At 41.5% G+C, this 1,094,083-nt stretch overlaps 21 protein-coding genes, 1 non-coding gene and 1 pseudogene across 60 annotated transcripts; 12 read left to right on the top strand and 11 right to left on the bottom strand.

Annotated features, from left to right (window-relative positions):
* The first annotated feature begins 6,806 nt into the window (after positions 1-6,806).
* Positions 6,807-7,905, top strand: LOC119654948 (zinc metalloproteinase nas-4-like). The gene is made up of 3 exons (XM_038060605.1): positions 6,807-7,066; positions 7,269-7,375; positions 7,450-7,905. The coding sequence occupies exons 1-3, from the start codon at positions 6,835-6,837 to the stop codon at positions 7,861-7,863; spliced, it is 753 nt and encodes a 250-aa protein (XP_037916533.1). The 5' UTR covers positions 6,807-6,834; the 3' UTR covers positions 7,864-7,905.
* A 10,125-nt stretch (positions 7,906-18,030) lies between these two features.
* On the top strand, positions 18,031-18,971 carry LOC119654869 (annotated as a pseudogene).
* A 19,375-nt stretch (positions 18,972-38,346) lies between these two features.
* Positions 38,347-39,574, top strand: LOC119654709 (zinc metalloproteinase nas-6-like). The gene is made up of 3 exons (XM_038060228.1): positions 38,347-38,633; positions 38,866-38,972; positions 39,067-39,574. The coding sequence occupies exons 1-3, from the start codon at positions 38,396-38,398 to the stop codon at positions 39,478-39,480; spliced, it is 759 nt and encodes a 252-aa protein (XP_037916156.1). The 5' UTR covers positions 38,347-38,395; the 3' UTR covers positions 39,481-39,574.
* Positions 39,575-61,407: 21,833 nt separating this feature from the next.
* LOC119655527 (zinc metalloproteinase nas-6-like) lies at positions 61,408-69,996 on the bottom strand. 3 transcript variants are annotated; one of them, XM_038061440.1, is made up of 3 exons: positions 69,729-69,996; positions 61,931-62,037; positions 61,408-61,864 (listed from the first exon to the last, which is right to left on the bottom strand). In XM_038061440.1, the coding sequence occupies exons 1-3, from the start codon at positions 69,943-69,945 to the stop codon at positions 61,451-61,453; spliced, it is 738 nt and encodes a 245-aa protein (XP_037917368.1). In that variant the 5' UTR covers positions 69,946-69,996; the 3' UTR covers positions 61,408-61,450. The 3 variants fall into 3 exon arrangements, with proteins under 3 accessions (XP_037917368.1, XP_037917366.1, XP_037917367.1); XM_038061438.1 differs by lacking the exon at positions 69,729-69,996 and adding an exon at positions 62,113-62,385; XM_038061439.1 differs by lacking the exons at positions 61,408-61,864; positions 61,931-62,037 and adding exons at positions 69,018-69,487; positions 69,547-69,653 and having other exon boundaries at positions 69,729-69,995.
* Positions 69,997-87,638: 17,642 nt separating this feature from the next.
* LOC119655960 (zinc metalloproteinase nas-6-like) lies at positions 87,639-98,829 on the top strand. Its single transcript, XM_038062182.1, has 5 exons — positions 87,639-87,885; positions 87,961-88,067; positions 88,127-88,554; positions 89,242-89,244; positions 98,806-98,829. The coding sequence occupies exons 1-3, from the start codon at positions 87,669-87,671 to the stop codon at positions 88,538-88,540; spliced, it is 738 nt and encodes a 245-aa protein (XP_037918110.1). The 5' UTR covers positions 87,639-87,668; the 3' UTR covers positions 88,541-88,554; positions 89,242-89,244; positions 98,806-98,829.
* LOC119655959 (zinc metalloproteinase nas-6-like) lies at positions 97,867-98,850 on the top strand. Its single transcript, XM_038062181.1, has 3 exons — positions 97,867-98,138; positions 98,214-98,320; positions 98,380-98,850. The coding sequence occupies exons 1-3, from the start codon at positions 97,922-97,924 to the stop codon at positions 98,791-98,793; spliced, it is 738 nt and encodes a 245-aa protein (XP_037918109.1). The 5' UTR covers positions 97,867-97,921; the 3' UTR covers positions 98,794-98,850.
* A 6,934-nt stretch (positions 98,851-105,784) lies between these two features.
* Positions 105,785-106,754, top strand: LOC119654621 (zinc metalloproteinase nas-6-like). The gene is made up of 3 exons (XM_038060093.1): positions 105,785-106,043; positions 106,119-106,225; positions 106,285-106,754. The coding sequence occupies exons 1-3, from the start codon at positions 105,827-105,829 to the stop codon at positions 106,696-106,698; spliced, it is 738 nt and encodes a 245-aa protein (XP_037916021.1). The 5' UTR covers positions 105,785-105,826; the 3' UTR covers positions 106,699-106,754.
* Positions 106,755-114,506: 7,752 nt separating this feature from the next.
* LOC119655537 (zinc metalloproteinase nas-15-like) lies at positions 114,507-115,573 on the bottom strand. Its single transcript, XM_038061450.1, has 3 exons — positions 115,297-115,573; positions 115,116-115,222; positions 114,507-114,970 (listed from the first exon to the last, which is right to left on the bottom strand). Exons 1-3 carry the CDS (start codon positions 115,556-115,558, stop codon positions 114,563-114,565), a joined length of 777 nt encoding a protein of 258 aa, XP_037917378.1. The 5' UTR covers positions 115,559-115,573; the 3' UTR covers positions 114,507-114,562.
* A 5,853-nt stretch (positions 115,574-121,426) lies between these two features.
* On the bottom strand, positions 121,427-122,467 carry LOC119655538 (zinc metalloproteinase nas-15-like). Its single transcript, XM_038061451.1, has 3 exons — positions 122,218-122,467; positions 122,037-122,143; positions 121,427-121,892 (listed from the first exon to the last, which is right to left on the bottom strand). The coding sequence occupies exons 1-3, from the start codon at positions 122,423-122,425 to the stop codon at positions 121,485-121,487; spliced, it is 723 nt and encodes a 240-aa protein (XP_037917379.1). The 5' UTR covers positions 122,426-122,467; the 3' UTR covers positions 121,427-121,484.
* A 12,559-nt stretch (positions 122,468-135,026) lies between these two features.
* Positions 135,027-136,050, bottom strand: LOC119656088 (zinc metalloproteinase nas-15-like). The gene is made up of 3 exons (XM_038062391.1): positions 135,798-136,050; positions 135,617-135,723; positions 135,027-135,494 (listed from the first exon to the last, which is right to left on the bottom strand). Exons 1-3 carry the CDS (start codon positions 136,003-136,005, stop codon positions 135,087-135,089), a joined length of 723 nt encoding a protein of 240 aa, XP_037918319.1. The 5' UTR covers positions 136,006-136,050; the 3' UTR covers positions 135,027-135,086.
* A 14,632-nt stretch (positions 136,051-150,682) lies between these two features.
* Positions 150,683-151,726, bottom strand: LOC119656089 (zinc metalloproteinase nas-15-like). The gene is made up of 3 exons (XM_038062392.1): positions 151,475-151,726; positions 151,294-151,400; positions 150,683-151,148 (listed from the first exon to the last, which is right to left on the bottom strand). The coding sequence occupies exons 1-3, from the start codon at positions 151,680-151,682 to the stop codon at positions 150,741-150,743; spliced, it is 723 nt and encodes a 240-aa protein (XP_037918320.1). The 5' UTR covers positions 151,683-151,726; the 3' UTR covers positions 150,683-150,740.
* A 10,057-nt stretch (positions 151,727-161,783) lies between these two features.
* LOC119655053 (slit homolog 1 protein) lies at positions 161,784-190,690 on the top strand. Of its 3 annotated transcripts, none has more exons than XM_038060739.1 (8): positions 161,784-161,913; positions 179,753-179,824; positions 179,983-180,513; positions 185,662-185,849; positions 185,915-186,009; positions 186,106-186,215; positions 186,272-186,320; positions 190,127-190,690. In XM_038060739.1, exons 2-8 carry the CDS (start codon positions 179,753-179,755, stop codon positions 190,525-190,527), a joined length of 1,446 nt encoding a protein of 481 aa, XP_037916667.1. In that variant the 5' UTR covers positions 161,784-161,913; the 3' UTR covers positions 190,528-190,690. The 3 variants fall into 3 exon arrangements, with proteins under 3 accessions (XP_037916667.1, XP_037916670.1, XP_037916669.1); XM_038060742.1 differs by having other exon boundaries at positions 161,848-161,962; XM_038060741.1 differs by lacking the exon at positions 161,784-161,913 and adding an exon at positions 172,919-173,102.
* A 33,524-nt stretch (positions 190,691-224,214) lies between these two features.
* Positions 224,215-320,078, top strand: LOC119653922 (long-chain fatty acid transport protein 4). The gene is made up of 5 exons (XM_038059082.1): positions 224,215-224,804; positions 303,998-304,395; positions 312,891-313,514; positions 318,098-318,299; positions 318,369-320,078. The coding sequence occupies exons 1-5, from the start codon at positions 224,784-224,786 to the stop codon at positions 319,308-319,310; spliced, it is 2,187 nt and encodes a 728-aa protein (XP_037915010.1). The 5' UTR covers positions 224,215-224,783; the 3' UTR covers positions 319,311-320,078.
* Positions 320,079-329,309: 9,231 nt separating this feature from the next.
* LOC119656020 (calpain-A) lies at positions 329,310-448,063 on the top strand. Of its 7 annotated transcripts, none has more exons than XM_038062275.1 (10): positions 329,310-329,471; positions 329,550-329,685; positions 413,859-414,035; positions 414,101-415,407; positions 415,469-415,514; positions 421,134-421,184; positions 427,654-427,795; positions 429,458-429,685; positions 446,787-447,110; positions 447,183-448,063. In XM_038062275.1, exons 1-10 carry the CDS (start codon positions 329,395-329,397, stop codon positions 447,266-447,268), a joined length of 2,574 nt encoding a protein of 857 aa, XP_037918203.1. In that variant the 5' UTR covers positions 329,310-329,394; the 3' UTR covers positions 447,269-448,063. The 7 variants fall into 7 exon arrangements, with proteins under 7 accessions (XP_037918203.1, XP_037918204.1, XP_037918205.1 ...); XM_038062276.1 differs by lacking the exons at positions 329,310-329,471; positions 329,550-329,685 and adding exons at positions 378,633-378,802; positions 391,554-391,780 and having other exon boundaries at positions 447,183-447,816; XM_038062277.1 differs by lacking the exons at positions 329,310-329,471; positions 329,550-329,685 and adding an exon at positions 391,535-391,780 and having other exon boundaries at positions 447,183-447,816.
* On the bottom strand, positions 335,265-335,336 carry Trnat-ugu. The gene has a single exon. It is a non-coding gene; the product is annotated as a tRNA-Thr (tRNA).
* LOC119656021 lies at positions 343,190-368,174 on the top strand. The gene is made up of 4 exons (XM_038062280.1): positions 343,190-343,786; positions 357,277-357,636; positions 357,703-357,899; positions 367,990-368,174. The coding sequence occupies exons 2-4, from the start codon at positions 357,474-357,476 to the stop codon at positions 368,074-368,076; spliced, it is 447 nt and encodes a 148-aa protein (XP_037918208.1). The 5' UTR covers positions 343,190-343,786; positions 357,277-357,473; the 3' UTR covers positions 368,077-368,174.
* A 5,784-nt stretch (positions 448,064-453,847) lies between the features above and the next one.
* Positions 453,848-966,398, top strand: LOC119655776 (serine/threonine-protein kinase MARK2). 25 transcript variants are annotated; one of them, XM_038061858.1, is made up of 18 exons: positions 453,848-455,536; positions 640,529-641,500; positions 898,283-898,498; positions 899,271-899,491; positions 908,505-908,786; positions 908,940-909,133; positions 914,677-914,789; positions 918,818-918,998; positions 919,763-919,886; positions 919,956-920,092; positions 920,532-920,688; positions 925,426-925,566; positions 933,114-933,202; positions 937,655-937,775; positions 953,548-953,589; positions 960,325-960,474; positions 960,539-960,657; positions 966,266-966,398. In XM_038061858.1, exons 2-18 carry the CDS (start codon positions 641,102-641,104, stop codon positions 966,322-966,324), a joined length of 2,745 nt encoding a protein of 914 aa, XP_037917786.1. In that variant the 5' UTR covers positions 453,848-455,536; positions 640,529-641,101; the 3' UTR covers positions 966,325-966,398. The 25 variants fall into 25 exon arrangements, with proteins under 25 accessions (XP_037917786.1, XP_037917776.1, XP_037917767.1 ...); XM_038061848.1 differs by lacking the exons at positions 453,848-455,536; positions 640,529-641,500 and adding exons at positions 708,357-709,735; positions 789,582-790,856; XM_038061839.1 differs by lacking the exons at positions 453,848-455,536; positions 640,529-641,500 and adding exons at positions 813,575-813,651; positions 848,928-850,137.
* Positions 966,399-987,422: 21,024 nt separating this feature from the next.
* On the bottom strand, positions 987,423-998,214 carry LOC119654191 (heat shock 70 kDa protein cognate 5). Its single transcript, XM_038059387.1, has 7 exons — positions 997,831-998,214; positions 997,556-997,611; positions 989,817-990,395; positions 989,272-989,755; positions 988,595-989,215; positions 988,391-988,531; positions 987,423-988,271 (listed from the first exon to the last, which is right to left on the bottom strand). The coding sequence occupies exons 1-7, from the start codon at positions 997,921-997,923 to the stop codon at positions 988,188-988,190; spliced, it is 2,058 nt and encodes a 685-aa protein (XP_037915315.1). The 5' UTR covers positions 997,924-998,214; the 3' UTR covers positions 987,423-988,187.
* A 4,068-nt stretch (positions 998,215-1,002,282) lies between these two features.
* Positions 1,002,283-1,011,398, bottom strand: LOC119656062. Of its 3 annotated transcripts, none has more exons than XM_038062338.1 (3): positions 1,011,010-1,011,398; positions 1,004,642-1,004,910; positions 1,002,283-1,004,553 (listed from the first exon to the last, which is right to left on the bottom strand). In XM_038062338.1, exons 2-3 carry the CDS (start codon positions 1,004,854-1,004,856, stop codon positions 1,003,668-1,003,670), a joined length of 1,101 nt encoding a protein of 366 aa, XP_037918266.1. In that variant the 5' UTR covers positions 1,004,857-1,004,910; positions 1,011,010-1,011,398; the 3' UTR covers positions 1,002,283-1,003,667. The 3 variants fall into 3 exon arrangements, with proteins under 3 accessions (XP_037918266.1, XP_037918265.1, XP_037918267.1); XM_038062337.1 differs by having other exon boundaries at positions 1,010,761-1,011,397; XM_038062339.1 differs by having other exon boundaries at positions 1,011,077-1,011,397.
* A 7,132-nt stretch (positions 1,011,399-1,018,530) lies between these two features.
* Positions 1,018,531-1,031,162, top strand: LOC119654627 (proteasome-associated protein ECM29 homolog). The gene is made up of 18 exons (XM_038060099.1): positions 1,018,531-1,018,595; positions 1,018,807-1,018,937; positions 1,018,992-1,019,224; positions 1,019,288-1,019,437; positions 1,019,526-1,019,619; positions 1,019,679-1,020,082; positions 1,020,150-1,020,614; positions 1,020,674-1,020,953; positions 1,021,013-1,021,190; positions 1,024,756-1,025,118; positions 1,025,186-1,025,691; positions 1,025,747-1,025,861; positions 1,025,921-1,026,104; positions 1,026,870-1,027,577; positions 1,027,634-1,027,856; positions 1,027,987-1,028,103; positions 1,028,171-1,029,356; positions 1,030,835-1,031,162. The coding sequence occupies exons 1-18, from the start codon at positions 1,018,571-1,018,573 to the stop codon at positions 1,031,038-1,031,040; spliced, it is 5,568 nt and encodes a 1,855-aa protein (XP_037916027.1). The 5' UTR covers positions 1,018,531-1,018,570; the 3' UTR covers positions 1,031,041-1,031,162.
* A 4,558-nt stretch (positions 1,031,163-1,035,720) lies between these two features.
* Positions 1,035,721-1,057,040, bottom strand: LOC119654754 (crustapain-like). Of its 2 annotated transcripts, none has more exons than XR_005249843.1 (4): positions 1,056,731-1,057,040; positions 1,036,409-1,036,530; positions 1,036,041-1,036,270; positions 1,035,721-1,035,850 (listed from the first exon to the last, which is right to left on the bottom strand). XR_005249843.1 is itself a non-coding variant. In XM_038060293.1 (4 exons), the coding sequence occupies exons 2-4, from the start codon at positions 1,036,526-1,036,528 to the stop codon at positions 1,035,754-1,035,756; spliced, it is 429 nt and encodes a 142-aa protein (XP_037916221.1). In that variant the 5' UTR covers positions 1,036,529-1,036,530; positions 1,056,731-1,057,040; the 3' UTR covers positions 1,035,721-1,035,753. The 2 variants fall into 2 exon arrangements, 1 of the variants encoding a protein (XP_037916221.1); XM_038060293.1 differs by having other exon boundaries at positions 1,036,059-1,036,270.
* Positions 1,057,041-1,063,718: 6,678 nt separating this feature from the next.
* Positions 1,063,719-1,064,731, bottom strand: LOC119655054 (mesenchyme-specific cell surface glycoprotein-like). Of its 2 annotated transcripts, XM_038060743.1 has the most exons (3): positions 1,064,350-1,064,731; positions 1,064,231-1,064,260; positions 1,063,719-1,064,164 (listed from the first exon to the last, which is right to left on the bottom strand). In XM_038060743.1, exons 1-3 carry the CDS (start codon positions 1,064,675-1,064,677, stop codon positions 1,063,752-1,063,754), a joined length of 771 nt encoding a protein of 256 aa, XP_037916671.1. In that variant the 5' UTR covers positions 1,064,678-1,064,731; the 3' UTR covers positions 1,063,719-1,063,751. The 2 variants fall into 2 exon arrangements, with proteins under 2 accessions (XP_037916671.1, XP_037916672.1); XM_038060744.1 differs by lacking the exon at positions 1,064,231-1,064,260.
* Positions 1,064,732-1,071,879: 7,148 nt separating this feature from the next.
* Positions 1,071,880-1,074,488, bottom strand: LOC119655765 (protein starmaker-like). The gene is made up of 2 exons (XM_038061819.1): positions 1,074,233-1,074,488; positions 1,071,880-1,074,137 (listed from the first exon to the last, which is right to left on the bottom strand). Exons 1-2 carry the CDS (start codon positions 1,074,357-1,074,359, stop codon positions 1,071,955-1,071,957), a joined length of 2,310 nt encoding a protein of 769 aa, XP_037917747.1. The 5' UTR covers positions 1,074,360-1,074,488; the 3' UTR covers positions 1,071,880-1,071,954.
* Positions 1,074,489-1,094,083: the final 19,595 nt, after the last annotated feature.

Genomic DNA, 1,094,083 nt, shown 5'->3' with positions numbered 1-1,094,083 from the left:
TTTCAAAAGATTCCTCCATTTTTCGGCCATTTTCCCAACACATAGACCCCCCAACCCATACACCATTTTCAAGCTCTAAACCTCCACTATACTAGTGATCATGAATTAAGCTCCTTTTCTCGAAATTCTCAATATTAAGGGAGTTATGAGCGTTTAAAGTTTTTCAAAAGATTCCTCCATTTTTCGGCCATTTTCCCAACACATAGACCCCCCAACCCATACACCATTTTGAAGCTCTAAACCTCCACTATACTAGTGATCATGAATTAAGCTCCTTTTCTCGAAATTCTCAATATTAAGGGAGTTATGAGCGTTTAAAGTTTTTCAAAAGATTCCTCCATTTTTCGGCCATTTTCCCAACACATAGACCCCCCAACCCATACACCATTTTCAAGCTCTAAACCTCCACTATACTAGTGATCATGAATTAAGCTCCTTTTCTCGAAATTCTCAATATTAAGGGAGTTATGAGCGTTTAAAGTTTTTCAAAAGATTCCTCCATTTTTCGGCCATTTTCCCAACACATAGACCCCCCAACCCATACACCATTTTCAAGCTCTAAACCTCCACTATACTAGTGATCATGAATTAAGCTCCTTTTCTCGAAATTCTCAATATTAAGGGAGTTATGAGCGTTTAAAGTTTTTCAAAAGATTCCTCCATTTTTCGGCCATTTTCCCAACACATAGACCCCCCAACCCATACACCATTTTCAAGCTCTAAACCTCCACTATACTAGTGATCATGAATTAAGCTCCTTTTCTCGAAATTCTCAATATTAAGGGAGTTATGAGCGTTTAAAGTTTTTCAAAAGATTCCTCCATTTTTCGGCCATTTTCCCAACACATAGACCCCCCAACCCATACACCATTTTCAAGCTCTAAACCTCCACTATACTAGTGATCATGAATTAAGCTCCTTTTCTCGAAATTCTCAATATTAAGGGAGTTATGAGCGTTTAAAGTTTTTCAAAAGATTCCTCCATTTTTCGGCCATTTTCCCAACACATAGACCCCCCAACCCATACACCATTTTGCAAGCTCTAAACCTCCACTATACTAGTGATCATGAATTAAGCTCCTTTTCGCGAAATTCTCAATATTAAGGGAGTTATGAGCGTTTAAAGTTTTTCAAAAGATTCCTCCATTTTTCGGCCATTTTCCCAACACATAGACCCCCCAACCCATACACCATTTTCAAGCTCTAAACCTCCACTATACTAGTGATCATGAATTAAGCTCCTTTTCTCGAAATTCTCAATATTAAGGGAGTTATGAGCGTTTAAAGTTTTTCAAAAGATTCCTCCATTTTTCGGCCATTTTCCCAACACATAGACCCCCCAACCCATACACCATTTTCAAGCTCTAAACCTCCACTATACTAGTGATCATGAATTAAGCTCCTTTTCTCGAAATTCTCAATATTAAGGGAGTTATGAGCGTTTAAAGTTTTTCAAAAGATTCCTCCATTTTTCGGCCATTTTCCCAACACATAGACCCCCCAACCCATACACCATTTTCAAGCTCTAAACCTCCACTATACTAGTGATCATGAATTAAGCTCCTTTTCTCGAAATTCTCAATATTAAGGGAGTTATGAGCGTTTAAAGTTTTTCAAAAGATTCCTCCATTTTTCGGCCATTTTCCCAACACATAGACCCCCCAACCCATACACCATTTTCAAGCTCTAAACCTCCACTATACTAGTGATCATGAATTAAGCTCCTTTTCTCGAAATTCTCAATATTAAGGGAGTTATGAGCGTTTAAAGTTTTTCAAAAGATTCCTCCATTTTTCGGCCATTTTCCCAACACATAGACCCCCCAACCCATACACCATTTTCAAGCTCTAAACCTCCACTATACTAGTGATCATGAATTAAGCTCCTTTTCTCGAAATTCTCAATATTAAGGGAGTTATGAGCGTTTAAAGTTTTTCAAAAGATTCCTCCATTTTTCGGCCATTTTCCCAACACATAGACCCCCCAACCCATACACCATTTTCAAGCTCTAAACCTCCACTATACTAGTGATCATGAATTAAGCTCCTTTTCTCGAAATTCTCAATATTAAGGGAGTTATGAGCGTTTAAAGTTTTTCAAAAGATTCCTCCATTTTTCGGCCATTTTCCCAACACATAGACCCCCCAACCCATACACCATTTTCAAGCTCTAAACCTCCACTATACTAGTGATCATGAATTAAGCTCCTTTTCTCGAAATTCTCAATATTAAGGGAGTTATGAGCGTTTAAAGTTTTTCAAAAGATTCCTCCATTTTTCGGCCATTTTCCCAACACATAGACCCCCCAACCCATACACCATTTTCAAGCTCTAAACCTCCACTATACTAGTGATCATGAATTAAGCTCCTTTTCTCGAAATTCTCAATATTAAGGGAGTTATGAGCGTTTAAAGTTTTTCAAAAGATTCCTCCATTTTTCGGCCATTTTCCCAACACATAGACCCCCCAACCCATACACCATTTTCAAGCTCTAAACCTCCACTATACTAGTGATCATGAATTAAGCTCCTTTTCTCGAAATTCTCAATATTAAGGGAGTTATGAGCGTTTAAAGTTTTTCAAAAGATTCCTCCATTTTTCGGCCATTTTCCCAACACATAGACCCCCCAACCCATACACCATTTTGAAGCTCTAAACCTCCACTATACTAGTGATCATGAATTAAGCTCCTTTTCTCGAAATTCTCAATATTAAGGGAGTTATGAGCGTTTAAAGTTTTTCAAAAGATTCCTCCATTTTTCGGCCATTTTCCCAACACATAGACCCCCCAACCCATACACCATTTTCAAGCTCTAAACCTCCACTATACTAGTGATCATGAATTAAGCTCCTTTTCTCGAAATTCTCAATATTAAGGGAGTTATGAGCGTTTAAAGTTTTTCAAAAGATTCCTCCATTTTTCGGCCATTTTCCCAACACATAGACCCCCCAACCCATACACCATTTTCAAGCTCTAAACCTCCACTATACTAGTGATCATGAATTAAGCTCCTTTTCTCGAAATTCTCAATATTAAGGGAGTTATGAGCGTTTAAAGTTTTTCAAAAGATTCCTCCATTTTTCGGCCATTTTCCCAACACATAGACCCCCCAACCCATACACCATTTTCAAGCTCTAAACCTCCACTATACTAGTGATCATGAATTAAGCTCCTTTTCTCGAAATTCTCAATATTAAGGGAGTTATGAGCGTTTAAAGTTTTTCAAAAGATTCCTCCATTTTTCGGCCATTTTCCCAACACATAGACCCCCCAACCCATACACCATTTTCAAGCTCTAAACCTCCACTATACTAGTGATCATGAATTAAGCTCCTTTTCTCGAAATTCTCAATATTAAGGGAGTTATGAGCGTTTAAAGTTTTTCAAAAGATTCCTCCATTTTTCGGCCATTTTCCCAACACATAGACCCCCCAACCCATACACCATTTTCAAGCTCTAAACCTCCACTATACTAGTGATCATGAATTAAGCTCCTTTTCTCGAAATTCTCAATATTAAGGGAGTTATGAGCGTTTAAAGTTTTTCAAAAGATTCCTCCATTTTTCGGCCATTTTCCCAACACATAGACCCCCCAACCCATACACCATTTTCAAGCTCTAAACCTCCACTATACTAGTGATCATGAATTAAGCTCCTTTTCTCGAAATTCTCAATATTAAGGGAGTTATGAGCGTTTAAAGTTTTTCAAAAGATTCCTCCATTTTTCGGCCATTTTCCCAACACATAGACCCCCCAACCCATACACCATTTTGCAAGCTCTAAACCTCCACTATACTAGTGATCATGAATTAAGCTCCTTTTCTCGAAATTCTCAATATTAAGGGAGTTATGAGCGTTTAAAGTTTTTCAAAAGATTCCTCCATTTTTCGGCCATTTTCCCAACACATAGACCCCCCAACCCATACACCATTTTCAAGCTCTAAACCTCCACTATACTAGTGATCATGAATTAAGCTCCTTTTCTCGAAATTCTCAATATTAAGGGAGTTATGAGCGTTTAAAGTTTTTCAAAAGATTCCTCCATTTTTCGGCCATTTTCCCAACACATAGACCCCCCAACCCATACACCATTTTCAAGCTCTAAACCTCCACTATACTAGTGATCATGAATTAAGCTCCTTTTCTCGAAATTCTCAATATTAAGGGAGTTATGAGCGTTTAAAGTTTTTCAAAAGATTCCTCCATTTTTCGGCCATTTTCCCAACACATAGACCCCCCAACCCATACACCATTTTCAAGCTCTAAACCTCCACTATACTAGTGATCATGAATTAAGCTCCTTTTCTCGAAATTCTCAATATTAAGGGAGTTATGAGCGTTTAAAGTTTTTCAAAAGATTCCTCCATTTTTCGGCCATTTTCCCAACACATAGACCCCCCAACCCATACACCATTTTGCAAGCTCTAAACCTCCACTATACTAGTGATCATGAATTAAGCTCCTTTTCTCGAAATTCTCAATATTAAGGGAGTTATGAGCGTTTAAAGTTTTTCAAAAGATTCCTCCATTTTTCGGCCATTTTCCCAACACATAGACCCCCCAACCCATACACCATTTTCAAGCTCTAAACCTCCACTATACTAGTGATCATGAATTAAGCTCCTTTTCTCGAAATTCTCAATATTAAGGGAGTTATGAGCGTTTAAAGTTTTTCAAAAGATTCCTCCATTTTTCGGCCATTTTCCCAACACATAGACCCCCCAACCCATACACCATTTTCAAGCTCTAAACCTCCACTATACTAGTGATCATGAATTAAGCTCCTTTTCTCGAAATTCTCAATATTAAGGGAGTTATGAGCGTTTAAAGTTTTTCAAAAGATTCCTCCATTTTTCGGCCATTTTCCCAACACATAGACCCCCCAACCCATACACCATTTTCAAGCTCTAAACCTCCACTATACTAGTGATCATGAATTAAGCTCCTTTTCTCGAAATTCTCAATATTAAGGGAGTTATGAGCGTTTAAAGTTTTTCAAAAGATTCCTCCATTTTTCGGCCATTTTCCCAACACATAGACCCCCCAACCCATACACCATTTTCAAGCTCTAAACCTCCACTATACTAGTGATCATGAATTAAGCTCCTTTTCTCGAAATTCTCAATATTAAGGGAGTTATGAGCGTTTAAAGTTTTTCAAAAGATTCCTCCATTTTTCGGCCATTTTCCCAACACATAGACCCCCCAACCCATACACCATTTTCAAGCTCTAAACCTCCACTATACTAGTGATCATGAATTAAGCTCCTTTTCTCGAAATTCTCAATATTAAGGGAGTTATGAGCGTTTAAAGTTTTTCAAAAGATTCCTCCATTTTTCGGCCATTTTCCCAACACATAGACCCCCCAACCCATACACCATTTTCAAGCTCTAAACCTCCACTATACTAGTGATCATGAATTAAGCTCCTTTTCTCGAAATTCTCAATATTAAGGGAGTTATGAGCGTTTAAAGTTTTTCAAAAGATTCCTCCATTTTTCGGCCATTTTCCCAACACATAGACCCCCCAACCCATACACCATTTTGAAGCTCTAAACCTCCACTATACTAGTGATCATGAATTAAGCTCCTTTTCTCGAAATTCTCAATATTAAGGGAGTTATGAGCGTTTAAAGTTTTTCAAAAGATTCCTCCATTTTTCGGCCATTTTCCCAACACATAGACCCCCCAACCCATACACCATTTTCAAGCTCTAAACCTCCACTATACTAGTGATCATGAATTAAGCTCCTTTTCTCGAAATTCTCAATATTAAGGGAGTTATGAGCGTTTAAAGTTTTTCAAAAGATTCCTCCATTTTTCGGCCATTTTCCCAACACATAGACCCCCCAACCCATACACCATTTTCAAGCTCTAAACCTCCACTATACTAGTGATCATGAATTAAGCTCCTTTTCGCGAAATTCTCAATATTAAGGGAGTTATGAGCGTTTAAAGTTTTTCAAAAGATTCCTCCATTTTTCGGCCATTTTCCCAACACATAGACCCCCCAACCCATACACCATTTTCAAGCTCTAAACCTCCTCTATACTAGTGATCATGAATTAAGCTCCTTTTCTCGAAACTTCTCAATATTAAGGGAGTTATGAGCGTTTAAAGTTTTTCAAAAGATTCCTCCATTTTTCGGCCATTTTCCCAACACATAGACCCCCCAACCCATACACCATTTTCAAGCTCTAAACCTCCACTATACTAGTGATCATGAATTGAGCTCCTTTTCTCGAAATTCTCAATATTAAGGGAGTTATGAGCGTTTAAAGTTTTTCAAAAGATTCCTCCATTTTTCGGCCATTTTCCCAACACATAGACCCCCCAACCCATATACCATTTTCAAGCTCTAAACCTCCTCTATACTAGTGATCACTGAATTAAGCTCCTTTTCTCGAAATTCTCAATATTAAGGGAGTTATGAGCGATCGAATTAACTTATCAATGAAAAATATTATGCAATGAGATACAGCACTTCGAAAAGGGAAACTTTGATCAGAAAATTCCTTGAATAAATCAGCCGCGTCAAGACTTTATACTTTATTCTAAGAAATGGATTTACTTATTAAACTAATTTTCGGGAAATTAACTTGATCAGTGAAAATGTGAAGAAAAAGAGATTTTATCGTACATCCACCAATTAGTTAATTGATTGACAAAGCAGTAAAGCCACTGAGGTTTGACTAAATCCAGTCTGAATTAATGCAACTATGATTTATTATCATTGATAAGTTGATAAGCCTATGTTAGACTGACCATATTTAAATAGTTCCAGTTTGGAAAGTATAATTAGTTGCTTTTTACTGGTTATCCGAAAAGTTCAGAATGAGGTGTAAAGTCGGAATTTTGGTTTTATTGGCAGTAGCAGCTTCGAGCTCGCCATCAAATAGGATGAGTGATCGTGAAGCTATTGAGACCCAAAAACTATACGAGAAGGGTAACTACTTCGAAGGAGACATTCTTTTCCCGGATGGGTTCAACATGAGGAATGGACTCACTTATTTACCTTGGCGATGGACTAATAACACTGTCTACTATGAAATTGGTTCAGAATATAGTAAGTTGTTTGTTTTGAAAATGGCCCCACAGTGAGGACCATAGAGAGAAAATCCGGGCTCGGGGTGAAAACTATAAAGAAAAATTTGGGCCGGAGTGAAACTTGTGAATAACTATAAAATATATTGATAGGGCTCTGTTAATTAATGTTTTTTTATCATATGCATATATGCTCTTTTTATAGACAAAATATTTCATTTCAGCGGATGCACATAAAAATACCATTATCGGAGCACTTAATGAAATTGAAGCAGCCACATGCATAAAATTCGTGCCAAGAACCGACCAACCAAATTACATTCAGATTAAGGTATTTTCTTTCAATCTAAATTCGCATTACAGCGCATTGATTAATATTAAATCTTATTTTTCCTACCCTGACAGTATGAGAGACCCGGCTGTTTGGCATACATCGGCATGATTGGAGGACCCCAGCTAGTAAACCTAGAAATTCCTGGATGCGTCTATCACCATACCGCAATGCATGAAGTTATACATGCTCTTGGTTTCTTCCATCAACAAAGTGCCATCAATCGTGATGATTATGTGGAAATTCTGTGGGAAAACATTGAAGAGGATCATAAATACAACTTCGATAAGCAGGATGAAAGCCTAATCACTGACTTCGGTGTCAAATATGATTACGAGAGCATTATGCATTATGCAGATACAGCCTTTTCCATGAATGGGCAAAAAACTATAATTACCAAAGACCCTGCATACCAAAAGGTGATTGGAAGGGGACGACGTTTGAGTGCTGCAGATATTGCAAAAATCAATATAATGTACAATTGCTAGAAAATTGAAATGAATATTTATTAAAAAAATCTAAAGAAGTTTCTAAATTAGTATCCCTTTCCATGCAGCAGCGAATGCACCAAGTGTTATACTATTATATATATTTGCATTTCTCCTGTTCACTTGTTTGTAGGGTGTAAGGCATCCATACAGTCTCAAATTTTAATCCATGTTTGTCTGTCTGTTTTATCAGAATGTTAGTGGTTTAAGAACCAAGCTGGAGGCCTTCAATTTATCCGCGCTGACTCAGCAACACCATGCCATCTGTATCTCCAAAACCTGGCTGGACGATCCCATATTAAACTCGGAGCTCCCCGAAAGGTATTCCACTTTCCGCTGTGACAGGGACGGGGATGCATCTCGTAAGTCTACCGTCGGTAGGGTCCTTATTGCAATAAAAGATGCAATCCCGGCCAAACTTGTCTTCTCCTCCTCTGGCTTTCCTTTTGCTATGTTGCTCTTTGTGTCTGCCCGACCAACTTCCTTCCGTTCATTGCGTCTTGTGTATACGTCCTTGTGCTTGTTCTTCTCACCTGTATGAAGAATTGTTTGACAGTTTATCTGAACTCCCTACTATCAGATTCCCATCCTTCCCGTTCTTCCTTTAGCCTCCCCTGCTCCACTGGCCTCATCATCCTAGCCTTCAAACAACCTCTCCCATTCTTCCCTTCTACTTTCTTCTTTTATGAACACTCAATTTCAATACCACCAAAAACTCCTTGGGCCGCAGTACATTCTCCAAAATCTTGGCATCTGATCGGCAATAAACTGCATCCCAATATAGAGTTCACCCTGGCGATGAAAAAAGAAGGTCAAGTAACTTTCCCGGAGGTACTGTTGAAGAAGAAGCAAAAGAAAGAAGACCTGGAAATCTAGATCTAGAAATAAGTTATCCTCAGCCCTAAGAACCACACTTATCAGCACAAAGCCGCCTCTTTTAGCCACATGATTCACCGGATGCTATCTCTTCCCATTACCTCGGAGGGAGTGATGAAAAAAACGAAGCATATTTTTGAGGTCGCCAAATTGAATGTTTATTCCGGCTATACCATCAACACTTGATTAACAAATGGAAAGGGACGCTCCAGCGGCAAGCGCTCACCAAGCTAACTCCGAATCAACAGCCCAGACGGGGGAGAGAGATATGGCTTGGATGTCGTCTTCAGCAGGATCGATCAAAGATCCAATCGATGAAATGGAAAGTCTGGGGTACACAAAATTTCTTGCGCTGACATCAGATAAACCAGAGGGAATCTGGAAATACATTTTAGGGAACGCCTAAAGGAAGCAGAATTGACGGATCAGATCAAAGGTCGTCCAAAAGAAACACAGGATTTCCAGGAAGAACGTAAGGTCGGTGAACTGCATAAGAGATACAAGGAAATTAGACGTGACTGAAAGAATAGAAATTTATCAAAAAAAGGAAGGATAAACTTCTCGATGGGTATCAAGGTTCTTCAAATTCATGAGGAGGCTCAGTCTACAACAAAATTATATATCTGTTACAGCACTGGGGACACCATGCATCGGCACACAAATATTGAAGCTCCTTTGAAGTGTTCCGCCATCATGTGCTTGCTTGCCTCTGTGCTAGCCAGGCTCGGGTATGTGGGAACGGAACACTTTCATCCCTCACATATTATTATACAAAACTTTACGTGTCATGTACCAATGTGTGGGTCCTAAACCTGAAAATTCGACGAGCCTATCGGATGAGCAATTAGCGAGATAAACCTGAAAAATGAAAATAAAAAAAATAACGTCTCGCGCACGTGGAGCCGTAAAACTACTCTGAGGTTTCCGTCCTACTTTGGTATCGTCAGACCATCATATTGGAGGATGCCCCCTTTGTTAGTGTGTGAGTACTAAAGAGGATAACAAGAAGAGAGAAGAGAAATGCTCAAAATAACGCTTAAGTTTCTCTTCATCTTATTATAATTAAACTAATTCTGAAGGACCAATTTTCAAAAATTAAAGATGAAGAATATAGAAAATGATTTAGGAAATATATAATATTAAAATCCAGAATCCAACCCTCAGTCCAAGTAAAATGATCTTTCCCCGAATCCAGCTAATCAATTTCCCAATCTAATCAGCCGGTTAGGGTTCCGTTAATTATTGTTTCTACTGACCCCCATCTCAAACTGTCTCGTTACAAATTACCTACAACGAGCGAATGCTCGCCCTGAGCTGATTCTTGTCAGCTCGTTGGGGATTCCCGTCTCCATTTACTCGAGGAGGACGATTAGACCCGAGTCTGTAGGGGGGACTCATCCGAAGTGGCTTTTGCCGCCAAGCGTCACTGGAAGTTATCTGGTACCATGGGAACCAGAATGCTCTTCCGACCGCATACGGAGAGGAGAATTCATGGAAGATGCGCCTTCGGCCCGATTATTTGCGGTTGGCCCCTTGTGGGAGTTTCATAGCGGTTGTGCCCATATCGGGGGAAGAGTTCCTCTTGGCTCAAGCGAGCTGTTGTGCTGTACAACTTGGACGCAGTAGCCCTTAATTGCGCTAGAGGTGTTAGATAAGCCTCGCATCTACTGGTATGAATACTGAGCCTCCACTCAGTATGAGCCAGTCATGGCGGGGCTCTAATTGTAGTCTCCGATCCGTGTCCGAAGAGGACCATGGGATTATACCTACACGGTAGGTACTCACGTTAAACCCTCTGGACCTTCGTCGCTTGCATCCGACAATATATAGCCTGGGCAAATTTATATGCAAGCAAAAAAGTCAGCGATGCATATTAGGGAATTAGTATTACGTGAAAACTTAAATTTTTAAATGGCGATGGATTTTAAGGTTTAGGAGAAAGGTACCAATTATTAGGTTTTTATTTTAAATAAATTAAATAATTATTTTAAATATTAAATGTTGGATATAAATCAATGTCAACTCCGCCATGCTATTAACATAATATGCTGGTCCCAAGCCCAGGTAAAGGAGGAGGGTTTGAGGCAACGTACTCTGTACTATCCTCAGTAACACAAAAATAAAATGCTGAGATCAGGGAAAGAGATAAATAGAGTATAGTTGGAGTTATTCTACTATGCTAAATCCTACCTGATCTCTCTTGGTGGCAGGCCCCGCGACAGGTCGACCAAGAAAATGCATAGAATGTCGTTACAAACATGATGATCGGATTAAGTCACAGCCCTCGGAGAAATGCTAGGGCGTCCACCTCATTCGACGCGGCAGGACGGGCCCCGGTCCTCTCGAGAAATGGGCAAGGGTTCTTGACGCATGGACGGCGTCAGGACGTAAGCAAGTTAGTCCGCACACAACGAACAAAACAAATACGGGTCTGCACGCTAAATGTTGGTACCTTAACTGGAAAGACGGAGGAACTCGCAAGAGCCCTTCGGAAAAGGTGCATTGACATCTGCGCTCTGCAAGAAACCCGATGGTCTGGTTCCAAAAGCTGCGACATTGAACGCGAACGCGGTAAAAATGGCTACAAACTTCTCTATTTTGGTAACCCACACACTCAATATGGTGTTGGCATTGCCATCTCAGAGGGTTTCCGTGATGCCATTAAAGAAGTCGAACGATTTGATGATCAGCTGACGAAGGTCACCATTATATCAGCTGATCGCACTATTCACTTCTTCACCGCGTATGCACCACAGACAGGCCGACCTGATGCCGAGAAAGATGCCTTCTGGCAATTTCTCGATGAAAAGACTTGTCACGTGGCTGCTGACGATTACATAGTCATTGCCGGCGAGCTTAATGGTCATGTGTGTGAAAAGGCAGACGGTAACAGGTGCCATGGGGGAAAGGGGTTCGGAGCGCGCAATGAAGGTGGCGAACGTATAATCGATTTTGCGGACACCCATGACCTTGTACTTATGAATACATGGTTCATCAAACGATTGTCTCATCTTCCCACATTTTATAGTGGGAACAATAAAACGCAAATCGACTATATTCTCATAAGACGCCAATATTTTACCACTGTCACTGATTGCAAAGTCGTTCCCTATGAGACCATCGCACCTCAACATCGGCCGTTGATTGCTGTCCTGCAAATGAAGCCACCGATAAAACGGCGTGAGGAACGCACTGGCCCGCCGCGCATTAAATGGTGGCGATTTGGTGAGAAGAAAAAGGAAACGGTCTCACTCATACGATTGCCAACCATTACGAATGTGGAAGAATCACGGAACCAAATGAAAGACACGATCCACAAAGCGGCCTCTGCAACCCTCGGGGTCACCAAGCCGGGTAAGCGGTACATCAACCGAGATACTTGGCTTTGGAATGATGATGTTGAAATGAACGTCCGTGAAAAGAAACGCCTCTACCACAAATTTCTCGACGATAAAACGCCTGCTAATTGGCAAATTTATAAGAATGCCAACCGGGAAGCAAAGAAAGCGGTCGCTGTCACCCGAGCGAACCATTTCAAAAATCTTTACGATAAACTGGACACTCGGGATGGCGAGAGAGATCTGTATCGACTTGCTAAAAGCCGTGATGAACGCACACAGGATATCGAACACTTCTGTTGTGTTAATGACAAGAACGGTACTTTGCTTACCAACCGTCGAGCCGCAAAGGATAGATGGCGAGAATACTTCGAGCAGATTTCAACTGAAGAATTTGCTCATCCTCCACTTCCACAATCATTGCCGACATTTGGAGCAGTTCCACCAGTCAGCGCAACTGAAGTCGAGGAGGCAATAAAACAAATGAAATCGGGGAAAGCAACAGGACCTGACGACATCGCATCTAAGCTCTGGAAAGCGAAGAGCTGGGACCCAATATGGAAAAAGAAAGGTAGCCCAGCAGAATGTTCAAATTACCGTCCGATCCGGTTACTTTCCCATACCATGAAGATTTTTGAACGCATTCTTCAAAACCGTATTCGCGAAATCGTTGAAATAACCGTGAATCAAACCCGATTTGTCAAGAACTGCGGAACTACTGACGCAATACACGCTGCGCGGTTACTCATGGAAAAATACCGTGAGAAGCATCGCCCTCTTTACATTGCCTTTCTGGATCTAGAGAAAGCGTTTGACCGTGTACCACACGAACTCATCTGGTATGCTTTACGACAACACTTCGTGCCAGAAGAACTCGTGCACTGGGTTCAATTGCTCTACCACGATCCGAAAAGTAAAGTTCGAAGTATGGCGGGTGTATCAAAACCGCTTCGTGTCTCTGTTGGAGTTTATCAAGGAAATGCCCTCTCACGACTCCTCTTTGTCCTTGTTATGGACACCGTCACACGGGATATCCAACGTCCAGCGCCCTACACACTGCTTTATGCAGGTGATGTTTTCCTAGCATCTGATAGCAAAAATGATCTCGAGCAACTTGTTCAAAAATAGAATGATCGCCTCATGCAACACGGTCTCAGATTGAATTTAAACAAACGACCGATCCCCATGAAACAGGCATTAATGCCGCTGACAGTGATTATCAGCGGCAGTAATCTGCCCAGAACTGAGCGATTTAAATACCTCGGGTCAACGCTATCAGCCAATGGAGAGCTGCGTTACGAAATTGCTTCAGGCATTAACGCAACCTGGATGAAGTGGCGTTCTACAACTGGTGTCCTTTGTGATCGACGTATCAACGAACGTCTCAAATCTAAAATTTACCGCAATGTCGTCCGTCCAGTCGCTCTCTATGGTTCTGAGTGTTGGCCGACCATAAAAGACAATGAACGGCGTCTTGCGGTAATGGAGACGAAGATGCTACGTTGGACTAGTGGCGTCACACGTTTAGATCACATCCGAAATGAGGATATCCGCGATCGTTATGGGGTTGCACCGATCGTGGAAAAGTTGCGAGAGAGGCGTCTTCGATGGTATGGTCACGCAATTCGTGCAAACGAGAATTCAATTGCAAAGATTGGTCTGAACATCGAAGTCGATGGTAAACGACCAAACGGCAGACCTAAGCAACGGTGGCTTGATACGCTGGATGGGGATTTGAAAGCCTCGAGATTGCACCCAGATCAGGCATTCGATAGAGCCAAATGACGAAGCCGATCACGACGAGCCGACCCCGCTTGTGAACGGGACAAAGGCTGAAGAAAAAGAAGAAGAAAAAGAAGATATAAATCAATGTCGGGAAGGGAATTAGTAAATTTAAAGAAATGTACTGAGAAAGTTAAGAAGAGTTAAAACGTCAGATTGTCCTGGGAAAAGACAAATGCTGGCAAACAGTCTGTAATACAAAGACGAAATCCTTCGAAAACGAATTGGATAAAGTTCAGTCAACTTCTTGGCGACAAAATGGAGTTCCCTAGGATACTAAGGACTCCTTTCGCGTCTCCGGCGATAGTAGATCAAGTGGAAACTCTGAATCGCACACTTTTAGAGTGCTTTGAAGAGGTTTGTCCTATTTCTCGAAGCCAACGCGGGAAAACGGTTGCATGGTGGAAACAACAACTGCAAATACTTAGGAAATTAATCAGACGACTTCAAATCGTGCTTAGAAAAGCAATAAGGATGAAGACTGTTAAACTTCCGGAACTGACAACGTGAATATGAGAGGCTCGTAAAATGTTCGAGACGGAACTTTTCCACAGCATACTGTGAGGAACTGGAAGATGAAAGGGGGCTTCCAGGTTGTGCAAAGTCCTTAACAAGGATGAGTCGGCCAGGTTAGACTCTGTGAGAAGACCGGATGGTACTTTCACGAACTCCAGAACTGAGTTTATACAGACTCTCTTGGAAGTACACCATCCCGGAGAACAGATCTCAAAAGTGGGAGAGTGGGAGAAAGAGAATTGGCATTGTCTCCAAACTTTTCAACACGAAGTGGAATCGGTTGTTATCAATGAAAAGGTAGCTGCTATACTATCATTTGAACAGTTCGAAGCGCCTGGCAGGATGGATTGCAGGAAGAAGTAAAATATCTCAGAGTTATTCTAGACGAGAAGTTTTTTTGGAACAAATATGTGGAGGTCAAGATGAACCACAACGTGGATGATCGACGAGCCGTTGAAGAGCAGGCGCATCACAATCTGTAGCGATAGTTATGATGCAGTGAGGGCGTTTAGCAGTCTTTCGGTCATAACCAAAATCGTTCAGGAATGTAGAAATCAATTGAACTCTGTTTCTAGATTCACTACGGTGAAACTACTCTGGGTACCCGGTCATTGTGGTGTGGACGGAAATGAAGTCTCGGATACTTTCGCAAAAGGGGGTTTAATTTCCCCCATGCCCAGACCAGAACCAGCAATTGGGGTGTCAATAGCATTGGCTAATACTGGTAGTTTCACATCCACTAACGGAAATCCTGCGATATTTAAACTAATCCGGGATATTCCGTTAGGGGGGGGGGGGGGGGGGGTTCGAGAATAATAGACTATTGGGGTCTGAGTGCTGAGGCTATGCCTCTCCCCCATCTCAAACACACACACACATATCGGTACTTTTACTTTTCGCTAACGTAGATGTGCGGAACTCTTTACGTTACCAGCAAAATCAGAAGAAATAAATCAATACGGACCCATCAAATTGCAGGGCACGCAAATTCCCTTCAATGGCCTCCCTCGGATCATATAATTCATATTCATGGGGGATGATTTCCCTAAACTTGGTTCCAATCTAGTTTATGCATTAAATATGAACGATCCCCCCCCCCATATTGACTCACACATTTATTTTCACAAAATTACAAATTTTCAGCCGGGCACGTTCCTTTTCTGATGGTACAACGACGCTGTGCCAGACTCGCTTACAATTGAAGACTCCGGTCCAGCTCATCAGCTGTCCCTCGATCAGCCGGTATGGGACCTGCTAATTTCGCTTGGACTTAAACTTAAAAATCCATGCCTGCTCTGCGTCAACAGCAACATGGAGTTACAGTCGAATTGGTTAAATATGGAGCCGAACAGTTACACCAAGTGGTTCATCAACTTGTGCTCAAGGTATGAGACAGCGAATCAATGCCTGACGATTGGCAACGAGGCATTACCTGTCTCATACATAAAAAGGGAGATATCATACAGTGCAGCAATTATAGAGGTATCACGTTGTTGAGTACCACCTATAAGATATTTTCCGCTATCTTGCTAGGCCGGATAGCCCCATACGCCCAGAACATCATTGGCCCATACCAAACAGGCTTCACTCCAGGCAAATCAGCAACAGATCAGATTTGCTCTCTGCGGCAAGCGATGGAAAAACTGTTGCAATATGGACAACAATTGCACCATCTCTTCATCGACTTTAAAGCCGCCTATGATAGCATAGCCAAGGTAAAACTGTACACGGCCATGAGAGAATTCGGTATCCCGACGAAATTAATAAGACTGACTAGGCTGACCGTGACCAATGTGCGAGGCCAGATAAAAGCAGCAGGATCACTATCAACACCATTCGACATCACCAACGGTCTATGACAAGAGGATGCCCTATCATGCGTCCTCTTTAACCTGGCCCTCGAGAAAGTGATCCGTGACGCTGAGGTAAATGCAAGAGGTACGATCCTCTTCAAGTCCACCCAACTACTGGCCTATGCTGACGATATCGACATCATGGGAAGAACGACCCGAGACGTACAAACTGCCTTCGTCCAGATCGAGCAGGCGGTGATAGGCGCGAGATGTTGGGCTGCACATCAATTAAGGCAAGACAAAATATATGGTGGCAACGTCAGCACCGAAAACCAACCAACCAACAACATCAAACCGCACTGGTCAAACGGGAAGAATAAAGATAGAAGAATACAACTTTGAGACCGTTGATAATTTCTCCTATCTAGGGTCGAAAATCACAACCGAAAACAGCTACGATGATGAAATCCCCGCACGGTTGTTGTCAGCCAACAGAGCCTATTTCAGCTTACAAAGACTGTTCCGTTCGAAACGTCTCACCATAGGGTCAAAGCTCTTACTGTACAAGACTATGATCTTGCCAGTCTTCATGTATTCCTCGGAAACTTGGGTTCTTAATAAGAAAAATTGCGAACTATTGGCCGCGTTCGAGAGAAGAATGCTCCGAAGAATTTTTAGCCCCCTACGTGAGGGTGGACGATTCCGTAGCCTACACAATGACGAAATCTATAAGCGATACCATGACCGTCCGGTTGTGGATAAAATCCGGCTCAATAGGTTACGGTGGGCGGGTCACTTAATCCGTATGGATGAAGATGATCCCACCCGGAAAGTCTATAAGGGCAATATCTATGGTAGAAAAAGAAGACGAGGCAGACCCTGCCTAAGATGGAGCGATGGCGTAGGTCAGGACGCCAGACAGCTGTTAGGGATATCGAATTGATGGACCTCGGTGCAAAACCGGGATGTCTGAAGTTCCTTAGTAAGGCAGGCCTAGACCAGATACCGGTTGTTGCGCCGTTGATGATGATGAAGTTGCTTTTCTGGTGGCACAACGACGCCATCCGAGACTCGCTCACAAATTTAAGACTCCAGTCCAGCTCATCAACTGTCCCTCGATCAGATGGTCTCGGCCCCGCTTATTTCGTTTGCGGTCCATGGCCTATAAGTTAAAAATCCCCGCCGCTCTTCATCAACAGCAACATGCCAACCGCTTCTAACGATAAGCCGCGGAAAATACAAAGCCCTGAGTGCAAGAGTTCTCATTGACCACCGCAGTCTGACCGTCGACAGTGTAGATTATTATATCAGGAAGTCCCTATTACAAAAAGAGTAAAACTCAGAACGCCTGACCATACAGTGTGTGCGACGGCTCAATATGTAACGACACCATCAATACTCCCATTGATAAATTCAACGTAAGCTATGAGTTAAAGTCCAAGAACACCTCTCTTAATATTGCAAATAACGAAGAATTAGCTTATCAACCAAAATATATATGTGCATATTATGTATGATAGTTAGATACAGCGCTAGGAAAGGCAAAAGTTAAAAAAATCTGGGAATAAACTTCCTGCGTCAATGGTATTATACTTTTATGGATTCTAAGAAATTGATTTAGTTATAAATTATAAATAAATAAACAAATCTACCTAAAAATTGGGCAGCTAAAATATCAAGGAAATCAGACCATATCATACCTACCTATCATACCTACTAAACAATTAATTGATTGATCATCGCAGTTTGAACAAATTTATCCCAAATTAATGCAATTTTAATTTATAATCATTGATAAGCTTAGATTAGGTTGGCTGTATTTATACAGGTCCACCTAGGAGAGAGCAGTTAGTTGGGTTTTTTTCTGGCTATCCGAATAGTTCAGAATGTGGTGTAAAATCGGAATTTTTATGTTATTGGCAGCGGTGGTTACGAGCTCACCATCAAACAGGATGAGTGACCGAGAAGCTAGGGCCACTCAAAAACTATACGAGAAGGGTAACTACTTCGAAGGAGATATGCTTTTCCCGGATGGTTTCAACATGAGGAATGGCATCACTTATCTACCTTGGCGATGGACTAATAACACTGTCTACTATGAAATTAGTTCAGAATACAGTAAGTTGCTGTTTTGAAAATGTCCTTGCAGGACAAATATTCAAAATGTCTCATTTCAGCGAATGCACAGAAAAATATCATCATCGGAGGACTTAATGAAATTCAAGGAGCTACATGCATAAGATTCGTCCCAAGGACAGACCAACCAAATTACATTCATATCAAGGTATTTTTAGAACCTAACCTTGGTGATCGCCTCACTTTCAATTTGGTAATATTAAATTTGATCTTCATTCCATAGTATGAGAAGCCAGGATGTTCGGCATATGTCGGCATGATTGGAGGAGGCCAACGAGTAAATCTAGAGATTCCTGGATGCGTATATCACTACGTTGTAGTGCATGAAGTCTTACACGCTCTTGGTTTCTTTCATCAACAAAGTGCTACCAATCGGGACGATTATGTGAAAATTCAGTAGGAAAACATTGAAGAGGAATATAAATTCAGCTACGATAAGTACGATGAAAACCAAATCACTGATTTTGGTGTCCAATATGATTACGAGAGCATTATGCATTATCATGATACTGCCTTCTCAATGAATGGTGAAAAAACTATAATTACAAAAGATCCTGCCTACCAAAATGTGATCGGAATGGGACAACATTTGAGTGCTGGAGATATTGCAAAAATCAAGGCAATGTACAAGTGCTGAAAAATTTGAATAAATAAATTGAAGCAATAATCTAGTAAAATTTATAGACTACTATGCGTTTCTTGCAGTCACGAATGCAGAAAATAATATACAATGTACTAACTTAACGGAAGCTAGCGTTTGAAAAAGGAAAAGAGAAGAGTCATTATAGCCTTTTTTAAGGTAAAACCGCTCTTGCCATCTATTTATGGATCTCTCCCTCTCAGCGTTCTTCGTCTGCAATAAGGGACAGATTGGCTTCGCATGGTATATATTCACCATCTCATCTGCCAAGATGTCAATCGGCATCATTCCAGAGATGACGAATGCTGCATCATCTGAGACAGTCCTGAAAGCAGAGCATACCCTCAGAGCTGTCCTCCTGTAGACTGCATTCAGTTTGCTAGTGTTAACTGACATCCGCAATGCCTCGCTCTAAACTGGGGTCGCATAGAGCATGATTGAGGTCACCACCCTGGCTATAAACAACCTAGAGGTATGCCGTGGCCCTCCCACGTTCGGCATCATCCTCGCCAGGGCCATACTGGCAGTGGATGATTTAACACAAACATACTGTACGTGTTGCTTATAGCTGAGCTTCCTGTCTATCGCCACCCCTAAGTATTTGATGGTCGACTTGGAAGTGATGATATGATTCCCGATTCTAACATAGGCGTAATTTCTCTTCCGGCGCTTCGTGATGAGGACCGCTTCTGTTTTTTCCTCCGCAAGCGTCAGACCAGAGCTCTCTAACCAGCATTTGACAGCACTGATTACCTCGCTTGAGTACAACTCAGCATCTTCGAGATGCTTTGCGACAGCAACCAGTGCTATGTCGTCAGCGTAACCCACCACTGTGGCTTCCTCCGGAAGGGGAAGATTAAGTACATCGTTGTACATGATGTTCCACAGTAGTGGGCCCACCATCTGTCTGTCTATCTGTCTGTCTGTTTGTCTGTCACAGGCACTTTTCTCAAAAACGGCTATACCTATTGATACGAAATTTGGTGAGAAGGTGGGAACTGTGGACCCCCAGACATGCAGTGAGTAATATCCTCCTACGTTGAGATTTAGGCGTCAGATAGTCATGTGGGGTATCAAATGAAAGATCTCGATTATTGCTTTTCGAAGCCGGTTTTAGTTTTGAGATTTGTTAAAAAGGCAGGGAGTGGGAGGGGTAGAAAGTAATGATTTCTTTAACGGAGCCATTCTCAGAAACTACCTAACCGAAAATCTGAAAAAAATCATGAAGCTGCCTCTATACGGTAACCAGGCCTCAAAATACTCTCCATATCGATATCTGTTCAAATTAAGTTAATAATAGTATATTACCGTATTTTTGGGAAAATTGAGTTAAACCCCACTTAAGTTTATCGCAGAGTTATAAAAGTTGGTGGTAGTATAAAATATAATATGAAGCATATTATCTCCAAGTTTGATCAAAATCATACTATTAGTAGCAAAGTTACAGTAGCTCAAAGTTGCCTTACCGTGTAAATTTACAACCCGAAGTACTAAATCTGATATGCTAAATGCATATTCTTAACGGGCTACGTACAAATGGGATAGTTCTACACTCAAATATACTCAGACGAGAAACAAACAAAACCTTTCATACCTGAAGCGCCCAGCTTCCGGTTTCCCGACTTGTTTATGGGTGGAGGTGAATAACGCTGCTGCCTCAGATTGCAGCAGTGGGTGGGATTCTCATCCACTAAAACCACCCTCACTTCTCTGCCCATATCCCCGCATTACCACCGTGAAGTATTACTTCGCGATTGGGGCTCCGGTTTACACCAGCGTAACTAAGTCACGCGTCCGTTCCGCTTTCCGGGGTCGTTCGAATTCCTGCGACCTTAGCATCTCCTCGCATCTTCTCGTATCATCTCCGTAAGGAACTGCGTTAGGTGGTAATTCAATTCTCTGTGTTTGCGCTCGATCCATTTCTCATCACACGGGATCCGTGTATTGGTCCAGTGACCGTTTTCGGAATTATCCCATCGTTGTTGCCATCTTCTGTACAGCTCCTTCCTAGCAGCCTTTCGGAAGCCCGCAGTCACTGCTTTTGGATTCACTGTCGTTCTCTCTCTCTCTCTCAATGTGCCTCATTCGCTAAAAGATCCGAGGAAATCATCCCCCCGATGACGCACACTGTTATATGCACTTCACCCCCTCAGCGCGATTTGCCGGTATGCCTAACTTACCCTTCCCTGGTTGACTGTGTTATCCAGTGCGCACGCCCATGCAGGAGCCGCGTATAACAGGATGGATTACACCACCCCTGCAATATGCAACCGGCGACTAGATTTTGGCCCTCCAATATTTGGCATCATTCTTTATTAGAAATGAGCTAACCTCTGTCGCCTTTTCATGCGCATAGTCTAGATGCCCCTTAAAGCTCAACTTGACATCGATCATTACCTTCCGGTATCTAATGATCTATTTTGAAACGACTTCGTGATTACCAACCCAGATTTTGACAGTGTGTTTTTCCTGCGATTGGTAATAAGGACCGCCTCCGTCTTATCTTCCGCCAAGTCCTATTTCATCATGTAGAACCGTGCTTTGATGGAATGAATGGTTTCACTTGCATACAGTCCCACGTCCTAGTGGTGTTTCGCAATTACTACCACTAACAGGTCGTCTGCAAAACCAATCAATGTTGCCTCCTTTGGTACGCGAAGCCCGAGCACAGGGGCCCCAATACGGAGCCACCAGCTGTCACAACATACATACCTTGATCAAAAAGTTTTCGGAATTTATTCTTTCTGTCTGTCTCAAAAAAATATTTTCCGCTCTGGCCAAGCTCTGGTTAATAGGGTGACTTTACGCTCAATATAATTTGTAGTCATGTCGAGTACTGTGAATTATACATATAAAGGAGCATTTAACATCTGCGAGCTGCTTCGGTCACGCTGCTCCCAGGGCAGAGGTGAGGCAGTGTCTGACGATTTGCCTCTGCCCTGGTAAGAAACCGTAAAGCCGTCATCGCCTAGTATTTTGAAAATTTGGGTGGTAAGCCCTAACTGAGGGATCCGTGGACCAAAAAAAAGAGGGAGTAAGTGCCTCTCCAGTTGGCCCCTTCCGGCATTAAGTTGATGCGGACTTAAGACCACCCAAATCTCAAACAAATATGTTCTTCAGATGATTGTCAAGATCGTTTGTTGATGCTTCATCTCCAGGATCTCTGTTGACTGTGGTTATTGTGGCAACCATTTCCCTCTTAAAGGTGTTGCGGTTGGCTGTGTTGTGGATGGCTTCAGTATTAACTCTGACCTGATTTTCAGAGGGAATTCTGGGTGGTGTTGTTATTTGAGCTTGGAGCACCATGCCAATGATGTCATTGTCATAATCGGAGTTGTTGTTGGCTTTCCTACATGTTCTGACATTCATCGAGACTGAGAGGTGGGGGTATTCGATCAACACGTGGTCAATTTGGTTTGAAGTGGTCCTATCTGGAGAGGCCCACGTTTGTTTGTGGACCGCTTTCCGCGTAAACCAGGTATTTCCAACAACCATTTCGTGTTGCACTGTTAATGGAATAATCCGCAGTTCGGTATCATTTGTATTTCGATGTCAGCTATAGGAGCGAACGTATCACCTGAATACGGGCTTCGTCCCTCCTTGGCTGTTAAAATCCCCAAGTGTGATTTTGATATTCGTCCTACTGCCTCGTAGAAGGTATATTTCTCCGACTCTGCAACCTCCTCTGTTGGGCGTGAACGTTAATATGGCTTATATTTCTAAATTTGCCTCGCAAGCGCGGAGTGCATAGCCTTTCGCTTATGTTTTCAAAGTGTCGATAACAGTTGGTTTTATTTTTGGCTGACTAAAAAACCTACTCCGAGCACATGGTTTACTAGATGGCCATTATAATATATGGTGTAGTGACTCTTCTCCAGTAAACTGGTACCTGTCCAACGCATCTCCTGAAACGCTGTTACATCAGCCCTATATTGGGACAGGGTATCGGCTAGCTGCTTGGTAGCCGCATCTCTGTACAGAGTTCCATGAGAAAATGCGCTAATCGTTATTCCGTTGTCGTTGTCAGGTTCGCCGTTTTAAAATCCATCCTGTCCACGGCTTCTTTTATGGCTTCGTAGCTTCAGTTTTCCGTGTACGGTGGTCAGCCCAGCTCAACCCCCCACCTGGCGGACCAGTTGGTACAATTTGTCCCGTTTTTAGACGCGGGAGACTCGCTTTCATCCTTCTCCGTCTGCAGCTTTTCGTTAAGAAAGAGCTCCCAGCGGTCACCACATGGAGGTGGAGATAGGGGTTGTTAGTAGAGCTGTTGGTGTTGGTTCAGCAGGCGTTTCCCAGGTTTTGCGCACCGTCGTGGGTACCCATCCACGTTTCGCCCTGGGACCTATACTACCCTTTCACGGCCAATCAAATTTTGGTGAAAAAAACCATTTGTATGATGTAAATGAGCTTAGAAAAACTTAAAAGCTTTGAAGATACACAAAAAGGGAAATATTACACAGTGAAGCAATTATAGAGGTATCACATTGCTGGGTACCATCTATAAGATATTTTCTGCTATCCTCTTCTATCTATTTTGTTACTCCGGATATCCCTATGCGCCTTGAACATAATTGGGCTATAGCACAGAGACTTCACTCCAGGCAAATCAGCAACAGATCGTATTTTCTCTCTACGGAAAGTGGTGAGAAAACTATTGCACCATTTTTTCATCGACTTTAAGGCCGCCTATGATAACATAGGCAGGATAAAACTGTACACTGCTATTGAGAGAATTCGGTATCCCGGTGTAATTGATAAGACTGATTAGACTGACCCTGACCAATATGCGAGACCCTATAAAAGCAGTAGGATCAGTCTCGAAACCATTCGACATCAACAACGGTCTACGACAAGGAGATGCCTTATCACACGTCGTCTTTAACCTAGCTCTGGAGAAAGTGATCCGTCATGCAGATCCTAATTCAATAGACACCATCCTCTTCAGGTCCACCAAAATACTAGCCTCCGTCGACGATATTGACATTATTGGATGAACAACCCGAGATGTACAGTCCACCTTCATCCGTATGGGGCAGGCGGCGGAATATCTTGCGCTGCACACCAATAAACACAAGATGAAATATTTGGTGACAACGTCAGCATCGAAAATCAACCAACCGACAACATCAAACCACACTGATCAAACGGGAAGACTATGCTGACGATGTCGACATCATGGGAAGAACAACCCGAGATACAGTCTACTTTGATCAAGATCGAGCAGGCGGAGCAAGATTTTGGGCTGCACATTAATGAAGACAAGACGAAGTACATGGTGGCAACGTCAGCGCCAAAACCAAAAGAACGAACAACATCGAATCGCACTGGTCAAACGAAAATAATGAAGATAAGAGACTACAGCTTTGAGACCGTTGAAAATCTCTCCTATCTAGGGTCGAGAATTACAACCGATAACAGCTATGATGTTGAAATCCACACACGGTTATTGGCACCCAACAGAGCCTATTTCAGCTTACAAAAACTATTTCTCTTGAAATGTCTCGCCATAGGGTCAAAGTTCTTACTGTACAAGACAATCACCCTGTCAGTCCTTATGTATTCCTCGGAAACCTGAGTTCCTAGCAAACAAAATTGTGAACTCTTGGCCGCGTTCGAGAGAAGAGTCCTCCGAAAAATGTTCGGCCCCCTACATGAGGATGAACCATTCCGTAGCCTACATAACGACGAAATCTATGGATCAAGTTGTGGATAAAATTCGGGTCAATAGGTTACGGTGGGCGGGTCCCTTAATCCGTGTGGATGAGGATGATCCAGCCCGGAAAGCCTTTAAGGGCAATATATATGGTAGAAAAAGAAGACGAGGCGAACCCTGGCTGAGATGGAGTGATGACGCCAGACAGCTTTTAGGGATATCGAATTGGTGGACCTCGGTGCAAAACCGGGATGTCTGGAGTTCCTTATTAAGGATGATTTTTAAGTATCCTTGACTTTTTCAGAGTTATTTCTCTATAAAATAACTGTCATCCTTGTGAATATAGATGTGCACATTCCTTACATTCGCCTCCCTTTATTACTTTTTCACTTCTGTTGTCGGTAACGTTAATTGTTCTATTTCGTTATCTTCCATGAACAATCCTCTGTAAAAGATAAACCTACTAGCACCAGGGTCTTATTGTATCTTGAATCCATATTTATAGCGTTGAATTATATCTTGCTTTTCTTTGATTAGCATTCCGAAAAGCTTTGCAAATTTATTGAACTAATCAGTCAAAGTTAAATACGTTTGAAACATTTAGAAATTGAATGATTTAACTTTTTGAATTGTACCTCTTTTAACACTTGGTCTTCTATGGAGAAAATGGCGATAAGTGAGCTTGTATACATTTTCAAGGATCCGTATAATGTTCAAGCTCTCATCAACTTATTTAGACATTGCCGATCTAGTGCATCGATGGTTCAGGGGACAACTGGGATTGATACGCTGACATTCGCGGCCATGACTCCTGAAGTTTAACGCAAAACTTTTTGAATTTTGAGTAGTAAATCGCAAAAATTAAGAATTTAATTAAGGCGTATAGCAAGTATGGTAACAAACAATTCCATAAGTACTCTTAGCGAAAGAAATTGTTCTTTTTATCGTAAGCCTCGCGCTATGCCAAAGTCAAGAGGAATGGATTTGCTAGGACACCTGTAACTATTGGCAAACCGTACCGAGAGCTGGCATTTAGGAAATGTCGCAGAGATGATGTTCATTCCCAACCGCGGAAACTCAACGACGCAGACCCAATAAACTCCCGGCTAATTTACTAGCTACTGAAAAGATGAGGTAGTTGCTCCTCGACATTCCTATAAAACAAACCATCGAGGAGTTTACAGCGAAAGCTGAGAAAACAATCTCCGTAATGGATTACGTCTTGGGCGCATTCATGGACATCGAAGGTGTCTGTAACTATGACTCGTTTTCAGCGATTTTTGACGTCACATAATAACAAGGAGTCGATCCACACAGGCACAAGCAAGAAATTGACTTTCCTTGTTAACGCTTCTTGTAATAGACACTTTACTATGACTCTTCGACAAAGCAACGATCATAGCCGAAATTTGCGGATATATGTGATTGCTTGAGCACGACTCTGCTCTCTCGATAAATGCTAGGAAGACTGGATTATTTGCATTGATTAGGAACGTTAAATAGGGCAACTACACATTATTTACCTTACTAAAGGCTAAAATACAGGTAATATAAGTAATCAAGTAATTAAAACTGCATATCGACTCTAAAATAACGTGGAAGCATCACATTCAGGCACATATAGGCTTCACACTATTAGTGCACGCCAAAGTAACCAATCGTGATATGTCGCCTCAATCTTGAAATCCCTGAGTAATCACCAGATTTTCCTGCCTCACCCTGATCACATAATTTTCAGATTTGCCATACTCTTTCGTAATTACCACAAGGGAAGAAGAGTCGATAAATGGCCTCGATGATTTTGGATCTACAGAAATAATAATCGTCACCGAAACCAGTCATCCAAAGCAAATCGGTCTCAGGAGTATTTTCGGACAACCCGATTATGGAACACATCGGATCCACCGATGATTTTGGACCCTAGATAGGAGAAATCATCAACGATCTGAAAGTTGTATTCTCCTATCTTTATTTTTTCCGTTTGACCAGTGCAGTTTGAGGTTGTTGGTTGGTTGGTTTTCGGCGTTCACGTTGTTACTATATATTTTATCTTGCCTTCGTTAATGTGCAGACCTAGATCTCGATCTGGATGAGGAGAGTTTCTAAGTCTCAGGTCGTTCTTCGCATGATGTCGATATCGGCAGCATAGCCCAGTAGTTGGTGGACTTAAAGAGGTTCGTACCCCACGCATTTACCTCAGCATAAGGAATCACTTTTTCCAGGACCAGGTTCAAGAGGACGCATGATAGGGCATCCAATTATCTTAGACTGTTGTTAATTTCGAATGGTCTCGAGAGTGATCCTGCTGCTTTTATCTAGCCTCGCACATTGGTCAGGGTCAGCCTAGTCAGTCTTATTAATTTCATAGGGGTACCGAATTCTCTCATTGCCGTATACAGTTTTACCCTGGCTATGCTGTCATAGACGGTCTTGAAGTTGATGAAAAGACGGTGCAACTGACAGTTGTTCCATCGCTTGCCGCAGAGAAAAAAATTGACGTGTTTTGATGATTTGCCTGGAGTCGCTCAAATATACCCATTCTGTCGGAAATCAGATTTCCCGCTTTGTCTCGGCAGGATGAGCATCCAGGTGTGTAAGATCTCATCTTGCTGACCTGAACATGGCCGCCTGGTGCGGTTGCTCCCTGTACTTTTCGAGTTCACAGCCCTGTTGATTTTCCCACGCTTCCTTTTTCCGGCTGTGAACTCGCTCCACTTCCCCTTATAGGTGTTGCGGAGGGCTGTGCTGTGGATGGCTTCAGTTCTAACTCCCACCTGATTGTCAGGGGGATTTTGGACGGCCAACCAGATAGTGGTCCGAATCTATATTGGCCCCTCTATATGTTCTGACATTCATCAAGGTTTGGAAGTGGCAGCGTTCGATCAGCACGTGGTCCATTTGGTTGAAAGTAGTCCCATCTCGGATGGTCTATGTTTGTTTGTGAACCGCTTTCTGCGCAAACCAGATACTTCCAACAACCATTTCGTGTGACACTGCTAATTGAATAATGTGCAGTCCGTTATCATTAGTATTTTGATGTAAGCTATTGGAGTCAACTTATCGCCTGAATACGGGTTCCATCCCTACTTGGCTGTTAAAATCCCCAAGTATGATTTTGATACCTTACCTGGGACAAGCTTCAAAGGTTCGCTCGACTGCCTCGTAGAAGGTATCCTTCTCCGGCTCCGCAGTCTCCTCTGTAAGGGCGTGAATATTAATGAGGCGAAAATATTCCAAGCATATGCGAATTTTAGTGCCAAAATTGAGGTGGTCGCACTTTTCGAATTTGCTTCGATATTCAAGCAGCGTTATCAATATTGAATAGCAGCACTATATCAAGCCAGTTAGTGCGGAATTGCCATCGGTTTTGGTTGAAACCTAGCCGACTGATGTGAGTGTCAAACCACTCTTACACTGGTGCAACACGACTCCAAAGCGTATTATTGGATATGCAACTGTCCGGCCTTCTCAGACCCACAAATTTCAATATATTCTGAATGAAATGAAACTTTGGGGGAGAAAATTACTTCGGTAAAAAGGTAAAAATAATTACACTAGTTCGGATGGTTCTTGACTTTTTTGTTCCGGGTAAGTGTCTGAGGGTAATTAACACCGCCTCAGCACTCCCCTGCTAGTGATTGAGTGCATAGAAATTAGGATGATTCAGTTTGCCGTGTCATGACGGCAGCTATGGATTTGTGGGGTCGTTATAGTTGGATTACTGGTAACTTACGAAATTACTAAAATCCTGCCTGGCAGTAATCTGGAAATCTTCTGAATTTTATTAAGTGTGCTAAATAGTTGTGTTAAACAGGGGCTTGACCAATTTTTTGAATTTCTCTTCCCGATTACGAAAGTTTCTTGAGGTTAGTCGAAAGTCCGTTTTTTTTCGATGTCGTCTACCACTGCGTTAGAAGGTTTGAGTCGATTGATGCCACTAATAGAAGGGAGGGCGATAGTCTTTACTACGAAAGACTGTTTGCCACACTTAAGATCGCAGTGTTGTTTGCAGATACATTTTGCAACATTAGCTGTCCGATAGATGTGCCGATGAAGAAGAGCAGCCCTAATAGTATGCTCTGCATTCAGAGCCAGCATGCGATGCTGGAATATTGCTGATTAACAAACGAGATGGTAAATATATATAACTTGAAATCCATCTCTTCTCAATTGCAAATAAAAAAAATCTATAAGTAAATGGCAACATCGATGGGACCACTTAAAGAAGGGTCTCTGGGCATCGAGGACTTGAGGAACTGTCAGTACATGTACAGGTTTAAATGTTACACCTCACTTGGCTATCTAAATTGGAATAAGACCTAGGAAGACCCAGTGCCCAGTGGTATTGGTTTCTAAAATCCCAATACTGTCGGGCCCCGGCCGGTATTTTTTGAAGGTTTCCACCCCCATAGAAGAAGCCAAACAGAAAGACAGTAAACCTTATTAACATCGGTTCAATATCTGTCTGTCTGCCTGTATGTCCGTCTGTCTTTTTTTTGGCTGGGGAAATCCATCATGAATACGCATCTAGAATTTAGGACACGCATGCTGGACTCTTATCGACCAAAATCCCCCATATTTTCTCCACATTCTCCCCGCGGGACCACCGTTATGGTATTGTTTCGCGGGGCTGTTCGGTTCTTAGCTGTTCACCTAAGCGAGCTGCTACCGCTCTGCGTGGTGTTAATTGCAGCAGCTTCCCTTCTATGTCTTCGCTGTGCTTCTGCTACTTTTAGCTGGCTCGGTTTCACCATTGCAACTACTGCAACACGTACCTTATCAGATTTAACACCGTTAAACGAATATTTAGTTCTGTTTCAAGCTTTCCCCTTGAGCTTTTAAATGTTAGCAGGCGCAGAAAACACGTTCTGCATTTTTGGCTGCACACATAGGACAAACGGGCGATTCATCTAGACCGAACCTGTAGAAATAATTCCTGTATCCACCGTGTCTGGTTAAGAACTGAGTCAGATCGTAGCTCGTCTCACCGTGATTCCGTAGTCCACATACTTCTGTGTGGGATAAGCCTGTGTGTCCACCGGCCATTCTTCTGCTTGTACCATGTGTTTGCCATGCAGCCAATGACCGCATACGCTCACTTTCCTTGCTTGGGCTCGCCTCCTGATTCTCGTACACGACTTGCCTCATCGGTTAGAATATCTACCGGGATCATCCCCGCAATCACGCATGCCACCTCATAAGATGTAGTTCGGTGGGCGCAACATGTTTGAAGAGCGCTTAACCGATATGCAGCTTGAAGCTGTCTGCGATTTCCTCCGATTTTTATCGCCGACGCACACACTGATGCCGCTTATAAAAGTACAGAGCTGACAACTCGCAATGTGAGTAATCGTCAACTGTATTTCGGGCCGCCTATATTATATATATTTGCCAGTATTGATCTGATGGTCGCCGCTTTCTGCCCAGTAAGCAGTCAGTGGGGTTTAAAACTCAGCTTGGAGTCGAATGTCACTCCCAGAGGTTTCAACGATGGCTGAGAGCTAATAACATGCGCTCCGATGCAAATTTCAACAGTTTTCTATTTACGCCGCTTTGTAAAGAGCACCAACTTCGTCTTCTGTTCGGCAAACTCCAGCCCGTGGTCGTTAGACAAAGACTTGATCGTCCGTATAGTCTCGTCCGCAGATATCTGTACTTCGTCGGCGTGATTGGATATTATAGTCGCTCCAATGTTATCTGCAAATCCAACAACAATGGTTTGTTTAGCTACTGGGAGCCGTAAAACGCCATTATACATCAAGTTCCATAGCAGAGAGGCCAGAACAGATCCCTGCGGAACTCCTGCCGTTATTACATATATTTTCGACCCTTCGTCCGTATCATAAAGTAGCTTCCGCTGTCGGAAGTAATCGAAGATTATATTTAATTATTTAATATATATTTTATTATTTGTCCCGCGGTGAGCGCTTCGATTATATGGTTCCATCTGACAAACAGTGCACACTATTTCCTTTCGTCATAGCCTTTTCTGGCTAGCTCAAAAACCAGTTTGGTGGCATCAAACGCTGCCCGAGCCTTCCGAAAGCCAAATTGCTTATTCGATAAATAACCGCCACCATCAATTAATGGTTATAGTCGGTTATAGATTACGCGCTCGAGGACCTTGCCAGAAGACAGATAGGTCTATAGGATGTTGGTTACCTGTCTTCGGGATCAATACAAGCTTTTGTGTTTTCAACTTTGTGGGGGAAGGACCCTTTTTTTAGGTGGTCTGTAAATACCCATGCGAATATGCTTGGTGGCATTCTCATTATCAGTTTCAGGGCCTTGTTGGGGATTCAATCAATGCCGGGGGCTGCGGTATTCCCGACCCTTTTCACTGCATCCAACACTTCGTGTGTGGTTACTGGCGGTATGTTTTCGGGGCTAAATGGTATCATTGGGAAAATTGTTCCCGTATATTGGGGGAACAATGCCGAAACTATCTTCCACAGTAATCTAGGGCACATAATAGGAGGGGATCTTTTGTCTTTTATTGCCGACATAACCGACTTGTACGCTCCTGCCCATGGACCAGAGTCTGCCTCATCTTACAATTTTTAAATTTCGTGATGGCCCACTGCACCTTTTTGCGTGCTTACTTATATTCTAGGTGCCGTTATTCATGTTCTGACATGTTTCTTCGGCATTGACTCCGCCTTCTGGCCTTCAAGCATTCCGTACAATACTTCTCTATTTCATCGTTCCACCAGTAGTTAGGGTTGCGCTACCGAGAGTGTGCATGGCTTGGTATGGAAGCGCCACATGGTCGGTATATCTGTTGGGACAGCTCCGATGCTTTTTCTATGGCCGTTCCAGTAAACTCGGTGTTCCACTGCAATACCTCCAGAAATGAATCCTCATCAAGTGCTCTTGATGACCAATCTGTTTCTGGTTTCCTCTGTCTATCTGCTTATTTGTCTGTCACACGCACTTTTCTCAGAAATGGCTGCACCGATTGGCACCAAATTTGGTGAGAAGGTAGGAAAGTGTGAACGCCCAGACATACAATGAGTGAAGTCTTTGTGCGTTGAGAGTAAGGCGGAGTCCTCATACATGCAAAAGGGGAGTGTAAATTTTTTTTCACTAACTATGGTCATGTTAGGTATCAAATGAAAGGTCCTGATTAGGACTTGCCGATCCCGGTTTTAGTTTTGACATTTGTTGGAAAGGCGAGGAGTGGGAGGGGTCGAAAGTGATGATTTCTTTGACGCACTCATTCTCAGAATCTACCCAACTGGTTTTGCGCCGAGGTCCACCAATTCGATGTCCCTAAAAGCTGCCTGGCGTCCTGGCCTACGCCATCGTTCCACCTCAGGTAGGGTCTGCCTCGTCTTCTTTTCTACCATAGATATAGCCGTTATAGACTTTCCGGATTGGATCATCCTCATCCATATGGATTAACCGCCCACCGTAACCTATTGAGGCGGACTTTATCTACAACCTGACGGTGCTGGTATTTGTAGGGGGATTGTATAAAGAACATTTTATTTTAATTTGAGGTGCCAATTAAATTCGATTATTTTTACATTCTTTATGTGTTTCTTGACTCTAATCTCTGAAAAGACCAATGTATTGATAGTGATACTGCAATTCATGACTAAAACGATAAATTCATTCAACCAGTTCGATCAACCAATATAATGCATAACTTTTATATTCAATGGTTGATAGCATGGCAACAAAGATATCCAAGTTCAAGAGGTCCCCCTGACTATACTCAGAATTGCAAGTGTGTTGCGTTTGATCTTTAGATACTTGAGTTCATATTTGAAATAAAAATTAAATTATCGCCATTATCTTGATACAATCAATGAAGTCCTCATCACAGCAGGGGTCTCAGTACGAGATACAATATGCTGACTAAGCAATCGAGAAAAGGATTATTTCCAGTTATATCCTAGAGCACCTTAAGGAATAGTATCAGAAGAATAAAGTAGAACTCAAATACATGACAACATAATAAAAGCTAGATTAAATCAACGTCACTTGGCTTTATTTAGAAATGTTGTTCAGAGTTCAGCCTTATCGAAAGTGAAATCCCTTATCTGGAGGAAATCAGTCTGGAACAGTTAAATTTCCTGATATATGTTAATAACATCCACATGTCTTTAGGTACATGAGCCAGACAGAAAGTTATAAAAATGTTAAAGATCATTCCGGCTAATGATATAGGCCGCAGAGTAAAAATAAACGGTTACCATTTGATTGGTATGGTTATTAAAAATGATTAAAAATAAGTTAAAGATAAAAAGCTGATTAACCACCGACACTCCTAACCTGTGAAACTTTCCCCAGCAAATGTGTTGACCTTTTACAAAGCTATTGATATTCACATGATAAAATATAGGATCCCCACTTTATATGAAAGATAAAAATTGGGTTCAAAAATAATAACATTTTCAACAATCTCTTATTTTCTCTTGTAATGACAAAGGATCTGATGACCTGCAACGAAGCATTTATTCCAGTAATAATTCTTTTAATTGGATTTAGGCCGATATGAATCGATAACAATAATTCTAGGAAAAAGTCAATTGTAATACCCTCGCCATCGTCACACCAACAATATCGACATTTTGCGTAGTGATGTAAACTTGATCATATGATTTGATAAACCCCCAGGTAACCGATAATTGAGTTCAATTTTAACTTGAAGATTAAGTTTAATTAAAACAAAATTTTAAAAAAGTAAACAAATGATGAAATGATTTATTATTTTCGTTAGCGTAGAATTTTCCATGGTAATATTATGCAAATTTTTGAAATGTTACCATTCCCACGGAAGGTGTTAATTTACCACATTTTTTGCGCATTAAAGGGACATTAATGAACTTACTCCAATTTTGATCAGGACTCATATTTCACCCTGTGGTTTTTACCAATGATTAAGATTCAAATTCTATATGCATATAGCATTTAGTTTCCCAGATTATTTATCGTCGTTGACGAAGTGCTTGTAACACTCTTAATCTGCTTTTTAATCCCATAAACAGGTAGCCCCGGTCACTTCTGATTAATCTGAAAACAGTAATCAAATCAGAAGGAACCTGCGGCTTCGACACGTTGCTGAGACATTCAGCGCTCTATTACTTTCAAAAGGTAAGATAGACACCAAGAACATCATCGATTGGAAACCCATTGCCTCCTATCCCCATTTAGCAAAATTATTTCAGATTTGATAGTTACTTGGTTCCAGATTGATCATCAACGGCGCATTAAATTGTGTCCCTTCTAGGCCTGTGGTAATAAGAAACAAACCCCTGAAGTAATAATACAATTCAAGGTTGTAGTAAAAGATCGAGTAATCTCTCTCTGGCTGTCTGAAAAAGACAAATAGGACATTTACTTCAAATATGGAGGACACAGCACAACCGCTTCTCAAAACTCATTACCCAAATTAGTATCCCCTGCAGAAGGACAGTTAAGTCCTTGGGGTTTTAACGTAGGTACCTGTCGTGGAGACTTAACCCTACGGATTGATTTTGGGACCACAACCAGAGCCCCGCTGTGACAAGCAACAACGGTACCAGTCTATGCAAGTGGATGGCTTAGCATTCATACTGGTGGAGGCAAGACCTACCTAAATCTCTACCGAACTAAGGAGTATGGCGCCCGTGTTGAAACGCAACACCACGCCGAGGCCCGAAGGTCTCTTCTCGCTTGAGCATCACCAACAACCCCCATGAAGCTCCCACTAGGGGGCCAACCGCAAACAACCGAGCTGTACTTATATACGACAGGAAGCAGCCAATGCGATACAGCGTCTCCCGGTGCCACCACTATGGAGGTTCTCCTCGGCCACTTGGTTTTGGTTCAGCCGACAGGGTTGCGCCCCGCCACCTCTGGGCACCCCTGCAGAAGGACAGTAACATTTTGTCTAATTCAATAATAACAAACAGAGGAATAAAAGGAAAATTCGTTAATGACCCGTAGTGGATGGTATGTCCCCAGCCCTAAGGAGTGTAGAAGTCATTTTAGGCTCATTGCTAAGGGTGGTAAGGTGCAATGTAGCCTCCCAATATATACCAAAGGCATGAACACAAGAAAAAGTGGACCTCGTTCTGAAAGCGGGAAAAAAGGATCCTTTTCATCCAAAATATGTTAGTTTAGTTTGCCTGAGATGGTGCGTACTGGAAGCAGTGAGGAATATCTTGAACAGCTTGTAATTAACTAACGGGGGATCGCAATGGTCAAGCGACCATCTCGAGTGGCCGAAGATAACCTATAAAGTAGAACTATCCCAAAAACCTAAAAAGTTGGCGAAATTGATCGTGAAGGTCCGCTCGCAAATACTAAAGCTCCATCGGGGCGCTCGGTCGACACGTGCTTGCACGCCTCTGTGCTAGCCAGGCTCGGGAATGTTGGGGGTCCTTTGAACGCTACGATTACTCACATGTCATTATTCAAAATTCAGTGTGTGGGTCCACACCAGATCTTGAAAATAATCGCACGGACATAGGGATTCGCGTAAGCAAAACGAGTTAAACCAAAACGTGAGCTAAAACCTGAAAAATGAAAGTAACAACAACTCGACTGCGTGCGTACAACCGTAAATCTCCGCACCCGAGTGCCGCGATCGAGGGGGGAAGATCGATCGATCCCTGTTTCCTTTGCCTCAGATGTTAACTCAGGTGCGGCCTCTGAGGTTCATTCTCTTCCTTTGCACCTTCCGGCCATTACTCTGGAGGATGTCCCTATTTGTCAACGTTTTGCAGGGATTAAGAAGGAGGAAAACAATCCTCAAATCAAAGAAGGTTAATTATGATTCAATAAACGAGATACACATAAAAAGAAAATGCGAAATGAAGTAGCTATTATATAACTGAAACTAACAATGATAAGAATCAATTCAAAATAGGAAACAAAAGGGCGAGAACTAAAATAACTAAAATAAAAGTACTAATTAAATAATAAAACGACACATCTGGCAGTTGGGTATAACATGCAAATCCATCTAATGAGAGAGAAACTTGAGGTCCGGTACGGATAATCGGCGGGAGTGGTCTGACTTGATGACTGAGTCTGGCTCCCGTAATCGACAATTCTTGCCATCATCAGGAAACGTATCCAACTTGAGATCATCGTGGAAACTGGTGACCAAGAGTCGATGGGGGCAGAGGCGGTGGCATCAACAACACCAGGCCGCACTGTAGGCACTCGCAGAAGCACTCTTCTTCACCGTCCAGCTGAGGTCTCCCTTGAGGTTCGGGACGAATTTCAAAGAGCGTGTATAGAATCCGGCAAATGGATCCTTTGCGTAGACCGGGTATTCCCAGGCTCGAATTTCTGGCACAAAAAGTTCAACAGTATACATGATGAGTTTGCACACAGTATAAATTAGGTCATGAGTCGGCCGGAGGAATTTTTAGCTTTTCTCACTGCGGGGGTTACCTACCTTATCTCTAAACAGAACACGGTGCATCCCGCAGACACAAGACCGATAACTTGCTTACCAACTCTCTACAAATTCATAACGTCCGTTATTAGCAGAAGGGTCAATACGCACCTCGATGCCAACAACATTCTGTCCGAAGAGCAGAAGGGCTGTCAAATTGGTTCAAAGAATTGCAAAGAACAACTCATTAAGGCCAAAGAAACCTCTTTTCTTGCTATATCGGTTATGCCAAGACTTTCGTCAGCGTATCGCATTTCTGGCTAATTGCTGTCCTAAATCTGTCTCGCATTGATCCGAAACTGATAAAGTTTTTGGCGAAAGTCATGGAAGGGTGCAAACCACCTTATCAGTGCGCACATCTGGGGGTACCAATACCTCAAGGGCTATCTGTATACGGAGAGGCATCCTCCAGGGGGATTCTTTGAGTCCCCTTTGGTTTTGTATGAAACTGACTGAATGATGCTAGAGCGCATGGTTTTGCAATCAAATATGGCCTAAGTGCAAAGTGTGAGCTAAAAGGGCAGTTGTATACTGGCACTGATGACCACGTTAGAAATCTGTTGCGAATAATAGATATGTTTAGCGTGATATTTCGATCTAATTTGGATTAGACAAGTATCGAATCTAAGCCATCCACAAAGGTCACCATGAGCCGCATACTGGACATAGCATTGGTGACCTTCACATCGAAGCTATGACCGAGACAGACTTCTACAAATACTTAGGAATTCCGTAAGGAACCCATGCTCGTGTTGGTGATCTGAATGGACCATCTCATTTCTGGCTGCACTGTAATGGCACCAATGCAATATACCACCAGGCATAATGCTGTAGGTAAGGTGATTCATCAAAACCTTACATACAAGCATGGGCTGATCACGGGAACATGTCCGGTATACGGATATGAGCATGTATTGGGACCGGCAAGTTCTGACTGATCGCCATACTCTACATAACAAGCCTGACGTACTGTTAGTTGATAAAATGGGTCGCTTCGCGTATATAATTGATGTTGCTATCCCCCATAGCAGCAACAGTGAACAGAAATACGTGGAGAAGAAGATGAACTATGAGCCACTGGCTTGGGAAATCAAAGAAATTTGGCGTCTCGAGCGGGTGTTTGTAGTTCCCCATAATATTGTCAGCTACAGGTATTGTACCTAAATCCCTCACGGTCCCGTGATATCCTGAGACTCCCACACCGTCTGGTTCGAAACAAGCAGAAGTACACCATTCTGCATACGTGCCCGATGCAGCGGGGTGTTCTCGATACTACAAGTAGTCTTTTTCCTTGGAGTAAAGTAGGTGAATATGTTGACACTGTTGACGTCGAACTACCAGCTAAACACCTCCTTGTCATTAGAAAAACAGCCTAGAACCGTTCTTAGCTACTACTTCGAGTTAGCCCTCCCGCTCTCACCAGCGATGGAACTGACCAAAAAGAGGTCGATGGAATTACAAACTGATCCCTACCTTTAAAGTGTGGTTGGTGAGAAAACCAAATCCCCATGCTTTATACAGAGAAAGGAATATCAGCCAGTTTTTTCCAAAGCGTGGAGGATACCGTGTAATTATCTGAGTTGCAATAGAGTTCCGGAGGGCACGAAGCACGAATGCCACTAATGGCTGAAAGTCTAGTGCACAGAATGCTTGAAAGCCACATGAGCTGATAAGGCCAGGTAGTTGCCACGAATGGGAGAAAGGAGTCCTAGTTAGAGTGTACCAACTCCACGTCACGGTGAAACATTCTAATTCTTCCATTTGAAAGGTAGACCTGTCGGGGGAACAAAATGGCAGTAGACAATTGTAAACCAACTTCACCAAGGCCACATTTTCCATAAAGCACTCAAAGGTAGCCTTAGGATGAATAGATTTAATTAAGAGTAAACTGGGACATGATTACGTAGATCTTTATCGCCTTGCAAAACTGCAACCGCCCTGCACTTATTAGGCTAGGAATTAATGATTCATGGTAACTAGTCAACAGAAATGAATGATTTCAAACTACTTTAAGATCGAAACATTTAAAGAAAACTCTTCTTCCAATAGTAGAACAATAAATTCTCCTAATAAACCAGAAATATATCTTAATCACGTTATTTACCTAGAATTCGCGTTCTCTACTAAGATAATTATAAATGAGTCCACTTCGTAGGACCACCCCAGACTCAGGCGCCTAATATAAAAGTAATCAGGTCATCGGAAGAAAATCTAAACTGCATCCCAATAATAAATAACGCCATAAACACTTTCAGACATATCAAAACGATAATCAACTAAATAATAGCGATAAACACCCCTAACATCCACGCACGGGAAATTTTTCAGCGAATATTTAAAGGCACCTCGGCCGAAAATCTTGATCAGTTACCAAAGATTTGTGATTGTAGAGAAGTGAAAATGTTCCTAAAAATTGTTGCGGTGAAATTCCTTTTCGTGGTAGTTGCTCTGGGTACTCCGCTGCCAGAGCAAAGTGATGTTGCGGCCTTGAATATGCAAAGGAAATTTGAGGAAGGAGGTTTCTTTGAGGGTGACATGCGCTTCCCAGAAGGGGATGGAAACTGGCGGAATGGTTTAGTTAACACACGATACCGATGGATAAATAAGACTGTTTATTATGACATTAGTCCTGAATTCAGTGAGTAGAAGTATATCCTGACCCTGGTATTATATTTATTTTAGTCTTTTCGAATGTTAATGCGTATCTTTGAAATGTTATAAGATTTAATATAAAGTATCTTTCACTTGAATATCTGAAAAGCAGGGTGGATCAATGTGTGATATTTCCAACCTATTTAAGTTATACTGTCGCCTCTATAATACAATCTAGATTTATCTTGACTAACACTAGATTCCCATCCTTCCTTTAGCAACTGCCCAAAAACAGGTTATTACTGGCGGTTTGGATGAAATTCAAAGGAATACCTGCATTCAATTCAAGCAACGGACGAATCAAACGAACTATGTTTATGTACAGGTAAATATTTTATTAATTAATGGATGTATCTTATAGGAAGGCCCCAATATTTCAAAAGCAAACAATAAACATATTTCCCTTCTTTATCCTCTAGCGGGAAAATTCAGGATGTTGGTCCTATGTTGGCATGATAGGAGGCAAACAATTGCTAAATTTACAGGTACCCGGATGTTTGTACCATAGAACGGCAATGCATGAGTTCATGCATGCTCTAGGTTTCCATCACCAACATAGTAGTACCGATCGGGATGATTATATTGAAGTTCACTTGGAAAACGTTAGTGACGAGTATCAATACGCTTACGACAAGTATGGGCCTGACAGAATAACTGATTTCGGCATTGCATATGATTACAAAAGTGTACTTCATTATAATCAATACGCTTTCAGTAAGAATGGTAAAAAAACGATTACAACTAAAGATCCCTCGATGCAAAATATAGTGGGAACAATTACTTCTCTAAGTACAAAGGATATTGCTAAAATGAGAGCTATGTACAATTGTTAACAGAACTGATTGGAATTAAGTTTAGTATACTTTACAGTACAATTACAACTAAATTATTTTTAAGTTTTCTTGAATAAAAATGTAATTCCTAAAACGGTCTTTTATGTTCTCATATAAATTATTATATACTACATAGTCAACTAATAGATACTCACACTCACTTAAAATATCTTAATAGTACCCAGGTATTGTTCTGAGGAAGTTTTTTTTTGTGCGTACACGGAGGAAGAATCTTAGAAAGACACGTCCGCCGCAGCTCCACCGCCCGAACGGCGGAACTACAGCGGGCGCGTGTGGGATTCACACCCACTAAAAACCACCCCCGGTTTCTCCAGCCCCAGCCCCGCGGGACCACCATTGAAGTATTAATTCGCGGGGTAGGTTTGCTCTTAGGCACTCAACCTTCTCCTATTTGCGGCTTTCCTCCTTCTTTGTTCCTTCAAGCTCTCCGGGGTCCCGGTCCTGCCCAGCACCTGGTTTAAGCTCCTTCTCTCCATCGCAAATCGTGAGCAGTGAAACATCATATGCTCTGGATCCTTCGGTATGCCATCGCATCTGGGACAGTTCGGAGAATCATCCAACCCAAAGCGGTGCAGATACTGCCTGTAGCAACCACCGTGTCCCGGGATCATGCCTGCCACCATCATCTGATGTGGTTCTAAAAGCACTGCAAACCCTCAAAGCCATCCGGCGGTAAACCGAGTTCACCTGCTTCCGTCTCTGAGAGGCGCCACACAGGCGACGAGTAGAGCAGGATGGAGCGCACCCCTCCGGCTAGCACCAACCTTCGGCAATGTTTCGGTCCACCAATATTTGGCAACATTTTTGCAAGTGCCGTGGTGGCACTGGCTGCCTTTTGGCATGCATACTCTAGGTGTTTCCTAAAACCCACTTTGGTGTCAATTATTACCCCCAGGTATTTAATAGCCGGCTTTGATACGACCGTATGTCCACCGACCTCCACTTTCACAGTGTTATTTTTTCTGCGGTTCGTTATTAAGACCGCTTCCGTTTTCGCGTCCGCCAAGGTCAACCTTGCCTTTTCTAGCCAGGACTTTACCGCTCTCACTGTTTCCGTCGCGTAAACCTCCACATCTTCTGGGTGTTTTGCTGCACCAACCACAGCTAGGTCATCAGCAAGGCCGACAATCGCAGTTCCCTCTGTGATGGGAGGAGCAAGCGCCCCATATACATGATATTCCACAACAGGGAACCAAGTACCGATCCCTGTAATACCCCGGCTGTTACAATGTACTCTTTGGGGCCCTCAGAGAGTCCTCTCTGAGAGGTAGTTTTCCACCAAATTCGCTAAGTATCCGGGGACACCTATGTCAGCCAACGCCCCTTTAATTCTATTCTAGTTGACCGAGTTGAATGCGTTTTTGTCATCCAACGCCACCACTGCACAGCAGCCGCCAGAAATCAGTGCACCTTTTGCCAGGTTTACCACCATGTTAATTGCGTCCACCGTAGAGTGGGCGCATCGGAAACCAAACTGGCGTTCCGACAAACCATTTCTGGTTTCGACGATGGGCAGGAGTCTGTTGTAGATGACTCTCTCTATCATCTTCCCCATTGTATCCAAGAGGCAGATAGGACGGCACCTACCACCAGACCTACCGAACCTACCTCATATTTCCCGCAGCTCCTCCACAGTTACAGGCGGTATTATGCTGTCATTTAGCTGGACAAAAATTTGCCTTCCCCTATTTTCGTGGTGAGGGAACAGAGCGGTAACAATCTATTTCAGGAGGCGCGGACAGGTCACCTGGGGTGATTTCCGCAGCCTTTTCATCACCACTCTGTAAGCCTCGCCCCAAGGGTTTATGTCGGTATGGTCGCACAGCTGTTTGAAGTAGTTCTTTTTGCTCCTCCGAATGGCTTCCTTTAGGCGGCTACGCAATTGCTTGTGTGCCTCCTTTCGACCGTCGCCCCTGGGTTTTCCCCTGAGCCTCTGGCAAAGCCTCCTTGCCCGAAAACATGCAGCTCGCAAACTTGCGATTTCGTTGTTCCACCAGTAGTTCTGAGGAATTAAGAAGCCCCCTAACCTCTTAAGTCACAATGTTCCTTGTAGAGGCACGGTTTTGAGATACACACGTGCCTTATAAGCAAACCATTATGAAAATGGTTCTTAGAGTAGAGTAGATCTTTTAGTTTCATATGTGTCCTGCACCAAACTGACGAAAGGATACATTTGCTTTTATAGAGTATATTTCCTTTCTCTACTATCTAGAATCCTTTAGCCCGTCTATTATTCTCCTCTAAATTCACTAATCGTATCCCAACTTCACATTACCCAATGTTAAGCACTCATTTATATATATTCATTCTTACACCTTTATGAAATTTGTACCACAAGGTTCTCTGACCATTTAATTCATAGAAATCCTCAAATCTATTCAAACATTATTCAATGATAATACATAATTTTTCAAACAGCAAAAACGATCATCAACCTTTTTTGTAATTTCTCTTTAAATTCCATACTCCAGCTATATACATGCCCAAGGTATGTGGTAGTAAATGCATTTTGTATAGCGGATTTTCTCGGGGAATTGCGAAGTATTCATATATGTAGATATTGCTGCGAAATAGGTGAACGCGGGCAGCATGGCAGAATACTCGAAAGAGTATAGCCGATGTTTTCCATTTGGGTCTTTTTGGCTAGTTACCAGGAGGTAGAAAAAAATATCTTTGAGAATCAGCTTTGTCAGGAAAACGTGACTTGAAGATTACTTTTTTTGCGGCATTTTTCCCGAAAAAATGTGCGTGGATAAGATTGAAGACTTAAGATTAAGATTTAAGACAAGACTTATGTATGTATTTTTAAAATTTTTAGAATTTAATTTAATTTTTTTCCAAAGCGATTAGCGCGTTTTCCAGTCCAGAAACGCTTAAAATGTTTACTTTTTTTGGGGGAGAGGGGTTGAAGTGTGTGACAATGAATACAAATTGATCAGAAGACAGTGCATGGGAGCAAAATCATAATACGGTTATGGGGGTAGTTAGAATGTTTCCCACATGTCGCTCACAATCAGAGCTTCAGGAAAACAGACGTGGAAAATTACTGGATGGATTGTTGGCCGCGTCATATTTTCCCAGTCATCGTAAGACTATATTTCAATCATCAAATCAGCTAACTGTACGACGGCGTGGCACAAAGTGGACCGAAAAGCTCAAGAACTGATCTAACAAAAGTGATCGTCGTGTGAAGAGAAAAGAGCAGCAGTGGAACATCGTTTTAAAGTCGTTATGTACGAAAGGACACAGTAACAATAATAATAGCAGAAAGTCAATAACAGTAATACCAGGTCGTTCAATAAGTTTTGCGATTCGATAAGAAAAGCACAATTTTATGGTTTGAAATACATTTTATTGTTCAGTGTAGTCTCCGTGAAACTCAGTACACCTGCTCTAACGAGATTCCAATTCATAATTTTCATCCCTGAAGTGAGAATCTATAAGGGGAAAAACGCATTCCACGCATCAATTTTTTAGTACTGGAAACAGATGGAAGTCGCTAGGGGTGAATACGGTGGATGCTCCAACAATTCGAACTTGAATTAATGGATTTTAGCCATTGTCACAATGTTTTTATCACACGGTGCATTGCCTTATGAAAAAGAATCTTTTTCTTCTGCAAACCTGATCTTTTTTCACGAACTTTCCTTTAGCTGGTCTAAAAGATAGCATTAATATTTAGAATTTAATGTTTTACCAGTTTGCAAATAATCCACAAACAAAATTCCTTTCGCATCCCAAAAAACTGAAGCTAATACCTCCTTGACCGATTTCTGGACATAAATTCGATTGGGAGCCTAAGAATCAGGCTCACTCCACTCTTTGCCTCTTGTTTTGATTCAGGATCATGGTGATAGAACCAAGTCTCGTCTATAGTGATGAATTGACCCACAAAATCTACTTTATCCTTCGAAAACGCTCTAAATGTTGCTGAGAAAGTCGCATTCGAATGTGGTTTTGTTCCATTTTTAACGAATGCGGCACCCATTGTACACAAAGCTTTCTGAAACCCAATACTTCAGTCAAAAAATTGCCTACACTGCTCAATGAGATGCCTGGGGTTTCTACTTAATTTCTTTCAGTCACTCGATGATTTTCCAATGCGATATCCTGCATTTTTTCTACGATTTCTGGTGTTGTTGCTGTTTTTGGACGTACTTGACGTGGATCGTCTTCAAGACTTGTACAATCACATCTAAATTCAGCAACTATCTTTATACTGTACTAATTGAAGGCAAAGAGTCCTTATACAATTTCAATATTCGTTCATAAATTTCCTTTGCTTTTAAACCTGCCAAAAATAAAAATTCAATCACTGCACGATACTTGATTTTTTGCATTGTAAAAACTACTGTGATACGTCGATACTAAATGGCTGGTAAACAAAGAATGATTTGACAGATTGAAAAGAAACTTCACATTTGTTCATACGAAGAGTGTATGGACATAACAAAAATTGGGCCCATAGCAACGCCCTCTCTTATCAAACAGCAAAGCATATTGAAAAACCTGGTAATTATATAATCTTCTGGTCAGCATTTCGAACTCGGACGGATCATTCCCTCAAACCGATGCAGGTGATGTGAACTGACCTTTAGAGGAGAGGTGACCTAATTGTTATACTTACCATTTAGTGGGCTCTTATTTTACTTCTCTTGGTTGCTGTCTTTTCATTTCTCTTTCTAGTTAGTTCCTGTTCTTATTCCTCTCTTTTCATTAATATGATATGTGAAGTTCATTAGTTTGTATTTTGTTTTTTTTTTCTTCATTCGTGGTGAATTCTAACTTCAAATGAAAAAACTGTTTTGAGTGACTGACTTAAATCTTTGAGAAACTCTTTCTCTATATCTTCTCAGTTCCAATTGTATCACTTAAGGTCGTTTGAGGCCGCTTCCTGAAATTTCAAGGCAGGAGAAACATCAACGTAGATCTTCCCTCTCAGTCACGATAGTTTCGTGGCTCCACGCCCACCATCAAGCATTGATTTTTTTTATATTTGCCTTTATCAGTTTCGCATTCATTGCATTTTCCACAATATCTCATTTTGTAAAAAATAAAAGTTGGAGACGGCATCACGTTTTCGTATCAGGGCAGAGACAACTCGTCAGATGCTGCCCTGGGAGTAGCGTAATCGAAGCGGTTCTCAGGTATCAAATTATATTGAGCGTAAATCCGTCAATACCTTGGGCCAAACATTGGTCAGAGCTAAAATATTTTGCTTGAGGATTGAGATATCCTGAGTCCGCATCTACTTGATGACAGATCTGACCAAATAGGAAGCAGATTACTCCCACTTTTTTTTTGGTCCACAGACCCCTCTGTTGGGGTTAACATCCAAGCTTCAAAAAATAAAAAGAAAAGTCGTCATCACGGCTTCCAGCTCGACATTAAGTGGATGCGGAATTAAGATCGCTCAATCCCCAAATAATATAGAGGGAGTGGGTAGAGCCCAGGCTTTGGTCGAAAATATGGACGGATTTACGCTCACTTTACTGTAATTCGTAGTCATGTCATGTTCTACGAACTATATAATGGAGCATTCTACATTTTGACGATGAAAGGGTAGTATAGGTTTCAGGGCGAAACGTGGATTGGTACACATGATAGAGCATAAAACCTGGGAAACGCCTACTGAACCAACACCGACAGCTCTACTACCAAACCCTATCTCCACCTCCACGTGGTGATCCCTGGGAGTTTCTAGTAGAGGCGGACCCAAGACTCCCTGCATCCTCAACAGAAAAAGTCATTGACCAGTCACTTCACTTTATGAGATTGAGCAATATTGTCAGCAATTACTTCAGTAAACAGCATTAAATATCAACAATTAAGGCAATCTATTAAATTGTATTCTATTTATAGTGTCCAATAAAAATTATAGGTTTTTTTGAAAGTACCATAAACTGCGGATTGATTAAAATTGATATTTGGGTCAGCAACTTTTCAAAAAATTGGGGAGAGGGGGGGTTTGAATATATGAATGTAAAAATTTGCAGTCAGGGTATGGATGCTTATCCAATATTCACAATCGAAATAATTTTCAGAAAACTTAAATTTTCATCGACTTTGCATATTTAGGATAAGACTAAACTCGCTGCGAATGGAAAAAAAAATAAGTTGAATTTGTTACATAAAATTGAAAAAGCTTCAAAATGACAAACTTTCAGTAAATGGTTTCAATGGATAATTATCAACTCTGTTGGACAAAAAACATCGGCTGCTCTGTATAATATTATCAGAAAAGCTTTGAAGTAATCGTGATAACAGAAATCCTATAAAACCATTATAAAAGCATTTTACAAATTTATCAACAATAATTTTTCTACGCCAACATCATGAGCTTACTCAGCACTCCGAATGGGAAAATTATTCTGACAAGCTACAGTAAACAAGCAGATTTTCTCAGGTTGTAAGAAGTTTTATATTTCAAATGAACTTACGAGAAATATTATGAGAACTTTGAACTTATCAGAATGACAAACTGTTATAGGAGCCCCAACAGCATCTACGAACCCTACGATAACAATCTAACCAAGCATTAGCAGTCGTAATTTATCATCATCCGCTATGTACCGAAGCAGAGGGTCAAAAACAGGCCGTTGCGAACACTTGCCATTTTGTGGTTCTAATCCTTCCTCTTTATAATTGCATAGTAGTCCATGACGATACTCAATAGGCCTATTGTTTTGCGGCGATGAATACCTCCTAGCAGAGTTGAATGCACTTTTAGTGTCAACGGTTACTACCAGTATGGACCTCCATTGAAAACCTTTTTGAAATTCTGACAGGTTCTGCGTAGTTTTGGGTAAGGGTTATTCAAAGTGTGAAGACGAGTAGGTGTGTAGACCCTAGGATAGTCCACACGAGGAAAGTGTGAAGCCAGATATTCTGGAAGCGAGATTGCATGCAAGAAGACTATAGACAGGAATAGTAACTTCAGCGGCAAAAGGGCTCAGAATCTCATTGTGTACCTTTCGAGTAGGGACAGTGGTATAGGTGTGTCGGTGTATCGATGTCGCCTAGATGGTTTTCTTGTGCGTATTTCGTCATCTTATACCAGCAAAAAACGGCATTCTTAAACATTGACCTTGAATGCATTTGCTTATTTCCTACCCAGCAGAACAAACATGGATCTAACATATTACCGAGAATGTTGCACGTGTTTGATCCCAATAAATTGTATGATGCTTATGAATTATAATTTGAAAATGTAATCACAGGCAAATTTTTTGGGGCTCCAAACGTACAGAATCCCCAAAGCACACTGGCATAAAGCAAATAAGGCAAAGCGGGCACAATAACTGAAGCGCATGCGTCACCAAGCTTCCGCATGTCAATGCGACCTTGGCGCAAGCTAGGTATTCCTTCATCATCAAAATCATCAATGGCGCACCAACCGGTATCCGGTCTAGGCCTCCTTTATAAGGAAATCCAGACACCCCAGTTTTGGGCCGAGGTCCACCAAATCGATATCCCTAAAAGCTGTCTGGCGTCCTGATCTACGCCATCGCTCCATCTCAGGTAGGGTCTGCCTCGTCTCCTTTTTCTACTATAGATATTGCCCTTATAGGTTTTCCGGACAGGATCATCCTCGTCCATACGGATTAGGTGACCCGCCCACCGTAACCTATTGACCCGGATTTATTCCACAACCTGACGGTCGTGGTATCTCTCATAGATTGAGTCGTTATGTAGGCTACGGAATCGTCCATCCTCATGTAGGGGGCCAAAAATTCTTTGGAGAATTCTTCTCTCGAACGCGGCCAAGGGGTTGCCTCAGGACTGGCAAGATCATAGTCTTGTATAGTAAGAGCTTTGGCCCTATGGTTTCGAGCGAAACAGTTTTTGTAAGCTGAAATAGGCTTTGTTGGCTGCTAACTACCGTGCGCGGATTTCATCGTCATAGCTGGTTTCGGTTGTGATTTTCAACGATTTTAGTCTTCTATCTTTATTCTCCCCGTTTGACCTATGGGATTCGATGTTGTTCTTTCTTCAGTTTCTAGCGCTGACGTAGCCACCATGAACTTCGTCTTGCCTTCATTAATCTGCAGGCCAAGATCTTGCGCCGCCTGCTCGATCTAGATGAAGCTAGACTGTACATCTCCAGTTGTTCGTCCAATAATGTCAATATCGTCAGCGGTGGACTTGAAGAAGATGGTATCTCTTGCATTTACATCTGCATAGCGAATCAGTTCCTCCGGGACCAGGTTGAAGTACGCATGATAGGGCATCCCCTTGTCTTAGATCGTTGTTGATGTTGAATGGTCTCGAAAGTGATTCTGCTGCTTTGATCTGGCCTCGCACATTGGTCAGGATCAGCCTAATCAGTCTTCTTAATTCAGTCCAGATACCGAATTCTTTCATGGCCGTTTACAGTTTTATTCTGGCTATGCTATCATATGCGGTTTTAAAGTCAATGAAAAGATGGTGCAACCTATGTCCATATTTCAACTGTTTTTCCATCGCTTGCCGCACAAAGAAAATTTGATCTGTTGCTGATTTGCCTGGAGTGATGCCTCTTTGGTATGGGCCAATGATTTTCCGGGCGCATGGGGTTATCCGGCCTACCAAGATAGAGGAGAATATCTTATAGATGGTACTCAGCAATGTGAAACCTCTATAATTGCTGCACTGCGTGATATCTCCCTTTTTATGTACGGGACAGATAATGCCTCGGTGCTGGTCGTCACACCTTGAGCATCAGTTGATGAACCACTTGGTGTAATTAGTCGCCTCCATATTTAATCAATTCGGCTGTAATTCCATCGGCTTCCAGCAACTTATGGTTTTTAAGCCGGTGAATTGCACGGACTGTTTCTTCTACGTTTGGTGGTGGCAGTATTTGTCCGTCGTCTTCTATTAGCGGCACTTCCCACTCACCGATAGGTTGTTGACCAGTTCATCAAAATACTCAACCTTATACCCATTCTGCCGGAGATCCGATTTGCCTTTTTGTCTCGGCAGGATGAGCGTCGAGGTGTATAAGGCTTCATTCTGCTGACTTGTTGGTCCAGTTTATCGTAAAGATTTTGTTTGCTTTCTTTGCTTCTCGGTTGGCAATCTTATAAATGTGCCAATTAGCAAGCGTTTTATCGTCGAGAAATTTGTGGTAGAGGCGTTTCTTTTCACGGACCTTCATTTCTACATCTTCATTTGAAAGCCAAGTATCACGTTTGAGGTACCGGTTACCTGACTTGGTGAATCGAGGGTTGCAGAGGCCGCTTTGTGGGTCGTGTCTCTCAGATGGTTCGACGGTTTTTCCACATTCGTAATGGTTAGTAATTGCTTAAGTGAAATAGTTTCTTCTCTCTTCTCACGAAATGGCCACCATTTAATGCGCCGCGGGTTATTGCGTTTCTCACGCTGTTTTATCGATGGCTTAATTCGCAGGACAGCAATCAACGGCCGATGTTGAGGTGTGATGCTCCCATAGAGAACGGCTTTGCAATCAGTGACGATGGTAAAATGTCGCCGTCTGTAAAATATAGGAAGATGAGACAATCGTTTGATGAACCATGTATTCATAAGTGCAAGGTCATGGGTGTCCCCAAAATCGATTATACGGTCGCCACCCCCATTGCGCGCCCCAAACCCTTTTCCCCAAAGTACTTGTTACCGTCTGCTGTTTCACCCACATGACCATTAAAGTCACCGGCGTTGATGATATCGTCATCAACAGGCACGTGAGAAGTCTTTTCATCGAGAAGTTGCCAAAAGGCATCTTTCTCGGCATCAGGTCAACCTGTATGTGGTGCGTGCGCGGTGAACAAGTGAAAAGGGCAATTAAGCGTGAGCTTCATCAACCGATCATCAAATCGTTCGACTTCTTTAATTGCATCACGAAAACTCTCTGAGATGGCAATGCCAGCACCATATTGAGGATGTGGGCCACCAAAAAAGAGAAGCTTATAGCCATTTTTACCGCGTTCGCGTTCTGCTTTTGGCACCAGACCATCGGGTTTCTTGTAGAGCACAAATATCAATGCGCTTTTTCCGAAGAATTTCTATGAGTTCATCGGTCTTTCCAGTCAGGGGGCTAATATTTAACGTGCAGACACGGATTTGTTTTGCTCGGAGTAACCTACGTCCTGACGCCGTCCATGCGTCAAGAACCCTTGCCCATTACTCGACCGGGTTCCATCCTGCGACGACTCAGGTGAATGTCCTAGCATTTCTCCGAGGCTTGTTACTCGATCTGATCATGTTGTTTCTAATGACATTGGAGGCATTTTCTTGGTCGTCCTGTCGCGGGACCTGTCACCAAGAGAGATCAGGTAGGGTTCAGCATAGTAGAGTAACACTAACTATACTCTATTTATCTCTTTCGCTGATCTCAGCATTTTATTTTTGTTTTACTGAGGATAGTCCAAAGTACATTGCCTCAAACTCTCCTCCTTTACCTGGGCTTGGGACCAGCGTACTATGTTAATAGCGCGGCGGAGTTAAACTATGCTATGCAGTATTTTGTAAAATATATTCTAATATAGACTATGTATACTAATGTATGTATGCATTGTTTATGTCAAAGATCTGGTATCAGGAAGCTATTTCATGATGAGTGTCAACCTGTGAAAATAGAATCGGAGAAGCTGCCGCTGACTGGCGTACCCGTAGCAAACGTAACTGAAACTGGTGCCAAATTTCCACTGCTTCTGACTTACTTGGCGTTCCCAACAAATATTTCTATCTACCAGTACATGAATTTAAAGCTATTCCTTTTGATCTATGTATACAGTTTATCAGTGTAGTCTGCCCTGTCAGACAGAACTTTTGCAACCTACGAGCTGACGTTTGCTGAAAGGATATGTGAAGCCACTCACAAAAATTTCATGAAAGCTCTGTGCCAGTTTCTTCAAGTATAAGACCGCGCCGGGGCTGTGGTCGCCGGAGAAAAATTTACTATGCGTTATGGATATAAAGTACATATCAATGATTTATGATGCCAAGATGCTCCTTCCTTCCCAAAGACAGGGATCTATCGGGGTTTGTCTATTATTGTCGCCCAACGCTATTATTGGTTCTTTGATCCCTATCATCAGCAAGTTTGAAGAGTGGATTCTCCTAGCGGGAAATAAGATATGACAACGAGAGGGGACGCAAATCTAAACACTTGCACTCCCTAAATTCTTGCTCGCTTTTCCGCGCATTGAGGATTAGGAATATTAGACTGTAGTATCTCTATGTATCCATCATTTAACTTTTCCTCCCTAAATTAGGTCAATTTACAAGCGTCTTGAGCTCGAATAAAACAGACACCAATTGTTTAGTTAACGCAAAAACATTTTATCTGACATTGAACCAGATTGACCAAACTAACTGCGTCAAACAATCCCCAGCAAAGCAACAAACCACATTGGCTAAAATACTTTTTTAGTTTCTTAACACCCAATGAGCAACTGATACTTTTTTTGTCCTCCTAAAAATCATTTGAATACTATCGGCAACTTTAATCTTAAATCAGTTATCAATAATGTATTAAAGATTGATGAATTTATTTTGACATTCTATCAAATTTTCCGTACAAGAGATTTTGTTTACAGATGAAAAGTAAAAATAATTACAGTTTTGCATTTTACCCGCCTTCAATGAGTTATTGCTTCATTAAAGGATTATTCGGACTTCATTTTTAGAATTAACGCTTCAAATGACTAAACAATATCAAGTCAGATAATACAAAGACTGGACTTTATTTTCCGAAAGCATTCGTGACGAAAAAGTTTCTTTCAGAAAAATGATAAGCGTGTTGGCAAATAGTGAGTAGGAGATAAGGAACAATAAAAATTACAATAAAGGGAACAGAATTATAGCAATGGTAGTGGGATCAAAATGTGGCTGTGCAGCCAGGAACAATTGAGTACGAAATATATAAAAAAAGCCTTAACTCTCTGATAAAAGCAGATTAGAATAAATGCAAATACATACCATCACCATCTATCTTAAGAGCCTCATTTTCTCTTTGAAGATATGTCTATATAACTGCCCTTCATCCTATGGTGGGGTATAGCGTGTCAACCACGCCTATGCGCCATCGTGCACAACTTCCCGAGACGCTCGCACTCATTCTCTATAGTTCTGCACCAAGTTCCCTTGCGGCAACCTATTCGTCGGCCTTCTTGGGAGAGTAGATTGTACTGCATGGCATAGCCCGCAATGCAACTGTCACCCCTCTTTAATATGTGACCTATCTATTGCCACTTCCGCCTATGAGCCAACCAATAGTGTCAGGCATACTCCGATGATACGACGACAAGAATTCATATTGCTTAGAGCTTTTAAGTAACAAAGGAGTTCACTTTGCATACTACTACTACCATATAACAAAAACAGAAGGAACACTAGCACAAAACAGTCTCAACTTGATCTTAGTCTTGGGATAATTGCATTTCCAGATTTTAGACAGGGCGGCGAAAGCAGATTTGGTGCTGTTAAAGGGTCGAAGAACATTTAGTTCGATGCCGCCGTCATCAGAAATCACGCTACCTTGATATTCAAATTGATCGACGTTTTCGATGCTCTGTCCATTAACGCAGATAGGAAGAGTGCGATGAATTGTCAGAATGAGAACATTGGTTTTGTCGGTGTTTATCTTCAGTCCAACTCTGCTTGCCTCTCTTTCCCAATCCAGAGTCATTGGGTCAAGATCCATTACCCGGTGAGAAAGCAAGAAGATGTCATCAGGGTAGTCGAGGTGTTTCAAGAAAGATGTCAACGTCCATTGAATTCCTTCGCGCTCTCCGTGCAAGGCAGCATGAAGAACATTACTGATAACCAGAAGAAATAATAACAAGATGCAATCCTTGGGGACTCCGCTTTCGAATTTAAAATTCTCCGAGATTTTATCTCGATGCAACACGTAGTATTTTGAGTATAGAGCACTCCAGATTCTTGTTCTCAATATGAAAAGCTTTCCCGAAATCGATCGAGTAGGTGCAGCGAAGATCTAAATTCCGCACACTGTTCCAAAACGGTGCGTAGGGTGTTGATGTGGTCAATGCAGGAGAATCCGAAGTGGAAAGCAGCCTGCTCTCTGCCGACCAAGTTTTCAAGATGTGTTCCAAGATTATTTTAGCTATTATCTTTGCGGCGGCAGGGTGCACGTAGATAACTTTCCAATTGTCACACTAAAAACGTGTGCCCTTTCTTGGGATCTCAACGAACATCCCCTTTTCCATTCTCTAGGAAACGTCTTGGATTCCCAGGATTTCCGTGTGAGTGGAAGCAGCACTAACTGCTGGTGAAGCTATAAATAACTCTAGAAGAAGATTATCAGGCCCAGTGGCTTTACTAAGTTTAAGTGCGTTGGCGGCCGAAATGATTTCTCTTCTCCTTAGAGGAACAGTCCGTATCCGCATGTTACAGTGACTAGCCACTTCATGCAGAAGAGGAGGAACCTGACCGGATGTGATACGGTTAGGAACTACCTCTTCAGTTGCTCATCATCGTGGGTGAGAAGTCGACGGTTGAATTATTTCATCGAAACATTTGCGACCACATGCAAGCTCTTTCGTGATGCGGTATACTGTTCTAAAATCATTCCGATCTACGGCATCTTTCGCATCCCTGTCCAGTACAATATCAAATTTTCTCTTGTCACGGCGTCCACTACGCTGAACTTGCCGGGATTTCGCTCGGAACCGGAGTTCGAGCCGGCACCACTGGCAGCGGTCAGTAGAGCCTTCATCCCCTGCCGTTCATTGATCCGCTTCCACGATTCCCCAGTTAACCAAACCTTATGACGCCCCTTCCAGACGTGGCTGATGACCTGTGAAGCTTTCGAAAAAAGAGCATTTTTGATGACGGCCCAATGCTCATCGATATTCTCAGGTGCGTTGTTCAGGATATCTGCCGTTTGATCAGCAAAATAGCTTTCAAACTGATGAGCAGCAGTTGGGTCGTACAAGCGAATCATGTTGAACTTAGGGGGCTTTCGAGACCAGTGTCAGCGCCTCTCTTCTTAGCCATATCCAGAAGACAACTGTTAAGTCTATTACACATCGCGAAGTGTCAGTCAATTGAAACCTAACTGACTTTATATCAGATTCTGTGCTTGAATAATGTGCCATCAACGACGAGGCGGTGGAAGTTGCAGAAATCAACGAACCTCCCCATCAGTTTCGTTGCGGTAGCCAAGACCGTGTTTCTCCATCACACGGTCGAGCAAGACGTTGTCAGACTCCACCTTAGCGTGCAGATCGCCCATCACAATCACAATGTCTCCTTTAAGAAGCTTCCTCCTGAATTGCGTTTAATTGCTCGTAGAAAGCATCATTCTCCTCTACATCGGAAGTCTCCGTTGGTGCGTAGCATTGTACAATTGTGAATCTCCTTACCTGGACCGAAATCTAGCAGTTAGAAGTCTGGCAGAAACAGGTTGCCTGATCAAGACAGCGTGCCGTCAGAAACAACCCAAAGGGAGAGGAATACTCCGCAGAGTCCCACCATCTTACTTCGTTTAGGCCCAAAATGTCTAGCTTACATCGCTGGAATTCCCGTTCAAGCTGGAAAAGGCGAGCATTCTGAGGACACTGGCTACAGTTGTCGAAAAGCGTGCGCATATTCCAGAAATTAATTATAGTCTGTTTTTGATAGCCAGAGTTTCAAAATTTGCAGGTTGCTAGCCCACAAATTTCTACCCCTTTTAGTCTACTCTTACGAAAAGCAGAGAAGACTTTGATGGTATTTTGAAGTATACTTCAGGACGAACTTCAGTCTACTATCCATCGCTACCATAAAGTCAGCTTTGGTTTGGGCAAAGCTTTAGAGTCGTTTTCTTTACGCAACTGGATATTTGTATACGATCTATAAGTTCTGAATTTAGCATTTTATTGGAAACTGAGAGCATAAAGATTTTAGGGTTTTAATGTACCGCTACTTCACGCATTGAGCTCAAACTCCTACAAATAACCGGACCGAAAGCACATCTGGGGCCCCGTGGCAAGAACCACTTCAGACAAATCTCCTTCAGATTAGGACCTCATCGTCTATGTCGAGTACGTGGAGACGGAAGCACCAGAACAATTAAACAAACTGAGAATGTGGCCATTCAGATGTGCCTCTACATCTGTTTGCCAGTTTGCTTCATCCGGCTACGAAAAGTACTGGCCTAGACTTTTTAGAAATTATCCCACATGCCTATAATGCATAAACTTTCGTAACAATCGATATTACCGTTTCTCCTAAGACAGATAAACAGAGTTTAATTTGTTCCTCTAGGGAATACCATAGTTTGGTCGAGGTAGAGCAAGCATTAGTCAGATACCGTCCAACAAAAGAGAGTTTCCCTACGAGTATACATCTTACGGTCTCAAGTTTAGTTACTAACCAGAAGAAATAACCTATGGCTGTGCCCCCCCCCAAATTAAATATATTATTTTCCAACAAATGAGCTCCACAGTTTCACCAGCACGTTCTGATCATAATGTCGTGTGATGCAACCAGGTCCAGGCACTCTTTTCGGAACTTAGTTTTCGATGTGCTGTCAAAGATGCTGCCCAAGAATACCTTTCCTTAGAGGTAGCGACGAAGCAGATGGGACAGCAACCCTATCTGCTAAGTCAACATCAAATTGCGAAAGAAGTTGAGTAGGCAAATGCTCTGAGGCCTAAGAGGCCTACAAAATCCGATTCCACAAGGGACTCGTCTTATGTGGCTCTTGACACCAAGCCTCACCAAAGGTTATCTGGGAACCGTGATGATTCTCTGAGAACATATCTCCCAAGAGAATTTCTGGAGGATGTGCTCTCGGCCCTGTTATTTTCGGTTGCTACTGGGTGACCAATGAACTAAGAACGCATGTTCCAGACTTCAAAGTCGAAGCCCTTCTTCCGTTATCATGGTCGACGTTATATCGCCGATCCAACCCAAGCCTTAATTGCGGGTGCCATAACAATAGTATACCTAAAATAGGCTGCCAGCATATTGTATAGCCCCCGACCTGGAAAATCAGTTGGATAATCTCCGTTTATCCCCTCTCGTCTACTGCTTTGTGTTACTCAGGCATTACTAACGTGGGGTTGAAAACAGGATTTGGAAGGTGAAGGTGTTTAATCATCGTGTCTTACTCAAGTATAATATTTGTTCAGAATTGCAATTATTAGGACGCTTGTCAACAAGAGTTTCGACAGCTTCAAGAATGGTCACTTTCTCCAAGTTAAGTAAAAGTTGCGGTACCCTATATTGAACAATTTAATGCTCTCCAGCAGAGGCTGCCTAAAGGCGATATTTTGGTCACAATAGGCATTTGAATGTCAACGCAGGCTCTGGCAACGCCCTGCTTGGATATGTCACGGCGAAATGCAATGTTGATGATCGCCAGATCAATCCAACAGTGATAAGTTTGGGGATTCCTGCACCTTTCATCACCCCACCATTGGCAACATGTTTTTCTAGCACTGAATCTACCACAAGGTCAGGTGGATCTCAGGAGACGACGAATCAAATCGAGCACATTGCTATCAGCCGTCCATTTAATGTTCGTCAGTGGGAAAATTTTAAGACGTCTGTCTGTCTATCCTGAATAGTCCACCTGAGTATATGGATGAGTATTAGACCGCAAATAAAAACGCCCCTTGTGAACGCTGAGAAATCGAGGCGGATCGATTGAGGGTTCTCCTAATCGCTATGAGTGGAAGCAAATGTGACCCGATTCAGTTTTGATATCTTGACTAATCTCAGAAAGTACAATGCAGTGTCTACCGTGACAGAAAGAAAATTGTCAGTGCGATGGTCAAGGATGCTAAAGTTACCGCAAAAAATAATGATTTCCGAAACGTATATCGCATCAGAAAGGTAGTTGGCAAGCTTTCGGTGGTCCGGTCAAGGACATTACCGTCCGGAAAACACGATGAGTAGCAGGTTGAGAGGTGCAAAGAATACTTCACTTCGACTATCAATCCAGAAGCATCCAATGAAGTTCAACTTCTCTTGAACGAGCTGACTAGACTCCGAAACATGCGGATACTGACTTCCAACCTAAATGGAATCGATTTTTTTCCTAGAATCAACGACTTCGAGAGGAGTAAAACCTGTCTCAACTTTTTCAGTTTCTGCAGAATTCAAATACTTCAATACTTACTTCAAATTATTCGAGAGTTTTGGAAATCGAGTGAATGGAATAAGAGGGTGATCATTAAGATTGTGAGGAAGAGTTTCCGATGGTCGCATAGATAATAGCTAAAACTATCCTAGTACGCATCAACGAAACACCCCTGAGGCTCTATCGATGGAAAGTAGTATGGTTTTCATTCTGCATCCTCCAGTACTGATCACAATAACACAATGCGAATAATTTTGGAAGAGTGTGTGGAATTCTTTTCATCGATTTCGAAAAGGCTTTCGAGAGCATCAACAGGGATTATATCCAGAGTACAAAGTACAAAATGTCAAGTACTTCTTCTTTTTCTTCAGCCTTTGTCCCGTTCACAAGCGGGGTCGGCTCGTTGTGATCGGCTTCGCCATTTGGCTCTATCGAATGCCTGATCTGGGTGCAATCTCGAGGCTTTCAAATCCCCATCCAGCGTATCAAGCCACCGTTGCTTAGGTCTGCCTTTTGGTCGTTTACCATCGACTTCGATGTTCAGACCAATCTTTGCAAGTGAATTCTCGTTTGCACGAATTGCGTGACCATACCATCGAAGACGCCTCTCTCGCAACTTTTCCACGATCGGTGCAACCCCATAACGATCGCGGATATCCTCATTTCGGATGTGATCTAAACGTGTGACACCACTAGTCCAACGTAGCATCTTCGTCTCCATTACCGCAAGACGCCGTTCATTGTCTTTTATGGTCGGCCAACACTCAGAACCGTAGAGAGCGACTGGACGGACGACATTGCGGTAAATTTTAGATTTGAGACGTTCGTTGATACGTCGATCACAAAGGACACCAGTTGTGGAACGCCACTTCATCCAGGTTGCGTTAATGCGTGAAGCAATTTCATAACGCAGTTCTCCATTGGCTGATAGCGTTGACCCGAGGTATTTAAATCGCTCAGATCTGGGCAGATCACTGCCGCTGACAGTGATTGTGCCTGTTTCATGGGGATCGGTCGCCAAAAATTCAGTTTTGTTTAAATTCAATCTAAGACCGTGTTGCATGAGGCGATCATTCCATTTTTGGACAAGTTGCTCGAGATGCTAGGAAAACATCATCTGCATAAAGCAGTGTGTAGGGCGCTGGACGTTGGATATCCCGTGTGACGGTGTCCATAACAAGGACAAAGAGGAGTGGTGAGAGGGCACTTCCTTGATGAACTCCAACAGAGACACGAAGCGGTTTTGATACACCCGCCATACTTCGAACTTTACTTTTCGGATCGTGGTAGAGCAATTGAACCCAGCGCACAGGATCTTCTGGCACGAAGTGTTGTCGTAAAGTATACCAGATGAGTTCGTGTGGTACACGGTCAAACGCTTTCTCTAGATCCAGAAAGGCAATGTAAAGAGGGCGATGCTTCACGGTGTTTCTCCATGAGTAACCGCGCAGCGTGTATTGCGTCAGTAGTTCCGCAGTTCTTGACAAATCCGGCTTGATTCACGGTTATTTCAACGATTTCGCGAATACGGTTGTCAAGAATGCGTTCAAAAATCTTCATGGTATGGGAAAGTAACCGGATCGGACGGTAATTTGTACGTTCTGCTGGGCTACCTTTCTTTTTCCATATTGGAACAGTGGTACTTTCTTGCCAATCAGATGGTGTTCTTCCTTCCTGAATAACCCGGTTAAAGAATTCAGTGAGCCACAGTGTTGGGTCCCAGCTCTTCGCTTTCCAGAGCTCAGATGCGATGTCGTCAGGTCCTGTTGCTTTTCACGATTTCATTTGTTTTATTGCCTCCTCGACTTCAGTTGCGCTGACTAGTGGAACTGCTTCAAATGTCGGCAATGATTGTGGAAGTGGAGGATGAGCAAATTCTTCAGTTGAAATCTGTTCGAAGTATTCTCGCCATCTATCCGTTGCGGCTCGACGGTTGGTAAGCAAAGTACCGTTCTTGTCATTAACACAACAGAAGTGTTCGATATCCTGTGTGCGTTCATCACGGCTTTTAGCAAGTCGGTACAGATCTCTCTCGCCATCCCGAGTGTCCAGTTTATCGTAAAGATTTTTGAAATGGTTCGCTCGGGTGACAGCGACCGCTTTCTTTGCTTCCCGGTTGGCATTCTTATAAATTTGCCAATTAGCAGGCGTTTTATCGTCGAGAAATTTGTGGTAGAGGCGTTTCTTTTCACGGACCTTCATTTCAACATCATCATTCCAAAGCCAAGTATCTCGGTTGATGTACCGCTTACCCGGCTTGGTGACCCCGAGGGTTGCAGAGGCCGCTTTGTGGATTGTCTCTTTCATTTGGTTCCATGATTCTTCCACATTCGTAATGGTTGGCAATCGTATGAGTGAGACCGTTTCTTCGTTCTTCTCACCAAATCGCCACCATTTAATGCGTGGCGGGCCAGTGCGTTTCTCACGCTGTTTTATCGGTGGCTTAATTCGCAGGACAGCAATCAACGGCCGATGTTGAGGTGCGATGGTCTCATAGGGAACAACTTTGCAATCAGTGACAGTGGTAAAATGTTGACGTCTTATGAGAATATAGTCGATTTGCGTTTTATTGTTCCCACTATAAAATGTGGGAAGATGAGACAATCGTTTGATGAACCATGTATTCATAAGTACAAGGTCATGGGTGTCCGCAAAATCGATTATACGCTCGCCGCCCTCATTGCGCGCTCCGAACCCCTTTCCCCCATGGCACCTGCTACCGTCTGCCTTTTCACCCACATGACCATTAAGGTCGCCGGCAATGATTATGTAATCGTCAGCAGGCACGTGACAAGTCTTTTCATCGAGAAGTTGCCAGAAGGCATCTTTCTCGGCATCAGGTCGACCTGTCTGTGGTGCATACGCGGTGAAGAAGTGAATAGTGCGATCAGCTGATATAATGGTGAGCTTCATCAGCCGATCATCAAATCGTTCGACTTCTTTAATGGCATCACGGAAACCCTCTGAGATGGCAATGCCAACACCATATTGAGTGTGTGGGTTACCAAAATAGAGAAGTTTGTAGCCATTTTTACCGCGTTCGCTTTCAATGTCGCAGCTTTTGGAACCAGACCATCGGGTTTCTTGCAGAGCGCAGATGTCAATGCACCTTTTCCGAAGGGCTCTTGCGAGTTCCTCGGTCTTTCCAGTTAGGGTACCAACATTTAGCGTGCAGACACGTATTTGTTTCGTTCGTTGTGTGCGGACTAACTTGCTTACGTCCTGACGCCGTCCATGCGTCAAGAACCCTTGCCCATTTCTCGACAGGACCGGGGCCCGTCCTGCCGCGTCGACTGAGGTGGACGCTCTAGCATTTCTCCGAGGCCTGTGACTTAATCCGATCATCATGTTTGTAACGACATTGGATGCATTTTCTTGGTCGACCTGTCACGGGGCCTGTCACCAAGAGAGATCAGGTAGGATTTAGCATAGTGGAATAATTTCAACTATTCTCTATTTATCTCATTGCCTGATCTCAGCATTTTATTTTTGTTTTACTGAGGATAGTACAGAGTACGTTGCCTCAAACCCTCCTCCTTTACCTGGGCTTGGGACCAGCATACTATGTTAATAGCATGGCGGAGTTTACAAAATGTCAAGTACTGCACTGTGGTAAAGCACCGCAGGGGCGAAGCGGAGCTGGCAGCATGCCGTTACTGATATTATTTCGTGTTATTATCTGTGAGGCTCTCTAGGCTGGCTTGGTCGGACGATGTACAGTGTTTCAAGATGCTGTAACATCTTTCCCCAAACAAGCCGACCATAGAACGACGTCTGTTTACTCTCGCATCCAATCATGAACCTTTACCAAGTAGTCGTTTACTTGGAGAGAGAGGTAAGCAGAGTTGGTGTTATTTCTGCTGAAGGTGGTACCATTCCTAACGTCACTCGAATGTATAAACTACGGCAAAAACGCTTTCAGTCTTTCTTAAACAAACTTGAAAATGCAGATACCTTAACATCAAGATGATGTCGTTTCATACCAATATCCTCTCTATGATGACATATCGGAACAACACATGGTCAGTGGCCGCCACTTTTACACGAAGTGTCAAGTCTTCGTCAACACCTACGTGCGCCGTGTCGCCGGAAAACTTTGACGCCGATCGAGCCAGATACCCGTGGACATTTTGAAAGTGTTAGATAGATTACAACTGAGTAAGGACGGAAACTTCATACTTTCCCTGTGATGGCTGGCAAGTGGATCACCCTGGGGTCACATGATACAAAACAGAGTAAGAAGAGTAGACATCTTTCGGGGAGTCCTAGTGGGAGCTGAAACACAGCAAACCAACTAAGCATATTGACACGCAATGCCCCATGACTGGAAGCTGGATTAACCTGTGAACGGCCGCGGATAGAGCACCTCCTCGTAGTAATGAACCAAATAAGTAAGCCTTCATCAGAAAACTTTCGAGTTTCATTCACGTTTTTGGCCGAGTGGGGTCTTAGAAAGGTCTCCTAACTTCCAAACATCTTAGGAGTAATCATGGAATGATATCCTTTTTCCTAATATTAAGCAAATGAACGAGATATCATCTGAAAACTTCTCATGGAAAAACCCTCAAAATCTGACATTTCTCACAAGTTTTGAAATCAGGTTTTTGACTAATTCGAGATAATTTTAGGTATCTTAGGAATGACTGCTGATACCATTCCTTTTGCCGATTTTGACAAAGCATCTTACTTCTAAACTGTTATATTTTTGAAAAGTGATATGTGTTAAGCTGCCGAATCCGACAAGAGGATCTCCCCGATTTGGCTGAACAATAGATTTGAGAGAGATTCTTTGGGAATGTAACCAGAAGGAGCATCTTCTCGAACAGCTGTGTAACTTGAAGTCTGGATATTGAATAAACTTTATATAAGAATGCTTTTTCAACTTTATTTCCTTTGAATGATGCAGAACTTCTTTTAACAATTGTACATAGCCCTAAGTTTCTGAATGTCAAGGTGGCTCAAATCATTACGGTTTCCAATGATGTTTTGGTAAGCGGCGTTATGAGTTGTGATAGTCCTTCCTCCATTCTTGCTGAAAGCATATTGGTCGTAATGCATAATACTTTCGTAGTCGTATCCATAGCCAAAGTCAGTGACCTGAGATGATGAATATTTGTCGAAATTGTACTCCATTCCAGACTGAATGTTTCCCCATTGAATGCTGACGTAATTATCGCGGCTGGAAGCACTTTGTTGATGTTGGAACCCAAGAGCGTGAAGGAACTCATGAACGGCAGTACCATGGTAGACACATCCGTTGGATTGCAAATTCAAATCTTGTCTGCCTCCAATCATACCAACATAAGACCAGCAACCAGAGTTTTCACGCTGAAATACGACAAATCAGTTTCGAGTTTTCACAATAAAACGTTTACCAATATAAACTGAACTTACAGTGACATAAACATAGTTCTTTTGGTTGGTCCTTCTTTCGAATCTAACACAACTGGCAGCCTGGATGGCATTGATGGCTCCAATGATGTAGTTCTTTTCTGGTTCAGCTGAAGTTATAAAATGTGGTGGCATTATAGTAATGAATCGATAGGAACTTAAGACTACCTAGTTATATTACTTACTGAAAGAGGAACTGATATCGTAGTAAACAATCTTGTTAGTCCATCTTTGGTTGGTATTCGTTATTCCATTGCGTCCAGGTGGGAAACGCATATCACCTTGGAAGAAACCTCCTGCTTCCTCCAACCTCTTCTCGGCCGGGGTCGGTTGGAGTCTGGCATTTGGATTGGCCAAACAAGCCAAACTCAAAAGAGCAACAATTGACAGTTTCAAAAACATGTTTCGTCGTTCGGAGTTCCCTCGACAAATGTTAACGTTCCTGCCACCGGTTACTCCTTAAATACCCGAACACAAACTAGGAAAAAATCGATAAGATATTTATCTTATGTTGTTAATTTTCGATTTTATCGCATCCATCAAGGGAGTTAGTCTGATTTATTATTGATCAAAAGATTTCTCGATGCTGCAACGAAAAATTGGTTCTCTTTAATGAAATATGCACTTCAAATCAAATCGGGATTTTTTTTGTAGATATGTACAATCACCAGATGGGGATTATAAACCAAATTTAATTAATTGTTGGTTATCTATCATACTCTCCTATCAAGGAACTCAAATTCTGCAATAGTAAAACTATTGCAGAATTTGAGAACTTTTGATTTTAAATAGTTTTTTTGGATCAAGGCTTTAGTGAAGTTATCATCGCTTTGGCGCTTCCCATCAAATATCCAGGTAAAATCTGCTAGAAAGTTTCTCCTCATAGGTCTTCTGATCCCCTCCATTTCCATTTTGTAGGCCTCTAAAAATTTCAAATATTCCTTCATGTACTTCCAACATCAACCGTAATATCTACATCCTGAAGATGCAATTATTATGTTCATTCTAAAGAAGTCAGCTGGTGAGGCCATTGACATCACGGTGGCCATAACATGGCCGCTCTACTCGGAAAGTATCGGATGTTATCTCGCTCTCAAATCAGAAGCACATTGATTTCTTGATTTGATCCTTCTATTTCGAAACCTACTGCAGACAGATTGAGCGACCTGCCAACTAGAACTGAACGCCCGAGTTGCGATTTCTGGAAGGTGCATCAAATTTATTGGCGAAATTGATAAAACAATCCAGATCCACAAATAGTCTGTATGAGAGAAGTTTTCGAAAAAGAGCTGCCCACTCGGTAATACAAAGAAGGGTAAAACACAAGGTGGAACACGGATTTGACAAAGATACGAAGAACGACGAAGGCACTCCTCAATCTAGTTCTGATTCAGCTGTTGCCTGAAACCTGTACAAAGAGGATCAGAATGTCCTGAAGAAGAGCTTAAGTTCAACTAAACGATCATCATGGCGACGCTTATGCCAAAGAACTCAGCCGCTTGAGGTGATCTTGAACTTGAAACGGATCTTTGTCAAAGAACGTAGCCAACATTTAGATAAATTATTATTATTCTGTTAAAGTGGAATCCCAAAGCGTCCTCAAAAAACTATTGTGCCGCTTTTGCTAGTTATAGTGTACCTATTAATCATAATATCTCAAGCAAGTACATAACCGTCAGGAACTTTAGTATGTTCCCTACTTCCAGATCTTTCAGCGTTGCATCTGGTATTAAGTGTTCTCCCAGATGCGTCGACCTACTTTGCACAAGTGCCGGACACTGTCTCAAGACGTGTATCGAGGTTTCGTCATCCTCCTCACAAAACCTGCAGGCAGTGTCCATAGATATCCCTAGCTTCCCTAGGTGATAGTTCAGCCGACAATGACCAGTGAGAATTCCCACTATGATTCGGAGGTTCTTTTTGGTGAGGCCTATAATCGTTAGGAACTTTAGGAATTTTAGTATATTCCCTACTTCCAGATCCTTCAACTTTGCATCTGGTATTAAGTTTTCTCCTAGATGCCTCGCCCTGCTTTGCACGAGTGCCGGACACTGTCCTAGAACGTGTATAAGGGTTACTTCACGCTCCGTACAAAACCATCCATAGATATCCCTAGCTTCCCTAGGTTATAGTTTAGCCGATAGTGACCAGTGAAAATTCCCATTATGATTCGGAGGTTCTTTTTGGTCACTTCTAAGCAATCCTTTGTGCGCTTGTTGAACGATCCGGGTGTATTCAGTCTCTCAAGACATGCCCATACCAGTTTAGAATTCACCTGGTTGGACCTAAGTGACTTGGTCGCTGCTTGGCTGTCGGTGAGAATAGCAGTGTTTTGCCCCATGTAGTTCCTTTAAAGATTAACGTGGGCACATCTGTTTATTGCGTATATTTCCACCTGGAATATGCTAGTGTACCTACCCATTGGTTCCAAGTGCATTTTCCTTTGACCAATGATACCGGCATTCGCTCCCTCTGCTGTGAGGGATCCATCAGCTTACCAATTAATCAGTCGTTTGTCATAGTCACGCTCTCCCAGTTTGCCTTGTTACTCCAACGTATTTCAAACTTCTTATCGAAGTGAATCCTCGTTGTCATGTTATCCCGTGATATCAATAATTCAGTAGACCGTCTAAAAAGAATATCAATCTTCCTTTGGTTTAAACAGCTCCTCGCCTCAATGATACTTCCGGTCATCCTTTGATTGCCCTTGTTCCTTGCATCTGCATGTGCAGATGGAGAGTGGCTAATCAAAAAAGGACCTCCAGGGATGCCGTTGGGTATGCCCTCATTGCCCCACTGACACACACGCAATCCAGTCTTTGGAGTTTGTGTAATTCCCTGGCTTGTGTGCTGAGATCAGTTCTTTCTGCCCAGACTACCATTCTATAGGTAATCATTGGCTTTACAATTGCTGCAACCCCATATTTTCCTGCTGTGGACCTGCAAGTCATCAGAGCCCTCGTAGCTTTCCAACACGTGTTTCCATGTGTAACCTTATGGCTCTCAGGTGATCAAGCTTACGTTTCCTAGTGAATGGTACTATCTTCGTTTTGGTTGGATTGATGCGCAGTCCCACCTTCCTGCACCAGGCACTAAGGGTTACAATCTAGTTTGGATTCTATCACGTGGGGTATCCTCATATTTGCCCCTACAGATTAAAACAATGTCGTTCGCGTAACCCTGGACCTGTATTTCAGTATTTGTTAGCACGTCCAGGAGTTTGTGCCTGTCGGTGCATCTATTTTCTGGTGCTTTCCGCTCCCTTGCGGATGACGGCATCTAGTATCTCTGTGTGCAATGCGTTGTCGAATGCTCCCTCGATATTCAAACACACACACAGTGCTATTTACTTTGTTTCTATAGCACCCCGGAGTACATCTGTTAGCTGATACAGAGCAGTTTCAGTTGACCGTCCTGCCCAGTATCTGTGTTGACACTGATGTTGGGGATTATGCTTTAGAACGTTAGTTCTAATATAGTTGTCTATGACCTCCACCGTTTTAAATACGAGCGATGTTAGAAAAATCGGTCTCAAAGATTTAGGGTGAAAAGGATCCTTTTTCCCCGCATTGAGAATAAAGACCACTTTTGCTCATTTCCATGCCCTTGGTATATACCCCAGGGCTATGTTGCCCCTTACCACCATCAGAAGAGACTCTAAGATGACTTCCTGGCCTCTCTGGATTAGTGCTGGGAAAATGCTATCTACTCCGGGTGATTTAAGTGGTTTAAGAGTTCCCACTGCCCACCTTACCCTAACTTTTGAGCATGCCTCTTTTGCTAGTTTCTAGTTCTCCTTTCTTTCTTTTTATTCGTTGTTGGATTTTCAGGCAGAATGTTGTCGCCTGCCGCCGTGGGGTAGAACCCCGGGAAATGAGTTCTGAGAAGCAGGTGTATTCTGTCCTCCTCATTCTTAGTAAATGTCCACCTTGCTTCTGCAAATAGACAGAGGCTATTGCCCCCTCTTTGGCCTTGTAAAACCTGGTTACTTTGTGATCTTTTCGATCCCTTCACAGAATTCTCTGAAGCTGTTCCGTTTAGACTCCCTAATCACGTTGCTATACGCACTCATCATATTCCTGTTCCACCATGGTACATCCCTTGATGACTTAACTGTCTCTGCCGGGCAGCTGGCCTCATATGCGTCAATGACGACTGTGTTGAGGTTTTCCACCATTGTTTCTAGTACCAGTTCGCTCCTGACGTCACCGACCCGTTCAAGGTGTACCATATTGTTGCTCAGATGCTTTGCTTAGGATTCCCAATCCATTTTCCTGCGATTTCTTTTTATTCTTTTTATTTCGGAGTTACCCCCAATGTCGAATCTGATTATTTAATGATCAGACATAGGAGCCTTATCCGACACCCTCCAATTTCTGACTATCCCGTTCATTAGAGTATTTCCTACAGTTATGTCTAGTACCTCCTGTCTAGTGCTGGTCACAAATGTTGGAGTGTTCCCTATGTTATATATTTCTAGCTTAATACTAACGATAAATTCAAGAAGGTAATCACCACTTCGATTGGTGTCGCTGCTTCTTCAGACTTGGTGATGGGCGTTGGCATCGCAGCCGTGCAGAAGCTGTAACGCCCTCTTCTCACAGTACTTCACCATTTTAGCGACTTGTTCCGGTGGATCCCGGATGCTGTCTCCAAGGAAGTATCCCGATGCCACCAGTGCCTCTCGAGTGCTCCTCCCAGCTTCCAATGAGACTTGGATAACCACAAGGTCCCCGGTCAGGAACTCTGAAAGACATATATATTTTAAATTACGTTTCAGAATTGCGCAAGCTCTTGGGTTTTCACAAGAAGAGTCCTAAATTACCTGAATGCTTCCTCCTTACAGACCGTGAATCTGCCCCCGGTACACCCAGAGCTTCTGAGCTAGCACTATTCCAATGTTCTCCTTGGAACTTGCCCTTGCAATTACCGCAGATGCAACTTTCGCATGGTGAAGATTTATCTGGGTTATATTTGTGCTGGCTATTGGCTCGGTTATTCTTTGAAGCTCTTCTACACTATCGGAGCTTCGGCTTCCCCCTCCGACGTCGCGCTTTCATGCGCGCCGCTGTCCACCCTGAGCCCTAGAAGTCCTAAAGCTAGGTCGTCCAGCTTCCGGTCTTCGCTGGGCAGCAAGTCCACTTCCCTAGCTAGTCCAGTCCCTTTCCGTCTCTATGGCTTTCGGGAGTTCTTCCGGAACCTCGGTATGCTTTTCACCCGGTGTCTCCTCCCAGGTGTTTTCCTTCGGCTTTTCCCTGTGCACGTGCACAGGTAAACTGCCAAATCGATAGTTGATATGGCAACTCCGACGTTTGATTGCCTCCAGAGATCAGTCATTTACCCTGATCGTGTCAGGTCTACCCTAGCCCTCCACCTTGCTTCTGAAGACCCTCCTTAATCGAGTATGGAGATCTTCATTCTGAGCGATTAGGAGGTCCGTGAGATCCTCCGTCTCTATTGTTGCGGCTTTCGGATGAAAAACTGTCACCATGTGTGCTCCTGGTTTATCCTCCCCAGCACATGTTGACAATTGTGCTCCTTCGCAGCCTGGCAATTTAGGAACTACGGTAATAAGCCACTCTGCAATGTCTTCAATCGCGCAGTCCACCAGTATATAACCTGGACGAAAGTGTATCCTGGTGAACACAAGTTTTGCAGTCCATCCCTTGCACATCTGCCTTTACGACAAGGTCTTCGATAGTTTCCCGCTCCTCCCGAGTGAGTATTTGCTCGGGAAACATTTTTCACCGTTTGGCCACTGGAATGCCCCTGACCGCACTAGCTAATGACGGGTTAACTGATTCCTACCTTTACCCATGACCTGCCCCGGTTTCCTTCGCTCAGATTCAGGTTTGGATTTTTTGGGAGCATTCTTTTCATGCGGGCTAATCTCTGCTACTCCCCGTTTTCTTGGCTCCGATAAAGACGGCTTAGGTCTATCCTATGCCTGAGTTAAATAACTTTCTTTTACGGAGTGGAAGGTACATAGAAAACGATGGAGAAACGGCAAATTGGAGAACTGCACTTTCCAAGCAACATCCAAAAATTACAGCTTAGGACCGGCAGGAATACCACAAGGCTCTTCAAAGCACTCTAAAAGTCAAATAGGTGGTTGGATTGCATTCCTCAACAAGTGTGTTGAGTTATCGCATAACAGCTTATTAAGAATTCAAGACCACTTGACTTCACATACGTTTCCGCCTATAGTTCTTCCGGTCGTGAAGAACACAGAGATAACTATGATGCTTTTCTTCTTACCATTAACCTGGTATTGTACAGTGGTCACCGCTAGGTCTTGGGCACAAGATTGATATCAAGATACAGCCCCTCGATCTTTAGAATTTCTCCTCGTAGAAGATCCTACCTCTCTTCACTGAGCCAATACCGCAGATTCTGTTCGACGGAATCTATCCTGTAACTTTTTCGGCCTACCTGCCAGTAGAAGGGAAGAGGCTTTGGCATGATTTTAGTTAATTTAACTAACTTTTATGTTTACTAACTTAAGTGTAATCTCACATGAGCTGAGTCTGTTGAGCCCAGTGTGGATTTCAACGGGATTAACAACCTATCCCCTCCTTTCGACGAAATTTTCAATTCCTTACTCCCAATTTTTCTTGATATTGCTACAACCGTCAGGAATTTCCAGGAATTTTGACCATCTTCCACAGTCCCTTTCGCTGTTGTCGACTGGGAGCCTCCCTGATTTACAGTATCCGCGTTGCATAAATCCAGATATTGGTATTAGATCAGTTGCGTTCACATCACTAGCTTCCTGTTCTTCTGGAAGAATTAGGCATCAGTGCCGCCAACAGACGAGTCGTAGTCGAGCTTCCAGCTCCTCTCATTCCTTTTTTTGTTCTTCTCTGTTCTTTTTGGCTGACCATGCCGTAGACACTGAAGGCTTTCCACTGAAGTGGAGAGTATGTCTCCCAAAGATTTTTCTGTGCCGGAGCATGACTCTGGTGACACCCCCAAAATATGTGCTTTGCTGATAGCTTGATTGCTCAAAGTCGCAGCAGTGACGAACATGTTCTCGGACAGCCATGCCATGTGAAGCACTTGCCTGACTTGAAGATTGACATTGAACAAATTATTTATCAGAATCCTTTTTCAACTTTATTCCATTTCAATGGTACAACGCAATATTTAGCAATTATACATAGCCCTGAGTTTTTGGATATCAAAGTGGCTCAAATCATTACGGTTTCCAATGACGTTTTGGTAAGCGGCGTTATGAGTTGTGATAGTCCTTCCTCCGTTCTTGCTGAAAGCGTATTGGTCGTAGTGCATAATACTTTCGTAGTCATATCCAAAGCCAAAGTCAGTAACTTGAGATGATGAATATTTGTCGAAATTGTGCTCCGTTCCAGATTGGACGTTTCCCCATTCAATGCTGACGTAATTATCGCGGCTGGAAGCACTTTGTTGATGATGGAATCCAAGAGCATGGAGGAACTCGTGAACGGCAGTACCATGGTAGACACATCCATTGGCTTGCAAGTTCAAATCTTGTCTGCCTCCAATCATACCAACATAAGACCAGCAACCAGAGTTTTCACGCTGAAATAAGCCAAATTCATTTTCGAATTCTCCCAGTAAAGCACACAAATTGAACCTACAGTGACATAAACATAGTTGTTTTGGTTGCTCCTTCTTTCGAATCTAACACAACTGGCAGCCTGGATGGCATTGATGGCTCCAATGATGTAGTTCTTTTCTGGTCCAGCTGAAGTTATAAAATTTGGTGGCATTATAGTAATGAATCGATAGGAACTGAAGACTACCTGGTTGTATTACTTACTGAAAGAGGGACTGATATCGTAGTAAACAATCTTGTTAGTCCATCTTTGGTTGGTATTCGTTATTCCATTGCGCCCAGGTGGGAAACGCATATCACCTTGGAAGAAACCTCCTGCTTCCTCCAACCTCTTCTCCTCCGGGGTCGGTTGGAGTCTGGCATTTGGATTGGCCAGACAAGCCAAACTCAAAAGAGCAACAATTGACAGCTTCAAAAACATTTTGCGTTGTTCGGAGTTCCCCGGCAAATGTTAATGTTTCTGCTACCGATTGCTCCTTAAATACCGCAATGCATGCTAGAAAAAAAGCCGATAAAATACTTTTTCTTATACTGTTAATTTTCGACTTTATCGCCTCGATCAATAGAGTTAATCTGATTTAATATTCATTGAAAGATTTCCTGTTATTGCAACGAAAAATTGGATCTTTGCAATATGCAAAGATATGTACTATCACTGGATCGGGATTATAAACCAAATTTAATTAATTGCTGATTGTCTATCATACATTCCTATCTAGGAACACAAATACTGCAATAATTACATCTAACAATTTTTGCTTTGTCATAGTTTTATGGGTCAATAACGGGCTTAATGACGTTCTTCGCCTCCGCATTTTCCATTAAGGATGAAAACATAATCTGGTTGAATATTTCTCCTCCTCATTCCCCTGATCTTTGACTGCAGAAACAAGTCTCTTGGCGACTTGCGACGCGCTAAGGCAGTATGAAATAAATCCGCTGAAGCAGAGCAAAAGTCACATATTTGACAAAAGGAAGCCTATCAAGCCAGGATATCTTAGGAGCTGGGGTTCTCTCTCCTTCTTTATGGCTGCTGGAGAATCCAAAGGCCGGATGAATGCAGTTCTCCTAGTACTCCACAATTGGCGCTTCCTCAGTAGACTCATAATTAACACTAGGAAGATTGAACATCCTTGACGATACAAATCTCGATTGCAAGCTACTTTCCCGGAACGATATCAGAAATCCCGGTAATTGCTGCTTTTCTGTGAGACTGCTATGGGTAAAACCTGGAGAGTTGCGGCACTTACTGCCGGACGCACTGTTGAACAGGCACCAAATAGACTTGGCATATTGATGCGACTGCTAAGCGGATGGATTACTGCTCATGGTTTCAGCCTTGGGCAGGAAAAAATCGAAGTAGTAGTCTTGAACAGAAAAAGAATCCCGACCCTGCGTCCCATATCAATCGGCGAGTTAACTAGAGAATCAAAACCAACGGTTAAATACCTTGGTTTAATGCTCAACTCGAATATGAGCTTCTTCAAGCAAATCAAAGCAGCAGCGGCTTTGTGTCGGCTAATGGCGAATGTTGAGGGCCCTATATTTACTAGGAAACGTCCCCTTATGGGAGCAACGCAGTCGGTTCTGCTCTATGGCGCGGAGATATGGGCTGATGGCTTTGACAAGGAGATGCATGGTATACGCCTTGCTCAAGTGCAGAGACAGGCAGCTTTGAGAGAGGCGTCTGCTTATCGCACTGTCTCAGAACCGACGGTGATAGTGATCGCAGGAGTGATTCCCGCTGCCCTCCTTGCCAAGGAGTGTAAAGTTATCTACCGCCGCAAATTCAAAAACTTAAGCAAGGTCTTTGTTCGTGAAGAATGTCAGCACACCCTTACCGAGTGGCAACTCTCTTGGCAAAATAAGCCAAGGGGCAAATGGACCGCGCGGCTGATCAACAATTTAGATCCGTGGATGAACCGAACGCACGGTGAGATTGATTACTTCCTTACCCAACTTCTAAGTGGGCATGGAGGTTTTCAGTCTTACCTGCACAGGAATGGCAAGCCGCGATCTCCCGATTGTGTGTTCAGCAATGAAGTGGCGGACGACGCTGAACACACCTTTTTCTCTTGCGAAAGGCTCTTCTTATTGCGAAGAAGACTTAACTCGACCGGCAGAGGGACTGGATGGCAAGAGTTTCTCCGAGCTTACAACTGCGTTCCTCTCCTCTCCTCCCTTTGATGAAAGGGATTTCCTGACTTGATGACTGCCAAAGCCGGGATAGTGGGAGGGCTAACCCAAAGAGTTGTGTCAAACAGGTCCAGGCTAGTTCCCTGATGACCTGGAGGTGTTAAATTGGTAGTCCAATAACGTACTATTGCGGGAATCTAACACTCTATGCCCAAATAATCCATCTCCACATAATCGGCCCTTTACGAGACTCTCACGGTTTCGCCTTACAACCATCGATTCTCGGTCGGAAGTCCTGCCACTCATCCTACTTGCCTCCGGCCAGCCAATCACGGAGAATGGTAAAGGGCGAGAACCTAAGACTCCCCTATACTCGACACTAGGTCTTAGACTTCAACACCGCCTGATTTTTGTGACTGCTCGAGGACGCAATGCGGAAATTGACATATCACCACTCGACAACCAAGCGAAAAACGTGGCTGATGTGTCCAGGCGTCTTGATTCCTGCATACATATCCTAATTAGGTCGAATACATTCCCGAAGCCGCTGCAGCCATCTTATGAGGGCTTCGATCTTCGAGCGAGGCCAAAACTATTTTAGCATCGACAGCGGAGATGCGCTCAAGAGAATCTGCCTGGCTAAAGCATTTGATCCCGGAGAAAAATACAGTGAGGAGGAAGGCCACCGGGCTCGTCCCTTTCGAGTAAAGGTTGCCGAGCAGAGAGAGCCATACATCTGATTGCTCGCCCCTTTGGCTTCAGTTGGGGTGGATTTACTTTGGCGGAGTGAGCAAGTTGCATAACGCACGCACTTAACTTTGAGTGCACTGGAAATAACGCGAACGACTGGGGGATTTTATTATTTTGATTGTTATTGTTTCGCCTTAACCAGAGACCTATGCAATTTTTAATTTATCATTAATTATTTCGCTACTAATCTTAACTTAATAGATTGGAGATTAACATAATATTAACAATATTAAGATAATGGAATACCGGAAGCTAGGCGCTTCAGGTGTAAAGGTTTTGTGTTCATCTTATGTGAGCAACCCTCTATGAACCTTTTAACATTCATACATACATACAGAATGCATAACGCAGATAAATCTGCAGCACTCGAAGTGCGCCTCGGCTAATCTGCTCGTCTTCCTCTTAGAGGAAGACATCGACATCGCATTATTCGGAAGCGACCGAACCATCAAAGGGCTCCAAAACAAATATTTTAATTTATTCCACAGCACAGGAGACGCTGATCAGGATAGACCTAGAGCATGTATTCTTGCGAGGAAGAGTCTGCACGCTTTCCTGTGCCCGGACCTGAGTTCCAGTGACCTAGTTGTGGACAAGCTGGAGCAGGTGGGGGCAGAGAACGTGTATATTTCCTCGGCATACATGGCTCATGACCGATCAGCTCCGCCAGAAGAACTACAACATCTGACGAACACCATAACAGCAAAGAAAGCCAACCTGCTGATAGGCTGCGACGCAAATGCAAGGCATACGCTTTGGGGCAGCTCCGAAATCAACGAAAGAGGTGAGTCATTCTTTGATTTTATTATTACTTCAAATCTATCGGTGTGTAACAGGGGCAGTACACCAACCTTTCATTTCCCCTGCTCGGAGAACTGTGACGGTTGGGAGGAGGTCCTTGATATCACCCTAATAACAGACAACGGGATTCTTAGGGTGGAGGAATGGAAAGTGTCTGACCAGAGATCCTTCTCTGACCACAGTTGGATACTCTTCAGTCTAGATCTCGCCGCAGAGGTTCCCAAGCCCTTTAGAGACCCCCGGAGGATCGACTGGAGAAAGTTTGGTCAGGTAATTAAGAGCAAACTCTCCGGTGCGCAAATTGGTAGGATTGGCACGACAGACGAACTGGAGTCAAAGGTCGGGGCTCTGGAGAAGGCTTTTGATACCGCCTTCAAAGTCTCGTGCCCTGCTAAGTACAGCAAAAAGACCTTGCCACCGTGGTCGAACGAAGATCTCTCTAGTCTCAAGAAGCTGACCAGAGAAATCTTCAACATCTGCTACAGGCAAAAATACTGGCAGCCATATAAGGACTGCCTAAAGAAGTACAAGTCGGCCATCAGGACCGCCAAGAGGCGGTCTTGGCTAGACTATTGTCAGAACATTGAAAGCACTAGTGAATCCGCGAGGCTCAATAAGATCCTGTCCAAGGAACATAAGAGTCCATCCTTCCTTAAAAAGTCGGAAGGCTCCTGGACGGAATCTTCTAGTGAAACCTTGGAGCTGCTGGTGCAAACGCACTTTCCCTCCAGCGAGGAGGACTGTGAGTCAGAACCTCGCTTGGAGGGTTTGCGGCAACCCCAGCTGTGCGAGACTTTCAAATCGGTAATTACCGGGGATAGGATCGGCTGGGCTATAAACAGCTTCTCCGCATACAAATCTCCAGGCCCAGATGGCATAATGCCAGTCATGCTACAGAAGTAGCAGGAAAGGGTTGTGCCGTGGCTTGTTGAGATTTACCGGAGCTGCTTCACTTTAGGATACGTACCACAGTCCTGGAGGCGCGCACGGGTGGTTTTCATACCGAAAGCCGGCAGGCGAGGTCATGAGTCCACGAAGGACTTTCGGCCAATCAGCCTGACCTCTTTCATGCTGAAGACCCTAGAACGCGTCCTGGACATTCACTTAAGGACGATTATGGAGAGAACGCCTTTCTCTAAGTCCCAGCATGCCTACCTCAAAGGAAAATCCACAGAAACCGCCCTCCACGAGGTAATTGGCACGGTTGAGCGGTCGCTGCAGTACAAGCAGTATACCCTTGCTGCCTTCTTAGATATAGAAGGAGCTTTCAACAACGTCAGTACCAACGCCATCAAGGAAGCCTTGACCGGTATTAGATTGGAGGGGTATCTCACGCATTGGATTATATCCATGCTGAGTACCAGGATAATCCACTCCGATCTGGGAGGCAACCACTTGACCAGAGCTGTGAACAGAGGCACGCCCCAGGGGGTGCTATCTCACCGGTGCTCTGGTTAATAGTAATGGACAAAATTTTACGTACATTGGACAGCAGCGGGGTGAAGGTGGTGGCGTATGCCGACGACTTGGTGATATTAGTATCAGGGATGTTTCTGTCCATTATGAGCGACATCATGGAAGGAGCGTTGCGAAAGGTGTGCCTGTGGGCCGCAAGATGCGGACTCAGCATAAACCCAACCAAAACGCAACTGATGCTGTTCACCACCAAGACAAGACAAGACCTGAATTCCATCTACCACGGCTGAATGAACAAAGATTGGTTCTTTCCTCTAATGTAAAGTATCTGGGTGTAATCCTGGATCCTAAGCTAAATTGGAGGTTGAACATAGAACTGAGGGTTAAGGAGGCCTGTATAGCCTTCTATGCCTGTAAGAGAACCTTTGCGAAGAAATGGGGTCTCCGGCCGAGGATGGTTCTCTGGATGTACACCGCTGTAGTGCGTCCGATCCTCACGTACGGATCTATTGTATGGTGGCAGGCTTTGAAGAAGAAATACAGTAGAACGAAGCTTAATAGGATTCAGAGAACCCCGTGTGTGGGTGCTACGGGGGCTCTGCAGTCCTGCCCGGCAGATGCTCTCAATGTACTCCTGCATCTCCTCCACATCAAATATGTCGCAGCGTGCAGTGCCGTCAGACTACGTGAGTTCGGATGCTGGGCAGCGAAGTCCTACGGCCACAGCAACATTCTAGATGAAATACCTCGAAAAATCTGGGCATCCCCCACGGACTATATCACACGCAAGCTGAACTTCACGAGAAACTTTGCTGTGGACCTTCCAACCAGGGCAAAGTGGAAAACCGGCGGGGTGTTGCAAGACTATGACACGGTATTCTTTACGGACGGATCAAAGATGGCCTATGGAGTCGGCGCGGGGGTTTTCTCGAATATACACGGTGTATCCAAGTCGTATGGTCTCCCAGGTTTCACCAGTGTATTCCAGGCGGAAGTACTGGCGATATTGGAAGTCTGTCGATGGCTGGAGCGTGATTCGAGCCCCAAGCGTAACATAGCCATTCTGACCGACAACCAAGCGGCCATCAAGGTCTTGTACTCAACGACGACATCTTCCCGGTTGGTGGGGCAGTGCAGAGACACGCTCAACCATCTGGGTGGCACGCTCAAGATCACTCTCCTCTGGGTTCCCGGGCATAGGAACATGAAGGGGAATGAGCGGGCTAACGGATTGGCCAGGCAAGGCTCTGCTCTTGGCAGTCCCTCAGGGAATACAGTCGGTGTTCCGCTGGCGGCTGTCAGGGCCGAGTCTACTCGCACTACCTAGCAGTCGCAGGCCTGAGATGGCGAAGGCTTACAAGCTGTGCCAAGTCAAGGAGAATTTGGCCCGCTTATAACATAGCCCGATCACGAGAGCTCCTGTGCCAGACGCGTGCAAATGCATTCAAGATTACGGCGGTCTGCACGGGGCACTGGCCCATAGGGGACCATGCCGTTAGGCTCGGCTTACCCTACAACTCGCATTGCGGAAGCTGCGGAGACGGAAGGGAAACCCTCATGCACTTTCTCTGCGATTGCCCAGCTCTGGCTCGAGTCAGGCTGCGGACACTGGGTAAACCATTCTTTGGGGACCTCAGTGAGATTTCTAGCTGCAGGGTCGGAGAGCTGCTTTCCTTCGTGGATGCTATGGGCTGGCTCTGAAGATCCGAGCCAGCTGGACTCTGCTTCCCTGTTCCTATAACAACAGTCACGGTCTTAGGAGTTTGTGGCATCAAAACGGCGCACCAATGCGCTAATTGGGCTCCTCGGAGCGGCCACTGATACCTACCTACCTACCTACAGAATGCAATCTATCTACTCCCAAAAGAAAAAAAAATAGCGACACTATGTCTAGCCAGTGGAGTAACCAACAGTTGTTACTGAAACTTGGCCGACTAAACAAACATTGCTTATGTGGGTGCCAGTGTAGTCGAATTTCGCTGATAGGGAGAAACCTAACAGGCTCGCTAGCAGTCTAGCTAAAAAATGGTAGGACCAGAGTTGGTATTTGAGTGAATTTGCATGGTTCTTTAGCCTTTTTTTAAATCCCCTTGAGGAGGTAGGTAGGTATTAGTTGCCGCTCCGAGCAGCCCAATCAGCGCTTTGGTGCGCCGTTTTGATGCCACAAACTCCTAAGACCGTGACTGTTGTTATGGGAGCAGGGAGGCAGAGCCCAGCCGGCTCGGATCATCAGAGTCAGTTCGTAGCATTCACGAAGGAAAGCAGTTCTCCCACCCTGCTAGAAATCTCTCTGAGGTCCCCAAAGAATGGTTTATCCAGTGTCCGCAGCCTGACTCTAGCCAGAGCTGGGCAATCGCAGGGAAAGTGCATAAGGGTTTCCCTTCCTTCTCTGCAGCTTCGGCAATGCGAGTTGTAGGAAGAATCAAGGGTCCCTAAGGTAAGATTTTTCAATGTCACTTCAAAAGGAAGACATAAAAACTGTGGTAAGGCCTTGAACGGATCACTGCTGCTTGAATTACCACGTGGTTTAAATTGAGGTGGGGATCTGGTATATGTGACCAGTGTTAGGGAGAAATGAACGATCTGGGTACTTTCTACGTTTAAAAGATGTCCTCAGATTCAGAAAAACTTACTCCGTAAATGGAAGGCTGTTGATTAGACGATTTTAGGAGACAACGCAATGGGTCTAACAAAAGGCATGACTGATTGGAATCGCACATGCCCACACCAGCCTCAACCAACTAACGCGGACAGGACTCTTTGCAATAACAATAATAATCGTTGGCGCAACAATCCATATTGGATCAGGGCCTTGAAGTGTGTTAGAGCACTTCATTCAAAACCGTAACGGTACACTACAGGTTTACAGTACCCTGTAGGAGGCAATGGGGTCAGTATTGCGCTCGCCCGAGATTATTACCCTGGTTTGACACAGGTACTCATTCACAGCTGAGTCGACTAGTATCCGACGTGAAGTCACAAAATAAATCCCACTACCACCAGTGAGTAGGAGTGTCCATCGATAAATACAGTATTGTCGAATCATACGGTCTCCTAAAATATGCAAAGCCGGACTGATACGCACTGATACGCTCAAAGTCATAAGAGCACAAAGGGGAATGAGCTGATTGGACTCCCTCTCCTCTTCTATGGATGGCGAAGGCGTATTAATTGCGCTAAATCAAGGAGGAAGTGGCACTCCTATTATAAAACCCAAGCTCTTGGGCCAACACTAGTTTGCAAACGACACTTTCTTATAGGGTAGTGCCGCCACATTCGGCATACCACACAATTTATATTGCCGAAGTTACGGAGGGGTAGAAGAGACCCTCAGGTATTTCCACTGCGATTATTGACCTCAAGCTGCAGCTGGACACTAAGTATCAATTCTTTGGGGACCCCCAAAGCGATTTTTTTTGTTGAGTGAACTAGACTACTTTTCTTCATGAATGCTACGGGCCGGCTGCCAAGATTTGAATCGACTTGATTCTGCTCCGCTTACCGTTCCCACAACAGTGACGGACTCCAGAGCGGCCACTGATATCTACTATACACTCGGCCAACCAAAGGAAGTGCTATTGAGGGTATTGCCAAAAGATCCGTCAACTTATTTTTATTATAGATACTTGCAAGGATGCATAATAAATTCCATGTAAAAGCATTGGTCTGGTGCAAAATGAGCCTTCAAGGGAAATTCGTCCATCTTTGGATAGTGTATGTTAGTGTCCGCTAATCTGACGCCACATGGGGAATTCACGCATTCCATTGCTTAGCCCTGGAAAACTCCACATGTCATCAACATCCTCTCCTTTGTTGAAACGCAATATTTCAAAGGCAAAACGATCTATCTGAATGCACTAAGCACTTTTCTGGAAAACAATCGAAATTATTCTCACAGAATTTGTTGAGAAAGTTCGAAAGTTCGTGGGCCACCACGCATACGGTAAATGACACGATTTTGCATTGGGTCTTTCCATGAAAAGTTTTTGGCTTTGCATGCATCCTGCCGTCGCAAAGATGATACCTAAAAGAATCTTAGAACGCATTAAAAAACAACTCGATGGCTCGATAAATACTAGGTAGACTAGCTTCCGTTCGAATCGTTGTGGAATAGGGGAGTTTAGATCACCGCTTCCTTCGCTCTTCCTCGACTTTCAAAAGTCATTCGACAGCGTGAATCAAAAGTGCGTGGCAAACGAGTTAAGACGAAGTAAAGTCGGTCAAACTTTATAACTCCGCTTTGAGCCCGCCTAGTCACATTGTGTTACAGATACTTTCTCTACGCTTTATCGCCCTATCGTTGCCTTCAAACACCTTAACTATACTCATGACATTGTTTTGCTCCCACTGAGTACTGGAACTTGGCCAGATGGCTTTGAATTTGAAGAAAGGATCAAAGGAGGACTGAAGATAGCCAAGAAATTTGCGCGCGGTTATTGTCAGCCAACAGAGCCTATTTCAGCTTACAGAAACTGTTCCGCCCGAAACGTCTCACCGTAGGGTCAAAGCTCTTACTGTACAAGACAATGATCTTGCCAGTCCTCATGTATTCCTCGGAGACTTGGGTTCTTAGCAAGAATTGCGAACTCTTGATCGCGTTCGAGAGAAGAATCGTCCGAAGAATTTTTGGCCCCCTACATGAGGATGGACGATTTCGTAGCCTACATAACGACGAAAGCTATGAGCGATACCATGACCGTCAGGTTGTGGATAAAATCCGGCTCAATAGGGTACGGTGAGTGGGTCACTTAATCCGTATGGATGAGGATGATTCAGCCCGGAAAATCTATAAGGGCAACATCTAGGATAGAAAAAGAAGACGAGGCAGACCCTGCCTAAGATGGAACGATGGCGTAGGTCAGGACGCCAGACAGCTTTTAGAGATATTGAATTGGTGGACCTCGGCGCAAAACCGGGATGTCTGGAGTTCCTTAGTAAGGCAGGCCTAGAGCAGATACCGGTTGCAGCGCCGTTGATGATGATGAATGACCTTTTCCTCCCGTTGGAAAAACATTACTGCTAGTTAAAACTGCGCCAGCATAAAAGTCCAACAAGTTAAAATTTCAAACTTTTTCAATCTTGTATTATAGATTAATATGTAATACAAAAGTGCGCATTCATTGGAAAACAATGATGTGTAAAAAAATTATCAATGAGTTTATTGATTTTTATTAATTTACAATTTATTGCAGAGATTAGTTGGTCTGATTTACACTTTATCAGGGAGTTAGTTTTGAATTATGACCCAGGTATAAACTTAGAAATTTAATTTGCATTTTTAGATAACTTATCCGTATAACGTGTATTTTTATTTACCAAGCCAAAGATAGAAATTATCACTTTGAGGACATTGTAAATGAAAGTTTTCGTTAGAGGGCTCTGTGATTCCGCGTGAGGAAAATGAAGGTGACTAATGCATGGCTATCGTCAGCTACAGATGGCACAATAAGGAAAAGTGATGAAAGTCACCTTGGACGGGCAAACTAAAAATGGATCCTAAACGATGCTTTCCTGGAGCTTGGTATCTACTTCCTAGGAGAGAGGCCCTAATAATTGTAGTTAGCGAAGAACACACTAATATCAATCACCAGGAAATCTTCCTAGGGATGAAAAATAGGTCAAGTGCAAAGTTCCTTTTTGGCAGAAAATATATTAGAAAACATTCGACGGGGATGCGTTCCCAGAAATGTTATTAGGGGGTATGATTTCTAAGGCGTGGTTACAGAAAAGATAAATACCAAGAATACCCACAAAGAGGTAATCAAAGTGGGATAATGAAATCGCGGAGTTGCTGCATTAAAGCCCGAAATTTGAAGAGAAAAATATTAAAGAAGTTGATTTTTTAGAGTAGGATTAAGCAGGTCATCCTTTGAATCCCTTTGGGACAGCGTACAGGTTGCTACAAAGAACGCCGATCGGTTGACCTTCTCTATGTATTTTCCCTTTTTCATATTTAACCGTGAGATTCTGATGATCCACGGCTAGAGCGAAATCCTTGACACGTCCCGGGAGGGTGACCTTGACAAATTTCCTTTATTTAAGAGTTCATTCAATTTGTTAAATAATTGTATCTTCTCTGCTTTCATTGAACGTTTAATCTTCTCTGGCAGTTTATTCTTATGGATCTTTAAGTGAAATGTTGTTCTAGACGAAAACACCAGTGAAAAAGAAGAAAAGTCAGATTCCAGAAAGGTTTGGATTTAATCAGTTGGTAAATGAATTCTGGCAGTCCAGTCTTGCATCATAACTGAATCGTTTATTGCTGATTAAGTTCCAGGATTTGATCGTCAGTCTTGGAGAGAGTGATCTGGGCGAATTCAACAGCATAGCACTTGTACATTTGGTAGTGAGTTAGATATTTATAATCACAACCGGGGTTGGCTCGTCGTGATCGGTTGCGCCATTTGGCTCTATCGAAAGCCTCGAGATTGCACCCAGATCAGGCATTCGATAGAGCCAAATGACGAAACCGATCACGACGAGCCAACCCCGCTTGTGAACGGGACTAAGGCTGAAGAAAAAAAAAACACTGGAAATGTTTAGCGTCTGTATATCCTTTAAATTATTTCTTACTAGATTGGCTTTCTGGTTCTTGCATCGGTTGTGAGTTTATTGTCGTGTTCGAAAGCAGGCAACAATAATCAAAAGGTTCTTATTTGCGATCCCACCCAAGTAGAGGCTACAATTCCGAATGGTCGCGGGAAAACCGCGGCCTTTGAATGGAAAAAGTTTCCTAGGGACTAGGAGGGATTTTTCTACATCGATTTAACAAAGGCTCTACAAAATTATGGGTAAACTTTTGGATACATTTAAAAAAGTAAAGAGTATCTCGCTACCATCATCCGGTATAATATAATAATAGCTTGGACGAAACTGCAAGTGGATCTGAGCCTTCAAGCGTATAAGGGCGCTCCATTTAAGACCGTAAGGGTCACTACAGAACTACGAACTCTGTAGGATGCAATGTACTCAACATTGCGCCAGTGATTATTATCCTGATTTGACTTAAGCACAAATCTACAACTGAGTCGACTGGTATCCAATATCCAGTAGCGACGCAAATCTGTTTGCCACCACTAAGATTTGAACCGCGACTTTGCGCTCCGAAAGCATAATACTCTGACCACAATAGTGTGATTTTGGATTACCAATCCAGAAGAAATCCAGTTCAATAACCGGTGTTCAGTGTTGGCTTGCTTTTATATGAAACACACACATTTTGCACCGTGGTCCACTAACTCGTAATCCCTAATAACTGCCTGACATCCTATGCCATCCCTTAATTTGAGGCATTATCTGCTTATCTGGGTGTTTGGAGGTACTGGAAAAGGCCGATTACAGAACACGATTCGAAATGAAGAACGAAAAGGTCAAAGTGGTCATACTTAAACCCAATCGAAACCTTCAACGAACTCTTGGACGAAATGAAAATCGACCATCTGACGGTCATCAGTCGAGCCATTAAAAGAGTCCAAAGCAAATATTACAATTTATTCCATAGCACAAGACACACTGATTGAGAGCATATATCTTCTTCAGGATGAATCTGCATGTCTTCCTGTGCCGAGAACCGAGTTTCAGCTGCATAACTGTGATAAAGCTGGAGCAGACGGGAGTAGAGAGCATGTACACATTTTCAGCTAACCTGGCTTTGACCTGACGTCTATCATCGCAATGAGAACCTGTTATCAGAGTACGAGGCACACGCCATGAACCAACCTTCCTTTTACCCAGCCTGGGGAATTGCGACGGTTGGGAGGAGACACTTGATATCATCCTATTAAGTTACCAGCTGATAGTATGACTTTTAGGGTAAAAAACTGAGAGTGTCTGAACAGAAATGCTTTATAAATCACAGTCTCGATGTTGCTATAGAGGTTTCTTTGCCTTTTAGAGAGGCCAACAGGAGGTTCGGTCATGTTATCAAGATCGAACACTCCGGTGCTCCCACTGGTAACATTGGTACGACAGATATACAAGATTCAAAGATCGGCACCTTCAAAAAAACATTCTAGACCTCTAGAATAGGGTGGGTGCTTTCTTTTGTCAATAGTCTTATGAAGGAGCCTTCACTTTCGCAAGCCTTACGCGGATAGTTCATTACATGGATAATATTAAAATTTCGAGGAAGGTTTCGTATCTTCCTTCTTCCGTCCTCCAAGAAAAAGTCGATTCCCGTAGACAAAAAAGTCATGTCAGCATAATCTAGATAATGATAGGTAAAAGGGAGGCGCAAAGAAGACTATTTTAATAGTTTATATGTTTTTTCTGACAAAAATTTCGTCAATATTGAAGGTTGGTGTAAGTAGTAACTACGGATAACTACTTGTACCCTATCAACCAATGGAGCATTGATTCCCGCCTCTGATTAATATCAGTCACGGCAACCGATGCTGATCAACTCTTAAATATGCCAAATTAAAGCCGACAAAACTTATATTCGTGATAAATCTACATAATGTTATCAATCAGCAATATAGCTAATTTCATTTAATTCTTAATTCAATTGTATAGATTATTTCTATCTGCCATCGTTAATAAGTTAATTATTAAAGATTTATTTTATTTGCTATTGTAATGGCCAAATACAAAAAAAAAACTAAACGATTTTTCGAAATTATGTTTTTAAGGAACGTGAGACGTAACCAAAAGGGGAAGGTGCAACAAGCCACGGCTAATTAGATAAAAAAAAAAGTTGGTATTAAAAAATACAAATCATGGATAACCCAAAAGATACCCTGGAATATTTTGCACGGAAAAACAAATTGACTGGCCAGATAAGGAATATCAATCAAGGACCGTTAACAAAAAGAAAGCTTATCAACCTCTTATCGTGCTGCAAACCCAAACCAAAGAAAACAAGTAAGCAAGCAACATAGCAGCTTTCAGTCTCGTAAAACAAATGAAATAAAATTTCAAACCGCAAATGACCGTTTATGCGAACTTGGATGATCCAATTATTAACCAACTTTCCAAAATATAAAAAATACCGGAAATATGTATCTAATATCTACCGGCATGTTGGAGATGGTCAGAACGACTTGGTCTCTCCATTACCAAATTGCAGCTCTAATAAAGTCTCCCATTAAGTTGGATTTTATGCTAAGAATATAATGGTCTCACCACATACTTCAAACTGAAAATCGACGAACGATAAATCCCTATGGACCGCAACCTCACTCGATGCTTCAGTCTGCTGCAAACGGCATACAGGACCCTCATCCTTGCTTAACCTGGTCTGTCAATCATTCCTGTCATATTTTAAAAAGCCGGCGATATTGCGGGCAACCAATGATGTCATGTCAATATACTAAATTTATTAGCTCGATGATCCTACCTCTTTCGTTCTAAAGATTGCATAAGTATTTAATTATATGAAAAGAAAATTTCACGCCTGGCTGTCAAATGGTACTATGGGTCCTAGGGCGAGATGTGGATTGGTACCCACGATGGAGCATAAAACCTAAGAAGCGCCTACTGAGCCAGCACCAACAGCTCTACTAACATGAGGATGAAGGCGAGTCTTCCGCGCTTGAAAACGGGAAGAATTGTACCTGGTCCTCCAGGTTTGGGGTTGAGTAGGGCTGACAACCCAACACGGAAACCCGAAGTTTGGAAGCTACGAAAGAAGTCTCGGAGTGGATGGATTTTGCAACGACGAATCCGGAACGAAAGCGGACGAACGATTTGCGCATTTTCTCGTGGACGTGCGCTCCTTGTACAGACCAAATGCTGCCCAACAGCTAACCACTCAGTAAACCATGCGTTCGGAGTAGGTTTCCTAGCCACCCAAAAAACCAAACCCGCTGTTATCGGCTTTGAAAACATATGCGAAAGACAATGTACTCTCGTTTGCGAGGCAAATTTAAAAATATAAGCCTTATTAATGTTCACGCCCCTACCGAGGAAACTGCAGAGTCGGAGAAGGATACCTTCTACGAGATAGTAGAGCGAATCCTCGAAACCTGTCCCAGGTTCATACTACAAATCATACTTGGAGATTTTAACGGACAAGAAACGAAGGAACCCGTATACAGGCGGCGCGTCGGTACGCATAGCTTGCAAAAAACAACCAACAACATCGGACTAGCAGTGCCGCACGAAATGGTTGTTGGAAGTACCTGGTTTGCGCGGAAAGCGGTCTATAAACATACGTAGGCCTCCCCATACAGGACCACTTTCAACCAAGTTGACCACATGCTATGCGAACGCGCTTGATGAATGGCAGAAAATATAGGTGGGCGAATATAGACTCGGACCACTGTCGTCACAGTGCTCCCAAGCAGAATAACAATACCACCCAAATCCCATCTGACAATCAAGTGAGAGTGAACACTGAAGCCATCTGTAACAGAGTCCTCCGCAGCACATATAAGGGGAAATGGGCGCCGCAATAACCGCAACAACCAGAGGACGTGAAGACGAAGAATCATCGAATGATCTTGACAATCACCTGTGGAACGTTATCACCGATACGGTCACAATCATACTTAACCTGAGTCGCAAAAAAAGCCGGAACGACTGGTTCGACTATCAATGTAAGCTAGCAACGGAACGGAAAGATGCTGCTTGCAGAGCAATGCCGAAATCTCATAATGCGCAGGCACGCGCACTGACCACTAATTCCATCGAATGGAGAAGCGACTTCACAGACGAAAAAAATCTGGGAAAACCAATAAGTCTATTAACTCGAAAAGTACAGGGAGCAATCGCACCAGACGCGGAAGTTTTATCAACAAATTGGCTTTATATACCTCGACAATCACCCCATCGAGGCAAAAAGTGAACTCTGATTTCCGACAGTATGGGCATATTGGAGGAATGCGTTGAGAACTTTGATGAAGCAACAACAACCAAAATATCGGCAAATTGGGGGTCTCACCACCTGAATGCACCAGACAAATGTTGCCACCACCAAGGATGGAAGAAACAGTCCGTGCGATTCATCGGCTTAGTAATCTTAAGTCGCCAGCAGTCAATGGAATTACAGCTGCTTTGGTTCAAAATGCAGACGACCAACTACACAAAGCGGTTAATAAATTGGTGCTCAAATTATGGGACAATCAATCCTGATGACTGGCTGCGAGCCATTACCTGTGCCATACAGAAACCGACAGACAAACATTGAATCCATTTTAATAAAGTTTTGTTTTTCACAAAACCTTAAAAAGGGGATATCACGCAGTCAAGCAGCTATCTTATTATCCCTATACGCTCAGTATATCATCGGCCCCTACCAAAGTCAAATGAAAAATATTTCAGATTTTCTCTGTGCGTTTCTATCCAAGGCGTCCTTCGATACGTTCCTGGATAATTTAACTGTCACATGAACCATCTGCTTTTCTTTAGAATCTTAACGATAAGTTCCGACCTCCCATTACTAGGAAACATCCCGGATTATCAAGATCTACTAATAAGTGGAATCAGCAACTCTAACGAACCTGCAGGAGCTACAGGAGCTACAACCACGCGGAAATACCATTACTGTTAGAAGATGACCAACAAGTTCACCACACCTAAGATAAAAACACTTTTGATGTGGTTCAATACTCCTTAATATTTTGAGGCTAAGAGTTTAGACTTTAGTTCAAGAAGGAAGGAGATCTAGAAATTCCTAAATCTGCCATCCACTTGATAGCAGACCGGAGCAGTGGGAAAGCAACATACTTCCACGGTTGTGGTCCACGGGACCCTCATTCTGGGCAAGCACCCAAGCTGCTGGGGTCTCACAACAAAGTTTGGTTTAACCTCGACTGGCTAGCCCTGAATTTTACAACGCGGTGTCTGTCCTCGTTATAGTTCATACATATGTTTTTGAATTAATATAAGGGAGCAAATGCCACCTTGTAATCACTTCGGTCATGCTGCTCCCAGGGCAGGGATGAGGCAGCGTCTGTTAAGTTACCTTTGCCCTGGACCAAACGGCAAGTCATATACTAAGAGTTTATCCTTTTGGCGCAAAAGTTCCTCGATACTAGGCGACAGCCAGATCGCGGAAAGGATGCGTGCTGAAATTGGATGCCAAACCCTCCCATCTATTTGCAGACGCAATAACAATACGCTAACGAAGGTAACCACCAGAAGGAGGCTAATGGCCTTTCACTATGGACTTTTAGAAGACAACTCTAATTGAAGTCGATCCGATTAAATATTCTTTCCCAGTCAGCAGAAACCCAACCTCCACCCAACAATGTGCGTCATTGACAAAACAGCGCAATTTGTAGAAACTCTTTAAACCTCTCACCGTTGTTACATATGTTCCTTAATATGATGGAAGTGCGTCTCTTGATAACACAATATAAAATCTACCATTTTAAATATAAAATGTGCCTTTGCGTTATATATGATGCTATACAATATCTACTCACCAATATTTTTATCCTCTTGAAGTGGTTATGTTGCCAGAAGATCACCGTCCTTTTTTGTATTGGTCAATGAGAATAACTCCTTCCACTACATTTACTTTAGAAATCTGTCAACTGAAATCACTGGTACACTCATTCCCCAAAGAAAGGATTCTTGACTGGCGACGGAAGTTTTAGAGCTCAGAGGTCCATTGCCTTTCCAATAAATAATTAGAGCCTAACTTATTCCACATGCCATCTCCTTATCGGTGATGTTCACTTGATCACGGCCACTTTCCCCAAACACTATGACAATAAAAAGAAAGACTTCAAACACCTCAACTATGCTGAAAATATTTACTTAATCTCTCATCGTCTACTATAAATCCTTAGCCTCTTTTTGAACATAACTAAATCAGTAATTATTATTGATAGTTGAATATTACGTAGTCTAACTAATACAACACTAACACCTTTGTTCAATTTTTTTGTACTTACTCCAGACAAACTTGTATAAATTACAAATAGATTAAGGAAATTGATCGCAGTGATAAAACTAAAGATTGCCAGCGGTAGTGAAAAGTATCTTAGCGATAATTTTTTTAGAAACTATTTTTTTAGTTTAAATTTGGGTATTTAAGGTACGATTTTTAGGAGGATCATCAACAGTTGTCGAACGTACTCCGAACGACCCAAGATGTTTTTCAAGTTGTCACTCGTTTCTATTTTGAGTTTGGCTGTTCTGGCCCACCCAAGTGCCAGGATCCAACCGACCCCCGAAGAAAAGAGGTTGGAGGAAGCAGGAGGTTTCTTTCAAGGTGATATGCGTTTTCCACCCGGTAGAAATGGTTTGACCAACAGCAACCAAAGATGGACTAACAACATTGTTTATTACGATATCCATCCTGATTTCAGTAAGTAACACAACCAGGTAGCCTTAAGTTCATATTCATTCATTACTATAATCCGTCCGAATTTTATAACTTCAGCTGAACCAGAGAAGAACTACATCCTTGGAGCCATCAATGCCATCCAGGCTGTCAGCTGTATTAGATTCGAAAGAAGGTCTAACCAAAACAACTATGTTTATGTCACTGTAGGTTCAATTCGTGTGTTTTATTGGGAGAATTCGAAAATGAATTTGGCTTATTTCAGCGTGAAAACTCTGGTTGTTGGTCTTATGTTGGTATGATTGGAGGCAGACAAGATTTGAACTTGCAAGCCAATGGATGTGTCTACCACGGTACTGCCGTTCACGAGTTCCTCCACGCTCTTGGATTCCATCATCAACAAAGTGCATCCAGCCGTGACAATTACGTCAACATTGAATGGGGAAACATCCAATCTGGACTGGAAGGCAACTTCGACAAATATTCATCATCTTACGTCACTGACTTTGGCTATGGATACGACTATGAAAGTATTATGCACTACGACCAATACGCTTTCAGCAAGAACGGAGGAAGGACTATTACAACTCATAACCCTGCCTACCAAAGCGTCATTGGAAACCGTGGTGATTTGAGTCATGCTGATATCCAAAAACTCAGGGCTATGTATGGCTGCTGAATCTATTATATGTAGTTGAATTAAATCGAACTGCAATAAAAATGGCATAACTTTCTAACTGAAATCCTTGTGTTGTTAGTTTCATTGACAATATGGTTGCTATAAACCCTTACGTATGGCAAAAATATCACATTAAACCTACGCGCCTGGTAATGTGAGTTCCACTTTATCTTTTTTCTCAAGGGAAGGAAGGTAAAATGCGTTAACGTACAAAGTGCTCGACTCCTGTCTCAAACAAACTATTTCTGTGTCTAGGATACTAAGCTGGAACCATTTGGTTCATTGCCTAGGTTAGGTTTATTCAGTATTGCAGCGCAAATAGGGAGCCTCAGCTACTCTGTCGTTTCTCCTTCAAACCTCCCTTTTTCGCCTTAAGAATTCGTTGATTGTAACGTGCAACTTTGATTCACGTGTCCTTGCTATGCAACATGTTCTCCTGCTCTCAGCATGTTGTCAAGAGGCATTTGGTACCCTCCTACAAAAGAAACAGACATCGTCAATCAGATCCTTGCAATAAATGCAGTTTGGCGACAGTGATTTCTCGGTTGGGTTCAATAAGACTGATAATATCCATGTCGACTGAGCAGCTGGATTAATTAATAGTGAAGCACACTGTGCTTTTGATTGAATACCAGCAGCACGTTTTTGATGAGATGCGTTGTCCATCTACCATAGATTTTCTTTCCTGGGATTGGTGAGAGTAAGCGTTATCTTTTCACAAGCGATGGCTTCCTTATTTCGCTCTCCATTTTCGAAATATATAGACCCCGCAACATGATGAGCAATTGGAATAAATCGTGCTAAAACCATTACGGCTAGCAAAGAAATAGTACAATAGGCAAACCCACCGTGAAAAACTCCTTTCCGTTGTACTTGCCCAAGGTGTACGTAGTAGAGGGTACTAGCTCATACCTCGGAGCCGGAGGAAGGACACATCGAACCACACTACTCCACAAACGACGCACGCCTAGTGGATAAGAGACCTTCAACATTGGTCATCAACTGGTAAATTGCACATATTTTAGCTGCAACCTTGTCCGCGGTGTTCCGAGTCTACGAGATATTTAACCCCCGATTTCGATAAGATCGTGAATGCTTCAACCTGAATAGTGAGAACAAGATGACCATTCTAGTGTTGTTCAAAGCTAGGTAGAATGATCAGTCATCCATCTGCTGACTTGTCGCGTCAACATTCCCAATGTACGCTGAGCTTGTTCGACCAATTATATGATGGCATCAGCCGTGTATCCGATTAAATACGATTCATCACACATCTTGAGTCATACCAGACTATGACGTATAACAAAGATTTAAACCAAGGATAGATCTTTGAGCTGTCTCCAATGTGACTCCTATTCTACGATGCCCTTCCCGAGCCTCGTAGAGCAGATAGCCTGGAATATGGAAACAGCTTTCTAGCGCCAGAACTTCCCCATCAAGGCACTACTCGTCAGGCAAGTCAGTCTCACTGGTTGGACCACTTCATGAATCGCATCCCTCTGTAACTGTATGGTTTTGGTGAGAAATCTATCGCAGTAGATGTTTCATCAGTCAATCTTCGCTTAATAAGCCTTAGCGGCAGTAGCTCCTCTGTCGGAAGTATACTGACCCCAACGGAGCTTCGGGATCACCTCTGTCTTTTTGCTTATCAGTCTCGAAACCCTCCAACGGGAAGTGAAAATACCCGCTATCAGACATGCGTTGTACCGGTTTTAACATGTTACAGCACTTCACTGGGAATAACAGTCCCAATCCTTTTTTATCCTTTATTGACAGGGCCGCCTTTTTCAGTCCCTTTACAGTGAAGAGTGGCATTCCTCAGTGTTTCCTCTCTCGTCGACAGCATCATTTCCGATGAGGTGGACAGGGAAAAATACCTGCACGATTTTTTTCCATTTTTACTGCTACACTCTTCCATCCGTGTTTCGAATCTCGTCCTCCAAAGGGCCAACATACATAGATTCGTTCTGTAGGAAGCAAACGCTGAAGCGGGTCATTTCTGAAGAACGAACACACACAAAGCAATTCCCTCAGTCATGCCCAAGCATAACTTCCATATCTCTCCCCCAAATGGCAACGAGGCTTAGTATATCGACATACTGCGATTGGGAATACCAATGCCGGTGCCCGGTGTTCCACACAAGTGAAACAAAGCTTCATACCCTTAGGCCCAGTATTTAAAGTAGCGAATCGGAACTGCCTTTCACATTATCCTGCAGAAGCTTCACTTGATCTTTAATTTCAATCAATGAAAAAGTTGATTAACTGTCTTCTCAGGGGCGGTGATAATGGTCAATTTTCGCCCTCTGGACTTGGTAGATGTAATTCCCACGTTGAGGTTGTTTACATGCATACGTGGATAATCCATTTTTACTGCTTCCTTCACCTCTTTATTATTCGCAAGACAGTCCAAATTCCCTTCCAGGGGGAACGTAGGTTTCAGGAAAGCGCTGTTTTCATAGACAGAATGCTCTGGACTGTCTCGTAGAATATATTCTTTCTGTCAGTCTTCGAATCAAGTTCGACAATTCTACCGCCGATTTGAAACTGCCGGACAGATTTGACATCTACCCCAGGGTCTTCAGTCAGCATCTTCTGGTTCGCATTGCTGCGGACTTCATGAGGAACCTCCGCAAAAAATCTGCTTTCGTTCATCTTGAAGAGAAGGGTCTTGATCGAGGTTTAGCCCTTCTTTTTTATCAGCTATTACCACGACATTACTACTGCTGTAGGTATCCATTGACGCTGACTGGTTTTCTTTGTTACCACTTGGCAAGATTCTTGTTGTTGCGTCATGAGCGGGGAGCTCCGGATGATGATAGCAGTTATCATTTTCTGTATGACCATCATCATCAACGGCGCAACAACCGGTATCCGGTCTAGGCCTGCCTTAATAAGGAACTCCAGACATCCCGGTTTTACGCCGAAGTCCACCAATTCGATATCCCTAAAAGCTGTCTGGCGTCCTGACCTACGCCATCGCTCCACCTTAGGCAGGGTCTGCTTCGTCTTCTTTTTCTACCATAGATATTGCCCTTATAGACCTTCCGGGTGGGATCATCCTCATCCATACGGATTAAGTGACCCGCCCACCGTAACCTATTGAGCCGGATTTTATCCACAACCGGACGGTCATGGTATCGCTCATAGATTTCGTCATTGTGTAGATTCTTCTCTCGAACGCGGCCAAGAGTTCGCAATTTTTCTTGATAAGAACCCAAGTTTCCAAGGAATACATGAGGACTGGCAAGATCATAATCTTGTACAGCAAGAGCTTTGCCCCTATTGTGAGACGTTTCGAGCGGAACAGTCTTTGTAAGCTGAAATAGGCTCTCTTGGCTGACAACAACCGTGCGCGGATTTCATCATCGTAGTTGTTGTCGGTTGTGATTTTCGACCCTAGATAGGAGAAATTATCAACGGTCCCAAAGTTGTATTCTCCTATCTTTATTCTTCCTGTCTGACCAGTGCGGTTTGATGTTGTTGGTTGATTCGTCTTCGGTGCTGACGTTGCCACCATATATTTTGTCTTGCCTTCATTGATGTGCAGCCCAAGATATCGCCCCGATTGCCGCCTGCTCGATCTAGATGAAGGCAGTTTGTACGTCTCGGGTGGTTCTTCCCATGATGTCGATATCGTCAGCATAGGCCAGCAGTTAGGTGGACTTGAAGAGGATCGTACCTCTTGCATTTACCTCAGCATCACGGATCACTTTCTCGAGGGTCAGGTTAAAGAGAACGCATGATAGGGCATCCCCTTGTCGTAGACCGTTGTTGATGTCGAATGGTCTTGAGAGTGATCCTGCTGCTTTTATCTGGCTTCGCACATTGGTCAGGGTCAGCCTAGTCAGTCTTATTAATTTCGTCGGAATACCGAATTCTCTCATGGCCGTGTACAGTTTTACCCTGGCTATGCTATCATAGGCGGCTTTAAAGTCGATGAACAGATGGTGCAACTGTTGTCCATATTCCAACAGTTTTTCCATCGCTTGCCGCACAGAGAAAATCTGATCTGTTGCTGATTTGCCTGGAGTGAAGCCTCTTTGGTATGGGCCAATGATGTTGTGGGCGTATGGGACTATCCGGCCTAGCAAGGTAGTGGAGAATATCTTATAGATGGTACTCAGCAACGTGATACCTCTATAATTGCTGCACTGTGTGATATCTCCCTTTTTATGTATGAGACAGATAATGCCTCGTTGCCAATCGTCAGGCATTGATTCGCTGTCCCATACCTTGAGCACAAGTTGATGAACCACTTGGTGTAACTGGTCGCCTCCATATTTAAAAAATTCGGCTGTAATTCCATCGGCTCCTGGCGACTTATGATTTTTTAGCCGATGAATTGCACGACTGTTTCGCCTAAACTTGGTGGTGGCAGTATTTGTCCGTCGTCTTCAGTTGGCGGGACCTCCAACTCGCCGATGTTCTGGTTGTTCAGTAGTTCATCAAAGTACTCAATCCATCGCTCTAATATGCCCATTCTATCGGAAATCAGATTTCCCTCTTTGTCTCGGCAGGATGAGCATCGAGGTGTATAAGGCTTCATCCTGCTGACTTGTTGGTAAATCTTCCGCGCCTGGTGCGGTTGCTCCCTGTACTTTTCTCGTTCACAGACTTGTTAGTTCTCAAAGAGGGGATTCTAGGTAGTATTGTTATTCGAGCTCGGAGCACCATGCCAACGAGATAGTGATCCGAGTCTATATTGGCCCCCCTATATGTTCTGACATTCATCAAGGCTAAGAGGTGGCGGCCTTCGATCAACACGTGGTCAATTTGGTTGAAAGTGGTCCCGTCTGGAGAGGCCCACGTATGTTTGTGGACCGCTTTCCGCGCAAACCAGGTACTTCGAACAACCATTTCGTGTGACCCTGCTAATTGAATAGTCCGCAGTCCGTTATCATTTGTTTTTTCATGTAAGTTATGGGAGCCAACGTATCGCCTGAATAGGGGCTCCTTCCCTACTTGGCTGTTAAAATCCCAAGTATGATTTTGATATCATATCTGGGATAGGCTTCGAGGGTTTGTTCTACTGCCTCGTAGAAGGTATCCTTCTCCGACTCTGCAGTCTCCTCTGTAGGGACGTGAACGTTTATGAGGCTTATATTGCTAAACTTGCCTCGCAAGTGCAGAGTGCATAGCCGTTCGCTTATGTTTTCAAAGCCGATAACAGCAGGTTTCATTTTTTGGCTGACTAAGAAACCCACTCCGAGCACATGGTTTACTGGATGACCGCTATAATATATGGTGTAGTGGCTCTTCTCCAGGAAACCAGTCCCTGTCCATCGCATCTCTTGCAACGCTTTTATATCAGCCCTATATTGGGACAGGGTATCGGCTAGCTGCTCATCAGCTTCATCTCTGTACAGGGAGCGCACGTTCCATGAGAAAATGCGCAAATCGTTATTCCGTTGTCGTTGCCGGGTCCGTCGTTTTAAAATCCATCCTGTCTGAAGCTCCTTTCGTGGCTCCGTAACATCGGTTTTCCGTGTAGGGTTGTCAGCCCTACCCAACCCCTAACCTGGAGGACCAGTTGGTACAGTTTGTCCCGTTTTTAGGCGCTGTATGACCGCCGTGCTCTTTTTGAGTAGCCTTTCCTCCTGGTTTCTTGTCTTTTTGATGAGCTTCATTCTCTTCATAAAGATGATTTGCGGTTCTACCTGATTTACAAGTTCGTAAACTTTTTTTCCGATAAGCAAGTGCTTCGCAACTTAAAGCAAATACTCTTTTCTCGTGATTTTTCTCCGACCTGGAGCACGATGACGTTTCTCCTTTTTGGTTGTCAGAATTATTTTCTTATACGGTGCTACTACTACTACTAACTACTATCTTTTTCCTCTAGGCCAGTTAGTAGAAGGACCCCTACCTTAACTGGGAAGATTGGGTCGACCTGCTTCGGAAATAAAGAACGATCGTTGCCATGTAGCAAGTTTGCCCTGTTTGTCCGGCCCCATTTGGCTCCAGCTTCCATTACATGGCATAACCCGTAACGAAGTTGTCGTACTCTCTCGACGTTCCACTTATCTGCTGCCACGTCCACTTTCTCATGAACGCGTTCATCGGTGTTTGGCCCAAACGTTGACTAAATTCTCCTTTGTTTTGTTTTTGAAAATTAGGGTTGGGAGTAGTTACTGATGTAGAAGACTGCTCTACCTTGTGGATCAGCGGTTTTAGGATTGTAGGGATAAGAGTAATTGAAGGAACAGATGCATGTGAAGAAGATTCTCATCGAGTTACTCAATGTGTATAACCTGGGTGATAAGCGGGCGTGACGAGCAAGGACTACGTCCATGCGGGGGGTTTGGCACGTAAGATATTGCCCTGATAATACCACAATTTCCGTCCAAACACGAATTCAGACGACCTTAGTCGAGGGAAATACGAACACTCTACCAATCGAAAGGAGGCGAGGAGGCAGTGGTAAAGAATTGAGGAAACGAAATGGAAATGCTTGGAGCACACTTTTTTAAGACTATTGGTAAGATTTTGTCGGGATATACCGATTTCTTGCTTATAGACATCATGATTGTTTGATATGGCAAAATGGACGGGTTGCATGTTCATCTGATCAGAAAATTGGTGAAGAGGTTTTCTGTGAGTTGGGTTCGGTAGAGGTTAGAGTCGAGAAGCTGTTTCCTGACATCAGTTTTGAAACGCGGGCTTAGGGAAGTGGTTAACTAGGATGTTCACTTTTTCGGATGGAGAGATGTTTTAAGATAGGATTGGGGTTTCCTGGGTTATTTTTTTAGGCTAGGACGAATTTTTTTGGTTTCCCTGAAGGTGCCAAAGTTCAGGTTAACATTGGAGACGCGCTTGTCGAGATGGTCAGGATTGAAATTCGCTGGTATATGGAACTATTAATATTGCGGAGTTCATGAACTAAGTAAGGGGTCTGTGGAGGGTATCTATTTGTAAGTAGTGTCTACCGAAGGGTTCTTCTGTGTGATATCGCCAAGGAGTGCAGTTCGTCTTCTGGAAGGGGTAGGTAGGTAGGTATCAGTGGCCGCTACGAGGACCCCAATTAGCGCTTTGGTGCGCCGTTTTGATGCCACAAACTCCTAAGACCGTGACTGCTGGGAGGCAGAGTCCAGCCGGCTCGGATCTTCAGAGCCAGCCCGTAGCATTCTCGAAGGAAAGCAGCTCTCCAACCCTGCAGCTAGAAATCTCTCTGAGGCCCCAAAGAATGGTTTACCCAGTGTCCGTAACCTGACTCTAGCCAGAGCTGGGCAATCGCAGAGAAAGTGAATGAGGGTTCCCCTTCCTTCTCCGCAGCTTCGGCAATGCGAGTTGTAGGATATACCGAGCCTAACGGCATGGTCCCCTATGGGCCAGTGCCACGTGCAGATAGCTGTAATCTTGAACGCATTTGCACGCGTCGGGCACAGGAGCTCTCGTGAGCAGGCTATGTTATAAGCGGGCCAAATTCTCCTTGACTTGGCACAGTTTGCAAGCCTTCGCCATCGTGCGAGTAAACTCGGCCCCGACAGTCACCAGCGGAACACCGACTGTATTCCCCGAGGGACTGCCAAGAGCAAAGCCTTGCCTGGCCAATCCGTCAGCCCGCTCATTTCCCTCTATGTTCCTATGCCCGGGAACTCAGAGGAGAGCGACCTTGAGCGTGCCGCCCAGACGGTTAAGCGCGTCTCTGCACTGCCCCACCAGCCGAGAATATGTCGTCGTTGAGTACAAGGCCTTGATCGCCTTGGCGCTCGAATCACGCTCCAGCCATCGACAGACTTCCAATATCGCGCAGCACTTCCGCCTGGAATATACGAAACCTGGGAGACCATACGACTTGAATACACCGTACGTATTCGAGAAAACTCCCGCGCCGACTCCATAGGCCATCTTTGATCCGTTCATAAAGAATATTGTGTCATAGCCTTGCAACACGCCGCCGGTCTTCCACTTTGCCCTGGCTGGAAGGTCCACAGCAAAGTTTCTCGTAAAGTTCAGCTTGCGTGTGGCATAGTCCGTGGGGGATGCCCAGATTTCCCGAGGTATTTTATCTAGGATCTTGCTGTGACCGTAGGACTTCGCTGCCCAGCATCCGGACTCACGTAGTCTGACGGCACTGCACGCTGCAACATATTTAATATGGAGGTCTAGAGGGAGGAGATGCAGGAGTACATTGAGAGCATCTGCCGGGCAGGACTGCAGAGCCCCAAAAGGAAATCAGGAACCCAGGATGGGGTTAAATGGCTGATTCTGAGGGGAAGTTTGATGTCGAAGATTACGGCATCATGCTGCGTTCATTTTCCAGAAAGGATTAGGTATTAGGATCAAGAGTAATTTTACAGCTGATAATGAACTAGTCCAGATAGGAGTGATAACAGCTTTTATTGAAGGTTTGTGAGAAACCGATGGAACCTTTCTCGATTCTGAGTCAACTGCGCCTATTACCAGGTACCAAGTTTTACTTTGTGCCTTCGTTAAGAGGGTGATGTTCAAGGAATTGGTTGGAGCAATCAATAGACGGATCAACGAATATCCAGGACAATTGGTTTTCAGGGAAAATAAGGGTGGCTTCGAGTAATTTGAAGCTGTTTCGGGGAAGAAGAATGGACCGAGGATTGTAAAGTGGTGGATTGTCGGTACGGAAAATGTTGAAATTGGGAAAGTTGCGTTTATACTTATAGCTCAATCTGGTTTCTCACAGGAGGAGTAGCTCGAACTTGGGTTGCGAAGTCGGTTAATGATGGAGTTCATGTTCAACTCGATGATTCTAACGTCTCAACGCTCGAGTAATTTACCTGGGAGTAGGACGGGAGGAAGCCCCTAGTAATCATGATAAAACAAGTTAATTTAAACTGGAAACTATGCAAAATTTTAAAGTTTGGACGTGACACCCTTTTTATAGGTTTGGGCGAACATTTCTCAATCAACCATCATATGACAGATTAGGAGTGACGATATTCTTTCAAATTTTGTGTATTGCCACGTTGCTCTTAGCTTCAGCCGTACTTCAGCTAGAATGAAAAACAAATAGAACCGTCAAATGCAATATAACACCACAAGAAATATTGAGTCAGAATTAATATACACTGTTTTTAAATTGTTAATCCTCTTTGCGATATCACCATATTCTCCTACAATCAGTAATTATTATTACTGGTTAAATACTATCAAGTGTAACTTTTACAATACAAAAACTCATTGTTCCATTTTTTTTGCATTTCCCCAGACAAGCTTGTAATAAATTATAAATAGATTAGGGAAATTTGATTGGAGTGATATAACTAAAGATTGCCAGCGGTAGTGAAAAGTATCTTAGCGATAATTTTTTTCTGAAACTATTTTTTTAGTTTGAATTTGAGTATTTAAGGTGCGATTTTTAGGACAATCACCAACAGTTGTCGAACGCACTCCGAACGACCCAAGATGTTTTTCAAGTTGTCACTTCTTTCTCTTTTGAGTTTGGCTGTTCTGGCGCACCCAAGTGCCAGGATCCAACCGAGTCCCGAAGAAAAGAGGTTGGAAGAAGCGGGAGGTTTCTTCCAAGGTGATATGCGTTTCCCACCCGGTCGTAATGGTTTGACCAACAGCAACCAAAGATGGACTAACAACGTTGTTTACTACGATATCAGTCCCTCTTTCAGTAAGTAACACAACCAGGTAGCCTTAAGTTCATATTCATTAATTACTAGAATGCGACCGTATTTTATAACTTTAGCTGAACCAGAGAAGAACTACATCCTTGGAGCCATCAATGCCATCCAGGCTGCCAGCTGTGTTAGGTTCGAAAGAAGGACCAACCAAAACAATTATGTTTATGTCACTGTAGGTTCAATTTGTGTGTTTTATTGGGAGAATTCGAAAATGAACTTGTCTTATTTCAGCGTGAAAACTCTGGTTGTTGGTCTTATGTTGGTATGATTGGAGGCAGACAAGATTTGAACTTGCAAGCCAATGGATGTGTATACCACGGAACAGCCGTTCACGAGTTCCTCCACGCTCTTGGATTCCATCATCAACAAAGTGCATCCAGCCGCGACAATTACGTCAGCATTGAATGGGGAAACATCCAATCTGGACTGGAAGGCAACTTCGACAAATATTCATCATCTTACGTCACTGACTTTGGCTATGGATACGACTACGAAAGTATTATGCATTACGACCAATACGCTTTCAGCAAGAACGGAGGAAGGACTATTACAACTCATAACCCTGCCTACCAAAGCGTCATTGGAAACCGTGGTGATTTGAGCCACGCTGATATCCAAAAACTCAGGGCTATGTATGGCTGCTGAATCTATTATATGTAGTTAAGTCAAATTGAACTACAATAAAAAGGCACGACTAACTGATATCTTTGTGTTATTTATTTATTTGTTGACTAATACAAAAGGGTGTCCGGATAGCTGAGTGGTTCGAGCGCAAAGCTGTCGTACGGAAGGTCGCGGTTCGAATCTCACTAATGGCAGTCGAATTTGTATCGTGATTTGACGTCGGATACCAGTCGACTCAGCTTTGAATGAGTACCCGAGTCAAATCAGGGTAATAATCTCGGGCAAGCGCAATGTTGACCACACTGCCTCCTACAGGGTTCTCTAATCCTGGAGTGTACCGTTACGGTCTTGAATGAAGTGCTCTAACACACTTCAAGGCCCTGATCCAACATGGATTGTTGCGCCAACGATTATTATTTATTAATACAAAAATAGTTGAATATACCTTCTTAAGTCAATATGTCTGGCATAAACCCGTCAAACAGTCAAGCCATCCCATTATTTTCCTAGAAGCCTGCATACCATGGCTTTATTCATCCTTATTTTCCTTCCCCCGATTCTGCTTTTTTGTTTCGTTAAATTCAGTACCATTTGACCAAGATCCATGGGAGAGCAAGGAACTATCCTCAGTATAGTCGAGCTGTCTTAGGAAAGTTATCATGGTTCATTGAGTTCTTCCACGTCGTCCAGGCAAACAGGACGTCATGTTAAAGTTTTCGAAGAGATTAATTTTGACTATCAGGACGTTTGCGAACGGAATATTATGTAAGATGGGATTTACATCTATGCCAATAGTCGAAAAACAGCCGAACAATCAAGTGAATATCGTGCCAAAAGCGAGCAGGATCCAAACTATTGTGACAAAATCACTCGAAAATCGTGGTGTTGTGAATCATCAGTGCCTTACGCTGGGCGAAACTGTCTATTAGAAATACCAGTGTGCGTCGTTTAAGTCGGATATATGGAAAGGCGACTCAACTCACGAGAATGTGCCGGTTCACACGGCATTCTTCTTATTCTGCAGCCTTTGTCCCGTTCACAAGCGGGGTCGGCTCGTCGTGATCGGCTTCGCCATTTGGCTCTATCGAATGCCTGATCTAGGTGCAATCTCGAGGCTTTCAAATCCCCATCCAGCGTATCAAGCCACCGTTGCTTAGGTCTGCCTTTTGGTCGTTTACCGTCGACTTCGATGTTCAGACCAATCTTGGTAAGTGATTTCTCGTTTGCACAAATTGCGTGACCATACCATCACAACTTTTCCACGATCGGTGCAATCCCATAACGATCGCGGATATCCTCATTTCGGATGTGATCTAAACGTGTGACGCCACTAGTCCAACGTAGCATCTTCGTCTCCATTACCGCAAGACGCCGTTCATTGTCTTTTATGGTCGGCCAACACTCAGAACCATAGAGAGCGACTGGACGGACGACATTGATTCTTTTTAAGTTTTAAGCCGAATCGTATCATACCGTTGCACAAACAGCTTATTCACCTGACCTAGCTCCGTCCAGGCTACCTCAGAAACTCAAAAGACCGCCTCGGAAACCCCGTTTTGAATTTATTGAAGATATTCTATCTGAACCGTTTCGCACTTTGAAGGTTATACGTAGAAATGATAGTCGACGATGAGTTTCTTCAGCTTAAAGTGTCGGACTACATCAATAATACCCCCTTTTCAGACATTTTCCCGAACAAGACGAAAGCAAGAATTGCCTAGACAACTTTATAAACTGCCACCATTTTTACTAACTTACTAGTATTTTTTTTTGCATTTAAGACAATAACCTAGAACCCTCTAGCACATGACTTCGGCTCTGGCTTATTCTATGTATGATCACGGTAGTTCCGCTCTGCACCGTCAGAATAACTCCTGCTAGTTCCAAGACGGTACGATAGGCAAACGCAACTCGCAAATCAGTTGTACTGCGCTAGACGCTTGTGATATATCTCCTTAGTGAACCAGAACCGTAAAAAGGGACGAACTGAACCGTACTTTTCAGTAAACAACGCCTACTGAATGAAGGACCTCCGACATTTGCCTTCAGCCGGCAAATCGTAAATATTCTAACTGCAACGTTATCGATGATGTTCCCAATCTGCGCGAAGTAGCTCATTTTCGCATCTACCATGATGCTGAGGTCTTTCACCGCTGGTTTCGGCAATTCTGAATAGGGAAGACTATGTTAATCTTCTTTTTGTCAGGACGATGACTTCGGTTTCTTCCATAGCAAGGAAAAATCCATGCCCATTCATTCATTCAAGAAGCACCTGTACAATTTCTTTACGAACAGGGTAACCGATGACCGGCAAATTTTTTTATAACCAAGTTATACCCGAAGTCCCGTGGGTACCTGTTGTTGTTACTAACTAGCTTTTGCTAGCAGCATGCATTTTACCTACTGATTTCACGCCGAATTCCCGTTCGGTCCCCTGTATTCAGCGCAACTAAAGGTTCCTGACTGTGGCGCGCTGCGTAATCCTGCGTAATCAGAGGTAACTCGTTCATAAACTTGCGATTTCAGCTGTCCACCAGTGCACAGATGACTTTCCGTGAGGAAGTCTCCTTTTGGGCGCCGATGCGTCGAAAGCTAGGGTGATAAGGCTCATTGCTGAGTTCACTGACGATTCAGTTGGAGTTCTCGGTGTTTTGGTTCAGTTACTTCTCTTGAGAGAGCTTGGATAAATTTGAAAACGTCGATTTTTCCGATATTCCACCTGATTGATATTTACCGAACGTCAGAATATTGGAAGGAGTCATTCGGCACTTCAAAGGAAATGTATTGGTGTTGTTACAGCGTTGACTTTAAGGACTCCGTAAGAAATGTTACGTCAGTGACAATGCCCTCACAACCAAGGCGTCGCATTGTGGCAGTGGTACTAATATTTAGGACGATAAGTCACGACCTGACTACCATCTTCAAAGTTTAGTCTGTTCCGAGCATCTAGTTAAGCTATGCACCATTCTTCCGTTAAAGTCTCCTCCAAATAGAACTCAACCTTTCGTGTTTCGAATCTCGTTTTCCAAGGCGTTAAACTTACTCGGCGGACTTAGATTCGTTCTAAAAAAGCGCACTCGCAAGTTCTCTGTATCTCTTCGCCGGTTGGTAGCGGTGCTAGATTATCGACATACCATGACGGTGAACTCTTATGCCAGTACCTCTCGCTCAAGCTGAGTCAGTCTTCTTTCTTCCATTACCTGCCCCATGAGATTATGAGCAGTTGGACTCCTACCCATGTTCGCTTGTAGGATGCGGACTATGATGCTTAACTTTTCTCTTCGTCTTCTTTCTGCAGGTTGTGATCCTTGTAAAGAAGACAACATTTTTCCAAAGCGTCTCCGGCTTCGCCAGGCTTGTAAAACAATTTTTGTCCTCTGGAGTAGGTTGCTCATATATGGATCCCTTTTTATTGATTCCTACGTCAAGACAGCCCAAATCCCGTATTTCGAGGGTGAACATGGCTTCCTGGAGGAAAACCACTGTTTTCATAGATAGAATGCTCTGGACTGTTTGGCAGAACGTATTCGTCTTCGTCAGCCTTCAACCCGAGTTCGGCAATATACCACCGGTTTGAAACTGCCGAATAGATTTAACGTCTACCCCAGAATCTTCTGATTTACCATTGCTTGCTTGCTTCTTGAAGAACTTCCTTGTAAGATCTACCTTTGTTCGACTTGAAGAGGAAGGTTTTTGATCGCGGTTTGTCCTTTCCCTTTTCTTGAGCACTGATATTACCTCGACTTTGTAATTGAAGTCGATATCCCACTAATGTTGCTGTTGCTGTACTTTCGCTTTTGTCGACGCTGACTAGTACCTTTGGTTACCACATCGCAGGATTCTTGCTGCTGTGTCATGCTTCGTCTGCTTTCTTCAACTGTCTGCTTCCCAACCCCCCCACCCCTCTGGCATGCTAAGGTCACCGAGTTTTGCGTAGCTAACGACCGCGTTAGTGATTTGCTTTTTCCTCAACTCCACTTGGACGATCTTCCAAGAGTTTCACTAATGTGTGATAAGGTCCAGAATTTGGCATCCATAGAAGTGTATCGTTGGATGATGGTAGTTTTCATTTCATGTATGACCAGTCCGCTCTTCTTGAGTAACCTTTCCTCCGTTAAAGTGGCTTTCGGTTTTACCTGATTTGCAAATTCGTCAACTTTTTTGTCCCGACAGCGGGTGTTTCGCAACTTAAAGCATACACTCTTTTTTCGTGACTTTTCTCCGACTTTGAGCTCGATGACGTCTCTCCTTTTTGGTTGCCAGAACTATTTTTTTACACTATATTACTACTTCTCTCATTACTACCCCTTTTCTCTGCACCAGTTGGTAGAAAGACCTCTACCAACTGGGGAGATTGGGTCGACTTGGTTCGGATATAAACAACGACCGTTGCCATGCAGCAAGTTTGCCATGTTTGTCCGGGCCCATTTAGCACCAGCTTCCATTATATGGCAGCACCCGTAATGAAGTTGTCGTACTTTCTCAACATTCGACTTATCTACTGACACTTCCGCTTTCTCATGAATGCGCCCACGGGTGTTTGGCCCAAAAGTCGATTAGGTTCTCCTTTGTTTTGTTTTTGAAAATTGGGGCCGGGGGTAGTTACTGGTGTTGAAAACTGCTCTACCTTGGGATCCGGCGATTTTAGGATTATAGGGATAAGAGTAATTGAAAGAATATGCAAATGAAGAAGGTTCTCTTCAACTTACTTTGTCTGCATGGAATGGGTGATAAGCGGGCATGACGAGCAAGGACAAGGAGTTTGGCACGTATCGTATTGTCCTGATAATACCATAATGGGTAAAATATCGTAAAACTCACCCAAACAGGAATTCAGACGATCTTCGCCGAAGGAAATACGAGTACTATTCCAATCGAAAGGCAAATCGGTGATGAGGAGGCAGTGGTAAATAATTGAGAAAACGTAGGGGCAAATGCTTGGAGCACACTATTTTAGGACTATTGATAAGATTTTGCCGGGACATACCTATTTCTTGTTTTTAGTCCGTGGGTAATTTGACAGTGACATTTGATATGGTAAAATGGATGGACTGCATGTTCTTCCGGTGGTTCGAATGGTTCAGAGAATTGGTGAAGTGGTTTTCAGTAGGTTGGGTGCGGCAGAGAGATGGGATCGACTAAAATCGAGAAGCTGATTCGCTCATCTCAGTTTTGAAACATTGGCCGCGGTCTTAAGGAAATGGTTTACTAGGATGTTCGCCTTTTCAGACGGGGAGATGTTTTGAGATAGGATCGCGGTTTGCTGGGTTATTTTTTTCAGGCGAGGACGAATTTTTCTGATTTCCCTGAAGGCGTCTGAATTCAGGTTAATGTTGGAGAGGCACTTGTCGAGGTGGTCAGGATTGAAATTTGTTGATAGATAGACCTATCAATATTGCAGAATTCATGAATTAGGCAAAGGGTCTGCGGAGAGCATCTATTTGCAAATAGTTCCCGTGAGAGGGTCTTTTGTATGTGATGTCACCAAATACATCATCAGGGAATGCACTGAGGTAACGGCAGTAGATGAGGCGAACCGGGATCAGTTCGCTGCATACTTGCTAAATTACTTCTGTGTCCTGGAAAACCGTTTGCTCGATGGTGTCGCTGGATACCACGTTGTTTGATAGGAGCACGAGTATATCAAATCTGAATTTAGGGTTCCAATTAATGAGTCCAGTTCCTCTTTTGGAAATCAGGAACTGGGTTGAGGTGGAATGGATAACTCAGTCGGGAAATTTGATGTCGAAGATTATGGCGTCCTGCTGCATACACTTTCCAAAAACGGATAGGTATTAGGATGGGGATCAACAGTAATTTTACAACTGCTAATGAAGCGGAGTGGGTAAACTGATGATGAAGGAGTGATAACAACCTTTATAGAAGGTGAAAAGCCCTTGTGAGAAATCGGAAGAACATTTCTCCATTCTGGTTCGGCCGTACATCAATCCAAGAATGGTACCTGGCATTGAAGTCTCCATCTATTAGGAGGTACCAGTCTTTACATTCTACTCTTGGTTAAGAAAAAAAAGTGGATTCGTTGAGAATTGTGGGTATCGAGGAATTGGCTGGAGCAATCTGTAGATGGTTTAACGAACATCGAGGATAATTGGGTTGTTAAGAAAATAAGGGTAACTTCCCGAAATTTGAAGCTTTTGGAGGGAAAGAAGAATGACTGTACTACTAGCTATGGACTGAGGATTGGAAAGTGGTCGATTGTCGGTACGGAAAATGTTGAAGTTGGTGTTTCTACTTATAGAGTAATCTGGTTTCACACAGGAGCACTATGTTGGGCTTGTGTTCATCAAGAAATAGCTCGAACTTGTATTACGAAGTCTTTTAATGATGGAGTTCATGTTCAATTCAATGATTCTAACTTCTGGACGCTCGAGTGATTTGCTTGGGCGTAGGACGGGAGAAAGCCCTTAATAATAATGATGAAGCAAGTTAATTTAAATTGGAAACTGTGCAAAATGTTGAAGTTTAGAATCAATAAATCAGGCGGTGCACATGGAATAAGTGGCATCAATTTTATTGGTTTGGGCGGAGTTTTTCTCGATCAAACGTCGTATGACAGATTAGGAGTGACGATATTCCTTCAGATTTTGTGTATTGCAACGTTGCTAGCAGCTTCAGGCGTACTTCAGCTAGAATGAAAAACAAATAGAACCGGCAAATGCAATATATTACCACAAGAAATATTGAGTCAGAATTAATATACACTGTTTTAAAATTTTTAATCCCGTTTGCGATATCACAATATTTTCCTACTATCAGTAATTATTATTGCTCGTTAAATACTATCAAGTGTAACTTTTACACGAAAACTCTTTGTTCAATTTTTTGCATTTCCCCAGACAAGCTTGTAGTAAATTATGAATAGATTAAGGTAATCTGATTGGAGTGATATAACTAAAGATTGCTCACGGTACCGAAAAGTATCTTAGCGATAATTTTTTTCTGAAACTATTTTTTTAGTTTGAATTTGAGTATTTAAGGTGCGATTTTTAGGACAATCACCAACAGTTGTCGAACGCACTCCGAACGACCCAAGATGTTTTTCAAGTTGTCACTCGTTTCTCTTTTGAGTTTGGCGGTTCTGGCGCACCCAAGTGCCAGGATCCAACCGAGTCCCGAAGAAAAGAGGTTGGAAGAAGCAGGAGGTTTCTTCCAAGGTGATATGCGTTTTCCACCCGGTCGTAATGGTTTGACCAACAGCAACCAAAGATGGACTAACAACATTGTTTATTACGATATCAGTCCCTCTTTCAGTAAGTAACACAACCAGGTAGCCTTAAGTTCATATTCATTCATTACTAGAATGCGACCGTATTTTATAACTTTAGCTGAACCAGAGAAGAACTACATCCTTGGAGCTATCAATGCCATCCAGGCTGCCAGCTGTGTTAGGTTCGAAAGAAGGACCAACCAAAACAACTATGTTTATGTCACTGTAGGTTCAATTTGTGTGCTTTATTGGGGGAATTCGAAAATGAACTTGTCTTATTTCAGCGTGAAAACTCTGGTTGTTGGTCTTATGTTGGTATGATTGGAGGCAGACAAGATTTGAACTTGCAAGCCAACGGATGTGTCTACCATGGCACTGCCGTTCACGAGTTCCTCCACGCTCTTGGATTCCATCATCAACAAAGTGCTTCCAGCCGCGACAATTACGTCAGCATTGAATGGGGAAACATCCAATCTGGAACGGAGGGCAACTTTGACAAATATTCATCATCTTACGTCACTGACTTCGGCTATGGATACGACTATGAAAGTATTATGCACTACGACCAATACGCTTTCAGCAAAAACGGAGGAAGGACTATTACAACTCATAACCCCGCCTACCAAAGCGTCATTGGAAACCGTGGTGATTTGAGCCACGCTGATATCCAAAAACTCAGGGCTATGTACGGTTGCTAAGTCTATTACGTGATTACAATCGAACCACAATAAAAGTTGCAGAAACTCCTAACTGATGTGCTTTTGTTTTCACTTTTCTTAGTTACTTATGGTAGGTCAACGCTAGATTGGAATGCTTCACTGCAACATACTGCTGTCCACAGCACTAATCTTTTCAATGCGATAAGATTTAGTAAAGTTGACATAGTTTTCACAACTTTATTATGGTTGCCATCATTCTCTAAATGTACTTCACCTTTTCAGTCCTCCCAAGAAACATTCACTCCGTCTCTAGTGTTCTGGCCAGGGTTTTTTAGGGCGACCTACTTGGTGACTTCTCGTATAGTGAATTCCAGCACCGACTGTCTTAATCAACACGTCTATCGACGCAGTTCGAGATTATCTTGAGTCAGGATAACTCGATAACACGGTATAGACAAGTGTTAACGAAGGCTTGGAACTTAAGAGTCACTTTCCTTATGATACTCCCATATATCAGCACTGAAACAACTCGTGGGATAAGTGTTGAAAAATCTGGTCTCTGAGATTTTGGGCAAAACAGTGAGAGCGGTGCAAAGACTATTGATGCGCGGAGTGAGTGCAAGTTCGGAGCCGCCGTCAGCAAAGACAACATTACCAAGATAGACAAATAGGCAGAATATGACGGCCCGTCAGACTTGGAACTTCTGCTTTGCTGGTATTTATTTTGAGTCTGCCTTTAGTTGCTTTTCCCTCCAAATCTAAAGCCATTCACCGTGGTATTGTAGCTCAAACACATCGCGTTCGCCCCCAATAACAGCTGCAATAACAACCTTAAGTTTCTTAGACTCATCGATGCCCGTCCAAGTTTCAGTAGTCAGATCATATAAGCAACCTTCGTGAGAAAGCCAACAACTTCACTTACGTCCGAGGAGGGAGCACTTGTGATGGAAACCCAAAGCTCTCTAACATACTCTGACAAGTTGTTCAATATATCTATCATTCAATCATGCTATCATGTCTCTCACTGCTGAACGAAATCTGGATCACCAAAGAAAACCATTTTGAGCGTAAGCCGTAGATATTCTCCATCCTTTCTGGTTGAAGCGGACGCAACACGTAAACGATGGCAAGCTACCAGATAGTACTCATCTCAATCGAGGCTGTTATCAACGCCTTTCTCGTTTCACATTCCAAAAGACTTACTACTGATGGCAATGTGGGCGATCTGATTACTATGCCTCCAATGGCGATGCGGCTGACACCATAGAAAGAAAGTCACAAACCTCTCGACATTATAATTTCGGATACCAAGATGTGTTTCGCCATAACATGTCTGAACAAACTGTTAACAGATCCCCCCTTTTTATTCTTTCACCTTTAGGTAGTCTCTCCTGGACTACGTTGGTTTGCTCATATAAAGTCCCCTGCTCTTCTATATCGTACGTTCTCGTTGGTGCATAAAGTTATACTATTGAAATACCCCTCATTCTGGACAAGAATCCCGTCGCCAATATTCTATTTGATTTCAGTTCCCAGGACATGAGGGTCCTGCGGATGAAGTAAACATTATTCCGACATCAGCACAGATTAGGCTTACCAGAGTACAATAACGCAGTGCCCTAAGAGAGAGTGGTAGGCTCCCCTGACGAGATTTGGGCGGAAGGAGGAGGCGTTAGAAAAGATTAGATAAAGTACCATGATCTCAGCTCTCCCAAGAATGTCCAATCTGCACCGCAAAAGCTCGCCCTGAAACTTCGCCAAGCGATCTCAAGCCTAGATACCCTGGTTAACGAATGTTCGCATATTCCGTGAATCATAAACCGTTGACAAAATTAAAAGATGGTCGCCGATAAGCAGCCTATCAGCTTCGCCTCGATTCGCAAGTTAATGAATTCTCAATACCCAGCTCATAGGCGAATGATCACCTTAACGCTATGTCAATTACCCAGCTTAGTAGTGAATACTATTAATCCATTTGAAGCGTACCTCTCTTATGCCCTGACATGATCATAAAAGGCTTTCTCATGTAAGAAAACTTAACCGTAAATACTAATAAAGCTTACATTCATGCAGAAGCTCGAATTGAGTGTAGAAATAGGTTCATTGCATCTCCTAAAGTTATGCTTAGATTGCTAAGATTTGCTTAGATTTTAAAGTTTCTAAATATTTGAAACCGTAAATAGACAATACTTTATCATCAACGCCCATAGATTCACCCTTCCAGATTCTTCTGTAATAGAAAAAGAAGACGAGGCAGACCCAGGCTGAGATGGAGCGACGGCATAGGTCTGAAAGCCTGACAGGTTTTTGGGATATCAAATTGGTAGACCTCGGTGCAAAGCCAAGATGTCTGGAGTTCCTTGTCAAGGAAGGTCTAGATCGGATGCAGATTGTTGCGCCGTTTATGATGATAATGATACTACAGGTGTTGCTTATAACTGGCTTCCTCCGAAACCTGTAGGACACCCGCAGAGATAACGTATCCTTAGGTCCGTCATCGGTGTCATAGCTGTTGACAATAGCTGCGAGATAGGGGAGAATACCAATCTGCGACAGAGATTCCTGTATTAAGTTCCAATTGGCTCAATTGAATGCCTTTCTATCGTCCAATCACAATAGTTTCCATAAATTACATCTTCGACCAAGCTAGTGACCAATTTGATGGCATCAGTGGTTGACCTGGCTTTACAGAACCCATAATTTCGATCTTAGGACCTTCGTGGCTCACAATAACCGGGAATAATCTATTGTAAATTAATCACTTTAGCATTTTTCCCCCAGTGTTCAAAAGAAATATAGCTGGGTAGAAGGTTGGCTCACCTGGAGGTTTACCAGCATTTGACAATAGTACTAACTTCTACCGCCTCCATCCTCCAGAAAATATCTCCTTGGACATGCACGTTTCGAACAACTCAGAAAATATGTCCGGTCTGGATTTGACCCTATTCGGTATGGCATCCCTTAGAGCCACTCTTCTGGGAGGTTGATCGAAAGTTGACACTATTCCACAGGAAGATCGGTCTTCTACTGGGGAATGAGTACCTCCTAGGCATGCCACATGAACAGCTCTTTCCGAAAAAGCGCCTGCTTTATTAGATTGATCTAGTCATATCTCTATGAAGCTCTGCTCATCCCACGTTTTTACAGACAGCCTGACATCTTTCTCGGTTTGCATGATGCTTCACACCCTATGGCTCTCTTATAGCCCAAAGAGAATTGCGCCAGTACAGTTCTGACAAATTTCAGGTCTATGATATTGGAGGGCCCCCTTTGCGAAACGAACTTGCATCACCTCAGCTGGCTATCCGACGTCAAATCACGATACAAATTCCACTCCCTTCAGCCTAGCGCTCTAAACGCTTGAGCCATCCGGATAGCCCGCTAGCTAAAACTATATCCAACTGGGCAAACGCCTCTACTAAACTTCGGTCTCTTACGAAACTCGCCCTGCTTCCCCACTCGAAGTGCGGACGGTTGAAGTCACCGGCAATCACCTTTAGACTTTGTCCCTTTGCGTCGAGGACAATGTTGTCTGACATGTCTTCAAGTTCAGACAATGTGAGACTGGGGGGAGTAGCAGCTGTACAGGTACGCACTACCTATTTTTGCCCACACGAAGTCACTGGTGTAGCTTGGCGACTGCACACCCATATGGCCGCTCCACCGGTCGGATTTGTGACCCGTACACCACCGTCATGGTTTTTGTAGGGTTCACTTATGAATGCATCTCAGATTCGTAGGTGGTCTGCTTCAGTGAATCGACCCTGAAGTGATTGAGGTTTATTTGAATTAACTTCATTTTCCCATGGAAATCAATGCCTTCCTCAATTCCGGGCATTTACCACCTCCGACAATATGCCGGTTATCAGGTCTCTACTTTCCTTCTAACAATAAGCATTTGGGGTCCCTATTCCAACCTTTGGCAATATGTCTTTTCTCCCCATACCTTCTGCATCGATGAAACCATTCTCGCCAAGCATGTCGAGGTGGATTGAGTGGAGACGCTTGGTGGACCGATGGAACACTCTCTTCCCCACGTGCTTTGCAGTTTCGCACTTCTGGCATGCGATTCACTGTCTCGCCCAAGAACTACTTTGCGATGACTAACCGATTCTTTGTCCGAATTACCAGGAGCTCCAGATCGTGAACGGCATGAAATACTTCCTTTCGGAAATCGGCCAGAGTATATGACCTCGGTCCTTTGACTGAGGTATATACCGGGTGTTGAGCCGAAGATAGGAAACTCCTTGAAAATGAATTTGGTGATGGTCCTCAAACTCTGAGGAACTTCGTCATTCTTCTGATCCTGGGCGATTCCTCGCAAATCGACCGTGGCGGGGACAGCGGTCAGCAACCATGCTATCTTTTCCAGAAACGTGTTGAATGTCGGAAGTGAATTGAGTGATAAAGCTCAAATTCCGAAGTTGATGAGGGGAAGCTTTGTCGGCTTTTTGTTTGAAAGCAAAAGTGAGTAGCTTACGGTCCGAGAGCAATGTGAACGGCCTGCGTTCAAGGGAATACCGGAAGTATTTAATTACCAATTACGCGGCGAGTACCTCACGATCAGCGAGATTGAACTATTTGGCTGTCAGATCTAGTTCACGTTTTGGTGAAGAGCAGCACCTAAGGCAATGTCTGAAATCGACGAATACGGCTAGGAGTGCATTTTGCTGAGGGAATACCAGAAGTGTAGGATCCACCAGCTGCTGCTTGATGGTCTCACAGCCTCTGCGAACGAGTCTGGACTAATGCTCGGCGGCCATGGGATAGAAACGACGGTACAAGTTTAACATGCCTAATAACCTTCTCAGATGCTTAACAGTTTCTGGAAGCGGGAAGCTCGAAATCGCTTGCACTTTGAATGGGTCCAGTTGGATGCTTTCAGGGGTAATCAGGTGACCGAGGAATCTCATCCAAGATTGCAAGAATTTGCATTTCTCAACGTTAAGAACTCAAGGTGTTCTAAATGCTCGGACTTTAAGGAAGATGCGACCATAATAATATATGTAACAGAAGTTAAGGTCTCGCAGTACAGATTGGATGAGTCTCTGAAAGGTTTGCACCGCGTTGCAGACTTCAAAAGTCGTCCTGAGATCAAAGAGTCCGAATGGTGTGCATATTGCGGTTGCCACATATTGCGGAATGAGTTCGGGAGGAATAGGGATCTGATGGTATGCTGTGACTAAGTCCAAGGTCGAAAAAATATGGTCGTGGATGAGTGGTATGGAATAGCGGTCTAGAACCGTTTGAGCATTTAGACGTCGGTAGTCGCTACTAGGTATGGAGGTGGATTTAGGAACCATGTGAAGTGGCGAAGACCAACAACTGTCTGAAAGTCCGCGCAAGTGCGAGCTCCTGCAGTGATAATGGATGCACCTTAGAGAAAAATGAGGAACCAGTAGTGTTGTTGTAGTGCTGAACATCATGCTTAACGGGCTCAGAGAGAGTGGGCTCGGTAGTGATGTTGCGGTATTTTTGAAGAAGTGCTCGAATACGTGCGTCAGCAACGTCTTCCCAAACAATAGAAAGAGTGCTAAGGTGACCAGGGTGAGATTTTTCCTGATAACGTAAGGGAAGTCGTGGGGTCGATGCGGAACCTGTTATGTATATCCGCCAGCAATCCATAGCGCACCTAAGATGGGTATACTTATGTCCGCAATTATGAGGCGCCAAGAAAACACTTACCGAAATCTTCAATTCAAGTTTACCTGCCTGTAGCCATACGTACAGATCAACGAGGAATTTGCTGCCGCGAGTTCTAACGATTGTAATATTAACTTATGATGCCGGAATACAGGAAGAAACGAAACTTCTGCGCCTGTATCGACCAGGTAATTGTGTCATCTAAAAAGGTCGTAGATTATGCGGTGACGTGATGGGTAGCAGTTGCCAGAGTTCCCGGCAAGTTTGATTTATTTGGCGAGAAATTGCAGGGGCTAGTACATTTTTTAGTCCTTTCAGCGATTCTAAGATGGTACCAACGTGCCCCAGTAATTGCCGAAGGCCCCGACGACCTATCAACCGATCGCCCATTTCGGGAGGCGAATCTAGACTAGTCCTACTTCCGGAATACAAAGCACCAACGGCCTCCGCCAACTAAAAGACGGTGGCTATTAATGCTGCCACCATCTGCTGCAGCTGAGCCACCTGGCTTGAGTTTCCGCGAGACACCTCACCAGCCATGGGTTTCGCGTGGACCTCTTAAAGTTTGACTGCCATGACGGCTAAGAGACCCCGAATCCGCACACGTCAGAATGGAATGCCGAGGAATACATGAGGACTGGTAAGATCATAGTCTCGTATAGTAAGAGCTTTGACCATATGGTGGCACGTTTCGAGCGAAACAGTTTTTGTACGCTGAAAGAGGCTCTGTTGGCAGCCAACAACCGTGCGCGGAATTTATCTTCATAACTATTATCGGTTGTGATTTTCGACCCTACATTGGAAAAATTTTCAACGGTCTTGAAAGCAAAGACTACCTCTTATCTTCATTGTTTTCGTTTAACCAGTGCTATTTGATATTGCTAGTGCTTTGTTTTTTGGCGCTTTGACGTTCGCAGCTTGCTCGATCTGAATGAAGGTAGACTGTACATCTCGGTTTGTTCTTCCCGTAACGTCAATATCGTCAGCGTAGGCCTGTAATTAGATAGTAAGTAGTAGGTGGACTTGAATAGGATGGTGCCTCTTCCATTAATATCTGCTGCTCCCGTCTGGAGAGGCCTAAGTATGTTTATGGATTGCTTTCCGCGCAACCAGGTACTTCCAACGACCATTTCGTATGACACTGCTAATTAGATAATCCGTTATCACTGGTGTTCTTATGTGAGCTACTCCCTACTTGACTGTTAAAACACCCAAGTATGATTCTGATATAATACTTGGGACAAGTTTCGAGAGTTGGCTCAACTGTTTCCTAGAAGGTATCCTTCTCCGACTCTGCAGTTTCCTCTGTAAGGGCGTGAACATTTATGAGGTTTATATTTCCAAATTCGCCTCGCAAACGCAGAGTGCATAGCTTTTCGCTTATGTTTGCAAAGCCGACAACAACAGGTTTCTTTTTTTGGCTAAGTAGGAAACCTGCTCCTACTAGATGGCCAACATAATTTATGTTGTAGTAGCTCTTCTCCTGAAAATCGGTCCCTGTCCAATGCATCTCCTGCAATCCTGTTACATCAGCCTTGTATTTAGACAGGATATCGGCTAGCTGCTCAGCAGCATTCGGTCTGTACAGAGAGCGCACGTTGCATGAGAAAATGCGCATATCGTTTTTCCGTTTTCGTTGCCGGGTTTGTCGTAGTAAACTCCATCCTTTCGAAGCCTACTTTCTTGGCTTCGTAACGTCGTTTTTTCATGTAGGGTTGTCAGCCCTACCCAACCCCCAATCTGGAGGACCAGTTCGTACAATTTGTTCCGTTTTTAAACGCGGAAGACTCGCCTTCATCGTTCTCCGTCTACAGTTTTCCCTCAAGAAAGAATACCCCGCGATCACCACGTAGAGGTGGAGATAGGGTTCAGTGGTAGAGCTGTTATTGTTGGTTCAGCAGGCGTTTCCCAGGTTATGTGCTTCATCGTGGGTTGCGTCCTTGGACCTATACTACCCTTTGACCGCCTACCCTGTTTGGTATTTATGTTATCGTCGTGAAATTCAAAAGGCGAAGAATTGAATTTCATCTCGAATGTAACTTCACTATAACAAACTATTATATTTAAACATGTTTTTTCAAGGCTTCGTTGGTATATTGACAACATCTTGAGCAATGCCACGATTTGTTTCAAAGATTGTTTTAATCAAAACCCAGCTGCAATGCTTGTTAAGATACTTGTCAAAAACTACTAAAACGACCTCATTTACTCAAACACTTGGTCTTTATTCATCAAATCATCATATTCACAACCAATTGTTTTAGCAGCTGTACATAGCCTTGATCTTGGCAATGTCCTTGGAACTCAATCCATTACGTTGTCCAATTGTGGCACTGGAGTCCTTGGTCACAATGGTCTTTTGACCGTTCTTGCTGAAGGCATAGGCATCGTAGTGCATGATACTTCCATAATCGTAACCAATACCGAAGTCGGTGACGTAACTGCTGGCGTATTTGTCGAAGTTGCTCTCCTTTCCAGATTGGATATTACCGAATTGGATGGTGACATAGTTGTCACGGTCTGTAGCACTTTGTTGATGATGAAGACCAAGAGCATGCAAGAATTCGTGGATGGCAGTTCCATGGTATACACAACCGTTTCCTTGCAAGTTCAGTTGTTGACGTCCCTTCAACATGCCAACATAAGACCAACATCCAGAATTTTCACGCTGCAAAACAGAGGTAAGTCATATTTATAGCAGAAGTTAGTCAATCACGGAGGGCTGAAAAGCCAGAATGGCTTTTCCGAAAACAAAAGGGGACCTTGAAGTCCGTCCTCAATTAAGCTATCCAAGAATATAATAGTCCACTTACGGTAACGTAAACATAGTTGGCTTGGTTGGACCTAGCAACGAATTTCACACAGGTGGCAGATTGGATAGCGTTGAGAGCACCAATGATTGTATTCTTTTCTGCAGCGGCTGCGGTAGATCAAAAGATTATAATTTAAGTCATTTACTCAATCCACAGATAATGGTCTTAAAATATTACTCACAGAAGGCACCATCAATTTGGTAATAGACAGTTTTTGAGGTCCAACGTGTGGCAGTGTTGACCAAAGCATTCCTTCCAGGAGGGAAACGCATGTCACCTTCAAAGAACCCAGCCTCTTCAAGTCTCTTCTCAGCCATGGTTGGAGTCCTTTGAACAGGATTGGCTACGGCAGCCAAGACCAATAAAGTGAAAACGCAAAGCCTGAACATCCTGAAGCCGTTTGAAATGAGTTCAACAACTGATGGTTCATCAGCGCAAACCATGGGGGTTTAAATACTCGCGTTACCCATACTAATTATTTGCAATTATGGCGTGAAAAGTAATAAAAAAATTGGTATCGTGCGGTGATTTCTTGTGAGATTGATTAAATATCTTTGTCATCTGATGAATTTATTGTGGGATTTTCTGGATTTGATTTCGGGAGAATATATATAAACTAGAAAAATATATTTATATTTCTAAGAGATGTGAAGCTGATTTTATTATATTTGTATAAGTCACTTGGTATCTCCCGAAGGGACCCCACTGAAGAACAGAACGACGGGAAAAGAACGTTTTCAGAATGAACAAGCATAAAACTAAGAAAATGTATGATTCTCTGAAAAACAAAATGCAACAAAATAAAATAAAAATGTTAATATGCGCATATTAACTTTAAATAGATTTTAAGATAAAGATAGGATACTTATAATACTTATCCACTTACTCAGATTTTAATTTAATTTGATAATCGATATCAGCCATAAATAATGTAAGTATTTATTTTTTACTTATCAACTTTTGAGCAGAATAAATCTACTTTGATTTAGTTAAATTCAGATGGCTATTGTACAAAAATGAAGATATTAAATTGAAGGGAGAAATAACATGGTTTTGTGTATTTTCTATGCCAGCAAAAAGATAAAAATGGAAATTTGTTAACAATTGCCAGATTTCTCGAATATATTATCGTACTCGATTCTAGGAATCTATTTTACAATTAACTCAAAAAGGAAAAAAAAATGAAAATGAGATTCTTTATCTGATCCCCCATGTAAATAATAAAATTCCTTATAACGCTTTTTTTACGAGTAGTTATGAGCCAACCTTTAGCTATCCAAATCCTTTCAGTAATTGGTAATGTAATGTGACACACTACATAATGTAACGTGATACAATGCCTGTATTTTGTCTACAATAGCATACATTTGCAATATTGAATACCGCTGGTCGAGAGGAGGCACAGAGCTAATTGCGTGGCCGCCTAAAAGAAGCCATTCGAAGAAGCAAAAAAAACTGTTTCAAACACCCTTGGGTCGAGACCTACAGAGTGGTAATGAAAAGGCTGCGGAGATCACCCCAAAACGAAAATAGTAGAAGTCAAATTATTGTCCAGCTAAATGAAGGGATTATACCTCCAGTAACTATTGAGGAGCTGCGGGAAATATGTGGCAGGATCGGTGACAACAAGGCCCCTGGTTTGGATAGCGTCCCCAACCGAGCTTTGAAACTGGCAATCAAGACTAAGCCCAACCTTTTTGCCAACACCTTCGAGGCATGCTTAATAGAAGGAGAACTCCCTGTCCAACCTGGAAAAGCAAAAGTTTGTGTTGCTTCCGAAACCTGGTAACCGATCTGGAAACCCAGCATCGTATCGTCCTATCTGCCTGCTGATGCAATGGGGAAAATGATGGAGAGAGTCACTTATAACAGACTCCTACTCATCGCCGAATCCAGCAATGGTTTTTCGGAACGCCAATTTAGTTTCCGACGTGCCCACTCTACGATGGACGCAATTAGCATGGTAGTGAACCTGGCAAAAGGTGCATTGATTTCTGGCGGCTACTATGCCGTGTTGGCGCTGGATGTCAAAAACGCATTCCACTTGGCCAACTGGAGTAGAATTAAAGGAGCGTTGGCTGGCATAGGTGACCCCAGGTATTTAGCGATTTTGGTGAAAAACTACCAGTCAGAAAGGACTCTCTGGTACGGGACAGCTGAGGGCCCCAAAGAGTACATTGTCACATCCGAGGTACCACCGGGATCGCTACTGGGTCCTCTGTGTGGAATATCATGCATAATGGGGTGCTTGCTCTTCCCGTCCCAGAGGGAACTACGATTGTCGGCTTTGGTGATGACCTCGCTGTCATTGTTACAGCAAAACACCCAGAACATGTGGAGGTCCACGCGGCGGAAACTGTAAAAGCGATAAAGTCCTTGCTAGGAATAGCCGGGGCGCCCTTGGTGGACGTGCCAATTGAGGCGGCCTTAATAACCAACCGCAGGAAAAATAACACAATGAAAATAGAAGTCGGTGCATATACGGTCATATCGAAGCCGGCTATCAAATACGTGGGGGTGATAGTTGACACCAAATTGAGCTTCAGGGAACACCTAGAATATGCACGCCAAAAGGCAGCCAGTTCCGATGCGGTACTTGCAAAAATGTTGCCGAATGTTGGTGGGTTTGCAGTGCCTGCTAGATGAGGCAGTATTGATGGTGGCCAACATGATCCTTGTCGATATACTGGCTAAAGAAATTAGCGTGCTATACCATGCAAGACGTATGGAGGGCCACACTGAGCGTAGAAATGCAGAAAGGTCAAAGACGCATGATCTCTGGCAACACAGATGGAACGAGACTACGAAGCTTCGGTAGACGCACAGGTTCATTCCAAACATTAGGGTGTGGCTTAAGGAGAAACATGGGGAGACCAGCTACCACATTACCTAGTTCCTCATTAGACACGGCGGTTGCTCCAAGCAGTACCCAGAGCATGTGCTGTTTCACTGCCCAAGATTTGCAATGGAGAGGAGGAGCCCAAACTAAGTGTTAGGCAGGAGCGTGAGCCCGGAAAACTTAGTTGCGGAGATGCTGAGGTCCGAGGAGAACTGGCTTACAGTTTGCTCCGCAATCGTGAAAATACAGGAGGACTTACTGAAAGAGCAAAGAAGGAAGCAAGCCAAAAGGAGGAAAAGAACAAGTGCTCACGAGCAAACCTACCCCGCGAAGTAATACCCAAATTGTGTTCCTGCGGCGCTGGGGCTGAAGAGACCGGGGGTGGTTTCTAGTAGGTGCGAATCCCGCACGTGCCCGCTGTAGCTCCAGCGTTTGCACGGCAGAGTTAGGACGGACGTGTCTTTCTAAGATTTTCCACCTTCGTGCACGAACAAAAAAAAAAACCTGTGGCCTGGATACGAAACGGCGTGTTTTGAACTAGTTTCCGACACCCTTCTCAGAAAATGGAAGTCTATACTTCATTGCAGCGCCCCGCTGGATTTTTAAACGTGCTTTGGTAAATATAAACTCCATGTCTCCCAAATTTTTTATAGAGTTTAATCCGGTGGCATTGAAATTTCCTCATTCCCTAAGAATTCGCTGCAATTTTTCAACCATCACAAGTTTTCATTAAGTGTAAAGAGGGGAGGCCTTCCCTCCCCCCATCGTAAAATTTCAACCATTCTAGAGAGGGGACTGAAATCCTGAAAATTATTGCAAATGGCACCCATAAAATGGAACCAGACATGCACGGCAACTGTCAGCCAGTAGAGCTGCTGAAATTTCAAGAGCTTCTGAAACATGAGGAAAACGAGACGCTAAAAAGCTAAACCGAGATTTGCCCGTGTTACCCATCTAAGAACTAATCATTCCTTAGAACGCTTGGCCTTGGTAACCATTCACCCAACTCCGTTATTTAGGTAGAAGTTCCAAACTTCAAACTCCATTTATTAACGAGACTCAGTAATGATAAATGCTGTCTCCGGATAGCCCCATACCAAGTGGCTTAACTGTGGATAAGTACTATTAATTCTCGGGAGGCATATGAATTCAGAGATTATCCCGACTCCCATGGCACCAGATAACTTCTGGTGTGGCGTTGTGGCGAAGGATTCTTTAGATGAGTCCCCATGCAGATTCGAGTCTGATCGCCCAAGACCTTGGAAAATTGGCTTACTGCATCACGATCAATAAGTCAGTGTGAATACTCCGCTTCCAGGGTCACCACACTTGATGTTGATTTAGTTGACAAGGTTGCTGCCCGTCTACCTCCTCACCAACTCAGAGCACCCCCGGTGAAGGTAGTTCAACCGGGGCGATTTTTTCTGGGTCCTTTAATATTTTTATTTTTTATCATTTACCTCCTTGATTGTCCCTGTTTGCTGTATGCCGACGACCTTAAGCTGTTTTCCGCTAGATCTATCTAGACTATCTTTCCCTTCCATCTATCCTAGACATTCTGGTTCGTTCGTGCTCTGCTAATATTTTAATGCTAAACATCAGAAAGTATCACTCTATGTGCTATCCGCTTAAATCTTCAGCCACTTCCTTCTCCTACTCTCAACGGGCATCCCTGAATAATAATAGCAATCGTTGGCGCAACAATCCAATTGGATCAGGGCCTTCAAGTATGTTAGAGCACTTCATTCAAGACCGTAACGGTACACTACAGGATTACAGCACCTTATAGGAGGCAATGTGGTCAGCATTGCGTTCCCCCGAGATTATTACCCTGATTTGACTCAGATACTCATTCACAGCTGAGTCGACTGACATACCAACCCCACTGCCACCAGTGAGATTTGAACGACGATCTTCCGTCCGAGAGCCTTGTGCTCTAACCAATCAGCTATTCCACTCACAACTTCGGACCCAGTGCCTCGAAGTCAGTAATCGAGTAGCAAATTATCAGGTTTTATATTTCATTCCTCCTCTGATTTTGATTCCATCCAATCTTCCTTAGCTCTCTTCAACTCCATCGTGAGAAGTACTGTTCCGTGATCTGGTCACCTTCCCGTAACTGTGGTTGTCTTGCCCTTGAAAATGTGCAAAGTAAATTCACCCGTTCCCTCTTCTCCAAGAAAAGCTTCCCTAGTGTGTTCTACCCCTCCCACCTCCGCCTTCTGAACCTCCCCTTCCCACAATAGAGTAGATCCTATCTGGATTTATGCACATTTTTTAAACTTTTGTCGGGTCTGATGGTCTGCTCCACCAAACGACATCGCCTGCCGTCCTGCATCTTATCACACACGCAAAGCAGACATTTTCAACGTGCACTAACAACTTGAACAAGTCTTCATATTGTCCTAAATCTGAAGGGGAGAGGAAGATCACAGACAAGTCAAGTTAATAGACAAGAGTTGGCTCCCTCTAAACTATAATTTTTGGTCTTAAATGTGAATATATGGTAGCTTCCTCCAAACTATTGTAGATCGGCCGAAGCTACCCCTTATTATACGGTCATGCGCTCATCTGGCAAATATGTGGCGCTCTGGCCTGGCTCTGATACCTGCCGGTCATATGGTTTCCACATTCATCTTTGCAAATACATACTTCGTCGGATCAGTCATGGAAGACTGATCGGGGACAGGGGATCTCTTCAAAAAATGACGACTATATTCCAACCGGAGACATAATACCATTTCATTAGTACCAGAAGAACGTTTGCCATAAAAATTGAGGGATGGCACTATTCAAATCATTCGACATGTCAAGTCAGTTGGTATGGAGTTGCCATCTGGACCTGCTGAAACTTAGCAGATTGAACATTCTTAATGTGGGTGCCAGACTCGAACGTCGCTGGTATTTAGGAAGCTGATGGACGGGCTCGCGAAGGGTTTGGATCCACAGTGGTGAGGCCAATGTAAGGAGAACGATACGATGGCTCTGCAATTCATTTACAGCTGCCTGGCCTCCTCAAACCTGAGACGAACATACTTTGATAAGGTTTTCTTTAACGAAGATTCTGCCCACTTTCTGGGCCAGGAGAATATTCTTAAATTCGAAAAATCCTGCTGCAGATCCCAATAAATGGACGATCTGTGGTGATACTGCAATCTGCCTAGTAAAAGGTTGAGTGCTTGGGGTTGCGGCCCCGCTAAACTAAACTAACCAAGTATATCTTTAATATGTACACCCTGGGGTTTGGCAATGTATAAAAGATTATTTTGGATGTATGAATTGAAAAACATACTTAGAAAGTGCCGCACATAAGATGACCAGAAAACCTTTATACCCAAGGCACCAAGGTTCAGGTATTCTGGCTTGTTACCTTCTAACCTCTTACTGCCACAGTTTTCTGCAAAGATTGTTTTCACAAGAAAAAGATACAACGCTTGTTACCCTGCATAGCAAATATTAGTAAAAGGCCCTCTTTTGCACGACTGTGTCAGCCTTTATTCATCAAATCATCATGATCACAACCAATTGCTTTAACAGCTGTACATAGCCTTGATCTTAGCAATATCCTTGGAGCTCAATCCATTACGTTGTCCAATTGTGGCACTGGAGTCCTTGGTCACAATGGTCTTTTGACCGTTCTTGCTGAAGGCATAGGCATCGTAATGCATGATACTTCCATAATCGTAACCAATACCGAAGTCGGTGACGTAACTGCTGGAGTATTTGTCGAAGTTTCCTTCAGTTCCAGATTGGATATTAGCATATTGGATGGTAACATAATTGTCACGGTCTGAAGCACTTTGTTGATGATGGACACCAAGAGCATGCAAGAATTCGTGGATAGCAGTTCCATGGTAAACACAACCGTTTCCTTGCAAGTTCAGTTGTTGACGTCCCTTCAACATGCCAACATAAGACCAACATCCAGAATTTTCACGCTGTAAAACAGAGGTAAGTCATATTTATAGCAGAAGTTAGTCAATCACGGAGGGCTGAAAAGCCAGAATGGCTTTTCCGAAAACAAAAGGGGACCTTGAAGCCGTCCTCAATTAAGTTATCCAAGAATATAATAGTCCACTTACGGTAACGTAAACATAGTTAGCTTGGTTGGACCTAGCAACGAATTTCACACAGGTGGCAGATTGGATAGCGTTGAGAGCACCAATGATGGTATTCTTTTCTGCAGCGGCTAAAGTAAATCATAAGGTTACTATTGCAATCATCTACTCAATCCACAGATAATGGTCTTGAAATATTACTCACAGAAAGCACCGTCAATTTGGTAATAGACAGTTTTTGAGGTCCAACGTGTGGCAGTGTTAACCAAAGCATTCCTTCCAGGAGGGAAACGCATATCACCTTCAAAGAACCCAGCCTCTTCAAGTCTCCTCTCAGCCATGGTTGGAGTCCTTTGAACGGGATTGGCTGTGACAGCCAAAACCAATAATGCAAAAATACAAAGCTTGAACATCCTGAAGCCGTTTGAAGTGAATTCAACAACTGATGGTTCATCCGCCCAAACAAGGGAGTTTAAATACTCTCAGTAGCCATACAAATTGTTTGCAATTATGACGTAAATATTACATTAATGAGGAAAAAACTTTTATCGTGCACCAACTTTCCCAAACTGATTAAATAATTCTGTCATCTGATGAATTTATGATGGGATTTTCGGTGTTTGACTTCAGGAAAAATGTACATAAACGTTAGGAAAATATGTTGGTATCTTTAAGAAAAGTGAGCCAATTGAGGAACATAAGAGCGAAGTTATTATGTCACAAGGATGAGCAAGAATAATATTATGAAAAGCCCCTAAACAGCACAAAAAAAATAAGTCTGCCTGCAAAGAAAATAACCCAAAAACCGGAAGCTAGGTGCTTCAGATATGAAAGGTTTTGTATATATCTCATTTTATACATTTGTACTGTATATTCTAGTAATATTTGAAGCTATTCATTTTAGCATGATACTAACTTATTACGTATGATATCCTAGGGGGCAAAAAATTCATGTGAAAGAGAGAACTTAATCTTTTATAAATCTATTAATAACAGTCGGATTTCCACCAAACCTCCTAGAATTGTGCTAAGGAGTTTCTAGTAAAGGTAGATGTAGATGTCGGATTAGAGGGTATTTGAAAGGGCAGAATGGGGAACTACTATCACACCTATCCTTTACAGATAATGCTAGAACTAATACCTGCGTGGAAAAGTATCAGTGAAAATCTACATTCATTTGATACCCAGGCTGACTACTTCCGCCGAAAGGAATTTTTACCCTCCCTCATTGAATAAACTCTACATAAAATAATGCATGCATGGGGGTTTAATTTCCCAAAATTTGTTCCAAATTTTATGGTTATGGAGTGACGAATAGACAAACGAACGGGCAGACAGTCAGGCAGACAGATAGTGAGCCAATTTTAATAAGACTTTTTTCCAACAAAACCTTCAAATATTAATCTGTGCATATCAAATGTAACAGATTTCAAGATAAAAATAAGACGCTCATTCAGATTTTAATTGCATCTGAAAATCGCTGTCAACTATAAATAGTAAACCTATTGTTTACTTATCAACCTTTCGCTAGAAATAATAAATAGATTTAGATTTGGTTAAATTCAGGTGGCTACGGCTCTAATTATCTCTGGGCTTTTCCAAATTTTTAAGATACTAATGATCATATATCACCACTTTATTTAAGCTTGGTAATTTTTAATTATGATAGATAAGGTTTTACTGGTGACGATTACCAAAAAAAAGTGGGGGATACCGCTATTGTCGTGCTTTGTTTCGGAGAATGACTAAATAAATATGGAGGGGAAATAGGCAAGAGGGTCTGTGAGGTTGGTCTCTTTGTGAGCGAACAAGGATATTAATATACGAGGAGAATCCTTCCAAATCTATGGCAGAAATCGTCTAAACTTATGATACGAAAGGCATCATCACCGTCGGCTTGCTGAAATGAAACATATTTCAGCTCCCCCCAAGCCTTGTTGAAAACACTACACTCTCCTACTGCCAAATGTTACTGGGCGACCACATCGTCCGCCTGGAATAGTGGATTCTATTATATTCTAGGGCCCGCAATAGACTTGTCACCTTTATTAAACTGGCTTCTAAGCAACCCTCTACCGATACCTAGTCCGTATATCGTCCACGTTTTTCATCCGGAATTGTGTCCGGCTAGAATACCCTGAAGACACAGTGAAGACAGGTATTATTGAAGGCTTGGGATTTTCAGAGGCAGTCACTTCCTGTGTGCTGCTTCCATATAATAGGACACAGAAAACACTGGGGCGTTAATATTAATGACATTTTCCTACATCATTCGTCATCTGATAATAGTTATTAGTTTATCCGCCAAGCCTCCTTTGCGTAGATGCCTTCAGGTGTACCCCCTATTAAGCTTTCTCGAAGTCGATGAAAAGCAGGTAAAGCGGAGGTCTGAACTCATCACATTTCCCCATAATAATCTTAAGGACGTTAATGTCAGGAATCAGGGCGAGAATCAGTCTAATCTTTAGCAATGAAACTTTCTAGGTATTCTTTGAAGCCTTTCACGATTAGTTTAGGTATTTTCTTTGTGATAGATAGAAGGCAAACATTCCTTGAATTACGAGATGTTAATGGGGGACATGTCGTTAAGATCCTTGACCGGACCAGAGGCTTGCAACCACCGATGTACTTCCATATTTTTGCAGCTAGTCAGACTGCCAGGACGACAACTTGACTTACATAAGAGGAAAACGTACTTTCGATGGGAACCTGCTACTTATCAATAATCTCAGGGAAACTTCAATGTGTCCTGTCTGAAATTATTTACCACCAGCTGTAAGGGTATGATTAGAAGGGAAACAAAGGAACCATTAAGTAATAATCTCTTTCAAAGCCGTTGCCTCCTTCTCTTGCGTAAATTCTACAGACAAATACTAAATCTACTTCTGCCTATTCCGACAAGACAATCGAAATTGCAGAAAACCACACAACAGCAAAAAAAGCTCGGTATATTATAATTAGAGTTCTCCATCACAGTAACTATGTAAACCCCAAAGAAACCCCTCCTGGACGTCATCGAATTGCTTATAGAAAACTTTTCCATACCGGAAGTCTCCCTTGGAGCATAACATTTATGTGAAACGTCACCTTATTAGAATCGGTTCGATGTCTGTCTGTCTGTCTGTCTTTTTTTTTTTGGTTGGAGGAAGTCCATCATGGAAGCGCCCCCACATTTTCTCTACACTCTCCCCGCGGTACTACTGTTCTAGTATTGCCTCGTGGGATTATTAGTATTCTTAGCTGCTGACTCTAAACGAGCTGGTACCGCTTTGCGTGGCGCTAATTGTAGTAGCTTCCCTTCTATGTGTCTGTTGCACTTTTGCTGCTTTTAGCTGTTGGTGAATCTGTTTCACCATTGCTACTGCAGCCTCCAATCGTGTATTTGTTAGCACCGATTTTCCACCGTTAAATGGGTATTTAGCTCTGTTTCAAGCTTTTAAATCTTGAGCAGGCAAAGAAAACATATTCTTCATCTTCGGCTACACCTTCACACGTAGGCAAATCAGGCGATTCACCGAGGCCGGACTAGTAAAGGTACTTGCTGGACCAACGGTTCCGGTTAAAAACTGAGTCAGATCGCAACTCCTCTCACCGCGGTTCCACATAGTTCACATACTTATGTCTAGAATAAGCCTGTGTGTCCACCGAGCATCCGCCTGGTCCCAAGCTGTTTGTCATACAGCCAATGACCTCCTACGCTCACTTTGCTTGTTTAGACTAGCTCGCTGATTCTCGTTAAACGACTTGCCTTATCGATTAGAATATTCACTGGGATCATCCTCACAATCACGCATGCTGCTTCATAAAATGTTGTTCGGTGGGCGCAACATGTTCGGAGAGCGCTTAGCCGATATGCAGCTTTAAGCTATCTGCGATTTTTATAGCCGACACCCACACTGGTGCCGCATATAAAAGGGCAGAGCTGACTACCTGTGATAAAAGTAATTTTCGACTGTGTTTAAGGTCTATAGGCTGAAAAGGCAGACGTTAACAGGGAAAGGGGTTCGGAGCGCGCAATGAGGGTGGCGTATAATCGATTTTGCGGACACCCATGACCTTGTATTATACTTATGAATACACGGTTCAGCAAACGATTGTCTCATCTTCCTACATTTTATAGCGGAAACAGTAGAACGCAAATCGACTATATTCTCATAAGACGCCAACATTTTACCACTGTCACTGATTGCAAAGCCGCTCCCTATGAGACCATGGCACCTCAACATCGGCCACTGATTGCCATCCTACGAATTAATCCATCGGTAAAACAGCGTGAGGAACGTGTGGCGCGACAGGATTCGCGAGGTGATGCGCAAAGTCGTGGATAAGTGGAATTGGATATCGGTCAGGAACAGTCTGTGCATTTAGCCTTCTGTAATCCCCACATGGGCGCCATTCGTCCTTTATGCAGGAGGAATTTGCTGCCGCCAGTTTGAGCGGTTGTGGAAATAGTTAATGTTGCCGAGGTACGGGAAGAACCGAAACCTCCGCACCAGTATCGATGAAGCCGCTGCAGCCTCCTTATGAAGGCCCGTACCGCGTTCTCGAGCGGGGAGAACATTTTTTCCAGCTCGAGATTGGTGGACACAAAAAGGCGGTCTCCCTGTCCAGGCTGAAGCCCGTGTACAACCCTAAACAACGCGCGTTCGCTTCAAGGACTGATGGGGAACGCAGTTCCGGATTCGGTTGCTGAAACCCCTCCGTTTCATCTGGGGGCGGAGTGATGTGGCGAGGCAGGATTCGCGGCATTCGAAATTTATTTCGAATGTCGCGAACACCAGCGGACAGATGACGTCACCGGCGCTCTACTCAGTTAAGAACTCGCTACAAGAGTGAAGAGCAGAGTAGGTGACGAAAAACGTCAGATAGAAAAAAATAAGAATGAGAAAAAAAAAACAGTTGGTTGACTGTCACGGTGAAAGAAAAGATTTTCGTGCAGAAAGAAAACAGTTACATACGGAAATCAGTATTATTTCTAATACCTCGGAGTTATCAAATTTTCGTGCAGAAAGAAAACAGTTACATACGGAAATCAGTATTATTTCTAATATCTCGGAGTTATAATAAGAGTAATTTATAATAAGAGTAATTTCTTGAAATTGTGTATTGAACTTTGCAACATACTAAAAATATGTCAAAACCCTATTTCGAATAATAGAAGAATAAAAGGTTAAATACAAGCTCATAAATTTAACTGAGAACTCTTATATGCTGACGTTTTTCGTCACCTACTCTGCTCTTCACTCTTGTAGCGAGTTTTTAACTGAGTAGAGCGCCGGTGACGTCATCTGTCCGCTGGTATTCGCGACATTCGAAATAAATTTCGAATGCCGCGAATCCTTCCGCGCCACAAACGCACTGGCCCGCCGCGCATTAAATGGTGGCGATTTCGTGGGAACGAAGAAGAAATGATCTCACTTACACGATTACCGACCATTACGAATGTGAAAGAATCGTGGAACCAAATGAGAGACAAGATCCACAAAGCGGCCTCTGCAACCCTCGGGGTCACCAAGCCGGGTAAGCGGTACGTCAACCGAGATACTTGGCTTTGGAATGATGATGTTAAAATTAAGGTCCGTGAAAAGAAACGCCTCTACCACGAATTTCTCGACGATAGAACGCCGGCCAATTGGCAAATGTATAAGAAGGCCAACGGGGAAGCAAAGAAAGCAGTCGCTGTCACCCTGTATTTGTATCGACTTGCTAAAAGCCGTAACGAACATAGACGACTATGAACATAGACGACTATGAACGGCGTCTTGAGGTAATGGAGCGAAGATGTTGCGTTGGAGTAGTGGCGTGACACGTTTTAATTACATCCGAAATGAGGATATCAGCGATCGTGGAAAAATTGCGAGAGAGGCGTCTTCGATGGTATGGTCACGTAGCTCGCGTTAACGAGAATTCACTTTCCGAGATTGGTCTGAACATCCGAGTCGATGGTAAACGACCAAAAGGCAAGCTGAAATAACGGTGGCTTGATGCGCTGGATGGGGATTTGAAAGCCTCGAGATTGCATCCAGATCAGACATTTGATAGAGCCAAATGGCGAAACCCATCACGACGAGCCGACCAAGCTTATGAACGGGACAAAGGCTGAAGAAAAAGAAGAAGAAGAAATAAAAAGTGATATTGCCAAATATTAACCTCCCCGTGGTTACTGTTGAAAAGTACTGAAAAGTACCTATTTAACATAAAAAGTACTGTGGTACTGATGAAATTCAACTGGTACTAAGTTTAGCACCTTTGGTACTGAAAAGTTAACACGGCATGGCCTGCATCGACATCTAGCAAATCGCCGTTTGTTGCATCTATGGCCCAAAATATGCCATCGGCGAGCCCTGCATCTATCGTCGGCAATTAGAACGAAGTGGAGATATTTTCTCCCTGCGATAAGCGATGGAAAAGCTATTGGAATATGGACATCAGTTGCATAATCTTTTCAACGGCTTCAAGGCCACCTGTGATAGCATAGCGAAGGTAAAACTGCCCACGGCCATAAGAGAGCTCGGTATCCCGACGAAACTGATAAGACTGACTAGGCTGACTCTGACCAATATGCGAGGACAGATAAACGAAGCAGGATCACTCTCGAGACCATTCAACATCAACAACGCTCTAAGACAAAGGGGATGTCCTGTCATGCGTCCTCTTTAACCTGGGCCTGGAAAAATGATCCACGATCCAAATGTTAATGCATGATCCTCTTCAAGTCCATCTAACTACTGGCATATCCTGTCGATATTGACATTACGAAAAGAACAATCCCAGATGTACTGGTCAAGCATCATCCAGATCGAGCAGGTGGCATGAGATCTTGGGCTCTACTTTAATGAAGGCAAGACGAAGTACGTGGTGGTAACGTCAGCACCAAAGAACAAAGAAGCGACATCAAATCGTACTGGTCAAATAAGAACAATAAAGATAGTGTGGCGGCACATCGGATACGCGAACCTGAGCACCATTGTGAATTCACCTCTACTGCTGCATTCAATAGCAGTGGAAACAGCTGACAGCCTGACAATTGTCAAATCGGACACTCTGGTCTTGTCCACCGACCAGCAGGAAGCTGGAAATTCTTCTAAAGCCGTACACTCGCTTAAATTAAATTTGCTCTAAATAACAATTGCTTTGAACAATTAAGTGATAAATCTGTGATTCATTTTCAGCAGTGAAATAATAAATAAATTGTAAAAATAAAACAACAATATTTTTCAATTAATTGGGGCTTCGACCTCCAAAATAGGAGACTACAACTTTGAGACCGTTGATCATTTTCCCTATCTAGGGTCGAAAACCCCAATTGAAACAGCTATGACGACGAAATCCGCGCACGGTTGTTGACAGTCAACAGAGCCTATTTCAGCTTACAAAAACTCTTCCACTCGAAACGTCTCACCATAGCTCTTACTGTACAAGACAATGATCTTGCCAGTCCTCATGTATTCTTCGGAGACTTGGGTTCTTAACAAGAAAGAGAAGAATCCTCCGAAGAATTTTTGACCCCCTACATGAGGATGGACGATTCCGTAGCCTACATAACGACGAAATCTATGAGCGATACCATGACCGTCTGGTTGTGAATAAAGTCCGGCTCAACAGGATACGGCGCATGGGTCACTTAATTCGTATGAATGAGGATAACCCAGCCAGAAAGTCTATAAGGGCAATATCTATTGTAGAAAAAGAAGACGAGACCGACCCTGCCTATGATGGTGTGACGGCGTAGGTCAAGATGTCAGACAGCTTTTAGGGATATCGAATTGGTATACCTCGGCGCAAAACCGGAATATCCATAGTTTTGCTAAGGCAGGCCTGGGCCGGATACCGATTGTTGCCCCGTTGATGATGATGATGATCTAACTATTTGAGAGTGGCAAAAATGGTGGTATGATTCACCTAAAGGACGCTGGATTCATAGAATTATCCCAGATGTGGCAGGATGGATTAAACAAAACCACGGTGAAGTTAGCTTCGACGAGGCATGGATGATATCGTGTATACCTTCACCGCTTCGGATGTAATCACTCTCCATATTACCCAACTTGCGAGGTAATTTCGGTGGATGCAAAGCGTGTTATTTTTAACTGCCTAAGGTTCGCCAAACACAGAGCAGTTATGCAAATAGACACCGGGCCGCTATTGTCACTCAAGAATATCGTGGACTCTGAAAAAATTTGGAAGGCTCTGAAAAAGTTAATGAAGGCTCTGAACTACATTACTCAAAGCACTCAAAACAATAACTACATTACTTCAGGTCGTTTGAAGCCAATGTTTCAAAAAGTGCTTCCAAACTATCGTGAATAATTTTCTTGATGCCTCCTGGTTTATCTTCAACTGTAAATCTAAACTGCTGGTCTGCAGGACAAGACATCCTGTAGCAATAGCATAGATCTGACATTCGAGCGTTCAAAAAGTAGTAACACTTGGTTTCGCAGTCATTTCTATAGCGTAAACCCAATCCAATCCATCTGCATGCTTTTTCCCCATGCACAGCTCTTGGCACACCAACATTCTAACATCATCCCCTTTGTTAAAGATGACTGACCCTTATTCATCTATTTAAGAAACTCCCATTTATGCATCACTGAAGATTATGACTTGAAGGCGCCAAAGAGGTTTGTACATTCACTTATGTAAATAAAGAATTTTCTGACAATACGTCAATTTTCTTTGAAGTCTACATTAGCACATTTTCTAGTCTTAGAAAATTCATTCTATTTTATTTCTTTCACATGCCAAGGAAGTGCATTTATTGAATAAACATTTAAATAGATTAACAACAGATTTCCAATAGAACATCAAAATATAAAGAAATTTAAAAGATGTTTTGCTATTTCAAGAAAGGAACGATGAGGGACACCCTTTAAAATGAGAGCTAAAATCAGAGCATAATAAGTAAACCATAATTTGGAATTAATAGGTATGAGGGGAAATTTCACTTTTAAAATTTCAAGTTTTTGTTAATTCTGTACTTTTGTATTAACAAAAAATTACCTACCTACCTTTCAGAAAGGACTCCCTGGTACGGGTCAGCTGAGGGCCCCAAAGAGTAAATTGTCACATCCGGGGTAGCACCCCGTCGATATTCTGGCTAAAGAAATGAGCGTGCTATACCATGCAAGGCGTATGGAGGGCTACACTGAGCGTAGAAATGCAGAAAGGTCAGAGACGCATGATCTCTGGCAACACAAATCGAACGAGACTACTAAAGTTCGGTAGACGCACAGGCTCATTCCAAACATTAGGGTGTGGCTTAAGGAGAAACATGGGGAGACCAAGTACCACATTACCTAATTCCTCACTAGACACGGTGGTTGCTACAAGCAGTATCTGCGCCGTTGCGAATAGTCTTAGATGCAGTGGAATACCGGAGGACCCAGAGCATGTGCTGTTTCACTGTCCAAGATTTGCAATGGAGAGGAGGAGCCCAAACTAAGTGTTAGGCAGGAGCGTGAGCCCGGAAAACTTAGTTGCGGAGATGCTGAGGTCCGAGGAGAACTGGCTTATAGTTTGCTCCGCAATCGTGAAAACACAGGAGGAGTTACTGAAAGAACAAAAAAGAAGGAAAGCCGAAAGGAGGAAAAGGACGAGTGCCCACGAGCAAACCTACCCCGCGAACTAATAGACCGGGGGTGGTTTCTAGTAGGTGCGAATCCCGCACGCGCCCGCTGTAGCTCCAGCGTTTGCGTGGCGGACTTGGGGCGGACGTGTCTTTCTAAGATTTTCCACCTTCGTGCACGAACAAAAAAAAAACCTGTGGCCTGGATACGAAACGGCGCGTTTTGAACTAGTTTCCGACACCCTTCTGGAAAAATAGAATTCTATACTTCATTGCAGCGCCCCGCTGGATTTTTAAACGTGCTTTGATAATTATAGACCCCATAATTCAAAATGCCTCCCAAATTTTTTATAGAGTTTAATCCGGTGGCATCGAAATTTTCTCATTCCTTGAGAATTCGCTGCAATTTTTCAATCGTCCCAATTTTTCATTAAGTGTAAAGAGGGAAAGCCTTCCCTCCCCCCATCGTAAAATTTCAACCATTCTAGAGAGGGGACTGAAATTCTGAAAATTATTGCAAATGCCACCCATAAAATCGAACATTGCAATTTCAACTAGACATGCACGGCAGCTGTCAGCCAGTAGAGCTGCTGAAATTTCAAGAGCTTCTGAAACATGAGGAAAACGAGACGCCAAAAAGCTAAACCGAAATTTGCCCGTGTTACCCATCTAAGAGCTAATCATTCCTTAGAACGCTTGGCCTTGGTAACCATTCACCCAACTCCGTTATTTAGAGGTAGAAGTTCCAAACTTCAAACTCCATTTATTAATGAGACTCAACAATGATAAATGCTGTCTCCGGATAGCCCCATACCAAGTGGCTTAACTGTGGATAATTACTATTAATTCTCGGGAGGCATATGAATTCAGAGATTATCCCGACTCCCATGGCACCAGATAACTTCTGGTGTGGCGTCGTGGCGAAGGATTCTTTAGATGAGTCCCCATGCAGATTCGAGTCTGATCGCCCAAGACCTTGGAAAATTGGCTTACTGCATCACGATCAATAAGTCAGTGTGAATACTCCGCTTCCAGTGTCACCACACTTGATGTTGATTTAGTTGACAAGGTTGCTGCCCGTTTACCTCCTCGCCAACTCAGAGCACCCCGATGAAGGTAGTTCAACCGGGGGGATTTTGTCTGGGTCCTTTAATATTTTTATTTTTTATCATTTACCTCCTTGATTGTACCTGTTTGCTGTATGCCGACGACCTTAAGCTGTTTTCCGCTAAATCGTCGCCTATGGACTATCTTTTCCTTCCATCTGTCCTAGACATTCTGGTTCGTTCGTGCTCTGCTAATATTTTAGCGCTAAACATCAGAAAGTATCACTCTATGTGCTATCCGCTTAAATCTTCAGCCACTTTCTTCTCCTACTCTCAACGGGCATTCCTGAATAATAACAGCAATCGTTGGCGCAAAAATCCAATTGGATCAGGGCCTCGAAGTGTGTTAGAGCACTTCATTCAAGACCGTAACGGTATACTACAGGATTACAGTACCTTATAGGAGGCAATGTGAGTTCGCCCGAGATTATTACCCTGGTTTGACTCAGGTACTCATCCACAGCTGAGTTGACTGACATCCGACGCTAAATCACGATACTAACCCCACTGCCACCAGTGAGATTTGAACGACTATCTTCCGTCCGACAGCCTTGTGCTCTAACCAATCATCTATTCCACTCACAACTTCGGAGTCACATTCGACAATAAGCTCCGCCTCGACACCTAGCACCTCGAAGTCAGTAATCGAGTAGCAAATTATCAGGTTTTATATTTCATTCCTCCTCTGATTTTGACCTCCTCCAACCTTCCTTAGCTCTCTTCAACTCCCTCGTGAGGAGTACTGTTCCGTGATCTGGTCACCTTCCCGTAACTGTGGTCGTCTTGCCCTTGAAAATGTGCAAAGTAAATTCACCCGTTCCCTCTTCTCTAAGAAAAGTTTCCCTCGTGTGGTCTACCCCTCTCACCTCCGTTTTTTGAACCTCCCCTTCGTTCAATAGAGTAGATCCTATCTGGATTTATGCACATTTTTTAAACTTTTGTCGGGTCTGATGGTCTGCTCCACCGATAACGACATCGCCTGCCGTCCTGCATCTTATAACACACGCAACGCAGCCATTTTCAACGTGCACTAACGACTTGAACAAGTCTTCATATTGTCCTAAATCTGAAGGGGAGAAGAAGATCACAGACAAGTCAAGTTAATAGACAAGAGTTTGCTTCCTCTAAACTATAATTTTTGGTCTTAAATGTAAATATATGGTAGCTTCCTCCAAACTATTGTAGTTCGGCGGAAGCTACCCCTTGTCTATTAATTTTTGACTAGACTACAAGCAGCCGACGAAAATCTAATCTCCAAGTAAAGTTACTTGAAATAATGCTGTTGTAGGAATACCATTCAAAAATAGCAGAAGCATGGTATATATAGAGTATATGCCATCTAGAACTTTAGGGAAATGGTCGACACTAGCTGAATCGAAATGATTTCTACGCCAACAATTGTTGGCATTGGCGCGTGGAAAGGCGGCTAATTATACGGTCATGCCCTCATCTGGAAAACAAGTGGCGCTCTGGCCTAGCTCTAATACCTGCCGGTCATATGGTTTCCACATTCATCTTTGCAAATACATACTCCGTCGGATTAGTCATGGAAGACGGATCAGGGACAGGGGAGCTCTTGAAAAAATGACGACTATATTCCAACCGGAGACATAATACCATTTCATTAGTACCAGGAGAACGTTTGCCATAAAAATTGAGGGATGGCACTATTCAAATCATTCGACATGTCAAGCAGTTGGTATGGAATTGCCATCAGGATCTCCTGAAACTTAGCAGGCTGAACATTCTTAATGTGGGTGCCAGACTCGAACGCCACTGGTATTTAGGAAGCTGATGAACGGGCTCGCGAAGGGTTTGGATCCACACTGGTGAGGCCAATGTGAGGAGAACGATGGCTCCGCAATTCATTTACAGCCCGGTCTCCTCTAGCCCAACACGAACATACCTTGATAAGGTTTTCTTCAACGAAGAGTCTGCTCAGTTTCTGTCCCAGGGGAATATTCTGAAAGTCGAAAAATCCTGCGGTAGATCCTAATAAATGGACGATCTCCGGTGATACTGCAATCTGCCTAGCAAAAGGTTGAGTGCTTGGGGTTGCGGCTTCCCCCACTAAACTAAACTAACTTAGTATATCCTTAATATGTACACCCTGGGGTTTGACAATTTATAAAGGATTATTTTGGATGTGTGAATTGAAAAACATACATAGAAAGTGCCGCACATAAGATGACCAAAAAAACCTTATACCCAAGGCACCAAGTTCCAGGTATTCTGGCTTGTTACCTTCTTACCTCTTACTGCCACGGTTTTCTGCAAAGATTGTTTTCACAAAAGAAGCTACAACGCTTGTTACCCTGCATAACAAATATTCGTAAAAGGCCCTCTTTTGCACGACTGTGTCAGTCTTTATTCATCAAATCATCATGATCACAACCAATTGCTTTAACAGCTGTACATAGCCTTGATCTTAGCAATATCCTTGGAGCTCAATCCATTACGTTGTCCAATTGTGGCACTGGAGTCCTTGGTCACAATGGTCTTTTGGCCGTTCTTGCTGAAGGCATAGGCATCGTAGTGCATAATACTTCCATAATCGTAACCAATACCGAAGTCGGTGACGTAACTGCTGGAGTATTTGTCGAAGTTTCCTTCAGTTCCAGATTGGATATTAGCATATTGGATGGTAACATAGTTGTCACGGTCTGAAGCACTTTGTTGATGATGAACACCAAGAGCATGCAAGAATTCGTGGATAGCAGTTCCATGATAAACACAACCGTTTCCTTGCAAGTTCAGTTGTTGACGTCCCTTCAACATGCCAACATAAGACCAGCATCCAGAATTTTCACGCTGTAAAACAGAGGTAAGTCATATTTATAGTAAAAGTTAATCAAGCATGGGGGACTGAAATACAAGGAGACCTTGAGGTCAGTCATCAATTAAGCTATCTAAGAATACAATACTCCACTTACGGTAACGTAAACATAGTTAGCTTGGTTGGACCTAGCAACGAATTTCACACAGGTGGCAGATTGGATAGCGTTGAGAGCACCAATGATGGTATTCTTTTCTGCAGCGGCTGCGGTAAATCATAAGGTTACTATTGCAATCATCTACTCAATCCACAGATAATGGTCTTCAAATATTACTCACAGAAAGCACCGTCAATTTGGTAATAGACAGTTTTTGAGGTCCAACGTGTGGCAGTGTTAACCAAAGCATTCCTTCCAGGAGGGAAACGCATATCACCTTCAAAGAACCCAGCCTCTTCAAGTCTCCTCTCAGCCATGGTTGGAGTCCTTTGAACGGGATTGGCTGTGACAGCCAAAACCAATAATGCAAAAATACAAAGCTTGAACATCCTGAAGCCGTTAGAAGTGAATTCAACAACTGATGGTTCATCCACCCAAACAAGGGAGTTTAAATACTCTCAGTAGCCATACAAATTGTTTGCAATTATGACGTAAATATTACATTAATGAGGGAAAATTTTTATCGTGCGCCAATTTTCCCAAACTGATTAAATCTGATGAATTTATTATGGGATTTTCGGTGTTTGATTTCAGGAAAAATGTACATAAACACTAAGGAAATATGTTTGTATCTTTAAGAAAAATGAACCTATTGAGGAACATAAGAGCGAGGTTATTATGTCACAAGGATGAGCAAGCATAATATTGTGAAAAGCCCCTAAACAGCACAAAAAAAAATAAGTCTCCCTGCAAAGAAAATAACCCAAAAACCGGAAGCTAGGTGCTTCAGATAAGAAAGGTTTTGTATATATCTTATTTTTTACATTTATAGCTATTCATTTTAGCATGATACTAACTTATTAAGTATGATATCTTAGGGGGCAAAAAATTCAAGTGAACGAGAAACCTTTAATCTTTTATAAATCTATTAATAACTGTAAGATTTGCACCAAACCCTCTAGAATTGTGCTTACTGCAAAATTGCTTATAGAATGAACATAAGGAGTTTCTAGTAAATGTAGATGTCGGATTAGAGGGTATTTCAAAGGGCAGAATGGACAATTACTACCACTCCTATCCTTTACAAATAATGCTAGAACTAATACCTGCGTGGAAAAGTATCAATGAAAATCTACATTCATTTGATACTCCAGTTGACTACTTCCGCCGAAAGGAATTTTTACCCTCCCTAATTGAATAAACTCTACATAAAATAATGCATGCATGGAGGTTTAATTTCCCAAAATTTGTCCCAAATTTTATGATTATGGAGTGACGAATAGACAGACGAACGGGCAGACAGTCAGACAGACAGATAGTGAGCCAATTTGAATAACACTTTTTTCCAACAAAACCTTCAAATGTTAATCTGTGCATATCAAATGTAACAGATTTCAAGATAAAAATAAGACGCGCATGCAGATTTTAATTGCATCTGAAAATCGCTGTCAAGTATAAATAGTAAACCTATTGTTTATTTATCAACCTTTCGCTAGAATAAATCGATTTAAATTTGGTTAAATTCAGGTGGCTACGGCTCTAACTATCTCTGGACTTTTCCAAATTTTTAAGATACTAATGGTCATATATCAATACTTTATTTAAGCTTAGTAATTTTTAATTATGATAGATAAGGTTTTACTGGTGACGATTACCAAAAAAAGTGGGGGATACCTCTATTGTCATGCTTTGTTTCGGAGAATGACTAAATAAATATGGAGGGGAAATAGGTACAAAGCATAATGAGGTTGATCTTCCAAGACTAAACGTGTCTAAACTTCAAATTGTACAAAATCCCAATGTATCATAGCGCGGCGACCACACATTCGCACCATCGTTTTGCGTTTGCTGAAATTGGAATTGGAGCCTTCTGCAAGCCTTTTTGAGAAGCTTGCGCTCTTCCTCTACTGTTCTGCCCTATGTAGTTCTAGCTAGGACGATTACATGGTATATAACGATATAGTCTGCGCTCTTTTTTGAGATTTGACCTACTTCTTATCATTTCCACCTTATAATTACCCCAGCTATCGATACCTAGGGCGATAAAAAGGTAGTTATGTTCCAGGTCGTAAACGTGGATTGGTACTCAAAATGAGGCATAAAATATGAGGAACGGCTGCTGGATCAACACCAACAGCTTTACTGCCACTCCATATACTTCAAAACTAGGAGATGGCATTTGCAATATGTTTACATTAGGGCCTTCAATATCCAATATCAGAATGTCCCTTGAAAGAATAATGTCAACTGTTCTAGGCTCGCATCCAGCAGGGGATGCTTATAGCTTGAGTGATAAGTCAATACCGCGCAACGCCAATTCTACATGCAATACTCAAAAGATGAGTACAGTTTACTAGAATATCGCCTTGAAAATGTGCTACGGTTTCAGGACCGCATTAAACAACACATCTTACCTAGAATAATGCTAATCGATATTTTGGACAATAAGATGACACGCGTCCATAACAAACACGGTTCAATTTACCAACTGGCGGATTCCTAACAACAAGGTTTGGACGCAGATAAAGCACACACAAATCTCACGCAATTTTTCATAGATCATGATGGATACCGCCAATATATATATAGACTCAAAATGCGCAAGTTCACCTAGTTGCCCCAGTTGTGACGGTATCTCGGAGGATCTGGAGCATGTCGCTTTCTGTTACCCTAAATTATCAAGGCAATTATTGGGAAAAATGATAGCAACGGAAAGCCTAATTGGAGAAATGCTTACTTGTCTGAAGGGCAATTGATTATATAGTGGATACGAATTAGGGGTGCAACCTCTGGGCAAAAGGAAAAGTAGGCAGGGAAACCTAACATTCTGCGGTGGGGTCAAGCAGTGTACTGCAGGATAGACTGATGCGGAACATAGCTCCCTGAGGCCAACCAATCTTTCTCTAAGGATGAGTTGTCTCTCCTCTGGGACGGTGTGTGCCTTTTCAGGGGCCAAGCCTCTCGTCTACCAAGACCGTTAGTGAGTTGTGATAGCCACACCCTGTACGAGGTGACCCTACTATTAACAAAACGCTACGGATCTAGACTGGGGAGTCGAAAAACACCTCCCCCAATCCAGGGTGTCATGCGAACCGTGCCCATTGGATAGTTTGCAGTCGGGGGTAACTGACTGTATTCGAACGGAGCCTCACTGATACCTAGTCGCCTCAGTGAGTAAGTTAGATCTTACCGTGCTACGGGGGGCTATGGCACGGCGGACCTCTTAACCCCCATACTCGTGGGAATCAAATGAGTACAAAACTAGAAAAGAAAACAAAAACCAAACAAGCGGGGCCCCGTACCGCACCAAAACTGGTTAATCAGGCGGAGGCACGTCTCCGAATTACTGAAAGCCAGGTGACTACACCCAAGAAGGGAGAAGTTGGGACGTCAAGCAGTGGATGCAAGGTGAGCATTGGTATACTGCGTGGACTACAGCCAACGAACACCACTGCTCAAAGAGCAGGGACCAGCAAAAGCACGTCTGAGATAAATATAACAGACGTCAGGAAGGAGACAGGTCTCAGTGGCGCCGGGGTTAAATGGTACCTGCGCTATCTGAAAGAAGGCCTGAAACCAGAAGAGGCCCTTAAGAAGGCTCAGGACAGACCTAAGCCATCTCTACCGGAGCCGAGAAAGCGGGGAGCAGCAGAGATCAGCCCGCATGAAGGGAATTCTCCCAAAAAACCCAGACCTGAACCCACGGGAGGAGAAAACCCGGGCAGGTCAGGAGTGAAGGCAGGACCCAGGAAGCCCGGCATTAGCTATGCTAGTGCGGTCAAGGGCATTCGACTGGCCATACTGCCAAAAAGGTTTCCCGAGCAAATACTCACTCGGGAGGAACAGGAAATCATTGAAGAACTTGTCGTCAAGCAGATGATCAAGGGTTGGACGTCGAAACTGGTGTTCACCGGGATACGCTTTCGACCAGGCCTTATACTGGTGGACTACGCGACGGAAGGTACCGCAGAATGGGTTAGAACCATAATTCCTAGATTGCCAGGCTGGGAAGGGGTGGAACTGTCAACATGTGCTGGAGATGATATACCAGGAGCCCACATGGTGACAATTTTTTTCCCAAAGGCCGCGGCAATAGTAACAGAAGACCTTATGAGACTCCTAATTGCTCAGAACGAAGATCTCCATACTCGACTATGGAGAGTCTTCAGAAACAAGGTGGAAGGAAAGGGTAAACTCCTCACGATCGGCGTAGATGACCGATCCCTAGAGACAATTAAACGTCGGAGTTGTCATATCAACTACCGATTTGGCAACATACCCGTGCATGTGCACAAGGAAAAGCCAAGGAAAGAGACCTCGGAGGAGGCATCGGGTGGAAAACTTACCGAGGTTCCTGAAGAAGTCGCGGAAGCCATAGAGGCGGAAAGAACGGGATCAACCAGGGAAATAGACCTGCTGCCCAGTGAAGAGCAGAAGCTGGACGACCTAGACCTAGGACTCCTAGGGCTCGGGGTGGACAGCGACGCGCAGGAAAGCGCCATGTCGGAGGAGGAGGGTGACACTCCGACAGTGGAGAAGAGCTCCAAACAATAACGGAGCCAATGGCCAACACTGGGATAGCCCAGATAAACCTCCACCATGCGAGAGCAGCATCTGCAGTGATTGCAAGGGCAAATTCCAAGGAGAACATTGGAATAGTGCTGGCTCAGGAGCCCTGGGTGTACCGGGGGCAGATTCGCGGTCTGAGGTAGTTGTAGCATCGGGATACTTCCCAGGAGACGAGAGCCGGGCTCCACCGGGACAAGTCGCAAAGCTGACGGAGTATTGCGAGAAGAGGGCAATACCACTTCATCTCGTCTGCGATGCCAACGCCCACCACGAAGTGTGGGGAAGCAGTGACACCAATCGTAGAGGTGAATACCTTCTCGAATTTATTCTTAGTAATAAGTTAGAAACATACACTGTAGGGAACACTCCAACATTTGTGACCAGCACCAGACAAGAGGTACTAGATATAACTCTAGGAAATACCCTAATGAATGGGATGGTCAGGAATTGGAGGGTGTCGGATGAACCCTCAATGTCTGATCACAGGATAATCAGATTCGACATTGAGGGTAACTCCAATAATCTGCCTGACATCCCAACAACGAATAAAAGGGGAAGGAAAGAGAGCTGGAAACTAGCAAAAGAGGTATGCTCAGAAGCTAGGCTAAGATGGGCAGTGGGAACCTTTCAACCAATGAAATCTCCCGGAGCAGATGGCATTTTCCCAGCACTTATCCAGAGAGGCCTAGGAATTATCTTAGAGTCTCTTCTGAGGGTGGTAAGGGGGAGCATAGCACTAGGTTACATGCCAAGGGCATGGAGACGGGCAAAAGTGGTCTTTATTCCGAAGGCGGGTAAAAAGGATCCTTTTCACCCTAAATCTTGCAGACCAATCTGCCTAACATCGTTCGTACTCAAAACGGTGAAGAAGGTCATAGACAACTATATTAGAACTAACGTTCTAAAGCGTAATCCCTTACACCACTGTCAACACGCTTACCGGGCAGGAAAGTCAACTGAAACTGCTCTGTATCAGCTGACAGAGGTACTACGGGACGCCATAGAAACAAAAGAAATTGCACTGTGCGCGTTTTTGGATATCGAAGGAGCATTCGACAACACATCGCACACAGAGATACAGGATGCCCTGAGCCGCAAAGGAGTGGGAAACACCCTGGCACTCTGGATGGGCAAAATGCAAGAAAGCAGACAAATAGAGGTACAAACAGGTACAAATTCTATTATCATGAACACCACTCAAGGCTGTCCACAGGGCGGAGTACTATCGCCGCTGATGTGGAGTATGGTAGTGGATGAACTCCTGGACGTGTTAACTAATACTGGAATACAAGTCCAGGGCTACGCAGACGACATTGTTCTAATCTGTAGGGGCAAATATGAAGATACCCTATGTGATAGAATCCAAACTGGATTAAGGGTTACTAGTGCCTGGTGCAGGAAGGTGGGACTGCGGATCAACCCAACCAAAACCACCATAGTACCATTCACTAGGAGGCATAAGCTGGATCACCTGAAAGCCATAACATTACATGATATGAGAAACAGAGGTCAAATATTTGGGAATCACGCTAGACCAAAAATTACTCTGGAAGACACATGTCGGAAACACTTGTCGGAAAGCCACGAGGGCTCTGATGACTTGCAGATCCACAGCAGGAAAAAAATCGGGTTGCAGCCCGAAGATACTACTTTGGATATATACTGCAATAGTAAGACCAATGATTACCTATGGAGCGGTAATCTGGGCAGAAAGAACCCAACTCAGCACACAAGCCAGGGAATTACATAAGCTCCAAAGGCTGGCTTGCGTGTGTATCAGTGGGGCCATGAGGACATGCCCAACGGCATCCCTGGAGGTCCTTCTGGGATTAACCCCTCTCCATCTGCACATACAGATGCAGACAAGGAGATCAATATTCAGGATGGCCGGTAGCATGAGTGAGGCGAGGCGCTGCCTAAATCGAAGGAAGATTGATATCCTTTCTAGGCGGTATCCCGAATTACTGATACCGAGGGACAACATGACAACGAGGTTTCACTTCGATAAGAAGTTTGAAACACGTTGGAGTAACAAGGCAAACTGGGAGAGCGTGGCTGCGACATACGGCTTAAACCAGCAACTGATTACTTGGTACACTGACGGACTGACGGACCCCTCACAGCAGAGGGAGCGGGTGCCGGTGTCATTGGTCCAAGGAAAATGTACTTTGAGCCAATGGGCAGGTACACTAGCATATTCCAGGCGGAAATTTACGCCATAGACAAATGTGCCTCCTTTAATCTGCAGAGGAACTACAGGGGGCAGAACATAGCTATTCTCACCGATAGCCAAGCAGCGATCAAGGCACTTAGGTCCAACCAGGTGAACTCTAAGTTGGTATGGGAATGCCTTGAGAGACTGAATACACTCGGCTCGCCCAACAAGGTCTGGATACTTTGGGTTCCAGGCCATGCTGGGCTGGAAGGCAATGAGGCAGCGGATGAACTAGCCAAGAAGGGAGCAGGCATGCCTTTACACGGGCCAGAACCCTTCTGTGGAATCGGAAACGGTTTCATGGCTATGAATCTAAGAAACGAAGAGAAACGGTTGAGGGGACTATATTGGGCGGGCCTACCAGGGATGGAGCAGTCCAGGGTGCTTATTGGGGGATACGAACCCATGCGTACAAAGGATTGCTTAAACCTCACCAAAAAGAACCTTCAAATCATAGTGGGAATTCTCACTGGTCACTGTCGGCTGAACTACCACCTAGGGAAGCTAGGGATATCTACGGACATTGCCTGCAGGTTCTGTGAGGAGGAGGACGAAACCTCTATGCACGTCCTGGGACAGTGTCCGGCACTTGTGCAAAGTAGGTCGATACATCTGGGAGAACACTTAATACCAGATGCAAAGCTGAAACTTCTGGAAGTGGGGAACATACTAAAGTTCCTAACGGTTACAGGCCTGCTTGAGATACTATGATCAACAGGTACACTATAACCAGTAAAAGGGGCACAATAGTTCTTCAAGGACGCAGTGCGACTTTCCCTTAACAGAATAATAATAATAACATTCTGCGGTGGTTTCGTGAGGAAGGAGTGTGGAAACAGTTGCACTGTCAAAATGACACCGGGTAAAAGATCCAATGTCTTTTGAAGATTCCACCTCCATCAACCTACGTTAAATAGTACAATTGGCGATATAAAATATACTTCAAAATCGTGCAAAACAGATAATACATCCATGACAAAAGAAACGATCTACAGCTATGCTGCCAAATTTTAGTCCCACCTATTTGTGGTAACCGTCAGGCAATTCTTAACCGGCAAGGGGAGGGACTAAATAGTAAGCTGAAATACCAGAAAATAGCAGCTTTTTGTCGAGTATAGGAAAGAACCCACAACAACAAACTACTATTCAAATTTGCAAAGAAAGCCTGCCGAATGCTTGAGCGGGGGCATTCGGTCATTGACATCAAGCGGCTGGAGTATTTCAGTAGGAAACGGTTTAGTCCCCTGCAATTATAAGCTGAGGAATCAGCGGGGATGGAAGAACGACCAGGACTCAAAAAGCAAAAGTTTGTTACTATCTCGAACATATCCTCACCCAAAGATGATAATATCACCACAACAGGAGCTAGTTCTACCGAAATGGTACAGGCGTAAACTGAGCATTGCTGGTCGCTGGAAATTGTTTCTTATGAAAAATTCTTTGTTTTGAAAAATCGGAAACCGGGAAGGATGAAGACAAGTCTCCTGGGCCTAAACTTGGGACAAACTGTACTAACTGCTCCTTCAGGCTGGGATTTGCGTAGGGTTGAAAACCCTACATAGAAAGCATTTTCGCATGGAACATGTGCTTCTCCTGCAGAACAGGAATCGATAAGCAGCTAACCGATACCCTGCCCCTATATAAGGATGATATTACCGGGTCACTGGAGATGAGCTGCACAAGGCAATATTTCCTGGAGAAGAGCGGCTATAACGTATATTATAGCAGTCATTAAGTAAGTAAGTAAACCATATGCTCGGAATAGAAAGAACGAAACCTGCGTTCTGCTTGAAGGGCAAACTTCACAAAACAAGCCTCGCGGGCTGCAAATTATTTAACTAGTAGTCTCACACGAGAGGGTTGTTGGGAGTACCTGGTCTATCCCGAACGCAGTTCGGTGTTAATCGAACGCCAACACCTCTCAGCCTCAATGAATGCCAGAAAATAGAAGGGGGCGAATATGGACTCGGATCACTATTTCATTGGGATGATGTTCCGGGCTCGATGAAAAACACCAGACAATAATCTTGGCAGTCCTCATGTATTCCACGGAAACTTGGATTCTTAGCAAGAATAATTTGGAATACTTAGCCGTGTTTGAAAGAAGAATCTTTCAACAAATTTTCAATCGCCCGCATTAGGATTGACGATTTCATAGCTTATATAATGTTAGCCCCGTAAGCCCAATAGCTTACGGTGGGCGGATCACTTGATCCGTGGATGAAGATGATCCAACTCGGAAAGCCTACAAGGGCAATATGTATGACAGAAAAAAAAGCGTGACAGACCCTGCCTGATATGGATCGATAGCGTAGGCAAGGATACCAGACACCTTTAGGGATAGCAATTTAGTGAACATCGGCGCAAAACTAGGATGCCTGGACCTCCTTATTACCCCTTTCTCCCTTACAGGTGTTACGGAGGGCTGTGTTGTGAATGCGTTCAGTATTTACAATCACCTGACCGTCAGAGAGGACTATAAGTGTTGCTATTCGAGCCTGGAGCACTATGCCAACGAGATAGTGATCTGAGTCTATATTGGCATCCCTATATATTCTGACATTCATCAAGGCTGAGAGGCGGCGGCATTCGATCAGCAGTAATTAATTTGGTTGAAAGTTGTCCCGTCTGGAGAGGCCCACGTATCCTTGTGGCCCGCTTTCCGCGCAAACAAGGTATTTCCAACTACCATTTCGTGCGCTATTGTTAATCCGCAGTCCGTTACCAGATATCCCCATGTAAGCAATGGAAGTCGACGCATAGCCTAAATACAAGCTCCGTCCCGTCTGTTGAAATCTGCAAGTATGATTTTGATATCATACTTGGGGCAGACTTCGAGGGTCCCCTCAACTGCCTCGTAGAAGATATCCTTCTCCGACTCTGTAGTCTCCTCTGTAAGGGCGTGAACGTTTATGATGCTTATATTTCTAAATTTACCTCGCAAGCGCAGGGTGCATAGCCGTTTGCTTATACTTTCAAAGCCGATAACAGCAGGTTTTATTTTTCGGCTGACTAAGAAACCTACTGGATGGCCGCTATAATATATGGTGTAGTGGCTCTTCTCCAGGAAACCAGTCCCTGTCCAGCGCATCTCTTGCAAAGCTGTTATATCAGCCTTATATGAGGACAGGGTATCGGCTATCTGTTCAGCAGAATTCGGTCTGTACAGAGAGCGCACGTTTCATGAGAAAATGCGCAAATCGTTGTTCCGTTGTCGTTCCCGGGTTCGTCGTTTTAAATCCTGTCTGAGTCCATCCTGTCCGAGCTCCTCCTGTGGCTTCGTAACATCAGTACCCAACCTGTAGGACCAAATGGTACAATTTGTCCCGTTTTTAGACGTGGAAGACTCGCCTTCATCTTTCTCCGTCCGCAGTTTTTCATTAATAAAGAACTCCTAGCGATCACCACGTGAAGGTCGAGATAAGGTTTGCTAGCAGAACTGTTGGTGTTGGTTCAGCAGGCTTTTCCTAGGTTTTATGCTCCATCATGGGCTCCAAACCACGTTTCGCCCTGGGACCTATACTACCCTCTTACCGTCACCCTTGACCGTTTTGTTTTCAACAAAATCTTAAAAACCAATAACTTTACTCAATACTTTCTTGAGGTCATTTCGGGCCAGTGTGTCAAAGAACATTTCCAAACTATCGTGAACGATTTTCTTGATGTCTCCTGGTTTATCTTCAGATGTAAATTTAAACTGCTGGTCTGTAGGACAAGACACCCTCCAGCAAAAGCATAGATCTGATATTCGAGTATTCAACAAGTAGTAGCAGGTTTGGTTTCGCACTGATTTCTATTGCCTAAACCTAATCCTACCAACCTACATACTTTCGCAAGCAAAGCTCTTTATACACCAACATCCAAACATCACCCCCTTTGGAAAAGATGAATGATACTTATTCATTGTATTCATTTTATGCATTCCTCTATTTAAGAAACTCCCATTTATGCATCACTGAAGATTATGACTTGAAGGCGCCAAAGTGGTCTTTACATTCACTTATTTAAATAAAGAATTTTCTGACAATACGTCAATTTTCTTTGAAGTCTACATTAGCACGTTTTCTAGACTTAGAAAATTCATTCTATTTTATTTCTTTCACATGTCAAGGAAATGCATTTATTGAATAAACATTTCAATAGATTCACAAGAGATTTCCAATAGAACATCAAAATATAAAGAAATTTAAAAGATGTTTTGCTATTTTAAGAAAGAAACGAAGAGGGACACCCTTTAAAATGAGAGCTAAAATCGGAGAATAATAAGTAAACCATAATTTGGAATTAACAGGTATGAGGGGAAATTTCACTTTTAAAATTTTAATTTTTTGCTAATTCTGTACTTTTGTATTGACAAAAAATTACCTACCTACCTTTCAGAAAGGACACTCTGGTACGGGACAGCTGAGGGCCCCAAAGAGTACATTGTCACATCCGGGGTACCACCGGGATAACGCGATAAATTCCTTGCTAGGAATGCTCGGCTATTCCCTGGTGGCCTTGGTGGACGTGCCAATGGAGGCGGCCTTAATAACCAACCGCAGGAAAAATAACACTGTGAAAGTAGAAGTCGGTGCATATCATATCGAAGCCGGCTATCAAATACGTGGGGGTGATAGTTGACACCAAATTGAGCTTCAGGGAACACCTAGAATATGCACGCCAAAAGGCAGCCAGTGCCACAGCGGCACTTGCAAAAATGTTGCCGAATGTTGGTGGGTTAGAGGTTAGAGACGCATGATCTCTGGCAACACAGATGGAACGAGACAACTAAAGTTCTGTAGACGCACAGGCTCATTCCAAACATTAGGGTGTGGCTTAAGGAGAAACATAGGGAGACCAACTACCACATTACCTAATTCCTCACTAGACACGGTGGTTGCTACAAGCAGTATCTGCGCCGTTGCGAATTGTCCTAGATGCAGTGGAATACCGGAGGACCCAGAGCATGTGCTGTTTCCCTGTTCAAGATTTGTAATGGAGAGGAGGAGCCTAAACTAAGTGTTAGGCAGGAGCGGGAGCCCGGAAAACTTAGTTGCGGAGATGCTGAGTTCCGAGGAGAACTGGCTTACAGTTTGCTCCGCAATCGTGAAAACACAGGAGGAGTTACTGAAAGAGCAAAAAAGGAGGAAAGCCGAAATGAGGAAAAGGACGAGTGCCCACGAGCAAATCTACCCCGCAAACTAATAGACCGGGGGTGGTTTCTAGTAGGTGCGAATCCCGCACGCGCCCGCTGTAGCTCCAGCGTTTGCGTGGCGGACTTGGGACGGACGTGTCTTTCTAAGATTTTCCATCTTCGTGTACAAACAAAACAAAACCTGGATACGAAACGGCATGCTTTGAACTAGTTTCCGACACCCTTCTCGAAAAATGGAAGTCTATACTTCATTGCAACGCCCCGCTGAATTTTTAAACGTGCTTTGCTAATTATAGACTCCATAATTCAAAATGCCTCCCAAATTTTTTATAGAGTTTAATCCGGTGGCATTGAAATTTTCTCATTCCTTAAGAATTCGCTGCAATTTTTCAACCATCACAAGTTTTCATTAAGTGTAAAGAGGGGAAGCCTTCCCTCCCCCCATCGTAAAATTTCAACCATTCTAGAGAAGGGATTGAAATTCTGAAAATTATTGCAAATGGCACCCATAAAACCGAACATTGCAATTTCAACTAGACATGCACGGCAGCTGTCAGCCAGTAGAGCTGCTGAAATTTCAAGAGCTTCTGAAACATGAGGAAAACGAGACGCTAAAAAGCTAAACCGAGATTTGCCCGTGTTACCCATCTAAGAACTAATCATTCCTTAGAACGCTTGGCCTTGGTAACCATTCACCCAACTCCGTTATTTAGGTAGAAGTTCCAAACTTCAAACTCCATTTATTAATGAGATTCAATAATGATAAATGCTGTCTCCGGATAGCCGCATACCAAGTGGCTTAACTGTGGATAAGTACTATTAATTCTCGGGAGGCATACGAATTCAGAGATTATCCCGACTCCCATGGCACCAGATAACTTCTGGTGAGGCATTATGGCGAAAGATTCTTTAGATGAGTCCCCATGCAGATTCGAGTCTGATCGCCCAAGACCTTGGAAAATTGGCTTACTGCATCACGATTAATAAGTCAGTGTGAATACTCCGCTTCCAGTGTCACCACACTTGATGTTGATTTAGTTGACAAGGTTGCTGCCCGTCTACCTCCTCGCCAACTCAGAGCACCCCCGATGAAGGTAGTTCAACCGGGGGGATTTTTTCTGGGTCCTTTAATATTTTTATTTTTTATCGTTTACCTCCTTGATTGTCCCTTTTTGCTGTATGCCGACGACCTTAAGCTGTTTTCTGCTAAATCGTCGCCTATGGACTATCTTTTCCTTCCATCTGTCCTAGACATTCTGGTTCGTTCGTGCTCTGCTAATATTTTAGCGCTAAACATCAGAAAGTATCACTCTATGTGCTACTCGCTTAAATCTTCAGCCACTTCCTTCTCCTACTCTCAACGGGCATCCCTGAATAATAATAGCAATCGTTGGCGCAACAATCCAATTGGATCAGGGCCTCGAAGTGTGTTAGAGCACTTCATTCAAGACCGTAACGGTACACTACAGGATTACAGTACCTTATAGGAGGCAATGTGGTCAGCATTGCGTTCCCCCGAGATTATTACCCTGGTTTGACTCAGGTACTCATTCACAGCTGAGTCGACTGACATACCAACCCCACTGCCACCAGTGAGATTTGAACGACGATCTTCCGTCCGACAGCCTTGTGCTCTAAACAATCAGCTATTCCACTCATACCTTCGGACCCAGTACCTCGAAGTCAGTAATCGAGTAGCAAATTATCAGGTTTTATATTTCATTCCTCCTCTGATTTTGACTCCCTCCAACCTTCCACTGTTCCGTGATCTGGTCACCTTCCCGTAACTGTGGTTGTCTTGCCCTTGAAAATGTGCAAAGTGAATTCACCCGTTCCCTCTTCTCTAAGAAAAGCTTCCCTCGTGTGGTCTACTCCTCCCACCTCCGCTTTTTGAACCTCCCCTCCCTTCAATAGAGTAGATCCTATCTGAAGTTATGCACATTTTTTAAACTTTTGTCGGGTCTGATGGTCGCTCCACCGATAACAATATCGCCTGCCGTCCTGCATCTTATAACACACGCAACGCAGACATTCTCAACGTACACTAATAACTTGAACAAGTCTTCATATTGTCCTAAATCTGAAGGGGAGAAGAAGATCACAGACAAAACCAAGTCAAGTTAATGGACAAGAGTTAGCTTCCTCTAAACTACAATTTTTGGTCTTAAATGTAAATACATGGTAACTTCCTCCAAACTATTGTAGTTCGGAGGAAGCTGCCCCTTGTTATACGGTCATGCTCATCTGGCAAATATGTGGCGCTCTGCCCTGGCTCTGATACCAGGCGGTCATATGGTTTCCACATCCATCTTTGCAAATACATACTCCGTCGGATCAGTCATGGAAGACGGATCAGGGACAGGGGATCTCTTGAAAAAATGACGACTATATTCCAACCGGAGACATAATACCATTTCATTAGTACCAGAAGAACGTTTGCCATAAAAATTGAGGGATGGCACTATTCAAATCATTCGACATGTCAAGTCAGTTGGTATGGAGTTGCCATCTGGACCTGCTGAAACTTAGCAGATTGAACATTCTTAATGTGGGTACCAGACTCGAATGCCGCTGGTATTTAGGGAGCTGATGGACGGGCTCGCGAAGGGTTTGGATCCACAGTGGTGAGGCCAATGTAAGGAGAACGATACGATGGCTCTGCAATTCATTTACAGCTGCCTGGCCTCCTCAAACCTGAGACGAACATACTTTGATAAGGTTTTCTTCAACGAAGATTCTGCCCACTTTCTGGGCCAGGAGAATATTCTTCAATTCGAAAAATCCTGCTGCAGATCCCAATAAATGGACGATCTCTGGTGATACTGCAATCTGCCTAGCAAAAGGTTGAGTGCTTGGGGTTGCGACCCCGCTAAACTAAACTAACCAAGTATATCTTTAATATGTACACCCTGGGGTTTGGCAATGTATAAAGGATTATTTTGGATGTGTGAATTGAAAAGCATACTTAGAAAGTGCCGCACATAAGATGACCACAAAATCTTTATACCCAAGGCACCAAGTTCCAGGTATTCTGGCTTGTAACCTTCTAACCTCTTACTGCCACGGTTTGCTGCAAAGATTGTTTTCACAAGAAAAAGATACAACGCTTGTTACCCTGTATAGCAAATATTAGTAAAAGGCCCTCTTTTGCACGACTGTGTCAGCCTTTATTCATCAAATAATCATGATCACAACCAATTGCTTTAACAGCTGTACATAGCCTTGATCTTAGCAATATCCTTGGAGCTCAATCCATTACGTTGTCCAATTGTGGCACTGGAGTCCTTGGTCACAATGGTCTTTTGACCGTTCTTGCTGAAGGCGTAGGCATCGTAGTGCATGATACTTCCATAATCGTAACCAATACCGAAGTCGGTGACGTAACTGCTGGAGTATTTGTCGAAGTTTCCTTCAGTTCCAGATTGGATATTAGCATATTGGATGGTAACATAGTTGTCACGGTCTGAAGCACTTTGTTGATGATGAACACCAAGAGCATGCAAGAATTCGTGGATAGCAGTTCCATGGTAAACACAACCGTTTCCTTGCAAGTTCAGTTGTTGACGTCCCTTCAACATGCCAACATAAGACCAACATCCAGAATTTTCACGCTGTAAAACAGAGGTAAGTCATATTTATAGTAAAAGTTAATCAAGCATGGTGGACTGAAAAGCCATAAGGTCTTTTCGGGAAATACAAGGAGACCTTGAGGTCAGTCATCAATTAAGTTATCCAAGAATACAATATTCCACTTACGGTAACGTAAACATAGTTAGCTTGGTTGGACCTAGCAACGAATTTCACACAGGTGGCAGATTGGATAGCGTTGAGAGCACCAATGATGGTATTCTTTTCAGCAGCGGCTGCGGTAGATCAAAAAATTATAATTTCAGTCACTTACTCAATCCACAGATAATGGTCTTCAAATATTACTCACAGAAAGCACCGTCAATTTGGTAATAGACAGTTTTTGAGGTCCAACGTGTGGCAGTGTTAACCAAAGCATTCCTTCCAGGAGGGAAACGCATATCACCTTCAAAGAACCCAGCCTCTTCAAGTCTCCTCTCAGCCATGGTTGGAGTCCTTTGAACGGGATTGGCTGTGACAGCCAAAACCAATAATGCAAAAATACAAAGCTTGAACATCCTGAAGCCGTTAGAAGTGAATTCAACAACTGATGGTTCATCCTCCCAAACAAGGGAGTTTAAATACTCTCAGTAGCCATACAAATTGTTTGCAATTATGACGTAAATATTACATTAATGAGGAAAAAATTGGTATCGTGCGCCGATTTTCCCAAATTGATTAAATACTTCTGTCATCTGATGAATTTATTATGGGATTTTCGGTGTTTGATTTCAGGAAAAATGTACATAAACATTAGGAAAATATGTTGGTATCTTTAAGAAAAGTGAGCCTATTGAGGAACACAAGAACGCTGTTATTATGTTCCAAGGATTAGCAAGCATAATATTATGAAAAGCCCCTAAACAGCACAAAAAAAAATAAGTCTCCCTGCAAAGAAAATGAGCCAAAAACCGGAAGCTAGATGCTTCAGATATGAAAGGTTTTGTATATATCTCATTTTTTACATTTGTAGTGTATATGCTAGCAGTATTTCAAGCTATTCATTTTAGCATAATACTAACTTATTAAGTATGATATTTTAGCGGGCAAAAAATTCAAGTGAAAGAGAGCCCTTTAGTCTTTTATAAATCTATTAATAACTGTAAGATTTGCACCAAACCTCCTAGAATTGTGCTTACTGCAAAATTTCATGCTTCTAGAATGAACATAAGGAGTTTCTAGTAAATGTAGATGTCGGATTAGAAGGTATTTCAAAGGGCAGAATGGACAATTACTACCACTCCTATCCTTTACAAATAATGCTAGAACTAATACCTACGTGGAAAAGTATCAATGAAAATCTACATTCATTTGATACCCAGGCTGACTACTTCCGCCGCAAGGAATTTTTACCCTCCCTCATTGAATAAACTCTACATAAAATAATGCATGCATGGGGGTTTAATTTCCCAAAATTTGTTCCAAATTTTATGGTTATGGAGTGACGAATAGACAGACGAACGGGCAGACAGTCAGGCAGACAGATAGTGAGCCAATTTGAATAACACTTTTTTCCAACAAAACCTTCAAATATTAATCTGTGCATATCAAATGTAACAGATTTCAAGATAAATATTAGACGCTCTTTCAGATTTTAATTGCATCTGAAAATCGCTGTCAAGTATAAATAGTAAACCTATTGTTTATTTATCAACCTTTCGCTAGAATAAATCTATTTAGATTTGGTTAAATTCAGCTGGCTACGGCTCTAATTATCTTTGGACTTTTCCAAATTTTTAAGATACTAATGGTCATATATCACCACTTTATTTAAGCTTGGTAATTTTTAATTATGATAGATAAGGTTTTACTGGTGACAATTACCAAAAAAAAGTGGGGGATACCTCTATTGTCATGTTTTGTTTCGGAGAATGACTAAATAAATATGGAGGGGAAATAGGTACAAAGCATAATGAGGTTGATCTTTCAAGACTATGGTGTCTAAACTTCAAATTGCACAAAATCCCAATGTATCATAGCGCGGTGACTACACATTCGCACCATCGTTTTGAGTTTGCTGAAATTGGAATTGGAGCCTTCTGCAAGCCTTTTTGAGAAGTTTGCGATCCTGCTCTACTGCTCTGCCCCATGTAGTTCTAGCTAGGAGATGGTGTATAGCGATATAGTTTGCGCCCTTCTTTGAGATTTGACCTACTTGTTACCATTTTCACCTTATAATTATCCCAGCTATCGATACCTAGGGCGATCAAAAGGTAGTATATGTTCCAGATCGTAAACGTGAATTGGTACTCAAAATGGGGCATAACATATGAGGAACGGCTGCTGGATCAACACCAACAGCTTTACTGCCACTCCATATACTTCAAAACTAGGAGATGGCATTTGCAATATGTTTGCATTAGGGCCTTCAATATCCAATATCAGAATGTCCCTTGAAAGAAGAATGTCAACTGTTCGAGGCTCGTGGCACCCCTGCTGGATGCTTATAGCTTGAGTGATAAGCTCAATACCGCGCAACGTAATGCCAATTCTACATGCAATAATCAAAAGATGAGTACAGTTTATTGGAATACCACCTTGAAAATGTGCTACAGTCTCAGGACCGCATTAAACAACACATCTTAGCTGGAATAATGCTGATCGACATTTTGGACAATAAGATGACACGCGTCCATAATAAACACGGTTGAATTTACCAACTGGCGGATTCCTAACAACAAGGCTTGGACGCAGAAAAAGCACATCCAAATCTCACGCAATTTTTCATGGATCATGATGGATACCGCTAATATCTATATAGACTCGAAATGCGCAAGTTCACCTAGTTGCCCCAGTCGTGACAGTATCTCGGAGGATCCGGAGCATGTCGTTTTCTGTTACCCTAAATTCCCAAAGCAATTATTAGGAAAAATGATAGCAACGGAAAGCCTAATTGGAGAAATGCTTACTTGTCTCAAGGACAATTGATTATATAGTGGATACGAATTAAGGGTGCAACCTCTGGGCAAAAGGAAAGGTAGGCAGAGCCACATAACATTCTGCGGTGGTTTCGTGAGGAAAAGAATAGAAGTGTGGAAGCACACGCACACGCGTATGGTTGGGGAGAAGCTACAGCTTCTGAGCACTCAGGCCGTATTGGCCCATTGTACTCGCCACCCCTGTCTAACGAAATATTCCGGATTCGTTAACGTATCGGAGGATTTCCGTTAGTGGATGTGATGCTACCCGTCGCAACTGGAGAACATCGGCACCAAAGATCTGATGTCTGATGCGTCCATAGTCGGGGCATTCACATAGGAAATGTTCCGTGGATTCCGCTTTCTCATTACAGGAGGGGCAGGTATCATCTTCAGTAATTCCTACTCTGAACATATGTCTAGCTAGTGAATTGTGGCCTGTTAGAATGCCCACAATACACCTGCAAGTCCTCCTGCTTTTCGACAGGGTAAACTTTGCGGTACGCATCTTCGGTTCTGGCAGGGAAAGTTTGGTGTGTCGAGCAGCATTTAGACTCTGCCACCTGTCATTGCGGGAAGCTTGTTCAATTGCTGGTTCCGGTCCCGGCATTGGGGAGGTTGACCCCTCTTTCCCTAAAGCATCTGAGATTTAATTTCCCTCAACGTCACAGTGACCAGGTACCCAGTGTAGTTCCAATGTATTGAATCTAGAGATAGAGTTCAAACGGTTTCTGCATTCTTGAACGATTTTCGAGGTAATCAAAGGACTACTCAAGGCCTTCAATGCAGCTTGGCTATCACTGCAGATTGCGATGCGCCTGCCTTTCAACCGCTCGTCAATCTCCCAGTTTGCCGCCCTTAGGACCGCATAAACTTCGGCTTGAAAAACCTTTGCCTATTGTCCCAAAGGAAAAGCCCACTTCTCATTATTATTCAAGAGGTAGACTCCGGCTCCAGAACCCTGTTCTGTTTTTGAGCCATCTGGGACCTCCCAGTTCTCTCTACTCTTCAGGGTAACTTCATATCTTCTACCAAACAGATGTATGGGGACACGAGAATCGCAAGGCATTGTAAGAACTGGATTCAGTCCTCCAAATAACTCCTCCAATGCTCTGTGCCCCCCGCGTCCATTGTTTCCCCATAGATCTAATCAAATTAGTCTATGAGCTGGCCTCATTGCAGTGCTTTGAATAAATATATCTAGGGGCTGCAAATTGAGTAATGCATTTAGAGCTGCGCCGGATGTCGTACTCATGGCACCAGTGATATCCAGACATACAGTTCATTGCAGGGCGACTAGTTTACGGTGAAGATCTTTTTGTCTCATCTTAACCCAACACACTACGGATTCATATACAATATCGGCCTAATGATAGCAACGTATATCCACATTACCACCAAAGGTCCGTCTGCACAGCCCATAAGCTGTGAAAGCTCGTTTCATCTTTGCCTATACATGTTATTTCCAAAGAAGTTTCTTCAGAGAATTGAAGGGTAGTACCCCTCAACTTAGGAAGGCAAAGTCCATCCAGTTTCTCCTTTTTGTAAATAATACCATTGTGATTTTATTTGGATTTACTGAAAGACCATGTCTGAGGCACCAACTGTCTATCAAATTAACGGCATGTTGTATATTCCTACACACCGTTCCAAGATCCCGATCAACAGCAAGCACAACCACGTGATCAGGATAAGCTTGAGCGTGTATTAGCAAATTTTTCAGTTTGCATAGTAGTGAGTCGATCAGCATACTCTACAAAAGTGGCGAAAGCCCACTTCCTTGGGGGCAGCGGATCGTTGCTTTTGCACTCAGATAATTATTAAAGCATCATCAACACCACGCTCACAAAGTTTTTGAAAACAAAGTTTTTGAAAACGGGCACAGTCAAAAGCCCCTTCAATGTCCACGAACATCCCCATCGCGTACTCACCATTCAAAGTTGCATCCTCTACCTTTGTGAATGAATGAAGAGCAGACTGACAGGACTTTCCACGCTGGTAAGCATGTTCGTTTTCATTAAGTGGTTGCGACCGAAGTGCGTTTCCACAAATGTGACGCTCCACCAGTCTCTCCAAACCATTCAGCAAGAATGAAGTCAAGCTGATCTGTCTGAAGTTCTTTGGATTGTATAAAAATAGTCATCTTTCCCAAGTTTCGGTACGAAGATTACCTTTACCTTTTGCCAAGATGAAGGCACGTAGCCCAGAGCAAGACATTCTCGAAAAATATTTCTTAGAGGTTGCTCTAAATGCTCCATACCCTCCTTTAGCATTGCCGGATAGATGCCATCCATTCCAGGTGCTTTGAAATGCTCAAAGGACAGTAGCTCTCGCCTTTTCATGGGTGTTCCAGTTCGCCTTGCAGCACTTGCGTGTTGAAGGGGTTGTTGCAAGAACCATCAACTCTCCCACTGCCACTTCTCTGACCCGTTCTCCAGGGTGGTGTTCTTCCAGGAGGGTGTGTACTGAATCCAGTCTAGAGCTCGTGAAAGCACCGTCAGGTTTTCTGAGAAAGTCCAACTTGGCTGACTCATCCCTTTAGCCTTCCAATTCCTCACAGTACGCTCTAAAGGAGTCTCGTTTGGGACACCTCACGAGCCTCTTATATTCACGCTGTGCGTTCCTGGAATTTAACCAGTCTTCGATCTTATTACTTTTGCAACCACGGCTCAGAAATCGCCTGGTTGATTTCCTGAGTTTTTGCAGTTCCCGGTTCCACCAAGGGACCGTTTTACCGCTTTGGCCTCGGGAAATAGGTTAAGCTTCTTTATAGCCCTCTAAAAGTGTGCAGTTCAGAGTTTTCAATTCATCTTCTAGCGCCAAAGGAGTCCTTAGTGGCCTAGGGAATTGTAATTTATTGCCAAGAAGTTCATTTAACTTTGTCCAAATCCTTTTCCTAGGGTTCCGTCTTTGTACTGCAGACTGTTCGCCCGCAATAGTCACATTGGATTATAGATATCGGTGATCTGACAGTGAGACCTCGTCTGGCACTCGCCAGTGTGTAATCAACTGTAACACTTTTGAGGTACAGATTGTTAGGTCAATTACTTCACTTCTTCTCTTTCGTCGGTGGAGGATACAAAAAATGAAAGGGTAAATAAGCGGAGGCAACTATAATGTTTTTTCTCTCGCCATTTATCTGATATTGTACGAAGACTGTAACAAAGTCCTGGGAGCAGAACTGTCTCAGCATGGTTGCCTCTAACCGTCTTGGCATCAGGACGCAACCTCTTGGTCTTTCATCGTGGAAGATTCTAGCCCCCTTTACTGATCCAATGCCACAGATTCTGTTAAATCGAACCCACGGCTCTTGCACCAGAAAAATGTAGGGGAAGTCCTGCGGGGTCCGGTTTGCATAGATTCGATCACTCGAATTGACATCAAGTCAATTCCGTTCACGTCTCTGGCTTCTCTTTCTTTCGCCTGTTCCTTGGAAGGTTTAGGAGAAGTTACTAACAGATAGAATTCACTCTGTGGTCCCTTCACCAGTGCGACCCTTCATACAGGGTTTCCGCCCCTGTATGCACTATCCTCCGCGCGCAGCTCCATTGTGAGAAAGCGCACCGAAGATCTAGTAATAACTTAAATCTGATATTCCAGTATTCAACGAGTAATAACAGTTTTGGTTTCGCACTCATTTCTATAGCCTAAACCAAATCTAATCCACCTACATTCTTTTGCGCGCACAATTCTTTACACACCAACATCCCTGCATCACCCCCTTTGGAAAAAATGAATGACACTTATTCATTGTAATCATTTTATGCATTCATCTATTTAAGAAACTCCCATTCATGCATCACTGAAGATTATGACTTGAAGGCGCCAAAGAGGTTTGTATAGGGTGCGGCAGCATAACTTCCTTTTTTAAAATGCGCGCCACTCAGTTAGTTGATGTCATAGCGGAGCGCTAGTGGTCTCGTTCAAGAGGGGATACTGTAAAGTTTTGTCCCGACATGGTTCAGTCGCCATCATGCGTTGGAATAGTGAGGAGCGTGCCTTTGCCGTTGAGGTTTACTTTTCAAGCGGATGTTCGGTTATTGCAACACAGCGTGCATTTCGGAATCGCTTTAATTTAGCCCCGTTGGCTCCCGTCCCAGACTGCAAATCAATTGTTACATGGGTCACTACATTCAGACAAACTGCAAGTGCGACAAAAGAAAGAACTCGAGTCCCTCGGCCCGTTAGATCATCGGAGAACATTGAAGCAGTGAGATCGTCAATGTTGCGATCGCCACGGCGTTCTGCGCGCAAAAACGCATCTGCCCTTGGACTATCCGATCGTTCTGTGAGAAGAATTCTTCGTGATGATCTTCATTTTCATCCCTATAAGATGGCGATAGTGCAGGAACTTTCAGAACGTGACTTCAATTCTCGGATGAACGCGTGTGAGCTTCTTCTTGATGTCGTTCCCGAGGGTGCTATTATTTTTTTTAGCGATGAAGCCCATTTTCATTTGTGTGGGTCGGTTAACAAACAAAACATGCACTACTGGGCTGACACCAACCCTGGAGAATTGCATCAAAAGCCTTTGCATTCACCCAAAGTTACAGCGTGGTGTGCAATTTCCTCAGCTGGAATTATTGGTCCCTGGTTTTTTGAGGAAAATGAGGTTACAGTGACAGTGAATTCGGACCGGTATGTAAACATGCTACAGAATTTTTTTTTCCACGGCTAGAAAATTTGGGTTTGGGGGACACTTGGTTCCAACAAGCCGGTGCAACAGCACACACTTCAAGAGCATCGATGGCTGTTTTGAGGGAACACTTTCCAGAGCGCTTATCTCAATTAGAGGCGATTTGGAATGGCCGGCACGCTCTCCCGATCTGTCCCCTTGTGATTTTTTCTCTGGGGTTTTTTGAAATCCCGTGTTTATGTGAACCGTCCAAGAACCCTACAAGATTTGAAGACCAACATCCAAGAAGAAATTGCCAACATAACACCTGCTATGCTAACAAGAGTCATGACAAACGCCAGAAATCGGTTTACGCAATGTATGGCGAATAGGGGACGTTACCTAACAGATTTGATCTTCAAAACAATGTAAATAAAAACTTTAGACATGTACCTACATTATAAAAAATAAATAAATATTTTCCGATGCATACAATAGTTTTTATTGAGTTTTGAAAAAAGGAAGTTATGCTGCCGCACCCTGTATAACGCCAAAATTTGTGATTGATACCACTACCATTCGGTTGTGAATAAAATCCGGCTCAATAGCTTACGGTGGGCGGATCACTTGATCCGTGGATGAGGATGATCCAACTCGGAAAGTCTACAAGGGCAGTATGTATGGCAGAAAAATAAAGCGTGGCAGACCCTGCCTGGGATGGATCGACAGCGTAGGCGAGGATGCCAGGCACCTTTAGGGATAGCAATTTAGTGAACATCGGCGCAAAACTAGGATGCCTGGACTTCCTTATTACCCATTTCTCCCTTACGGGGGTTGTGTTGTGAATGCCTTCAGTATTTACAATCACCTGACCGTCAGAGAGGACTATAAGTGTTGCTATTCGAGCCTGGAGCACTGTGCCAACGAGATAGTGATCTGAGTCTATATTGGCATCCCTATATATTCTGACATTCATCAAGGCTGAGAGGCGGCGGCATTCGATCAGCAGTAATCAATTTGGTTGAAAGTTGTCCCGTCTGGAGAGGCCCACGTATCCTTGTGGCCCGCTTTCCGCGCAAACAAGGTATTTCCAACTACCATTTCGTGCGCTATTGTTAATCCGCAGTCCGTTACCAGATATCCCCATGTAAGCAATGGAAGTCGACGCATAACCTAAATACAAGCTCCGTCCCGTCTGTTGAAATCTGCAAGTATGATTTTGATATCATACTTGGGGCAGACTTCGAGGGTCCCCTCAACTGCCTCGTAGAAGATATCCTTCTCCGACTCTGTAGTCTCCTCTGTAGGGGCGTGAACGTTTATGATGCTTATATTTCTAAATTTACCTCGCAAGCGCAGGGTGCATTGCCGTTTGCTTATATTTTCAAAGCCGATAACAGCAGGTTTTATTTTTCGGCTGACTAAGAAACCTACTGGATGGCCGCTATAATATATGGTGTAGTGGCTCTTCTCCAGGAAACCAGTCCCTGTCCAGCGCATCTCTTGCAATGCTGTCATATCAGCCTTGTATGAGGAAAGGGTATTGGCTATCTGTTCACCAGCATTCGGTCTGTACAGAGAGCGCACGTTTCATGAGAAAATGCGCAAATCGTTGTTCCGTTGTCGTTCCCGGGTTCGTCGTTTTAAATCCTGTCTGAGTCCATCCTGTCCGAGCTCCTCCTATGGCTTCGTAACATCAGCTTTCCGTATAGAGTTGTCAGCCCTAGCCAACCTGGAGGACCAATTAGTACAATTTGTCTCGTTTTGAGACGTGCAAGACTCGCCTTCATCTTTCTCCGTCCGCAGTTTTTCGTTAATAAAGAACTCCTAGCGATCAACACGTGGAGGTCGAGATAAGGTTTGCTAGTAGAACTGTTGGTGTTGGCTCGGCAGGCTTTTCCCAGGTTTTATGCTCCATCATGGGTTCCAAAGCACGTTTCGCCCAGGGACCCAAACTACCCTCTTACCGTCACCCTTGACCGTTTTGTTTTCAACAAAATCTTAACAACCAATACTAAGTAATACTTTCTTGAGGTCGTTTCGGGCCAGTGTGTCAAAGATATTTCCAAACTCTCGTGAGCGATTTTCTTGGTGTCTCCTGGTTTATCTTCAGATGTAAATTTAAACTGCTAGTCTGCAGGACAAGACACCCTCCAGCAAAAGCATAAATCTGATATTCTAGTTTCAATAAGTAGTAACAGGTTTGGTTTCATACTCATTTCTATAGCCTATACCTAATCTAATCCACCTGCTTGCTTTCACATGTACAGCTCTTGACACACCAAGATCCTAACATTACCCCCTTTGGAAAAGATAAATGACACTTATTCATTGTATTCATTTTATGCATTCATCTATTTAAGAAACTCCCATTTATGCATCACTGAAGATTATGATTTGAAGGCGCCAAAGTGGTCTTTACATTCACTTATTTAAATAAAGACTTTTCTGACAATACGTCAATTTTCTTTGAAGTCTACATTAGCACATTTTCTAGACTTAGAAAATTCATTCTATTTTATTTCTTTCACATGCCAAGGAAGTGCATTTATTGAATAAACATTTCAATAGATTCACAACAGATTTCCAATAGAACATTAAAACATGAATTTTGAAAGATATTTTGCTATTATAAGGAAGGAACTACGAGGAACCCCCTTTAAAATGAGAAATAAAAAATAAGTAAACCATAATTTGAAACGAATAGGTATGAACAGAAATTTCACTTTTAAAATTTTCATTTATTGTTAATTTTGTACTTTCGTATTAACAAAAAATTAACTTTTTTGTTATACCAATCTGAAAATAGTTGCTTGATTCGTTTCTATATTAAATGTCGAGATTGCAAAAGAGCTTTCCCAGGTAAATCCGCATAAGTACTCTTTATTGTACAGAAAATATAAATTATGAAAAAGCTAATATTTATAATCTAAGCATTCAGATTTAATAGAGCTTGCAGAAAAAATACTTTCTCAACCCTTCTGCCAATTTTTGGTAACGTTCCAAAAGTCATTATTTGCATCAGGCAATCCACAACAAGGTTTGCCAATCTAATCTGATCGTTCCTCTTTGATAACCGACTCTAAGATAACAGATAATAGTCCAATGTACATAAACTGCGTACAATTAAAGATAACAATTTCAGTTTCGTTAAAGATAGCAAGACGTTTAGCAACTTGTGTACGCCTAAGTTCGCTTTTAAGTATCTTTTAAAAGGTGAGGTCCATTTTCATTGTTTTCGAAAATTTTGAATCCGTTCTTCAACGTAAGTTATAGAAAGTAGTGCAAATTCCAGTGTAAATCATTAGATAGTCCTTAATCTGCTCAACTGTTGTGATGCTTATACGTATATATATATATAGATGTGAATTCAATAATAAATCGTGAGTCTAGAATCATGAGTCAGAAAGATGAATGCTCTGTGATAGGTTCGAATTTTGGTGGATTTGATATGGTAGTTTACGAAATTATCGACTGTAAACCAGTTAAAACTGATCTTCATTAATATGGCGTTCAGCGAAATTAATTGAAGAAAAAATCGGCCTCCCCCCTACTCTGTGTATTTCTATGTATTTGTAATAAAGCCGTCGAATCGCTGAATGTTTTCCGTAATAAGGTTCTTATTTGTTTGTGATATCAGTGAAAAGCTTTATCATATCTGAAAAATTATCGATAAATTGTTTTGAGTGTTCTGCTATCAAAAAAGTATGACTCAACAGGACTTAAACGGAAACGGTCATATACGGTACATATGTACATCCACATACTACAAGTCTGATGAACAATTTCTAAAAATATGACAATCATTAGTAGGAATACTATGTGAATATTGATGGTGGGATTGTCTCTAAGATACTTTAAATTTTGTATCTAATAGTGAGAATAAATACAAAATAACAAAAGCTACCCCCCCCCCCTCCCCTTACATGGTCGAGTTGAGAGGCTCCCCGTAACTAGTCCCAAATCGTAGGTCTGCACCTGTCCAGAATTTATGCAAAACCACACAAAAAGGGTTATTCACTCACCACTGACCCTCTTACATTCTAAAGTGTTCACTTTTAGATAAAATCAGTTTCAGAAATGAAGACATGGGGAAAGTTGCGCTGAACAATAATTTGCCTCTCAACTCCACCCATGACAAGATACGAACAAGACAAGTGACGAACCTAATTTAGGCGAGCCAGCACCGCTATCAGAGGGGTCAAAGTCTAAAAAAGAGCCGCGTTTTTAAACTGCTTGACCCGCCCATATTTACTGTGGTCTTCGATTCAATTCACTCCGTGCGCTTGCGGCAACTTTTTTTTTAAGATTCAACTGGACATGACCTCGATGATGAGACACAGACAACATAGCATGGAACCTCCCAGCAATAAAAACGTCAGTTTCGTTGTATGCATAAGCGTCGGAATTCTTAACGATACTAATAATTGGTTTCCCAATGTTACTGCCACCTTTCCACCTTTTTTGTCCATTGTCCCACTCTTTCGACACGCCCCCCCCTCCCCCCCGGCATATATACTTCTTTCAGCTCTTCACCTCGCTCTTTTATCTAAATAGGTTTACTGTCTGTCTATCTAGCTGTCTGCTTTTTTGTAAGAAGGTGGAAATCTTCAAAAGACTCTGGCCTGGGCACGCCAGAATGTGAGATTTTTACCCACTTAAACCTGTCCAGCCACCCCCCGATGGAAGGGATCAACGTATATATTCAACGACCCTTTTCTGACTGGTCCTATCGCTGTTACCATCTGCTTATGGATATCTCCTTCTTGGCTTTTTTCACCTACAATAAGGAAAGATGGACCTGGTGTTATAAATGTTCATCATCTCGGTTACCAGGCTGTCAATCGACATCATTCCCGAGATGACGAACGCTGCATCATCTGAGACGGTCTTGAAGGCAGAACACACCCTTAAAGCTGTTCTTCTGTAGACCGTACTCAGTTTATGTGCACTACATAGAACCTGCAGCGATTTTCCCGTAACTGCGAATGCACACAACAAAATAGAACTAACCACCCTGGTTTTGAGCAGTCTGCATATATGCCGCGGTCCTCCTACGTTCCACATCATTCTTGCCAGGGCCATACTCGTGGTAGATGTTTTTCACATGAACACTTAAAATTGAGTTTTCCGTCTATTATCACCCCAAGTATTTAATAGTCGGCTTGGAAGTGATGATACGATTCCGCATTCTAATGCAAGCATAATTTCTCTTGCAGCGCTTAGTGATGAGGGCCACTTCCATCTTTTCCTCCGCAAATGCCAGTCCAGCACACTCTAACCAAGCCTTAACAACACTGATTATTTCACTCGAGTACAACTCAGCATTCTCGAGTTTGTTTGCAACGACTACCAGTGCTATATTGTCGGCATAACCCACCACCGTTGCCTCCTCCAGAACCGGAAGGTTAAGTAATCATTATACATAATGTTCCACAGCAGTGGGCTCAGTACAGAGCCCTGTCTGATACCCGCGAAGATAATGTACTCCTTGGGTCCATCGTCAGTATTATACCAGAGCATCCGTTCTTGCAAGTAACTATCGACAATAGCCGCGAGGTAAGTGGGAACACCAATCGTCGGCAAAGCCTTTCGTATAAGGTTCCAATTGAATGTAATCCTCACATTCTGGGTCACCACCACAAAATATTTGCTGTTACAACCCCTTCCGTGAATTTAATTTTCAGCTAAGCCAGTAACCATTTTGATGACATCAATGACTGATCTGGCTTTACGAAACCCATACTGCCTATCTGAAGGCCCCCCTTGGCTCTCGACGACTAGGAGTAATCTATTATAAATTAATAATGTCTGCCTGTCCGTCACGACAGTTATAACGATTGACACCAAATTTGGTGGAAAGGCAAGGACGCATATAGAAGGAGGGGGCATGCATGCAAAAGGTGGGTGTAAACATTTTGCACCAAATATAGTCATATGGGGTATGAAATTAAAGCTCTGGACTAGTACACGGCCATGAAAAAATTCGGTACCACGACGAAATTGATAAGACTGACTAGGCTGACCCCGACGAATGTGCGAGGGCAGATAAAAACAGCAGGATCACTTTCAAGACCATTCGACATCAACAACAGTCTACGACAATGGGATGCTCTATCGTGCGTCCTCTTTAACCTGTCCCTCGAGAAATTGATCCGTGATGCTGAGGTAAATGCAATAGGTACGATCCTCTTCAAGTCCACCCAACTACTACCCTATGCTGACGATATCGACATCATGGGAAGAACGACACGAGACGTACAATGTGCCTTCATCCAGATGGAGCAGGTGGATATTGGCGCGAGATCTTGGACTGCACATCAATGAAGGCAAGACAAAATATATGGTGGCAATGTCAACACCGAAAATGAACCAGCCAACATCAAACCGCACTGGTCAAACAATAAAGATAGGAGAATACAACTTTGAGACCGTTGATAATTTCTCTTATCTAGGGTCGAAAATCACAACCGATAACAGCTACGATGATGAAATTCACGCACGGTTGTTGTCAGCAAACAGAACCTATTTCAGCTTACAAAAACTATTCCGCTCGAAACGTCTCACCATAGGGTCAATGCTCTTACTGCACAAGACAATGATCTTGCCAGTCTTCAGGTATTACTCGGAGACTTGGGTTCTTACCAAGAAGAATTGCGAACTCTTGACCGCGTTCGAGAAAAGAATCTTCCGAAGAATTTTTGGTCCCCTACATGAGGATGTACGATTCCGTAGCCTACATAACGACGAAATCTATGAGCGATACCATGACCGTCCGGTTGTGGATAAAATCCAGCTCAATAGAATACGGTGGGCGGGTCACTTAATCCGTATGGATGATTATGATCCAGCCCGGAAAGTCTATAAGGGCAATATCTATGGTAGAAAAAGAAAATGAGGCCTGCCTAAGATGGAGCGATGGGGTAGGCCAGGACGCCAGACAGCCTTTAGGGATATCGAACTGGTGGACCTCGGCGCAAAACCGGGATGTCTGGAGTTCCTTATTAAGGCAGGCCTAGACCGGATACCGGTTGTTGCGCCGTTGATGATGATGATGATACTCTAAATTGTGTGGAGAACAGTAAAAATCAATGCAGAATAACAACAGTATTCCAACCCACACCGCATGGTCAACTTATGAGACTCTCCGCGAAGAACTTCATGCTAAAATTTCTAAACCCATTCAGAAATTGCAGCTTTTCACCTGTTAAAAACAAACACACAAGGGTGAATAGCCACCCGGAGCCTACTGACTCTTACATAGTTTAGGACACCCACTGAGCCTCATGTATTCTCATATGCTCCCTGTTGAATGCAATCAGTTTCAGTTTCAGACATTATCATAACGCTTAGATTTTGCAACCACAAAACCACCACACCGACTTCAAAGTGCTATGCCTCCTTGAATAACTTTCCATAATCAATCAGATGCACCGACGTCATTTTGCTAATAAATTTAAAACGACTTCTCACCTGATGATAATAATATATATGCTCGGATGTGTGTATGAATAATCAAACAAACGCTCTGCACCAACAATACTTATTAGTATAGTTTACTATTAAGGATACACCGCATCAATGGCATAGCTTACATGATCAGGCGCGAACTGAAGTCATCAGAGATCGATATGGTGTGACACTCACCCCGCCCCAAGGAGTTGTAAAATAAGTAGTCATGTTATCAACCCTGATGGTAACTCACTAACTAAGATTGACCTGAACATCCAAGACGACAGAGAACAACCCAAGCGCCGACCGAAATAGCGATGGCGTTGAATTATCAGTCGATTGCCTCTTAACTCCACCCTCGACAAAAAACCAGCGAGAGGAGTGACGAAGCTGATGCAGGTGAGCTAGCACTGCTATCGGGCGGGACAAAGTCCAAAGAAGAGGAAGCAAATTCAATTTTTCGCCCCACCCATTCACCCATTTCACTAGACTTCATGACCTTGATGGTGAGACACAGGCAATAAGTAGCTATTGTTTGGAGCTCTCTAGCGTCAAAGACGTCAGTTTCGTTGGGTGTTTGCAAACCTAACGATGAAACTCTTACTAATACTAACTTTTAATTTTCCAATTTCATTGGCATCTTTCTCACTTTTCCACCATTTTTACCCAATTCTCAGCACTTTTTCGACACTGATGCCTTTATACTATTTTCAACTCTTCTCCCGGTCCCTGACCTTACCTTACTAATAAACGTAAGAATAACATGAAAATGACTCCTTCTTGTGGTGCCGTAACTTTCTAAGGAGGCGCGACTGCCGCAATTTTTTAAAGGGAATCTCCCGTATACAAACCCTCCTAACCCCCCGCCCCCTATCAGGATGATTACAAAATGGTCTCCCGCCTCTGGAAGCACGATAACTTTTTAAGAGGATACGTCGGCTCCCATGTTTCAACGGGATTCAAGAGAGAGAATTTCTTTGAAAATACAAACTTTACCGATGGTCATATGATTTTCGTATTTTCAGTCACATTTCTCTTCCATAATTTTCCGACCCCCACCTCATGTACTGAGTTAACCAGAGAAAGCTAACATTTTTCAAATAGTGATTTTATCCACTTCTGGGACGGTGTCGAGTTAGTTGTACGACGCTTTCTCAATCTCGTCACCCCGAGTTCGAATTGTGTCCCATTGTCATATAGGTTTCGAGCTAACCATGACACCACAGGTAGATTTCCCTTCTCCTTTTGCGTTACCAGAAATGGAAAGAACATTTTTATCGACCCATCCCGGAAGAGATATGATGATGCGTACTTGCAAGACCTTTTCGAGATAGTGTTGTATAGTACGTCCACGTGATTTGCGACCACTGCTGGGCCCTGTGATGAACGCAAGATGGGTATTTGCTTTTAAGGTCATGCCTCCTCTTTAGATGCAGGATCTTTTTTTCACCCATTGTCCCGCTCACAAACGCTCTCATTAGCGTGAATTACGTGACCACACCATCGAAGAACCCTCTCTCGCACTTTTTCCACAATCGCTGCAATCCCATAACTATGACATTACAGGTAGATTCGCATCCTCCAAGCACCGGCGTACCAACACCGTTTGTTTGCCGATACATCCCCTATGATGGATATCTGCATGATCTTTCCTTTGCATAGTAAATCCATATGATTTGCGGCCACTACTTGGCCTTGTGATGAAGCAAGACCCATTTTCACTTTTGATGTTGTTTATTCTCTGCTTTCTATTGCCGATGGAATTGATAATGTACAGATCAAGAAGACTATCATATATACAGAAGATTCAACTCCCAGTACATTCTTCGAAATTTTATAGGCAGAAAAATCATTGCGCATTTTCGACCGCGACAGTAATTACGTGAGAAAGATTCCGCGCATAAGCTCTGGTGTTAGTCTCATAAGATGGAAAAAAAACACACAAGAAAGCCATCTGAGCGTGATCGACACACCAATACATTAACCACATAGGTTATTGAGTACACGATGAAGAAGTAAATATTTGGATCAGGAGCTATAGCGGTGAGCTTCATCAGCCGGGCATCATATCGTTCAATCTGAGTGTAATTATGTGGTGTTTCCAACGATTAATTATCTGAAATAATTAAAAACTTTTTGCTTCTTTTTCGTTGGTGTAGATATTTATTCTTGCAAATACCGATATCTCGGGAACCACTTGTCTGCGGCAGACTTATTAGCACTGATGAAGGGAACAAGTGGTTCCCGAAATATCGGTATTTGCAAGAATAAATATCTATACCAACGAAAAAGAAACAAGTTTTTCATTATTTCACATATCGTTCAACTTTTTTAATGGCATCACAGAAACCCTCAGAGATGCCAGTGCCAACACCAATACCCTCCTGAAGCCCGATAACTTGTTAAAAATATATGTTTGGCCCCATTTTCCAGCGGCATTCAAGAGAAAGAACCTCCTGATTCTCTCCCGATTCCCTGCTTATCACCTCCTTTCCTCAGAATAGCCCCTTTTTGAAGCGCTATAACTTTTTAAAGGAGGGAGCTCCCACCATTTTTGAACCTGGTTAGAAATCCTCCTCTTGCTCGTACATACCCTTCCTATCCCCACTTTCCAAGGATGCGGATGAAAATTCAAATTTCACTATGATGATATAAAGAAACTCGCTTTTAAAGGAGAGTAACGGCTTCCATTTTTCATCACAGTTCTCCCTCGACAACCTTTATCGATGTTCGTATTTTCAGCCACCTTTCCCTTCCTTCATTTTTCCCCACTTCATTTACTGGATTGGTGAAAGGAAGCTGACATGCGTTCAATGCCTTCTTGCTATCCATCGGCTGATATTAGAACCCGAAATTTTCGTAAATGTTGTGCTAGTTGAGCTGCTTTCAGATGCTGATTTTTAACGTTTGGTGGAAAACAAAACCTCATTCAAATCGGTTTACTGTCTGTCTGTTTGTCCGTCTGTCTGTCGGTCTATCTGTCCGTCACACGCATTTTTCTCAGAGACGATTATAGCGATTGTCACCAAATTTGGTGAAAAGGAAAAAGGTGGTAACTGCGAACACTCACACATACAATGAGTTACATCCTTTTACGTTGAATTTAAGGGTTCCCATATATGGAAAACGGGTGTGTACATTTTTTTTCACCAAATATAGTAATGTGGGGTATCAAATGAAAGGTCTCGGCTAGCACTTTCCGAAGCCTGACTTTTGACATATGTTGGCAAGGTGGGGATTGCGGGGGTTTAACGGACCCATTCTCAGAAACTACCCAATCGAAAAATCTGAAAAAAATTAGAGGGCTTCCACTATATGGTACCTAGGCTTTGAAATACCTTCCATGCCGATATCCTTTCAAATAAAGTTAGTATGTTACTATAATTTTGAGTAGTTGGCTGGAAAACACCCTTAAGTTCATCCTATTATCACGAAATTTTGCAGTAATTTAGGTTATAGCATTATCCTGCCAAGTTTTGTGCAAATCGCACAGTTACTAACAAAGTTATAATGGGGCAAAGTTGTCATTTCTTTGCAAATTCAAGACTATAAAAATCGATATCTCCGGAAGTGGATACTCTCACATAATTTATGCTTATTCTACGTTCTACCTACTAATGGCGCAAATGCACACTCAAATGTCTCTGTATAAGAAATACACAAAACCGGTCATACCTGAAGTGTCCAGCTTCCGGTTCCTGACTTGCCCAATAATGTATTGACAATATAACGATTATTCCGTTGAAATGTAGCGCATTTCCGTCCAGACTCACGTCGCTTTTTGTAGCCTCAAGTCTATCTGAGCGTATGCAACGGCCCATGTGTGACGGGGATTCCCCCACACCGTACCACACTCGATCCCCTCGTATTTGATTTCTCTGAGAACAACCGGACTTGGAGGTACAGCAGTTCCCATGTCCTCACTCATGAAATTTTTCATTTGATCCCACAGAGCATTCATCTTTTTTCCATTTAATGCCTTCACTGGTTTACGGTGTCCTGTTTTCATAGATTCGATGACTCGAATTGGCATCAGTTCAGTTCCGTTCACGACTCTGGCTTCCCTTTGTTCCGCCTGTTCCGTAAATAGTATAGGAGAAATTACCAGCAGGTAGGATTCTCTCTGTAGTTCCTTCACCAATACGAACCCCCATACGAGGTTTCCGCCACTGTATTCACTATCCTCCGCGCGTATGTCCACTATGGGAAAGCGAAGGCCACCATTATTCTTCGCTCTCAAAATGGAGATGATGAGAGAGATCTATCTAGAAAAAAGTAGAGCGCCATATGGTGACTCCCTTGAGCATATGCAGACTCTTTTGGTCCAGTTCGAATACCAAGCTGAAACTCTCCACCTTTGTAGACTTGTCCTTCATGGCATTCATGAACTCTACCATCCAGTGTCAAAAATCCATGTTCCGCCCTGCGCAGCTCAGTGTTCACAATAGTGAACTTAAGCCGATGGCCAGAACTCAAAGCTCCACTTTTGGTGAAAGTGATAGCATGTCAGAGTATCACGTGGATGTAAATTACTCCACTAAGTAGAAAAGAAATCTTCTCTGCCATCAATACATCAATGTAACCAAGCAATCATGGATTCCGATAAAATAAACAAGATATCGCCTCCTAAAATTTTTATCCAAAAAGTCTTGACTGTCATTCAATTTTTTAGACAGCTCAACTCTCAAAAGGCTTCGCTCACTTCAACCCCATGGATGGAAATCCTTTTTATTGATATCACGCAAAGAAACTGGATAATAATTATAATCGTTGGGCCAACAATCCATATTGGATCAGGCTCTTGGAGTGTGTTAGAGCACTTCAATCAAGACCGTAACGGTACACTACAGTAGTACGCTGTAGCAGGCAATATGGTCAGCATTGCGCTCGCCCGAGATTATTACCCTGACTTCACGCAGGTACTCATTCCCAGCTGAGTCGATTGGCATTTTACATCCAGTCATGACAACAAACCTCTCTGCCACCAATGAGATTTGAACCGCGATCTTCCGCTGCGACAACCCAGCGCTCGAACCACTTGAGCCGTCCGGACACTCCTACCCCATTTAACGTCGTTGAAAGAAATGCGTCCTATCTTCTTCTTCTATAGGGCTACAATCTTATGTCACTCCTTGGCCTCGGTTGTTTCGAGATATTCCAGGTAATGGTTTTCCTTCCGCCAGCCCTTGATTGACGCCTGGGAATTCTTCTGTCATCCATACGTTCTACATGGCCCGCCCACTAGAGCTTTCGAATCTTCATATGGATACCTGGTCCTACTTCATCGAACAATAGGTACAACTCACTATTGCAGCTCATTTGCCATCCACCATCCATCCTCGTTGCGCCTAAAATTCTGCTGAGGAATCGATTTTCGAAAGCATTGGCGAAAATATTTTGTTGGCAGCATTATATCCTGTTGATATCTGTGGTTAGTGTAGGGTTTTGTCTGATTTTGGTTTATTTTTAGGCAAAATTTCTTCGATACTTTGTCAAGCTTCATTAGGGACTCCTTTGGGCTCTCTATTTTGATTGTGCCAGGATGTTTACATCATCTGCATAAGCAACTATCTGGGATGATTCATACAATAGCGTACCGTTTAGGTCCCCTGGCATCTTTCAGATTATGTACTCCAGAGCGGTTAAATAATGTTAGGATCAGAATGGAACGCGGAACGCATGAATATAGGCCCTGGTGCGCAGCACAATACAGCGTTGCCCACCACATATGTGTTGGTCTTATGCTTCTTACGCGCATTGCCGCTGACAGAAAACTTTGGTGCATCCAGTGTGTGTCTCACCGGAGTTATCAGCTTATCCCACCTTCCGCCGAAAATTTCGCTTCCTTGCTTTCGATTTCTCTGGGCATTACCGTATCTAGTGGTACAAACACGTAAACGTCCTCATTCGCAAGGTGCTTCATCTTCCTTCGCAGTGCCTTGTTCTGCCGCCGGCTTGAGGCCTTCCCAGGTTCACGGTGTCCAGGCCCCTTGGGTCCATTTCGACATGCCGGCGTTAAACCAGTAGTGCCCACGTCACCAGCCTCCCTTTACTCTGCTTCTGCCGGTAAGGGTGAAGAAGAAGGAGAAGGGCCTGTCAAGCAGGATTCTATTCGTAGTCCCTCCTCCTTAGTGGCTGAGGTTCCCTCCTGCCGAGCCTTCCTCTTCCGTTTGCGGGTAGATTTGGGATGTTGAGCTGTGGTACCGGATTTCCAGTTTCTCCCAAGTTGAGAGTTTCCGTACTTCCGACCCCCTCACCACTACAAGGTGATGTCCGAGGAGGAGTAGAAAGGGGGAAATGGGAGTTATAAAATCATAAAACTGATAGACAGTACTGCCAAAATAGAGGAGTTATTCATTCATTGAAATATCTCTGTTTTATTAATGAAGTACAAACGTTATCAATGAATTTCTGGAATAACTTATATTCTCAAAGAAGTTCCTTACTCATACCCCAATATTACAGAATACTACCTTATAATATTATTACTTTTTAGACAAAAGTTTATCCAAATGAAATGGTTAACCAGTCACCATTTCCGTTTCTCAATAACATAGTAATCTACAATATCAGTTGTGAGAATATCTCAATATAAATTATGGAATCTAATCGAAACCACAACTCGCATACATGTACACTTTAATTTATTATACAGACTTTATTACTGATAGCAATGAAAATTTAGAGATAAATGTAGAAGCCAGATATCGCATAGATAAGCAATCCAGCGAGAATTTGTCAATATTTGAAATCGAAAATGCATTCTCAATCTAGTTTGCTTCATAGATTTCATAGACAAACAGTGGTGTTACGTTCATTAGTGAATTGTACTTGAGAATACTCTTAAGTGGTTGGAATACATAGTATTGTGTAGAATTATTGTGTAATATATTAAAAGGTGGAATTCCAATGTTTTAATCTTACTACTCCAGACTTTCATACTACAATCTAATGTAAGTAGTGATCCGGAGGCGTCCTTTCAAAGATACAGTTGCAGTGAACTCCGTGTTACAGAAATATCACTTCCTTTTATATGCACAGTGCTGGCAAAACGTATAATTGCGATAGTTACTGATTTATTAGTTGTAATAATAACTGTTGATAAGCCTTCAAGGTGGAAACGAGCCGAAAATGTACCGCACCCCAATAATTAATCAAATTTTATTGAACGAACACTAACACAGTCATGTAATCAGATAACAAAACTAAGCCATTTTCCTCGAAAACTCTGTTGCATATTTGCTTCAAGAAAACCGTCAATCATATCAGCTTTATCTGTAAGCTGTAAAAAAATCATGCCTTTAATTTGTTTCTTCTAATTTAACATCACCTAAAGAAACCTTTCGACAAATTGCTATATAAAAACTTAATCAGATCTACCGACATTTTGCGGGTGTGACGGTCGAAGTGATAATGTGTCTCAATCTCGTGCACCAGGTTCGAATCATGCTCTCGACCGTAGATATTATTATTTGCCTTACTGCCCGATGCTACAGGTTTATCACTTACATAGCGTTAATCGTCACCATAATGAAACTGAGTCATAGTTTAATAATAACAGTGATGGATCAAGCGTCCAATTTGAACTTAGGCCTTGAGGCGGGCTGGAGCACTCATCTGGAGACAGTTCCGATGTCCTAGGAAGCAATACGAATGGCATTATGCTCCCATGATGTGACTCAGGTATTCATTCGGTGGTATTATTCGCAATAAGACATCCAATCTGCAACCACATCGGCATAAAACTGTCGATCCTTGGAAGGAACTCTTCCCGAAATATCAGCTTTTAAGATTGCCCTAATGGCGAATTAGATGTAAATAAAAATCATCCTATAGTAATGAAGCACTCCATAGGGAGGGCGTGTATCGCCACGTGTACGTCTTTCTCTATAAAAAGAAAGACGAGGAGGTATTTCTAAATACAAATCACTTCGTTCCATTCGAAAATATTAAAATTAAACTAGAAGGCTAAGCGTTGTTGCAGCTGACATCTCAATACCTCTCTTTTCCGATGCTGCTGCCTCTCCTGGCAAAGTTCGAAGCCAACTGGGTTTGTTCAGTTGAGTTACCACAGTACTCCTCCTTAATGAGGCAGTCCGCGCTGTCTTTTAAGCGCTTCAGCGGCTGGTGGATAAGTTCAGGCACTTTGTTTTGGAGGTGTGTTCATTGGAGTCCATCGATCGCTGGAATCCTCTGAGTTGACGCGGTTTTCAACTTGCTTGCTGATGTGGATATGTTGTTTCCTTCAAATGATGTAGCCTTGAGGAATGCTGGCTGCAGGAGTTCTGTAGAAACGTTGATTTGCTTTTCATTGAAGTCATTTTTATACGAATTGGGATATTCTTCGAAGTTGCTCGATGTGTTTATCTTCGGACGCTATGAACTCCCCTGGAAACGTAGGCGTTGTTCTGTAGAACACCTCCGCACTGGTTCCTCCGATGTCGTCCTTGTAACTATTCCGTGATCCAAGTAGAGCTGTTGGGAGTACATCCGTCCATGTCGGGTTCTGCTCGTGCGACATTAATAATAATAATAATCGTTGGCGCAACAATCCATAGTGGATCAGGGCCTTGTAGTGTGTTAGAGCACTTCATTCAAGCCCATAACGGTACACTACAATGCACTGTAGGAGGCAATGTGATCAGCACTTCGCTCGCCCGAGATTATTACCCTGATTTGACTCAGGTACTCATTTACAGCTGAGTCGACTGGTATCCGACATCCAGTCACGATAACAAAGCTCTCTTCCACCAGTAAGATTTGAACCGCGGCGCTCTAACCACTCGAGTCATCCAGACACATTACAAAGGCCTTAAATGGAGACTGCGCAGCTTCTTTTACAACCCATTCACTTTGTTAGGGCGTGGAAACAGGTGGACTCAAATTGTGTGCGCTGAGTTCCTGAAACAACCTCGATTCAAACTGTCTTCCTTGATCTATGTTGATCCAAAATGGTATACCAAACCTGGAGATCCATATGTAAAAAAAACTTAGCTACTGTGATGGCCTCTTGATCGGGGATTGGTGCTATTTCCGGCAAAGTGAGAAACGCTCTACCATTGTCAGGCAGTAACTTTGCCCCTCGTGATAAGGCATAACGATGCAGTCACATGACGAGTCACTTTTGATCGCTGGCAATTATCGCAACTACGCGTCCAATTCCTGCAATCGGTTTTGGTAGATGGTCAAACATACCTCTATGTTGCCAATTTAACAACGGCGTCTTTTCCAGGGTGTGTTAAGTAACGTAAACTGTTGAAAACAGTTTTTCGGAACGGTTGAGTGATACAAGGTCGGATGGTACCAGTGGTACATCACATCATAGTTTGCAGCTGATACCCGGAACCTGGAGTTGCTTTAGTCGAAGCCTTGAGTTTTGTTGCATATTGAGCTCTTCGTCCGCGGACTGAGGCTATATAGCGTCCGCGACAACGTTGTCGTAACCGGATACGTGCTGGACATCGATGGTAAACTGCCCAATATAATCTAGATGGCGAATTTGACACTCGTTCTTTTTGTGGAAGCCGAGGTTAGCAGCTTGTGATCTATAAAGATGGTGAACTCTCTTGCCTCAATCATATGGCGAAAATGTTCTATCACTAGGTACATAGCCAGTAGCTCCCGGTGATACCCTGCGCTGGTCCGAGCTGTTTTGAACAACAATTAATCCGCTATTGGAGGACTGCTCGAATCGCGAAGTCAGATGCACCGCAGAAAATGGCCAAAGGGGCGTCAGATTTTGGATGCGCAAGTAGCGTCACCTGTTCCAGTGCATTTTTGGGAGCTCCAAAAGCTGCGGTAGATTCGCTGGTCCAGTTGATTGGAGAATCTCGTTAAGTGGTGCCTGTACTGCTGCTGCTCTGGGTATGAATTTTCTCTAAGCTGCTTCACGTTGATTGGTTGCCGGTATGATTGGATTGCTTTGACTTTGATTGGTAAGGGACCTCTACGCTCTTTTGAGACGAAATATCCTAAGAAACGAACCTCGTACTGACCAAAAACCCATTTACTTGGATTCACGACTACTCCATATTGTTTGTTTGGAACGGAGTTTTTAAGTGGCTAGCGTGCTCTTCACGTGGAGATAATGCGACTAATATGTCATCAATGTAAGCATAGCATAAGTACAAATCTCTCAAAGCCTCGTTCACGAATCGTTGAAACGTTTACGTCGTATTCCGTAGGCCGAATGTCATAAGGGGAAAATCGTCAAGGCCGAACGGTGTTGTGATGGCAGTCTTTGGTATATCTTCTTCAGCAACCAGGATCTGGTCCTGGCCCTTACCAGGTCTATTGTTGAAAAAACGGTTTTACCATAGATCGTTTGGGGGAAGTTTTGTATGTTCCAAACTGGGTAGTTTTCGACGGAAGTCCGGGCGTTGAGTGCACCATAGTCTCCGCACACTCTCCACTCATTATTCTTTTTAGGTACCAAATGCGAAGATTCTGCCATTGTGACTATATGATGCTGCTGACAGGCCATTTTTTCAATTTCATTCGGACAAGTCATTTTCGGAAACTTATGTAGTACGATTATGTGTTGCTTCAGTAATGGTTGTGATGGCCGGGATTGTGCATTCTATCATATCTCCTTGGCAGGTAAGGTGAATTGTTGAACCGTGAAGACAACCGTGCTGAAGATCTGGAAGGAGCCCGTAATGTGCTAAAAATCTGCTCTGCGTTTCTGTTTATGGCAATTGGTATTCCATTGGCAGCCAAAAGCTCGACATGGTCCTTAGAATTTTCAGCGCGAATAAACGCATATATCCGTACCTGTGTCTATGAGGAACCATGTTCTCGTATATTTGTCGAGCATAAACAGGCGACATGACAACGATGAAACGTTTCCTGAAGTCCAGTTACACGGCCTCATGCATTTGGGGCTTCGACATTATAGATATACCAGCATATAATCTTGGGGACGAAGACTTCCGGATCTGGGCTGTAAATGGCGTCGATAATGAGAGCGTCTCTGCAGCTCTGCAAGCTGACTTGATAATTGTTGGACTAGTTCCGTTAAAATAGTTTCCGCTGCTGAAGGCAAGGATGTTGTCTCCACGATGCTAGACGGAAGTGTATCAGCTATGTCGGCTTCAGTGTGTAGTGGCTGACCATGCATCGTCGCTATAATCGGTCGAAGAGAAGATGGCAGGCGTCTTAATCATAGACTTCTCATCAGCGGCTCCGGAACCGTAGTACCACTAAGGCACTGCAGGCAGTGGAGGAACTGGGAAGGTTTCTCGTCACCCATATATGTGTCCTCTATGAGCTATCTCATTTTCTCCTCTTGGCTGGCACACAACCGCTTTATGGGTTCATCGCATAAACTATAATATTATATGAGTTGTCTGTCACGGACTGGCTGATTATGTCGCGGACTTCAGTGACATATCGCGGTAGTAGCATCATTTTAAGCCAAACCTCAGGGTCGTGGGGGTTGAAGTATGGAAAACTTACCTGCAGGCGTGTTCTCCTTATCAATGCCTTTAAGTTTACCTTGAACCAGGCCATTTCCCTTTTTTAAATTGGGGGTCACCACTTTGGGAATTGCTAAGTTTGGTTGATAGCAGAAGTTAAATTAAAGTCGTGTTTATATATGCGATATGTTCGTTTCAATACAACATCGATCCTGTTTCTCATTGTGGTATCCACAAAGTGGGAGCTGTGAGTAGATTGTCTCTTCTACCGAGTGATTGCTTTACCTAACTCTCTAGCAATTAGCTAAGTGCACGTGTTGAAACGTTTGGAGGGCTGGCAGGTTACCCAGCAACGGGCCCAAGTACGCATGCCCTTCCGCATTCTAACCCAAACGAATTTCTGTGCGATTGCTTTGCGCATTGCCCTTACGCTAGGATGTGCCGGCTCATGGGAAGTATCGAAGATGAGTCTCGGAACAAAACGTCGAGCTAGTCCCTGGGAAGTGTCACACACTCTCTGCCCTCCAGGTAATGTGTGAAGTGTTTGATGCTGCCATGAATAGCGAGAAACTCCCTGTCATAAACGCTGTAACGTTTAGTCGTACCAGAAAGCTTGCATTGGAAGAACGCCAGTGGCAACCAACGATTGTCTTTCAGCTGTTGTAGAACAGCTTGCAGTGTCGGATGCATCCGCTACTAATGACAGATGCTGATTGTAAAGGAGGGGAGGAGAGATGCTTTCGTCAGAGCTTCTATGCAGTCTAGGGAGGCTTTCACTAACTAAGGCGTCAATTATATTGGTATCTAAACGCCTTTCCTCACGCTAGCTAAGTACTTGTTCAACGGCGATTAACGGTGTCCTTCACTTTGCAAAAAACATATGTAGTAGCTCAGGGTTCCTAGAAATCTTTGGCATTCTCCGGTCTCTTGAAATTGTGTACCGCTTCAACGGGGCTTATGCCGTCTTGGCTTATTGTGTGTCCCAGGTGAGGAATCTACCGTTAAGCTGGGTGAAGAGTAATTCCTCCGGATCGGGACTTTGCTCCCTATAAGCTCAGATAAGGTTACTCCTTTTATACGCTCCCTCATTTTTAGCATTTATTGACCTTGCCTATACCTTATCCTTTACCTCTTTGACATTGGTGGAGATTTCATAGTTGACGGGCTTCTTTTGAATGGATCTTTCTTGGTCCTGTAGTACCTCATGCTGTCGCGCATCTTGAACATATGCGGTGGCTATTATCACGGTTTTTGTCGTCCAACGATCTGCATTCAGTTTATCTTTGTGTGTCGTTCTGTCGTCTTTCATAGTGGTTTCATGTTCTGGGTATCCTTTCCATAGCCATTTCGGTCCACGCACCAGAGATGACCAAACACTAGCCCATGCACAGTCAGAAAAGAAAGTGCATGAACACATATTTACACATCAGTAGTTATGCCCCTATCCGCCAGCTAGAGTCGCGCCTGATTGGAGATCTGGCAACTCTTCACAGGCTGTCTGTCTGTCTGCCGCATGCACTTTCATCAGAAACGGCTGTACCGATTGACACAAAATTTGGTGAGAAGGTGGGAACTTTGAACGCCCAGACATGCTGGGAGTACCATTTTTCTATTATATGTTAACGTTAAGGGGGGGCAAGTGGTGGTTGGTCCTCATACATGCAAAAGGGGATGTTAATTTTTTTTCACCGAATATAGTCACGTTGGGATCAAATGAAAGGGCTTAATTAGCACTTTTCGATGCTGGTCTTAGTTTTGACATTTGTTGAAAAGACGAGGAGTTGGAAGGATCCAATGTGATGTTTTTTTAACGAACCATTTCTCGAAAACTACAAAACTATATTTTTGGGGAAATTGACTCAATTAATTCACTAAAGTGAGTAGTCTGATATGGTAAATGCATATGCATTACAGGCTACGTACAAATGGTATAGTTCTACACTCAAATATGCTTACCGGAAAAATAAACAAAACCTTTCATACCTGAAGCGCCGAGCCCGAATTGTTTATTTAAAAAAAAAAATAATCCGACATTGATATAATTTCCAATAATGTTTACATGATGCAAAATATATTTTATTTAAGTTTATAAGTATTAATATAATTAACGATTCATTTATGTGCACATAAACCATTAATATTGATGCTAATATATCAAAAATTCTAACAGGCAAATTCCTTTTCAGATGAAACCATATCGAATTTTACTGCTTCTGAGCAGTTTATTGGTATTTACCTATGCGGACAATACTACACAGGTTGGTGAAAATACTTGTTTCATTTACTGTTATCAAATATTGAGCCTACAAGTATGCAAATCTCGGTAAAAAATTCTCCTCTAAATATACAATCGAGATTTAAAAATAGAAGTCACATACACTACATACCAGAAATCTTATTACTCTTCATTTTTCAGGAGCCAACTACAACCGCACCACCCATATGTGAAACATGTACCTGCAAAAATGATACAAAAACTCTCGATTGTTCCAATAAAGAAATGAAAACGTGGTTAACGCAGGCTGAATGGGCTCAAGTCAACAATACATTTGAAATTTTGCGATTTGATCATAATGATTTCGAAACAGTTGATGTGTTTCCTATTCTTAATGTGAAACAACTGATTTTGAGTCACAATCAAATCGTTAAGATTGCAGTTGGAGCATTCAAAAATCTACAACAGCTTGTTAGCTTGGATCTATCTTATAATAATTTAACATCACAAAATTTGAGACCGGAAGCCTTTGAAGGACGCTATAGCCCTGAAAACTATGAACCAATACCAAACCTTGCCGAACTGAATTTGGCGCACAATAATTTACACACATTGGATCAGGATTTGTTTGAACATTTCCCAGCACTGGAGAAACTGATCCTGAATAATAATGTGTTCAAGCTTATCGATCACCAAACCACCATTGCGATTTCAAACATTTTCGATTTGAAGGTAAGCTGTAGGGTTTTGCTTATATTTTGCTGAAATTATGTGACTATATTGAAATACGATTTTAGATATTTTATATTTTATAATTCTGCTACATTTTTCCTTTACGTAATCCCACCGTTGCCACCAATTGTTACGTTCTTGCTTTACGTAGGCTCGTATCATTGGATTGCGTAGCACTAGACAAAAACCCGTTCTATTACTTTAATGCAAACATTCATTTTACATTAACTTAAACAACTGTACTGTACAATTAATTATAGAACAATTCCTTCAACTGGTGCAATTCTAGGTGTATTCATAACCGACGCGATCTGTCCTAACTCTAGAACTAGACTGACTTCCGTGAACGGATATCCGGCCCTTTTATACCCCGCGGAAACTTCCAAGAAAACTACTTTGCGCCTTTGACAAGATCTCCTTACTGACATTAGAGTCATCTGCTAAGAATTATCCTAACTAAATATTCGCCCTACTGTTATACAATTTGGGTGTCCTGACTAATTGTCATTACTACGGTTCACATTGACGTCACATAATTTTCCAAAGTGATTTTCGTCCCACTGCCAACGCCTACACTTGATCGTCCTGAACAAGAATCATCGCTATCTGCCTGGTGTTCCGTAATCGTACCGTAATCCGTAATCGTACCCATTTCTGCAGGTACATTTCCGCCCGGCTTTAATCCATTCCGCCTAATTTAGTTAACAGCATCATTAAATTCCTTAATTTCCCTGCGAAGTCCTTCCAATTTCGATTGTGACTTTCGTTTATCTCCCTTCTTGGGCTGTAAACTCTGGAACTATATTAATTGGTCCCCGACGGAGCTGCGCCTTATCAGCATCTCCCTTCGTCTTCGTATCTTTGACCTTTTTGCAAACTCAGAAGAGAAGATGTAACCCAATAGAACTGCTGTTCGTTCTTCGCTATAGTGCCGGTGACATCCAAGTGCTCACTGGTTACTACTTCATGATGTCCTATAAAGATGCCCCGGGTCGTTGCTCGTAACACAACTATCAACATCTGTACGACTCTACGACCTTCATTTTCCGGAACGTTGAACACAAATTAATTCTTTCCTTTACTTTTACCACTTTCCCAGAGCCTTGCCATACTTCCCCGAAAGTCATCTCTTTCTCCGCCGTAGCACTCAAATGATAAACATTATTGGATCTCTCCACGATACTCACTCGTGTATCCTCCTTACTTTTCAACTTTCTTCTATTTATCGCTTCGCTTTCTTCAGGGTAAGTACCCCTTGCTTTTTCCGTGTCCATTTATCCATCTATTCTGATCCCTTTCGCTTTCTACGACACTTCTTATAATTCCGTGTTACGTACCTTCCTCTACTCCAATCATGGCACTCGCTTCTAAAAATGCCCATAAGTGTTACGCCCGTCAGTGTTACTACTTGACGAACATCACTCACTAAGCGAGTTGTACACTGTTACTAGATTCCTTACCGTCCAGCATATGTCTGTAGCTACCTCTATCCTTAAAGGTCTCAAGTTCTTCTTGTCACCACTTCTCTCATAGTCAGGTATGCTCACCCTGCTTACAAATTTCTTTCTGCTGTTTCGCCCCTTCTCGCATGGCCTCCTCCTGCCATTTTACACCTTCACTTATAACCTCTACATGGTGTACTGCTTCTCGGCAGTTTCGCTCCTCCTCTTTGTTCCCCTCCTGACTGATTACTTCTTGTGATTTTCGAATATCCTAACTGAACTGCAGCTTGTCAACTTCCTCGCCATTTTTCAACTTCTTGCGCCATCTCTTCCATCAGCTTTGGAATCTCATTGGCGTTCTCACACTGTATCACTTCCTGAAATATCGGCTTTTCGTCCTGACACACTACAGCTCCCTCTTTTCTTTCCTGAGGTTCTTCAGGGAATCTGCAATCTGTTCTGCTACTTCTGGAGTACCTTCATACTGTGATTTTTCATTCCATCATAGAAGATTATCTTCGACGATCTTAATCTTTCTGACCTGGGAGATAAGTGGATTTAGATGAGATAGGCATTTGAGGGCATAACGGGCTAGGACGGCGTCGATGCGGGGCGTTCGACAGGACTCGTAGAGGATCTGGTTGTAAATGTATTTGGAGCGGTCTTGGTTTTGTTAGATATTGGAAAAGTGGCGCAGGATTCTGCGTTCTTTGAGACGGAGTTGTCCGATTTGGGTAGCAGAACTGTCGGACCAGAAGATGAAGCCGAAAATGAAGAGGGGACGGATAAGCTACTTATAGCAAAACAGCTTGACTTTCGGAGGTGTTGGGTTGCTATATTTCAAGATTGGGTAAAGAGATTTGAACGAACCAGTTACACGGCTTCCGTAGCCTACACAATGACGAAATCTATGAGCGATACCATGACCGTGCGGTTGTGGATAAAATCCGGCTCAATAGGTTACGATGGGCGGGTCACTTAATCCGTATGTATGAGGATGATTCCACCCGGAAAGTCTATAAGGGCAATATCTATGGTAGAAAAAGAAGACGAGGCAGACCCTGCCTAAGATATCGGTTGTTGCGCCGTTGATGATGATGAGTTACACGGCTTAGTGCCTTCGTGATCGACGTCATCCTTGTGTTACCGCAGAATACAATAGTCTTGCATTTCTGGGGATTTAGGGATAGTTTCCAGCGGGTGAAGTACCGGTAGAGCTCGCCCAAATGGGAATTCAGGCGGGCTTCACTGGCCCGTCCAGAAAGCTAAAATTAGCTTGCAGAGGTGGGGATAGAAATGGAGGACTTCGGAAAGCTTATAGGCGAGTCCATATTGCCATTCGGAATCTGGAAGCCTTCTTTATGTCTAGTAGACAGGCTATGGTCGGCGCGTTCCGGTTGAGGCCCAGAAGGACATCCGCTTTGAGCACAAGCAGTACATGCTCAACCGAGTGTTTAGGTCGGTCAATGAATTAAAATTGTAGGAGTGAATGATTGGAATCACAGGGCTCGTCGATGATGACTTTTACGATCCGCTCAAATATCTTGGAGAAGGGTAAAAGGATCGAGATAGGCCTGTAGCGGTCGGGATTTAGAGGATTTTGATTCTTTTTTTGGGATAGGAACTATCCAAGCACTCTTCCAATCTCTTGGAAAGTGGGCAAGGCAACGATTGATGATAGAGGACATGATGGGAGCAATGCTAGGGGCGCATTTCTTGACGGAGTCTGGACTGACAAAGTGGATGGGGAAGATATTTCCTCGTTGACTTGGGTCGGCGAGATCGTGGGTGAAGGGATTTTGTATGGGTTGGGGAATAAAGAAGGAAGCGTGGGAAAGGAGTTGGGAGATTTCTTCGTTTACCTCGCTGTCGAAAGGTGGTCCACAGAAGTGGAGGAAGTGGTGAGCAAGCACGTTCACCTTTTCTGTGAAGAGGAGATTTTTTGGGGTAGGATCGCATTTTATTGGACCGATTTGCCTAAACACAGGCAGGTTTTCCTGAGCTCCCTGTATGTACCAGGGTTCAGTTCGATGTTGTGGAGATATTGGGTGTAGAGGGTGAGAATTCTTTCGCGAACCAAGACGTGTCCGACATTGAGATCTCCACCGATAATCAGGGACCAGTGTTTTCCGGGAGGACGGTGTTGAGAAACGCAGAGGGACTTGATGCGGAGAAAGTCGTGTGCTTCGAGGGATTGAATTTCACAGCACAAACAGAGGCGACGAAGACCAAGGTTGATTGGGATTCGAAGGAGATTAGGGTGGTTTCAATTGATTTAAAAGTATTGGGAAGTGGGTGAATTTGTGTAACTGAGGATGAGAACCGCCGTTCCACTGCAGGTGTTCCAGCCTTGAGGATTGGCCTGTAGTCGGTCGAAGAATTGTGTTTATAATTCAACCCAGTTTGACATAGAAGAACTATATTGAGTTTGCGTCCGCCAAGAAATAGCTCGAACTCGTGCCTGCGAGCTCGGCCGATGATGGAATTGATGTTCAACTCGATTATCTTAATGTCCATTAATGGAGCTAACATACCGACTATTGAGTTGAACATTTGCAAAAATTCTTGCAATTTCCTGACGAACTCAAGGAAGTCTGGATTGGAGATGGTGGTGGGTTGGTTCAAGTGGTTGGGTGCATGGGTGCGGCGTCTGCGAAGAAAGACGGACGGGTGAAGGCGGTGGATTTGTGATTGGGCGACCAGCGGGGCGGGAGACAGTTGTGGGGAGAGAGTGAGTGGGAGACGCACGTTTTTGTGTGTTTCTCCTTGCCACCTAGACGAACCGAGGGCATTTCCTGTAGTTTGCGGGGTGGTGGGGAAAGCCTCGGGGCGAGACCCAGTCGGTAGGGCGAGTGGCGCCGATGGTACCTGCTGCACGTGAACGATGGTGTCCATTAATTCGGTTGGCATGGTCAGCATCGTAGGGGAACTGGATGCCCCGAAAGTACGGGCGATCGTGGTCTCGAGCGACGCGATCACGGAAGTAAGTGTTTTAATACGTTGTTCGTGTTAACTGCCAACACTTCCTCGAGCTTCTTCAACAACTTTTTGTTTTGCTTTTGGAGGGCGACCGCATCACGGATTGCGGCAACCGAAGTTAAGCTCCTTACTGACTCATCAGACGCCGACTCGAGAGGGTCACTTCAACGCCGTATCTTTTCCGTCCTCAGCGCTTTCCGGCTGATCGGACTGTCGCCCGCCTTGCGACGTTTTTTCGGGTCACCTTTGTGAACTGTGAATCTGCACAGATCACCACTTCAAAAGTGTCTTCTTTTTAATTCTATTACTTTGTAAATACTCGTGCTTCACAATAATGCTCCACTTGCACTCGATTGTCACTGACTTGAATAAACTCTTTACTATGAAAAAGACGTCCGACTTCGTCAAGAGACGCAGACTAGACTGACTTCCCTGGGCGGACCTCCGGCTCTATCATACCCCGCGGAAACTTTCAGATAGGCATGAAAACACTTTACTAGAAAATTACTTTGCTCTTAGGCAAAATCTCCTTACTGACATTAGAGTCATCTACTAACAATTATCCTAACTAAATATTCGCCCTACTACTATACAATTTGGATGTCCTGGCTAATTCTCATTACTACGATTTATATTGGCGTCACATAATTTTCCAAAGTGATTTTCGTCATATTTTATACAATAAAATTCTAAAATTTTGCATCCTAAAAATCTAATCCATTTCCAGCACTTAGATATGAGTTATACCGAGCTTCGTGATATTCCGGAATATATTTTCCATGCACCTCGTTCACTTCAGGTTTTAGACTTGAGAGGAAATTTGTTCAAGACAATTCCAGCGGCATTGACACATGCAATTAATCTGACGCAATTATATTTAGATGAAAATCCATTCGAAGATTTCGGAGGTGATAAGTAAGCAAGAATACACAGTAATGTCGTGTTCAGTAATAAAACTAACAAATGTATATTTATTTTAGCGTTTTCCCATTCCTCCTAAATCTGAAAAATCTGACTTTAACAGAAATTGAAACCTTGAAAAAAATTGGAAAAGGAACATTTAGCGGTCTTGTTGGTAAGTCTTGTTAAAGTTGGTCCTTTTGAGTACATTCATCCATTCAAAGGAAATTTTTTTTAAATAAATTTATAATGAAAATCCTTTAATCTTTAGCTTTGAAGGAACTACATATTGAAGGTTGTCTTCACTTGGCTGAAATTGATCCGCAGGCCCTTTGTCTCCCTGGCTCAGATGGTAGACCCAGTTACCCACCAATTGAGAAGGTATGATCCTAAATAATCTGACCAAGGATTCAATACATCTATTCTTACACTTTCAGCTTAATTTACGACGAAATAATTTGTCATCTTTGGACCATGGTTTATTAGGTAAGTCTAATTATTATGAACATCTTCGCTTTCCGGTTTTCCACGCTTCGCACCCAATAAACCAAAGTAAAGGATAGTTAATAAGAACGGACTTTAAAAACGATAATTATGCTTCGTCATTTATCTAACTTTCATAATTCAGCGATTGTATACTTCCGCACGCTTCCTAGAATTCAATCCGAAGACCCTAATATTACTCATCAAACTATGACGCTTCAGACCCCTGTTCCTTTTAAGGCTAATTTTAACGACAACGAGTTGATGATAACGCTCATAAATTCCTTCGTTTCCTTTTTCCCTCCCTTTTTATGTATGGGACAACGAGGGTCCTAGAGGATTTACGTGAGTACCTGTCTCATGGACTTAATCCCACAGTTTTTTAAGACACGGATTGATTTTGTGACCACAATCAGAGCCCCGCCGCAGCAAGGTACGACGGTACCAGTCTATACCGAGTGCATGGCTTAGCATTCATATTGGTGGATGCAAGACTTACCAAAATTTCTACCGAACTAAGGAGTATGTCACCCGTGTTGAAACGCAACACCACGCTGAGATCCGAAGGTCTCTGTTCGCTTGAACACAACCACAGCCTCCATGAAGCTCCCACTAGGGGGCCAACCGCAAACAACCGAGCTGAACGCACATACAACAGGAATTCTCGTAAAATATGTGAGTCCAGGATCTATCCCGGTTCCCATGGTATCAGTATACCCCTGGTAAGGTTTCGTGACTATTGCCACTTCAGATGAGTCCCCGTGCAGACTCGGGTCTGATCGCCTTAATTAGGCCTTTGGAGCAATCGCCTACTGCATCACGGCCGGCAAGCCAATGCGATACAGCGTCTCCCGGTGCCACCACTATGGAGGTTCTCCTCGGCCACATGGTTTTGGTTCAGCCGATAGGGTTGATCCTTCAATATCTAAAAACGCACACAGCGCTATTTCTTTTTTCTTCTTTGGCATCCCGTAATTCATCTGTCAGCCGATGCAGAGCAGACTGTCCTTCCCGGTAAGCGTGTTGACACTGATTTAGGGATTACGCTTTAGAACGCATATCTCTTTTGCTAGTTTCCAGTTTTCCTTTCCTTCTCTTTTATTTGTAATTGAGATGTCAGGCAGAATGTTGTTGGCTACCGCCGTGAAGCTATTCCGTTTTGCTTTCCTGATCGCGTTGCTATACGCAGTCATTACATTTTTATCCTAGGCCAGTCCCCGGTTTGTTTCACCATTCTGGCCAGGTTCCTGTTCCACCATGGTACATCCTATAATGACTTAACTGTCTTAGTCGGAAAGCTGCCCTCATATGCATCACTGACGACTGTGTTGAGGTTTTCAACCACTGTTTCTAGTACCAGTTCACTCCTGATGTCACCGCCCCCTTAGAGCCATTTTGTTGCTCAAGTACGTTGCGTAGGAATTCCGGTCAGGCCCTCTGAAAGATATATATGTCTTCAATTACTTTTAAAAATTATGCAAGCTTTTGGTTTTCTACAAGAGGAGTCCCAAATTGCCTGCATGCTTCCATCTTGCAGACCGCGAATCTGCCTCCAGTACAACCTGGGCTCCTGTGCCAGCAATATGCCAATGTTCTCCTTGGAACTTGCCTTTGCAATTACCGCAGATGCAGCTTTCGCATTGTGGAGATTTATCTATATAGCAATGCTGGCCATTGGCTCCGTGCTTGTTTGGAGCTCTTCTCCACTGTCGGAATATCTCCGATAATGCGCATTCCTGCGCGTCGCTGTCCACCCTAAGCCCTAGCATATCTAGGTCTAGGTCGCTCAGCTTCTGCTCTACACTGGACAGAGGGTCTACTTTCCTAGCTGATCCAGTCCTTTCCGCCTCTATGGCTATCGACAGTTCTTCGGGAACATGCAAAGCATGCCGAGCTTTTCACAAGGTATCTCCTCCGAGGTGTGTTTCCTCGGCCTTTCCCTGTGCACGTGCACAGATATGTTGCCAAATCGATAGTTGATATGGCAACTCCGACATTTGATTGCCTCCAGGGATCGGTCATCTACCCCGATCGCGAGGAGTCCACCCTTGCCCTCCACTTTGCTTCTGAAGACTCTCCACAATCGCGTAAGGAGATCCTCATTCTAAGCGATTAGGAGGTTGATGAGAGCTTCCGTCACTATTGTTGCGACTCTCGTCACCATGTTAACAGTTCTACTTCTTCCCAGCCTGGCAATTTAGGAGCTCTGGTCTTAAGCCACTCTGTAGTGTCATCTGTTGCGCTTTCCACCAGTATATGACCTGATCGAAAGCGTATCCCGGTGAACACAAGTTTCGCAGTCCATCCCTTGCATATCTGCTTGACGACAAGGTCTTCGATCCTTCCTGCTCCTCACCGGTACGTATTTGCTCAGAAACCGTATTTGGTAGTATGGCCAGTCAAATGCCCTTGACCGCATTAACGTAACTAATGGCGGGATTCCTGATTTCTGCCTTCACCGCTGACCTGCTCGGGTTTTCTCCCCTCTTGGATTCAGTTTTGGATTTTTTGAGAGCATTCCCGTCATGCGGGCTAATCTCCGCTGCTCCCCGCTTTTTGACTCCGGTGAAGATAGCCTAGGTCTGTCCTAAGCCCTTCATAAGGGCCTCTTCTGGCCTTTCTTCAGATAACGCAAGTGTCATTTAGCACCTGCACCACTGAGATCTGTCTCCTTCGTTTCGTCTGATATATTGATCTCAGGCGTGCTTTTGTTTGTCCCTCTTTTTTGACCTGTGTGCTTTGTTGGTTGTTGTCCTCGCTGTATACCAATGTTGACCTTGGATCTACTGCTTGACGTCCCAAATTCTCCCTTTTTGGGTGTAATCACCAGGCTCTCATCATTTCGGAGATGTGCCTCCGCCTGATTAATCCGATTGTATGCGGTACGGGGTTCCGCTTGTTAGGTTGTAGTTTTCTTTATTTTCTTTATTTTTGTAATATTACTCATTTGATTCCCACGAGTATGGGAGTTAGGAAGTCCGCCGCGCATAGCCCCCCGTAGCACAATTAAGTCAAACTTACTCACTAACGCGACCATCATATTAGTAAGGCTCAGTTCGAATACAGTCAGTTACCCCCGACTGCAAACTATCCAATGGACACGGTTTGCATGACACCGTGGATGTGTTTTTCGCCTCCCCAGTCTAGATCCGTAGTGCTTTGTTAATATTAGGGTCACCTCACACAGGGTGTGGCCATCACCACTCACTAACGGTCTTGGTAGACAAGAGACTTGGCCCCTGGAAAGCCACACATCACCCTAGAGGAGAGACAGCTCACTCTCAAAGAGACATAGGTTGGCCCAGGGAGCTATATTCCATGTCAGTCTATCCTGCAAGTACTGCTTGACCCCAAGGGTGAGACCTTGGAGTCTTCTCCTGGAAACTTCCTGCTTAGTTAACCTTCCACGTTACAACTTTCCGAGGCTTCTTCCCCTTTGGCTTTAGGCCGACTCTTCCTGTTGTAAACGCTTACGTCTTCTTGAGCCCCCTCCAGGGCCCATTCAGATGTTAAATATTTTTAAATAGCGCAGTTACAGTTTGGTTCCTGTAGGACGAAGATCTATCTTCTTTCTGACGTCTTCCATCCTTAACTCAGACATAATTTCACTGGTCTCCACCTATGGTTTGCTGTACATTTTGGTCTTCGCGACAGTCTAATACTGACTTTGACGCCGATGCATCACTCTCCCCTCTCCTTTGAAGTATGTACGATGAAGTTACCTATTTATATTTTCATATCATGCATGTCAAAGAAGCAACTTGCATTCTATTATTAACTTTTTTACTATTTTCAAATTTTTTCCACAGCTCGTTGGGATCAGGTCAAACTCGAAGTCAGCCAAAACGCTTGGGATTGTCAGTGCGAAAATGAATGGTTAATCCATGACTTATACCCACAAATTCGTCAAGATAATGAAAAAGCAGCTTTAGAAATGCAATGCGCCACACCATCGTATCTGAAGGGAATACCGTTTGAAAAGGTCTATCAGGACAAAAATTTCCTTAGATGTCCTGACGCGAATGGAAATCATCCAGAAAATGACGGCAAACTATTGATGGGATTGTTAATCGGATTGCTGATCGGTATCCCACTGGCAATGGGATTCGTCCTGATCTACAAACGAGGATGCTTCGGACTGTTTGGTTCATACAATTATGAACATAGTCGAGCCCTATATAAACGCGCAAGCTTTAATGAAGACTATTGAATTTAATGTGGATAACATTAGATTTGTTTAGTTGTGACATTTTTTTCCGCGTAAACGTTGATGACATTTTGTTTTTTTATATTTGTGTGTACTTGTATACGTTGTAAATATATTTGATGCTTTATATTTTAAAATAAATACTAGATTATAGCCTTAAGATAAACAATATTGTTTTATTTACTAAGGTTGAAGGTTGAAGGTTCCTCCCATCTCCATGTCCATATGTGGAATCACTAAGTCCCTCATGGGTCCTTAGCGACCTTTGACGGGTCGCTTATAGTACGGGGTGTGACGTCCCCGAATGGCCCGAGTAAATAGTTCCGACTCCTAAGCTGCCAGCATACCTGCGTCCTAGATATTAGCCTAGAGAAAGCCTCTCGGTGAAGAGCGAACCGCGAATGACCGGTACACATCGGGGCTCACTGGGAGTCCACAATGGCTGATATGAGCCTACCGCTGATTCGTCCGTGAATTCCGGGATCAGCTAAACGTAGATCAGGCCTCAGGGAACTGGGGTAGGGGCTGTGTCCCCGAGAGTACACCCGTTTCTGACTATTGCGGCGGGCTCCCTTGCACAGGATGCGCTGGTAATTCTTTGCGTGGAGAATAAACCTAAACCAGCAAAAAAAAACGATGAAATAGCAGGGACGGAGGAAGAGCTGAGTGCGTTTGGGAGCAGCACAAAAATTTATCTTCACCGCAGCGATCACATACTTGATGTGACACTGGGACGTCCAAATAAAGAGCAAGCGTTACCAAGTGGCACGACTGACGGTGCGGGAACGGCAACTCCAATACCCTGTAGTGCCCCTGTTCCGAAAAAAAACCCATTCAGAATCACTATCCTGAGCAGGTGGATTCAGGTGGAACGTCAACAAAGGCGTCAAAAACGGGCTGATCGAACTGAAGGAATTATTGGATCACATCTCCTTCTCAAGACGAACGTGGAGAGCAGCGGAAGACGATTGGAAAGCGGAAACAGCCGCACTCCACGTTGAGAACTGTGCTAGCGCCAAACGAACCGCAGATAGCCCACTATAAAGCGTGCTGGAGAAAAAGTGGAAAGAGGACAACGTGCCTGATGGAGACTCAAAGTAGTTCCCAGGGCTCAGAAAAAGAAGGCGAAGAAGGATAAAAGGAAGACAAAGCGGCTGCAAACCAAGAGGCGGTAGCAAAAAAGACGAGGAGACGAAGAGGGACTAGACCGTCGGCCGAACGGAGGTCCTTAATGAAATCCGCTACAGTATGAAACCCGAAGACAACGGAGCAAAGGTGTCTTCCTCGCCGAACTGGGCCCGAAGATGACTAGCAAGAGTACGTTCTGCGAAGCGGTCAAGGGGTTATTTGGGAGAAAAGGCTATTGTTTCTAGTCTAGAGTCTATGTACTCTCTAGAAATCCGAAATCTTGACTGCCGCACAGAAACGATTGAAGCGAGGGAGGCGATAAAGCGGGAATGCCCAAAGACATCCAATGCCCGGATAGGTGTCACCTCTGTAAATGCTCGAGGTCAAAAATTCGCCGTGGTGGAAGTCCCCGAGCAATATGCGAGGAAACTCCTTAGCAGCAGGAAAATCAAAATTGGATGAGTAGTATGCAGGGTACGAATGCGAATAGTCCCCACAAAGTGCTATAGGTGTCTGGACTATGGACACACGTCAGCAACTTGCAAAGGACAAGACAGAAGAACAGCATGCCGGAGATGCGGCTAGGTAGATTACCAAGCGAAGACCTGCAATGAAAATGAAAGTTGCGTTCTCTGCAGGGATTGTGGCGAGTCTGGTGAGAGCGTCATTCACACTGCGATCCGCATTTTACAAATTAATATGCACCGGAGTGCAACCGCGCATCACTTACTAGCGCAGTTGGTTATGGATGTAGATGCTGATCTTGGACTAATCAGCGAACAATATCGAAACAGGGACCCGGCTTCATGGCATCTCGACTTATCGGGCACCGCTGCCATCTGGGTTTGGGACGACTTTCGAGTTCGTGTTCTTACCGAAGGCCAAGAGAATGCATTTGTCTGGATTCGGTGTTTAGGGAACACGTTTTTTAGCGTTTACCTGACGCCGAATGAGACGATGCTGGACGATGCCGTTTCGTGCACAGAGGGGCGAATCCTGGTAGGCGGTGATTTCAATGCTAGTGGCCTTGAATAGGGCATGCCTCAGCCAGACTCCAGAGGGAAACAGATTCTGGAATTGGGGGGAGAACCGGGCTCGTAATTTTAAACACCGGATCAACGCCAACGTTTCGGCGCCCAGGCTGTGAAAGAATCGGAATCTCTGCTCCACCGGTAGGTGGGATGACGAGTCCTAGAAAACTTCTCGGCAAGTGATCACCAGTACATCGCGTTCGAAGTGGTTGACGCTTTTGCCGGCTACGCTCTCCCTGCTTGTGAATGTCGTGAGTTTGAACATCTGGAAGTTCGTCGAAGCTCTTGGAGCTGGCAGGACCACGCTGGAGGGCGCTCCGACATAACTTCAGTGTAAGGCTTCCATGCCCCCGAAGGCCCCAGCCAGGACAAGACTTCTATGTACTGGTGGACGACAGAAATTGACGACCTGCGGAGGGAGTGTCATAAACTCCGCCGTTTGGCACAACGTTTACTCATCAACGAGGAGACACGCACGATAAATGCACAGTCTATATCAGCAAAAAGGGTACCCCACAGCACGCTATATAATAGGAAAACTCGCGGTGGGAGAACCTGGTCAACGAGGTGAATAAGGACCCATGGGGACTTGGCTATAAGCTTGTCACTCGGAAAATCGGGGCTCTGCGGAATCCCTCCATACTAAATACAAACTAGATGGACCGCATTGTACGGGCATTATTCCCCAGAAACCCTGTACGATTGTTTAGGATATTCGGGGTTCTAAGTCCACATCAACATGAGGGTGGACCTTTATTTGTGCAGATATCGGAACCGGATGTATTCTGAGGCCTAGATTTCGTACAGATGCACAACTGATTTTTTGGTTGGATTGGTTCTAAGAACGGGACCGGTTTCACTTTTTGGTGCACACATTTGGAGTCCTCACTCCTCTATGTTTCACCCAATATCAGAAACAGGGTTATTTTAGAAAAGAAGTAGTTGCTCTTTCATTTGATAATCCACATGACCATATTTGCTGGAAAAAAATTTACACATCTTTTCACACATATAGGAAGCCCCTCCTCAACCTCAACACAAAATAGCGCTACTGGCGCACCTTCTCTTCACCAAATTTCGCGACAATTGGTTAAGGCGTTTATTTTTGAGGCTTTGTGGGAACCTAATAAGAATCGAGTCCATGTTTGTCTGTCCGTCTGTTTATCTTTTTTTTAAGAAAGTGGAAATCTGGAACCAGCAGCTCTCCTAGAATCTCCGCTAGATTCCTCCTTTCTTCCACAAATCTCGGACAGTGGAAGAATACATGCTCTGAGTCCTCCGGAACGCCATCGCAGTCGGGTTATTTATATCAATTACAATTAATGAATATGAAACTCCTTGGCGCACTCGGAAACTCATTAACTTAAATTAAGCCTTTCTAATATTCTCATTCATTGAAATAAGTAAATATGGAAATTATCCCCTTTCCCAAGCTTGAACTGTGAATTGCTACGAATAAGATACTTTTTTATAAAGTGTGTAAACTATATCTACAATTTTCTAATTTCATAATTCTATTCGCATGATTTATTCATGCCGGTTGCAGAAAGATACCCATTTTCCTTCTTCCTCTGCTTCCAATTTATGCAAGTAGAATGCAAATCACCAACGTAAAAATAACGGAAAATCTTTCGCATTCGAAGCATAAACTTTAATGCATCTTATATGAAATCAACGTAGAAAAAGAAGCAAAGCCAGTTGCGTTCAGGTTATTCATGTTGCTAGGGATGAGTGACTTTTATAGACCAGCTTATTAGCAATCGATATATTGAGCGGTATTATTTTAATAGAATGCAAAACTATCTTAGCAAAAATTGTTGTTAGCAACAAAACCATGGTTACTTACTTTTACAATATGGGAATATGGAATATTTCACCTAGAAAATATATAACAAAAAAAAATTAGAAAGAACTTAGAGCTGGTTTACCTCTAAATGTAAGGCAACGAAGCATCCTTTAATAAAATTACAAGTCGGAAAACCGGAAGCTGTTTGTTTCAGGTATAGAGGTATAAAGGGTCACATATTTTGCGCCCTTACTTGTTTCACGCAATATCAGAAATTAGATCAATCTCGAGAAGTACTTGTCAAGCCCATTCATTTGATACCCCACATGCCCATATTCTGCGAAATATAAATTACAAACCCCTTTCGCGTGTACGGAGAGTCGTCCCCCCCCTTTAAACTCAACACGAAATGGCGTCACTTACCATATGTAAAAGGGATTCACAGTACACATATTCTCAAAAAATTTCGAAACAACAGCTTCACCCGTTGCCGAATAAATCGAGTGTGACAGACAGACAGACGGACAGGCAAACATCGAATCGATTCTATAAAGTTTTGTTTCGCACAGCACCTTAAAAAGGAATTCAAGCAACCCAGAAACAACATGAGCTTGACCGAACATACTATGTTTAAAAGTTAAAGTGAAAAGCAACTTTAAACCAAAAAGATATGGTCATTCATCAGATATAATTGATTAGCTTGTAATAACTTAGTGGTGCGAGAGATGGGCAAAAAACATACGAGTTAATCGAAGCTAACTACGAAGGCACTGACGCGTCCCGCCCCTATTGCAACCAGCCATCGAGTCTCGCTCTCCGCGAACCCTGAAACCGATGAGATCGCACGGGCACCTGAAATACAAAGTGGGAGTATTCCCCCCAAACCAAATGGGTGCGAAATTAAAAATGAGGAATCACTAGTAGAAGTAAGACTGCTTCGACAGCGCGCGTGAAACCGAAAAAAAATTAAGAAACGAGTGCCGCGATCGAGAGCGAAAATCCACGTCAAATCACATTCTGAGTCGATGTCGATGTCGATGGCCTTTGAAGTTCTCACTCAAATTCCTGCTCTACTTAGCTACCGTTCCATTTTTCGCGCGAACTCCACGATATTTTCAACCCCAACCACTCCCCCACTCTCCTCGAACTAATCAATCGCGTTTCTAAATTTACGCGTGCACTACGCAACAATTGTTAGTCCTATTCAACTAGCAATTGCTAAATTCACAATACACAATTTCCCGCAGTGATCCGCTGGACAAAAATGCATTTGCTAGCACACCTCATCGGCATATATACGGAGAAGACAAAAATAAATTATATAATTAAATTGAAAGGAAATTGAAAATTATAATTCCTCTATATTTCATGTATTGTGGAGTCAGGATAGGATTTAACAACTTGAAAAGAGGACAATCATCATCATCAACGGAGCAACAACCGGTATCCGGCCTACCTTAATAAGGAACTCCAGATATCCCGGTTTTGCGCCGAGGTACACCAATTCGATATCCCTAAAAGCTGTCTGGCGTCCTGACTTACGCCATCGCTCCATCCTAGGCAAGGTCTGTGTCGTCTTCTTTTTCTACCATAGATATTGCCGTTATAGACTTTCCGGGGGGATCATCCTCATACATACGAATTAAGTGACCCGCCCACCGAAACCTATTCAGCCGAATTTTATCCACAACCTAACGGTCATGGTATCGCTCATAGATTTGGTCGTTATGTAGGCTACGGAATCTTCGGAGGATTCTTCTCTCGAATGTGGCCAAGAGTTGGCAGTTTTTTTGCTAAAAACCCAGGTCTCCGAGGCATACATAAGGATTGACAAGATCATAATCTTGTACAGTAAGAGCATTGTGCCTGTGGTGAGACGTTTCGAGCGAAACGGTTTTTGTAAGCAGCCAACGGAGCCTTGGCTGCCAATAACCGTGGGCAGATTTCATCATCATAGCGGTTATCGATTGTCATTTTCGACCCTAGATAGGAACAATTTTCTACGGTCTCAAAGTTGTAGTCTCTATCTTTATTCTGTTCGTTCTTCTCCTACTCCAACATTCGTAATCATCACCAAGCAAGAGGTGCTAAACATAACTCTAGGGAACATTTTGATGAGCGGTTTTTTTCAGAAATAGAGGGTGCCGGATGAGTCCTCTATGTCCGATCACAGAATAATTAAATTCAACATTGAGGGCAACTCGAAATTGTAAGGAATCCCAGGAGTAAAGATTGGAACTCCTACAGAAGACACCTAAGTGACAACATCTACAGGTGACCGCTGACATCACCAATCAGCAATATAGAGTTAGAAACAGTTATGGAAGAACTCGACAAAGTCGTCATTGACTGATGTGCGGTCAGCTGCCCGACAGAACAAACCATAGATGTATCCAGGCTGTTTAAGGCCATAGCCCATGGCAAGGCAGTATCTTCAGCTGGTCTGAAGAAAGAAGATGGGATATTTACCGAGAATGAGGAAGACAGGGTACATTTGCTTCTCAAAACTCATTCCCCGGGGTCTTAGCTTACTGCGGAAGGTGACAACATTCTGCCTGACACCCCCAAATGAACGAAAGAGTAAAAAAGAACTGGAAACTAGCGAAAAATGAGTAGTCGGCATTTGCCCAGCACTAATCGTGAGAGGCCTTGAAATCACTTAGGATTTCTCCTAAGAGTGGTAAGGGGCAGCATAGACTTAGGATATATAACAAAGGTATGGCGACAGGCAAGAGTAATCTCTATTCCGAAATCGGGTAAAAAGGATCCTTTTCACCCTAAATATATCAAACCAATTTGCCTGACATCGCTCGTACTTATAACGGTGGGGAAGGTCATAGACAATAATATTAAAACTAACGTTCTAAGGCGTAATTGCCTACATCCATGTCAGCAAGCAGATGTAGTACGGGATGCCATCGAAAGAAAGGAAATAGCAGTGTGTACGTTTTTGAACATTGAAGAAGTGTTTGATAACACATCGCAAACAGAGATACGTGATGCCCTAATCCGCAAGCGAATGGGAAACACACTGGCCTTCTGGTTGGGCAGAATATTAGAGAATAGGCAAATAGAAGTACCAACAAGTACGAATGGTTTTGTCATGAACATGGAGCATGGTAATTGATGAACTTCTAGGAGACGTAACTAACACTGGAATACAGATCCAGGATTAATTGGTAACGCTGACTAGGCTCGCTCGCTAGGATCGCCCTCGAGACTAACAACCGTCTAAAACAAGGGAATGTTCTATCATGCGTCCTTTTGAAGTCCACCCAATTACTGCCCTATGCTGACGACAGTGACATCATGGGAAAAACAAGCCGAGACGTACAAACTCTTGGGATGGGGTCGAAAATCACAACCGATAACAGTTACGATGATGAAATCCGCGCACGGTTGTTGACTACCAACAAAGCCTATTTCAGCTCTCACTATAGGGTCAAAGCTTTTACTGTACAAGACAATAATCTTGCCAGTCCTCCGCGTTCGAGACTAGAATCATCCGAAGAATTTTTGACCCTCTACATAAGGATGGACGATTCCGTAGCCTACATAATAACGAAATCTATGAGCGATACCATGACCATCAGTTTGTGAATAAGATCCGGCTCAATAGGTTGCGGTAGGCGGGTCACCTCATCCGTATGAATGAGGATGATCCAGCCTGGAAAGCCTATAAGGGCAATATTTATGGTAGAAAGGAAAACGAGACAGACACTGTCTGAGATGAGACAATGGCGTAAACCAGAACGCTTTTTAGACAGACAGCTTTTAGGGATATCAAATTAGTGGACCTCGGCCCAAAATCTGGAGTTTTTTATTAAGGCAGACTTATTTTATTATTTTGTTAAGGGAAAGTCGCACCGCGTCCTTGAAGAACTATTGTGCCCCTTTTACTGGTTATAGTGTACCTGTTGATCATAGTATCTCAAGCAGGCCAGTAACCGTTAGGAACTTTAGTATGTTCCCCACTTCCAGAAGTTTCAGCTTTGCATTTGGTATTAAGTGTTCTCCCAGATGTATCGACCTACTTTGGACAAGTGCTGGACACTGTCCCAGGACGTGCATAGAGGTTTCGTCCTCCTCCTCACAGAACCTGCAGGCAGTGTCCGTAGATATCCCTAGCTTCCCTAGGTGGTAGTTCAGCCGACAATGACCAGTGAGAATTCCCACTATGATTCGGAGGTTCTTTTTGGTGAGGTTTAGGCAATCCTTTGTGCGCATGGGTTCGTATCCCCCAATAAGCACCCTGGACTGCTCCATCCCTGGTAGGCCCGCCCAATATAGTTCCCTCAACCGTTTTTCTTCGTTTCTTAGATTCATAGCCATGAAACCGTTTCCGATTCCACAGAAGGGTTCTGGGCCGTATAAAGGCATCCCTGCTCCCTTCTTGGCTAGTTCATCCGCTGCCTCATTGCCTTCCAGCCCAACATGGCCTGGAACCCAAAGTATCCAGACCTTGTTGGACGAGCCGAGTGTATTCAGTCTCTCAAGGCATTCCCATACCAGTTTAGAGTTCACCTGGTTGGACCTAAGTGCCTTGATCACTGCTTGGCTATCGGTGAGAATAGCTATGTTCTGCCCCCTGTAGTTCCTTTGCAGATTAAAGGAGGCACATTTGTCTATGGCGTAAATTTCCGCCTGGAATATGCTAGTGTACCTGCCCATTGGCTCAAAGTACATTTTCCTTGGACCAATGACACCGGCACCCGCTCCCTCTGCTGTGAGGGATCCGTCAGTGTACCAAGTAATCAGTTGCTGGTTTAAGCCGTATGTCGCAGCCACGCTTTCCCAGTTTGCCTTGTTACTCCAACGTGTTTCAAACTTCTTATCGAAGTGAAACCTCGTTGTCATGTTGTCCCTCGGTATCAGTAATTCGGGATACCGCCTAGAAAGGATGTCAATCTTCCTTCGATTTAGGCAGCTCCCCGCCTCACTCATGCTACCGGCCATCCTGAATATTGATCTCCTTGCCTGCATCTGTATGTGCAGATGGAGAGGGGTTAATCCCAGAAGGACCTCCAGGGATGCCGTTGGGCATGTCCTCATTGCCCCACTGATACACACGCAAGCCAGCCTTTGGAGCTTATGTAATTCCCTGGCTTGTGTGCTGAGTTGGGTTCTTTCTGCCCAGATTACCGCTCCATAGGTAATCATTGGTCTTACTATTGCAGTATATATCCAAAGTAGTATCTTCGGGCTACACCCCCATTTTTTTCCTGCTATGGATCTGCAAGTCATCAGAGCCCTCGTGGCTTTCCGACAAGTGTTTCCGACATGTGTCTTCCAGAGTAATTTTTGGTCTAGCGTGATTCCCAAGTATTTGACCTCTGTTTCTCGTTTCACCTCCATATCATGTAATGTTATGGCTTTCAGGTGATCCAGCTTACGCCTCCTAGTGAATGGTACTATGGTGGTTTTGGTTGGGTTGATCCGCAGTCCCACCTTCCTGCACCAGGCACTAGTAACCCTTAATCCAGTTTGGATTCTATCACATAGGGTATCTTCATATTTGCCCCTACAGATTAGAACAATGTCGTCCGCGTAGCCCTGGACTTGTATTCCAGTATTAGTTAACACGTCCAGGAGTTCGTCCACTACCATACTCCACATCAGCGGCGATAGTACTCCGCCCTGTGGACAGCCTTGAGTGGTGTTCATGATAATAGAATTTGTACCTGTTTGTACCTCTATTTGTCTGCTTTCTAGCATTTTGCCCATCCAGAGTGCCAGGGTGTTTCCCACTCCTTTGCGGCTCAGGGCATCCTGTATCTCTGTGTGCGATGTGTTGTCGAATGCTCCTTCGATATCCAAAAACGCACACAGTGCAATTTCTTTTGTTTCAATGGCGTCCCGTAGTACCTCTGTCAGCTGATACAGAGCAGTTTCAGTTGACCTACCTGCCCGGTATGCGTGTTGACAGTGATGTAAGGGATTACGCTTTAGAACGTTAGTTCTAATATAGTTGTCTATGACCTTCTCCACCGTTTTGAGTACGAACGATGTTAGGCAGATTGGTCTGAAAGATTTAGGGTGAAAAGGATCCTTTTTACCCGCCTTCGGAATAAAGACCACTTTTGCCCGTCTCCATGCCCTTGGTATGTAACCCAGTGCTATGCTCCCCCTTACCACCCTCAGAAGAGACTCTAGGATAATTCCTAGGCCTCTCTGGATAAGTGCAGGGAAAATGCCATCTGCTCCGGGAGATTTCATTGGTTGAAAGGTTCCCACTGCCCATCTTAGCCTAGCTTCTGAGCATACCTCTTTTGCTAGTTTCCAGCTCTCTTTCCTTCCCCTTTTATTCGTTGTTGGGGTGTCAGGCAGATTATTGTCGCCTGCCGCCGAGGGGTAGGACCCCGGGAAATGAGTTCTGAGAAGCAGGTGTACCCTGTCCTCCTCATTCTCGGTGAATATCCCATCTTCCTTTTTCAAGCAGACAGAGAATATTCTCCCGTCTTTGGCTACAGCCTTGTACAGCCTAGTTGCTTCTGTGATCTGTTCAATCCCTTCACAGAATTCCCTAAAGCTGTTCCGTTTCGCTTCCCTGATGGCGTTGCTATACGCAGTCAGTGCATTTTTATACCTCCGCCAGTCCCCGGTTCGTTTTGCCCGGTTAAAAAGTTTTCGTACCTCCGTTCTCAAGTTTCTGTTCCACCATGGTACATCCCTTGATGACTTGACTGTCTTGGCCGGACAGCTGGCCTCATATGCGTCAATGACGATTGTGTTGAGGTCTTCCACCACCGTTTCTAATTCTAATTCGCTCCTGATGTCACCGCTCCCTTGAAGATGGGCAATGTTGTTGCTCAGGTGCATTGTGTAGGATTCCCAATCCGTTCTCTTGGGATTCCTTATTATTCTTTTTATTTCGGAGTTACCCTCAATGTCGAATCTGATTATCCTGTGATCAGACATTGAGGGTTCATCCGACACCCTCCAATTCCTGACCATCCCGTTCATTAGGGTATTTCCTAGAGTTATATCTAGTACCTCTTGTCTGGTGCTGGTCACAAATGTTGGAGTCTTCCCTACGTTGTATATTTCTAACTTATTACTAAGAATAAATTCGAGAAGGTACTCACCTCTACGATTAGTGTCACTGCTTCCCCACACTACGTGGTGGGCGTTGGCATCGCAGCCGAGAAGAAGTGGTAACGCCCTCTCCTCGCAATACTCCGTCAGCTTTGCGACTTGTTCCGGTGGAGCCCGGCTCTCGTCTCCTGGGAAGTATCCCGATGCTACCACTACCTTTCGAGTGCTCCTCCCGGCTTCCAATGAGACTTGGATAGCCACAAGGTCCCCGGTTAAGAACTCTGAAAGACATATGTATTTTAGATTACGTTTGAGAATTATGCAAGCTCTTGGTTTTTCACAAGACGAGTCCCAAATTACCTGCATGTCTCCTCCTTGCAGACCGCGAATCTGCCCCCGGTACACCCAGGGCTCCTGAGCCAGCACTATTCCAATGTTCTCCTTGGAATTTGCCCTTGCAATCACTGCAGATGCAGCTCTCGCATGGTGGAGGTTTATCTGGGCTATCCTAGTGCTGGCCATTGGCTCCGTTATTGTTTGGAGCTCTTCTCCACTGTCGGAGTGTCACCCTCCTTCTCCGACATGGCGCTTTCCTGCGCGTCGCTGTCCACCCCGAGCCCTAGCAGTCCTAGGTCTAGGTCGTCCAGCTTCTGCTCTTCACTGGGCAGCAGGTCTATTTCCCTGGTTGATCCCGTTCTTTCCGCCTCTATGGCTTCCGCGACTTCTTCAGGGACCTCGGTAAGTTTTCCACCCGATGCCTCCTCCGAGGTCTCCTTCCTTGGCTTTTCCTTGTGCACATGCACGGGTATGTTGCCAAATCGGTAGTTGATATGACAACTCCGACGTTTAATTGCCTCTAGGGATCGGCCATCTACCCCGATCGTGAGGAGTTTACCCTTTCCCTCCACCTTGCTTCTGAAGACTCTCCATAGTCGAGTATGGAGATCTTCGTTCTGAGCAATTAGGAGTCTCATGAGGTCTTCTGTTACTATTGCCGCGGCCTTTGGGAGAAAAACTGTCACCATGTGGGCTCCTGGTATATCATCTCCAGTTCCACCCCTTCCCAGCCTGGCAATCTAGGAATTATGGTTCTGACCCATTCTGCGGTATCTTCCGTCGCGCAGTCCACCAGTATAAGGCCTGGTCGAAAGCGTATCCCGGTGAACACCAGTTTCGACCTCCATCCCTTGATCATCTGCTTGACGACAAGTTCTTCAATGGTTTCCTGTTCCTCCCGAGTGAGTATTTGCTCGGGAAACCTTTTTGGCAGTATGGCCAGTCGAATGCCCTTGACCGCACTAGCATAGCTAATGCCGGGCTTCCTGGGTCCTGCCTTCACTCCTGACCTGCCCGGGTTTTCTCCTCCCGTGGGTTCAGGTCTGGGTTTTTTGGGGGCATCCCCTTCATGCGGGCTGATCTCTGCTGCTCCCCGCTTTCTCGGCTCCGGTAGAGATGGCTTAGGTCTGTCCTGAGCCTTCTTAAGGGCCTCTTCTGGTTTCAGGCCTTCCTTCAGATAGCGCAGGTACCATTTAACCCCGGCGCCACTGAGACCTGTTTCCTTCCTGACGTCTGTTATATTTATCTCAGACGTGCTTTTGCTGGTCCCTGCTCTTTGAGCAGTGGTGTTCGTTGGCTGTAGTCCATGCAGTATACCAATGCTCACCTTGGATCCACTGCTTGACGTCCCAACTTCTCCCTTCTTGGGTGTAGTCACCTGGCTTTCAGTAATTCGGAGACGTGCCTCCACCTGATTAACCAGTTTTGGTGCGGTACGGGGCCCCGCTTTTTTGGTTTTTGTTTTTTTTTTCCAATTTAGTACTCATTTGATTCCCACGAGTATGGGGGTTAAGAGGTCCGCCGTGCCATAGCCCCCCGTAGCACGGTAAGATCTAACTTACTCACTGAGGCGACCAGGTATCAGTGAGGCTCCGTTCGAATACAGTCAGTTACCCCCGACTGCAAACTATCCAATGGGCACGGTTCGCATGACACCCTGGATTGGGGGAGGTGTTTTTCGACTCCCCAGTCTAGATCCGTAGCGTTTTGTTAATAGTAGGGTCACCTCGTACAGGGTGTGGCTATCACCACTCACTAACGGTCTTGGTAGACGAGAGGCTTGGCCCCTGAAAAGGCACACACCGTCCCAGAGGAGAGACAACTCATCCTTAGAGAAAGATAGGTTGGCCTCAGGGAGCTATGTTCCGCATCAGTCTATCCTGCAGTACACTGCTTGACCCCAAGGCAGACTTAGGCCAGATACCGGTTGTTGCACCGTTGATGATGATAATGATGATCTTAAAGTTCGTTGGCATTAAAGAGTCGTGGATCCATTTCAGTAGGTTTTCCCCACTTCTGTTGACTGCCGTGTCGCCCCAGAAAGTGTGTCTCGACCACCAAGTCTTGGCCCAGTTGCTGAGTGTACGATTTGGCATCTAATTTAAGCGGAGGCGATCAATATGCGCTTATTAGTATCAGCAGAAGTGGCGAGTAGGTTCCCGATAGCAACTTCCTCAAAATGATAGTCTCGCCTGGCTAAAGGGCATCGTCTGTGTTAATGCCCTTCCAAATAATTTTTTATCTGTTGGAGTTCATCAAGGAAGTGCCCTCTCACCACTCCTCTTTGTCCTTGTTATGGACACCGTCACACGGGATATCCAACGTCCAGCGCCCTACACATTGCTTTATGCAGATGATGTTTTCCTAGCATCTGAGAGCAAAAATGATCTCGAGCTCTCAGATTGAATTTAAACAAAACTGAATTTTTGACGACCGATCCCCATGAAACAGGCACAATCACTGTCAGCGGCAGTGATCTGCCCAGAACTGAGCGATTTAAATACCTCGGGTCAACGCTATCAGCCAATGGAGAGGTGCGTTATGAAATTGCTTCACGCATTAACGCAACCTGGATGAAGAGGCGTTCCAGAACTGGTGTCCTTTGTGATCGACGTATCAACAAACGTCTCAAATCTTAAATTTACCGCAATGTCGTCCGTCCAGTCGCTCTCTATGGTTCTGAGTGTTGGCCGACCATAAAAGACAATGAACGGCGTCTCGCGGTAATGGAGACGAAGATGCTACGTTGGACTAGTGGCGTCACACGTTTAGATCACATCCGAAATGAGGATATCCGCGATCGTTATGGGGTTGCACCGATCGTGGAAAAGTTGCGAGAGAGGCGTCTTCGATGGTATGGTCACGCAATTCGTGCAAACGGGAATTCACTTGCACTGCTTGATAGCAGTGTCAATCAACACAAGAGAGTGTCAGTCAACTCTTGGCCAATCACACTTTGAGCCTGTGAGATCAAGGACGCGGAGTTAAAAGTTATACTGATCAACTCCATAGGTTGAGAATTAGTGTGATAGTAGCGAATTGACGTTGCTCGTTTATGGGGGTGAAACAGGCGCATCATCCAATTTACGAAAAGCGTTGGTAGGTGTACTGGAAACAGGTTGAACAGCATTTGTTCGTACAGGAAAGATGCACTTAATTTTTACGACTCCAACGAGCCGTTGAGCCCCCATTGCGATTGGGAGCACAGGGTTCTCCAAGTAGAGAGCTTTATCTTTTCGATCCCAAAGTTTGCTACTGAAAGTATTTAAAAGTATTCAGTCTTGATATTAAACAGAATATCGGCTGGGTCTGCTTCCAGATGGATGCCTCAAATAATTAAGGACTATGCCCTTAATGAAGAAGGGATAGTTGTTGTGACGTTCAGCCCTAGCTCTTTACGAAGAGTGAAAATCTTTCCATGATCCTTGATGGACCCGGCAAATATGAGAGTCCAATCTGTCCTCGTGTTTTTAAGAGTTACTTTTAACTTCTTTTCGTTCAAAACCCGTAGAAATTGTGATACATTCAAATGATATCCGGTGACAGGAAGGATCTTCTCCTTTGTGCTTTTCGGGACAGTGGGCTGGTTTGAATTAGACCGAGAGGGGAATGTCTGTGGAGTACTTACTTGTTTAACACTAACCTACTTCATTGTTCTTTTTCTCCGAGCAGCTACGAAGTTGACCGGGTCCTAATTCGATCTTACATCCCCGTCTAGAACTACTTTCTGGGATAAGTCTTCAATTGTTTATTTTTCTACGTTAATGTTGGATCATGTCGTTTGATACTGCTTTTGTTTCTGGTTGACCGTTAACGTTCTTCATGTTGCTGACAGTATGGCTACTGCTGCGGCTCCTTTTTGAAGGCTCGTAAGTCCTCCTGTAGTTGAAGGATGAGTGTCTGCTGGCACTCAAGCTTGTAGAAAGATCAAAGAGCAATGAACCCTATAAAGGGTGTCCAATATTTGAACCACTGTGCCTGTAAGAGTCAGTCATCATATATTTACCTAGCAAAATAAGTGAGATACCAAAAACTGGCTTTTTTATAAGAGAACCTATTTATTTTTTTTAGTTGAAGGAAGCAACGTAAAACCCTGTCTAAAGTAATGTAAGTTCATAAATTAATTCAACAATTGATGATTGATAATTGATGATTATAAAATCTTTACCACATTTATTCGTGTTTAAATGTGGTAAAGATTTTATGGAATCAAAAGAAACAGAAGAAAAGAAACAAAAGAAATTACATTAATTGTCAGGTGTTTTCCATACTTTTTATGACTAATTGATGTTTCAACAATTATATATAAAAACGCTGAAATTTCCGTGTCTGGACAATGAAATCACTCCCCTTCGGCGCTGCTTTCCAACATTTTTGGAAAATATTAACCTCTTGTTTGTTATTGATACCTGGAAATGCAATCCACCCCTGCCGGTACAACCTCAGTATCCAACGCTGCAAAACGGTTTCTCCTTTATAAAGAATACCTGGAGCAGGAACAACTTACACCAGCTAACGAGACTTCTTTCATAGCGCAACTTTACGCAAAATTGGTAAAGCGAAAAACCTATCTATTTCCTAATAATCGTAGCATGTTTTCAAGCCAGTTTCTTCAGCGCAATGCTGTCGTACCAAGCGCCTGCATTTCGAACCGGTCACGTTGGTTCAGGTATGAAAGCAATGTACAATAGTACGTGTGGAGATTTATCTCTAAACTTTAGATTCAAACCGTAGATACTAGTACACAGTCAGACATAACTTTTCTTACAATTAGCAACAAGTAAAAGATAGAAATTTCACTGGAAAGATAGAAAAGCATTCATTAACTTGTTTCATCTTAGCTGGTGCAGGTTGGCTTTGTCTTCTCCTAAATAGGCAAGCGCCTTCGTATCTTTCTAGCCATTGCAGAGGACCATGCAAATAGATGCAACGCCACACATTTGAAATCTGTGAAAAGCCTGTTTGGCGGTTACTTCAAGAAATATCAACGAATACGTGCATGGATAGACTGAGGCGAGTCAACGAACGTACTTGACATGGATTCAATGCTCTAACTTCAGGTGAAATAGATATTTCGTGAGGAAAATAATCAGCTTGGATGGGGCATTTGCTTTTTTGTCGGTTATGATTCCGAAATTAATTATACATTCAATCGCATATGCATAAGGTCAGTGTTACGAACAGTACGCGTATCATCTCAGTAATTTCTTTTAGTTGATGCTTCTCTGTGGAGAGAAAATGCAGGTTACGTCAAATACTGGACCACGGAGCAAATTATGTTGGATTCCATCAATCGTGAAAAATGGACGCACATATGCATATGTATAAACGATTATTGGATGCATTCTCACGGAAAGCTGATTTAATTGTTGGATATTGTATTTTTGTTGTTTGTTGAGTATAGAAAATGTAGCTTGATAATGACTAGCTACTTACATAAGCACCGAAGTGCTCAAATTAAACTCAAAATTACAAAGATAGGTAGGCGTACGGCACAAACGTAATTTAAAGGGTTGCGTCAGAATAGATAATCTCCTTAACAACTCCACGAAACATTCCCACTGTACTTCCTCATGTTGATATCATACCATAATAATTTGTGTTACTGTAGCAATTAAAATCTCGCACTTCGATAATAATATAGTTACGGGTATCTTATTATATGTGATTATCTGTATCTGAAAAATTCATTGTATCTCCATTTTGTTATGGCTACTTCAAAGTGCATACAAAACGGATAATGAGTTACCCATCGCTGTCCCTTTGGCCGTCTTATAAAGTTTTTCTCTTCAAGTAAAATAATTTTCTGAGATCATATCGCCGCTAGTTTGTTATACAGTTTCGCCTTTCTTTTACCCTCCGGAATACTATCGTGCTGCTTGATCCATTCTTCTAGATTTTGTAGGGGTTCTTTCACCGGGATGCTAGGAGATAGTGCCTTACATCGCATGAGACCAAGATCTCGTCGTCCTCTATACGGCACTTCTACAAAGTGGAAATGAGCCACTCTGGTCCATGCTCTTATCGCCTTTAAAGTCATGTTCGATGTTCCGGGTGATTTTTTAGCTCCTGGTAAGCTCATTCTTTGTTATAGTTGGAGTATCCTATGGTAATAAAACATTTGCTTTATTGTGGAAACAAAGTGGCTACTATTCTTCGCAATAAAACTGGGCGCTTCCTTTCAGCTTACCCATTGCCGTTCTATAAGCTTTTCCCGTGGAAGCAATTTTTTTCACGGAATATAGCTTTGCTTGTGGGTATCAAACATAGGGGCACGATTAGTACTTTCCAAATCAGCTACTAGTTTATATACATTGGTAACACAGGGAGGAGTTCGGGGTTCCAAAATGGGTCAATTACTTCTAGGACCTGTTGACAGAAACTAGTCCACACGAAAATTTGAAAAATATTACGGTGGTCCATACACAAGGCTTTAAAATATCCTACGTTACGATATTTACTAAAATATTTAACTTTATTTAATGTATTATAAATTTACTGCGAAGCCCATTTAAGTTCATCCCAGATATGTAAAATTGTTTGATAATATGGTACACTGATTAAAAGGCAGAAGTGACAGTAGATAGGTCACAATCTGGGAAATAGAATCCATAAACCCTGGAGCGGCCGACGAGTCGTTAGTTGAGCATAACAGTAGAGAAGAAGACGCCGTGAATGACACTGATCCCAAAAGCAACAAGTTCCTTCTGAATGGAGGGTATCTACTTATATGATTAGGTACAACAATACCGAAAATTTCACGTTTCACCTTCCCTCAATCTACCTTCATTCCCGAAAACCGCCAGCACGGGATTTTCGAAGTTCTGAAGGCTGTTATTTTGGTTTATGTAAAGGATTAGTCTTGAATGAAGTGATCTAACAAACTTCAAGGACCTGATCCAATATGGATTGTTGCGCCAACGATTATTATTATAAAGGATTGGAATAATGGCAAGGCTATGCTGACTATATCTCGAAAATGTGTGTAAATCCTTGGACATTCTATGTATGTACACCCCTACCTGTCTGCAAGGAATATGTCAAATGGGCGAACCAGCCACAGCACTTCAACATCAACGTTTTATGGCCCGGTACTCCAATTTTCATGTTATCAACAACTAGAAAATTCCAAAAGTCTTTCTATAATTTTTTTTTAAGGAATAGTGAAGATACGAACCTAAACAATTACTCACAAACTTTTTTTTCCCCTAGTTGAAACAGTTCCTTGACAAAAACTCATGGTCCTTTCGAACCAGAGCAGTTTACATGGTTGCCATTGACCCTTTCATGAGGCACAGCGCAGTTCGCTAAATTTACGTCAGTTCCCTCCAGAATTTCCCAAGGCCCCTGCGCTTCTTCTCAACTGTTCTGAGCCTCATGCTCCCGGGGTCCCAATCGTCCCCCACTGTAAGCTAGTGGATCCCACTATATGCCGTAGTCAGCAATGAAGTTGTCGCCCTTCCTTAATATGTGAACTATCCACCGCCACCTCCTCCTTCTCATCAAATCGTCAATGGGTGGTCTGTACGTCAACAAAGTTCTTCGTTCGAAAATGTATCGGGCCGGCGTTCCCTGATGACACGTCGCAAACAACATTCTCAAAACGAAGTGTTGACGACTTGGAGCGTTTGAATAAAGATGGTGATCACTTTCCATGTGCTACCCTTTTATATCAACACAATAACAAAATTCTGAACCTAAAATCATATGTCGCTCTAGATAACAGCTATTGGTTTGTCTGGAATGCCCCTCCTGTGTAGAACATTCCAGATACACTCACTGGTGATGCTGCCGAAAACCTTCGCGAAATTAATAAAGAGCAGGTGAGGCGGAAATCTGAGCTTCGCGCCCTGTTTCAAAATGATGTGCAGGATGTTGATTTCGTCAGTGTAAGAGTATCATCAACATCATCAACGGCGCAACCATCGGTATTCGGTCCAGGCTTGCCTTAATAAGGAACTCCAAACATCCCCGTTTTGGGCCGAAGCACGCGATTTCGATATCCTCAAAAGCTGTCTGGCGTCCTGATCTGCACCATCACTCCATCTCAGGCAGGATCCTCGTCTTCTTTTTCTACCATAGATATTGCCCTTATAGACTTTTCGGTCTGGATCATCCTCATCCATACGGATTAAGGGACCAGCCTACAGCAATCTACTGAGCCGCATTTTATCCACAACCTGACGGTCGTGGTATTGCTCATAGATTTCGTTATTATATAGGCTACGGAATCGTCCATCCTCATGTAAGGGGCCAAAAATTCTTCGGAGGATTCTTCTCTTAAACGCGATCAAGAGTTTGCAATTTTTCTTGCTAGGCACCCAAGTCCCCGAGGAATACATGAGGACTGGCAAGATCATTGCCTCGTACAGTAAGGGCTTTGACTCTATGGTAAGACACTCCGAACGGAACGGTTTTTGTGAAATAAACTCTGTTGACTGCCAACAACCGTGCGCGTCTCAAAGTTGATGTTGTTCGTTGGTTGGTTTTCGGTGCTGACGTTGCCACCATATACTTTGTCTTGCCTTCATTGATGTGCAGCCCAAGATCTAGCACCGCCTGCCCGATCTGGATAAAGGCAGGTTGTACGTCTCAGGTCGATCTTCCCATGATGTCGATATCGTCAGCATAGGCCAAAAGTTGGGTGGACTTAAAGAGGATCATACCCATTGCATTTACCTCAACATCACGGATCACTTTCTCCAGGGCCCGGTTGAAGAGGACGCATGATAAGGTATCCCCTTGTCGTAGACTGTTGTTGATGTCGGATGGTCTTGAGAGTGATCCCGCTGCTTTTATCTGGCCTCACACATTGATCAGGGTCAGCCTAATCAGTCTTATCAATTTCGTCGATATACCGAATTTTCTCATGGCCGTGTGCGGTTGCGCTGTCATAGGCGGCTTTAAAGTCGATAAAAAGATGGTGCAACTGATGTCCGTATTCCAACAGATTTTCCATCGCATGCCGCATCTGATTTGTTGCTGATTTTTTGGTATGGACCAATGATATTCTGGTTGTTCAGCAGTTCATCACCGCTCCAATTTACCCATTTTGTCGGAAATCAGATTTCCCTCTTTGTGAGAAAAGCTTCATCCTGCTGACTTGATGGTAAAACTTTCGCACCTGGTGCGGTTGTTCTCTATACTTTTCGAGTTCATAGACTTGTTGGTTTTCCCAGGCATTTTTTTCCGTCTTTGAAGTCGCTTCTCCTTGACACCGCAGGCAAATCCCATTTTTTTCTTAAACTGACATTCCAAAACAATTCATTTTTTTTTTAAATTTATCATTTAAACCATGGTCTGCTCCGCTACGGAGAACAACGATGGTGGCCACTGTCAATCGAATTAACAACATTAGAAATTTATTTCGAAATAAATTTCGAATGTTGTTAGCCCCGCTACGCCACAAGTCGGTATGCAGAATTCTTGCGTTCCGTTGCTAGCTTACACTCATCGTCGAACCACCCGTTTCGACTTTTTTGCGACTGGGTCCTAGTATGTTTGTGGCCGTATTTATGATAACGTTCTTCAGGTGATTGTGAAGATCATTTGTTGATGCTTCATCTCCAGGATATCCGTTGACTGCAGTTATTGCAGCATCCATTTCCCCCCTTTTAGGTGCTGCGGAGGGCTGTGCAGTAGATGGCGTCAGTGTTAACACTCATTTGATTGTCAGAAAGGATTCTGGATGGTGTTGTTATTGGAAGCACCACGCTAACAAAATCGTAATCCAAGTCTATATTGCCCCCGTATATGTTTTGACATTCATCAAGGCTGAGAGGTGGCAGCGTTCGATCAACACGTCGTCAATTTGGTTGAAAGTGGTCCCGTTTAGAAAGGCCCACGTTTGATTGTGGATCGCTTTCCGCGCAGCGCAGGTAATTCCAGCAACCATTTTGTGCTACACCGCTAACTGAAAAATCCGCATTCCGTTATCATTAGTATCCTCATGTAAGCTATGGAAGCCGACGCGTCGACTGAATACGGACTCCGTCCTTATTTGACTGTTGAAATATCCAAGTATTGAAGTAATAAAAACTTGTTGTTTCTTTTTCGTTGGTGTGGGTATTTATTCTTGCAAATACCGATATTTCGGGAGAACAAGAAGAACAAGAAACTTGTTAGCACTGATGAAGGGAACAAGTGGTTCCCGAAATATCGGTATTTGCAAGAATAAATATCCACACCAACGAAAAAGAAACAACAAGCTTTTATTACTTCAATTAATTAATCGTTGGAAACACCGCATAATTTCACTCTGATATCCAAGTATGATTTTGATATCATACTTGAGACAGGCTTCGAGGGTCCGCTCAACTGCCTCGTAGAAGGTATCCTTCTCCGACTCTGCAGTATAATCTGTAGGGGCGTGAACGTTAATGAGGCTTATTTTTCCAAATTTGCCTCGCAAGCGCAGAATGCATAGCCATTCGCTTATGTTTTCAAAGCCGATAAGTAGGTTTCATTTTTTGACTGACTAAGAATTCTACTCCAAGCACATGATTTACTGGATGGTCACTATAATATATGGTGTAGTGGCTCTTCTCCCGGCATCCGGTCCCTGTCCAAAGCATCTCCTGCAACACTGTTACATCAACCCTATTCTCGGACAAGGTATCGGCTAGCTGCTTGGCAGCTCCATCTCTGTACAGGAAGCGGACGTTCCATGAGAAAATGCGCAAATCGTTATTCCGTTTTCGTTGCCGGGTTCGTCGTTGTAATCTGAGTCCAGTCCGATTCTCCTGTTGTGGCTTCGTAACAAATTGTTTTCCGTGTAGGGTTGTCAGCCCTACCCAACCCATAGCCTGGAGGACCAGTTGGTAAAGTTTGTCCCGTTTTTATGCGCGGGAGACTCGCCTTCATCCTTCTCCGTCTGCAGCTTTTCGTCAAGAAAGAGCTCCCAGCGGTCACCACGTGGAGGTGGAGATAGGGTTTGGTAGTAGAGCTGTTCGTGTTGGTTCAGCAGGCATTTCCCAGGTTTTATGCTCCATCGTGGGTGCCAATCCACTTTTCGTCCTGGGACCTATACTTCCCTTTGACCACCACCATGTATACATGGTTTCATCTTAGTAGCTTGTTGGTAAAGCTCCCGTTGGTTTTCGTACGCTTCTTTGCTGCTGCTTCCAAGTTGCTTCACCTTCCGAGGGTACAATCATCATCGAACCAGCCGTTCCGACTATTTTTGCGACTAGGGCCAAATATGTTTTGGCTATACTAATGGTAACGTTTTGAGGTGGTTATGAAGGGCGTTCGTTTATGTTGTTAAAACCGATAACAGCAGGTTTCATGTTTTAGCTGGCTAGGAAACTCGCTCCGAGCAATTTGTCTAGTGCATCTCTTGCAACGCTGTGAAATCAGCCTTATATTAGAACAGATATCGACTAGCTGCTGATGAACTTTCAATCTATCCAAGGAGCGTCCTTTTTCTTTGCCGGTTCCCTCGTTGTGTTGTCGTCACTCCAGCTCGAGGCTCCTCCCCTACCCAACCTCAAGCCTGGAGAGCAAGTTGGCACAGTTTGGCCCGTTTTCGAGCACCAACAATCCCCTGAATGATAAACATCATCTAACTAGCAATGTTAATTCAATTTCAATGTTTCCAGATATTTCACGAATTTCAATAAATATTTCAAGAAATTCAGCATATCAAAGAAACTTATTTTAGGTTTTATTTAGAAAGTTCTCAAATTTCAGATTATGATTGATATGTATCTAAATGAGCACTAAATCGCATCACGAACACGTAATTAAGGAGGTCTAGAAAATTCTTTAACATTCCCAATCAAATATCTTCAAATATCTCATTAATTTGATCATCTATCCTACATCATTGGGAATGCTTTCCACCGCGTTCAAATGCTCGTAATTTCTTTCTAATCTTGCCGCCAACAACCGTCTCAAATTTCAAAACATGGAAAAAATGAAATGTAGAAAATAAATTCTATGTATTTTCTCCTAATCATCTGCATGTATTTATTTATGCAATTTTCACATCAATCAGACAACAACAAAGATGATTTCTATCTCATTACGCCTTGCAATGAGTTGTATGAGAAATTTTCTTCAGATTATCTTACTAAACTAGCTTTTATCTCTTCCATCTTATTGTATCCAAAATGGGTAACTATCTAACTAGCTAACGTTTCAAGTTGCGCAGCCTAGGTGGCCAATGCACGGATATTCACCGCCAGTACACCATAAATCAAGGAAAAAGACAACCAAGGTATAAAGTAATACCGTTAAAAGATAACCATGAAAAACCTTAATAATATCATAAAATGCAGTTTGAAATTAGAGAGAAAGGAAAGCAACTTTCAAGACCTTTTTTCAACAAATATTTTATGTGCCTGAACAATATATAGTAATGTAGGATTTTTCTTGGAGAGCAAGATACGGAGACAATGTAGCATTGGCACCATATCATGGTTAAGATACTCTTGGAAAAGTATCTAGTGCGCCATAAGTGGATCTGGGAGTCAAGCTCCCAAAGCTAAGTGTGGATAGTATATCACAAGATATTGTTCATTCACTCACCGAAATGTTCGATGTAATTTCACATCGCATATTGCCCGGTCTCATGAAGAAATTGTGAGTAATGATAACGGCCGCATTATTGTTGTGCGAAACGGACCATAAAACTGGATTGTAAGGGAAAAATTAATTTTAGTAATTGGAATACAATAAACTGCAATAAAATGCAATTCATGGAGTATACTTGGTAGTTTAGAAATATTTACAGTACAAGATCATAATTAAAAATCAGTTACTTGTTCATTATTTAATAAAGCCGATGCACGTCATTTATAAATGTTTTCAGGAAATGGTTTTGTAAGGAAAATTAGGGGTCAAGCAAGATAGACTGGTGTGGAATTCAGCCTTCTTGGAGCCAACCTATCTCTCTCTGGAATTGAGATGTCGCTCCCCAAGGGTCAAGCCTCTCGTCTACCAAGACCGTTAGTAACAGCGACACCCTGTACGAGGTCCCTACTATTACAAGCACCTCCGCCAATCCAGTTTGTAATGCGAACCGTGCCCATTGGATAGTTTGCAGTCGGGGGTAACTGACTATATCCAAAAGGAGCCTCACTGATACCCGGTTGGCTCAGTCTGTAAACTTGACCTTTTCTTTTGAGGTAGGGCAGGTGAAAGTATTTACGCGCAAAGCGTGGGACTCCCGCAATGGTATGTCGTCGGACTACCAACTAAGCACCTCCACATTGTCAGAGAGCTAGTCTGGATTGACTAGTCCCCGAATACCTGGAATACCTTTCACCAACAGGAGGGAAGAGGAGGAATGGAACTGTCAGTTCGAGGAACCCCCTGCCATCCGGCTCCTCCACCGGTACAGCTCTATATTCCTTGCAATGAGAAGGACACTAACGTAATGGGCAACACGGCTCCTCCTATTAGTACTCCTCAGCATCTCCTCGCCGATGAGCCGCGCAGTCGTCTAGGGTGCGTTACCGTTCTTCACGAGCTTGTATATGGCTTGACGCTCCTAAGCAAAAAGGGCAACGGGGATCACTCCCGCGAGTACCATCATGGCCGATTCAGAAACAGTGCGATACCCTGACACGCAAAGCTCCCGGAATCTGTACTTGCGCGACACATTTACGATTACTTCCTTGCCAAGAGCGTCGGCCCATACCTCTGCACCGTAGAGCAAGACAGAGTGCGACTCATCAGGGGACGTCGCCTGTTAGACGTAAGACCCCCAATGTTTGCCATTAACCTACTTATCGCCGAAACTCCAGCTGCAGCCATGTTCGCTGCTGCTTTGATTTGCTCAAAAAAGCTTGTCTTTGAGTCAACAGTCAACCCGAGGTACTTCACCGCTGGTTTTGACTCGATTATCGACCCGCAGAACGATATAGGCAGAGTCGGTTTTTTCCAGTGCAAGGTTGAAACCATGTGCAATCATCCATCCGCTTACCCGTCGCATCGATATGCCAAGTCTGCTTTGCCTGTTCGACAGTGCGTCCGACAACAAGCGTCGCGACACCATTTGCATAACCAACCAGACGCGACTCTGCCGGCATGGCGAGTTTAAGTAAACTATCATAGGTAGCTTTCCGGAGGTCTGGCCCTCGGATGGATCCCTGTATTACCCCCATCATAACCCCCATCCTCCTCTGACCCTCTAGTGTTTCATAGAGCAGGGAACGGTTTCTCAGATAGTCCCCCAATATCCGTAAGAGATAGTTCGGCACGTGGAAAGTATTGCCTTGTGTGCCTAGAAAATAAGCGTTACGAGGAGCACCCCCGACGAGTTCTACGACTATGTACCTCCGCTCGTCGAACGGCATCCAGGACTTGTATGACAGCATCAACTATGGATCTCCCTACTCTAAAACCGCGCAGCCGTGGAGATAAGCCTTCAGCATCGCGTAGCGCGTTAGCGAATCTACTTCTAACGAACTTTTCGAGGACTTTCCCAGCAGATTCAAACATACAAAAGGGGCGGTATGAAAACGGCAACTCAGGGTTTCCCTTTGCTGATCGGCGCAAGCCTCGCCACCTTCGAGCAGGGAACATGTTCTCTTCAGGCAAGCGTTGAATGTGCCGAACAGTAGGTATAGTCGGTGTTGGAATACCAGTTTGTATACCTCTGCTGGAATACGATTGTGCCCTGACGTCTTCTTGCTTTTCATAGAGACGACTGCCTGCCCCAACTCTTTTATAGAGAAAAATGGACAGTGATCGGCGCTCTCCACGTCGACGTCATCATCCCGTACGGGGTGCGCAGGGAATAGTGCCCGTACAATGCGGTCCATCTGCTCAGTCTTAAATGAGTAGGGTTTCCGCACAGCGCCGATTTTTTAGATTACCAGTTTGTAACCGACCCAAACAGATCCCCATTCACGTCGTCGATCAGATCCTACCAACAGTAAGCTTTGCTCCTACTTATTGCGCTGCGGATTCTCCTTTTGGCTGATTTGTACTCCGCCATTATGGTACATGCCTCCTACCGGTCGCTTAGGCGTTGTGTTAAGTGGCGGAGCCCGTGACACTCCTTCCAAAACTCTGCAATTTCCACCGTCCACCAATACATAAAAGGCTTGCCGCGTCTCGATGCCCTCCTGGGCGTTATCAGGTTCATAACTGAATTTACGACAGTGTCAGTTACAGCTCTGCTCTGAAGACTAGACACCGCCCCGAGACCGCAGTGTGCACAACGTTCTCATCAGACGCGAAACGATCCCTGCATAGGATGTAGTTTTCCTTTTCATTGCAGGTATTCGCTTTATGGCCTGACTGACCGCATTTACGGCATGTTACCCCACTGTCAGGTGCCCGACAGATTGCAGACGTGTGCCCATAATCCAAACACCTGTAACATTTGGTTGGAACGGCGCGGATTCGTATCCTTCACACTCCCCGATCAATTCTGATTTTCTCGCTGTCCACCACAGCGAGTTTTTGACGTCGGGAGTTCGCAAAGTGACACCAACCCGGACATTGATTACCTCCGGACACTCGCGTTTGATGGCCTCTTTTACCTCGTTCTTTTCTGTGAGGCAGTCAAGGTCTCGGACTTCCAAAGAATATTGTTGTATTTTGTCCCCCTTCGCCTTCTTCTTTTGAGCCCTGGAGAGTACCTGACTGAAGTCTCCTTCAGATGCCCCTTCCTCCTTTCATTTTTTCCCCAGTTCGCTCTGCAAGGCAGTGCTCTCATCAAAAGGCGCGGTTGTTTCTGCTTCCCACGGATTTTCTCTTACTCTCCATGTCTGCCTATAATATGAAATTCTGTTCAGGAGCTTCTCTAGCTCCATCAACCCGTTTTTCACCCCTTTGCCGACGTTTCTCTGGAGGAACGTCGCAGAACGCATGCGCTTCACCACTACCGCACGTTGACCACGTGATGCTGCATTTCGGATAGCAGTCACCAGAATTCCCAGCAAGTTAATTTATTTGGTGGGAAATTACAGGGCTGGTACACTTTGTAATATTTTCAGCGAATCTACATGCTACCAACATGCCCCGGTACTTGTCGAGGGTTCCGACTACTATCAAACCGATCCCCCATTACGGGAGGCGGATCTAGACCTGGGCATAGACCTTCTCCCCGAACGCTATGCACCGACAGTCTCCTTGCGGGTGTAACAGTGACAACTTGTCCAAGGACTTCCCTAGAAGCCCTTCTGGGACTAACTCCTCTCCATCTGCACATACAGATGTAGGCAAGGAGGATGATTTTCAGAATGTTCAAAGTATCAGTGAGGCGGGGAACTTCCTGAATCGAAGGAAAATTGATATTCTTTCTAGGCAGCATCCCGAATTACTGATACCAGGAAATAACAAGGTATCACTTCGGTAAGAAGGTTGAAACACGTGGAAGTAGCAAGACTAACTGGTAGAACGTGTAATTCACATACGGCTTAAAGCAGCAACTGATTACCACTGACGGATCCCTTACGGTAAAGGGATGAGGGGATAATTAGTGTAAGGAAAACGGACTTTAAACCCATAGGTAAGAGCCATATTTCGGCCTAAAATATTCGCCATAGATTGATGTGCCCCCTTCAACCTCGAAAGAAACTATAGGGGACAGAACATTACTATTCTAACAGACAGCCAAGCGGCTTTAAGGCACTTAGGTCCTACAAGATAAATTCGAAACTGATATGGGAATGCCTTAACAAACAGAATACGCTCGGTTCGCTCAATAAAGTCTGGACATTCTGAGTTCCAGGCCACATTGGGTTAGAAGGCAAAGATGCAGCGGACGACTTGGCCAGGAAAGGAGCAGCGACGCCGCTATACGGGTCAGAGCCATTATGTGGAGTCGGAAATGCATGGCCACGACATTGAAAAATAAAGAGGAACTTTACTTGGCGAACTTACCAGGAATGGAGCAATCAAGGGTGCTTATGGCGTGATGCAAACCCAAGCGCTAAAAAGATTGTTTACACCTCCCCAGAAGAGACTCCGCATCATAGTGGGAATACTCACTTCTAAACTATCACCTATGGAAGTTAGGGATATTTTTGGGCACTATCTGTAGACTTTGTGAGGAGAGTGATAAAACATCGGCATATGTTCTGGGGCAGTGTCCGGCACGTGTGCAAAGCAGGCTTAGGCGCCTGGGAGAATATTTAAGGTCAGATGCCAGGCTGAAGCACTTGGTAGTGGGGAACAGAATAAAGTTTCTGTCAGTGATAGGTTTAAACGATATACTATAGTTTATAGGTACACTATAGCAAATAAAGGGGCACAATAATTTTTTTAGGATCCGTCTAGGGTGCGGCTTCCCTTGACGATGTTATTATTATTATAAGTAAAATTCCTCAATTAAAGTGGAATTTTGTAATCAATTTTTAACAGACAATTAACAACTGGTTTGAACTTTATTCTACAATACATATGTTTAGTCGGGAACAGAGACACTGATGTGAATGTAGTCAATGTCTGCCGGAATAGTGCTAAATAATCTTATTACGTTATAAACACATCACATTTCCAACAAACTTACAATTAAAATATCTTAGTTACTTTGGCATCACGTAATCACACAGTCACCATAACCAACCATTTCACCAAAGTAAGTAGTATAATTTCATGAATACATTCATCCATCCTATGTACATATGTCGTATGTAAATGAATATATGAAGAGCGAACTTTTCCCAAGGTAAATTTTAGATAGCAAAACAACATAACAAACATTTGTAATTTATTACTGTCGTTTTTCTGCAATCCAACATTCATAAAACTCTAACGAGTGAAATCTACCATTTTGCAAAGTGCATTGTTGATCATTAATCTTTCTATTAGAGGAGATAGTTGCAGCTAATACCAAGAGGTCATTACCTTCTTATTTGTTATGTATTGTCAAATTTCTACAACGTCATGTAATTTTTATGTGGCCTTCTCATATGTTCAAAACAAATAAAAGCACTCAGGGACTTTCGCTTTTCTTTTGGCCCTGTTTTACCGGCAGAGCATGCAAGCACAGGCACCCCACTACGATAAAGGTGTCCTGTCAGAAACCTTCAAAAAGAGGAGTCAACTGGTTTGAATCTGGAACACGTAGATCACTTGAAGCGCTTGAGGTTCATACTCACACTTTGATTGAACTGATTATGCCCCAAAATCTAATAGCAGTCCAGATTTTTTTAAAAATATATTTAGAGATAAAATATAATGATTCAATGGTTATCATAATCATCAGCCGATAGTCAATAGTCTTATAGGCACCCTGAAGGGTAAAACGGCAATATTCCTTTGATTGTAAATTGTGTGAAATGCCCGCTTGTCTCACTATCGGCAGACGACACAGTTCCTCGATCATTCCGTCCCTTCATCTTGTAAAACCTACATTTAGTTAGCCTCCATCTTCTTCAATGGCGCGACAGATCAAATCGCCCCTTGGCCTCCAGGATAGATTTCCTTCAGCTATCTCGATCCTTCGATCGCATCCTCCAATCGGAAAATTCCAGCAGCTTTCTACTGGCCTCGTCCACTGAGTCCTCCCACCGTTTGTGTGGCTTTCCCACTAGATGGGATCCTACGGCTGTGCCTTTGAATACTCAGTTAAGTATTCGCTTGTCGTCCATCCATTCTACGTGAGCGGCCCGCTGCAATTTTCATAGTTTTACCACAACTGGTGCTGCTGCGTCGCCATAAAGCTGGTACAACTCATCATCATCATCAACGGCGCAACAACCGGTATCCGGTCTAGACCTGCCTAAATAAGGAACTCCAGACATCCCGGTTTTGCGCCGAGGTCCACCAATTTGATATCCCTAAAAGCTGTCTGGCTTCCTGACCTACGCCATTGCTCCATTTCAGGCAGGGTCTGCCTCGCCTCCTTTTTCTACCATAGATGTTGCCCTTATAGACTTTCCGGGCTAGATCATCCTCATCCATACGGATTAAGTGACCCGCCCACCGTAACCTATTGAGCCGCATTTTATTCACAACTTGACGGTTATGGTATCGCTCATAGATTTCGTCATTATGTAGTCTACGGAATCGTCCATCCTCATGTAGGGTGCCAAACATTCTTCCGAGGATTCTTCTCCCGAACGCGGGCAAGAGTTCGTAATTCTTCTTGCTAAGAACCCAAGTCTCCGAGGAATACATGAGGACTGGCAAGATCATTGTCTTGTACAGTAAGAGCTTTGACCCTATGGTGAGACGTTTCGAATGGAACAGTTTTTGTAAGCTGAAATAGGCTCTGTTGGATGACAACAATCGTGCGCGGATTTCATCATCGTAGCTGTTATCGGTTGTGATTTTCGACCCTAGATAGGAGAAATTATCAACGGTCTCAAAGTTGTATTCTCCTATCCTTATTCTTCTTCGTGTTTGACCAGTACGGTTTGATGTTGTTGGCTGGTTCGTTTTCGCTGACGTTGCCACCATATATTTTGTCTTGCCTTCATTGATGTGCAGCCCAAGATCTCGCGTCACCTGCTCGATCTGGATGAAGGCAGTTTGTACGTCTCGGGTGGATCTTCCCATGATGTCGATATCGTCAGCATAGGCCAATAGTTGGGTAGACTTAAAGAGGTTTGTACCTCTTGCATTTACCTCAGCATCGCAGATCACTTTCTCAAGGGCCATGTTAAAGAGGACGTATGGTCGAGCATCCCCTTATCGTAGACCGTTGTTGATGTCGAATGGTCTTGAGAGTGATCCTGCTGCTTTTATCTGGCCTCACACATTGGTCAGGGTCAACCTAGTCAGTGTTATTAATTTCGTCGGGATTCTGAATTCTTTCATGGCCGTGTACAGTTTTACCATGGCTATGCTATCATAGACGGCTTTAAAGTCGATGAATAGATGGTGCAACTGTTGTCCATATTCCAACGGTTTTTCCATCGCTTGCCGCACAGAGAAAATCTGATCTGTTGCTGATTTGCCTGGAGTGAAGCCTCTTGGTATGGGCCAATTATGTTCTGGGCGTATGGGGCTATCCGGGCTAGCAAGATAGTGGAGAATGTCTTATAAATCGTACTCAGCAACGTGATGCCTCTATAATTGCTGCACTGCGCGATATCTCCCTTTTTGTGTATGAGACAGATAATGCCTCGTTGCCAATCGTCAGGCATTGATTCGCTGTCCCACACCTTGAGCACCAGTTGATGAACCACTTGGTGTAACTGGTCGCCTCCATATTTAACTAATTCGGCTGTAATTCGATCGGCCCCAGGCGACTTATGATTTTTAAGCCGATGAATTGCACCGACTGTTTCTCCTATACTTGGTGGTGGCAGCATTTATCCGTCGTCTTCAGTTGGCGGGACCTCCAACTCGCCGATGTTCTGGTTGTTCAGTAGCTCATCAAAGTGCTCAACCCATCGCTCCAATATGCCCATTCTGTCGGAAATCAGATTTCCCTCTTTGTCTCGACAGGATGAGCATCGAGGTGTATAAGAGTTCATCCTGCTGACTTGCTGATAAAACTTCCGCCCCCCCCCCTGGTGCGGTTGCTCCCTGTACTTTTCGAGTTCACAGACCTGTTGGTTCTCCCAGGCTTCCTTTTTCTGTCTGTGAAGTCGCTTCTCCGCTCAACGCAGTTCGTGATTAGTCTCTGCGCGTGCCCTCGTCCTTTGAGAATGCAACATTACTCGGTATGCAGCATTCTTCCGTTCCATTGCTAGCTTACATTCATACATTCATTGTCAAACCAGACGTTCCGACTCCTTTTCGGCTGGGGCCAAGTATATCTGTGGCCGTATTTATGATAACGTTTTTCAGGTGATTGTGAAGAGCATTTATTGATGCTTCATCTCTAGGATCTCTGTTGACTGCGGTTGTTGCGTCATCCATTTCCCTCTTATAGGTGTTGCGGAGGGCTGTGTTGTGGATGGCTTCAGTGTTAACTCTCACCTGATTGTCAGAGGGGATTCTGGGTGGTATTGTTATTCAAGTTTGGAGCACCATCCCAACGAAATAGTCATCGGAATCTATATTGGTCTCCCTACATGTTCTGACAATCATAAACGCTGAGAGGTGGCGGCGTTCGATCAGCACGTGGCCAATTTGGTTGAAGGTGGTCTCGTCTGGAAAGGTCCACATTTGTTTGTAGTCCGCTTTCCACGCAAACCAGGTACTTCCAACAACCATTTCATGTGACACTGCTAATTGAATAATCCGCAGTCCGTTATCATTTGTATTGTGGTGTAAGCTATGGGAACCAACGTATCGCCTGAATGCGGACTCCGTCCCTACTTGGTAGTTAAAATCCCCAAGTATGATTTTGATATCATATCTGGGACACGCTTCGAGGGTTTGTTCTACTGCCTCGTAGAAGGTATCTTTCTACGACGCTGCAGTCTCCTCTGTAGGGGCGTGAACCTTAATGAAGCTTATATTTCTAAATTTGCCTCGCAAGCGCAGGATGCATAGCCGTTCGCTTATGTTTTCAAAGCCGACAACAACAGGTTTCATTTTTTGACTGGCTAAGAAACCTACTCCGAGCATTGTGGCTCTTCTCCTGGAAACCGGTCCTTGTCCAACGCATCTCCTGCAATGCTGTTATATCAGCCCTATTTTCGGACAGGGTATCGGCTAGCTGTTTGGCAACTTCGTCTCTGTACAGGGAGCACATGTTCTATGAGAAAATGCGCAAATCGTTATTCCTTTGTCGTTGCCGGGTTCGACGTTGTGTAATCCGTCCAGTCCGAGGCTCCTGTTGAGGCTTCGTAACAAGTTGTTTTCCGTGTAGGGTTGTTAACCCTACCCAGCCCCCCACCTTGAGGACCAGTTGATACATTTTGTCCCGTTTTTAGGCACGGGAGACTCGCCTTCATCCTTCACCGTCTGCTGCTTTTCGTTAAGAATGAGTTCCCAGCGGTCACAAGGTGAAAGTGGAGATAGGATTTGGTAGTAGAGCTGTTGGTATTGGTTCAGGAGGTGTTTGCCAATCCACATTTCGCCTGGGACCTATACTACTCTTTGACCACGGAAAAATTCTATAGTATCCTTTAATTATTGGATTTATTGAAGATATTGACAGAAGTATTGAGTTTAATTTATTTATTTATTATTTATCTAAAAAACGAAATACTTTTTTATAAATTTGAGAAAAACAAACAATCTAAAACCATAACAAATGAACACTCTTGAGATGAATGAAACACTTCCACTTTCATACTTTTCTATCTGAAAAGCGAAGATTTCAAAAAAGCTTAGATTACACTTAAACAAAGCTTAAAAATTGTTAGGTTCAACAACTTCGCTGATAATACGCAATTACGCACAACAAAAAAACACCCCTAGGAAAGTACAGGCAAACATACATACATAAGGCAGTGAAAGACCCATGCAACACTATGTGGACCATACTCCACATATCGAGTACTTTCTCAACAAGATAGCGTTGCAAACTTAGCATACTCAATCTAGCCATCTAGAAACCAGTTAACATGCGGTACGCTAGCCATCCAGTGGCGTTAAAAACATCAGTTAGCAGTTAGCAATCGGCCTAACTTGATGCTGACTCTCCAAATATCTTTACTAAATTTTATGCTAAGGTAAAGTCGCTAGTAGTGTTTCGATCGCGGGCTCGGTCGCACTCTTTTGAACATTCAACCACTATCGATTTCCACTATCCAATGCATTTGTATCTAATATCGTCTCTAGTATGAATTCGCACCGGGAATTCATCAAGTAATTTGATAGTAAAATAAGGCCCGATTGATGGTGACTAAGTGAAGTGCGAAGGCTAAAGAATTCACTGAAAACATGGACTATAGTCAATGCAAAATTGGTTTGTTTGTAAAGTGTATAAAATAGTAACATGCATTTTCAGTGATACGAATAGTTATCTAAAAGTAAATTGCGAAAATTCGAATTTGGTTATGTATGGTGAAGAGTGAATATAAGTGGCTGCAGTAAATCATTTCCTTGTGAAACCAACATCAAAATCAAGGAAATACTACAAGCGAACAGTCAGTTATTTTGATACCTGTTGACATTTTCATCAAAACTGCGACATGATGGAACCTATTGATGCGGTAAGATAAAAAAAAAAGATATTAGAAAACATGAGATCGGCGCAAGTGACTGCTAAAATTGAGCGAAAACTACGGAAATGAATCTACAATCTTTGCTTTTTTAGAAACATTCTCAAATCATATTGTTGACTCTGATAACGCATCTGAGTGCAATCGCGGTCTTTCTAGCGATCAAATTATTTGAAAAATTAAACACTTTTCCTATTCGCTAGTGTTAATTTATTGGTCTTGCAAATATCAATATTTCGGGAACCACTTGTTCCCTTCCTCAGTGCTAACAAGACTTTTAGACTGATGAAGGGAACAAGTGGTTCCCGAAATATCGGTATTTGCAAGACCAATAAATTAACACTACCGAATAGGAAAAAGAAGTTTTAATTGCCAAATTTGATAACGAAGTTCAATCCTCTAAGTCTAAAGAAATTTCCCTGAAGTAATGTCTGATTTTATACCAGAAAACCACAATTGTTAGGACAATACCACCAAATGGTTAACGAAAAGTTTTTGTCTATTTATCCACAATGCCTCCAAAACATATAAAGCATAAAGATACATACTTGTGTATTGAAAAGAAAAAAATTCCAATCGTAGGTAATTACTAACGCCAATTTTTTGATAACGTATTCATCAATCAACTCGTACCCGTAAGGGTAAAGACTTCTTTTTTTGGTAAACATTATAAAAGAATTAAGTAGTAGCGAAGATAAAGATATTTTATATCTACGCACTATGTATTATTAAGAATCGTTCAAGAAAACTGCCTTTACTAATATGACTTCAAGTAAGCTATGGTGCAATGTACATTTTCGTGGAGAACATAGACTTTCGATTTGGTTAGTGGAATAGTTTTCCGGATTGCGTTTACAGAAATCGACTCCATTACTGTTTGAAAACTAAAAGATGGTTGAATATTTCTAACTCAGCAACTTCAAGGTAAGCCCTCAAAAAATATATGAGAGCTAACCGAATCAGCTTTGTGTCAAGTCAGGTGGTCTCAGCACCAAGTTAAAGGTCTGTCATCTTCACAGAACGAAGCAACTTCGCCCTTTAAAAAGAATGTGCTGTGTTTATTTTTAAGGTTTTGTGTAAACACAGAACCTTATTAAAATCGGTTTACTGTCTGTCTGTCTGTCTGTCTTTTTTTTTCCATGGAAGGTGGAAAGCTTCAAAACCTACCGCAGCCTCCTGCCACACGGTTATGTGGGACTCTTACCCACTAAAACCACCTCCTTCTCCTTCCACTCTCCCCGCGGGACCCCCATTTGGTATTACGTCGCGGGGCTGGATTAGAATTTATTCTGCGCTCATGTCAACATTCGTGTTCCTCTCGCGTTCATTCTTTCGGATGACTTCCTCCTGCCTAAGCTTCTTTCCGATGGCTGTAATCACTTTTTCAACTTCGGTCCATATCCCCTTGGCTTTCACCATAAGCCCCATGATATTTTCGGGTGTAAAGTGCTACAACCGGGAGCTTCTAAGGTAGCCCTTTGGGTTTCGAATCTGGGGCAGTGAAAAAAGACGTGTTCTGCGTCCTCTGGAATGTTTGCACACTGTGGGCAATATGGCGAATCATCACGCCCAAATCGATACAGATATTCTCGATAGCCTCTGTGTCCGCTCAAGAATTGAGTTAGGTCGAAACCTACTTCGCCGTGAGGTCGCTCGATCTATTTCCGGATATCCCATATGATTTTGTGAGTCCAACGGCTTTTTTCTGACTCGTCCCACTTCTCTTGCCATTCCGCGACAGTTTCAGCTCGTGCGAACTGTCGCCGACGGGCAGGGGATTCTCCGGTGAGGTACGTTCGATCGTAAAGTCGTTGTATTTCTTTCGCCAGAATCTCAATCGGGATCATTGCTGCTATCACGCAAGCTGCTTCATTGGAAATTGTTCTGTAAGCGCAACATGTTCGGAGTAGAGTTATACGATACGCAGCTCCAATCTTTTTCTTATTTATTATATGTCTGTCTGTCTGTCTGTCTGTCACACGCATTTTTCTCGGAGACGGTTATAGCGATTGACACCAAATTTGGTAGAAAGGTGGGAACTGTTCTGTACTTTTCAAAGTCGATCTAAGTTTTGACATTCGTTGGAAGGGTGGGGAGCGCGGGGGGTTGAAAGTGATCACTTCTTTAAGGGGGCCATTCCCAGAAACTACTCAACCGAAAAATCTGAAAAAAATCAGGAGGCTGCCACTATATGGTGCCTGGGCTTCGAAATACTTTCCATGCCGATATCTGTTTAAATAAAATTAATAATAGTATATTACTACAATTTTTTGTAATTGGTTAGAAACCCCCCTTAAGTTCATCCTAGTACCATGAAATTTTGCAGTGATGTAGACTATAATATAGAGCATGATCTTACCAAGTTTGGTGGAAATCGCACTATTACTTACAAAGTTATAATACCTCAAATTTGTTGCTTCTTTGAAAATTGAAGACTATGAATGTCAATATCACCCGAAAGTGGATACTCTCACATAATATATGGATATATTACGTGCTACGTACTAAGAAATACACAAAACCTTTCGTACCTAAAGCGTCCAGCTTCCGGTTTCCCGACTTGTTTATTTTTACAGTCCTATGGTCAAGCTGGTTGAGCGTAAGTCTTTCAATCTCATTATACCGAGTTCGAATCCAAATTTGTCTTGGATGATTGTGTTCATCCCTGTGCTCTCATATAGATTTTTCAAGTCTGATTCAGATTTTTCCAAACCATTTCAGATTTTACCAAACAAACTTCGGACTTTTTCAAGACAGTTTCAGAATTTTTCATTTCAAATTCAGAATTTTTCAATATTCCCCTCTAAGGTTTTATACCAGCATTTTATCACTGGATAAGGATGGAGCTTATTCAGTGAGAGAAATCTGAGATGCCCATCAATTTTCTTCTTCTAGGAAAAATGTAATCTCCTCAATCTTTGCTGTTTTTCATGACTTCTAGATATAAAATCGTGTACTTCTGACTGTAGTTAATTCCGCCGTTTCGTGTAGAATCTTATTAATGTCCACTGACAGACACACACAGAGAGCTTCCCAAGTACTTAGAAGTTTAAATTGTTTGGTTGCTAATTACTTTCTCAAACTTACCCGGAATAAGCTAGTAATCAGGAGCCACCTGAACTGATTTAATTAGTTTTTCTCTTACTGAAGTCGTATTTCCCCTAAAAGTTACTTCATTTCTTAATCAGGATTGAGGTACAAGGAAGCAGCCGCAATTTTAGGGCCTACATTGGAAAAAGCTCAAAACAGAGGTCCTCGGTTTTATTGAAAGTGAAGAAAACTCTGGAAAAATATTGGAGCAAATGAAGTGGACTATCTCATCGGCGTATGGTGTACGAGTGTTTAGAATGGCCGAAGGAAGTTAGGAATAACCCTTAAAAAATTATGGAACAACTATGGAAAACTCTGGAAAACACCACCGTTTCAGTAGCAGGGAAGAAGCGATCACATGAGGCGCTATCTCCCGCTTCTATCTGGGCTATCGTGGACGAAAACGGTTGGAAGTGGCATTTTACTCTCTCGATAATGGACAACGCAACTATTCATAGAGGGTCAACAGTCACAAAGAGAGTGGACAAACTCGAGTTTAACGTCAAGCACTTCCCTCTGTACTCCTCGCAAAGGGATACCGAGTAGGTTTTTGCTAAAATAAAAGTTCTTTACGCGTGCCCGCTTTTGTTCCATTGCTCATTGCCCATTCATCGTCGAATCAGCCGTTCCTGCTTTTCTCGCGACTGGGGCTAAGTATCTTTGTGGCCATATCAATGATGATGTTCTTCAGATGGTTGTGAAGGTCATTTTTCGATACTTCATCAACAAGACCTCTGTTGACCGCAATTATTGCGGCATCCATTTCCCCCTTATAATTGTTACGGAAGACTTTGTTGTGGATGGCTTCAGTGTAAACTCTCACCTGATTGTCAGAGGGGATTCTAGGCGATATTGTCATTAGAGGTCGAAACACTACGCCAATGAGATAGTGATCCGAATCTATATTGGCCCCCCTAGATATTCTGACATTCATTAAGACTCAAGGGTGGAAGTATTCAATCGACACATGATCAATATGGTTGGAAATGATCCCATCTGGAGAGGCCCACGTATGTTTACGGGCCACTTTCCGCCCAAACCAGGTTCTTCTAAAAACCATTTCATGTGATACTACTAACTGAATAATCTGCGGTCCGTTACCATTAATATCTTTATGTAAGCTATGGAAGCCAACGTATCTACTGAGTACAAGCTGCGTCCCTACTTGGCTGTGAAAATCTTCAAGTATGATTTTGATTCGGGGGTTCGTTCTACTGCCTCATAGAAGCTATCCTTCTCTGACTCTGCAGTCTCCTCTGCCTCGGAAGCGCAGAGTGCATAGCCTTTCGCTTATGTTTTCAAAGCCAATAACAGCAGGTTGCAATTTTTGCCTGACTAAGAAATCTACTCTAAACATATGGATGTTCATTATAATATATGGTGTAGTGGCTCTTCTCCAGGAAACCGACCATTGTCCAGCGCACCTCTTGTAACACTGTTACATCAGCCCTATATTGGGGCAGGGTATCGGTAAACTGCTTGACAGCTCCATCCCTCTACATTCCATGAAAAAATACGCAAATCGTTCGTACGTTTTCGTTGCAGGATTCGTCGTTGTAACATCTATTCAGTTCGAGGCTCACTTTATAGCTTGGTAACCAGTTGTTTTCCGTATATGGTTGTCAGTTCTACCCAACCTGGGAACCTGGAGGACCACATTTCGCCCTGGGATGTATACTACCCTTTTACTTGTCGAATGGAAACTAGGATATTAAAACTAAAGAAATAATAACACGATGGAAGGGACTGTGTGTATGCCTTATGCTCCATAAGGCAGTAAACAAGAAGCATTTGTTGTATGACATTCAGTGTCAACTAACAACTGGCATTACCATCCACCACCAAACCAACCCCCTAAACATTAATAAAGAATCTTTCTTATATATTTTCCTATATCGCTCTTAAATGATCAACGTTTGCTGAATACAGTTTATATCAAAATAGTTAAAAAGAAAATATAAGGGCACCCTTGACTCTTCTTCTTAAAGGCGGCGATATACCAGCCTTATATTGTGATGGACTAGGTTCAAGAGAAAAACTCCAGAAATGCCCAACAGTAATCCTTTCAAAAAAATTTCTTTATAGTGTACGGAAATTATCTTTGGAATGCTATGCGCAAAATGGACGATTTTTATCTGGCTGAGGTAATGCCATTTTCTTCGCAATTCTTAATGACTTTAAGGCATTTTTTGTTTGGAATAATAATAAATAAATAATAAAGGATTTATTTGTAAGTTAATTTAGTAAATATCCTTCGACTAAGTGAAGTATTTAGCATTTAGCTCTGTTTTAATTATAAATTGCATCTTGTTAGCTATGCAATTTTGTAGTGACTCGCCTACTCGGCTCAAATCCTGGTGAAATATAAAATTGATTCTTCAATAAAATAAGCACTTTCTCACTTTCTGACAACGAATTCTGCTCTCCTTTCTGTTAAGTTTATAACGAAGATTTAGGGCTATGTATGCCATGGTAGAAACGCTATGTAACACTATGTATATCTTCTTTTGTGCTGCTACACTCCGATATCAGTCCTTGCTTTCCAAAATGCTGGCCCCCATTCTCAGTCAAGCGACCAATTGCGTAAACTGAACAGCATGAAACTTACGTTGTTCACTGAGCCTGTTTCGGTGTTTTTTGAGTGGTTGTTTACCTTCTACCGTGCCTTTCAGCAGACGTCAGGAGATTCTTCTGGGGAGCTTTCAATTTTCAAATATAGGTTTTGCAAATCAAATTCAGAATTTTCCAAACCAATTCAGATTTTCCAAACTAATTGCAGAAATTTCCAAACTAACTTCAGACTTTTCCAAGTCAATTTCAGAATTTTCCATTTAAAATTCAGACTTTTCCATTTCCAATTCAGAGTTTTCCATTTCCAATTCAGAATTTTTCCAATATTCTACTATCAGTTTTATACTTTTTACCCATGGATAAAGATGAAGCTTGGATTCTTTGAAAAAAAATTGAGCAGCTCATCATTTTTCTATCATTATTTGTTCTAACGGACGATGGGGGGGGGGGGGGAGGTGTTCCTTGTATGCTAGATACAAATCACTACCATATCTCATTTGCCGTCCCCCATCTACCCTCACGAGCTTATGGTACTTCTGAGGACTCGACATTCAAAAGCATTGATTTTTCCTCGCCGACCTGATTCGCTGTCTGGCTCCCGAACGAAGGACATGCTAAATCGAAATTTTACATATTATAAACGTTATTTGCCCGTAGACATATTTTTTTTTTAAATTATTAGTGCGAGGTAGAATGTTTTCTTGGCATGATCAGCCTGCGGATTTCGTCTATTTTGCCGTCGTCCTTTCTGAAACTTGCACCTAAGTACACAAAACTGAAAACTTATCCGAGGTTGTGGTCATTTAGTGTCACGTTTTGCCTGATTAGTCTTTCTTCTGGGTTGTGTTCTAATTTTAGTATTTCTTCATCTATTTCAATGTCAACTTCCTTTGGTGCTTCATAAAGTTTCGCCAGGTCTTCCTTTGCAGTCTCTTTCGATAGTGCCAAAATATTTATATCATCCGCATAGACCACTATCTTCGATGATTTGTACAGTAACAAACCACTTGGATCCACTGATGTCTTGCACATTATGCACTTCAGAGCGATATTGAATAATGTGGGGGTCAGCCCATCACCTTGTTTTGATCCGGAATCAGTGCTGAAACATCTTGTGTGCTGGTTTTGCAGCTTTATTGAGTCATGTCAGTTTCACTGTAACTCTAAATTCAGGCAATATTTTGTACAACACCGATCGACCGATACTATCCTATGGCTGTTTGAAGCCAACGGAAATTTGATTGACATACACGTCATGTTTATGTCACTTCCCCAGTATCTGTTTCACTGATAATATCTGATCAATTGTTAATGTTCCACTTTGAATACTTTCCTGATATTCGCAAAAATAATTTTTAGGGATATTTCTTGCCATTTTTCAATTACTTTTTGCAGCAGTTCTCCCAGCAGAGTTTGTCAGCTATTCTATCAATGACACTTTTGCGCCAATCTTCCGATATAGTTTCGACCAAATAGTGTTTATCAGCTTAGTCGGCACTCTATACTGCTTAATTTTAAGAGTCCCAAGGTATTCTTTCTATATCCGGGGTTATGTTGTTTTTCAGCATTGACTTCCCCGAGTGTACGTGAGTCCTTGAGGGTTTAACGTAAGCACCTGTCTGGACGATTTAATCCCACGGTCTTCTTAAGACACGGACGGATTGTGGATGACCACAATCAGAGCCCCGCTGAGACAAGCAACAACGGTACCAGTCTATACCAAGTGCATGGCGTGGCATTCATACTGGTGGATGCAAGACCTACCTAAACCTCCACCGAACTAAGGACTGTGGCACCCATGTTGAAACGCAACACCACGTCGAAGCCTGAAGGTCTCTTCTCGCTTGAGAATAACCTACAACCAAATGAAGCTCCCACTAGGGGGCCAACCGCAAATAACCGAGCGATACTCACATACAAAGGGAGTTCACCCGAAGTCTGAGAGTCCAGGGGCTATCTTGGTTCCCATGGTACCAGTATATCCCTGGTGAAACTCGGGTCTGATCGCCCTGATTAGGGCTTTGGAGCATTCGCCTACTGCATCACGGCCTGCAAGCCAAAGTGAGTAGAGAGTCTCCCAGTGCCACCACTAAGCAGGTTCTCCTCGGCCACTTGATTTGGTTTGGCCGACCGGATTGCCGTTCCGTCTTCCTCACCGCCACCTCTGGGCACCCCATGAGTGTAGGTGGTGGAGGCACCTGTTGTCTAACAACTGCTCCTTCGATGCCTCGAGATTGGGGTATGGCACTGAATAGATTCTCGAAACATTGAGGCCATCGAATGTTTGCCTGCTCCACGTCTCCATAGGATCCTCCGCTACACCCCTATAAAATATAATTCCAAACTGACATCCTGCGGTAGTCCTTTCGTCAAATTATTAGCGAATCTTATATAAATTATGGTAAAATCTGCATGCAGGTCTCATCTTCTATCTGCTTGGGTTTCTCCTTTCAGCATATTTTTACGGCGTAGGTTCTGATTCTACGCATTTATCTCGTTTAGGTCCTGTGGATCACTATTGGTATTATTTATAGTCAGCAATTCTCTAATTGATGGCCAAACCATGCACAAAGCCTAGTTTCTTGTCCGGCAATTTTCTGTGCAGCCGTCTCAATTGCCTCTTTCAGTTGATTGACAGCGGCGCTAACTATTCGCTATCGATATCCTGCTGACAAGACAATGTTTGCTGTCGCATTTTTCTACGCTGTATGAGCATTTTCAGGCATTCCTCAATGGGGACGCGGTCAATCTGGTTGAAGGTCGCTAAACCTGATTAAGGTCAGGTCCTCTTTCGGAGATTACTATCTTTGTAAGCGAATTTTATGAGCCTGCTTTTCTTCTTAGTTTTATAACTCGCAATAGTTCCACGATGGATCAGTTCTTTTTCAATACTTACAAGTCACGTAGTACTATCTTGACGTTGTTCGACTAGGCTTAGGTAAAAGTATTGCATCTATGTTTACATTTATTTTATGATTAACTATGAAAGAAGAAGCCAATCTTGCAGTAAACGCTTCGTTTCAATAATTGGTAATTTTGACGTCATTTATAAATGCAATTTCCATTTACAGCATTGCTTAAAATGTAATTATATGTAGTCCGAATGGCTCAATAATTAGAGCGCTGGGCTCTCTTATCGGAATGTCGCGATTCAAATCTCACTGGTAGCAGAGGGATTTGTATCGTGACTAGATGTCGGATATCCGGACTCACCTGTGAATAAGTACCTGAGTCAAATCTGGGTAATAATCTCGGGCAAGCGTAATGCTGACCACATTGCCTCCTACTGTGTACTGTTGTGTACCGTCAGTGAATATCCCCAAAACGTGATAACAGTCTACTACTTTAACCACATAATCCCAAGTCATTAATGCTGAATTATTCTCAGAAAAGAATATAACGATGACATCTGCAGAGTAAACTCCAATAACTTAGAACGGATGTAATTTCTGTTCATCAATGGTATAAGGATTCTCACCCATTATGAGTTTAGTTGAAGTTGCTAGGTCTTTCTCTTCAAATCGACTGACTAAATGCCAAAACATTCATGCAGTGAACTAAAAAAGAAAAAAAGTTAAAAATATAACTATTCTTCGGTTCCCCATCTGAGTACTAGCCATTTCCACCAGCGCTTAACCTTAGTAATCGGACAACTATCGAAGTAATGTAATGTTGTGCTACTTAATATAACATTATATACTGTCATGCCATGTATCTATATAATCAGTGGTCATATTGCTCAATAAGTCAGCTTCCCATTTTCACATGAGAAAGATAATTTTGGTCTATTATAGCTTCGTTAGTTGTGGTACGCCGACATCATGTTTATGTCAAATGCTATCTTGCTGTCAAACATATTGTATTCATCCGCGCAACTATTACATCCCACTCGAAGTAGAGGAAAGTCTTTCTTCCAGGGCTACCTTAACTTAAATGGAAGATGATCTTAATCACCAGGTACTTCTCGTAACTCTCAATAAAGGTAAATTTCAAGCCACACATTGAATATGTATGTATTAAAAAGAGGAAGCCGAAACAGTTCAAGATGCAGTTCTAGACAACTCTCAGTAGCTTCACTACTTTAATAATAAGCTTCTAGATTCTTAACTTAGTTAGAACCATTGAGAAGCAATTGGGAATAATGATCTGTCAAGGAACTCGGATGCCATTCCTTATTTCGATAGTTTCCCATTTCTAAAAAGTAATTATCTTTTCGATTTTGCTCTCGACTTCAAAAGGTTATGTAACTTGTCTTTCCTTTGTGTTATTTATATAATCAGACCTGATTCCAATTAGGAGACAAAAATTTGCAAACTCGCCCCGAATAAAAGCGAACCTGTAACTGGCAAAGTAAACCGCGAACGATGAAGAACTATAATGCAATTAAATATCTGCGGGTAAGGGGTGAGATACAATAAAATTCGAAAATCGAAAGATATGCATATGTTTAGTTGGCACAGAGAATCCTTCATCGAAGCAATGGAAAAAACCCAGTTAAAACAGCAAGTTGGAAAAAAAAATTTTAATCTCGCTAACACTATATCTGTCGAAAATACATATAAACAAATTAAGAATTAAATGCTTGAAATTAATTTGCCTTGATCTTCATTTTCGAATTTACACTAAATATAGAACTCTGCAATTCCCAATATGGAACAAAGGAAGGAATGGGACCCTATTCCACAATTTTTCTACGTATCAGGAAAAAATCTATTGTGGAGCATTGTCATAAGTCAACAAGAAACTAAAAGACATTCTTTTATGGTGGATAGTAGCCAAATAACAACAGGTGATAAACTAGCAAACACTTGCTTTGATTTGAATAAATATATATTGAAATTTGGAATTTTCCACTCAGAACTAATCACCGACGAATTGAGGGTTGCATATTATAAACTCCAATGCTTATCGGGGCTAAACCCAATGTAAAATTTGGATAATGTCTTCATCAAGTGAATCAAGAAAGAAGATATGGGTCAACAACCCTCCTGGGGAAAAGAGTAGTCAACGAACTTTAAAAAGCTATAATAATTCTTTTACTTTACGATGAATTAACAAATAATGGAATAAAGACAAACATTCAGAAATGATAGCGAAGAGTAAATTGTTAAATGCCCTGTCAAACCTTCAAACTCCAATCGAAAAACCTACGATATTTATTGTGATGAGTCGGTTTACATATCTCAATAGCATGAAAATGCTTTTGTAATAATTTGTTAATTAGAAACGGAAGGATATTCTTTCGTCTTTAAATACCTGCGCTAGGCATTAATCCCAGCAAAGAAAGTTTAAATAAGAACCAAAACTATACCAAACAAGTTAAACAATGATAACTTTAACTTTGGTCCAGTAAATTTACGCGTAACAGACACATTCAATCTACTATAACTTCGCTGATAATAGAAGTATTTCCACCAAACTTTCCCACATAATAATGTATATTCTGATCGGTATTACGGCGCTATGTATTTCTAAGGTGACCTCAAGAGCGTTTGCAGTAAATTTGTGCAACATAATAATGTTAACACTATTACTAGTACTACTACTAATTACTGCTTACTTACTACCACTACTTACTACTACGAATACTGACGTTATTCGAGCAGATATTGAAGGTATCTTAAGACCTAGATGCCATAGTCTATTTCGGGACTTTAATATTTTCATAAAAGTTACAAAAAAGAGAACATAAACAACAAATTCATGAGCACATCAATCGAGGTCAAATACATGTTTTTTGCGCAATTATTAGTGATAAAGATGCTCCAAAGAACGAAATTCCTCAATCGTTATCAAACTAAATAACTATTAAAAATAAAATAAATTTAAAAATTATTTCATAAATTAACCTTGACCTTAGTGTTAATCAGATTTATCTACGCATACCATGTTGAAAAGTCTCAAATCAATTTCTTTGATATGCCGGATTAATTTCCATCCTTTATTCATAAAAGTGACCTAAGCTATGTGTATATATGTCAAGACTCTGTGGTGATTGATATAAATTAACATAACATTTTAGCATAACTTTCGATTGCACCTTTGACATATTCCTTTCTCCATCCTATCCATTATTTGATCAATAAATTCCGTAAAACTCTCTTCTATTATTCGTCTGGCATTCCAATATGGAGATGTATGTACAATAGAATAATTTAAGTATTTTCGCTAGTGCATCCTAATTAATCTATACTGAAAAATTTGTTTGGAAAAATATAATTTTACTGATTTATTATATCCACAAAATGCATTCAGAACCAAATCAATGGGAACAATTTTCGAATAATTTATATTTAAATTTCGCTTGATAATATTTTAGGAATGTGCACCGTAAAAAAACTTAATTATCATAAAATATTTTTTACTTTAGAGATGATAAAATATTCAGTCTTCAACATAGTAAATATTCAAGCATTTATCATGAAAATTGTTGTTTTTTTATTTGAATATTTTGGTTTTTGTTCAAAGTTCGATTTTATAAAGTATCATTTTTCCTTATTTTTTTATTAAGGATAAATTAAAAGCACTTTATACAAACATGTTTATGCCGACTATTCCCTTCATCACTGCTGCAAGCAAATCCAAAAAAATATCTAATTGCCTATAAATTGCAAGATTTTTATAATTGATTCCTGTGGAAAAACGTTTCCATCCATTCGTTGTCAGGTTAAGTTCATGAGAACTTTTATATAATAACTACATTTATAATTATACAAAAAGGTATTTATAGCCTCTATCATTTCAACAAGAAAATTTAAATGTTTCCATATTTGCAATGTCATTTCATGATCGTCTAAAATAATTTTATAGTACAATATAAATCATGCAGGGATAAAAAAAATTAATGGATAGGTTGTAAGATAGTTTTGAGTGACACAATATTTACGAGTAAAAAGCAGGAAACTTTAAAAATGAGTGAGAATGTATATTGTTAGAAGCAATTAAATTAGAAATTATGCATCTATTCTATGTATCTACCTGCTTGAAGACAATTTGATCTATTACATAAAAATTGTAATTAACCTTCAAACAATGACCAGTTTAAGTAAACGTGGGAAGTTCAAACGGCTTGGATTTTATACAAAAATTACTATAAGAAGATAATTTGCTCATAAACGATATATCTTTCGGAATTCTCTGTCACTTTACCTTTTTTTTTAAGAGTATTTCGAAGGAAAAAGATGTTTGACTGCCGGAATTTTAAAAAAGTCTACCGTGGTTAGTCCATGGTCTTTGCTATTATTCCAGTAATTCAAAAATTCTAAAGTTCTCCTAATTTATTTGATACAGGAGGAAGGATACTGAGGAAAGGAGCAAGTCATGTATATATGCAATAATAAAATTAATTGTAGTTTGTAGTACCCCTCAATTTCGGTCGTTGATTTTATAATCATTTTCAGACGAACATGCCATTGATCCATAAAACTTACCTACCGGGAAATAGAGGGATGGGGCACAGTGGGGCAAATATGGAAAAAAGTGATAAAATGGTAAATTTTGGCCGCGAATTGGTAAAATCTAGTTGCTAAAACTCAGTCCTGACGTGATCAGAGCATAAAATATAAATATTTAAAGTTGAATTATATAATATGATTGCCAATATCCCCTAAATGAGGGGCTAGCAAACAATGGAATTGTCGCCATTTCCTAAAATATTCCCTATCCACTGCCACTTCCATTTTCTAATTAGCGCTCCTACTGGTAAATGGCCCTTAGGCTGACGCGATACTTCATCCTAGATACTATCGGGCTAGAGTACACCGACACTTTGAATAATAGTGGCGGTCATTTTGTATGTGCTTCTCCCGTATAAAGTACAGGGAGAACATTGCCACAGATCAACGAAGATGGATCTAGAGTTATTAACATGTCGGGTGACTTCAAGCTCAGTGCTAAATTAATCGACTCCGTGGATAGGAAAGATAGGATGACTAGGCAGGGGCTGCGATTTTGTTGGTATTTATCTTCAGTCACTCTTCTCCAGATCCAGAGCCACTTGCCCAAAGTCCAAGACTCAATATAAAGGTAAGCAAACTCACCAACATGGTCGAGGTGTTTGAGGAAATATGTCACTGCTCAATGAAGCCTGTCAAGGTCTCCAAACAAGGCAGCACAAAGGGCGTCAACCGTAACAAGAAGGCATAATATCGGCATCAGAACGTGATCTCGGTGAATTCGGCTGTGTACCCCAAATTGTTCCGGCGGATAGATGGCAGGAATATTTCGGGCAGATTTCAACGTAAGAATTTGTTCATTTTCCATTTCCATAAACACTGCCGACATTTGGAACAACTCTACCAGTTAACCCCACTGAAGTTGTAGAAGCAATAAAACGAATGAAATCGGAGGAAACAGCAAGGCCTCAAGGCACCGCATCTGAGCTGTGAAAAAGGAAGAGCTGAGAACCGACACTTTGGCTTAGTGAGTTCTTTAATCGGGTTATTGAAGAAGGTAGAACAGCATCTGGCTGGTAAGAAAGCACCCCAGGATCAACATGGAAAAGGACAAGTATTCCAGCAGAGTGTTCAAATTATCGTCTGATTGCTATCCCATACCATGAAGATTTTCGAACGCATTCTTGACAACCGTATTAGCGGCATCGTTCAAATAATTGTGAATCTAACGCGGTTTGTCAAGAACTGCGGCACTACTGACGCAATAGGCGTTGCGTCAAAAAAAACATCGTAAAAGCTTCGCCTTCTTTACATTACATTTCTGGATCTAGGAAAGGCATTGTCCCATGTGATCTGGTATGCTCTGCAGCAACACCTATTACCAGAAGAACTCGTGCGCTGAGTTCGATTGCTTTACCACGATCCCAAAAGTAAAGTTTGAAGTGTGACGGATATATCAAAACCACTTCGTGTCTTTGCCGGTGTTCATCAAGAAAGCACACTCTCACCACTCCCCTTTGTTCTTGCTATGGACATTGTCTTACGAGACATCCAACGCCCAGCGCCCTATACACTGCTTTATGCAAATGCAAATGATGTTTTCCTAGCGTCTCATAACAAAGCGGCTCTTTAGGAACTTGTTCAAAACTGGAATGATCGCCCCATTGCAACATGATCTCAGATTGAATTTGAATAAAACAGACACCATCACTGTCGGTGGCAGTGACCTACCCTGTTACGTAATGCTGCGTTAGACTAATGGCATAACACGCATGGATCACATCCAAATGAGGATATTCACGTTCGTTATGGGGTTGCACCTATTGTGGAATAATTGCGTTTTCGATGGTTTTGTCATCCCATTTGACTAACTAGAATTTACTTACCAAGATCGGTCTGATCATCGAAGTCGATAGGAAACGAGCAGAAGGTCGGCCGAAACGATGATGGCTTGATCCATGGACAGTGATTTGGAAATCTCGCGACTGCATCGGAATCACGCTTTTGACAGAGCAAAATGGCGCAACCAATCAAGAGGAGCAGACTCCGCTCATGAACGTCCCGGCTGAAAAAAAAAGCATCACATGACACAAAAAAATGAAGGGATTAGTTTTCTTTTTGAGGTAGACGATCTGCCTTTGAAATTTGGAAACCAATAAATCAACCAATTTTAATTATTTTTGCTAAGAGCATCCTATCCCAGAAAGGAAACAAGGGTGGAATAGGAGTTCTGTTGTAGAGAGCCTGTAGGTAGTTTTTTGACGTATCAGCGTCCGTCCTAATTTCAAAATCAACTACAACGTCGATCACTCATAACGAGCTATAATCATGGCCAAAACAAGGGGGGATATGGAATTGCACCCTTCACGGAAAAGTTCTTTCGTGATACGTTATATACTTCTGATGTCATTGCGGTCTGCGGCAGTTGTACAGCGCAGTAACAAATGCCCTTTTGTCACGGCGCACACTACACTGACCTTCTCGGGATCTCGGTTTATATTGGAGTTCGAGCGCGTCAAGCTCACCATCACTCGCAATGGTCAATAGAGTCGTCAGTTGATTGCATTCATCGTTCTGCTTCCACAATTCCACAGTCAGCCAGATATCTTTTGAAGCCCTTTCAGGATGTAGCCGACGATCTGAGTAACGCCCGAGGAAAGAACACTTTTGATGGCAGTCGACGCTGATCGATATTCTTAACCAGGTTACTTAGTGTATCTTCCGTCCGATCAGCAAGATTACTCTCCCACTTTCGATTGACAGCTGGATCATACAAGCGGTCAATATTGAACTTAGAAGGTCGTAGCCCTCCACACCCTGAGCCAAGCAAGCGAATGCAAACGACGATCAGATTGTGATCCCTTTCAAAGTCCATGGCAGTGCCTCTCTTGCTACGCACGAACAGAAAACAACTCGTAAATCTACCGCTGATGACCAAGTGGTCAGGGGAAGCACTCAAAAAATACTATTTAGCCGATCCAGTTGAAATTTTAATAAATTATTCCGATAAACACTACATTTACATTTATTCACTGAGTTCGCACTTCACCTAGCGGTTTTGCAATTCTGGAAACAAATGACAATCGCTGGGTACCACATCAGACGAATAAGGTAGTTGTGGGGGTCATTCCCAGCGCAATTCGTTTAAAAATTGCTTAGTTCAGCGAACAGTATGTCTGATCTTGCATTTCTCTGGTACAGCAATGGTCGGTTATGCAGCGTTCCAGGTCGCTTTTTGATGAGAACTTGTCGTAATGTACCAGATAAAAGGTTAGAATAATATTCTGCAATGATTGTGGTTCCCTTTGGTAGGCAATCCACCATGATTATCCTATCACAATCCCAAAATACGGTAATCATTACCATACCAACAGAAGGAACTGAACGTCGTTTAAGCGAAGGTCCTTCTTCTGGTTTGCGCCACTCCATAGAATGATTATTTGTTTAAGGGTCAACCAGGGTCACCAGATTTTATTATTTGTTGCCAGAAAATGTCGCCATAGCGGGCTAACAACCCCTGAAGTTGACGGAAAATGCCGAATCTGTGCAGTTTTTGGTCCAGCCTCAACAGTCAGGGCACCCAACGGGCTGAAACTTTGCTCACTCCCTTATACTTATTTCACGAATAGTTATTCGTCTGTCGTCCTTCTATAGGTTCTCCACGGCAGTGATGTTAACGACATTGACAGCAGTGTTTGGTCGTCCACTACGGGGATCGTCTTCACACCCTCTTTCGGTAGAGAAAAAATAACGGCTCTTTGATGATTTATATCGTCTTTCATAGCTTCAAAACTTGCCCTTAAAAATACGTCTGAATTTGACAACCAACTAAACCATACAGGTTAGCATTGGCTAACATGTTTAGGAAAACCTGTCAGAACTTATCTGTACTTGAAAGCATTAGTCATTAGCCCAGTATAATACAACTGGATCACAATACCCAGAACTTTGGGAACACTCCTCGTAATTACTTTCAAGGATGACACAACAATTCTAGCAATCATACAATTTTTAGACACCAGTTTTAAAGTACGATTTGTCTTTAGCCTTAAAATAGGCCTCAGTTTCGGGGATTACCTCATCATCGGCGCTAAGTTTCTTCCAGCGATCATTTTCTTGAAGTCTGAGAACAGGAAAAAGCCACTAGGGTCAGATCTGGAGAATACGATATATTCGAAAATAATTCGAAACCCAATTCATGCAATTTTGCCTGATGAAACAGCACCTTCTTTTTCTTCAAATGGGGCCGTTTTTCTGCCATCCTTCAAACGCTCCAATAATGCTATATAATAGTCGCTGTTGATGGTTTTTCACTTCTCAAGAAGAATATTATGTCATGCGCATTCAAAAACTACTCAGAATCGTCAACTCGTTACTGTTTTTGGTCTATTGTGAGCTCGCGCGGCACTCACTTTGAACAAAGCTTTCGCATACCCAAATATTTATGCACGATATGTCAAACACGTTCCTTTGATATCTTTAGAGCCTCAGCTATCTTGATCAACTTCACTTTGCGATCATCTAAAATTATTTTGTGGACTTTTTTTATGTTTTCGTCGGTAACAGCCTTTTGGAGCGTCCACGGGGCTCATTTTGCCTCGTTTAAACTCAACAAATCACTTCTCAACGATTGATTTACCTGGTGTAAAGTCCGAGCGTAATGGTTATCAACCCAAGCCTTGGCTTGAAAAGTATCGCCAAAAAGCAATGCTTTATCAACACACAAAATTCCTCTTTATCCATTTTCATCAAATTAACAAAAATTGCTTCACTCAAAATTCTCTATTCCACAAATTAATAACTAGACCGACAGCTGCCAAATTTGTACACATGTCTTTTGAAGTTTAGGGTTGACCAAAAGTCACATGATGTTTTCCTGACGTCTAATAGCAAAAATGATCTCGAACAACTTATCCAAAGATAGAATGATCGCCTTATGCAACACGGTCTCAGATTGAATCTCAATAAAACTGAATTTTTTACCACCGATCCCCATGAAAAAGAATCTGCCCAGAACTGAGCGATTAAAATATCTCCGGTCAATGCTATCAGCCAATGGAGGACTGCGGTTTGAAATTGTTTCACGCGTTAGCACAATCTGGATGAAGTGGCGTTCCACAACTGGTGTTCTTTGTGAGCCACGTATCAACGAACATCTCAAGTCTAAAATTTACCGTAGTGCCGTTCGACCTGTAACCTTTTATGGTTCTGAGTGTTGGCCGACTATAAAAGACAATGAACGACATCTTCCAGTAATGGACACGAAGATGTTGCGTGGGACTAGGGGCGAGACACGCTTTAATCACATCCGAAAAGAAGTTGCACCGATCGTGGAAAAATGGCAAGAGAGGCGTCTCCGATGGTATAGTCACGTAATTCACGCTAACGAGAATTCATTCATTAAGATTGGTCTGAACACCAAAGCGACTAAAAAGCCGGTCGAAACAACGGTAGCTTGATAGGCTGGATGAGGATTTTAAAGCCTCGCGGTTACATTCATATCAGGCTTTGGATAAAAGAAAATGGTGCAACCGATCACAACGTGCCAACTGAAGAAAAAGAAGAAGATTTAAATTTCAAGCGTCACACGGTACTACTACCTTAAAAACTAACTTCGTACCACAATGCTTATTTCCTTTTTTAAATTGACCTTCTCATATCTGGATGCTTTTTGATTTGTCAATTCCCTTTTATGACATTCATTTGATGCAAAAGTAATGCGCTTTGTTGTCGGTAGAATTGAAAGATTAAATGTTGTTACTACCATTACTACTCGGGTAAACAACTGTATCCTTACAGTTGACAATAGTCACTTTCTTATAAAATTGTAATTTAAAAATTGGATACCAAGTCAACTATCATGCGTAATTGCTACATTTTAATCTTCTGCTAACTTCAAAAGTTCTATAAAAATATCAATCTCAAAACAAAAACAAAACAACTTTTAAAACGTATATCTGGTATTAATCAGATATCGCTCAGTTCCAAGTTCGAGGTCAACAATAAAGTGCATTCACATATTACAACATACATTATTAACGTTTTTCTAATACATTGCATTCATATGAAAATCTACGTACGCATAAAACTACTTTGTACACAGTACATATCTCGTATCGTAGATAAAAATGCTTACTTGGCTAATTAATAATTGCTGTGAACAGATAATGTCCGGTATACGAGTAGAAACATTTGATCAAATTACCTCGCAATTGACGTAAATAAATGATAATAGGGCTTATGTACCATATATCGCCCCGATGGATATTCTATGCCAAACTAGTTTCAGATAGAAGAAATAGTATCTTCTGCTGGATGCAAGAATTGGAAAATTTCATAAAAATTTCCATGGAATTGAAGATACGTGTCTTTGTAAATGTTTTTATTAAGATGCATAAATATGACTTTCGGTAAAAGGGTCTTAAGTCCCAAATACGAAAACTGCTGCAAATTAAATGCGGGCGTCATCAGTACAAACAGAAATTATATTTCTAATCTAATCTAATCTCTGAAATTGGCATTGAATCCCAGGATCCTTTTTGGTAACCCATTGATTATTGCTTCTATTTTGGCACTGTTACATTTGTTCTATATTATGTACTGCCATTTGATTGAAATTACCTCTCATCTCTATACAACACTATTAGCTCCTAAAAAGTATCGCAATGATTTGGGGCAATAGTAATGAGAAGTTTTTTGACTAATCGAACCCCAAGTCCTATTTGAACTTCCCAGATGTCCAATCAACACCAGGAACTGGTAAACAACCTTGAAATAATTTAAATGTTTCGTTAAGAGAAAAGTCAGCCCTAGGCTCCAGGCTCCAGGATTTGGTCACTTCTTCTATCCTTAATGAGGAATTCCAGACATCCCAGTTTTGGGGCGAGGTCCACCAATTCGATATGGAAGGATATTGCATATCAGTATTTCTAGATGTGGCGCAAGCATTAGATAAGGTTTAGTACGTGGATCTTATTAATAAAACGAATCATCTACTGCTCCCTGGTGGTTACCACACACCATTAACAGCCTCTTCAACGAAACATATATCCCGGGTGAAACACAAAGATACCACATGACATCAAAGCAGGATTTCCCCAAGTGACCATGCCTGGTCTTATAATATAATATATCCCTCTAGGCGGTGGATTTCCCAGTTAGGAGCTAACCACTAAAACCATATTTTCTGACGATGTGACGATACCCCAAATCTTAAATATACATTCAGACCCAAAGTTGGGGTGGGGTGGATGGAATGGCATTTAAGAAAAGTAGAGACCATACTTCAGATGTTGAGGATGAATATAAGAGTCAAATGGTGTGCGAATAATTTTTACTTTGGGAAAAGAAAATTGTCCTCAAGTGGAAATAAACATTTCACCATATCTTAATCAAATGGCATTAAATATCTGGGAAACGACATAAACAACAAGGAACTCAAAATTTGTTTGCGGATACTCTATAAAACACCATCACTGTTGCTGAAGTATTATATATGTTGGAAATCTGCAAGTCACTGCTTAAGCCTATAAGGCCATACGGCTAGCTAACCTAGAAACCCCCAGCAATGACTAGGGATTATGCATGCTATTTAATAATTTTAGAAATGGAAACTGGAGCTCCCTATGTATGATTGGAATCAAATAAAAAAAAGGTTTGTTAAAAAAACCATAAACTGGAAAAATGACACTTCCTGTTTGACAAAGAAATCGGCACTCACAAAAATAATTTACAAATTGATGGGTATTGCTTCCATGACATTAAGCATCCGAAAGGGAAAATCCATGACAAGAAGGGGGTACTTATCAGATGCGGCATTAAGCATTATCTTCTATAAGATGTGGTCCAGACAGATCAGGTTAGAGCACTAGATATCGTACGAAAGATCGTGGTTCAATTCTCACTGGAGGTAGTGTTATGGACACCGTCACACGGGACATTCAACGTCCAGCGCCCTATACACTGCTTTATGCAGATGATCTTTTCCAAGCATCTAATAGCAAAAATGATTTCGAGCAACTTGTCCAAAAATGGAATGATCGCCTAATGCAACATGGTCTCAGATTGAATCTAAACAAAACGAAATTAGACGTGTATCGTATCGCTGTCCATATATCATTTCTGCTGCTGTTGCCTCGACGTCATCCTTCCAAGCTATGCAACTGACTAGTAACATGACATTCAATACTTCCGTCGAACGGCTATTGTGACATCTTATTGCTGCTTTGAACTAACGGTTGCTGAGTTCTTGAAACAAAGTCGATTCAAACTGTCTTCCTTGATCTGTGGTGATCCGAAGTGGTATGCCAAACCTGGAGATCCCTGTGTCAAGGAGAGCTCTGGCAACTGTTATGGCTTCTTGATTGGGGATTAGTGTTACCTCCAGCCAAAGTTAGAAACGGTCTACCCTAAGGTCAGGCAGTAGCATTGCGCCCCGCAATAAGGGTCCAATTCCCGCAATCGGTTTTGATAGATGGCCAAACATACCTCTGTGTTACCAGTTTTACGGTGGCGTTTGTTCCTGGGTGGGGTAAGTAGTGTAAGCTGGTGAAATCAGTTTTTCGGAATGGTTGAGTAATATAAGGTCGGATGGTAGCAGTAGATACATCACACCATAGTTTGCAGCTGACACCCGGAACCTGGAATTGCTTTAGTCGAAACTCTGTGTTTCCTTGTTGTAGCATTTTGAGTTCTACGTCCGTAAACTGAGACGATGCAAGCTTTGCGTAGTCGATAATTGATTGCAACTTCTCAATGCATTATGATACGTCCGTGACAATGTTGTCGCAGCCGGATTCGTGCTGGATATCGGTGGTAAACTGTCCAATATAATCTAGATGGCGAAATTGACGTAATGAGCACTAGTTCTTTTTATGAAAGGCGAAAGTTAGCGGCGTGTCATCCGTAAAGATGGTGAACTACCTTGTCTGAACCATGAATGAAAGTGTTTTATCGCTAGGTACTTAGCGAATAGTTCCAAGTCATACGCTCCGTATTTACGTTCCGCTGGTCCGAGCTTAATTCCGGGCTTTTTATAATCCGCTGTTGAAGGACTGCCTCAATCGCAAAGTCAGATGCATCGCAGAAAATGGCCAAACGCACGTCAGATTTTCGATATGCAAGCGATGTCGCGAGTTCTATCGCAGTTTTAGAAGCTTCAATATTGTTTCATATTGTACTCTATATTGTTTCAACCTTTAGAACAGAGTTCTTAAGTGGCTGGCGTGCTCATCAATGTAGGCATCGCAGAACTCCTAACTTCTCAAAGCCTCATCGATGAATCATTGTAACGTTTGCGGCGCATTGCGAAGGCCGAATTTGATAAACAGAAACTCTTAAAGGCCGAACAGTGTTGTAATGGCAGTCTTTGGTATGTTTTCTTCAGCTACCGGGATTGGTTAAATGTTCTTACCAGATCCATTATTGAAAAGACAGTCTTACCATAAAGTGGCGAAATTATGGATTTTCCGAACTGAGTCCTTGTCGGCGGAAGTTCAGGCGTTGAGTGCGCGATAATCTCGGCACGAGCTCTACTCGTTATTCTTTTTAAGCGCCATAGGCAAGGGTGCAGCCCACGGACCTTTTCAGCGATGTTCTGCTTGCCCGGAGCTAATCGTCTGAATTTTAAAGCAACTGGTGGTCTTGACGTTTTGACTATATGATGCTTAGTTTAGTGATACGCCATTTTTTCAGTTCAGTCCGGACGAGTTATTTCCCGAAACTCATGTAGAATATCATCATAAGGAGTTCCTCCAGCAATTCTTGTGATGGTTGGGACTGTACATTCTGTCGTCTCTCCTTGGCAGGTAAGGTAAGTTGTTGAATCATAAAGACAACGTGTTGAAGATCTGGAAGGAGTCCGTAATGTGCTAAAAAATGTGCTCCAAGTTTGGGTTTGGAAACGTCTACTATAACAAATCTCCACGGGAAATCCAATCGAAGGCCGAGGTTAGTGGTTCCGTATGTATCAATCGGCGTTCCCTTCGAACCACGCATACATGATCTTCGGATTTTGAGTCCGAATAAATGCATATATCAGCACCTGTGTCTATGAGGAACCATGTTCTCGTATTTTTGTGGAACATTCCGGCTCCCGATGGTGTTTCCCAAAGTCCAGTTACACGGTTTCATGCATTTGATAGCTTCGACATTAAATCTCCAGATATACCAGCGGATCTAGGCTGTAAATGTGTTCGAAAATGAGAGCGTCGCCGTTTACGTTTTGAAGAATTCTCGGGTTGGGAGTCGTGTTTGTTGCATTTCTTGGATTTCCAGCCCACAACTGCAGTTTTTGTGGGTCGGTTCTATTCTTATCTCTTCTCTCCTTTACTTGGAACACAATAATGTGTGTGTATCTTCTAGTAGGTCCTTGGATGATGTGCCATTAATAAAGGAAGAATCTATTACCAACCCCATACCCTACCTTTAAAACTATTGATCCCGCCAGTGTTTATCAGAACCAGACTCATATCTTTGTTTCACAATCCAATCTTTGGGACACAGCGTTAGTCGTATTATTATTATTGCGTTGATTTGACTCGACCGACTTGGCTTCATCTAATGTAAAGCTCGGCGTAGCATAGCAACTGAATATAGGAATAACACTTATCTTAGCTCGCATGAATCCATCTTGTGGGGTTTTGGTTGAATTTTCGATAGCTTGGCTTCAACGGGTCCATATTTTGTCCATCTATCTCTTACCCAAAAACCACATTAATTTAATTTTTCAACATATTTTTTGAAGTCGAGTCCTGAGCTACGTGGTAATCATCCAAATTCAGCTGTGGGAATTGTCTTCTTGATAACCAGACATCTACTTCTGCGGGTAATATTCAGCGATATCAACTTTTGTTTCTCTGCATAGAGGTTCCCATTATAGCCAGGCATTTGATATGAATCCAATTTTGGATCTAGCTTCTGAATTACGATATGGGGCAACCTTTTGTAATGGTAAGAGTGGAAATAGGATATTAGGTCGATCATCCTGAGTGGCCGACAACAACCTAGAGGGCAGAGCTATCCCAAAAATCTAAACAAATTGGCTAAGTTGACCGTAAAGGTCCGCCGACAAAGATTGAAGCTCCATCAAAGTGCTCGGTCGACACGTTCTTGCACGCCTCTGTGCTAGCCAGGCTCGGGAATGTGGGGGGGGGGGGTCCTTTGAGCGCTTTGATCCCTCACGCTTCATTACTTTGTGGGCGGACCTTCACGGTCAACTTAGCCAATTTGTTTTGATTTTTGGGATAGCTCTGCCCTCTAGGTCGTTGTCGGCCACTCAGGATGATCGACCTGATATCCTATTTCCACTCTTACCATTACAAATGGCGCCCAACGTAGGGCCCGAACCCACGACCCTCAGATTAAGAGTCTCATGCTCTACCGACTGAGCTAGCCGGGCGAAATCCGAAGCTAAGCAACTTACCGTGGCTCCGGTATCAATCAGTCCTGAAACACGCTCACCCAAGACTGTGACATCCGCATACGGGCGAATATCATTATTGGGCCGACTCGTGAGAATGGCAGAGTAGTAAAGACGACGGTTGCGCATTATTCGCATCCAATAATGGCGTAAGCGAAGAGTTGAGCGCTTCGGTTTTTTCTTCGCCATCTCTGCTACTCCGAAGATCCGTTCTCTGGCCGCTTGATATTGTTGCAGTCTTACGTGCAACGGCCTCAGAACCGAAAGCATCGGTTTCCTTGGAACAATTGGTGGTGGGGTCAAATCCGGGTAGGTCATAGTTAAGTTATCGGACCGCTTCAACACGGTAACTTTCAGAGTTACTGTGGAAGACGTTGTCGCAACGCCTGCGCAGTCACGTGCATCCAATGCAGGAACGCCCTGATGACTGGGGCTGGGTTCTGGAACTCGACAGTTCGGACATACGGGCTTACGAGTGTACGGGCGCCCGCAACCGAAACAAAAGACTTTGGGATCCTCCCAACAGTCTTCAAACAAATGTCCAATCTGCCGACAATTCCAGCAGACCAAGTCCAAATCACGATCCTGAATCTCAGACTGAGGATTTCCTGAGATGTTCTTTATGTCAACACCCTCTTCAGATCCAGCAGAATAGCTGTGTAATTGGTGAGAGAGCCTACTTGAGAGACGTTCCTCTAAAATTTCGCTTTGCTGCACTAACTTACGCAGCTCGGAAACCGTACTAGGCGAAAAATAGAGAAGTTGCCTCTGAACGTCGGGTCTCAACCCACGACGTAGCAACTCTACCAACTTGTCTTCCGTTAAGGAATTTTCTAACCTATTGGCTAGCGACCGCACAGCTTTATAGTAACTGTCGAAATCTTCGGAAGAACCTTGCATGCGCTCCCTCATCAGTTCAAGGAGATCCCAGTCATCTAGAGAATCCTTAAACTCATGGCGAAGAGCCTCACGAAAAGAGGTCCACTCGATTCGTCCGACAGACTGGTGGTAGTCCCAGTATCAATCTGCTGCTCTGTCTCTGAAAAGGGTGTGTACATAAATACACAGCAGGTCGAAATCCCCCTGTAAGGTTGTGTTGGTCAAAGCCTCCACGCGGAACAGGAATTGGTTGATGGGCAAAGTTTTCGATGTGCCATCAAAAATCAAGTCCCAGGATGCCAAAATTGAATAAACACGATCCGCCAATTTTGTATTAAGCGGTCGTGCCTGGCATCCACACGGCGAATCGTCCTCGTCAGAATCAGTAAAGTCATACATATAGTCGAGTCTGGATCTGTCATCATGTCGTTGAAAGTTCTCGGGTCTGGACCTGTCGTCAAGTCCGTAAAAACCAAGGTCACGTCTATGGTCATGTATGTAAAAATAATCTTCATTCTGTCCATAGTCACGTCTGTCCTCAAAATGCACTGCACGAGTTGAAGCAAGCTGATGTTGAGCTGCCTGATGCACTGAATGCATGTTCGGGTTCGAGTCTTGAAGCGGAACAAATTGCTCTCGAACCAATCCTTCTCCTCGTGAAGCATCCGTCGCCCTAGCATCCCGCGTGGAAGGATCAATCCAACCGCAGGATCCCTCCTCGCCGCCCCATGCCACCGTCAGTCGTCACGGCGTGCTGGCAGGTCAAGCTCAGCTGGGTTCCACTGACCTGGAGGTAGCGTGGAAGGAAGGCGATAAAGGTCGCGAGATCCGTGTTCTCGTCGATGTGACATGTCGTTAAAAAAATTTTAAAAAAAGTAAAATTGGAACCCACCAAAAGGAAGTCCAAGAAAAACGAAACGAAATTCTAAGGCGAAAAGAAGCAATAAATTGGAAAAAGAAACAAGGTATATATAAAAAAAAGAGTAAAATGATTGAATCAAGTGAAAAGAAGAAACAAAGAAACAAGAAAAAAAAACAAGGCAAAGGAAAGGAAATAAATAAAAAAAAATTAATTAATATAATAATCAAAATCGAACCAATTATTCACACATTCGCGATAAGAAAAGAAGAATGAATTACGAGGACTCCTCTCTCTCTAAATTGTCAACTCCATATTCAATTCCCGCAGAACTCTCGGATGACCAAAATGCCATCCCAACCTCATAAATTTTTTTCCATCTGTGTGCAGAAAACTTCCACACATGAAGAGACAACAATCGAGTTGCTCCCCGTCGCAGAATATAAAAAAAAAAAACAAGCAAAAAGGTATCGCAAGAATTCAATTTTCCTCGTCTGAAGTCAGAGAACAAAGTGAAGATGAATCATTGAGGACGGAACGGCACAGCATATAGCCGACTACCTCCGTATTCCATCAAGGACTCATTTCACCCGTCATTTCATCCCTACGAGGAAGAAAGAATATTCAATTTTCTTCAAATTCTGAAACGAAGGGATAGCCGTTTCACATAAAGGTAGGGAAGGACCTTTCAGCTTATATCCGCAAAGGCCAGTAGATCCAGAGGCTTCTGGGAGGCAATCACCTACGAGATGTTAAATCTCAAGACAAACACAACAAACGACTAGCTCTTATGGTATTCTACCAAGGATAGGACAGGAAACTCTACGTTACAAGGTGGGAAAGGAAATTGAGGCTTAAGAAGACTTGCTTCCGGGGAAAAAGACGTGAAACCTAAAACTAGAAATCTGAAGGCAGGTGTACGTGGAGCCTAGCCGGGAATAATATTGAGAATCTAATGATTCTCTATCCGACACCACCAAACGAAGTTGTGAGCCGGAATAGGCTGTCTTCCACTTGATTCAGGAAACCTGCAAATAAGAAATTATGCCTGAATCCAGAAAATGTTGGAGCCCCACGTTGGGCGCCATTTGTAATGGTAAGAGTGGAAATAGGATATCAGGTCGATCATCCTGAGTGGCCGACAACGACCTAGAGGGCAGAGCTATCCCAAAAATCTAAACAAATTAGCTAAGTTGACCGTGGGCGGACCTTCACGGTCAACTTACCCGGTAAAACTTTTAATTATGCCATTGGTATTTCGTGACACTTCTCTCACGTTTTAACATACTGGTACTCCACCTCCTTTTCGTTATACGGAAATGATTGACAGGCTAAATTAAATCCATTTCTCATGGGTTGGTCGTGCATAGTCAACTTGAATCTTTAACGTATCCACTATGAATTTTTCATCTTGGGTACTTTGAAGGAGAAAATGTATAAAGTACCTATTGAAAAGCTGAAAACAAGGAGTAGTAAGCTGCTTTACAGCCTGGGATAACAACTGACCAATGGATAACCGTGGCTGCCATGAAAGAAAGTGCTAAGGTTTGCATAAAACATAATGAGCAACATTTTGCGTACTTGTTTATATAATGTACGTTTCTATACAAAAAAATATAGCAGTCCCCCCCTATCGAACCGGAAAATCTAGAAAATCTAGCGATAATGCCCCTATATGACACCTAAGCCTCCAAATACCTTCGAAGCCGATCTCTGTTTAAATAGGGTAATAACAGGGGGAATAAATGGGAACCCTCCTTAAGTTCATCCTAAAAATACAAAATTGGAAATAAGATATTATAGCCCCCCTGTGGAGGATATTACTGGAAAGTTTGCTGAAAATGTTGCCATTATTAGTACAATTGAAGCAGGGCAAAATCATCTCTTTCGTGTAAACTTACTGCGCCCTAGGACATCATATGCTGATTGCCGGATAACATTAAAGTGAATAGTCTCGTATAAAAAGTGGATACATACTATATACACAACGAACTTACAAACGGAATAATCCTAACTTTTAAAGAAAGATGCCAATTATTCATCTATTGTAATAGATATGCAATTAGTGACTGTTGGCACTTCAATCGACTTTTCCGTACCTACACTATTGTTCACTCTGCTCTCTCGATCATTGTAGGTGCATATGTATTTAAAAATCTGTCCTTTCGTATCATAGTTTTCACTATTTTAATCCCTTTTTAAGAAACAAAGTATAATTTGTAACAAAAGATAGGAACGTGACAATAATCACTATTGAATCATTGAACTTGTTGCGTCATTTGTACATTGGTACATACTCGTGCCAACAAATAAAACATCCTTTCCTTTTCATCATTGCAAACAATAACTACTCTCAGTCAACAAATTATTCAATTATTAATTTTCTGCTAACATTGAAGTTGTCGTAAACTTTCAACAAGTATTATACATGCCATTCACGAGAGTACCAATGGTCAATAAACATATTTATTGTTTGAACAGAATTATTACAACAGCATGTAATTTCAATTGCAATTTACATAATTGTTCTCGCATCCATCCATGAACACATGCTTGAAACCAATTGCCAGTTACTCTGTCAATATTTAGAAAATGCTTCCATCAATGCAACGGGGTCCGTTTGCTGAGGAAAATTCACTATGAAATTTGTAATTCCTATTAGCGGTAGTAATATGGTATTTATTATGCACCATCTGGAAGCCTGAAACTGTGAAAAGTTCATATGTGTAACTAACTACTGTTAGGAAATCGCTAATGATTAGAAAGTTGGTTTTTTTCTAATAAGTATACCAGGTCTGAAATCTTAACGTGGCGAACGCTGGGAAAATAGAGACTACCTATGGATGCAGATAATGTGGCGATTGATTTTATTAAAATCGGACATGGTATTATAATAAGCTAAATGTATAATTCATTTCAAAGATTTTCACATAGTTTAAATACCTCACAAGCATAAAAAATTGAACCACACAGAGTTTGTCGCTCTCCCAGTGTACATAGATTTGGCATAATAAGACATGGTCATGTTAAATGAATTAATCTTCCGAAGGCACGTGTATCTTCCAAGAGTTTGCTAATTACGTATGTTAACTTTCAGTTTTAATTACCACGATTTCTTATTAGGATTTTAAGTATTCATGGAATAAAATATATTTAGAAAAACGAATTCATATTCTACAATAAAAAGTATCATCCACTAATAAATATTCATGAAGATTCTTTTGTCACCTTTAGGGTTTTGCAAAAAATGCAAACTACATCCCAGATTTAGCGGAAATGAAATATCAGTATATGCGAATCAGATTGAAAATGCAAGACAATGTCCTTTGGAGATCTCAGGCGTTTTTTCCATAATACACATTTTATTTTATATGGAAAACAGAACTGAGGACAAGCTTCCGTGCAATCAAATATTTTTTAACACCGTATGGAAGTGGGAAAATCTTAGAATGAAAATCCAGGGAAACACCAAGTGCAGACCTGCGCAAATAGTTCTTTTAACATCCTCCATGTCCCGTAAAGAGTAAAGTCAGGTGGCAACTCACCTCCCGTCATTACTGACAAGCTTGTGAATCCCCCGACCCTTTTATTACGAACCCCACGGATGTTGCCACTCTTTGTAGTTCCTGTCACTCGTTTCCCTTCCGTGTACTCCCGGAAGTTCCATTAGATTGTGCCTTCTGATCTCATGCGGGTAATGCCATTTCTTCCGAGAAAGCAAAGATAATCTCCTCTGACGGGGTTCTCGAATCGCAGCAAAACTTCAGTGCAGTCAAGAGATATGCATGCATCGCATATATCAAGATGAATCGTCATACACCGGCTATAAGGAACCGCGGCTATGCCTTGGTCCACCTAGCTAGCTTATAGCGATACACCAACCTTCCTTGCTTTATCGAAAGCATACAACACTTGAGGCATTTGATAACCACACTCGAAATGATTGTATGATTAATGAGGCAAGCGCTAATTTTGGTCTCCTTCGTTTAGTGGACAAGAATTCCTCGCTTCTCCCGCCAGACCTAGATCTACTCCTTCCAACTATTCTGTTACTGTATCGCCTGTCGCGGTAATTTCACTATTGTAGCGATCGCATCGACTGTAGACTCAGCTCAACCAAACCGATATTACTTCTCTGACAGCCCATCCGCCTTTTCCATAATGGAGAGTTAACTGATATCTGATCTGATATGCCTCAGTTTTTTTTTAATTTTATTTAGCCATGCGTTCAACTCCCAGATATTTCACTTCTTCGGAGAGTTGAAGGGTTGCACCCCTCAACTCTAGAGGGCAAAGACCATTCAATTTTCTCCTTTTTGTAAATAATACCATTGTGGTTTTACTGCATTTATTGAATCCATGCCTGAGACACCAATCGTCAATCAAATCAACGGCGGGTTGTGTATTTCTACACACCATTCCGAGATCTCGACCAACAGCCAGCACAGCCACGTCATCCACATAACCTTGAACGTGTATTTGCAGATTTTGCAGTTCGCATAGTAGTGAGTTGAGCAGCATACTCCACAGAAGTAGCGATAGGACATCTCCTTGAGGGCAGCCTTTCGTCGCTTCCATTGTTAGGTAACGATCAACTCCCACTTCAGCACACGACAATCTCTGCGTTAGCATTGCATAGATCCACTTTATTAGAGTTTCGTCAACACCGTACTCTCTGGCGGCATCACAAAGCTTTTGGGAGGGTGTACAGTCAAAAGCCCCTTCAATGTCCACGAACACCCCAGCGCATACTCACCCTCACAAAGTTGCATCCTCTTTGAAACCTAAAATAAAGAGCAAACTCATAGGACTTTTCACGTTTGTAAGCCTGTTGGTTTTCATTTAGAGGGTGTGACCTTAGCGCCTTCGCTTGAATGTGACGCTCAACCAGTCTATCCAGACATTTCAGCAAAAATGGTGTTAAGATGATTTGCTTTGGATTTGAATAGTCATCTTTTCCAGGCTTTGGTATGAAGACTACCTTCACCTTCTGCCAGGAGGAAAGCACGTAGCCCAGAGCAAGAGATCCATATTTTTTAGAAGCTTTATCAAAATTGTCAACCCCTTGCATATGGGTTTATCACCAGCGATTTCCTAAAACAGCAACGCTCGCTTGTTGTTTTCCTTTACTTCCTCCAGGCTTTGATCGGCGGCGACCCCAACATCGCCGTACACTTTTTCAGAGAACCCGGTATTAATGTCTATGCCTTGACTTCTGCAACCAAAAACGAAAATCATGGTCTCCCGAAGCGCTACACTGATGGTATTATGTTTTGTTCCATTCATGGATAAGACTGGATATTTGATCCGGATTCAGGCACGGGCTCGTTTTCACAGGGCCCAGCGCTAACTTTTACCTCAGACTCCATTACCCCTGTGCTCTACAGAGAAATTTTGTCTCTCCAGCAATCCTTTCCCCTTTCGAATCGCCACCCACCATTAGCAAGTGACCAGGGCTTTCATGGTCTATGGAAACGCTGATGCACAAACTCATACTTCTAAACCCTAACAAAGTCATGCACAATGAAATCGTTGATAAGCTGCCGGTCAAGGTTCCATCTGCCTTGTTTTCGGTGACTATAATCTCTCTTTCTGCGTCATGATGAAAAATGCCTTTCCATGCTAAAAGATTCTGGCATTAACTCTGGTTGCATACAGTGCCCAGGTTTCAAATACTTATGGCCTGAGATGACTTTAGGCTAGTGTGCTTTCAGGTTCCTGGACGGAATCTTCTAGCGAAATCTTAGAGCTGCTGGTTCAAATGCACTTTCCCGCCAGCGAGGAGAACTCTGAGTCAGAACCTTGCTTGGGGGTTTGCGGCCACCCCAGCTATGCGAGACTATCAAATCGGTAATTAACGAGGATAAGATCGGCTATAAACAGCTTCTCCGCATATACATCTCCATGCCCAGATGGCATAACGCCAGTCATGCTACAGAAGCAGCAGGAAAGGGTTGTGGCTTATTGAGGTTAACCGGAGCTGCATGTCTTTAGGGTACATACCACAGTCCTGGAGGTGCGCGCAAGTGGTTTTCATACCGAAAGTAAGCAGGCGCGGTCTTGAGCCCGCAAAGGACTTTCAACCAATCAGCCTGACCTCTTTCGTGCTGAAGACCCTAGAGCGCGACCGGTACATTCACTTAAGGACGATTATGGAGAGAGCGCCTTTCTCTAAGTCCCAGCATGCCTTCCTCAAAGGAAAATCCACTGAAACCGCCCCCATGAGGTAATTGGCATGGTTGAGTGGTCGCTGCAGTACAATCAGTATACCCTAGCTGGCTTCTGGGATATAGAGGACGCTTTTAACAACGTTAGTACGAACGCCATCAAGGAAGCCTTGACCAGTATTGGATTGGAGGGGTATCTCACGCATTGGATTATATCCATGCTAAGTACCAGAATAATCCAGTCGGATCTGGGAGGCAACCACTTGACCAGAGTTGTGAAGAAAGGCACGCCCCAGAGTGGCGCCATCTCACCGATGCTCTGGTTAGTAGCAATGGCCAAAATTTACGTACATTGAACAGCAGCGGATGAAGCTTAAGAGGATTCAGAGAACCGCGTGTGCAGGTGCTAGTGGGGCTCTGCAGTCCCGCCCGGCAAACGCTCTCAATGTACTCCTGCATCTCCTCCCCCTAGACCTCCACATTAAATACGTGAGTACGTATGCTGCGCAACGAAGTCCTGCGGCCACAGCAGCATCCTAGACGAAGTACCTCGGGAAGTCTGGGCATTCCCCACGGACTATGCGACACGCAAGCTGAACTTCACGAGAAACTTTGCTGTGGCCTTTCCAACCAGGGCAAAGTTGAAGACCGCGACGTGTTGCAAGGTTATGACTCAGTATTCTTTACCGACGGATTAAAAATGGCCTGTGGAGTCGGCGCGGGGTTTTCTCGAGTACACACAGTGTATCCAAGTCGTATAGTCTCCCAGGTTTCGCCAGTGTATTTCAGGCGGAAGTACTGGCGATTTTGGAAGTCTGTCGATTGCTGGAACGAGATTCGAGCCCCAAGCGTAAGATAGCCATTCTAACCGACAGCCAAGCGGCCATCAAGGCTTTGTACTCGGCGACGACATCTTCCAAGCTAGTGGGGCAGTGCAGAGACCCGCTGAATCGTCAGGGCAGCACGGTCAAGGTCGCCCTACTCTGGGTTCCCGGGCATAGGAACATAGAAAGGGAATGAGCGGGCTGACGGATTGGCCAGGCGGGGCTCTGCTCTTGGCAGCCCTTCGGTGAATAAAGTCGGTGTTCCGCTGGCGACTTCTGGGGCCGAGTCTACTCGCACTACCTAGCAACCGCGGGCCTAAGATGCGGCCCGATGGCCCGCTTATAACATAGCCTGATCACGAGAACTCCTGTGCCAGACGCGTACAAATGCATTCAAGGTTACGGCCTTCTGCATGGGGCACTGGCTCATAGAGGACTATGCCGCGCGACTCGACATACCCTACAAGTCGCATTGCCGAAGCTGTAGAGAAGGAAATGAAACCCTCATGCACTTTCTCTGCGATTGCCCAGCTCTAGCTAGAGTCAGGCTACGGGCACTGGATTGGAGACCTCAGAAAGATTTCTGACTGCAAGGTGGAAGAGCTGCTTTCCTTCATGAATTCGACGGGCTGGCTCTGAATATCCGAGCCGGCTAGACTCTGCCTCCCTACTCCCATAACAACCGCCACTGTCTTAAGAATTTGTGGCATCAAAACGGCCACTGATACCTACCTAACTAAACCTATAAACAAATTCATATTAGTATATTGCTGACGTGTTTGTTTGTACTTAACTTACTTAACTTTCACATTTAATTCTATCTAGATCAAAGACAGTTTCAAGACTAATTTTTTGCCATAATAACACCACTGTCTACTTCTAACCTTCGAAACCTCTTAAAACTAAATTTACTGACCTTTTCATTCAAAATTGTATCAACTAAACAAAAAATAGTACCACCAATCTAAAAAACAGTCCCCCACAAAACTCGCATCATAGGAGAGCCTCGAAACCCTTCTAGTGGGTAAATCATGAGCTCTCTACCTGCTCACTTATTTACAAATGCATGTCTTCTAATGACTAAGCAAGTGCTAAGTGCGCCCATAAATGACCTGCCAAAATCTTGATGCCAAGAGGCTTATTTGGACTATAAGTGAAAATATCAACAATAAAGATGGCCTTCCTTACATAACAACAAACCCACAAAAAGCGACATTAAGTGTGCACAGCTCCAAGTTTCTCCAATGGACCGTACTTGAAGTTTAAAATTACCTAGAGAAAAATTACCTTAACTTCAGATACATCTTGACCTTGGAAAATAAACTATAAATATACATAAATAAATATTTCAGAAAATATTTTTATTTGAGCAAAAATTGATTTCTGTTTTTCTTTATATTCTTAAGAATTTTTGAATGAAATATTTAATTTTTTAGGTTCTCACTATTTTTAATTGCAAATACACTCGTAGTATGTACGTCAGTAAATATGTATAGCCTCAAAATGCGGAAGGTAGAACTTGAGTAAATGTCATGGTAAATTGAATTTTAAACAACTTTAAGGTGAAACTGAAGTACAAACACCGGTAGAGGTAATTTACTCGGTTAAATGGAATGGAAAAAAGTGAAAAGATTGAAATTTGCCAGTCAATTATCACTGAATAACGTTGGGCCGAAAAAAGTCAAACAAGACTCCATCAAGCATTGATTTTATGCTTTGTCTCCATCTGAATGAAGGCTGCACCTAGAAATAATAAAGTCGAATTTTCATTTGGTTCTTTTATATACTTTGAGAAACCTGATCTGTTTTCATGGTCAGATGTGCATTGTCACATATGAACACAAGATTAAACACGGTTATATGCATTATTCTTTGTAAGATATGCATATGAACAATCACTGAAACGTGCAAGCACAGTTTGTATTTAAAAATAAAGATATGAGGGTGATGCAAGGTGTAATTATAAAATATTACTGCGAAAGTGCAATCTGACGTGAAGGCCTTGTTAAAGTGTTCATCAGATATATTAACAGAGGTAATAAGATCGTCTTTATGCTAATTTATGTCAGTAAAGTAAATGAATTATGAAAACTCAGATTTCTTCCAGGTCTGCCTCTTTATTTAATGAATGAAATTATAGTTTATTATTTCCAAATATTCTACTATCATTGAATTTTGTAATACCAGCCAATATAGCCCTATATAGGGCATTCAATTAAAAAGGCGGAAACTAAACTTTCCAACGTTAACTCTCATTTGAATTTTAAGTAACCCAAATACGTTTGTAGGAAACGTTTTTTTCATGCGTTTCAAGTGTTTAGTATATAAATAAGTTTTAAAGGAATGTAGCACTGAATTAATTTACAAATGGTCACAGGTGAATGCGAAAGTGACAGGAAACATAATCAGACTTAATATAAGATATTCAGTTCAAATTATGTGAAAATAGCTGGTCCCGGATCTGGGCGCTTCAATTATGAGCGGTTTTCTAATTTTTTGTATAAAAATTGGCAGGTATGATACTGACGCAGATGACCTAGGGCGCAATAAATTCATAATAAAAATTCATTGTTATCTATTATAACTTCATTAATTATATCATAGAAAGATTTGTACTAATCTTTGCAGTCTATATATAATTTGTATGGATGTGAAAAAATTCACAAGCCCAAAGTGTCTTGGCTGTAAAATTTCTTTCCTTTCAAATGATTGCACCCAGAAAGCAATTTGCACAACATAATCCAGGGTACGTAGATCTTCTCTGATAATTTACTAAAAAGTTTACTTATCGTCTTTCTCCAATACTGCTAACAATTCGCCTTTGAAGGGGTGAGTATGGCGACTTGGGCCGAAAAACCGAAAACTTATGCACGTACTATATAATATATTAGCTTTTGTCTGGGCAAATATCCTGACTTTTCTTCAAGTCGCCCTTAACCCTACTTGGAACCATCAAGATATATCTCAGCTCCTTGCATTCATCGACTCGCATCCACATTTTCGCAGTCAGCCAAGTCTTACTTCTTTTTTGTAAACATTTCACGGACCAATTCTCACTATCTCGGGCGGATTGTTTAGTTTTTTTGTCAGGGGCTTACCAAAAAAATGTTCCACTACTGAAAGACAATGACGCAGGTGAAGGTAAATGAACATTAGCTGGTCTTGCTACCGATGAAGAGGTGATGAAAGTTGCAGAAATCAATAGTCTTTCAACGTTGTTGTCACGACCACCAGGGCCATGCCTTCCTTTCACAACCCCGAGGAAAGCACTATCAGATCCCACCTTGACGTTTAGACCACTTATAATGCCAATGTCAATGTCATCTTTAGCAATACCTACCTAAACTGTATGTACTTGCACAGAGAAAACGTCCTTCCCTCTGTATCAGAAATCTTCTTTGGTGACCAATGCATTTCTAATGGTCCCTAATCTGGATCGAAATCTCGCAATTAAGATCCTGTCAGAAACCGGCTCCTAGCAAACCGACATTGGATTCACGCCTAATACTATTAGGCTTTCCAGAGTGGAGAAACACAGTATCGCAAGAGGAATAGGAGTACCCTCCATAGTCTGAGATGGTGCTTCTTCCCAGAATGTCTAGCATCAATATCGCCTAAATTCTTGCTCAAGTTGGTGAAACTGAACATTCTGGAGACGTTCGATGTAGCTGTCCAGAACCGTGTAACTATTTCTAAAACCAAATAAGACCGTTTTCGATAGCCAAAATCGTAGGTCATGCTGACGATATCGACATTATGGGAAGAACCACCCGAGACATAAAAATTCCCTTCATCCAGATCGAGCAGGCGGCGCGAGATCTTGGGCTGCACATCAACAAAGGCAAGACAAAATATATGGTAGCAACGTCAGCATCGAGAACCAACCAACCAACAACATCAAACCGCACTGGTCAAACGGGAAGGATAAAGATAGGGGAATACAACTTTGAGACCGATGACAATTTCTCCTATCTAGGGTCGAAAATCACAACCGATAACAGCTACGATGATGAAATCCGCGCACGGTTGTTGTCAGCCAACAGAGCCTATTTCTGCTTACAAAAACTGTTCCGCTCGAAACGTCTCACCATAGGGTCAAAACTCTTACTGTACAAGACTATGATCTTGCCAGTCCTCTTGTATTCCTCGGAAACTTGGGTTCTTAGCAAAAAAAATTGCAAAAACTCTTGGCCGCGTTCGAAAGGAGAATCCTTTGGAACAATTTTTGGTCCCCTACATGAGGATGGACGATTCCGTAGCCTACACAATAATGAAATCTATGAGCGATACCATGATCGTCTGGTTGTGGATAAAATCCGGCTCAATAGGTTACGGCGGGCGGGTCACTTAATCCGTATGGATGAGGTTTATCACACCCGGAAAGTCTATAAGGGCAATATCTATGGTACAAAAAGAATATGCCTCGTCTTCTTCTCCCTGCCTAAGACCGAGCGATGGCATAGGCCAGGACGCCAGACAGCTTTTGGGGGATATCGAATTGGTGGACCTCGGCGCAAAACCGGGATGTCTGGAATTCCTTATTAAGGCAGGCCTAGACCGGATACCGGTTGTTGCGCCGTTGATGATGATGAAAAATCGTAGCCGTTGGGTCACCATCTTTTAATCATCTTTGATGACAAACAGCGAATACTTTCATTGTATTGTTATACCCCAGCTCAATAAACTAACTACCTATATTCCACTTTCCCCTCAAATTTCTTATTAATAGGAGTAACCGTTTCTGAGAAAAGTACAGACAAACAGAAAGATTGACAACAGACAGACCGACGAACAGGTAGACAGTAAACCGATTTTAATAAGGTATGGTTTTACAAAAACCCTTAAAAATATTTTTCACCTGTATTCTCTTCATAATAAAAATGGCATACGGATAAAATGGCACTTCTGAAGTCCTTCTCGTGAAAGAGGTTCTGAAAATATGCAATGCTGTGGCTTACTCCTCCAATCGCTTCAAACTTCTCAGTGGAGTCTCTTACACACGTTACTTATTCTATGGGGTTGTTATCGTCCTTTCAGTATCTAGAATTTTTTTTCTAGACGATGTCCACTTTTCGAAGATAATCGAGAATGAATTTAACTAAACCATAAAGGATCTATTTTCACCATCCCGCGTTGATGGACTTCTCTTCTTTTACTTCCCGTGCAAGATGAGTTTAAAATTTTGTCCTGAATACTGCGATTTCCTAGCCAGTCTTTACTCAAGAAATCCATAGCTAATATTTAGTAGAATACCGAGCGGAAAACTGTTATTTTGGTTTCGACATAAAACTTATATAAGATACTATGCCATCGATATTTTTGTAACAATTGTTAGTGATACCATGCAATGATTTTTCCAAACTATATACAACATCATGTTAACTGTGGACCATGCGTCGAAATGATCAGCTCTAGCTCTGTAGCTGGGCTATTTAGGGACGAAGACGCATTACCTCCAGGCTGGAGACAACCAATCAGACGCTGCCTAACCTCTGCCCGGGAAGCAAAGTAAAGTAACCTCCTGCCAGCAATCGCCGCTGCTTCTTCAAAACGGAGTCCTCTAGGACATGAGCCTGCGACGAAAGCCCGAAATCGTCTCATTCAACGTTAGGTATACGCTAAAAAACGTTACTCCTAAATACCGAATCCAGACAAAGCCATTCCTTCGGCCATAGGCAAGAACACGAAGTCAAATGCTATCCCGAACCCAAATGACGCTAGTAGCTCGTGAGCGGTTGCACTCCGGTAAATGTTAATTTGACATTGGTTACCACTGGATACTCACGCTTCATTGCGTAATCCACTTTGACCTTATCTGTGAGGCAGCCAAGATCTACGATCTCTAGAGAGCACATAAGCTCCAAAATAGAAACGAGAACGTTCTCCCCCAGTATCCCCTTGACTGCTGAACGTATTATTGCTAGTTGTCTTCGAACCTAATTCAGAGCGGATTCCGCCATCCTTTTTTTACCTATGAAAGACACTTCTACTCCAATGTCAGACTTCACTTGTAGCGGATTCCTCTGAGGGCTTCAACAAATGTCTTGCTTCCGTCGGCTTAATGAACAGAGTCGTCGTTCTAGCCCTTCTCAAACTCCTCGTCTTGTCTGTTAGTGGTTTTCTATTCGCAGCCCCCTTATCTTTGAACAGATGGATTTACGACGTAGTAACGTGTTGTTTCCTTTTATCCTTCTTTGACTTTTTTTTGGCACGTGGGAACTACTTTGAGATTTAGATACCACAAAGAGGCATCACTAGGTCAGGAAAAAATGTACAGCCCTTTTTTGCATGTCACTTTAAACTCAACGTAAAATGATGTATTCATAGTTCACAGTTCCAATATTCGTACCAATTTATCATTTTATCAATGTGTTGAATAAATATAAAAGGATTTGCCTACAGTACTGTATATCTCATCATACTTGTAATAATTGAGAAGGGGCTTGTGCAGCTTCCTGTTTAGGTCACAATCTCTCTCTCTCAAGGCCAGGAATTAAGCACACTGCCAAGATCAGCGTGTTTGAGGCGTACAAGAAGGAAACAAATTTCCCTACTCTTTGAAAGAGACAGAGACTTGTTTTGCTGTCGAAAGCCAGTAGGTTAGCAGGGAACTCATCATCATATCATCCTATCTGCTAGAGAAGGTTATTTACAACAGGTTTGCCATATCATATGATATTGGAATAGCTTAAGCTGGTATTTGCCAAACCTATTCTATAATCTACACTATGGACATAGTACTGAACTTAGCGCCAAAAACCAAAGACTTCTAGCGAATGCTGTGTCGCTATGATATTAGAACTAAAGGTGGGTTAGCATTTCATTGTCTGAAGCAGGTGGAACTACTTTTTTGCCCAAATTAACCAAAAGTTACCTTTTAAAAGGGCATTTTGATATGATAAGGATAAAGGACCTTGGGAGTATATTACCATTGCAAGAGTACCATAGTACTTGGTGTTAAGTTATCACGTATTTCCCTTGCCGAAGAACGCTAGTATAGGCTATACTATTATATATTCGGATAACTAACCTGAATATGTTGAGATGTACGCTAATGAGAGCCATAAAAAAGTATACGGAGATAGCCGACCTTGACCTAACAGATTAGAAGAAGGAGAAGTACAGATCACTAACGAAAAGGAACTCGACTAGTATTCGGTATAGTAGCGGCATCCAACCTTCAAGGGTGATTATTAAATGCTTCGGGATAATGGACTGCTCATTTTGTAACCATTCCCACCCGTATAATTACAATAAACATGTTCTATGAGGCTGGAACTGCATTTATCCTAGTAAAACAACGATTAACGGCGACGAAAATAAACATTTTTTACACGCATATAATTCCTGTTGCGGCAGTACTCAATAGTGGGATGCCTACTCCAATCTAAATAAATTAGGCCGAAACGTTGGTTACCAATGCTCGTTGTCGCACCCTTGCTGATTTTAACGTCAAATTAACAACCCAGTGCCGTTCACCTCTGCAGGCACCTAAGCGGACCTCCATTGAGGTATTCACAGGGACGCGTTTGTGTGACTTTGAAAGCTTGTTCGTAAAACTATTCAGCATTGGCGGGGGTATGATTGAACTCTCATCCTCGCAAGCCTGCCAGAAATAAGGACCAGTTCAACCGTTGTTAAAACCGTCTAGCTTAGAGCGCTCTAGGATTGCAGCGTAAGTAATTATATAAACTAGGCGATATGATCAATAACTTGGTGCTCTGAAATTACTGCTGAATATTAAATTAAATATGTTGGGATGAAATCGACTGCATGTGTATGTTGCAATAACTATCAAAGCTTGCACATCTCTCAACTAAATGGCAATGGACAGAATTCATATCACTCATATCCTTCCATCAATTAAAGGAAACCAATTGCATTCGTACTAGTAACCCATCTGATTGCGCGTGTGCAACGACTCCATAAAAAGCCGATGTTCGAAATGACCGAAATGACGAAATGAATCCTTCGTTCAAATCCAAGATAAATGATGTGCTAAGGAAATCTTTTTGGTTTTTTTAATTTCCGATCAATCAATCATGAGTTATCCTGACTACCAGATGGATATTTTTTTTGAGGTTATTCAGTTCTTACCATTACCCCTGGCTTAATTTTTAATACTTTATGCTGATAACAATGCTTAATAATCTACACAAATTAAAAAAAAAAAATATTACTAAATAAGATTCTCTGACGAAAATTTTCTTAAATGCCATTTTCTTGTATCTGAGGTCTTTCCTCCCTTAAGATGACGTTATGTCATATATAAAAATCAAATAAAATGCTATATCTGACACCTTACACCCCACAATCTGCTCACTTTTAAGGTTCAATAAATCTAAGGTGTTTCTGTTTAAAAATATTAACATAAATACATTCGCCTAAACCAAAAATTCAAGATCCCGCCTGCACCAGTAAAAAATATTAAAATAAGATTTCATATGTAACTTCATGTATGTACCATATTATGAAAGTAGAGAATTAAGACGAATTAATAAGAAGAATTAATAACGTTTTTTCTTTTTTAAATAAAACAAAGCTATACTCGTTTTACTCTTCGTGAATACCTACGCACGCATGGGTGCCAATGTTAGCGAAGTATCTTTAATGACATCTAACTAGGAACTATTCATTCTCATTGGAAAAGAACTCCCGCACAAGCCTACACTAGATATTGTCATGTGAGGTTGTCACACGCGATAATAATTTAATTTTAGAATTCCAATAGAGATCGAGATGTATACTTTTTATGCATGTAATCCTCCGTAATTATTCCGAAAGCCTTATCCCAATTACATATCTAGAGGGTGACATTGGAATGCACACATGATGGTTTGCATTGCATGTTTTCTTATCGCAAAAATAATGTTACAATGTGGATATCGATATTATTACGGTTAAATGCAAAGATATTCAACTCCAGGGTCAGGTATTGCTGCGTGTGGGCAATGCACTATAAATGAGAACGCTTACTCTTTAGAAAGAAAAAATCTAAATTGTCTCTTGTAAAATATAGGTTGCCGTGACTAGTGGATGCACAGTATTATTACTATATTTCGGATTATCACTATCTCGGAGAATTCTAACTCTAATTCTAATGAAAAAGACACCAAGAACCAAAAGTCATTCTAAGTTACCGAGAGATCATACCTAGCAGATTTATTTAACATGAATTATATGTACTATCAAAAAGAACGAAACTATTGTCCCCATATAACTGCTTTTATTAAATTTTAAAACTTAGATACTTTGGTCGGAAACCTCAATGATAATAACACGTTCGCAACAATACAACACCCACCGCATGCCGTATATTTTTCTCACCAGAAGACAATACCACCCCGGCTATAAGTTGTAATTTTAAATTGAATTCTTTTGTCGGTATTTAGCAAAAAACGATTTTTAACAAATTTTGAGGTTTTCAAAATTACTATCACACTTGCTCCGATACAACAATATTGTTTTCAAAAATATAAAATATTTTTCATTTAACATTGATCGCGGTCAGGAGAGTGATATTATCAAAGAAAGATATATTTTTCAAGAACGATTCTATTATATAAATTTGCTGTTAAAATTTTAATTTTATTTTCATTACTATTTTCTCCACCAAATATAGGCATGGGGGTATCAAATAAAAGGTGTTGATTGGTGTTCTGCAATGAAGGTGTTGGCTTTAACGTTAATTTTAAATGGATAGGGAAGCGACGGAGGTTAGAACTTAAATTCTTAGAAAATATCTTTCGGAAAATCTAAAAAAACATGCTAATGTCATATGCCATATGTGTCAGCTCAAATCAAATGAATAATAGTATATGCATATATTTTGTAAAATTGCTGAAAAACCATCTCAAATTCATTCTGGAAACATAGAATCATCATCATCAACGGCGCAACAACCGGTATCCGGTCTAGGCCTGACTTAATAAGGAACTCCAGACATCCCGGTTTTGTGCCGAGGTCCACCAATTCGATAACCCTAAAAGCTGTCTGACGTCCCGACCTACGCCATCGCTCCATCTTAGGCAGGGTCTGCCTCTCTACTTTTTCTACCATAGATATTGCCCTTATAGACTTTCCGACACCGCAACCTATTGCGCCCGATTTTATCCGCAACTTAACGGTCATGGTATCGCTCATCGATTTCGTCGTTAGGTAGGGGGCCAAAAAATTTTCGGAGGATTCTTCTCTCGAACGCGGTCAAGAGTTCGCAATTTTTCTTGCTATGAACCTAAGTCTCCGAGTAATACATGAGGACTGGCAAGATCATAGTCTTGTACAGCAAGAGCTTTGAACCTACGGTGAGACGTTTCGAGCGGAACAGTTTTTGTAAGCTGAAATAGGCTCTGTTGGCTGACAACAACAGTGCGCGATTTCAGCATTATAGCTGTTATCGGTTGTGATTTTCTACCCTAGATATGAGAAATTATCAACTGTCTCAAAGTTGTAGTCTCCTATCCTTATTCTTCCCATTTGACCAGTGCGATTTGATGTTTGTTGGTTGGTTGGTTTTTGGTGCTGACGTTGCCACCATATATTTTGTCTTGCCTTCATTGATGTGCAGTCCAAGATCTCTCGCCAATGCCGCCTGCTCGATCTGGATGAAGGCAATTTGTACGTCTCGGGTGGTTCTTCCCATGATATCGTCGGCATAGGCCATTAGTTGGGTGGACTTAAAGAGGATCGTACCCCTCCCATTTACCTCAGCATCACGGATCACTTTCTCGAGGGTCAGGTTAAAGAGGACGCATGATAGGGCATCCCCTTGTCGTAGACCGCTGTTGATGTCGAATGGTCTTGAGAGTGATTCTGCTGCTTTTATCTGGCCTCGCACGTTGGTCAGGATCAACCTAGTCAGTCTTATTAATTTCGCTGGGATACCGAATTCTCTCATGGCCGTGTACAGTTTTACCCTGGCTATGCTATCATAGGCGGCCTTAAAGTCGATGAAGAGATGGTGCAACTGGTGTCCATATTCCAACAGTTTTTCCATCGCTTGCCGCACAGAGAAAATCTGATCTGTTGCTGATTTGCCTGGAGTGAAGCCTTTTTGGTATGGGCCAATGATGTTCTGGGCATATGGGGCTACCCGACCTAACAAGATAGCGGAGAATATCCTCTAAATGGTACTCAGCAACGTGATACCTCTATAATTACTGCACTGTGTGATACCTCCCTTTTTATGTATGAGACAGATAATGCCTCTTTGCTGATCGTCAGGCATTAATTCGCTATCCCACACTTCGAGCACAAATTGATGAACCATTTGGTGTAATTGGTCGCCTCCATATTTAACAAATTCGGCTGTAATTCCATCGGCTCCTGACGACTTATGATTTTTAAGCCGATGACTTCTTCTATACTTAGTGGTGGCAGTATTTGTCCGTCGTCTTCAGTTGGCGGGACCTCCAACCCGCTGATGTTCTGGTTGTTCAGTAGTTCATCAAAGTACTCAACCCATCGCTCCAATATGCCCATTCTGTCAGATCAGATTTCGCTCTTTGTCTCGGCAGGATGAACTTCGAGGTTTGTAAGGCGTCATCCTGCTGACTTGTTAATAAAAATTCCGCACTTGGTGGGATTGCTCCCTGTACTTTTCGAGTTTACAGACTTGTTGGTTCTCCCAGGCTTCCTTTTTCCGTCTGTGGAGTCGCTTCTCCGCTCGCCGGAGTTCGTGATAAGTCTATGCTCGTGCCCGCGTCCTTTGAGCATTCTTCCGTTCCGTTGCTGACTTACATTCATCGTCAAACCAGCCGTTCCGACTCTTTTTGCGGCTGGGGCCAATTATGTTTGTGGACGTATTTATGATAACGTTCTTCAGGTGATTGTGAAGATAATTTGTTGATGCTTCATCTCCAGGATCTCCAGTTTCCTCTGCAAGGGCGTGGACGTTTATGAGACTTATATTTCTAAATTTGCCTCGCAGACGCAGAGTGCATATCCTTCTCCGACTCTGCAGTCTCCTCAGTAGGGGCGTGAACGTTTATGAGGCTTATATTTCTAAACTTGCCTCGCAAGCGCAGAGTGCATAGCTGTTCGCTTATGTTTTCAAAGCCGATAACAGCAGGTTTCATTTTTTGGCTGACTAAGAAACGTACTCCGAGCACATGGTTTGCAGGATGGCCGCTATAATATATGGTGTAGCGGCTCTTCTCCAGGAAACCGGTCCCTATCCATCCCATCTCTTGCAACGCTGTTACATCAGCCTTATATTGGGACAGGGTATCGGCTAGCTGCCCAGGAGTATTCGGTCTGTACAGGGAGCGCACGTTCCATGACAAAATACGCAAATCGGTAATCCGTTGTCGTTGCCGGTTTCGTCGTTGAAAAATCCATCCTGTCCGGGGCTCCTTTCGTGGCTTCGTAACATCGGTTCCGTGTAAGGTTGTAAAGCCTACCCAACCCCCAACCTGGAGGACCAGTTGGTACATTTTGTCCCGTTTTTAGGCGCGGGAGACTCGCCTTCCTCCTTCTCCGTCTGCTGTTTTTCATAATGAAAAAACTCCCAGTGATCACCACGTGGAGGTGGAGATAGAGTTTGGTAGTAGAGCTGTTTTGTTGGTTCAGCAGGCGTTTCCCAGGTTTTATGTTCCACCGTGTGTACCAATCCACGATTCGCCCTGGGACCTATACTACCCTTTGACCGCCTTCTTTTTTACTCTATAAGTGTATAGTATAAAAACAGCTTATAAACTCACTGATGAGCAGACTTGTTAGCACTGATGAAGGGAACAAGTGGTTCCCGAAATATCGGTTTTTACAAAACCAATAAATCAAACAAGTTTTTATTATTTCAAATAATTTAATCGCTAGAAATACCGCGTAATTACACTCAGATTACTCAGTTGGTAAGTTTGACACTGAGGGAACGGGCTGCAGGTTCACTATATACTGTTCATGTCAAAATAAAGCATTACTCTATCGTGAAGAGGAGGAAAAGCGGAAAAAATTACTCATTTTACTTTCATTACTATAGACCACCCTCTGCCAACGTTCAGGGGATCTGATTGACTATCGCTAGCCCACCGCATTCAACCCATCTTGCTCCTTTAACATATATTTGAATGGTTACTTCAGGCTACGTCATCCAAACCATTCTTGCCTGGCCAACATTTTTGCAATGTGAACAGAGAAGTAATTTAGAATTACGTGACCAAATCATCAAATATATTAGCAGCTGTATGACGTGGGTCAGCGACATACCCTCAATGGATGGGTTCATCGCCACGTTCCATTCTATCCTTGATCGGCCAGTTTACGACCTCGTTAAACACCAAACAAGTGTGCCACATTTACTTGCGAGATTCGTTTTTTTGGTACATGGCAAATTTGCATAAAAAAAAATTCAAAAATTAAAAAAAGGAACTAAATCGTAAAAAATAATAAATTCACATTCGTTAAAAAAATTGATAAGCTTTTCTGAAGATCTAAATGTCTTTCTGGGATAAGAATTGCGACTGTTGACCATTCATCATGTGAAAAAGGGAATCACTAGATTTAGATTATAAATGGAAAACTTATGCCAAAATCAAAAATTATATCTTCTTTTTACCTATTTCTAAAAATTATATATCGAACTTATACTCAAATTTACACTACGAGCATAATTTACCTGAAGGTTTGTTGTTTAATATAATTAACACTAACTTAGTGTTTGCACAAACATATCAGGTGGCAGATAGCACCTACTAGGTAGACGCACTATTACCAAAATTAAGGCGTAGCAGCGGCAGAAACTTTAGGTTTCACATATCCATAAAAGAATCTTTCCTCAGCACCTAAGGAGTAGTGTTGATAATTGACAAACTAATCTATTTTATTCCTTGGAAGAAACTGAGGTAAACATATGTATCTAGATAAGTGAAAAGATGTATGTCTTTTAATTATATTATTTGCATTTAAACACACAATCTCAAATGGTATCTGAAAAATCTGAAGGTGAATTTATTAAGGTCGCGACCTCACCAGTGCGCCAATGGGTCGAATTCATGACATTGTAACAGTATCTTGTGTGATAAATTCCGGTTCAAAATCTAGATTAAAGGAATATTCCATGAAAGCAAACCCCAGATAACCGGTGAAAATTCAATTAACTTATAATGAAAGGCAAATGAATTAATTTTTTTTTTTAAATCCCATCCAGAAAGCCTACTTTCATTGAATGCACTTTTATATTTTCTCTTAATTTATCCATACAATTTGCACCTATTGTCATGGAAAAGATTCACATTAAATCTTCGCCTGCATTAATACCTTACATACGTAAGCCAGGCCGTTACACCTTTGGCGATATTCCGTGACGAGCGTAAAAAAGATCATTACTGGTATCTCCACATATGTAATTATGCACAAATTGCTGGTTTGATATGCATTTTTAGATTTGGTTTTGGTGTCACACGAATATCATTTTTTTGTTCGATCTTGGCCTTCATACATGTTCAAATTTTTCTCACTTTGGCTTCCAGCAATCTATTTGGCCGAATCAATAAAAGTTAGAGATACGTGATTGGAATTACAATTGTGCAAAGTCGTTGGCTCATTGCGATTATTTATATTTTTTAAATTGTGTAGCCAAAAATTGATTTATAAACGGTTGATTGAGCTTCTATGAATGCTATAGTAATAATTTTTTTGCTATGTTGATAGTAAGCAGTACAAGCTTGGATGACCATAGTGCGCCGTTACATTGCGAATTTGGATAGAATTTGTAATTTAATATAGAATCTGTGTCGAAATAGATAATTTTATAGTTCATTATGGTACCATTCGCTATTATGATATTTAATGGAAATAATGGGGTTTGCAATTTGAATTGAAACTTGAAATTATGTTTGTAAGTAGTTTGAATACTATTCTGGATTACAAACAATTTTACATAAACCATATTCAAGTTTCTTTTTTAAATGTTATAACAAATTGTTTTTTTTTCTCCATACGCTGTCTTGAATAATACAACGAAATACCTCAAGCAAGTTAATAGTTACCGATCCGCAAAGATCCATTCATACTATTCTAAAGAAATTGATTACAATGTACACTTGTCATGCTCATAAATTACCAAATCCACGTCTCCGTACTAAAGTCCGCTTTATTACATCTTATTACGTCTTTTGAGAACATCCTTTTTTTGCGTGCGTCATTTTCGTTCATTGAAATTCCAACCGAACTTTATGGTATATTTCTGGACTGCTTTTCATTTAAAGCTGACACAAATTATAATTGTTGTCTTTTTTGGAATGAGATTCCAGCTGAATATATAGTATATTGTTAAAAAAATGTAACAATGCAAGAAATATTAAGTTATTTATTTTTCATAAGCGATAAATAGCGAAATATATCGTACATGCATACATGGTGTTGATACCATCTTAACTAGAAAATTTTTGCATTTTTAAGCATCTGTTCATCCCATATGACCTTGATACATTTAGAGATCAAATATTCCAGTTTGGATGAAATCTTATGGAATACCACAAGTGTATTTTCTTTTCTTTTTAATTTTTATGAAGTGGGACTTATTTCAGGCATTCTATCAACAACTCAGACTGAGATTCATCAGCAAATTCTCAGGTTTTTTAAAAAAAAACTGAATAAGAATAAATTAAATATTTTAGAGTTCAGAACTCAAGACTTGTGGGGAAAAGCATAAAAAATTGTTATTTACAATAAAGCAATTTAAGCCAGTTTTCAAGTAATTTCACGGTGTGATTTCGTCTAAATCGAATGCTAAATAAATTTGTTGTGAGGGAGTGTCATGTGGCCATACCGTCATTAACATAAATCATTTGAAAAGCATTTTAGTCGATTATATCCATTAAAATATCCAAGGTTATATATATATGGTTGCTGAGGGTTCAACATGGTTGTTAAAACCCCACCTACCTCCTCAGAATAACATTTACTTTGAATGATGAATGCAATGCTATAATGAATTAGATCTAACAGTTTCCACAAGATTCTTTTGCGGAGAAGTTGCGTGTATGAGATTGAATAAGAAATATAGAAGAAGGAGGACTTTGGGGTACGGCACCAGTGTTGAAATGCAACACCTCGTTTGAGGCCAGAAAATCTCTGCTTGCTTGAACGTTACCACAACACCCATGAAGCTCCCACGGGGAAGGGCTAACCGCAATAACCGAGCTGAACGCACATAAGAGAGGAATTCTCCCGAAATATGTGAATTCAGAGGCTATCCCGGTTTCCATGGAACCAGTATACCCCTCGTAAAATTTTGTGACCTGCTGCCGCTTTATATGAGTCCCCGTGCGGACACAGATCTCATCACCCTAATAGACCTTTGGAGCATTCACCTACTGCATCACGGCCAACAAACCAAAGCGAATACTGTGTTTCCAGGTGCCATCACTATGGAGGTTCTCCTCGGCCACTTGGTTTTAGTCTGGCCGACAGGATTACTGCCCCGTCTTCCTCAACACCACCTCTGATCACCAAGTAAAACATACATACAATCTGGAAACTGAAAGCTGCTTGAGGCTTCCGGTATGAAAGGTCTTGTATGTTTCATATATAAAAATAATTGGTAACACAACTGCCTCACTTTAAGTTTGCACTTTTTTTCTCTCGCTCAATCTCATTACTCTCGGTTCGAATACCAGTCGTCACGGGTGTCTATGTTCGTCTTTTGGTTGGTTGTTTTTTCCCCAATTTCTGTTTCCAGCTTATTGGTTTATTTACAAAAAATTGGATTCCTAGTCAAATATTGATCTCAGAGGAAGGAGCAAGTAAACGACTTAATATGCGCTTAAAGCTTAGAAAGAAGACTGAACCAAAGGACCCATACTGCACTGTAGGACCGGCAGAAACTCTAGATCGGGGAGTGAAACTAAATGTCGAGCTCCGCGAAGGGTACTTCAAAAATATCCGCGCTAAGTGGAAGGTGCGGTCCAGAAACGGTATAAGAAGTAAGGAGAAAGCCAAGAGATGATTGAGGAGGGAATTAAGTATCAAAGGCTTTGGCGAAATCAGTATAAATAACGTGTACCTCCTGCCGTAAATTAAGGCATTTAGCAACGAAGTTGGTGGGAAATGTATTGTTTACAGTTAACAAAGAAGAGGTTAGGAAGCCTATCGGGACCAGGTCCGACATTGGTGTGAAGATTACCAATAAGGAACTCAACTAAGCAAGGCAAGAGAAGGGAAATGGCAAGAAATTCGGAGCAACCTGGATCAAAAAGAGGCATAGAGGGCGCAATAGTTGAGGGAGTAAACACGGAAGAAAAGTAAAAACAAAAAAAGGTCGCACGATTGTTGTGTTGTTAACACTAGAATCAGGAAAGTGGATGGAAGAAAGAAAAGATTGGGTGGGGTTACGGGAATGACGAGTGTAGCACCAAAACGGTTTCAAGGTACCGCAGGCAAGGGTGGTCACGACGCTCAAAATGTGTCTCTTATACGCTATTTTAATCTTCCACTTCACAGTAGAGCCATAGTCTTGAAATGAGCAAGGTCAGTGTTATTCTTCTAAGCCCAAAACTTCTTCCGCAAAACACGTTTCAGGCGGATCTTAGTAAGGATCCCCGTGGTGAACCAAGTTGAGAAGAAACGAAGACAAGTAAGAAAAGATGGGACCTAACATGTGAGGAGATTGGATAGGATATTATGAAAGGTGCAAAGAGCTTGATAAGGTCCATGACCCGGTGAGAGAGCAAACAAATGTGGTTAGCGTAGTCCAGGTGTTTGCGGAAAGAAAACCAGCCAGTACAGCTGTTGAAATATCTGAAGAGCGACATTCAAAACTGAAAACAGAACAAATCCGAATTTCCGCTGTAAGAGCTGCTGAAACATACGAAGAAACCATGAACATCAGAAACGCGAAATGCACGGTTTGACAACCTTCGAGTTTGAGCTTCCACTTCAAGAACTGCCGAAACATCTCGACAAATGGTGTACGAATTAAAAATTTTCTTGCAAAAACACCTACTTTTAGAGCTGCAGCTCCGGAAAAGCAAGACACACGATGTAAAGTTGACCGCTCACGACAAGCTCCACCAAGATTGAGAATCGATCCCAATAGAACAGCATTCAGAGCAATATCTGCCTAGTTCTGCCAGTAGTGTACATGAATTTAATAGATCAGACTTTTTATTTCAACGACGGTGCACTGGCAGAGATCGTTGGTCAGTTTCACGATCTCGACGTCGTGCTCCGGGTTCAAATCCTGGCTATAATCATGAATGTTTCTGATTGTCTAAAGGGGTTAGTACAATGGGGCTACTAAAGGGCTGAGTGCTGGAACTACGGTTCCCCCCTTTACAAAAAATTAATAATCTCTTTGGGTAAAGCCAGATTTGACCCACTATAACTTTGCTTTTACTAAAAGGATTTTTAGGAAATTCTCATGTAATTTTAAATTTGTATTGACATCACATGGTCTTCATGTAAAAAAATAAATTTAAAAAACTAAAATTAAAATTAGACGAAACTGTCAAAACTGTAGAAGTTTGTCAATATGTAGTAGGATTTCCTTCAATATTTCCAATGTTATGCCCTAGAATATGGTTAATATTTTTAGAATTTTGTTAATCTGGCATGAATCAAATGAAAACTTCCAGGCAAATTTCAAAACTAAAAGCCAACTCAGTCTGGACTCTTCAAGTAATGTCTAATCATTAGTTATAAAAATAAGAACTTTATGGTACTATTCTTGAAAAAAATATTCATCTCAAGTCTCGCGCTGCCAGATATCCACCAAAGTCGGACTAATATATTAGAGCCGGTGAAGCTGTTAAAACCACCAACAATCTTTTAATCTGGAGTAGCAGTTTAGGAGCACAATTTCTTTTCATGATTTCATATGTTGAGTAGGACGAAAGTCATCCCCGAACGAAGCATCTCTTGTACCATTTTTAATCCAATATTTTAGGATAAAATTGATTTACCAAAAGCTTTTTCTTTAACTAAGGTTCCGTTCGCAACATCAAAATTTAAGACAATCTTTGACCAATAATTTCCTCTACTATAAAAATTAGGATGCGACTTCAACCAGTTACTGAAAATAAAAATAATTTTGTACAAAAGATAATTCGTTAGCACAGACCTTCCAAATTAAAAATTCGCGGTACTTTTTCATCTATTTAACAATTTTTTTTGTAATTTGCATTTAACAAACATGACTGTAGACTGTAGAGCTTATTTAGTACATTTGTCATTTGGGAAGTTTGGTCTGTAACAAATACACTTGTTCATGTGCATCTATCCAAATTTCCATCAATGTTTCTTAATCTACATAGTGACACGTTGAGCTATAATTTTTCCAAAAATAAACAAAAGTAAATAATACCGGCAACCGATCAGTGGATTTTAATTCTTACAAACCACGTGCAAAACTGGTTAAAAATCAAAATATACAGAAATTTAGTATTCATTCAAATGTATGTATCTCCATATTCATTGGAAAACTGTAAGCGTGCTCGTTTGCTATGAAAATTTTATTGTTATGGAAATAAGTTTGTGATAGTTTTACGAACAGATTTTGCGTTTAATAGGATTAGGGAAAAAACATGATTCATTACATTCAAAAGGAGCATTAACAATTGCTATGGAACATAGATATTAATGTACTTTTTGTTATGTACTTATTCTTTCAAAGCACGTAAATGGTATTTCAAGAGCATCCGGGTTCATAATAATATCAGTTGGAAAATTTTTCCAGAGCTTACATTTAAATTAATCGATCTCTCTAATGTGTACAAACCTGTCATAATAATGGTTACTATTCTATCAGGGCTAAGATATCAAATACAAACATCTAAGTATATTCATAATTTCTGCAAATAGCTTTAAACATTTTCATTACCAATACAAATAATTACTTGCAGTCAGTTCTTAGAAATACATACCGAATTGGCTCCCCACGACCCCCTCCGCTTGTGGAAAATAGATACAATAATTCCCTTATATGTATAAAGTACAAGATTCGAAATGAAAGCAAGCATCTACTCAAAAAGGTGATAACAATAGCGAAAGATAATAGAGCAGCTGCTCGAAAATTAGAACTCGTACAAATTAGAATAAATGGTTCTAATTTCCGAGCTGAGAATTTCATGTTTTATTTCCCATTCTTTCAATATTATTCTTGTTTTCGGTAGAGTAAGTTAATGTCTTTATGCACCGAGTGTTGGATTTCCGTAATGATAAGCCTAAAAATGACACATTACTTTGGGCCAGCCTCACCTTAGGGAGCTTGGAAGTCGGGGAATTCCTTTCACCAATGGGAGGATCGGATAGGAAGGAAATTATTAACTCAAAGAACTCCCTGCCATCGAATACCCCAGCGATCGAGCTCTACCATATATTCTTCGCAAAAAGAACCTGAACCTAATACGCAAAACGTATTCATCTGTCAACCCTCCTCAGCATCTTTCTGACAATTGTTTTCTATAGAAAGCTTCCCTGTTTCTGCGTAAAGTTCCCCATGAATCCCTTCCCAACTTCCACAAGAATAAGCTGTAGTCGGCGTTGTCCAGCGTCCCGTTGCAGAACGCACAGTCACTACCATCACTACCGATTCTGAGACAACACGGTAGGTAAACACCACGCCCAACGCTTCCCGTCGCTATGCTTGAACAAGGCAATTGCGATACACCTCCTTGCCAAGTGCTTCAGTCCAAACCTGCGCGCCATAGAACAAAATGTACTGCGCTGCATTCGAACATTTGCCATCAGTGGATTTGAGCCGAAATTCCAGCTGTGGCTTGATCCGCTGCTACTTTAATTTACTAGAAAAAAAATCCAATCCAAGGTACTTAACCGTTCCTGCTTTCACAGCGCAGAAACGGTCTCTCAGATAACCCTCAATATGAGCAGAAGGAAGCCTGGCATGTGAAATACATTTTTTAGTGAGCAGTATATCTGCAATCCTCCGGAATTGAAGACATTTTTGACATCAAGCGTTACATAGGGACGAAATCACCGACTCTGCGCCTCAGCTCGATGAATCCACAACCTCCATGACAATATCCACTGAGGATCTCTCTGCTTTAAAACCGAACTCTTGGGGATACCCACGGCAATACATATCGCTTCTTGAATCTACTCCTACTCAACTTTGCGATCATTTTCCCGACAATATCAAGCATTCAGAATGATCGTTATATAGACGGTAGCTCAGAATCTCCTTTACCTTAGCTGATCTGCGCCATCCTCGGCACTTCCCAACGAAGAAACAAGGAAAATTTACCTTCCAAGTACGCGTTGAATACGCCGAGGGGTAGGCCCCACCTATGGTGAAATAGGAGTTTCATGCTCTCAGATCCTAGCGCCTTCTTAATTTATATATAGAGAGCTGCCTCTTCCAGGCCTTTTATGGTGAAATGTGCGTAATCCTTGGCGCCGTTCACACTATTGTCATCAACCGGAACGAATTAATCTGTTCGGTACTAAGTGAACAGGGTTTCAGCAGAGCCTTGTTCTTTCTGGTGATCAGTTTATAACCGAGTCTCCAATGTTCCCCATTCATTCTGTCGACTAGCTTGTGCCCACCAGTGAGCTTTGCATTTGTTGCGGAGCCTCCTTTCAGGTATTCCGTTCCTTGTCATTGTAGTACGTGCCATCTCCCGGTCCTCTCAACGTTATAACGCTATCATCTCCCGAAGTGTCCTCCAGCGCGGCTCTGCCTGCTTGAAGAGCTTCAACGAATTTTCCCGATGTTCACCTTTGTAACATTCCATGCGCCGTGAACGTGCTGAGCTGGTGCACGTGGAGAGGTAGTGTTGAACCCGTAGGCAGTGTTGTAACCCGTCCACTAACAACACCACTGATTCCGACGCAAAGTTGGGAATGCCATCTTCGCAGCCTGGGCCAGCATAGTCACTGAAAAACTTTATCCCTAAACACCAAATCTAGACAAAGCCATCCCCTCGGCCGTGGGCCCGGACCCGAAGTCGGGTAGTGTGCCGAACCCAGCGATATCGTTCGTAATAAGTCAGGACACCATGTGGCTAGGTTCGAATTGTTCGGCCACTGTTCGCTGATTAATATTAGATCCGCTTTTACATCTGCAGTGAACTACGGAGTATGTCAGGCTATACTACAATCGAGTTGGAAGAAACTTCGGACCACTGTGCCGATAGCACTGTTATGAATATGGCCGAAGAAGATGGCTTCTGAGAGGAAGACAATATTCCACCTACGTTTCTAATGCATAGACAAGGAGTACAGAACTGTTCCCACTTTTGGATCAAGGGTTTTTCGAATGGAACAATACACAATGTAAGGGTTCCTGATTCTTGTAGGATGTAACAGGAGCTCGGGTTGAAAATTCGAATGATGAGGTTATTGACCAAAAATTAAATTCATCGACCAGCAACAATTCCGGGTACGGGAAGTTGAAGATATGGTACTCCCATACAGAGGCAACTAATTTTACTAAAGGTTTGCTTAGTTCAAATACGCAGAACTTTTTACCAGCGTCCAGCTTGTCTTCAAAATCTAGCAAAAGACAATCTAAAACAAATAATTTCTTCTATCTAATCTCATTATTTGATACATTACAAATTCTATCAATAGATACAACGCATAATTCATCCTATATGAAATTCTTTTGAAATGTGTTCCTTTAAACTTTATTTTTCACATTGTTAAAAACCTTTGAAAATTGGAAATTATAAGAAACTAGAATTAGCCAAAACTTTTTTTCTAATTTTCGAGCGGCGACTGTAATAGCAGCTATTTTATAACATTTTAGAGATTCATTTGCAAATCCCCTAATACATGCATGATAGTCCATGATATGAATAGTAATGATGAAAAATTTGGCGAAACTTCAATTGTTATTAGGTCTAAGGCAGGCCTAGACCAGATACCGCTTGAAGATGAAATAAATTCTGCTTTGGACCCTAAAAATGTAGAACATCGTCATCGTTTCGATCTGGAATACTCAACAAATGAAAACAAAAATTCGCACCGAAAACAGGAACAAATGGTTCTCAAAATATAATGCATCTATTAATACAATAAAAAAATCTTATTTACATTTTCTAAAAGGATGTGAAGGATAAAAAATTTAAAAGTTTTGAATCTAACACACTCCTTTGATACCAGTGGTAATATTTCACCAATAACCAAATCAACCGCTCACAGAACGTTTGTTGAATAGAAAATAAATTTTGAGAAAAGATTTGAATAATTTTGGTGCGAATAGTCTTGTTTCACTATATTTTTTTTCCAAAGCAAAATAGAAGCACTGTAGAATATGCAATACACGCGCAGCACAACTACAGTGGGAGTAATCTGCTCACTGTCGTGGAGGTCAATCTGAAGATGAACGAGGTCTCTTTTCGTGGGCCACTCTTTTAAATATCGGTGTGAACATCAATCGTTATCCAAACTAATTGAATACTTTTAGTTCCAGATTTTTTAAAGTGCAACTATCCTAAATCACAAAAACCGTATCCCTTTTTATCAGATTTCCCAAACTAAATTTTAATTATAAATACTAGACATGAGATCTAAAGTTAAATATAATAAAATTAAACTATTATCATATAAACCATAAGGGTTCGGTAACATCAGTTCAGTAAGTAAACAAAAGTTAAAACAAGTCTGACATCGGAAGCTTGGCGCTTTAGGTATGAAAGGTTTTGTATATTTCATGTCACTGAATATTTGGTTACACTGCGATTTCCTTTGTACGTAGCTAGTAACTGAATTTAAGGGAGCTTTCCAATAAAATTTGAAAATAGAGTAATATACTTTCACGAACTTTATTTAAACAGAGATCGTTACGAGACGTGTTTTAAGGTCAAGATTTACTGTAGAGACATCTTGATGATTGATTAATTTCAGATTTTCCAATTGAGTGGTTTCTGAGGAGAAGTCATGTTTTACTTCAAATTTGTACTTTTAGGATCCTCGTTCTCATGCTTTATAACTGATGTCAAATCTTAGTTCTGAGACGTCCAGGTGCTAATCGAGACATTTCGTTTGATATTCCTCAGGGCTACATTCGGAGAATAAAATTTAACTCCACAGAAAATGATGCCCTTTACTGAATACGTAGGAAGAAGAAAGTGGACAGACGTTCATAGTCTATATATCCACTAAATTTTACCTCAATGGGTATAGCCGTTTCCGAGAAAAGTGCGTGTGATAGACAGACAAACAGTAAACCGATTTTAATAAGGTTTTGTTTTTTCAAAAAAAAAACCTAGAAGCCTCGAATCGTGTGTTAGTAGTCTCGGGAAATGGGACGGAGTGAGTGCGAAGATGAAAAATTGGATAGGAATTTGGAGCGAACCATATAGAGGAGTAACCCCCTACCCACACCTACCTATCCCACTCTACCTTCTCTTTCGAAAAGACAGCCATCACTATTATAGGGAATGAGGGTTTGCGTGAATTGGCTTGAGCAGTGAAAAATCTCCTCACTGATTTCAATCTTTGGACACTAAAAAGTTAGAATATGGTCGACAATTTTCAAAGAACTTCACCGTGTATCTAGTCAATACTGGTGCACTGCCTGATCTTTGGGTCGCTTCACAAAAATATTCTATTAGGTACAAATATGTGTAGTTCGTCGTTTCGAATCGCCAATTGTCCGGGAAGCTAAGAATTAGCGGAAATACCAATATATTCGGAAATTGAAGGCAGTAATTAGTTAATGGACGAATCTGTATTGTCATACCAGATCAAAGCCTTTCTTTAAGTCAAAAAGGTGATCTACTGTAGGCTCCTACAATTAATCCCAAGAAAACGTGAGCATTTAAGATGACCTAATTGATTCCAGGATATTGTTGGAGTTATCGCAATTTTGACAAGTGTCCTCCGCGAAAAATTTAGCAAGTGATTATCAGGAAGAAAATTCTCATTCTTTTTAAGGTTTTATGTGAAACCTACATACAACTCATTTGACGTTGAACCGGACTAAATGAAAAGCAACTACTCCCGTGTTTTATGATCCCCGAACCCCTCAAGTGTACAAAAAAGAGACTAACGGTTTCGTCCAGGGCAGAGGCAACTCATCAGGCACTACCTCACCTCTGCCATCTTTATTTTTGTATACCTGGGTGCTATGCCTCAAGCGAGGGGCGCGTGGACCATAAAATGTGGGAATAAGTCGCTCTCCATTTGATCTGATCCAACATCCAACAATGTGGGCTTAGGATCACTCATATCCCAAACAAATATTTATGTTTTAGGGTAGGATGTGATTTCAACTAGCAGTCTTGCCAAGTCGCAGAGGGATTCTTCTGGATTCCCTGTATCTTTTCGAATTAAATTTCATTGAGCACAGTTCGTTACAGAAATGATGGGATTGCAGAAGTTGGGCTGCGTGTGTATCGACCCGAAGTCGCCACATAACAGACTGCTCAATGAATTTCTTGGTTTGATAAAAGAATATTATTTGATGGTTTGAAATGCATTTCATTATTCAATATATTCTCGCCGAACTTCTTCTAGTTTATGGATTTGGTTCTTGATGTAAGAATCCGAAGAAATGTCGAAATATCTACCATGCCTGCTATCTCGAAAAAAATCCTTTGCCACGCATCCTTTTTTTTTAATGTCAGGGTAGCCAGAGTGGTCTAAATGGTACGAAAATTGTCTTTTAGCTCACTTCGCGAAGTATTTTGTGCACCCTTTGAGAGAGAACAATTTATTTTTTTCTATTCTGAAAATCAGATCTTTTTCATGAATTTATAAATCTGTATCTATGTTATAGATGGCTAGTCTAAAAGGTCACAATAATTATCTAAGCTCATTTTCTACCAGTTTGAAAGTAACCCACGAACAGAATTCTTTTTTAATTGCAAAAACTAACACTCTCTTTGCTAATGTCCGCTAGTACTTTTTTGACCGATTTCTGGACTCCACTCTCTTCCATAGTAATGAAACGATGCATAAGATCCCCATTAACTTTTCTAAAAAGCTCGCAATATTGCTGGGAAAGTCACAAATTCTGAGGCCGAAAAGTTCAACCAAAATATTGCTCAAACTGCCTACTGAGATCCTTAGAATTTCTACTAAATCTGTCCTCAAAAAGGATATCATGTATTTTTGATGTGATTTCTGGTGTAGATGCGCTTTTTGGACGTCCTTCACTTGGATCTATCGCCTTCACCACTTGTATGACCACATTTAATGAAAATGAAGACCCCGCCCTCGATCCTATCCCCACAAAGCTTTTAAAAGGGACATTCGCCAAAATAATGGCCTGAAGATGTCAAGAATAGGTGGGAACTTCTGAGGCCGCGCCTCACTGAACCTCTGAGGTAGGGGAAACAAGGATCGAGGTTGCGATCCGTGGTGGATCCTCCCTCTCGATCGCGGCACTCGAGATTTACGGCTTCACGCACGCGGTCGAGCCGTTTTTTACTTTCAAATTTACCTTGCGAGTGGTCATATCGTCGAAGCCATCACTATTATAGGGAATGAGGGTTTGCGTGAATTGGCTTGAGCAGTGAAAAATCTCCTCACTGATTTCAATCTTTGGACACTAAAAAGTTAGAATATGGTCGACAATTTTCAAAGAACTTCACCGTGTATCTAGTCAATACTGGTGCACTGCCTGATCTTTGGGTCGCTTCACAAAAATATTCTATTAGGTACAAATATGTGTAGTTCGTCGTTTCGAATCGCCAATTGTCCGGGAAGCTAAGAATTAGCGGAAATACCAATATATTCGGAAATTGAAGGCAGTAATTAGTTAATGGACGAATCTGTATTGTCATACCAGATCAAAGCCTTTCTTTAAGTCAAAAAGGTGATCTACTGTAGGCTCCTACAATTAATCCCAAGAAAACGTGAGCATTTAAGATGACCTAATTGATTCCAGGATATTGTTGGAGTTATCGCAATTTTGACAAGTGTCCTCCGCGAAAAATTTAGCAAGTGATTATCAGGAAGAAAATTCTCATTCTTTTTAAGGTTTTATGGGAAACCTACATACAACTCATTTGACGTTGAACCGGACTAAATGAAAAGCAACTACTCCCGTGTTTTATGATCCCCGAACCCCTCAAGTGTACAAAAAAGAGACTAACGGTTTCGTCCAGGGCAGAGGCAACTCATCAGGCACTACCTCACCTCTGCCATCTTTATTTTTGTATACCTGGGTGCTATGCCTCAAGCGAGGGGCGCGTGGACCATAAAATGTGGGAATAAGTCGCTCTCCATTTGATCTGATCCAACATCCAACAATGTGGGCTTAGGATCACTCATATCCCAAACAAATATTTATGTTTTAGGGTAGGATGTGATTTCAACTAGCAGTCTTGCCAAGTCGCAGAGGGATTCTTCTGGATTCCCTGTATCTTTTCGAATTAAATTTCATTGAGCACAGTTCGTTACAGAAATGATGGGATTGCAGAAGTTGGGCTGCGTGTGTATCGACCCGAAGTCGCCACATAACAGACTGCTCAATGAATTTCTTGGTTTGATAAAAGAATATTATTTGATGGTTTGAAATGCATTTCATTATTCAATATATTCTCGCCGAACTTCTTCTAGTTTATGGATTTGGTTCTTGATGTAAGAATCCGAAGAAATGTCGAAATATCTACCATGCCTGCTATCTCGAGAAAAATCCTTTGCCACGCATCCTTTTTTTTTAATGTCAGGGTAGCCAGAGTGGTCTAAATGGTACGAAAATTGTCTTTTAGCTCACTTCGCGAAGTATTTTGTGCACCCTTTGAGAGAGAACAATTTATTTTTTTCTATTCTGAAAATCAGATCTTTTTCATGAATTTATAAATCTGTATCTATGTTATAGATGGCTAGTCTAAAAGGTCACAATAATTATCTAAGCTCATTTTCTACCAGTTTGAAAGTAACCCACGAACAGAATTCTTTTTTAATTGCAAAAACTAACACTCTCTTTGCTAATGTCCGCTAGTACTTTTTTGACCGATTTCTGGACTCCACTCTCTTCCATAGTAATGAAACGATGCATAAGATCCCCATTAACTTTTCTAAAAAGCTCGCAATATTGCTGGGAAAGTCACAAATTCTGAGGCCGAAAAGTTCAACCAAAATATTGCTCAAACTGCCTACTGAGATCCTTAGAATTTCTACTAAATCTGTCCTCAAAAAGGATATCATGTATTTTTGATGTGATTTCTGGTGTAGATGCGCTTTTTGGACGTCCTTCACTTGGATCTATCGCCTTCACCACTTGTATGACCACATTTAATGAAAATGAAGACCCCGCCCTCGATCCTATCCCCACAAAGCTTTTAAAAGGGACATTCGCCAAAATAATGGCCTGAAGATGTCAAGAATAGGTGGGAACTTCTGAGGCCGCGCCTCACTGAACCTCTGAGGTAGGGGAAACAAGGATCGAGGTTGCGATCCGTGGTGGATCCTCCCTCTCGATCGCGGCACTCGAGATTTACGGCTTCACGCACGCGGTCGAGCCGTTTTTTACTTTCAAATTTACCTTGCGAGTGGTCATATCGTCGAAGCGCTCAAAGGATCCCCCCACATTCCCAAGTCTGGCTAACATTGGATTGTGTTGTACTCTATTTAATGTTACATCTTAAAGCGATAGAATTCAAGGGTTGTTAATAATAATAATAAGTTAATAATTAACGAATTGCAATATAGGACGAAAAGACCGAGAAACAACTGTGGAATAGCGAAACATTATGAATAATTTCTTCAAACCAGATTGTATGTTCGAAGACATAAGTGCAAGTGCAAACAACTATTGAAAGCATTGTTTGAGGTATCTGAAAATAGCAAAGTACGAAAGCGTCTGAAGATCTGGCAGACCACAAAAATGAACTGGAAGTCAAAAACGAAAAATAATAGTGCAAAAAATAAAAAGAAAACATCCTCTGAACTTTCAGATAAAAGTCGTTTTCACAGATGAAACAAATTGAATATATTTAAATCGGACGGTAAACATATGGAAGAAAAAAGGCTGCAAAATGCTATATACAAAGTTATGGCCCTACAACACTCCAAAGCTCCAATATTTCCAATTCTTTACTACAATCGTGATCAACCCTGTATTAAACATTCTATTTAGATTAGCGAAACAAACGTATTTCCACCTTAATGCTAAGCTCACCATCAACCTAATGGTGGACTACATCAAGTGCACAGCAACTTGCTGCACTACTTTTTATGCGCGGACCCCTCGTTCATAGGCAAACCCCCATGAAAACAAAAAGGACTGCTTTTCGGTCACGCTGCTCACAAGATGGAGGCGTCTGATGAATTATGCCACCATCTTGGATGAAAATGTCTAGCCTTTTTCTATATTCTTTCTAGAATAACATCTTACCTCTCAAAAGACAACATCCTGTAACACTTTTTTTATCTCCTGAGCTTTACTTTTTTGGATCTGTCGCTTTCATTACCTTTCGCCATAAATACTGACTCAGAATAGTGTCGTCCTAACCGAATTTTGCTTTCGAAAGTCTCCAGAAGTGTGTATTAGAGATAATAATTGTCTTGCACAAAATGTTTTGAACACACACAAGCGCTTCTGAAGTCAATCTTCCTGCACTGTTCACAAAGTTTTCTCCACTCCTTGCAAATTTTCTCATTCTTCGGAAAACGAAAGAATCTCAAGATGATACCTTTTTTGCCTTGATCACAACCATTTATCGCTCACTTCTACAGAAATTTGTCTTGATAAAACCACAAATTTTAACATTTCTCAATGAAATATTCGCAATGATTTTCACATCGACGACCCAAGGGACGTCACCAAGTTCAAATATGGCGGACATGATGTTCAGATATTACCTTGCCCAGTCTGTGTACACTGGCCCAAGCGTTAAAATGCCGTTTATTTTTGTTCTCTAAGACGAAGAGTGACCCGCTTTAGGGTTTTTGTAACGTGAAATGCCATTCTTGAAGCGCGAGCCTTTGGTTTCAGACTTGTTAACAGCTTAACCACTTCCAACACCCTCTTACGTATGGATTCCGAATGCACGAGTACTTCTTTACAGAGAAAAGTATTTCTTTTGGATGGATGACCTACCATACAAATGATACGAACCGAGGAAAAGGACAACCCGAACTGGCTTTTCTATTTTGAAAAGGGAACAAAATATAAATTCCAGCCCGGCACGATGACATTGTTTACGCTCTTCCTCCTAATTCCGGTTTAATTCCCCCATATGTCTTTTTTCTGCGCATGACCGTTTAATATAATTTTATATGAAAAACAATGGGCTAAATCAACTTAGCTTAATGTCAGAAATAATACCCAGACAACAAAACAAACTAAGGCAGCAGAACAAAATACCAAAGCAAAATATTTGAACAATGTGAAAAATTTGAATGACCGAGTTCAAGTATGAAACCAGTAAAGTAAACTTGCGGCCGGTACGTATTTGTCTGCAAAACAAAAACAAACAAATGGCGAATGCTACAACAGAGTTAACACTTTAAGACCTTGACGTTCTTATTGGACGAAGCTAACGAACTGATTGTCATATGCGAAGACACATGTCATGATTCATAGACCATAGGCCAGCGCTCCAAGACGACCTCAACATCTGTGTTAATACCATACATCAGTACTTTTCTATTATTAACACGCATTTCTTCACCTTGATTCACTTTGGGGTTTCGACAGAATTATATTGCATAACTGAAAACGGATTGTCCTCAATTATGAGATTTTATAATTATTCTTGGAGTTACCACAACTTAAGATTATGTACATAAATTCAGTAAGAAAGATAGATGTCTTCAAGGAGTCTCAGGTAGTTTTGGTAAACACAGAAGACCAAAACCAATGGTTATGTGGGTAAAGTGCTTTCTTCTACAGCATCATTTCACTCATCACCGATGGTTGTTCACTTACTTAAAAACAGTAGCCACTTTCACAAGTTTATTGCATTAAACTAAATTTAAATTCGTGTTTCCATTGAAAAAGTCCAGAAGCACTGATACATGAAATTACTGCATTATGTACAACTCAAATAAAATTAAAAATTACAATGAAGAGATCTGTTCATAATTTCCGCAATTATGAGGCTGTTTTTTATGCAATTTCTGCTTTCGCACAAAAAAAAAATCTACGGGGGTGAATCAAAATAATTTTTTTTTTTTCTCTGAACGCCTAAATTTACAGGGAGAGGGGTGAAATATTGTTTCGTGCTTTGCTGCACAAATAATTCCGCAAAAATCCGCTAGAAGCTTTTTTAGCTGTCCCAAAAGGAAACATTCACATGCGGATCGCGGTCACCCAAGTAAATTCAGTTCCTTAGGACTCACTGAGATAATAGCGGTAACTGATATCTCAAGGTACCATGAAGCTGGGTCCTTGTTTCAGCACTGCTCATTGATAAGCTCTAAATCAGCTTTGATCTCAGGAGCGAACTGCATTAGCAACTCGTGAGCGGTTGCACTCCGGTGCATTAATTTGTAGAATGCGAATCATGTTGACCGCGTCCTAGCTCTTTCCAGTTCTACTCTGAAGACTGCACACTGTCCCCAGCCCGTAGTGTGCGCAACGTTTTCATAAGACGCGAGACGATCCCCGAATAGGACGCAACTCGTTGCGGATGTTCCCTTTATGGCCTGCCTGACCGCATTTGCGGCATGTTGCCCTTCAATCACATCCCTAACAGAGCAGAAGCGTGCCCATAATCCAAAAATCTGTAACATTTGGTTGAGGCGACCCGGATTCGTATCCAACACAGTACCCAACCAATTCTGTTGGTTCCCGCTCCTGAGAAGCTTCCTCGCGTATTGCCCCGCAACCTCCACTACAGCGATTTTTTTACCCCGGCAGCTCGCAGAGGTGATACCAATCCGAACATTGATTACCTCGCGTTTGATGGCGTCTTGTAGCACGTTTGTTTCTGTAAGGTAGCCACAGTCTTGAATTTCTAGAGAGCGCGTGAAATCCAGGCTAGAAACCAAAGCTTTCTGCCCCAGAAGCTCCTTGACTGCTTCTCAGAGCGTACCGTTATTTGTTGTCCTGGGGCCTAGTTCAACTAAGACTTCACCACTCTTAGCTTTTCGAATGGAAGACGCTTCTGTTCTGCTATCCTCGGGCTTGATCTTGTAACGAATTTCGCTGAGGACTTCCGCAAAGGTTTTGGTGGAAGCAAAACGGTCGGCTTAAGAAGCAGAGCTGGCTGTCTAGTCCTCCTTCCTCTTCCCACCTTTTCTTTTAATACTCCATCCTTCGTGTCCGCCTTAATTTTAAACAGAGTTGAAAAAAGAACTAGGTTTTTTGCCTTATCCTGTAAATATTTTTATTTTTTCCCCGCATACAATTGTTTCCGAGACCACGTGCCTCCTTCCTCAGCGCTAGTACCTAATCTAAGTTCTCAACTTGTTAGCACTGATGAAGGGAATAAGTGGTTCCCGAAATATCGGTATTTGCTAGAATAAATATTCACACCAACGAAAAAGAAACAACAAGTTTTTATTATTTCAGATAATTAATCGTTGGAAACACCGCATAATTTCACTCAGAAGTTAAGTTTGTTTTTTAAGGAACATTTATATGTCTTCATAAAGCTGCTGACGAAAGCCGTCCCACCCTTCGTAAGAGAAAAGGGTATGATCGTCGTTGTCCGCCACTCCATTGCAGTTGCAGAACACACATCAACGTTGCTCCCATAAAGAAACATCTCCTAATAGATAACCTCCATAACAGCATCCACTGTAGATCTCCCTGTTCTGAACCCGACCTGCTTTGGGGATAAGTCCCCGGTAGCGCAGATCGCTACGGCGAGTCTACTCCTGATGAGCCTCTCGAGCACTTTCCCAGCCGTTTCAAGTATACACAGTGGTCGATATACAGACGTGAGCTCTGGGTCTATTTTTCCAAAATACCCTCCTTCAAGCAAGCGTTGAACGCCCCAAGCAGCAAGCCTGGCCGTCGATGGAACACCAGTTTGTAAACTTCCGAAATGCCATGAGGACTTGGCGCCTTCTTATTTTTCATAGTAATAACCCTTTCTTCGAGCTCTCGGGCAATCATCCGCGATCCCGCACAGGATATAATTTCCATACAATGCGGTCCACCAAGCTTATAGCCAAATCCTTAGGGGTCCTCATTCACCTCGTTGACAAGGTTCTGACCAACGCAATAACAAATTTACTTTTGTCACCATATTTGCTCATTGACTGTCAGGGTCACAGTTACTGATACTTACATGAAACAAGAAAGTTACTTAAACTGCTTGAATTTCTTCCCTTTTCTACCGAAGTGATCTAGTAAATATTTTTTGTCTAGGGGTTGAAGGAGTCCCTAGACTGCCATCCATTTGATGGCGGATCAAACCAATTGGAAGAAACTTTTAAACATAGTTTTCAGTCCATAGAAGAGAGAAAAAAGAGAAGCAGGATGTGAACTATCGGTACATTACAGGCAACAGCAGGTGACCGGAATACAGGAGATCCTTCAATGCAAATCGCTGATGATATTGATATAAATCAGCCTCAATCACTGCCAGGGCCTTTGATCCTCGCAAATTATCCGCAAGAAAAACATCGAACCGGCATTATTTAGCAGTCATATCGAAATTACAATGGCCGCCTATGGATCAAAGACCAAATGGGCCAGGCAGCGCTATGGGCTTGAAATACTGGAACATCTGGAAGATAGATGCATAAATGCAAACGTGGACTTGTTTTCCTCGAAACATCCGCCGAGCAAAACGTGGTACTCTAGAGATAGACAGGGTAGGAACTTCATACACTTTTAGAGAAAAGGGTCTGACGGGTGTAGTAAAACTGACATACATAAGCGCCGCTTTAGCCAGCAGAGTCGCTAGGCAAGTTAGTGAGGACTATACTATTCCCGGATGGACCGGACGGATAGTTTCTCAAATCACCCGACGAAGTCGACTGCTCCCCAGATAACCCAACTACTGGTGGAACAATGTAATCGCAAGTTTGAAAGCCACCTGTTTTTGAGGGAAAGCGCCCTGGCGACCGTCAGGAGGAGACGCATAAACAACTGCGTGGCAAAAATAAGCCTCCTAAATGAGATTATTGCTGCCACTCTTTTTCCTCAGCACGCGGCAGTAAGGAAACGGTTGTCTAGTTCAACAAGCGGGTAATACCTCCAGTAACTATGGAGGAACTTAAATATGTGGTAGGATCGGCGGCAATTAGGCCAGGTCTAGAAGGCGTACCTAACAGAAATTTGAAGGTGACAGTGAAGACTTCACCCTACACCATCGAGGCTTGCCAAAAAAAGAAATATTCCATCTTCAGCGCAAAAAAATAAAAGTGATGCATTTTTGCATTTGATTTATTGGAACGTCAGTGTGATTTCTGGCGCGTTTCCGTTCCCTAATTTCCAAGCTGAAATTAAACACACCATTCGAACTTGACAATTTCTAATTTCCACAAGCTATAGAAACGTCAGCCCTTTTCGCGACCAATTTCCTCCTCAAGTAAAAACGACCTCCCATCCCATCTCCACTTCATCAGCTGTCTCCCCAATCAGCCGGTCAGCGGTTCCGTTCATTTTTAACTCCACTGACGCTGGCCTTGAACTTCAAATTCAAGTCGGCTCAGCAGAAGCAAAAATCAGCTAAAGCATGGCTAAATGCATGCATATTCTTTATAGCCCAGGTAAACCGATGCGCCTATGTGCATTCAACAATACGCAACCGGTGCTAATTAAAGTACCAACACAAAAAAGTCAACGTACATTTGCCCCCAGTCAATGTTCGATAACAACCAAAAATTGTTAGTAAATGCAAATTGAAGTTTGTTGAAATGAAATAGGATTTTTTAAATGTAGGGGAAAGCGACCAGTTATTAGGTTTTTCTTTTAAAAATAATTAAAGTTAGGTATTGTATTCTAAATGGTAAATGTTGGATTCAAAGGAAAGTCAGAATAGAAATTATGTAATTGAGAAGGGTAATTGGGAAAGTTAAAGAATGTTATAATGAAAAAAATACCAAATAAGGAAGATTACATATTATTGAATGCACCCGCTCCTATCGGATGGAACCTGGCAAAGGCGAACGACATACCGACCATATTGCAAAACTGCGGACACTACAAGCAATAAAAATCACAAAAGCAAAAGGAGTAACTCGAACACTACTCCTGCCCATCCTCTTTCATTCAGTGGAAAAATGGATCTTAATAGTTTGAAATGTATCCGTGGTGAAAACTATGCAGAAAATACGACCTCAGAAAAAAATTTGGACCACTAATAATTATCGAATTGTTTTCCGACACAATAACATTATTTCCCTTTCATATAAATTAAAAAAATACAACAAACCTATTTTAATTGTAAGCGCATATGGCTTAAACAATTTCAACACTCTCAACGAAAAGATAAGATACTCATAACGATCTGACTTTCTGTTTGTTGCAGTTGATCTGTAACATTTGTAATGATGCAAACAAATGAGGTCAATACACTGCATTGACATAAACTTTGCAAGATTATCGTCCAAATTAATTAAACCAGTAATTAGCAACCTAAAAAAATAACAGGCATAGTTTCAAACTTTGCTCAATACGGCCGGCATGAGCAGCAAAAAAAGACTCTTCAAATTTATTACAGAATAAAATATGACGATAAAACCAGCAAATCTCCAGTAAAAGGTTGCAATTAGAGATCAGATTGTGAAAGTCATTGGTGTACCGACAGATCTATGGCTCAAAGATGTAAAATACCTTCTTCTCTTTTGATCCATCTTATGACCATGAACTAAAAGGTATGTTTTTCCCAACGATCCACCAATACAAAAACACACACCTCAATCAGGCCTCGCACTTTCAGCTCCACTTAAAGATTATATTATGCAGAAAATTTCAAATAAAAGATATTATAAGTAGCATCTTAGAGCGACTGCAATGTGCAAATGATAGTGAGTATTTAAAAGTGAAAGTCCAATAAATGATGTGTAGAAAATGAAATTGGTACTTATGTGGTCAATAGAGAATTTTATTGGCAATGCATTCAAGATACTGAATGGCAATCAGATCGATTGAATTCCGAGATTTCACTATCACAGCGGTTGTTATCGGTGCCTTTTGACCACATACTGAAGTGGATTTAATTACGATGGTGAAAACAATTTATAAAACTCAACTTTTTATGTCAAATTTCAAAATCCGCTCGTATTTTATTTACAAAAGTGCATACACGTTGATTTTGTGAATAGATATTGGGCACGGCGAAGGACAATGGAAATGTTGCTCAATTACCTGATTAGGTAGTCAGCGAGATATTCATTACTTTATTCCTGAGTGTGAATATAAGATGGCAATAGTGCCTAGCCTTCATGTCGTCATTAATGCTTGACAAAGTAGTTCAACCAAAGAAATGAAGGCCCAAGGCAGTAGGATTTAACTACAATCGGCAGACATGCTAAATCATCAACTTTTGATATTTATACATATAGTTGCAACTGCTGTTAAGAGTATCTATAAATCCGTGGTATAATAGAAAGCATCTTCAAACGACAATCTCTACATTATCCTTCACAATATTAAATATCTACCAAAGGACGCAACAGAAATCCTCGCGATCACTCATTAAAGGATACTTCCAAAGCTGCCCCTATTATAAGCATGAAATAAGAGCGCACGCACGGAGTATAAGGAGTGGCAGTGGATAGGTCACATAGTAAGAGTGAAATGGACCCATCTCCTCAGCCACCTAAGCCATGTTGAGATGGATGTCAACAGAGTTGCCGTAGAAACGCGAGATACAATCCAGTTAAGGCGGAATGTAGGCTTCACGCAAAGCTCTATAGATGCTGAACCACATTGTCAGAAAACGGCAATGATGACGTGTAGAGGTGGTTGATGCGTTATACCCCATGAACTTGAACTGAAGTATTTTCAAACGGCGTTGTGATCATGCTAAAGATCATAAAATTGTATGACACAATCTTTTTAATCTGGGAAAGGTGCCTTGCCTTCTTCTTCCATTCTATGTGTCTTGTTTTCCCGGAATCGCCTCTATTTTTTGTCACTTGACGATTTTCAACAAATCGTTCACATATCTGACCCAAATTGCCAGTAGTGCACCAGCCTCCACGAGTTCAGTCTCCAGGTTTTCCATAAGTTTTTCACATAACGGCGGAGAGAGGAAGTTGACCATCTCACCCTGGAAGTTTTTATGTATGTATGTATTCCTGAATGCACACAGTCTAACTCATACATATGAATGCCAGTTTTCTGTACAATTATTTCCAGATCTTTCAACTTTGCATCTGGTACTAACTGTTCTCCCAGATGCCTCGATCTACTTTGCGTTCCATCACACTCCGCACAAAACCTGCAGGCAATGTCCGTAGATATTCCTAGCTTCCCTAGGTGATAGTTTAGCTGACAGTTACCAGTAAGAATTCCCCCTATGACTCGGAGGTTCTTTTTGGTGAGGTTTAAGCAATCCTTTGTGCGCGTGGGTTCGTATCCCTCAATAAACACCCTGGACTGATCCACTCCTGGTAGGCCCGCCCAGTATAGTTCCCTCAATCGTTCCTCTTCATTTTTTAATATCATAGCCATGAAACCGTTTCCGATTCCAAAGAAGGGTTCTGGCCCGTGTAAAGGGGGCCCTGCTCCCTACTTGGCTAGTTCGTCCACTGCCTCGTTGCCTTCCAACCCAGCATGGCCTGGAACCCAAAGTATCCAGACCTTGCTGGACGCGCCGAGTGTATTCAGTCTCTCAAGGCATTCCCACACCAGTTTAGAGTTCACCTGGTTGGACCTAAGTGCCTTGATCGCTGCTTGGCTATCGGTGACAATAGCTATGTTCTGCCCCCTATAGTTCCTTTGCAGATTAAAGGAAGCACATTTGCCTATGGCGTATATATCCACCCGGAATATGCTAGTGTACCTGCCCATTTGCTCAAAGTACATTCTCCTTGGACCAATGACACTGGCACCCACTCCCTCTGCTGTGAGGGATCCGTCAGTGTGCCAAGTAATCAGTTGCTGTTTGCATTCTATCACATAGGGTATCCTCATATTTGCCACTACAGATTAAAACAATGTCGTCCGCGTAACCCTGGACCTGTATTCCAGTATTTTTTAGCACGTCCATTAATTCGTCCACTACCATACTCCACATAAGCGGTGATAGTACCCCGCCCTGTGGATAACCTTGAGTAGTATTCAAGACAATAGAATTTGTACCTGTCGGTACCACAATTCGCCTACTATCTAGCATTTTGCTCATCCAGAAAGCCAGGGTGTTTTCCACTCCCTTGCGACTCAGGTCAATTTATATCTCTATGTGCGATATGTTGTCGAATGTTCCTTCGATATCCAAAAACGTACCCAGTGCTATTTCTTTTGTTTCTTCGGCATCCCGTAGTACATCCGTCAACTGATACAGAGCAGTTTCAGTTGACCGTCCTACCCGGTAAGCGTGTTGACACTGATGTAGGGGATTACGGTTTAGAACGTTAGTTCTAATATAATTGTCTATGATCTTCTCCACCGTTTTGAGTACGAACGATGTTAGACAAATTGGTCTGAAAGATTAAGGGTGAAAAAGATCCTTTTTACCCGCTTTCGGAATAAAGACCACTTTTGCCTGCCTGCATGCCCTTGGTATATATCCCAGGACTATGCCCTCCTTACCACCCTCAGAAGAGACTCTAAGATGATTCCTAGGCCTCTTTGGATTGGTGCTGGGAAGATGTCATCTACTCCGGGTGATTTCAGTAGTTTAAAAGTTCGCACTGCCCACCTTACCCTAGCTCCCGAGCATACCTCTTTTGCTGGTTTCCAATTCTCCTTTCTTCCCCTTTTATTCGTTGTTGGGGTGTCAGGCAGAATGTTGTCGCCTGCCGCCGTGGGGTGGGACACCGGAAGATGAGTTCTGAGAAGCAGGTGTACCCTGTCCTCCTCATTCTCGGTAAATGTCCCATCTTCTCATTCTGGTCAGGTTTGTGTTCCACCATGGTACATCCCTTGATGACTTAACTGTCTTAGCCGGACAGCTGGCCTCATAAGCGTCAATGACGACTGTGTTGACCTTTTCCACCACTGCTTCTAGTTCCAGTTCGCTCCTAATTTCACCGAAAGTGGACCATGTTGTTGCTCAAGTGCGTTGCATAAGATTCCCAATCCATTCTCCTGGGGTTCCTTATTATTCTTTCTATTTCGGAATTACCCTCAATGTCGAATTTGATTATTCTGTGATCAGACATAGAGGGTTCATCCGACACCCTCCAATTCTTGACCATTCCATTTATTAGAGTATTTCCTAGAGTTATGTCTAGTACCTCCTGTCTAGTGCTGATCACAAATGTTGGAGTGTTATATATCTCTAACTTATTGGTAAGAATAAATTCTAGAAGGTGCTCACCTCTACGATTGGTTTTGCGACTTGTTCCGGTGGAGTCCGGATTTCGTCTCCTGGGAAGTATCCCAATGCCACGACTGCCTCTCGAGTGCTCCTCCCCGTTTCCAATGAGACTTGGATAGCCACAAGGTTCCCAGTTAAGAACTCTGAAAGACATATGTATTTTAACTTATGTTTAAGAATTATGCAACTTTTTGGTTTTTCACACGAGGAGTCCCAAATTACCTAAATGCTTCCTCCTTGCAGACCGCGAATCTGCCCCCGGTACACCCAAGGCTCCTGAGCCAGCACTATCCCAATGTTCTCCTTGGAACTTACCCTTGCAATTACCGCAGATGCAGCTTTCGCATGGTGGAGGTTTATCTGGGCTATCTTAGTGCTAGCCATACTTACAGTGATCTAGTCTTTTCATTTATCGATCGGGGAACTTGATCCTTTATATGGTTGACTTTATCGTCGACATGATGCCTTTACTGTCAACAGCGATCAGAGTCGCGGTGGATTCGATGGACGATGTTGTCATCGCGGACATGGCAGCATCCTCATCTTGCGCAGGTACCGCTTCCTTACGGTTCGCAACTAGTGGTCAAGCCGCTACTGAGACGCACATCGACGCCTGCACCAGGCACGACCATTGAAAGGGTGGCTAACGTAACGGCGAAAAAGGCTGTCATGTAGAATAAAAATCTAGGATCTATCTCTCCTGATTTTTCTCAAATTTGTGAGTGGAAATTGCTGGATACTTTCCAAACTGGTAAGGGGGCTCTCCCTCTTTTCTCGTAATGCTTAATTTGTCACCAATAATGTGTATTGTATATTACTGGTCCAAATAGTTTGGCAATGTTACTGATCAGATACCGGTCTATATAAGGAGGGGTCGCCCAATGATTCACTTGACTTCGAAATGAGTATCAGTTTGTGTAGCTGCCTTGCTCGGGAAATTGACGAAATATACTTGGTGCTCTCCTGAGTGACACTTTCAGGGCGATATTCGGGATTCGGTATCCCGACGAAATTAATAAGACTGACTAGGCTGACCCTGACCAATGTGCGAGGCCAGATAAAAGCAGCAGGATCACTCTCAAGACCATTCGACATCAACAACGGTCTACGACAAGGGGATGCGCTATCATGCGTCCTCTTTAACCTGACCCTCGAGAAGGTGATCCGTGATGCTGAGATGAATGCAAGAGGTACGATCCTCTTCAAGTCCACTCAACTACTGGCCTATGCTGACGATATCGACATCATGGGAAGAACCACCCGAGACGTTCAAACTGCCTTCATCCAGATCGAGCGGGCGGCGCGAGATCTTGGGCTGCACATCAATGAAGGCAAGACAAAATACATGGTGGCAACGTCAGCACCGAAGACGAATCAACCAACAACATCAAACCGCACTGGTCAAACACAAGCACGAACAAGAATAAGGATAAGGGAATACAACTTTGAGACCGTTGACAATTTCTCCTATCTAGGGTCGAAAATCACAACCGATAACAACTACGATGATGAAATCCGCGCACGGTTGTTGTCAGCCAACAAAGCCTACTTCAGCTTACAAAGACTGTTCCGCTCGAAACGTCTCACCATAGGGTCAAAGCTCTTACTGTACAAGACTATGATCTTGCCAGTCCTCATGTATTCCTCGGAAACTTGGGTTCTCAGCAAGAAAAATTGCGAACTCTTGGCCGCGTTCGAGAGAAGAATCTTCCGAAGAATTTTTGGCCCCCTACATGAGGATGGACGATTCCGTAGCCTACACAATGACGAAATCTATGAGCGATACCATGACCGTCCGGTTGTGGATAAAATCCGGCTCAATAGGTTACGGTGGGCGGGTCACTTAATCCGTATGGATGAAGATGATCCCACCCGGAAAGTCTATAAGGGCAATATCTATGGTAGGAAAAGAAGACGAGGCAGACCCTGCCTAAGATGGAGCGATGGCGTGGGCCAGGACGCCAGACAGCTTTTAGGGATATCGAATTGGTGGACCTCGGCGCAAAACCGGGATGTCTGGAGTTCCTTATTAAGGCAGGCCTAGACCGGATACCGGTTGTTGCGCCGTTGATGATGATGATGATGAATGTGTATAACACCCTCTGCATTTATCACTTTCTTCTTTTTTCCCGACAAAAAACCAATTCCCCAGCCATGTAGCGCAGCAAAGCAGAGCAGGGCGCCACATGGACAAATTTCCCTTCCGTGGCAGAAGTCCGAAGATTCAAATTTAAAATTTAGAATTTTTATTTCAAATTGAAATATTCGAACCTCAAAAGCGGCCAGGAGAATTCTATTAGTGTAACAGATGCTGCTAAAACTTGGCCGACTGAACGAAGTATTGTGGCACAGCACCACCACCGGTGTTCTCCGTGGCGTATTTGAACTCGCCACGAGAGGGGAAATCCAACGGTGGAAAAATTAGTAACTGAGTTGCCTTTGATCGCCAACGTATCTAAATTGTCTTTAATTGTCTCCAATTAATTTAACGATATTATTGTTAATTAAAAATATGAATAAAATGTTTTAACTAAATTGGTGACCCCCATTAAGGGCGAAACTGATACCTACAATAAGTCAAGTTGAAGAAATTGGAATAAAATTCCCGATTGATTGGAACGAGGAGAAAAGCAGGTTTGTGCGGAAATTTGCAATTGCCACGATTGTGCCCAGATAGAGCGAGGCAGAACAACCAGGATTTGAGCGAGAGCCGACATCGTCGCAGGGCCAGTTTCGGGCTGTTGTGTGTGCCACTCGTTGCGAAGACGGCGAAAGGTGGCTAAACCGTGCGCCAGAAGGAACCAGATGCAGCACCGCGAATGCGGCTTCGAATGAGCGATCGCAAGGTCAGGTCAGGACAGCTCCCTTATAGACTCCACAACCAACCTTAATTCGTCAGGCCAAATCTCATCTCTTCCTAGCAACAATCTCTCCGTACTTTTGGAGGACATTACTGACTCTCGTGTTCGGGCACTCCTCCAAAAATTCAGCCAGGTTACTACCGAATGTAGTCTCTCTAAACCAGTGAGGCATAATGTGCTGCACCACATTAACACTACTGGTTCTCCTATCTTCTCGAAGGCGCGTCCTCTACCACCCCAGAAGCTGGTCCCTAAGCGAAATGGCGAATGGCGCACCTGTAGGGATTACAGAAGGCTAAACGCGCCAGACTGTTGCAGACCGATATCCCATTCCACTCATCCACGACTTTGCGCAGCATCTCGCAAACTGCCGCATCTTTTCGACCTTGGATTTAACCAAGGCGTATCACCAAATACCTATAGCTCCAGAAGACATTCCAAAGACGGCAAGGCAATATGCACACCCTTTGGACTCTTCGAGTTCACAAGGATGAATTTCGGGTTGTGCAATGCGGCGCAAACCTTTCAAAGATCCATCCGCTCGGTCCTGCGAAACTTCGACTTCTGTTTCGTGTATTTGGATGATGTTTTAATCGCTTCTTCCTCAGAGTCTGAGCACTTAGCCCATCTCGAGTGCATTTTTCAACGTCTCCTTTCTCCAAACACAGGCGAGATTCCTCAGCCACTTCATTTCTGCTGACGGAATATAGCCCCAACCAGGCAAGATGCAAGCAATCACAAGCTTCCAGCGTCCGAAAACTGTGAAGGATTTGCGGAGGTTCTTGGGCATGCTAAACTTCTATCGTCGTTTTCTGCCAAAGGCCGCCCAGCACCAGTCCATTTTGAACGCGTACTTGTCTGGCCCCAAAACAAAGGACACACGAAAGATTGTGTGGTCTGAAGAGGCTGTCCGCACGTTTGATAAATCCCGACAACAACTGGCTGATGTTACACTCTTGGCATTTCCGCGATAAGATGCACCTCTAGCCGTTTTTGTTGATGCCTCTGACACGGCAGTAGGTGCTGGTCTTCACCAAAAGGTGAATCAAGTCTGCAGCCGTTCAGCTTCTTCTCTAGACAGTTAAACCCCACTCAACGGAACTACAGCACCTAAGATCGAGAACTGCTCGCCTCGTACTTGAACATTAATTACTTCGGCTTCTCCCTAGAAGACAGGCCTTTCACAGTATTCACGGACAATAAGCCTCTAACGTATGCTTTGAAACAGAAGCCCAACAAAGCGTCCTCTAGTCAGCTTCGACACCTGAGCATTATAAGCCAGTTCTCGTCCGACATACAGCACATGTCCGGCAAGGACAACATAGTTGCTGACGCTGTGTCACGTGTCTCCGAGGTTTACATCCCTGCCACACTCGACGACAAGGCGCAGGAGCTTGGCTATAGCCGAGAAGTCGATGACGCAGTACTTCAGAGCCTCAAATCCAACCCTAAATACAAATTTCGGGAGTTGCCCATCTTCGGCTCGAACCCCTCTCTCTGCTGCGAAGGCTCAGAAAAGGGACCGCGGCCATACATTTCGGCCACCTTTCGCAAGGAAGTGTTCCACGCGGTTCACAACATAGCGCATCCAGGCATCAGGACAACAAATAGGCTAGTCATCGAGAAATACTTCTGGCCCTCCATGAATAAGGACATCATCTCCTGGGGTAGAGAGTGTATCGCTTGCCAGAAGTATGAGGTCACCAGGCATGTAAGGGAAAAAGTAGGCTCATTTCCCCACACTTCCAAGCGATTCCACATCTTAGACCTCGACATCGTAGGTCCTTTGCGAGACTCGCACGGTTTCAAATATTGCCTTACAATCATCGACAGATTTATGCGGTGGCCTGAGGCAATACCTCTGAAGGACATTACGGCGCAATCTTGTGCCGAAGCCCCTTCCCTCGTCGATCCCTTGCTTAGGTGTCCCTGCAGTGATCATCACTGACCAAGGTAATTCGAGTCCACCCTTTTCTCGGAGTTAGGCAAACTCCTGGGTTTCAAACGCCAGCGGACTACGGCATACCACCCGCAATCTAATGGGATGCTAGAACGTTGGCACCGGACGCTGAAAGCCGCCATTATGGCTCGCGACGATCCGTCCGGGGCTCAGGTCTTGCCTTTCATCCTACTCGGTCTACGGACAACCCGCCGAGAGAAATTTGCTGCTAGCCCCGCGGAGCTGGTATACGGGGAGAACCCAAGGCTCCCAAGTGATCCGGTCTTCGACAAGAGATCGGGTCTCACAGACTCGGGATTGCTGCGCCTGCTGAGGGGCAACCTTCGCCGCATTAAAGCCACACCTCCCACTCGACAGTCGTTCGCACCTGCCTGCACGCCCAAGGAGCTGGACATGTGAACGCGCGTCCTGGTCAGGACGGATGCTGTCCGGAAGCCACTGCAGCCTCCATACGAAGGCCCGTACCGTGTTCTCGAGGGGGGAAAGTATTTCTTCCAGCTCGAGATCGGGGGACATAAAAAGGCTGTCTCCTTATCCAGACTGAAGCCCGTGTGCGCCTCAAATCAACGTCGTGATGATGACAAACGCAGTTCCGGGTTCAGTCGCTGAAACCCCTAGGTTTCATCTGGGGGCGGAGTGATATGATACAGCAAGGTTACCAAAACTGAAAATTTATTGCCATATGCAGCCAATATGAGGAGGAGGAAAAGACGCCCTTGCACTTCGGATGCAGCTGCCCGACCTCCTCAGATCTCAGACGAAGATACCTTGGTAAGGTTTTCTTCAACGAAGAAACTGCGCATTCTTTGTCCCTTAAGAATGTTCTCTGAATCTCGAACGCTATGAACGGTTGGAGCTGCGGGTCCCCCATCTAAACTAAACTGACTAGCTTCCCTTTTCATGTTTTGGCTGCACTTAGTGTGGCAATGAACTACTACAGACTACCCTGGCGTGGTGTTGCTCTATGAAAGAGTTAGTCAGTGGTTTTTCGGCGTTAGCGGTAGAAGCAATGGTGAAGTATCAAACACGGTACTGCAATCTGGCGCATAAACGTCTTTCTACATTTTCTATCTACACAAAAGAAGGATGTTCATCCTTTCCGAACCTCTCTCTCAATAAATGTACAAAGTGTCAAGGATCCTCTGAATGCACAATTCTTGATACAGTTATTGGGTACTCACGTATGCAAGGTCAACAAAACATACTTAAATAACTTTCCAAATTACCAACAAGTTATCAAATCGTCTGAACCGCATATAAATCACCAAGATCTTATCTGCTGAAGCGATTAAAGGCCACAAGGGGCGCAAATTTTTTTCCCTCCTAAGATCTCCAATCAATACCTTAAAGTGTGTCTTTTTATTTATAACCTGCCATCATTATTATCAAATTTCACAGATAAGGGAAAATTTTCTACGTCAACGGGTTGTTGTGCTCTGGTCTGGCGGAAACATTTGCACTTTGAACTGAAGCAAGAATTTGCAAGTATTTTACTTCCAACGGTCGCCCCAGTATCTCGCACAATGCTGATGTTGCTCCTAGTAGACGGTAGAGGGCAATAGCTATGCATTGCAGAATATTTATGTAATATTCAATACTCATTGTCAAACTTTTTCCGGGGAAGTTAGTGAATATTTTTCCGCCGGGCAGTTTTCTATTTATATTGATAAGTGAAGAGATAGAAGTGCATTCATTTAAATTAGAAATATTTAAATTTGCGACAAAAATTCGATGAAAATCACCTCGCGCCCAAAAGACGCCCGTAACTATGCTAATCCGAAACTTCCTATTCCGCTCAAGCAGTCACTTGCCGATGCGATCGCCCTCGTTCATTTTATGACGTCGTTTACTCGCTCGCAAATACACTCAGGCTAAATATCGAATTTTTCCACGAAATTCTTATTCCCGACAGCAACCAACACAGAATACAGCAGACCAGATCGACGTGGAGAAAGGCCTCCATCGGACTTCATCGACGAACGGCACCACTCCATGTAATGGCCACACCAATAACAACAACAACAACTGCTGCAGCATCAGTTCCGGCGGCGCCAACGGAGTTCACGGTGGGGAGCCCCAGTGCGGGCCCGTGTCGGCGAAGAAGCCAGGTCGGGCGGCAGTTTGTTTTCGCTACGTCGTCGTGACGGTTATCATTGCGTTCCTCGCTGCCGCCGTTGCAGTTTTGTGGTACTACATGGGTTGGTCGTACGGCTTGCCGGCGCTCATTGTGGCCGTGCTCGGTATCGTCGTGTCGAAAGTTGGCTGGCGCTGGTTCTACATTGCAGCAGTGACGACTCCACGTGATGTGACGTGAGTGAAAGTTTTGTTTTCTTTATTTTTTTTCATTGACAATTACGAATTTTCATGTTTACAAACATCAGATGCAGGAAATGTTTAAAATGTGCGAGTAGGAATGAACCCGGGATCACAGTAGATCTACTATAGGCAGTACCCTTACAAAAATGACCCCACTTGCAAATGTGCTTGCAGAAGCTTATTTGTACACATCAGAGACGCTAAACAAGGAAAAGGCATAATCTTCGTCAAATCGTATTGGTAAGAGAGAGATCGGTGAGCTTTTGCTATTCTGGTACTACGGCGTGCTCACCCATATAGCAAAAAGTTGTTTCACGTATTCACTTATACATAAGCAAAAACTTGCCAATCTCACCAAAACATTGGCAAGTCCGGGCGGTATGTCAAACACAGCTGATCGGGTTTTCGGTACATCTCGCTCATGCTCAAGGGCAAAACAATTTGAAATCGTGTGTACTCGCACTTATTTCCCCCCTTGAGGGGCAAGGGGGAGTGAGGTAGCTGTCTAGTATCTAACTGTGCCCGGGATATACATGAAATGCAAAAGTGCGAGCAGGATGGATAGTGTTGAATGTTTATGCAACACATGTTGCTGCAATTGCTCGACTGTCAAACTGGAGTTTTGCTGAATGTTGAAGAGAAAGTTTATTTTTACCAACGGCGGGGTCGCCAGCTCGTTGCTTTTTGCTTCCTGAAGGTGTAATTAGCTTCTAAGACAAAGTAGGCAATGAATTCATAAGTGCTCGCTGCCTAGCGCTACTCGTGCCATTGGTACTTAACATATTCACTCAACAGGTCGAGTTTCAAGACCGAAATTGTACGCGAAAGTTTTACAAGTCATGACTCGCAAGTCGAGTGGAAGGCCTTGAGGCGCTCCGACGATTATCTTTGAATTATTAATGAGTTTCGGAACCAATTATGTGAATTTCGATGAATTTATTCATTTTCGACAATACAAATTCTGAAACACTCCCGAGACCTGTCCAGAACCTACTTCGCCGGATTTGCATTGACGTAACATTTGAAAAGAAAAAAACCTGACTTGGAACGAAAGTAACAGTCGGAAGGGACCTTGACCGTTGGTATTTATATCGCGGTTTCCTCCAGCTCTGAGAGCATTGAACTCAATGCCAGGAAGCAATCTGTCGGATTGTAGCCATTCACGAAGTCTTTCTTTTGGTAAATCTTCCGAAAACACGTTTTGCGAGGCCGACAGCTTGTGACCATGGCCTCCAAACCTAATCTTCCATTGTTGGGTTGGAAACGTTTTTGCAGTCTCCATTCGATGCCAAATGGCAAACTTGAAATCCATTTGATTCGCCTTTCGATGGCTACATGAGCGTTTGCTGCCAAATGAGCGCAAACCTGAACCGGTCCAAGAGATTGACTCGTGACTGTGTTTAGTTTAGCGATTTTTCTCGAATTGAGTTCATTTTTCATTTTAGATAGAAATTACATTAATTCTAATCATTAGATAGATAGGTAGGTATCAGTGGCCGCTCCGAGGAGTCCAATTAGCGCTGTGGTACCCCGTTTTGATGCCACAAACTCCTAAGACCGTGACTGCTCTTATGAGAGCAGGGAGGCAGGATCTAGCCGGCTCGGATATTCAAAGCCAGCCCGTAGCATTCACGAAGGAAAGCAGCTCTCCCACCCTGCAGCTAGAAATCTCTCTGAGGTCCCCAAAGAATGGTTTTCCCACTGTCCGTAGCTTGACTCTAGCTAGAGCTCCCTAATCGCAGAGGAAGCATCTGAGGGTCCTCCCCCTTCTCCGCTGCTTCGGCAATACCGTAAGGTATGCTGAGTCTGGCGGCATAGACTCCTGCCGTAATCTTGAATGCATTTGCACGCGTCTGACACGAGCTATGTTATAAGCAAGCCAAATCCTCCTTGACACAGCTTCTAAACCTGCGTACGGCCCGCGGCTGCTAAGTAGTACGAATAGACTCCGCCCTTGACAGCAGCCAGCGATACACTGACTGTATCCACCGAAAGGCTGCCAAGAACAGAGCCCCGCCTGGTCAATCCGTCAGCTCGCTCATTCTCCTCTATGTTCCTATGACCGGGAACCCAGAAGAGGGCAACCCTGAGCATGCCGCCCAAACTGTTCAGCGTCGTCTCTACACTGCCCCACCAGCCTGGAGGAAGTGTTCGCTGAGTACAAGTCCTTGATGCCCGCTTTGCTGTCGGTCAGAATGGCTATATTATGCTCGGATCACACTCCAGCCATCGATAGACTTCCAATACCCCTAGTACTTCCGCTGGAAGACCATACGACACGGATACACTGTGTATGAACTATCGGCAACGAATACTGTGTCATAACCTTGCAACACGCTGTCGATCTTCCACTATGCCCTGGTTAGAAATCCACAGCAAAGTTTATCGTGAAATTAAGCTTACGTGTGGCATAGTCCGCTGGGAATGCCCAGATTTGCCAAGGTACTTCGTCTAGGATGTTACTGTGGGTGTAGGTCTTCGCTGTCCAGCATCCGGACTCAGGTAATATGACGGCACTGCGCGCTACAACGTATTTAATGTGGTGGTCTAGGGGGAGGAGATGTAGGAGTACATTCAGAGCATCTACCGGGCAGAACTGCAGAGCCCCAGTAGCACCTGCACACGCGGTTCTTTACATCCTATTAAGCTCCGTTCTATTGTATTTTTTGCTCAAAGCCTGCCATCATACAATAGAGAAGGCATACAGGCCATGTAGGCATAGAAGGGGCATGAGGGCATGCTCCCTGGAGGTCCTTCTGAGATTAACGCCTCTCCATCTGCACATACAGATGCAGGCAAGGAGGGCAATATTCAGGATGGCTGGAAGTATCAGTGAGGCGGGGAAATGCCTCAACCGAAGTAAGATTGATATTCTTTCTAGGCGATATCCCGAATTACTGATACCAAGGGATAACATGACAACGAGGTTTTATTTCGGTAAGAAGTTTGAAACACGTTGGAGTAACAAGGCAAGCTGGGAAAGCGTGGCTACTACATACGGCTTAAACCAGCAAATGATTACTTGGTACACTGACGGATCCCTCACAGCAGAGGGAGCGGGTGCCGGTGTCATTGGTCCAAGGAAAATGTACTTTGAGCCAATGGGCAGGTACACTAGCATATTCCAGGCGGAAATATACGCCATAGACAAATGTGCCTCCTTTAATCTGCAAAGGAACTATAGGGGCAGAAGATAGCTATTCTCACCGATAGCCAAGCAGCGATCAAAGCACTTAGGACCAACCAGGTGAACTCTAAACTGGTGTGGGAATGCCTTGAGAGACTGAATACACTCGGCTCGTTCAACAAGGTCTGGATACTTTAGGTTCCAGGCCATGCTGGGTTGGAAGGCAGCCATGAAGTTAGCAGGGGCGCCTTTACACGGACCAGAACCTTTCTGTGGAATCGGAAACGGTTTCATTGCTATGAATCTAAGAAATCAAGAGGTACGGTTGAGGGAACTATACTGGGCGGGCCTACCGGAGACTTTTTTCTTAATTACTTGACCAAACTTTCTCCAGTCGATTCTCCTGAGGTCTCTAGAGCGTTTGGGGACCTTTGCGGTGAGATTTATACTTAAGTATCTAACTGTGTTCTGAGAAGGATTTCTGGTCAGGCACTCTCCAGTTCTCCACCCTAAGATGATAACAAGGAACTCGTCCCAATCGTCACAGTTCTCCGAGCTGGGGAAATGGAAGGTTGGTGTACTGCCCTGTTACACACCGATAGGTTAGAAATAATAATAAAATCAAAGAATGACACAGCTCTCTCGTTGATTTCCGAGCTTCCCCAAAGCGTATGCCTTGCATTGGCGTCGCAGCCTATCAACAGGTTGGTCTTCTTTGTTGCTATGGTGTTCGTCAAATGTTGTAGTTCTTCTGGCGAAGCTGATTGGTCGTGAGCAATGTAATCCGAGGAAATATACACGTTCTCTGCCTCCGCCTTGACCGCGACTAGGTCGCTGGCACTCAGGTTCGGACACAGAAAAGCGTGCAGACTCTAGACGAGACGCACTACGAGTGCTGCAGATTTATCTGCGTTACCCTCAGCATGATCTGCTTGCGTGGGGGGTTCGTCAGTCCCCGTCGGACCGTCGATCCTCATCTCCTCCAACAGCTCGTTGGAACACTTTTACCTTTGCGTTTCTGACTCCGAATCGTACTTTATAGTCGAGCTTTTCCAGTGCCTCTAGTCACTTTCCATTTATACAAAGAGAGTGGCGTACTTTTCTTCAGATATTACTTAGCGTCTGAGCTCTTGCCAACTCTGCTCCGCTTGTGAACTTGCTCGACCTCGTCTTGAGATCGATTGCGTTTCAGAGCGATGGGCTTCGTCTTCTGCTCGTCTGCCAGGCGGTTGCTGTTGTATGTAACAATCGCCTGGTATTTAGCGAGGTCTTTTTCATCGCCCTCATCGACAGTACCGGCCTCCTTATTCTTAGTAATCTTGCTGAGAATATGCATGGCCTTCTGATACCGGCTCTTGAGCAGGACACCAATAGACCTTCGCTTCTTAGTCGGTTTCCGGTAACCGACGCCCTTTGTCGGTCTTTACTTTTGAGGGATCTCCGACATCGAAGGTTTTGGGTTAGAGGTACTGGATTCCACTCGATTCCAGGCTGGAAACTATTAGTCCCTCTGCCGTCTCGCTCTGGGAGGTCCCTGCAGTTGGTTTCAGCACAGCGGTGCTACGGCGTACTGCTCTCGACGGCTTCTGCCTAATGGCTGGATGCCAGCAGCTCGTCTTCCGATGATGCGCCTGGCCCCCTCTTCTTCTATCGTCGGTTTTTTTATTTTTAAAATTGAGTCCACGTCTTGGTCCCACGAGTAGTCCGGGAAGAATGTCCACCCTGGCTATCCCGGCCAGCAGGGTAAGGGTCTTATTCGAAACTGAAGCTGCTTAAGGAATTCAGTGTTTGCATACTAAAGACCAAGCTCCCCATTGCCACACAGTCCTCGGCGTACGCTGTTCCAACTTGGCTTGAGGTACTATTAGCATCTTCTCCAGTACAGGGAGGACGATCCTCGAGCTGCTGCTTCGGTCCATCCCCGCGCCAGATCTACTTGTCCCTGACACATAACCAGCAGACAGGCAGATCATCGTCAATTAGATAAGCCTACTCCCAGCTCGGCTCTACACACTCTTGGCCCGCCCGAAGACGGTTTCCAGCGGCCACCGCGAGGGGGTCGTGTGAGGACTTGCCGAAATATGCAACTTTAGCTTAAAGCATAATCAGACCAAACCACCCTTATTATTAAAGAAGCAGAAAGTCCGGTACTGCCTAACGTGTTCAACGTACTGTTATTCTAACGTTGTAATGAAAAGGGTTGAAGGGGAGTTTGCAGATTTCAATACTGCAATCCCTAACAAATACCTGAGAAATGCATGCTAATTTACCATTTAGAACTCTACTGCCAACAGAGACGACCACTTTGCCATAGTAGGGGAGCCTGTAGTAGTTTACTACTACACTAAGGATGTCCAAAAACACAACAAACCAAGATAGAAGCAATGGATTGTAACTCTCCAAGCGGTAAGGAGTCAGAGACTTCGAATTCACCCGCGACTTTGAGAAATCAGGTCGTGGTCGAACGACGGATTTTGAAAACATCACATCAATCTGTGGAGGTCATGCTTTTCACTTCAGTGGTGTCGAAATATGTCATAATATCTACTCACAACTTTCGTACGAGTTGGGGCTTCAAAATATACTCAAAGTCTTCTCCGCTTGTAATAGGCAGCTAAAAGCAATAAAAATTTGTTGGTTAGCAAACTGAAAATTTCGAATTTTTACTGCTGCCGAAACGCCAAAAATGCCTCAGATAGGAACTGACTTCACGGTTACATCCTTTGGCTATAGAAAACGGCTTATGATTAGTTTCTGGAATGTACGCTCCTCGAAAACGTTATCGAAAGTTCGCTTTCTTCAATTCGGCCTAGAATTTCTGTGATATAACCTGAACATTCTGGGCTTAAACGAAGTGAAATGGCAGAACTCTGGAAAGTACTCTCTCACGACACTGCGCTTTTATGCTACGAAAAGCCAAGTGGTTACTGACACATACCGGAAGGCGCGCTATCTTGATTTTGGTTTCAACTGACAGACACCCTACGAACAATCAGATTCACCACTTTGGTATTAGTAATAGACTTGAATTGCCTTCTGAATGTGCGTAACAAGAGAGGTGCTGACATCAGCCTCGAAAGGCATCTTAATATGATAACGATCGCTTGCCTTCGCTAACGATTTGTGACCCAAGATTGCAATTGACCGCTTACATGATACACTTGTCGCTCGACAATGGGAAAGCTATTTTGCTGATCAGACGGCAGATTCCTTGAGTAATTCGCCTGTGAATATTAATGATCATTGGGCCGCCGCACCGGGGTAAAATCTCGAAGGAGTCCAAAGTGGAGTCCTCCAGGGTTGCATCCTGTCACCGATATTATTTCGTTTTTTTTATCTATGACGTTCTTCATGCTGCCTTGGCCACAGAACGTGGAGAAATTCAATGGACGATGGCATCTTTCCTCAAACACCTCGACTACGCTGATGACATCTGATTACTCTCTCACCGGATCCTGCAGAAGATGGTCGGCGCCGAGGCCTGGCGCTCGTACGTGATGTGATTGGAAGACGGAAGTGGCAGTGGATAGGTCACACATTACGGAGAGGCGACAATTGCATTGCTGGCTACGCCACGCACTGGAATCCATTCTCCCAAGATGGCCGACGTATGGGTCGCCCCAAGGACACCTGGCGCAGATAAGTAGAGGATGAGTGCGAGCGTCTCGGGAAGTCGGCGGGGTGCTGAAGGCAATTCAGGTAACTGAGCGCTATACTCCACCAAAGGGTAAAGGGATTCGCAGAAAACATTATTAGACTATGACATATTTGAATCTCGAACGCACACTGTTTTGAAAAGCAGGTAAAACTCCGGATTGCATGCGCTGCGCCCATTGACCAACTCTTTTTCCGTCCCTATTACCTCTATCTCTAATTTTTTTCTCCATGAACGTTGTAATGGACCACAGTAGGTCAACCAGTTCAGGATCAGTTGAAGGATTCTTCATATTTAAAATCTACTGCGCAAATAACCCTACCATAAATATATGCATATTTATTAAACGACTGAAGTTAAAAATCCCATTTGGCAAAGGTTACATAAGCCATATGACCAAACACAATCGACTATTCCTTTAATTGATTTTCTTTTGACCTTCATCTAGTCCAAAGTCTAAGACTAAACAATTTTCATAATAATTAGATGAAAATTAAGTTAGATGCACATGCAGAGAGGATCTGATATACTAATATCCGACAAAGGCAACCCCTTACGCTCCCGCATTTCATCTAATTGCATCAACCGCACGAAGTGTCAACTAACATAACCACCACCTCCAACTCAGAAATTAATTCCATTCCAACAGAATGCAATCAATGCAAATATTCACCTACTTCTCTGCTTGAAAATCTAACCGTTCAATGCAGTTGATATCCATTTTCATGGTATACCGCAGATACTTCTAATGTGTTCCGAGCAAAGTACAGATGAGAGAGCTCATGTGCTTGCGTAATTAAACTCATGTAATTATCAAGACAAGTGAATAAGTAAAGAGCATTTCAGTTCAATTTGAATATCGAATACTTGATTATTATTTAGAACTTAGAAAAGATCGCCATTCGATGGTACCAAACTTCGATAACGATTCAATCACCCTCGGTTCTGATTGGCTAATTTTGGAATGTTTAAAAATATACGCACAATGGTTTGTGATCTGAATGAAAATGATGTGATTTTTGGGTAGACTCTGTTTACTATTAGTTCTTTCGGAGCTCCAAAAAAATATTTCATTACCAATCTGAACTTAAAACTATCTGAAATTGGGAATTGAAAGATTACAAACATATAAAAGGACAACTATGAAACGGCCAATGCCACGCTCTCTGTTATATGGCCAATAATTCTTACTACATTTGAGAAATTGTAGGCAAAATGCCAACAAGATTTCAAAGTTTACACTAAAGCAAGTTCTCTTAAACAATGAATCTTTTATTGCAAATGTGCATCAGATTCTAAGCAATTATAAGACCATCTTCTGAATTGAAATGATTGCCCCAAACAAGATATTTTTTTCGATAATATTTACTTATTTTGCGAATCTGTTGATCTAAAAAAGAATATTTACTCATGATGACTCTCCAAAAACTTCGGAAAGCTTCAAATGCTAACCTGTCTACGCAAAAATGAGAAGTTGATTTGTATCTTGAACCCTGGACTGAAATGCTTAAGCAAATTAAATTAAGATTACAGCAATTTTCTCTTTAATTATATAAGTCTACAGAATGTTTTACCACGTAACTGCTGCGACATTGTACATATTTACATATTTAATGTCTATAGTCGTGAAACGACTGTTACTTTTTAAGTTGTACTTAACTTCCAAACAACCTACGGCTACTTACTTTGTATTACTTTCTCTTCCAGAGCACTCTTCGCCTACATTAAACTCCTAATACTCGTTCGGAAATATCAACGAAAAAATGTTACAGTTTCCGATATATTCCAAACGCAAGTGGCTAAACATCCAGATAAAACCTGCATCATTTACGAGGATAAAGTTTGGACATTCCGTGATCTGAATGAGTTCTCCAATCGAGTTGCCAATCTATTCCATACTCATGGATACAAACGGGGCGATGTTGTCTGTTTGTTACTCGAAAATCGTCCAGAATTCATTGGAGTATGGTTAGGCTTATCGAAAATCGGAGTCATTACACCCTTAATAAATACAAATTTACGAGGGCCGTCACTACTGCATAGTATTACGGTCGCGAAAAGCTCGGCATTGATATATGGGGAAGGTTTTAAGGAATGTATAATTGAAATTTCGAAAGATTTGCCATCACACTTGGCACTGTATCAGTTCAATAATGCGAAAAATGAACCGACCGAAGGAGCAGCTAAGGATATGAGTACATTGTTGCAGTCTGCTTCGAAGGATAAGATTCCAGCACATATTGAACGAGCAGATCATCATGATAAGCTGTTGTATATTTATACTTCTGGTACGACTGGATTGCCGAAAGCTGCTGTGATATCGCATTCGAGGTAAGTTGAATTTTGTTTATGAATTCTTTTAGATTTCACCATACTTTCTCTCCCTTTCGGCGTTCTTCGTCTGCCATAAAGGAGAGATAGACTTCGCCACCTCATCTGCCAAGATGTCAATCAGCATCATTCCAGAGATGATGAATGCTGCATCATCTGAGACAATCCTGAAGGCAGAGCACACCTTCAGGGCTATTCTTCTGTGGCCTGAATTCAGTTTGTTAGCATTAACTGTAACATGCAATGTCTTTCCCTAAATTGGAGCCGCATGGAGCAGGATCGAACTCACTACCCTACCTAACCTGGAAGCATGTCGTGACCCTCCCACATTCGACATCATCTTTGCCAGGGCCACACTTGCAGTCATAAGCATATTGCACGTGTTGCCGATAGCTAAACTTCCCGTCTATCATCACCCCCAAGTATTTGATGGCAGACTTAGAAGTGATTCCCAATTTGAATACGGGCAAAATTTCGTTTACGGCAGTTGGTGATGAGGACCGCTTCCGTTTTTTCCTCCGCAAGTGTCAGACCAGACCTCTCTAACCAACCCTTAGCAGACCTGATCGCTTCGCATGAGTATAACTCAGCATCTTCGAGGTTCTTTGTGACCACAACCAGCGCTATATCGTCGGCATAACCCACCAACCTGGCTTCCTCCAGAAGAGGAAGGTTACTTCGTTGTACATGATGTTCCACAGCAGTGGACCCAGTACGGAGCCCTGTGGCACATCCAAAGTACTTCTGGGGTCCGTCATCAGTGTCATACCAAAGCCTCCATTCTTGTAAATAGCTGCAAAATAAGCGGGAATACCAATCTTCGCCAGAGATTCCCGTATTAGGTTCCAACTGGCCGAATTGAATGCATTTCAAACATCCAGAGTTACCACCACATATTTGCTAGTACTGCCATTTTCGTGGATTGCATCTTCGGTCAAACCAGTATTTATTTTAATGGCATCAATGGTTGATCTGGCTTTACGGAACTCATAGTGTCGATCTGAGAGCCCTAAGGAAATGCACGCTTCGAACAACTCAGCGAACATGTCCGGTCTGGATTTCACGGCAAGCTTAAGGGCTTTGTTATCACCTATTCTAGCGCAGATCTTCAGCAGCTCGTCACTGGCGACTGACGGTATTGCCGTCACATTCAGAGGTCGCTGGAAGCTGTTTGTACCCTTCTCTTGTTGAGGGAATAACCCCTGGAATAATCCCCGATAATTTTTAACAAAAGTGAAGAGCATGTGATCTGCGGAGTTTACTTCCGCTTCCGAACAGAGCTCCTTAAAGCATTCCCTCTTGCTCCCTCGGATGGCGAGCTTGAGGAGTTTGCGGGGTTCCTTATATACGCGCTCTCTTTGCCATCTTCTGGCTCGATGAAAGGTTGATCGAAGGCTGGCGAGTTCAGTATTCCACCAGTAGTTCGGTCTTCTACTGGGGAATGAGCGCATAGACGCGTCATACGCTTTGGCGATGCATTGAGCCACATGGGCAGCTCTTTCCGTAGAGGCCCCACCATACCTCTATGAAGGTCTGCTCATCCAGAGCTTTAGCAAACCAGCCTGACATCTTTCTCGGTTTCCCCGCTCACCAGTCGAATCTGTAAACCATACGCCACCGTGACGGTTTCTGTAGAGCTCGCTAATGATGGCAATTTCCACCCAATATGGCCTTTCTCCCCACACATTCTGTATCGATAGGACCGATCAATGCCGCTGGTGCATGCCTTTGCGAAATGACCAAATGCGAGGCACTTGAAACACCTGTTTAGAAAACTCTGCTCTCTCAGACAGCAAACAACCCATCCGATTCGAACCTTCCCAGCCGCCAATAACTTCTGCGCTGCGTCCACCGGTAATCGCAATGTGGCCGTTTGAGTATTGCCATAGGCTTTCCGCAAACTCACAATGGACTCCTCGACAAGTTCCTCCAACTTAAACTGTTCCATCAAGACAGTGCAAATTTCTCCTTTGGATGTCACTTCATCGAAATCCTTGCACTGTATATAGACCTCATGTTTTTGGGTCCGTACTGTGACATTCTCTCCAAGTGAGTTCTTAACCTGAGTTCGAAAGCCATCAGATTTCCCAAGCTGGTTTTTTCAGCTTAATCATGAGGGCACCCTTCTGGGTCCTTCGAATCTTGCTGAAATTTTCGGCTAGATCTTTTAGGTCTGGGTCAGCTTTGACCTTTTTCAGTATCTCCGCGTAGGATAAACTTCCATTGCTGGAGATAACAATTGTTTCTGGACGAATTCGCACTTTCTTCGCCTTTTTATTAACTACCTAGGTCCATCCACCGTTTTCATTCTCCTTGCCTATTTGATTGCTGCAATACGATTAGGTGTCACTTGGGTCACCTGTGATACCGTTGGGGCAACAGATTTTCACTTGCCCTTGGAATTTCATTCCTCCTGCTGCGATTTGATGTAGAGCACTCTAATAGTTCGCACCATATTTTTATGGCTTGGTGCACGTTGTGCTTGTCCTTGATGAACTCAAACAGTGGCGAAACGCACTGAACTGGGCGGCACGCTCAAGGTTACTCTCTTCCGGGTTTCCGGGCATAGGAACATAGAGGGGAATGAGCGGGTTGACGGATTGGCCAGGCGGAGTTCTGCTTTTGGCAAACCTTCAGCGGACACAGTCGGTGTCTCGTTGGCGACTGTCAAGAGCGGAATCTACTCGCACTACTTAAGAACCGCGTACCTTATATGGCGAAGGCTTACCACCTGTGTCAAGTTAACGAGGATTTAGCCGCTTATAACATAGCCCGATCACGCTCCTGTGCCAGACGCCTACAAACCAGGCTCCAGGCTCGGCATACCCTACAATTCGCATTGCCGAAGCTACGAAGAAGGGGGTGGGGGGCCTCAGGTACTTCCTCTGCTATTTCCCAGATCTAGCTAGAGTCACGCTACGGACACTGGGTAAACCATTTTTTGGGGTTTTACCTCTATCGTAAATGCTACGGACTGGCTCTGGAGGTCTGAGCCGGCTGGACTCTGCCCCACTGCTCTCATAACAGCAGTCACGGTCTTAGGAGTTTGGCGCATCACAGCGCTAATTGGACTCCTCGGAGAGGCCATTGATATCTACCTACCTACCGTCACAGACATATAACAGTCACACCCACTAGAAAACTGAATGGAATGCAACTTCATTTGTTTTCTCCCTTTTCTTTATTTTTTCTTCAGAAATTTGTAACAGGCAAGAGATAACTATACCATTGAATCTTTTCCACATATAATTTTGTCAGACTATCGTAGGAAGCGTGGAATAATTTTGCTAGTGTGCCTAGCATATCTGTCCATCTTACGAAATTATGGACATTTCTGACATCAAGCGTTACGGGGAGTAATATTCGTCAGATTGACGACTATGCACGTCAGCTTGACCTCCATGAGAGCAGCCACCGTGAATCTCCCTACTGTAAACCGAACTAGCTTAGAGATAAGTTCATGGCAGTCTACACCTGATGAGCCTTTTCGAGCACTTTCCCGCCTGTATCAAGCATACAGGATGGTCGGTATGACGACGGTGGCTCAGGATTTTCTTGCTTTTCCTGGTCAGCGCGAGCCTCCCCTCCTTCTAACGACAAATAGGTCGTGGTGGTTTAACGTGAATACCCCACCGTGTTCTTAAGATACAGATTGATTTCGTGACCACAATCATTGCTTCGTTGTAGCAAACCCAACAGTATCAGTTTATACTGAGTGCAGGCTCAGCATTCACACTGGTGAATGCAAAACCTACGTAGAGACTACCGAATTGAGGAGTCCAACACCCGAGTTGTATAGCGCAACTTCACGCTTAAGATCCGAAGTACTATATCCGTAATGTGGATTACAACTCAAATCAAGCTCCCACTAGGGTGCTTACCGCAAATAATCGGGCTGAGAACATATTCCCCAGGATTTCTCCTGAGGCATATGAACTTGGAGGACTACCCCGGTCCCCCACTTCAGATGATCGCCTAAGGCCTCACGACCAGCAAGTGAATATGAATACAACGTTTCCCGGTGCCACCACGTGGAGGTTCTCATCGGGAATTTGATGTTAATTCGGTCGGCAAAATTGCTGCCTCGTCTGCCTCCTCGCTACTTCAGAACACCATCTTCCGGCGGCAAAAAAATGCCTTCTTCAGGCAATCAATGAATGCGCAGAGTAGAAGATCTGGCTGGTGGTGGGACATCAGTTTAAATACCTCTTCCGGGATACCGTCGAATCGTAGCACTTCCTTATTTATAATAGAGTGGACTGTTTCTTCGAGCGCTCTGATGGTGAACATTGGGCAATCCTCCGTGCCTTCCTTGCTATTGACATCAACTTGAAGGAAATATGTAGGCAACAATGCCCGCACAATACGATTTTTCGGGTGATAAGTCTCCACAAATCCCTCGTCGAATAGCTCCTGCCAGCAGCCACCTGATTTGAACTCTGACACTCTAGCGCATGCCTAACATCAGTCGTTCAAGCGTTGTGTTCTTTCATTACTATCTTTTGAAGAGTTTATGCGTTCCAGCCATAAACGAAAATTTAATTTCTATTAACTAATCCATGGTTTTTGATTTCCAATTGCAGATACATCTTCATTGTTGCCGGAATTCACTACACTATGAACTTCCGTAATGACGATATCTTCTACACACCACTGCCACTCTACCACACTGCGGGCGGTGTTATGAGTGTTGGACAAACGCTAATCTTCGGAGCTACAGTTGTGATCAAGAAGAAATTCTCTGCTTCTGGATTTTTCCCAGATGTCAAAAAATACAACTGCACAGTAAGACACTTGAAACCTAAAAATGAGGCAATGGAACCTGACAGTCTCCTTTGTTGTTTTTCTTTTCAGGTCGCACAATATATCGGCGAAATGTGTAGATATATATTAGCCACACCCCCAAATCCCGCCGATGCATCTCATAAGTTACGCCTAATTTTCGGCAATGGATTACGACCACAAATTTGGCCCCAGTTTGTTCAACGATTCAACATTCCAAAGGTTGGTGAATTCTACGGCGCCACTGAAGGCAATGCGAACATTGTGAACAACGATAACACAGTCGGTGCTATTGGTTTTGTTTCACGAATCATTCCTTCGGTATATCCAATTTCCATCATCCGTGCAGATCAGAACACAGGCGAGCCAATTCGCGACGAAAAGGGTCTTTGTCAACTCTGCAAACCCAACGAACCAGGCGTATTTATCGGCAAAATTATTGAAGGCAATCCATCACGTGAATTTTTAGGCTACGTAGATCGACAAGCCTCCGAGAAGAAAGTCGTCCGAGATGTATTCCGAAAAGGCGACATGGCTTTCCTTTCAGGAGATCTACTTGTTGCAGACGAACGAGGTTATCTATATTTCAAAGATCGAACGGGCGATACCTTCCGGTGGAAGGGCGAAAACGTGTCTACCAGTGAAGTCGAAGCCCAAGTCAGTAATGTGGCTGGATATCGTGATTGCATTGTTTACGGCGTAGAAATTCCAAATTTAGAAGGACGAGCCGGAATGGCAGCTATATATGATCCTGATCGAGTGGTCGATTTGGAACAGTTTTCTGAAAATATCAAGAAAGTCCTGCCAACGTACGCGAGACCACAATTTTTAAGATTTTTAACGAAAATTGATTTAACCGGAACATTCAAGTTACGCAAAGTAGATTTACAGAAAGAAGGATTCGATCCAAATAAAATCACGGACTCTTTGTATTATCAAACAGCGAAGGGTAAATATGAAGCATTAACAAAAGAAATTTATGATCAAATATGCAGGAATGAGGTTCGATTTTAGAAAATGTTATGAAAAGGTGAATCCTATTTTAGAAAAATCGTGAACACATATTCATAGTTATCTCGCAGAGTTTCATTAAAAGTAAGCAATAATCAATAAACCTTCAGATCGGAGGATTCGCTTAGTCGATCGCTTCTTGTTTAGTGCCAACGTCTTACTGCACCTTTCCCTCCCCATAACCACAGGGACTACTATTCAGGATGTACTACAAATCAAAAACGATCAGCTAAACGAATCACTTTTAAACAATCTTAGAAAAATTTGCCAATCAACTGAGATTAACACTTGAATTAATGTTCGTTGAAAATGATATTATTAGAAGAGAATGGTTCATTTTCTTAGGTCTTCTTCGTATGATTGTTTCCCACAATGCGTCGATATAGGTGTGCCTATTTTTTTTATATTTATAATGAGTCCGGGAAGTAATAGTTTTTGTGTAACTAGTTTTAAGTTAAAGTAGCAGAAATGAAGCATGAAAATGACTTTGTACGACGACACACAAAAGACTTAAATCGATACCAAGAAATTTGAATGGATAACAACATCCTGAACAACTTCGTTCAAACTTTCTTGTGAAGATTTACTGAATAAGTGATTAAAGTTAAGTTTTTTTTTTACATTGCTGCTTGATTTGTTTTTATTATTATGATATTTTGTATATAGCAAAACTTGTGGTTGAGATTTATATTATTAGGACTTTTTCAAGTTTTAAATGAAATTTTAAAAAACAGAAAATTATCAATAAAAAAAATGAAACATTAGTTGAAACAATTTGTTTTATTCTCTCTCTTTCCCGTTGAATGATTGAGTTAGCAGTCAGAGTGACCACAGGTCATGCTATGTTCTCTTTGGTTGTTAAGAAAGTGGTTGTATTTTTCCATCTTCAAAATAACAATAACAAAATATCTCAGATTCGTTGACGTATCGCACAATTTCCGACTACAACTGGGAGTACATCAGCCCCAAAAATCGGAAGTCTAACGCATCCATAGGTGCGGTACTCACATCGGAAATCTTCCATGGACTCCGCTTCCTCATTACACGATGGACATATTTGATCTTATAGAATTCCCATTATAAAATTATTATCCAGCTACTGAAATATGATCAGTCAGTTGCCAATACCTCCGCAAACGTTCCTGCTTTTGGGCTGGATAAACTTCACATTAAGTCTGCTTGCTTGCTTCCGATAGAAAAGTTGGATGTTTTTAACAGTATTTATGCTCTGCTACTTGTCCTTGTGGAAAGCTTAGTTTCAGTTCCTGATGGCAGCATTCGCCAATAATGCTGACACCCCAATTGCTAATTCTGCTCCCGGCATGGAGAAAACTGAACCCACTTTAACTAAAACATCTGAGAGTACCACTTTTGCTAAATCGTTCTTAGGATCACTTCAGCCTGAAAAACCGTTGTATATTGTCCCGAAAAAAAGCTGTTATTTCATGCAAAAGTTACATAGTTAAAATCTATTTCTTAAAGCCAATGCTATATTATTGTACGACATTTGAAGAATATTGTTACGAATTTGCTATTCGTACTCGTCACTAGTTCGTTACTTGCTTTGCGTAGGCTCGTACCACTGGATTGCGTAGCGCTAAACCAAAAACCCGTTTTATAACTTTAGTACAAGCGTTTATTAAACACTAAATTATTCAAACGTACTGCACAATTAATTATAGAACACTTTCTTTAATTAGTAAAATTCGGGGCGTATTTATAACCGACGCGTTTAGATCTACTTCTGCAACTTGACTGACTCTGTGGGCGGATTTCCGGCCCTTTTATACTACGCGGAATATTCCAGAAAGGCATGTAAACACTTTACTAGAAAACTACTTTGCGACAGGATCTTTCTACCAGCATTAGAGTCATCTGTTAACAATTATCTTAACTAAATATTCGCCCTACTGTTATACAATTTTGGTGTCTTGGCTAATTGTCATAACTACGATTCACATTGACGTTACACATAATTTTCCAAAGTGGTTTTTCGTAACACTGCCCACCGCCTAAACTTGTTCGTCCCGAACAAGAATCAAAGCTATCTGCCTGGTGTTCCGAATCGTGACCATTTCTATAGGTAATCCAATTCAATCTTCGTCCGGCATTTATCGACTTCTCCTAATTTAGTTAACGGCGTCATTAAAGTCCCTAATTTCCCCACGAAGTCCTTCCAATTTCGATTGCGACTTTCGTGTATCCTCCTTCTTGGCTGTAGACTCTGGAACAATACTAGTTGGGTTCCTAAGGATCAGCATCTCCCTTCAACTTCGTAACTTCGGCCTTTTTGCGAACTCATGTTAATCACATAATCTCATTCTGATCCAAAACATGTAGTCTCATAAAACTGCCGTTCGTCCTTCGCTAAAGTTCCGGTGACATCCAAATTCTCACTGTTTACTTCTTTATAATGCTCCAAAACGATGTTCTGCGTCGTTACTCGTAATACAACCATCCACATTTGTACGATTTTGTGACCTTGATTTTCCGAAACCTTGAATGCACATCTACCCACTTGCAGGAGATTCTGCCGTCGTGCCGCATAAATCTTAGCGATGCCAAATTTTGACCACTAATTCAGTCCAATTTTGTCTTTGGTTTTGCTCCTCCAGATTAATTGCTTCCTTTTCTTTTACCACTTTTCCAGAGCGTTGCCATACTTGCTTCAAAGTGAGCTATTTCTCTGCTCCACGATACTCACTCGTGCATCCTCCTTACTTTTCAATTTTATTCTATCTGTTACTTCGCCTTCTTCACAGTAATTACCCCAAAACTCTTGCCCTTTCCGTGTCCATTCATCCGTCTATACTGATCTCTTCCGTTTCTTGCGACGCTTCTTATAATTCCGTATTATGCACCTTCCTCTACTCCTATCATGACATTCACCTTTACAAATGCGCATAAGTGTTACGCTCATTAATGTTACAACTCGGCGAACCATTGCCTTCAAGTCACTAAGTGAGTTGTAAACTGTCGCTAGATTCCTTTCCGTCCAGCACATGCCTGTTGCTAGCTTTGTCCTGACCGGTCTCAAGTTCTTCTTGTCAATCACTTCTCGCCACTTCACACTTTCCGTCTGCCGACATATCACTTCTCGAATAGTCATCTCCTCCGGCTTTGCACTGTTCTGCCAGGTATGCTCATCCTGTTTACAAATTTTTTCCACCTGCTTCATACCTTCTCTCATGGCCTCTTTCTGCCATTTTACATCTTCACTCATGACTTCTCCATGGTCTACTGCTTCTCGGCAGTTTCGCTCCTCCTCTTCAGTCACCTCTTGACTGATCACTTCTTGTGATTCTCGAATATGCTGACTGGACTGCAACTTGTCAGCTTCTTCTTGCCGGTTTTCAACTTCTTGCACCATCTCATCCATCGGCTTTGGAATCTCGTTGGCGTTCTCATGCTGTATCATTTCCTTCTGTATATTCACTACCTGATTACCAACTTTTTGAAACACTAGCTTCACATTCTGACACACTACCGGTCGCTCTATTCTTTCCTGAGGTTATTCAGAGGAATCTCCCAATCGCTCTTCTATCTGTTCTACTACTTCTGGAGTAACTTCATACTGCGACTTTTCGTTCTTTCGGCACGCTACTTCCTGAGCGCTTTCCTTTCGTTCTTCGTTCACCTCCTTTTCATTGAATATTTCGTTCAACCATTGCTTTTCATTGCCTCCGTCATGCGATTCGGACGAATTGGATCTTTTTCGAGTCTTCCGGCAATATCGAGCTATATGTCCTACCTTGTCACACTTAAAACATTTACCTTTAAACCCTCGAGGCGCTGGTAATCCCAAAGCCTTCACTACACGGCGAACTTTCATTTCAAATTCGTCATCTTCGCACTCCAGATTCCGCACTTTGTAGGCTGGTCGGCATACTGCAGAGGCAGCTTCCAACACTAATGCATTCGAAACAGTCTCCATGAAAGTTTGTTTTGGCGAAATTATAGCCATTCGCTTCGTTTCAGGATCGCGAATGCCGTCTACAAATGTTTCAATTTTGCATCGCTCGATGTAGTCTGCCGAGCAATCTGCATATGCCATATGCGCCAATCTTTCGACTTCTGCTGCAAAGTCTTGCAGTGCTTCACCAACTCTTTGGGACCTATTCTTCAACTCCATTCGAAAGACTTGTTTTCGATGTTCGCTTCCATATTTCCGCTGAAGCGCTGCCATGACCGCTGTATAGTTATTTCGCTCGTTCTCCGGAACCGTCTGTAATACTTCTGCTGCGGCACCTTTGAGTGCTACTACTAACGCAGCAGCAGAATCGGCATCACTCCAGTGATTTTGGCCAGCCACGGTTTCAAACTGTAGTTTGAAAATAGAGAATGGCGTTGTTCCATCATAGGGGGGAGCCTTGAACTTTATTACCGGGTTGTCCTTGGATACAACCGAACATCCGCCCAGTTTAATTTCTTGTAGCTCTTGCTCCAACTTCACTATTCTTCCTGAATCGCATTCCAGGCTTACTTGTAGATCCTTAAATTTAATGTTCAAATCCTCGACTTTTAAATCGAGTTTTCCGGTGATCTCGTCATACTTGGTATCAAGGCTTCCCATATGCTGTTTGATCTCTTCGAAGTCTTGTTTCTGTCGTTTTGCAAACAATTCCATGGTTTCGTTCATTTTCACCATGCTTCCTTTTTGTTCTTTTGCTACTTCTATAAGTTCTCTTTGTTTTTCCTCTTGTCGTGCTTCCTTTTCCTCTTGTTGTCTTGTAAATTCTTCCATAATTTTTGCCAGCCTTTCGTCCTGTCGTGCTTCCTTCTCCTCTTGCCGTCTTGCAAATTCTTCTAGTTGCTTTCTAGACTTTTCTTCTTGCTTTCTAGATTCTTCCTGTTGCCTTGTCATCTCTTCCATAAATTTCACCAGCCTTTCGTCTTGTCGTGCTTCCTTCTCCTCGTGTCGTGCTTCTTTCTCCTCTTGTCGTCTATACATAGCTTGCATTAGAGCTACTATGTCGTTGTTGTTCATCGTGGTCGTTCCAGCTGCTTCCTCACGAATCTCAACAGACGGTGTAGGCTCACACTGGAATTCGCGCTCCTCGACATTAATACCTCGCGACTCCAAAGCTTCGCGAAGTCTTTTCTGCAGTTCTGCTTTAGTTCCCGTCGTGGGAAGCTCTAACGCTAACAGCTCTCTTTTCAGTTGCTCCACTTTCAAGCTCTCGAATTTTACCATCCTGGCTTACGCAATCCCACCGCTGTCACCAATTGTTACGAATTTGCTATTCGTACTCGTCACTAGTTCGTTACTTGCTTTGCGTAGGCTCGTACCACTGGATTGCGTAGCGCTAAACCAAAAACCCGTTTTATAACTTTAGTACAAGCGTTTATTAAACACTAAATTATTCAAACGTACTGCACAATTAATTATAGAACACTTTCTTTAATTAGTAAAATTCGGGGCGTATTTATAACCGACGTGTTTAGATCTACTTCTGAAACTTGACTGACTCTGTGGGCGGATTTCCGGCCCTTTTATACTACGCGGAACATTCCAGAAAGGCATGTAAACACTTTACTAGAAAACTACTTTGCGACAGGATCTTTCTACCAGCATTAGAGTCATCTGTTAATAATTATCTTAACTAAATATTCGCCCTACTGTTATACAATTTTGGTGTCTTGGCTAATTGTCATAACTACGATTCACATTGACGTTACACATAATTTTCCAAAGTGGTTTTTCGTAACAATATTGTGTAAAATTTTTATGAAGAAATGGAAGCGTCTCAGAAAAAAGCAGAATTGCGGTGCCCCACATAACTAGGTGCTGGATCATCTGAAATCAAAGCTCTTTCATTAACGCTACCTTCTTTAATCTGCTTTTCAGCTCCCAGCTTCGCTCGACTTATCGCACCCATTAACAAGTGCTTGGTCCACTATTGATTCTCATGCATTGCATAAAGGTTCATAAAGCAAAGAACCTTCATTAAAAACACAGGCTATTACATAAGCTGCAACCTCAACGGTGAGAGAGTTCCACTCAAGTGCTTTGGTTAAATTTTCCAAAAAATTTGGTCCGAACTCTCATTGTTGTTCTGCGTAAAATCTCCGACGCCTCGCTCCAGGAAGGCATTTTTGCTCAGATCTGGATAGATAGGCTTGATTGTATCCAAAACATCCTTGGGAAGAGCACTATACGTGTGTTTGAACGAAGCAGCCTTTGCCAATCGAACCATGAGTCCGTGCTGAGCCATGTATGAAATGTGGTTCCTTAAACCGCTGTATCTTCCTTAGTTTTGCTCCGATTCATCTCAAATTTTCCCACAATATTCGTGAAAGGTTCTCCATTCATAAAATCAAAGAAACAAAAATACAAAAAAGAAAGTTGAAAAACACTATCTAAAGCACCAGCTCTCAGTGAAATCATTGGCGCATCGCATATTTCTACAAACAGTTCCGAAGCCCGAGTCAACAGCTAGTTTAGCCAAGCCATTCGGGGTGTATATTGGCAGCTTTTGCAGTCAAGATAGCAGCAAATTAACTAACAGGTCCCAAAGTAGTGGGGGATAATACACTCCCTTGGCAGCAGCCTACCTCAGTCTATAGCATTCCCTGCATTAGCACAGCATAGATCTCCATAGCTCAATTATTGTATCATCGACACCATGCTCTCTAGCGATATCATAAGGTCAAAAGCTCCTTACAATGTCACGATTATTCCCATCTCGTCCTCGCCTCTCAGAGTTTCGTCCTCTATGGTTTCCAGGAAACGAAGAGCAGACTCATATAATTTTCCACTGTGGTAAGCATATTAATTCTCATTTAGTGGACACATCTTCACACGAATGTGGTGCTCAACCAATCGATTCAGACCTTTAAAGGAGAACGATGTTAAGCTGATGCGTCAAAAGTTTTTTGGATTTAAATAGTTATATTTTCCAGGCTTTGATATGAAAACCATCTTTTGTGAGGTGTAGGTAAAAACCTTAAAAAGACGCTGCTCCACTCTTCCGCCCATTTCTTCACTTGGCCACCGATCACCAAGTATTACTTCGCGGAGAGGGCTCTGGTCTGCGCCAGAATTTTTAGGTCACGCGTTCGCCATGGCCTGGTTCCAGTTCTTGGAGTTTCGTTTGGATTGTAGCTAATCCAGCGTTTACTGCAATCCAAATCGCCTGTGAGCTCAGCATCTCCTCTACCATGTTGTGAGGTTCGATCTCTGCGCTGATAGTGTCGTTTAACCTTGTTCTCTCCGGTTACCCTTGTTATTTGGGTGTAATGAAACATAAATAACAAAAGAGACTTCACAACCTTAGCTGATTATGTACTGAAGAGGCGGCCTGAAGAAGGGTACAACTGGTGCCCGAAATACAAATTCACAAATAAAAAAAAGGAAAAATTCGGCTAGGCTGTTTTCGTTTTTTCTATTTTTATTCCTGGATACATGGCATCCATACCAGGTGCTTTTAAATGTTCAAAGATTAGTACAGCCGCTCTTAGTTTTTCACTGGTAACCACTATTTTTTATTGCAATACGTTATTTTTGAGAGAATTTAGATAAACTGCTAATTCTCTCACCTCAATTCTGTTACCTGTTCTTCCGGATAGAGTACTTTCAAAAGAGTCCGCACTGATTCAATTATCAGGAGTAATGTCGAAGTTATATTAGCATGCGGAAACTTCGAGTCCTTCTGGTTCTGGTCATTCATCCGTAACACCGCGATCCCTCCAACCTATTTGGGCTTCCATAAAATTACTTCTCGTCGATGTTAACTCTTTCCTTCCTTCTTTCTCTCCCCTCTATCTTCTGCGATACTCCTATTACCCATTCGTTAGTCGATTGCGATTGGCAACTTTGACACCAATGTCAGTCCTGGCCCTAACAGCTTTCCTAACCCCTTTTTGCTAAAAACCAAACAATCTCCCTTTGTATAATTTTTAACAAAAGGCTTCAAGGTTTTATTTTTCTAAGGTTGTGGAAAGACTCGCGACGACTGATTAGCTGCTCATTTTGACCACCAGCAGAACGAGTTCGTTTGAATGTTACCAGCCTACTAGACTTCACAAAATGTCTGAATCGGCAGGCTCAACACCCTTGTTCGAAACAGTCATAACTATTACTCCGTGAACTAGTCACCTTCGCGCAACTGTGTTGTGTTGCCCAGAAAAAATTTAACGTAATTCGATCCATCTTCTTGAAAAAGGAGTTACCCCGTGTGGACTATTCTACCCGCCTCCATCCCTTTACTTAGAATTAGACAGAAAACTCTTTACACTTTACATCTCTTGCCGCACGGTTGCGTATAGCCTAGATTTCTCTCTGATTTTTTTCAGATTTTTGGGTTGGGTAGTTTCCGAAAATGAGTCCTGTCTCACTTTAAGTGTGTACATTTTGACTCCTTACTCGCGCACTTTACAATTCACGTCAAAACGAATATCAGTTTCGGAAAGTACTAACCGAGACCTTTCATCTGATACACCACACGACTATATCCGGTGGAAAAAAATGTAAATCCCCCTTTAAAGGTATGCGGAGCCCCCCCCCCTTCTCCTTTAAACTCCTCCTAAATTTATGTCATTCACTGTATGCGTGGGATTTCATAGTTCTTATCTGTCCACCAAATTTCGTGCATACCGGTTTAGCCGTTTTGGAGAAAAGTGCGTGTGACAGACAGACAGACAAACAGACAAACAGTGAATCGATTTTAATAAGGTTTTGTTTTACATCGCGTTAAATGAGGAAAAGTTTAACGTAAAAACGACGATTCTTTCAATTTCAGTTTATATCGTGTGGCACGCTACATCAAGTTTTTTTTTCAATCTCCTCCTCACCGTCACATACGTTCCGTCAAAAGCTCTATTCATACTTAGCAGCGCATGTCCGGCACGTAGCGAATCATACACAAAACACATATATTCACTATGAGTGTTCATATTTACCAGCAGTAAGCGTAACGCATCCATCTGAATGTGTCAGACAGCATAAGTAGAAATAAGGAAGACGGCGTACAAGAGATTCGTTTCCCGGTCCATTGCTTGAATTTAACACATTAAATTTTTGTGTAGGGCATTTTCGTAAGTAGGCAATTTGTTCGGCGAAGTAATCTGAAATGCTAATCTCCTCCTTTTAGAAATTCATTTTAAATTCCCCTACTGCAACGCTCTCCAACACGGCAAAAATATTCTTTGCAACAATTCTGTCGTCTGCTATGTAGTGTTTGTGCGGATAGGCTGCGCGTACTGTTGGTAAATATGAATGCTCGAATAGTGAATATATGGAAAAAGACTTTTGTGTCTGATACACTAGGTACTGGGCACGCTACATGGTGGTAAGTATGAATACTTTTATCAGTGCTGTGTCAAACTCGCTTCGAGTTGGACACGCTACGCTTGCTGCTGATAAATATGAATACCCACACAGTGAATATATGAAAAAATACTTTTGCCTCTGACACGCTATGTGCAGGGATGTATGAATAGAGCTTAATTCAGAAGCAAGTTCCCGAACAGTTTTACACGGATTCACTTCAATTAAAGCGCTCAATTTATAGTTTAAAACATTTAGAATTAAAATAGCAAACGCCGCAAGAACTTTCTTAATAACCTATGTTATCGCAAAATGGAGGTAGTGAGCACTTGTGTGTGCCAAACCAGAAGTATCAAACTTGTCTTGATCCGCAATTTAGCGTATATTTTCTCAATTTTTTTCTCAAAATCATTCGTTGTTGAAATGAATTGTAGCAGCTGAAATACACAGCAAGGTCTCTACCAAATTATTCTTTACTATTTGAACTTCACAAATAAATATACAATCAACAAAATTGCTCCTGGCTCAGAGAATTTTCACCTTCTCCCGGAGTGAAAAATGAATACAAAATGAAGCTGCACCACGAAAATCTCGAATAATATACGAAAAATGAGGATTTCTCGCTTTATTTTTAGATATGCCAAAAAGAATAGTTCATAGGCCGGTTATCAAAAAATTCTAAGCCAGTATTCGCAACAGAATCCGTACGGAAGCGCGCGCGTTCTACGGAGGCGGTGAAAGATTCATTCGTAAAACCTTAATTACCGCGGGTATACAGGTGTTTAAAGGTGCGTGGAAAGTAAAGCCGTTTATCGAAGTATGTTGTTCTCATATTCCTATACGACTACCGTTCAAGATAAGAACGGAAACTTGAAAGTGCGATCGTTTCAGACTGGGTAATTAGGTTAATTATAAGGTGTTGATGCAAGTGAACTTTATTTTAATAGATTTCGTTGTTACATGTTTATAATTAGGCCACTATGTAAGGGCAATACATGCGCGTGCGGGGTTCGTATGCCCTATGGGCGATACAAATTTTCAGCACGTCCACTTCGTGGTGGATGCACAGGATGGGGAGACAATGTCGATCCAGCGTTTATTTTATTCAATGTGAGTAACATTCCGATAAATTTGAAGAAATTAAATTAATTAATTTAATCGAGCCGATAGGACAATGTTTGTATAAGTAATGTAAGAATAAGAAATATAAGTCTCATTTCCCAATCTCTTTGGAATGCTATTGCAAACTAATCTTAAAATGATCAAACCAGTGAACAATTGTACAATAATTACCCTCAATGGAAGCAATACTTATAAAGAATTTAATGTCGTGTGATTTGGATCTTGAGGAGGCGGTGTTCAAGCGAGGTATGACCTTACCGGGAACACCAGTAACAAGACCAAACAAAGATGAACTGAAGGCAGATCGTTTGACGACAAAAACCGTGATAACATCCACCGCATATGTTCAAGATACGCGACAATAGGAGGTGCTCAAGGAATAAGGAAAGGATCCAATCAAAAGAAGCTCGTCAACTTTGAGATCTCCACCAATGCCAAAAGCAGTGAAAGATAAGGTACAGGCAAGGTCAATAAACGCCAAAAGTGAAGGACCGTATAAAAAAGAAACCTTGTCGGGGCAGAGTCCCGATCCCGAAGAATCACCCTTCACCCAGCTTGGGGCAAAAATAGTTGAGCTGTCCGAGTTTATCAAGGACAAGCACAACGTGCGCCAAACCATAAAGAATATGGTTAGAGCTATTAAACTCCTCTATAATAGATCGCAGATGGAGGAAAAGAATAATAAGGATACGCCGAAGCCCACTGTGCCAACAGTGTCACAAACGACCCAAGTGACGCCTAACCCTACTACCATCGAATCACGGCGAATACGTGGAAAAGAGGAGGATCCTCTAAACAACCAGCAGGAGCCTAAAAGAAAAAAAGGCGGACAGGACATTCTGAAAACCAGCACCAACAGCTCAGAAGGAGGAAAGCGTACAGCGAATTTAGGAAACTCGACCAGCGTTGCGAAGCCCCAGACGAACGGAAACAATAGATGGACTGGAGTTACCAGCAAAAAAAAACGAAACGAAAAGCAAAAATACAAACTCGTCCAGATGCGATTGTTATCTCCAGTAAGGGCAATCTGTCTTACGCGGAGATACTCAAAAAGGTCAAAGCTGATCCCGACGAAAATGTGAACAGAATCCAGAAAGGGGATCTCATGTTCAAGCTGAAAAGATCCAGCGTAGGCAAAACTGATGACTTTCGCACTCAAGTCAAAAACTCACTGGGGAAGAATACCGCAGTGCGTGCCCAAAAACATGAGATCTATATACAATGTAAGAATCTCGATGAAGTGACATCGAAAGGAGAAATTTATACTGCTCTAAAGGGGCTGGAGTAGAAAGAACTTACCGAGAAGACTGTTGTGGGCTTACGAAAAGTCTATGGTGGTACTTAAACGACAACAATAGGAGTACCACCGGAAGCAGCGCAGATGTTGTTAGCTGCCGGAAGGGTTCGGATTGGATGGGTTATCTGCCATTTAAGAGAACAAACTTCACTAAATAGGTGCTTTAAATGCCTCGTGTTTGGGCACTTCGCGAAGGCATGCACCAGCAACATTGATCGATCCGATCGATGGAAAAGGTGTGGGGAGAAAGGCCAAATTGCCAGAGAGTGCAATAGGGACCCCAAATGCCTATTGTGCGTAGTAAAAGAGAGGCAGGACAACCGGCATACTGCCGGAAGTGGTAAATGTTCAAAGTTTAGAAAGGCGCTCACTGCAATGAGAAAATGAGGTTGATTCAAATTCATTGCAGGGTCGCTCAGGATTTACTTAAGCAGACCACGTTCGAATCTGAGATGGAAATTGCCAACATAAGCGAACCGTATAGAAACCGTCACGGTGGCATATGGGACACAGATTCGACTGGTGGAGCGGCAACAGGCCATACAATCTACTGCAAGTCAGGCAGCCAGTGGCTTTGTGTGTAAAACTTCCGCGCCTGGTGCGATTGCTCCCTGTACTTTTCGAGTTCACAGACTTGTTGGTTCTCCCAGGCTTCCCTTTTCTGTCTGTGAAGTCGCTTCTCCGCTCGCCGGAGTTCGTGATAAGTCTCTGCGTGCGCCCGCGTTCTTTCAGAATGCAACATTACTCGGTATGCAGCATTCTTCCGTTTCGTTGCTAGCTTACATTCATCGTCAAACCAGCCGTTCTGACTCTTTTTTGCGGCTGGGGCCAAGTATGTTTGTGGCCGTATTTATAATAACGTTCTTCAGGTAATTGTGAAGATCATTTGTTGATGCTTCATCTCCAGAATATCTGTTAGCTGCGATTATTGCGGCGTACATTTCCCCTTATAGATATTACGGAGGGCTGTGTTATGGATGGCTTCAGTGTTAACTCCCACTTGATTGTCAGAAGGAATTCTGGGTAGTGTTTTTATTCGAGCTCGGAGCACCATGCCAACGAGATAGTGATGCGAGTCAATATTGGCCCCCCTATATGTTCTGACATTCATGAAGGTTGAGAGGTGGAGGCGTTTAATCAGTACGTAGTCAATTTGGTTTAAAGTGGTCCCGTCTTGAGAGGCCTACGTTTGTTTGTGCACCGCTTTCCACGCAAACCGGATACCACCAACAACCATTTCGTGTGACACTGCTAATTGAATAATCCGCAATCCGTTATCATTTGTATTTTGATATAAGCTATGGAAACCAACGTATCGCCTGAATACTTGGCTGTTAATCCCCAAGTATGATTTTGAAAATTCCCAAGGATGATATCTGGGACAAGCTTCGAGGGTTCGTTCTACTGCCTCGTAGAAGGTATCCTTCTTCGACTGTGCAGTCTCCTCTGTAGGGGCGTGAACGTTAATGAGACTTATATTTCTAAATTTGCCTCGCAACCACAGAGTGCATAGCCGTTCGCTTATGTTTTCGAAGTCGATAACAGCAGGTTTCATTTTTTGGCTGACTATTAAACTTACTCCGAGCAAATGGTTTACTGGATGGCCACTATAATATAATAGGAAACCGGTCCCTGTCCAACGCATCTCCTGCAATACTGTTACATCAGCCCTATATTGGGACAGGGTATTGGATAGCTGCTTGACAGCTCCGTCTCTGTATAGGAGCACACGTTCCATGAGAAAATTTGCAAATCATTATTTCGTTGTCGTTGCCAGGTTCGTCGTTGTGTTATTAGTCCAGTCCGAGGCTCCGGTTGTGGCTTCGTAACAAGTTTTTTTCCGTATAGGGTTGTTAGCCCTACCGAACCACCAACCTGGAGGACCAGTTGGTACAGTTTGTCCCGTTTTTAGGCGCGGAAGACTCGACTTCATCCTTCTCCGTCTGCAGCTTTTCGTTAAGAAAGAGCTTCCAACGGTCCCCACGTGGAGGTGGAGATCGGGTTTGGTAGTAGAGCTGTTGGTGTTGGTTCAGCAGGCGTTTCCCAGATTTTTTGCTCCATCGAAGGTACCAATCCACGTTTCGCCCTGGGACCTATACTACCCTTTGACCAAATGTACATTTCTTCTTCTTTTTCTTCAGCCTTTGTCCCGTTCACAAGCGGGGTCGGCTCGTCGTGATCGGCTTCGCCATTTGGCTCTATCGAATGCCTGATCTGGGTGCAATCTCGAGGCTTTCAAATCCCCATCCAGCGTATCAAGCCACCGTTGCTTAGGTCTGCCTTTTGGTCGTTTACCATCGACTTCGATGTTCAGACCAATCTTTGCAAGTGAATTCTCGTTTGCACGAATTGCGTGACCATACCATCGAAGACGCCTCTCTCGCAACTTTTCCACGATCGGTGCAACCCCATAACGATCGCGGATATCCTCGTTTCGGATGTGATCTAAACGTGTGACGCCACTAGTCCAACGTAGCATCTTCGTCTCCATTACCGCGAGACGCCGTTCATTGTCTTTTATGGTCGGCCAACACTCAGAACCATAGAGAGCGACTGGACGGACAACATTGCGGTAAATTTTAGATTTGAGACGTTCGTTGATACGTCGATCACAAAGGACACCAGTTGCGGAACGCCACTTCATCCAGGTTGCGTTAGTGCGTGAAGCAATTTCATAACGCAGCTCTCCATCGGCTGATAGCGTTGACCCGAAGTATTTAAATCGCTCAGATCTGGGCAGATCACTGCCGCTGACAGTGATTGTGCCTGTTTCATGGGGATCGGTCGTCAAAAATTCAGTTTTGTTTAAATTCAATCTGAGACCGTGTTGCATGAGGCGATCATTCCATTTTTGAACAAGTTGCTCGAGATCATTTTTGCTATCAGATGCTAGGAAAACATCATCTGCATAAAGCAGTGTGTAGGGTGCTGGACGTTGGATATCCCGTGTGACGGTGTCCATAACAAGGACAAAGAGGAGTGGTGAGAGGGCACTTGCTTGATGAACTCCAACAGAGACACGAAGCGGTTTTGATACACCCGCCATACTTCGAACTTTACTTTTCGGATCGTGGTAGAGCAATTGAACCCAGCGCACGAGTTCTTCTGGCACGAAGTGTTGTCGTAAAGCATACCAGATGAGTTCGTGTGGCACACGGTCAAACGCTTTCTCTAGATCCAGAAAGGCAATGTAAAGAGGGCGATGCTTCTCACGGTGTTTCTCCATGAGTAACCGCGCAGCGTGTATTGCGTCAGTAGTTCCGCAGTTCTTGACAAATCCGGCTTGATTCACGGTTATTTCAACGATTTCGCGAATACGGTTGTCAAGAATGCGTTCAAAAATCTTCATGGTATGGGAAAGTAACCGGATCGGACGGTAATTTGAACATTCTGCTGGACTACCTTTCTTTTTCCATATTGGAACAGTGGTACTTTCTTGCCAGTCAGATGGTGTTCTTCCTTCCTGAATAACCCGGTTAAAGAATTCACTCAGCCACGGTGTTGGGTCCCAGCTCTTTGCTTTCCAGAGCTCAGATGCGATGTCGTCAGGTCCTGTTGCTTTCCCCGATTTCATTTGTTCTGGCATTATTCACTATTTCCGATATTTTGACCTCAGACAGACCCCGTTTATAATGACTGATAATTAAATTTTTCACTTCTACGGACAACTGTTGTCCTTTGCTCAAAATCAAAACCAAACTAGTACTAATGCGTTTAAAAAAACTCACCACCTCTTGCCTTCACAATATGTAATTCTTCCTAACTTTGTGTTTTTGCTTTCCAAAATTCTAACAACTTAACGATGTCGAATACTTTTTTGCTCGCTAATCTGGGCATATGCAAATGAAAATGTTTCCATGGCTTGTAACAAATAGGCAAGCATTTTTTTTATTATTAATTTATTATTTAGTTTTTGATATTTTAAAGGATATTTGCAAACACAATACCATGTTGAATACTTTGTGGGCCGCTGTACATTCGCTTTGCAAAATGCCTGTCACTTTTGACATTGGATAAAATTCGCTAAATACTATCAAATTATTTCCATTTGCCAATTAATTCGTTCATTAGTTATCGTCCGATAATGCCCAATTTCTAGAATAGTTTTGCAATAATAATGGTATCAAGCACTGACAAAATTTTTGTGAATTCAGCAAGCCCAAGAGTAAAATTCATACATGGAAATTAAATGCGTTGTCGCCCACGAAATTGCTGAAGGAAAAGATTATTTCAAAAAATGAAAAAGAGGTAGCGCGCTCTAATTGAGCACTGCCTCCTGTGAGGATTGAACTCACGACCCCTGGTTTACAAGACCAGTGCTCTGCCACTGAGCTAAAGAGGCGATGGGTGGTTCGGTGCTAATAAGTATATTTAAGAACAAAATCTCTATTGAAAGATACAAGATATTGCGAATTTTAATTTTTTAATCTTCTTACTAATATCTGTAGTCTGTAAACTATGATTTGGGAGCCTCGTTCTTTTTGTAAAAAATAATGGAAACTTTTTGAGAGAACACGATTACCATAAGGTTTACTCGGTTAGTACATCTGATTATACAATTTTATTTTGAACTGGAAATTATGGGAGTAGTTAAACACAATGAATATTAAAACAAATAAGATAAACAAATAACAAGCTGGAGAACCAGAAACTGTACGCTTCAGCTATGAAAAGTATTGTGTTTTATCACGTGAGAAAACCTTGACTGCACGACAGTTCTATTTGTACTTAGTTAAAAATTGGAGAAGTTCACTCAAAACAGATACAAACAGGTCGGGAAACGGGAAGCTAAACGCTTCAGGTATAAAAGGTTTTGTGTTTCCTTATGTGAGGAACTTTGAGTGCGAGGCAGTTAGAGTAATATAGTGGAAAACGATGGATTCTACGAGGATTTGTACACAGGAGGGATTTCCTTAAGGTGACATTATGATCGTGGTGAGTGACCTGAATGCCAAATGGCGTCTGACGAAATCTGCTCGGATAAATATAATCCTGGCTACCGTATCGATAATCGTGGAAGGTTTGTAGATTACGGCAGTTTTCACTGCTTCGTCGTTGGTGGCACATTGTTCGAGAACAGAGCTTACCATAAGGTCAGTTGGGTTCCAACTGACCGGCACAATATGAGCAATCAGATTGCCCACTTTGCGATCAGCAGTAGATTTAAGAGTTGTCTTCTGATCCTCACAATTTAAACCTGACTCCAAAGAAATTGGATTGCGTCGAACGATGGCGATCCACTTCTTCCGAAAATTTTGACAGTTTCATATATTTATGAGCAACTACTAGTTGCTGGGCTACTGAAGCTTCTTGGCTTGAGTTGTGACGTCACACAACATGGCGGAGGTTTTTCAGTCTGCTTGAATTTGATTAAAATTTCAAATGCTGATAATTTCAAACACACAGTTTTTTTTCAAAAACGGTCTTTGAGCGTTTTGTTAGATTGGATCATAGAACGAACTTCCGTCATAAATGAAAATAAGGCGGAGAGTCTATTAGAGGGATATCTGTATGGTCCCTTCCGTCCCAAAGATAATAACTAATATAATCCTGGAACGCATCAAAGAACATCTAGAAAGCTTGATCGACAGATTGCAGGCTGGTTTCCGCTCCGGATCCTCCTGTATTGACCACACACTTTGGATAACTTTGGAACAGTGCACAGAGTTTAGATCTCCGCTTCACCTGCTCTTCGTCGATTTCGAGAAGACTTTCCACAGCGTGAACGAGGAGTATATCTAGATTTCTCTAGGCAGCAGCGACATTTTTGAGCAACTAATAGCTATTATCAGGGTTGAATCTTGTTACCGATCTGAGTGAAATTATGCGGTGTTTCCAACGATTAATTATCTGAAATAATAAAAACTTGTTGCTTCTTTTTCGTTGGTGTGAATATTTTTTCTTGCAAAACCGGTATTTCGGGAATCACTTGTTCCCTTCATCAGTGCCAATTTGTTAGGGATGAAGGGAACAAGTGGTTCCCGAAATATCGGTGTTTGTAAGAATAAATATTCACACCAACGAAAAAGAAACAACAAGTTTTTACTATTTCAGATTGTTACCGATATTATTTCTTCTTGCATTTGCATGTACAAAGCGAGGGACTTCCGCAACTATACTAATAACATGTGTTTGCTCTCTCATCAATTTATAGACCTTGGCCACATGGGTCTCGATATGGAAAGAGAGGCAAGTAGAGTGGATGCCTGCCCTATTTAAACCTCTGCCGCAATTAAGGCACCCGAGTTGTACAGCGCAACTCCACGACTGAGCCCACAAGGACCTCTGCCCGGAACATGGGCATAGCAATTAGAAAGCCTCCGGTGCGGCTTCGTGGCAAGAGTCACTTGCAGAGTTAGGGTACCTGTCCGACATCAGATGGAATGTTTTCACTTCCAGTCGTTGAACCATAATCCTCCCCAGAATCTTACCAATCTTTCCGAAGATTACTCCTATCCTTCAGAAGCCGTTCATCAACTACTAGCCATTCAGAAGAAGTTCGTCAACTTTGAGATCTCCGCCAATGCCAAACATCAAAAAAGATAAAACGGAGGGAAAGTCAATGAATGCCAAATGTGAAGGACTATTTAAAAGTAGTAATCTGGTTAAAAATCATGAAGAGCAGAGCCCTGAAGTAGAGGAATTACCCTTCACACAGCTTGGTGCAAAAATAGTGGAACTGTCTGAGTTCATCAAGGACAAGCACAACGTGCACCAAGCCATAAAAAATATAGTGAGAGCTATTAGAGTGCTTTACAACAAATCGCAGCAGAAGGAACGATATTCCAAGGGCAAGTCGAAATCTGTTGCCCAAACGGTGTCACAGGCGACCCAAGTGACACCTAATCGTATTGTAATCAACCTGCCACCAAACAAGAGAGTGCGGGAAAGAGACGTGGATCCTCTGGGAAATCAGCAGGCTCCTAAGAGGAAAAAGGGAGTACAAATAGTTCCGAAAAACGGAACTAAAAGCACCGAAGAGAGAAAGCAGGTCCCCCAAGTGCGAGCTCCGACAATCGACTCGACAAAATCCAAGGAGAATGAAAACGGTGGATGGACCAAGATAGTTAAGAAAAAGGCAAAAGTGAGAATTCGCCCTGAAGCGATTGTAATCTCCAGCAATGGAAGTTTTTCCTACGCGGAGATACTGAAAAAGGTCAAAGCTGACCTAAAAGATCTAGACGGAAATGTCAGGAAGATTCGAAGGAAAAAAGGGTAACCTCATGTTTGAGCTGAAAAAAACCAACTTGGGGAAAACTGATGGCTTCCGAACTCAGGGTAAGAACTCACTTGGGGAGAATGTCACAGTACGGACACAAAAACATGAGGTCTATATACAATGCAAGGATCTCGATGAAGTGACATCCAAAGGAGAAATTTGTACTTGCCGAAGAATCCATTGTGAGTTTACGGAGAGCCTATGGCAGTGCTCAAACGGCCACATTGCGATTACCAGTGCGCGCGCCGAAATTATTGGCGGCCGGAAAGGTTCGAATTGGATTGATTGATATTTGCCATCTGAGAGAGCAGATTTCTCTAAAGAGGTTCTTCAAGTGCCACGCATTTGGTCATTTCGCAAAGGCATGCACCAGCGGCGTTGATCGGTCCGATCAAGGCAGAAGGTGTGGGGAGAAAGGCCAAAGCGTGCAATAGGGACCCCAAATGCTTATTGTGCGAAGGAAGTGAGGGACGGGATTACCGACATATTGCCGGAAGTGGTAAATGTCCGAAATTTAGGAAGGTGCTAACTTCAATGAAATCATCATCATCATCAACGGCGCAACAACCGGTATCCGGTCTAGGCCTGCCTTAATAAGGAACTCCAGACATCCCGGTTTTGCGCCGAGGTCCACCAATTCGATATTCCTAAAAGCTGTCTGGTGTCCTGACCTACGCCATCGCTCCATCTTAGGTAGGGTCTGCCTCGTCTTCTTTTTCTACCATAGATATTGCCCTTATAGACTTTCCGGGTGGGATCATCCTCATCCATATGGATTAAGTGACCCACCCACCGTAACCTATTGAGCCGGATTTTATCCACAACCGGATGGTCATTGTATCGCTCATAGATTTCGTCATTGTGTAGGCTACAGAATCGTCCATCCTCATGTAGGGGGCCAAAAATTCTTCGAAGAATTCTTCTCTCGAACGCGGCCAAGAGTTCGCAATTTTGTTTGCTAAGAACCCAAGTCTCTGAGGAGTACATGAGGATTAGCAAGATCATTGTTTTGTGTAGTAAGAGATTTGTCCCTATGGTGAGACGTTTCGAGCGGAACAGTTTTTGTAAGCTGAAATAGACTCTGTTGACTGACAACAAACGTCCGCGGATTTCATCATCGTAGCTGTTATCAGTTGTGATTTTCGACCCTAGATAGGAGAAATTATCAACGGTCTCAAAGTTGTAGTCCCTCTTCTTTATTCTTCCCGTTTGACCAATGCGGTTTGATGTTATTGGCTGGTTGGTTTTCGGTGCTGACGTTGCCACCATATATTGTATTTCTACTTATACAAATGCTTAATCCTACTATTTACAATTGCACTTTACATTCATATAGTGTTTAACCTCTTTACACTCATACCAGGTGTCGAAGCGGGACGGGATTATAGTTTTTAAGTCAGAGTTAACTATCTGGCACGGGCTAAGGGACGTCGCTAGTGGGATTGTTTTTCCCTGCTGATACAGTCTTCTAATTTTTGGATTTGGATGGTTCTCGAGTTTATTGAAAAACCACTCGGTAATGTTGAGAATATATTCTCTAATAGGTTCTATCTTTGCTCGCCGGTATACTTCGGCGTTTCTGCCGCACTTCTTAGTCTTCCAATTATAAGACAATCCAGTACAGTGTCTCGATACACGACGTTCGAAAGACATGCATTTATCCATGGCTTTCGTAGAGCAAGTGATCCACGAAGGAGCTCCGTAGCATATGGTGGGCCTGAAGAGGGTTTTGTATAGGATTAGTTTGGCTTTGGTGCTTAGACTCATTTTCTTACGAAGAAGAGAGTAGATCCTACCCAATGCACCATTTGCCCTGCCAATAGTGAGCTTCAGATGATTATTAAATCCTAGGAATCCATTGAAATTAATTCCTAGATATTTGACCGAGTTCGGTCCTCTCATTGCAACATTCCCGATTTCCGTTTTCAGATAACGAGTATCTAGATTTTCTCCTGAAAAGGCAGACTTTTGTCCTGGCTAAATTAATTTTAATAAACCAGCTATGATAGTACTAGCAAGGATCAATCAAGTATCCCTCTATTTTTCTAACTGCCTTTTCGGGTCGATAGTTGCAGGAGTAGACGAGTGCATCGTCGGCATATTGTATTAGCTCTGTATTGACCTCAGGGGAGGAGACATCAGCTGTGAAAATGTTGTACCAAGTGGGACCAGAAATGGATCCCTGCGGTACTCCAAAAGTTACCGGCAAGAGATCGGAAATCTCATTTCCAACACTGATGTAAAAGTGTCTATCCTCGGAGAAACTGATGGCAAGTCGGGATTGGGAATTCGTACTTAATTAATTTATTGATTAGTCCATTTACCCACACGGAGTCAAAGGCCTTTCCTAAGTCCAGAGCACATGCTACCGTAGGTTTATTGTTGACGTTAAGTCTGCTGGCCACAGTATCGTGGAGGTAGCTCAGGGCGTGCTGTGTTTCGTGTTTAGCACGGAATCCGAACTGATGATCTGGAATTATGTTATGGAGATTGCAGTGCTGGACTAGCCCGAATGTCTGACCCTGCTGACTTCTTACCGTTAAGATTATGGGTAATAGCTATGAGTTGTGATAAACTCAAGAATTGTTCGAATCGGTAGGCTTGGTGGAAGGGCTCTTGGCTAAAAATGAAGTATTTTTGTAGCAGTTCCTGGAAGTGAATTCTCTGACAGTTGAATCAACAGTCGAAGTGAGAGCTGTTCTATTGCTAGGAGGTGTTGCATTGAGCTGTCACTCAAAGAATTCCGCAAGTGTTTTCGCCTTCTCAGCGTCACTACAGACTCGCACTTTGTTTTGCATTAGACCAATATGTGTTTTCCCGTTAGCCTGTTAATATGTTGGAACATATCAACGCCAGGCTTGATGTCTGCAAGTTTGCGGGCCAATTCCTTACTACGGAATGTCGCCACCATACCACAGATTAACACACTGAGACAGTTAATCCGGGAAAGTAATGCTTTATATTCTGCATTCCCGTGTTCGTCGAATTTGCGCTTATGATTGTGCCTTCAAATTTGCCTTACTCTAAAATGAAACATTATCTCATGTGGAAGAGAATTGAACTCAAACTCATCGATTTTTATTAGCTTAGAGCTCCTGCGTGTAGCAGTATCAATGGCGTCAGACGCCAAGCAAATAGCCTCATCAATTTCTTTGTCCGAGAAATTACGATTATTTGCAAGTTTTTTTCAAGTTGAGTTTTGGTGCTAACTCAGCCTTGAATTTATCTCAGTTAGTATGGGTGAAAGACCTAATTGTGGTCATTGCTCGCTTCTTCAGATAAGGTGAGGACAGTTTAAAATTAATCGCGAAGTGGTCGGACATACCTGGTAAGGTATTACATGAGATTACTTGAAAGCTTTGTTTTATTTCCATAAACAGAAGGAAGTAGTCTATTATAGATTGACTACTAGTTCTCGACGGCGAATCCGGCAAGACCATTTCGAGATTGATTGGCGAGAAAGGGTCGTGGATCCATTTGAGCAGGATTTTCCGATTACAGTTAATGGCCGTATCACCCCAATGCGTGTGCCTGGAGTTGAAGTCGCCTCCAAAGACAAGGTATTTAGATTTCAACTGGAGATCGCTCAAGGCTTTTAAGTCATGGTCCAGTTCCAGTTCATTTTTTGATTGGCATCTTATATAAACGGAAACTATGAGAATCCGCTATCTGCCGTTTTGACGAAAGCCGCCGCAACGGAACAGATTCGCAGGTGTCTATGATGACTTCCTCGAATTCATAATCTTCTAAAAGGGCGGCGCCGGTGTTGTTTTCGTCCCGGATGGTACTGTTCCGGTGAGGTTCACGTTAAGCCTGCTTTTAAGATGAGTCTCCCAAACGCAGTAAATGTCTGCTTTCAAAGAGTCAACCAACACCTGGGCAGTGATACGTTGGGCGTGAGATAAAAGGGACGCGAAATTAAAAGTAACGATATTTAACTTTTGGGTAATGATGATTTTATTGGGTAATGATGAGCTTGATAGTGGCGAATTGCCGTTGCTCATTTATGGTGACTGAAGCAAGAGCTCCAACTAATGCACGGAACGCAGCCCGTTCGCCTGATTTGCGAAACTTTGAGACAATTGTGCTACTGTCTGTTCGGTCTGCTGTGCCTCGTTAGTTTTGAAGGCTTTGATAGCCTCTTTCCGGGTCAGCATATAGATTACAGTGGTTCTTTCTTCGGTTGTAACTGCAACTGTAACTGTCTGATTTTCTTTTTAAACGATCACATCGTCAAAAATATGTAAACTGCGCTAGTACTAGCGAACGTCGATTAAATTTTATCTTTTTCAAATTTCCGGAAAACCGTTAACCCCCATCGTCCTCTTATAATCGTTTCTATTACTGAAGATTGGAACGACTGGCTGCTGAAATATTGGCGTTTATAAAAAAATAAAACAAGTTTTTCCCTTACCGCCATAATCTAGATTTCAGTTTGGTTTTGTATCAATTTTGCGATCTGTTGCCCCTGGTTCGAATCCCGCTGGATTTTGAACGCTTGTGTTGTGTACAATTAAGTGTAAGCTTATCACTTGCACAGCATTGAGTGTTATGTTAATATGTAAAGCAAAAGCACCCTCTCATTGAAAATCAAATAGAAAAAAGTAACAATACAAAGGAGAGACTACGTGGATGTCCTGTAATCCACAAAGGAATGAATAGGAGTAATATAAATATTCAATACTGTACCAGAGAGACTAATGTTGTGAATTCCTTTCCATCGAATTGTAGTCTTCCTCTTCCTTTTTCAACCGGTTTTCAACACATTTCTGGGGAACTACTCTCAATGCTCATAGCTTATATTAAAACTATGCCTTTGTCCATGTTTAATTCAATTCAAGTTTTATGCATCACAGCAGAATTTGGGGATTATTCGCATCCAGCTGACATCTAAAGCAACATTAGCCTTTCAACATGTGTCTGAATTTTGTAAGCCACTGTGGGGCCTCCAAACAAAACGTCAGCTACCGAAAGCCCCCATCTGTTTACAAGTCAGCAATCATCTGTATCTTGGAGAATTTAAATCTTTTTGTTGCGCCAATATTTCTCTTCGCAAATCTTGAAATCTCTTGGCTGATTCATCTTGACTACAACAGTATTCCGTCTGAGGGGTCCGCGCCGCACTGAAAATTCCATGAACACAACAAAACTACTCGAATATCCAAAAATATCTTGAGTTTCCAAAGTACATATCTGTCTGTGGAGTATCGCGTCTGGTGAGAAGTCGCAATCAGATTTCGGTCGTTAGTCGAGAAAATCGCGATATTCGCGTACCGGGTGTGAGTGTCATCAATCGATTTTCAAATTGTGCTATTTGTCGTATTGTGTGGAGCAAAAAAATTGCAATTGTACTCCTGCCAAGCGTTCCTGCCTCCGGAACTGCCCCTGAAAGTGCTGAGTGAACCCGTCCCCAGATAACATTGAAATTGGATAGTAAATTAGCGCGCGCGAAGTGAAACATCAAACGAGATGTTTATATTGTTCCGTGGATTCGAGTGAGTTAATGCGAATTGTTCGGGGCATAATTTTATCTGCTGCATATCTTTCGCAATCATAAACTGCGTGCTTCCAAGGTGAGATAATTCTCATGAATTTTTGTGAAGGTCATGCTTTACCTTTTTTGGAGGCCTCGAGCTTGAATCGGCGGCACTCCGTAAAAGGTAGGGCGTCCGAAGAACAGTCTTGCTTAAGGCGCCTTTTCACGGGCTATTGAACTCACCACCAGAACTTTCGGGATGATATCGCCTAAACCGTTTTCTCTCAATTCCCCATGATTCACGTGAGCTGTTGACCTACGTTATGGCATGTAATTAACAACGAAAAAAACGTTGAAAGTTTTCCGTATTTCGTATGATTCACGAAAGCCGGCATGACTATGACAAGTTTTCATTAGTTGCAGGCATTATCGAACCATAGGTGTTAGTGGAAGATACTAGAGCTTTTGGCTTATTTGCTAGATTTCTGGAAAAACCATGTTACATGCTAGTACTTTTTTTATAGGGTAACTATCAACTTACATATGGTGCAAACATAACGCAAAAATTTATAAGGGGAACTGAAGAAATAAGACAATAATTGATTATCTCTACTTGCCCCTCCCGAAAGCGAACCCCATTCAATAATAAATAATCCATTATAACATGGCGTATTGACAAAAATTTGGCTTACTTCCAAAAGATTACTAACCTCCTCCCAGGCAATACGTAGCTCGGTCTCGTCTAGACGTCGCCCCAATGGAATATTGCCGGCACATTTAATTTTGTGTCAATAAATGTTTCTGGCCGGTTTTCTGCTGTAACGTTTTGTCACCTGTTCCTATGGTAATCAAGATTTTAAACAGCAAAACCCGAGAAGTTGTAATGTTCCAATATTCTCCAGCACTATATATTGAAATGGCGTATTAAAAGCACACCAGCACTATTGTTCCCAAAAAGTAGAAATATCAGCAAAACTATCTTCATTGCACAAAACAAACAAGTTAGACGTGTTTTGATTCACTCACTGCATCTCGTCTTTATTCACATTCCCGCTGTTGGAGGCGATTGCGCATTGCATTAATGATTATGATGATCAGTCATGTCCTCCATATTGAATGGAGTTGTCGGCGATCATTAACGGGGCACTTATGATACGGGGAGTGGCTTCCACCACGAGGTATTTCAGCAAACATTTCTGACTCCCCAGCTGCCATTACACCTGTGTCGTAGGTCAACTTAAAAAACAAGTCACTAGAGATATACTGGGTATCTCTGGAATCGTCGACAACCCTTTGTCGATGCCGAGGGGGAGATGTAAGCCTAGCTCTGCCAAGGTGGTAGTTCACAGACGTGCATCACGAGCCAGCCCTTCGGGACCCTGGCCAGGTGGTATACATCGAACTGGTATTAGTAGACCGCGTTGCCCCGAGCTAGCGCGGATCCGTCCGTGAGGTCCGCGATCAGCTAAGCGTGAGTCAGGGCACTGGGGCAGGGGGTTTGTCCCCGAGGGCACATGCGTTCCTGTCAAGATAGTATGGATGGAGAAAGAGTTGACTGCATTTGGACGCAACACGAAAATGCGTTGCTCACCGTAGCGCCCAGCGAGGGCTGAAATTCCCGACGGGATACCGGTCTGCATTCTTCCTCCAGAAATATGTTAGCAAAGGTGTGATAAACGAGCTGATTGAGCTAGAAGAACTCCTGGATCGCATTTCCTTTATAATGACTCTTTTGGGATTGGACAATGGCCCAAAAATCCATCCTGAGTGGTCGGAGAAAACCAGGAGGGAAGAGTAGGTAAGTAGGCATCAGTTGCCGCTCCGAGAAGCCCAATTAGCGCTGTGTTGCGCCGTTTTGATGCCACAAACTCCTAAAACCATGCTATTAACATAGTATGCTGGTCCCAAGCCCAGGTAAAGGAGGAGGGTTTGAGGCAACGTACTCTGTACTATCCTCAGTAAAACAAAAATAAAATGCTGAGATCAGGGAAAGAGATAAATAGAGTATAGTTACAGTTATTCTACTATGCTAAATCCTACCTGATCTCTCTTGGTGACAGGCCCCGCGACAGGTCGACCAAGAAAATGCATAGAATGTCGTTACAAACATGATGATCGGATTGAGTCACAAGCCTCGAAGAAATGCTAGGGCGTCCACCTCAGTCGACGCGGCAGGACGGGCCCCGGTCCTGTCGAGAAATGGGCAAGGGTTCTTGACGCATGAACGGCGTCAGGACGTAAGCAAGTTAGTCCGCACATAACGAACAAAGGAAATACGTGTCTGCACGCTAAATGTTGGTACCTTAACTGGAAAGACAGAGGAACTCGCAAGAGCCCTTCGGAAAAGGTGCATTGACATCTGCGCTCTGCAAGAAACCCGATGGTCTGGTGCCAAAAGCTGCGATATTGAACGCGAACGCGGTAAAAATGGCTACAAACTTCTCTATTTTGGTAACCCACACACTCAATATGGTGTTGGCATTGCCATCTCAGAGGATTTCCGTGATGCCATTAAAGAAGTCGAACGATTTGATGATCGGCTGATGAAGCTCACCATTATATCAGCTGATCGCACTATTCACTTCTTCACCGCGTATGCACCACAGACAGGTCGACCTGATGCCGAGAAAGATGCCTTCTGGCAACTTCTCGGTGAAAAGACTTGTCACGTGACCATCGCACCTCAACATCGGCCGTTGATTGCCGTCCTGCGAATTAAGCCACCGATAAAACAGCGTGAGGAACGCACTGGCCCGCCGCGCATTAAATGGTGGCGATTTGGTGAGAAGAAAGAAGAAACGGTCTCACTCATACGATTGCCAACCATTACGAGTGTGGAAGAATCATGGAACCAAATGAAAGACACGATCCACAAAGCGGCCTCTGCAACCCTCGGGGTCACCAAGCCGGGTAAGCGGTACATCAACCGAGATACTTGGCTTTGGAATGATGATGTTGAAATGAAGGTCCGTGAAAAGAAACGCCTCTACCACAAATTTCTCGACGATAAAACACCTGCTAATTGGCAAATTTATAAGAATGCCAACCGGGAAGCAAAGAAAGCGGTCGCTGTCAACCGAGCGAACCATTTCAAAAATCTTTACGATAAACTGGACACTCGGGATGGCGAGAGAGATCTGTATCGACTTGCTAAAAGCCATGATGAACGCACACAGGATATCGAACACTTCTGTTGTGTTAATGACAAGAACGGTACTTTGCTTACCAACCGTCGAGCTGCAACGGATAGATGGCGAGAATACCTCGAGCAGATTTCAACTGAAGAATTTGCTCATCCTCCACTTCCACAATCATTGCCGACATTTGGAGTAATTCCACCAGTCAGCGCAACTGAAGTCGAGGAGGCAATAAAACAAATGAAATCAGGGAAAGCAACAGGACCTGACGACATCGCATCTGAGCTCTGGAAAGCGAAGAGCTGGGACCCAACATTGTGGCGCAGTGAATTCTTTAACCGGGTTATTCAGGAAGGAAGAACACCATCTGACTGGCAAGAAAGTACCACTGTTCCAATATGGAAAAAGAATACCTTTCTTTTTCCAGCAGAATGTTCAAATTACCGTCCGATCCGGTTACTTTCCCATATCATGAAGATTTTTGAACGCATTCTTGACAACCGTATTCGCGAAATCGTTGAAATAACCGTGAATCAAGCCGGATTTGTCAAGAACTGCGGAAATACTGACGCAATACACGCTGCGCGGTTACTCATGGAGAAACACCGTGAGAAGCATCGCCCTCTTTACATTGCCTTTCTGGATCTAGAGAAAGCGTTTGACCGTGTGCCACACGAACTTATCTGGTATGCTTTACGACAACACTTCGTGCCAGAAGAACTCGTGCGCCGGGTTCAATTGCTCTACCACGATCCGAAAAGTAAAGTTCGAAGTATGGCAGGTGTATCAAAACCGCTCCGTGTCTCTGTTGGTGTTCATCAAGGAAGTGCCCTCTCACCACTCCTCTTTGTTATGGACACCGTCACACGGGATATCCAACGTCCTGCGCTCTACACACTGCTTGATGCAGATGATGTTTTCCTAGCATCTGATAGCAAAAATGATCTCGAGCAACTTATTCAAAAATGGAATGATCGCCTCATGCAACACGGTCTCAGATTGAATTTAAACAAAACTGAATTTTTGACGACCGATCCCCATGAAACAGGCACAATCACTGCCAGCGGCAGTGATCTGCCTAGAACTGAGCGATTTAAATACCTCGGGTCAACGCTATCGGCCAATGGAGAACTGCGTTATGAAATTGCTTCACGCATTAACGCAACCTGGATGAAGTGCCGTTCCACAACTGGTGTCCTTTGTGATCGACATATCAACGAACGTCTCAAATCTAAAATTTACCGTAATGCCGTCCGTCCAGTCGCTCTCTATGGTTCTGAGTGTTGGCCGACCATAAAAGACAATGAACGGCGTCTTGCGGTAATGGAGACGAAGATGCTACGTTGGACGAGTGGCGTCACACGTTTAGATCACATCCGAAATGAGGATATCCGCAATCGTTATGGGGTTGCACCGATCGTGGAAAAGTTGCTAGAGAGGCGTCTTCGATGGTATGGTCACGCAATTCGTGCAAACGAGAATTCACTTGCCAAGATTGGTCTGAACATCGAAGTCGATGGTAAACGACCAAAAGGCAGACCTAAGCAACGGTGGCTTGATACGCTGGATGGGGATTTGAAAGCCTCGAGATTGCACCCAGATCAGGCATTCGATAGAGCCAAATGGCGAAGTCGATCACGACGAGCCGACCCCGCTTGTGAACGGGACAAAGGCTGAAGAGAAAGAAGAAACTCCTAAAACCATGACTGTTGTTATGAGAACAAGGAAGCAGAGTCCAGCGAAAGAAAGTGCCTGCGGATTTCCTCTCTTCTCGGTAGCCTCGGTAATACGAATTGTAAAGTCTGCCGAGACTGGTCGCATGGTTCTCTATAGGGTAGTGCCCCATGTTGACCGCCGAATCTTGTATGCATTTGCACGCGGCTGGCACAAGAGCTCTCTCGATCGCATTTTGTGATAATTGGGCCAAATACTCATTGACACATTGGTGGTGAGCCTTCGCCATCTGAAGTCCGCGGCTGCTAAGTCTTGCAAGTAGATTCCGCTCTTGACAGTCGCCAGCCGGACACAGACTGTACCCGCCCAAGGGCTGCCAAGAGCAGAGCCCTTCCTGACCAGTCCGTCAACCCGCTCATTCCCCTATGCTCCTATGACCGAGAACCCGGAGAAGGATGACCTTGTTCGTGCCGATCAGACCTCTCAGCATGTTTCCGCATTCCCCCATTAGCCTGGAGGATGTCGCCCCTGAGTCCAAACTTTAATGGTCGCTTGGCTATCGATCAGAATGGCTATGTTATGTCTTGTGGTCGGATAATACCCCAGCCATCGACAGGCTTCCAGTATCGCCAGGAATTCCGCTTGGAATACGCTGGTGAAATTTGGGAGACGGCAAAACGTGGGAAACGCCTGCTGAATAAACACCAATAGCTCTACTACCAAACCCTATCTCCACCTCCATGTGGTGATAGCTAGGAGTTCTTTCTTCATGAAAAACTGCAGACGGAGAAGGATGAAGGCGAGTCTCCCACGCCTAAAAATGAGACAAAATGTACTAACTGGTCCTCCAAGTTGGGGGTTGGGTAGGGCTGACAACCCTACACGGAAAACTAAAGTTACGAAGCCACGGAAGGAGCCTCGGACTGGATGGATTTCAAAACGACGAACTCGGCAACGACCACGAAATAACGATTTGCGCATTTTCTCATGGAACGTACGCTCGCTGTACAGACCGAATACTGCTAAGCAGCTAGTCGATTCCCTGTCCCAATATAGGGCTGATATACCAGCGTTGCAGGAGATGCGCTGCACAGGGACTGGTTTTCTGGAGAAGAGCTGATACACTATATACTATAGCGGCCATCCAGTAAACCATGTGCTCGAAGTAGGTTTCTTAGTCAGCCAAAAAATGAAACCTGCTGTTATCGGCTTTGAAAATATAAGCGAAAGGCTATGCACTCTGCGTTTGCGAGGCAAGTTTAGAAATACAAGCCTTATAAATGTTCACGCCCCTACAGAGGAGACTGCAGAGTCGGAGAAGGATACTTTCTACGAGGCAATTGAGCGAACTCTCAAAGCCTGTCCCAATATGATATCAAAATCATACTTGGAGATTTCAACAGTCAAATAGGGACGGAGCCCGTATTCCGGCGATACATCGGCTCCCATAACTTACATCGGGATATCAATGATAACATACTGCGTATTATTCAGTTAGCAGCATCGCCCGAAATGGTTGCTGGAAGTACCTGAACCACCTGAAGAACGTTGTCATTGATGCGACTACAAAGATACTTGGCCCCAGCCGCAAGAAAAGTCGGAACGGCTGGTTTGATGATGAACTTAAGCTAGCAACGGAACGGAAGAATGCTGCATATCGAGTAATGCTGCATTCTAAAAGAACGCGGGGACGCGCAGAGACCTACCACGAACTCCGTCGAACGGAGAAGCGGCTTCACAAACGGAAAAAGGAAGCCTAGGCGAACCAACAGGTCTGTGAACTCAAAAAGTACAGGGAACAACCGTACCTGGCGCGTAAGTTTTACCAAAAAGTCAACAGGATCAAGCATTATACACCTCGATGCTCATCCTGCCGAGACAAAAAGGGACATCTGATTTCCGATAGAATGGGCATATTAGAGCGATGGGTTGAGTACTTTGATGAGCTACTGAACAACCAGAACATCGGCGAGTTGGAGGTCCCGCCAACTAAAGACGACGGACAAATACTGCCACCACCAAGTTTTGGAGAAACATGCAATTCATCGGCTAAAAAATCATAAGTCGCCAGGAGCCGATGGAATTACAGCCGAATTGGTTAAATATGGAGGCGACCAGTTACACCAAGTGGTTCATCAACTTGTGCTCAAGATATGGGACAGCGAATCAATGCCTGACGATTGGCAAAGAGGCATTATCTGTCTCATACATAAAAAGGGAGATATCACACAGTGCAGCAATTATAGAGGTATCACATTGCTGAGTACCATCTATAAGATATTCTCCACTATCTTGCTAGGTCAGATAGCCCCATACGCCCAGATTTTCTCTCTACGGCAAGCGATGGAAAAACTTTGGAATATGGACAACAGTTGTACCATCTGTTCATCGACTTTAAAGCCGCCTATGATAGCATAGCCAGGATAAAACTGTACACGGCCATGAGAGGATTCGATATCCCAATGCCTGAATAACGTGCGAGGCCAGATAAAAACAGCAGGATCACTCTCGAGACCATTCAACATTAAGAGATGTTGCGTTGGACTAGTGGCGTGACACGTTTTGATCACATGCGAAATGAGGATATGGCATCATTTTGTGTTAAGTTAAAGGGGGGCTCCCCTTACATGTGAATGGAGGGAGCAACATTTTTTTTCATAAAATGTTGCCATGTGGTATCAAATGAAAGGGCTCAATTAGTACATTTCAAAACTTCCATATTTGACATAGCACCCTATGTCATAGGGAGTGAGGACTCAAAATGTGACCAGCAAAAAGTGTAACAGGTCTCGTTCTCAGAACCTATCCAACCGAAAAATTTGAAATCACAGTAGTGCATCTCTACGAAATCTAGGCCGCAAAATACATCCAGTTCCGATATCTGTACAAACAAAGTTAATAACAGTATATTTCCACATTTTAGAAATTTATCCGGTAACCGCCCTTATGTCCATCCCAGAAGTACAAAATTTAATTTGGTTAAGTTTGAAAAAAACTATTATTAACCAAATTATAAGGGGCGAAACTTTTCAATTTTTTGTGAATTTCGTGAAAGTGGAGCTCTTTCTTTGGTTTGATTCTCTACCGGTTCTTCTCTGTCTGTTTGTCTGTCACACGCATTTTCCTTGGATACGGTTGTAGCGATTCACAGCAAATTTGGTAGACAGGTGGAAACTGTGAACGGTCATGAACCCAATTACATAATTCTACATCGAATTTAAGGGGATGTCCTCATACATACAAAAGGGGGTGTAAATTTTTTTTCATCAGATATAGTCATGTAGGGTATCAAATGAGTGGTCTCGATTATCCGAAGAGGGAGAAGAAAAAACGGAGACGTTCTAATAACAAGGGCAGAACTTATGACAAAAATACGTATAACTGCAACTCGATGATATCTAAAAAAAGTTGTGATCATGTATTTGTGGCGCGGCAGGATTCGCAGCATTCGAAATTTATTTCGAATGTTGCGAATGCGAACAAATAGATGGCGCGGAACTATCCACTTTGTAGAGCTCGCCACGGGCAATAATCTTTCCGTTCTTTTAGAAGACATTACCGACTCTCGTGTTCGGGCACTTCTCCAAAAGTTCAGCCAGATTACTACCAAGTGTAGTCTCTCCAAACCAGTGAAGCACAATGTGCAACACCACATTATCACTACTGGTTCCCCGATCTTCTCGAAGGTGCGTCCTCTACCATCCCAGAAACTGCCTATTGCACGGAAAGAGTTTGAACAACTCGTTCAACAGGGTATCTGCAGGCCCTCAAACAGCTGTTGGTCTTCCCCACTGCATATGGTCCCTAAGCCAAACGGCGAATGGCGCCCATGTGGGGATTACAGAAGGCTAAATGCACAGACTGTTCCTGACCGATATCCAATTCCACTCATCCACGACTTTGCGCATCACCTCGCGAATTGCCGCATCTTTTCGACCTTGGACTTAACCAAGGCTTATCACCAAATCTCAGTAGCTCCTGAAGACATTCCAAAGACGGCAATATGCACACCCTTTGGACCTTTCGAGTTCACCCGGATGACTTTCGGATTGTGCAATGCGGCGCAAACCTTTCAAAGGTTCATTCACTCAGTCCTGCGAAACCTCGAGTTCTGTTTCGTATATTTGGATGATGTTTTGGTCGCTTCTTCCACTGAGTCTGAGCACTTAGCCCATCTCGAGTGTATTTTTCAACGTCTCCTTGAGGCCGGTTTAGTCCTAAACGTTGAGAAATGCAAATTTCTCCAAAAACAGGTGAGATTCCTCGGCCATTTCATTTCCCCTGAAGGAATACAGCCCGACCCAGACAAGGTGCAAGCGATAACAAGCTTCCCGCGTCCAAAGACAGTGAGGGAGTTGAGGAGGTTCTTGGGCATGCTAAACTTCTACCGTCGTTTCCTGCCCAAGGCCGCCCATCACCAGTCCATTTTGAACGCGTACTTGTCTGGCCCCAAAACTAAGGACACACGAGAGATCGTGTGGTCTGAAGAGGCTATCCGTGCGTTTGACAAATCCCGTCAACAACTGGCCGACGCTACACTCTTGGCATTTCCTCTGCAAGATGCACCCCTAGCCGTTTTTGTTGATGCCTCTGACATCGCAGTAGGTGCTGCCCTTCACCAAAAGGTGGATCAAGTTTGGCAGCCGTTGAGCTTCTTCTCGAAGCAGTTGAATTCCGCTCAACGGAACTACAGTACCTACGATCGCGAACTGCTCGCCGCGTACTTGAGCATCAAATACTTCCGTTTCTCCCTAGAAGGCAGGCCGTTCACAGTGTTCACGGACCATAAGCCTCTCACGTATGCTTTGAAACAGAAGCCCGACAAAGCGTCCCCTCGTCAGCTTCGACATCTGAGCTTTATAAGCCAGTTTACGTCAGACATCCAGCACGTGTCCGGCAAGGACAACATGTTTTCCGCTATATCGTCGCCTATGGACTGTGTTTCCCTTCAGAATAACCTGGGCACTCTGGTTCGTTGGTGCTCGACTAATGGTTTAGCGCTAAACGTCAGAAAGTGTCAGTCTATGTGCTACTCCCTAAAATCCTCACCCACTTCTTTCTCCTACTCGCTTAACGGACATTCCTTATCCTGCTTAAATTCCACTCAAGACCTCGGAGTCACTTTCGACAATAAGCTCCGCTTTGACACCCATTGCCTCGATGTCATCAATCGCGCAGCAAAATTGTCAGGCTTTATTCTTCGCTCCTCCTCTGATTTTGACTCCATCCAACCCTGCTTAGCTCTCTTCAATTCCCTTGTGAGGAATACCCTCGAGTATTGCTCCGTGATCTAGTCACCCACTCGTAACTGTGATTGTCTTGCCCTTGAAAATGTACAACGTAAATTCACCCATTCTCTCTTCTTTATGAAAAGCTTCCCTCGTGTGGATTACCCCTCCCGCCTCCGCTTTCTAAACCTTCCCTTCCTACAACAGCGTAGATCCTATCTGGATCTATGCACATTCTTTAAACTTTCCTCGGGCCTGATGGACTGCATCGCCGCTGACGAGATCACCTGCCGTCCTGCGTCTTATAACACACGTAACGCAGATATTTTCAACGTGCCTTTCGCGGAGCTCGAAGTCTATTTTCATTCCCTAATTCCCAGGCTTTGCCGAAATTATAATGCAAAACAGCTTGGTCCTTTTAACTTCCCTACTTTAAATAGTTTTAAACGTAGGATAAGTTTTTTGCTTTCTCCTCCTCCTGAGGACAATAATTAATTGAAATTCTTTCTGTTTGTTGTCCGTTAATTAAATAAATAAATAAATAGTTGCTGACGCTTTGTCTCGTGTCTCCGAGGTTAACATCCCCGCCTCACTCGATTTCTCGGCTATTGCCAAGGCGCAGGAGGATGACGCAGCACTTCAGAGCCTCAAATCCAACCCCAAATACAAATTTCGGGAGTTGCCCATCTTCGGCTCAAACCTCTCTCTCTGCTGTGAAGACTCGGAAAAGGGACCTCGGCCATACATTCCGGCCACCTATCGCAAGGAAGTGTTCCACGCAGTTCACGACTTAGCGCATCCAGGCATCAGGACAACAAATCGGCTAGTCACCGAGAAATACTTCTGGCCCTCTATGAATAAGGATGTCAATTCCTGGGCCAGAGAGTACATCGCATGCCAGAAGTGTAAAGTCTCCAGGCATGTAAGGAAAGAAGTGGGCTCATTCCCCCGCACTACCAAGCGGTTCCACACAATACACCTCGACATAGTAGGGCCTTTGCGAGACTCGCACGGTTATAGGTATTGTCTCACAATCATCGACAGGTTTACGCGGTGGCCTGAGGCAATACCTCTGAAAGACATTACGGCGCAATCATGTGCCGAAGCCCTCTGTCGAGAGTGGATACCTCGCTTTGGCGTCCCTGCAGTGGTCATCACTGACCAGGGAATGCAATTTGAGTCCACCCTTTTCTCCGAGTGAGGCAAACTCTTTGGTTTTAAACGCCAGCGGACTACTGCATACCACCCGCAATCCAATGGGATGCTAGAACGTTGGCACCGGACGCTGAAAGCCGCCATTATGGCACGTGACGATCCGTCCTGGTCCCAAGTCTTGCCTCTCGTCCTACTCGGCCTACGTACAACCCGACGAGAGGAATTTACTGCCAGCCCCGTAGAGCTGGTATACGGGGAGAACCCGAGACTCCCCAAGCGATCCGGTCTTCGACAAGAGATCGGGTCTCACAGAGTCGGGGTTGGTGCGTCTGCTGAGAGACAATCTCCGACGCATAAAAGCCACACCACCCACCCGACACTCGTCCACACCTGCCTGTTCGCCCAAGGAACTGGACACGTGCACGCACGTTCTGGTCAGGACAGATGCCGTCCGGAAGCCACTGCAGCCTCCATATGAGGGCCCGTACCGCGTTCTCGAGCGAGGAGAACATTTCTTCCAGCTCGAGATCGGTGGACACAGGAAGGCGGTCTCTCTGTCCGGGCTGAAATCCGTGTCCGCCCCGAAGCGGCGTCGTGTCCGTTTTGTGGACTGACGGTGAACGAAGTTCCGAGATCAGTCGCCGAAACCCCTAGGTTTCATCTGGGGGCGGAGTGATGTGGCGCGGCAGGATTCGCAGCATTCAAAATTTATTTCGAATGTTGCGAATGCGAACAAATAGATGGCGCGGAACTATCCACTTTGTAGAGCTCGCCACGGGAGTGGAAGACTAGCGAGAAAAGGGTGCCATGAGTTAGGGGCAGAAAAGAAACACATGAAGCGAGATTATTCTCTTCTGCCTCTAACGAGCAAATAGTCACTTCACTTTTTCTTCATTCTTTAAATAAATTATTTAATAAAGTCTAATTGTTAAATCTATCGAGTATTGATTGTAAAAACCCAGTCTATGTTCCGGTGTACCTAAAAAGTGTGGTTTGCAAAGAATTGGACTATTAAAATTATAATTCATGGTTATTGTGAGAATAATGAATGAAGATGAAAGATTTGTAGATTTCTTTATCTCTTTTCCAGAATATTTGGTTAACTAAGTTTTTATAAACGAATTAGCTTTCAATTAAATGCCAAAGAACATCAAACCACATGGGCTAATCAAGAAGGCAGCTAAATGCACTAAGCAGTAAATGGACCACTTCGTTCTGACGGAGATATATATCTCGAATTATCCATCGGAGAGTAACAATGAACCTCATGTTGTATCCCACTGACCATATATTGAATATTCACATAAAATGTAGATGGTTGCAAATAAGTCAAAATGGACTAAGGGAGCTAAGGAGTTCAATCAGAAATACCTACTGCAAATGCAAATGGATGTAAATATCGGGTGTTGAGATTCACCCAAACGCGATCCAGATGAGATAAGTTTGTTACCGAAAGGGACTGCGGCTAAGGATGAAAAAGAAGTTTAACATTTCTGGCCGTAACAAATTCAACATTTTGTAATGTCCACCACTGCCATTTATAAGTTAGTTTTATAAATTCCTTACTCTTCCATAAGTTTTTCTTCTAAATATTAATAAATAAGAGATTTAAGAAATCCTTCACACTTTTCTTTCCCCACTTAGGACAATGTAACATAAGCACAATGTTCATTAGCCTGTTAGCACATTCTGCAAACGTAAATCATAGTTCATGATCTGTTTTGAAACATGGCAGCATAATCAAAGCGACATGGGCCATAATTTCAAACAAGAATTACGACAATTTACGGAGAATTTAGGTGACAGAGAAATTTAATAGCAAAAATGTTATTACGTTAGGATTGATTTATATATGCATTTAATGTCATTACAACAAATTTTAAAATAAAAAAGAAAAAAGAAAAAATTTGAAAGCCAAAAGTTAAATTTTTGCTGCTTTTGCTCAGCAATTTTATTATCGTGTGACTTGCTTCAAATTATTGGTAGAATATATCTATATGCAAGTACGAATGTTTCACACTTTCAACAAAGATACTTGTAAGGTTTCCTGAATATGTTAACACCAGAAACGCTCCAATGGTAGATCTGCATTTTGTCCAGTAGCCGAAACTAGCAATTAAACTCGTCATTTTGCGGCGGTCAAATTTTCGGCAGTGAGTTCATGAAAGCACATTAAATGTTAGCTAAAATTAGCACGTTCATAATAAAATACTCAATAGTGTTTGCCGACAGCACAAGATATCGCTGTTTACAGGCGGGAAACACTTGGTACAGATACGTATTTTTGAGTAAACTACGGAAATAACGCAAGCAAGACTGTTCTCTATATTCATGGCGATCAATTCGCAATTCATACATATGTATTTCATTAAGATAATTTTTCTTTCTTGAAGGTTTTCCGTCAATTTTTAATCGATACTAGACAATATTACAATTTCGTGGATAAAGTGAAACTGCTATAGTGTTAACTCGTGTGTTAGTGATCGTGACGATCGTTTGAAAGTCGCATAATAGTGCGAATTCGTGGTGATAAATTCGTTCGGTAAATATAAGTTTAAAAGGAATATTGTAAATAAAGACACGGTGCAATATGTCTTCTTATGGTTTCAACTACTATCCGAAGAACTGGCATGCAAACGGTTATGGCTGGGTTAATATGCAAGCTTTGGCTTATGCCACTGGTGAGAAAACAACACCGGATGGACCTGGCAGCAACCCGTCGGTTGGATCCAGCTTATATCCGTCGTTACCAGGTAAGGCTTGACAATGAAATTACTGCAAAAGTGTTTTTCAATATTTTTTTATTTTCTACCTTCCAGGATCCGCTGCCTTGTCCTACGGATTCAGTGATAGTGTGTTGAATCCACAAAAGCCCACTTCCAGCCTATATCCAAAATTGGGTTTCACTGACGATTCAGAGCTAAGTTCACCGCCCCGAGAAGATAATGTTCGCGCGCGACCGCAAGAACTTTTGTGTACAGCAGTTCATGTTCCACCTGATCAGAATTCTTATTGGGTAAATAGACATTATCCTTAACTCCTCATCCAATAGATATATAGTTTTTGATCGTATCCCTAAACTTAAGCCAGCTGAAAGCAAGCTAGCTTTACCTTCGTTTCATGGTGAAAACCCGACGGGTTTTTTCGGCGTTAATAATGAATCTATCTGAAGTGTACTTTGTAGTAGGCACTATACAGATGAAATCTGCTTGCTCGGAGCATGAATCTAAAAAAATGATCCTGAGTATCTCATTAATGGCAGCATAGAATTTTGAAATATTAACAGCAATTGGCTTGAGTATGGCCAAAGTGGAAAGGAAAAGCAATTTTTATTTAATTTTCTATATTGTGTGTGTGTGTGTGTGTGTGTGTGTGTGTGGTGGGGAGAAGCTACAGCTTCTGAGCACTCAGGCCGTGTTGGCCCATTGTACTCGCGTCCCCCGTCTAACGGAATATTCCGGATTCGTTAACGTATCGTAGGATTTCCGTTAGTGGATGTGATGCTACCCGTCGTAATTGGAGAACATCGGCACCAAAGATTTGATGCCTGATACGTCCATAGGCGGGGCATTCACATAGGAAATGCTCCGTGGATTCCGCTTCCTCATTACAGGAGGGACACGTATCATCTTCGGTAATTCCTATTCTGAACATATGCCCAGCTAGTGAATTATGGCCTGTCAGAATGCCCACAATACACCTGCAAGTCCTCCAATTTTCTATATTACTTTGCGTGTTTTTACTGGGGAAAGTGTCAAGATGTAAAAATACCAGTTACACACATATGGCGTAAGCTAACAGACATATGGCACTACTAAAATTACAACACCACCTACAATCCCCTCAGACAATCAGGTGAGAGTGAATACTGAAACCATTCACAACACAGCCCTCCGTAACACCTATAAAGGGGAAATGGATGCCGTAATAACTGCAACTAACAGATGTCCTGGAAATGAAGCATCAACACATCTTCACAACCGTTACCATTGATACGGCCACAAAGATACTTGCCCCAGCCGCAAGAAAAGGTGGAACGGTTGGTTTGACGGCGAATGTAAGTTAGCTACGAAACGGAAGAATGCCGCATACCTCACCAGGCGCGCAAGTTTCACCAACAAGTCAGCAGGATGAAGCCTTATATACCTCGATGCTTATCCTGCCGAGACAAAGAGGGAAATCTGATTTCCGACAGAATGGGCATATTGGAGCGATGGGTTGAGTACTTTGATGAACCGCCAAGTGAAGACGACGGACAAATACTGCCACCACCAAGCATAGAAGAAACAGTTCGTGCAATCCATCGTCATAAAAACTATAAGTCGCTAGGAGCTGATGGAATTACAGCCGAATTGGAGGCGACCAACCACACCAAGTGGTTCATCAACTGATGCTCAAGGTGTGGGGCAACGAATCAATGCCTGGCAACGAGGTATTATCTGCCCCATACCTAAAAAGGGGGATATCACGCAGTACAGCAATTATAGAGATAGATATCACGTTGCTTAATACCATCTAGAAGATATTCTCCGCTACCTTGCTAGGCCGGATAGCCCCATACGCCCAGAACATCATTGGCCCATAGCAGAGAGGCTTCACTTCAGGCAAATAAGCAACAGATCTCTCTGCAGCAAGCGATGGAAAACCGCTAGAATATGGACATCAGTTGCACCACCTCTTCATCGACTTTAAAGCCACATATGACAGCATAGCCTTTGTAAAACTGAACACGGCCATGAGAGAATTCGGTATGCCAACGAAATTGATAAGACTGACTAGGCTGACCCAAATAAAAGCAACAAGATCACTCTCAAGACCATTCAACATCAACGATGGTCTAAGACAAGGGGCGGCCCTAACATGCGTCCTCTTTAACCTGGCCCTGGAGAAGGTGATTTGCGATGCCGATGTAAATGCGAGAGACACCATCCTCTTCAAGTCCACTCACTGGCCTACGCTGACGATATTGACATCGTGGGAAGAACAACCCGAGATGTACAGTCTACAGTACAGTCCAGATCAAGCAGGTGGCGCGAGATCTCGGGCTGCACATCAATGAAGGCAAGACGAAGTTTATGGTGGCAATGTCAGTGCCAAAAAACCAAAGAACGAACAACATCGAATCGCACTAGTCAAACGAAAACAATAAAGATAGGGGACTTCAACTTTGAGACCGTTGAAACTTTCTTCTATCTAGGGTCGAAAATCACAACCGATAACAGCTATGATGATGAAATCCGCGCACGGTTGTTGGCAGCCAACATAGCCTATTTCAGCTTACAAAAACTGTTTCGCTCGAAACGTCTTATCATAGGGTCAAAGCTCTCACTGTACAAGACTATGATCTTGCCAGTCCTTATATATTTCTCGGAAACACTCTCTCTAAGGCATGCTAAAAAACTTGGGCAAGCATACCTGATGCTATCTTGGTTGCCACTTTCGGGGCGATATTCGGGATTCCATTTGGCCGTGGAATCTTTTATTCAGCGAATTTCTCTAATTCATTTAGAACTTCCTCTTCTACCATTGGAGGAATTTCGTCGCGATTCACATGGACTGCAGGCAGATTTCTACAATTCACATCCACTAGGAAGAGAATGTCCATTGTTTTGTAATAATTTAGGACAAGTAATCGGTGAGGAGCGTTTGCCTTTCAGTGATGACATTATCGACCTGTAAGCGCCACCCCATGGTTCAGAGTCAGCTTAAGTACACATCTGCTTGAAATTTTCGGATTTCCTCTACGTGATAGCTACTTGAAATTGTGTAGTTCCACGAATTCAGGTTGGTTTCTTTTGCGCTGGGAGCATCTCCTAGTTCTGAGGCAGTTTTTCCGAAATTTCTCGATTTATGAATTCCACCAGAAATTAGGCTTTTGTCTTCGGAAGGCGGTACGCCGAGGTATAGAGGTATCGCTGCTTGTCCGGATGTCCGTCTGACACACGCATTTTTCTATGAAACGGTTAGACTTAAAGCATCCAGTTAGTTACATCGTTCTACGTGGAATTTAAAGGTGGCGGGGGAGGGGGTTTACTTTTTTTTCACCAAATATAGTCATATGCGGTATCAAATGAAAAGTCTCGATTGGTATTCCGAAGCCGGTCTTAATTTTGACATTTGTTGGAAAGGTGGGGAATTGAAAGTGATCACTTCTTTCACGAATCCATTCTCAGAAACTACCCTATCCAAAAATCTGAAAAAAATAAAAGCCTAATACTATATGGTACCTAGGCTCAAAATACCCTCCATATCAATATCTGTTCAAATAAAGTTAATAACAGTACAATACTTGAGCAACAACAAGTGATATCAGGAGCGAACTGGAACTAGAAACAGTGGTAGAAAACCTCAACACAGTCGTCATTGACGCATATTAGGCCAGCTGTGCGGCTAAGACAGTGAAGTCATCAAGGGATGTACCATGGTGGAACAAGAACTTGACCAGAATGAGAACAAACGTACGAAAAGTCTTCAACCGGGCAGAACAAACCGGGGATTGTCAGAGGTACAAAAATGCAGTGACTGTCTACAGCAACGCGATCAGGGAAGCGAAACGGAACAGCTTCAGGGAATTCTGTGAAGAGATCGAACAAATCACAGAAGCTACCAGGCTGTACAAGGCTGTAGCCAAAGACGGGGGAATATCCTCTGTCTGTTTGAAGAAGGAAGATGGGACATTTACCGAGAGGATAGGGTGCACCTGCTTCTCACAACTCATTTTCCGGGGTCCTACCCTACGGTGGCAGGCGACAACATTCTGCCTGACACCCCAACAACGAATAAAATGGGAAGAAAGGAGAACTGGAAACTAGCAAAAGCGGTATGCTCAAAAGCTAGGCTAAGGTGAGCAGTCGGAACTTTTAAACCACTGAAACCTCCCGGAGTAGATGGCATTTTCCCTGCACTAATCCAGAGAGGCCTATGAATTATCTTAGAGTCTCTTCTGAGGGTGGTAAGGGGGAGCATAGCACTGGGATACATACCAAGGGCATGGAGACGGGCAAAAGTGGTCTCTATTCCGAAGGCGGGTGCTAGCAAATACTGGAATACAAGTTCAGGGTTACGCGGACGACATTGTTTTAATCTGTAGGGGCAAATATGAAGATACCCTATGTGATAGAATCCAAACTAGATTAAGCGTTACTAGCGCCTGGTGCAGGAAGGTGGGACTGCGAATCAACCCAGCCAAAACCACCATATTACCATTCGCTAGGAGGCGCAAGCTTGATCACCTGAGAGCCATAAGATTACATGATATGGAGGTGAAACGAGAAACAGAGGTCAAATATTTGGGAATTACGCTAGACCAAAAATTACTCTGGAAGACACATGTCGGAACGCCAGGAGGGCTCTGATACTTTGGATATATACTGCAATAGTAAGGCCAATGATTACCTATGGAGCGGTAATCTGGACAAAAAGAACCGAATTCAGCACACAGGCTTGCGTGTGTATCAGTGAGGCAATGAGGACATGCCCAACGGCATCCCTGGAGGTCCTTCTGGGATTAACCTCTCTCCATCTGCACATACAGATGCAGGCAAGGAGGGAAATATTCAGGATGGCCGGTAGTTTCAGTGAGGCGAGGAGCTGCCTAAAGCGAAGAAAGATTGATATTCTTTCTAGGCGGTATCCCCAATTACTGATACCAAGGGATAACATGACAACGAGGCTTCACTTCGATAAGAAGTTTGAAACACGTTGGAGTAACAAGGCAAACTGTGAGAGCGAGGCTGTGACATACGGCTTAAACCAGCAACTGATTACTTGGTACACTGACGGATCCCTCACAGTAGAGGGAGCGGGTGCCGGTGTTATTGGTCCAAGGAAAATACACTTTGAGCCAATGGGCAGGTACACTAGCATATTCCAGGCGGAAATATACGCCATAGACAAATGTGCCTCCTTTAATCTCCAAAGGAACTAGAAGGGGTACAACGTAGTTATTCTCACCGATAGCCGAGCAGCGATCAAGGCACTTAGGTTCAACCAGGTGAACTCTAAAATGGTGCGGGAATGCCTTGAGAGGCTGAATACACTCGGCTCGTCCAAAAAGGTCTGGATACTTTGGGTTCCAGGCCATGCTGGGTTGAAAGGCAACGAGGCAGCGGACGAACTAACCAAGAAGAGAGCAGAGACGCCCCTACACGGGCCAGAACCCTTCTGTGGAATCGCACTATTATTAACAAACATAAGTCAAAGTCGTCGCTTTTGTTCAAATTCAAGATTTTGAATGTAACACATATGCGTATCTGAAGTAGCTGTTATTGAATACAGTTGCTGGTGGTACTTTCTCATATATACATGTTTCTCCACTATGAAGAAGCTGCTCAAAGAAAACCAGGGCACCAAAGAGCATAGAACCCCGAAATTGCTGCTTCACAATACTTCTCTACCAGATATACACAGATAACTAATTTTAAAATTTTTATTTCGTTCTAAAATCATTAAAAACATGTTTTAAGCTACATTTCCTTTCAAATTAAGGGATTTTTTTTTAAATCAAAACTTTTAAGTAGAAAGACCCTTAAGTCGATTATTACTATTCTCAGAATTTTATGTTAGTTAGTTAGTTATGTTGTTTCCCTTCTCTAAGGATCATTTGCAAGCGGATCATGGTGTACAACATATTACTCATTTCCTTCACTGATCGTCTTATCCTTCTTAGTTAGTAGAACTTCTTTCCACCTCCCCCTCCAGATCGTTAGATCCTTGATAGTATCTTTTCATTCAGTACGAATGCTTTCATTATCCACTGTATGTTGACTGCATCCAAGATACAATTTGATTTTTTTGTATGAATTTTCCTTCACATTAGGTGGCCTTCAGATATATAAGATACTTAGATATTCAACGGTTCTTACGAATAAGCATTTTTAGGCGTCCATTACTTGAACTGCAGATAGCATTACAAACAGTGCTCGACAAAGAAGTGAACTGGGTTATGGTACTTGAAGTCCAAGCAGGAAGTCAATTGCGTTAAACGGACTTTGGCGAGATAATGCTCGATATTTATATCTGAACGCCTGTAAGATGGCTTTAAAATTGTGAAGAGATATCTACTTGGCTAACTGATGTAACGTCTGCAGGGAACAAAAGCATATATCTTACCACCACTTTCCTGATGTAGGGAACTTTATAAACCTTTTGTGTTCCTGACTGTTCCAACCAACTAAACCATAACATAATCATAACAAATCTAGATATCTGAAACCAAGTCATAATCGGTTTTTTATCTGAGACTTCATCGTTGAACTTATATTCATATTTCGATAACTGCTGACAAATTCTGAAAGAACATTCAGTGCTAAGCATTTGGTGGAGCCATCGTTCTAAAATTTCATCCTAGTAAAGTGTCGTGCGAAGTATCTTCGTGATTATTGAGTATCTGTACGTGTATTAACTTTGTGTTCTTAGTGCAGATTTTACTAGTTTATCCCCGCAGTTCTCAATAAAATTGATACAAAGAAGCCATGCCGCATTTCATAATTGATTCTAGACTACCTAACAAAAATATATACAAATTGAAGTGTTCTTTGCGCTCCTCGGCATTCGAAAACTACAGATTTATCTACCGTACCTTGAAGATTCGCGGCAGTAACACACTGTACAGATTGGCAGGCGAAATTCTGGATTCATTTGGATTTCGATTCGATCAGAGTTACGGATTTTTTAGTAATTTAGAAAACATGTACGACAGTAAGGAGAACTATTCGAGTTCCATTGATGATGGCGAATGGCTAGGCCACATTTGCCGTCATAGACGACCAAGAATTATCAAAGGAACTCGAAATGTGCGGATCAGGAATGTTTTTGAACCTGGCAAACGAATGCTCTTCTTTTTCGATCCCGAAATATGTTGGGAGTTTGTTGTGGAATGTGTGACAGTTTCTACTATAAACCCAGATGAAATGTATCCATATGTTTGCCAGATAAAAGGAGTAGCTCCAGAACAGTATCCTTTTTGGAGTTAGAACACATGTGTATTCTAGACAGTTTAAAATAAAATATGATTTTGAAGGAATGAATGTTTTTTTTAGTTTTTCTTTAGATGTCGGTGCAAGCTCAGTGAAATCGTTTCTACAATTGTAAAATATTAGCTTAACTAAAATGGACTTTCATGCGAGCAGATTGCTGTCGACTTTTGCATGCTTTTGTGTTATGAGATCCAAGAAGAAATATGGTGAATTCTTATCGAAACATTGAGTACTTCATGATTTGGAAATTACCTGGTTCACATATAATCCTGCCACTTTGACATTACATCGACGTAGATATCATTTGCAATTAGATCTGCTTTCGTGACAAAAAACGTGTATTCAAATCGAGTGCTACCACAGTTACCAACCTTAGATGATATAGGACACAATAGGAACACGTTTAGTTCTGTTTGTATATCGACCAATTTTGGACTTGATGCCATAACCAACAGAGGCAAACGATATTAGAATTTCCTTCCCCCTTTTGCTGTATTAATTCAAATAAGCGAACGCGATGCACTATAGAATTGAGGATCCTGAGTTTAACGCAATCTATCTCCAGCCCAACCTTCTTTGTCATTATTTTTAGTGATGAGTAACTTAAATAGCATCGGGAAAAACGAGAGCATATACTTCTTACTTATTCGTAGTACCTTCGAAAGATCTTATTAATAGGTGGTACTTGCAGGATCACACAGAAGAGATTAAAACTGATTTCATCGATGGATCCGTTCAGAAAAACTCCATCTCCTCGCAGATCCCCATATGGGCACAAGCTCCCGCGATCGAGGCTTTGTCAAACCATCAAGGAATGCCGGAATGTTCACCAGGAAGGTCCATGATTAGAAGAATCCAGCTGGTGTACATCAAGTCCCAGGATAAAAGAGGAGTTAAAGTGTCGTGCGAAAAGGTGAGCCAGACGAGACCAGTGATGCCGTTCAAAACACGAGAGAGGCTGTGCGAACCGTTGAACAAATCAACAGGACAGCAAATTCCGTAGAGAAAACAGACTCAAACCGCAGAAAAGTAGAGGTGAAGAGGACGGCTGAAGCTACCGACCGGTAAGGCTCACGTAGTCGTATTTCTAGAGAAAGGAAGCGGATCACACAAGGAGCCTATGAAAGCCCGAAGAAAGGTGGCCCCTCAAAAAAGGGGAGATTGAAGGAAGATAAAACCGGAAGTTAACATAATCTCCAAACGTGATATGCTGACATTCTCTGAACAGTAAAGGCAGATCCAGAACTCACCAATTTCTCAGCTGCAGAAGGCGGCTTCAGAAAGGAGATCTTATGTTGGAGCTAGTAAAATCCAACAATGCAACCGCTGAAAAGTTCTTAAGCCGCATTGGAAAGTCCTTAGGAGAGGAAGCCTATATAAGGGCTAGCAGGCTTTAGATCACTATAATCTGCAAGAGCATAGATGAGATCACCACGAAGGAGGTTTGCGAGACCTTGAAAAATCAACTCAATCTTGCAACCGGTTAAACAATAATCACTTCTTTCATTCCCTTTCAATCTGCGTTCAAATTGCATGGTGGGTATTGTGTTGCGTTATGGTGGTCGTGTAAAGCGATTTTCTCCACTCTTGTGCCACTTACATATACCGGAACCATTATAGACCCTTGACTTCTTTTCCGGAAATTGTTTATGTTCCTGACTTTCGCTGGTATTATGTCCAGTACCACAATGAATCGAGCAGGACTTGCCTACGGATATTTGTCGTTTTGCTGTCTCATTGAAGAGACCATGTATTAAAATCGTCGGCTGTGTTTTGTTACCGTAATTACTATAGCGCTAGGCACCTCCTCATATTCATGGAGTATTGCGTTAGAAGCATATTAGCTGTAGATATTCCGGAGACATGCTATTTCCCGCGATGTTCCCTCTATACCCTTTCAATGAGAAACAAGTTAAGCCTGTTGCGTAATATTTGCTTATGCGACCCTCACGGATTTTTCCATTTGACATAAAAACTTATCTGCGGTTATATTCTTAGACTTCTTCAGCTCCAGCATAAGATATCCTTTCTGGTCCCCTTACACGGTTGACACCTTTTGTACATAGGTTGAAAAGTCCTGGGCTTTTAACACTTCGGATAATGCCGGAAATCGTCCCCCTCCTCGTTTGGAGATAGTGAACATCTCCTTATCTTTGATTCTCGTGGGAACTTCCGTTCTCCATGCCTCCATATTTTCCCTTCGTGGTCCACAGTCTTTTACAGATGCTGTGGCTATTTCCTCTTGACGAACAAATTCAACCCCTTTCGTCAACTTCGTTATTTCGTTATTTTTGGACAGTGGACCCCTTTTCCTTCTTTGGAAGTTTGTCCTCTGATTAATTTAGTCAACAATTCCCCCAACCTCTTTACGGGATTCATGAGTTGAGGAAGTTTCACCTGCATCATTTAGCTCATTTTCCCCACTCAGTATTCTTACTCTGCTTTCTTCCTTGGCATTCCTACATGTGACCTTGATACCTTTTATCATGACCCTTAATTTGCTGAGTGTTCTTTCTTGTCTTGACAAATTTACGGACCTTCCTTATTTTATTACCGAGGACTAAATTTCGACCTACACCAACCAAGAACTAGACTTCAGAATAATGTACTTTGCCTACTATTTCATCATACTTTGAATACTGAGGGTTGTTGACCGTGGACGCCGGACCTTGTCTTTCCATCGCATACTAAAATTCACGATGGCGCGAAAATAGCAAATATTTTCAAAAAGTCAGTTCTACTTTCTTCGCCGTTATCGTTACAATGAAAGATAACAGCATGATGAGTAAACCTTGTATTGCGATGTATCTAAAGTTGCAAACAGCGAAATCGTCATTGGAATAATCAAAACTTTCGATTTTTGGCTTATCTTGTCTATTCTTCCACCATGAAAATCACAAAACATGTTTCAGTTGGTAGTATCGTTTCGAAAAATTAAGATCCTTTCAATCACTTTGACTTTAATATGATACTGTTGAATGTTTTTATGATAAGTTTTCTAAGCATATCTTTTGTGTTTGCCTCAAATTTTGAGTTGGAGACTGTTCAAAATACCCAAGAAAGATGTTGTAAGTTTATATTGTTCAGGAATATTTGGTGCCAAATTAAAAACTTATATTTCATTTCCAGTATTCACAATATTTGGGAGTTACTGCAACACTCGACAATGTATTGCAATTTGTAGAAAAGAAAGATATAATGGAGGAAAATGTGTAAGGGGTACATGCCGATGTTTCTGATATATGAAACGCTCTTTATTCAAATGATGGAACTTTTTAAATAACACATACCTTCCGTAATAAAAAGGAAATAAATATTGCTTAACATATGCTACTTCGTTGGGTTTTTCCTTTTATATCACCACATGTCGCTCTGATAATAAGTTTAGTTTCTCCGCAATGCCCCTTCTTCACAGAATATTTCAGATACACGGCCTGTAGACGCTGCTGGAAGCCTTTTTGAAATCGATGAAGAAAATAATCTGTAAGATGTTGATGAAGTCAGTGCCAGCAACTCCAGAGCGGAAGCCACCTTATCCACCGTGGATAAAAATTTCGAGGTGTTCTTTTATACGTTTCAGCATTATTGTTTCTACTATTTTTACGATATCAGGAAACACGCCAATACCTCTCCCATTATCGCTCTTAAGCCAGATGCTCTTCTTTGGATACTTAAGGATCAGCCCCTTTTCTTTTCTGCACAAAACTCGTTCTTTTCACAATGACTGCGAACTGTCTTTTTTCCTATTATTATTATTTTTTTATCTGACGTTTCTCGTCACCTACTCTGTTATTCACTCTTGTAGCGAGGTCTGAACTGAGTGGAGAGCGCCGGTCATCTGTCCGCTGGTATTCGCGACAAATAAATTTCGAATGCCGCGAATCCTGCCGCACCACATCTCTACCCATACAGGCAACTCACACAACAGCATTATTCCAGCTAAAAGTGGACTTTAGGTATTTTTCGGCACGGACGTTTAGCAGCATTCATATTAATATCACAATAACATTGGCCGCTTCTAAAAGGCATGTTCAAAATACTCGTCAAGGTCAATCAAGTGTCAATAATCACCTTCGGATATCTGATAGTCAGCTTGGATATAACTATATGCCCCCCAATTCCATTTTGATAGTGTTCTTTTTTTCGTACACTCTTGATTCGAGATCATGATCACTTCCATCTCCCTTCCAAGATCAAAATAGTGATTCCTAGTTTAGACTTTACCGTTTGTTGCATAAACCTCCGTTATCTATTATGAGAACTCCATATATATACCCTTGATAAGACGATGTACTTTTTGGATGCATTGTCCGAACCAAACAAGGAAAATTTCTCCGCAAGATAATTCTCGACCAGTCCTTCCAATTATCTGGGAAAACTTACCTCATCCAACACGGCTTTGATTTTTTGTTTTTTGTTGACTGATTCCGGCTCTTGCCAGGACCACAACCATGCTTATTGCATCCACCGTAGAATGGGTACATCGAAACCCATATTGACGCTCGAACAGAACATTGCTGTTTTCAATTATGGACAGAAGCCTATTGTAAATGACTTTGGCAGTAGGACAATACGGTGTTATGGGGACTGGTGACTTAGTAAGTTTGCGTAATAATACCAATTTTTGCTTTTGTTTCCATTAAACTGGGAATATTCCTTCTTTCAGGCGCATCTCGAAAGTGTTCGGGAATAGGTCGGCCAACTCTGCACTACTACCTGAAGTACTTGTGACGTCTACTGAGAAGCGCGTGTCTTTTGAGAATGATGGCATAATCTATCGTGAAATTTGGACACCTCTACTACCTGAAGTACTTGTGACGTCTAATGAGAAGAGCGTGTCTTCTGAGAATGATGGCATAATCTATCGTGTAATTTGGACACCTCTCTCCATGACAGAACAAATATAAATCAATCGCGATTGCTTGGAAAAGCTTATATTTCTTAAAAGCTTTCTACTTCCAACGGGGCAGGCCGCTGGATATACTGTAAGCACTCCTTTCTTCCACTGACACTTTTTCTCAGAAAGGTAGACATCGCCTCATATTCACCGAGTATTGCACTAGGAGAAGCACAGAAGCGTCAGACGTCAATTCCTCTTACCTTCACTTTAACTTCCTATGTTTTTTTCCGCAATTTGCCAATAAACCTTCCCCTTCCCCGTTTCCCTTGTAGCATCGTTTTAACGCTACCTGTTTCTAAAGTCGACATATAACCCAGCCCACTTTCACTCTCTCCGCGGCAAACAGTTTGAGGACTGCCTTCATCAGTAAGATAATAGTTTTTCTTTTTTCGAGTCTCCATGTTCTCCTTTTGAGGTTCGCCCTTTCACTAAACGAACTTCAGCCGCCCCTTTTGCATGCTTTGTTTTCTTTGTGGTGAAAACCTTTTGCCTTTCGAGTGATTATTGGCTGATCGATTTTTCCAATACCCGCAGCCTTATTGCGTATTTATCCTACTTCCACTTCGTGATTTGAGGAAGCTTTGCCTAGCTCATATCTGCCACTCAAACGTTTTACATTATTTTCATCCTTGACGTTTCCATATCTCAGCCTGACATCTTTTATGGACCGTATGCCGTAGTCTTTCCTCTTCTTATCGAATCCATGGAGCTCCTTTATTTTATTATCGAATGCCAATCTTGGTCCTTGGTCTTTGCCCTACACCGCCCAAGAACTTAGACGTCAGAATAATATCTTTTCCGTTTTTTCTCCTACTTTTCCTTACTGTAAGGGGTCTATAGACATAATTCATGTTATTGAAAGATAAAACCTCTAAAACGTAGTCCTCAATGTCACAAAAGTAGCAATTGCAAAAATATTTTCCAAAATCAGTTCAAATTTTTCCCCGTTATCGTTACAATGAAAGATAACAGCCATGATAACTAAACCTTGTATTGGAATGTATCTAAACTTGCAAACATAGCGAAATCTTTCTTGGAATAATCAAAGTCTTCCATTTTTAGCTTATCTTGTCTGTTCTTTCATCATGAAAATCTTAAAAAAGATTTCAGTTGGTAGTATCGCTCCGTGAAATAAGGATCTTGTCTTCTTTTTTCCAATCTAATATGAGACTGTGGAATGTTTTTACGATATGTTTTCTAAGCATATCTTTTGTGTTTGCTATGAATTTCGATTTGGTGATTATTAAAAATATAGAAGGAAGATGTAGTAAGTTCACATTTTTCAGAAATATTTGGTATCAGATTAAGGACTTATCTTTTATTTCAAATAACGACAGTATTTAACAGTTACTGCAGCACCAGGCGATGTATTGCACTTTGTAGAAGAGAAGGATATTATAGAGGAAGATGCATAGGGAAAATATGTCGCTGTTTATGATATATAAAATGTGCTTTATTCAAGTGATCGAATGTTTTAACTAACAAACAACTTTAATAGAAAAAATATTGGTTATCACATATATTTGGTGGCTTTTTCTTAACATCTATGTATCTAAGTTGGAATTAAACACAATAACCATTAATATAGTGTTAATATTGACCCCTATATTGGAAATAATGGTTCAATCACACCTACGCGCCATTGTTGTTGGTTCATCAAAATATGTGTTAGCTCCCTCCATGACTTTCCGAGGAATTTACTCTACTAGTCTGCGCCACATCTTTCTCGAGCAATTCCACTGGATGATCCCAGAAGAGAACACTTTTGGTAGGGGCCTACTGCAGGATATCTACCATCTGATCCGAAAACAGTTCTCCCATTAACGACAGCTTGCTCGGAGAGGCCTCCAATTCGACTAGTGTACACAGATGTAACACGCAAGCGAAGGCCAAATGATGATCACTTTCGTCAGCGCCTTTTTAGATATGCAAAGTGTACAAATTAATAGATACTGTAAAGCAGTTAAATATATGTCCCTAATGAGAAAGTGTTTACTATTAAATAATGTCCCACCACAGTTTCGCTCTTTATCCAGTTATCCCATGGGATTTTTAGCAGTGATTAAAAAAAATTCCAGTTTTATTTTACCCCATATTACCCAGCTCTAACCTATGTACCTCACCACCAGATTGAGAACTCTTCAATGAAGCTTCCATTCTACACTACTTTGTGTTCCATCCCGCTGATGTGCTCAACAGTTGGAGAATCGCTGTTTAGTTCTATTTGAAAAGTGCGTTTAATATGTAACGTGAAGTAAGCAGGGAGGCGATAACGCTCATAGATTTCAAGCAAGCATACGATAGTATCGATAGAATTAAAACTTTATTTTGTGGGGAAATAGCAGTAGTTCAGCACTTAAAGTATAAAAGATTTTGTGTATTTCTGTTGTGAGAATATTTTCGCACATGGTGGTTCTATTTTTATGCTGTTTCTAGTTCGTAATGTTTATGCATTTAGTATGTTAGAAAATTCACCTAATATAATACAGAAATACTATGATGCCTTGAGAAATTTGTTTTCTTTACTAATCTAACCCGAAAAGAGCAAGTTTGACCTACTATAATTTTATTACTAATAGGGTGTTTTCGACCAAACTTTCCACTATCGTGCTCTATATTGTCGTTTATACATATTACAACATTTCCTACCGCTAGGATAAATTAAACGCAGATTTCCAGTATATTTTCAAATAACATAATATTCTGCCTAGATATCATATGGGGGCATCATCCTAATTTAGTTCAGATTTTTCAGCTGGGTAGATCCTTAATTTAAGTGTGTATGTTTTTGTAAATGGGGGATTTTTACTGTCTAAATGCAAATATAAAAAATTGTGTTTTAATGATGTTTGTTACTTATAGTCCTCCGAGGGTCCGATTCTATAATAGATTCGAGCTTAAATTCAAACTAATTTTGAATATACTTAAAATAAGTTATAAGACGGTGCTCTTTTACTATAACACCTAAATTTGTCTATTTTATTTTTCTATATTTACGTTTTGTTATTATAATGATTTAATTTCATTTTAATATTAATTTCAGGTAAGTTCTGCCACTATAATTTGAGGAAATGAATTTTCGTAAGTACCTAAAACAATGATCCTAAAACGCAAACTGAGAAAATTTTGACTATATTTTTAATTTTAACAAATCTAAAATGCTGTAAACACCTAAAACACTAAAAACTTCTGAGTGTAATTATGCGATGTTTCCAACGATTAATTATTTGAAATAATAAAAAACTTTTTCGTTGGTGTAGAAAAAGAAACAACAAGTTTTTTATTATTTCAAACTATAAACTTTCTAGTTACAGGGTGCATTATAAAAGTAATGCCCATTTACCGGGGAAAATAGATTTATTTATCCACTTGGTACAGACGGTTAAAATTCTTCAAACTAGTCTTCTTATTATCGATTATTATTATCGATACACCTGCGAAGATGATTCTGTCACGCTTGGAGAGCTCCCTGAAACTCCTCGACTGGAATACTTCTCAGGAAGCTTGTAACTTGAGCTTGAATTTACTCCACCGACTCCCAGTATTTTCCCTTCAGCTCTTTTTTCAGTCGGGGGAACAAAAAAGAGTCACATGGAGCCAAGTCAGGGCTGTAAAGAGACTGGGGCGTCACGGAGGTTTTGGCTGGCAACGACGAAGGTCGTGTGGCTAAGCACATTGTCGTGGTTGAGTCTGAAAACATCTTTGATGTCAGGCCAAACGTGTGCGACCAGTCGTTTCAGTCTCTTGAACACCTCCAGGTAAAAGGCTGCGTTGACAGTTTGTCCTTGCGGTACAAACTCAAAATGAACAATAACAATCAGCATTATTTTCATGCAAGATTTGCTCATGTGTGCCTTTTTGGGTTTGGGAGAAGACTGTGTGTGAGGGCCTTGTATTACCTTCCGCATTAGGATCTCGAAATTCACCCCTCCTTAAAGACATTTTGAAGCATTTGATAAATTTTCATGCTTTCTTCTCAATGCCGCACACAAAACTGATTACGTACCGCTGTTCCAGTGAGCTCTCCATTTCGCAGTAACACAGTCGATAAAGAGATTTCACGCAAAGACACATCCTAACACTCATACTGCATTTGCAAGACGCATTTGAAAGGGCATTTCTTAGTACGTAGCACGTAATATATCCATATATTATGTGAGAGTATCCACTCTCGGGTGATATTGACATTCATGGTCTTCAATTTTCAAAAAAGCAACAACTTTGACGTATTATAACTTTGTTAATAATAGTGCGATTTCCACCAAGCTTGGTAAGATCCTGCGCTATATTATAGCCTACATCACTGCGAAATTTCGTGGTACTAGGATCAACTTAGGGGGGTTTTGCAGCGAATTACTAAAAATTATAGTAATATACCATTATTAACTTTATTTGAACAGATATCGATATGAAAGGTATTTCGGAGCCCAGGCACCATATAGTGGCAGCCTCCTGATTTTTTTCAGATTTTTCAGTTTGGTAGTTTCTGAGAATGGCCCTCTTAAAGAAATGATCACTTTCAACCCCCCGCACTCCCAACCTTTCCAACAAATGTCAAATCTAAGACCAACTTCGAAAAGTACTAACCGAGATCTTTAATTTGATACCCCACATGACTATATTTGATGAACAAAAATTTTACACTCCCCTTTTGCATGTATGGGGACCCTCCCCTTAAATTCAATATAACAGGATGTAACTCACTGTATGCGTGAGCGTTCACAGTTCCCACCTTTATACCAAATTTGGTGTCAATCGCTGTAACCGTCTCCGAGAAAAATGTGTGTGACGGACGCACAGAAAGTAAACCGATTTTAATAAGGTTTTGTGTTTACACAAAACCTTAAAAATGAAAAAACACTGAATTTCGGAAAATAAAAGAGAATTTTATTTTCAACAAACAAAATGACCCGCACTTTGAGGTATGAAAAATAAAAAATTTTGTATTCTAAGTGTTTTCATTTAATTTTTTTATGAAAATGTTCCAAGTAGCTACCCACATGACTATATTTGATGAAAAAATTCGACGTAAAAGGATGGCTCAAGTGGTTAGAGCGCTGGGTTGTCGTAGCGGAAGGTAGCGGTTCAAACCTCACCGGTGGCGGAGGGATTTGTTATCGTGATTGGCTGTCAGATCAGGGTAATAAACTCGGGGGAGCGCAATGCTGACCACATTGCCTCCTACAGTGTACTGTAGTGTATCGTTACGGTCTTGAATGAAGTGCTCTAACACACTTCAAGGCCCTGATCCAATATGGATTGTTGCGCCAACGATTATTATTAAAAGGATGTAGCTCACTATATGCGTGAGCGTTCACAGTTTCCACCTTTCTACCAAATTTGGTGTCAATTGCTGCAACCGTCTCCGAGAAAAATGCATGTGACGGACAGACAGACAGTAAACCGACTTTAATAAGATTTTGTGTTTACACAAAACCTTAAAAAAGACGACTCAACCGCGCGCGTGGAGCCGTAAAACTTCGGACCCGAGTGCCGCGGTAGCAAAGGAGGATCTACGTCGGATTTCAACCTCTACCTACGTTTCCTCTGCCTTGACATCTAAGGTTGAGATTTTGGAAGATGTCCCTTATTTGAGAGTTTTGCGGAGCTGGGGAGGAGGGAAAAAGGCAGTCCTCAAACCGACAATATTATATTTGGAATTTAATTTCCTTTTTGGCAAGACCTCTAAACATAGCACGAGTCAACTAATTCTTTTTGTGTTGGGTTAGTGACACAAAAGAGCAACTTTTTACAGATATTCCGAAGAAATTATAAAAAAAAATTTTAAAATTGCTCCATCCTACTATTGAGTCAAGGCACGTGAGAAAATCTGTGTTCTGACAGGGAGATAATATTTTTGAATCGAGAAGGATTTGGGTTAGCTCTAGCCACGTATCTTCCGATTCAAGATATTATCTGGTGCAGTCGGTGTTCACTGGCAAACCTGTCGGAGGAGTTTGGCTGGTTGACAACCTCGATGGCCGTGTTGGTGCAAAAACCTAACCTCATCATACCAATATCGTCATTCCCCTCCCCATTACGAGGTATGGTTAAGTATTCAAACTTTACCATGATGATTTAAAAAAAAACCATTTTAAGGGGCCCCGCGCCACGAGTTTTCATCGGGTTCGAAGAGGGGTCATTCCCTCCTTTTTTCTCTATAAACTTTTCACTTCATCCGGGGATGGGGTTGAAAGTTCAACCTTTACCATTTCCTCCGATGCACTGTCTGTCTGTCACACGCAATTTTCCCCAAAACGGCTAAACCGATCCGAACGAAATTTGGTGGATAGATGGGAACTATGAAATCCTACGCATACAGCGAGTGACATAAATTTAGGTGGAGTTTAAAGGGGGGCCCCCGATACATGGAAAGCGGGGATTTAAAAAAAAATTTTACTGGATATAGTCGTGTAGGGTATCAAATGAAAGGTATCGATTAGTACTTTCCGAATGTGGCATTAGTTTTAGGGTGAATTGCACAGTGCGCGAGTAACGAGTCAAAATGTACGCACTTAAAGTGAAACAGCATTCATTATCAACACAAAAATCTGAACAAAATCAGGATGGTGCGCTTAGATAAAATCTAAACCTTAAAATATGTCCCATTCCGATGTCTGCTTAAATAAACTTATTAATAGCATATTACCAACTTTTAGGAATTTGCTGAAAAACCCCCCTTAAGTTCATCCTAGGAGTACTAACTTTGCACTGACATAGAGGACTGTCTCGTGCATACACATTCCACATCTTATGGAAATCCGACTGTTCGTATCAAAGTTATAGCAGTGCAAACTTATCAATTTCCTGCGAATTTATCGCAACCTAAGCCGTACAAATAAGATGCTGATATCATAATTAACGAGAATAATTGACATTCGAGTGAAATATTAAAATTCCATTCATGAAGAATCTACTTCTCCCTAGCCCTTTTTAAGGTTTTGTGTAAAACAAAATCTTATTAAAATTGGTTTACTGTCTGTCTGTCTGTCCGTCACACGAATTTTTCTCGGAGACTGTTGAAGCGATTAACACCAAATTTGGTAGAAAAGTGGGAACTGTGAACGCTTACGCATACAGTACGTTACATCCTGTTACGTCGAATTCAAGGGGGGTGTACATTTTTTTTTCACCAAATATAGTCATGTGGGATAACAAATGAAAGGTATCGGTTAGTACTTTCCGAAGCTAATCTTAGTTTTGACTTTTGCTGGAAAGGCGGGGAGTTCGGGGGGTTGAAATTGATCATTTCTTTAACGGACGCATTCTCAGAAACTACTTAACCGAAAAATCTGAAAAAAGTCAAGAGGCTGCCTCTGTATGGTGCCTAGGCCACCAAAACCCTCCATACAGATGCCTGCTCAAATAAAGTTAATAATAGTACATTACTATAATTTTTACTAATTGGCAGGAAAAGCTCCCATAAATTCCTCCTAGAATCACGAAATTTTGCAGCAATGTAGGCTACAGCATAGATCATGATCCTACCTAATTTGGCACTATTACTAATAAAGTTATAATAGGTTAAATCTGTCGCCTCTATGCAAATTCAAGACTTTGAATGTCATTATCACTTGAAAGTGGATATTCTCACATAATATATGCATATATTACGTGCTGTATACTAATGGGACAAATGCACACTCAAATCTCTTTATATGATAATATGATAGAAGTACACAAAACCTTTCATACCTGAAGCGTTTAGCTTCTGGTTTCCCGACTTGTTTCTTATTAGCTTAAGGGGAGTGTAACGTTTGTAAATTTTTTTTCTTTCTTTTTTTGTATTTAATTTTCTAAATGGAGAACCTTCCAAGAATATCGAGTGGAAATTTCAGATGAATCCAAATGAAACTGAGGAAGATACAGCGGTTCAAGCAACCACATTTTATTCCAAATTCTTCCTAATGTTCCAAACTTCCAAGGGCTTTTCCCACGACTCACGTTTTCAAAGTCGGTGGCCCAATAACTATAAAATGAATGCATTGATCTTTTTGAAATTTTGAACACTATTTATGTACATAATTTACGAGGTAATGTTAGAGACTTTTTTTTCAAATTTATTAATATTTTTTTAATTTGTCAATAACAAATTAGGCGATTTTTTTTTCCTCACAAAAATCGCGTTTTTTATTCCAAAGTGGTCCCGAAAGTGGAAAATCGGATTTTTTATGGTGTGAATACACCGATGGAATTGAAAAACGAAATAAAATCGTCTTTTTGAAATTTGTAATATAGACTAGTACCTTAAGGAGGGGGCGCAATTCTTTAACGGAGTCAGAAAAGGGATAGCTTAGATATTTACAGGGTAGGGCTACACATTTAAACTTTACCATGATGATTAAAAAAAAATAAGAATCAGATCCCAAAAAAAATGTACAACCCCCTTTTGCATGTATGAGGACCCACCCTTAATCTCAACGTAGAAAGATGCCACTCACTACATGTGTGTGTTTTCAAAACAAAAGACCTTTAAGGGATTGTCATTTTTTAAGAGGTGTGACCGCCACAAGTACTCCTCGGGTCTAAAGCGTCCATCTATTTTCCAACCCCTCCGGGGATAGACCTTTTTTCCCTTTTTCTGCATTGAGAAATTTTGGGCGATATTAGTTCTAAGCTTCATTTAAAAGTAACTATACAGTATGCAAAAGTAACCGTAGATTGTCTGACAATACAGAAGTACAAGGGATATAAGTGCATTTCCCTGCTATAACTTTGCCACAATCTGTACAGCTTGTTCTAATGAGTTTTATTATTATTTTTCCAACACTTTGAGAACCACAAATTTTCAACTAAACTTCACTTCAATTCGCCCAAGTTCCAAATGTATCTCGTACAGTATCTGTATCTCTATACTGACTGCGGCGAAAAATCATCGTACCTCACTCAGTTTAGTTCCACGAATCTCATGTATTTGACGTCTCTAGAGAGTATCTAAAGTAGAAGAAAATCAGTATATTTTCTTCGAGATCTTGTCATTCACATCCAGAAATAAAATACCTAAAATCACGGATACATAGTGAAGGCTATTCGAGTGCTCTGGTGTGTACAATTCAAGTGTTTACTATTGTTCTACAATTGCAATTCTTACAAATTGTGCTCTAAGTTCTGAATCTAATTTAACATTTTCACGTCGTCTATGGAAGGAAATTCTCTAAAGTGAACATGCGTGTAGTGAACGATGATGTCATGACACCCTACCGCTACAATTACTAACGGCTCCGGAATATATTTTGACAATACTAGAAAAATGTTCTATTTTTTTCTGAAAGTATCTTTGAGATACTTTTTGCTTGGGGCAACGTCGTCGCGTTGACGGGCTTTCATGTGGTCTAAATATAATACGAAGATGTCGAGATGAAATATTGATAAGTTGCTACTGAAAGATTCTATATTTCAATCTATCTTGTGTCGTACGAAGGGAATGGTTGGCAGATTGTTATAATCATTCCAACTTGTTTCGAAACAGATTTTTGTTTATATTTACAAACAAGTAGATTATCTGTGGATTGCTTCAAAACATTGTTATCAGTTTATTACGTATTAAGTTCGGCGAGAGATAAATTTTGTACGAGTTCATGTGACCTCGAAATTATGGATACGTAGTCGATTCAAGACATATCTGAGGTTAGGAATTTCAGGTGTGAGATAGACACGTCTGTGACGTCACCGTTGTGTCATCAAAATTCACAGGTAGTCTCTGGTGGTAGGGGTGCGGTCGCACTTGGCATAAGATTAATGATGAGTAGTTCACATCGATATTTGTTGCCTGCTTTTCGAAAAGTTTAACTGGAAATTAGGCTGATTACTTCAAAGTTTACTGATTTCATCCAAATTCAGCTACATTTTTCGTAACAATGTTACTAAGCGCTTAGTCAATCTGTAATAAACATTATTTTGCTCATTTTTGCCAAGATTTTAATTAATAGAGACCCAGGTGCACAACTAGTGCTTCTAGAGGATCTTGAAATTCTTACTACATCTAAACCTCCTGGAGTCATAATACGATAATCATCTATCGTCCGACATACTGTAGTTTACTCACCTGTTGATTATATAAATATCGACAATTTTCATAACCAAAATTTGAATCGAACTATTCAACCCTAATTAGCGGTATTCGATTCGAATCTATTCAGTATTTAGACAACCGAAAAGTTTAAACAACAATATGTGAAGTCTGAAGTATCTTTTAGGTGACTCGGTTATTTGTTGTCTTAGATACATTCGTTCAACGGGGGCAAATATTTGATCATCTTATTAGAGGAATTAGAACGGATCATGAATCACAGATTCCGAACATTAATGTTAGTTAATTCTAGCATATCTTAAGATTTCCCTGTTTTTTTTTCGAGCATTTGCGAACGAAAGATGAATTAAAGTATTAAAAATTTAATTTAATTTCTTTTCGAGGAGTGCCAGAATTCTCACGTGGAAAAGTTAATACCGCGATGTTAATTCTGATGGCTATCCATTGTACTATAGTAATTACTAGCTAGTTTCAATTTTTATTTTCAAGTTAGTTGACTACTCCTCGACATGCAATTCACTCTCTCTGGGGCGTTCTCTCAGATAACGCGTTTAAATTCAGATATTATGTAATATGTGTGATACCAGGAATATCAAGCTTCAGTAAACTAAGTCAAGTGGTCAGGATATATTCAAAAAAATTAATGAATTGCTATAAATATGTATATACTAGAGTAATGTGAGTCAGAACAGACGATTTTCAAATCTTTATCTATGTTTGTTTAAGAAATCAAGGCCTGCCTAGTCATTGTTTCTCGAGTAGAAACATTCTCGTGAATATACGCAAATAGCATTCTTTTATGCTTATGATTGTGCTTTCAACCAACTACTTATACATATGTATAAATAAATGCATAAAGAGGCAATTAAAAAAAAATAATCAAATGGACGATTAATCATAAGGCAGTTTCCTGGATTTATTTTTTCTCTTTATAATACAATATCTCAAGATAGAAGTTGTTCTGTATAATTTTTACATTATTTGAAGTAAGCGGTTCAAATATTCAATTTGAGTGGTGATAATGTCCAATTGGAAATGTAGATTTCAATGTGGATATAGCTTGCCTTTCAAGACTTTAATAACTGAAGCTATTGGGTTTACAAATGTAACCTCGTAAATCTAATATTTGAAGAATATGTGCATTCTATCAAACTATCCGGAATGCCTCCTTAAAATTGTTTCTTTTTGACTGATCGACATCGAATGGCCCTATCAACAAAAAGAGTCGGAACGGAGCTAGCAACGAATAAGTATAGAAGTATAGAAGAAACAGTCTGTGCAATTCATCGGTTTAGAAATCATAAATCGCCAGGAGCCGATTGAATTACAGCCGAATTGGTTAAATATGGAGGCTGTCTTATACATAAAAAGGAAGATATCACACAGTGCAGCAATTAGAGAGGTATCACGTTGCTGAGTACCATCTATAAGATATTCTCCGCTATCTTACTAGGCCCGATAGCTCCATACGCCCAGAACATCATTCGCCCATACCAAAGAGGCTTCACTTCAGGCAAATCAGCAACAGATCAGATTTTCTCTCTGCGGCAAGCGATGGAAGAACTGTTGGAATATGGACACCAGTTGCACTATCTCCTCATCGACTTTAAAACGGCCTACGATAGCATATCCAGGGTAAAACTGTACATGGTCATGAGAGAATTCGGTATCCCGACGAAATTGATAAGACTGACTAGGCTGACCGTGACCAATGTGCGACGCCAGATAAAAGCAGCAGGATCACTCTCAAGACCATTCGACATCAACAACGATGACAGGGGGATGCCCTATCATGCGTCCTCTTTAAGCTGGCCCTGGAGAAAGTAATCCGTGATGCTGAGGTAAATACAAGAGCTATGATCCTCTTCAAGCCCACCCAACTACTGGCCTATGCTGACAATATCGACATCATGGGAAGAACGACCCGAGACGTACAAACTGCCTTCATCCAGATCGAGCAAGCGGCATTCGGCGCGTGATCTTGGGCTGCACATCAATAAAGGCAAGACAAAGTATATGGTGGCAACGTCAGCACCAAAAACCAACATCATCAAACGGCATTGGTCAAACGGGAAAAATAAAAATAGGAGACTACAACTTTGAGACCGTTGATAATTTCTTCTATCCTGGGGTGGAAAATCACAAACGATAACAGCTATAATGATGAAATCCGCGCACAGTTGTTGGCAGCCAACAGAGCCTATTTCAGCTTAGAAAAACTGTTCCGCTCTGAACGTCTCACCATAGGGTCAAAGCTCCTACTCTACAAGACAATGATCTTGCCAGTACTCATGTATTCCTCGGAGACTTGGTTTCTTAGCAAGAAAAATTGCGAACTTTTGGCCGCGTTCGAGGGAAAAATCCTCCAAAGAATTGTTGTCCCCCTACATGAGGATGGACGATTCCGTAGCCTACATAACAACAAAATCTATGAGCGATATCATGACCGTCAAGTTGTGGATAAAATCCACCTCAATAGGTTACGGTGGGTGGGTCACTTAATCCGTATGGATGAGGATAATCCAGCCCGGAAAGTCAATACAGGCAATATCTATGGTAGAAAAAGAAGACGACGATCCCCATATATTTTGCTGAAGCCTGCTCCCTTCGAAAGTACCTTCAACTTGGAAGGAAAAGACTCAAATCACGTAGAGTGAGATTACGGCGTTTGTACTTCACTGTATTTCAAAGACAAGGCAGCACCTCCTGATAGTATTAATCGGTAATAGTAATTCCGTGAGGAGATTAGCCAGTGGCGTGGATCACCCCGCCCACTGGGTTGAGAAAAGACGATTTTTGACATTGCTGCTTTGCTTTTTGGTTTTTACAAATATACTATATCCTCCATTTTGGTGACTGTAACTTGATTTTTGGATCGTCTCTATAATCCAAAACTCATCGCCAGCGATCGCTGTGTTGAGAAAGTTGGCATCACTGATCACAATCGCCCAATACATCTGTAATTATTGGGAACCTTGGCAGAATTTTCAGCTCAAATGAAATGGAAGGATCCAATACTAATGCTTACTTTGTTTCAAAGTTTTCTAATTTGTTTTTGCTGTTTTTTGGCAGTATTGACGTCTAACAGTTCATCTTCCTTGACAAGCAGGACTATGTCGGGTCAATATGTGTTTTAGTTTCATCCAATCATCCTCCAAGACTCTCTGCGGGTTATACTTTAATACGGATACCACTAAGTTATATTTGCCACGCGAAGTTTTGATGGAGGATATTGCGGACGCAGCTATGACAGCTGATGTACTCGATACTGCTCAGCATGATATAAGTAGACTTTTTTGCCTTTGAGTCTCGACGTTGGCTGGTATTCATCTTGCCAGTCCTTCTTGATTTTATTCTGCACCGCCCATAGTACATCCTCAGCTGCACATGATGACACCATGGCTGCGTTTGCTGCTGGGTGCGCCATCTTGTTCAACATAGTTTCACTTTTAGCTGGGCACCACATTATTTTCATCTCCTCGACGAATTCGCTATTGCGTCAATTATTTCCCAGACAATGGAATGTCCGATGTCTAGCTTCTCCAGAAGAGTGTAAGCTTTTTAGGAGTCTGTGATTTTTTTTATCTTTCCTTTGCCATTTGCTTGTATCCTGTAGCCAGCTTTGATTCAGTTTGGTCAGAGACAACCGTACAGCTGGAGGCCACAGCAGATGCTGCTGCATCAGCTCCATATAGGACAAAACTCCTGTTCCTGAGTTCGGTTATTTTATAGTAGTAATGTCCCATGGTTACTTCAAAAGGGAGGGAAGGTATCTGGAGGGGAGTCAATGAGTGTGGTAGTGTAACGTCGTTGCAATTCATCCATGTTAATTCTTCGCCTTGGATTATGGATTTTGGAGAGATTTACTTCCTGAGAATGGAAGAATGGGTAGAAAAAAAACAAAAAGAAAGTTTGTAATTGTTCAATGAATGGTGAGTCGAAATTTTGGAAAATGTATCTCAACCGATTCGGATCAACGTTGAGGCTGATATCATTTAAATCAAATTGTTGTAAATTTGCCTGAATGCATCTGAATATGGTGACCAATGCCGATACAGCCAAATTTGCCGAAACAAGACTTGATGGGATACTGCTTATTTGCCAAAAATAGAATAAATGGGGGACTATGTTCAAAGGTCCTTTTCTCAGGCTTATATATATGATTGCCAATATTCCCTAAATAGGGAATCGTGCAGACGTGAGACAGAGTCTGATGAGTTTGTCTATGCCCAGACGACGGTATCCCAGCAGTTTGAGTGCTTTCTATTTTGTTTTGTGTGAGGAAGAATATCTGAACTGTCGCTACCATCAGTACCTCCTTCTATTTTCCCTATTCTATTCCGGTTTCGTCTCTTGCCCTCTGCTTTTCTTCATCACCGACAAACGATGATGTTCGATTTTTTTTTATATAAGTATTAACACCTAACATATAGGACCAAGCTAAAGAAATAGGTCTACCCGTTTAGGCCAGCCTTTCTTGAGTAGGTCACACCCCCAGGCCAGGGATGTTCTTTTTGTTTCTCTATGTAATTGAAGTGTTAGCCAGTTAAGTTATACCATGTGTCAACATGATATATAAACTTTTAATGCGACGCTTTAGTGCTGTATCATTCTGATACATATAGCCCCCCACTGTAAAAAAAATATATATCGAACACATACGTGTGGACTCATCATGTAAACTCAACTGGTATCAGATTGACAAATATGACGCTAAAGGTGTTAAGGTCCAAGGCTTCTTGCACACTATCTTTTAATAGATTAATTTTTCTAATACAATAGATAAACGGTTATCCATACCAATTCCAATATACGATGAAATTAGAGCATGTGGATAAAATTTATTCTTTTTGAACAGCATCTAAATGGTTGCTAAAAGCTGGCCGATAATAGCCTCAAGCTTTTCCATAGAAGCTGTTCATTATGGTTCTTGTATATCTAGTGGAAAAATCCCTAAGTTTTCATGGTTCAAATTTTCTTCCTCTAAAATTCTTGATTAGACCTTAGACGCTAATTGTTTAGTGAGTCGGATTTCGATACCATTGGAGTGGTAAAAATAGGTTCACATAGTGTCGTTTGGGGCTCTGAGACATTTGTAATTGAAGTTTTCACAGTTCACAATGAAAGTAGTAAAGGATTGAAAAGGACAGATATAAAGCGAAACAGGATTCATTCTTAGAAACTATCTACCGGAAAAATCTGAGAAAATCCCTACCACCTATATGAAATCTAGGCTCCTCATTTCGATGTCTGCTTAAAAAGAAACCTAAAAGGGAAAATTCAAATAATTCAAATTCAAATAATAATAGTAGGACTCTCCACCAAACTTTCCAGTATGATGCTTCATATTAAAACCTTACTGTTAGCATTAGCTTCCTTATTATTGTCCTTGCAATTACTAATACAACGTTAATAACCTTATATTTTTTTATTGATACTGTCCATTTTTATTGGTGCTTTCGAGCTAGAGAAATCATAATTCATGTTTTCGTGATTATTTTCATTGACTCGATATTGAACCGTACACAATCATATTTCGTCTTCAATTTTATACCACTTCTTCGTATTTTGATGTTTGCGTTTACAAAAATATTTATGCAGTTGATTTCCTAAAAATAGATTAAATGTTTTGAGTTTGTGAAATGTTACTTTTAGACGGAAGAATTTTGATCGTTTTTGATCTTCACTTGGACATAGACAGTCTTTCAAATTAAAATTTATTAGGGAAAATAATGGCCTTTAAGAAATGTCAGTGCAACTAGTGCATATGTGTTGGCATCTGTGAGTTATAAGTACCACGAATAATATATTTAAGTAAATTAGTAGACAGCTAAAATGTTTAGATAGAATTATTACCGCGCCTGTTTTTGCTTTGCTGGAAAGCCGCTCAAAATAATGTCAAATTTCGAAGTTTACGTTTAAAAAATTCCTGATATGAATTCCAAAATATTCAAATTTTTGTAGTAACCTCACATTAAGATAATAATCACATTGCCCTCACCTTACACCCCACATTTAGACTATAATGAATTGACGCCGCTGTGACCAAGAAGAGGCGCGTACTAAAAATTGCCACCGGAATATTAATTCGCTGAATGATAAATTTTTATATAAATAGAAATAAAATGTTTGGAATTCATTTAGCGTTCTACGAGTTGAAGTTTTTTATCTGTTTTCCAGTTTATATCAGAAATTTGATAAATTAATATATTGGGGCTTAATAAACTTAGTAAGAAAATAAAATGTACAAATCAATTATATAATGGAATTTGTAAATCACTCAAGTACTCTTGCGATACTTTTCAAATGGGTTGGGTCTCTGCCAGAGAACCCTACCTTCTTTTACATTGGTCCCCAAAACTTAAAAACCCTTGTTCACGTCTATTTCAGCTTTATAAGCGTGTTCCTTTTTAATATTCCCAGAGCTAGCTGAGCTGTCAGACAAAAACTCACTGAGGAAGAGGATAACTGGCCCTCGAAATACCGGTATATGAGGAATAGAAAACTCATTAGTACCAAGTATTTTTCTATTGTTTTGGCGACCTTGTTGGGATGGAGGTTTGACGCGAAGATAGGGATGTCATTGGCATATTGGATAATGTCAGTGCTGGTCTCAGGAAAGGGAACGTCAGCCGTGAAAACGTTGTAGGTAGGCCCAGAAATTGATCCTTGCGGTACTCCTGATGTTACTGGCAAATGGTCGGAAAATTCGTTTGTCACGCTGACACAGAACAGCCTATCTTCGAAAAACCCGATGGCAATTCTGATAGTCGGAATTGGGAAGTTGTTTTCGATTAGTTTGTATATAAATCCGTTGGTCCATACGGAGTCAAAGGCCTTTCTTAGATCCAATGCACAGGCTACGGTTGGTTTATTGTTGATATTAAAGCTAGAAACGACAGTGTCGTGAAGGTAGCTCAGTGCATATTGTGTTCCATGTTTATGACGGAAACCGAACTGGTGACTGGGAATGATATTTTTGACATTACAATGCTAGACAAGTTCAGTTTTCCAGGCTTTCTCAAAAAGTTTTCCTAGGTTGGAAAGCAGGAAAATGAGTCCCAAATTGTATGGCTCGGAGAAGATTCTCTTCTTTCGGATCGGAACGATTTTTGCTACTTTCCAAGTAGGTGGGGATCAATTTTTAATGACCAAATTTGTAATCTCGTCAGGTCCGGCTGATTTTGTATCGTTTAGGTTGTGGGTCAAAGTGGTGAGTTGTGGAAGACTCAGAAAATGTTGCGAGTTCACTAATTTGACTGCGGTGTTTCTTAGCCTAAAAGGTCTCTAACTTATTGGAATGTTAGGGACGGAATTTTCTAATTCTCGTTTCAAAAGTCACAGTTAAGGCCGGCTCGTTTCGAAGCGGAGAGGTATTGCGCTGAGTCTCAAGTGATTTCGCGCAACTTGCGCTTTTCTAGCGTCACTCCAAACAGGTTCCCTAGTAAGAACGAAATTTCGGGACTTGTGTTTACCCGTCAACCTGTTTATATTATGAAACATATTAGGTCCGGGTTTTATGTCTGCTTATTGCCAGGTTAATTCTTTATTGGGGAAATTTGAGTTTCCTGGGCCATATTTGTCTGACTTTCATGTGTAACATGATATCATGAGGTAGAGAAATATATTCGAATTCATCGACTTCTATCAGCTTGGTATTTCTTCATGTAGCAGTGTTGATGACGTCGATGAGGGAAGGATCTGATAGTCGCTTTTGTAGTTGAGAAGACGAGAAAAGCTGGATCTCAACTGCAGAATGGTCAACCATGCGCGGTGATGTTTCACAGGATTTCACCTGAAAACTTTGTTTGGTTTCGTCAGACCGCAAAAAGTAGTGATGCTAGACTGACTACTCGATCTTGTTAGTATATCCGGCAAAACCATCTCAATATTGTTGAGTGAGAAAGTGTCGTGGATCCATTTTAGCAGGGTGTCCCCATTAATTTTGACTGCCTTGTCGTCCCAGGGGGTCTGCCTTGAGTTGAAATCGCCCCCGAAAAAAATATATCTTGACTTCAACTGGAGATTGCCCAAGACTTGCAAGTCATGGTCCAGTTGCTCAGTTTTAGAATTACATTTGATGTAGACGGAGACTACCAGGATCCGTCTACCATCGGTAATTTTAATTATTGCCGCCGCAGCGCAAGAAGTTTGCAGGTTATCGATGAAGACTTTTTAAAAAACATAGTCTTTTCGAACTAGGAGGGCTGAATTGTTATCGTTCCCAATAATGCTATATTCGGTGAAGTTTACGTTATGCGTGCTTTTCCGAAATGCAGTAGAAATCTGCCTTCAGAGTGCCGATTAACAATTGGGCGATGGCACGTTGGGATTTGATTGTGATAATACTTAATTCCGTAAGTTAAGAATAAGTTTAGTCGCAGCGAATTGACGCTGCTGTTTGCGCAGAAGCGAGAGCTTCAATCAATTCTCGTAAACCCTTGCTTGGTAGCTTGGCGTTTGTTTCATTCGCTGCTTTAGGAAGAGATTTCTTAACAATTTTCGCGTCTGACACGCCTGGGCTGGTCAAACTGAGTCACTATTTAACTGAAGATTTCTCAGTTGCCTTCCGGGTTTTGGCAGCTTCCCTTCTGGCTAACATCTCTTTATAAGCTGGACATCCACGATAGTTTGCAGGGTGCCCAGTTTGGGCGTAGTTGCAGCAGTGCGGAACTTCTGTCGGGGGTCTTGAACATTCCCCACGCGGGTGGCTTTTAGCGCATTGAATGCATCTGTGCACTATCGAGCAATTTTGGGCAATATGTCCGATGTTTTGGCAGTTGCAACATTGCACTTCCTCCACTGCTTTGACCTTTTCGAAGGTAATCTTTTGATGAACGATATACTTCACTTTGAAAACTTGACTCAGTTCTTGGGAGGGCGATAAGAAACCAGATTGAGATTTGATAGGAAGCGAAGGATTTACCCTATGGAGGGCCTTATCTTGTTTGGTCACAAAATTTGCAACCAAGCGAACTTTCAAAAGTGGGTACTCTGAAGTGAGTTCGGCCATAATTTCTTCAAGGTCAGTTTCCCTGTGTAGACCGCGGATAATTATGGATTGAATTCTAAAGGACGGAGGGGTTCTTGTGGTGACACGAGGCCCTTGCTCTTTAATGAGTGAAAAAATTTTGGCATGGTCCCCTGTGGACTCCGCAAAAATTATGTTTGTACCACCCCTCGTGTATCTGTTGTTTGTTTTGATTTTTTGATCTACCCAATTATTATTTTCTTTGAAAAAAAAAATTCGGAACGCTCACGAGGCGGAAAAGAAAATTGATGTGACAGCATGGAGCAAGTTTGAATCTTATCTACGTGAACAGCCAAAAAATCTCTTTGCGGGGTTTTCGTCAAGTTATTTGTTCAACAAGGCACGAAACAAATTTCATCGTCCTTGGCATTTCACGCGGGAAATTGATTTTGACAGTTTTATATTTTTATAAGTAACTGCCAGTTGCCGGGCTACTGAAGTTTCTTGGCTCGAGTTGTAACGTCACAGAACATAGCGAGGGCTTTTGAGCCTGTCTGAATTTAGTTGAAATTTCGGCGGCGGGGAGTCTATTGGTCTATTTTTTTTCCTTTTTGGGCTTTATGGTACTAGAGAGGAGGCACTGACACTTGGCACTTGGCGAGCGCTTACACTTTTAGCACTCATCTGCTGTTTTTTTGGGCTTTTTCCGCCGACAGACGAAGTTAAAAGGGTCTTGCTGTTGCTCCTCATCGACGACTAAAGGCCACATCATTCTGCTTCAGGTCTCCACTTTGGCTCAGTTGCGGGCTCCTTCCGCGTTGGACGAACTGACGAAGTCGCTGTTTGACATAGCTCGCACAGTGGACGATAGTCAGCTAGTACTTCTGTTGACTTGGTCAGAACAGCAGTGTGTTGCCCTACGTTCATAGCGGAAAAACTGTCGCCAGCATAGATTGCAGGGATTTCACTGTGTCCCTAAGTTCCCTAATCATTTTCGTTTGCAGTTTGATTTGAGTAAGCTGATTCTCATTTTGCCGCAGCACACCATTATACTTAGTTCGCATTTCGTCGAGCTCGCTGGCCTCCGTAGGCATTTGTTACTGTTTTTCAAAGTCATTGTCATCGGATGGTATGGGTAACTCCGGTCCCACGTCTTCCTCGGAAACGTTGTTAATACGCTGTGGATCGTTATTTATCTATTTATTTAATGAGGACAGGTTCTTAAACCCCTAACGTTCTGATAAAGCAGACGGACAGTAAACATGGAGCCAGTTATATATATATATATGGTGTTATATCAGTGTTGTTGTCTTTTGTCAGTTTGAGGCAGGGCAGAGGAGAAAGTAAACCAACTTTGCTCTTTATATACTCCAGAACATCGTCCGTAGAAGTTGTGAACGCTAGCCTGGAGATAAAGAGCTGTTTAGGTGGGGACGCCACCTTTAGCTTGGGGCAACTGGTATGGGTGAATGAAGTGCCAGGATATATGGCAGCGGCGGGTAGTGGAGCTTCGTTGACGACAGGAACGATGTCAAAAAGTGGAGCGGCTTTGTTCCGATTCCTGACTTGTTGAGGAGGCTGCGGATATTGCCCCGTTGGTGGTTTTGTGGAGATTAGGGGCGCTTTTCTCCGTACGCATAACCTGTAATTGCTAAAATCTATTTTCTATTTTCAAAAAGCGTTTTCTTAGTTTATGGAAGAAAAGGAAAACTTAATTTTGAAAATTTGTCTGAAACTTTGTCTGGCGACAATTCAAATCTCTACTTGTAAAAGTTAGCGGTTGATAGTGGCGATAAGAAAGAAGTTTCCCTGGGTAGGCAGGTTGCAGGCAGTCCACTTTCTTTGAGCCCAAAAAAAGCATCTACTGTCCACAGCAATCAGATGCAGAGTGAAACATCGCCCTTGCAATCTCCAGTGTTGGAGAATCTAGACATATACTTGATCCGAAAAATATTGTTAAAGTCAACTTAATAGATTGGTGTTGATTTTTAATCAATGTTTCAATTAATAAGAAAGTACCATATCATCATCAACGGCGCAACAGTCAGTGTTCGGTCTAGGCCTGCCTTAGTAAGAAAGAAAGTCTGCAATTATTTTTGGCATCGTAGTAGTTATTAAGCGTCCTTTCGATATTGTTGCCTAGAGTTTGGATCCCAGTCGTCATAGACGTTTGTGTTCGCTTTTATGCTTGTCTCGATGTAGGCTTAGTACTTGCATAGAATTAAATTTGATGATAAATGAATGAAATGAAAATAAGCTGGGGGAAAATATAAAAATAGGGAAAAATAGACTCCGTTGATGCCCTGTACACTTGCAAGAGGAGTGAGTACGAGATATAGATATAAATATACCTTTTTTAATACAAAATATTCTTGTGTTATAGATCAGAATTTCAAGGTATTCCACAGGGTGTATAAAATACTTGACAATTCATGATACTGGATACTCTCAATAACTGAATTATTAAAAAATGTCCCATAATTATCGTGCAAGACTGACGATTCCACTTCTATAAATATATGGGATACGAATCATTGCCATTGTCAATTATATAATTCCAAAGCAATGATATTAATTGAGAGCTCCACTCTTCACAGTATATATGTACATATTGTACTTCCAAGCGAATTCACAATTTTTCGGTTGAATACTTTAGTGTGTCATGACATCAAACCGCGCCGCAAAGCATATTTTTTTTTAATTGCAATTGTAGTTCTATATATTCGGAATAATTATCGCAACAGTAACAAGCTTACGTACTAAAATTCGACATTGTCTACCATCACTCGTAGAAGCGGTTATAGCTTCATAGAGCACCTAACACCAACATCACACCTCACCGGATATGGATGAACTGAAGGGTTTCCTTCGGGAAACCGGAAAAGAATTTTTAAATACTGCTGGCGGGGCATTCGCAAATGCAGCTAAAGATGTTATTGGACAGGCCATCAATGAAATTTTTGTTAAAAAAGAAGCGGAAACGAAACGTGTATTGCCGAGTATTCGGCATATGAAAGTTGTAAGTACATAATTTTGTGTTAATTTCACTAATTGATTAAATTAAATTATCTGAGTCATACTATTGATTTCCTTCGGATAAGCTATGTCATATTTATTAATTTCATACGAATCAGAACGTTTAGTGCGTGATGTAGGAAATACTTCTAGATATTCTCGAATGAAGACCAGATAATCATTATTCAAGTCTAATTATATTTGTACAATGAAATCATTATTGAATTGGCATTTCCTTTTGACTCAATGCAATCGTTTACAAGTAATTGCCGCCATTAATTCTGAAAACTTGCATATAAATGACTGAGAAAACGGTGGATTATCGAGCTTGAATGATAAGTTTACCTTAGAATTTCACAGTGATGGAAATTTTATTAAACACTTTATTTTTTCAAAAAAAAAAAGATAACGTCTCATAGCAGTTCATTCCTTGAACTTTCTGTGTTCTGAAAGATCAAAATAAGAATAGTCACAGTGAATATTTTCAATGTCAAAACCGCATTTATGACAAAAATGTTAATCAGTATCTGGTGTATTTGAATTGGGCATCATCAAAACCATCTGGACGCCGTTTCGCTTGTCCAACGAATGTGCTCATTGACGAACTTCAAACGACTGCGAATATTGGCCAATCTAAATCTACTGAACACGTCGAACACTAACTGTTACATTATTTTCAGCCTTCAACTCTCTTGCAGATTTGAAATTATTGCCCACACTTCAAATCAATAACCTTTTTTCGGCAGCTGAAATCACTGTTAGTCGGCCATTTTTAAGGTTTTATTTAAAGCAAAACCTTATTAAAATCGGTTTACTGTCCGTCAGTCTGTCGGTCTGCTTGTGTGTCACACCTTATATCTCAGAAACGGTTATTCCTATTGATATGAAATTTGGGAGAAAGGTCGGACCTGTGAATCCCATTGCATGCGATACGAAACATGGTTTCACCTTAAGTTTAAGGGGGATCCCCATATATGCAAAAGGGGGGTGTACAATTTTACATTGAATTATTTTGAGTAGTAATTTCCGAAAACGATATATACTACTGTGATAAAAAAGTAAGGTGAATTTGTTTATAAAATGTAAATTCTTTATCTATTCTTCCCAATCAATTTCATCCCTTTCAAAGTAATCCCCGTCCGATAAAACGCGCTTTTGCCAACGCTTTTTCCAATCCTGGAAACAGTGGGAATAGCCCTTTTTCGATTTCGACTTCTTCGATTGGGATTTTGTCTCCTCAATCGTATCAAAACCGCGTCTCCGCATTAGCCTTTTGAGTTTGTTGAATAGTCGGAAGTCGCACGGAGCCAAATCAGTCGAATACGGTGGTTGCGGAATGATATGAGTCGAGTTTTTGGCAAAAAAGTCGCAAACAACCAATGCAAAAAAAATTCCAAAAAACTGAGCGATTTTGGCACCAATTGAGGCTTGACGCGTTTGAGACACAAAACATCCTTCACAATGGTTTGTGCTGAGCCAAATGATATTCCAACACTATCAATGAGGTTTCTAATTGTCAATTGACGATTTTCAAGCACCAAATCTTTGATTTCTTCGACGTGGCCCCCGTCGGTAGATGTTGAAGGTCATCCAGAGCGCGGTTCGTCTTCACTTATAAACATATTTTTCTGCCATAGTTTGATCAGCAAAGGCCTTCTGCAACATTTTCAACGTGTCCGCAGAAGAATATTCGTTCCGCAAATAAAATTTGGTGCAAGTTCTTTGCTTAAGGGGGTCATCCCATGTGCCGGATTCGCAAAATCGATTTTTTTTTACCTCAATTGCGTCTAGATATAGTGTAGAATATATGGGCGAAGTGAATCATTCATGATATCTGAATATTGGAGTTATCTGTGATTACATTTCATGAATTTCCTAGTTTTGGCCGAAAAAAAAGTGTGGTTCAATTCACGTTTTGAGGAATTCAGTCTAATGGGTCACTCGAAAATGTGTTCCCGTCACGCATAGATTTGTCGAAATAATTTTGGCATTCAATTCATTTTAATGTACTTTTCGCATTAGCCTCGCTCACTGTTTGGTTCTATTGAGTGCATATGAAATCAAATCTAAAGGTTGTAAAGCTCGTCTGTATGGTAGCATTAAATTTCAAGATTTCACAGAAATTAATCTCTTTTTTTCAAAATTTATTTATATAATGGAAGTATAAGTAACCAGCCATGTGAAAATCTTAACGATCTACCTAATGTCTGGAGCAATTGTGACTCTTTTGTAAGGTTTTGTTTTGCAAACAAAACCTTATTAAGATCGGTTCAATGTCTGTCTGTCTGTCTTTTTTTATACGGCTCCTGCCATACGCTTATGTGAGACTTTTACTCACTAAAACCACCTCCTTCTCCTTCGCTTACCCCGCAGGACTGCCATTTCGGTATTACATCGCGGGGCAGGATAAGTTATGAACTGCGGCTTCTGTCGTTATTTGTAACTTTCCTCCAGAGCTCCTCCCGCCTTCATTAATTTTTCCACCGCCCTCCAAGATGTTTCAGTGGGAAGCATGTGGTCCACGATATTCTCGAGTGTCAACCGTGCCTCGGTGTCAATTTCCGCCTCCGCTCTGTGCGCGGCTAACCGCGGGCAGTTAAAAACTACATGCTCCGCATCTTCCGGAATCATCACGCATGTCCGGCACCCCCGAAGCGGTAAAGGTATGCACGGTACCTTCCGTGTCCACTTAGCAATTGAGTTAGGTGGTAACAAACCTCACCGTGCCTTCGTTTGATCCATTTAGAGACATCTGGAATAATCCTGTGTGTCCAGCGTCCTTTAGGTGAATCATCCCATCTTTTTTGCCATTCCAAAATAGATTCACTTCGTGTTAATTGACGACGATAGGTAGGACACGCGGATTGCATATGATGGGTCATAGAGGCGTCGACCCTCGTTCGCCAAGATGTCGATGGGGATCATGCCTGCTATGACACAAGCTGCTTCATCTGAAGTTGTACGGTAAGCGCATGACGTTCGCAATGCACTCAATTGGTATGGGGCTGCGATTTTTCTTCTCTTTGCTTCCACTTTCAAAGACCGTTCCCAGACTGGAGCTGCATAAAGCAAGATGGAGCTAACAACTCTCGAGATCAAGAGCCGAAGGCTTTGCCTACCACCACCTATATTTGGTAACATTCTTGCCGACAACGTAGCCACTCTGGACGCCTTGGTTGCTAAATTTTCAAAATGGAACCTGAATTTCAGTCTTTGGTCAACCATGACTCCTAGGTATTTAAGCGCAGCACCTCGGTTTTATGCTCCGCAAGTATCAGACCAGCTTCCTCTAGCCAAGACCTGATTTAAAAAATTGCTTCGTTTGTGAGTACTTCGATCTCACCAATATCTTGTCCCACGATAGTTACTTCGATATCGTCTGCGAAGCTAATGATTGTCACTCCTTTGGGTAGTTGAAACTTTAAAATTCTGTCATACATTATTATCCACAGGAGAGGACCGAGGACTGATCCTTGTGGAACTCCGCGGGCTGTTGTATACGTCGCCTCCCGGGGAAATTCCACGACTAAAGCCGCAATTATTTTGCTCCATTTTGCCATATTATGAACAAATTCTTCCGGGAAAATTCCATCGATGAGGCACGTCGTAAATGTTTCAGCGAACCACCTTGGACCTGTTTTGACGGCTATTGTCAGTGCTTTATTCGGAATGTCGTCTGAACCTGGGGCTTCATTTTCGGCAAACTTCTTTGCGGATTCCAGGACTTATTTCGTGGTTACCTCGCGAATTTATCTGGACAGTGGGTAAGTTCGATTCACTTCAAACTTGTGGGAAGAGAGTGCTAATGATATCCCGCAGCAAATCAGGGTTGGTGATCGGCGGTGAGCGCTTTCCCTTGATTGTTGCCGTAACTGCCTTGTATCCACCTCCCCATGGGTCGAAATCCGCTTCCTTGCATAACCTCTTGAAGTGTTCAGTTTTATTTCTAGAGATGGCTTCTTGCAATTCTTTCCTCGACTTCTTATATTGGTTGTGCAACTCTTCAGACTCAGACCGGTTTCTGCTACGTTGGCTGTGTCTTCTGGCTTTAAGGCAAACTTGACCAAGTTCTTCGATTTCAACATTCCACCAGAAGTTGGGCATTCGTTTTTTGAGTACAGTGCGGCAGGGCATGGAAGTGTCACGGTTTTTATAACTTTTCAAGGACCTGCGCCACTTTTTCTCGTGCATTTCCCACCGGCTTCGCTTCTTGCAGAAGTATTTCCTCGAACATTTCTTCATCAAGTTTTTTGGATGTCCATTCCGATACTGCAGTGCTCTTAATTTGCTTTACTTCTGTCGCACACTCCATCTGGAAAATGGCAGCCTGATGGTCACTGTGCGTATATTCCTCGCTCACCTGTCATTGGAGATCCTTAGATAATGTATCGCTAACAAACGTAAGGTCTATCACCGATCCCGTCTCCGAAAAGTATTGACGCCGCCAGTATTTGCCAGAACGACGTTCAGACGTGAAAATACTTCGAGCAATATACGGCCTCTAGCATTTGTTTCGCGACTACACCAATCTTCGGCCCAAGCGTTAAAATCGACAGCTATTATTATTGTATTGTGGGGGCTTGCTTCGCAAGCTAATTTTTCCACCATCAGTACGAATTCATCTAGCGTGAGGCTCGGCGCAGCGTAGCAGCTGAATATGTGAATACCGCCCACCTTAGCTCGTCTGAATCCGTCTTCTATCCTATTGCTCCGTATTTTCGATCGCTCGGTTTCCACAAGTCCAGATTGCCACTTTGCCGCTTCTGTCTGATACAAAGACACCACTGTGGAAGTCTTTGTACTATTCGCATATAATGGCAATGTCAATTTCATGTTCGAGCACGCTTTGAGAGAGCAGGTCCTGAGCTACCTAGCAATGGTTTAAATTCAGCTGTAGGAATTTCATTTACGAGAAGCTTTTTAAACGCCGGACATCTGTAACTGTCTGTGATATGAACGACGTTACCCTCCTGTGTTTCTCTGTATTGCAGGCATTTAGGATTCGCATGTCTGTCTGCCTGTCTGTCTGTCACACGCACTTTTCTCAGAAACGGCTATACCAACTGACACGAAATTTGATGGGGTCCATATATGCAAAAGGGGGGTATAAAAAATTGTTTCACCGAATATAGTCATGTTGGGAATCAAATGAAAGATCTCGACTAGTACTTTTCGAAGCAGGTCTTAGTTTTGATATTTGTTAGAAAGGCGGGGAGTGGAAGGGATGGAAAGTGCTGATTTCTTTAACGGACCCATTCTCAGAAACTACCCAAGCGAAAAATCTGAAAAAAATCAAAAAGTGGCTTCTATATGGTGTTCAGGCCTCAAAATACTCTCCATATCGATATTTGCTCAAATTAAGTTAATAATAGTATATTACCATATTTTTGGGGAAATTGAATGAAAATCCCCCTTAAGTTTATCCCAGAGTTATAGTGTAGAATATAATATGAAGCATATTATCCCCAAGTTTGATCAAAATCATACTATTAGTAACAAAGTTACAGTAGCTCAAAGTTGACGACTTTACCGTGTAAATTTACTGCAACTAAATATCAATATCACACTAAAGTGTGTAGTCAGACATACTAAATGCACATACATAACGGGCTAAGTACAAATGCGATAGTTCTACACTCAAATATACTCACAGAAGAAGCGAACAAAACCTTTCATATCTGAAGGGCCCAGCTTCCGGTTTCCTGACTTGTTTACTTAAATGTATTTATCTTTAATTTTCTTTTAAAAAAAATGTCGACTCCTATTTTTTTTTTGAGCCCTCGTATTTCCTACTGCTGACACTTTGTCTGATTTTTTTTAAACAAAAAAAAAGAGATTGTGTCTATTTTTCTCTTAAATACCATTACTGAATAGTTTTTCTGATATTTGAAAATAAAAAAGTAATAAAAGGTGAATGCCACGTCAGACTCACAATCATTTGAATCGCAACTATACATCCCGTTCCAATATCTACACAAATAAAGTAAATAATAGTATATTAGCATATTTCAGAAATTTAGCCAGAAATCCCCCTTTAATTCATGAAGTACAATATAAGGGATAACATAAGGCATAACTTTGGGAAGTTTGAAAGGAGTTTCGTGCATTCTAAAACGTGTATGACATTATGATAACATATCATTTCGTCAATACCATAAGAAGTGGGGGTTCATTTTGTTTTAGTTTCTTCATAATTTATATATCAATATCAATTACTCAAGAAATTTATATGTATATGTTAATGAAGCTTTGGAGCAGTACCTTATCAATGGTAGGCCATTCTATATTACATAAGGAAGTAAGCCCTTTCGTAGTTAGAATATCTACCCTCGAGTTTGTGCTCTTTTTTGTCAGCTGCTATTTAAAGCTCAAAACCATTAAATGGATACCACAATAAATCTGAAAATTATACCAAGTAGTTTTAAATAGCTATTCAACTCATATATTTGCTGAATAGCATCGAAATATTCCCAATAAACATTTTTATGAACACTAGCCCCTTATATAATTGGTTCTGTCACGAAAATTTATCTCCAGTGCACCCTGTAAAGCTCATTAAACGAATTATAGTGCCATTCATGTTTAACACATTTTATCTTATCACTGTATGCAATACATAGGCATTGGGCAGCATATGATATAATTTTTTAATATAACGTTCAGTATGTACCATTCCGCCTAGAATACTATCAGTAATCCGTTCAGTGCAAAAGTTTTGAAGATTAGATTCACGAATTCGTCTTGATATTAAGCAATTTGCCCCAATAGAGAGGATGCCTGACGATGATGGTCCTCTATTAAGTGATCCAGATGAGTGCGATCATTCTGTAGATGATGTTTTTCAAAGAGTGCAAAGCCATTTTAGGAGTATATTGCCAAGTATTCGAAGATTCAAAAAGGTATGAAAAGTGTTATTTCTGGTAAAAACATGGAAAGTGTGTATTGTAAATGTTGGTAGAGATTACCTGATAATCTGAACCGTAATCGAGTAAATATCGATTAAATTTTATCAAAATATGGTATTTTCCGACACATGTATTTACGGGCGGCTAATATCGGTTTGCTTGACTATCGTAATAAGTGTTTACAAATAATTATATTTTAAATGATTCCTGAATACGCACAAAATCTACTGATCTGTAGTGATATTCAGCTTCTCAGGTTATTATTACTTTAACCGAAAAAATTGATTTCTTTGTGAGAAAAAATGAACCGGTCTATGTTTCCAAGTAAATTTATATTGGATTAAATTTGCATAATTGTTCCCCTTTATACCTCCGTTATTAGAACAATTCAAAACTAATATCAATTACAAATTTACTATTTTGTATGACTTTAACATAGCTCTCATGATTTTGTCTTACACTGGTCTCACTCTAATTATGTCTTTATTTGAACCATTACCTGCCCTGAAGTCTTCATGACATCAATAATACCTACCATGGACTGACATTTTAATATGAATCTTAAAGTGATTTATATAATTGAAGATATTCTGCGATGTACAACACGCTTTCTTATATGAACTATAAATTGACATATTCAAAAAACAGCTAACAACCATTTGGTCAATTTTAAGTTTTTTTGAAACATGACATTTACAACTTGTCCTGAGATATTCAATTATCTAAAAAAGTATATCTAAAAAGTGAAGTTTGTAAGTAAAGTTGTTTTTATCCGCCGGCTCTTTGCCAAACTGACTATAAAACAGTTTACTTATATTAGTAAAGTTTGATGAGTTTTCACATAGTGTTATTTTATTCCCTATTTGTTGTCACTATTTTTACTGACAGTTCTATTATTCTATCTATTCTATTATCAAACCGGGATTCAAAGCTGAGGGATCATCGTCCATGCAGTCTCATCACCAATCGGTATCCATTCTGCCTGTGGTGTAAATAAATAATAGAATTTCTTCCAGATTCATTCACTATTTGAATCAAAGTATATTTTGCTTGGACCTTAAATTATATTTCGTCTCACCATTTAGTATTTCGAATTGCAAAATTTATCATTTATTCCTTGAAGGTTATGCTGAAATCATGGATTTGTCAAGGTCATGGCTGCACAGAACGGTTTCGTTTACTCCGTTTATCGCGGAGAAAACCGATAAGAAGGTTTATTTTAGCCCAATTTGGCACATGAGAAATTTGGGGAACTGGATTTATAGTGGAGGAAGCTTGCTCGAGAACCAAATTCATTGGTCAGAATGGACTATGTCACACATAACGATGTTTCAACGTCGAACAATTTATGTAATCACTATTTTACGAATGCATGTTTTTTGGATTTATCTCTCTTTTTGGAGTCATTGTTTGTCCAATATTAAATGGATAGTGATAATGCAGCTCAATTTCAATCCAATGCAATTGTAAGCGAAAGGGACTAACTAAATATTGTACATTTTTGATAATATCAATTCCATGATCTATCAAGTTGATTCCTCTAAACCTTCGTAGAGATGGGGCTACATGCATACAAAGACGAAAGAAATTTGATATCATCCGCAGATGCTCTCCGAGACTTGTTTCCACTTTCCTTCCCATCTGTCATACGAATCTTTTGTTTTGACCGTTCGGGTCCTTAGTTAATTCAAGAAGAGTTTTGGGCGGACTGTTCCTGCTGCTGAATACGACGTTCAAACCATGTTTCCGCAGAATTTGCCTCAACGAAAGGGAAATTGGTTAAATTCCAATGGTATTCCCATTTTGGGGTCTTGATCCTCAGTAAGCTTGGTGATCATTTGGCGTTGAAGCGTTCTATTACGTTTGTTGATTAAACTGGGAATGGTGCGGTCAGTGTATCCGTTCAATCTGACAATATCCAAAATGAGTTTGGTCTCTTTCATCAGGTATTTCGAGGAAATAGAAAGGATTGGCACCCCAAATAATAACCGATGTGGTTGAAAGATGAATGTGGACCGAATTGCTAGGAATGACTCGTTTGGTATCCTTTGCTTTACTGCAGGTGACGCGTTCATTTGCAGATATCATGCACATACTTCTTCCAAAATTTTGGTAGTTGATCGGACGAAATTGATTCTTTTTACGGTTTGAGCACGATGACTTCACTGATGAACAGCGAGAGAATATGTCGATCAATAAGATTCCTTGAACTTCTTTGGTGATTGTGTGCCATGAAGTTTTTTTTTAGAATCAGTTTTATAATGATGAACTCAAGTTTGATCTCCCGTAAGAACACCGTCTAAAATGTCTCCTCTGTTCTCACTACTGAGGTTCGAAAACTTCAGCAAACCTGTATCTGGTACGTTTTGAACATTTTTGATACCCATATTCCTAAGACGGTCATGCAGGATGCTTCAGTTGCACCTTATAAGGCTACGGTAAAATTAACTCGTCGCTATTACTGATGCAGTGTGAGCATTTTTAGTATCCATCTTATTAAAATGGTCATCCAAGATTGTCAAAATGATTGTAAGTGATACCTCAATCATTTCTGGAAGCTATTTCTTAGTCAAAAGGGACATCTTCCAACATTAAGCTCTAAGCTTTTTGAATATTTGCTGCGATTGTAAATGGAAATTAACCGCAATGCTAATATGGATCATTTTTAACGGTCCGTTTGGTATTTTTGCGGTCTTGGTTTTGAGTTAAGGCAGTGAGGTATGGAAGTCTCAAAAATGTTGCGAACTCATTTCTTTGACTGTAGTGTTCGCAACTAAAAAGAGAAAATTTTTAATTCTTGCTTCAATCACAGTTAAGATTGGACCAATTCGTGGCGGAGGGATATTGAGCTGAGTCTTAAATGATTCGATAAGGACTTGTACTTTTCTAACATCACTGCACAAAGGTTTATGCAGGTTCCCAAGAGGATCGAAGCTTCATGTTTATATTCTGAAAAGTATTAATAATTGTACTCTGGGCAACTAACCCATGAAATACAAAGCGTTCTTTGTCCTATATTGATCGCATTTCTATATTTCAGGGAAGTGCGTTTGAAGTGTCGCCATATACATACCTATGTTCGACTTTCATATGTAATATCATATGACATCGTGAGCTATATTTGAAGTCATCGACTTTTGCCAGCTTGGTATTTCTGTGTGTGGCAGCGATGATGGCTTCTGTAGCCAAATTTGTAGCTTCGTCGATTTTTTCGTTTGACAAGTTGTGGATTATGAATTTTTCAAGTTCAGCTTATACACTAAGTCTGATTTGAATTTGACCGATCTGTATAAACGAAGGGTATGGTAACAGTTAAGACTCGCTATTGCAGTTCAACTGCGAAATGGCCAGACATACCTGGTGATGGTTTACAGGATTTATTTGGTTACATGAGACAAAAGGAATTAGTCGATGATGGACTGGTTGCTCGGTCTTGTCGGTTTATCTGGCAAACTCGTGTGAAAATTAATGAAGGAAAAGGGTCGTGAATCCATTTATCAAGGCTTTTCCTTTTATATTGACTTCCTTGTCGCTCCAGAAGATATCCCTCGAATCGAAGTCGCCATCGAGTAGCAGGTGTTTTGATGCGCTTCAACTAATTGACGGAAGTCATTGTTTGGCTGCTTGGAATCCGGTTGAGCCGCTGCTTTGGACGGAGACTTCTTAGCGGCTTGTGTGTATGATAGTCAAGCTCTGCGACCCCTACCGTTTACTTCATCGAAGGTTCCTCAGTTGCCTTTGGATTTAGGCAACTGTAAGCTGAACACCCGCGATAGCTTTTAGGGTGCCTTGTTAGACTACAGTTGCAGCGACGCGGAGATTTCGTCGTAGGCGTTCCACACGAGGATACATAATTTACGCGGATTAGAGAGGAGGAGGAGAAATCGAGAAAAACCTATTCCATCTTCATGTCTCCTTTATCTAAAAATTCAGACAGAGAACATACATTCATCATCAAGCGTTAGGATTGCATTTAATAATATGCAGCATGAGTAGACCTATGTAAAATCAAAAGGTCAACGATTCTTTCGTAATGTTAGAGAATTGTTTTTTAGCAAAGTAGGGTGGTAAGTTTTCGTAAACAAAATTATGAAAAATAAAATAAAACGGTCACTTTAAAAATTAAGTTTTTAATATAGGTAAATGTCGGAATTGAAATTGAAATGAACATATTGGAGTGACTAAGGGGTGCTAAAACGTGGGTAAAAGATGAAATGCTGCATATTAGCAAATACAATCTATCATCGGCTTATCATTGAACAAGGCTAACAAAATCTTGCACTCATTTGTAGGTGGCCACAGCATAACCAATCTGCATACGTTGCAGTCGTTCTATGCATTTGTTGTTCTAGTATTATATATTTTTTATATCTATTTATTTTCTAATAGAATTATGACGCAGGAATTTTGTGTCAATTTTGTAACATTCGCGGAATAAAGGAGAATTTTTTATATGTGCACTTGATTGCCCGTAAACCGCCTATTTTTGCAACAGGTGAAACTAAGGTTAGCTCATATACTGATATTAACCAGTACCACGTCCCTGGTTACCACTTAGCGCCTCTTTTCTCTCTCGAAAGAGGGATTGCTTTTTATGTTCGTAATGATGTGCCCTTCTCCATCGCTAATCCGGGGTTCACTTACGCCTGGATTGGAATTAATCTCTCGAAGCACACCATATTTCTCTGTTTCTTATATCGGAGCCCTAATTCGTTTGATGCCGATGCTGTACGTTTCTTTGACGCACTCTCTTCTAACATTGGATAATTTGACGCAACAATTCTCCTTGTCTGAAATCGTCATTGCGGGCGATTTCAACGTGTATATGTGTAGCGACTCAGATTTTCAGCTACCACAAGCCTGGTGGGAAGACATGTTGAGTTCTGTGTGAGTCTCATAACTTACGGCAACTAATGGTTCTTTTCTTTTCTTCCACCTTCTTCGCAGAGCTATCCTAACATACAAAATTGCGATTCTCATCAAGGACCTTTGCATTTTCGCACAAGGGAATTATTAGCCAAGTCAAATCTGCCACTCATGATGATATCTCGTCCATAGTTCTAAAAAGCTGCACCGCTTCTCTGGCTAGACCTCTGTGCAAACTTTTTCATCTTACGCTCAGGATATCTTTCCATCGGCTTAGAAAATTGGTCATGCCCAGCCCATACCTAAAAAAAGAGAGTCTTGGGATCCCTCTAACTACCGACCAATTGCATCAACTTCAATTCTGTCAAAAGTTTTTCAAAAACTTATCAAATCTAAATTAATGGCCTATCTTGATTCAAACCACATTATCAACGGCAAGCAATACGGGTTTCGTTCTATGCGCTCGACCGGTGACTTGATGACATTTTTCACAGAAAAATGGAATCATTGTCTTCATAATCACGGAGAGGCCAAAGTTGTTGCCCTTGATATTTCGATGTCAAATTTATTTGGTGTTGATGACAAGCTCGTCAAATAGACTGAAAGCTTCCTCGGTGGCCGTTTCATTCGAGTTGTATTGGACGATGTTGAATCAGAACTTCATACCCAAAATGCCAGGGCACTTCAAGGTACTGTTCTGTCACCCACCCTCTAGGTAGCACTTTCAATCCAATCCACAGCTTTACTGATGACAGGACCCTTGACTTCGCGTATTCGTTTCATTTACTGGCTGATTCTCGTCGTAGTACATTGCGTGTCAATCGGGAGCGCATGTTTGAATCATTGAATGAGGAAATATCGTCTTTTATTGCTTGGGGCAAAGCAAATCGTGTTCAGTTCTAAAACCCCTCCTCACAATCTGTTCTTGTCAATGGTGGAAATACCATATTCCCGACTCTTCCTCACTCAACATACTGGGTATTAACATCTTTAATAAGCTCAGCTGGATCGACCATATTTTCGGCATTGCGAAAAATGCGATGAAATGTTTGGAGTTTCTGAATCGTTGTAAAAAATGTTCTTCATCACAAATTGAGCTCCTTGAGTACAGACAGTTGGATGTCTTTCTCTCCTCTATCGTTATTATAACGGTCACTGCTCCCAGGAAATATCAGGTCTTAACCCTTGCAGAGCATCTCCCAAACGCAACACCCGACTAAGTTGTCGGTCCCCTCCCCATACTCTAAGGGTCATACTACGAATCCTTCCTTACCTCGAACTATACGAATGTGGAACAGACTACCATCCTCTGTTTTCCCGTATGACTACAACATACAGATGTTTAGGCAAGGAGTGCATCGCCACTTCCTTCACGCTCAACTCTTTCCCCATTCCAACCCCTAACTTCCTTTCTCATCGCCAAGGCTGTGCTATAGCTTTATAGCATCATTGGGCATCCCCTGAACTTTGGCGCCATCATAAAACAAAATGTAAAGCCAGGGACACTACAACTTTCTCCACGGGTTTCCCCCTTTCATGTGTAATTTTTACGTGACGGATGGATTTCACCTTGAAAATTTCAGTTAACTCTTGGGAGGGCTCAAGGTGGTTATAAAATTTAGATTGAGATTTGACAGGGAGCGAGGGATTCTTGCAACCAAGCGAACTTTCAAAAGTTATTGCTCTGAAATGACTTCCACTCTCCAGGATTTAAAGGTCCTTGAAGTGACGTCAGGTCCTCCTCATTCATGAGCGAAAAAATGGCGTCGTTCCCTGTGGACTCTGCAAAAGTGAGGATTCATGTTTTTTTATGGTTTTCTTTAAGCCGTTGTCCTTTGGCGATTTCAGCAGCTTCATAGCATTACTATTACATGCGAAAATTGGTGGAACGTTTGCCTTTCTGGGCTTTGGGGCACTGGAAGCAGCGAAGGAACTGACACTTGGCAGTTGGGGACTACTTACGTTTCTAGCACTCACCTTTTATCTTTGTTATTTTTCCGCTGACAAAGTTGAACGAGCCTTTCTGCTCCTTCTGGATTGAATTTTTTATTGTAACTATCATAGCTTAATCAAAGGCTCCAGTTAGGCTTAGTTAACAAAATGAAGATATTAAATCAAGTCAAGAAAGTTGAAAAAAGAGCCGCAATCTAAGAATAACTTTAATGTCCTCTTCCACGCCTTCTTACTTCTACTAAATACTTTTAAATTAAAAATAGAAAAAAATATCGTAAACATGTCATAAACGTCTCGACGTTGAAAAGGATAATCAATCGCTCTCTCTTTTATCTTTTCAACACTATTTCCAACTAACGAGACAATCGATTTCCATCTTTTCTACATGAAATCTTATAATGGACATATCCTAGCTAAACAAAATGTATATCCCAGTTTCGACCTCGTGGTATAAATCTCGTGGCAAAGACCTTTGCGTGCGAAATCATATAAACAAATGAGAAGGAGTTCGACAAGTATATTAAAGAGTCTATGCCAACATTCCTTTTGGTGGGATAGGCTTTTATCTGAGGGTGTGTCCTTATTAGTAGCATTTGGAGTGTATTCTAATGTGACCCAGCGCTCACCCAAGAGTGTCCAGAGACACATAAACGATTTATCAAAATGAAATTCCAAAATACGAAAGAACTAAGCAGGAGTAGGAAGCAATGTACAGGTTTGCAGAAGTGAGAGTGGGTTTCCTCCATTGTTCCAAATTTGTGACATTGAAAACTGTGCGAATGGTTCCAGTAATTGTGTTTTAGTACAAAGTGTGGGAAAAATAGCAAATGATAATTTTTATGTGTAATTTGGTAAAGTGTTTATTTATGAACGTGAGATGTCAAATTTGTGCCACAATGTGCGTTTTATGTGAAAAAATTGTCCTACCCCCACCTCAAGTAAAATCGCCTTCCCCTAAAGAGCACTTCCACCTGAAGCATGTCATACATTACTACCTATTTTAATCATGCACACACACCATATCTACATAATTACTGGTTAATGTCCAACAGTGGGATACCACTCCAAATTGGTCTCGGTAATAACCTTCTAGTGGTTGTCCTAGTCTATATGAATTCCATGTCCACCGGTGCAACTTGTTGGAATAAGGATACAACGTTGTCCATACCTTTCATTCGATTCAATAGTTTCACTCGAATAGTAACCATGGACGGTTCGGTCTTCTTATTTCGTCCTGGTTATTTTAGAAAAAAAGACCACAAAGTTCATTTCATATGTGCTATCTGAAACGGAAGTTATAAATATTCGATATCAACCTAACTGGTCTGAATTTTAATCATATTTGGTAAAAATGATTGCGATAAATTCAACAGCCAGTGCCATGGCGAACTTTCCGAACTCACCTCCAACAAAATTATCGAGCAGTACTCGTGATAAAAGAATTTCAGTTCGTAAGATTTTTGTGAAACAAAAAGTTTATCCGGTGTCACAAGATATACATCCTTGCGAGCAAAAGTGTGAATTGAAGCGATTTTCCGGTCCAGGATTAGAACGGATTCCGCAATCAACGCCCTTTACTTCAGTGGGGACGTATGTAACGGCTGATATCCCATTAATTGATGAAGATCAACCAGATGATTGGAGACGTTCTGAACCACGTAAAATTCCTACTAAACCTACTGTAGTTGCAGTAAAACCGAAGGATGCAAAGAAACCTTCGGTGGATAGTAGTTCAAAGTTGACCAGCAAACAAATCAGACCGGTGTCAAACATATCACGAAAACGCGAGAAGACCTTCGATGGGTTCCCGATTTATTTGGTAATACAAACTGGTGCTCCTATTCAGCCTGATTAGTATCTTTTATTTGTTTCTGTGAATCATAATAGCAAATAGGTGGGAGGGTAATTATTGGAAATCGATTGGTATTCCGTGCTTATTTTATTCAAATGTCCGTTTCGTAAAATAATTGTTGTCCGATTTGGTATGCTTAACTGTCTTACATGAGATTGAGCTTTATTCTGGGTATCAGCATCAATATCAGCACTTGTCGTTTTGAACATAATTCTCAGGCGAACTTTGTCATTTTTTACGTTAATATTTCAGTGTTTTTTACGATTTCTAATTATAGATTTATTGCGCTCAAAGGCATTCGTTTTGAATAGATTTATACAGTAGAATCCGGATAGACTGACTTTCAAGGTAGCGGCGAAATTCGGTTGCACTAACCGGACGACGCACAAAGCGACCGCATAAATTGAGCTTGTTTTTATTTTATATAGTGCACAATAGGTAATTTCTATGAAATTGAAATCACTATAATTATAGAAAACTTTTATGAAAATTGACCATTGCGAATACATATGTGTGTCAGAGAAGCAATAGTGTATTTGGCTGTAAATTAATTTGTGTATTAGGTGAAGATGGCTTTACGGTTTCTTACCAGGACAGAGGCAAATCGTCAGACGCTGCCTCACCTCTGCCCTGGGAGCAACGTGAGCAAAGCGGTTCGCTCCTTAAAAAAAAAAAAATTTCAGCTCTGGCCAAGCATCCACAACCTTGCTACCACGCCATTCGTTTAAACCCAATTCCCGACCCCACCACACCAACCTACAACATCCCACTGTACAGACCACATCCCTATCATCATCCTAAAAAAAATGCGCAAGCCTTTTCCTCTCTCAACTCTTCAACCTATGCCTCCTATCAGCACACTTTCCCACTCCATGGAAAGAATCCCACATCGTTCCAATCCTAAAAAGGGAACAACCTTCAGCTTCCTTGAGCAGCGACCGCCCCATCTCCCTCCTCAACGTGACATCGAAAATGTTCACGTCATCCACGATATTGTGGCGAGCAGAAAGATGACGCCTCCGGCGCTCTCCGTGGCTTATTCGAACTCGCCACGAGAGGGGAAAGCCAGCGATGAAAGTTCCGCTGGTTGGTTAACAAACGGGCCTCGAGAAAAATCAGCCACTCTCTTCTGCTTCGACTCAAGGCTAGAACACGTTTTTCTTTGTTAGAAACCCAAAAGTTGAAAAAAAAATAAATAAGTTTTTACCAGTCACTTGAACAGCTCTTTGGTTTGCCATATTTCAACCTGCATTTGTCTCGAAACGGATTTGGCATCGACATTTGATCAGTTTAGGTGCTCATAAATTAAGTGGTGCACGATTCCCAGTGCGAATATTGCGTGAGTAAAGTGAAAGACACTAAAATATCATGCTCCAACACATCATCGACCACACCATTATTCCCCCATCCAAGTTTGCCAACAGGCGTCGCCACGCCACCTCACACGCCCTCCTAGTCCTCAAAACTGACATCCTCTCCTAGTTAAACAACAACATCCCCACCACCGCTTGCCTCCTCGATATCCAGAAAGCCTTCGACGCGGTCTGGCACGAAGGCCTCATCTAGAAACGCTCCCACACATTCAAATTCCACCCGCAGCTATGCAGACTTATCCTGGATTACCTGTCCGATCGCCAATCCCTAACCGCGAGATGCTAGCCAACACCCGCAACCTCACTATCAAAATCGGAACATCCACCATTCCCTCCGTCTAATCCACTAAATTTTTGGGAATAACCCTTAATACCCGCTTATCATCCGTGCCCCAAGTAAATTCCATCCTTTCAAAAACCTTAGCAGGGCTAAAAGCCCTATGGCCTATCCTCAAGAAAGACTTCGCCGCAGAGGTGAGGCAGCGCCTGACGATTTGCCTCTGCTCTGGTAAAAACCGTAAAACCGTCACCTAATATTTTTAAAGTTTGGGTGCTAAGCCCTAAACAAGGGGTCCGTAGACCAAAAAAAGAGGGTGTAAGTTGCTCCCCATTTGGTCCAGTCCAACATCAAGTCATTTGTGTATTTATTTAATTAAAAAGTCTGTAACTTTCGTTTGTTTGTAGCCGATTTTTGTTTTTCACTAAGAACTTTTTGCAACGTTGTTAATATTCAGACGCAGTCGGAATCCAATCACTCTCCTCGGTTTCGTCACTATCTTGCCTGTTGGCGATGACATTTTCTTCGTATCTGACAAGAGCGTCATACGCACATGTTGGTCAAGATCCTCGTTTGTTATAAGTACTTGATTATCAATAGCCCCTGCCCAAACGCGCAGCGGTAAGTCATCTTCTTTGTCAAATTCATCTGCATTTAAGGTCATGATACAGTGGCTAGAACAAATCAAGCGTGTGTATAACAGCTAAAAGTGGCCCTTTGCCTGAGTTTGGTCCAGGCATCGTGAATCATCAAAATACCATCGAGAACCGTAATTTTTGGGTACTCAACGCTGGCTCCATTGTTAAGACACTCGATCATTTTGTGGATAAAATTTTTACGAAAGTTTGATTTTAGAGCTCTCATAATCCCTTGATCCATGGGTTGTAATACTGCAGTGCTGTTAGGAGGCAGAAACGTCAGAGTTACGCTTCTGAAGTCAGCAATATGAGGATGTATAGGACAGTTATCTACCAAGAGGTAAAAAACGGTCTAAAACTTGATTCGCGAACTTACATATTAATCTGCTTTGCCAAGGCCGTAAAGTTCACCCTCGTCCCGAATTTGCTCCAAGTTGGCCACATTCCTCTCCCTCTGCTCAATCCTGGTCCTCTTTGCTACGTCACTGACTGCGCTCCGAGCGGTCTATGCGATTTTCGTCGAATCGAGCGGCGTACGTTTTAGCGTGAGATCCCAAGGTGATCCCCATGACTTCCATAATTTGTAGAATCAATGGAAGTCTTTCGTTGAAATGCAAATGTTTGCGACACAAGCTCCAAATACAGCCGTTGAGCGACTAATTGTTATTTTGGGTATGGACGCCTAAACATCTTTCCAGTAAATCATCTGATGAGAGACTTTCATAAATCAGTTTCAGTAGTTTGACGATTGATGGATTTATGGGCACTCTGTCATGCTTGAAAGTCTCCAAAGTTTCCTTGGCCTTGGCCTGACGCCAATTGCACCAACTATCTTTGTGCGGGAGGGGGGGGGGGCATTTGGAGTGTTAGGGGTTTTCATCCGATGAAGAGCAGTGCTCCAAAGAGGCCCAAATGGCATAGAATTTTGTGAGCTGTCCAATAAGCTTCACCTTGCCCTTTCCACCAACACCTTTATTTTCATTTTTCTCTTTTCGTAGTCGCGACCGCATACGCTTCTTGACGTGACCGACGCACTCTTTTCTTTTACAATTACCTCGTTCCCATACGGCCGCGAATCGAGAATCCCTTTGAAAGTGTTACTGTCCCCATCGCCGATGTATCGAACATACCTGACACCGTGCATTAGTTGAGACGCTTCTAACATGCTTACGATCGCTTCAATTTCCATCTTTGCCGGACTTCCTTCATGGTTGATGAAACAATCCTCCTCGTGATCTATAATACGAACGACTCTTCAAATTCGTCTAAACTAGATTAGACAAGCGTGTCAAGTACTTCCCCGTTGTAACTTTCAAAAATCGTAGCGACGCCAAACAACGATGTAAGACCTCGTTTTTTCCAAAAGCCATCCTCCGAAACGATTCAATGTCCCTAGAAGCTGTCTGGCGTCCTGACCAACACCATCGTTCCATCTCAAGCAGGGTCTGTCTCATCTTCTTTTCTACCATAGATATTGCCTGTATAGACTTTCCGGGATGAGGATGAGGATGATCCATCCATACGGATTAAGTGACCCGCCCACCGTAAGCTATTGAGTCGGATTTTATCCACAACCTCACGGTCATGGTATCGCTCATAGATTTCGTCGTTATGTAAGCTACGGAATCGTCCATCCTCATGTAGAGGGCCAAAAATTCTTCGGAGGATTCTTCTCTCGAACGCGGCCAAGAGTTCGCAATTTTTCTTGCTAAGAACCCCAGTTTCCGAAGAATACATGAGGACTGGCAAGATCATTGTCTTGTTACAGTAAGAGCTTTGACGTTATGGTAAGACGTTTCGAGCGGAACAGTTTTTGTAAGGTGAAATAGGCTCTGTTGGCAGCCAACAACCGTGCGCGGATTTCATCGTCATAGCTGTTATCGAATGTGATTTCCGACCCTAGACAGGAGAAATTATCAACGGTCTCAAAGCTGTAGTCTCCTACCTTTATTCTTCCCGTTTGACCAGTACGAATTGATGTTGTTAGTTAGTTGGTTTTTGGTGCTGACGTTACCACCATATACTTTGTCTTGCCTTCATTGATGTGCAGCCCAAGATCTCGCGCCGCCTGCTCGATCTGAATAAAGGCAGTTTGTACGTCTCGGGTCGTATTTCCCATAATGTCAATATCGTCATCATAAGCCAGTAGTTGGGTGGACTTAAAGAAGATCGTGCTCCTCTCATTTACCTCAACTTACGGATCATTTTGTCCAGGCCCAGGTTAAAGAGGACGCATAATAGAGCATCCCCTTGTCTTAGATCGTTGTTGATGTCGAATGGTCTCGAGAGTGATTCTGCTGCTTTTATCGGGTCAGCCTAGCCAGTGTTATCAATTTCATCGTACTGGGTATAGTTTTACCCTGGCTATACTAACATAGGTGGCCTTAAAGTCGATGAAAAGATGGTGCAACTGATGTCCATTTTCCAACAGTTTTTCCTTGACTTGCCGCAGAGAGAAAATCTGATCTGTTGCTGATTTACCTGAAGTGAAGCCTCTTTGGTATGGGCCAGTGCTATCCGACCTAGCAAGATAGCGAAGAATATTTTATAGATGGTACTCAACAACGTGATACCTCTTTAATTGCTGCACTGCGCGATATCTCCCTTTTTATGTATGAAACAGATAATGCCTCGTTGCCAGTCGTCAGGCATTGTTTCGGTGTCCCAGATATTGAACGTAAGTTGATACAGTGCTTGGTGCAGTTGGTCGCCTCCATATTTAACCAATTCGGCTGTAATTCCATCGGCTCCTGGCGGCTTATGATTTTTAAGCCGATGAATTACACGGACTGTTTCTTCTATACTTGATGGTGTCAGCATTTGTCCGTCGTCTTCAGTTGGCGTGACCTCTAACTGGCCGCTCTTCCGGCTGTTGAGCAGTTCATCAAAGTACTCAATCTGTCGCTCCAATATGCTCATTCTGTCGGAAATCAGATTTCCCTCTTTGTCTCGGTAGGATGAGCATCGAGGTGTGTAAGGCTTCATCATGCTGACTTGTTGGTAAAATTTGCGCGCCTGGTGCGGTTGCTTCCTGTGCTTTTCGAGTTCACAGATCTGTTGGTTCTCCCAGGCTTCCTTTTTCCATCTGTGAAGTCGCTTCTTCGTTCGCCGGAGTTCGTGATAAGTCTCTGCGTGTACCCGCGCCCTTCGAGAATGTAACATTACTCGGTATGCGGCATTCTCCCTTTCCGTTGCCAGTTTACATTCATCGTCAAACCAGCTGTTCTGACTCCTTTTGCGACTGGGGCGAAGTATGCTTGTGGTACTATTTATAATAACGTTCTTCAGGTGATTGTGAAGATCATTTGTTGATGCTTCATCTCCAGGATCTCTGTTGACTGCGGTTATTGCAGCATCCATTTCCCCCTTATAGGTGTCACGGAGGACTGTGCTACTCCGAGCACCTGGTCTACTGTATGGCCACTATAATATATGGTATAGTGGCTCTTCTCCAGGAAACGGTCCCTGCCCAACGCATCTCCTGCAACGCTATTACATCAGCCTTATATCGGGACAGGGTATTGGCTAGCTGCTTGGTAGCTCTATCTCTGTACCTGGAGTGTGTTCCATGAGAAAATGCGCAAGTTGTTATTCCGTTGTCGTTGTGCTGTCAGTCCAGTCCAGGGATCCTTCCGAAGCTTCGTAACAAGTTGTTTTCCGTATAGGGTTGTCAGCCCTATCCAACTCCCAACCTGGAGGACCAGTTTGTCTAATTTGTCCCGTTTTTAGGCACTGGAGACTCGCCTTTATCCTTCTCCGTCTGCAGCTTTTCTTACTTTAGAATGGTTTATCCAACTCATTGCGCACTTGAAATCAGGGATATTCAACTCTTGAGCAAAAAGGTTAGCTTTTTCTTGAAGCAGGGGTCCATTTACCCCCGGTTACGCTGAAGCTTAAACCACTATAATAGTGCTTGATCTACTTGTTGTTGAGTGGATGTCCACACACGTTTAGCTTTTAAAATATTAGCATTAAACAAGGATTCTACTTTACCTTTATTTTCCGTTATCGTCGATATTTTAGAATGAGACATACCGAATTGCCTCACGAGGGCTACATTTCATTTACCAGCTTCTAACGGTTGGCCGTTGTAACGAGATCTTAATAAACGGATTCTACTGTATATTAAAAAGGGTCAATAAAATGTGGTTACTTTAAAAAAGTTAACAAAATGTGCATATACCGATACTAATAGTAAACTCATTTACATTTTCACAGCTTGGCGAAAAAGCAAGTGGTCTACGATCTCGCGGCGATGTTCAAGACTTTCACACGATTCGGAGTCAATGTTTGGCGAGCGGTTCACTTTTCGAGGACCCGGAGTTCCCGGCAGAAAATTCCTCCCTTATGTTTTCACGACGACCTGACCGATACTACGAATGGCTACGACCTAGTGTAAGTTTTCATAAATAGTCCTTTTGGGAAGATAACAACTAACCAGCGACCTTTATATCTTACAGGAAATTGCTGACGACCCTCAATTCTTCGTGGAAGGCTATTCACGATTCGACGTTCAACAGGGTGAATTGGGTGACTGCTGGCTTTTAGCGGCTGCGGCTAACTTAACACACGATCAAAATCTTTTCTTCCGTGTTGTACCAACAGATCAAGGCTTCGATGATGATTATGCTGGAATATTCCATTTCCGATTTTGGCAATACGGAAAATGGATTGATGTTGTTATAGATGATCGTTTGCCTACATACAATGGTGAATTGGTGTATATGCACTCGACAGAAAAGAATGAGTTCTGGAGTGCATTGTTGGAGAAAGCCTATGCTAAGTTGCATGGATCCTATGAAGCATTGAAAGGTGGTACAACCTGTGAAGCTATGGAAGATTTCACAGGTGGTGTTACAGAAATGTATGAACTTAGAGAGGCTCCTCCAAATTTGTTCAATATTCTTATGAAAGGTTACGAGCGCTCATCTATGATGGGTTGTAGCATTGAACCTGATCCAGATGTACTCGAAGCTGAAACACCACAGGGACTTATTAAAGGCCATGCTTATTCAATTACAAAAGTCAAACTTTTAGATATTACCACACCAAATATGTCGGGTAAAATTCCTATGTTACGTCTCCGTAACCCTTGGGGTAACGAAGCAGAATGGAATGGTCCCTGGAGCGATCGATCGCCAGAATGGCGTTTCATTTCAGACCACGACAAAGTTGACATCGGCCTCACATTTGATGTAGACGGTGAATTTTGGATGTCATTTAAGGACTTTTTGACTCACTTTGATCGTGTAGAAATATGTAACTTGTCACCCGACTCGCTAAGCGAAGAGCAACAAAATCGAGGTAAAAAGAAGTGGGAAATGTCTGTATTCGAAGGTGAATGGACAATCGGTGCAACAGCTGGTGGTTGTCGTAATTTCTTGGAAACATTCCACCGAAATCCACAATATGTCGTGACACTACAGGATCCCGACGAAGATGATGATGACGGTAAATGTACAGTCATTGTTGCTCTTATGCAAAAGAATCGTCGTTCAAGACGTAATATGGGCATGGATTGTTTGACAATTGGTTTTGCCATTTATCATTTGTCTGACAGAGATCTACGAACAAAGCCGCAGCCATTAACCTTCTTCAAATACAATGCTTCAGTAGCACGGTCGCCAGCATTTATTAATTTAAGAGAGGTCAGTTGTCGTTTCAAACTGCCACCGGGTCATTATTTAATTGTACCGTCAACATTCGACCCGAACGAAGAAGGAGAGTTCTTGATTCGTGTATTCTCTGAAAATAAGAACAGCATGGAGTAAGTACTATTGAAAGGCGTAGAGAATGAATGAAAACTAATTTATGTTATTGTCTTCTAGGGAGAACGACCAAGAGATCGGCTACAATGATGGCGATGGTGGTACAGTAAGTAAAATTTTTTATGGGAAATGTTATTCTTTAAAGTGGTACAGATTTAGGTTGTCGGGTATGAATTTAAAATATAAAGGTATTTGGAGAATATTCCGTAAGAATAATTTATACGGGATTTTCTAAAATTTTGCTATAATTTGGATTGCTGAATTTATCTTAGGTTTGGGAGAATATTGATAATCCAAAATCGGTCAATTGATTGGTGGCTGGTCGCTCATTCTATGATTGCGCCAAATATATTTTGAGTGAAACTAGAATTCTAAGTACAATTTCAAACACCGTTTCCGCTAGTAAAGTGTTTTTTATTTGACAAATACAGTAGACTTTCGTTAATACGAACGTGAATAACACGAACATTTGCATTAGGCGAACCATTTCTTTTTCTCACATTAAATCCAATGATTTCACGAATTATTTGGTTAACACGAATTGCGAACTCAATATTCTAACGGCAATACTGGATTGGTATCCAAAATGGAGCATAAAACCCTATCGCCATCTCCATCTCATGATCGGTAGGAGTTCTTTCTTAATGAAAAACTGCAGACGGAGAAGGATCAAGGACAGTCTCTGGCACCTATAAACTAGATAAATTGTACCAACTTGTCCTCACTATTTGGGGTTGGGTAGGGCTGACAATCCTACACGGAAAACCGAGGTCGGAGTAGGATATCAAAATCATACTTGGAGATTTTAACAGACAAGTAGGAAAGGAGCCCATATTTAGGCGATACGTCGGCTCCCATAGCTTACATAAAAACATCAATGATAACAGACTGCGGATTATTCAGTTAGCAGTATCGCACTAAATGGTTGTTGGAAGCACCTGGTTTGCGCGGAAAGCGGTCCACAAACATATATGAGCCTCTCCAGTCGGAACAATTTTCAACCATCAACCAGCCTTGATGAATATCAGAACATATTGGAAAGTAAACTCGAATCGCTATCTCGTTGACATAGTGCTCCGGGCTCGAATTACAGCCCCGCCTAGATAATCAGGTGAGAGTGAACGCCAAAACCATCCACAGCGAAGCCCTCCGCAAAACCTATAAAAGGAAAATGGATGCCACAATAACACCAGCTAATGGAGGTCCTAGAGATGAAGCATTGACAAATGATTCTCACAACCACCGGAATAACGTTATCATAGATACTGTCACAAACATACTTGGCCCCAGCCGCAAAGAAAGTCGGAACAGCCGGTTCGACAATGAATGTAAGCTAGCAATACAATAGCAGCAGATCAAATTTTCTCTCCACGGCAAGCGATAGAAAAACTGTTGGAATATGGCCATCAGTTGCACCATCTTTTCATCGACTTCAATGCCGCCTATGATAGCGTAGCCAGGGTAAAGATGTACACGGCCATGGGAGAATTCGGTACCCCGACCAAATTGATCAGACTGACTAAGCTGATCCTGACCAATGTGCGAGACCAGATACAAGCAACAGAATAACTCTTCAACATCAAGAATGTTCTAAGACAAGGGGATGCCCTATTATATATCCCCTTTAAGTGGGCCTTGGAAAAAGTGCGTTTAATGCGTTAATGCGGGAGTCGTCATCTTCTTCAAATCCATCCAACTACTAGTCTGTGCCAACGAGATTAACATTATGTGAAGAAGAATCCGAAATGAACGGATTACCTTTATCCAGATTGGAGAGGTGGTGCGAAACCTTGAGCTGCCTATTAATGAAAGCAAAACGAAGTACATGGTGGCATCGTCAACCCCAAAAACCAAAGAACCAACACCATCAAATAGCACTGGTCAAATAGAAACGATAAACAGAGTAGACTACAACTTTGAGAGCGTTGATAATTTCTTGAAAATCAGAACCAATAACAGCAATGACGATCAAATCCGCGCACTGTTTTTGATAGCCAACAGAGACTATTTCAGCTTAGAAAAACTGTTCCGCTCGAAACGTCTCACTGTAAGGCCAAACCTCTTTCTATAAAAGACAATGATCTTGCCAGTCCTCATGTATTCCTCGGAAACTTGAGTTCTTAGCAAGAAAAATTGTAAATTCGCGCGTTCGAGAGAAGAATCCTCCGAAGAATGTTTGGCTCCTTACAAGAGGATGGACGATTCAGTAGCCTATACAACGATGAAATCTATGAACAATATCCGACTCAATAGGTTGCGGTGGATGGGTCAATTAATCCATATGGGTGAGGATGATCCCACCCGGGAAGTCTGTAAAGGCAATATCGATGGTAGGTGGTAGATTCCGCCTAAGATGGACCGATGTTGTAGGCCAAGGCCAAACAGCTTTTAAGGATATCGAACTGGTGGATTTCGGGGCAAAACCGGGATGTTGTGAGTTCCTAACTAAGGCAGGCCTAGACTTGATACCGGTGGTTGCGCCATTGATGGTGATGATTCCAAAAATATCGGTTAACACGAATTTTATGATAGAGATGGAAATCAAGGGCAGGCCCTTGGAAGGCCTTGAAAAGGAAACTTTTGAAGTGGTTTAAAAACTGAAAGACAATATTGTGTGAATTTCGACAACTATTGTTGAAGAGAAAGCAAAAGAATTGAATGACTCACTCGGTTTCGAAAATTTTAAATGTAGCTATGGATGGCTGAATGGCCAAATATCATGTACAGAAACAGAATGAACAACCTCGGACAGGATTGATACCACGGAAACGAACAAATCACACTCTGGGATCCTGGAATGTTAGATCACTAAATAAATCTGGTGCTGTCAAAAACCTAGTTCACCAGGCCACCAGGGTTCTAGCAGTCCAGAAGACGAATTGGAATGTCTAAGTGATATTTATTGATTTTGTAAATACATAAGTCTTGTTAGCATTGATGAAGGGAACAAGTGGTTCTCGAAATATCGGTATTTGCAAGATCATTAAATATCACTAGCGAATAGAAAAAGCAAGTCTTAATTATTTTAAAAAAAATGGAATGGTTCCAAGATAAATGACATGAGGTCTCACATAGTCTTGAAAAGTGGCAAGTTATTAGGGGAAACGTGAGTTCAAACCTATACAGGGAAGACTGTGTGCACTTCGCATCAAAGAAAAATTCTTTAATATATGGCTTGTCAACATACACGCTCCAACTGGAGAAAAAGATGACGAACTCAAACAGAAATTTTTCGATAGCCTGGAAAGACTATACGACTCATTGCCTCCGAATGATGTCAAGATATTGCTCGGGGATATCAATGCCAAAGTTGCGAACTATTAGACACATCAAGGAACGACGTCCCCAGGTGGCATTATTCTTCAATCAAATAGATCATCACTCTCTCACCAAGAGATGGTCATCCAGCATCCTCGACGTGAGATCATATTGAGGAGCAAACTGCAAATCCGGCCACCATGTATATGATAAAGAGCGTCTACAGATGCCGAATTTCAAAGACCCGAGGAATACAAACCAATCCTCTTCGAAAAGTTGGAATTTTAAAGTTAAAAAATGATTTAATAGTGGAAGAGTACAACGCAAAACTAGAAGAACGATTTGGTCTCAATTTCCAGAATTTAGGGGGAAGCCTATAGATGATGGTATGATTTAAAATGCGCTATCAAAACAACAGCAGTAGAAGTGGTTCAATATAAATCTCGGAGCCGTAGAAATGGTTGGTTTGACGAAGAATGCCAAGAAGCGCTTGAGAAGAAAACCGAACGGAACACAGGAACGAAGAGAGAAAATTACGAAAATCTGCGACGAGCAGCTAAGGAAATATTAAAACAAAAGAAGAGAAAACTTTTGGACGCAGATTTTTCATTGGCTCCACTGAGTTTTCAATGAATTCTTGTGGTCGCCTCCTATTCTTTTTTAATGGTTTCTTCCAACTCCTGTATGTTCGCGGGAGCGGAATTTCTACCCTGTATTCATCTTTTTAAGTCATCGCAGAAATACTCGGTCGGATTAAGGTCTGGACTTCGAGCTGGCTATTACCGGCATAATAACCTCCTCCAAATATCGGCGTTCAATAGCAGCGTTATGCGATTTTGCGTTATCATGCATGAAAATAAAGTTTTCACGGATGAATCCCGCAAAAGGCATGATGTGTGGCTCCAAGATCCCTTCAACATGGCGATGACAACTAAGTCCACGTGATCTACGGCTGCTACTCAACCCCATGACGAAGACAAGATCCGCTTTCGCTTGTAATGTCATGTCTCTCCAGAAGATACAAGATATGTCGCCAAAAAATATCCACCACTCGGCAAATCGCTCTGAAGGTTTTCGGTATACATGTACTTGACTAACATTCCCGTGCAAATATATCCTGCATTCGGCTAAGAATAAGACTACCGTCCATTGCTCCATTATCCAATTCACATGTTTCCAAGCGAACTGAAGGCGAGCTTCGCGATGTACTGCTGTCAATTTTGAGCCAGGTGCAGACCTGCGGGCAGTCAAGCCTTCTCCAGCTAAGCGTTTTGTAACTGGCCACCGGCTGATATTGATTTCCCGAGCTTCTTGTAAGTGTCGTGCCAGTTGAGAGGCATTTAGGTGCCGATTTCTTAATAAAGTGGTAACAACATAACAATCATCGCTTTGCACGTTTTCATCCAAACCCCATACATACGATCTATTTTCACAAGTGTAATAAAACAACACCCCGATAATTCGTACGTCGATTATTTGTATTATATTTTGATTGGTTTTGTGTAAAACACAACCTTATTAAAATCGGTTTACTGTCTGTCTGTCCGTCTGTCACACGCATTTTTCTTGGAAACGGTTATAGCGATTGATACCAGATTTGAGAGTAAGGTGGGAATTGTGCAGCGAGTTACGTCATTCTACGTCAAATTTAAGGGGGGTGTAAACTTTTTTTCATCGAATATAATCATGTGGAGTATCAAACGAAAAGTCTCTGTTAGTACTTTCCAAAGCCATAGTTTTGACATTTGCTGAAAAAATTGGGAGTGCGGGGGGTCGGAAGTGATAATTTCTTTCACGGAACTGGGAATTTATTTCCCCCAGCGAGTTCGTCATAACCAGGTGTTAGTTTACTAGTATTTCGGGAACAATTTGTTTCCTTCTCCAGTGAAATGTGTCTGACTGGTTAGGTACGACGGAGAGGCTGTTTAAAATAATATTTTATTTTCGCTAGATGCACGGGAAATACACGCCTATGATTCTAAGAATTTTTAGTTATTGCAGAAAATCTTGAAGCAATTTTGAACTCCACACATTATGAAGATAAACTTGCGGAGCTTAAATCAATTTGACCGATTTTGGACTTGGCCATTTATTCTCGACAACCACAAATTCATTCTTGGACATTTTTATCAATAATAATATTCAGATAAATTTAAAAGATTATCCCAGGCAAAAGTATGGACTGGAATCAACTTCGATATTTTTGAATAGCTAACAAATGGCTTCCGTTTGGTGTGATTTGCTTTTGACCATTCTCCCTAATTGCAACATTTTTCCCAACTCCTTACATCTAATATGTTAACAGCTAATTTAATTTTATGATAAGAAAAGGTAAAACCATACTTGTGTCTGGGATGAAATGATTTAGAAACATTCATTGTTCTGTCCGTTTGATGGGTCAATAATATTAATTGCATTCATAGTAAAACTAACCATTTTTGCTACCTACTAATTGCTTCTTTCTCAGGTTAGCCCATATCCACAAGTGAATGATGATGATGATGGAAGACAAGGATATGTAAGTTTAAATGATATATTGGCGTTTTCATTCTGAATTTAGGTTTTTATAAAAGGAAATTCTGACTCTCCATGTTTCGTCGGTATCTACTTGAACCTAGATTACTGAAAAATGAGTTATTCCTGAACTTTGTTGTGCAGTTGTTGTGAATATTTAAAAAAAGTCTTGATATGAGTTTTGAAGAAAAAGGAGCTGTTGTCAAAGGTCGAATGCGCCCTTTGCCTCCATTGGCAAGTTTGAAAGTTCTTTTTCTTTTCTTTTTCTTTTATATTAACAAAGTAAGGCTGAAGATAGGAATTATTTATCAGTTTTGATTAGAAAAATGAGAAAGTCCTGAGTCCATCCACTTGATGATAGGCTGGACCACTTGGGAAGCTACTTTCTTCCACTGTTTGTGATTCACGAACCCCTCACCCAATTTGCAAAGTAGGACTTGAAGTTTCGTTCAGGACAGAGACAACTCACCACAGGGTGGGTCATCTTCGCCCTGGGAGCAGTGTAATCGAAGTGGCGATAGGATGGCATTTGCTCCCTTATATACATACATAAATCTATAAAAATGAGATGGGAAGCTAACCTAAATTTTGTTTAGGAAATTGAAGATATCCTGAGTCTTGAGATTCCGTCCGCCTGTCTGTAACACGCACTTTTCTCGGAAACCGTTCCACCTATTGACATAGGATAGATGGAAATTCTGTAACTATGAACCAACACATGTAGTGGATACCATCATCCTAAACTGAAAGAGTAAGGGGGGCCCATACTTGCAAAGAGGGCGGCTGAATGTGTTTTTCACAGAATATAGCCATATTGAGTCTCAAATGAACTGATGTGTAATCTCTGACATTATTGACATTCCGATTTCGGACTTGTTGTCTTACTTATATCACTACCTTGTTAGTAGCAAATTACTTCAATAGTTCTGTTAAGAATCGCTCCGCGTCTAATTTCAAGACTTATCTTTATAACACATTCTTCTGTAAATCAATGTCATATTTTGGATTCAGTAACTACACGATTTCAAAATCATGTATCGACATCGACACATACGCTAAACATTAATCTTAGGTTTGCCCTAAACAAGTGAGCTGAGCTGTTCACGAAACATTAGCTTCAAAACCACAAAATACACGACTGAAATCCAAAAAAAATTTGAAAATGATTAATGATCGCCATGAAAGCCTTAAATTCAAATTATGTTTGAGAATTGTCTGCCAGTATTTCTGTTCGGATTTTTATTTATGACATTTCAGGGACACATTGTACTCTATTTTCTAGACTTTTTCAATTTATTGGGAGTCCTATTGTGTCACTCATCCCTGCAACAAATAGTTGAATTCTTATTTTCCACGTGAAGTTGTAGACTTGTTTTCCAGAATATTAATTTGGAGCTTGTAGGCTTCACTCATCACTCATTCGCCCCTTTTTGGATTTTTTTAGTTTTCCAATAAGTGCCCTTGAATTTTGGAAGTAAACAAAAATAAATTTATACTGAGCAGTCCTACTACGATTTAATGTATATTTAATGTCTGTATGTCGACGAATTCATCATTTTAATTAATTATTTGCTTATTTTATTTTATTTGTGGTCAAGACAGCAACTGTGGTATACAAAAAAAGCCAGAATTGGTATGCATCAATTGAAAGACATGAAATTTCTGGGGGTTTAACGTGAGTACCTGCCGTGAAGGCATAATCCCACTGTCCTCTTCGGACACGGATTGATTTTGGGCCCACAATCAGAGCCCCGCCATGACTGGCACAGCGGTATTGGTTTATACTGAGTGCAGGCTCAGCATTCATACCAGTGGCTGCAAGGCTTAGCTAACACCTCTGCTGCAACTAAGGAGTACGGCACCCGAGTTGTACAGCGCAACTCCACGCTTGAGCTCGGAAGAGCTCTACCCGCGATGTAGGCATAACCACAATCACGATGAAACTCCCACTAGGGGGCCAACCGCAAATAACCGGGCCGAGAACACATCCTCCAGGAATTCTCCTCTCAGAGGGCTATCCCCGCTCCCATGGTACCAGATAACCTCCGGTGGGCTTCGTGGCAGAGCCACTTCAGATGAGTCCCTTGTACACTCGGGTCTGATCGCCCTCCTCGAGTACGTGGGGACGGCACTTCCCAACGGGTTAACTGGAAATTGAAAGGCATCGAAATATCAAACAAAGCGATCTTTGGAGATCTAGACATCCGAGAAAGTAACTTTCAGCGTCATTCAGTTGTATGCTTTTCCCACGCCAATATTTTCATGTCCGATATATTATAATAGTTATAATGACCGGTATCTGACGAGAAACTATCAGATATTTAAGACAAATTTAGTTACCCGTAGTAAACCCGTTTTCTCTAGAAGGAATTCCCTTTTATGAGATAGTTGAGCATTGTCCCGAGAGACCTAATTTTAGATAAAACCTCAGCTTCCGTTATTAGTTCGTATCTTATTGGAAGATCAATTCTATTTCCTAAAGTATCCGTGGTGGAATTTAACTCTTATTAGTGCTTGTACTTTTATAAATACAGTGCTGGCCCAAAAAAATTTGATCAGTAAGAAAATCGGATTTTTGAAAAAAAATATTGAGCTGGTAAAAAAAGTAACATATTTACTTTTTTTTCGGTATTCATACTTTCTACTAAAAATAGTTTTTAGAAAAAAAACCTATGTACAGGGATTTTACTGAAAATTGGTCTACATTACGAAAATTAGGTGAATTTGGTTTGTGTTTCCTATCAATCACAAAACTCATCACAATATATTTTTTTGTTTACTTAATAACTAAGCAATAACTTCATAAATGCTTAATTGGAATTTCGTTGCAACCCCTTTTACCTTAATTACGGTTCTGATCCTCGATTTTGCAGAATTTGCAGGTCAATTTCATCATTCCACGTCCAGGATTAAATCCAGCTCATGTTGACTTTTCGGCTTTTATTCAGATACCTTTTTCTTCATTCCGGGCCAAGTCGGCTGCTTTACTCAGTTTTCGACCAGAAAGTTGCGCACCTCCAAAGCATAAAAGGTCAAATAATTGGAAAACCTTCAATATTTTTGATAAAGCAGCTAGAGAAAATAAAAAAAAAGTATTCTTACTTACAATGTGGGAGCTGTGACAGGGCGCAGAATCGTCCTGAAAAATTATCTCACTTCAATACTGACATTGCTCTTCAATGCAAGGTATCAGATGCTCCACCAAGATTCGATTATAAGCTGCACCATTGACTCTTCCACCAATTAACGAAAGTCCTTTCACATCATAAATCGAAAAGCAGCCCCAGATCATCCTGCTCACCGGATGGCGTACTCTGGTCTAAATGCACTCCTCACTGAATCGCTCACCTGATCTTCTCCATACGTGGTGGATCCCATCCGACCCAAAAATATTAATTTGGAATTCTTCGGAAAATATTACAGTTTACCACTGTTCCAGGGTCCAATTTTCGTGGTCCTTTGCCCATAAATAGCATTGCTTCCGCATTCTTCCATTTAAAAAAGTCTTCTTTGCAAGACCTCAGAACCTAAAAATTATCATCAGATAGAATGTCAGGTTAGTCATAGTCACTAGATTCGAGCATGGAAGTAGTTTCACTCACAAAAGGTTCCGATGTTTTCTTTCTATGTGGTCTCATATCTGTCATTACTGGATCAGATTTCAAATAAGATAAGATGGTAGACATTTAATGGCAGCAAATTCCATTTTCGCTTGTCTGAACATTCTAGGAGGCAGTTGAGCGGACCCTCGAAGCCTGTCTATAGAATATAGACTCAGACCACTATCTCCTTGGCATGGTGCTCCGAGCTCGAATTACGACACCACCTACAATCCCTTCTGACAATCAGGTGAGAGTCAATACTGAAGCCATCCACAACACAGCCCTCCGCGACACCTATAAGAGGGGAATGGATGCGCAATAACCATAGTTAACAGATGTCCTGGAGATGAAGCATCAACAAATGATCTTCACAACCACTTGAAGAACGTTATCATAAATACGGCCACAAACATACTTGGTCCCAGCCGCGAAGAGAGTCGGAACGGCGTGTTTGAGGATGAATATAAGCTAGCTACGGAACGGAAGAATGCCACATACCGAGTAATGTTGGGAAAAGGAAGCCTGGGAGAACCAACAAGTCTGTGAATTAGAAAAGTACAGGGAGCAACCGCATCAGGTGCGGAAGTTTTACCAACAAGTCAGCAGGATGAAGCCTTATACACCTCGATGCTCATCCTGCCAAGACAAAGATGGAAATCTGATTTCCGACAGAATGGGCATATTGGAGCGATGGGTTGAGTATTTTGATGAGCTACTGAACAACCAGAACATCGGCGAATTGGAGGTCCCGCCAACTGAAGACGACGAACAAATAATGCCACCACCAAGTAAAGGAGAAACAGTCCGTGCAATTCATCGGCTTAAAAATCATAAGTCGCCAGGAGCCGATCGAACCACAGCCGAAACGGTTAAATATGGAGGCGACCAGTTACACCAAGTGGTTCATCAGCTTGTGCTCAAGGTATGGGACAGCGAATCAATGCCTGACGACTGGTAGCGAGGCATTATCTGTCTCATACATAAACAGGGAGATATCACACAATGCAGCAATTATAGAGGTATCACGTTGCTGAGTACCATCTATAAGATATTCTCCGCTATCTTGCTAGGCCGGATAGCCCCATACGCTCAGAACATCATTGGCCCATACCGAAGAGACTTCACTCCAGGCAAACCAACAACAGATCAGATTTTCTCTGTGCGGCAAGCGGTGGAAAACTTTTTGGAATATGGACACCAGTTGCACCATCTCTTCATCGACTTTAAAGCCGCCTATGATACCATAGCCAGAGTAAAACTGCACACGGCCATGGGAGAATTCGGTATCCCGACGAAATTGATAAGACTGACTAGGCTGACCCTGACCAATGTGCGAGGCCAGATAAAAGCAGCAGGATCACTCCCGAGACCATTCGACATCAACTGGGGATGCCCTATCATGCGTACTCTTTAACCTGGCCGTCGAGAAAGTGATCCGTGATGCTGAGGTAAATGCAAAAGGTACGATCCTCTTTAAGTCCACGCAACTACTGGCCTATACTGACGATATCGACATCATGGGAAGAACGACCCGTGTCGTACAAACTGCTTTAATCCAGATCGAGCAGGCAGTAATCGGCGCGAGATCTTGGGCTGCACATGAATGAAAGCAATACAAAATATATGGTGGCAACGTCAGCACCAAAAACCAACCAACCAATAACATCAAACTGCACTGATCAAACGGGAAGAATAAAGATAGGAGACTACAACTTTGAGACCGTAGACAATTTCTCCTATCTATTGTCGAAAATCACAACCGATAACAGCTACGGCGATGAAATCCACGCACGGTTGTTGGCAGCGAATAAGGCCTATTTCAGCTTACAAAAACTGTTCCGCTCGAAACGTCTCACCATAGGATCAAAGCTCTTACTCTACAAGACAATGATCTTGCCAGTCCCCATGTATTCCTCGGAGACTTGGGTTCTTAGCAAGAAAAATTGCGAACTCTTGGCAGCGTTCGAGAGAAGAATCCTCCGAAGAAATTTTTGCCCCCTGCATGAGGATGGACAATTCCGTAGCCTACATAACGACGAAATCTATGAGCGACCGTCAGGTTGTGGATAAAATCCGGCTCAATAGGTTACGGTGGGCGGGTCACTTAATCCGTATGGATGAGGATGATCCAGTCCGGAAAGTCTATAAGGGCAATATCTATGGTAGAAAAAGAAGACGAGGCAGACCCTGCCTGGAGCGATGCCGTAGGCCAGGACGCTAGACAGCTTTTAGGGATATCGAATTGGTGGACCTCGGCGCAAAACCGGGATGTCTGGAGTTCCTTATTAATGCAGGCCTAGACCGGATGCCGGTTGTTGCGCCGTTGATGATGATGATAATAATGAGATGTCCAAATGGAAAATGCTAAGATAGAAGGAAGAAGAGATTGTAGCATTTAATTTATGCATCTTCTCACCACTCCCTCGAGCATTATCGGGACAAGATTTTTGACACGTTACAACTAGATATACTTCCCCGTTCGAGGAAAGACAGCTGAAGACCAACAAAAGCAAATGAAGTAATTGGAAAACCAAAGAATATTTAGATTATTATCACAATTATATAATTTTCAAATTAACTGGTCAATTTTGAATAAACCGGATAAGGAAAGTTTTTTTTGCCGTCCATATCCCCTTTAAAATTTTTCTAATTTATATGGATAATAGTGCTATCATTTATTTTAAAATTAACCGCATGACAATAAATTTGTGAGCATGAATTGGGGAAAACTATAACAGCATCAATTTGAAAAAACATATTGAAGGATCCTTGTTCACTTTACATATATATAATTATTTTAAATTATTTTTTTTTTTATTTTTCTTCCAATTGTATACAATGTTTGTAAATATTTTCCACTCACTTATCCAGGTCATGCCACAACCACCATCACCAAACTATCCAGATCCACAAAAATCAGCTATGGAAAAACTTTTCATGGAAATCGCTGGCGACGATATGGAAGTTGATTGGATGGAGTTGAAACGCATTTTGGATCATACAATGAGAGATGGTGAGTGTCACGTTAGGTAGTATTAATTAAAAGTGGTAAGAAACTATTTACGAAAATTCTCTTTCCCTTGCTGGTTCTATAACACCTCAAGTGTCTGTCTGAAAGTTCTAATGAACCTAGTTAGCTTTTTCCTATCTCTACTTTGGTAATCATACCCAGTTCTTCCCTTGAATGTTAATAATAAACAATTGACGCAAAGAGCCATTGGTAGATTATAGTGTAATTTATTTAGAGTTCAATTCAATTATTCTCAGTTGATATTTAGTAATATTCCCGATTGCTCCTTTAATCAATTTACCACAGTCGAAGTGAGAGAAGTACGTAGGATGCAACACTAATTAGTACCCATCATTCAGATGAAATCGATTCAAGTTTGCGGAAATATTTATTTTCAATTAACAAGCTAAATTTAAAGGAATATTTGTTGAGGCTTAATTTTGATTCCACGTGCCCTTTATCGTGATTTCTTCTTCAAACAACCAGAAATAAATGAGAATGGAGGCAGATAGATATTCGTATTATCACTTGTCAATTGTGAATTTTAGGAGAAATGGTACATTGGCTGTATGAAAAAATAATATTGAAAGTTGACATAAAAAAGTTAACAAGCTTTTAAAACCATCTACAGAAATCTCCTGGCAAATTTCTGTAGATTTCGTATACACAATGAGAAAAAAAACTATTTTCTCATTCTAAAATTTAAACTTTGACTACAAATATTATATCTTGGTGTCCGAATTCATTCCTTTGCTTTGTTATTTTTATGTCACTCCGTATATTCTCGGAACTACAATCAGATTCCTACTTCAAATATTGTCATTGATATAATATCAGCCATAGAGTAACATCTGGAATAATAATAGTCGTAGCACTCTTGTTTGGTTCGCCTTGTAGGGCCAGGATCATATATCGGATTAGACAATCGAAATAGTTTCATATCTTATTGAAATAGTGTCGAAAATAGATATCAATAATTGGTTAAATGAAATACTAGGGAATTAGTAGAAGTTTTCATGATAATTATTATATCAAAATGATGATGGAAATTGGTATTTCCATACCATTTCTCTGTACATTATGAGTATTAGAGAATTCAAGTGGAGTTAAGTAACTAAAATATTCACACTTTCTATTAACAAAGGATTATAAATATCTGAAACGTGCATTAATGTTCATCAATGAATATATAACTACTTCCTTGTTATCTCTAGAACTATTCAGTTTTTCCATTTGTGTCTCCCAACCCTTGTTTCAAAAATAGGCTTGTATGGTAGATATAACAAAAAGATATTTCTTGCCGATAAATTTCTGCAATTTGCCTTCATACAATACTCATTTCACTTAGTGTATGGCTAGTTTTCATCTAACATTAGGCTTACATTTCCTATGTGGCCTTTTTCTTTATTTCATAAACGCGATGAAATGCATACAAATATGACTTTGCGATGATGGTCCGTGTTATAATGTGCGTCTTTGGATGATTAATCCATGAAATGATGTCAACACCGAATCTAATAAACATACAATGACTAACAAATACGGTAAAAAAATGTTGCGCTTCACCGAATCACTATTGGAATGGTCTAAAATGGAATAAATAAATTGCTACACAATTAATCACATCAATGATGTGCTAATCTGATGAACATTGCAAAATAAAAGACCTACCAAAAGGTCCATCGAATGGATACAATTCCGAAAATGTTGGTTTTGTCAACGCAGGACGGGGAGCTGGTGGAAATGGTGATGACGGAGGAGGGGGTGGAAGTTTGTTAGCGATACTTTGCGGACCATTCTGTAAGGATAATCCAATCGGTGATGCGCTTGGTTTAAATGAACAATCAAATTTGATGCCGTCCGAAGCTCAAAATCGTCAACCAATTACATCTGGTGAGAATAACATTGCATTCGAATTTTGCATGATGTTTGATTTTAACTCATTTTTGGTTGGTTGGGTATCATTCATTGTTTTTCAAATGTTGGAACTTTCTATAAATGAGTTGCAATTAATCTAATTAAAATATCAATCAGAACCAACGAGGTATTCCCTTGATTCTGCACCCATTCTGTTTCCAACTTGAACTACAATGAATTAAAAACATTTTTTTGTTTCTTTTTTTTTTCCTGAATCACTTCTTCCATTACTTTATTTGTAAGATACACCATCTAATTTCATTCTAAATGTTACTGTAAGATATTTTTCTTTTGCTCAATCATAACTGAGTTTCAGTTTTGCTCTATGCGTAATGATCCATAACCCGCTATTGCAATTAGTAGAATTTTCCTCCTATATTCAAGTAAGCTAAAGTATATAGCTTAGAAGGAAATCTGCATTAAATAAAACTATTAAAAGTAAAAGTTTCCAGTTTAACTATAGAATTTTATTTTATCTTTTTTAAAGGTAGCAAACACGTGTTTCGGACACAACATGTGCCTTTCTTCAGTGCTGTTTTTGTAATTGCTACCTTTAAAAAAAAATAAAATTCTATAGTTAAACTGGAAACTTTTTCTTTTAATAGTCTTATTTAAAAAGAACTATAGTAAACAAAGGTACTATTTTCATAAAACCTACTAAATCTGCATTAGTTTGCTTAAATAATTTTTTTTTAAAAATTAGATAATTCTTAAAAAGATAAACGTCGCAGAGCTATATACATTCAAATTGATTTAAACAAAAGTAGACTTTTCCAACTTAAAAAATTTAAACAAATTCAATGTATGTAATACATATATAGTTTGCTAAGCTGCTTTGTAGCATTCTTTTTCTTCCTTAAAATCCACTAAATTTCAGAAATTTGGTCGCTCTAGTAACATGCAACAAAAATTACTACTCCTGAGTGAAAAAATACTTGATTATTATAACGAATTGTTTCTCCTGAACTTAATATAGATTAAAAACTTGAAATTTATATTCCAAAACTGCTATACAACTGGAAAGGATATAAATCTCATCTTCTGCGAAAAGTGAAGAAAATTTGCCAAAAAAAATACATTTGGTTGGTTCCTGGACAAATGAGAGTAAAAAGGAAGGGAAAACACAGAACCGTATTTCAAAAGCCTTTTCTCACTTACAAAGTGCGAAATTTTTTAAATATGTTTTTACATATTTTGTTTGGGGGGGGGGGGGGGGGGAGGGGCCGGTTTAGGAACAAGTGCGCGTTTTTCTATTTACTGAAAGAATAACTCTATGAGTTGACGGATCAGGTGATCACTGGTCAGCTGCATTTTATTAATTATTATTACGTTATTACATATGAAATGGCCGATTTGGCAATCAAATGAAGTTAGTTGTGATTTTGCTGTATCAAACCACCACCAGTTGGCGCTGTTGGTGTCGGGTAATGAAGTACAAATACTCCTACATTTAATCAAGGAGTCATTTTAGTTTTGACCATCGTTGTGATAACAGTGAATAAAAAGGAAAAAAGGATGGAAAAGAGCCAAGAACTTATACTTTTTCTGTATGAGTTCAAACTCGGTTATAAAGCAGCGGAGGCGACCAGGAACATAAAAAAAACGATGAGGCGAAGTAAACCTTCAAAGTGAGCCACGTAGACACCCAGGACCATCGATTCATAACGACGACCTGCGTTTGCTAGTCTAATTCGACACACGTCAGTCTGTGAGAGACATTGCAGAGAAACTGGGCGTACACTATTCGACAGTTTCCCGGCACTTGCAACAACTTGGAAAGGTGAAAAAGCTCGACAAATGGCTTCCGCATGCCCTTACGGAGTAAAACATAGCGCTTCGAATGAAAGTTTGCAGTTCTTTACTCTCCCGCAACAGAAGCGATCCCTTTTTGCACAGAACGGTGACATGTGATGAAAAGTGGATATTATACGACAATTGTCGCCGATCAGCATCACCGTAGCATATGCCGAAACCGAGTCTCCATCCGAAGAAGCTAATGGTGACTGTTTGGTAGTCTACGGCTAGAGTTATCCACTATTCTTTCTTGGCACCTGGAGAAACGATAAATGCACAGAAATACTGTGCCAAACTCGAGGAAATGCACCAAAAATTGAGTATTCAACGGTCGAGATTAGTTAACAGAGATGATGTGATACTCCTCCACGACAATGCACGACCTCATGAATCCAGAACAACGGTCCAAAAGTTGAGCGAATTGCAGTATGAAACTCTGCCTCATCCATCATATTCACCGGACCTTTCGCCAACCGACTACCACTTTTTTAAGCATTTGGATCATTTTTTGGCGGAATGAAGAGGTCATCAAAGTTACCTGCGATGAGTTTATCAACCCCTGAAAATTGGACTTCTTCGAAACTGGCATACAACCTCTTGAATCTCGGTGGGAGAAGTGTTTTGAATCGACTGGCACCTATTTTGATTAATTAAATAAATTTTTGTAGGCTTTACAGTCGTTTTAAATTTTAGTACCAAATCGGCCATTTCATGTGCAACAACCTAATAATATATTATAAATGAAATATAATAATATTTTTTGATTAAAATCGGTACGTTTTTACTAGGGTGATGCAGGGGTTCAAACGCATAATCAGACAGAAAGTGATTCATGTTTTGAATATGTTAATTTTGTGCTAATTTATAATTTTTTTTTTCAAAATTTATATGCATCTTTTAGATAATGAACAGACCGTTTAAGAGAAGTATATAAGATAATATATTTTTATTAAAAAACATAACAACAAAACATAAGCAAAAATTTAAGTCAATCAAATAATCGGACAAACGCTTCGAAAGCGGGATTTCAATGTTTCAAAAGCATATTCTTTTGCTTCTACGCGTCACGGTATTGAAAGCACGAGATTTGCACCAAATTTTGGAGAAATATTAGGTCTACCGGAAAGTTCTGTCCGATAGTGTCACTTCAACTTTCAATCCATATGCAGATGTTGATTTGATATATGACTATCTCTCTTTATCATTGCATTTACACATATGTACTCTCCTAAATAAACTGAAACAAAGAGGTCTGAGGTTTAAAAAATTTGAACCAGGTGATTTCGACCCTAGTGGCAAGCCACGTTCAGGACGGCCATCTATGATCGATGATGACATTATCACGACTATGATAGAGCAAGATCCCTTTTTGATAACATCAGAGGTTGCAGAGAAGCCGAGTTCAGCTCAACAAACCATTTCCGACCATATTCGGAAGCTAAGATTTGTGTATAAATATTCCAAATGGGGGCCTCAAAAGTTAAACGAGAAAAATTTGCATAGTCAAGTCGTCATATGCACATCTCTACTTACTCGGTGCAAAAATGAACCTTTCTTGGACCGGATGATAACTGGTGACGAAAAATGGATTGCATACGAAAATATCGTGAGGAATAGAGGATATTGCAAGCCCGGACAGCCTGCGCCTCCAATTTTAAGCCAAACTTGACCCTGACGAAGGGAATGTTGTGAATATGTTGGGACATCCAAGGACCAATACATTATAAGCTTTTCAAACCTGGTGAAAAGCCAAATTCGGAGAGATACTGTAAGCAAATGGATGATTTAAATAAAGCGTGTGTGTGTGTGTGTATGGTGGGGGAGAAGCTACAGCTTCTGAGCACTCAGGCCATGTTGGCCCATTGTACTCGCCACCCCCGTCTAACGGAATATTCCGGATTCGTTAACGTATCGCAGGTTTTCCGTTAGTGGATGTGATGCTACCCGTCGCAATTGGAGAACATACCAAAGATCTGATGCCTGATACGTCCATAGGCGGGGCATTAACATAGGAAATGCTCCGTGGATTCCGCTTCCTCATTACAGGAGGGACACGTATCATCTTGAGTAATTCCTATTCTGAACGTATGTCCAGTTAGTGAATTATGACCTGTCAGAATGCCCACAATACACCCGCTTTTCGACAGGATAAACTTTGCGGTAAGTATGTTCGGTTCTGGCAGGAAAAGTTTGGTGTGTCGAGCAGCATTTAGGCTCTGCCACCTGTCATTATGGGAAGCAATAAGAGAAAAGAATCCGGTGATATTAAATAGGAAGCACTTTATACTAAATAATAATGCCAGACCGCATGCTGCTTTGGCTACTCGTCAGAAAATCGCAGCGCTATTCCCCAAACCTAGCACCCTACGATTCTTCTTCCTTTTTCTTCAGCCTTTGTCCCTTTCACAAGCGGGGTCGGCTCGTCGTGATCGGTTTCGCCATTTGATTTTATCAAATGCCTGATTTGGATGCAGTCTCGAGGCTTTTAAAGCCCCATCCAGCATATCAAGCCACCGTTGTTTCGAAAGGCCTTTTGGTCGTTTACCATCGACTTCGATGTTCAGACCAATCTTGGCAAGTGAATTCTCGTTAGCGCAAATTACATGACCATACCATCGAAGACTCCTCTCTCGCAATTTTTCCAAGATCGGTGCAACCCCATATCGATCACGGACATCCTCATTTCGGATGTGATCAAAATGTCACGCCACTCGTCCAACGCAACATCCGCGTCTCTATTACCGCAAGACGCCGTTCACTGTCTTTTATAATTGGCCAACACTCAGAATCATAGAGAGCGACAGGACGGACGACATTGCGGTAAATTTTAGATTTAAGACGTTCGTTGGTTGAAAAAAATTCAAAACTGAAACCGATGTCAACCAGGCACTAGTCGTCTAAAGTTGGCGGGACCTCCAACTCGCCGATGTTCTGATTGTTCAGTAGCTCATCAAAGTACTCAACCCATCGCTCCAATATGCCCATTCTGTCGGAAATAAAATTTCCCTCTTTGTCTCGACGCATGAACATCGAGGTGTGTAAGTCTTCATCTTACTGTCTTGTTGGTAAAAATTCCGCGTCTGATGTGGTTGCTCCCTGTACTTTTCGAGTTCACAGACCTATTGGTTCTCCCAGGCTTCTTTTTCCCGCCTGTGAAGTGGCTTCTCCTGATGATGATGATGATGAAGTCGCTTCTCCGCTCGCCGGAGTTCATGATAAGTCTCCACGCGTGCCCGCGTCCTTTGAGAATGCAAAATTACTCGGTACGCGGCATTCTTCCGTTCCGTTGCTAGCTTACATTCATCGTCAATTCATCGCTTATATTTTCAAAGTCGATAACAGCAGGTTTCATTTTTGGCTGACTAAGAAACCTACTCTGAGTCCCTCGCATCTCCGGTTACGCTGTTACATCAGCTCTATATTAGGACAGGGTATTGACTAACTGCTTGGTAGCTCCATCTCTGTACAGGGAGCGCAAGTTCCATGAGAAAATGCGCAAATCGTCATTCCGTTGTCGTCGCCGGGTTCGCCGTTGTGTTGTCAGTCCAGCCCAAGTCTCCTGTTGTGGCTTCGTAACATCGGTTTTCAGTGTAGGATTGTCAGCCCTACCTAACCCCCAACCTAGAGGACCAGTTGGTACATTTTGTCCCGTTGTTAAGCGCGGGAGACTCGCCTTCATCCATCTCCGTCTGCAGTTTTTCATGAAGAAAGAACTCCCAGCGATCATCACGTGGAGGTGGAGATAGGGTTTGGTAGTAGAGCTGTTGGTGTTGTTTCAGCAGGCGTCTGCCAGGTTTTATGCTCCATCGTGGGTACCAATTCACGTTTCGACCTGGGACCTATACTACCCTTTGATCACCAAATTTTTAAGTCGATCGGATGAAAACTCGAGTTCTATTTCTCGCCGGTATCGAAAATATAGTTATGAGAAAAAAATTTAGTTATGAGGAAAACGCATTTGAAGATTAAAAACGCTTAAAAACGTTTTTCAAAATCTTAATAATATATATCGTAATTTTTTTTAACGTCACTCTGCTATCTCTTGCCTTGCCACAACCATACTTTGCTCTTACAGCTCTGTTCTGGACGCTGTAATCTTGGGCTTAAATGCGTTTTTTTTAAATATTTGTTAGTTGTTTTTATCCAAATTGCTATTGATTATAAATCTAGGAATATTTAAATTTAAAAAAAAAAATTCCAAACAGATATCACCCCTTAATTTTTAAGGGGGGGAACCATTAGAAGGCCTATTTGGTATTTTTTAGTAGAAAAAAATAATTGGAATTCAACCAAATTCAGACATTATATTAGTCATATTCCAAGCAACTTTTGAGATTTTTTTTTAAATTTGAGTCTAGAATAAAAAAGTTATGCGGCATTATTCCGCTGAAGGTCACAACTAAAGTTCTCCACCTGCGGAATGTGTAGCGACTCCGACTTTTATCTGAAACCAAAAACCTTTCAATTTTACATTATTAACTTAGTTTCTAGGAGTATGAACCTCAATTTGGGTAAAAATAATCACTTTCTCGCTCGACAGTGTCAGAATTAGCTAGAACGACATATGTTTTTAATAGATGTGCAGATCCTTCTGCCTCGCCCGCCTTTGATGAGGCTTCTCATTTCTCAAATGGCACCCATTGAATCTACGGTGTTGTAAGCTAGAGCTTTGTCTTGGTAGAATCGTTCTCCAGATCACAGTTTGTCACATCTTTTTCTCTTGATGGCGGAAAACTGATGCTATCACCTTTCTCCTTCAGTGTCATTGGTGAGGCTCGTTTCCAAGTTCAGTTTCGCTTCAGAATCAAAATAGTGAACCCAGGTTTCATCCATGGCCATGAAATGAATTTTTTGATCCGTTTGGAATTTTTCGATGTTCTTCTTGGAAATACCGATTTGATTTTTTGTTTGCTCGTCAGTTAACATTTTCGGCACCCAGCGCCCCACCCTTCTCATATGCAATTCATTCACAAGGATTCTTTGAATGGTGTCATATGAAGTCCCTGTGACCTCAGCTATTTGCCTAACTGTCACTTTTCAATCAGCCAACACCAAATCTTCGACTTTTTTCCCGTTCTCTGTAGTGAGGAACGAAGATGGGCGCCCTTGGCGATGTTGATCTTCAGTGAATTTCCGTCGAATCTTGAATTCCTTGGCGCATTTAAATGAATGCAATTCGTATTTAAATGAATGCAATTCCCTGGAATCGTGTATGATATTATATGCTGATCTAGTGATCGTTTTGGTGAATTTGGATTTGAATTAATTTTAAAAATGATTTCTTGAAATCTGAAATATGTTAAGGGTAATGTATCCTTTCGTAGGAAAATAAAAACTGCGCGGAAATATGGAAGTTTCTGAATGTCGTATTCAAGACGGGTGCCCCTTTTCGGATTCTTAAGGATATTTTCGGGGAAAGATCACGAATTCGCAGGATTAACGGAAGTGGAAGCTCTGCAAAAACTGCAGGAACAGTGATCAGCAGCTCTGCGTGGAGACCATCAAACCCAGCAAATTTACTTCGTTTGAGTTCGTTGATGGCCGAAATGATTTCGCTTCTATTTAGAAGGGCAGTCCGTAGTCGCATGTTACGGTGACTAGTCATTTCATTAAAAATCGACGGAAGCTCACCGGATGTGATAACATTAAGAACTGTGATGAATTGTTCCTTCCACTCCTGCTGTTGCTCGTCATCGATCGTTAGCATTCCTCACAGGATCATCGAATATTTGCGACCACTTGTAAATTCTTTCGTAATGCAGTATGAAATTCTGAAATTCTGCCCTAATCAGCGCAATAACAAAATCCTTTTGTCACGGCGACACTACGTTGAATTTCCCGAGATTTCGAACTCTATCGAAAACTCACCCTCAACCATTCGCAGCGGTCAATAAATTCTTCAACTTCTTCCGTTCATCGATCCGCCTCCACGATTCCGCAGTCAGCCATATCTTCAGACGTCCTTTCACGACGTAGCCGAAGACCTGTGTAATACCCGGCATTGATGGCGACTCAATGTTCATCGATATTCTCAGGCAGGTTAATCCCATTTGATCATCAAGATAGCCAGTTCGCACCGTCAAGCGAGAGCTAGATCATACCTGTTGTCAATTTTGAACTTGGGGAGGGGGGGAGGCCTGCAGCTGCAATCTTGAACAAGTGACGAGCGCAATACATAAGTGAACGTAAGCAACTATCAGATGGTGATCCCTTTCGAGGCCAATGCCAACGCCTCTCTTGTTACGCACATCCAATAGACAACTCCTAAATCTACTGCTAATCCGCAAAGTGGTTGATCTGATTGTTTGTGCGGTGTCGGTCAGTTGAAACCCAACTGACCTAATGTTTTTCGCAAAACGAAAATTTAGTCCGACTAAATTAAATGAAACAACTGAAAGGCAATTGCAGTATCTATGACAAAGAATTTTGAAACAAAGATATTGTAACTATTCGTCCTCATACCATTCGAAATTCTCTTCACAGAGAAGGATATAGAGCTTATGCTCCGAGGAATCGTTTTTCATTTCTTTCGGAAACGACTTGGAATGACAAGAATTTGTTAATAAGGCAGAAGAGAGAATTCAACGTTTTTGCTTCCAATGACCCGTAAGTGGTGGGGAGAAGAGTGGACACTGCCTTAGAAGACCGGAATATTGAGTCCACAGTCAAACGCAATAGCGTCTAAAGGACCAGGGTCATCATCATCATCATCATCATCAACGGCGCAACAACCGGTATCTGGTCTAGGCCTGCCTTAATAAGGAACTCCAGACATCCCGGTTTTACGCCGACGTCCACCAATTCGTTATCCCTAAAAGCTGTCTGGCATCCTGACCTACGCCATCGCTCCATCTTAGGCAGGGTCTGCCTCGTCTTCTTTTTCTACCGTAGATATTGCCCTTATAGACTTTCCGGGTGGGATCATCCTCATCCATACGGATTAAGTGACCCGCCCACCGTAACCTATTGAGCCGGATTTTATCCACAACCGAACGGTCATGGTATCGCTCATAGATTTCGTCATTGTGTAGGCTACGGAATCGTCCATCCTCATGTAGGGGGCCAAAAATTCATCGGAGGACTCTTCTCTTGAACGCGGCCAAAAGTTCGCAATTTTTCTTGCTAAGAACCCAAGTCTGCGAGGAATACATGAGGACTGGCAAGATCATTGTCTTGTACAGTAAGAGCTTTGACCCTACGGTGAGACGTTTCGAGCGGAACAGTTTTTGTAAGCTGAAATAGGCTCTGTTGACTAACAACAACCGTGCACGGATTTCATCATCGTAGCTGTTATCGGCTGTGATTTTCGACCGTAGATAGGAGAAATTATCAACGGTCTCAAAGTTGTATTCTCCTACCCTTATTCTTCCTGTTTGACCAGTGCGGTTTGATGTTGTTGGTTGGTTGGTTTTCGATGCTGACGTTGCCACCATATACTTTGTCTTGCCTTCATTGATGTGCAGCCCAAGATCTCGCGCCAAACACCGCCTGCTCGATCTGGATGAAGGCAGTTTGTACGTCTCGTGTCGCTCTTCCCTTGATGTCGATATCGTCAGCATAGGCCAGTAGTTGGGTGGACTTAAAGAGGATCGTACCTCTTGCATTTACCTCAGCATCATGGATCACTTTCTGAAAGGACCAGGGTCGCTATGGATAATCCAAGAAAACCTAACTAAAGTCAGCAACCTTGATATACTAAGACAGCGCATACCAACTACTGTTCCTATATTGGGTTTACCACCTGCTATAATGTTAGTTCGTCGCAACGAACTAAAGCGGACGACCATAGTCGTTAAGGAATAAATGTCAGGCGAGGCGATGACGGCTTTACGGTTTCTTACCAGGACAGAGGCAAATCGTCAGACGCTGCCACACTTCTGCCCTGGGAGCAACGTGACCGATGCGGCTCGCAGATGTTACGTGCTCCTTTATATAATTCGCAGAACACAACATGACTACGAATTATATTGAGTGCAAATCCGCCAATTCTCTTGGCCAGAGCTAGACCAGAGCTGAAAATATTTTTTTGAGAATCATGGGGTCCTAAGTCCGCATCAACTTGATGCCGAACCAGACCAAATGGGGAGCAACTTACTCCCTCTTTTTCTGGTCCACGGACCAGAACATCTACGAACCGGTTCGGTCACGCTGCTCCCAGTGCAGAGGTGAGGCAACGTCTGACAATTTGCCTCTGCCCTGGTAAGAAACCGTCATCGCATGACATTTTTTAAAGTTTGGGTGCTGAGCCCTAAACAAGGACTAGAAAAAGAGGAAGTAAGTTGCTCCCACTTGGTCCGGTCCGGCATCACGTTGATGTGGACTTAAAACCCCACAATTTTCAAAAACATGTTAAGGAATAGTTCCTATATAATGTCAATGAAATAATTTGATCCTGTAAATTTAATTTGGAAAACGTTAATTTCATTTGGAAAATCGTTAATCATTAAGAGTATCTTACACATTTACCTCAATGACAAAACGCCGAATCGCCTTGAAACAACACACCTTGGCATTCTGCTGATAACTCCTCATAGTTGGTATAATACCTTCTGTTATTAATGTTTTGTATTTTTCGCCACTTATAAAACCTTCCAACATGACCCTAACTCCTTGATATGTTATGACTCATTAAATTATAGCAAGGGATAAATGCTTAATAATATTTTATAGCACATCCTTTTGAAAAAAAATCTACACTTCTATGTCAAACTCTCTGACGATCACCGACGGCAATCAGGTTCACTTTACACTCGTTGGAAAAGATATCCCTGTCCCATTATCCCATGTCCAAGATTCATGGTTTTTAGCTCGTTGTCGCATAACAGATAACGTTTTCAACATCAAAAATGGATGTTTTGCAAATCTAATTTTGGCAAGTGAATTCTCGTTAACGCGACTTACGTGACCATACCATTCAAGACGTCCCTCTCGCAATTTTTCCACAATCATTGATACGTAGATCACAAAGAACACCAGTTGTGGAACGCCACTTCACGTCAGGTCTTTTTGTTTTCGCCGAGTTCATTCGTTTTATTGCTCCCTTGAATTCAGCGGTGCTGGCAGGTGTGTGTGTGTATTTGTGGCGGGGTAGAAGCATAGTCTCTGAGCACCTAGATTGTGGTGGCCGCCGTCTAATGAAATATCCCCAATTCGTTTACTTATCGCAAGATTTCCATTAGTGAATGTTATGCTACTCATTGCAACTGGAGCACATCACCACAAAAGATCTCATGTCTGGTCCGCCCATAGGCGGGGCATTCACATAGAAAATGCTTTGTGTACTCCGCTTCCCCATTACAGGAGGGACACGTATTATCTTGTACACTTCCTATGAGCATATGTTCAGCTGGAGAATTATGGCCAGTCAGAATGCCCAAAATACGTCTGCAAGTCTTTCTGCTTTTCAGGAGAATAAACTTTGCGGTATGCATATTAGGTTCTGACAGCAATTTAGGCTCTGCCACCTGTCAGTATGCGACGTTTATTCCCAATTTATGAAGGCAGCCTTAGCCAATGCTATTGATACTCCAATTGCTGGTTCCGGTCCCGACATGGAGGAGATTAAACCTTCTTTTGCTAAGGCATTGGAGATTTCATTTATCTCTACACCGCCCAGATTAGTTCCACCGTATTCTAGGAAAGGAGTTCAAACGGCTTCTACATTCCTGAATGATTTTCGAGTTGATCAAAGAATACTCAACACCCTCAGTGCAGCCTGGCTATCGCTGCAGATTGCGATGCGCCTGCCCTTCAACCCCTCGTCAGTCATACAGGTTGCTGCTCTTAGAATCACACCGTTGCATAATGTTCCAAAGAAAAAGCCCACTTCCCGTTTTTAGTCGAGAGGTTCAGAACCCTGTTGTTTTTGAGCAATCGTAGAAAACCTCCGTGTATCCCGCCACGCATTGCTCTTGGAAATCCCAGTTCTCTCTACGTTTGACGATAACTTCATATCTTCTACCAAACAGATATATGGGGACTTGAGAATCAGAAGACATTGTAAGAACTGGATTTAGTTCTGCCAGTAACTCTTTCAGTGCTCTGCCCCCCCCCCCCCCCGTCTGCTATTTTACATTGAAAACTTTGTTGTCCCACCTTAACTCACCACACATAAGCAAACATCCGCCTAAGGATAGCAACGTATATCCGCATTACCAGAATGTTTTTATCTAGAATGACTCCCAGGTATTTCACTTCTTTGCAGCGCTGACAGGTGAAATTGCTCCAATGCTTGTAGAAGTGAAGGGTGAACAAATTCTGCTGTTGAAATTTGCTCGAAATATTCTTAGCATCTATCCGTCGCGGCCCGTCGGTCGATAAGTAAAGTATCGTTCATGTCATTGACGTAACAGAAGTGTTCGATATCTTGTGTGCGCTAGTGTAGGCTTTTGACAAGTCGATTCTTTTAAATTTGCCAATTGGCCAGCATTTTATTGTCGAGAAACTTGTGGTAAAAGCGTTTCTTTTCATGGACCTTCATTTGAACATCGTCATTCCAAAGCCAGGTATCTCCGTTGATGAACCGCTGCCCTCGTTTGTTGACCCCGAGGGTTACATAGGCCGCTTTGTGGATCGTATCTTTAATTTGGTTCTCTGGTTCTTCCACATTCGTAATGGTAAATATTCGCGTAAGTGGGATCACTTCTTTTTTCTTCTCACGAAATCGCCACCATTTAATGCGGGGCGGACCAGTGCGTTCTTCACGCTGTTTTATCGGTGGCTAGGTTTGCAACACGACAATCAGCGGCCGATATTGAGATACGGTGGTCTCATAGAGAACGGCTTTGCAATCAGTGATGGTGATAAAATGCGGCATCTTATGAGAATATACAGTAGCGGTTAAAACTTTGGAAACTTCTCTGTGAAGAGAATCAAATGCTTTTAAAATTTTTATTTTTTGATGTATTTCAAATTTTTTTTTTTTTTGTGTTGAAGTTTTCTGTAGTTTCTTCGGCATGGATATTATTGCTCTGAATTTAAATTTTTAAAATAAAAGATTGCCTTGGAAGATATATTTCCTTTTTATTAGCTAAAAGCATCTAATCTATACTAAAAGTATCTAATCTATACAAATATCTTCTTCAGAAGATAAAACACTAAAGAAGGAGACAATTGGTCCCCGAAATAGATTTTTGTATAAATTAGATACTTTTAGACAGTAGTTAGTAAAAATGGACTGATAGGAAGACGGCCATCAAAAAAACTTTGGATTTCAAAGAAAAATATGGAATATAGAAAAAAAATTTGAGGAATTTCATAAAGATTGATCAGTCGCTGATTGGGGTCGCATTTTGTGAAGCAACGAAAGCAAGCTTAATCTGTTTGGTGCTGATGGAATTAGATACGTTCGCCATCCAGGTGGAGCCTGCAATGATCCCAAGTACCCATAAAGAAGCGTGGGGATGGAAGCATAATGATCTGGGGCTGATTCAGTTTTGTGTGAAATCTTCGGCACTAACAACATTTATTATAGCGTCCTTTTCTTCTGATGGTGTTGGTCTATTGATTCAAGTTGAAGTAGTTATGAGATCGCCAACGTATTGTAATGTTTTCGGAAAGCACATGTTATTACATGCTCATGACAAGATGGGAAAAGTCTGGGTCTTCTCACAGCATATCGTTCCTAAACACACGTCCAAGTTTGTTCAGAATTGGCCAAATGGCAACGAAATTGAAAAAATAACCTGGCTTTCTCAAAGCCCTGACCGGAATTTTATTGAGCATATTTGAGAAGAGTTAGATTGATGTATTTGAAATCAAAACTTTTCTAAAACAGTTGAATTAATGGCTGCTCTCCAACAAATAGTTCACAACTCTAGTTGATGTAATAATGAATTTAGATCGCCTCCAGGCTAGTTCGATGTGCTGTAAACCTTGGGCACTTAAATACAACATGCTCCGCATTCTCAGCCACGTTACCACATCTTGGGCAGCATGGTGACTCGTCGTGTCCAAATCGATGTAGATAAACCCGATAGCCTCCATGTCCACTTAAAAACTGTGTTAGCTGGTAGCTTAATTCCCCGTGGCTCCTTTCAATCCATCTTCGAATGTGTGGAATGATACGGTAGGTCCAACAGCCAGTTTGTGCCTCGTTCCATCTCTTTTGCCATTTTGCGATGGATTCCTGCCGTGCTAGTTACCATCGAAGTACAATAGACTCCCCGATTGCATACATTTTGTCGTAGAGACGCTGGCCTTCATTCGCCAAGATGTCTATGGGGATTGTCCCTGTCTGTCCTGATGTTCGATAAGCACTGCATACCCGGAGTTTGATTTGTTTTCCAAAACGGTTGCCCAAAATGGAGCTGCGTAGAGTAGCACGGAACTAACTACCCTTGAAATAAGATAACGTCGACTTTGTCTTGGTCCACCAATGTTCGGTAGTATCCTCGAGATCGTTTCAGCGATGGAAGATGCTTTAGTTGCGGCGCACTCAATGTCTGTCTCTCCGTCTGTCTGTCACAGCCGATTTATTCGGAAACGGCTGAACCCATTGTCACGAAAATTGGTAGGAGTATGTGAACTACTGTTCCCTTTACATGCAACAAGTGGCGCCATTTTGTGTTGAGTGCAAGGGGGGTTACCCATACATATGAATGGAGGGAGCAAAATTTTTTTTTCATAAAATGTGGCCATGTGGGATATCAAATGATTGAGCCCTTTCATTTGATATCCCACATGGCCACATTTTATAAAAAAAAAATTACTTTTCGAAACTGGTTCCATATTTGATATTGGGTGACACATAGGGGAGTGAGGGCTCAAAATATGACCCCCAAAAAGTATAACAGGTCTCGTTCTCAGAACCTATCCAACCGAAAAATCTGAAAAAAATCGCAGTGGTGCATCTCTACGAAATCTAGGCCTCAAAATACATCCGGTTCCGATATCTGAACAAATAAAGTTAATAATAGTATATTTCTACATTTTAGAAATTTACCCGGCAACCCCCCTTATGTTCATCCCAAAAGCATAAAATTTGGCATAGGTGTAACATAAGAAGAACATAATGCACAAGTTGGTCAAGTTTGAAGAAAATCAAACTATTATTAATAAAGTTATAGGTTGTGAAACTTTGCCATTTTTGTGAATTTCGTGCACCCTGCAACCTGTATGACGTCATCATCACATATCAATTCATCAATACCACATCGAAATGAGTTCTTATGAATGGGGTCGCAAAGAATTATTTTGTTTTAGTTTTTTAGTCATTTGTATATGAATATCAATTACTCCAGAGATGTGTGTATGTAGGTATATAGTATATGCGTGCTAATGAACTTTGCGGGTAGTATCTAATTCAGATGGAGATACTATATGTGCACATATGAATGCTTCTGTGCACGAAGTAAATCGGAAATATGGGTACGATCAATTTATGTATATACATGCATATATATGTACAGTATTCGGAAATAGGCAGTTTGTTTGTTTAGGGTGAGCATAATATCTAATACGGTCTTGAATGAAGTGATCTAACACACTTCAAGGCCCTGATCCAACATGGATTGTTGCGCCAACGATTATTATTATAATATCTATGGCTGTAATATGTATGTACGTCTTGTGGTTTGGAAAAATATGAAGAAATATGTTGGATTTGTAGCTATGTACGGATAGAAAAATGTGCGTTGAAGTTTCTTACATAAGATAAACACGAAACCTTTATACCTGAAGCGCGAGCTTCCGGTATTCCGACTTGTTTGTATCTGTTGTAGATTAAATTATTCGCATTTGCTAATAATATTCAACTCAGTGTGAAGCGTATGAGGTTGACTATTATCAATACGTGGCTTTCCATCAAATGATTTCTTTAAATCGCTTTCTAAAAACTAGACGGCAATGGAATTTTTAACTATGTGACACGGAGCTGTCATGCGCTCGTCGCTCCTCACATCTTCTTGTTTTTCTTCAGCCTTTTGGTCGCTTGATGACTGCGATGTTCAGATCAATCTTAGTAAGTGAATTCTCGTTAACGCAAATTACGTGACCATACCATCCTCAGATTTGCTCCACGATCGGTGCAACCCCATATCGATTGCGGATATCCTCATTTCGGATGTAATCAAAACGTATCATGCCACCAGTCCAATGCAACATCTTCGTCCCCATTACCGCAAGACGCCGTTCATTGTCTTTTATAGTCGGCTAACACTCAGAACTATAGACAGCGGCAGACAGATGACATTGCGGTAAATTTTGAATTTGAGGCCTTCGCTGATATGTCGATCACAAAGAACACCAGTTGTTGAATGCCAATTCTTCCAGGTCGAATTAATGCGTGAAACAGTTTCATTGTGCAGTTCTCCATTGGCTGATAGCATTGTCTCGAGATATTTAAATCGCTGAGTTCTGGCAATGGCAATAGGGTAGGTAGGTAGGTATCAGTGGCCCCTCCGAGGAGCCCAATTAGCGCTTTGGTGCGCCGTTTTGATGCCACAAACTCCTAACACCGTGACTGTTATTATGGGAGCAGGGAGTAATCTGCCCAGAACTGAGCGATTTAAATATTTGGGTTAATACTAGCAACCAATGGAGAACTACGTTATGCTCCTCACATAGGGAAACACAAAACCTTTTATACCTGAAGCGTCAAGCTTCCGGTTTCCCGACTTGTTTATATATTATTTATTATATATATTTTTTATATATAAATTGTGCCAGCATATCGTATCCAAGTGGGCTGGTAGCAATAGTCAGCATCAGATACCCTTGGGGACACAGCTTTTAACTCAATTTTCCGAGGTCCGAATTACGCTTAGTTGATCTCGGAACTTACGAACCGATTAACGCTCGCTCGGAACAACGCAGTCTACTGATATCGGTTCAATGCATACTACCCGACCAGCGCCCTGAAAGGGGCTAGCTCCTGATATGTGCCACAACTACCATCTTGGCAGGCTAGGTTCACATCACCTCATCGACTCCCGATGTGTAGCGGTCATTGAAGGTTCGCTCTTCACTGAAAAACTTTCTCAAGGCTACTATCTAGCGCGCAGATGTAATGCCAGCTAGGGAGGCACTTTGGGGACGCCACTCAACGTATCATCATTTGTTCTTTATCGGAAAATAGTTCAGAAAATTCAAACATAATCAAGAGTTTAGATATCTCTATAAAGCTAGGTGAACTTCCTTTTTCTGCCCCCAACAACAAGTTGTTTCAATTTTTGAAGAATTGTAGTCCTTTAGGTGCGAGTAAATAGAACCAGACAAGGCTTAGTCATCAAAATCAATATAAAAAAACTAGAAAGTAACGAATTGTCTTTTTTTCCATTTACAGTCATGAACTACGATGGCTTTTCTAAGGACGTATGCCGTTCCATGGTTGCCATGATGGATGTCGATCAATCTGGCAAATTAGGATTCGAGGAATTTCGCGTTTTACTCAATGACATCGCACATTGGAAGGCCGTTTTCAAGTCCTACGATCGTTCAAACAGCGGCCGTTTGAGTGCATTTGAATTGCGAGATGCATTGAATACTGCAGGTTACCGATTAAACAATCGCGTACTGAATGCACTATGCCATCGATACGGATCACGCGATGGAACTATTAGTTTCGATGATTTCATTATGTGTGCTGTTAAAATTAAGACAATGATAAGTAAGTAACCTGGCAATTGTTGTTATTCTTCGCAACCGATTTATTTGAAACCGCTCCCTTGATTCCTTTCAGGCATTTTCAAAGAACGTGACACAGACGGCACAAATATGGCTACATTTAGTATGGACGAATGGGTTGAGAAAACCGTTTATAATTAGGCTTAGGTGCAAACTCCTAATCGTGGTGGCCTTTTTTAATATAAATGAGATACATGAGATCTTTACAACGGAAAGATTGCAGCGAACATATTCTACATAGAGTAGAGCTTTTATATTTTCCATTAGCAAACAAGAGAAATATTTTTCAAGAATATTTAATAAATCTAGATGTTTTATATCGCCGTTGTTAGAAGGAAAATAGGCAGAAAAACTTGTGCCCTCTAAGACAAGTTAAAAGAAAATGAAAATTATCCACGACGCCAAAAACATCATTGAACAAATAACTTTTCTTTTCAATTTCGTTCAATTTAATTGAGCAAAACTGTTCCTTCAAGGAAATAAATAAACTCAATATATTTTCGATGCTAATTATTTCAGTGTATTTTTCCAATCTAAATGTTTATTTTTTTATTTATTTCTATGATACACTTAACATATGCATAGTTTTTACACTTATTGTACTAATCACGGAAAAACGTCTCGAATTGTTAATTGAAAAAAGAATATTGAAATCTTCCAAATAAACTATAAAAGAAACTTTAACCTTATATTAATCCTTTTTTAATGTACTTCGGTAAAAACTATACCACTTAAATACGTACCCTACAAGACAAAATGTTTAAATGTGAATCGAAATTATGAATACTTTTAAATGACTAATGCAGTTTTAACAGAATTTTACTTGGGAATTTCAATAGGACAGTCGACGCTAGGATTGAAGGAGAACAAGTTGAACAAATGTATTACATCTTTTGTTTGAATGATATTCCAAAAATAAATACACAAGTATGTTAACTGCCTTTAATTTTATTTCCTACACAAAATCTTCTTCCCGAGGAATTGCTTGAATTTATATGGTGAAAGAAAAGCATTGCACATCTTTGACTTTCTTCAATCATTTTCACGTAAAAGATTTGGCGCATCTTTTTTATGTTGTTGGTATCATGTACGTGGTGCATGCGGCAAGAAAACCATCTAGACATCACCAACACACGCTCCAGTTGGCTACTTCCCACCTAACCCGCGTATATGCAATAACATCCGTGCCGCCTAGAAACTCGATTTTCTCCACCTGTATATAGTCCTCTTAGCGAGTACCTAACTTTACTTATGCTCGCTTCTTGTTTCTGCCAACCGATATTCACAATGTACAAAATACAGTAACAAATGGAGGCCTAGATGCAAACAGCAGGTTTGCTTTGCTCTTATCCATTAATTGATGACCCTGTCCAAAATTCTCACGGAAACATCAACCGTACTTACTACATTATCACTTTCTCTATTTTCCCGATGGTTCCACAAGGAATCGACTTTTCGGAGCTAACATTTTTTGCGAAGTTAATCTATTCTTTTACAACGAATTTGTATGGTTACCTAGTCTTTCATTTTTGAAGGTTTTGTGTAAAACAAAACCTTATTAAAATCGGTTTACTGTCTGTCTGTCCGTCACACGCATTTTTCTCGGAGACGGTTATAGCGACTGACACCAAATTTGGTGGAAATTTTTTTTTCACCAAATGTAGTCATGTGGGGTATCAAATGAAAGGTCTCGGTTACTACTTTTCGAAGCCGGTCTTAGTTTTGACATTTGTTGGAAAGGTGGGGACTGCGGGGGGTTGAAAGTGATCATTTCTTTAACAGACCCATTCTCAGAAACTACCCAACTGAAAGATCTGAAAAAATCAGGAGTCTGCCATTATATGGTGATCCTACCAAATTTGGTGAAAATCGCACTCTTACTAACAAAGTTATAATAAATCAAAGCTGTCGCTTCTGTGCAAATTCAAGACTTTGAATCACTTGAAAGTGGATATTCTCACATAACATGCATATATTACGTGCTACATACTAATGGGACAAATGCATACTCAAATCTCTTTATAAAAGAAATACACAAAACCTTTCATACCTCAAGCGTCTAACTTTCGGTTTTTCGACTTGTTATTAGTTTATTCATCTCATTATATTATGTTGAGATCAGATTCGCACTAGTTAGTTTAGTTTCGTGGATGGAAACGCAACTCCAAGAATTTGGGCGTTCTATAAGGCCAATTATATGATTCCCCAAAGTCGACTGTGTCGGCCTCTCGCTGCAGGTTCTATGCATCTCCGGCAACTGCGAGAATTCTATCTCAAATCATTGATGAGATTGTATCTCGGCTGTGTGCTGATATGACCCTGCTGCAACTACAATCACTTGTGTATTATGGTGCAGTTACGGTTATCAGATTGCACGGTCAGAAGATTGGCTTTCGTGTTATTGGTTTGAGTGACAAAAGAGATCCACCTTGGAAAATTCGTCTGGAACGTCGACGGTAGTCACTTAGGCAGGACATTGCTAGACTGATTCAGATCAGCACTGGCAATGTCAGCAGACGGGTGAGAAATAAAGTGCAGAGGGTTTACAGCAGCTATGCCATCCCCAGTGAGATACCCGTAGTTGAAATTCCGGACACACTAAAGCAGAAATTTCTGTCGTATGCAGTCGGTTACGGCGGTATGGCGAAAGTCACTCCAGACGTGTCCAGAATGCAACATACGCGAGGAACCAGCGGAGTTTTTTCAGATCTCTCAACGAATCCGAACAGAGCGTCCAGACAGTGCAGTTTTCGGTAACGGAAGCGAAAGAGTATTGGGGTGGACTTTGGAGGTTACCCGCCCAGCATGCTCGCCATGCTGAGTGGCTCACCACCGAAGGCACCCGCCATGCCAATATGCCTGGCATGAATTTTGCAGATTTTACCGAAAAGGAAGTTAGACGAGCCATAAACAGCTCGAAGAACTGTAAGGGCCCAGGTCTGGATCGGGTGCAGAATTTCTGGTATAAAGAAATTTACCAGCGTACACAGTTGGTTTTCACGCAGTATAAATCAGGTTATGAGTCGGCCGGAGGAATTTTCACCCTTCCTCACTGCGGGGATCATCTACCTTACCTCTAAGAAGGACACGGTGCAGGACCCCGCACAAAACCGATTACTGACCAACCCTCTACAAATTCATTACGTTCATTATAAGTTCATTATAACCTAGAGATTAGACTAACAACATTCTGTCCGAGAAGCAGAAGGGCTGCCGAGTTGGGTCGAGGGGTTGCAAAGAGCAAGTCATTATCAACTGGGTAGTTGTAGGACAAGCAACTAGAGGCCAAAGAAACCTCTTTAGTTGCTATGTCGATTATGCCAAGGCTTTCGACAGCGCAAAAAGACTGATAAAATGCTTAACAAAATCCTTTTTACGGATGAAAAAAATCGTTTCTATCGAAGAAAAATTTGATCGCCAAAATGATCGGATGTATAGAAGGTTATGTTAAAAGGCTAAGGATCGAGCATGACGCGTTTAAAGGAGGGATCACCCTCCTTCAGGGATGGTGTGGTAGGGAGTTCTCTATCACGGCGTGACAAATATTCATATTTGTGAAACCGGTGCCAAAAGGAACTCAGCCGTGTATGAGCAGATGTTAAGGACCATAGTTGAGCTTCTGAATGAAAGCTTGTTCAAGGATAATGATTGGTGTTTTCAGCAGGATTCTGCGTACAAGGTCGCACAAGACCAAGAAAATTGGTTACCAGTGAACGTACCAGAAGCTCAGACTGAAATTCATTGCATTATTCAATGTGTGGCGCCTCGACTGCTTTCGACATCCGCACGGCGCGTCGAGAGCGCCAAGCATTGGCACCAGCGCAGCGCTTTGTCTGGGGCTCGGCGGTTTCGAAGTGCCTCGCGTGTTTCTTTCGCCACACGCTCAAAGCCGCGCTATCGCTGGATTTTCAGGCAAGCCATACGACAGTTCCATATCGTCGCTTTTCCGAAATTTCTCATCGCCTACTGGCACATACGAGTTACGGCGTCGTGTGTATCGAGGCTCCATAATCGGTGAGGCAGTGCTTATTCGACCTCTACGCATTTGTTCATCGATTCCAAGGAGAGATATCCGACGGTCTGTGCAGTATTCTGTCCTCCCAAAAGGGCACACGAGGAAAAACCAGACTTCCAGCCATTACTAGGTTAGCAGCATTAGTGAGTGCAAGCGGCCTCCCTTCTGGCGCTTGGTTTCTGCAGTCACATCGAAACGTACTCGGCGTTCATACGCTCCCTCGTGGGCACGCGCATAGGAGGCGACATTATTAGAGTCAAATGCGGGGGGGAGGCTTCCATCGCACAGAGAGCTCACAGAATGCTGCTCCTCCTCAGATATAAAACCCTGGACGAACTTGCAGCCGTTGCCGATAAGATGCATCAGATCAGCCCGGGTGTCTAGGTTACGTACATAGCATCACGTGCAAACATCAACTTTGCCAACGTGCAAACAACCATTTTGGGAGCAGATGCTCTCCGTCACAATGGGCTGCTCATAGACTTGCGCCACAGACGTTTCCTGGACGGGCATAAAAGTCTCTCCACGGCCTGCATCATCCGGACGTGCATATCATCAGCGTCTTACCAACACCGTTGCTTCTCGACGGCCTCTCGGCGACGCACATTCCGATATTCTCTCCAAGTTCATCAAGGCTACCGTCCCATATCGTTTGAGGAACGATCCTTTTCATGACCGCGCCGCCTCGCTGGAGAACGCCTTAAGGCCGCAAAGAAGCAGTTCGACCTTCGTAAAGAAGGAGTTCAACCTCGTTCTTGAGCACGACGTCATCCGATCATCCTTAAACTCATGGGCCAGCCCTCTTCATCTAGAACCCAAGAGCCCCGGCAAGAGGCAGGTCATAAGTGACTATCGCCAACTCAGCGTGCATACCCGACCGGATCGTTACCCGCTGCCCATCATTGAGGGCCTCCTCCATGACATCAATGATTCGGTTTTCACGGTAATCGACCTAGAGAAAGCCTTTCATCAGATCCTGGTGACCCCGGACGACATCTGGAAGACCGCGGTAACTACGCCCTTCTTGAGTTTCTTGGCATTCCGCTAGGTCTGAAGAACACCGTGTTGACTATGCAGCGCGCCATGAACCACCTCATCAGAAAGCTCCTTTTCGTTCGGGCCTACCAGAACGACATCTTGGTCTTTTCCGACAGCCACGAGCAGCATGAACGCCACCTGGGCCAGCTCTTTGAAACGCCGTGCCAAGCCAAGTTCTGGATCAAATGGTACCAAGTTGCTCTCCCACAGATCCTCTTCGACGGATTTTCAAACGACAGCGAAGGACCACCACCACCAAAGACGCGTGCTATCATCGAGTTCCCGAAACCAACTGACTCAACGCAGCTCAAACGCTTTTTTGGCAGGATCAATTATTACTGGGGTTGCATCCCACACGCCGCCCAGGCGTCTCCCTCTGAGCTGCTAAAAGAGTGCAAAACCAAACGGTCCATAGTAAACTGGACGCCGGACGTCGATGTCGCTTTCGAAAGTTGCAAAAGAAGCATAGCCTGCTGGGGCCTTTCTCAAGTCTTCTCAAACGTTAGCCCTCTAGACCGATGCCTCGAACATAGTTTTCAGTGCGGTACTCGATCAATAGCGACCCGGTCACCGTCCTCTCATCTTCGCCTCAGCACCACGCTCTGGCAAGGCTTCGTCCAGGCAGAGTAGGCAACTAGATTTTATCAGCCAGTTCGGCGTGCGCCTGCAATAGATGCCAGGAGCGGACAACGTGGCCACCGTCGCTCTCTTACGAGTTGAGACCGTCTCTGCGATATCTGCGAAGAATATCAGCGAAGCCTATGCCATTTAGCTTCCTCACCTCCGGGCCAGTCCTAGCCTAAAATTGTACCGGACCAATCTCAACTGCTTCGAGGCCTACTATACGGAGTTCAATACATCAAGCTGTACCTGCCGCTTTCTCTTCATCGCCAAAGCTTTCGATACGGCACACCAGCTCCTCCACCCGAGCGGACGCGTCACTGCCAATTTCGAATGTTGTTAACCCCACTGCGCCACAACTTTCCCTTGGAACTCCGCCGGCTCTACAACGCCATCTGTCCAGTACCTCCGGCTAAACATACATTACATCATTCATTCGTTTTCAAGGACTTTGCCATCTGCGAGAACGTCTTCCGCCGTATCGATGCTGTCAAGAAGACACTAGAGCAGCCTTACACAGGCCTCCACCGGGTGGTCTGGAGATTCAACGACTGAACCTTCCACGTGGATGTTCATGGTATCGAGAAAACACACCACCTCCTTCGAAAATATCGCCTACGTCGTTCCAGGTCACGAGCCTGTAGCCAGTAGTCATTATCATGTTCATTCTCGGGCCACGCGCTTTCTGCGTGGCAAGAACCATCCACAACGCCGGACCGGAAACCTCCGATAACCACGGCGCCTTCTAAACCGCCGACGCCGGGCCCGTCTTGTTATGAATCACGTGGCACATAGTTCTCCAAAGCGATCCCAATCTCAGATTGCAAATTTCAGCCAACATCAATTTGCAAAATGTTTTAAATAGCGGCCGTTACTTTATCCAAAAATATTCCGCTAGATGGCATCACCTACATTCAACGTTTTCCGCCTAATATTCGATCGCAAACAGTGCCATCTGTCCGCCAGATACGAATACATAGCTTTCCACCATTCGACCCGAAAATTTCGGTCAGGCATCGTCGTCGACTGAAATGGTGGTGTCGGAACTGAGCTCAAGTCAAAGTGATTTCGTGGTGTGCCCCGATCGGAGAGGCGTTCATTCAGTCCGTGGACAGTGAAAAGTTCTTTCTTCAGCCGGTTCTTGTGGCCGATTTCGCCTGGGAAGGCTTCGCGTGTGTTGAATCGGCAGCGGAACGGATCGCGCAACGATCTAATCAGAATTGTGGACCAAGTTCCGTTGGAATCGTTTGTGAAAATTCCAAATTCTTGAAAGTGCGCTCGGTGGAAGGAACGCAAGGCTGAGGAACGACATCAGCGCCGAAAGCAAAGGCGAAGGCGAAGACGAAGAAGCGAATAAGGGGAAAAGCGCTGACTGCTGCTGCTGGTAATTGTGGCCTCCTCTTTGTGTTGGTTGTCCGTTCGTGGATTTTTTCGGGTTTCCCGTTGTTTGGCCGTGCCTGGTCTGTCGTCTCGTTTCGTTTTGCGCTTTCCTTTCGTGTTCTGGCCGTGTGTTGTCCGTCGGTCGGTCGCGGGTTCGGCGTGAGTGTAGTGGTGTGCAGTGTCGTTTTTGGATTCGCCTTACATGCCGTACGCTCGTGTGTCGTCACCGTGCCTGTTGGATGTGTGCGTGAGGTCGTTTCTGCACGGCGACCGATAACTGCTTCGTGTTGCGCTTTTACCGAAAACCTGACTCGCGTGAAAGCCCGGCGAGCGGAACGACGCAAAAGCGCAGCCGACCGAGCTCCAGGAAAAGTGCAACGCATGCAATCGGCCGCTGCACTTGCAATCCGAATGGACTGTGCCGAGCGCGAGGCTGGCGTAGTGTGCAGCGCGGAGGTGGTGTGAGTTCCGTGACCCTTTCGCTGCGGATGTGTGCGTCTGACAATGGGACGGAAAGGCGCTAGCCCAAACATTTTTTGAAGCGAGAGAGCGAATGAGCTAAGGCCAGTGCCAGCAGCCCGAATTCTTGTCGCCGCGAAGAAAACTCGAAAAAACGGTGGAAAACAGCAGGAAAATCGCTTCCCGTGGCTGGTTCGGTTGTGGAGTCGTGCACGGGCCCGTGGCAGGCGAGTGAAATCGTGCAGTGCGGAGAAGTCTCGTCGTCCCGAACTGGGCAAGTCGCGTGTGAAAACCCAATCGCCTGCGAGCTCTCGACGACCTGGCTCGGCTGCGAGGTGGCCTCCCGTCTGTCCCAAGCGCACGGCAGAGGTTGCGACCCGAACGCCAAGGAACGGTCGCTGGTGCGGATCGGATCGGGAAGTGCGTTCCATTGGAAAAGTCCTGCGGGAAACTCGCCTCTGAAGATTTTCACATTTTGCCGTGCTCACGGCGAGCGGAGCCTGGGCTGGTAGTGGTGTTCCTTCGTTCTCTGATAAATTTAGAAAAAGGCGAATAGCTGCACCGGGAGTGTGTGTGGGTGCTGGGAAATCGTCGTGTTCGCGCGCGCGGTGCAGTGGTGTTGGTGTTGAGAAGTTTGACGACACGACACGGTTTGACGTGAACAACGTCGGCAGCGAAAACGTCTGACGACCCAAGATTTTCGTGAAATTTTGGAGTTTCCTGTTTTTCCGCTCTGCGGGCTGTGACGGTGCCGAACGCTTTTCCAGAATATCACAATCGCAGAATCGCGTGCGTGTGCCATTGGTATGAACTTTATGGAGTGCGGGATTTGTTGTTATTCCGGCCCCGGGTCTGATAGTGTGGCAATGAACAGTTAACTCGTCGGGATTTCACAGGTAAGATAACACGAGCGAGAGCCCAGGTCAAAACACAGGACTCGGTCGCGAGAAGAAGAAGAGGTGGGTGCGCCCGCCTTTTCCATCTGCAACGAATTTTGCCCCAAATCGATTATTCCCATTGACAAGTTCCTTCCGCTGGCGTCGCTCGTCAGATGTGCAACTCATAACAATTTTCGCCATTTCACAGGACACCCTCCTTCCTCCTCACAGTTTCCCAGGTACATTTAAAATTAGAGGAGTCCCGGTTCCTCGCACTTTCTGCGAAACATTCTCAGTGGTTGCGACTCAGTTTCGAAATCCAATTGGCCTTGGGGTGGATTTCGGTGTGACGCGACTGCCTTCTGCCGTTCGCATATCATAGGAGCATTTAGGGGTTTGAAAGATCCTTTTTGAATTGAAACTGAATATGTTCTACGGCCTCCCTCCCAGATCCTTTGAATCGAAGCCCGAAATGTTGGCTGGGGCCTGGGGGTGCGAGGCAGCACCGACTTGAGCGGGAATGAAGTTGGCATCATGTGTCTTACGCGGAAAGGTGAAAACATTTTTAGGCCATAATCGCTTCTGTCACGGTCTTCAGTATTCCAAGCTCCTTTTCGTAGCGAATCTGCATATATTACGTGGAGATGCGAACTTCAAGAGTATGTTATTGGGGCGTGCTTGACGGCAGCACGACGGAAAGGTCAGCAAGGTCATGGAGCTCCGTTTTTTCGATCTAATTTGACGAATAATATCGAGAACTTTCATTTCTACATTAAAAACTCCCCAATTAGGAGGAAAATGACGTTGAAACCCTGAATTGAACGCCTGGAGACGCAGAACGGTGTCCATTCACATCGCCCATAAGAAATGAATGGAATTTCCAGAGGATTTTGTGTTGTGCTTGAGACACAAAAAAAGCTGGAAAAAAGGTATCAAAAAAGGTCACAGAAGGCTTCTATGCGGTGTTGTGAGCTTCAAGTGGTTTTTGGAGTAATCTGTTCTTTGCCATTATAGAAAAAAAAATGCTGGTCCTTCGCGGAAGCGATTTACTAATGGATTCCACAAAACCTCAATTTAAGGACAATGAGACGAATTAGAGATCGGGACGATGATAACGACTATTGTGCCCTTCCGTCATTGGATTTTTCTAGAAAGTGGTTTTGAACGCAGTTAATTGGGTGGACATTTTCATGATTTGGATCCTGAGTTTAATATTTGAAATGAAAGTGAATCGGAAGAAAGGATAGCATTGTTGAGGCCAAGTATTGTCAGTAGACTACGTTGTATATTAAATTCATGTCCAATAAAAGGATATTTATGTTTATCATTTTGTGATTTTGTTTCATAAATGTGCTTGTTTGCGGAATGGAAGAAGAGTTAGTGTGAAGTCCAGAGGTTCTATCATGCAGAGGTGATTGCACATATGGTTCGGGTGATTCTACTGATGACAATTTCGTATATCCTCATAAAAGTAATCAGAGAGATCATAGCAGAATATAGTTTGATCCAATTGTTCGAGTTACACCCATACAAGGTCGCTAACACCTCACCTCTTATATCCTTGTTTTCTCAACCTAGGTGACTGTCGAACCATTGGAACCGGGATGGCCAGGAGAATTCCTGGAATATGCTCTCAACCCGGTTTTTAGGTTGGCCCCTTTGTGGAAGTTTCATTATGATTGTGGTTATGCCTATATCGCGAGTAGAGCTCCTTGCGAGTTCAAGCGTGGAGTTGCGCTGTACAACTCGGGCGCCGTATCCCTTAATTGCGCAGAGGTGTTAGATAGACCTCACATCCGCTGGTATGAACACTGAGCCTGTCGTCATAAACCAGTACCGCTGTGCCAGTCATGGCGAAGCTTCAATTGTGGTCTCCGAATCAATCCATGTTCGAAGAGGACCGTTGGATTATGCCTACATGGCAGGAACTCACGTTAAACCCTAGGACCTTCATGTCCCACTTCTGAAGGGACGCTCTATGGCCTTGGATCCTTTCACGAAGATTTCATCTCCCAGCTTGAGTTCAAATTTCACCAATCGACTACGTAAATTCTTGCAATTTCATCCTTCAGGAGACTTGACAATAGTTAGCCGGATGCTGTATCATCGCCAATCAAGACCCAGTTGGTCTGCTTCCTCATTGCTAATGATAAAAGATCAGCGGCAATGACCTGCCCAGAACTGAGCGATTTAAATATCTTGGGTCAATGTTATCAGCCAACGGAGATCTCCGTTATAAAATTGCTCCACACATTAGCGCAACCTGGATGAAGTAGCGTTCCACAACTGGTGTTCTTTGTGATCGGCGTATCAACGAACGTCTCAAGTCTAAAATTCACCGCAATATCGTCCGTCCTGTCACTCTCTATGGTTCTGAGTGTTGGCCGACTATAAAAGACAATGAAGAGCATCTTACGGTAATGGATACGAAGATGCTGCGTTTGACTAGTGGTGTGACACGTTTGCGAATGAGGATATCCACGATCGATGCGGAGTTGCACCGTTATTCGTCCTAACGAGAACTCATTTGTCAAGATTGGTCTGAACCTCGAAGTCGATTGTAAGCAACCAAAAACTCGGGCGAAACAACGGTGGCTTGATACGCTGGATGAGGATTTGTGAAAGCCCCACGATGGCATTTGATAGAACCGATCACAACGAGCCGACCCCGCTTGTGAACCAGACAAAGATGAAGGAGTCGGCCTAATGTCAGCAGTAACTGGTGGCAACTCCACACCAACTCGTTTGATATTTGTTGCTATTTAGTGTTAATAATTCTGCCTGACTGTGGGAATAGATTCGTGTGGTGTCAACTCCCCCCAAAAATTTGCTAGAAATTTTGCACTCTTCTTTCGCTATCCGGTGCTATGTGGTCTGTCAGACAAACGACACTGGTTTTGCTGCTGTTTATTTTCAGTCCAACTCTGCTTGCTTTTTTCAATTCCAAATCTATTTATCTAAAGTCCTTGATTAAGAGTGTGCCCCTGGCGGACTCAAATTGTGACTTCAATTTCTTCGAAGATTTTAATTCGATGCGGTCTGACATTTTGCAACGTCATATGCCACTTTCGTAATAGCCATTAGTTTTTCTGAAATGTCCTTTTTGTGTATAGCACTCCAGCTACACTAATGATGAATTGATGCAGCGGGGATCCAAACTCGGTATACTGTTCCACAAAAAAAACGAAAGAAGTTAAGGTGGCATATGCAAGAAAATCCAAAGCAAAAATCTGCCGGTTTCCTTTCGAGCATGCTTCCGGGGTGTTTGTGAAGCGTTTCAAGATTATTTTAAATAGTGTACGACAGCAGGGAGTATGCAAATACTCTACCAATTGCCTCGCTTTAGACGGCTACCCTTTTCGGATTCTTAACGATTATCCCCTTCTTCGACTTACTGGGAGTGGTTTCCGCAGGAACTGCATAGAAGAGTTCCGGAAAGAAACCGTCAAGACTGGCGGCTCTACTCCATTTGATGGCAAAGGTGACTTCATTTCTATTTGAAAGTGTAGTTGGCATGTGCATGTTATCGTAACTAGTCATATCATCCACAAGAGCTGTAATCTTGCCTAATGTTGTACAATTCAGACTTTTGATAAAGTTTCCACCTCTTAAGCTGTTCGTCGACATAACTGAGGAGCCCATTAATGTCCTTTGTAGGATCATTAAAAGGCGATCATCTGCATTTTTTTTTTTTCATTTTTTCAACCGAAATCATTATTTGTGATAACTTATGTTTCCCTGGTCAATGTCATTTGGATGCTCCTATACCTGGACCGGAATCTCGCAATCAAACTCCTATTAGAAACCGGTTCCCACGTCATGAAAGCGTGACTTGCGGTGGTCGTCAGCAACAGTCCGACAGCGGAGTTGCTCCCAAGAGGGAGAGAAGTGCGCTAGAATTCATATCAAATCGACTAAGTTGAATAAAGCGAGAATCCCAGGGGCCTTCAATATCGTTTTCGAGGAGCGTGCGCACATTTGAGAAAGCCGTCAGTTTTTTTTTCGGCAGCCACAAGTTCAGTGCGCAGCTGAGGTAGGAGCATGGATTCAAAAATTTGCAGATTGCTAGCCAAGTAGTTTCTATCCTTATGAGTTAAGAATACAATCAGCCCCATATCCTCATAGTTCAATCATACATGACAAATTATATGGGGTCGTTTCCAATGAAATGAATAAATAAAAAGTCCAAACTCTAATTTTTCAGGTTTTGTGTGGAACAAAATTTATAACTCCTCTCTGACCGCACTGTTTTTTTCAGTGCTTTACCTCCTTCTGGAGAAATCATGGTTTTATTTAGGTGCAAGTCCTGCTTGACTTTCGGCGTTGGCTTTTCTCCTGGAGCCACCTATTCTTTTCTTTGCCTCATATCGACCAATAGGAACCATATCCAATCACCTGTCATGATTCGGTACAAGAAACTTTGCTTGCATGATGTTGAGATGAAATTTCAAGGCTGCTTTGGTTTTTTTTTTTTCGTTAAGTTTTTCGGGACGTCCCCTGGATATTAGCTTGATAGCAGAAGGAAATAACGGTATTTCGGTGCATTATAATTTTGATTTTGAGAGGCAAAAATCCGACACAAACTGGGCGCAAAAAATCTGCAGAAAGCTGTTTGTTAACTTCCTTTTTGGCTATGCCCTATGTAAATCAAAAACAAGATTATTTTCGAAAAGTACTGACCCAGCCATTTCCTTTGATACCCCACATGACCATATTATATAAAAAAAGAATTTACACCCCCTTTCGCATGTATGGAGAGCATTCCTTCAAACTCAACACAAATTGGCGCCATTCGCTGTATGTAAAGAGACACCCAGACCACACCCTCTCACCAAATTTTGTGACAATCGGTTCAGCCGTTTTCGAGTCAATTGCCTGTGACAGACAGACAGACATTGAATCGATTTTAATAAGATTTTGTTTGGCACAAAAATTATTACCAACCAAGAAACTGTCATTGGAACCTTACTCGAAAATCTGCACAATATATATGTATTGAAATGTCATAATGATCTTCAAAATCTTTAATCACAAAGCGATTAGACTTGTCAAGCATAAAGTACTGTTGAGTTTGTATCCGACTGGACAATTGGCTACTGGCAGTTTGCAAATTTGGACGTCAATATTCCACGATTGAATACATATAATCCGTGGTTAAATGACATATGTCATGGATTTCAAAAGACAGCTTAGTGTTAGAAATTCGGTCTTTTTCGAATACGCGAAAGCTACCATGGGGGAGGAAGGACAATTTGGTGTTGGGGTTTGACTCTCTGCAATCGAGATATGACATCTGTTTATGGGGAAAGTATTTCATAGATTTTGTACTGTTACAGTTGAGTTTCAAAAAGGAGATGATTTTCAGTTTGACGGCTCCTGATGTTCTAGTAAGATTGTGCTCTGCGTTGGATAGTATTTTTGATAATAGGAATTATAAGAGGCAGCTACTTACGGGTGGGTGGTCTTGGTATATGTGTGTTAAATATTATTTTTAACCTCGTTGGCGGTAAAGAGGAGATTCATCTTTATTATATGTTAACATGTATGAGAATCGAGGTCGAAGTAACTTCTAAGATGGCACCATTCGTCGAAGCAATTGAATACACAGCAGATTCAAGGATCTAGATTGTGTCAAATGGTGGCGCGAGTAGGTAGGTTAGAGAGAAGCTACATCAAAATATGTTGCTCTCAATTCACATGAAAAATACATGACATATAAAACATACATGCATATATTTGTCCTTCTTGGATTGAAGGAGATTTGCTATCCTTTGGTCGTTTTTGAATGGGTGCAAAGAACTGGTTGCCAGTAGGGGTGAAACGGATCACACTAAAGGGTTCCTGTCAATCTCTTGATAACCATGTCGATTCTACGCACGGAAGCGGCTGTGCAATATTGTAAGATGCAATTGTTGAGATTAGCCACAAGCAAGCTCGTTAACATTTCCTTTACTAGATCATTGTGTTTCCAATTTGATTAGGTCATAGATTAAAGGTTTACCCCTTCAAGTTTATCTCTCGCTCATTGAAATTTATAGGAAAACGATTTCCGAAAAAAGTGGGAGGAGCCCAATTAACTCTGTGGTGTGTACCAGAAACTCCCCAAGACCATGACTGCTGTGGTAAGAGCAGAGCGGGCAGAGTCCAGCCGGCTCAGATCTTAGAGTCAGTCTCTTCACGAAGGAAAGCAGCTCTCCCACCCTGCAGCTGAAGATTTCTCTGAAGTCCTCAAAGATTAGTTTATCTAGTATCGGTAGCCCGGCTCTAGCTAGAACTGTGCAGTCGCAAAGGAAGTGCTTGAAGGTTTCTCCGCAATTTCGACAGTGTACTGAGCTACTCCATATTTGGCGTTGATATTTGAAAATTATTCCTAACATCTTAACTTTCACTGAGAATATTCTACCTGTATTTAGTGGATATATATATAATTGGAGTATGTTATACTTTTGATGACATTAGCAGCACGATTGTTAAAATTCCAATTGCAGCGGCTAGGAAGGAAAGGGTTCTTTATGTGCAATGCCAAAATATTCGCTGATTGAAGAACACTGCATTTTTTGAATAGATTAAATCAACATGCTACAAGTATCAGAGGTTGTTCAAGACTTAGATCCTCGGTTTCTTAGATAGAACTGTTATCACAGAGAGGGTATGGAGTATCGAAGTGAAAGCAAAACAATGAGCTCAAATGTGATTGGTCGTGATCGTCTTCCTATTTACGCTGAATGAATGGCAGAACGTTGAAAGTTTATTCTGGGTGTGTTCGCTGCCTATCTCGCTCAGTTCGCTAGGAAACGATAGTCGGAGGCGAAGTTCACGCTTCCGATGTGCCGCCACATCATCAAACCGACCACAATGGCCGAATCTGACGCTTCGCGGGCGTTTTTTGAAGCGGCCGCCGGCTCGCTTTCAGCCTCGACAGGGAGACCCACTTGGGCCCGCCTCGGACGTCGATGGGCCCTCGTATGGTGGTTGTAACGGCCTTGGGGTTGCGTTCACCACAATGAGGACCTGTCTAGACTTCGCAAAATCCCTGGGGGTGTTGACCTCCGATGTTGCTTATCGGGACGGTAGAGTTGGCCGCATCTTCGAAACTGCGTCCCTGCTCTGATGTCCAGCATAGGCGCGGAGGCGCAAATTCTCCCCGTACATCATTTCCGAGGGGCTGGCCGTGAATTCATCTCGTTGGGCTATACGGAGGCCGATGAGGACGAAAGGCAAGAACAGCGACGGATCTTCGCGAGCCATTAAGGCGGCCTTCAGCGTCTGGTGCAATGTTCCAGCATGCCATTGGACTATGGATTGTATGCAGTAGTCCTATGTCGTTTGAAACCAAGGAGCTTTCCAAACTCGGCGAAAAGACTAGATTCGAATTGCATACCCTGGTCCGTGATGATTACGGCTGGAACACCAAAGCGCCGAATCCACTCTCGATAGAGGACATCGGCATATGATTGTGCCATAATGTCAGACAAAGGTATTGTTTCAGGCCACCGTGTAAACGTGTCGATGATTGTGAGGCAATACTTGAATCTGTGCGAGTCTCACAAAAGGCCGATGATGTCGAGATGGATGGTGTGGAAGCGTTTGGTTGACCTAGGGCATACACCAATTTCCTTCGGTACGTGCTTGTTGATTGCATATCTGGCCCAAGAGTTTACGTCATTGTCCTTGGACGGCCAAAAGTATTTTTCGGTGATTAATCGGTTCATCGTCCTGATGCTTGGGTGCGCAAAATCGTACATTGCTTGAAATACTTCCCTGCGAAAATCGGTCGGGATGAATGGTCTTAGTCCCTTATCTGAGGTCTCGCAGAGTAAGAGTTTGAAACGAAAATAGGAAACTCATTGAATTTGTATTTGGAGTTTGCCTTCAGAATCTGATGCTCTGTGTCGTCTTTTTGTGACTCGGCTATTGTATAATCGACCGCAGCGGGGACTGTGACTTCCGAGATTCGAAACAAAGCGTCTGCAACAACATTGTATTTTCCAGACACGTGTTGGATATCAGAAGTGAACTAACTCAAGTGCTGAAGTTGGCGAGGGGCGCTTTGTCGAGCGCTAAAGTAAGGAGCTTGTGGTCCGTGAAAACAGTGAAAGGCGTGCACTCAAAGAAGAAACGGAAATATTTTATAGCGAGGTACGCGACGAGTAGCTCACGATCGTAGGCGCCGTAGTTGCGTTGAGTCGGGTTGAGCTGCTTTAAAAAGAAGCTCAACGGTTGCCAGATTTGATTCACCCGTTGGTGAAGAACGGTGATTACGGCTTTATCTGACACATCGACGAACACAGCTGAAGGTGCATCTGGCTGAGGAAATGCCAGTAGTGTTGCATCAATAAGCTGCTGTTTGACTGTCTCAACCGCACGGACGGCCTCAACAGACTACGCAACCTCGTGGGAGTCTTTAGTTTTGGGCCTAGACAAGTAGGCGTTCAGGATCGCTTGATGATAAGCGCTCTTGGGCAAGCCAGACAAAGCGTCCCCTCGCCGACTTCGGCACTTGAATTTGTTTAATACACATTACTGTTACCACTTTTTTGTGAGTCGGCGGACCGGACTAGAGTGTCGATGAGAAAGTTTGCAGATGTCATTGTTGACATTTGTTACCCCAGTCTCATGTCAGTCCGTCAGGTGTTTTTGCGGCCATTGAATGAGGCAGCGGAGGTGAATTCATAATGGCGCCTATGTTTGCACCTTCGATGTGGTTGGTTTAACAGAACAGTGTAACAGAAGTATGGTACATTTAGATATGCACTTGTAGATTTATGCTTCCTATACGCATAGCTTCCGCTTGCTAAACATTCAAAATCTTTTAGGAAATTATAAAGCCGATCTTGTTTTGGCCTGAAATTGCGGACGTTCGTGAGATCTTTGTTTCTTTTTGGGATTGAAATTAAACGGATTATTCTCCACTCCGGCGGTACCGATTTCTGCATCCATAGAGAATTAAAGGCCTCTAACAGCTATGCTGGAGCAAACTCATTCAGGCTACGCAGCATATCATAGGTGATACCATCCACCCCAGGTGCGGATGAGCAAGCGTGTTTGGAAAGTATTAGGTTGTTGCAAATGAAATGTCGGATATTTGAGTAAAATTTCAAAAAACTATAACTTTTATGAAAATTAATTTTATTAGTCAAAATAAGAACCAGCAGCTTCAATGCACTTCTCCCAACGAGATACAAGGGCATTTATTCCAGTTTCGTAAAAGTCTGGGTTTCTAGAGCTAAGAAATTCTTCAAAGGCACTTTTGACAGCTACTTCATTGCTGAATTGTTTCCCTGCCAAAAAGTGATCCAAATGCTTAAAAAAGTGGTAGTCGGTTGGCGAGAGGTCGGGTGAATATGGTGGATGAGGAAGAGTCTCATATCGTAATTCATTTAATTTTTGGACCGTCATTCTGGAAACATGAGGTCGGGCGTTATCATGGAGCAGTATCACTCCATCTCTGTTGACCAATCTAGGCCGCTGAACACGTAATTTCTCGTGCATTTCATCAAGTTAGGCACAATATTTCTCTGCATTAATTGTTTCACCACGCTCCAAAAACGAATAATGAATAATTCCAGATGCAGACCACCAAACAGTTACCATTACCTTCTTCGGGTGAAGGCTCGGTTTTGGCATGTGTTGTGGAGGCTGATCGGCATCTAGCCATTGCGCTGATCTTCGACGGTTGTCGTACAATATCCACTTTTCATCGCATGTCACTATTCTGCTCAAAAAGGGATTGTTCCTGTTGCGGTTGAGTAGAGAACTGGATATTTCCATTCGCAGCGCCATGTTTTGCTCGTTGAGTTCATGCGGAACCCACTTATCAAGCTTCTTCACCTTTCCAAGCTGTTGTAAGTGCCGAGATACTGTCGAATAGTGTACGCCTATTTTCTCTGCAATGTCACGAATCGATGATCGGGGATCAGATTCCACTATCAAACGCAACTCGTCGTTGTCGATCGATGGTCCTGGGTGTCCACGAGGTTCACTTTGGAGGGTCATGTCGCCTGATCGGAATTTTTCGAACCACCGCTGTGTCGTTCGTTCGTTTGCTGCGTCAGCTCCAAATGCTCTGCAAATGTTTCTGGTTGCCTCCGCTGCGTTGTGACCAAGTTTAAATTCATATAGAAAAAGTAGACGTTTTTGACTCCCTTCCATGCTTTTTTCTTTGAGTTTTACTTGGAACTTCAATGACGATTGAAACTGAAATGACTCCTTGATCGAACGAACGACTATTTATACTCAATTATCCCATACCACCAGAGTCACCTTGCGGCAGTTTTAAACATTAAAATCATAACTAACTTCACTTCATTGAAAAATCCGACATTTCATTTGCAACAACCTAATACTTTCATCAGATCCGCAAGTGACAGAGGTTGGGATACTCCAGCCATAGTTGGTTTAGACACAGGCAGCCGCGATGGTGGATGGTATTGAGCCCTAAGCAGATCAAGGTATTTGTTGTTGTATTCGCCATTCTATGAGAATTTAGGTTCAGTTTCCTGCGAGGACTTCCAGATTCGTTTGATAAAGATCTAGAATTCTGAAAGATTTGAGAATTGGGTTACTCTCTCAATTTTGGCGTTCCAAAGTTGACGTTTGTCCTCCCGGACTTTTCGTTCCCATTCCGCTGAAGTTTTTTGAATAAGCTAAAACTCGTTGGATTTGATGTGGCATGAAAGGCTTTGTAGCAACGTTGCTTTTCGTTGAAAAAAGGTTCTAGAGAAGGGCTCCACAAGCCTTTTGGCTTCCTAGACCTTCAGGCTATAGGCATGAGGTTATACTGTTCGATGACAACTGTATTGATAAAGAATGTCATACTCGATGTTTTCACTGTCAAATGACATCTTTTTACTGAAAAATCTTTTCAATAAAGTCAACGAATTTTCCACTCTCCATCTGTTATCTCTCTTTATTTTATGGTAATAAAGAATATCTTTTCTGATGTCTTTCGGGCTGGAGTATGCATATAGTAGACGGAACGCCTTCGCATTTATATTTCAGATTTTTTTTTAAAAAGATAGACTTTTTCATTGTTATAATGAATGAATCAAGGATGAAAATATGGAAATTCCACATGAGTCATCCTTGTTTATCATTCAATTCTATGAAGAACATTAATATTGATTTTGTATGGCACTGCGCTAGTACAAGTACGTGTCTGCATCTATTTTTAGTTGAAGCAAGAAACGTTTTTAAGTGGCAAATAAATTTGGGAAAGATTCTCTCAAGCTACTGTGGTGAGGTGAATTCGCTTATTGAGTTTCGATCCGCCTTAGCTTATTTACTTCAGCGAAAGTGTTCAGTACCATCCAGTTCTCTAACCATGAAATTTAGATGGAAGTATCTACTATGCAAATGTAGATAACAACACCAACTATCTTCTCTTTCAAACCTACCCTAATCAGAATATTAATTAAACAATTCGTTCAACTTGTTTCTGCCTAGTTCTACCAAACTCTAATCGGAATTAGGTCGCAAATCGCTTCACGGCTGAACCCCGCTAATCAATCAACTTTATGAAAGTCAGAACAATATGAAAACCCGTTTTCCATATTTACGGAAAAGAGTTCGAATCTATCAATCTGTTGTTGAAATAATTTTGTTTGCTTGGAAATTTTCAAACAATGTGAAGTGGAAGGAAAATTAGAACAGAACATGTTGTCGTTGGCTGCTCCGCCATTAGACCTTAACGTGAGCGAACTAAATCAGGGCAGAAAAGTTTTTCAAAATGAAGCACTTTCTATTGTTGCTGTGTTCGCTGGTGTTATTGCTATTTTCGCGGAGAATATATACATATTAGATAGTAACGAGAATATTTAGACAAGGGTTGCCAGTGTGGCTTGTCCAGTGAGCAATCTAGCTTTGTGGGTCATTGTGAACTGGAAAGGTATCTAAAGATACTTTAGTATCTTTTGAACTACATTCACTGGCCAAAGTGAGGTATTTCAAAATCATTGGAAAACTGTTTCAAGTGAAGATTTGAATTCATTTTTTTTTGCTTAGTGATCAACCTCTGTATCAACGAATGAGACTTTCTAATAGTGACTTGCTCCTTTTGTAAAAACAATTAATTTGGCTCCTAACCGTTGGGAAGGTGAAAACACTTCTCGGGAATGGTTTCAAAATTGGTTATTTCTGGGTTATTCATCCACTTCGCAGCAAAAGATACTTTCGAATCAAGCCGGTAACTCCTTGAGGGAAAACCTTCTACATCAATTCGAATGCAAGGAATTGTTAGTATCACTCAGTGCAGAGGGTGGAAACGTGATGTATGAAAATCGAGAGACATTTCTCTTATTTGTTTTATTTCGCCTGTAAAGTTACTTGGAACGTAGAACGTACAGTTTTGCAAAAACAACAAGAAAAGTCAAATTACGAACTGAGATTGTCTGTTAGCTTTCAGTGAAGTTGACGTAGGTTGATTGTTTGAGAATCCAAGTGACGGAAAATCCGAATTTTCAGCGTCGTCCTAAGTAAGAGTGCAGAAGGAGGCGCGAACACCACATTGTCAAGTGTGTTTTGTGTTGCCAAGCAGGGGCTTGGTTTGGGGTCGATACGATGTGCATGCAAAGATCTGTTCGTGCTATTTGTAGTTGCCGCTGCCGTTCTGCAGGGTGACCTGATTTCGGGGGTTGGAGCCAATACAATGCATAATGGATTACTAAGTACATTTTCGATTGTTTGTTTTGTCTTTTCACTTTTCTCAATGCTGAACTAAAGTAAATGTGATTTATTATGGTGGATGGTGTTTGTTTGCTAGATCTTTTAAGGTGAAAGCGTTTTCGTTTTCAAGTCAGGGCAAATGTTTAAGTGAATAGGTCAGAGAGGTTGATAGCCTTGGAAGGATTGTTGAAGAGATATAGATTGCTTATTAAAAAAGTAAGTGGCAAGCTTCTAATGCAATTATAATCATAGAAAGTTGGGTACCAACTCACATGAATTGGTTACATTAACGAATCCGGGGTACTTACAAATAATTCAATATTCATCATCATCATCAACGGCGCAACAACCGGTATCCGGCATAGGCCTGCCTTAATAAGAAACTCCAGAAACCCCGGTTTTGCGCCAAGGTCCAACAATTCTATATCCCTAGAAGCTGTCTGGCGTGCTGACCTACACCATCGCTCCATCTCAGGCAGGGTCTTCCTCGTCTTCTTTTTCAATATTCGAAGAATAAAAAGGTCCAGCGATTATTTCGGCAGCCTAACAACAGTAAGAGAGAGATGAATTTCGGGGGGCGCCTATCAGAAAGACCTTATTTCACCGTACAAAGCGGTAGAAACTAAGAAAGGAAGGACATTATAGAAATCCAAGTTTTTGATCTGAATAAATCGTTCTGATATTTATAGTGTCAACCTGCAAACGATACACGCAAAATTTCATGACAACCCAATGTTTATTTGAAAACTTAAGGCTGATTTAGTGACGAATATGTTGTGACAGCAGGTGTTCCTCAAGGTTCCGTATTGGGGCCCCTATTGTGGAACATCATCTACGACGGAATGCTTGGTCTCCGCGTGCCTACGGGGACAACGTTGAGTAGTTTTGCAGACGACCTGAGTGATCTGTTTGGCGGTTAAATTTTGAACTAGGGTTTATCTAACGATTGGCAAGACTTACGTCAATTCTGGTTTAACGGGAATTTAGTAGAGAAACAGTGGTGATCGAATATTGGTCAATATACGCTTGAACAGCGCTGGAAAGCGCTCAAAATTGACTTCCAATGCGGAATGAACCTGGCTTGTAAGTGGGCTCATTGGAAAATATCGCTGCCGTTGCTGAAAGTGTGCATGAAAGTCGGCGAACTTCAATTCGACATAGTTCGCATAGCCCAAAGACCTCAGATTAACACCATCCAATTGGTGCAACAGCTCAAGGTAACAGACCTGCCAGCACACTGGATGGCGTGTAGCTCCGGAAAGACGGTGCGACGTGCCACACAAGCTGCGAAATAATAGCTCTTCTTAAAGAGCAGTTCAAAAATCATGTAATCAGCCGTTTTGGTGATGTGAATGAGCCACCGCGAAGCTGCGATTTAAATCCGTTGCATTATTTTTATGGGGAAGCGGATGCCCTAGCAGGTTGAGCACTTGAAGACTAACATTCGTGCAGCCATTGGTGAGATAATGCCGCATACTTTGGAACATGTATTGAAAAATTGGGTCGACTGAATCGGCTATGTCAAGCTCAAGCGTGGTGTGCATATAAACGATAGTATATTCCATGATAACCCGGAAGAATAGTACTCTCAAATAAAAAAAGGGCGTGGAACTTTATGGAAGTGAAACCATTAATGCTATCAAAGCCTGGTTATAAACTGTTAAACTGGATCTGCGAGACGAGAAGTCATAGGTTTTCCTTATTACCAATCGCAGGCAAAACAATGCTGTCAAAATCCGGGTTCGTAATCACGAGGTCCTTTGAAAATCGGATCATTAGGTACCTGGGAGGTAATCATGGATGCCTAGTTGAGCTTCAAGGGCATCTGGGCTATTCGCGAGAAAAGGCAAAAAAGGCTACTAAAAAATTATAATGAATCCGCCCAATGTGGCTGTGGACTTTTGAAAAGCCACTGGGAAGGAGATGGCAGAAAAGGTCGGATAATTCCTGAAAAGGCTGTTATTTATCAAACAATGAATACAAACGAACTTTTTTTTTGGGGGTAGAAACCGTGGCTTGATAAGTGTTGTAGGGAGTCTACTCCATATGGAAATGAAATACAGTGGAATCCCGATAATTTGTTGGTCCCCACAGTTTATTTTCTTTTATTTTCGTACCAAATCGTCAGTTCCTTGCCGATACGATTTATCGGGATTCTACTGTATTATTAACTGGTTAGGTAACTTTAAACGCGGCGGTACAAACGCTTATGCTGTGATCGCCCCCAGAAAGTATAACAATCCACAAAATGCTTTCCGTCGATCATAAATTGTAAAAATAGGTCGCTCATGTGTGGATATCATCTTAAAGTGTAATATTACTTTACCATCAACGAGCGCGATCCAACACCACTCAAGATCACATCATCGCATCACATCGCAGTAGAGAAGTGATGATGATATTACTTTGTGATATGTGTTGCTTTGTGATGTACATGCTGATGTGTTATCATATTACAAAATACTACCGTTCTCGATTATAAGTGGCGATTGTCGAGTGGCGAGTCGATGTTGGTTATCGCTTGTGAATCTACCAACCGCAACCGCATGTCGATCGCAGATATCCTCATTTAGGATGTGATGAAGATCTGTCACGCTATAAGTCCAACGCAACATCTTCGTCATCATTACCGGAAGACGCGGTTCATTATTTTTCACAGTCGGCAACACTCAGAACTATAGAGGGTGACAGTGCGGAGGACACTACGGTAAATTTTAGATTAGAACACCAATTGTGAATTATTACTCCATCTAGGTTGCACTAATGCGTGAAGCAATTTCATAACGTAACTAAATTTAACGATATTTAAATCGTTCAGTGAACGACAGTGATAGTGCTTATTTCATGGGGTTCGGTCGCCAAAAATTCAGATGTATTCAACTTCAATCTTAGATCGTGTCACTCGAGATAATTTTTGCTATTAAACGCTAGGGAAACTTCATCTGTACAAAGTAGTGTGTAGTTTAATGTCTCGTTTGATGGTATCCTTACAAAAACAAAGAGGTGTGTTGAGAGAGCGTTTCCTTGATGAACACCGGCACAGACACCAAACTGTTTTGATATACCCGCCACACTTCGAAGTTTACTTTTCGGATTGCACATAGGTTCTGCTGTCACTAAATGTTATGACTTTTGTCTCGTGTTTGGCTAAAAGTTAGTCACAATCAGATTGGAATGTGACGGCACATTGCCAAGGGGAGATATTCACGAATTGTATGCCCACAAATCCGGCCGTCAAAGAATTGCTTCACGTAGAAACCTCAAAATGGGCACTTGTAGCATTCCTTATTTGCCCTTGGATCTCTTGGAACAAATTCATGGTGAACCAAAAGATTCGCTAAATTGCTGGGCAAACTAAATTCCAGGCCAAATTTAGTTAAATGGTTCAAAATCTAAAGGCGATAGAGGGAAAAGTAATTCATTAAATTTCACTTCTGGGTTCGGAGCATAGCGAGGTGCTGGCTATTCCTTTTTGTTAATTCGTAGTCGCAACGAGCTACAGTCAACTGAATCAATTGATTCGAATTTAGGTTGACCAAAGCGGACTAACTTTTTTCCATTGATACAGATATTCCTTACGCTGTCACCATTTGATGCCGGACCCCGCCAATTGGGAAGAAATTATCGGTTCATTTCTAGTGGTTAATCGTTAAAAAAATCTGAAACCTTTTATTCGAAACCATAGGGGCATCCCTGATTAGTGTTTTTCGTAATTGGCAATATTTAATAAGGATTAGAGTATAGGGTAGCTAAGGCTAAAAATGTACACACAACAAAAAGCGACAGGTCCCACTGTTGCCATAATAAAATTGAAAAAAAGTCATTGAGAAGTCACACATTCCAACATTAAATTTGCTTTAATAAGTTAGTAACAATTTATGAGTATATTTTGTCTAAAAATTCTCCATTTGTCATCATGATATAGAAGAGGACAATACTGAAAAGTTTGGTGACAATCTTACTATTATTAAGAAAATTATAGTCTGATGCGGTAAATGCCCCTATATGCGGCGATAGTATTCTTGTTAAGGGAGGCGGTATTGTTTAATCGTCATATTTAAAGTTAAGAACAATGCAAACTTAGATAGGGGACCTTCATTTTATTTTCAGTTACTTCTCAAAACTAAGGTATTAAACAGTGGAAATTACCAAGTTGCATAATATCCTACTACATCGTCCAAAACCTTCCTGATGCATGAATTCTGAAGAAAAATTTGCTTTGGTCCGATATTCAAAGTTAAGCATAGTCGGGAACGATGAGCATTTAGATGGGTGTCCAGGAATTTACTTTTCATTATTTTCCAAAATTAAGTTATTATTTCAAATAGTGTCGAAATTGAAAATTATATACAATTAAATGGTATCCCATCATATGAAAATTCACTGAAGAAACTTTAATTAGCTGTAGCTGAAGAAAAGCGGTCGAATTAGATCACCACAGTGAAACGGTTTTGGGAACGATGAGAGCTTGAATGGACGATGGTTCGAAAATGTTTTATTTCATTTTTTTAAAGCCCTTTTCGGTTAATGATGGAACAAATTTAATTACTTGAGAATAGAAAAATTGGCACCGATTAAAATGATAAATAATCCAGTCACTTCTCATTTCTTATGTATCTATTTGGTTGCAAAATTTCTATACGCTTCTGAAATTAACTCTCTTACTGTGAAATTAGGCGCTTTCGGAAGTGAACTCATTCAAACAGATTATACAAATCGGTGCACAACTGTATTTTCAGCTAAATAAAAATGGATCAAGGCTTGCACTCAAAATATCTTACATAAATAACCCCAAAATCTTTTATAGTTAACACCCCCAACTTCCGGTTTTCGATTTATTGTATTTTGTTCTGCTTTTGTAAATTTCACGATTGACCACCTCCAAAAATTATGGGGAGGAAACCGCTTGCAATTCGACATGCCATGTGAATGCTGGCATAATTGTCTTGCTGGAGAATCTATTTTTGTGAATACAAAGTCTGTGAAACTTTTAATGTGCCAGTCGTTTTTAGACATTGAATGAACCACGAAAATAGTATGCATATTCATTGATATTGATCTTTTTTTACATCAGATATTATCATCTCTTTTGAATCTCCCTTCTACACCGTATATCGGGTTGGCGAAAAAGTATTGGGCCTTTTTCTAAGGTTCAAAATCATCAATTGCATCTAGATACTTTTTACTGTTTGTTCATAAGTTGACGGATCAGCTGATGATTGATGATGGGATAGATGCTTTGTAACAAAATTTAATTGACCGCGAAAATGAATGCAATTTCTGATTAAATCTGAATTTTTTTTTATAATTTTATTACGATGAAGGAAAAAAATGTAACGCAAGTTGCTGAAAAGATTTATGTTGCTGCCTCTACCATGGAGGAAAGCACAAATTATCTTTTTTAAAAAGTTTAACTGTTTGATAATACACGCCGAGTTCCCTTATTGGTAGAGCACAAGCAATCCTGTTAAAATCGTTAACGGTCAAGGACTTACATCTGCTTTGATTGTGGTCCAGACGACGTCTCCTTCACAATTTTTCTTTATATGTATTATTATGGTTTCTGTTGCTTCCATTCTCTTACGCATCAATCTTATCTTTTTTTGACAAAGTTAGTTCCTCTGTGCGTTATAAAACAATCAATTTGGATCATTTTAAATTTGATTATCGAGTAAATTTTTTACATTCAAACCATCTGGCTCCCATTTATTGAGTTTTTTTATGAATCCAACTGCAAACAAACAATTCAAAGTAGTTTAATTGTCGATGTTTATCTCTTCAGCAATATCTCAGCAGTTGGCATGTGGATTTTCATGGATTCGCGACCAATGAAATCACTGAAGAATTGCACGCACCTCTGAGACCATCTTTTCGGTAAATCTCAAAATATATTTTCGGGTTTGCGTTCCATTTTTGTCTTTCAGGAAGTTGAAATTTGAAATATCTCGAATGTCATCTTTGACACATCCATTATGCAGCTCAAATTTCTTTCCACATATTGAAAGGAACGACGCACTTTCTTCACATGAAATATTATTTGAAGCGTAATTTATTGAACGAGCATTGATTAAGATGAAACTCGGTAGAGATAATTAATTTTAAAGATGTCTATCATCGCCAAAAGGGGGAGGGGAGAGATGATTGTTATAAGTCCAATGAGGGGCGCCCGTTTTGAGTGTAACAATTCGAGGTTTATCTGCGTGCTCCCTGCCGTCAAAAGGAAAATTGCTACAATAATCCTGGATCGCATCAAAGAACATCTCGAAGGCTTGATCGACAAAGAGCAGGCTGGTTTCCCCTTCGAATCTTCTACGGATCATTTTGGAACAGTGTGTGGAGTTTAGATCTTCAGTTCAAATGCTTTCTTGATTTCGAGAAAGCTTTCGATAGCGTGAACAGGTAGTGAATCTAGCCTGACGTAAAATGTTACGTGTTGCACCGAGGTAAAATCTCAGAGGAATTTGGGGTTGAAAGCGGAGTCTGCCAGAGCTGTATCTTGTCACCAACATGATTTCTTCTTGTTATAACGTTCTTCATGCTGCCTTATAGGGAGGACATGGAGGACTATGACATCTTTCCTCAAACTCTTCGACTACGCTGATGACATCTATTTGACGAGTAGCGAAAGAAGTAATCGTCCGCTGTTTCGGGCCAACTATATTTGGTAACATCCTTGCTGATAATGAAAAAAAGACAACCTTTATTTTTTAATGTCGAGCAGTGAGTTTTTTATTCCTCATATAACGGTATTTCGAGGACCAGTTGTCCTCTTCCTCAGTAATTATAAAATAAGTCGAAAAAACGACAAACGCAACCAAGGAAACCCTTACTGATGATCAGCTGATTCTATCTACAGCCCGAAACCTATAAGCATCGACTTATTGTCCAGATAGTTTTGTTCGCATACGTGACGAGATGCTGTGACTGGCCTGATGTCATTTACGAATCCCACGACAACGATTTACTTAAGTACTAGGATTTCTAAGATGCCGACAATGTATAATGTGTTCCATGGCAAAGGATCGAGGTCAAACTTCTGTGGAACCTCTGCTGATATATGGTAGCCCCGATGGTGGACCCACTTAGGTCCAACCAGGTGAACTTTAAATTGGTGTGGGAATGCCTTAATAGACTGAACACGCTTGGTTCGCCAAAGAAATTTGGATTAGAAGGCAATGGACTAGAAAAGAAGTAAGAGTGCCACTATGCGGACTACAAAGGGGTACATGGCTTTGATGCTAAGGAATGAAAAGGAAGGGCTGAGGGAATTATTGACGCGAATGAGACCGTACAGGGTGCTAATGAAGGGGTATGAACTCAAGATGTGTTTAAACTTGATTAAGAAAAGCCTTAGATGTGTGTATACTTACTGGTCATTTGCGGACAAAATTTATACCTGGGAGATAGGAGTATCTGCTGATACCGTCTATAGATTTTGTGAGTAGAGTGACAAAAGCCTGATACATGTTTCGAGGTATAATCTCAGGATCAAAGAGTGAAAGTAGCTGTCGATCTCCACATAAGTACACAGACTAAAACTCACTGAAGAAGAGGACAACTACTCCTCGAAATATCAATATATGAGCTCTTTCTATTGGGCATTTAGAAAACAAAATTTAGTCTTTTTTTCCCACTACAAAATAGGCCGAAAAAAACAGAACAGAAGAAATAAGGGGTACACGTGTCAAGAAAGATTCGGCGTCGTTGAAGGGAGAAAAGTTTGTGAGTTCGAAGCCGGGTAGAATACGCCACACGGCGAAGTGGCGAAAGAGGGGTGAATTTATGTTCAAGAGCCATAGTTGCGGAAGGGAGACTAGATTGCAGAGCAACATTCAAGAATATTTCTAGCAAAGGAGTTTTCAAAGGGTTAAGGTGGGCTGGTTCGAAATAAAGCCGAGGAAGGGAGAAGATTACACCAATGTCTTGAAAGGAAAAGGCTTGATTAAAATAGTTGACAAGTATAATATAATCGTTAAAGGGGGATAATTGTTGCGGTGCAACTTCCGTTGTCACTACTACTACTACCTAACAGCTTGAGAGTCAGCACAAGCTTCGCCGTTTTCACTCTGTAGGAAAAAATCATTCTTTTACGCGTGCTATGAACACTAGTTCCAGTACCTTATTAGGGATTTTATCAGTACCGGAGCTGTGTTATCTCGGACTCTGGGCTTGGTCCAGAATTTTGGAGCGCTCTCTTCCACATTTATTGATATCGTTATCATATTTCTCACAGCAATCTAGGCCACATTATAAGAGAAGACCTTTTTCGTTTTATTGTCAACATTTCCGCCTTGTAAGCATCTTCGCATGTGTCGGAATCTTCCTCATCACACAGACGTTTGAGCCATCCTTTTCACTTTTCACGATGGTTTATCGCACTATGTTGTGTTTCTCCAGCATTGACTTCGCTTTTTTGCCTGCTATTTCCGTACTCCAGCGTTATTTCGGGCTGCGGTTCTGAGAGTATGCATCTTCTGACATGGAAGCATCAGTAAATTCGGTATTCTATAGCATTCTAAAGACTGCACTTTTTTTTATCTTTTAGGATTCATTGCTCTAGGTCATATTTTTATTGTGGCATATATCAATTGATGGTTACTCTGCATATACTCTTTTCTGATATGCCACTGTAGATGCATGACCACGCAGCCATGAAAGTAAGGTAAAAAATAACGCCTACTTCTCCCCATTTCCAATACTGGCCATACCTCGAATTAGATTCCTTTTCTTTTAATTATTTCCCGTCTTTCTTATTCTACTCCGATAATAATCTTCGAGTTGTGCTTTTTGGCATCTCTCATTAGTGTATCTAGTATATCGATCTCCAAGATCCTCGGGAGCATGTAAAGAGCTGCTGCTTGTGTGGTTTTGGACACTTTGAAAGAACAGCAACTCAACACTCAATTGTCACTAATTTGCTTGAGTGATATCCATACAGTCTACACTGACTTCTCGAAACCGTTTGATTCCGTTGGCCATTCTATACCTCTCCACGAATTCCGATCGTATCGCTTTCCTTCAATTGTTCTCTCCCTGTTGTGGTCGTACCTAAGTGGTAGGCTATATACAGTCTCCTTCAATGGTTCTGTCTCGACTTCGTTCCTTCCTTTATTCGGGGCTCCATTCCTATTTTAATTTTTTTATAAATAATCTTCGTTCCTTATCTACTTCTCCCTGTCTTCTATATGCTGACAATCTAAGACTATTTTCTGTCGTTGATTCCTCTGCTGAACAAAGCAAATATTCAGCCTTATCTCTGTGGTGCACCTAAAATATGTTAGCGCTGAATCTGAACAAATCCTATACGCTGTGTTATTCGTTGAAAACTTTCCCTTCCACACCTGTTTATTACCAGTTCATAGATATTCATTCCTCGGCCATTCTTTCTAATTCTGGTTTCGTGATATGGTCCCCTGCGCCAATTGTGACCGCCATTCAACAGTCAATTCAAAGCAAGTTTACTCGTTCTCTATTCTTCAAAAAAAAAACCTTCCCTACTTATCTTATCCTCATCGCTTAGTTTTCCTTAATATGGCGCCTCTATAAAATCCAAGAACTTTGTTAGACGCTTGCATCTTCGAGCTTGTTAATGGCCTGACGGGCTGTTTAGTATTGCAGTCTTTCTCTAGAAAATTTCCTTCTCCACAGCTTCTATCTTTGTCATGTATTCGAAAGTGGGACACTTACAGCACTTCTTTAGTGGCATTCGCTCACGCAGCCTGCACACGACCCATCTACCATAATATGAACTTTACCTGCAAAGAGTGCTTTCTTAGCTCCAGCCACAGACATAAAAATGGTCATTTTCTCTGTTAAGCCATCTCCTTCGGCTCTTCATATCCGCATCCTGCACATCATCTAGTTCAGCTGATTTTTGAGAGCTGTGCAAATTTCTTCCCTAGTGGTGAACTCGTCGAAATCTTTGCATTCTATCATAACCATAGGTCGACTTACGCGGAGTGTTTCTTTTTCGCCGAATGAGGGCTCGATGTTCTTTTCCAGATTGTCCTGATCAGGATCTGTATAAACTCTGCGAAGAATATCAGTGCAGGACATTAACCTACCTCCTCCTTTGCATATCGCTCGGGGCCACCATTTTAATATTACGTTGCGGGGCAGGATCAGTTACGAACTGCGGCTCGTCTTGGTACTTGTCACTGTCCTCCGAAGCTCCTCTTTCCTTAGTATATTGTGACCGCCTTCATTAGTTTTTCCACTGTCCTTCAATATGTTTTAAAGGCTAGGATGTGGTTCATGATATTCTCGGGTGACAACTGCGCCCCGGCGACTATTTCCACCTCCGCCCTGTGTATGGCGAATCTCGAACGTCGTTCACATCCTCCTGAATCATATTATCTGTCAGGCAATATGGGAAGCTGCCACGCCGTAAGTGGTAAAGATACCCGCGCGACACCCTCTGTGTCCGCTTGGGTTAAGTCGTAGCTAATTTTTCAATGATGTCGTTAAATCCACTTGAGACATCTGGGATAATTCTGTAAATCCAGGGTTCTTTAAGTGAATCATCCTATTTATTCTGTTACTCCTGTATTGCTTTAGTTCATGCCAACTGTCGACGATAGGTGTAGGATTCGTTGATTGCGTATGTCGTCTGTTCGAAAAGACGTCGATGTGGGCCTGGCCTGCTATAACACATGCCGCACGATGTCTCCAAAGTACTTAATCGGAATGAACATGCAATCTTTTTCCTATTTACTTTGTTTTTATGTAGAGGTCCAGGCAGGAGCTCCATAACGCAAAGTGGAACTAACAGTGTGGAATTGAAGATAAGGAGTGGAGGGCTTTGCCTTGGGTCGCCAATATTAGGTAACTTTTTCACCAACAATGCAGTAACTATGGAATCTTTTGTTGCTAAACTTTTAAAATGTGGCTTAAAGTTTCATTTTTCTTTAATCATGACTCCCATATATTTGCATAGAGGGAAATGAAATCTCGGACGCTTTAGCGAAAGAGGGGTCAATCTCCCCTATACCGGGACCGGAGCCAGCAATTGGGGTATCAGTAGCATTGGCTAAATCTGTTTTCAAAAACTGGGAACAAGTTTCCCATAATGACAGGTGGCAGAGCCTAAATGCTGCTCGACACACCAAACTTTTCCTGCCAGAACCCCAACATACGTACCGCAAAGTTTATCCTGTCGAAAAGCAGGAGGACTTGCAGGTGTATTGTGGGCATTCTGACAGGCCGTAATTCACTAGCTGGGCATATGTTCAGAATAGGAATTACCGAAGATGATACGTGTCCCTCCTGTAATGAGGAAGCGGAATTCACGGAGCATTTCCTATGTGAATGCCCCGCCTATGGACGCATCAGGCATCAGATCTTTGGTGCCGATGTTCTCCAATTACGACGGGTAGCATCACATCCACTAACGGAAATCCTGCGATACGTTAACGAATCCGGAATATTCCGTTAGACGGGGGACGCGAGTACAATGGGCCAACACGGCCTGAGTGCTCAGAAGCTGTAGCTTCTCCCCATCATACACACACACACACACACACACCCATATATTTTAGCGCTGTTTACGATCTGCATTGACGTTTGATTATCTATACTCAGCGAGTGTCAGATCAGCGTCTTCTCGTTAAGATCTGATTTTCCAAATTGCCTCGTTTCTCGAAATCTCGATCTCGTTGATGTCTTGTCCCAAATTCCATTGTACATTATTATCCACAGGAGAGAACCTGTGGTCGATTCTTTTGGAACCCCACAGGTAGTGCTATCTGTCTGCCACACTTATTGGCATGAAAGGGATTCCCATACAAAGACGAGTGCAAAATTTCAGTTCATGTTAGATCCGTAAAATTTTGCAGTAATATAGGCTTTAATATGAAACATACTGGAAAGTTTGATGGAAATCTTACTATTTTTAACGAAATGTAATCGATCAAAGTTGCCTCTTTCGCGTCAAATTCAGGTATATCCAGTATATATACACTATGAATTATATATTTAAATGGAACTATCGTGCACCCAAATATTCATACCTAAAAAATCAACAAAAACTTTCATTTCTGAAACGCCGAGCTTCCGGTTTTCGACTTGTTTTCGTTACAGCCCATTGATGTAGAGCTGGGTCATCAATGGCTTCTCCCAAATGCCTTTGTGATCCTAGTCTTGACTGTAATGATACTCTACGACGGCGAGACTCCACCAGATCTTTTCTCTTCTGTCTGTCTGTTTTCTCGAAAAGGACCACCCCTATTGAGATTAAATTTGGTGCGGCTGCGATTTTGTTTGGAGTTTAAGGGGAGAATCCCTATGAGGGTTGCTGAGGGTCCCAAAAATATTTCGTAGAAAGTCTTGTCGGCACCCCAAATGAAAGTTTGCGTGGAAGTTCTTACACATAAATAACAACGCAATCCCGCCGTGGAAGAATTGAATTTCAAAAATCTGTTGTATCATTCGATAAGATTCGATTTTTCACAAACATTTCTTACTTTGCGGTTGGCAAAATTGAGGTCACAAATTATTTAATAGAATCTAAATTTCTACAAATTGAGTATTTGAGGTCATTGTGTTTTCCCCACTGTAAAAATTTTTCAGCGGAAAAGAATGTAGCAACATCCAAGAAATATCTCTTATATATGCAGCTAAAAATATCTAATGAATATATCTTTAAAGAAACACGTCGTATACTTTTCAGTGGGTGGGAAGTGCTATGTTTTAGCAATTCTTCCCGAAAAAAAAAAATAAAATAAAACAAAATGAGAGAAAACATTTTCCACGACGTTCCTGCGGACATTCTACAAAATCTTTGAACTTTCTTCGAGATTTATAATTTCGACTAGGCTGTGCGGAGGTATTTTGAATTCAAGTCATTATTTGATACAATTCAATCCACATGAAATTTTATTGACTGGAAAACATGCTGATTGTGCTGTGCACATGCAGGTTATAAAACTCGGTTTGTTTCAAAGTTTGCTGTTACGTTCCAAGCTTGCCTTCGAGTCAGCATTTTGTGCTTGCTTGCCACTGTTACGATTTCCCTTAGTTTTCAGATATTTATGGAATCGGTAACGTAAAATAGATTCAAGTGGGGTTTCTGCTGTTATGTAATTTTATTATTTATTGCATGGAAGTTTGAGAAGGGTATTCAGAATTTTACTACTCGGAAAAGGGAAATCGGAAAAATGGGGCTAATATAACTCAGATTTAAACTTTACTTTTCCTATCAAATTAGATATTTAAATGAGAATATATCGCCTCTACTAACTCACTTAATGAACAATCGACAATTATTAATTCGACAAATTTGCCTGGGGCTTTCTGAAACACCTGCGTCAATAAGCTTCAACCCACATTCGAAGATCCATCCAAGGCTGTACAAATTTGCCATTATTCATTATTCCCCGGTTAACGCACTGAAACCATTAATTCGAATGAACTAATCTCAATTAATAACAAATACTCTCTGTGTTCCCACCCGAGATTACACAATATTTAATAAATTCAAATTAAACCACATTCTACTAATCATACAAACATTTTCATGATAAAGAACGATAATATCATAGTAGAGTGCGGCAAATATTGCCGGCATTCAAATATTTAGAGTGAAACGCCACAAGAACGAAATTGAATTAAAAAAATTATTCGCAAAATTATACGAAATTTGTACATACGAGAGCGCACATTACAGATACATCTACATTGCACGCAAGATATTTTTTTACTTATTTGCTGAAAACGTGGCTAATTCTGCAATCTAAGCGCACACACCAAATATTCAATTATAATGGAAAAACAGTTGGAATGATTTTGAGGAAATACGCAAAAAAAAGATGAATTCGTGTTTGGAAATGGAAAAAAACCAGCAAATGTATATATAACAAAAATGTTTCTGAAACAGATTTTAATAATAACATAATTTAGTCGATGGAGAAAAAAAAGAAATTTAAAATTTATCATAGTTTGGCGCCAATGTACTTCAATGAAATGAATGAATTGGGGAAAACAGTTGAACTGTTTGTAACAAATGGATTTCTTTTCAATTTTTGGAATTTTCCACACCCATCGTCATGTTTTGATTTTTTTAAATAAAATAATCCAACATGTGCCTTGACATGTGAGTTGGTATTTGGCCGAAATTCCAATAGGCTTAGCGGGATCATAGAGAAGATAGTATTCAATAGCTGAAAAGTCGATTATTCGCATACTCCGCTTCCCCTTCCTCTAACGCGCCATCGTTCGCGATTAATTGAAGTGCCCTTCAGCTCCCCCCACGATTGAATGTAATGACCGTTGGCCATCTTGGGAGAGTGGATTCCACTACATGGTGTGGCCAGCAATGTGACCTACCCACCGACATTTTCGTCTTCAAGTCACAGGGCGTACGAGTGCCAGGCCTGTGCGCCGACCAAATTCCTCGTTTAAAATAATATGACGGTAGCGTACTCCGATCACAGTGCGTGGGAGTGTCAGACGTGTGCGCTGACCAAGTACTTTGTTCTATCAGGACAGCATGCTCCGATGGTACGACGAAGGCTTGGAGCTTTTGGGTAACAGTGGAATTCACTTTCCACGTGCTACTCTCATATAAAAACACAGAAAGGACACTAGCACATCTGTGAGCCGCTTCGGTTACGCTGCTCCCAGGGTGAGGCAGCGTCTCACGATTTGCCTCTGCCCTGGTAAGAAATCGTAAAACCATTATCACCTAATATTTTGAAAGTTTAGGTGCTATGCCCTAAACAAGGGGTCCGTGGACCAAAAAAAAGGGGAAGTACGTTCCTCCCCATTTGGTCCGGTCCACCATCAAGTGGGTGCGGGCTTAGGACCCTGCAATTCTTTAAAAAAAACTAGCACAGAACAGTCTAAACTTGATCTTGCTGTTGCGATAACTGCATTTCCTGATTTTAGTTGCTATGCCTATCCCAGGGTGGAGGGAAGGGGGCCCAATGGGCGATCAGACTGAGACCATTGGGTTTGTTGGTGTTTATCCTCAATTCAACTCTACCTGCTTATCTTTCCAAATCCAAAGCCATCTCGCCAAGGTCCATGATCCGATGAGAGAGCAAGCGGGTGTCATCAGCGTAGCCCAGGTGTTTGAGGAGTGATGTTATAGTCCATTGAATTCATCCCCGACAATTCATCCGGACAAGGCAGCATGAAGAACGTCACCGGTAACAGTAAGAAATAATATCGGTGACAAGATGCAACCGTGGCAGACACTTTACACCTCAAAATCATTCGAGATTTTCCCTCGGTGCAACTGCGCGCACTGTTTCAAAATGGTACGTATGGTGTTGATGTGGCCAATGCAGTAGTATGGGAGCGGAAACCAGCCTGCTTTCGAAGTGTATATTGATGATAAGCAGGATAATTTTAGCTGCCACACAGAATGAGTACCCTTTTTTGGAATCTTAACGCTCATCCCCTTCTTCTAATCTCAGGCAGTGCATATTCGCATGTTACGGGGGCCATTTCATCCACAAAAGGAGGAACTTCACCGGATGTGACACGGTTAAGAACCATGGTGGAGTGTTCTTCCCCCTCTTCAGTTGTTCGTCATCGTGGATGAAAAGTCGACCGTTAAGGTGCTTCACAGGACCATCGAAAAAATTGAGACCACTTGCAAGCTCTTTCGTGATGTAGTATACACTTCTGAAATCATTGCGTTCTGTGGCTTCTCCAACCAGCGCAATAGCAAATTATCTCGTGGTATGCCACGCACTACGCTGAACTTCGCGGGATCGGAGTTCGAGCGCGTCACGCCCGGTATCACACGCAGCGGTCAATAGGGCTTTCAACCCCTTTCGTTCATCAATTCGCTTCCACGATTCCGCAGTCAGTCAGATGCGATGATACCCCTTCAAGACGTGGCCAACGGCCTGTATAGCACCCGAGAAAAAAGCATTTTTGGTGGTAGCCTAGTTTAGAATTCCATATCAAATTACGCAGAAACTAGGAACCGTTTGGCTGTTTAGGCAGAAATTAGAAATTTCAGATACCTATTTAGAAGATCAAATGTCATTCAAACAGCCAAAAGTACAGTTTAGTGTAATGGACTTGAATAGTGGGAGTCAACTCTCTCGTAGAGTCAAAAAATACTGCGAGTGTACTTCCAATGAAATCGAGTTTTCGGAGCGAATCGCCAGCGGTGGTTTACGCTACTGAATAGGATCAAGACTAAATGACTAGTAGGAAAAAAAGGCAAAGGATAGTTTTATCTCTTCACATTGTGGAAAAATTGTTGTGAATAAAATCTTTTCCTGCGGGTCTTTAGCTTTCACTTCGGTTTTGCGCCGAGGTGCACCAGGTCTATCTGCCGGTCAAACGTATTTTTTTCAGAAACGGTTATATCTATTTATATGCAATTTGTTGGGTAGGCTAGTACTATGACCCATTCCCAAATGGCATTTTTCATGTCTTCAATAGAATCGCGAGCCCACAAAATTTTGTGAGCTGTCCAATAAGTTGATCAGTCAACTTACCTTTTCCATCAACACCTTTATTTTCTTTTTCAATTCTTCGTAGTCGCAACTCCATACGCTTCTCGGCGTGACCGACGCATTCTTTTTTTTTACAATTACCTCGTCACCATACGGCCGCGAATCGAGAATCCCTTTGAAGGTCTTACTGTCCTCAATCGTCGATGTATCGAACGAACCTAACACCGTGCTTCAGTTGAGACGCTTGAAACATGCTTACGATTGCTTCAATTTCCATCTTTCCCGGGCTTCCTTCATGATTAATGGAATAATCTTCCTGACGATTTGCGAACCACTCTTCAAATTCGTCTGAATTTTGGTCCATCACTGCTTTTTGATTGCTGCACGATTGACAAAAACTAAATTTGGCAAGCGTGTCAAATAGTTTCCCGCTGCAACTCCCAACAGTCGTAGCGACGCCAAACAACGGCGTAAAACCACCTTTTTGCCTAGAGTCATCCCCCGAAACGGTAAGGTCCTCTGCCACGTTCGATGACTTCTTTCTTCTCATTTGCATGGAATGGCCCGACCGCGTCGCGCATAGACGCATGAAAAAGCCGAAGATGGATACTTTCGAGGTTTCAGAAACCTGGGAAGGAGCATGTTCTCGGCAAAATCCTTTTAGTGGCATATTCGTAGATACATACAGATTTAAAAAAAAAACGATTTCTTGAAACCGGAAGTGTAGAATCTCCCCTTAATACAAAAGGGGGTTCTTTTAGCCCTTGGCCTTTTGAATGTGCTGCTTCCAAAAATTTCGATCTTTCGACCCCATCCTCCAATTGCGTTAGTTTCGCTTATCGAATCCGCCCCTCATTTTCTTGGTTTTGACCGTATAAGTCCACGATGCACGTGGTATGGGGCATTTTTTTTTTCAATTGTAAGCTTGTAATCTGTTCTGACTATTGAGCAACGTTATCAGCACTAAATAGCAACACTATATCAAGCCAGTTGACATACTACGCCTACTGAAACATTTCCGACGGAATGAAACATTTCTGATGTAGTTACCAGGATATTCGAGCATCAGTGAGAAGGCTGACATAGTGGCTCGCCAAGGGTCTGGTTCTGCAACGATGGGATCAGAGGTAGCATTTGCCATGAGGCCATCCACTGTCGAGTTTGCTCCAAAGGGTTCACGCAGCCAAATGGAGAAATTTGAACTCCTTCCGGGAGGCGAAAATCTTTTTAAGCGAACTCATGTTTAATTATATCAGTAAGGGGGGTCAAATCAAAGTCCTTTCAAAAGATATCGAACTTTGTTTTCCTATGATATTAATTATATAACCGCATTCTGTGAACATTTAACATATTCACTTTCATATTTCAATCCTTGATATGTCAAAATTTAGGAATATCGTTCATGCGCAATCAGTATTTCACAAAAATTGCCTAATCTAACAAGAAAGTAAAAGTCTTCAGAAAAAGCAAACATTTCTCAAATTATATTTTGCCCCGTCTCTCGCCAAAGACAAAAAGATCAGAGCCGAATAAATTCATCCAAGCGAACAGAAAAGGTCATGTCGCCGGTATTTTCTTCGAGCAACAGCTTTAGCTTTCACTGCACTCTCAAACAGCAACAAAAATTCCATGTACAGCATGAGTTCAGTTGTTTCGCAGCAACACTTAACTACATAAATGTTTCGCAATTGCCTGAGATGATCCAATAGGCAAAATGCATTTGCATTTCCTTGGGCATGGGGAAAAAATAAATAAAAAGGTTAATGATCATTTTTGATATTTGGAAATTTATGTGTCATACGGTAATGATTGATGGCTATAAATTTTTTCTTCTGTGTTATAATTGAATAAGGCTTAAATAGGTTCTAGGGCTTCAGGGAATTGAAAGATAAGAGGAGTATTGTGATAAAAATTTTAAAAAGAATTTCAAATGATCATTTATTAATGAGCGTTTAAAATATGTTAATGCTTTTTCTGTAATGTGAAGTCGAATGAGATTTATCAATTCGAAAGGATAAGAAGGTAGCTAAAGGAGGTATTCAGGGATGCTAAATCCAATTTGTTAGTAATGCAGACGATAATATGTCTGTAAAGAAGGGAGCAATTTATGAACTGTTTACTTCAAAAGAACCGCATTTATTGATACAAAGTGATTTAAACGATTTAGTATGTTCTTTGAATTGTAATTGTAAAAAGCAGGTAGAACTTTTGGCGTCTAGATTAACCGACTGGAATTTATTTTCTCTCCTCTTCGTCACTAGTATTGTAATAACTTTCTGTTCCGCTAGTTTCTATCTTCACATTCGTAAACTGGACATGCTCAAGATATTTTGAAATCAAAACCAAATTCTATCTTTGGCGTTACCCATCATTGTGTCATCATTATGGCTAACTATATCTCTCCCTATTTGGTTCAAATATATGTGACCAAATTCCTCACATCCACATATATTCAGCTAAGTCGATAATTCGCTATTAAAGGCGGCTCCCAGGTCAACAACTGCCCAAACCAATCATTATTCCTTCCAGTATGTTCGTCAGATTGTCTAAAAGATGTATGAGACCTTAAGAGGGTACTCCACGCAGAGGCTTATTTACTTTGGACGCAAAGATAAACTTCTACCACTCCCATTATGGAGGGAAGATCTCCTTTGCTTTACATGCTCCACGCAACTCAGCAAACTGGGTTCGGCCTTATGTTATACTTAAAGGCCTTAGTATATTTGTCTTTGAGGTCCATAACCTCCTCCATATCCTACTGCAAATTTCCAAAAGTTCTTTTCGAATTATTGTGTTTACTTTTGAGCTGGCCGCGTCACAGTCCTCTAAGGACCCATCACAATTTTATGGTATGTTCACTTCTGAGTAGAGTCTATTCAAATATAGCACCTACTTCGCTACACAACTATGTTCAAGTTTCTTAGGCTTCCTTGTCGGTTTGTTTTTTCTTTCTTAACCAATTTTATCTATCGCCCTCTGGGCAATCATTTAGCTCGATGGCTACCCAAGCGAAAATTAAGCAGTTCAATATTCCATCAGTAGTAAGTCTTCTGCGTCATCTAGGCATTGAGTCGTATTTTCTTCTGTAAAAAACTATCTCTCTGCGAGTATCTGATATAATTATATGTAGTAACTCTTCAAAAATTTACTCTTGTGGCTCGCCGGCCCACTTGACGCTGTCCTTATTTTTGAGTCTGGAATCTCGAGTTTGCACTGGCTCTAATTTTGACTAAAGTGTTAAGATATTTATGCTATGCTGCAGTCGCGCTAGCAGTCAACTAATCCAAACCCTCCTTCAATGGTACGAATTCATATAACCTCTACACCAGCAAAGAAAGTCTAACTTTGCTAAGATCTCTATTCCGAGCCCAGAGGGAATTATCCTCTTCCCTCTTGTCAGGCTTATTGACGGGACATTTTCCAGGCTGCTTTTAGCTCTTGCGTGAGGAGCTAATTTTGGGAATAATTCTCGTGGTCTGGACGAACTTGCTACATTTTCATTTATTTCAGTACAAAAGATGGAGCTGATGAAGAGAATCACGATTAACTGCTCCCCTTCATTCTTATAAAAATTTAAGGACGATGGTAGCTGAAAGAGCTGCTGTAATTACATAGCTCCAGATTGAATAAATCGTTACGTTCTCTTCATCACAAATTCTCCAAAATCGAACCATACTTATTCGTCGAAATTCTTTCACATGGAAATTCGAACAAATTACTACGAAGAATTTCGTCTTTTTTTCGCAAGTCAAACAGTTAATTGGTTCCATTCCCTGTCTCTTGTATGATGAATCAATTTTCTGCTTGCAAGAGTGCAGTTGCCTTGAATCTGATTTCTAGTAAAACACTCGAAATTTATGAAAGTCTGGGCGAAGAAGGTTAAGTGCTAGTTAATTAAGAACGTCTTTACTTTTTGAAGAAGAGAAAATTCCAAGTAGTCTTCAAACAGATTATTCACGTACTCCAACCTAATTAATTTGGAATAAAAGTCATAGTGCCTCTGCCTAGCCGGAATGAGGATTGACCGAGAATTTAGTTGAAAATCTAGAAAGGTATATGCCAGAGGGGATGTAGCGCCAAATGCGATGAAGAAAGAGAATCGTCGAATTCTCATGTTTCCAAAACATCAATTTTTTTTATTTTGTGATCCACTTCAGTGAAATCAATCTATTTTCATGACTTCGTCGAAAGGTAATGAAGATATTTCTCTTGAAATATAGAATCACATTATGACTGCTGCCGAGTAGTAAATGATATATTGAAATATCTTCTGAACTCATCAACTATAATCTTAGTGAGTAAATGGTTGGTGTGGGGAACAGTTAAATTAATGATGCTTGAGTTTCAACAAAAACACTTTATAAATTGTCGAGATGGTCATTTGTTATTGAATTTGGAAGCCTCCTTTCCTTTCCTAAATAAACTATTTACAAGAGCCATCAAAGAAGTTAATTTATGATAAATGAAATGCTCATTTTAATATCTTCATTTGTTGGTGACTTGAAGTTTATTTTCGCTTACCATTTTGAACTAAGTTAGGTGTCATTGTGAGAATTTTGAACTTGATTTAGGCAGCGAATAGCTTACGTGTAAATATCCCAAACCACCCTTTTTGGGTGGATTTTTATGCGTTCGGAAGTTTGGTATATCGGAAATATCCTTCCTGTGAATCATTTATCAGTGGACGTATATAAGTCAATGAATGAACAAGGGTGAAAATTCCACTGCTGGCTATGCTATACAGTAGTACCCTTATGAAAAAAGCAGTCAAAAGTAGTTTGCGCGGTTTAGTAGTGGTGACGTGAAAGCTAAAAACCTCCTGGACAGGTCAAGAAGTTCCAAGATAACGAATTGGAAGCGTCACTTGGAGAAGACTCGAGCCGAATTCAAGAAGAATTTGGAGTGTCCTTGGAAGTTAGCTAAGCAATTTCTAAGCGCTTATATTCATCATCATCATCAACGGCGCAACAACCGGTATCCGGTCTAGGCCTGCCTTAATAAGGAACTCCAGACATCCCGGTTTTGTGCCGAGGTCCACCAATTCGATATCCCTAAAAGCTATCTGGCGTCCTGATCTATGCCATCGCTCGATCTTAGGCAGGGTCTGCCTCGTCTTCTTTTTCTACCATAGATATTGCCCTTGGCTAGATCATCCTCTTCGATACGGATTAAGTGACCCGTCCACCGTAACCTATTGAGCCGGATTTTATCCACAACCTGACGGTCATGGTATCGCTCATAAATTTCGTCGTTATGTAGGCTACGGAATCGTCCATTCTCATGTAGGGGGCCAAAAATTCTTCGGAGGCCAAGAGTTCGCATATAATCAAGTGCACGAAAAGAATGCACTTGATTATAGTGCAATGTTTTCAAATCAAGTACCCCTTTTCCTCCCTGATGACGTGGGATGGTGATCCTCAATTTCTCGGCAGCTCTCCACTGTATCATATCGAAAGTATAAAGAAGGACGGGAATGGCGAAGGTGTTGATCATCATGATTTTATTTTTCCCGAACAGCTCAGTTTTCAGGACAAGATCTAGTCGCCGTTCAAATTCCTCCAGCAATTTAGATTTCACTATTGCCACAGCAGGTGTTGTTGCTTGCAAAATGCCGAGATATTTATTCACGTGGACCGAATCCATACCCTCAATTCGGATGTCATTTTGGCTGTATCCTTCGTTGTCGTTGTGTTTTCTCCGAACAATTGTTTTTATGCGACATTTCTCCAAACCCAACGGCATGCCGATATTTCTGCTGAATTGGATGGTGATGTCCAGCAAGGAGCAAAGTTGGCTAAGGACAGGATAGTGGATTCAAAACCAAATAAAACCACAGTGGGCGTAGAGAGTCGCCTTGAAAAATGCCACGCCTGATTGGTATCTCTCCTGATGTTTGTGAGGATACCGATAGCTTCGTGCTCCAATTCTTCATCACTGTTCTCAGGAGAAGAATGACATTCGGATTGATTTTGTACAAGCGTAACACTTGTAGTAACCACGAATGCGATATGGACTCGAAGGCTGATTTATAATCGATGTAGGCTGTCGAGATATTTCGTTTTTGGTGGACAGCCTGCTTTACAACGACCGTATCGATTATAAGCTGTTCTTTACAACCTCGGGAGCCTTTTGTGCATCCTTTTTGCTCCTCAGCTATCAATTTATGAACAGCAAGATGTTTTGAGATCTTCGCGCACAGAACTGAAGTGAAGACCTTGTAGATGGTAGAAAGACAAGTATTATAATTGGTCGACATTTCGAAGGGCAAGAGGCACCCTGTTCCTTGGGGATGAGGAAAGTTACCTCCTTGGTAAAAAATTCTGGAACTAATTCAGGATCGGCAATCATCTGATTAAATTGATTTGCCAATATGCTGTGAGTGCTCTTGAACCGCTTAAGCCAGAAGTTGTGAATCTTGTCAACTTCTGGTGCCTTCCAATTGCCTGCCTTGTCAAGGGCTGTTTCTACATCGATTTCAGTTACGTGAGGCATGGTCATTTCGAGAATGGCCTCGCATGAACGCATAAGGTGTGGGAACCACGCTGCGTCTAAATTGCAACGGCTAGGTTTGCTCCAAATACTTCTCCAGAAGTCTTCTGCCTGATCCAGATCGAGGTTACTTTCCCGACTTGAGTTGGTGAGATTTTGATAAAATCACCATTGGTCCTGGAAGATCAAGGTGTTATCTGTCCTTCGCTGAAAGCTTTTTTGATACCTACGGATGCGATTGGAGCATACCGCAAGTTTCTGCCTCAGTACCTCGAGGATTTCTTCGATTGGCATATCAAATAGTAGTTTCCAACAATGTTCGCAACACATCTGAGCACTCTTGGTGATGGATTTCCAAGGAATGCTTGCGTGACACGACCAATTTCTCAACTTTTCGGCTCTTTTATTGAGTCGAAATACCCAGAACGGTAAAGTCCTTCTGCGCATACCTCTGTTGTCCGCTCTAAAATGTTGATTATGGAGACGAATAACCATGGCAGCTGCAACGTAGATCAGGCTGTGAACCTCTGTAGCAGTCATCTCGCTAGCCAAACGATCAGCCAAAATTCTGTCAACGGCAGCAATGATGTTAGTATTTGCCGAAGTAAACTTCAGTTTTGGCATCTTTGGCCTAGCGTCTGGGAGAATCTCAGCATATTCTGTGAACGCGACCTGGAATGCGGTCAGAGCCTCATTATAAATTGGGTCGACATCCCCAGTCGCTAAGCTTCTCCTGATTACTGGGTTCATGGATTGCCTTATAGGTGGAGTATTCGAGTTATTCCTTTGTTCAGTCCGGTAAGTTGGTGACTCCAGACCGAGCTCAAGTGAAACTTCGTGGAAAATTTGTTGCCTGATTGGTAGGGCAACTCGATTATTTTTCAGTATCATCCGGTACTGATTGACGACGTTCTGCTCCGGAACATGATTCAGTTCTGGGAAGCGGGTTATGAACGGGTCATGGAGTCGGTGTCTGTACCCTGATGGATTCCGTTCTAAATCCGTGACACAGTAATAGGCGCGGACGATAAATTCCTTGAGTTGGTTCGTCCAAACCATACGACGCTTAGGTCTCCCGTCCCTGGTGGCTGAATGCATAACCGCCAAAACATCCAAGGGCGAAGAGCCGCTCTGGTATTGTTGAGCGACCCTTAGCCGTGTTAGGTATCGTCTTTATGTCCCTGAGGTCCCATTTAAAGCATTTAAACAAAAGTCCCCAATTTTATTCCTACGAGTAATGAGACAGGACTAAAGCTCATCTCACAAGGATTGAATTTTTCACATTTTTGGCATCACATTTAGTGTCCCGAATTTCCTGGATAAGGATCGGAAGTAGGGACTCCATATTCCACTTTATAAACATCATAAATATCGCCATCGAAAGGATGGCGTGTGCTTTTGCAAAAATAGAATAGATGGAATGATTTTTCCATTTAGCTTGTCCAGACAGAGTACGTGTAGCACTATACCGTCAGCCACAAGTTGTCGTAAGTGCCCCTTGACGTTGTCCATGTTGAAAGGTATTGATTTCTTTCATTTACCTGAAATATCCTAATCAGTTTGTCCTCATTTCGTCAGAAGTGAAATGCTGATGAAAGAACAGGAAATCAAACGAGTAAGTGCATTATCCTAGGGAGAAGTGGTTTAGTTGATGATGGAATGTAAAGGATTTTACAGATTTGTTTTAGACCACCGTTGTCGGACAATAATAATAATGGTTGGCGCGGGTATCCAATTGGATCTGGGCCTTGAAGCGTTTTAGGGCGCTTCATTTAAGACCGTAACGGTATACTAGAGGACTACCGCAGACTATAGTAGGATGTGGTCAGCTTTACGCTCACCGGTGATTATTACTCTGTTTATACTCACGTAGTCGTTCATAGATGAATCAACGACGAATTCCTCTGCCACCAGTGAGATTTGAACCGCGGCCTTTCGTTGCGATAGCATAACGCTATGACCACTAACCAATCCTTAAAAATTAGTATAAAATTTTGTCTATCCATATTTATATGTTTTTTTTCTTTTTTTTTTTACAGGTAAACTCCTAGACCTTATCCTGTATTTTTGTGATTATGTGTTTGTCGTAAGTATGAGCAATTATATTAAAACATTGTGAATTCCCATCTTAGGCTGCATTAGATTCCCATGAAGCGCTACTTAGATTTTTGTGACAAAACGGAATTTTGGGAAGGCCAAAATGACCATCCAAATTGTCAGCCATCAACCATGAGGGCAGAGATATCCCTAAAACCTGAATACCATTACACATGGTCCACCTAATTAATTAGGTCTTTGAGACGTGCACAGCAGTTCGAGTTTAGGTGGGTGTGCGGTGTAGGTTTCCTTAGAACTCTCGAAGATCAAGAAGGTTCCCGTGTTAGTAAGCATGAATTTTGGTGTTTGATTTATAACCAACCCTTTTTAAGTTTTTGTGTGAAACAAAACCTTATTAGAATCGATTCGATGTCTGTTACACCTGATTTACTCGGAAACCGCTGAACCAATTGTCACGAAATTTGGTGAAAATGTGTGGTCTGTGAACTCCTTTGCATACAACGGGTGGCATCTTTTTTCACTGGATTTAAGCCGAGGGGGCTAATCGAAAGTAGGCTCGAACCCTTTTCAGAAAATATTGTTGGCGACTACCAGGGATAATTTCAATGTGTAAAGTCAACGATCGACCGGGTATTCTTAGTAGAGCAGTTATTGAAAAAGTACAAGGAATATAACGTGGAAAAAACGGACAATTTTGTCTCACAAAAGAAACATCAAAGTAGGCCAAATCAACAGGCGGTTCTTGCTTGCCAACAAAACATTCTACCCCTTAATGTTAATTCTAGAAAATAAAACTGCACTGGTAAACAAAGTCCATAGTATCCTGGGTTACGGCGGCGATACCTGGACGATGACTCAGGCCAGAGAATAAATAACCAATGTTTCCAGGACCGCAACCCCGATGGGCGGACTCTATGGATAACGTAAGTTGTACGCTGTTCGGTCTCCGAAGTTGGAGGAAGCGATAGCTGGATCGAGAATGGTGGGTGAAGGTCCTGGACGTTTAATGTGAGTATCTGCCGTGTAGGCATAACCACACGGTCTTCTTTGGACGGGGATTGATTTGCAGACCATATTCAGAGCCCTGCCATGACTGGTTGCGTGGTACTGGTCTACGTCAGGCTTAGCATTCATAGTAGCGCGGCCTATCTAACACCTCTGCCACAGTGAAGGAATACAGCGGCTGAATTGTAGAGCGCAACTCCACGCTTGAACACGCGATATAGGTACTACTGCAACCGCCATGAAACTCCTAAAAGGAGGCCAACTGCAAATATCCGGGGCGAAGGCACAACCTCCAGGTATTCTCCTGGAAAATATGCTCTCAGAAGGACATCCCGGTTCCTATGGTACCATATAACCTCCGGTGACGCTTCGTGGCAAGAGCCACTTCAGATAAGTACCTACAGATCCGGGTCTGATCGCCCTTCTTAAGTACGTGGGGACCGCACTCCTAGAACTCGAGTAAAGTGGATATGAAGACTTTGAGAAGCTCAGGATTGACATCGAACTGCTGGGTTATAGAAGGAAAGGATTCATTCTCCTCGAGCGTCTTCACCGATATTTCGAAATTCTCCTTCGACCGATACATAGTAGTGGAGAAACTCCAAAAAGCTTACCCTAAACCTAAAGGTAGCCGAATATTTTACGGTGTTTGGATGACTGGTCACCAATCTAAACTGTTATTTATTTAAAAATAAAAAATAAATTTAAAAAAACGTCAATTTTTTGATCATTTAAATATAGGTAAAACCATCAATTCGATTAATCATAGAAAAATTTGTGTACTGTGATCACACGACCAGATACATAGTTTGTGTTTTCTATGCAATCTGCAGAAAAACACTACCAACCGACAATGGAACTTTCTGGTTGGAGATTTGGAGAGTGTCTGATCTTCTCAGGTAGCAGTTGAATATTTTTCAGTATAAATCTGGCGGTTAAGGCCACCCCGTTTCAGAAACTCCTGGGGTATCAACAGAAGAGTGTCTTCGACACTCAGTAAAATTCTGGCCAACGAAAATTCTTAAAAAGTCGCCTCCTGGACGTAGTTATCTTCCCCATTAGCGAGGAGGACTATGAATCACAGCCTTGCTTGTAGTGTATGCAGACACATTCTTATGAGATTCATCATCAACGGCGCAACAACCGATATCCGGTCTAGGTCTGCCTTAATAAGGAACTCCAGACACCCTGGTTTTGCTTGAGTTCCACCAACCTTATGAGATTGAGCCTAACTATAAACAGCTTCTCCGCATATAAATCTAAAGGCGCAGATGACAGAATGCCAGTCATGCTCCAGAAACAACGAGAAACAGTTCTGTCATAGCTTGTGGGGATTTATGGACCGCACCGCACTCTTGGAGACACGTGCGCATGGTTTTCATACCGAAAGCGGACAGTCGCGGCCATGAGCTCACGAAGGACTTATGGCCAATTAGCTTCACCTTTTTCGTGTTGAAGACTTGAAGACGATCATGGAGAGGACAACCTTCTCCAAGTCTCAGCACGCCTACCTCAAAGACAAATCCACAGAACTCACTTTTCGCGAGGTAATTAGCACGGTAGAGCGGTCGCCAGACTACAAGCAATAGGTGTAAATAAATTTACCACCAAGACAAAGGTACACAAACATAGGCTCTTTCCTAGAATATAAGGTATCTGGATGTGATCTTGGACCCTAAGTTGAATTGGGTACTGAATATAGAATTGAGGGTTAAGAAAACCTACGCCTGCATGAAGGTCTTTGTAGGGAATGGGGACGGTTCTCTGGATATATACAGCCGTTTTCTCACTCATACTAATGACATAACGGTTCTATTGTGAGGTGGCAGGTGCTAAGCAATAGATAGAATTCAAAGAACGACGTGAGCAGGTGCTATTGGAGCTCTGCAGTCCTCAATGTACTCCTTCATCTCCTGGACCTTCTTGTTTAATGCGTTGTAGTGTGTAGTGCGGTCAGACTACCTGAATCCGCATGTTGCATAGCGAAGCGTTATAGCCATGGTAACATCCTAGATAAAGATCTGAGTGAAATTATGCGGTGTTTCCAACGTTTAATTAAAATAATAAAAACTTGTTGTTTTTTTTTTCGTTGGTGTGGATATTTATTCTTGCAAATACCGATATTTCGGGAACCACTTGTTCCCTTCATCAGTGCTAACAAGTTTGCTTCAAACTTTATTTATTCTTGCAAATACCGATATTTCGGGAACCACTCGTTCGCTTTCAAACTTGTTAGCACTGATGAAGGGAACAAGTGGTTCCCGAAATATCGGTATTTGCAAGAATAAATATCCACACCAACGAAAAAGAAACAAGTTTTTATTATTCTAGATAAAGAATTTCGAGAACTCTCTCTCTCTTCCTAATGGACTACAACAAATGGAAGCCGAACTTCACGAGAAACTTTGTTGTGGTCCTCGCAACTAGGGTAGAGTGGAGAACCAGCGACGTGTTTAAAGGTTATAATGCAATAATCTTCATTGACATATAAAAGATTGTCTATGAAGTGGATGTAGGCGTTTTCTCGGATACACACATCATATTCAAGTCGGATTGTCTCCCAGGATTCAAGACTGAATTCCAAGCGGAGGTACTGGCGACATTGGAAGCCTGTCGATGGCTGGCCATGATCCTAATGCCAAGCGTAACATAGCGATTCTGGCCGACAGCCAAGCGATCATTAAGCCTTTGTACTCAATGGCGGCATTCACCAGGCCGATGGGGCAGTGCAGGAACTCGCTGAACAGTTTAGGCGACACGCTTCAAGGTACCCTCCTCTGGGTTCAGCTCATAAGAACATAGAGGAAAATGAGCGGGCTGATGGATTGATTAGGCTGGGCTTTGCTCTAGGCAGTCCTTCGGTGGGTACAGCCTGTATCCCGCTGGCGATTGTCACGAGCGAAATCTAATCACACTACTTAGTAGCAGTGAATCGCAGATGGCGAGGGCTCACTACCTGCGTCAAGCAAAGGGGGATTTGGCTTGTGCTAAACGCGTGCAAATGCATACAGAATTACGGCGGTGTTCACGAAACACTAGCCTATATGGGACTATGCCGCCAAATTTGGCATACCCTGCAATTTACATTGCCGAAGCTGCGAAGAAGGGGGAGAAAAGTTTGTGGTGCAGCAGGGTTAGTTAGTTAATTTATTTCGAATGTTGCTAATGCGACAGACAGATGCCACCACCGCTGCTCTCCGGGGCGTATTCGAACTCGCCACGAGGACGATTCAAAAGAGTAGGCCTACTTCACACGTCGTTGCTTTGGGGCGCAAACGGGCCTCAGCCTGGACAAGGAGAAAGCCTTTTTGTATCTCCCGATCTCGAGCTGGAAGAAATGTTCTCCCCGCTCGACAACACGGTACGAGCCTTCGTATGGAGGCCGCAGGACGTGCGTACGCGTGCCCAGCTCCTTGGGAAGGCAGGCAGGTGCGGATGTGTGTCGGGTGTGGGTTTGAGGCGGTGGAGGTTGTCTCTCAGCAGACACAGCAATCCAGAGTCTGTGAGACCCGATCTTTTGTCGAAGACCGGGTAACTCGGGAGTCTTGGGTTCTCCCCGTATACCAGCTCCGCGGGGCTGGCAGCAAATTCCTCTCGACGGATTGTTCGGCGGCTAAGTAGGACGAGAGGTGAGACTTGAGTCCAGGATGGATCGTTGTGGGCCATAATGACGGATTTCAGCGTCCGGTGCCACCGCTCTAGCATCCCGTTGGATTGCGGGTGGTATGCAGTAGTTCGCTGGCGTTTGAATCCTGGGAGTTTGCCTAACTCCGAAAAAAGGGAGGACTCAAATTGCATTCCCTAGTCAGTGATAATTACTGCAGAGACACCAAAGCGAGGGATCCACTCTCGCTCGACAGAGGGCTTCGGCACAAGATTGCGCTATAATATCCTTCAGAGGTATTGCTTCAGGCCACTGTGTAAACCTGCCGATGATTGTGAGGCAATACCTGAAACCGTGCGAGTCTCGCAAAGGGCCTATAATGTCGAGGTGTATTGTTTGGAATCGCTTTCGAATGTCGCTTACCCTGCTGAGCCACAGGTTCAGGCACTTGCTTTGCGATTGCCCAACACTGGCTCGAGCCAGGGTGCGGACACTAGGTAAAGAATCTTTTGAGGATCTCAAAGAGATCTCTAGGAGGAATTGCAATCATTTGTTACATCTGCTCCCTTGCTCTTCCCACACAGTTATAATCTTGGAGTTTATGGCATCCAAACCGTGCACTACAACGCTAAACAGGCCCGTCGGAGCGGCTACAATAATTCTTTTAGAACGCAGTGAACTTCCTTTGTATTAAAATTTCAAGTTCAATATGGCAATCTATAAAGATAAAGTAATTATCGGGAATAAAAAAATTTGCTATTGACATGATTTATATGTCATATCAGGAAAAGGACTTATTGAACGATCCAATACTTCTGTGTTGTTGGCAGGATATTGTCTTTCGTCTACAGAAAAGGTTCCATTTGTTGTTATCCGGTCTGTGCGTTTGCGAAATTCGTGAAATTGAACATGTCCTGCGACATGTTTGAATAATCAATATAACCTACACTTGGTCCTGCTGCTCATTTCAATAGGACATTCCCTAGTACTCGAAATACCGACGTTTCTGATGCTACTTCTTCCTTGCTATTTTGTAGCCAATTTTTATTCAATCAATTTCCATAATAAAACCCGAGTTTTAATCTTTTTTTATTAATTTGCCAATAATCGTTTTTCCCTTCCCAAATAATCTCGTTTCACCAATCACGAGTTGCTTGTGAAAAGGAAATTGAAAGATTACACCTTTTAGAAAAATCAATTTCCCTCTATAATAGAATTTTCCACTTTGTATCTTTCTCGTGGGTTCTTAGCTACGAACGTTTGCAGCCCGTGGCCGGGAGGCTAAGTACGGATGAAATGGCAACGTGGCGCGGAAAGGTGAAACGTAAAGGTACTCGTCTTGTTGAGCAAAAGGTGAGGCAATCTAAGGTTAAGTTGAAGTGAATAGCTCTCGCATCATCATTTTCTTCTTGGAATCCAGACGCTTTCCACGTCCGCGTTGTAATTTGCATACACTGGCGCTCGCCACTTTGAATTGTATCTGTATGCGCTTAAAATAATAAACTCGTTTGCAGCGGTTTGTTGGCATTGTAATCTTGGATGGATTTTCCAGAGCTTCACGGGTTCATTTCGATTGGAGGCTTCCCATGTACATATGTGGAATTGCCTAAAAGCCGCATGGGCATAATGTGTGATGTGTCGGAGCGTTGAGAGCTCGTGCGGGCATTGTCGCCGAGTATGCTAACAATTGAAAACGTCACATTCACTTGAAATTTGCATTCGAATGGAGAGCCAGAGCCTCGTCACTTAACAATGGGTGGAGATGACGCTTGGTATAGCCACTCGTGTGATGCGAGGTTTGTTCTGTTGGTTTCTGCTTTTGTTGACGGGGTGAAGCCTTCCACGGTCCAGGGAGCATTTCTCCCTTTTGTATCGGAAACGGATGGGTATTTGTGGGTTGAAGTTGGGAAACATTGTACGGTACATTGTATGGGTGCCAGAGTGCAAATCATGCATTGTTCAACAATTTTTATGAATTTCAATTCTTTTTGTTTGGACGCTTATCGCAGTTTGATTCATTCAATGGTAGGGTTCGGAAAGGGTCTTGTACACATGGTCGCTTTTCCAATAAATTATAAGCGAGACCTACTCATCTACTACTCATATTATTTTGTACAGGAAATCCAATGATTAGATCTGTGGGGCAGAAACTACTTCGTGGGGAAGTATGTCATGAGCAGTTAAATTTACTGGTCATATAAAAGTCTGATGCAATACTGGATAAAGTATAGTACCAGATGGAGTCCTCCTCTTAAAAGTCACTTTCCTCGACCTGGTAATTCAAAAGCTTCCTCCACTTCGATTGCAGTTCAGTCTGAGGAACTGAATGCCAGGGTAATACCTTATAATGGCGACAGGAATAGGGATCGAAATTTTAAACATTGGATCCACACCAATATGAAATGTTGACGCCTAGGATGCAAAGGAAGCCCTCTTTGCGTCAGAATCAGTGCTGTCATCGGTGGACAAGTAGCGTATTCTGGAAGACTTCCTGACGAGCGTCATCCGACACGAAACCATCGTTTGGTGATCCTGTCAGTTAATCCTCTCAGAATGTCTGACGATCCGAAGCTCGTTCGCGAAGCTGGCACTTTAAGAACTCCGGAAGGAGGGTTTAATCAAGCAAGTTATCTACACAAGGGGCACTAAGGCGGAAGAATGAGCAACCTGTAGTACAATTTTTGTATGTATGGGTTGCTCGCTTCCGCTCAGAATGTCTACCGATAGTTTAGAGGCAGCTATCTCAGTAACTGGTCGTACGGGTGTTCCGATTTAGGAGCTCGGCAAGCTCGAGCCCCAATTCGCTTTGGCCGTCGTCATAGTCGATGCCGCTTGCTTCAATCACTCACTGGTCGGACTAGATGAAGAGACTACTAAGTTTTTCTCCGATTTTCTCGGGGACTGCTGCTACAAAAGACTAAGTCAGAATGTGAGACGGCCAAACTTAATCACTTACTGACAGAGCTAACTCTAGGTGACCGTACGCCAAGCCAACTGCAGCGTGAAATGAAACAGCTGGGGTGTGACAAAGTCGACACCGAGCTACTACAGTCTTTGTGGCTGCGGAGGTTTCTGGAAGCACACAGGTCATCCTAGCATGTGCGTATTCCCGCACATTAGCTGAAACCGCGGACAAAATCCATGTGTTCCATGCGCGACCCGTGGTCGACAAGGTGTCTCGCGAGACATCAAGTCAGGTGGCTCATTGCAGTAGATGGTAGCAGTATTAATGGCCAGCGTTTCTGAGCTGGTGTTTTGTGTTCGGGAAGTAGAAGTAGATCAAGGTCTATATGCGCTTCCCAAAATGGCGATCCGGTAGTAGATCGCCAGGATCTTGGGCAAGTACCGGGACATGGTAGTACCATCGTAGGTTCAATGAAAGAGTCACGAAATGTTTCAGCCCTGATCCCTGGCGACTGCTACCTGGTCGCTATAGGCGCTGAAGTCTGGGGTCTTCCCGCATTTCGGCATTATAATTTAACTTCATAATCGCAGCAAATTCCTCATCCGCACGACAGGTAGACATGAGTCTAGCACTTCGGTGCGCGTTCTCTTATCGCTCCATCATCGCGGAAATCAGCATTATCGTTCTGGGCACGGATTTCTTATGCCACTATGGATTCTACAGAACAGATCGCACATTGATCCCAGAACTTTTGTTAGGTTATCAGGAAAAATCTCATGCAGCACATCATGTTTGAAGACGTTGCCGACTCACCTATTCGCGCACTTCTTCAAAAATATCGCAACATCACTGCCGAGCATGGTGTTCAACACCACATCGACACTATTGACTGCAATGTGGCGCAACCCTTTTAGGGATTCATCCATTCATTCATGCTGTGAAACCTCCCCTTTTGTTCCGTATATTTAGACGACGTTGTGGTTACGTGTTCCCTTGAATTCGAGCATTTAGAGCACCTCAGGTGAATTTTTAATGCCTTCTTGAGGCCAGTCTATGTAGTTCTCAACGTTGAAAAGTGCAAATGCCTGCAATTGCAGCCTGATTACCCCTAAAGGCATCCAATCGGATCTCAGTCAAAGTGAGCTTCCCGCTTTTAAAAACGTTTAGGGATCTGAAAAAGTTCTGCCGTCGCTTCTCGCCCAAGATCGCCCACCATCAGTCGATGCTTAACGCCTACTTGGGGTGAAAACCAAAAACTCCCACCTGATTTTGTGGTCCCCTGAGACTTGAGAAATGCCCCAGACATTGCTGTAGGTGCTACTCTTTACCAAAAGGAAAACCTGGCAGCCGTTAAGCTTCTTTTCCAAACAGCTGAAACCCACTCAACGGAACTAGAGCATTTATGATTGTGAGTTATTAACCGCGTAGCTCGCAAAATACTTCCGGTATTCACTTGAAGGGAGACTTTGAAATAAAACCCCGACAAAGTGTCTTCTTGCCAGTTTACTTCCGACATTCCACCCGTGTTTGGAAAACAATGTAGTTGCTGCTGTCGATAGGTTCACGCGGTGGTGGTCTAAGGCGATACCTCTAAAAGAGATTACTGAAGTAATCTGTGCTCTGTCGTGAACAAATTATACGCTTTGGCGTGCCAGCCATTATTAGCACCGATCAGGGAATGTAATTTGAGTCTTCCCATTTCTCAGAGTTGAGCAAACTTCTCAGTTTCAAACGCCGCCGACAACCACGTACCTGAGTCCAACAAAATGCTTGAAAGGTGGCACAGGACGTTGAACGTCGCTATAACGGCCAAGACAAACCTTCTTGAACGCAGACCCTACTAGAAAAAAGAGAACTTGAGCCTCGTCAGCGACCCTGTAGTCCATATTAGACCAGGACTCAACAGCACTGGTGTGTTGCGTCAGAGGCGCACGTCGTATAATTACGAATCACGGTGGCCATGGCATCGAAATGACATGAGAAATTTTTGACAGGGAAAACTGTTTTTCTCTCAGTGGAGAGAAACAGGAAGTCTGCAGCTATCATCATCATCAGACCCACGCCGTTAAAATAAAAAATACTAAGTATTAAATTGTTAATACAAACATTTCGCAGCGTGTCGCAAAGGGGAATATCAGGAAAATCGTCCAAGCTTTAGAACAGGCAGAGCCGCGTTGGAGGACACTTCGGAGCGCGGTGGTGCTGCAACTGACACTGCCGCAGAGTCAGTTATGAATCTGGTAGCAACAGCTTACAGGAGGCCCGGACAACCCGACCGTGACAAGCCTTTTACGTATTGGTGGACAGCATAAATGTCCGACGTGGGAAGGTGGTGTCATAAGCCCTGTCTTTTGCTACGAGGTATAAACGACTGGGAGGAGGCGTGCACCATAATGGCAGGATAAACATCAGCTAAAAAGAAATTCCACAGCGCGAAAAACAAAAGGCATATCTCACCGTTGGCAGGAGCTAGTCTACGAGTTAGATAAGTATCCGTGGGGACTCGGCAATAATCCCGAAAAACCGAAGCTCTGCGAAAACCCTGTTCGCTTAATGCGGAACAGATGGTCTGAATAGTGCGGATATTATTCCTTATGGATCCCCCTCGGGCTGAGGTGTCGTGGATCGCCAACTATTCACCATGAATGAGCTGGAAGAGGCAATCATCTCTATGAAAAATAAACAGCTGCCATCTGCTTTCTAATCACTTTGTATGCTTGATACAGCCGGAAAATGCTCGAAAATCTCATTAGACTCAGCGAAGCGATACGTGCTTTTGAAGAATGGCAACATATACTTAATGAGTGTCAACTCGCTTGGAAAAAAAATCAAGAGGCACGTGGACTACGAGACTCATCTGTTATCTAGGCTTTAATTGATTATTTCCTTGCACACCTTCGAACGAAACCTTATTAAAATCCATTTAGTATATACCTTCCTGTTCGTTCGTCTATCTGTCTGTCACACCCATTTCCTCAGAAATAGTTACTTCTATTGTTGGGAAATTTGGTGGAAAGGAGTCACGCTGTTGTACGTTGAGTTTAAGGGTGTACATTTTTTCCTCGAATATAGCAATTTGAGATATCAAATAAAAGGTCTTGATATGTACTTTTCGAAGCAAATTAGTTTTGACATTGGTTATAAAAGGGGGAAGTTTGGGGATTCGAAAGGTGTAAACTATTTTAAAGACCCTTTCTCAGAAATTACCCACCTTAAACATCTGAAAAAAATCCTGGTGATTCATGCACATGATATCTAGGCTTCAAAATGACTATCGTTAAGATATCTGCTCTAATGAATGGAAATGAAATGGAATGGAAATTCAATGCGAACCCCCTTAAGTTCATCTTAGAATCGTAAAATTTTCAAATAAGATGGAAGCATTATATTGGAAATTTGGTGGAAATCCTACTGTTGTTAAAACAACTATAGTAGGTCGAAGAGATGAGATGAAATGTGAGTACCACATCAGGCAAATAATCTTACGCAAAAACAAATATTCTCACATGAAAAATCAACAAAACTTTTCATACCCGAACCGTCGAGTTCTCAGCTTAAGGGGATAGTGTTAAACACGTAATAAGTCACATGCCAGATTTGTGCTGATCGCCGTAATAAAGCGCGTATTCATCGGCCCAAGAAATGAAACCTAAAGTTTATAGACTTGGTATAGCAGATTAATGATGAGTTAAGATTCTATGGCTAAAAATCACATTATACTTTTTAAATGCGTTGTTTTCAAACCTCCGTGTTGAAAATCTGCTGCCACCATAGCTCAAAATTTATCCAACGAAATTCTTTGAAATTTTCACGACTTATTCAGAACATATTCCTACGGTCCGCAAACTAGGATAATTGCGATTCATTCAGTCGTTTTTTTTTATTCATTAAAGAAACCTTGAAAATCCACCAAGATTCAAAAAAAAAAAGTTTAACATGGCAGCAAAAATTTGGCTATTTTTTAAATAATCCTAGTTTGCGGACAGTAGTTAAATCTGCACCTTAAAGTGCCGTTTATTAAGGTTTTGTGTAAACACAAAACCTTATTAAAATCGGTTTACCGTCTGTCTGTCTGTCTGTCCGTCACACGCATTTTTCTCGGAAACGGTTATAGCGATTGACACCAAAGTTGATAGAAAGGTGGGAACTGTGAACGCTCACGCATACAATGAGTTATATCCTTTTACGTCGAATTTAAGGGGGGTCCCCATACATGCAAAAGGGGGGTGTAAATTTTTTTTTCATCAAATATACTCATGTAGGGTATCAAATTAAAGGTCTCGGTTAGTACTTTCCGAAACTGGACTTAGTTTGACATTTGTTGGAAAGGTGGGGAGTGCGGGGGGGGTTGAAAGTGAACATTCCTTTAAGGGGGCCATTCTCAGAAACTACTGAACCGAAAAATCTGAAAAAAATCATGAGACTGCCACTATATGGTGCCTGGGCTCCGAAATACCTTCCATACTGATATCTGTACAAATAAAGTTAATAATAGTACATTACCATAATTTATAGTAATTGCTGAAAAACCCCCCTTAATTTCATGCTAGCCCCGCAATAATATAGGGTATAACATAGAGCATGATCTCACCAAGTTTGGTCAAAATAGCGCTATTACTAACAAAGTTATTATACGTCAAAGTTGTCGCTTCCTTGCAAATTCAAGACTATGATTGTCAATATCATCTGAAAGTGGATATTGTCACATAATATATGCATATATTACGTGCTACGTACTAAGAAATACACAAAACCTTTCGTACCTGCAGCGTCCAGCTTCCGGTTTCCCGACTTGTTTTAAGATGATCGCAGCGCCCTCTAGCGTGGCAGGCACCTGGTTGTATAAATTGCTCTGTATTTCGATTATGAACTGTGCTATTGGGCTGGAAAAATTACTACGCATGTTCAAGACAATAATGAATATATGGTGGAAAATTCGTATTTGTACCTTTTTCCAGTTCTTCACAAAAAATTCCTAAAAAAAGCGAAACAAGTCGGGAAACCGGAAGCTCGGCGCTTCAGGTATGAAAGGTTTTGTTTGTATCTTCTGTATCCGAACTATCCGATTTGTCCGTAGTCCGTTATGCATATGTATTTAGCATGTTAGACTACTCACTTTACTGTGATGTTGATATTTAGTGATATTGATATTTAGTTACTTTGTTAGTAATAGTATTATATGATTTTGATCAAACTTTGGGATAATATGACTCATATTATATTCCATGCTACTACCAACTTTTATAACTCTAGGATAAACTTAAGGGGGGTTTTACTCAATTTCCCCAAAAATATTGTAATATACTATTATTAACTTAATTTGAGCAGATATCGATATGAACGGTATTTTGAGGCCTGGACACCATATATAGGCAGCTTCATGAATTTTTTCAGATTTTTCGGTTGAGTAGTTTCTGAGAATGGGTCCGTTAAAGAAATCATCACTTTCCCCCCGCCTTTTTAACAAATCTCAAAACTAAGACAAGCTTCGAAAAGTACTCATTAAGACCTTTCATTTGATACCCCACATGACTATATTTGGTGAAAAAAAATGTTACACCCCCCTTTTACATGTATAGGAACCACCCCTAAATTTCAACGTAGAAGGATATCACTCACTGCATGTCTGGGGGTCCACAGGTCCCACCTTCTCACCAAATTTCGTATCAATCGGTATAGCCGTTTCTAAGAAAAGTGCCTGTGACAGACAGACAGGCAGAGATGGTTCAGCTTGACCTTGCGGAACAAAAAACGGAGGCGGTCTTGATTACCAATCGTAGGAAGAGGAATACGGTTAATATTCGTGTTGGTGGTCACGTCATCACTTCGAAACCGGTTATCAAATACCTTGGGGTGATGATTGACGCTAAAATAAATTTCAAGGGACATCTGGACTATGCCTGTAAGAAAGCGGCAAATACCAACGTATCATTAGCGCGGATGATGCCTAACATTCGAGGTCCAAGGTACAGTCGCAGATTACTTGTAGCCGGTGTGGTTCGCTACACACTATTAGACACAGCACCCGTTTGGGAGGAAGCACTAGCGTGTGAGAGTAATCGTAGGAGGGTGAATATGACTTACCTCTTAGTGGCGCTAAGGGTGTGCAGCGCCTTCAGAACAATATCAGGCGAAGCAGCGTGTGTTATTGCGGGAATGATCCCGATAGACATTCTGGCAAGTGAGACACGCTGCCTGTACGAGACAAGGAAAATGAATCCTCTTGAAAAGGATGCAGAATACCAAAAGGCGGCAAGGCGAGAGTCGCTGGAGAAGTGGCAGAAACGGTGGGACGACTCGCAGAGGGGTCGCTGGACCCACACTTTGATTCCCGGTATTGAGGAGTGGATCCAGCGACGACACGGTGAGATTAACTACCATCTGACACAATTCCTGTCAGGACATGGTGGTTATAGGAAGTACCTGCACCAATTCAGGCTGGATGATTCTTCCTTGTGTTCTGAATATGATTGCACATCTGAGGACCCGGAGCATGTTATGTTCCACTGTCCACGATTTCTCTCAGAAAGGAGGAGTCTGGAAGACTCCCTAAAAAATAACCTAAGCCCGCAGAACATTGTCGGGGAAATGTTGAAATTGGAGGGAAACTGGTGTGCGGTGAACTCCGCAGTCAAAAGAATACAAGAGGAACTTGGAAGAGCGGAGCGCACAAGGAGGACGCGAAGAACGGAAGGCGTGGTCGATTAAAGCGCAGTCCACTCCGCGAAGTAATACTTTGCGGCGGTCCCGCGGGGAAGGAAAAAGCAGAAAGTGGGGCTGGTTTTAGTGGGTGAGAATCCCACACGCTGCTGCAACCTGGCGCGGCAGTGTCTTTGTAAGATTTCCACCTCCATCCATACAAAAAAAAAAGCCAGACAGACAGACAGTAAACCGATTTTAATAAGATTTTGGGTTTACACAAAACCTTAAAACCGACCTTCACACGAGATGACCCCCTTAAGATTTGTTTCTTGTGGAAACTGGGGAAGGGATTGGTCGGCATTTTTATGCATATATAGACGGACAGCATTGTAAAAGAGGTGCTGACGGATTGAGCCATGCTGTGCATTAGATTCAGATTCTTTTGGTTACGAAGAAGATTAAGCTCAACTGGGAGAAGGATCGGACAACACGAAGGCTCCCTAAGGCGGGAGGATAGAAAGGCTACCTCAAAGTGATGTCTCCAACGGGTTCAGGTTAGTTCCCTGATAACACGAGGTGCCTAGTTGGTAGTCTGACGCAAGTCTGACGCAAGTCTGACTGGAGGAGTGGAAGGGGAGAGAGATTTTCCCCGGACCCAAGGTTTTCTCGGGGGACTCGGAATAGAAATTTCAATTAAGAAGGGAAGAAGGCCCCAATAATTTTCCCCATACTCTAAATAATTTTCGAGCGGCCACTGTATGTTTCATAAAACATTTTTTTTTGTTAACAAGATCCTCATTAAAGGAGGCGTGAGCATACGCTTGACCTATTGTAAAAATTCGCTAAATTCAATGCCCCAAAAACCATAATTCCACAATGCATAACACCACCGAGGAAATTACCTAACTGAACATCCACATTATATTATTTTTTCCATTTGAAAAATCTCATACTTGCGGTCATACAACCATATTCATTGGACGCCGTGATGCGTGCTATCCGCATGCAGTTATCAGCTGGAAGCGTCGGCTTCTCAAATGATGAGTCAGCACCCCGTGGCCCATTACAATTACGACTTATCGCGCACTCGTATAGACTCCATATTAGTTGGACGAGGGCAGCCAAAGAGTGTTAGGGGGTTGAATACCCACTCAACCATATGCACAGTTTCTCCACAAATGGAAGTTTGGCTGGCTAGCCAACGCGCCAGCCCGCTGCGGTAGTGACTGTCTTGAGAAGTTGAGCAGCTCCTCTGCCTTTCTTCAGCCATGAAGCCATTTGTTGCAGCGAAACAGCAAGCGGTATGACCAGTTCAATTTTAGTTTGACTATGCGCAGCCCCATAATCTCGATATGAGTCATGGTTTGAGGAAAGTAGCGATGCAGTTAGGGAATCGTTTTTAGCGGTTCGCGGTAATCTTGGCTCCATGAAAAGAAAGCAGCTGTTGTTGTTTGGACGGGGGATTGAGGTATATGATCGTTTGGTCATCGCTACCAGTTTGGAAGAACAGGGAGGGAACGGTGCCAACAACTTAGTGGAATTTTGTCACACATCTGAATAGAAAACTAGTTCTACTGGGAATAATCTTCAGTTGAGTCTGCATCGGAAAATTCAGAGACATTCCTAAATGCTGACAATTTAATTTAGATCGTCGTCGGTCGCAAAGCATAAATTAAGCAAACCCCTCAGTTTTCTCCCATCAGAGTCAGGATCAAGCATGTTCTTACTTCAGTGCTAATATGAAAACTACAATCTAAAGTCGATTTCATATCATAAAACTATTTGCTATCACCACCCCATAACTGGCGCCCATATGATTGCAAGTGACGAAATCACATCTGGTGATACTTCCTAGCATGTGATATGAAACCGTACCAGCAACAATTTCACTAACATAAGAACTTTCCCTGAAAAGAATTCGATGATTAATGATGATGACGCCGAAGTGTGGATTGAGGAATCTAAATTAAAATGGCTAAAACTGAATGTGGTAAAATGAAAGAATGACACAAGTGGAATTTCTTCATTTCTCAATTTCAATAATTTTAGTGAATCTGAACAAACCGGGGCTTAGCCCAAAGACATTTCTGTTTTTCATTAATCAAATTTCAATTAAGTGAAATAGTAAACAAAAAGAAAATCAATAATGGCAGCTTGAGGCTGGCTCTCGTTTTTATGATTTATAATTTTGTATGAAAAGTATATGAAATATCTTTGTTAATGATGATTTTTGATAAATTGTAATTTTTTATTTGGTAATAAAAATGTTATAAAGCTGTTTTTGTGATTCGATACTTTCGTCACAATGATCGCAGTGAATAGATAGTATTCATTATAAAAGATTGCATATCATCGAAATTGAAGATATTTTTGCTAGTGATCGGGGAATCTAAATATTGCCTTCGGTAATCCTGCATTCCGACATAGTAAGTCCATTTACTATTAGAAATAGACAATAAAAGTTGTCCACTAAATTTCATACAAAATGTCGCTTTAAAATTCGCAAAAAAAGAATAAAAGAAAAATGCCGAATTCACAATATGGTGATACCTATATTTGGAACATAACTACTAATGAGTGTTCACCACAAAACCATATGATCTACTTTGCTTTGAAAGCAGGGTATCTTATAATGAGAGCATTTTTTGTGGTTAGGTATTATTGTTACACGCTTTCCGCCATTCGGAGTAGTTCTACCACTCCAAAGAACACATGCAGAGCGGCACTTCTGTATGTCATTAGTTCGATTTTTTGCTTCAACGCTCTGTATCTATCTGGACTTACTTTAGAAACTCATATTCTACTAGTGTATTGGACGAAACCTAAAAACATATTTAAATAAAAGTAAATTCGGTCACAAATTTAGGTTCAAATTGAGCACATCAAAAATGACCTCCATAAAGCAGCTTAAGTATGGTGGAAAGAAATTGGTAAACAGATGCTCATACCGATCGGAAATTTCCAACTAATAAATCAAAGAAAATTAGAAATTTTTAATCTGGGAAATTTCTGGTTTGATTTTATTGTTATGGTAATATCTTATTTTGATACCGAACAACTGGTCTTAGAGGGGACAAGGTGTCAAAAATTAATAAGCAAAGAGAACTTGTTATTAAAAAAGTTCATCAGGTTTCAATCTATCACGAATTTATCAGCTATATTCCGGCCCAATCGAAACATTCTGTGAAAACTGAATTCCAGAAAACTTTTGTGCCAATTTTCAGTAAATATCTTCATTGTATCAGCTGTCCTATGTAGATCATTTTAGCAGTGTATCTGTATTGACCTAGAATTACAGTTTCTAAAACTATAATCAGTTCTTATCTGAAAATTATTTATAGTGCCTAACAATGAAATATTCGCGCTACAATCATGAAGAAAAATCCAAGTTCCAAAGAACTTTTTCGTATTTATTATTGGGGATGTTTGGGGAAATTTTAGAAAAACATTTTGTTTATTAAAAATTAATTTTAATTGGGTACACATTGACTATTATTATTATATCTATGACAATAACTTGGCCGAGGAATTTTCAACGACTCTTCGATCGGTCAATTTTTTACCATTTTAGGAGTTTTGCGGAAACCGAAACATATGGAAGTCCGGCCTATACGGTGAATGCATTAAAATCCTTAATCAATTGTCATAAATTCCTTTGGAGTCATCAAAGATGTGTATGGTCTGCAATTGACATAATGGAAGACAACTTCTTTTCTGTTGGCCAATTCTGCTCACTCTGTTTTGATTGCTTGGTTTGAGCGATTGATTTGATCGTTTCGCCACATTCCACCAATTCATAACGGTTAATTTCCTTCCAATTTCACCAAACACTTAATATATACTTGTTTGTCTTCAATCCAGATTTTGACGTTGTTTTTCTGGAGGGCCATGGGTCTTTGACTGTGATCTCTTGCATACCTTATTCTCGTATTTAATTTTTCATCGCCCGTAATGATTTGCTTCAAAAATGATTCCATTTTGTTGCGTTTCAGCCGCATTTCTTTGATAGTAATTCTGTTAATTAAATTTCTTTCTGTTCCTATCGAGACATCGAGTTTGAGTATCCTGTTCTCTTTAGATGATTCTAAACTGTCATGTGGTTGATGCCTTATGCCGGTTTTCCTCAACCATTTGCATTATTTTATCGCTTTTCCAATGACTGATCGAGCAAAGTGTGGTGCATCTTTGACATTCCGGAAAGGAATCAAAAAGACTACTCCTGGGTCCACCGTAGATTTCACAAATTTCTGAGCATGTTTTTGCAGTGTTTTCGTCTTTTCTATAGTAAAAAGGCATCACATAGTGTATTTCTTCAGATACCTTATTTATTTTTAAATGGTTTGGATCACAAATGTAGCCTGAAACGTCACTTTTCGAATGCACGTCAACTTGACCTAATTGGGTTAATGTTGCCTGATATATGGGCATCAAGGCTACATAGTGACAAAAATCCGTGCTATTGCTATTGTTTTTTCATATTTTTTAACTTTTGAATGTCGAGCCGGAATTCTTCGTTTGGAAAAGTAACGGACGCTCAACACAGTAGATCGACTGATCTATAAGATCAAGAATAGCTGAAATTTTCAAGTTCGAGGTACATTTTTTTCCTGGAAAAACATATTTTCCCTTTAAAATCTCCAAGTTAATGTTTTTGGATTTCTTTCGATTTTTTAAGTTTACCCCGGAGAAACAAATGTAATAATGAAATTTAGGACTACCATCGATTCCTAAATAAAAATATAGTTTAGCTTCGCCCGGCTTATCCCTGAATTTTGCTAGGCGGTTGTTGACCTCGTTATAATTCATACACATGTCGTGTTTTTGAATTTGTATAAGGGATTAGATGCAAATGCAGTCACGTTACTCCCAAGGCCGAGATGAGACAGTGTCTGATGAGTTTCCTCTGCCCTGGACGAAACCGCAAGTCATATACTTGGTTTTTGCAAATTGGATGCTTCCCCAAGAATTTATTTATTTATTTATTTAATGAGGACAATACACAGAAAACAAATTTCTTATTACATATTGTCCTCAGAGGGAGGAGCAAGTAAATGGCATATTTTGCGCTTAAAGCTAGAGAAGGACATAGAGTCAAAGGAACCAAGCTGTAGGGCATTGTAGGACCGGCAAAACCTCGGGATCGGAGAGTGAAAGTAAATCTCGAGCTCGGCATTACGTGTGTTATGAGACGAGGCGATACGGAGAGTAATATCCGAGTTGGCGGAGCAGTCCATCAGACCATTGCAGAGTTTGAAAAGAGTACACATATCAAGAAAGATACGGCGTTGCTGTAGGGAGGGGAGATTGAGGGTGCGGAGTCGTGACGGATAATCAACCCGTGGAAGGTTCTTTTTGAAAAAAGAGGGTCCGGGTGAATTTGCGTTGTACAGCTTCAAGAGCGCGGCCGTCACGGATGCGGTAGGGGGACCAGACTACACAGCAATATTCAAGGATGTTTTTGACAAGGGAATTGAAGAGGGTTAAGGAGGGCTGGATTGAGGTAAAGTCGGACGAGGAATGTAGGATAAAACCAGACATTTTGGAAGCTCTATTGATGATGTCAACGAAGTGGGAATTGAAACGAAGTTTATCGTCGAATATTACACCCAGGTGGTGGTGGAACACCAGAGGAAGGAGAGAAGGAACGAGATGAGTGACCATGAAAAGAAACTTTGCAGGAACGGTATGAGAGATAGGAGGAAAGCCAGGAGATGACTGAGGGAGGGAAGTCTAGCGAAGAAAGTTTAGAGAGGAGAATGTTATGGTCAACGGTGTCAAAGGCTTTGGAGAAATCAGTATAAACAGCATGTACCTCCTGTCGTGAATTCAAGCGTTTAGCAACAAAGTTGGTAAAGACCAGAAGATTTGAAGCGGTTGATCTATGTTTCACGAAACCATGCTGTTCTTTGACAATGAGGTGACCGAAGTGCGCGGTCAACCAGTCGTTGACGTATCTTTCTAGGATTTTGGAGCAAGAGGAGAGAAGGGAAATGGGGCGGTAGTTCACAGCAAGGGAAGGGTCTCCGCTCTTGAGGATAGGAATGATAAGGGCCTCTTTCCAGAGACGGGGAAAGTAGCATTCGTCTAGACTTTAGTTGTAGATTATACATAGGGGGAGGGAAATGTGTTTTCTACAGTTAAGGAGGAAGAGATTAGGAAGTCCATCGGGGCCAGGTCCGACATTGGGGTCAAGGTTACCAGTGAGGAACTCAACCAAGGAAGGCGTAAGGAGAGGAATGGCTAGTGATTCGGAGGAGTCTGTGGTTGTGAAAGGTGTAGAGGGTGAAGGGCTCGAGGGAGGAAACACTGAAGAGAAGTAGGTGCAGAGAAGGTCGCAGGATTGTTGTGGGGAGTTGGCAGTGGAGTCAGCGAAGCTGATAGAAGAAGGGACATATTGAGTTGGATTACGAGAGTTGCGAGCGTGAGACCAAAAGGGTTTTAAGTTACCGCGGGCAAGGGCGGCTTCGACGCTCAATAGGTACCTTTTACGCGCTTTTCTGACCATTGACTTCACAGTGGATCGTATAGCTTTAAAGTGAGCAAGGTCGGCGTCATTTTTAGAAGCCCGAAACTTCTTCCTCAGTGTATGTTTCAAGCGAATGTTAATATGAAGTTCCGTTGTGAACCAAGTTGGGTAAGAACGTAGGCAGGGAGGGGAAGAAGGGACATAACAGGAGAGGAGATCAGAGAGGATATTGTAGAAGGTGTTAAGAGCTTGATCACACGATGAATTACTTAATATATGTACCCAGTTGACCGTCAAAATTGGCTTTGCGGAAGTTGAACTTAGTGAGTTTACGCTTGGTTTTGGGTTTTGAATGAGGGAGCTCCGCTTCAAATTCAACCGCGGGATGGTGAGCGTCGGTTTTTACATACGGGGATGTGCCAGGAAATAAAGAGAGGTGGCGCTCGGGGAGGTTGGAAAGGAAGAGATCGAGAGTGCGACCCAAGGAGTTTTTGGTGGTATTGAAATTCAGGGCAGATCAAGTATACATAAAGGAAGAAAGTGGGAGGGAAGAATGGGAGAGGTTGTTGGAAGGAATTGGAAGACTAGGATGATTAGGTCAGTTGAGCATGGGGAGGTTGAAATCTCCACAAAGGAAGAAAGGGAGGGAAGGGAATCTGACGGTAAGGAGTTCAGACAAACAGTCAAACAATTCTTCATACAGGTGAGAAGGGCTAGCACAGGGGACATATACACAAGAAACAATGAACGGAAGGTAGTTGGGCGGGGAGACACGAAGAGCAACACAAGCAAAAGGAAAGCCAGAGGAGGAGAAGACGAGTTCAACGGGGAGTGAATCTTTTATAGCAATTAGGACTCCACCGCCAGTGGACTTACGAGAAGCATCCCGGTCCCTGTCACAACGGAAAGTGGAGTACCCTTCGGGGAGCTCGGAGTATAATATGGCATCGTCTAGCCAGGTTTCGGAGATACAGATGGCATAGTGTTGCTGAGCCAGCGCGGATAAATTGAAGGCCTCCAGCTTGGTTATTAAACCCCTGACGTTCTGATAAAACATACGGACAGTGAATATGGATCCAGTTATATAGCTCGGCGAGGCAGGCGGGTTGCCCTGAAATTTACCCGCGAATTGGGGCGCTTATACGGCTCTATGAATGCACCTTCAGGCCAGAAAGAAGGGTTGCCGAGGACATCAACTTTGTGTGGATAAGTAACCTTGAAAGATGCAATCACCCGGTCGGTGTTGTCGTCTTTTGTGAGTTTAATGCAGGACAGAAGAAAGATCAAACCAACTTTGCTCCTTATATACTCCAGAACATCGTCCGTAGACGTTGTGAACGCTAGCCTGGAGATGAAGAGCTGTTTAGGTGGGGACGCCACCTTTAACTTGGGGCCACTGGTATGGATGGATGAAGTGCCAGGATATATGGCGGTAGCGGGAAGCGGAGCTTCGTTAGCGACAGGGACGATGTCAGAAAGTGGGGCGGCTGTGTTCCGATTCAAAACTTGCTGAGGAGGCTGCGAATATTGTCCCGTCGTAGGCGCGATGGAGCGAGACAGGATCGGATGCTCGGTGGACCGTAACTCGTCGCATGGGGGCCGCTGGATTAGGGGTGTAGAGCCAGTGGAAGCAACCCTGATGTAGGAGGGCATTGCAGGCGAATTCAATACAGAATGAGAGGCCTGGTGCATAGACTCCTGAGATGATGTTGAGGCTACATTGTTATGCACAGTAGAAAGCGCCTTTTCGGAAGTCACAGTCTCGTCTAACGGATTCCTGAGCCGTCGGGAACATGCAGATGATGACGTCGATCGCTGCATTTTTGGCACTGCACCAATGTTGCGGTTCACGTTTTCGGCGGAATTCAGTGATTGGGCTGAATCGGGGGGCTTGGTATGGTCGTCCTTGGCAGAAGGAGATGTAGATACAGTTGGAGGTACAGTAGATACAGTAGAAGCCGCCGGTAGAGGGAATCCATTTGACTTCGGTACCAAAGCGGAAGTCTTAACGGCGCGCAGAAGAGAAGAATGAGGGGTCTATGAACCACAACCCTGGAAGTATGTTGCTTTTCAACTGGTCCGACCACAACCTTGGAAGTATGTTGCTTTCCAACTGGTCCGCCATCAAGTGGACTCTAATGCGGTATTTGAAAACAAGTTTATAAAGTTCAAAACATTATTATTATCAATATATTGGTGTTGCTTATGTGCCACCTTGCTATGAGGAAGCTACCTTCTTCCGTCATCACTACCTTAAACGAAGAAGACAAAATTATTGTCTCTTTAGGACCAAATATTAGGCTTATTGTTGATGGTCTTGGTGATGACATAGTAGCCCCCCCCCTCATTCTTTGGAAAGTAATGTGTTGATCAAGCGCCAATTAAGCAACTTTAGGAATTTAAATCACTTCGTAATTGATTCGAATCTACCTTCTAAGTCGAACTCACCTCGTCGAATACCGAGGTCGGGTACCTAAAAATTATTTGAATCTTCTGTAGTGCCACAGGGGAGTTATGTAGGTCATCTTCTCTTTATATATATAGGCATATCCTGCATAACCCAAAGAATACGTTCCTGAGGAATTCGCGGACTCAGACCTTCATTGGTCAAAGGGTTCATGTCGCTATGAAACTTCTTTTCATGAAAGGTCAATGCTTGTTATAGATTTCATAATATTGAACGATCTCCATCCTTTCGTTGACCGATGGTACTCTATATCATGTATAATTTAAAAGTAGCTTTTACTCCTTGATCCATATGCTTTGGTAGTCATATTGGGAGGAAGAAACACATCATCTACAGTGAAATCAACTTTAATGTTTTCCAAGTCAGTACAATGCCGAGGTGCATTATCCCATGATAGTGGATCCATTGCGGAGCCGTATAGACACCCCAGAAAGCAGCATTGCTCTTGGGTTCGTCCTTTTTTCTTCAAATATCTAAAGACAACAACAGGGAGGGAGGTTCCGCAAAGTACGAGTATTTAGGCCTATAGGACGTACAAATAAGGGAGACCGGGGCAAATCGTGACATTTTGGGTTTACGAATTTTTCCTGATTAGCTATTGTAAATGAAAGAACAATTACTATTTCTTTCCAACGGTTCAACCGTCTACTTTAAACGAAACATTTTTGTGCGTATTTTCTATGATACTTATCTAAGATAGAACATAAAATATCAGACCGTGTCTCATGTCATGAATTACCCCAATACCGATGAAAAGAAAAAGAAAATGACTGAGAAGTAGGTACCTCAGTCATCATGAGAACTGTTACAAACGTTTTTTTTTTTTCAACGAGAAATGTTTTAGTCATCATCAGACGATTTGATTTGCGAAAGGCTCCTTCTTCACATTCTTCATGGTTTTTTTTGGACTTTTTTGCTTCCTCCTCCACCAGTGCATTCATTTCGGTGGAGTCAGTCAGAATTGCAGTCTTTTCTGCGTTTTCAAACTTTTTTGGTAACCTTTCTTTCACTCACTTTTGGAAACGATCGAATGAATTGGAGAACATGGGCAAGAGGGATGTCATTGTCGATCAGGTTCGATCCTGAGACATTCGACACATTACTTTCGGTTGAGGCTCTTGATCGTGGTCGGTCTTCTTCACTTCTTGCACTCTGTGACATGACCGGGCGAGGAATCTATTTCGCCAAAAATATCTGGATTCAAGGGAAAGAATCCTACCGCTCTAAATCCAGATGTTATGTTTGAATTTGTTGCAGCCAAGGGCAAAGCAGAGGTGGCTATCGAAGGAATGTCATACATTATCATCGTCTTTCCAGGATTTGTTAACATCTGAACATCACAATAATGATTGTACAATTTTTCCCAGAGGCTAGAGTTTATGCGAACAATGTGGCGGCAAAGGCAAAATTGTTATATGATTGTGTTGATAAAACTGTATAACATCAATAGAGATATGAGATTGATAAATGTCCAAAATGAAAAGCACTGGATTTGTTGCTGAAGTCGCGGGAATGTTCTCGAAAATCTCTCAAAAACATAAAAAAAAACAGGTAATCATCCAGTCAATCTTGTTTACGATTCTGGCGCTGCCAATGGGCGCGTTGGACAAAAAATGAGGTTTGAAGTTGACTCGTGGGAATGCGAAAAATGGTGGCACATAGTTTCCTTGCGCTGATGCAGCTAACGCGATTGTCGCGACAGTTCCTCTTTCTACCGAGGTGATCCGTCCAAGCTGCTTAAAACTTTTGCGGCTTACATTGCTACAGGGAGTGTGTACTGTTGTAAGACCAGTTTCGTACATATTGTGTAAGGATCGTGGAGCTTACATATGGACAAATTGTGATGCCGTTATGGAGAACCAATCTTCTCCCGAGATGTCATGCTCCAAGAATTTGGTATGTCCAAATTCCGTTGTCTCGCATGTCTTTCGGAAGCCAGTTTTCGAATTTCCTTTGGTGAAATTCCGAAATAAATGTCACATGCTTCCAAAATGTAATCGACCAACGCTCGTTCCTGATCTTCATTGAATATCTGAGATATGTTAAAAATATTTTTTTAAATTGCTTAATTTCTTCAAAATTGTTTTGTTTCATCATTTAAAAAATCACCGGCGTCAATTTTGGTCGAATGATTGTTACATTTTCGGGATCAGCAGCCTGACAGTGACGGCTTAATGACATTCGACCAACGCCAAACTCCTTCGCGGCATTTCTTACAGAGACCCCATCATTCACTACTGCGCGAGTGGCATTTTTTAATTTGTCTGCATCCACAGCAGCGGTATTCCGTACATAATTTCGCACCATTGGAACCTAGACATGATTAATTTTGGATTTGAATTCGAATTGACGAAAGACAACTTTTCTCGAAATACGCCGGGTGTTCATGTCATGAAATGCCCCAGCGTCATATGTCATCTTTAATAATATTATAATATATGCATAATACCCCGAATGGTGTATACAACCAGCAAATTTGTTATGAAAACAAACAGATTTTAAAATTTTACTTTTGACATATGAAAACACTTCTTATGCCACCAACAACGTACAATGGCAGATGAGCGTGTCAAACTTCGTTCGAACCTAGGAGGCAAGTAGAGCTGGATTTTTACTTTCACATGGGTTCCTGTGGCTTTTTTTTTTTCAAATTTTTCGCGTTGCCACAATTGCATCGGTCTCCCCTGAACCTATTCTATTTAATGTAATTTTGAAGCCGCTCTATGACGCCTCAAGGTGTCGCAGATTTACCTGGGTAGTGTATTTTTCTAATAGGTTTTGTACCACCATAGGGTCAAAGCTCTTACTGTACAAGACAATGATCTTGCCAGTCCTCATGTATTCCTCGGAGACTTGGGTTCTTAGCAAGAAAAATTGCGAACTCTTGGCCGCGTTCGAGAAAAGAATCCTCCAAACGATTTTTGGCCCCCTACATGAGGATGGACGATTCCGTAGCCTACATAACGATGAAATCTATAAGCGGTATCATAACCGTCCGGTTGTGGATAAAATCCGGCTCAATAGGTTACGGTGGGCGGGTCACTTAATCCGTATGGATGAGAATGATCCCACCCGGAAAATCTATAAGGGCAATATCTATGGTAGAAAAAGAAGAGGAGGCAGACCCTGCCTAAGATGAAACGATGGCGTAGGTCAGGACGCCAGAGAGCTTTTAGGGATATCGAATTGGTTGACCCCGGCGCAAACCCGGTATGTCTGGAGTTCCTTATTAAGGCAGGCCTGGATCGGATACCGGTTGTTGCGCCGTTGATAATGAAGATGATGATTTTGTACCAAACTTTCCAGTTATCGCTTCCTTGGCATTTATAAGAGATAAATCCTTTTAAAGTTTTCCGAGTACAGACATTTATTGGAAGTATCAACATTTTAGTGGAAAAATAAGCGTTTTTAATGTGCCATTTTGAAATAACCTTAATTAAAGCCGGTAAGCTGAGTGGGGTAGTGAACATAATTAAAATAAATAAATATTTCGGCGTAAAATTCAGAGATAGCACAATTTTAATGTTTGAATGATCAGGAAGGTAAATCTAGAGCAAATACCTAGTATGACGTCTATACGATGTCATAGTTGCGAAAGTGCTAACATTCGCGATCTTTTGAATCGATATCATTCTAATATTCCAACAAAACCAATTATATCTACAAAAACCTAAGAAGGGTATCTTAAAAACTAGTCTGGAGTCGTCGAAACTATCTGATTCTTAAGAAATAATTCCGTATGGTCAAGGGGCTGACAGTTTGATATAATTTATAATTTATAATGATCAGAGACACAAAATAACAAAAATTAACTCTGAGGACCGGAAAATTTGTAAGAATTAGCCAGAAATATGAATAATCGGGATAAGAAATACCGAGACTTCACTGCATAAGGAAATTTATGTAGATGCATTCCCTTCGTATAAAATTCGTCATATTGTATCTGGTAATCTGCATCTGCAAATTGTATCTGGCAATCATTATTCGTTGTTAAATATTTTTGTATATAAATATTCTCTGTATTTTATGTACACGAAACTCAAAACATTTTCTACATTGTATCTAATTGACACTACCAACAAAATATCTGAAATATTTTCTTTTCTTTTCCAGGTGAGTGATGGGCTCTAATTGGTTATTGAAATAGCGTCAGTTGTTGGACTAAGTAAAAGTTCATTGAAATTGAACAACCACGGTATTATTAGAGAGTATAATGCTCAAAAGATACGCACTAGTATTATTGTATGTAGGTAAGTTTCTCCATAACAAATTTACCATCTTTCTATTCAGACTAATAAAAGGGTCATAACCAAAGAAAGTAATGAGTTTTGTTTGGGTTTTTATCTTGTAAAGTTTGTCTAAATTCCTTCCTTTTATATGAGGAAGTGAAAATTTGACTACTTTAATTGGATGGAAATTTTACTTTTCCAATTCAGATTCATTGTGTGTTATAGGAATCACTATAAACATTTGCTGTGGAAAATTTTCCCTTTGAATTTTTTGATTGCATCATGTTTAAGGTAAGTAAAGTGTAATCTGAACGTGCAGTCAAATTCTGCTTGTTCTATTTCCACCTCGGCATCTAAAACTTGATTTAATCAGATTACAACAAAGTATACAATGTTTTATGCGCATTATTGATTGATGCCCTTGTGTTGCTAAGAAGCCAGATGGGCGTACTTCAAGTTATCCGCATCATTGAGGGCTTTAATCTATTCTACGCCACAAGGAACAAAGAACGGAAACACTTTGCATATCTCCATCTTTCTCTATATCCTTTGCATCCTTTCATGAAATACCAACTCAATAAAATTTCATTCGCTATTGTAAGAAATTTATTGGAGATATTACGATGAAGCAGGGACAAGAGAAATATAAAATTGGATCTAATGTATTGAAAAGCGATACATTTCCGTTGCTTATGGTATTTCTTTCTTTTTACCCTGGTGTGAAGTTCGTAAAATATTCCATTATTTACCAAGACCTAGACTAGAATGTTCCACTTAAGTCGATTTCATGAAATAAAAAAATGCAAAAAGGATGACGTGGGTATTTTAGGTGTTGGAAATGACATAAACTCAGTTATACAGTTTAGATACAAGTTATAATACTTTTCATACTGACGTGGAGGTGACCCACTATAGGAATAGTCGGAATGCATAGTTTCCTTATTATCAACAGGAAGCATCGTGAGTAATTTAGGTTGAGGCGGAAATAAATTGAAAAAAAAAATTGCATCCCTTTTTATAATTGCATTTTTGTTACAATGAAAGGAACGCAAATGAGTTCCACTTGTATTCACTGACAATAAAAGTCCTAAAACTCTGCCAGAAGCTTCTAAGATACGTTCTATCTGTTCATGAGGCAGAGAAGTAAGAGAGACAGGTGGGAGGGAGGTATATTGGCTGTGGCAGGAAGCGAGTTGAACCTCTCCGCCATGACATTCTAAGAGCATACTCCAATCAGTATAATGAACTAGTCCAGTGCAAGTCAATCAATTATTCAACTCGGAGACAGCCATGAGCCTTTTCTCAGAACCAGAGTAGTTTTGTTTGCAATGAACTTTATGATTTCATAACGTAATGGCGTTTTCCAACTACTGCATGAATTTCCTTGTGCGCTTTTCGATGTACGGTCAGATATGATGGTGCTGCTTTTCGGGAGCCTCACGCTATAGCTATTGTGAGTTCCCCGTCAAATAGTCATCTCCTTTAGCAACTGAGAACCCTGCAATGCTGTTGGAGCGCTATCATAGGTAAACAGTGATTTTTTTGTTGGCTGACAATATTTAATTTTGTATAAGGAAAAAAAAAGATTTTTTGATGGTTACTTTGGAAATTAAAACAGCACTGATGATTCTTTTTCCCAGCTTCAACCCTCACTGTCATGTTGTGACTAAATCATGTTTTTTTATAGTTAAAATTTGGTTGCAACTAATCATTTATTATCACTGATTTATTGTCATTAATTGATTAATCGTTATCCGTCTACTACTTATTTTCGTCGAAATCAAAGTTGAAGTATGGAAGAGCAGACAAGGTTCCAGTTTGGATCTACTTTGTAGAAATAGGATTCGCTTCGGGCATTGGATTGGAAAACCAATCAAATCATATAGATAACATTTCCTCTTCAAATTAACGACAACCCAGATGAAGTTAACGATTTTCCAAATCAAATTAATGGCTTTCCACATCAAATTCACGTTTTTCCAATTCAAATTCACTGGTTTTCAAATAAAGTTAACATTTTTCTAAATTAAATTAACTACTTTCCGAACAAAATTGAATTTTTTACAAGTCAGATTTAGAGGATCAATTTATTACGTGATCTAAATGAAACTCTTCTTTTAGATCACGTAATAATTGTCTTTCTTACATATTTTTTTTAAATTGAATATTTGAAAAAATTCCCACTTCATCTGGAAAGTCGTGAATTTGATTTGTAAAAATCTGAAATTGGTGCGGAAAACCGTTAATTTGATTTGGAAAATTATCAGTGTCATCTAGAACATCGCTAACTCGAGGTAACAATGCTATATATGGTCGTTATTCACCGCTTGGTAGCGAATAGCTCATCAACTACACGAAATCAGCTGTGAAACCATAACTATGCTTAACAATCATTGCCAAGGACGATGTGATCATATTGCTTACCGCTACGGTCTCCAAACAAACACTTTTTTATTTCGACAGCAATAGCTGAGGGTAGGCAGGTATCAGTCAGTGCCGGCTCCGAGAAGCCCAATTAGCTCTGTGATGTGCTGTTTTGATGCCACAAACTCTTAAAACCGTGGTAGGTCAGTAGGTAGGGTTTTCGAGAGATAGAAGGTCATCCACCTTACAACCAGAAATCTCTTGCGGTTCCCAAAGAATTGTTTAGCAGAGGACTCCCCAACTTTAAATCAGTTTTACATATAACAATTTCGATCTCGTTTTTCAATTTTCCAAATTTGTTCTTAGTTACTTGAAATGAATGAAAAAGAACAAGCACTTTTTCATTTGCTACAATCATTCATCTCTTGACGAATCTACGAAAAATCGTCAATGAACAGAGGATGGATCATCATCAACGGCACAACAATCGGTATCCCGTCTAGGCCTGCCTTAATAAGGAACTCCAGACACCCCGGTTTTGTGCCTAGGCCCACCAATTCGATATCCCTAAAAACTGTCTGGCGACCTGACCTACGCCATCGGCATAGGCATGGTCTGCCCCGTTTGCTTTTTCTACCATAGATATTGCCCTTATAGACTTTCCAGGCTGGATCATCCTCATTCATACGGATTAAATGACCCGCCCACCGCAACCTGTTGAGCCGGACTTTAGCCACAACCAGGCGGTCGTGGTATCGCACATAGATTTCGTCGTTATGTAGGCTACGGAATCGTCCATCCTCATGTAGGATGCAAAACATTCTTCGGAGGATTCTTCTTTCGAACGCGGCCAAAAGTTCGTGGAGACGAATGTCAAAGTCAATTGCTTTGGGAAAACAGCTACATGCAGCAGCGCTGGTATACCACACATTTCCATTTAATATCAGTCATTTCCAAAGCCGATACGATTAATCACTCGCCGGCACCTTTAAGGCATCGGTCTGTTACGCAGCGGTATGTGTGACAACGACAAGCCGGTAGAGAAAAAATCTGAGTTCTGGCTGAACGTTAAGCTCACGTAGTAATATCTTTAGTGAAAGTGTTAAATTTATTTTTGTTTTATTATTCTCTTAATATTTTAGTATCCAGTGCAAATTTTTGGACCTGAGGAGGGCCCAAATCTTTGGCCTTCATATGCCCCAAATGCAGATCCCATGATTCTAGTGGTTATTGGATGTTATTCGCTCTCTTTATATAGATTTGCAAACACGTCTAGATGCGAATTATATTGAACAAAAAAAGACGCAAGGTCAGGCCCAAGACGAGCGACGCAAAACTACACTTTTGTTTTGGGGTTAAGGGAGTCCTGAGTCTGGTGTCGTTCAATATAATGCGAAGGAGCGAATAATAGCTAGTAAAGGTCTAGTAAACCCCATACTGCTCTCAGGGTAGAGCTAATGCAGCATCTTATGAATTGCTTCTGCCCTGGACGAAATCGCATGTCGTCTGTGTTTCAAAAATTGGATGCCTCGCGATTGCATCCAGATCAGGCGTTTGATAAAATAAAATGGCGAAACCGATCACGACGGGCCGACCCCGCTTGTGAACGGGACAAAGGTTGAAGAAAAAGAAGAAGAAGTAAATGCCAGACGTGAGCAAATTTCTGCGCAACATCTAGAAATGGGACCGAACAGTATTTCCTTTCTTGCAAAGCACTCCTCATCTCGGAGGCCATTGAAAGGACTAGTTTTCGAGAACATTCACCAGAGGCAAAGAGTGTGCAGATTCTTCATTGAAGAAAACCTTATCAAGGTGTCTTCGTCTGAGATCTGAGGACGCCGCGCAGCTGCATAAAAAATGCAAGAACGTCTCCTCCTCACCGCAACAATGTATCCGTTTTGGTGAAAGTCCCCAGATCTTACCTATCGCATTCGAACAGCAACAGAGCAACCTGCAGAATTTCTGATATTATTCCATATACTGTGTCCGCAACTTGCCGGTAATTAAGCTAGATCGTCCGAAAATGCTTGCGCGAAGACTTTTTGGTCCTACAGGAGCCATAGTTGGGTATCCATTACTAGGAGCCATAAAAGAGGAGAGAGAACCCCTCTCTCTGGGCAACCCTTCAGACATCCTGCCTCAATAGACTTCTGGCCAACCAATATGGGGATTTTTCTCCATTCTAGCATGTGAAGGATCCAACTGATTAACAGCGGTTAGAATCCATGCTGTCTTGCCGCACCACAAATGTCCATGAATGCGCCTAAGGCGTATCCTTTATCGGAGATCGCCTATTATTTTACCGTGAGTTCATGGAGTGCTGTCTCCGTGAATGAAGTGGCCACTTAGGACTGTGTATCCCTTATGAACCGATCTACTAGTGTTTCTAGTCCTTTTAGTAGAAAGGACGTAAGACTAATCGTCCGGAAGCTTTTTGCGTAGATGGGTTTCCCTGGTTTGGCAATAAATATCACCTTCACATTACGCTAGTTATATTCGAATAAGCGTGTGCTAGGTATTTACGATATATATTCCGAATATGTAGGTCCAGGGCATCCCTGTATTACTAGAGCAGGAATGATGCCATCAGGACCTGCAGACTTGTATCTATGGAACGAGTTAAATGCCCATTTTACTCGCTCCAGTGACACTACTTTGGATGCCAGATTCCAGTTTCTCGATTGTGGGCTGTATGCACCTGTCGGCGCCGAGACGACATTTTGGATGCTGCTGTGGCGCGGCAGGATTCGCAGCATTCGAAATTTATTTCGAATGTTGCGAGTGCGAGCGAATAGATGGCGTGGATCTATCCACTTTGCGTAGCACGCCACGGGAGTGGAAGATCGCAGAAAAGTGTGCCATGAGTTGTTGTCTAAAACGTAGTAGACACACAAAAAATTAATCTAATGCAGTAATTATGTTTTTCGTAAATGTCTCTGATTTGTAATATTAAGTTCGAATATATGAATAAATACTGAAGTCCTTTGAATTAAAAATAGGAAAACGGAAGTTGAGTCCGCCGACTAAGATTAGGTCAAATAACATGTATAACTAATTTAATAATAAATGTTAACTTAAATATTATAATAAATATAAGTAATGTTAAATACTTAACTGCCTGGGAAAATCACTTCAAGTAAATGGTTTGCCGTTTCTTCATCGCTTCCTGTGTACTTCCCGCTCTGTAAACGTAAATAACTCAACTTCTGGCTACGTTCTTTAACAATAATGAAGGCTCCCTCAGGAGAGTTAGTCTCTTCGCAAAAGGGTCTCCATAATGATCGTTTGGCCGATTTCATGCTCTTCTTTTGAACATTCTGTGCCTCTTTATAACGATTCCAGCCAACCGCTGAATCACACATCAGAGCACGATTGAGGAGCATCCTTGCCGTTCTACTCTGTTTTGCCAAATCTGAGATTCACATTGCGGTTTACCCTTCTTTGGTGTCTTGAGTGGACAGCTTTCTTCGAAAGCTTCTCTCATGCTTGTTGTGATCGTCTGGGTTTTCTTCTCAATTCTAGCAATGGATTTGATACGGTTCTCAGGGATCGTTACTCGGGCGCTCAATTCTATTTTATACATCACCCAATCTGTCTCCCGCCGATTTCAAAGTGGAGTGAGTGGAGGTGGGTCCATGACCATTACGAAATCAATGGGTCTGTGATCCGAGAGTGTGATATTGTTTGATACTGTCCACTCTCCGACCAGAGCCGTGATGCCAGGGGATGCCACCGTCATTTCGAGGACCTCTCGCTTGATCACGTCGAAGAAAGTGGGTTCATCACCCAAATTGAGGATCTGCAAATCGGTTCCTACTAGATACTCCAGTAGTCGCGATCCCCTTGCATTGATGTTCGAACTTCCCCAGCATATGTGGTGAGCGTTGACATCAAATCCTGCTATTACCCCCTTGCCTCTATTTTTGGGATATTGGATAGCTCTGATGAATGTTCCACTGGGAACTTCTTCTGCATCATAGGGGAAGTATGCAGAGCACCATAGTATCTCTTTATCTCCCTGTTGACTTTTTATGGTTAGTTTAGCCGATGTGGTGTCGCCATCACATCGGTCGTTAACTAAATTAGCCTAAAAGTCTTTTGAGACTACCATGCAGGACCGGGGTTGATCACTTCCATTGGCATATAACAGGTCAGCAAGTTGGAAGTTTAGGCCTCTGACTACCCCACCCACAACCCACGGTTTTTTTATGTGGTATATAAATGTCTTTCAGCTATTGATCCGCCGACTGATAAGTGCAGTCGCCGCTTTACAATGCTGCAAATTGATTTGGGAAATACGGCACCTTATCTACGTGTCAGATGAAGATGACGAGGCATGCACGTCCCCTTCAATGGTTTTAGGAGCCGACAGCCCGTTTGTTCTCGAACTTTCTTAACATCGGGTTCGGGAACGCCAATAGTAAGGAAAGTTCCCGGCCTATCGGCTCTCCCTTATTTTGCTGCCTAGCAGCATCCAGATGCAGGTGTTGAGGTTATTCTGGACACCAAGTTGTTCCAGAACCTCAGCACCATTACCTTCTTCTTCTGGAAGGCAGAGGAAGCACTTTTTGGACGATGGCAGCTCAGAGACCCTTTTTGGGGTTAGTCGCGCACCCTTCCACAGATCGTTGAGGCAATAGCAGTACTGCCTGAGTCACATGTTTGTGTTCTCGTCGGCAAAGTTTAGCCGTAACATTTTACGGTATACACCTACCGACTCAAAGCGAAGCTTAATGCCTTACGAGGATGCAGCCCTTACATCGGAGGAGTTTCCTCCTAAGCTGTTCACACTGCTCAGTATCCTAATCGGATGAATTAGAGGCATTATACAAGATCCATCCATCGGCTTTGATAGCCTTAGCTGCGAATGAAGGCCTAGCCGTTGCCGGCCGAGCCCTCCTTGCTACCTTTCGTGCCAAGGAGTTAGGATCATTCGATGACCGCTGCCGCTCCGGTTTCCCCTTAGCCGCAGGTACCCCGAACGATCCTTTCCCTTCAACCTTGACACAGCCCGTGGGTTGTGATTTGTCCAAAGGCGATTTGGCCGGACGCGGGGTTGTCCGGAGGCGGTTTGTCCGAAGGCTCTTTGCTGTCCGTGGATAGGTGCTTACCCATGGGCAAGACTTTAGCCTCTGCAGGTGGCCCGGAGTCAGAAGTGCTGACAGAAGGGGCCTGCTGCGGCTCGTCCGTTAAGGACTGGGTCCCAATTAGATTGGTTCCCACTTGAGTAAATGGAGGATCTGAATCTAGATTCAGGTTCTCCATCGATGAACTTAGGGTCGATGTCGAGATCGAGATTTAATTTTAATTATCAATAGGTTTTTGTTTTCTCATAATTGGCTGCCATGGTCTCAGTTTTATCGGGGAAAGTAGGTCGATCTCGGCAGAGCCCCTTTTTGCCGAGACAAGGCTAATTGAAACTGGGGGTCGCTTGTTACCCAGAGTTCACCGTTTATGGCCACAGCTTAACCTCTGTGACCATTCAGCACGGTGGTCATACCTTGACTTGGGGTTTTGATTACTGCTTGGCTTCAGGTTTCCTAGAGGATCTTCCTTACTGAGTCCCCTCATCACGGCAAGGTAAGGTAATCGTCGAGGGACTTATAACTTTGTTACTAATAGTGCGGTTTCCACCAAACTTGCCAGTATCATGACCTACATTAAACCCTTCATAATTGACCCCAGCTTTAGAGAGCACTTATCGAGACCCGGGTACATCTCGGCGACACTAGAATACCTGTCGGTGAGAGAATTCAAGACCTTATATCCTGAAATGCTAATTGTTAATTCTATATTTTATTCTGGAGGCCTATTCCTAAGAATTCTCCGGCCTGATATTTCTAGTTTCCTCTCTGAGAATTTGGGCCCTCGAAAACAACTCCTTGGCAGTGGGTTTTTTTCGATCTACGCATTCAGTAAAAAGATAGGCGAACCTTCTACGTGGGCTGACACTTCCACTAATCGATTTGGTCCCTAAAAGTGAATCGACAGAATTAAGTGGAAAATGTCAACAAACGTGAAGCCAAGAAATTGTACATTGAATTCACCTCTATGTGTGTTTATATGCATGAACACCAAATGTTACATAATCACGTTCTAAAATGTGTGCGGTATGCATTGCAGCGACATGCAAATATCGATTTCTGGAATGAGGTTACTCCTTTAGATTCGTATTGCTGCTGAAATTGAGATACACATCAGCTACCGCTGTTCCATTTTGGTTTTTCTGGTCAAGCAAGCAATTTATTTTCATTACCTGCAATGGTTAATTCAAATATATCATTATCACCCGCAATTAATTGTTTATGTAGTCGTTGGCTTGATTCACAGAGCGTAAACCATGCATTCATTTCCTTAATTGCTTATTAATCATAACGTGGTTTAACACATACCGCAAATATCGTGTCATTCACTTTTTTTTTCTCTCAATTAAACTTCATAATAAATCTGAAAAACCTCAAAAATATACTCAAGCATAAAATCGACCAGATCATTTTTCTCATTGTTTGCCGGAGAAAAATAGGTAGTCTGCTCTCAAATTGTCTGTTACAGCTTTCTACACAAAGTTAATGCTCTCGACTACATAAATTTCGTTTATTCACTGCACCAGCACTGAAATATGTATGAAATCAGCAACCGTGTCAAGTTTGCATAACACTTCTTCTACACACTTTACCACACATTCGGTAGCCTGCTGAAACTATTTCTGCAGATTTCTATCTGATGTGAACGCGCATTAATCCGTTCACATCTATCTAAATATATTTTTCATCCAAGCGTAGAACGTCATCGTTTGGAATTTGCAAGAGCAGTAATTTATACAATAATGCAAAACGCTGATTATCTCATGCTGTGCCTTTTAGATGGCTAAATAACTCAGAAAAAGATACAGAAACAATGTACTGATAGGCAAAAGTGATGAGAAAGAAATGAGGCAAATTACATATGAGGGAGCAAAGAAGTTGAAAATTATTTCGAAGCCACATCTAATGACTTGATTATACCTTTTCATGGATGGTTGAACATATTTTAGCTGAGAAATTACTGATCATTCGATTAGAAAAAGAAAGATATTCTCCAATAATTTTTCGAAGCAAACATTATGAAGTTTTATGAAAAAAATATTTTTAAACTTTCGGTATCGTCCTTCATCGCGGATGTACCCACTCATATGGTGCTACCATCCCGTGATGGCACAAGCACCTACCTTGCTCTAATTTGGCCCTTTCGAATACACTTTTCCCACCGGTGCTTCCACTGTTCTATTCATCTGGAGAACTCATGGAAGCTGTTTAGCTGGTCCAGCGTTTTTTCCTTGATCCCCTCTATCGTCTGAAACCGCTGTCCTTTTATTGGGCACTTGAGTTTTGGGAGCAGCGAGACGTCACACGGAGCCAGGTCAGGAGAATTCGGAGGAAGGAGAAGGGTTGTTATCGAGTTTTTGGCAAAAAAATTGCGAATGAGAAGCGCGTTGTCGTGGTGGAAAAACCACTCACCTCACCTGTTGTCCACAATTTTGGCCTATTCCGACGAATCTTTTGGCGTAAAGTTCTTAGATTTTGGAGGTATCGATAACGATTGATTGTCTCACCTTGTGGGATGAATTCATGATGGATGGCACCCTTCGAATAAAAGAAGAGAGTGAGCATCATCCTATAGATTGATCTCACCTGGCGAGTTTTTTTTTGGTCCTGTTGAATTTTTTGACTTCCACTGGGATGACTGGACCTTGGCTTCCACGTCATCATCATCAACGGCGCAACAATCGATATTCGGTATAGGCCTGCCTTAATAAGGAACTCTAGACATCCCGGTTTTGCGCTGAGGTCCACCAATTCGATATCCACGCTTCCACGTCGTAGCCATAAACCCAAGACTCGTCACGTACAACGAACAAGAAGTTTCTATTAGCATTGGCCAGTTCCAAGAGCTCCTGACCAACTTCTAGGCGATGTACTTTTTGATCCTCTGTCATCAGTCGTGGAATGAACTTGGCTGCAATCCTTCGCATCTTCAATTTTTTTATCAAAATCTTCTAACATGATCCAAATGAGATGTCGCACCCCTCGGCCATCCCTCGAGTCGTTAAACGACGATTGTAACGCGCAAGGGGATTCATTTTGGCCACATGAGAGTCGTCAATGTAGGTTGAAGTCCTTCCTAAACGGGGGTCACCTTCCGTTGATGTCCTGCCTTTCTTGAATCGTTTAAATCAATCATGACACCATGAACGATTCATCAGTTCATCATCAAAGGCTTGGATAAGGACCAGAGACTGAAGGCAACAAAACAATGGAAGTAACTCAGCAAGGTAACCGTTAAAAATGAGCGCCGCTGTCAACGTTAACGTGAAGGCGCGTAATTTGAAAAGTCCTGGAACTTTTTGATCAGACCTCGGTATAATTGGCAGAACACGACATGACTGCGAATTATATTGAACGTAAATTCGTCCATACCTTAGACCAAAACTTGGCCAGAGCCGAAAATATTTTCTTTAAAATTGAGGAGTCGTAAGTCCGCATCCACTTGAAAGAGGTAAGAAATGATGCGGACTTAGAGCCCCTCAATCCTTAAACAAAATATCTATCAATTTTTTTGTAGCATGCCCCCAGCAGAAATCTTGCGTGTCGATCACGGCGATCTATTTCAAAGAATTCTGTTTCTAAATTTGTCTCAATTAAACAATATTGATAAGATATTTATCATAGTAAGTGATAACAAATTTATAAATAGAAATTTCAGCTTGCTTTGCAGCATTCGTTGTAATCTTTGACTTCTTATCAATATCATCAAACACAGTTTTCGTGGTCTTCCTCTAAAAAATATCGACGAAATTATCGTTAAGGTTTGAGATGTTTCTAGGGAAGTAAAAGCAGAGGGTTTATAGCACGTTAGTGGGTGTCCCGATAGAATGTTAAAAGACAAAGTTTGGCAAAAATTTACTTTATAAAGCAGATGTCCTACAGCACCAGCTTAATATGTGCACTCTAGTCTGTACAATGAACTTCAGACGGAGAATTAAAAAATGAAGCCCTTTTTCCAAGGCATACACCCTCAAGCTGGAATTTTCTGGATTTAAGGACGTTTCCGGCCATATGCTGAAAGTTATTGCCGTGCGAGCTTCTGGCGAATGGCTTCCCTTACCTTTGTATGAAATAATAGTCTCATCGTCCATTCATCAGAAGAATTTAATATTCTTTCTTCTTTGTTGATATGAAGTGACAGGTGAGATGAAACTTTGCTGTAGTACTGAGCTTATTCCCTCCTCAACTCTTTATTCTTAGTATATTCTTTGATTCCAAACGCGGTATATCAAATTCTCGCAATTCCAAAACTCATTATCACGTTTATATTTTTCAAAAAAACCCTAAACTGGGTCTCTGGAGATTCACTTTAATTTTATGGTATGTAGTTGGCGATTGAAGGATCTCAACTAACCATAGCAGTTCCCCTTAGATTTGAGAAAAAATTCACATAAAAACGCTCGAAGTTAAATTAATTCTTAGAGAAAAGAAGCTAATAACTGAGTAACTTAGCTTACAATGTGGGAAGTATACGGAAAGTGATGAAAAGTCGGCAAACCATATGCTTAAAGTAAGGGATCGATGGCCATTCTGTGGGGGCATATTGGGGCAAGAAGCATCGACTACATTGCCGATCTCGAATGGCGCCGAACATTTTCGTGGCGATTCGTTTTGCCGGACATTAGCACCCCCATTTTAGGCGGAAACTTCCCATGTCACTAAAACCTGTTGGTAGCTCTACAGAATAAAGCCTTAATAGACCCCTTTAAAGTCGGCAGGAAGAATTTCCACCTGCGCAAACGACACTCTTTCTATTGTTTTCGCGGACACTGCCGACCATCGCATTCGTTCACTCCTCGGAAAATATCACAACATCTCTACTGAAAGTAGTTTCTACCAGCCGGTTAAGTACGATGTGCAGCACCACATCGACACTGGCAGCTCTCCGATCTTCTCAAAGATGCGTCCTTTATCACACCAGAAGCTAACTGTTTCAAAGAAAAAGAAAGAGAATAGCTGTTGGTCATCTCCACTCCATATGGTGCCTAAGCTAAACGGCGAATGAAGGCCTTGCGGAGATTATAGGTGCCTGAATTCTCAGACAATTTCCAACCGATACCCTATTCCACTCATCCATGACTTTGTGCATTCATTGACAAACGACCATGTTTTCACTACCTTGGATCAGGCCAATCCCTGTAGCTTCCGAAGACATATCGAAAACCGCTATCTGTCCACCTTTCAGACTTTTTGATTTCACCAGGATGGCATTTGGCTTGTGCAACGCTGCGCAGACATTTCAGAGATTCATCCACTCTGTCCTACGAAACTTAAACTTCTATTTCATTTACATGGATGATGTTTTGGTCTCCTCTTTTTCCGAATCTGAGCATTTGGACCATCTCGAGTGCATTTTTCAACGTCTCCATGAGGCCGGTCTCGTTCCAAACGTTGACAAATCCAAATTCCTACAGAAACAGCTGAAATTTCCCGGCTACATGATCATCCCTGACGGAATCCAATCAGTCCCAGACAATGTTGAAGCAATCAAAAACTTTCCCTTGCCAGCCACGGTGAGGGATCTGGAAAGGTTCTTGGGCATATTAAGCTTCTGTCGTCGTTTCCTGCCCAATACCGCTCATCTCCAAGCGATTCTCAACGCTTACTTGTCTAGGACCAAAACAAAAGACATCCGCGAGGTTGCGTGGTTTGGAGGCCGTCCAAGCGTTTGAAACTGTCAAACAACAGCTTGTTGATGCTACACTACTGGAATTTCCTCGGCCAGATGTGCACTCCTAGCTGTGTTTGTCGATGCCTCAAATACAGCCGTAGGCACCGCTCTTCACCAATGGGTAAATCGAGCATGGTAATAGTTAAGCTTCTTTTCTAAAGAACTTGAACTCAGCTCAGTGGCTACGATCGTGAGCTACTCGCCGGGTACCTCTTCATTAAATACTTCCACTTCTCCCTTGAGGGCAGGCCGTTCACCGTGTTCACGGACCAGAAGCCCCTTACTTTCGCGCTTAAACAGAAGCCCGATAAAGAATCTCTTCGCCAAATTCGGCAACTGAGCTTCATCAGCCAGTTTACTTCCGACATCCAACACGTGTCTCGAAAAGAGAACGTCGTTGCTGCTACTTTGCCTTGAATCTTAGAGGTCAAAGTCTCTGCCGTGGTCGATTCTATTGCAGTCGCCGTGGCGCAAAAAGACACAGAGCTTCAACTTGAGGGCAAATTCCAAATGCAAGTTCAAGGAGTTTCTTATCCTCGGCTGAAACTTCTACTTACTCTGCGAGACCTCAGACAAGGGACCTAGGCCATTTATTCCGGTCGGTTTGCCCACGCAGAGATTTGGATGGCGAACTGGTTAGTTACTGGGAAATACTTCCGTCCGTCAATGTACAAGGACGTAAAATCTTAGGTCAGACAGTGCATCGGGTGCCAGAAATGTGACATCAACAAGCACCTAAAAAAGAAAGTAGGCGTATTCCCTCGGTCGGCCAAGCGTTTCCACACCATCCACTTTGCCACCGTTGGCCCTTTGCGAGATTCGCACGGATACAAGTATTTACTCACAATCACCGGTAGGTTTACCCGGTGGCTTGAAGCAATGCCTCTGACTGAACCATGTGCCTAGGCCCTTTGTCGAGGATAGATCACACGCTTTGGTTATCATGGACCAGGACTCTTTTGGAGTTCACGACCAGCCCCGCGAAGATGGTGTACGGGGAGAGTCTCCAACTCCCAGCCGGCTCTATGGTGGATTTCAGAGCAGGATTAAGTGACTCCAGACTGCTGCTTCTGTTCAGGGACGCGGTTTTGAAACTGCGGCCGACTCCTCCTTCTCGACATATGATGCCGTAGGTCGACACCCCCCGGAACCTCTAGATAAGCTCGCAGGGTCTCATTAGGATGGACGCTCCTTGGAGGCACCCACCATACGAAGGTTTCTTTGAAATCCTAAAGCGACAGGAGTACTCCTTTGGAACATATCGGTATATACCACGCTTACTTGCCCAATAATTTGCCGGGGCATAGAAGTCAAATTCGATAGGTCATATCGATTAGTCTAACTTCATTTATATTAAAACGTTTAGAAAGAGCGTAGACCGATTCATATCGATATCCCCAAGCAAGTCCTGACAATATGACTACCAGAAAAGTAAATTCACCGAGCTTACACCAGAAATTGAGAAGAGAACATCCTATTCGTGAACAGACAAAGCTTCAAATTGTCTTGGTTTTTTTAGATGCTAGTAGTTTTAGTACGATTGGCATATGGAAAGGTAACTCAAATTCTTGGCCAAATACTAGGTGCCTCAGATGGTTACCGATTATATAATTTTCGTTTTTGGGAGACCATATCCAAAAACAAGAAAGGTTACGGATGGTTTTGGATTAAGAATGTGACAATCTTCACCGTTTCATCTTGCAAAGGGGCTGGGACTCAGGATTATGGAACTGACTCGGTAAAGTGAAAAATAGTAATGTTGAAAAAATGCCATTTTACAGGAAGCGGGAGAATACCATAGGCAACATTGTCGGGCCGCCTGGTCCTTAATGCATATGGCAGCGCACTAAAATATCGTTGGTAATGGGGAGGCTGACCGGGAGATCATTAAAACTCCAAGAGTTTTACCGAGACATTCCTCCATAAACAATGATTTGCAGAAAATCGTGGTAGTGAACTTTCCATATGCGAGCAATATACGAAAGAGGAGAAGGCGGTCGTGCATTTGATGTATGTGCAGCCACTTGACTTCTTGAAAAAAGTCTTCAACGAGGAATTTGTTCACTCAGCACTCAGATTCGCAAAAGCCGACAATCGTCGCAGTGTGAAAATCGTGTGATTAGGCGTTTGTGGGGAAAGTGTAATTGATATAATTCAAGAGACCTGAGTACCTAGATCTTCTCTGGTCCTAGTTCCTTAACCTATTTGATGCAAGGATCCTTCATCCAGATTATCTACTTAAATGTGATTTCCTCTGGTTCTCCACAATTTTCCACTAATTCCGGTGTTCTATGACGACATGTTTTCTGGTTTAAATGTAATATTATGTGTTTTCTGGCCTGAAACTGGATAGCTAATTGCATAAAAATTGAATGTTCTCAAGATATCATTCTCTCCGACATCAGTCAACTCCCTTTCTCCAAAATGAGAAATGAGTTTGCGGGTTTACGAGGCTGATGACAAAGCCGTATTTCGGGAATCAGTTGTCCTTTCTTTAGTGTTGATATCCCTAATAAAAGGAAGAACTGATTAATGAAATACAGTATTTGCTTGTATAAACTAAATCGGAATCAAAAACCGAGGAACCATTTCTTTCACTGGAAATTTGCGCCAATAAATCACTCCAAAAATGCCAAATTCTAAGAATTGTCCTGTTTAAAGTCACTTTTATTTGTTCTAAGCTATTAGTACCATTGTCGATACTTTATGACATCAAATAAGTAACAACTAACACTCATAATTTCCTTGACCTGAGTCGAGTATCCGTCCACCTATAACACTTGAAAACTATCAAAAATTTGCAACATGTGCGCCTGTAAACAAATACGGAAACTGCCTAAAAAATTGTATCTTTCGAGTCAGTTAAAAGTGTTTATATTCTAAAGAAATTTGTCAAGATAAATGAGAAGATGACCCTCCAGATGGTCCTGTTTGTAAGGTTTCTGTCTGCCGGTCGTCTTAAACTGGACACTTGAGTCATCTGAAAAGGGGATTGTAATTTGCAAACAAAAAAAAGACCAAATAATCTTATCTTATCTTCATTACCGGAATTTTTTTCACGTGGAAATGTTTTTTCGTCAAAGATCCTTGATATCTGATGTTTGCTGAAAAATAGATAGAAATTTATAAAGTCGAACCCAACTTTCAACAGAATAAACGTGTTCCCTTCATTAGAAAAACAGAGACAAAAAGGCGTTTAATGAAGCACTATAAAAACGTAAAATACCTCAAAGTTGAAATATCCTTGCCCAGAAAGGATTGCCCAGTGGTCACTTGTCATTCATGCTGTTCCATGCTATTCCAAACACTGCTACAGTATGTAATCTACTATGATAGTGAGCTTCTGATTAGAAATAAATTTTACTTTCTCAAGAATTTTATCGGATCTATCGATCTTTTGGTGTGTCCTCCATTTATAATGGAAGTTGAAACTTGACTATTTATAACTTCGGTCCTTCTTTGTTGGTAATTCAATTTTTTAAAAAATGTTCTGAACTGTTCCCCAGGGATGTTATGTTACACAATATTTATGAAAAAAACGGAAAATTAGAACCCGCGGAGCTTTCAAGTCCCGCATAATTGCAAGTGCATAATTGAAATGTTCACTGTCATTAATTTAGTAAATAATGTTTAACAAGGCATAACCCTCACAACCCACCCACTGTTGTTGGCGTCAAACATACATTTCCGTGAAACGACTACCCACCGCCATAGGTCATTGATACCACCGGGAAGTTTGCCTACCTTCGTGACGCGATTACGCACTTAGCGGAGCTTACCTAATCCCACGGTTTAATTAGGCAAAGTAAACGCATTTACGGATATTTTCAAGCAGAGAAATTTGAAACCGCAAATAAAGTGGTGGCCGAGCGATTAACAGCGCGAAAGGCTTATCCCTCGCATCATTATCCCGAACAACAATAGATACAACACCACCAACCATATTATGATTTGTATCTTTTTGTGTGTAAACCATAGAAAACCGAATTACATCCGCAATTGGGTGCACTCTCTTGTGTAGTCAACTATGCACAAAATGGCAAAAGGCGGAAATGAAAGACTGAATGACGATTTGATCCATTTCAAATCTATCTTCTGAGCGATTGTTGAAAAATCAAATATCGCAGCTATTCTGGTATCGGCTCCAATGATATACTGTTGGGTGGGGGGAGGGTGAGACGAAGTGTGGTCACTTGAGCGCCAACGAGTCATGCGATCATCCAAAAAATTGCGCTAGGCCAGAGTGTAATGACCTTCTTTTGCGAGTTGGACACGCTGTGAGTTGAGCAAAGTCGAAGCATTGGAGTGTTATGGCGGAGAAATACCTCCGCTTTCACCATTTAGTAGATATTAGATACTTTTCACAGTCAGTTGCGTCTGTCTGTCTTCTGCATATGCTGGTGTGAATCTTTTCTGGTTTCTTGACTTCGTTCAAGAGCGGTCGAGGCATCTGAAAAAGTTGATGGACGATGACGATAAAGTTGTGGTGTTGGTCGAAGCGGTGATATTCTTGCCCTCGATTCTCTGAACATTCAATGTTCATGTACAGTGTATGCTGAAAAATGTTTGCTTAACAAGGAGACTATTGAATTGGTGTATACAGGTTCTCCATGGTAATTTGATCACGGAATTAAGGATTATAGATTCTTTTACATTTACCTGCATTTTGAGGTACTACCATTAGATCAGACGAACATATGACATATGGTGCCTATTGTGTCACTACATACCAGGCCACTGAATTGAGATCTTTTGGTGTTTTTCAATTTTAGAAAAAAAAATTGGCTATAAAAACAACAGGTTTAAACGACATTTTGCTGAAAGTATACAAGAATGAATGATTCGATGCAATTTTGGATCAAAATAAAAACGGTCTTTAAAAGGTTTTTTTTTGGGAAAAATCGAATGATTTGTGCAGTAAAGCGGTTTGTGTAAAAATCATGAAATCTTGACGTATAACTTTCAGATATTCCTTATTAGCGCATACTAAGCATCGTCCTGCACTGCGGTATTCTTTTAGCTATACATATTGGAATCATTTCGAAACAATCTAGCTTTCATTAGGAGTATGGAGGTTGAGTTTACGCATTAAAAAGGCGAAAAACTTTATTCACCATACTTCAGAAAATATTCTACTGTTCTTCTGGCAATTTGGATATTTCGAAATAATCAAAAAATTGAGGACATTTTTGGAAAAAGTAAAACGTGCACTGGACACTTTAGTTTGCATGCTTGCTAATAACCAAAAATTGGAATCTGGGGAATATTAAAAGTCAAAAATTTTGACGAATTTGGGCGCTGGTTATAGCCTTTCAGATAAATGATCAGCAAATTTTTTCAACGTGTTATAAAGATAAATTTAGTCAAGTATATATATCTTGTTCAATATGAATCAAGGCATGTAGTTCCCAAAGTGATAACGATTCTAAATAAAAAAAGTTCCAAGCATATCGCAAGTAGTCTAATAAGTCCATTTAAATTTTTCCGTGACAGGGAAATGACAGCTGGTTTATTCTAAAGAAAGCTATGAAAATCCTTGAGTGAATGGTAGTTGGTTGATGTGGTATCGTATTCCTGGTTTTAATACGATTTGACGGTACAACAGTCGGGTGGTTAATCGTGAGCCTCCCGATCTAATATCCTGAGTGAATACAGGATTCGCCACCAAAATCTGGACAAAATTAAATTTGAATTTCCCGCGACAGTAAGCTTCCAGGCGGAGATAGATGTTATTTTATTGGTAGCAGAAGAATGTTTGCGGCAAAATGGACGGGTCGCATCATTCGAATCTGTAACGATAGGCGAGTAGCATTATCAGCACCAAACTAAGCAACGACATATCAAGCTACTTGGTGTGGAGTGGTCATTAGATGCTGCTGAAACTTGGTCGACTGAACGAAACATTCCTGATGTGGGCGCCAGGGCCCTCAAACATCGCTGGTAATGAAGAAGGTGACAAACTGGCTTGCCAATGTTCCGAATTCACAATGGTGCGGCGAGAACCAACTTTTGACATCTGCCCATCTACTGTCATGCAAGGATTCACGCAGCCGAATGCAGAAATTTGTACTTCTGCCGGCAGGCGAAAATCTTTGTGAAGGAACCCGAGGCCACTGGAGCGGTATTTTTGTTCTCCCTTAAGAAGTAGGACATGAGGACCCTAGTAGGTCTGCCCTTAAACTACCACATGGAAAAAATCGGGGTGGTGGTCTCGGCCATATGCACCCAATGCGAGGAGGAAGAAGAGACGGCCCTGCACTTCGTACGCTGTTGCCCGGCCTCCTCAGACCTCAGACGAAGATACGTTGGTAAGGTTTAACTTCAGCAAAGAGTCTGTGAATTCTCTGTCTCTGGAGAATGTTCTCTGATTTATGAAAGCCTGCGAACGCCGTCGGCAAGACGCCAATGAATAGGCGATCTCCAGGGATAATACAATGGGCCTAGCAAATGTCTGAATCCTTCGAGCTGCGGTTCCTCTCATTAAAAAAAATATTATGCGAAGACGGCTTTACGGTTTCTTACCAGAGCAGAGGCAAATTGTCAGACGCTGCCTCACCTCTGCCCTGGAAGCAATGCCATCGAAGCGGCTCGCGGACTTAGGACCCCGCAATCCTAAAAAAAAAATTATGTTCCTCTCATTAAACTAACCTAAAACTAACTAAGCATCCAGCAAAGGTCGCATTTATCGTGCGAGCTGACTAAAGTAAGTTACATTAACTTCTCAATTGCCGGAAGTCGAAAGGAAGTGCAGAGTACGATCGAAAAGTCGTGATAGTTGAGAGGCTTCGAAAATAATTCGGTTTTTTGGATACACGAGATCGATCATATACAGCATTGTATCAAAATACAAAACTGAAGAACAATGTGAGAAAGATTCATGAACGTCTCTTGAGGATCCCGGAAGCCATAAAGCCCAACCGCTCATATTAGAGAATCTAGGGTGTTCTGTTCTGGGTGTTCTAGGGTGTGAGTCTGAGTGGTATAACAATACGTAGAATTGTCAAAGAAGATGCTCTCTGCGGATATCAGAATGAAGCGAAAAAATGAAACAGCACGCGGAATCAGGCTTTTCCAACGAAAAAATTTTTACTGTTAATGCGAAAATTAATCGCAGATATCGGTGGCTTACTTGCGACCTCAAGGATATTCCTGTTGTAGCTAAAGCGACATTTCCGACCAGTGTTCACGTACTACGTGTTGTGTCCGGTGAGGGTGATGTCATGGCACCGCATTTTTCGAAAAAGGAGAAACTGTGATCAAGTAAGTTTACTTGAAAGTTACAGAAAATGTTATCAAGCCGTGGATGGAAGGTATTCCATCCGGAAGGCCATATACAGGATGCGTACGGTAGGAGGTGAGGTGAGGACAACTTGAGAGTAAAACTAATTAGCTTTGAACAAAAGTTAATGAAACTTAACGAATTTTTTACACGGAGTTACAAATTGCAACTTCACCCTTGAGTCCACAAGGAACTCTGCTCGCTGGGCCAAAAGCAAATAACCGGGCCAAGAACATACACCTTAGGAATTTTGCTGGCACATATCAACTCGGAGGACTATTTCGGTTCTCATGATGTCTGATAATCTCTGGGGAGGCTTCATGGCCGAAGTCACTTCAGACGAGTCCTGTGGAGACTCGGGTCTGATCGACTTTGGAACATTTTCCTACTCCATGGCGACCAGGAATGGCGGTACAAGAAAAAATCTATAAGGAAGCTATGTACAGGTCCAAATGAAGTCCCCGTCTCTCAGTGACGGCTTGTTGAAGATAGGTATTGGTGGCGGTACAATTGAGGCGTTGGATCCTAAATTTCGTTGTGGACGTGGAGTCTTTGAAAACCCAAGGGCACGGTATTTCTGATATTTTTGTCCGTTCTTGCGTTCTTGTTCAAAAGATAGCAGCGCAATGAACCCGATTTTGATCCGCTTTTATGGTGACGAGCGCCTTTCACGGCTGCCATTACCAAGGTTTGGTGACTGATCAGTATTAATTCGATCGAGACGACCCCGTTTATTCACTTTGCAAGTACTTTGATACTGATGATGGCAGTGGCGATTATGTGACTATAGTAGGCTACTGCGGAGGTTCTCAGATCTCTATGATCCTCTCGGCCATTTCAGACAAACGTGACAGGCCCGTAGCCTCTAAAGTGCTGAACACCGTATGGGAATTGGGCAGCGAAGGTAGCTTTCTTGTTTAGATGCAACTTAATTCCATGGAGAAGCTGTGTAGGTTGTTTTCTTCTAGTTGCAAGTCTGTGAGAAGCTCGCGAGATTCGATTTTCTTTGACCATGTATAAGCGTTGGTGACTCTGATTTTAATCGCCTCATATTTGATGGTATCAGAGCTGGCCGCGTCTGCCTAAAGGGCAGCAACAAGAAGTCCGAGATCAGACTGCTGACCATGCTTTCTTGTAGGTGAACTTCGCGTGTCTTCGAATTTTTCTTGCGTCATGATGGTCAAAATAAAGATACGTCGTAGTCATCACGTCAAAGCATCAGTGTAGGAAAGCTATGTACCAGTTCTTCTACTATCTGCCGTCAGTTATACGCCTGTGGAAGCTGCTGCTACTACAACTAGCGCCTCTTGTAGTGAGACTCTGATGATCGGTGTAAGGTTTTGTTCCGTTCCGGTTGAATCCCCACAATACGATGTTCCAATAGTAAAAATCTTTAAAAGTTGTCTTATAGTTTTGATTTGACAACAGTGCGATTAATAGTTCTAAATTTATAATCGTTTGCGTGGCGTCAATTATAGAAAATTATAAATATTGTTGTAGCACGACCTCCAAAGCGATACACATAAAATTAATTTGGTGAATAGAATGATCTACCTAGATAGCCTATCTAGCGGATGTCGGTCGTTGATTTTCCTGAACTCTTTTGAGCCTAACCGGCTGGCCAAACCGTTTTTCAATTGATCATCGGCTGCCTGTGCAGTCGAAACTGATAGACCATCTAGACCACACACATGTACCGGCCATCGATTGCCTGAAGACTGTTCAGACGTAGTTCACAGACCTGACGGAGCGGTTATGGCTTACTCAAACATGCTCTATCATGAGGGTACCTCTCATATATTTAAAAAACAATGTCCAAATTGGACGACCTGAAGGGCACGTTCCTCATACTTCGCAGAAATTGCACCGGGTGTATTTTGCTCTCGAACTTGAAGAGATGGCTGCAGAACAAGCACAAGAATCAGGCTTATTTTGGGATGTTCGATAAATCTTACTTTTCGAGCGGTATATTATTGGGGGGCAATCTGGGACAAGTGTTGTTGTGCAATAAATAATTTATCAAAAAGTTTTTTTCTCATTTCGAGTCGGAAGACGGCACTCCATGCATTATAGCGCAGAATCTGCTCTTCCAGATGGTACCATAACTATAAACCTTCTAATGTAAAAATCGGCCTTTCCCACACCTCAAACACACAAGTTAATGATAAATATTAATGGAATATATCAATTAAGGTATAGAAGGTAATTCAGCCTTAGCGCTGGCTTTTCTTAGCCTTGGCAAAAACAAAATAAGCGAGGACGACTTATGATTTCGTACCAGGGCAGAGGCAACTCGTCAGCGTGATCGAAGCTGTTTTCAAGCTCTTGAGGATCTATTATATAATTTGCAGAACAACATGTGTGCGCGCTTTATATTGAACGTAAATCGGCCCACGCGTTAAATTAAACCTTGTTCAGAGATAAAAATTTTTATTTTAGGATTAAGGGATCCTAAATTCGCATTCATATGATGACGAACAGGACCAAATGGGATGTAATTTGCTTCCACTTCTTTTGGTCCACGGATCCTTTTTTTCGGACCCAGCATCTGTGTGTTGACAAATTTGGCCCGGTCCGACCTCAAGTGGATGCAGATTTGCTGAAATATTCCATAGTTTCAACGAGTCAAGTCGCTTCACAAGAAGAAGAAAAGTAGGACTGCTGTCATGCATTTTCACTACGACATCCTAACCACGATAAGCCATTATGAGAAACAGTTAATATTTTTTTCTTTTCATAAATAATATGTATATTTTTCTGTCCACGGACATTGGGCTATAGGATCAAAGTGGCAAAAACTGAAAATGATCCGGTAATGTCTAACTAAATTTTGGTAACTAAGTCTTCTGAATGTCTGATGCAAACCCCTATTAAGTCTATCTTAGAAGTACATTTATATAGGGCATCATATTGGAAAGTTTGGCAGGAATCCTACCATTGTTAATAAAGTTCTAGTAGGTCAAAATTTTCACTTTTGCATGAATTTGTTTTGCCTTAAAATATGGTTTGTCAATAGGATGTCTGTATTACATTTAAGTGAGTAGTCTGACCTACTATATACATTCAAAGTACCAAAACCATCGAGGACGCAAATATTGTTGTATATGAAATATACAAAGCTTGACTTGTATAAGCATAGTATAAGCATAGTATCTGTATGCTGTTCATGGATCGATTAGTGTGCATTACTTTACCGCTAAAAATTGTTTCTTTGTATCTTTCTGGCGAATTTTGATCTGAAATCATAATAGGATTATCAGATTAAATGCTGGCATATTTCCTGCCCAATGAATCACTTGAAAGTAGAAAAGGAAAAACCCAACACTAATCAGAAACTAGTTCAACCAATACTACATAAATTTGCAATAAGTATCTGCCAGATGCCATTCGAACAAACACTTCAAAGGTCATTATCTTCAAAACTAGGATACCAAGTCTTGTTATTCTCTTTTTTCTTTCTGCCTCTTTATGTTGGTATTAACATACTCTCTAATGTCTTGGCTTATGTTCAGGCAAGCCTCATTCCTCATTCAAGTACCTCAGCCAGATCGAATCACGTATAGCCCGAAGGCACTGAGATGATAATGAATACTTTCGCAACGATCTTCAAGACCATTGTGAAGTAAGTGTGCAAGTGCGGTATTTATTTGAAGATCGTGTCACGATCATCGATGTCTAACTATATCTTTTGGCTCACAACTCGCGGATTGTATGCAAATCAATTAAAAAGAAAGGATCGAATCTAGTTGATTTAACCCTTCAGAAAAGAATCTTGGAGCTGATGATCAATAAAAATGATTTATAGTAATTAAACTAGAGATTAGATTGGAAGGTGATCTAAGCCTTTTCTTCACATTTAGGGTTTTGTTTGGTTATTGATATCCTTACTTTTTTTATCTTCAAAATGTAAATTTTCAGAGTTAATTGTCAAAAGCTGCGTTCTTAATAAGTGATCATTTATAGGAATTAATGTAACAAATAGTCACACAAACATGTTCAAATGGGTTAAAAAATCAATTCACTCAATTACATGGGGTTCAACTTTTAAATGTAAGTCTCAGCTTCTATTCTACAAATGACGAATCGTCGATGTCATTGGTGTGTCCATTTTTATCTTATTTCTTCACTGCAGTAATGGCGCAAGCGGCCACCATACTTTCAAAATCACATTCTCTCTTGCGTTTTCTTTACGCACAACCGGGGTCTGAAAATTCTTCTAACATAAGAGATGTGACAATGACATGTCCACGAAAGCAAATACGAGACAGTTTGTGTGGAAAATTTATTGTATTTGGTTGGTTCAAATATTTTGTTTTGATACCATGTGGCTTAGTAGCCATATATATATGAAAGTAGGCATATTTGATGTTCTAGTTTTCAATGTAATAAAGAAATTTGGGACGTGTATTAGGTTAATATACCAAGAAGATTGGCCAAACAACAGATTGGATAATATCTTATTGAAGCTGTCCAAGAATGGCAAGGATCAAACCTAGGTCTGCCAAAAGAGACAGAAATAGGAATGAACTCGACATTACCACGAAGACAGGATCCACTCGTTTCTAGAACGAAATTCTATTGAGACTATAGAACACTTAGTTATTCGCCCTTTATTCAAAAGACCAGATGAGTACGGGAGTTCATCTTCCCGAACTGAAAGACAAGTAAACTTGTGAAGAACCAGTAGATTTGGAGCCTCATTTATGTCAGTTTTGACTTAAACGTTTTGATTTAAACGCTTTGACGTTTAATTCTTCAAGTGGTAATGTTGGTACATATTGGTGTGGCATCGAATTGATGAAATTTTTCAAGACTGGAATGTCTTCGTAGCAAACCTTTTGGATTATTCTGTCTAACTCTTCTAAATTAGTCAGCCTCTCTTTCCCTATCTTCACTTTCTTTATATGCCAAACGTTCTCTATTGGGTTAAGATCTGGACTGTTGTCAGGCCATAACATACAGCAAACACCGAGTTTGCGTAAATAATTTTTTACCTATTAAAAATTAGGAAATATAAGACAGTTGAAATTGCGGACTATTATTAAGGATGGAATGCGAATTAAGGAAAAAATGATGCTTACCAATTGAGCTCGATGACAGGGAGCAGAATGATCTTGGAAAATCTTTTTATCCACATGCGAAAAATGCTCTTCGAGGGCAGGTACCAAATTTTCTTCCAGGATGTTTTTATAATCAGCCTTGATCGTCCCTTCAAGCATAGTCAATTGTCCAATTTGGTCATACGAAAAGCATCCCCAAATCATTCTGCTCACTGGATACCTTGATATTCGTAGAATACACTCGCCGCTATAACGCTCTCCGGCCCTTCTGCGCACTTAGCGCATTTGATCATTGCGAGAAATGTTGAACTTCGTTTCATCTGAGAAGATCTCATTCTTCCAATCATCAACAGTCCAGCTGTTGTGCTCCTTAGCCCACTCAAGGCGATTCTGTTTCATTTGAGCGGTCAAGCGAGCCGGTGTGCACATATCCCGGCCTGTTGGAGCCTTCGTTGTACAGTCCTTGTAAAAACTGGTGTTCCTCCAAGTCCAACAAAATGCCTTCTAACGTCCTCAGCCGTCTTGAAGCGGTCTCTAAGACTAATCCTCTTTAAGAGTCGATCTTCACTTGCAGATGTCTTTCTGTGGGCTCCTGGTCCTACTTTTCACTCAGTAAACTCAGTCTCAGGCCTGCAAACTTACTGTATCCTACCCCAGCCGTAATTTCCAACACACGCAAAAGATTCGGCTCGCAACACCAAAATCTTCCCTTTTGCAACTTCACTCATTTTCTTCACATTCAACATCCTTTTCGTTTTTTTTTAACTGATGTCTGTCACGTCACCCCACAAACACATTATTGATCTAAAACCTTCAAGGTCGCATCTAATTAAAAAAATGACTACCTGGAAAATAAAGTGTAAACACAAAACCTTATTAAAATCGGTTTACTGTCTGTCTGTCCGTCACACGCATTTTTCTCGGAGCTGGTTATAGCGATTGACACCAAATTTGGTAGAAAGGTGGGAACTATGAACGTTCACGCATATAGTGAGTTACATCCTCTTACGACGAATTTAAGGGGGGTCCCCATACATGCATCAGATATAGTCATCTAGGGTATCAAATTAAAGGTCTCAGTTAGTACTTTTCGAAGCCGGTCCTGGTTTTGAGATTTGTTAAGAAGGTAGGGGTGGGAGGGATGGAAAGTAATGATTTCTTTAACAAATCGCTCCTCAGAAACTGCCCAACCGAAAAATTTGAAAAAAAATCATGAAGCTGCCTCTATTCGGTTTCCAGGCCTCAAAAATATTCTCCATATCAATATCTCATCAAATTAAGTTAATAATAGTATATTACCTTATTTTTGGGGAAATTGAGTAAAAACCCCTCTTAACTTCATCCTAGAATCACAAAATTGCGCGCGATGTAGGCTACAGCAGAGAGCAGAACCTTATCAAATTTGGTGAAAATCGCACAATTACTAACAAAGTTATAATAGGTCAAAGCTGTCACTTCTGTGCGTTTGCTCAAACCGGACCAAAATCAACAACGCATTGGGGAGTTATTCAAGCATAATAAAAAGGATTTCTTACGTCTGTATGCGACAATGGATGAAACATGGTTTCACCACTACACATGAGAATCAAAAAGATGGCCAGCTGAGTGGACAGCAGCCGGTGAAATCCGTCTAAACCGACCAAAAGTTCAACAGTCGCCGGGCAAGATTATGGCATCCGAACTTTTGGACACGCATGGTATTTTATTCAGCGATTACCTTCACTAAGGTAAAACGATCAATACCGAATATTATATGGCATTATTGGATCGATTGAGCGAAGAAGTAAAGAAAAAACGGCCTCACATGCAAAAAAAGTGTTGTTTAGCCAGGACAATGCGCCTTGTCAACAATAGATGAGATAGATAGTGAAAAAGAATGAATTACACTTCGAATTGGTTATCCATCCACCATACTCCCCAGACCTGGCTCCAAAAGTTACTGGCTTTTTGCAGACATCAAAAATATGCTTGATTGAAAAAAATTTCGACAGTGTCGAATAATAAATCAATATAAGTGACGGAGATGGTGATGTGTTTTAATCCCTCTCTCTCGATCTGGTTGTTCTTGGCTTGTTCAGACCTTGATATATCATATATGCTTGTAAGCAGCTTATTGATATATTCTCTGGTGTTCATCAAGGAAGCGCCCTATCACCACTCCTCTTTGCTCTTGTAATGGACACCTTCACACGGGACATTCAACATCCAGTGCCCTATACCCTACTTTATGTAGTTAATGTTTTCCTAGCGTCTAATTGCAAAAATGATCTCGAGCAGCTTGTCCGAAAATGAAATGATCGCCTCATGCAACACGGTCTCAGATTGAATCTAAATAAATAAGTACAATCACTGTCAGCGGCAGTGACCTGCTCAGAACTGAACGATTTAAATATCTCGGGTCAATGCTATCAGCCAATGGAGAACTGCGTTATGAAATTGCTTCACGCATGAAATTTACCGCAATGTCGTCTGTCCTGTCGCTCTCTTTGGTTTTTAGTGTTCGCCGATTATAAAAAAACAATGAACGGTGTCTTGTCGTAATGGAGACGAAGATGTTGCGTTGGATTAGTAGCGTAACACGTTTTGATCACATCCGAAATGAGGATATCCGGGAACGATATGGGGTTGCACCCATCTTGGAAAAATTTCGAGAGAGGCGTCTTCAATGGTATGGTCACGCAATTCGTGTTAACGAGAATTCACTTGCCAAGATTGAGCTGAATGTCGATGGTAAGGGACCGAAAGGCCAGCCGAAACAACGGTGGCTTCATACGCTGGATAGGGATTTAAAAGCATAACGATTGTATCCAGATCAGGCGTTTGAAAAGATAAAATGACGAAAACGATCACGACGAATCGATCCCGCTTGTGAACGGGACAAAAGCTGAAGAAGATTACTATGCTTTACAAAAGAGTAGAAAAGAGGCATACAGTTTTGTGCAAAAAAGAGGAAGAAATATCAGTTTTGTAATTTCAGTGCGATAAGGACTCTCAGCTCTTAACAATTGTAGAAATATTTCTTGTAAAAAAATATCTGGCGAAAAAATTAAACAAAAAAAAAACGAAAATGTTTTCTTCCAAAAATACCTCCAAAAGTCGCGCCAAATTTTTGCGTGAATTCGCTTACTTTATCCCTGGGAAATTAATCCCAGGCTGGCTATCAAATAGCTTCATAATTCAACGTTAATTATACATTAATTTATAAGCGAAATACAAAAGCCACGATTTCATGAAAGCAACATCAAGAGGCTGTCATCTTACACTTTTAACTGCGATTTGGGATCGGATGATGAATTTCCGGATCCAACAAGGAAAACACGAGAAAACTGACACAGTCCTGTGAAGGACGTCAACGGTCGACTTCTCATCCATAATGATGAACAACTGAACAGATGGAAATAACTCTTCACCACGGTGACTAACCGTATTACATCCGGTGAACTTCCGCCTCTTGCACATGAAATGGTTAGCTATCGTAACATGCGGATACGGACTGTTCCTCCAAGGAGAAGAGAAATCATTTCGGCAATCAATGCACCCAAACGGAGTATGGCCCTCGGGCTTGACAATCTCCCCGCAGAGCTATTTATCACTGCACTTGCAGTTACTGCTAATCTGCTCCTTATAATCGTACAGACATCTTGGGAGTCAGAGACCTTTCCCAGAGAGTGGAAGAAGTGGAAGACCCGTTTTGAGGGTGACAATTGAAGGGGTATCTGCATTTCACGTGCTGCACCGAGGCAAAACTTCGGAGTATTTTGAGGTCTAAAGCGGAGTCAGCCAGGGTTGCATCCTGCCATTGATATTATTTCTTTTTCTTATCGCCTTGTCCGAAGGACGTGGAGGGGTTCAATGGGCAATGACATCTTTCCTCAAACACCTCGAATATGTTGATGACATTTGCTTGCTCTCCCGCCGGGTGATGGAGTTCGGGCAAATGGCTCTGGCTTTGGACATAAAGGCAAATAGAGTTGGACTAAAGGTAAACGCCAACAAAATCAAGGTTCTCAGTTTGACGGGTCAACGCATTCTCATTCATTAATGGACAGAGTATCGAAAGCATCAGTCAATTTGTATATCTAGGAAATGTGGTTTCTGCCGACGGTGGCACCGAACTGGATGAGTGCGCTGGCCTGAGACTATCTCAAACGAAGAACTTGGTCGGCATACAGATGGGCGGTGGTGGATGGTGATGTTGTTGTACATGAATCCTGCTCGGTAATGCCAATATGAGATTACACTTTAAGACGATATCACTTTTGCGATATTACATACATCACCTAACTATTTGTACATCCCAGCAGTTTCTGTCGTCATTTCACCGCCGAGTTGAGTTCCGCGAGGTTTACTTTAATCGCCGAAAACCCTCACTTGAAAGGCTGGACTATATGTTCCAAAGCAAAAAGCCGTCTGAAGAGTCCTGTGACAGTCTGGTCCACCGGGTTTTATTTTGAATTTACCAAAAGTTCCTTTCGGTATTTTTTTACCACCGCGTCACCGTCTGAAATGTTTGTGACAATAGGTTATGTCACATACATTTTTGGATGCATCATCACTGAGATGCAAACCATCTTTGGCGGCTTCTGGCAATATGCTTCGACGCCACCGAACAACTTCCACGGTTCTCCCCCATGAAGCTCTGAGCGACCCATCCGTGGGTCGTTTTGGGGCTATGTATTTCAATGCATGATATAATCCGCAAGGGAATTGTCGTGTCTCAATATGTGACCTATCCACTGCCATTTCCGCCATCTAATCAATATTTCTGTCGTAATCAAAATTTACGGCCGTCGATATCATAGCGCGCTCGGTGTGAATAACAGCCGTTCATAGTCATTGCCCTTCAAGAATGTCAGGTTATTTCAAAGTCATATTTTACTAAAGAACAAATTTTCTATAATAATTCATTATATTTTCGAGCATTTGAGTTGATATAACAACAAGTAATTTCAAGAATGGCTTTCTGAGTTAGTTTTGAAAACTTCAGTCTAAAATCCATATTCTTTTCAAATTACCTCATTTCCTTTTAGTACCCATTTATATTTTAGATTGAATTATAGTAAATAAATTTGATCAATTACGTAAATTATAACTTCAATCATTTTTATGGGCATGGCGAAAAAATAGCATTTTCCGAACCTGTTATTCTCTTCAAACTGTTTTAGTATAAGAAAGGGAAATCGATTTCACTATTGTTTTGAATAATGTAATTATCTTATATAATATCTATCTATCTAAGAAACCGACTTGGTGCAAATCCACAAATAACTAGAGCATAACAGCAATACCAATAAAAAAGAATTATGAAAATGTTCAAAACGAATGGCGTTCTGCCTATCTTATCTATCAGTTGTTGTTGCTGTTAACCTATGGATTATGAGCAAATCTGAGTTTCATTTTCAAGATTGTATAACAATTTGGGGGGATATAAACAATATTAAACACATTAACCTATCTACAGCATTGAACAATCAAATTAAAATCACCAACTTGTTTATGTGTCTATAATATTTCCGTGATTAGATAGAGCCGTAATAGATTAATATCTATGAGTACATACTCGGGTTTCAATAAGATTGTGTTTCGATTTTAAAAAGATAGAAAAAAGCAACCATAATAAAGATAAGGTTAATTTAGATTTATTTGAGGTAGCTATATCTGATTAGTGCAATTAAGGTGACAAATTTGATTTATTGGGGGACATTTTTTAGATTAATTGGGTTTGTCTAATTATTGTGGACACACGTCTGTGGATTGTTGGATTGATAGTAAGTTCAACACTGATTGAATTAGGACACACATATCAATCCCGGTATTGATTCTGAGGAAAGAGACGGATTTCGATCTTTAGGAGTTCATGTAGTTCAATGTTCTGGAATGGTCATTCCTAATATAATAACTTTCTTCTAATTCGCTCTCAATAAGTATTCTGTCCGTAGAACTTTCACCGTAATTTGTCCATGGTTGTAATTTTCCCTTGGCCATTCCCATGTCCTAAACGAGGACGTGTATATTTTCTAGGTTTTATATTCTCTCAAGTCATGTCATGGTGTCCAGGTGCTGTTTTTATGCCATTCAGGCTATATCCATCATAACCGCCCTAACCTACTTTCATACAAATGGGGGGATGATGACCAATCACCGAAGAGTGCTAGGTTGAACTGGCTTCAGTATTTTTGTATAAATGAATGCACAATGTACGGCTCGTAAAAATGGTAGCCATTCCCTCAGCTCAGTATTGGTGCGGAAAAGTCGTTGCCACATCGATTCTCAAATTGTAGGGTCAGGTTTTATGGTGGTATAAGCGAACACTCCACGTAAAAATATATCCTTCACGGATAATAACCACCAGTCAAACAAACTATGCGTTTGTTTTACGTTTTTGCTTACGTAGTAGCCAGTCTGGTTTGTTTGTTGTACAATTATCGTGTGTAGAGGTGCGTCGTCTACCTTTCCTGTTGGTTTGGATTGTAATGGAATAGGTGACATTAGTATGCTTTCGGGTATATATTATCTGATGGTGTTCAGATCTATTTTTGACCTTTATATTAGCTCTTTTGTACCGGAATTGTTCTACCATTGATTATAGTGGAGTTTTGTATGATATCGATTTTCTGGCTGTTTGGAAGGGTCATGATTTTAGTGGAATGCGGAATTTTTGAAGGATAATTTGATATTATAAAACGTAAATGCCTTCAGAAAATGGTATTCTGGGATATCTTGTATGTTATGTGATTTACAGCTAGGACAAATGATTTTTTCGACCTTTTCATTCACATAACATTGAAAAAAAGTTGGTTTAGTTTTAATCTATTATTATTGTTTCTTTTCAGGTATGTACCCTCAATCAATGAATTATTGTTGAAACTATTCGGTAAGCGCTATTTAAGGTTTTTAGTAAATAAACGATTTTTGGAAATCGACTCAATGGTGGCGTATGAGAAGCAAATGCTTGAAACTACTCAAATCGTTCTGTTGCGGAATTTGCTTATAGACTCGTGCACTTCCTTACCTATCTTCTTCTTTTCCAACCTTGGCAAGTGATTACGTAACCATACCATCGAAGACGCCTCTCTCGCAATTTTTTCACGATCGGTGCACCATCGCGGATATCGTCATTTCGGATGTCATCAAAACGTGTGACGCTACTAGTCCAACGCAACATCTTCGTCTCCATTACCGCAAGACGCCGTTCATTGTCTTTTATAGTGGGCCAACACTCAGAACCATAGAGAGCGACAGGACGGACAACATTGCGGTAAATTTGTGGAACGCCACTTTATTCAGGTTGCGTTAATGCGTGAAGCAATTTCATAACGCAGTTCTCCATTGGCTGATAGCGTTGACCCGAAATATTTAAATCGCTCAGTGCCTGTTCAGTTTTGTTGAGATTCAATCTGAGACCGTGTTGCATGAGGCGATCATTCCATTTTTGGACAAGTTGGATAATTTTTGCTATCAGATGCTAGGAAAACATCGTCTGCATAAAGCAGTGTGTGACGGTGTCCACAACAAGAGCAAAGAGGAGTGATGAGAGGGCGCTTCCTTGATGAACACCAACAGAAACACGAAGCCTTCCTCCTGTTTTCCTTTCTTGGATATAATTTTCCTTATAAAACAAAGTTCCGTATTTCGGGAATCAGTTGTTCCTTCCTCTGTGTTATATTTCTTCTTGTTTCTTTTCACGTACAACTCTCAACTACTAAACTCATTCCAAAAATGGCATGTTTGATAAAGGACAATTAACGTTTGTGCCCATTTAGTTTCTCTCGAGTTTATCACGCCAGCATCGTCATTTGAAAGCGCATTCTTGACTTGCTGGGAATTCCGCTGAAAAAGTTCTTCAAGATATTTTGCAAAGCCAATTGCTTTCTCTGTATCATTACGTGCCTTAATGGGTGTCTTTAAGTTCTGTGTCGAGAAAAGCGAATAGTTGAGAGAGTAAGCGCTGTCCAACCGCCTTTTCTCCTTGGGAGCGTCTTGAATCTCAGTAAATTTTGCCATGTAAACGTCGGAGTTAAAGCCGTTGGGGGTGGGTTTCTTCTTTTTTTTTCCTAAGCCGTTTTCCCGTTTACAAGCAGGGTCCAGGGACCAGTTTAGCTATTTTATTCTATCGAAAGCCTGATCTGGTTGCAATCGCGGAGCTTTCAAAATACTATCCAGCGTATCAAGCCGCCGTTGTTTCCGGCGGCCTTTTGGTCGCTTACCATCAATTTCAATGTTCACACTAATCTTTGGCGAGAGAATTCCCATTAGCGCGAAGTACACACATGACCATACCATCTAAAACGCGTCTCTCGTAATTTTTCCATGATAAATGCAACACCACCACCACCGCCGCCGTTTCTTCGGATTGCTTCTTTTGGGTTGTTTTGCAGCATACATAGGGTCTCCCGCACCGCGCCTAGTGGAGACTCTCCTCGTGTAATCACGGATTCCTCGAAATCTTCGTTCTAATAAAAAATTCTCCACAAAAACTACCTCCTTACGAGTTTGCTTAAACAACTTGTAATAGTATTGTTACTCAGTGTCTTAACACAGTCCCATCTAGCTGAACTGTAAGACATTCCTAACGCTTGGCCTCATCACTGCGCATCATTCCTCGTACTAATCTTACTGATGCCCCCATCGCATAGACTGAAGATTGCGTTCGTCGAAATCTATATTGGTTCTCTCGAGTCCATCTTTATTTTCAATGAAAGGGAGTGGCCTATCCTAATCCTTTAACTATGTATGTTTGCAAGGTTCCGGTGAATGCTCCTGTTTGAATATTCTTGGACAGCTTATTTGTGGCAAGTCTTGTCCTTTTAGTCTTTTTGATTTGATACCCGCTTTTGTACGTAGTTGTTTAGGGTACTTTCTCCTAGTTCACTTTATGATATGGGGGAGAATTTAGCTCTTGAACGCTCAGATCATAGTGGTCAATGACAAGATCTCAAACTCGCACTTTATTATGGCATGCTTCCACTTATTCCGCCCTTGTTTCTGCTTCTGTCCCAATTCCTTGTGAACCGTTCTCCCTTTGGTCCACTGACAAACCGTTTTCGCTTTTAGACGTGCAAATCATAACTGTGTGGTTCCGCCAGTAATTTAAATTCTTGCTTGTATTTTTATATTTCCAACACCCACCCACTTCTCTATGGTGAAACTCATTCCAGTGAAAGCCCTTTCGGTTCAGCAACAGTTCTTTAATCTCTTTATGTCAGTGCTTCCAGCATTTTTTCGAGTTGCCTCATTTATAGTGGTTCCCACTTATCGTTGATTGGCTCAAGCACGGCACCGATTGCTTTGTCTGAAGCGTCACTATATATCGTGCGGTTTGCGTTACTGCGCAAGTGTCTCACCAACGTGGCGTCCGCTAGCCGGCGTTTCGTCTCCGAAAACTCTTGTTCCAGTTCTGAAGTGCAAGAAATTGGGGTCTTGTCCCTATCTTCCTCTTCGGCTAACAGATGGTGTAGAGGCCCTCCCCAAGAATCTTCTTAGTTAAATTTTCGTCATCTTTTCCGCGATTCTCGATCGTGTATCTGATATCCCAGACAATTCACCGTGGAAGCTTTAAAAACGCATTTAGCTAAGTTGGTGGACAAGCCAAACTTCTGAAGTCGCTGAAAAACGATGCATAAATGCCGATGATCTGGCTTCGTTGACGTTATCAGGATATTATCAATGTAAGCGAAACAGAACTCATGTCCTCTGAAGGTCGCAGTCTCACCGAAGCTAGTCAAGTTAGTGAGTGCCACAATGATTAACGAGGGACAGGTAAAAATGCAAAGTGAACTGACGCCAACCTGTGTTAGGATTCAAGCAAGGGGAGGGTCCCCCCCACCTTGTTTAACTTGGTGCTTGTTCAGTTGATACCAGAGGTACATTACTGGTTAATTCCCCACAACTGCAATGGGCGAGCATAATTTCGAGCAGGTGGGTCAATTCGTCTACCTAGGAACCCTACTCTCGAAGGACGGAAACGAAAAACACGAAATTTATGCGGTCCACAGATGCAATAAACTATGCATCTACAAGATTTAATTCGTCCCAATTAGTTTGGATGCGAGGCGTGGACGTTACCAAAAATATCGGAAAAGTAAATCGATATCTTCGAGAGAAAAGTCCTCCATAAAGATTTTCGGAGCCGTAGAGAAAGGAGATACCTGGCGCATCTGCCTGAATTGCATGAATTATTTAACAAAACCTTATTAAACTCGGTTTACTGTTTGTCTGTCCGTTGTTTTTTAGCGTTGGAAGGTGAAAAGGTTCAAAACCTAACGCTGGCTCCTATCGTACGGTTATGTGAGATTTTTACTCACTAAAACCACCGCGGGACTGCCATTTCGGTATTACGTTGCGGGGCAGGATCAGTTACGGACTGCGGCTCGTGTCGTTTGCTACTTTCCTCCAAAGCTCCTCCTTCCTCATCAGATTGTAGATCGCCTTCATGCATTTTTCCACCACTATCCAAATTTTTTCAGAGACTAACATCTCATCCACGATAACATTCTTACTATCAATGTAGCAACCCCGGAAGCCTTGGTTGCTAAATTCTCAAGTTGAGGCTTGATTTTCAGTCTTTGATCAACCATGACTCCTAGATATTTGAGTGTTGGTTGCAAATGTATTATGTGTTCGCCAATTCTGATCTTATCAACGTTTGCTTCCTTTGCTTGGTGACCAAAACTACTTCGGTGTTATGCTCTGCGAGCGTCAGACCAGCGTCTTCTAACCAAGGCTTTATTTCAAAAATTGCCTCGTTCGTGCGGACCTCAATTTCCTCAATATCTTGTGCCACGATAATCGTCTGCGAAGCCAATGATTGTCGCTCCTTTGGGCATTTGCAACTTTAAAATTCCACCATACATTATTATCCCTAGGAAAGGACCGAGGACTGATCCTTGTGGAGCTCCGTAGGTTGTTCTACATGCCTTAGGTCCATCATCTTAACATAATTGCCTCTCCTGAAGGAATTCTATGACTACGCCCACCAAGTATTTGGAAGCGCCCAATTTAGCTAAACCCGCAATTATTTTGCTCCATTTTGCAGTATTGAAGGCATTCTTCACGTCAAGAGTAACTACCGCGCAAGATTTATTGGCTCCCACTGCTTCCTCAGCAATTTTCGTCATCGTGCTGATCACATTGACAGTAGATCTTGTCTTTCGGAATCCGAACTGCCTATCTGAGAGTCCACCCTCCTATTCTGCAAACGGTACAAGTCTGTTGTAGATGACTCGTTCGAAAAGTTTGCCGACGCCGTTTAATAGGCGTTTAGGCCTATAAGGCGAAGGATCGCCCAGAGGTTTATTTTGCTTCGGGATTAGGACAAGCTTCTGTTTCCTTCACTTTTCCGGGAAAATCTCTTCTTTGGTGCACGTCGTAAGTGTTTCAGCGAACCACCTTGAAACCGTTTTAACGGCCACTATCAGAGCTTTATTTGGAATGCCATCTAACCTTAGGGTTTTATTTTCTTCGCGGCTTCCAGGACTTCTTCAGTGATTATCTCGGGAGTTTCATCGGAATCTATCGGGACAGTGGGCAGGTTCGATTCATTTGAAACTGTTGGAAAGAGAGTACACATGATATCCCGTAGCAAATCAGGATTAGTGATCGGTGGCAAGCGTTCACCCTTTATTGATGCCATGACTGCCTTATATGTACCTCTCCATGGGTCGGAATCCGCTTCCTTGAATAACTTTCTAAAGTGTTCAGTTTTACTTCTAGAGATGGTTGCTTGCAATTTTTTCCTCGCCTTCTTATATTGGTTGTGCAATTCTTCAGGCTCGGACCGATTTCTGCTGCGTTGGCTGTGTCTGTCTCCTGGTTTTCAGGCAAACGAAGTGCGGAGTTCATTGATTTCGGCATTCCACCAGAAGTTGGGCATTCCTTTCGCGAGTACAGTGCGGCGTGATATGAAAGCGTCATATGTTTTTTTGTATCCTTTCAAGAATCTGCGTCACCTTTTCTTCTGCGTTTCCCATCGGCATCGCTTCCTGCAGAAGTATATCCTTGAACACATTTCCTTGCCAAGTTTCTTGGATGTCCAGCCCACTATTACAGCTTTCTTGATACGTTTTGTGACTGTTCTACGCTTCATCTGGAGGATTATAGCCTGTTGGTCGCTGTGTGTATATTCCTCGCTCACCTGCCATTGGAGATCCTTAGATAATGTGTCGCTAACAAACGTAAGGTCTATCACCGATTCCATATACCGTCTCCGAAAAGTATTGACGCCTCCAGCATTTACCAGAACGACGTTCAGACATGAAAGTACTTCAAGTAAGTTAAGTCTGTCGTCTGTGTGTCTGTTCGTCTGTCTGTTTGTCACACCCCTTTTTTCTTGGCGACGATTATGACAATTGACACCGAATTTAGTGGAAAAATGGGAACTGTGAACGCTCACCTATACAGTGAGTTACATCCCTTTACGTTGAATTTGAAGGGTGGTCGCCATACATGCAAAAGGGGGGTGTAATTTTTTTTTCACCGAATATAGTCATGTTGGGTATCAAATGAAAGGCCTTGATTAGTAGAATTAGTAGAAGCTGGTGTTAGTTTTAACATTTGTTGGAAAGGGGGGGGGGGGGGTGCGGGGGGACGAAAATGATAATTTCTTTAACGGACCGATTCTCAGAAACTATCCAACCGAAAAATCTGAAAAAAATCAAGAGGCTGCCATTATACGGTCAGAATTTGATCCTGGTGTTCAATAGGGAAATGTTTTATTATCCAAATAACTTTCTTTCTTTTTTGTGGTTAGTGTAATCATAATTCCGGTGGCAGTTAAACATTGAAGATAAATATTTGGTTATCAAACAAAAACTTGCATGGGTTCTACCTCGTCGAATCTAATTTGACCATGATAGCCATAAATAAACCGCATATCATTAACATCAACAACTTTCTCCACCTGCTCGAATCTGCACTGTGTAGTGCAAATTTACACATGTCTATTGACTTATCACATAGTAGGCGAATATCATACCATACCTGTCGTGCATATAATAATCTGTTAACTTTCTTTATCATCACAATGTTCACTTTCATTTGAGTTCTCCTCGATTGCCATTAACGAGAGCGTCCGTGCCCCAGAATATTATTCCCACATCGCGTCGGCGCTGATATAAGCGCCCGATTCGACCTTCCCACCCAAAGCTGTTCTCCTCTCCACATTATTGCACTTTTGGGTAAATTGTGCTCAATTAATTTGCAACATTTAATAAGTTGTGTCACGGTGAGAACAATGGGAACTGGTAAAAGATACTCCTCCTTGTGCGAAACTAGTCAAATAAGCTGAAATGTCAACAGTAATTATCTCATGAACATAATTAATTTGCATATGTAAAGACGCATGGCACAGTTGTTGAGGACGGGAGCTGAGCGTGTTGCTGTTTGTTGATGGACAGTTGGTTCGGTTTCTTTCAATTGGGGTCAAATTGAAGAAAATGCAAATTTTAAACTGTATTCTGAAATCCACTTCTTTGGAAGAGAAATTGAAAACCTGATATCAGTGAAATTACTCATTGGGTTGGGGTCATGTAAATGAAGGAGCTCTAATAGGCTTCCGGTATAAAAAAGATTTTATCGCAAAAAATATTGAGTTTAGAAAGAAATGCCTAGAAAAGAGTTGAAAGCCTTGACTACTTTCTCTATTTTCAACTCGGGATTTTCAGAAAAAGGGTCGCGAAATTCTGACTTGTCAATCCAATATACGTCACACTGACATAACTATCTTTTCTTGTAAACTTGTGGCAATATCCTGCTACTCCATTGACGTACCTCAAGCAAATCCAAGCTACACCAGCATAAAAAATCATATCAGGTAAACCCATGCAAATTTGTTAATTGTCCGAGCCAATCGTGCCTTAACTTTTCCTAATGCCTTTCCATTGCTAATTATGATTTCATGTGTGATTGATGTTTAAACAGTCGCGGAAATAAATTGGCAATAAAATTGGAATGACTCGGTCATAGTTTCCCAGCTTTTTTTCCCTGAATGCTGTTCAGCGAAATATGCAATTTGTATCATAATTTTTCAGATCGAATGCACAATTTTGCTTTCACTTCATGTGTGCGGTTTTAATGAATTTTTCCATGAAATTTAATTAAAAATTTTAATTTTTCGCGATAGATAGAAACGTACAATGTGAAATTTGATCGGAATATGTTATTTATATTCTTGTCGGCTTTCAATTGGCACTTGTATGTGAGGTGCTAATAACCATTGAATGAAGTTGTTACTGTCTGATATTATCATATTGATTTCGAAGGGTAAATGAATAATTTCCTTGGGAAATCAGGGAAAACTACAAAATAAAATCGATACAATATAGAAAATTGAAGGAAAATTTCTGGTTGACTGCTGCTTCTACTATATATCTCTTCATGTGCATTCAGGTATATACAATGAACTTCAACCCCGCTTCTGCACGAATTCGATTGCGTTCAATGATTATATGATGACAAATTTATAATAGACCATCAGGTACTCTAAAGATTCTTAAAGTAAGCCTTCAATTTTCACAGAAATCGTTTAGACAGATATGCACGACGGCTCCCGTGGCATAGCATGGAGGCGCGGTATGCTGACTGCAATTCGGATCCCTCTTTATTCTCTTTCACTGAAAGAAGTATAGATGGGCTGCCAGACTTCTGTTCTTACTCTTCTCAGACTAGCCTTCAAAAGAGGTGGCTCATTCATTGGTCCTAATAAAGTACTACCAGGAGTCTATGGGGAGACCCTCCTTCTTTGTGCTAAACGTTTCTTTAACTTCTTAAGTCGTCTAAAAAGTGAAATTTTGGAAGGTCCTCAAAATAGGTCCTCGAGTTTTTCGGTCAATCAGTGTAGTAATAACGTATAATACTGTCAAGTTGCTCCGTTTTCTTTTTCCAAATAATCACGTGCACTAAAGGGAATCTACAGTCATAATTTCGCCGGCCGATTTGACCGTCCCTGTCTTCTGCGAAGCCCGTTCGCCTTTAAAAACCCACTGGTTTATTGGTTCCTTTGTCCCTGGAGTATAGTAGTGTTATACAAAGTTTCGTTGCCGGTAACGTATTGACGCAGAATTGCGACGAAAAAGTGCCAAAGCTTTACCATCGATTTCGATATTCAGACCAATCTTGGCAAGTGAATTATCATTAGCGCGAATTACACGCCCATACCATCGAAGATGCCTCTCTCGCAATTTTTCCACAATCGGTGCAACCCCATATCGATCGCGGATATCCTGATTTCGGATGTGATTAAAACGTGTCACGCCACTAGTCCAATGCACCATCTTCGTTTCCATTACCGCAAGACGCCGTTCATTGTCTTTTATAGTCGGCCAACAGTCAGAACCAAAGAGAGCGACAGGATAGACAACATTGCGGTAAGTTTTAAATTTGAGACGTCGATACGTCGATGACAAAGAACGAAGACAGTTATGGAACGCCACTTCATCCAGGTTGCGTTAATGCATGCATGAGACGATCATTCCATTTTTGGACAAGTTGCTCGATCTGAAACTGCTAGCACTGTCAGCACTGATGAAGGGAACAAGTGGTTCCCGAAATATCGGTATTTGCAAGACTAAATATTCACACCAACGAAAAAGAAACAACAAGTTTTTATTATTTCAGATAATTAATCGTTGGAAACACCGCATAATTTCACTCAGAAGTTGCTCGATATCATTTTTGCTATTAGGCGATAGGCAAACATCATTTGCATAAAGCAGTGTGTAGGGCGCTGGACGTTGGATGTCCCGTGTTACGGTGTCCATTACAAGAACAATGAGGATTGGTGAGAGGAAGCTTCCTTAATGAACACCAACAGAGACACGAAGTGGTTTTGATATACCCACCACACTTCGAACTTTACTTTTCGGATCGTGGTAGAGCAATTGAAGCCAGCGTACAAGTTCTTCTGGCATTAAGTGCTGTCGTAGAGCATACCAGATGAGTTGGTGTAGCACACGGTCAAACGCTTTCTCTAGATCCAGAAAGGCAATGTAAAGAGGGCGATGATTCTCACGGTATTTATCCATGAGTAACCGCGCCGCGTGTATTGCGTCAGAAGTTCCGCAGTTCTTGACAATTCCGGCTTGATTCACGTTTATTTCAACGATTTCACGAATACGGTTGTCAAGAATGCGTTCAAAAGTCTTCATGGTATGGGAAAGTAGAAGAAGCTTCATCAGCCGATCATCAAATCGTTCGACTTCGATCACGGAAACCCTCTGAGATGGCAATGCCAACACCGTCTTGATTGTGCGGGCTACCAAAATAGAGAAGTTTATAGCCATTTTTACCGCGTTCGCATTCAATGTCGGAACTTTTGACACCAGACCATCGGGTTTGTTGCAGAGCGTAGATATCAATGCGTCTTTTTCCAAGGGCTCTTGCGACTTCCTCGTTCCTCTTGCCAGTTAAGGTGCCAGCATTCATCGTGCAGACACGTGTTTCTTTTGTTCGGACTAACTTGATTATGTCCTGACGCCGTCCATGTGTCAAGAACCCTTGCCCATTTCGCGACAGGACCGGGGCCCGTCCTCCCGCGTCGACTGAAGTGGACGCCCTAGCATTTCTCCGAGGCTTGTGACTCAATCCGATCATCTTATTTGTAACGACATTGTATGCATTTTCTTGACCGGTTAGTCGCGGGACCTGTCACCAAGAGAGATCAGGTAGAATTTAGCGTAGTGGAATAACTCCAACTGTACTTTATTTATCTCTTTCTCTGATCTCAGAATTTAATTTTTGTTTTACTGAGTGTAGTACAAAGTACGTTCCCACAAACCCTCCTCCTTTAGCTGGGCTTGGGACCAACATGCTATGCTAATAGCATGGCGGAGTTTGTCGATTATTTCATATCGTGGATCAATGACTTTGCGACTTATCACTTCCACTGGGCACCCTAAATGATCTTCATCTTTATGTGCCAAATTATTAACAGTTGAAAACACAAGGGCAGTCGCCACAAACTTCATCCAACTCAGCTTTATTTTCTTTCGAAGTAAAGCCTTTGAAATTTGAAGTGCTTAATAGCTACTTGAAGCTCACTTTTTTAATTTTTCAAAGTAAAAGCTTCCTCCTTCAATTGACAATAAAAAATAAAACTTTCTGACATATATAACAAAATCAATAAAATTAGAAAATTGAGGAAAAATTTCTGGTTGGCGTGTTACTGGTTCCAATATATTTTTCTTCATCTGTATTCTTCTCTTGTAGGCACTATTGCGAAAGCCATGGCTACAATAAAAAGAAGGACTAACCGTTTCGCCCAGGCCAGAGGAAACTCATCAGACGCTGCCTTACCTCTGCTCTGGGAGCAGCGGGATCGAAAGTGGCAATAGGTGGAAAACGCTCCTTTATATTATCGCAAAAAAACACGACAAGGGTACGAGTTATATTCAAGTTTCAACCGCCAATATTTTGAGCCTAAGTTAGACTAAAACTAGATTTTTTTTGAGATATGAGGAATCCTAAGTCCACATCCACTTGATGTTAGACAGGACCAAATGGAGAGTAATTTACTGCCACGTCTTTTTGGTCCACGTATCCCTCGTTTGGGGCCTAGCGTCCATGTATACAAAAAGAAAGACTACCGGTTTCGTCTAGGGCAGAGGCAATTCATCAGATGCTGCTTCACCTCTGCCATGGGAGTAGCGCGACCGAAAGTAGAAATAGGTGGAAACGTCCATGGACCAAAAAACGTGAGAATAAGTTGCTCTCCGTTTGATTCGGTCCAACATCAAGTGAATGTGGACTTATGATCCCTCATATCCCAAACAAAAAACATGACTGCAGGTTCTTGCGACATAGTGTCGACACTCTTCCTGCTCTAGTCAGATCAGCTTTCAATACAATATTATGACTACTTTCTTTCTCAACTAAAATGCAGGCTTTTTTTCCAGGGATATGGAACCCTTATCCCAGACGCTACTCATACTATTGTTCTACTTTCAACTCGAGTGCAAACCAATTTAATCTCTGAAAGGACATCATGACGTCAACTCGAAGTACTGATTCCTTTTGGAACGCACTGCTCTCCATCCAATTATTGATTTCATGTCAGAGCAATATCACTCAGCGTTGTAAAATATTACGAAATTTGACAATGACTTCTTCAAAGAGATATGCCCTACATTATTTATTGCATAAATGTCAAATGACGATGAATATTTTTCGCGTACATTTACCAATGGATTAAAATGAACTTATGCTTGCAGCACACTCCAGTACTGAAAACAACGACATTGATTTTTCAGTGAAAGTAATTTATTGTTGCTTATGACGTTGATGGAAATATTTCCTTAGAAAGTAAGCATAACTTTCGTTTAAAAGAGAAGGGGAAAGTTTTGTAGTGGCCAGATGACTTCATCCGCGTTCTATTTCACGATTTTGTTGGAAATTTTAATGAGCAATGGCAATCACTTAGAATAGCCCTAATTGTTCTGTGTTCCACTTTGAACCTAAGCTCCCCCAAAATCGCCATTAGGATATGATTGATTTTTCGCCCCTAGTTCTCCCAACGACTTTGCGAAAGTTTTCAAGGATGAAACTTTAGGACCTTTTTGTATATAAAAGATATTTAAATTGTATATATTAAAGCAATGTAGGCGCCATCGTTTTGGATATTTGCACGACAGATCTTCGAACTTTTAGGACTCAATGGAGTTTAAATATTTGCTATATTAGGAATTCAGGATAAAGTTAGAATTACATCAAAAGTTTGAGATTAGCGGAATAAAAATTATAACACGAGTTTCGTGAATAAAGTAATATAGTTTCGACGATAAAGTGCCGAAACAGTTTCATTTCCAGAAAAGTTTTCGGTAGATGGTATATATCGACAGATATTGATTTTACGCCAAAATAAACCGCCTCAGACTTGCAGGAATTTTTTCATTATCTGGGCAATTCGAATGTAAGTTATTTTATAAACTTATGTTACTAAGCCATATACGTTGCTTTGGATAAGTCTCTATTCCCATCGAATGTGGCAATATATCCAATAGAAAATCAGTTTTTAGTAAGATTTGGATCTGAAAATGGTAACAACAATTTGTTCAAACGCCAAGTTTCATTTCCATCCGAAAACCTGGCATCATCTGTGCTCTGCTTACAGCTTTTCAAAACGTAAGCAGCCTTTCTTTACATTTTGTCCACATCAGATTGAAATAAGTTGTCGACAATTCGAGACACATTTCAGTCGACAACTGGCTATCTACACAAAAACAACTTTTCAGTCAAATTAGAATCTTTACTAACCAAATTCAAATTTTCCTAACAAAATTCATAACTTTCTCAACCAAATTCGTATTATCCTACGCTGGAAATGACAAAACTGTCTGGTAACAGTTCACTTGGCTTCTTAAAAGTTCAATATTGTTTTCGTGTTCCACATTCAAGAAATTATGACAACATGGCTTGAAAAAATTCGTATTTGGTTGGAAAATTCTAATTTGACCAGAAAAATTGCGAATTTGGCTGGTGGAAATGCGAATTTGGTTGAAAAAGTTACGAATTTGATTGCAGAAAAACGAATTTGGTTGGGAAAACTGTGATTTGATTGAAATGTCATACAAAATCATACCAAGCTGGCAGCCGCAAATTACCCTGGTTTTGTGCAAAATTCTCCACGATGCAGTTTAGGAAGATTATAATAAAAGTTGGTGTAAGATGCTGGAATGATTTTTAATACACCACCATAAAGTTATCATTAGCGCCAAATTTTTATGAGAACGTAGAAGACAGAATTGTATCTAAATAGCGAGGACGTCCAAAAAAAATTACTTATAAGCGTACACAGTGTATACACTTTGGAAATATGACAAATCTCCATACACACAATGAATTTTCTACTATAATCTGGAAGACTTTCTGATGCTAATTAATACCACGCGCTATAATTAATTAAAATTAAGTCTACTGTGTTTTGGATTATTCGCGAGTATGGAATGAAATGTATCCCCTCCATATCAAATACCTGAGGAGATCAAGTATGGATGAAATGGAATAGTGGGGAAACAGGAGAATAAAGCAGCGGCTTTGAATAAAATTAATGTTTGTTTACGAGTATGAAAGGTAGCATATAGGCATATTACGAAACTCTGGCAGGGCCGACATATTTACCATTTCTCTAATTAATATGAGAGTAGTGTGTCTACTAACGTTCTGCTATTTCCGAATTCAATTAAATTAATTAAAATAATTTCTCTAAGATTTTATCCACATTTCAAGAGTTTACTTTGCTTATATTTAAATAACATTACAACGCATAATTACGTCACCAATAGTCCGAAATGAAACAGTGCAATCAACTGAAAATCTTCTGAGTGGGTAAGGCAGTGGTCGTTCAACCACCGACGTTAAGCATTGTTGAGTATGATAGTAATTCGATGGAGGACCAAACGATAACTTCATTTTCATTTATCTTCATTAATTATAAAACGGAATTGGAAAGTTCTGTTGAAACAAGCAAATGTTTGGTAAAATTTGTATTTCCGAGTGTTTCTGTTAAGCGTTGTTGGAAGTGGTTTGTTCTGGGGAAACAAATGAGAGTGTTTCATTTTACTAGCTTTTCTAGTTGATAAAAAATCTTACCGTGAATGCAGATAATAATGGAAGTGGACTGTTCTTATAGAGTACTATCCAAAACGAACTCGTCATGGAAAAATATATTGAAAACTAGTTCACAGTTGGATTTCTAGTTAGTTTTAGTTCAAGTTTCCTACTTAACACAATCTTTCATACAGGGTGCGGTGCGGAAACTTTGAAAAGATCATAAGACAATGATTATTGGAAATGTCATTTTAATCTTTCTCTCTTTACATAAAATAGGTACAGGTATATTTAAAGTTTTTTCTTTTAAATTACTTTTTGAAAATAATATCTTCAAAGTGACCTCCGTTCTAGTCAATACATTGAGAGAATCGAAATCCAAAGCTTTGTTGTGTTTGAACGATTAGTATACACCAAGGATATGAGGTATCCCCATAAAAATCAAAGGGTACTAGGTCTGACGAGCGTGCTGGCCATTCAAGATCATCTCTCAATGAGATAAGACGTTCAACAAAATGTTCGCGCAAGAGAGCCATCGATGTTCGCGCCGTGTGAGCTGTGACGTCGTCTTGTTGGAATCACACAACCCTCAGATTCATTTCTCCAAGTTTGGCAAGAAAAAATTCTCCAATCATCTGGATAATAACGGTCAGAAGTAGTGTGCCTTACCGTTTTCTTAAAAAAAACAGTGTCAAATAATGCTAGCGATAATGCACACCAAACGGACACCCGTTCTGCATGCAAGTTCTCGGGGGTTCTTGCTACTCCAGTATCGTATATTTTGTTTATTAACACATCCTGACAGATAAAAATGTGTCTCATCGCTGGAGAACATAAGTGCGTCATGAGGCAGGCTTACGACAAAAGCTTCACAAGCCCTTTCTCGTGAATCTTGCTGTGGGATCCGTACTGTCCCGACGTTCTCTTTTCAACGATCCACTGAGGTGCAACAGTATTTTGCTACTGATTTTTGTCAGTGCTCAGGACAGAGTAGATTTAAGCAGGAATTTGATAATTCCGCTTCGTCCGATTCCAATATTTTCCAGTTATCATTTTTGCTCTTCGAAATGTTTTACATAAATGATCAGGATCTTAAACTTGTACCACAACCCAAGACTCGCTTTACCAAAATTTTGACATTCACTGGAACAGTCATTTGCTACCGAGTCAATGCAGCACTTCAAGGAAAAACCACCACCTTATTAGTTGACTATAAAAAAGTAGATTGCCGCAGGTATGTGTCAAATGCAAATGGCTGAAGAAGGAAAAAGTATATCCATGCAGAGTTTAAATCTGAATCAGGTCAAGCAAAAAATGAAAGCACCAATTTTCAATTTAACAAATTCTTTGGAATCTCCAGAAATTGTTGTGCAAATAAAAAATCGCCTCAGAATTATTTTAATACGCTTTTGGGATAATGAAAGTTACATTGAAAAATTTCCGGTCCGGTATCCGGTCTAGGCTTGCCTTAATAAGGAATTCCAGACATCCCGGTTTTACGCCGAGGTCCACCAATTCGATATCCCTAAAAGCTGTCTGGCGTCCTGACCTACGCCATCGCTCCATCTTAGGCAGGGTCCCCCTCGTCTTCTTTTTCTACCATAGATATTGCCCTTACAGCCTTCCCGGGCTGGATCATCCTCATCTATACGGATTAAGTGACCCACCCACCGCAACCTATTGAGCTGGATTTTATCTACAACCGGACGGTCATGGTATCGCTCATAGATTTCGTCGTTATGCAGGCTACGGAATTGTCCATCCTCATGTAGGAGGCCAAAAATTCTTCTCTCGAATGCGGTCAAGATTTCGCAATTCAAGCAAGCCTTAGACGGACGAAATACGGATGTTCAAGGATAAAGCAGGGGTATTCCAGAACGCTTTCCATAATTAGAACCATGAAAGATATGTCTCATGGTTTTCTAATGTGCCTATTATATCAAATAGACGAAATTGCTGCTCTGCTCTCCTGCAACGATTTCCCGCTAAAAATATCGCAAAATTCTATTTTCTGATGAAGAAATTTTTACCATCGAGGAAAAATTCAACCGTCAAAATGATCGAGTATATGCTCCGCGAGTCCAAGGTCGTTACCATCCGACTTCTGTCATGGTATGGTGGGGCGTCTCATATCACGGAGTAACTGATATTCATTTCTGCGAGACTGGTGTCAAAATCAATGCGAGCGTGTACGAAAAGATGTTAGAGGATGTAATGGAGCCATTGAGCGAATCTCTATTCGTTGGAAAGCCGTGGTGCTTCCAGCAGGACTCGGCCTCCGCTCACAAGGCCGAGATAATTCAGCAGTAGTCAGCGGCGCATGTTCCTGACTTCATAACCGCGAATGAATGGGTCTCAGGCAGCGCAGATTTGAATCCTCTGTATTACAGCCTTTGAGCTTAGTTAGAGGAGACTGCCTGCGATCGAACTTACACAGATTTGGAGAGTTTGAAGGCCAGCATCGTGCGTGCAGCTCGAGAAATGCCGCTTCATACTGTGCGTGAAGCGATCGATGCATGGGCTCACAGACTTCGGGCCGGTATAGCTGCTATCGACGGCCATTTTGAATATCTGTTTTTCCTTTGAAAGCTCTATATTTTTTCTTTTCTAATGATGTACTTTTCGATTGATTTGGTTTATTACTTGATGAGAAATAAAGATTTGTTTGATTGACAGAACTTATATAACTTGAAATTCTGTTAAAATAAAGACTTTTTGCTAACCCAAGAAAACCATTAACTCAGCACTACGGGATTCATGTCGCTGCTGTGCACTGGAGACCTAGACTAGAAATGAAAAGGTTTAAACTGTTTTCTAGAGTCCTTCCGGAAGGATGTACCTTTCAGTGACCCTAAGAACAACATTCATTGAAAAGCTGTTGCCGTGAAAGAAAACATTTCCAAAACCCCTTGGACTTTGCTTCGTATTTCACTTTACTCTGACGAAGGACATAATTTTTCTAAAATCCAATAATCTAAAAGAATTAATAAAAACACGTACACTGCAAAGCCCAAATATGGAAGTTTTCACCGCTTCGAGGAATCGTCCCGATAAACTTTTAATCAAAAGTTACCTTACCTGGTGGGCCTCTTACCTTAATATTGCAAGGATTCAAATGTGAAGTTTGCTTCGAAAAGTCGTGAAAGTGAATTTTAAATAATGTTAAAATGAAGGAAAGCAACGAAAATTGAGCAATTTAGGTATCAAGGATATTTGCCTTCTGCCAATGGGGATGCACCTCATGAAATTACGTCGTATATAAACGACACCTGGGTGAGATGACACTTCGTAATTGACGTCTTCTACCACCACCGAGTGAGAATCTTTCACAACGCTCTATCACCCTCTATGCGGCCGCTAAGGACAACGAATGCGCTTCGTGGTTATGGAAACGATATTGCGTTAGATCAGTGTCGAAAAAGGTCCGAAATAAGGAAATTTTCCTTGAGACAGGTGCTTTTAATGGTATGACCTGATGGTAATTTACCAACTAAAATGAACCTGAACATCCAAATCGATAGAAAATGACCCAGAGTCCACTCGAAATAGCGATGACTTGACACGTTAAACGACTTAGAAACCGTTCTATAAATGCTGAAAAAGAAAAAGGAACTATAATTTGTTCCTATGTTTAGCACGCACCTCCTGGTACCCTCACTGTTGCCGTATATTTTCTCATTTTGTATGGGAAATCGTTTGAGGGCTATATAAGCAGTTGTATGAAACGCGCCTTTCTTTTATCGCTTCCACTTCCCCATTTCCTACCTACCGTACCTTACTATTATAAAAGAAACACCTTCTTCTTTCTTTATTAAATCAATTTTAAAATTAAACATTCAAGTTTCATATCAACCGGATTCAATTAATTTTCTTTTGGCACTTCATGTTTTCCATATGATTTCTTTTTTCATATTTGAAGAACACGGTGAAGAAACGGAACAGGAAAATCGTGTAGTGAATCTAAGCATAGGTATGGGTAAGCTTACAGGAAGGTAAATAATTTCAACTGCTACGGATACGCTTTGTAGGCAGGATATGTGAAATGTCGGAGTGTTTTTTAAATGAATTTTCCATTTCATGCTCTGGAGTTAATATCGATTTACGAGCATGTAAGGATGAAATCAGACTTGGAATAAACGCTAGTATAAATTCCATGAAATATGTACCTAAAATGGAGTATTTAGATCCTGTCAGGACGAATGGTTGTCATGGAATCGAATAAATTATTGAATTTTCAATTTTCCAGTACTGCTTGTTATGTTTATCCAGCATTCTCGATTGCTGTTGATTTTGTTCCAATGTTTCAAATCATTTAATTATTTATTTTTCAATTGTCACTATTGATCCTTACTTGTTAGTAGAGTTTGTGTTCAAATCTTCCGCTTCTCATTGTGTAGTCGCGACAGTACCCCGCCTGCGTCAGCGCTGACTTAACAAAGTCAAAATGGATTTCCAGCGGCAATTCAGCAGGACATCATTCTTCTGAGTCAAACTTGTGTAAATTTACAGCGTTCCTCGAACATTTTTTGGTCCGCCGAGCCGGATACGGGCTTCTTTAAGTTTACACTTTGTAAGAAACTATGTGGAGTGTATTTCGTGCCTTCAACTTCGAGGCATTGCCGAGCACTCCGAACTCTTTATCGTGAAGTGCAATTTTAGACTCAGAATATTTGCAGTGATTCTAACTTTTAAATCGGCAACTATGGCTACTCCAATGTTAATTATAGCCCAGCAGATCAACTTTGAATACGTGGAGCAGATAACCACAGAAGTGGACAGCGGTGCTATCGCCCAGCTCACATCTTCGATGCTGAATCTAAACTGGTCATGCTTACCGATACCTGGGAGAAAATATCTCGTGATCATGAGAAGATCATGACTTCGAAGGCCGAAGTACCACTAGAGATTCCTTACTCTAAGGACAAATGGTACCAAAAAGCCAAGGTACAGTTCTTCAAAGCGGATTCCACTCTCAGGGCTTGTATAAACGACCTCGAGCCTCGTCCCCATCCCTCAGCAGCTTTCAAAGCCTCTTTTCAAGAGTCGGTACAGCAGCGTGTACCCTTGCCGACAATCAAGCCACCAGAATTGTCTGTCAATATCATCGACTGGCCGTCACTCAAATCTCTATTTTTGTCGGCCGTCGAGAAACAGGGTGTCACCGAGATTGACAAAATGCATTACCTCACAACCATAGTTCACGGAAATGCTGCATCTCTCATCGCCAACATTCCCATTACCAATGAGGCGATCAACTCGGTCTGGACAGCTTTGCAAACTAGTTGAACCGACTTTTTAGACCTCCTAGGATGGCGTCCAGGACCTCGAACGAACCAAACACAGTGACCGAGGTGCTCAATTCACTTAAGGCGCTAGAATCGCTAGTTCAACATTGGGACCAGCTACTGATACATTTCATCAACAATTGACTCGACCTGCAAACTCATGAGGACTGGGAGCCCACATTAGGATCTGCAACATCTCCACCGTTAGAACGATTGACTAATTTTGTGATGTGCCGTGTCTGCGCACTAGAAATCATGGAAGGTAGGCTTATTCAGAAAGACAAAGAGAACACTCAGCCAGGTAGAATCATTACTGGGAAATCACAAACTTCCAAAGCATCTCATGTTCATGTGGCGTGATCATCTAATTCGAACTTTGTTCAGTTCGTCAAGTCTAAACCAAGGTCTAATTCATCAGCGAATTATCATGCGACCTGCAATCTTTCTCAGCCAGATGTTGGCAACCAAACGCCACAAAATTGATCTTTGGTGTAGTTGTCATCAATCCATTCAAATTGACAGCTCATATCTTCTGGATTTAGCATCATCATCTCGCATTTCAGTATCTTTCAACTCAGTGCGAAAGTCTCATAAGCACCTCAAATAAGATATCATAACTCATCCAAAGGTTTTGCTGGCAACTGCTCAAGCTCTCATTTTAACATTGTCACGGAATTCTTACCCAGTAAGACTTCTCATCGATCCAGGATCGGAGGTCACCCTCATCTCTCAGGAACTCTTTCACACTCTCAACCTCGTTTTCTCGAATGTCTGCATTCCAATTGTTGGAGTAGGCAGTGGAGAAACCAAAAATCTTGAACTAGCTGATCCAGATTTCCTCTCGCCTGGCAAGAATGATGTACGAATCTCTGGGTCACATGAAAAAAGTGTCAAAAGATAAGGTATCACCTACTGAGAGCTTTTGCCTTCCTCATCGCGAGAAGATAGTTTCACTACGAAGCTGAGGGTCGTGTTCAACGGGTCTTGTAAATAAAACACAGGAATTTCACACAACAATACGTTGCATACCGGTCTGAAACTTCAAGCAGACGTTTTCGATGTACTGCTGTATGTAAGGCAGCACAAATTCATCTTTACGACGTACATGTCGTCTCATCAGCTCCATCTCTGCCATTGGATCACCTCTTAACTTAATGCAGCACTCTCAAAGTCACTGCTACTTTACTACGCGCGGTAGCAGCCTTCAAATGGACACCAGACTCCAAACTCAGTATCTTGTCTCTCACTCCAGCGGATTTGCAGTCAGCTCTCACCCATTGGATTCGTCCTACAAAACAAGGATGCTTCTCAACACAAATTTGCATCCTTTCCCAAGGCAAGCCTCTCCCCAAGTCTCATGTACTATCACGGCTCACAGCTCGCATTGACCAAACCGGACTTTTACGAGTCGGTGGTCAACTTCAGAACTCTCAGCTTGACGAAGATACTACCGAAAGACAGCGTACTACTATCATCACCAACGCTCATTCTCGCACTCTACATGGAGGAACACAGCTCACTCTAAACTACATTCGTAGATACTGCTGGATCATCGGAGGCAGAGCCCCGATAAAATCATTCATCCAAAAATGCATCACCTGCACACGTATTCGGGGAATACGTGTTCAGCAGTTAATGGGCAATTTCCTGCGAAACGAGCACAACCCTCATTGGTGTTCGAGTATACAGGAGTTGACTACGCGGGGCCAGTGTCTCTCAAATATTATTAAGGTCGCGGAGCTCGAACCTACAACGCATGGATCGTCGTCTTCATATGTCTCTCAACATCTGCTGTCCACCTCGCGGCTGTCACGGATTACAGCACCGAGGGATTTTTCAAGGAATTTAGCCGCATCACTGGTCGCCGTGGGGTTTGTAAATTACTCGCTAGTGATTTCGGTACTAATTTCAAGGGTGCTAACGTCACTCTTCAACAACTTCTCAACAGCAGTGTACAAAAATCGCAGCATTTGCTTCAAATTCTCGCAAATGATGGGACCCAGTGGAAATTCAATCCACCTGGAGCATCACATGGAAAGTGGGAAACAGCGGTAAAATCCTTAAAATACCATCTGCAACGAATGATAACCTTCTCACTTACGAAGACTTCTCGACGATCCTCGCACAAGTTGCAGCCGTTCTCAACTAGCGATCGCTGAGTGCTCTCACTGAGGATCCTCAGGAGGACACTTCATTAGAGGTGCACTCCTCAACACCATTTCTGAGCCCACTTCACGACTCTCTCATTTCCAACAGATCCAGGAACGTTTCCAATATTTCTGGGAACACTGGTCAGCGGAATATCTGCAGTCTCATCAATCCATTTCTAAATGGAAAACATCGCACCACGACATCGAAGAAGGATCGTTGGTTCTCATCATTGACGAGACGTATGCTCCATCAAAGTGACCGCTCGCTAGGGTTATTCAAACTCATCCCGGCAAAGATGGTCTCCTTCCAGTGGTAACCCTCAAAACTTCAACCTACTACTGCCAGTCTCTCTGCAAGTCTTATCATTAACTTAAACTTCTCCAACGGGTGGAGAAGGTGGGGAGAATGTTCAAATCTCCCGCTTCTCATTGTGTAGTCGCGACAGTACCCCGCCTGCGTCAGCGCTGACTTAACAAAGTCAAAATGGATTTGAAGCGGCCATTCAGCAGGACATCATTCTTCTGAACCAAACTTGTGTAAATTTACAGCGTTCTTCGAACAATTTCTGACGCAAGAAGAACGGAACATCCATCTGGAAGAGAAATTTCAAAATTTGTTAAAATTAGTCAAATATAAAAAGGAAAAGGAAATAAAACATTTATAGATTACAAAAATATATATCCTCCAGGAAAAACTCTCTTCAAAATCCAATTAGCACGTAAAATTCCCTTATATCCTTTGTCCCTTCACATTCCCAAGGATATTATGAAAATATATTCTCGAAAAACATCTTTTGAAACACGTTTTGAACATTTCTTGAGTCCTAAACCTAAAGCTTGTCAATTTTCCTTTGAGATAATCATTAACTTAATGGAGTCAAGTTCATACAAAGAGATAAAACGGATCTGGATGGTATCCTTTTCTCCTAAACGCTAGCATATTCGCATGTGCATTATTTATGGATAAGGCTCGCACAAGATAGAACAGTTTCCTTGAACTTCTTAGCTCTTTACGACCTTCATCGTTGTATGTGGATATACAAGTGTGTGCTCGGGGTATGCTTCCATTAGTCCTTAGTCCTTAATACAACAAATAAGACAAGACAACTTGAGCATAATAAAATTTGTTCTCCGGCAGTCTGTGCGCCAACTTTCAATGTGTTTGTTAGGAATAGATGTATGTGTTTGCAAATGACGACATATTTGCGAACAGAATTTGTTTGTTTTTCGAACAATTTTCTCCATACACGCTTGAAGTGTTTTCTATAGAGGATCATTTCCACGAAACAATAGATTGAAATGAGTGATAAACTTTCTACTCTTGGGCATGCCTTGGGATAACATGGAATGAAATGAGGATAAGGATTGAATTATGAGTGCATGTCTGGTGCCAGGGTTTGAGTTTGAAGTGTTCCAGTTTTGGGCTTTTATGAATGATAAAGGCAATGAGAAAATTTAGGTCAGTTTTCAAGTTTTGCCTTTACATATGGTTGAAATATGTACATATAATCCTACATTTGGGGAAGGTTTTTAGTTATTTTTTTTTATTTTTCCTGCGAAATGAAATGAAAAATTTAATTTAGGTAACATGTGTATATAATTATAGGCACTTATGTTAAATTCATTCACGACGCTAAACTTCTATTTCACTCCGCGCATGTCAACCCCTCCATCTGGTTGCCACGGGTTCGAATGTTAGCTCGTCATGACCTTCTGTGGTCGGCTTTGCGTTGTCCCACTCCTTTAAGCACATCAAATCTAAAATTTACGGCAATGTCGTCCTCTATGCTTCTAAGTGTGAGCCGACTATAAAAAAACAATGAATAGCGCCTCGCGGTAATGGAGACTATAAGATATACGTACATATTACGTAGGTAGATATTATGCTCATTCTAAACAAACCCTGCCTACTACCGTATACTGTACTATATTTCTTATACGTGTACGTACTCGTATATAAATTGATTGTAAGCATATCACTGCCAAATGTACTTCTATCATGAATTTAAGGGGCGTTTCCAGCTAAATTTCTAAAATATAGTATTATATTATTATTAACTTTATTTGTGCAGATATCTGAACGGGATGTATGAGTTTTTCAGATTTTTCGGTTGGATAGGTTCCGAAAACGAGACCTGTTACACTTTGCCGCGGTCATATTTTTAGCCCTCACTTCCCTATGATTCACTTAATATGAAATATGGGACCAGTTCCAAAAAGTACTAATTGGACCCTTTCATTTGATACCCCACATGGCCATATTCTGTGAAAAAAATCGCCAGGCTTTTAAATTCCCATCTAGTGTATTAAGTGACCGTTGTTTCGGCCGACCTTTGGGTCGTTTACCATCGATTTCGACGTTCAGACCAATCTTGGCAAGTGAATTATCGTTAGCGCAAATTACGTGCCCATACCATCGAAGACGCCTCTTTCGCAATTTTTTCACGATCGGTGCAACTTCATATCGATCTCGGATATCCTTATTTCGGATGTGGTGAAAACGTGTTACGCCACTAGTCCAACGCAACATTTTTGTCTCCATTATCGCAAGTTACCGTTCATTATCTTTTATATTCGGCCGACACTCAGAACCATAGATAGATTTGAGACGTTCGTTAATACGTCAATCACAAAGAACACCAGTTCATCCAATTTCATAACGCGGTTCTTCATTGGCTGATAGCATTGACCCGAGTTCTTAGTTCTGGAGAGGTTACTGTTGCTGACAGTGATTGTGTCTGTTTTATGGGTATCGGTCGACAAAAATTTTATTCAGATTCAATCTGAGACCGTGTTGCATGAGGCGGTCATTCCATTTTTGGACAAGTTGCCGGAGATCACTTTTGCGCTAGGAAGGCATCATCTGCATAAAGCAGTGTGTAGGGCGCTGTACGTTGGCTGTTCCGTGTGGCGGTGTCCATAACAAGAACAAAGAGGAATGGTGACAGGGTGCTTCCTTGATGAACATCAACAGAAACGGTTTTGATACACCCGCCACACTTCGAACTTTACTTTTCGGATCGTGGTAGAGCGATTGAATCCATTGCACGAGTTCTTCTGGTACTAAGTGCTGTCGTAAAGCATATGAGATGAGTTCTTGCGGCGCACGGTCAAACGCTTTCTCTAGACCCAGAAATGCAATGTAAAGTGGGCGATGCTTCTCGCAGTGTTTCTCCATGAGCAACCGCGCAGCGTGTATTGCTTCAGTAATTCCGCAGTTTTTGACAAATCCGGCTTGATTCACGGTTATTTCAACGATTTTACAAATATTGTTGTCGAGAATGCATTCAAAAATTTTCATGGTATGGGAAAGTAACCAGATCGGATGGTAATCTGAACATTCTGCCGGATTACCTTTCCTTTTTCATATTGGAACTGTGGTATTTTCTTGCCAGTCATATGGTGGTCTACTTTCCTGAATAACCCTATTAAAGAATTCACTGGACCACAGTGTTGGGTGCCAGCTCTTCGCTTTCCAAAGCTCAGATGCGATGTCGTGACGTCCTTCTTTCTACTGAACTGAGGAATACGGCACCCATATTGAAACGCAACACCATGTCGAGGCCCGAAGATCTCTGCTCGATTTAACGTAACCAACAACCCCCATGAAGCTCGCACTAGGGACCAACCGCAACAACCGAGCTGAACGCATATGCACCAGGAATTCTCCTGAAGTATGTAAATTCACTGGCTATCCCGGTACAAGTACACCTCTGGTAAGGTGTCGTGACCTATTACCACTTCTGATGACTCTCCGTGCAGACTCGGGTCTGATCCTCTAATTAGGCCTTTGCAGCATTCACCTACTACGGCCGCAAACCATTGTGATGCAGCATCTCGCGGTACCATCCCTATGGAGGTTCTCCTCGGCCACTTGGTTTTGGTTTGGTCGACAAGGTTGCCGCCACATCGTCCTCACGTCCACCTCTGAGCACCAGTTGCGCTGACAAGTAGAACTGCTCTAAATGTCGCCAATGATTGTGGAAGTCGGGAATGAACACATTCTTCAGTTGAAATCTATCCGTCGCGGCTCGACGTTCGGTAAGCGAAGTACCGTTCTTGCCATTAACGCAACATAAGTGTTCCATACTCTGTGTGCGTCCGTGCGGCTTTTGGCAAGTCGATACAGACCTCCCTCGCCATCTCGAGTGTCCAGTTTATTGTAAAGATTTTTGTAATGATCCGCTCGGGTGACAGCGATGGCTTTCTTTGCGTCTCGGTTGGCATTCTTATAAATTTTGCAATTGACGAGCGTTTTATCGTCGAGAAACTTGTGGTAGAGGCGCTTCTTTCCACCGACCTTCATTTGAACTCATCATTCCAAAGCCAAGTATCTCGGTTGATGTATCGCTTACCTGGCTCGGTGTCTCCGAGGGTTGCAGAGGCCACTTTGTGGAACGTGTCTTTCATTTGGTTCCACGATTCTTCCACATTCGTAATGGTTGGTAAACGAGTAAGTAAGTTATTTCTTATTTCTTCTCACGAAATCGCCACCATTTAATGCGCGGCAAGCCAGTACGTTCCTCACGCTGTTTTATCGGCGGTTTGATTCGCAGGACGCCAATCAACGACCAACACCGAATTGAACGTGTAGACTACTAAAATAGAGAAGTTTACAGCCATTTTTACCGCATTCGCGTTGACATCTGATTGATATCTGCGCCTTTCCCGAAGGGCTCTTACGACTTCCTCTTTTCAGTAAGGGTGCCAATATTTAGCATGCAAACACATATTTGTTTCGCTCGGACTAATTTACTTACATCTTGACCCCGTCCATGCATCAAGAACCCTTGCCCATTTATCGACAGGACCAGGGTCCGTCCTGCCGCATCGACGGGGCCTGTCACCAAGAGAGATCAAGTAGGATTTAGCATAGTGGAATCACTCCTTCGCTACTTTCTTTATCTCTTTCCCTGATCTCAGCATTTTATTTTTATTTTACTGAGGATAGTACAAAGTACGTTGCCACAAACCCTCCTCCTCTCCCTGGGCTTGGGACCAGCATGCTATGGTAATAATATGCCATAGTTCGCACGACGATTCAGGGTATATGCATTTATTTTAATATGATTCTGACAATTAAGACGTGGGACCCTAGGATGGAGTAAATTTACGCAAAAAGATACCTGGCTGCGTTTGTACGCAACACGAAAATGCGTCTCTCAGTGCAGCGCTCAGCGGAGGGCTGAAATGCCCGACGGGACATCGGAATGCACAAGTAAGGTAGACGATTCGGAAAGTGATGCGGTTACCCGCACGGAGACGGCAACCTAGATAGTGCTATTGTTGCGGAAAGACGAACGATGGCAACTGCTGAAACTGACCAAATGGTTTCGAATAAAAACTCAATAATAGCGCAGACGACTATTCTTCCGAAATTTTCAAAGAGAAGGCTTGGATCGTTCCAGAAAAACTTCCGCAAAAGTGCGAAAAACGGGCTGATAGAGCGGGAATGCACGAAAAGCAAAAGCAACCGCGAACCCCATCTTGTCTCCGCCCCAATAAATAAACTGCGAGCGCCAAACTCTCCAGGGCTTAAAGGTACATGAGATAAGAACACGCTGCATCATCATAAAAACTTTTGCTTAAAATTAAGGCGGACACAAAGCGAGGAGCATTAAAAGAGAAAGTGGTAAGACGAAGAAGGACTAGACGGAAGCCAAGACTTTTGCGGAAAACCTTAGCGAAATCCGTTACAGGATCAAGCCCGAAGATAGCGGAGCAGAAGTGTCTTCCATTCGGAAAACGAAGGGGGAATCCTTTTGAACTTACCCCCGATGAACATTACCTATAAAGGTACGTTCTGTGAGACAGTCAAGGGGTTACTGGAAGAGAAAACTGGTGGCGCGTCTGGTGAGAACGTTGCATACATTGCCGGCTCGGGGTGGTATCCAGCCTTCAAAGCAAAACTGGAAAGAGTTAGAACGCGGTTAGCACGATCCGCATGTCACAGATCAATGTACACTGGAGTGCAATCGCTAACCAGCGCAGTTCGCTGCGGTGTTCAAAGCTGATCTAGCGCTTATCAGTGAACAATACCGAAATAAGGACCCAGCTTCATGGCACCCCGACATATCAGGTACCGCTGCCATCTGGATTGGGGGCGGCACCCACCTTTGGGTTCTCGTCCAAGGCCGAGGAGACGTCTTTATCTCGATTCGGTGTTTAGGGGTAATGATTTTCAGTGTTTATCTAACACCAAATGAAACAATGCTTCACTTTCGACGCAGACTTGACGCTCTGGAAGGAACACGGAGGGACGACTTCTGGTGGAAGGTAACTTCAATGCTGAATCAGGCATACCTCACCCAGACTTCAGAGGGAAACGAATTCTCGAAATGGCAGGGAGAACAGGACTTGTAGTTTTAAACATCGGATACACTCCAACGTTCCGGCTACGAGAAAAACATTGCCTCTCTCTGTGCGTGGAACGTTGCGAAGGTGAACACCAGGAGATTCGTCGAAATTTTTGAAGCAGGTGGAGCCGGAATGGTGGCCATCAAGATGTGGTAAGTCTTCTATGTGTTGGTGGATGGCGGAAATTGTGGAGTTCCTGAAGGAGTGTTACAAACTCCGCCTCTTGACACAACGTTCAAACGACCGGGAGGAAGCATGTACCACAATGACAGAATAGACAGAATACAGATCAGCCAAAAGGAAACTCTGCAGCACAATAAACAGGACCAAAGCTCACTGCTGGACGACGAGATGAAACTGTTAATCCGAATAATAGAGGCTCTACGTGCCTTGGTATCGAAAAAACTAGAGAAGAAGAGGAAATGCATTAAAAACTGACGTCGAAAATGATGAACGATAACGAATAAGGCTCACATTTATAAAAAGATACATCCCCATCAAATCCGGCCTAGAATTTCCGAAGAAGTATCGAATGAGGATGTGGAACACTTCATTTGAACAGTCCTTAAATGCTAGGACATTTGTAAGATCACTTTTTGCTACCTTTTTCGAATTCGCGGATAGCTTCGCCCTGGTGGATAACAACAGTCAACCCGGATGACCATCTTCAATCGTCATAATCTCTAAAACGTCGTTTTTAAAGCAGGTCAAACAGTCTAAATTATGTTTGTTGAAAAGATATCGATTGTCACTGCTATCTTTCGGGGAGGTCATCATTGAACTTTACTTCTTAGCCATAAAGTTTCGCGGGATTAAAAAATTTCCCTGGATTTTGCAATTTTAGCTCACATTAGCCCCGAAATTTAAGACGAGTAAGTCTGCGAAGGCCCTGGATTCCATCAAAACTTTCTAAATTTTTTTTATTGAATCCCATATTCTTTCAATTCTAGGTTCACCTGAATGTGATCAAAATTAACAAAAACATTAAGATTATATTTATGCTCTACAGATTAGATAAAAAAAAAAATAAAATTACCAAAACCTTTTGTTTACGCTTTTTATTAATAGGCACAGACATCACAATTAATCACAATGCCAGGAAAACTAATTTTCCAGTTTCAATGAAAAATTATACAGCTCATTTGAATAGAAAACTTTCACATAAAAACCACTGAAAGCTTAACACAATTTAACGTATCGTCACTAATTGTAGGTTGCTCTAGAAAGTTTATGATCAAAACATCCGGTAATTTTGCTCTGGGTTTATTGATTTTTTTTTTATATTTCATGGTGAGAAAATATTATACAATTTATCTCGATAACACAATGAGAAATGTCGTATTATCAAATTCAGAGCTAGAAAACTCATGTGAGTGTTAATAAGGTGGTTTCTTTGTGATGCAAATTTATAGCGTGTAATCGACAAATGATTGAAAGATATTCTAAAAAGATTTTTAAATATTGAGATACTATGTGGTCAATAAATATTTACTTTACTTGTAAGACCAAGCCTTCTTTTTCAACTACGCAATAGGCCAAATCGGTTTTTGGCCCCAGCATAAATAAATAAATGTTTTTAATTCAAATGAGACTAATCGGAATTTTCACTAAAGCCTAGAATGAACAACTCAGAAACACCTACCTGCAAAAATCTACCCATGTTCCTTATCGCAAGGAAATTAATATAAGGACATCGTTTATATCTCCGAAGTATGCCTACATTCAAATGCCATAAGTTGAAAGAGATATATCTTAAGAAAAAGCTGTCCATTCACGTCCTATGATTGATACTTGTGCAAGTTCATTGGAGAACATCCCCTCAAAGATTTCCGGTAATAAATTGTAGCTCTTGGCAAAGTCAATAAGAAAACACAAACAACCGAAATTGATTGATATAGATGAAGTCGAGAATAATGTAATAAACTTTTAGAATAAATGGGAAGCATGTTGGAATATCGTTGGGTGGATATTCGGAATTGTTCTGGGGTCAAATATATAGCAACTGCCTTCTATCTAATTCAAGAAATCACATAAACATTAGGTCTATCTATATGGAAAACCGAATTCACCATTAGAATTAGATTCTCTGGTTGCAGGCTTAAATTTTTATTTGAATAACATATGCGGTATTTCAGGAACTACTCGTATTTATATCTCTAAACCTTCTAAACATTTTTATTAAAAAGATTGCTTAACAAAAACAGTCCCCATTCAACAACAATACTGGATGTTGTGGAGCGTATCTCTGACACTTGTGTATATAACACGTTGCGAAAGCATAGCGAACTAACATTTTCGCTGGTCTAAACTTAAACCCGCTGGTACGCTTAAGGGGGTCATCCCGTGTGAAGGCAGTTTTTTTTGCCTTTTTTTGAAAAATTATTTTGAAGGACTGGATAAAGGTAGAAACGTGATTTTTTCACCATATGTTGATTGATATCTCTGGTATCTGTGATTTTCAGCTTGATATCTTAGCTAGTTTTAGGAATACGTGTCAATTTATGCACCCATCTCCAAAAAAAGGGTGTTTTTCTGCTGCCACGCTGGAGGGCGCTGTGTTCATCCGAGGGAAAAAACTAAACGGCATTTTAATGTGGACAATATTCCACGGTCCGCAAACTAGGATAATTAGAAAATATTAAAAGATAAATTTTTGGTGGGGTCTTAAACTTAATTTTTTGGATTTTGATGTTTTTTTACGGCTTTTTTATGAATAAAGAAAACGACCCGTCCGATTGCAATTATCCTAGTTTGCGGACCGTAGAAATATGTATTAAAGAAGTCGTGAAAATTTCAAAGACTTTGGTTGGATAGATTTTGAGCTATGATGTCAGCCGATTTTCAAGCTGCAGTTTCGAGAAAAACGCATTTGAAAATTTAAATGTGATTATCAACAGTAAAATTTTAACACACCATTAATCTGCTATACCTGTTCCATAGAGAGCACCCTCCGTTTCTTCAAAAAAGTCTTGTAAGGCCGATTGTTGCTCTCTGGTTTTAATTCTGGCCGTTTTAGCGAGGTCAGTCGATCGTCGTTCGCACCGCCAAATTCGCGCTTCATTACGGCGGTCGACATAAACCTGACATATGTGACCAACTTGACATCCCATTGTCACTAGAATTTTGAGAATGCCATTGAATCCTCCATTGAAAATAATTACAGCCAGAAAAGTGGCTATTTCTACGATCTTGGCCCCAGAATCAGGGTGTTTAGGAGCGAAAGTCCAGATCAATGCATTTAACGACTCATTGTTATTCTGGGTCTCTGCTCCTAAACATCTGTTCAACAGATCATCTCGTGACAAATCTTCGTAGATTGGTTTGATGACTGTTTGAACTTTTTCAGTCAAAGGTGCCTTCTCGTGGTGGAAACTAGCCAGTTCTCCTTTAGCTTGCGCTTTGCGTCATTTGAGGATTTTCGTCTGTAGAACATTTATGGAAGAAAGTTGCCCAAATTTCTTGCTTTATTCCTTCTATCAAATTTGCGTATCGACGAATAGCTAGCCCAAAAAATGTAGTGAAGTCGTTAATAACCTTATCCGTAAGTTTTCCAGCCCCTTTTTCACCAATGCCTTTGTGATTCTTCTTTGCATTTCTAAGCCGCGTTCCCATTCTTTTCTCGACATGTCTTTACGCATTCCTCTTTCACTACTACGTATATTTTATTATTTGCAGAAATACCGGAGAAAACTCCAGCAAAATCCAATATACAATATACAAAACTTGTTGCAATTGGAACATCCATGTTCATGCTTGCTGAAAGTTTCTTTGCTAATGTTGATGCGAACTCCTTTTTCTTCTCTGATAAATATCGATTCCCATGAAATACTCGTTTTTAGTGCGAGCATGACGTTGAACGTTAAAGCGATCTCCCTTCGTACGATCTATTTAAAAAAATCACTGAAAACACAGACACAAAAAAAAAGAACAAAAAAATAATTAAATATAGCTTGAAAGCCTTTCAGTGCTCACTCTAGACTGGATTATCCTTTTTATTCCAAACAGCAAATAAGTTTAGACAATTGATTGGTTTTCCATCTTTTTATATTTATACCTGTGTTCAAATTTATAAGGCTCAGGTAAAAAAATATTCGATGCTGTTTCTCATCGAGTACTCTAGCCGCGGCTGCAAACTCCTTACCTGTTTAACACTGTAATTTCTGAACGACCCGGAATATCCCAAAAAAAAAAAAATTGATTTCTCCAACCCGACACACGGGATGACCCCCTTAATAATATCTCTTTATTTGAAAATAACTGCTGCTGAAAATCATCGATTGTTAGTCATGTATAGAAGACGTTTGTTTTTCGAAATTCGAAGCTGTTGAAAAGTTAGGACCATAAACCGGAGCAATTGTACGGAGCGTGCGTTTGTAATGACCTTATGGGAATAGGAGAATCAGACGATCATCCTGAGTGGCCAAAAACGACCTAGAGGGAAGAGTTATCCCAGAAACCTAAAAAGTCGGCAAAATCAAAGTGCTCGGCCGGAATGTTATTGCACGCCTCTGTGCTAGCCAGGCTCGGGAATGTGGGGGGGTGGTCCTTTGAGCGCTTTGATCCCTCACGTGTCTGTTCTGCCTCAGATCGTGATTGAGGTGCGGCCCCTGAGGTTCCCTCCCTTCCTTCCTAAAAAGGTTTTGCGGGATCAACGAGGAAGATAGAGGAAGTCGTCAAATCAATAAAAAATATTCAAAATTCATTCAAGTGAGCAATATACTCCCACAGAAAAAGAATAAATATATAGAAATAAAACAAAATTGAAAATAATAATATATACAAATGAAAAGAAAATTAAATGAAATCAGAAAAAAAGAAAAAAAATTGAAGAAAAAGAAATGAACTTCAAACAAAAGACCACTCAGAGCTCGGCGTGGTGTGTAGATATGATGATGCTGATTCTGTTAGTGGCTAAAATAGAATATTTAAACGCTAGAATATGGATTTCAGAAATTTACAATTTACTACTTCATTTTCCCTTTCAATAAAAAAAACCTTTTTCGAGCTCCCGGTTGCTTCTATGCTGCGCACTGGGATTTTCTCAAGATTGGGCTGCGAAAACGACACTTTTGGTTTGCATTGCGATATCACCGGAATAATTGTAACACCAGAATGTCTACCGATTACCGGAATAGCTGCTTTCCTTCGTGAATGCTACGGGCTGGCTCTGAAGATCCGAGCCGGCTGGACTCCGCTCCCCTGTTCCTATAACAACAGTCACGGTCTTAGGAGTTTGTGGCATCAAAACGGCGCACCAAAGCGCTAATTGGGCTCCTCGGAGCGGCCACTGATACCTACCTACCCTACCGGAATATCAACGGTATTCACATCAACTTTAGATGAATCAGAAATGAATTTATGAGCACGGACAATATCTAAAATTGAAACACCGGAGAGACGAAGGGGATAGTTCTTTCCTTTGGATTTTAGAACTTCTGCGGCAATTGATATACACATGTTCACAAGATTTGTAATAATCACGATTGAAGTCTTTGGAGAATTGTCCGCAATGGCAGAAGTCAAATCGCGGACGATACCAGCATTGGTGTTGAACCAATCACTTCGGGTCCTTCCAGGTTTACGTGGCAAGCCCGCTGGGATAACAACTTCATCGACGCCTTTAAAACCATCCGCAATTTCCTCTGCTCCAACGTATCCTTTTTACCCTCCTGACTCTGTCGATGTCAGAAAAAGATCCGCTTCCAAAGTCCGAACAGGGGTTGCTCCGTACCGCCAGATGCTCCCGTGAAAGATCTCCCGAACGTCCCCCTGTCGTCGTCACGGCTGTCTCCCCCGCAAAAAATCAAAACTTTTCCTCTCCAGATGCTCCCGCGCGAAAATTTTTCCAATCTCACCTCCTATCTTCCAGCTGTCGCCTCTGCCTCCATCTAAACTTCTCCTCTTATCACCCGCCAGTCTAGCTGTTCTCGCTGAGAACCGTTCCCCATGCCGCTACGTTCGCCTTGAACTCTGTTGCGTTGATGTTGCAGCAACATGCGCGTGCGCTTGTGGATGCCGCAAATCATTCCTCTCTGTCAAGATTAATTCACCCGAATGCATTCAATAATGTGTAATAGGCGGCGAATATTAGGGCGATTGTACATTATGAAATGCATTATTTGAGCAAATTAATTCAAAAAGAGACGACTGAGATTCCGCTCCCGTCGCGAAGCCGCGGTCACTACACGTTACACGAACTTTCAAACGCGTTTTTCTCAACACATGATTTTTAAGGTTTTTTTTGTAAAACAAAACCTTAATAAAATCGGATTATTGTCTGTTTTTTTCGGCTTTAAAAGACATTGACCTGGAGACACCGTGGTGTGGGATTTCTACCCACTAAAACCACCCCCGCCTCCATCCTCTGCCTTTCGCAGTTTGTTCTGGATAGGTGTGATCACGAAGTTTATCACATCCTAATCCTAATCTTCGGCACCAAATTTTCTGGTACCAGCACCTCTTCTAGAGTCTCTTCTGGATTCCTCCTTTCTTCAACAAATCTCGGACAGTGGAAGAATACATGCTTTGGGTCCCCTGGGACTCCTTCGCAATTTAGATAGTCGGGTGGGGTCTCCAGTTTAAACCTGTGCAGGTATTGGCGGTATCCTCTGTGCCCCATGGGAAACTGGGTCAGATTATAATTAATATCACCGTGTCGTCTCTCCAGCCGCTCCTGGATGGCAGGGATGCGTGAGTTCACCGATCCTTTCCCGAACGTTCCCATCGCTCTTACCATCTATTTACGAATCTCTCCCTTTCAGCATTCTTCGTCTGCGATGACGGTTGAGTTTCCTACATTCGCTGTACGCTTTCCTCCTTTCGAGCTATGGGTGCTGGTTTTCAGAATGTCCTGTCTGCCTGGTGATTATTTAGAGGATCCTCCTATTTTTCACGTACTCCTTTATCTCGCCGTGATTCGATGGCAGTACGGCCAGGTGTCAGTTGGGTCGCTTGTGAGACTCTTGGCACAGTAGGGTTTGGGATATCCTTATTATTATTTTTCTCCATCTGCGATCTATTATAGAAGGCTCTAATAGCCTTAACCATATTCTGTATGGCTTGGTGCACGTTGCGCTTGTCCTTGATAAACTCGAACAGCTCAACTATTTTTGCCCCAAGCTGGGTGAAGGGTAATTCCTCCGAATCGAGACTCTGTTCCCTATAAGTCCCGGTAGCGTTACTCCTTTTATACGCTACTTCACTTTTAGCGTTTATTGACATTGGTTTTTCTAGGACAGTCCAACTCGGCCGACTCATGCTTATTGAGGACTCTGCACAGCCTAGAAATCTCCCTTTCACCTTCTAGTTCCTCACAGTATGATCTAAAGGAGTTTCGTATCGAGCGTTTTGCGAGCCTCTTACATTCACGCTGTGAGCTCCGGAAGTTTAGCCAATCTTCAACTTCATTGCTTTTGCAAGCACGATTTAGAAGTCGTCTGGTTGATTTCCTGAGCACTTGCAGTTCTCGAATCCACCATGGAACCGTTTTACCACGTTGACCTCGAGAAATAGGACAAGAGTACGCTACGTTCGTGGCCATCAGACCAGCTGAAGTGATAAATTTAAACAGCTTCTCTCCTCTAGGATTGCATTTGCTACTGCGCCAGCAAATATGCTGAGCGTTCGCATCAAAACCTATTAAAAGTTCAAGACCACTTGATTCCGCATATACTACTAGACTCCTTAGTTCTTGCGTCGGAGGAGGACACAAAGAATCATAGAGTAAGTAAGCAGAGGCAACTATGTCGTTTCTCCTCTTATCATTAACCTGGTATTGTAAGTTGATTGCAACAAGATCCTGGGAACAAAATTGTCTCAGCATGGTTGCCTCTAACAATTTTGAGATCAGAACACAGATCCGAGGATCTTTCAACGAAGAAGATTCTAGTCTTCTTGACTGATCCAATACCACAGAGTTTGCTTAAACGAATCCATGACTCTTGAATCAGAAATATATAAGGACAGTCCTGCCAGTTTTCCAGTCTTTCTGCCAGTAGATAGGAACATGCTTTGGCATGCTGCAGGTTAATTTGACTAACTCTTATGTTTGTAGCCATAAGTGCAGTCTAATATAAAAACCGCCACTAACTGAAAAGTCTGTTGCGTTCAGTGTGGATCTCACCGAGGTTCTCAGCTTGTCCTCACCTTTCGCGAAAGGTCCGCATTCTTGCGTCCGATTTCTCAGGATATCGCCACACTTGGTAGTGTAGCAACGTCCATGTCTTCATTCCCAAGAAACTTCGCCTCCTTTCGCAGTGCCTTCCGCTGACGTCGGCTAGGAGCCTTCCCAGGTTCACGGTGTTCGGGCTGCATGGATCGGTTTTCGTTTTTCCGGGTACAGGCGGAGGAGAAGATTTTGACAGGCAAACCTGTAGTCCCTTCTCCTTTGCGGCTAAAGTTTCCTTTTCACGAGCCTTCCTCTCCCGTATTTTAGAACAGTTAGGCAACACTGTCACCGACAGGCCGGCTGTAGTCAGGTTTCGAGTTCCTTTCATTAAAGGCGTTACTATCCTTTTTGGCTGACCGTGCCTTAGACATCGGGTGTAGGTTTTCCACTGAAGTGAAGAGGGTGTCTTCCACAGATTTTTTCGTGGGGGATGTTGAGGCCTCCAAAATCCTTACCTCGGCCACGACCTGATTTCTCAAAGTCGCGAGTGGATTCGAAGTCTGTGACTTCTTACCACTTGGAGAGTTACAATCCTTTGTTTCCATCTTCATGTGTTTTCGGACACTCTTAGTGTAGTAGTAAACTACCACAAGCTCCCCCACCCCGACAAAGTCAAAGAATCAACTGTTCTCCTGGAAGAGTCGATCAATCATTTGGGCTCTCGAGTGCACCAACAAAAAGGTCCAGGCTGTGCAATTTCTAGCAACACGTATCTAACTGTATATTGGCTATGTCACTTACACATAATGCATTTGATTGTACACGAACAGTGCAAGTGCATAGCATTCCAATGCCAAAAAAAATAATGAATTAATGATCGATTTTGATTTCAATGCATACAAATGTATAATTATTGAATAGGAGTTGCGGGAAATTTGGGTGTCAAATGGCTTTTGTGATAAAAATTTTGTAGCAAAGCGAATATGATCATATAAAATCAATATCTAAAGCCCGTTAATTTTTAATATTGTGTAGAGAGAGATTGCTACAATAGGAAAAGGGGAATGCAGTGAAGAATGAAATGACTTTTTCCGCTATCTCAAGACAACAGCGAAAACATTGTAGCAAACATAAATACCATGCGGAACGTAATCTCCCCTTTTATTACTGAATTGTTAGTCTTTTATGTCAAAGAAAATGGGTCTTTCAGTTTTATATTGTCTTAATGTAACATTGTACTAGTTTCTTTGATACTGTCTGTTAAATGGATTGAAATACTTTACAAATAGAACAATTTTCTTTCCTTCGCTATATTGCAAAAGTTCCATGAAACCCATTTCCAAGCCATTAAACATCTTTCGGAATAGGTTTGAAAGCATATGAATTATGTATGTAATCAAAAGCAAGTGCATAAATGTTGCATATACCTGAATTATCTCCTTTGGAACTTCGAGAACCCCCGGCAATAAACCGGGTTGTTCCTATTAAAAGACATATCATGGGGAAAAGTTTTCATTGACAGGCGATTCTCCCCTAAATCTCACGCTCCTTTATAACACAATTTAGCTCTGGCTGACTTCCATTAACATAGTAATTTGAAAAGTTGTCAAATGAAATGCTTTCGCCATGTTGAGGATGCATATTCTATACAGAAGAACTCTTCATTGAAGGTATTCCACCATAAAATGTTGTACGAGTACATAGCATCCTTTTACGTAGGAATGGATTTCATGCTACTGTCAGCCACTCTACATGTCCTCCAAGTTAAGTTTGTGTTTCATTCTTTGCACGTGTGTGTATTCAGGGATACTTATCCTCGATGTAAGTTTACGGGCATCACATTGAAAATACGACTTGGTTTTCTATCCGGACTCTTTCTGAAGAATACAAGATTATTATTCAGCCTTTGGCTTCACTCATAAACAAATCCCTTACCACCGCGGGTATGTTGTGCTATGTTTTGCGTTTTCCGTGAAAGATTCTTTCGGAGAAAAGGATTCCTGTGTAAGTTTGTATGGGAGCTTTGTACAATGTTAGTAGCCATTCATTTTGCGGATAAAGTCATAAACATTCTTCAAACTTTTTATGAGTTGAAGTAACGACGAAAATCCTGCTATAAGCTACGCTATAACTGGAATTTGAGGTGCTTTTAGTGGAAGAATTCGAAACATTATCTCATCACTGGATTCGATAAGTTATAAACATTATACTTGAGATATTTTAGCACCGCCTACGTATCTCTAAGTAAGCGAGTGTTTCTGCTAGTGTTTACTCACTACCGGGCTTGAATACAAACAAAGCCATTCATTATAAATATTTCTAGCTTCTTCGAATTTCTACATAAAAATAGATCACTTGACAACGTGTTTCGTTCACCATATTTTGATGAAAACAAAATTCGTCGAAATCATCCAAGTAGACGGGCATGTGAGCATTCGCTCGATTGGTCAGGAACTGGATAAGGACCATAAAACTGTTTGGAACCATTTGCAGAAGATTGGATTCCAAAAAAGCTGGATGTTTGGGTGCCACACGAGTTGACGGGAAAAAATCTCTTGGACCGAATCAACGCCTGCAATGCACTGCTGAAACGTAACGAATTCGACCCATTTTTGAAGTGGATGGTGGCTGGTGATGAAAAGTGGATTACGTACGAAAATCTCAAGCGAAAAAGATCGTGGTCGAAGCGCGGCTAGCCGGCCCAAACCATCGCCAAGCCCGGATTGATGGCCAGGAAGGTTTTGCTGAGTGTTTGGTGCGATTGGAAGGGAGTCATCCACTATGAGCTGCTCAATTATGGCCAGACCCTCAATTGGGTCCTCTACAGTGAGCAACTCGACCGTTTGAAACAGGCGATTGACCAGAAGCGGCCAGGATTGGTCAATAGGAATGGTGTTGTGTTCCACCAGGACAACGCTCGGCCTTACACATCTTTGATGGCATGCCAGAAGCTACGGGAGCTCGGATGGGATGTTCTATCGCACCCACCGTATAGTCCAAACCTGGCACCAAGGTCCGTCGAAACATTCGAGATGTCTTTCGCGGAGCTCGAATTTTATTTCCATTCTCCGATTTCAACGATGGACTTGTGCTCATACCACAGATTTAAGTGTAGGCTAAGTTTATTTCTGGGGATAAAATTTCGCTGGATTATCTCCGTTCATTTCCCTCCCTAAATAAATAGAGAAACTGGAAATTAACCAAGCCGTGGGATGACCTCGACTACATGTGGCCATTTGCGTTCTTTCACCATATTTTCCAATGGTGGAAAAGTTGATAACTCACTAAATTTTTACCAAAAAATAGGTTGGAAGTGGTTACGAGGGGGTATATATGAACGTTTTTTTTAAGATTTCGAAGGACTTATACCTGAAAAGAGTTGATGCGCATGTGGGTGGTACCTTTATTCTCAAACTTCTCAGTATCGATAGAAAACATGAGCGATAAAGATATGCACATGGTCGTAGAGCAAAGAATTATTATTAAGTTATTGGTCAGGGAGTGAGTGAATCCGACCCGAGCAGTTACCTAAGGACGAGTGTTACCGCGGAAAACATCGAGGCGGTCCACATGCTCATAGAATAAAAGCAATGAACATCAAAAAGACAACTAACGGTTTTGTTCAGGGCAGAGGCAATTCATCAGACGCTGCTTCAACTCTGCCGTGGGAGCGACATGACCGAAAGTGGCAACAGTTACTCCTTTTTATACAATCACAAACACGACGTGAGTGCGAATTATATCCAACTTAAAACTGTCAATACTTTAAGTCCAAGCTGGGATATATGGGATCCTAAGTCCACATCTACTTGATATGTAATCGGAACGAATCTATTCGAAATCGTCGAGGAAGTCAAGACAGGCTATGGTCGTGTCCAAAAAATCATGACAGATGAATTGGAATTTCAAAAAGTCTCGGTTAGATGCGTGCCACGTCTCCTATGCGTCAAATGTGTGATTCTTCTTCAGGACAACCCAAGGCCTCATACAGTCAACGCAACTAAACAAAAATTGGACTTCTTTGGCTGGGACACCGTAGAGCATCCCCGCTACAGTCCGGAATTGTCGCCTTGCGATTTCCATTCTTTTTAGGCCACTAAAAGAAGCGTTTAGAGAAAAGCGGTATGACAACGGAGCCGCAGTGGAGGCGTTCGTGTGCCAATGGCTTCAAGAACGTCTGGTGGGAAAAAGGAATTCCTTTTGAGGAGATTATGTAGAAAAATAAAGTAATTTCTTAAATCAAATATAATAAACAGAATAATAAATCATCATAATCATCAACGGTGCAACAACCATATCGAACGTATCCGATCAAGGCCTGCTTTACTAAGGAACTTCAGGTACCCCAGTTTTGCGCCGAGGTGCACCAATTCGATATCCCGAAAAGCTGTCTGCCCTTCTGACCTACGCCTTCGCTCCATCTCAGGCAGGGTCTACCTCGTTTTCTCTTTCTACCGTAGGTATTATCCTTATAGACTTTTCGAGCTGGATCATTCTCATCCATACGGATTAAGAGACCCACCGCCACCTATTGAGCCGGATTTTATTCACAATCAGACGGTCGTGGTATCGCTCATAGATTTCGTCATTATGTAGGCTACGGAATCGTCCATCCTCATGAAGGGGGCCAAAAATTCTTCAGAGGATTCTTCCCTCGAACGCGGCCAAGAGTTCGCAAGTTTTCTTGCTAAGAACCCAAGTTTCCGAGGAATACATGAGGACTGGCAAGATCATAGTCTTGTACAGTAAGAGCTTTGACCCTATGGTGAGACGTTTCGAGCGAAACAGTCTTTGTAAACTGAAATAGGCTCTGTTGGCTGACAACAACCGTGCGCGGATTTCATCATCGTAGTTGTTATCGGTTGTGATTTTCGACCCTAGATAGGAGAAATTGTCAACGGTCTCAAAGTTGTATTCTCCTATCCTTATTCTTCTTCGTGTTTGTGTTTGACCAGTGCGGTTTGATGTTGTTGGTTGGTTCGTCTTCGGTGCTGACGTTGCCACCATATATTTTGTCTTGCCTTCATTGATGTGCAGCCCAAGATCTCGCGTCGCCTGCTCAATCTGGATGAAGGCAATTTGTACGTCTCGATTGGTTCTTCCATTGATGTGGATATCGTCAGCATAGGCCAGTAGTTGGGTGGGCTTAAAGAGGATCGTACCTCTTGCATTTACCTCAGTATCGTAGATCACTTTCTCGAGGGCCAGGTTAAACAGGACGCATGATAGCGCATCCCCTTGTCGTAGACCGTTGTTGATGTCGAATGGTCTTGAGAGTGATCTTGCTGTTTTTATCTGGCGTCACACATTGGTCAGGGTCAGCCTAGTCAGTCTTATTAATTTCGTCGGGATACCGAATTCTCTCATGACCATGTACAGTTTTACCCTGGCTATGTTATCAAAGGCGGCTTTAAAGTCGATGAATAGATGGTGCAACTGTTGTCCACATTCCAACAGTGTTTCCATCGCTTGCCGCACAGATCTGAAAATCTGTGCGGCTTCACACACGAAGGCTCTTTGGTATGGGCCAATGATGTTCTGGGCGTATGGGGCTATCCGGCCTAGCAAGATAGCGGAGAATATCTTATAGATGGTACTCAGCAACGTGATACCTCTATAATTGCTGCACTGTGTGATATCTCCCTTTTTATGTATGAGACAGATAATACCTCTTTGCCAGTCGTTAGGCATTGATTCGCTGACCCATACCTTGAGCACAAGTTGATGAACCACTTGGTGTAACTGGTCGCCTCCATATTTAACCAATTCGGCTGTAATTCCATCGGCTCCTGGCGACTTATGATTTTTTAGCCGATGAATTGCACGGACTGTTTCTCCTAAACTTGGTGGTGGCAGTATTTGTCCGTCGTCTTCAGTTGGCGGGACCTCCAACTCGCCGATGTTCTGGTTGTTCAGTAGCTCATCAAAGTACTCAATCCATCGCTCTAATATGCCCATTCTGTCGGAAATCATATTTCCCTCTTTGTCTCGGCAGGATGAGCATCGAGGTGTACAAGGCTTCATCCTGCTGACTTGTTGGTAAAACTTCGGCACCTGGTGCGGTTTCTCCCTGTACTTTTCTAGTTCGCAGACTTGTTGGGTCTCCCAGGCTTCCTTTTTCCGTCTGTGAGTTCGTGATAAGTCTCTGCGCGTGCCCGCGTTCTTTGAGAATGCAACATCACTCGGTATGCGGCATTCTTCCGATTCGTTGCTAGCTTACATTCATCGTCAAACCAGCCGTTCCGACTCCTTTTGCGACTGGGGCTAAATATGTTTGTGCCCGTAACCATGATAACGTTCTTCAGTCGGTTGTGAAGTTCATTTGTTGATGCTTCATCTCCAGGTCCTCTGTTGACTGCGGTTATTGCGGCATCCATTTCCCCTTTATAGGTGTCGCGGAGGGCTGTGGTGTAGATGGCTTCAGTGTTAACTCTCACCTGATTGTCAGAGGGTATTCTAGGTGGTGTTGTTATTCGAGTTCGGAGCACCATACCAACGAGATAGTGATCCGAGTCTACATTGGCCCCCCTATATGTTCTGACATTCATCAAGGCTGAGAGGTGGCGGCGTTCGATCAATACGTGGTGAATTTGGTTGAAAGTGGGCCCGTCTGGAGACGCCCACGTATGTTTGTGGACCGCTTTCCGCGCAAACCAGGTACTTCCAACAACCATTTCGTGTGACCCTGCTGATTGAATAATCCGCAGCCCGTTATCATTTGTATTTTCGTGGAGGTGGAGATAGGGTTTGGTAGTAGAGCTGTTGGTGTTGGTTCAGCAGGCATTTCCCAGGTTTTATGCTCCATCATGGGTCCCAATCCACGTTTCGCCCTGGGGCCTATACTACCCTTTGATCCCTTTATAAGAACGGATAATGGAGTTGCCTTCTAAATGATAACAAGTTTGCGAACTAAACGGCGCATATTTGACTTAAATCGGATAATTCTAAGTATGTTAAATAAAGCGTTAAAATTCGATCACAAATACGACATTACTTTTTCCCCAACCCAATGTCAAAATATGGCAATGTACTCTAAAAGAAAAAAATCTCAACTCCAATATTTATAAATATATATAAAATTTATCATGAAAAGCAATTTAATGAACACATCACGCCTGAAGTCAAATTTGATATGAAATTCTCTTGGGGCTCTCTGCTCCCCCTGACCTTAATGTCATCCATATTGGGCATGGTTGTTTCCTTCAAGTTCGTTTAGAATTTTCTTGATTATATTTACAAATTTTGTATCATTTTCCCATAAATATCAAAATTACTTTGAACATTGAATGTATAATATCTATTGAGATGAAAAGAACATTTTCCCTACCTTGGCGCTCTAAAGAGACTTGTACGTAATTAGATACATTCAGAAACATGCTTAGTTACAAAAGATACCGAAAAATGCTTGCTGTCTAAATGGAAAACTCAGATGAAATCATTGAATGATTGATGGTATTCCCATCTTTTAGATACGTACCGTTTTTGAAATGAAGTTGACCTCGTTTCGATTATGCTCAAAAGATGAATTAATTTTTCATTAAACGATTTTTGCAGTCAACATTGACGGCACAATCTCAACAGTTTAATATGAATTATACATTTCCTAGAAAGGTAAAACGATAAGCGAAAAACTGTATAAAATTTAGGAAGAAAATGTATCTTTTCCCCCCGAGTTAAATTCTGTTTTAGGATCCTTGATGATTTATGCTCTTTGAACTTAGATATTTATCTTTCATTTCTTGGGCTTTGTTTTTTTTTCCTGGACAATATTTTTCATTTCCATAATTAGGTTATTTTGAGGACAGTTTTCCTGGAATCTGTGTTCATTCAAACTGATTATCTCATTCAGAAACTCTTGGGAAAGATTCAAGGACTCCCCTTTGGCAAGAGATGAATGGAGGGTAAGATGAGAGACGTAATTCGGAAGATTTCACTCCCTTGGGATATTACGATTTAATTTTCTTCTTCTTTTCTCGCATATGAAAATATGCAATTAGAAAGGGTGTAAATTCGTGAGGCAGCAATTGATAAGGTTTTATTTGTGCAGATTCTTTATTTAGACTTCTGCCTACTAAACTTCGCTTTCTCAAATTGAAGGAAGTACTTGAGCGATATACACTGGATATTCTGAGCTTATGGCACGTACTCATAAGATTATGGTGTTCTTAAGAGAAATCCAAGACAGAATCTTTAGATTTTGATCGAAAATTTCTTGGATTTTTTTTAAAAATTTTAAAATACCAAAGCCATTTTCGAGTGCTCCATTATTTCCTCCTGTCTGCTGAAACGCCTATTTTTATGCAGATGATCAGAAAGAAATTGTTGGGAACCAAAGTAGGTGACTCCGGTGACTGTTGGACGGCATCCTTGCGTATTTGGTCGAAAATCATCAGGTGCTGCTGAAACTTGGCCGACTGAACGAAACATTCCTGATGTGGATGCCGGGGCAATCTAACATCGCTGATAACGAGGAGGCTGACATACTGGCTCGCCGAAGGTCTGGATCCACAATAGTGGGGCCAGAACCAGCTCTTGGAATCCGACCATCTACTGTCAAATCTACTCTGAAAGGTGAAATTGCAATTCACGCAACCGAGTCGAGAAATTTGAACTCTTGCCGACAGGCGAAAATCTTTGTGAAAGAGCCTAGGGTCACCAGAGCGCCATTTTTGTTGCCCCCGAAGAAGTGGGACATGAAAACCCTAGTATGGCTTTTAACGGGACACTGCTCCTTAAACTATAATACCATATGGAAAAGATTGGAGTAGTGGTTTCGGCTATGTTCAGCCAATGTGAGGAGGAGGATGATACGGCATCCTCAGATCTCAGACGAAGACACCTTGGCAAGGTTTTTTTTTTGAATGAAGAATCTGCACACTCTCTGCCTCTGGAGAATCTTCTCAGATTCGTTAAAGTCTGCGAACATCGTAGGTGGGAAGCCATTGAATATGCGATTTACGGGGATAGTACAATGGGCCTAACAATGGCCTGAGTGCTCGGAGCTGCGGCTGCCCCCAGTAAACTAAACTAAATTGACTGAATGAAGGACAATCAATACCCAGATATCATTTTCGGGCCCCAATTAAAACCTTAACCTTCAATCGTATTAGAGCACTTAACATTCCAATACCTTAACCGGACAGTAGGAGGGAGTGTCATCAAGGTTACCCCCGCCTCCAAGAAAATAATCCTGATTTGATTCAGGTATTCATTTGCAGCTCACTCGACTAACATCCGACATCCAGCCTGTGATCCAAATTTATCTATCGCCAGGAGGAATTGAACCTGTAAAAACCCTGATTAGGGTTCAGTAACCCAAAACTTGAAGACGATTCATCGGCCAAAAGACTGGGATTTCATAAAAAAAAATTCAGACATGATTTACGAAGATGTGTTTCAATGACGAAGCTCATTTCGGTTTACGGGGAAATTTCAACAAAGAAAACGTACTGTACTATGTTACTAAGAACCTGAGCATCATGCACGTAATATCCTTACATTTCCCTCGTGTCATCGACTGTTTGGGCTAAGGTGATCATCGAGCCTTATTTTCTCGAAGAGGAGAGTCTGAATGCCATCGTCGACGGTGGCCGCTATCTAAACATGTTACAGGATTTCTTTTTAACCTCTCTTTGCATAGCAGATGAATATCTCTATCGAGAATATAGTTTGCATATTGCTTGCGAAGTTTTAAGTTAAAGGGGAAGTTTCCGAATCGGTTGATTTCAAGAAACACAGATTTTCTTTGGCCGCCGTGTAGTCTACATGGTATGTCGCTTGATGTTTTACGGTGGACCACCTTAAGAGCAAGATGTATTTAAACAAGCCAAAGAGACATCGAGACCGTAATATCTATGATCGGAAGTGAGACTTGGATACTTGAGAGTTGTGTGACCTTCGGTAAAGTCACTGATAACTAAGTACACAAATAAATAGCGACCCCGCCCAGCATTCTCGCACTTTCGTCAACTTTGCAGGCTTCTCTGTTGACTCTTCTCAATTATGTCGTCTGGCTTATTTCATAATTACTTTTTCTCGACATATAAGTCCTCTTTTCTTTTACCCTCTCTCTCCACTATGGTTGCAGTTTACCCCTATCTTTTCTAGTACGCTCCCTTATTACATTTTTAGTTGAGTATCTCAAAATTGGACTCGGGACTATGTCGCCAATATTGGAGCCGGTTCAATGGTGTTCCTAATTCCTCTGTGCTAAAAAAATATAACACATTTCCTCCTCTCGAAGGTTGTCCTCTCTTAGCCTGTGGAAAAAGGCTCCCATTATCCCTGAATACAAAAGTGGCAATTATATTTCCGCTGTTGGGTTGCCGCCGACTGGAGAAAAATTGAGTTAGATGATGCTGTGCAGTTGAATTACATCAGAGACACCCAAAATGATAAAATGGTAGCGACGGTGTTCAGGTTGGGAAGTTCTAGAATTTGAACCTGGCCAATTATCTGGGGAAGAATTAGCAGAGAAATCAAAACTTTCTATCCTCATCGGGTTTGGCCCGCGGTGATATCTGTGGTATTGGCGAAAATCTTGAAGCCTCTACAAATGTTGTAGAAAGCACTACTCATTGACTTTTCGATGGCTTTATTTTGCGGGCAGAGGGTGTGGCGCTACCCCGGGCAAGAGATTGGACCCGGATTCGACTCAAGCGTTCGATCGTTGGTTGAGGGCGAGGTTCCCAAGTGTGAAGGGGGGGCCGCCCGCCGAGCCAAAACCTAAGTTGCCAAAGTTTCATACATTGTATACCACTGATGAGCCTGTGACTGTCGCTAAATTGACCGCAGACCAAAGCAGGGATGATCCAGGGAGCCCACGCCCCATCGAATCCAGGCGAGACTTAGTTATATTTTTTTGTCCGTCTTTATTTTCAAAATTTTCATTATTTTTGTTTTATTTTTTAATTTGTCGATTGTTTATATATTTTTTAATCTTCGTTTCATTTAATTTTTTGTTTTTTTTTTTTGAATGAAAAAGTAAAATTCTTTTTGTTACCGCTGCATAAATTCTTTTGTTGTTTCTGCATGAATTCTTGTAGAATGATAATGAAACGAATCGGAACTAATTCTTTTTCACTTGATGATTTAGTCTCTAACCCTTATGACTCACAGTAATTAAGGGGCATCCTCCAATTTTATGGTCTGAGGATGCGAAGGCACGCTAGGAACCAAAAAGTTCGCGCTTCTGAACGTGTACGGCAGAACGTGTCGATGAAACACTTCGGTGGGACTTCAGTATTTTCGGGCAGATCCACGTTCGCCAAATTCGTTTATTCGAAGAAGCAATTTTCAGGAATTATCGAACACAAAAACTGTCCGGAATCCAAATAGTTTGGGTCTGTATATGGCACTTAAGTCTTAAAATACCCTCCATTCCGATCTTTGCTCCAATGAAGTTTAAAGTAGTATTATATATTGTTGTACTTTTATTCATTCTAGCACTACCAAATAAATAGGCGATAACTTTAAGCATTATACTGACTTTTTTTTTCAAAATCGCATAGTTATTAACTGAATTTTTCATGTGAAATTTATGCACTCCGAGATATGTCTTCACAATAATGAAGTGAAAAGTGGTTAATACTCAATTAATATGCACTGAGCTATGCACATACATCGAAAATCCGCAAAACCTTTCAAATTTACTAAAGGGCTTCCCTTAAAAATTCATTGTTCAATTTCATCTAAACCGTTTCAAATTCTATTTTTTATAAAATTCTGCGTATTGCACATTATTGGGTGCAAGTTCAAGGCCATGGATCGCGAATGAAATAAGCAGGACCGAGACCGGCTGATCAAAGGACAGCTGTTGAGTTGGGCTGTAGTCTGCTGTAGAAATGAAAATAATTTTCAGTTCGCTGGGTTACATTTCGGTTTCATTTTTTATTACCGGTGATTGCTGAACATCAGATGAGATCCGAGGGAGGCCATTGAAGGGGATTGTGTGCGCTGTGATTTTATTTTTCCGCAACGGAAAAGTTCCCTACACGGAATTCAGCGAAAAGTAAGTACCGATTCGCTTAGTTTTCCACACTCGAACTAACTCCACAGCCGGAAAAATTGCGTCTTCGTCTACTTAGGTTTGCTATGCTGTTCCGTGCGCAGAATAAACCGCCCCCGGCTCCGTCCAGGTCCAGAGTAGCCACAACTAGTGCCGTTTTAGGTTTCACGCCCTTTGTGGCGTGATATTTCCTGAATCTTGGGTTTAAGACGAGTCTCAGGGATCACTGCCTATAGTCAAGTTCTTTTTTGAATCGAATCCTTGACTCGCTCGATTCTACAGGGGAACTTTTTTCTATTATTGGAGTACACGTAAATACTAAGCGGCGGAGTGGTACTGGAGGTATCGGCTAGCCAACTCAAACGCTCAGTGGTCTGATTTACGGGAAGATCTCCGGGACAATCGCAGGACTATCTGCCAGATACGGATCTCTGGGAGTTGATACGAAGCCAGACCGAAAACGAACGAAAATTTTTCGCCGATTTCTATCGATATATTTGACGTCTGGATGAACTGGTTGAGACCCTGCGACGCAGCTTGCGACCCGAAACCATGCGGATAAGTTCCCCATTCATATAACTACCATTCGTGAGTTACGTGGGTAGGCCGATAAATTTGAGAGCAAACAAGATTGCTTGGTGGTACGTCAGATGGTTAAAAATTCGGGTCCAAAGCGTGACTTGTCGGAACTGGACGCAGCAGAAACTCCTGGCGAAAAGTTTTAACAAGCACTCTAAACTCAACTTTCGTAAAGGTAACTTTGAATGTTTTGAACTTAGCTCTGGCGTCAATCAACTGGACTCCCATTCTCTTACCGTTAACCTGCGACCAATCCCACCTCTCCTTTTATTCTATTCGTCCCTTCATCCCCCAAATTCCTTAGTTCCTACCAATTATGGTTCACCAATGAAATCCATAAAAAACTTCGAATGAAACAAGCTGCGAGGGAAAGGTTTTCATCCATGGAAGTTGTACAGACTTTGACCATTTCAGTGCTCTGCGAACTTCAGTTAAGTCACTAATAGTTAAGTCTAGGAAGGATTATCTTGAGAGTGTTGTTTGAGTTTTTACGGCTCCGTGGGTGCGATCCGGGGGGTTTTTATTTTTCAGGTTTAGCTCGCGTGTGTTTATTTCGTTAGCTGAGCGCGAATCCCCATGTTTGAGTATTTTTCAGGATTCCGTGCGGACTCACATATCGGCAACGACACGTAAGAAATCGAAGTGCTCAAAGGACCTCTCCCTCCCACATTCCCGACTCTGCCTAGCACGGAGGCGCACAAGCACGTGTCGATGGAGCTTCAAAATTCGCGGGCGAATTTCCACGATCAATTTCGCCACTCTTTTAGGTTTTCGGGATAGCTCTTCCCTCCCTCAGGATGGTCTCTTGACAATCAAAAATTCAATATTTGCCATTACAGTGTACTATTACCATCCATACATATTTAGAATCTCCCAATCCTAAGTTTTAGAAAAGTACACCCTAAATATAAATATAGTCAGCTTCCGAAACACCACACAAGGCTTACCAAGCAACTTTTAACCAATTACTAAATGTCCTTATTTTGCTAGAGCATTCCTAGTCCATGTTAAATAAATCCTTCTTTCGAATTCCGAGTTAAAACACATACTTTTCTCTCTTTGTTAATATCAGCAATGGATATCGTGAACTTTTATTCAGGGTCGTAGAAAGGAAATACTGGGCCAAGGCGAAAATTATGCAGTCCTTCCGGACATTGCATTATTAATCTAATTTGGCTTCTCTATTCAGGGCCTTCCAAGAAAACTCCACTCCGTCTTCATTTCTCCCCTTTCTCGACGGGCCTGCTTTTATGCGGTTCTTTAGTTCCCCTCCCTTCAAGATGTCAAACAGATGGCCTACTAGAAGAGGAGTCTTTTTTGATAGTATCTCGTCTTAGGGTCTTGAGCAGAACATTAAGTGCACAACACTCTACCGCTGGAAGATGAGGGAGGTTATCGAATACAATTGAAGGACGATAATTGTCATATCACAACAGGGGCAAAAGTTGATACCGCATTCACTATTCCTATAGATGTCAGATTACCTCATATCTTCCAGTATGCGAATGTGTGAAATTTACTTCCTGTATTTGCTGAACATGAGAGAACTATTTATGACGAAGTAAAAATAAAAGTTGGGGTTGTTGGTATCCAGTTTCATTGCTTTATAAGGAAGTTGTACATTTTATTAATTTTTAGGGTAACACTTTCAGTGGCAATAAAATTAATTGAATCCCTTTAAATCTGCTTGATTGCCAAAAATAGTCGTCGTGGCGGTCGGTAATCCTCCATCTGTTCAACATTACAGTTGTCGTGGGCATTGATGACCAGAAAAAAATGTTGACATACCTCAATGTTATTTCAGGGTTCTATCTCACCTTCCGTACCGTCCATTTCTCCAGTTATTTTTAGTATTGAATAGGACACCTCTGCGCTACTCCCCCTCAAGGATCACCACGTTAGACTCTGCAAACAAATCTTTCTTCCTCCAGTCAAACTAAGCTGTTTTCTTCATTGTCATCTGATATAAATCCACATCAGAAAAAGAATTGGCGCACGATCTATGTATCTTTAAATGGAAATGCGGTGAAGTGGAAAAGATATTAGAGAAGAATTTTCCAACTGAACAGGCTTGATCTAATCGATTTTTCACGTTCCGCAAACAACTGGGCTATGTATATTGTGTTATTCTGCGTTGTCTGTACGCGGTGATATTCTAGGGGCTTGCCGGGGCTCTTCTGTGCACAAGCTCCAATATTAACGTAGTGGTACGTGGGGCCGTCGCGGAGGCCGTTGGGGCCATGTCTAGGACGTTTGTACAGAACGAGAATTTCTTCTACCCATTCAGTGTGTTTTCTTTTTGCTTTTATTTCATTTCAAGGGAATTGCTACACAATTTATAAACGTGGAAACGACCTCCAGCTCAACCTAGAGTGCATGCTTGTACATATTGCACAGATAAAGCAGATACTAGTCTACGGTTTTACTTACTTTGCTTTCTTTTGGATTATTATGTTCGGTTGAGATAAAATGTTGCCCAGCGGGAAATGGTTGCTTCAAATTGCATTTCATGATATGCAGCCATGCGGAGCTTGGGTACGGAATTCCGACTTACCTGAAAAGGATAAGAGTATAAATCCTACATGAAAATTTATTCATAGCTGAAACCTTTTGAAAAATGAGAAATTTCAGGAAGTTTGTCCATGAACTCGTATTATATTCGTTTGAAACTATTTTCGAGCTGTGGGAACACATATATTTTCCTTGCCCTAATGATGGCTGTAATAACTCATGGGTCCTTGCAAATTTTTTTGCCATTCATCCGCATTTCTAGTGAGCCTTAATTCAGTGATTTTTCCCGGAGGCTGCCTATGAACTTCAAAGTCCCTCATTGAACCAATTAGTAAGAAAATCCATTAATGGAGCCTCACACTGTTCAGTTCTTTCATGTATAAAATCGACAATGAAAGCCATCAGAGCGAACTTGATTTTTATGCTGGGTAAACATTTTGTAGTATCTACTTAGCATACTCCACGTAGTTCTTACGTGGAAGCGTCTAGTCGATCTGTTGCGGAAAGCTGGAACGCCGACGACGAGGCGTCTTGGTTGCCTACTGCGATGTCAACCACGGCCAGACTGTTATTTCCCATTTAGCCCGCACAATCCAAGTATACCAACGTACTGAGTTGCCGAAGGCTACGATGAAATACAAACAACCAACTCGTTTACTCAATTTAGAAATGAGGCGTACTTTGGTCCAAGGAAGGGCTCATTTCATTTCCATGCTACCCACAGATTACATTGCAACTGGTAATGAGACGATGTGTGCGCGAGTCCCTCGGTGATGTTGAGTGTACATTCTATGGAGGAGCAAAAATGCTCTCGTATTTAAAAATAAACTTCCAATGAAAACATGCAAATGGACTATTGGATTATTCAACGAAATTCGTGATTAATGAGTGATGAAATTATCGAGAAAAAAGCCTCTTTGATGAAACCATCTGAACTTGATAACAACAATTAGAAACTTCTAGACGAAGGGTAGAATAATAGCCTGACGTCCATGTTCTTACGCAATCTAGTGTAGATTGCAGCTTGCTGACGTATTGCATATAATATGTACCCTGTATGCACCAAGAAATAATGGTCAGATGTAAAGCACAGAGATCCGGTAACTACAATGTACCACTTGTACATATGTGAATGGTAGGTAGGTTCATGATGACTAGTTGTGCCCACTTGCTAACTGGCTGCTCGTTCAGATATGGATAGTATCTGTTCAATGTGCTGCCGCTATGGGTTATATTTAACAAGGTAAAGTGATGACCGGAAGGAAAATGAATGTATTTCAATTATGTGATAAGTTTTCTAATAAGGTTAGTTAAGAAGAATTTTTATTAATTTATTCGTTCCCCTGAAGGTTGTGTGGATTACTTATCCTATCGAAGCTACTGATTTCATTTATGATTTTCTTGGAAGTGAGATTTTGCCTTGAAATATTAAAAGACTCATAATTTAATGCAATCCCAACTAAAACAAAAAAAAACCTCCATGAGGGTTTGTAATGCACCAAGGCTTAATTCCCTTGAAGAATGATGTTATCGGGAAACTTCCAGAATGACTTAAGACTTGCTTACTTGTATACATATATAATTACACCACCCTAGACACGCTGCACATGTTCACAACCTTCGCAACCTCAAGTCAGGTGCTGGAAAGTATCCGTGAGTTAATAGTGGAGTGATGCCATGACTTATATCTCTCCTGTTCGTCTGTTCAGTCTCTTACTTTACATTCCAATGCTAGGAGAATTCGAGAAGAGTAATGTTCACTGTTGATGGATCGGCCAGAAAAATATCATATGCATTCGATTTTTATCTGCATTTGGCTCGAAACTCAATGGTGAAATCAATAGGAGCTACTCTTAACGTCCTTGATGGCAGACGTATCATAGGATGTTGTTATGACCTCTGCCTCATGCTCATTCGGGGTGGATCCCGTAGACGAAATTCCGTACTTCAGCTCCCCGTCTCTGTACGAACGTTTCTCCCATAGATTATCACTAGTCCTAACCATTTTGTTCCCCTCATTTCCTTTCGTCCTTTGTGGCGTCCTTAACCTTCCTATATTCTCTTGGTCTACTCCTCCGGGCCTTCCTTTCCTGCCCCATCCACTCTTCCTTTATTCACTTTCATGAACACCTGTGCCTCCCTCCAATTTAACTTTTTCAGTAATTACATAAATTCTTCAACTTGTTGTCTTTAGCCTCCCTGTGCGTTGCTTTTACCAATCCCCTCGTCTCCCCTCTTACGTTGGCCCTCCCGCTCATAATCCTGCTTTTGGGTTTGATGCTCAGATCCGATCCGACTTTACTTCTCCTGTAAAGTTTAACTTTCGTAAGGCAAACTTCGAAGGTCTGAAGTCAACCCTGACGACCATCAACGCGTTCCCCTTTTCTCTTCATCAATGTGTGACCAACCAGTCATCTCTTTCTAGATCATTTCGTCAGATGTTCTCCCCTGTTGCGTCCCTCCGTCTCCTAAATCTCTGCGCTTTTACCCAGTCTGCTTTACCTAGGAAGTCCCTACAAAACTTCGTAAGAAACTTATTCCTGGAACCTACGCTGACCTGGTTTTTTTTTTCAGAACTTTGCCTTCCCCAGTCATATACTTCATATTTAAGTCCAAAAAGTTGAAGTTGGCCATTGTTGAAGATTCATTGAAGCGCGGAAACCTCAATCTTGTGATTAACTCTGCCGCTACTTTTACTCAGTCTATGTTCCCTTGCCTACCTCTTTTTCTCTCCTGCTCGTAGCTTGCCTCGTATCTCCTTCCATTGCCTTCCATAATCTTTTTCTTCTCGAATACTTCATTGGCAAGCTTAGAGCCAATGTCAGTCCTATTTACGACGGTCTTCCAAAACTCTCCAGTTGCTTGAAACTGGTCAGCCCATTCCCCTTCTCCTCTCCATTATTTTCAAAAAGGGTCTCAAATAAAACCATTTTCTTGGCCTATTGAAAGAGGTCCTCATCATCCCCATTCACAAGTGATCGTACTCTTGCTGAGAATTACCATCCCGTCTCACTCCTCTCTCTGTTCCATAATCTTGGAAAGGTGAAATGAAAAGTTCGTAGGCTAACATAGAAAAAAATGTTTTTTTGATAAAATTTTGATTTTATTATTCAATATATGAGATATGTCCAAGACGTTCTTTTGATATTTTTAGAACCTCGGCTATTTCGACCAAATTCACTTGTGGTCATCCAAAATTATTTTGTGGAGTTTTTCGATGTTTTCGTGGGTAACAGCCTCTTTGCCTTTGCCTTGCTTGCTTGGCTTCAACAGTGTTTTTTTTGCCAGAAAGCAATGTCACACACGAAATTCCTTTTTATCCATTTTCTTCGAACTAACAAAATTTGGGTCATTCACAATGCTCTATCCCACAAACTCTAGTCTGGCAGCTGTCAAATTTGTAGACGTGTCTTTTGAAGTTTAGAGTTAACTGAAAATCATACGGATTTAATACTAACCGCGCCATGTGGATGTTAGTCTATGAACTTTAAGTCCATCTGGTATGTCAACGACTGGCTGTCTGCTCGCTTTAGCCAGCTGATAGTGAAAAAGCAACACGACTTTGTTAAGCGTAGGTCCACTGCCTCCAACTTGCCCACTTTTATTAACTTTGTGGCCAAATATCTAAATTCCCGGCAGGACGAGTGACATTCCGAAAGCCTTCGACACAAATCACTTCTGCCCAAGCTCTTCTCTCACAGAATTCCTATATAGCTTACTTCATGACTTTTCTCTTACCTAAAATTGATAAACAAGGGGCGGCTTCCACCAAACTACAAGTTTTAGTTTTCCATGTAAATATATATTTCGGGAGCAACTTACCCCCTTTCATCAATACAAACGTTGCTCCCGAAATATACATTTACATTGAAAACTAAAAATTGTAGTTTGGAGGAAGCTACTTTTTGTCTATCAATTTTACGCTAGACTACAAATAGCAGACAAAAATCTGATCTCTTGTCTCTTACCTTTCTAATCGATCCTGCCGCGTCTTTTTTTATGGCTGTGCATTCCGTTGCTTCTTCCCCCTCTCTAGTGTCACACGGGGCTCTATTCTGGGTCTTTTATTTTTTTTACTCTTTATCAACAATCTTTCTCCTTGTCGACCTTAAGTTGTTTTACGCTTTATCGTCTCCTTTGAATCAAACCTAGACGCTCTGGTTCGCTGGTGCTTTGCTTATAGTTTAGCGCTAAACGTCAAAAAGTGTCCCTCTATGTGTTACTGGCTTAAATCGTTATCCTTTTCCTTCTGTTCTCTTGACTGATATTCCTTATCATATCAGATCTATAGTTTCTTTCGACAATAAGCTTCACTTCGACACTCACTGCCTACCAATTGTCGGGCAAACTTCGCTTCTCCTCCGATTTTGTAACAAGAAGGAATAATATCTGCGGCAGAATACAACCTTGTCGCACCAAGATCGCTTTAACATTCGTAACATTAGTCATCTAGTAAAGTCAATAGTCAACTAGCAGTAGTGCCACAATTAGTTTATAAGTCGTTTAGAATTTGTCAGTAAAAAATTAACCATGTATGGATAAATACTTACGATTTTTTTCTTTTCTTTTGCAGGTAAATTCGTCTGGTATTTTTGTGATTGCGTGCTTGTCGTAAGTATTTCAACCAATTATATCAAATGACCGGGAAATCCCATCTTAGAGTGCAGTAAATTCACATGAAGAGCAGAGCTCCAATCGTCTAAGAATTGGTTAATAATAGGCAGATTTGCACCAAACTTGGCAACATCTTGCCATAGGGCGTTTTAGACACTAATGAGTACCAATCTATCAGGAAGTTGTAAGTGCCTTTCGTGGAGCCCAATTAGAACTGTGGTGCGCCGATTTATTTCCACAAACTTCTAAGGTCCTGGCTGCTGTAAGAAGGACAAAGGGAAGAGAATCTAGCCGGCTCAGATATTCAGACCCAGCCTATAACATTTACGGCTGGAATAGACTGGCGTATCTTGAATGATCGAACGAATCGGCTAGACGGCGTATTTGCTCTAACTTAGCAGACCATCCTTGACCCGTCGGTAAAGAATACTGTGTCTAACCCAGCAATATATAGTATGACATGTCTTGCACTCTGCTTTGGTCGAAAAATTCATCGTAAAATTCCCCTTGAGGTTCGGTTTGCATGTGACATAGTACGTTGGGAGTGCTGCCGTGGCACTTTCTCTAGGATGTTCCTATTGCCGTAAGGCTTCACCGCTCAGATTCCCGACTCACGAAGTCTGGCAGCACTACACGATACAATGTATTTATAATGAAGGCCTAAAATATGCGTACATTAAAAATATCTGCTGGACAGGAATGCAGAACCCCAGTAGCACCTTCGTATTTGGTTCTTTGGATCCTATTATGCTTGTCTCTATTGTGTCTTGCTCAGCACTGGCCACCATACAGTAGAATCATACGCTAGGATGGAGAGAACCACGACTGGATATATCCAAAAAAAACTATCTTCGGCCGGACACTATTTCCTCACAAGAATCTTCTTGCAGGTGTAGGAGGCTATACAGGCCTTCCTAATCCTCAGTTTTATGTTTAGTCACCAATTTCACTTAGAATCTAGAATTACGTCGAGATCTCTACATTTGTCCACTTGTGCCTTTTCAGCCATTCTGGATGCTGCCTATGGGGCTTAGGCCTATAATAATAAATCCAAAACCACGCATGCGTCTCTTCAGAAGTGCAGAACATGCCTGAACGAAATGTATTATGACTGCTATTGTTACCTATAGCAGATTTGAAGACCTCCTTGGCCCATTTCCTTAGATTGGACAAGTTTTAATACCATTTTGATGGCGTTATTTTTTGCTGTATTTTGCCGAATGATTTTGAATGATCTTATGCAGGCCTCGACCTTTGACTCTAGTTCGTGTGTGGTACAGGTGCTACCACTGGTAGTACTAGAAAGTTTGGTTTTGATAGCCTTTAGACATTAATTCGTCACTGTTCTCTACGGAAAAATCGAGGTACAATAGAATGGGATAAAGATCTCCGGAAATCACAGGTACACTAAGCTATTTACCATGGTTTCCTTGACTCTCCTCTCAAGTACTGAAGATCTCTGTACAAAACAAAAACTTCTTAAAGGCGGTCCATTGTCTGTGCCTTGTCTGTCACACGAACTTTCCTCAAAAACGGTTATACCTATTGAAATTTCGTGAGAAGATTGGAACTGTGAACGCCCACCCATGCAGTTAGTAATAACTTTTCACATTGAGTTTAGGAGGATGTCCCCATACATGCAAAAACGGAGGTGTAAACGTTTTTTACCGAAAATCTTCATTTGGGGTATCAAATGACATTACTTGTAAAGTGAGGCCAAGAAGCTCTCAAATCGCCATCTAGCGTATCAAGCCAACTTGTTTCAGCAATTCTTTCTGTCGTTTCCTACCGACTTGGAAAGTTTAAACTAATCTTGGCAAGAGAGTTCTCACTACCCCAAATTGCATGTCCATATCATCGAAGACGCCTATCTTGCAATTTTTCCACAATTGATGTTACCCTACATGGATCGCGAATGCCCTCATTTCGGATGTGATCATGTCTTGTTGCACCACTGGTCCAAGTCAACACCTTCATCTCAATTATTGCGAGGCGCCATTCATTGTCTATAGTCGGCCAGCACGGCAGGGCGAACGATACTCCATTGTTTGGTTTTTGATCGCTACCTCATCCAAATTGCGCGCGTGTGTGAAGCAATTTCATAACGTAGTTCACGATTGGCTAATAGAATTGAGAGGTGCGATTGTCTCATAGGAAACAGCTTTGCAGTTAATGACGGTGGTAAGATGTCGATGTCTTATGAGGATATAGTCGAAGTGTGTTTCACTGTTCCCTTTATAAAATTTAAGAAACTAAGGCAATCACTTAATAAACCATGTTTTGATAAATACATCACGATTGTCCCCAAAATCGACTCGTTGCGTCCTTCAAACCGTCTACTTTTTCACCCGCATAACCATTGAGACCACCTGGCAGACATGTTACAGGTTTTTGTCCCAAGTAATTGTCAGAAGGCATTTTTCTCGCCATCGAGTCGACTTGTCTGTGGGGAATTGTGTAATCAGCTGATATTATAGTGAATTTCATCAGCCGGTCATTCGAGCCGACCCAGCTTGTGAACGGGATAAAGGCTGAAGAAAAAGAAGAAACTATCAGAAGTGACAATGCTGACACCATATTGCGAGCATGGGCTACCAAAATAAAAAAGTTTATAGTCACACCGCACACCAGTGAGTTTCTTATAAAGTACAAATATCACGGATTTGTTTGACTCGGATGAATTTCTTTACGTTCTAACGCTGTCAAGAACCCTGGCTTATTTCTCAACAGGACCAAGGCCCGTCCTGCCGACCAAGGTAGATATCTTATCATTTCTCCGAGATTATTGAATCACTGCGATCATGTTTTTAACAACGTTAAGTTCCTACCGAAAGGCTTACCAGGTTTGAGTAACAGTACTTCCATTTGTCTCGGGAAAGATCCCATCCGCCAAACGTCTACGAGTATGTCTAGCCTCGACTTAACGGCGCTTTATTGTCTCCCAGACTACGGCAAATCTCCAGTCCTCTTTTTTCGTTACTGGGGGTATATCAACTGCATCTAAAGATTTCTGTAGACTGGAATCGCTTGCGTTCTCCTGAGGGAACAAACCCTGATTCATTGTCAGATCGGGAGATCTGATTTGCCAAACCTCTAAATTTTCCCAACAGAACCCTGTACGCCCGTCCCTATAGGTTTATATCCGCCTCTGCGCAGAGCTGCTTGGAGCTCTAGGTCTACTGATCAATCCTACCCATTGCTCTCTGGGCCGCTCGTCTGGCCCAATGAGACGCCGACCGAAGATCAGACTATTTCACCAGCAAGTGGACCTTCTACTAAGGAAAGGATAACATCTCGGCATCGATGAGTCACTTGCGGTCGCGATAAGCTCCGTTATATGGAGAGCTCTCTCCGTGTACCTGAAATATGTCCTGGTCCAACCGCACATCTATGAATATTTGGTCGTCAATTGCTTTCACAAAGCAACCTGACGTTCTCTCAATCCTTCGAGCAGATTTCCAACCGTTCCACTTGCTCTACTGGTCAAAGACTATTGTGTGGTGATCACTGTGGGTGTACTATTCACTGACGTTCCAGGACATATCGCGAGCTAGTGACGGACTAATAAAAGAGACACTTGAAGCATCTCTTCAATGAAATTTGCTGTTTACGGTGACCTTCCCGCGCACTGCTTCTGCTGGTAGCCGGATGGTCGCCGTTTGTATACCTCCATACGCATTTTTAACGGTTACCATGGATACCTCCTGCAAGTCGTGACCTCATCTAGATCCTTGCACTATATAGCAATCTCATGGTTTTTGAGCACGCACGACAGCGCTTTCCCCAAGTAAATTTTTGATTTTGCTGCGGAAGCCTTCGGCTTTGCTCTCTTCGCAACTTTTCAGCTCCAGCATGGGATCTTCCTTTTGATTCCTCCGAAACCGCGGTTTCCCGACTTTTTATTTCATTTTTTTTATTCGAAATTTAGCCCTGTTTAATTTAGAAAATATCTTTCTTCGGCCTTGATATAAAGATGTGAGCGTATTTCCCTCAATTTATAGATATTTTTTTTTGGTCCTAAATTATTGCTGTCACTGCTACTTCCCAGATATCATTTTTGTGCTCAAAATTTTCCGGCTTTTCAGATTTTCCGATTTGAAATCACTAACTCTGGGACAAATTTAGAACGGTCGGTCTGCCGCCATCGATAAATCCTCTCTGCACGTTTTCATAGTGAATTCTAAATGCTAAATGGCTGCCATTCTCATCATTGTATCGTCATAAGCAACATATGTAGGTATATTTTCAGATGAAATGCTACTACACAGTGAGCTGAGCATATTGAATATGTGATGATGACGTTGGAATATTATCAAAATTGTAAGAGGATATTTTTAGTTATAAGACAAGTTCTATTTGTGTTTTCCTAGCTTCGGACAGATTGATGGTGTTGAAGCAAAAAATTTGTGTAAGGGAAGAGTCGTTTTTGATGTTTTAAGGCTTTGAACTTTGTAGTTATCTTTCTATATTTTTTTTTGTAACATGAAATCAGACAAGAATACGAGGGGGATCCAATAAAAAGAAATTCTCGTATGTACTTTATAAATATCCATTTCTTTTAGGTCCTTTTTCCTAGGGAACAGGAAAAAGCCCAAAACAGCAAAGGAGGTCCCGGTGGTGAGTGGGTCTAGGGGGTAATCTTTGTTGAGATCAAAAACGGATGAAGACTAAGAGAGCAGAAGCATTGTCAGAATGCAAGAAATATTCACCTGGATTTCACAAATTGAACGTTTTTCAAAACCTTTAAATAAAGTTATTGACTCACTGTTCGCTTGGAACTTAGCCTGTGATATTTCTTTGACATCACTTGAGCTGTTGTCAAAGCTTCGCCCTTTAATCGTGATAAGTTTACATGAAAGACATAAATATGATCTGCATTAATAATGACAGGATGTGCAACAAACTTTCTAATTTCATGCCTTCTATGAATGGGGAGGGCTGAACTGAACGCGAAATCATGTGCGGAATTTCATAGCCCCTCTATGACCATCATATTTCTCGCCGCTTCGAACATCGAAGCTTGCATCGAGGTGGCCAGCTCCTGTTGATTTTTGCACCTTATTGCTATCCAATTCAAGCAATAAAAGTTGCATGCAAAAGGATATGAATACCTATGTCGCCTACATTTTTCTATTGAATCTACACACGACGAATGTCGTCATTGTGCGAAGGGAAGAACCTGCGGATTGAGAAGAGTAATTATTCGTTGAATTCCATTTGGTCCTTAGTTGGGTGCGTTGCTAATTGCAAGAAAAACTTGTATCGATGACTCGAGTATTTTGAAATTCACTGCCATGTCACTCTCAAAATGAAGAGTTACTCGATATTCACCCTCGCGACGGTCCACACGCAAGGGAAATGTCCCTCCAGGCTGCTTTTGACGCCTTTGCTGACGTTCTTTTGGATTGAGGTTACCGACCCCATATGTTTCACCACTACCGTGCATTTCCTGATGAGCGTTTCCTCTTTGGCTCTAGCTAGGACGGTCGACTGCACTTCTACGCGATTCGTGTCCGAGTTCACCTGCTCAGGACTAGCGCTTCTGGCTGTGCCTTTTTTCGAAACAGGACACTTCAGGGTACTGGAGTTGCCGTCCCCGCACCATCAGTCGTGCCACTTCTTAAGGTTTCATTTGCTCCGTTCCCTGAAGCCTGACCTATTCTTAGCTGATCCCGGAATCATCGCTTGCTCGGGACAAAGCTACTACCTACTAACATCGGTTCAATGCACACTATCCGACTAGGGTCCTGAAGGGGCTGGCTCCTAATACACGTTATCATCGACATCGCCAGAGAGCTGTCGAAGGTTCCGAGGACTTCTAGTGTGTCCCCACGTATACCAGTCATTCGCGGTTCGCTTTTCACAGAGAAGCTTTCCTAAGAATGTTAGCTAAGACGTGCCTCAATTAACACTATGTCGGCAACATCTTCACGGCGGCATAATTCCTTGTGAAAATATAGTAATCTTACGTCAGCTCCAAAAGGTGACTTTACCTACACCGTGATTTACTAGTCTGGAAATAGTTTCTTAATTGGTAGAGGAACGTTAACATTGGACACCTGGAACAGCAGAGGACCTTTCATGCAGGTCTCTCGTGGTATAACCACCGATAGAAAAGTTATAAGGAGCAAGGGAATTTTGCTCCGACACTGAATGTTGAGAACCTAGACCTACTGAGGGTTACACCAATTTTCCTCGCTGTACAAGTAGTTGTTATTTGGTTTTGCTTGTCCCCTGGGGGCAGGTTAACAATCCAAACAGACTTGTACCACCCACGAAGTACGCCAACGGGACTGATGACAGGCACTTAGCCTATGTTGCCAGAAACACACACACCGAACGGACGGGACACCTGTTGCAGGCTTGTCAATATCAGTTATTAATGTTTTGGGATTATGAGCGCTTAGTTGTTAAAGTTAGCAATTTTAGTCGTTATCCAGTCGAATGAATGACCAAGATTCATTTTAGGTTTTAGTGTATAGTCGATGAGATCCAGGACACAGGATGTATTCCAATATTAGTCAATAATGCCTTAGGATTATGAGTGTTTAGTTGTTGTTGCTTTGATGAAGTGGAAGTGATGATATTAAATTTTCATCCGAAAAGGTCCAGAAGGCCGGCAAAACTTGACGCACGAAACCATGGAGGCTGCTCGATAACGTAACTGTATCCAACTAAGTGTGCAACAGGACGTTCTCGGAGACTCTACTCACCACAGTATACGCGTAGCCTCCGGTTTAATTATAGGTAAAGTCGGATGAATGTTGGCGAAAAAATGTCTTTTCACCAGTGACATCGCCAAAAAGTTATTCCCCCACTGCCCGCATGAGCTGGGCACCGGAAAATTTTCAGTGACTAAACAGAAGGTTCAGAAGCCAGGACATGTATTTTGTCCACTAGGTAATGCGATCGCAAAGTTTGTTTGAGTAATTTACAAGTCTGGAGAGACTCTGTAATGATAGCAGCATTCTCCTCACCCATCCTGAAAGTCAGCTTGATGGCCTGAAGGACAGCAAAAAGTTCAGTCGCCAAAATCGAACTAACATTCCAGGGAAAGGGTGAGACCTGGGTCCCATCAGAATCAATCATCGTACAGATCGAACCATCACGCCTGAAAACAGCATCCCACCCCAGAATTAGAACATCTTTAAATTTAAGGCCATCGGGCAACCTACTGCAAGCAGCCGCCACGTGGGCCTTGCCACAGGTTTCTCCCAAATCATAATACAAGACGACCTGAACCTTATCTGAAATCATGTTAATTTCATTGAAAACTACATTTTCAAACAGGCTCTGGAACAGGACAGACCGCAGCACCAGGTTTTATACCACCAAATTATAGGTTTTAGGATTCCTTTCCTTTAGTTTAAGAAGTTTTCTGGCCGCCAAGAGGCTCCGAAACGTGACATTATGTCACATAGAGTCCCAAAATCCATTTTTTGTAGGCATTCTTGACATCTAACACCACAACCAAAACCTGCTGATCCTTCCCTTTAGCTATCGAGATGTACAACAGAGCATCATTAACGCAAGCAGATGTAGATTTGCCTGCGGATAGGCATAAGAGTTGGCCCGCAGAACTCTGTATTCATCAATCCAATTATTGATACGACCTTTGACCATCGAATTTAATAGTTTGGCAAACACATTAATGAGAGCGATAGGGCGATAATTCGTCAAAAGTTCAGCGTCCTTAAGAGTCTTAGAGAAGGGTACCACTCAAATAATGGACCAATCCTCAAATGGGATCATGTACCACGTGAGATTAAGCTCCTGTAGCAAAGCCGAGAGGGCTCCAGATGCAAACCAGCGTACATACTGATAAGTGATGTTGCCAGCGCCAGCGGCAGAGGCACACTTGTCCTTGAGCTAAACGGCAGTAAGCTCTTCAAGAGAGGAAGGCAGAGGCACTGTGGGATATCTGAGAACGTCAAGAAAAGAGGGGTCGATTTGTTTCCTTTTGAAGTACAACTTAAGCTCTGAGGCCCACCACATCTTTGGCTGGTCAGTGTGGATTGGCCAAAATGACACCACCATAGCAGTCCTCTCTAAACTTAGCTATACTGTTAAATCCAGAGATGAATTTGAAGAGGGGAGAATGGTTAATAGTGTAGGTTTCTTGCAGCGCAAGAATATCAAAGTTGTTCCTGAAGGATAATATATACTACTCTCTGTACAAGTAGATGAATCCCTTAACTCAGTTTGACAAATACATTGAGTCACACATGCATCCAAATTATAACACTAAACGAACTGAACATATTAGAAGACGAGGCAGACCCTGCCTAAGATGGAGCGATGGCGTAGGTCAGGACGCTTTTAGGGATATCGAATTGGTGGACTTCGGCGCAAAACCGGGATGTCTGGAGCTCCTTATTAGGGCAGGTCAAGACCGGATACCGGTTGTTGCGCCGTTGATGATGATTGAAAGGTTTATACAATTTCGCCTCTTTTCGAATGGCAGAACTTAAAAAAAGGAATTTAGAGTTCATCACTGGTTTTGAAGTTAGTCTTCCGAGCTGCACACTCAACTCCGTATTATTTAATTAACATACGCGTCTGGCGCCTATTTTCAATCGATTAAACTGTCAATTAATGACTATCCATCACTCTAAGCCCTTCACAATGCTATATGACCAATGAAATGGAATTAATTGATTAATCCTTGCCATTTTCGAGTTCACTGTCAAGCCTTTTGAGTTCACTGAACGGAACCCATAAAAATCTTATATTCTATTCAGCTATTTTGCGTTCAAAGAACTCATTCTGGACCAGCATCACATATTCAGAAATGTCACATCAAATGCGGGTGATTGTTCTGTAAACCCGTTACAGAAAGGATATCCTGAAGCGTTTTCACATGTATTCGTTCAAAAGATGTTAGTTTTCAGAATTACTATGTATAAAGTTTTTTTTATGTCCTTGAGCAAAACAAATACGCAGTTAATGTTGCGGAATAAAGTCACTGTGAACATATATGAGTATGTATAGATGGAAGAAGCTCTAAAAGGGTTTATCCTTTTTGTGTAGTATTCATCTCATGAGTCTCTTGCTTCGGAGGATTTTTCCATAATTTATCAGCGCTCATAGAATAGTAATTTATCCTTAAAGTTTCACTGTCCCTAAATTTTTTCATTTGGTAATTTGACAGGATAAAGTGAAATTGTATCTTTATCGTTTTAGCGTTCATTGACGCTCATTTCTATTCAGTTTTTTTTTGCCAAATAGGGCAGAAAGAAAATATTTGGTTAAACCATAGAAACTTAAAAAATTAATTCATGAGGCAAACTGACATTTTCTGAAAACCCTCAAGGAACATTTAGCTACAAAGTGGTCCTGATACTTTCTATAATACTTTCATCACATAATTTTTCGATGTACTTTCGGGGTTTATAAGAACATCGTTTAGAGTCTTTTTAAGGTTTTGTGTGAAAGAAAACCTTATTAGAATCGAGTCGATGTCTGTCTGTCCATTTGTCTGTCTGTCTGGCACAGTTGATTTATTTGGAAACGGCTGGACCGATTGTCACGAAAATTGGTTAGAGCATGTGGTCTATTGTTGCCTTTACATACAGTAAGTGGCGCCATGTTGCGTCAAATTTAAGGGGGGCTCCCCATATATGTGAATGGAGGGTCCAAAATTTTTTCTATGAGAATGTGGCCATGTGGAGTATCAAATGATTTTACCTTTTCCTAGAAAGAATAGACGCTGAATAAACACGCAAACATGACCTCACCTGCAATTGGGGATTGATTACTAATGTGCCGAGCGTAGGTTGCCACGCTCACGACCAGGGCCGCAAGATGTTTGGCAAGGTCGCACGTATCGACCGGTGGAACTGAAGCAGCCATCCGGTAAACGCCTAACCTACAAATCGTTAAACTGGTTAAATTCCTTTTCCGTTGTTGCTACTTTTTCAAGTGTTGACTTTTTCATCATTGACGTATGTCGTACCTAAGGACAAGAGAGCACATTGGTGACCCCGCTAAGGCGAATAGCAATTTCTACAACGCCGACAAAACCACGCCTCCGCTGCCTCAAGTGCCATAGCCGCTCTTATTTAGGTGAATGCAATTACGTTCAAGCTACTTCCCTTTTGGCAAAGCAAGCCAGATCTGTGGTTCGTACGCGTGGAGGCGCAATTCCAAAACAACCCAATTGCGAGCTACGCAGCGCGATTCGACAGAGTTGTATTTGAGTTAGATATGTCAAATCTAGCCCACGTGGCGGACATGAAATTCAGGTTAACAACCAAGTTTGCTATTTTCGCAGATGATTTGGCATCGCGACGAGACGGTGTCGTTCACCGTGTTCATTCCCGAAGCGGCAGTCGGAAAACGCATCGAACCACTAGCCGAGCAGGCGACAACTAGTGCTTCCTTGAGGAATCGTCTAGAGGTCTATGACTCAACGTTGCGGTTGAAGTTCCTAGTGGATACGGGGGTCGATGTTTCCGTCGTTCCAGCCTCCTTCCATCAGCACGTATGGTACTAAAATCCTCACCCTTTCGCTAGGCCTCACGCGTCCGTTCCGCTGGCAGTTTTGCATGACCAAGGTGTCGTACTCTATCCTAGGCGCCGATTTTCTCAAGCATTTTGGACTACTCGTCGACATAAAAAATCAGAAACTCTTGCACTCTGCCACACACGCCTTCGCATTCGGTAAGGTCAGTCAACATGTCCACCAGACTGTATCGACTGTCAGCAGGAACTCCCCGTACTCGGAGTTATTGAAGGATTTCCCAGGGCTTACGAACCCTGCATTAAGTACAGCTTTCGCTATTCACCGCACACGACACTGCCTCACGACCGCCAGCTCATCGGTGTCAGATCGCCCTCGCGGGCTTAACCCTGAAAAGTTACGATAGAGGAGTTCCAGTTCATGATAAGCAAAGGTTAGTGCTGACTTTCCAAAAGTCCCTGAGCAAGCCAAAGAAAGACGGTTTCTGGCGCTGGGTGCGGAGACTATCGCCGCCTTAACGCTGTGATCTCCCCTGATAAATAGCTGATGTAACACATCGAGAATGTCACCGTGGACCCGTCGGCAAAACGATGCCCCAAAGCGGCGGTCACTACATCGTTCGGTCTGTTTGAGTTTACGGCGATGGACGAGGTCTTGCAAGGACTGGACTGTTGTTTTTGCTATATACGACGGTTGCATCAGACTCGAACCAAGAGCAAATGGAGAACTTGTACCTGATTTTCGACCGTCTCACGAAGTTTGGCATCGTCATCAACGTTTCCAAATGCGTTTTCAGTGTGAAAGAGCTACGTCTCGAGCAAATACAATCCGCAAATTCAAGAAATTGGTCACCTTCAGAGACTTCCGACTATTCCTCGGGACCATTAACTTTTATCACCACTTCGCCCGCCAGGCCGCTACACTGCAAGGCCCGCTCAACAAATATTTCGCAAGAACCAAGAAGGGAGACAAGACTGTCATCGCGTGGAGGCCAGAAGCTGACGGTGCCTTCGAAGGATGAAGAAACAGCCTAGCCAACGCCGGACTACTCATGCACTTCTAGGCCAACGGCCCCTTGAGGTTTACTGCCGACGCCTCCGATGACGCAGTCACTGCAGTACTGGAGCAACAACAAAATAAACAATGACTCCGGTTAGCTTTCTATCAAAAGAAACTCTCCGCCCTGGAAGCGAAATACCGCCAGCTGTTTGCATTTTACAGCAGCGTCCGTCACTATCTAGAGAATTCCGAGTTCTTTGCGTTAATAGACCATAACCCGCTGATATACGCGTTTGCTCACCGTTCACGGAACCATCGAAATGCCTGCCTTCATCAGCGAAAATGAGCTGTCCCGTGAGCAATCCCTGGACACGGAGCTGCGGAGCCTGCTTTGTGGTGACGCTACATCCCTGAAGGTCATACACAAACAATACGGTTCAGACAAGGAGATCGTCTGCGATGTGTCTCTTGGATATTTGCGCCCCTTCATCCCCGCATCGTTACGAAGAAAAATATTCGGCGTCTTCCACCTACCGACGCATCCGAACGGCCGTCCCACGTGCAAAACCATCGCAAAGAAGTTCGTGTGGATTGGAATGAAAAGGGACGTTGGTATTTGCGCCCATGTCAGCGCTCGAAGATCTCTTGCCATCAAACGAACCCGCTCCAGACGTTTGCGGTACCCGATCACCGTTTTCAACACGTCCATCTGGACATCGTATGTCCTTTAACTGTTTCACAAGGTTTCAGTTATTGCTTGACTATAATCAGCCGGTTCTCCAGTTGGCCTGAGGCAATTCCAATGGCTGACCAGATTGCAGACTCCGTGGGAAAGGGGTAGGGTAGTTGAATGCATTTACACACACAGTGTTGGACTCCCGGTTCGGTACGTCGTCGGACTATACCAACTAAACACCTCCCCATCGTCAGAGAGCTAGCGTAGAACCGTTTGTCACATTACTTCGGGCTAGTCCCCGAACTCTCCCGCCAGGCGGAGCCTTCAAATCAGGGAATTGCTTTCACCATCGGGAGGGGAGAGGAAGAAGGGAACTGTCAATTCAAGGAAGCCCCTGCCGACATCATCCCATACGAGGTGTGCAAGGAATAGTGCCGTTACAATGTGGCCCATCTGCGCGGCCTTGAGTGAATAGGGTTTTTGCAGAGCCCCGATTTATCGGGTTACCAGTTTGTAACCGAGTCCCCACGGGCCCCCATTCACCTTGTTGACCAGATCTTTCCAGCAGCGAGTTTTGCTCTTATTAATTACGCTGCGGAGTCTCCTTTTTGCTGATTTGTACTCCGTCATTATGGTAGATGTCTCCTCCCGTAGACGTTGTATTAAGCGACGGAGCCTGTAACACCCCTTCCGGAGCTCTGCGATTTCCACTGTCCACCACTATATGGAAGGTTAGCCGCGCCTCAATGCCCTCCTGGACATGGAGGCTCCGCGGGTTGTCGTTATCAGGTTCATAACTGAATTTACGACAGTGTCGGCTGCGGTGCCATCGCCCCCAGGAGTTCCCTCCAGCGTGGCCCCACCTGTCCCAAGAGTTTCGACGAACTTCCCGGTGTTCACTTTCGCGACACTCCATGCACAGAAAAATCGCCGGGGTGGCGCACGCCGAGAGTTCGTGTCCACCACTTCGAAGGCAATGTCTTGGTGGTCGCTTGCCGAGAAGTCTTCTAGAACTTGCCACCCGTCCACTAGCGATACCAGTGATACCGACGCGAAGGTTACGTCTGGAATGCTTCCCTCACAGCCCGGGCGCGGGAACGTTGAGATGGATCCGATGTTTAGAACTACCAGTCCTGTTCTCGCCGCCATTTCCAGAATTCGTTCCCCTGTGGAGTTTGTGTGAGGCATTCCCCATTCAAGTGCCCTAGCATTGTAGTCACCCCCGACCAGGATCCGCACATGTGTGCCTAAGATAGCGTTCTCCAAAGCATCAAGCCCCGCGATGAAAGTCCGGCATCGTTTCATTCGGTGCAAGATAGACACTAAAAAATGTTACCCCTGAACACCGAATCCAGACAAAGCCATCCCCTCGGTCTTGGAAAAGAACCCTAAGCAGGGTGCCGGCCCGAACCCAGATCGCAACGATACCTGATATGTCGGGGTGCCATGAAACTGGGCCCTTGTTTTAGTACTGCTCGCTGATCAGTACTAAATCAGCTTTGGTCTCCACAGCGAACTGCGCTAGCAACTCGTGAGAAGTTGCACTGTAAGATACGAATCATGTTGACCGTGCCCTAGCTCTTTCCAATTCTGCTCTGAAAACTGGACACCGCCCCGAGCCCGCAGTGTGCGCAACGTTCTCATCGGTCGCGCCACAGTCCCTGCATAGGACGCAGCTTTCCTTTTCATTGCAGATGTTCGCTTTATGGCCTGCCTGACCACATTTACGGCATGTTGCCCTTCTGTCAAATCCCCGACAGTTTGCAGATGTGCCCATAATCCAAACATCTGTAACATTTGGTTGGGGCGGCCCGGATTCGTATCCTACACACTACCCAACCAATTCTTGTTTTCCCGCTGTTTAGAAGCTTCCTCGCGGATTGTTCGATAACTTCCAATAAAAAGCGAGTTTTTGGCCTCGGGAGTTCGCAGAGGTGGTACCAATCCGGACATTTGCGTTTGATGGCTCCTTCTACCTTGTTCTTTTTTATGAGAGAATCAAAGTCTTGAATTTCTAAAGAACACGTGGGTTCCAGCCTGGAAACCAAAGCTTTTTTTCTCAGAAGCCCCTTGGCTGCTTGACAGAACGTAACTTTATTTATTGTCTTTGGGCCTAGCTCGACTAGGACTCCACCACCCTCCGTTTTACGAATCGAAGACACGTCTGCTTCGTTGTCTTCGGGTTTAATCTTTTAATGGATTTCGCTGAGCACTCTTGCAAAAGTCTTGCTGGCGGTCTAGTCCTCCTTCGTCTCCCCACCTATTCTTTTGGTTCTCCGTCCTTCGTGTTCACCTTAATTTTAGGCAGAGGTTTTTCTGATGGCGCGACGTGTTGTTTTCTCTTGTTCCTCTTCGCCTTCTTCTTTTGAGTCCTGGAGAGTACCTGAGTAAAGTCTCCTTCAGATGTCCCTTCCTCCTTTCGTTTTTTTTAATGTTTGCTCTGCAATGGGCTGTCAGTGATCCGTTTGGTACTCGTAGTGTTCTCGTCGGGAAGCGCGGTTGTTTCTGCTTCCTTTTTCTTTTCTCTTATTTTCTCTTACCTTCTATGTTCGTCTATAGTATGAAATCCTGTCCAGGAGTTCCTCCAGTTCCATTAGCCTGTTTTTCACCCCCTTCCCGACGTTTTTCTGGAGGAACGTCGCAGATCGCATGTGCTTCACAACTGCCGGGCATTTCTTAATAATAAGTGCTGTGTTTTTCATCATTGGTGTATGCCGTAACTAAGGATTCGAGGGCACCCTAATTCAGATCTGACGAGAAAATATATCATTAACGACTGCCCCAACGAATTCGAACCCATCTCGAGCCCATCATTTATGAGCCCAGGTCGTTAGACAATCTCTTGTCTTATAAAAATTAATTAGACATTTCCGTGAGGATATGACGCTTTCAGGATCAAGGCAGGATTAGTAGAAGTCACGTCAGGTGCAAAGAACATTAAAATGAAACCGTGAATCAAAGACAAATTGATGTCAATAACATAAAATGAACTTCCGCCCATTCATCCGCACTCTTCGTGTCCTTGTTGGATGTGATACTGACTGATGACGGTCCTTTAGCATTTTGTATAATCCTGAAAGCAGAATTGATGTTGATGTGACCTTTACGCGATGACGACGCAGTTGGCTTGCTGGTTGACTGGTTAACCCCCGATTGTAAAGGTGTAGTTACTTTACGAGCTGTCCAGGCTGAGATAGATATTTGCTTTATGCCCTTTTGGTAATTCAAATGTAATGCTGACACGTACCAGTTAACTTGTGTCCCTTTACAATTATAATTGGATTCTACGAACATTTTAAGATACAACTTAGGTCACGTAGAAAATAGTCTGAAAACGAAGGGTTTGAACCTAAATTGGTTATCGGAGTTATGGACTGACTGTTTAGAATTTTATGTTAGTATAATTGAAAAAGGTTGGATTCTGCTTCCTCCATCACAACAGGCTGGAAAACATTCGTGGATATTTCTATCTATCGTAAATTCTAGTTTATAACCATCCCCCGAACGATGACATCAGCAAAAGTATAAACTAAAATAAGGCGGCCCCGTTTCTCCACAGTCATTTATTCCCATTTATTTACTTTTCTCCATAACATCAACCCCATTCAGAAGGGACATTTAAAGTCATCTCATATTTCAACATTTCTGCTGACGTGTGCAGATTATGATTCATGCCTGGTGATATTTAGTGGGATTTGGTAAAAAACCTGCTCTGTCAACCTACCCCTATTCAGTAGTTGCATTGGACCGTCTCTATGAGAAGACGTCGTTTTCACGACTAGCATTTTTCGCGCTGCTATAAATTTGTGTAGAGAAGTTGAAGCGAAAAAGAAATAAGACCAAAACCAGGTTCGATTTCTTGCCAAGTAACTTTTTCTCAATGCCGTTTGCCACCATTGTATGATATATATATGTTAACCAGCACAAGCACGTTACTTATAGTGCAGCGTCTGTCGTCGCTTTTTGCAAATAAGAAAATTTGAAAAATTGTGTCTTGAGACGGCAAGTTAACTAGCTTGTGTCCGAATAAGACGATATAACCATGATAAGGTGGCTTCTGGCAACTTGTTTAATGGAGAGTTAAGTGGGACGAGAGTGGCGGTTAAGTCTGAAGTTAGTAACGCAGAAAGTTTCTCATTGAATTTGTTGTTCAGGGAGTTTTCTGATGGTGCCGGAAAGTTGAAATTTATTTGAACTTTTTAAATTCAATTTTCTGTTAGTTATTTGCAAACACAATGTCACTCGATTGACAGATAAATGTATGTCTATGAAAACAGATTTTTTCTTTCGTTTTATTGAATAGTTCTTTTAGATGAAAATAAATGAGGAAAGGGTAGGTAGGTATCATGGCCGCACCGAGGAGTCAATTAGCTGTGGTGCGCCGTTTTGATGTCCTAAGACCCTGACTGCTGTTATAAGAGCAGAGAGACAGAGTCGTCCAACTGGCTCAGGTCTTCAGAGCCAGTCCGTAGCACTCACGAAAGAAAGCACCTCTCCCACGCTGCAGCTAGAAACCTCTCTGAGGTCCGCAATGGTTTACCCAGTGTCCGTAGCCTGATTTTAGCTAAAGCTGGGTAATTGCGGAGGAAGTGCCTCCCCTTTTCTTCGCAACTTCATCTATGTGAATTGTAGGGTATACCGAGCTTGACAGCATGGTCTGCTATGGGCCAGTTCCCCGTGGAAATCGCCATAATCTTGTATGCATTCGCACGCGTCTGGCATAGGAGCGTGGTCGGGTTTTGTTATAAGCGGGGCGAATCCTCCTTGATTTGGCAGAGGTGGTAGGCCTTAGTCATCTGAGGCCCACAGCTGGTAAGTAGTGCGAGTGGATTTCGCCCTTGACAGTCGCCAGGGAGACACCGACTGTATCCGCCGTAGGACTGCCAAGAGCAGAGCCCCGCCTGGCCAAACCGTCAGCCCGCGCATTCCTTTCTACGTTCCTCTGACGGAGAACCCAAAGGAGAGAGAACTTGAGCGTGCCGCCCAGACTGTTCAGCACAGCAGCCTGGAGGATATCGTCGCTGAGTACAAGGCCTTAATAGTCGCTTGGCTGTCGGTCAGAATGGCTATATTACGCTAAGGGCTCGGATCATGCTCCAACCATCGACAGACTTCCAGTATCCCCAATACTTCCGCTTTGAATGCACTGGCGAAACCTGGGAGACCATACGACTGGATACACTGTGTGTATTTGAGAAACCCCCACACCGACTCCACATACCATTTTTGATCCATCAGTGAATAATACTATGTCATAACCTGGAAACACATCTCCGGTCTTCCACGCTGCTCTGGTTGGAAAGTCCACAGCAAAATTTTTCGTGAAGTTCAGCCTGCGTGTGGCATAGTCCGTGGGGAACGAGGGAATGCCCAAATTTCCCGAGGTAATTCGTATAGAATATTACTATGGCCGTATAGCTTCGCTGTCCAACATCCGGTCTTACGTAGTCTGACGGCACTGCACTCTACAACGTATTGAATCTGCCGGGCAGAGCTCCAGTAGCACCTGGACACGCAGTTCTTTGAATCCTATTAAGCTTCGTTCTATTGTGCGTTTTGCTGAAAGCCTGCCAATATAATGGACGTACGTTAGGATTGGACACACTACAGCTGTGAACATCCAGAGATTCATCCTCGGCCGGAGACCCCCTTTCTTCACAAAAGTTCTGTTGCAGGCATAGAAAGCTATACAGGCCTTCTTAACGCTCAGTTCTCTGTTCAATCTCCAATTTAGCTTAGAATCCAGGATTACATCCAGATACTTTACATTGGAGGAAAGAACCAATCTTTGTTCATTCAGCCGTGGTAGTTGGAGTTCAGGTACACATGTCTTAGTGGTGAATAGCATCAGCTCCGTTTTGGTTGTGTGTATGCCGAGTTCGCATCTTGCGGCCCACATGCACAGACTTTGTAACGCTCCTTCCATGATGTCGCTCATAATGGACGGAAACATCCCTGACACTAATCACCAAGTAGTCGGTATATGTCACTACCTTCACCCCGCTGTAGTCTAATTTTCGCAAAATTTGCTCCATCACTAGAGCTCGAAAACTTGCTCCATTCAGAGCTCCGAAGAGATGGCACCACAATGGAGCGTGCCTCCGTTCACAGCTCTGGTTAAGTGGTTACCTCCGCGCAAGATCCTCCTCCAATACAATACTGGGCAAAGCTTCCTTGATGGCCTTGGTACTAACGTTGTTGAATGCTTTCTCTATATCGAAGAAGGCAGCTAGGGTATACTGCTCGTACTGCAGTCACCGTTCAACCGTGCCAATTACCTAGTAGAGAGCGGTTTCCGTGGATTTGCCTTTGAGGTAGACATGCTGGGACTTAGAGAAGAGGGTTCTCTCCATAATCGCCCTTAAGTGGATGTCCAGAACGTGCTCTAGAGTCTTCAACATGAAAGGGGTGAGGCTGATTGGCCGAAAGTCCTTCGCGGACTCATGGCTGTGCCTGCCCGCTTTCGGCATGAAAACCACTTGTGCGCGTCTCCAAGGCAAGAGATACAACTCCGGCAAATCTCGCCAAGCCACAGCACAACCCTTTCCTGCTGCTTCTATGGCATTACTGGCATCTGAACCCGCAGATTTATATGCGGAGAAACTGTTTATAGTCCAGCCGATCTTATCCTCGGTAATTACCGGTTTGATAGTCTCGCACGGCTGGGGTGGCTACAAACCTTCGTTCTCGCTGGCGGAAAAATGGGTCTGAACCAGCAGCTACAAAGTTTGACCAGAAGATTCCGTCCGGAGCCTTCCGACTTTTTAAGAAAGGATGATCTCCTATGTTCCTTGGACAGAATCTGACTGGTGTTCGCAGATTCGCTGGTGTTTTTGATGTTCTGACAGTAGACCAACCAAGATCGCTTCTTAGCGGTCTTGACAGCCGACTTGTACTTTTTCAGGTAGTCCTTGTAGGGCTGCCAATATTTATACCCCTAGCAGATGTTGAAGATTACCCTGCTCAACTTCCTGAGACTGGAGAGATCTTCATTCCACCACGGTGACAGCGTCTTGTTGCTGTATTACGCAGGGCACGAGACTTTATAGGCGGTATTGAATGCCTTTTCCAGAGCCACGACCTTTGACTTCAATTCGTCTGCTGTGCCAATTTTCCCAATTTGCGCGGAAAGTTTTTTCTTAATTACTTGACCGAACTTCCTCCATTCGATCCTCCTAAGATATTTGTCCCATTAGTGCCTACCACGTCATGTATATGCATATATTATGTGTTAACTACTTATGGGTAAGACAAACTGAATAGTTAGTTTTTCACTACTTATGCAAATTTGGCAATAGACACGTTGACGCGCGGCCAAATTCAAACCTGCTACTGGTTACGTTCGCCACGATGAAATCGCAAGATTAAGCTACGTTCGTCAGTCCTTTCCAGTCACTTTCAACTTTACTTTCCCAAACAGCACTTTGACCATCGAGCGGTGACCACCCAATAGGAGTTAAGCTATCTCCCATAATTTGCAATTGTCTGTACAAATTTTTTTCTTAACCAGAAACAAACGCTAGTGATACATTTCACAATATGTAATATGAGTAAATTTATGTGCAAACAACAACAAAAGTGGTTAATGATCGTGTTCGAAATATCAGAAAGTTTTCTATATTGTTCTTGCAAATATTTAAATGAATTTTAGGTACCCGGTATCTATGTGCAAACAATAAAAGTGGTTAATAATCGTTTTCGAAATATTAGAAAATTTTTGATATTGCTCTTGGAAATATTCAAATGAATTTTAGGTACTCGGTATCCAGAGTATTGACCTGTTTCTTTGAAGTTAGATGTGGCCCTATTGAATTTCCGGCTGAGCGCGGTCTATTACACAAATAAGTGAGAATTGGAATAACTGCGATTGTTCATATCCATAGAATCACTTTCAGAGATCAAGGAGCCCCCAGGCGACCGTCTTTATATCCTTACATAATCACGTGGCGCTATGTAAATAGCGTATTTATAAATACTTGGCGTCAGTCCCTTGTACGAATCCATTTGTATTTATTGTAAATGTATTTTATTTGCCATTAACACCCTAAACTTTCTATTGTGGTTTCTACACATTAGCCGTCTAAAAAGTTAGATTTTAGAAGAACCTCAAAATAGGCAGCTGTTTTGACGATAACCTCCACGTTCGTCATGAACCGTTGTCCACTAAGATGTGCAAAATGTGCCAATCCCATGATTAAAACACACAAACTGCATAGGAGTACATTCGTACATTCTCTTGATGGAAGAGGATTTTTCAAACGAGGAAGTTATTTTTTTATTTCCTCACTCAAACGGTTCAAAAACAACTAATAATATTGATCTCCCGTTTTCTGAGTAATCGAAAATAGATAATTTCACGTCTATTCCCAATGACCTCACTTATGTAGCATACGTTGATTCAGCGATCGCCTAAAGCCATATCATGGACTTTGTCAATCATTCCTCTGGTACTCATTTCCTTGGCAGGCGGGACTTTTCATTCCATCTTGTAGTATGGAAGGAGTGCCAACTATTGCAGATTCGAACATATCGTCTGCCGAAAAGGATACCTAGCGGTTGTGCTAATGGACTCCAACCCAAAAAAGTACTTTTCTTTGTTATTTAAAAAAAAATGCTCCGGATCTTAATGGTGGTATTCACGCTCCCCAAAATTCGAAGAAATTTTTCAGCTATTTGTTTTCAATTGGTATTAAAAAAAAATAGTTTCGAAACAGACGCTATGGTTGAACATCAGTCTTTCGATCTCGTTTCCTTGGGTTCAAATCCCGGCTTGTCATGGACCTTTTTATTCCTCTTCGTATTGTCCCGTTGCTGTAGACTTATCACTCGAATAGCGTTAGGTGTGACGATAATGAAACTGAAGCATGCCCTATACTCCACAAAGGAGTGAAGACGAGAGATACAAGTACCATTTAACAAAAGGTCAAAATATTGAAGGCCTGCAGTCGTTTGTACACTTGTCTATTATGATATTTGAATTGAAAGTATGGTTTTTCATTGAAAAGTAAGCTTGGGTGCTTGAAGCTATTCATTCTGTGGCCATCGTATACATACGTTACCTTGATTCAATCTGCCAGTGGATAGTCCAGCCGGGCCCTTAGATTAGTAGACAGCTTGGGAGAGAGGAAATCCCGATATTTCGGGAACCACTTGTTCCCTTCATTAGTGCTAATAAGTCTAGACTTGTTATATTTCCAAAATATAAATCAACACTAGCGAATAGGAAAAACAAGTTTTCATCATTCTATTATACGTTTATTTCCATAAAGCCGTGATTCAGACCTCTGCAAAAACTCGGGACCGGGGGAATCCCTCGGGCTTGTAGTTTAATTAAATTAAATTAATTTGATTGGCCAATTTCAGGGGGACACCTTACTAATATCGCACAAGAACTTTCTGAAATATCTTTACCTGCTTTGTGAGGTAGGCTTCGCCCTTTGGTAAATCGAGTTTGAAATACAGATTGTTCGTCCTTATAGAACATTTCAGAGAATAAGTCTTCAAACGAGACATGCCTCAGCTCGACAGTCAAGTGTGTCCTGAACTTCAGTGACATTCCAAAACTTCCACGTTCTCGTTGCGAGGAAACTGTTTCTGACCAAGTCTTTCCACCAGAGTTCTCAGTCACAATCACATAGCGACACAAATTTTTAGCAGAATAGCCAATGACTGTTAGTAGCCGGCTGTCTAACTTTGATTTGTCGTTCAGCTCCCATGACTTCAAACATTTCTGCTCTTTAATGAACACGTGAGTTGTTGGCGGACTCGTCGAGAGAGCTGAAGAAAGGAGGTGATTCCTCCAGATCCAAAGTCTTCTCCGGGGGGCGGGAATAGATACTTCAATAAAGGATGAATGCCAAATTGGAGAGGAACCCGCATAAATTTCTCTAGATGCGAAGTTTCACCTTATAACCCTGGTTGTCGTTCTACATATGAATTATTATAAATTACAGCAAATAGCGCTATTTTTGCTTGAGGGGATGAACTATTTAAAATGAAAAATACCTCCTACGAGAGTATAAAATAAGCTGTTTATCTAACCACTTGATGCGTGTCAGTTATCCCGTTTAATGGATGTTGAAAATTTCTCCTGTCCACCCGCTCCGAATCGATGTCAATGATGAAAAGAAACAAAAGGAACAAATAGAATATTGTGCTCTCTTTGTCAAAATCGGCTGGAGAGCACCCATTAAGGGCAAGAAATCCCTATATTCATGAAGGATAAACTGGATTTGATTCACTGAATCTGTTGCTCAATAGACTCAAGACATCCGTGATAGCTAATGTCTTCTTCTTTGACCAAAAGGTCGTAATTCGTGCCATATTGGCCAGGGGGAATCACATGTTTTCCCCCCAATCTCATCCGAGAAGGAATGGAGGAATTCTCAGAAAGCAACACGGAGTTCGGATCAGATCACTAAGCGTAGAGCATAGATCGTCTTTGTCTCTGATTTTTGATTATTTGGGCGCTAAGCCTCCTGCATTGACCCCCTAAACATCCCATGGATCATTTTGGAACACCGCGCTGAATTTAGATCTTCACTTCACCTACTCTCCATCGATTTCGCGAAAGCTTTCGATAGTGTGAACTGGAAGTGTATCTGGATTGCTCTACGTAGGATGGGCATTCCGAAAAAATAGCATATTATGGTGCAAAATGTCACGTGCTTCGCTGAGGTAAAATCTTGGAGAATTTTGGGGTCCAAAGCGGAGTCCGCCAGGGTTGCATCCTGTCACCGATATAATTTCTTCTTGTTATAGGTGACGTTCTTCATGCTGCCTTGTCCGGAGGACGTGGAGGAAATCAATGGGCGATGATATATTTCCCCAAATACCTCGACTACGCTGATGACATCTGTTTGGTTTTTCACCGGGTCATGGACCTTGGTCAAATGGCTCTGGATTTGGAAAGAGAGGCAAGTAGAGTTGAACTGAAGATAAACACAAACATAACCAAAGTTCTCAATCTGATGGGTCATCGTACTCTCCCTATCTGCATTAACGCACAGAACATGGAAGACATCGATCAATATGTATATCTAAGAAACGTGGTTTCCACCGACGGCGGCACCGAACTCGATGTTGCCCGACGCAATAACAGCGCTAGATCCCCTTTAGCTGTCCTGTCTAAAATCTGGAAACGCAGTTCTCTCAACACCAAGATCAAGTTGAGACTGCTCTGTGCTAGTGTTCTTTCTATGTTGCTATATGGGAGTAGCACATGGAAAGTGAAGTCCACTGTTACTCAAAAGCTCTAAGCTTTCGTCAATACCTGTCTGCGACGTATCGTCGGAGTACTTTCGCCTGACACTATCTTAAACGAAGAACTTGGTCGGCGCATAGGTTTGGTACTCGGAGCGATGTGATCTGAAAATGGAGGTTGCAATGGATGGGTCATACATTAAGGAGGGTGCGACAATTGCATTGCGGGCTATGCCTTTCAGTGGGATCCACTCTCCCAAGATGGCCGACGAGTGGGTCGCCCCGAAGGCACTTGCCACAGAACAGTAGAGGAGGATTACCAGCGTCTCGGGAAGTCGTGGGGGGAGCTGAAAGGCATTTCAAGTAATCGCCCGCGATGACGTGTAGATGTGATTAACGCACTATATGGCACCAAAGGGTGAAGGCCAACCATATAAGCCTAGAAAAGGACCTATGTGCCGAAAAAGTGGGAGCAAGGTGTTCTCTATTTGATCCCGGCCAACATCAAGTAGAGGTGGACTGAGGATCTCTCAATACCTAAACAAAAATTATATCTTTTGAAGCTTGGAAAATCGTCTTCACGAAACCGCAAGTTGGCTTAACCAAAACGATTCGCTGCTATGGATTAAAAGTTTGGCTGGTAAAACCTGTGCAATGATGTCATTTTACTTTGACGATCACCTGTTCAAGATTCACTTAGTTTTATAAGCAAAACATACTTGCAGAGCTCCACTTTTTGAAAGATCGTTTATGGGTGATAGTGGAAAGCACTTTTTTCAATTCAGATTCCACAGGAGACAATTTCTTTCAATCCCATCTGCAAAATTTCGAAGCAGCTCATTTGCCTTATTCATGAATTTGGTCAACTATTAAACTTTCATCTCATCAAAATAAAAGATACGGTTGCATTCCTCAGTCCCCAATAGTAATTTCAAAAAGTAACACCACAGCAGCAATAAAAATTTCTTATTCAACCTTTTTCCTCATATATTTTTAGATATTGGAAAACAAATTATCTTTTTTTAGTCTTGGATTTCGATCATTGCCACGACAATTCAATAAATGCTTAATCGTATCTTCAAAATGTATACCATAGTCGCCGAAAACCGGTTGGCTCTTTTCTTCTTTATTTTTATCGTAAATATATCGATTCGAATATATTTATGTATGCGCTTCAATTGGGAGAATCGAGTTCTCGTCTCGCCTTACATTACTAATTTTGAGGTCAATTGTCACCGTGTGTTCTTAATATGGTTATATATCTACTTAGGTATCTGCTGGAGTGAACGAACGCAATACTGGTATCCGATACCATTCACAAACCAAGTTACAACGTTTGAATTTTAAATGTGAGACCACTTTGAACTTAGAGAGCAGACGGTTTTTTTATAATTGGTTTCACTTCTATGTACATATATTCTGTAGTGAGCCAAATGTTTCTACTTAGTCTAATAAAATCGTTTGCGTAGTATTTGCAGATGAGAACTGAGTCTTTTTCCGAATAAAACTTGTAGAACATTTCGGTTAGCAATGTGCTTCTTATAGCCCATTGACGTAAATATTTTGTTAGAGGTGAAAACTGATGTGGTATATCACATAAACATTATAAATTGTTGAATGAAAATGTATTGAACATACATACCTATAAATTGTACGATTTTTTATTTCGAAAAACACATGGTCGGCCGATGGAAGCGTTTACTTCGTGACAGATGTTAATTTCCCCGGAAAAATTATTAGCGTAAAATCGTTGTTAGGCCAAGGATAGATAGTATATTCAGGATAAGTCAAACTAAAATCAGTTTATAGTTCTATATTTCCTAATTTTTCACCGATTGTCACTTTTATTCCCCATTTGGGATTCTATTCTATTCTATAAATTTTTGGCAGATTTTTTAATTTGAAAAAATCAAATCAATCATGATTTTTTTTATTTATTTATGTTTTTGTAAATTTGTCTTATTTAAACTACAAATGATACACGCCAACTTTATTCACTAATTACGTCATTTTAGATTTCAAAGTCTTAGGGCTAATAAATGAAACATAGAATATGATGCTAATAGCAACAGCTTTGGATTTAACCTTATAGCTAAGTGTCATGGTGGTGTCATTTTGGCTTTTCGTAAATTCATTCGCTTCCGCCAAGTCAGTTATGTTTCTGCCTATGATATTGTCATAGCGGAAACGCCCTACCTCTCTTCCAATTTCGTTATTGTTTCGGTTTATCTTCCTCCCAGCATCTCAAAAAGGGATACTTCAACACGGCTGTTGGGAGGCTCCTCACTATTTGTGAAAAATATAACATCGTTCTCATCACAGGGGATCTGAATGCCAGATCCGTCACCTGGGTGATTATCTCAACAATGGCAAGGGCAGATGTCTAGAGGCTGCGGTCCTCAATTTCTCATTTGTCTTCCTTAATAATGCTACTTTTTACACCCCGTCGACAATGTCAAACCAATTGGGCTCGGTTCTTGACATTACTCTTGCTAATTCTGCCAGTCAATGTTGGCAATAAAATCTCATTACGGACAAAATATCTAATAGTCACCATACTCTCATCTGCATCCCCACGCAGGTGCTTAATGTCTTTCCTAAATTCAAGATTGATTCGATTAGGTTAAAAGCGCAGGTCAGCAACTTAGCGCCACAAAATGATATTCCTACTCTAACGAATATTTAGAAAAGAGAATTTGCCGATGCAACTAGACTTTGCACTAGTCACACTGGCCAGACAAAGATGTGGTGGCCCCGAGAGCTTAAGTTTTACTTTAAAAGGAAATAAATCGAGTATAGGTGTTTTGGGACTAGGTCCAACACTACAAATTTTCTCCTTTTTGAGGAGGCCAAACGAGTGCGGAGGATGGTCATGAACGCTAAGTGGAAGAGTCGGTGTGAAATTTGGTCTGATTTATCTGAGACAAAAGATGTTATGTCCTTCTGGAAATCCATGAGGGGATTTCGTGGCCATCTCAGTGGTAGGCCTCCAATTTGGGATCCTACGAAGAATGCGGAATATCTCGACTATCTAGCTAGGAAGGACAGCCATCCACCCCTCCCATTCTTCCTGATGTCCTCAGACATCCCACAGTGTCTCTGTCCTTCTTTTCAGAAGAGCTCACTGTCGTTTTGCTCAAGCATGAGCGTGCCTCTGACCCTGGTGCTGACAAATCGCTTATCAATATGTACGCTGGTTGTTTGTGCTCAGGCACAAGCGTGCCTCTGACCGTGGTGCTGACAACATCATTTATCAATATGTACGCTGGAGGTTTGTCTCTTTGCTGATGAATCCCGTAGATTGGGTTTACCAATCAACACAATCAAATCCCAAATCCTTTAAGTGAAGAAGGGTTATGAGCAGGAGTCATTAAAGTTAATAATCAAACGCTTGCTCATGTCAAGTCAGTCACCTCCTTAGGCAGGGATATATTCGGTCAGAGATCATTTGAACTCTATTATCGCGAAAATCTTAAAGGCCGGCAGGCTGATCAATTTTGTAACTAGTTCCTCTTGAGCCTTACATTTCAGAAGGCCATCAATCTCCATTGAGCGGTGGTAAAGCTTATCTTAGAGTATGCAGTTAAGTCCACTATGAATCCGCCCAGATACTTTGAAAATAAGGTTAAGGTTATCTACTTGCATTGTCGGAAGATGCCTGGGGCTGACAAGAACCGCCCCCTTTCATCAGGTGTTTGCTTTGGCCGCTCCGTTTTAGAAGGCCCCTCTTGGCAGCCAAAGAATTTGTCAAGCTAAGGAATCCTAAAACCTATAATTTAGTGGTACAAAACCCGGGTGCTGATAATGGTTTTTTTTTTCGGAGTCTTTGACACTGTAGTTCCCAATGAAGTTCCCGTAATTTCAAATAAGGTTCAGTTCTTTTTGTCTTATGATTTGGGAGGAACCTATGGCAGGACTCACTTGGCGGCTGCTTGTGGCTGGTTGGCCGATGGTGTTAAATCTAGAGGTTTTCTAGTCCTGGCGTCGGATATTGCCTTCAGGTGCGATGGTGTGGTCTTGCGGTGGTTAGTTCGGAGGGGACTCAGATCTCATGCTTTTCCTTGAATGTCAGTTCGGTTTTGGCGGCTGAACTTTTTGCTGTCCTTCAGGCCATCAAGATGGCTTTCAGGATGGCTAAGGAGAATGTTGCTGTGATTAGACTGTCTCCACTCTTGTATATTATAAATACATGCCCTGGCTTCTGACCTCTGTTTCAAATCGCAGAATATTCTCTGGTGCCTGGTTCATTCGGGGCACTCATTAAATGAAGTTGCTCATGAAGAAGCCTGTAAGTCTCTGGGTTCGTATCCCATGAGATTTGTCGAGCCCTTCCCTGCTGATGTTCTTTCGTTTAGGAACACTCATACAAGGAGTGGGAGAAGGACTTTTTGGCAACGTCGCGGGTGAAAGGACGTTTTTTCACCTAAATTCATCCGACTTTACCTATAATTAAACCGGAGGCTTCTCTTCCTCAAGAGGTTTGAAACATAGTTTCGGACAAATGTAACACTTGTAAATTTAGGAAAACTAATGAACACATAATCTTGTGGTGTAAGGGATATACCAGAGTTCAGGTAAAGTATAAATGGTATAACAAATTTTTTAACCTTCAACAAATTCTGTTGAGTAGGGATCCTTGCATGATTGATGACTTTTATATTTTTTTTAAGAATGCTAGAGTCAGGTTATGATTTAATCATTGATTTCAAGTCTCTTAAATAAGATGCCCCTGCAGATTCTATAAATTCGTAAGGCTTACACTGCTCTGTTCTACTCATAAGGTTCGAGTTGGTTAAAGATCTTTAAAGAGAGCCGGGACGAGGTTCACGACAAACAACGTTCTGGGCGGACGTCAAGCACTAAAATCGAAAACAATGTGGCTCATATTGGACTCTGACCGTCGACTAGTATCAAGATGGTTGCCAATAAACTGAACTTGTCGTCTTCTCTTGAAGAAATTGTCCGCCAAGTTCGTGTCAAAGGGTTTGTCAGACGACCAAAAGACCAAACGAGCGGAAATTTCAAGTGAACTTTTGCAACGCATTAGAATTGAACCTGATTGTTTGGATAACATCATCACTGCTGATGAAACCTGGGGTTTTCAATACGACCCGGAAACAAACCGACAAAAGCCAAACCAAAAAAGGCAAAAATGAGCAAATCAAAAGTGAAAACAATGCTCATTGCATTTTTAACAGCAAAGGAGTTGTACTTAGGGAGTTTGCTCCTCGCAAACACTGTGTACTACGTGAATGTGACGGAAGGACTCCGAAAAAGGGTCATCCCAAAGGGAAAAGATTTCTCCACAACCTGGAAGCTCCAGCTCTGAAAGGAGCACGATTTTCGTCCATAGATGAGATCCAATCACCCGTGACGAAGACTTTGCGAGAGTCACAGAAGAGGCTTTCCAGGTCGCGAGAGTACTTTGAAGAATTTTAAATGATCGTGCAAATCATCACCTGATAAGACTACAGCTGCGGGATGAATCAAAGACAAACACAAATGTCCTTAACTGGGCTTCGAACCACCCCACCTGCCGAGGTTAGACCTTGAGGACTCAATTTGCCTATCCTTGTAAACTATGATAGAATTTCTTCCTTCTAATGAAACATTTCTGTGGGGATTCTGAGTATGGGCAGAATTTTTTTTCGAATTTTGAACTAGAACCTCTAATGGGTGCGAAGGTTTCATTCTGGGTGTAGGGGTAGAAAGGAGGGTTCCGTCGCATTGAAAACTTTTTCGACATGGAGTTTCTACCTGCTGGAGAGACTGTTACTGGACAGGATCGGGGTCGCGGAGTCCGTCAGCAGATCGCCCACGATTAGATCCTCCATCATGACAACGCGTCAACTAACAGGCCGCTTGTCGTCCGCGAGTTTTGTTCAGAAATATGATTAGAATTTTGCCGCACCTTTTTACAACCGTAACGTGGTTCCCTTTGATTTTTTATCGTTCTCTCAGATTAAAAGAGACATGAAGGGATAGCGTTACGGTTGCGTGAACGAGGCTTAGTCTTCGGTACGAGTGCTGAAAAGCATTTCGTTTGCCAGGTTCCACGGAGTCTATGAAGCTTAGGAAAACCCTCTGACAATCACAACGGTGTATTAACGTACAACAGTGCTAGTTTCAAGAATATTAAGTTACTGTAACCAAACTGACAATAGATTTCTTGTTCTGAGACTAATTCCGATAAAAAAAGTTGACTGACGGTTTCGTCCAGGGGAGAGGCAACCCATCAGACGCTGTCTCACCTCTGCTCTGGGAGCAACGTGACCGAAATTAGCGACAGGTAGTAATGGCTCCATTTATATATAATTGCAAACATGGGATGAGTGTGGAATTCGTCGTAAGTTCAAACCTAATCTAGGATTAAGTGATTTTTTTCTTGAGAATATTAGGAGTCTTGAATCCGCACCCACTTGATGACGGGCCGGACCACTCTTGTGGTCCACGAGCTCCTCATTTTTGGGTGAAGCACCGAAGTTTTTCAAAAAAGTTAACTGACGGTTTCGTCCAGGGCAGAGGCAACACCATCAGACGCTGCCTCATCTGTGCTCTGGGTGCAGATCAACTATTTTGGAAAGCTTGGATGTTTAACCCAAAAAACCGGAGTCCATGGACCACAAGAGAGGAAGTAGGTTGCTCCTCAAGTGGTCCGGTCCGTCATCAATCCCAACATCCTCAACAAAAATTAGTTCCGATACTTTTGGAATGCACACTGTAAAAATAAAAAAAGTCAACAAAAGGCGTTGAGAGTGGTGCTGGAACTTTTAATATTTGCAAATTCAAATGTGCTCCTTATTTTTGGGGGCGGATTCATTTACACTAGAAGACGCAACTGAAATATTTTATTTTCCGACAGGTTGTGAGCATTTCTCCTATTAGTTGTTAAAAAGTGAGCAGCTGAATTTAAACATGGTCGTACGTCTCCCTCGAAAACGGCCCCTACGAAAACCGGTCAAAAACACAACCACATCAGAAACCATCAAAAAAGTTCATGATATCATGTTGAGTGATAGGCGAACGAAAGTGAGTGGTCATTTGCTACATGCGAAAGAAACCCTGTTAGTTGATTACCCTCAAAAAAGGCAGAAAAATGTTCTCCCATCCTTCTTGATCAGCTCGAAAAAAAACTCATCCTTCATCAGGACAATGCGCTTGTTTACAAGTGTACTTTCGCGATGGGAAAACTCTTGGATTTAGGGTGGGATATATTCGGCCATCCCCCCTATTGTCCTGATTTGGCACCCTTAGATTTCCATCTGCCCTCACACTTGAAGAAATTTGTTTCTGCCCTTTCTTTCGCTTTCAAAAAAGAAGTTGGGAGGCGCTTAGATGAGTACATTCGCTCATTGCTGATTGACAAGAGAGCGAAATGTATGGAAGGAGTTTCGTGGTTAAGGATTATAAAAATTACTTGGCCAGTAGTTATTACCTGGTCTGTGCGCTCCGGTTCAAATTTCGTTTGCTGCTTATAAGTTAACATATGGAGGAATTTGAATCGTCGTCAGTCTTCCTTAAATACAGGTTTTAGTTCTATACCCTAAACTTACGATGCTCGTCGGCCGCGTATTAATTTTTTCTGCGCCTCCTGCAGGGAGCTTCAACTTGGCTCATTAATCCTTGCCAGTGAGCTGCTTACATGCAGGTTCTCTGGAGTATATCCTTTCGACGATTGCTTCCCGTAATTTCTTTCAGCTAGGCAGGTCCTTCTGCCAATGATCCCCCACTGCCCGTAGACAGCAAGCTAAGTCTAAGCAGTCCAATAGGGGAATCGTTAGGCTTTCACTATAAATACGAATCTTTTTTTTAATTCCATATTTTTACGTGCTTATTTATCCATGTTCGTTTCTTTTTCAATGGACAAGAACGCAAAAATGCCTTTTTCCTCAAAAATCTCGACTATGTTGGTGACATCTGTTTGTTCTATCACCGAGTCATGGACCTTGGTCAAATGGCTCTGTATTTGGGAAGAGAGACAGGTAAATTTGGACTGAAGGTAAACGCCAACAAAACCAAGGTTCTTAGTCTGACGAGTCATCGCATTCTCCTTAGAGCATCAAAAGCATCGATCAATTTATATATCTAGGAAGCGTGGATTCTGTCGACGGCGATACCGAACTGGATGTTGCCCGATGCATTAACAACGTTGGATCCGCTTTCGCTGCCTTGCCTAAAATCTGGAAATGTAGTTATCTCAACACCAAGATCAAGTTGGGATTGTTCTGTGCTAGTTTTCTTTCAGTGTTGTTGCATGGGAGTAGCACATGAAAAGTGAACCTCACTGTTATTCAAAAGCTTCAAGCCTTCCTGAACACTTGCTTGCGTTGTATCATCGGAGTGCACTGGCCTGATACTATCTCCAACGAAGAATTTGGTCGGTGCACAAAGTCTGGCACATGTACGCGCTTTAATCGGAAGGCAAAAGTGGCAGTGGATAGGTGGCACATTGAGGAGGGGCGCCAACTGCATTGCGGGCTACGCCATACAGTAGAATCCACTCTCTCAAGACGGTCGACGGGTGGGTTGTCCCAAGGGTATTTGACACAGAACAGTAGAGAAGGAGTGCAGAGATTTCAGGAAATCTTGGGGGCGCTGAAGCGCATTTGAGATAACTGCGAGCGATGGTGCGTAGGCAAGGATCAACACAATAATAACTTAAAAAAATATTTTCAGTTTTTAGCGACTTGAGAATGAGTGGGTTTGACAGGAGGAGCGGTTAATGATTGGCCGTTTTTACTACTAGATTTTGACTCAAATGAACTTAAATTACTTTTAAGAAATAGATATTAGTTTTCATAAGCAGAGATTTGAGACGCTAATTTGGGGCCAAATGAACTATGGAGTTGCTATGCTTTCCAGAAAAATGGCCGTTGACAATTAGATGGATTTCGAAAGCAAGCCCCTGAAATGCCTGAATTCTCCGTGGAATGTGAGACCAGCGAACACTACAATCTTTGTCATTAGTTTTTCCTGCGATAGTTTAGTGTATCGCACCATTTAAACAAGATTTATTAAAGAAGTTTTGATTTTAGTCGCACGGTTTTTTATACAAGGTTATTTTATTTCAACAAAATACATTTATAACAATCATTTTAATAATTTTCTATACTTTTTTCCAGATGTTCAACAACTCGGACTCTCTTCATTTTAAGCTCTCTCCATCAACTCGAATGCTGTGAACTAGTTACAGGCCAAACAAAAAATTGAACATGACTATGCTAATAAGATTATCCAATTATATAAAACCAAGAAGATAATTCGCATCTGTGTGATATTAAATGTCTGATAAAAATTGGACAAGAAAAAACGAGATATAAGGCAAAAGAAAAACGTAATGATAAACACCGCATAAAAATTATAAAGAAAATACTCGAGGAAATCAAATTTCCTCTCAAAAATAGAGTAAAGAAAATTAAAGAACGAACTTGCGAAACCATTTTCTGTTGGTTGAATATGAGATAATTATTCCTCCTATTCGGAAAAGTTAAGAAGTATCTTCCGGAATATATTTAAATCAGCTTGGCTAATCAATCTTATGGTGATTGAAATGTAAAGATAACGCATTCGCGGAAAAATTCAAAGAAAGAAAGAAAATTTTGGACAATTGTGAAGTGTGTAAATTCATAAAAAAGTATCTCCAGTTTAGACATTATACGTTTCTCGGCAAGGATAATTATTGAAAATTCAGAGAAATGTCAGCTACGATGCGTACAACATTGCAACCAGTTCCGGAATCCTTGCCGGCCGATCATGTCTCGAATGGTACATCATCATCCCAATCGGCCGCTGCAGCAGCCGTTGTCGTAGCCGCTGCCGCACAACAGTGTGCTGCCGCTGTACAATCAACAAATGATTCAAGAGAAATTGGGTCAGCTACAACGAATCAAACAAGCGGCGGAACAAATGCCACACCCACATCAGTTACAACTGCACCCCATCCCACGAATAGTCATCATAGTCATCAAAGTTCGGGAACGGGTGGTGGTGGCGGTGGTGGAGGTGGTGGTGGTTCAAGTATTAAACAATCATCAGTTTCGTCACATTCGCATTCGAATTCAGCATCGATCAAACAGAGAACTTCATCAGCTAAGGTGAGTCCTTGAACATTTTTAATTTATATTTTTTTCGTATAATAAATAAATTCAGTTTGGTTTCCACTGACACAGAAATGGCAAGCAAAACATTTATCCTAGGTAATTCTAGGATTAAAAATTACGCTCCGATCAGAAAAATATCTGAAATCTTTTCTCAGTGAAAAAAAACTAAAATCTTTTTTAAAATAATAAAACAAACAATTTTGTGCATTATTGTGGAATCAAAAATCATCAAAAATTAAAGAAAAAAATGATTTAAATAATACAAAATGCGTACCAACTTTGAACATCGTTTTTTTAAGGTTTTGTTTGGAGAGTAAAATTTTATCAAAATCGGTTCACTGTCAATTTGTTTGTTTATTAGTTTAGCTTACTGAGGGGAGTCGCAGCTCCGAGCACTCAGGCCGTTGTTAGACCCATTATACTATCCCCGTAAATTCCATGGCTTCCCGCCTACAGTGTTCGCAGGCTCTAGCGCATCTGACAATATTCTCCAGAGGCAGAGAGTGTGCAGATTCTTCATTGAAGAAAACCTTCCTAAGGTGTCTTCGTCTCAGATCTGAGGATGCCGGGCCATCTCCTCCTCCTCACATTGGTTGCACATAGCCGAAACCACTACCCCAATCTTTTCCATATGGTAGTTTAAGGAGCAGTGTCCCGTTAAAAGCCCTACTAGAGTTTATATGTCCCACTTCTTAAGGGACAACAAAAATGTCGCTCTAGTGGTCCTAGGCTCTTTTACAAGGATTTTCACTTGCCGGTAAATTTCTCCACTCGGTTGCGTGAATCCTTGCAATTTCACCCTTCAGAGTAGAGTTGACAGTAGATGGTCGGATTCCAAGAGCTGGTTCTGGCCCCACCATTGTGAATCCTCGGCGAGCCAGTCTGTCAGCCTTCTCATTACCGGCGATGTTAGATTGCTCCGGCACCCACATCAGGAATGTTTCGTTCAGTTGGTCAAGTTTCAGCAGTACCTGATGACAACTCCACACCAACTGGCTTGATATGTCGTTGCCATTTAGTGCTGATAATGCCGCCCGACTGTCGGAACAGATTCGAATGGTGCGACCCGTCCACTTTTGTCGCAGACATTTTTCTGCTGCCAATGAAATGGCATATATCTCCGCCTGGAATATGGTCGTCATTTTTCCGAGGGGTCGGGCCAGTTCTATAATCGGATTCTTCGAGAACACCCCTGCGCCAGATCCATCCTCCATGACTGACCACGTCGATGAAGATTATATTAGGTCTGTAATCTGAAACTCATGGCCACTTATCGACCATTCTTCTCTTTCAGTGATTACGACAGTGTATGTCTTTTCAAAGACGAATCCATATGATCCATATGATCGGTCGGCATCAGCGCTACGGGTTGTTTTTCAAGCAATTTCCAGATAGACGCATAACCGTGTGATTGGCCGCCTTTCCACGCCCCAATGGTATCGAACCTATATGGCTGCTTTTCGTTTTACCTCCAAGTGAATGGGGGAAAAATTTAGGATAGCTTCAGGTGCCGCAGTCGGCGTAGCACTCATTGCTCCAGTAATATTTAGGCAACCAAGTCTCTGAATCTGCGTTAGCAGATCGATGTCCATTACGCAATCAATGCGTCAGTGATCCGAAAGTGTGATATCGTTTGATACTCTCCCATCAGAGCCGCGATGTCAAGAGATGCCACCGTGATGTCGATGACCTCTCGCCTGACCACGTTCAATAAAGTGGGTTCATTATCCAATTTAGGATCTGCCGATCGGTTCCTACTAGGTATTCTTGCATTGATGTTCGAACTTCCCCAGCATATGTGGTGAGCGTTGACATCAAATCCTGCTATTATCCCCATGCCTCTACTTTTGGCATATTGGATAGCTCTGATGAATGTTCCACTGGGAACGTCTTCTACGTCACAGGGGAAATATGCAGAGCAGCATAGTACCTCTTTATCTCCCTGTTGACTTTTCATGGTTAGTTTAGCCAATGTGGTGTCGCCATCACATAGATCGTTAACCAAATTAGCCCGGAAGTTTTTTGATACTACCATGCAGGAGTGCGGTCGATCACTTCCATTGGCATACAACAGGATTTCCGTTAGTGGATGTGATGCTACCCGTCGCAATTGGAGAACATCGGCACCAAAGATCTGATGCCTGATGCGTCCATAGGCGGGGCATTCACATAGGAAATGCTCCGTGGATTCCGCTTCCTCATTACAGGAGGTAATTCCTATTCTGAACATATGCCAAGCTAGTGAATTATGGCCTGTCAGAATGCCCACAATACACCTGCAAGTCCTCCTGCCGTGTCGAGCACCATTTAGGCTCTGCCACCTGTCATTGTGGGAAGCTTTTTCCCAGTTTTTAAAAACAGATTTAGCCAATGCTACTGATACTCCAATTGCTGGCTCCGTTCCCGACATAGGGGAGATTGACCCCTCTTTCGCTAAAGCATCGAGAGATTTCATTTCCCTCTACGCCACAGCGATCAGGTACCCGGAGAAGTTCCACCGCATTGAATCTAGAGATAGAGTTCAAACGGTTTCTGCATTCCTGAGCGATTTTCAAGGTGATCAAAGGACTACTCAATGCCCTCAATGCAGCTTGGCTGTCACTGCAAATTGCGATGCGCCTGCCCTTCTCGTCAATTACCCAGTTTACCGCCCTTAGGATCGCATAAACTCCGGCTTGAAAACCGTTGCATATTGTCCCAAAGGAAAAGCCCACTTCTCGTTTTTATTCGAGAGGTAGACTCTGGCTGCAGAACCCTCTTTTATTTTTGAGCCATCGGTGTAGAAGACTTCCGTATATCCTGCCACGCGTTTCTCTGGGTCCTCCAAGTCCTCTCTACGCTTGAGGGTAACTTCATATCTTCTACCAAACAGATGTATGAGGACACGAGAATCGGGAGGCATTGTAAGAACTGGATTCAGTCCTCCCAGTAACTCTTCCAATGCGCTGTGCCTCCCCACATCAATTGTTTCCCCATAGATCTAATCGAATTAGTCTATGAGCTGCTCTCATTGCAGTGCTTTAAATAAATATATCCAGGGGCTGCAAATTGAGTAGTGCATTCAGAGCTGCGCCAGATGTCGTGCTCATGAAAGTAGTGATACCCAGACACACAGTTCTTTGCAGTGCGGCTAGTTTACGGTGAAAACCTTTTTGTCTCACCTTAACCCACCACAGTACGGATGTATATACGATAAGCTGTGAGAGCTCGTTTTATCTTTACCTCTGCATGTTTGTTCCAAAGAAGTTTTTTTATCTAGAGTGACTTCCAGATATTTCACTTCTTCGGAGAGTTGAAGGGTAGTACCCCTCATCTCAGCGAGGCAAAGTCCGTCCAGTTTCCTCCTTTTTGTGAATAAACCCATTGTGGTTTTATTTGGATTACCTGACACACCATGTCTGAGGCACCAGCTGTCTATCAAATCAACGGCACGTTGTACATTCCTACACACCGTTCCAAGATCCCGATCAACAGCAAGCACAGCCACGTCATCAGCATAAACTTGATCGTATATTGGCAAATTTTGCAGTTCGCATCGCATCGCATCGATCAGCATACTCCACAGAAGTGACGAAAGCGCACCTCCTTGGGGGCAGCCCTTCGTTGTTTCTGCAGTCAGGTAGCGATCGACATCCACCTCAGCGCACAGCAATCTCTGCGTTAGCATAGCGTAGATCCACTGAATTAAAGCATCATCAACACCATGCTCTCTGGCGGCATCACAAAGTTTTTGAAAAGGCGCACAGTCAAAAGCCCCTTCAATGTCCACGAATACCCCCATCGCGTGCTCACCATTCAAAGTTGCATCCTCTATCTTTGTGACCAAAGAATGAAGAGCACTCACAGCACTTTCCATGCTGGTAAGCATGTTGGTTTTCACTAAGTGGGTGTGACCTAAGTGCGTTTCCACGAATGTGACGCTCCACCAGCCTCTCCAAACCTTTCAGCAAGAATGAAGTCAAGCTGATCTGTCTGAAGTTCTTTGGATTAGAATAGTCATCTTTCCCAGGTTTCGGTATGAAAACTACCTTAACCTTTTGTCAAGAAGAAGGCACGTAGCCCAAAGCAAGACATCCTCGAAAAATATTTCTTAGAGGTCGCTCTAAATGCTCCATACCCTCCTTTAGCATCGCCGGATAGATGGCAAGGACAGTATGGCAGCTCTCACATTTTCATGGGTAACAACTGCTTTCGCAGTGTTCCAGTTCTCCTTGCAGAACTTACATGTTGAATGGGTTGCAAGAACTGTCAACTCTCTCCCTGCCATTTCTTTCACCCGTTCTCCCGGGTGGTGTACTTCCAGAAGGGTCTGTACTGAATCCAGTCTGGAGCTCGTGAAAGTACCGTCGGCTTTTCTAAGAGAATCCAACTTGGCTGATTCTTTTGAGGACTCTGCACAGCCTTGAAGTCTCTCTTTCGCCTTCCAGTTCCTCACAGTACGCTTTAAAGGAGTCTCCTTTCGAACACCTAACGAGCCTCTTGTATTCAGGCTGTGAGTTCCTGAAATTTAACCAGTCTTCGATCTTGTTACTTTTTCAACCAGGAACCGTTTGGCCTCGCTTTGGTCTCGGGAAATAGGACAAGCCTCTTCATAGCACTCTAAAAGTGTGCAGTTCAGAGTTTTCAATCCATCTTCCAGCGCCAAAGGAGTCCTTAGTCGCCTAGGGAACTGTACTTTATTGCCAAGAAGTTCATTGAAGTTTGGCCAATCCGTTTTCCTAGGGTTCCGTCTTTGTACTGCAGACTGTTCGCCCGCAATAGTCAGATTGATTTCTGGATATCGGTGATCTGACAGTGAGACCTCGTTTAGCACTCGCCAGTGTGTAATCAACTCTAAACTTTTGAAGTACAGATTGTTAGGTCAATTACTTCGCTTCTTCTCGGTCCCACGAACGTAGGGGCGCACCCTACATTTGCAGTCATAAGCTGAAGTGATGAAATCAAATAGCTTCTTTCCTCTTGGATTGCATTTGCTACTACCCCAACAAATATGTTGAGCATTCGCATCGTAACCTAGCTCGAGACCACTTGATTATGCATACGCCACCAGATCATAGAATTATTTACCCCTGGTGCGAAGCACAATAAAGTGTCGGCCACAACAGATGTATTGGTCTTACGCTTCCTGCGCGCATTACCGCTGACGGAAGAGTCTGGTGCGTCCAGCGTGGATCTCATCGGTGTTCCCAATTTATCCCCACCTTCCGCCGGAGATTCCGCTTCCTTGCGTACGATTTCTCTGGACGTTATCGCACCTAGTGGTACAGCCACGTCCATGTCCTCATTCCCAAGGTGCTTCATCTTCCTTCGTAGTGCTCTCTTCTGCCGCCGGCTTGAGGCCTTTTCAGGTTCATGGTGTCCGGGCCGCTTGGATCCATTTCCACATACCGGCGTTAAACCAGTAGCGTCCACGTCACCAGCTTCCCATTCTTCCGCTTTTCCCGGTAAGGGTGACGGAGAAGGTTCTGACAGGCAGGATTCAACCTGTAGTCCCCCCTCCTTAGTGGCCAAAATTCCCTTCTGCGGGCCTTCCTCTTCCGTTTGCGGGTAGATTTGGGCTGTAGTAGCGCGGACGGGCCGGTCGTAGTCGGATTTCCAGTTTCTCTCAAGTTGAGAGTTTCCGTATTTTCCTTTCTGGCTAACTTCGCCGCAGGCACTAAATGCAAGCTTTCCACTGAGTCGTAGTAAACTACTACAGGCTCCCCCACCACGACAAGGTGATCTCCAAGGGAGGAGACACAGGTAGTAAATAACCTAAGTATGTCCCAACCCCCTGCTAAACTCCACGTAGAACATAGGTAGTAAATAACGTTGTTCTACGTGGACTTAAGGAGGTGGTTGGGACATACTTTCGAAGGGAGATGCGAAATTTTTTTTATCGAATATAGCGATGTGGGGAATCAAATGAAAGGTGTCAATTAGTACTTTCCAAAGCAGATTTTAACTTTGAACTCAGTTGGGCCATTTTCGGAAACTATTTGACTGAAAAATCTGATGATGCCCCTTTATGACAAATCTTCCAAATTTATGAAAATATATGTAACCAAAAAGCATTCCTAACTCCTGTTCTATTCTGCCGCATATAAATCACTTATCTCAACATTCGTCCCTATGAGTCAACAAAACAGCATTTCTACATATTTCATCAGTCAATTCCTCATATAACAAAATAAATCCCTTATGAAATTCGTTGGAAGTAATCAACTCTTAAATCCTCTCTCAAGTTGAATCCCTTTAATCCAGTCATCGTCCTAGAAAAGAAATCAATTTCCTTTAGAGTTCAGCAAAGGAAACCATCAAAACTTGTGATTCATTCATCCATTTGTCCGTTGAGATCTCATTAGGAACAGTTAATGGAGTCCGAGCAGAAAATGATTCCCTCGACACATTTTTCGATGTAGAAAGAAAGAGGAAATTGAGCTTTCAAGAGTGTCCTTTCTTTCATTTTCTGATACGATAAAATGATGTGCGTGCATGCGCTCATAAATGTTGAGACTATGTGCATGAAATGGGATCATTTAATTTGAAGGAATTGTTTGTTACTGAGATGGAACATTTTAGATACTTTGATACAAGCTATAAATTACATTGTAAGAATAATTACGACCATATTGAATGTTGTGATAAAAGCACAGAATTATTTAAAAGGAGTCCTGTCTAAAAAGGTCCAAAAACAGGGTTTTTTCTGATTTCTTTGACGTATATTTTTTGTATTCAATTAAAATATCTAATCCCGAAAGAAAAAGTTTCAAGGTTATTCGAAATTGTCTTTTCGGAGCTTGGTGTTCTCCTGAGTGACACTGTCATATGGGATTCTATTCGATCCTGGGTTCTTTTTTTTCAACGAATTCTCGATCTTCTCATCTACCGCTACTGGAACCTTGTCGGGGTTTAATTATACTGCAGATAGTCAATGGCCTCGCTCACCTTTTAGTGATGACATTACCAACCGGTATGTACTGCCCTATGGGTGGTCTTCGATACATATCCGCTTGAAATCCTCGGTTTTGCTCTCCATGATAGCTACTTGCAATTTTTTAATCGCGTTTTTATATTACATGTTTCTTGCATCGATAAAAATGTGTCTTCTATAAGTACCTTCGCTGATCAAAATGAGGTCCAATATCTCCCCGTCTTCTACTGCCTTTTTCCTCTAAAAAGTATTGATTCCTCCAGAGTTCGCAAGTACCATATTCAGGCGTGAGAATGTCTTCAGCATACTGACATGTCTGCTGATGGGGTCCAAAAGTCAGGAAGGTTGGGCCTATGTGATCTTATCCATCACAATAGGGTCCATCGATATTTTGTGACCAGTGATGGGTGACTGGATGAACAGCTTGATTTTATGTGAGGCAGCTACCTTCTTCTTCTGTTGAGGCGTTTCAGGCCTAGACCGGTAGTTATCTCTTCCGAAATTAGGTTCACTTGCGAACCGGGATCTAGCAAAGCCCGACAAGGGGCAACTTCTCCATGAGGCGTATGGTTGTGGACAATTGCTGCGTGGGCTGCAGTGCTTGGACTTAGTTCTGGTTGGCGAATTGATAAACAGGAATTTACGTTTGGAGCGATAGAACTGGGTGCAGGTGGCGCTGGGGGTCGTGGTTGTCGGAAAGCAATCGTGGAGCAGCGTACAGTACCTTTTAGCACACTGTTTGCACCTCCGAGCGCTACTGCAGGCGTTGCTTTTATGTTTTGTTGATAGGCAGTTAAAGCATAATTTACGTTCTTTTACCAGATTAATTCGTTCGACAGGAGGTGTTCCCTGTAGTTTTGTGCAAGTGTAGGTCCTGTGTTGACCCCTTCAGATGGAGCAACTTCTGTCGTTGTTGTGTCGAGGGTTTGGTTTTGTCGTGCATCGATTCCAAAGCCTGAAACCTGCCAACACTGAAGTCTAGCAATGCCTCAAGACGTTGTAATTCCCTAGAATTCGTCAGCCCTTATTTGTACAGTCTCCGCGTGTTGAATTGAGTCTCAAGCAGCACTCGATACGCCTATGCTCTTCAAATCTGGTAGACATTCTTTGGTGGTATCGTGAAGCGTTTTCAAACTTACGGCGGCCTCAATAATAATAGCTGGCTGGGATATGAGGGGATTCAGGATCGCTGTTGCCAGAAGGCGTTTGTTATTGAATCGATCCTGTAGTAAGGTCCAGGCGGCCTCATAATTGATGTCGAAGATGGTCAAGTGTCGTATGAGGCGCTCGGCTTCACCCTACAGATTGTTTTTCAAATACCATAGCTTGTGGATAAAATCCGGCTCAATAGGCCACGACAGACAGCTTTTAGGGATATCGAATTGGTGGACCTCGGCGCAAAACCGGGATGTCTGGAGTTCTTTATTAAGGCAGGCCTAGACCGGATATCGGTTGTTGCGCCGTTAATGATAATGATAGCTTTTGGCAGTTATGGACTGACTATGCACAATTTGACCGAACAAGTCATGGAACTGAGACCACTTTAAGTAATCTCTTTCGAACCTTGGAAATGATTATTTCGGGAAGTTTAGGCCTCGTTTCGCAGATAGATGGGCCTGCAATGCCTTATTTCTCCCCTTGCCGCAGGATGTGCTTGAGCCGGATGATAGCCCCTTGTATCCATTGTTCCGTGCTATGGTAAGTATCGGCGGAGTAAAAGGTAAGTTGTTGGTCAGTGGCGGTGGCCAAAATTTTTCCTCCAATTGTGTTCCGTAGCACTGGAGCATTAACATCTTTATCTTACAAAATTCCTGGGGGGATGGGTCAATTAGTGGCAGGCTGCGATGTTCTGAGTTCAGTAGTATCCGCTGTTGAAGGAGGTACTTGTTGTCTCCGACTTTTGATGGCCCTTGGAGATCATTTGCTGTTGTTGGTTCGGATTCAGCAGCGGGTGGTTGGGTTGCCTCGAACCTTTCAGTGATCCGGGCCATGTAGTCCTCGTATATTGCCCTGACCTGGCCGTGATAATTTGTGTTCAGGTAGGCCAGATTGGCCAGCGGGTTTAGCCGATTGATGCTCGCATCGCCCTCATAGAAATGCCTCCTTTAATCGCGTTAGGGTGCGCTGGAGAAATTCAGTGATGCGCCGTTCCAGGGATAATTTCTTGAAATTGATCATTACTTTTTCAATTTCCTTTCCCAGGGTGCTTTACTGCGCTATTAATGCCTCCGTGGTAGGAAGGTTGTGAATTTGAAGCCTGGATCACGTCGGGGTCACCAAGGCTTGTTTTTCTTACATTTAGCTGTTGCGTGCAGATCTCCGCAAATGGGACAAACACTGGGTAGATTGCAATATGTTTTTGTGTGACCACGGAGGACTTTTAGTTCTTCTTCTATCAATTCAAGCTATAAAATAAGAATCAGAGTTTGGACTTTCTAATTCAAAACACCCCCTTAAATGGTATGTCCGAACCATATTCTCCCCTAACTTACAGAACTATTTTTTATTCACCTGATAGACGCAGTTCTTAGAGGCAATACCCACTCTAATATCGGCCACTAAGTCATCCAGATTTTTGCGAGGTGTTTGCTTGCCAATTGTCAGAAGGCGATTAAGATGGGAGTCTATTGGCGCCTCTGTGGGAGAGTGTAATAAATTAGTAACCAGGTCCTAACCCTTGTTGAAGATGGATTCCGCGATGCGATGTCCAACATATGGACGGATGGAAAAAGATGTGGCTCTTCCTGCCCACTGCTTTCCTCTCAGTTCAATAATTGCAACATCTGTTTGGTTGTTGTCAGAGGGTTCACGGAGTACCCACCTAGCCACACTTCACAAACGTGTTCATTGGCCAACATTTATGGTGCCATGCTTTTGTTTTCTTCTCCATAAGTGCCTGTTCCTTGTAACTCTTGTCCTGAATTGTCATCCAAACTGGTATCGATTTGGAATGGATGAACCACACTCAACACTGTGTTTTCATAATTTTTCCTTCTCAGAAGAAAAATCGCAAAATTTGTGCTCTCCTTCTGTCGTCGGAGTAAAGGATAGTGCGAATATTAATATAATTTTCGATACGCAGTTCGATCAATTAAAACAGGGAAAGATAGTTTTATAAAAAATTAAAGGAAATGACAATTTTCACTAAAATAAATGATGGATAACAATGTGAATCTACTCAATAGTTAATTGTTACCCTCAGAAAACAATTTATATTTCTTCAAATGCCTGAAATGCAAATTTATGTAATTTCCTAACGTCTGTATCCAAGAATTAATTGAGTTTAATCTAAATACCATGGGTTTCATCCTTGTCTCCTCGTATAAGTATATAAGAGGACCTACATTACTAAATTCTGAACCCAGCTTCCATATAGACCGAATTGCCACCTATCCCCGAATGGACCTATGGCTTTAATTTGAGTTATATTTGCTTAGGAGGTGCTGTTTTATTGCATGCAGGTATCTATTAATGGTAGAAGCCATATCTCTTATCAATTTTCCTCTTCATCACCAACAGGGATATCCCTTATCTGTTCACTCCAGTGATACAGTGAATCGACTTCACAAATGGGATTACCTACCCCCAGAAGAGGAATGCGGTCGAGATGACTGCGTAACTCATTCGGAAATTGTAAAGTTATTGGATCCTAGGCAGACAGAACAGATGTAGAAGATACAGTATCCTAACGATATGAAAGGATACCTGATAGGAGGGATATCTTCTGGGTTGATATCCAGTACCAATGAAACTGTGATGACATTTTCATTAAGTATTTATCCAAGCTATTTGTCCTGGACTTCTAACATAAATTCACTTAGGAGTTATCTGTACTTTGAAGCAACGAATGACGCAATATAGTATACATTTAGATACATAACTTGAAGCCTGTTATTACGTAAATATTTTTAAAGGAATAATAAAATTCTACCTTTATCTTATAATTCCTCAACATTTCATTTTGCGACAGGAATATCAGATACGATGCTATTATTTGTTCCTTATCTTCCTTTACTCTCCACCCCCATCTTTTTTTACTGAAAATTCCTCACTCAAAGTCATAAGAAACCATAATTTAATTCCTCTTTAAACGGGATCCTTCTTTTTATTATAGCATGGAATACCTACATTTATTGTTTAGCTCGTGCACAATAACGGGAGGAATAAATCATGAATTATCCTTGGAAGAAAAAGTTGAAAATCCACCTCTGCAATGCATTAATATTCAACACGTGTCAAAAGTTAGAGATACAGATACAGCTTGGATAGATACAAATTGTCTTCAGCATCATCGTTACTCATGGGCTTCTATCACTATAATAGAGATTTATGTAGATTTGAAATTTTTCAGGAAAGACACATATTTGTATCGATATAAAATCAATATAAATTCCTGGAATTCCTTCATGTTTTGCTGGATTAGAAATTGAATTCGAAGGAAGGATATTAAATTGCGATTCGAAAACCTAAGTGATAAATATGTTTGGTTTTTTTTCTGATGAAATTCACAAGATGAAGATTAAAGTGTGTTATGCAACGGACAAATATAAAATGTAATTAATTTTGAACCAATAATTTTAAAACTTAATTGTTGAGAGCTTCGCATAGAAACTTCGAGCCCAAATCAATATCAATCGCAGTTGATGCTATTGTGTTAGCACGAGCAGCGGGAGGGGCGAGCAAAAATGTGACATTTAATGCACTTAGCACTGGCATGATTTATGGATAAATAATGGATTATAATAACGACGTGTGCTTTTAGATCCTAAGCAAATGAGAGTGAACTACACAAGATTCCGTGGGAGGGTGGATATGCTTTATGCATGCTTTTGCCTGTCTTTTTAGTTTCATCTTGTCCTTTGTCTTGCCAAGAGGACACATACGTACATATACGTGTCAACTAGCTCGCGAAATACTGCAATACTTGTGAGATAAAATGGTATCATGTATCAATCAGTTCTGAGGGGTATTATAGACTGTGAGCCCCTTGCCGCCCTGGCTATCGTTATAAAAAAGGATTTGATTGGATTACTCGGATCCTAGATTTCCCAGGATACGGAGCAAGTAAATATCTTCTTTGGTCGAGTTGATGAATTCAATATACTCGGCCCTAACTGAAAATATAGCCTACAAACCGACGTTTCCGAGATTTCCAGAAAAAAAAAACCTGCTACTTTTAGCATAAAGGCCCCGAATACGTCTGTGTGTCCTGTTTTCTTCCAGTTGGCATCCGCGTATCCGTGAATCTCTTCCACCATCTTGTGCAGCCTGAGGTTTCTTGATGCGGTCCACTGTAAGTATTTTAGGACTCGCTCCGCTTCATAATCATGAGTTATCTCATCGTTGTTATCCCATTGGCTTACCAAGTTCATTGCGTTGACAATATCCGACTATGTGACTTGGCTGAGGTACATTAAAGATTCTATGAGCTTAAGGTCCAGGCAGCTCGGGGCATATACCTCGGCGTTTCTATCGCATCTTACTACAAAGCGTTATATGTAGAGTAGGCTGCAATTGCTTGTCCCAAATTCAACTCAGTAGACCTCGGGCGCTGCCCCCTCTTTGTGTAACTATTATAGCTTTCTTCCGAAAATCTTGATTTCAAATCAAAAATTGAATCCTACCACGACTTAGATCCAGTAAGTCTTCGAGAGTTTGTGTTTGAGATTTGTCACAGACTCGTTGAGGCGAGTATGAAGTGGCCCACGTAAATGACCAGGAAGGTCGTTTTTTCCTCATTCGTAATCGAAACGTAGATCGGCGTCACTTAGTATAAATTCAAACTTCAGCAGAAGGTGATCCAGTTTGAGTTTCTTGCCGCGGTCCCTTAAAAGCCTTGATAAGCTTTTAGATCTGCAAGCTAGGTTCTCGATCATTCTGCTCCGTCCCGCATTGACAGCGCTGCTTCTTTCTTCCAGATGGTCCACGAGCATTTCTTCTAACACGATCGTGTCGATGAACCCATTGAGGTGAATTGTGATGGTGCATAATTAAGGAATCTGTGTGTTTGACTGAAAGTGCAATTAAAAGTCTTAGTGATCTCAATCATATGGCAGGCTGGTCTCTCTTCTAATGTTGCGTGAATCCCTTTACCAACAGTCGAGCTTTTCGACGTTTATTCCTGAAGACGGTTCGACGCCCAGTGGTCCTTTCTTTTTCAGGTCGCTCGACAAGGTCTTGAATTTATGCCTGAATAGCTTCCTTGTATTTATCAGTGTCAAAGACCGGTTCGGAATCGGTTGGAAAAAAAGGTATACAAGCGGCAATCATGACCTTCCGTCAAAATTGTTCACGTGATTCACTGTCATTGAGATTTTTAGAATCGCGTTCTTAATTGAATGCAATGTCAACGTGTTATATTTCTCAGTTTATTTGTAAATGATTCATTGTGCGTAATTTTCACTGACAAACTAGGGCTCGCTTAGATGGTGAATTAGGTTCGTTTCATACAAACACGGCTCCATCCAGTTCAGCGTATTTTCGGTCACAACCGAAAACCAACCGAACTGAACCCTTTCACACATACACGATTCTTATTCGGCAAACTGTTCATTTCCACACGAATTCGAACCGTACTAGAACCTGGTAATACCTATTGTCATGGGAGTATTGGGTTCTATACGGTTTCAATTAGGTGCCGAATAGATACCATTTCAAACTGTTCGGCAGCGACGACGGAAAACGAACCTAAAATGAACTAAATCAAATGGGACCGCAGATGTGTGAAACAAGCCTTATGATGGTCCAGCATAGCTTCTTTATCTTCTTTAAAGGGCCTTTCGAAATTCATTGGTACCTGGTGCACAGTAGTTGTTGGTGAGGAAATAAACTCTTTCGTTTTGAGTGCTCTTATGAACGCCTTCGAAGACGCTTTCTTTATCGTCGAAACATTTTTAGATTCTTAAAGATTTTGGTTGTCTTTGCTTCGGGGAGCCAAATTCAATTTCAAATTTTTGCGGTACCTAGGGGCTCGTAAAGCATTGTTGAATTTCCGTTTCTTCGAGTATTTTCAACATCAGTTACTCTATTTCGCTCGTAGGATTGTAGCTGCAGATATTCTTCTGAGAAATGCTCCTCGCAGCATCTTCTAACGGACTATAACTATCGTGAAGTACCTAACCTCTTTTCTCTCTTACGCTTGTTAGATGGCTTTAGGTTCCTTGGAAAGGAGGGCGCGAGGATCATTATCACGGTCGGTTATTAGATAGTGCGATAAACAGATAACTCTGCACTTGGGCAAGGCGCTTACGATGCACATTGTTAAGAACATCAGCCCATACCTCCAGGCCGTAGAACAAAAAGGATTGCGTTGCACTTATAAAAACATGTCTCCTGGTAGATGGAGAGTCCCCACCATTCGTCATTAGCCGGCTTAAGGCCAAGACTCCAGCTACAACTTTGTTCACTGCGGCTTTGGTTTGCTCAAAAAAGCTCATCTTCGAGTGGGCGTTAAGTCAAAGTACTTAGCCGTCGGTTTTGATTCTACAATCAATTTGACGATCAAGATACTGTTTTTGGTCTGAATGATTACCTCGGCTTTTTTCCAAATCAAGGCTGAAACCATATGCAGTCATCCACCCGCTCATCCGTAACATCAATCACCAAGTCTGCTTTGCGCCTGTTCAGCAGTGCGTCCGGAACAAGTGTCACTATATAGGCCGCTTAAGCGACCAGGTGCAACTCTTCTGCATTTCAAATCACAGCAGACTATCGCAAGAAGCATTCCAGAGGTCCGTCCCTAGGATAGATCCCTGTGGTACCCTCGATGTTATCCTCATCCTCCTCTGGCTCTTTAACGTCTCAAAGAGCGGGGTCAGTCGCTCAGGTAATCCTTCAATATCCGCAAGAGGTAGCTGTATATCTTACAGAATTAAAGGCATTTGCGACATCATGCATTACGATCAGTATTATCAGTCGGCTGTGTGCCTGCGCTTCCACGGCCTCCATAGCAGCATCCAATGTGGATCTCGCTGCTTTGAAGCCAAATTGCTTTCGGAATTAGTCCCCGGCAGCACTGATCGTTTCAATGAGTCTATTCATGATGAGCTTTTCGAGCACTTTCCCTGCCTTGTCAAGCGTACATAGCAGTCGATATCCAGATGGAAGTTCAGGGTTTCTCTTTCCCTTTGCTGATCAGCGTGAGCATTGTTATTTTCCAACGGCAAGGAAAAATGATCTCCTTTGGGTAAGCATTGAACGCGCCGAACAATAAGTCTGGCCGATGATGGAATATGAGTTTATATACTTCTGTCAGGCCCTGGCGCCTTTCTATTTTTCATAGTGGGAAGTTTCCGCAAGGCCGATTTTCTGGGTGACAAGTTTATAACCGAGTCCCCACAAATTTCTTTACTTCAATATCAATATTCGCTTTTATTTATCGTACTGCAGAGTCTCCTCTAAACCGATTTGTACTCTGCTATTATCATGCATGCCTTCTCCCGATCGTTCTAACGTTATGCCTAATGGCTCAGCCTATGGCACTCCTTCCGCAAGTAGGAAATGTTCCACCAATATATAAAATATAAAAGGCTTGTCGCGACTGGATGCCCTCCGGGGCATGGAAGCTTCGCGGACCATCATTATTAAGTTCATCGATGAGTTTATGAGTGTCAGCTACAACGCCACCACACTTCGGGAAATGCCCTCCACGTCTCTGCCTGTTCTAAGATCTTTGACGAGTCGTTTACGACGTTTACCTTCGCGACTTTTACGTACAGAGAGAACATCGATCTGGTGTACGACGGCAAGTAGCGTCAACCACTTCGAACACTATTGATGGCCGCTTGCCGAGTAATCTTACAGAACTCGCTACCCGTCCACCGACGACGCCAATTATTCCGATGCAAGGGTTACATCAGGGATGCTGCCTTCGCAGCCTGGGCGTAAATCCGGTGTTTAAAACTGCCAACCTAACTTTCATTATCATTTTTAGAATTCACTTCCCTCTGGAATGTAGGTGAGGCATATCCATTCAAACGTCCTGGGATTAAAGCCACCGCCCAAATAGGATCCCCCTCCCCTGCGCCTAAAAGGGCGTCCTCCAGAGCATCAGGCCTCGTTTAATTTGGTGATAAACACTAAAAAAAGTTATCCTTAAACGCCAAATCCAGTTAAAACCATCCTGTCGGCCTTGGTCGAGAACCCGAAGTTGTGTATCGTCGCAAACCCAGATGGAAGCGGTACCCCCTTGGCACAGATACAGCAAACTTTATTGGCCCCTTTTCTCCTCTGTAAAGGCAAAAAAGCTGTTTAGTTAGTGAAATTTCCAGAACCCCAGTTGGAGTTTGGCGAATAGTGCTAGGAGGTTTACACTTTTCTGCTTAAGAGGACGGACTTCCCTCGATTATTTTGACCGTCACCCCTTAATCCTTCATCAGGTAAATACATTGCACGATTTGATTATACATCGAACATTGACAAAGCTTTGAGCGAGTCTGTAAGGAATTAAAACTGAACACCGTCTCCGTCGCTGGTAGTATTTTTTTATTCAGCAAATATCGATATTTCGGGAACAACTTGTTCCCTTCTCCAGTGCCGGGTGTATGTAAGAGAGTATAATTATTAACTGATTACCGTGTTAGCTCACGTCCATAGACCCAGTCTAAACAAGATTTTGAGAGATGATTTCTGACGTCACCAGTGCTACTCATCCTATCTTGGGTAAGCCGCTTAAGGAAGTTTATCTTTCGACCGGGAGCTTTTGATCCGTAAATAGATTCTAATTTGTCCCACATTTCTTTGGACATGTTGCAGCTTCGTTCCGCTTTGAGCTTATCATCCTGTTTCGTCGAGTTTTTCACTGCCGTTAACTTGCCGCTTAGGTTTCACTTTAATTTTCGATCTTTTGAACTAGAGTTCGTCGACTACCATACCATACCAGGAAGATATATTGCTGAGTGGCAATTGAGGCATCTCCCTTGGATCTGACATACTATTTCGACCAAAGCCAAAAATTGGATAGCTGCCAGGAAGCTTTAGGACTTAGAAATCGAACTAGATTTTCGGGACATTAACGATGCCATACTTACATTTTGACAGTGTAAAGTATATTAAGGATACTAACTGCAAACATTGTATTAATTCTTCTCTCAATTTCCAAAGCAGAATCACTGTTGAAGATTTTCGATGTACACCAGAAGTCCCCCAGAAAAATTATGTTGAAAAAGGAGTGAGTAGGGATTTTGCGGTTCAAATTGATGCCTTCTTTAAGTCTGACTTTTTGATAGAGGAATCAGCTTATCTTCTCGCTTGCATCTAATTTGCATCAGAATATTATCAGTGAAAATACCATCTTTATTCCCAGTTCTGATTTTTTTCGTTAATTCTTTTCATCAGACGATCCAGAGGATTATATTTTCCGAAAGCTCTTTTCCTATCAAGACTATTTTCATTTTCGTCAAGTAATATCTGCTGAAATCAAACTAAATAAGTCCCATTCAAATAAGTCTGCTTGCAGAGCAGCCAATTATCGTAATTATTATAACAACTAAGAGGATCAACATCATTGGAAGCCACTTCAGAGGATGAGTGTACTTTTCCTGGAAAACTTCGCTTTCTCAACATTCCCCCTTTTCTGCCATCGATTCCCGGGGCACACGTGCTACCGAGCAATTGATCTGGAATTTTCCATCAATTTTCTGCGCTAGTACGTCTGTAAAGATTTTTCTCTCACTAAAAAGGCTTAGCTCCACAATTTCCATTTACGAAGAAAATCCTTCATGACAATGCTCATCCCACTATGGCGTTTCCACTTAAAGAGCTTATCGATTTTATATATATATATACAGACGATAGTTTCAAGTAGTAACAACAGAAAGGGTTAATTTCTCCCCATTTATTCACGTCTTGCAAGAATAGCATGCAAGTGCTGTGTAAGCCCAACGACCCAAATAAAAAGGCTCTCCTATGCTCCGCAAGGCTTGTTGGTCATATTGTTGATGGCATCTAAGTTTCACTCTATTTTGCCTTACTTCTCTGTTTTCCTATGGCATCCTTGAAGATTCGATCGATCCGGACAAGGCAACAAGGAAGCAGGATCCTCCTTATATGCCATCAGATATGTGCTGCGATATGACTCCTGTCAGCTTTGTGGTATGCCGTACATCAACTAACATTTTAAGGGAAACTTTCGCGGAATTTACGTTTTACGTGCATTGTTTCACGCAGGAGCTTATGAAGTAGGCAAGGAGTTGAAAGGCTGGAAGGTTACCGATGGTTAGGTGGCAACATAGTTTTTAATGTCCTAATATGAGTTTCTCGCATGCTTTAGTGAATTTCGTTTTTTGTTTTGGCTTTTGTTTAGAACAAAGAATGGCTAAATAGCTAAACGTAAGGTTAATGAAACGTCAGCTGGTGAAGAAACTTTGTCTAAGTATTCTAAGGAATACATTTGTACGCAACTAAATGTGAAATATTTGGAATATTGTTCTATTGTTTAATGCTTGCACTTGCAGGAATCTGACATCCTTGATAGGATAGCATTGCAGTTTTTTATTGTTGGTTGGCAGTTTTTCAACGGAAATAAATTATAAAGATTGTTTTGCATGGTAGTGGGAGCATGACAAGCGCAGTCATTAGTGACATTGAATTCTTTTCTCTTTTGAATATATTTTTGATTCAAAAACCACAGTTTGGAGGAACTCTTATAGAAAATCAAAAATTTCGTTTTGAAAATTGTCGAAAGTCATCCTGAAATTTTATTAGATGTCAAGTCACTAAAAACTTTATCGCATCACACATAATTTATTTCTAAAGTAATATTTGAAGATGAGTTTGACGGCTGATCCTTATTTGAAATCCAGATGGACCTCTGCTAGTCCATAGGATGATTCCCGTGCTCTCGTGGTTCGTTCGTTACCAAAATTCTTCATAATTGTAGTGTATTTCCACACTCCAGCAGTACCACCATTTGAGATCTCAAAGTACTGTCTTTACTCAAAAATAGTGCGGAATCAACTCATCAATACCTGAATCACCAAGATTCATTCAACTGCCCCCGCAAAGGGGTACGAATATATCAATGCCAAGGACCAACGACGGTGGTATCAGGGAATGCCGCCCCGCGAGATAAAAGAAAAACAAGTCGGGAAACCGGAAGCTAAACGCTTCAGGTACGAAAGGTTTTGTGTATTTCTTAGTACGTAGCACGTAATATATCCATATATTATGTGAGAGTATCCACTTTCGGGTGATATTGACATTCATAGTCTTCAATTTTCAAAGAAGCAACAAATTTGAGGTATTATAACTTCGTTAGTAATAGTGCGATTTCCACCAAACTTGGTAAGATCATGCTCTATATTATAGCCTATATCACTGCATCATGGTACTAGGATGAACTTAAGGGGGGTTTCTAGCCGATTACAAAAAATTGTAGTAATATATAGGGCCTACAAACAAGTTCTGTCGGTTTTTTTGTTAAATTTGAAGCTTTATTGTGAAAAATTGGTTATACATTCATTGTTCAAAGTATTGCTCATCGCTAGCCACAACTTTCTTCCATCATTCAGGCAATTCATAGATGCCATCGCGCCAAAAATTGGCCGGCTTGGCCGCTATCCACTCATCGAGCCATTTTTTAAGTTCGTTGTAATTGGAGAAGTGCTGGTCAGCCAGGCCATGCTGCATCGACCGGAACAAATAGTAATCAGAAGGAGCAATGTCTAGAGAGTACAGCGGGTGGGATAGGACTTCCCATTTCAACGTTTCTAGATATGTTTTAACGGGCTGTGCAATATGTGGACGAGCATTGTCATGTTGCAAAATAACTTCATCATGCCTTTGCTGGTATTGCGGCCGTTTTCTCTTGAGTTCGCGGCTCAAACGCATCATTTGACGTCGGTAGAGTTTGCCCGTTACCGTTTCGTTCGGTTTTAGCAGCTCATAGTATACCACACCCAGCTGGTTCCACCATATACACAGCATGATCTTCTCACCATGAATATTCGCTTTGGCCGTCGATGATGAGGCATGGACGGGGTATCCCCACGTTGCCCGACGCTTGGGATTATCGTAATGGATCTACTTTTCATCGCCAGTAACTACTCGATGCAGAAAACCCTTCCTTTCTTGTCGTTGGAGCAGTTGTTCGCACGTGAAAAACGGCGTTCGACGTCTCTTGGCTTCAGTTCATACGGAACCCAATTTCCGACCTTTCGTATCATTCCCTTTGCTTTTAAACGACGGGAAATGGCTTCCTGAGTGACTCCAAGTGTTTTTCCAAGTTCTTCTTGCGTTTGCGATGGATCTTGGGCGAGCGATGCCTCTAATTCTTCATCTTCAAAAATTGTTGGCCGTCCGACGCGCTCTTCGTCTTCCAAGTCAAAATTGCCACTTTTAAACCGTCCAAACCACCTCTGACACGTTCGCTCAGATAGAGCATGGTCACCATAAACTTCCACCAAAATGCGATGACTTTCGGTTGTTTTTTTCTTCATATTGAAATAATGAAGTAGAACTCCCCGCAAAAACACATTATTTGGTACAGAACTGGCCATTTTCGTTGATGAAAAAAGTATTGTTGTTTACACATCAATTAAATAATTTATACTGACGTTTGTGCCTATTAATAGTAGCTTTCCGATGAATGTTTGGAAATGTGGATCAATGGAATAAAAAACAAGCTAGGCCATCTATTGTGAAAACCGACAGAACTTATTTGTAGACCCTATACTATTATTAACTTTATTTAAACAGATATCGGCATGGAAGGTATTTCGGAGCCCAAGCACCATATAGTGGCAGCCTCCTGATTTTTTTCAGATTTTTCGGTTTGGTAGTTTCTGAGAATGGCCCACTTAAAGAAGTGATCACTTTCAACCCCCCGCGCTTCCCACCCTTCCAACGAATGTCAAAACTAAGATCGGCTTTGAAAAGTACTAATCGAGACCTTTAATTTGATACCCCACATGACTATATTTGATGAAAAAAAATTTTACACCCCCCTTTTGCATGTATGGGGACCCCCCCTTAAATTCGACATAAAAGGATGTAATTCACTGTATGCGTGAGCGTTCACAGTTCCCACCTTTCTACCAAATTTGTTGTTATGTTTTCACAAAACCTTAAAAATAACCTGACTCTAGCTTCCTTAAAAAATATAAAAGGTCATCAATCATGCAAGGATGCCTACTCAATAAGATTTGTTCAAGGTTAAAAAATTTGTTATACTATCTACCCTCATCTGACCCTGGTATGCTCCTTACATCAGAAGATTATGTGTTCATTAGTTTAATTTTACAAGTGTTACATTTGTCCGAAAGTATGTTTCCGAACCTCTTGAGAAAGACTTTAGGGCATGTATTCGGCCCACTAGGTAGTGTGATTGATAGTTTGATTGAGTAATTTACAAGGCTGGAGAGAGTCTGTAATGATAGCAATCTTCTCCCCATCCATCCTTGATGGCCTAAACTGATCGCAAAAAGTTCAGCCGCCAAAATCGATATTCAAGTAAAAGCGTAACATCTGGGTTCCGTCCAAAAAACTTTTAGATTTAGGCCATCGACCAATGTACCACAAGCAGCTCCCACGTGGGTCTTGCCACAGGTTCCTCCCAAATCAAGATGACCTGAACCTTATTTGAAATCACGGAAACTTCATTGGGAACTACAGTGTCAAACAGACTCCGGAAAGACTTATAGATCGATTACAGACCATTGTCAGCATTCGGGTTTTGTACCAGCAAATTATAGGCTTTAGGATTCCTTTACTTTACTTTGAGAAGTTTGTTGGCTGCCATGAGGGGCCTTCTGACGCGGAGCAGTGGTTCCTTAGTTAAAGCAAAAATCTGGTGGAAAGGGGGTAGTTCTGTTCAGACCCAGGCATTTTCTCAGAATACAAGTAGATATAGAGTTAAGCTTATTTTCAAAGTATCTGGACGGATTAATAGTGGCCGCAGCTGCATATCACCGATCTATGGAGATTAATGCCTTCTGGGGTCATTGACAATAAAAAGAAATAGTTTCGGCAGCCAATTGCCGTGAAGCTCCCCTAAAATTCTATCATGTACATCTGAGATTTTGGCCTGTCATATGTCCCTTTGATAGTAGCTATTTTTTCACAGTCGCGCTTATCAAATATATTATTAACAAATGTTCCAAGAATGAAGATCAAAAATGGAATAAGTCATGACTGTCTTTCCTGAGAGGCTTTACTTCTGGGGGCAGAAGTGATTTCATTTCTGCTAATAAAAGAAATCTATGTCCGCTACCTTGATCAGCATGCGAACATATTGCAGTTGGGATAATGCCAAAAAGGTTTAGTCCTCAGTGAATTGAAGAGGCTGTAGCAAATGACAATGGGTTGCACCAGTTTTTAAATGACAGCAACACTACTACTGTTCAAAAGATATATTGTGATATCATCTTAGGTATAGTTCCACCAAGTGTTTGCGAGAATATATAAAGTCCTTTTCACAGTTTGTCCCACCGATCAGGGTGAAACACTTGAATATTAGTAAACATTCCCTCTCGACATTGAAAAATAGCGTTGGGGAGCTTCATATTTTAATCGAATTTCTTGAAGTCGGACGGGTAAAACAATACGTCTTATTATCGTCGACCATTTCTCAAGATGCCAACGCCACGGTTCATCCAGTCATAACTACTCATAAAACAAATTAATTTATGGAGATAGTTTTCCCTGCCTATGGCTTAACCTTTTTGAAAATCATGTAAGGGCAGCACGTCAGCGCCTGAAGACTATGCTTATGTGTGTCGCTCACATTCCTTCGTAAATTTCGTTGCAATTCCGTCCTCAAATATTAAAGCTCCAGTAAAGGGTACCGTCAACGCCTGCTTGCTTACCTCTACTAGCTAGGAGCGAGTATGGGAGAGGTGAGTCCTTTGAATATCTCAGTCCTCGACGTTTCATTTTATCAAACTTAATAGGTCCTTAAGCAAATGTGTAGGACCGCACCACAGCCCGAAAAACAGGTAAACGTCGGCTCATCGCACGTATCTATCGGAAGTAAACACTTGAGTTAAACTGGGAAATAACACGAAATCATTCCTCAACGGCACTCGTGGACCCGTAGACCCCGCATCCGAGTACCACAATTGACAGTAATCACATCTTCAATCGATGCTTCCACTGTCTTAGATGTTAAAGCGGCACGGCAGGCTGTCATATTGAAGAATGCCCCTTTATATATTTGTGAGTCTCGCGTGTGTTAGGAGAAGTCCTCAAATCAACAATTTTCAGATCGAATACATAATCATATAAATGAACGGGGAAAACACATGAGCATAAAAATGAAGAAGAAACCTAAATTAAAAATTGAAAGGAAATAATACCGTTCTTCTTCTTTTTCTTCAGCCTTTGTCCCGTTCACAAGCGGGGCCGGCACGTCGTGATCGATTTCGCCATTTGGCTGTATCAAATGCTGTATCGATCACGGATATCCTCATTTCGGATGTCATCAAAGCGTGTCACACCAGTAGTCCAACACAACATCTTTGGTTCCATTATCGCAAGACGCCGTTCATTGTATTTTATAGTCGGCCAACACTCAGGATCATAGAGAGCGACAGGACGGGCGACATTGCGGTAAATTTTAAATTTGAGACGTTTGTTGATACGTCGATCACAAAGAACACAAGTTGTAGAACGCCACTTCATCCAGTAATACGTGAAGCAATTTCATAATGCAGTTCTCCATTGGCTGATAGCATTAAGCCGAGATATTTAAATCGCTCAGTTCTGAGCAGTTCACTGCCGCTGACAGTAATTTAGTTTCCAATGTAAAGAGGGCCATGCTTCTCTCCTCCATGAGTAACCGCGCAGCGTGTATTGCGTAAGTAATTCCGCAGTTCTTGACAAATCCGGATTGATCCGGATTGATTCATGGTCATTTCAACGATTTCGTGAATACGGTTGTGAAGATTGCGTTCAAAAATATTCATGGTATGGGAAAGTAGCTGGATCGGACGATAATTTGAACATTCCGCTGCACTACCTTTCTTTTTCCATATTGGAATTGTAGTACTTCCTTGGCAGTCAGATGGTGTTGTATCATCCTGAATAACCCAATTAAACAATTCGCTTTCCAGAGCTCAAATGTGATGTCCTCAAGTCATGTTGCTTTCCTCGATTTCATTCGTTTTGTTGCTTCCTTGACTTCAGTTGCGCTGATAGGTGGAAATGTCGGCAATGATTGTGGAAGTATTCTCGCCATCTATCCGTTGCAGCTCGACGATTGGTAAGCTAAGTACCACCCTTGTTACTAACGCCATTCCAAAGCAAAGGATCTCCTTTGATGTAGCGCTTACCTGGCTTGGTGGCCCCGAATTTTGCAGAGGCCGTTTTGTGGATTATATCCTTCATTTGGTTCCACGATTCTTCCAGACTCGTAATGGTTGATAATTGCGTAAGTGAGATCACTTCTTCTGTCTTCTCACGAAATCGCCAATATGTAATGCGCCGCAGGCCAGTCCGTTCCTCACGCTGTTTTATCGATGGCTTAATTCGCAGGACGGCAATCAACGGCCGATGTTGAGTTGCGATGGTCTCATATGAAACAGCTTGACAATCACTGACGTTGGTAAAATATCGGCCAGAGGTGTCAGCAAAATCGAATATACGCTCGCCATCCTCATTGCACGCTCCAAACCCTTTTCCCCCCTGGCACCTGTTACCATCTGCCTTTTCACCAACATGAATATTAAGGTCGAAAGCAATGGTGATATAGTCATCAGCAGGTACGTTACAAGTCTTTTCATCGAGAAATTGCCAGAAGGCATCTTTCGACCTGTCTGCAGTGCGTACGCGGTGAAGAAGTGAATAGTGCGATCAGCTGATATAATGGTGAGCTTCATCAGCCGATAATCAAATCGTTCGACTTCTTTAATGGCATCACGGAAATCTTCTGAAATGGCAATGCCAACATCGTATGGAGTGTGTGGGCTACCAAAATAGAGAAGTTTATAGTCATTTTTACCGCGTTTGTGTTCTATGTATGTTGCAGCTTTTGGCACCATATCATTGGGTTTCTTGCAAAGCGCAGAAATCAGTGCGCCTTTTCTAAAGAACTCTTGCGAATTCTTCCATTTAGGGTGCTAACATTTAGCGTGCAGAGTTCTGCTTTTGTTCGGACTAAGTTATGTCCTGACGCGGTCCATGCATCAAGAACCCTTGCCTATTTCTTAACAGGGCCCGTTCTGCCGCATCGACTGAGGTGGACGTCCTAGTACTTTTCCGAGACTTGTTGCTCGATTCGATCATCTAAAGACATTGGATTCGTTTCCCTGGTCGACCTACCGCGGGACCTGTCACCAAGAGAGATCAGGTAGCATTTAGCATAGTGGAATAACTCCAAACTATACTTTATTTATCTCTTTGTCTGGTCTCAACATTTTATTTTTGTTTTAGTGAGAATAACACAAAGTACGTTGCCTTAAATCCTTCTCCTTTAGCTGGGCTTGGGACCAGCATACTATGTTAATAGGATGGCGGAGTTTGACGATTGACAGTGATCATATCTTCAATCGATGGGGGAGATTAGATATCGTCTGCAATTTGTAGTTTAGCCCAAAATTGATAGACCGGGAGCTTCCTCCAAACTACAATTTTTATTTTTCAATGTTGATATATATTTCGGGAGCAACTTACCCCCTTCATTAGTACAAAGCTACTTACCTAGCTTAGTAGCTAGTAGCTAGCTTAAATTTTTAAAATGTTATATCGAGTCGTCCTGTCTCGAACAGGCCTCATTATACAAACAAAATCCCTGCACAAGTTTCGTAATTGTTACGCAATTGCCTGGATTGCATTTCGCCTTAGCTTGAAACAGCCGTCCGAAATACAATTAATACTACAGGTCTATAGTGAAAAAACAACAAATAAGGTTAATGATCATCTTTGAAATATTTGAAAATTTTCTTTATTATTATTAGAAATATTTAAAGGAGTTTTAGGGTTTCGGGAAGTTTCAACGGTGAGAAAGTTTAATGAATAAAATTGTGAACAGCAAATTAACGTGAAATTAATGTTTTTCAAGTGAATATCGGATTGGGAATTAGTGAATTGAATGGAGGGTAATGAAGCCGCTGAAGAATGCTTAATAGTGGATGAGGAAAATACTGCATATTAGCAAGCAACCCTCGTCAGCACGTCACAAAAAAAAAGCGAACGAAATGGTGGTCGGCTGTGAAGCCCTGTGGCATTCTATGGAATCTTTCATACCTGACGTGCCGAACTTCCGGTTTCCAATTTGTTTGTAAAGTGGACACAATATGTTCTTCCGCAAGTCGGCAGGAAGTTTATCCTTCATCTGTTTATATTTTAGCAATTAACTTATGACTTTGTCTCATATCTTCAGTCTCATCTCCTTTTGAAAGCGTTCCGGAAAACTCGTCGATCAGATATGCTTTCCTTGCTAAGCCTACTCGTCAAGGGTATTCACGTTATTTTGCGCTCCCTATCTAGAGCTGGTGAGCTGTTATTTACTGTTTTTCCCGAATTTTCCAAATCTCATCAATTTGTAATTACCATATATGTACAGTCTGTCAAGTGAGAGCGTGGTCGTGTTAATTTATAAAAAACTTTATTCGACGAAACTTTCATATTCATATATTCATTGTACACATTACAAACAATGATGCAATTCGGTCAATAATGTGTCCAGTCACCACCGGCATCGATAATTGCCTGGCATCTCCGAGGCATGCTTTCTACTAATTTGACGGCGTATTCTAGTGGCAAGGATCTCCAGATCCGACGAATTTGTAAGACAACTGCTTGAAAGTGTATGTGCGTGTTCCACGAAGCTTCCGTTCAATATATGCCCACAAATTTTCAATAGGGTATGCATCGGGCGACTGCGACGGCCAATCCAATGTAACGATGCCAGATTGAGTCTTCCACTGAGTACAGACCTTGCTGCGGTGTTTAGGATCGTTGTCCTCCTGCAGAATCCAATCTTCATTTCTTGTGATGAACCATCGTTTGGCAGATGGCAGTAAAGCCTTTTTGTAGATTTTTATCATTTTCTCGGTATTTAGGTTGCCAGTAAAGAGGTGCAAAGTGCCGAATCCCTGCTTTGAGAAGCAACCCCAAAGATGCCCATATAGAACATTCATCAGTAGAAATGACATTTTCAAAATCTCTATCAATATTCTCATGCGCCCAAGCGAGTCGCTTTGTCACATGTTTTTCGGTCAACAGAGACTTCGTCATTGTGTTGCGCCATTTCAAATTATGAGTACAAAGATGGGTTCGGATAGTTTCGTAGGATATATTTAAACCTTTTGCCATCAATTTTGCTTGTCCTTGCCGCAGTGTTAAAGCAGGATTCCGCGAAAAATGATTCACTATTCTTTTTTCATCTTTTTTGTTCACTTTTCCTATCGAGTCACGTTCTGGTAAATCATCGACATTTTTAGTCACTTTATATCGCTGTGTCCACTTCTGTACAAATGCCTTCAACTTTCTCATATATTTAGCAGCCGCTGATTGCGACATTTTGGGACCTTTCGGGTGGATGCAAAGGAACACAGCCTTGTAGCGCGACGCGTACTTAGCACTCATGGCGTTTAATCTGATTCTCTTTCAAAAGATCAACGACAACTGAATCTTTGTTGACAATGCATCAAGGACAAAGCTTCCCTCTATCGCCTCGCGAAGGAATTAGAGCGAAATCTTCCATTACCTGTCGGTGAAGTCGACCACGCTCTTACTTGACAGACTGTATGTGTACTCCCTTCCCTTCCTTGTTCAAATATAGGCAGAACACTCTGAAAGTCATCGATTTTCCCGTTTTTTTTATGGATTTCTTTATAAAAACGATTCAAAAACCACTGATATACGATAGCCAAACAAAGTAATTCATTTAACTTCTCCAGATCAATTCGAATCGATTGTGGTTAATTGGAAGACATGGGTTTAAATTGCTTACAAGGAGAGAGTCACCATACTTCAGAGTTTCAAAAAAATATTGACTCCACCGTGGATCCTCTATGTGACTTTGTTATCTTCAGACACCTATACTCCTTTCATATCTTCCCTTCGCTAGGAAAATCCAATGTATCTTTTCACCACAAGTTCCAGCTTCAGAAAAAGTTATTTTATTAGAATTTCAGATAAGTTCTGCTACTGGCTTCCCTGTTTTCCATTTCCGACCGAATCAAACTCGTGTGCAGCTGCCTCTAAGCAAGTAATCGATTTCAATTACGTTTGATCATTTATTTACACGCGGCCAGGTTTTACCCAAATACTCAATACCCGTAGCGGTAGCTCAACTGGTCTATAAAGTTTAACGGTAACGATAGCATGGCGAGACTAGTCTGGAGCCCGGACAATGTACGCACATGTACGGCACATATTCCCTGGTCATGTACAGAAAATATCGTGCAACAGAGTTTTCTGAATCTTGGCAATGTGGGCTCGAGTTTGCGTAGAATGCATGAAGCTGAAACTGCTTTATCGACAATCCGAAGATTTTCCGAGAAGCTTTTCCTTCAAGTGTCAGCTTCCTTAGTTGAGTTCGAAACTGCTGGAAGCTTGGTTGGTGTCTGCACTGGAGTAAGACATCTTTCGCATTTCAAGCTTTCCAAGTTTTCAAGTGCTTTGTATCTAATTTTGTATCTCAAAACCGTTACGAACGCTTGTAAGCTGTTTAAATTTACTTTGAAAAAGATAAATCTGTTCACGAAATTCCTAGAGTGCTTTGTTCATTTTACGATCAACATAATCGGTCTAGCGCATTAATTTTACTTTTTTCGATTCGAAACCCTCAACAGGGCAAAGAAATATGCTTACCGAACAGGTTGTAGGACGAAGTGTTGAAGAAGACGCCAAAATGTGGATTCGTCGCTGTTCTCAACTTTTTGACCTTTGTCCTTCGTGGAAAATTTTACGCAAGGATCTTGGCTTACGTACCTATAGAATGGAGCTCGTGCAAGAATTAAAGCCAAATGACCATCTTTTGGGACGCATTTTTGCTCATGCTCCTCATGCCGTTGACGAATCATCATTACATCCATTCAAATTGACTGTTTGTTGCGGTTTACACGCTGGGGGGCATCATCGATTCCTATTTCTTCCGCAGTGAGGAAGGAGCTGCCATTGCGGTGAATGACGAGCGCTATCGAACCATGATGAAAAATTCACTGAGTTTTATTAATTTTATTATCAAGGAGTTGGCTGCGTCCCTCTTGACGTGCTACCATTTCCAGTATCAGGTACCAGCACCTCTCCTAGAGTCTCCTCTAGATTCCTCCTTTCTTCCACAAATCTCGGACAGTGGAAACACACATGCTCTGGGTCCTCTGGAACTTCGTCGTAATTTAGACAGTCGGGTGTGGTTTCCAGTTCAAACCTGTCCAGGTATTGGTGATATCCTCCATGCCCCGCGAGTGACTGGGGTGAGATTATAATTAATCTCACTGTGTCGTCCCTCCAATCACTCCTTTATGGCAGGAGTGAGCATGTGAGTCCACCGACCCTTGGGGTCGAATAGAGCATGATTGACCTGTGACTGTCCGCGCCTCCTGAAACAGATTGTTACCACTCTGTTCCCTCACCACGAAAATAGGGGAAGGCAAATTTTTGTCCAGCTAAATGACGACATAATACCGCCTGTAACTGTGGAGGAGCTGCGGGAAATATGTGGTAGGTTCGGTAACAACAAGGCCCCAGGGTTGGATGGCATCCCCAACCGAGCTTTGAAACTGGCAGTGAAGACTAGGCTCGACCTTTTCGCCAACACCTTCGAGGCGTGCCTAAAAGAAGGAATATTCCCTGCCCAGTGGAAAAAGCAAAAGTTGGTGTTGCTTCCGAAGCCTGGCAAGCCACCTGGAAACCCAGCGTCGTACCGTCCTATCTGTCTGTTGGATACAATGGAGAAGATGATGGAGAGAGTCATCTACAACAGACTCCTGCCCATCGTCGAAGCCAGTAATGGTTTGCCGGAACGCCAGTTTGGTTTCCGACGCGCCCACTCTACGGTGGACGCAATTGGCATGGTGGTAAACCTGGCAAAAGGTGCACTGAGTTCTGGCGGCTGCTGTGCCATGGTGGCGTTGGATGTCAAAAACACATTCAACTCGGCCAACTGGAATAGAATTAAACGGGCGTTGGCTGACATAGGTGTCCCCGGATACTTAGCGAATTTGGTGGAAAACTACCTCTCAGAGAGGACTCTCTGGTACGGGACGGATGAGGGCCCCAAAGAGTACATTGTCACAGCCGGGGTACCACAGGGATCGGTACTTGGTCCACTGTTGTGGAATATCATGTATAATGGGGTGCTTGCTCTTCCCGTCCCAGAGGGGACTACGATTGTCGGCTTTGCTGATGACCTAGCTGTGGTTGTTGCAGCAAAACACCCAGAAGATGTGGAGGTTTACGCAACAGAAACAGCGAGAGCGGTAAAGACCTGGCTAGAAAAGGCCGGGCTGACCTTGGCGGACGCGAAAACGGAAGCGGTCTTAATAACGAAACGCAGGAAAAATAACACTGTAAAAGTGGAGGTCGGTGGACATACGGTCGTATCAAAGCCGGCTATCAAATACCTGGGGGTAATAATTGACACCAAATTGAGTTTTAGGGAACACCTAGAGTATGCATGCCAAAAGGCAGCCAGTGCCACCACGGCACTTGCAAAAATATTGCCAAATATTGGTGGGCCGAAACATTGCCAGAGGTTGGTGCTAGCCGGAGTGGTGCACTCCATCCTGCTCTACTCGTCGCCTGTGTGGGCAGAGGCGCTTGCAAACTCTCAGAGACGGAAGCAGGTGAACTCGGTTTACCGGCGGATGGCTTTGAGGGTTTGCAGTGCTTTTAGAACCACATCAGATGAGGCAGTATTGGTGGTGGCAGGCATGATCCCGGTTGACATTCTGGCCAAAGAAATGAGTGTCCTGTATATGGAGGACATATGGAGGGGCATGCACAGCGTAGAAGTGCGGCAAGGTCAGAGTCACTTGATCTCTGGCAACGCAGATGGGACGAGTTTGCGAAAGGTCGGTGGACGCACAGGCTCATTCCCAACATTAGGGTGTGGCTTGAGCGAAAACATGGGGAGACCAACTACCACATTACCCAGTTCCTCACGGGACACGGTGGTTGCTACAGGCAGTATCTGCACCGCTTTGGGTTGGATGATTTTCCGAACTGTCCCAGATGCGATGGCATACCGGAGGATCCAGAGCATGTGATGTTTCACTGCCCACGATTTGCGATGGAGAGATGGAGCTTAAACCAGGTGCTGAGCAGGAGCGGGACCCCGGAGAGCTTGGTTACTGAGATGCTGGAGTCCGAGGAGAAGTGGCTTGCGGTTGGCTCCGCAATCATCCAAATGCAGGAGGAGTTGCAGAAGGAACAAAGAAGGAGGAAAGCTGCAAATAGGAGAAGGATGAGTGCCTAAGAGCAAACCTACCCCGCGAAGTAATACCTCAATGGTGGTCCCGCGGGGCTGGGACTGGAGAGACCGGGAGTGGTTTTTAGTGGGTGTGAATCCCACACGCGCTCGCTGTAGTTCCGCCGTTCGGGCGGCGGAAAAAAAGAGCATGATTGAGGTCGCCACCCTGGCTATAAGCAACCTAAAGGTATACCATAGCCCTCCCACGTTCAGCATCATCCTTGTCAGGGCCATACTTGGAAGAACTCAGCGCACTTGTCCGGTCTAGATTTCACGGTAAGCTTAAGGATCTTATTCGGCACTCCGTTCAGGCCCGGCGCTTTATTGTTTCCTATTCTACCGCAAATCTCTACTAGCTCGTCTCTGGTGCCTGGCGGAATTGCCGTCACATTCAGTAGCTGGAATGTGTTGGTGCCCTCCTCTTGCTGGGGAAATAACCCCTGGATGATTTTCAGCAAGAGGGTAGGACACATGGTCTGCGGGAATGAATGGCCTCTGAATCGTCCTATTACTATAAATTTTATATGTATAAGTCCTGTATACGTCCTATAAGTACTCCCCCATGGGCTTATGTCCGCTTCCGAGCAGAGCTGCTTAATGCATTTCCTCTTGCTTCGCTAGATGGTAGGCTTGAGGTTTTCGCGGGCTACATTATAGACGCACTCTTTTTGCCCCTGATCGACTCTACCTCGAAGTTCATCATTCCACCAGTAGTTGGGTCTTCTATGGATGGAATGAGCACCTCCTAGGCATGGACGCGTCACATGCTTTGGTGATGCATTGGGCCACATGCGCGGTTCTTTCCGTACATGTGCCTGCTTTATCAGGCTGATCTAAACGCACCTCTACGAAGGTCTGCTCAGCTTTTGCAGACCAGCCTAAAATGTCTGTCTGTCTGTCACTCACAATTTTCTCAAACGGCTGTACTGATTGACAAGAAATTTGTTGGGAAGGTGGAAACTGTGAATGTCCAGGCATGCACTGAGTTTCATCTTTCTGTTGAGATTAAGGAAGAGGGTCCTCATATATACAAAAGATGAGTATAACATTTTTTTTTCACAAAATATCATGTTGGGTATCAAATTTAGCACTTTTCGATGTCAGTCTTAGTTTTGACAGTTGTTGGAAAGGCGGAGACGGGATGAGAACGGACCCATTCTCGGAAAATATCCAACCGAAAAGTCTGAAAAAAATCATGAAGCTGTCTCTATACGAAACAAACAAAATCTTTAATATTCATATAGCGCGAAGCTTCCGGTTTCCCGATTTGTCTATTTTTACTGCTATACCTTACCTACATAGGCAGTATCAGTTGCATCCAAATATAAAAATAAACGAAAAGCTTGCAAACATGAAAGAAAAGAAAACACAATTTTTTTGTCATTTTCAACCGCAAATACGGAAAAGCAACTTTCAAACAAACAGCATCCACCTCCTCCAAGCCAATACTGATTCTATCCCACAAATTAACTTTGTCAATACCAAAGCGGTCGGATTGTCTATCAAGCATGAGAACTCTCTACTTCCTGTTAGCTACAGACTCATTTCTTTCTTCTTCATCCCCGCTAGAATTTTTGATTGGACAATCAAATCAGTTATCGATGAACACTGTGGTAAAGACAATCTTATTTCAGGCCTTCAGTTCGTAAACTGACTAGATCACTCAGTTGAGCTATTTTTGGTCCTAAAAGCTGACATCCTTCTCGAAATTAATCCTAAGATACTTTAGATTGTCTGTCTCCTTGATATATGGAAAGCTTTTGTCTCTGATAATACGGGCTCATTGGTGGTAGCCCGCCTGGAACCTCACGAAATTCCATTCTCTCCGTAATCCTTTCGCTTTCCGTTCTTGATCAAATCCTATAATATATCGATTATCTTATAATATACACATGCGGTGTAGCTCGTCTGAATTTAGTTAAAACTACCGATACTTACCGAGTGAATACCCCACGAATATGTTGAAAAATTGTCCTTAATAGAAAAAGTGAAGATGACCTTGAAAATGGCTTGTGACCTTAAAAACCAGGTCATCTACTTTGATGTCACTACTCAAACCTATCTAACATTCCCCATATAATTTTACCTCATTCTTCGTTACTCACTCTTACAAAAGCGTATTGCAAAACGAGGTGACACTTCTTCTTTTTCTTCAGCATTTGTCCCGTTCACATGCGGGGTCGGCTCGTCGTGATCGGTTTCGCCATTTGGCTCTATCGAATACTTGATCTGGGTGTTATCTTGAGGCTTTTACAATTAGCCCACTCCAAGAAGAGTCAAGATTTCCTACTATAAGAAGCTAATTTGACCGCTGATCACTTTCGGTGCCATCTTCTGAACCGATATCACTCCTTGACAGATGGAAAATTTCGCGTCGAGGAAAGACATCTAAACCTCTGCCATTATACCGGCATATTCAAAAAGGACGGTACAATGATGTACTTATCCTATACGAAGCAACTCTTTAATTGTCGAGGGATGGAGCATTGAGATCAGCGAGAAAACCTCCCTCTTCTCTCGTTGGAATTCATTCCTATAAATGCTCAATGCTTAGTCATCGATAAACGCCAGTTATTAACTGCGCATGATGACGTCGGTAAAAAAATGCACCTATTTGTCATAGTCTCAGTGCTATCAGCTTCGTTGACTTCCCATTAAGATTATTTGCCTCTCACTAGTGAAAACCATTCATATCCTAACTTCTATTGGCTCGCACTTGAAGTATTTAACTAATGCTTAGTCACTGAGGGATGGATATGATTTTTTTCCCGGCTAATTTGATCCGCGAGCATTTCTGCACACTGGATCTTCTTTAGATGACTGTGTCCATATCGACATTAGCTTTCCCCTTAGTAACAATTTTTGGAAAATTTTTCACCAATGCGTCATCTCTCTGGTGTAGATTACTCCCAGAAATTGAATTTCCAAATATTTTATATCAAGAGATGAAAATTCCCGAATAATTCAACAATCATTTGGTTGGCGATCGATTGAATCTTTTCCCACTTTTATAGAGTAGAACGAGTCACTTATTTCGATCACACCATATGAAAGTTTTAGAACACACGACCATTGCGTATTTTCTGATCAAAAATTAAAAGTATGAAAATGGGCAATCAAAAGGGCTGGTAAGGTTTTTGAAACAGAAAGGCATCAAGTAAAGTGGCCCGAAATAAAAATACTCTAACTACTCTCTCAGGGAAACAGGCACAAAAGGGTTGCGTGCGTTCAAGAGAATACCAATATTCACAAATAAGTTGTCTATTTGTCATTCAACAAATCGTAAAATAGCCTGCGAATGTGGAATTAGACGTTAGCGAATTGATTTCCTTCATCAAAATCTTGATGTGATCTGATACGTCGATCAAATCTCAAATTTACCGCAATGTCGGCAGTCCTGTCGCCCTCTATGGTTCTGAGTGGTGGCGGACTATAAAAGACTATGAACGGCGTCTTGCGGTATTGGAGAAGAAGATGTTGCGTTAGACTAGTGGCGTGACACGCTTTGATCACATCCGAAATGAAGATATCCGCGATCGACATGGGGTTGCACCGATCGTGAAAAAGCTTCAAGAGAGGCGTCTTCCGCCAAGATTGGTTTGAACATCGAAGTCGACGGTAAACGACCAAAAGGCTGGCCGAAACAACGGTGGCTTGATACGCTAGATGGGGATTTAAAAGACGAAACCGATCACGACGAGCCGACCCCACTTGTGAACGGGACAAAGGCTGAAGAAAAAGAAGAAGATCAAAGCCTTGATGACAAAATTTATGATGGACTAATGCAAATCTGGTTTGCTGGAGTCTGTTCAAAAACTGTATGGCGAAAACCATCGACCGTTGGTTCTTCACGAAAACAATGACTTCAACTGTCGGAGTTACAATGAAAAGAGGGGAGTGGACTGACGATCTCAGTAGCCAGCCGTCGATCCAATAAAGTGTTTTTGTTTAACGAAACTCTGATTAATTGAAACCATTCAATTCATGCGGATAAAAGTTAAGTGAAAATTGTTGCGAAGTTCCTCGTCTATACCTTAAACTGTTCATTATTATGGATGTTATCAGTAATTGTTTCATTGTTTTACTACATCCTCCCCTTTGCTTTCGCCATAGCACAAATTTGCTGGTAATTCACCACCCATAATTCTGGATACAACTAAGTTCACCACCCATAATTCTGGATGCAACCAAGTTCATGATGCACATTTTTTTCTTGCAAAAAGAGGTAACTTCGCCCGATCGGGAAGAAAGATCCACTATCGATTCAAACCAAGGTGTCTCTTGCCTCATATCAATGAGTCGTGGCCTTTGAATCCTTTGCTTACAACAACATTGTCCAGCTTTAATAATTGAATCATAGGGGTAGGGAGAATCAAGAAAGGCGTCGGGAACTTCTTACGTGGGTTGATATATAGCGCACACATGAATTCCTTAAGCAACTAGAAATGAAGCCCTAATCGCAGCGAAAACGCACCAATCTTCTATTGAATATACTAAATTTCTTCTTTGACTGTTTGTAATTCTAGTCCATCTGCCAAACATTTTTCTTTCGTGTCCTGTTTTGCCGCGTGTGTAGCGTATTCAAACTTCTCAAAAACTTCCTTCACACTTGCATATTTTTGAATACCCAAATTGACAATCGCCTGCCGTTATCCACAGTCACGATCAGATGATCATCCGAACGTCTGATTAAAAAAAAAAACAAGGAAATTCCCTTCTTCTTGCTTCACATTACGGGTCACCTGCATTTCACCAGGTCACCGTCCCATCATATAGAACAAAGCACATTACAAGTGTTACTGCGTTCTAAAATAACCTCTGGCACCCGTTGTTGTTTATAAATATTACCACGCGCATTTACAGCCTCACACATTCACAAACAACGAGATTTCTCCATTCCCTGCATCGATCCATTAGGTAAAATACATTTAATTGCATGGTAACTTGGGCGTGTACATAGGGCATTGTGGTACTAGCTAACTATTAAGGGGGCTAACTAACTAAACTAAGTAGAATTCAGAGTTTCAAGAGGATCTAATGTTGGATAAAAATTTCATGATTTTTAAAAATAAATATTACTAGTACGTTCAATTTTAGTATGATGAGAGCCGGATGGGATACGGGAAATTGGGGATAGTTTTCATATGCATAGCACAAGAACGATGACCATCACACATGATGAAGAAAGGGAGGATTCCCCTGTAACTGAAGTTTTCTCAATGTTTGGAGTAGGGGTAATAGTAAACACCCACAATTTTCACATTAAGCCTGCGTTATCTATAAATCGTGATTTGAACCGAAAATCCGAAAATCAAGAGGGTTAGACTCAACCACCTCGACCTTCGCACCATCATTACTTTATAGTTATTAGTCCACTAAATAAAAACTCAGAAATAATTGATATGACCCAATATTGCTCAATTCGTTGAGAGAAGGCATCGAATAATTTGAAATCGTCCACGTGGTTCAAATATTCGGTATATCTTCTTCTTCTTTTTCTTCAGCCTTTGTCCCGTTCACAAGCGGGGTCGGCTCGTCGTGATCGGCTTCGCCATTTGGCTCTATCGAATGCCTGATCTGGGTGCAATCTCGAGGCTTTCAAATCGCCATCCAGCGTATCAAGCCACCGTTGCTTAGGTCTGCCTTTTGGTCGTTTACCATCGACTTCGATGTTCAGACCAATCTTGGCAAGTGAATTCTCATTTGCACGAACTGCGTGACCATACCATCGAAGACGCCTCTCTCGCAACTTTTCCACGATCGGTGCAACCCCATAACGATCGCGGATATCCTCATTTCGGATGTGATCTAAACGTGTGACGCCACTAGTCCAACGTAGCATCTTCGTTTCCATTACCGCAAGACGCCGTTCATTGTCTTTTATGGTCGGCCAACACTCAGAACCATAGAGAGCGACTGGACGGACGACATTGCGGTAAATTTTAGATTTGAGACGTTCGTTGATACGTCGATCACAAAGGACACCAGTTGTGGAACGCCACTTCATCCAGGTTGCGTTAATGCGTGAAGCAATTTCATAACGCAGTTCTCCATTGGCTGATAGCGTTGACCCGAGGTATTTAAATCGCTCAGTTCTGGGCAGATCACTGCCGCTGACAGTGATTGTGCCTGTTTCATGGGGATCGGTCGTCAAAAATTCAGTTTTGTTTAAATTCAATCTGAGACCGTGTTGCATGAGGCGATCATTCCATTTTTGAACAAGTTGCTCGAGATCATTTTTGCTATCAGATGCTAGGAAAACATCATCTGCATAAAGCAGTGTGTAGGGCGCTGGACGTTGGATATCCCGTGTGACGGTGTCCATAACAAGGACAAAGAGGAGTGGTGAGAGGGCACTTCCTTGATGAACACCAACAGAGACACGAAGCGGTTTTGATACACCCGCCATACTTCGAACTTTACTTTTCGGATCGTGGTAGAGCAATTGAACCCAGCGCACGAGTTCTTCTGGCACGAAGTGTTGTCGTAAAGCATACCAGATGAGTTCGTGTGGTACACGGTCAAACGCTTTCTCTAGATCCAGAAAGGCAATGTAAAGAGGGCGATGCTTCTCACGGTGTTTCTCCATGAGTAACCGCGCAGCGTGTATTGCGTCAGTAGTTCCGCAGTTCTTGACAAATCCGGCTTGATTCACGGTTATTTCAACGATTTCGCGAATACGGTTGTCAAGAATGCGTTCAAAAATCTTCATGGTATGGGAAAGTAACCGGATCGGACGGTAATTTGAACATTCTGCTGGGCTACCTTTCTTTTTCCATATTGGAACAGTGGTACTTTCTTGCCAGTCAGACGGTGTTCTTCCTTCCTGAATAACCCGGTTAAAGAATTCACTGAGCCACAGTGTTGGGTCCCAGCTCTTCGCTTTCCAGAGCTCAGATGCGATGTCGTCAGGTCCTGTTGCTTTCCCCGATTTCATTTGTTTTATTGCTTCCTCGACTTCAGTTGCGCTGACTGGTGGAACTGCTCCAAATGTCGGCAATGATTGTGGAAGTGGAGGATGAGCAAATTCTTCAGTTGAAATCTGCTCGAAGTATTCTCGCCATCTATCCGTTGCGGCTCAACGGTTGGTAAGCAAGGTATCGTTTTTTTCGTTAACGCAACAGAAATGTTGGATGTCCTGTGTGCCTTTGTTTCGGCTTTTGGCAAATCGATACAAATCTCTCTCCCCATCCCGAGTGTCCAGTTTATCGTAAAGATTTTTGAAATGGTTTGCTCGGGTGACAGCGACCGCTTTCTTTGCTTCCCAGTTGGCATTCTTATAAATTTGCCAATTAGCAGGTGTTTTATCGTCGAGAAATTTGTGGTAGAGGCGTTTCTTTTCACGGACCTTCATTTCAACATCATCATTCCAAAGCCAAGTATCTCGGTTGATGTACCGCTTACCCGGCTTGGTGACCCCGAGCGTTGCAGAGGCCGCTTTGTGGATCGTGTCTTTCATTTGGTTCCATGATTCTTCCACAGTCGTAATGGTTGGCAATTGTATGAGTGAGACCGTTTCTACTTCCTTCTCACCAAATCGCCACCATTTAATGCGCGGCGGGCCAGTGCGTTCCTCACGCTGTTTTATCGGTGGCTTAATTCGCAGGACGGCAATCAACGGCCGATATTGAGGTGCGATGGTCTCATAGGGAACGACTTTGCAATCAGTGACAGAATATATAGGAAATGCATTAAAAGTTGTCCCCCTCAATTGGGGATTAAACACTTTAGTGCGTATATTAAATCCGGACTTTGGCCAAATTATACTCCTTATTGTATTGTGCCACCAAAAAGGTCATCCATAGACCGGGCAATCCGTAAAGAATTGAATATAAAATAGCAGTCTATCAAAATTACCCCTAATTACCTAATTAGCCTTTAAGTCTCCCATTATTGTATTATTTTTATGGACGTCACGCCAACTTATTCATCATCATCTCAGTAGCAATTGATGTCTCTTTCGACTCCGCATACCACACCATGAAATCATCCTCGAATGCTTGTTGAATGCATCCCAACTTGAAAATTACTCCTTCAATTATAGCCATTGCGCCAGTCCCCCCCATTCAATAGTCGAATAAATCGCTAAAGCTCTTATTAGAAGGAATAATTGATGCACTTAATTTTTTATCTTTGGTAGTTCAAACAAATTGCTTTTCGCATTACTCATCCTAGCCCTCGTTGTCATCGTGCGACACCTTACACCACCCCTGCCTGCCCGCAACTTTGGTTTGCAAATATTTCAAGCCTAGTCTTGTGGCTGCAAGCATCGTTTGCACATCAACCTTCAATTACGTTTAACTGGCAATTAATTGATGATCTGCAATTAAGGAAAATCGATAGATAGATAGGGAGGGAGGGGGCGAAAAACCGATGTCCATGTATCCAAGCGGTAAAGCTGCCGGGACGGAAATAATGGGTTAATAGTGTCTTCGGGAAGAAAGTAATGATACTGTGTAGGTTGCACGACTCGCTAGTAAATTTTATGGGAAGGTGAAATGATGCTAATTGATCAGGTTTTTATTGGCTGATGGAGGCTAGAACTTTTAGTCGAATTAATGACAAGATTGATTTAGGAATTTTGATATATCACGCACACTTCATTATCACTTTCCCCCCAAATAAAGAAGCGACACTCCGTTACCACTAACCTCAAAAAAATCAATCTGCGCCACAAGTTCATTGGAATTTATAGTGGATTTATTGTTTTGTATTTCAAGAACAGTCTATTCGGGATTTCATAGATTATTATCCAATTTGACAAACGTTGCTTTTGCTTGAAATCCAAAAAAATCTAATATTTGAGTATCTCTTGGTAAAAGCTTGTCTAGCTACTTTTCCGCCAAATCCAGTATTTTTTTTCCGAAAAAGATTTGAGTTTCTGTGTATACTTTCATTGTAGTTAATATAAATCTATGGCATTTAGTACACTGTACCCTGAAGGCAAGGAATCATACAAACGTCCGTTGTAATCAAGGGAAATGGTTACCCACGATCGATAAAACGTTTCACAATCAGATCAGCTTTTGTGGAAAACTGTTTATCAGACTAGTAAATTTGTATGCTCTGCGATCACCAAAGTATTTTCTGTCATGCAGGTGTGGTGTGGGGTGAAAATTGTACGGCCCCTTATTATCAGTTTGTCCATAGAAATTTCTACTTCGAGCCCGGAGGAATCCCCTCCTATTCCCTCTCCCGTCAGACCTGCCGGGAAATATGGTGGCCAATTCAAAAGAGTAACACTTTTCGCCTCGACCTTCAAGGCCCCCCCAACAAATTTCGTCCAGAAGCCCTCCAACTTTTTAAGAAAGGATGGGTTCGTATGTTCCTTGGCCCTCCTCCTTGGAGTCTCATAGAAATTTTGCTACTTCTGATGTTCTGACAATACTCCAGCCAGAACTGCTTCCATTCAGACAGTTATTGTATGGCTGCTAGTATTTATGTCTGTAGCAGATGTTGAGGATCTCCTTGTCAGCTTCCTAAATTAGACAGATCTTCGTTCCATCATGGCGACAATGTCTTTTTGGCTCTATTTTGTCAGACACTAGACGCCAAAACTATGGAATTCTAGAATCCCTACCTTTGACTCTGGGTTTTGGTTAGTTTGGATAGGCTGATCAAACTTCCTTCGGTCGATCCACCTGGGATTTCTGAAAGGATGGGAAGCCTTCACAGTGGAATTCAGGCAGAAAAGTATCTAGTTCTGATTTGTGAGAGATCTTTTATCAGATTATCTCTAGTTCTCTACCCTGAAGGTCTTATTGTCAGTTAATACGTGTACCTAACTGTCAAAAATCCCCGTACTGAGCAAGTAGTAAATTGATGCACTGCCCCTGTTACACATTTGAGAGGATTTTCATCGCCGCCTTTTTGGGTAAAATGGATTACGGCTGGAGTCCATTCCCTTCTCCAAGTTTTATCACGCTCTCCACGATGTAATTAGCACGGTTGAGTGGCCGCTACACCAAAAGCAATGTACCCTAACTGCTTTCCGAAATATACAGGGATCAGTCAACAACGTTAGTACCAAAGCCATCAAGGAAACTGTGTCCGGAATAGGGTTGGAGGAATGTCTTATGTAATGAATACCATTCATGCTTAGCATCTGATGCTATTTACCACCAAGGCAAAGATACCTGAATTCCATGGCACGTGGACAAAGATTGACTCGTTGCTCCAATGTAAAGTATCTGTCCCTGGACTGCCGTAGCGAAAGGTCGCGGGTCAAATCTCACTGATGGCAAAGGGATTTATATCGTGACTGGATGTCGGATACCAGTTGACTCAGCTGTGGATGAGTACTTGAATCAAATCACGGTAATAATCTCGGACGAGCGCAGTGTTGACCACATTGTCTCCTACAGTTTACTGTAGTATACCGTTACGGTCATGAATGAAGTGCTCTAACAAACGTCAAGGCTCTAATCCAAATCCTGATATTATTATTAAAGTATCTGTAATTGAGAGACTGATCATGAGTCTGAAGGTTAAGAAGACCTGTATAGCTTTCTACGCACAAGGACCTTTGTGAGGAAATGGGTATCGTTGGCCAAAGATGGCTCTCTGGATGTACGCCGCCTTGGTTTGTCTCATCCTAACGTAGATCCTTTTGTGTTGTAATGACAAAATGATTGGCGATGGTGAAACGATCATTCTAAGTGACTGAAGACGACTAAGAAGGGAAAGCTATCTTAAGAATCTAAAAAAAATACCAAAAGTGCCGCCCGCAAATATTGAAGCTCTATCGAAATGCTCTAGCAACACGTACTTGGGCGGGGTCCTTCGAACATTTCAATCCCTCACGTGTCATTTCACAAAAATTCACGTGTCCTTTGCGATACGTGGGTCCGCACCGCATCCTGAAAAATAAACAAATGGGGGATTCGCACGACCTGTCGAACTGTCATTCACGCGAGTTTTGTCTGGAAACTCAAAAATGAGAAAAACAAATCGGGAAAACGGAAATTCGGCGCTTCAGGTATAAAATGTAATAATATTCGAGTACACAATGGTTGCATTTATATAGCTCGTAGTGGATATACGTTGAACGTACCCGATATTCAATTCGGTGCGTTACTGACAGTTTATCTCTTAGGGAGAACTAATTTAACACAGAAGAGGGTATTGCAGCTTTGTTAATAATAGTAGGATTTCCACCAAGCTTTCCAGTAGGCTGCTGGGCTGGAAAGAATTTAAGAGAGGTTTGTAGTAAACTTTAGAAATATGTTAATGGTATTTCGGAGCCTGGATGTCATAGAGGCATCATCATGATTTTTGCAGATGTTTCTGGTGGGTAGTTTCTGAGAAAGGTTCCTCAATTTAAGTGATCCCCCCACTCCTCCGTTTCGCAGTTGGGTTCAAAACTAAGACCTGATTTTGAAAGTACTAACCGAGACTTTTCATGTGATACCCCACATGATCTATTCGGTGAAAACAAAATTACAACCCTCTTTTGCATATCTGAGGACCCCCCCTCTTAAATTCCACATAGAATGATGTAACTCACTGAACCTTTCCTACAAATTTGGTGTCAATCGGTACAACCATTCCTGAGAAAAGTTCGTGTGTTAGACAGACAGTAAACCGATTTTAATAAAGTATTGTTTCCAACAAAATCTTAAAAGTAACGGCTCGACCGCGCAGATGGAGCCGCAAAAACTCCGGACCCGGGTGCCGCGATTAAAAGGAAGGATCCACGACGGATCAAATCCTCGATCGATGTGCCTCCTCCCTCAGATATATAATGGGGCGCGGCCTTCGAGGTTCCCAACGTGGGGTATAAACCCACAACCCTGAGATTAAGAGCACAATAAAACTAAACTTAATAGGTTTCGCCTCTACAGACGCTGCGTTGTTGGGGCTTTTGGTCTTGCCTGGCAGATGCTATCAGCCTGAGTCCGGAAGTTGGACAGTGAACCTCAGCCATAGTAACTTCTTAGATGAAGTACCTCGAGAGCTCTAAGCATTCCCAGCGGACTACACCACCCGCAAGTCGAGGGTAAGAGCAACCTTGCTGCGGACTTTCCAACCAGGGTACCTATTCTCCACTGATTGATCAAAGAGGAGTCGGTGGGGGATTTTCTCTGATACACACAGGGTAGTCATGTCGTACGATTTTTCAGGATTCGCCAGTGTATCCCAGGCAGAAGTACTGACGATACTGGAAGCCTGTCGACAGTTATGGTATGATCCAAGTCCCGACCACAACGCAACCACTGTGACCGGCAGCCTAGCGGCTATTGAGGCTTGTACTCAGTGGCGACATCCTCCAGGCCGGTGAGGTAGTGCAAGGACCACGGGGTATTAGCCCATAGGCGACCATGACGAAGCTGCTGATAGGAGGGAGCAATCATGTTGGCAGCCATGCCGAGAAGCGAGAGAAACCGCTTCCTTTGCGATTGCCCAGCTACAGTCAGGCTGCATTCTTTGAGGACCTCAAAGCGCTGTTAGAGAACTGTTATTCTTCGTGAATGCTATCCGCTGCTTCTGAAGATCTAAGCTGGATGGACTCTACTTTACTTTTGCCACAGCAGTGATGCTCTTAAAATTCTGTGGTTCCAGAACGGCACAAAGCAGCTCTAATTGAGCTCCTCTGAACGGCTGATACCTGCCTATCCATGTTATAGTTAGTGTTAGACTGGGTAATGTTGCGGAAGGGAATGAAACCTCGAAAAGGTTTAGGTCTGCCTGTTAGATTAATAGGTAACTTCCTTCACTAACTCATACCATTTATTTTGTGATGTTGATGCAAAAAACCAATGCGAAAGCGTCAATTTGGTTATTAAAAGATATTACAAATATCTTGTCGACTGACAGTTAGGTCTCAACATCTACCTGAGTTGTTTTTTCTTTGTAAAGTGATTTCTTACTGGCCTTTAAGGATTCAAATTTGTAGTGATGGACTGAAGTTTTGTAGTAGAAGGCAATTGTTGTGAAAAAAACTTGTGGTTTTGAAAATGGTCTCAATACAAATATCACATCACATGATAGGTACCTTGGCGTGGTTTTTTGCTATTTCCTTAGACTTTCTGTAATGACTAGGTGAATGGGGGTTGGTCAGAAGACTATCCTGGTTAACTGAAGCCGAACTAGAGTTCAGAGCTATCTCAAAACCCTAAAAAGGTGGTCCGTCCAAAAAATCCTGAAGCTCTATTGAAGTGTACCGTCGACACGCGCTTTCGCTACTCTGTGTTAGCCAGGCTTGGGAATCTGGAGTGCGGGAGGTCCTTATATTACACGAATTTAGTGGAAGAAAATATGCGAGCTAAAACTAAAATAAAAAAATTAACGGTTTGAATGCGCGCGTGGGTCGAAAAATTCGAGATCTGAGTGCCACTATCGAGGGGAAAGGTTCACGACGGATCGCATCCTCAATCGATGCTGCCTCAGATCGTCAATAGGCGTGGCCTTTGAATTTCCACGCTACCTTCGTATTCTAAGGCGAGGTTAGGCTCCTGACTTTTTTATGACTCCACGCGCGATTAGCTCATTACATTCTTTCAGTTTGCCCTGCAGATTACAAAACTGACAGCTGTCAATTCCTTTCACAGATCGACTGAAAAAAGTGGTTTTCTTTGTGGGAAGACAAGTGAAAGATTTTGGAATCACTTTACCATAGACTTCTTCATTCAAAATGAAAAGGATCGCACAGTCCAAAGGCTCGTTAACATTCAAATCGATTATATCGACGTCCAGGATTTACACAAAGTACAATTAGTGATATGGACCCCAATAGGTTACAAATAGTTGTAGTTTGCAAACTGTGAAGGTTATCTACGGTTGCATGCGATAAGGCTATCATTCCTGTAATGAATTACAATGCTGAGAGCTACGTGTTATTTATTGCATGCAGATTTCACCCAAACTAAGGCTAATAGCCTCCACACTCTGACTATTCTAGGAAAATCGGTCGGGAGTAAGCGAAACCTCTATCTGTAATTCACTGGATATGAAATTTATAGATCTGCCTAGTCACATTTTTCATTCCTTTCTACGATACCTGAAGTACAGTACAATATCCTCCCATCTTTGCAATAAATAAATTCGTTATAAGCCGACATCCCTAGCTATTTCCACCTAACATAGATGTTGTCTTATCAAAACCTCGTAATTAAACGCCCGCCCCCATTGCACTGACACGAAATAGCGGACGGATATCTTCTATAGCTTCTATATGATATGCGTATGATATCTTTAATGGCTAATTTGCATGGCAATGGCTAGCCGACGTATTATGGAATCTAAGTGCTTGGTCATTTATCTGTTAGATTGTGTTGGGAACTTGATCGCAAGCAGACTTTATGGGATTGTCATCGCACTCCTGCAGCACCAGTCCCAATTCACCTCTATGTGGAAAAATACTATCTTTAATAGATAGATGCACCCAGTGCTATGCAAATGTTTGTCTATAGATAGTAGATGGGGAGACGACAGCAGGGAATACTAATAATTGAAATGGATTCGCTTTTCCAACTTTACACAGTAAAACGCAACTGGAATTTTTCCAGGTCGGTTGCACGGTAGGGGATGATGGGTTTCTCTTGAAAAGGGATAGTTTGCTGACCAGGTATATATGCAGTTAATTTTTCTGTATCTGAGATATCTGGTCAAAATATTTTCATCTGTATTCTCCTAACGGAGTTGCTAACGCAATTTTTCTTTCTATGAGAGCATTCTGAAGTTCTGATGAGGTCAAAAACTAAAACAGAATAAAATATCTTCATTAATTACTCAATTCATAACGCTTATACCGTGGAACGTTGTTTTTGAATCGATAAACTGAATTCTCATTTATCATAATCACAACCAACACCTACTTAACTTGCTGAGTGCCTCGTCTCGGTCAATGGTTATGTGTTGCTAATTGAATTTTCCTATACACTACCAGGCACATGGGTTGAATTAGTAATTATATTTAATGGAAGCGAATATTTTTAATAATACGGTGGAATAAGCAACTTGCTAGTTGATAAATCTTCAAACGGAGCTCTGTTTCCTGAAAGTTTCTAGAATTGAAATTTCCCCCCGTTAGTGGTAGACGTACTTTAATGAGGGTACAAAGGTGGTGACGATCTGAATATATGCTACAGTAAGGGGTTTAAAAAAATAGTTCTAAATAAGGCAAACTTGTTATCATCATTATCATCAACGGCGCAAACAACCAGTATTCGGGCTAAGCCTGCCTTAATAAGGAACTCCAGACATCCCGGTTTTGCACCGAGGTTCACCTATTCGATATGCCTGAAAACTGTCTGGCGTCCTGATCTACGCCATCGCTCTATCTTAGGCAAGGTCTGCCTCGTCTTCTTTTTCTACCATAGATATTGCCCTTATAGATTTCCGGGCTGGATTATCCACATCCATACGGACTATGTGACCCGCCCACCGTAACCTATTGATCCGGATTTTATCCACAACTTGACGGCCATGGTATCGCTCATAGATTTCGTCGTAATGTAGGCTACCGAATCGTCCATCCTCATGTAGGGGGCCAAAAATCCTTCGGAGGATTCTTCTCTCGAACGCGGCCAAGAGTTCGGAATTTGTCGTGCTAAGAACCCAAGTTTCCGAGGAATACATGAGGACTGGCAAGATCATAGTCTTGTACAGTAAGAGCTTTGACCCTATGGTGAGACGTTTCGAACGGAACAGTTTTCGTAAGCTGAAATAGGCAATGCTGGCTGCCAACAACCGTGCGCGGATTTGATCATCGTAGCTGTTATCGATTGTGATTTTCGATCCTAGATAGGAGAAATTATCAACGGTCTCAAAGTTGTAGTCTCCTATCTTTATTTTTCCGGTTTAACCAGTGCGGTTTGATGTTGTTGGTTGGTAGGTTTCCGGTGCTCACGTTGCCACCATATGTTTTGTCTTGTCTTCATTGATGTGCAACCCAAGAATTCGCGCCAATTATCGCCTGCTCGATCTGAATGAAAGCAGTTGTACGTCTCGAGTCGTACTTCTCATGATTTCGATATCGTCAGCATAGGCCAGTATGTGGATGGACTTAAAGAGGATCGTACCCCTTGCATTTACCTCAGCATCACGGATCGCTTTTTCGAGGGCCAGGTTAAAGAGGACGCATGATAGGACATCCTCTTCGTAGACCGTTGTTGATATCGAATGGTCTTGAGAGTAATCCTGCTGCTTTTATCTGGCCTCGCACATTGGTCAAGATCAGCCTAGTCAGTCTTATCAGTTTCGTCGGGATACCGAATTCTCTCATGACCGTCATATCATAGGCGGCTTTAAAATCGATGAAGAGATGGTGCAACTGATATCCATATTCCAACAGTTTTTCCATCGTTTGCCTTAGAGAGAAAATCTAATTTGTTGTTGATTTCCCTGGAAGGAAGCCTCTTTGGTACGGGCCAATGATGTTCTGGGCGTATGGGGCTATTCGGAGCAAGATAGCGGAGAATATCTTATAGATGGTTCTCAGCAACGTGATACCTCTATAATTGTTGCACTGTGTGATATCTCCCTTTTTATGTATGAGACAGTTAAGCCCCCTTAAGCCTCCTACGGTCTTCTTAAGACACGGATTGATTTTGTGACCACAATCAGAGCCCCGCTGAGACAAGCAACAACGGTACCAGTCTATACCAAGTGCATGGCTTAGCATTCATACTGGTGGATGCAAGACAGCTAAATCTCTACCGAACTAAGGAGTACGGCACCCGTGTTGAAACGCAACACCATGCGGAGGCTCGAAGGTTTCTTCTGGCTTGAGCATAACCACAACCCCCATGAAACTCCCACTAGGGGGCCTACCGCAAATAACCGAGCTGTACTCACATACAACGGGAGTTCACCCGAAGTATGAGAGTCCAGGAGCTATCTCGGTTCCCATGGTACCAGTATACCTTTGGTAAGGTTTCGTGGCCAATTTCCACTTCAGATGAGTCCCCGTGCAGACTCGGGTCTGATTGCCCTAATTAGGCCTTTGGAGCATTTGCCTACTGCATCACGGCCGGCAAACCAAAGTGAGCACAGCGTCTCCCGGTGCCACCACTATGGAAGTTCTCCTCGGCCCGGTGGTTTTGGTTTGGCCGACAAGGTTGCTGCCCCGTCTTCCTCACCGCCACCTCTGAGCACCTTATGTATGAGACAGATAATAACTCTTTGCCAGTCGTCAGGCATTGATTCACTGTCCCACACCTTGAGCAAAAGTTGATGAACCACTTAGTGTAATTGGTCGCCTCCATATTTAATCAATTCGGCTGTAATTCCATCGGCTCCTGGTGACTTATGATTTTTTAGCCAATGAATTGCACGCACTGTTTCTCCTAGATTTGGTGGTGGCAGTATTTGTCCGACATATTCAGTTGGCGGGACCTCGAACTCGCCAATGTTCTGGTTGTTCAGTAGTTCATCAAACTCATCGCTCCAATATGCCCATTCTTTCAGAAATCAGATTTCCCTCTTTGTCTCGGCAGGATGAACATCGAGGTATGTAAGGCTTCATCCTGCTAACTTGTTGGTAAAACTTCCGCGCCCGGTGCGATTGCCCCCGTACTTTTCGAGTTCACAGACCTGTTGGTTCTCCCAGGCTTCCTTTTTCCGTCTGTGAAGTCGCTTCTCCGCTCGTCGAAGTTCCTGATGAGTCTCCGCGCGTACCCGCGTTCTTTGGGAATGCAACTTTACTCGGTATGCGGCATTCTTCCGTTCCGTTGCTAGCTTACATTCATCGTCAAACCAGCTGTTCCAACTCTTTTTGCGGCTGGGGCTAAGTATGTTTGTGGCCGTATTTATGATAACGTTTTTCAGGCGATTGTAAAGATCATTTGTGGATGCTTCATCTCCAGGATCTCTGTTGACTGCGGTTATTGCGGCATCCATTTCCCTCTTATAGGTGTTGCGGAGGGTTGTGTTGTGTATGGCTTCAGTGTTAATTCTCACCTGATTGTCAGAGGGGATTGCATACAGCCCTCAATCGAGAGACTGGAATCGGGCATGCAAAGTAGTATCACTGGAGCGAGTGAAATGGGCATTTAACTCGTTCCATAGATACAAGTCTGCAGGCCCGGATGACATCATGCCCGCGCTAGTAATAGAGGGAATGGATGCCCTGGGTCTACACATTCGGAATATATATCGTGCATGCCTAGCACACGCTTATATTCCAATTAAATGGCCCAGGCCAGGAAACCCATCTACCCATCTCCTTTTAGCAGAAACGACTAGACAGACTAGTAAATCGGTTCATAAGGTATACACACATTCCTAAGTGGCCACTTTACCATAGGCAACACGCCTACCAGAAAGGCAAATCCAGGGAGACAGCACTCCATGAACTTACGACAAAAATTGAAAAGGCGATGTCCGAAAAAGAATACGCCTTAGGTGCATTCATGGACAGCGAAAGTGCCTTCAATTATGCCTCATTCGCGGCAATTTGTGATGCGGCAAGACAGCATGGAATCGAACCGCTGCTAATCAGTTGGATCCTTCACATGCTAGAGTGGGGAAAAATCCACATATCGGTCGGCCAGAACTCTATTGTAGCAGGATGTCTCAGGGGCTGCCCACAGGAAGGGGTTCTCTCTCCACTGTTATGGCTGTTGGTAATGGATACCCTGCTGTGGCTCCTGGAGGACAAAAACGTCTTCGCGCAAGCATTTGCGTACGACCTAGCCGTAATAATTACTGGCAAGTTTGCGGACGCAGTATGTGACCGTTTGAATGCAACTCTGCATGTAATCCGCAGCTGGTGCCTCCGCAATGGAGTCACGGTGAACTCTAGGAAGATTCGACTAGTTACGTTCACTAGGAACGTCAGGTGGGGCAGCTATACGCTACCCACCTTAGCAGGAGCAGAAATCCAGCGATAGGTAAGACCTGGGGACTTTCACCCAAACGGATATACTAGATGTATATATCCATAATAAAACCCATTTTGATGTATGCATGCATCGTCTGGTGGCCAAGAATGAACTTTGCTAACGGCGGGAAGCTGCTAACGCAGATTCAAAGAATTGGTTGCCTAAGTATTACTGGAGCAATGAGTACTACGCCGGCTGCGGCATTTAAGCTATCCTAAATTTACCCCCCATTCACTTGGAGGTGAAACGGAAAGCAGCCAACGACGCATATAGGCTCGATACCATTGGGGCGTGGAAAGGCGACCAATCAAACGGTCATGCGTCTATCTGGAAATTCCTTGAAAAACATCCGGTAGCCCTGATGCCGACCGATAATATGGTTTCCAGATTCGTCTTTGAAAAGACATACACTGTCGTAATCACCAAAAGAGAGGAATGGTCGTTAAATGGTCATGAGTCTTTTCAGATTACAGACCTAATCATCAGTCATGGAGGATGGATCGGGTGCAGGAGTGTTCTCGGAGAATCCGATTATAAAACTGGCCCAACCCCTCGGAAAAATGACGACCATATTCCAGGCGGAGATATATGCGATTTCATTGGCAGCGGAAGAATGTCTGCGACAAAAATGGAGGGGTCGCACCATTCGAATCTGTTCCGACAGTCGGGCGGCATTATCAGCACTAAATGGCAACGACATATCAAGCCAGTTGGTGTGGAGTTGTTATCAGGTGCTACTGAAACTTGGCCGACTGAACGAAACATTCCTGATGTGAGTGCCGGGGCACTCTAACATCGCCGGTAATGAGGAGGCTGACAGACTGGCTCGCCGAGGATCTGGATCCACAATGGAGGGGTCAGAACCAGCTCTTGGAATCCGACCATCTACTGTCAAGTCTACTCTGAAGGGTGAAATTGCAAGGATTCACGCAACCGAGTGGAGAAATGTGGACTCGTGCCGGCAAGCGAAAATCCTTGTGAAAGTGCCTAGGGCCACTAGAGCGGCATTTTTGTTGTTTCTTAAGAAGTGGGACATGAAAACCCTAGTAGGGCTTTTGACGGGATACTGCTCCTTACACTACCATATGGAAAAGATTGAGGTAGTGGTTTCGGCTATGTGCAGCCAATGTGAGGAGGAGGAGGAGACGGCCTTGCACTTTTTATGCAACTGCCCGGCATCCTCAGATCTCAGACGGAGGCACCTTAGCAAGGTTTTCTACAATAAAGAATCTGCACACTTTCTGCCTCTGGAGAATGTTCTCAGATTCGCTAAAGCTTGCGAACACCGTAGGCGGGAAGCCATTGAATAGGCAACTTACAGGGATAGTACAATGGGCCTAACAATGGCCTGAGTGCTCGGAGCTGCGGCTCCCCCCAGTTAGCTAAACTAAACTAAACTAACAGGGGATTGTAGGTCGTGTTGTTATTCGAGCTCGGAGCACCATGCCAATCAGATAATGATCCGAGTCTATATTGGCCCCCCTATATGTTCTGACATCCATCAAAGCTGAGAGGTGGCAGTGTTCGATCAACATGGAGTCAATTTGGTTGAAACTGGTCCCGTCTGGAGAGGCCCACGTATGTTTGTGGACCGCTTTCCGCGTAAACCAGGTACTTCAAACAACCATTTCGTGTGACACTGTTAATTGAATGATCCGCAGTTCGTTATCATTTGTATTTTGGTGTAAGCTATGGGAGCCAACGTATCGCCTGAATACGGACTCCTTCCCTACTTGGCTGTTTAAATCCCCAAGTAGGGGGACAGGCTTTGAGGGTTCGTTTTACTGCCTCGTAGAAGGTATCCTTCTCTGATCCTGCAGTCTCCTCTGTAGGGGCGTGAACGTTAATGAGGCTTATATTTCTAAACTTGCCTCGCAAGCGCAGAGTGCATAGTCTTTCGCTTATGTTTTCAAAGCCGATAACAGCAGGTTTCATTTTTTGGCTGACTAAGAAACCTACTCCGAGCACATGGTTTACTGGATGGATATGGTTCCAAGAAACCGATCCCTGTCCAACGCATCTCTTGTAATGCTGTTACATCAGCCTTATATTGGGATAGGGTATCGGCTAGCTTCTCAGCTACTTCATCTCTGTAAAGGGAGCGCACGTTCCATGAGAAAATGCGCAAATCCTTTGTCGTTGCCGGGTTCGTCCTTATGTAATCCGTCCGGTCCGAGGCTCCTTGTTTTTTCCTTGTAGGGTTGTCAGCCCTACCCCCGACCTAGAGGACCAGTTGGTACAATTTGTCCCGTTTTTAGGCGCCTTCATCCTTCTCCGTCTGCAGCTTTTCGATCAGAAAGAGCTCTCAGCGGTCACCACGTGGAGGTCAAGATAGGGTTTCGTAGTAGACCTGTTGGTATTGGTTCAGCAGGCGCTTCCCAGGTTTATGCTCCATCGTGGGTACCAATCCACGTTTCGCCCTGGGGGTTATACTACCCTTTGATCACCACTAATGCGACGGCAAAAAACCTACACATGCATAGATATGGTTACATCCAAGGTAGTCACAAAGCTGTGATCTTGAAAAGGTGCAAATGATTCTCCATATGAGTGTACGGAACTCCAACTTTTCCATAACCATGTAAATCTTGCATCCTAAAACTTTTCCACAGAATAAGTTCCTCGATTTATTCTCTATTCTAATTGGCACAATGTAGTTGTCTTTTCTTTCGCCAAAGTAAATAATGGTTTCCTCTTATCTCTAATAAACAATACTTCCACATGGATCGTTTATTCTCCACCGTATATTAGCGGTTGCGATTAGGGCAAAACGGCCCCATACAAATAAGTCGGCATAGTCAGATACATAATCTTTTTTTCACTGTTATCACATTATCAACTTGAACTACTTACTCCCTGGGGAAGGAACATCTGACAAAGAAGCTTTTTCTTGGTCTACAATTGAATGGAAAATTTGTAATGCATCTTGATTACTCGCAAGACAATATTATATCTGAGGCATACCTGAGGCTTTCTACTATATACAGATACAGGTACATCTTCCTGCTATTGCTGCCTGATGGTGGAAGACAGTATTGTAATTAAAGTCTTGATGATAAACAAAAAATTGAGGTGAATGTGATATTAAGACGACAGCAGACGTACTTATTTTCATTTACTGGAAACATTTCTGTTTTACGATTTGTTTTTACAAGAACAACCCAGATGAGTACTTTGTTTCGTTGTAATTATACTTAGTGTAACTAAGGCGGAATAAGTATTATTTGAATCATTAAACTTGACAAAAGGTTCTTTGAGTTGTGTTTTTAGGTGGAAATGTGAAAGCATCTTTTTGAAAAGATGAGACGTTCAGCACTTTATCAACAGATTTTAAAATTTTATATAAGACAGGGAAGTTAATCTCATGTCAGTCAGGAGAAGACGTTTGTTGCTAAGGGTGAAAATGTACACAATTTTTGATTCACTACACTGCGTTGGGGCTGAACCTATAGGGAATTTTCTGTCATGAATGCCGTTCGTTCAATCTAGATATGAATGACCCTCCTTTTGGAGGATGTGGTGAGTTCCTCCCTAGTTCTACCCACTAATTAGAGCATAGAAGCAAGACGAGAAACCCGAAGCTGGACGTTTCAGGTAAGAAAGGTTTTGTGTATTTCTTTTATAAAGACATTTGAGTGTGAATTTTTCCCATTAGTACATAACACGTAATATACGCATGTGTTATGTGATAATATTCACTTTCGGGTGATATTGACATTCAAAATCTTGAATTTCCAAAGAAGGTGACAACTTTGGCCTATTATAACTTTGTTAGTGATGGTACGATTTCTACCAAACTTGGTAAGATCAAGCTCTATATTATAGCGTACAATTTCGACCCTCCGAACTCCTAGCCTTTCCAACAAATGTCAAAACTAAGACCAGCTTTGGAGAGTACTAACCGAGACGTTTCATTTGATACCCCACATGCCTATATTTGATACCCCACATGCCTATATTTGGTGGAAAAAAAATTAACACCCCCTTTTGCATATATGGGGACACCCCCTTAAATCCAACGTAAAAGGATGTAACTCACTGTATACGTGAGCGTTCACAGTTCCCACCTTTCCACCAATTTGGTGTCAATCGCTGCTACAGTCTCCGAGAAAAATGATTTTAATAAGATTTTGTTTTACACAAAACCTTAAAAACAAGGGATGTTTTCAAGTTAAATTGTTATCTTTTTCAATTAGTTAAAAGCACTTTTTCCTTTTCTATAGCGGTAATCCACGTTATACTTTCTCCCCTGGGTGTATGATTTGATAATCGATTCGGTTTTGCCTTCACCAGAATTAGTAATTTTTAAGGTTTTGTCTGCATGAATTGAATTGTTGCCTCCCTGCCGCTTTTTCGTAATTGCTCCTCCTGAATACAGCTAATGATGCCACTAACTGCATTCCAGACTTCTTGGGATTCGAGCATTCGGTTCGATCGTCTCCACTTTTAAGGGTTTTGTCAAAAGAAAATGAAGCTGTTCCCTCCCATTTAGAAGAGAATGTGCTCCGAGTCCTCGTATTCGTTTATACACTCAGGACAGAAGGGAGAAACGTCATGTTCAAAACGATGTAAATACCTACGGTACCCACCATAACCAAGTAGAAACTGGGTCAAGCGATAGTGGACATCTCCATGGCTGCGCATAATCTAAAGTTGGATATTTGGAATCTGCCTGTGCGTCCGACCGAATGTACGCGCTCTCTCTTCTCGTCGTGGATCTTCGGCATTATGATCACTGCATGCGCTATTCCCGTGGCTACAAAAGCTGCTTGATCATTTTCTTGTATCCGCCTGAATATTAAGGGTTTTCGTCCAAACTGGTACTGAATACAGTAAAATGGATAAACACGCTCTGGTTAACAACAGCCTCCTCGGTGGTTTTGGTCCTCCAATATTGAGCATCATGCCAGTTAACGCAGCTACAACTTTCCTTGCTTTCTCGCCCACGCAGCTCAAATGTTCCTTGAAGTTCAATCGATGATCCAGCATTACGCCGAGGTATTTGATGAAAGGGTTGGACTATATCTCATGTTGTTGAAACCGTAGAATTTCTTTCAGTATACGGCTGCTGACCAATACAGCCTCAGTTTTGTGTTCCGCCAACTCTAATCCATGCGATTGCAACCAATCCTTGATCAGCCTAAGCGATGTCTCACATGCCCAGATAATATCCTGCAGGGGTTTGTCTGTTACAACAATTGCGATGTTGTCTACATAGCCGATAAGGGTAGCTTGCCGCGGGGTTCATACGTCACGCTCCAGAGCAGTAGGTCCAGCACTAATCCTTGAGGCTTTCCGCCAGTTATCAAATATTCAACTGGGGTTAGGTCGGTGTCATAGAGGAGCTTTCTATCCACGAAATAATTCTTGATGGTTAGCAGAATAGAGCTAGGCACATTCAGCTGGCTTCAAGATTTTATTATATGTTGCCATTGCGCTGAGTTGAAAGCATTCCTCATGTCGAAGGTGACGATGGCCCAGTATTTTTTGGTACCGCCCTGCCACCTTATACTTGCAATTGCTTCCTCTGCCAGATTGACTACTGCGTCGATAGCATCCACCGTTGATCGGCCGGCGCGAAAACCGTATTGTTGTAGGGACATACCTTCTGTTTCCTCTACAATTGGGACCAGCCTGTTGCGTATAATGGGCCGCAGTCACTTCCCCATGCTACCCAGCAAACAAATGGGATGATACGACGATGGCTTCCCAGGTGGTTTACCACTCTTTAGTAACAACACCAGCATTTGCCTTTTCCACTGAGTCGGGAAGGTTCCCTCTTCCAAGCACGTGTTAAAAGTGGAAATGAACCACACCGGTCTTGCTTTTATCGCCGCCTTCAAAGCCACGTTCGGTATTCAGGCCAGTCCGTGTGCTTTTTGGCCCTTTTGCAGGCAATAGTAAGCTCATGCTCTGTTATACTTGGGATATCCTTTGTGGGATGCTCTCTTTCGACTGCAATGGTGCATTTGTTTTGTTGTTAGAATAGAGTGGCCACTATTGTTCGCAACAAAACCGCGTATTTTATCTGCGGAGCCCTGCTTCCCTTCGACTTTGCCGTTACCGCTCTATAGGCTTCTCCCCACGGGTTGATGTGGGCCTCTTCGCAGAGTTCTTTAAAGGAATTCCGTTTACTTTCACGGATCGCCTTCCGTAGCTCTCTTAGATTAGTTTTGTACATTGGCTTTTTCAGTGCAATTCCCTGCTTATCATTTGTGCACTAGTAATTTCTCCGCGCTTGCAGACATATGACACGCAGACGTCTGATTTCGTCATTCCACTACGGTTTCGGTAATCTATAGGCTGGGACCAAGTTTTTGATAATTTGCTCAGATTTTTCACTCGCTGTATCTGTTTGTGTGGAACTATCCTTAAATATCTCAGAGAAAGCGTCAGACATCTTTGAACTCTACTGCTTCGTCCGGCATGACTGTATGCCCATCGGGTGCTCCTTTCTCCTGTTCTTTATTACACTAAAGAGTATAGCTTGATGGTCGCTATGCGTGTAGTGTTCATTAACTCGCCAGGTAATGTCCCTCATTAACGTACTGCTAACGAGGTCATATCTACCACTGGACCTTTCCTCCCCTTCCGAAGGATATAGGTACTTTCGATATTAGCGAGAACAATGTCCAGCGAAGAAAAAGCTTCCAGCATTATGAGCCCCCTGTTGTTAGAAACCTTGCTTCCCCACTCGGTAGACCATACGTGAGAGCAGGGGATCGTACACTTGCGTCTAACGCCAGTTCATGTAATATTCGCTCATATTCCACGTATGTTGCATTTGGCGGAGGGTAGCAATTATAGACATGAATATCGTTAATTTTAGTTCTTACGAACCCATTACCAGGCGTTGCTGTTATCTCTTCGAACAGGTGTCGTCATGTCGCCCAAATTGCGCATCCTCCACTTTTGTCGGTGGCCCATACCGGGTTTTTTTTTCTCTGTATGGTTCGCTAATAATCGCCACTTCCTCATCGAGCTCTTGGACTGACTGGCTCAAAAGATTGTGTGCGGCCTCATAATGGTTGAGATTTATCTGAATAGATCTCATTTATTCTTTCTTTCTGGTAGCTCAGTGTCCTTTCGTCCTTCGTCTTCCGAAGTTCTACAGAAGTTTCTCACAGGCCGCTTAGCATCGGATCTCTCTTGTCCTTCTGTAGAATCTCAGTGTAAGAGAGGTCACCTCTGCTTTCAACGACAATTGCATCCGGAAGGGGCTTCCTTCTTTTTACCTGCTTCCTAGGCTTCACAATTATCCATGTCCATTTTCTGAGATTTCATTGATGGAGTCGATTTGAGGTCCAAACGCTGCACTCCCCCCGTAACTGGTTCTTTGGATCCTCGGCTTTTCTTTGGTGTTGGAAGCTGAACACCAGTATCCCCCATTCTTGTGTGCTCCTCTTTACGCTCTCTACAGCTTTCCACTTTGGATGACTGCGGAATCGTGGAAGCGGATCGATGAACGGAAGGAGTTGCTTTATTGCCCGCTGTGAGTAATGGCGGGCGTGACGCGCTCGAACTTCGATACCGAGCGAAATTCCGAGAAGTTCAGCGTAGTGCACGTTGTGATAAGAGAGAATTTACTATTGCACTAGTTGGGGACTCGAAATATGTCGCAGAAAATAATGATTTCAGTGGTCGCAAATCTTTCGATAGTCCTGCGAAGGATGTTAACGGTCGGCTCCTCATCCACGATGATGAGCAGTTAAAGAGATGGAAAGAAAACTTCACCACGGTTCTTATTTGTATCATATCCGGTGAGGTTCCTCCTCCCTTGAATGAAATGTCATAGTCACCATAACATGGGGATACCAGCTGTTCATCCAAGGAGAAGAGAAATTATTTCGGCCATCAACGTACTCAAATCAAGTAAAGTCGGTGGGCTTAACGGTCTTTCCGCACAATTATTTATTTACTGTAGATCTGCTAGTTCCACTAGTACGAGCATTTTGGGAATCCGAAACGCTTCCCAAAGAGTGAAGAAGGGGATGATCGTCAAGATTCCTGTTTTGAGCGTGACAATAGCCGTCGCAAAGATAATAGCTAAATTAATCTTGGAACGCATCAAAGAACATCTCGAAAGTTTGATGGACAGAGAGCAAGCTGATTTCCACTTCGAATCCTCCTGGGTTGACCACGTCAACACCCTGCGGATCATTTTGGAACAGGGCGCGGAGTTTAGATCATTCATCAATTTCGGGAAAGATTTCCACAGCGTGAACCAGGGCTCTACGCAAGAGGGGCATCCCAGAGAAACTAATAGGTATTATCAGAGCAACATATCATATTACGTACTGCACCGAGTTAAATCTCGGAGGATTTTGAGGTTCAAAGCGGAGTCCGCCAGGGTTGCATCCTGTCACCGATATTATTACTTCTCGTTATCGATTCTGTCCTTCATGCTGCCTTGTCCGGAGGACGTGGAGGAATTCAATAGACTATGACATATTTTCTCAAACGAAAGCGCCAATTTGCATATCTAGGAAGTGTAGTTTCTGCCGATCGTGGCCCCGAACTGAATGTAACCCGACACATTAACAGCGCTAGATCCGCTTTCGCTGTCCTGTCTAAATCTGAAAATGAATTACTTCAACACCAATATCAAGTTGAGACTGTTCTGTACTAGTGTTCTTTCTGGGTCGCTATATGGGAATAGCACATGGAGAGTGAACTCCACTGTTACTCAAAGACTCCAAGGCTTTATGAACACCTGTCTGGGTCGTATCATCACTGTACGCTGTCCTGACACTATCTCAAACGTCGAACTTTGCCGGCGGACAGGCCTGGAAGTCTCCCAAGCTGGCCGACGGATGGTTCAACCCAAGGGCGCTTGGCGTAGAACAGTAGAGAAGGGGTGCAAGCGTCTCGGGAAATCGTGGGGGAGCTGAAGGGCATTTTCGGAAACTGCGAAGGGTGACGCGTAGTTGTGGTTAACGCACTCTATTCCACCAAGTGGTAATTTTGTATACATAAAAAGATTTGATTGAGATTTAGTAAAAAATATCAGATTATAAACATAAGTGATAAATTGCATAACTTGCACGTAACTTACCGCTTATTTTTTTGTATTTTCAGGTATGTGTCTATGATAAGTTTTCCGATATTCAACATTTGCGTTTACCCTGACCTAAAGTTGTAAGTATAATTTAACCATATGGACACATTTTGGCAAACTGCCATAGCTAGCCTTGGTGTCATCTCCATATTTTCGGTGTAAGCCTTCATTATACTATTTTATTCTAGCAGCCGAATTATTAAGTAAGACCTCATAGTGGATTTTCCAAGTAGTTTTAAGTTTTAAAAGAACCACAATCTTCCTTCATCGCCGATAACTTCCAGTTATTATATCTCAAATCGAAGAATTGCTGAACAACCAATTATCAGGGGATTGTCTATGATAGGTTCAATCGCAAACGCGACCCCAAGATAAAATAAATATTACAAGGAAAAATTTGAAATGCTTCTAACAAGCACGTGCCGTTAATCAATATTGCTCCCAAAGCCAAGAATGATTCCGAATGAAAACATTATTTCAATGGTATATCGCATCAGTCCAAGCATTAATTAAAAAAGTCAAAACAAACCAATTATCTTTGAGAGAGTAATCAAATAGTGACACAAACAAGTAAAGAAACGATTATTGATCCGCCACATTTCGAAGCATTACCAAGCCTTCCTGAGTTCATGGTTTGATCAACCATTATTATTTTTATCCAATTTAATCAATAAATTCTCGAACGTCATTGCCACCACCTTGCAAACATCTGTGACATTGAAAATATAACCGATTGTGTCTTATAAAAAATTTAATTTATATAGAGCGGTCAGCGCGCGGTCTAACGTGGATACGTCAACCCCCACAACCCTTTGCAGTGGTCAGGGTGTATCGAAGATAACAAACATAACTCCGACCATAGATATCGTTTCCATTAAATTTTCGTATGGCGTGCGGATAGCAAATTTTACTTTTCACTATTGCAAAATCAGAGTCACAAGTTGTGGTGGTTATTGGGGAAGACAACAATAGATAGACATGCAGACATCGTAGATTGCTTCGTATTAGAAGAGCTTTGGCAAATTGTGTTATCGCAGAAAATGCGAAATTCCATCGTCAGTCGTCACACTATTATCATGGTTGGCTCTTACTGGCGTGCTGTCATGTCAGTGATGTTATTTATTTGTCGGTTATCTGCGACTTAGTTACTATAACACTTCCTAGTTTATGATGTTGTTCGTAGCAATCATGGTTTCATTTTCAATGTCACGCCAAATATTTTGATTGGCATGGAGGGACCGTGATATTGTGGCGAGCTATTCCAGGTAAATGGAATTTAAATAGTCTTGTGAGGTTGTTGAGAGTTATGGAAAAATTTAACTCGCTTTAGGAGGATATTTCAATAGTAAGTGAAGAAGTTGCAACAAAAAAAGGTATTCTTTCAGTTACTGAGCATATGGATACGTTAACATTCAAATTTGAACAAAACTAAAGTAGGCCCACCCAGGGTATGTATTTTCTAAAGGTGGAGTCAGTTGGTCAAACCACTTGTTCCCTTTTTCCATGAGTGGTGTTTCAAATGTTTTTGAATATTATACCTAACTTATTCCAGTTTGTACTGAAAGCCTTGGGATGCAGGCTCAACATTCTACCGGTGGATGTCAGATCTATCAGCTACAAATAAGGGGTACGGCTCTACGCGTTGGACACAAACAATTCTGTCCGCAATATTAACGTAACAACTCGCAAATAAACATGCCTGAAGCACATCCTCCAGGAATACTCCTGGACTCTTAGAAAACCTTCCCGGTTTCCATCGTGCCAGATAACTTCCGGTGAGGCTTCGTGGCAAGAATCAATTCAAATGAGTCTATTGAAGACACAAGTCTGATTGCCTTCCTCAAGTACATTGTGACGGTACTTTCCAATGGCTTAACTGAAATCAGCTCAATGTGCAGACCACAAGCAAGCCTTTCCATCGGGCATATACCGGTTGGTGTACTTCAAAAGAGAGCCCTTTGGAGTGTTTCCTTCACCAGCGGACTTAATAATAACTGACTGACTTGGAGTCTTAAAAAAGTTAGTCCCTCAAACAGTAGCTTTCTGAAGCGACGATGATTGGATGCTGGAGCAATGTGTGGAATTTACACCCAATGAAACCATGCTCCCTCTCCTGCCCATGTTACCATGAGATCATGTTTTCATCCTATCATGATGACTGAAGTTTACTTCTGTAAGGTGGGCGTAACCAAGGGATCTGAGGCGTCTCTTCAGGGATACTTACTTCCTAACTGTAGACTTCCTACTAGCAAGATATGGTATTCTGCCCTGCATCACTAAGAACGAATTGTTACTTTAGTACAACGCAAATTACAGCAAACTAACCATATTTAGGTCCTTGCATTTGATCTCTGCTTCTGCTTTTACCTTTCGGAAAGTGTCGGCATATGACATATTTTATTACTTCGTCTGTGCTCTTTATTCATCTTTATTTATTATTCGTGCCTAAGGACATGGAGATCGTGATTGGGAAATCATCGATTTTCCTTGCCTTAGTTTTTAACGTTTTGTGTAAAACAAAACCTTATTAATATTCACTGTCTGTCTGTCTGTCTGTCGCAAGCACTTTTCTCCAAAATGGCTACATCGATCCGAACGAAATTTGGTGGACAGATGGGAACTCTGAAATCCCACGCATATAGTGAGTGAGGTAAATTTATGTGGAGTTTAAATAAACGCAAATACATGCAAAGAGGGGATGTATTTTTTTCATCATATATAGTCATATATAGTTTTCATCATATATAGGCTCCAATGAATACTTTCCGAAACTGATATTAATTTTGACATAAAATTCCAACTGCGGGAGTAAGGAATCAAAATGTGCACACTTAAAGTGAGACAGGGCTCATTTTCGGAAATTATCCAAACCCAAAAATTTGAAAAAATTAGGCTGATGCGATTATATGACATCTAGGCCTCAAAATATGTCCCATTTCGGTATCTCCAAATAAACTTGGTAATACTATAATATATTACCAACTCTTAAAGATTGACTGAAAAACCCCCCTTACGTTCATCCCAGGAGTACGAAGATCGCACATACCCATGCCAAGTTTCATGGAAATCCGGCTATTAGTGTCAACATTAACTTGTCAGTTTCATGGGAATTTACTGCATCCGAAGCCATGCAAATAAGATGCTGACGTCATGCGGGAATAATTGACATAGGAGTGTAATATTAAAATTCTATTCATGAAGAATCTACTTCTTCCCAGCCCTGTTTTGTATCTGCTGTAGGTTAACTTCTTCACATTTGCGAACAATATTGAACTCCTAGTGTGAAGCCTATAAGGTTGACTATTGTCAATACAGAGCTTTCCAGATTAATTTTTTTTTGTGTAAAAAGATCTTTAAAAGATAGGGAACAGTTGATTATTTAACTATGCACACGCGGAAGTGTCATGCAATCATCTGTTTCTTACATAGGGAAATACAAAAGCGTTTGTTTATACCTGAAACGTCTAGCTTCCGGTTTCCCGACTTGTGTATGGATGCAAGTGAAAATTTAAAAAAAAAACCCTATTGCGGCAGAGATTTACATCTATTAACACCTCACTACCTCTTCTGTCCGCATCGCCGCCGGACCACAATGAACTTTATTTGACCAGATTATGAAGTGCGATAACTACGCCGAAGCCGCTCAATCTTCTCTCCTCCACGAACCTCGAACAATCAAACATAATATGCTCCTGTTGTAGTGACCTTCGATATTCAGGACAGTTGAGAGACTCATTCAATCCGAAATGATGCGAATATTTTCTCGAACGACTGTATTCCGTAATGAACTGCGCCTAGTGGTAATTCGACTGTCCATGTCTACGGAGAACTAGAACCATTTCTCGAAACAGCGGGTCAGTGCATGGATCCAAGCGGTCCGTTTGAGAATTATTCCATCGTTGCTGCCATCTCATCTACGACTCCTTTTCTAATATTTTTTAGAAGAATGTAGTAGCTTCGGGCAGGTTCAGATTCTATCTGCAGTAGAGATAGTGCACTTCGTTTCCTAAAATTCCACCGCAATTGGCTAGTATTTCGAAATCAGTTTTTTCCAATTCACATTTTCCATTTCCATTTGTCCCGTCTAAACAGGACGCGCAAAAATTAGGTACCCGGAGGTACCAACTTGAATATTGATAATATTGACAGTATCCTTCCTGCGATTGATAAAAGCGACTACCTCCATTCTGTCGTTCGCTAGGTTTAATTTGGTCATTCGTAACCTCGCAACTATGTTACATCTGGAAGAAGAGCCTCTCCAATAGGGAACTCCTGTTTAGCCTAGATAAGTAGCTTCGGGCATTTAATTTAGTCTAAGTATCCCTAATGCAAAGCCAAATTAAATGTATCGATATGTAGAGTCACCACCGCGCAGTCTAACCCTATGGCCATCGCCTTCCGAGCTAAATCTACTTAAAGGTCATTTTCTTGATATGAAGAGCCTGTTTTGTAGTATGTCATCTTTATTACATCTTCCCCATAGTGTCTAAATGGCATGGTCCACGCCGAGTAGTTTTCGTGGCTCCGGAAGCAAGGTCAGCTTCTGCTTCTACCATTGGTTGGGAAACACATGTCTTTTCTACCACTTGGGTCTGATCTTAGCAGCCGACTTGAGAGCTATGTTCGGAATCGTTTCCAATACCGAAATCTTGTTACCTCCAATACGTCCGCAGATCTCCTGCAGAACCTTCTCGATAACCCTAGGGTTCGAGAAGACGTCTTTTTACAACACATTATTGGGAAGCAAGTTCTGAACTGTCTGGCAATGATCGAGATCGACTTCTATCAAGCTCATTAGGTCGTGCGATTCAGCTTCCTTCTATATGTCCGGCATCTGTCATCTACCAACCTTTTTCCCGTGCTTGATGAAGTGGTCCTCTTCTCCGAATTTCTTTGTTGACTTATGTATACCGCTGCAAAGTGGGGGGAATTGATGCATCTGGAGCATCTATTAAGAGACATGACATTCGTAGGAATCACTCTAATCACTTCGTCCACCGGAAAACACTGCATAGTGTACTTTGAGTATTTTCGCCAATTGAGCGATGTGATACCGTCCCTACTTTGTTTCTACACATCTGCCTACTTTATCTTGAGGAGGTTGATGGCCGTAATTTCCTGTCAAATAATACTTATCAAGGCTTGCAGGCTTCCATGGATTTGGATACCAAATGACCTCAAAGGAAATCTGCAGGTGAAGGCCATTTGGTTATCATTTTTTCAAAATCAGCCAATGGGGTAAAATGACACTATAGTCTTGTTGAAACCGCAAGTTGTACATGCACTTATCAGTCAGAATTGGCATTAGAAAATCTTTTATCTTGTCCGCTCTCCATTGACAGTTATAGTTGCTTCAAGGTTGTCTACGAAGAAATCCAGTCCAATGATTCTTATCGGGAAAATTTCAATCAAAGCAGTCACGTTTTGATAGTGAGGAGGTTTCAAGACGAACTGCTGAAAGTTTCTTTTTATTTTGTCTTGATTTCAGAATGATGCATTAAATTACACACAACATTTCCTCTCTTCTCCTATAACATAGTTTTTTTTTTATTTTATTATTTATATCCATATCCATAATAATTAAGATCGTTTAAATATCAACTCAATTCCATTTCGAAATCAAATTATCAAAATAATCGCAATCCTAACAATTCCCGCGACTCTAATATCCCATTTAGTAATTATCCCATTACATAAATTGAAAACAACCCCTATTTTTCTCATAAATTGCATGCCGTCGAATGCATTTTGCCTAGCGGCTCAATATGACCCACTTTCACTTTCTAATAGTACAACGTATTGAAAAATCCCGGGATTTCGATGGTCTTACCGGCAAAAAATCGGCAAGTTAGCGGTTGAAGTCTCCTGAAGAATTTGCTCAACAAGTGACCGTTCATTATATGGCTAAGAACCTCCTTCGTATATTCTGAAAGACTGGTTCGCCTATTCTGGAGCCTTAAGAAGACATTTCGAATAATAACCTCCTTGGATGTCGGGATGTTCACATGATGACATACCAGAAGAGGGAACTTATTCGCGAGCCTGCTAAGGATCTTCAAAAAATTGTCTCAGCTTGTTAATCGAGCACTTCGCAGGAGCTTCAAAATTTTCGGGCGAACCTTCGCGGTCAATTTCGCCAATGTTTTTGAGTTTTTGGGATAGCTCTCTGCTCTTGGTCGACTCCGGCCAATAAGGATGGTTGTTTGACAATCGACAACCAATTTTATCATTACAGAAGGACTCGTTTCAGTGGATGACGGTGTCGCCCTGTGATCCTTACTGTCATTTGACCATCCTGAATTAGATTTGCTCTCGTTCTGTTCTGACGAGGGCCGTATTTTGGATATCTTACATGTACTCGACGCCGTTTACAAAGAAATTACGAACGTCATCATGCCCGCGGGGAAGTCTACATAAGAAGTCGTCATCGTGGTCATCTCCGTTCACACAACCCACTGACGGAGAACCGTAGGACATAAGCGCCCACGCAGTACGCCTTCCTTTGAACACCGGTACTTACTCGTTTGGATTGGACTTCGATTGGAAGGCAGCCTGTAAGCGAAATTGGTAACGCACTGTCCCACACATTAGACGTCGAACAATCAAAATTTAGATAACGACATGAGGAGGACTATAATGTTCAAAAGGACAACACTCACTTCTGAAACTTTTTTCAGTGCTGCTCTCAGGGTGTATAGGGTCGTCAGTTTCAGTAAACGACTAGATGACCTACCTTTCAACCCTTTCTGCAAGTTTTCTTAGAATAGTGGAACAGGAGCCTGGAAGGTAGAGGATGAGAGGAAAATCTTCCAAGCTCTAAATCAGGACAAGAAACTTCGGAATATTTCATCCGAAGACTATCCAGTATGAAAGCGTAGACCTTCTAGTAGTGAGTTAATCAACAAACTCCAAGACACTGTTAATTTCCTCCCTGGGAGTCTCTTTTCGATTATAGAAGTTACAGGTGCTCATACACTTTCCTATTACAACTTCATCCCTTATTCTTTGGGGTTCTTACCTAAACGAAGGATACTTATCCATTGTAATTTGTACGGAACGAGGAGAGTATCAAGCAACTGAGATCCTTCAAACTAAATCCAAAGACATAACTTCTTATACAATACACATGGGTTAACTGACTTGGAATTCTACACCGAGTATCTGTTGCTGGCTTGCACATGTACAGATACAAGATTTTCATAGCCAGCTGCTACCATCGCACACTAATCAACGGGTGGCGAATGAAATCGACTTGGAAATGAAACTGGGTAAACAAGAAATGACGCTACAATGGCGGGAGGCCGGAATGGGCTGTTGCTCTTGCTCGTGTTAGTAATGTGGAGGTGGAGGTTTTGTGTGGTTCTTCAACTGATGAAAAAAGCTAGTAGACACTAGAAAAGCTAAGCATTCCACTCTATCTAAAGATAAGTACGGATGTATGCATGAGTGACAGACGGATTCCATACTGAAGCCTCTAATTGCTCTGGAATTCTACTCGGAGTTGAAATTTGGAAATGTTTCCATTCCATGTTACCTTATTGTTGGCAGAGAGTGGATGAGAGTTGAAGCTCGGAAAAAGCTCCCACACCTCGCGGCCATTGTATTCCAGATACTCACTCCATTGGGCCTGTTATTTCAGCCCATTGGGTTCATTTGCACGTATTTCTCTATATGTTCGCTTGCCACCTTTCTGGACTCGTTTCAGTCTTTCTAGCGTTCGCATTCCTGCCGTGGAGACTTGGGAGTCACATGCACTTGTAGTGTGGAGAGTTTGGAAAGTTTTAGGCGCGTAAACTTGAAATTCGGTCGATAAGTCTCACACTGTAGACTATCCTCTGATCCGAGCGTTTAGCGTTTTAGTGTAACTCCTCTAGAAAAACTCGTTGTCGACTACTCAGCGGACAAACGAAGAAAACACGAAAACTACTTGGGAGACATTTTTGCTCAGGCCATGTCTGTCTGTCTGTGGCTTTTCGTATCTTGTCTCTTGGAATTCATTGAAGTATGGAACGCGCGCGACGACGTTAGATTCATCCCCCTTGTTGTTGGCGTGCAAACGTGCGAGCTGGCCGAGTGAATTTGTTCAAACGACAAGGCGCGGTTTTTTTTATTTTAAATTTTTAGTTCGTTTTCTTTAAGTTTTTAGTTTTAAATTTTGTAAAAAAAAAGATAATTTTCATTATTTAATTTACATAATTTTTAAATTAAAAACAAGTGTCTGCCGTTCCATCTGAAAGTAGTGTTTTAGATAAGTTTCAAAAACTGTGCGTTATATTCAAAATATCCAAGAGGAAAATTTGAATTTTATATGCAACCGAGCAAAAATAACTTCGACCACCGAATTATTCCTTTTGAATGCTGAAGAGAATCTGAAAAGTATTCTGAAGATAAAAATTGTATTTACGTTCTACGTTGTTATTTCTGGTGATCGTATTGATGACTATCTCATTCGCGTCAATTAAAAAAAAAAGTGAGTGTGGGAGTGTGCACAATATTCGTTCCAAATATAATGCAAATATGTAACGTGAAACTGTCAAAAATCTTGTTTTATGGGTGAATTTTTATTGTCTAAGCTTACAGAGCAATAATCTTCTCTTGATGATGTTTATTGTTCTATAAATAAAGTGCTAAAATACGAAAAAAATCTATTTAATCAAGTGTGGAATATTTGCGTTCAAAAAGAACGATTACATATCAGTTGTGAATGCAATGATTTTGGTGCAACCTCAGGAGATTTTAATAGTTTTTAATATGCCTTGATGGTGTTTTGGCAGCTGTATACCGGCTCCTGTTTTTCGTATACTTGTAAATTGCCAAAACGAGCATCTTCAGTCTAGTTGAATGTATTTTGGAAGTATTTTGACAACATTTTGACAAGATTTTGACGATTTTTGACCAAGGTCATACCTGGATTTCAACAAGCATTTATATGTTTTCGGACCATTTCATCCGGATTTGGAAGTAAAACGACAGTTTCACCAGAAGAAGTGCTACCACATTTTCAAAGAAACTCGGCCTTCCAGAGCAACTACCGCAGGAAACACCAATAAATCTACATCGAAGCATTACATAAATGAATGTACGTTAAGTATACGAAAATTTAGGTTAGAAATTTTATTTTAACACATGCCTGGACAAAGAAGAAAAGAAAACATTAAATATATATTTTTGCTAATTTTCTGACCAAGCCCGATCTGTGAGTTGTCTGTTTGTCCATAAGGCAAACAGGCCAACACAGACAATCGGGCATAGTAGACAGTCAAAGCAAGCAAGTAACTCAGGCAATTTTCAGTGTGTGTTAATTTAAAATTCAAATTGAAACTGATTGAAGACGAAACCTTTTTTGATGAGCGATTTGTTGTTAACTCAATGGTGCTGGAACTGGCGACTGTTGGCGTTGATGTTCTACAGCATATAGCAGCTCCAATCTTTTTTTTCTTATATTATTTTTGTTAGAAATGAATTTTATGAAATGATGACTATTACGACGACGACAATCTCCTGTTCAGTGTATGAAGAACCTGTATCTTTTTGCCGTATTGTATTCGTAGAAGTTATATGGAAAGAAGAATAGAAGTGAAGGCTTTGTATCTCCCAGCCCCCGGTACATCATTCATACATATCCAGACTTGGAATTGTGTTATCATTGGATGATTCTGATTTAAATGACCTTCGAGACGTTTAAAAAGTGACTGATTTAGCGCCCCCCTTTTCGACGCACTGATGTGCTTATCAGTGCAGTGGACTTTAGGTTATTCAAAACGAGGTTTAACTCACTGACAACACATTTTGGAATACTACACTTGACTATTCTTAAAATTGGATTTGAACTAACATAGTTTATTCCTGCAAGATAATTCCGCAGAGATGTTAAAAAAGTGCCCTTCGGCATACCCAAACCCCATAATTTGACAGGTTTGTCACATCAGACCTTTGTTTAACATGCCAAGAGAATCCAATCATGATCATCTCCTGCTTAAACTAAAAGTCTTTACATTGCTAATAATGACGTCAGTAACATGCCATGGACTTAAACATGGTACAGAGTTGATTGTTTATTATTGCAGTAACAACGCAAGTAATATGGTTGTCGTAAAAGTGTTGAGATTGCACGTATTCCTACAACTACACAATACATTTGTATTGCTCAAACTTAACTTAAGCGAACATTAGCAGCAGTCACTTGACAAAGTCGTCAGGCAGGTTTAATTTTACTGAATCCACAGAGTATGATTTCATTTTGTAAATTCATTGGAATTGGAAATGATGATTATTATTGTTTCTCTACAATCAAAGAAACCAACTGGTATCTCTCATTTATTCTTGTGTGGCGGGGCGACAAAGCTTGAAGCTTGATTTGTTTGGCGGGGAGGGGGGGGATTGCTTTTGGTATCTGTTTTTCCGGGCAGTGATGGAAAAGTGTGTAATGTATGTAAGTATGTCGTCAATATGTAAATTATCTTACGAGATACCTTGATGACTGACATAGGCTATTATTCGGATGATTTGTCACTTGGTATTTTCTTACAATTCATTCAGAAAAATTTAATTTTTTGACGTGATTTGATGACTAATTTTCTTTTGGGGTTGTATTAAGTTAGTTGTTTGTAACTCTTTACATTAAAATATTTGCAATTCCTACTATTTCTGAGGAAAAACATGTTGACAAATCAGATGACTCTTTTTTCGAGCCTATCTGACACTCAGAGTTTGACTGAATCTTTGAAGTTCATAATTTCACCAGAGGCTAAAATTTAAGGACAAATTTGTTATAACCTGTCTTACTTTCTTTTACCAAATCGGCTTCCTCTGTTTTAACGTTTTCTTCCCGACTTCTGGTTCTGGAAAAGCATTCGGGAACACTGCAAGCAAGTTGCTGTTTTGTTTTTTCCCCCAACTTTCTTTTTAGTTCTTGGACAACATTGCAGTGTTGCATGCAAGTGTTTTAAGTATTCAGGTTAAGAGCCTCGTACCTTAAAAGATCATATGGATCATGTTAACCTATATAACGATGAAATTTATGAGCGATACCACGGCCGTTTGATCGTGGTGAATGGGCCACCAAATCTGTTTAGGTGAGGATGATGCAACCGGGAGATATCTACAGTAGAAAAAGAAGACGTGACCATCCTTGCCTGAGGTGGAGCAATTGCATATCCCAGGACAGACAACTTTAGGAATGAAAGTCCTGCGAAGTTAAAGTATCTGCGTGTAGGCATAATCCCATGGTTCCCTTCGGACACGGATTTATTTCGAGATCACAATCAAAGACCTGTCATGACCGGCCTCAGCAGTACTGGTTTATATTGAGTGCAGGCTCAGCATTAATACCAGTGGATGCGAGTCCTATATAATACGTACGATCGTAACTAAGAGTTTTACCGCGCAACTCCACGCAGGAGACTGCAGCGAGCTCTCTCCACGATATGGGCATAACCACAATTATCATGAATTTCTTGCAACACATATCTGAAGACTTCTCTCAAAGAATATGCCTTTAGAGGGCCATCCCGGTTCCTATGGTACCAGATAGCTTTCGGTGAAGCCCCGTGGAAAGGTCTACTCCGAATACGTTGACGCGTCATCCTCCAATGGCTTGACTAGAATCGGGTCTATGAGGAGAACCGCAACGAAACCTTTCTACCAGTCAATTACCGCTCTGCGGATAATACAAGACATAAGACATCATTAGACAACACTAACACAAAACACAAGAAACTGGTAGCTGTGCCCCACGGCCAGAATGGCGATTCGCCCATCATACTGCATATGATGTAGCATCGATGAATTCCTTCCGTCACCATAAAAAAGCACGCTCATTTACATGAGCGTATCGAAGCAAAGATACCGTTTACTACGTGAACGCCCATATCGCCTAGATTGCGCATGTCACGGAAAACTGGACCGATACAGAAGACATGAAACCAGTCCTCCGAATCTACCCCACACAGAACACAACCCTGACTGGAGGCAAGGTTCCGCGAGAATAGAAGGGAACTCAAGCTACCATGACCTATCAAGAGGAAGCTCACTTCAAGGCCGAAATCTATGAGAACTTTCTAAGGCAGTCACACATTTCACATACTTATATATGACAGGATCTTTCCCCCGTATTTTCAAAAAAATGGTCAAATTTATTTCATTTGAAGTTTTGGCCATCGCTGGCTATACAGTTTTGCCCTGTTTCTGCCAAACTTGTGGATGCCTTGCCAGTAGAAGCGTTGGTCTTTTGAAGTGAACTATGCATCGAGCAATTTTTTGATTTCTTCGTAACAAATCGAAGTGCTGCTCGTCAACCGCGTGCCCCATTGATGCAAACAAATGAAAGTTAGAAGGCGGTCACGTCTGGTGAGTAGGGCGTGTGAAGTAGGACATCCCAGCGAAATACTGCGATGGTGTCCTTGAATGGTATTTATGTGTGCCGAGGAGTTGTCATGTTGAAAAATTACTCTTTCGTCTGGTGGGCCATTATAGACGCTTTTCAAGCAATGCATGATTCCAATTGATCATCGGTGCTGTGGTTAGGGTTGTGCGTATCAACAGTTCCGTCTGGTTTTAGAAGCTCATAATAGATCACACACTTGTGGTACCACCAAACGCAGAACATTGTATCCTTTCCAAAGTGATTTGGTCTTGCAGCCAATGTTGATGGTTCGCCTGAATCGACAAATGATTTTTTCCGTTTAGGATTCTCGAAATAAATCCATTTTTCACCTCCCGTCACGATTCGATGAAAAAAATCCGAGAAGAATTTCACAAATGGTTTTTCTTGCTGTCATTCGTTCAATTCATGCGGCATCAATTTACCACACTTTCGACCCTTTCAAATTGCTTTCAAGATGCTCGCTTAAGCCACATCCAATTGTTCCGCGAGTTGTTTTTGAGTTTGAGTGTCATCCTCATCGACCAATTCTTGCAGATCGGCATCTTCAAATTTTTCCGGTGGTCTTCCACGCTCTTCGTTTCTTAAGTTGAAATTGCCACTTTTGAATCGTCGAAAGCACCTTTTGCGCTGTGTTTGGGACAGAGCATGCTTACCGTACGCCTCCACCAACAAACGATGACTTTCAGCAGCACTTTTCCTCAAATGAAAGAAGGTTCTTTAAGATCCTCGTAAAACCACATTTTCTGGTGATGGATTCGATATTTTCAAAGCGACTAACTATGTTGTCGTATGAAACCGCAAGCGGTGAGTGTTGTCTATTTTTGACAGATGTCAAAACAATAAGAAAAAACTAACAGTCTACTACAGCCATCCATGTATCCAGCTCTAACCATATGTGCATGCAGGATGGTTTCATATTTATAGACCCGGTACACTCGTTGACAAACCTAGCTCTGCATCGGACCATACATAACCGTACGTAAAACACGGAAGAAACAGTCCCACATATATGGTTTCAGCAGCTTTCCTGCTTAGACCCCATTTGCACCCCATGATACGCCTCACCATACACACTAAGTTAGTCAAACGCGTCTTGAGGTCGATCAGGTTCGGTCGCATGCACATATGTTCCACGATTGTGACTCTTAAATGAATCAATGTCTTCCAGTAATTCGTTCTTTTAAATTTGACAATTTTAAGAGACCACGCATGTTGTTCGGACTCAAGTCGCTTGTCCTCCCAATAAGAATGAAGAAATCATCCGCGAAAGCTACGCTTCCAACCACCAACTAAACTCATTCAACAGTTCATTCATTATAAGGTTCCATATAAATGAACCCGCAATAGATTCCTATGGCCGCCTTGGACGAATCCTTTTCTACCATGGAAGTAGCTCTTTCACAAACCTAATTCCTGGTAGCCACACTCACGAAGTTCCGACAATATAAGTGACCAACTTGCGCCTTTGAAATCTACGAAGATTCCAATGACGTATTTGCTAACACAGCAGACAACAAGGTTTTTCACAAGTGTCGTCGGTAGACTTGCTAGTTCGGAAGCCATACTAACTGTCGGATAGTAGATGGGATGTTTTCACCTCAAGTCGCTGGACCATAATCCATTCCAGGACTATGCCAAGGGCCGAGAGACGAAATGTGGCCCTGAGGGAATGAGAGCTACTCTTATTTTCTCTGGCGACTTCAGGACCACAACAACCCCGACAGTCTTCCAGAATGCAGGGAAATAGCCCTCCCGTAAACAATCGTACAGACATTGGACATGAGTGGGGACAGTCACCAGATGGCTTTGCATATCTACCCAGTGAGCCCATCCCAGCCAGGTGACTTCCGAGACCTAAGCCTCGCCATGGACTCCCCATCCCGCAACACTGCTGGGGAGGAGCAAATACGCTGAACTCTTTTAAATGCCCATCACAAATCTCCGCTGCTGCCAGTTTTCAAAGGCTTAATGATAACGACTGATAACAATTCTACCTTTTCTTGTAATCAGATAACGTTATCGATGTACTCGCCAATGATGCAAAATGCAAAAATTAAACCACCAAAAAAAAATATTTACACAATTTTCTTGCACTTTCTCTTCAATATATTGCCAAGTCATCTGGAGATTGTATATCGCTCGAGGCTCATTGCACATTACTGATATGTTTCGATATCATTGTTGATACCAAAGCTTAATTATATTGAGATAATTCGATGATTCATTGGAATTGAAAATAAAACAAGACGGTTTTTATCAACAGCTTTTCCATAAAATCCATTGATCTACTGACTTAGCTTTGTATCGACCTTGCAAAGAACTAAACCAAAATTTATATATATATATATATAATTTTGGAGACGTGTTCGTCATGTGTCCGTATTTTTGCTATCTCGTAGGGCCTGATGAATCCACCATCAAGTAATCCTAGATCATATTTTAAACTTTGAAGAACAACTCTGTTTCAGACGTGCAAAATTTGTATCCCTCAAAATTGGTGAGAAAAGACATTGTAAAGGTCAATTCAAAGTGTGCCCATCTCGAACTTGAAAGCAATTATTTTGACTATCGTGAAGTTGTCAAACTAATACGATTCAAAAATCTTTTACTTGATTTCAGATTAGGTCTCTATGCTTACAATTACTCAATCTTCTTCCTCTTCGGCCTTTGTTACATTCAGAAGCGGGATCGGCTGGTTTTGACTGGTTGCGCCGGTTTGCTCTGTCAAAGGCGTGATTTAGATGCAGGCTTTCAAATCACCATCCAACGCATCAAGCCACTGTTTCGACTTCGATATTCAGACCAATCTTGGTTAGTGAATTCTTTTTAGCGTGAATTACGTGACCATACCGTCGAAGACGCCTTTCTTACAATTTTTCCACGATCGATGCAACCCGGTACCAATCGCGGATATCTTCATTTCGAATGTGATAACGTCATATTACGTCACCTGTCTAACGCAACATCTTCGTTTCCATTACCACGAGGCGTCATTCATTGTCTTTTGTAGTTGGTCGACACTCAGAACCTAACTTTATTCAATGAACTTTTTAACTGATATAACCGGAGTTATTGCTTTAAATGAGATTTTAGCTACGCAAGGCGCAATTTTCCAAACATAATTGAAACTTATGGATGGGTCTTAACGTTTCGTCTCAAGCTTGAGCGGTTTTGGAACGAACTGAGAAGCGAAGAGAAAATTAAATCTAACAGCAAGCAATTTAACAATGAACTACGTTTCCTAGGGTGTCTCTGGGCACCGGATCATTTTACACAATTGTGAACATAGAAGAATAGGCTGCCAAAACATGCTCTTGGACAAAATAAGACTGCAGGAGGGTAAACAGCTATAAAAATTCACGTAACCTAGATGAAACAAAGCTACCTCGTACAATCTTGTATAATTTGGCCACCATACGCTCAAGGTGTGGTTTCACCCATCTAAACCGTGATTATAAAGATTCCTACAGAGTTTACTTCCATTCCTGTTAATGCATGACCTAGTTTTGAGCATTTGACGCTAATAGTAGTTATGTAAACCTCTCTTTCCTTCACACAATATAGATTTCAAATCGTGGCGAACTGCTTGAAAGTGTGCCGTTTATCCACGCCATCTCTACATCAAACGGACCGATCAAAACTACGCATACCGTCTCGAAGTAAGGCGGTAGCGAAGGAGATTCCGAACCTAAAGTGAATAGAGGTCCCCCTTTATCACCAAAGTGTCTGTAAATTCATCTCTAGAGTTGGCAGACACGGTCGATAATCAAGCAGGTTGTATCTCTTTTAAAATGTTTGAAGTACTCTCCTAGGTTTTCCCGTTCAATTCTTTGCTGGTATGCCTTCAAGGGCACTTTATCGTTTCAGTTTCCCAAGTAATTATTGCAGTAAACTCGTAATTTTCACGAGTCCTCATATAAAAAATAAACTGGAGATGTCAGATTTGGACCCCTGGGTGGCCGACGATGGAATATCACCTTAGCTCGATATAAGTTTTTCTACAGAAATATGGTTTACGATCGTCAGTGATTCGTTGGATACGTTCCATGTGGTGCCGCCTTGTTAAAACCCGCCTCTCAGGATTGTAACCTTCAAATTCCTGTTTGTGAGATAAAAATTTTCATATTAATCGGAATTTCCAGTCACATTGTCCTGGTCGATTCTCGAAGAAATAGGGGTCGACGATCCCTTATACTTGAATGGCCGCCAAACTGTTACTTGTGGTGAATGCAAGGATTTTCGATGGCTTGGGTTTGGATTCTCTTTGGCTAACTAAAGGATTATCTTCGCTAAGGCCAAAGCCAATCTTGTTTATTGACGTGCCTATTAGATGGGGCTTTCTTGGAGGAATAATGAAATCTCCAAAAGTCCTGCCATATTGATCTGACGAGGTTGTCATCATTTGTTAAATCTCTCGTCAATGTGTGTCCCAATCAAGTCCCTGATACAGAAAGATCAAGTGATCGCTTACGAGTTAGTAGTTCGCGACTGCGTGGTATGGAAGATCTAAGAAGCCCTAGTTTTGTTGATCTTTTATTCTCGTCGTTTTGGCCTTGAATGTTTGGCAGGTTCTTGGCTGATGACCTAATTAAACTTTTCCTTGAACACTGGTTAAGGTTGCACCTTCTGAATACAGAATGAAATAAACTCCGAACAACAGTGTACGAATAGTTGTTTTTATAGTAAAGTTTTACACAGAATCCACGCTGTGTACTCGTAGAACTCTTCAAGGCGATTAAATTATTGAAGACCGAGCTACTTGTCCTCAGTTTCCCCACAACACTTTCGCATACTAGTATTTAGTGGGTATCTTGAAACAATAGCCCAGTTTAATATACGGTGGACGGCATGGTTCTACCTGGAACATAAACGAACTCTTCCCATACAAAAAAGGAACGTTAATAATAATGTTATATATAACAACAGTCAATCATGCTAGGATATAAATCACATATGACCCAATACTGAGAAGTTTGGTATAAATATTGCTCTTACTAACAAAATTATAAGTCAAATTTTTGTATTTCACTTTGCTTAATTGCGATTTTCATATTAAAGGTAATGGTCTGAAATACTGGAGGAGTATGCACCATTTCCAACGGGCTACCCACAAATTTTCTTAAGTAAAAAACCACAAAATTTTTCGTATCTGAAGCATCTAACTTCCGGTGTTCGACTAGTTATGCTTAAATTCATTTTCTAATGCCAGTCAGATATCCATAACGCCATAGGCTAGGCTATTGGTATTTGCTTCCATGTATTTTCTTCACAGATTTTCCTGAAATACCTCCAAGGTTGCGCTTATTTATTGCATGGTTTTGCCATGTTTTCTATAATTGTAAAAATTCATACGTTAATCAAGTTAGCAAGTTTCCCTGGAAATCACAATAAATCTAATATAAATGAATCCAACCGGAAATAACTGAATGCTAGGGTGCGTGTTTATGATTTTCAAATCTATCAAGTTATAATCAAATTTGTAAATAGAGCCAGTGGTAGAACCCGAGGAAAATGCACATATTATGTTTGTACTGTGATTGGTGTTGTTATTTACAGACAACTCGTGTATGCTAAATTAATTTTAGTTATGTATTTTCAAAGTGCTACAATGTAGTATTGTGTATTTTGTTTTAGTAAACATCGAATATTCATTGTATCTGATTTGTTTCATTGATAGATTTTTCGCATAGTTTGCGTTCCGTGAAAGGCGGATATGGTTTGAAAGTTTATGATGGTTACGTTTGATTTATGGCCGACTTTTGCTGATTCAGTGCGAAAATACTTTAGTTTTTTACCCAAACTATATTTGTATTTTGGTTCCTAGAATTTCAACCTGCCTCTTTTGGTAACTGGAGCCGTTTTGTCGATTTTTCTTCTTTTATTAATGTATCCCTTATCTTTTCAGAGCTAATAGTTTGTTACAAAAGCCTCAAATTCGTCGTAAATTCGTTTTACAGAAATCCCACCACCAATCTAAAAGATAATTCAGGCTATCAACTAACCAGAGTATAAAAATAAAACTAGGTTTTATTTAGAAGAACTATGATACAAGCATCGGAACGATAACTATTTTAACCAGAGTAGTAATTATCTTCTGCTACACTTTCCCCGTAATACCTAAAACATTACTTGCTTCGGGTACCAAAATTAGTGTCCACCATTCCCTTAACACAAGGAAGATGCCCTCTTCAATGTATGCTATACTAATTTCAACAAACATTTTTGGTCTTACCTTTACCGCGAGTTTGAAAACTGTAAACTCTTCTTTGATTACTGCAGATACTACTATTATTTCTGAGGTCTTTTATGGCAGTCACAGTCCCTATCTTGCTGAGCGAATATCTCTGTAAGGCTCGTTTCACATGTATACAGTTCCCTTCGGTTGAGTTCATTTTAGGTTCAGCTTCGATCGTTGCCGACAAGCATGAAGTGATGTTTCGGTTTTAATTCGGCGTCTATTCGGTACCTAATTGGAACCGTATAGCAACGAATGCTCTCACGTCACACTTGTCGAAAGTGACCTAAACAGATCCGAAAACGAACCGAACTTGATGGAACCATATAAGTGTGAAACGGGGCTTAGTTTCTGAGTAAAGATCAATGCATGTGATTCACAGTAACACAGCTATTGAGTGGCTCCAGTCGAATCCTCTAGGGACCTACCAGTTCGTCTCTAAGCAAAGCTCCTCGAAACTTATCCCCTACTTCACCGCAAGGGCTAATTTGAGTTTTTTTCGTCTGTTTTTAGGATCCTCCTTTATTAGCCTTACCTACCACCTGCTGAGTAATCATCTGATTCGATGGCAACCCAAGCGAAATTAGACAGTTCACTATTCCACCGGTAGTTGGGTTTTTGTTGAGGAATGCGCATCATTTCGGTGTTGAGTTGAATTTTGTTCTGATTTAATCATTTTCACTGGGTAGTTTGACGCTCTCCCCGTTCTTGGGCTTCCAGGTCTCTTACAGGCTCCTTCTTCAGTTAGGACAAAGCCTTCTGATGGTTGATGTGGTGGTAGTCCTCATTAAAGTGTTAAGACATGTTATACATTACACTTCCACTACTAGTCCAGATAACCGTTTTCGACATTATTAATCTAAACATTTAGGTAAGGTTCAATTCTGCGCAGCGTGACGGAAAGTGCAAAAGGTGGAAAACGCCGCTTAATAATGCACTTCATAAACGGAGGCTGCATTGCTATCTATCACAAATAATCCTTCAAAAATCGTTTGAATAAATCAGATTACTGGGAAAATCTCCAGATCCTATATTTAAGGTCTAAACAGAGGATAAGTTGCAGATTAAATTCGATTCGAAAACTTGAACCAGTCCATGTGGTTGCAAAAGAACCAAAAGGGCAAAGCTAAATCATCCACAGGAATTGACGAATATTAACCACACAAGTCCACCAGCAAATATGCGCAGTTCAACTGTACCTGCATACATCCATGCTAACTAGGCCCAATAATATTGGGAGGCCTGTTGTAAATTTAAGCTCCTTTTGCGCGACTACCAAGAACAAATCTCACGTCTTACTAATAGGCAAAACAGAGACTTGCCCTAAAAGGGTAAAAACCACAATTTATCATATCATCCGGAAGAATTGACACAATTGACACACAAAAATAAAGGGTCGACCACGCGCGGGGCTTGAAGACTCTGGCCTAGCGCTGAGGGAGGTATGGTAGGTTCTCGACGGATCATATTCACATCGGAAGCTGTCACCTAATCTCTGACAACATTGAGGTGCGACCTTCCTGGGGCTTCCAGCCTGCCTAATTTATGCGAAATGCCATTTTTTTTTTATTAATTTATACTTTGCTCTTATATGACCGACCGGAGCGAAGAAAAGAAGAAGAGGACACGAAATAAGTGCCAAGCTTTTAGGCTCGGACGATCCTACCTACTTAAAACATAAAGAAGCGCTGGTGGTGGTGGCCGGTGGTAGGTTAATGAGAGAATTCGTCGAGAACTCACTCCAGCATCGAGCCAGACTGTGTAATAGTCCCAGGACATGAAGGGAAGCCGTGAGGGATTCACAGTTCACAGTTGAAACTACATCCACTTTCTCGAGGCGGCAAATTTCTTTGATTTCCCGAACCCATGGTTCATAGTTCACCTTCTTCTCCGCGTATTTCTGTTTAATGTTGCTAATATGGGGGATAGCAACATCAATAATATCGCAGAGCACCCGCCTTGTCAACTAACAGGACGTCAGGCTTGTTGTGTGGTATGTGGGGATTAGCCCATGCTTGTATGCAAGGCTTTGATGAATCACCTTACACATAGCTTTATGCCTGTTTGTGTATTGCACCGGTGCCATTACAGTACAGTCAGAAATGAGGTGGACCAACGTCTCTAATGCCGGATGCTTGGAGTTGAGGTCACCAATGCATGCGGCTCGTGATAATCTTTGCGGATGGCTTGGATTCGACACTTGTCTACTCCAAATTCCATCCAAATATCACGGTTAAGCATATCTACTATTCGCAACAGACTTCTAAGGTGGTCGTCCCTATCAGCATACAACTTGATGTCATCAAATGTGTCAGCTCGTACTGAGCACGTAAGCCATATTTGATTGCAAAACCATGCCTTCTTTGGCCTCTAGTTACTTGTCCTATAACTACCGAGTCATTAGTGAGTTACTCTTTGCAACCCCTTGACCCAACTCGGCAGCCTTTCTGCTCCTCGGATAGAGGATAGGTCTCGAGGTGCGCATTGACCCTTCCACTAATAATGCACGTTATGAATTTGTAAAGAATTGGTAGGCAAGTAATCGTTCTTGAGCCTGCGGGGTCCTGTACCGTATCCTTCTTAGGGATAAGGTAGGTAACTCCCGCAGTGAGGAAGGGTGGACCGGCCGACTCATGATCTGATTTATGCTATGTGTCAAGCGACCATGCATACTGGTGAACTTTTCATACCAAAAGTTCTGCATCCGATCCAGACTGGGCCCCTCCAGTTCTTCGAGCTTTTCTTCGGTAACATCCGCAAAATTCATGCTCGGCATAGTGATATAGCGATTGCCTTCGCCGATGATCTACTCAGCATGCTCAACATGCTGGGTGGGTAATCCCCCAAGTCCACTCCAATATTCTTTCACTTCGATTACCGAAAATTGTATTGTTTGGACGCTCTGTTGGGATTCGTTGAGTGATCTGAAGAAACTCCGGTGGTTCCTCGCGTAAGTTGAATTCTGGACACGTCTGGAGTGACTTTCGCCATACCGTCGTAACCGATGGCATAAAAAAGAAAGTTTCTGCTTTAGTATGCCCAAAATTTCAAGTGCAGGTGTCTCACTGGGGATGGCATAATTCCTAAAAACCCTCTGGACTTTATTCCTCACCCGTCTGCTGGCATTGTCAGAGTTGATTTGAGTCAACCTAGCAATGTTCTGCCTCAGTAAGTCACACCGACGTTCCAGATGAGTTTCCCATGGTGGATCTCTTCGGTATCTCACGCCAGTAACGCGAAAACGAATCTCCTGACCATACAATCTGACAGCTGTAACTGCACCATAATACGCAAGTGATTGTATTATAGTTGCAGCAGCGACATATCAGATCACAGTCGAGATGCAATCTTATCATTGATTTGAGATCGCATTCTCGGAGTAGCTGGAGATGCATAGAGTCTGGGAATACCTGGTCTATGCAAAGGATGCATTTCCGACATTTCTTTACACGCTCTTTGGAATTCATCCTGAAACTCAGTCGAAATCTCAGCTCGACGGTGGAGAAGAGTGCTTCGGCGAGTACTGAAATTGTAGCCTGCGGTGCGGCGTGGTGTTTTTGATGCCGCCGCTTCTGTCCCCATCGATTCTTGGTCACCAGTTTCTGCGATGATCTCAAGTCGAACACGCTGTTTGATGGTGGCGGGGATTGTGTCGCTACGAATAATAAAGCGATACTTGTCTGCGACTCGCTGCAAAGTCGCGTGCGCGGATTGCGAGAAACACTTGACGTATCTCTGATAAAACAAGGGGCGGTAAAATGTTGTCTCCGTCCTCGCCGTTATTTCGTAGTAGGGGCGGATAATAAATAGGTTCATTTCCTCTGTCCACTCCTCTGTCCTGCCTACGCAAACCTGCTGAAATGGCCGCCACAGATTGTGGCGAAACAGCTGCAGCTGGAGGAGCCCTTGGTCATCGTGGCGCTTAGACGTCGAACCACCCTACGATTAGTGGTTTCGACACCGTGCTATCCATTAAGATAATCCGACATAGTCACAAAGTCAGACGACTCCCACCGTTTATCCGTACCGGACATCAAGTTTCTCCTTCTTCTTCTTAGATGGATTTACATTTTATCCCTAATTGTCAGGTGTGGTGATAGTGTCCTCAGTGAATAATCTGTAAGTCTGCAAAGTTCCTGCACTTTCCTCACCTACCCCCTGATTCGCTGCGGTGACTGAAGCTATCCATTCCTTGCTCCTTTGACAACCTTGTTAGGAACCGGCTCCGGCGGAGTTTGTTTTTAATTTTTTCTATTAATATTTGAAGAGATTTATTGAAGATTTCTTTATCAACCTTTGTCAAAACTTATTCCTTAAGTTACCTACTGGACCTCCGGGTCTTGACGAACATAATGCATAATGCACGCATGCTGCCAGAATGGTTAATTTGTAATTCATTGGCAGACCACCAAGTCTGATTTGACTTTACACAGAAAACAGGAACGACCATAAAAGTCAAGGAGGGTCCAACCCGATCTCATCGTACCTTGGTCTGGATGTGTTGCCCGCAATTTATTTCTTGATAGTCCCATTGAAATTGTTCCGATCGCTTCTGTCTCCAGAGCCCTGCAATGCGTCCGCCCACTTAACTAAAATTTATAGACAAATATTCTTCGAATAATTGTGGGGTCTAATTGTATTTATCTGACTAGCTGCTATATGCGGCGCGGTATGTGTACGATCAAGGTAATTGTTCCTAAACCCTCCACATAATTCTCTCGCATGCAATCATCCGCTACTTTGATCAGATAATCGCCAATCAATCCATATATAATTTTTCCCCGATGCAGAAAGGGCTTCACGATAAACGTGTTTTTTTTTTTCAAATTTGCCAGAATTCGACCTCCCAACTTCCGTCTTCATCCTCCACCCAGGACTACCCTTTCCCCCACCTCGTAATTTTTCCACAAAACTTTACGGAAAACCAATATTGAAATTTCCAGCAGAGCATTTTTCATACACAGGACAATTTTTTTCCGTTTTTATTTTCACGCATTTCAGCCGGGTTTACACAACCCATATACGGAAGAAAATTGGCGTTGCGAGGCCTCGTTTATCCAATTTTGAAAACTGAATAGTGGGAGAAAAAAAAACTTGACGAGAACGAATAATAATAAGAAAGACTTTTATACTGTCGGAAATATTTGGTCACGAAGAAAATACGCAAATAAGTGAAATTTGTCAAGCCAATCCTCCCGCGACGTCACAAGCAGTCCGCCTAAGCAGTGAATTATTGTAAAAATAAAGTTTCAAAACAAATTTCCGACAAATTAATAGGGAGAAAGGGTAGTGCGTATCACATTATGGATGAAGATTAATTAAATAGTAAAATATTTAATGAAAGGAAATAGGTACATGCTTCAGGGTTTATTCCAGGGTTTTTAGCAGATACAAATCTGTTCTACAATTTTTTAACTGTGTGAATTGTTTTCATTCATTTTTTCAATGATTTCGGTTCAATCATACACAAATTTCACCGCTTAAATAGAATTAACACATTTTGAATAAGGGTAGTAGGTTTATTGAGTACTTTTCGATCAATTACGCTATTAGTCGAGAAACCCATTTATTTCCTTTAATGTGAAGAACTGTTACCTCATTTTCACTTACATCGGTACAATCTCCATGAGAAGTTCAAAGTTTCAATCCATTTGAACGCTTTTTCTTCTGTTTTTTTTTTCAAAAATATAGCACTTGGCAAATTGATGTCTGCTTAGCCTATAATTCATTTAATTTACCGCATGATTGCTTTGTTTCGCAAAATCATAGAAATTTTCTTTGTTTTAGTAGCTTTCGCTGCCTACAAGCATATATGACTTAACAATGCCTCGGAGCATCTTAAGCCTGTGTACGTAAGTTAATTGCTACAATGAGATCATCGTACGCTTTTTTGAAACTAGTTAAGCAGTTCCATCCAATAGAGTGATCTCAGCCATCCGATAGTAATAAAAAAGATCACCAATCTCTTAAGTGCGAAGATCAGTGATCTTAACTCCACATCCGTAGGGAACAATAGGAAATCAACGCAGTGGAAAAAGCTTAGAGACCTGAATTTCTGCTTTCTATTTTTCTATATCTTTTTTGGTGGTGCCCAAAGCCTACGGTTTTGGTAGATACATGTATCTCTTTAAATAACTGTGACATTCATTACAGTGTAACAAATAAGAGTGCATGGTACCCGCCCAAATATCATGAGTGAACATTAATGTGAGGGAGTACAATATGATGCGCACAGTTCCATACTATGAAAGTTGGGTAACCTTCAACTAGGCAGCGATTCAACTAAGCTTAAGATAAGGAGGGACAAGTACGCGGTTTTCGGGAAGCAGAGATTTTTTCTATCTATATTTGCTAGTTCTGAATTCCCCTAAAATTAGACTTGAATCAAGAATGCCATCGATGGCTTCGTTTAATTGAAGTGCTCTTATTGCATGGATTTGAGGGAGAACCCCCAATGAAGGGTATCTACGGTAAAAGTAAGAACTTTGTCCGAACACAAGCAACTAGGCGAGCATGTCGGGCCGAAAAAAACCACAAGTGCTATTTTGTGTAAACGAATATATGTTTATCATTATTTAGTTTTCTTTTTAAAATAAAAATGGAAAACCCATACTCTACATCATGTTCACATGACTCACCTGCAAAAAATTCCGTTAACATTGTCTATATATGCCTCGAATCTAATATTTCAATGATAGCCGATCTGACACGTTTAAGGGGAATTGACCCCCAATACGTCGTCAGTTAATACCAAAGGTAGTTATTGCTGGTAATCGATAAGGTAAAACAAAAGTATGCTGGCCCGCATTCATTTATTGGCTATCGAATACTTAAAATGTGCTGTTCGTAATCAGTAGAGTGGTCATAAGTGCCATCCACATTCAATGGTAACTTCTAAGAAGAGTCAACCGCGATCGTGCGTGTATTCAAGTGACTGTTTTTTTTTTGTTGGGCTCCCTAATAGGGCCCACGGGGGCTTGAGGCGCCTTATACATAAACGTACTGATAGCGGAAACCATGCCCATTATTATATTTAGCATAGATAGTCAGTCGGCCTCTATGTATGAGGTCTTGGTTTTTGTGAATCATTACTATATGCGTATCTTACAGAAGATGGTTTGCTGTTTTGTGTAGATATGATAATCACGACTGCAGTTAGATTGCGTAATGTATTCCGGGAATTAGGTATGAAAGACTTTCATTGAGGAAAAAATTCCATAGTTGGTTGCTTTTAGCTTGTTTGGATAGCAGGGATGGCTGCAGAGTCAACAAAAAAGTTTCTTCAAGTGCGATGGAAAACTTGATGTTATCAGTGTAAAAATTTCCTGTTGTAATTAGATTCAATCAATGCAGATGGTAAAAAGTTACTCAGAGAGTTGCATAATCCATAAAATTAATGATTTACGTTTTTCGACCCACGGGTCAATGATTTCTTTTGGATAAAGTTGGATGGTTGTTTGTATCTAAATGCAGATAAATTATCAGGTGGATGGATGAATGATAAAGTTACTTACAGAAATGAGATTCAGGAAGACAATGATTGATGATATCTAAAATTTTTTAAGGGAGGCTGGAGAGCAAGGTATACAGGAATTTATGTTTAACTTAACGGCGAACCTAAAAAATGTAGCATAGCTCGCGAAGTGGGATTCAATAGTTGTCAGCTGGAAACAAGACCTACAGATATACTGTGAATAATGGCGCCAGTCATCCATTACAGACGTAGAAAAAGGAAGTCTCTACTCCTTAAACTCGATTGAAACTCGTGGCAGTTACCCATCCTTAAAAAGTTAAGGTCCTATAATCAGGGTTTTTTTATATCATCAATGTAAAATTTTAAATCAATAATCGCCAGAGTGAGAATAGGAAAGACATGTAGAAAAAAGAGGGAGCTTCACCTTTTCTAATTCCATTTAAAAGTTGCGGCAGACAACCCCCCTTAAAAAGTCATGAGGACATGGGGCTATTTTCATATTATAACTTTAGGGTTGAATTTTCAAACCTATCCCTGCAGGATTAAAAGAGGATATGAGGGGCGGTCCGGGACCTCCTTTGTTTCAAATCTCGTTGAAAAATAGCGGCGATCGATCCCTAATGGATTAAATCAGGGTATCAGGGGCGAAATGGAAGATCCTTTCTCTCAAATCTCGTTGGAAAATCGCGACGGTCACACTTCCTTAAAAAAAAAATGGCGTTGCGAATTGAAAATATTTTGATATCATCGTGGTAAAGCACACTCCTGGTAAGGTTTCGTGGCCTATTGCCTCTTCAGATGAATCCCTGTGCAGACTCGCCCTAATTAGGCCCTTGAAGCATTCGCATACTGCATCACGGCTGGCAAAGCAAAGTGATGCAGCATCTCCCGATGCAATAACTATGGAGGTTCTTCTCGACAGCTTGGTTTTTGTTCTGCCGACAGGCTTGTCGCGCCGTCTTCCTCACCACACCAACCCTCTCCAAGGTGGAACTAGCAAATCAAACTTTACCATAATGATCTAAAAACACCCCCCAAAAGTCGATTTTTCAACATTTGGTGGCTATTCAAGAAAGCCGGTTCGGTGAACAATTAGTCCAACACCTATACGTCAAAGGAACTCGAGATCGGCCAAGAACATTGTCAATGTCCATAGACAGTCGACTCATCGCCGTGTTCGTCACAAAAAATTCGAATTTCGCCTTGGGACTTCGGCCTGCATCCATATAAGATCCAAAATTAACGGCCATAGGTAGGGTCATTTGTCCACTGACTGGGTTTCGGAGTGTTTGTCAGAGAATCCCAGTTTTAGCCACAAAAATTATCTTTTGCAAAGATGTGGTTTTTTGGATGAATGGCTATGAATAAAAAAGCCAAGCGATGAGGGCTTTACGGTTTCTTACCAGGGCAGAGGCAAATCGTCAGACGCTGTCTCACCTTTGCCCTGGGAGCAGTCTGACCGTAGTGGCTCGCAGATGTTGAGTGCTCCTTTATATAATTCGTAGAAAGTTGCCCTATATGAGGTCATACGCAATTCACCAGGTGGCAATGCATCTACGAAAAGTTACTGTTTGGTGCGAATTTATGGCCGGCGGCGTCATTGATCTTTATTTTTTTAAAAGGGCTTTGGTGAGGCCATCGCTGTCAACGACGAATGCTACAAATCGATTATAAACAATTTTTTTTGGCCCGAATTTAACGATATGGACGTGGATGATCGTGGTCTTAGCAGAACGCCACTACACGAACTCCTCGGTGGGCATTGTCCATGAATTCTTTTGGGGTATGGTTATCTCTCGCCGAGGCTGACATTGTGCTATTTAAGCCCCGTTTTGGTTTTTCTTGTGGGATTTTCTGAAGTCGCAGGTCCATGCGAATAAACCGCAACTGACCGATGCTCTCAAAGTCAACATTACCCAGACCATCATTATGGTGATTTCAATCATTGCGGCGGACTCATTGAAAATGGAACTTCTTCCATCCACCAACTGTGTTTGCCATTCGTTTTTTCGTCTTGCACTTCCACACTCTCCATCCTGTCTTCTTAACAGCGCCAGGCAAGCAGGCTTTTTGTTATGCCCATTATCCTATCTTCTGAAATAGTCTATTCAATGGCCTCCTGTCTGCGGTGTTTACAGGCTTCTGTGAATCTGATAAAAACAGGGATGCTCAGATTCTTCTTTAAAAAAACTTTACCAAGGTATCTTCATCTAAGGTCTGAGAGGGTCGGGCAACAGCATATGAAGTGCAGGGATATCTCGTCTTCTTTCTCATATATAGTGAGACGATCGGCTCAACTTTTTCTATGCGCTAGTTTAAGTAGTAGTGTTCCACTGAAAGCCCTACTAGGGTTTTTATATCTCACTCCTCAAAAGACAAAAATACCCCGAGTTCAAGATTTTTGCCTGTCGGTATTATCCAGAAGCAGACTTGACAATGGAAGGCGAGGTAGCGGCAAAGTTGACTCTGATTCCACCATTGTCGGCCCAGACTCCTGGCGAACCAGCGATATTGGAGTGTCCTGACACTCAGATCAGGAATGTTTCGTTCCCTCGGCAAAGTTTTACCAGCAGGTGGCAACTTTACATCCTTATTAAGGACTTTGAACAGCCTTTTTACGCGTTGGCTTCGGGAAATAGGAAAAGCTTCTTTAAAGCACCCTAAAAGTGTTCAGAATTTCCAATTGATCCTCTATCGCCAAAGGAGTCCTTAGTTTCCTAGGGAACTCCACTTTGCCGCCAAGAGGTTCATTGAACTTTGTCCAATCCATTTTCCCAGGATTTCGTCTTTATATTACAGACAGTTCGCCTGAAATAGTCAGACTAAATTCTAAGTAACGGTGATCTAAGAGTGAAACTTCATCTAGCACTCGCCAGTCTCGAATCAACTCTAACAACTTTGAAGTGCAGATTGTTAGGCCAATTACTTCACTTCTTCTTGGCCCCACGAAGGTAGGGGCGCACCCTATGCTCGCGGTCACCATATCAGCTGTAGTGGTAAAATCAAGTAGCTTCTCTCCTTTAGGATTGCATTTGCTACTGCAGGTTCCAGGCCACTTGCTTTTGTATACACTGCCAGAGCCCTTAGTTCTTGCGTCGGCGGAGGACACAAAGAATAATAGGGTAAGTAAGTAGAGGCAACTATGATGTTTCTCCTCTTACTATTAACATGGTATTGTAAGTTGACCGCAACAAGGTCCTGGGAACAGAATTGTCTCAGCATGGTTGCCTATAATAATTTTGACATCAGAATGTAGACCCTCCATTTCGAGGATCTTTCATCGAAGAAGATCCTAGTCACCTTGACTGATCCAATACCACAGATTTTGTTAAAACGAACCCATGACTCTGGAACCAAAAAAACATAAGGACTGTCCTGCAACTTTGCTAGCCTTGTTGCGAGTAGATAGGAACAGGCTTTGGCATGCTGCAGGTTAATATGACTAACTCTTATGTTTGTAGACATAAGTGTAGTCTAATATGAAAAATGCTGCTAACTGAAAAGCCCAGCTTGTCCTCACCTTCCGAAGAGAGTTCTGCTTTCTTGCATTCGATTTCTCTGGATATCGTGACACTTGGTGGTGTAACAACGCCCATGTCCTCAATCCCAAGAAACTTCGCCTTCTTTCGCAGTACCTTTCGTTGTGGTCGGCTGGGAGCCCCCCTGGTTTACGGTGTCCGGGCTACATGGATCTGTTCCCACATACCGGCATTAGACCAGTTGCGTTCACATCACCAGCATCTCTTTCTTCCGCTTTTCCTGGCGGAGGCGGGGGAGATGGTTCTGACTTGAAAGCCTGTAGACCCTTCTCCTTTGCGGCTGAAATTTCCTTCTGCCGAGCCTTCCTCTCCCATTTTTTGGAAAAGTTAAGCAAGAGTGTCATCGAGAGACTGGTCTTAATCAGGTTTCCAGTTCCTCTCATTAAGGGAGTTGCTGTACTATCGTTTCTGGCTGACCGCGCGGTAGACACCGGGTGGAGGTTTTTTACTGAAGTGGAGAGTCTGTCTTCCACAGATTTCTCCGTGGGGCTACATGAATCTGGTGCCTCGGGCACAACCTGATTTCTCAAAGTCGCGGGTGGATTCGAAGTTTGTGACTCTTACCACTTGGAGAGTTAGACTCCTTTGTTTCCAGCTTCATGTGTTTTTGGACATCCTTAGTGTGGTATTAAACTACCATAAGCTCCCCCACCACAACAAGGTGATGTCCGAGGGAGAGAAAAAAATAGTGTTGTCTCATGTAAAATTCAATATGCTGATCCTTGACCAAGAGAGTCATCGAACGGTATGTATGATGGTCGAAGGTAAGTAAAGGGTAAGAAAAGGAAGGCAAAGAAAGACAGTGGTCAACTTTTCAAAGCAATGCCTACCTATTCGGATACCCGGCTTTTCCGATTTTTTTTAAAGAGGGGAGATGTACTCTCTGTCCATTATGAGCAACATCTTGCAAGGAGCGTTGCGAAAGGTGTGCCTGTGGGCCGCAAGATGCGGACTCAGCATAAACCCAACCAAAACGCAACGGATGCTGTTCACCACCAAGACAAGGATACCTGAATTCCATCTACCACGGCTGAATCAGCAAAGATTGGTTCTTTCGTCTAATGTAAAGTATCTGGGTGTAATCCTGGATCCTAAGCTAAATTGGAGATTGAACATAGAACTAAGGGTTAAGAAAGCCTGTATAACCTTCTATGCCTGCAAGAGAACCTTTGCAAAAAAATGGGGTCTCCGGCCGAGGATGGTTCTCTGGATGTACACCGCTGTATTGCGTCCGATCGTAACGTACGGCTCTATTGTATGGTGGCAGGCTTTGAAGAAAAAATACAATAGAACGAAGCTTAATGGGATTGAAAGAACCGCGGGTGCAGGCGCTACTAGGGCTCTGCAGTCCTGCCCGGCAGATGCTCTCAATGTACTCCTGCATCTCCTTTTCCTAGACCTCAACATTAAATATGTTGCAGCGTGCAGTGCCGTCAGACTACGTGAGTCCGGATGCTGGGCAGTTAAGTCCTACGGCCACAGCAACATCCTAAATGAAATACCTCGAGAAATCTGGGCATCCCCCACGGACTATTCCACACGCAAGCTGAATTTATCGAGAAACTGCTGTGGACCTTCCAACCAGGACAAAGTGGAAGACCGGCGCCGTGCTGCAGGACTATGATACGGTATTCTTTATGGACGGATCAAAGATGGCCTGTGGAGTCGGCGCGGGGGTTTTCTCGAATACAGACGGTGTATCTAAATCGTATGGTCTTCCATGTTTCGCCAGTGTATTCCAATTGGAAGTACTGGCGATATTGGAAGTCTATCGATGGCTGGAGCGTGATCCGAGCCCCAAGTGTAACATAGCCATTCTGACCGACAGCTAAATGGCCATCAAGGCCTTGTACTCAGCGACGGCAGCTTCCTGGCTGGTGGGGCAGTGCAGAGACGCACTGAACCGTCTGGGGGACACACTCAAGGTCAATCCCCTCTGGGTTCCCGGACATAGGAACATAGAGGGGACTAAGCGGGCTGACGGATTGGCCAGGCAAGACTCTGCTCTTGGCAGTCCTTCGGCGAATACAGTCGGTGTTCCGCTGGTGGCTATCGAGGGCCGAGTCTACTCGCACTACCTAGAAGCCGCGGACCTAAGATGGCGAAGGCTTACAAGCTGTGCCAAGCCAAGGAGAATTTGGCCCGCTTATATCACGCGAGCTCCTGTGCCAGACGCGTGCTAATGCATTTAAGATTATGGTCTGCACGGGGCACTGGCCAATAGGAGACCATGCTGCTAGGCTCGGCATACCCTACAACTCGCATTGCCGAAGCTGCGGAGAAAGAAGGCAAACCCTCATGCACTTTCTCTGCGATTGCCCAGCTCTGGCTAGAGTCAGACTGCGGACACTGGGTAAACCATTCTTTGCGGACCTCAGAGAGATTTCTAGCTGCAGGGTGGGAGAGCTGCTTTCTTTCGTAAATGCTACGGGCTGGCTCTGAAGATCCGAGCCGGCTGGACTCTGCCTCCCTGCTCCCATAACAACTGTCACGGTCTTAGGAGTTTATGGCATCAAAACGGCGCACCAAAGCGCTAATTAAGCTCCTCGGAGCGGCCACTGATACCTATCAACCTACTCTCTGGGAAGGAGTGACAATTGACGAAAGCTTCTAGAATAGATAGCTTAGGATCATTTTTTCTTAAGGAGTTCATTATTAGAAACACCAGGTTTTCATACACCCAAATGGGCTCTCTTCCAAAGAAGACACATATGTAGCTCGTGACCCTTCGAAGAGCATCTGTTGTTTTCTTCGCTGACTGTCTACTAACCTCAATCCTATAGTGTTGCTGGTGAAAATTTATTTCGTCATGCTTGAACTTTCATTATTGGACACGGCTTTATGGCAGTTTCTATCAGCACCTTCTGTAGCATTCGAAAATATATGGAACTTCCAAATAAATGAATGGATTGTAAATTTTAGATTTTTGCATCTCTTTTTGGTTGTATAAGTTGTATCGGCATCTCATCAAGCTTCGGATATAGCTATCTTCTTAAAATAACCAAATTAAATAGGAAATGAGTTGCAACATTCTTGTAGCTAACATAGTTTCATTAAATACAATTTGAAGTTCTTCAATCAATGGCATCTCCGAATCTGACTTCTTGAACTCCCACTCCACAAGCCCCAAATCATAGCCTATCCACGATTATAAGTTCTCGGCGTTCAACGGCTCGAATACTTCAGAATATCTTGAAAGCAAATAACATGATTGGGACCACTTCTTTCCCATCCGGCACGATCAGCGATCTTATTGTATTGTTTCTCCAACATTCAATTCCCGCAGAAAAAAATATCTTGAAGGTTGTTCTTCTGCGAAAATTTATCCAAATCTTCCACTACGTCTAAAGTTCATCCTATCATCTATCATTTCGTAGCGAAAAATACTTAACATAATTTTTTTAAAAGCGGTTTGAACTTTTTTCGAAATCTTTTTTTTTATAGATATCGAATCGTATCTATTATTTTGTACTCCCTTGACTTCTTTTTTCAACCCACCAAAAACTTTTAAAGGTGTCCGTCGTGGTCGTCATCAGGTTATCCGTACATGTATTGGGTGCCAGAACCAACCTGTCTACAATATTCTCCACGTAAAACTGCACGAGACGAGTGAGGTGAGAAAAGAGTCAATTGAAGAAAAGATACAAACCTGTTTGGCGAGATTTGCAGATCTTTTCAGGTTTTACAAGCTTTTTGACTTTAGGCAGGGCGTACTATTCAAACGCCATGCTCGTTTCTCGTTGGGTTGTTTCAGTGTATCTCATAAGTACCACTACAGATTGGATTTTTTTTCATGTATCTTAAATCTTGTGAACATATTTTCGGAGGCAGTCCTTTGAAAAGAGCTTGTTGATATCGGATTTATTAGTGGAATGCATGCTGAGAGTGAATATGCAAATTTCAAAATGATAATGAACGTGCAGCAGAAAAATGAATGGAACTCGTCTGAATCTAGGGCAGGTGCAGCCGATACCTGGTCAAGCAGGTGCAAAAGTTCCGAAAAAATGGTTGCGTTTTTCTTTTACTGGTTCTTCAATAATAAGACCATGAGAATCCTTCCAGGCTAGGAATGGTTGCCTTTGTAGTTTCTATCAACACCTTTTGCTTGTAATTTTGGGAGAAATCAGGGACTTTTTCTCAGGGACATAAGCAACCTCGGTGGAGATCAAATGAATCTCCTAGTTCTTTGCCCTCTTCAATTCTCGATCAGTGTTTTTTCGTACTCATCAGTTCATTCTTCTTCTATCCGAAAAACAGCAAGATCATCTCAATAGTAAGAAGAAAAAAACGCGACCTCAAAATAGCTACCTTCAATTTTCCCAGCAGCAGCCCGGTCCATGCGTAATCGAAAATCGCGCAAAATATCGCAACAGGTCACCTGGCCTTGCGATCATCATCGCCACCCCGCCATCATCATCACTGACATCATCAGCTACGAATCTAGAAAATTATTTTTAACCCCAACAACGTGCATATTTCCATCCCTGACTAAGTTAAAAGAGTTCACTTCATTTCGTATCTACAAACTTTTCTATGTATCTATTTTGAGTTGTGGCCCAATTGCTCCAAAATCTAGGACGGTCATAAGACTCATACGTAACCAAGTGATGAATCAAACAGAAAACTATGTAATGGCACAGGGAAAATGCCACAAATGAGTGGATTTCAATGATGCAGAATGGTAAAGATCCATGCAAATGGAGGGACGGACATAAGGCACCATTTCAACTGTGTTGAATAATTCAGAATTTTTCCAAATGAATATTATACGCACACAAACAAATCGCACAAAGGAGCATCTAATTGGATTTGATGTGCTCAAAGTGTGTAAACAGACATCGGAGTTTAAATGATTCCATAGAAATGTTCGGTTAAATGGGATTTAGTTGGGGGCATAATAATGAATGTGGGATGTGTTTTCCCCGGTTACGAGCCGGCACTGAAAAGCTCTCAGTATTCTTGGAAAAAAGATTGCAATTTGCAAATTTGAATAGCGAAGGGTGAAATGGATGCATTACATATTGAGGCTTTATATAAATGGTTTTGCAGATATTTGACTTAAACTCTAACCTATTAGAGCTTTAGTTATCAAACTAACGAGTGGTGAAAGACCTTTGAAAAAGTCCTCCACGTGCATGATCCAATTTTCGTGTTGACTTCAATAATGCTTGCTTTCCTAATGAAATCTTTTGATTCCCGTCCGTCCGTCTGTCGCTCTCGATAGTTCTGAGTGTTGACCGACTATAAAAGACAATGAACGACGTTTTGCGATAACTGAGACGAAGATATTGCGTTGGAGTAGTGGCGCGACACGTTTTGATGGTGATTGGTTTTGATGATGATGGGGATGTTGGATTTTTGAACTCCACGTGTGCAATGAATAACATCATATCTTGTTGAGTTTGGGAAGGCTTTCCATACTTACCAAAGGAGAGCTAAAGCATTCCTCGCCAAATAATAGTCCTGTTGAATGCCAAGGTTGCTTATTCGTCGTGCTTTTCGGAGTTATTCCAGTTTCTAGAGTCTCTTGTAGATCGTGGCTAGCATTCCATTTACTACGGATTAATTCCACTCTGCAAATATTTCTCCAAACACATTGAGTCCAAGAAAAATGCGCTGACTTATTTCTCAATACACAGGACCAGTGTAAAGACCGAACGGCCCTTTTTAAAATTACCACACCGCAGCTGTCATATCTGGTATAATTCCTTCCTACTGGCTTTTCCGTCTGAAGTTGGAGTTTGCCTGGCTTCTTTGTTAGAGGTAGTACACCTCATTTGGTAGAAGATGTATATATCTATATCTATTTCAATACAATATATTATAGTAAAACCTCTTTGAGTTATTTCGCAAATACGACCACAACACGGTTGTCTGCAAAACCAATCAGCGCTGTGTCCTTTGCAGTGTACGGGGTGTTCCATAATAGGGTCTCCAATACGAACTCTTGAGAAGCAGCCACTGCTGCAACGTGCTTTTGAGGCGCTCACAGCTTACTCTTTGCTTAACGTTATGGTTGAAACTTCTTTTATCACGGCCTGAGCTACGCTGCATTTCTCTCAATTAGGGACTACATGGAGCTTTAACTCACAAGGCATTTTTTGAAATTTTATGGTGACGAAAAATCATTGCATATCTTCGACCGCGATGGGAGTTGCGCTACAAAAATTTCGCGCATAAGAGGTGGTGTTAGTGCCGTGTATGTGATGTAGTGCACTGATGTGTGTCCACATGATTGCAAGCCCAAGCTGCGAGCACATAGCAGCATTTATCATAACAATAAAAACAAGCGAAGTGAGGGGGTTCTATCAAATTAACCTTCTGGCTACTCAAGTGGAAAAAATCTTGTTGACAAGGAAGTACTTACTCATCCACAACAAAAATCCATTCTACCTATCAATATCATGCCACTTTGATACATTGCATATGTTTTCCCACATCCCAGCGGGAGCCAAACACAGAGCTTCCTTAAAAATTCATTTCAGTTTAATGGTAATGGAATCACTGAGCGAATCATGCTTTAAAATTCCTCTATAGGAAGCTAAGTGGAAGAAAATGCGAGTACATATAAGATTCTCGGCAATTGATCCATGTTTGCTCTTCTACAAAATGAGGAACAAACAATCAGATGCATGCAAGATCAATCTTTCGGATTCAACCGTTTCTTGCTGAGATCGGATAGGGAAACACACACAAAAAACCTGCTTTTGTTCCAATGTCGATGCTTTGACAGAAGCTGCATAAAGCAAGATCGAGATAAGGAACCACAGCCTAATCTTTATCGACGTTTGTTCCCTTCGTTTGGTGATCAACATTATCTCGGTTTTTAGACCAGCGCTCCTTTTGGCTAAATCTGGATGTCCTTAATCTCTTGTGCCCCGATGGTCACTTCGATGTTGTCTGGCGAAATCAGGACAGGAAGATCAATCTATAGTTTGTCCGATGTATCCAATGTTAACTTTTTAGTACCAAAAGTACTAAATTTAGTACCTTTTGAAGTTCATCAGTTCTCTAGTATTTTTAATAATTTTTTAGTACTTTTTCAATTAAATAGATACTTTTCAGTACTTTTTATCAGAAATCAAAACAAAGTTAACATTTGGCAGTATCTCGTTCTTGTAAATGACAAATGACCGACTTTCTGGCTAACTTCGCCGTAGGCACCAAACGCAAGCTTTCCACTGAGTCGGAAAGCATGTCTTCTACAGATTTATCTATAGGGGGCATGAATGTGGTGAGGCCTTCAAAATCCACGCCTCGGCCGCGCCATGATTGCTCATGGTCGCGGGTGGATTCGAAGTCTGTGACTTCTTAGCATTTGGAGAGTTTATATTCTTCGTTTCCATAGTCATATTCTGGTCACCCTTTGTGTTGTAGTAAACTACTACAGGCTCTCTCACCACGACAAAGTGGTGTCCGCGGAGGAGTTACAACTCATGGTTGTATCTAATTCGCCAGTCGGTTCCCACTTTCATCGTTCGTAGAACTTTACGTTCGAATGTGTCGATGGACTTCTCTGTGTTAGAGTCCATGCTTCACAGCCGTACAGTAGCACAGGTCTTATTATGATCTTGTAGCTTTGGAGCTTATTTTTTTCTGTGTACCCTTTTACTTTTCATTATCCGTAGGACTGATTAGTATGATTTGTTGGCCATCATTTTTCGTCGCTGAACTTCGTCCTTTTCATTACCATTCGCTATGTTTACTCCTAGGTGTACAAAATTGTCTACGTTTTCAAAATTAAAGTTGCCCATTGTCAGGTTTTTTGAGTATTAGCGCCTGTTTTCTTGATTGGGTCATGCATTTTGTTTCCTTTTCATTGATTTTTAGGCCGACTTCTTGCGCTGCTTCATTTAGTTGTAGGAATACTTCCTTGGCGTCTGGAATTGAACGTACTATGGTATTTATGCCGTCAGCGAATCCCACTATTTGCGAAGATTTGTAGAGCAATGTTCTCGTGGTACTTAAATCCAGTTTGCGGATAACATATTCAAGGGCTAGGCTAAAAAGCATCAAGCACCTTGACATGAGATTCAGTCTTAGTCATTGTCAGTTCTGTCATTCGTACCAGTTTTCCCCGCGCACGATAAGATATAGTGACCCTCCTTTGATGCTATCATACGCTTGGAGGAAGCTGTTAAACGATGGGTCGCAGTTCAAATTTCACTGGTGGCAGTGGAATTTTGACGTCGGATATTAGTCGACTCAGCTGTGAATAAGTGCGTGAGTCAAATCAGGGTAATAAACTCGGGCGAATGCAATACTGAGCACATTGTCTCCTTTAGAGTACTATAATCTAAGTGCTTGCTCTAACACACTTCAAAGCCCTGATCCAGTTGGATTGTTGCGCCAACGATTCTTATTATTATACGCTTAAAGGAAGTCAATGTAGTTGTTTGACCTTTAAAATTTGGTCCATTGTGGATCGTCCTTTTCGAAAGCCACATTGGTATTCACCGATTAATTTGTCTGTATATGGCTCTAACCTAGTTTGGATGATTTTCGTCAGGATCTTGTAAGACGTGCAAAACAATGCAATGCCTCTGCAGTTGTCATAGGTAAGTTTGTCTCCTTTTTTGTATAGGATAAATTACGCTCTTACGCCAGACAGGTAATTTTCCATTTGTCCAAATTTTTAAAATAAGTTTCTGGATGGGATTATCCAGGTAATTTCCTCCTCACTGTAATAGTTCAGCTGGAGTACCATTGAATCCCGGGGCTTTGTTGAGTTTTTGGTCGCGCGAGGCTTCTTTCATCTCTCCAATAGCAGGAGGTTCGACTGGTGTGTTATTTATAACTTCCGAGTTCGTCAACGCTGTCGTTTCCACTGGGTTGAGCGCTTTCTAAAGTAGCTCATCCATCTTTTCTTGATATCGTCGGGGCTACCTAGAATGTTTTCTTGGTCATCTTTACAGAGGCTTGTCTGCGGCCTATAGCCGAAATCTTTTAAAGCGCTGTATGCGGCTCGTATATTTTTATTTCTCATGTCGTTGTTGAGTTTTAATATTCTGTCATTGTTGTATTTTCACTGTTTCTTTCTGCACATCCAGTTTACTATTCGCCTAAGCTCGCCAGTTTCGTGTTTTCCCATTGTAGGTCGTTCTATGTATTTACGGTAAGCTTGGTTGTTTTTCTTGATTGCATCACGCTATTTGACCTCGTTGAACCAATCATTACGGGTGTGTTTAATTTGGAACTCGATTGTCTTTTCTGCAAATGTCTTTATTCCATCTTTTAACTTAACACGTTTCTTTGACGTCGAGTTTGACTAGCGATGTACTATTGAAGTAGTTGGATAGTTCTGTAGGGTATGCAGCTGTTACTCATCTGTCTCAAAAATTATCAACGTCGAATTTCTGAGACAAGCTCTGCTTCGCGTGATATGTTTTCGTTAGTCGACATCGAAGCTTCGTCCTTACTAACATGTGGTTAGAATCACAATTGGCCCCACGTAGTGACCTTATATCCGTATTTCTGGTTGCATATGAACATAGTCAATTGGAATGTGCGACCATTTGCCGATGTCCATGTCCTTTTGTGAATGTCACGATGTGGGAAGCAGGTAGAGCTTACCGTCATGTTTTTATTGCTGGTGAAATCAATAAGACGCTGCCAATTGTCATTCGAGTATTCATGAAGGCTGTGCCTTTCAGTTGCTTTTCGATGAGAATTCTCTTGTCCAACCTGGGGATTGAAATCCCATAACACTATTTTCATGTAATTAGAAGGCAGTGCGTCATAACCTCATTTCAGGGTATTGAAGAACTGGTCCTTGACTACGTCGTCTTTTTCTTTCGTAGGTGCGTGGCAGTTCACTAGCCATACATTAACAAATTTTGGTTTGATACAGATTGCAGACAGTCGTTCAATTATTGCTTTAAAATCAATGACTGGTTTTTTGAATTTATTGTCTACAATAAATGCCACTCCAAATTCTCTGTTTCCCGATTCTTTTCCGCTTGTGAACGTACGTCATTTTTAGGGTTTTGTGTAAAACAAAACCTTATTAAAATCGGTTTACTGTCTGTCTGTCAAATAAAGTTACTAATAGTACGTTACTATAATTTTTAGTATTTGGCAACAATGTAGGTTACATCATAGAGCATGATCCTCCCAAATTTGATGAAAATCGCACTATTACTAAAAAAGTTATAATAGGTAAAACCTGTCGCTTCTATGTAAATTCAAGACTTTGAATGTCAATATCACTTGAGAGTGGATATTTTATTCCGTGCTACATACTAATGGGATAAATGCACATTCAAATCTCAAATCAATCTTTCATGCCTGAAGCGCCTATGTTCCGGTTTCCCGACTTGTTTCGTTTAAGTGTGTCACTCGAAAGTGATCATTTCTTTAACGGACACATTCTCAGAAAGTACCCATCCGAAAAATCAGAGAAAAATCAAGAGGCTGTCACTGTATGGTGCCTAGGCTCTGAAATACCCTCCATACCGATATCTGTTCAAATAAAGTTAATAATATAGTATGTTACTATAATTTTCAATTAATGGCTGAAGGACTCCCGCCTCACACTCGCTACGCCCATCATTGGCGTTATCCAGAAGGCACCGCAGGGAAGTGGCGGTTCGGTTTTGCCTGCCCCTTACCTTTGGTGCTCAGAGGTGGCGGCGAGGAAGACGGGGCGGCAACCGTGTCGGGTGAACCAAAACCAAGTGGCCGAGTCGTGATGCAGTAGGCGAATGCTCCAAAGGCCTAATTAGGGCGATCAGACCCGAGTCTGCACGGAGACTCATCTGAAGCGGCAATAGTCACAAAACCTTACCAGGTACACTGGTACCATGGGAACCGGGATAGCCCCTGGACTCAAAAACTTCAGGAGAATTCCTGTCGTATGTGCCTTCAGCTCGGTTGTTTATGGTTGGCCCCCTAGTGCGAGCTTCATGGGGGTTGTGGTTGCGTTAAAGCGAACAGAGACCTTCGAGTTTCAGGGTGGTGTTGCGTTTCCACACGGGTGCAGTACTCCTTAGTTCGGTAGAGATTTTGGTAAGTCATGCATCTACCAGTATGAATGCTGAGCCATGCACTCGGTATAGACTGGTACCGTCGTAGCTTGCTGCAGGGGGCTCTGATGGTGGTCACAAAATCAATCTGTGTCTTAAGAAGACCGTGGGATTAAGTCCACGAGACCCCCTAGGACTCACTGCCCCTTACCTTAATTTGAAATAATCTCTTGCAGCAATAGGCACTTCTGGTGCCGAAAACTGAATTTTTTTTAGCTTTATCACCGAATCTGAATCCTTATGAATCTTTTTGTGTTTTTTGGTTGTTTTTTTTCATCTACTTATACCTTAATTACCATCATGAATAGAATCTTCTCAGCTACTTCTTAACCTTAACTCCATTCACTTGACATGCTTCCATATCATCTAAATTAAACTTTTTACAACCATAATATCCTCATGCAATTATATTTGTATCTCTCATCTGTAATATTTCCGTCGTTTCTAATTGCAATCATATAACACGATCTCTAGATAACAACAAAAAAATTAAACAATCAAATAATACTCAAAGCGATTCTCGTTGGCCATGATATTTGTCCCTCAACACTCAATGAACGGATCTTTGTTCCGATTAGTACACGGGAAATGCGGTAATGAGTTTGTGCCGCTTTTCCTTCTCCAACTAACTTGAATATTGACCGGACATTGAGTAAATATCTATTACTTATCCATTCCACACAGATTCTGACTCTAATTTGGCGCAACATGCGCTGCATCGAACTCCAAATTAAGATACAATCGACATCCATCTATGACCAATTTAGATACTGCAAATAATTTTGTGTTTTCGGTACTCACTTTTGCAAACCTTTTATCTATAAATATTCATGTCATGAGATAGTTTTTGTCTTTAGTTTTTATACGGATCCGTCTACTTTGTAATTCTGTTTTACTCAACTTCAGACTGTAATGACGACTGCCACTCAGTGACCGGTGAACGTAGTACAAATGGCGGGGAATGTATCTAAAATGATTACTGACTGATTTGTCGTTCTATGAATGTATTCGCATATTAACATGAAGGTCATGTACAACATTGTTGAGTAATTAGTCGTGTTTAAGTTCACTTCAAGTCCACGAAACTTTATTAACTTTGAGAATATAATTCGCTTAAGGGGGTAGGCAGAGGGAGGGGTTTTTTTTTGTTTGCCGAATGTTAGTTAATTACGTGGTAGTTTCGATTTAATTGAGCACGATTGTCACATAGACATGAAATGATGGCTAGCTGAGCAGATAGTAGGTTGCGAATGACTCCAACTTACAGAAATAGGCACAATGTAATGAGCATAATAAACACCATTTTATTACAATATTCGACCTTTTTGAAGAAATCGTTTCGTTCTAGTGATCCCCAGATTGTAGTTTACTTAGTATCTTTCCATAGCCTCAAGTTCGGATATTGACTAGCAATTATATCTGAAATTATGCATGAAACGTGCCGATATGCAGCTGTTTCGATGCAATTAGGCTCAATTCGCTTGAATTTCCAATGACCCCGTTGAACTTCTAATTAAATATCTGATTTCGTGTTAGTCTATCTTTAGTCCAGTTTCCTGGATGAAAATATCCACTTACGTGAGTAATAGTTTCCCTTATTAAACGGGTTTTCACCAAATAATCAACAAACTTTGAGTCAGAAATGACGCAAATGATCATAGTTCGTGTTTGAGTCTTCACAATACAAACAGACATGGTTGGATTGGTCCGATGGTTTCTGCTCGGTTACATAAATTTTGAAAATAAAAAAATCAAGAACATGTCAGTCATAATCCAATTACTTCATTACACACATGCTAATTTCGCCTATTTTCAACACCTCCATTCGAATCGGAGGCCTTGTCTTCATGCACGCATGGACTAGATTTCATGCTCGTAGGCTCTAAATGCAAGTGCATATTGTAGGGGTTACTTAATGAGGAAAGTAAAAGTTTGTGGGGAACCAAATGGTTTTCTATTCATTAGTTTTTATTAGTGCGTTGTATTTTGTAATAGAAGTTTTTCCTTCCACGGATGCAAGTGCGTATCTTACAAAAATACCACAATAAGATACTGTATCAACGAGCCCAATTAGCGCTGTGGTGCGCCGTTTTGATGCCACAAACTCCTAAGATCGTGACTATTGTTATGAGAGCAGGACGGAAGAGTCCAACCGGCTGGGATCTTCAGAGGCAGTCCAACCTGCAGCTAGAAATCTCTCTGAGGTCCCCATAGAATCGGTTATCCAGTGTTTGTAGCCTGACACTATCTAGAGCTGGATAATCGGAGCTGCCTAAGAGTTCCCCCTTCTCCGCTGCTTCGGCAATGCGCATTTTAGAGTATGCCAAGCTCGACGGCATAGTTGGTCCCCTATGGACCAATGTCCAGTGCAAGCTTTAAATGCATTTGCACGCGTCTGGCACAGGAGCTCTCGTGATCGGGATATGTTATAAGCGGGCCAAATCCTCCATAGGTGGTAAGCTTTCGCTATCTAAGCCTCGAGGGTGTGAAATAGTCCGAGTAAATTTCACCTTTGGCAGCCGCCAGTGAGACACAGATTGTACCCGCCGATGGCTTGCTAAAAGCAGAACCCCGCCTGGCCAATCCGTCAGTCCACTCATTTCCCTCTATGTTCCTATGCCCGGAAACCCAGAGGATAGTGACCTTAAACATGCCGCCCAGACTATTTAGCGCGTTTCTGCACTGCCCCACCAGTCCGGAGGATGTCGTCGCTGAGTACAAGGTCTTAGTGGCTATGTTACACTTGAGGCTCGGATCATACCCCAGCCATCGACAGGCTTTCAGTATCGCCAATACTTCCACTTGGAATACACTAGTGAAACCTTTTTTTTTTTTCAAGAGGTGGAAATCCTCAAAAGACTCTGGTCTGGACACACCAGCGTGTAGGATTTTTACCCACTAAAACCACCGCCGAGGTATTACACGAGGTATTACATCATGGTGTGGAGTCACCTCATTCTAGTTTAGTCACCTTCTATACGCGGCGTACGTGACCGCGCTTTTCTCCTCTCTTCTGCCTTTCACAGTTTGGTTTGGAAAGATGCGATCATGGCGTTGACCGCGTCCCAATTCTCTTGATGTGCTACCATTTTCGGCACCAGATTTTCTGGTACCAGCACCTCTCCTAAAGTGTCCCTTATCCCACAAATCTCGGACAGTGGAAGAATACATGTTCTGTACATCGCAATTTGGATAATCGCGTGAGGTCTCCAATTTAAACCTGTGCCCCGTGACAAAAATTATAATCTCACCGTGTCGTCTCTCTCTCCAACCGCTCCTTGATAGCAGGAATGAGCCGGTGAGTCCACCGACTCTTTCCCGAGCGTTGCCACCGCTCTTGCCATCTATTTATGGATCTCTCCCTCTTAGCGTCTTTCGTCTGCGATAAGGGAGCGCAACACAGCGCAGGTCTTCCACTCTGGCCTGGTTGTAAAGTCGACAGCAAAGTTACTCGTTAATTTCAGCTTGCGTGTGGCATAGTCCGTGGGGAATGCCTATATTTCCCGAGGTACGTCGTCTAGGATGTTACTGTGGCTGTACTGTGGCTGTCCAGCATCCGGACTCACGTTTTCTGATGGCACTGTACGCTACAACGTATTTAATATATAGGTCAGTAGGATTCTGTCTAAGGAACATAAGAGTTCACTTTTTCTTCAAAAGTCGGAAGGCTCCTGGACTTTGAAACCTTAGAGCTGCTGGTTTAGACGCACTTTCTCGCCAGCTAGGAAGACTGTGAGTCAGAGCCTTGCTTGGAACGTTTGCAGCCACCCCAGCCGTGCGAGACTATCAAATCGGTAATTATCGAGGATAAGATTGGCTGCGCTTTAAACAGCTTCTCCGGAAATAAATCTCCGGGCCCAGATGGCCAGTCGGCCAGTCGGAAAGGGTTATGCCGTGGCTTGTTGAGATTTACCAGAGCTGTATTTCCTTAGGATACGCACCACAGTCCTGGAGACGCGCACGAGTAGTTCTCATACCGAAAGCGGGCAGGCGCGCTATGAATTCGCGAAGGACTTTCGGCCAATCAGCCTCACCTCTTTCGTGCTGAAGACATTAGAGCGCGTCCTGGACATCCACTTAAGGGCGATTATGGAGGGAACGCCTTTTTCTAAGTCCCAGCATGTCTACCTCAAAGGCAACTCCACAGAAACCGCTCTCCACGAAGTAATTGGCACGGTTGAGGGGTCTCTGCGGTACAAGCAGTATACCTTAGCTGCCTTGTTATATATAAAGGAGGAGCATCCAACAACGTTAGTACCAACGCCATCAAGGAAGCTTTGACTTGGACTGGAAGGGTATCTTATGCATTGGATTATATCCACGCTAAGTACCAGCATAATTCAGTAGGATCTGGGAGGCAACCACTTGATAAGACCTGTGAACAGAGGCACAACTCGGGGTGGAGCCATCTCTCCGGTGCTCTGATTAATAGTGATGAACCAAATTTTGTGAATATTGGATAGAACTCGGGTGAAGATAGTGGCGTATGCCGACGATTTGGTGATATTAGTGTCAGGGATGTTTCCGTCTATTATGAGCGACATAATGGAAGTAGCGTTGCGAAAGGTATGCCTGTGGGCCACAAGATGCACTCTTCGCACAAACTCAACCAAAACGCAACTGATGATATTCACCATCAAGACTAGGCTACCTGAAATTCACCTACCACGGCTGAATGTACAAAGATTGATTCTTTCTTCCAATGTAAAGTATCTGGGTGTAATCCTTTATCCAAAAGTAAATTGGAGATTGAACATAGAACTGAGAGTTAAGAAGGCCTATATAGCCTCCTATGCCTGCAAAGGAGCCTTTGCAAAGGAATGGGGTCTCCGGCCGAGGATGGTTCTCTGGAAGCTTACCGCTACGGTGCGTCCCATCCTAACGTACGGATCTATTGTATGGTGGCAGACTTTGAGCAAAAAATGCAATAAAACGAAGCTTAATAAGATCCAAAGAAGCGCGTGTGCAGGTGCTACTGGGCCCTGGGCCCTGCCCGATAGATGCTCTAAATGTACTCTTGCATCTCCTTCCCCTAGGCTCACTAGCGCCTCTTTGCGGTCTTGATTATCGACTTGTACTTCTTCAGCCAGTCCGTGTATGGCTGCCAATATTTATGCCTGTAGCAGATGTTGAAGATTTCCGCGGTCAACTTCCTGAGGCTGGACAGATCGTCATTCCACCACGGTGTCAGTGTCTTCTTGCTGTACTTCGCAGGGTACGAGAGGGTACGAGTATCGAATGCTTTTTCCAGAGCCCCGACCTTTGACTGCAGTCCGTCTGTCGTGCTAATCTTGTCAATTTCTGCCCCGGACGGTTTGTTTTTAATTACTTGACTAAACTTCTCTGAAGGCGAGATTTACACTGAAAAGTATCCTGTGATCCTGTGATTTGAGAGGAATCTGTGGTCAGACACTCTAGTTCTTCACCTTGTTTCAGCTCCAGTTTGACCACGGCTAGGTTGCTGGAACGCAGGTCCGGATAGAAAAAAACGACTCTTCTCCGCGAAGATATATGTTTTAGGTCTGTCCTGATCAGCGTCTCCTGTGCTGTGGAATAAATTAAAGTGTTTGCTTTGGAGCCCTTTAATGGTTCGGTCGCCTCCGACCCAAGGCAAGGTGTTAGTGCGATGTTGATGTGCGAAGACAAGCAGATTAGCCAAGGTGCACTTCGAGTGCTACAGATTTATCTGCGTTACGCTCAGCATGACCTGCTTGCATGGAGGGTTTGTCAGGCCCCATCAGACTGTCGACTTTCATCTCCTCCAACAGCTTGTTGGTGGCGTCGATTGAATCCAGGTCGTCGTCCGATTTTGCAGAGCAGAACACTTTTACCTTTGTGTTTCCGATTCCGAACAGCATTTTACAGTCGACCTTTCCCAGTGCCTCCAGGCACTCTCGGTTTATACGGAGTAGAAAAAGTTGGCTGTTTATCTGGGATTCATTCTCCTTGATAACAACCCAGTCGTCGATACTGGAAAATCTGTATTTTAAATTTATGAAATATTTAAAAATAATATCCTCACAAATAAAGGTTAATGTTCACATGAATTTCTGAATGAAAACAAAATGCTTTTAGGATAGGATCATGAACTTTTCTTATTCGGTCCATCGATTCTCGTTATATACCACATGTTTTCTGCGTCCAGAATTAAGAGCTCTGATCGGGAAATTCCATCCGCGTGACTCGAGTATAAATAGATTTCAAATGATTGGTATAAATTGTGTTGGGTGCTTTCTCTTCGCCAAACCACTCTTAACGAGTAACATAATCGAAACAATTGACCATATCTATCAGATTGTTATGTAACATTTTCAGAAGTCCAGAAATGAAATACTTTTGACCTCTGAGCCTTCAAGTGATTTTGCACGCATATGATTCCTTTCAACCATATCACCCAATAGTAGCGATGGAAATATGGCGTGCTAATTAATAGCTCACATCAGTTGCTTGGCTACCAATTAGGAAAAGATTTATGGATTTATTATAAATGTACATTTACATATCTTTTTTTTTTAAATTTAGTTCTGTTGCTAATTGGAAAGAGATATTTTTCGACTCAGAATTTGCACCTATTTTTCCTATGGGAAGTATTGAAGTTCCAGAGTGAGATAATCGCAGTTGTATTTCCTAAATATTGGAGAAGTTCTCTGCTATTCATTAAAAGAAAAACCGCTCCATCTTTCTCAACCCCACTTGTAAGTGAAAAGTAACTTGTAAATCTATATGCTTCCCCCAGAGATGATCCCCCCATCCCTTCAATCGCCCAAGTACTACTTTTTACAACTCAGATGACTTTCTCATTCGAACAGAATTTCAGTCCTACGAGGAAGGCTCGTTTTTCCGCAACTTCTGCCTTTATCTTGTTAAAAAAAGTTCTGTTCATTGTTTCCTTTTCAAAGTAATCAATTAAAAAACTCTTATGGTTTTTCCAGCAAATACGCCATCCAACGGGCGGTGAAGTTTCTCCTGACAATCACTTCTGTATGGTCCTGTATATAGATCGACTATCAAAGACAATGAATGGCGCCTCGCGATAATAGAGACAAAGATGTTACGTTGTATCAGTAGCAGTGATACGCTATTATCACATCCACAATGAGCACAGTTGTGATCAATGTAATATATTAATTTTTGGCCTTGTTGAACGTTCATCGTTACGCAAGCTGATGCAGTCACGTTCGAATGCAGCTATCCAAATTTTACCCTCTCAACTGATGGTCCAGAGTTCCCGTTTACGTCCTACAGTTAGTTTTAAGTCTGAGTAGGCTACTCTATCCTCGGTCGAACAAACACTGTCTAACCAAAGTGGCTCAAATTTAAATGAGTACTGATCAGAGCATGCGCAATCATATACCTAAAATTTTGTTGACAGTTGCTGTCATCACCATATTGAGGCCAGATAGTCTCATTATATGATTATCCACGGGTTTAGTGAAAAGTTTTCTTGCCAAGTAGTCCAAAAATAAAAATATGTTTGCAAATAGAGACACTTACTGCATAATGAAAATCATGCGTGGGTTAGCGGAAAAGCTATATTTACTATGAGATCAAGTGTATGACTTTTCAAAATGGCGCGACAAAGGTTGAAAAAGAAGATGATTATCAAGCTGTCTTCTGTGAAACTTAGACACGTGAACATTAAATTATGAATATAATGTATGCTGATTTCCGGTGTCTCTTTAACTGTTTGGACGCTGTTTTCCGACATTTTTTGTCCCAGATCCTTGTCGTTGTTATGTTCATATTTCAATCTCAGAACGTTTTTCTCCAGGTCAGCATGGCTTTAATTTTATGATCGTAGAGCAAGTCGGGCCTTCACCTTAAGCAACATCATTCCATACAACGTCCTTCTTTAGTTACTGAAGTCTAAAATCTTTCCACTGTTGTTATTATGTATCAGAAGGACTTGCGCCATGCTCTGAAAAACTAAAGTCACGTTTCGAAGGGTGTGTGGTACCCCCACCCCACCCTAACTAAAGTATGCTTTCCATTCCTATGATCGAAAAAAATTGTGGGATGTTACCACCTTTTACATGCCTCAGCAAATTTGCAAACATTTTTTAGTCTTGACAACTTTTGACCCAGGATTATTTCATATGAAAAATATCGGCCCGATTTCCCGCCAAGTGCGAATCCTTGTCGTTATCCGCTACCTCGTTGTAAAAGGAAAAGCTCCAGTTGAGATTTTTAATGGGTTTAAAATTTTTTATGGTGGCCGTCCACTAGACACTTGAAAACAAATGACAGCCTCAGCCGTGACGCAACACTTCATTCTCCACCAACAAATTCAAAATCAGAATTTCAGCCAAAGAAATCATCGTATCCATGCTTTAAGGCCATAAAAGTATAATTTTTATTGAAAATCTGGCTCTAGAAGAGACCACCAACGGAGCAAGGTACTGCCAGACCCTAAGAAATCTGAAAAAGGCGATTCACAATAAAAGGGAGTACATGCTGTCAAATATAATCCACGATAATTCCAGGGTTAACACGGTCAACGCCGTGAAGCAACTCCTGAACTCGTTGGAATGACTTAGGACCTTCGGATTATCATCCGGTCATTTCCTTGAAGGTGTACATGTAGCTAAAAAGGTTTCCGATGAATCAAGAAGTGAAGAGGAAATGGAAAAGGAGGAAGGAGCTGGCGGAAAATATTTCCATATATTCAGAACGTAACTCTTCCGCTGCTTTCCAGCTTTCCTCGTCTCTCCTCCAAGGACATTTCGATCTCATCATAAAAAAATCGTCGGCACATGAGTGCTGAAAAGTAGATGTGCTTTAGGCTTCTCACTTTCGATGAACATTCCGTCTGGAATTGTTAGACTTATAGAGGATATTCTTTATGTCCCTGCCCAGTACCTTGAACGGCATCGATATTTTTACAGATTACATAATGCCCTAGTTTGTTTTGACCGGTCAAATAGTGTACAAACATCTGCTCCCAGCTTGGCTGGGTCCTTTTTCCAATAAGGTATATCCCGTAATGAGCTTATCGTTTTAATCAGAGAGCTGGCGTCATACATGCCATGCATGGGTATAAAAATATTGATTTGACCAAAAGTGGTAGAGCCTCTCCTTTCAGTACTTGAGCTCATCGAATTGCTCCGGTAGGACCTAGAAGTCGTCTGCTGATTTCGACCAGTTGCAAGGCTATTTCGACCATTGTTAGAGCCAAAGGCAGGAGTTATGTAAGACTTTATATACTATTGGATTTCAGGATTGCACAAGCTCTTGATTTTTCGTATTTTATCACATATCATCTTCGTAATTCGTCCTAACAGACTGCGGATCTGCGCCAGGTATACTCGGGGTTCTCTAGTCAGTACTACTTCAAGGTCATTTTATATTCATTTTGCCTTCACAAATAGCAATTAACTAGACAGCACACAGCACATGTTGCCTAACTATTTGTGCTTTATGCTGATTACTTCGAGTCTTTCTCCAATATCTAAGTATCCTCCTACTTTGATATGACACTTTCTTTATGACAGGCCTCACGACGTCTAAATCAAACTCATCTAGCTTCTGTTTTTCGCTAGGTAGTAGATTTATATCCAGTTTCCTATTTTTGAGTTTTCATGAGGTTCATCGTAATTGTTCCCAGGGGCCGGGAATCCACCCCCATCTTGAACAATTTGCCCGTGTATTTTAACACTCTACAGTTTAGGGGCGTATGCTTTAAACCATTCTGTGTTCTTTGTCGCACAGTCCACCAATTTTAGTTCCGGTTAAGAATGTTTGCGGTTATAAGCTTGATTTTTTCAGTGGTCCTAGCCCTAGATTAGTAAATATTTGCTTTGGATAATATAGATAACGCCTTCTAGGTTTGCTTTTCAACTACCCGAATTTCCTCTCTTGAGTCCAGAGTTACTTTTTTTGGGAATATTTGGCTCTTGCGGACAGATCCCAATTGCTCTCCTCCTTTCCTTTGACTCTGCCCGTAAGGTTAGGTAGTTCTTGAATTTTCTAAAAAATTCTTCTGGCCCTTTGGTATTTCTCATATTAGGCAGGTACCATTTGACTCCTGATCCACTGAGATGTCTCCTCTTTTTGAAGTCCAATATCGCTTGCTTTGCTCTTTACCGATCTCTGCTTTCTGTTCGTTGTTATTCATCAGTTGTATTCTTCGTAACAGGCCGCTACTGGACTTAGCACCGCTGACTGAGTGTCCAGCTTCTATTCTTTTTGCAGTTTGCTAATTATCAGTATTGCATAGATGTGGCTTTGCCCGTTGTAATTTTGAGCGTAATTTTGAGCCTCCCATCTTTCGTTTTTGGGTAGTTGGAGGATTTTGTTTTGTGCGTCACCAGTACCTTTGACAGTCTACATACGGTTTCCTAAATATCTTTGTTTTGCATCATTATTGTAAATTGTTAATGAGTCACTACTTTTCCAAGGCCTATTGTTTTTAAATTGTCGGTGGAATAAGGTTGTGACTATCTGTCTTGACCCTAAGACGTTGAGATCAAGATGATTCAGGTTTCACTAATTCGCTAGGCAACAGATCTATCTCCGCAATAATGATATGAATTTTGGCCGATGTTCTTTCAAAAGTCTCCGTTTTTGGTTTCTCCAGTATCTGATGACGCAATTGTTCGTGTTAATTGTGTCCACTAACCGGTTATTCATCCTGATCTTAATTTGCCCTTGCATTTGAACATTTTCCATGGTTGAGGCCTAGATGTTACTTAGTCTACACCCCTGAAATTTTAGGTATGGTCAGTGTCGTCTCGTGTGCCTCTGTCTCTGGTACATGCAGTTCAGTCCCCTCCCAGTCGGGAAATCTAGGGACGAGGGCTGTTATCATTCTGCTGTGTGCTTTGTCGCACATTTCGCCATTATTAGCCCTTGTCGGAAACGTATGCAAACATGATTTTGGCTTTCAACCCCTTTAACATTTGCTTGACGATAAAATTTTTTAATTTTCCTTGCTCCTTATAGGTGAATATTTGTTTTTAATAAATCTTAGGTAGAACTGTCTGCCTAATACCTTTAGACCAGGTCTCCTGGCGTCTAACTTTGCCAATATGTGTTTTCAAAATGTTTGCTCCTGAGCTGCTCGAGAGTTATCCCCAATATTATTTGGAAGCTCAAAACCTCTGTTGACACCTATCTCAGCGGTGGCCTGGCCCAAAAATATCTCGTACGAAGAGCTGATTTGGCGCATGGACGAGGTACTAGTAGACGTGTTGGTTAGAAGGTGGAAGTGACAGTTGATATCATCATCATCAACGGCGCAACAATAGGTATCCGGTCTAGGCCTGCCTTAATAAGGAACTCCAGACATCCCGGTTTTGCCCCGAGGTCCACCAATTCGATATCCCCAAAAGATGTCTAGCGTCCTGGCATACGCCATCGCTCCATCTTAGGCAGGGTCTGTCTCGTCTTCTTTGACAGTTGATAGATGGGCCACAATTGCACTCCTGACTGCCATGAAATGGGGTACACTATCTTAAAGTGGCCGAAGAATGGATTGCCCTAGATATAGTTGACACGGTCATAGGATTTGTTGTTTGGCTCTGCTGAATGTAAATGAAAACACAAAATCCTCCTTCGAGAGTCTACAGAATTTTCATTATTTATTGAAAGATTTTAGCGCACTAGGACCACTACAATTTTCAATAGTCGTGTGAAAATGTTCCCCCATAAACTCAAAAATATGCATCTAGCTACAAGAAAACCCCATCAGTGGGCGCTTTTCAACTACAATTCCAGCAAATTACGAAAAGCTGAAGCTGTTTACCAGCAAACACAATCACATTCTCAAACCAAGAACAACAGACCCACAGAACTTAAATCAAATTATCACGGGTTAGGGGAGAAAACAAATAGTTTATAAATGAAGGTTCATTAGAGAGGTCGGACATTATCATCTGAATTGAGGGCAAGCGAGTGCATTGCAAACATTGCAGTGCAACAGCACATGTAGACACAATGTAATCGCTGCCTTCCATTAAAAACAAGTATGTGAACAAATTGTAATTAAATAACCCAGAAAATATGTTGGGATTCATGTTAATATGCCACCGGGGGAATGCCTTGAATTTTAAAAAAAGAACGAAACTTAAAGAGCACAGGTCAGGTCTTAATAAGGCTTTCCTTGTGACCATTGTATAGACACGCTTAAGTACATGAAGAACCGCGTCTTGAAGGGCTTCTTACACTTAAATTTAACTCAATTATGCCATGTGCGTAGAGTCCAATTCAAAATGGGGACTATTTTTGGCACCACGCTAAATTATGGTTGAAAAAGTTCATGTATTAAGATTGGATAATTGGTTCCGGTCACGCGATTTGCCAATTTAATATCAAATGATGAAATAAATTTCATGAGTAAATCAAGATAAATCGTTGAATAAATTTTTAAGTGCTATTGCTCTAGAAATATTAAAAATGTAATACAGTGCTAGGTTTTGTATTGGTTTCAGCCCGGTTGGCACAATAACAGGACACTATGAAAAATCCTTTGATACCGAAAGGTCCTGGGGGACACCTCTTAATAAGGCCTTTGGAAAGTGGTCTTCTATTGAATAGCCTTTCTATACCTTACTATGTAGTAAGGCTAGAATATCACAATCATATGGCGGAGTCACGGAATTTGCAAAACGAGCGCCAGCAGATAGTAGACGCGCTGACAGCCACCGTTTCTATGTTAGTAGAAGCGATTGGTACTTTCCGCTCGGGGTTTAGGACTAGATAATGGTCTAGATCGGCCTCCAGGAAAGGATGATCTAGTCGTAAGTCGTCGGAACCTCCGAGGCATGCTGGCACTATCGAAAGTTCGCCAAAAAGTTCCTAAATGTACCAATCCTTGCACTTTTCTCGAAAAAGTAGACTAGCCGAGAGCTCTGGCAACGGCTACCCAAAAATCAGGACCACATCGTCTAATGATTTATGACCCCTGTAGCCGATGCCATTAGCAGCGGCTACCCAAAAAGCAGCACCACGCCGTCTAATTTATGACCCCTTTAGCCGGTGTCACTACCTAATAGATACAGGCACTGAATGGATGGTCTCGGTTTTCCCTACATCCTGGAATAGTAAGCTCCACAATCTTTAAAATTAGCGGCAACCAATTCCTCGTTAATCAGTACTTCTCGCTACAGGCAAGTATTGTAGATATGAGTCTAGGACTTCGGCTAACACGGCGCTTAGTTGTAGCGAATATCAGTGCTCCCACATTAAGTGCGCACAAACTTCCTGCGTCACTATGGCTTATTAGATCCCTCATCTACCTCATAATCCCCTTTAGATCATCAGGATTAGCATCACTATCTAGCATAGTCTTTTTAAGCCGGTTATGCATAATGTTCAGAGCACCACATCAACATAGACTGGCTCCGCCATATTTTCAAAAGAGCGTCCATTACCAGTGCAGAAACTCACAATTCTTAAACAGGATATTTGCAGACCTTCAATCGGCTGTTAGTGCTCACCACTTCACATGGTCTCCAATTTTCGAGGACTACAGATGTCTCAACCCCAGACGATTCCAAACCGATACCCTACGACTTTGCACACTCTATCGAACACTGCCGTATTTTCTTGATCTAGGACTTAATCAAGGCATATTACCGAATCGCTGTAGCTCCCAAAGGCATTCCGAAAATTGCAATGTGCACACCTTTCGGACTCTTTGAGTTAACTTGGTTAATTTTTGGACTGTGCAATGTGTGGCAAACCTTTCACAGATTCATCCACTTTGTGCTATGAAATCTTCACTGTTGTTTCGTATGTTTGGATGATATTCTGATCACGACCTCCTCTGAGTCTGAATATTTAGAACACCTCGAGTGAATTTTTCAACGCCTCCTTGAGGCCGTTCAAATGCTTACAAGGGTGCTTATGCAAATTCTTACAACCGCAGTTGAAGTTCCTCGGCCACCTGATAATCCTAGAAGGCATCCGACTGGGACTAGTCAAAGTGCAAGAGGTTTCGAGCTTTCCGTTTCCAAAAGTGGTTAAGGATCTGAGAAGGGCATGTCAAACCATCTACCGATCCTTAATGCTTATCTATTTGGGCCGAAGATCCAAGATTCACGTCTGACTGCGTGGTTCCTAAAGGCTGGCGTTAGAGACCACTGAGCAACAACTGGTGGAAGCTACACTTCTGGCATTCTCTCAGTAAGATACACCTCTAGCTGTATTTCTTGATGCCTCAGACATCACCGTAGGGGCTGCCCTTCATCAAAAGGTGAACCAAGTCTGGCAGCCGCTATGCTTCCTTACCTTCTTTTTCAACCAACTGGAGCTTGAAACTACAGCACCTACTATCATGCCTCGTATCTTGAAATAAAATACTTCCGATATTTCCTTGAAGGCAGGCTGTTCACGGACCATAAGGTACTCATCTTTGCTTTTTCCTTGCACGAAGCTGGACATGATCACTGAACGATAAAACAAAGCCGCACATTTTTAGCGGATTAAACTTATGTATGTTTTCATTTTACTGTCAGACGAACAAAATGGCGTAAGTGTCATATCAATAGGCTGCGTACTTTTCATCGGCGTTATCTCTTAGTCAATCTGGTATAAACTTATGCATTCATTTGGTACTGCAGGACCTGAGAAAAGAAACCAAGGCCGTATATTCCGATCCATTTCCGCCAAAAAGTACTTCCCGTTCACGATTTAGCACAATACCAAATCCGAACAACGAATCGGTTAGTCATCGCAGGATACTTCCAACCGTCCATGAGTAACCTATTTATTTCTTGAACTAGATAGCAAGTGTAAAGTGCAAAAACAACGAATCCTGTGAGAAAAAATCGGCCAACATAACAACATAATCGGCCTTTTGTGGAACTCGCACGGTTTCAGGTATCGTCTCACAATTGTAGATAGATCCACACGGTGACTTGAAGCAATACCACTGCGAGACATCGCCGTCTATCTTGTACCGGAACCCTCTGTCGAGAGTGGATTCCATGCTTTGGTGTGCCATCAATTATAATCACCGACTAGGAAATGCAGTTCGAGTCCTCTTTTTTCTCAGAGTTAGGCAAAAGTTAGACAATCGCGTACCACCCGCAATATAATAGGATGCTCAAAAGGTGGCATAGGACACGAGCCCGCTATAATGGGCCCTTCATGGTTACAAGTCCTACTTGGCCTTCTGACAGCCAATCGCGGGGAATTTGCTGGAAGGCCCGCGGAGCTGGTATACGGGGAGAACCTGAAACTCACTACTGAATCTGTACTGCATATTAAGGTCTTCCTCGGAATTTTGCGTCTGTTCCAAGAGGCAGTGCGGAAGCTGTAACCAACATCACCCGCCCAACACGTGAAAAATCTAAAGTCCTGTACGGACGTCCTAATTAGATCGGACGTCCCCGGAATCCGCTGCAGCCTCCTTACAAGGTCTTGAAGTGAAGTCCGCGCCATTCCATCTACACGAAGGTACGCCCAAGAGGGTCTCCTTGGCCCAGCTAAACCATTTCTTCCCGTAAGAAATCGTAGAAAGAACTTGCGGTAGTCGATCTGAGGGAGCCGTTAGTCATCCGTAGCCACGTCATACGCATAGGCTTAACCGTGTATTGCCAGATTTTACAGCTCGGATGGCATACTACACAAAGGCAACGATTGCACACCTCCTTGGAGGCAGCCTTTCATCGCTTCTATTGTTAGGAAGCGATCAATACCCACTGCAGCACACAGCAATCTTTACGTTAGCATAGCATAGATCCACTTAATTAAAGTTTCATTGAAACCATGCTGTCTGGCGGGATCACAAAGGGTATGGAGAGGCGCACAGTCAAATGCTCTCTCAATGTGCACGAACACCCCCATTGTGTACTCGCCTTACAGAGTTGCACCTATCTTCGAAACCAACGAGTGAAGGGCACACTCATAGGACTTACCAAGTTGACAAGCATGTTGGTTTTCATTTAGTAGATGCGACCTTAGTACCTTCGTGCGAATGTGACACTCAACCAGTCTTTCCAGACATTTCATGATGTTAAGTTGATTTGTCTGAAGTTCTTTGGTTTTGAATAGTCTTTCCCAGGTTTAGGTATGAAGACTACCTTAACCTTCTGCCGAGAGTTAGGCAACAACAATTTCGTATTGAAAGTTTTGCAGAAACCATCAATTCTCTCCCTCCCAATTGTATCGCTTGTTATTTAAGATAGTGTCCTTGCAAAACAGTCTGTACAGACACACTCTGGAGCTCGTGAAATTTCCGTCCGGTTTTCCAAGAGAGTCCAACTTGGCCGACTCATTCTTTTTAAGGATTCTATACAGCCTTGAAGTCTTCCTTTCGCCTTCCGTTTCCTCACTGTATGCCCTAAAGTCTCGGTTCCACGAGGGAATAATTTTACCGCTTTCGGTAAACCGAAAAGTCCCTTCAAAGCACTCTAAAAGTTGGCGATTCAGAGTTTCCAAGTTTGTTACCAAGAAGTTTATTGAACTTTGTCCCATCCGTTTTGCTAGAATTCTGTATTACAGTCTATTCGTCTGTAATGGTCAAACTAAAGTGTGTAATGGGACTTCGTGTAGACCTCGCTATCTTTGCAGTGAACATTGTTGAAGAACGCAGGGGTGCACTCTATGTTTGCGGTCGTCAGACCAACTGAAGTGATAAAATCAAATAGCTTCTCTCTTCTAGGAGTGGATTTGCTACTCCCCCAACAAATGTGCTGAGTGTTCGCATTACAGCTTATTAAGACTTTAAGGCCACTTGATTCTGCATACATAACTAGAACCCCTAGTTCTTGTGTCGGCGGAGGACACACAGAATCATATGGTAAGTAAGCAGAGGTAACTATGACATGACACATGATACCTGATATTGTAAGATGCCGAAACTAAGTCCTGCTTCAGCATAATAGCCTAATCTAATAATTTTGGCATCAGGACGCTTAGCTTCTCGGTCTCGAGGGTCTCTCATAAAAGAGGAGTTTAGCCCCCTTTACGGATCCAATACCATAGATTTTGTTAAAGAGATTCCATGGGTCTTGTACCAAAAGTATATGTATAAGGACAATCCTGCAAATTTGTTGTCAACAGCTAGCAAATTTTGTTGCTAGCCTTGTTGCCAATTGATAGGAATAGGCTTTGGCATGTTGTTGGTCAGTTTGGCTAACCTTTATGTTTGTAGACATAACCGTAGTCTAATGTGAAAAGCGTCGCTTACTGAAGAGTCTGCTGCGTCCGGGTGAATTTCACAAGGGCTACTAGATTGTGCTCACCTTCTCCCAAATATTCTGGTTCTTTGTGTCCGATTTGTCTCTATATTGCCAAAATTGGAGCCTCCCTCCCAAGAAACTTCACTTTCTTTCGCAGTACCTAGGGCTGTACTCTTCCTGGTAGAGGCGGAATATTTAGCCTATAGTTTGTTGAGGATGCTGGGAGTCCTGAGTTCGCACGCATTTGATGACGGACCGGACCACTTGTGAGGCTACTTACTTCCTCTCTTGTGGTCCACGAACTCCTGTTTTGGGTTAAACGCCCAAGTTTTTCAAAAAAATTGACTGACATTTTCGCCCAGGGCAGAGGCAACTCATCAGACTCATCAGACTCTGCCTCACCTTACGACGGATTTCAGTTTAATATAATTCGTACTTATGACATGTTTGCAATTATATATAAATGGAGTGATTACCACCTGTCATTACTTTCGGTCATGCTGCTCCCAGGACAGAAGTGAGGCAGCAGCCTCTGCCCTGGACGAAATCGTCAGTCAACTTTTTAGCCTATAGTTCTCACTCCTTTGTGGCTGAAGTTTCCTTCTGTCGAGCCTTCCTCTCCCGTTTTCTAGAAGAATTAGGCAACATTGTCACCCACAGGCCGGCCGTAGTCTGGTTTCCAGTTCCTCTTATTAAGACAGATGTTGTATTCTCCTTTTTGGCTGACGGCCGTAGACATGGAGTGCAGGCTTACCACCGAAGACAAGAGAAATCCACAGGTTTCTGGGGAGGAACATGTTTATGGTGCGGTCTCCAAAATCTGTGCCTTGGTTGGGACTTGATTTCTCACCGCGAGCGAATTCAGATCTCCTGATTCCTTACCACTTGGAGAGTTAAAATCCGATGCTTCCACCTTCATGGGTTCTGGACACACTTAGTATACTACTCTAATCCACCACGACAATCTGGTGTCCAAGGGGAGCTATGAGGGTGTACTTTTCAAAATAATGCGTTCGTTGGGTTATAGGCACCAGTCTCCTGTGCTGAACATCGACATATCATCCCAACAGAACGCTCAACAGAAGCCACATATTGTCAATTTCGTGTTCCATTCTATGGGAACGAGAGGTCTGCACCACAGAAAAAAATAGAAATTTCAATACAATTCATATCATAAGGTCGACTAATTGGATGACAGACTGCGCTGAAATCGTGGTAAATTGGATTATTGCGACATATCTTTGAATTAATACCTACACATTTTCAATTCAGTATGATGTCAACAGCATGTAGATAGGCCAGAGTTGATTCAGTTGAGTTGGAGATTGAGGGATGCAATGAGGTTGCAATTTTAGCTCAGCAAATTTTGAATGAATAATTTCATAAATTCTATAAAATTTCGACTTGAGGTCTTCGGCCAGAAAAATGGAAGCTCTCTACAGAATGACCTTCACAGTCTGATTTTACCAAAGGAAACATGATTATTTCTTGAATATTCCTACACTCACATAATATTAACATTATTCCAGGAGCAACAAACATAAATATTAATATAAAATTGTAATGAAATTAGTATACAAAACGACGGCGAAATATTGTGGACATAAAGGGGTTTTGTTGTGGGTTGAATATGTGAGTAATTCGATATAGAATCGTTGGTGTGCATGGAGTACTGCGGGGCGTCGTCCATTGCTGGAAATGCAAACAGTTTTATATTATTATTCAATGGATGCCATTGTCACGTTCATTTCCCGCCGTCACCACAATGATATTTTAATCAAATTCAAAAGTAAATTAACGTTCGTCAGCAATCTTATGTTGGCAATAATCATGGGAATCATGGGTGGTGCAATGTTTTCGTTTTGTGGCTCTATTGTCATTGACATTTTTTTAATTTAATTGAACTAAAATGATTTGTCAGATATTATGATTTCTAATTAAATGTGGTAAATAACAATAATAAATTCTGGCTAATCATAGAATAATAATTTCATGTGTTATTTCATAAACTGCGTGCAGAAAATTCCTGCAATTAAAATTAGATTTGCCAATAAATTAGCAGTGAAATAGCATCTTTTTGTTATTATAAATGGATTATATAGATAAGTATAGAAATATAATCAACGTGAAGGAACAAAATATAGTTATTGAATTTGAAATTGTTGAACGAGCCTATAATTAATACTTATCACATAGATAAGTTGGATTTTTCGAATTTAAACTACTACTCCATAAAAAAACAAAGATAGAAACTCAGCCCCCGCCTCACTATCAAAAATAGAAACGATCAATCTTTTTCACGAGTTAGACCAGGTCAAATGCCTCCAAAGGTCAATGCCTTATCTGTGCGAAAATTTCAAACTTCACACAACGATCATTATCCTCAACACTACACCCTAAGCACATTGTTGGGACACTAATCCATCACAGTTCTTGCAGTTTCAACTCTAATTGAATTAAAAACCTGAATAACTCCGCTAGAACAATTTAGTATTGGACGTACTCGTACTTCGAGATAATTCGTATCACGACCTTCACATCATAACCATTAAAGTACTCCAATTTATGTAGGCAACATGGCTAATATGGCCAACATAACACATTTATCTGACCGATACAAGAAATATCTGAACTGATATAGAGTCATAAATGATCTACATAATACACTTTAAGAGTCAATTAAGCGAATTTAGCGAAAGAAGATATGAACAATTTATAGAGGTATATAAACTTGCGGGGTTGGATCTATCTTAACATGCGCCTTGTTGTTGACTTGGGATGTTATTGAATTCAATTGAAGATGAATTACATACATACATGTTCAAATACAAAGAGTAATACACTTCTAAGTATTCTGAAGAATATTATATGAATTCGTGTGTAATGGGAATGTCTTAAGGGAATAGTGAGATTAAGGACAACTGATTTTTTTTTCAGAAATAAATTTTCTTGAGGTGTCTTAAAGGTCATTTAAATTAAGGGGCCGATTTCATAAACTACCCAGTCGAATAATTCCTGCAAAAAATGTCGTCGCCCCTATATGACATGTAGGTCTCAAAGTACCCTCCATACCGAAAGGTGCATGTTGGAGTCACATAACCCTGCGCTGATATCCAACACAAGGTCGACGGGGAGTCGAAGAGTCTCCTCTACACTAGCTCCGCGAGGCTGGCCGCGAACTCATCTCGGTGAGCCTTGTGGAGGCCGAGGACGACGAAAGGCAAGGACCGCGACCACGACGGATCTTCGCGAGCCATCCAGGTGGTCTTTAGTGTCCGGCGCCAACTTTCCAACATCCCATTGGACCGAGGATGGTATGCAGTAGTCCTGTGACGTTTGAAGCCAAGGAGCTTGCCTGGCTCCGAGAGAAGAGTAGACTCCAACTGCATTGCTTGGTTCGTGATGATTACGGCTGGTACACCAAAGCGCGGGGGCCATTTTCGACAGAGGGCTTCGGCATATGATTGTGTCGGTCAGAGATATTTGCTTTAGGCCACACCGATGATTGTGAGGCAATACTTGTATTCGTGCGAGTCTCGCAAAGGGCCAATAACGTCAAGAGGTGAATATAGTGTCGGAGCGTTTGGTCGACCTAGCGAATACGCCTACTTCCTTTCTTACGTACGTCAATGTTGCACCTCTGACATGCGATGCGCTGTCTGGCCCAAGACTTTACGTCCTTGTTCATGGACGGCCAGGAATATTTTGCAGCGATTAACCGGTTTGTCGTCCTGATCCCTGGGTGTGCAAGATCGTGTAATGAGTGAAACACTTCCTTGCGAAAATTGGCCGGAATGAATGGACTAGGTCCCTTATCTGAGGTCTCGCAGAGTAAGTAGGAGTTTGAGTCGAAGATAGGAAATTCCTCTGAAACTCTGCGTCGTCCTGCTGCGCTTCGGCGATTGCCGTATAATCGACCGCGGCGGGGATTGTGACCACCGAGATTCGAAACAAAGCGCTGCATGACGTTGTCTTTTTCAGGCACGTGTTGGATGTCGGAAGTAAACTGGCTGATGAAGCTCAGTTACCGAAGTTGGCGAGTTGACGCTTCTTCGGGCTTTTGTTTAAGCGCGAACGTAAGGGGGTTGTAATCCGTGAACACTGTGAACGGCCTGCCCTCAAGGGAGAAGCGAAAGTATTTAATGGAAAGGTACGCGCGAGTAGTTCACGATCTTAGGTGCTGTAGTTACGTTGAGCTGGGTTGAGTTGTTTCGAAAAGAAACTCAACGGTTGCCAGTTTTGATCCACCCGTTGATGAAGAACAGCCCCTAACACTATATTTGAGGCATCGGCGAACACAGTTGTAACACCAACAAACTGTTGTTTGACCGTTTCAAACGCCTGGACAGCTTCAGCAGACTTCGCAACCTAACGGGAGTCTTTGGTTTTGGACCCAGACAAGTAAGCGTTGAGGATCACTTGGTGATGAGCGGCCTTGGGCAAGAAACAACGATAGAAATTTAACATGCCCAGAAACTTTCGCAGCTCCTTCACCGTAGTTGACAGGGGAAAGCTTTTTATCGCTGCAACCTTGTCTGGGTCTGGTTGAATTTCGTCAGGGGTAATCATGTGGCCGACAAATTTCAGCTACTTCTGTAGGAATTTGCACTTTTCAACGTTTAGAACGTGCCCGCCCTCAAGAAGACGTCGAAAAAAGCACTCGAGATGATCCAAACGCTCAGATTCGGAAGAAGAGGTGACAAAAACATTATCCATGTAAATGAAACAGAAGTTTAAGTTTCGTAGGACAGAGTGGATGAATCTCTGAAATGTCTGCGCAACGTTGCACAAGCCAAAAATCATCCTGGTGAAGTCGAAGAGTCCGAAAGGTGTGCAGCTAGCCGTTTTCGGTATGTCTTCGGCAGCATCAGGGATTTGGTGATACGTCATGGCCCGATCCAAGGCCGTGAAAATACGGCAGTTTGTTAGTGAATGCGCGAAATCATGGATGAGCGGAATAGGGTACCGGTCTGAAATTGTCCGAGCATTCAGATGCCTATAATCTCCGCAAGGCCTCCATTCGCCATTCTAAATGGAGTGGAGATGATCAACAGCTATTGGAAGGTCTGGAAATATCCTTTTTCATGAGATCGTCAAACTCTTTCCTTGCAGCAGCTTACTTCGGGGTGATAGAGGACGCACCTCTGAGAAGATCGGGGAGCCGGTAGTGTTGATGTTGTTTTATATCCTGCTTAACCGGTTGGGAGAAATTACTTTCAGTGGGGATGTTGCTTGAGCTCCGAATTTATGGTGGTATCAACAAATCGTCGCAGCTGATGATGGTCCCGGCATGCGACTACTCGAACGCCCTTTTCGGGAAGCAGACCTCAATCGTGACTGCGTCCGCAAGTGTTGTCATCATTGCTTTCAGGGCTTCCACTTCGTTTCGCGACCACGCCCGTACACTTCGTGGAGTTTATCGGCTGTGGCAGAGAAAGGAAGCCGCTGCAGCCAGTTGCTTTGAGCCGGTCTTATCCCTACCTAGCTGCCTCATGTCACCAAGCAACTGGATAGTACGGTACGAGGGCACCGTCGTCGTTTAGAGTCAGCTTGTTCAGCAAGTGATTCAACTTCGCTTCCTCACTTACTGAGACTCGACTTATGAGCTACTCCTTTAACCTGACGTAGTCCTCTGATACGTCTGTGACTAGTCCAATGGGCTCCTCGTCGAGACCGCAAAGGCGAATGATCTACTGCAAACGTGACGGAAAAGGATGAATTTGCGGTGAATGCTCCCGGTTTAAACTTGGGTTAGGAGTATGATGCAACCGAGGGTTCTGCTAAAAGTGCTGATACTGCCGTTGCTGTTGTGATTGCAGTTGTTGCGACTGCTGCCTCAATCGAGCCGGCTTATTCATGGAGATTTTTGTTCTTTACGTAGTCTCAAAGGAACCAAAGGAAGGACCTCTAGATGTCATATCATATGACCTAGGCGGCCAAATCACTGGTCCAAAGCGTGAAATGAATTGTTCAAGTAATCATTCTCGCAGTAAAGACATGGTTTCCCGGACGGTATGGCAAATGGCGCCATCTTTTTTGAATTAAATGTCTTGTCCGTTATCAAAGTGCGATAACAGTTACTATTCATGGTAACCATCTGACCGGTCTCTGTTCTAAAGAAATATGGACCGATTATTCCACCGGACCAAGTCACACCAATCGTTTTTATTGGATGCAATGGCAGCTCTTGAACCTGTTGGGGTTGTTCATCACCCCAAATGCAAACATTAAGGCAGAAATCGGCCTCGGAGAACGCAAACTCCCAATTATTCTTGATATTTGGACAGTTTCTGGGATTTCATCAAGCATGGTAATAATTGGTAAGCGTAATGACTTTCGCAACGCTGCATCCAGTCTTATTATAAAATGTTACCTCAGGTTTTTCCTTTTCTTCCGGCTGAAGGTCTATATCCACGTCATGATAAAGAAACGAAAGTTCTATTTTTTCAAGATTTTGGAATATTTGACACCAGTCCAATCAGGGGTGCTGCAACACAATTGGCTTGCGATGGTCCCTCCCTCTCTCAAGGCTTGCATATATGGTAAAGGCAATAAATTCCAGCATTTATCAATGCCTTACCTTACAAAATTTTCCACTCTTTAAATTTTTACAAAGATTTTTTTATTTAATTTGTATAATTATAAATTTTGTACTAAAGAGCATGACATGAACTTCGCATTGTTTGATCAAACCAAATTTTGCTTTTTTTTGGGAGGGAGGGTTTTCATTAAAATACATTAAAAATTTAATATTTATTCGAGCCGTTTTTTGCTGTTGTGTTTTTCATTGCCCCTCAAAGGCTTTTAGTGGGGTTAGGTTCTGGTGAATTGACAAGCTATTCGGCTTCTTTTCTAAAAAAATCTGTTCTTGTTTGGCCTGTTGACATGGAGCAGAGTCCTACACAAATATAAAGTTGCAATTTTATAACCATTCCTGTACTTTGATTATCATTTTGATTTCCAAGACATTTATATATCGGCCCTGCCTCATTGTCTTTTGGACAATTTATAACCGCCCAGTACTTTTGTTGCTAATCATTGACAAAACTTCCTTATCCCTTATTTTTCGCTCATCTCTGGGCGAGGTTAACCTTTCACCATCATATTTGCCGTTCCATTTGGTGTTAATTGTAATTTTGCACCAACTTTCTAGTTGATTCTGGTATAGATATCGTGGTCGCCAAACATTCGATATTAATGCAATTGAGTTGTCAGTATTGGTTGTCAACTTTTTTATCTCAAAAATAAATAAAAATAAAATATCATGTTCTCAATTTAACTATAACTTTGGTAATAATAGTACGACTTCCATCAAACTTTTCAATATTGTGCAGTATATTACAATTTTTATTATTAATAATATGTTATTGTTAATTTGGAAGGTGGGTTACCTTGTACATGTACATGGCATGGTCAACGTTTGCTTATCCAAATTGCCCGATTGGGTAGTTACATAAAACTATCCATTTTTTGTGTATATTCATTATCTGCTCCATTCTGGCAACTACAGCTTTACAATAATTGCTAGGAAAGTAGCATTTCCAAAAAGATGTAACTATATAACTATAGTTGATTTGATAGTTTAACATTTTAATTTTCTAAATGCTTTCCATTTCTAGCATCTCAGCAGAACCCAGCTGCCTTTTTGTTCAGCTTGTTAGCGACAAATAAATCCTTCTCTATAACAATTATATTCAGTAAGAAACCTGACCTAAATCACTATTTAAGCCGCCTCTACAAATCGATATTAGTCAATATTGTCATTTAATATTGTAGAGAAAATAACACCCTGAACCTAACAATTACCTGATTCAAACCAATCGATAAAAAAAAACTTCTAAGGTTTCTTGGAAGTCCTCGAATAACTGTAGGTTTTCATTTCATTACTTTTAAATATGTACCTCGAAGGAGAACTACAGAATGGATGGACAGAAGAATTATCTTATTCGAAAAGTAATTCAGTATCTATTGACCAGTAAGCCCTCTAATTTATTCAGTATAAATTTATCTTTATCTTCAGATTAGTTCAGATTTCATGGTTTATCCAGATTAATTTCTGAGCTCTGAAACGTGATGGAAGATTTGATAGTTTTATAGATTGTATTATTATATAAACTGTAATAGTTTATCTACATCTAAAAACAGTATTTATATGTAAATATTCGAAAACTCAAATGCTCCACTTCTCGAAATGACATACTTATGGATATCACATAACAACAAGAGACCAACAATCACTTGATTACAATATCCACAAGTATTACATGACATTGACCTTAAACATTTTTATTGATTCTTTAAATAATAAATTGTTTCTGATACAATGTCTATCACGGGAGTTGTCATAGTATATATAAACAAGTTAAAAAATGATAGCGTGAGAGGGTTTCGTAAGTTGCTATCACCAACCATTCAACAAGACATTTTTATATAAAGTGTGTCTACTTTAATAATTTTTCAGGACAGTGGTGGCTCCTGTTACTTTTCCTGTTAGTATTCATATAATTCTTGATTGTAAATATTTAAATATTTATCCGGTTGAGCTATTTCTGTTTCATTAAACAAGAGATAATTTTTCTTGATTTATAGTGTGTATCCATAGAGGTGAAATGATGGCATCTTGTGCTACCTCTCTCATATTTGTATAGATCCATACAGACAAAATATTCGCATTTCATGTTTCTAATTTTGATAATAGATAAAATTATGATAGATTTATTTTTCATAGAGGAATTAACAAGGTTATTATCCAAATGAAGATTTTCGTAAATCTCCGGGGGATATGAACTGTACAGTTTGAAAGTAGCGAGCACGGTTTATTTGTGCTTAAAGAAATTGCGACTAATTGTCCGATGGTTTTGATTTCAACTACATACAATGCACATATTTGTTGAACTTACTAGATTTTCCGGTTAAATGAAGTTGCAGTCAAGCCAAGAGTGAAGTAAATTTATGACAATGGCTGGTTATACCAGGCGAAAAACCGATTCAGTGAGAATTTTGTAATTCTAAAGTGCATGGAAACCTGAAGTGGTTTATTTCAGAACTTCCATTCAAGTTGCATCATATATAATTTGATGCAGTTAAACTTTGCGTAATATTCTGGGTATATTTCGCAAGGAAAAACTGGTATCAGTTTATATGAGTTTTGAAAAGATATCCACTAGCTTGTAATCACAACATAAGAAGGCGTATCACACAAGTTTACTTTATTTTACACAATAATGAGAAGTGTCTTACCCAAGACAGCATTTTTACTACCTGAATTTATTCACCTGCAATTACCAGATACCAATAGCTAGTTCAAAGATTAGATATTATATGATCAAGAAAAGCGGTTACAAAACTTAAACCATGTAAGTATCTACTGCAGTTCAGAATAGTGTAGATATACAATATCGTACGAGCTTATGTGCATGTGGATTCAAACTATGTCAATTGTATGCTAAGTGGCGTGACCTAGTTGAAAAACGATGAAAATTGTTCGGGATTTTGTGCATGAATTATAGATTTTCTCAAGTTTTCATTCATGAGAGCTTCAAGGTTAAATTTGACAAATTAGTATTGTATTGTAATTAGTTGCCAATCAGAAAAAGAGCGAAAAAATGAGAGTATCTATAGATAAAACATTGATGGAAAGACACGTCTTTTTTTGTAAATTTAATTTTACCAAAAGAGTTAGTAGTATTCATATCAGATTTGTATTCCGTGTGTTGTCAAGGAAATCCGGAATCATTCCAAGATATTTCTCAGATTTTTATTGAGCTTTCCAAAATCCATCTTATACAACATCTCCTCCACGAAATTATGAGGTCCGACAACTGCGTTGACGGCGTCGTTTAACCTCCCTCTTTCAACCCGCGAATTTCGGACGAACATCCAGTCTGGATACTCATCCAACCCGAAGTGATGCAAGTACTTCCTATATTCACCGTTAGTTGGTAATTCAATTCTCCATATTTGCGCTCGACCCATCTCTCAATACACGGGATCAATGTATGGGTCCAGCGGTCTATTTCGAAATTATCCCATCGTTGCTGCCATCCCCTGTACAGCTCCTTCTTAGTGGCCTTTCGGAAGCCCACAGTCACTTCACTTCTCCGATGGAGACAGTGTACTTCATTCGCTAGAAGATCCAAGAGAATCATCCCCGCGATAAAACACACTGCCTCATCAGATACCGTCCTATATTCATTGCACACCCTCAGCACAATTCGCCGGTATATTTAATTTACCCTTCCCTGATTCACTGTGTTATCCAGTGCGCACGCCTATACAGAAGCCGCGTATAGCAGGGTGAATTCCACCACCCCTGCGATAAGCAGCCGGCGACTAGATTTCGGCCTTTCAATATTAAACATGATCCTTGCTAGAGATTAGCTAGCCTTTGCTGTCTTTTCGCGGGCATAATCCAGGTGCCCCTTGAAGCTCAACTTGCTATCGTTTATTACCCTCGAATATTTAATGATTGATTTTGAAACGACCTCATGATTACCAACCCGAATTTTGACAGTGTTGTTTTTCCTGCGATTGGTAATACGAACCGGCTCCGTCTTATCGCCAGGTCCAATTTCAGCATTTCGAGCAATGCTGTGATGACATGACTGGTTTCGCTTCCTTACACTTCCACGTCCTGGTGATGTTTCGCAACTACCACCACTGACAAGTCGTCTGCAAAACTAATCAGTGTTGCCCCTTTTGGCACGCGAAGGCCGAGCACTCCGTCGTGAATTATGCTCCACAGCAGGGGACCCAGTACGGAGCCTTAGGAAACACGTGCTATCACAACATATTCCTCCGGCCCGGTCCGTCTCATACCAAAGAAGTCTCTTCGAAAGGTAACTCTCGATTGTCCGAGCTAAGTAACCAGGGACACCCAGTTTAGCCAGGGTGCTCCTAACCCAATACCAGTTGGCCGAGTTAAAGGCGTTCCTGACATCAAGCGTCATTACCACGTAACACTTACCAGCGGCCGATGCCTCCCGGGCTAGGTCTACAACCGTTGCAATGGCATCGACTGTGGACTGCGCTCTGCAAAACACGTACTGCCGCTCCGATAGACTACCCGCTAGCTCGTTGTATATCAACCTGTCCAATATCTTTCCCATAATATCTAAAAGACAGATAGGGCGATATCAAGAGGGTACGCCAGGTGGTTTTCGGGGCTTTGATAGCAAAACCAACTTCTCCCTTTTACACTGCGCGGGAAACATTCCTTCCGCCATGCACGATTCAAATGTACTTATAAACCATACAGGCCTAATTTTAGCTGCCAACTTTGTTCGGAATCCCATCCAATCCCAGAGCCTTACTAGCTCCAATTCGTCCACAGAACCCTCGTAGTTCCTCCTCGGTAACCCCTGGGATTGTGAAAACATCCTGTTGCACCGTTGGTTGAGGTCCACTTTTTTTCTGTTGTTGGAAAATTGCGATTATTTTGAACAAGAGTCGCGAGCATGTCACTTGGGGTGATTTTTTTCAACGAATCTTTTTCATTACAACCTTGTGAGCACCACCCTACAGGTTCATATTTGCCTCAAGGCACAACTGCTTGTAGCAATTCCGCTTATTTTCCCATATAGCCTTCTTAAGGCTACTTCGAAGTTTGCGGTATTCCTTCTCCGACTGCCTATGTTCTGGCTTCCCTGCGATCCTTTGGCAAAGCCTCCTCGCTCGCAGAAACGATGTCCTCAACAGCAAGATTTGTTGGTTTCATCAGTAATTTGGTTTTTGACTTTGGTGAAACTTCCGTCGCCGCTTTGTAGATTCGCATGCCGCAGTTACCCGTTGATATAACTGGCTAATTTTTTCCAGCGCCATTCCCCCCTCGTGGCCACTGTGGGTCTATGGTTCACTCACCCGTCAGACCATCCCTCTCGCCAACGATGTACTGAAGAGGTAGGTTACATCGACAATTGAGCCTAGCCCTCTGCCTCGGAAGGTGGGCACGTATCCAATGTTGGCGAGTACGATGTTCAGTTCCGCGAAGGTTTCAAGCAAGGTTTGGCCCTTGGTATTTGTTCCTTGACTTTCACAGTGTAAGGCCCACGCGTTGATATCGCCGGTAATGATTTAGGAGCTGTGGTCCCTAGCTTCCAATACCAAGCTGTCTAGCATCTCTTCATATTGCGCTAATGTTGCACTTGCAGGAGCATAACAGCAGTAGATATGGACGCCGTTGACTTTTGCCCTTAGAAATCTCACTTCTAGGAATGCCATTGTTTCTTGAATGGCTTGCCGTCAACATGTACATGTCGCCGCATTTCCCGATGAGACTTTCACCCACGTAGTACCAACGTAATTTCGGTGAGGTTCACACGCAATGGTTGATTTTATCAACTTCATCTAGCCTACGATTTAGCTCCCTCCACGCTGCACCTACTCGACCTATCATGCTCACTAGTACATGCTGCTGCAAAGCGGCCGAAATCGAGGCATCTGAAGCATCTCTTAAAAGATACTTGCTCCCTCGGCATACGACTCAACTTATTCTTACCTTGCCTGCAGTAATCATTTTAATCCCTGATTCCACCGACAAGCTAATAATAGCGGATTGTGTACCTCCGTATGTTTTCTTCATCCTTTCGATAACACTTTCTTCTATTTCCCTAAGGTTGGATTGTTCCCTAAGCGCAGCGCAGATATTCTCTCGTGATGTGACCTCGTCTACGTCTTTGCACTCGATTACTATCTGCTGCTTTCGAGCTTTCATGTCTGCTTGCTCACGTAGCACCTTTTCAACCTGACCGCGAAAACTATCCACTGTTTTCTAGCTAGATTTGTTTAGTTTCAGCATTAGATCCCCTTTAGCGTATGCCTGATACGACTCACACTGCCACCAAAGTCTGTCAATTCTGGATCGGCTTTAACTTTCCGAAGGATGTCGACGTAGGACATATCTTCTTTCTTGGAAATAATGATTACTTCCGGACGAGTCTTCTTTTTCTCCTTCTGCCCCTTTTTGCCGCCCACCTTTGTCCATTATTCGGGTTTACGAGCTGTAGGTTCTTTCCCTTTTTAAGGTATTGTGTTTACACAAAAATTATTAAAATCGATTCGATGTGTGTCTGCCCGTCTGTCTGTCCGTCACACCCTATTTGGTGAGAAACGACTAAATCGATTGTTACGAAATTTGATGAGAACATGCGGATTGTATGTCCCTTTATATGCAGTGAGTGGCGTCAGTTTGTGTTGAATTTTGACATCATACAAGCGAAAGGAGGGTGTAATTTTTTTTTTCACACAACATGGTCATGTGGATAATCAAATGAAGGGGCTCGGTTAGTACTTTCTGAAACTGATCTTATTTCTGATATTAGATGAAACATAGGGGAGTGAGGGTTGAAATTGTGTGCCCCAAAAAGTGAAACGGGTCTTATTCTCAGAACCTATCCAACCGAAAAATCTGAAAAAAACTGATAGTGATGCATCTATAATATATAAAATCTAGGTCTCAAAATACATTTCGTTCCGATATCTGCACCAATGAAGTTAATAATAGTATATTACCATGTTTTAGCAATTTACCCGAACCCCCCCTGCGCAGCTTCCTGCGGTGAAGAGGTTTTTTTTCTTGGCCACTTTTTGGACACTAAGGGATTCAATTATTCCATCCCTACTCCGTTTGTCTGCGTTCTCATCTACCTTATGTTGAGGGGGCGTCAGCTGAGTCTTCCGCGTGACTTTGCCACATGACGCTTTGGCCTTTTTTTCCTCCACCGCCTTAATATAGGACAACTTAATGCCACGTACCAGAAGTTTGATATTTTGGTGGATATTCCGCCTCTTCTTTTATGCGTTCCTCCAATGGTTGTAGTTTGCTGCTTTCCACGATCCTTTCTTACCGCATCGATAATTATGTCAGTCCGCGGACTTTCTAAATTCCGTTCCGAGTCCCGCGACGAATCTTGACTATCTAGAGGTAATGCTGCCCTAAGTGGTAACCTCCCAAGTTTTGAACTTTTTCGAAAAGGATCCGGTGTCGATCTCATCTCTATTCCACTAAGATGTCTTGTAGCATTACATGCCAAGGTAGCCAAGTTTCCCACTGCTGAGGCACTGCGGTCGCTGGATATCGATGGCTTGTCCACTCCCAAAAACGACCGGTATTGGGTGTCCAAAGCCCGGGCACCATAAAGAAAAACTACCTTTGTCGTTCTCCATATTTGGTTTGATTTCTGGGTGTCCTTCCCATAGCCGATTTTTATCCACGGGTGGGCGTTTACTTTTCACCTACCGACCTTTCCACCTAACCTTACGTAATTTGAAACAAAACTCAAATCTCCATCAACATTGAATGGTTTTGAAAGTGCAACCATTAGATCACATTTTCTTTATAGTAAATATTGACTACCACTCTCAACCTGACAATTTCTTCCTTGTCATTGCTAGAGACCTGCGCTAATTTTAGCTAAACACCTATCTTATGTATACTTTCCATTGTTTCTTATCAAGCATAATATTTTTTTTTTTGGATAAAACTCAGAAAAAAAATTCAATTTTCTTCGACTACATTCATTGTTTCACTGACAAAAAACCCGAAATAAACCATAAACCAAGAGCCTTCAAATTAAATCACTAACGTAATTCAGACACGATTAGTTATTTTCAAATTAAAATCCAATCATTGCAATTATTTTACTTTATCGCTTTCGCACCTTCTTACAACAACCGAAATTTCCCGCAGTTTAAATTTTAATTATAGCAATACATGCGATTTGGGTAAATAGAACTCAAATCGATAAAAACAACTACAAATGCGAAATTGATTCTATTTTTGATTTTTCTTTCAAAATTATACATTTTTCGTTTGTAATTGTTATATCATTGTTGTATTACATTTTTAATTCATTGATGCCGAAATTTATTTTCGGAGTTTGAACAGTTAAATGTTTTTTAAACATTTATTTCCATTGTTCTGTTTAGTATATGCACCGGCATTGAAGTTGAATATAAACAGGATACTATTTATTATTCAATTTTTGCGAATAAAATTTTTTTTTTTCGGTCTTTATGTGGATTCTTCAATAAGAATAATTACAAGGTCCGCCAAGAGTAATAATTTGCCGGAGATTTACAATGGTTTCAAGGAAAAATCTGGAGGAATAATCTTATTGATGCCTGATCTCTTTTAAGTGTTATCCTTGAACGTTTGCAATTGTCATTCATTGAGTAACATGTGGGGGTGGGGGGTCATAAGCTGCTTTGCAGAGGGAGCGGTGGCAGTTGCCTCGTTGTCACGATAGAAGAACCAGTCAGCTGTGCACCAAAGACCTACCCTTTTCTACCAGATATCTGGATACTATCCCTCAATCCTTACAAAACCTCCAAGTATAACTTCTAGTTGACAATTTGAACCGGGGGGCCGAACTCTGCGTTCACAACACTTCTTCAATCGAAGAAACAAATGAGAATTGTCTTAATGTTTTACTTCACTTGATGATGAGGAGAGTCAGCTGTCTTCCACTGGTTTGATGGCTACTTTGCTTCGGGGTTGTATCTACAACACCAGTAATCACATTGGATAAAAATTCAGGGTCCTCTTTTGGATGATTTTGAAGCTCAAAACATGCCTGAAGTCGATGCTCCCTTATTTTAGTCTATGGGAAGTCGAGAGACAAATCATTTCATGTAGGATAAAGTTCTTTGAATTGAACTCTATGGTAATTCCAGACATGTCTGGAATTTGTCTCTCGACTTCCCATAGACCAAAATAAGGGAGCATCGACTTCAGACATGTTTTGAGCTTCAAAATCAATGGTCCGGCGACGGTTTTCAGGAATGAGAGCATTGATTTTGTTGAAGTTTTCGTCAGTTTCTAACGTTGAAGGGCATTCTGATCAAAGTTGGTCTTCAGCTAACATCTCTCCATTTTTAAAACATGAAAACCACTCGGAAAAGTTGGTTTTACTTACATCCATATAAGCAGTCTTAAACTCGCGATTCACGTTCAGTTCGGACTGCCAGTTAAGCCGGAAGAGCCCGTATTGCACTTGGCCACCAGTTAAATTGAAAGTACCATCCAGCTGTCGGCAAGCCGCAACATCATTAGTTTAAATCTGGACGTGGAAGGCGTTGAAGTCAGATTTTGAGATATTTTTGGGTGATCACTTACCAAAAATGTTCAAGATGCCCATAAAATTCTCACTCACAGCCTAAGCAAGCATGAAATCCTTGTTCATATTCTTAACGAACCGAATCATTTTTCATTCGTTCACCGACCGCCTGATCAGTCAAAACTGACAGACCAACTGCATCCCATCCACGTTAGACCGCCAGTCAAATGCGAATTCATCAGGTGTAACTGGCAGACCGAAATGAATGTGGATAGCGGACTTTAAGCATTACAATAGCTTCTGTGATTTCCCAACAGGAAACAAAGTTCTACAGCCATGCGTTGGTCTTGACAATCTGCCATGACGTTTTTGGCGAAATGGAAAAAATTGTTTTGCTAAGAAAACTCTCAAGGGCAAATTAATGCAGTCACAGCATTTCCTCCTCATCCTCCCACCTAATTCCCTTTATTTTTGGGTCCTCTCATAGAAGGCACATGCGGCAAACCATCGCAACGTTAGGCTCAGAAGATAATACGCTAGTTGCACTTAGTCAATTCCTTTTTTCAGGATTGGTTATATCCCAGGTGGTGTATCCCCCTTATTATAAAGTCTGTCTCCCATATGGATACCCATATTTGCGGATGCTTTCATAGAGTTAGAGATCGGTTATTAAGCCTATTAGTATCCTCACTCTAATTTTATTCAGTTTCCGTTTTGGTTGCAGGATTTTGGCCGCTTCTCCTGTAGTATGTGCTGGCTGCGCCTGTAGCACACGCTTGTTTTCCATTGGCGTATTTATTGTTTAATTTCCCAGTCGCTTAGTTCTCCCAGTTACGGATTTGCCAATTCGCTCTCTTTTGACAATGCTATAGTATAGAAAGAAAAATATCCAATCGTTAAAAATGCCTGCAATCTTAAAAAGGCATTAAAAAAATATAAACTCCAGTTTTTAATGGTGGTCCAGAGTTTCAATTGGGACAGACAAGCTTGTGGAAAAAATCGAGAAAGCAATTCAAGAGGGATGCAGATTGACGTTGTATGAAATTTCGGTGATGTTCCCGCAAATCTTTAGATCTTTGCTTTTCAAGACAATCATAGAAACCCTCAGATATCGGAAATCTGGGAAAATAGTTAAAAGAATCGAGCGCAGACCTCCAAAGAGTTTTTGGAGCGCTACAAACTCGAAGGCGATGATTTTGTTCACTCCGTTGTTGTTACGGTTGTTACCTGTTGCACCAAATGGCAGTTTCAGTGCATTACACCTTTTCAGCCACTGCCAACAAATTAAAAACCACCCTCGCCTCCGTTTCCATAGCATTGGTGCCTTCGGATTGTCAGCTGTTCACTCATTCGAAGTTGCACATGGGTGAAAAAGGCTGAAAAGGCGAGGAGGTAAAAGAGCTGGGGCACACTTTTCGAGGGAGGCATCAAAAAATTGATCCTGCGCCTCACCATCTGCATGGGAAGGGATGTTAAAAACAATTTATAGATGACAATATTATTCATCTTGACCACCCCTCTAGTCTTGCCAACCCGCAGATTGGCATCATTCTTTAGCCTGCTGCTCTGCTAAGTTCTTATCAGTATTTTTTTGTCCAGGTAGCTGTTCGTGAACCGAGGGCTTAGAGAAGAGTTTATTGTCACACGCACTTTTCTTCAAAACGGCCAAACCGCGCCGAACGAAATTCAGTGGACAGATGGGAACTATGAAACCCACACATATAACGACTGACATAAATTAAGGTGATGTTCAAAGGGGGGCTGCAAAAGGGGATTTAAAATTTTTTTCACCGGATATGGTCGTATAGGGCATCAAACGAAAGGTTTCGATTAGTACTTTCCGAAACTGACATTAGTTTTGGTGTGAATTGCAAAGTACGCGAGCAAGCAGTCAAAACGTATGCACTTAAAGTGAAACAGGATTCATTTTCAGAAATTATCCAACCCAAAAAAGCGAAAAAAAATCAGGAAAGTGTGCTTGGATGAAATCTATGTTTCATTCCGACATCTGCTCAAATAAACTTACTAATAGTATACTACCAAGTTTCAAAAATTTACTGAAAAACCCCCCTTAAATTTTTTTTTCACCAATTAGGATCATGTGGGGTATCAAATGAAAGGTCTCGGTTAGTACTTTCCGAAGTCGGTCTCACTTTTGACATTTGTCAGAAAGGTGGGAAGTGCGGGGGGTTGAAAGTGATCATTTCCTTAAGGGGGCCACTCTCAGAAAGTACCAAACCGAAAAATCGGAAAAAAATCAAGAGGCTGCCACTATATGGTGCCTGGGCTCCGAAATACCTTCAATGCCGATATCTGTTCAAATAAAGTTAATAACAGTATATTAGTAGAATTTTTAGTAATTAGCTGGAAAACCTCCCTTACGTTCATCCTAGTACCATGAAATGCATCATAGAGCATGATCCTTTAGTTTCTGAATTGTTGTTTATTGGAAAAGAGCACGAACCTTGTACCACATTAGATAATTTGGATTGTAAAAATATACAAAATAGAAACATTCGCAAACCACTTTCATTTATTAATAATTTAGTTTTCCATTTAAGTTGGTCTATTCAGAAACATGAATTACTCAGCTACTTCTCAAGCACCAAGATAGATTCTACTAGGAAAAGAGAGGAAATAACTTCTCTAATAGATCGAATAACTTTAATTCACGAGTGTGGTTATAAAATAGAATTAAAAACCATAAAACAATATAAAAATGAATACAACGTTTCAAACTTTGATTTAAGTGAGTGTTACTCGTCGCGGTTGGAGACCAAAGAGACCGGCTTATTTCCATGCGGTCCTTTCTGTCCCAACCAACGGCACTTTCTCACCGCTAATTCTCCACTCCCGTGGCGAGTTCTAAAGTGAGTGGAGAGTTCCGCGCCATCTACCCGTCCGCATCGGCAACATTTGAAATAAATTTCGAATGCTGCGGATCCTGCCGCGCCACATCACTCCGCCCCCAGACGAAACCTAGGGGGTTTCGGCGACCGATCCCGGAACTCCGTTCCCCGTTAATCCACAAAGCGGACATGACGCTGCTTCTGGGCGCACACGGGTTTCAGTCTGGACAAAGAGACCGCCTTTTTGTGTCCACCGATCTCGAGCTGGAAGAAATGTTCTCCCCTCTCGAGAACGCGGTACGGGCCCTCATATGGAGGCTGCAGCGGCTTCCGGACGGCATCCGTCCTGACCAGAACGTGCGTGCATGTGTCCAGTTCCTTGGGCGAACAGGCAGGTGTGGGCGAGTGTCGAGTGGGTGGTGGCGCTTTGATGCCTCAGAGATTGTCCCTCAGCAGGCGCACCAACCCCGACTCCTTGAGACCCGATCTCTTGTCGAAGACCGGATCGCTTGGGAGTTTTGGGTTCTCCCCGTATACCAGCTCCGCGGGGCTGGCAGCAAATTCCTCTCGGCGGGTTGTACGTAGGCCGAGTAGGACGAGAGGCAAGACTTGAGTCCAGGACGGATCGTCGCATGCCATAATGGCGGCTTTCAGCGTCCGGTGCCAACGTTCTAGCATCCCATTGGATTGCGGGTAGTATGCAGTAGTCAGCTGGCGTTTAAAACCCAGGAGTTTGCCTAACTCCGAGAAAAGGTTGGATTCAAGTTGCATTCCCTGGTCAGTGATGACCACTGCAGGGACGCCAAAGCGAGGTATCCACTCTCGACAGAGGGCTTCGGCACAATATTGCGCCGTAATGTCTTTCAGAGGTATTGCCTCAGGCCACCGCGTGAACCTGTCGATGATTGTGAGGCAATACTTGTAACCGTGCGAGTCTCGCAAAGGCCCTATTATGTCGAGGTGTGTCGTGTGGAAACGCTTGGTAGTGCGGGGGAATGAGCCCACTTCTTTCCTTACATGCCTGGAGACTTTACACTTCTGGCATGCGATGCACTCTCTGGCCCAGGAATTGATATCCTTGTTCATGGAGGGCCAGAAGTATTTTCCGGTGACTAACCGATTTGTTGTCCTGATGCCGGGATGTGCCAAGTCGTGAACTGCGTGGAACACTTCCTTGCGAAATGTGGCCGGAATGTATGGCCGAGGTCCCTTTTCCGAGTTTTCGCAGCAGAGCGAGAGGTTTGAGCCGAAGATGGGCAACTCCCGAAATTTGTATTTGGGGTTGGATTTGAGGCTCTGAAGTGCTGCGTCATCCTCCTGCGCCTTGGCAACAGCCGAGAAATCCAGTGAGGCGGGGATGTTAACCTCGGAGACACGAGACAAAGCGTCAGCAACTATGTTGTCCTTGCCGGACACATGCTGGATGTCTGACGTAAACTCGCTTGTAAAGCTCAGGTTTCGTCCGTGAACACTGTGAACGGCCTGCCTTCTAGGGAGAAACGGAAGTATTTGATGCTCAAGTACGCGGCGAGCAGTTCGCGATCGTAGGTACTGTGGTTCCGTTGAGCGGGATTCAACTGTTTCGAGAAGAAGCTCAACGGCTGCCAAACTTGATCCACCTTTTGGTGAAGGCCAGCGCCTACTGCGATGTCAGAGGCATCAACAAAAACGGCTAGGGGTGCATCTTGCAGAGGAAATGCCAAAAGTGTAGCATCAGCCAGTTGCTGTCGGGATTTATCGAACGCGCAGACAGCCTCTTCAGACCACACAATCTCTCGTGTGTCTTTTGTTTTGGGGCCAGACAAGTACGCGTTCAAAACGGACAGGTGATGGGCGGCCTTGGGCAGGAAACGACGGTAGAAGTTTAGCATGCCCAAGAACCTCCTCAACTCCCTCACTGTTTTCGGACGCGGGAAGCTTGTAATTGCTTGCACCTTGTCTGGGTCGGGCTGTATTCCTTCAGAGGAAATGGAGTGGCCGAGGAATCTCACCTGTCCGTTTTGCAAGTTTAGTGGAAATCACACTATTATTAACAAAGTTATAAAAGTATGTCAATATCACCTAATGTGGATATTCTCACATAATATATGCATATATTACGTGCTACGTACTAATTGAACAAATGCACACTCAAATGTCTTTATAAAAGAAATATACTTGAAGTGTCCAGCTTCCGGTTTCCCGACTTGTTGTAAACTGAAATAGGCTTTGTTGACTGTCAACAGAGCTGTTATCGGTTGTGATTTTCGACCCTAGATAGGAGAAATTTTCAACGGTCTCAAAGTTATAGTCTCCTATCTTTATTGTTTTTGTTTGACCAGTGCGATTCGATGTTGTTCGTTCTTTGCTTTTTGGCACCTACCCCCTTAATAGCATGCTATTTATTGAATTCTTGGAAATGTGTTTAAATACCGAATATTTCTGGGATAAAAACTAGACTATTTTTTTTTTGGGAAAATATCACTTGATTTAGTTTATTACTTCCTGTTTGTTAAAAAACAAGTCGGGAAACCGGAAGCTGGACGCTTCAGATACGAAAGGTTTTGTGCATTTCTTAGTACGTAGCACGTAATATATGCATATACAATATTATGTGAGAATATCCACTTTCGGATGATATTGACATTTATAGCCTTTAATTTGCAAAGAAGCGACAACTTTGACGTATTATAACTTTGTTAGCAATAGTGCGATTTCCACCAAACTTGGTAACATCATGCTCTATGTTACACCCTATATTGTTGGTGGTCCTAGCATGAACATAAGGGGGGTTTTGCAGCGTATTACTAAAAATTATAGTAATATACTATTATTAACTTTGTTTGTGCAGATATCAGTGTGGAAGGTATTTCGGAGCCCAGGCACCATATAGTGGCAGCCCCTTGATTTTTTTCAGATTTTTCGGTTGGGTAGTTTCTGAGAATGGCCCCCGTAAAGGAATGGTCACTTTCAACCCCCCGCACTCCCCACCTTTCCAACAAATGTCAAAACTAAGACCGTTTTCGAAAAGTACTAACCGAGACCTTTAATTTGATACCCCACATGACTATATTTGATGAAAAAAAAAATTACACTCCCCTTTTGCATGTATGGGGACCCCCCCTTAAATTCGACGTAAGAGGATGTTACTCACCGTATGCGTGAGTGTTCACAGTTCCCACCTTTCTACCAAATTTGGTGTTAATCGCTGTAACCGTTTCCGAGAAAAATGCGTGTGACAGACAGACAGACAGACGGTAAACCGATTTTAATAAGGTTTTGTGTTTACACAAAACCTTAAAAAGATATTTGAAATTCGATGGTGATCCCATTGAATCAGCCAAGACCCTTCATTGGCACCTCACGTCCCACTGGATTTTCTCTATTCTGACATTGTTTTGTTCACTCTGAAATCACAAGCTTTGGATGAATATATCATGAATTTTGGATAAATATATTTTCACGATTCTCGGAAACAATTGAAATGTATCTGGAATTTTTATTGGCCAAATAGCTCAAATCAGAACCCAGATGGATTCAATCTTGCGGTCAACTTCTCTTATATGTGGATATGATATACAAAACTGTATCTATGGATGCATACAAAATAGATACGTTATTTCAAAAGTAATTTTTTCTTCACAATTAGCATGAAAAATTAGCAATTCCTCTCTCTTACATTTTGAATGCGCACATCTTTCAAATATTATTTTTTTCTTTGATGTTTGACGTATTTAAAAAATTAAATATTTTTCTAGTTGCATAAAAATAACGGGCAGATTCCACTAGCAAATTCACGACATCATGCGTGAGTTAGGCCCCCGTGTAGCTAACTGAAGAGATAAACTATGTCAACTAAATTAAACAAGTATTTTAATAATGATGTGCTATCTTGTTAACTTTGTTGACTAGATACTTATATTATCTCTGAATACGCACTTCTCTAATCTCCCTAATTTTCAAGAGAAACAAGAAATTTGCGAAAGCATTTTGACTTTTTTTTGTAACGTGCGTAGTGCAAATATCGATTGTCAACAGTACGCAGTAAATCCATAGTGAATGAATTATGACAGTTTTATCTACGTGATTAAATGTAATTTTATAAGAGTAGCAGGTGTAATTTAAGAAGTCTTTGAGGTCATTTTTGCTCCCTGATAAATATTTAGATAACAGGAGTTAATATCCGGATTGCGGATGTAAATCATATCCGAAAGGATTTAAATTGTTTTTCAAACTCCTTAAGGGGGTCATCCCGTGTGAAGGCCGTTTTTTGGCTTTTTTTTAGAAATTTTTTGTGAAGAACTGGATAAAGATACGAATTTTTCACCATAGATTTATTAATATCTTGAGCGTGCCTGTTAACACTGTAATTTCCGAACGACTCCAACTACCAAAAAATCACTACACTATACCTAGATATATAATTGATGCCAAAAAAAAATTGATTTCTCGGATCCGACACACGGGATGACCCTCTTAAATATTATTACTATTTCTCAACTTAAAACATCTTGTACGAGACCTATCTTGGTATTCTAAATTTCTCTTAAATAATCCTCCATTCTTATCCTATCAGAAACAGCTTACTTAACCCCCACTGTTTTTACAATTTCATCTAAATAATTGATAAAAGATTATTTTCTCGTTTTACGTATGGATATTTCTCTTTTGAAAATTTACGGGCAAATCCCAATTTTCCTAGATGGACGTTTTCCAAGTTATATTTTTAGAGTAAATAGCCTCATACTGCGTTTTTGTTCTACAATTTCAGTTTTTTCTACTTAGAATAAAGATTTGAAGAATAGATGAGCATCTGTTCACTTGTAAACTAGAAGTGTCACCCGAAGTGAATGTAAACAATTTACTCAAAAATAGATTTTGATAAACATATTCAGAGATGGAAACTTTGTCTGTAGGTGGATTGTTTGTCTGGTGTACTCAGAAACATGAATCCTGAAGCTGATCTCGAAAGTGTCATTCATGATGCACGACCTACCTCACGATAGTTGAGCCAAACGTAAGGGCAATCAAATGTCAGATATAGAGGCCTTCTCACAGATATCTGAAACCATGTAGAAAGATAGAAAATAGAACAATCTTTTGTCTTACACTATGAATAAATTGGTTCTCTATGTTAAAACGATAAACACATCTCTCCTGACACTATTGGAATTACGGAAGTAACTAAACATGACAAATAGAACCGCCATAATGTATCCCTGTACAGCCTAGCAATCTGGTAAGCATCATTATCGTACAACCCCCTGAAAGGAATTCCAACTAGCAGGAAAATTATCTGATCATTCTCTGTACACGAAGAAAGCGTTGATTGCTAGCCAACATATTTTCACTGTAGATACTTTCCTCTATTTCAGATACATTTGAAAATCCCATGTGTTGTTGTTTTTCGGTGTTAAAATCCGAAAATAGATATTGCACTCTGAACTAAGGCAAATTTACCGGCTAGCCAAATCCCACTGTACATACACCGGGATCTAATTCGAATTTCAGATCTCAATCTCAACATTTAAATAGAATACAGAAAACGATAGGATCGAGTCGGTTGGTGGGAAAAGCGAAAAGCACGATCATCTCACGTTTTGTTTATATTTTTGGAAAATAGCGAAAATAGCAAAACCCAAGAGTCTATTTATTGCCATAGTCAGATTAATGTCGTCATAAATTTAGAAACATGGTTTAATGGTTAATTTCAATTTACTTTGCAATTACGAAGGTATTTTTTTAAAAACTCAGCGATTTTTTTTTTTATATAAATTATATAATTTATTTTTCGAATAAGATGGTAGTAACTGTGAGCGCTTTGACAGCCGGTGATCATCTGTTTTAAATTTTGAGGTTTCCAAAGAGTTAGCCGCTTGGATTCAGGTGACGCAAGCATTTCGATTTTTGAAATTTTCACAGGTTAGGCTTGCTTTAGTATATATTGAAATTGATCACTACATGTCACACAAAAAATCTAAAAAAAAATATTTAAAAAAGGAGCCCGACTCTCCTAAACATTTATGACTCAACGTATTTCCTTCATCCACGTTTCAAAGGGGCTACTCAAACTTCCTTTATTTGGGAACTTTAATTAAACAGGAGATGTCCAAGGATTAACTTGGACGTCGTGAATTCGGCCAATGCCTGTCTCGAAGATTCAAATTTTTTTGCGAGTAGTAGTTCAGCAATAGAGATGGGTAGATGATGTATGTAGTATTACAGGAGGGGTGTCAACTTGAAATCTTATTAATATAATCTCTAGCATTACTGATCGCGATCCAAACATCACTTAACATTACAATATCACCGCGTCATCACTCTGTAGCGAAGTGATAAGTAATATTTTGTAATGTCCGTACTGATATGATATCATATCACAAGACATCACAACACATCTGTTCAGAGTGCAACTGACGGTAGCGGCTATCAATATCGCGGCTGTCGTTTACAAATAGGGTTATGATTCCCTGTTTACTTGGCTGGTTTTACCTTAGAGAAATGATTTTGGGTTGTTTGTGATACCTAACGTTAATTGAGATAAAGGAATAAGAAGAAAATGGATATACTTTTAAGTGATAAGTAATCTTTAGTAAAGCTGGTGCTGGTGTGATATCACAATACAGAACATCGCAAAGTAATTCGTTCGATATATCTTACCGTCCTTAATACAATACAAGTTCAGACGGCAGCCCATGAACAAAAATTATGGCTCTCTTGATTGTTTACTTGGCGCTATAGCTACGAAAATTATAAATGCAGAGCAAATTTCATTCCAATGATAATTTAAATTTGGCTGTTGATATAACATCACATCGATGGATAGGGCAAAGAAAGGTGACGTTTGTGATATTACTTTGTGATAACAATTTCTTCAAACAAGTTTTCAGGAAAAAATATTTCTTTTCTCTTTTTCTTTTTGTGTTGCCAACACACTTTTCTCTTCTTTTGTGGCTTATGGAATGTCGCACATTCTGTTTTTCTTACATTGTGGAATATACTGAAGAAGATGATAGTTGGTTCCCGAGATACAGTATATGCGAGCAATAAACCTCGTTTTGTCAAAAATGGAACAATCATTTGCCAAATTTGAAACATTGGCTAAGTCAGTCTAAATATCAACAATGACGAAAAATAATTTTAGTTTGCATTTTCATTTCATTATGATCTTTTTGGACGAGGGGGTGAGTGGGAGGAAAACGCGCTGACGCTTCATATGCCACATAGGGTTTCTTACCGGCCATAAACACACTATGGCGGCTCCGAACTTTTGCGAAACTTAGCACAGAATTGGAACCCTTAAATCAACCAAATCCCATAATCCTTAGTATTAAGATGCGCTGGATATGGTGGACCTTCTCTTGACCTTTTAAAAAATTCAGAAAATGGATTTGTTCAGCACTCCTAAGTGTGTTTGGTGGGATATCCATAAATTCCATATTGCTAAAGTGCTACTGAACTCAGAGAAGAATGACGGACTTAGATCGCCAAAAATAGAGAAATTTTTCCCGCTCGGGGGGCCTTAAATGAGCGATGGTTTATAATTTCAGAATTGCCCGGGGCCCCTGCAAACAAACTATTTTTTCTAAACTTCCAGATATGCCAAATAACAACATCAAGTCTTTTTTAAGGTTCGATTTGATGTCTGCTTGTCCGTCTGTCCATCTTTTGGTTTTTTTTGAGAAGGTGAAAACCTTCGAAAGACATTGGCCTGGACACACCAGCGTGTTGGATTTTTATCCACTAAAACTACCCCCGGCTGCCCCAGTCCCGTGAAACCACCATAAGATATTACATCATTGGGCGGCGTCAGCTCACTTTAGCTTGATCCCCTTTCCTCTCTACGCGGCGTACGTAACCGCGATTTTCTCCTTTCTGTCTCTCGCTGTTTGTTTTGGATAAATGCGATCATGGAGTTGACCGCATCTCAATCCTCAATCCTCTTGAAGTGCTACCATTCTCGGCACCAGATTTTCTGGTACCAGCACCTCTCCTAGAGTCGCCTCTAGATTCCTTCTTTTCTCCACAAATCTTGGACAGTGGAAGAAAACATGCGCTGAGTTCTCTGGGACTTCATCGCAATTTGGACAGCCGAGTGAGGTGCCCATTTTAAACCTGGACGGGTACTGGCGATATTTTCCGTGCCCCATGAAAAACTGCGTGAGATTATAATTAATCTCACCGTGTCGTCTCTCCAACCATGATGACAGGATTGAGCATATGAGTCCACCGACACTTTCCGGAACGTTCGCACCTCTTGCCATTTATTTACGGATCTATCCCTCTCAGCGTTCTTTGTCTGCGGTAAGGGAGAGATAGCTTTCGCATTGTATATGTTCACCATTTCATCTGCCGAGATGTCAATGGTCATCAAATGACGAACGCTGCATCTTTTGAGACAGTCCCGAAAACAGAACATACCTTCAAGCTGGTCTTCCTGTAGACTGCACTCGGTTTGTTAGCGTTAACTGACATACGCAACGCCTTTCTACAAACTGGACATAGAGCATGATTGAACTCACTGCTGTAAGCAACCTTGAGGTATACCGTGGCCCTCCCCATTCGTCATCGTCCTTGCCAAGGCCATACTTGTAGCAGATGATTTGTCGCAAACATACTGCACGTGTTCCCTATAACTGAGCTCGCTATCTATCACCACTCCCAAATATTTGATGATCGGCTTTGAAGTATACAATATAATACAGGCGTAATTTCTCTTTCGGCGCTTAGTGATGAGGACTGATACCATTTTTTCCTCCACAAGTGTCAGACCAGAGCTTAACGGCACTGATTACCTCGCCTGAGTATAACTCAGCATCTTCGAGATGCTTCGCGAGAAGAACCTGCTCTATATCGTCAGCGTAACCCACTACTGTGACTTCGTCCGGAAGGGAAAGATTAAGTACATCGTTGTACATTATGTCCCACAGTAGTTGGTACAATATGGAGCTCCGCGGAAATAACGTACTCCTGGGGTCCGTCATCGGTGTCATACTAGACCCTCCTTTCAGCTGAATAACTATCGACGATAGCAGCGAGATAGGCGGGAATACCAATCTTCGTTAGGGATTTCTGTATTCGATTCCAAATTGCCGAAATGAATGCTACTACCACCCAGTATTTGCTGGTGCTACTCTTTTCGGCATCTTCGGCCAAGCCAGTAATTTGATGGCATCAATGGTTGACCTGGCTTTACGGAACTCATATTATCGATCTGATCCTTGCCCTCAATGTCGAATCTTATTATTCTACGATCAGACATGGAGGCGACGAGCTCGTTCATCAGAGTATTCCCTAGAGTTATTTATGTTTAGTATCTTTTGTCTATTCTTGGTCATATATATATATCTCACAATAGTTTACCAGTCTAGCGACTAGCTCCGGTACAATCCGGATGTCGTCTCCTGGGAAGTAGTCTGATACTACGACTGCCTCTCGAGTGATCCCCCGGCTTCCAGGGAGACTTGGATAGTTATAAGGTCTCCGGTCAGAAACTCAGAAACACATACATATTTTAAATTATATTTAAGAATAATGCAAGCTGTTGGTTTTTCGCAAGATGTGTTCCAAATTATCTGCAAGCTTCCTCCTTGCAGACTGCAAATGTTGGTTTTTCGCAAGATGTGTTCCAAATTATCTGCAAGCTTCCTCCTTGCAGACTGCAAATCTGTCCCCGGTACACCTGGGGCTCCCGAGCCAGTACTATTCCAATGTTCTCCTTAAAATTTGTCCTTGCAACTATCGTAGATGCAGCTTTCCCATAGTGGAAGTTTATCTGGACTACCTTAGTTATTGTTTGGAGCTCTTCTCCACTGTCAGAGTATCACCCTTCTCTTCCGACTTGGCGATTTCCTGCTCCTGTTGCTGTCTACCCTAAGCCCTAGAAGATCAAGGTCTAGGTTGTACAGCTTTTGCTTTTCACTGGATAGCAGGTTTACTTCCGTGATTGATCCAGTCCTTTCTACCTCTGTGACCTCCGAGGCTCCTTCGGGAACCTGGATAAATTTTCTACCCGATGTCCCCTCCGAAGAGTCTTTCCTCATCTTTTCCAAATGCTAGGTGCACAGGTATGTTATCTTATCTCTAGTCGATCGGTCATCTACCCCGATCGTGAGGGATCCACCCTTGCCCTCCATCCTGCTTCTGAAGATTCTCAATAATCGCGTATTTAAATCCTCATTATGAGTGATTAGGAGGCCCATGAGATTTTCCGTCTCTATTGTTGCAGCTTTCGGAGGAAACACTGTCACCATGTATGCTCCTGGTGTATAATTTCTAGAACATGCCGACAGTTCTGCCCCTTTCCAGCCTGGCAATTAAAGAACTATGGTCCTAAGTTACTCTGTAGTCTTCTGTTTGCAGGCCACCATTATGTTGGACCTGGTCGAAAGCGTAACACGGTGAACACAAGCTTCGCAGTCCATCCCTTGCACATCTGCCTGATGACAAGGTCTTCGATGATTTCCTGCTCCCCACGAGTGAATATTTCCTTGGGAAACGTTTGTGGCAGTATGGCCAGTCGAATCTCCTTGGCTGCACTAGTATAGCCAATGGCGAGCGTCCTGATACCTGCCTTCGCTCAGGTTTGGGTTTTTAGGGAGCATTCCCCTTATCCCGGCTAATCCCCACTAAAGATGGCTTAGGTCTGCCCTGAGCCTTCTTAAGAGTCTCTTCTGGTTTCAGGCCTCTGTCCCCTTCCTGACTGATATGTTGACCTCAGACGTGCTTTTACTTGTCCCTGTTTTTGACCAGTGGTCGTTGTTTGTTGCTGTCCTCGCAATGTACCAATGTCAAACTCGGATGTTGACGTCCCAACTTCTTCATGTTGGGTGTAATCACCTGGTTTTCAGTCTTTCGGAGAAATGCCTCCGGTCTCGCTTGTTTGGTTGTAGTTTTCTTTGTTTTAATACGTGTACTCATTTGATTCCTACGAGTATGGGGGTAGGAGGTCTGCTGTACTATGCCCCCCCGTGGCACGGTAAAATCAAACTTACTCATTGAAGCGGCCAGGTATCAGTGAGGCTCCGTTCGAATACAGTCAGTTACTCCGGATTAGAGGAGGTATTTTTCGACTCCCCAGTCAACATCCGTAGCGTTTTGTTAGTAGTAGTGCGGTCTTGGACGAGACGCTTGGCCTCTGGAGAGCCACACATCACCCTAGAAGAGAGGCAGCTTACTCACAGAGAGAGGTAAGTTGGCCTCAAGGAGCTATGTTCCGCGTCAGTCTATCCTGCAGTGCTTGACCCCTAAAACTAATTAAATAAACAAGGAGCTTCTCTTTTGTGTTCCGTGTTAACCTAGAACTGGCTTGATTTAAGCGATTTGTTACTACGAAATTCCGCCATCTTAAAATCTGTTGTCTCAGATTCTCAAGATACAGCTTTATAATTTGGGTCAACAAGTAAAGCGTGCTTCTAGGAATTATGCAAATTACAGATATTTTCCTAATTAGGAAAAGTTTCCACCTCAGTACAACCACATGAAATGAATTATTCTATAAATAAAATTCTCTGGCCAACACCAAAAACTATTAGCAGTTGCCCAATAATTGTTACTATCTACAAATCAATATTCTGAATGTGACAAATCACATGATGATGATGAATATCTGCTCACAAGCCTACCAATCTCGATGAAAATAAGACCAGGTTTGAAAGTGGTTTGCCGCAAGCAAGTATATGTGAGAGGCATGCACTTATTGCTATATATTTATGGCATGCAGCCCTCTGAAATGGGGGTTCCAATCCATTTTTCCATAACTTCCATTAGGAACGTGTGTTCGGCTCTGGTAATGAGCTGCGTTGATAACGTAGGTGCGCTGTCAGATTTATCAACTGTTGGGATTTTCATGATTAAATTAGCACATTGCAAATATATATTTTTAGATTTATATGATGTGCAAATACATAAATAGAAATGGGCAAATACAGCGTAGAGGTTTCTAATTATGCAATGGACCCGTGAAAATGAATGAAATATTAGTTTATAGTCTCAGCATTTCCATTGAAAACTATCTTGTTGACGTTATATAATATTTTGTCTGAAATGAAAAAGAGGAGGTTTTTTCTTATCTGAGTTGTCATAGTCGAATGAGTGCTCTTGTGGAAATCATGGTCATGGATAAAGGGACACCAAACCTGAAGCAAAAAGGTTTGGTTGTACACTTGTATCAATTCTAACAACAAAAGAGGTTTCGTCTTCGTCAATCTTGAGGTTCAAGAATGGCATAAAATAGCAATTATTTTACAATTTTTAACAGGTCAATCACCAAAATGTAGACGCCAACGGAGATAGAAATACGTGTCAAAATCACGTACAAAATAAAATATAGTTATAAATCTAGCATTTATACTATTTAAGGACTTTTCTATAAAAGCTGTGTTACGTTTAGTGATTAAACTTAAAAGGAAAACGTATCTAAAAATTTAATCAGCAACTAATACCACCGAGTTACAGCCGCAGAGTTCAAAACAGAGTGATAGGTGGTTTAATAACGAAATAGCGCGCGTTGTCGTATCTATAAATTAGCATTGTCCATTAAAATACTACTCGCCTTCCCTACAATATGTATGAAGTTGCCCCAGTGGCCACCGAAAGCAGTAATCCGTTTGAAGCAAAGTCTAACATTTGCGCACTTCCAATTGTAAAAGAAATCATGGGACAAATAACGAGTAACCATCAACAAGCCACTCCAGTGAGTCGGCATCATTCTGAACGAAAATCGAAAATTTACTATCGACATTCCGCCGTACAACCATTACGCAAAGAAGATTTGGCCATTCTTCGTGATCCTATTAAGAATGCATCGATTTATCGAGGTAGCACACGGGAATCCTCGATTCGACGCGTTAAGGACAGCAGTATGCCAAATGGTCGCCCAGTGACAATTAGCGAAATGAACGCTTATAACATTGAAAAAAATGATACGTCGTCCGTGAAGAGTTCCAATAGAGAGATTCTGAAGTCTGATGCAGATCCTACAGCTAGTACAGGGTCGACAACAACAAAAACAGCAACCGGTACCACCGCAGCATCGAAACGATCTACCCTTCCAAATGAGTTCTACAACACAGTAGGAGATGGATATCATAAAACAGATAATTGTTACTATCGCTCTCCTGATGGTGGTTATCATAAGCTTCCAAGTGATTCATATCATAAAATGTCAGAAGGATGTTACGTGAAAACCGGAGATGGTAGCTTTAGACGCTTGGAAACCGCCTCAACAAATCCAAATGGCTCAGATAGTCATTCACAAAACAGTGGTCAAACAAAAGTGAAGAGTCAAGTGATGAAATTTTTGAAGAGATCAAAAAGTCATACTCCAGCAACATTGAAGGAATTGCAAAAGGAGAAGGAGAATAGGAGTAATAATAGCGGAGCAACTGGTGGTACCAGCGGGGCTGGGGAGAAAAATCGTAAAGTTGTGGTGACTATGATGGAGAATGGGGGATTGCCAATTGTCGCCACCAGCAAGGCTGATCGGTCATCGAAACATACACGTGATAAGGATGGAAGTAGTGGCCGTAATAAGGTGAGTAAGATATTAAAGCTTTTTTTGGAGAAATTTATCTACAAGTATTGCCTTAAAAAAATGCCTATAAACGCGAACATATTTTCGACCAGTTTATATAACCTAAATATCGTTTTTTTCCGAACACAAGCAAATTTTTCATAGTTTTAAGAAGATTTTTGCTCAGTCCAACAAACGGTTTATGCGGCGACCCTTCCATCGGTCTGTTTGCCCGGCGATACTTGTCAAAACTATACTGCTATGACTCAGGTTCATAGAAAGAAATTGCGAACTCGGGGGAAAATTATGCGGAAAAAATTGTGCGGCCGCCTCCCTATTATAAATTTTTTTTTATTGAAATTTCTATTTGGGGCCCCCGAGAAAACTCGGAGTACAGGGGTAGGTATGGTATTTATTTTTTCCTCTTTCTCCCTTTCTCGTAGGCGGTCTAAATATACTTCAAAGCTCCTCTTGAGTGCCCCTTATGATATTAATTACTGCATTCCATATTCCTTGGGATCCGGACGTTTGCAGAATAATTATTTCCAGTCGTACGAGTTTCTTCTTTGTCACCAATAAATCTGGGCGACACGCAGTTAGGTATTTAGGACAAAAGTACGAAAGGACATATCCAAGGCGAAGTAGATGCTGGTGATATATACCAGGCCAGGTGTATCATCCAAAAGCTGAAAATTTTGAATCAATCAACCTCCCTTTGTGAAAATTATTCTAGCATTCCTGCCACAAAGTGATAGTACGTGTTCTCTATTCCCTTCGCCGCTCTTCGAGATTAAAGCCACCATCTACCGTAGTTTTCACATCTCAGCGAAAATATTAATGGATATCATCCCTGCAATTAACGCTCACTTGATGTTCGAAATATCGTACTCGATATATGTACATGAAGGTCCTGGCAAACCACAAATAATCAAGTCGAGAGTAGATCGTCCAGGAATTCTCCCAGAACATATGCTCTCAGGGGGCCATCCTGGTACCAGATAACCGCGAGAAGACAAATTCATTTAAGCTACCATGCGCCGTTAGGATGAAGCCCATCTCGAGCCCGAAGTACACGATCGAACTCCCGCTGGTAGCCATACATTTCGCCCACTCATATGTGACCCGAACTATCCTATCTCATTTAACAACTTTTTGTCCGCAAGTGGTCCTATTTTCACCACATGATTATCTCTATGTCAGTTTGCAGCAAAGGTACACCTCTCAGGAGGAGGAACATCCAGCAATATCATCATTCCATCGATCGAAACCGTACGATATAAGCGGGCATCGCAAAATGTCCAAATATGGGGGACCCGTACGTAGGACATGCAAGAAAGAGCCCCACATGTGTACAATATGTGCATCTAGCACCTCCTCTGCTTAGACCTTAATCACACTTAGTGACACGCCCCAACATGCTAATTAAGTTAAATGCATCCTCAATCCGATCAGGTGCAGGTACAAACATATGTGTTCTGCAATTGTGGCACTCGAATGTACTGCCAATTTACTATTGTATGAATTTACTTAAAAGGCTTTTGCCTAAATGGTGCTGCATATAGCAGAATCGGTGTACACACTCGTAGTCGCTGTGATCACCTCTTGGTTTGGGTCCTCTAATATTAGGGATGGTTGCAGTTAACGCTGCTACAACTTCCTCCACTGTTTCGCTCGAAAAATTGGTCTATTCCTTGGAGTTCAACCAATCCATCCAATACTACTTGAGTATTTGATACATAACTTGAACTCTGTCACATGTTGTCCTATCGATTAGTACAGTTAAGTTTTTGGTGGTTTAACATTAGTATCTGTCGCGTAGACTTATTCGCACGGTCTTTTTAAGACACTAATTGATTTTGTGACCACAATCAGAACTCCGCTGAAACAAGCACCAGCGGTATCAGTCTATACAGAGTGTATGGATCAGCATTCATACTGGTGGATGCAATACCTACCTAAATCTCTATCGAATTAAAGAGTATGGTACCCGAGTTGAAACGCAACTTCACGTTTGAGGCCCGAAGGTCTCTTCGTACACAGAAAACTCCCATTAGGGGTCCAACCGCTACAACCGAGCTGAAAATATCTGAACCAGGAGTTCTCTCGAGATATATAAATTCAGAGAGCTATCCAGGTTCCAATGGTACCAGTATATCCTTGGTAATTTTGCGTGGCTGAAGCCACTTCAGATAAGTCCTCGTACAGACTCTGGTCTTATCACTCTAATTAAGGCTTGAAGCGGTCGTCTACTACAAAATCACCGTGTCAAAATGGGTACAGCATTTCCCGGGGCCACCACGTGGAGGTTCTCCTTAGCCACTTGGCTTTGGCCTGGCCAACAGGGTTGTTACTCCGTCTTCCTCGCCGCCACCTCAGATCACCAGCTCATGGATGGCCTTTATTTGATAAAACTTACCGATGTTTTACATGTTAATGTAACGCCCTTAAGATCTTTACCTATTACTACGGTGTCGTCGGTATAACCAACCAGTGTTCTCCGCGGGAGTTTCAACCGTAGCACATGGTATCATTCATTAGATTTCAAGTAATGGGACCAGCATGTACACTTGAAGCCAAGCAGATATTCAGTTGAGTCTACGTACGATGATTTGTTGAATATGTTTGGATCTATCCAGTTGCTCCAGAGGTCTTATGATATGTTCCTATTGCGCAGAGTTCATACCGAGACTAGCAATAGCACCATATCGTTCGCACCGTCGTGCCACTCAATGCCTGCAACTTTTCCCTCCGTCAGAATGACAATTGCATTGATGACTTCCATTGTTAGTTATACAACAGAAAATCCATATTGTTGTTCCGACATATCTCCGGCTTGCCTCAAATTGAGCACATACAATATTTTCCAACAGTTTTGTCATACTGTCCAGGAAACAAATAGCTCAGATGGCTCATGACTCAGGCGGTCTATTACTCTTTGGTAGCTATACCAGCGACTGCTTTTCCACTTTCTACGGAGGATATCCATTTCCACTGAGCTGATACATGTTCAAAATAGAAATTCCAATCCAGCAATCTCAGCCTAGTCCTCGTCTTTCAGTTGTCCAAGGTCTTCCACTTTTGTCAGTGGCCTCACAATGGTTCAGATTCTTCTGAATAAACCTCATTTTGAAATGTTTAGACGGTTTTCCTTCTTTACTAGAAGTTTTTATTTAATTCGTGCGACGTGTAGCACTGATGAAGACAACAAATGGTTGCCGAAATATGGGTTATATGCAAACAAAATAAAAAATGCGTGTGACGGACCGATTTTAATAAGGTTTTATGTTTACACAAAACTTTAAAAATACCAGCGAAAGAATCGTCTAATTATTTCAAAATAATTTAATCGATAGAAAGACCGCTATATTATTAGATAAACCTTATTTGCTTCTTGCTTCCAAATCTCTTTTAGACTACTTGCATTTGCTTCGTCCCGTGTCATGGCTATGTCATCTACATTGACTGGATCTAGCGCATTTCCTTTTGCAAAATCCCTGCTTGATAGCTATGCTTCAGGTGTCTGAGATAAATAGCTGGAGATATGTATTTTCCTTTTTTTTAAGGCCCATCTGATCTTAACGTTGCAAGACTCTGGCAAATTGTTGGCTTAATAACAGCTTAATAACTGGAAACCAGATAATTTCCACCCGTAACGCCCCATATACCCTCCGCAAGTTTTTTATTATGCCTACGCTCTCGCCGAATATTCGAAATCGCCACATTTATCCAAATTCTGTGTCATGCTCCCATCGAGTCCTCGCAATGTACAATTATCTCCATAGCCAGTCGCCATTACCTCCATTCCTAAGAATCTTCCTACCACATTCTGGCAGTTCGAGAGAGTCCTTTCTCTTTCTACGCTTTCTAGAATTCCAACAGAAGTTCTCATTCTTGTGGCATTGTCCTAATTCTTGTGACATTGCCTCCCAGGTCGCCTAACCCTGCATCTCTCTTGATTTCTGGCATTCTCGTAAGAAAGCTCTCCCCCGAATGGTAAGCATTGAAAAAAGGAGCGACTGGCTTCCGAAATATCGATATCAGTGATAAAATATACTAAGGTTGTCCCTAATTAAAACACGATCTGCTCATTTTATTCAAACACTGAAGGCAACCAATAAGTTCGACTCCCTTAACTTCTAGAGCAATCGGGTCTGGTTTTTCTTTGTTTTGACATGTTTTTTTAAAGTTTAAAGTTTCCAAACATATGATTCCTTTTTCTGGGGGTTCCGTTGTGTGGACCAGATTAGAGCTTCATATGCTGTGTTTTCCACGATGCTGCTTTTTTGGTGCTTTTGAATTTTTTCGTGTTGGAAGGCTCGCTACGATCCTCCGTCAGTTTTTTGTTTTTTTTATGTTTTCTGCCCCTTTTTACTTTGGATTTGTTTGAGTGGCTCAACATATGCTTTTAATGGCAAAAATCTCTGCATCCGCTGGTGCACTTGGGCGTCAAACGCAGTTAGCCATGGGAGAAGTCCTCACGATTTCCGACTGCTACCTTAGTGTAGCGGTGGATCTTGTTCTTTGAGTCGACAAACTGAAGGAACGTATTCTGTCTGTCTCTGTCTGTTTTCTCCAAAACGGCTAAAGCGATCCTAACGAAATTTGGTGGACAGATGGGAACTATGAAATCCCACGCATACAGTGAGTGGCATAAATTTAGGTGGAGTTTAAAGGGGGGCTCCCCATACATGCAAAGGGGGATTAAAAAATTTTTTTCATCGGATATAGTTGTGTAGGGTATCAAATTAAAGGTCTCGATTTGTACTTTCCGAAACTGATATTAGTTTTGGCACAAATTGCAAAGTGCGTGAGTAATGAGTCAAAATGTACGCACTTGAAGTGAGACAGGACTCATTTTCGGAAACTACCCAACCTAAAAATCCGGAAAAAATCGGAGTGGTGCGCCTAGATGAAATCTAGGCCTCAAAATATGTCCCATTCCGATATCTGCTCAAATAAACTTACTAATAGTATATTACCACTTTTTAGAAATTTACTGAAAAGCCCCCTTAGATTCATCCTAGGACTTCCGAATTTTGTACCAGCATAGAGGACAATATTTCGTATGCACATGCAATTCGTACAAATTCGTACAAATCTGGCAATTAACGCCAAAGTTATAGCAGTTCAAACTTAGCAATTTCGCGCGAATTTACCGCTTCCAAAGCCATGCAAATCAGATGCTGACGTCATAATTACCCGGAATAATTGACATTCGCGTGGAATATTAAAGTCACATTTATGAAGAATCTATTTATCTGCAGCCCTTTTTAAGGTTTTTTGTAAAACATTTATCTGAAATCTAATCTTCGAGAGATGTCCCATTCCGGTATCTGCTGAAAAAATTTACTAATAGTATATTATCAACTTTTAGAAATAGACTAAAAAACTCTCCTTAAGTTCATCCTAAGTGTACTAAATTTTGCACCGACATATAGGACAGCCTTGCGCATACACATGCCAGGTTTCATGAAAATCCAACTATTAGTGGGAAAGTTATAGCAGTTCAAACTTATCAATTTCGTGCTAATTAACAGCATTCTAAGTCATACAAATAAGATGCTGACGTCATAATTAACGAGAATAATTGAAATTCGAGTGAAATATTAAAATTCCATTCAAGAAGAATCTAATTCTCCCTAGCCCTTTTTAAGGTTTTGTGTAAACACAAAACCTTATTAAAATCGGTTTACCGTCTGTCTGTCTGTCTGTCTGTCCGTCTGTCTGTCTGTCTGTCTGTCTGTCTGTCCGTCACACGCATTTTTCTCGGAGACGGTTATAGCGATTGACACCAAATTTAGTAGAAAGATGGGAACTGTGAACGGTCACACATACAGTGAGTTACATCCTCTTACGTTGAATTCAAGGGGGGTCCCCATACATGCAAAAGGGGGGTGTAAAATTTTTTTTCATCAAATATAGTCATATGGGGTATCAAATTAAAGGTCTCGATTAGTACTTTTCGAAGCCGGTCTTGGTTTTGACATTTCTTGGAAACATGGGGAGTGCGGGGGGTTGAAAGTGATCATTTCTTTAAAGGGGCCATTCTCAGAAACTACCAAACCGATAAATCTGAAAAAAATCAGGAGGCTGCCACTATATGGTGCCTTGGCTCCGAAATACCTTTCATACCGATATCGGTTCAAAGAAAGTTAATAATAGTATATTACTATAATTTGTTGTAGTTGGCTGGAAACCCCCCTTAAATTCATCCTAGCGGCACGAAATTCTGCAATGATGTAGGCTATAATGTAGAGCATGATCATACCAAGTTTGATAGAAATCGCACTATTACTAACAAATTTATAATACGTCGAAGTTGTTGCTTCTTTGAAAATTGAAGACTATCAATGTCAATATCACCCGAAAGTGGACATATGCATATATTACGTGCTACGTACTAAGAAATACACAAAACCTTTCGTACCTGAAGCGTCCAGCTTCCGGTTTCCCGACTTGTTTATATTTGATGTTGGTTAAATTGTTTTCATTCGCTAATAATATTAACCTGAGGGCGTGAAGCGTATGTGGTTGACCATTATCAACACAGGGCTTTCCATCAAATGATTTATTTAAATCGCTTTCTAGAAAATAGAGGGCAATGGAGTTTTTAGCTATATTACACGGAGCTGTCGTGCACTCGTCGCTCCTCACATCTTTTTCTTTTTCTTCAGCCTTCAGTTCACAGGCGGGGTCGGCTCGTGGTGATCGGTTTCGTCATTTTATTTTATCAAATGCCTGATCAGGATGTAATCGCGAGACCTTTAAATCCCCATCCAGCGTATCAACCCATCATTGTTTTGGCCGGCTTTTTGGTTGCTTACCATTGCTTTTGATGTTCTGATCAATACTGGTTGTTGAATTCCCGTTAGCGTGAATTACGTGACCACACCATCGAAAACGCCTCTCTTGCAGTTTTTCCACGATCAACGCAAACCCATATCGATCGCGGATATTCTCATTTCAGACGTAATCAAAACGTGTCACGCCACTAGTGCAATGCAACATCTTCGTCCCCATTACCGCAAGACGCCGTTCATTGTCCTTTATAGTCGGCCAACACTCAGAACTATAGAGAGTGGCAGACGGACGACATTGCAGTAATTTTTTTGATTTGGGACGTGCGCTGATACGTCGATCACAAAGAACACCAGTTGGGGAATGCCACTTCATCCAGGTTGCATTAATGCGTGAAACAATTTCATTACGCAGTTCTCCATTGGCTGATATCGTTGACTCGAGATTTTTAAATCGCTGAGTTCTGGCAATGGCAGTAACCTGCCCTTCGAGATACTTAAATCGCTCAATTCTGGCAATGGCAGTAACCTGCCCAGATCTGAACGATTTCAATATCTCGGGTCAATGCTATAAGCCAATGGAGAACTACGTTATGCTCCTCACATAGGGTAACACAAAACCTTTTATACCTGAAGCGTCAAGCTTCCGGTTTCCCGACTTGTTTTTACTTGTAGAGCTATCTATTATGGTGGCCAAATAATCCGTTAAGCCAATGCCGATATCTTCTTTCTCTATTCCCATGGTAAGTTCTGTCTGTCATCCAGAATTTTGTATTGGTATTTGCTCCAAATTCGAGCATAGGCTTATGTTCACGGAGCACAGTTGAATCAGTCGGTAGCTATAGGGTTTTAGAAGTTGTTTGCCTTGCATTTTCTTCAGTTTGCTGGAACAACACCGGCGTTATCTCTAGTTTGTAGGGCCTTATCTCTACTAAATCGCATTTTCTTCGTGTCAAGGTTGTTCAAAGAGGCGGCAGGCAAAATTCAATCGATCAACCAGAGCTTTACCTTAGTCGCTGTATCGCTCATACTGGGAGGAAAATTGCCGTCCCAATGACACGTGACAAGTCCGCTTACAAGGCAATGCAACTAGTTCCGAGAATAACTTGCGTCAGCAATTGATACATAAGTGTATTTCTGGTACTTCTCCGTTCTGTTCTCGGTTGGGTTTACCTATCATAGCCATTTTGGTGGTATCCCAGTGCACGAGTGCATGTACAAGCATCCCCTTGTCTCACTACTCATGAATGCAGTTGGTGATAGGATCTGTCAGTCCATCTGTCACTTGCGAGTTTTTTAGAAACTATTCCACTTATTCATAGAAAATTTGACAGTGATATCAGAACTGTGAAGGTCCTGCCTAGGGGGGATGTAATATTTTTTTTCAAGTATAGTCATCTGAGGTATCAAATGAAAGGGTTCGGTTTGCAACCTGGCTTGTAATTCAATTGATAAACTGAAATAATAAAACTTGTTGTTTCTTTTTCGTTGGTGTGGGTATTTATTCTTGCAAAAACCGATATTTCGGGAACCACTTGTTCCCTTCATCAGTGCAAACTTGTTTGCGAATTGATAAACGTTCATGGTTGGCTCCTTTTGCTATCCCATCCATGGCGCAACAGTTCAGTTTGGACCTAGGTCTTGAAATGTGTTAGAGCACTTTGAGGTTATAATGGTACGCGGGGTCTACATTGCGCCCACCCGAGATCATTACCTAAATTTCGACAGAGCTGATCTCAGTAGTGTCCGGAATTCAACCTATGAACTGCAACTTTTCTCTGCGACAGGTCAGGAGCTCTAACAAGTAACACACATTGGTGTATGGAATTCAAGATGGGTTCCGACAATATACGCTAAAATTTCGCTGTTAAAATTGGGATCAAATAATTGAGGTTTACATTTGAAATTAAATTGAAAGATGTAGATAATTAAAAATATTCCAGTAGATACTTCTAACTTCAAGGACTTCAGATGTTTACTTGAAAATATATGAAAATGATGCGCATCTCATGGAAAATTAACGCACGCAGCTTGAATAGTAAAAAATACGGAAGTTGTAAATAAAGATATTTTATGTTCAATTGCTTGCGTAGATTGTGAGACCAGCTCTCATCCCTTGAATATCAACTACCTTCACGACTGATTCCCTTTGTCATCAAAATGAATCACAGTGAACTCATGATTCAATCGTAATATCAAATAAATCTGATATTCAAATTTCACAGACGCCTCTTCCATGCTCCTCAAAATCTAAACAATAAAATAAATAAATAAAACAGAAACGCATTGGAAATTCTTGAAATGGTGAGTTGAGCAAAATGTTGATGACATCATCCCTAATCATCACTAACAATTTAAACACAACATTGCTATCTGAAATATTTAGCTATCTTTACATTCTTGCGTTCGTACTATTCCAGATATTTAAATCTATTGACGCCTTCCATTACGGTTTATGAGTGATATTCGTATATTCTCAATTTTAGAATATTTTTATGAATCGCGATTTTTTTTGTTGTTTGACTGAGCGATCGTGCAAACCGAGCCGCCATTGAGAATTCGTTTACATATGTTTCTATACCGAACAGATTTATGAATAATTTATATGGGCTTGGCTCATTAATCTATCTTAAATTTGGTCTCGGATGCTTTGATTTCTGGGATTGTTTGCGCAAAACCACGCAAAAATAGGTTTGCATAAATGTAATGATAGTTCATCAAACTTTGCATTGTTACTTACAATTTGACGATGCTTTCATGACTTTGGATGGAAAAAGTAAATTGTATATTTGCATGTACACTTACAATTGTTGAAAATAAACATTTATCTGGAAAACAAAAGAGAATGGATGACTAGGCAAGATTTTGTTTTCATTATTAGTGATTGTGTTTATTGACAGCAATTTCTCATACTTGAAATTAGTGCTTAAAAATTCCAGCGTTCGTAGGCAGATTTTTTAGGTAGGTTTAGAAATCTTTGAAATTTAGGCGAAATTTAGATTTCCAGTATTTCAGCATGCATTCCGCAACCGCATTCCTCTGACACTTCAATTAGGGAGCAAAATTTACTCTTCTGGTCCCTGTACTTGCCTGCAGTGCCGGCAGGGATTCAATGTGCCAAAGGAGACATCTACAAGTTTGTCCTCGATGTCAATTCTGAGACAGAGATTTAGAGGTTTGCCAAAAGGACCTTTGTAAAGTGGTTAGAATGGTGTTTTTGTTTGCTAAACTCTGAGGGAGACGTGTGTGCATGTATGTAAGGTTTCTCGTGTATTTCTCTGGTGTAACGATATCTTTCTTGAGGCTGTTTTTCGTTCCCTGTCCACGCCATGTTAATCCGGCATAGGCACCTCAGTGACTAATAAATGGCATCCGATAAAAGGCGAATTTTAATGGATAGTATTCCGTCAAAATCAAAGTATCCCTGCCTTCAATGATGTAGCTGACGAATTTCACCATGGGGTACATAGCTGTCAGCTCCCTATGGTAACTCCTGTACTTGCTTGCAGTATCAAGAGGTTGTGTGGAAAAATATCGACTGATTCTTTTTTTCTGTTGATTACCTGCTCCAGCGCGGTTCTAACTGCTGTGTCAGGAGTAACTCTGAATGGGACAAGCTAGTGTGTTCTGCTATACAAAAGACACGTTTCTCGGTCACCAACACGAAAATTTGCTCCTGGGGAGCTCTGTGGTCTCTGTGTCTTGGAGAAGATGAATTGACCACGACCTAAATGATTATGAAGGTCCACCGTTGCCTAAATACAGTTCTACTGAAGTGTCCTGTCGACACGCACTTGCATACTTCTGTGCTAGCCAGGCTCGCGAATGCAAAAATGCCTATTTAGGCACTTCAATCCCTCTCCCGCGATTACCAAATTTCTCGTATCATTACCCAATGTGTGACATTGCATCAGAATCTAAAATACAAAAGAAATGTCACGCGGCATTACGCAAACGAACAATCTCCGAAGGTTGTGTGCGCATAATAGTCGGAAATTCCCTCATAGGATCGAGTTGTTCAAGACTTCCATGCGGAAAAGGAGTAATATTCAAAGATGTCAGCGTGCCATCATAAAACTAGCTCCGAGAACGCGATAATAACGTAAATGCCCTTCGCAAAGACGGAATTCAGTGTTCGTGCTTGACACCGACGAATCATTATTATCCAGTTCGTCGTGACTTTCAGATCTAAACCTGTCATCAAGTCCTTGGAAATTATTAGGTCTAGTCATACTCATAAAAATTGCAAGCATTATGTTCATCGTTACGTTTATTAGTCGAACGCGCCCCTCGAGCTGAGGGTGCCACCTTTTAAACACCAATTCTTCAACTCGTAAAGCAATGGAAACGCCCATCGCCGCTGCATCCTGCATGGAAGGATCAACCCAATTCGCAAAATTTTTCTTCGCTTTTATTCACATATTCAGGACAACTTAAAAATTCGACACCAAAAATCACAAACTCTGAGGAAGTTCGGACAGTTTTTCAAACCCTTGTCTACGCCAGTTTCGTGGATGATCTGGGTCTTTCATAGGCACCTTAACAGTAGTCATAGATGGCTTCTGATCAAAGACGAATGTTAATGGATTTGTGATCCATCCTGCTTTCAATCATGTAGCTGAGGATATTCCTCTACTAGGTAGATGCCTCTCAGTTGCTACATCATATGCGTTGCGTGGTCTAAGTATCGGGAGGTAGCAGGGAAAAATACCTAGTGGCGGTGGAATGTGCAGCAAAAAGAAACGTAATTCACGTTTTTTTCAACAGAAAATTTTGCTCCAGATGGATGGTATCTGCCTGTGTCTTTGAAAACATGAAGTGACTATTCGGGTTTACTGGGATCGACCATCAGAGCTGAGTTATCCCGAAACATAAAGAAAGGATCGTGAGGGTCCAAGAGCCAGCATTTGAGTGCAGTTCTACTAAAGTATGCTGTCAACACGAGCTTGCATGCCTCAATGCTAGCCAAGTTTGGGAATGTGTGGAGTCATGTTAGGTATTTCAGTTCCTCTTACATTTGTTTCAAGAATTCCGCATGTCCGTATCTGTTGCCTGTCACCGCGCCAGATCCTAAAATATAAAAGGAATATGTCCCGACATTACGAACAACTTCTGAAGAGATGCCCTGTAGGGGTGAATTGGTGATGCCTTCCACATTGAAAACGAACTGGTTGATGGGCAAAAATGTCAGTGTGCGTTCAAAAATTAGTTCCCAGGATGTGATGTAGATACGATCGGCAGAGATGGAATTAAGTGGGCATGACCGTGAAAAGTGTCAGGTCCAAATCTGCCTTCAATGCCGTAGAAATTGTCAGAATCGGACTTACCGTCACGCTCATAATAATTCTAAGTATTATTTATAGCTGTGTGATACCGGATTCACAGGGGGATCTCTCGAGCACGTAGTATGAAATGTGTGCGAACCAATTCTTTAACTGGTGCACCAATGAAGGGGTCCGTTGTCGCTGCATTTAATAATACGACAAATACAAAAATAAACGATGAGATGAGCAAAAAATAGAAAATAGCAAAATGAGTATGTCAAAGAGGAGAGGGGTAGAAGAGTTACTGGAATTAGGACTGGGACCACCATGTCCCCAGTTTCCTTCTTGGCTTAGTTGTAACCTCTCAGACGTAAGCCTGCATGCTTTCTCGGCAGCGATTGAGTCGTCGGATCCGCTGAAAGGTGGAGCTTGTCCGTCGTGTAACTGTGAACTTTGCATGCGGGGGAACAGTCGTAGAAAATTATTAAAAGAAATGCATTTAGACTCTGACTTGTTGAAAACAAATCCTTCTGAATATCAAAGATCCTGAAGTAATCTAATACGGATTATTTGTTAGGACTTTCTATATTATACAAAAAATTAATGAATACTGTTTGCCCACAAATCCTTCCGTTTATTGAAGAATCGTTACATGCAAACGTCTTCTGATAAAACAAGCAAAAGGACCTTATAATAGCAGACAGACGCTTAAGCTATGTAATCGGGCTCATTCTTTATTAAGGGTGTACATCAAAGTCAGAAGCTAAACAGGACTGACCGGGACTATAGATTGATTAGCCTAATGAATCACGCATCTTTTTACTCATTATACATGACAGGATACAGGGACTGTCCCAAAAATTTCCGGGAGGAGCTTCGAGCGGAAAAGTTAGTGCAGGATTTAAGCTTCAAAACGAGAGCGGTGCCAGTCGCCTGCAGATAATTTTGAGGCAGGATTATGCGTGCAGTGCCCTATTGCACCCCCGCGAGAAAAACATCAACCAGATTTTGGAACATCATCGTGCCATCGAATTTTGTTTAAAACTAGACAAAAATGATACAAAACGGTGGACTCGGTGCAGGAAGTGTGTCAATTTTTGGACAACACAATCGTTTATCGCAACAGAAAATCTTCCAATGAGAAAAGTCTATGCGAAAATGATAATGAAAGTCCTTACGAGTGAGATGAAAGAGCAGCGTTTATTGAACTGCCAGGACGCTACGAAACGGATCCAGAATTTTCGGACAGAGTGAACAGAGGCCAAGATATAGATTATCGAGTATGAAACCGATTCAACTTCAGAGCTGCGAGTGGCACACTAAGGAGATTCCTCTTCCGTAAAAATCAGGGATAAGAAGAATCAAGACCGTGTTCATTGTGTTCTTTGAACGAAGAGTGGTTTGAAAATATGCCACAAGGGCAAACAGAAAAACAATTTACTGTGAAGTACTAAGACGGTTGTGAAACACGGTTCAACGTGCCGAAAAGAATTCTGAATTTCTTCTTGGGCACCTTCAATGACTGGGTGAAGCCTTGGTCATGGTGCATTGAGTCAGAGGCGCAAAGTTCTGTAAACTTATATTGAATAAGCGATTTTTTTAAAAATTATTCCGGGAACTTTGTAGACAGATCCTGTATGTCACAAAAGTGAAGAGTTTATCCGGGTGAAGCAAGTAAGATTCCGGAATTCACTAAGATCTAGTAAGGTACTTTGAGGACTTGAAAGAAAAAGGAAATCATTGTTGAGGAATTTGCGGTAATGATTCAACATGTCAACAAGATCCTTATTTCGAGCGGTTGTAAATAAGACAATGACAGTCAACATGTTTTCAAAGTCCAATAGCGAACATGGAACCCAAAGTAGAAGAAACCCGCTGCTGAAAATTCAATTCCACTTTCCAAATTGTAAAAGATGGACAAATTAAGCGGACAACGGAAAAAAAGATTTAAATCGGGTCAGCTGGCATGAAAAAGGAAGGAAAAGAATTTTTTCGACCAGAGTCATAAGCTTTTTTCCATAAAAATTCCCAGCTAAGTTCAAATTTTTCCCAACCAAATTCATATTGTCCTAATAAAATTTATATCTTCTCGAAATAATTCGTATTTTCCCCCAATCGAATTCGTAGTTTTCCAAACCAATTTCGTATTTTCCCCTCAAAATTTCATAGTTTTTGCAAGTATTTATGGTAAAATTATGAAGTACCTTGGAAAAATACGAATATGGCTGGGAAAGATACGAAATTGCTGGCAAAATGCAAAAAAAGCTGAGAAAAATAGGACTCAAAAAAACTATGTAAATTTGCAAAATCGCTCTCTTTGATTGTGATTAAGTTTGTTATTCAATAACCAATAAATTGCTTCGTCTTTTGGAAATTATAAACAATCTTACATGGAGAATTATAATGCATAAAAAACTAGATCATGGTAAATTACAACTTTTTATTGAGAATAATAACGATATTACATGTATCCTCAATCTATTGTTGAATATAAGATGTGCATAGCATTTCGGTTTGAACTTCATCTCTTTTAATTTTAAGTTTTTATACCATTTTATATATTTACCATTTTCTGTTCACTTTACGAAAAATGTAACCAATATCTGAGAAAAAGCTCATCGTGAAATCTTGGAAGAATGCATATTTCTAGGCGACGTATCTTCAACTCGGTATCTATATACATGGTAGTACTACCTCTACAGAGGCCAGTATAAAACTTTTCACTATCTTAGATACAAAACTACCATCAGACACCTGCTTAACCGAAGAGAAGGAAGGAAACGCAGTAACCTCCAAGATTATAAAATCAACAAGACCGACTTTAATCCCAATGCAATCAAGTGGGTAGCGGATTGAAGCACAATGCGAAGACGGGGGCGGTAAGAGGAAACATTGCCTGTAGCAAGATCAGCAGTAGGTTTCCTGTTTCTGGTTGAATTTCAGCTTCACTACTGCCAGTTCTAACGAGCTTAAATCGTACCTACCGCAAATCTGATGCCTACGTATCTAAATAGTTATATATTGTCAGATACTCTGGCATACAACGAGTATCTAAATTATATTGTGTTGTTGCTGTTGAGCCTCCCCAGTTACAGCTGTGTATACATTGTTAGATATTAGGTTTTAAATATTACGATACAAGATCTTACTGGCTTTTATTATTCTACCTTTTTCGTTATTGTGTTTGAACATGGCTGCGGCTATGTGTCTGCGGATAGAACCGTGAACCATAAGAAAAGCTAATGAACGCAGTTACGATCTTGGTATTATTTCTATGGGAACTCGGTCTACAGCACCGCTACGCCAGTCGGCACATTAACTTTGGTCGTCTTGTTAAGTTTCTGTGCACTGAAGTGTTAGAATAGATACAGTTGAGGATTGCCAGATGAAGATACCTTTGAGCAGATGGCGGAGAATGTGGGAGAAAATTAGATAAAGTCATCGCATAAGATGAAAGGAGCAGCATCGATAATCGAAGGAGAAAGAGAATAGCATAGTGCTGCACTATGAATTCTCAAAATGGTTTATTTTACTAAAAAGAAAATTCAATTTTGACTTTGAATTTGGTTTGGATACATTTTTGTAGTTCGCTTTATGGTTTATTTCATTTAGCGGACTAAAGCCCACTAATATTTGTCCTCGTCTTTAGCCAGCATCCTCAGAAGCGCCAAAGAATATTCTGAAAAGTATCTTATGAGGAATATCTTTTAATGGCGGTATCGTTTCGGTTGTCCAGTTCAGGCTATCATCCCTTTTGGATATATTCTAAGTCGTTACAGTAACCTTAGGCCAAAGTAGTGTTTTTGGTACTTCACTTCTAGAATGGTATTACACACGCACCTACAATTAACTAGAAGCGGATCTCATCTGAAAAAAGTGTAATCACAGGTGTTTTGCTCGCCAGGTGGGTCTCAGAACAGACCTCAAATTTTTCAAAATTTTAAATTTGTACGGCTTCAAATTTAAGTTGCCGACTGCAACCGAATTGAGATATATGCTCTCCATTTATGGGTCCTTATGGTGTACTGTGTTGAATTAAAGTTGAACCAGTTGCTATGAACTTTTGCATCCATTTTTTCATCGTATAAATTGTAGGAATTTGATGTCTGTTTTGTATATTTTTTGACTGCGTTTGGTCATCCTAAAGTGCCTTTGGCTCCTTTTAATACTTGTCAATAATTATTTCCCGATATTCTCTACCAAAAAACAAAAAAAAAAGACCAATCCGAAACCCGCTAGAGTCAAGCGTTCCTTGGGTAATGCGGATGTTGACACGTGGTTGCTGTGATTATCTTTTACATGACGCCATGGCACTAAATCCAAAGCCTTTTAAAAAAAATTAAATTGCAAATGAATACCTTCAATTGGGTTGACTTTGCTCCATTTTCAACAACTTCTTAAACAAATTTTCTCAAAAATTTTGTTTTTTTCATTAGTGGGGTGGTGTGAAGTAATCTTCATAAATATTTTTTTTTTATAGATTGTAAAAATCAACTCTGTGACTAATACGGTGGTCAAAGAAATTTCGCACTTACGGGTTAATTTGCCTACTATACCTTTTTCCATAATCTGAAGTGAACCAATTTTTTCCGGGTTGTCAAAAGTATTGAAAATCCTGAATAAAAATGGAAGATAAAAATATTTTGATCACAAAAAAATCGTTTAGGGGGTTGATTTGACCACGAGAAACTAAAACCAAAAATCGTCGTTGCTGTTCAGTTTCATCTTCGATTGAAACAGGAGCAGTAAGGACACAATTCAATGTTGTTGAATCTGGAATGCATTTGTTAGCCAATATTGGACATTGCCTCCATCCTTTGGTATATTACTAAACAGAATGATGCATCCACTTTTTTTTAAGGAATACTCCATTTTATTTTCTAAATTTTTAGCATCCTTTCAGAAGGAAGACCCACTAAGGGTCATTGAAAAAGTAACCGCTTTTTTTCTCAAATTTTTGGTTGATTGGATGATTTTTTTTCTTTTTTAAAAATCATTATTATTTATAACCTTTCCATCCATGGGGAAATTCTGTTGTTTATCGGCGAAAATTTTTGCAAGCGATTTTTGGCAGCTCTTTTGTCCGCCAATTTTTTCCATCAAAAGAGTTTTGAAGAGATTTAAATGACAACCTGATGGTGCTAGATCCGAGATATATGGTGGATACCACGCCGCATTTCAAAGATGAGTGTGGTTTGACATTGCCATGATGAGAGACGGCACCATTTCTATTGATCAATCAAATTCCCTTCCTGTAATTTATTCCGTTTTGAACAGTAACGCTCTGAATTAAGCGTTAGACCATGATGACGGGCTCCCTTTCAATCCCACCATACACATAGTATTGCCTTACTTGTCGATCCAGGCTTTGAGCTTCATCGTGCTTACCGCTTTATGAAAATTATGCAAAAACCTGGCCCGAGATGGAAATTATACGAGTCTACAGTGAAAATTATGCGAGCAATCTATTATCCCTTGTTTTCATTGAAATTTTTGTTCCAGGCAGCTTCACAAGTTTTCGTGCATGCTTTAAAAAAAACTTCACTAAAATCGATTTATTGTCTCTCTGTCTATCTGTCACACGCATTTTTCTTAGAGACAGCTACACACATTGAGACGAATTTTAGTGGACATATGCACACTTTTAAGTTCCATGCACATAAAAAAGGGCAGGATTTTATGGGAAAATCTCAATTAGGACTTTACGAATTAGATATTTGGTTTGGCATTAGTTATGAAAGAGGGGAATTAGGGCTCAACATGTACAAACTTAAAGTGTGAAGCTACCCAATTCGAAAATCTGAAAAATTCAAAATACCTCCCATACCATTCTCCGCGAAACCAAGGAGAGGCTTAATAAATACTACGGGGACTTTCAATCGTTAAAAATTAATTTACTGAGTTCCGCTGTGGCCACACCACTATAAGTCACGCTGAACATTCAGGTCTCCCAAAGGAAGTCCTTACCCCAGAAATCATCGATAAAATCCATGGAATGATATTAGACGATCCAAGATTGAAAGTGCGTGAGTTGGCTGAGGCTGCAGCCATCTCAGCTGAGCAGGTGCTTCAAATTTGAGTATCAAAAAGCTTTCCGCGCAACCGCTGGAATCATATCGATTACATTGAAAAGGGTAAAACAAACGCCGATGAATATTATTGGGCTGTTGGACAGATTTGGCACTGTTTTGAAGCACAAACGACCGCATTTAGAGAAAAGAAAAGTGCTGCTTAATTAGATCAATTCACGGCTGCATAATATTTATGTGTAGTCACTATGGCAAAAATTCATTAATTTGGTTACAAACTGATACCTGAGCTAACATAATCACCAGATTTAGCATCCTCTAATTCTAAGTGTCATCTAGCGGTATTTCTAACGAATAAATTTGAAATAATAAGACTGTTTTCTCTTTTTTGCTAGTGTGATTTATTTTCCAAGTCGCTAGGATATGTATCACAGATTAAGGGAATAAGTAGTTCTCGAAATGCCCGCATTTGTAAATAAAATAAATAACACCAGCGAGAAAGTAAAAACCGTCTAATTATTTCTAACCCTCTGATTATTCCTTTTTTCCAAACCTTATTAGGTGGTAAGAGATTCAGGTCAAATGAAGAGGGCATCATTAAAACAAACGCTTACTTTAAGGGTCTTGGGAAGTCTTATTATTTTGAAGGTTAAAAAATTAGAACAACGTTGGACTAAATGTATCGAACTGAAAGGAAATTATGTAGAAAAACAAGATGATTTTTTATTGGAAAAAAATTGTTTTCTCTCGAATTTCACGGACTTATCAAACCACCGTTGTAATATTACGTTGCTAAATTTTGCTAATCAACTGAAATCTGTTCTTGAGTTCATCCTAAAAGTAGCAACTTTTGTATTAACGAAAGCTATAATATATTATAGGACACGATATTGGAAAGTTTGGTGCCAATCTCACTATTGTGAACCAAATTATAGTCCGCCGAAATTGCCTCTTCTGCGATCGATAAAGCGAAGAAGCGTTTCCGATGGTATGGTCACGTAATGCGCGCTAACGAGAATCCACTTGCCAAAATTTGTCTGAACATCGAAGTCGAAGATAAGCGACCAAAAAACCGGCGGAAACAACGGTGGCTTGATACGCGAAATGTGGATCCTGATTGCATCCAGATCAGGCATTTGATAGATCCAAATTGTGAAACCAATCACGACGAGCCGACCCCGCTTGTGAACGCGACAAAGGCTGAAGAAAAAGAAAAGGATTCATTCTTCTTTCCTGTTTACTTATTTGTAAACTACGGAGCATCCGCACAGTCTATTCATTGTTATTTCCCTCAGACTATTCACTGACTTAGAGTGCAGTAATTTCACACGAAAATGACAACTTTGACCTATTATAACTTTGGCAATTATATTGTTACATAAAATTATCCATTTTTTAGCACAAATTAATTACCTGCTCTGTTCTGGCAACCACAGAATTACAATAATGCGCTAGATGGGAATTTGAAAGCCTCGTGATTTGATAGAAATAAATGGCGTAACCGATCATGACGAGAAGATCCCGCTTGTGAACGGGACAAAGGCTGAAGAAAAGGAAGAAGAAGTATATGTTGTCATTATTATTTGTAACCTTTCGCGATTTTCCAGGTTACTCCTTTCCATCCGTGTGAAGCTTGTGGGATTTATCAGCGAAAACTTTTTCAAGTGATTTTTGGCAATATTTTTATTGGCCTGGAGAGCTGACGACGCAAGGTCCAGGCCATTCGGTAGATGCATCAGAACTTCTCAAATACGCTCTTCAATTTTAGCCATGTTATTAAAGATGAGTGTGGTTTGACATTGCCATGACACATTTTCTGTTGTTTTGTTCTAATCAATTCGTTGTAATTTATCCAGTTGTGAACTTCATGATAGATAGAGGTAGATACCCCCCTTTCAATCCCACTATGCACACAGTATCGTCTTATTTGTCGTCAATCCAGGCTTTGGACTCGTTTGTGATGATTCAATGCCCTTAATCCTCGATTTTTTACAATCGGAATTATTAACAATATTGCAAACTGTCAGCCCTGTGATTTCTGATGCATTGGTCCTGGCAGCCTGCATGCCAGACTTGCTCGAGTAGTTCAAAAAATTTCACCGGCTGGCCGACCACCGAAGTGACTCCAAAATTTTCTGAACGAAATCGAACAAACTACTCCTTCGTCCAGCGTTTGCTTACAGCATCCATAACGTAGCTTCTCACAATAAGAGAATAAGAGTTCAAAATGCGCAATCTTAAAATGGGTGTGAATTCATTCTCAAAAACTACCCAATTAAAAAGTCTGGAAAAATTCAAAATACCTCCCATTTCGATGCTTGAGGGGGCAACTTACTGTTGAAGCACTCATAAGTGTTCCTTTTAAATCGCCATTAAAAAAAACGACAAAAGATATCAAGTTGAAATTTGACTTCTTATTTATAAACGTTCAAAATTGATTTTAATGATCAGACATAATAAAAAGACAAAATGGTGGCCGCACATGGTTGGCACATCGTAATAAAAATGCAGAAAGAAATGTTATGTTTAACAGTCATTAAATTTTGCTAATCAACAACAAAAACCATCCTTGAGTTCATGGTAAGAATACCTAATTGTTGTAATACGAGTCATAACAGAGGACGCAATATTGGAAAGTTTGGTGTAAATTCCACTATTATTAATAAAATAATAGTATGTCGAAATTGCATCTTCAGTGTGAAAATGCGGATACTTTTTGCAATTATTATTTGTGCTACCAAGGATATAAAGCTTATTCCATGTTAAGATTAAATAAAAGGAAGCATTTACTTAGATCAAAGTGAATCACATGAAATGCAGACACCTAACACAGGTATCTTTTTCCCCAGCTAATACAATCAGTCAGTCCTGTAGAAAAATATTCCGAGGTTTTCCTTGTAAACATTAAGACTGTCTTGATTGACGTACGGAGATATTATTATCAAACTTTAAAATTTTGAATATGAGTAAAAGACGTTGCCTTTTATGTCTATTTTGTATTTTCTCAGATAAGATATTTCGGGAACCAGTTGTTTCTTTGTTCTCTTACCCGAACATTTCTTTTTCATATTTTTTCATAATTAAGATAATTTTTTTATGTTCATAATTAAAACAAGTCGGGAAACCGGAAGCTGGACGCTTCAGGTACGAAAGGTTTTGTGTATTTCTTAGTACGTAGCACGTAATATATCCATATATTATGTGAGAGTATCCACTTTCGGGTGATATTGACATTCATAGTCTTCAATTTTCAAAGAAGCAACAAATTTGAGGTATTATAACTTCGTTAGTAATAGTGCGATTTATTATATCACTGCAAAATTTCATGGTACTAGGATGAACTTAAGGGGGGTTTCTAACCAATTACAAAAAATTGTAGTAATATACTATTATTAACTTTATTTAAACAGATATCGGCATGGAAGGTATTTCGCAGCCCAGGCACCATATAGTGGCAGCCTCCTGATTTTTTTCAGATTTTTAGATTTGGTAGTTTCTGAGAATGGCCCCCTTAAATAAGTGATCACTTTCAACCCCCCGCGCTCCCCACCCTTCCAACGAATATCAAAACTAAGATTGGCTTTGAAAAGTACTGATCGAGACCTTTAATTTGATACCCCACATGACTATATTTGATGAAAAAAAATTTAACACCCCCCTTTTGCATGTATGGGGACCCCCCCTTAAATTCGACGTAAAAGGATGTAATTGACTGTATGTGTGAGCGTTCACAGTTCCCACCTTTCTACCAAATTTGGTGTCAATCGCTATAACCGTCTCCGAGAAAAATGCGTGTGACGGACAGACAGACAGACAGACGGACAGACAGACAGACAGTAAACCGATTTTAATAAGGTTTTGTGTTTACACAAAACCTTAATAACACATGTACCTTTTAAATATATTTTCTTGGTTTCAAACCCTATTTAGTCAATGCCACGTACACTTTCTAACGTATTCCTTTCTTTATTCCAGGTAATTTCAACTCTATATATTATATCTTTAATGGACGGTAAGATAGGATTCTAAGAACTAAAAAAAGTATAATATTCATGTAATTCTTATTAACTTAAAATATAACTATTTCTGAAAAAATTTACCTTGGAGTAAGGTGTGGAAGCGAACGAGCCTCCCCCATTACACTCCATCTAAACCACATAATTTGAACTTCTGGTAACACTGCCTTCCAGAACTCGAAAGAAAAGCCAAGAGTCATGCAACTCATAATACCAACACGTAGGAAAATTGCGAGGGTAGAACTTGTTTTTCCACGTTCAAATGAGAATGAAATAATACAAAAAAAAATAGTGCGGATAATGGAGACGACGACGGCGGCCGCTTACACCGTGACTCTGGTGTCACAGTGACTGTACTGGGGGAAAAAATATTACTAATCGTATATCTTTTAGCTGCATGATATCGCATGCAGTTGATATAAGCGTTAATATATGTATCTAACTGTATGATACTAAGTAGATCAGCTGCCGCTACCGACGTCAGAGTCAACGTCTCTCCCCGAATCAAGCGCCCCGAATCGTCACCAACCACTGCCGAATCAGAAATCTTCATGATAACCACTACTCAGTTCCTGAGTTCTCAGTTATTGTATCTTTTTTCATGAGAATGTATCCGCTGTCGGTATAATGTTATACACTTACTTGATTTGCTAGTCAGCCTAGTGTATCTCGTGTTCCGAACGTACGTGCGGGCATATACCGTTTCAAAAGTAATACTATTGGAAAACTCCCAATAAAGAGAGGCAGGGAAAATTCACTAACGACATTTTCACGTTTCTTTGCTAATTAGTTACGATCTTAGTGGTGCTTTCACGTTTTGCTTATCAGTCGGTCGGAAAAGTACTATGGCGCAGATTTGAATTCGGGATTCGTTGATTTCACAATAAATTCGGTCATTCAAGGATGTATCAGGTGGAAAATTGTGAGATTTTCACTAGAATCAAGGAAACATTGAACAGAATGTGATATTTCCGGAACAAGTTTTCCTATGACTAAGACGCCGCGTAGTCAAACGAGATTGAACTAAATTTCCGTCAGTTTATCTTTCTTTGTCAAAGAAGTTCACACATATGAGGACCACAAGTGCTTGGTGTTGAAATTATGGAATATTTCGTATCCATTTATATAAAGAATATTTTCTTGATCTTATCATATGTAAAATGTATGTCAATGGTATCCATATGCAGTGAAATCCCAATGGCCTTTTCCGATTTAATGAAATTTCTGTGTCATCGGATGTTATTGTTGTTACTGATTCCCTTATCGCATCAAAGTTGGTTAAATTCATTTGGGTGCGCAGAGCACAGTCATTTTCCTAATGTACGAAAGTCGTTATTTCCAGAAAAGCTTCATTTCGCAAATGTATACGTAATTTCCTATGGATATGTTTTAAGGGTAGTCCGCAGAAATTGTCCTTAAATTCTCCTCAGTCATATCCAATGAAGGATTTAAAGTTGCTTTCAACAGGTTACTTCCTCAAAGGCATACCTTGTACAGTAAATATCTTTTTTTGATCAAGGAGGATCTTTCAAACATCTTTTTACGATTTCCCTTATTTTGTGTGGTTTCCCTCATAACTCCCCTTAAATCTAGGCTAATAAACAAATACCAAATGTACCCCAATGCACACCTTGTACGGTTTTATTTTAATTTTATCAAAATGAAACGAGTGACTGGACAGCTCTGATATGAGCGATATGACTTGTCTAGAAGCTTTAGTCAAGCTTTATCTGTTGCTGTGATAACGAGTTGAAACGCTCCAGATACATATACGAGAGATAAAGCTAATGATATGGATAAGTACTGTAGCCTAAAATCCTATCCCACGGAGGAGGGTAGGTAATCATGTGGCGTTTTTGTTGATTCAATTTGCCCAAATGTATGAATGAATGTGTGCTATTGCAGAATATCTGTAATTATTCTAACGCTTGGGGAATTCTAGATTCCAACCTCCACATTTCATGTTGACCTCGAAACTTTAATGTCAACAATGATTTCTATGTTTTTGCGTCCCTTTTACGTGAGTGTAAACGATTTTTTTCTATTTTTGCCCTTTAATATCGTGATAGAGGAGCGACACGTGTTGAGTATTAGCGTTAGATTTCATCATAGATCATATAATGCCTTGCGGGGCATTGGAAATCTCACAAGTCATCACAACTATAGTTGATGGGATTATATCTCAGATTGCCGAAATTATACCCCGCTAAGAACATTCTACAGGTGATATGTTATTTGGTTGACAACAGATGGTTTTTCGGCCCTAATTACATTTTATGTGCAATGTCAAAAGTACCCTGATTGCTCTCTAAACTGGGCATGTGCACTTCATTTCATCAGAATAATTTTTTTTTATACGTATGTATGGGGAATTCCTGCGTAAGTTTGCCTGTGATTTGATTATAAAATTTAAATATGTACCTGGAATTTAGCAATTATGTTCCAAACGTTTAAACATCTATTTGTTCAAAATGTGATATATTTATACATATTTGAATTTCTGCACTTAGTAAACATACACTTAGTCTTGATCAATGTTTATACTCACCCAGACATAGTTTCCATTAGGTTTTTGCAAGGATTTTCAACGTCTGGATCATGGTCTCAAATTGTGATAAGTGCAGCGTGGAAGCCTAACTTAATTGTTATCTTTGCACAATAACCCAAACATTTTCTGTGGCACTTATACCCGGTCTATTCCCCCGCCAACGAAGTATTTTAATAAAGAATGACTGATAGCTTCGTTCAAGTCAGAGACACTCATCCAACATTTCGTTTTTTGCTTAGGGATTGATGAATTCAAAGTCCTCATCGGCTTGGAAATGGAGGGCACCTTACTCCCACTCAAGAGGATGCAGACTGAGGACTCCTCAATCCTTAAGCAAACATTTTTTCTAGCTCCGGCCAAGCTTTGGAATAAAATGTGGGCGGATTTACCTTCGATATATGTAATTCGCAATCATGTTGTGTTTTGCGAATTGAAAAAGGAGCGTATAACACCTGCGGAACTGCTTGGGGCCCGCTGCTCCCATGGCAGAGGTAAGCCAGCATCTGATGGCTTGCGTCTGCCCTGGTATGAAACGGTAAGCCGTTTTTGTCCCCTTTTAGTCATCAGACATTGCTCTACCTTTCCCTTCGAATAGCGTGACCGAAAGTAGATCCAGATGGGACCATCTTTCCTTCTTGCTACTATTTTATTCTAGTACGCTTCTTCTTTTTCTTCAGGATTTGTCTCGTTCACAAGCGGGGTCAACTCGGAATGATCAGTTTCGCCATTTGGTTCTATAAAATGCCTGGTCTTGATGCACTCGCAAGACTTTTGAATCCCCATACAGCATATCAAGCCACTGTTGTTTCGGCCGGCTTTTTGGTCGCTTACCATCGACTTTAATGTTCAGACTGATTTTGGGGAGTGAATTCTCGTTATCGTGACCATACCATTAAAGACGGCTCCCTCGCAATTTTTCCACGATCGGTGCATATCCTCCTTTCCGATGTGACCAAAACGTGTCACGCCACTAATCCAACGCAACACCTTCGTCTCCATTACCGCAAGACGTCTTTCATTGTCTTTTATAGTTGGCCAATACTCAGAACCATAGATAGCGACAGGACGGATGACATTGCGGGAAATTTGCGATTTGAAACATTCGTTAATACGTTGATCACAAAGAATACCAGTTGTGGAAGGCCACTTCATCGAGATTGCGTTAATGCGTGAAGCAAATTCATAACGCAGTTCCCCATTGGCTGATAGCATTGACTCGAAGTATTTAAATCGCTGCGTTCTGGGCAGGTCACTCCCGCTGACAGTGATTGTGCCTGTTTCTTGGGATTCGGTCGTCAAAAACTCAGTTTTATTCAGATTCAATCTGGGACCGTGTTGCATGAGGCGATCATTCCATTTTTGAACAAATTGCTCGAGGTCACTTTTTCTATTAGACGCTAGGAAAACATCATCTGCCTACAGCAGTGTATAGTGCGCTGGACGTTGGATATCCCGTGTAACGGTGTCCATTACAAAAACAAAGAGGAGTGGTTAGAGGATACTTCCTTGATGAACACCAACAGAGATACAAAGCGGTTTTGATACACCCGTCACACGTCGAACTTTACTTTTCGGATCGTGGTAGAGCAATTGAACCCACCGCACGAGTTCTTCTGGTACTAAGTGTTGCCTAGAGCATACCAGATGCGTTCGTGCGGCACACGGTCAAACACGGCGATGCTTCTCACGGTATTTCTCCATGAGTAACCGCGCAGCGTGTATTGCGTCAGTAGTTCCGCAGTTCTTGACAGATCCGCCTTGATTCACCGTTATTTCAACGATTTCGCGAATACGGTTGTCAAGAATGCGGTCAAAAATCTTCATGGTATGTAAAGTAACGAGATCAGACGGTAATTTGAACATTCTGCTGGACTACCTTTCTTTTTCCGTATTGGAACAATGGTACTTACTTGTCAGTCAGATGGTGTTCTACCCCCTTGAATAACGTGATTCAAGAACTCACTGAGCCACAATTTTGGGTCCCAGCTCTTCGCTTTCGAGAGCTCAGATGCGATGACTTTAGGTCCTGCGGCCTTCCCCGATTTCATTCGTTTTATTGCATCCTCGACTTCAGTGGCGCTGACAATTACGTCACCGGATTTTAGGTGGGTACATATCTCGTGGACTTAATCCCACGGTCCTCTTAAGATACGGATTGATTTTGTGGCCACAATCAGAGCCCCGCCGCAGCAAGCTACGACGGTACCAGTCTATACCGAGTGCTCAGCATTCATACTGGTGGATGCAAGACCTGCCTAAATCTCTACCGAACTAACGAGTATGGCACCTGTGTTGAAACGCAATACCACACTGAAACCCGAAAGTCTCTGTTCGCTTGAACGCATCCACAACCTCCATGATGCTCTCACTAGGGCGCCAACCGCAAACAACCGAGCTGAACGCACATACAACAGGAGTTCACCTGAAGTATGTGAATTCTATCGCAGTTCCCATGGTACCAGTATACCCCTGGTAAGGTTTCGTAACCTATTGCCACTTCAGATGAGTCCCTGTGTAGACTCGGGTCAGATCGCTCTAATTAGGCCTTTGGAGCATTTGCCTACTGCATCACGGCGAGCAAGTCTCCTCGGTCACTTGGTTTTGGTTCGGCCGATAGGGTTGTCGCCCCGTCTTCCTCCCCGCCACCTCTGAGCACCAGTTGTGCTGACAGGTGGAATTGCTCCAAATGATTGTGGAAGTGGAGGATGAACAAATTCTTCAGTTGAAATCTGCTCGAAATATTCTCTCCATCTATCCGTCGCGGCTCGACCGTTGGTAAGCAAAGTATCGTCCTTTTCATTAACGCAACAGAAGTGTTGGATGTCCTGTGTGCCTTCGCTTCGGCTTTTGGCAAATTGATACAAATGTCTCTCCCCATCCCGAGTGTCCACTTCATCGTAAAGATTTTTGTAATGGACTGCCCGGGTGACTGCGATCGTTTTCTTTGCTTCCCGGTTGGCATTTTTATAAATTTGCCAATTGGCGAGCGTTTTATCGTCGCCAAACTTGTAGTAGAGGCGTTTCTTTTCACGGACCTTTATTTCAACATCGTCATCCCAAAGCAAAGTATCTCGGTTGATGTACCGCTTATCTGGCTTGGTGACCCTGAGGATTGCAGAGGTCACTTTGTGCATTTAATTTGGTTCCACGATTCTTCGACATTCGTAATGGTCGGTAACCGTGTGAGTGAGATAATTTCGTCTTTGTTCTCACGAAATCGCCACCATTTAATGCGCCCCGGGCCAGTGGGTTCCTCACGCTGTTTTATCGGTGGCTTAATTCGCAGGACGGCAATCAACGGGCGATGTTGAGGTGCGATGGTCCCATAGGAAACGGTTTTGCAATCAGTGATGGTGGTAAATTGTCGGTGTCTTATGAGAATATAGTCGATTTAAACCATGTATTCATAAGTACAAGGTCATGGGTGTCCGCAAAATCTATTATAAACTCGTCACCCCCATTGCACGCTCCAAACCTCTTTCCCCCGTGGCACCTTTTATCGTCTCCCTTTTCACCTAGATGACCATTAAGGTCGCCGGCAATGATGATATAGTCGTCAGCAGGCACGTTCCAATCTTTTCATCGAGAAGTTGCCAGAAGCCATCTTTCTTGGCATCAGGTCGACCTGTCTGTGGTGCGCACGCGGTGCGGAAGTGAATAGTGCGATCAGCTGATATAATAGTGAGCTTCATCAACTGGTCATCAAATCGTTCGACTTCTTTAATGGCATCACGGAAACCCTCTGAGATGCCAATGTCAACACCGTATTGAGTGTGTGAACTACCAAAATATAGAAGTTTATAGCCATTTTTACCGCATTCGCGTTCAATGTCGCAGCTTTTGTCACCAGACCATCGGGTTTCCTTGCAGAGCGCCTTTTCCGAACTGCTCTCGCGAATTCCTCAGTCTTTCCAGTTAGGGTGCTAACATTTAGCGTGCAGACACGTATTTGTTTTGCTCGGCCTAACTTACTTACGTTCTGATGCCGTCCTTGCGTCAAGAACCCTTGCCCATTTATCGACAGGACGGGGGCCCGTCCTGCCGCGTCGACTGAGGTGTACGCCCTAGCATTTTTACGAGGCTTTTTACTCGATCCGATCATCTTAGATAGCAAGAAGCTCAGTCGAGATGTACTGAACAGAGCGGTCCAAGCTTTGAATAAATAGCACGTCCGGAATTCATGAGGCCAACCAAAGTATTCGTTACCAGGATTGACTTCCCATTTGTGGTCTTCCTCCTCACAACGGGAGGCAAGTCGGTTTTGTCGTATGGGACTACTTCCCCGTATGGATTCAGAATGATGGAATTTTTGAAAATGTTGGGGATTCTGTCAGCAACAGTGTTATCTATACTTGTACGGAATTGCCTCTGACTAGAGAGTGGGGAGGATGGTTGAATACTTGAGCATTTAAAATTCCTCCCGCTGTCAGCAGAGTTCTTCATGAGAGGAAAAGGGGCTCGTTAGCTAGAGCAAAGACGACATGAGTTGGGGTGAGTCTGGTAAAGCCAAGACATCCCCTCAGAGAGGTGACCGTGAAGGATTCTATCTTCTTCTCAACGTATTTAGGCATGAAGGTAGTTGAGGAGGCATAGTCCAAGACGGGTCTTGTTGAGCTCCTCTCTCTAGTGGAGACCCCAGCTGGCCCCTGTTTTGAAGTTGAGCACCTCTTCAACTTTTTTGGCTTTGTTAGTCAACATGGGCCTTTACTGTTAGTCAAGCCGAGATTGTTCTTCCCAGGAAATAGATTGTTTTGTTCAATGAGGACGGTGTTAACTTTTAGTTTAAAAACATACATTTGTGCGGGTCTTGTTGCAGCACGTCTCATGAAGGATGGATGTGTAAGTGTTGAAGAGAGTACTGGGCACACACTCTTGAGACAAGCCATTGCTTAATGAAGTCTGACACGCGCATAGAAAGTTTCCTGCTCCACATGATTAAAAAAACTCTCTATTATTTGTGAAAAAGGGAGTCAGAGTTTTGCAACAGACTGCACAATTATTCGATCTTAATTGATTTTAGCATGTGTAGGATAAGTCAAACAGTTCATTTGTTTACAAAAATGTTCATATCGTAAATCTTAATGTCAGTATCTACAAATGTGGTCGATTCTATACCTTTTACGTGGGCGACTGTTATTGTTGAAAAAGGTCACACGACCAAACTGCTTCTGCTTACCACTTAGTGGTTTTTATTCAACTAAATTATAGAGTTGAAAAATATTTCAACTGGAAATATTATTTGGGGAATTCAATTTTAATGAAATATATTTAATTCAAATTCGGGCTCTTTTTAGAGTTGAGTGAAATTAAAATAAAATTAAATGCAAACAATTCGAATTTTAGTTTAATTTATATCGTTTTACTCAAATGCTCTTTATATATTTTTTTGCTAAATATTTCGTTATGAAATAGTTAATTTCAAAAACGAGCTGAACAAAACTTTAATGATAAATTTGGCAAATGTTTCCTGTTTTTTTTACAAACCATTAAAATGAGTACTCTGTACAATTTTGCTTAAAAATATTATTATTATAAATAAAATATTAAATAATTTAACCAAAAATTTGCTAATTATTCAATAAAATACATGTTTTAAGTATTTTTTCGCATCCAAAAATGTTCAAATAATATTTCATATTCGCACTTAAATTTAAATATTATTAGTGCAATCATAAATCTTATAAACCATCTCCAAAAAAAGAACAAAATTTAGAATAAACAATTTTTCAAATTTAAACTACTTTTGGGGTAAATCTCATTAGAAATTATTTTGACAGTTTGGGCTAGTTTTGGGTACATTGTTTTGCTGCCAAATTATATTTGCAGAGAAAAATATAAAAAAAAAAGTTTAAAATTCATTATGTTCTTTTTATTAGAAGGATTTCAGATTGACACAATCTAAACTTACTATAAACCTTACACTTATATACTATAAATTCCCTAACCTTGAACTTAATAACGTCTGAAAAAAAAACCTTAATTATTAAAAAAAAATATAAAATATTCCCTGAAACATGAATAATCAACTATGAACATCCTTCAAATTGTATATGTTTTTTTATTGTTATTGAATCTGAACTTAAAAGTCTGATAAACAACGGCAACAACGAAATTTATCTAGCTTTTATCATTTATCATTAATATCACACCATACGCTCATTGTTGTTGTACAATAAAATTTTTTTTTATTGTTATCTACATATAGACTGAATATTACACACACCTCCCGCTCGTGTACTTGACTGAGTCAGATAGCCTTGTTGCAATGAAAATGAGAAATAATCTTTATTGTCAATTTCGCTATTTTTATATAGATGAATATAAGATAATAGTACACGATGCTTTCTTATTAGATAAAAGTGCATATGTACCACAAATTGTATGTATTAGTTATACATTTTGGTTGTGTTAATGGATTTTGTGGATGCATATTGCAATAACAAGTTATTATTAACAATTTTGGAGTTTTTCCTGGCAGTTTTTTTCACATATGGATTGAAATGAATATAGTGAACATGAACATTTGTTCATCCAAAAAAAAACTGGTTGGAAGTGCTTTTAGTTTCCACTCTATTAATACGAGTATGTGCAGTCATTTTTACAATAAATTTCATCCAGCGAAACAATAGTTAAATAGATATTTAGTTGAGTTTGAGTAAGAAATATTAGCACTTTTTTAAGATATTAGGGATAACCCTGACTTCCCATGTGCATATGTGCTTCAAGTTGAATTTATATTTCAAATTACCAACAAGTCATGCAAGAAATTAAGTTTTTTATTACGTTTTGCATGATTAAGTCGTTGAAAACACGAAACTGTGTAGTACATGGTTAGACCAATCTGGGATTTCTCAAGGTTAATTTTTGAAGATGAGATTCTTTAATTGGACCGTTGTTCACTTGCAATAACATCAATTTAAACATGTTCATTAAATTTGCTCTATTCCATACAATCTCTTGCAATAACCACAGATTATTGTCTGACATGTCAACATAATTGACATTATCATGGTGATCCAATGAAAAAATTGATTGTAATTAGTTTTCAGCCCTCAATTCAATTATAAAACGTTCGGTTCCAAACCAACAAATTATTGAAAATCAACTTCACAATATTTTCGAAACAAAATATTGGAACGTTCAGATTCAATAAGTTTTATCTCTTTGGATAACCATGGTTCCGCATGCAATAACCCTGAAATGACAATTTGAATTTTTTTATTCTTTTTCTTCTTTGAGCATGTGAGGTTTGTTTCAATGTCATTAAATCAACACCTGAAATGTTACTTGAACATTTATACAAATCCGCTAAGATTTATGATATTATTAGTTGGTAGATTGAAAGTATGCAATTGAATATCTATATATATATACGGGCGAATTAGGCATGTTTGGAATTTGGATGAAATCGCACCTGAAGCACTGTGTTGTCGAGTACTTATGGTTTTAAAGAAGTGGATGTTCTGTGGTCATAGAAGCAAAATCATTAAACAATCATGCATTATTGCTTTAATTTGCACTTCTAAATTAAGGTCATTATATAAAATTTAACGTTCACTTCAAATTAACCTTCGTATTTACTAGTATTGAGATTGGCATTAGTATTAATAGTCTTATCATATTCAACCATTCTTACCTGGGAGTATAATGCTTAAAAGAATATACCAAATAAAAGTGTTCAAAGAAACGGCAGTCGCTTTTTCATCTCCTATGAAAGTATGGTTGCCTATGATTATGCCTCCATCTCTCGCTAAGCTATTGTCTATCAAATCATGGTCGTGATTGACAACGCTATCCAAATTTTCGGGACGCTCTCAGAGATCAGGCAAGGATTCTCTGGGAACGCGGGCCCTTTGCAAATTACTATATTTTCACGAAATTCAGAAGTCGTTGTCTTGATTGTGCCACCTCAAACTCTGAGAAGAGAATTGAGATCAGATTTGAGTTTTTGTCAATATGTCAAGTTTTCAAATTAGGCACATACCAATAAAAGGGTTTGCAGAGCTCGACCATTCCAAGGTGAACGGGCATCTGAAACCTTGAGAGCCTTCAGTAAAGGAATGGCCTAAAGGAGCCGAACGTCTTCAACTTCAAGCCAAAAGACCGTTGGTATTTCGAGCCCAAAAAAGCAACCTACTCTAAAAGGCACAAAAAGCTTAAGATATTCGGTTCCATCATCCGTACCTCCACCATCACCCCAAATGTAGATCCGTCGACTTGACTACTGAGCTACTCCATCCCCTCTAGCTTGACCTTATACAACACTGATCTGCCACCATCAGTTTTCGTTCCAAGAGTGCTGATATTTTCAGCGGTTGAACCTAGGGTTGGAGGATGAAGCGTCGACGGTAGACTCTATTAGTCTGTTGTTCTTGCTGTTCCCGCCCTACCATCAGCGTACTTAACAAAATGAATTGCGCCAATGCTCCAGCGCAGTGAGTAGTGGATTAACTTGTAGATTCCGAATAAAAAAAGCCAGAAGAAATCAGAAACCTAAAAGCCGCTAGCTCCAGACTGAGACGTTTTAAGATAATTTTTAGTGAATTGTATTTGCAGAGCTCTTAAGGATACATTTAATTGAACATGCTATTCGACAGAATATTTTGGCTTTCCAATATCAATCAATGAAGAGATTTTCTTTCTTTACTAAAGATTTGATTTCCTTCTTTCATTTATGGTGTTACACTCCGATGTCAGCCTTTGGCTACTCGCGGGAACGACCGCATCCTCCAATTTTAAAAACCGGGTAGCGAGTCCTGCCATGTATTTCGGGGCTTTCCTGGTGGTCACTTACCTTCCACCTTACTCTCGAGGAAGCGCCTGGGAATTATTTTGACATCCATACGCTTTCCATGGCTGGAGCTTTCGACTCTTGATATGGATGGTGAGTTCTGCTTCGTCGCATAACGTCGTATCTTATTTACTATCTGCTGTCCATCCACTGGGCCTAAGATTCTCCTGAGGACTCGACGTTTGAAAACATTGATTTCTTGCTCTCCGACCTCAGACGTATTCGCTAATGTCTTGCAGGCGTAGGACAGACGTGAACTTCTGTCCTTATGTTTAATTTCATTTCAACATTTTCTATAATATATTTCGAGTACCAGCCAAAAAAGGGAAACATCCTCATCCATTAATCCTCGATCTCTTATTCTAAACTATTTTCTGTTGTTCCTGTTCACTCCTTTGTAGAGGATAGAGGACATCCAGACCGTCTCTTTTCCATAGTGCTATTTTCTCCTATTTAATTTTCAGTAAGACTGGGCTTTAGTTTCATTACCATCACAGTTAATGCTTCACAGGTGATAAATCTACTGCGGCCAGACGAACAGAAACATCCATGACCAAGCGAGATTCGAACCCGGGGAAACCAGATCAAAAAATCGCTTCGTTGAAGAAATCTATCTATTCGGATTGTACACTTTCTTTCCGATTAGTAGAAGTGATTTAAATTTATGGTAAACAAATCGGCGAGTGCTTCAATTGAGAGGATCGAATAGCTTCATTCATCACAACCCAACTTATTAACCTGGTTACACTTGGATGAAGTAGTGTTCCATAACTGTCATTCTTAGACTTCAACGCATCAACGGACATCCCAAATCTGCTGCATGTCCCCCCCTGATGCCCTTTATGGTTCTGAAATACAATGCACGATACTGCAAACGATAATCTTATGATGGATGAGTGGCCAAACATGCTTTGATCACATGTGAAATGAGTGTGTGGAAAATTGCGTAAGAGGCGTCTTCGTTGATGTAGTTATATATATAAGAACTCTTTTTTGTCCGATGTGATTTCTCCTCGTGATGCGATTGTTTCTGTATCTGTATCTTTCAGGAGTAATCAAAATGCTAATTGACAGGATCTAGAATTCTGCAGTCTTCTTTTAAGTAGCCTCTTCTAGGTAGATGAAGTTGTCACTCTTTATTCTGAAACGCATAACCTGGGTCAATTCCGGAATCGGTTATTGAAAGAAACGGATCCGAAACCGAACATAACATGACAAAACCGCGAGCCATTTATGGACGGTTTGTGACATTCAGAAGCTAGTAGGGTCTGATACTCTGGGAGGGGTTCGAGATCAGTTTTGATGAAAGCTCTCTTTTCTATATACATCAATACTGTGATGGATCTGTACAGCAGGATAGCATTACATAATTCCCAAGCTTACTGGAAGTTTTTTTATAAAATCCTCAGTATTCCTCCCACAATCGGCATCGTCCACCACTCCATTGCAGAACAGAGATCATATCTTCCCGATTTTGTGCAAGTCTCATTCCCATTTAGAAGTTGGGTGAGGAAATAACCAATATCACCGTGTTTGATTCACCCACGGATTTAGATCGTCAATGAGCCGCGCGGTCCATTTACCCTAGATTCATCTTGTCGATAGAATTGAATAAGTGTGCGGCGCCTATCTTCACGAGAAACCATCTCTCTTAAGTTTCCTCCCTTGTGCCTGTAGATGACTTTACCTTGCTTAGCAAGGAGGGCAACGGGGACCACTCCCGCGATCATCACAACCGGTTCTGAGACAGTGCGATAGACAAACGTGACTTGCAAAGCTCCCCGTCTTTGCACTTAGCCAAGGCGTTTGTGACACATCTTCTTGCCAAGGGCGTCAGCGCTATGGAGCAGAAAGGACTGTGTTGCATCCATAAAAGGACGCCTCCTGGTAGATAAAGGGCTGTCAACATTCGCTATCAGCCGGCTTAAGGCTCATACTTTAACTGAAGCCTTGGCTGACGTTGCTCTGATTTTCTTGACAAAACTCATCGTTAGACCAAGGTGTTTAACCGTTGGTTTTGACTCGAGGTGACTACATCGCCGATCGATATGAGACGCAGATTATTTCGGGGTTTTTCAACACAAGGCTGAAACCCTGAGCAGTCATTCCTCCGCTTACCCGTTGCATCAATGTGCCAAGCCTCTTTTGTGTCTGACGTTTGCTTGGTCGTCGTCGTTTATCCGTTCAATCCGAGACAAATATTCTAGGTTTCTTGACACGGAGTAGGTTGTAGGTTGTAGGTTGTCGGCCCATCGCAAAACCCTATCCAGGAGTGGCCTCGGTGATAGCTGTTTCAGGTGGTTCGAAACGTGCCAGATGTGATTCGTGACACCCTACTCACCTGAGACGCTTAGATGTTACTCAGTCATTCAAGCTACAGCTACCCCTCCCTTCGCGGAATTGGCCTCTCAGATAATTTCTCACTATTCGCAATAGATAGCTCGGTACGTGGAGTTAATTTTCTAATGTTTCTAGCACATCTGTCTTATGAAATTGAAGGTATTTCTGGCATAAAAAGCACCTTTCGGATAAGTCCCCGACAGCTCGGATTAATTTAGCGATTCTACTCCTGTTGACCTTTTCAAACACTTCCTTGGCTGTGCACTGTGGTTCCTACCCTGATACTTATCCCCAGTTGTCCGACATATGCGAAAACTTATGGTGTAACCCTAAATTCTACGCAGAATTATACCCCGTTCATTGCATATCTATGATTTCATTCTTATATCCAAAGTTCATGTCAATAGCTCTAATCTTTTCCCAATAAATTGCGTTCGAAAGGCAGGCGAATGAACTGACAGACAGTAAATCGCTTTTGATAAGGCCCCTCTTTTATATAAAATACTAAATCTTTTTTATCAATTTACATTTAAGCTTATTTCATGACATTATTCTACATTGACCGTATTCAAGATTCACGTTTTTTTTTATCTTACTTCACCTGCCGCTCCAAACTTTTTTTAATAAAAAAAAGATACACATTAAAAAGTCCAATTCAATAAGATTGTTTTCTCATAGATTTTTTTTCACTAGATGACGCATTTCGGGTTTGAAGGAGCGTAGAAAAACCTTTCGAAAAACAATCACCTAACCATACATTCAGATAATCTAATCTAAGGTCTGTAAGCTCCAATTTCATTTCATTGATAAGATAAATAATCCGAACATTGCAATGGTGATTTTCTAATCGATACATTTTACCGAATAATGGAGAATATTTCGATTTCATTCATTCCATTTGGGGAAAATTTGTTTCCATATTATTTTCGCTCGGAGCTAGGAAACTTATTAATCTTGAGAAGAAGAGAAATAACCAAAACACTTGAATCAAAAAGTTATGTAAGTCTTGCATGTTTAGCTCCTCAAAGATAATTATATCTTTTGGAAGAATAAAATTTATTATTTCTGTGTTGCGCAACTTAATTCTCTCCAGTAACATCAATTACTCCGTTAGTTTTTGACTAAATCGAATGCATTTTACTTTCAAAAATTCCGTATATCAAAACAATCAAACAATCAATTCGATACTTGCAGCAAATTTCTAAATAGGAGAAATTAGAACGGATTACGGACGCTTTTGTAAAGTGCTGAATACTTTATGGTTTTTAGATTGTTTCAATTGAAAATTGATTTTTCTTTGTTAGGCCGTCAGCCTCTATTCTGGATATTGCTATTTGTTGCTGAAGGTTATTTTGAGGAAAATTGCATGCTAGCCAAGCCAAATTTAAATTCAAAATCATTTATTCATCCGGTGTCTGACAATGTATTTCTTGATTTTAGCTTAAAATGTAGCTTATCTAGTCTTATCAAGTCCGGAAACCGGAAGCACTTCCCACTTTTCCAATAAATATTAAAACTAAGGCCGGTTTTGAAAAGTACTAATCATACCTCACGTGACTATATTTAGTGAAAAAAATGTACACCCCCTTTTAAATCCCCCCTTTAAAATCGACCTAGAATGATGTAACTCACTGTATACGTGAGCGTTCACAATTCCCACCTTCTCACCAAACTTGGTATCAACCTCTATAATCGTTGCCGGGAAACATGCGTGTGACAGACAGTAAACTGATTTTAATAAGGTTTTGTTTGACACAAAGCAGAACATATTTATTTACAGACTGCGCCTGCACCTAAAGCGCGAGAGGGTTTATTTATTTACTTACTCTATCTTAATATAATAATAACACCTAAATCTAATATTTACAACAGCCCTTACACATTTTTGAACTTATCCTCTATGAACCCCTATCAGGCAAGGAGTATTGAAGAGGCAGACAATGGCGGGTTTTAGTTCGGTGCTCACAATTTGGCAAGACCTTAAGAATGTGTCGAATGGGGTTCAGTTGCCCTCCAGATACAGTTGCCTCATAAGTGGATTGAGATGTTTCTCTATTCGAAGAATCCCTTTATCAGGTTGAGAGCGAATTCTCAAAGAGATTTTATTCTTGCTCGCCAGTACACCTTGGCGTTGCTGCCGCATTTCTTGGTTTTCCAATTGTACGGCAAGCCGGGACAGTGTCTCAAAATTCTACGCTCCAAGGACTCACATTTCTTCATAGTTTTCGTAGAGCAAGGGATCCAGTAGGGGCTTCGTAACATAGAATGGGTCTTATAAGGACTCTATACAGAGTCAGCTTAGTTTTAGTGCTTAGTCCTACTCTTTTACGAAGAATAGAATAGACACTACTTCCTGCACCGCGTGCTTTGCTGAGAGCGACCTCAAGGTGGGAATTAAATCTTAAATGTTCATGAAATAGCATTCCCAATTATTTTATTTTTTGTGAACTGCTCACTACTGTATTCCCGATGCGAAGTTTCAAGCGTTTAGCTTTGCTATGCATAGATCTAGTTCCCAAGCACTTCGACTTTCTCCGAAGAGTGATGACTCTTGATGAGCCTCATTAATTTGTATACTCCATGTCTGGTAGTATATGCAGAGATCTGACAAGTACTTCTCAATATCATTAGCTGCCTTACCAGGTCGGGCGCTCTCTGGAGCGTCAGTCTTGCAGATGCTGTATACTGTTGGTCCTGAAATGGATCCCTGCGGTATTCCGGAAGTGACCGGTAGGAGATCGAAATATTCATTCCGAAAGCTGACATAAACTTCCTATAAGTCTTATCATCAAGATAGGGAATTAGTTTGAATATGAGTCCATTTACGGAGTCAAAGGCCTATTCAAAATCTAACGCACACACTTCTGTGGGTTTGTTGTTAACCTTAAGTCTGCTGCTCACTCTGTCGTGAAGGTAACTTAGTGCGTGTAGAATACCGTACTTGGCCCGAAAACCAAACTGGTGGTTCGAAATAATTTTTTTTGGTCGTAGTATTGGACTACTCCAACTGTCCAAACTTGTCCAAGTTAGAAAAGAGAGTGACGGGCCTGAAATTTTGTGGTTCGTGACAGCCGCCTTTTTTAGTGGCAACTCTCTTTGCTAGTTACCAAGTGTTGGGAAAATAACCACTGTTAATGCAGTTGTTGAAGACTGCAAGAAAGAACTTCATTTATGCCCTAGGTAGGTTTTTGATGACAATATTTGCTATGTTATCTGGCCTGGTCGTGGTTTTTAGTGATTGCTGCGACTTGTGTTAAGCTCAAAAAGATTTTTAGGTCCGTTGGCTTGCAAGATGGATTTGAGGCGGAGAAGGTAGTCAATTTGGCTGATTGCCCATGAGAAAAATCCAAGCTTCTGGCTCTGTTTCTGCCTGTCAACCTATTTATGCATCTAAACATACTTGGTCCTGCTTTCACATCTGCTGGCTTGCGAGTGAGTTCCTTGTTACAGAATTGTCCAACCATTTGACGGAGTAGTGTGCTTAGATAGTTAATCCGGGAAATTAATACCTTATATTCGGTGTTGATTTTATTCCCATTTTTATGGAAGTTGCACTTGAAATTTCTGCGTCAAATCTGTCTGTGTTCACGCATCCAGTGTTAGCAACTGCAAAATTCAGATGAAAAAAAGCCTCGAATAATATACGTCCTCTTGCGATCGTTTCTCGGCTACCCCATTTTTCAGCCCACGCCTACTATCTTAGAGCTATGATCGTTTCCATCCGTTGCTAGCCTATCCTCCAAAGAGTGGAACTCCTGTCTCGTAAGGCTTGGTGTCGCATAGCAGCTGTAAACAGATATTTCATCTAGTTTTGCTCTAGTGAAACTAGTCTCGAGAATCTTCATGGTTCCTTCTATGGCTCGATTTCCTCATGTCCATATCGCTGCTTTTCCGCTCTTATCTGCGGCCCAAACTCCACTATCTAGATTTTTGTACTGCTCGCAAACAATAGCAACGTCAATTTTATTTTCCAATATCGTCTGGGAAAGCAGGTCCCAAGCCGCTTGGCAATGGTTCAGGTTTAGCTGTAGGAATTTCATTTGCGCATAGTATCGATCGCCTTCCTAAACACCGGACATGTGCTGCGGCCTGTGATGACATTGACAGTGCCCAGTCAATGTCATTTATTTGCCTGTAGAACAGACAATTGGGTTTTTCTTCGCAGACTTTTGTAATATGGTTTTTTTCCGCATTTATGCCACAGGTCGGACTTATCGTGTACGCTACTACGTTTTTTCGCCACGTGCCCAAATTACAAAAACCTGAAGCATCTTATTTGCCCTCGTACGACCCAACCAATCCGGACTTTACTGGCAGTGATAGCTGGATGGAGCTAACAACTCTCGAGATAAGGAGCTTTGCCTAGGACCACCTATATTTGATAACATTCTTGCCAATAATGTAGTCGCCCCTGGAGCTTCGGTTGTAAAATTTTCAAAATTGGATTTGAATTTCAGTCGTTCGTCAATCATGACTTCTAGGTATTTAAGCGTTGTCTGCGACTGTATGATGTGCTCACGAAACCTGATCTTTATCGATGTTTGCTTCCTTCGCTTGGTGATCAAAACTACCTAGGTTTTAGGCTCTGCGAACGTCAGACTAGCTTCCTCTAGCCAAGATCTGATTTCAACAATTGCCTCGTTTGTCAGTACCTTGATCTCATCAATATTTAGTGCCACGATAGTCACTTTGATGTCGCCAATGATCGAGCCAATGATTGTCATTCCTTTGAGCAGTTGCAACTTTAAAATTTCGTCATACATTATTATCCTCAGGAGAGGACCGAGGATTGATCCTTGTGAAACTCCACAGGTTGTTCTATACGTCTTACGTCCATCATCCGAATCGTAACGCAATATCCTCTCCCGGGGAAATTCCATAACTATGCCCACCAGGTATTTAGGAGCGCCCAATTTTACTAAAGCCCCAATTAGTTTGCTCGATTTTGCCGTATTGAAGGCGTCGAGAGTAACTACCGCGCAAGATTTATTGCCCTGCATTGCTTTTTCCGTAGTTTCCGTCGTTATGTTGATCGCATTGGCAGTAGATCTTGCCTTTTGGAATCTGTCTGATAGACCACCCTCCTTTCCTGTGATTTGTACAAGCCTATTAAAGATGACCCGTTCGAAAAGTTTGCCGATGCCTTTTGAAAAGCATATAGACATATAGGACGAAGAATCACCCAAATGTTTATTTGGTGGACCTCGGCGCAAAACCGGGATGTCTGGAGTTCCTTATTAAGGCAGGCCTAGACCGGATACCGGTTGTTGCGCCGTTGATGATGATTAGCACAAGCTTCTGTTTTCTTCACCTTTCTGGTCTTTTAGACACGTCGTAAATGTTTCAGCGAACCGCCTTGGAACTGTTTTAACGGCCACTGTCAGTGCTTGCTGCTTCCGAATGCCATCTAAATCAGGGGCTTCATTTTTGGCAATCTTCTTCACGGCTTCCATAACTTCTTCAGTGGTTACCTCGGGAAATTCATCAGGACCTATCTGGACAGTGGGTGGGTTTCATTCTGTTGAAACTTGTGGAAAAAGAGTGCTAATGATATCCCGCAGCAAATCTGTGTTCGTGATCGGTGGTAAACGCTTACCCTTGATTGATGCCATAACGGCCTTGTATGCACCTCCCCATGGGTCGAAGTGCGCTTCCTAGGTCGTCTAGCTTCTGCTCCTCACTGGGCAGCAGGTCTACTTCCTTGGTTGATCCAGTCCTTTCTGCCACTGTGGCTTTCGAGACTTCTTCGGGGACCTCGGTATGCTTTTCACCCGGTGTTTCCTCCGAGGTATCTTTCCTCGACTTTTCCCTGTGCACATGCACGGGTATGTTGCCAAATAGTTGATAGTTGATATGGCAACTACGCCGTTTGATTGCCTCCAGGGATCGGTCCTCTAGCCCCACCGTGAGGAGTTTACCCTTTCCCTCCACCTTGCTTCTGAAAACTCTCTATAGTCGGGTATGGAGATCTTCATTCTGGGCGATTAGGAGGCCCATAAGGTCTTCCGTTTCTACTGTCGCTGCTTTTGGCAGAAAAGCTGTCACCATGTGGGCTCCTGGTATATCATCCCCAGCACATGTTGACAGTTCCACCTCTTCGCAGCCTGACAATCTAGGAACTATGGTTCTAATCCATTCTGCAATATTATCCGTCACGCTCGAAAGCGTATGTCGGTGAACACAAGTTTCCAAGTCCATCCCTTGCATATCTGCCTGAGGACAAGGTCCTCAATGGTTTCCTGCTCCTCACGAGTGAGTATTTGCTCGGGAAATATTTTTGGCAGTATGACCAGTCGAATGCCCTTGACCGCACTAGCATAGCTAATGCCGGGCTTCCTGAGTCCTGCCTTCACTCCTGTCTTGCCCGGGTTTTCTCCCCCCGTGGGTTCAGGTTTGGATTTTTTGGGAGCATTCCCTTCATGCGGGCTGAACTCTGCTGCTCCCCGCTTTTAGGCTCCGGTAGAGATGGCTTAGATCTGTCCTGAGCCTTCTTAAGGGCCTCTTCTGGTTTCAGGCCTTCCTTCAGATAGCGCAGGTACCATTTAACCCCGGCACCACTGAGACCTGTCTCCTTCCTGACGTCTGTTATATTTATCTCAGACGTGCTTTTGCTGGTCCCTGCTCTTTAAGCACTGGTGTTCGTTGGCTGTAGTCCACGAAGTATACCAATGTTAACCTTGGATCCAGTGGTTGACGTCCCAACTTCTCCCTTCTTCGCCTGATTAAGGGCCCCCGTTTGTTGGTTTTCGTTTTCTTTTCCTTGTTTGTACTCATTTGGTTCCCACGAGTATGGGGGTTAGGAGGTCCGCCGTGCCATAGCCCCCCGTAGCATGGTGAGGTCTAACTTACTCACTGAGGCGACCAGGTATCAGTGAGGCTCCGTTCGAATACAATCAGTTACCCTCGACTGCAAACTCTCCAATGGGCACGGTTCACATTAAACCCTGGATTGGGGGAGGTGTTTTTCGACTCCCCAGTCTAGATCCGTAGCGTTTTGTTAATAGTAGGGTCACCTCGTACAGGGTGTGGCTATCACCACTCACTAACGGTCTTGGTAGACGAGAGGTTTGGCCCCTGAAAAGCCACGCACCGCTCCAGAGGAGAGACAGCTTAAGCAGCTGAGGTTGGCCTCAGGGAGCTATGTTCCCCGTCAGTCTATCCTGCAGTGCACTGCTGGACCCCCCTCAGTTGGACTATTACTAACGTCATAATAGGCCAAAGTTGTCGCTTCTGGGCAAATTCAGGACGCCAGTATCACGCGAAAGTGGATAGTCTTAGTCTTTTTATATTACGTGCTAGGTGCTAATGGGGCAAATGTCCACTCAGATGTTTTTATAAAAGAAATACATAAAATATTTCATACCCGACTTGTTAGATTGGTTTAATTGAAAATTGATTTTTTCTTATTAGGCCGTTAGCAACCTCTTTTCTTAATATGGTTATTTGTTGCTGAAGGTTGTTTTGAAGAAAATTACAGACTAGTTACGCTGGGAGCCGTCTACCTATATTGTAACACAACCAAAGGGTGATGTGCTCCACTCAACACTGTTCATGTGTAGAAGGCAAATTGCGGATGCAATTACGATGAATTCCTTTGAAGAGCAACCGCTTCACACGCATTAAATCTATCGACTTCATCATGACTACGTATGCCCTGCATTCCAGTAAATTTCTCCCAAAGTAACAATACCAAGGGAAAGAGGTCTAACCGCAAAAAGAAGAAAGCCTACATTTCTGCCAATTGTAGTTCTTAATTATTTTGAAAGAATTGTCGGAAAAGTATCTTGAAATCCGTCATGCGAAATTGTGCGAAACTAATGCAAAAGAAATTGCTTGTTCTCTTTAGTATCTTTTCCGCGGCTACCCAATCTATGACGCATCGCTAAAAAACAACTACCGCTGTATACGCGGCGATCTAAGAAAATCACCATGAATGATGTATCTAAAACTCGTTATATACTTAAATTGCCAAAATTCAAAAACTGGTTTCGCGTGTGATTGTTTCATCTCACACTGCGGAGTCTACGCCACCAGAATCATGATGGACGCGCAATGTTCATAAAGAAATGTGCCAACTGCAAGATTTTCGTAAAAATTGAGTAAAAGATATGAAAGAAGAAAAGGTTAAAATTAGAAAAAGAAAGATACGTCTTGGTTGTAATGGAAAGGAACATTACATCTCATTATTATCTTTCATGTTAAGATGAGATATCAGATCTTTGCCCAATGGCGGAATTGGTCTGAAAAAGATATTGTGAATTTCGCACGTGAAGAAAATCGACCAATGAAGGTTGAAACATTTTATCAATTTTATGGTTGACTTGTGTTCGGCGGTAATGATTTTTTGTTATATTTCGTGTTTGAATTGTAGAAACTATTAGAATCAAAATTGTGAAGGAAAGTTTTGAAAGCTTCAAAAGTGGAAAGAATCAGACAAGTTTGAAACGTTGCAGATTAAAAATAATTATGGCCCGCTCTCTAACAGCTTCCACTTTAATCCACGTTACTAAATGTTGACATATTCAGTCTATATTTTAATGTATCAATGAATTAGTGGTTTGCCAAATTTAGCCATGTTGGTTTTTCAATAGTGGTATCTCGTCTTATGTCCTTTGCCAGTGATGTTTCTTTGCTTTAGCTAGTATTCTGTCACTATATTTCTGGAGTCATCCAATCAAGGACGAAAACCTGTTACTAATGTTTCAATTAACCATTTTCTCTTCCAATCCGTATCATTGCAAAAACTATTATCACAAACGAAAGCTGGATTTGTCTTCGTTAAAACTGGTCTGACATCCATCTACTATCTTTTCTCAAATCAAGCCAACTAACGCTCCTAAAAAGGGTTCCAATGAAATCTTCCACCCTAGCACGTTGCTCAGACACTCATGGCACTGAACATCTTTAGTCAGTTGTCTAGTTGCAGCATCGACAAATTCGTCAATTTGCGGGCTAAAGGCCACCTTTCATTGAGCACCAAATAAGGTCACTCCTCTCTTGAGATGGACATAACGATTACGGTCGGTCTACATCAAGCCGTTTTGTGGTTATTAGCCGCCGTGTTGCTGCCGTTGTGAAACCATGTTGCGCTCGATGACGAAGCTAACAAACAGCAACACTAACAACAAGAACTATATTAAAAGCAACAGCACAACCGCCATGGCGATCCCCTGAAGACTCTAGATCTCTTCATAGTATTTTCTGTGTGCGTGGTGGGACTGGAACCACCACTGCCAACTGGATGCTGTCTTGTGCGAGAAACTGATCAATGGGCATTTGATCCAAAAAAGTTTGACGCAACCACCATTGCATTAAGGAAATACAAATATGCAAAGTTCCAGAGTCGACTAATGTTTAACTGAAGTCTGGAACAAGTTGAGTGAGGTATACCGTGCAATTACCGTGGTGGTAGTTGGAGTTGGTTATGATGATAAATCTACCGAAACGACTCAACTCGGTAAAAATCATGGGTTTTGTGGGGAGATCTGCTCTTATTCGATGGAAGCAATGAACGGCCAGTGGTAGACAGTGAAAGTGCATATTTTGTGGACTGAAATGTGGCAAATATGGTTTTTGATACGGAAATGATGGACAGTCTAGAATTTGAAGTGTATAATATTTTGTTTGGCGCTTCGATGCCATTTCTCTCATTTTTAAAAATTAAATAATAGGGAAAAGTATTAATTAATGCATACTCTGGTAACTGATTCCTTATTCCATCACGCAAATCTTGATTTTTCCCGTTATTTATAATTTTTTCAACCTCAAGATTAAAATAAAAAATTGATGACTAAAATCTGAAATATGAGCACATTTTTTAAAATACCTAAACCTAGACTTGAACCTCAGTCAATATGGCGTATTGGCCAAGTTAGGTCCCTTGGTAACCGATTAGACTGAGCTAAAATAAAGCATCAAGGAAAGCTAGAAACATTAAACCGAGTTTGAAGTTCAGAGGTTGACAAGAAATCCATCGGTCCATATTTTTTTTGAGAAAAGGCATGTCACTATTCCCCATCCCAAGAAAATTAGCATTTATTTTTTTTTTTGTATCGAAATTGAAAAAAACTATAATAAACTAATAGTGCGACTTCCACCAAACTTGGCAGGATCAAGCTCTATATTACAGCCTACATTGTTGCAAATTTCGTGCTGCTAGGATGAAGTTAAGGGGGGTTCTGCAGTCAATTGTTGAACATTATAGTGATATACTATTATTAACTTTATTTGAAGGGGTATCGGTATGGAAGGTATTTTGGAGCCAGCCACCATATAGTGGCAGCCTCTTGATTTTTTTCAGATTTTTCGGTTGGGCAGTTTCTGAGAATGGCCCCGTTAAATAAATGATGACTTTCGACCCCCCCCCCGAACTCCACGCCTTTCCAACAAATGTCAAAACTAAGACCAGCTTCGGAAAGTACCAACCGAGACCTTTCATTTGAGACCCCACATCAATATATTTGGTGACAAAAAAATACACCCCCCTCTGCATGAATGGGGACTCACTATATGTGTGAGCGTTCACAGTTCCCACCTTTCTACCAAATTCGGTGTCAATCGCTGTAAACGTGAGAAAAATGCGTGTGATGGACAGACAGACTGGCAGACGGACAGACAGACAGGCAGACGGACCACAGACAAACAGTAAACCGGTTTTAATAAGGTTTTGTGTTTACACGTCGGCCATGAAAATGTTGTAGAGTTTAGGTCCTGAAGTACTTCGGAAGTGACCTGTAGGAGATCGGAATAATCATTTCTCACGCTGACGTAAAAATGCCTATCTTCGAAGAAACTGTCTGATCACTGGGATAGGCAAATCAAGGCTGATTAGTTTGAAAATGAGTCCGTTGACCCACACGGAATCAAATGCCTTTTCAAGGTCTAACGCACACACTACTCTGGGTTCGTTATTGACGTTAATTCTGCTACTCACTGAGTCGTGAAGGTAGCTTAGTGCGTGTTGACTCCCGTGCTTTACCCGGAACCCAAATTGATGGTTCGGAATAATGTTTTTCCGATCGCAATGTTGGACTAATCCCACTGTCCATGCTTTTTCGAAAAGCTTGACCAAGTTGGAGAGAAGAAAGATGGGCCTGAAATTTTGTGGTCCGTGAGAGCCCCCTTTTTTCTTAATGACGATTATCTTTGCTATTTTTCAAGTAGTGGGAAAGTAACCATTATTGATGCAGTTGTTGAAGTCTGTAAGGAGGAACTTCATTGATGCTCTGGGGAGGTTTTTGATGACAATATTTGCTATATTATCTGGTCCGGTTGATTTTCTGCCATTAGGGCTTTTAGTGAAGGCTGCGAGCTGTGATAACCTCAAAAACGTTTTTGGGTCATTATGTTTGCAGGATGGGTTAAAGGTGGAGAAGGTAGTTAATTTGAGTGAATGCTCATGAAGAAAGTCTTTGATTGTCGTGTCTACAATCGAACTGAGGCCTGTTACTAGGCGAAGGAGAGTCCAATTGATTTAGAAAAGACTCCGCGAGTATTTGAGCTTTCCTAGCGTCGATGCCGATGTTTTCATTGTTCTTGGTAAGAATGAAGTTTTTGGATCTGTTGCGGGGCCTGTCAGTCTATTTATGTGTTCAAACATATTAGATCCGGGTTTCAAATCTGCTAGCTTGCGAGTGAGTTCCTTGCTACGGAATTGTTCCACCATTTGACGGATTAATGTACTAAGGCAGTTAATCCGCGAAATTAACACCTTATGTTGTTGCCATTTTTGTGGAAGTTTCGCTTGAGATTTCTGCGCCAGATTTGCCTGACTTTATTATTTCGTGCGGCAGTTTATTGAACTGAATCTCATCGATTTTGAGGAGCTTTGTGTTTCTGCGTGTAGCAGAGTTGATGGCATCAGCAGCCAAGATGATGCCCTCATCGATTTTTTTGTCCATTAGATTTTGCGAGACAGTGATTTTTTTCAGGTTTAGCTGTGGTGCTAACTCTGCCCTGAACTTATTCCAGTTAGTATGGGCTGATTGTGTTGGGTACTCGCTTTTGCAGTTGAGAATTTAAGGAAAGTTTGAGTTCAACTGCGAAGTGATCGGATATTCCTGCAGTGTGAGAGTGACGTCTGCGACATTAGAAAATAGTCAAGTATTGACTGACTTTCAGGCCCTGTGGGTGTGTCTGGCAAGATCATCTCACGCTGGTCTAATGGACTTTGATTATGGATCCATTTTTCGAGGGCAAACCCATTTTGGTTTTTTTGCCAAATCGCCCCAGGAAGTGTGCCGTGAATTAAAGTTCCCACCAAAAATTAGTTATTTAGATTTTGACTGGATTTTGACTCAAGATTTGTAAGTCTTGGCTCAGTTGCTCAGAGGGAGAGTTACATTTTATGTATCATAGATTGCAGCTATTAAGATGCGTCTACTGTCGTTAGTTTTAACTAAGGCAGCTGCTGTGGAATAGGCTTGCAGGTGTTTGATGGAGACTTCCTCCAATGCATAACCTTCTCTGACTGAAAGGGCGGTACCGCAGTTGGTGTCGTTCCGGATAATGTTATGTCCGGTAAAATTAACGCTGTGTCTGCTTTTTAAATGTATCTCGGATACACAGAAGAAGTCCTCTTTTAGGGAATCGACCAACTCTAATGCGGTGGCACGTTGGGCGTGTGAGACCAAGGACGCGGATGTAAATGTAACTCCATAAACTCATTAAAAGTTGTATAGTTGGGCCCAAGCGAGCGTTTCGACTAAGTTTTTGAAGGTGAACTTGTTGCCTTGAGGGACTTGAGGGGCTCCAGTTCTAGGAATAGTATTCCTAGTTGCTTGGTTAAGAGGACTTTGGGTGGCTGCAGCTCTAGGAAGAGTATTCCTACCTGCTTGCGCGTAAAAAACCCCCGGTTTGACCAAGCTTTGAGATATCTGAGTCACCATCTGTTTGGTTTTCATGGCCTCGGCATTTTTTTTGCCCTGCCAGCTTCCCTTCTGGCAACCATGTCCTTGTATGCCGGGCATCCGCGGTAGTTAACGGGATGTCCGGACTGGCCGCAATTTCAGCAAGTTGGTTTGTCTGCGGTGGGACTTGGGCATTTCCCTCGCATGTGGGTTTTCGTGCACCTCACGCACCGGTGCACAATGGAGCAATGAGGACGATATGCCCGAAGTTTTGGCAGTTGTAGCACTGCACTCGACTTTCTTATGCGAAATTTTCTGGTGGAGAATATACTTCAGCTTAAACGCTTCATTTAGCTCTTGTTCTGGCTCAAAAGTAGCTATGAACAGCTCTGATTGCAACTTCAAAGAAAGCGCCAGAACCCGCGATTGTGCAAAAGCTTGTCGGCTCGCATGACTAGATTCAACACGCTTTTCAACTTTAGGTGCGGATACTCTTCATTGAGTTTGCGCATTATGTCAGCCGGGTCTGTCTCTCTGTAAAGACCACGAATGACTGAGGACTGAGTGTCTAAAGCTGGTGGGGTACTGGTTGTGGCATGTAGCGCCTTTTCTTTAATAAGATTGAAGATCGCTGCATGATTTTCAAGGCTTTGAGCGAAAATGAGGGTCCTATCGGCCCTCGTATTTTTTAGGGTTGCTTTCAACACTTTCTCGCAGTTTGAATGCCGACTTCGCTGAACTGTTTGCGTTATTTCATCGACTTCTTCAGTGACTGCCCGACTAGAACCAGGTGCTTATTTGAAATCCTCTTTTTGAAACTTCTAAATTTCAACTTTACCTTCCGCTTCCTCTCAATTTTTTTTTATTTTTCGAAATAACCAAAAACGACACGTTGCTGGACATAGTATAGAAAATAGCGTCCAAGTTTCTTTTTTGGCTTATCTACAAGCGAATTTTTGAAAACTTGAGGTGAGCGTGTTTCTATGTACTACTTTGCTAGTACTATTTGATCAATTTCCAGAAGAATAGCAGCTATAATTTTGGCTCTGGTGAATTGGCGGGCTACGCTATGCGGTGGACTCTCCTAAGACTACCAACGAGCGAATCGTCCTAAAGGGCACTTAGCGCAGAATAATAGAAGAGGAGTGCAAGCATCTCGGGAAAGCGTGAGGGGAGCTGAAGGGCATTTCAGGTGACTGCGAACAACAGCGCATAAGGGGTGAATGGCACTCATCTATATATATATAAGTGATGATAAAATATTTTTGACATAGCCATAGCATTCAAGCCCAATTAATCTGAGTGAATCTGAGAAATTACCTCCTGTTGTACTGGTCCTGAATTTGTGCAAGACTAACATCACCAAATGTTCATTTTCTGGATCAGTGAAAATATCTTTCTGAGATTTCACATAAAATATCACTGAATTATGACATACAAGCTACAATTTATGAGATTATCCTAATGCAAAATTAAAGTGTCAATTTAGCGAACTTTTGTTAGTCCCTCCGTACTTGATCATCCACTTTGGATTATTGTTTTCAGTTTCCAGAGCTGAGATACTGTGCCAAGCTGTTAAAAAATGATCTTTTTTGGGAACCATATTACCGCCATATCTAGGCCAAAGAAATTAGATTCTTTTTCTTGGTGTTTTACTGTATGAAAAGAATTTAATATAGAAATAAATCATTCTATGAAAAAAAATCTTAAAAATTCATTGAAAGATATCAGACTGTCCCTTTAATGACTTAAACGATATAGGGTGTTTCCTTTTGAGATTCCCAGAAGTTGGCCTGAATTTTACAATCGCATCTTTTGTTACCTTCAAGTTAATTGGTTCCTTACCCCTACCCCATTCTCACAGCTATTATGACCTTTCCTTGATAATTCGCCAATGCTTTGAAGTTCAGATAAAACCGAGCATTTCCTTTGTGTCCTCCCATAACGAAGTCGTTCTTATAATTGTGTGTTTATCCTTATTCGTGAAATATCCTTCACTTTCATCCTATATTGGCCGTTATATTCAAACAATCAACATCCACTATCATGTTTAGAATTGATAGATTCCGAATCACTGTACAGGTAATTTCTTCCTTTTTCCCCTCCCTACATTTGAGCAAATTAACGTAGCCATAGATAGTGGGCCTACATATGTCTCTGCATATACGGTCGTGAAATTTACATATCCAACTAAGTACCGTCTAGTCGATGTCTTCAGATTATTTGGAAAATACGCTTCTGGTGGTGACGGGAAAATCATTACCGTGAGGATTAGAAGAGAGACCTTATTTTCTTTTCTGAAAATGCCAATACAATTCAGCATAAATTACGTTGGTTTGATGACTGATTTGCACTGCTTTTGGTGCCCATTTACCTGGGTGTATGCCAGGATTTTTTTTTAGAAAAATTTGTATCATTTTGGTATCTTTTCACCTCAGCTCGTGGTTAAAACAGTAGAATAAAGGAAATTTCTCGTCCATTTGTTATAGTCATTGATTATCCATTCAAATATTTTTCAGTCTTTAGAATCTGCGAAAATTATACCCCAAAATATCCTTTTGTTTGATATTTTCTTTTAATAACCACTTCAATCAATACTTCTACAATTATCCTATTAGAAGGGCTTCCTTCCATTAAAAACTTCCATCCGCTTCTATGCATTTATTATTAATGTTGTTGTTGCATAAGAAGGGGGATGTTCGCCAAATCATCCAGCTGAGTATCATGTTCCTGAGAAGATTTCGCACATTTTTTCCAATGGCTTTCGGGGTCGAGGTTAACTCGAAAACTGCCAGAAACAAACTCAATTCCTTTTTATTGAAAAATGGGAAAGAAATAAATCTGAAACCTGGCAATGAATTGAAAATATCACTTCAAATGCAGTAAAATTTTTCAATGCGCTCCCTAAGCTTTCATTCTCATTTTCCAAGAATAAAGATATTAAATTGTCTCCTCAGAACAATTTAAATTTCCGTTGAATTTTTCTAGATTGTAAAATCCTCCCATTGCGCTCGAACAAAACATCTACACAAATGAATATTAAGCAGCTTTCTTTCCTACAGAGAATAAGATACATTTATTTAGATACATGCAAACTGGTGAAATAAGAAAGTTTGTAGCAAATGGGGAATGTTAAGAATTGCCTTGGAATACTTGCTTTTAATTTTTCACCTTAACCTTCAAAAATTGGATGTATCTTTCCTTTACAAATTGGTGGAGATACTATCAAGGTTTTTCACATACACTCTTAATGGCGTGAATTGCCAAGGAAACAATATAACATTAAAATCTTTGCCCAAATTGGACTGAAAAATTTTGTGGAATTCAGTATTAATTGTGTTGGTTTCCAAGATATTTTTTAGGGAATAAGGAAAGTGAATGCGTTTACGCAGAGAGTGCTGGACTTCCGCAACACCACTAAACACCGTCAAGTCAGGGAATCCCTTTCATCAACGGGAGGGGAGGAATGGGGTTGTTTGTTTAGGGATGAGCGCGCAGTCCGTCTGTTCCTTGCCTCATTTTGCCAAGAGAGTTGGCACTCGATAATGGTGCGTTGCCCTTCTTTACAGACAACCCCCTCCTTTAAGTTTTCGCCCATATGGCGGTAGTAGCTTTACGCTCCTTGGCAAGGAGGGCAACAAGAATCACTTCCGCCCATCTAAGACAGTGCGATAAGCAGATACCACTCACAAAGCTCCCCGTCTCTGCACTTGAGCAAGGTGCTTACGATGCACCTCCTTGTCAAGGGCATCAACCCATACCTCCGTGCCATACAGCAGAACCGCCTGCGTTGCTTCCATGAGGAGACGTCTTCTAATACATATAGGGCCCCCAACATTCGCCATTAGCCGACTCAACGCCGAGACTCCAGCTGCAACTCCTTCCTCTGCTGCTTTGATTTGCTCGAAGAAGCTCATTAAACCAACGTATTTAACCACTGGTTTTGACTTTATTGTCAGCTCGCCGATCTTTCTAGTCAAGATGACTATTCGGTTTTTTCTGCACAAAACTAAAACCATGAGCAGTCATCTATCCGCTTACTCGTCGCATCAATATGCCAAGTCTGCTTTGCGCCTGTTCACGAGTGCGCCCGGCAGTAAGTGCCGCAACGTCGTCTACATAACCGACTAGGCGCAACTCCTCGGGCATATTGAGTCTTAGCAAACTATCGTTCCAGAGGTACGACCCTAGGATGGATCCCTGTGCTACTCCTGGCGTGATTTCCATCCTCTTCTGGCCCTCTAGCTTCTCATAGGGAAGGGAGCGGTCTTTTAGATAATTCTTCAATATCCGCAAGAGAGCTTGGCACGTGAAAAGAGAGTTTTACTGAATTGAAGGCATTTCTGACATCAAACGTTATGGGGAGCACTATCCGTCCAGATTGGCGGCTGTCTGTCTCGGCTCAATGAACCGCATCCACTGTGGATCTCTGTGTTCTGAACTCAAACTGCCTTGAGGATAAGTCTTTGGCAGCGCGGATCGTTTCAGTGAGTTTATTCCTGCTGAACTTCTAGAGCACTTTCCCGGCCATGTCAAGCATACACAGACGGAAGCTCCGGCTTTTCTATACCCTTGCTGATCAGCGCGAGTCTGGCGACCAGCGACAAGGAAAAATGTCATTCTTGAAGTAAGCGTTGAATACTCCAATCAGCAAGCCTGATCATTGGCGGAACACCAGTTTGTAAACTTCCGTCGGGATGTCATCAGGACCTGGCGCCTTCTTGTATTTCATAGTGAGAACTGCTTCTTCGAGCTCTCTCATTGTGAAAAGGGAGCATTCTTTGACGTTTTCCGCACTATTGATATCAACCCGTACAGGATGTCTGGAGAACAATACCCGCACAATGCGGTCCATCTGGTCGGTACTCAGTATGCAGGGAGTCCGCAGAGCCCCGAATTTCCAGGTGACAAGTTTATAGTAAAGTCCCCATGGGTCCTCAATTCACCTCGTTGACCAGGTTTTGTCAGCTGCGAGCTTTCCTTTTGTTGATCGGACTGTGGATACTCCGTTTTGCTGATCTATACTCTGCAAGAACTTCGACGAACTTCCCAATGTTCAGCCTCGCGACATTTCACACGCAGGGGGAACGTCGGGTTGGTGCTCGCCGCCAAGTAGCGTCAACTACTTCGAACAGGATGTACTGGTGATCACTTGCCGAGAAGTCTTCCAGGACGTGCTATCCGCCCTCCGTCGATGCCAGAGATTCCGACACAAAAGTCTAGTGTTAATCAGCGAGCAATGTCGAAACGGCATTGCTCGCTGATTAACACTAGATCAGCATTTACCTCCAGAGCGAGTTGCGCTAGCCACTGGTGAGCTGTTGCATTCCGGTGTATGTTAATTTGTAAAATGTGGATCATACAATTCGCGCCCTAGCCCTTTCCAGTTCCTCCCTAAAAATTGGACACTGTCCCGAGCCCGTAGAATGTGCAACGCTCTCACCAGACGCGCCACGATCCCTGCAAAGAACGCAACTTTCGTTTTGATTGCATGCCGCATGCTCTCCTCCTGTCCGGCCCCGTGCAAGTTGCTGAAGTGTGCCCGTAGTCCAGACAATTATAGCACTTGCTGGAGACTATCCGCATTCGTACCCTGCACACTATCCATCCAATTTTGATTTTACCACTGCTAAATAGTTTCCTCGCATATTGATCGCGGACTTCCACCACGGCGAGTTTTTAGCCTCGAGCATTTATAGAGGTGATACCTATCCGGGTATTGGTTACCTTTGGATACTCACGCTTTATCGCCTCCTCCACTTCGATCTTTTCTGTAAGGCAGTCAAGATCCCTGATTTCTAGAGAGCACATGGGTTCTAGACTAGAAACAAGAGCCTTCTCCTCCAATAACCTTTTGACCGCTTCGCAGAACGTACTCTTACTAGTTGTCTTGGGGCCCAGTGCGAGGAGGACTCCGCCACTCCTCGTTTTCTGTATGGAAGAAACCTCTTGTCCGTTATCTTCCGTTGCATCCTGTAGCGGATTTCACTAAGGACTTCCGCAAATGTCTTGCCTTCCGTCGGCTTAATGAGCAGAGCCGACGGATTTTTTTTTTACTGGATTTTGGTTTGCAATCTCCTTGTCTTTGGGCAAACGGGTCTGTGGCGGCGTGGTCAGTTGTTTTCGTTTTTCATTCTTTGCCTTCCTGCAGTGCTGTCAGCGACGAGTGCGGCTTTTTGTTTTCCAATCATCTTTCGCTGCTCTCCACGTTCACCTGTGGAAGGAGATACGATCCAATAGTTCCTCCAGTTTCATCAGCCCGTTTTTGACGCCTTTGCTGACATTCCTCTGGAGGAACGTTACCGACGACATACACTTCACGATTGCCGCGCATTTCCTGATGAGCCTTTCCCTTCGGCTCTAGCTAGGATGGTCGACTGCACTCGGTTCGTGTCCGAATTCACCCGCTCAGATCAGCGATTCCGACTAGCCTTTTTTTCGGAGCAGGGGTATTACAGGGTATTGGAATTGCCGCCCCTGCACTGTCAGACGCGCCACTTTGTAAGGCTTCCTCTTTATTTGGGCGTTCCGGTGTCCCATCGGGTATGTCAACCGTCGCTGCCTCTCTTTCCTCCTAAATGCCCTCGCATTTAACTCTTTCTTCGTCCCTGCTATTTCGTCGATTTTTTTGTTAGTTTTGGTTTATCCTCCATGGAAAACTTACTCACTATATGCAGATAAGACACAAAGCTCGCAGGGACATCATATTGCAATCGTTCCTGTAGATGGCTTCCCGAAAAAAATGCATCTCCTTCTTATTATCCTCTACTTAGCTTGAATTGATTTGTGAAAAGCTAGTGCATATGCCGTGTAAAACGTATTTTTATATAGTGCATCTTGACGAAATACAGTAGAATCCCGATAATTTGTATGGTGAAGCGACTCACGATTTGGTGCGAAATATCGGGATAACTAATTATCGGGAGTGCAAAATAAAGAAAATCCCTTCTGGGGATTGGCAGATGTGTACGAATTAGCCGAAAATACGAATTATCGGGATTCTACTATATTATATATGATATCATATGAGTGATATTAGATATCAAATAATTATCATCGTCCTAAGGAGATACTCTTCTTGAATTTCAAAATGTGTTCACCACATTTTTGCCTGTATTTCTGCTGCTTCTTGCAAACAAAATTAACTCTGGGGATTTTAGTGAAATTCTGGATTTAGCTTAAATGGTACACAGAAATTTAGTAGCATTTTCCAAGAAGGCCAAATTTTCCCCTAAAAATAATGATTACAACTGGGAAATGATTTGTATTTGAGCCTTACTAACCTTACTAGCAAACAACTCCTAGGCCGGCATATAAAATCTTCTGGAGGCCTTTGTCCACTCATAAACCGAGAGCATCTTGGATTGTAATTTACCTGCGATGGAGAGTAATATTTGTTATCATTCAAAGGTAAATTACTGCCGTCTTCCCAGCAATGAACTTTTAATAGCAGACAAGGCAAAAAAAGGTCTACCTGAAAGTAAACAGCACAAAATTTACATAGGACAGGGACGTAATGCTCGTAAACAGTCTGGAACAGGGTTGAACAACACCTGAGCCAACAGGTTTTCGAAAATAGGCTCTGAGGTGGTGGAACTATCAGTTTTCATTGTCTGTTAGGTTTTTTTGACTGTCGATAAACTCATTCCTATTTAAAGTAGCAAGAGATGTTTTAATTGGTACTTTTGCAACCCTTGTCATGTAAAAATTTGTGAACTCCAAGAACCAATGAGTACACTCTCCTTGTTAATGGAACGGAAAAGCGTCGATACTCAGGTTAAATTTAGCTATAAAATCAATATCACTTCAAAAATTTTCCAATGTATGACCTGACAAATGGCTCACGCCGCTCTAAAACTTCCCAGTGTCGACTCCTCGTCACTCACTCATCACTTGCAAGTATGTAGTCCTGAAAAGGGAGCGTATCGACCTTCAGCACCAAACCCATATTTACCAATGTATCGTTGTTGTGTTACCTATCCATATTCATTCATGCATTCATGCATCCAACAATTTTTATGGGTCACTTTAAAGAGATTTTGTATCTTGTATCTCCCGAGGGGCTATGGTTGAGTGTGTGCTACAGTAGAAGACTGTTGTTACCTGTATGAAGTTGTGTCGTGTATGGTTTTACCTGTGAGTTGTGTGTACTCGTTTTTCTTCTCCTCTATCGGTCGGCAGTTTAACATCTTTTTTTTTTTGGTCGTTCTCTACTATTGCTATCGTGTATCTGTATCTGTTGCGTTGATATCTAACATTGGTTCGCGCCGGAGATTTTTACCAAGTCCGTAGATAGTTTGACTGTGATTCGGTGAAGGTTGGCTTCCTCCACTTCTGTCTATGGATCAATCTCGTTAACTATTATTCATTTCACCTCGCTTCACCCGAAATAACAACTGGTCGACGAACAGAATACGGGAAAATACAATAAAGTTGAAAGAAAAAAAGAATTACATTTGAAAAGTCCGTGAACCGCGAAGTATCTGGCAGTTAGGCAGCAAGTTAATTGTTTCTTCTTCATTTTACCTCAGTATTATTTTGTGTGCTCTGTTTATTGTCGGTCAGGTAGTGTCACTCCTCTTTGCATCTATCTGGAAGCTAGTGTTTTGTGAGAAATGGAACTAATAGCCTTTCTGTAGAAAAAAAGTATCTTTTGTTGTGTGCTATGTGTGGAGAGTGTAGTGCAAACAATATCCATCATACGGAAACTGCGCTGAGTTAAGGGCTTCAACTTGCATAGTTCTTACCACTCTGGACAGCAGTTTAGTATCTCCTTACAAAGTTTTAATTCCGCCGATTAGGGCCGAGAATCCTGCGTATCTTTTCCCATAGGATAGTTCATAGCAACCTGTTGATATCTTCAAGGACCTCCTTTAGTTAGATCATCGTAATTTGAACCCTTCACTCCCTTGAATACGCATGACTAAAGCCTCTGCATGCCAATGATGAAATAAAAGTAAACAGTGGACATTGTGGACGCCCTACCCTATACCCTTGTTATTAGCTCCTCCAATTTTCAAAAAGATTCATTTTTCGTCTCAAAAAACTCCCAATAACCCATTGCTCCATATGAGAATCAACTTTGATAAGACAGGCACTGCACACGTATCAACCCATACATACCATACACACATATATATATTTATTTGTTCACACTATTGGAAGAGTGATAAGGTTTTACTTTTCCATATTTGTCGCTTGAGTAGAATTCATTAGAAAAAAAATACGAAAATTCAGTCACCATTTTTCACCTGTTGACTGCGAAATTATCGGCGTTAACCCCGAAAACGGCTTACTGAATCGCGTTCGCGTATCGGGTTGCGTATCTCTCCGCACTTAGTTTAAAACGATATACCATCGGGTGTGATTGTGTTAAACCCTTAGCCCGACTGTGCGGTGTGTTTGTCGGTGGAAGGAAAATGCTCTAACAAAAGGTGCTCTCCCCTATTCCCTTTCCAGGAAAATTGAAGTGAAGATAAATCCGTTTATTCGATGTAAAAAAAAATATAAAAATTGTGTTGGATAGAAATTAAGTGTTAAACGAGTTTATATTGAAGTTATCAGTGTTAAAAATCTAATCGATGCAATAGTAAATATTAAAAAAATGGAATCGGATTTGAAACGCGACGATAGTATTCGTAAAAGTATCCGCATCCCGGCGCACAGATTCGGAAAAGGTTTAGCACCACTACCGCCAAAACCGGAGTACACCAAACTCCAAGATATTGACATCAAACCATCGAGTTCGCCTAGTCCTAAAAAACTGGGAGCTGGAAGTGGTACAACCGAAACATCATTCACGGTCAGCAAACGTTCGCCAATTGTCTTGCCAAAATTATTTCCGTCCAGAAGTGAATTTCTTGCCGCTAAAGCTAAAGAAGCAAACCGTGCACTGCATATAGTTCCGCCGAAAACCAAAGCCGAAAGTCCTCCACCTGAACGACCTCCAAGTCCTCCCAAGACAACCCCCAACAACAGCGCCATCTCCAATGGAAATGGAAGCGCTGTTGATATGCCAGAATCAGATCCTCTGGGATCTATTGAGAAACATATAAACGATGTTGAGGCTTCGTTCAAGAAAAAGCTGAAATTGAGTACGGATGATATCGATGATGATTTCGTTAAGAAAAGTCGGAGGTATGGTGAACATGAGAACCTCCTGCAACCTGGCAACAGTGATATAGCCTCAGGAACAGGGCTTTGTTACCTACGTGGCGAGGATACTGAAACGGGACCAGTGGAATTCCGACGTGGGTCGGAGAGTCGAAACTCGACTGGAGCCTATTCGATCCAACCCCCTGTTCAGACGAAGACTAAAATCAACCGGACCGCCTCCGACACGAAAAACGTGGAAATGACGGTAATGGCAATGCGAGCTGCTCTGAAGAATAAGCAAGCTGAAGCGGTAGGAGATGTACTTGACAAACGAACCGCATCCCCAACTAAATCGAAACAGGAGGACCTTATAAGAAACTTTGCATCCGCTGCATCTGCACGTTATGCAATGCTTGCTACTGGACAAAAATCAAGCGGAAATAGTGCAGCCTTGCGGCATACCATCACACCTAACGCTGGTGCAACTACAACAAATGCATCTAGTACGAATTCTAGTACGAATACAACACCGAGCAGTACACGCAGCAACCGTACTAGACTCTCTGATATACAGGTAACAATAGTATATATATATAATCGTAATTAAAACAGTACAAACGCTTGTATGGGTGCGTTGATATCAGATACATTTGACTTCAACAATGTACAGAGCTTTAATCTTATCTGAAAGCTGATATGCCCCTTACTAGCCCATTTCAGAAAATGATTGCTTATAGGTGCAGCGAGGTGTATTTGGTTTGACTACGGGTTAATCTGGTGGTTTAATTATGGCCGAATGTATTGTACACGTGTATAGCGGGTCTATCGGTTGGAAACAAAAATCAGATTAATCACACGTACTTTCCGTATTGGAAAGCAAAATGTTGACCTTGTGTAAACTATAGAAACCACGTTAGCTATGAATCTTTTTCGCTATCAAGTTGATTCAGTTCACTTGATACTGCAAAGATTAACAATAATTGTGAAAAATTGCAGCAATTATTCGATAAAAATATGCTTCAAAAATTTATTTCAAATTGAACATTATACCAACCTAACGTCATATATATATATAATATTACGCATACATTGATGAAAGATTGATAACCTTTTAAAAAGTTGCATACATGTTAGGTAGAATTTCATAGAAAAAAATGTTTATTTTATTTTTATTTATTTTTGTTTATATTTGATTTAATACATTTTTTATTTATTTAATTTATTTTTTCAAATGGGGATTGATTTCTCCTCTCTCTCTCTCTCTTTTTCTCTCTCTCCCTTTAAAAACAAATGTTCATCACAATTCGCTAATGCAATAATAATGAGTACACCCTCCTGATTCCTAGTTTATACTATACTTTTAATTTAGTTATTGAAGGAAAAAATGGCCTGTGGCATACGGACTTATGATGTTCTATCGCATCACGTTCTATATCTATAGAAACAATGGAATCGCGGATTGTTTCAAGTGATCAAAAGCCCTAGTGTTAACAAATTGTTAGTTTAAATGCCAGTTGATTTAAGGTGACAAATAAAGTTAGTTCTAAACCGATATTTTTGCCGAACAAACTAACATGCGACATATTAAATAAAAGGTTCAATTTAGGCACATTATTTTAACGATTCATCTTTTTGTTCTCATTGTATTCCTTTACGTATCTTCTTTCAACTAAACTGATATCTATAATGTGCTATACAGATTTGAGTTGACTTAAATTGTCATTCATCTTCTGAAGATACAATCCACTCTCTTTAGTAGTTCACATCTGTGTCACCTGTTAAATGTGGGTTAAGTGCAATTTGGTGAATTTGGAGTTATATAGCTATCATCAAATGGTTATTTTTTCTTTGTCTCTGATCATCTAAGCGATGTGGTTTTAACAGCGATGAATATTGCTTTGTGAGTTGCAGGTTGGAAATGCAAAACTAAATTTTTACCTGTGAAAATGGTGTCAGACTTTCAGTCCCCTGAAAAAGTGCAGTGTGAGCTATGTCATTGTGTTTATAAGTATTATATTTATTTACTTTTTTCGAGACCCAGTTATTTTTCCAGAAGCTTTTTGTACATGAATTTTATTCAATAGTCAGCTCTCAAAAATAGAAAAAAAGATTATTATTTGAGATAAAGATAGTCATTTTCGATTACTATTACTATTTTTGCTAATCATGCAATTTGTCGTTGACTTTGACATTTTTTAAAAAAAAATCACAAAATATTGTTTCAATTTCTTCAAAATTATTGAAAAAATATGACATGGATTGCGATAGGCCCACAGTCTGCCAGTGCAGTGTCTGTCAATGTCATTGACTGCACACGGGATGTAGTAAACACTTGTTATCACCAAATTCTTTAATCTTTCTTTTGCTATACTATATGTGAATGATTTGCTTTGGCGTTATCATGTGGTAGATTACTTGATTTCCGTTGACTAAATCCGGATATCGGGTTGTCAAAATTTTGAATATGCATTCTATTTGCTTACTGTAGAGATTATCCTTTATTGAAGCGCGTCTGCAACGAGTTCGAATTGAAAATTCCATCAAACCTTCTGAACAAAACGATCCTGTCATGCCCAGTGGTTGACCTTGATTATTTGATGAATTGAATGATGATTATTAAAGATTATTAAAGAATGATATCACTGCGAGCTATCTGGTAACGCTCTGTTCTTCTCCTTCCCTGGATATATTTGTCAATCTCCTCCAAATGATCAGTTTCAGATTTAACTTCACTATATTTAGTATAAAACTGGAGGTATTTGCAAAGATGATCGCCGGTCTAAACGGGCTTATTAAAATAAAAAAATTCTTCGCTAGTATAAAAATATGATGGTATGAACATCGCTCGGGAAGGTCTTCAACTTTATCAAATCAATGAAAATGTCTAACGTTTGAGGGCCTTTACGAGACCGAATCGACGCTTAACAATAAGAACAACGAAAAATTAATTAAATTCATTAAATGAAAAGTTTTTCCACAATGTATGCGCCAAAATGGTGTTGAAAAATGTCACAAATGAGCCGATTTTTTAAGATAATTAAAGGCCATTCCTAATACCCCAGTACCTTATTTGCCTGATCTCAGTCATTTTTCGTCCAAACTGAAAATGTCCTAAAAGGACGTCACCTTGAGACCTTGGGGAACATCTAAAATAACGAGACTGACGTACCAGTTGAAGCATATAGCCCTCTAGTGCTGCAACTAAGACTGAAAATACAGACCCCGCTAATGTGTAGTACCCTAAGGGAATTGCTTTAATATTGTTGGTAAATAAAAAAGCAGTCCCATTACTTCCTTAACACACCTCACATTTTGCATATGGAATTACATATAAGCAATTGTGTGCCGATTTTACCATACCCTTACAATCGGCGCTTCAATAGCATATCGTGTTAGGTTTAATACTACCCGAACTATTCTCGTTTGACCTACTCTTTCTATTTGGTACCCAATGTGAGGTTTCCATATCTCGTAGTGGTCGCTGGAAACGTTATTGAAGAATTTCATGCCGAATGCGAGGAATACTATCCCCAGATTAGCCCCCCATTAAGCCTCATTCGGAATTTCTATCAGTAGTAGTAAATTGGTTATTCTGACCTGCCTCTCTTATACCCCACAAATCGTTCAGTGACAAGTACACACAACCAGAGTAGACTTCGCGAATCCAAAGTAAAGGCAATTTGGCAAGCGGGTTTTACGTTCTCGGATAAGTACCAGTTGTTAGAAGTTTACCTGGTCTACTTTCCTTTGGATTGTAGCTAGTGCAAATTCCGGAATGCCTGATAAAGTGCCTTCAACTGCTGCCGCCGTTTGTAAAGGTCTTGCTATGATGAATCGACCTGCGCTAATGTTATCGACGGTGGTTGCACCAAAAAGCTTCCCATTATTGATGATTCTAGGTTCTAAGGATTGCTTGATAGTGCCACAAACAATTTAAACAAGCTTCGTAAGCTCCTCCCATCGCCGGACTATTTTCGCCTCATCCCTTTCACATTTTAGTTGTAACTTTCTTCACAGCTTCCCATAATCCTCCAAAATGTGAGGTTGTGACGAAATTGCATCGCCAGATAACCCCATCTTTAGCAAAAAAGAACGAAAAAGTTAGCTGACGGTTTCGTCCAGGGCAGAGGCAACTCATCAGACATTGATCCACCTCTGCCCTGGGAGCACTTAAATATAATTCGTACCCATTACGTGTTTGCGATTATATTTAAGAGAAGCAATTACCATCGTCGTTGCTTTCGGCCACGCTGCTCCGAAAAAGTTGACTGACTGTTTGGTCCAGGGCAGAGGCAACTCATCAGACGTTGCCTCACCTCTGCCCTGGATGACCGTCAGTCAACTTTCTCTTTCTTTTGAAAACTTGGGTTCAACTCAAAAAAGAGGAGTCGGTGGACTACAAAAGAGGAAGTAAGTTACTTCCCAACTGGTCCGTCAGTAAGTGGGTGCGGATTCAGGACTCCCAGCATCCCCATCTTTAGCGTCAATGGAGGGCAACTTTCTTGATTCCGTTGTGTGTGGTGTTGCCTCTCGTTTTTCTTGATCCATTTGGTCCTTCGCTCTCTCTTGTTGTTGTAAATCATTTGAAAGCCAGAAATGCTTCAGTAGATAAATCGTTGATCAATTCGAGATATACAGACTTCGCCATCATTCACATAAACACACCAACGTACCTTTAAGTATAGCTGTGGAGCGCCTCCTTGATACTCTTCTCCTGAACAGGCTTGTGTATTCAACTCTGCAATGCACGAAAGGTGGACTTGGAATGATGGCTTTTAAATCGGCCATCCCCAGAGCCGTAGGTCATTGTACATTTTTGAAATAAAGTTAAGAACACAATTACCCCTAAAAAGCTATATACGAGTAATTATTAGGACGAGGTGAGGACAACATAGTTGTTTCCGCATTTTCATTGCAATTTACCCTTACGTTGTTTTTCCATTCTAACTTGGCTGCTAGGGACTAACTAGTTGCGTGGCTGAGAATCGCTTGCCAAAATTCAGCGTGAACCCAAAATGATCCTGTTCGCTAGAAGTAAGGGCACGTTCTGCATATATCATGCTAAACTAAAGAAGTTTTGTGTACGGGGCGTGTATTAGTGGACAATACTGATATTCATTCGGAAGATAGATATCATTGGGATTCGAATTAAATTGTTTTTAGATTATTATTATTGAATAATATCCAGAGGTACGTGGAGGACAGGTTAGTAGTCTCAACAGGATACCTCACCGTAGTTATAAAAAAGCTTTTGAGATGCAAACTATATTTTTGGTAGTTGCAGTTACCGCTGTAAGCAACAGTTGGTTGCTAGCGGATAAGAGCTGATTTCCCTAATTAATAAAATCATAATTGCAATTCGAATTGAATTGTTATTACCCAACCAGCCCCGAGCGTCCACCACACTTTCGTTCCATCGCTGCCGATTCACCGAAATGTGCTTCAGCTCTCTGTAAGCCTTCCCGGAAAGCCGAAAATCCTACTCTGTTGTTCTGCGTCGGTCACTTTCAAAGACGCAGTTTTGTCACCCTCACCTAGAATGTGATCTATTCACTGCCAATTTCGTTTGATTTCAATCCTCTTTTCTGTTTCTGTTGCAGATAAATCGTGGAGATCCTATCTTGGGCGTTTATACGAAAAACAACAAAGCAACAAAGTGTTGCTTATGATTCTTTTGTACTTGCAAGCGGTTGTTCCTACAAAGGAGGGTCCAATTTATTTTTATTAACGATGGTAGACGATAGTCAATCAGGCCTTGGTCAATTAAACTCCAAATTTCGAAACGTAATTTATTTTTTTTATCTGATATTCTCTTTATTGATTTGTGAGATGTTAGATATCTATGTACGCACAGTTTCCAGCAATAGAGGCTTGCTTTCCACAATTTTTCCTGTTCCATCATTCCAGAAACTTGGAATTGTTCATTTTCATTTTTTGATGCTTTCGTAGTAAGCTGCATGTAGCTAATGTTAGGAAGAGGAGGGCTTGGTTTTCTACTTTATATGCAACTCCCCGGTCTCCCAGACCTTAGACTAAGACATCTAACAAAGGTTTTCTTCAATGAAGAATTTGCGCACTTTTGCTCCTCAGATTCACAGAAACCTACGATCGTTGTATAGATGCTTTCAGAGGGCAGTACGCTGGGGCTAATAAAATGCCTAAATGTTTGGAGTTGCGATTCCCTCATAATTGGCATGAAAATATGAAAACTTATTCTGTAAATGTCTCCCCATTATCGGTTCAGAATTCAGACATCAACTTTATCACTAACTAGTCAAGACTAGCCAATCACTACCCTATTTTGAGGCGGCAAATTGTTCCGGCGTTGTGGTCGAGTTAATTGAACGTCAGCCTCTCGATTTCTTTACTCTGGGTTCTCATTCAGTTTCGTCATGGACGTTTATCTTCGTCTTTGTGCTATACCGCTTCTGTAGGCTTATCACTTGTACATAATTAAGTACCAAGATAATGAAATAGAAACACAGTCTCATTGAGAATGAGAGAGGCAAAAAATAAGAATATGTATCGATGACCTATGCTTCACAAAGCACACAAATTACTCCGCCAGTCCGTGATCCATCCTGTTCCTTATGACCTCTAAATCACTGCAGAATCAGACGCAGGGATCGATTGGTTTTAAGAGTTTTTTTGGTTTTCCCCTCAGTTGAAATCATTGACGTTTTTTTTGTTTACCTGTAACAAAAGAATGAAAAATTACAACAGGCTGCAAATGACATTCATCTGCTCCGACTTCTAGTTTCTTCCGCGTATGCATGTGAGGAAGTCACATCATCAGTCAATGATAATACCTCTTTTTTAACATGCATATACTGGTAGCTAGCGGGATACGTTTTGAAACACCAGACACACTGTGTGGAAATAAAGGCCGGATTGGGTGAAAACCATTTTTCGTGGTATCTGACGTGGAGTGACATCCTTCAGAATGATTTTCCCTTGAATCCGAGAGGTGAATGTCGTTTCAATACTAATTCGACGATTCCACTGCAAAGAATAAAATTTATCAAGGAAAAGTTACTCATCTAGGAGATGCCTCGGAATTGACGAGCGGGAAACATCATATTCTTGGGCCTCTCGTTAAGGAGATCAAGGGATGTTCGCACCACCTGCCCTGTTCAAAGAGGTACCACAATTATTCAATGTGTATCGAAAGATGTCTCCGTTTTTTTTGTCATTCTCTGTCCAAATTTGTAATCGGGTTATGACTATTAAATGCAAACCAGTAAACAGCAAGATTATACATAGGAGGAGCCACTTCAACGGCAAAGGAGCATGAAATTTCATTCGGCACGTTTTGGGTGGGGACGAGATAAGTAAATGGTATTGGTATATCGATGTGTCGATGTCACCTAGATAGTTTTCTTGTGTATGTTACTTCATCCTATCCCAGCAGGCAACGGATGGATTTGAAAGGTTGGTCTTGGATGCATCTACTTATTTGCTCCTCACTTTCTAGGAGAGCAAACATGGCTTTATTGTCGGGAATGTTGCGCATGTTTGCTCCACCTTCCCATAGTGGAATTTTGAAGCGTCGCTCGCTCAGTGATTCTATTAAGATCCATTGCCGTTAATCTGAAATGAATCTTTAAGAAAGCTCTCTCTTTGGGTCCCGCCGGGTTGAGGGTAGCCATCAAAACAGATGCTGACACGTGCTCGCAACAACTCGCAACCACTCGCAACCACGGGGTCGCACACAAATGCGCTGCATCATATAGACGGCACTAAGACCAGCCCTTATGCGCGGAATTTAGCTCGTGCAACTCCCGTCGCGGTCGATCGTGTGCAAGACTTTTACGTTTTCATAAAATTTCAAAGAATATGCTGGGAATTGAATCTCCTATGTATAGTCTTCTTGCCAGTAGGACTACTTTAGACTAAAGATTCGACATTGAAAAAGGGAGCAAATGGTGGCTATTTTTAGACAAAAGAGAAAGAAAAAATCGTTAAGTTATTAATTTTTGATAAAACAAGAATTATTTCAGTTCAATTCAGTTCCTTTTCATTCTCATTCATACTCAAATGTGGCAAGATAAATCTTAATTTTTTCCGATTCGTCTTCTGACCAGAATATCAATAAAAATTCTTGAACCATGGAAATGTGCGTCATTGGCGGTTTGTATGATTGGTTTGTGTATACTCGACAAGTAATCTCACAAGCACATCTATTTATATCCACTGAAAGCTCCTTCTAGAAAGAACGATAGCATAGTGACCTTGTGGAGAGAGGATTACTATCTACTATTTCAATTCAAATGAATGATTGTGCTATACTTCAAATCCTCTTACTGTTGAGAGAGTTGAATAAACAAACAAAACAAGCGGAACGTGATTTCATCAATATTGAAACAAGGAGAAATGTTCAATGGGAAAGGACTTGTGAGTGTTCTTTATTACACTTGTCATATCACCTTACCAAGGAATCCAGCTACTCAGGTCGATAATTACGTTTGACAATGATTCATCTGAATGACATTGGAGAAATCGACAAGCGCCCCAAATTCTCAACTCTAATATATGTCCCAAAATATGCATGGAAGGCTATCATAGCAAAAAGCACCCTATACTATTAGCTATACTCAATAGTGGATCAATTTCAAATATTTATATAAACGAAAAAGAATGGAACTAGATAGAACTGACCACACCCAATGTTAAGCATATTCGGAAATGATAACGAAAGAAGAATATTTAAAAGCCAAATCGGAATATGATATGCTTCGGGTATGAGATCTGTTACATTTTTGGGGGACTCATTTTGAGCGCTCATTCCTCTATGTTCCACCCAGTATCAAAAATATCAGTTTCGGAAAGTACTAACTGAGCCCTTTCATTGGATACCTCACACGACCATATGCGGTGAAAAAAAAATAACCCCCTTTCACATATATGGGGATAAATAGATAGACATCGAATGAATCAAACTATTGCAGAAGCAAATAGGGTATTCCCTCTTCATTATGGAGAAACTTTGAAAAAAGTGGAGATATCTGACATATATTGTGAATTTAAATTCCTGCGAGTAATTTGCTTTATTTCGATTATTTGAAAAGGGTAATATACCATAAAAGTCGAAATCATTCAAAAGGACATAAAACCATCCATGAAATTCATTTTTACGATTGATTGAGGCATACCCAAATTTGCTACAACCAACACACCATTTATATGCAACCATTAACAATTCAAATTCATTACTAAACATTTCATTTTAGATATGCTTCATGTCATTATATTACCGAATTTGTTTTTGACATTAACAAGGGTGAAATTAATATGACATGATTGCGGGGGCTCCAGATAAAAATGATTGGACTACATTTCGTCCATTGAAAGAATAAAGTCTGACTAATAAAGGCTGGAGTTTTAGGGTTGTAGGTTGTATCTTAGAAGTTGTAATTTGCAGAAATTATAAGTTCTAGTGATATATATATATACATTTGGAATAGTGAATTTTAGTCAGTCATTTTCTATTATGTCTGAAAAAGTTGCAGTTTCTTGGCACTCAGATTGAGGCCGTCCATTATGCTCGATGCTCCCGTGGCCCTCGTCCAGCGAAATATTCCAAATTTATCTATGTATCGCAGGGTCTTCGATACTGAATGTGAATTGCTACCCGCTGCAACTGGAGCACATCAGCATCATAAATTTGAGTTTTGTTGCGTCCTCAGCCGGGGCACAAACATAGGAAATGTTTCATGGAGTCCATATTCTTGTTGGGCACGCATTCAGTGCTTAGGTTTGGAGCACGCATTGAGGAAGGCGACGTATGTTTTTCTGGGTTCATCAAGGTTGCCACTCTTAGGATCGCATCTACATACTTCAGCCTAAAGAATAATTTCATATTATTCTAAAGAAAAGCCAATTTTTCTTTTTTATCTAAAAGATAGATCCCTGTTGCCTTGTTCTGTTTTGAGCCATCGGTGTAGAAGACGAAAAATAAGGGTGTAGAAGACCTTGGTATATCCCACCATATATCCGCCTGGTCTGCCTTAATTTTCTCTTAGCTTGAAGCTAACTTTATATCCTCCATAAAAAAAGGCGGATTCTTTTTTAATTTAGGGACAAATCCTGTATATTTTTGTAAATATGGATATTTTGGAAGCCAGTAGCTCCCTTCCTGAGTGCTTGTTATTTATACACGAGTAATTAGCTGGCAATTCAAGTATCCTAAATTCTTGACGTTTAATTATTTTTTAATTAGGCTGAAGAGCCACGAAGGAGAATTCCCAAGGTAGCTTTTTATAAGGTCTAGCCTTTCGAGGATATTCCAACGTCCGTGTTCCTCGTACTTTGTTTAGCATTTTGTAGTTCTCCATAGTGATGTTAGCTTCTTGTTTACCCTTTGTTTGGATACTGATGATTTATTTCACTCGATCTTCGTCTTTCTTCACTGTTACCCATAACTCCCTAATGTGTTTTTTAATCTTGGTTGCCATAACTCTGTCTGTTTGTCCGACGTAGGTCTAATCACATTCTGGACAATCAATTGTGTAGATCCCACTCGTTTCAGTCTGTTGCAGGCAGTCTTTTGGGCAACCCAGTTTTTGTTTTAGCTACTGTTCCCTGCTTGTGGGTATCGGCACCAGGTTTGCTTTCGCCATCCGTTTTTCGTTGCTGCTTTTGCTGTTTTCCAGGTCTTCCCACCACAACACGCTCAGATGTACCTCTTCAATTCTATCTATTCTATCTTTTCGTCTCATCAAATGTTCTACTGTTTTTACGTTGTAGCCGGTTCATCTTCGTGGTACTACGGATGGATTCTTTTTACTTGTTGAAGTTTTCTTTAATAAGCGGGACTATCTGGATTCAGTGAATCAGGGAGTCGAAAGAGGCCATTTTTTGACTCCATAAGTGATTGGTTGAAAGTCATTAGTGTGGTTCGTTGGGTGTAGGTTATTTTCGTGTAGATGTCAAATTGCACTTCCGTTCCTTGTTCATTACTTTGATTACAAGAAGTGGAGGCACTGGTGTATTTCCGTTTTCATTACGAAGACAACTTTTTTGGAAATATAGCTCAGAACTGCCAAGGTGAAGCATGCGTTTTGCCTTTTAACCACGGCAAGGACATCATTTGCGTATCTTTTCCAAAATGGATTCCCTCCTTTTCCATCTCCTCTTTCACTTTACAGGGGAAAGAAGATTACTCATTGCGACTCCTGAAATTGCCTTATAGAATCTCCCCCTGAAAGTGAAATAGGTTTCACTCATGCATATGGAGGCTGGTTTCATATAGTAACGAACCTCTTCCATCCATTCTAGCGGAGCTTCTTTCCTCTTAAGGAGCTCTTCTAGGTAGCACATCGTTTTTTACAAGGATCCAAAGGAACGAAACTTTCACATTGAAGGATATTAGCATCTCGTCGTTGTCTATTTCCTTTAAATTCTCTCAGATCTGTCCAATAAGACCTTCTCAGTCTTTCACCGCATATTTGCTTTCGAATCCTAGATCGCTTAGTTTTGGTCCTAATCCTTTCGGTAGTTTCTAGGTTGGCGAGTTTGTTGCGGCGATTATCTCTTCCATTTCGTTGCCATGTTTATGAAATTTAGGCAGGCCTCTGATTTTTGGAAGGGTTCCATTGGTCATTTGCACCATCGATAGGTTTCCAATGATATTTTCGAATCCCTTGATTGTCCTTCCTACTACAATTAGTTTTGTTATTGTGTATATGTATCCATTTTGAGTGCCACTTGTCCCCTTCCTCAGTACAGCCTGCCAGTAGAAGCCAAGATGTCTCTTCCGTGAGCATGCACTGTTGCGGTGCTTTCCTAGTGTTGGTTCGAGATCGAGTTTTCTTCGATGTCGTTGGCTATGCTGTAAGAAGGCTTGCGTCGATCGTTTTAGGCTTTGCATCGCTCCCTTGGAGAATCTCTTTTTATATAGTCCCTGGTTTTTGGAGTGCGGATAAATGTATATATGGGCGTCTAGGTTTATTGGCCACCGTAGTTTCGCCTTAGGTCGTGCATAAATAGGCGCCATGAAGAGGATGAGCATCCGCGTACTCCAATTACATGGTTTCGTGCATTTGATGGCAGTGCCACCAACATAATTCCCTGGTTACGAAGATTTTTTGACTTGTACTGTGTATACGACCTGGACCGTGTTGTGTGTTTATGCTACTGAAGGTGGGGCTGTTTATATGACTGCTGTTGCGTCTTCGTTGCATAATATCGAAGGAAGTACTGCGTGGACCTTGAATCGGTTGCAATTTGTAGTATACTGTCATAAACAGTTGAAGAGCAGATGAAAGATGTCTAGTCCATCGACTATGCATCAGCGGCTCTGGATGTGCGGTACCGCTGGGGCACTGTACGCGGCGAGAAAACTGGGAGAGTTTATCGTCACCCAGGGAAGCTGTCTTCATGAGATGTCCCGTTTTCTCCTCCTGATTGGCACCAAACTGCTTTATTAATTATTTGCGTAAGCGGGTGACTTACCACGACATGAGAACTGCTATGACTTGCAAATACTGCTGCGGTGGATTTTTTTAGCCTTTGCCCCGTTTACAAGCTAGATCGGCTCGTTGTGATCGGTTGCGCCACATTTTTATTAAAGGCCTCATCACCATCCAGCACATCAAGCCAACGTTGTTTAGCCGGCGTTTTGGTCGCTTACCATCGACTTCGATGTTTAACCCAATATTGACAAGAGAATTCTCGTTACCGTGACCATACCATCGAAGGCGCCTCTCTCGCAATTTTTCCATAATCGTTGCAATCCCCCCACGATTTTGAATGTGATGAAAGTCTGCCACGGCACTAGTCCGCAATATTTTCGTCTCCATCACTGCAAGACGCAGTTCATTGTCTTTTATAGTCGGTCAACACTAAGAACCATATAGGGCGATAGGACCGACGATATTATGAAAAATTTTAAATTTGAGATGTTCGTTGATACGTCGATCACAAAGTTTGCCTCCACTATTTTGAACCAAATTTCGGGATTGTGGGATTGAGGTCGGGGAACGTTGGATCAGTTTACCGTTGGGTTTTTTAAAGCTATTCCTGTAATTTTGATATATTAATTTTACTTTTTTCTTCTTTTCTTCCTAAAAGTTCCACCAAGGTAGAAAAATGGTTGCCCGTATTCCTGTTTAGCCTTTTTTCGTGGGGAATTTTTCTAATGTGAAGACTGTCGTAGGAGTCCAGTTTCCTAATGTTCTTCACTTCCTTAAAAATGTTGGCGTTGCCCAACGACAAATGGTGTCCCTGCTCTATTATATGTCCGGTAATCACAGACTATGAGTGGGTTGCCCCTATTTTTAGCGGATTCGGCTTCGTTTATGCGGTGTAGACTAATCGGTTTGTTTGTCCTACATAAATCATGTTGCAGTCTGAGCAGGAAATCTTATAAATGCCGCTTTTTTCGGTACACTCTTTTTTATCCTTGACTGATTGCATCCGGGTCCTAAGTAAGTATCGTCTACTGGTCGATGTGACTCGGAATCTATGTTTATGTAGTTTCCTTTTGATGTTGATGGTTCCTGTTTCTTTCCGTTTGATCATTGCTGATACATCGTCCACATATCTGATCCAGAATCTCGGGAGTGCTTCAGTCTCCTGGAGTTCCTCCTCCAGATTCTTCATAAATACCTCACATAGCAGCGATGAGAGGGGGTTGGTCATTGCTGCCCCGGAGGTTGTTTTATAAAAGTTATTTCTGAATGTCAAATAAGATTCACTTATTCATCTGAAGGCCAGTTTTTTAGATAGTTTGGGCTTCTTCCTCCATTCGGATGAGTTTTCGTGTGTCGTGTTCCATTCTTCGAACAAGTATAGGGTTTCCTTCATCCGTACGCTATGAGACAGCGCTTTTACATCGAATAATACAATTTTTTTATCATTTTGTATCCCCTGGCCTCGTTGAGTCCCTCAATGACTTCTCTGCTGTTTTCCACTGCCCGTTTTAATATTTTAAGGTCTTACCTTTAGACTTTCGAAGAGTCACTTCGCAATATTTTGGGCCGGTGAATTCTTGTGATGTATATTTGATCCCCGCCTCGATGTCAATTACGATTTCTTCTTTGGGGAAAGTGGGGTCTCTTATGGTGAAGTTCAAGCCTTTGTTGAGAAGTGAAAGTTGTTCCTGGATAAAGTGTTCGTTGGATTTGTTGATCACATAGTTGGGTATGAATTGTTCCTTCGGTTTCTCTATTGCCTCCTGGCACGCTTGTGTTACTGTTTGGCTGTCAAATTTGGATCAAATTAACATCTGTGAGCGCCGAGTCCTGCAGCAAATTGTTGATCTGAAATGGGAGGGATGTGACTGGTGAATCAGTTACAAATAAACGAAGTAATTTTAGTCGAACCTCGCAGGCTGCAGTAGGTAGGCCACATGGAGCGTATGGACGATGCAAGAACTTGCAAGCACATACTGAAGTGTGAAGCTCAAGGCACACGACGCAAGGAAAATTATAAAAAGGATGGGAGGACCTCATATTTGGCAACTGGACAACGCAGCCAGCGGACCGAAATTTTTGATTGAAATGAATTTTGGTCAAGGGCTCGATTTGGGCCGTGGAACCATTGATGATAATGATATCGCGAAAATTTTTGGTTAAAAATGAGCAAAAGGAGTTAATTAAAATGTCGCATTAAACGGATGTTGCCACCCATTAAAAAAAATTGGTGAAACATGACCGATACGCTGGTTTATAAAATAGTCGAAATTGATATTGAGCTCTTTTCAAAATTCCGACAAATTAGCGAAATACGCTCTCTTCATTAAATATTTATTAATTTCAATGTCAGAAAATTTCTTTTTTATGCGTATTATTATATGAATATTCAGGAGAAAGTTAACAATTTATTCATAATAAACGTGATGATCAATTCTACTTCTTTCAAGATAAAAAAAATTTTAGATAGTCTTTTGTTTCTTTTTTTTTGCTACTCATATTTACGTACATGTGCAACTATAGAACAGTCACAAATATTTGCTAGAAAGATTGATTTATGAGGCTTCCAAATAGTCAATTTACAGTTTCACATCTTAAATCACCATTTTAAAATTTTAAAAGTAATGATTGATTACCGGTGATTGCATTAGCATTTACAATTCATCACGATTATACATGTAAACTAAAGCAATTGAAGTTGTTCCCCTATGGTTGGTATTTGGTTTGAGGTATCACTGCGATTATTTAAGTCTATCAATCCGCAGTCAGCTAAGTTCTAATCCTGCTGTCGGTAGCATTTAGTCCTGTGGTTTGTGATGTACTTTTTTTCTGAGTTTTGTAAAAAACGGCGTTGAGTAGGTCATATATTTTATTAACTAGCTAATTATACTTTAATCATTAATTATTAGTCCTGGTGAAAATAACTGTTGATGAAACCAAAGTGTTTTTAATGGATTGTATCATTGTCCTTTTCCGATTTGTCTAAATAGAAATAATAATATAAAAGTTATATTATATTACTTTTATAGACCTCGGTTCAATGGAGCTCGACGAATTAATGACGTTAAATTTCCCTTACTATTTTTAAAATTTTAAGGTTAATTGCTAATTGGAGTAGGTTCCAGGTATTATCCAAGAAAGTAGAATTTATTATATTTATTGTATATATTAAATATAATAATCATGCCGTGATACGATGCGTCAAAACCATTGTAAATAATATTTTATTTTGTACATGGATTTTGAATTCACTGAACTAAAGACTAATGGAATCTAAAGCACGGTAAAGGAAGCAAATGTTATCATTTCTGTATCTAATTAATCAGACGTGTATCTGTTAATTTAAAAACATTTCTTCTCGACAATTTTCAATTTGTAACAAAACATGGAAAAAAAATCGTTATATTCCCCAATATAAATGAACGGTAATTACTGCAATCACAGCTATACATTTGCTAATATGAGTCATAATCCAGCATGGTGAACTCCTCCTATCTTTTGTAACGATCTCATTCACATAAAATAATGAATACATATAAAAAGTACAGTCTAGAAAAGCGTAGACTTGCTACCAACATTTCTTCCTCGTCTATCGTTATGCTTCGTTTCATTTTTAAACAATTTATTAAGCATTTTTCACGATGGTGTACGTGTTATTTTTTTATCTTTTGTAATATTTCTTTCCATTGTTACAATCCATTTTTGCATTTTCTTTTATTCTCGTTCGGCTTAATAAAGCCGCAATACAAGACACTACCATCAACACTGTAATATGCAGGATAGATATGAAACTCATGAAAGATTTTTCTTTCTATACGTAGCTAAATGAAAAAAGTAACGAGAATTTAGAATTGTAGATTTTTCTATTTGAATAGAAACAAGAAAAGCACATGAAAACGTAACAGCATAACAACAAATAGATTTTGTTTTGTAAGATACAACGTGGAAGACCGGAAAGAATAAACACGATGAGTAATAGTTAGTTTTTCAACGCTTCGTCTAAACGAACTATATTAAGTTCAAAACTACTGTTTTGAAACGGCAATAGTTATTACGGTCAACGGTCTTCAAACGAAAAAAAAAAAAAACAACGCAAAAAGATATAGGAGTTGAGTAGTATATCGAAACTCCATAAAAACTAACACAATTCAACGCTACATTTCAGTTGCGAATAGTTTATCCAAACTTTTGAAAATGATGACGATCTTGAACTTTTCTATAGATACGTTTTTTGGGTCATTAATTTTGATTAGATGCTTCATCGAAATGGTTTTGGTATGCATTTATTGATGAAAAGGTTTTCTACCTATCTTTTTCACTAGCGATTTTAAACTGTCACTCCCTTTTACTTTTATACTTGTGGTATTAGAGAATAACTTAAGTTTTTGTCCATTTATTGTGTAATTGATCTCTTCCACTTTCATTGGGTCATTAGCTTTTTATTTGTGATTGTTTTCTAAAAAAAAATATCAATCTTTGATTTTCTTTTAGAATATTCCGAATAAAAAGCCAACGTTCACCTTTGAAATTTTATGAGTTCAGTTTTGGTTGAGTTTGTGGAAATTTTTCATAAATTGCAATATCTTGAATTTGTTATTGTGAAAATAACGAGTGGAGCAAAAGAAAGTTTGAGATTTTTGAATGGAATATAATATATATTTATTTGATTAATTTTCCCATAGAAATCGGGGAAAATAATATTTTCCGGGCGAAATATAGCAGTTTTAGTCTTTTTACATAATTAGATATATGATTCATTTCATTTATGTTTTATTTAGAAATATAGTTTAAAATTTTTCAAAACATCTAAATAGTGTGCAAAGTATAATAATAAGTTTAAGCAAAATCAAATTAATTAGTTTTTGGTTGTTATACATCAACTTATGTCAAAACCAACCACGGATATCTTTTTCTTCGAAATCGTGCCAGATACACCGCTTTTTTGCAAACTTAACAAATAGATAAGACTAAATAAAAAAAAATCCATGAACATGACAAATTTTAGGTCAATTATCACTTTGTCTGGTGAATGTCAAATAATTTTTCCATAGGTTTGGTTAGTTCAATTATAATTATTACCCCAATGGCTCCCAACTCGATTTTGAGATAATCGATTGACAAACTATTATTATCTAATTTTATCTATGATTTCTCATTTGTTCTTTTGTGTCAGATTCGAATTTATCTGTATTAGTTGGAAATTGATGTGTGTGTTATAATTTAATAGTTTTTCGAGCTTGATCGCTTAAACACATCATTATACTTATTGTAGAAATCGATATTCGTTCTATTATTCAAAATAGCATTTGAATGTTTGAACTAAATGGATCCCATGAATTGCTTTTATGTCAGGGTGAACTCCCTGGATCGATAAAATTGTATACAATATACATATATAAAGAAAAATAGAATAATTTTCCGTAAGGTGATGCATTAGTCGATTAGATGATATGATATAAGAAGCGCGATGCTATAAATCAGTTGTTTAAATTTGTTTGGCTGTTTATAGAATGGTTTTATGGTTTGAAATAATAAAAAACTTGCTTTTTCTTTTTCCCTAGTGTAGATATATTTATTTTTGGAAATACCGATATTTCAGGAACCACTTGTTTCCTTCATCAGTGCTAACAACGTTTTATGGTATTTCTATTAAACTTACAAGGAGTTGGGATGGAAATAGATTGATTATTTTATTATTATTCGTTAGTGTTGCACTACTTTGTCAATGCAAAATCAAAAATCAAAGCCAAATGAAGGAAAGTGAGCAAAAATTGATAAGTCATGAAAAAGGCTCTTCAAATACACTTGCCTGAGCTTGGGCAACGTTTTACTGACAGAAATAACAAAAAAAAATCTGACTCCTTAATGTGTTTACAATTAGGGCAATAACTTCGTGGCTTCAATATCTCCTGTTCACTCCTTTGTGGAGTTTAAGGCATATATACAGTCTCTTCGCTGTTGTTGCTATTTCTTCTCTATTTAATATTTCAATGATTTTTATTGCCATAACACTTAATGCTGTGGAAATAATAAGCATGTAGCATAGAAACAGTGCAAAGACGAACACAAAGATCCATGACGAACCAGGATTCGAGCCCAGTGCAGTGAGATCGAGCGGCTGCGCTCACTCAACCGTCGTGCCATTTGCCTTTCAGAGGGCAACCTATTGTTAACTTTTATTTTTTGCGTGCTTTAGTAGCAAGAAACTTAAAGAATACTCGTTTAAAATTTCATGTCGATGTGAAGGCACAAACTAATTAGCGAGAATTCGTCCGGGCTCCGCACTTGAAAAATGCAATTCACCTCAGAGTGAAACTCACCCGCCTGAGTGGCTAGTCTGCCTGTGGATAGCGAGGTGAATGTTACAAGGATGACGGAGCAATCGAGTATTAGAGAAAAGTCAGTGATTGGTGGTGGGTGAAAAGAAGTTGCACACCCTTCAGACTCTTCGAGTCCACACGGATGCCTCCTTTTGGTCTGTGCAATGCGGTGCAAACTTTTCAGAGGTTTATCCACTCTGTCCTGCGGAAGCTTAACTTTTCTTTCGTGCACTTGGATGATGTTGTGGTCGCCTCTTCTTCAGAGTCTGAGCATTTGAAACATCTCGAATGCATTTTTCAACGTCTTCTTGAGGCCGGTCTTGTACTTAACGTTGAAAAGTGCAAATTCCTTAAACAGTAGGTGAAGTTTTTAGGCCTTTGAGGGAACCAAACCAGATTCAGACAAGGTTCAGGCCATCATAAACTTCTCACAACCTAAGAATTCTATCGCCGTTTGCCCAAAAGCCGCACAACATCAAGCGATCCTCAATACCTGCTTGTCTGGACCGAAGACTAAAGACTCACGCGTGATTGCGTGGTTTACAGAGGCCGTTCAGGCTTTTGGGCTAGTCATTTCCTCAAACAGATGCACCCTTAGCCGTATTCGTCGATACCTCAGACATCGCGGTAGGTGCTGCCCCTCGCTAAAAGGTGAACCATATCTGGAAACCGTTGAGCTTCTTTTCTAAGAAATTAAATACAGCTCGCAAAACGAAAGCATCTTTGATCGTGAGCTATTAGCAGCGTACATGACAATTAAGTACTTCCGATGCTCCCTAGAAGGTAGGCCGTTCAGTGTTCATGGACTATAAGCCTTCTACCTTCGCGTTTAAGCAGAAGCCCGACAAAGCATCCCCTCGCCAACTCCAGCACCTGAGCTTCATAACCCGATTTACTTCGGACATTCAACATGTGTCCGGCAAGAATAATCTAGTTGCAGATGCTTTGTCACGCATTTGAGAGGTTAAAATCCCTACCACCGTCGGATTTTCGACAATCGTTCTGGCACAGTGTTCAGAGCCTCAAGGACAACTCGAAATACAAATTTCGAGAGTTTCCCCTTTTCAGCTCAACCTCCGAAATAGTCTGCGAGGTCTCTGAAAAGGGACCTAGGCCATATATTCCGGCTGCTTTTCGCAAAGAAGTATGCGGTACATGATCTTGCGCACCCAGGAATTCGGAGAACGAACCGGCTGGTCACTAGTCGATATTTCTAGCCATCAATGAATAAGGATGTTACCAAGCATGTACAGAAGAGGTAGGCCCATTCCCTCGGTCTCATTTTCTCGTTTTCACACGATCCACATGGACATTACTGGCCCCTTGCGAGATTCGCATGACTTCAAGTATTGCCTCACAATCATCGATAGGTTCACACGGTGGCCTGAAATAATACTTCTGGCCGATATTTCTGCTCAGTCGTGCGCGAGGTCCTTTGTCGTGAATGGATCCTATGCTTTGGAGTTCCGGCCGGAGTCATTACTAATCAGGGAATGCAGTTCGAGTCTACCCTGTTCTCGGAGTTGGGCAAACTCCCGAGCTTCAAACGCTACCTGATGACTACGTACCACTCGCAATCCCATGGGATGCTGGAACGCTAGTATAGGAAACTAAAGGCACACGATGACTCCTCGTGGTCGCAAGTCCTGCCTTTCATTTTACCTGGCCTACGTACATGGTGAAGAGTTTGCCACCAGTTCCGCCGAGTTGGTATACAGGGAGATTTTGAGACTCCCCAGCGATCCTGTCACTCAATACCAGGTCGGCCCTTTCCACCATTGGGTTTTTGCGTTTGCTGCGGGGCACTGGGCGAGATTTAAATCACCCCTGCCAATTTAAAATTTCAATATAAATAATTAAGCAGTTTTTTTAATAAATCGCTTACAGTTTCTGGTTAGAAACGGATGACGCGGAGTTTTATTCTTCGCAGTGGCTAGAGATATATTAGTGTTTTTCTTGAAGCAATTGTTAAGTCCACAATATCCTATTTCGTTGTCATCAGTAATCCAAAGAAGGTTTCACCAAAAGCCAGCTTAATCTATTGTCATTAAATTTGATGGAGGTGTGTGTTGATTTTAACGCAAGGGTTCTTCCCATGCATATCACTATAGCAGGTTCAAAATTACATGAAATACATATAAACATTATATTATATTCTGTTAATAATTACTGAAGAAAAATTCTTATTAATTGAAGTTAAGCGTTGCTAGAAGTGGATGATAGATGGGGACCAAAGAAGAAAATTTTATTTTTTCCTTTTATTTTTAGTTAATTTTTAAACAGATTCAGGTCCTTGCGAACAAATAGAAATGCAGATATTGGAACAGTATATCGAGTAATGCTTTTTTCATTGATTTATTTTGTGTTTTTATTTTAATTGTGATTCTCTAAGATTGTTAAAAATATTCAACCCTTTTCGCAGTAAAATTCTACTATATCGTGGGTGTAAGTAATCCTTTTCGAGGTTCTAAACATTTACGAAATCTCAGATATGAAATTCGTATTAGAAGTGCCTAGTTTGCAAGTGGTCTAGCATCTCATATTGAGCCTCCTTTCTGTACTCTAATCATTTATTTACTCGAAAATAAGATAGGATCGGACATTTTTTTTATATTCTACTTTTCTGTTGACTAAAAAATATAATGAAGTATTCTCCCTGTTAGAAATCTAGAGAGACATGGCTGATTTTATATTTCCATGGCACAAAGTTATTATTACGATGATAGTGCTAATTAATCACAGGCCATGAAGGGTTCAATGGATTTGAATAATTTCTCAAATTAAAAAAAAAAATCTTAAACTAATTTAATCATGAATTTCATAATATGTTTACTAAATAATTTCTTTTTCTTATTTCCAGGTAAATTTGACTTCAGATTTATGTAAAATCATTCTCAAAATATGTGAGTTATTCTTCTTAAAATAATATAGTTCCAGGATGCTCTGCTAATGACGGTACATTTTCAATTCATATAAATATAAATCGGAGATTAAAAAAATCCATATGTAGTCAATTTCGATTAAGCATCTTCACATCAATTCCTTAAATAGAAATATCTTTTGCAATATTGTTAATTCAAAATCAAACTAAGCAATCATAAAACGCTTCGTAATATTTACATGTAAACAACTACTCTACACAATGTACATATTAAATTGTTCATAATTTGAAAATCCGTTAAAAATTCATAAATACTTTCCCGAGAAAAAGAGTAAAAACAGAATACAGATACTTCTGTTACGTTGAAAAGCTGTAGGATATGTTATTAGTGTTTCATAAATCATCAATTCTGTGAGACGACGGACTGTTCATTGCGCCAATGGCAATGGAAGACATTGTGTTTATTTATTTACGCCATTTTCACGATTTCACATTCAATAGAGAAACAACATTAAATATAAGATACAAAGTTCCGGAGACTCCACACAAGTGTTTTCCTAGTTATCATGGCATGTGCTGTTGTTATTTCAAGGAAACGCTACGAAACATGACATGCGACATTGAATGATTGTTGATTGTTGTTGTTTCTTTGAAATTTTGAGATGCAATTAAAGTGTGCTCCCTTTCAACACGTTACAGGTATTTGGGAAATAAATAATTAAAAAATAATTAAAGTCTTGGAAGGACTAGTAGGAGCCATTAAATTTTCAATTTAGTATGGTTGGAATTGTTATAAAATCTATACATAGTTTCAAAAAGAATATATCAATCTTCAATCTATATTCTTCCACTTTCATGTAATTTATTTTCAATCTTCTTAGACTTCCCAGCTACCTTTAGATACAAGTCAAATGGTTTAGATTGCAGAAATCTAAACGCCTAGATAATTATATATTGCTTTTGCTAAAAGGAAAATTGCAATAATTGGTATACTCTCTCGACGAAGTAACACACTATATACGTCCATATATAAGGCAATTTCCAATTCAAATTAGAAAAAGCATTCTGAAACAAGTTGCACAGGAAATAATTTCGCTAGTAGGCGACATGCTGTCTATAAAGTAAATTTTATATCAAGAGTAATTTATGCAAGTAGGTACGATGAGCGCCCACTGAAAAATGCACTTGGAGTGTATTTTAGGATTTCTGATGGAGGGACTTATTTTACATTTTATATGCACAATGAACGTAGGAAGTTTGAAACTGTTGGAAAGGCGCCTGTTTTCTCGCATGTGGGATTACTTATTTTGTTCCCATATACTTTTTGCCTTTAAAAAGTTGTAATGACTAATTTTAGAAATACGAATAAGTATGTGGATTAATTTAGTTTAGGAGACTATATATAAAGTGAAATTTACTTACGTCATTGCTTGGAAACTTCAAATTTATCTAATTGAGGGAAATCGTGAAACTTCACGGTATATTATAGAAGGTACGAGGCACGTCCAGAAAATAAGTGTACTCAATTTCTGTAGGCTTCGTAATGATTTATTTAAAAAAATTACATCGTTACGTATTTTGGTTATTTTTTAACATAGTGGCCTTCCTTTCCGAGGGTAAAGAGGGGGAGGGGCTTAATTTTTGATGCATGGCTCGAAAAAGTCTCCCACCAGCCACTTCACTTCTTCGTTCATTGAACACCTTTTCCAACCAAATGCAACTTCAGGGAAGTGAACAGATGGGGCTAGGTCAGGGTAATGAGTCCTGAAACTGCTTCGTGGTATTGGGTCTGTTAGGTCTCTGGCATTGTCGCGCAACAAGCAGACTCCCTTTGTTAGCTGCTTCTCCTTTTATTCTGATTCGTCCTTGTCATTTTTTTTCAAGCCCTATCTTGACGTGTTGATGGTCTGGCCCGGAGCCAGTTATTCAATCAAAATTATGCCCTCATATGTAGTCCCAAAAAATGATTTTTTAGCTTAAATTGTGATTTCGAATTCTTGGCAGAGGGGGAAAAGGTGAAACCACTGTTAAGATTGTCTTTTGGTTTCATGCGTGTAGTGGACAACTCAAGTTTCGTTTCCAGTAAAAACTGGGGAAAAAGGTCGATCTGCGATCATGACGAACTGCATTCTCGAGTTTCTTCACAAGTCATCCAAGTGGAAGACCGTCAATTGTCATCTCTTGGATGACAGCACGGATTTAACACTTGGCGGAAGACTGGATCGGCATTTTCCGCAAGAGATTGTAATGACATAATCTCGATGTCGATGACGATGAAAACAAGACTATCCTTAGTGACCGGGCTTCAACGAAGTGTTCCGTCAATACGCGCTTGCTTGTCTTTATGCAAGCCAGTCTCGAAAACTTCTTTTCTTTGAAAATTTCAGTCCCTTACGTATTATTGTAGAAGTTTTCATGTGTTTTTAATCGTCCATCCAGCCTTACCATCCTTAGGCCATTATATTGAAGGGTACCCCTTTATTGATGTTAGCTTTGCGGGTTATAGAGGAAATGAGAAAGGGGGGACCCTCAATTCAAGTAAAATTAGCTATAATTCATGCTTAAAAAATAATAGGTTTAAAAGAAAGAATAAAAATAAAAAGGTAAAATAGAATAAATAATAAAAAATAAAAGGGTAAAATAAAAAAATCGAAAAACGTAAAATCTAACCTACAAATCGAAAAAAACTAAAAGGAGATAAAATAAAAATTTTTAGATAAAGGAGGGATGATAAAATATAAGTAATGGTGAAGCTAAAATAATAAAATGACAATTCTTAAAAACTACGTTTACAAAACTAAAATACCCTGCCCTTTAGAACCCTGAAGGGTTGGTTTACAAGGATCTAACTCTTTTTCTTCAGGTCTTTATTATTATATGGTCAGAAAGCAGAGGCAGCTCCTGATAACATCCCAGCACATATGATGCTATTCCACTTGTTAAACCTTATCTTTGCTGTGAACGTTGAATGCATCTTTTTCAAATATTTATCTTTATCGAGATTTAGAAGAAATACGCAAGCAACAACTATAATCTTCAAAGAATAGATATGTGTTACATGAACGTGCTCACTTCTCGAGCTTTCCTTATTAAAATCGGTTTACTGTCTGTCTGTCCGTCACACGCATTTTTCTTGGAGACGGTTATACTGATTGATACCAAATTTGGTACAAAGGTGGGAACTGTGAACGCTCACACATACAGTGAGTTACATCCTTTTACGTTGAATTTAAGGGGGGTCCCCATACATGCAAAAGGCGGGTGTAAAATTTTGTGTGGGGCATCAAACTAAAGGTCTCCATTAGTACTTATCGAAGCCGGTCTTAGTTTTGACATTTGTTGGAAGGGGAGGAGTGCGGGGGGTTGAAAGTGATCATTTATTTAAGGGGGCCATTCTCAGAAACTACTCAATCGAAAAATCTAAAAAAAATCAGCAGGCTGCCACTATATGGTGCCTGGGCTCCGAAATACTTTTCATACCGATATCTGTTCAAATAAAGTTAATAATAGTACATTACTATAATTTTTTGTAATTGGCTGCTCTTATAGACTTTCCGGACAGGATCATCCTCATCCATACGGATTAAGTGGCCCGCCCACCGTAACCTATTGAGCCGGATTTTATCCACAACCTGACGGTCATGGTATCTCTCATAGATTTCGTCATTGTGTAGGCTTCGGAGTCGTCCATTCTCATTTAAGGGGCCAAAAATTCTTCGGAGGATTCTTCTCTCGAACGCGGCCAAGAGTTCGCAATTTTTCTTGCTTAGAACCCAAGTTTCCGAGGAATACATGAGGACTGGCAGGATCATAGTCTTGTGCAGTAAGAGCTTTGACCCTATCGAATTGCGTAAGATTAACTCACGGCTCTTATCCTTACTTTGCCTCACGGTTAAGTTTTTAGAAATTGGGAATTTCTCTGGCTCAAAAAACAGAGTCTTTTCTACTCAGAAATAACAAACTGATGGGCATTTCCAGCATGATTAAAGCTGTTCACCACCCCTTATCACGCGATGTTATGTCAGAATCATTGGTTGCCGATGGCAACACAAACGAACTATTCGAATACTAATTACCACGTTTCGGTAAATCAATTCGCATACCTTTTTGCAGTCGGAAATGAAAATTTACCGAATCTACGTTTTCCTTCTAGGTTTTCATAACCGAGGAACGTGCTGTCCATAAAATCTAGACTCCTCCTGTATCGTGGAGCTTGGTTCTCGGCTGCTCAGGAAGGAGTCCCCTGGATTGCATTCCGTTGCTGGTGGACAGGCAGAATTATGTTAGGCTGCATGAAGCGCCGTACAACAGCGCCTAACCGAAAACAAATTCACTACTAAAGTATTTGCAGTCTGTCTCCAAATAGACGCAAATCATTCGTCAAGCTCGATCACCTCAACTGGAAGAGGATGATTAATCATTGAAAATGCTAATGGCTAGCTCCAACTCCTTCTCTATTACCATTAGAATCCATATTGCGCTTTTGTTGTCCTTCGACTGCGAAACTGTGTGCCAAGCCGTCGATCTATCAAAACCACTTGACGTATAGTGGGAACTTCAGTCGCTGGATTTACTCACCGAATCCTAAGCATTCTCATCTTTGAATTTTCGGATATCGAACTCTGTGAAGGAATTCTCCAATGGTAAGCTTCGTCTCTTAAAATTCAATGCCGGCGGTCATCATAGCAAAAACTGCCTTCAATTTTTCCCAAGTCGTATGTTTCGAATCGATCTCATTACAAGAACAAATTTCCATTCACCTCAGCCAGAAACAATCATTGGGATTGTATATAATGATATACAGCGCGAACAAGCCCATTTGACATATTTAAATGGAGATGGCTTTGGGTTTTGGGGGAAAATACAAGGTTTTGGTTGGAGGGTCTAATTGTTGCTAAAACTTGAGCAAAAAAAAGAAATGCTGCATGGTAGCAAATTCATTCTCTCAATAGATTGCCACTGGACAAGGCGAATGGAATGTTCCACAAAGCCACAGACATTATAAGATGCTCCTGGGTCAAACATTTTCAACACACTAACCTCAAATTGATTTCGTTTTAAAGGGAAGGAATCAAGCTACACGGGAATATTGCCAATATGTCATTACACTTATCTTTTGAACGTCCCTCGTATTCTTTTAGAAAGGAATCACCAACCTGTTAAGAAACAAATCTGGCGAAACTGTGTTCCTGGCTATAAAAATGCAAATGCTTTTGTAGCACTTCGGTTCAATGTTGTCCATTTTTCTTCCAAAGCTTTCACTTCCATTCTTCTTGGTCGTACATGGTTCATGTTATCCAGTTAGAAAAAAACTAAATCTTACCTTTGAGTAGCCCTATCATGCGTTTGGTTTACATGGTGCGCCTGTTGGAACTTTGAGATCCGAGATTGGGTGGCGATTCCGAGCTATAGCTCCTAGCTTATCTAATTCGCCGTATGCCACTTTCCCTTACTGCCTAAAATCTATCCTACAAGACGCCTTACGAACCCATCGATTATCTGTTCTTCAACCTAGACAGCACGATTGTTGAATTCGTTGAAGAGGAGCCTATCTGCCGCGTTTATGCGACTAGAAAAATTCCTGCTGTCATGGACGCTTGTATTCGTCTCTGTGTTTGCCGCGTTGTTGTAGACTTAGCAGTGGCATTAGGTTTTATCCCTTTCAAAGGTATCATCATTCAGGTTTTTGCGTTATTTTTTCTGAAGATTTTGGTATAACTTCATTTTAAGTACTTATCACTTTTGACACTTGTAGTTTGCTCCTGATATTGATCATATGCGTCACTTTCTCCATTTCCTTATTCTGGCACTTATCGATATAAAATTTGATAGCTAAAGTAGATTTACTTTCTCTGTTGTTTGCGTTGATATCTTGGTCTGATGAGATAGTGGCCGATGTTGCAATTTGCCCCGTAGTATGACTGTGCGTCAGCGGTGCCGGAATTTTATTTGATCATATACTCGTATACATATACATGATTAGATTGAAAATGAAATTCTTGATATCGGCATATGCTACGTTCTTGAGTTGCAGACCTTTTTTACCCTAGTTCTGAAGGGTACGCGCACGTTCCACACACTCTTACTTCAATTCCAGTATTTTTATGTCCCAACCCTAGGATTAACTTTGGATTGCATGTCAATAAATTTCTTGAGGACTAGCCGTCAATCTGTCCTAACCCGTCTCCAAACCTTTAAAAATATTTAATTTTTCTTTGCTTTGTGATGAACTGATAACAATCACCCCTCAACCCCTTTCGTCTGTCGCTTCGCATTCTCTAGGAGTTGCCGTCATCGTGAAGTGATGTGAAGTGAAGTGAAAGTAGGATATATTAGAAGAGCTGTCAGTGTTATGTGTTATGAATGGGAACTGCCCACACTTTTGTGGTTGAGTACATTGTCAAATATATAAACCACCCTAAAGCATAGTATATGCTGAGTTAATCTTTTCTATTCAAAAGTATCTATCTATACTACATACTGCTTTGTAGGTAACATGGAGCCAGTGCAATGCGCGTGCCAATATATTGTAGAAGATATTTTTGACAATGATATAATATACAATGCAACAGACCACTCATATCGAAACAATCGATAATAAGATATAGAATTGAAGTGATAGATAAGGTCAGTATATAAATTGAAACTTCGTACTTTTCAAGTATAAAAGTTGAATGACATGGGCGTCATTTCACACTTGATAGATTGATTATTATTTTTCGGCACTTTTAAGTTCCAATTGTCTTAATTACTTTCTTTTTTTCAATTATCAGAAATGATATGAAGGTGGTCGCAAACTACTTTTCGTATTTGTATTTTCAATATTTGAGGATATTGAATATGGATATTTGCAGTTCTGGATTAGCATATCATAAAATAGAATTATCAGATTAATATTATGAATTTATCGGTATTATTAAGATATTCCTTCATAGCGATACGATTTTTTTCGATTTTTTTTTTTAATTTTCAGCTAAGATTACTTTAGAGAGATAAGGAAGAAGTGAAAGGTTGTCTTTCTTATCTGGTAATATATATGTGCAACTCAATAGCCGGAAATACAATTAATTGTATTGCAAAATATGATTACCCATTTCCTTTATTTCAGTAGATATTGAATTGTTCTTTATTTTGCAACCCAATTTTTATATATTTTTTCTGCTGGTGTTTCGATATTTCTGAAAAGGAAATGTGCTACATTTTTAGCTTTATATATATAAGTTTCTTTTTATATTGCAACCAATGCCAAAAGTAACATTATTTTTAGAAAATAATCACTGTGGCTTTATTTAAGCGAACAATGAAATTTCCGTAATACTTCCCATGACATTTAGGGGTTTATTTGATTGACTCCTGAAAGTATTGGACGGTCTTATTTCTGTATAAAAGTCAATGGTTCTTAAAAAATTTATTGCAACTATCTTCGTCCATTTCAAGAGGGCGATTTTTGAATATTTAAGAATGGAAGCTGGAATTGATATCTTTAATATCAGAGTGCACTCATTGTAGCTGAATAAGGTGTGACAAAATTATCTTTCATGGGTTAATTAGAAGATGTCTATCGACGGCTAGACATGTCTGGTCGTTCTTTATGACCAAGTTTTTTCCTCGTTCATTAGATTCTGAAAACGATTTACAAGATTGTTCTTGCTATTCAATAGATAACTTAATTTACGCATGAGTTGATTGATTTCTCCATCAAGTCCAGCACTTGGAAGTTAATTATCTAGCGTGATATACATAACTTCATGAAAATATCCTTGAAAGCAGGTTGCGCAAGTGCAATTTGTTGGACCATCTTTCGTGGTTTCTGATCTTCCTGCAGCCAGATTTATTGTTTTCGTTTTAACTGATTTTCTACAACCATTACGTAGCTTGTCTGAAAAGTTTCCTACATACCTAACAATGAAGCGACATTTTTTTTCTTAAATTTATTTCTCCCAGCGATACTCCCAACTCTTCAACCCATTCAAATAGATTTTAGATACATTTTTCTGCAAAATAGTTAGTAGTAATATTGTTCACTTTTTCAAGGTCACCTTGAAAGAGTGAACAATATTACCTTGAATTAAAACAACTCCATGGCTACTTCGGGAAACAAGTGCTAGTGTTTATAAAGCCGAAAAAACTTTTGTCTTTACGTGGGGTTGATACATCCTTTGCAGTTCACTATTTTGACTGTCTTCTGGTTTCTGGAAGGTTATGGTGTATCCAACTTTCATCTTCAGTAAATAACGTCAACGTGCACGTACAAAATTACTAAAATTTTAGTAACTAGAGAGAGCATACGCCATGATCATATTAAGGCCGTAAATTTCTCAGACAAACTAGTGAATACCAGGGGTAATACTTCATATTGTAATTCTTGTAATTTGGATCTTGGAATGAGTGACAAATCCCTTTATGATCTAGGACTTTTTCCCTGGGCATATAAGAGCTTGAGTCAGAATCTACTTTTTGAAGTCATTGTTCACTGGACCTTTGATGTCGAAAAATGGTGGTATTGACTGGCCACCGTATTCACTATAATTTAATACCTCAGAGCTTCTTTTTATGGGGCTAATTGAAATAAAAGGTTTATATCAACAATCCGAAGGCCCTAGGAGAACTAAAGAACAACATCCGTAAAGAAATGACCACTATTTTGGCCAAAACTATGGAGATCGAAAAATATTCGTCCGTCAATATGAGCAACTCCGCCCTTATCAGGATTATCGTATTGTTAGGGACCAAGTTGATCGCTTCAAAGCCTCAGACTGACACGAAGTTTATTATTTAAGCTGATGATGGATGCATGAGGCTATCGAATGACAACAATGTTTACGTGCGTGACATGCTCTCCCTTGGTCCTGGCGAGGGCTTATTATAGGAAAAGCTAATTCTCTAACCTTTTTTGTTCGAACTTGATGGAATTTTCAGAAAATCGATTTTAAATGGCTTAAAATATCTTCTAAAATAAGGGACGTAAAAGTTTGGTATTACTAAACAACTTTTACTGTGGAATTATGCCTTCGTTTTCATATGAGGCCCAGTGTTCAGGGACGACTATTTACGGTCCATAGATACTTGCTCGAAGAATAAGGGCTAATAGAACTGTGCGAAGGCCGAGGTCGTTGGGATGTTGGTTTTGTTATTTTGGCGCCATGTCTGGGCTGGAATCCTGTCCACAGTCATGGATGCTCCCCACAACAATCCAGCGACCTTCTTTGCACCTACTTCAGTGTTTTCTCCCTCGAGCCCTTCACCCTCTACACCTTTCATAACCACAGACTCCTCCGAATCACTAGCCATTCCTCTCCTTAGGCCTTCCTTCATTGAGTTCCTCATTGGTAACCTTGACCCCAATGTCGGACCTGGCCCCGATGGGCTTCGTAATCTCTTCCTCCTTAACTGTAGAAAAGACATTTCCCTCCCCCTGTGTATAATCTACAACAAAAGTCTAGACGAATGCTACTTTCCCCGTGTCTGGAAAGAGGCCCTTATCATTCCTATTCTCAAGAGCGGAGACTTCCATTTCTCTTCTCTCCTCTTGCTCCAAAATCCTAGAAAGATACGTCAACGACGGGTTGACCGCGCACTTCGGCCACCTCATTGTCAAAGAGCAGCATGGCTTCGTGAAACATAGATCAACGGCTTCAAATCTTCTGGTCTTTACCAACTTTGTTGCTAAACGCTTGAATTCACGACAGGAGGTATATGCTGTTTATACTGATTTCTCCAAAGCCTTTGACACCGTTGACCATAACATTCTCCTCTCTAAACTTTCTTCTGGCTTACCTCCTATCTCTCATACAGTTCCTGCAAAGTTTCTTTTCATGGTCATCTGGTTCCTTCTCTCCTTCCACTGGTGTTCCCCAAGGCTCTACACTTGGCCCCCTACTCTTCCTGTTTTTTATCAATGACCTCGCCTCCATCCTCACCTGTCCGTATTTGCTTTACGCAGACGACCTTAAATTGTTTGCCTCTGTTTCGTCTCCATTGGACTGTGCTCTCTTACAATCCATCCATCCATGATAATTTAGCCCGTTGGTGTTCGGTCAACAAGCTAACACTGAATGTCAACAAATGCCACTGGATGCGCTATTCCCTTAAACCCTCCCCATCATCCTTTTCCTATTCTTTCAGTGGTCAACCCATTTCACTACTGACCTCCTGCAAAGACCTGGGTGTAATATTCGACGATAAACTTCGTTTCAATTCCCACTTCGTTGACATCATCAATAGAGCTTCCAAAATGTCTGGTTTTATCCTACGTCTCTCGTCCGACTTTACCTCAATCCAGCCCTCCTTAACACTCTTCAATTCCCTTGTCAAAAACATCCTTGAATATTGCTGTGTAGTCTGGTCCCCCTACCGCATCCGTGACGGCCGCGCTCTTGAAGCTGTACAACGCGAATTCACTCGGACCCTCTTTTACAAAAAGAACCTTCCACGGGTTGATTATCCGTCACGACTCCGCACCCTCAATCTCCCCTCCCTACAGCAACGCCGTATCTTCCTTGATATGTGTACTCTTTTCAAACTCTGCAATGGTCTGATGGACTGCTCCGCCAACTCGGATATTACTTTCAGTATCGCCTCGTCTCATAACACACGTAATGCGGACATTTTTTATGTACCCTTCGTCGAGCTCGAGATTTACTTTCACTCTCCGAACCCGAGGTTTTGCCGGTCCTACAATGCCCTACAGCTCCTTTGACTCTATGTCTCTCTCTAGCTTTAAGCGCAAAATATGCCATTTACTTGCTCCTCCCTCTGAGGACAATATGTAATAAGAAATTTGCTTTCTGTGTATTGTCCTCATTAAATAAACAAATAAATAAATGGTTGTGATTGTCTAGAGAGGGGATAGTATAGTACAATGTCCTCCCCTCCCTATAAAATTTCTGGAGTGCAAGATAAATGTCGTTAAAAGGCATTTGTGTGTATTTACTTGGTGACCAGATAAGAACGATTGGAGAGGGAATTTTAATAAAACAGCAACGGTGTGAACGTTCACCGCGAAATGACCCAGTCGCTAAATTTTTTCTTCACAATCTCGAGCGTCACATGGTTTGGTATGTAATGCCATCTTGTTGGAATGACAGCTCGGATATATTGATGTTATCAAGCTCTGACCATAGGTTAACATCGCTTTATACTGAGGACCATTGACGGTAACTGTGTCTCCTTCTTCATCTCGAAAGAAATAAGGCGCGATTATGCCGCCATTCCGTAAACCGCACCAAAATATCAATCTTTAAGGATGCATGGATGCTTTTTCGAACATCTTTGGATTGTGTTCACTCCAATAGTGGCACATTTTGTTCGCTTACAAAGCCACTGAACCAAAAATGGGCCACGTCCGAGCAGATGATTTTTTAGCAAAAATCTGAATCTCCGGGGAAAATTTCCAGTATTAGCGATCTGACGATCAAGTTTTACGCTAGCATGATCTTATAAGGATGTAGGCCAAAATCAAACCGCAAAATAAGCCGAGTTGGCTCTCTGACGATGCCGAATCAGCTGAACGGTGTCCAATCGATATTTTTGAGTCTACTTCGATACTGGCTTCTACTGAAATGAATCACTTCGCATCGATCTCAGCCAGGTTCATCGCTTAAGGCCCAAAAGCGTAACCCGGTCTTAGTTTTTTTTATTCCTTGGAAAGGCGAGGAGTCCAAAATGTTGACTTCTTTAACGGACCTATTCGAGAAATGGTAAAAAATCAGGAAGCTGCCTCTATACGGTGTCCAGGCCTCAAAATACTCTCCATATCAATATCTGCCCCACACTAAAGTGAGTAGTCTCACTAAATGCATATACATTACGGGCTACATACAAATGGGATAATTCTACACTCAAATATGCTTACATAAGAAACAAACAAAACCCTTCATATCTGAAACGCCGAGCTTTCAGCTTCCCGACTTGTTTTTGATTAGTTATAGATTTTTATGTGTAGGGTCAAATTTGGAACATAACTAGAAAGAGTGTCTCTATCGACATCAACAAACAAAGAAAACATTTTTTATTTAGGGTGTCTGCCTATCTGTCTGTCCGCCGTAAAACGCCATTATACATTAAGTTCCATGCCAGAGGGCCCAGAACAGACCCCTGCGGAACTCCTGCCGTTATTACATACATCTTCGATCCTTCGTTTGTATCATAAAGTAGCTTCCACTGTCGGAAGTAATCGACGATTATATTTAATATGTATTTTTGTGTTTGTACCGCCATGGTTCCATCTGGCAGAATTGAAGGCGTTCTTGCTGCCAAGAGTCACCAGTGCGCAGTATTTTCCTTCATCGTAGGCTTTTCTGGCTAGTTCAAAAACCAGTTTGGTAGCATCGACTGCTGACCGAGCCTTCCGGAAGCCAAACTGCCTATTCGATAAATAACCTCCACTATCAATTAATGGTTATAACCGGTTATAGATTACCCGCTCGAGGACCTTGCCTATTGTATTCAGAAGACACATAGGTCTATAGGATGTTAGTTCACCTATCGGCTTACCTGTCTTCGGGATCAATACAAGCTTTTGTATTTTCCATTCTGCGGGGAAGGACCCTTCTTTTAGGCAGTCTGTAAATACCCGAGCAAACGTGCTTGGTGCCATTCTCATTGCCAATTTCAGCGCCTTGTTGGGGATTCACTGCTTCGAAGACTTGGTCTGTGGTTACTGGAGATTTGTCTTTGGCGCTCATTGGTATCATTGGGAAGATTGTTTCCGGATGTTTGGGGAACATTGTCGAAACTATCTCCCACAATAATCTAGGACCCATAATAGGAGGACCTGTCTGTCTGTCTGTCTGTCTGTCTGTCTGTCTGTCACATGCACTTTTCTCAGAAACGGTTATACCGATTGACATGAAATTTGGTGAGGAACTGTGAACGCCCAGACATGCACTGAGTGATATCCTTCTATGTTGAGATTTAGGGGGGTCCCCATACATGTAAAAGTTTGAATTTTTTGCTCCGAATATAGTCATGTGAGTGTGTCACAAGAGAGACTTGTTAGCGCTGATGAGGGGAACAAGTGGTTCCCGAAATATCGGTATTTGCAAGAATAAATATCTACACCAACGAAAAAGAAACAACAATTTTTTTATTATTTCAAATAATTAATCATGGGAAACGCCGCATAATTACACTCAGACCGAATAATGAGTTTTTTTATTCCCCGCATACCGGTATTTCGAGGACCAGTCGTCTTCTTCCTAAGTGAGTTTTTGTCTGAACTGTTTATGGTCCAGCTTGCCCCTAAATATATCAATCTAAATCTTAATTGCAAGTTAATTTTATTATAATACCTAAAATATAGAATAAAAATAAAAGTTTTTCTTTTTTTTCATTATACAAAAAAGGCGAAAAAACGACACACACGACCAAAGAAATGGTGATTTTAGTTTATTTTTCTGACAGTGTGGCAAAAAACAATTTTTATTTTATTATGTGAATATATAGTATAATTTTACCGATCGTTCAACCAGAATTATAATTACAATTCGAAATAAAATATTTGCGGCTGTACGTGTTAAAATCAAAGAAATTTTTAAGGGCTACGATTGCTTTCACAGCTTTGACAGTCGTGATTGGGACTACCCCTGTTGTATCAAACTTTCATAGACCTATCCATTCATGTTTTCAATGTTTCCCCTTATTCAGACTTTTATTAGATTTGTATGTTTATGATAAATTTATGCAATCACGTCGCTATAAAAAACTAAAAGAAATTTATTTTTTAGCATCAAAGTTAGTTATTTCAATCTTCATTTCAAGCACTGCAATTCCCGATTCATCAAAATTGAATTGAAAATCTTCCACAAAATGCGGTTTACAAAAATCTAAATCGAATAAAATCAACATTCTTTTTAATTTATTAGTTTAGAATGCCAGACTTTTAACATATCTACCCAAGTGATCTTCCGTTTTCTTTGACTTTCTATGTTTTGATCATTCTAAATTATACAAAAGCATTTGGTCACGTGGACTATAATGTTCATGGTTCATCAAATCAGTCTGTTGTTCAAATCTGCTTACTTTTTCTTCTATTTCTCCGTATCAATAAATCCATCTACCTAATGATAACAACTTTGTACACAAAGCTTTTATCTGACTTTGAGATTTTCCTAGAAGTAATGCTAATAGTTGGTGCTAGGAGAAAAGGCTGCTTTCGTCATAAAGCTGGAAAACTCGTGTATCACATGAAAACAAACGTAATAATCTAATCTTGACATGAATTTCAAGTGACCGACGTAGTATTGATAAGTATGGGCCTATAAAATGATATATATATTTATGAATATATTTCAACCTTATAAGTGAATCTGTATGTCTCGATTTCAAGATTTATTACTATTCCTTTTCTAAATTAGTTAATTACATTTCAACATGTTTCAACTTGGATGAAAAGATGGCCCTGAAATTAGTGTTAATCTTTATATTTGTTAATTCAAATATTTCAAGTAATCACATAATTTTAATAGAAACTACATACAAATTAAAAATGTGGATATCATCAATATACTATATATGGAATCTACATCTAAAACAAAAGTCCTTATTTATCAATGTCAGCCACTCCTAGATAATTACATAGACGAATACCAAGGATATTATTGTCCTTTCTGTTGCATTATAAATCTTTATGTTACTACACCCGGTTCAATCATTCTCTCCAAATAAACGATCCCAAACGAGGAAGTAACGATATAATAACGAAGCGATTAGTATACACATTAATCCATGCATAGCTTCCAAACATTCAATAGTACCACATGCTGGCATGTATGTCAATATAATAGAACGTTCCTCACATTGCCTACTATTTACACTATCTCAAAATATTAAATATTTAATACTGACAACATGTCGCTTACTACTAACATTTGTCTCATGCCATTCAATTCACTTATGGACGAGTGTGTATGCTTAGATGTTAGCTGAATTATATATATGTATTTGAGGTCAAAAGAAACTTCCATTTTTGTAAATAAAAGTATAATTATGTTTTATTGATTTTTGTCTTGAATAGCAGGGGGCGGAATTACAAGCCATTCACGTACGATTGCGTGCTTTATATTTTTGTGACCTGAGGTTATATATTTATGGAAGTGGAGACTTTAAGTGCATTAAATAGTAACAGCCCTGACCTTAACTAGAAGCTTTTGTGTTGCGTAGGAATAATAGTTTTGGGAGCATATGGTTACTTTTATGTTCTATTTGCCTGAGTTTAGTTGAACTTTTATTTTGAAATGAACTTGCTCTAGGAGTAGAACGTCATACATTTATAAGAAAATGAAATGAAAGGTTTATACATTAATAGATCTTTCACATATTTTGAAATATGACTCGAATTTTCCGTGTTTTATTTGGCAATCAAACAATATTACAAGTATAACAAAATATCAATAGTTATGCCACATGGATTTGTTCTTCAACTTAAAATATAAATAATTGCTCAGAATTAGCAACTTGTTGCTTTGAATTTATAACACTCAAACCATTTTAATCATTTTTGCTGAGTAGAATTCAGAGGTTTCGTTTTCAATTTTTGAGTTATCGAGAATTCAAAGTCTGCTACTAAGCATTGGGAAGATTCTCTTGAGGAAGTTAACTCCGCGTAGCCCCCGAAAAAAAACATGGGTAATCCCTTCTCGGCCGATTTCATGGCATTTTTCTTCTTCGCTGATTCACCCGACATCAAAAACACTGTACCTGGATGCTCTGCACTTTAGGTTTTTAGGAAATGTTTAATTCTTTCTGAATCGATAAAGTAATTTCTTAATATTTACCAGAATCGGGAAAACTCAGATCCGCAAAAAAAAAAATTAATTTAACCGAATAAACAACATAACAAGGGAGAATGAATCATTTGTAGTAGAGTTGTTCATCGAGGGTGTGATATTTATCCTTCATATGACAAAGTGACAAAAGCTTGTTATTTTCCACTAGGAGCACGACAATTAATGATACTTCCACCATCATCATCAACGGCGCAACAACCGGTACCCGGTCTATGCCTCCTTTAATAAGGAACTCCAGACATACCGGTTTTACGCCAAGCTCCACCAATTCGATATCCCTAAAAGCTGCCTGGCGTCCTGAGTTACGTCATCGCTCCATCTCAGGCAGGGTGTGCCTCGTCTTCTTTTTCTACCATAGATATTGCTCTTATAGACTTTCCGGACAGGATCATCCTCATCCATACGGATTAAGTGACCCGCCAACCGTAATCTATTGAGCCGGATTTTATTCACATCCGGACGGTCATGGTATCGCTCATAGATTTCGTCGTTATGTAGGCTACGGAATCGTCCACATTCATGTAGGGGGCCAAAAATTCTTTGGAGGATTTTTCTCTCGAACGCGGCTAAGAGTTCGCAATTTTTCTTGCTAAGAACCCAAGTCTCCGAGGAATACATGTTATCGGTTGTGCTTTTCGACCCTAGATAGAAGAAATTACCAACGGTCTTAAAGTTGAAGTCTCCTATCTTTATTCTTCCTGTTTGACTAGTGTGGTTTATTGTTGTTGGTTGGTTGGTTTTTGGTGCTGACGTTGCCCCCATATACTTTGTCTTGCCTTCATTGATGTGCAGCCCAAGATCTCGTGCCAATCTGTACGTGCTCAATCTGGATAAAGGCAGTTTGTACGTCTCGGGCGGTTCTTCCCATGATGTTGATATTATCAGCATAGGCCAGTAGCTGGATCACTTTATCGAGGGCCAGGTGAAAGAGGACGCATGATAGACCATCCCCTTGTCCTAGACCGTTGTTGATGTCGAATCGTCTTGAGAGTTATCCTGCTGCTTTTATCTGGCCTCGCATATAGGTCAGGGCCATCCTAGTCAGTCTTATCAATTTCGTCGGGATACCGAATTCTCCCATAGCCGTGTACAGTTTTCCCTGGCTACGCTGTCCTAGGCGGCTTTAAAGTCGGTGAAAAGATTGTGCAACTGATATCCATATTCCAACAGTTTTTGCATCGCTTGCCGTAGAGAGAAAATCTGATCTGTTGCTGATTTGCCTGGAGTGAAACCCCTTTGGTATGGGCCAATGATGTTCTGGGCGAATGGGGCTATCCGGTCTAGCAAGGTAGCCGAGAATATCTTATAGATGGTACTCAGCAACGTGATACCTCTATAATTGCTGCACTGTGTGATATCTCCCTTTTTATGTATGAGACAGATAATGCCTCATTGCCAATCGGCAGTATTTGTCCGTCGTCTTCAGTTGGCGGGACCTCCAACTCGCCGATGTTCTGGTTGTTCAGTAGCTCATCAAAGTACTCAACCCATCGCTCCAATATGCCCATTCTGTCGGAAATAAGCAGTAGAAGTTCCTGAACACAAAACAAGTTGGCATTCGAATTGGTTGACGGATGCCTGGACTGTAAAGCTTTATTAAGTTGAGAGCCATTTCGAGCCACCTGACTATAGGAAGATTTTGAAATTTCACTTCCAAACTTTCAACAACATCGAATTGTTTCGCTGCGGGAACCTTTTCTTGCAGCCGACTCGATCGCGGAAGTTTCTGCTTTATTTGTATATAATCGCTCCGTTGTTTGCAATCCTTGTTGTTGGCAATATGGTTTAGCCCACGACATTATTTTAATTGTAATTGGTGGTACCTTTATTTTCCTGGCCACTTGTTCCCTTTCGTCCCCCACGGGACCAATGACCTGCTCAGCCAAAACTGAAAAGCGATTTTGCGAGGACAATCAGGCGCTTTTGCCCATTTTGGGCATTTTTAATTTGTCCCTTATCAAAATTTTAACCAGGGATTCCTCTCGGGTCCGTTTCTTATCACTAGCGACTATTGACACTTTTAGTAATTTTTAAGGTTTTGTTTGCAAAACAAACCGGTTCAATGTCAGACAGTCCGTCTGTCTGTCACACGCACTTTTCTCAGAAACGGCTACACCGATTGACACGAAATTTGGTGAGAAGATGGGAACAGTGAACGCCCAGACATGTAGCAAGTGATATCCTTCTAGGTTGAGATTAAGGGGGGGGGGGGAGGGTGGTTCCCATACATGCAAAAGGGGGCATACATTTTTTTTCACCGAATTTAATCATGTTGAGTATCAAATGAAAAGTTGAAAGGTGGGAAGTGGGAGGCTTGGAAAGTGATGATGTTTCTAACGGACCCATTCTCAGAAACTATCCAACCGAAAAATCTGAAAAAATCACGAAGCTGCCTCTATGTGGTGTCCAGGCCTCAAAATACTTTCCATGCCGTTATCTGCTATCTAGCTCAAAGTTGACTTTACCGTGTAAATTTACTGCAACTGAATATCTATATCACACTAAAGTGAATAGTGACATGCTAAATGCATATACATAATGGGCACGTACAAATGGGATAGTTCACTGCCAGACATCGAAATCAAGACCTAAATTTCATCTATATGTATACCAGCGAATTGACCGTTGAAAGTGGTCGTTATCAATTTTTTGGTGTGTTTTTAACAGTCCTTCCAGTTCATAAAGGAAATTTTGCTCTATTTCCTATCGCTTTTTTTGGTCTTTATATATGGTTAGCAATTATGGGGTATAGCGCGTTAACACGACTTTCTGAGATGCTCCCATTCCTCTTCTACTGTTCTGCGCCAAGTATCCTTGGCGCGACCTACTCGTCGGCCATCTTTGAAGGGTGGATTCCACTGCATGGCGATTTCGCGCTTCTTGAGTAGACTTTTGATCTGATAACTGATTTTGGAGTTGATAATAGGCAATCGTCACTTTTTGTTGATCCTTCTTGTGTAAATAGTGTCGTCAGACTGTGTCTCTGCATTTCGAATAAAGCTTCCAATTATCTTCCTTCCGAAATCGATCTTTTCCGTAACTTCAATAAGCTAACATTTCTCGTTGTTTTAAGTGCATAGTATGTATTTCATTATATCCAACGTCCAGCGCCCTACACGCTGGTTTATGCAGATGGTTTTTTCCTAGCATCTGACAGCAAAAATGATCTCGAGCAACTTGTCCAAAAACGGAATGATCGCATCATGCAACACAGTCTTAGATTGAATCTAAACAAAACTGCATTTTTGACGACCAATCCCCATGAAACAGGCACAATCACTGTCAGTGACAGTGATCTGCCCAGAACTGAGCGATTTAAATACCTCGGGTCAACACTATCAGCCAATGGAGAACTGCATTATGAAATTGCTTCACGCACTAGCGCATCCTGGATGAAGTGGCGTTCCACAACTGGTGTCCTTTGTGATCGACATATCAACGAACATCTCAAATCTAAAATTTACCGCAATGTCGTCCGTCCTGTCGCTCTTTATGGTTTTGAGTGTTGGCCGACTATAAAAGACAATGAACGGCGACTTGCGGTAATGAAGATGAAGATGTTGCGTTGGACTAGTGGCGTGACACGTTTTGATCACATCCGAAATGAGGATATCCGCGATCGTTATGGGATTGCACCGATCGTGGAAATTAATTCGTGCTAACTAGAATTCACTTGCCAAGGTTGGCCTGAACATCGAAGTCGATGGTAAACGACCAAAAGGGCGGCCGAAACAACGGTGGCTTGATACGCTGGATGGGGATTTAAAAGCCTCGAGATTGCATCCAGATCAGGCATTCGATAGAGCCAAATGGCGAAACCGATCACGACAAGCTGACCTCGCTTGTGAACGGGATAAAGGCTGAAAGAAAAAGAAAAGTATGTATTTCATTGGAATTCAATCCGTAAAACCTAAAGCTGTGAAACAAAGATGCCAAAAACTAGATTTACATTAATTTTTTGTTACTTTTTTTCAAGTTTTTTGTTAAGTCTGAACTTTTTTTTTAGTTAAATTTCTTCTTTTAAATCAAAAGGTAAACCCGCCTCAATTCATATCCAAACAAGATTTCAGATCTTTTTAGGGCAATCAAGTTCAGTTTAGATATTGTTGCGCATATATAGTTTTGGCTGCGTTGTTTGTCGTGTCGAGAGGCATAAAATCGATTATTTCGATCAACAATGGGGAGACATATTGTACTGATGAAATCGTCAGACTCTCTTTCTCAGGTTCATTCCAATAGCGAAAAGCATAACTTAAACAATATCTGATTTCTCTTTTATTAGAAAAAAGAAATAAATTCAGCAGCTGCATGAACTTTTCAAAATGCTGGAAAATATTCCATTCGGTGAATGGCTTCAAATAAACAAAACTCTAAATCACAGATGTGGAAATGACCGAAGCCCCCAAATTTACCCGTTTATAGCACTTTTCCTATTCAGTACAACTAATTTGAATCGTGTATTTGTATGATTCAAGCCCATTTTGCTATATCTTTATTACACTTTAATTGTTACAATAAACAGTAACCGACTGCTCAGCACCATTACTAAATCATACAAAATCGTGATACATTCAACCTTTGAACTCTTCCAACAGTGCACTGGTCACCTCAGCTAACTGTTTTTGATTCGACCAAAGCAACCGAAAATGACTCATTTTTGTATACGTTACATGAATGTTTCTATACATTAATGGAATTAATTACTCTTCGTAGCTCTATAATATGAACCGAACATTATGAGTTCAATATCAAATTTCAGTGATGTCATTAGGTTGTCTTTATATTCTATTGTATGTTGTGTTATTACGTCTGTCGGCATTTGAAATAGACACGGACGCGGCAGATAATATAATATGTGACTTACTTTTTCCAATTTACTGATTTTATTCATCTTTTTTTTACAAAGTTGGATCTTTTGTTTGTGGGCAACGTAACAAGAATTACTAAATCAGTGATGCACAATATAGGAACTTGTTGCCAATGCTGTAGAATGGAATTATTGAAAAATAGCTTTGATATTAAAGGTAATTTGCACACGAGCCGGAGCGGAAGGGTATGAGTCACAGGATGATAATTAGGTAAATTTGGTATTTATTTGAATGGGATCAACGTATTTTCTATGGAAGTGATACATAAAATATATTAGCTTTGAAAAGCTGCAGATGAATAATCAAGATTAGTATCGGAAATCAGATTTGAATTGCAGCGCGCTTAGCAATGCAGAGATAGGAATTAATGATTTTTATCCGCCAGTGCATAACTGCCAGATACAGCTTTGGTATTTCCTGAAAATTATCAGTAATGAGACTTGTAACTTATAAATCTTTGTAGTTTTCGATAATATCTATTTATAGATTTATGTATATTTACGAAAGTTGATCAAAAGATAGTTAAACGGATGTTTGCAGTGCGCATAAGAATATAGAAAATAATGTCTATCTACGTTCACCCTTTATTATGTAGTCAATTGCACATACAAAAATCATATAAATGGGTCGCCGTTTATATCAGTCAGAGAAAAAGCCCAAAAATGGAGAAAAATTCAATGGAACGGAACGTCGGGATAATGGATGCTGTAGGATTTTTTAAAATGCTATTATAGCTTTAGAAAAAAGATGAACCTTTTGTTTGTTTATAATTATTATTTCCGAGTTGTCACAATCACGGCAGATGCCGGATTTTACCTAATACTAATATTAAGTGCCAAGCATTTAGGCTCGGACGATCCTACCTACTTAAAAACTAAAGGTGCGCAGGTGGTAGTGGCCGGTGGTAGCTTAATGGTAGAATCCGTCGAGAACTCCTCGCAACATCAAACGCGTATGCAGAATGGTGTACTTCTGCATGGTTTGAACCAGACTGTGCAAAATTCCCAGGACATCAAGGGAAGCCGTGAGGAATTTAGGTGCAATACCTGTAGCTGACAATATTATGGGAACTACAACCACCCTCTCGAGACGCCAAACTTCTTTGATTTCCCGAGCCAATGGCTCATAGTTCACCTTCTTCCGTTCGATGTTGCTGTTATGGGGGATAGTAACATCAATTATATACGCGGAGCGACCTGTCTTATCAACTAACAGTACGTCAGGTTTGTTATGTAGAGTATGGCAATCAGTCAGAACTTGCCGGTCCCCATACATGTTGTAAACAGAACTATCAAGTACCGCTCGCGGTTCATATCGGACATGTTCCCGTAATCAGCCCAGGCTTGTATTTAAGGTTTTGATGGATAACCTTACATACAGCATTATGCCTGTTGATGTATTTCACCGGTGCCATAACAGTATAACCAGAAATGAGATGGTCCAACGTCTCTAACGCCGAACCACACATTCTGCACTGGTGATTCTCCACCCGTTCTTTCATGATGAGCTGTCCTGAACGGCACACATGAACCCCTCCGTCTCGGCAAAGAGCTCCCCAGCACACAGCCATCTGTTCGACAAATGGTTCGACTTCCATTCATCGATCCGCTCTTGGTTCGAGTTCACCAAACTCAGAGGATTGACAGATCGATCCTTCAAGTTAAGTGGAGTCAGTCCACAGTCTGCCTTACAGACAACCGCATGCAAGGGACTCACCTGCTCTTTGCTGTAAAAATAAGCGCGCAGCGAGTCGACTTGGCGATGATGTTGTGCCACCACGTCAACCACGCCCCTACCTCCGATGTCACAGGGCAGTTTCACCCGCTCCACGGCAGAGTTTGGATGATGAATTCAGAATTTGGACATAGTTGTCCGTATCCGCCGCTGGAAGTGTTCTAGATCGGTCTTCGTCCACGGAAATATTCCGAATGCATAAGCCAGTGAAGGAATAGTGAATACGTTCAATGTGCTTATCTTATTCTTCCCCGAGAAATGCAATTTCAGCACCAGCTTTACACGTCGCAGGAATTCGGACAGCAGAACATCCTTCAAATCACCAAATCGAGCATGGGTTCCTTGCAGAATTCCTAGGTACTAGTAGAAGCCTGTCTCGGTCATAGCTTCGATGTGGAGGTCACCAATGCTATGTCCGGCATGCGGCTCGTGATGACCTTTGCGGATGGCTTGGATTCGACACTTGTGTAATCCAAACTCCAACCGAATATCACGGCTGAACATGTCTATTATTCGCAACAGACTTCTAAGATGGTCGTCAGTAACAGCATACAGCTTGATGTCATCTAAGGACATCAAGTGTGACAATTCGCATTTCGAACGTAGGCCATACTTTATTGAAAAACCATGCCCTCTAGCATCATTCAGTAGCCATGAAAGGGAGTTCAGTACCATACAAAACCAGAGGGGACTCAACGAATCGCCTTGGAGGGGCATCCCCTCCGTATACGGATGAGCTCTGAAGTATTAGCACCCTTAGAAGTGCGCACTGATGAGGTGGTATGCCACCCTTCCATGACTGTCACCAAAAGCTTTATTAGTTTCGGATCAATGCGATACAGATGATACAGAGATCGACTAGCCAGGTATGCTCATCAGAGAGAATGTTGTTAGTCTCGAGGTGCGCATTGACCCTTCCGCTAATAATGGACATTATGAATTTGTAGAGGGTTGGTAAGCAAATAATCGGTCTTGTGTCTGCGGGGTCCTGCACCGTGTCCTTCTTAGGGATAAGACAGGTAATCCCCGCAGTGAGGAAGGATGGAAATTCTTCTGGCCGACTCATGACCTGATTTATGCTGTGTGCCAACCGACTGTGTATGCTGGTAAATTTCTTATACCAGAAATTCTGCACCCGATCCAGACCTGGGCCCCTTCAGTTCTTCGAGCTGTTTATGGCTCGTCGAACTTCCTCTTCGGTAACATCTGCAAAATTCATGCTAGGCGTGTTGGCATGGCGGATGCCTTCAGCGGTGATTCACTTAGCATGCTGGGCGGATAACCCCCAAAGTCCACCCCAATACTCTTTCGCTTCCGTCACCGAAAACTGTACTGTCTGGACGCTCTGTTGGGATTCGTTAAGAGATCTGAAAAAGCTCCGCTGGTTTCTTGCGTATGTTGCATTCTGGACACGTCTGGAATGACTTTCGCTATACCGTCGTAACCGACTGCATATGACAGAAAGTTTCTGCTTTAGTGGGTCCAGAATTTCAACTACGGGTGTCTCACTGGGGATGGCATAGTTCTGGTAAACCGTCTGGACTTTATTCTTCATCCGTCTGCTGGCATTGCCAGTGCTGATCTGAATCAGTCCAGCAATGTCCTGCCTAAGTGAATCGCGCCGACTTTCCAGACGAATTTTCCATGGTGGATCTCTTTGGTCACTCAAACCAATAACACGAATTCGAATCTTCTGACCGTGCAGTCTGATAGCCGCAACTGCACCACAATACACAAGTAATTGTAGTTGCAGCAACGATATATTAGCACACAGCCGAGATGCAATCTCATCATTGATTTGAGATAGAAGAGTTGCTGGAGATGCATAGAACCTGGGATGACCTCAAGTCGAACACGCTCCCTGATGGTGGCCGGGATTGTGTCGCTGCGAGTAATAAAGCGGTACTGGTCTGCGACTCGCTGCACAGTCACGTGCGTGAATTGCGAAAAACGCTCGACGCTCGTGCAACAAGAGGCGGTAAGATGTTGTACCCGCCTCCGCCGTTACTTCGTAGTAGGAGCGGAAGGTTAATTTCTTCAGCCCATTTCATCCGCTGCCTACTCGAACCTGCTGCAGCAGGCGGAGCTATGCCCTTGGTCGTTGTGGCGCCTAGACGTCGAACCGCCCTACGACTAGCGGTTTCGACGCCGTGCTGTCTATTATGGGAGCCCGATCCAGTCACCAAGTAAGACGACTCCCGCCGATTATCCGTACCGGACCTCAAATTTCTTCTTCTCATTTTTGGTGGTGCATTTTATCCCTAGCTGCCAGGTATTGGGGTAGCTTCCGCAGCTATTCAGACTGAAACTGTCCATTTCTCCTCCTTTCACAACCGGGCTTGGGAGCGGCTACGGCGGAGTTATTATTATTATTCGCGAAATCGTTGAAATAACCGTGAATCAAGACGGATTTGTTAAAAACTGTGGAACTACTGAGGCAATACACGCTGCGCGATTACTCATGGGGAAACACCATGAGAAGCATCGCCCTCTTTACATTGCATTTCTGGATCTGGAGAAAGCGTTTGATCGTGTGCCACACGAACTTATCTGTACGCTTTACGACAACACTTGGTGCCAGAAGAACTCGTGCGCCTGGTTCAATTGCTCTACCACAACCCGAAAAGTAAAGTTCGAAGTGTGACGGGTGTATGAAAACCGCTTCGTGTCTCTGTTGGTGTTCATCAAGGAAGCGCCCTCCCACCACTCTTCTTTGTTCTTGTTATGGACACCTTCACACGGGATATACAACGTCAGGTGCCCTACACACTGCTTTATGCAGATCATGTTTTCCTAGCATCTGATAGCAAAAATGATCTCGAGCAACTTGTCCAAAAATGGAATGATCGCCACATGCAACACAGTCTCAGATTGAATCTGAATAAAACTGAATTTTTGACAACCGATCCCCATGAAACAGGCACAATCACTGTCAGCAGCAGTGATCTTCCCAGAACTGAGCAATTTAATACCTCGGATCAACGCTATCAGCCAATGGAGAACTGCATTATGAAATTGCTTCAAGGATTAACGCAACCTGGATGAAGTGGCGTTGCACAACTAGTGTTCTTTGTGATCGACGTATCAACGAACATCTCAAATCTAAAATTTACCGCAATGTCGTCCGTCCTGTCGCCCTCTATGGTTCTGAATGTTGGCCGACTATAAAAGACAATGAAGGGTGTCTTGTGGTAATAGAGACGAAGATGTTCCGTTAGACTAGTGCTGTGACACGTTTTGATCACATCCGCAATGAGGATATCCGCGATCGTTATGGGGTTGCACCGATCGTGGGAAAATTGCGAGAGAGGCGTCTTCGATGGTATGGTCACGCAATTCGTGCTGACGAGGATCCACTTGCCAAGATGCCAAGATGATGGTCTGAACATCGAAGTCTATGGTAAACGGCCAAAAGGCAGGCCGAAACAACGGTGGCTTGATACGCTGGATAAGGATTTAAAAGCCTCAAGATTGCCCCCAGATCAGGCATTTGATAGCGCCAAATCGCGAAACCGATCACGACGAGCCGACCCCGCTTGTGAACGGGACAAAGGCTGAAGAAAAAGAAGATTATTATTATTATTATAATATAATCCACAAGGATGAGTGCCAGACCTTTTTAAAAGGAGTAAATTTGTAAAACCTTAAATGGTATTTAAATATCGTCAAATTCCCAGAATTATATAAAATATCCATTAATTTCCCCTCAAATAAATTTCTCTCTTTCTCTCTGCAATGATACAATTTTTCGCACAAATTATCCTAAATTCGGTGAAACTTTCTAGTCATATAATTGGCCTTCAAAATTATGCATTTCAACTGACCGGAAGATGAAAATTCATAAAAAAAAACGTCGTTCAGAATTTACAATGATTGTCTCAAAAAGTAGAAAGAAGGTCGAGGAAATGAAAAATTGTTGAAAGGAGATTATCTCTACTGAGCTGAGAAGACTAATGGCCATTTCCATTAGCCTTTTTAAGCTTGGTTGTTGAATTTGGCTTTGAATGCTCACTCTTATGGGAGTTTGATGAGTAATCCGCTGCTAATATTGCGAGAGTAAAATAAATGTAAAATTTGTCTAATGAAATTGAGGTTTCGCGTAGGTTTTAGATTGTAATTGATGGAGAAAGTTATCATTAGCAAGTAAAAGATTGAATTGACAATTGCATATGGACGGCCGCAAGTTGAGGATTTTCTATGAAAAGTATTTTTAATTATGTTAAAATTATAATATTGAAAGAGCTCTATACATGAAATCGATAGTTATACCACTCCCATGTGGTGTAATAGTAAAATATTACGAGCTGTTACAAAAGAGGATCAAACTCATAATAAGCCTTGCATAGAAAATATTGAACATTAACAAAATGCAAGAATTCAAAACGCTATTTTTCGATCCGATATTGAAATAAGTGTCAATAATCCATACGTGAAATCTCTTCACGTCTAAATCCAATTACGACGTTCGCTCTTGATTCCAGCCATTTATGCGTTTCCAATTTCCATATGTATTTTTTTTCATTTCCCATTTCTCATAGACTGAGACTATACCAACACAAAATAATGTCTCTGCATTTAAAAATTCTTAAGTATCTTAAAAGTCTAAAAAAACGTCTGAAAAGAGTTGAGCAACCTGTTTGAATTTATATTAAATTTATGCATATATATAACGATAAAATACTAATGATCCCAATTTTTTACTATTCTCTTTTTAGGGTTCACCAAATATGCAGATGCGTGGTGGCGCACCGATGCGTTGGCGACCCACCGAAGAACATATTGGAAAATATAAACTAATCAAGACTATTGGAAAAGGAAATTTTGCTAAAGTGAAATTAGCAAAACATTTACCAACGGGTAAAGAAGTTGCAATTAAGATCATAGATAAAACACAGTTGAATCCTGGTTCATTGCAAAAACTATTTAGAGAAGTAAGTATTAATATTTATATGGAATAAAATATTCATTGAATTCTGTAGCTTATTTATGAAGATCTAAATAAGAATTAATACAATAGCATGTAAGTTTCCTTTTTGAGAAAATCATATTTGGAAAAGGTCGGGATTGAACAAAATAGACAGCTAATAAATCAATATTTACATTCATTGATTTGTAAAATCACCTGCCTTTATAGAGAGTCGATAATAGTATTACGCTCTGCATAATTCATTTATTTTGCTTTGAAGTGATAGATTCATTGCTTTTCGTAACATAACTTAGATTTAGTAATAATGAATTATATTTCAAGTAACATTACGACTTTCCTAAACCACTTCATTTATTTGTTGATGTTATCTTTTTTTTGTTCAATGACCTACACATTCTAAAATATGAATGTTTAATTTTTTTTTTAATATAAATAAAAATTGAGTTTAATATTATTAATCCACTTTGTATGAAAATTTTAATCACTCTGATCCAAACCTCTATTTATTGGGCATCTCAAAACTACACTCATCTAATTCTAAACTAAGTAAAAAGCTTCTATATTATTCGTTCATATTTATTGTCTCTAATTTGCAATTATAAATTCCCTTACAAGTACAAATATATATTTTTTTATTTATTGTTACATAGAAGATGTCATATATATAATTATCGTAAAATTAAAAATATATCTTTATAAAAAAGCTGCAGATACTTCAATAAACATTCAATATCTATACAAATCTAATTACTCCATACTTTTCTTTATTATTTTAGGTTCGAATTATGAAAATGCTAGATCATCCGAATATTGTCAAATTATTCCAAGTTATTGAAACTGAAAAGACATTATATTTGGTTATGGAATATGCATCCGGCGGTGAAGTGTTCGACTATTTAGTACTTCGCGGTCGTATGAAAGAAAAGGAGGCTCGCGTTAAATTTAGACAAATTGTATCGGCTGTACAATACTGCCATCAGAAACGAATAATTCATAGGTAAGTTAATTTTTGAAATTGTCATTTATATTTATTATAAGTAAAGTATTCCAATTACATTGTTCTAAAAACCTTTGAAGTCATATAATTGTTTGAGATATCACATAGTAGGGTAACAACATCGAAAGACTCGGATCAAACTGTTAATTTTTTTTTTTTTTTTAAATGATAGTTATGGAGTATGAAAACCAGTCAGGCAGCTTCATTTATACAACTAGAGATATTTTTAAAACAATCAGGTTCCATTAAAAATGTTTAGTTCTTCCTTCAAAGGCCATTAGTAATCATGATTAAAAAATCGACAGAATATATATCCTATTTCCATATTTTCAATCGCAATTGTACTTTGTTTTTCCACCCAATATGTTCCTCCTTTTCTCTCCATATGTTGAGAACCAATTTATCTAATAAGTTTCAAACTACAGGCTGGAGCGCCACAGACAGAGATTAGGAAATTAAATAAATCACAAACCTTGGAACATTTTTCAGATTTTCTATTTTTCTCTCATTTTATAACTTTGGATTTGAGGTTCCACAAAGGGCCAATCAGGAGAGCGTGCTGGCCAGTTCAAATCTCCTCTTAAACTAATAAGGCGTCCTTGCTCTTGAAAAGTTCATGACAATCCCTGTGTGGGCTGTGGTTCCATCCTGTTGAAACCAGACGACTTCCAGTTCAAACTTATCCAATTCAAGCAAGAAAAGATCCTGGATCATAGTCATGTAACGAGCTAAACTGACCAGAACGGTTAGATTGTCTTCTTCAAAAAAATAAGGGTCAGTGATACCATTTCTTGAAAGAGGACACCATACTGTAACCCTGTCGGAGTGTAGAGGCCTGTGGTGGAGCTCCAAGGGGTTTGCTACACTCCAATATCTCATGTCTTATTGGTTGACACATTCAAAATGTGCCTCACAACAGGCTTTATAATCACATGGCAGCAATTCATGGACGACTACCATTTTGTGAGGATGCACATGAAGAAGTTCTTTAACTATTCGATGAATGGAACGCCTCGAAATGCCAAGAATGTTTCACCCTTTTCGTATTAAACCCCGGGAAGACTATTCAATGGCGGCCCGAATTCTCTCAATGTTTTCTGCGATAGCGACGGTATTCTAATGCACCTTTTTGATGGACGACACATTTTCAGTAGTCTCGAATGGATTCACCAGCGAAATCCACCGTTTTGAGTACGAACGATGTTAGGCAAATTGGTCTGGAAAACTTAGGGTGAAAAGGATCCTTTCTACCCGTTTTCGAAATAAAGACCACTTCCGCCCGTCTCCATGCCCTTGATATATATTCCAGGGCTTTGGTCCCCCTTACTACCCTCAGAAGAGACTCTAAGATGATCCCCAGGCCTTCCTGGATTAGTACTGCCATCTACTCCGGGTGATTTCAGTGGTTTAAAAGTTCTTCTGAGCATACCTCTTTTCCTAATTCTCAGTTCTCCGTTTTTCCCCCTTTTATTCGTTGTTGGGATGTGAGGCAGAATGTTGCCGCCTACCGCCGTAGGGTAGGACCCCAGGAAATGAGTTCTGAGTAGCAGATGTACCCTGTCCTCCTCATTCTCGGTAAATGTCCCGTCTTCCTTCTTCAAACAGACATAGGATATTCCCCCCCGTCTTTGGCTTCAGTCTTGTAAAGCCTGGTTGCTTCTGTGATCTGTTCGATTACTTCACAGAATTCCCTGAAGCTGTTCCGTTGTGCTTCCCTGATCGCGTTGCTATACGCAGTCAGTGCTTATTTGTACCTGTGGCAGTCCCCGGCTTGTTTTGCCCGGTTGAAGAGTTTTCGTGCCCCCGTTCTCATTCTGGCCAGATTCATGCTCCACCATGGTATCTGTCTTGATGTCTTAACTATCTTAGCGGGACAGCTGGTCTCATATGCGTTAATGACGACTGTGTTTCCACCACTGTTTCTAATTCTAGTTCGCTTCTGATGTCACCGCCCCGTTGAAAGTGGGTCATGTTGTTACTCAGGTGCGTTATATAGGATTCCCAATCCGTTATCCTGGAATTATTTATTATTCTTTTTATTTCGGAGTTGTCGTCAATGTCGAATTTGATCATTCTGTTATCAGACATGAAGGGCTCATCCGACACCCTCCAATTCCTGACCAGCTCGTTCATTTGAGTATTTTCTAGAGTTAGAGACTAGTACCTCTTGCCTAGCGCTAGTCAGAAATGTTGGAGTGTTCCCTGTCTTTTATATGTTTGTAACTTATTACTTAGGATAAATTCAAGAAGGTACTCATTTCTTCGATTGGTATCGCTGCTCCCCTAGACTTCGTAATGGGCGCAGCCGAGGAGAAGTGGTAACGTCCTCTTCGCACAGTACTTCACCAGTTTAACGACTAGCTCCGGTGAAACCCGGATTTCATCTCCCGGGAAGTGTCCTGTGGCGCGGCAGGATTCGCAGCATTCGAAATTTATTTCGAATGTCGAATGGCAGGTACAGGAATTTTCCTAAGACACGTAAATTCAGGAGCTTTCCATGGTACCAGTATATTCCTGGTAAGGTTTCGTGTCCGGATAGCTGAGTGGTTAGAGCGCAAGGCTGTCGTACGGAAGGTCGCGATTCAAATCTCACTGCTGGCAGTGGAATTTGTATCGTGATTTGACGTCGGATACCAGTCGACTCAGCTGTAAATGAGTACCTGAGTCAAATCAGGGTAATAATCTCGGGCGAGCGCAATGCTGACCACATTGCCTCCTACAGTCTACTGTGGTGTACCGTTACGGTCTTGAATGAAGTGCTCTAACACACTTCAAGGCCCTGATCCAACATGGATTGTTGTGCCAACGATTATTATTATTATTAAGGTTTCGTGACTCGAAGCCACTTCAGATGAGTCTCCGTGTAGACTCGGGTCTGATGGCCGTTGGATGTTAAGCCTTAGAGCATTTGCATATTGCATCACGGCCAGAAAGCCACAGAGTTTGCCGATGCAACCACATAGAGGTTGTCCTTGGCTACTTTGTTTTGGTCCGACCGATAGGGTTGCTATCCTGCCTTCCTCGCTGCCACCTGCACCAAGTGCCCTTGGGGTAACCCATTCGTACACTGTACGACGTAGCCCGCAATGCCATTGTCGCACCCTCCTTCATGTCTAACCTTTCCACTGCCACTTCCGTTTTCCGCATACGAGTGGCAAGCCTGCGCGTCGACCAAGTTGTTCGTTTGAGATAGTGTCAGGCCAGCGTACTCAGATGATACGACGCAGATAGATATTGATGAAAGCTTGGACCTTTTGAGTAACAGTGCTACTTCCATATAGTAACACAGGAAGAACACTAGCACAAAACAGTCTCAACTTGATCTTAGTGTTAAGGTAATTCCATTTCCAGAGTTTCGACAGGGTAGCGAAAGCGGATCTAGCGCTGTTTTGCTTTGGGCAATATCTAGCTCGGTGCCACCGTCGGCAGAAACCACGCTTCCTAGATATACGAGTTGACCGACTTTCAATGCTCTGCTCATTAATGCGGATAAGGAGAATGCGATGACCCATCCGACTGAGAACCTTGGCTTTGTTAGTGTTTATCTTCAGTCCAACTCGACTTGCCTCTCCTTCCAAATCCAGAGCCATTTCGCCAAGGTCCATGAGCCCGTGAAAGCAAACAGATGTCATTAACGTAATCGAGGTGTTTGAGGTAGGATGTCATCGTCTATTGGATTCCTCCACGTGCTCCGGACAGGGCATCATGAAGAACGTCACCGATAACACGAAGAACTCATGTTGGTGATAGAATGCAACTATGGCGGACTCCGGTCTTTACCTCAAAATCCTCCGAGATTTTACTTCGGTGCTGCACGTGACATTTTGCGCCATCATATGTCGCTCTGATAATAGCTACTAGTTTCTTTGGAATGACCCTCCTTTCTCCAAATCAATGAAGAGCCAGCCTGTTGTCGATGAAGCCTTTAAGATGCTCTGTAATGCGTTCCAGGATTATTTTAGCTATTATCTTTGCAACGGCAGGGAGCACGCAGATAGCATTCCCATTGTCACACTCAACATGTGTTCCCTTTTTTGGAATCTTAGCGATCATCCTCTTCTTCCACTCTCTGGAAAAGGTCTGTAATTCCCAAGATTTCCGCACGAGTGAAAGCAGCAAATCTGCGGCAACTGCAAGGGCAGCGATAAATAATTCTGCGGGGAGACCGTCAAGCCCAGCGTCGTTACTCCGTTTGAATGTAATGATGGTCGAAATGATTTCTTTTCTGCTTGAAGGAACAGTTCGTATCCGCATGTTACGCTGAGTAATCATTTTATCCACAAGAGAAGGAACCTCACCGCACGGTAATACGGTTGAGAGCCCTGGTGAAATGTTCTTTCCGCCTCTTCAGTTGTTCATCATCATCGATGCGAATTCGACCATTGCCATCTTTCACAAGATCATCGAAAGAAAACCACATGCAAGCTCTTTTGTGATGCGGTATACAGTTCTGAAATCATTACGATCTGCGTATTCTCTCTTATTACGGCGTACACTATGCTGAACTTCTCGGGATTTCATTCCGTATCGGAATTCGAGCTCGTTACGCCCGCCATTATTCGCAGCAATCAGTAGAGCCTTCAACCCTTTCTGTTCATCAATCCGCTTCCACGACTCCGCAGTCACCAGATCTTATGACGTCATTTCGGGACGTGCTCGACAACCTGTGCAGCACCCAGAAAAGACCATTCTTGGTGGCGGTCCAATGCTCATATTCTCAAGCGCGTTACTCAGTAGATCTGCTGTTCGACCGGCAAGATAACTCAGATTCATAAGAATGTCCCTATGCAAGTTTTTCGGAAGCCATGCTGAAATCAATCACTTTCAAGTTTCTGCGAGCTTCACTAAAGTCACTAATATCGAAGTCTAGGAAGGAGTATTTAGCTAGTGTCGAGGCTGCATTGGTTTGCGCTTCTCTGGTCTCAAATCTTCTGCATTTATTACATGGCTCGTCCCAACCAACCTATCCGTTTCTGCCATATGTCTTTTGATGGTTGCATATCCCCTTCCTTCTCCCCTCATCTAGTATACCACAATGTTCCATTCTGAGTCCACTGCTATTTCTATTTTTCATGAACGATATCCTCTTTTTCCTCACGATCTCTTGCTTGTAGTTTCTCCTTTAGATTACATGTCCCTTCAGTTGAACTTGGATACCCTGGTACGTTTTTGTTCTATAAATAAATTAGCACTAAATGTTAACAAGTGCCATTCGATGTGGTACTTTCTCAAATCATCTCCCACTCTATTTTTCTACTGTTTTGTCTGCCACCCTTTATCATATCAGAGCTTTGCCCAAGACCTTGGCGTAACTTCCGTCGATTAGCTCCGCTTCAATAGACATTGTCTGGAAGTCTGCAATCGCACTTCCAGAATGTCTGGCTTCATATTGCATACCTCTTCTGACTCGGTCTACTTCTTAATACTTTTCAGCTCACTTCTTGAATATTGCTCCGTCATCCAACTGCAACTGTGATTGGCTTACCATAAGAAAAGCCCAATGAAATGTCGATTAACGTTAAATACCGCGCAACTTAAAAAAATAATAAAATCCATAAATTTCTTTTTGTATTGCCATGAGTTGAAACGGATTTACGGTGTTTTGCGTAGATAGTTAATTCTCTAACCTTGTTGGCTAGGGATTTCCCTATAGCTACTAATTTGATAGAGAATTGTCACGAGGCAAACTCATTTACGTTGTGGTGCAATGCCTAATTGTCCTGTTCCATCTTGTTAAAGCCACATTTGTAATGGGAAAGACAGATGTCGTCACAAATTTAATGAAAAATAATCTGCAATCATCTATCCATATTTCATGCATTTCAAATTTATCGCTCGTAATCTGGAATTTTCATAAGACCTGGTTTGATGATTCAGTTTTTCGATAAGGTGCGTCAAGTGACGTATTAAAGTCTTGTTCGTTTATGTGAATATTGAAGAGAAACTGAGTCAAAGTGAACAGAATTTTTTGCGCAAAGTTATCTCATTTTTCACCTAACACAAATTTGTTGGGGTGCTCAATATGGTCGTAGTTGCAAGTTTTATTTGAATCAAAAGCAATAATTATAGCAATAACAACGATATATTCACTCCTAATGCTTAGGACCTACTATCCCTAAAAAATGTCCGGTCTTGTGTCGAAGAAGTTGCTGGATTAGTTTTTGATTCGACAGGGAACGAAGAAGATGAAAATCTGTTGGCCCAAAACCGAGCCCATTTAAGCGCTTGAAGTACATTTTTGATCACTTGTGACTAGCTTCTGAAAGTACTAACCGAGATCTTTCATTTGATACCCCACATGATTATATTTGGTGAAAAAAAAATTACACTCCCTTTTGCCTGTATGGGGACCTCCCCTTAAATTCGACGTAAAAGGAGTGGGTAAAAAGCTCACTGGGTAAAACGGGTGTCCCTAGTTATGTGACTAAGCTCCTCGACAGTTACTTTTCGGAGAGGACACTTTGGTACGACACGGATGAGGGATCCAAGCAGTACACCGTCACCGCAGGAGTACCACAGGGCTCAGTGTTGGACCCTCTCCTATGAAATGTCATGTACAATGGGGTCCTTATCCTTCCCGTGCCAAAGCACGGTTTCGTGGCTGGAGACGGTTCAACTTGACTTTGCGGAACAAAAGACGAAGGCGGTGTTGATTACCAACCGTAAGAAGAGGTTAATATTCGTGTTGGTTTTCACATCATCACTTCGAAACCGGTTATCAAATACCTAGGGGTAATAATTGACGCTAAAATCAATTTCAAGGAACATCTGTGAGAAAGCGGCAAATACCAGCGTATCATTAGCGAGTATGATGCCTAACATTGGAGGCCCAAGATACAGTCGCAGATTACTTGTGGCCGGAGTGGCTCACTCCACACTATTATACACGGCACCAGTTTGGGAGGAAGCACTAGCGTGAGAGAGTAATCGGGGGAGGGTAAATATGACTTATCGCTTAGTGGCGCTAAGGGTGTGCAGCGCCTTCAGAACAATATCAGGCGACGCAATGTGTGGTATTGCGGAAATGATCCCGATAGACATTCTGGCAAGTGAGACACGCTGCCTGTACGAGAAAAGGAAAATGAATCCTCCTGAAAAGGATGCAGAATACCGAAAGGCGGCAAGGCGAGAGTCGCTGGAAAAGTGGTAGCAACGGTGAACGATTCGCAGAAGAGTCGCTGGACATACCCTATTGAGCAGTGGATCCAGCGGCGACACGGCGAGATGGTGACATGGTGGTTGCAGGAAGTATGTGCACCAATTCAGGGTGGATGATTCCCCCTTTTGTCCTGAATGTGGTTGCACACCTAAGGACTCGGAGCATGTTATGTTCCACTATCCACGATTTTTCTTAGAGAGGAGGAGTCTGAAAGACTCAATAAAAACCAACCTAAGCCCGCAGAACGTCGTCGGAGGAATGTTGAAGTCGGAGGGAAACTGGGGTACGGTGAACTCCGCAATCAAAAGAATATGGTCCCGCCCCCGAAGTAATGCTTTGCGGCGGTTCCGCGGGGAAGGAAGAAAGAAACCCCCACTTTTTCTTTCTTCCTTCCCCGCGAAACCGCCGCAAAGTATTACTTTCAGTGGGTGAGAATCCCACAGGCTGTTGCAACCTGGCGCAACAGTGTTATTCTAAGAGTTCCACCTCCATCCAAAAAAAAGACAGACAGACAGACAGACAGTAAACCGATTTTAATAAAATTTTGGTTTACAGAAAACCTTAAAAAATCTGTCAGAAATAAAAAAAAACAAGTCGGAAAACCGGAAGCTTGACGCTTCAGGTATAAAAGGTTTTGTGTTTCCCTTTGTGAGGAGTTGTTCTGCAGTTCTGTTCTGCATTGGCTGATAGCATTGACTGGAGATATTTAAATCGCTCAGTTCTGTCAAGTAACCTGCCCAGAATTGAGGGATTTAAATATCTCGGGTCAATCCTATCAGGTCCCGGTTCGTCGCCGCTGAACCTCTGCTGTCTGTATATTGCGTGACGGGCTGGTATGCCGCCAAGTCCGATTTGAAACAAGTGAGCAAATCCAAATACGTTTCTTCGGCGTTCTCATACTGTTACAAGTAGGACTTCTGTTTACTGGAATCTCTTGAAAGGTCATCCAGGACTGCTCCATGTCGTTCCTGGCAAGTCTGCCACAGTTCCTCCAGTCGTTGTGTTCTGGCTTGGAAATAGCCAAGGGAATGCCTCTCCTTACTGTCCTTCAAATGATTCCAGCTCAATCTGTTCAGACTGGCGAAATTATCCCGCTGTACTAAGATCACCTCATTGGTCATCTTGTCACGTCACGAGTCTTGCCACTCTTTTGCACCAAATTGATTTGTTCAATTTACACGGTGGAAAATATTGAGCGCAAAGATTGCGGTAAAGAACAATTTCTCCAACTCGTTCAGTATCCGGCTCGACGGGCCAGAAAATATTGACTTTTCTAAAAAATCAAACCGAATATGGTCAAGTGCTTAGGCAGTCTCACCTAAGCTGTAAACAAAATAAAGGCTTGTGTGCTTGAATCATATTGAAAGTTTATTTGAGCTGATTTTATTCAATACATTTTACCGCGAGTTCATTACCATTGTTGTTTACAATCAAGCCTAATACCTTTGCATGCAAATTATTGCGAGTTAACATTATAGTCTAGATAAGATAAGATACTCTAGATAATGCGTTAAATAGTGTACAATGTGTTGTATTTTTAAAAAAGACTTATTCTGATCATATTCTAAACACACTGTATGCGTGGGATTTCATAGTTCCCATCTGTCCACCAAATTTCGTTCGGATCGGTTTAGCCGTTTTGAAGAAAAGTGCGTGTGATAGACAGACAGACAGGAAATCGATTTTAAGAAGGTTTTGTTTTACATAAAACCTTAAAAATCATGATTTTTACCAACCTTGGAAGCCATTTGTTTAGCTTATTAGTTAAAGTCATTTAACTGAATTCTAGGATAATAAAAGATAAAAAAAACAATTGTTCAATTAATAATCAAATATTTTTCTATCTAATTACAGAGACTTAAAAGCTGAAAATCTTCTATTAGACAGTGAATTGAATATAAAAATAGCCGATTTTGGTTTTTCAAATGAATTCACACCAGGATCCAAGTTAGATACATTTTGTGGTAGTCCGCCATATGCAGCACCCGAATTGTTCCAGGGTAAAAAATATGATGGACCCGAAGTTGATGTATGGTCACTTGGTGTTATATTATATACGCTCGTTAGTGGATCATTACCATTTGACGGCTCAACACTTAGAGAATTACGTGAACGTGTACTCAGAGGAAAATATAGGTAAATTAATTTTAGATTTTAATTTATTAAATATTTTAAAAAATAATTTCGTAGAAGAATAGAAACTTTTGTGGTTAGTTCAAATGTTAATATAAGTGATTGATATATCTTATAATTGATATTGCAACATGAATCACTTTCTCTATTTCTCAGGATTCCATTCTATATGTCAACGGACTGTGAAAATCTCTTACGTAAATTCCTTGTATTAAATCCAGCTAAACGTGCTAGTCTAGAAGTTATAATGAGTGATAAATGGATGAATATGGGTTTCGAAGATGATGAATTAAAGCCATATATTGAACCTAAACCAGATCTCCAGGATCCCAAACGGATAGGTAAGACGGGTACTGTATGCAAAAATTTTTTATCGTAACGTTATTGTGTTTTATTATAACTATGCATATTTGAATATTTTTGTGATTTGTGTGCGTTTTTTGTTTTAAACAAGAAAAATCCACAAAAATATAGGGAAGATAAATAGAGTAAAATAATAAAAAATTGAAATTCGGTAAAAATTTATTACATAAAATTGAGAAAAAGATAAACAGAAACAAGCTGGTCAAAAATATGCCAAAAAGAAATGCGATTGCAATAGAAAGCGATAGTTCCATGCATTAAAGATCTTCTATGGGATAGTTCTTGCAACTGTTTTATAATTTCAGTTTAGAAAGGAACATATTCATTTGTTTCTTTGTTATATTTATCATTATAATGTTGTATCGAAGTTATATTTTAGACGAACTTTTTTTCATATATTAATGTAAATGCATGCAATTTTATTCAAGAAAAGAAACAAAGAAGAAAGGAATCTTTTTTCTTAACTTTTTATTTTGAAAATAATATAGTGAAATAATTATATAATCAAATATATATATTTTATTAATTTATGTGATAAATTTGGCCAAATTTATATTTTGTTTTGCTATTTAAAATGGTATAAATACTATATATGTGTTATGAAATCTATTAAATACAAACTTAAAAGTTAAAAATAAGTTTTATTATAAACATCAGTATTTTAATGAAGTTTTTCATTTCAAGTAATTTGCTACGTTCTGATAGGTAAATGCGACAAAAAGAGAACATAGCGAATAGTATGTTTCTAGATAAACATTTGTTAGGAAACTAGGTTGTTCAATTTTTTCTGCTTCTTCGGGAAATTTCATAAATTGTTGATTTTTCGATACTAGAAAGAGATATTTAGTAAAAATTTGTTCAAAATTCATGCATTCTATCTCCTTAAGTTCATCCATTCAGTCCTTCCTGATTTGGTAAATGTCTACTCAACCTACTTTCACATTAACATGGGCGAGCATACGATTATTATTGTGACCATTCGACTTGGCTAGTTTGACCAAACATGTATAGATTGTGGCCGAATTCTTTTTACTCTGTTTTGCAGTCAGTGTAAAAACAACACTGTAGAGTGTTGTAGTCGGATTAAGGGGGTCATCCCATGTGAAGACCGTTTTTTGACTTTTTTAGAATTTTTTTGTGAAGAACTGGATAAAGATACAAATACGAATTTTTCACCATAGATTATTAATATCTTGAGCGTGCACGGTAACTTTTCCAGCCCGATCGCATAGTTCGTTATTGAAATACAGAGTAATTTATACACTCATCTCCAAAAAAAGGCGTTTTTTCTGCTGCCACGCTAGAGGGCGCTGTGATCATACCAAAAAAAATAAACGGCATTTCAACGTGCACATTTGACTACAGTCCGTGAATTTTGGTGTTTTTTTAAGGCCTCTTCAATGAATAAAAAAAAAAACTACTGAATGAATTGCAATTATCCTAGTTTGCGGACCATAGAAACATATTGTGAATAAGTCCTGAGAATTTCAAAGAATTTCGTTGGATAGATTTTGGGCTATGGTGGCATCAAATTTTCAATATGCAGTTTCGAGAAAAACGCATTTAAAAAGTATAAAGTGATTTTTAGCCATAAAATCTTAACTGACCATTAATCTGCTATACCTAGTTCATAAATCTTAGGTTTCTTCAAGAAACACATCTACAGCCTTGGCTTCAGTTCTTGTCTGTTTAGTGAAGTCATTGGAACGTCATTCGGACCGATAAATACGTGCTTTATTACAGCGATCGACATAGATCTGTCATGTCACTTATTACGTGTTTAACACTGTAATTTCTGAACGACTCCGAATATCAAAAAATCACTGTGCCCATATATTCTACACTACATATATATACAATTGATACAAAAAAATTCGATTCCACATCCGACACATAGGATGCCCCCCTTAAAATTGGTAGCCAAAAGCTAAGTTTTGTTCAAACAGTTGCTTAACTGGGAACTAAAACTCTTTAGATTTAAAACATTGTAGAAGAGGGTGTTGTTACTATATTTCGAGGTAAATGCAGTATTTTTGACATTCTTCACGAAATCTGTAAGCACCGACACATGCAAATGTATAAATTCAATATTCCCATACGCCTTGAATATTCACCTGTTTGATTTCTATTATGCAAATCGGGTATCTTACTCGTATATGGTAAATGATGCATAAAATTACATTGGGTATTTTCGCCAATAAAAAGTTATTACGTAATTTCTGCTAATTGCATTGAACTCTAGCCGATACGGAGATTACCTGACAATGATTTGCAAAAAGAGTGGTCTTATGAGAGTTGTTTATACGTAGTTTGTGGATTATTTGCTCGTATCTTTTGGTCTCTATTGTATAAGTAAATTATGCACAAAGATCCAACTTTGAATTTTTTTTGACCTTTTTTCTTAGCCGTTCTGAATTGTATTCATTCTAATTTATCGGAAATACATGCATCCTACTGTTTATCTCTATATTTCAAGATTACAATTAAATTTTTGTCAATCTTTATCACTGTTATAGTATCTTCGTCAGTGCCTTCTTCTTTTTCTTCAGTCTTTGTCCCGTTCACAAGCGGGCTCGGCTCGTCGTGATCGGTTTCGCCATTTGGCTCTATCGAATGCCTGATCTGGGTACAATCTCGAGGCTTTTAAATCCTCATCCAGCGTATCAAGCCACCGTTGTTTTTGGTCGCTTACCATCGACTTCGATGTTCAAACCAATCTTGGTACGTGAATTACGTGACCATACCATCGAAGACGCCTCTCTCGCGATTTTTCCACGATCGGTGTAACCCCATAACGATCGCGGATATCCTCATTTCGGATGTGATTAAAACGTGTCACGCCACTAGTCCAACGCAACTTCTCCATCTCCATTACTGCAAGACGCCATTCATTGTCTTTTATAGCCGACCAACACCCAGAACCATAGAGGGCGACAGGACGGAGGTGAAGTATCTTTGTCAGTGCCATTAGACTGAAAACAAATTTATGTAAATCTGATTGGCAAAATTTTACGGTGGCCGTTAGGATATACCCAAAAATCATTTCTCCATCATCAAATCATTATTCCTCTCATGATCAGGCGAATAAATTTCATCAAGTTTTAATATAAATGTATAAACGAAAGTTTTTTATTATGTGTGCCAAATATCTAATAAATAATTTTGAATTCAGAAATCGTTTTTCAATGATACTCCTGTAGTGAAGCCTTTTTTCGGATCCTATTTTAGTGAGATTCACACATTTGCATGTATTTGAGGCAGAGTTTACTTTTGTTTCTCAGCTCAGCATTGTATTTCAAATGGAAAAAAAACATAATAAGATCGATACAGTAGGTATATGTAGATTATGTTTCCTCACACTGCACGCAGCCTGATTAAAACAAAAAGAAAAATCCTACATATATAAAATACATACTCGCTGAATGAAAATATAATTAAATAAGCAGAACTTCTTCAAGTCTAATCCAATGTTCACTAATCCTCGTCCACCGTAACACTGATTCCATTCAGTCAAAACGTCGTGTGTATGTCTACACATCCGCTTTTCTATTTCCACTCCACAAAGTGTTACTAATTACTCATCGAAATGCATATGTGTAAATTGGCACGGTTTGGTTATAGCGAGTCAATGCTAAACGAATTAAATTGAATATAATAAAGAAAAGTATACGCAATGAATCAAGCCAAACGCTCATCACACTGAATGAATAATGATGATGTTGGTGTATGCGGTTAGAGGTCATATGATTCCACGTTAGATATTGGTTAACAATTTTGTCTACATGTTTTCGGATCATGGTCACAATCTTCTTAGATATTCGACATTAGATATAAAAAATTGTGAATCTGATTTCTCTAGGCAGTGAGGAATAAAACAACAGTAATAACGTAAAAGAGAGCTTGATAATTGAGACAGAAATAATTTGTGAGAAAATGCATCAGATCGTCTCAAAAAAAATGAGAATTGTTTATTTATTCGTAAGTCGTCGCGAGTTTTGTTTACTTATATTTTACTTAATCTTTTTAAAAAGCAAGCACAGTAAAGATAAGAACTTGGTATGGAATAGATAAATATAGATAAAAAGCTTATGCATAAGTATTTGATAAAACCTTCCTAAGGTTTCTCATTCACATGAATTGTTCATATGCATATAGTGCAGGGGTAGGGTTGTAGATTCATCTTTATCGATATTGGAAAAAGAACTCCTAGTTCTTCTTCTTCCTTTTCCCTAGTTTCAAAATGCAATAATGCTCGACTCTCCAGTCATACGAATGCATCTGCCAGTGAAAGTTTCTTATTGAACTTCCTTAATTCATATTTATCTATGGAACACTATCGTCAGTCGCATCATAATCTAATTTTAAAATATCATTCAATGATGCAATGCAACAACCAATCGATCATTGTTTGGAATATTCCATTTTAAAATTTGAAAGGAATTAGCACTCTATTATTATAACTTTATTCAATCCAATTCACGAGTATTAAAAGATCGTTGCAAATATAGAAAAAAAAAGAAAACAAATTTCAACTCTAAATATGTTATAATTTCAAATAACACGTGATCCTGCACAATAAAATTGTATAAATGTAAATTATATGAAATTACTCGAAAACAATAATAAACTCAAAGCACTAAAATTTTAATTTAAAGCCAACCAAGCTCATAGGAAATCAGGTTTGCTGAAAACTAAATTTGCTAATGTAACATTATTTTCCAAAAAAGAACGCATGTAAAAAAAGTGTAATGTCTATTGAAGTTTATTAATTAGTCCTTTCAGTTTAGTATGGAATGAGTCTGTTCACAAAATTGTTTGATAAAATATATATTTCGGAGTAGTTTGATTTAGTGATGAATTAGTAATTATTACTTTTTTTTTTAATGAGAAGATATAGATATTTTTTGGGTATATACTATTATTGCTCTTTGATTTGAAATTTATTTAAAAAGAGAGATGAACCGAGACTGTCAACAGACTCCTCTCAATGAATTTTTAAACAAAAAAAAAAGATTCCTTTGTTATTATATATAATACATATCACACTTGTGGAAAGTTTTTACCGAATTTTGTTTTTATTGTTTTTTTTCTGTTCGCTCTGAATTTAACATCTCTCATTTGCATTAACTCATTTAATATTGCATTTGCTTTTTTAATGTCTCGCATAATTTCATTTATGTCATTTTAATATTAAGATCATTAATAATTTTCATTTGACTAGTTGAAACATGAAAATATATTTATTTTTTGTAACTTAAATGTTTTTTGCAAAACAGAGTTTGTAGTATTGATTGTATATAGTGCAATGTAAATATTTATATGAAATATCAATGTATTAGGTTAAAACTAATATATTATTCTATTTTCTTTTCAACATTTATTATGTATTCTTTTGCTGTGCACATCGCGACAAAACATTCATCATCTATCCAACGCAAATGACACTACGACTGAAAAAAAATAAATGAAATGTAAATGAAACGCCATTAACCCGCCTACATTCAACGTCATAATTTCGTAATGAGTATAGAAGCCTTAGTTGCAATGGGCTATTCTAAACAAGAAATTGAAGATTCATTGTCACAAGTTCGTTATGATGATGTGTTCGCCACATATTTGCTTCTTGGACGAAAGAGCACTGATGTAAGTTCACTTTTAGAAAAATTTTTACTATATAGAAATATTGCATTAGACTTAATCGTATATTTAAGATAAATTTTATTTAGAATCAAAATATTTTTGAGAAGGAAAGAATGAGAAATGAAAATGCTAGTATTCAGGTCAGATAAAAAGGAACAACGAAAATATAATAATATTGACATGTGGATAGAATTCAAGTTTTCATATTACATTTCGAAAACTAGTAATGATCTTAACGGAAATACGGCCTAACGAATAAAAACCAGAACGCGAGCTAAAACTGGAAAATAAAAATAAGCGGCTCGACCGAGCGCGTGGAGCCGTAAGTCTCCGGACCCGAGTGACGCGATCGAGAGGGAAGATCCACGACGGATCACAATCCCGATCATAGTTCCCTCTGCCTCAGATATTTATTGAGTCCTGGCCCCTGGCGAGCTGAAGCGCGAGTTGGCCGCGCTTGTGGCCAGCATGGCTGAGATGAGGGAGACACTGGACGCTCAGCGTTCGAGCGGCAGGTCGCGAGCTCGCTCGTGGTCTACTGCTCGAAAAGGGAGATCGAGTAGCAGGTCGTCAGGACAACCTATGGACCGAAGCATTTGTTGGTACCATCGTAGATTCGGCGATAAAGCTACCAGATGTACGCTTCCGTGTAAATTCGCGCCTATCACAAAAAAAAAACTAGGTCCGCGAAGGGTCCTGGCGACGGCTACCCAGAACGCAGCGCCACGTCGACTAACAATTTATAACCCTCTCAGCAGGCGCAGTTATCTCGTAGATACTGATGCGAAGGTTTCGGATTTTCCCGTACCCCGGCACCATCGGCTATTTCCTCAACACTTGAAACTTGCGGCGGCAAATTCCCGGTGAATTAGCACCTACGGGTACAGGCAAGTGGACGTGAGTCTTGGCTTGCGTAGGACGTTTCCGTGGTGATTCATCCTGGCGGATGTCAGCTTCTCCATTTTCAGCGCAGACTTCTTGTGTCACTATGGGTTGCTGGTGGACTTGCAGAACAAGTCCCTTATAGATCCCACGACTAGTCTTAATGCGTCGGGCCATATCGCATCTCATCCAAGCAACAATCTTTCCGTACTTTTGGAGGACATTCCTGACTCTCGTGTTCGGGCACCCCTCCAAAAGTTCAGCCAGATTACTACCGCATGTAGTCTCTCAATCCAGTGAAGCACAATGTGCAGCACCACATTAACATCACTGGATCCCAGATCTTCTCAAAGGTGCATCCTCTACCACTCCAGAAGCTGGCTATTGCGGGGAAAGAATTTGAGCAACTTGTTCAACAGGGTATCCAATTCCACTTTGCACATCATCTCGCAAACTGCCGCATCTTTTTGACCTTGGATTTAGCCAAGGCATATCACTAAATCCCTGTAGCTCCAGAAGACATTCGAAAGACGGCAATATGCACACCCTTGGGACTCTTCGAGTTCACACGGATGACTTTCGAGTTGTGCAATGCGGCGCAAACCTTTCAAAGGTTCATTCACTCGGTCCTGCGAAACCTCGACTTTTGTTTCGTGTATTTGGATGATGTTTTGGTCGCTTCTTCCACTGAGTCTGAGCACTTAGCCCAACTCGAGTGCATTTTTCAACGTCTCTTTGAGGTCTGTTCAGTACTAAACGTTGAGAAATGCAATTTTCTTCAAACACAGGTGAGATTCCTCGGTCCCTTTCCCTTGACGGAATGCCGCCCGACCCAGACAAGGTGGAATCGATCACGAGTTTCCCGCGTCCGAAAACCGTGAAGGAGTTGCGGAGGTTCTTGGGCATGCTAAACTTCTATCGTCGTTTCCTGCCCAAGGCTGCCCAACACCAGTCCGTTTTGAACGCGTCCGATATTTATTTCGAATGTTGTTATTGCGAACGGATAGATCACGCTGCCGGCGCTCTCCGTGGCATATTCGAACTCGCCACGAGAGGGGAAAACCAGCGGTGAAAATTCCGTTGGTTGGTTGCAAACGGGTCTTTAAAAAATCGATCGCTTTCTTCTGACCGCAAGAAGAAAAATATAAAAAGAAATGAGATCAAAACAAAAAAATAACACTTACACGTTGATTCACTCCGAGCTCGGCGTGGCGTTTATTTATGGTTGTTCCGTTTCTGTTTGTGGATAAAAATATTTAGACCATTAAAGTGCGAATTGCATAATTACCTAATCTACTAATTCATTTTTTTCGAGATACCAACCCTCAACCAAATTTTCCTTTCAAAGTCACTTTCAGAGTTCGTGGTTTCTTCTAGGGCTGGTTTTCGATGCGTCGCGTTGCGTACGGTTAGCAATGACCTTGATGTATTGAATTGTTCCATAAATTGTATGCCTCGATCCGGCCTTATTACACCAACAAAATCAATTTGCATTCGCATGCGTTTCACTTTACCCAGAGACAAGTGTTATGAATTCCTCAAATAATATATGTTACAGCATTAGAGGCTGTTTTTGAAAGCAACAACAAAACGGTTATTGATCGTTTTCGGAATATGAGAAAAATTTATATATTAAAATTTGAAATATCTAAATGGATTTAGGGTTTTGACGGAAGTTAATGGGTGATAGGGGTTTGTAAATAAAATGATGAAAAAGGGAATAAAAACGATCATTTAGATTTTTTTAGTGGGGAGAAGCTAAGGGGCTAGCATGATGCATATCAACAAATGCATTTTCTTTTTAACTTGTCACCAGATAAAGTGATCGAAATGTTGTGGACGCCGCTACAATAGAGCAGCAAAAGGATTTTTGAGAATTTTTTCATAAATTGTATGTCTTGATCCAGCCTCATTACAAAGACAAGAATTATGAATTTCTCGAATTCTATACAACAGGATAAATCGTTTTTGAAAGCAACAATAAAACGGTTAATTATCATTTTTGGAAATGCTGCATATTAACAAATGCATTCTCTCCTTAACTTGTCACCACATATTTTAAACAATTTCATCAATGAAAATTGTTCACCTGGAAATGTTTCTTTTAAAAAACTTCGAACATATAAAATTGAAAAAAATCTTCCAGTGTTTCTTTTGATCTGATCTGAGAATTACCGGTAAAATTAAATTAATCAATCTTTTTTAAGGTTTTGTGTAAACACAAAACCTTATTAAAATCGGTTTACTGTCTGTCTGTCTGTCTGTCTGTCTGTCTGTCTGTCTGTCTGTCTGTCTGTCTGTCTGTCTGTCTGTCTGTCTGTCTGTCTGTCTGTCTGTCTGTCTGTCTGTCTGTCTGTCCGTCTGTCTGTCTGTCTGTCTGTCTGTCTGTCTGTCCGTCACACGCATTTTTCTCGGAGACGGTTGCAGCGATTGACACCAAATTTGGTGGAAAGGTGGAAACTGTGAACGCTCACGCATACAGTGAATTACATCCTTTTACAACGAATTTAAGGGGGGGTCCCCATACATGCAAAAGGGGGGTGTAATTTTTTTTTTCATCAAATATAGTCATGTGGGGTATCAAATTAAAGGTCTCGGTTAGTACTTTTCGAAGCTGGTCTTAGTTTTGACATTTGTTGGAAAGGTGGGGAGTGCGGGGGGTTGAAAGTGACCATTCTTTTACGGGGGCCATTCTCAGAAACCACCCAACCGAAAAATCTGAAAAAAATCAAGAGGCTGCCACTATATGGTGCCTGGGCTCCGAAATACCTTCCACACTGATATCTGCACAAATAAAGTTAATAATAGTATATTAATATAATTTTCAGTAATTCGCTTCAAAACCCCCCTTAAGTTCAAGCTAGGACCACAAAATTTCGCAGCAATATAGAGTATAACATAGAGCATGATCTTACCAAGTTTGGTGGAAATCGCACCATTACTAACAAAGTTATAATACGTCAAAGTTGTCGCTTCTTTGCAAATTCAAGACTGTGAATGTCAATATCATCCGAAAGTGGATATTCTCACGTAATATATGCATATATTACATGCCACGTACTAAGAAATACACAAAACCTTTCGTACCTGAAGCGTCCAGCTTCCGGTTTCCCGACTTGTTTATTAATTCATATTCATTATTTCTACAGCCCGAAAGCGACGGTTCCAGGTCCGGGTCTTCCCTATCACTGAGTAATGTTACCGGTAATGACGGAGCTGCAGCAGGTAATTCATCTGTACAGAGTCCAACACATCGTGGTGTTATACGAAGTATTTCAGCTTCCAGTACAAAACCGAGTCGACGAGCTTCAAGCGGTGCCGAAACATTACGTAAGTTTTATAATTTGCCAATTGTCATTTGTCTGTTGAAAGTAGTGTTAGTATCTTATTTTATTGGCTTGCCTTTAGGATTAGTTTTCAAAGCCTAGCTTTGTGAAAAGGCTTTTAGTTTTCCAGAAAACTTTCATTTAAATTTAATGCTTAATAGATATATTTTTTTATTTTGCTATTGAGGCCGTTCTCAGAAGAGTATTAGTAAAGAAGAATTGGTTTTATGCACCACACCCAATAAAAACTTCTCTACGTGATATAGAATAGAAAATCTATTTTCATTCAAGTTGCTTTGAAATAGTTTATAATAATAGAATGTCAGTAAATAATGCAAATTTAGTGGCGTAAATCAATAGTTTTAACTGCATGCTTCTTCCCCTCACATGAACATCCCACCGCAAACTACTAATGTTAGATTTTGTGTGTCTTAGTGTCTATTTTATGTGCCTTTATTTTCATTCTCAATAAAAACATTCACTTAGTGGAAATTATGGAAAATTTGTATCTAATCAATATTGTGAATAAACCAAATTGAAGGGTTAAATTCACAGGTCTCGAAGGAAGAAATGAAACTTATTGTGCCTCAATATAACTGTACAGAAAAAAAAAAAATTCGTAAAATATGAAAAGACAGTATTTTTTGATAATGATTTCGTTTGTCCGTAATACATGTTTTATTGTATTTATATATTTATTCCCATACTAACACAAGCTTATCCCCCCTATCATGATACACACTCCATTCATCGCCTTTTAAAATCTAGAAATATTCCATCGTTTCATAACAGGTGTTGGACCAACAAATGCAGCAGCGGCAGCAGCTATCACATCAGGTGGAACTAATCATGCAGGAACTGGAGCGACCACTGGAACTGATCGATCATCAATGTAAGATAAAAAAAATTGTTTTATATGTGATTGTATTGAAAATAACTTTATTATTTTACTATTTTACAGAAGCAGTAACTTTAAACGACAGAACACCATAGACTCAGCTACAATTAAAGAAAACACCGCTAGAATAGCTGCACAAAATCAACGACCAGCTTCAGCCACGCAAAAGCCAGTATCATCGGCTGATAATAGTAAGAGCTGTTAGTATCCTGATTGTTACTATTGTGAGATGAATATGAGAGTAAATATGTTCTGTGAGGGCAGAGTGGAATGATATGATAAATATTTGCGTCCTTTTTCAGCAACTTGTACGTTTTTAAACTTATTTCCTTGCTAGACATTTGAATTAAATTTATATTTGAGGCTTCACATGTCCGCTAAAGTATTTTGATCTAGTTGGTTACGATAATCTTCTATTTTAATGGCTAGGTGGTCATTATTTCTGCTGCTCGTCCCACAACCATATTTTTATATTTAATGAAATAAATATGTAATTTAACATAGAATATCCAAGCAAATTCATGTAGAAAAATGAAATCTCATTTAGTGAAAGAACATCTATTCTCCATTTCATCCATAGTGTCAATAATTAATCTACTCAATAAATCAACTAAATTATTATCGCAATTTATTTTACAGCCATTACAAGCCCCGCGAAACCACGTGCATCCAAGTATGATCCACCAAATGGTAACCGAACAGTCGGTCCAAGCGGTATGATTCCACGACGATCGACAACACTTTATGAAAAGACTTCATCAACTGAAAAAACTAATGTTCTCCCGACCGAATCGAAGTATGTATATTTCTTTATTATTATATTTTCTGTTAAATCTAAAATTTGACATTTTTTGAAAAGCTGGGGATAATAAATTTTCCATATAGGACTCATATAAAAATCGTTGAATCTTCACAATCACAAACTAATTTTACTATCATATAATAATAATTGAACAATACTTACGTGCATTTATCAGGATGAAAATCTATTAACAACTTTATGATATATCTCTTTATTTCGTTATGAAGTATTTTCTTTTCCATTTTCACTTTTATTTCAAATCTAGGTTTGTTTATCGATATTTCTGTTTAATTTCTTCTTAGTTTTTCGTTCGTCTGCTTCAATTGAGTTTTGTTTCTCTGATGTACTTTCTTATGCAATATCTTTATTACTATTATTTAGTAGTTGGATTACCAACGAATCTCTTTCATTTAGTTGCGATATTGTTTAAGCTACGTAATATCATTCGTTATAGTTTCCATACTATTATTCATAAATTAACATGGGTAAAATAGTAAATATTAAACGAAGAGGCTGTCTATAGTGCAGTATTCCGCAATTTTAAATTATATTATATATTTCTATAATTGGATTCATAACTATGATTGATTGTTTTGTAACATTCCTACTTAACTTGATAATTTTCAAAATGAGAGTTGAAAAGGAATGTGTGCCTTTTTTTATTATTTTCCTTTCGTCAATATTTTATAGGAAAATTTATCGGCTTGTTCAATAAATGTTAGATATAAGTCAATATGTAAAGGGGAAGTGGATTGAACTTCCAATAGGATCATAAACCTTTTTATTTTTTTTTTCTATGGTATTTGATGATTTATTTAAATATTCCTGCCCCATACAAAAATCAACCTCGCTTTGATTGATTTTCATTTAAATTTATTTAAAATTCAAAAATAGTTGCCGTTTTTACTTTACTATAATACATTTTATTTACCGCAGATATGTATGTTTCGGCGACTACAGTGCTCGCAATTCCTACAGATGCACTATAATAATTTATTTTAAAACGCTCTAATTTCGAGAATCCTAAACAGATTTTAATGCCACTTTAACAGTATCTTCTTGTAACTGTACTTCATTCTTTACCTTGTCGTTTGTGAAGTTTAGCTTCGTTAGTCACTCTAGCGAGAGGTTTGATCAACAAAAGTGGTAAATTACATGCTTTTAATATTTTTCTATTTCAAATAATTGAGTTCATCCAGTTCGCGAAGATTTCCTGTTTGAGCACGAACACTTTGGTAAACTGTCGGTTGTTCGCGTAAACTCCCCCTCCTACTATCCCCCAGGGGCTCTCAATTAGATCCAGGTCTGGATTCCTTGGAGGCCACTTCAATAACGGCGCAACTTTAACGAAAACCATCCTTTCGATTGCTGTTCTTCCAAATAGGGTACCAACGCAGCTGCCAACAATTCGCCATATTTTTTGGACTTCATTTTTGTAGGTACAATACATAATTTCGTCTCGGCAAAGTAGGAAAAAGCTCCTCACATCATCACTCTTCTGCCTCTAAAGTTCCGTCCTACATGGATTTTGCTTCTCTAAAACATGCCAATAATTTGCAAAAGCATCTGGTTCATCCAGATTAAAATTTTTTCGTCGGAAGAAATTATGAATTACCACCCATCAAGACTAGCGTCCTTATGGTGTTTTTTCTCTTCGATTTCTTCTACGCCATGAAAGTATCCTCACTTAAAATGTTCTGCACTTGACGTTTTTTAATTGGAAGATTCAATTGCGTTAGAACTTAGGCGGCATTTAGTCGACTTGTTGTTACTTCCGTCTTTATTTGGGCTTTTTTGGGGGAGATTACCTTAGTATTGCCTCTCGTGGTCATTTTTGCACTGTACCGCTCACCCATTTTCAAGAAAGTTCTGACGAGTTTTTTCAGATTTTGAAACCGTAGCAGCTTTGTGAAAATTGGACCAACCCATTCCCTCGCACGTACACACCTTTATCTGTTCTTAATCATGAAGGAATTTCCCTCAACGATTGATTAACAATAAAATTGATTGTGAAGAAAGTAAAGAAAAAACACCAGCAACAATAAAATCCACTCGCCCCATGTGCGTCTATGGGAAATGCGCTCTCAATTTACCATTTTTCTTGAACAAACCTCTCACTAGAATGACTAGCGAAGGGTAAACTGCCCAATCCACATGGTGAATAATGAAATATAGTTATAAGAAGATACCGTGAAGGTGACATTAAGACCTATTCAGAATTCATGGAATTAGAACGTTTTAAAATAACATTTTATAGTGTGTCTACAGGAATTGCTTTCACTGTACTTGTCGCCGTCTTCAGTGTTCGGGTTCGAATGGGGAAAGACATCCACTACTGTCGATGAGTTTCCCAGCTTTCGTAAGCCTCCAAGAACGCTTGGTCCGGAATGTTGAACCGCCTCTACTGAGCTATGTTGCTTTCTTCCCCGCTTTTATTCTCGGGAATGGAAAAAAGTCTGGTGAAGCCAAGTCCAAAAATCGGGTCTTCATTAACACGATGGAAAATATCCGGAAAGATCACTTTCCAACTTCGTGTACACTTTATTCATGGTTAAATTTTTCTGCCACGGTCTCAAGAAGTTGAGGGATGCTCAAGTCATCAGCAATCATTGTGACACTCATCCTACGATCACTGTTCAGTAAATTTTTCATTCACTATAAATTTTCGTCGGTTTTGCTGGTAAAAGGGCGCCTGGAGCGGTCGCCGTCCTCCACTCTTTTCCTAAAACAGCCGATTTACCCATGGTGATATCACCGTAGACCCCCTTGTCATGTTTTTATCCGTTTGAAAAAAGTCATTTTTCAGCAGTTACGTCTGGTTTTGTACTTGCGAATGACTTCTTCAGTCTCTTCGTCGGAGTGTTCTTGGTTAGCTCTAGGATGACCACGTTTGACGTATTTTTATTCCTTTTGCTGCTCTTTTTCTACTGTTTTGCTGTCTCTTCCTCTCTTTTTTCAGCTGCTATTTTTTTCTTGGCTTCGGCGGCTGATTTCTTTTAGTTGCAGCGGCTTGCTCAGCTCGTAATGACTTCAACATCATCGTATCCGTAAGAAGTCCAGTTGTACGTCGCCTCTGGCCTCGTTTCGATGGTTTGAGCAGTTTAGTTGGGAAATGGGCGAATATCTTCAATTGAAATTAATTGGTCGAGACTTGATCGACCGGGATCTTAATCGGCATACGATGGATCAGCCTCATGATGGGCATTTGAATAATCTGAATCTAGCGACAATATTCATGCTGGAAGCACCTTTAAACAACGGGTCAGCGACCAGTTCAGCTATGAAGTCGATAGTAATAGCAACACCAGGATGGTTTAACATCCACGCCTTGCACGAATGATCAAAATAGGTTTTGAGAGACCCAAATACTCCTCTATCGAGAGGCTCCATGCGATTGTTGTTCAATATTATTCTCCTTACAAAAGTCTAATCCAGCAATTGTCATATGAGATTCGTAATTATCCATGATGAGCAAAGTTTTTTCAGTGCTAATGTCTTTACTCTGCCATCCCGACCCGTTTGCTACTGCTCTTACATTCACAGTGCCATGTAGTAAAAACTTGTCCTGGAATTTTAGTCATGAATAAGTGATGAATGGCGGAATTCGATCGCCTGCAGCTGACACAGCGTGTGCCATTGTCGCATTCCTATCGCGTTCGCCAGAATGAGCACTGTGAGCTTTGGCGTTTGGTTTCCGGGTCGTTTTGGAAAAACCAGCTCTCATCGTCTGTAATAACTCGATCAAGCAGCGTGGGATCGTTTTCCACTTGTTTCAAACAGTCTTCTGTAATGGTCATTCGATACTGCTTTTGCTCCTCAGAAAGGTTCCTTGGAACCATCTTCGCGCATAACTTTTTCATTCTGAAATCGCCTGTTAAAATTTGTCTGATTGTTTCACGTTTCGTATCCAGTTCCGAGGCAAACATTCGAATTGCTAAACGCCGATTTTCACGGATTAAGGCGCGCACACGATGCACATTCGCGTCGGTTCCCACCTCGACTGGTCTCCCAGTCCGCGCCTCGTCTTCCAGGTTTTCACGCTCCTCCTTAAACTCTTAATGCCATCGAAACACCTGGGCACACCTAAGAGTACTATCACCATGCACTTTTACAATTTTAGCGTAGATTTCTGAAGTTGTTTCGCCCAATCTGGGGGAAAATTTTATCGCGACGCGTTGCTCTAGATTTCGTTTCTCCATTTTCGTGACGAGCACCATCAACACACGTAATCGAAGGAAGGAGTAAACGAAATGTTTATTATCATAAAAATAGAACAATTTTGAACTTTTTCCCCTATTCGAACCCAAGCACTAATAGCGAGTAAAATATGCATATCTGCGGTAAGTAAAATTCAATAAAGCGAAAACGGAAACTGTTTTTAAATTTGCTAGTTTAGTTCTACTCTAGAATTAGGTTTTGTTAATTTAAAATTTCCAGTACCCTAAAAATACATTTTCGTTCTTCTTTATATCAATGATCCTTCATATTATAAATATGTTCATCTCTCATCGATATTGCCTCAGTCATCTGAGCTGTATAAATCTTTAGGTGTTGCATAGTTTTTTTTTCCTTTCGAATAGCCCCATTATTCATTACGTTCTCCATTAAAAAGACTTTAGCTTAGGATCCTGATAAGAAAACGAAATCAACCAACCAAATGCTATAAAAATTTTTTTTCTGTTAAATTTACGCTTCCAATAAATGTCGACCCTGTATATTATATCCAAATAGCTTTGCAACTGCTGTATCTGAATTGACCAGAAGTGGATCGGCTGTGCCAAGTGGTAAAGGTCATGTTAAAAGCGCTTCAGTCTCTAGTCCTGGTCCATCAGCTGATAACAGTGGCGCCACAAATGACCCACTTGGATCAAGGTATAATATTCATCATTAAACGAACAAAAAAAAAAAAAACAAAATAGCAAGGCATTGATTTTATAAATTTCAATGCAAAACAATATCATTTTCTGAAGATTTTGCAAACAAAAAAAGACCCTCTCACATATTTGTATGTTTTCCAATGAAAAACCAATAAAATTTTTTCTTTCATTATTTCGTGATCCAAATTACTCCAGTTTGTTCGTTCATATGACATTTTCATTTGAGTTTGTAGTGAATAATATATTAAAACAGTAGCATGGATGTAAATTGAGGAACGGATTCATGAACTCATTGAAACTCAATTTCATCGACCTAGACATATTTTTTCAATCATTTCAATACTTTCGTTTGTGTGTAACATTCATTTGAATACTACTTAATTTACCTTCTTAAAGAGGAGACGATATTTTCTTTCTTTCATCTAATTGCCTATACTTTTCACTACAAAATATTAAGTGCCTAGATCTGTAGTTTTTATAAAATTGAAGAAGATTCACAAGCACTGTCCCATCTGCGAAAAATAGGGAAATTAGCACATTACCTTCTATCCAGACACTGTTTTGGAGAATAATACACGAAATTGGGTACTTGTCCTTACAAAGATTTAGTCCTCAGTTGAAAAACTGTTCTGTTAACTTCCTTATAAAATAAAATTTAGACGCTCGAAGAATACCAACTAAGCTTTATGTATCTTGGATATTTTCCATGTTGTATGCCTTCCTCAATTTCTACTCGGAAGGTAGTACTGCACCCCTCGAAAGCCGCAGTCTATAATGCGTTCATAAATGATAGAACTACTGCAAAAATGATAGAAATGCTGCATGAAACGTTCAATTACTTTCCTTTTTTTCTGCGTAGATAACGCATCCCAATCCATGAATAGTATTACTTATACCATTCATCATCAACGGCGCAACAACCGGTATCCGCTCTAGGGCTGCCCCTCCAGACATCCCGGTTTTGCGCCGGGGACCACCAATTCGATATCCCTAAAAGCTGTTTGGCCCTACGCCATCGTTCCATCTCAGGCAGGGTCTCCGTCTTCTTTTTCTACCATAGATATTGCCCTTGTTGACTTTCCGGGTTGGATCATCCTCATTGCTACGGATTAAGTGACCCGCCCACCGTAACCTATTGAGCCGGATTCTATTCACAACCTGACGGTCATGGTATCGCTCATAGATTTTGTCGTTGTGTAGGCTATGGAATCGCCCATTACATGCCTTTCTTCAATTATGTCTTTCGCTACGGATGATTTTATATGCTGCTTTTGTTTTTTGGCTAATTCGACCTCTTTTAGATTGTCTTTGACTCGAGCATGAACCAGTCGTTTTGTCTGGCCAATTCGTATTTTAGGGTAGTTATGGCACTTCATTCGGTTTATTCTGCTTTTTCCTTTGTCTTGCTTCTGGTCCTTCTCTGTAGTTAACCGGCACTTGAGCGTGTTTCTCTGCTAGAGCCCACCAGCTCGATGTCATATTTAGACAAATTCGTCCGCATCTCGTTACAAAAATTCTTTAGAATAGGTGATACCCTACCCTATATGACTTCCTTTTACTTTTTTCTTGTTCGTATAGGGGTACTATTAGGAAGCGATGTATCACTGATGTGATATGCGGCCGCCTTGTGTTGCTATGAATAGTCCGACGGGCTTATGATAGTCCTTTGTGACGAGCTATCTTTCCTAAAAATATCAAGATATGTCGAGAAATGGGATTTCTTCTTCTTTGTCTACCATCATCGTGAATTTGATGTTGGGGTGTAGTTGGTTTATTTCTATAGGACTATCTCCTTTTCGCTTTTTTTAACTATGGCAAGTATATCGTCCACATACCGTATCCATACCCTAGGCATTATGTTTGTTGCCATTTTCTTCCTAGGTTAACCATAAATGCCTCACTTATTAGAGGTGAAAGTGGGTTACTAATGGCTCTTCCCTTGGTTGTTCTGTAGAAGCCGCCCCTGAAGGTGAAGTAATTTTCTGCCATGCATATAGTTGCTAGCTTCTTCAGTAGTTTCCCTTTTTTACCTCTTCGTGTGTTGTGTCCACGGAGACTAACCAATCTTCTAGGTGCGCAATAGCTTCCTTTATCGTGATACTAGGGAATAGTGCCGTTATGTCATAAGAAACTATTACTTCGTCGTTTTGTAATTCTATATTTTTGCGATGGCATAGTTGAAGCTTTTATTCAGTAGTTTTAGTTCCTCTACTGTGAATTTGATTGTAGATTTATTGATTACATAATTTGGTATCATCGCGATATGCTGGGCGTCCTGCTGAGGTGATATCGCGGAGCGACATTAGTTTATTGTGGTGGATATTTCTCTTTCGGGCTTTCTCACATTCTTGGGCTCTGGCTATTTTAGCAAAGTTGAAAGTTATTAGTGCCCCTTTTGCTGTCAATTCCTTAGCTAATTCTAAATGTTTTTTTCTTGCATAACCCACTGATAAAGGTAGGAAGTTGCTACTGGAATGTATATTTAGGACAATAAATTACTCACGGACTTGAAAGAAATAATTTTGGTTTTTCTCTAAGTTTGATTTCAGTATCATAATTGAAATACTGTAATGAACTTGGCGGAATACGAGGATCAAACGATCATCCTAAGTGGCCGAAAACGACCTAGAGGGAAGAGCTATCCCAAAAACCTAAAAAGTTGGCGAAATTGAAAGTGAAGGCCCGCTCGCAAAGATTGAAGCTCCATCGGCGCCTTTAAAACAATCCGTAACTTCCTCGGCTCCAACGTATCCCTGGCTCTGTATCTCTGAGAAAAGATCCGCTTCACCAGATGCTCCAGCGAAAATTCTTCGAACGTCACGTCCTGCCTTCACAGCTGTCCCCGGTGCCAATCCAAAACTTTCCCCTCAATCTCAACCGCCAGCCCAGCTGTTTCCTCAAGAAACGCTCCCCATGTCGCTACGTTCGCCTTGAACTCTGTTGAGTTCATGTTGCAGCAACATGCGCGTGCGCCTGCAAACGCGGCAAATCATTCTCCTCTGTCAAGATTAACTCGCCCGAATGCATTCAATAATGTGCAATCTGCGGCGAACATTAAGCCTAACCCCCAAATTGGAGGATCAATTCGTACAATTTTCCCCTTTTTTAGGTACGTGAGACTCGCCATCATCTTTTCGCGTCTGCAGCTTTTCATTAAGAAACAACTCGGTGGAGATGGAGATAGGGCTTGATAGTAGAACTGTTGCTGCCCCCAAAGCTTAGGTTGAAATTTTCTCATCGCCCGTAAGTCTTAAGTTCTCTTGAAAGCGGCACACTTTGAGCGGCGTTAAATTCAACAAAGGAGTGTTGCAGACTCCCTAGCGAATTCGCGTTCCATCTTGGATATGTGATAATTTGGAAGAGTCTAAAGGAATTACCCTTGTCACATGTCAATGCTTATAGCATCGATGTTTTAAGCTGGAACATTGCCAAATTTGGACAAATTTTGCAGATTTTCATCAGGCGTGGACGTATGAATTTTTTATTTTAATTTTTTTTGTGCTTGGATTGTCTGATCCGATGAGAAAAAATTTTGACTCGTGGTCCAGAGAGGTTTGTCAGTTATTGGCATAATTTTTCATAAATTCTGTTAGCGGATCTGTAATGATTTGGACAGCGTTTTCGGCATTTGGCAAGTCAACATTTGCGTTCATCGATAGTTAAATGAACGACCAAAAGGCAGACCTAAGCAACGGTGGCTTGATACGCTGGATGGGGATTTGAAAGCCTCGAGATTGCACCCAGATCAGGCATTCGATAGAGCCAAATGGCGAAGCCGATCACGACGAGCCGACCCCGCTTGTGAACGGGACAAAGGCTGAAGAAAAAGAAGAAGATAGTTAAATGAATTCCAAAGGTTATCAGGAAATTCCGTGCCATAATTTGATGCCGTATTGGACGCCATTTCGATCAGATGAGCTGATTTTCATGCATGATAACGCGGCAGTTTAAGCGTCGCTATATTAAAGTGCCTAATCTGGATTGACAATCACTTTCTCCTGACTTAAACCCAATAGAGAATCTATGGGGCATGGGGGGTTTTGGGGACATTTACCATGATCGCCGCTAATTTAAGAACATTGAAGAGTCAATAGGGGCAATCAAGGCTACCTGAAACAAAATTGATCGTCAAACGCTATCAATTTAGTAATCAATTGCCGTGGGAAGCATATGTAATACTAAAAGTTTTTTTTTATTGCTGTTTTCTATATTTAGAATTTTATAAAAATTGAGAGAAATAAACGGTTCTATTATTTATGAACTTTTGATATAAATGAATGCTGCGTGACACGATAAACATAGGTAAATTCATTATCTATGCAAATACTTTCAGCCAAAAATTTAAAGTAATTGAACGTTTCTTCCAATAGTTACGAGAAATGTTCGAAAAAATACAGTGGTTTGGTTTTATCATTTATGAACACATTATACATATAAATCCCTTTAATCGAAACCTATTTTTCTTCTCAATCTATAAATCTATCTGTTTCGACGTTTCGAAGAAGTTACTTTCCCATTTTACTACATATTTCGGCTTTCATTAATTTGGAGTTTCAACGCTAAGATTCTTCCTTATACTACAATTGTCATATAAACCATATAACCAAGAAATAGTAAATGCATAAAACCTTTGGAAAACGTTGTCTCGAACGTTTTTAAAAACTACGGTTGAAAATCTAACATTTTGAAGCATTATGAAGTCAAGTTTATCAAAAGAACACCAAAGCACCCAATTTATTCTAAAATTTGTTTAGGTCCTTTAACGTGAAAGTTTTATTCAATTTCTGCAATTTCAATTTTCTCTATGTCCAATAATTAGTTTTGACAAAAGTATCTGTATACAGATTTTTAAATATTTTTAGTGAATAAGTCACTATCATTGTAAGTCAGAAAACAACGAAAGTTTTATTCAAACTGATTGAAAATACCGCCCTTTGTTCACTTATTGTTAAAGCTTGGTTTAAGTTTTGAAGCTATTTAGATATATATTGAATTTTGATGTTGGGTTAAGATATCACCCTTTGTAGATAACGATCTCACAGTTCGAAAGTTTGCAAAATGACTTTTCGAACAGATAATTGTGAAATAATCTGTTTCTTTTTGGTTGGTTGCTTATTTGAGTGCGTTTTATTACAATAAGATGCTGATTTCATCATGAGATTCGTTTATATGCCTTCTAGAATTTTTTTTTACAACACACTTCGATTTTCAAATGGAGAGTCACTGTATAAAATCATCATCCACTGATGGAATTCACGTGAAAGTATTTGCGTTTGAGAAATAAACCAACGAAACTTATATTTAATTAAATTTATCTTTCTCAATGTTAAATTACCCTACACTCTCAACTATAATAAACTACGATGCAAATTAATAACATTCCAGGCATTTTTCTTTAAATAAATGCATTATTCATATGCTAAAACTCGGTTTTTAGATATTTATATTAAATTTGAAACTCTGAAAGATTTAGTAATAATTGTTTTTTCAAGTCGATCCAAATAAATAAATGAATTAGAATATAAATTTAATGAAAATATAACAATTTTCTCTTTACTACAATCAGAAAGATATCAAAATCGAACGACCTCCGCTTTATTACAATCAATTACAAATCATTATAGGTTTTAGAATAATCGAAAAATATGAAAATCGATCTGTTTGGAATACAGAAGATACTCTGTGTGGAGCAAAAAAATATAAATAGGCTTTAAATCAACTGCGTTATTCTGGAAAATGCATGGTATTTTTATCTTTCTGCTCAAATTCGTCTGAACATAAACCACATTTCTGAGAAGATATGCAATGCACGATAGATTCATCTCAACTTTCATTAGATAATATAGTTTCCAAAAATGCTTATTAATTGGAAAATAACATTGAAAAAGCATCACTGTTTCAATAATAATAAAAGTATTCAAACATATTAACTTCTTTATAACTAAATAGATAAAGGTCAAAGTACTTTTATCACATTTACAACAATTAAAATCTATATATTTCCTATTTCTATTTTTTTTTCTTTTCATGAAATATCCCACCTCAAACAAAAAATCAATTCAAATTCTACTAAAAATCACATAAAAATAAATAATTTATCTTCAAATTCTCTTCTAAATCATCTCTACACAAACAAAACCAAAAATATGCTTCTTTCGGGAATATGAACTTTGGGTGAGTTTCCAACGTTATGAAAACGTTTATGAGAATAAAAGCAAACAGTTTGCCATTTTGTATTTATTTTAAACATCAGTAATTGTTTTTACATTCGTTTGAAAGAAATGAAAAGGTTGCAATTAATGCTTAGTTCAATTATTGGCTATACAATTTGTATGTTTCGCAAAATGCTTAGTATTATAATTGGCTTCATCTTGAAAATATTGCTTGTTGAGTTCTTTTTTGCGAGTTGGTAATTAGGGAAAATTTCTAAATTTAGGCAAAATGTTGAAAAGGGTTGTCAAATATCGTAATGCTATATGTTTTTCATTTTATGAATTCGTAAAACAATGCATCAATGCTTTCACTCATCATTAAATTTTTTGGGGTTGTTACAGTACTTTACGCTAGATTTTATGAATATATTTTTCGAAATTCTAAGTTGCGAATATCGAGTACTTTTGGGTTTTGTTACTAGAAGATATTTTTTTCACTTTTTTTTTTAACACTCCTCCTTCTGTTCTATAAAATACTAATTTTATTTACTGTAACAACAAATCACATAACCAATCCATCACTTTTAGCGTTTAATCTGCTTTCAACTCATAGCGCATTGCTATAAAGCTAGTTCCTTCCACCATGTTCATACTTTATTTTTTGTAGCTTTATTCCGAATTGACCCATTAGCTTTCATCATCTCGAAATATGTATGGCAAATATATGCGTACATATATAATATAATCATTGTAGCTGCTTCATTCATCTATATGAGTTTACTATTTTTAAGGACCAAATAATTTTTCTTAGTTCGAGAAAATCTATATTTCAATAATTTTACAATATTGTTACATATATATTTATTTATATATATTTGTTTTTTTCTTTCTTTTTTATCTTTCACCTGGTTTGTTGCGAATGAATGCAAATTTTACCTGCGTGCCTTGCATCTACACCACATCTATTTGCAAATCAATCATCATCAATTAAAAAAAAAAAAACAAAAAAAAAATGTCGAAATTAAATCTATTTCGAATTGTTGCTATGCCGTGCATCTTACCATCTTTTCATCGTATTTAATGCTACAACAACTACTATTAATACATCTATAAAAAAATCCACAATCACCACAAATAACTGAAAATTTAAACGGTTTTTTTGCGAATTCAAATGAAATAAAAAAATATACATTGCACATTTATTTATTCAATTTTGACTATATCGATTGATAAAAATCACTATTCGATATATACATCTATGGACAATTTAAAAAAATAATTTTTCCTATTTCGTATGGTGAAAATATACGCTCGGTACCATAAATATTGAATTCATGTTTCGATAAATCGATAAAATCGAAATTGAATTAAATAAAATATAAAAAATCAGTTTGCTCGATCGCCTCAGAATGACATCAGCTGTTAAATCTAGCAGGCACTTCCCCAGGAATGTTCCATCGAGGTCGACTTTTCATTCGGGTAAGTGTTAACATTTTCATTTAAAATTTAGTGTTAATTTCAAGATGTAATTTTAGCCGTAGGTATATCAAATTGGGTAGAAATCAAATTATTGAACACATTCCAAAATACTTTCTGATAATATAATTTCATCCTTCGTAGATAAAAATAAAATTAAAAGTCTCAAAACACTTTAGATATTTGTCATTCACAGTTATTGTTAATCCTGGGGACTTTTTTACAATTTGAGTCCTTTTTAAGGTTTTTTTTTGCAAAACAAAACCTTTTTAAAATCGATTCAATGTCTATCTGTCCGTCTGCCTGTCTGTCTTTTTTTTTAAGAAGGTGAAAATCTTTGAAAGAATCTGGCCTGGGCACGCCAGAGTGTGGAATTTTTACCCACTAAAACCACCCCCAACTCCGGCCCTTTTCTGACTGGTCCCATCGCTATTTCGATCTGCTAATGGATCTCTCCTTTGCGGCTTTTCTCGGGAGAAATGTACCTGGTGTTATAAATGTTCATTATTTCGATTGCTAGAATGTCAATCGACATCATTCCCGAGATGACGAGCGCATCATCGTCTGAGATGGTCCTGAAGGCAGAACACCCCTAAATCGTACTCAGTTTATATGCATTGCCCAAAATCTGAAGCGCGTTTCCCCACACTGGGACTGCATTCGGCATAATAGAACTCACTATCCTGGCTATGAGCAGCCTGCAAGTCCTTCAACGTTCGGCATCACCCTTGCCAGAGCGATACTAGTGGTGGATGCTTTTTCGCAAGGATGCTCTATGTGCTGCTTAAAATTAAGTTTTCCGTCTATCATCACCCTCAAGTATTTGATGGCCGGCTTGGAAGTGATGATACGATTCTCGATTCTAATGCAGGCGTAATTTCTGTTGCGGCGTTTAGTGATGAAGACTGCTTCCGTCTTTTCCTCCGCGAGTGCCAGTCCAGCACTCTCTAACCAAGCCTTAACAACACTGATTGCTTCGCTTGAGAACAACTCAGCATCCTCAAGATGCTTTGCGACCGCAACCAGTGCTATATCTTCGGCGTAACCCACCTCCGGAATCGGAAGGTTAAGTACATCATTATACATGATGTTCCATAGTAGTGGGCCCAATACAGAGTCCTGTGGGACACCCGCGGAAACAACGTACTCCTTAGGTCCATCATCGGTATTATACCAGAGTGTTCGTCCATGCAAGTAGTTATCGACAATAACGGCGGGGTATGTGGGAACACCAATGACCGCCAGACAGTTTCGTATAAGGTTCCAATTGGCCGAGTTGAATGCATTCCTCACCTCCAGGGTCACCACCACACAATATTTGCTGGTACAATCCCTTTCGCGAATTGCATTTTCGGCCAAGCCAGTAACCATTTTGATGGCATTAGTGGTTGATCTGGCTTTACGGATCCCATACTGCCTATCTGAAAAGCCCCCATTCCTTTCCACGACTGGGAGCAATCTATTATAAATAATCTGCTCCAACATTTTTCCCATAGTGCCTAGAAGACATCTGCGTCTATAGGAGGACGGTTCCCTTGGTGGTTCGCCAGCCTTAGGCAGCAGCACCAGCTTCTGCCGCTTCCACAGTGCAGGAAAAATACCCTCGGACATGCGCGGTTCGAACAGCTCCGCGAACATATCCGGTCTACATTTGAAGGCAAGTTTAAGAGCCTTATTTGGTATGCCGTCCAGACCCGTTCTGTCAGTCTGTCTGTCTTTTTTTTTTCATCGTTGGAAGGTGAAAAAGTTCAAAACCTACTGCTGGCTCCTGACATGCAGTTATGCGAGACTCCTACTCACTAAAACCATCTCCTTTTTCCACTCTTCTTAAGGGGACTGCTATAAGCATTGCATCGCGGGGCTGGATCAGTTCTTAACTGCGGCTCATTATTGTTTGCTCCCTTTCTTGCTTTTTTCGGAGTTCTTCATGCCTTAGCTGTTGATGAATCATTTTCAGGTCATGTCTTTCCTTCTTTTGCTGATTAGCATTAGTTCCGTTTTATGTTCAGCAAGTGATAGACCGGACTTTTTCAACCAGGAATTGATCTCCCATATCGCTTCATTTGCGTAGATTTCGATCTCGTCTAAGCGTTTTGCAACTATTGTTACCCCGATGTCGTCCGCAAAGCCAATAGTTGTTCCGCCGTTAGGGAGGTGTAACGTCAGCACTCTATTGTACATAATTAACCACAGTGAGGAACCTAAGACAGACCCCTGTGGTACGCCGCACGTCATTGGGAATAATTTATATAATCTTCTACCAAGAAGAAATTCAACAACGATGCGTACAATGTACTTCGGAGGCTGTAGTTTAGTTAGAGCCTCTACGATTTTCGTCCACTTTGCAGTGTTGAATGTATTTTTTACATCGAGTGTCACCACTGCGCAGCATTTGTCATCTTATACAGCAGCGCGAGCCAGGCCAGTCACCATGTTGGTTGAATCGACGGTTGATCTCCTCTTACGAAACCTGAATTGCTTGTCGGATAGGCTTCCTTCCTTTTCCGCAACAGCGAGCAGCCGAATTCTCTAAGGCATGCCATAAAAACTTTGGCAAACATACCTGGTGCTGTCCTGGCTGCCACTTTCAAGGCGATATTCGGGATTCCATCTGGAGCTGGGGTCTTATTTTCAACGAATTTCTTTGCTCCATCAAAAATTTCCTCTTCGACCACTACAGGAATTTCGTCGGGATTTACATGGATTTTAGGCAGATTAGTGTAGTTCACACCCTCTGGGAAGAGAGTGTCCACTATGTTTTGTAGTAATTTAGGATAGGTATTCGATGGGGAGCGCTTGCCTTTCAGTGATGACATTACAGACCTGTAGGCGTCACCCCATCGATCAGAATCAGCTTCAGTGCACATCCGCTTGAAATGTTCGGATTTGCTCTTCGTGATAACTACCTGCAATTTTTTCCTCGCGTTCTTGTATTGCATGTGTAGGGGGGGGGGGGGGGGGTGGGCTTTTGGGGGGGCTTTTGGAGCTTTTTCTTGTGCGCTTCCCGATAATAATGTGTCATCGAATTTGTTAGTTACCCAGCTCATCGTTATTCTTTTTGGTAGCTTCATATAATTTCTACGCGAGGTTTGCAAGACAATAGCCCGATGATCGCTGTGTGTGTACTCTTCGCTGACATGCCACTGCAAATTGCCAACTCTTGGCCACGTTCCAGAGAAGAATCTGGATGGACGATTCCGTAGCCTACATAACGACGAAATCTATGAGCGATACCATGACCGTCAAGTTGTGGATAAAATCCGGCTCAATATGTTACGATGGGCGGGTCACTTAATCCGTATGGATGAGGCTGATCCAGCCCGGGAAGTCTATAAGGGAAATATCTATGGTAGAAAAAGAAGACGAGGCACACCCTGCCTGAGATGGAGCGATGGCGTAGGTCAGGTCGCCAGACAGCTTTTAGGGATATCGAATTGGTGGACGTCGGCGCAAAACCGGGATGTCTGGAGTTCCTTATTAAGGCAGGCCTAGACCGGATACCGGTTGTTGCGCAGTTAATGATGCTGCTGATTCAGTATGCTTCCTTGCATTTAAAGCAAAAAACTCGAAAATAAATTCCTTTGAGTCTTACAAAATATGGTTCTTTCGAAGTGATCATTCAAAGTCCCTATCATGAGCCTAAAAATGGAACATAAGTGGCTACGATATACATATTCACTGTAGAGTCATGTCCAAAGTTTCGAAACATTATTTTTAAATACCCACCGGAAATTCGCTCAAGTTCGATTGCATAGTATTTCAAGCATGTTATAAACATATTTTTGTTAGTATTATATTGTAGATGTCAAATAAGAGGCAAATACACACGAAAAATATGTCAACTTCTATCAAGGTAAAACACTCCTGTCTCAATTTCGCACAATTCAGTGGAATTGTATACACAAATAACTAAAACGCATGGACCTGCAGCACCATTAACTTTCTTTACATGACGCAATAACGATTTGAATTAGTTCTGCATTTCATAGATACTAGTAATAGGACAACCTTTTAAAATAAAACCAAATCCATTTCCGATTACAATTCTCTTGTATATAAAGTATTACAATGGAATGCATATGCCTTTCTTTGAAGCCCTGCAAGAGGTTGTTTTTTATCCGAATTTGCCATACAAATATTAAGATTGCCTGGACTCAAAAACCATTGGATGTTGTTCAAGCAATATTTGATTTATAGTTTTATTGAAAAAATCTGATATATCTTAAAAATTGAAACTTGAGTGTTGAAAGCACGTCACCTTTCTAAAGAGCTCTCTAGACAAATAGCTCTAGCGGATCTTTGAACGGGATGAAAGAATATAATACAAAAAGTGTTATGCAAAAAGCGAATGTTTTTAAAATTATACATTTTTTTTATTATTTTAAAATGATTATTCGTTGAATTTGAAATAATAATTGTTAAAATACTTAATATATTTTTTATTCCACTACATAGGCCAAACAAGATCACGAAATAATTCTGGACTTGAATATCCAGTTGGTGGTGCAACTGGAGACTCTCCGCATCCAACTCGTGTTAGTTTCTTTTCGAAATTATCATCGCGATTTAGTAAACGGTAAGTTTAATATTTTATTTAATTTTTAAAATTTCTTAGATTGTCTATTTTTAGAAAATATAGTATAAAACAATTTTGTAGGCTTCCTTAAAATGCAAACTCTTTTTCAAATATAACATGTAACCAATGCTCTCCAAAGAACCTAGATGCATCACTTTCTATTTCCCGCCTATTTATTTTTTTTCTTATGTATATCCTTCATATGCAAAGAAATTTTAGAAAAGAAAATTCATTAACTAGTAGTAAACAGTGCGATTTGTAAGGTTTTTTTTTGTCCCTGTGAGAGAGTCTAGCGTGAAAATTAGAACATAAGTGTTAAAGTGGTCTGGGACTGAAATATTCATATTCTCCTCATAGCTCTCTTGAATTAAATATATTTCATTTGACTGATACTTTCTGGAGATAATGCTGTGAATGATTTCCGTAGCATTATAAATTCTTAAAGTTATATTTTGATATAATTTAGAATATGTGTAGCTTTCTAGTGTGAGTGTATTTTTGTATATATGTTATTTGAATAATTTCCGTTGAAGTTTTGTGAAGTGAATCTATTATCTGAAAGTAGTTAATTATAGGATATGTTCTGTAGACCATAATGACAGAGCACATTTGCATATTTCTGTGAGAGTTATATGAATAACCTATAAATCTTTACTAGGGGGTATATGGACTTAACTTCTGGTCTTAATTTATAAAATATTTCTCTTATTTGTTTTCCATTTACCCATTTTTATGGTCCCTGTCACGTCTCTTCATTTCTTAGAGGCTTATTTTCATAAGTAAAACATCATTTTCACCTACGAATTGCTTAAGGCCGCCACTGACAATTGTTTATTCGCTTGGATCACTCCTTGGTTATCTTAATTTTTTTGTAACCACCGAAAACATTATATATACTTGACATAGACGTATGAACTGCAATTCGGCATTAAAATTGAATTTTTACCAAAAATGAACAATAAAAGAATATAGCATTTAGCAAATGATACAGGTTTTTGCAACTATTTTTTGAATAAGTTTTATAAAAATAGTTCCTTAGTTTACTATAGTTCCTTTTAAAAGAAAACTATTAAAAGGCCTTAGAATTGTATTTATGTTGAGATATATAGTTTAATATTCTATAGTTTAATTGGAAACCTTTCCTTTTAATAGTTTTCATTTAAACGGAACTATAGTAAACTAAGGAACTATTTTTATAAAACTTATTCAAAAAATAGTTGCAAAAACCTATATCATTTGCAAAAAATAAAAAGAAAACTATTAATTTTGAAGACGTTAAATGACCAACTTTGAACTTAACATGAACACCAATTGCTCCTCTATATGTTATCCGGGAATCTAACTCTATACCAAATAAACCAAATTAACGAATAGGAAACTTCCATAGATGCGATATCTGAAAGCTAAAACTGAAAATAGTTTCTTTTTAAATAGAGTAGATATTTTTAGGTGCAGAATAGCACTTACTTCCTCGTTAATCCACCCCAACCGTAAAAAGTAGTGTTTTTGAAATTCTCCCTATCAAAAGCACTTGAATTAAAGAGTTGTAGCTTTTCCTCATCAGAATATTCTTTCCTTGAACCATGCTATGCTGCTTATCCAAATGGATAATTTTTTTTTTCATATCAGATTATTAGGTCATTTTGCTCAATAATTGTTTATAATTTATTTGCTACACAAATGCACATACTCACATTTATTGTATTTATGAAATCGATAAAGTTTTGTTTGATTGCATGATATTTTTAAATATTTATATATTTTTCATGGCTAACAACTAAAAAAGGGGATAAAGATTTTTGTAACATAGTTCAGATACTTCCATACTAAAATAAAATAAAAATGGAATTTAAAGATTTTCCCCGTTTATCTGGTCTATAATCCTTTCATTTGTCCTTTAGTTCGAACGTTTTTTTTTAACAAACCAAACCAAACATATTTTCCGCGGAAGTTGTAAAGATATTTTCTAGAAGTTGGCTATTCGTGTGAAGTGAAGCATATTTTGTTGTTTGAAATGGATCCATATAATGGAAATCATATGGTTTTTCACATATTGTAAATTTTTGATGAAAAATAACAGTAAATGAGTTGAGAATTTACTGTTATTTTTTTTTTATTTAGGGAAAGGTTTTAAACATTTTTATTTTGACTAACAATTCCGCACTTCTAAAATTAATCTCTTTGAATAGTGGTAATTAATTTGATCGTCATTACTGTATTTTGCAAGTCAGTATATGTATATGAGGTCCTACTATACTGATCTCTAATGCTGTTAGTGTGTTTAGTCGATACATGTACATACACACATGTATAAATCATTTTCTCTATAATATTTTAGTTTTATAATTTTTGTTACAACACTTTTTTCCTTCTAAAACATATTTTTCGTATTGTTGTTCATTTCAGGTTTAGGTTATTAACATTAGATAGTAAATAAAGATAAACGAACTAGTTCAGTTCTAAAATGCAAACATTAAATTATTTGCAGAGAAAATTTTAAGAAGATTTCCTTATAAATGAAAAATAGAATAAAAGGGAAACAAAATAATCGGTAGTTTATATTATTGACGTGAAAAACACAATAACAGTTTTTGCGGCTTAGATATATAACAAAAAAAGACGAAATTTTGGAAATTATCATAATTAAACGCTTTGAGATTAAATTCTTAGCTTATCTTTTTTTTATGAACATAGAAATGAAAAATGCAGTTCAATTCACTTTTTTTTAAGCTGAAAATAAAAATATAGGCACAGCGTTTTTCCAATATGAAAGAGTATTAAGAGTAAAGTTAAATAGGGTTTTGTTTTCTCTTAAGGACATTCAATAAATGTAATAACTATTTCTTTATTCTATTTATTTCATAATTATTTCCTTTAAGAAACTAAAAATTTCATCTCTCATTTTCAAATGGGTAGAAAAAGAACATTTATTGAGTTTTTTTTTAAATTTTATCTTCTGTTTTATTTTCTCGTCTTTTCATCATCTAGGAAAAAAAATATTTGTTTATTACTTCTTCTTTTCAATGTGCTTTTCTCGTGAGGCAAAAGAAGAAATTTCTTTTTTTGATTATTTCATTGTTCACTTTATATAAAAATAATCTACCCAATTGTTCGATAGTAATATAAGTTGATAGATGATTGATTTTTTTTTATAGTTTGGTGAATTCTAACCATTATAATTGATGATTTATGCATATTTGAATAATAAAAATAATGATTTGATGAGAATTTCTAAAATTTATTTTACTTTTTTCGTGTTCATGAAAACTATATGTGAGTGTTATTTTCAATTTTCGAGGGGAGAAAGAATAGATCTTTTTAATTCTCAAATGAGGTACTTCGATTACTTAAAGGAATATGTTCAGTTGAGAACCTCGTGTACAAACAAGTAGATCCAAGAAAAAAAATACATATGGGTTTCAAAGGTGCTGCTTTCAAATTCTGCGTTAACTTTCGTCCTGTTTTATAGAGTTTCTAAACTAAAAAGGGGGACCGCGTCCACCCTTTTAAACGAATATCCTATCACCTTTAAAGCAAACTAACGACTTCTGGATTAGATACATCCAAAAAAATTATTAGTTTTTCCATGTTAATGGTATTTCTAGTTTTTGAAATAAAATTAATATGCCGAAAACACAGCAAAAAGTCAGTATGTTTATAATTAACCCTTCTTGAATCGAATAAATTTTGTTATTAAGGGGGTCATCCCGTGTGAAGGCCGTTTTTTTGCCTTTTTTTGTGAAGAACTGGATAAAGATACAAATACGAATTTTTTCACCATAGATTAATTAATAACTTGAGATTGCATAGTAATTTTTCCACCCCGATAGCATAGTTGGTTATTGAAATACAGGGCAATTTATGCACCCATCTCCAAAAAAAGGTGTTTTCTGCTGCCACGCTAGAGGGCGCTGTGAACATCTTAGAGAAAAAAAAATAAACGGCATTTTAACGTACAGACTTAACTCTTCTTCTTAACTACAGTCCGCAAACTAGAATTATTAAAAAATATTAAAAGCTAAATTTTTGGTGCCTTGTTAAACTTTTTTTTGCGAATTTTGGTGTTTTTTCACGGCTTCTTCAATGAAAAAAAAAAAAAAAACCGAACGAATCGCATTTATCCGCGGACCGTGGAAATATATTCTTAACAAGTCCTGAAAATTTCAAAGAATTTCATTTGATAGATTTTGGGCTATGGTGGCAGCCGATTTTCAACATGTATCATAGTTTCGAGAAAAACGCATTTAAAAAGTAGAATGCGATTTTTAGTCATAAAACCTTAACTGACCATTAATCTGTTATACCTAGTCCATAAACCTTAGGTTTCTTGAAGAAACACATGTTCAGCCCTGGCTTCAATTCTTGACCTTTCAGCGAAGTCATTCGAACGTCATTCGGACCGATAAATAGGAGCTTTATTACGGCAATCGACATAAATCTGGCATGTGACTTATCACGTGTCTAACACTATAATTTCCAAACGACTCCGGATATCAAAAAATCACTTTGCCCGTATATTCTACACTATATCTAGATACAATTGATGCCAAAAAAAAATTTGATTCTGCAGATCCGACACACGGGATGACCCCTTTAAGCTGGTTTCATTATTCACATATTTGCCCGTTATGGTTCCATTAATTGTATATCCATGTCATTTGGAGAAAACTTTTTCTAAAGTATTTTTCCTTCAATCCACATTTTGAACAATTATACATAGTATAACTATAAGTTCTGTCAGCCAAACAAATCTTTATTTCTCACGGAATAATAAAGCAAATCAATCGAAAAGTACACCATTAGAAAAGAGAAACATAGAACTTTCAAACGGAAAAAAAATATTCAAAATGGCCGCCGCTAGCAACTATACAATCCCGAAGTCTATGAGGCTATGCATCGATCACTTCATGCACGGTATGAAGCAGCATTGCTCGAGCTACACGCACGATGCTGGCCTTCAAACTCTCCAAATCCGTGTAAGTTCGATCGCAGACAATCTCCTCTAACTTAGCCCAAAGGCTGTAGTCCAGAGGAGTCAAATTTGGGCTGCTTGAGGCCCATTCCTCCGCGATTATGAAGTCAGGAACATGCGCCACTAACCACTGCTGAATTACCTTGGCTTTGTTAGCGGGGGCAGAGCCCTGCTGGAAGCACCACGGCTTTAAAGTGTGCAAACGCAGCACCCAAGACGCAGACAGCTTTCTCATGCCTAAATCTTCATTCAATATGTTACAAGCACGTTTTTTTTTACATATTCATGGCAGCATTTGGTGAACTATAGCGATGTTATCGTCAGTGACTAGAGTTTTTGGACGTCCGAAACGTTCATGGTCCCCCAAGCTTGGACGGTCACGCTTGAATTCAGCTGACCAAAATTTCACAGTGGTAAATGATGGTGTAGAGTTCTCGTACACACCGTCCAATTCATCTTTGATTTGCGTAGGCGTATTGTCCTTCAAAAACAAATATTTAATGACAGCTCGATACTCCATTTTTTTCCATTTTCACAAAAACACATAGGATTTCGCTCAAACGATTGTCAAATAACAGCTGCGCGTCCAAAATGGCTGAAATTTTGATGGGTATCCATCAAAAGATGCACAACCACAATCCCTAGCTTTTATTATTATACAAGTGCTGCTAGCTCCACATTGAGGTCGGAAACTTTTCAGACCACCCCCTGGGGTGGTTCAAATCTCGTCAGTGGCTGTGGGGTTTGCACTGCCCTATGCTGAATTTCACATATCAGTTAACTCTGTTGTGATTGAGAACATAAGTTAAATCACTGAAGAATGCAATGGCAACCACATAGCTACCTACCATTCCGTAACGGTTTCGCAATCAAGTGTTCTAACACGTTTCCAAGCCTAAGTTAAAAGGGGAACGTTGCACCTTCGATTATTTACGTGCTTAATCGTGTATCAATCCCTCGAAAATTCTTATTTTTAGCATTAATTATGCCGTTTTCATTGTTCTGTAGCTCAGTAAATATTAAACTACTACATCAGTGTATAGTATGTCCGATAGTTTAGGTATAATGAATGGCCCTTTTTGAAGTAGATTGATTATATACCAGGTTCTTCAATAAGTTTTGCGGTTCGATAAGATCAATACACTTGTTTCAACGAGATTTCAATTTATGAATTGCGTCTCTGAAGTGAGAACTTGGAAGGGCTGAAAAATACGCTTCCACCGTTGTTATGACCTCATCACTTGATGGAAAACGCTTTCCACGCATGACTTTTTTAAGTCTAGAAACAGATCGCAGTGGCTAGGGCCAAATCTGGTGAATACGGTGAATGCTCCAACAATTCGAAATTGAATTCATCGATTTTAGCCATTGTCAAAATGCTTTTGTAACACGGTACATTGCCCTGATATAAAAAAATTTTTTGCTGCTGCAAACCTGGATTTTTTTACCAATTTTTTTCTTCAGCTGGTCTAAAAGGTTACAATAATATTCAGAGTTTATTGTTTTACCAGTTTGCAAGTAATCCACAAACAAAATTCCTTCACATCCCAAAAAACTGATGTTAACACCTTCTTGGCCAATTTCTGGAAATTAACTCGTTTCGGAGTCGAAGAACCAGGTTCATTCCACTCTTTGCCTCTTGTTTTAATTCAGGATCATGGTGATAGACTCAAGTCTCATCCATAGTCATGAATCGACCCAAAAAATACACTTTATCCGTTCGAAAACGCTCTAAATGTTGCTAAGAAAATCGCATTTGGATGCGTTTTCGTTCCATTGTTAGCGAATGCTTAACCCATTGTGCACACAACTTTCTGAAACCCAATATTTCAGTCAAAATGTTGCTTATATTGCCCAATGAGATGCTTAAGGCTTCTAGTAAATTTCTTTCAGTCACTCGACGATTTTCCAATATGATTTTCTGTATTTTTACTACGATTTCTGGTGTTGTTGCTGTTTTTGGACGTCCTTTTGACGTGGATCGTCTTCAAGGCTTGTACGACCACGTTTAAATTCAGCAACCCATCTTTCTACTGTACTAATTGAATGCGAAGAATTCTTATACACTTTCAACATTCGTTCATAAATTTCCTTTGCTTTTAAACTTGAATTTCTCCATTGTAAAAAATACTGGGACACGTCGATCCTAAATGGCTTGTAAACACAGAATGAATTGACAGATTAAAATGAAACTTTACATATGTTCATATAAAGAGTGTACCAACATCAGAAAAAAAAGTAGGTTAGTGGAAACGCCCTCTCTTATCGAATTGCAAAACATATTGAACAACCTAGTAAGACGGCGGAGGCGCCAGTACTTTCCACATTAACGAAAACAGTTCTTATACTGTAATTATGCATGAATACCAATTGAGCCAACAAAAACTATTGGTGACAATATAAGCACGTTTTCCTGCTTGTTCTTTTATTCTTGAATAAATTTCAACTTAAACACTCCTTGAAAGACAATATTTAACTAGTCTTTTCCCGAGATCGTCGTATCCTGGAGACAGTGATAGCTTAATTCAAGTCTAAATCTACATAGAGAATTCTTTTTGAATAGATCTTTAGTAAACTTTGATTTCTGTGACACCATCATGTTAATTCAAACGGAACATTCAACTGGAAAAGTTATGGATATGTTAAAATCGAATGTTAGGTCTATTAAGATAGCAGTGCATAGTGCGGATTACTAAAAGAGTTTAAAATTGTATTCAGCAAAACAAATAACCTGAAATGTCAACGATTTAGATCTAATATAATTTTTAGATTATGGATTAATTTTGACTTTAAAAAGTACTCATTCAATTACATCTTTGTTTTCTAACAATTCATTTAAAATCATTTCTGGTATGAATGCTATATGAATGTTGGAAAAGAAAATTCACGATAACTGTTCTATACACTTCTTCAATAGGTTCATACGCATGTTAGAATTTACTGTTTGTATGGGGTTCTGCTTTATAATTGTATAATAGTGTAAACATAGGTATTTACAATTTCGAAATTGATTTTTTCATTACCATCACAGGTGATAACGTGGTGAGCATTAATATAAGTAGGCAGGTGTTTGGTTAGCCGATTAAAACTTATGGAATTCGCTCCAAACTATAATGAATTCTCATTTTTTTTCGCATATTTTCCATGGATTTTTATTAACCATAAAACATTTGTATGATTCTACATTTGCGTACAAATATAACCAACGAAATTACCCTAAAATCTATATTTGGAATTGCTGCTTCCTACTACCATTATATATTGTTATCATTAATATCTATTATTCATGAGTTTTCTTTGGATACAAAAGGAATGCACAATGATTTCTCATGTATTATATTTTTGCAAGAATGGATATAGTTGAATTTGCTTTTATTTCGCCTTTCCAAAATGGAAATCCATACTTGCGTGTTTGATTTCTGACAGACAAGAGTTTCATTTTAAATTAAAACAACAATTAATTGAAACTGTTGATTCTATGCATTGAAATTTGAAATAACGAATTAAAATACAAAAAAAATGAATGTTAAATTGTTATTTTAAATAACATATTTAATAAATGAAATGAAAATAATTGCTTTTATCGTTAAGTTTCAAACGAACAGTGACAAATTTAAGAAATATCAACTGCTTTTGCGCGACCATTTATTTGCGTCTACATATATTGTTCGTGTTCTGTTATTTTGTTATTCGTTCCATTGATTTATTTTTATTAATTGTTCAAATATTTTCGAGTAGTATTGAATGTTACATTTGATTTGAATCAAATTTTATACTGAAATGTTATAATATTAAATATAAACTATAAAAATTTCAACATAATTCATTTATATTTGCTGAAATAGTATTGGAAAATAAAGATTCTCAAAAAGATGTAACAAGGGAATCAAATTATATCACATTTTATATTAAATTGCCCGATTGCAGAGCTTTTGATTTATGTTGTGTTGACTGTTGAGAAAATAATATATATTCAATATTTTAAAATAAATCATGAAATAATTATTTCAAATATTATGAAATAAAACTAATTTTTGGGAAAAGAGTTAATTCATCATTGCCCGACCATTGGCACTGGATACACAATATTTGCTTTGAGGATTTTCGGATATTAGATTCCTGGATTTTCGTTCTTACATCAGTGAATTCTCAAAAATTAGTTTTGTTTGGAGTCAAATCACGCCATATTACGTGTTGTTGCGTTTTTCCTTTGTCGAAAACGTATGTAAAAATGCTTGTCCGATTTTGAGTGAAATTTAAAATTTAGAGAGCTTTTTTTACTTCTTGTTGAGAATCAATTTTCCACTTGATAGAATGTATTCAGTGCAGTCTAGATAGAGATTATGGGTCATATTTTTACATCTGCAACTAGCAATTTATAAACAATATTATATAAAAAAGCATGCATTGAAATCAGTGTAGTACAAATGGCGTCAATAAATATAAATAACATCACGGATTTTCAACACTTACAAATTTTTATTTTGTGCAGGCAGAACATATGATAATTTTAATGCCTTAACATAAATATTCTCTTGATTTTTTTTTTATTTTTTTCTGTCTTACTTAATTGTTTGGAAATATCGAAAGATCATTGTGCACAGCTTTTTGAGTGTAAATATTTGATTCAAAGTAATCTGCGCAAACTAACATTTTCTTCCTCCATAGACTTTGTTTAGCTTATTAATACAATACGATTATAAATTTTCCTTAGAACTAGATGTTTCATAATGAATGAAATGGGTTTGTATTTTTCCATGAAATTAAACAAAATTTTCAACACTATTCACTCAAAATAGCGACAGTTTTAATAAATTATACACGAAAATATGCTACTATAAAGTCAAAGACAACTCCAAATTCTAGTTAAGATTCTACGGGCTAGGAACAATATGAACGTAAACGTATGATGAAATGCATTTTTTCTTTGACACTTTTGAAAATTTCAAATGCTTACTGAAATAATTGTAGTAGAAATCATAGAATATATTCTTCGCCTAGAACGAAGACAATCATAAAATATCTTAAAATAAGTTGAATCCAACCAAAATAAATAATGGAAAATAAAATGGTCACGCGCTGCAGTTTTTATTTCATATAAACTTGGATAATTGTCTTTTTAGATAATAAAACAAACACAATTGAAAAATATCGGATTTCATGCAACAGTCATTGTGCAATTTTCTTATTGTCGTCATATTCTTTCTCTTCTTTCAAATTCTCCAATTGCTATTTTTTCACCTTATATCATAATTTTTAATTTTACTTTTCTTCTAAATATATAGAACCTCAAATTTTATAGAACAATCTATAAACCAAAAAAGAAAAAAGAATTTCTGAATTTTTTATTTTCAAAAATTGTTTTCATCAAAAATCTTTTTCTCTTTGTTTATTTTAGGACGAATCAATAAAACTGAAATTGCTTAGTGAAAATATGAATATATTAAAATACATAGCTATTTTGAAAATATATCAATGAATCACAAAACACAAAGTAATTATTATTACATTTACCTTCTTGAACTACTAAAACGTAGTCGGCATTTAAATAAAGAATTGTGTAAGAAATCAAATAAGTTTGTTGACTTCATTAATGTCTTGTTTTCATAAAATATTTGAGTAAAACAAAGAATAGCATGGAATCGATTGAAAATTTAAATAAGGTATCTTCAATCATAAAATTTAATGTACGGAAAATGTGATCTTCTGAAAAATGTTTTAACTGAAAAGGACGTTTAATATGGTTTTTTTTGTTTCTATTATTTTTGGTGTTACAATTCCATGTTTAAAGCCACAGCTTAGGTGATAAGTTTACACTTTTTTCCAAAGTGTAAAAACAGGAGAACGAGTTTTGATATCAAATACAATTAAAACGAATAAGACAGAATGAACTAAAAATATGGCAGCTGTGACCATTTCATTTTTCTAATGAATCATTACATAGTAATAAGGAATAAATCCTCGATTTTAATTAGTTCAAGAAAGAATGTTTCTTTTTTTCATTTCCATTTTAAATAAAATACCGTGAAGACCTGAAAGTATCTGAGCCCAGAGCAGTATTTTTGAATGCCAGTGGAATTAGTGATTTAGAATCCACCCTACCTTTGAAACATGTTTGCGCAAAATGTCTTTTAGCTCTAGAAAATGATGTCTAGAGTCATTAAGATATTTCATTTTCACAATCTTACTCTATTTAGAAGTAACGAACAAGTAACTAGAAAATGTCTTCTAAATGAGAGTTGTTTCACGATCTGAAAAATTTACCTCGAAAAATGCACATTGTGTTCGAATTTTTTGTGTTGCTTTGAGTAGTATGTTGAAGAACTTCCTAAGTTTTGTTACTCAATCAAATAACACGATTTATGTTTTTACGATATCCGCTAAAAGTGTGCTTGGAAAAAGAAAGAATAAAATAGTAAATGAAAACTATTAGAAATTATGGTGCTGATATCAAAAAAACCATCGCCGGGCAGTGAATTTTTCTTTCCAAAACTCTTAGACTGCACTCTCATCGTTTCAAAATTGAGCGATTCCCACAAAGGCCATGTAAATCTAGCTAGAAAGTTAACGTTCCAATTCACCGCTGGCGAACAGACTGTGTAGCTGTCAATTATATAAATGAATTGATTAGTATTAATCTTAGTATTTCGTAATTTTTGGTTCATTTAAATCCAATACTATCGTCTAGTCGGATCGATATATTGTTTAATTTATTATCATCATTCTAAAGCTACTGCACATAAGATTTTTCAATATTTCAATAGTAATCGCAGTAGTTTTAGAACTTATTTGTAATGTAACGAGACAAAATAAGAGAATAACATTTGAAATGCTTGAGAATGATAACTTTTTTAACAAGTGGTATATCTGAGGAGTTGACTCAAAGGCAAAGACTGCAATCTTGATATATCTTTAGAAATTTAAAATTGTTGGCTAAAGTATAAAGTATGAATGAAGAAAAATAAATGTGTGGTGATAAGGAAAGGAATAGATCAATTCAGTTTTAAAAAAAAATAAATTTCAAACAATTTCGCTTCCGTATAATGCTGCTCCCTAAGCAATTCATTTTAAATTTTGTGTTTTGTGATCATATAGATTTAGTAAAAAAACGCAATCAAAATAATTTAGACGGAAACAAAGATGTCCAGGGTATCTATATCAACGTATTCCAACTTGAACGTCGCATCGATTCAATGCACTGTCCACAGTCCAAGAACGCCGAAAACCACTATTTCAACAGGGGCAAAAACAAAAGTGAAGAAAAAATCCACGAGGCTTGTTGGTTTCAGCTTCCAAAATCTATTGAGGACAAGATTCGACAAAAAAAAACCACAATCTAAAGTTATACTAAGAATAAATAAATGTTCTAGTTCAACGTTCCATATATTACTATATGTGCTGAGAAGCATTTTACTTGTTTTTATTTTTTATTAGAAAGAACACACACTGTAACTTCGGACGAACTAAAAAGTTTATATTGTATTAATGTTCTGCTACGCTTTATTTGTAAGTGAAATTATAATTATGTTTATTAAAAAAGAAAATACTACAAAAAACCAAACGACTAAAAGTGTTTTTTTATTGTCCGCGAAAAGAAAAAAAGAATGAAAAAGAATGCACGAAACATTGGAAATGATGATAATCTTTTAACTTGTGCCTATACGGAATGTTGTGAGTATAATATTATTATTTAAAATACCTATCCCAAGAAAATTTATAGTAGCGTGGACTAGCTTTTTTCCCCCAAAACTTTTGCGCTTTCATTCTAAGTAATTAAATTTGTATCGCCAAATAAGCTTTGCTATTGCGTATATTATATCTTGCTATCTACGTGAAACCAATATTTTCAAAGAATAGTAGAAACTACATTTAAACAAAATGCAGTTGAAAATGTATTAAATAGCAAGAGAAACAAAGTTAACAATCTCCAATTGAAAACAAAAGTACTCTCATTGTGTAAACTTTGAAAAGAAAAAATGCATTTCACACTCATAAAATCTGTTAATAAGATAATATATTTTGAATAATAAAAATGGTAATGTGGTTTGTTTTACTCAAGAGTCATCATTTTATCAAATAATTAGCTAACCCTTGATTCTAGTTGGACAGTTTAACCACATTTTTATTCACAATGAAACATTTTATTTTTATTTTTTTGGAAGCCCTTTGAAAATTATGTGGTAATATATTTTGATTTGTGAAAATTACTTTCCACAAATACTATTTTGCTTACGGTTCATTCGAAGTGACATCACATATTTTTCCAGCAATACACTAAACTAGTATATGATTTTCGTATTTTACAGGTGAAAATGGAATAAATATGATTTTTTTCTTGCCTATTGCTTTAGGAAAATGGTTGTGTTTTGTTAAAAATTTCGTATACTAACATTGTGCCGATTTTGTTTTTCTACATCATTTTTGAACGTTATTACTAAATCAATAAGGAAATCACTTTCGTACGGGCGAATGTTTAAGTAGTTTTTAATTTTATTGCCCCGTGAAAAACACGAATCTTATGAAAGTTCCGAATAAAATGGGATTAGCACCGCAAAGAATGGAATTAAATGCATGAACGTATGTATATTCGATGTAGGTAAAATATTAGGAAATATTTTATTTTAGTTTGCATTTTTTGGTTAGATACAGAGAACGCTTTTAAGCAAGGATTCATTATTTAGAATAGATTCAATGGATTTATACATTTTTGTAGTAGTGAACAGATTAGTTGAAAGAATTTTTCGTCTTTTAATTTCGATCGTCATTCTATGATTTTAGAATGTGATACGGAAAATATGGGAACTGAGAGAAAATTGTAAACAATAAAATTGAAAATGATCTGATCTCTTTTTGGAATGAATGAGAATTTCCACTCGTTTGGTTACATAAAATATTCAAAAGCTACTGCCGTTTTTTTGGATTCTTTTAGAAATTTTTTGTGAAGAACTGGATAAAGATACAAATGCGAATGTTTAACGTTTAAAGTTTTTCGAAAGATTCCTCCACTTTTCGGCCATTTTCCCCAACACATAGACCCCCAACCCATATACCATTTTCAAGCTGTAAATCTCCGCTATACTAGTGATCACGAATTAAGCTCCTTTTCTCGAAATTCTCAATATTAACGGAGTTATGAGCGTTTAAAGCTTTTCAAAAGATTCCTCCATTTTTCGGGCATTTTCCCAACACATAGATTTATTAATATCTGCGGCGTGTATAATGATTTCTCCAACCCATAGTTCCATAGTTCCTTATTGAAATACAGAGCAATTTATACACCCATCTCCAAAAAAAGGTGTTTTTCTGCTGCCACGCCAGAGGGCGCTGTAATCATCTTAAAGAAAAAAAAAGTAAACGGCATTTTAATGTACAGACATAACTACAGTCCATAAACTAGGATTATTAAAAAATATTAAAAGCTAAATTTTTGGTGCCGTGTTAAACTTTTTTTTCTGAATTTTGGTGTTTTCTCACGGCTTCCTCAATATATATTCTACACTATCATCATCATCAACGTTGCAACAACCGGTATCCGGTCTAGGCCTGCCTTAATAAGGAACTCCAGACATTCCGGTTTTGCGCCGAGGTCCACCAATTCGATATCCCTAAAAGCTGTCTGGCGTCCTGGCCTACGCCATCGCCCCATCTTAGGCAGGGTCTGCCTCGTATTCTTTTTCTACCATAGATATTGCCCTTATAGACTTTCCGGGTGGGATCATCCTCATCCATACGGATTAAGTGACCCGCCCACCATAACCTATTGAGCCGGACTTTATCCACAACCGGACGGTCATGGTATCGCTCATAGATTTCTACACTATATCTAGATACAATAGATGACAAAAAAAAATTAATTCCGCGGATCCAACACACGGAATGACCCCCTTAAGAAGGTCGGCTACCTGACAATTTCACGATCTTTTCTTCTTGATGGATTCTCTCGTTAGAAAAGGATGTGTATTCGTAGTTATAGCTTTCTTGCGAACGGAAAAGATATCGAAGATGTGCGCCTTCCGAGATATTACTAATCTTGGTCAAGCGACAATTACACTTTTCTAGAGGTCTGCACCTTTGATTTCAAATATCTACCACACCTCATTTACTATTACTTTAGTCACGGGACAACACATTTATTTGAACATTCAATGAAAATTACATATAATACATCACAAAGATATTGGATCTTAAAATCCATAAAACATAAGAAATAGTCAAAGATTTTATTTTTGATTTCTAGCATTTTAGTGTGCAATAGGTTAATATGGCACTCAATATTGAAAATAATCACAAAGAATTTTCTCCAAATTGCCATATCGTGCATCCTACACTACACATCTAAAGAAAAATAGTAACAATTCGTGTATGTACATGTCAGCTTGCAAGATAATCATTTATGTTTTTGGTTGTGGGACATTTTTTTGTACAGACTATTGGGCACATTGTACAAGCATAAGTAGGTGTATGTTCTTGTCCGAGTTTGTAATGCTTCAAAATATCTTGGAATTGGAGGAATAGCCTGGTTTTCCTATGATTTTGCTTGGAATGATCTTATTTAGTGTTAAACTCATCAACTAATGCCGCTGCATTAACTAATTTCTAAATTTTGTCATTCTATTTTCAATATTCGAAATCTGATCGTAATTTGATAATCCTTTATAGCTTCTAATTTCTTCAAATTTCGATATTTTTTGCAAAGATAATTTTATTTAGGACGAAAAAAAGGAAAAAAAAATTACATTACATTTGTATGGTTTTAACAATGTTTTTATGTTTATTTCATTTTATTTTCATTTATTTTAGGCCCAGCGAAGGCCAAGCAAATACATCGCCAAACAACTTTAGGTAAATACTATATTTTATCGTTATAGAAATTGTTAGTTTTATTTGTAATTAGAATTAAAATTATAATTGGTAAAAATATATAAAGTAATATCTATTGTGTTTTCAAGAAGAACATGAAGGAAAGTTTTATTTGGGAGGAATTGTTTTTTTCTTTTAATATTAAAAATTGGAATTTCCATATTTTTAGACTTTGGATGACCAAGAAATACCAAATTATTTCTCAATTCGCCGTTAATATAATATGTAATCAATGATTCAAATATGAAATGTATCCGAAACTGGTTGTTTTAGATATGGATGGCTTTTTGGTTAAGAAAAGGATTAACATTTCTAGGGTTTCAGTTAGGATATTTATTCATTTGTACGTGCATACATGTATTCACTCATATTGAATGGATGAATTTGGCCATTATAGTTTATCTAACCAGAGTGAAATTTATCCATTATAAAATCTACGTTGGAAAAGAAAATTAAACCGTAGAGCGAACTGGGATTGGATTTTTCAATTATTCAGTAAAATATTTGAAAATGGGAAAATTTATTTAAACTTAGCCTGGTTTCTTTCCCTTCTCTGGAAAATCGGTTGAAGCTTTTTATAAAGTTAAACTTTTTGCACTCTAGTGTCGGGCATTTTTGGCAACCAAAATCAATCGTAAGACCCAAGAAGACTCTATACTGTAGATTCAACTCCCAGTAGATTGTTCGAAATTGTATGGTCAAGAAAAATCATTGCGCATCTTCGACCGTCGACGGTAATTGAGGGAGAAAAATTCCGCGCGTAAAGTATAGTATTAGCGCCGTATATTGAATGCAGAGCATTGGTGGCCCACAAGGTTGGGGGCATGTGGCATTGCACTACTATTTATGGCTTGTCACATCGGATGGTGAGCGTATACCTTGCTGCTGGATTTACTCCTCCTGTATACAGTCTTCTTGATAAGACCTTTTATTGGATATCTCACATGAAAATATATTCAGAAAAAATGTAAATTACGTAAGAGGTTAGATTACATATTTGCATAAACTACATGTTAACATAATACTAAGCGTAAACGTGCGACTGGCGGTGTTTTTCTTCAATGAGAGAAGTGATATATACAAGGCATTAGTGACGAGATAATTACAAAGCCAAATAAACAGATCAGACTTAAATATCGCATCCTTTGAACCTACTTGGTGAAGATGCGTTGCGTTTTAGTCATTTAATGGTATGTTGGTTTCGTGTTGTTATCATAACTGGACCGTTAGTAATAATACGTAAAAAATTATAAACACTGTCGCACTGTATTGAAACAACCGAAGTCCAGTCTGCCAAACTAATGGATAAGATAGAGAATTGGCACCACAAAACTAAATCATAAGATTACTGATTAGACATTCGCTATGAATGCGTAAGCATAACGTAACCACTAAAAATTGCTCTTCAGTTTTGATGTTCTGTTTGATTATATAGACCGGAACAGTGAAATGATTTATTGGATTTATTTAGAAGATGTAAATTTCTAATATCCACAGGTTTACTGCAGTATAAGTTGTGTGCTCGTTGTATTCACATCAAAAATTAACCTGCCCACTGTCCACATGTGCTCGTAAAGATAATATGTAAAATAATCCTAAAATCCATAAAAACCCGTCGCATTTGCAATTTATTAACATTGAGAAGGATTTTGAAGGCATTAACAGGGCCTGTACATGAGTACTCTATGCAAGATAGGTATTCCGGGAATCCAGGAATGGTGGCACAAAATGTCAAATCTCTGAGGAATCTGGAGTCCAACACTTAGCCCGTCAGGCTTACATTCCGCCGTCAATACTTTTTCTTTTCATTATCGATGATGCTCTTTATGCTATCCTGGACGGTGAACATGGATCGATGGATGGTATTCACTGGACCATATCATCTCCCTCAAACAACTCGACAACGTTGATAGCTTTTGCTTTTCCTCTCATCGAGTCCTTGGCCAAATGGATTTAGAAAGAGAGGAACGGACAGACTGAAAACAAATACCAACAAACTCAAGTCTCAGTCTGACGGGTCATTGCACCCTTTCTATCTTCCCTACTTTAAGGGCGTACAACGCTGTGTACTGTACTGTACAACGCCGGTAGTGCTGTTTTTGCCGACCATTGATCACCGAACTCGAGGCATTAACAACGCTTGATTTGCCTCTTCAGAATCTAGGAATCCGGATATCCCAACGCTAATAACAGAAGAATTATTGGGTCCCTATCAACTGTAGTATGTCGATCAAGCCTATAAACTACTTCTAAGTATTTCAGACTGGCATTTGGTGTTAAGTATTCTCCTAGGTGCGTTAACCTACACACTTTGCATAAATTCCGAACACTGTTCCAGAAAATGTGTAGAGGTTTCGTCACTCGTCTCACAGAATTGACAGACAATGTCTGTAGATATCTCTAGCGTCCCCGGATAATAATTTAGACTGCGATAACCAGTGAGTATTCCTACTTTGATCCTGAGACTCTTCTTGGTGGGATGTAAACTATCTTTCGAGTGCTTGAGTTCGAATGGACTGTTCCATTCATGATAAGTTCGCCCAGTATAGTTCTCTCGGTTGTTCCTTTCCATTCTTTAGCTCCATAGCCTAAATCCCATAGAAGGGTTCTGGTCCGTATAGCGGCGTTCTTGCTACTTCCCCGGCCAACTCGTCCGCTACCTTCTAACATAATGTGGCCTTATTGACCTTATTGAGCGAGCCGAGCATATTCAGCCTGATATCCCCATCCCATCTGGTATTAAGTATTCTTCCAGGCTCATTAATCTAAATACTTTGCACAAGTGCCAGACACTGTCCTAGAACATGGTTGAAGATTTCGTCACTTATCTCACAGAATCGAAAAACAGTGTCTATTGGGTTCGTATGGGCTGTTCCATTCTTGATAAGTTCGTCCAGTAAAGTTCCCCCAGCCCTTCCTTTTCATTTTTTAACATCGTAGCCATGTACCCCTTTCCGATCTCATAGAAGAGTTCTGGTTCTGGCGTCCTTGTTACTTTCCCGGCTAGCTCATTCGCTGCCTCTAGCCCAATGTGGCCAGGAACCCAGAGCATGGAGACCTTATTAAGCGAGCTGAACATATTCAGTCTGTCAAGATATCCCCATACCAGTTAAGAGTTCACCGGCCTGGACCTAAGTGCCAAGAGAGACGCTTCGCTGTCGACCAGAATAACAATTTTCTGCTCCGTATAGTTCCTTTGGAGGTGGAAGGAGGCACATCTGTCTGTTATCATATTATTATTATCCTAACGCCAACATAAAATTGAGACCGTTTCATGTCGATTTTCTCTCGGAGCTGCTATATGGGAGCAATACATGGATAGTAATCGCCACGAATAATAGGAAAGCGCCTCTTGGACAACGTCAGCTTTGTTTGTTTCTTGAAGGTGTATTGCGGGAAAAAGCTTCTCTAGAGTTCCTTCATCTTATATGGTTAAATAGAGAAATCCTTGCTTGAATCACTGAAGAAAGCAATCTTTCTAGGAACTTTTGGAATATTACCCAGAAAAGTGTGCTCATGTCGAAAATCTTTTCGCATTGGTTGTTGTTAACCGACATTTATAACCCAAATATTCCCTCCTTCTCAACATGTAAACAATGTTTGCTAAGGAATTAGGTTGAGGAATTAACAGATTTCAAATATATACAAAAATAGGGACTACCGGTTTCGTTGAGGGCAAAGGCAACTCATCAGACGCTGCCTCACCTCTGCCCTGTGAGCAGCGCGACCGAAAGTGGCAATAGGTGGAAAACGCTGCTTTATATATTCGCAAAAATACGACAAGGGTGCGAATTATATCCAAACCCAAACGAGGGGTCCGTGGACCAAAAAACATGAGAGTAAGTTGCTCTTCATTTGGTCCGGTCCAACATCAAGTGGATGTGGACTTAGGATCCCTCATTATCTTAAACAATAATCAAATATATACGCCCCATCAACACGATGGATGGTAAATGATAGTTTGTTGCTATCGGTACTGTTATTCGAAGTACATGAAGATATTAATGTAGTCATTACAGGAGGATTCAGAGTAGAAACCAGCCTGCTCTTTGTCGATGAAACTTACGAAGTGTTTGTTCGTTACAGAATGATTTTAGCTGATGTCTTCGCAGCAGCAGAAAGTATTTAAACGGATGTTTTCTTCGGATTTTTAAGAATGCCTTTTTCCAGTTACTGAAAAAGACCTTAGATCCCCAGAAATTACAGCTGAGTGAAAATAGCAACTCTACAGAAACTATAGGCGCTATACTGAAAAGTTCCGTAGGGAAGCCATCAGGATCGCCGGCTTTACTTCGTTTGACAGCGTAGAGGGCAAAGATAATTTTCCATCTGCATTCGCAAGGGATAGAACTTAATCGGATATTAAACAATTCAGAATGATGGTGAAATGTTCCCTCTACCTCTTCAGTTGTTCATCATCGTGGATTAAAGTGAGGAAGGATCATGGAAAGGCTTACGAAAACCTGCAAGCAAACCTGACGAAAGGGGGGGGGGGTTATTTTCTGGGGGCCCAGAATAGAAATTTCAATGAAAAAAGTATAATTTCCACCCCAGGCACGCATGATTTACACTTTGGGCCGACTCCGATTTCCGCATAATTTTCACCCCGGGCCCGGATTTTCTGTATAAGACCCTGCTTCCAAGCTTTTTCGTGCTGTTGTATGCGATATCGAAATCGTTACCATTTGCGGCGGCTTCTGCTTCCATCACTAACGCAATGGTGGAATTCCTTTTATCAAGGTATATCCTTCATACAATTCTCGAACTTTACCACAGTGGCGAACCTCTAGTGTGTCGTTTCTTTCGTTCATCAATTCCATAGTCAATCAGACTTTGTAACGTTCTATTGGTAGTCCACACACAACTTAAGGCGCGGCAGAGATAAAGGCACTTTTGATAGCGGTCCAGCGGTCAACATTCTCGAACGGATTGTTTAGAAAGACGTTTTGAATTTGGAGGCCGAAGATGTGTTCACAAGTAACAATATGCAAACGAACCAATGTGACTATCAGATGATCATCCCTCGCAGGGCCGATGCCAGACGCACTTTTGTTACTCACATTCAGAAGACAACTTCTTAATTTACTGCCGACCGCGATATGGCCAATCTGATTAGACATTCCCAGAAGGTCAGCCGAAACTCAATTGACCTCATAGCAGGCCGGTGTATTGCCGATGACCATGCGGTGAAAGTTGTGGAAGTCTACAAATCTTTCGCTAGGGTCCATCTTGGCAGCCAGATCACCCGTCACCATCACAATTCGGAAGCTTTTCCTGAACCGCGTGTAATTGCTCATAGAAATCATCCCATTGCTCTTTATTGGAAATCTCCTTTGGTGTATAGCACTGCACAACTGTGACGCCCCTTAACGTGGAACAGAATTTTGCAGTCAAAATGCTATTAGAAACTGACTCCCAGGACATGAGGGCACGGCTTGCGGCAACCATCAGCAATCGTCCAACATCGGATTTACATCTGCTATCACCAGGCTTTCCAGAGTGCAAGAGCATAGTGCCGGAAGAAGGAGTGGAGTCTCCTTCAGAGTCCCAATATCTCATTTCGCTACTCTAACCCAGAATGCCCAATTTATATTGCTGGAAACATTGTGCAAGTTAAAAAAGCGGGCATTCTGAAAACCCTCGATAGCCCTGTCGAGGTGCGTGCTCACATTTCAAAAACCAATCAAAAACCATCATCAGTCGTAGCCCTAAAGTCAGTTCCTATCCGAAAGTGTCGCGACCGGCGGTTTTGGCTTCTGTTACTGCCATTCCCTAAAACACAGCTCACTTTCAACACTCGTTTCCATCCCAACACGTAACGACATAGAAATGCATTCAAACAGTAGAAAAATATCTTTTCGCAATTGTGCAAACATGTACACCGGTGGAGAACCAATATCTGTCTGAATCACTAGAATACATAGCTGGAAACTCGGGCAAAATGTTAATGACACGCAATTAACTGAATCTCTCCATCATATCGGTGTATTATATAGCCCCTCTAATAATATCATAATTTATCATGCTGATCGTGATGGGATTGCTACGTTATTTAGCAGCAATTTAGATGCATTCCTCCATTTTATCACATTGCATTTAACTAGCATTGAATATTATTTTATTTTTTTCTTATTCCCAATGTCTTGAAACTTGCGTTAATTCCAACTAATTATTATGATATTTTTCCATATTTTTGATTGCATTGCATGCATAATCCAAAAATCCATAAAACTATAAAAAGAAATGATACCGGTTAGAAATTTTTGTGTTTGTGTTTTGAATTGTTGCTAAAGATTGCATGTTCGTAACCAATTTTGCAAGAAAATACTAATTGAAAATTAGCGAATCGAATTTTATTAGTTGTTCATTCCATTGTAATAAAGTAGTAGATCCGAGCCAGGTAGATCCTAATCCCATTTATATATGGTATATGTTGTTTAAAATTGAACGGGGTAAGAGGGGGTATGATTTTATTTGCATCACTGTAGCCGTCAGTCTAAGCTTATCGAAAAAGGTCCCAATATTCCACTTAATATCAAACCATGCACCTACGAACATGCAAAATATTCTTACCGGGATACGTGATCCCAAATGTAAACTAAATGTAATTATCTTGTCTAATTTTATAATATCAGAAAGTCTGATAAGGGAATTTAGCTATAATCTTTTAGTGTAATTATTTAATTGTGAACTTATCAAAAGCCTTTCTCATAATAGTGGATCGAACGCTGAAGAACCGGCCAAACCTCGTTGTTTACGCTTCACCTGGTCTATGAAGACTACTTCACCTCTAATGCCCGATGAAATTATGCAGAAAATTCGTTTAGTTTTGGATAAAAACAATTGTGATTATGAACAAAGGGAAAGGTAAATTTAATATTTAATTTACGGTATGACAACATACAATATTTCATATTAAAAATATTTACAGATTTGTCTTATGGTGTGTACATGGTGATCCGAATTCAGATTCCCTTGTACAATGGGAAATTGAAGTTTGCAAACTTCCACGACTGTCATTGAATGGTGTACGATTTAAACGCATTTCAGGTAAGTTAACTCCGATAATGAGACCTCAAAAATATTAAATTATCATAGTTGGAGTCATGGAGTCTGTCTATTATTCAGTCATTAAATTTTAGTCGATGGAAGATTTTGCTATTTTGGACAAAAACTTTTATTGCATCCCCCGCATATACAATATTTCGGGAACCATTTCTTTCGTTCATCACTGTGAAATTTTCTAAGAGATGTATATGGGGTAATTCGGTAAATAAAATTAGCAGGAATGGAAAAACTCTTTTTCTTGATTTACATCATATATATGTAGATATGGTTGCAATTTATCCGTTGGTGCGGTAAAGCATGTCAACCACACCCCCCACGCTATCGGGCGCGTTTTGCCGAAATGAGCCTCAACTCTCTCCAGGATTTCCCGAGATGCCCGCACTCCTTCTCTACTGTAGTGCGCCAAATGCTCTCGGGGCGAACCACTCGTCGGCCAACTTGATGTGGTGGTTACTTGATTGATTGACTCGGTCCAAGAGATTTTTTTCCGTCAACTCGTGTGGCACCCAAAAATCCAGCTTTTTTTGGAATCCAATCAATAGCTTTATGGTCTATACCCAGTTCCTGGCCAATCGAGCGAATGCCCACATGCCGGTCTAATTGGATGATTTCGACGATTTTATCGGTTTCTACGATGATTGGTCTACCAGTAGGGGCTGTATCTTCGACATCCACTACACCAGAACGAAATCAATCGAACCAACGCCGTGCTGTGCGAATCGTTACAGTATCGGGCCCATTAACTTGACAAATTTTTTCGGCCGCCTTCGTTGCATTTTTACCTCTCAGGTAGTAACGTAAAATACGACGAATTTCTTGCTTGGTGGACTCAATCTTTGACGCGCTATAACTTGAGACTGAAACGTACGATCACAACACTGTAAAAGAGGCACTTGTAGCACAGATTGTCATTTTCAAATCGCCGGATAGAATGACCCGATGCGATAAGTACAACACAAGATATTTTTAAGTGTCGCCTATTGACAAAATTCGACATTTCTTTTTCCCCAACCCAATATATTTCGGGAGCAACATACCCCTTCCTCAGTACAAAGCTACTAAAAACAATTGCAATTATAAAATTTATAATTGCATACTTTTCCACTAATTACTTTTTAAATTTAATTTTAAATTTTAAATTAAAATTAAATTTTAAATTAATTACCGCAGAGAGTCTTATTAGTTTCGAAGGGCAATTACACGAAACTTTGTTTAATAATCGCGTCGCGTCTTCTCTCAAAATTTCTAAACATTCCCAAGGGCCCAAGATTGTACATTGACGTTCAGAGAAAAAACTCGGTTCGATAACCTTTCGTGATTACTCTGAAAGGTGTCTTATATGGGCTTCGTCACGCGGTCAACTCTGGTGAACCCGTCACTAAGGCTTTGTAAATTGAGATCCTTCCGTAGTGGTGATGCACTATCGATGTCAACGTAAACGTCTCAATTATCCCCGAATTTTCCGACAAATAGTTGCGGGTTGTTCTCTGTTTGAGTAACGAAAGAGGTCCTCTTTGTGAGTTCAAAGGAAAATGCGTCGCCGTCGTTCCGTTTTATTCTTTTCGCAACCAAGTAACCACGTGAGTAGTGCTTTGAAAAGTTATGCTTTAAATTGTAATCGCTGGAGAAGAACTGTTTCGGCTCGTCGTTATGTGTTCTTGCTGCAATTTCTTATGCTTTCTTGAAGTCTCCTCCGATTTCTGCCCAAAAATAAGCGGCTCATGGTCCGTTTTAATTACAAGTTCCTACCTTCTACCAAGACCTGATAGACTGCTGTAATTTTTTGCCGAATTGTCGCCAAACGTCATTACCCGAAAATCGAATAGCCTGAAGGGGCTGATAACGGTTGTATTGTGTGCATCATTTTACTCTCTGGGCCTGGTTAGGTCCAATGTTCCCTGCAATTTATATGAAAAATCCTGTAATTGAATAAATGTTCAATATAGGGGCGTTATAGAGCCGGTGGTAGGCGCCACACAGACGCCAAGTTCTGTTTTTTTTTTGGTCGCAAGGTATAGTGGACTAGTTAACTGGCTGCTAGAAAAACGATAGATCACTGGAGTGCTTTGGCTATTTGGAGTTTTTACAAGTGTCTCCTTTTTGTATTGCCCGGGGTAGTAATATTGATGAATCTCCGCAATAAATTTCAGTGCTTCTCCATCATTTCGTCAGTGGAAATTGATGGACCACCTCTATCAATTGCGATTGCTCATATTCTGAAGCCGGCCATGCACGATCAGGCGGGCAGTCAGTCACGCCTGAGCAGTCCACAGTCCATCCGGCTGTTGGACCGAAAACACCATCCATGTGCCGGTATGCCGGCGACACCATCAGTTCAACTCTGGCTGTGAAAGGCGTTGAGACGCATATTTGAGATAGTTTTGTGTTTGAGTGTTCATAAAAAAGGTTTACCAGCAATGAAGATGCACATGAAATTTTCGGTCGCTATCTAAACACCCTGTACAGCGGCTGTCGGCAAGGCGCATAAACGCACACACGTACCGGTTTGTCTTATCTACTTTCCAGCAGACCGGATGGACGGATCGTTTTTCAATCGTTCATCCGTCGCCTGAACAGTCTAAACTGAAAGGCAACCCAATCCCATCGTTTCGGCCACCGAGTAACAGCAGACTGTTCAGACATATCTTAAAGACCGAGCTAATCGTGGATGGCGGTGTTAAAGCTGGCGTCCTGATATGTCTATCAGCAACCTGTAGTGTTTCAGAAAGTCCGTACCCAGGATCGTAAAGTTTTTAGTCCGTTTTGTCAAATGTTTGCTTGTTCTTGTTTGCGGGAGTATCGAGATGTCAGCTCCTGTGTCCATTAGAAACCCGTTTCACTGTCAACTACTATCAAGCGAGTTCTTGGGAAAGGCCGGCCTGGATGCCTAAATACAGGGCGATCTTCCTACTTCTCCGCGTCGTAGCTCTGCACTCCGCTCGGACGTAGCTCTGCACTCCGCTCACCTGACTGGTCAACCACTTGTCCTAGGAGTTGTGCCTAGGTTCTCACAGCTGTCTTTTTTGGGTGACTCTGCGGCAAATTGCTGCACCGTTGTCATGAAAGGCAGATTTTGTATTTCTGCGATTATATTAGCAGCCCTCACTCACTTACAATTCCCTGATCTTATTAAAGATGGTGAGCACATAATGTACATACACCGAGAACTTTTTTATAGAAAATGTTTTAGTACGGTCGTCCTAACACTGGATCCGGTTAAATTCCTAAGATCCGACAAGTCGGGTGAAAGTTTTTCCCTAAGCTTTGGCCCTACAAACGTCGCTTGAGGTCTCTTCCGATTTCTCAAAGGTGATAGTGATGCGGTTTTCGATTACGATGTACGAGTTCAACTTCCGGATCTGCATGTCAGACGATATAATGGAATTTTGTCCTATCACGTTTAGTCCCATTTATACTAAAGCTGGCTTCCACCAAAAACGCACGTCTTCATTGTATCACGCTGGAAATTTTACTTTTTTTTTTTTTTTTGCTGGGAGTAGGGTACGTGAATGCGGTTACGCACAGAGTGTTGGACTCTCGCAACAGCACGCTGGCGGACTACCATCTAAACACCTTCCTGTCATCAGAGAACTAGCCTGGAATCGTTTGACACATTAATTCGGGCTAGACCTCCCGCTCTCCCGGCTTTGGGAGCCTTCAAGTCAGGGAATTCCTATCACCAATGGGAGGGGGGGGGGGGGGGGGTTTGGAAGGGAGTTGTTTTTAGTTCAGGGAACCCCTTACCGTCCGATCCCTAAGCCGGTCGAGTTCAATCTTCTTCGCAATAAGAAGAGCCCGAACATAATGCGCAATACGATTCCAGCTGCCAGTGCTTTTCAGCATCTCTCTGGCAATGTTGTCTGGAGAGAGCTCCCCTGTGTTTGCATAAAGCTGTTGGCGAAGGCCGTCCCACCTCTCGCAAGAGAAAAATGTGTGTTCATCGTCGTCCGTCACTCCATTGCAAAACACACAACCAGGAGATCGCGCTTCCAATTCTGTGCAGGTAAGACTGAAAACCTCCATGCCCACTTAGAAGTTGGGTAAGGAAGTAATCAATCTCACCGTGCATTCTGTTCAACCATGGGTTTAAATTGTCGATGAGCCGCGCAGTCCACCTGCCAAAATGAGCCACATTTTGCCAAGAAAGTTGCCATTCGGTAAGGGTGCGTTGACGTTTTTCACGGGCAACCACCTCTCTTAAGTTTTCGCCCTTACGACGGTAGATAGCTTTGCGCATCTTGGCAAGGAGAGCAACGGGGTCACTCCCGCGATCACCATCACAGCCGGTTCGGAGACGGTGCGATAAGCAGACACCACTGGCAAAGCTCCCCACTTGAGCGAGGCGTTTACCATGCACCTCCTTTTCAAGGGCATCAGCTCATACCTCCGCACCATAGAGAAGAACCGACTGCGAAAATTTACCTTACGAGCCGTCCTACATGCCGGTTTTTTAGTCGAACGCATGTTCTGTTCAAGGAGAGCCCTGCCCCATATGCTTTGCCACGTCCTCGGAAGGGAATTTTAATATTTCATTCGAATGTCAATTATTCTTGTTAATTATGACGTCAACATCTTATTTGCATGGCTTTAGAAGCAATAAATTCGCCCGAAATTGATAAGTTTGAACTACTATAACTTTGCCGTTAATAGCCAGATTTCCATGAAATTTGGCGCGTGTATACGAAATATTGTCGTTTGGTAGCCCTAGGGTGAATTTAAGGGGGGTTTTCCGTCAATTTCTAAAAGTTGTTTATGTCCTATTAGTAAGTTTATTTGAGCAGATATCGGAATGGGATATATTTTGAGGCCTAGATTTCATCTAAGTGCACTTTCCCGATTTTTTTCGAATTTTTGGCTTGGGTAGTTTCCGAAAATGAGTCCTGTCTCACTTTAAATGCGTACATCCGGACTAATTGCTCGCGGACTTTGCAATTTACCTCAAAACCAACATCAGTTTCGAAAAGTACTAATCGAGTCCTTCCATTTGATACCCTACATGACTATATCCGGGGGAAATTAATTTAAATCCCCCCTTTCCATGTATGGGGAGCCTCCCTTTAAACTCCTCTTTTAGATTTCATAGTTGCCATCTGTCCACCAAATTTCGTTCTGATCGGTGTAGCCGTTTTGGAGAAAAGTGCGTGTGATAGACAGACAGACAGTGAATCGATTTTAATAAGGTTTTGTTTTACACAAAACTTTGAAAAATGACGGCACTGCAGCAATTCTCCTGAATCTTATTGAATTTATAGTGCTCTGTGGCACGCAGTATAATCTGTCCCAATTTCGAGCTAAAGAAAAAAAAACAGTTTTAATCTCATCAGTGTACCTAGAGAATGACGTACTGAATTTAAGATATATTGATTTTTAAAGAATTGTCGAGTATTTATTTAAAGTTGCACAAATTGGCAATCCACTGACCGCGGTGGTAATCCGCTACAAGGGTAATCCAAATAAATGGCGGACTTCTTCCCCAGCCTAATAATTGCCTTCATGTTTTCTACTTGCAGTTAGCATAGTTATGACGTTGATATGTTAAAAGTGGAAGAAATCTTTAACTAATTGATTTTCACTTTCTTCCTTTTTCTAGGCACTAGCATTGGCTTCAAGAATATTGCATCACGTATAGCATTTGATTTACGGCTGTGACTCGACGGAGATGAAGGAGACTTCGTCGTCGGTAAGCCGCTTCTTAAAACCAAATTTCTCGAAACCCTCACATCCACATCATCAAAAACCGTTAGCAGTAGTAGTAGTAGCAGCAGTTTTAGTTGTAATACGGCTATATCAAATAAAAAAGGAGGCCAGCCAATGAAAAAATACCGCTCAAACTCTGAATCAGATAAATCAATACTTAAGGTGCCGTCAATAGAGGAAAGTGGTGATGAAAGTGTTGGAGAATACGATGATGGCAGTAGCCATTTCGAAAGCACCGATAAGCCAACAATAGGCGCGATTGTGCCTAGCACTAATCACCCTACAAAAGCGATAATTGCTACAACTCCAACAGGAGCAATTGGGGCAGCAGTTGCCATTTTACATGAAGAAATTGATCCGATTGAGGAAGAAGATGATGTTGATATTGAAGCTATCGACGATGATACAACAGTCATCCAACAGCAGCAGCAATTTTCTATTCAACCCCAAAGAACACCAGAAAGTGGAAGCGACAATGTAGAGCGTGGAATCAAGTTGAAACCAACCGGAGAAAGTTCACTGGTAAGCAAATGTAAAAAGCTATCATTGAGATCGAAGAAAGGAAAGAAATCACAGTCCTTGACGGCAACAACACGAATCGATGCGACTGCACCAGTTACTACAGATGCCACAGGTACACCGTCAACGGAAACAGCCTCAGCAACCCCAGCGGCATCAACATCAGCGTCTAGCAGTAATAAATCAAGTAGTAATAAATTAGGTTACAATAATTTAATCGCTTCACTTCTACGAACTACAACGCTATAAACACAAAAGAACTCTGAATTTGTAAAATGTTTCTCATTTATATCGAACACTAAAGATGAAAGCGTCAAATGAATAAAATCGATTGTATGGTTTATACTACTATTTTCTAATTTCTGAAAATCACTTCGTTCTGCTACTATGTATTCAAAACAAGAAAAATTAGTAAACTTCACGTAAAATTAATTTTTTAATAATTGATTAAAAATTACGGATAAAAAACAAACACAAACAAACACATACATACTTATTTTTTAATCAAATTTAAATCTACTTAAGTATTTATTGAAGAAATAAGCCAGCGATATGTTTATTATACAATACACGTACATATAATATAATTATACGCATGAAAACATACATAGAATTGGAGGAAATGATTTTAAAAACGAGTAAGGTCTTAAGGAAAAGTACGGGGGAAACACGATGAATGGCGGAGCTGTCGTTGATCCCACTAAAAAAAGAGAGTAAAATAAAAAAAGAACAAAGAAAATCACGTGAAAGCACATTCAAACTTATTATGGAGAGAAAATAAGAAAAAATATGATAATTGAATTACAATTTAACCCACATGAGTAAAAACATATTCTAAACTCTACTTTTTATTTGAAGATTTTAGTAAACTCATTGATTAATTTTTGGTTATTTTTTTGTTGATTTATTTCGGTTTCCACTACCTATGTTACTTTTTTTCCTTTTTATACTATTTCATTTAGATTTAAGTTCACCGTGAAACGTAGCAAAGGGCTAAGCATGTTTTCAACTCAATGTAATATGATACAAAATATTTAGAGAAGGATTTTTGAGGTTTTTCCACGACTACCTAAGAACAATTAATAAAGAACAAAGTATATATTCGATTTTTTCAACTACACATTTAATGTATGAAATACTTTTTAATATTGCTGTAATTATCTTTTTCGTAATTACAAGTGAAAAATGTGAATCTTTGTATCATTTTGCTTCTTGTTTTTATTACCTATATGTGCATTCTGTTATCTTTTCAGTAAATATTATGGTTATTTCATTTTGTTTCTTTTGATGATAATGATGATAATAAAATAATTTTTGTAGATACAGAAAAAAAAAATATTATTTTTTTCCTCTCTGAACAAGAGAAATTGCAGAAATTGCTTTTTGAAATGGTTTCGAACCACCTGGCGCTCCATTTTTCGGTTCAAACTGGGAAGTTTCTCCAAATATTTTACTTTTTCCTATTATTCTGCTATTATTCGGGTTGGTTTCACCTGCAACCTTGTAAGTAATAAACTGACACATGAAGCTAATTCTATAGGGATAAGTGATGAGAAAACAGGCTCTTTAGAAATCTATCAATGTAAATTCCTAATAGTTGTCAACAAATTGATGTAAAGATGTTTTTAATTACTAAAAGATTGCATGCAATAAAAGATTTTAAAGTGAAAGTAGAAATTTATGGATTGGAATTTCATAAAAAAATAAATGAAAGCTACTTGCTAGCATCGGCGCTATTAGTTATTTAGTGTACATTTTTCACTTTCATGGTCACGTTTATAATATTAAATTATTAAATTACAAAAATTTATTTTAACCATATTTAAGTTGAAAGAAAAAAGGCTCATTATTGGAAATTCATTCGGCTTAATTTCAGAATTGTACTGTTAATTCCAATAATTTCAAATATTGATCACGTTGTCGTTAGTCAAATGATAACAAATAAATAGAAAAGATTGATGAGGCTAGAAGGTATTCTCACAGATTATGTCAAATATAAACTGAGGTATATTTGAAGTAAAATTGTGTTCAAAAATAAAAACTAATTACTAGGACGAGAGGGGGAATTGACCTTCAAGATACACTTCTTGCAGTCGTCTGGATCGTCCAGTTGAACAATTTCAGCAGCACCTAAACGCCGCATAACTTCTCCTTTACAAGTACATTTTACATTTACATTTTATGTAAAACAAATCTTATTAAAATCGGTTTACTGTCTGCCTGTCGGTCTGTCTGTCCTTTTTTGCCGATAGAAGGTAAAAAGCTTCAAAAACTACTGCTGGCTCCTGCCACACGGTTAAGTGGCTGCAATCACCTTTTCGACTTCAGTTCATATCTCCTTTGCTTTCATTTTATTTTCGGGTGCAAAGTGCTCCCCGGTTATAGCCTCCAATGCAGCTGTTTGGGCTGCGGCTCTCGGGCAATGAGAAAAAAAACGTGTTCCGTGTCCTCTGCAATATTCGGGCACTTTGGGCAATATGGCGAATCATTATGCCGAAATCGATGCAGATATGCTCGATAACCCTCCGCTCAAAAATTGAGTTGGGTAGAAACCTACTTCGCCGTGGCGTCGTTCGATCCATTTCCGAATATCTCATAAGATTTTGTGAGTCCAGCGGTCTTTTTCTGATTCGCCCCACTTCTCCTGCCATTCCGCGATAGTTTCAGTTCGAGCCAACTGTCGCCGAAGGACAAGAGACTCTCCGGTGAAATACGCTCGAACGTAAAGTCGTTATCTTTCTTTCACCAGAATCTCAATCGGGACCATTTCTGCTATCACGCAAGCTGCTTCATTGGATATTGTTCTGTAAGCGCAACATGTTCGGAGTGCACTTATGCAGTACGCACCTCCAATCTTTCTCTTATTTGTTGTGTTTTTCAGTACATCTGTCCATACTGGGGCTGCCTACAGGAGGATCGAACTGATCACCTTCGAAATAAGGAGTCGACGGCCCGACTTTGGGCCACTTATATTTGGTAGCATTCTCGCAATCAGCGCTCCAATGTTATATGCCTTGGTTGCTGCACCCTCCACATGCAATCTGAAGTTCAGCCTCTGGTAAATCATTACACCTAAATACTTGAGTGCAGGTTTAGAATGAATTGTCTGTGTTTTCTGTCTGTCTGTTACACGCATTTTTCTCGGAGTCTGTTATAGCGAGTGACACCAAATTTGGCGGAAAGGTGGAAACTGAACCCTCACGCAGACAGCGAATTACATCATTCTACAATGAATTTAAGGGGGGGGGGGCTTTTTTTTCATCAAATATAGTCACATGTGTTATCAAATGAAGGGTATCGATTAGTACTTTCCGAAGCCGGTCTTAGTTTTGATATTTGTTGGAACGGTGGAGAGTGTGGGGGTTGAAAGTGATCATCTATTTAATGGACCCATTCTTTGAAACTAACCAACCTAAAATGAAAAAAATCAAGAGGCTGTCACTATATGTTGCCTAGGCTCCGAAATGCCCGATATTTGTTTAAATAAAGTTAATAATAGCATATTACTGTAATTGGCTGGAAAAGCCCCCATAAGTTCAACGTAGTACCACGAAATTTTGCAGCAATGTAGGCTATGATCCTACCAAGTTTGGTGAAAATCAGACTATTACTAACAAAATTATAAAAGATGAAAGTTGTCGTTTGCTTGCATATTCAAGACTTTGAATGTCAATACCATCTGAAAGTCGATATTGTCATATAATATATGCATATATTACGTGCTACGTACTAATGGAGCAAATGCTCACAAAAAATGTCATACCTGAAGTTTCCGGTTTCCCGACTTGTTTATACTTAGCTAAGCACTGAAGAAGGAAGTAACTAACTCCCGAAATAAATAATTGTTTGCAAAAATTAAAAATTTGCCTGCAAAAGAAGGCTTATGAGTTTAAATTCCACAAAGACTTTACACACATCTTAAACGATGACGTATTTGAGCAGCTTTTTACTGCCTTCTTGACCAGGTCTACCCATCAATTGCGTGGCTTTCCGCACTATTCCGCTTTTTTAGGCTTTGCTTCCAAATATTGTTTTCGGTATTTGTTCTTTGGCTGTTCATTGTATATGGCCGACTCTCTGCAATTGTCGGTGATTTTATAACAATCGATGTTGTTAGATCGTCCAAGAAATGATACAACTGAGTGTTACATTGGAATTCTTCAGTCAGTTCCATCCTTCACCGGTCCTAGTATTTGATGTAGAATTTTATACTCGAATATATTACTATAATGTATTCGGTAACACACGTCTTATTACCATTTTGTAATCTCGGAACTTATTTTTCCTATACCGGTTCTTCTTTTTCATCATCTGCAGGACTAAGAAGTAGGATTCGTCCGGTCCATGTCAGTTTCGACGTCGCATATTTACACGCGATCGTTGTTTGGACGCCGGATATTTTAACCTAAAGAATTTCCGGTCGCTATTCTTTCAAATTATTTAGTTTTACAAAAAAAACGACTAACGGTTTCGTCCACAGCAGAGGCGACGCTGCTTCACTTCTGTCTGGGGAGCAACTTAACCGAAAGTGCACAATTGGGGATTGCTCCATTTACATATAATCGCAAAGACGACATGAGAGCCAAATATATTGAATTGAAATCCGCCTTGTGTTCAAACCTAAACTAGACCGAAGTGAATTCTTTGTTTGAGGATTTGATGCCGGATCGGACCAATTAGGACGCAACTTACTTCTACTCTTGTGGTCCACGAAAACCAAAAACCGGTCAGTAAAAAATTACTGACTTAACTTGGGTGTTAAGTAAGTTGGTCCCAGTTTTAACGATACACAAAATATGCAGGGTCGAACTGACCTGTATCAGGTGAATTTCCCATTTTTCGAGGAATTGTAAATTCGATTTTTTCCTGCGCCCCCTTCCCTCCCCCCCCCTCAATTTGTATCCTTCTTCAGTACCTGATCAACTAAGATATTAATTCCTATTCTGCTTTTTAAATATTCAATTTAACATTGGAATCTAATAATTGCTAACAAATTACTTAGAGATCGTGGTGACACTAAAGTTGCCCAGTGTCTTATTTGCCACCTCTCTCAGAAGCTTCGTCGTGGTTCAATTTATTCCCTTCTGGTTCCCTTAGGATCGCCAAGCTCTCTTGCACGTTCAACTTCCTCCTGTTCCCGCATTCTTTGATGATTTCTACATTGTCCCATGTGGTGCTATGTCTCTCTTCAATCATATTGATTTGATTTCAGCGTTGTGCTCTTCGTATTCTTTCTCCTTGCCGTTTCCGCTTCTCTCTCGTACTCTCCCCAGCATACCGAAACCACCCTTTTAGTTTGTCCTATGTAGCACTTTTCATAATCTGGATATGTTACTGTATATATCCCACTGGATTCATGTTTTATTTTGCAGTCCTTGGGGGATGGCAGTCTGCTTTTGAGCTGGTAAATCCTACTCGATGGCACCATGTCGATGTTTGTTTCGACGAAGGTGCAAAGTTTGTGACCCTTATTCTTCTTTTCTCTTCCAAGTAATTAACGAGGGATATCACTATCCTTATTTCTTGCCATTTCGCCTTTTTCCAATGAGTCTTTCAATAATCGACCATTGGAAGCCGTTCTTCACTCCGGTGTCGATTATAACCTTTTTTTCTTTCCCAAATCTTAGGGGCACGGTGAACAATTGGTGGATTTTGGTATGGAAAGAGGCCATTTTATGTGAGTGGGAGTGGTTCGAATTATCTAGTATCATTCGATACGTGTGTGTAGGCTTCCTGCAGATATCAAAAGAGATACCTTTTACCACTCTAATGATCCTTAAATCAAGAAATGGGAGTTCTCCATTGTCCTCTATCTCCATTGTGAATGTATGTACCTTATTCAAGACCTGCAGTATCTCCTCCACTTTGCCTTCATGAACAATAGTGAAAGTGTTATCTACATACCTTGATCAGATCTTTGGGAACAGGTCTTTGGAATGTGGATCATTCTCAATCTTGTTCATAAATATGTCACTCTAAAAGGGTGATAAGGATTTCCCCATTGCCTCCCCCCTTGGTTCCTTCGTAAAACTTCCCTCTGAATGTCAGGTAGCTCTCCGGCATACCTCCGCAAGTTTCATGAGCATCTCTGTTGCTCTTTTCCACGCCAAGGATGTGAGATTTTTACACTCCTCCAGATACAGAAGCGCCTTCTTCACTGGGATGCTTAGAAACAAGGCCTCCACCTGGAATGACATTAGTCGTTCATCCGGTGTCGTAAATTTCACATCCTTTAGTTTCTTGATAACGTCTTCTCTGTTTCTGATGACTTTTCCAGTGGGTAGTCCCCCTAGTTCCTTAAACCTATTCAACAGCCACTTGGCGATATTTTTGTGGCTTTTATAATTTCCCGGAATTCGTTGCGAGGTTTGTGGATCTTTGGTAGACTTTATTCTTGGCAGTACGGGGTTGGGCTTCTCTAGTCACAGGTAAGTTCATCTCTTCTTTTAAGTACAGAATAAATTAAGCTTTCATACAAATCTCCAGGTAGTTTTTCATATTTCTATATTTTTAAAATGAGCTAATGAAGGATATCAACAAGACAGATTGCTTCAATCTGTAATAGTCCAACTGGAACATCATCGATTCCAAGCGCCTTATTCTGGTTTTAGTTTCACGGGGCGACTTTCACTTTTTTTTTTGAAAGAGATGCAACTGGGACGCTATTTAATATTTTCCGATTCGTGGAAGTTGTATGCTTTGCCTGTGCGTATGCTGGATTGGACAACTTCTTCTGGGTATGTGAATGCATTTACGCACAATCTGTTGGACTCCCGCAACGGTACGTGGTCGGTCTACCAACTAAACACCCCCCTCCCCCGCATCGTCAGAAAGCAAGCCTGGAACCGTTTGTCACATTACTTGGGGCGAGTCTCCGAATTCTCCCGCCTTGCGGAGTCTTCAAATCACGGAATTGCTTCACCAACGGGAGGGGAGAATAGGAAGGAAACTGTCAGTTCAACGAACCCCCTGCTATCCGGCTCCTCTACCGGTCGAGCTCTATCTTCTTTACAACGAGAAGTTCCCGATGGGCGTCATCCATAACTTCAATGCAAAACACACAATCCGGAGATTGTGCCTTTCCAATCTTGTGCAGGTAAAACTGGAAACCTCCACACCCACTTAAGAACTGGGTAAGGGATTAAGTCAGTCTCACCATGTTTCCTATTCAGCCGCGCACCACTCATCTAGGGTGCGTTGCCTTTCTTCATGGGCATCCACCTACCTTGGCTCTTGTCCCTTGGGCTTGTATATAGCTTGACGCTCCTTAGCAAGAAGGACTAAGGAGATCACCTCCGCAATCACCATCACGGCCGGTTCAGCGACAGGGCGGTACGCGGACACCACCTGCAAAGCTCCCCGTCTCTGTAATTGCACAAGCCGCTTACAATATACCTTCTAGCCAAGAGCATCATGCCCCCAGCTCGGATCTTCAGAGCCAGCTCGTATCATTCACGAAAGAAAGCAGCTCCCTGCAGCTAGAATTCTCTCTGAGGCCCCCAAAGAATGGTTTACCCAGTGTCCGCGCTGTTCCCAGGGCAGAGGTGAGGCAGCGTTTGAAGAGTTGCCTATGCTCTGGATGAAACTGTTAGTCATTTTTGGTTTTTTGATTTTTAAATGCTTGGTTGCTATGCCCCAAACTAGGGATCCGTGTACCAAAAAAAGTGAGAGTAAGTTGCTCCCCATTTGGTCCGGTCCACCATCATGTAGATGTGGACTTGGATCCCGCATATCCTTAACAACGTGATTCTTTACGATCTTCTTCTTTTTTAAGCCTTTGTCTAGAAACAGGGTCGTCTCGATCGATTGCGCCATTTTTCTCGTTCATAAACCTGATCTAAGTGAAGTTAAGAGTCTCTCAAATCGCCATCGAGGCTTCAGTTGGCCTTTTGGTTGTTTCCCATCGACATCGACGCTTGCACCAATTTTAGCTAGTGAGACATTGTCAGTGCAAATTACATGACCATACCATTCAAGATGACTCTCTCACAATTTTTGTACGAACGATACAACCCGATCGTTGATATTCTCATTTGTCTGCAAGTGATCAAGGCGTGTTACGTCATTCATTCAACGCAACAAATTCGTCCCATTACTGCGAGGCGGCGCTCAATGTCTCCGATAGTCGGTCAGCACTTAGAGCCATAGTAATAACAGAGCAGACGACAGGTCATTGACACTGTTTCATTGGAGTCTACGTTCTTCAGATTCAGTCACAAACCATGCTGGATAAGGCAATCATTCCACTTTTGGACAAATTGTTCTAGTCGTTCTCATTCATCCTTATGAGAAAAAAAAAAATAATTACGTAGATACGAGATGCCCATATGAGCTAAACACCCAATTCAATTCACACAAAGTATGTATCTAGCTTTGACATTTTTTAACTAAATTTTTGAGGAATTACATTTCGCACTTTCATATATTTTTGTATAATTACAAATAAGGCGTAAATAATATTGTAAATAATTAGAAGTAAGTTTCAAAAAAATGTCTATATTGAATGAAAACGTTATTAGAAGTTGATAAATTTTGTGAAGAATGTACCAAATGAATTTTACTTGGTTTAAAGCTCAACATTAAAGTAACTATTAACACGCTGCCAAACATTAAGCATCAATAGACTACCAACGCTACCCACTCTTGAAGAAAGTAAAATACCTTGCGAATAACTTGCCTATTTTGCAATTAGCTTTAGGCTAGAGTTGCTGGTAGCCACGGGCATAACATACTCAAAGGACTGACTATCAGACCTTGTTGGAAAAAACTAGAATGACCCAGAAAGTCCCAGAGTCCCCAAAACCAAATACCACCATTTTAATATATTTTCTGAGTATCGCTGAATATGGCCAAATATATTTAAAATGGAAAGGATTTTAGATTAAAAGATAAAAATAAAAAACAAGGCATAGATATTTGCCGGCAGATCTTGTATATTATCAGATTTAATGTAGAAAAGGCACAAAAGCATGCAAACTCCATTCGAAACGACTGATCATCACTCATGTATGTAGCCTACTTTTTCAAGACATATGCACAAATACATATTTTACTAGCAATTAAGGACATACATCTAGGCATGGACATGCTGACTATACTAGTAGAAGAGTCTAGATCTGAAAAACAACTTCAAATTTCCATACAAGTAGATGAGTACCATCAAGGACCCAACTGATTGACTGATTGATTAACCCCCATTTTTGAAGTAGTCGACATCACGCATTTGCAGATTTGCCACTATCCTGTTGGAAGTCTGGTGAACTCAACGTAGACGCGGGTCAGGTATATTTTCAGTATTCAATTAAGACAGTCTGTAGTTTTTCAGTTTGCGTTAAGTTCAGTTCAATCTATCTTCTTTACAAAAAGATTCAAGCGACCTGTGCGAAGTTCAAGCCTAGTTTCGCATCCATTCGATGTTCTAAATGTTTCTCGAGGGGATGGTCCCTGTTGTAGTTAAAGGGTCCAGGAACACCACAAGCCCCACTCACTTCCACAGGATGTTAACGCAGTAATGAGCTTACTATAAACTTAAAAGTATATACGTTGAGGGTGCTGATGCTTTAAAAGTTTCGAACGTTTATATGTGTAAAATGATGAAAAAGTATCTGTATTGTATAAAATTATAAACTATAAGCAGCAAATAATAAGATAAAGCTTTACTATGTAAACAGCCATTAACTATTCGAATTTAATTTTTTCACATCAAACATTGCTCTAACTCGCATCTCAGATACCCCAGAAAAATGCTTCATCGTCTCACCCAATGCATAAATTGAACTCAAGGCAATCAATTCCATTTGAAAAGCGGAGCATTTTCGTGAATAAGAAACTAAATGTAGAAAAGATGCCACTGTGGAACTATTGTAAAAAGTACTCCGTTAAAGTAATTTGCTCTTATCATCACCAAGAGTATATGTAACTAAGCATAACCACTGAATTCATTCCATTGTTGAATAATTAATAATGCTACACTCATACAGACGGTAGAATGTTAAGAATGTGTAATAATCACTATTTCAAAATTGTTACTGCATCACAAACACACAAACATGAACAATACTCACAGTTTAAAATGTAACCGATACGGAGGACCAGATGAATCCGTATCGGGTGGTGAGAAATACATTAATTGAAAATAAAATACGTTATCAACTAAGGTAGAGTATTGAGAAAACTGATTATGCTAAATGTGTAGAGACAAATATTAAATAAAGAAAACTATACGTATTTGCTGAAGTATATTTTATTTTGTATCTCAGAAAGACTGCAGACTCGGCACTGCAATTCGCAGCAAATTCCCAGGCAATGCCTGCTGATTTAAGACTTACAGCGTTAATATCAAATCCTTCTGGCACCTCCACACTGCAACCCCTGGACAATGTAAAACGGCGAACTAGAGAGGGTGAACAGTCAGCTCTCAGCGCCGCAAAACAGAAATAAGTGGACCTCTAGATTGGGCGACTACGGCAACCGAAAAAGGCCAATGAGTTTGAAACCTGGAACGTGCGACCCTGTTGAGAGCTGTCGCTCTTAGAACATTCATCGAACAGGTCACAACGTACAAGATTGATTCTTAGCGGCCCAGGAAATGAAATTATTAATCCAAAACAGAAAAAATTCTGGAAGGCGAGAATGCGGCAAAGCTTTTGTTGCCCGCAGACACTTCCCCCGCAGCATCATAGATTTGAGACCAATGAAAGAATTGATACGCTTCGAATGGAAAATAAATTTTTCAACCCTTGGCTAGTCCCCATATATGCTCTATCGAATGATATGGACGACTCAGTATAAGACGAATTCTATAGCCCCCTTGAATCAGTATTTCATACACTGCTCTCGAACGGCGCGAAGATAGTTCTCGGCAATTTCTTTCGTAAAGATTGGATAAGAGTTGGCCCACTGTGGAACTATTGGGGGCCATAGTCCTGTAGTTCTCACGGCTCCGAGTCATGCCAACTATTCATTTCTTTGCTTCGTGTCGAGCCGCCGGAAAAATTCATTGAATTGTAGGCAACAGTTTCGCTATATAGAGATTACCCGCTCTAACATTTTACCCATAGTGTCTAGAAGATATGTGCATCTATAGGAGGATGGCTCACCTGGAGGTTGGCCAACCTTAGGCAGAAGTACCAACTTCTATCGCTTTTATGCAGCAGGAAATATCTCTTCGCACATGCAAGCTTCGAACAACTCAGCGAACATTTCCAATCTAGATTTTACGGTTAGCGTAAGAGCTCTATTCAGTACTCCATCCAGGCTCGAAGCTTCGTTGTTGTCTATTATACTGCAGATCTCCAGCAGCTCGTCTATAATAATAATTGCCGTCTCATTCAGAGATCTCGGAAAGGTGTCAGCGTCCCTTTCTTGCTGAGGGAAGGGCACTTGATCTACGGAGATAAACCGCCTCTGAATCATCCCATCACGATTCTATGCGTGCTTTCCTACGGGCTTTAGTTCGCTTCAAAGCTAAACTCTCCTTGCAGCACATCCTCTTGCTCCGCTAGATGAGGGGTTGACGTACTTCCTTACATGCGTGCCCTTTTTGCCATTAGTATATTCTACCTACCGCCCTCTGAGCTGTTCGTCCATCTCGGTGGCAGGCTGATCGCAGCCTGGCCAGTTCACTACTCCACCAGTAGTTGTGTCTTCGGTTAAACCTTTTCGTGTTGTCACAATCTTGGCAGATGCCGGATTATTCCGAATACTATCACTAAGTGCCAAGCATTTAGGCTCGCACGATCCTTCCTATTTAACAGATAAAGGGGCACTGGTGATGGTGGCCGGTAGTAGGATAGAAGGATAATCCGTCGAGAATTCCCTGCAATATCGAGCACCTTTGTAGAATGGTGTACTTCTGCATAGTTTGAACCAGACTGATACCTTCTTCTCCACATATTTCCGCTTAACGTTGCTTTATGGGTGATAGCAACATCAATAATATACGCGGAGCTTCTCAACTAACATACATGCTGTAAACAAAACTATCAAGTACTGCTTGCGGCACAAACCGGTAAAGCGGACATGTTCCCGCGATCAGCCCATGCTTGTATACAAGGTTTTCATGAATCATCTTACATACAGCATTATGCCTGGTCGTGTATTGTACCGGTGCCATTACAGTGCAGTCCGAAATGAAATGGTCCAACATCTCTAACGCTTAACCACACATTCTACACTGGTCGTTCTCCATCTGCTCTTTCATTATGAACTTATTATAAGTTCGGGTGGCGACGGCAGCGTCCTGAATGGTGCACATGAATCCCTCCGTCTCAGCAAAGAACTTCCCAGCACATAGCCATCCGTTCGACAAATGCAAATCGACAAATGGCTGCCAAAGACGATGCACGTTGAAAATAATGTCCATGTTTTTTTTACAGTTTAGCGGGCCATCCCGTGTGAAGGTCGTTTTTTGCAGTTTTTAGAAATCTTTTGTGAAGAACTGGATAAAGATACAAATACGAACTTTTCACCATACATTTATTAATATCTTGAGCATGCGTAATAATTTTTCCAGCCCGATAGCATATTTCATCATTGAAATACAGAGCAATTTATACATTTATTATATCTCCAAAAAAGGTGCTTTTCTGCTGCCACGCTAGATGGCGCTGCGGTCATCTTAAAGAAAAAGGTAAACGGCATTTTAGCATGCAGACTTAACTACAGTCCGCAAACTAGGATTATTAAAAAAATATTAAAAGCTAAATTTTTATTGCCGTGTTAAACTTTTTTTTCTGAATTTTGGTGTTTTTAAGGCTTCTTTAATGAATATAAAAAAAACACTGAATGAATCGCAATTATCCTAGTTTACGGACCGCAGAAATAGATTTTGAACAAGTCCTGAAAATTCCAAAGAATTTCATTGGATAGATTTTGAGCTTTGGTGGCAGCATATTTTCAATATGCAGTTTCGAGAAAAACGCATTTAAAAAGTAGAATGTGATTTTTAGCCATAAAATCTTAACTAACCATTGATTTGCTATACCTAGTCCATAAACATTAGGTTTCTTCAAGAAAGACATGTACAGAATTGGCTTCAATTCTTGTCCTTTTAGGTATTGTTCCTTATATTGTAAATAGTTTTATTTTCCTTCCGCATTCAATTGTTTGGGAGACCATGTGCCTCCTTCCTCAGTGCTAGTATCTAATTAATTAACCTGAGAAACACATTTTTTTATTAAAAATCAAAATCTTGTACAACGTATTCTTAAAACTAAACATGTGAACCTTAACAGTTAGCTACTTAATCTAAGGTCTATACTAAATGTTGATATGCTGAAATTGTGTTGCTTGATGATGTTTATCCGACTCTGAAAGAAACTGGAGGAAAACCTGGAAAGAAAACCTCCTAACTGTGGTAGTAGAAGATGGGGACAGGGAAAGGGGAGAGAAAGAAGAGAAAGGTAAAGGGGAGATAGTCAGAAAAGGTGATAGAAAGAGGGTGAAGGTGAAAGCGAAAAGGGGGAGGGGGAGGGGGTTGTTATCCGTGGTTCATGTTTGGTTAGGGCTTCACGTATTGTGAAGGGGAATAGGGGCCTGTGTACAGGGTGACTCTTCCTTCTTCGTCGAACACGTCGCCGCGCTCCAGAAGTTCAAGGATGAGTTGAGGGAACTTGCTGTGGGTTAAGAAATTTTCCTCGGGGCAAATGATGTCCATCGAAGATTTGACTAAGGGGTTAGTGTGATCTCTGCACTTGCGGAGGAAATTGATCGCATGGTTGACGAGAAAAGCGTCAATGCGGGGAATTTCGCACTCGTTATATAGAGTGGAATTCGAAATGTATTTAGATCGATCATCATTACGGTAGATTTGGCTGGCATGCCGGAGAAATCGTCTTTCCTTGAGGCGCAGTCGCTCCATCTGCGCTGGGGAAGAGTCACACCAGAAAATGAAGCCGTAAGAAATGATAGACCTTATGAGCTGTTTGTAGCACATAAGTTTTATTTTGGTTGGGGTTGGGCTCCTGTACAATAAAATTGGGCGCAGAGCGTAGAACGCCGAATTTACTTTGGCCAGGACCTTTGAGATGTGGGGAACGTTTGACAACCTTGAGTTTATGACGACACCAAGGTATGTCACGTTATCAGTGTTTGGAATAGTGGAGCCGTTAACCCGGAGTGATAGGTTTTTAAGCCTATGGAGGATGGATTTGGTAAGTCGGAGGTGGCCTCGAAATACAATTGCCTGACACTTTTGGGGATTCAGCATGAGTTTCCATCTATTAAAATAGTGGAACAACTCGTCTAAGTATGAGTTGAGGCGTGATTCTCCCAGGGGGATGTTTTTGGTTGAGGAATAAATGATAAGGTCGTCTGCATACTGTAGGACACGGATTGGTTGTGGGTGTGCTGGTGGTTTTGGGAGATCCGCAGTGAAGAGCGAGAAAAGGGTGGCTGATAGGACCGACCCTTGTGGGATGCCTGCCGGGCATGAGAATGCCGAAGAAGTGGCTTCAGGTATTGCTACTTTAGCCGAGCGATTTTCTAAGAAGCTCAGTATGAGCTTGCAAAGATGAGGGTGAAAAGAGAGAGAGTGGTAAAGCTTATGGACTAGTCCGTGCTGCCAGACGGAGTCGAAAGCCTTCTTTAGGTCGAGAAGGCAAGCAATTGTGGGAGTCTTGTTATTAAGTCCCGTAAGGATATCCGTTTTCAGGATAAGGAGGGAGTGCTCAGTTGAATGAGCAGTGCGGTTAGCGAACTGAAAGTCAGGTATCGCATCAGAAGTGTCAATTTGTATGTCGATGAACGATTTGATGGTCCGTTCAAAGACTTTTGCTAGGGCCGGAAGGACCGAAATTGGCCGGTAGCTATTCGGTTGTAGCGGATTCTCCTGCTTCTTTAAGATGGGGACTATGCGGGCGCATTTCCAGCTCGTCGGGAAGTGAGCATTCAGGATGCAGTGGTTAATAATGTTGGAAAGGAAAGGGCTGATGGACTTTGCGCATTTCTTCAAGAGAATTGTCGGTATACGGTCGAAGCCGGTTGAGCGTTTATTTTTGCTCTTCTCTATGATGCCTCTGATCATATGCGGCTTCGCAAACGTTAAGTTTGGAATGAGGTCGTGCTTGCTTGGGTTGCATAGAGGGTTAGTGAAGATATTGGCGAAGTGCCGAGATTGTACGAAGGTGGGTGAGGAGTTGAGCCGGGCGATAGTGTCCGCGACTTCAGACTCGGTTTGGGTATTTTGTACACCAGAGGTGATTTGATGCGCCTCGTGGAAGTGTTTAGCCAGGACCTCGGCTTTTTCAGGGGGGGAGATGTTTTGGGGTAGAATTTGGGCTGGGGCGGAAGACTTTCCGAGCCCAGGGCAGGATTTCCTTAATTCGTGGAAAGTTTCCGAATTTAGGATAGTGTTCGCAAGGCGAGAATTGACGTTTTCGAGGTACAGAGAGCGAATTCTGTTTCGAATTGATAGGTCGAGGTTGTATAACTCGGCCTTCATGGTGTCAAAGTTTGGCGAGAATCTGTTTCTGAAGAGTCTGCGCCGAAGAGTTCTCTTATATTTGATATCTGCCAGTATATCATTGGGAAGAGAAATTAGGTTTCTATAACCCAGGGAGCGTTGCGGAATAAGCTCATCGCATGAGTTTTGCATGAGCTGGGTGAGATGATCGACAGCTTGGTCGATTGCGGAGTTAGAGATTTGGTGGGAGGTTGGGAGCTCAATGTTGCTGAGTTCTCTCCAAATGTGTTGGTTAATATGGCTCCAGTTCGCTCTACTGAAGTCAGGCACTGAGCGAGGAGGGGGGTTTTTGACCCTTCCTGGCAGTTTGCAGTCAAGGATGATTGCGTCATGGTCACTGAGCCCAGAGGCGGTCTCTAGGAAAGGAAAGGTGTTTGGATTTGGGACGATGGTGATGTTGGATGTAGTAAGGAAGTGGTCAAGGTAGGATTGATAATTGGAACGGAAGAAGGTTGGTAGTGCGGGACTAAGATGAGAGATATTACGAGAGGATGATGGCGTAGTGAGCCACCTGTGGAGTTCGTGACCATTGAAATTAGGGTTTTGGTCTAGCCATGACGGGTGTTTTGCGTTGAAGTCTCCGCCTATGACAAGCGCCCAGGCTTTGGCGACTTCGCGTGGTTGGCTGGAGCAATAAGATAGCAGATTGGATAGATCTGCTGAATCAAGGAATTGGTGTGGACAGTAGATCGCTGCGATATATACCGTGGTAGATTCGGTACTTATCGAGATCAGGGTGACTTCAATTGATTTGAAGTAGTCCACCGGGGGGAAGTGCTGCGTGGCTCGAAATTTATTCGAGATGAGTATAGCGGTTCCGCCTGCGATCGAGTTGCCGGGCTGGAGCTGCTGGAAGCGATCTGTTCTGAACAGATTGAAGTTGGGGAAAGATGGTTTGTGGCGGTAATTGAGCTTAGTTTCGCAGAGTAGTACAACCTGTGGTTTGTGTTCTTTGAGAAATAGCTCAAATTCGTGTCGGCGTGCTCTGCCTACGATTGAGTTGATGTTCAGCTCTATGAATCTAACGTCCATTGTTGGAGGCTAGAGAGCTGACCATCATTGTAAACATGTCAAATAACTGCTTCATGTTCACATTGGCAGGTATAGCGTTAGAGGATCTGGTGTGTGTCGAGGAGGTCGACTGGGCGCGTGCGGCGTCTGCATACGACACAGATGGACGCACGAAGGAGGGAGTATTTATTGGACGAGGTGTCTGTCTGGGTGTTGGTTGGGGAGTGCGGGTACGCCTCTGTGCGTTGCGCCTAGACGTGACCAGCGTAAAGGTGGGGCAATTTCTGTAGTTTGCCGGGTGCTCGTTTGAGCCGCAGTTAACGCATTTCGGCTTTTCTTCAGCCGTTTTGGGACAGGCCGCTGGTGGATGGACTTGGTCGCATTTCACGCAACGGTAGTCGAGTTGACAGTTTGGCGCGGTATGGCCAATCCTCTGGCAGTTCTTGCACTGCAGTAATTGCCTGTTTCGAATTTCTTCGAAGCGGACAATGGTTCGTTGGATGGCTTTGACCTTTTTTAGCTGCTCTTCGACGAAGGTGGCGTCGAAGGTGATGAGCCACAGATCGAGTGTGCGGTTTTCAGTTTTGGCACGTGTTGTCTGGTAAGGTTTCACCGACATGACGTTATGGACGCCTTGGTCGCGCAGGTCGTCCATGATTTCTTTGGGGGAAAAGGTACGATCCAGGCCTCTGATGATGAGGCTGGTTGTTTTTTCGCTAGGGAGAGTGTAGGTATAAAACTTGGTCTTGCTGTCGACCAGAAGTTTCTTGGTACTATCAAATTCCTCTTTCGTTTTAACGAGGATTTGATGTGACTCGGGACCAGATTTTTTTATGAGGAACTCGTGAGGCAAGGATTTCTGGAGCGTTCTCTTCGTGGAAGAGAAGTCGCTCGGGGGGCCTACTACCACTAGGGGGGGGATTTTACTTACTCTGTTGGTTGAGGTGGCGTTGCGACTAGTTGATGCCGGCTGCCTGGTTTGGCTTCCTGATGTGGCGTTGTTGTTGCTCGATGGCCTCGGGTGGGTTGCTTGAGGTGCCGGGATGCTAGGCCTCGGAATGGCCGTTGTCCTTGGTGCCGTGGTTGACGCTGCGGTCCGGTTGCCGGGAATCGCTAATTTTAGCGCGTTAACCTGCTGCTGCAGGTCGCGGATGATCGCGTGGAGTGATTCCACCTCCATTTCTTTGGCGCGTAGCTTGGTAGCTAGGGCGCGCTTCTCTTTTTTCACCCGTACGAAATCCTGGATTTCGACGGCCGGGGCGCTGGCGCGTGACGAGGTACTGCTATCGGAGTCCGTCGCGTATTCTGAATCGTCTTCGGATGGCACGGAGGACTCCAACTCCATGTCACCCTTCGGGACTTCGTTGTTTGGGGCGTCATCGGTGGCGCCTCCGCTGGTTTTCCGGCGTTTGGAGCCGGTGGGTAGCTCACTCATCCTGTAAAACTTTTAGCACTTCAGCTAAAAGTTCAGATAATAAGAACGCTCTTTAATTAACCTGTCTTAAACTACCCCTATTTATACCGTAACTTTTAACTCTACTAATTACTCTGTAATTGTTTTTTATTTGTCCCATCCATCCCATTTTTTCCATTATTTTTTATTACCTGTTGCATACCTTTTTTACCAGGGTTGTTGCGCAGTTTCCTTCATCGTGATTTAAGGTTACCTTCCTTCTTTGATGATACTTATGCTTTCCGCTGCATCCAAAAGGTGTGTTTTCCGCACTCGCTTTATAACATCCACATTGTCCATCGTTACGGTATGGCCCTCTTCCATCATATGCCTTGCTACCATTCACTTGATGTTTCAAGGGTCGTCGCTTTCTCGTTTGGTGTACTCTCTTATGTGTTCCTCGAATCTTGTGGTCATTAGCCTTTTAGTCTGACCAATATATACTTTTTTATATTCTGGGCACCTGACCTTATAAATTCCACTCATCTCTTCTCTTTTCAATTTGTACTTACGCGCTTGTACTTACTACTTCGATGTTGTGTTTTGATAGCGTATTTCTTATTTTGCTAGTTAACGACAAAAATGTAATGCTCGCTCTGAAAGCCAGCCGGGCAGGAGCACTCGCTCAGCATGTCGCTGACGAGTGCAACGGGTTACTCGTCCAGGCCGACTAACGAATGGTTGAATTTAGTGGCCTTCGTCATAACGCCCGCCAACGCGAATTGCGCCTCCAATTGGAGAAACGACACCTCCGGGTTTCACTGCCAAGACGGTGGCACCCTATCTGAAACGGCAATTAGGAGCGCAGAAGGCCTCACATCTTTCCCACCTTCTTACCGAGAAAGAAAGAGGCAGCGCCAACTCTTACGACCTAACGTGTTTTATTTATGTTGTTTTTTTAAGATTAAGATATTAGCCCGAATCTTTTTTAAAAGTTGGCCTATGAGTCACGTTTTACAATTTGCCCTGTCGTCAACGAAGGTAATTACCCGGTCATTTCCAGCATGCAGACGGCACTGAAAGAAAGCACTGTTCATTGCATTTTGACGTCCGTAGTCGAATACGGCGGTCCCACGGGTTTTCTCACCGTAACTCCTTGGGGCCGGAGCGATGCTAAGGACCCGCTTCACAGCCCTGTCTGGGATGAGCGATACGTGCGCCCGCTGGACGCGCCATCGACCAGAAAGAGCGTCTACGAGGCCCCTTGAAAAGCGGGACTCAGCGGGCCGATGAAAAGCCCGCAATAAAAGTAGATGTGGTTTGGGTTAAAATTATACGATTTGCACAGTATCTCGAATACTTCTTCGTGCTTAGTTCCCTTTCAAATATTGCTGGGGCGTTGCATAATCAAAAAGACATCACTAGAAATCACAAACAAATTATTAAAACAACATTGATTTTTCAGTTAACTTCCTGTAATCTATATAGAATCGGCTGTTGTTATCGTTTTTCTCCAAAAATAGAACTGATGTGTTCCCTGGACTTGGCGATAGTTCAATTACTTTGTTTTACTACATTTTTTCCTTATAACCATCGAACCGAATGGGCTTCATCTATATCAAAGTAGTGTCTTGCATCTTTTCAATGTTTTCCTCCCTTGGCGGCAGTAACGTTGTTAACTTGTGCAGTTCGTAATTAATTGAGTTTTGACTTTTGATTTCTAGCAAATATTGCTCCTTTTTTAGTAATTTTGGCCGGTTCTGCAATTTCGGAACCCTTACTGAAACCAAATTACTTTTTCCGATAATCACCTCATTTAATGATCCTTCGTCATCACCAAAGACTAATCAGAATGAATCTGCACTCTTTTTTCCTCGCAATAAGACATTCCTGTGGCCTGCAATGATTTTCCGATATTCATAATTCTGTATCCCGAATTCGCTTCCGCGTGTATATATCTATGGTAAACTCATTTCTTGCCATGAAATTCGCGTCAAAAAATATATCGCCACTAGAAATTCATGTTTCATCTTCGTATAATCGTCAGCTATATTTTCCAATATTGGTATATTGCCGGCAGTAGTATACTCCAGACGAATTTCTGCAAGTGAATAGAGTGTGCTGCTCCTGTATCCAATTTGTTTCGTGGCGATCCGAACTTTGAAAATCCAATCCACTGTCAAGTTGTTTACATCCCGTGGAAATTGAGATACAAGAGCAGTCATTTCGTCCCCCCTTCAAACTGATTTCCACTGGTTTTCTTCATATAGTTACGATGACCTAGATCTCTTTAGGGGTTTCCAGCAGCCTCAAGCTATAGACCGTGCCTTGTGATGCCGATAATCTTAGTTGTCCCCGACAACCCGAATATTCCACTGAGAAAAGTCATGTGATACGCCTATACATATCAAAAAACAGGTATCATAAATGTGCTAATATTGGACATATTGGCAACACAGAACCGTAGCAAAGGTTTTCCTATATCCATCAGGATTGTCTTCAAAGAGTAGGCGATAGGGAAGGGTTCTGGTATTGAGCGTACTTGGGTATATCATGCGAAGAATCAATCGCAATCTTTTTGAATACAAATTGAACAAAGTGAATTCGAAGATCCCTTTTTCCATAGATCTGCAGTTTCTTTCCTTCCCAACAAAAAACAATGTATCCATTTTTCGAAACAATGGTATTTTAATGAAATTCAATAAAAACCACTTAAATTAAAACTAATATCTATTATATAATCTTATCTGAAATTTACAAGTTGCACAATCTCTCACAAACAGTTTAGTGGGTGAAGCAGCAAAATTTTCGAATTTTACACGATCGACCCCGGGTACTAATTCATAAATGACAATAACTGAAAAGAATTCTTTGACATACAAAGAACAAAAAAGGAGCAATCAACTAATAATGTCGCACAATTTTTCATTTGGAAAATAACAAGACGAGATACTAAGTCAAGCCCGGAAAATCTCAACCCAGTCAAATTATCTTCCTCACGAAATCTCGCAAATACTTTCATATATACATTCCAATCCTGTTTAATATAACTAAAAGATCAATCAGGTACAACTATACAATTCGTTTCAATATTAAACAGAACAGAAACAAATTCACCTCAATTTCGCTATATTTGACCACGCTTCCAAGTACAGTTTGGGACAAATATTAAACCGTTTTCTAATGGAGGAGGCAACTCGCGTATTTTGACTTCTATAAAACAAAAATCAACCAAAGAGACTTGCGGAAGAAAACAATTTGACTGGGAAGAAATTGCTGTTTCCTCATTTCGCTTTCGTTGATGCATGTGCAAGACAAGGTTGGAACCGCCAATTTTATATGAAGGGGATTAAAATTAATTCGCATTAATTTTCTTTTAAATTATAATGTTTAGAATTCGATAGGTTGTCTAAACTAACAGCTAATTATTTAGTTCTTTTGCTCTTCTTTCTTCTCGCCTTCGCCCTCCTGTGTATTGCTACTCGTGCCGCTGGATTCTCGCTCTGATGCCATCTGGAAATATACAAAACACAATGTGATAAAGTTCTCACGAAAAATCGAAATAAAAAATAGAAATGATTGTCTATCAGGACTTCAGCCGATATGCATCCTGTGATTATGAAAAAACATACCTTTTTGTATGCCATTTCGAACAGTTTAAGGGAAGATTGTTGCAATGCGGTTGTTGCTTTCCTAACTTCTTCTGGATCTACGTTCTCCTTATCTGTTAGCTTATTACGTACGTTTGTGATTTCCTCTCGCAGTTTATCACACTAGAAAGTCATTCAAGAGTTATTAAACGAATATTAACAAACCTAGTCACACTAAAGCCTTACTTCTTCTTTGGGCAATTGATCTTTGAATTCTTCCATCTTTGCTTCTGTGTCGTGCATGATACTTTCGGCCTGGTTGACAACTTCCACGCGCTCCTTCTTCAACTTATCGGCAGCTGCGTATTGTTCGGCTTTCTTGACCATATTCTCAATTTCATCCTTACTCAAACCGCCACTTGATTGAATAACAATTTGTTGTTCTTTGCCTGTTCCCTTGTCCTTTGCTGATACATGTACAATTCCGTTTGCGTCAATATCGAATACAACCTCGATTTGTGGAACGCCACGTGGGGCTGGTGGGATTCCGACAAGTGTGAATGCTCCCAAAAGTTTATTGTCAGCTGCCATTTCACGTTCACCTTGGTGTACTTTAATTTCTACTTGAGTCTGGCCATCAGCGGCGGTTGAGAAGACTTGAGATTTCTTTGTTGGAATGGTTGTGTTACGGGTGATTAACCTTGTGAAGACTCCGCCAAGTGTTTCAATGCCAAGCGACAGTGGGGTAACATCGAGAAGAAGAACGTCGGTAACGTCTCCAGCTAATACACCACCCTGAACAGCTGCTCCCACAGCTACGGCTTCATCTGGATTGACTGAACGTGATGGTTGACGGCCGAAGATATCCTAAACCGAAAATTCTCAATATCTACACGAAAATAAGTTCAATTTAAGATTTTTACCTGAACAGTCTGTTGCACCTTTGGCATACGAGTCATGCCACCGACCAACAAAACCTCACCAATGTCTGACTTCGATACTTCTGCATCGGACAGAGCTTTCTGGCACGGCGCAATGGTTCGCTTGATCAAATCGGCTACTAGGCTTTCCAATTTCGATCGAGACATTTTCAGATTCATGTGTTTTGGGCCTGAGGCATCCATTGTCAAGTATGGCAAGTTAATATCCGTTTGCAGAGATGATGACAATTCAATTTTGGCTTTCTCGGCCGCCTCCTTGAGACGTTGCATTGCCATGGGATCTTTGGTGACGTCGATGCCCTGTTCTTTCTTGAATTCACTTACCAAGAAATTAACAAGGACATTGTCAAAATCTTCACCACCGAGCAGAGTGTCACCATTAGTTGATTTTACTTCGAAAACGCCTTTTTGGATTTCCAAGATGGAGATATCGAAAGTGCCACCACCCAAGTCGTAGACGGCAATACTAACATTAAAGTAAAGCTATTAGTGATTCATTTCTTAAGTAAATAAATGGGAAAACATACATTTTATCTTCAGTCTTATCCATACCGTACGCCAAGGCAGCAGCAGTGGGTTCGTTTATGACACGCAACACGTTCAAGCCAGAAATTTGTCCAGCATCCTTTGTGGCCTGACGTTGTGAGTCATTGAAATAAGCTGGAACCGTAACAACGGCATTTTTAATCGGTGTATTCAGGAAACTTTCCGCTGTCTCCTTCATTTTGACAAGCACGAATGCTCCAATTTGTGATGGAGAATAGACTTTTCCATCTGATCCTTGCACCCATGCATCACCATTTGAAGCACGGACCACCTTGTATGAAAGATTTTTCAAGTCCTTCTTAATTTCTGCATCGTCAAAACGTCTACCAATCAGACGTTTGGTAGCGTAGAATGTGTTTTCTGAGTTTGTTACAGCCTGACGTTTAGCTGGCATACCAACGAGACGTTCGCCATCCTTTGTAAATGCAACCACTGAAGGTGTTGTACGGGAACCTTCAGAATTCTCAATGACACGAGCCTGTTTTCCTTCCATTACAGCAACACATGAATTTGTAGTGCCCAAATCGATGCCAATTACGGCACCTTTGACTCCTTCAGATCTGTAAGACAGAAATAAATGTTGATTTTTCATTCTTGAAGCGTTCATTTATAAACCAAGAATAAATTTGTGTAAGAATTTCTGTATTTCTTCTGCGTTTTCAGTATTTTGGTGGTCAAAGAAACAAATTGGCTTGATGTCAGTGGGAAACATAAAAACATATGAGCATGGAATTCCGGAAAACCCCGTAAGAATGATTAGGTTGACCTACAGATATTAGTCGAAAAGGTGCTAATTTGCTTTATTGAAGAAGCCAAAGCAGCCCCTAAGCCATCTCAACTGAAGCACCTCTCTTGTATCTCACGAGAACAATTACCTAGACTACCGCCTCGATGCGTCAAAATTGAGGCACGTGAATTGTGTATAATGATATGTGAGCAATCGAAGTACCCAGAACACAATCTAAACGGTTATTATAGTTAATTTTCTGCAGTAAGGTATGACCAGTGAACACAACAAAACTATTTCTGTAAGTCAGTGAGTTATTTATTATCCCATATACGCATTTTGGTAGCTACATGCTACCTTCATCAATTCACCAACTGTAGCGTGCACCTACCGAAATGTGCATATGGGATAATATATAACTCACTGACTTAAAGGGGTATATTTGCTTTTTGTTAAACAATAATAAAGGCAGTGCAATCAAACTGTTTCTACTTAATAACAACAAAACTGTTAAGCAATTGGGCGGATTCAACCTTGGAAAATGTAGAATTCTTATTTACTTTGTATAAGCCCAGCGAAAAGTGAAAACTGTAGATTAACAACTTCTGACCTGTTGTCCAAGAGCCGTGGAGCGAGGATACGAGTCTAACAAGCAAATTCGATTCAATGAGGAGATTACAAGTGCGGTGAGCTTGTACAATATATGAACAAGGACGTGCCCTTACACATGGGAGTTAATCAATAGGAAAATAATGGAAACGAACAGAGGGCTCGATAGATGATAAAAACCATTCATGGAATATTTCTAACTGAAAAACATGTTTAAAGGATCGAATTCTCTGCATTATGGAGATCGAATGGAGATGGATTTATAATATGAATGAATTACTTCTGGTTGATTCTTGCTTTTTCCCATCTTCCTCGCAGTAGAGGTCGAAATAATTTTGTCCAGATATTTTTTTTTGATAATCAAAGGTTGCTAAGTCCAGATCAATTCCACTGATTTTAAGGGACCCAATAGTTCTCAGTAGAAAAACGCAATCTATCATTTCTTAGAGAGAATTACCCTAGGTTGTAGGCAACATTAAAGAATTCGATCCTCTGGAATTAGTGTGATATTAAGGATCATGTTACGAAATAGTGAAGCAGCATAATTGCGTCTTTCGATTAAAACATATTAATGCGGACTTAAACCGAACGAACACCGGTTGTTGCGCCTTTGATCACGATAATGATTTAGAGGCAGTGTAAATCTTAGTGATTCATACTATCATTCCTCATGCAGGAGGATGGCACTCCAAAATGCTTGTCTTAAAAGAATTCCAAACTAGAAAACTCCAACTAGCTAGAATTAAGGTTATGCAAGCCAAGGCAAAGATGTAAACCCACGATTAAGAGTGTTATGTGTTCATCTCCAGTTTCCGCCTTTACAGAATTATAGGACATCCAACCAGTTGAGACTGTGCTTCAGTTCATTAACATTTTTACTTAATGCTGTGCGAATGATAAGCTCACAGAAGCAAAACAAACATAAGACGAACACAAACATCCACGACGACTGGGATTCGAACTCAGGACAACGCGAGCGAGAAGCCAGCGATTTAATCCTCCACCTATCGCGCCGTCAAATTTTATATACATTTTTCAGATCATTTCATTCTTCACCATCAGTGAAATAACCTATTTTCGCTCAATATGGTGCGTGGATTCCCACGTTGAGCTATATATTTTCTCCAATACGTCTGTCTATCGTACTCTAATAAGCCTGATTTTATCTAGAACTAAGCGATCGCAACATTGCTCATAGATTTCCTCGTTATGTAGGCTGCGGAGTCTTCCATCCTCCTTCTCTTTCAGCCTTTGTGCCGTTGAGGTTCACTCGTATTGATAGGTTTCGCCATTTTGCTTGGTCAATGGCTTGAGTTGGTTGGAGTCGCGAGACTTTTATATCACCATCCAGCGTATCGAGCCATTATTGCTTCGGACGACCTTTTGGTCGTTTTCTATCAATTTAGATTTTCAGACCAATCTTCGCTAGTGAGTTCTCATTAGTGCGAATTACATCAAAGAGGCCTCTTTCGCAAGTTTTCCACGATCGGTGCAATCCTGTATCGATCATTGACATCCTCATTTCGGATGTGATCATGGTGTTTTACGCTGGTCCAATGCAAAATCTTCATTACCGCAAGCCGCTGTCCATTGTTTTTTATAGTCGGCCAACACTCAGAACCATAGAGTGGACGGCATTGTGGTAAATTTTAGATTTGAGACGTTCGATAATACGATAATGCGTGAAGCAATTTCATAATGCAGTTCACCATTGACTTAAGGTCCGAGATATTTAAATCGCTGAGATCTCGTCAGGTCAGTGCAACTGACAGTACTAGTGCGAATTTCATATTTTATTCAGAATCAGACTGAGGTCGTGTTGCATGAGACGATTATTCCATTTTTAAATAAGTTTTGTTCAAGACCAACTTTGCTATGAGACGCTAGGAAAACATCGTCGGCAGCAGTTAACAAAACAATCCTCCGAGAAATACATGACGGTTGACTGGTGCTACACACCAGGAGCTTTAATTCTATTATAGTGAGACGTTTCAGACGAGAGTTTGTTAACTTGTATTTCGTTATTAACCGAACACGATTGTCGGCAGCCAATAGTCTATTTCAAGTTTACAGGCAATTTCGCCTGAAATGTCTCACTACCATATAATTAGAGCTGCTATGAGCCGTAGTTTTTGACTCGAAATAGATTTAACTGCTACTTGAAAAATTCAGCAGCTAACATAATGAAGAATTGACTTCCATCGAATGTTCCCGTTAAGAATTTTGAGTGAACCAGGAAAAGAAAATTCTTCACAAGAAAGTGTGAGTTCTGCTTGGGTAATTCTATTTTTTGGTCCAGATTTAAGGGAAATTGTCAAAGATCTTTCAACGACCCGATCAAGGAAGTTATCGGTAGGCTTTTAGTCTATCTAGTCTATAAAATGAGAGGAAAATTTTACTACGATTGTTAACGGAATAACATTCGACGAAGTTCCACTTCCTGGATGAAATGGCTAGTAACTATAAAGTGCGGATAACAATATAACATCCAAACAGAAGTGAATTCATAACGGCCATCAACACACTAAGCGGAGTATACGCCAAAGGGTTAAAAAATGTTCCTGTGGAAGTGTTCCTAGCAGCAAATTATTGGAAAATACTAAAATCCCAAAATTATTCCTAGCGAATATAAAGAAAGGCCATCGCTAAGATCCCGAAACGTGTTCCCTGCTAATCAGTTAAAACATTCGTGTATGCATGAAGGAACACTTTGAAAGTTTGATTTCTGCCCTGGATTATCCTCAACTTACTATCCTACTGATCGTTGTGAAAAACTGTGCAAAGACATTCGAAAATTTCAACAGGGAGTGCTCTAAACAGAAGTATTCGGAGAGACTAATAACTAATATCAGATATGACTTAGGACGATGTAAAATACCAACTAAGAAATTTGAAGTCCAAGTGCTAAGAAATCCAAGATCTAGATAATCAATTCTTCTCTGCATTTATTTATAGAATATGGAGAGAGTTGATTGAGCTGTATATTTGATTCGCGTTGTTTTAGCCTTCACAGTGGTTCAAAATTTGAAGTTGTATTGGCTTATAACGCCGAACTTGGGCATACAATTGTTCATATTTGACTTACAAAAAGTCAGAAGTGCAGAACTCCTCTACATACGAAAGGCCATGGGGCGTATCAGATGAAAGGGCTCAATTATTACTTTTCGAAATTGCTCTTTTTTCTGATATTGGATGAAACGTAGAGGAGCGAGCGCTCAAAATGTGCGCCGCGAAAAGTGTAGCAGATTTCGTTCTCAGAACCTATCTAACCGAAAAACCTGACTGACTTCATTGTCGTATAAAGTGAACTCATACTAACGGCGGAGTTGAATACATCAACAAATATTGTGAGTTTTAGCTATGTATGAATGGAAAAATGTGAATAGGAAATTTCTTAAAAAGATGAACCCAAAACCCTTATACTTGAATCGTCCAGTTTCCGGTATTCTGTCTTGTTTAAATTAATCAAACGAATAGATTCCCTGAAAATGTTGCTCAAACGAAAGGAAAATGTTACACCTTGGTTGTGCTAGGCTGTATAGGACGATAAAAGTTGAAGCACATTACCGGAAGTGCAACACGAGAATCCTTGCAAGGGATATCTAATGATTTAAGATCGAACCTAGCCCCGATATAAACTACAGACAGAAACACCATTGTGCAACTGCATAATGAGGAGCTCTGAAAGAAGTTTACTGAACTTGAATCTAATCAGGTACAAATGGAACAATCACCTGCCTTTGAATCAAACCAGGAGAGCGGAGAGTCGTCATCGGGGACTACCATGCCCTCATATGTATAACGAGCCCTTTGTGGATTATATACGTTAACTGGTGATCATTGAACTAGAGCGGAGTTATTGGCACCATCGCTTACCGGTAGCACTTCCCCTGCGACGATCGAAGAGACATTTTCCAACCAGCTGTGACCGTTTGAGATCAGGAAATAGACATCAAAAAATGAATTGTCCGAAATGGGAATAAAAACAGCCGGACAATGTAAAGTTCTACCTAACACACTCTTATCATCAGATCGGAACATAACTGCACCAAGACGGAACATTACACAAGTATAAAACTTGCCCTAAACCATTAAAATTGGATGATCTAAGTCCACTGAGCTTTTTTTCCAGAAAATCTACTTTATTTCATGGTGAAAATGACAGGCATTTCGACAGACGAGGGTATATAATTGTAAGAACGGTTTGATTATCGAGGCATGTGTACATATGAAAAAACACCTCAATATCTCCGTAATTCCACACCTCTTTAAGATGCTTGAATGACGCCTTCCTGATTGAAGCTATTAACTTCCAATTTTTACTGAATTTAGTTATGGCGTTCCTATCCAGGCCTATATATAATACAAATCGCCAACTTCAAACACACGTCACTTCTTGATTTAATTGAACCGTGCTTCAGATCTCCTTCTTCGTTCTTTTCAAACGGCTAGACGGAGCAATAAATTAACTTCTCCATGAAGTGTTAAAGTAACGCGGAATAGACAATCTTCAGACTGGTCTGCAACATATTAGGTTGGGGAAAAAGTAATGTCACTGAAACATATCTGGTGTTGTATTTATCGCATCGGGTCATACCATACGGCGATTTGAAGACGACAATCTGGGCTACATGTGTCTTTTTGACAGTTTTATGATCATACGTTTCAGTCTCAAGTTATAGCGCGTCAAAGAGGGCGTCCACCAAGGAAGAAATTTGTCATGTTTTACATTTTTACTACTTGAGAGATAAAAATGCAACGAAGGCGGCTAAAAAAATTTGTGCACAGCACAGGGTTGGTTCGATCGATGTCGTTTTGATGTAGTGGATGTCGTGAATACACCCCGTACTGGTAGGCCAATCGTCGTAGAAACCGATAAAATGGTCGAAATCATCCAAGTAGATCGGCATGTGAGCATTCGCTCGATTGGCCAGGAACTGGATAACGATCATAAAACCATTTGGAACCATTTGCAGAAGATTGGATTCTAAAAAAAAGCTGGATGTTTGGGTGCAACGCGAGTTGACGGAAAAAATCTCTTGGACCGAATCAACGCCTGCGATGCACTGCTGAAACGGAATGAATTCGACCCATTTTTGAAGCGAATTGTGACTGGTGATGAAAAGTGAATCTTGTACGAAAATCTCAAGCGAAAAAGATCGTGGTGGAAGTGCGTCGAGCCGGTCCAAACCATCGTCAAGCCCGGTTTGATGGCCAGGAAGGTTTTGCTGTGTGTTTGGTGGGATTGGAAGGGAGTCATCCATTATGAGCTGCTCAACTATGACCAGACCCTCAATTCGGTCCTCTATTGTGAGCAACTCAGGCGATTGGCCAGAAGCGGCCAGGATTGGTCAATAGGAATGGTGTTCTGTTCCACCAGGACAACGCTCGACCTCACACATCTTTGATGACCCGCCAGAAACTACGGGAGCTCGTATGGGATGTCCTATCGCACCCACCGTATAGTCCGGACCTGGCACCAAGTGATTACCATCTCTTCTCGTCCATGCAGAACGCTCTTGCAAATAAGGTGGGAGAGCTTTATAAGGGAGGACAATGGAGTTGCCTTCTAAATGGCAACAAGTTTGCGAACAAAATTTCGCATATTTGACTTCCATCGGATAATTCCAAGTATGTTAAATAAAGCGTTAAAAATCGATCACAAATACGACATTACTTTTTCCCCAAACCAATACTTAGCTGCCAAGGGTTTCAAGCACATAGAAAAATAACTAGAGCTCAAAAAACCGCCCCATCAAATAACGAAGGAAGTTTTGAACGTTGATTAGCTGAAAAGAGCCTGAGAGTAGTCTATTGCTAGCCCGAATTGTTCCTCATCTATTGGCATTGAAATTATATTTGAATGAACCGATAAGATTGACATGCATTACGTTTTTAAAATTAAATAATATTCATTTCCTTCGGCAACGCAAGAAATAGATAAACGACTTTAACAGAGCAACATCATATCAAACTTTGATGACAGCTTCCACGTCAATTTCCCCAAAATAGATCCTCTTGAAAATGAAAGCTTCTCCTTGAGTAAACATGACCTGTGCACTGCAATCACTTTCATCTGTTCCTCGATACATTTCTACGGCATTCACTCCTAACCAAAAACCGCACAAGTCACGTGTTATGTAATAGCAGCAGTTCCGCCAATGTGTGATGAAACCTATGAGAATTATTGTAAAATGCGATTCCTTTGGTTCCCCAACATTATTCCAAATAAGGAATATCCCCCAGATTAAACACGATAGATAGAAATACACGTGAATCGTCGATAAAAGGTTGACATTTGCCCGCAATCTTATCAGATCTGCCCTTTGCGTAGACCGCCCGGCCGGTCTGAATTCTACCTTCATCGGTGAAATGTGCACTTACTTGTGTCTGATTTGTCCATGTTTTGTCTGGTATGCAGCTAACGACGGGGCAGCGTGCTGAAAAGGTAAAATAAGTTCCGATTAGGGTACATTGCCAAGCGTACAGTGCCGACGAAATATTCTAGAAACCCGGCGAAACAAAAGAACCTTCCAATTGCGCGACATGAAATCCAAGTGTCATATGAACTTAAAACCACAAATATGCCACGAAATTCTCTCATTTTCTCCTTGTTATAGAATTAAAATAACTCTCCACTATTGAAAATAGTCACTTACATTTTGTAGGATGCCAGAGAACGCTCTGCGGGCGACAAAGTCCCCGGAGCCTCCTGTCGCCAGGCGTGAAGCAAATCGAGCGGCTGTCAACATGGTTTCTTTGCGAAATTTAATTTATTTTATGTTACAACAACGACACGTTTAACTTAAACTGTCACTCGACTTTAAATCAACTCGAATTTGTTAACAAACTTGTAAGACCTCGACTCGTTGAATCTCCGCTCTGTGAAGAATCGGAACAGCACTTTAGCCCGTGATGCAATTACAATGGCCACATCTGAAATGTGCTCTTATGATGGTTCGCCCAGTTCGTGAGACGTCCAATTGGAATTCGTCGAAATTGGGCAACCCTTTCAATTGGTTTTATACTAGTTCTTATCAGCTGATATAGAATTTTATAGATTTTACCAAAATTTCTGAGTTAAAATGTACACAAATAAATTAAATAAAAGAAGTCAAAACGAGAATGTTTCATGTAAAAGATAATTATCCTAAATTGTAGATTTACTATTTCAAATTAAATTTGCTTGACAACCGAAATAAGGGCCACCTATTGGTCAAATATTCGCGTAATACTTATAGTGAATTACTGATTGATTTTGTATGAAACTTTTGAGTCTTTAAAAAGTTGCCGGGAATGAATGCTGCTGATTAAGGGGAAGCCAGCGACCAAGTAGTAGAGAAAATTTGCATTGATGAGTAACAATCAATCAATCAATTCAAATGAGGAGCTGAAGTTACGTAGAATTATATAGGTACGTAGCCTTCATGTACATAGGCCACGATTGAATTGAAATGGACAAACGTTTCTCTTTCTATTTCCACTTCTATCCTATTTTTAAAGTTTTGTGTAAAACAAAACCTTATTAGAATCGAGTCGGTGTCCGTCTGTCTGTCTGTCACACCCGATTTATTCGGAAACGGCTAGATCGATTGTTATGAAAATTAATGAGAGTATGTAATCTGGTGTTTCCTTTACATGCAGTAAGTGGCGCCATTTTGTGTTAAGTTTAAGGGAGCTCCCCATACATGTGAATGGAGTGTGCAAATTTTTTTTCACAGAATCTAGCCATGTGGGGTATCAAATGAAAGGTCTCAATTAGTACTTTTCGGGGTATACTGGTACCATGGGAACCGGGATAGCCCCTGGACTCTCATATTTCGGGTGAACTCCCATTGTATGTGAGTACAGCTCGGTTGTTTGCGATTGCCCCCCCTAATAGAAGTTTCATGGTGGTTGTGGTTGTGCTCAAGCGAGAAGAGACCTTCGGGCCTCGGCGTGGTGTTGCGTTTCAACACGGGTGCCGTACTCCTTAGTTCGGTAGAGATTTAGGTAATTCTTGCATCCGCCAGTATGAATGCTAAGCCATGCACTTGGTATAGACTGGCACCGTTGTTGCTTGTCTCAGCGGGGCTCTGATTGTGGTCACAAAATCAATCCATGTCTGAAGAGGACCGTAGGATTAAGTCTCCACGACAGGTACTTACGTTAAACACTCAAGGGCTTAACTGTCAGCGCAACTGAAGTCGAGAAGGCAATAAAACGAATGAAATCGGGGAAAGCCACAGGGCCTGACGACATTGCTTCTGAGCTCTGGAAAGTGAAGAGCTGGGACCCAACACTGTGGCCCAGTGAATTCTTTAATCGGGTGTTTCAGGAAGGTAGAACACCATCTAACTGGCAATAAAGTACCCCTGTTCCAATATGGAAAAAAAGGTAGTCCAGCAGAATGTTCAAATTATCGTCCGATCCGGTTACTTTCCCATACCATGAAGATTTTTGAACGCATTCTTGACAACCGTATTCGGGAAATCGTTGAAATACCCGTGAATCAAGCCAGATTTGTCAAAAACTGCGGAACTACTGACGTAATACGTTACTCATGGAGAAATACCGTGAGAAGCATCGCCCTCTTTACATTGTTGGTGTTCATCAAGGAAGCGCCCTCTCACCACTCCTCTTTGTTCTTGTTATGGGCACTGTCACCCGGGATATCAAACGTCCAGCGTCCTACACACTGCTTTGTGCAGATGATGGTTTCCTAGCATCTGATAGCAAAAATGATCTCGAGCAACTTGTTCAAAAATGGAATGATCGCCTCATTCAACACGGTCTCAGATTGAATCTAAACAAAACTGAATTTTTGACGACCGCTCCCCATGAAACAGGCACAATCACTATCAGCGGCAGTGATCTGCCCAGAACTGAGCGATTTAAATACCTCGAATCAACGCCATCAGCCAATGGAGAACTGCGTTATGAAATTGCTTCACGCATTAACGAAACCTGAATGAAGTAGCGTTCCACAACTGGTGTTCTTTGCGATCAACGTATCAACGAACGTCTCAAATCTAAAATTTACCCCAACGTCGTCCGTTCTGTTGCCTTTTATTGTTCTGAGTGTTGACGGACTATAAAAGACAATGAACGGCGTCTTGCGGTAATGGAGTCGAAGATGTTGTGTTGGACTAGTGGCGTGACACGTTTTGATCACATCCGAAATGAAGATATCCGCGATCGTTATGGGGTTGCACCGATCGTGGAAAAATTGCGAGAGAAGCGTCTTCGATGGTATAGTTACGCAATTCGTGCTAACGAGAATTCACTTGCCAAGATTGGTCTGAACATTTAAGTCGATGGTAAACGACCAAAAGGAAAGCCGAAACAACGGTGGCTTGATACGCTGGATGGGGATTTAAAAGCCTCGAGATTGCACCCACGTCAGGCATTCAATAGAGCGAAATGGCGAAACCGATCACGACGAGCCGACCCCGCTTCTGAACGGGACAAAAGCTGAAGGAAAAGAAGAAATCAGATTGCCTTCAAACTTTTGAGGATTATGTCTTATATTATCGTTTATGCTGCTGTCAAATTTTGTACTCATGGAATGAACTTAAGGGGGGTTTTCCGTCAAATTTCCAACACAAAATATGGTAATATACTATTATTAACTTTATTTGTGAAAATATCGGAATGGGATGTATTTTGAGGCCTAGATTTCATATATTTGCATCGCTGTGATATTTTCAGACTTTTCGGTTGCGTGGGTTCTTAGAACGAGACCTGTTTCACTTTTTGAGACCCACATTTTGTCCCTAACTCCCCTAGGTTTTACCCAACATCAGGAAAAAAAGATCAGTTTCGAAAAGTACTAACTGAACCCTTTCATTTGGCGCCCGACATGACCATATTCTGGGAAAAAAAAATGACACCCTCCTTTCGCATGTATGGTGAGCTCCCCTTAAAATTCAACACAAAATGGCGCCCCTCGCTTCATTTAAGGGGACACATAGAACAGATGTTCTCACCAAATTTCGTAACAATCGGTTCAGCCGTTTGAGTAAATCGGGTGTGACAGACAGATAGACATTGAACCAATTTTAATAAGATTTTGTTTTACACCGAGCAAGCATTTCCATATCCCCATATAAAATATATAGAGAATATATATGACCCCAATGACTGTCATTATAACCCTACAGGGCAGACAGGGTTATATTTTGCAAGGACAGAAAATTAAGTGCGGCAGCAAAAATTGCGAAGACAACAATGGAGGAAAATATATTTTGCGTGCTGGTAACTATCAATATGAGAAGTACCTTCACTCTGCGAAATGAGGCAAAATAATTGAAGCTTTAACCGTACTAGGTGCTCCTAAATATTTCGTGCCTTTAGGGGAGGTTGTTTTGATACGGTTCGCACAATGAACCTAAAACGTCTTCCAAAAAGTTTGGTACAACGACACTTTGACTTTACAGCCCTTTGAAAGAGTAGCCACAATTCACTTACCAGAGAAGATCCGAGTGACTACTAAACAAAGTAACTTGGACAATTAAATCCTCTAAGGTAAACCCTGGTCTTCTGTTCGCAGAGAGCAGGAGCAAGAAACCCTTCGTAAAGATCAGGATTGGCAAGTAAACCATATATTTGCAATATCTTGGAACACCCACCTGCCGTCAGCAATTAGTATGGATTGAATCCATTCTGGAGTGACAAAAGACAAAAGGGATGGGATGATCCATCAACAGGAGGCGAAACCTATAGAATTGTCTCAAATGTGGATGAAATGAAGACATGGAGAATTAGCTACCACCTAATCCGTATATCGTGCATATCTTTATCGCTTCGGGCATGACTCCCCATATTGCTCGATATGCGGAGTGATTGTGGAGGATGTGAAACATGCTGCCAACATGTCACAAATTTTGCGCACTCAAGCGAAGGTGGAAACTGTCACCGGGGTGGAGCTTCATAACTGATCATGTCTGCCAAGAGATATTGTGATGGTAGTCCTGCGGGGTAAACGTAGGAAAACGAATGGGTTTTAGTGATTGAAAGTTTCACATAATTGTGTAACAGAAGCCAGTGGTTGGTTTTGAATCTTTCCACCTCCTAATGATGAAGAAGACATTTTCTACAAACGCTTAAAAATTAAAATTATACATAAATCGTTTGAGTAAGATTTTTATTTGGAAGCTTCATTAATTCTAAGTATATATTATTCTGTTGATATGATATGAGAATAGACAACAATACTTCATATATGTAAAATTGCAACTGTTTTTTGACTTATCGTATCTATTCCAAATGTATTTTCTATTGAAATTTATGCTATGTTCATAAATATGTTTTCCTTTTAAAAAGCATATCGAAAAATTCGTTTCATCGCCGTGATATGGTTGATGAAAACAGGAATATTTATTTTTCTTCTATTCCTAAGTTTCAAACGTACTCTCAACAAGAGCAAAAATCTCATTTAGTAAAAATTCCTTTAAAATAGATTCGCAATAAAATTGATGCTAATATTATAATGATCTCAATAATAATTTTAGGGCTAATTCTCTTCAAATTTTTGTTATCTAATAATATCGAAAAATATGTTAAATATTTGAGTTCATATTCCTTCTCTTTGATTTCAAAAGATATTTATTTACTTAAAAACAAAGTCTGCGGTAAATGCGTAAAGAATAATCAAAGTGGATGGTAGGGGCTTTCTCAAGCCTGAATGGACCCTGTTATTTTCAAGTGAAGTAGTTTGAGCGAAGGTAGTGAAAATATTGAGAGCTATTTTCCGGGCAGAAAAAGTAGGAAATCAGGTATTATAAGATTTGCTTGACTTTCCAGGTTGGGGACATGAAGAAATCCTAATGCTAAGTCTCCAACGAGTTGATAGAACATGTAGCACATTTTATCGAATTTCCGAAGTTGTTTAGTTTGAGTAGATCCTTAGAATACAATAAAGACTTGTTCGAAAGTTTCCATGAAAGATACAAATATACTTCATAAGCTAATTCAGTCAAATCCTCTGATTAAATTTATGCGCTGCCATTAAATTAATTACGGCCATGCAAATCATTCTACCGATTAAAACAAAATTCAATTCAATCAGTATATCCGCTTTTGAAAAAAAATATGAAATTGTTTTACTGATCAATATTAACATCAAAACTGTAACTGTAAACTCAGATTCTGTGAGGCATCTCATGTCCCTAAAATATAAATATATTCATCTTATTTTTAATCAACACAATTTCCTGATTCGGAAAAATTTTCACTAACAATTTTTACGACAAAATATTAAATCTCTTCTAATAGATCCACTTATAAAGTCAACTTTTAAGGCTTCGACATATATTCACTCATTTGTTTCCTAGTGCCCAAAATCCTTGTGCATGGATACGTTTAGGACAAATTAACCTAATTTTGGCTATGACGCTCAACTGGGCTATAAGAATTCTCTGTGATTTTGGGCGCCATGAAACTAAACAGCGAACATGATGCGAAAGTCTACAATTTATAATTTGATAATTCAAGAAAATGAATACTTTTTCTAAAATTAAGGCATATCTTCCACAGTAGAAGTTTCATCCAAAGAATGGAGCCAATTGAATATCATCATGTTGCGCTCATATTTTGACAGAGGTTTGCCCCGTTCGCGATCGATATCATGTAGCGTCAAATTCTTGTTAACATTTAGGGAGATCTTCCTTTTTAACTTCTCACACACTTCAGCTTTGGGAAGCTTATGGCTTCTCCTTTTTTCAGAATCCTTCGCCTGGCCCTTGGTTTCAATAGTTTCCGTTGGTTTCGTCTGGCTGGAATTGTCAGAGCCTTTATTTTCCTTATCCTCTTTTTCTGAAGGAGGTTGCGCGGACGACCTGGGTAGATTTGTAGGAACTATAAGTTCAGTTGGTCCTGGTCCACTGGTTATTGATGCTGCAACTGCTGCTGCTTCTAATCGATCTAAATTGAATTCACTTTGGGACAGACGCTCCAGCGCTCTATATGTTGTTAAAAGTCGTCTTCGTATGTAATTTTGGCGAACTTTCTTATTAACGGATCGAATTAGGTCGGCAGCAGTAAAAGTGGGCGGAGGAGGTGTGCTTGTTGTTAAGGCTGGAGGGTTTGCTGGACCACCATGTGGTGAAGGTAGTTGAGATGTCGTAGCCAATTCGCCGACTGCTACCCAAGTTGAACAAGAACGAGATGTATGATCAAGTCGTGGATGATCTAACATATAACCGCATCGTTGTAAAGAATTTAATGCTAGTTCAGAAACAGTTTGGCGAAGTTGATTTGATTGCGATTCAGGGAGGGGCAGTTGTGCTATATCACTTGTACTGAAGCTCTTTTGCGTACCTAGGGCGGAAGATAGAAGAGCGCAACTTCTTATTAACTCGTTTCCATCTTCAAACCAGGTCACTTCTGGAATGTCCGCTGGTCTGTCAATATAAAGAAAATCAAAAGTTAACTCAGAGAAGTGAAGAGTAACAAGACAGTAACTGAGACCATTGAAACGAAAAAAACTACCTGGAATGTGAATGTTTTGTGTCAGGGTTTGGACTAGGTCCACGTTGTTCTCTGAAGCCAAGTACTCTATGTTTTCCAACAGCCTCAGAAGCTACTGAAGATACCGAAAACAGTGAAAGATCAGTTGTCACGCTTTCGTGAGATGGGGAACGTAACATTCGACAAGATACTGCTAATACCGGGGTTGCAGGAGCAGTCGGACGTGGGGTGGCCATTTTGTAGGGGTTCCAATCTTTCAATTTATAATTGCATCAACTCGTATTTTAAACCTGAAATATAAGATCAGAGTATAAAATGAATTCATTTGAATGGACGGGAAAAATGTGGTAGCATTTTGGAATAGTCCTCATCTACATATATTGCAATTTGGACTGAAATTTTTTTTATCAAGTAGCATTGTGGCATACCACATTAGAAATCCTTTTTTCACATAATTTTTGCCATTTTTTTAATGGGAAGAATTATTCGGAATTAAATCAAATTTGGACATTATATTAATCATATTCCGAATAACCTTATTTCAAAAATTTAATCCAAAAATAAAAGAATTACGCGACAATATTCCACTAGAGGTTATAACTAGAGTTCTCCAAGTACGGTACGAGTAGCGACTCTAATTTTTATCTGAAACCAAAAAGCTTTTAATTTTATTTACATTAAAAACTAATTTTCTAAAAATATGAACCACAATGCAGCTGAAAATAATCAAACTCAAAAAATTTGCAGGTATTCAAAAAAATATTTAAATTTTCACCATTTTATCACTAATTATTCAAAAAAAAATATAATACCATTCCAAATGTTGGTAATTTTGTAAAGAATCATTCCTACAAACTTCATAATGATCGATGCATTACTTGCAAATACAAATGCATTACAACAAATACTAAAGCACTCTCTCAACCCCAAGCCTGACGCCAAGTATTTATAAAGACAATATTATATTTACATAACACTACAAGATTTCATAAAGATATAAAGCGACTACCTTCCCTGGCGATGGAGTCTGATCCTGTACCCGACAATCGCCTGGTTCTACCGCCATAAAATCTAAAGGACCACGAATTTCGCTCTCAAATTTCCGCAGTGTATTCCGAGATGACTAAGCTAACGATCTACGCAATAAAAAAAGTCGATTCTGAAAACCTCCTAATGTGATTCCCCCCTTAATTTAAGACTATCCGTTTCAATATTTGATGGTTTCCTTATATAAGCTGTAGCTTTGTAACCAATAGAGTTTTTTCATTAATCATTTCAATTTTGCTCTAAACCATATCTCAAGAAACGTCTACTGCAAAATAAGTATTACAAAGCTCTAATTGAGATCTCTCCGTCACCTCAGGGTACATGCGGTCTCAACATATGAATATTTGGCTCCGCACAGTGACATTCAGGCAAAAAAACTTTTCTAGGATCATTCAAGGCCATCTCCTCATATCTCCAAAGATTCCAGAAATAATTTTTATTAACAACTGAATAAAAAAGAAGGAAATTAAACTTTATAACGTTCGACTAAATAGCAGATAATATAGGCTCAAATGCATCGAATGAGAATTGGCAGCGCGCTTAATGAGGTGCAATCCCACTGGAGTCTTAGCTAGCCAAAGGACTCTTTTGGAGTTAGATGCTGCTTATGTCGGCCATGTCAAGTTGGCGCGACCTACGTGCGGGCTATGTGTTTGTCTCCTCGTGGGTTAACGGTGGAAGACGACAGGGAGCAGGACTAGCATGAGCTGCGCTGTCGATTGCCGAAAAGACCTATTTTTGAACAGCTTTACTGGCCATTAATGCTAATGTTGAGGGTCCTGCGTTCGGTGCGGGGAAGGGACTAATGAAGGCCGTGGACGTTGATGAAGATGGTCTCCGTTCGGTGCGGGGTACGACGCAGTAGGGCTTGCGTTATTTCTTTGAAAATTAAGGAAAAGATTTGTAGGCTTTGTGGGGAAACCAGGCGAGGTGAGTGGATGCCGGCATGAACTGAACAGCTCGGAAGCTTACTTACTTGTTTGTTTACATGGCCCGGCTGTATAAAGATATTTGTTGATTCCGTTCGTAACGGGGGACTTGTCATGTGATGAATTGCTGCATGTTGCCATTTAGGTCCGGGTTGTTAGCCTTAGCACCCAATAAAGCATCGCTCACCATATTGTCTCTCATACAAGCATACTCTAATTTGGTGCTAAAACGCAGTATAAATTCGAGCTGTCTAAATTGACGAGCTGCACATTGTTTGGTCGCTAGTTTGGCATAAAGATCAGTTGGTTATGGTTTGTGGTGATGATAAATAGGGTTTGTTCGAGGATTCTTCTCGCATTGTTGACAAAAAGTGCTATTAAACTGTCCTAAAATATTGCATATGGTGCAGCACTTTGCGTTTCAACAAATTTTTGTGAGGCAGCTCTAAAAGATCAATCCAGAGGCCATCATCTGCCTTCCAGGATGGAAATCAGTGTGGGTTCTTGGGTCTTTTGAGCTAAAAGGCTTGGTTTACCGCCAATATTCACTGCAATTTTTTGGTAAGTCGTGGAGTGGTGCTTGTAGCTTAGTGGCGTGTGATATACAGCACGTGTAGTAGAACCAATAAAGCTCTGTTGTAATTAACGTTTCAAGGAATTCCATAATTGCTCCGTTCTTCACCAGGAACGTTTGAAAACCGTTCTTTGACAAATTATAGTCCATGTGGGATACCTGCGGTTGTTCGATGGCACACTTTTACTACATCTAGGTATTGGTATAGGTGGATCAGAGTAGCCCATTAAACACCATATTATCCTTTTGTGAAAAGCAGCTTCCGCCGTATGTTTTTGGACATCGCTATACCGATTGCTGTGCACTGGGTAGCGATTGTGAATAGAATTGACATTAAGACAACGGTAGACCACAATTAGGCGTCAGGAGCCACTCCTATTATACATTTTAGTTGCGGGCTTGCCTACCGACTGAAGGAGAGTCGGACTATACCTTTTTCGAAGAAATCGTTGAAGTCGCAAACCGGTCTTCTCGCAGGTCCATGTTAAGCGAATATAGTTGTTGACCATAGGTAATTATGAGCTTCGCATTTACTGCTTATAAAAGATGGCCTTGTTGAGATAAGACTCTCATATGAGCGAGGTAGCTGAGAGCTGTGTTAACCAAAGGATTGATATTGGTGTACCGGAGTAAGTCGAATTAGTTTCCTTGAAGTCGGAACGGACTCCGTATTGGCAAGTCTATGCGTCAGAGCTAAAGTTCCCATGAAACCAACACCATTGCTGACCCTCTGTGTATAGTCATTTGCGTTGTGTGGAAGCTAACCATCCTTTTAAGCAGTTAACAGTTAACAGCATTTCATCAGTCTGCCATAAGTCAATCCATCAAAAATGGACTGATGAAATGACTGAAGAACTGACGTGTTCAGTATGAATAAGACGACAAAAAACCCATTTTTATTTAAAGATCCGAACCATTCAGAAGTCATCTTTCGATTGACAACACAATGACAACTGCACTACACTCAACTGACCATGACTCCAGCCAGACTGACAGATTTTATTTAAAAATTTAAATTTTCATCAGTCGATCAATCATTGTCATAAAAATACCCTAGTATATCAGTTTGCCATAATTTTATCATCCTGACTGACGCTAGACTGATGAAATACTGATCGCCTAAAGTAAGCCTTAGGGGCTAGTTTAATTATGGCGGTGTCGAAAGCGTCGCTGCTTGGAGTTTACTGCCATGACGCCACCGATGGCATTATTCATTATTGACGACAACATTTACTACATTCAGTGCATTCTACGTGCCCTGTCGCTTGATAATCCTTAGCGGGTTTTACGCGATCTACGATAGTTAGCCAGCGACATTTTATCCACGATTTTTGTACATACAAGGTTTTTGATTTTCAGCTGGAATAATAAGCACTGCGAGTCACCTAGTTGGCAATCAGTAAGCTCCGTGTAGATGTTTTCCGCAGTATGGTGGATTCGCAGCAGAATGCTGGTCTTCTGTGTTTTAAATTGATTTCTTGTAGGAAGTCTTATTGTTGAATGTCAAGAACGAGGAAAGGCTTCTGACTGTTATCTAGAACGTTGTTCATGTTGAACATTTCACCGGTGTATAAAATTATACGTGGGACTGGTTAAGCCTGGTATTTTGCCGCGTTTGCCATGTCGTCATACTAGTCAGGTAAGTCGTTGACGAAAACAGAGAATCCTGAGATTATCTTGGTTCTTGGAAGACGCTCTCGCTTCGCCTTTAAGTTATCAGAGCGGTGGTATTTCATCGCCGCTGTTTACATCCTGCTCCGGAACTGCAATATCCCAGTTGTTAAACCACTTTCACGTTATTTCACTTTTTGGATTTGTTCACTGTTCGGGATCACAACTTCAAAGCTTCACACAAGGACATATCCGGAAAGGGGTTTTTTTCGAGTCATGCAAAGTTCCACCTTTCGAGGAAGAAAGGTACAATAACCGTAATGTTTAGATTTGGATTATTGGAATCAGAAGTGGAATCATTTCGGGCATTAATGCACTCACTGCAGTTTCAGTAAAGCTATTACTTTCAATCATTCGAAAATTCGCGGATCACCAGATCTTGTTTAATATGGAATAAGGAGATGAAATCCGTCTTGTATGCGATGATTGGAAGGGTATTGTCTTGCTTCCTGTCGTTGCAAAGATAATAGCTAAAATAATACTGAATCGCAGCAACGAACACTTCAAAGCCTTCATCGACAATTAGCCGACAGGCTTCCTCTACTGAACCCACTACACTGCCCACATCAACATGCTTCGGATTATTTTGGTAGCAGTGTTCAGAGTTCAGATCTCCGCTTTATCTGCTCTTCATCGATTTCGAGAAGGCTTACGACAGTGTGATCAGGAATTTAATATTCTTTGCTCTACGCGGGAGTGGCATTTCGAACAAAATAATAACTATTATCAGAACGATATATGATGCACAAAATGTGGTGCATCGATCTAAAATTTGACAGGATTTGCGTCGTATCTGGATGTCGGATACCAACTCAGCTGTGAATGAGTACATGAGGTCAAACCAAATCAGGGAAATAATCACTGCTGCTGATGGTGTCACGGGATTCGATGTTACTTTACGTAACAACAGTACTAGATCCGCTTTCGGTGTATTATAGAAAATCTGGGAATGCAGATATTTCAACACCGGCAACAAGCTGAGGTTGAACTCTGCCAACGTTTCTGTCTGTGTTGCTACATGAAGAATGACCACCGTAGTCGAAAGCTCCAATATCTATCTTCGGCATGCGATGGAAGTACTTTGGCGTGGGACGCTATGGAATGAAAAACTCCTTCGGTATGCTCATCAAAAAGAGCAATATGCTGCAATGGAATTGTCGACCCCAGGATAGCCAAGATGGGTTGCTCTTGAAACATATGGCGCACGACAGAAGAAGAAGATTGTAGGTTACTTGGGAATTTCTGGAAAACGGTATCGAAGGCACATAGTTGTGGTCGACATACTATGACCTATTTAGAATTTTTAAAGTATTTTTTTAAGTTATTTGGGATTATTACGAATGTTTAGTTTTCAGCGCTAAGATTGTGGTGATACAAACCTTGCTACACTTTTATGTGTATCTATATTAAAGTTATTTATGCTCATTTGCATGATAAAGGAATCAAATCCTTTCATTCCAGGAAAATAGCACGTTCTCTATGCAAAATCAAAGTGGTAAACAAATAGGACGGTCCGTGCTAAATTTAGCTACATATGAAAAGCAGCACTCGGATCCACTCGGCAACTAACCTATTTGTAATAATTAGAAACATGGGCGTTACTGCAGCTATAATTACGCAAATGTACAAAAGAAAATTCAACCAGTGAATGTTAAAAATATAAGTAGTTCGCCGCAAGCATAAAATACAAGATATGAAGGTTTATTATATAACAAATCTCCAAATCCGTTAATTTATGACCTAAGTATTCGCCTTATTTCTATGTGCCATGAAGCTTATTCTCGATTGTACAAATCCACTAGCCACATACCCATCGCTCTAGCAATAATAATGAGATTGGGAAATCTTTGAATAAATAATGGTTCATTGATTGGGAAAATCAATCTGGAGGGTGCATATTAATGATGTCCACATCTTACGGATTAGGTTTATAATGCGGATATCCTCAATCCACCAAATTAATGGACTTCTATATGGTCCCACTATCATCGATTTTCATCTCGTCACATCAAACACTTTAACACTCAACTTCCGGAAAATCATTCAGCCTTTTCACGCATTCATCTTTTCGAAAAGTTGAATACGCCTCAATTTTTCCAAAAGCCATTCGAACCGCCTCCTCACCCAATCACGGAAGGACGCATAAGAAGCGAATCCAAATCACTTGCCTTTTCAATTGCCACAACTATGCAAACGTGTCCATGCACTTTCACGCCAAATGAAACGGAAACACACCTTTTCAATAGCATCTATCAAATTCCGCTAGCAATTCTGAAAACGAGCAGTCAATTAATCCGGAAAATGCGGCAAAAATCTAGTGGAACTCGGGAGCGGAATCAACTGAATCGAGAGAACGTACACTGAACGCAGCAGAAAGTTGAGACATTAGATTTTACATTTCCGAGTCGCGAGTAGGGTGAAAAATAAACAGAGAAATCGCGGCGTAGAGAGTTGCGAGTATATCACTGTAAACCGCTTCACCTAAAAGTTTATTCAAAACACACGGATCGATAACTGAATTGGGAATAAGTGCTACAGCAAGAGAGAGTGGAGGAAACTTCGCTCCGGACTTAGTATTAGCTCAGCGAAGGTGCACATATAAATATCCCTCTGAATGCCGCCTAATATGCGCGTATTATAGAGCCCAGCCACCCCAATCCTGCTCTTCGCACGTAGCATTCAGATGACATAACGTATTATCTCAGGAAGACGGGGAAAGAAAACTACCCTCTATAGTGCCTGCATTCGGTCTTCACTCTCAAAGTGTATCCTCGGGGTGTAGCGTACAAAAGGATCATGCGCATTGACGTGGACAATTGTTGCATGCTTTCTATTCCCCAAGTACCACCGGTTAGCTCCGGATTTTGTTGCATCGCATAAAATTTTATATAGAGTTGGCTTGCGATCAACTCACAAAAATATGCTTCAGGTGATGAAGTAAGGCAATCTTTGGGCGGAAGCGGGTGTACCATACTATCAACCCAAATCCAGCTGAAAGCGGCGCCACATATTTCTCAAAAAACACTAAACAAAACACCACAATTCCAACTCTCAAACTTACACCCCCGCAATATTTTGGTCATTAAAAGCCCACCACATCCTTAATCAAGTCATCATGTTTCATCTTCATAGCCAATAATTGCTATCACCCCTAATCACTCCTTTCCGTGGAAACTTGGCTGTATTTCCTTTCCAAAATAATGAGGACCAATTCCCCTCCTGCCAGACAATCATTGTCCCAACAGGAAATCACGGAAGTGAAGGTTATAGTAAGAGCAACAATTTATCGCCTGTCTGGCAAACTTTAGTGATTTCATGATTGTGCGCTTTTTATTGGAGACTAGGAAATTTCAATCAATATCCACATTGGGCGATGATGGAAGTAGCTAAATGCACAATAAGTATCTTAGGAAATATTTGAGAAAAAGTGGAAGTGGTATTCGCAGTTTTCAAGTCCTTACACATTTAACAAGTCGGGAGACCGGAAGCTGAACGCTTCAGGTATGAAAGGTTTTGTGTGTTGCTTACATAAACATATTTAAGTGGGCATTCGTCCCATTTGTACCTAACTCGTAACGTTTATGCATTTAGTTTGTTCAATTTAGTATGATATTGACTTTCAAAGTCTTAGAATGCACTGAATTTGCACAAAAGTCTTAACAACTCTTAGTCTATTATAACTTTGTTAGTAACAGTGCGACTTCCACTGAAGTTGCCAGTATTATGCACTATAGTATAGTCTATAATTTTATAAAAATTAATGATTCTAGGATAGACTTGAGGGGGGTTGCCAGTCAATTTCTAAAAAAAAATATTTATAATAAATATGGTATTAACTTTGTTTACACTGGAATCGGTTAGGAGAATATTTTGCGGGCTAGATACCACGCACATGGACCACCATATTTTTTTTCAGATAGTTGGGTTCGGTAGTTCTTGAGAACGGGTCATTGAAATAACTGACCCTTCTCGGGATCCTGCACTCCTCCCCTTTGCAACCAATGCAAAACTAATATCGGCTTCGTAAAGTAATAATCCATTCATTTGATACCCCACACGATTATACTCGGTGAAAAAATTTTACACCCCCAAACTCAACATAGAACTATGTTACTCTCTGCATGCAATAGGATCCACAGGTTCCACCTTTCTACAAAATTCCATTCCAAATTTTATATCAATAGGAGCAACCATTTCTGAGATATAAGGTGTGAGAGACAGACGGATGGACAGGCTAACAGATAATAAACCGGTTTTAATAAGGTTTTGAGAGGTTAGATATTGTCTTCTATTTGTGGTTAAGTTTAAAATTGATAGACCAGTAGCTTACTCGAAACTAAAATTTTATTTTATAGTGTATTATATATTTCGGGAGCAACTTACCCCCTTCATCAGTGCAAAGTAGCAGACGTGAATTCGGTGTCGGGTTCATTCCGATAGCTATCGCAAGGCGTGCTTTCTTAGCCTTGCAGCTGATTTCAGACAGGATTTTGACTGCATGATTCCCGCCCAAATTAAGGAGTATCGCAATGGTACAGTGTTATGTACCAACGCTATAGTGGATAACGATACTTTCTACGAGCAATTAGACGTAGTTTAGGAGAGGTTTCCCAAAGGTGACATTGTGGTCGTGATGGGTGATTTGAATGCCAGGTGGGCTCTGACAGCATCTTGCTCGGACATGTGATAGGGAGGCACGGTCTTGGCAACTGTAATCATAATTATGAGAGATTTGTGGATTTCTGTAACTTCCACCGCCTCGTCATTGATTCCACACTGTCCTAGCACACCTTAAAGTAGCAACATTTCTAGTGCACAATGCCACCTAACCCTGAATTACGCAAAAACCTCGTTGATTTTCAAACTTGTTCGGTATTCTGAAAAGCTCACAGGCTATTAACATTTATCTATTGGTTTTTAGTTTGGATTTTTCATCGATAAATTTGTTGTTTTGAATCTAATTGTGTTGGCCGGGGTTTTAGAAAGTCTTTCTTCAAGAACAAAAAATAGCATTTAGAAGAAAAAAGTGCAGAGAGTTCAAAGGAACTATACTATCTCCAGTGACACACCCGTACATACTAAAGCAGAAACTTTCTGTCGTATTCAATCCGTAACGACCGTATGGCGAAAGTCATTCCAGACGTGTCCACAATGCAACTTACACGAGAAACCAGCGGAATTTTTTCAGATCACTCAACGAATCCCAACAGAGCGTCCAGACATACAGTTTTCGGTGACGGAAGTGGAACAATATTGGGGTGGACTTTAGGGGTTACCCGCCCAGCATGCTGAGTATGCTGATCGGATCGCCGCCGAAGGCACCCGCCATGCGACTACGTCTGGCATGAACTTTGCAGATGTTACCGAAGAAGAACTTCGACGAGCCATAAGCAGCCCGAAAACTGGAGGGGCCCAGGTCTGGATTGGGCGCAGAACTTGTGGTACAAAAAGTTTACCAGTATAGTCGCTTGGCACACAGCATAAATCAGGTCAGGATGGGTGGAGGAATTTCCTCCCTTCCTCACTGCGCGAATTACCTACCTTGTCAAAAAGAAAGGAGACAGTGCAGCACCCCGCAGGCTTGAGACCGATTACTTGCTTATCAACCCTCTACAAATTCATAGCGTTCATTATTAGTGGAAGTTCAATGCGCACGTCACTGAACATCCTTTCATGGCTATTGAATGATGCTAGAGTGCATGGGTTTGCATGGCCTACGTGCTAAGTGCGAACTGACACACTTGATGTACAAGCTCTATGTCTATTGTGAATAGTAGACATGTTCAGCCGTGATATTCGGATGGAATTGGGATTAGACAAGTGTCGAATCCAAGCCATCCGCAAAGGTCAACACGAGCCGCATGCTGGACATAGCATTGGTGATCTCCAAATCCAAGCTATGACCAAAACAAACTTTCTCGAGTTGGTAATCTGAAGGATGCTCTGCTGTCCGAATTCCTGCGACGTGTAAAGCTGGTACTGAAATCGCATCTTTTGGGGCAGAATAAAATAAGCGCATTGAATATATTCCTTATCCCTTCACTGGCTTATGCATTCGGAATATTGCCGTGGACGAAAACCGACCTGGAGAACGTCCAGCGGCGGATACGGACTACTATGTCCAAATTCCGAATGCATCATCCAAACTCTGCCGTGGAACGGATGAACCTGTCTCGTGACATCGGAGGTAGGGGCATGGTTGACGTAGCGGCACAACATCATCGCCAAGTCGACTACTTGCGCGCTAATTTTTACAGCAAAGTGCAGGCGAGTCTCTTGCATGTGGCTGTCTGTAAGGCAGACTGTAGACTGACTCCACTTAACTTGAAGGATCGATCTTTCAATCCTCTGAGTTGGACCAAGTGCGGATAGATGAAGGAAAATCGAAGACAATGCACGGTAAACAAGTGAATTGTCTTTGGCAACCATTTGTCAATTTGCATTTGTCGAATAGATGACTGTGTGCTGGGGAGCTCTTTGCTGAGACAGAAGGATTCATGTGCGTCATTCGTCGTGGTTGCCACCCAAGCTTATAAAAAGCTCATAATGAAAGAACGGGTGGAGTACGACCAGTGCAGAATGTGTGGTTCGTCGTTAGAGACGTTGGATCATCTCATTACTAGCTGCACTGTTATGGCACCGGTGCAATACATCACCAGGCATAATGCTGTATGTAAGGTTATCCATCAAAACCTTGCGCACAACCATGGGCTGATCACGGGAGCATGTCGATTTTACCGATATAAGCCGCAAACATTACTTGATAGTTCTGATTACAGTATGTATTGGGACCACACAACAAGCCCCATTATCCCCATAATAGCAACATCGAACCGAAATACGTGGGGAATAAGGTGAACTATGAGCCACTGGCTCCGGAAATCAAAGAAATTTGGCGTCACCGGTGGGTGGTCGTAGCTCCCATAAAATTGTCAGCTACAAGTATTGTACTGAAATCCTTCACGGCTTCCCTTGATGTCCTGAGACTCTCACGCAGGCTGTTTCAAACCATACAGAAGTACACCATTCTGCATACGTGCCCGATGTTGCGGGGAGTTCTGGACGGATTCCCCCATTGACCTACCACCGGCCACCAGCACCAGCGCCTCTTTAGTTTTTAGGTGGGTAGGATCGTCCGAGTCTAAATGCTTGGCACTTAGTACGAGTATTAGGTAAAATCCTGCATTTGTCCAGATTGTGACAATTCGGAAAATAGCAGTATCTGAGTGAAATTATGCAGTGTTTCCAACGATTAATTAATTGAAATAATAAAAACTTGTTGTTTCTTTTTCGTTGGTGTGGATATCTATTCTTGCAAATACCGATATTTCGGGAACCACTTGTTCCCTTCATTAGTGCTAACAAGTTAAAATAACAGTAATACTGGGACCAAGTTTATAATAGGAATTAATAATTATAACAAAATAAATAAATATCAAAGTGGTGACTTCTTATCTACTCTGTGCACTAATTTTATTAAATTCTTTGACTTCGGAATTCGTCATGTGCTGTGACTTTTCTTGTAAAAAGTATACCTTTTTTGCTCTAACCTTCTCGTCACGAAATGAGGAAAAAATTAATAATAAACCTGGATTAAGCACCGAAAGTTAATTGTGAAAAAATCGGTGCTATATAATTGATAAAAAAAAAGTAAGTAATTTCAAAATCAAGGCGTCCTTTAAAATCAAGTATCATTTCCTAAATTAGAATAATCCAATTAAATATTAATTTACTGATATAACATTTGCTGTTTTGGATTTTGTGTTTGTTCTCTTTACGCCGACTTCCTAAACGCAATTGGAAAATCATTAATTAGTTCTTAGCTCTAAGCAAAATTCATTTATTAATTCTTAGCTCTACGAAATGTTACTAGTAATAAGAACCTACCTAATGCATAGTTGTTTAGTTTTTCAAAAGTGAAATAGGATCAATGGAACCATCATAATCGCCCAATATATGCACTAATAAAACACTAGCACTAAATAGATGTTGGATTAAGATACACAAAGAATAGTATTACTACAATGGCGAGGGAGTGTTTAAAAACCTTTATTAGATTCATATATTTTTGTAAACTGCAGATAAATGGAACAAAAAAAAAAGTAGATAGCATTGAATATTGTTTGCTGAACTGAAGGGAACTTATTATACTGATTTTAATTTCTCCCGGGAAAATATGTATGATTAAAGTAATTATGAATTGTATCTAAAATGTTTTGGCTCTAGCCCTCATATCATCTGGCCCCACATGAAACAGAAGGGAAGATGGGCCCAGTCGTCGCGTAGATGTCCGAATCGACTCAGAACTGATTCTTCTCCGTCTATTCCTAGCGCGTTATGTTATTTTTTATGAGTTAGTCTCCTCCCTTATTAGGCCGTTTGGCACTTTTGCTCCTTTGGGAATGAAATCTTCTTTGGTATCACTCCGTCACGAGATTTCACGTCTCTCATAAAGTAGTTTACCCCGGGTGGGTTTAGTTTTGTTGACTCCTGAGTCCAAGCACGTGATAAAATCTCTGTGTCCTGACAGGGAGGTAATATGAGAGAACTAAGAACGCCGGCCCACATCTCACCGAACTTCTAGCATTCGGGTTAGCTACAGCACGTGTCGTCCGGCTCCATATATTATCTTGCGCAGTGGGTGTTCATGATTGGTAAACCTGTTAGGGTGCCAAGATGATGATCCGCTGAACTCTCATCGTAACAATTTCGGATTTTATTGCTGCTCAAAGTGGGAACTTTGCCTATTTTTTAGCGTTCATAATTCAATGGACAGATCCTGCAAATAAAACTTTTTCCTAGTAAAGATACAGGAAATGGTTGTGGATTTTTTAGTTTTTGTAAATTATATTTTAATCGTAATTTATTGGAAGCACATCAGTTCGCATCCATATATTCTTGAGCTATCATAACTGTTATAATGATTTGGACTTCTTTCTCCAAATGTCCCCGGCTCTGGCTCGAGTCAGGCTGCGGACACTGGGTAAACCATTCTTTGGGGACCTCAGTGAGATTTCTAGTTACAGGGTCGGAGAGCTGCTTTCCTTCGTGAATGCTACGGGCTGGCTCTGAAGATCCGAGCCAGCTGGACTCCGCTTCCCTGTTCCTATAACAACAGTCACGGTCTTAGGAGTTTGTGGCATCAAAACGGCGCACCAAAGCGCTAATTGGGCTCCTCGGAGCGGCCACTGATACCTACCCTACCCTACCTTCTCCAAATGTATTCTACTTCTTTTTCTTTTTTTTCTTCAGCCTCTGTTCCTTTCACAAGCTTGGTCGGCTCTTCGTGATCGGTTTTATCATTTGAGTCTATCAAATGCCTGACCTGGATGCAGTCGCGAGGCTTTTAAATCCCCATCCAGCGTATCAACCCTCCGTTGCTTCGTCCTGCCTTTTGGTCGGTTATCATCGACTTCGATGTTCAGACCAATCTTGGCGAGTGAACTCTCGTTAGCGCGAATTACGTGATCATACCATCGAAGACGCTTCTTTCGCAATTTTTTCACGAAAGGTGCAACATTATAATTTAAAATTGCACTGACATAAGTTCAAGGCGCATATTCATCGAGAGGAATATCTCATGTCCTATTAACGCATTTTTATTTTATAATACTAACCGTTTTTCAAAATTTCAGTTCAACGACTCGGTTTACATGGCATTTCCATCACATGCGATAGTGAAGTAAGTATAAAAAACGAATGTCAAAATAGAGAGTTAAGCAAAACAAAATGTCATCGTCTATCGAAGAAATTGGTAAATTCGTTGAATTTTGTGGAGTTTTTAAGCTTATTGACACAATCAGTGATTTGAACAATCAAATATAAGTGCGATGGCTGTTGCGTTCGCATAATTCTGCCAAAAAACAATGTTTCAAAGGCTTTGTTTCCGATGCTTACTAAGCTTCAACTCCATTTTATCTTTTTGTGGAAAATCATTTAATAATATGCGATTCCTTCAATTTTAGAATTGCTCGAGCGAGTTTTGCTGCGTCTTGGAAATGCGGATACAGACGAAAAACTGGAGGCCGCCGTAGGCAAATTTCTTACGCCGGTACTTTTGAAAATAACCTCACCGCATGAAAATGTCCGAGCTAAGGTAAACTAATTCAGTTGGGATGGCCGTTGAAATACTTTGGAGCATTTGTTGTAGGTGATGGAAGTCCTTACCCATCTAAATAAGCGCTTGAAGTCTCGACCATTGGTCCAGATCCCAGTTGATTTGTTACTCGACCAGTATTTGGCATCTGATTCCTCATTCCTGCACAATTTCTCCATAATTTACATAACAATGGGTTTTCCCCGGTTACCTCTTGAGAAGCAAACGGAGCTGGCCCCGAAGCTTCTTAACTGTGTGGAGAAAAGCCCGGATTCACATCAGGATAAGTATGTTGGGGTACACAGTTAATGAGATCTTATCTAACAATCTTTGCTTCTATTCCCGTGCAGAATTCTTCTGTTGATATTGCCTTTGTTGGGAGAAGTGAAATTGCCCGTGGATGTAGCTGAAAGGAAATCGATATTCGGTTTGGAAGAGAAAATGGCCACAAAGAAGTTGCTTCTAGGGCTCATTCAGGACGTATTATTACTACCTTACGGGTAAGCAAAATGCGTTGAATGTTGGGTTCAGTTTCTCTAAATTATAAGTGCGGAACGTTTAATCCAACTTTGGTATTTACTTTATTAGTGTTACGCAGGATGCCGAACTACCGCCAGGTTTCAGTATAAGCTCGTTCAAACGAATTATTGCCAATAATTGGAAGGCAGAAGAACTCGAACAGGTAATTCATTTATCATACCAAAAAGAAAAGGATGCTCACTTCATTTCATTCTTTTCCAGTTAAAAAAAGGCATTGTTCGATTTATTTGCAGTGGAGCACTTCCGGATCTTGATATTTTCATCCTGCTTGTGTTGGCTTCTTCCGACACACGTTTCAGCGTGGCAACGCCAGCGATAGCAGAGCTTAGTAAGGTTTGCACTTCCTTGGATTTTTCCGACCCACAGGTTACGGCTCCACTTTACAACCTTTTCTCCGGCAATGGCTCTAAAGTGGCCGAGAAGAAAACCACTCCGTGCAGTGCACGAGTTCGACAAAAATTACTTCAATATTTAATCAGGGGTCGTGGAAAGGGTATCAACGCGGTGAAGGGTATTCAAGTAATATTTGAAGGGTTATTTGGCGAGAATACGAATCAAAAATGCAAGGTGCTATCCTTACAATTCTGTGAAGTCCTGACAAAAGAGTAAGTGCTGTTTGTGTAGCGTTGTAATGAATTGATTCAAAGACGAGGTGATTAATTTTACTTCTAGGGGACCTAAGGAAATTGTGACACGTGTGTCCAAAGTGATTCTAACCGGCTTGTCCAAGCTTATTGGGAAAGAAACCAGTGAAAGTATTGAAGTCCAAAACGCAGCATACTCTGCCATGGCTCAATTGACTCGAGTTTGTCCCGAAGTTGTGAACCAAGATTTGAAAATTGTCGTTTCTTACTTCAATAACTTGACTACCGCGCCACAGGAATTGCATACTTCGATACGTGAAGCCCTAATTGCAATGGCGCCAGCGTTCGCATGGAATCATAATGCAATGGAGACTGAATCGAGCACGGAATTTGTATTGAACTCACAGCAAAATTTACTATTGGCTATGCTTTCAGACAATGCGGAGGTGAAATCGCAAATTGTGCAGAACGTTACGAGTTTCTTTTTAATGACATGTTTCCCTGATTATTTCGCCCCTGCAAGGTTCCTATTATTATTGATAGCTGGGGAAAAGTAAGTTGAAAATTCGTAAAATATTTAGCTGGGTAAACGCTCTACAATGTTTGTTTTAGATCATCCGCTTTGCATGAAAGTGTTACATCCTATTTGTATGGTGTCTCAAAAAAAGACCACATTAATTATAATATGATCTCCTCCGTGGACAACCCTGTAACAGAAAATGGTGACGATTATAATAAGCTTTCATCGGAAGAACGACGTGTTACTTTGCCAGGCTTCAAAGAAATGGTGAATTATGTTTCGGAAATGGCGAAAAAACGGTTGGCGAATTCAACTCAGAAATTTATTATTGGCAAAACTGTCTTGCCGTTTCATCCAAATGTTTATTGTGAGGTAAAAAACGCGCATGTGTTGAAGATTGTAGATTGCTTTTAATACATTTCTGTTCTTAGATTTTGGATTACTTACGTCTGTGCTTGTGGTACTCAGCAGGAGCCCGCAGCCGTCCTGGAGATGAAAAATGCATTAACATGTTTAGGGATTACATCACGGCAAACTATACAAGTAGTGAGGATAATGAGATTGCTAAGTATTTGCAATTGGTGAAGACCTCAGTTGAAGCAAAACGAGGTAAGTGCACAAACCACAATAAGTAAAATAGGCAAAATTAAACAAGTTTCCAGCTATGGCATTTCCTCCTACGGCCTCCTGTGGCCAACGAAATTCAGTAACACCCAAAATTGCTAGTTTGCAATTTTAACAAACGCAGATCTTTACCCGTAATTATCTCAGCCTTCAACTCAAGCATGCCATTACTCGGCGACTTGGTTTTCTTTAAACATCTTCAAACTGAAAATTTTTTGTTTGGAATGAGTTGTCCTGAGCCCACCATCTACTTGATGGTGGGCTCCACTTGTTCGAGAAGCAACTTACTCCTTCCGTTAAGTGCGCGGACTACTCTGTTCGTGGGCGAGCGCCCAGTACTTTCAAAAATTATATTTGGCTTTAACGGTTTCGATCGCAAGGCAGAGGCGATCTCATCAGACGCTGCCTGCCCTGCGATCGAAACCGCCAAATATAATCTTCAAACTTTTAAACAAAAAGACTTCCCTTATAAATGAAATTAAGAATGAGTTGGAGTCAAAAGAGAGATAATCAATTGCAATATGAATGGCAATTTTGTAGCAAGGTCTGTAATGACTGGGTGGCCATGATGACCATAGTCCATAGTAATGATCTCCAAACTTCGGGATGGCCAGGACCCAAGATTCCTTTGATAAGTGAATTAGTGGAAGATATATTTCTTCAGCCCCCATCTTCTTTTTTTTGTGTCGAATAGAAATACAGTGATGTGAAAAATTATAAACTCAAACACATATCGTCGGTTTAATTTGCAAAACGGCGAACTCCATTTTAACAAAATGTACAGGAACGGCAAAAACATAATATTTCAAGTTGCAGTTATGTCTATAAGGCACTATTCTGGTACGCTTTGTAAAGTATACTTTTGGACTTTTCCTAATAAGTTATTTATTTATTTTTCCTTTAATAGACGAATTTCGTACAGAAACAAGGAGTTGGCTGATTTGCATTCTGCCAATATTAATACGAATATACGGAGTTAGCTTATTTTCTCCAACAATTGAAAAAAAGAATCAAGTACAAGTGCACGCACAAATTCAATTCAAAATTCAAGTAAATCTTCTTTTTCTTCAGCCTTTGTCCCGTCCACGGGGTCAGCTCGTCGTGATCGGTTTCGCCATTTGGCTCTATCAAATGCCTGATCTGGATGCTATCTTGAGGCTTTTAAATCCCCATCCAGCGTATCAAGCCACCGTTGTTTTAGCCTTTTTTTCGGTCGCTTACCATCGACTTCGATGTTCAGGCCAATCTTGGCAAGTGAATTCTCGTTAGCGCAATTTGCGTGCCCATACCATCGGAGACGCCTCTCTCCCAATTTTTCCACGATCGATGCAACCACCTTACGATCGCGGATATCGTCATTCCGGATGTGATCAAAACGTGTCACATCACTAGTTCAACGCAACATCTTCGTCTCCATTACCGCAAGACGCCGTCCATTGTCTTTATAGTCGGCCAACACTCGGAATCATAGAGGGCGGCAGGACGGACGACGTTGCGGTAAATTTTAGATTTGAGACGTTCGTTGATACGTCGATCACAAAGAACACCAGTTGTGGAACGCCACTTCATCCAGATTGCGTTAATGCGTGAAGCAATTTCATAACGCAGTTCTCCATTGACTGATAGCGTTGACCCGAGGTATTTAAATTGTTCAGTTCTGGGCAGATCACTGCCGCTGACAGTGATTGTGCCTGTTTCGTGGGGATCGGTCGTCAAAAATTCAGTTTTGTTGTCAAGAATGCGTTCAAAAATCTTCATGGTATGGGAAAGTAACCGGATCGGATGGTAATTTGAACATTCTGCTGGACTACCTTTCTTTTTCCATATTGGAACAGTGGCACTTTCTTGCCAGCCAGATGGTGTTCTTCTTTCCTGAATAACCCGATTAAAGAATTCATTGAACCACAGTGTTGGGTCCCAGCTCTTCGGTTTCCAGAGCTCAGATGCGATGTCGTCAGGTCCTGTGACCTTCTCCGATTTCATTCGTTTTATTGAATCTTGGACTTCAGTGCCGCTGACACGAGAGTCCTTGGGGTTTTACGTGAGTATCAGTCTCGTGGACTTAATCCCACAGTCTTCTTAAGACCAGAATTGATTTTGTGACCACAATCAGAGCCTCGCCGCAGCAAGCAATGACGGTACCAGTCTATACCGAGTGCATGGCTCAGCATTCATACTGGTGGATGCAGGACCTATCAAATCTCTACCGAACTAAGGAGTACGGCACCCATGTTGAAACGCAACACCACGTTGAGACCCGAAGATCTCTGTTCGCTGAATACAACCACAACCCTCATGAAGCTCCCACTAGGGGGCCAACCGCAAACAACCGAGCTTGACGCACATACAACAGGAATTCTCCTGAAGTATGTGAGTCCAGGGGCTATCCCGGTTCCCATGGTACCAGTATAAACCTGGTAAGGTTTCGTGACTATTGCCACTTGAGATGAGTGCCCATGCAGCGTCTTCCGGTGCCACCACTATGGAGGTTCTCCTCGGTCACTTGGTTCTGGTTCAGCCAGCAGGGCTGCCGCCCCATCTTCCTCCCCTTCACTTCTGAACACCAGTTGCTCCAAATGTCAGCAATAATTGTGGAAGTAGGGGATGAGTAAATTCTTCAGTTGAAATCTGCTCGAAGTATTCTTGCCGTCTATCCGTTGCGGCTCGACGGTTGGTAAGCAAAGTACCGTTTTTGTCATTAACACAACAGAAGTGTTCGATATCCTGTGTACGTTCGTTACGGCTTTTGGCAAGTCGATACAAATCTCTCTCGCCATCCCGAGTGTTCAGTTTATCGTAAAGATTTTTGTAATGGTCTGCTCGGGTGGCAGCGACTGCTTTCTTTGCTTCCCGGTTGGCATTCTTATAAATTTGCCAATTGGCGCGAGTTTTATCGTCGAGAAATTTGTGGTAGAGGCGTTTCTTTTCACGGATCTTCATTTCAACATCGTCATTGCAAAGCCAAGTATCTCGGTTGATGTACCGCTTACCTGGCCTGGTGACCCCGAGGGTTGCAGAGGCCGCTTTGTGAATCGTGTCTTTCATTTGGTTCCACGATTCTTTCACATTCGTAATAGTTGGTAATCGTGTGAGTGAGATCATTTCTTCTTTGTTCTCACGAAATCGCCACCATTTAATGCGCCGCGGTCCAATGCGTTCCTCAGGCTGTTTTATCGTTGGCTTAATTCGTAGGACGGCAATCAACGGCCAATGTTGAGGTGCGATCGTCTCATAGGGAACGGCTTTGTAATCAGTGACAATGGTAAAATATCGGCGTCTTATGAGAATATATTCGCATTGCGTTTTACGAGTTTTATGAGTGTCCGCAAAATCGATTATACCCTCGTCACCCTGATTGAACCCTTTCCCCCATGACACCTGTTACCGTCTGCCTTTTCACCCACATGACCATAAAGGTCGCCGGCAATGATAATATAGTCGTCAGCAGGCACGTTACAAGTCTTTCCATCGAGAAGTTACCAGAAGGCATATTTCTTAATAATCTTTGTCTGTTTATTCATCAACCTTCTTTTCTTTTTTAAATTTTTAGAGGACACCAATTTGCTTTGCTTGTATGATCTTCTCAACGCAGTCCCAGAGCTAATCACAAAAAATCAAGTAGATCTCTTGGAACCGTTGGCTGTTTCCCTCAAGGATGTATCAGAAACACTGCGTATATCAGTTGCCCAAGTGTATGGCATTGTTTTAGCCTATGGATTATCAGATGATGATTTCAATCGAGCAATAACGGAAATGATTGATTCTATGACACATAAATCGCTTGAAAATCGTCATGGTATCATTTTAGTTTTGGGTCATGCATTCAGTATGAAAATTCGATCATTCAAAGGATCAAAGTCGTTGAAATACTTTCAGGAGTGGAAAGAGTTCATTAAATGCTTGCAATTAACAGGTATGCATGATATTGTAGGTCTTTTTTTGTTAATAAATTCTACAGGTGTATGTTACAATGATTTCAGTTCCTTTGCTTGTCGAATCACAACCGCTTCTTGTATCGGCCGCTATTAAGAGTATATCGTTCATTGGAAAGGTTGCTGAACTGCCTGAATTTGAAGTTGTACTGCATAAGAAAACATCGGAGGAAGCAATGGAAGTAGAAGAGATCTCATTGTCTGCCAAGGATCTTGTCTTTGAAACGGTATTCGCCATGGTGGGTAACTCTAGCGTTCGAGCTAGAATTCGTGAAGATGCTGCAACGTGTTTAGGCAATATAGCCATTGGAGACGGGAAGCATTTTACAAAAAAGAATCTAGAGAAATTTTTAACATTGATAAAAGTCTCGAAGGATGCTGCATTGAATATTGCGATTGCTCAAGCAATTGTGTTTACTATAAAAGGCTACGATGTGAACATTGGACCTCCAGAGGATGATTTCCAGAATCAGTATTGCAACGATGAGACCTTAGAGTGGTTTTTAACTACCGTAATAAAGCATGTGCCAGATGTCAATCCACATTCTCGACAGGTAACCATTTTTTTTTCAGTAGAAAATAATGAAAGTTAAAATATAATTTTGCTAGGCTTGCGGTGTTTGGTTACTTGCCATTGTGAAAAATACTGCCGACAGGAATCCCGTGATAACGAAAAAGCAATTGCTGCAATTTGCATTTACTGAACTTCTTTCCGATGATAGCGGTATGGATAGAATATTGGTAGATATATCTTGAGATGATTATATATTTCTTCCAAAATAGAGTTCGTTCAGGATGTAGCGTCGCGAGGCTTGGGACTTGTCTATTCGATTTCTGATCCAAACAGTCAGAATGATTTGGCTAATTCGTTGCTTGACCAACTGATTGGTGGTAGGCAACAAGCCAAAAAAGTTGATGAAAATACCGAACTTTTTGCCGAGGGTGTTCTGGGAAAAACTCCTACAGGGTAAGCTTAGTAATATTGTTTATCTGAGTGTAATTATGCGGTGTTTCCAGCGATGAAAACTTTTTTTTTCTTTTTCGCTGGTGTAGATATTTATTCTTGCAAATATCGATATTTCGGGAACCACTTGTTCCCTTCATCAGTGCTAACAAGTCCAAGGACTTGTTTCCAATATTTCGGGAACCACTTGTTAGCACTGATGAAGGGAGCAAGTGGTTCCCGAAATATCGGTTTTTGCAAGAATAAATATCTACACCAGCGAAAAAGAAAAAGTTATTATTTCAAATTAGTAATATTGGTTGAATGTCAGGCGATGACGACTTTACGGTTTCTTAGCAGGGCAGAGGCAGATCGTCAGATGCTGCCTCACTTGTGCCCTGGGAGCAGCGTGACCGAAGCGTCTTGCAGATGTTAAGGGCTCCTTTATATAATTCGCAGAACACAACATGACTACTAATTATATTGAGCGCAAATCCACCATATTGACCAGAGCTGAAAATATTGTTTTTTTTTTTTTGAGAATTGTCGGGTCCTAAGTCCGTAAAGCCGTCATCGCCTGACATTTTTTTAAAGTTTTTATGCTAAGCCCTAAACGAGCGGTCCGTGGACCAAAAAAAGAGGGAGTAAGTTGATCTCCATTTGGTCCGGTCCGGCATTAAGTTGATGCGGACTTAGGACACCACAATTCTAAAAAAAAAAAGAGTACCACTTTTGAAATCAAGTGTCAAAAATGGAGTGTCCCACTTATAAATCTCCTTCTATTCTCAGAGGAAATATTACTACCTACAAGGAATTGTGTGGCTTAGCATCTGACCTTAACAAACCCGAAATGATTTATCAGTTCATGCAATTAGCAAATCATAATGCCAAGTGGAACAGCAAGCTTGGTGCCGCTTTCGGTTTGAAATCGATTTCGAAAGAAGCAAAAATTGAAATGCAACCGTACTTGGGAAAAATTGTACCGCGTCTTTACCGCTATAAATACGATCCTACCCCCAAAATCCAGAATTCAATGATATCAATTTGGGACTCGGTTGTAAGTGACTCAAAGGAAATTGTGGAATTGTATTACTGGGACATTCTGAAGGAGCTAATTGTAAACATGACGGACAATGAATGGCGAAACCGGATCGCGTGCTGTTTGGCAGTTCGAGACTTACTTAAACGACCAAATGGACTTAGATTAAGATCAGAAGAAACTGGTAATAAAGAAAGCACTGCAGAGAGAATGGAGACTGACGAGGTCCCAGAGCCTGAATTAAAGGAATTATGGTCACAGTTGTTCAGAGTGATGGATGATTTTCACGAAGGAACTAGATTAGCTGCCGAAGGGACAGCGAAAGCTTTAAGCAAAATTTGTGTTGCGGCGGCGTCCAGCAACCATGGAAAGTCAGGAATGGCTGTTGCTAGTTCAATCTTACCATTGTTCCTAAATGACGGGGTTACACATACAGTAGCGGAAATTCGTCGTTTAAGGTTTGCTAAACCAAAAAAATTTCCAACTATTCGCTATAAAACTTTAATATTTGCAGTATAAAAACGATATCAGAACTGATTGATTCATCTGGGTCACTCATAACGCCACATTTACCATCTCTGATTCCTTGCCTTTTACGAGCAACAGGGGAACTAGAAACACCAAAGCTATCGTATCTTTCAAACCGTATGAGCGGAGAAAGTGAAGCTCAAGAAGCTGTAGACTCGATTCGAGCGGAAGCTGCTAAATCCCATCATACCATGGAGACCATAGCGAAGGTAAATATTTTAAAATAGTCATGAGATGTGACTCGAATACTGAAGTCTCCAGAATTGAACGTTACATTTGTTTTTCATAATTTTCTCAAGTGAAAATGTTTGTAAAATGCGATTTATCTTTGAATTCCAGTGTGTGCGTCACATCGATTACGAGTGTTTGCAGAAAATGACGCCGGCAGTCTTGGAATTAGTGAAGACCACTGTTATCTTAGGCACGAAGATCGCTTGTGCCCATTTCTTTTGCCTTGTGAGAAAGAAAATTTCACTATTTTTGCTTAATAACATCAAACAATGCTTTTTATTTTTCTTGATAGATATCTACACGATTGGGAAAGGAAATGACGCCGTTAGTAGGCAAATATCTAGCAGCCTGTTTAGTCGGACTCAAGGATAAAAACCCAACAGTTCGAAAATACTACGCTAGCGCCATTGGACATTTGGCTGGAATAGCCAAAGAGCAGTCTGTGAAAAATTTGATTAACATATTATCTGATCTCTACGCTGAAGACCCTTCGAACAAGGGTGTCCCATTAGTCATTCAATCAATTAACAAAAGGCACCATGAACTGTTGAAAGATTATGTGGAAAATATTATTCCGTTGATATTCTTTGCTATGCATGAAGAGGTAAACGATGACAACAAAGCAACTGTAGAACTCTGGAAGGAATTGTGGCTTGATATTAGTCCAGGTGATGCAGGTATACGAATGAATCTAAGCTCTATTGTGCCAGTTGTTGAAAAGGCTTTGGAAGATTCAAGTTGGGTTCGAAAAACTCAGGGGGGAAACGCGTTGAATACAATTGCAACGCGGCTCGGTAATAATTTAGAAGAAAAGTATCGTCTGGAACTACTAAATTTACTGATTAGTACTATTCCGGGACGAACTTTCCAAGGCAAAGAAAGACTGCTTCAAGCCATTGCAAGTCTTTGTAAAGGTCTCAATCGTGAGGATCCAATTTGTTCGAAGATCATTGATATTGTTATGAAAGAATGTCGTAAAGAGGAGCCGCAATATCGGACGCACGCTCTGAAAGCAATCGGTGACATATTGGAAGAACTGCAAGCTGATCGATTTGAAGAAGTATACAACATGGTGTGGTATCTACTTGATAAGAAAACGTTGAAAACCGATTCGAATGACGATGAGGATATGTCTGATATAACAACAGATGAACGTGCAAGACGGGCAAATATCTTTAATAAACTTAAGGAAACAGTTTGCGAAACAATTGGCAAATCCTGGCCGAAAAATTCAGTTGAAACGCAACAGAAATATCAACAATTGTTCGTGGAACGTTGTGCCAATTGTTTGAAGGACAGCACACGTCAGGTGCAAATTAGCTTGTTAGTTGCTTTAGGAAAGTACGTTGACCGATTGAAAATACTGGAAATTGAAATATCAGACAATGTGGAGAAAAAACTAAGGACTGATTTGGATAGGGCGACTATTATCGATCAAATTTGTAATCAAATTTTAACAGCCATCTTTTATGCTTCAGGTAAGTACCGGACATATTAGGTTGTTGCACACGAAATGGCCGGTTTGGCAGTAAAATTTGAAACGACTGTAAAGCTTACAAAAATTTGCTTAATTAATGAAAATAGGTGCCAGTCGATTCAAAACACTTCTCCCAGCGAAATAAAAGAGCATGTATGCGAGCTTCGTAGAAGTCCAATTTTCGGATGTGTGATAAACTCGTCGAAGGCAATTTTGACGGCCTCTTCATTGTTTTTCCGCCAACAAATAATAATAATAATGGTTGGCGCAACAATCCAAATGGATCAGGGCCTTGAAGTGTGTTAGAGCACTTCATTCAAGACTGTAACGGTACACTACAGAATACTGTAGGAGACAATGTGGTCAGCATTGCGCTCGCCCGAGATTATTACCCTGATTTGACTCAGGTACTCATTCACAGCTGAGTCGACTGGTATCCGACGTCAAGTCACGATACAAATCCCCCAAAAATAATCCAAATGCTTAAAAAAGTGGCAGTCGGTTGGCGAAAGGTCCAGCTAATATGGTGGATGAGGCAGAGTCTCATACTGCAATTCGTTCAACTGTTGAACCGTTGTTTTGGATTCATGAGGTCGTGCATTGTCGTGGAGGAGTATCACATCATCTCTGTTGACTAATCTCGACCGTTAAATACTCAATTTTTGGTGCATTTCCTCTAGTTTGGCACAGTATTTCTGTGCATTTATCGTTTCTCCAGGTGCCAGAAAAAGAATAGTGGATAACTCCAGCTGTAGACCACCAGACAGTCACCATAACCTCCTTCGGATGAAGGCTCGGTTTCAGCATATGCTTCGGTGGCTCATCAGCATCTAGCCATTGTGCTTATCGGGGACGATTGTCGTATGATATCCACTTTTCATCACACGCCACTATTCTGTGCGAAAAGGGATCGTTTCTGTTGCGGGAGAGTAATGAACTGCAAATTTCCATTCGAAGCGCCATGTTTTGCTCCGTAAGGGCATGCGGAACCCATTTGTCGAGCTTTTCACCTTTCGAAGTTGTTGCAAGTGCCGGGAAATTGTTGAATAGTGTACGCCCAGTTTCTCTGCAATGTCTCTCACTGACGTGTGTCGGATTCAACTGGCAAACGCAGCTCGTCGTTATCAATCGATGGCCCTAGATGTCCACGTAGCTCACTTTAAAGGTTTACGTCGCTTGACCGGAATTTTTCGAACCACCGCCGTGTGGTTCGTTCGTTTACCGTATCAGCTCCAAATGCGCTGTTAATATTCCTGGTCACCTCCGCTGGTTTGTGACCGAGTTTGAACTCATACTGAAAATCAGATCAAATGTAGGAGTATTTATACTTCATTATCCGACACCAACAGCGCCAACTGGTGATGGTTTGATACAGCAAAATCGCACCTCATTTCCAAATCGGCCATTTCATATGCAACGACCTAATATTTTGTAAAATTTATGAAATCAATAATGTGTAATTTCCCTTTCAATTTGTAGGCCTACCACATACGGGACTTAAAAAAGAATCATTGAATATAATTTTGCTACTTATAAAAAGGTTAGCTGGTGAGGACAACAAAGTGCACCTAAAAAAGGTTAAGACTTCCTTTGAAGCAAATTTGCATATTTTCGAAAAGGATTCATCGCCTGAAGTTCGTTGCCGTATTAAGGACATTGAAGAAAAATTGAGTAAAATCCAGTGATGATCCAGAGCGACTTTCAATCGTCTCTGTCCGATTAACCATAACCATCTTTGTAATCTCGTAACATATAACAACTAGTTGTGTCCATGTCCTACGTAGAATAAATGCCATCTGATTTTGAACTTGTTGTTTGATATCCTGCTTTCTTGGTAATACGACGTAAATACGATATTTTTCCCAGAATGCTACTTATGCTTGGGTTGAAAGTTTAGGTTATTTCGAGAGGTGGCGTGAGTTCCTCAGAATATCTAGCGAAATTTAAGTAGGGGAGACCGGGGATAGTTGGCATTTGATTTATAGATATCAACGAACGTCCCAAGTCTCAAATCTAAAATTTACCGCAATTTCGTCCGTCCTGTCGCCTTCTACCGTTCTGAGTGTTGGCCGACTATAAATAACAATGAACGGCGTCTTGCGGTAATGGAGACGAAGATGTTGCGTTGGGCGAGTGGCGTGACACGTTTTCATCACATCCGAAATGAGGATATCCGCGATCGTTATGGGGTTGCCACGATCGTGGAAAAATTGCGAGAGAGAGGTCACGCAATTCGCGCTAACGAGAATTCATTTGCCAAGATTGGTTTAACCTCGCTTGTGAACGGAACAAAGGCTGAAGAAAAAGAAGACTATGATACTATAAATTTCTGTACACCAAAAAATATTTTCCCGAAGGTCTCCAACAGTGCCAGCTAACCCCAGGAGTGGCGCAAGTTGGCATGTCTGACGGTTAGACTCCTTTCTTGGCCTTGGTTTTGGTAATGGACATACTTCTTCAGGTATTACAAAATGTGTAGACGTTGAAGCTGCAAGAAGAAGATCATTTACTGATATCAGTAAAAGATGAAGGCAGAAATTCAGAATCATCGAATATGTCTGGGTTGAAAGGACATATTCCACTGACACGAAATCCTGCAGTTATGTTGAAATGGGGTCAAAACAAGTGGGAATGCAATGTTTACTATTGACGGAATATGATAAACAGTCAGTTGTATGTCCTGGATTGTTCGTTAATATATTTTTTGAGCGGCCCGAAAACACTCCTGTCCAAAGGATGTAACTTATGGCTGCAATGCGGAGGAAATGATAAAATTACAACCCCGTTCCCTTTGAGCCAATCAAGATCCTCAATGGATAAGTGTGAATTGTGTTTACCATAGAGAAGAAGAACTTGTTTCTCTTTCGAACATCTCGTAAAATGAATGAAATGTTTTACAAACTTTATAAAATTAGTCTCCATCATCCAACCTGATTGGTTACCATCTCCATTTGAGCCAGGTGGTGCACTTTAGAGAAAGTGTTCTTCGAACTTAATCCTTGGAAAAATAAAGAAAGGGGGAATCGTAGTACCTCCCGCTGAAATGCATGCTGCAAGAGTCACCAGACATCCTCTTTCAGCTGAGGTTATACGTCCTATTTGCTTGAATACTTTTCGTGCAGCAACTCTGTCTGGTTTTTGTACTGTTGTGATTCCTGTCTCGCCAACGTTGTATATATTTTCAAGCTCAAATTTATGTTTATCTAATACAGATTTTATTAAAATAAAAATTCTTGAAACATTTGTTCTGTTAAAACTTGTAGCTCTCGCCAAACTGGTTGTTTTCAGAGTGCGCAGGGATAAACCGATGTTTATCTTTGCGTACTCTTCTTCATGAAGTTATGAAACCAATCCGATCCAGTTACCCTGTTTACTCCTGGGGTATTTTCGTCAAATTTGCTTTCGCATACTGATAGGCAAATTTCCTCACCTCTTTCGATGAAAGCCCAAAGTACACATCTGCAGCCGATTTTAAATATTCAGACAACAGCAACTCTTGTCCTGGTGTAAATACCCGTAGGGAGAAGCATAACATAATATGGTAGATTACTCAACTGCGAAATCACAATAAACCCAACAGGGCAACGGGGATCACTCCCCCGATCACCATCACAGCCGGTTCGGAGACAGTGCGATAAGCAGACGCCACTCGTAAATCTCCCCCCCACTTTGCACTTGAGCAAGGCGTTTCCGGTACACATCCTTGTCAAGGGCATCAGCCCATACCTCCGCATTATAGAGCAGCACCAACTGCGTTGCTCCCATAAGGAGACGTCTCCTGGTAGATATAGGGCCCCCGACATTCGCCATTAGCCGACTCAAGGCCGCGACTCCAGCTGCTGCCCTGTCCGCTGCTGCTTTGATTTGCTCGAAGAAGCTCTTTTTCGAGTTGAGCATTAAACCAAGGTATTTACCTGCTGGCTTTGACTCTATAGTCAAATCGCCGATCGATATCGGACGCAGGATCGGGATTCTCCTTCTGGTCAAGATGACTACTTCGGTTTTTTTCCAGCGCAAGGCTGAAACCGTGAGCAGTTATCCATCCGCTTATCCGCCGCATCAGTATGACAGGTCTGCTTTGCGTCTGTTCAACACTGCGTCCAGCAACAAGTGTCGCAACGTCGTCTGCATAACCGACCAGGCGCGACTCTTCTGGCATATCGAGTCTCAGCAGACTATCATAGGAAGCGTTTCAGAGGTCCGGCCCTAGAATGGATCCCTGTGCTACTCCCGACGTGATTTCCATCCTTCTCTGGCCCTCTAGCGTCTCATAGAGCAGGGAGCAGTATAAAAGCTACGAGCCCGGTTCTCGCCGCCATTTGCAGAATCCGTTTCCCTCTGAAGTCTGACCATTCAACGGCCTTGGCATTAAAATCACTGCCTACCAGGATTCGTCCCTCCGTGCTCGAAACGGCGTCCTCCAGAGCATCAAGCCGGCGTCGAAAGACTGGCCTCGTCTCGTTCGGCGTCAGGTAAACGCTAAAAACGTTATCCCTAAACATTACCCAGACAAACCCGTTCCCTCGGCCTTCGGCAAGAACACAAAGTCGAACGTCGTCTCGGACCCGATAAGTCGAGATGCCATGAGGACGGGTCCTTGTTTCGGTATTGCTCGCTAATCAGCACTAGATCAGCATTTACTTCTGCAGCCAACTGTGCTAGCAACTGATGAGCGGTTGCACTCCGGTGCATGTTAATTTGTAAAATGCGTATCATGCTGTTCGCACCCTCGCCCTCTCCAATTCTGCTCTAAAGATCGGACACCGTCCCGAGCCCGCAGTGTGTGCGACGCTCTCACCAGGCGTGCCACGATCCCTGCAGGGAACGCAACTCTTGCTTTCATTGCAGGTCTTCGTTTGATGACCCACTTGGCCGCATCTCCGGCATGCTGTCATCCTGTCCGGACCCTTGCTGATGTGTGTCCATAGTCCACACACTTGTAGAACTTGGTGGGGACTATCCGCATTCGCACCCTGCATACTACCCATCCGAATTTTGATTCTCCCGCTGCTAAGGAGTTTCCTCGCATATTGCTCGGGGACTTCCACCACGGCGAGCTTTTGACCTCGAACATTTACAGAGGTGATACCTTCCCGGGTATTGGTTATCTCTGGACATTCACGCTTTAGCGCCTCCTCTACTTCGACCTTTTCTGTGAGGCAATCAAGATCCCGGATTTCTAGACAGCACATGGACTTTAGGCTAGAAACAAAAGCGTTTTCCCCCAATAGCTCCTTGACCGCTTCGCAGAATGTACTCTTGTTAGTCGTCTTTGGGCCCAGTTCGACGAGAACTCCGCCACTCCTCGTTTTCTGTATGGAAGACACCTCTGCTCCGTTGTTTCCGTTTGGGTTTCCGTTTGCCATCACGGCCCTTGCCAGGATGATGCCGAACGTAGGTGGAAAAAAAACCGTGTAGCAGGCTGCTGATAGCTGGGGTCGTGCGGTCCATATTGATCTACGAGTCGCCTGTGTGGGCGAAGGCTTTGGACTGCGTACAGAACTGGAGGAAGACAAATTCTGCCTATCGTCTGATTGCCCTGAGGGTATGCAGCGCATTTCGAACTAGCTCGGATAAAACGATGTCTGTAATCGGAGGAATGGTCCCTATTGACCTATTAGCGAGAGGCATTGCATCCTGTATGAACGGAGGCAGGCGGGTCCATCAGGAACGGAAGCAGATCAGCGGCGAACGGCAAGAGATGAGTCGCATAGACTCTGACAACGACGGTGGGAAGAGTTGTCGAAGGATTGGTGGACATGCAATCTTATTCTTGATATAAGGGAATGGCTTGACCGACAACACGGGAAGATTTTTCACTGGACACGGTGGTTTCTACCTAACGTATCTGCATCGTATCGGTGTGGATGATTCCTCGAACTGTTACAGATGTCGTGGGATCCCAGACGACCCGGAGCATGTCCTGTTTGAGTGCCCGCGATTCCGGAAGGAGAGAAGGAGCCTGAGTGAGGCCCTGGGAGTCGGCGGGAAATGCTCAGGTGGGAGGCAAACTGGACTTCGGTCATCCATACAATTGTGCGGATACAAAACCAAGGCCTGAGAGGAGCACGCCCAAGAAGAACGCAAAGAAATTGAGAGGCTGTACTCTAAAGACAGAATGGAGCTGCGAAAGGAAGCAAAGAAGCGGAAGACTGTAGAGTAAGAAACTTGAAGGCCTACGGAAGGCAAGTCCGCCCCGCGAAGTAATGCCTAAATGCTGGTCCCATGGGGTAAACGTTGGAGAGAGGTGGGAGTGCTCTTTTAGTGAGTGTGAATCGCACACTACACCCATGCCAGCTTTGACGTTCACACGGGAGAGTTGGCTAACAAGGTAGAACTGTAACATGCAGAAAGGAAACACATCCTTATATAAAAATTACTTTATAAATGTAATTCATTTAAAAATATGAAATTAATATAATTGTAATGAATAGAAAGCTGTTTAATGATATACTTGTCGATATTGACTTCGGCATAAGTTCACTCAGTTTGAAGCTGAAAAAATTCAAAAAAACACAGCTTCAATCAAATATTCCAATAAAAAATCGAATAATTCAACAGCAATTTCAAATACTAATAAAGAATAATTTCAATTTGCATAAAGCCAAATATCAAATCCAAACCATGTCGTTAACTTCCATTTGAAACTACTAAGCACAAGCGTAAATCATAAAAATCAAATTACCAATTATTATCCACTTACTACATTGCTTTCTGGTCGTTTTCGGGACCAAACATTTTCTCCATAAATTCTTTATGGCTCAAATCTGAATATTTGCTGATGCTGATTGTGTAGAGAATTATACTTTTATTGCGAAGTTCCAATTGGTCCTTTAGTTTGCGGTATTTTTCGAGTACAATTCCTTTTCGGTAGGATTCCTCCTCTTCTGATTGGTATTGTTTGTTGTATTGTTCCTGGAAGAAGTCGGCGTTACTTTGAAACTTGAAAACTCAAAGGAATGGGGTGAATTTTTGCGGATACAAATCACTACATTAACTCTAACTTCACTCATCACCAAGAGCACAGCTACATTTTTTATATAAAAAGGATACCTTGTATATTTCCCATAATTCCTCTGGTGTTTTTGTTAAAACTTGAATTTCCTGTTCGGTGAAGTCTTTTGCCACAGCTAGTCCAATGATAATTAGTAAGCACAAATGTGACCACTCCATTTCTGCAATTATAATTCGATTAATGAATAAAATGAGTAGAAAAACTTAGAAAGGATAATTTCTCTACAATCTATTCCGACCTTATCAGTCCGACACAGCCTTACAGAGCAACAGATCAGCCTCAACTGCAAACTATGAATGAACTGCTAAACTCCTTGCACAAAATGAACTCCTTTGTTGGACTTTTGGCTTTATTCACTGCAGGCTAATACTAACTATCCTACTATGTGACTATCCTATCATAGTACGTACATGTAAGGACTCAAAGCACTACTTGCGTGCATGAATGTTCCCCATACCACGAAAATATCCATGTAAATGGGAAAATAATAATCATGAATTTACACGAATTCCAGGACGAAACTATTGATTAAACGAACTTGCCCTACCTAAACGGTAAGCACCTGGGGGAAGTAAATTCCAGTAAAGTAACATTTGCTCTAGAAATGTCTGGTGCTTTCATCGGTAGCAGTTATGAATGGATTTGAATGAAGCATGAACTAACCACGGCAAGTTAACGGGGGATTAGGGAAGACAGCGGGTCTTTGACCCAATATTTTTGCTGATTTAATAATGTAATTTCTAATATTCGTAAATTCTAACCCCTAGAGATGTTCCACATTAATGGAACCATGAAATGAATAATGTTTTCTGTACAAAGCAGTGTCACTGGTAGATACAATATACATTATTTATCTGCATAGGCAGATGGTGGAATCGGAAAAGATTTCATGGCTATGACATTAAAAAATGAAGAGGAACGGTTGAGGGAACTATACTGGACGGGCCTACCAGGAATGGAGCAGTCCAGGGTGCTTATTGGAGGATACAAACCCAAGCGCACAAAGGACTGCAAAAAGAACCTGGTCAAAGGGTAGTATAGGTCCCAGGGCGAAATGTGGATTGGTACCCACGATGGAGCATAAAACCTGGGAAACGCCTGCTGAGCCAACACCAACAGCTCTACTACCAAACCCTACCTCCACCTCCACGTGGTGACCGTTGGGAGCTCTTTCTTAGCGAAAAGCTGCAGACGGAGAAGAACGAAGGCGAGTCTCCCACGCCTAAAAACGGGACAAATTGTACCAACTGGTTTTCCAGGTTGGGGGTTGGGTAGAGCTGACAACCCTACACGGAAAACAACTTGCTACGAAGCCCAAATAGGAGCCTCAGACCAGACGGATAATACAGCGACGAACCCGGCAACGACAAAGGAATAACGATTTGCGCATTTTCTCATGGAACGTGTGCTCCCTGTACAGAGATGACGCTGATAAGCAGCTAGCCAATACCCTGTCCCAATATAGGGCTGATGTAACAGCGATACAGGAGATACGTTGGACAAGGACCGGTTTCCTGGAGAAAAGTCACTACACCATATATTACAGCGGCCATCCAGTAAACCATGTGCTCGGAGTAGGTTTCGTAGTCAGCCAAAAAATGAAACCTGCTCCGCTTTGAAAACATAAGCGAACGGCTATGCACTCGGCGCTTGCGAGGCAAATATGGAAATATAAACCTCATTAATGTTCACGCCCCTACAGAGGAGACTGCAGGGTCGGAGAAAGATACTTTCTACGAGGCAGTAGAACGAACCCTCGAAGCCTATCTTAGATATGATATCAAAATCATACTTGGGGATTTTAACAGCTAAGTAGAGAAGGAGCCCGTATTCAGGCGATACGTTGGCTCCCATAGCTTACACCAAAATACAAATGATAACGAACTGCGGATCATTCAATTAGTAATGTTACTCGAAATGGTTGTTGGAAGTACCTGATTTGCGCGGAAAGCGGTCCACAAACATACGTGGGCCTCTCCAGACGGGACCACTTTCAACCAAATTGACCACGTATTAATCGAACGTCGCCATCTCTCAGCCTTGATGAATGTCAGAACATATAGGGGGCCAATATAGACTCGGATCACTGTCTCGTTGGCATGGCGCTCCGAGCTCGAATAACTACACCACCCAGAATCCCCTCTGACAATCAGGTGAGAGTTAGCATTGAAGCCATCCATAACACAGCCCTCCGCAACACCTATAAGAGAGAAATGGATGCCGCAATAACCACAATCAACAGAGATCCTGGAAATGAAGCATCAATAAGTGTTTTTCACGACCACCTGAAGAATGTTATCATAAATACGGCCACAAACGTACTTGGCCCCAGCCGCAAAAGGAGTCGGAACGGCTGGTTCGACGATGAATGTAAGTTAGCAACGGAACGGAAGAATGCCGCATACCGAGTAATGTTGTATCCTCAAAGGACGCCGGCACACGCGGAGACTTATCACGAACTCCGGCGAGCTGAGAAGTGACTTCACAGACGGAAAAAGGAAGCCTGGGAGAGCCAGCAGGTCTGTGAACTAGAAAAGTACAGAGGGCAACCACACTAGGCGCGAAAGTTTTACCAACAAGTCAGCAAGATGAAGCCTTATACACCTCGATGCTCATCCTGCCGAGAGAAAGAGGGAAATCTGATTTCCGACAGAATGGGCAGATTAGAGCGATGGATTGAGTACTTTGATGAACTACTGAACAACCAGAACATTGGCGAGTTGGAGGTCCAGCCAACTGAAGACGAAAGACAAATACTGCCACTGCCAAGTATAGGAAAAACAGTTCGTGCAATTCATCGGCTTAAAAACAATAAGTCGCCAGGAGCCGATGGAATTACAGCCGAATTAGTTAAATATGGAGGCGACCAGTTACACTAAGTGATTCGTCAACTTGTGCTCAAGGTGTGGGACATCGAATTAATGCCTGACGACTGGCAAAGAAGCATTATCTGTCCCATACATACATAAAAAGGGAGATATCACTCAGTGCAGTAATTATAGAGGTTCCACGTCGCTGAGTACCATCTATAAGATCTTCTCGACTATCTTGCTAGGTCGGATAGCCCCATACGCCCAGAACATCATTAGCCCATACCAAAGAGGCTTCACTCCCGACGAAATTGATAAGACTGACTAGGCTGACCCTGACCAATGTGCGAGGCCAGATAAAAGCAGCAGGATCACTCTCAAGACCATTCGACATCAACAACGGTCTACGGCAAGGGGATGCTCTATCATGCGTCCTCTTTAACCTGGCTGTGGGGAAAGTGATCCGTGATGCTGAGGTAAATACGAGGGGTACGATCCTCTTTGAGTCCACCCAACTACTGGCCTATGCTGACGATATCTACATCATGGGAAGATCAACCCGAGACATACAAATTGCCTTCATCCAAATCGAGCAGACAGCGCGAGATCTTGAAGGCAAGACAAAATATATGGGGACAACGTCAGCACCAAAAACCAACCAACAAATAACATCAAACCGCGCTGGCCAAACGGGAAGAATAAAGATAGGAGAGTACAATTTTGAGACCGTTGAGATAATTTCTCCTATCTAGGGTCGAAAGTCACAACCGATAACAGCTACGACAATGAAATCCGCGCTTTTAAAAACTGTTCCGCTCGAAACGTCTCACCATAGGGTCAAAGCTCTTCCTGTACTGTATTCCTCGGAGACTTGGGTTCTTAGCAAGAAAAATTGCGAACTCTTGGCCGCATTTGAGAAAAGAATCCTACGAAAAAGATTTGGCCCCCTACATGACGATGAACGACTCCGTAGCCTACATAACGACGAAATCTATGAGTGATACCATGACCGTCAGGTTGTGAATAAAATCCGGGTAAATAGGTTACGGTGGGCAGGTCACTTAATCCGTATGGATGAGGATGATCCCACCCGTAAAGCCTATAAAGGCAATATCTATGGTAGAAAAAGAAGACGAGGCAGGCTCTTCCTAAGATAGAGCGATGGCGTAGGCCAGGACGTCAGACAGCTTTTAGGGATATCGAATTGGTGGACCTCGGCGCAAAACCGGGATGTCTGGAGTTCCTTATTAAGGTAGGCCTAGACCGGATACCGGTTGTTGCGTCGTTGATGATGATGATGGAAGTGTTTTCGTCTGAGATCTGAGGTGGCCGGGAAGCTGCATATAAAGGGCAGGGTCGTCTCCTGCTCCTACTCACATTGGCTGCACATAACCGAAACACCACCCCAATCTTTTCTATATGGTAGTTTAAGGAGGTTAAGGTTAAAATCTCTACTAAGGTTTTCATGTCCCACTACTTAAGGGACAACAAAAATGCCGCTCTATTGACCCCTCTTTCTTGCCTGCCGGCAAAAGTTCAAATTTCTCCACTCGGCTGCGTGAATCTTCGCAATTTCTTTAGAGTAGTCTTGACAGAAGATGGTCGGATTCCCAGAGCTGGTTCTGGCCCCACCATTGTGGAGTCTGTCAGCCTCCTCATTACCGGCGATGTTAGAGTGCCCCGGCACCCACATCAGAAATGTTTCGTTGAGTCGGCCAAGTTTCAGCAGCTCCTGGTTACAACTCCACACCAACTGACTTGATATGTCGAACAAATTGGAATGGAGGGATCACACCCCCCCCCCCCCTTAAATTTAACTTAGAGTTATGTAACTCACTGGACGTGTGAGCGTTCACAGTTCCCACCTTTTCGCTAAAGTTGGTTTGAATCGGTACAACCGTCTCCGAGAAAAATGCGTGTGACGGACAGACAGACAGACAGCAAAGAGACTAACGGAAGGTGCTTATTAGAAGCATTTGCCCAGTTGGATGCAGTTCTAGCCAACCAAGGTGATGTAAACACTTATCGGAAAGGGGATCTGATTCAATTTTAGATCTGACTTTTGTCAGTTAGCGAGAACTTCACGTACAGCGACCACCAGGCAATCTTTGCAACTATGGACGGAGTCACAAGGCAGGAGACCCGCACCACGGAAGCCGAAATCCCAAAGAACATCAGGATGCTCTGCAAAAGCGATGGATGAGCAAACATTCATGGAGGTGTGGTTAGACCTGCCTAGCACAGCAGGCACCTCCACCGATAGAGCTCTCCATGTCACACAAAGCATCTCTAAAGCATGTGACGCGTCGATGCCTAGGAGATTCTCATTTCCCATTAGAAAATTTGTTGAAAATAATCCAGAGGTTATTTCCTCAGGAAGAGGAGGGTACTGACACTTTCCAGCGCCCCTTGAATGTGATGCCGATTCCACCAGTCGCCAGGAACGAGCTGCTGGAGATCTGTAGTCGAATAGGCGACAGCAAAGCCCAGAAATGCGTTCAACTCGACCAATTGGAACCTTATATGAAAGTCTCTGGCGACGATTGGTGTTCCCACCTACCTTGCCGCTATTATCGATAGCTACTTGCAAGGGCGGACGCTCTGGTATAATACCGATGATAGACCCAAGAAGTACATTGTCTCCGCGGGTGTCCCACAGGACTCTGTACTGGGTCCACTAGTGTGGAACATCATGTATAATTATGTGCTTAATCTTCCGGCTCCGGAGTAGGTCACGGTGGTGGGTTACGCAGACGATATAGCACTGGTTGTGGTCGCAAAGCATCTCGGGTATGCTGAGTTGTACTCAAACGAAGTAATCAGTATTGTTATGTCTCGGTTAGAGAGTGTTGGACTGGCACTCGGGGAGGAAAAGACGAAAGCGGTCCTCATCACTAAGCGCCGCAAAAGAAATTACGCCTGCACTAGAATCTAGAGGGTGAAGATAGACGAAAAACTCAATTTTAAGCAGCACGTCGAGCATACGTGCGAAAAAGCATCCACCACTGGCTCTGGCAAGGATGATACCGAACGTAGGAGGACCGCGGTATACTTGCAGGCTACTCATAGCCAAGGTGGTGAGTTCTATCTTGTAGTATGCAGTCCCAGGTTGGGGAAAAGCGCTGCAAGTTTTAGGCACTGCACATAAACTGAGTACGGTCTACAGAAGAACAGCCTTAAGGTCGTGTTCTGCCTTCAAGGCCGTATCAGATGATGGAGCGTTCGTAATCTCGGGAATGATGCCGATTGACATCCTGGCAGCCGAGTTGATGAACATTTATAACACCAGGTCCATATCTCCTTTCTCGCAGGTGAAAAAAGCCGAAAGGGAGGGATGCATAAGCAGATGGCAACAGCGATGGAACCAGTCAGAAAAGGGTCGTTGGACTTACAGGTTGATCCCTTCCATCGGGAAGTGGCTGGAGAGAAAGCATGGGAAGATCAATTATAATCTCACCCAGTTTCTCACCGGCCATGGAGGATACCGTCAATACCTGTACAGGTTTAAATTAGACACCTCACATAATTATCCAAACTGCGACGAGGTCCCAGAGGACCCAGCGCACGTATTCATTCAATGTCCTAGGTTCGTGGAAGAACCTAGAGGAAACTCTAGGTGAAGAGCTATCACCGGAAATTTTTTTCGGGAGAATGGTAGCTTGCCAGGAGGATTGGGATGCGATGAATTCCATGATCGCAGTAATCCTATAATAAATAACTAACTGCTAAAAACAGAAGAAGTTAGGAAAGCGCGGAAGCTGGACGCTTCAGGTTTGAAAGGTTTTGTTTATTTCTTTTATAAAGACTTGAGTGTGCATTTATCCTATTAATACGTAGCACGTAATATATGCATATAGTATGTGAGAATATCCATTTTAGGGTGATATTGACATTCAAAGCCTTGAATTTGCAAAGAAGCGACAACTTTGACCTATTATAACTTTGTTAGTGATAATGCGATTTTCACGAAACTATATTCTATAGCCTACATTGGCGTAGTGCCACGATAAGCTTAAGGGGGTTTTGTAGTTAACTTTATTTGAACATATATCGGTATGGAGGGTATTTTGGAGCCCAGGCACCATATAGTGGCAGTCTCTTGTTTTTTTTTCAGATTTTTCCGTTGGGTAGTTTTTCCTAGCACTCAGCGGTCGAGCCACAAACCTTGGGAGGTGCCGTAAAACCATTACCAGAATTAAGATTGAGAATAACCCAGATGATCACAATCAGAGAAATTCTCGAAGAAAGCCGCTCTCAATGGGGAAACTAAAAAATGACAAAAGTACTTCTCAACTAAGGTTTAAAGGCGCATCCATCGTGCTTGCCAAACCTAAACAAACATGGTTTGAATTAGGAGGTAGTTAGTTAGCCGAAATTTTGAGTGAAAGATTTGCCTTTGAAGATATTTTCCTTTTTATTGGCTAAAAGTATTTGGTAATGTATATTAATACGTACGGTCTATGACAAGGGGATGCCCTATCATGCGTCTTCCTTAACCTGGCCCTGGAGAAAGTGATCCGTGATGCCGAGGTAAATGCGAGGAGTACTATCCTCTTTAAGTCCACCCAACTACTGGTCTATGCTGACGACATCGACATCATGGGAAGAACCACCCAAGACGTAGAAACTGCCTTCATTCAGATCGAGCAGGCGGCGCGAGATCTTGGGCTGCACATCAATGAAGGCAAGACAAAATATATGGTAGCAATGCCAGCACCAAAAACCAACCAACCAACAACATTAAACCGCAATGGTCAAACGAGAAGAATAAAGATAGAAGAATACAACTTTAAGACCGTTGATAGGGTCGAAAATCACAACCAATAACAGCTAAGACGATGAAATCCGTTTGTGGCAGCCAACTGAGCCTATTTCAGCTTACAAAAACTGTTTCGCTCAAAACGTCTCATCATAGATTCAAAGCTCTGTACAAGGCAATGATCTTGCCAGTTCTCATGTATTCCTCGGAGACTTGGGTTCTTAAAAAAAAAAATTGCGAACTCTTGGCCGCATTTGAGAGAAGAACCCTCCGAAGAATATTTGGCCACTACATGAGGATGGACGATTCCGTAGCCTACATAACGACGAAATCTATGAGCGATACCAAGACCGTCAGGTTGTGAATAAAATCTGGCTCAATAGGTTACGGTGGGTGGGTCACTTAATCCGTATGGATGAGGATGATCCCACCCGTTGAGTCTATAAGGCAATATCTATGGTAGAAAAAGGAGATGAGGCAAACTCTGCTTGAAACGGAGTGATGGCGTAGGTCAGGAAGCTAAGCAGCTTTTAGGGATATCGAATTGGTGGACCTCGGCGCAAAACCGGGACGCCTGGAGTTCCTTATTAAGGCAGACCTAGACTGGATACCGGTTATTGGGCCGTTGATGATGATAATTTTTTTCTCAACAGTACACACGTCAAGGTCCAATAAAAAAATAGTGGATTTATTCAAAGAAGTAAATTAATTGGCGAAAAAATATTTGTTACCAAAGGTGCGAAATGCTTACAATTTAGCATCTCATCTGCCTATTCAATGACTTAAGACAACATTTAAAATTACAATCAGAAGCTGCGAACGATGACTAAAATGTTATATTCAAGAGATACGGCAGAACTAGTTAGATTAATGGTGGCTCCTTTTAGATCTGCGGTAATATTATTTACATGCAAAATTTTATTCATGGATTTTATCCATAAGGTTTATTTTATAAAGAGCCGGCTGGGACTAATATAGATAGTTCAAAATGCAAAATTATAGGCTCTTAAAAATAGAGCTTGGGAAACCTTGTTTAATTTGATTGTATTGTGTATATCATGTACTGAACCATGCAACACCGTAGCGTAATCAATCTATAATAGCTTTTCTTCTCATGAAGAACCAACTTCTTGTTCAATATCAGTAAGCCCTCTCGTGCCACAAAATATTCATGGAATGGGGGCGTATAATTTCTGTCTCTTATACACATGCACACATTAAATGATTACACAGCTCTGCGATTACTACCCTTTCAATATTACATATCGCTTCCACCAACGAAAACTGCTAATTGAATATTTCTTGGAGGTGAATCTTATTCACTTGTAAAAGATTTAGAGGCAATCTAAATTCGTGGTTTGGTCAACATAATGACTTCAAACTTTTCTTTACAAATAATTCTTTGAGCCATAAACATCGCTCTGGAGTGCAGGTTTAGTAGGTCATATTCAAGATAATCGGTGTGGGGGCTACGTGGGCCAAAATCTACACTGGAACTAAAGACAGAATAGGCACTCTTTGGATGTAGCCCATTAATCCCTATTAAGAAAAGATACTTCTGAATTTGGCATGATTTGAACTTCCGGGAATCGCAGAAAGAGGGAAAAGCGGTTAAATACGAGTACAATTGTTGGTGAATGATACGTAGAACGTAAAATTGTAAATATCGTAATAGCTAAGTTTGATCAATTTGTCGATTGAAAACCGAGGTACCGCCAAATTCGCCGCACTTCATAAAGTATTACACCATTGCCGCTGTAATTTCGGAAATAGTCTTCATCAAATTTCCGTTTTTAGATATCCATAGGAGAACGTGTGAAAGAATCAGATTACTTAAAAAAAAATTCCTTTTGTGGGGAAAAGATCTATAGCAAGCAGAAAACTTATATCGGACTCTTACGCTTGTGATTCTCCTCGGAACCGGAATAGGGAGACTAACATATAATGAAGTTAGACTTAATGTGCATTGTCGTCCTTGTATAAATTACATGAGCGTAGTTCTTTGGGGAAATAGGAATTACTTTCATATTCTAAAGAAGCAGCAAGAACCCCGTTCATAGTATGACAAAGGGCATTTCTGAACTAATTTACTGCTCTAAAAAGTTGACAGATTATATTAGTTGATGATTTGATTTTCTCACTGATAAATTTATTATTATTGACGCAGGTCCTACAGCTTTTAAAAATTTTCCTCTACTTTACGACGATTTTCTCCATCTCCCACCCCGCTCAGCCTGTATACTATTTTGCAAGTCTTTCTCTTCTAACCTGTTCTGCATAATAATGGAGATAATAATTCAGAAGACTCCGAAATTTTCTCGTGATTTTTCCTCCCTTCACAACCATGAACCTTTATACATATTTGTAGATTTTTTTCCTCCTTTAGCCTGGTGATTACAATTTTCTTCAATATAAATGGATATGTGTATCCGCATTGTTTTAAAGATTCATCCACCTTCTGCCCACCTTTTCCAACTCCTTTTGCAACTCGCAACGAAAATACCTTTTTCTAAGTTTTTTTCTCCTCCTGGTGAACATACATTTTTCCCTTTTTTAAGGTTTTGTGTAAAACAAAACCTTATTAAAATCGATTCAATGTCTGTATGTCTGTCTGTCTGTCACACACACTTTTCTCCAAAATATCTAAACCGATCCGAATGAAATTTGGTGGATAGATGGGAACTATGAAATCCCACGCATATAGTGAGTGATATAAATTTAGGTAGAGTTTAAAGGAGGGCTCCCCATACATGGAAAGGGGGCAGGACCAGGTTAAAAAGAATACACAATAGGGCATATCCTTATCTTAGACCGTTGTTAATGTCGTTGTTGTTGATGGTCCCGAAAGTGATCCTGCTGTTTTTATCTGGCCTCGCACATTGATCAGGGTCAGCCTAATCAGTCTTATCAATTTCGTCGGGATACCGAACTCTCCCATGACCGTGTACAGTTTAATGCTGGGCAATGATATCATAGGCGGCCTTGAATTCAATAAAAAGATGATGCAACTGATGGCCATATTAAAAAAGTTTTTCCAACGATTGTTGCTGATTTGTCTGGAGTAAAAACTCTTTGGTATAGGCCGACGATGTTGTGGGCTTATGGGGCTATCCAGCCTAGCCTAGTATCTATATTATAGACGATACTCAGTAACATGATACTTCTATAATTGAAGCACTGCTTGATATCTCCCTTTTTATACAACTTTCATTGAAAAAAATAATGGCCTTCTATAGTCACCCCGATTTGATTTTTGCTAGGAGGGGCAGCTAGCGCATGCTACGATAACAAGCGATATCATCTATGGGAGAAGAAACTTCATCGCATGTTATAGATTTGAACACATTTTCATAGTAGAAGACCCCTCTTCCTCCTTATTGTCGATAGGGCGAAGAGTTCATCAATTTCGTGGATAATATCCTTGTATTTAAAAGTGAAGTGATTTAGCAGCGCATCACAATGCGTTATCGTCACTAATTTTGATGTATCCTCGCACATCGCACGTGATTGATTTAGGACCTGTATGATGTCTCGACGGTCGTCTTATATTCCACGCATCCCGCGTAGGCCTGGAAATATTCTGAGAGAGTACCATACCGAATGTGGAAAACAGAATTGTCAGATTCAGGAGTCCCCTTACCCATGTACATGGTGCGATACGCGGTTTCTTGGGTCATTACACTACAGGAGATGTTCAGAAATTTGAGCTTTGTTTTATTGTCATCGGTTCTGCCGTACTTTGTTTCTGCTCTGCTCGCTTCGATCTTTACGATGTTGGCTCTTCCCACTCTGAACTCTTCGATCTTTTCACTAGAAGGGATTCATTTACCTCAGTCGGAATCTCCACCAGTAATGAACACAAATGGATGATTCCGATTTGTTTTTCTTGCGCACCGTGATATCGAACAGTTACCGCACGAATCTTGCCATCGCTTCCTGGGCGACCTAACGACCATTTTTCAGGAGGGATATCGCGCTCTCGGATAAGTACCAGCTATCCAAGCTTTACGTTGAGGGATTCCTTGGACCCTTTTGCCCTAGATCTTAAATGGTGCTAATATTCGCGGGACTACCTATTCCAGAATGTTTGATGAAGTTCCTTCAATTGCTGCACCGATTGTAAAGGTCTTGCTGCGACCTATTGACCTCTGGTAATGATATCATTGGTTGTTGCACCAAAAAGTATCCCGGTGTCAATGCTTCGAGGTCTTAAGGATTGTTCGATAGAGGAACCAGTGGTCTCGAGTTTATGTAAACATCTACCTGACATAGGACCACACATCCTAATTGTCTTATTACTTATTATGCTATATTTTATGATCTCTTCCCCTCAGACACCACCTTGTCGTGGTGGGGGAGCGTGTAGAAGTCTATTACTACACTAAGGGTGTTCAAAACATGAATACGGAAACGAAGGATTTAAACTCTCCAAGTGGTAAGAAGACACAGCCTCTGTTCTGACTGCTGCCGTGGGAGTTTCCTCCAATAATGGCAAAATATGAGAGAGACAATTTAATATCTTCCGGGAATGCCTGTGGAAAAAAATGCTGGAGCCTGGCGAGAAACCACAATTTAACAATAAAGGTTTTCGCGATGGGCTTCTTCATTTGCAGTGCACTGGCGACGCTGCCTTAAAGTGGCTTCAGTAGACAATCCAGACCTTGAGTACTGGCGGCCCGCCCAAGTCACTATTGAGAACACTGAGCTACGCAAGACAGAACATGTCGGATGCTGGTTACCGGGCCCTCGAAGGAAGGTAGAGGACATCATCCGCATGCTGGGTGAACAAAACCCGGACATGGACTTTGGACACTGGAGGGTAAAGTTCATGAATGCCACGAAGGACAAATCTACGAACGTGGAGGGTTTCAACTTGGTATTCGAACTGGACTAAAAGGGTCTGAATGTGCTCAGGGGAAGTCATCATATAGTATTCCACTTTTTCCTAGATAGATTGAAATTCAGTCATATCAGGACACTGTAGACCATCATCTAAATTTTGAGAGTGAAGAACAGTGATGGTCTTCGACTCACACAATATAGAGCGAAATGCAGCATCTTCGGTACGCTCTCCTGCAATGAGCTGCGCGCGGAGGATAGTGAATATAGTGACGGAACCCCCGTATGGGGGTTCGCACTGGTGAAGGGACTTCAAAGTGAATCCTACCTGCTAGTAACTTCTCCTACACTTTCCAAGGAACAAGCGGAACTGATTTAATTCCAGTTCGAGTGATCGAATCTATGCAAATCGGACACCGCAAACCAGTCAAGGTGCTAAGTGGAAAACAGACGAATGCTCTGCGGGATGAGATGAGATTTTTCAGGGATGAGGACATGGGAACTGCGGTACCTCCAAGTGCGACTCAGAGAAATCAAATACGAGGGGATCGAGTCTCTGGCGGTATGATGTGAGGAAAAACGTCGTCACACGCGGACCGCGGCATACGCTTCTAACTATTTTCCGTAACACATTAGACTAAGTTTATGTCGAAAAACATAAAGATTGGTCAAATCAACCTGCAACGTGCAAAAGCCTCCTCCTATCTGTTGGCAGCGAAGCTCACAAAGCTGCAGGACTGTGCCTACACTTTTCTGGTACAAGAGCCGTAGGTTCGCCTTAACAGAATCTGTGGCATTGATGAATCGGAAACTCTGAACTGGACACTTTGAGAGTGCTATGAAGAGGCTTGTTCTATTTCCGGAGGCCAAAGCGGTAAAACGGTTCTTTGATGGAACCGGGAATTGCAAAAACTCGGGAAATCAACCAGGCGACTTCTGAACCGAACGAAGACTGGTTAAATTTCAGGAACCTACAGTATGAATATAAGAGGTTCGTTAGGTGTTCGAAACGAGATTCCTTTAGAGCGTACTATGAGGACCTGGAAAGCGAAAGAGAGACTTCAGGCTGTGCAGAGTCCTTAAAAGGGATGAGTCGGCCAAGTTGGACTCTCTTAGAAAACCCGACGGTTCTTTCACGAGTTCCAGACTGGAATCAGTTCAGACCCTCCTGTAAGTACACCACTCGGGAGAACGGGTGAGAGAAGTGGCAGGGGGAGAGTTGATGATTCTTGCAACCCCTGCAACACGCAGGGGAACTGGAACACTACGAGAGCGGTTGTTACCCATGAAAAGATGAGAGCTGCCATACTGTCCTTTGAACATTTCAAAGTACCTGGCATGGATGGCATCTATCCGGCAATGCTAAAGGAGGATATGGAGCACTTAGAGCAACCTCTAAGAAATCTTTTTCGATGATGTCTTGCTCTGGGCTACGTGCCTTCCTCTTGGCAAAAGGTTAAGGTAGCCTTCATACTGAAACCTTGGAAAGATGACTATTTTAATCCAAAAAACTTCAGACAGATCAGCTTGACTTCATTCTTGCTGAATTAATGAAAACCAACCAGCGTGGAAAGTCCTGTGAGTCTGCTCTCATTCTTTGGTTACAAAGATAGAGGATGCAACTCTGAATGTGAGTACGCAATGGGGTTACTCGTAGACATTTAAGGGGAAATGAGATCTACACTGGATCCTTTTCGCAAAAGTTCAAAACTTGGGAGGTCACCACTGAGGCCAACATTACCCGAGTCGAGATTCATCGCGGGACTCGGAAAGAAACTTGGAGCGTCCTCAGACTGACATAATTATCGATGCTATGAAAGAACGATCGTGGAAGGCGACAAACTGCAACAGCGTTTATTTCACTGGGGGAACGCATAAATGTACTCTGTGAGTTCATTAAGAAGAGACGGAATATCCACTTATATATCAGGGCTCTAATAGTTGGCATTAAGTTGTCTGATATTAGGGCAGTGGAGGAGAAAAACGCTCAAGCGTCATGTGGCAAAGTCACGCGGGAGACACAGGTGACGACGTCTCCTCAACATAAGGTAGGTGAGAACGCGGGCAAAGTTCCGGGTAGTTCTTCAATTACAGCATCAAACTTTAACAAAAGGGGAAGAGTGTATAACTCGTAAACCCGAAGAATGGACAAAAAAGGTTCGTCCGTCAATAATCATTATTTATTCGATATCCTTTGAATTGACAGACTTGGGCGGCAGTCTTAGTCGTATCAGGCGTATACAAAAGGGGATCTGATGCTGAAGCTAAACAAATCTCGCGAGAAGACAGTGGATAGTTTTCGCGGTGAAGTGGAAAAGGTGCTAGGTGAATAGCACACGTAAAACTTCGTAAGCAACAGGTAGTAATAGAATGCAAAGGCTTAGGTCACATCACAAGAGGATATCTGTAGTGCGCTAAGGGAGCAATTCAACCTGAGCGGAATAGGAGAAAGTACAATCAAAAGGATGAAGAAAGCATATGGAGGTTTACAGCCTGCAATCATTACCAATGAGCACAATAGGTCGAGAAGGTGCAAGAAGTGTGGAAAAGAGGGCCACCTTATCAAAGACTGCACGCAAGATATATGCAGGTGCCCGGCATACAGGAGGAAAGTGAATCGTAGGACAATAAGGTTGATAAAAATCAACCTCAACCATTCCGAAGCAGCTCAAGACTTGCTCTCGCAAACGATTCCAGTCGAATGTAGACTCGGCGGTAATATGTGAATCGTACCGAAGTTACGTTAGTGCTAGGTGGGTGAGAAACTCATCGCGGCGATTTGGGCATTCAAGAAACAATGGCATTTCTAGGAGCCGGTTTTGTAAGGCCAAACGTCAACGGCGTTCATATGTACAGCTGCTATGCCACTCCTAGTGCAACATTAGCGCAATATGAGGAGATGCTAGACGGCTTGGTGGTGGGCGCTAGAGACCACAGCCGCAAAATCATTGCCGGCGATTTAAATCCGTAAGCCTTAGACTGGGGAATTTGAGTGACGAATACCAGGGGCCAAATCCTGCTCGAAAGCTTCGCGCAGCTGGACATCGTACTAGGATGCCTTCTGAGGCAAAAGGGCTAGGCTCAATTGTCGATCTGACTTACCTCAGTAGCTTTTTGGCGAGAGAGGATGGTCTGGCCCGAACACTACAGCCGCAGGGACTACCAGGCCATCTTTCTCGACATCAGGAACGGGGAAGGCAACAGTCGAGTGAGCAACAGAAGCGGAAAAACCAGGATGGCTGGGTGGTCCATTGGAGCTTGCGAGGAAGAGACATTCCGGCTTTAGAAGGAGGTTACAACCCGAAGGGTACGGCGCTGGAAAAAGTGAGCCAGTTATGTCAACGGGTAACTGAGTCATGCAACTCTACAATGCCGCGACGCAAGTTCAATCATAGTAGGAAACCAAACTACTGGTGGAACTAAGAAACCTCGCTGCTGAAAGCATCGTGTCTGCGAGCGAGGGGGCTTTGCGAAGGGACCAAGCGGAAGCTAGAACATCGGCAGTCCGAGAAGGAATATCGCGATCTTCGAAGCAGCATTTCCTACAACAGGAAGAAAGTGGACTTTATCCAATGGTTCGGTTAACGGGGTGACCGAGGACTGCGGGAGATCTATGGACGAGTTGCGGGAAAATAAGGCTCCGGGTTTGGACGGAATTCCGAACAAAGCGCTGAAGTTTCCTGCTAAAATTAGGCTCGTATGATTCATAAATACATTTGAATCGTGTATGGTCGAAGGAGTGTTTCCCGCCCAGTGAAAAAGCACAGGTTGGTTTTGCTACCGAAGCCCCGAAATCCACCTGGCGCACCCTGTTCATATCGCCCTATCGGTCTTTTAGACACTATGGGGTAGCTGCTGGAGAAGGTGGTATACAACAGGCTGCTTCCGTTCGTCGAGTTAGCTGAATGCAAATGAAACCATTCATGCCATCAAAACATGGCTCCAAATGGTGAAACTGGACTTAACGGAAGATAGGACGGAGGTGGTCCTTATTACCAATCTCAGAAAAAACAACACTATCAAAATCCGGGTTGGTAATCACGCGGTCGTTTCAAAATCGATACCTGGGGGTAATGATCGATGCCAAGTTGAGCTTCAAGCACCTGGACTATGCGCGCGAAAAGGCAGCAAAGGCTAGTTCATCTCTAGCAAGGATGATACCTGATATTGGAGGGCCAAAATCTAGTCGTCGGCTGCTGATCGCAAGGGTGGTGATATCCATCCTGCTGTACGCGGCTCCTGTCTGGACGTGCACACTAGATAACACAATGAACCCGGGAAGGGTAAGTTCGGTATACCCGCCAATTGCGCTGAGGGTGTGCAGTGCATATGGGACGATATTAGGTGAGGCAGTGTGTGTCATCGCGGGGATGATTCCCTTGGATCTTCTAGCGAATGAGGCACACTATCTCTACCGGAGAAGGAGAGTTAATCCGGTCAAAGTGACTGCGGGCTTCCGTACGGCCACTAGGAAGGAGCTTGACAGGAGATAGCAGCAACGGTGGAATAATTCTAAGAAAGACCGCTGGCTGATCCCCTGTGTTGAGAGATGGGTGGAGCGCAAACATGAAGAATTGAATTACCACCTAACACAGTTCTTTACGGGACACGGTGGACACAGGAAGTGCTTACACACTGGAAAAGTACCCAGACTGTCCCGAATGCGCCGCTACTCCCGAGGACCCGAAGCATGTTATGTTCCACTGTAATAGATCCGCGAATGAAAGAAGAAGGTGAAATGACGTTGTCAACGCAGTTATTGGACTCCATAATTTCGTGGAGGAGGTCCGCGGCAAATTGGAGTGCGATAAGCGGAACAGTAACTGCGATACAGAAGAAGCTGAAGGACCTGGAACGAGCTCGGAAAGTGCGACGGACCCGAAAAGTAATATTTCACAGTGGTCCCGTGGGGATATGGACGGAGAAGTGGGGTGGTTTTAGTGGGTGAGAATCCTGCACATTGCTGGAACCTGGCGCAGCAGCATCTTTTTAGGGTTTCCTCATCCATCCATAAAAAAAAAATAGGGGACGTAAGCTTGATCATCTGAGAGCCATAAAGTTACATGACATCTAGGTGAAACGAGAAACAGAGGTCAAATATTTGGGAATTACGCTAGGCCAACAATTACTCTGAAAGACACATGTCGGAAATACTTGTCGAAAAGCCACGAGGGCTCTGATGACTTGTAGGTCCACAGCAGGAAAAAATGGGGTTACAGCCCAAAGATACTACTTTCGATATACGAGTGGGAACCCATAAGTTTCGGGAATTACGCTGTGGTGGGGAGGGAGAGTAGGGGAACCTATTGTTTGACCACATGTCCGTTAGCGTTACGCCACCTGCGTCAGTGTGCGAAATTGTGTCGCTGTGAGTGCATCGGTTCGCCTGTGAGATTTTTTTTAGTAAAACAACTTTTTACGTTTCGGAGAAAACGTAATGGCAGATTGTTGAGAACAACGCGCGGTTGAGAAATGCCTATTGAAGACCAACTTCGTTCAGGACGCCCCTCAACGTCAAGAACTGATGAAAACGTGTGTGTGAGATGTTGGGAATATCATGGAGTTCAATTCAGAGAATTTTATCCGAAGATTTGCACATGAGAAGGGTTGCGGCCAGATTCGTCCCACGCCTTCTCACAGACGAGCAAAGGCAGCGTCGACTTCAGGCAAGTTTTGAGCTTCAAAATCAGCTCGAAGAGAACGCTGCATTTTTTTCCAAGGTGATTACTGGTGATGAATCATGGTGCTAGGGATACGACCCCGAAACAAAGCAGCAATCAAGCCAGTGGAAGACGGCTGGCTCTCCTCGTCCCAAAAAAGCTCGCCAACTGAAGTCAAACATCAAGACAATGCTCATTTGTTTCTTCGATTGCAGAGGTGTTGTGCACACGGAGTTCGTTCTCCCGGCCCACACCGCCCTTTCCGTGATGCAATTTTTTATCAAAAACGTCATGACACCAATTGTCCACCCCCATACCCACCGGATCTAGCCCCCTGTGACTTCTTTTTGTTCCCCAGACTCAAAAGGAATATGAAAGGAAAGCGTTTTGCCACTGTGGAGGAGGTGAAATGATCACTGGAAGGCTTAAAGGACATCCCGATGAGTGAATTTAAAAAATGTTTTGAACAATGGAAGAATCGTTTAGAGAAGTGTGCTTTAGTCAAAGGCGAATACTTTGAAGGTGATCAAAATTTGGTGTAAAAATATTGAGAAATAAAGAAGTTATGACGAAATTCCCGTTTTTTGGGTCCCCCCTCGTACACGGCAATAGTAAGGCCAATGATTACCTACGGGGAGGTAATCTGTCCAGAAAGAATTGAACTGAGCACACAAGCCAAGGAGTTATACAAACTCCAAAGACTGGTTTGCGTGTGTATCAGTGGGACAATGAGGACATGCTCCTGGAGGTCTTTCTGGAATTAACCCCTCTCTATCTGCATATACAGATGCGGACAAGGAGGGCAATATTCAGGGTGGCCGGGGGTAACAGTGAAGCGGGGAGCTGCCTAAACCGAAGGAAGATTGATATTCTTTCCAGGCCGTATCCCGAATTACTGATACCAAGGGATAACATGACAACCAGGTTTCACTTTGATAAGTAGTTTGCGATCAAGGCACTTAAGTCCAACCAGGTGAATTCTAAACTGATACGAGAATGCCTTGAGAGATTGAATACCCCCGGCTCGTTCAACAAGGTCTGGATACTCTGAGTTCCAGGCCATGTTGGGTTGGAAAGCAATGACGCAGCGGACTAATTAGACAAGAAGGGAGCAGGGACACCTTTACATGGACCAGAACTTTTCTGTGGAATCGGAATTGGTTTCATAGCTATGGTATTAAAAAATGAAGAGGAACGGTTGAGGGAACTATACTGGGATTATTGGGGGATACAAACCCAAGTGCACAAAGGATTGCTTAAACCTCACCAAAAAAGGACCTCCGAATCATAGTGGGAATTCTCACTGGTCACTGCCGGCTAAACTATCACCTAGATAAGCTAGGGATATCTACGGGCACTGTCTGCACCTTCTGTGCGGAGTGTGATGAAACCTCTATGCACGTTCTGGGGCAGTGTCGAGGCATCTGGGAGAACATTTAATACCAGATGTAAAGTTGAAAGATCTGAAAGTAGGGAATATACTAAAATTCCTATCGGTTATAGACTTGCTTGAGATATTATGATTTATAGATACACTATAACCAGTAAAAGGGCACAGTAGTTCTTTAAGGACGCGGTGCGACTTTCCCTTAACAGAATAATAATAATCCTTGCTTCAGAGCTCCATGGAAGGTTGTCAATGTCAGCGTGCGCCGGGTCCAGTTAGTGCCCTGCAGAAGGTTCCGGGTGGTAACTATCTAGAAATGCGCTTTTTCGGAAATCCCCTTCCGACATCTGTTGTAGTTTATACCGCAAGTAGCCGGGGTGGGATCGGAGTAACGTTTGGCTTTCTTCCGACAGGATCTCAGTATCCAAAGATAGAGATATTAGATAGTTAGAGGAGAAGCGAACGTTTAGATATTGCTGATTGCGATATGTTATTTAGAAATATTTTCACATCTAAGACTAAAACTATCTTTGATAGTGGCATTTACATGAGTGCACCGATGGGATAAAAATCTGAAATTTTCCGCTGTTTTGCATCTGCGGTGTTATACTTACAGATATTTTTTTTACTGAACTTAAAATAGACCATTGCATGATGTATTAAATTACTTAAACTTTCGAAAGTGTTTCCAAAGTTCAATGATGTTGTTACTTGTATCGAAACAATCTCAATCTTTGTTTTCTCTTAGCTTTTGTATATTTTTAGATCCACGTTTTATCATAAACATTAACAGGTATCCAGATTGGTTTTTAGTTTATTTTGGTGGATGAATGATAATGTTCACACTCAAGGAAGTTTCTTTCTATTGCAATTGGCTTTTAGGGTAGTTGGTATGGAGTACTTACTGTTTCTGCTGATAATGTTGGGATGACAACTTAGGGGATGATGCTGGCGAAGGAAGCACTACCGGTGTTTTCTTAGGGGCTAGGAAATGTTCCGATGAATCTAAGCGAACTAGCAACTATTTGATGTGTAATCTATGAACTAAACACTATAGCTGCTGCTACTTCTAATCTAAGAGGATGCTAACGGCCGATTACTTCACGCACAAATCTTCAAGATTTTTTAGGAGAACAATTTGCAAAAATTCTAGTTGAAAGAATGATGATGTCTAGATCACTGTGAGTGCGCTCGCGGCCGGATTCAAGAATGAGAGATGATCTTTGAGGCTGATTACTCGATTCTTCGATGACGCTAGCTTAAACAGGAAAATGTTTTTAAGGGGGTAGTTTTGGATAGAAGGGGAATTTATTTTCAGGGCTTTTGGGAGATGAAAATTAATTAATATATAAAATATAAAAATAATTTTTTGAGGAGGGCATTATCATACACAGGAAAAATTAATTTGTGAAAGGACATTATTATGATTTCCAAAGCGTTGGTCCCACGTATCCTGTTTTTTTTTTAATATTCAACTGGAATTTAAGCAGTTTTGGACAAATATAGTATGTTTACAATACAAATTGTTAAACTATTGAATTTGGCTCTCTTCTCTTACTACTTTGTAGTGCGTGAAGTATACGTAGTGCGGATGAAACTACCCCCTTAAGCTTTGCAAATTAAGACGACAACTCTTGAGAGATAATCACAGCTTGAGGTCGGCTATGATAAGTAAGTTTATAATCTTCAGAGGGAAGAAATTGGGTTTCATTTATTTATTGTGCAGATTTCGTGCACTCCTTTTGTTTCATCTCATTTAATATTACATCTGTCATCATCCTCATACGTTCGGAGCATGGAAAGATTAATGACTGAATGCATATAGTATGTAAATCCAGAGGCTAGTTGCCTTGTGAAATGTGTCTCATAGATATATAAATAGAGAGCATTAAACCAATGCTACAATTATTAAATTAAAATTAATTAAAATTATATAAAAGTACTATTTGTATATAATGTAGAATTGATTCTGGGGTTTATTCACGGAAATGTATATTTGATGAATTAGGAAGAAGAGGCTTGGCCTAGCAAGAACATGCAGTATAAGTTCGTAAGTTCGTCATTGTTATAGAACGAATATGGACTTGAAAGAAACATATTCTCCCTCAATGACTCCAAACTTATGTGATGTACATATGATTTTTGGTGAATAGGCGAAATAAATGATCGTTGATTGGACATTATCAGATTTAACGCTATTTGCTCTGAAAGGCTGTTGACATGCTGCTGCCTTAGTAACAAAATGTCTCATCACGTGCATTATTGTCTGGTTGCTTCTAGTGACTTTATTTTGATGTTTTCGCTTTTACTAAACAATAAAGAGAATTTTGAATGCGTGTAGAATATTAATTATGCGCTGCTGCATGATCTTTTCAGGATTTTCTACTGAACATCATTTGTCATCGTCAGTTTAATTTGAGATGCATGGACGCATGACCATGGAACACAGTACTGAAATGCAGTGTTTTGACCCAACTGATAGACATGAATTAGCCATTTCTTTATGTTGGATTACTTGTTATTTCTATTTCCAGTTGAATTTCTGCAAACACGCCCTAAATCTATATGGCAAAAAAAACCCTACCTATCAGGACCCCTTCCATCTAGAGCTACTCCTTTAAATAGCTTAAAGCGCTTTCTCAATATACCTTAAAGGGGTTCATCAGCCATGTTTATATAAAACCCAGATTATCACTAGTATTTTTGATAATACTTGAACATTTACACGTGGCGGCTTGGTTCACAATAGAGCCTTATCTAGCAAATTAAAGATAGTGATTAGAACACTTTTTATTTATAGAAACAATTTTGTTCAAATAGTTTTTTGGCATAGATTATTTATGAGTCATTATCATTAAAAGGGTTTATGGTGAGTGTCAATAACATCGATGGCAAGTTTGTGCGTATCTGATTAACTTGGATTTAAGGGGGATCGTAATTTAACTTGGATTTAAGGGGGATCGTAATGGAAGTGAAAATAGAAAATGGCCAAAATGACCATTTGGGTTGGTCAATTAAGAGAGCAAAGCTATCCCAAGAACAACAGGTTCACCAGCGCCTAAGTGCAGCCTCACTGAAATAGCCTGTCGACATACTCTTGCACGTTAAGATGCGGCCTCATCTACGCTACGCGACGCGACGAGGAAACAAGTTGCACTGTCTGTCAAAATATCTTTAACTATTTTGTAGATAGCAATATACACTACATTTAGCTAAACGATGCGACGCCGCTGAGTTACTTGGAAGAGAATATTTGCGTATCGTAATGAACTGTGGGTAACTGACTGTATTCGAGCGGAGTCTCACTGATACCTGGTCGCTTCAGATACTGGCGGACCTCGTAACCCAAATGAGTACCAGCGATAAAAATAAAAAAGCTAAAATCAATAAAGAGGGACCCTGTACCGCACACAAACTGGTTAATCATGCGGAGGCACATCTCCGAAATACTGAGAGCCAGGTGATTACACCCAAAAAGGGTGAAGTTGGGACATCAAGCAGTTGATCCAAGGTTAACATTGGTATAGTGCGAGGACAACAACCAACAAACGCCACTGCTCAAAAAGCAGGGACCAGCAAAAGTACGTCTGAGATAAATATATCAGACGTGAGGAAGGAGACCGATCTCAGTGGCGCAGGTGCTAAATGATACCTCCGCTACTTGAAGGAAGGCCTGAAACCAAAAGAGGGCCTTAAAAAAGCTCAGCATAGACCTAAGTCATCTCTGGCGGAGCCGAGAAAGCATGATCGGAATGCTCCAAAAAATCCAAACCTGAACCCAAGGAGGGAGAAAACCCAGCAGGTCAGGGGTGAAGGCAGGACTCAGGAAGCCCGCCATTAGCTACGCTAGTGCGGCCAAGGGCATTCGACTGGCCATCATCATCATCATCAACAGCGCAACAACCGGTATCCGGTCTAGGCCTGCCTTAATAAGGATCTCCGGCAGAGTCTGCCTCGTCTTCTTTTTCTAGATATTGCCCTTATAGACTTTCCAGGCTAGATCATCCTCATCCATACGGATTATTTGACTCGCCCACCGCAACCTGTTGAGCCGGATTTTATTCAGAACCGGACGGTTATTGTATCGCTCGTAGATTTCGTCGTTATGTAAGCTATGGAATCGTCCATCCTCATGTAGGGGGTCAAAAATTCTTCGGAGGATTCTTCTCTCGAACGCGATTTTTCTTGCTAAGAACCCAAGTCTCCGAAGAATACATGAGGACTGGCAAGATCATTGTCTTGTATAGTAAAAGCTTTGACCCTATGGTGAGACGTTTTGAGCGAAACATTTTTTGTAAGCTGACATAGGTTCTGTTGGCTACCAACAACCGTGCATGGATATCATCATCGTAGCTGTTATCGGTTGTGATTTTCGACCCTAGATAGGACAAATTATAAACGGTCTCAAAGTTGTAGTCTCCTATATTTATTCTTCCCGTTTGAACAGTGCGGTTTGATGTTGTTGGTTGGTTGGTTTTCGGTGCTGACGTTGCTACCATGTACTTTGTCTTGCCTTCATTGATGTGCAGCCCAAGATCTCGCGCCGCCGGCTCCATCTGAATGAAGGCAGTTTGTACGTTTCGGGTGGTACTTCTCATGATGTCGATATCGTCAGCATAAGCCAGAAATTGGGTAGATTTAAAGAAGATCGTACCTCATGCATTTACCTCAGCATCACGGATCACTTTCTCAAGGGCCAGGTTAAAGAGAACGCATGATAGGGCATCCCCTTGTCGTAGACCGTTGTTGATGTCGAATGGTCTTGAGAGTGATCCTGCTGCTTTTATCTGGCCTCGCACATTGGTCAGGGTCAGCCTAGTCAGTCTTATTAATTTTGCCGAGATACCGAATTCTCTCATGACCGTGTACAGTTTTACCCTGGCTATGCTATCATAGGCGGCCTTAAAGTCGATGAATAGACGGTACAACTGATGTCCATATTTCAACAGTTTTTCCATCGCTTGCCGCAGAGAGAAAATCTGATCTGTTGCTGATTTGCCTGGAGTCAAGCCTCTTGGTATGGGCCAATGATGCTCTGGGCGTACGGGGCTATCCGACCTAGCAAGACAGTGAAGAATATCTTATAGATGGTACTCAGCAACGTGATACCTCTATTATTGCTGTATTGTGTGAAATCTCCCTTTTTAAGGATGAGACAGATAATGCCTCGTTACCAATCATCAGGCATTTATTCGCTGTCTCAAACGTTGAGCATCAGTTGATGAGCCACTCGGTGTAGTCGGTCGCCTCCATATTTAACCAATTCGGCTGTAATTCCATCGGCTCCTGGCCACTGATAATTTTTAAGCCAATGAATTGCATGAAATGTTTCTTCTACACTTGGTGATGGCAGTATTTGTCCGTCATCTTCAGTTGGCGGGACCTCCAGCTCTCCGATGTTCTGGTTGTTCAGTAGTTCATCAAAGTACTCAACCCATCGCTCCAATATGCCCATTCTATCGGGAATCAGATTTCCCTCTTTGTCTCGGTAGGATGAACATCGAGGTGTGTAAGACTTCATCCTGCTAACTTGTTGGTAAAGCTTCTGCGCCTGGTACGGTTGCGATTGCGGTTCTCCCAGGCTTCCTTTTTCCCTTTCCTTTTTCTGTTGATTGCGGTTGTTCGGCATCTATTTCTCCTTTAAAGGTGTTGCGGGGGGTTGTTTTGTGGATGGCTTCAGTGTTAACTCTCACCTAATTGTCAGAGGGGATTCTGGGCGGTGTTGTTATTCGAACTCGGAACACCATGTCAACGACATAGTGATCCGAGTCTATATTGGTCCCCCTATATGTTCTGATATTCATCTAGACTGGGAGGAGGCAGCGTTCAATCAGCACGTGGTCAATTTGATTGAAGTGGTCCCATCTGAAAAGGCCCCCCCTCTGCTTTCCGCGCAAACCAGGTACTTCCAACAAACATTTTGTGTGATACTGCTAACTGAATAATCTGCAAGTAAGCTGTAAGTTATGGGAGCCAACGTATCATCTGAATACTGACTTCGTTCCTACTTGACTACTGAAATCTCCAAGTACGATTTTGATATCATACTGGGGACAGGCTCAACTGCCTCGTAGAAGTTATCCTTCTCTGAGTCTGCAGTCGCCTCTGTGGGGGCGTGAATGTTTATGATCAGAGGAGGTTTCATTTTTTGGCCGACTAATAAATCTACTCCGAGCTCATGGTTTACTGGATGGCCGCTATAATAGATGGTGAAGTGGCTCTTCTCAAGAAAACCGGTCTCTGTCTGGGGCATCTCTTGTAACGCTGCTACATCAGCCTTATATTGGGACAGGGTATCGGCTAGCTGCTTGGTAGCTCCTTCTCTGTACATACACCCCCTTTCGCATGTATGGGGAGCCCTCTCCAAACTGAACACAAAGTAGCGCCACTGCCATATATAAAGGGGTTCACAGATCACACCTTCTCACCAAATTTTGTGACAAATGGTTCAGCCGTTTCCGAGTAAATCGAGTGTGACAGATAGATAGACAGACGGACTGCACTGGAATGACCAAGTGCGTATTCTGCGTGAAAGCAAAAAATAGCGACGGGGCCCACATTGCAGAAAGCAGTAAATGTCCAGTGTTCAGAGAAGCGTTCATCAAAAAAGTCACACAAGAAATAGTTTCAGAGGTCGTGGAAAAATTGCAGTGGGCATGCGATGCCTCCGCGTAGCGCTTTTCGAAGACGAAATCCTGAATTTTAGTGGAATTGAGAAATTGAGGAAAGCCGGAAATTTAAATCCCGACGAAGCTCCGTGTTAAATGAGGAGGTTCTAGATGCAGCGAAAAGATTGACTGAAGAAAAGACTAAAGCACCGGATGGCACCATGGCTTTAACGATCTCGAGGATACTACCGAACATTGGCGGGCCAAGACAAAGTCGTCGTCTTCTGCTCTCTAGGGTAGTCAGCTCCGTGCTACTCTACGCAGCTCCAGTTTGGACAACTGTTCTGGATAACAAAGTAAACTGTAGAAAATTGGGATTGGAGTGCCGAGTTAGTGCAGTGTGTATCGGACAATATCAGGAGAAGCAGCATGTGCACTACCAAGGATGATCCCCATAGACATCTTGGCGAATGAAGGCCGGCGACTATATGACAAAACGTATGCAGCTGGGAAGTCTAACGTATTTCGACGGCAGCTGGGAGGGTGGGAATCTATCGAAGAGTGGCAAAAGAGATGGGACTAGTCACAAACCGGTCATTGGACATACCGCATCATTCCGGATATTTGGAGATGATTTAAACGAAGCCATGGGGAATTAAGCTACGAGTTAACACAATTCTTAAGTAGACATGGAGGTTATCGTGCTTATTTACATCGATTTAGTCACGACGAGTCACCATGCCACCCAAGATGTGGTAACTTGGCTGAGAATGCGTAGCATGTTATATTTGTTTGCCCCAGGTTTACCGCGCACCGAACAAGAATCGAAGCGGTCGCATACAGACGCTTAATACCCGAAAATCTTGTGTAGTTCATGCTGGAGTCAACGGATGCTTGGAACCAGGTTGTAAAGGAACTGCAAGCTATTCACCAACAGCTTAGAAAGGAAGAACTACAACGAAAACAAGAAAGAGAGAGAACCATAATGAGCCGCAGTTTAAAGCCGATCCAGCTCCGCGACGCAATACTTTATAGGAGTTCCGCGGAGAGAGTGAATTGAGAAGAAGGTGGTTTTAGTGAGTAGAAGTCTCACATAACTGCATGGCAGGAGCCAGCAGTAGGTTTTGAACCTTTCCACCTTCCAATGTCGAAAAAAGGAGATCAGCAGGCACCACAAAGTTTTGAACATTTCTCGTTTCTTAATATAACTAAATATGATACTCCCTAACCAATATTTGAAAATAATACTGTTCTCTTTCTTTAAAAATGTTTTTATTTTCCAAGATTGTGCAGAAACATTGTTTACACTTATCCGTACTTAAACAGTTGCAGGTTCTTCAATGTGTGGAGATTGTCCTTCGCTCAGTTGTTGATCTTGCATTGGTACTTGACTCTGTACGAATTCTTGGTTTTGTGCGGGAGGCGCCTCCTGGTTTGCCGATGGTTCAGTTTCTAAGCCGAAATTTTGGACCTGCTTTTGTTTTCGTTGTGGACGTCTGCCACCTTTATTTTTCTTATTTCCTCGGCTACCTCGGTTTCCTTTGTTGTTTGCATGTCCCCGATTTCCTCCATGACCTTTGTTTTTTCTATGTCCTCTATTCCCACGAAAACCAGAAGCACCGTAGCCGCCATAGCCTCCGTAGCCTCCGTATCCTCCGTAACCACCATAACCTCCGTAACCACCTGGTCTATAATTTGGACGACCTACACGATTTTCCACTCCAGCTGGCCCTAAAAGTGACAAAATGGTTTGTTTTATATTGATCCAAGCCTTAAATGGTTATGTTTCATATTTACTATATTTTTCCGCACTTGCGTGGTCATGTTCTGGAAAAAAATCCAGAAAGTAATATTAGTAACGCAAATTATATTAGGTTATTTGTTAGTTTGAGGAAGAATAATCATTCAATACTCACTATCAGTTTCCACACTACCGTCAGGCGAGTCAGTAAATCTCACTAAATCGTTTCGATATTCTTCAGGACTCTCATCATAGTCACCCCATCTGAGACCATTCCGTAGTTGGGGGTCATTAGCCCCGATTTCATTGATGTTCATAGTTTTTTCAGATAGATTTTCCGACCTCACACGAGGGTTCATTGGTACAATAATAGCATCCCTCACGTCAATAATTTTGTTCCGCATTTCTGGAGTAGCCTCTTCAAGCATCGAAGGAGTGGAGGTCGCCCTTACCAAAATGGCAGAGTGAACTACTCCAAAGAATAGTATAAGAAATAACTTCATTTTTTGGCTGCACGACAACTCTTGTTACAACGAGAAATACTTCTAAGCAATGAATGCAATGTCTATTCTAAAAAAAGCCTCTTTTTATATTATCATTTCTCCACTTTATCTCTCACCTCAGGAATACTTTTCACCTTGCGGAGAAAGTGTAAATACTTTAAGACTTCCACCTCTATTCTAAGCAGTGGCAAAGCAAACAAAAATGTGTAGAATAGTATTCATTGAAGGCGATCCTTGTGTTAATGAATTTAATGTTCTTAAGCTGGAGGTGCAAGTTGTAAAATTTGATGCAGGTTAAAACTTAGATACTTACATCTTAATTATCAAGAATGAAATGATAACAGTTACGATAGAACGACTAGCTATTTGTCTTGGGATATATTCTAATCTATTGAATGTGTTTCAGAGATTTGCAAGGTTATTTTCCCATAACCCAATTCTATTGATAATCGTACTTTCTCCACATTTCTCCAATTACCATCTTGAGAATTGAGAGTAAAAGTGTAGGTGATACAAATGAATTTAATTCCCGTCTGTGCTCTAGAAGAGAACTAGACCCACCAAGTCGTGAATTGAGACCATCAGCGCCTTTTATGTTTCTTACCCACTTCGTATAAATTGAAAAAATCCAATAAAAAATGCAAGAAAAATGTTACTTGATTAAATGCAATCTAGATAAAAACTACCTCAAAATGTATCTTTTGTCCATGGTACACTGACGGATCCCTTACAGCAGAGGGAGCGGGTGCCGGTGTCATTGGACCAAAGAAAATGTACTTCGAGCCAATGGGTAGGTACACTAACATATTCTAGGCGGAAATATACGCCATAGACAGTTGTGTCTCCTTTAATCTCCAGAGAAACTATAGGGGGCAGAACATAGCTATTCTCACCGATAGTCAAGCAGCGATCAAGGCACTTAGGTCCAACCAGGTGAATTCTAAACTGGTATGGGAATGCCTTGAGAGACTGAACACGCTCGGCTCGTCCAATAAGTTCTGGATACTCTGGGTTCCAGGCCATGCTGGGTTGGAAGGCAACGAGGCAGCTGACGAACTAACCAAGAAGGGAGCAGGGACGCCTTTGCACGGGCCAGAACCCTTCTGTGGAATCGGAAACGGTTTCATGGCTATAACTCTAAGAAATGAAGAGCAACGGTTGGGGGAACTCTACTGGGCGGGCCAACCAGGAATGGAGCAGTCCAGGGTGCTTATTGGAGGATACGAACCAATACGCGCAAAGGATTGCCTAAACCTCATTAAAAAGAACCTCCGAATCATAGTAGGAACTATCATCTAGGGAAGCTAGGGATATCTACGGACACTGCCTGCAGGTTTTGTGAGGAGTGTGACAAAACCTCTATACACGTCCTGGGACAGTGTCTGGCACTTGTGCAAACACTTAATACCAGATGCAAAGTTGAAAGATCTGGAAGTAGAGAACATACTAAAGTTCCTGACGATTATAGACTTGCTTGAGATACTATGATCAATAGGACTAGAAAGACTAGTAGATCGGTTCATAAGGGATACACACATTCCTAAGTGGCCACTTCATCATAGGCAACACGCCTACCAGAAAAGCAAATCCACGGAGACAGCACTCAATGAACTTACGGCAAAAATTGAAAAGGCGATGTCCGAAAAAGAATACGCCTTAGGCGCATTCATGGACATCGAAGGTGTCTTCAATTATGCCTCATTCGCGGCAATTTGTGATGTGGCAAGACAGCATGGAATCGAACCGCTGCTAATCAGTTGGATCCTTCACATGCTAGAGTGGAGAAAAATCCACATGTCCGTCGGGCAGAACTCTATTGAAGCAGGATGTCTCGGGGCTGCCCACAGGGAGGGGTTCTCTTTCCACTGTTATGGCTCTTTGTAATGGATTCCCTGCTGTGGCTCCTGAAGGACAAAAAAGTCTTCGCGCAAGCATTTGCGGACGACCTAGCCGTAATAATTACCGGCAAGTTTGCGGACACAGTATATGACCGCAACTCTGCATGTAATCCACAGCAGGTGCCTCCGCAATGGACTCACGATGAACGCTAGCAAGACTGGACTAGTTATGTTCACTAGGAACGTCAGGTGGGGCACGCTACCCACCTTAGCAGGGGCGGAAATCCAGCTCGCACAAACATTCAAGTCCTTAGGAGTACATTTCGACTCCAAGTTAACGTGAAAGCATCATATCCAGGAACAATATCAGAAATCCTGCAGATTGCTCTGGTGCTGTAGGAATGCGAGAAGTAAGACCTGGGGACTTTCACCCAAACGGCCCCATTTACTTGCAGGTGAAACGGAAAGCAGCCAACGACGCATATAAGCTCGATACCATTGGGGCGTGGAAAGGCGGCCAATCAAACGATCATGCGTCTATCTGGAAATTCCATGAAAAACATCCGGTAGCCCTGATGCCGACCGATTATATGGTTTCCAGATTCGTCTTTGAAAAGACATACACTGTCATAATCACCGAAAGAGAAGAATGGTCCACAAGTGGCCATGAGTCTTTTCAGATTACAGACCTAATAATCTTCACCGACGGGTCAGTCATGGAGGATGGATCGAGCGCAGGGAAGTTCTCGGAGAATCCGATTATAGAACTGGCCCGACCCCTCGGAAAAATGACGACCATATTCCAGGCGGAGATATATGCCATTTCATTGGCAGCAGGAGAATGTCTGCGACAAAAATGGAGGGGTCGCATCATTCGAATCTGTTCCAACAGTCGGGCGGCATTATCAGCACTAAACAACAACAACATATCAAGCCAGTTGGTGTGGAGTTGTCATCAGGTGCTGCTGAAACTTGGCCGACTGAACGAAACATTCTTGATGTGGGCGCCAGGGCACTCTAACATCGCCGGTAATGAGGAGGCTGACAGACTGGCTCGCCGAGGGTCTGGATCCACAATGGTGGGGCCAAACCAGCTCTTGGAATCCGACCATCTACTGTCAAGTCTACTCTGAAGGGTGAAATTGCAAGGATTCACGCAACCGAGTGGAGAAATTTGGACTGTTGCCGGCAAGCGAAAATTCTTGTGAAAGAGCCTAGGGCCACTAGAGCGGCATTTTTGTTGTCCCTTAAGAAGTGGGACCTGAAAACCCTAGTAGGGTTTTTGACGGGACACTGCTCCTTAAACTACCATATGGAAAAGATTGGGGTAGTGGTTTCGGCTATGTGCAGCCAATGTGAGGAGGAGGAGGAGACGGCCCTGCACTTTTTATGCAGCTGCCGGACATCCTCAGATCTCAGACGAAGACACCTTGGTAAGGTTTTCTTCAATGAAGAATCTGCACATTCTCTGCCTCTGGAGACTGTTCTCAGATTCGCTAAAGCCTGCGAGCACCGTAGGCGGGAAGCCATTGAATAGGCAACTTACGGGGATAGTACAATGGGCCTAACAATGGCCTGAGTGCTTGGAGCTGCAGCTCCCCCCAGTTAACTAAACTAACTAACTAACTAACTATGATCAATATTCCGTTCATCAGTGCGGGCACATCGACTCTTCATACCTCTTTATTCGTTAACCGTTTTTCATTTAATCAAGGAACATGACTTTTTGTATTCGTACACCAAGGTAAATCTTAGACAGAGCTAGAGGGGGCACGTGTGGAATTCACACCTACTAAAAACCACCCCCGGTCTTCCAAGCCTAAGTCCCGCGGTACCACCACTTAGATAATATAATACTTCTCGGGGTGAGTTTGCCCATAGACACTCGTCCGTCTGCCCCTTTCTGTTTTCTTCCTTCCTTTCTTCCTTCAGCAATTCCTCCGGTAGTTTTACGATTGCAGTTCTCCTTCGACATCAGCATTACCACCTATATCAGATCACGACCTATACTCTGCCAGCGCTTGTTCAGTTCCTCCCTTCCATTGAAAATTTTGAGTAGTGAAACATGACATCCTCTTGATTCTCCCATATGCAACTTCATCTAAGATAATTCGGTCAATTCATTATCATCAACGGCGCAACAACCCCGGTTTTGGGCCGAGGTCCACCAATTCGATATCCCTAACAACTATCTAGCGTCCTGACCTACACTATCGCTCAATCTCAAGCAGGGTCTCCCTCGTCTTCCTTTTCTACCATAGATATTGTCCTTATAGACTTTCCGGGATGGATCATCCTCATCCACACGGATTAAGTGACCCGCCCATCGTAACCATCAACCATCCGCATGGACTCCTCTTCGGAGGATTCTTCTTTCAAAAGCGGCTAAGAGTTCGCAATTTTTTTGTTAAGAATCCAAGTCTCCGAGGAATACAAAAGGACTGGCCAGATCATTGTCTTGTATAGTAAGAGCTTTGACCCTATGGTGAGACGTTACAAGCGGAACAGTTTTTGTAAGCCGAAATAGGCTCTGTTAGCAGCCAACAACTGTGTGCGGATTTCATCATCATAGCTGTTATCGGTTGTCATTTTCGACCCTAAATAGGGGAAATTTTCAATGATCTCAAAGTTGTACTCTCCTATCTTTATTCTTCCCGTTTGATCAGTGCAATTCGATGTTGTTCGTTCTTTCGGTTTTAGCGCTGATGTTGCCGCCATGTACTTCGTCCTGTTTTCATAAATGTGCAGCCCGAGATCTCGCGCCGCTTACTCGATCTAGGTAAAGGTAGACTGTACAGCTCGGGTTGTTCTTCCTATGATGTCAATATGTCAGCTTGGCCAGTAGTTGCGTGTATTTGAAGAAGACGGTGCCTCTCACATTTACATCTGAATCGCGAATCACTTTCTCCAGGGTTAAAGAGGACGGATGCTAGGGTATTCCTTTGTCTTAGACCGTTGTTGATGTTGAAAAGTCTCGGAAGGGATCCTACTGCTTTTATCTAGCCTCGCACATTCGTCAGAGTCAGTCTAGTCAATCTTCATTCATGACATCCAGCGTCACCACCCCCCAGCACTTACCAGCTACCGATGCCTCTCGGGCATCGTTGCAATGGCATCGGCCGTGGGTCGCGCTCTGCGAAACCCATACTGCCGCTCCGATAGATCACCAACTAGCTCGACGAACGAAGCAGCCTGTTGCATTCCACCCTCTCCAGCATCTTTCCCATAATGTCCCATGAAGAGGGTGCTCCAGGTGGTTTTTAGGGCTTCGATAGCAGAACTAACCTCTGGCTTTTCCAGTGAACGGGAAATACTCCTTCGACCATACACGATTCAAATGTACTTATGAACCATGCGGGCCTGATTTTAGCTGCCAACTTCAGCGCTTTGTTCGGAATCCCGAAGCCTTATTGTCTCCAATTCGTCAACAAAACCTCCGCGGTTCCATCTCGGTCACCCCACGGATTGAGAAGACATCCTGTTGAACCATTGAATGAGGTCCACTTTCTTCCTGTTGTGGGAAAAGGATTGCGATTATTTTGAACAAAAGTCGAGGGCACGCCACTTGGATTGATTTTCGTCCACGAATCTTGTTCATTACAACCTTGTAAGCAGCGCCCCAGGGGTTCGTATTCGCCTCAAGGCACAACTGCTTTTAGCAATCCCGCGTACTTTCCCATATAACCTTCAGTTGCAAAGGAGGGTGCTATAGGCATGCCAGGAAAAGCGGAAGAAAGGGGAGCTAGTGATGTATACATAACTGGGAATGAGAACATAGGCGATGCTACACCACCAAGTATAGTGATTTTCAGAGGAATAGGATGTAAGAAAGCGGAACTTTCGGCGGAAAGGTTAGTGGCAAGAAGAGAAACGTAATAGTTTCCTCTGCTTACTTACCCTATGATCCTTTGTGTCTTCAGCCGACGCAAACATTAAGGAATCTGGTAATGTATGCAGAATCAAATGGCCTTGAACTCTTAATAGATTGTGATGCGAACGGTCAACATATTTCGTACCGCAATATCCGTACTAGCCAACCGGTGGATGTGTGCCCACCTTCTGAGGCAGAGGGCTAGGCTCAATTGTCGATCTGACTTACCTCAGTAGCTCGTTGGTGAAAGGGATGGTCTAGCGGGTGAGTGAACACTAGACCCACGGTGACTACCAGGCCATCTTTCTCGACATCAGACAATCGAGTGAGCAACAGAAGCGGAAAAACCAATATAGCTGAGTGGAAACCTTTCTGGAGGCTTTAAACGGAGGTTACGACACCAAGGGTACGGCGCTAGAAAAAGAGAGCCAGTTATGTCAACGGGTAACTTAGGCATGCGACTCTACAATGCCACGACGGAAGTTTCACCACAGTAGGAAACCAAACTACTGGTGGAACCAAGAAATCTCGCTGTTGAGGGCATCATGTTTGCTCTCTCTCTAAATTCGGGTTGGTAATCACGAGGTCGTTTCAAAATCGATCATTAGACATATGGGGTAATGATCGATGCCAAGTTGAACTTCAAGGGGCACCTCGACTTTGCGCACGAAAAGACAGCAAAGGCTAACTCATCTTTAGCAAGAGTGATGCTTAATAGAGGAGGGCCAAAATCTAGTGGCCGGCTGCTTATCGCAGGTGAAATCCATCCTGCCATATTCGGCTCCTGTCTGGGCGTGCGCACTGGATAACACCGTGAACCAGGGAAGGGTAAATTTGGCATACCGGCCCATCGTGCGGAGGGTAAGCAGTGCATATAGGAAAGTGTCTGGTGAGGCACTGTGTGTCATCGCGGGGGTAATTTCCTTGGATCTTCTAGCGAATGAGGCACACTGTCTCAATTGGAGAAGAAGGTAAATCCGACCGAAAGGATTGCGGGCTTCCGAAAGGACCAGGAAGCAGCAGTTCAGGACATGGCAGCAACGGTGGGATAATTCCAAAAAAGCCCACTAGGCTCATACACTGATCCCGTGTGTTGAGAGATGGATTAAGCGCAAACATGGAGAATTAAATTACCACCTAACGCTTTTCCTTACTGGACACGGTGGATACAGCATGTACTTGCATCGCTTCGAATGGTTGTGTGTGGTTTTAGTGGGTGAGAATCCCAGACACTGCTGCAATTTTTAAAATTTCCACCTCCACCCATAAAACCAAATAAAAAAAGTGGTAAGCCTAATTCAATGAAACGGCACGAAGTCGGGTATCAACACTCATGACGAATCGGGATTCAAACCCAGAGCAACGAGATTGAGAGCTTGACGCTCTATCCTCGCACCATCCACTTTCCTTTGATAGTCCCATAACTACGCAGGAAAAAGTATGTACACCAGTCGAATTAAGCGGGTTGAGATAATAATAAAGAGCTCAACAAATAACAATTAAAAACTTTTTATTTTCATCGTTCATATTTAAATAAGTTTGGATACAACTGGAAGGACTTTCATCTGTTAATAGTTGAAATTGATGAGTTCTAATACATCTCTAATTTCAACTTCATCTTTCGTTGGTTTCGTTTTGCCACCTTTATGCCTTTTGCCTTTACCTGATTTTTTGTGTTTGTTTTTATCACCTTTACCATCTTTATCCTTCTTCTTGCCTCTCTTATGTTTTGGTTTCTTATTCTTCTTTTTCTTCTTATCGTCATCATCTTTTTTATCTTTCTTGTCCTTTTTATCGTCATCGTCGTCTTTACCTTTATTATCATCCTTATCTTTATCGCCCTTCTTTTTGTCATCATCATCATCCTTGTCTTTAACATCTTTGTCTTTGTTGTCATCCTTATCTTTAACTTGATCTATCTGATCGATTTTGTCTTTCTTATCGTCGTCATCATCTTTGTCGGGCTTATCCTTGTCCTTTTTATCATCTGGATCCTTTTTATCATCTTTGTCATCATCGCCATCCTTGTCTTTGTGATCATCCTTATCTTTTCCATCGTCTTTATCCTTATCGTCTTTGTCGTCATCTTTGTCGTCTTTATCTCCTTTTTTGTCATCTTTGTCGTCATCATCTTTGTCCTTTTCTTTTTCTCTGTCATCTTTGTCTTTGTCTTTTTTATCGTCGTCTTTATCGTCATCATCTTTGTCCTTCTTTTCCCCATCATCCTTGTCTTTATCATCATTTTTGTCGTCGTCATCCTTATCATCGCCCTTGCCAGGCTTATGCTTATCATCGTCTATGTCGTCCTTGTCGTCATGCTTTTCTTTTGAGTCGGGCTTATCCTTGTCCTTATCATCACCTTTCTCTTTACTATCCTTTTTATCGTCTTTATCATCATCTTTGTCCTTTCCATCGTCATCACCCTTTTCCGGTTTATCGTCTTTGTCGTCCTTTTTATCATCTTTATCGTCATCGCAGTCCAATGTATTCAGAAAGGTTCTAATTTTATCCTTTTGAATTTCAGTCGCCACCCGCCTAGATTTTCCAATCGTTGATTGGTTTAGGTCGTTGAATAATCTCAAGATTGACTCAACTTTTTTATTTTCGCTGATTTCACGTTTTTTTCTAGAATTGCTTTTGCTCTTTCCGCTTAGCATAGATTTTACCAAATCCTCTATTAGGTCCTCCACGTTTTCTTCTTCCAAATCTGCTTCTGTTAGGGCCTTAGCTCTAAGGATCCGGGGAACAGCTTCAAACAAAGCGTCACCATTTGCGTCATGACCATCAGGCAAAGAGGCTAACACTGCGGTGGGGGATGAATTGCCTTTGTCTTTCTCAGATTCTTCCTCTTCTTCGGATTTTTTATCGTCAGTTAATGTATCTAAATCATTATCATGCTCCTTCTCTGGCGATTTATCTTCTTCCAAATCACCTGTGGTTTCCTTCGAGTTGCCTGTATTCGAAGGTTCTTCACGAGAATTTTTAGGTTCGTCAACGATTTCTTCTGACTCATTACCATCAGTTAACCCCAGGTCCAAGTCATCATCATCTATAGGGTCGTCGATCAAATCCTCTCCGGCCTCCTCTTTCGATGAATCCGCGACTTTATCATCGGCGGCTTCGACGGAAGAATGACTAGGTTCACAGTCTAAATCACCTAAATCGTCTAGGTCTTCCAGAAGAGGTTTATCTAATTCCAAATCAGTATCATGAGCCTCCGCTGATTTGCTAGTATTGTCTAGAGCATCATCAATTTGGTCAGCCCCAAATAGATCATCATCGAGATCATCTTGGTCCTCGGCTTGTTGTTCGCCACTACGATCAGGGTTGGCATTATCATTAGGGTCATCACCTAGGTCTTCATTTTCATCATCATTCTGGCTTTTGTTTGTATCATCATTCTGGCTTTTGTTTGTATCTTCAAACTGGTCGTCGTTATCATCTAAGAAGTCAGTAACTAAAGTATCTTTATCTTTATCTTTGTCGTCGTCAATATTATCGTCAATATTATCGTCAGTGTCGTCTCCAGTATCACCTTCTCCAATGTCGTCTCCAGTATCACCTTCTCCAACGTCGTCGTTTGTTGAGCGAAGAGCGCGCAAATTATTGAAAATGTTTTCTTCTGCGATTTTCATTGCTTCCATATTAATATCCGCAATATCTTCGGGCTGAATATTCAAAGCCTCGCCTTGCTCCAATTGCAAGTCAAGTTCTTCCGTCGGGATAAGCGTTCTTGCCACACCGGGAATGGCTGTTGGGGGACAAATCAGGTTATATTATTGGAATTATATGATATTATGAATTTTGAAAGTTGGAAAAGAGCAAATATTGGGGGCAAAAATCTACCTCTTGCGTCCACGTCACCACTGTCATCATCTCCTACTGAGTCATCTTCATCTGAATCGTCTGGACGTGGAAAGCCCCATACCCCAGAGAGGAGCAAGGCTCCAATTAGGATATGAATTATCTTCATGTTGTTGTTAGAAATAATATAAAAAATCTTTTATATTAAAACAAACTAAACCGAATGAAAGGTTGTTCCAATCAACGATTTTTCGAAAAAATCACGCTCCCTCTCGACGACTTCTTTAAACGGTATCCAAACTGTATGATGCTCTGGGAAATTTCCAGCTGAAGCTTTTATACTCGAAAATTTGCAATCTTTCTTTCCCGAATATTGCCTTGTCTATCACATACTCGTACATACTTGCTGCAGTGCAAGAGTTGATTCAGCTGCTCTAAGCGCTTTTGATACACTTAGATTAATTTTGGCAGAAACGATATAGAACGAGGCTGCCTTGTTTACTACTATCAGGGAAAACGAGAGCGGCTCCATTTGAGAAGATTTTCAGTGTATTTATGGAATATAATAAAAGATTTAAATGCTGAAACCCGAAAGTGTACCACATTCCAATCAGCAACTCACCTCTGAGCGCAGTTATCAACATATGAATGTAGGATGAACAATAATATTAAATGAATAAGCTCGAAATTCCTTAAAAAGTGAATACAATGAACCGTGTTTTTAAAAGAGAAGTATTCATGCAATCAAAGGAGTCAATGGACTTTGAAAAAACGAAGTACTTTTAGTTATAGCCACTTAACTCTAAAGGTCGACCAAGAGCCTAAAGGATCCAATACGGACTTAATAAAAAGGTCCCGGTGTAAATCAATTTATAAATAAACATATATCTACCAGTATTGAGCTACTTTGTGGAGCTGGTTCCATGCACTCTATAAAAGTGAGAAAAGGAAAGAGCCCCCATTTGAATGGTATGGAAAAGGCTGCAAAATATGAAATCTATCTTCCGCTTCTGTCGGAATCTGGAAGTTTGCATTACATTGGCCTGGAATGTCACATTCAGGTCTCGATCACCAGGTTATCGCGTCGTAAGCAAATTAGATAGAATACTGGCAAACAATGGTTGTTACGTCACAAACAAGGTAAACAACGCACATACCATTAGTACGATAGTCATTAATGCAAATTCATATAATTATCTAGGAATGTTTCTTAGACCAGACACAATCAACAGTAGGCAATGGTCAAATGGATAGAGTATCTTAACGATTCGTGAGACATGCCAATCTTAAGCTTCAAGATCCAGTCCAGATTAGTAACAATTCCTCTACCTGGGCGAAATTACAGACAGTAAATCATGACCGCACTCAGTACAAAAGATGAAATCATCCAACGTAAATACTTTCGGTTAACACCATGCTTAACCAGAAGGAAAGCCCGGCAGATGAGAACTTCACCCACTAAGGAGGGGGACTGCAGTCTGAATCTTGCCTGTCAGAACCCACAACTTTCTCCCTTACCAGAGAGAACGGAGGAAAGAGAAGCTGACGTGGACGCTACTGGTTTAATGCCGATATGTGAAAATAGAGCCAAGCGGCCCGGAGACTATGAATCTGGGAAGGTTCCAAGCCGGCGGTAGAAGAAAGTACTGCGAAAGTAGGTGAAGCATCTTGTGAATGAGGCATGCGGTAATGTGCAGAGAAATCATACGCAAAGAAACGGAATCTTCAAGTGGAAACAAACTGGTAAACCTGGTGAGACCCTCACTGCAGCCTCATTTCTTACGGCTACCGTAGGAGTTCCTTCCAAGGATGGCAAAATATCAGAGGGACAATTTAGCTGGAGGCTGCATCGTAGCCAAGGTTTAACAAACAAGGTTTTCGTGATGGGCTCCTCCATTTGGAGTGCACTGATGAGGCTGGATGGTCAAAGGGAGTATAGGTACCAGAACGAAACGTGGATTGGTACCCACAATGGAGCATAAAACCTGGGAAACGCCTGCTGAACCAACACCAACAGCTCTACTACCAAACCCTATCTCCACCTCCACGCGGTGCTCGCTGTGAGACCTTTCTTAATGAAAAACTGCATACGGAGAAGGATGAAGGCGAGTCTCCCGCGCCTAAAACCGGGGCAAATTGTATCAACTAGTACTCCAGGCTGGCGCTTGGGTAGGACTGTCAACCCTATACGAAAAACCAACGTTATGAAGCGGACCATCGAATCCTATCCCAAGTATGATATCAAAATCAAAAACAGCCAAGTGGGGACGGAGCGGTACGTCGGCTCCCATAGTTTGGATAGGGATACCAATGATAACCGACTGCGGATTATTCAATTAGCAGTATCGCATGAAATGTTTGTTGGAGTACCTGGTTTGCGCGGAAAGCGGTCCACAAACATAAGTGGGCGTCCCCAGATGGGACCACTTTCAACCAAATTGACCACGTGTTGATTGAACACCGCCACCTCTCAGCCTTGATAAATATCAGAACATGTAGGAGGGCCAATATATACTCGGATAAGTATCTCATTGGCATAGTGCTCCGGGCTCGAATTACAACACCACCTACAATCCCCTCTGACAGTCAGGTGAGAGTTAATACTGAAGCCATTCACAACACAGCCCTCCGCGACACCTTAAGAGGGAAATGGATGCCGCAATAACCGCAGTCAACAGAGATCCTGGAGATGAAGCATCAACAAATGATCTTCACAACCACCTGAAGAATGTTATTATAAATACGGGCACAAATATACTTGGCCCCAGAGGCAAAAAAGGTCTGAACGGCAAGTTCGCCAATGAATGTAAGCTAGTAACGGAACGCAGGAATGCCGCATACCGAGTAATGTTGCATTCGCAACGAACGCGGACACGCGCGAAGACTTATCACGAACACAGACGGAAAAAAGAAGCCTGGGAAAACCAAGAGGTCTGCGAACTCGAAATGTACAGGGAACAACCGCACCAGACGCGGAAGTTTTACCAACAAGTCAGCAGGATGAAGCCTTATATACCTTGATGCTCATCCTGCCAAGAGAGATAAATAGGGAAATCTGATTTCCGACAGCAGCAGTCAGAGGTCGCCATTTGAAGACGACAGACAAATGCTGCCACTACGAAGCATAGAAACAAGTCGGGAAACCGGAAGCTGGACGCTTGTGTATTCCTTAGTACGTAGCACGTAATATATGCATATATTATGTGGGAATATCCACTTTCGGATGATATTGACATTTATAGTCTTGAATTGGCGAAGAAGCGACAACTTTGACGTATTATAACTTTGTTAATAATAGTGCGATTTCCACCAAACTTGGTAAGATCATGCTCTATATTATACCCTATATTGTTGCGAAATTTCGTAGTCCTAGCATGAATTTAAGGGGGGTTCTGCAGCGAATTACTAAAAATTATAGTAATATACTATTATTAACTTTATTTATGCAGATATCAGTGTGGAAGGTATTTCCTGAATTTTTTCAGATTTTTCGGTTTGGTAGTTTCTGAGAATGGCCCCCGTAAAGGATTGGTCACTTTCAACCACCCGCACTCCCCACCTTCCCAACAAATGTGAAAACTAAGATCAGACAGACGGACAGACGGACAGAGCAGTAAAAATAGCTCCAAATATGTTTGCCGAGGCGTTCACCACATGCCTTAAAGAAGGCGTATTTCCTACACAATGGAAGAAGCAGAAATTAATTCTAGTCCCCAAGCCAAACAAACCTTTGGGTGAAGCTTCGTCCTACAGGCCGATATGCCTTCTAAATAATATTGGCAAACTATTCGAACGAGTAATCTATAACAGATTAATTCGAATTGCCGAAAAGGATGGCGGTCTCTCCGAAAATCAGTTCGGTTTTCGAAAGGAGAGGTCTACAACGGATGCACTTGTCCTAGTAGCTAACACAGCTAAGACCGCACTTGACGAGGGCAAATGTTGTGCAGTGATTACACTTGATGTGAAGAATTAACTTAGGCGTGGCGAAGTACCTGGTGCGCATTGTTGCCGACTTCCTAATCGATAGGACTCTGTGCTGCGAATCAGATGAAGGAATGAAATCCTACCAAACGACATGCGGAGTTCCGCAAGGGTCTGTCCTAGGGCCACTCTTGTGGATTATTATGTATAACGGGGTACTGACCCTAGACCTTCCTACTGGTGTGGCCTCCATTGGATTCGCGGACGATATTGGTGTGACGGTTGTTGCGCGTCTTCTCGAGGAAGCCGAGCTCTATGCAAATGAAGCAGTCTATGAGATTAAATCCTGGTTAGAGAATGCTGGTCTACAGCTCGCAGAGCATAAGACGGAAGTAGTACTTATTACCAAGCGGAGAAAGTGCACTTCTATGAAGATCAAAGTTGAAATGCAAACAATTTATTCCAAGCCTGCACTTAAGTACTTAGGTGTAATGATTGACCAGAGGTTGAATTTCAGATTGCATGTGGGGGGTGCAGCAACCAAGGCATATAACATCGGAGCGCTGGTTGCGAGAATGCTACCAAATATAGGTGGCCCAAGGCCGAGCCGTCGACTCCTTATTTCAAGGGTGGTCAGTTCGATCCTACTGTATGCAGCCCCAGTATGGGCAGATGCACTGGAAAATATAATAAATAAAAAAAAGATTGGAGCTGCGTATCGTATAAGTGTACTCCGAACATGTTGCGCTTACAGAACAATTTCTAATGAAGCAGCTTGCGTGATAGCAGGAATGATCCCGATTGAGATTCTGGCGAAAGAAATACAACGACTTTACGATCGAACGTACCTCACCGGAGAATCTCCTGCCCGTCGGCGACAGTTCGCACGAGCTGAAACTGTCGCGGAATGGCAAGAGAAGTGGGACGAGTCAGAAAAAGGCCGTTGGACTCACAAAATCATATGGGATATCCGGAAATGGATCGAGCGACCTCACGGCGAAGTAGGTTTCGACCTAACTCAATTCTTGAGCGGACACGGAGGCTATCGAGCATATCTGTACCGATTTGGGCGCGATGATTCGCCATATTATCCACAGTGTGTAAACATTCCAGAGGACGCAGAACACGTCTTTTTTCACTGCCCCAGATTCGAAGCCCAAAGGGCTACATTAGAAGCTACAACCGGGGAGCACTTTACACCCGAAAATATCATGGAGCTTATGGTGAAAGCCAAGGGGATATGGACCGAAGTTGAAAAAGTGATTACAGCCATCGGAAAGAAGCTTAGGCAGGAGGAAGTCATCCGAAAGAATGAACGCGAGAGGAACACGAATGTTGGACATGAGCGCAGAATAAATTCTGATCCAGCCCCGCGACGTAATACCAAATGGGAGTCCCGCGGGGAGAGTGGAAGGAGAAGGAGGTGTTTTAGTGGGTAAGAGTCCCACATAACCGTGTGGCAGGAGCCTGCGGTAGCTTTTGAAGCTTTCCACCTTCCATCGGAAAAAAAAAAAAAAAAAAAAAAGACGGACAGACAGACAGACAGTAAACCGATTTTAATAAGGTTTTGTGTTTACACAAAACCTTAAAAACAGTTCGTGCAATTCATCAGCTTAAAAATCATAAGTCGTCAGGAGCCGATGGAATTACAGCCGAATTAGTTGCACCATCTTTTCGTTGACTTTAAGGCGGCCCATGACAAAATGGCCACGGTAAAACTGTACACGGTTATGAGAGAATTCGGTATGCCGACGAAATTGAGAAGACTGACTAGGCTGGCCCTGATCAATGTGTGAGACTAGATAAAAGCAGCAGGATCGCTCTCGAGACCATTCAACATCAACAACAGTCTACGACAAGGGGATGCCCTATCACGCGTCCTCTTTAACTTGGCCATGGAGAAAGTCATCCATGATGCTGTGGTAAATGCGAGGGGTACGACCCTCTTTAAGTCCACCCAACTACTGGCCTATGCTGACGATTTCGACATCATGGGAAGAATAACCCGAGACGTACAAACTGCCTTCATCCAGATCGAGCAGGCGGTAATCAACGCAAGCCAAAATATATGATGGCAACATCACCACCAAAACCAACCAACCAACAACATCAAACCGCACGGTCAAACGGGAAGAATAATTTGTAGGAGACTACAAATTAGAGACGGTTGATAATTTCTCCTATCTGGGGTCGAAAATGACAGCTACGACGATGAAATCCGTTCACGGTTGTTGTCAGCCAACAGAGCCTATTTCAGCCAACAAAAACTGTTTCGCTCGAAACGTCTCACCATAGGGTCAAATCTCTTACTGTACAAGACAATGATCTTGCCAGTCCTCATGTATTCCTCCGAGACTTGGGTTCTTAGCAAGAAAAATTGCAAACTCTTGGCCGCGTGAGATCCTCCGAAGAATTTTTGGCCCCCTACATGAGGATGGAAGATTCCGCAGCTTACATAATGACGAAATCTATAAGCGATACTACGATCGTCTGGTTGTGTATAAATTCCGGCTCAACAGGTTGCGGTGGGCGAGTCAAATAGTCCGTATGGATGAGGATGATCCAGCCCGGAACGTCTATAAGGGCAGTATCTATGGTAGAAAAAGAAGACGAGGCAGACCCTGCCTGAGATGGAACGATAGTGTCGGTCAGGACGCCAGACAACTTTTAGGAATATCGAATTGGTGGACCTCGGCGCAAAACCGGGGTGTCTGGAGTTGGTACGTATGGGCCGCTTAAAACTACTTCGAAGATTCACGTTTGTTACCCATTTCAGGCCGAAATGCTCTGGCTTGCTGGCAGGATCTTTTTGCTCGAAACTACACGGCCCACAGATCAAAGTTCAAACAATTAATTTGATTGCTTCTTAGTGAGCACCCGCCCCCCGGCATGGTAAAGTCGTATCCTTTCCATTATGCGACTAGTTATCCATATTAACTTTTCTGGAACAGCGCCATTAAGATCACAGCCTCCTAAAATCATCTATTCGAACGCATCCCGCCGAAGAGTTTCTGAGACCAACTTAGATTTCTAGCTACCTTTCACGGCCCATTCTCCTCAGTGTTAATAATAATAACCGTTGGCACCACAATCCACATCGGATCAGCGACTTGAAGTGTGTTAGAGCACTTCATTCAAGACCGTCACGGTAGACTACAGGATTAGAATACCCTGTAGGAGGAAATGTGGTCAGCGTTGCGCTCGCCCAAGATTATTACCCTGATTTGATCTCACCTAGGTGTTATGGTTGTCGGTTCCTCGAAATGTATTTTAGCTCCTCTCGGAAATTTCCCGAAAAGGTTGGTCTTCTCTTTCACTGATGAACTACTCGTTGACTGTCCTGGGACTCCATACTTTGCACTAGGTTTTCTGCATAATCGTCACTTAACTGCCTCCATATTCGTTTCAAAGTTACTTCCAGCTGTTGAGTCCTTTTTATAATTTTTCCTTTTAGCTGAAGCTTCATCGATGGCATCAAGAGTTTCTGTCGGATTCACGTCTGTATTTTGAACACGTCAAACTAATTAACATTTTCCTCTTTCCCAGGAGTACTATCAGGATTGTTATTCTCTTGCAAAATCCATTCGCTCAGATCCGTACCATAGTAGACTTCAACAATATCTTCAAGTATAATTTCACTATAAACTCTGCGTGGAGATATCCGGGGGAAGTATGAAATGTACCGATCCCTTGCTAAAATAAGCATCCGTAAAAGTGAACATTTACTGGATGTTTAAACCCCCACTCTCGAATCGTTTCTCCTTTTTTGACCAAACTCACTTCCAGCAACTACTAATCGTAAATATTCTATTGCTCCAATCTCTGTCAATATTTTCGTTGTCCAGACCAGATTCTCGAAGTCTTTGCCTGATGGTGTTCAATCCCACTTCAATATCCTTCTTCTGTATTTTTCTTTGTTTCACCCAAAGATGTTCTTGGAGACTTTGTGAACAAAGCAATGATAGCGTTTCGTCTGGTCTCTTTCTCCCTTCGCTAGAAACCTCTCTCTCTCTTTGCAGGGAAATAGATATCATCATCTGAATTACCACGGAGCAAGCGCAATTGAAACTATATTCGGTTGCGAAATATGTAATCAAGAAGAACAACCCACGCATGATCTTTTCTTTCATGGTTGGTTTTAGGGGTTTATTGTCTACCTTCAAGTCCTATGAGGGTGCATTTTCAATTTTCAATATTCCATACCCACTCGGTAAGAAGAAAACTGTTCATTTCCGAAAATAACCGAGAAGACAACGTGCTATAAAAATATTAGGCTTTTAGTATTCAGTTCTGTGTTTTTTTTTTGAAGTTTTGTTGGTAATCCAGCTTAAAACTTGCGAGATGCATGCATCCTTGAAGCTTTGTGGCGACAATCAGTTAAATTGGGGCTTCAAAGCGGCAAGAAAGAATAGATTGGTATTTATTAACTAGAACATGAAACGGAAATATACTCTAATGGGATGTGCTTTAATTTGTTACAAAACTCCACCTTAGGCATAGAACAGTCCTTTGGTTTTCAGTAGAACAACAAGCCCTAGTACACTTCTTTCTTGAAACGACAATGATTATTGTATAATGTCTAAGTTCGGCTCTATATACCTCCCAAGTCTGTAAACCTTAAGGTGTGAAGGCCGTTTTTTGCCTTTCTTGAAATTTTTTGTGAAGAACTGGATAAGGGTATAAATGCGAATTTTTTACCATATATTTACTAATATCTTGAAGGGCCTTCAATTTTCGCCCTTTTAAGCAATTTATTCAAACGTTGTTCAGACCGGTAAATTCGTGCTTCATTATGGTGATCGAAATAAACCTGACATATGACATTTTACCTGTCTAACATTGTAATTTCCGAACGACTTCGAATATCCAAAAATTACTTTGACCAAATATTCCACACTATGCCTGGATACAATTGATGCCAAAAAAATTCGATGACAAGGGTTCTAAAAGGTTCTTCTTCAAGAGTAAAACATTTAATTTAGCTTAGATTACAACGAAAGGATAAATGAACCAAATCAGAGCTACCCCATAGCACTTTTTAAGGTTTTGTGTAAAACAAAACGCATACAGTGAGTGGGATAAATTTAGGCGGAGTTTAAAGGAGGGCTCCCCATACATGCAAAGGGAGTGTTCAAAAAATTTTTTCACCGGATATATGGGGGGCGCCATTTAAATTGAAGGGATGTTTTTTTAAAAAAAATATAAATAAAAGACCAAATATTTTCAATTTTTTTACGTAGTCATTTATTTTGCTTCAGGGAGATTTGTTTTAACTACTTTTTGAAGATGATATCGCGTAAATGTTGGCCTTTGGACTTGATGGACAAATTGGTCCTTTTTTCGGCGTTTTGCATCACTTTGGCCAACGTTTCAGGCGTAATGGCGGCGATTTCGTTTCGAATGTTGTCCTTAAGTTGAGCCAGAGTCTCAGGCTTTCCAGCGTATACTTTGGATTTTAAATAGCCCCACAAATAAAAGTCCGGTGGCGTTAAATCTGGAGAGCGCGGTGGCCAGTCAAAATCACCATTTTTCGATATTATGCGACCAGGAAACAATGGGCGCAATAAATCCATTGTAGCACGAGATGTATGGCATGTGGCGCCATCTTGTTGGAACCAGAAGTCCTCCAGATCATTTTCACGAACAATCGGCATCATAAAATCGGTTATCATAGCTCGATAACGGTCGCCATTGACGGTGTCGGTAGCACCAGCACCATTTTCAAAAAAGTACGGCCCAATGATCATTGTTGCACAAATGCCGCACCAAACTGTGACTTTTTGTTCGTAAAGAGGCTTTTCATGAATTATTTGTGGGTTTTCAGTGGCATAGAATCGACAATTCTGTTTATTTACACCTCCAGATAATGAGAAATGTGCCTCATCCGACATAATGATTTTTTGTCAGAAGTCACTTTGATTTCGAGCCATTTCCACAGCCCATTTGCCATAATTGACACGACACACATAGTCGGCTGGGTTTAATTTGTGTGCCATTTGAATTTTGTACGGAAATAACTTCAAATCTATACGAATAATGCGTCTCAAAGTGGTTTCCGGGATTTTCAATTCCTTAGAACGGCGTTTGGTCGAAGTTGTTGGAGTGGCATCAACACTGGCTTGAACGAGCGCGATGTTTTCATCGGAGCGTGATGTGCGCATTCTGGACGCGTGGTTGGCATCATTAAAATTGCCGTGATCAATAAACTTCGCGTAAAAACGTCGTATGGTAACGTCAGTCGGTGGAGTTTTCACTTTCTTTATTTTTCGATATTCACGTTGTGTTTGCACAACTGAGAAGTTATTTTGAATGTATAGCTGGACAATTTCAGCACGTTCTTTTGGAGTGTATCTGTCCATGGCGAAAAATCTCCTAAGACTGACGTTTGTAACGTGGTATTTGATTAGTCGATTTGACAGTTCTGTCAAAAGTTATAGTGTTGCCAGATGCCTTCAATTTAAATGGCGCCCCCTGTAGTTGTATAGGGTATCAAATGAAAGGTCTCGATTTGTACTTTCCGAAACTGATATTAGTTTTGGCATAAATTGCAAAGTGCGTGAGTAATGAGTCAAAATGTACGCACTTGAAGTGAGACAGGACTCATTTTCGGAAACTACCCAACCTAAAAATCCGGAAAAAATTGGAGTGGTGCGCCTAGATGAAATCTAGGCCTCAAAATATGTCCCATTCCGATATCTGCTCAAATAAACTTACTAATAGTATATTACTACTTTTTAGAAATTTACTGAAAAACCCCCCTTGAATTCATCCTAGGACTTCCGAATTTTGTACCAGCATAGAGGACAACAAAACCTTATTAAAATCGATTCAATGTCTGTCTGTCTGTCTGTCTGTCACACGCATTTTTCTCCAAAACGGCTAAACCGATCCGAACGAAATTTGGTTTTAGGTGGAGTTTAAAGGGGGGCTCCCATACATGCAAAGGGGGGATTCAAAAATTTTTTTATATTTGATGTTGGTTGAAGTGTTGGCATTTGCTAATAATATTAAATTGAGAGCGTGAAACGTATGAGGTTGACCATTATCAACACAGGGCTTTCCATCAAAAGATTTATTTAAATCGCTTTCTAGAAAATAGAGGGCAATGGAATTTTTAGCTATATTACACGGAGCTGTCGTGCACTCGTCGCTCCTCACATCTTTTTCTTTTTCTTCGGCCTTCAGTTCACAAGCGGGGTCGGCTCGTCGTGATCGGTTTCGTCATTTTATTTTATCAAATGCCTGATCAGGATGTAATCGCGAGACCTTTAAATCCCCATCCAGCGTATCAAGGCACCATTTTTTTGGCCGGCTTTTTGGTTGCTTACCATTGCTTTCGATGTTCTGGCCAATACTGATTGCTGAATTCTCGTTAACGTGAATTACGTGACCACACCATCGAAAACGCCTCTCTCGCAGTTTTTCCACGGTCGGTGCAAACCCATATCGATCGCGGATATTCTCATTTCAGACGTAATCAAAACGTGTCACGCCACCAGTGCAATGCAACATTTTCGTCCCCATTACCGCAAGACGCCGTTCATTGTCCTTTATAGTCAACACTCAAACTATAGAGAGCGACAGACGGACGACATTGCAGTAAATTTTAGATTTGGGACGTGCGCTGCTACGTCGATCACAAAGAACACCAGTTGCGGAATGTCACTTCATCCAGGTGGCGTTAATGCTTGAAACATTTCATTACGCAGTTCTCCATTGGCTGGTAGCATTGACTCGAGATATTTAAATCGCTCAGTTCTTTCAATGGCAGTAATCTGCCCCTCCAGATATTTAAATCGCTGAGTTCTGGCAATGGTGGTATCCTGCCCAGAACTGAGCGATTTCAATATCTCGGGTCAATGCTATAAGCCAATGGAGAACTAACTTATGCTCCTCACATAGGGAAACACAAAACCTTTTATACCTGAAGCGTCTAGCTTCCGGTTTCCCGACTTGTTTTAACTTCATGACTAAAATTTTTGAGCAGCTATTTGGTACCATTTACTGTGTTCAAAACCGAATTGTGTAATATACTCTATTCACCTAGTGCGCACGAACTGTCTCGAATTCCATGTATGTAAATATGTGATTGTGTATAGATAAAGACCGAGATAGGCCTATTTAATAATTGCACTTAGAAGCAAAAAATAAGTAAGAGCTACCCTCCACTATCATTTTTATCGTACTCCATTATTTTGTCTATCTTCAAGAGCAGTAAACTCAGAACATAGATACATGCATACAAATATAGATATAAACAGATCTGACTAAGAATATAATATAACATATGATACCATTATACAAATGTTATTATTATCAAATATTTTAATTTGACTGACTTTCAATAAGGTGCACAAGAAAACTATCAAATTTGGAACATATGTTATAGTGAATCATTAAAGCATTTGTATAAACGGTCGCAGGAAAAACTTTAACGGTAAAGTTCTCGCCGGACTGCATACCGGGAGTTTGCCCTGGAGCAGCCATGCATCTGATTCTGTGATGCGTAAAGAGAAAATAGTATGAATTATATGTATTATTATCATCATCATCAACGGCACAACAACCAGTACCCAATCTAGGCCTGCCTTCGTAAGGCACTCCAAACACCCTGGTTTTGCGCCGATATCCCTAAAAGCTGTTTGGCGTCCTGACCTATGTCATCGTTCCATCTCAGGCAAGGTCTGCCTTGTCTTCTTTTTCTACCATAGATATTGCCCTTATAGACTTTCCGGGCTAGATTATCCTCATCCATATGGATTAGGTGACCCGCCAACCGCAACATGTTGAGCCGGATTTTATCCAAAACTAGACGATCGTGGTATCGCTCATAGATTTCGTCGTCATGTAGGCTACGGAATCGTCCATCGTCATGCAGGGGGCCAAAAATTCTTCAGAGGATTCTTCGCTCGAACGTGACCAAGAGTTCGCAATTCGTCTTGCTAAGAACCCAGATTTCCAAGGAATACATAAGGACTGGAAAGATCATAGTCTTGTACAGTAAGAGCTTTGACCCTAGGGTGAGACGTTTCGAACGAAATAGTTTTTGTAAGCTGGGAACCACCAACCGTGCGTGGATTTCATCGTTATATCTGTTATCGGTGGTGACTTTCGTCCCTAGACAGAAATTTTAAATTGTCTCAAAGTTGTAGTCTCCTATCTTTACTGTTTTCGTTTGATCAGTGCGATTCGATGTTGTTCGTTCTTTGGTTTTCGCGCTAACGTTGCAACCATGTACTTCGTCTTGCCTTTATTAATGTGCAACCCAAGTTCTCACGCCGTCTGCTCGATCTGGATGAAAGTAGACTGTACATCTCGGGTTATTCTTCCCATAATATCAATATCGTCAGCTTAGGTCAGTAGTTGGGTGAACTTTAACAGGATGGTGCCTCTCGGATTAACATCTGCATTGTTAATCACTTTCTCCGGGGCCAGATTAAAGAGGACGCATGATTAGGCATCTCCTTGTCTTAGACCGTTGTTGATGTTGAATGGTCTCGAAAATGATCTTGCTAAAAATACCTCTACAAATCCATTTGGCGTCATTTAATGGCACTGTGATTCACTGGACGAATATTCCACTCAGTAACTGTATAATTGACATAGTTTCGATACAATATTATGACGTCAAGACTAAAAGCATGTTTGAAAAAGATAAAACAGGCTGAAAATGTATAGATAATATCTAAAGTATTCATGTTAGAATGGAAGCAATGACGACAGTCTCGATAAATAATCGGGTCATGGGGCAAAACCTAGGCTTAGAAGTCACTATTATGCAGTACTTGTTATGCTTGTAAAACGTGTGGTTCATAAAAGTGGCATATATGGCCTTATATAAAAATAGACAGAAGCATGTCAAAAGATCATTAAAGTTTTTGATACATTTGTATAGTTAGAATTGGCACATCCCTACATATCGCACTAGAAGCAAACATTTAACTAATTGACCACTGTCACTGTTGAATGATACTTCATCGGAAGTAACTATGTGAATTATTTCGATAACCGGACTGATCAACAAATTTACTACCTCGAATACTATGTAATTTTCATTCGAGTCCGAATCCCAGCCGGTAGCAGCCGATTATCAACATGCAGTTTCGAGAAAAACGGATTTAAAAAGTAGAATGCGATTTTTAGCCATAAATCCTTAACTGATCATTAATCTGCTATACCTAATCCATAAAGCTTAGGTTTCTTGAAGAAACACATGTACAGCCTTAGCCTCAATTCTTGTCCTTTTAGCGAAGTCATTCGAACGTCATTCGGACCGATAAATACGAGCTTTATTACGGCGATCGACATAAATCTGGCATGTGACTTTTCACGTGTTTAACATTATAATTTCCGAACGACTCCGAATATCAAAAAATCATTTTATCCATATATTCTACACTATATCTAGATACAATTTAAACCATAAAAAATCGATTCTGCGGATCCGACACACGGGATGACCCCCTTAATTTAAATCGAAGTGTAGGTAAAAATACTGAAACAAAAAGCAAACCTTGTTTATAGTTTGACTATAATATTAACACTTTGTTAGACTCAAGTCAACATCATGAACGTTCCCTGAAAGTAATACTATAATTATAGCATTACACCTTGATTTCAGTTGAAGAGTGTAGTAGACATCGACCTTTACTCAGACCTTCCTGAAAATCAGTGCAGATTTCACTTGAGATAACAGCTTTTATCTAATTTTTAAGATTCTGGATTTTTTTTGTTCTATCTTATCTTGATTTCTAAATGTAAATATGTTATAAGGGATATTATCGACCACTGGTGCTAAGTCCAATCGCACTTAGTCCCAGCTTCATCGTTAGGTGCTATCCTAAGATGGAGCATCTTCATTTTTAAGGTTTTGTGTAAACAAAACCTTATTAAAATCGATTCAATGTCTGTCTGTCTGCCTGTCACACACATTTTTCTCCAAAACGGCTAAACCGATCCAAACGAAATTTGGTGGACAGATGGGAACTATGAAATCCCACGCATACAGTGAGTGACATAAGTTTAGGTGGAGTTTAAAGGGGGGTTCCCCATACATGCAAAGGGGGATTCAAAATTTTTTTTCACCGGATATAGTTGTGTAGGGTATCAAATGAAAGGCCTCGATTTGTACTTTCCGAAACTGATATTAGTTTTGGCATAAATTGCAAAGTGCGTAAGTAATGAGTCAAAATGTACGCACTTGAAGTGAGACAGGACTCATTTTCGGAAACTGCCCAACCTAAAAATCCGGAAAAAATCGGAGTGGTGCGCCTAGATGAAATCTAGGCCTCAAAACATGTCCCATTCCGATATCTGCTCAAATAAACTTACTAATAGTATATTACTACTTTTTAGAATTTTACTGAAAAGCCCCCCTTAAATTCATCCTAAGACTTCCGAATTTTGTACCAGCATAGAGGACAATATTTCGTATATAAATGCAAAATTTCGTTGAAATCTGGCGATTAACGCCAAAGTTATAGCAGTTCAAACTTAGCAATTTCGCGCGAATTTACCGCTTCCAAAGCCATGCAAATCAGATGCTGACGTCATAATTACCCGGAATAATTGTCATTCGCGTGAAATATTAAAGTCGCATTTATGAAGAATCTACTTATCTGCAGCACTTTTTAAGATTTTGTGTAAAACACTTACGTGAAATCTAATCTTCGAGAGATGTCCTATTCCGGTATCTGCTCAAAAAATTTACTAATAGTATATTATCAACTTTTAGAAATTGACTAAAAAACTCCCCTTAAGTTACTCCTAAGTGTACTAAATTGCACCGACATAGAGGACAGCCTCATGCATACACATGCCAAGTTTCATGAAAATCCAACTATTATTGGGAAAGTTATAGCAGTTCAAACTTATCAATTTCGTGCTAATTAACAGCATCCTAAGCCATACAAATAAGATGCTGACGTCATAATTAACGAGAATAATTGAAATTCGAGTAAAATATTAAAATTCCATTCAAGAAGAATCTAATTCTCCCTAGCCCTTTTTTATATTTGATGTTGGTTAAATTGTTAGCATTTGCTAATAATATTAAACTCAGAGTGTGAAGCGTATGAGGTGGACTATTTCAATACAGGGCTTTCCATCAAATGATTTATTTAAATTACTTTCTAAAAAATAGATGCCAATAGAATTTTTAACTATGTGACACGGAACTGTCAGGCTCACCGCTCCTCACATCTTCTTCTTTTTCTTCAGCCTTCAGTTCACCAGCGGGGTCGGCTCGTCGTGATCGGTTTCGTCATTTTATTTTATCAAATGCCTGATCCGGATGTAATCGCGAGACCTTCAAATCCCCATCCAGTGTATCATGCGACCATTGTTTTGGCCGGCTTTTTGGTTGCTTACCATTGACTTCGATGTTCTGACCAATACTGGTTGTTGAATTCTCTTAAGCGTGAATTACGTGCCCACACCATCGAAAATGCCTCTCTTGCAGTTTTTCCACGATCGGTGCAAACCCATATCGATCGCGGATATTCTCATTTCAGACGTGATCAAAACGTGTCACGCCACCAGTGCAATGCAACATCTTCGTCCCCATTACCGCAAGATGCCGTTCTTGCAGTTTTTCCACGATCGGTGCAAATCCATATCGATCGCGGATATTCTCATTTCAGACGTGATCAAAACGTGTCACGCCACCAGTGCAATGCAACATCTTCGTCCCCATTACCGCAAGATGCCGTTCAAAGGACATTGAACAACAGAACAGCACTCAAACTATAGAGAGCGACAGACGGACGACATTGCAGTAAATTTTAGATTTGGGACGTGCGCTGCTACGTCGATCACAAAGAACACCAGTTGCGGAATGTCACTTCATCCAGGTGGCGTTAATGCTTGAAACATTTCATTACGCAGTTCTCCATTGGCTGGTAGCATTGACTCGAGATATTTAAATCGCTCAGTTCTTTCAATGGCAGTAATCTGCCCCTCCAGATATTTAAATCGCTGAGTTCTGGCAATGGTGGTATCCTGCCCAGAACTGAGCGATTTCAATATCTCGGGTCAATGCTATAAGCCAATGGAGAACTAACTTATGCTCCTCACATAGGGAAACACAAAACCTTTTATAACTGAAGCGTCAAGCTTCCGGTTTCCCGACTTGTTTTATCGTTGGACAGGGTGAGTGCAAGTTCGACTTCTTCGAGGGAGGTAAAGAAGGAGGTGAACAGGCCTATTCTGATTATATCAGCCAAGCAGCTGGGGGAAAAGGGGCAAAGGTAAGACCCTTCGAAGCTTAACCTTTTATCATTAATAGTAGTGGCGACCATCGAGTTCCAGATGGGGTCCGCTGGCCATTTGGCTCCGAATAAGTGGCTGAAGTAATCCACGCAAGCGGATATTTTTTCCTCAGGGGAGTGAAACTGGAGGTTACCTATTTTTATCGGGTAGTTGATGTTAAGGGAAATTTTTTTTCTCTCAGACAATCGATTAATTATTGAGAAAACTTGTGGGCCAGGTTTGAGAAATTTGAGGAGTTTCTTGTAAAATGCATTAACACCACTGGTTCCCCTATCTTCTCGAAGGTGCGTGCCCTACCATCCCAGAAGCTGGCTATTGCACGGAAAGAGTTTGAACAACTTATGCAACAGGGTATTTGCAGACCTTCGGACAGGTGTTGGTCTTCCTCACTCCATATGTTCCCTAAGCCAAACGGCGAATGGAGCCCCCATGGAGATTACAGAAGGCTAAAAGCGCAGACTGTTCCAGACCGATATCCTATTCCACTCATCCACGAATTTACGCATCAAACTGCCGCATATTTTCAGCCTTGGATTTAACCAAATCCCTGTAGCTCCAGCAGACATTCCAAAAACGGCAATATACACACCCTTTGGACTCTTGGAGTTCACACAGATGACTTTCGGATTGTGCATTGCGGTTCATTCACTCGGTCCTGCGAAACCTCGACTTCTTTTTCGTGTATTTGGATGATGTTTTTGTCGCTTCTTCCTCAGAGTCTGAGTGAGCACTTAGCCCATCTCGAGTGCATTTTTCAACGTCTCCTTGAGGCCGGTTTAGTCCTAAACGTTGATAAATGCAAGTTTCTCCAAACACAGGTGAGATCCCTCGGCAACTTCATTTCCCCTGACGGAATACAACCCGACCCTGAGAAGGTGCAAGCAATTACAAACTTTCCGCATCCGAAATCTGTGAAGGATTTGCGGAGGTTCTTGGGCATGCTAAACTTCTATCGTCGTTTCCTGCCCAAGGCCGCCCAACACCAGTCCGTTTTGAACGCGTACTTGTCTGACCCCAAAACAAAGGACACACAAGAGATTGTGTGGTCTAAAGAGGCTGCCGCGCATTTGATAAATTCCGACAACAACTAGTTGATGCTACACTCTTGGAATTTCCTTGACAAGATGCACCCCTAGCCATGTTTTTTGATACCTCTGACATCGCAGTAGGTCTGGCAGCCGTTGGGCTTCTTCTCTAAGCAGTTGAACCCCGCTCGACGGAACTACAGCACCTACGATCGAGAACTGCTCGCCGTGTACTTGAGCATTAAATACTTCCGCTTCTCCCTAGAAGGCAGACGGTTCACAGTGCTCACGGACCATAAGCCTCTCAGGTATGCTTTGAAACAAAAGCCCGATAAAGCGTCCCCTCGTCAGCTTCGACACTTAAGCTTTATAAGCCAGTTCACGTCCGACATACAACACGTGTCCGGCAAGGACAACGTAGTTGCTAACGCTATGTCACGTGTCTCCGAGGTTAATATCCACGCCTCACTCGACTTCTCGCCTATCGCCAAGGCGCAGGAGGATCACGCAGTACTTCAGGCCCTATTCAACCCTAAATACAAATTTCGGGAGTTGCCCATCTTCGGCTCGAACCTCTCTCTCTGCTGCGAAGACTCGGAAAAGGGACCCCGGCCATACATTCCGGCCACTTTTCGGAAGTGTTCCACGTGGTTCACGACTTAGCGCATCCAGGCATCAGGACAACAAATCGGCTAGTTACCAAAAAATACTTCTGGCCCTCCATGAATAAGGATGTCAACTCCTGGGCAAGAGAGTGCATCGCATGCCAGAAGTGTAAAGTCACCTCCATGCCTGGTGGAAAGAAGTGGGCTCATTCCCCCGCAGTACCAAGCGGTTCCACACCATACACCTCGAGATAGTAGGCCCTTTGCGAGACTCGCACCATTTCAAGTATTGCCTTACAATCATCGACAGGTTTACGCAGTGACCTGAGGCAATACCTCTGAAGGACATTACCTCGCAATCTTCTGCCGAAGCCCTCTGTCGAGAGTGGATACCTCGCTTTGGCGTTCCTGCAGTGGTTATCACTGACCAGGGAATGAATTTCACGGAGTTAGGCAAACTCCTGGGTTTCAAACCCCAGCGGACTACGGCATACCACCCGCAATCCAATGGGATGCTAGAACGCTGGCACCGGACGCTGAAAGCCGCCATTATGGCACGTGACGTTCCGCCCTGGACTCAAGTCTTGCCTCTCGTCCTACTCGGCCTACGAACAACCCGCCGTGAGAAATTTGCTGTCAGCCCCGCGGAGCTGGTATACGGGGGAGAACCCAAGGCTCCCAAGTGATCCGTTCTTCGACAAGAGATCGGGTCTCACAGATTCGGGATTGCTGCGCCCGCTGAAAGACAACCTTCGCCGCATTAAAGCCACACCTCCCACCCGACATTCATCCGCACCTGCCTGCGCTCCCAAGCAGCTGGACACATGCACGCACGTCCTGGTCAGGACGGATGCTGTCCGGAAGCCGCTGCAGTCTCCATATGAAGGCCCATAGCGTGTTCTCGAGCGGGGAGAGCATTTCTTCCAGCTCGAAATCGGGGGACATAAAAAGGCTGTCTCCTTATCCAGGCTGAAGCCCATTTCCCCCAAGTCAACGTCGCGTTCGCTTCGCCGAATGATGGGGGACCGCAGTTCCGAGTTCAGTCGCTGAAACCCCGAGGTTTCATCTGG

Source organism: Hermetia illucens, chromosome 4 (genome assembly GCF_905115235.1).
Source record: "Hermetia illucens chromosome 4, iHerIll2.2.curated.20191125, whole genome shotgun sequence".
NCBI lineage: Eukaryota > Metazoa > Arthropoda > Insecta > Diptera > Stratiomyidae > Hermetia > Hermetia illucens.
Note: the sequence above shows the minus strand (reverse complement) of the source record. Positions and strands in the feature narration are given on the sequence as shown.

Excerpts from the sequence above, each read along its gene's own strand:
- LOC119655765 (XM_038061819.1), bottom strand. The coding sequence starts at position 1,074,359 with ATGAAGATAATTCATATCCTAATTGGAGCCTTGCTCCTCTCTGGGGTA. Across the intron at positions 1,074,138-1,074,232 it reads TGGTGACGTGGACGCAAGAG|CCATTCCCGGTGTGGCAAGA; the intron begins GTAGATTTTTGC and ends GTCCCCCAACAG.
- LOC119655538 (XM_038061451.1), bottom strand. The coding sequence starts at position 122,425 with ATGTTCAAGCTTTGTATTTTTGCATTATTGGTTTTGGCTGTCACAGCC. Across the intron at positions 122,144-122,217 it reads CCAAATTGACGGTGCTTTCT|CCGCTGCAGAAAAGAATACC; the intron begins GTGAGTAATATT and ends GATTTACTTTAG. Across the intron at positions 121,893-122,036 it reads CTAACTATGTTTACGTTACC|CGTGAAAATTCTGGATGTTG; the intron begins GTAAGTGGACTA and ends TCTGTTTTACAG.
- LOC119656089 (XM_038062392.1), bottom strand. The coding sequence starts at position 151,682 with ATGTTCAAGCTTTGTATTTTTGCATTATTGGTTTTGGCTGTCACAGCC. Across the intron at positions 151,401-151,474 it reads CCAAATTGACGGTGCTTTCT|CCGCTGCTGAAAAGAATACC; the intron begins GTGAGTAATATT and ends GATCTACCGCAG. Across the intron at positions 151,149-151,293 it reads CTAACTATGTTTACGTTACC|CGTGAAAATTCTGGATGTTG; the intron begins GTAAGTGGAATA and ends TCTGTTTTACAG.
- LOC119654754 (XM_038060293.1), bottom strand. The coding sequence starts at position 1,036,528 with ATGGAGTGGTCACATTTGTGCTTACTAATTATCATTGGACTAGCTGTG. Across the intron at positions 1,036,271-1,036,408 it reads AATTATGGGAAATATACAAG|GAACAATACAACAAACAATA; the intron begins GTATCCTTTTTA and ends GACTTCTTCCAG. Across the intron at positions 1,035,851-1,036,058 it reads AACGACCAGAAAGCAATGTA|CTTCAAACTGAGTGAACTTA; the intron begins GTAAGTGGATAA and ends GAATTTTTTCAG.
- LOC119654948 (XM_038060605.1), top strand. The coding sequence starts at position 6,835 with ATGAGGTGTAAAGTCGGAATTTTGGTTTTATTGGCAGTAGCAGCTTCG. Across the intron at positions 7,067-7,268 it reads TGAAATTGGTTCAGAATATA|CGGATGCACATAAAAATACC; the intron begins GTAAGTTGTTTG and ends ATTTCATTTCAG. Across the intron at positions 7,376-7,449 it reads CAAATTACATTCAGATTAAG|TATGAGAGACCCGGCTGTTT; the intron begins GTATTTTCTTTC and ends CTACCCTGACAG.
- LOC119654621 (XM_038060093.1), top strand. The coding sequence starts at position 105,827 with ATGTTTTTCAAGTTGTCACTCGTTTCTCTTTTGAGTTTGGCGGTTCTG. Across the intron at positions 106,044-106,118 it reads CGATATCAGTCCCTCTTTCA|CTGAACCAGAGAAGAACTAC; the intron begins GTAAGTAACACA and ends TTATAACTTTAG. Across the intron at positions 106,226-106,284 it reads ACAACTATGTTTATGTCACT|CGTGAAAACTCTGGTTGTTG; the intron begins GTAGGTTCAATT and ends GTCTTATTTCAG.
- LOC119654709 (XM_038060228.1), top strand. The coding sequence starts at position 38,396 with ATGTTCCTAAAAATTGTTGCGGTGAAATTCCTTTTCGTGGTAGTTGCT. Across the intron at positions 38,634-38,865 it reads TGACATTAGTCCTGAATTCA|CAACTGCCCAAAAACAGGTT; the intron begins GTGAGTAGAAGT and ends TCCTTCCTTTAG. Across the intron at positions 38,973-39,066 it reads CGAACTATGTTTATGTACAG|CGGGAAAATTCAGGATGTTG; the intron begins GTAAATATTTTA and ends TTTATCCTCTAG.
- LOC119656020 (XM_038062272.1), top strand. The coding sequence starts at position 406,852 with ATGATTGCGATAAATTCAACAGCCAGTGCCATGGCGAACTTTCCGAAC. Across the intron at positions 407,320-413,858 it reads ATGGGTTCCCGATTTATTTG|CTTGGCGAAAAAGCAAGTGG; the intron begins GTAATACAAACT and ends ACATTTTCACAG. Across the intron at positions 415,515-421,133 it reads ATGATGGCGATGGTGGTACA|GTTAGCCCATATCCACAAGT; the intron begins GTAAGTAAAATT and ends CTTCTTTCTCAG.
- LOC119655960 (XM_038062182.1), top strand. The coding sequence starts at position 87,669 with ATGTTTTTCAAGTTGTCACTCGTTTCTATTTTGAGTTTGGCTGTTCTG. Across the intron at positions 87,886-87,960 it reads CGATATCCATCCTGATTTCA|CTGAACCAGAGAAGAACTAC; the intron begins GTAAGTAACACA and ends TTATAACTTCAG. Across the intron at positions 88,068-88,126 it reads ACAACTATGTTTATGTCACT|CGTGAAAACTCTGGTTGTTG; the intron begins GTAGGTTCAATT and ends GGCTTATTTCAG.
- LOC119654191 (XM_038059387.1), bottom strand. The coding sequence starts at position 997,923 with ATGTTGACAGCCGCTCGATTTGCTTCACGCCTGGCGACAGGAGGCTCC. Across the intron at positions 997,612-997,830 it reads TCTCTGGCATCCTACAAAAT|CACGCTGCCCCGTCGTTAGC; the intron begins GTAAGTGACTAT and ends TTACCTTTTCAG. Across the intron at positions 988,532-988,594 it reads ATCAATTGCCCAAAGAAGAA|TGTGATAAACTGCGAGAGGA; the intron begins GTAAGGCTTTAG and ends ATGACTTTCTAG.
- LOC119656021 (XM_038062280.1), top strand. The coding sequence starts at position 357,474 with ATGTCTTCTTATGGTTTCAACTACTATCCGAAGAACTGGCATGCAAAC. Across the intron at positions 357,637-357,702 it reads CTTATATCCGTCGTTACCAG|GATCCGCTGCCTTGTCCTAC; the intron begins GTAAGGCTTGAC and ends TCTACCTTCCAG. Across the intron at positions 357,900-367,989 it reads CTGATCAGAATTCTTATTGG|TATTCACAATATTTGGGAGT; the intron begins GTAAATAGACAT and ends TTTCATTTCCAG.
- LOC119654627 (XM_038060099.1), top strand. The coding sequence starts at position 1,018,571 with ATGTCATCGTCTATCGAAGAAATTG. Across the intron at positions 1,019,225-1,019,287 it reads CCGGATTCACATCAGGATAA|AATTCTTCTGTTGATATTGC; the intron begins GTATGTTGGGGT and ends ATTCCCGTGCAG. Across the intron at positions 1,028,104-1,028,170 it reads GTGCCCATTTCTTTTGCCTT|ATATCTACACGATTGGGAAA; the intron begins GTGAGAAAGAAA and ends TTTTCTTGATAG.
- LOC119655959 (XM_038062181.1), top strand. The coding sequence starts at position 97,922 with ATGTTTTTCAAGTTGTCACTTCTTTCTCTTTTGAGTTTGGCTGTTCTG. Across the intron at positions 98,139-98,213 it reads CGATATCAGTCCCTCTTTCA|CTGAACCAGAGAAGAACTAC; the intron begins GTAAGTAACACA and ends TTATAACTTTAG. Across the intron at positions 98,321-98,379 it reads ACAATTATGTTTATGTCACT|CGTGAAAACTCTGGTTGTTG; the intron begins GTAGGTTCAATT and ends GTCTTATTTCAG.
- LOC119655776 (XM_038061839.1), top strand. The coding sequence starts at position 849,073 with ATGGAATCGGATTTGAAACGCGACGATAGTATTCGTAAAAGTATCCGC. Across the intron at positions 908,787-908,939 it reads GTACTCAGAGGAAAATATAG|GATTCCATTCTATATGTCAA; the intron begins GTAAATTAATTT and ends TCTATTTCTCAG. Across the intron at positions 960,658-966,265 it reads ACGATTTAAACGCATTTCAG|GCACTAGCATTGGCTTCAAG; the intron begins GTAAGTTAACTC and ends TCCTTTTTCTAG.
- LOC119653922 (XM_038059082.1), top strand. The coding sequence starts at position 224,784 with ATGATGGAACCTATTGATGCG. Across the intron at positions 224,805-303,997 it reads TGATGGAACCTATTGATGCG|CAACCAACACAGAATACAGC; the intron begins GTAAGATAAAAA and ends TATTCCCGACAG. Across the intron at positions 318,300-318,368 it reads TCAAAAAATACAACTGCACA|GTCGCACAATATATCGGCGA; the intron begins GTAAGACACTTG and ends TTTTCTTTTCAG.
- LOC119655054 (XM_038060743.1), bottom strand. The coding sequence starts at position 1,064,677 with ATGAAGTTATTTCTTATACTATTCTTTGGAGTAGTTCACTCTGCCATT. Across the intron at positions 1,064,261-1,064,349 it reads CGGTAGTGTGGAAACTGATA|AACATGACCACGCAAGTGCG; the intron begins GTGAGTATTGAA and ends ATTTTTTTCCAG. Across the intron at positions 1,064,165-1,064,230 it reads CGCAAGTGCGGAAAAATATA|GGCCAGCTGGAGTGGAAAAT; the intron begins GTAAATATGAAA and ends TGTCACTTTTAG.
- LOC119656062 (XM_038062338.1), bottom strand. The coding sequence starts at position 1,004,856 with ATGGCCACCCCACGTCCGACTGCTCCTGCAACCCCGGTATTAGCAGTA. Across the intron at positions 1,004,554-1,004,641 it reads ACAAAACATTCACATTCCAG|ACCAGCGGACATTCCAGAAG; the intron begins GTAGTTTTTTTC and ends TTATATTGACAG.
- LOC119656088 (XM_038062391.1), bottom strand. The coding sequence starts at position 136,005 with ATGTTCAAGCTTTGTATTTTTGCATTATTGGTTTTGGCTGTCACAGCC. Across the intron at positions 135,724-135,797 it reads CCAAATTGACGGTGCTTTCT|CCGCTGCAGAAAAGAATACC; the intron begins GTGAGTAATATT and ends GATTTACCGCAG. Across the intron at positions 135,495-135,616 it reads CTAACTATGTTTACGTTACC|CGTGAAAATTCTGGATGCTG; the intron begins GTAAGTGGAGTA and ends TCTGTTTTACAG.
- LOC119655527 (XM_038061440.1), bottom strand. The coding sequence starts at position 69,945 with ATGTTTTTGAAGCTGTCAATTGTTGCTCTTTTGAGTTTGGCTTGTCTG. Across the intron at positions 62,038-69,728 it reads CGATATCAGTCCCTCTTTCA|CTGAACCAGAAAAGAACTAC; the intron begins GTAAGTAATACA and ends TTATAACTTCAG. Across the intron at positions 61,865-61,930 it reads AGAACTATGTTTATGTCACT|CGTGAAAACTCTGGTTGCTG; the intron begins GTAAGTTCAGTT and ends GTCGTATTTCAG.
- LOC119655053 (XM_038060739.1), top strand. The coding sequence starts at position 179,753 with ATGAAACCATATCGAATTTTACTGCTTCTGAGCAGTTTATTGGTATTT. Across the intron at positions 179,825-179,982 it reads ATGCGGACAATACTACACAG|GAGCCAACTACAACCGCACC; the intron begins GTTGGTGAAAAT and ends TTCATTTTTCAG. Across the intron at positions 186,010-186,105 it reads AACATTTAGCGGTCTTGTTG|CTTTGAAGGAACTACATATT; the intron begins GTAAGTCTTGTT and ends TTTAATCTTTAG.
- LOC119655537 (XM_038061450.1), bottom strand. The coding sequence starts at position 115,558 with ATGGTTTGCGCTGATGAACCATCAGTTGTTGAACTCATTTCAAACGGC. Across the intron at positions 115,223-115,296 it reads CCAAATTGATGGTGCCTTCT|CCGCTGCAGAAAAGAATACA; the intron begins GTGAGTAATATT and ends GATCTACCGCAG. Across the intron at positions 114,971-115,115 it reads CCAACTATGTTTACGTTACC|CGTGAAAATTCTGGATGTTG; the intron begins GTAAGTGGACTA and ends TCTGTTTTGCAG.